Below are 1,153,433 nucleotides of genomic sequence, written 5' to 3'. Positions count from 1 at the left end.
GTATAATGAATATAGCCCTTTGCACAGCGATTGACCAAAGCAGGATATTTTGACCCTGATGTTTTAACTCCAAGGGCTTTTTGACTATATTGGGTTCTTCTGAGTTGTTGCTCTGCCACCATTAAAGAAAATTAGATCTTTACATTTAATTGAAAGCACACTGAAGCATTAGTTTATAAACTCCAGAAACATAGTAGGCATTCAATAAAAAATATTGTTTTGTTTGCAATGTATTGAGTAACAATTTAAATGTACAGAAGAAATTATTCGGCTAATATTATAGCTTATTTTTATGAATATGATATTTTTAATGAATCCTTTAAATCAACAATGGAAAACCGATTATTCTGGCAAGTATATTGCCTCTTTAGAATTACAAGGCTACTCCTGAGGCAAAGTGGCAAAGTTATATATAAGCAACTATTGTTTCACCACCCTTGACTAGATCTGCTATGCTTCTTGGCAGCATAAACTTTTTATTAACCCACAACATATTTAACTTCTCTATTATGAATAAGAGAACTGTTACTAATTTCCTTTTAATTTTATTTTTTCAAGAAAATTATTCCACTATACGTTTATGAATAAAAAAAGAATTGTTTTCATGTTTGGTTCAAAATTGGGGTTTTATTGGAACATGGTTATTGTTGTCCATTATAGGAAATGGACAATTCTATACCCAATTGCTATTTGTAAATATTGACACTGTTTTTATCTTTTTCTTGACACCACAAATATAATTAATTAAATATCCACGTGGGAATAGTAAACCTCAAAATGGAAGGTGAGTAACTGTGTAAATGTTACATTACAGTTGTGATGAAGACTTTTTGTTTAAGCCCTGGGGTAAAACAGTTGTGAAGTTTCTTCTTCCCTAATGAGGAAGAACTACATTGTAGGAGAAGAAATACAGTTGTTGAAGCCACCATATCTCAATTTGAATTCTGGCTCCGCATTTTGCTAGCTCTTTAACTTTGGGCAAATTACCTCTACTATCCAAGTTCCTCCATTTTTAATTCTATAAAATGGAAATCTTAATCACCACCAAGTAGAATTATTGCGAAGGTAAGATGACACAATACTTATAGTATCTAGATACTCACTATTATGGAAAAAATGAGCAGATTTCAGTATTCCTCAAAAAATCATTTAGCTGCGGTACAGCAACAACCAGTCTTAGATCCTTTCTTCAAGTAGCTTTTGGTCCACTAAGTATAGCTAGGCCTAAGAATATATAAGTATAGAAAACTTCACAGTTTTACCCAAGGGTTTAGGGAAAAACAAAAGTCTTCATCTCAACTGTAATGCTAAAACTGAGCCTTAAAAGATAAGGTTTCTTTTTTAAACAGGCTGTAGATGTAGGGAGTATGTGGTACTGGCAACCCAAGCAGAAGAAGCATGATGATCAAAGGAAAGCTCAAGAAACTACACTTAATTTAATATTTCTGGATCATGGGTATGAAACAGTGGTTTGGTGAAAGATAAGGATGAAAACTTAAGCAGATGGCAAATCATGTAGGGTCACACATTTCATGTTGTAGAGTATGAAGTTCATCATATAGGCACAGGAAGTCATTGGAAGACTTCATTTGGGGAAGAGACACGATCATGTTTAACTGAAAACATATTATGCTGTGGCATTATGAGATACTTATTAGAGAGGGACAAGAATACAGCAAAGGAGACAAATTAGAAAACTAATGTACAGCTGAGATACAATAATAGCTTAAATGAATCCTTTGGAGTATAAGTGTGTAGTAGAAAAGGTCAGGTGGTAGAATCACAGGTCACAGTTTATAATAAGGGGTAGAGGAAAGAAAAGGTTCAAGGTAAGCTTTTAATATTGGTGTCATTGAATAAGAACAGTGAGCGCTTCAAGAAGAAGGAGACTCAACTGTGTTAAAAGTTAAGAGGAGGTCAGGTAAAATGAGAACTGAAAAGAATTAATCAGAATTTGTAACTGGGTCACACATATATATACACACATATAAGCTGTGTATAGATAAGAGTCTAGGAGAATTAGTGGCAATTTTAATTGTGGGAAGAAAAAATATGAATAACTTATTTCTATATTTCAAATGAATTAAAAACAGACAAAAAATTGAAAAATTTTTAAAAGCAAATACATGCAGTTGGGCTTTTGTGTGGTTGATTATCTCAAGGTAAAACTAGTATTGTACAAATTTGGATCAATTTAGACCAAAAATCTTAATCATATAGGGATTTACTTATTGCAGTCTCACAGCATGCCATTTTATTGGAGGTTTTATAAATGACCCCATCAAAACTTAATTTTAATTACAATCATTTAATAAGAATGAAAAATAAACATTTGAGTTAAATTTAGGAAGATTATGTTTACAATTTTATATTGATATAACAATAAAATTATTCCTTTAATATAAGAGAGGAAATGTTATTGAGGATATTTGCTGGGGATATTTCAGTGCTGTGGTGTTCTGTAGGGGTTCCTGATAAGTGAATGGGAGGTGAGAAGCAGAGAGTGTTGCTTGCTCTGAGGACTTAATATGAAAGCTAGGTGAGACACAAGGTGGTAATCTGGAGTTGGAGAGATTGGGTTTTGGGTATTTGTTTTTAATCATGGAAGGAAACAGATGTGTTTACAGATTGTGAAGAAGGAGCCAGTGAAGAGCAGGTGGGGGCTTATGAAAATAGAGGAGAGTGAGGGTATGTTCTACATGAGATGTGGAGAGGACGAAGGTCGCAGGTGAAGGGAATGGCCTGAAACAAGACAAAGGAATATTTAACCTCCCAGACTTGAAAGGAGGAGCAATTTGAGATCCTGATGTTTGTCACTGGAGGGCAGGAAGATGAAGGCTATTCTTTCTGAAATAAGGTCACCAGAGGAGAGGAAAGTTGGAGAGAGAGAAGTGATTGGGATAGGTGCTAGAGAAGGATGGAGAACTTTGTGTAGCTTTTGTGAGGACAGGGGAAGGATATGGCCATGGAGGGAAAAACGGTGGTGCCTGGTGCTTGTGAGATTTTCTTTGGCACCACTCAGCAGTCTGGGGACAGGAATTCTTTTTGAAGGGAGAAAAAACAATCTGGCTTGGCAGAAATTGAGGGTCCTTTGGTCTTCTGGTATTCATGGGAAATAGAGAATCCAGATTTGCCTTCTCCCTCCTTCTGTACATTAAACTATTTTAGGTACATTTTAACTATTGAGTGTGAAGCATTTGAATCAGCTCATTTTAAAAGAATCATTTAATTGCAATTCTACCTGAAGGAGATGTAGTTAGGTCATAGGTGACTGATTTCTTTCTGACCTACCTGTTCGAAATATGTCTGATGCATACTTAAGTGTCCTCTTGTCTCTTTCTTCATCTTTAAATGACAGCATTCTTGCTATTTGACTGGATAACAATTGTTCCTCCATTTCTTATTTCACTACCTTTTGTGTTGTTCATCTGTCACAACTGTGAAGTTTTAATGGCTTTACTTCCTTTATATGATTTGCCACAAAACAAAACAAAACAAAAAAGCAAAAACAGAAAAACAAAAACCAAAAGCAAACCATAGGACATTTGGGTGAATCTCATTCAGTGAATCTCACATCTCTTCTGTTTCAAAATCATGCTACGTATAAGGAGACTTTTGAGAGGGATTTAGAGCAGGGGATAGAAATTCCTGTTTTCAGTATATTGTCCTATGAACTAGGGGATTTTGCATCTTTACATGGTTGAAAAAAAATCTAAAGAAGAATAATATTTCATGGTGTATGAAAATTACATGCTATTCAAATTTTAGTATCCATAAGTAAAGTTATATTGAAATAAAACCATAACCACTTATTCTTTTAGCCTAAGGCTGATTTCTCCCTGTCAGAATTGAGTAGTTTTGTGATAAAGACCTGTATTTCCCACTGTATTAGTTAGCCAAAGGGGTGCTAATGCAAAATACCAGAAATTGGTTGGTTTTTATAAAGGGCTTTTTTTTTTTTTTCGAGTAGGAGCTTACAGATACCAGGCCATAAGCATATGTTACTTCCCTCTAACCAAAGTCTAATTTTACATGTTGGAGCAAGATGGCTGCTGACATCTGCGAGGGTTCAGGCTTCCTGGGTTCCTCTGAGCTCAGCTCCTCTGTTTTCTCCACAAGGTCAGCTGTAGACTATCAGGTGAATGGCTCTGTCTCTCTGCCTGGGGTTTCTGCCATGTCTAAGGAGCCATCTCTATCCCTCTGTGTTCTTCTCCTGGCTCAGGTCCTCTCCTCTTGGGGCTTGCTTCTCTTTGCTCTGCGTGTTTACTTCCTGGGGCTCCAGCTTAAGACTTCAGCATCAAACTCCAACATCAAAACTCCAACATCAAAAATCCTCAGCTCTGTCCTTTGCTATGCCTTTTATCTGTGAGTCCCCACCCGCCGAGGGGTGGGGATTCAGTGCCCTAATGAAGTGGCCCAATCAAGTCCTAATCATAACTTAATCATGCCCAGGTACAGACCAGATTACAAACATAATCCAATATCTATTTTTGGAATTCATAACCATATCAAACTGCTACACTGAGAAGCATAAAATATTTTCTATCTTGCCCTTTTGGGACCCCTGATTTAGGGGGTGGTACCTGGATATTTCATGTTATGGTATATTTGGCTTTTTTTCTTCTTGCTCCTTACTGGGCTTAAGTTGTGTTAAAGAAGTAAAATTTTGATACTTTATATTTTAAAAAATTTTGACAGACTAGCATATATGGATATCTTATGGTTCAGATACTCTTTCAATTATGTATTCAGCTGATCTTTATTGCATTTCTACTAGGCGATCTGCTTGGTACTGGATATATAATGTAGAATTAGATGAATAAGTTAAATATATAACAAATGCTGCTTGACCCTGGAGTTGGATAGCCTCAGTTCAAACTGTAGCTCTGTTGCTTTCTGTTGTAAACTTAGACAAGATCATTTGGTTTCCTTATCTGTAAAATGGGTTACTATCTATACTTATCTCAGCATGTTCTTGAGACTGTCCAATGGGATAATCCATGTAGTGAAATGTTTGGCACTATTATTATTATTAATATTAATATTAATAATAGACTATGGGAAAGAATCTATTTCTATGGAAAACATGAGGGAGAATCAGGTTAAACTTCTTGGAGCTCTTCAATTTATTTAATACAATCCAAATCTGATTGGAGACACCATAATTCTTTGAAGACTATACTATCAGAACACTGGATACCAAAAACTGCCCATCAGGGTGAGCCTTTTGATCAGCTCAGCTCATTTTACTTTAAATCTAGTGTCTTCCTTTTTTAGTCTGTTTTGTGAGGCCTTAGAACTTTTCATACAAATCCTGCTAGAACTCAAGCACAATTCATACATTAGTTGGTGTTTGGTAGAAATCCTTTAGAAGAAGCATTTCCTTTCAGATGCAAATTCTTACCCTCACAAACCTGCATTGTTAGTAAGGACTGTGCTTGTAATTTATGCTCTCATTTGCAGATGAGAGTTGTAGTGCCAAACAAAATGCTCACCTGCCTTATTGTATTATTCTTAACTGATACCACATGAGGTAGCAATGAGTCACACTTCATACGTACTTTAAAAACTCTAATTCTTTGTTGCTACTACAACTGACTTCATAAATGTTAAAATTAGAAAGGAACAGGAGAGGAAAGTTCAAAGAAAGATACCATTAGGAGGTAGAGTCAGTGGAAAACCAAGACAGAATTCTATTAAAGATCAAGATCTGAAGGCATCACAGGCAGGACACTGTCACTATAAACAAGAGCCTTTGCCTCTTGTAAAATATCGAAGTGTTGTGGAATTTAAGAGAAGTTCAATTATTCGAGTATAGAGAGGCCAGGACTCAGGAATGATTTTGAGAAGGAAAAATGGTTTATTGACGGCCGGCCGGACTCGGGAGCTTTCAGTTTGAATCCCGAGCCCCGAACAAGATTTTCAAACGTCTTTTATACAGAGAGGAAAGGCCAAATGGTCCCTTTGTTTCAGTTCTCAATAGGCTTCAATTAGCATATATCTCTTTCACATCTTAGGTAAGCTTTTAGCAAGGACTCCAGACATTTTAGATAAGCCTTGGTTTTTGCATTTCCCCTAAATACTTAAAGTTTATAGCCCTTGCTTTGTTAAACATTTCCTGGGACTGGAGCCTGCTGGTCCCTAAGAGCAGGACTGCAGCCTCTTACCGTTTCACACCCACAAGTCAAACAACTTAGTTATCTCTGAAGAGACAAAGAGCCTTCCACCCATAGCCCACATCAGAAGTAGATGGTTAGAAATGGTGTCCAAGTCAAAGACCGATTTTGCTTGAAGTGTGGCAGCCTCAATTATGCAGAGAACCAGACAATATTTTAATTAGTAGTTAGTCTGATGGTGTGAAGCTGTATGTATCACAGAAAATCGTGTTCTTAAAGCTAATTCATTCTTGTGTGTATAAATCTATTGTAAGACCTTTTGATTAGGTTACTTCAGTTAAGGTGTGGCTCAGGGTAGGTGCTAATCCTATTACTGGAGTCCTTTATGGAGAATGAAACTCAGATAAAAAGAGAAAGTCATAGAAGCAAGAAGCTGAAAGCAAGGAAACTTAGAAGAGGAGGGAGAGACCAGCAGACATGGCCATGTGACTTGCCATTTAACAGAGGAGTCCAGGATCACTGGCATCTGGTCTCAGGGAAGAAAGCATCATCTTTGTGATGCCTTGATTTGAACATTTTTCTCAGCCTCAAAATGATAAGCTTGTAAACTAATAAATTCCCCCTGTTAGAAGCCAACCCATTTCACAGTATCTGCATTTTGGGAGCCTAGAAGATCAGAAGAGTAAGGAGATAGTGTCCAAATCCTTCTAACAACAGTACACTAATACATTTTACTTTGTGTAAGCAAGTCTCCCCTTAGCTGTTTTTAATCATTTGTTGGATTTTTGACAATGGAATCAGCCTGGTGGAGTACCTAAGGGGAATTGGAGTCAAGAAAACTTGTGTTGGACTCTTTGTATCATATCAGCTGTGTGATCTTGGCAAACCTTGTTTTCAGAGATTATGAAGTGGGGAAAATAAGACCCATCTGGTATTGGATATTGTATAGGGTATATGAGTAAATATATATGAAGTTTCTGACATATATTAAATATTCTCTAATTGTTATCTATTACCATACCAAAAATGATTTTTCTTTGTCTCAGATGCAAGGCAGAGGCAAAATCATTCTTCCATACTACTTTATTTGTCTCATAATAATTTTCTCTAACCTACCAATGCAAAACATCACTTAGTTATGTGTTAAAATGGATATTCAGCCACAAGAGTCTATGAAAAAATTTGCTTTTCAGAAAGAGAAAAAGGGTTTAATTCCTCACTAAACATTTATTGGTAGAATTAGAAATTCTATTTAAATGAACAAGAAACAGATCCTCTTGGTACTTAGTTAATAACTGGGTATAAATTTATGTAGCTGTTTCTTAAAGTTTACCTCTTAAAAAAGTAACAGTGAATTTTTAGAAGATGGCTTAATAATAACTTGGAGTACTACCACACCATGTTGAAAATGATCTCACTGCCAAGTAAGGAATCCATAAGAATCCAATGGTGATCAGTGAAAAGCCTCTAGTGAGAGGTGAAGAAAGCCAGGAAAGGGTGCTGACCTGGAAGCCAGATGACAGAAGCCCACGTGGGAGCAACTTTTCAACTGGAAGGGCATGATCAACTGTATCATATACAGCTTAGAGATCAATGACCATGAAGAGTGTGAATTGACCATTGGATTTAGAAACATAGAAGATATTGTTGACCATGATGAAATAAATTTTGATGGTGGGTGGGGGTAAAAATCACATGGTTTTGTATTCAAGAGAGAATGGGAGAATATGAAATGCATAGACTAAATATAGGTAAATTTTTAGGAATATTGCTATAACAGGGAACACAGGAGAGAGGTTGTAAATGAAGGGAGGTCTGTTCATATGCTAACTGATCCCTGAATCTCAGCAGTGTTGTAACACCTACTCTCATATTCATTGAACTCACCCAGGACAGCTATCAATGGGATGATGATGGACAATGCCCATCCCAGGGAACAGAGAGTGTCTCAACTGCAAGCAAGACAGTGCCATCCCTCTGCCCCATGGGATCTGCCCCCTCTCAATAAGAAACAGTGGGCATCACCATCCCAAAATTCTCAAGATTGAGGAATAAGCAAACATAAGTGGGGAATGCATTTATGGACTAAAGTAGGCATTATTATTTGAGCAATGGAAGATCTTGTAATGCTGCTATAAAGGCAGTGGTCACCAGAGGTTCTGAGGTGAGAGAGAGGGAAGAATAGGTGTAATGTGAGGTATTTTTGGGGTATTGGAATTGTTCTGAATACATTGCAGTGATGGATACAGGCCATTATACATTCTGTCAAAACCTATAAAAATTTGCAGTGCAAAGTATAAACTATAGTCCATGGTTACTAGCAATGCTTCAATATGTGTTCATCAATTGTAGCAAATGTATCACACTAATGAAAGATGCTGTTAATGGAGAAGAGTGTGGGGAGGGGAAGGGATGGGGTATATGGAAATTCCCCTATATTTTTGATGTGTCATTTATGTAATCTAAAGCTTCTTTAAGAATAAAAATAAAAAAAATAAAAAGTGTGCACACAAAGAAACAATTATAATGCTGGACAGTAGAATTTAAACTGGCAAAGAAGGATGACAAAATGAATGAGTAATTGACAATTAAATGATGGTAGGATTGACAGATTGTGAGTCCCAAAGGAACTGAAGAATCGTTAAGAGTTGGGATAATGGAGCAGTGGGCTGGAAAGCTAGGGACCACCTGTTAAAGAGTCTTGAAAGAAAGATTAGGTAGGTGTACCTGATCATTGGTATGAGTTTCTAAAATGAAAAAAAAGTGGAGGACAGATTTATCAGATAAGTGAAGGTTAAGGAATGAAAAGACCAGGGTATTGGAAGAATATTGTAATTACTAACGTATAGGACATGGTTAGTATTGGACAGAGTTACAGTGCTCCAGGAGCTAAATTCCATAAAGAATGAGGGGCTATGTTCCTGAAAGGTCTGTGGAAGATTGCATCAAGCAGGAGTACTGGGTGCTAAGGTCTGATAACATGAGATTCAAAGATGAGAATAGTTTAGAAGTGGCCATGAGAAGCAGCAAATCAGACATTCCTCTTCCAGGCCCATCAATAGGAGGTTCATGGGAGAGAGAACCTTGGCAGGGAAACCAGCATCTTCAGTTGGAAGAGCCAAGTTTCCATTAGATCAAGAGGTGAAGGGAATTTTTAGAGAAGAGTTTGGGGATATAGAGGATTTTTTTTGTTTGTTTCCACATCCATTTGCAATGTTGGTATCTTTCCTCTCAATACTTGTTCTCTGTCATCCAGGATCACTGGCCAGATTGTATGTCCCGGACCCTGATATGTTTCTTTCTCCTGATGACCTACATTCTGCATACATACTGTTCCCTTTGTCTGTATCCTCCCTCCTTTCCTTCTTTCCTTCATTCTTCTAGTCATACCTTGTCATAGTTCATAGCTGAGAACTGAGCTCATATTATCTTGACCTACCAACCCCCCTCCCCCAACACACACCCCAGTGCTAGGTCATGTAATTTTATTATTTGCTTTTATAGAACCCTGTAGTTTTTCTTCATACCACTTAATAAAATAGTGACTCACTCTATTATGTGATTAGTTGGTTGGTATCTGCCTCCCAATAGTACATAAGCACCCAAAGACTTGTTTTCTGCTGTCTCACCAGTACCTAATAAAGTGTTTTGCATTTTAGAGGCACTAATTGGATATCTGTTGAGTGAGCAAATTTATTCAGAAAAATCTATATATAGAGGATACACTACAGTGGAAAAGTTGTTTTTAAAAAATGACAGAACATGCTTCACTACTTTGTGAAATAAGTGGCTAAACAAAGTGACAATTGTGTCAGAATTTGAGTTCATCCACTACTCTCCCCTTCTCCAAATCCTTGATTTAGGCTGTTTCATTAACTTTTTAAAAACACTCAGTGTATGAGACATCTTTGTGAATATGTTTCATACCTGATCATTTTTAGCTAACATGGGGGCTTTCATACATAGGTTGTTATGTTAGACATTAATTCTAGTTGGAAACAGAGGTAAGAAATGTTCTTAGTCTAGTAGCTAATACCACCTTTTTTATAAAAGGAAAACTAATGCTTCACACACACCCCAATCCATGTTTGCAATACTGTTTTTGTGTGGCATAGGATGTCATATTCTGAAATGTATTCAGGTGGGATAGAGGAGGACAGGTGTTGTGAAATAGTGTTCAATTCTATCTTCTATGTCCTATTTAACTCTGTTATATACATAACTGAATGTTTGTTGTATCCAAAAAAGTACTGAGAAATAATCTCATATTATGAAATAATTAATTTTATGACTACAATTGTATTAGGTGTGTAAGTCTTCACCAGTTACTGCTGCCAGTGATCCCTGACTCTTAGTATCCATGCCTTGTATAATCCCCTCCGTTTGAGTTGGACCTCTAGACAAGCTTCTCTTTTTTATTAGAGAAGTTGTGAGTTTATAAAACGATCATGCATAAAATATAGGATTCTTTTATACCACCTTGAATTGTTGTGGAACATTTGTTACAATTTATAATAGTGCTTTTTTTATACTTGTAGTATTTTTTTAACAGTAGTTACCTTTGTTACAATTGATGAAAGATTATTAAAAGTTCTATTGTCCATTATTTATTTTACATTTGGTATATTTTTTTCAAATACCATCCTAATATTACCACCTTGTACTAGCATCATACATTTGTTATAATTCATGAAAGAATATTTTTATACTTGTAAAGCTAATATAGTATATATACTATATATATGTTATATATAGTATATATAGTAACTTGCTTTTAATCAATAGAATTTAGCAAAATATCACTTCTGAAATATGGGTACAAAACAAGTCTGACTTCTACCTTGCTCCTTGATAGCTCTCTCTCACTTACTCTCTATGATAGAAGTCAGATGCTACATTGTGAGCTTCCTTACGGAGAGGCCCATGGGGCAAGAGACTGAGTGAGGCGTCTAGTCAGCAGCCTGTAAGGAACTGAGGCCCTCTTCCCAACAGTCCATGAGGAACTGAATGCTGACAACATTGGGAGGGTAATCTTGGAAGTAGATGCTTTTTCAGTTGCGTTTTCAGATGAGATTGTAGCCCCAGGTGACATTCTGATTGCAGTTTAGGAGAGAACTTGAGGTAACCAGATAAGGCACGCCCAAATGTCCAACCCACAGAAACTATGAAATAATAAATGATTGCTTTAATACACTAAGTATTTGGGTACTTTGTTACTGTAACAATAGATAACTAGAGCATTTGTTATAATTATGAATTATAATAGTTGACACTAATTTATTACTATGCAGTGCATGAATCTTGTTCAGTTAATATTTATTCAACATGTGTTCTGGTCTTTGTATGACAGGAAATAAGAACACAGAATTAAGCAAAGTAGACACCATCTCACTTCATGTAGCTTACATTCTGGTCATGGAGATAGCAATCATAAATATATATTCTTCTCATGACCAAAGACTCTAAAATAGATTGCGTTAGTATTTCTCATCCTGCACAAATATATGCCTAAGTTTTCTGATTGTACAACAACTGTTCTTTCCTCATGTTGTAGCCTTTGCCCCATGAAAAAAGATTGCACCTACTGAGCAAAATTTAATGATACAGTAAAACTAGAATTACATTTATTTGGTTTTGATGCTATTTTTTCATGTTTTAAATGCAATTTATGCTTTTTCAATGTTTCTTGAATTGTTTTAATTGTGGCTTCTTCTGGTTCTTCATTCCCTATCTTGAAGCATATTAGTAGTGATACATTAAATAAAAATAAGGACTAATATTTATTGAGGGATTAATATATAAAAGGCAATGTTTTGGGTCCTTTATCTGTATTAATTTATTTCATCCTCAAAGAACTTCTTTCACCCTCAAATAAAGTTCTAATATTATTCTGATTTTAAGATGGGAATATTGAGGCACAAAGCCCAAGCTCATATAACTGAGAGCTGTCAGAGGTTTCTTTTGAAACCAGGAATTCTGGGTCCAAAGACTTTACTCTTAACAATCATGTGTTTGTTTGTTTGTTTTTTTAATTATCATTCTTGAGGTGAATTTACATGGTACATATCTGAAGAATTTTTAGTTTTGTGGTATATAATTTTCCATTGTTGCATAACAAATTATCCCAAAATTTAGAGGTTTAAAACAACATTTACTATCACAGTTTATGTGAGTTAGGAAACTAGAAAGCCCTACGCAAAATCTTTGCTTCCATCAGCCCCACCCTACCCTGTCCTCTCTTCAAATCCTCTGCATTTTGAAAGCAGATCATTTTCACTCTGCTTTCTCTATAGAGATCTACCCATGGGCCAGCAAGGATGACTGAAGCCTTTTTCATGGCCTGCTTTAATTTTTTTCCAAAGTGTGGGTTTTCTAATGGATTTTCAGGACTTTTGTACTCTTCTCATAGCTGTCAAAGCTCCATCACTTCCTAAATTTTAAGAACTTTAATCCAAAGTTTCAATTAAAGACTTGGAGAAGTCCTCTGCTTCTTGTTCTCCCAAAGGGCCCAATCAAGGTGCTGCGTTTAGTCCTCTCACTCACTTCTGGATTAGGGTAGGATCTGCTTCCAAGGTCACTTACGTGATTATTGGCAGTATTCATTTCCTTGCTGGCTATTGGATAGAGGCTGCCCTTATTTCTTTGTCAGATGGGCCTCTCCAACATGGCAGTCTGTAAGCTGTTATAGGCAGTAGAGTTCAGAAGATGGAAGTCACGGTCTTTGTAAGTTAACCATGAAAGTGACTTCCGATCACTTTTGATATATTCTGTTTACTAGAGGGAGTCACTAGGTTCCACACTGCAGGGGAAAGGATTAAATAAGGACATAAATACCAGAAAGTAGAGATCATTGAGGGACATCTCTGAAAACGTCTACCACAGTAATTATACATTTATCTAAGGGCATATTTGAAAAAGAGTCATTTTCCATTTAAACTATAGTGATACAATTTCCTTTGTAAGAAAATGTATGGAATTAAATAAAGTGCATCGACAAAGTAAATAATAATAGAGGTATTTATGAACATTGCAAAAAATCATGAATTTCATATATTTGGAAAATAATGATCTATCTAAATAGACGATACTGTGTGTGTTAACATTATGTGCTTTCCTACTGTGAGTATTGATGCTACCCTAGGATGTTATAGAAAAGAGAGCTGAGGGCCACTGAGCTCTGCCTGCCTGACAGCAACTACTTAAAAGTATAACTGAAAAATGTTCACTAACTATCATCAAATGTGTCATTTGAAAATTAAGAGACAATGATCTCTATATTGAATCTTTACTTTATTGAAACCAAGAAGTGGTAAACTGCTATAGTAGCAATTATAGCAACTGCAGAGTTACATAGAGTGAAATCCTCTTTCTTTCCCAGGCAGCTACAAAATTTGCATATTAATTCTCATATTATGCCTGACCCAAAAAAAAAGATGTAATATCAGAATGGAATTGAAAAAAATGCTCATGGGAATTTTGTGGAAACATTTTGAAATAGATACTTAGGCTTTTACCAGCATTACTATTATTGTGATAGTCTCTCTGCTTTTGAAAGTCACAAAGAGCCATCTGTCTAATTTATCATGCATATTCCTCAACAACACATCTTCCCATGGAAACAGATTTAAGATTATAAACTATCTGAAACAAATATGCTGATCTGTATGGAAGAAAAGGGAAGTTCCTATAAATGAAATCTTAATCCCCTTTCTTTCACCACAGCCTAGGATGAAAGGCCCTCATAAATCACAGAGCAAAAACTCTGTACGTGAAGATGGTTGAATCCTGGAGCTAGACTGGACTGAGCACCAGGAATCAGGCAGGCAGGGTTCTAATCCTGGATCTGGACCACCTATCTAACCATGTTTTCACATGTTTAGATTCCTTCATGACAAGAGAGGAATCAGATACCTTTTCTTTCTTATTTCTTAGGCTCTCCTATTACTCTACTTCCTTCACAAAACTTTTCCTAACCCTAGAGAGTTTTACAAGGTGGGTTCATATGAGGTAGAATATTCTTTCACACTGAAAGACCAGAAGGAAATTTCATTTAGGATTAATTTTTTTAAAATAGAAAATTGCAAACTATCCTAGGTATCTAGGCTAGAGTGAGTTATGTAACTCAGAAGAAAATATTAATATCAATCTTAATTCATCCTTTGGGTGTGAACATACTGTAAGTAGGACCTTTTGAAGAGGTTATTTTTAGTTAAGGAGTGGCCACCTGAGTCAAGATGAGTCTTAATCCTATTTCTGGAGGTCTTATACAGAGAAAACCATGGGGAAGGGCCAGAAATAGGAAGTCAAAGAATCCAGGAAAGAAAGGAGATATTACAACCATGTGATGGGAAAGCCAAGGAACCCAAGGATTGCCAGCCAGCCAGAAGGCTACCAAACATGGGAGAAAGTAAGCCTTCTAGCCTCTAAAACATGAGTCAATAAATGTATGTTGTTTAAGCCAACCCATTGGGTGATATTTATCACAACAGCCTGGAAAACTAAGACATTACCCTTGTCTCTTTACTAAATACTCTTGGACAACTGTGAATTACATCATCATTACCCTATAAGGTAAGTCAGAAACTGAGGGTCCTCCTCCAATCTATAAAGCATGAAGATTTTGTTATGAAGATTTTGTTTCCTAAATATCTTTCAAATCTCATCACTCTTTTCCATCTTCACTATATATCTTGTTTATATCTTCACTATAAACAACCAATTTCTATTAATCATTATTTTATTTTGCTTGGGTTATTGCAATAAACCAGTGGATTTTGAAACTTTTTAAGTCATGTGATTTTTTGGGTATTAGAAAAGGACTTGAGAATACACACAATAGGCATTCAAATGATTGCTATAGAATAGGAAATGGTTAGACCTTGGAAGACATGTAGCTGAGCTTATCATTGAAAAACTTGAAAACAAGTGTCCCAATGGAAAAGATGTGTCCAAGGTTATATAGTTATTTAGTGACAAAACAACAGATTCCCAGCCCCACATGAGTGGAAGGCAGGATACCATATTGGTTAGGAGCATCAGCTTTGGAATCTGGGAGGCCAGGACTTGACCCTTGCATTGGCTTTTGTATGAACTTAGACACTCCTTAAGATCTCTGTGGTCTCTTTACCAGTCAGTACCCTTCCTTCAGGTTAGTCATGCCTCCTCAGCTTCTTCACAGGGTTTTTTGTCAGAAAATACAACATACCTGGCACAAATTATGGCACATACTTAGCATTCAATAAGTCCTGAAGTCATGCGTTGAAGTCTTGAATTTTGCTCAGGATTCAAAAGACTTAAGATATTGGTTGTTTATTAATGAAAGACCAGAGGGAAATCTCATTTGGTCTTTCATCCATTAGAATGAATTTTGTTAAAGGGTGGTTAAAATACTATATTGTTTTCCAGTTGTATAGCTGGAAAAAATCTGAAACACCAACTCTTAATTCTACCTATGAAAAAACTGAGGTCTAGAAAGTGAGATGAGTGTCTAAGTTATATAGTTAATTGATGACATGATATAGATAGAAGAAACCCTAACAGAGATGTCCAAGGGAGAAAAAACGCTTAAGAGTCTTTATTCTTTTTATTAGTTTTATCAATGACTTGCATGCATAATCAGAATTTAATTTGAACTATGCTACAGGAATCCTTTTGCATGATGCAGATAATATGTCTTTGTAGCAGTTACAAGTAAATGGTTTATAATAAACTGTCACTATGTAATAGCTCAACTAACATAGAAATGTTATCTAGCTTTTGCAGAGTTGAATGAGATTTTCTTCACCCAATTTTATCTTTATAACATGGTGACCATTTATATCATTTCATGTATGAATTAAGAAATAAATAAAAATAAATTTAGGGTGAAAACTTAAGAAGCAGAGTAGATGGTTTCCCATTCTCAGAACAGATTTCAATTTCATATTTGAAAGGATAAATGAAAATTCATACTGAACACGGAATAGACATTTATATAATAATGTAAGTATAATATGTAGAGAACAATTACCTGAGAATCTGGGCAATATGCCTAGACTATAGAAGCCACTTTTTGAAAAGAGAATAAGACAATTTCAATGAGCTGAAAACTTCTCCATAAAACAGTCATCCTAATTGGATTGATTCTTTCAAAGGTGGTAATCCAATAAGTTAGCTGCAGGGTAGCTGAAATGTTAGTTGCACAAAGTACTTTTGGCTACCCTTTAATGGCAATTCACTCAACTTAAAAAGACTCCTTTTCATAAGAGACATTTTATCTTAATGCATCATCTGTCAATATATACCTTTCACATCTAAATAGGGTGACCATATAAATTATAATCCAAACAAACTTTTCAATAATAATTTTGCCTGGATAACAAGCATAGACCAGGACTGTCCTGAGCAAACTATAATGTATGATAATTCCTCAATTATGGAAATAATTTGTTAGAATACTGCCTATGATTGAGAAATTGGGAAATGGCTGAAGTTTATTTTTGATGCCTTCCTCCTTTCCTTTCTGTGCACTTTTCACCTTTTTTGATTCTTTCCCTTTCATGGTGCTTGGTGCCCTCTTGACACATTGTCTGGTCCTACCATCTCTGGGGTGTGTTTCGCATGCCAATATTATTCCCCTTTTAGGTGAAAAACTGCCATTTTCTTTGATGCTAAGCTTTAAGCTATATGTCTGGAAAGTGATCCAGTAAACCAATTCATTTTAAGTATAAATCACAACGTGGTGCAGAGGAAAGCAATATGATAGCTCCTCATAAAGTTAAATTTAGAAACACCACATGACCCTGTGATTCAAGTTCTAGGTTTATACCTCCCAAAAAGTGAAAACAGGGTCTCAAAGAGATGTTTTTATACCAATGTTCTTAGCAGCAGTATTCACAATAGGCGATAGGTAGAAACAACCTAAATGTCTGTCAACATGTGGTGCATATATGCAATGGAATATTATTCGGCCATAAGAAAGAATAAAGTTTGGAGACATATTGCAACATGGGTTTGTCTTAAAAACATTATATTTAATGAAATAAATGAGGCATATAAGAACAAATATTGTATGACATCACTTGTATGAGATTATTGAAACAAAAAATAGCAAATTTGTAGAGATGGAAAGTTGATTAGATGTTACCATGTGATTGAGGGGAATGGGGAATAGTGTTTGAAAAAAAATGTTGCTGCATACCAAGGCTTACCAGAAGACAAAAAAGGGTCCCCTGAAAATATTTCCTATATCAAATTATGATAGAAGATGGAAGAAAGTATTTTTCTCTTTCTTAAATGGTCCTTCAGAATGCTTATCTGGAAGCTTTTTTCCATTTCTTTGTTTTGTTTTATTCCATTTCTAGTATTGTTCCAAAGGCATCACAGTGTTAATAAAAATCCACAGTGCTGTGTAAAACAGTAATTTGTTTTAAGTTACCATAGAATTTAAGGGGCCACTAAAATTTTGGTATTGGCATCCAAAATAATACCTAATTTGCAAAATTCTCTTGAGGATTAAATCAGATAATATATGTAGAAATCCTAGTGTAGTATCATGTATATAAAGAGTTACTTTATCATAGTTTCTTCTTTAATCAATTGTGGCAGAAAAAATCCTGTTTTCAGGGTTAATCCATTCCCGTGCATGTAAATCTATTGTAGGTGGGATGTTTTGATTAAATCAGTTCATTTAAGGACCTTTGATTAGGCTGCATGATACGGGGTGGTTCTTAATCCTCTTGCTGGAGTCCTTTTACAAACAGAGGAATAAAAAGCTTCAGACAGAAAATTTGTAGACAGAGAGAAAAACTTCTAGAAGCTAAGAGAAGCCACTGAAGCCAGAAACTATAAGCAAAAAGGCCTGGAGGAGAGGAGAGAGATGAGCAGATGCCACCATTGTGCCCTGCCATGTGTCAGCTGCCCCTAGCTGCAGCTCGGTGAGAAAGCATCTCTGATGATGCCTAAATTTGGACACTTTCATAGCCTCATAACTGTAAGCTTATAAGTTAATAAATCTCCATTGTAAAAGCGAACTCTTTTCAGGCATATTGCATTGGAAGCATTTAGCAAATGAAAACATCAATTCAACATTAAAAAAAAAATCCTGTTGGAATTAGCATTTCAAATGAAAGATACTTGGAAACAATCAACCAAGGCTTACTTACATAGTTAATGGGGGTGGGGGAGCATTTCAGAGGGCCTAGAAGGGCTGGGAGAGGTACATTAGGAACCAGAAAGGGAAAATTATTTTCCCCCTAACCTTGTATTATGAGAAATTTTCAAACATACAGAAGGGTTGAAAGAATTGTACAATGAATACCCATAGTCCCACCATCTAGATTTTAAAATTAGTTGTTATATTTGCTTGATCATTTATCTACCCATCTATCCCTAACTCCAACAATCTTGTACTTTGGCTACATTTCAAAGAATGTTGCAATATTTGGCCCATAGATATTTCATCATGAGTGTATCAGTATGCCAAAGGGTGCCCATGCAAATTATCAGAAATCTGTTTGCTTTTATAAAGCATATTTATTTGGGGTGAAAAGTCTACAGTCCCAACGCCATGGAAAGTCCAACCCTAGGTACTTTCTCACCAAAGTCAGCTGCCACATGTTGAAGCAAGATTGTGGTTGACCACTGTGAGGGTTCAACTTCCCCTTTGGGCTTCTTCTCTCTCAGCTGCAGGCTGGCATAGGCTCGTTTCTTCCAGGGCCTTGTGTTTTCAGTCTCAGCTGTTCTGTTCTCTTCCTAAGGTCAACTGCAAACTATTAGGCAAAAGGCTCATTTCTCCCCAGGGCCCCAGGATAAAAAATGACAGAGGTCTCTCTTCTTGTGTGTCTTCTAGAGTGTCTGTTTTATATCAGACCCAGCAGGGGTGGGGGGACCTGAACCTGAGTCTTGCCCTCAGATGTTGTCAAATCTAAATGCCTGATTTTAACAGGTAATCTGATTAGGCACCTCAGCTGAATTTAATGCAATCAAAGGGCATCACACCCAGAGGAATAGATTAGTTTACAATCTTTCCCTTTTTGGGATTCATAAAATAATCTCAAACTGTCACAGTGCATTTACTTAACTAGAGTTGTATACTTGTTTAGAGGTCTTATTTTTAAGATAAAGTTTCTATATTGTGCAATATATACATATTGAGTGTGTCATTTGATGTGTTTTGACAAATGCCTACACCTTATCAAGATATAGAGCATTACCATGGCTCCAGAAATTTCCCTTCTTAGTCAATACCTGCTTCTACATTTTACCCCCAAGAGGTATTCTTTGTGATTATGTTTTCACCCATAAATTCATTTTTTTTTTGTAGAGCATCATATAAATTGAATCATATTATATGTACATTTTTGTCTGACTTCTTTTACTTAGCAAGATGTTTCTGGATTTCATCCATCTTTTTGCAAATATCAGTAGTTCAGTCTCCTTTATTTCCAGTGGTAGAGAATTACCTTTTAGCAGATCCTTTAATTACATGTCAAAGATAATTTCTTTCCCTGCTTAAGTGTAAAGCTAACCTAGGGCATCTTTTGAACAAAATAGAAAAAATTATAGCCATATTTTTAGCTGAGCTTCTATGTATTAGGATCTGCTGTTTGAGGGTATTTTTCTTAGTTTTCCCTTATAAATCTAACTCCTGCTTGCCTTTAATGTAACAGGAATTTCCTTTTAAGGTTAAAAAAAGCGATTCCTTTGTGGGGATGAAAGCCTATTGAAAGCCTACTGGCTTCCTTACCTGTTTTTCTCTCCTCTCTGAATATATTTGGACATATTTAGACTACATAGGCAGCTATGGACTAATACCAGATGGAGAAGAGGCAGAGCCTGAACATGTCTGATTATTTACTTCTGTCATTAAGTTGATGTGATAGTGGTGGGTGGGAGATTGGTCTCTTGATTGTAGAATTTGTCCATTGGTTCTAATTCTAAATGGATGAATGTCTATAAAAAGAAAGCTTGACAAAAGTACAGCTTTGCAACTGACACTCAATGAGTTTGGGTGAATCTATGGCAGGAGTGAAAAAGAGAGATAAACAACCAATGGCCTACTCTAATACCAAAGATGTGAAATTGGCTCTAGTTAAGACCTAAAGCCACTATTAAAAATATGTGCATATGTGAAAATTTTAAAGGAAAAATTTGAGATTATTAACAAAATGAAATAAAGTGAAAAAATAAAGTATACCATGTGCTTCAACGATGCCTATGCAAACAATATATGTGACCCAATCATATCAATGGTAGGGCAAATTACCTACCATTGAAAGCCAAAGGAAAAAAAGGGGAAAAAATCCTCCAAGAGTTTGTTCTAATTTCTGTGCTAGAATTTTATTCAAAACCTTTCCTTTACAAATAAAAGAAAATAAAACATGGCCTCCATTTCCCCTCTTCTACTCTTTTTTATTGATACCAGTGTTTCTTTGGACTCTCTTTGATGAAGGATCTTAGGGGTTTTTAAAAAATTTCCATATGTTACATTCAGATACTTTTGTAAAATAAACTGAAAATTAGTTGTTAGAAAATGAAATATAAAACTGAAAATACAATTCTGCTTTCTTATTAGATAAAGTATATCTGCTTATAGCCAAATAGCTATAAAATTTTTGGAATATTACCTCTTAGTTCTTTGGCATATCTTATTGTAGACCAGTAGCAAAGAGTCAGTGGCTCACAATATGAGTAGCACTGCTTACATAAAGATAAGTGTTTATGGCAATTTGATGTTATTTATGAATTCAAAAAATAGATATTAGATTATGTTTGTAAACTGGTCTGTTCCTCTGGGCAGATTAGATTAGATTGGATTCAGAAGTTTTACTTTTACTTGATTAAATAATGATTAAGGCTTTGATTGGGCCACATAAGTAGGATGTTGAGTCCCTGGGGGGACTCACAGAGAAACCACACCACAAAGAAGGAGGGTGAGAGTTTTGATCCTGGAGCCTGGGAAGTACACATATAGAGAAGCAGATTCATGAGGAAGGAGAGAAAGCTCCATTAGACACAGCAGAGGCCCCAGGAGGAGACGAGCCCTTTGCCTGATAGGCCACAGTTGACCTTGTGGAGACAGCAGAGCAGCTGAGCCCAGAGAGAAACAAGCCCTGGGAAGAAAGGAACCCAGGCAGCCTGAACCCTTGTAGATTCAGCAGCCTTCTTGCTGGCAACAGACTTTGGTGAGGGAAGTAACTTATACTTTATGGCCTGGTAACTGTAAACTTCTACCCCTAGTAAATACCCTTTATAAAAACAAACAGATTTCTGGCATTTTGTATCAGCACCCCTTTGGCTGACTAATACAGTGTTAGGAAAAAAGAGACTAATATGGACAAATTTGTTCTGTATCATGATGGTTCCCCTTCTCCTTTTAACTTCTCAATCGTTTACTGGTCATTCCTAGATTCTCAACCATAAGTCAATAATTTAATTTAATTTCATGTTAAGGGTAAATTTAATTTTAACATTTTATAACAAGCCACAATTTTCAGTTAAGCAAAGTTCTTAATACAAAGTTTTAATATAGAAAAAGGTTGCACACAGTGCAACTATAAAAAGTAGCATAATAAATGCATTTGTTAATAGCATTCTCTTACAGATATGGTTAATTTTCCTAAATATGTAGTGTGTTAGGAAAAGACAGAATGAGTATATCATCCATCATTTTCCCTCTGCTCTCTCCCTACCCCAAATTCACTATTGTTCACTAACCTTTGTCCAGTTCCTCCTCCTTTAGGCTTTAACTCTGACATATACAGTGTGCTTTTGACAAAATAACAAAGCAGTTGAGGACTCATTATATTTCCACTAATTCTCACCAGAAATAAATCCCTTTATTGTTCTTAAAAGACACATCAGAAAGATAAGTGCAAATACTGTTAAAGCAATGTTAATTTATCTCTAATTCTGCAAAGACTTATCTTCACACTGGAAGTGTTAAACAGACAGAAACTCCATCACTACAAAAAAAGCCAAATTGGAAATAGAGCTTTTGAGCTCAGAGTTTAGAGTGTTGACACCCATGGAATTCACATGTTCAATAAAGTTTTGTAAATTTCATTTTATATTTTGAATGCACAATTTATTGTATTTAACCAGCTATGCAATGAAATTTTGCACCAGGATTGATTAGTGTATTGGTAGGCCAACTGGTATCATAAAAGGTGAAAGTGAAAATATTAAAACCTAAATTACCAGTTAAAACAGTTGAGTAGTGGAATGGGGGAGGTAACAGCTGCTGTGTTTATTATAGTTTTGTCAGCCTGAGTTCATGGTAATATTGGAAGACATCATAAACATACCATAAATACATTCCCAGCAATTTTTTTTCTTGAAATATAATAAAAGATTTTTTTTTCAATCACTGCATTTCTATGTGTTTAATGAGCCTTGCTGGGGGTAGTAATGTTTTTAGCAGAAACTCATTAAATTTCAGATGTTTCTGAAATAGCATGTAGTAGCAATATAAAACCCTGGAGAAGCGATACCCAGCTAGAAGGAAAAGAAACAGAGAAAATAACCAGAAACCAGACCCTGACCAACTAGAAGTCAAGGACACTATAATCTTTATGGCCTCAGGGACTGATGTGATCGAAATAGCATGATTTAGAGCCAGAGAGAGTCTTGTCTATTTATTTTGTTTGTAGTCTTTCCCCATAATGACAAGGATTTTTGCTTTCTTTTTGATCACTGCATCCTCAGTGTTTGTTGGTTGTTCAATAAATATGGTGTTAAATTAATGAGTGAATGAATGAATGTCTTGTCTTTCTGAACGGGTCTGTTGAAAAATGGAATATTCCTTCCATGCCAGGGACTATTAGGTCACTACAAAACCAAACACTGTGGAAGTGCAGGGGACTTGCTGTGGTAGCTTTTACATTATACACTTTATCAAAACAGTAGTAGCATAAACATTCTCAGTTAACATAAGAAGCATCGTTTCAGCTAAAACTGATTACCAACTAGGATTTAAGAGACCAATGGATCAACTTGACTCTATCTGTATCAGGAGGGGAAACTTTTAGGTAAATAACACCCTGGGTTTTATAATTTATTTCTTTGTTTTGCTTTTGTAAGTCAACCCACCCCTCTCTCTGCCAAGGTAAAATGTATAATGAAAGCATAATGATGTGTTCTTCTTGGGGGAGCACCGGGGTGCAGCAGAGAGTTGTTTAGCTACCATAAAAGGCTCTAGACCAAGCAGACAAAGCGTGAGGATTGGAGCTGTAGGAAAAGTGCTTGAGGACAGTAATAGGGATTGGGAGGGATCTTAGAGTTTCAGACGGTTAGCAGCGCTTTTGACGTTCTGAGACTCTTTAGTCACAGCTTTTGCTGAATTGCAATTAGCAGCAGGAGAGTAAAAAGTATGTCTTATTCTGGGCATCCACTGTATATCTCATATTTTCCAGCAGTTTAACAATAGTTCCTTAATAGTTTTCAACAATTTTTTTCCTTCAATTCTCCACTCTCATGAAACCTCCATCAGTAATTGCTCTTTAATCCAAATCCTCTGTCCTGGTTATATAAAAATATATATATAAGTATGTTTATATATATGGATGTATGTATTTTATAGTCTATTCTCTTTAAAATGTCATTTCCTTCGTTGGATTTCATATTTAAAACATGAACAGCTATGTTTTGGTGGAAATATGATGTTTTGACTCTGCCATGAGACCAGAGATTTTTCCTGTGTAATTATTTCATGTGCAGTATCACACAGAGATTATTGGCTTTACTGGATTCTTTATTCTGTGCAGGTGATAAAGAGATAGATTGGTTTCTCCTCTCTGACATTAAGTGATGCATCCAGAGGTGCCATCTACCGACCCCAGCCTGGAGCATTTTTCAGCTTCCCCAGGATACCTGTGGTGATGGGACGTCTTCCCCCTGGACTCTGTGCTGCGTAAGGGACAAAGAGATTATTTTTCCTTTCTGGATTGTTCAAGTAATAAAGGAATCATTTGCTGAAAATTTTTGTTGTGCCCTGGTCCTATATTTCCACGACCCACTGTTGTAGCAACTTGCTCCACAACCACTTATGCAGAGCATGCTAACAGATTGTAAACCCACTGCCTGCCAATGTTAGTGAGTGCCCACCTCCATCTTTCAAAGTGTGGAGGCTGAAGAGGTTAGAAGAAGTTTGCTTTGGACAGAGGTGTCTGTGTGGCATGTGTCTACCTGGGGCAGAGCCACTGTGGCTAGACATCTGCAGTCAGAGACCTCAGTGGAGAAAGTTGGAAAAAGCCCCAAAGGAGGAAATTCTCTAGGAACCAGGTGATGCTATGCTATTTATCTCTAATTATCTTTTCTTTTGATCTTGGCCCCCTAGGTGTCATTCAGAACAAGCAGGGAGTAGAGAAGGAAGTAGTGAGGAATAGAGAAACACAAAAGTTCCTTCTCCTGCTGCGGGTCCAAGCCTGAGGCAGGCACTGTTCCCTAGGAAAGGGAAGACTTTTAAATTGTATTGGACCAGATTGAGACTGTGATACAAAGGTTTAGGAAATTTGGGGAAGCTGCATGAGACTTCTGACAGACATAGGGAAACAATTAGTCAATGAAGCATGTTTAAAGGTAAAGTAGGAGGAAGAATACAGTTGTTTCTGTTTTCCATCTGTACCTTTTGCATCTAGTTGATTCAATAAAGTATTTACATATTGTGGTATGAAAGAGAAAGAGTTTTAGTATGAGGAGATATGGGAAGTAAGAAAATCAGATAAGATATAACAAAAGCTTAGCTAGAAAAGAGCTTTTAAAGCCCTAAAGCTAGTGACAGAAACAGAAAAGGACAGATGTGAAAGAGATTTAAAAGATACTTTTTTAATGATGATGGCTAATTGGAATGCGCAAGAAGATAGAAGAAGATTAAAAGATTATTTTGAGGTTTCTGGTCTGGAATAATGATGGCATGATTTACAGGAACAGTAATAAAAAGGGTATCATTATCAGGCAGAAGAAAAGGATTATGCTTTGGGAAGTGAATTTTTTTTTTTAAGATATATTTTATTTATTTCCCCCCCTCAGCTTCCCCCCAGTTGTCTGCTCTCTGTGTCCATTCACTGTGTGTTCTTCTGTATTCTCATTAGGTGGCTCTGGGAACCAATCCTAGGATCTCCCAGAATGGGAAAGAGGAGAATACTCTCTTGAGCCACCTCAGCTCCCCGTTGTGTTTTGCTACTTCTTCTTAGTTTCTCTCCTCCGTGTCTCTTGTTGCATCATCTTACTGTGCCATGCCAGCTCTTCGTGTTGGCCGGCACTCCTGTGTGGGGTGGCTTTCCCCTGCTGGGCAGCATTCCCATGCAGGGGGGTACTCCTGTGCAGGGCGGTGTTCCAGTGTGGGCCAGCTTGCCCTCACCAGGAGGCCCTGGCTATCTAACCAGGGACCTCCTGTATGGTAGATGGAACCCAATTGGTTGAACCACATCTGTTTCTGGGGAAGTGAAATTAATAGAAGAGTAAGTTTTCAGTGAAGTTAAGAACAATTAGGCCTTCATAGAAGGTGGTGAAGAGAGGAAATAGTTTACCACAGAACTTGTATTATCGCTAACATTATTTAAGAGTACTGGTAATAATAATAACAGCAACAATAATAAATTAATGATGGTAATAGTAATGATAGCACTCATAATACTTTATATTATTGAGTCTTGGTGGAATGATAATAGAATATTAAAGGCTTACTTTATGCCAGGCTCCTTGGAAGTGCTGTGACTGTGTGACTTTAACTCATTTAACAGCATTCTTAGGTTTGAAATACTTATTTTGTAGAAAAGGAATAGGAGACTTAGTGAGTTTAAGGAACTTGCTGGAGTCATGTATTTATCACTGGCTAGATATACTGATAGTGATGATACTCCAAAGGAATCATGAGATAGGAAATGGCAATTTCCCAAAAAAAATCAGCAGATAAGGATTTAACTAAATCATGTCTTGAATTTCAGTGACACAATGACGACAGGCATTTTCCTCATACTCTCTGTGGACAAGTAGTTGCTTACATCAAAGGTAATATATTTCCCTGTTCTCTATTTTGTTTATATATCCTTTTTTTTTTTGGTTTATTTCCATATTCTGATTACAAACATTCTTTTATCTTGAAGTTGTCTTCCTATTTTAAATACAAACTTTGTATTTTAGAACAGTTTTAGACGTATAGAATTATTGTGAAGCTAGCACAGAGAGTACTTATATACACCATGCCTAGTTTCCCCTTTTTTACCATCTTGCATTAGTATAGAACATTTGTCATAGTTAATTAACCAGTATTGATACATTATTATTAACTAAAGTCCATATTTGAGTCATATTTCCTCTCTTTTTTCCCTAATGTCCTTTTCCTTTTATATGATTCTGTCTAGGATACCACATTATACTTAGTCATCGTGTCTCCTTATGTTCCTTTAGACTGGGATACTACACAAACTCCTTGTTTTTGATGACTGACAGTTTTTAGGAGCGGTAGATACGTATTTTGTTGACTGTTTCTCAATAGGGATTTGTCTAATGTTTTCCTCATGATTAGACTGGGGTTATTGTTTCTTGGGAGGACGATCACAACGGTGAAGTGCAATTCTTATCACATTATACCATGGGTGCACGCTGTTATGACTTATTACCAATGATGTTAAGCTTGGTTACCTGGTTGAGGTAGTGTTGTCAGGTATATCTACTGTAGAGTTACTTTTATCTTCTGTGCTTTCTACAGTGCAGTCTTTGGAATGAAATCACTACATACAGCTCACACTTAAGGTATGGGGAGCTATGCTCTACCTCCTTAAAGGAACAAATATATACATAAATTATTTGAAAATTTTGGCTATCTATCATCTATCTATCTATCTATCAATCATCTCTCTAACATCCTTTATTTCAGGATGGAGCTCATGGAAATTAATTTTATACTTTCGGTTTTAATCAATTACTACTTAAATAATTTTGTTTTTCAGATTATTCCAGTTTGGTTTATTCCAGTTTGGCCAACAGTCATGTCTTTTTTCCTCCCTCCCTCCCTCCCTCCCTCCCTCCCTCCCTCCCTCCCTCCCTCCCTCCCTCCCTCCCTCCTTCCTTCCTTCCTTCCTTCCTTCCTTCCTTCCTTCCTTCCTTCCTTCCTTCCTTCCTTCCTTCCTTCCTTCCTTCCTTCCTTCCTTCCTTCCTTCCTTCCTCCTTTCTTTCACACTTTCTTTCTTTAGCACTTTCTTACATTTTGGCAATAGAAGATACTCCAGGCCCATTTTGTATATTTCATGCGTCTGTCAGAATTACCCTCTCCACAGAGCCCTGAATTCTTTTTATTGGAGAATGATATTAGAAATGGTATAGAAAGCAAGATCTCAGTGCTAGGTGTGCTTATTGTTATTGGCATGTATTTACTTTTAGCCCCTCTCAGCTGACGGCACAAGGAGATCTATATGTATTACTAACCCCTATATATACGCATATCTACAAAATTTTCTATTTGTGACCATCTGTATCTATTAAAGTAAACCTGAGTTATCTTGGTGTCTCCAGCTCTAATCCATGACCATATGGATCCTTACTGCCTCTCCCTTTGCTTATCTGTGACTTCCCCCCTCCAACAGTAAAACACCTGATTCCCACCATCTGCCATCCATTTACTTAATTTTGTTAAGTTCCAATGTACATATAGTGGTTTTAGAATCATTAACCATAGCCTCATGGGGAGCAACTTTATCAGTTAGAGTATAGAGCTTATGTACAGTTTCTTTTGTCTTTATTCTTATGGAGTCTACCAATTTCCTCAGTGACTTATGTTACCACTTTCCCCTCCATCTCCTTCTGTGAGGTTGTTCATGTATTTGTAATACATTTATATTCTTTTGTCCCATTCTGAATTCCATCCTGTGATCCCAAGATCTAAATGGATTTTTTAAAACGTGCATACATTAAGGCTTATTTTTTGTGCTGTAAAGTTCCATGGAGTTTAAGTAATGTCTTGTTTTCACCATTACAGTATCATAAAGAATAGTTCCACTGCCCAAAATAATCCTCTGGGCTTTACCTATTCAGTCATACCCCTCAGTTCTTTGGAAAAAAAAAAAAAAACCACAGTAGTTATAATTTGTTTTTATACATGTATATGTGTGTGTATTTCACTTATGTATATTGACAAGTTGGTTCCGCCTTTTGATGATGTAGTTATCACTGTGGTTTCCCTGCTAATTATGAACAGAAAGTGATATTCCCACTTTAGATAGTTACCGCAATGTGAACAATATTGGTACCATAATCATATAATAAATTACTTATGAGCTTAATCACAGTGGGAGTTTGTATTGCTTAAGTTGGTATTTAACAAATCTTGTGGAAAATTCTCTGATCAGAAAAGTTTAATAATATCATTTTGTTCATTCCAAGGGATTGATGCCAAGTCCTAGGAAGAGAACAAATATCACACACCCCCAAAAGCTTCATTGTTATTGTTATTGTTATTTATCAGCAATTATTTAATTACTCAGATATTACAAATAAGACTAATGATGAAGTTAGATATGACAAGGCCATGATCAATTTGCAAAATGTAGATTGCAGGCATAAAGTACAAATGGAGATAATCCAGGGTGTTGATAAATCTCATAATTAAAATGATACTCAATAATTATCCAGCCAATTTGCCAAAGTTTAACTCTGCTTTGGTCTAGATGTCAGAGGTGCAGAGGTAGAGAACCTTCTACCCTGCTCTTCAGAAGATAAATGCACTATTCCTCAATCCTTTTAAAAGGCGAGGACAACCTTAATCACACTGGTAGTATTACCTTTTGCACTGCCTTTAAAGAAGAGACTGTGATGAAGCTTGTGAAAGTGTTCTTGTGGGACACTGGCAAGAGATTTACAGAGGTGCTCTGTGCCATAATACTTCCTTGTTTATTGCACACCAACACCACATACTTAAATCCTGGCTCTGCCACTTTCTAGCTACTTTGGGAAAGGAATTCGATGTCAGTTTTCTCATCTCTAAAATGAGTTAATAATACTTACTTCATACGATTTCTTTATCAATTTATTCATTCAATCAATCGATATTTGGCATGACTGATATTTTGTTAGGCCCTAAGCATGAGGCAGGGATCAAGAAAGGCAGGTTGCTATCTTCAAAGGGCTTATATCCTAGCTAGACACAGTACAAGTAGCTAATTCCCTTTGTGAAAAATATTATAAAGACCAGATGTGTAGCACTTTATGTTTTATGTTGTGAGAAGCATGTGATGTAACATATACAAACACATGGTGTAATTTCTCAGACTTGGTAGAATATGAATGTCAGCAGTCGGTAGTACACAGGTATTTATTTACTGAGCTTGCATTTATTAAGTACTTTCTATGTGGAAGGGGAATGTGTATACACAGGTACCATGGGTTATGGTTTTCCATTTCTCCCAGTTCTGATTGTAGTAAATTTATTTCACACTGTATGTGTACAGTACCAAGATTGTTCTAGGCTTTGCAGGAATACTAACAAAGGAAAATTAGAGTCAAGAGTATATAGTGAATAAGGCAGAGAGTGGCAGGCATGCTGGATTAGGGACGAAGTGACCAGCTTATTTGTCTTGTATAGTTGTGAACTGCACATTCTATTAGGCACTAGTCGAGGAGAATGCAAAGATGATCAAGATTCAGTTCTTGTCCTTAAAATTGTGGAAGCATTCATGTACATAAATTATCACTCCTTGAAGCAAGTTGTGAAAGGGATGGAGGGATGTGTAATGGAGGAAGTGCTGAACGTGGGATATGTATGGAACTTGGCAGACTTAAGATCCCAAACTGAAACATTGGTGTTAAAGTGTGAGCTGCTTTTTTAAAGGCCATTCCCTGTGATGTGGTTGATTGTACAGAGTCCTGCCAAATCTGGGAGTATGAAAACATTATGCACACAGGGTAGTCTTAAATTCTTAGTGGAATTTATATTTTATAGCATTTTAAACTTTCTAATCATTTTCATGATATATTTGTAGAGTGCATTTTATAATTTAATAGTTTTCATATTTTTAATATAAAGTAATTATACCCACAGAAAGCTATCGATAATATAAAAAGTGTGCACTATCATTCAACTTTAATAAATTTTATTACTTGCTACACCTGCCCAAATTAAATAAATAAATAACATTGAACCCTGTCACGCTTATCCCCATCTTGACTTTGGTCCTTATTCCCTCTCATGCTTTTATATTTTCCTTCATAAATATGCATCACTACAGAATATATAGAATTGTATTGAAATCATTAGAGTTCCATAGTCTCATACTTTAGTATTTCTACCTTATTTCTATGTTGTTTTGAGATCTATCTATGCTGCTACTTTATTTATTTTAAAATTTAATAACAATTTATTCATTCCTCTATTGATAGATACTTAGGTGGTTTCTATTTATTTTTTATTCTATTATTTTTGGTGGAGAATATAGTCATAGGCCATCTTATACATGTTTCTCTGTGCTCATATGCAGGAATTTCTGCAGACTATGTACATAGAAGTGGAGTATCCTGGGTTATAAGTCACATGCATTTTCAACTTTCCTATGTATTATCAAATTGCTTTTCAAAATGGTTCTTCTGATTTATAATCGCAGCAACAGTTTATAAGCATTCCTATTGTTTGTTATCTATGCCAAGATTTTAAGATTGTGCAACACATTAGTGTGAAAAGATATTAGTTTGCATATCCTTTATTAGTGATATGAAATACTATTTCATGATTTTATTGGTCATTTGGATTCTATTATGTGGCCTGCCATTCACATTCTTTATTCATTTTTTTTATAGGGTTGTCTTTGCAAACTAAAGTCATAGATTTTCTTTATGTATTTATATATTCTGGATTTTAAATCTTTGTCAGTTATATTCATTGCAAATATCATCTAAAAGATTTTCTAAATAACGTTGTGGTATCATTTCTGTACAGAATATTCTTATATTAATATATTGTAAAATTTGTTAATATTTTAACCTGTCTTGTGCTTTATATATCTTATTAAATAGGTCATTTTATACCTCAGTATCAAAAAATATTCACGAATTTAACTATATTTTCTTCTTAATTATTTTTGGTTCACCTTTGTCTTTAAACCAGTGTTTTTTTCCCCTTTGGTAAAGTGTAAGGTAGAGATTTAATATTTTTTTCTAAATGGATAAACAATAGTTCCAGATCAATTTCTTGAATATTCCACTTTCCATAGATCTATAATGACAATATTATCAAGTATTTCCCCCTGTATATGTATGTCTACCGTCTCTATTCTTTTTTTTAATTGCTTTTTTCCCTATCGATGGTTCAACAACACATCATTTTATTTACTCTAGCATTATAGTCAGTCTTGATTCTTAATAGTGAGTCACCACACTTGTCTTTTTCTTTTAAATTGTCTTGATTATCTTGACACCTTTATTTTTCATTTAAATTTCAGGGTCAGTCTGTCAAATTCCATGTACATCCTTGTCAGGATTTCATTGTTATTGTGTTGACTTGGTGATTAATTTTTGGTTATTAACATGATATGATATTTGGTCTTCCACCCACAAATACACTACATTTATTTAAATATTTTGTATCCTTCAATTATGTTCATGGTTTCTTTATGAAAATCTTACACATATTTTGTTAAATTTATCCATAGATAGTATATTAAGTTCTTGCTACTATATATGGAATCACTTTCTCCATTACATTTTTCTATTTGTTTATCTCTGGTGTATAGGGAATGCTTTATATTTTTTATGATTTATTATGTACACATTCAGTAAACTTAGCAGAACTGTTTTATTACTTCTAATAATTTTCCCTTAGATACTCTTGGATTCTCTATGTAGACAATCATATTACCTATGCAAATTGCAATTTAGGTTCTTTATTTCCATGTTTTATAACTATTTTTTTCTAATTTTATTACATTAGATAGAACTCTTTAAAATCACATATTATCAAATTTTAAAATCATGGCTATACTAGAAGATTCAAAATGTTTAGTAATCTTGGTCTATAAAATTATCTGGATTTAATGTCTCTGGGAGAAATTTTGATTTTTCAATGATTTTTGATTTTGTGTTAGTTGTCTAGCACTAAAACAAAGTCTATACAGTGAATTGGCTTAGACAATGGGAGTTTATTGGCTGATGATTTTGAAGGTAGAAGAAGTCCAAAACCGAGGCTTCAGTGAGGTGGTGCTTTTCCCGGGAAACTGTGGCATTCTGGGCCTTGCAGCCAGTCATCCTTGGTCTTTGGCTTTTCCCTCATATGGGAATGCACATGAGGCATCTTGGCATCTCCTCAGAGTTCTGTCAGCTTCCAGCTTCTGACGGATCCCTGTGGCTTCTCTTCCTGCATGCAATTTCTCTTACATATAAGATAGCCAGATCCTGAGCCTCAACAGACTCCAGCACCTACAATCTGATTTATTGGACTTACCACACTCAGCTAAGATGGAGGTGAAGAAGGACAACCACCACACCATGGAGCCTAGAGTGATTACAACTGAAAATGGGAGGATTGCATCCAGCATCCAGGTGGAATCTGAGCCTCCTCTTGACATAAAGGTGCAATGGACACAACCAATCCAGTGTCCACATAGAAGAGGTGGCATTGGATTGGGAAAAGTGGACATAATGGACAAAGGGTATGGGGAAAGGCAGGAAGAGATGAGAGGTGGAGGCGTCTTCGGGACATGGAGCTGCCCTGGATGGTGCTTCAGAGGTAATCACCGGACATTGTAAATCCTCACAGGGCCTACATGATGGAATAGAGGAGAGTATGGGCCATGATGTGAACCAATGTATATGAGGTGCAGAGGTGCCCAAAGATGTACTTACCAAATCCAATGGATGTGTCATGATGATGGGAACGAGTGTTGTTGGGGGGGGGAGAAGGGGGGTGGGGGGGTGGGGTTGAATGGGACCTCACATATATATTTTTAATGTAATATTATTACAAAGTCAATAAAAAATAAAAAAATTAAAAAAAAAAAAAAAAAAAAAAAAAAGACTTCATTCATACTGGAATAAGGCATACCCTCATTCAGTTTGGGCACACCCTAACTAATAATATCTTCAAAGGTCGTATTTACAAGTGGGTCATTGCCAGCAGGGCCAGGGGTTGGGGCCTGGACATACCTTTTGTGGAAAACATAGTTCAATCCTCAACATATTTATTTAGGCTTTATTTAATTTTTGAATTTCATTCCTGTTGGATCAGTTTTAAAAAGTTTTTCAAAAAATGGTTCTTCTCAAATGTTTTCAATTTATTCAGAAGTAGTTGTTTATAATCTTTGAATTTCTATAATAAGTCCCCAGTTTTATTTCAAATATTGTTTATTTGTGGCTTTTTTCAACTTTTTATTTTGTGGTAATTTCAAACTTACAGAACGGTTGCAAAAATAATACAAATCCCATACTCAGAACTACAACATAACTCCACCTCCTCCATATGCTCACTTTTAATATATTTCAATCTTTGCCAAATAATTCTCCCTATCCTCCCTCCTCCACCTTTCTCCCATCCCGCCTTTGCTCCCTCCTTCTATCCTCCCTTCCACCCTTTCTCCCTTCCTTCTTTCCAACACTTGAGAGCAGGCTCTACACATTACAATTCCTAAAACAGCACTTCCATTTACATTATCTATGAACAGGGATATTCACTTATGTGATCAATTTAAGTGCACTAATCAAGGTCAAGAAATTTAATGCTAATGTAAAGATTATATTCTATATTCCAATTTTTCCTTATGTCCTAATAATGCCCTTTTGAGCATTTTCTCCTTTATGCTTAGATCTCATCTAGTATCCTGTATTGCATTTGTCATTATCTCTTTAGTTTCTTTCTCTTCTTTTGTAACCATGGAAACATATATACAACAGAAATATTTCCATCCCAACACTCCTAGGCCTACCATTCAGTGAGATTAATCACATTCACAATGTTGAAGTACCCACAATATCATCTATTACTAGAACTTTCCTTCATTCAAAACAGAAACTCTACACTCCTTTTGCTTTAATTCCTATTGCCTCCCCAACCATGATAATCTGTACTATACTTCTGCCACAATAAATTTGCATATTTTCTGATATTTTCTTTGTGATTACCATAGGGTTTCAATTTAGTATCCTAAATTTAAAACAATTTCCTTTACTTTGATCTCAACTTAACAACTTCAATAGTATTCATAAACTATGTTTCTATACCCCACCATTCAACCACATTTATGTAATTCTTGTCACAAAGTACGTATTTATACATTATGAGACCAAACCATTGATTTACATTTTATGCATTTGCCATTTAGATCCTTTAGGAAGTAAAAAGTGAAGTTACAAACAAAAAATAAAATAGTATTGGTATTTTTGTTTACGCATGCCATTATCTTCACTAAAGGTATTACTTAATTTATGTGGCTTCAGGTAATTGTCTAGTGTCCTTTCCTTTCAAACTATAGAACTCCTGTTAGCATTTCTTGTAGAATTAGTCCAGTGGTGATGAAATCCCTCAGTTTTTATTTGGGAATGTCTTAATTCTTCCCTAATTTTTTAAAGATAGTTTTACTGGATATAGAATTCTTGGTTGGCAGTTTTTTTATTATTAGTCAGCACTATAAGTAGTCTTCCCACAATCTTCTTGCCTCCATAGTTTCCAGTGAGAATTCTCATTGATGATCCTTTATATGTGGCAAGTTGCTTCTCTTTTGACTTCCAGAATTCTGTCTTTCACTTCTGTATTTGACAATTTGAGTATGATATGCCACAGTGTGGGTATATGGATTTATCCTATTTGGAGTTTTTGAGCATCTTGGATGTACATATTCGTGTCTTTCATTACATTGGGGAAGTTGTAGCCTTTATTTCTTTGAATATTCTCTCTATACTTATCTTTATTTATTCTACTCTGGGACTACTCCAATGTGCATATTGATACATTGGATGGTGTCCCACAGGGTCCTCAGGCCATATTCACATTTTTTCATTCTTTCTTCTCCTCAGACAGGATGGTTTCAATTGTCTTATCATCAAGTTCATGGATTTCTTTCTTCTGCCAGCTTAATCTGCTGTTGAACCCCTCTAGGGAATTTTAAATTTCTGTTACTGTCTTTGGCTCTGTTTGGTTCCTTTTCATATTCCACCTCTGTATATAGTGTTCATCTCCTGTTTTCCTGATTTTCTTTATCTGTGCTTTCCTTTAGCTCTTTAACTATACTCTTTAAGTATATTTAAGACCGTTTCTAAAAAGTCTTTTGCTGAAACATCCAGGTCTGATCTTGTTCATTGGTGGGTTCTAATGCTTTAATCTTCTCCTTTGTCTGGGCCATCATTCCTCTTTCTATGTAATTTTTGTAATATTTTGTTGAAACCTGAAATATTGATATCTTAGTGTGTTAACACTGGAATTTAGATTTGGAGTGTCTGTTCCTTCACCTTATATCCAGCTAGTGTTATGACAGGACTTTCCTTTAATGCCAAAAGTTAACAAAAACAAAAAAGAAGAAAAAGAAAACACCTTTCCCAGTCTTTGCAGATTGATCTGTGTGAGTGCTCTCTCCTATTGTGGTTTATTCATATAATAGGTTTGTAGAATAGCTCCAGGCCAATGAGTAGGTGCCTCCCTGACCCTTCTCTGCATGTCTCTTTTCTTGGGCATGTGTGTTTGGCCCTAGATATTTCCCCATTTATGTGGTCACAAATGTCCCCTCTTTCCTAGGAAACAGCTTCCTCATAGTTCTGGGCACTGCATTTTATGTACTATAACCAGCAATCCCTTGCTCCAGGCAGCAAAACTTGACTCTTCTAATACAACATTCTGTAGGAACACTCTCTCAGGAGCCTTGTACATTTAGGGCAAGCTCTGGAGTGATAGATTTTGCCAGACATATATGCTCCCAGAATATGCACAAGGGTCACTCTTCTCCCTCTGCAACTAGGACCAGAGATCTGTACTGGGCATGTGGGCCTGCCCTGTGCTGAGCTGGTGAGGGGATAGGAGGGGGCCAGGTAGGTTACCACAGGATTGTACTGCTTTTAAGTGGCCTTTTAATCTATTCAACACTTGTCTTTTTACTACAATCCTTTAACTGTTTTCTGGAGTTTTTAGAAAGATATTTCTGCCAATTCTTGCCAGTTGTTCAAAGCTTCTGTGGGGAGAGGGGATTGAGATCTGAAGAGTCTTACTTTGCCAGGTCCGTATCCCCTAAACCACCATAGCACATACCTTGAGTCTGCAATATCCCAGAATTCCCATTCCTGAATCCAGTGTGCCCTGAGGTCTGTCTGAGGTCCGTGACTACCCTACCCCTCTGCGTTTTTTGTTTTTCGAGCTTGGAGGAGCATACCAGCTGGCTTGGGCAGAGCCTGGGAAGAAAGGAGGGATGAATCTGCTGAGAAAGTCCAATTTACCTAAATGTCCTGGGATAGGAAACTTGGTCTGGGAGAAGGTGGAGTCAGAAAATCAATTAGCCTTCCCCTAGCACACCTAAGGGGGAGGGACTGTAGGACGTGCTTTCCAAGCTTCCAATAGCATATTTGGGGTTTCTAGTGAGGTGTAGGTGCTCTCTTGCTGGAAATAAAGAGTCATTGTCTTCTGTGTTGAGTTGGTTCATCAAGGACTCACTTGAATCTCCTAGTGGACCCCTCATGCAGCTTTTCTGCTGCCTTGGGAGAGGGAAGTGAAGAAGGGAGAAAGGGGGAACATATCAGATCCCTAAGCATTTTTTTAACTGCAAAGAGGATTCCTAGCTTGAAAATTTGTTGTTGTTGTTGTTGTTTTATTGTTGTTGTTATTGCTGCATTGACTCCTATTTTTTATTTTATTTTTTTATTGACTTTGTAATAATATTACATTAAAAATATATATATATATATATGAGGTCCCATTCAACCCCACCACCCCCAACCCACCTCTCCCCCCCCCCCCCCCCCACAACACTCATTCCCATCATCATGACACATCCATTGCATTTGGTAAGTACATCTTTGGGCACCTCTGCACCTCATGGTCAATGGTCCACATCATGGCCCATACTCTCCCCCATTCCATCCAGTGGGCCCTGTGAGGATTTACAGTGTCTGGTGATTGCCCCTGAAGCACCATCCAGGGCAGCTCCATGTCCCAAAGACGCCTCCACCTCTCATCTCTTCCTGCCTTTCCCCATACCCATCAGCCACCATGTCCACTTTTCCCAAACCAATGCCACCTTTTCTATGTGGACATTGGATTGGTTGTGTCCATTGCACCTCTATGTCAAGAGGAGGCTCAGATTCCACATGGATGCTGGATGCAATCCTCCCACTTTCAGTTGTAATCACTCTAGGCTCCATGGTGTGGTGGTTGTCCTTCTTCAACTCCATCTTAGCTGAGTGTGGTGAGTCCAATGAATCAGATTGTAGGTGTTGGAGTCTGTTGAGGCTCAGGACCTGCCTATCACATTGTCAGTCCAGAGATTCAAATCCCCTAAATATATCTTAAACCCCAACACTAACTGCACCTCCAGCACATTAGCATGAAAGTCTTATGAAGAGAGATCCCATCTGAGTCCAGATTCATCACACATAAACACCATTTCCAAAGAGGGGCCATCTGACCTGATAGTTAACCCCATCAGCCATGACCATAACTCCCATGGGTCTCTTTAGCCCTCAAAGGAACCAATACCTGGGGGTTGTATCTGCTTTATCTGTCTCTCAGACTCTGCTCACCTGTGCATAAGGGCAATCCTTCTGACAGCCTCCAGACTCTTTTTTAGAGACTCGTAGCCATATAAACTCATTTCTCCTTTCCATTTCCCCCTTACATTAGGTCAAACAGCATTTTAAAGTCATGTTATTTTATGTAGACAGGGATATTCTGCTGATCCGCATTGAACCTTCCGTATAAGGTCATTTTCCAGTTGCATCATCAGTTGGTAGTTGATAGTGGTCCCTCGTTGCCAGGGAGGCTCATCCCCGGGTGTCATGTCCCATGCTGGGGGGAAGGCATTGCATTTACATGCTGAGTTTGGCTTCGAGACTGGCCACATTTGAGTAACATGAAGGCTGACAGGAGGAAATTCCCAGGCACAATGCTGCTCTAGGCCTTGTTCTTATTTTAGGCTTATCAGCTCACAAGCATAGTCATTAGCATCAGGGGCTCACTATTGAACCCTCACTCCCTCCCGGTCCCCGCCGCTGCACCTGGGAGACTGTTGCTTCTCCCCTAGGGACCACGACAGAGCACCACTGGCCAGGAACCCAGTACCTCCCCTGCTGTGGTTTTTAATTTTTGCCACTATGAGTATATCCAAACATTACCATGCACCCTGGACATATGTTCTGTACAGCTCGCTGTCAGCCATATATCACCTGTCAATTGTATCCTATACCAGTATCTCTCCATTGCCATTGTTGAACCACTCTGTGATCCAGAACTCCCTGAAATTTGAAGCCCAATATAATGTCAGGGTCCCTTACTAGGAAATGGCATATAGCGATGGGTTTAAAGGTTAGATAAAGAATACATGTGGACTTGGAAAAAATTCTACATCCTATCTTTTTCTTTTTTTTTTTTTTTTCCCTAATTATTGAGCTTCTCTTCACAGGAGCCCTAGACCACAGCAATGCATATATGTAATATACAGCACTCCCATACATCCACCACAAAACCTTTTCCCTTCCACAGCGATACTCTTACACCTTATTCACATCATATTTACTTAAAGTGATGTACAGAGTCTGAGACAATAGCTTTCTAACAAGGTGACATCTGTGCTTACATTATGGTGCATACTTTAGGATACACAGTTTTTTACATTCTTAGTTATCCTATGTTTTACATTATAGTTTATATTATCAGTCTGTCATTCCTATATGTTATGGTGTAATATTACATGTTTTATATCCATCCTTGTGTACTCTCACGAAACTCCTCTCTTACCCCCCATTTACCTTGGTTCCACACATTTAACGTCCATTTTCCCTTCCACCTTGGTGCCCACAGTGACAGCCAACCTCCGTTTCCCGAGGAGCCACTTCCAGAGATAGATGGAATAGTGTCAGGGCCTAACTTGCTCAACTGCCCCAATGCCCTGGGAGCCACCCTTTCTCTCGAGGGATACAGTTCCCTCTATTTGATGGCATTAGTCCTCCCCAGGATGTGGGTCCACCCCCACTCTCACTACTTGGGTTTCTACCCCATGGTGTCACCCACTCTGGCAGAATGAGCATTTAGACATTCCCCAGGAGCCCGTCCTGCATCAGACCCTCCCCTCCGAGCATTCTAAACAGGTAACCCTCTTTATTATATTTTGATATGATTTTCTCAGCATTTTACTCTCCACCAACACCTGACACTCTCCTGTGTTCATATGCTACCCCTCCCTTCCCCCACTTTTGGGCAATGTTACCCATCCGCCCCTCCCTAGCCACCCTCAAACCCACAAAACCCCAACCAAAGGCAACCCCTTGCCCCCCTTTTATCTCTTCTTTGTGTTCATACTTACCACCATCTCATCTTAAATTCCACCCCTGCAGACATCGGCTCACATCCTTCCTCCACCCTCCGATTTCCTGTAAGCCTATCGTTCAGTCTCTTGCTATCTAGGGCAGCTTGTTTATTTCATATCATTGAGGTCATGTAGTATTTGTCCTTCAATGTCTGGGTTGCTTCACTCAACATAAGGTTCTCAAGATTCATCCATGTTATCACATGTGTTTGTAGTGTGTTTGTTCTTACAGCCGAGTAGTAGTCCATTGTGTGTATATACCACATTTTATTGATCCACTCATCTGTTGATGGGCATTTGGGTTGATTCCAACTTTTGGCGAAAGTGAACAATGCTGCTATGAACATTGGTGTACATATATCGGTTTGTGTCCTTGTTTTCATTTCTGCTGGGTATATACCCAGCACTGGTATTGCTGGGTCATATGGAAAATCTATGGCTAGTTTTTTGAGAAACCGCCATACTGTCCTCCAGAATGGTTGGATCCTTCTGCATTCCCACCAGCAGTGGATGAGTGTTCCCCTTTCTTCACATCCTCCCCAGCACTTGTAATCTTCTGTTTTTTTCATAGCTGCCAATCTTATGGGTGTAAGATGGTATCTCATTGTGGTTTTGATTTGCATTTCCCCGATAGCTAGAGATTTGGAACATTTTTTCATGTGCTTTTTTGCCATTTGTATTTCTTCTTCAGAGAAGTGTCTGTTTAAGTCTTTTTCCCATTTTTTAAATGGGTTGTTTATCTTTTTATTTTCAAGATATAGGAGTTCTTTATATATGCAAGTTATAAGTTTCTTATCAGATATATGGTTGCCAAATATTTTCTCCCACTGTGTGGGCTCCCTTTTTACTTTCTTGACAAACTCCTTTGAGGTGCAGAAGGCTTTAATTTTGAGGAAGTCCCATTTATCTATTAGTTCTTTTGCTGCTCGTGCTTTTGGTGAGATATTCATAAATCCATTTCCTATTACCAGGTCCTGTAGATGTTTCCCTACACTGCTTTCTAAGGTTTTTATGGTCTTGGCTCTTATATTTAGGTCTTTGATCCATCTTGAGTTGATCTTTGTATAAGGTGTGAGATGGTAATCCTCTTTCATTCTTCTACATATGGCTATCCAGTTCTCCAGACACCATTTGTTGAATAGGCCACTCTCTCCCAGTTGAGAGGGTTTGGTGGCTTTATCGAATATTATGTGGCTGTATATGTGAGGTTCTATATCAGAGCTTTCAATTCGATTCCATTGGTCTATGTGTCTCTCCTTATGCCAATACCATGCTGTTTTCACCACTGTAGCTTTGTAGTATGTTTTGAAGTCAGGTAGTGTGATTCCTCCAATTTAGTTTTTCTTTTTCAGTATGTCTTTGGCTACTCAGGGTCTCTTTCCTTTCCAAATAAATTTCATAGTTAGTTTTTCTAGTTCCTTAAAGAAGGCTGCGTTGATTTTTATTGGGATTGCATTGAATGTGTAGATCAGTTTTGGTAGGATAGACATCTTAATAATGTTCAGTCTTCCTATCCATGAACAAGGAATAGTCTTCCATTTATTTAGGTCTTCTTTGATTTCCTTGAGCAATCTTGTATAGTTCTCGGTGTATAAGTTCTTTACCTCTTTAGTTAAATTTATTCCTAAGTATTTGATTTTTTTATTTACTATTGTGAATGGTATTTGGTTCTTGATTTCCTCCTGATCATTATTGGTATACAGAAATGCTACTGATTTTTGTGCATTGATCTTATAACCTGTGACTTTACTAAACTCATTTATGAGTTCTAGAAACTTCGTTGTAGATCTCTCAGGGTTTTCTATGTATAGGATCATGTCATCTGCAAATAATGAAATTTTGACTTCTTCCTTTCCAATTTGAATGCCTTTTATTTCTGGTTCTTGCCTCAGTGCTCGAGCAAGTACTTCTAAGACAATGTTACATAGGAGCGGAGACAGTGGGCATCCTTGTCTTGTTCCTGAGTTTAGAGGGAAGGAGTCTAGGGTTTCTCCATTGTAAACAATACTGGCTTTAGGTTTTTCATATATACTCTTTATCATGTTCAAAAAATTTCCTTGTATTCCAATCTTTTGGAGTGTTTTTATCAAGAAAGGGTGCTGTATTTTGTCAAATGCTTTTTCTGCATCAATAGATATAATCATGTGATTTTTTTCCTTCAATCTGTTTATATGGTGTATTACATTGATTGATTTTCTTATGTTGAACCATCCTTGCATACCTGGGATGAATCCCACTTGGTCGTGGTGTATAATACGTTTAATGTGTTGTTGAATATGATTAGCAAGTATTTTGTTAAGTATTTTTGCATCTAGATTCATTAGAGAAATTGGTCTGTAATTTTCCTTTCTTGTGATGTCTTTGTTTGGCTTTGGTACTAGGGTAATGTTGGCATCATAGAAGGAGTTGGGCAATGTTCTTTCTGTTTTGATTTTTTGGAATAGTTTCAGCAGGATTGGTGTCAGTTCTTTCTGGAATGTTTTGTAGAATTCACCTGTGAAGCCATCTGGCCCTGGGCTCTTCTTAGTTGGGAGATTTTTAATAACCGATTCTATCTCTCTGCTTGTGATTGGTTTGTTAAGATCATCAATTTCTTCTTTTGTCAATATGGGCTGCTTATGTGTTTCTAGGAATTTGTCCATTTCCTCTAGATTGTCATTTTTGTTGGAATATAGTTTTTCAAAGTATCCTCTTATGATAGTCTTTATTTCTGTGGGGTCAGTGGTGATATTGCCTTTCTCATTTCTTATTTTGTGTATTTGCATCTTCTCTCTTTTTTTCTTTGTTAGTGTTGCTAAAGGTTTGTCAATTTTGTTGATCTTCTCAAAAAACCAGCTCTTGGTCTTGTTTATCTTTTCAAGTGCTTTCTTATTTTCTATTTCATTTAGTTCTGCTCTTATCTTTGTTATTTCCTTCCTTCTTCTTCCTGTTGGGTTACTTTGTTGTTGTTTTTCTAATTCCTTCAAATGTGCAGTTAGTTCTTTAATTTTTGCTCTTTCTTCTTTTTTGATATATGAATTTATGGCTATAAATTTTCCTCTCAATACTGCTTTTGCTGCATCCCATAAATTTTGGTATGTTGTGTTATCATTATCATTTCATTCAAGGTAGTCATTGATTTCTTTTGAGATTTCCTCTTTGACCCACTGTTTTTCTAACAGTGTGCTGTTTAATTTCCAAATCGTGGTGTGAAATCTGGGCTTCTGTCCCTTGCAAATTTCCAGCTTGACTCCACTGTGGTCAGAGATATTGTTTTGTATGATTTCGATCTTTCTGAATTCATTCAGCCTTTCTTTGTGGCCTAGCATATGATCTATCTTGGAGAATGATCCATGTGCACTTGAGAAAAATGTATATCCTGCTGTGTTTGGGTGTAGCAATCTATATATGTCTACTAGATCCAGCTCCTCTAATATACTGTTCAGATGTTTTGTTTCTTTGGTGATTCTCTTTTGAGATGTTCTGTCCAGAGTTGATAGTGGTGTATTAAAACACCCCACTATAATTGTAGATGTATCTATTGTTTCACTTAGTTTTTCCAGCGTTTGCCTCACGTATTTAGAGGCACCCTTGTTAGGGGCATAAATATTTATGATTGTTCGATTTTCTTGACAGATTTTCCCTTTCACTAAAATGTAGTATCCTTCTTTGTCTCTCACAATTGTTTCACATTTAAAGTCTATTTTGTCTGATATTAATATAGCTACTCCTGCCTTTTTTTGGTTATTGTTAGCTTGTATGATTGTTTTCCAGCCATTCACTTTCAATCTCCATGCGTCTCTGGGTCTAAGATGTTTCTCTTGTAGACAGCATACGGATGGGTCATATTTCCTTATCCAATGTCCCAGTCTGAATCTTTTGATAGGTGAGTTTAATCCGTTGACATTCAGTGTTATTACTTTCAAGGAATTATTTGTGTTAGCCATATTTTGATTGGATTTGTGCTTGTCATATTTTGTTTGTATTTTTTTTTGTCTTTTTTGTTGTTGTTTTTGCTCTTATACTCTCCTCCAACTCTGCCTTTCCTGTTTTTTCCTTTCTTCCCGCAGAACTCCCTTTAGAATTTCTTGAAGGGGAGGTTTCTTGTTGGTATACTCTTTCAGTTTCTGTTTGTCTGTGAATATTTTGAACTCTCCATCATGTTTGAATGCTAGTTTAGCTGGATAGAGTATTCTTGGTTGGAAATTTTTTTCCTTTAGTACCTTGACTATATCATACCACTGCCTTCTTGCCTCCATGGTTTCAGATGAGAAATCAGCACTTAATCTAATTGAGCTTCCCTTGTATGTGATGGTTTTCTTTTCTCTTGCTGCTTTTAGGATTTTCTCTTTGTCTTGAGCATTGGATAATTTGACAAGTATATGTCTTGGGGTGGGCCTGTTGGGGTTTATGACTAGTGGAGTGTGTTGTGCTTCTTGGATATGCACATCTGTCTCTTTCAGTAGATTTGGGAAGTTTTCAGCCATTATTTCCTGCAACACTCCTTCTGACCCCTTTCCCTTCTCTTCACCTTCTGGAATGCCTATAATACATATGTTTGAGCATTTTGCATTGTCATTCAGGTCCCTAAGTCCTAACTGGATTTTTTCTATCTTCTTATTGACCCCTTCTGCTGTCTGTTTGATTTCTGATGTACTGTCTTCCACATCACTAATTCTCTGCTCTGTCTCTTCTAGTCTGCTGATATTTGCTGCAAGTGTATTTTTGATTTCTTGAACTGTGGTGTTCATTCCCATCATATCTGTTATGTTTTTGCGTATGTCTGCAATTTCCCCTCCAAGTGATGTCTTCATGTTGTTAACCTCTTTCATTACTTCATAAATTTGTCGGTGATAAATGTTCTGAGATCTTTCATTGCTTGTGTAAAGTTTTGCTCCCCTTCATGATTTTTGGTTTGTTGAATGGATTCAGCCATGTTTTCCTGATTACTGGTTTGGTTTGTAGATTTTTGTTGCTTTCTGGTCATATCTTTATCTTGACAGATTTAATCAGTTCCTTAGCTTCTTTGTCTACTCTTGGAGGTTAATTAGCTGTTATTTTTGCATAGGTGTTATATCTTCTCTTTGTCACTTTTTTCTTCTTATTCTAATTTCTTGTTGTTGGTTAAGTTCACTTTCCACCCAATTGATGTCCAGGCACTTCTGCCCTTCAAAAATCCCAAAAAAGCCCCTCCTTGGAGAACCTGCAGCCGCGCCCAGCCGTCTCTTCCCGGGACAGACCACAAAGGCAAGTTCACTCAGCGACCATCTTGTCTCCTCTCTCCATTGACTCCTATTTTTTCCTACCTCTTTATCCCCCAAGGCCCTTTTTCTTTTCTTTAGTTTTATTCTCTTTTTCTTTTTCTTACTTTCTTCCCTTCCTTTTCTGTGCCCCCCTTTTTTTCTCTTTTTTTCTTTTCTCTTCTTTTTTGTTTTTATTTTTTATATAATAGGTGTTGCAGGGAGTGCTTCACATTTGCTGTGTTTCCTCATCCTCCATTTCCTTTTTTCTGTGTGTATTGATTTTGGCCACCAAAGCTATCCCCTTTCCTCTACATTTTTCTATCCTCCATCATCTATTGTTTCTCTTACATTCCACTTCCCTTTGTTTGGCCCCCAAATTGTCTGACTTTTTATTTCTAATACCTTTGTTCTGTTTTCTTTTATTCACTCTTTATATTATTGTCTTTTTTTTTCTCTTTTCCTCTCTCATGAAAACACTGGCCTTTTAATTCATACTATATTCCTCCCACATTCAGTTGACTTTCTCATTATAGGTACTCTACTTACTCTTATAACTTTACACAATTTACATGAGTCTAATATCCATTCTCCTGGATCTCATATGGTCCCTCTGTTAACATTTATTATCAATACTCTTTATACATTTTCTTTTCTTACTCATTTTGCTTTCCCTGGTCCTAATATTTTCCTTCAAAGTGAACTAGCCAGCAACAAGAAAGTAGAATAAGAAGAACAAAGTGACAAAGAGAAGACATAACACTTATGTAAAAACAACTAAATAATCCCCAAGGCTAGACAAAGAAGCAAAGGAACTGATTAAAGCTGTCAAGATAAAATGATGACCAGACAACAACAAAAAACTACAAACTAAACCAATAATCAGGAAAACATGGCCCAATCCAATGAACAAACTAAAAACCAGAAAGAGGAGCTGAACATCGAACAAGTAATTAAAGCTCTCAAAATATATATTAGTGACCAATTTAATGAAGTAAAGGAAGAGATTAAGAATATGAAGAAAACACTTGGAGAGAATACAGAAGAAATTGCAGTCATACACAAAAAGATAACAGATATGATGGTGATGAACACCACAGTTCAAGAAATCAAAAATACACTCTCAGCAAATAACAGCAGATTAGAAGAGACAGAGGAGAGAATTAGTAATGTGGAAGACAGTACATCTGAAAATAAACAGATAGTAGAACCGATGGATAAAAAGATAGAAAAATCCAGCTGGGACTTAGGGACCTGAATGACAATACGAAATGCAGAAACATATGCATTATTGGCATCCCAGAAAGAGAAGAGAAGGGAAAGGGGAGACAAGGGGTGTTGGAAGAAATAATGGCCGGAAACTTCCCAAACCTATTGAGAGAGATGAATGTATATGTTCAGGAAACACAATGCACCTCAAACAGCATAAATCCCAACAGGCCTACCCCAAGACATATACTTGTCAAATTATCCAATGCTCAAGACAAAGAAAAAATTCTAAAAGCAGCAAGAGAACAGAGAACCATCACATACAAGGGAGGCTCCATAAGATTAAGTGCTGATTTCTCATCTGAAATCATGGATGCAAGAAGGCCAGTGGTATGACATAGTCAAGGTACTGAAAGAAAAGAATTTCCAGCCAAGAATACTCTATCCAGCTAAGCTAACATTCAAAAATGATGGAGAGTTCAAAATATTCACAGATAAACAGAAACTAAGAGAGTATGCCAACAAGAACCCTGCCCTTCAAGAAATACTAAAGGGAGTTCTGCAGGAAGAAAAAAAAAAACAGGAGAGACAGAGTTGGAGGAGAGTGTAAGAGCAACTAAAAAGATAAAAGAGAAGGAAAAAACAAAATATGACAAACACAAGTCCAAAGAAAATATGGCTAACATAAATAATTCCTTGAAAGTAATAACACTGAATGTCAATGGATTAAACTCACTTGACAAAAGATTCAGATTGGATGATTGGATAAGGAAATATGACCCATCTATATGCTATCTACAAGAAACACATCTGAGACCCAGGGATTCAAGGAGGTTGAAAGTGAATGGCTGGAAAACAATCTTACAAGCAAATAATCATAAAAGGGCAGAAGTAGCTATATTATTATCAGACAAAATAGACTGTAAGTGCAAAACAATTGTGAGAGACAAAGATGGAAACTACATATTAGTGAAAGGGATAATCTTTCAAGAAGAACAAACAATCATAAACATTTATGCTTCTAACAAGGGTGCCTCCAAATATGTGAGGCAAACACTGGAGAAACTAAGTGAATGAATAGATGCTTATACAATTATAGTGGGGGACTTTAATACACCACTATCAACTTTGGACAGAGCATCTCAAAAGAGAATCAATAAAGAAACAAAAACTTTGAACAGTATGTTAGAGAAACTGGACCTAATAGACATATACAGAACATTACATGCCAATACAGCAGGATATACATTTTTCTCTAGTGCACATGCATCATTCTCCAAGATAGACCATATGCTAGGCCACAAAGAAAGGCTCAATGAATTCAGAAAGATCGAAATCATACAAAATAATTTCTCTGACCACAGTGGAGTGAAGCTGGAAATCTGCAAGGGCCAGAGGCCCAGGTTTCATACCAAGATATGGATATTAAACAGCACACTTATAGAAAAATAGTGGCTCAAGGAGGAAATCTCAAAATAAATTAATAACTACCTTGAAACTAATGAAAATGATAACACAACATACCAAAAGTTATGGAATACAGCAAAAGCAGTACTGAGAATTTATAGCCATAAATTCATACATCAAAAAAGAAGAGCAAAAATTGAAGAACTATCTGCACATTTGAAAGAATTAGTAAAAAAAACAACAAAGTAATCCAAAATGAAGAAGAAAGAAAGAAATAACAAAGATAAGAGCAGAACTAAATGAAATAGAAAATAAGAAAGCACTTGAAAAGATAAACAAAACCAAGGGCTGGTTCTTTGAGAAGATCAATAAAATTGACAAACCCTTAGCTAGACTAACAAGAAAAAAAGAGAAAAGATGCAAATACACAAAATAAGAAATGAGAAAGGAGATATCACCACTGACCCCACAGAAATAAAGACTATCATAAAAGGATACTTTGAAAAACTATATTCCAACAAGAAGGTCAATTTAGAGGAAACAAGCAAATTCCTAGAAACACATAAGCAGCCTATATTGACAAAAGAAGAAGTTGACTTTCTCAACAAACCAATCACAAGTAAAGAAATAGAATCAGTTGTTAAAAACTCCCAACTAAGATGAGCCCTGGGCCAGACACTTCACAGGTGAATTCTACAAAACATTCCAGAAAGAACTAATGCCAATCTTGCTGAAACTCTTCCAAAAAATCAAAACAGAAAGAACATTGCCTAACTCATTCTATGATGCCAACATTACCCTAGTACCAAAGCCAAACAAACACACCACAAGAAAGGAAAATTACAGACCAATTTCTCTAATGAACCTAGATGCAAAAATCCTCAAAAAATACTTGCTAATCATATTCAACAACACATTAAATGAATTATACACCATGAACAAGTGGGATTCATTCTGGGTATGCAAGGATGGTTCAACATAAGAAAATCAATCAATGTAATACACCACATAAACAGATTGAAGGAAAAAATCACATGTGCGGAAAAAACATTTGACAAAATACAGCACCCTTTCTTGATAAAAACACTGCAAAAGATCAGAATACAGGGAAATTTTCTGAACATGATAAAGGGTATATATGAAAAACCCACAGCCAACATCACTTACAATGGTGAAATCCTAAAATCTTTCCCTCTAAGATCAGGAACAAGAGAAGGATGCCCACTATGACCCCTTCTATTTAACTTTGTCTTAGAAGTACCTGCTCAAGCACTGAGGCAAGAACCAGATATAAAAGGCATCCAAATTGGAAAGGAAGAAGTCAAAATTTCATTATTTGCAGATGACATGATCCTATACATAGAAAACCCTGAGAAGTCTACAAGAAAGCTTCTAGAACTCATAAATGTGTTCAGTAAAGTCACAGGTTATAAGATCAATGCACAAAAATCAGTAGCATTTCTGTATACCAATAATGAGCAATCTCAGGAGGAAATCAAGAAACCAATACCATTTACAATAGTAAATTTAAAAAATCAAATACGTAAGAATAAGTTTAAAGATGTAAAAAACTTATACACAGAGAACTACACAATACTGTTCAAGAATCAAAGAAGACCTAAATAAATGGGAGAATATTCCCTGTTCATGGATAGGAACTAAATATTATTAAGATGTCTATACTACCAAAATTGATCTACACATTCAATGCAATCCCAATAAAAATCAACACAGCATTCTTTAAGGAACTAGAAAAACTAGCTATGAAATTTGTTTGGAAAGGAAAGAGGCCCCAAATAGCCGAAGACATATTGAAAAAAAAAAAAGAAATTGGAGGAATCACACTACCTGCCTTCAAAACATACTGCAAAGCCTCGGTAGTGAAAACACCATGGTATTGTCACAAGGATAGACACACTGACCAATGGAATCAAATTGAGAGTTCTGATATATATCCTCATATATACAGTTATATAATATTCAGTAAGGCCACCAAACCCTCTCAACTGGTAGAGAATGGCCTCTTCAACAAATGGTGCCTTGAGAACTGGATATCCATATGTAAAAGAATGAAAGAGGATTACCAACTCACACCTTATAGAAGAATCAACTCAAGTGGATCAAAGACCTAAATATAAGAGCCAAGACCGTAAAGACTTTGGAAAGCAATGTAGGGAACCATCTACAGGACCTTGTAATAGGAAATGGCTTCATGAACTTCGCACCAAAAACACGAGCAGCAAAAGAACAAATAGATAAATGGGACTTCCTTAAAATTAAAGCCTTTTGCACCTCAAAGGAGTTTGTCAAGAAAGTGAAAAGAGAGCCTAAACAATGGGAGAAAATATTTGGTAAGCATATGTCTGATAGGAGACTTATATTCTGCATATATAAAGAACTCCTATATCTTGAAAATAAAAAGACAAACAACCCATTTAAAAAATGGCAAAAAGATTTAAACAGATATTTCTCCAAAGAAGAAATACAAATGGCTAAAAAGCACATGAAAAAAAATGCTCCAAATCTCTAGCTATTAGGGAAATGCAAATCAAAACTACAATGAGATACCATCTTACTCCCATAAGATTTGCAGCTATGAAAAAAAACAGAAGACTACAAGTGCTGGAGAGGATGCGGATGAATGAGAACACTCATCCACTGCTGGTAAGAATGCAGAAGGATCCAGCCATTCTGGAGGACAGTTTGGCAGTTTCTCAGAAAACTAGCTATAGATTTGCCATATGACCCAGCAATTCCACTGCTGGGTGTATATCCAGTAGAACTGAAAACAAGGACACAAACCGATATATGCACACCAATGTTCATAGCAGCATTGTTCACTATTGCCAAAAGGTGGAATTAACCCAAATGCCCATCAACAGATGAATGGATAAATAAAATGTGGTATATACATACAATGGAATACTACTCAGCTTTAAGAATGAATATACTACAAACACATGTGATAACATGGATGAATCTTGAGAACCTTATGTTGAATGAAGCAACACAGGCATTGAAGGACAAATACTACATGACCTCAATGATATGAAATAAGTAAACCAAGTAGCCTCAGAGAGCTAGAGACTGGATGATAGGCTTAAAGGAATTTGGGGGGTAGAGGAAGGTTGTGAGCTGACACCTACCTGGGCGAAATCTATGATAAACTGGAGGTAAGTATTTGTACAGGGGAGGGATAAAATGGGGGCATAGGGATACCTTCCAGTGGCGCTTTGTGGGTTTGAAGGGGGCTAGGGATGGGAGGATGGGCAATATGGCCCAAGAAATTGTGGGGAGGGTGGGGAACATATGAACATAGGAAATTGTCAGGTATTTGGTTGAGAGTATAATGTTGGAAAACTTTTTCAAAAATATAATAAGGAAGGTTACCTGTTTAAGCTGCTTTAAGTGGAGAATCTGACACAGGATAGTCTTCTAGGGAGTATGTGAGTGCTCATTTTGTGATAGTGGGTTATATCATTGGATGGAGACCCATACAATGAAAGTGAAGGTATCCCCACATCCTGGGGAGGTCTGATGTTCTCAAATAGAGGGAATTGTATCTCTTGAGAGAAATGGTAGCTCCCAATGCATTAGGGCAGTTCATCATGTCAAACCCTCAACATTGTTGCAAGTATCTCTGAACATGGCCATTCAAGCAGTGAAGATTGATTGTCACTGTGGATGCTGAGGGCAGGGGGAAAGAGGTATTGAATAGATGGAATCAATATAACTGTGGGACAATGGGAGTGTTCCACAAGATTATGCAAGGATGGATATTGGACAAGTTAAATTACATAAAAAATGTATAGGGGCCTATAGGCTAAAATGTAAATCATAATGTAAAATGTTAGATAACTAAAAATTTAGAAAATTGTATAATCTAAAATATAAACCATAATGTAAACCCAAGTGTAACCTTGTTTGAAAGCTATCATCTCAATATCTGTATATCAGTTGCAGTAAATATAGTATGAACATGTAAAAAGATTATTGCTGGGGAAGGGACAAAGTGCCTTATGTTGGATATGTGGGAGTACCACATATTGTATATATGAATTACTGTGATCTAAAACTTTTGTAGAGGGGCAGCATACTTGGCCAGTGGTTAGGGCATCCATCTACCACATGGGAGGTCTGCGGTTCAAACCCCAGGCCTCCTTGATCCGTGTGGAGCTGGACCATGCACAGTGCTGATGCACGCAAGGAGTGCTGTGCCACGCAGGGTTGTCCTCCGAGTAGGGGAGCCCCACGTGCAAGGAATGTGCCCTGTAAGGAGAGCCGCCTAGCACGAAAGAAAGTGCAGCCTGCCTAAGAATGGCACCGCCCACACGGAGAGCTGACACAACAAGAGGACGCAACAAAAAGAAACACAGATTCCCGTGCCACTGACAACAACAGAAGCGGACAAAGAAGATGCAGCAAATAGACATGGAGAACAGATAACCGGGGTGGGGGGGGGGGAGGGCAGAAAAATAAATAAATAAAAATAAATCTTTAAAAAAAAATAAAATAAAACTTTTGTGAAGACAAGCTTAATAATTAGGAAAAAAGAAAAAAAAAAAAAAGAAAGGACATACACACTGAGGAAGAGATGGAAGAAGTTGCCCTGCCAATATGCATACAGGGCAACACTTATTGCAGTGATGGAATGCAAAACATCAAAAACAAAGCTTTTTAATTTTTTGATACCCCAATTTATTTTTACCTTAATTTTGCTAAATTAGTATGTATTCTATATCTTACCTTTAAACCCATCGCTATATGCCATTTTACTATTAATGGAACCCAGCAATATATTAGGCTTCATTTTTGAAGAAGTTTTGGATCACAGAGAGGTTCAACAATGGCAAGGGAGGAATACTGGTGTGGGATGTTATTGATAGGGGGCACATGGTTGGGAGGAAGTTCTCCAGGGCATATATACAGGGTACACAAAAATGTTTGGATATTTTCATAGTGGTTATAGTTAAAAATGACAACTCAGGGAGTACTGAGTTCCTATCCAAGGGAGCTCTATCACATTCCCTAATGGAACAGCAACAATCCCCTAGGTGCAATGGCAAAGACCAAAAAAGAAGGATGGTCCAACAATGAGCCCTTGATATTAATAACTATGCTTGTGAACCTGTGTGCTTGAAATAAGAACTAGGCCTAGAGCTGTAGGGTGCCTAAGATTACCTCCTGAGAGCCTCCAAGATGCTCAGATATGGCCAGTCTTGAAGCCAAATGCAGCACGTAAATGCATTACCTTCCCCCCAGTGTGGGACACGACTCCTGGGGATGAGCCTCCCTGGTGCCAAGGGATTACTACCAAGTACCAGCTGATGATGTAACTAGAAAACGACCTTGAATAAAAGGGTCAACTCAGACCAATAGAATATCTCAACCTACATGTAATATCAGGAGTTAAAAATGCTTTTTGACCTTGAATAAAAGGGGGCAATGGAAAGGACAAATGAGTTTATATGGCTATGAGTCTCCAAAAAAGAGCCGGGAGGTCATCAGAGAGGTCGCCCTTATGCACACCTCAGCAGGGTCCCAGAGACAGATAAAGTAGATACAATCCCAGGTACTGGTTCTTCTGAGTGCTACAGAGACCCACAGGTTCTATGGTCATAGCAGATGGAGTTCAGTGCCATGGTAGTTGGTCCTACTTTGGAGTTTGTGTTCCTGAGTGTGATGGAGCTGGACTCAGATGTGATCTTTGTCACAAGCCTCTCCTGTTACTTTTACCAGATCTGTGGTTGGTGCTGGGGTTTAGTGTATACTCAGGGGACCTGTATCTCTGGACTGTCCATGTGATAGCCAGGCCCTGAGCCTCAGCAGACTTACAACTCCTACCCTTTGGTTTATTGGACTTACCCCAGCCAGCTAACATGGAGGTGAAGAAGGTCAACCACCACACCAGGGAGCCAAGTTTGCCTACAACTGCAAGCAGGAGAATTGCATCCATCATCCATGTGGAATCAAAGCCCCTTCTTGATATAGATGTGGAATGGACATAACCATTCCAGGGTCCACAGGATGGAGGTTTAGAGTATGGATTCAAGTGGACTTACTGATATTCTATTCATGAACTATTGTGATTAGTAATCGAAGAAAATGTAACATTGATGTGGAGAAAGTGGCCATGGTAGCTGCTGAGGGTAGGGAGTGGGAAGAAGAGATGTGATGTGGGGGCATTTTCAAGAGTTGGAGTTGTACTGGGTGGTACTGCAGGGACAGTTATTGGACATTGTATGTCCTCTCATGGTCCCCTGGGTGAACTGGGGGAGAGAGTAATCTATAATGTGGACCATTGACCATGTGGTGCAGCAGTGCTCAGAGATGTATTCACCAGTTGTAATGAATGTCCCATGATGATGGAGGAAATTGTTATGGGAGGAGTAGGGTGAGGGGGTGGGTGGGTATATGGGGACCTCATATTTTTTTATTGTAACATTAAGAAAATAAATAAAGACAAAAAAAAAACTTTTTATATTCTTCACTAAGTTTTTTGTTCTATGGTTACTTTTGCTCCAGTCTTTCTCTTTTTTGTGGGTACAATTTTTGCTTTCTGTTTTATTTTGTTTCTCATTTTAAAAGACAATGCTAATTTTTATTCCTCTTTGAGCATCTTAATTATATTAAAGATTGGACTACAGATTAGTTTATCTAGAGTATATTTGTATTCTGATTGTTAGTTTTGCTGACTGCCTTTCTGTTAAGTTTTAAAATGTGTTTTCCTTTGCAGGCTCATGTGTAGGCTCTGTGTCTCTTCGCTCTCCTATCTCAATCTATTAGTTTTAATTTCTCTCTATTTAGATTTTTAGGCCTCCATTTCAGAAATGGGTCTTGTAATGATGTTTGGATATTTGGGAGGGTTTGTTATGAACCTAAGTTTCTGCTTAAGTCTGACTGGGACTGCACCTACTGATAATCAGAGACAAGCCATTATGACCTGCAGCATTTTTCTCAGCTTTCTTTTATAAGTCATACACCCCCCTCCCAGCACTGGCTTTACACAGTGGAAATGGATCTGTCCTTCTGTAATGCATGGAGTTCCATTCATACCTGATACCATGCAGGGTTGGTGCTCCTGGAACCACATCCTGTTGCTTTCAGCCAGGGCTTCTTAACTAGGGGGTCTGTGAGCTTGAATTGAAAAAAATCAACTTATTTTCTTTTTCTCTAACCTCTCATTGAAATCTAGTATTTTCTTATGAATGTATACTGTAAATAAATTACAGTAGTATTCATTTCACCTGACTGGCAAAGGGATTCAAGGAAAAAAATTATTAAGAACTTCTGCTTTAAGCAAAGGCTGGAGGCTTGTGGCTTCAGCACTGCTCATAATTTTGGGTTTTGTTTAGTTTCCGTTTTACAGAGATACTGTTGTGGCAGAGAGGAGTTGGGTGTATGTGGTCTTGAAGGCCAGGCCATGAGAATCTGAAAAGGAAGATTTATTAACAGCCAGCTGGGCTCGGCAGATTTCTGTCCTAATAAAAATGAGCCCTGAATAGGATTTTTGGGTCCCTTTTATATAGAGGATATAGGAGTGAGGAGTCAAATGGTGCTTTTGTGCAAAAGGACTTTCTTTGTTAGTTTCTTAGAGTTTTAAGTGTTTTATCTGAGTACCAGATAGGTCTAGAATTAACTACATATCCCCCACATTCCAGGTAAGCTTGAATTAACACACTTATTCCACATCCTCCCTGAATATCCAAACCCTGTAGAGCCTATACCATTTAATTGGCTTTCTGGGAACTAGGCATACTTGGATATAGAATAAGTTTGAATTTATGTACAGGCCATATTAATACTTATTTTTGAGCCAGCTGTGTGTTTTGCTTTTCCTTTTTTATATTTTATCTATTATCTTGTTTCAAGTGGAGTGGTTTACAAAGCATGGATTTGCCACGCCCTTTTTTGAGAGGAAGTTTTTGCATGATTTTTTCCACCGGATATACAAAGCATGATTTCAACTTTTCTTAACAACTCAGATAATCCGCTTTTGAAAATCAAGTGTTATACCTTGTTAAAGCACAATGATATTCCCAGGGCTTTTTGTTTGTAAGGCAATTTCCTTTGTACTAAATGGCCTCAGGTCAAGTCATAAAGTACTGTCCATTTTAATTCCTATGTATTTCTCCTCTCCACACCTACTGTCTCTGTCCTAATTCAGGGTATTACCATAAATTCCTCATTTGGGCTTCCACAAAGATTTTCCTCCAAAATGTATATCTCATGCTATGGCAGATCTGATCATTTTATCTCCCATTCTCCCCGGATAGTGTTCCAGTTCCTTATAGAGGCACCCATCCTTCCACAGCCTGATCTTGCCCATCTCTTTACTCATCCTTTACCTTTCCAAATTATCTAAGTTATCTATATGCCTTCTGCCTGGAATTCTGATCCCTCTCTCCTTTCTGACAATGACTCCTACATTTCCTTCAGGATTGCTCTAAAGTGTTCTTCATTATGCTCCAAGACTGGATAACAGCCCTGTCTATCTGGTGCACCTTGTAAATGCTTTCATCCATCTGTTTAGCTCTAAGATTGAGATGCTCTCTACGCTATTGTGTCTTTTCAACTATGCTCTAAACACTCCAGTATAATGATCTTGTCTCAGTTTTTTAAAAAAAATAACCTTCTAATTTGGGACTAATTTTAGGTTTAAAGAAAGTTGATAAGATGGTATAGAAATGGTATGGAGATAGTATGTACATCCCCCACCCAAGTTTAATTTCCCTAATGTTATCATCTTGTATTACTGTGGCATATTTGCCAAAACTATTAATAAAAAACAAATGCTGATACATTACTATTACTTATACTCCAAACTATATTTGGATTTGACCAACTTTTCCATTAATTTCCTGTCCCAGAATTTCATTTGGGACATTGCATTTAAGTGTCATGTATTGTTAGTCTCCTCTCATCTGTGACAATTTCTCAATCATTCCTTGCTTTTCTTATTCAATTTTATAACCCAGTGACAAAGTGAACTAAACCAAAATATTAGAAATAGACAATGAATCATTCTGGTTTTGACAGTTCTTCTGCTCTCTCACTTTGCCTTTTTCTCAACTTTATGTTTTAGCTGCTGCTAAAAAATCTTTGGTTTGTGTTTTGCACAATTATGTGACCACTGGTTTGATCTTCCTTTACCTTTGAGTTTTATGCCAGCTACTCCTGGCTCTCAGGTCTTTTCAGTTTCTTCTTGGTCCACATTTATTTTCTGGATTGCTAGGATTAAAGGGTTCCAGACATTAGGTTAAGGTTTACAGAACTGAGAAATTAAAACATTTCATGTTCACTGACTGTTTAACGTAACAACACCAAGTGGTGAGGTGAAATCCCAAAATTTCGTGAAGCTCTAGCAATATAACTGCAATAGACTTGATGTCAATAAGACCAGAGGATAATGGACCCACCTCAGTACTTTTACCACTAGCTTCTTGCTGACGGTGGAAAGGGATGGCAGTGCTAAAGGACCTCCCATCAGAGAAGACAAACACCTTTAGGAGTGAACTGTGATCTTGGTCAGATCAAGCAACAGTGAGAATGTGCCCTGTGGTGCACACACATGGCATGCACGGAAACCAATAATTCACTACCAGATTTGAGGGAACTCTTGCATAAATTAGGTAAGAGGAAGAATGCTGGACATAGCTGTGTGCAGTTCTGTAGCTTTAGGCTAAGATTGTTCATACTTTTTAAGGCTATACCTGAGTCATGTAAATGATCTTTGCCCTAACTGGCATGATTTTAAACAAAGAATCTTTAGTTTGGGTGCTTATCTTTTATTCCATTGAAGTCTTCACTCTAAAAGCCATGAGTGAAAAAAATTACTTGGTCTAACTGGATACAGAAAGTAATTTTATAAATTTACTAACAGTATCCCAATAGACTTTTCACATTATCCCCTTTATAACCTTTTGACAAAAATACAATTTAGATAAATCACAGCTTTGGAAGTACCTGCAGCTGAAAATATAACAAAGATTATAGGGTTTTACTTGAATGTCATCCCCAAAGAGTTACAGCCAAATTATTTAGAACCTTTGGGGGAAAATAAAACTCAAGGTTGCATTTCTGTATAATTTTATTTGTCCTGAGGCCAACCTGACTACAGAGAAACAAAGGCTGATGTACAGCACAAATCTTTAAGTCAAGATAGATGGTGGACTTTTAGACTATACCTATCAATCACAGTAATTGGTATATGCATAATACCCTCACAATTATATGCTATGTTTACATAGGACACAAATTAAAGCCAACTCTGAAAACCCTGGGCATCAACACCGGAACCATAATTCACCACTAGCCCTGAAAAGCAATGGTTTGATTCTGCTGTTCAGCCTGTTAAATGCAAATGGCTGCACCTAACTTTCACCACCTGTGCATAAAACCTCTTTTTCTTAGTTACTGATATAGAGCCTTGCACATAGTATGTAAACAAAAGGTAGTTGTTGGTTAAATCCATGGTGGCAAATTTAATTAATAACGTCAAGTTTATGAATGGAGCATCCCTTGCCTTCCTGGATCCAGGAATTATCCTTTTTGACTGAATCAACCAATCTGAGGGAAAAATACTCTTTGCTGTCAAGTCTACTTTATATGTTATTATTATAGCTACTATAGTTTCTATTGATTAGTGTTAACATAGCATATCTCTTTCTAGCATTTTACTTTTAACCTAATTGTATCTTTATACATAAAATAAGTTTCCTATAGGCAGTGCATAATTAGGTCTTGCTATTTTATCCAGTCTGACAATTTCTGCCTTTTAATTGGAGTTTTTAGACCATTTGCATTTATTGTGATTAATGATGTAATTGAGTTGAACATGAACAGATAGCTAATTTTTTCTATTTTTCTATTCTTTTTTCCTTTATCCTCTTCTTCTTCCTTATTTTGGAATAATTAAGTATTTTTTTTACGATTCTATTACATCTGCTTTGCTGGATTATTACTTTAATTTATTGTTTTGTTATTTTAGTGGTTGCTTTACCTTTTATAATATACATCTTTAACTTATTGCAGTCTACCTTCACCTGATATTATACAACTTCACATATAGTATAATAAATTTAAAACTTTAAAATAAGAACTAATAGGGGATGCGGACTTGGCCCAGTGGATAGGGCATCTGCCTACCACATGGGAGGTCTGCGGTTCAAATCCCGGGCCTCCTTGACCTGTGTGGAGCTGGCCTATGCGCAGTGGTGATGTGCACAAGGAGTGCCGTGCCAGGCAGGGGTGTCCCCTGCATAGGGGCCCCATGTGCAAGGAGGGCACCCCATAAGGAGAGCCGCCCAGCGGGAAAGAAAATGCAGCTTGCCCAAGAATGGTGCCACACACATGGAGAGCTGACACAAGATGACACAACAAAAAGAAACACTGATTCCTGGTGCCACTGATAAGGATGGAAGCGGTCACAGAAGAACACACAGCGAATGGACAGAGAGAGCAGACAACTGGGGGTGGGGAGGGGAAGGAGAGAGAGAAAAAAAAGAACTAATAGCACCCTTTCATTTCTCCTTTCTAGGGCTTTGTTCTACTACTGCTATATATTTAGTTCTATATAGATTATAAACTTAAAAGATTATTTTCTTAAAAGATTTAAATAATAATAAGAAAACAACTTTTATATTTACCTATGTAGTAGCCTTTTTTAGAGTTCTTCATTATTTTGAGTAAATCCAGATTTCCATCTGGTAGTCTTTTATCATGTCTGAGAACTTCCTTTAATATTTCTTGTAGTGATGGTCTGCTGGTGATGAATTCTTTCAGCTTTTGTACTTTTGAAAAAAAATCTGTATTTTGCCTTTATTTTGAAAGATATTTTTTCTTGCTATATAGTTCTAGAATAGCAGTTTTTTCTCTTCAATAATTTAATGTTATTGTTCAATCGTCTTCTTGCTTGTGTTGCTTCTAGCAAGTAAGCTACTTCCCTCTAAATTTGTTCTTCTGTACTTAATGTCTTTATTTTCCTCTGTTTTAAGTTTTTTCTTTATTAATAATTTTAAGCAAATTAATTATATTGTGTCTTTGTATAGTTTTCTTCATTTTTTTTTCTGTTTCTCTCTTTTTTCCACCTTCATTACTTCAAACACATGCATATTTGATCTCCAGAAGTTGTCTGACAACTCACTAATACTGTTTATTACTGCATTTTTAGTGTTTTCCAGTCTTTTCCTCCCTCCCTCCCTTCTTTCTTTATCTCTCTCCCTTCTTTCTTTCTCTTTCTTTCTTTCTCTCTTTCTCTCTTTCTTTCTTTCTTCCTCTTAATGTTATGTATTCAACTTCATTAATTTTTTTCTTCCTCAAAGTCTAACCTTCCTGTAATCTAATCCACTGTTTTTTAGAGAAGACATTTATTTTTCTTCTCTAGATGTTTGGATTTTGGTCTTTTTGAAACTGTTCTGTTTCTGCTTTACATACTGAGTCTCTATCTTCTTGATTATATGCAATGAATAATGCTCTCTTCCTACTTATTCTATAACATCATACTTTCCTCTTCTTTATATACCTGGTAGTTTTGATTGGATGCCAAGTATTAGACATTTTACTTTACGTACTTGTTTTAGTTTTCTGGCTGGTAATACAAAGATCATACAAAGGATTGCCTTAATAACAGAAATTTATTGACTCAGGATTTCATAGGCTAGAAGACTTGCTTCCTCCTGGAGCCAGTATCTTCTGCCTGGCAAACAAACTTTGGGGTTACTTGGCTTTACTGTCATATTGATGTGGGCTATGGGTGGAAGGCTCTTTGTCTCTTCAGAGATAACTAAGTTGTTTGACTTGTGGGTGTGGAACGGTAAGAGGCTGCAGTCCTGCCCTTAGGGACAGTGGCAGTGGCTCCAGTCCCAGGAAATGTTTAACAATGCAAGGGCTATAAACTTTAAGTATTTAGGGGAAATGCAAAAACCAAATACGCTAAAGGCTTATCTAGAATGTCTGGAGTCCATGCTAAAAGCTTACCTAAGATGTGGAAGATATATGCTAATTGAAGCCTATTGAGAACTGAAACAAAGGGACAATTTGGCCTTTCCTCTCTGTATAAAAGACGTTTGAAAATCTTGTTCAGGGCTCGGGATTCAAACAGAAGTTCCCGAGTCCGGCCGGCCGTCAATAAACCATTTTTCCTTCTCAAAATCATTCCTGAGTCCTGGCCTCTCTATACTCAAATAATTGAACTTCTCTTAAATTCTACAACAATATGACATGGTGGCATCTTCTCCTTTCTCTTCTGGGTTCCCTTGACTGCCAGGTTTCTGGATGCTCCCTGTGGCTTCTCTTCCTGTGTCAAATTTCCTTTGCTTTTAAAGACTTCAGTCACATTGGTAAGGCCCAACCTCATTCAGTTGGGCACCTTTAAAGGTCATATTTACAAATAGGTTCATACTCACAGGACAAGGGGTTGGGACCTGAACATTCCTATTATGGATAATATGATTCGTCCTCAAAAGTGCTGGATATTATATACTCCTATAAACATTATTTAACTTTGTTCTGGAATTCAGTTAAGTTCCATGGAGTTTGATCCTTTTGGGTCTGGGTCTTAAGTTTCTTTTGCAGAGTCAGAATATTGTTTAGTCTACTGCTAATTTTGCCCTATCTCTGAGACAAAGTTCTTCATACTATTCTGTCTGATGGTCTGTGAGTTACGAGGATTTACAGTCAGGTTAGTATGCATAGGACCTCTTCCTGGTCACATGGGGGTTATAGGAATCATTTCATCTATGACTTTTGAGTGGTTATTTTCCAGGCCTTGCATAATTTCTTCACATGCTTGTGTTCATAAGTAGTTAGCTGAAGATAACTATTAGTAACTTCTGCAAATCTCTGAAACTTCATCTCTGTGAAGCTCTCTGCTTTCCAATATTTAATCCTGAGACTCTAGCCACCTGTGGCCTCCTTGGATTCCCAGCTCCATTTCTGCAATTCAGAGAGACTGCTAAACTCAGCTTGGTTTCTCCTCCTTGTGCTGTGTGTGGCCTGGAGAATCCCTCCAGGCAGTAAACTGGCAAAATCACTAAGCTAATCTAGTTTGTTTCCTATCCCTTGCAAATCATGATCCCATGTCTTTATTACCTGTTTGGATACTTTAAATGGCATTGAACACACTGCTCGGCATCTGAAGAAAAACCAAAGATTCAGTGTTTCAGTTTCACCCAGTTTCATGCTTAAAAAGCAGTCACTTTGCTGTCACTGTGTGTACAGATCCCCCTTGGTGAATACTTCAACACACAAGATTAAGACTTTCTTCCTGCCCAGAAACAATGTTTTCAGCTGTAGATAAGACAAAACTCAATAAAAATGAGTCTTCAGCATTTGGTGAGTCTAGACTGGCTCATCTGTATGCTTTGGGATATCACCAAGGTTCTGGAATTTTCCCACTCATTTCTCTACTGGCTACAGTGACTGCCTCATTATAAGCCATCTACCTTTTGGTTTATAATATTGGCCCAGGGCAATCAGAGCTAAAGATTTCCTTAGTCACACTCAGAATGAGTGAGAAAAAGGAGAAATATATATTTCTCCTTGGATATCTTAACTTTAATCAGTACCTTAATTTCTACTGTTATCTTAATTTTTTTTGTATATATCTTAATAGCTGGTAGAAAAAATCTCTCTGCATGTTACTTTTTAATTTTTTCAATGACTACCTTTACACATTTTTTTTTCCATATTAACATTCAAAAATAATTTTTCAACATTAAAAATTTGGAGTCTGGTTGGAACTGTATTACTGTTACAAATTTATATTTGAAGGAATTGATATTTAGTTCATCTTTTAAAATTCCCCTTCATTTACCCTTAAAGCAGGACTTGGTAAACTTTTCTAAAAGTAATTTTCAGGCAATAATTTTAGATAAATATTTAAATAAACATTTAGCATATATTTCAGTGCTTTGCCGGTATTAGGGTCTCAATTTCAACTACTCAAGTCAGATATTGTAGCACAGACTATATGGATGTTGTAGCCATAATCAGTACGGAAATTATTGAACCTGGTTTTGTTTCAATAAAATTTGCTACAAAAAAAGCTTTGTTTCATATATTTTTGTCCACTTCTTTAGTTGTTTCAGATGCAAAGGTAAATCCAGTTCCTGTTATTGCACCTTGGCCACAAGCAGAATTAGACACAAGAACTTTTAGTGATATTTTATAATCTCATGGTATCTTAGACCTTCTGTGTGATTGCCTGAACTATGGATAACCAGTCTTCATGCCTAGTCTTTATAATATTGATTATATTTATGACCAATGGCCAAATTTGTTATAGTTTAATGAATAAATTAAAATTGTAATATAATGTGCTGCTCTTTCTCTATGCACAATAATGGCTAGCATTTATAAAGTACTCACTGTGTGCCAGCCAGCTTTCTAAATACCTTATATTTACTTCTCAAAACAGCCCCAGTATATAGATAAGTGCACACATTTTAAAAAGAGAGGTTAAGTAGCTTGCCCAAATTCTCATATCTTTAAGTATAGAGTTGAGCTTTGCACCGAGACTCTAGTTCCAGAGACTGTTCTTTTTTTAAAGATTTGTTTATTTATTTATTTCTCTCCCCCCCTCCAGTTGTCTGCTCTCTGTGTCCATTCTCTGTGTTCTTCTGTGACTGCTTCCATCCTTATCAGTGGCACCGGGAATTGGTGTTTCTTTTTGTTGTGTCATCTTGCTGCGTCAGTTTTCTGTGTGTGCGGCGCCATTCCTGGGCAGGCTGCACTTTCTTTCATCTTTGCGGGCGCACTCCTTGCGCATGGGGCTCCCCTATGCGGGAACACCCCTGCATGGCAGGGCACTCTTTGCACGCATCAGCAGTGTGCATGGGCCAGCTCTACACGTGTCAAGGAGGCCCCGGGGTTTGAACCGTGGACCTCCCATGTGGTAGACTGATGTCCTATCCATTGGGCCAAGTCCGCTTCCCCAGAGACTGTTCTTAACTACTGTGCCAGATACCTCTTGGATCAAAAATTCAGTACTTCATTACCCCCAGGTTTGATCATTAGTTGTTTCATGTGTGCTTATCTTTTCTCCAAGTGGAGATAATAAGCTTCTTGTGGGCAGAACCACATCGCATACTTTTGGACACCTTCCAACCAATTCAGATTTGCAGCATGATTAATTGACTTAGGAGACATTCAATGAAAATTTTTGATTGATTTGCATTCTTCCTTCATTCATAGATTGATTACTTATTTCCTGACTATGTATAAAAACTGTGCAAAGTAACATAATAACATGGGCATATACAATTATTTACCCCAACAAAACTCTAAAATCTGTGTTAGGGAACTCTGCTTACTTAGGCTGCCTAGGGTCTGTTTCCTCCTTTTAATAGCATCCTGGTTTAGTTTTTTGGAAAGTTCTCTTTCCCAATTTATCCACTCTGGTGAGATTAAATCAGGTTTCCATTGTCTTCTTGCCAAGAGTTAGGCATGAGACCTAAGCTAGTTCCATTCTACTCTGACCAGACTATCCTTGTCCCTGAATTATTGTTATGATTACTGTTCTTGAGCCTCTGGAAAAGACCTGGTTCCTGCAGAAATCTCTGTTAACTTCCTTAGCTGCCATAACAAATTACTGAAAACTGGATGGCCTCAAACAGAAGAATGTATTCTCTCATGGTTCTGGAGGCTAGAAGCCTGAAATCAAGGTGTTGTTAGGGCCGTGCTCTGTCTGAATGCTCTAGGAAAGGACCCTTTCTTGCCTTTCCTACGGAGTTACCGACATTCCTTGGTTCCTTGATTCGTGGCAGCACAATTTCAATCTCTGGCTTGATCTTTTCTTTTTTCTCTCTTTATTTTTTTTAAATGTTACATTAAAAAAATAGAAGAGGTCCCCATATAACCCCCACCCCCCTCACCCCATCCTCATGGCCTCCTCACTATGTCTCTTCTCTGGGTTTAAATATCTTCCTATCAGGATACCAGTCGTTAGATTTATGACTGACCCTAATCTAGTATGACCTCATCTTAATTTAATTATATTTCCAAATGAGGTCAATAGACAGGTGCCAGGAATTAGGATTTTTGGAGAATACAATTCAACCCAATATATCAAGCTTTATTCTCTGATCCTCCATAAATATCTGATAAATTTTGTTTTTGCTTAGGTTGGCAAGAGTTGATTTCTAGCAAACAAAGAATCACAAGTGACCTATGGTAATACAAGGATAAAATCAGCGGAGATACTATTGATGTGCTTTCTAATCTCAGAAAACCTATAATAGTGTATTTGAATTAAAAAAAAATGCTTTGAACTTCCTGAATGCCACCACATAAAACAAAATGATGGTTCATAATCATTTTCAAATTATTAGAAAAGAAAGCAAATAAAATCATCAGGAGAGGAAAACTTTTTGTTTACTTGGAAATTTGAGAAAACATAAAATTTGAGAATTTGTGGAAGGAACATTGAACAATAAAATGGGCAGTTTTTTCAGTTGCAGTTTTATCAAACAACTGCAGAATTTCTTAATAGAGCCCACTCGTAAATTTGCCCTTAATAAAAACTGAGAACTTAATGTTATATCATAGTTGTGTGAAGACATTTCTATGAGTGACTGGTTTTCAATTATGCCATGAACCTAGGGAAAGCATGACAGTGAGACTTCCCTGTGTCAGAACTGAGGGGCTTATTTCTGCAGGACAGGAAAAACTAGAGAAAAAAAAATGCTCTGAATTAGTTTACAGTGTGAAATATAATTAGATATTAAAAATAACTGTCTCTCCCACTTTCAACACCACAAAACTAAATGTAATTACTTATGTTACAAATTAATCTAAAATATTAAGAAAAGGCAAAGTTCAAGTTACTTATAGGAAGTTTATGAAGAAGTCCATTGCAGTTAAAGAGGAAGGTGCTCTTACTCTTTAAAATCCTGGTATTTACCAGAAGGTAACAAAACCTTTAAATACTTACCATTTTGTAAACGCTTGTAACTGATATTGGGAAATTCTCTATTTCTACTTTATATCTTTTTAATGGCAGATCTAATTAGGAATCTTTATATAAAGCACTTTAGACAAAACTTCTCAAATGAGATGTAAATAGAAAAGTAAAGGGGAAGATAAACTATCACTGCAGTAAGGAAACAAAATGAAATGCATATAAAAAAGTGCTACTACAACTGCACTCAAGAGAGAGATGGGGCTTATAGACAGTCTTTTTCTTTTACAAACAAATGAGGAGAGAAATAGAATGCAGGATAATCAGAATGGCTGGGACACATCTCTTTAAAAAGAGATTTTCAATTTGTGCAACTGAAGGAACAACATTATTTTCTCGAAAGGCCCATGAGGAAATGCAAGTAATGAAGCAGAGGGCAAAATAAAATAGAAAATGTGAATGAAACAGAACGGCTTGTGTTTTGGGGACTGAAATCAACAAGCTTAATTTTGTGTATTAGTTTTGGGAGCCAAACAGAACATGAAAGCAAGAACATTTTTCAAAAAATGATCCAGTTTTTAACTAAGAAATCGAGGAGGATGTAGTGAATTCTGCTTACATACTCATTACTGACCAGATCTGAATAAGTAATAATATAATATGATCAAGAAGAAAGGGAGCTGCTGTTATCAGAGTCGGTGTCTAGGTTCTTGGCTTTGTCACAAGAAAGAATTCAAGGATGAGCCACAAATTAATTAAGCAAGTAGAGAATTTATTGGGGGGGTAAAGCAAGGAAACAAAAGTATACCCTCAGAGTTGGGGGTGGGCATTTTCAAGGGAGAGAAAAGCGAAGTTCTGCCCTGGGGTTCCCTGTTTTATGGCTGTACAGGACTTCAGGGTTTGTGCTGATAAGCAAGGGCTTAGGGGTGGGGGAACCCAGCGGTGTGTGGGGGGCTAGAGGTGTGACAGTTGCTGTCAGGAGATGATTGGCTTCCGGCTGCTCTCCATGACCTCTGCAGGGTGTGATGACAGGTAGTGATTAGCCTCTGGTCACTGTCTACAAGGCATGAGGTAACCTGAAAGCTAGTGGGAGGGTGGTGGTGGTGCCCCTCTCGTCCCTTCCCTCTTTTCCACCTTGTGATGATGTTGCTGGCTTCCTTCTGATAACACAGCCTTTGTGTGGGTGTGCTGTGAGCTGCAGGGTGTGCTTGTAAGCTGCTGCTTCCTAACTAGCTTGTGTGAGTCAGCAGACTGATGTAGGTCAGCAGGCCATTGCCTCAGCTCCTGTTATGTGACTTACTGGGTTTTCTGTCCCCTTCCTCCTTAGGTCTATTCTGTCCTGCTTCACTGCTACTAATAATGGGAACATTGAAAGCATTACTGGATTAGTGATGATTACTTGTCTAGTGATTAAACATATCTGATTTTAGTGATATGTGGACTACACAATGGGAATGCCCATTGGGAAGTGGGTAAAATGGAAGTGATACAAAGTCTGGTATAATCCCTGAAGATTTGGGTATTATGTGCTTGGTTAGATAACATAATCATATGACTGGATGACTTCCTAATAGAGAGTCTGGAAACTGATCTTAGAGAATATCCACAAATAATTCCTTATTAGGAGAAAATTGCAAAGAAAATAGACATTAGAGGCTTGTCAGGTAAATATGTGGAAAAGAACAATGTTAACCCTGGGGAATTTTGGTATTCTAATATCTACTATATTAAAATATAAAACTTTGCTATAGGTACAAGACATTTCCCAGTCTTATCATAGTCAATTTTCTTAAAAAAACGTAAAACAAAAACCAAAATACAATACTCTGACTTACCGTTGCCATTAATTCAGTACAGTAAAAGCCAACAAATCTATTACAAGGGAGAAATTTTTGGATTGATGCCTTTTAATAAGCCCTTTTAATTACCAAATCCAAATTGTCAAATTGTCAAGACAGAGTTAGTGTGGAAATATAAGTTCAGCAAACTATGGTCCACAGGCCAAATCTGGCCTGCAATCTATTTTTGAATAGCCAGCGAGCTAAGAATGCTTTTACATTTTTAAAGGTTTATAAAAAATAAACCAAAGAAAAAATGCTGTGGAAATCATATGTAGTGTGCAAAACTTAAAATATTTATATATGGCCCTTTACAGAAACAAAGTTCTCTGACCCTTAAACTGCAGATAGCATTTGACTTATCTACCCTTTAGTTATTTCATCTGCAAGAGAAATAAAATAAAAGCCATTAGAAGAAATGATTGTAAAGTATTTGACAATATCAGAGTCCAACATACATTTGTCACGACAATGAGCAGTTTAGTAGTAGGAAGATGCCTTTTCAACTGGTTTGTTGCTGACAAATTTTAGATTTCTTTTGTTTTATAGTTTGAGTTCTAAAGTTTAATGTAGAGCAATCATATTTTATTCCTTTCTTTTCCCAATGATCTCAAAGCATTTGCAAGCACTAACTAAGCCTCACGGCAAATATCGGCCCCATTTTATAAATACAAAAATTAGTGCAATGAGGATTCAAATTACTTCTGTAAGATCATGTGGTAAAATGATAGAGGAATTGGGAATAAAACTGTTCTAATGAAAAAGTGCATTACTCCCTTGGTTATTCTCTAACTTCACACATTTAAAGTGCTTTTGGAATTGATTCCATTTCTTTTTTCTACTCTTGGAACAAGGGTGGAAAGAATACTTACTTGGTAGTGTTGTGAATATTTCCAGCCATTACAATCAATAAAATTAATATACAAAAGAAAATGACCAAAATTCATTCCTATTTTTTTTTAAGATTTATTTTTTACTTATTTTTCTCCCCTTACCCCCTCCCCCAGTTGTCTCCTCTCTGTGTCCATTTGCTGTGTGTTCTTCTGTGACCGCTTTCCATTCTTATCAGCGGCACTGGGAATTTGCATTTCTTTTTGTTGCATCATCTTGTTGTGTCAGCTCTCCGTGTGTGCGGCACCATTCCTGGGCAGGCTGCACTTTCTTTTGCGCTGGGCGGCTCTCCTTAAGGGGCACACTCCTTGCACATGGGGCTCCCCTACGCAGGGAACACCCCTGCGTGGCGCGGCACTCCTTGCGCACATCAGCACTGCACATGGGCCAGCTCCACATGGGTCAAGAGGCCCGGGGTTTGAACCGTGGACCTCCCATGTGGTAGAAGGGCGCCCTATCCATTGGGCCAAGTGCGCTTCCCCATTCGTGTTTTTGACCATCACTAGACTGTGTGAATAGGGTTAGGACAAAATAAAACAAAACAGAGTTTCAGAGAAAATTGGTTTTGGAAAAGGAGGAGGAATTGAATAAAGCTTAAAATACATTAAAACAGCTCTTTCATCCCTGTCTAAAAGGTCAGAGCCCTGGCTGAAGCTAAGGAAACATCCAAAATATATTGGATTGTATGGCAAGAAGACATGGTTTCATAATTTTTATTTGCTTCTACGGAAGAGTGAAGCCACCAACTTACTGATATGAGAGAAGGAAAAGCCTGAAGATTTATGCCTCCTCTTGAGCTATAGCACTCCATTTCTCAATACCTTAAATTCTGTTCCTTTGCCAAAGCACCTGTATTTCTTCTATGTGCAGTCTTCAAGAAGGTTAGTCAATGATTCTATGTGTTGCTTATCCTCCTGGTGAAAGTGTAATGATTAAAAACACAACTCTGAAACCAGGCTGACAGGAATTATATCCCAGTTTGTCCCTTTTATTCTGGGATTGGTCAAGTTACTGAACATTTTTTTTTTTTTTTCAGTCTTTTTTTTTATTTTTTTTTTTAATTTTTTTTTATTTTTTATTGACTTTGTAATAATATTACATTAAAAATATATATGTGAGGTCCCATTCAACCCCACCCCCCCACCCCCCCTCTCCCCCCCCCAACAACACTCGTTCCCATCATCCTGACACATCCATTGGATTTGGTAAGTACATCTTTGGGCACCTCTGCACCTCATATACATTGGTTCACATCATGGCCCATACTCTCCTCTATTCCATCATGTAGGCCCTGTGAGGATTTACAATGTCCGGTGATTACCTCTGAAGCACCATCCAGGGCAGCTCCATGTCCCGAAGACGCCTCCACCTCTCATCTCTTCCTGCCTTTCCCCATACCCTTTGTCCATTATGTCCACTTTTCCCAATCCAATGCCACCTCTTCTATGTGGACACTGGATTGGTTGTGTCCATTGCACCTTTATGTCAAGAGGAGGGTCAGATTCCACCTGGATGCTGGATGCAATCCTCCCATTTTCAGTTGTAATCACTCTAGGCTCCATGGTGTGGTGGTTGTCCTTCTTCACCTCCATCTTAGCTGAGTGTGGTAAGTCCAATAAATCAGATTGTAGGTGCTGGAGTCTGTTGAGGCTCAGGATCTGGCTATCACATTGTCAGTCCAGAGATTCAAATCCCCTAAATATAAAGTTACTGAACATTTTTAAACCCGAGTTTCTATGTGAAAAAAAATGGAGTATCATGCCTCTTTTGTTAAGTTGCTCTGAGTTTAAAAATAAGTCTGTCACATGTCAAGCAATCAATAAATGTTTTCTGTTATTAAATTACTAGTTTTATTATTATTATTAACTTGAGAAAAGGACAAATAGACATTTCCTACTGTGAATAATCATAGCATGCTCAAATGATTTTTCTAAAAGTACCATATAATTGCTCTACTATGAAAGAACATAATGTTTCTATACTAGGAAAAACTATCTGGACAACTGTTTGTTCTTCAAATTGTCCAACTGATGAAATTACTTTTTTCTAAAGAACTGAGTTGCATTAAAGACCCTAAAAATCTGACGCATGATGTTAGAGAAGGAGTTGTAGATTCGAGGTCAGAAGACTGTTGGGTTAGGATTTGAATTTAGGTGACAAGTACATGGTGCAAATTACTTAGCAAATATGAACTTCAATTTTCTACCTCTGTGAGATAAAATTAATATTACCTTGTAAGTTAGTTAATCTCACAGGGTTGTTATAAGAAACAAAGAAATAATAAAAATGAAAGTACTCTGTAAAATGTATTCGTTTTGCTGTTGTTGTTCTTATTGAGCTACTCTGCTAGCCATGATTTGCTGGTCTGTCCTCTTGTGTTGGGCGACATGGTTTATCATTGGAGGTACCACGTGGAGCAAATTGAGTAGTGTTCTTGATGTAGTCACATCAACTGAGAACTAAGTTCAGAACTTTGAAACATCTCATATGGGCTAATAGAATGCTAGCAGGCACAAATGACTTCTGTTCTGCCAATTTATCCTGCTTGGATTTAAATTGGTGTCCATGAGGTCCATGGCATTGCACTGTATCATGCAGGGCCATTGGATGCTCTGCCTTTGAAGAGAAAATGCATTTTCTAGCTGACTGTCATTACAGGCCTAGTTAATCAGCTCCCTGGTGCTTCTTTTTATGACTCTAGGCTTTGCAGTAGTTTCTGTGGTAAAACTTCACTCTCACGGGGCCTTTGATTTTATTTGACATTTTCATGCTTTTGCTTAGTTTTCTGTTTCTCAATATCCATGAATGGTACCATGAACATTATGGAAATTTTAGAGGCAACAAAGAAATCCCCCAGGATCTCTGATCTCACTGTTTTTCTAGAAGACTTAGAACCATCACCAACCTCCATTTGCTTACTCTTGAGGTTACATTAACAGATCTATAAGATGCTTGCTTCAGGTTGGGAGATTTTCTTGCTGTTTTGATTTAAGTGTAGAGATATTTCCAGTGTAGCCATTGAGTACCTGGTGTGATATCTGATCAAGGGATGGCTCTCTGGAAGGCCTGTCAAAAGCTCAGGCTTGAAAGAAACTACAAAACAACTTTATAGGGATGGAATGTCCTCACCCAGATATTAAGGTATGAGGAGAACATAAACCATACCCACAGGAAAAATAAAATGCAGAAAAGCATCCAAAAGAAAATGAAAATAATACCAATAACATTGTAGAGTAATTAATTTTCTTCTGTATGTTTGTCTGTATTTTCCAAATTTTATATGATGAACAGGTATTGTTTTTGTCAAAATGAAAAATAATAAGTTCTTATGTGCTGTGAGTTATCCAAGGAAATAGTGTAAATGCTCCAGGATTCTGTCTTGTTCATCCTATCATCAGAGGCTAGAGTAGTGCCTAGGGCTTTGTAGGCACTCAATAAATACTTGTCGAATTGATGAATTAATTAATTTTGAAAGAGATTAAAGGAGGAGTGAATGTGGCTCAGGCTGTTGGACTCCTCACCTCCCACATGGGAGGTCTTGGACTTGGTTCTGGTACCTCCTAAAGAAGACAAACAATGATCAGAAGACGAACAAAAACAAAATGTGCAGGGAATGAATGTGGCTAAAGTAGTTGGATGTTTGCTTCCCAAATGGGAGGTCCTGGGTTTGGTTCCTGGTGCCTCCTAAAGAAGAAACAAACAGACAACAAGCAAACAACAAGCAGACAATGAGCAGACAATGAACAAAAACAACAAGCAAAAAGGACAAGGGAGTGATCTCAGGGAGGGGGGGGAATTAAAAAAATAAATTTCTTAAAAGAGATTAAAGAGCAGTATGCATGTGACCTTGAATATATTAAAAAGAAATAGATAACTAATTTGAGAACCTTACAATTACATATGAAGTTATTGGGTTGTTTTGATCATGTAAGAGTCATGATTTGAGCTATACTTCACAAAAAGATCATGTGGGACGAATTGTCCTTTGGGAACAAAAGTTGAACAGCCCAACCAGTTAGTAAGCTATTATAGATGAAAAATTAGGATGCATTGAACTTCACTGGAAAAAGTAGTAGAGGTAAGGAGTGGCTATATTCACGCTATTTTTTGAATAACTACACAAGTCTTGCTAAGAGATTGGACATAAGCTATAAGGGAAAGAGAGCAGTAGAGAATAACTGTTTTTTGGTGTGAGCCACAAGAATGATAACCATATGGTTTCTCGAGAAGGAGAATAGTGTATGGGAGCAGGTTTCCTGGTGTGGTGGGATACCTCTTTTGGTTATAATACACATGACCATTACCCTTAAAAAATGCCCAGTTAATACAACTTTTATTTATTTATATAAATCTATAATTTCAGGGAGAAGTCAGAGCTGGAGATATAAACTGTGGGTTGTCATTGAATAGACATTTTTAAACCATGGAACTGAGTGAGCTAGAATGAGAGCGAAGGGGAGAGAGAGATTGAGAGAGGGAGAGAGAGAGGGAGAGAGAGAAAGTGATTGAGAGAATATAATGTAGGTGGTTAAGGGGTTAAACGCAGGAACAAAGAGTACTTCAATAAGCCAGGAGGGATAGAATTAGATCCAGTGTACAAGGAGAGTGTTTGGATTTATACATGATTAGGGACAGAGCATTGTATGAGGACAGAAGGAATAGCATTTTTGTACATATGCAGGGTGCAGATTAGGTGATGGGAAGATTATCTTTGAGAAGGAGGAGTAGGGAGGGACCTTTGGCAGTTTGAATGGAAAGATCTGAAATAACATCCTGTTTTGTGGGAGAAACAAATGGCTAAATATATGTGAGGATCAACTTGAGATCTGTGCATATAAATTTAAAGTGTTATCAGTCATCAGAGTTGAGGGCTTTTCTGATATTCAGGTGCAGATGTGGAGTGGACAGACAGTGGGGTTTAACAAGGGCTAAGATTGTACCAAGTGAGCATGATAGAAAGAAAAGAGTGATTAGAAATTATAGTGAACATTATACTTTATGTATGCTGTGAAAATTCCCCATGTCAGTAAATAATCTTATGAAGAACCATTTGAAATATCTCCAAAGTGAAGCAGCCTAGTAAGATAGAGAATCATTAGATGGATCTGGAAGAAGTCCACGTGGACATCAATAACCCCAAGATAGCTCTGGAAGACCCTTCCCAAGATTCTGCCACTCAGACGAAGACTCTTTTGGAAGCCAGAAGTCCCAGATATTCCCCAAGGACTTTATCATTGGGCCCTCCTGGGAGATTGATGGGAGAAATAAGCAGTCAAAACAGTAAACAACTGGAACTCCTACCTTGCCATTAGCAAAAGGGTGGGATTATCAGCAGTTCAAAAAGTGGGCACAAGGCCTAAGCTCTCTCTCTCATGTGCTCTTTGGCCTCTGGACCCCAACTCTGGCTGCCTTCTCCCCTGCTTGGATCACTACACAAGTAAACCTGGGGATTTATAACCTATAAGGGGAATTGTAGCCTGTAAATCAGCTCTCTTTATCACTTTTCAGCCCATTCCTCTTTACCTGGGACCCCTGATCTGTTATTTTCTACCATTTCTCGTCCCTCCCTACCTGAATAAATTACTGGCCTAACTCACCCAATGTGCTCTTGAAATTCATTTCTGCAGCATGGTCAATAACCTAGTGAAAATTCAGTAACATATTTGGTGAGCCAGTCCAGGAGCTTAGTGATGAGTGAAACTATGGCCCACAGTCTGTTTAATGCCTTCCTTTGGTTCTTCATTTTAAATGGGTCACTTTCAAGGCCCCATAGGACACAATCCTGGGAGGGAAGGGGCTGGGGCACAGGAATTCTCCATGTCAACACTGCATGCCCTGGCTTGTGAGATCTGCCCTAGTTGGGAGGGCTGGGACACAGGACAAGAGCTCACTGTGCTGCTCTTTCAATCCCTTTTAGCAGCCATTGTCTCTGCCCTCAGGGCCAGCAAACATCACCTTCTCTTGCCCCGCTCCCTTAGGGAGTATAATAGAGAAAGAGCCAGGGGCTTACCCCTCCCACTGGGTCTATGCATTTGCAGGTTGGCCAGGCAATGGGCAGGGCCAAAATGGATGCCATGGTAGTTCCCTTCCCCAGGGTGGACACAGGCCAGGATGGTCTTGCATAATTAACCTTTACCCATGATTTACCTTCCTACCTCTTGCTATTGTATTTCTCTTTACAGACTTGTGTTAGAATGTTTTGGAATGTTTTAATAACTGTGAAACTGGAAAAATACCTTTGCTAGCAAGGAACCTATTGCCTCAGGGCTCCAAAGCCTGTTAGCTAGACCAGTTGATCATTAATTGCTTAATGGCCTTTGATGGCTGGTTTAACTGGGAAACTATCAGACAATAAAGTCATAAAACTAGGATGGTTTTAAGGACCTCTGTAAGAATAGGAAGAAGATTTTTGCCTCTTCTCTGAGGAAGGAGCAATATTCTTCGAGGAAGGAACAATATTCAGCTTGGCAGCTTCAGGTTGAAATTCTAATTGGCCTGTCTCCCAAGTCCAGAATAGCCCCAGGAACACCTGATGGCAGGGGCTCTGTGATTCCCAGCGTGGTGGGAATCAAAGAGCAGCCAAATATTTCCCGAGATTTAACTCAGGAACTTCTGTTTGGGTAACAAAACAGTCAGTCTCAGACCCTGGAATGTAGGGGTGCTGAGAAAGAGAGCAGTAAACTGAATGGCCCCCAGTCCTTGGACCTATCCATTCAGAGGACAGCTAAATATCCCCTGAGACAGACATTTTAGGTGTTTTGATTTGAGGCAACTGCTCATTCTCCCACCAATTCAGCTTGGGTGCACTGATCTGATCTCCAGAATCATTAGATATCCCCCAAGACCTAGGTTGCCCACAGGGATGCCTATAAGCCAGGGAGGCTCTGAAAATTGAAATTCTCAGGATGCTGGGACAGAGCATCAGCTCCAAATTATGTGGAATGGTGACTGTTTAGTCAGACTACACTGTGGGATGCCAGATTGATTAATAAAAATGTGCTTCTTCATTCTTCCTAGAATAATGGGCATGGTCTCTAGCCCAACAGTAAACCCCCCATAGGAATATCTTCTCAAGAATCAAAAAAAATTTGCCTACTACTGGTCCACATAGCCACAGTATAGCTGAGAACAGCCTCTGAATAGGTCCAATTAAACCAGGGTAAGAAAAGAGAACAGATAGATCTGAGGCCCAGAAACCTCATGTTGTGCCTCCTTAAAGAAATGAGGAAATAAACCTCAAACTTTGAATAGCTCCCTTTTGGAAACAGCCTTTTCAGTTTAAACTCAGTTGTGCCTATAAAAGGTGTGAATAAAGATCAAGATCCAAACCAGTTACTAAACTTCTCCTGGAAAATAAGAAACCTCATGTGCCATCAATTAAGATCAAAGAGTTCCTAGAAATGCTAAAGGTATAAAATTCTCTCTTCTGTTTTAATCTGTGCTCAACTTTATGTTCAACTTTGAAATCTGTGTTTAACTTTGTCAGTTTGCTTGTGCCTAGGAAATCAGATTTGGGGTTCACCTGTTACAAATTGGATAATGGTAAAAGGTAACTTAAAGATGAGTCTTTAAATGTCATTACTGTCTTACTAGTGGATATAATGCATAAATCACAAGTGAAATTAATTCAACTTCTAGAAAAGCAGAGAAACTTAACAAAGTTATTACTAATAAAATTCTTGTGACTTAGTTAATAAAGGTACGCAGTTCACCTTAAAGTAAAAACTTACTAGAAACTGTAAGTAAAAGTTAGGATCATTTATTAATGGCTTTATATTATAAAATAGCAGAAGGATAAAAACTGAAAATATAACTGGGTAGGTTTAGCCTAAACCTACTATTGTAAGTGTAAATTCTAAGCTGATCTTACCTTAATTTATAGTCACTTCAAGCCTAGCCTCACCCCTTGCCTTTGCTTATGGTTATTTCATAACAGCTTCTGCCCCTATGGCTCCAGAGAAAGCAAACTTGAGACATCCCTGTCTCCTGTCCTTACCGGTATTAGTGACCCTGTTTTCTCTCATGGCTCCAAGTGTGAACCAAATTGCTGCCGGGTGGAATTCTTAAACCTTGGGGTTGAACATCCAGTCTTCCTGCCCAGTGGCTGCTTGAGTCCTGTTATCTCTGAGGACTGGAAATTGAAGGAGGCCTCCTACCTTGACTGTTGGGGTTCCTAAAAGTGGCAATTCATGAGAGAAACCAGTTTCCCTGAGGTTTCAATAGCCTCAGTGAATATGCATAAAATTAGTCTTGCTCATCCAAGGTCTGCTAAAGTCAAAGTAAAAAAATAAAGTTCTGAAGAAAAGGAAAATTATATTAAAGCATTGGAGACATTTTGGTTATAAGTCAATAATTAAAGAATGAAATTCTTGTGCAACACTGCATGGTCACAGTGCAAATTAGAATAATTACAAGGAGCCTTCAAAAAAATCTTTTAAATGTTATCTTACAGTTAAACTTATTTTGTAAAAGTATGAAAATTGTAACAATGAGTCCTATGTTTCTGTGTCAAACTATTCATGTCTCCTAACTGCTGAGTAAATAACTTCATAAATCAGGATGATAATATCAAATTAACAAATAAAAATTCTATGTTCATATCCAATGAAATTAAGTATAAGAAATGTAGATGTGCCCTCTTTTAAATACATAAAGTAAATTCTAAGGTAAATTAACCAGTCTACATGGTTGTGATCAATTACAAAGAATTTGTAAAAGCATCTTCTAAACAGAAGCATTTAATGGCCAGTTCTAAGAAGTCATTATTAACTGGAAACCTAAATTGATATTAATAGCAAAAATTAACTTCATAGCAGTGAAACCTCTCTGGAAGCCACCTCAATGTGCATATTCAAGTGGTGATAATGAAAAGTTACCTTGATTCCATTGGGAATCTCAGGTTTCATTAAAAAAAAAATGGAAAAAGTAGTTAAAGTAAAATACCTGCTAATTAATATCTTCATGGTAAAAGTGTAAAAGTAAAAAGCAAAGTATTAAAAAGTTCATTTGATATGTTACACATTGCTTTGGAAGTATTTAAAAGGTATATAAAAATCAAGAGATAGACTTTAGCATTGTTAAGCTCTCTTGTGCATTCAAACCAGGCCTTCAATACACTGCAGGTTGCCTTTCTACTTGAATTATTGTCTAGGTTAGTCACTGAGCCTTATAACAAAATGGTATCTACTACATCTCTGTTTGTGCTCTTGAAGTCAATGGAGACTATGTCACAGTTTCAAACTCCTGCAGCAGCCAATGGTGGCTCAATATAGCCAAATGTACACTGGGTATCACCTCCAGACTGGCACTGTTTTATAGTGCCAAAGGGCGCTTTGCACCAGGCCGGTGGAATACCGGAGCCTACTTTCCTAGCTTTTCTCTAGGTGAATGGTGCTGCAGCTTGCTGGCTGTGTGAAGAACATAAGAAGTGGGGCAATGATCACCAGAGTACTGTGAGTAGAACTTAAACACAATTGGCATTAAGGCCTGCTCCCATGCGGAGATAACGTGTATGGTATTGCAAACCTGGAACTTGAATCTATTAATTGCAGTTCAAAGAGAAACATATATATTGGGTAATACATTAATTAGTATTAAATACTGTTCCTTTATCCCATTGTAGATATATGCTTGATGTTTATGGTGATGTCTTTTCTATTCTAGACCATATGCAGAGGAACAGTGAACATGTTAAAAGTCCTGGTAAACTTCATCTTCTAAGTAGTTAATAAATGTGCTTAGCCCAGGTCTCCCTTGTAGCCATTATTCCAAAACCTGTCCCACTTATAATATGGAGAGGACTGGCAGATCCATATACCATCCTACCAGGGTTAAGCATTTTCCCTCCAGAAGGGAAACAGAAAATGAGGTAGCTAAGAACCACTTCAACTTATTCCCTTTGAGATGGCCCATGGGCAACTTTTCCTTACCCAGGACCTGCAAATCAGGTTCTGATGAAAACTTGGCAAAAAACAAGCCTCATTTTCAATTAGAGCTAAAATGTAAGGAATTTTACTCTGTAGTTCTGATCACTCCCACAGCTAATAAAGTTAAAGGAATTTCCAGCTTGGTGCACTAATCCTGAGTGAAGCCAACTGCCCAAGAAAGTACCAGTTCACCAGAAGCACTTGATGGGACACACAGTGCCAGTCATTGGATGGCCTGAAATACCTCTTCAAGGAAAAAAGCTAAGTAGTGTCTATGTCAAAGTCAGCTATTCCCTCTAACTCTAGCTCGAATGCCTTTTGCTAGGGGGAGAGCAAGCCAAATATCCCTTAAGAAACCTTGTCTGTTTTCATTTCCTTTAACTTAACTAAAAGGGCAATGCTTCTTCCCATTCTACTGAAGGAAAAATACCCTTTCCAATCAACTTTAGGAAAATACAGCCTTTGCAGGCACCTGGCCTTTTCTACTTCTATGGTCCAGTGTCTTCTTAGTAGGACCATACATTCTCAAATTTCTAATCAAGTCTATTTCTTCCAGAATCAATATCTTGTTAGCATATGGGGACTTCTTCCAGCTTTGCCCAAGATGCCAGATCTGTCTTCCTCTGACTGAGATATAGCAGCCAGAGTGTTTTATACCTTGTTAGGTAGGGCCTATTACCCCTAACCAGCAGGAAGTAGCTACAGAAGAAGTATAATCTCCCTTCAGCACCCCTTTAAGAATAAAGATTTAAACACTCTGAGGGAGGAATGAAGCCAGCTAGTAAGATAGGGAATCAAAAGGTGGATCTGGAACTTGGGAAGAAGTCCATGTGGACATCAGTAACCCCAAGATGGCTGCTGGAAGACCCTCCCCAAGATTCTGTCAGTCAGAAGAAGACTTCTTCCAGAAGCCAGGAAAAGTCCCAGATATTCCCCAAGAAGTTTATCATTGGGCCCTCCTGGAAGACTGATGGGAGAAATAAGCTATCAAAATGGTAAACAGCTGGAACTCCTTCCCTGCCATCAACAAAGGGGTGGGATAATCAACAGTTCAAAAAGTGGGCAGATGCCTAAGCGCTCTCTCTCTCTCGTGCACTCTCTTGCCTCTGGACCTGACTCTGGCTCCCTTCTCCCCCGCTTGGATCACTACATAAGTAAACTTGGGGATTATAACCTATCATGGGGAATTGTAGTCTATAAATCAGCTCTCTTTATCACTTTTCAGCCCCTTCATCTCTACCTGGGACCCCTAATCTGATATTTCCTCCCATTTCTCATCCCTCCTTACCTGAATAAATTACTGGCCTAACTCACCTGATGCATTATTAAAACTCATTTCTGCAGCATAGTTAAGAACCTAGTCAAAATCCGGTAACGAAAGTATTCCATCAGTGCATACTTATTTTTTGATGTGTACTAAAATCTATAATGTCCCTTTTCCCCAAACATGTAAAACCTGCTCTGGAAAATTGAGGGTGCTTTTTCTGCCTCATTTTAATAAATGTTTATGGATTAGCCTATTTGGTACCAGGAACTTTTCCTGTACAATCAGTTTGACCTATGATTTTTAAAAAGTGCTTTGTTTTGGAGCAGAAAATAACTGCTCTCTCTTTTTACTCCAGAATAATTGGGCTTATGAAAAATCCAGAAGATATGCACTGAGAGATAACACTGGAATTTATGCTCGCCAGTGTAGCAAAGTTAGACTCATTTATAGTTTCCTTACACGTGGCTTTTCTGCCCCTTTTATTTCAACCTATAATAAACATTATACTTATTAAATATGTGTCCCAGAGACTTAAATCTTTGGTCTATTCATATGCTTGCTGAGCACTAAATCTCAACAGAGTTGCAACGCTTCTCTCGGTTCATTGGATTCACCTAGGACAGTTAACAAGGAGATGATGATGGACAACAACCATCCCAATGACCACAGAGTGTCTGCAAGTGCAAGCAGGAGAGCTCCATTCATCTGCCCCATGGGATCTAAGCCCCCTCTCAATTAGAAACAATGGGCATCACCATCCCCAAATCCTCAGGACTGGGGAATGAACAATGGACTAAAGTAGACTTATTATTCTACCATAGATCTATTATTCTAACAATGGAAGGACTCTTATCATTCATATAAAGGCAGTGACCACCAGAGGTTCTGAGGGGAGGGAGAGGGAAGAATAGGTGTAACATGGGGGCATTTTTGGGACATTGGAATTGTCCTGCATGATATTGCAATGATGGATAGAGGCCATTATACATTTTGTCATAACCTACAAAATTTTGCAGGGCAGAGTGTAAACTATAATGTAAACCATAGTCCATGGTTAATAGCAATGCTTCAATATGGATTCATTAATTTTAGCAAATGTACTACACTAATGAAAGATGTTGTTAATGGGGGAAGTGTGGGAGAGGGAGAGGGTGGGGCATATGGGAATCCCCTATATTTTTGATGTAACATTTATGTAATCTAAAACTTCTTTAAAAATAAACAGAACAAAACAAACATTTCAAAAAGAAAAAAAAAAAGCTTCACTTGGAGCCACATTGTTTTGAATGTGAAGACAAGACCCAAATGTTCTTAATTCTCTCCCAGGGAGCACTCAATCCAGCTGACTGTAACATAAGGAATTTAATAAAGTAAAAGCAAGTTATCTAGGCAAACCTCCTGCTGCTTTTTTATAATATCATAATGAAAATAGGCTTAATTTGATGTTATTGTAATTGAATTCATTACAATATCCAAATATGGTTTATGCTCTCCTACCCACCCTTCCACCCGTGGATATTACATTGCCACTGATTGCCAAGGTTCGAAGGGATGAAATTTGCTCACTTGTTGAATGCCAATTAACTCATTCTTGGCACTGTTGTTCACCAAACTTCACAGGCGGCAATTTATAAAATGGTTATTTCAAAATGAAAATATGATGGCTAAACTGAGTTAATTTATTTTATCTATTTAATAAACAAAGAATTTATTGGATATTTTTACATGCAATGTTGGAATAAGTCCAACATTAAAAATAGTTTATACATGTACCTATCATTAGTTCAAAAAGTAAGATTCATAGTAATCAAATAATTACTATGTGCACTACTAGGCTAGGTGCTACGTTGGCTTACTCAGATGACTACAGGGTGTCTTCTACCTTTGAGGTCCTCACAGACTTGTACGTGAGACAAGGTGGGCACATGCAAATAATTAAATTTAAAAAAATACGGTGGGCAGAAGAGTGGCAGAAAAAGAGTTATAAGAGTTCAGGTGGGTGGATTCAAGTTATTTTTTCTGCATTAGTGTTATATTGCCCCTTTTAGAGAATTTCGTTTCATTTTTCCTATTCCCCACACAGTGGAGATCTCTCATGTCTCTTATTTGCTTTTTTGAAGTGTTTGGTCGGGTAGAAGTCATTGAGAAATGTTGAAGAAGGAGAATTAATTTAGGACAACCAGGGTGGCTCGTTGTGGCTGTACTAAAATAGCAAGCTAATACTTGTACAAAACACGAGTGTAACATACAGAATAGCAGGTGATTTGTATATGCTGTCTTCTAAAATACCAAATAGCAATAGAGCAGGATGGTGGCTTAAAATGTTAAGCATGAAGCGGGTACTGATATGTTGCCAGAGAGAAAATTGCTCATAGTACACAGTAAAAACCATCTGTCAAGACAGGGAGGACTTAGATTACTATGAAAATGGGTAAGATAACTTCATAGACAGATGGGTAAAATATGCCATCTGTCCGTAGAATGACAGTGATGGTCTTGACTCCTGATTGTTATTTTATATATCAGTTGATGTTCAATTGAGGGGAGAACAAACGCCAATGGAGACTGAGGCACAGCGAGCTTGGAGAATGATTAACTTCTCTGATCACCTTCCTAGAGGTCCTGGGGAGATGACTGTTTGGCCTTGTCATATTATATGTGTGTTGGAGGAAGGGATTGGGTCGGTTCTCTCCTTTGAGTCAACAATTGGCATAAAAGGACATATGTCCTCTATTTTGTGTTATGGTGCTTTTATCCCCTAGGGAAATAGAAGTGTGGTGCAATCCTTTTCAAAGAGTCTACTGTTGCCTTTGCTCTTACATTCTAAAAAACACTTGGGATTAAATTATTCATAATTTGCTCTAAATGACTTTAGAATTTGGAGTCACTGGAAAAGAAATGATATCAGAACTGATCTGATAAGGAAACTGGAATTGTGTCTTTCAGCCAATATAAAGCATGGCAAAGTTATCACTAACTTGGAGTATCAGAGTAAGAAATAGGAATAATAGTGCCTTCTAACTCAAACTCATTCTAACAACTGCATTCATCAGTACTCTGATGAAAGAGATAACTAGCAGAGTGGCCTCACCAACGGTAGAGAACTTGACTCAGCAGCTCCTATCTAACAACAACAGCAACAATTCCTTATGTCACTGTGGACATGTAAAATTTATAGTAAACTTTCACATGTACTGTTTTATTTTGATCTTCAACATATCTCCTGAACTCTGCAGGAAATATATATGATAGAAAAAATATACCCACAATACTCTGCTTACCATAATATATATGAAGACAGTGTCAGTCCATACTATATTGGACATGAATAGCTCATTCATATTCTTTTTGAATTAATACCATCATAGATGACTCTGCATTTTATAGAATTAGGAGAAAGGTCATGTTCATATTCTCCTGGAAACCACATACTTAAGATAGTAATTGCATCAAGGGACCACAAAGGAAACAGAAGGAGAACTTAAATTAGAGCTCAAAATTCTTTCTTTAATTCTGATGCTGATTAGTAAAATGGCCCCTGCTAATTATGAAACATAGAGAAGTATTAGCTTCTATATACATATCTGTGTGTGTGGTGATCACTGACTATATTTTTTTCAATTCAATATTTAACTACACATTAGCATATGATACTTAATTTAAAATTATCATTAACTTTCCAGCCAGTATGTGGCATTCTTGCTCCTAACTTTAAACTCTCTCATCCTCAAAGTACTAAAAAAAGATCAGAAACAACAGCAAGATTGAACTAGAAACATTTTCAAGTAAAGGATGCATTCTATTTCAAAATTTTAATCTTATAATCAAAATTCTGTATCAGAATTTTAAATATAAGGTTATTAGATGCTTGGCATAGAATAGATAAGGTATCCTGAGTTGCCCTTTCTGGCATTACAAAGTAGTTATTTTAGGAAGAGCTTTTTATATCAAAGCTTTTACAAAGAATTAATTCAAGTTATTTTACAATAACTAGTATCTCTAAAACTACAGAGTCATGTTCTATTAACAACAGAAAGTCACTTCTCAGAAATTTAAAGACCACTTAGACACATGTAAAACCATTTTAAATAAATTAAGCCAATAAACCATGAGAAAAATTTGTAGCATGACTCAGTGAGTGAGTGCAAGTCCCGAGCCTTTTACTTTCTAGTTGTGTGGTCTTGAACTGGAAATATGTTTCTTGGCCTCAGTTTCTTTATCTGAAATCAAAAGGAGTTGGGCCACATTACCTGTAAAGACTGTTTCAGTATTAATAATATATGGTTATAAAACCTATATATTATAGCAGTGCTTGATAGACACATTTTTTCAAAGTAATTTGATTTCCTTTCCAGCATATGGGCTTTTTTTTTTTTTTTTTTGGCATTTCTACCCAGGCTGTCTTGAATATTTATGTTCTACCTGTTCGCAACAGACCTCAGCTCTCTGAAGAACTCCCTTATGTGTTTTTGGAAGTTTCTGGGGGTGTCTCACAAGTGCTCATGAACAAATCTCAGCCTGCTGAATGCTGGAGCTTGTGTCTAAGTGTCTGTCATGGACACTCAAAACTACCATATTTGCCAAGCTTTGCTATCACCCTAACCAGGTACTGTCTTCTGGAATTTTCAGAGCTACAGATCCCTTAGGTGCAAAAACCATGCTGTGTTTCCTTCAGGTCTGATTGCATTAAAGCCAATATTGAAATGCCTCTTTCTGCTGAGCCTTCAGACCCAGCCCATGGTGGCTAAGTTGCAGGCTAGAGGTTGCAGAGTTCTCTCCATTTCTCTATTCCTTTTTTCTCGCCCCAGAACCAATGTATAAATATTTCCCCTCATTAATGTATTTTGCTTCTAAGCAAATCATTAATGTGTCTAGATTTCTGAGAGGATGTTAACCCTATATAAGTAGTCTCAATTTGTGCCAGATCAAGGCTCTCTTTCACTATATTTTTATGAAAACTTGTTGATGGGAATTAATATTGTAAAATAGTGGATAACATTACCTGCACTTATTCCCTTTAGTCCTCTTAATGAAAGAGAGAAGCATCAAGTATGAGGAAATGTGCTGTCAAGTTAGAAATGTCTTGTTCCTGGATTATATGAAATTCCCTTTTAGATGTTCTTTATCTAAGATTTACTCTTAGGGTGCTCTAAATTTCATAATCATTATCTTTATGGTATGGGCTGCCACCATAAAATAGATACTCATAAATGTAGCTTCTTCTTTAAAAGGAGGTTGTAAGCTTCTTAGAGCAATATTCAAAGAATAGTAGAGAAAGTATAGGATTATCAGTCAGACATACATGGGTTTCAAATCTTGGCTCTCCCATTTACTGCACTGTAGAACAAGTATTTGCAATCTGAGTTGTAGTTTTCTCATCCATGAAATGGAGATAATAATGCATAGCTTAAAGCTTCTTTGAAGACTAAATGAGCTAACACATGTAAAGTACAGAAAGACCCAATAAATGTATGTCTTATGAAGGGACTCTTTTCCGTGATTGATTTCTTCTTGATTTTCACTCAAAAATATGACTTGTAAAATTAAATTCACTTCCCTCTCTGGCCTTTGATTTTTTGAACTGGAAAATAGGGGAGGGGGTTTCTAAAATCTCCTTGAGCTCTAAAATCTAGTGATTCTATGTTTTTAAAATATTTGATTGATTCAATGATACCACCTTTTCCCTTTTATGACTGTCAAATTCACTTAAAAACTATTATCACACTTCATTTATTTTCTAACAAATTTCTGACAGCATGAATTAAACATATAAGCACCCCACTGAGATTTGGTAAATTAAGCCTTTACATAATGAAAAGTGGGTGTGAAGAAATAAAATCTTTTATTATGGTTATCACACATATTTTATGAAATTTCATTTGAAGCTTCCAGGTGCTACTTAATTTTAGTGGACACTGATAATTAGCTCTACTATACCTATCACACAACACACTATACTTCATTTTCTCATTTATTTTCATTGCTGTATATGTTGAAATCAACTGAAGCTGAGATCAATCATTTTCTATGTGTGTCAGTTGGGTTTAGTTGTGTCAGAAGTTTAATTTTGGACAACAGAGTGACAAAAGAGCTTTGATATCATCAGTTTAATAGATGGAAAACTCAGCCTCCTTGGAAATGTGCATTTGCTGCAAAACTATCAGCTGTCTTCCACTTGAAAGTAGAAATAAGATTCTCCATTTGAAAAATTGTTGAGCAAAATTAATTCAATTATTTTATTCTATTATTATATGAGAAAACTCTTTTTAGTATCTTATGCTTTCTCTTTCCCAAACAAAAAATTAAGTATTTGTCCTGGGTAATTTTTTCAACTTGCTCTTCTCTTTCTCTTTTTTTAAAAACAAATCAATTTTATTGATACATATTAATAAAGCATACAATTCATCCAAAGTGTACAGTCAAAGGTATTTGGTATCACATTGTTGTGTGTTCATCACTTCAATCATTATTAGAGCATTTTCATTATTTCAATAATAATAATAAATGAAAAAACCCAGACAAACAAGAAAATTCCTCAACTCTCAATTTCTGTGTGCTTCCCTCACTGTACACAGCTGATATTTCTGACTATTCAAACAAAGTGTGTAATCAATGGCTTTTAGTATAATCACAATGTTGTACACTCATAATCTCAAAAACTTTAGAACAAATTCATTACTCCTAAAAGAAAGACTCCATACCCTTTAGCATTCCTTCTTCAGATTTACATAACCACTAATCTAATTTCACCTTTATAAATTGATTTATATTTACATTTCCTATAAGTGGAAACATACAATATGTAATACTATGTGCCTGGTCTTCTTCATTTAGTATAATGTTATTTTTCTGTTGGATATTAATATTTTGTAGTATTAACTTACATTTGTTCATCTTCAAAGAAAAATGGTCTATATATGCAATCCTACCCATATTCATCTTTCACATAATATATTTATATTTCACATAACATATTTAGCTCATAATTGGGTAATCATACAATATTTGTCCTTTTGTATCTGGCTTGCTTCACTCAACATAATGTCCTCCAGGTTCATCCATTTTGTCATATGTTTCATGACTTCATTTCTCCTTACATTTACATACTATTCTGTTGTGCATATACTCCATAATTTGTTTATCCATTCATCAGTTGATGGATACCAAGGTTGCTTCCAGCTTTTGGAAATCATCAATAATGGTGCTATGAACCTCAGTGTGCAAAAATGTTGAATTTTGAGGGGATCTCATTTATCTATTTTTTCTCTTGTTGTTCGTGCTTTGGGCTTAAGGTTAAGGAAACTACCACCAACCACAACATCTTAAAGATGTTTTTCTACATTTTTTTCCAGGAGTTTTATGGTTGTTGTTTTTATATGTAAGTCTTTATATATTTTGAGGTAATTTTTGTATTAGGTGTGAGAGAGGGTCTTTTGGTTATTGATATCCAGTTCTCCCAGCACATTTGTTGAATAAACTGTTCTGGTCCAGCTGGGTGGGCTTAACAGCCTTGTCAAAAATCACTTGACTGTAGATGTGAGGGTCAATTTCTGAGTTCTTGATTTGGTTCCATTGGTTAGTCCATCTGTCCTTATGCCAGTACCATGCTGTATTTTTTTTAACACTGTAGCTAAGTAATGTGCTTTAAAGTTAGGAAGTGAGCGTCCTTAAACTGTGTTCTTTTTAAAGACATTTTTAGCTATCTGGGGCATGTTACCCTTCCAAATAAATTGATAACTGGCTTTTCCATTTTTGAAAAAAAGGCTGATGGGATCTTTATTGGGTTTGTATTGAATCAATAAATCAGTTTGGGTAGAATGACATCTTAAAGATATTTAGTCATCCAATCCATGAACATGGAATGTCCTTCCATTTATTTCAGCCTTCTCTGATTTCTTTTAGCAATATTTTGTAGTTTTATGAATACAGGTCCTTTATGTCCTTGGTTAAATTTATTCCTGAATATTTGATTGTTTTGGTCACTATTGTAAATGGATTTTTTTCTGATTTCCTTGTCAGATTGCACATCAATAGTGTATAGAAATGCTACTGATTTGTGCATATTAACCTTGTATCCCACCGCTTTGCTGAACTTGTCTGTTAATTCTAGTAATTTTGTTGTGGATTTTTCAGGATTTTCTAGATATAGGATCATGTCATCAGTGAATAGTGAAAGTTGTGCTTCTTCCTTTCCTATATGAGTGCCTTTTATTTCTCAGTCTATCCTAATTGCTCTGGCTGGAACTTGTAGCACAATATTGAATAATAATTATGACAGTGAGCATCCTTGTCTTGTTCATTGTCTCAGCACAAAAACTTTCAGTCTTTCACCATTGAGTACAATGCTAACTGTTAGTTTTTCATATATGCACTCTACCATATTGAGAAAGCTTCCTTCTCTTTCTATCTTTTTAATGTTTTTATCAAGAAAGGGTGCTGTATTTTGTCAAATGTCTTTTCTGCATCAATTGAGAGGATCGTGTGATTTTCCTTCTTCAATTTATCAATGTGCTTTATCACACTAATTGATTTTCTTGTGTTGAACCACCCTTGCATACCTGTATATTTCTTTTAAAGTTCTTTTGGAATCTGTTACTGGGTCATCTCTTCCTGTTTTCTAGTGTGGCTTGTAATATTTTGCTGATGTATAGTCATCTGATATGTTGGTGAATTTACTCTGATGGCCAATTTCTCTCTCTTGCCTATTGTTATTATTTTTTCATAGTTCTTCTTTGATATTTGATTCAATTTATCCTAAGTCTTTAAAATTACCCAGCTTGTGTTATCATTGTTGTACTGTGCACTCACTAATGAGGTGTAGACTTTCTCAGGGTGGAGTAAAGAGAGAATATAAAGAAAATATGACTAAAGAGATAAAGGATATTAAGAAGACACTCGGTTAGCATAGAGAATAATTTGAAAGACTGCAAAGAAAAGTAACAGAACTTATGGGAATGAAAGACATGATGGATGAGATTAAAAACACATTAGAGGCACATAAGAGCAGATTTTTTTTTTTGTCTGGGGGTGTGTGGGGTATATAGAAACCTCATATTTTTTAATGTAACATTTTTTTGTGATCTATGTATCTTTAAAAGTACAGTTAAAATGATGATGGGGAGTGGGAGTGGGTTTATGGGAACATCTTATGTTTTTTAATGTAACATTTTGTGTGACCTATTAACTTAAAAAAAGATAATTAAGAAATAAAATTAAATTAAAAAAAATAAAATAAAATAAAAGCAGTATTTGTCTGTATAATTTCTAGACCAGCAGCAGCTGGTGCTACTTGGCACACCTTTCCACAGACGTGTATCTCTCTTGGTTTTCCTTTTGTTTTTGTCTGGCGGGAGCTGAGATTCAAAGCAGACTTTGTGGGCCAAATTCACCAAAAAACACCCCCCCCCCCCGCCGCCGCACACTCCTCTTCCCTTTTCCCTTGTAACAGCTGACAAGAAGGAAGACTTCTGCTTCCTTTTCAGCTAACTGAAATGAGTCAGGGGTTTTACCCTCCTGAATATCTCAGGGATGGGAGAAAGAAACCCTTCCTGGCAACCAAGAGGTTTAGTAACTCACAGTTTATTGTTTTGGCTTCTTCCTCTCTCTGTCCCTCACTCTCCTGGGAGTTGTGAAACACTGATTTTGTCTGCTGACCCCCCACGCTGGTCTCTCAGGCAGCTTTGGGCTCTTTTTCCACTGTTTATGTGAGAGATCTGAGCATTACCTGCCTCATCTGATGCCATCTTTCCACAATCCCTGCTCTTCTCTTTTGAAATTATACTTCCCTTATGGATTAGTTGTATTCCCCCATAAGCTGGTCATTTTCAATAATTCAGTAATTTCTTACTGTTTTGTTTAATGAATAAGAAATTCCTGTTTTCTTTCCATTTTTTTCCCTCAAAAACCAAAGACCCATGGACTGTCCTTAGGAATGATATTTTCGATTTTTACAAGTATCTTTTTAAAGCTTTAGCTATGCCTATTTACATAAAGCCACCAAAACCCAGAAGTGAGGAATTGGTAATTTGAACCATTAAAAAATTCTTCATGATTGTGGCATTAACTATTGATAGTAAATACTGATAAAAATGAAATAAGCAGCACTAATGAACCCAGTCAATCTATGAATTGCTTAGATCTGATAATTTGAGAACATAATCTTCACCTTTTCACACTTATAAAGAACACTCACTTCTTACTGGAATATTCTTCCTTTGTGTTATTTCTGTTTTTCTACCACCATATAAAATGGGGGCATAGCGATAACTTTGGGAGGGGCTAAATGGGATTGAATGGGATTAGTACAAGTATTTTTTACACAGTCTATGTTTCTCTGTATATAGTGACAACTGAAATTATGATAAAGTCTAGTGCAGACTCTAAATATCTCTATGATATAGCTAATAAAAGTAATATAATTTTTTTGTTTGTTTTCATGATCTGAATTTAAAACAGCATTGTTTAAAACCTGCATTTTCCAATGTTTATTAAAAACAATTAGAAAAATTCTCAAGGAAAAATAGAAGTCATCTATAGTTTTATGTTTCAAATGTAGCTGTCATTTAGTATTAACAAGTTAGCAATGTGATTTGTTGGCCTTTGTATAATTAGTAAGGTGATTTCTTCTTTTTTATTTTAAAAAGTAAACTGCTTAAAGCATTATAAATGCTCTTGGTGTATCTGAAAACCGAAAAAAAAAAAAAACTTAATCTAAATTTCATGTGAGAATCTGAGACCAAATAATACCCTTTGGAATTTAAAATGATTGACAGCAATAAAAGAATTTCATCTTGTACAAATTATGTAAAAGAAAAAATATTTTAGTATATAAAGCTTCAAACAGATGAAAATATTCTGGCATTTGGGATCCATTAAAATACCAAGAAGTTTATAGCTCTTTGAGAAATATTGCTGACCTATTCAGAGGAAAAGATATCCTGATCCATAACCCAAATATCATAAATTCCCTTTCTATATCCTCAAGCACTGAAGAAGAGCAATGCTTGTGTTAATATAAATTTTCTTTGCCATCTCCCAAAACTTGATGACCTTTCCATCCTTGACTTAATAGTACAGGAAAACAGAAATGATTTTGCCTGTAGATTCACTTATCCCCTGGTATTGAGCAGAAAGGGTGTATAACCATGAATATAACAATTGAGATTATAAGGTATCCAATGGAGACAAATTAGAGAGTAGTTATTTGCTTCACAAAAATATTAATTTAAAAAGTTTTTTTTTGAAAAAGTATTCCCTTATTTTCTTTTAAAAAGCAAGGTTGAGTTTAATCACAAAAATACTGTTTAAAAAATATAAAATGGGGTATATTGGCTCTGGAATTACAGTGGAATTCCTTTATAATCTATCTTGTGGGTTTTATTTGAGAAGTATTTATTGAATGCATTTTTTATAGTATGCTTTTTAAACAAATATTCTTTCTATATTTGGAGGATGTTATTTAATACTATGTCATCATTACCAACAAAGAACTGAGGAAAGCTTTGCACTAAGGCTTGTTTTAATGATTGCTCCGGAGTTGTTTTTTGGTGGCATGTAATTTAATTGCTGAGACAAGAACCATAAAGATGCAGAATTGATATTATTTTTCAGAAGATATTATGATGTCATCCTTTTGCAGACAAAATTATCTAGGAATGTAACAATGTCTAATATTACTCTATATCAGGGTTCTTAACCTTTTGTGTTCCCTGGACCCTTTTGCCAGTCAGGTGAAAAACATGGACCCCTTACGAAGTCCACACTATATTATGTATTATTTAATAAATATATGACATCTACACCAAAATGCCCTACAAAAATAACATTTTTTGAATTCAATTCAAGCTCATGGATGCCTGGTTAAGAACTCCTGCTTTATATTTTGTCTGTGACTAACTTTATGGGTTAGAAAGAAAAGGTTGACACTTGTCAGCCTGTATAAAGGGTCTCTTTCTATAGTTTTCTGTCTCCTTTGGGAAAGACAGAAGGAACTATCACATTAGTATTTAAGTAGGTAAGCATACTTTGACTCAAAATACATTAAATTATTTCTCAGCAGAAAGAATGTTCTGATTTATTACTCTGTCTCCTGAAGTCATTGATAAGGTTATTGAACCAGTAGATCTGAGGAGGAATACTTCAAAGAGCAGTATGCACATCATCTGCTACTTCTGAGATAATACTGGATTGGGAGACTGGTTGAGAATAGAACTGTGCTTTAATAGACAGGAGTTCTGAGGGGTAGTTAAAAGTCTGCTTCCCCACTGGCATTATGTCTACTCCATTATGGTGATATCCTACAACTGAACTATGTTCTCTCCTCAGGGCTGAAAAGATCAGACCTTGCACCAAGAGGAGTCAGTGATTTCATATCCACACTAAGACATAGCTTTCCTACAGTGAGCAGGCAGAAATTTGTTATTGTCTTTTAGTCTGGAACCAGGGATGAGAGAACCTAGAAGGGAGTTATTTGGGGATTGCAAAAGCTGAGAAATAAATGAGGTACCATTTCTCTCTTTCCTTTTTTTTTTTTTTAAGATTTAAAAAAAAAAATTTCTCTCCCCTTCCCCACCCCCTCCCCCCATTGACAGCTCTCTGTGTCCATGCACTGTGTGTTCTTCTGTATCCGCTTGCATTCTTGTCAGTAGAACCGGGAATCTGTGTCTCTTCTTGTTGCGTCATCTTGCTGCATCAGCTCTCCATGTGGTGGTGCCACCCCTGTGCAGGCTGTGCTTTTTTCATGTGGGGTGGCTTGGCTCTCCTCACAGGGCACACTCCTTATGCCTGGGGCTCCCCTACGTGGGGGCTACCCCTGCATGGCACGACACTCCTTGCGTGCACCAGCATTGTGTGTGGACCAGCTCACCACACGGGTCAGGAGGCCCTGGGCTTGAACCCTGGACCTCCCAGGTTGTAGGCGGGTGCTCTATCAGTTGAGTGAAATCCTCTTCCCATCTCTCTTTCCTTTTTCATGCACACACTCAGTAAATGGGCATCTAAGGATCCATCTTTAAAACATGCTTAAATAACTTGTGCCCTGTGGATTGGCTATGAAAAACTAAATCGGAGAGTGAATTATTGAAATTAGACAATGAGTCATTTGGCAACAGTCAGGTGCCCTTGAGAGGCAAAGTCAAATAAGGCATGCTCTTCCTCCTTGAATGGTTGTGTTCTACAAAGAAGACAAAAAAAATCCACTGCTGTTGTACCACACAGTACAAGTGCTATGGTATACAAGATGCTTTAGAATCAAAGTCAAAATCATACTGGGGTGATAAAAGAAAGGTTTCTGGAAGAAAGTGACAGTGGTAAGGGAATGAGCATGATTTGGCTATCCCAGGGAAGGATAGGCTTTTCCAGAAAGAGGTAAGAGCATATACTAGGGCCTGAATTCATGAATTTCTGGCACTTGGTCAAGAACTATTACATCAAGGCAGGAACTCTAAGTTCCTGGGATAATGTTGGGAGCTGAAACTGAGAGAGGTGGTCCAGAGACCAGATCCTGGAGCTAAAGATTCTAAATTTAATCCTGAAAGCTGTAGGGTGACACTGAAGTTCTTTTAGACCTCAGTAATCAAATATGTAATGTATTTTCTATCATAAAACTATGGAAACTTCTAAGAAATTACTGTACACTTTGCTATAAATATGAAAAAGTATCCTAAACTGAGTTCTGCAGAGACAAATTTTATCTTTATTAGGAATAAAACTTGAAAGAGAGAAAAAAAAAAAGAGCAGCTGGTTACTTTTGGAACTCTTGTTCAGAATTGATTATATAAATTTTAATATAACAGGGTTTTCATGAATGTTTTTCTCCAACTTGTATCTAATTGAGTGGTTCATTGAGTTGTTTTTTATTGATCTGCCTAGATAATTTCGTTGAAAATAACAAAATAGCACTTCAGAAGCAAAAACACAAAATGCTTTATGTTATAATGAATTAAAAATATTAAAATATGCAGATAACCCATAATACATATACAGATTGCTGTATTTATACACACACACACCCCACCTAGGTAAATATATGTATATATTATTGAATGTTTTTACTTAAGTGTTTGCTAGTTTTTTCTCTAACATATGCTGCCTATAGTTTGAATTCTTAGTAATTTATTTAGCTGCATTTGATAAATGACTCATGAAATTACTTATATTGTTTATCGTTTTGATACAGTGATACAATATTGCCTTAGGATAGTTTATTATACCCAATAACATTATGGAGGACAATGACTTCGTCAGTCTGTGCTCCATTCCTTTGTAATCTGCTCTGCTTTTGAATGGTCATTATGTAAGGAGATATATATATATATACACACATACACACACACTAATCTTGACCAAGAAAATGGGAAAACCCTAGGACAAAAATAAGATGAGTTTTTAAACACTGTTTGATGTGAAAGGGTTATTTTACCTTGTGTTTTTGAGAGCTTTTTAGTTTATTATTTTTAATTATTTTAAAGATAAAAGTCAACAATAGTTTCCATTAATTGACTGTGCTTGACTCCTTGCTGCACCACTTTCTAATTGTATGAACTTGTACAAATTTCTTAACATTTCTAATCTCAGTTACTACTTCTGTAAAAGAGATATAAACATACTAATATCTTTATAGGTTTTGTGAAGGTTGTATGAACTGATATATGTAAAAGCATTTAAAACAATCACTGGCAGGTAATAAGCACTTAGTATTTAATAGTTTATTAATAATATTATTGTTTTACATTGAGGTTGACTAGGTTTCTATCTTAGGTTCTTGTGTTAGGGCAAAGTTAGGTGAGTCTGACCCTAAATCCATGCAAATATGATATATATCATACCTTTAATTTTCCTTTAACCTGTGATGTTTTCAATATTTCATTTTGTTCCATTAGTTTTATATATCCTATCCAACCTTTAAGGATTAGCTCAGTCCTACATTTTCTACTAAATTTTGTCTAAACACCTCAAGTTCCAAGCTACTTCTCTGAGAATATCTTATTTTTTTAATTTATTTTCTTAACTAGACCGTATTGTCAGAGAGATTTGTAACCCATCCAGTCCCATGCAGATTAAGTCCTGGCTAATAATTTTCTCTTGTTCATCATTTTTGTTTCATGAATAATATACTGGATTATCTGGATCACAGAAAAATAGAGTGAATGATTATCCCAAGTATCTAATTCTTTCTATGTGCCAACTTTGTTACCCGTGTCACCCATAAGTCATCCATCCTACTTTGGGCTTATTCAATCACACATTTTTTATTCAGTTTTTTAAAGCTAAGAATCTTTTTATGCCTTTGCATCTAAAATTATATAGGAATAATGATGAAACTATCATGATTTTTTAAAGTGCTACAAATGATATGCATTGGTCTTTTACATAAATCACCTACTTGTTCTAGAAAAACTCAAATGTGATTGGCAATTTTTTTTCTCTCCAAAATAAGAACAGTCTTCACTAGGGAAAGTAAAAAGTTCATCTACTGGGTATCATTACAGACTATGCCCCACAACAGTAGCTTCCTAAAATTCCAAGAAAGCATAATTAGAAATTCTATCCTGTAATGATAATATGGTTCATTTCATGATCAGTAAAATGAGAGAGTTAGTGTTTTCTGATATTCAATCAATGTGGCTTAAGTTTTCTTTTATCTTTCTTTAATTTAGCATTTTGATAAAGCATAACTAGTACATTCAAAGATCAAAATGTATGAACAAAACCCAGTTTGTTTTAGTACATTTTTAGTGAAATTTTAGTTGATTATTAGTGCTTTAAAGAACACTCTTGGTGAAGAGAACAGAATTATTCTAACTTTCTGTTGGTGGGGTATAAAAATTTGGGTTGTTGAGGAGAAATGAAGGACAAGAACCTATCTGCTTTTGTGTATGGCTCCTGGCCCTCTAGATAGTCATTACAAGAGGGCAAAAAATTTATTTTCTACCATATTCTTAAACATTTTTCTCATTGCCTCTTTTTAAATTATTCTTATATATTTGTGTTTATTGAAGGTCCCCAAAATAGGGAGAGAACTATGTCTAGTTCACCAGACCTTTCCATTTTTTCATTATTTCCATGCGTGATATCATTGAAAATACTGCCCTGAGGATAAGGATACCTTGTGGCCTGCTTTCAACTTGGCAATTATAGATGGAGTGGCCATAGGTAAGTATTAATATTTTGACCTCTCTGGCATTCCATTTCTTAATATGTAAATAATGATGGCTGAATGAGATACTCTCAGGCCCATACAAACGCCAAGATTCTGCAATCCTATCATATTTGATCAATCATTTGACATTTCTCCCTCTCTCTTTCCCTCCCTCCTTCTTTCTTATTTTTCCTCCCTTTTGAGGCAGTGCCTGGTTTTTGGAACAAAACATACAACATCTCTGCTTTTATGCAGCTTTCACTATTCTGACTATAACTTGAGGCAAATAAGTATGGTTAAATAATGGAGGGTAAGATTAGTGCAGTAGTCACAGAATAGCGAATGATCTAACTAAAGAGATTGCTATGGTTATCAATTAATCATATATTCTATAGAAATACAATTGACTGCAATTAAGCTCCTACCTGATTTGCAGAAAAACTGTTAAAAATTCTAATTTGGCAAATTGGAGATACCTTAGAGACTCATATTTTATTACTCAATTTGCAGAACTGAACAACTTCTCTTATTGAAAAAAAGAAATGTTTGAGAAAAGGATGCTATTAAAACACTAAATGTATGGACGGTAAAATTGTTCCTATCCTTCATCAAAGGGAAAGTATAAATTTAGTATATGTATAGGGAAAGATAAATCCACAACCTTTAGGGTAGACTATTGGATCCTGGCTCTGTATCCATACTAATTCCTGAAGTCAAAGATCATAACTGAATTCTACCTGTAAGAAGGATAGATTTCACTCGTAAATGGGTGTGATATTTAACTCATGTCAACTTGGTCAGGTAATGGTGCCTGATTGTTTTGTCAAGTAAGCACTGGCCTAATTGTTACAGTAAGGGCATTTCATGGACTTAAATCATTAGTAAGTTGATTGCATCTATGGCTAATTACCTCCAAAATCACCTAAGGAGTTGCCTTCAGCAAAAGAGACTTCTCATCCAATCAGGTGAAGGCCTTAAAAGGAGAAGTGATAATTTCAGCAGTCAGCAGAGAAGAATTTCATCTATACTTCAGTCAGTCAACTCTTCTTGGGAAATGAATTGAGGACCTCCATCAGAGTTTCTGGCTTACAGTATACTTTATGGAATTTGGATTTGTGCACCCCCAGTCGAGTAGGACAACTTTTAAAAATCTCACAATATTTATAGATATCTCCTGTCAGTTCTGTTTTTCCTAAAGAACCCTCGCTAATGCAGCTTGGTGCCAGAAGTAGGGTGGTTCTTGAGAAACATAATCTTAAACATGAGGTTTCTCAATTGGTTCTGGGGTTTTTGCAATTGGCTCTCTGCTCTGACTAGGTTCAAAAGCTCTATTCTTTTACCTACAATGGAATGAAAATGTGAAAGTCCATTAGTTGTTCTTGAGGACCACAAAACAAAATGGCTATTTGGTCCCTTTGCAGGTTCACTTTGGTTATTTTTAGGAATAGTAAGTACTGTTTTGGAGTGATATCTGAGAATTTCTCAGAATGAAAAGGCATTTCATTCATGCCTTTTATATTAACCAATATAGTAAAAAATAAACAAACACACACACATAAATGAATTTGCCATTCCTTGAATGAATCCTGCATGAATAAAACAATGAACAAAAAATAAAAATAGAATTAATGGTATGTAACCTAATTTGTAAATATATGAATATTGAAATAATATACACTGTGGATATATTTTAAGGCTTTATGTAGTTTTAATTGTTCTGCTTCTTCTGTAGTTATGTCTAAGACTATAGTGTATGATTCTCTTCAATGTGTATCAAGTATCGTGACTGCTTTGGTTCAGATGTGTCAAATTAAAACAACAAATATACTTAAAAAATATGCTCATGTCTCCTAGTATGTCTCTATTTCCAGTAATAAAGATGCCAATGGTAGTTCACTGTGTGAGCTGGCATAGAGATGTACAAAATATCATCACTGGATACTGCTACTCACATGCTTATAAGAGGCAAAGCTCTGAGTAAAAGTGTTTTTGACACCTTAACAGAGTTTTGTGGAGTTAAAAGATATAATGATGTTGGCTCTTTTTCCTAAATACATTGGATACAGTTGTAGAAGAAAAAGATGAGCTGAAGGCTTCAAATTTACAATTTAAATGCTGCATGAAGGATGTGAAAGTTTCTATGTGTGCTCTGAAAAAAAATCTTGTTTCATATAGTTACAGACTTGAGATCTCTGAAAAACAGATCCAGTCTCATTGTGCAAGTAGCTGAGTTACAATGGAAACTAAAATCTCAACCTTGCAGGGTGTCTGCTGTAAAAGGGAGAGCATTCATTGGAAAGGAATGGGATCCTGAAAATTGGAATGGGGACATATGCATTGATAATGATGACAATAGGGACACTGAAACCCTAAATTCTTCTGAGTCTTTGCCACATAAAACTATAATGGTCTGTCCTGAGGAAATAACCACCCATCCTCTTGCTAGCCCTTAAGAAAAAGTCACTGGACCTCCAGCCTGCCATGACCATTCATCCGTTAGAATTTCTCTGTTAATCAGAGTCAGTAGCTTGATTGGTTAATTCATTGCTCTGTACCATGGCTAGTAGTTTCCTATCCTAGAAAATGAAAATTTCCCAATGCTTTTTGCTCCACATTACCCTAATAACAAATTCTGAAAATTCTCTTAGGATCAATGGTCTTCACCCACTTTTAGTATCTATTTCTGTAATTGTTTTGATAGTTGTAGTTGTAAGCAATAGATACAATTTGTGGTCGTGCCTGGCAATGCCTTTTGATATTACATTCCCACAGAGTGGCAATCATTGCTTGGTTATGTTGCGTATAATGTGGACATAATTATGTATGTAATCCTTTATAACCTGTAGACAATGTTGCAAAAATGGCATTGGAGACATAATACAAAATTATACGTGGAACTTGGGTATTACATCTAGGTGATGTGGCTTACTAAATGATTTTGCAAGTAATTATTCTAGAATTTCAGGCTCATGTAGTTAATAACTTATAATAAGAGGTTTATATGCTTCCACTTGTGGCATCCCACAATCTACCAGAATCTGAGGTCGAAGCAGAACACTGTCTCCACCAACCAAAGTGTATTATCCGTGATGAACAGGGGAATATTATAAAGTAGCATTCACCCCAAATCATTTACCCTCATGTCTCCTAGTATGTTCTCTTGAGAATGTATCTTCTGTATTTATCACAATAAAGTGGAACTTCTTTAAGAAGGATATTTCAGAATTCTTTCTTTCTCCAGGCTTCCATCCTGATCCTCTGGATGACTGAGTCACAAACTTTTATTAAAATGAGAAAAAAAGAATGGTTTAGGGAAGGAAAGTAATATTGTTTATAAAGTCAAATAGTTGGATGATCAGATCTCAGGGAGGACAGAAAATCTAATTCAAACTAGCTTAACATGAGGAAATTCATTGGCTAATGTAATTGCTTTAGTATTGGCTTGATCCAGCAGCTCAAACCCTCCACAAAGAACCTGGCTTTTTGGGAAACGGACTTTGGCCCAGTGGTTAGGGTGTCCGCCTACCATATAGGAGGTCCGCGGTTCAAACCCCAGGCCTCCTTGACCCGTGTGGAGCTGGCCATGCGCAGCGCTGATGCGCGCAAGGAGTGCCGTGCCACGCAAGGGTGTCCCCCGCGTGGGGGAGCCCCACGCGCAAGGAGTGTGCCCGTGAGGAAAGCCGCCCAGCGTGAAAAGAAAGAGCAGCCTGCCCAGGAATGGCGCTGCCCACACTTCCCGTGCCGACAACAGAAGCGGACAAAGAAACAAGACGCAGCAAATAGACACCAAGAACAGACAACCAGGGGAGGGGGGAAATTAAATAAATAAAATAAAATCTTTAAAAAAAAAAACAAAAAAACCTGGCTTTTTTCTACTTCCTGTTCTTGCCTTTTGCATCATTGTTCCAAAGTTGACTACTTCTGTTGTCATAGAACAATAGCCATATGTTCCTAAGACTATGTACTTCCTCGTTCACATCAAAAGTGAGGGAAAGAGAAGCAGAGAAAGAATCAAAGACATAGAGAGAGAAAGAGTGAAAGGGGCAAGATGAAGGGCGGAAATATTTTCTCTTCCAGTTGCTGAGTAAAAGTCCCGAGCTTCTATAATTGGACTAATTTAGCACTTGTTCACTTGTTCATTTATGGAATGTCGTTCACTACCTAGTTGGCTTAGGCAGAGGTGTGCTGGCAAATGCTTAAAATGAACTATGTGAAAAAAATTTATGCATGTATATAAGAATATAATATTATTAAAAATTTTTACTGATGTAAAGGATGTTTAACACATAATTTAGAAAGAATAAAATATATGGTACTCTTTACTGTAAATGCTATATGGCCAATTTAATCTCACAAAATGCTTTTGTTGATTTTTGTCAGGCTCTTGTAGCCAAACTGTGTGCCTTTGATCAATTTTCTAGTTACAGGAGAAAAGAATATTATTGGTTTAGCTTAGGTCACTAGGAGCCAACATTTCCTCTGAATGAAATTGCTAGATACAACTGAAATAGACAAAATAATTCTAATCTTTAGCGTGTGTATATATATAGTGTATCTTATATATCTTGTATATCTTACTCATTTCCAACAGTTGATAATATAGTCTCACATTTAATCAAATGATATCTCAAGTATTGTGTTTTAGAGGCCATATAATCACTCTGTCTTAAGTAAGAATTTAGGGGACTCTGCATTTCTCTTCCTCTTAGGATATTTACAAAGCTGTCCTAAAAACGGGGAAAAAAGGAAAAGGAATAAAGCAATCTGATTGCCTGTAAACATGTGTTAATTAGAATTAGGTTTGGCTGCAGATAATAGAAAACCCAATATAATAGTCATTTTAATAAGTTTTATTTTTCTTTCAAGAATAAGAGGTAACTTCACAGTGTCAGAAAACCATAATTCTTTTTCTCTCTTTGCTCCACAAAGGCATTGGTTCTTAGAGTGAGATGGATGCTTCAGTTCTAACATTGCATCTTCATTCCAACCAGGAGAAAGGGCATTTTCTACCAGAAGTTTCCACGCTCTTCTGTTTACATTCATTTGGTAATAATGTAGTCAATAGGCTACCCCCAATTTTGCTTAAAGAGATGCTGGGAAAAGTAGCTTCTGTTCTGGGACACCATATCCAGTAAATATTAGGGGATCAATGAATTGAAAGAAGGACAAATAGATATTGAGACACATTAATATAATGTGAAATATATTTTTCTTTTCTTTCCTTTTTTAACACACTGATTTTCCCCACACTGCCAAGAGTCTGCAAAAGCCTGGCTCCTGAAAAATATTTGTTGATACAATGGTTCCTGACTTAAACTTTTTCCATACTATTTTTTAAAAATTGCTGAAAGTATAATTAGGCCCAAAATGTTATCAGTTAAAAAATACACATATAAATGAATACATAGATTCACTTATCTTAAAACAAAATTTTATGTTAAATTCATAAATAGAAAGCCCATTAACACTTCCTGTAAGTAGAAAGTTATCATATACATAAATAAAATGTAAATAATGTTAGGTTTCTGGCTTGTCCAGATGCCAGTTTAACTCTGATGGAACAAATTGACTCTAGAAAATTTCTTTTTGTTTTGTGTAGGTCTAATTCAATCAATTCCAATTCTTCTCTTTCTTCTCATGCTTTTTCTTTTTTTTTTTCTTTTTGAGTTACACAATGATTTTAATTTGATCTTTTAAATAGTTCTAATATGTTTAATAATTATAAGTAATATCAGTGTATTATGAAGCAAAAAATCTGAAGACTTCTCTGAACCCACCACACAGTCTAAGAACTAGAACAACACCAATAACTTTCATATCTCTATGTACCTCCCGCTTCCCATTACTCTACCATTCTCTAGATGAACCACTATACTGAATTGTGCATTTATCATCAAGATTTTTTCACATCTTCATCACATATTTATGTCTTTCTAAATAATATATTGTTTAATTTTTTTGGTTTCAGCTTTATTAATGTAATATTTTTACACTCAAGTTATTGTTCATATTTCTGGCCCGCCCATTATGCTTCTCTGTAAAATTGAAAAAAAATCCATTGATTTGTGTATTTGTGTCACAGACAACACATCTAGGGACAATAGTCCAAACAAACGTGGCACTTTTGTGGTGAACTTTTGTAGCAATACAAATTTTCTTTGCAATGTTTAAAATTCCTTGGTGGTGGTGTACACAGAAATTAAAACATAAACTATCAATGTGGATTAATCTTAATGTTTTTAATCTAGTTTTTATAGCAATAAAAAAACAATGTAAACTATAATCTATGCAGTGCATCAGTGCTCCAAAATGTATTCAACAAATGCAATGAATGTGCCACAATGATGAAAGAGGTTGTTGATATGGGAGGAGAGGGGGTGGGATATATGGGAACTTCTTATATTTTTTTAATGTAAAAAAAATCAGGCAAATAGGCATTTTTCCTTGTTCCATTATCTATTTTTTTCATATAATAATTTAATACATTAGAGCTAATAGCATTATAATACTCTCAATATTTTATAAACAATAAGGATGTTATTAAAAGATATATCACTTAGAGCATATCAGGGAAAACTCATCAGTGAAAGGAACTGATTATAATATATATAAAAGATGAAAAGGAAATATCTATTTCAGTAGTGGATACATATTTATTCATACATTCATTGACACATCATGTAATTGTTATTGTATGTCAATGATATACAAGAGACTAATCTGCATGCGCATTGGTGAGCAAAATACACACATGGATTCTGGAACTTTAGTAATAGACTCTAAACAGATTAACTAATAAAGAAATATTGTGATTAGGGCTCTGAAGAGAAGGAAGATATCTTCAGAGGGTGGAAAATAATCAATAAAATGAAAAGTAGAAATGAAATTCCATAGTAGTCAAGGAATAGAGATCTGAGGAAGCTTCAAAGAAAGACTTTTGATGGGCTGATAGAATTTACAAAGATTTGGGGTGGAGAAAACTTAGAAAGGGAATTTAGATTTAGGAAAAGCAGTAAAAAAATCACAGACATATAAAATGTAGGATTTGTTCAGAGTATCCTGTAATTCTGATGAAATTAAGAATGTGCAAATAGCAGTAATAATCTAACACTTAAAGAGTATCTTCTCTATGCCGAGCACTATTCCACATACTTATTTTAACTCACTCTCCACAGCCACCATTTCAGGTAGGCTCTATTACTTGCCGCATTTTCATATGAGGAAACTGAGTCGTGTAGAGGATGACTTGTTTAAATTTACAGAACTCTGATCTTGGAAAGTCTAACTCTTAAAATAGGGAGTACAGCTCTGAAATGGAGGACCTTGCTTGTTAAACTCAGTAATCTGGAATTTTTTCTTTTGGCAGTGGGCAGCCACTGAAGGCTTTTGAGTAAAGTATGCGGACTTGTGGTTTAGTGAGATTAGTCTTGATCTGTGGTAAAGTGGATAAGAAAACAGACTGGGAATGCGGTGTCAGTTAGGAGAAGGTAGAAATTACCAAGGAGGAGTCAATACGGATCCTGACTGGCAATGAAATGAGCTTTGGAGAGACTCTGAGACTCAAGCATCCTTGGCTGTAGAAAATATTTAGGGCAGAAGGAACTAGAAGTAAATCCTGGCAAATCATTGGCTATGGGGTGTGATGTCAGGAGGGTAACGGTAATACTTATTAAGGATTTACTTTGTGCCTTGTGCTGACTTTAGTCATATTTTATTTAATTACTGTATGAAGCAGGATTTTCCCCTGAATTCAAGAAATCCTATGGGTGAGCGCAATGTCATTAACTTTTGAAGTTTCCACAATCAGCAAGTGACAGAACTAGAATTTGGAGTCAAGTATTTTCTTTCTCTTACACTCTGCAGCACTGGTGGCAGTGTCCTGCTCAGAAGGTAAGTTTTCCAGTTATAAAAGTCTCCTTGATAACTCAGGCTTATCATTCAATTGCTGACCATTCAGTCAGCTAGAGAAATGTTTTGAAATAATTATTCCCTGGAATCACAATCTTCTCTGAAATGATACTCTTAAGGATAACATATTGAAGCATGACTAGAGAAGTTTTCATTTATTTCTAGGATTATCATATGATTATCCTACCTGTATTAATCCTAAGAATTTTTTTTTGCAGAGAAGGAAGATGCTGAGTGTCCCAGGGATTCTCAGACTTTCTCATTTCCTCGTGTCTCAATAATTTTTACAATGCCCACAAGAGCGCAAGAAATAGTTAGCAGTTCCATTTATTAAGCAGTTAATTCCAGACAACGTACTAAATATTTATATCCTAAGTATACATATACTTAGTATATGTTTGAAGAAAATATTGCACATAAATTGCAAAAATAATACTTAACTTTTAGATAACCACAATTGCTTAATAATGAGATATATGTGACTGTTGAGTACTGCACAACTTCTCAGACCAACATGGTCTTAATTTTACCATTTCCACATTGGGTTTTGAATAGTACTTGTATATATATTTTCTAATTACAGAAATCACTGAAAACCCAGCTATACAAAGATATGCCTTTGAAAGTAATATATTGTAGTACAATCTAACATTGAAATTGTAAACTACTTCAAGTTAGCAGTTTGCACTGTTTCTCATAGATATCAGATATCACTCTGTTACCTTAAAATTTTAAAAATATTCCTTAGTGCGTGGTAAATTTGCTGTGTCACCCTAGGGCACCTCAGTACACATTTTGGGGAATATTTACTATTTCGCACATCGAGTGTTTGATATGAACATATTCCAACTTGCATCTGAACATACCGAATTCAAAACTGTTTCTCTAACACTGATGTGGCTATTCCAAATACAGACTATTCTATTGCTGCATCATGAGTGTGTTGGAGAAAAAAGTCAAAAACAACAACAACAACAACAACAACAACACAAGTGGATTTGGGGTCATGTTTCATGTTGCAAATCCTTATTTCACTATTATCTCACAATTTGTCTCCTAATGTCTGTGAACCTTAATTTCTTTATTTACAGAGATGATGATGATAATAATAATAACAACAATAAGCACTTTACTTGGTAGTTGTCAGAATTAGAGAAAATAGAAAATATTCTAAGTATTTGAAGTACCCAGGACAATGAGGGGTACCTTTAAGGCATCAGTGAATACTGTATTCCTTTTGCCTTCCTCTTCGAAGAGTGATTGTCTCATGAAATCAACATGCCTCCCAAATAACAAGCACTTAAAATGAGAAATCCTCTGTAAAGGCTGTGATGGGCAATGATTCTTAAATTAGCAAAAAGAAGGCTGACACAGATGAAAATAGGAGATGTATAATTCCGGAATATTTATGCCACCAGAACCATTAACAGTCTCCTTCCCAGGAACAATGATCTCAGCAGCAAAGTAAGCAATGAATGGCAGAGAAGTAAGAAGAAGCCAAGCAAAAGACAGATGGATTTGGGAAGGATGAAGTGGGAGGTGTCCTATAACAGAAAGAAAAATTTCCTATGTTCTTAAAACCAAGTGTTCTAGAGAAAAGTATTCTTTCTGAATTCTTCTGATTTCTGAAGAGTACCATTGCTCATAATTATCATACAGATCACTAATTCCTAATACATGTATAAATTTAGTGTGTGTGTCATTTGTGATGGTGTAAACTGTGAGAAATCGTTAAACCACTGAATTGCAACATGCGCTCCACTAAGATTTCCCCTGGATCTGCCATATGCAGTTGGGATAATTCTTTCTTCTGGAGAATAGTCTCTTATATCACTCAACATTCCTCAGAGCTACATCAGATCATTAACAAGGATTTTCTCAATTAACTGCTAAATCAGCAATTAAGGCATAAGAGAGATCTACTGCAAATAAGATTGATTTTAATTCAGTCACATTTTATAATGATGGATATTAATCACACATGGCCTTTAACTGCAAAATATGGCTCTCCCTAACAGTTAAATGTGACAAATGCAAAGAAGGAAAAATTAAATGGTTCTCAAGTGGACAAAATGCCAAGACTTAGTAATGAGACTGTTCAGTATGACACTACTCTTACAAAAGAGAATATATGCTTTACAGCACAATTTAAAAATGGCTCTTGAAATTTATATTTAGGCTTAGTTAAAACTCATCAGAAATGCAATGCATGAGCACATTAATTTGAAGATCCATGTAAAATTACAGTAATGGAAAGGCAACATAATACATGAATAGCTATAGCTACATGCCATGCCTGCATAGAGCAGTACACATGCCAGGTCACTTTTTCATTAACAAAATACAGGGGAATGTAATTGATTGAATATAAGACAAGAATATAATAATTTGATGAATTTTTTCATATTTAAATTTATCAAAATAAAAATGTAGGATCTGTTTCTTTCTGTACAGAATTTGTAATTGTAACAGAATTTGTAATTATATATAACAGAATTTGTAAATATATATACATATTTACATATTTATATGTATAAATTATATATATTATAAAATTTATATATATAAATATGGAAAAGTCTGCAGTGCACCACCTTTCTTTGTTTTACCAGATGGTAACATTTCCCCCATTTTTCTATGCTTGCCAAAAGCCACAGCTGTTAGGCATTTTGCAAGTGAGTTTTGGTAGCATGGAAAAGACAGCACTAGTTCTATACTGTAGGACCATGTTACAATTTTTCATAAACATTTTCCTTGCTCAAGACTAATGACATTTAGGCCTTGTTTAAAATAATGATTCCATTCTCCATTCTAATTTATATGACTGACAACAGCCATTTCCCAAAGGACAGCTTCTGATGATATTATATCTTTATCAAGTTCTATTCCTTCTAGACTGCCCTTACAATGATTACCACTCAGAAAACATACTTTTCTTTTTTAAACAGGGTCACTAGAACTATTGGGACTCAATTGTGAGAACTGCACAGTAATAGAAAATGGTTGTGATTGGTTTCAGAATTTAGTAGCCAATGCATCCCTGTATTTATTCTTTCCAGAGTCAACCATACTTAAGCTGATGAACTAATTAAATGCATAAATCACTGGGAAACCCATTAAGAAGGTGAAAGCACATTATGTACACATGTGCTTGAATAACATCTCCTCACTGATTCCCACCCCTCCCTCAGAAATGTGTGAGAAAGATCATTATTTTTCCTTAAAGCCATGATTTTTCTATGGATATGACTGATTTTTGGCATTACAAGAAGCAGATATACATACATGTATTCATGTAAATATCATTATACCCATGTAACATCCATATGGTAATTTTTACAGTTTAAACAGTGATTTCCCATTAATTCTTCATTTGATGTACAAAACCACACCTTGAAGCAAGGGTTGGGGCATGGCAGACATTCTGATCCCCATTTCATAAAAGAGAAAATTGAAATTTGGGAATGCTAAAATAAAAACAAAACTGGTCACGATCATATAGACTGCAAATAGGAGAGTTAACTTCTACTATTCTATCCTGTCTTTGATATGAATTCTTCCCAAATAGTACTACTTCATTCTTGACTTGCAACTCAATCAGAGTGAGGTTTTGTAGGCACTCAGATGTTTTGTTTTTGAGGGTCTTTGAGCAAATCTGTTTTATTACTAAAGAGACACAAAAAAAATGAGCCAGAGTTAAGTCAAGTGATGCTTTCATTTCTTTCTTTTAGATGCTCCTCCTAATTGCTTCATGTATTTCCCTTTCTAAATCCCTATCAAATATTAAAGTAATGAAAGGAACATTTGATCTCATATGTATTTATTTCCTGTAAATAAGTAAATAAGCTTATATTTCTATATATTCATGTATATCCATGTACATAAATCTATTCTAGCCTTAGTTTTCTATATTTTCCAGGTTCTTCCTATATTTCTGATGTTTAGGAAATATTATTTCATCAAAAATTGTCATAATTTAGTTAGGATTAATCTCTTATTTGAGAGCCTAAGATTATTATTCTTGAAGTATGATTCATTGTCCAATATCTGGGAGTAAAATGCAGAACCAGATTAATGAATGAATATACTGGAGATGGGCTCAAAGAATCTGCATTAAAAGGTCCTTAAGTGATTTTTACGTATATTATGGTTTCTAAGATACTGGCCCCAGCTTTTTATTCTCCCAAACTCACATTTAAGTCAATCCATTTTTTATGCTTATGAAAAAGGTCATGAATTAGCAAGTGCATCACTGCTACTAAGACTACAACTTACCAAAGACAATGAAGTCAGTGGTTTTATAGTACCTATTTCTCAAAATAATTTAATTTTATCAAATCTTTATGAAAACATTGTATAGGAGAAGGAAATAGTTTCCCCAGAAAATCTTGCAAATGAAAATCAACATCTCCTGGAATTAAAGACAGAGAAGAGTGTTTTTCCATTATAAGCAATAAACTCTACTTTGCTAAACAAAATGGACCTTATTTGCATCCCAGATCTTCATAGCCCATCATTTCATGGAGGACTTTTAGGTCATAAAGTAGACCTATATGATTTGATACTCCATTTCAGGCTGGTGGTTTTGGTTAAATTTGGATTACTACTGGCACCTCATAGACCCAAATCTGAATGTAAAGTGAGAAAAATAAGGATATTGTGGGTAGGTTTTTTATTCTGTGTGCTCCCCAAAATCCTTCCATCCTTTAGAATGATCCCATGCTAGAACTGTCTATTTTGAGAGATGGAGAGCTCCCTGTTATTTGAAGTATCGCAATTGAGACTGAACAGGAGATATGGAAGAAATCTATGTACTGGTTAAAAATATAGACTACTTGATCTCTATAAAAACTGCCCTTTTAATTCTCTTCTTAATCTCAGTGTTTAGATTTCCTATCTAAACTGCTTTTATATTACTGCTTCTTTATTACTGCTTTTATATTCATTTATTCTTCCTTGAGTGCTCTTCATAATTCATTTAGAGTTCTCATTTTTGTGGAAGTCAGTAAGAAAATATATTTTTTTAGATTTATTTATTTTATTTATTTCTCTCCCCTTCTCCCTCCCTCCCCCACCCCGCCCCGCCCTGGTTGTCTGCTCTCTGTGTCCATTTGCTGCGTCATCGTCTTTGTCCACTTTTGTTTTGTCAGTGGCATGGGAATCTGTGTTTCTTTTTGTTGCGTCATCTTGTTGTGTCAGCTCTCCGTCTGGACGGTGCCATTCTTAGGCAGGCTGCACTTTCTTTTGCTCTGGGCAGCTCTCCTTATGGGGTGCACTCCTTGTGTGTGGAGCTCCCCTACGCAGGGGACACCCCTGTGTGGCAAGGCACTCCTTGTGCGCAGCAGTACTGCGCATGGGCCAGCTCTACACGGGTCAAGGAGGCCCCGGGTTTGAACCGGGGACCTCCCATGTGGTAGACGGACGCCCTAACCACTGGGCCCACTGGGCCAAGTCCACTTCCCAGTGAGAAAATATTAAATGAAGTACTATACTTTGAATTTCTTTGTAATGAAATTTACAAAACAAAACAAAAATTCTTCTAACTTTCCATCTCTACAAATTAATATATATTTTAATAAAGTCTCCTAATTGGTAGGTAATGTAGAGTCATAATGACTTTGTAGGACCTTTGGTTCCTCAAAAAAACTTTCAAACTTGAAAATATCACTGATATATGTCTACACATGACCTTTTCCCCAATAATTATTCAGTGAGAAGTACTTTTTAATCCATCAGCAGTTTTGCATTGACTTTTATGTATGTTGTGTCATAATAATTTCATAAGCTTTTTTGGATAATTTGTCTGAATATAAAAAAGTATCTGAAAAATGTTAAAAATTTCATCAGCTCTATTTGGTACATTGCCTCTCTAATAAAAAGGATCCTGGATTTTCCAGATATTCATGTGACTACAAATTTCATTTTCCCAAACAACTGTACTGTGTGAAAAACTCTTATGCAAAAGATTGTAAAAGAATGGGTCTTTTTAAGAATAAAAATTGTACTTTTCCTTTACTAGCTATTTTTGACAGATAAAAATCATTTGGCATATTTTTTTTATAATGCTTTGTATCATTTAGTCTAGACATAGTCATTTCTCCTTGAGAAGTTCTCTAAAGAGAGCCATTGACAGCTACTTAAAAATGACTGAATGACATTCTCAACATTTATGTATTGTCCATTTTTATATTATTGCCTAACAAAAAATGCAGTGAAATAGGTTAACTTAAAGTTCAAAGGAATTTCAGCAAAACCACACAAAATTAACAAAATCTAATTTTCACTCTCTTAATTAATTGATTTGATAGCCAGCAAACTGGAACTACAATTCTAATTTCTAAGAAATAATACATATACATTGAAACTTGTGCTTAATGAACTAAATTTTTAAAAATCATGCAGCTTTGGAAAATGTTTCAAATGTGATATTGTATTCCAATTCTTTAAAACAAATGTTTTACCTGTTGGGCTTAGGAAAGTATGATTGATTTTGAAAGTGTTATTCTGATAGAATAAAGTTGCCTTGGAATAAAATATGGATTAGAGTGGACTTACTATTTTATTATAGAACTATTGTGACTAGTAATGAAAGAAATTGTAGAATTGATGTGGAAAAGTGGCCACGGTAGTTGCTGAGGGCAGGGAGAGAGAAGAAGAGATGTGATGTGGGGACATTTTCAGGACTTGGAGCTGTCCTAAATGATATTGCAGGGACAGATGCTGGACATTATATATCCTGGGAGAGAGTGTAAACTATTACTCACGCGGTGCAGGGTGCAGCAATGCTCCAAAATGTATTCACCAAATGCAATGAATGTGCCACTATGATGAAAGAAGTTGTTGATGTGGGAGGAGTGGGGTAGGGTGGGGTGTGGGGTGTACAGGAACCTCTAGTATTTTTTAATGTAACACTTTTTTGTGATCTATGTATCTTCAAAAAAACACAATTAAAAATTAATTGTTTAAAAATGTTATAAGCAATGAAGAAGGTCATTATATATTAATAAAAGTGGAAATTCAGTGAGAAGAAAAAGTAAAAATAACTACTTTTGTTCATTCAGGAAAAAAAAAGGAAACAGGTGATTGTCAAGGAAGGCAAATACTGAAGCACTAGATGGTTTGAAATGCATCAGACTATTTGTGCCAGAGAGGAAGTTCTGGAAAAATTCCTGAACTATACAAGCAAATATTTTCCATGATTCATAGTACTAAAAAATATTTGTTTTCACTACTTTTTCTGTCAGATATTGCAAATTTGTGGCCCATCGATATTATGTAATGTTTTGCTCAGGCTACATATTTTTCTCTTCTTTTTGTTTGCATTTTAAAATGACAGAAAATTTTAAAATACATTTCATTTAAAACTTTAGATGTCTCTCATTTCTTGCAAAAATCAAAGCTCAGACTTGATTGAACCCATCTCCCTGAATGACATTCAGACATTCAACCATTCCAAAGTCCCTCCAATTAAGGAACAAATGTTTATTGAATCCTAACTCTATGCAGGCACCAATTTACTAATTGGGGAGATAGGAGGTACTTACCCTCAAGAAACTTACATGTTAGTGGAAAGGGAAGGCATTTTACAGTTTAACACAAAAAACATCCCTCCTTTATTTATGTATTCTGCTTGGCTTGAATTCTTAACTGCTTGTCTCTATGCTTGAACTGAAAAGATGACATGAAGTGAATTCTAAAATGATTATTTTTAAAAATCAGTGCTTTGATATTATTTTGAGGACTTAAAATTAAAATTGAATGGCTGAAATTATAATTTTAAAAACTGGCAATGGTTGTAACTACTTGTCATATTTATAGTAATGTCATAATTAGTTAAAATGAGCTCCACATTTTCTTCTCATTTATATACTTTTAATCAAATATTTACAGATTATTTAATATGTACCCTAAAATAAGATAGTATTAAATTACATGCATGATAAAACAGGACACCTCCTCTTAAGGTAAAACAGCAAATATAACACAATATGATAATTACAATAATGAGGTTTACATATAAATTATAATTTAGATCACAGAGAAAGAAGGCCAAATCTTTCTTGAGAATGCAAGAAAGGCCTCAGAGAAGAAGGAACACTTGGTTGTCTCTGATTTTAAATAAAGGGGCATGGAAGATGAGTATATGTTTTCTAGAAATACAAATTGTTTTCTAGGAATTTAAGACCCAAGAAACAAGATGTATGTAACTTGAAGATATGAAATATAACATAGGTAACTGATGGCCCTGAAATTTCATTTTAGATAATGGTTCCAATCTATTTCCCAAAAAATCATTCTCTGAATCTGCCATTATTCTGTTTCTAAATGGTTGGGCTATGGACTTCTTTGGCCAACATCAGGGGGTGTATTGGTCTATTGGTCAAAAAGACAGATTCATTGGTTCCAACTGGTACCTAATGAATCAGATCATCAGTGTTTTTTTAAGTATTGTCTGTGGGTTTTAAACTACTGTGTTAGTGTGTAACCTTTCTCCTCAGCATGAACAAGGAAGTAAAAAGTGTTTACCCACAAAGAGGAGATACCTCAACTAGTAAGTGATTTTTTTTGTTAAACTAGACATGTCAGTCCTAATTTTTCAGCATATTTATTCCAAGTTTTAAAATTAGATGTTTGGAACTCAAAATAAAAATTTGTGCGTGGTGATTGGCTCTTTAGACCAATTCATAATGTGACTCAGAGATCCATATTTTTCAATCACTTAACAACATCAAAAAAATCTAGCTTCTGTCTACCATACTCCTTGAAGGGCAGTGATTCAGAGTTTTGGTTTGGTCCTGCAGAAACAAATCTATTTCCTACAGTGGGATCCTAGATTGTTCTTGTGTTCTACTTTTCTCTTAATCAATTTGAAGAATTGAAAGAAAAAAAATAATGAGGTGGGTGAAGATGAATTGGAAGAAATGTGTCAGATGGAATTATAGAAGATTAGAAATGGAAAGAAATGGAAATGTTTTTGGAGGAAAAGTTTCAGGTCATCCACTGTTTTTATCCCATTCACTATTTTTGGCATTTAAAGGTTCTGAACTATTGGGGCAGGAGAAATGGTGCTCCAGAGCTGTCCAGTATGATAGTCACCTGGCACATGTAGCTATTTAAATGTGAATTAAAATTAAATTCTGGAGGTTCTGGGAAGATGGTGTCAGAAGGAGGCAGGTAAGGCTTAGCTCTCTCACAAAATCAATGGAGAAAGAGCCAAAAGCTACCTGAGGGACCTGCTTTGTGGGGTCAGTAGTCCAGGACAGCACTACACAATTCCCAGGAGGGCAAGGAACACAGAGACAAAGAAACTGAAACAACGAACGTGAATTACCAAACCTCCGTGGTGGCTCGGTAGGGCTCCCAACTGCTACCCTCAATATATTAAGCTGGGATAAAAACCCTGGATCACCACCAAAGATTGAGAGTGGAGAGACATCTTCTTCCCTGTCAGCTGTTAAAAAGGGAGGAAGAGTCGGGGGGCTCTTGTCAGGGGTTTAACCAGCAGAACCTGATTTCAATCTCAGCTCAAACCAGACTGAAACACAGAAAAATAGAGATTGAAAGAAACATCTTGGTGGAAAGGTACACCAATGATCTCTATCTGCTGGCCTGTCTGGAAATTGAATTGAGAAAAATTGCTTCTAGGTATCTCTTAATCTGAACACCTGGGAGAGAAATCTGTGTCCCATTAGTGAGTCCCTGGTTTGATTTTGGTAACTTAAGCTGGGCAGTTTTAAAGACGTAGAATAAGTCAAAACAAATATCAAAGAAGAGCAGCAAAAAAAAAAAAAAAAAAAAAAAAAAGACAAGAGAGAGAAATTGGTCATCAGAGTAAATTTACCAACATTTTCAAATTCTTAAACAATGAGAAAAAATTTAAAAGCCATACTAGGAAACAGGAAGAGATGACCCACTCAAAGGAACAAACCAAATATCCTGATGAGATACAGGATTTAAGACAATTAATCAATGATAATCACACAACCTTCTTAATCAATTTCAAGAATTTAAAGAAAATATGACTAAAGAGATAAAGAATATTAAGAAGACAGTGGGTAAGCATAAAGAACAATTTGAAAACCTACAAAGAAATATAACAGAGCTTTTGGGAATGAAAGCCTCAATAGATGAAATTAAAAATACATTAGAGGTGGGAAGCAGATGTGGCTCCAGCAGTTGGGTGCAATCCTACCACATGGGAAGTCCTGGGTTCAGTTCCCAGTGCCTCCTAAAGAAAATGAGCAAGACAGTGAACTGACATGATGGGCTGGCACAGCAAGATGACTCAACAAGATGATGCAATGAGGACACACAATAAAAGACACAACAAGCAGGGAGTGGATGTGGATCAAGCAATTAGGTGCCTCCCTCCCACATGGTAGATCATGGGTTAGGTTTCCAGTGCTTCCTAAAAAAAAAAAGAAGACGACAAACAGAGAGCAGACATTGAGCATAAACAATGAAGTGGGGGAAATAAATAAAATTAATCTTAAAAAATATATTAGAGGCACATAATGCAGATTTGAATTGCTTGAAGACAGAATTAGTGATTTCAAAAACAGAACATTTGAACTGGAAAAGATAGGAGAACAGAAAGAGAAGAGAATAGGAAAAAATGGAACAGAGTCTCAGAGAATTTAATGATAGTACAAAACACATAAACATACACATTATTGGTGTCACAGTAGAAGAGAATGGAAAAGGGGCAGAAAGAATATTTGAGGAAATAATGACCAAAAAACCTCCCCACCCTTATAAAAGACATAAATATCAATACCAAGAAGGACAGCAAACCCAAATGGAACAAATCTGAATAGACCTACCCTGAGACAACTACTAGTCAGAATGACCAGTATCAGAGATAAAGAGAGGATTCTGAAAGCACCAAAAGAAAAACAAAACAACACATACAAGGGAACCCTCATAAGATTAAGTGCCAACACTCATCAGAAACCATGGAGGTGAGAAGAAAGTGGTATGATGTATTTAAGGTACTGAAAAAGAAAAACTGTCAGCCAAGAATTCAAAAAAGAGGTTGAGTGCAAAGTCTTCACAGACAAACAAAATCTGAAAGAATATGTTACCAAAAGACCAGAATTACAAGAGATAATAAAGGGAATGCTGCAATATGAAAGGCAAAAACAAGGGTGAGGGACTTGGAGAAGAGTGTAGAAATGAAGATCATTAGGAAGGGTAAATTAAAAGGTAAAAAGACAGACAATAGTACAATATGACAACAGAAAGCCAAAGGACAAAATGGATGAAGTAATTAATGTCTTTACAGTAATAATATTGAATGTTAATGCTTGAACTCCCCAGTCAAAAGACATAGACTGATAGAATGGATTTAAAAAAATATGAGCCATTTATATGCTGTCTACAAGAGAATCACCTAAGATGAAAGGACACAACTAGGTTAAAAGTGAAAGGATGGAAAAAGATGTTCGTTGCATATTGTATCTTAAAAAAGAGCTAGACTAGCAATATTATATCTGACAACATAGGTTTCCTTCCCACTCCCCTGAGATAGTTCCCTTATCTGTTTGCTCTTGTTTTTGCTCATTGTCTTCTTGCTACTTTTCTTTCTTTTTGCTCATTGTCTATTTGTTTTTTCTTTTGGAGGCACTGGAAACTGAACCCATGACTTCCTATGTGGGAGGGAGGTTCCCAATTGCTTGAGCCACATCTGCTCCCCGGACAACATAGATTTTCAATGCAAAACTGTTGTAAGTGATGAAGAAGGGCATTATATATTAATAAAGGGGGCAATTCACCAAGAAGAAATAAATATAGTAAATACTTATGCACCTAACCTCAGTGTCCCAAGATACATGAGGCACACTCTGGCAAAACTAGAAGGAGAAACAGATGTCCCAACAATAATAGTTGCAGAGTTCAATACACCACTGTCGGTATTGGATAGGACATCTGACAGATTATAAATAAAGAAACAGAGAACTTGAATAGTATGATAAATAAACTACACCTAACAGACATCTATAGAGCATTGCACCCCAAAACAGCAAGATATATACTTTTCAAACACTCATGGATCCTTCTCCAAGATAGATCATAAGCTGGATCACAGGACAAGACTCAACATATTTTAAAAGATTGAAATTATATAAAACAATATCTCTGATTATAATGAATAAAGCTGGAAATAAATAATGGCTGAAAAAAGGGAAATTCATAATTATATGGAGATTAAATAACACACTCTTAAAAAATCAGTGGATCAAAGAAGAAATTGCAAGAGAATTCACTTTTATCTTGAGACGAATGAAAATGAGAATGCAACACATCACACATCACAACTTATGGTTCAATGCAAAGGCCCTCCTGAGAGGTAAATTTATAAATCTCAAACCTTACATTAAAAAAGAAGAAAGAGCAATAATTGATGATCTAATTGCATTCCTGTAGGAACTAGAAAAAGAACAGCAAACTAATCCCTAACCAAGCACAGGTAAATATCAGAGCAGAAATAAATGAAATTGAGAACAACAACAAAAAATAGAATCAACAAAACCAAGTTGGTTCTTTGAGATGATCAACAAAATCAACAAACCCTTAGCTAAATTGAGAAAGAAAAAAAAGAGAGAAGAAACAAATAAACAAAATCAGAAATGAGAGGGGAGAGGTTCTCTCTGACCCCACAGAAATAAGAGAGATAAGATGATATTATGAACAACTGTTTGTCAAAAAACTAGACAATGTAGATGAGATAGAAATTCTTAAAAACATACAAAACACCTACATTGACCTTAAAAGAAACTGAAGACCTCAACAAACCAATCACAAGTGAAGAGATTGAAACAATCATCAAAAACCTCTCAAAGATGAAATACCCAGAACAGATGGCTTCACAGGTGAATTCTACCAATCCTTCAAAGACAATCTAATACCAATCTTGCTCTAGTTCTTCCAAAAAATTGAGCAGGGAAATATGCTACCAAACTCATTCTAGGAAGTCAATATCCCCTAATACCAAAACCAAACACATTATGGAAAAAGAAAATTACAAAATAATATCCCTAATGATTATAAATGCAAAAATCCTCAAGAAATTCTTGCAGACAGATTCCAAAAGCACTTTAAAAGAATTATACACCACAATCAACTGGGTTTTATGCCAGGTATGCAAGGATGGTTCAACACAAGAAGATCAATTAGTGTAATAAACCACATTGATAAATTGAAGAAGGAAAAACATGTGATCCTCTTCATTGATGCAGAAAAGGCATTTGACAAAATACATCATCCTTTTCTTGATAAAATCACTTCAAAAGATAGGACTAGAAGGAAGCTTTCTCAATATGGTAAATTACATATATGAAAAATCTACAGTTAGCATTGTACTCAATGGTGAAAAACTGAAAGCTTTCCCACTTAGTTCAGGAACAAGATATTATTAGGTATATACCCAGAGGAACTGAGACGAGTGACACGAACAAACATCTGCACACCAATATTCATAGCATTGTTATTCATGATTGGCAAAAGTTGGAAACAACCCAGGTGTCCATTGAGTGGGTAAACAAGTTGTGGTGTAAACACATGATAGAATATTATACAGCAGTAAGAAGAAATGAAGTTGTGAGGCATACGACAACTTGGATGAACCTGGATGACATTTGTTGAGTGAAGCAAGCCAGACACAAAAGGACAACTACTGTGTGATTGTGGTATTATGAACTAAATATATTGTGTAAAAACATGGAGTTAATAACTAGGATACAGGTCACCAGAAAAAAAAATACAATGAGGGTAGAGAATGGAAAGCTGGGGTAAATCTGTGCAAGATCGGTAAAAAGTTGTTTGTAAATATTTGAAGTATTTGAAAGCACATCATAGAGTTTGTAACTAGCAGAGTTAGTATACGGATATGACAGTTGTTGAAAAGGTAAGTCTAAGGTTGTCTTTATTACTAGAAAGACAGCTAAAAAATCTAACATGAGACTATATAACATAGCAGAATCTCATAGAAATACAAATATGGGTGATATTGCATATATAACACTGTTTTTACAAAATATAAGTGTAAATAAACTAGAGAGACAGAAACAGATTAGCAGTTAGGTAAGCAGGGGAAGCATAGAGAGATTGAGAGGTGTGAGTTGTTTTTTGTTTATCATTATTATTAGAATAATGAAAATGCTCTAAAAATGATTGAAGAGATGAATGCACAGTTATATGATTATACCCAATACCATTGACTGTACACTTTGGATGGATTTATGCTTTATTAATATGTATTGCTAAAATTAATTTGTTAAGAAATAGAGATCCAAAACAATATTAAATACTATTAAACACCTAGTTCCTCAGTTGTACCAGCCACATTTCAAGTATGAATAACTACCTGTCATTCATGGCTACCATACTGGACAGCAGAGATATAGAAGGCCCAAATAGTTAATAGGCTTTGCAGGCCACCTATGGTGTTTATTTCATATTTTATTTTTTTCCTAATCTTTTAAAAATGTGAAAGTCATTATTAGTCATTGTAGGTCCAAGGGTAAAATTTATTTGCTTGGTCCTTAGATAGTTACTTATTGTAGCAGTTTGATATAGTTATGAATTCCAAAATAGATATTGGATTATGTTTGTAAACTGGGTCTGTACCTGGGCATGATTAAGTTATGACTAGGGCTTTGATTGGGCCACGTCAGTAGGCCCCTTGGCGGGTGGGGACTCAATTATAAAAGGCATGGCAAAGAACAGTGTTGGAGCTTTTGATGTTGGAGTTTTGATGGTGGAACCTGGGAAATGAATACACAGGAGAAGAACACAGAGGAATAGAAGTGGTTTCTAAGACACGGCAGAACCCTGGGAAGAGAGACAGAGTTGTTTGCCTGATAGTCTACAGCTGGCCTTGTGGAGAGAGGAAAAGCCTAGAGAGCCTCATAGTCTACAGCTCACCTTGTAAAGAAAACAGGATCTGAGCCAAAAAAGAATTGAACCCCAGGAAGAGAGGAACCCAGGAAGCCTGAACCCTTGCAGATATTGGCAGCCATCTTGCTCCAACACATGGCAAAAGACTTAGGTGAGGGAGGTAAATTACACTTTATGGCTTGGTAGCTGAAGTTTCTACCCCAAATAAATACCCTTTATAAAGACCGACCCATTTCTGGTGTTTTGCATCAGCATCCCTTCAGCTAATACACTTATATTCATTTTCAAGTTCTCAGCAAGAACAAGGGTATTGCTGCCACTACCAAGGAATGTGATTAGGTCTGTGGAGTTCCTCCATGAAGCCCTAGTATGCAGGCAATATCCTCCATTTCAGTGATCATGGATGGTGCTACCTGAGAAAATAAATCACAATATATTTCCTCTAGGAGCATCAATCCTTCATCCAAGGAAGTTTGGCATTATAAATTACTAGAAAATATATGAAAGCTTTATATGCTCTGCTACAATCCCATTATCCCATTATAATTAATCTAAAAAGACATGCTCTAAATGTGTAATGTGATAAAGTGGAACCTCTTAAAGGGTATTTGTGTTCATTACAAAATGATCTCTTCATTGATATTTATCACAAAATTATTCATGCTCAAATTTTGCATCGTGAACATCTGAAGTTATCATTTTTTCCACCTGTTATTATATTTTAAATGTTTGACTTTACATTTCCCTGTTAGCCCTCACCAAGTGTAGTAATAATTTTGTGGTTTTAAATCTTAATTTTGCTTTGGAAACAGGGAGGTAAAATTTGAGGACATTATTTACATTGTTTAAAACTTTCAATTCAATGAGATTTGTTGAATATCAACAATGTGCTGAGCACTATGCTAAACATTGTGGGAAAAAAATTAGTTACAGAATTCCTGGCCTCCTGAGCTTACCCTGTAAGAAGAAGGCAGACACATCAATCTGCAAATGGACGTACAAAATTCTTTATCTGTTGTTCAAGTAAAAGACAGCCTGGAACAAAGTGGCAGCCTGGAACAAAGATCCTTGTTAGAGTAGCATCTATAAAATGTTAGGGGAGAAGGGAGGAAGGGATATCTCATCTCTTTTAGGATTTTATGGATGAATAGAATATTTTAGAAAGGAAAGAGAACCAAGGTATACTGGGAGAACACAGAATATGAATATACATAAGGGGGGAGCGGATTTGGCTCAAGTGGTTGAGCACCTGCTTCCCACATGGGAGGTTCTAAGTTCAGTTCCTGGTGCCTCCTAAAAAGTAACAACAAAACAACAGCAAAAAACAAACAATCAAACTAAATGAAAAACCCAACTTAGAGGAGCCAATGTGGCTCAGGGGTTGCATGCCAGCCTCCCACATACAAGGTCCTGTGTTACTCAATCCCTAGCCCTGGTACCTCAAAAAAAAAAAAAAAAAAAAGAATATATATATAAAAGGTATATATTTGGAGAAAATGAATAACTAGAGAAAGTTGGATAGTATAGTTTGGCTTGAGTAGAAAGTTACAAAGTGCGAAATAGGATGGTGTGGTGGTTTGAAACTGTATGTACCCCCAGAAAAACATATTCTTAAATTTAACCCATTTCTGTGGGTGTAAACCCATTTTAAGTAAGATCTTCTGATGAGATTACTTTAGTTAAGGTGTGTACCACCTCAGTCAGGGTGGGTGTTAATCCTATTACTGGAGTCCTTTATAAAAGAATAAAATTCAGACAGAGAGAAAGCCAAAGTGGGCAAGAAGCTGTACCTGGAAGAGAAGGGAGAGAGCAGGAGCGGCATCATATGCCTCACCATGTACAGATGAGCCAAGGATTGCAGGCAACCAGGCCCAAAATGCCACAGTTTTGGGGGGAGAAAGCATCATTTTGATGATGTCTTGATTTGGACTTTCTTTTAGTATCAAAATTGTGAGTTAATAAATTCCCATTGTTTAGGCCAACCCATTTCATGGCATTTGCTTAAGAAGCCTAGGAAACTAAAACAGATAGGTAATATACGTACCTAGAGATGTTAATCTGTGCAGTTTGCTATAGATATTGAATGCTATGGTAAAATAGCAAATGTGATTAATTTAAACAGAGATCTTAATTTATATCTTTGTCAGAAAGATGAATCTAGCAATAGGGTATAAGACAGATTAAAGAATGAAGGTAGGGAGATGCCCTAGGAAGGAATTTCCACGATTAAGGGATATGGTGATGACAGCATATATTAGAGCAAATAGCACCACAATAGAAGGTACAGTTAGGATTCTAGAGGATTTACGGGTGAAAATTGGGCAGGAGTTGATAATTTGCCTTGACATAAAGTTGAAATGAAAAGATCAAAAATGACTCCAAATTTACTAGCTTGGTGTCTAGGTTAGTTTTGAAACTGTTCCAGGAGATAAGAAGCAAGGAATAAATTTTAGGGGGAGCAAATAGATTTAATTTTGGACAGACTGGTTTTTGAGTAATCAATAGTTAATCTAAATAGAGATCTTAAAATTATTATAAATACTGGTTTGGAAACAAAAGAATTCATTTGTGATATAACTGTCACCTTAAGAACATGTGTTTGTGATGTGTTCAAACACATTGTTCATTGCCTAGTTCATTCCTCACAAAAAATCTCATGAGAGACACTATTACAATACCTGTTTTACAAATGAGACAACTTTGATTTATTCTGCCTGGTTTCCCTTTTCTTTTCCTATACAATCTCCCTAAATGAGACAGTATGTATGAAAAGTTTTATGGTGTTTGGTTCATAAGAGACACTCAAGTATTACTACTCAAAGCATTGAGAAAGCAGATTATAGTGGTTAAGAGCTCTGGAATCAGACTATGGATTCAAAGTGCACTTCAGCATTGACTAGGTGTATGACCTCAGACAACTTAACCTTCCTGTGTCTTTATTTTCTCTTCTTTAAATGTTAATAATAATAGAACTCCTTAAAAGGTTTGATTGTGAAAATTAAATGAGATATTACATGTAAAGAGGTTAGTATAATGCCTTGCACTTGGTAGGTACTCAAGTATGTTTTTAATTGTTTAAAAGAAAAGCGAGAGTTTCGTAAATGTCATATATTTGCTTTTTATTTTTGAAATGGAAGTTTTGATATACTCAGACAATAGGCTGGTGGGAACATAATAAACATTGTTGAATAATGGGCTTTGACTGGTACATAGGGCTGAAACCATTTTCCTAAATGAGAGAATCTACCAGTAACATGTGTTTTCACCAACAAGGGTTAACATGACCTTATGCAGCTTCTTGCCCTCATGCAGCAGATGCAAACATTGTGGGAAACTTAACAAGTGGAGTTAACTAAGACAGATAACTGTGTACACAAATGAAAAGCTTCATCCCCAGAGCTTTATTAAATCAATCTTGTTCAGACAAACAAGATTTTAAGACCATATTAGTATACATATGAGATCTTTAGAGACATTTAAGAAGGGCTTGTATCTTCTCGTTATATTGGAGATCTTGCCTTCACTAGCAGGTGAAGTTTAAAAATCAGTTTTATGTTGTCTAACTCAATTTTCAAAGCCCAGCTACATAAAGCCAATAGGCTTGTAGCTGTGTGTATAAATTAAAGATTACTTTAATCTTCAGTGACAGAGATTTATGAAATATTGCTTTAAATTTGTGCTTCATGTGGTAAAGCAAATTGAGTTTATTTTATAGACAAAAGCAATTTGAAGAAACCCATAGATTACTTTGGCTACTGAAGGGTATAAATTATCTCTAACTAAATTTTGTCAGTACTGTATGTTGAATTATTTAGATAAAACACGCTTTTGACATTTATTGCAGAATGATACCTTCTTCTAGACTCTTGCATTCTGTGGAGTTGAGTATAGAATAAATCATTAAGGGAATTAGTAGTCCTCCTGACATGAATTGCATTATCTATGAATGTGAAAATTTGAATGCATTTTTCTAAGTAAATTATTGTGAAAAGGTATCCAAAACTATTATGATGAATTTTAGGTATGCCAAAGCATTAAAAGACCCACATACATAATTTCTAGGCAAATTCACCACTGTTCTTTAGGATTTTCAATGTATATTCATTCCCACAGGTGGACTTCCACATAATGGCAGGGTAAGTAAATCACTCTGATGGCAATCTTTCTCATAGAAGTAAGGCAGCTCTTACAGAGCATGAGACTTTCCAGGGCACACACCGTCACCAATGATGGTGTAGCTGTTATTTTCCACCTAGAAAGAGCAAAGAGGCATCCATTATGAAGAAAACTCTATGCTAGAAAGAAAAATATGCATGTTTAAGACCCCAAGGAACAAAACATTTAAAGGGCAAAGGAGGCTAATATTTCTATGTGTCTGTACATGAAAACACAGACAAACAACCACAGTGCTCAATACCTAGGGAGGCATGAAAGATGAACAATGGGGAGATGGTTTAAAAAACACTGTAACTGGATCCAGAAAATTATTATGTGGTAAAACTCACAATCTATTAGTGCAATGATCAAATTTACCTATATAGCATTTGCTTTTAAAGAGCATTTTACTTTAATTTATTATGAGTTATACTGATTGTCACTGATTGGGAAGAAGATAACAAGTGTTGAGTAACAGTTTTGTTTTTTGTTTTTGGTCAGAAGTGTTTATCTAAATAAACCTAACCCAAAACAATGCAATCTCTATTTATACTATTTCCACTGTACTATTGAAATGCTGTGGCCTTCACAAGCTTAGCCCATGACCTTCTCTCTTAGCTAACATAATTCAAGCAGTGTTTCTCTTTGTTTAAAATACTCCTGATAGAGATGTAAGAAAATAATTTTATTAGTTCAGTAACCAAAGAAATTTCCATCTTGATGACCTTGGTCCTTTCATAATTAATATTAGTCCATTTATATTTATCTTTATATTTGTGGACCTATTTTCACTGTTTCTTCTTTGTTTCATGCTTTCTTAACTTGTTTGTATCTTCTTTCCTATCTTCTATTAAATTTGTTATCTTTCTCTCATTCACACTTTTTATTTCCTCTGCTGGTTAGGATGCTTTGGAGTGTATATTTTGGTAGTTACCTTTATGTTCTTTTAAGATTTGAGGTTAAAATAATATTTTCTCTAAAATTCAACACTTGTCTACAATATCACTAACAAGATAAGGGCCTTGGTATGCTTTAACTTTCTACGGAATTTTGCATTTTCCTTATTATTTGTTGCTAAGATGTTTGTCCTACCTTTCTTTAACATAATGTTTATAGTCAAACATTAATAAAATTTACCAGCAAATTATGTATTTTGTATTCCATTCCTGACTTCTAGTTTCTCTTACCTACTCACTAAAGTTTATCCTTTTATAACTCTCTGAGCAAAGCTCTCTGATTATTAAACCCTAATAACTTTTGAGGATCTAGAAATATCTCATTTCATCCTTACATTTATAAGTAGCCTAGTTGTGTATAGAACTCTAGGTTGTAGTCTTTTCCCCCAAGTGCTTTGAAAATATGATTCCATCCTGTTCTGGCATCTATTGTAGTTTATGGCAATCAAATTAGTTTTCCTTTGTAGGTAATGTCTTATTTTTCAGATCATTTTAAAGATGTTCCCTTTATCCCTGATATCCTGAAATTTTATTATGGCATATCTAGCTGTGTGTTTATTTTTGCTTATTCTTCTTAGCATTCCATTTTTGCTTTCTATTTGATGATAACTCTCATTAGTTCTGGAAAGTTTTGAACCACCACATCCACAAATTTTGTTGTTTCACAATTCACCCTATTCTTTTCTTCTTGAACTTTTATTAGATCATCTTTCTATCCTTTTTTTTTTTTTATTGACTTTGTAATAATATTACATTAAAAATATATATGTGAGGTCCCATTCAACCCCACCCCCCCATCCCCCCTCTCCCCCCCCAACAACACTCGTTCCCATCATCATGACACATCCATTGGATTTGGTAAGTACATCTTTGGGCACCTCTGCACCTCATAGACAATGGTCCACATCATGGCCCATACTCTCCTCCATTCCATCCAGTGGGCCCTGTGAGGATCCACGATGTCCGGTGATCATCCCCGAGGCGCCATCCAGGGCAGCTCCACGTCCCAAATATGCCCCCACCTCTCATCTCTTCCTGCCCTTCCCCATACACATTGTCCACCATGTCCACTTTTCCCAATCCAATGCCACCTCTTCTATGTGGACATTGGATTGGTTGTGTCCATTGCACCTCTATGTCAAGAGGAGGCTCAGATTCCACATGGATGCTGGCTGCCATCCTCCCATTTTCAGTTGTAATCACTCTAGGCTCCATGGTGTGGTGATTGTCCTTCTCCAACTCCATCTTAGCTGAGTGCGGTAAGTCCAATAAATCAGATTGTAGGTGCTGGAGTCTGTTGAGGCTCAGGACCTGGCTATCACATTATCAGTCCAGAGATTCAAATCCCCTAACTATATCTTAAACCCCAACGTTAACTGCACCTCCAGCAGATTAGTATGAAAGTCTTATGAAGGGAGATCCCATCTGAGTCCAGATTCATCACACATAAACACCATTTCCAGAGAGGGGCCATCTGCCCTGGTAGTAAACCCCATCGGCCATGACCATAACTCTCATGGGTCTCTTTAGCCTTCATAGGAACCAATATCTGGGGGTTGTATCTGCTTTATCTGTCTCTCTGACTCTGCTCAGTTGTGCATGAGGGCAATCCTTCTGCCAGCCTCCAGACTCTTTTTTAGAAACTCGTAGCCATATAAACTCATTTCTCCTTTCCATTTCCCCCTTACTTTAGGTCAAACAGCATTTTAAAGTCATGTTATTTTATGTAGACATGGATATTCTGCTGATCCGCATTGAACCTTCCATATAAGGTCCTTTTCCAGTTGCATCATCAGTTGGTATTTGATAGTGGTCCCTCGTTGCCAGGGAGGCTCATCCCTGGGTGTCATGTCCCACGCTGGAGGGAAGGCATTGCATTTACATGCTGAGTTTGGCTTCGAGACTGGCCACATTTGAGTAACATGAAGGCTGACAGGAGGAAATTCCCAGGCACAATGTTGCTCTAGGCCTTGTTCTTATTTTAGGTTTATCAGCTCACAAGCATAGTCATTAGCATCAGGGGCTCACTGTTGAACCCTCACTCCCTCCCGGTCCCCGCCGCTGTACCTGGGAGACTATCGCTGCTCCCCTAGGGACCACGACAGAGCACCACTGGCCAGGAACCCAGTACCCCCCCTGCTGGGTTTTTAATTGTTGCCACTATGAGTATATCCAATCATTACCATGCACCCTGGACATATGTTCTGTACAGCTCCCTGTCAGCCATATATCACCTGTCATTGGTATCCCATACCAGTATCCCTCCATTGCCATTGTTGAAACACTCTGTGATCCAGAACTCCCCGAAATTTGAAGCCCAATATAATGTCATGGTCCCTTACTAGGGAATGGCATATAGCGATGGGTTTAAAGGATAGATAAAGAACTTGGATAAAGTTAGATAAAGAACTTAGATAAAGAATGTTGACTTGAAAAAATTCCACATCCTATCCTTTCCCCCCCCCCCCCCCCAATTATTCAGCATTTCTTTGTAGGAGTCCTAGACCACAGCAATGCATATATATAATATACAGCACTCCCATACATCCACCACAACACCTTTTTCCTTCCACAGCGATACTCTTACACCCTATTCACATCATATTTACTTAAGGTGATGTACAGAGTCTGAGATATTAGCTTTCTAACATGGTAATATCTGTGCTTACATTATGGTGCATACTTTAGGATACACAGTTCTTTACATTTTTAGTTCTCCTATGTTTTACATTATGGTTTACATTATCAGTCTGTCGTCTCCTATATGTTATGGTGTAATATTACATGTTTTATATCCATCTCGTGTACTCTCAAGAAACTCCTCCCTTGCCCCCCATTTACTTTGGTTCCACACATTTAACGTCCATTTTCCCTTCCACCTTGGTGCCCACAGTGACAGCCAACCTCCGTTTCCTGAGGGGCCACTTCCAGAGATAGATGGAATAGTGTTTAGGGCCTAACTTGCTCATCTGCCCCAATGCCCTGGGAGCCACCCTTTCTCTCGAGGGATAGAGTTCCCTCTATTTGGTGGCATTAGTCCTCCCCAGGATGTGGGTCCACCCCCACTCTCACTACTTGGGATTCTACCCCATGGTGTCACCCACTCTGGCAGAATGAGCATTTAGACATTCCCCAGGAGCCCGTCCTGCATCAGACCCTCCCCTCCGAGCATTCTAAACAGGTAACCCTCTTTATTATATTTTGATATGATTTTCTTGGCATTTTACTCTCCACCACCTCCTAACCCTCTCCTGTGTTCGTATGCTACCCCTCCCTCCCCCCACTTTTGGGCAACATTACCCAACCGTCCCTCCCCAGCCACCCTCAAACCCGTAAAGCCCCAACCAAAGGCAACCCCTTGCCCCCATTTTATCTCTTCTTTGTGTTCATACTTACCACCATCTCGTCTTAAGTTCCACCCCTGCAGACATCGGCTCATATCCTTCCTCCACCCTCCGATTTCCTGTAAGCCTATCGTTCAGTCTCTTGCTATCTAGGGCAGCTTGTTTATTTCATATCATTGAGGTCATGTAGTATTTGTCCTTCAATGTCTGGGTTGCTTCACTCAACATAAGGTTCTCAAGATTCATCCATGTTATCACATGTGTTTGTAGTGTGTTTGTTCTTACAGCTGAGTAGTATTCCATTGTGTGTATATACCACATTTTATTGATCCACTCATCTGTTGATGGGCATTTGGGTTGATTCCAACTTTTGGCAATAGTGAACAATGCTGCTATGAACAATGCTGCTATGAACATCGGTTTGTGTCCTTGTTTTCAGTTCTGCTGGGTATATACCCAGCAGTGGTATTGCTGGGTCATATGGCAAATCTATGGCTAGTTTTTTGAGAAACCGCCATACTGTCCTCCAGAATGGTTGGATCCTTCTGCATTCCCACCAGCAGTGGATGAGTGTTCCCCTTCCTTCACATCCTCTCCAGCACTTGTATTCTTCTGTTTTTTTCATAGCTGCCAATCTTATGGGTGTAAGATGGTATCTCATTGTAGTTTTGATTTGCATTTCCCTGATAGCTAGAGATTTGGAACATTTTTTCATGTGCTTTCTTGCCATTTGTATTTCTTCTTCGGAGAAGTGTCTGTTTAAGTCTTTTTCCCATTTTTTAAATGGGTTGTTTATCTTTTTATTTTCAAGATATAGGAGTTCTTTATATATGCAAGTTATAAGTTTCTTATCAGATATATGATTGCCAAATATTTTCTCCCACTGTGTGGGCTCCCTTTTTACTTTCTTGACAAACTCCTTTGAGGTGTAGAAGGCTTTAATTTTGAGGAAGTCCCATTTATCTATTAGTTCTTTTGCTGCTCGTGCTTTTGGTGAGATATTCATAAATCCATTTCCTATTACAAGGTCCTGTAGATGTTTCCCTACACTGCTTTCTAAGGTTTTTATGGTCTTGGCTCTTATATTTAGGTCTTTGATCCATCTTGAGTTGATCTTTGTATAAGGTGTGAGATGGTAATCCTCTTTCATTTTTCTACCTATGGCTATCCAGTTCTCCAGACACCATTTGTTGAATAGGCCACTGTCTCCCAATTGAGAGGGTTTGGTGGCTTTATCAAATATTATGTGGCTATATAAGTGAGGTTCTATATCAGAGCTTTCAATTCGATTCCATTGGTCTATGTGTCTTTCCTTATGCCAATACCATGCTGTTTTCACCACCGTAGCTTTATAGTATGTTTTGAAGTCAGGTAGTGTGATTCCTCCAATTTCGTTTTTCTTTTTCAGTATGTCTTTGGCTATTCAGGGTCTCTTTCCTTTCCAAATAAATTTCATAGTTAGTTTTTCTAGTTCCTTAAAGAAGGCTGCGTTGATTTTTATTGGGATTGCATTGAATGTGTAGATCAGTTTTGGTAGGATAGACATCTTAATAATGTTCAGTCTTCCTATCCATGAACAAGGAATAGTCTTCCATTTATTTAGGTCTTCTTTGATTTCCTTGAACAATCTTGTATAATTCTCGTTGTATAAGTTCTTTACCTCTTTAGTTAAATTTATTCCTAAGTATTTGATTTTTTTATTTACTATTGTGAATGGTATTTGTTTCTTGATTTCCTCCTGATCTTGCTCATTATTGGTGTACAGAAATGCTACTGATTTTTGCGCATTGATCTTATAACCTGCGACTTTACTAAACTCATTTATGTGTTCTAGAATCTTCGTTGTAGATCTCTCAGGGTTTTCTATGTATAGGATCATGTCATCTGCAAATAATAAAATTTTGACTTCTTCCTTTCCAATTTGAATGCCTTTTATTTCTGGTTCTTGCCTCAGTGCTCGTGCAAGTACTTCTAAGACAATGTTAAATAGGAGCGGAGACAGTGGGCATCCTTGTCTTGTTCCTGAGTTTAGAGGGAAGGAGTCTAGGATTTCTCCATTGTAAACAATATTGGCTTTAGGTTTTTCATATATACTCTTTATCATGTTCAAAAAATTCCCTTATATTCCAATCTTTTGGAGTGTTTTTAATCAAGAAAGGGTGCTGTATTTTGTCAAATGCTTTTTCTGCATCAATAGATATAATCATGTGATTTTTTTCCTTCAATCTGTTTATATGGTGTATTACGTTGATTGATTTTCTTATGTTGAACCATCCTTGCATACCTGGGATGAATCCCACTTGGTCGTGGTGTATAATACGTTTAATGTATTGTTGAATACGATTAGCAAGTATTTTGTTAAGTATTTTTGCGTCTAGGTTCATCAGAGAAATTGGTCTGTAATTTTCCTTTCTTGTGATGTCTTTGTTTGGCTTTGGTACTAGGGTAATGTTGGCATCATAGAAGGAGTTGGGTAATGTTCTTTCCGTTTCGATGTTTTGGAATAGTTTCAGCAGGATTGGTGTCAGTTCTTTCCGGAATGTTTTGTAGAATTCACCTGTGAAGCCATCTGGCCCTGGGCTCTTCTTAGTTGGGAGATTTTTGATAACTGATTCTATCTCTCTGCTTGTGATTGGTTTGTTAAGATCATCAATTTCTTCTTTTGTCAATATGGGCTGCTTATGTGTTTCTAGGAATTTGTCCATTTCCTCTAGGTTGTCATTTTTGTTGGAATATAGTTTTTCAAAATATCCTCTTATGATAGTCTTTATTTCTGTTGGGTCAGTGGTGATATCGCCTTTCTCATTTCTTATTTTGTGTATTTGCATCTTCTCTCTTTTTTTCTTTGTTAGTGTTGCTAAAGGTTTGTCAATTTTGTTAATCTTCTCAAAAAACCAGCTCTTGGTCTTGTTTATCTGTTCAAGTGCTTTCTTATTTTCTATTTCATTTAGTTCTGCTCTTATCTTTGTTATTTCCTTCCTTCTTCTTCCTGTTGGGTTACTTTGTTGTTGTTTTTCTAATTCCTTCAAATGTGCAGTTAGTTCTTCGATTTTTGCTCTTTCTTCTTTTTTGATATATGAATTTATGGCTATAAACTTCCCTCTCAGTACTGCTTTTGCTGCATCCCATAAATTTTGGTATGTTGTGTTATCATTATCATTTGATTCAAGGTAGTCATTGATTTCTTTTGAGATTTCCTCTTTGAGCCACTGTTTTTCTAAGAGTGTGCTGTTTAATTTCCAAATCGTGGTGTGAAATCTGGGCTTCTGTCCCTTGCAAATCTCCAGCTTGACTCCACTGTGGTCAGAGATAATGTTTTGTATGATTTCAATCTTTCTGAATTCGTTCAGCCTTTCTTTGTGGCCTAGCATATGATCTATCTTGGAGAATGATCCATGTGCACTTGAGAAAAATGTATATCCTGCTGTGTTTGGGTGTAGCGATCTATATATGTCTATTAGATCGAGCTCCTCTAATATACTATTCAGATGTTTTGTTTCTTTGGTGATTCTCTTTTGAGATGTTCTGTCCAGAGTTGATAGTGGTGTATTAAAATCCCCCACTATAATTGTAGATGTATCTATTCTTTCACTTAGTTTTTCCAGCGTTTGCCTGACGTATTTAGAGGCACCCTTGTTAGGGGCATAGATATTTATGATTGTTCGATCTTCTTGACAGATTTTCCCTTTCACTAAAATGTAGTATCCTTCTTTGTCTCTCACAATTGTTTCACATTTAAAGTCTATTTTGTCTGATATTAATATAGCTACTCCTGCCTTTTTTTGGTTATTGTTAGCTTGTATGATTGTTTTCCAGCCATTCACTTTCAATCTCCATGCATCTCTGGGTCTAAGATGTGTCTCTTGTAGACAGCATATGGATGGGTTATATTTCCTTATCCAATGTCCCAGTCTGAATCTTTTGATAGGTGAGTTTAATCCATTGACATTCAGTGTTATTACTATCAAGGAATTATTTGTGTTAGCCATATTTTGATTGGATTTGTGTTTGTCATATTTTGTTTGTATATTTTTTTGGTCTTTTTTGTTGTTGTTGTTGGTCTTATACTCTCCTCCAACTTTGCCTTTCCTGTTTTTTCCTTTCTTCCTGCAGAACTCCCTTTAGAATTTCTTGAAGGGGAGGTTTCTTGTTGGTATACTCTTTCAGTTTCTGTTTGTCTGTGAATATTTTGAACTCTCCTTCATGTTTGAATGCTAGTTTAGCTGGATAGAGTGTTCTTGGTTGGAAGTTTTTTTCCTTTAGTACCTTGACTATATCATACCACTGTCTTCTTGCCTCCATTGTTTCAGAAGAGAAATCAGCACTTAATCTAATTGAGCTTCCCTTGTATGTGATGGTTTTCTTTTCTCTTGCTGCTTTTAGGATTTTCTCTTTGTCTTGAGCCTTGGATAATTTGATAAGTATATGTCTTGGGGTGGGCCTGTTGGGGTTTATGACTTGTGGAGTGCGCTGTGCTTCTTGGATATGTACATCTGTCTCTTTCAGTAGATTTGGGAAGTTTTCAGCCATTATTTCCTGCAACACTCCTTCTGACCCCTTTCCCTTCTCTTCACCTTCTGGAATGCCTATAATACGTATGTTTGAGCATTTTGCATTGTCATTCAGGTCCCTAAATCCTAATTGGATTTTTTCTATCTTCTTATTGACCCCTTCTACTATCTGTTTGATTTCTGAGGTACTGTCTTCCACATCACTAATTCTCTGCTCTGTCTCTTCTAGTCTGCTGATATTTGCTGCAAGTGTATTTTTGATTTCTTGAACTGTGGTGTTCATTCCCATCATATCTGTTATGTTTTTGCGTATGTCTGCAATTTCCCCTCCAAGTGATGTCTTCATGTTGTTAACCTCTTTCATTACTGCATCAAATTTGTCGGTGATAAATGTTCTGAGTTCTTTCATTGCTTGTGCCAAGTTTTGCTCCCCTTCGTGATTATTGGTTTGTTGATTGGATTCAGTCATGTTTTCCTGATTATTGGTTTGGTTTGTAGATTTTTGTTGCTTTCTGGTCATCTCTTTATTTTGACAAATTTAATCAGTTCCTTAGCTTCTTTGTCTGCTTTTGGAGGTTAATTAGTTGTTATTTTTGCATAGGTGTTATATCTTCTCTTTGTCACTTTTTTATTCTTACTCAAGTTACTTGTTGTTGGTTAAGTTCACTTTAGAAGAAAGTATTAGTGTTGGGGAAAGGCAATTGTGTCAGCAAGGGTAAAGTGTAAAGTGGTATTGGTAATGTATGTTAACAAAGCAAGAATATGAGATCTGGGAGGATGGAGGTTAGATTCATGTAGATTGTATAGAGTTATAGCTGTAGGTAGAGTATCTTTTATGAAGTAGATGACTGAATATAGGCGGAATATGGTATGAACTACAAAGCTATTGTTTTCATGAGAGAAGGAAAAAGAAAAGAAAGGTAATAGTTTCAAGAGTGGATAACAGACAGAAAACAGAACAAAGGTATTAGAAATTAAGAGTTAGACACTTTGTGGATCAAAGAATGGGAGGTGGGGGGTGGAATATAGGAGAGACAGTAGATGATAGTGGTTATCAAGATGCAGGGGAAGAGGGATAGTGTAGGTAGCCTAAATCAGTTCACACAGAAATGAGGCAGTGGAGGATGGGAAAACCCAGCAAATGTGAGGTGTTCCCTGTAGCACGTATTGTGTACTTGAATTAAAATAAAATAGGTGGAAAATGAGGGACAAGAGGGAAAGAGAGAACCGAAAAAAAGAAAAAAAAACACTAATTATAATAAAGAAAAAAGAAAGACAAGAAGAAAGGAAGAAAGAAAAAGAGGATAGGCAAACGGTGGGGAACAGATAGGGGGGAGAGAGATACAGGTATACACGTGTCACAATTGCAACACTATCTAAAACAACAACCAAAAAAAACCCCTAAATATCTGTATAAAAAAAAAAAAGGACTTTGGGGGAGACGCTAGGAGAAAAGACTAGGGGATAATGCAATATTAGCAATCAGGGCGTCAAAAAGAGTAAAAAATAAGATAAAGTGAAAATAAAAACAAAACAATATGAACCAATAAAGATAAAATGCAAACGTTAAGGTCCAGGGCACTCAAGGACCCCAGGTAGACCCCAGAGCGTGATGGATTCAGGGGTGGAAAGTCTGAGACACTGAAGACTCAAGAGGTGTGAGTCTGGGGTGTGGACCGCCAGAGTTCAGGGGACCTAGACCTGGCAAGCTCAAATCTGGTCCACAGAAAGCTTAGGAGCCCCGCAGTGCAACACAGCCCTCAGGGATCCCCGTAGCTGGGTGCCAGCCCTGTGGGGGAAGCCAGATCCGCGAATTTTATATTGAATTTCTGATCCCTGAAATTCACCTAACTCCTCAGGGTATCAGCCTTTGGACAGCTCCCTCCCTGTGCTCCCTCGCAACGGCCACTTGAGGGCGCCTCTACACCACGGCCAGTTCAATGACCCAGATCCCAAGCCCCGCCGGGTGGGGTGGGCTTCAGCTGGAAACGCCGAAAACAGACTCTAAGATCCGAAATCCCAAACTTCGCAAAATATCCCCCAATCAGCTTCCAGACGTGTCCTCCTCCCTCACTGCACCCTACAACAGTCTCCCAATTGTGTCCCCTTATTGTCCAAAATCCAATTCCGTTGCAGATCGGCAGCCGGACCTGTGGGGATGGGGCTCCAGGCGGAAGCACTACCCCCCCTGTCCGGCGACCAAAAACGTCCCCCGCTTCACAAGAAAACACCGTCTGTCTCCCCAAATCAATCTGCAAAGGAGTCTTGTCCCAACAATCCCTCACCAGCCAGCCCAGTATCTGCGAATTTCTCAGCACCGCAAAGCCTCTAGTAAAAGGAAAAAAAAAACAAAAACCCTGGCCGCCGCGGCTCCGGAGCTTCAGGAGCATCCGCTACCGCGGCTCCGCTCACCCAAGGAGGGAACTTCCCGAGCCCAGCTGGGACCTCCGTTTATATATTATAGATGTATCCTCTCTGTTACCTTCCCTCCGAATTGACGTCCAGACACCTTCCAACCAGCAAAAATCCCCGAAACAGCGCGGTCCCAAAGAGCCTTCAACGCTGCCCAGCCGCCCCCTGCAGAGACACTACCAGGCAAGCTCACGCAGCCACCATCTTGCCGAAAAGCCTTTCTATCCTTTTTTAACTTCTTCATCATATATATATATGATCATATATATATATATCTTCATCATATATATATATATCTTCCTCACCTGACTTCTGGGTGAAATCATTAGGATTATAGTGGATATGGATAGTGCCCAGTCCAGATCCTTTGAGATCCCTTTAGTCAACTCTAGGCTCTAACCCCCCATCTCCTGCATGCTTTACAGCTAAGTGCTCCCTGCTGTTACTTTCAGAGTATAATCCTTGCACTCTGAATCAGGCTGAGTCTAGGAATTTATATAAAATCTTTCTCTTGCTTGGCTTCTTTTCCTTGAGGATTTTGAGTCATTCAAAACTTGGTTCATGGTCTGCTTCTAGGAGAATGTAAATAAAGAAAATATCATTTTCTGACTAAATATATGAATATACCCATTCTAAATATTCCATTTAGTGAATTAGTTTAATGCATATACATGCACAAATGTACATACATACAGACATTTCAAAACTTCCAGTTGATTCTTCTTTTTTGAAAATTAGCAGGATTTATTATCTTATATAACAAGAGGTCCCAGGTTCCAAATGGAGTGGCTTCAGGATGGATTAATTCATTCACTTATAAACTCAGAAACTCAAATGATATAAAGCAAAAGTGTAGGTTTATTTCTAAGAAGGCGTCAGCAGAGGAGGAGTGTATTGCAGGCTTAACTAACTAGGTAACTACACTAAGCTGGAACATGAATTCTGATCAAAGTTCATTTCTAAATGTACTTTACTATTTTAAATATATTTTTTATAAATTTTAAAAAATGATCTTATTTTTAACATATATAGAGCTTTATAAGTATCACCAGTACAGGGCATAGAACCTTTAGTGATCTCTTGGGAGCTATCCTGTTAGACCAATTAGTTTGTAAGCCTAATCTCTTATGGCAGGGGTTCTTACCCAGGGCTCCTCAGACACTCAAGAGGTCCGTGGAAATATTTCAGGAGGTCTGTGCGGTTGAATTAAAAAAAAATGAACTTATTATCTTTATTTTCTCTGATCTCTAACTGAAACCTAGCATTTCCTTCACTTATGAATGTATGCAATAAATAAATTACACCTAACTGGAAAAGGGATACATGGAACAAAACATGTTAAGAACACCTACCTTAGGGAGAAGCTACTGTTTGGAAGTTCTTTCTACCTCCATTTCTGGGAAGTTGTGAATTCTCTGCTTATATCCCTCATATGCTATTTATTAAGCAACCAGTTCAATTATACCCATTCTTTTGTCAGTTGCAGGAAGCCCCCATTCCAGTATTTTATTTTATTATTTGCATAAACTAGGTTTGAGGACAACATCAATCTGCATATTTGGCTTCTTGATCTAAAAGTCATATCTCCCCAGTCTTAGTAGAGGGAGATTCCTTAGAAAAATCTTTTAGCAACTCCTTTAGATTACTTGCTACCCTTGCAGATTTCTCTTTACCTGGGGTGGAGATGTAGTCACACAGGCTATTTTCATTTCCATTTAAGCAGGACATATAGCAACTAGCATCAGTATTCTAACTTGGACTGACCTACACAGTGTCAGAAGAATGTCAAGGATGAAATCAGAATAGCATAAATGCCCACATCATTCCCATTAGGGTTTTCAGAGTGTGATTTTAATGTCCCCAGTGGAGCCTGCTCCCTTTTAAGAAAGCCCTTCATGATCATTAATAATAATTATAAATAATGTTATCTTTGGTTTCTGGTTCATGAAAAAGTCACCACAAAAGATGTGTGACATATTACTGATCTGTAATTGAAATCCTTGACATGGATTGACTATACTACCCTGAGAATGTTCTTACCTTGCCTGGATATGTTATGGATCTCTATTCCCTTAATTATCTTCCTGAAAGCAATGGTGGGCATCTTGGGTTAGATGTCCAGATTTATGTACCTAATGGTCAAACAAATGAAGACAAATGACCCAACAGCACACACACCAGGCCTGGAGCAATTTTCTAGTGGGAAACCTATTGATATAGGAAGACTAGATTTACCCTTGACAAGACACCCCTGGTGAAGCACACAAGAATTTAACTGGGTAGATATCAAACTCCAAGAAAGGATCTGGCACTTATAAGCTACATGACTAAAGAAGACCAACACTTCTCATCACATGACCTGCGCTGGAGGTCAAGTTTTGGGGTCACAGGTCTATAATGTGATAAAACTTTAGCCATATGCACTGATATGTCATATTAATTTTTTTTTATTGGAAGAGCACAGTCCTATGATCAGGGACTGGGGTCCAAGCCTTGCAATTGTACGTCTACAATTGAACACAGCACTGGATTCCAACTCTGACCTACCACTGCCTTAGCATTCTCACAGAATTGAATGACTTTAGTACTGGACTGTATCCCTTTTCCATGGGATGGTTGCAGTCTCCAGGGTGTCCTGCTCTTCTCTGGAAGGCCAGCCTGAGGGGGATGAGTCTGAGAAAAGTTATCTCTTACCTCATTTGGAATCACTGAAGAGAAATGCTGAGAAAACGTGTGATTGAAAAGAAACATCAATACATACTTCTGAAGATGATGTTTACACTTTGTAGATGATCCCTCTATTAAAAAAAATAAGATATTACAGAAGCACAGGCATAGTTTTGTATACTGATGGTGAGGCAGCAATAATAGGAAAGTGTAAAAGCTTTACAAATTATGTTCAATTTGAAACTCTGAAATTGAATTAATACATTTTTCTATTCACAGAAAATCTCTTACATGTAAAGATTTACCTGAAGATCTGGAATCCACATTAAATAATGTCAAAATGATGATTAAAATTCAAGCCTCTGTATTCCAGTCCTATTTACTGCTTGTGAAAAGAAATGGGAATCAGAACACAACATTCAGTGTTTCATACTGAAATTTGTCAAGAATGTGTGAATTAAAAGAAGTGATATATATTGCTATAGTTTCCTACCTACTAAAACAAATACAGTACAATGATTTGGCTTAGCAACAGAAATGTATTGGCTTACAGTTTTAGAGTAACATAGATTTTCTCCTATATTTTCATCTAGAAGCTTCATAGATTTGCATTTGACCCATTCTGAGTTAACTTTTGTGTAATATGTAAAGTTCCATCTTTTCTACATTGCCTTTGTGTCTTTGTCAAAAATTAGTATATATTTGTGTGGTTCTATTTCTGGAATTTATATTCTGTTCCATTGATTTTTATGTCTATTCTTGCTACAATACCATGCTTCCTTGATTACTGTAGCTTTATAATAATTCTTGAAATTGGGTATTGTGAGTTATCCAGTTTTCTTCTTTTGTTTTCAAGATAAAAGAGAAAAATTTAATGATGAAATTCAACATTTACATTACAGACCATTAATGATTAGTTTGACATTGTTTTAAAAAATTAATTTAATTTTTAAAGAAGCTTTAGATTATGTAAATGTTACATTGAAAATATAGGGGATTCCCATATAGCTCATCCCCACCCCCTCCCATACTTTTCCCCATTAACAAAAGCTTTCATTAGTGTGGCATATTTGTTACAATTCATGAAAATATATTGAAACATTACTACTAACCATGGTCTATAGTTTACATTACGGTTTACACTTTGCATGGGTTTTATCAAAATGTGTAATGGACTGTATCCATCATTGCAATGTCATGCAGAACAATTCCAGTGTCCCCAAAGGCTCCATGTTACATCTACTCTTTCTCTCCAAAGGCTCTGTTAGCTGTATTTTTGCCTTGATTCTCCATATTCTTACCGTCCTGCAATAGTGATGTACATCCATTCTAGTTCACAGAAGGACATTCTTGTATTTGCATTATTTACCACAATTCTCATCCACCTTTAGGTTCATTATGTTATTCAGTCCATAGATTATTCTCTAGCTTTCTTTTAATTGGCATTTACATGCCTGCACTACTCTTTTCAGTCACAATAGCATATATAAAACAGTTGCTACACACTGTAATGTATTACCATCAACTCTATCCATTTCCACACATTTACAGTCAAGTTAATTAAAACTTCTATGTACATTAAGCATCAGTAAACTTCGCAGACCTTCTCTTATCTCCTAATAATCTATACTCCAGGCTTTAACATCATGTGTTTATTCTTCATATTTAGTTCATATTAGTGAGACCATGCCATATTTGTCCTTTTCTGTCTGACTTATTTCACTTAGTATAATGTCTTGAAGGTTCTTCCATGTCATCATAAGTGTTTCAATTTCATTTCTTCTTACTGCAGCATAGTATTCCATCATATGTATATACCACATTTTGTTTATCCATTCATTGGTTGATGAACACTTGGGTTGTTTCCATCTATTGGCAATTTTGAACAATGTTGCTATAAACATCAGTGTAGAGATGTCTGTGTGTGTTACAGTTTTCAGTTCTTCTGGATATATTCCTAGTAGAAGAATTGCTGGATAATATGGCAATTCTATGTTTAGCTTCCTGAAAAACCACAAAACTGTCTTCCAGAGAGGCTGTACCATTTTACAATCCCCCAACAGTTAAGTAGTGTTCTCTAGCACTTATTGTTTTCTGTTTTGTTTTTTAAAATTAATTATTTTTTAATTGTATTTTTTTGAAGATACATAGATCACAAAAAATGTTCATTAAAAAATATAAGAGGTTGGGGAAGCAGCTATTGCTCAATCAGGTGGGTTCCTGTCTACCTGATGCAACAAAATGACACAACAAAAGGAGACAAGCAGACACAGAAAAACACACAGTGAATGGACACAGAGAACAGACAGCAAAGCCAGCTGCAAGAGGGGGGAGAATAAATAAATAAATAAATAAATAAATAAATAAATAAATAAATAAATAAATAAATAAATCTTTAAAAAAAAGAGGTTCCTGTATACCCCACACTCCCCTCCCCCCACATCAACAACCTCTTTCATCATTGTGGCACATTCATTGCATTTGGTGAATACAATTTGGAGCACTGCTGCACTGCACGGATAATAGTTTACATTGTAGTTAGCACTCTCCCTCAGTACATTCAGTGGGTTATGGCAGGATATATAATGCCCAGCATCTATCTCTGCCATATCATTTAGGACAACTCCAAGTCCCAAAAATGCCCCACATCACATCTCTTCTTTCCTCTCCCTGCCCTTAGTAACTACTGTGGCCACTTTCTCCATATCCATGTTGCATTTTCTTTAATTACTAGTCACAATAGTTCTATAGTAAAATACCAGTACGTCACAATTTTATGTGATGTGAAATGATATCTTATTGTTGTTTTGATTTGCGTTTCCCTGATAGCTAGTGATATTGAGCATGTTTTCATCTGCTTTTTGGCCATTTGTATTTCCTCTTCAGAGAAATGTCTATTTAAGTCTTTTGCCCATTTTTTTTTTTAATGGATTGCTTGCTCTTTTATTGTTGATTTGTATGATATTCTATTTGAATGGAAATCAAAGCCTTATTGGATATGTGGTTTCCAAATATTTCCCAAATCTTTGATTCTTTAGTCGCTATTGTAAATGGAGGTTTTTTTTTCCGGACTTTCTCCTCAGATTGCACATTACTAGTGTATAGAAACACCACTGATCTTTGTGTATTGATTTTGTATCCTGACACACTACTGATATCGTTTGTTTGCTCTAGCAGCTTGTTGTAGATTTTTCAGGACTTTCTAGATATAGGATCATATAATCTGCAAATAGTGAAAATTTTACTTCTTCCTTTCCAATTTGGACACCTTTTATTTCTTTTTCTTGCCTGTTTACTCTAACTAGAACTGCTAGCGCTATATTAAACATCAGTGGTAACAGGGGGAACCCTTCTCTTGTCTCTGATCTCAACAGGAAAGCTTTCAGTCTTTCACCATTGAATACAATGTTTGCTGTGTGTTTTTCATATATGGCCTTTGCCATGTTAAGAAAGTTTCCTTCAATTCCTATCTTTTGTAGAATTTTTATCAAGAAAGATTGCTATATTTTGTCAAATGCCTTTTCTGAAGTCAATCAATAAGATCATGTGATTTTTCTTTGATTTATTAATATACATTATGCTGTGGTATATTACACTGATTTTCTTGTGTTGAACCACCCTTGCATATCTGGAATAAAACCCACTTGATCGTGATGAATAATTCTTTTAATATCTTGTTGGATTTGATTAGCAAGTATTTTGTTGAGGATATTTGCATCCATATTCATTAGGTAAATGGTTCTGCAATCTTTTTTCATAATATCGTTACTTGCCTTTGGTATTAGGGTGATATTGGCTTCATAGAATGGGTTTGGTAGCATTCCTTCTAGTTCAAATTTTGGAAGAGCTTTAGTAAGACTGGAATTAAATCTTCTTTGAATGCTTGGTAGAAATAATCTCTGAAACAATCTGGTCCTGAGCTTTATTTACATTTTGGGGAGTTGTTTGATGACTGTTTCAATCTTTTAACTGGTGATTGGTTTGTTGAGGTCTTCTATTTCTTCTAGGGTCCCTGTAACATTCCTAGGAATGTTTCCATTTCATCTACATGTTCTAATTTTATGGCATACAGTTGTTCATAGTATCCTCTTATGATCACGTTTTTTCCTATGGTGTCAGTAGTAATGTTCCCATTTTCAATTTTATTTTATTTATTTGCATCTTATCTCATTTTTTCTTTGTCAATCTAGCTAAGGGTTTGCTACCTTTGTTAATCTTCTTGAGGAACCAATTTTGATTTTGTTAATTCTATGTTTTTTCCTCTCAATTTTCATTTATTTCTAGTCTGATTTTTGTTATTTCATTCCATCTACTTGGTTTAGGAATAGTTTGCTGTACTTTTTCTAGTTCCTCTGGCTGTGTAGTTAGAGCATTGATTATAGCTTTTTTTTCTTTTTTAATGTAAGCATTGTGAACTATAAATGTTCCTCTCAGCACTACCCTCACTGCATTCCATATATTCTGTTATGTGTTGTTCTCATTTTCATTTACCTCAAGATATTTATTGATTTCTCTTGAAATTTCTTCTTGGACCTTTTATTTGAGGGTGTTGTTTAATCTCCATGTATTTGTGAATTTTTCCTTTTTCTGCTTCTTCTTGATTTCCAACTTTATTTCAATATGATCAGAGAAAGGGCTTTGTATCATTTCGATCTTGTTGAATTTATTGAGATCTGTTCTGTGACCAAACATTGGGTCTGTCCTGGAGAAAGATCCTTGAGCACTTGAGAAGAATGTCTATCCTACTGTTTTGGGGTGCAATTTTCTGTATATGTCTATTAGGTTTAATCCATTTATCATATTTTTCAAGCTCTCAGTTTCTTTATTGATAACTCTCCCTAGATATTTTATCCAATACTGAGAGTGTTGTATTGAAGTCTCCAAGTACTATTGTAGAGATGTCTATGTCTTCCTTAAGTTTTGCGAGTGTTTGCCTCATCTATCTTGGGGTGCAATGGTTAGGTGCATACGCATTTATGATCTTTCTTCCTGGTAAATTGACCCTTTTATTAGTGTATAATGTCATTTCTTGTCTCTATAATACAGTTTTACTTTGAAAGTCTATTTCATCTACTGTAAGAATAGCTACTCCAGGCTCTTTTTTTGTTTGTTTACTGAATGCATGGAATATCTTTTTTAGCCTTTCACTTTCAATCTATTGGTTTCCTTGGGTCTAAGGTGAGTCTTTTGTACATAGCTTATAGATGACTCATATATTCTTATCCATTCTGCCAGTCTGTGTTTTTTGCTTTGGGAGTTTAGTCCATTAATATTCAATTTTATTACTAAAAGGGCAGTTCTTATTTCACCCATTTTGATCTTTGGGTTTTATCTGTCATTTTATTTTCACCACTCTTTTTTCATTTTAAGTTACTTTTACTATTATAATCTTCATTTCTGGACTCTCTTCCCAGCCTCTCTCTCCTGTCTTGTCTTTTCAGGATGTAGTGCTCTCTCTAGTCTTTCCTGCAAAGCTGATCTCTTGATTACAAACTCTCCGTTTCTGTTTATCTGTGACTATTCTAAACTTACCCTCATTTTTGAAAGACAATCTTGATGGATCTAAGAATCTTTGTTAGCCATTTTTCTCTTGCCATGTCTTAAATATATCATACCACTGCCTTCTTACTTCCATGGTTTCTGATGAGAAATTGACACTTAATCTTACTGGGTATCCCTTTAATTTATGCATCATTTTTCTCTTGCTGCTTTCAGAATTCTCTCTTGTGTTTGCCATTTGCCATTCTGATTAGTATGTCTTGGTGCTGGTCTATTCAGATTTATTCAGAAGGGCATATGCTTTACTTCTTGGACATGGATATGTGTGTCCTTCAGTTGGGTTGGGAAATTTCTACCATTATTTCTTCAAATATTCCTTCTGCCCCTTTCCCCTTCTCTTCTCCTTTTGGGACACTTATGATATATATGTTTGCACATCTCTTGCCACCATTTAATTCCCTGGGACCTTGTTCAATTTTTTTCATTCTTTTCTTCATTGGTTCCTTTGCATATTCACTTTTGGAAACCAGGTCTTCAAGCTCACTGATCCTTTATTCTGCTTCCTCAAATCTGCTGTTAAATACCTCCAGTGTATTTTTAATTTCATTTATTGATCCTTTCATTCCCATAAGATCTGCTATTTTCCTTTGTATGCTTTCTTTTCTTTTTTTTTATTCATTTAAAAAAATATATTACATTAAAAAAAATGAGGTCCCCATTCACCCCCACCGCCCCCACCCCACCACTCCCCCCACAGCAATATTCTCCCCCATCATCATGACACATCCATTGCATTTGGTGAGTACATCTCTGGGCATCGCTGCACCCCATGGCCAATGGTCAACACCATAGCCCACACTCTCCCATGTTCCATCCAATGGGCCATGGGAGGACATACAATGTCCGGTAATTGTCCCTGCAGCACTACCCAGGACAATCCCAAGTCCCGAAAATTCCTCCACATCTCATCTCCTCCTCCCATTCCCCATACCCATCAGCCATCATGGCCACTTTCTCCACATCAATGCCACGTTTTCTCGATTACTAACCACAATAGTTCATGAATAGAATATCAGTAAGTCCACTCTAATCCTTACTGTATTCCTCCTTCCTGTGGACTGTGGCTTGGTTGTGTCCATTCCACATCTATGCCAAGAGGGGGCTTACATTCCACATGGATACTGGATGCAATCCTCCTGCTTTCAGTTGTAGGCACTCTAGGCTCCATGGTGTGGTGGTTGACATTCTTCAACTCCATGTTGGCTGAGTGGAGTAAGTCCAATAAACCAGAGTGTAGGAGCTGAAATCTATTGAGGCTCAGGGCCTGGCTATCATATTGTCAGTCCAGAGATTCAGATCCCCTAGGTATATCTTAAACCCCAGCACCAACTACAATTCCAGTAGAGTAGCAGGAAAGGCTTGTGAAAAGAGATCACATCTGTGTCCATCTCCATCATGCAGAAACACCAACTCCAGAGAAGGGCCAACTGACATGGCAGGGAACTCCATCTGCCATGACCATAAAACCTGTGGGTCTCTTTAGCCCTCAAAAGAACCAATACCTGGGGTTGTATCTACTTTATCTGTCTCTGAGACTCTGCTCAGGTGTGCATAAGGGCAATCCTTCTGACAGCCTCCAGACTCTTTTTTAGAGACTCATAGCCATATAAACTCATTTGTCCTTTCCATTTCCCCCTTAATTGGTCAAAAGCTATTTAACTCCTGTTGTTATATGTAGACAGGGATATTCTGCTGGTCCGAGTTGAACCTTTTATTCAAGGTCATTTTCTAGTTACGTCATCAGCTGATACTTGGTAGTGATCCCTCGGCACCAGAGAGGCTCATCCCCAGGTGTCATGTCCCATGCTGGGGGGAAGGCAGTGCATTTACATGCTGAGTTTGGCTTCGAGACTGGCCACATTTGAGTAACACGGAGGCTGTCAGGAGGAAACTCTTAGGCACAGTGCTGCTCTAGGCCTTGTTCTTATTTCAGGTGTATAGGCTCACAAGCATAGTCATTAGTATCAGGGGCTCACTGTTGGACCCTCATTCCTTCCTTGTCCTTGCCGTTGCACCCGGGGGGATTACTGCTGCTCCCCTGGGGACCATGACAGAGCCCCCCCAGCCAGGAACCCAGTACCCCCCCCCAGCTGTTGTTTTTAATTGTTTCCACTATAAGTATATCCAAACATTCCCATGCACCCTGTACACATGCCCTGTATAACTCTCTGTCAACCATATGTCCCCTATCAATAACATCCCATACCAGTATTCCTCTGCTGCCATTGTTGAACCACTCTGTGATCCAAAACTTCCTGAAAAGTGAAGCCCAATATAATGCCATATTCCCTTAATAGTAAAATGGAATATAGCAATGTGTTTAAAGGTTAGATATAGAATACATATTGGTTTGGAAAAATTCTACGTCCTATCTTTTTCTTTTCTTTTTTCCTAATTATTGAGCTTCTCTTCACATGAGCTATAGATCACAGTAATTCATATATACAATATACAGTACTCCCACATATCCAATATAAAACCTTTTCCCTTCCACAGCGATAATCTTTTAACTTATTTATATCATATTTACTGAAACTGATGTACAGATATTGAGACAATAGCTCTCAAACAAGGTAATATTTGTGTTTACATTGTGGTTTATACTTCAGGCTATACAGTTTTCTAAATTTTTAGTTATCCTATGTTTTACATTACGGTTTACATTATTCTTTGTATGCTTTCAAATTCTTCTTTGTGCTCACACAGTGTCTTCTTAATATCCTTAATCTCTTTACCCATCTCATTGAATTCATTAAATTCATTAAGGAGATTTGTTTGAACATCTATGATTAGTTGTCTCAACTCCTTTATGTATCTGGAGTCTTATCTTGTTTCTTTGGCTGGCCACATCTTCCTGTTTTTGGTATAGATTCTAATTTTTTGTTGGCATGCATCTGGCTTACTAGATGTATTTATTCAGGGTACAGTTTCTCTCATTAGTTCAGGACTTTCTTGTCCTTTCTCCCTTGATGATTCTGTTGTATGATCTGAGGATGTAGTTGGTGCTATAAGCTGAGGAGCTGAAACTGCCTGCATTGCCCCAGGGACACATGAAGTTTCTCCCACTTTTCTCCCCTACCAATGGTGGGGACAGAGCCTCAGTCATGTGTAATAATACAAGTTGTGCAGGCCAAGACCATCTGTAGTTGCTTGGAGAGAATGATGAAATTTATACCCCTTCCTCCCCCACCCAAGGTCGGGATGGAGCTACATGTGTGGGCAACAGTATATGCCATGCAGGTCCAAAATAACTACAATTGCCCAGGTAGACTGATGGAACAACAGTCCCCTCCTCCCCTGCCAAGGGAGGGGATTGGCCCTTTGGAGTGCACATCTAATTCATGTGGGTCAAATATGCCTGCAGACACCCTGAGAGCCTGAGGTAGTACTGTCCCTTCTGACCTGGCACCACAGACATGGAACAATTCAGTCCTTGCAGGCCAAATATGCCTGCCATTGTCTGGAGAGGCTAAGGAAACATCAGTCTCCCCCTATCCTACTGGGGATGGGGGTAGATCCACCAGCAGCCAACAATTCAGCTTGTGCAGGCCAAATATGCCTGTCATTGCCTGAAAAGGCTGAGGAAACACAGCTCCCCTCTTATTCTACTTGGGAGTGGGGTGGAGCTATAGGTGTCTGACTATTCTGTCTGTGTGGGCCAAAAGCATCTGTATTTACGCAGAGGCTGGGGAAACACCACTCTCCTCTTGTCCTATTGGGGGTAGGAGTGGAGCCACAGCCACCCAACAGTGGAATTTGTGAAGGCCAAAAGTGCTTGCAGTTTCCTGGGGAGGCTGAGGAAACACAGATCCCCTCTTATCCTATTGGGGGGCTGCAATGGGGCTACAGGTGTCTGAATATCCAGTCTGTGTGGGCCAAAAGTGCCTGCAGTTTCCCAGAGAGACCAAGGAAACACAGCTCTTCTTCTAGCATATTGGGGTGTGAGGATGGAGCCATGATCATCTAATTTATGTGAAAAAGGCATTTGACAAAATCCAACATTTTTTCTTGATGAAAACTCTCTGAAAGGTAGGAATAGAAGGAAACTTTCTCAACATGATAAAGTACACATATGTAAAACACACAACTAACATTTTACTCAATGGAGAAATACTGAAAGCTTTCCTACTGGGATCAGGGACAAGACAAGTGAGCCCACTATCCCCACTTTTTAAAAATATTGTGCTAGAAGCTCTAGCTAGTGCAATTAGACCAGAAAGAGAAATAAAAGCATCCAAATAAGAAAGGGAGAAGTAAAATTTCCACTATTTGCTGATGACATGACCATATATCTAGAAAATCTCAATAAATCCACAACAGAGCTACTAGAACTAATAGACAAGTCAGCAAAGTGGCAGAATACAAGATTTCTATGCATTTCTATGCAGTACTAATGAGCAATCTGAGCAGGACATCAGGGGAAAATCCCATTTACAATAAAGATGAAAAGAATCAAATATTTAGGAATAAACTTAGCCAAGGACATAGAGTACATGTATTCAGAAAACTATAAAACATTGCTAAGAAAAACAAAGAAGACCTAAATAGATAGAAGGACACTCCATATTCATGGGTTGGAAAAACTAAACATAGTTAAGATGTTAACTATTTATCTATATTCAAGGCAATCCCAATAAAACTTCCAACAACCTTTTTTACAAAATTGGAAAGACCAATTATCAGATTTGTTTGGAAGGATAATAGGTCCCAAATAGTCAAAAATATCTTTAAAAAAGAACAAAGTTGGAGGACTCTCACTTCCTGACTTTAAAGCATTTTACTTAGATACAGTGGTAAAAACAGCATGGAACTGGCATAACGATAGACATGTTGAACAATGGACTAGAATTGAGTGTTCAGAAATAGATCCTCAAATTTATGGCAAAGTGATTTTTGACAAGGATGTCAAGCCCACCAAGCTGGGCCAGAAGAGTGTATTCAAAAAGTGGTTCTGGAAGAACCATATATCTATATCCAAAGACAGAAGGAGAACTCCTTTCTCATATCTCAACAAAAAACTCCTAGAAGAAAATGTAGGGAAATATCTTCAAGATCTTGTGGTAGGCGGTAAGTTTCTTAAACCTTACACCCAAAGCACAAGCAACAACAACAACAAAAAAAATAGATAAATGGGACCCCCTAAAACTTAAACACTTTCGTGCATCAAAGGACTTTGTCAAGAAGGTGAAAAGGCAGCTGAGTCAATGGGAGAAAATATTTGGAAACGACATGTCTGATAAGTGTTTTACATCCATGTTATATAAAGAGTACATACACTCCAACTATAAAAAGACAACCATCCTAATTTAAAAAATGGGCAAAAGACTTGAATAGATATCTTTCCCAAAAGAAAATAGAGATGACTAAAAAGCACATGAAAAAATATTCAACATCATTGACTATTAGAGAAATGCAGACCAAAACTACACTGAGATGCCATTTCACACCTTATACAATGGATATTATTACAAAAACAGAAAAGTTCATGTGCTGCAGAGGATGTGGAGAAAGAGGAACACTCCTTTATGGTGGGAATGTAGAATGTGGCAGCCTTTGAGCAGGACAGTTTGGCAGTTCCTCAAGAAACTAAATACAGAACTGCCATATGATCTAGCAATCTCATTACTATGCATATATTCAAAAGAACAGAAAGCAAGGATGTGAACTGATATTTGCACACCGAGGATCACAGCAACATTATTCACAATTGTTAAAAACAATAACAATTGTTTTTGTATAACAATTGTTATATTGTTGAATATGTTTTGTTATATTCCAACACTTTTGTCAGAAACCCAAGTGTCCATCAACTCATGAGCAGACAAACAAAACGTGGTTCACTAAATGCAATGAATGTGCCACAATGATGAAAGAGATTGCTGATATGGGAGGAGTGGGGGTGTGTGGGGTATGTGGGAACCTCATATATTTTAACATAACTTTTTTGGTCACCTATGTACCTTAAAAAAAAGACAATTTAATAAAAAAAACAACAAACACACACAAGTGTGGTTTATATATACAATGGAACACTATTCAGCAGTAAGAAGAGAGGATATCAGGACGCATATGACAACATTGATGAACCTTGAGGAAATTATGATGCATGAAATAAATCAGACACAAAAGAAAGAATATTGTATGGTTTCACTTATGTGAACTAAAATGCTGAGTAAACTCATGGCGGTAAACTCTAGAGTATAGGTTACTAGGAATTTGCATGTGAGTTGAGAATGGGAGCTGATGCTTAATGTATATAGAGTTTTAAGTTTTATTGTAAATGGGTGGAGATGAATAGAGTTGATGGTAATACCTTATAGTGGGTATAACTAACTGCTGATTTACAGAAGTGATTGTGACTAAAAGTGCTAGTCTGTGGATACAATATTTCAATTGAAAGGAAGCTAGAGAATAGTGTAGGTACTGTATAATGTAGTGATTGCAAGGGTGGATGAAGATGTTATTCTTAGGTATGATATGGGGCATTTTTGGGACATTGGAATTGTTCTGCATGATGTTGCAATGATGGATACAGGCCATTATACATTTTTTCAAAACCTATAAAATTGTGTGGTGCAAAAAGTAAACCAAAATGTAAACTGTAGACCATGATTAGTAGCGATGCTTCAATGTGTGTTCATGAAATGTAAAAAAATGTACCACAATAATGAAAAATGCTGTCAATGGTGGAAACTGTGCGAAGGGAAAAGGATGGGGTATGGGAATCCCCTATATTTTTAATGTAACATTTATGTAATCTTAATCTTCTTTAAAAATAAAGAAAAGAATTTTTAAAAAATAAGCAGAGGCCATAGTTAGAAAAAAATAGAATGTTCTTTTACAAAATGTTAAGAATGTGATGATACACAGGAAAATTATAACTATCATAACTTATGGATTATATATAGTTAACATTAATATTGTAATATTGTAATAATAGCAAAGAAGTTATATCAATTCTAAGGAACAACAATAGGGGGTTATAAAGGATATGGGATTTTTCCTTTTGGAGTAATGAAAACGTTCTAAAATTCAGGTGATGACAGCATAATTCTGATGACTCTGAGAGCCACTAGTTGTACACTTTGAATTGACTGTAAAAAGCATAGGACTATATAAATCAGTGAATTCTGTGGTGGAAGATAGACTGTGGTTAAATGAACAAGTAAGAAAACATTCTCTCACGAACTGTAACAAACATATAATGCTAATACAGGGTGTCAATAAATGGGTGGGTAGGGGGAAAATATACCAGACGGAAAATATGGGCTATAGTTAGTAATCGTGTTTTGTTGATGCTTTTTCATATTTCGTAATAATTATTTCACAACAATGCAAGGTGTTGGTGGTGGGATGATGTGTGGGAGTCCTGTATAATGAAATGCATGTTTGTTTTGTTAAGTTCACAACTTTTCATATACACTTATTGTTTATGGATGATTATATTTGAATGATAAACTTCAATAAAAAAGTTAAAAAATAGATGAAGCATCAGGAATAGAACACAGTGGTGGGTTAGCATAGACTTAAAAGTTCCTGACCCTGGGCATTCTCAGAAGTGTCCTTCTCCCAATGGGACCAACATCAGAAGTATTTTTTTCTCATAGATCAACAAAGTATCTCAATAGTATTGAAACCTAGAAGACTTAACATGGTATTATTTTAATCTGGGGTATGAAAATCATGGGTTTTATATTCGAGAGCAGAGATTTAGTTAGCTCTGGGGTTAGCTATGGGCTCTCCCTTCCCACCTTTTATTTTGGTGACTTGGCAACCACACTAGGAAAGAAAGCAAGGCTTCTAGCTGATATCTGTAGCATTGATATCATGAGCTCCTTCAGGTTATCTCTTGGGTTAGGAGATCCCTTAGTACACAGAAAACTACGTTCCCTTTCTATTCCTTAACTAGTTCTTAAACAGGTCAGGTGGCCTGGGGCTGTATTCTCTCTACCAGCTATTCCAGCTCTCTGCAGCTCAAGAACTTCTCTCTAGTGGAATAGTAATGGGGGGGATCAGGAGGTCCTTGTGTTCTGTTCTTGAAGTGGTGTTAGTGAACCTTATGACAGCTAACCCTGTGTATTGTTAGTGGTATGGGTTGCTGTGTACCCTGAACCTTTCCTGAACCACAGCAACACTGTTGTGGTTAGGTGAGAAAGTTACATTGGCAAGCAGGATTTCTAATTTTTCTCTTTTCACGTGGATTGCTCATACAGCAGAGTGAAGAAGGACTCCATGAATACTTCTTTCCTAGATACTTTATTTTTGTTATTCCCACGAGTAGAATCGTATTGAAATAAACACCTATATTCTGAATTGTAGAGCGCCTTGATAACACATTGGAGAATACCAGAGATGACAGATACTTCAATCAGTGTATTTAAATTTGCAATATTCATTGATGAGAGATAATCTAGTATCTACAGAAACAGCCTTAATGACCAATTCTTCACAGGTTGGACATAATTAAAAATTCAAGCACATTCCTCCAGGGGAAATAAAATTCTTGGTTGATTGTGGACAGTGAACTTGACTCTCTTGTAAGAGCCGTAACTATATTCTATAGCTATGCTATAAACATATTTGGAAAGAGCACTGGATTAGAAGCCTCCTCAACCTTAACCTTGAATAACTTTGATGTTTTTCTCCTATTCATTGATGGACACATCTGCAAATCCCTCAGTTTTCTGTTATATTATAGCTTGCCTTGAGCCCTTTTGGTATGATGTAACACCTGGGTATCACTCTACTGTGAAGAGACATTAACATCTGATGGCTGAATATGGTACAATGTCATAACAGTTTCTGCATTTTGTAAGGTGCTGTGAATGACATAAGGATCTCCAAGTAGACCCTTAGATGGTGTAGCAGTTTGATATAGTTATGACTTCCAAAAATAGATATTGGATTATGTTTGTAATCTGGTCTGAATGTGGGAATGATTAAGTTATGATTAGGGCTTTGATTGGGCCATGTCATTAGGGGGTTGAGTCCCTGCCCCTTGGTGAGTGGGTACTCAAAAGGTATGGCAAAGGACAGAGTTGGAGCTTTTTTAATGTTGGAGTTTTGATGTTAGAGTTTGATGCTAAAGTTTTAACCTGGAGCCCTGGGAAGTAAACTCACAGAGGAAAGAGAAGCAAGCCCCAGGAAAAAAGGAAATCTGAGCCTGGAGAGAATGAAGCCCTGGGAAGACAGGAACCCAGGAAGCCTAAGCTCTGGCAGACATCAGCACCCATTTTGCTCCAGCACATAAAAATAGACTTTGGTGAGGAAAGTAACCTATGCTTTAAGGCCTGGTATCTGGAAGCTCCTATCCCAAATAAATAACCTTTATAAAAGTCAGCACATTTCTGGTATTTTGCATCAGTACCCCTTTGGCTGACCAATACAGAATTTGGTACCGAGGAGTGGGGAAGTGCTTTTGCAATTACCATAATGCTGGAATGGTTTTAAAATGAGTAAGGGGTATTTTTTCTTGGTGGACTTGTGAGATACTTGATAGAAAAGGTCAAGATTTCTTTTCAGAGACTGTTGGTAGGAATATGAAAGCTAAAAAAACTTTTTATGATGCCTTAGAAGTAAATGATGAAACTATAACTGGAAATTGGAGGAAAAGTGATCCCTGTTTTGAAGTCACAGAGAATTTAGCAAGATTAACTCCTGGTGTTGTGTGGAAGGCAGAATTTGAAAATGGCAAGCCTGGGCATTTAGCTGAAGAAATTTCCAGAGTAAACCCAGAGAATGTGGCTTGGCTTCTGCTTGCAGCTTATAGCAAAATGCTGGATGAGAGGGATATGCTGAGGACTGAACTGTTGGGCACAAAGAAAGCAGAAACTGATTCTGGAAATACCAAGTTTCTGGAAATCAAGCTCCCAGATGAAGTGTCCCATTGGAGGACTTACCTAAACATGGAACTTGTAAATCAGGATCGAAGATGCAGTTATGTCAGAAAGACCTGTGGAAAGTCTTACTGTCTGGTGGCTTGGACTCTTGCTTCTTGCATGCTAAACCAACAGATTTTTGAGAGAGCTGTATGAACAAAACCACTGTCAACCTGCTATAAAAGGGACATGAAAAGGAGAGTTTGAAGGAGAAATACTTCAAGAGGAAAACCATGGCAGCTGAGATCTGGAATTAAGACATTACCTTTGGACAAGAGAGGAACCCCATCCATGTGTACAGAGAGGGTGAGTTTGCCCCAGCAGTTGAAGAGAGTGGATGTTCCTGCCCAATGTTCTGGGAGAGTTTTGCTGTCCTGGGGTACGGGGGTTGGAGCACATTCCCCAAGGATTAGGGCAGTTAAAGTCAGCACCCCACAGGTCTGAGAGAGGTGTACCTATCCCCCAAGGATTAGGGAAGGCCAGGTGGTCAACTCATTGCTCTGAGAGGGCTGAGCCTGTATGCCAAAGATTAGGGGGAATGTTGTCTTCACATCACTGAACTAGGGGGTTTAAGACTCTAATCCAAAGATTGGATAAGGTGTGGCAATCACCCCAACACTCTTTGAGGATGAGGTCTGGAGCTTGGTCAACACATAGATGCTTGATGAGGGTGGAACCAAGAAAATGGCCATTGGGCAAGCCTGTGGAAAGGGTGGGTTCCCATAAGGCCCCAAGGAGAAGAAACCATAATCTTAAGAATGACTCTCAGACTTTGAAATTGAATGGAGAATGCACTACAGGTTTACTGATCTGTAGAGGACCCATGACTCATGTTTCCCTCCTGATTTCTCCTTATTGAATGAAAATGTTTGTCCTTCATCTGTCCATTTGTGTATTGGAAGCAGATAAATTGTTTTGTACATTTCAGAGGTCTATAGTAGATGGGACAAACAGTATTTCTTTAAATTGATTGTGATATGATTTAGTACATGCATTATTACTGATTTAAGGGTTTTTTAAATATTTTAATGTCTTTTTGGAATTCAGAGGTGGAGTGTAGCAGTTTGATATAGTTATGAATTCCAAAAATAGATATTGGATTATGTTTGCAAACTGGTCTGAGCCTGGGCATGATTAAGTTATGATTAGGGCTTTGATTGGGCCATGTCAGTAGGGCACTGAGTGGGGACTATAAGATAAAAGCCATGGCAAAGGACAGAGTTGGAGTTTTTTTAATGTTGGAGTTTTGATGTTGGAGTTTGATGCTGAAGTCTTAAACTGGAGCCCTGGGAAGTAAGTACACAGAGGAAAGAGAAGCAAGCTCCGGGAAAAGAGGAACCCTGAGGCCAGAAAGAAGCAAGCCCTGGGAAGAAAGGAATCCAGGAAGCCTGAACCCTGGTAGACATTGGCAGCTATCTTGCTCCATCATGTAAAAATAGACTTTGGTGAGGGAAGTAAACTATGCTTTAAGGCCTGGTATCTGGAAACTTCTTCCCCAAATAAATACCTTTTATAAAAGCCAGCAAATTTCTGGTATTTTGCATCAGCACCACTTTGGCTGACAAATACAGATGGTATATTTGTGATGTGCAAGCAGGTCATTAGTGTCCACTTACCCAAGTGTTCTTAACCAGGGGTCCATTACGTTGAATTGAAATTTGAAAAAAACCAACATTATTCTTGTGAGGATGTGTTGTGCAGGTGTGATGCATTTATTAAATAATACACAGTATAGTGTGGACTCAGTAAGGCGTCTGTGGTTTTCACCTGATTGGCAAAGGGGTCTGTGGAACAAAAAATGTTAAGAACCCTCAGTTATGCAATTTATACTAATCTTTTAAATCAGGTTCTCTAGGTTTTACTCTAATTGGAGTCTATACTTGTTATCAGATACTGTGTTAATTTATAGTAAAGAGCATAGCTCAAGCAGATTTTTAGCAAAATATGTGCTTTTTGCCAGAAAATTTCTTTGGACAAACCTATCACAAATCTTTGCATAAAACATGTATGGGCGGTGTAGATGTATCTTAAGTGGTTGAGTGCTTGCTTCCCATTACAAGGTAATGGCCTCAATCCCCCGTAACTTCTAAAAACAAACAAACAAACAAAAAACAAAAAAAAAACATTTCTCATTGGGGAGTGGATGTAGTTCAGTGGTTGAGTGCCTGCTTCCCATGTACAAGGTCCTGGGTTCAATCCCTGGTACCTACTCAAAAAACAAACAAATAAACAAAAATGTCTGGACCCTTAAGTAAAACCAAAACCAACATACCTACTGATATGCCTAAATCTACTGAAATGCTGAGGACATTGCAACATGAAAATTAAAACCAGCATAGGATTGGCTTTTACATCTCTTAAAAATCATGTTGGAGGATGGCACATCTTACTGAAACAGTTTTGACTGGGACGGAGTGGCCAAAAGAGAATCAAAAATGACAATGCAATGTGGATCCAAGAGTGCTTATTTTTAAAATTTTTTTATTATCTTTTTTTTAAAGATACATAATCACACAAAATGTTACATTAAAAAATATAAGAGGTTCCCATATACCTCCCTCCCCCCCACCCCCACTCCTCCCACATTGACAACTTCTTTCATTAGTGTGCTACATTCATTGCATTTGATGAGTCATTTTGGAGCATTGCTATACAGCATGGATTATAGTTTATGTTGTAGTTTACACTCTCTCCCAGTCCATTCAGGGGTTATGGCAGGATATATGGTGTCCTATATCTGTCCCTGCAATATCATTCAGGACAACACCAAGTCCCGAAAACGCCCCAAATTCCACCTCTTTTTCTTGCTCCCTGCCTTCAGCAACTCCTGTGGCCACTGTCTCCACATCAATGATATAGTTTCTTCCATTGCTAGAGTCACAATACTTCTACAGTAGACTACTAGTAAGTCCACTCTAATCCATATTTTATTTCTCCACCGTGAGTACCCTGGGATGGCGGTGTCCATTCCACCTCTAAATCAAGATGGGGCTTAGCTGCCACATGGCTGACAGATCGAATTCTCTTGCTTGCAGCTGTAGACTCTCTCATTTCCCTGGTGTGGTGGTTAACCACCCTCACCTCCCTCTTAGTGATCTGGGTAAGTCCAACAAATTGGAGAGTAGGTGTTGCAATTCTGCTGAGGCTCCCGGCCCAGCTGGCACATAGTCCAGGGATTCAAGTGTCCTGAGCATACACCAAACCCAGTGCCAGCCACAGGTTCAGTAAAAGTGACAGAAGAGGCGTGTATAGAGAGGTCACATTTGAGTATTTATTTAGTTAGTTTGTTTTTGCTTTTCTCACTAAGGCCTCCATTGTGTTCCTACAGTATTGTAACCTCAGCATCCTTCCTCCTGGGGACTGTGCTCCTTGCCTGATGGAGGAATGTCTAAGAGTTTGCCTGCCAGCGGTGGACTTGGCCCAGTGGTTAGGGCGTCCGTCTACCACATGGGAAGTCTGCGGTTCAAACCCCAGGCCTCCTTGAACCGTGTGGAGCTGGCCCATGCACAGCGCTGATGCGCACAAGAAATGCTCTGCCACGCAGGGGTGTCCCCCACATGGGGGAGCCCCACGCGCAGAGACTGCGCCCCGTAAGGAGAGCTGCCCAACGCGAAAGAAAGTGCAGCCTGCCCGGGAAGGGTGCCACACACACAGAGAGCTGACACAGCAAGATGATGCAACAAAAAGAAACACAGATTCCCGTGCCACTGACAACAACAGTAGCGGACAAACAAGACACAGCAAGTAGACACAGAGAACAGACAACCGGGGTTGGGGGGCGGGGAGGGGAGATAAATAAATAAATAAATAAATCTTAAAAAAAAAAAATTTACCTGCGGTCTCCTATCCAACAGAGCAAAGCAGGGAATGGACTGCCTTTTATTTATTTATTTGTCTATCTAATTATTTCTAATAACTGAAGGATCTAGAATAAGAACTACATTCTGATTTTGAAATTCGTTCAGTGCACTGTAGTTAAACTACTTTGCTTTCAAAAACTTCTGGTAATTTTTAATGAGGGCAAGTGATCAGCAGCAGGCCTCTGTATAACTCTTTGAAAAACCTCTGTTCCTTCCTGCGTTAATGAGAGTATGGGGCTTTCAAAATAACAGTGGGAAAACAGGCCCAAATGATTAGTAACCAAGATTAAAATCTCACAAATGCTTTGGTTGGCACTGTGACATCTCTAATCGTTCTATTTTCCATATTAAGCATTAACTGGCTTATTGAATGGGCTTATTAGTAACTGGTTCACGCATGATCACATTGAGTGTATGAAGTTGTTAGCATTGCACAGCTCTTCCATAAGCTGCAGCCAAGGCAGGAGGTTCTCATGCATTGCTTTCTACCTCTAATTGGAATTTTGTATTAAAATTCCCTATGAAGAAAATATTTAGCTTCAGTTGAACAAACAAAAGAAAACCTCATCAATCAATGCATTTATTATCCTTATTGTCAACTAAACTGAAATTTATTTATTTCTTCCCACAAATATTGATTAAAAATTTAAAATAACTTTTTATGTTTTGTATTATATATGTACATACACAAATGCAAAGCATACAAAAAAACTTAAAGGAAATGTTTTAAAATAGTGGATATGGATGGATTGTTTAATAAATGATATTAAGAAAATTACCTTCAGGGAAATTCAAGGTAAATTCATATATCACAGCAAATGTCCAAATAATTTCTAGAAAAATTAGACTTAAATTAAAAATATTAAATCATGAATGCTAGAGGAAATGTAGAAGCATGAAGTAATGGAAGAAATTTTAATAACCTAACTTGATAGATTGGCTAATGTAAAATTTTTATTTTCTATACATTACAAAAATAATAAATAATACTAATGTATAAATGATGTAACAAATTAGAGAATGTTTTCAGTGAGTAGGGAAAGAGCTAATATCAATGTATAAATAGCCCTTACAAATGAATAAGAACTGAGCATAGGACTTAAGTAGACTAATTAGGAAAGAAGAAATGAAAATAGTCAAGACATTGAAAATTGTTCAGTCTCATTTATAATCAAAGAAATAAGTGAGATGTTATCAATTTTCTCCCCATTGATAATCATTTAAAATGTTCACATACAATAATGAATTTTAATTTTTCTACATTAACAGCTAACATTTATTTTATTTATTTTTTAAAGATTTATTTATTTATTTCTCTCCTGTTCCCCCCCAACCCCAGTTGTCTATTCTCTGTGTCTATTTGCTGTGTCTTGTTTGTCCGCTACTGTTGTCAGTGGCATGGGAATCTGTGTTTCTTTTGTTGCATCATCTTCTTGTGTCAGTTCTCCATGTGTGCAGCACCATTCCTGGGCAGGTTGCACTTTCTTTCGCGCTGGGTGGTTCTCCTTATGGGGCGCAATCCTTGCGCGTGGGGCTCCCCTACGTGGGGGACACCCCTGCGTGGGGGACACCCCTGCGTGGCAGGGCACTCCTTGCGTGCATCAGCACTGCGCATGGGCCAGCTCCACACAGGTCACAGAGGCCCGGGGTTTGAACTGCGGACCTCCCATGTGGTAGACAGACGCCCTAACCACTGGGCCAAGTCCGCCGCCAACAGCTAACATTTATATATGCTTACTATTTGCTAGACACTATTCTAAGCATTTTACATATACAGTCACCCAATTTAATGCTCATGATACCTATGAAATAGGTATCATCATTATTCCCTTTTGCAGTTAGGAAGACTGAGGCACTGAAAGATTATATGTCTCCCATGGTTATGAAACTAGTAAGTGGGGACATCAGTACTGGAACTTGGGTTGTCTGCTTTGACGTTTGAACTCTTAACTGGTCCACTATCTATGAATCTAAACTCTTAGCAAGGGTGAGGGTAGAGAAATAACTAACATGTGTGCTGGCCAACGTGTAACTTGATATACCATGTCTGGAAAACCATTATATACAAACACATACATACATCATAGTTTCAAAGAAATTTAATTATATAACACAAATACCTGAATATTAAGTACTGAACATTAGAGCACAACATTTTATATAGTTTGGCAACCACACAGGAAATTACTAGCCATAGATATCATAAGGATATACATTTCTAATTATTTTTTTAAAACATTTTCCTAAAATGACTTGCAAGGTGGTGATGCATGGAAGCTGGGAAAGGAAATGGGGAGAGAGTTGGTAGTCAGTGAGATCAGAGATGAGTGCAATTCATGAAGTATTTAATAGGACATTCTTAGAACTTTGGATTATACTCTAAATGACTATAGATTCTTGCCAGAGAAGTAACATGATCTGACTTAAGTTGAAAAGCCTGACTCTGGATATTGGATGGAGAAGAGATGTTTGGAAGGCAAGGGTGGAAGCAGGGATATCAGTGGGCAGATTATTGCAATAGTCCACATGTGAAATGACTGGAACTTGGACTAGGTTCCTAGCAGTGGTACATGTGAGAAGCAATCTATTTGGGATAGGTTGTGAATGTAGAGCTAACAGGATTTGATGGTGATTTGGATGTTGTGTAAGAGAAAAAGGAGAAGTCAATGATGACTGCAGGGTAAAAGTTAATTTCACTTAAATGAGGCAACATCTTTTGTTCTTTCACATTACAAAATCCCTTTCAGTCCTGCCACTGTCTGAGGTGACTTAGGCAAGCTCCACCCTTTTGTGATTCACCAGCATCCTGAGATATCCTTTTGATCAGTCTGTGAATCCCTTGGGGAGGGATAGCATCCTATTTTTATTACTATCTTCAGACCTTTATACAATGCTTGTCCTATAGTATATGGTCAACATAACAGTTGTTGAATGAATATATTATTTTATTAAATCGGTGATTGAATGAATGAATGAATCAATAATTACTGGATTTTCTGTATAATTCATTATGACAGTTTTTTCTTTCTTACCCAGAGTAGAATCAAATTAATAAATTAAATGTATTTCTGGGCTTAATGTGGTTTCTTTCATTCTAAGAAATTTTGAGTTTAGTTTTTCAGCCATTTTCCTAAATTATATATACTAATTAACATGTAATTATTAAACTGGTCTCTAGATAATCTGGCAAAGATCCCAGAAACTGAACCAAAAGCTGAGTCGAAATCAAAATACTAGTTCAATTCAAAGGGGCATGGAAGCTGTTTGATGGGAGTGACTAGGATGGTGCATATCTGAGTGTCGGGAGCTTCTGGTGACTAAATTGGAAACCTGTGAGTTATAGCTATTTCTTTTTATTTTTATTTTCACCAGTCATGAAACTTGTCAATTCCTCCTTTGTAGTTAGGTAGGTCCCTGGTCTCATTACTCCATTCATGTGAATCCAAGCCATCATAACCCCAAGCCCAGATATCTGTGATTTTCTTTTGTTGTCTTACCCAGGAGGTCCCTTTTTTCTCACTTCTTCCAATTATTTCTAAACTTCAGTATTCACTGCATCATTACTCTTTGAAAGAACTTAAAAAATCTTCTTGTTAGCCATCGGACACTGCCGAGTTTCGTCAGTATGCTGTTAGGTGTATTGAAATCAGTTCATTCTGAAAAATATTTATGGGATTCCTGTGCAAGACATTATACTACATCCCCTTGTCTCTCTTCCCTAACTCTACTTCTCTTATCCTCCTGCTCTAAGCAGAACCTTATTTGCTTTGTCCCTTCCCCTCTGTGCTGCAACATCCTATATAATTTTCACTTTTGTCTTTTTATCTCCTGGTGCCTCCACCTGATAGGCAAACATTCTCATTCTATTTTGCCAGTTTGAGAGTTGCATAACCTTTCAGACAATGTTTAAGAACTGCTGCTGTGCACAGCCGGCCTCCCAAACTTCTCCCTGCTGAGCTCTGTCCCCTGAAGTCTTGATATATTAGGTTGGTGCAAAAGGAATTGAGGTTTCAGATGGTGAGTTTTAAATTATTATAACTAGGCTCAAACATACCTTTATTAATCAAAATAGGAACCACTCCAGTCAATACATTTTTGCCAGTCAGAAATAAGTTTGTTTACTCCTGCAGTGTAAAAATCCAGGCTTCAGGATTCGATGAACTCTTGGGAAGTATTTTCTGCATCCTGCTGGTTGTGGAAGCATTTTCCCTGCAAAAAGTTGTTTAGAAGCTTGAAGAAGTGGTAGTTCGTTGGTGAGAGTTCAGATGAATATGGAGGATGAGGGAAAACTTTGTAGACCAATTTGTTTAACTTTTGAAACGTTGGTTGAGGAACATGTGGTCACGTGTTGTCTTGGAGAAGAATTGAACCCTTTCTGTTGCCCAATGCCAGCTGCTTGTGTTGCAGTTTTCAGTGCATGTCACTGATTTACTGAGCATACTTCTCAGATGTAATGGTTTTCCTGGGATTCAGAAAGCTGTCGTTGATAACACTGGCAGCAGACCACCAAACAGTGACCATAACTTTTTTTGATGCAAGTTTGGCTTTGGGAAGTGCTTTGGAGCTTCTTCTCAGTCCAACCACTGAACTAGTCTTTGCCAGTTGTCATATAAAATCCATTTTTCGTCACACATCATCATCATCATCTGATCAAGAAATGATTCATTGTTATTGCATAGAATAAGGGAAGATGACACTTCAAAATGATGATTTTTTTAATCATCATTTTCTGTCAGCTCATAAGTCACCTACTTATTGAGCTTTCTCACCTTTTCAATTTGCTTCAAATGCTGAATGACGATAGAATGGTTGATGTTGAGTTCTTCAGCAACTTCTCGTGTGGTTGTAAGAGGATCAGCTTCGATGGTTGCTCTCAATTGATTGTTGTCAACTTCTGATGGCTGGTCACTACACTCCTCATCTTCAAGGCTCTCATCTTGTTTGCAAAACTTCTTGAACCCACCACTGCGCTATATGTTCCTTAGCAGTTCCTGGCCGAATGAGTTGTTGATGTTGCGAGCTGTCTTCACTGCTTTACCACCCATTTTGAACTCAAATCAGAAATCGGTCAAATTTGCTTTTTGTCTAACATCATTTCTATACTCTAAAAGAAGTATAAAATAAATAGCAAGTAATATGTCATTAGCAAAAAAATGTAAACTGAGAAATGCATACTAAAATTATGTATAACATAGCCACATTTATTTGAGAATGTATGCTAATATCAAGCAGCAAATTTCAGCAATGCAAAACCACAATTATTTTTGCACCAACCTAATACGTGCTATCTCAACCTTTAAAAATATATTCTCAAATTCTTAGAATTTTCATATACATTTTGATCTCCAGTTAGATTATAAGTCCCTTAAGGACAGAGGATATATAATTTCTTTTCCTTGCCAATTTTCCATAGTTCTTCACACTGTCTAGTAAACTCTGAATCACTAATAAACACATATTGTCTTGCTTTGATTTTAGAAGTATCATAGCAGGTGTTAATATTAAATTCCACATAACACACAGGAGCAGGCTTGTAATTTATACGACTGGGAATTGGCAGCCATGACACATGCATTCACCCCAATGACCGCCATATCTATTTTCATTGGGCTTCTTGATGTTGATTTAATCTTAGTCTGAGACCTAAGGTACTAAGAACCAACCTCTGTATATTATAGGAAAGTGCATTTTTGATATGCACTATATATCTATGTCTATTAAAATACTTAGGGGAGTCAGTATAGCCTGGTAATGAAAAAATGACCTAGGAGTCAGACTCATACAAAATCTAAGATTCACATTTATTCACTCTAAAACCATAGGCAATATTATTTCTCTAGTCTTCTGTTTTCTTTTCTGTACAATAGTACAGGAATAATACTAATATAGAACCGTACTGAGCTATGCATGTAAGGCACCTAAAACTGGGCCTGACACTCAGTAAGTTAATAAATGTTAGACATTATTACTATCATCATCATCTTTATTAATGTTATTATTAAAGTACAGTAAGATTTATTTATTCCAAGACTATCTTGCAATAACATTGATCATATTAAGAATAATTGTCAACCCTTAAGTAAGAAAAAAAAATTTGAGGGTCAAGAATTTCAAAAAAAGTAACTTTCTAAAAGCTTTTATAATTTATTCCTTTGAAAATAGAACCACCTTAGCCTTCAAAAATTTGTATAAAATGAGATAAAATAGAAGCCACTAATTCATCCTGTCACAGTAAGATATAAAAGTTGATTAAAAAAAATAGAACAAAGAATTACAAAATAAAAGAATAAAACTAGAAAAATGAGAAATTTGGGATCATTTTGTATAAGGTAAGTCACCATACATATAAAATAAAATTCTGAGGGTATGATTTTATTGCACCAAACTGCTATCATTGATAAATCAAATGTCAATGTCTCATCAACAAAGGGGCAAGTTTGTGAAAAATAAACACTATTTAAAAGAATAAATAAAAGAAAATGTCAGATAGGGTAAGAACATTTTATTAACAGAAACCATAGAGCACATCCAATTAAAGCTGTGATATTGAACACAAAAATTTATATTACTTCCTCTTTAAAATACCACTAAAATGACAATAATCAGATTTTAAAAAAGAAATGAGGCACCTAGATAACTAGTTGTGAGAGTTGTTTCCTGGAAAGCATATGGGAAGAAGGAAACTCCCCTAGCTGACCTGGGAAACCTGAATCTTAAGTCATTTGGGGGGAAAGATGCCTGATTTACAAATAAAAACTCCCTAGGGGCTTGGTTTTGGTAGCTCTTACTATCTCTGGTGATAGAGAATAAGGAAGGGCTAAAGCCAGGATGAATGGTTGAAAGAATCTTTAAGAAGCAGTTTGAGGGAAGTTGATGTGGCTCAAATGTTAAGCCTCTGCCTACCACATGGAATGACTCATAGTGAGCTGAGTGCCCATGTGGAGAGCTGAGTGTCCATATGGAGAGCCGAGTGCCCATGCGAGTTCTTACATGGTGAACCAGTGCCCCCGTGGCGAGTCATTGCCTGTGTGGTGGGCTGAGTGCCTATGCATCGAGCCGAGTGCCCACACAATGAGCCAGTGCCTGTGCAAGTGAGAGACACAACAAGATGATGACACAACAAAAGAGAGACGAAGGGGAGGGTCAAGGTGAAGCACAGCAGAGACCAGGAACTGAGGTGGCACAACTGACAGGGAACTTCTCTCCATATCAGAGGTCTCCAGGATTGAATCCTGGTGAATCCTAGAGGAGAAAGATGAGAAGAGAAGATAAAAAGAGAAATAGATACAGAAGATCACACAGCAAATGGACCCGGGCAGCAAAAACAGCAGGGTGGGGGAGGGGGTGGGGAAGAAAAAAGAAAAAATTATAAAAATTTTAAAAAGAAGCAATTTGACTATTCTTTTGCTTCTCCCATTCCACCCAAAGGGAGTCACTCCTCCTCCTCTCTCTTTTCTACCAGAACAGTTTTATTTTCCTGAGATGGTGAAACACAGGATTTTTGCAGATTCTAAGAGAGACCTCCAGTTTCCTTCCTTTTTCTGAGTCCCAGAGCATTGGCAGTTAGATGTAACTTCCAGGCAAGAGATGATAGATGTTTTTCTGTGACAGTCAAAGGGAAAATGCCGACAACAGAATGACCAAACTGGTTTCCTTACAGGTATCTCCATGGACAACAAACACTGAAACCCAATCAGTTTTCTAGGACTTCAAAATTAAATATGAAGGGGTTAATCAGCAACAATAACTTGGAGGAAGCAATTTCAGAGAGAAATAAACACTTCTGCCCCCATTATAATTATATGCAGAGGAATAAAAGATGACACAAGTCTAAGAGGAAGGCCAGTATGCTTTAGAAAAGGATTATTCAGAGAACAAAATGAGTTCTCGGAAACTGAAAATATATAGAAAAAATGAAAACCCTTGAAAGAATTGCAATATAAAGTTATAGTCTCCCAGACAATAGAATAATGTTTAAAAGAGGTGAAAAATAGAAGAAAAATGATAAGGAAAAGAGAAAGTTATTCTAAGCAGCTCATGAACTAAGTAATAGGAATTTCAGAAAGGGGGAAAGAAAAGAAAATGGAAGAAAAGGCATCATTTCATTAAAAAATTAATTCAAATAAATTTTATAGAATGGGGACATGAGATTCCAGAATTTTCTGTCAATTTCCTAATAGTATGGGTGAAAATAACTTCTAACCAACCACATCATTGTCATTTTTCTGAAGATTGAGGGAAAAAATGAAGATCCTACAATTTTCAAGAAAGAAAAGTGATTATTACAAAATATCAACCATTAGAATGTCACTGGGTATCTTAGCAGCATCACTGGGAACCAGAAAATATTGGAGAATGTCTTTAAAATTCTGAAGAAAAGAATTTCTCAGGATACACTGGAGAATGTGTTCCACAAAAAGAGGGAGTAAACCAAAAAGAGAAAGAAAAAGGATCTGATACATAAAATAGGTATAGCAGCCCAAGGGAAAAAAGAAAATAATCTCTTGGATGATTGTGAAGTGAGATGGCTCTGGTGCTCAGTGCCTTGTCAGTGGGCCCTACTTTGTAATTTGTGCTCCTGAATGTGATGGAGTTGGACTCAGATGTGAACTTTCTACACATGCCTCTTCTGTCACTTTTACTGGACCTGTGGTTGGCACTGAGGTTGCTGTATATTCAGGAGACTTGAATCTCTGGACTGGCCATGTGCCAGCTGGGCCCTGAGCCTCAGCCGAGTTTCAACACCTATTCTCGGTTCATTGGACTTTCCCAGGTCAGATAATAGGGAGGTGAAGGTGGTCAACAACCACACCAGGGAACCAAGAGTGACTACAACTGCAAGCAGGAGAATCGCATCCATCAGCCACGTGGGATCTAAGATTTAGAGGTGAAGTGGACATCACCATCCCAGGGTCCATAGGATGGAGGAATAAATTATGGATTTGAGTGGACTTACTGGTATTCTACTATAGAAGTATTGTGACTCTAGCAATGGAAGAAATTGTTTCATTGATGTGAAGACAGTGGCCATGGTAGTTGCTGAGGGCAGGTAGAGAGAAGAAGAGATGTGATGTAGGAGTATTTTCTGGGCTTGGAGTTATACTAAATGATACTGCAGGGTCAGATGCTGGACATTAAATACCTTGCCATAACCTACTGAATGGAATAGGGCAGAATGTAAACTATAATGTAAACTATAATTCATGTGGTGTAGCAGTGGTCCAAAATGTATTCACCAAATGCAGTGAATGTGACACAATGATGAAAGAGGTTGTTGATGTGGGAAGAGTGGGGTGGGGTGGGATGTGGGGTATATTGGAACCTCTATATATATATTTTTAAAGCCAGTTAAAAATATATTAAAAAATACTTCCAAATAGAATCTAACATCATAGTAAAATAATTATACACACACACACAAAGAAAGGGTTCCCTGGAAAGCAGATCCTGCTACAAAGATTTGGGTTCTGTTTATCTGGGAGATGATCCTAGAAAGCAGGAGTAAGGGAAGAGATGAGTGAGATAAAGGAGGAAAATCAATTTAAGGATGATTTATTGAAGTCACATTGTAAGCAACTTTGGGTCAATTCTGAGGAAGCTCTCTGAAAGAAGCACACACAATGGGGGCTTCCAAGAATTTTCCCTTTGCAGGGTAGGGTGCCTGGAACACTAATTCAGTGGCTCCCTTCCCTATTGGTGAAGGTTACCCCTGGAATGTTAACCCCTCTCATTTCTGGGCTGCATTTAAGAGTAGTTTGAGACTTTGAAGCAGAGGGCAGAAAGACATGCAAAGAGAGCTTGAGGTGGGATGATCCTTGAACAAGTTAAATCTGAGATTGCAGGGCACAATCCACCCCCAGTAGCAGCTGAAATCAGAGAGGCTGAAAAAATTTGAGGGAGATGTCAAAGGTAGCTGCTACAGATTCCAGGTGTCAGGCTTACAGAGCAGCTATTGTGATTGGAGCAAATCATAATGTTTCCGGAAAGTGATTCAAAGAGGTGAAATGGATGGACTATTATGGACTATTATGGAGTTTTAACATTTATGAAGACTCACACCATTGGGGGAGAGTTTGAGCTTGAATTAGTGAAAGGCAAAGTAGAATACTAAGTAATACAGAAAGACCATTATTAACTCCATGGAAGACAAATATTGTGTAGCAAACTAATTGTAGTCTGTTGCATGCCTCAATAGTGTATATCATTTACAAGGTTTTAATAATATAAACACAAAATACAGTGCTAGCCAAAACTACAACTAGATTAAGAGGTATTGGTGCAGGACTATGCATTTGTGGGCTAAGGGAGGAATGAAAAACTGAAATAAGTAGATCATTTGGAGATGTGAACTATGTCAGGAAACAGCATGAATATTTCTATGTTTCTATATGGTAGGGCTTTCTGAACAATGGAAATTGACTTGCTGTATAGAGAAAATGTCTCTCCATCCCCCCAATCCAAATATCCTTCAGATTCTAAGGGTATTATACCAGTGATCCCTTGACTCTTTGAGGGTGGTCCCATCTACTACATTCAAGGGGGTATTTAAAGTCATAAATCTTTTGTCTCCCACAGAACCAAATACTTATATACCTAGAGAGAGGTCTTTTCTTTCAATCTCCAGAAGGAGGCTCTCTCTTTCTCTCTCTTTCCCTCTTTCTCTTTCTCTGTCTCAATGAGGGGGAGGAAGGAGGATTTGATGTGCCACATCCTATATAATATCCCAGTTTCCTGATTTGGGGAATCCTCTACTATTATACAGACCCCCTTGTATGTGCAAGTGACAGTGGTCTCATCACATTGACCTGTGGGTGGAAATGGGGTGTGAGGAACCAACAAGTAAAGAAGAGGTCTGTCTCTGAATTAGAAACCTATGTTTACTGTCAGGATAAAATAAATACATCTGGACATAAAACCTTACCGGAATAATATCCCCAAGAATCTCTTAAAGGTATTGAATATAATTGCTTCAAGATTGGGAAAAAGGTATAGTATATGGCATTTAATTGCTCTTTCTTTCAACAAGACTTGTATATCTATTTGACTCTTGAAAATATGTGCATGCATAGCCTTGATAAAAGCAAACATTAAATCAAAATTTTAAATTATTATCTATAAACCCTATTATCACCAAAGAAGGGCATTTAACATTATCGAACTAATTATACTGATGTTAAAAATTGCACTAGTAAAATGTTTTTATTTAAAGAATTTGATTTTACTTTTTCTGAAATTTTTGCTGTTCTCCTACTAAAGATGTATTAACCGACTTCATATACCTGTTGCTCAATAAATTAATTCAAGAACTGTGTGATTAAAGGAGGACTCATACTGTAATTATTTGAGTATGGCAACAAATGGCCTTCAAATAGTGCCTTGGGATTTTTTCCATTTTCACTGGGTCAATACCTCTCCTCTCCAGGACCTTTTGCTGCAAATGTAATTGCAGTTTATCAAGGCAGTTACTCATACACAAAGGATTTCTGAGATGCCAGTTTGAGAAGGTCTGCACAGTATTTTTCTAGCAGCTATCAGCTATAAACTTGGCGACACAAAGGTTTTATCCTTGTCCCACGTGTTTTCTTTTTAACCTTGAATAGTACTTCTTTGTATATTACATTTATCTCAATAGCTTTTGTTGAAAAATAGATAAAAAGGTCTGAGAGGCTGTTAAGATATTTTGGTATTAACATGAAATTTGCCATTTCAAAGTCAAAGAATGCTAAATAATGAGTAATGTAAATTTCCAAAATTTGTTGTAGTAGATCTGAAGTTATTAACTATATAGAAATGATTGCTTCTTGAATAAATGCTATTTTTTCTATTACTAAAATATTTGAGAGTTGATTAGTTTTTGGGATACTGAAGACTAAACTTTAGAAAGTGTGACAGTTTGAAATTCTTTTTTGAATCCCACAAGATTATGTTCTTAAACGAATCTATTCCTGTGGGTGTGGTAGACTTTGATTGCATGATTGCATTAGATTCAATTTATATCAATTGATTAGATTATTATTATTTTTTAAGAGGTACTGGATATCAAACATAGGACCTCATATATAGGAAGCAGACACTCAACCCATTGAGCTACATTCACTCCCTAGATTGCTTTTGACCAGACTGTCTCTGAGGTTTGACTCATGGTGAATCTCAGCCCTCTTGCTGGGTATTATGTAAACAGAGACACAGAGAAAGGAAGTTGCCATATTTGATCCTGCCATGTGAGAGAGGACTTGAGGATCACTAGTAGCCAAAGCTTAAACTTCTTAAATTTCTCCAGGAATGCTTTGTGGAATGGGAGATGAAAGAAAAGACAAAGCTTCTTGACCTTGTAGAGGTGTGAATTTGGTAATGATAAATAAATAATAATCATTGCAAACATATCGCAATGCTTCCCAAAATACAATTATAATACATTTTCCACAGGTGCCACCATTCCCAATTTTTTAAAACAAATTAACTTTATTGATACATATTAATAAAGTATAAATCCATCCAAAGTGTACAATCAGTGGTATTTGGTGTATTAGTCAGCCAAAGGGGTGCAGATGCAAAATACCAGAAATTGGTTGGTTTTTATAAAGGGTATTTATTTGAAGTAGGAGCTTAGATACCAGTCCATAAAGCATAAGTGACTTCCCTTAACAAAGTCTATTTTTACATGATGGAGAAAGATGTCTGCCAAGGTTCAGGTTTCCTGGGTTCTATTTTCTAGTGACCAGTATTCTAGTTATTAACTCCATGAGTCTACATCATATATTTAGTTCATAATAGTACAATCATACATTATTTGTCTTTTTGTGTCTGGCTTGCTTCTCTCAACATAATGGCCTACAAGTTCATTCATGTTGTCATATACTTCATGACTTCATTTCTTCTTATCACTGCATAATATTTCATTGTGAGTATGTACCACAATTTATCCACTCATCAGTTGATGGACACCTGGATTGTTTCCAACTTTTGGCAATTGTGAATAATACTGCTCTGTGCAACTAACATCAGTGGACAGAAATCTGTTTGTGTCACTGCTCTCAGTTCTTCTGGATATAAACCTAATAATGGTATTGCTGGATCACATGGCAAGTCTATATTCAACTTCCTTAAGAAATATCAGTCTGTATTAGTAGCCAAAGGGGTGCTGATGCAAAATACCAGAAATCTGCTGGCTTTTATAAAGGGTATTTATTTGGGATAGAAGCTTACACTTACCAGGCTATAAGCCGTAAGTTACTTCCTTCACCAAAGTCTACTGCTATGTGTTGGAGCAAGATGGCTGGCAACATCTGCAAGGGTTCAGGCTTCCTCTTTCTCTTAAGACTCCATGGTCCCAGCTTCTTCCAATATCAGCTGGAGGCTGGGGTAAGTCTCGTCTCTCTCCCAGGGCTTGTTTCTCTCTGGGCTCACCTGCTCTACTCTCTCCACAAGGCCAGCTATAAGGTATCAGGTGTTAGTTTCTTTTCCCGGGGCCTCTGCCATGTCTAATGGAACCTTCTCTCTTTCCTCACATATCTGCTTCTCTGTGTATTTACTTCATGGGGCTCCAGCATTAAAACTCCAGCATCAAGACTCCAATCAACTAACTCCTCTATGTTCTTCTCCTAAGTTTTCTGTGAGTCCCTACCCACCAAGGGGGCAGGGACTCAATGTCTTACTGATATGGTCCAATCAAAAGCCTTAATCATAATTTAATCAAGTGAAAGTGAAATTTCTAAATCTAATACATCTAATCTGCCCAGAGGAACAGACCAGTGTACAAACATAATCCAATATCTATTTTTGGAATTCATAAATAATACCAAATTACCACTGTCCTCCACAGTGGCTGTACCATTCTACAATCCTACCAACAGTGAATAAGCTTTCTTATCTCTCCCTATCCTCTCTAGCATTTACATTCCCAGGGGGGATTTTTCTATTTCTCTCTCTATCTCTATCTCTTATCTCTCATCTTTATTTGTGCGTATACCTCACCATCTTATAAGGAAAAGTGTGGTTTTGCTTCAACATAAGTTTTATTTTATTTTATTTTTATTTTTTTAGGTACTGGGGCCAGAGACTGAACCTGGAACCTTGTATGTGGTATGCCAGTGCTCAACCGCTTGAGCTACACCGTCTCCCTTCAACATAAGTTTTAATACTACTTTATCTAATTTCAGTTATGAAAAAATTCATAAAATTTTCCAGTATATTACTCCATCTCAGAAGCAAATGACAGTCATGCCTGCTTTTTTTCCCAATCTTTCTTGGTTAAAGGACAACGTTTTAAGGCCCTTTGTCCCAAGCAGAGACAATCAGCTCATTTGATCTCCTTAATTGCTAGAAGGAAGTTCCCCATTCCTTCAGGAGCTGCTACAACCCACTCTCTTTCTTGGATCTCAATATCAATTGGTGCTATTGAAGGGGACATTATTTCCCTCAGTTCTCTTCTTCCTTGCTGTCCCTCCAGAAAGATTTTTGCATGGAAAAATATTTTATTGTTGATCACTATGGTAAAGCAAAGAGGGACTAACAGAATAACATGAACAGCTACAAAAGTTACAGAATTTAAGAAAAAGACAAATTTGTTTCACATATAATTTCTGATTCATTTAAAAATTTTAATTGGAAAATCCAAAGGCTTCTAATCATTGTATTTACTCACTTGAAGGCAAGTTTTACCAACTTCTTGACAATGGTCTGCTGGAGCCAGATGGAATATCTCCAGAGTCCACTGATAGATTTCCAGAAATTTTGCCATCACATGGACATCACTTTCACAGTTTCATGTTGGTCATAGTGGGAATGTTTACAACATCGACATTGATAAACACATAAACAAGGACTTTTATTTCCTTGGAGAGATTGCTGTTGAATATTTATCAAAACACTACCAATCCTTCTCTTTACATCTTATTTTTTAGAGAAGACTGTATGATTCTTTTGCTCATTTTTGCCAACTCAAAGATCTATCAAGGCAGAGAAATGGGTACTTTAACGGAAGAACTGTGCTATTTGCATCTTTGATTTAATGTCCCACTTAGATGGGAGTGGATGGGCCTACTAGTAAATCAGCTTGTGCTTAGAATGCCAGAGTGGAGCTAACCTTGGGGGAGAAGGAGAAAAATCCCAAAGACCTGGGAAAATTGCCATGCTTCTATAGCAATCAAATGATCTGCATACAATGGTCACAGAAGTCCTCAAATTCTGGCAGATATTTGGTGTGAAGTGAAAAATTGAGACTCAAGGGTGAGCATGGGGATGTGGGTAGAGAAAGGTATGGCACTGTGTTTAACAGGCAGATAGAAGCAATCCTGTGGGCACTCGGTAAGAAATAATAGCCGAATTGCCAGTGGCTCTGTGAGGCTCCTTAAACTGCATCTCTTCCCAGGGGTCCCTGTGTGACAGGAGCATTTCCCTGAGAGTCAGGGCTTATAGGAGATCCTCAAGGGCATATGGATTTCCTGAGAGATGAAGGGATAGCCAACATTGGAGCATGACCAGCTTCATGGGTGTATGACCTGTGTATTCGCACAGGGCTCAACTTTATCTTTGAACTTGTGATTGGTAAGATGCAAAACAAGGGGACAAAGAGCATGTGTTTAAGTAGATGACAACATGCAAGATAACATGTTAGATAGTGTGTGTACTTTTCCTTGCTGTCCCATTTGCCAATATGTACAGAATGCCCATGAGCAAAGAATCCCAATAAACAAAAATGTGTGGGATTTCAGTGCTTTCTATAATTTCCTTCATTCCACTTTTGTAACCTACTCTGGTCTTTGTTTTCAAATCATGGTTTATACCCTGGTTTCAGGTGCCTAGTGATATGCTATATTCTTATTTAAATATAAATCATAAAATAAAATATTCATATGTTCACAAATTTTGAAAGAAGACATTTAAACTTTGGAATTCATAATTAATAGTGTTCCATCTCTTAAAATCTGTATTTTTTAAAAAATTATTTTTGGGTTTGGTTGTGGAAAGGGAAACTTTTGTTCTCAGTTAAAAGAATATATATCCTGCAGTTGTTTTGGAAAAGTGGATAAAAGGAGGAAACTAAATGGCAGGACATTCTCAGACCCTGAAATCATACTACTCCACTTGCAACTCTGGAATATGAGTTTAGAGAGGGAAAAGAGTATAGGTATCATTGTTCCAGCATGTCATAATCCATTTTATAAAGTGCATTCATATGTAATGATGAAAGAAATTATTTTCTAATGGTTATCATATATTTTGCTTGTTGTTCTTAATATCTGAATATTAATCTCTTTTGCACACATGTAGGTTTGTATATCTAAAACTTTTATCCATTATTAGAGTGGTTCAGATCTTTTGTGTTTTTGAACAAAGATATATTAATAAATATCCTAAAATCTAAAAGAATGCTTAATTTATCCTTGTGCTGTTAAAATACTAACATAGCTATGGGGATCTCAGTATTATTTCCAGATTAAACTAACTTATTTCATCCTCAGAGACCAGGCTTAATCACCAATGTATTAGTTAACCAATGGGTGCTCATGCAAAGTACCAGAAATCCATTGGCTTTTGTAAAGGGTATTTATTTGGGGTAAAAGCTTATAGTTACAGGCCCTAAAGAGACCAACTCAATGAACTGTAAGAATTACTTTTTCACCAAAGTTTGTTGCCATGTGTTGAAGCAAGATGGCAGATGATCTATGTCTGGTCTCTCTTTTGTTCTTCTTCCTCTTGAGGTTTCATGGTCCCAGGTTCTTCCTGATCTCAGCTAAAAGATGGCTTAGGGCTTCTGTCTTTCAGCTTCTGGTGTTGGGCACGTTTTTTTCCAGGACTTTAGCTGTTTGAGCCTTCTCCTTTCTGTCACATGGCAGAACTGAAATGACCAAGTTCTAGCCTCTTCTTCTTTGTGTCTTCTTGAGTGAGTGTCTATTTCAATCAGCCCACCAATGGGGTGGGGACTCAATCCAGAGTCATGCCCTACTGAGGTGGTCTAATCTAAGCCCTAATCTTAATTTAATCAAAGATATCTCAGTTGAATCTAATACAATCAAAGGGTAAAACACTCATAGAAAAAGACCAGTTTACAAACATAATCCTTCTTTTGTTTGGAATTCATAAATAATATCAAACTGTTACAACCTAAATTTTAAGCTATATCTAATTGCAAATAATAATTTGTTCCAAACTCTGAAGTTTTCCACAGTTCCTGATTCATAACTGCTAACACAACTGAAAAGTAAATATTAGGAGAAAATACTGAAGGAAGTCAGAAAATACACGTTATAAAAAGAAGATAAAAGAGGTGGCGGACTTGGCCCAGTGGTAAAGGCATCCGTCCACACAGGGGAGGTCTGTGGTTCAAACCCTGGGCCTCCTTGACCCCTGTGCAGCTGGCCCATGCGCAGTGCTGATGCACGCAAGGAGTGCCGTGCCACGCAGGGGTATCCCCGCATAGGGGAGCACCACCGCGCAAGGAGTGCGCCCCGTAAGGAGAGCCACCCAGCGTGAAAGAAAGTGCAGCCTGCCCAGGAATGGCACCGCACACACGGAGAGCTGACACAACAAGATGACGCAACAAAAAGGAACACAGATTCCCATGCAGCTGACAACAACAGAAACGGACAAAGAAGATGCAGCAAATAGACACAGAGAACAGACAACTGGAATGGGGGGGAAGGGGAGGGAAATAAATAAATAAATCTTAAAAAAAAAAAAGATAAAAATTATGGTAGACTTATTTTTGAAAACTATGCAATTCAGAAAGGCAATGAAGTGACATCTTTTAAGTACTGAGAGAAAAAAATAAAGTAGCCAAGCTAGAATTTTATACTATTTTTGAAAAATAAAGGTGAAATAAAGATATTTTTCAGAAAAACAGCAGTTGGGGTGATTCATTTTTTGCACACAAGTGCTAGAAGAAGTGGTAAAGGAAGGTCTTCAGGCAAAAGGATTTTGAAACCAGATAGAAATTTGGCTCTATCCATAAAAAATAAGGATCAACAGATACTATAAAATTGAACATACACATATTTCTTAATTTTTAGTATCTCTAAACAATAACTGAATATCTAAAATAAAAATAATATATTGTGATATTTATAATATATATAAAAATGTATAATAACAACAGTATAACAACTTAGAAGTAAGAATTGGAAGGATGAAGTTGTAATGTTATTACATTATACATATTTCAGGTTAAACTATGATAAAGCAAAGATATATTGTAAACCTTAGTGAAATTATTTTCTTTCTTTTTGTTTTACAAATGGGCATCAGTATATAGAGAGAAGAGAGCATCATTAAACCGGGAAACTCTAAAATATGCAAATTCCACAAAAAATTGGATAAGATACAATTAGCATATATATACTGAGCTATTGAAAGAAATCAGAAATCAAAATTCAACACATATCAATGGGAAAATTTTCACAAATAACCATAAAGCAGAAGAAATCTCTCTAAGACAACAAAAATGGAATTATTCTCCAACAAGTAAGTGAGGGTATGAAAAACAACCTGACTCAGAAATTCAAAATCTAATGGACAAAAAAAGAGAAAATTAAAATAAAAGTGATTGAATTCAGTAAAGAAATGAAAGAGAAAGAAAATTAATTCTGAAATTTTGAATAAATTTCCAGGTACCCAGGGGAGAGCAGACTAAAGAAATGAATAAGAGGTATCAAATAAAGACAGAAAAAATAATGAAGAGAATGAAATTAGCAGAGAAAGAAGCAAAAACGTTCAGAGTGAAAGTACTGAATATGCAAATAAGCAGAGAAAGAATAATATGACATATTCATATTATCAAAGTTACTGAAAAAGAAAAGAAAAGCACTAGAAAATAACTTATATTTAAAACTATTACCTCAGAAAATTTCTCAGAAATTCACAAAAAAATCTGCATCTAAACATGGAAAGGACCCACTGTGTACCTGGGAAAATTAATCCAGAGTAATCAACTGTAAGATATATCTTAATAACCTATAGACTCCACAGATAAAGGAAAAATTCTCAAGATCTCCATGAAAAAATGAAATGAAATGAAATATAACATAAAAAGAAAATTTATAAAGACAAATGTACAAAAGAGGCATCCATTTTTTCAAAACCAATAAAATGGCACCAATGGAAAATGCCTTATAAATGCTCAGTTAAAGAAAATGTGAACCAAGTACATGATTCAGCCAAATTGGTTCAAGATCCAAGACTATAGTAAAGCAGATAATAACAAGGAAGCAAAAAATTAGATAAATCTGTCCCCATTATCCCTTCTTGAGCGATCTACTAGGAGGTGAACTTAATCCAAAAAAGAGATGATTGGGAAAACTTCACAGGAGGACTGATGGTGGGAATATATATCCAAGGAGTTGTACATGTGTATGGGGTTGGAAGACTAATGTACATATGTACAAAGTAGAAATAATACAACTAACAAATGAAGGGACAGGAGGAAGGGAAAAGGAAAAAGAATAATCTCATTGATTTATTGTACTCAATAAGTGAATATTAAAAGATATGATAAAAATGGATAAACAAAAAAAGGCTGCATAAGAAAGGGAGGATGAGGGTATTTTAAAAAGGTGTAAGTGCAAAGATAACCAGTAGCATAAATATAAAATCTTATATCTCATTTTTAAAAATTATAGAGTAAAGGCTACACAACTCATAGAAAAAGAAATATAAATATTAACAAAATACACATAGTTCTAAAAAATTTTGTTAGAGTTGCAACAAAATACATCAGTCATATTAATATATGGGAATAGTATTAATAGACCCATTAATAGAAAAATAATCAGTTTAGGTCATGAAACAAAACTCTACTACATCCTATAAACAAAGAGGAAAAATACTGTTTCCAAAAGGCCAAAAAAATTAAGGAATAGACAAATGTGCACCAGGCAAATGGAAAACAAAAGAAAGCAGAGATAGTAATCCTGATATCAAAGTAGAATTCAAGAAAGAAATCATTAAACATATCAAAGAAAAGCATCTTTTAATGCCAAAGGCCACACTTCACAATAAGGGTATAACATTTAGAAATATTACGTACAAATAACAGAGGAACCACTTTTACAGAGGAAAAACTACAGGAGATGAAAAGAGACATATATAGAAACAAACTAATAATCTTTAATACAACATTCTCAGTATAATACAGATTAAGTGGACACAAAATAAGAAAGGAAATAGAATAACTAAATAGCAGAATCAGTAAAGTGGCTCTTATGGCTATATATCAAAGGTAGATACTCTCAATGCATTACTCTCAAATGCCTATGAAATATTCATGAAAACTGAACTTATATTAGGTCACAAAAAAAACAACAGTAAATTTCATAAGTGAAATAATTACAAGTAATACTCTTTGTTCACAATGAAGTAAAACTAGAACCTGCTGTTGGCAAGAACAAATAAACAATGCAGCAAACAAAAAAACAGTCTTTTACACCTGGAAATTATATATGTAGTCTCCACAAACTATAACAAACCTCTTAAGTGTGAAAGGGAAAATACAAACTAAATTTATAATTTCAGTGTTTTGAAAATATATTGACAGTGAAAATACTACATATCAGAATCTATAGGATACACTTGAATGATCAGAGGAATATTTATAGGATTAAACACTTGTTTGTAAAAATGAAAGATTTAAAATAAATAAAAAATATTCAAAACTCCAAAAACTAGAAAAAGTACAATAATGTAAACAACAAACAACAAAAACCCTGTATTATTTTCCCATTGCTGCTGTAGCATATTACTGAAAACTTAGCAGCTTAAACAACACAAATTTATTATTTTACAATTCTGTAAGTCATAAAACTAGTGTGGGACTCACTGCGCTAACATCAAGGTATTAATTAGGCTGCATTCTTTCTAGTGAATCTAGGGGAGAAAACATGGAGGCTCCCAGCACTGCTTTGCTTATGTCCTTCCCTATTCAAAGCAAGCAATGGCTGGTTGAATCTTGTCGCATTGCACCATTCGTGACATTTTTTCTATCTCCATCTTCCAATTTTAAGGAACCTTGGAAGTACATGGGGCCCACCTGAATAATCTAGGATAATTTCCCTATTTTAAGATCAGTTAATCAGTAACCTTAATTCAATTCCATTTTGCCATGTAACATATTACATTCACTGGTCCCAAGGATTAAGACACGGACATCTTAGAAGGGGACATTATTTTGCCTAGCACATAGCTCAAGGAAAGATATAATCAAGATAAAAGGAGAAGTTAGTGATTTGAGAAGAGAAAAGCAGTGGACCTAGCTAATAATTCAAAATCCTGTTTTCTGACAAAGAAAACCAAAGAAGATAAACCACTAACCTGATCAGAAAAGAAAGGGATGAAGCACAAAAATAGAAACTAAAAATAATAAGGGGTAAGTAACCATTAATCAGGAAAAAGTATAAAGTCTCAAGTGGCTTTATTGCACTTAAAAAAATTGAACATAAATGAAAACAACAATTTCCTAGGGAAATACAGGTCTCCAGATATTTACTCAAATAAAATAGTAAACACAACTAAGAACCCTGACTTGGTTCTATATAACAGTTCCCAATAATAACTACATAAGGGAAATTACAAAATGAGTTTGGAGTATTTTATGTTTTCAGAGAATAATCAAGAGTTCAAAAAAAATAATGGCAGCATATGTATAGGCACCAAGTTGTAATGGCCAAATCTGGGACAAGTTAAGCAATAAAATTAGAAATAATAGGAATAGGTTAAAACCCATGGAATGAAATAAATGTGTGTAAGTCCATACCATTATCAATTCATAAACAGATCAATAAATAATAAATGGAGAGGAGGTAGAACTCTTCCTTATAGTAGAATAACAATGAATAAATATAGAATAAATGATAGAAGTAGAAAATACCCAGTATGAAAACATGACAGGAATAATAGTTGATAAGTTTCATCATGGGATGCTAAAATTACTGTTCAAAAATAGTATGAGAAACTGGATATATGCACAAACTTAAAGTATTTCCCCACAAAACCCTTATAAAGTATGAAGCTAAAAAGAGTAACTTTACAATGAAATAACCCAACCTCCACCATCTTAATCAAGTGATCAATGTTAACATCACTGGTGTTAAGTCAGAGTAAAATCATATACCACCTGATATGGTGTACCCAAAATCATTGTTGTGGTTTTCTTGGCAAAAATAAATAACTTCAATCTAGTCACGAGAAAATATTAATCACACCAAAATTGAGGATCATTTTACAAAATAAGTTTCCAATATTGTCAAAGCTATAAAAATGGCTGATGAATGCCACACATTGAAGCATAATAAGGAATCACAAAAGTTAAATGAAATCAGATTCTGAATTAGCTCTTAGAGCAGAAGAAAGTCATTAGTGGGAAAAACGGCATAAATTATTAAGATCTGTAAATTAGTTAATAGTATTGTAAAATCTTAATTTCCTGGATTTTCATATATTTATAATTTTGTAAGACATTAACAACATTAGAAAGTGGTGGAAGGGGAATATCAGAACTTCTTTTACAACTTTTCTGTAACTTAGAGTATTTCAAATAAAAAGTTATGTGGAAAAAGATGAACCATGTAGACTCTAATCACAAGAAAGTTGGAGTACTTCTATTTTTATAAGACAAGGTAGATTTCAGAACAAGAAATATTACCAGGGTTAAAGAGGAATATTGATGAATAAGCTAAATCACCGATAAGACTTAGTAATACTAAATATGTTTGTGCCTAACATTAAAAATTCAAATAAAATGAAGGAAAAAAAAAGATAGTACTAAAAGAGAAAATACAGAAGTCCACAGTTATGATTAATATTCCTTTCTCAGTAACCCATGGAACAATTAGACAAAAAAATCATTTAGGATATAGAAAAACACTATCTACTTGACGTTATTAATATTTACAGAGACCTCTACCCATATCAAGAGAATACTCCTGCTTTTCAATTGCACAATGGACGATGCAACAAGATAGATACCTTGAGCCATGAAAAACATAAAAGAATTATAGTCCTACAAAATATGTACTATTATCACAAAGGAATTAAAATAGAATTTAAAGGGGACTTCTTCAACCTGAAAAAAGCATCTACAAAAAATCTATAGCTAACATCATAATCAATGGTTTATGCTTTCTTCCTGAGATAGGAATAAGACAAAGATATCTATGTTCAGTACTTCTCTTCAACACTACAACAAAGGTCCTAGCCAGTGCCATAAGGGATAAAAAAGAATATGGACTGGAAAAGAAGAAATAAAACTATCTTTATTTATAGACATTATGCTTATTGAGGTAGAAAAGTCTTAAAATGTATAGAAAAGCAATATGACAAATTAGTGATTTGAGCAAGGATGTTTAAGGACATAAATGACTACAGATATAAGCACAATAAACAAAAATAAATTCTACATACTAACAATAAACAAACATTGAAATAAAAAGGTACCATTTTTTCTTTATTTTTAAAGATGCTTTAGATTACATAAAAGTTACGTTGAAAATAAAGGGTGAGTTGCCCCTCCCACACTTTTCCCCATTAGCAACATCTTTCATTAGCTTGGTACATTAGTTACAATTGATAAAAACATATTGAAGCATTGCTACTAGCCATGGTCTATAGTTTACACTATGGTTTACTCTTTGCACTGCACAATTTTATAGGTTTTGACAAATGTATATGGCCTTTATCCATCATTGTAATGTCCGGCACAACAATTTCAGTGTCCCAAAAATGCCCCATGTTGCACCTATTCTTCCCTTTCCCTTCCCTCAGAACCATTTCAATAGCATGAAAACCATAAAATACTAAGGGATAAATTTATCAAAATATGTTCAATATTTGTAGTCAAAAAGTTCTAAACTTTGATGAGAGAGTTCAAAGAAGACTTAGATAAATGAACAAATACATTGCTTTCATGGGTTGGAGGATTCAATATTGTTAATACATCTATTTTTTTCCAATATTGATCTGTAGATTCAATGCAGTGCCCCAAACCAAAGAATAACAAATTTGGAGGACACAAGCTACTTTATTTCATTACTTATTAGGAAGAAACAGTAATGAAGAGACTGTGGTATTCCAAGAATTGAAGATATTTGTCCATACAAAACTTTTATATAAATGTTTATAGCAGCTGATAGCCTTCAACTAGTGAATGTCTAAACACTTTGTGGTGCATCCATATAACAGATATTAGAGCAATAAAAATGAATGAGCCAATGAAACATATAAGATGGATGAATTTCAAAAGCTTTATGTTAAATTAAAGAAACAATGAAAAAGAAAGCATATAGGAACAAAATCAGACCAGTAAATGGGCAGGGAATAGAGGAAGTGAGTTAGGAACTAGTTATAAAAGGGAAGCTTTTGTGATAATGGAACTATTCTGTAACTTGATTGTGGTGGTGGCAACATGAGTTTTTACAGTTGTCTAAATTCATAGAGTTAATTCACAGAACAACTTAATACATGTAAAATGGTACCTTTTGCTATGTATAAATTATGTCTCAATAAACCTACTTAAAATAATAAAAGAATGGGCAAAGATATACTAGATGAATGCATATTAAAAGGAGAGTTAACAATCAGAGCTCTCATGGCAGAATTCAGACTAAAAATTGTCAAGGAGATGAGAACTCTGAGAGTTATGAATATTTATGAACCTCTCAGAGTTATGAAGGTTTATGTGTATGCTAACAGCAATAATTCTCATAAAGCAGGAAATACGAGAAACATATGGAAAACCTACAGGAACACACTGATGAAACAATAGAATAATGGCAAAAATATCCAGAAAAAAATAAATAGGTTGTTTTACCCAGAAATGAAAGGGAAAAAATGCTATTTAGCAATTTTAGGTCAAAATGGAAAAGTAAAATCACAAAATTCTTGCAAACTAATGATAATGAAAGTATACTGGTGAGGGGCGGGGCAAGATGGTGGCTGAGTGAGCTTACCTGATAATCTCTCCTGCAAAGAAGCAGCTGGGCAGCGTTAGAGGTTCTTCGGGACCAGGCTGTTTTGGGATTTTTGCAGGGCAGGAGGTGTCTGGACATCGATTTGGTGGGAAGGTAACAGAAAGTTCATCTATAAGATATAATTGAGACTCTATTACACGGAGGTGGGAACTGCATGACGGACACTCCCTCCTGGGGTGGGCGGAGCAGCGGCACTGGTGGTGCAGCGCGATATCTGGAGGCTCTGCGGTACTGGGGAATTCATAAGCCCTGAGTGGGCTATTGGGGGATTAACAAGACAGGAGGCCTTTGCAGACCAATTTGGGGAGACAAACAGGAGTTTTATTGCGAAGCCGGGAATTTTTGATTGCGGACACATATAATAGCGCTTCCACCTAGAGCCACGCCCCCCCCCCAAGGCCGGCTGCGGATCTGCAGCAGACTTAAATTGCTAGCAATAAAGAGACATCATAAGGAGGCTGTTACAGGCTCTGGCAGGGTGGGAGACATCTGGAAGCCGATTAGGTGAATATTTTGTGAAGCACGGGAATTTTGGTTTTGGACTCTGTTGTCAGGGTTTTGGGCTGGAGCCCCACCCACGGGCCTGGCTACTGATCTACGTCATTAAATTGGCTGCAGTGTAGAGGCGCCCCCAGGTGGCCGTTCTGGGGACTTACAGGGTGGGAGGTGTCCTGAAGCCGAATTGGTGATACATCCACAGAATAGACTCCAGTGAGTGAGTGAATTGCAGGGTTCAGACACATAAGATAGAGTTTGCAGATGTGACCTCACCCACAGGGCTGGCACCCAGCTGCGGGGATCCCTGAAGGCTGTGTTGCACTGCGGTCCTCCCAGGCTCCCTGTTAACCAGATTTGAGGTTGCCAGGTCTGAGTCCCCTAAACGCTGGTGGCCCACTCCCCAGAGACTCACACCTCTTGAGTCTTCAATATCTCAGACTTTCCATCCCTTAATCCATCATGCTCTGAGGTCCATCTGAGGTCCTTGAATGTTCTAGCCCTCAACGTTTGTGTTTTTTCTTTTTTCTTTTGTTTTGTTTGTATTTTTATTTTATTTTATTTTTTATTTTTCTTAATGTCCTGATTACTAACATTGTATTATCTCCTAGTCTTTTCTCCCAGCATATCCCCCAAAGTATTTTTGTTTTGTTTTATTTTGTTTGTTTGTTTGTTTGTTTTTTGTTTGTTTTTTTCAGTTATTTAGGGGGATTTTTTGTTGTTGTTGTTGTGGTCATTGCAGTTGTGGTTGTTCTATATCTTTTTCTTCTTTTCCCTACTTGTTCCCCTCCCTTTACCAACCCCCTTTTTCTTTCTTCCTTTCTTCTCTCTCTCTTTTTTTCTTCTTCTCTCTCGTCCCTCATTTTCTTCTTATTTTATTTTATCTTAATTATACAATAGGTGCTGCAGGGAATACCTCACAACTGCTGGGTTTCCTCATCCTCCATTTCCTCATTTCTGTGTGAATTGATTTTGGCTACCTACACTATCCCCTTTCCCCTACATCTTGATATCCCCCATCATCTACTATCTCTCCTATATCCCACCTCCCTTTCTTTGATCCCCAAAGTGTCTAACTCTTAATTTCTAATACCTTTGTCTTGTTTTCTGTCTTTTATCCACTCTTGAAACTATTGCCTTTCTTTTCTCTTTTCCTCTCACACAAAAACAAGAGCTTTTTAATTCATACCATATTCCTCCCATATTCAGTCAACTACCTCACTATAGGTACTTTACGTACTGCTATAACTCTACACAACTTACATGAATCTAATATCCATCCCCCCAGAACTCATGTTGTTGCTCTGTTAACATTTATCACCAATACTACTTTACACTTTTTCCTTGCTTACACAATTGCCTTTCCCTGGCCCTAATATTTTCCTTTAAAGTGAACTCAACCAGCAATAAGAAATTAGAATAAGAAGAACAAAGTGACAAAGAGAAGATATAACACTTACGCAAAAACAACAGCTAATTAATCCCCAAGACTAGACAAAGAAGCTAAGGAACTGATTAAACCCGTCAAGATAAAATGATGATCAGACAGCAATAAAAATCTACAAACCAAACCAGTAATCAGGAAAACATGGCTGAATCCAATGAACAAACTAAAAACCAGGAAGGGGAGCAGAGCTTTGCACAAGTAATTAAAGATTTCAGACCATTTATCACTAACAAATTTAATGAAGTAAAGGAAGAGGTTAACAACATGAAGACAACACTTGGAAGGGAAATTGCAGACAAAAGCAAAAAGATAACAGATATGATGGGAATGAACACCACAGTTCAAGAAATCAAAAATACACTTGCACCAAATATCAGCAGACTAGAAGAGGCAGAGCAGAGAATTAGTGATGTGGAAGACAGTACATCAGAAATCAAACAGATAGTAGAATTGGTCGATAAAAAGATAGAAAAAATCCAGCTAGGACATAGGGACCTGAATGACAATGCAAAACACTCAAACATATGTATTATAGGCATCCCAGAAGGAGAAGAGAAGGGAAAGGGGTCAGAAGGAGTGTTGCAGGAAATAATGGCTGAAAACTTCCCAAATCTACTGAAAGAGACAGACGTACATATCCAAGAAGCACAGCGCATGCCAATCATCATGAACCCCAACAGGCCCACCCTAAGACATATACTTGTCAAATTATCCAATGCTCAGGACAAAGAGAAAATTCTAAAAGCAGCAAGAGAAAAGGAAACCATCACATACAAGGGAAGCTCCATAAGATTAAGTGCTGATTTCTCATCTGAAACCATGGAGGCAAGAAGGCAATGGTATGATATAGCCAAGGTACTAAAAGAAAAAAATTTCCAACCAAGAATACTCTATCCAGCTAAACTAGCATTCAAAAATGATGGAGAGTTCAAAATATTCACAGATAAACAGAAACTGAAAGAGTATGCCAACAAGAAACCTCCCCTTCAAGAAATTCTAAAGGGAGTTCTGCAGGAAGAAAGGAAAAAACAGGAAAGGCAAAGTTGGAGGAGCATGTAAGAGCAACAAAAAAGACAAAAAGAGAAGGGGAAAAAAAAACAACAAAATATGACAAACACAAATCTAATCAAAATATGGCTAACACAAATAATTCCTTGAAAGTAATAACACTGAATGTCAATGGATTAAACTCACCTATCAAAAGATTCAGACTGGGACACTGGATAAGGAAATATGACCTATCTATATGCTGTCTACAAGAGACACATCTTATACCCAGAGACTCATGGAGGCTGAAAGTGAATGGTTGGAAAACAATCATACAAGCAAACAATAACCACAAAAGGGCAGGAGTAGCTATATTAATATCAGACAAAATAGACTTTAAATGTGAAACAATTGTGAGAGACAAGGAAGGATACCACATATTAGTGAAAGGGACAGTCTGTCAAGAAGATCAAACAATCATAAATATTTATGCTCCTAACAAAGGTGCCTCTAAATATGTGAGGCAAACGTTGGAAAAACTAAGTGAAAGAATAGATGCATCTACAATTATAGTGGGGGATTTTAATACACCACTATCAACTCTGGACAGAACATCTCAAAAGAGAATCACTAAAGAAACAAAATATTTGAACAGTTTATTAGAGGAGCTGGATCTAATAGACATATATAGAGAGAGAGCATTATACCCAAACACAGCAGGATATACATTTTTCTCAAGTGCACATGGATCATTCTCCAAGATAGACCATATGCTAGGCCACAAAGAAAGGCTTAATGAATTCAGAAAGATTGAAATCATACAAAATAATATCTCTGACCACAGTGGAGTGAAGTTGGAAATTTGCAAGGGACAGAGGCCCAGTTTTCACACCATGATTTGGAAATTAAACAGCACACTCTTAGAAAAACAGTGAGTCAAAGAGGAAATCTCAAAAGAAATCAATGACTACCTTGAAACAAATGATAATGATAACACAACATACCAACATTTATGGGATGCAGCAAAAGCAGTACTGAGAGGGAAATTTATAGCCATAAATTCATATATCAAAAAAGAAGAAAGAGCAAAAATTGAAGAACTAACTGCATATTTATGAATGAAATAGAAATATGAAATAGAAAATAAGAAAGCACTTGAAAAGATAAACAAGACCAAGAGCTGGTTTTTTGAGAAGATCAACAAAATTGACAACCCTTTAGCGAGACTAACAAAGAAAAAAAAGAAGAGAGAAGGTGCAAATACACAAAATAAGAAATGAGAAAGGCGATATCACCACTGACCCCACAGAAATAAAGACTATCATAAGAGTATACTTTGAAAAACTATATTCCAAGAAAAATGACAATTCAGAGGAAATGGACAAATTCCTAGAAACACATAAGCAGCCCATATTGATGAAAGAAGAAAACGATGATCTCAACAAACCAATCACAAGTAAAGAGATAGAATCAGTCATTAAAAACCTCCCAACTAAGAAGAGCCCAGGGCCAGATGGCTTCACAGGTGAATTCTACAAAACATTCCGGAAAGAACTAACACCAATCCTGCTGAAACTCTTCCAAAAAATCGAAACAGAAGGAACATTGCCTAACTCCTTCTATGATGCCAACATTACCCTAGTACCAAAGCTAAACAAAGACACCACAAGAAAGGAAAATTACAGACCAATTTCTCTAATGAACCTAGATGCAAAAATACTTAACAAAATACTTGCTAATCATATTCAACAACACATTAAACAAATTATACATCACGACCAAGTGGGATTCATTCCAGGTATGCAAGGATGGTTCAACATAAGAAAATCAATCAATGTAATACACCATATAAACAGATTGAAGGAAAAAAATCACATGATTATATCTATAGATGCAGAAAAAGCATTTGACAAAATACAGCACCCTTTCTTGATAAAAACACTCCAAAAGATTGGAATACAAGGAAATTTTTGAACATGATAAAGAATATATATGAAAAACCTACAGCCAACATTGTTTACAATGCAGAAGTCCTAAAATCCTTCCCTCTGAAATCAGGAACAAGACAAGGATGCCCACTGTCTCCCCTTCTATTTAACATTGTCTTAGAAGTACTTGCTCGAGCACTGAGGCAAGAACCAGATATAAAAGGCATTCAAATTGGAAAGGAAGAAGTCAAAATTTCATTATTTGCAGATGACGTGATCCTATACATAGAAAATCCTGAGAGATCTACAACAAAGCTTCTAGAACTCATAAATGAGTTTCGTGAAGTCGCAGGTTATAAGATCAATGCGCAAAAATCAGTAGCATTTCTGTACACCAATCATGAGCAAGATCAGGAGGAAATCAAGAAACAAATACCATTTACAATAGTAAATAAAAAAATCAAATATTTAGGAATAAATTTAACTAAAGATGTAAAAAACTTATACACTGAGAACTATACAAGACTGTTTAAGGAAATCAAAGAAGACCTAAATAAATGGAAGAATATTCCCTGTTCATGGATAGGAAGACTAAATATTATTAAGATGTCTATCTTACCAAAACTGATCTACACATTCAATGCAATCCCAATAAAAATCAACACAGCCTTCTTTAAGGAACTAGAAAAACTAACTATGAAATTTATTTGGAAAGGAAAGAGGCCCCGAATAGCCAAAGACATACTGAAAAAGAAAAATGAAATTGGAGGAATCACACTACCTGACTTCAAAACATACTACAATGCTACAGTAGTGAAAACAGCATGGTATTGGCACAAGGAGAGACACACAGACCAAGGGAATTGAATTGAAAGTTCTGGTATAGAACCTCATATATATAGCCATATAATATTCAATAAAGCCACCAAACCCTCTCAACTGGGAGAGAATGGCCTATTCAACAAATGGTGCCTGGAGAACTGGATATCCATATGTAGAGGAATGAAAGAGGATTACCATCTCACACCTTATACAAAGATCAACTCAAGATGGATCAAAGACCTAAATATAAGAGCCAAGACCATAAAGACCTTGGAAAGCAGTGTAGGGAAACATCTACAGGACCTTGTAATAGAAAATGGCGTCATGAATATCACACCAAAAGCAAGAGCAGCAAAAGAACTAATAGATAAATGGGACTTCCTCAAAATTAAAGCCTTCTGCACCTCAAAGGAGTTTGTCAAGAAAGTAAAAAGGGAACCCACACAATGGGAGAAAATATTTGGCAACCATATATCTGATAAGAGACTTATAACTTGCATATATAAAGAACTCCTATATCTTGAAAATAAAAAGATAAACAACCCATTTAAAAAATGGGAAAAAGATTTAAACCAACACTTCTCCAAAGAAGAAATACAAATGGCTAAAAAGCACATGAAAAAATGCTCCAAATCTCTAGCTATCAGGGAAATGCAAATCAAAACTACAATGATACACATCTTACTCCCATAAGATTGGCAGCTATGAATAAAACAGAATACAAATGCTGGAGAGGATGTGAAGAAATGGGAACACTCATCCAGTGCTGGTGGGAATGCAGAAGGATCCAACCATTCTGGAGGACAGTTTGGAGGTTTCTCGAAAAACTAACCATAGATTTGCCATATGACCCAGCAATACCACTGCTGGGTATATACCCAGCAGAACTGAAAACAAGGACACAAACCAATATATGCACATCAATGTTCATAGCAGCATTGTTCACTATCGCCAAAAGTTGGAATCAACCCAAATGCCCATCAACAGATGAGTGGATCAATAAAATGTGGTATATACATACAATGAAATACTACTCGGCTTTAAGAACAAATACACTACAAACACACATGATAACATGGATGAATCTTGAGAACCTTATGTTGAGTGAAGCAACCCAGGCATTGAAGGACAAATACTACATGACCTCATTGATATGAAATAAGTAAACCAAGCTGCCTCAGAGAGCTAGAGACTGGAAGATAGGCTTACAGGAAATCTGGGGGTGGAGGAAGGATGTGAGCTGACGTCTACGGGGGGTGGAATCTATGATGAGCTGGCAGTAAGTATGAGCACAAAGAAGAGATAAAATGGGGGCAAGGGGTTGCCTTTGGGTGGGGCTTTGTGGGTTTGAGGGGGGCTGGGGATGGGCGGAGGGGTAATATTGCCCAAAAAAATTGGGGGGAGGGAGGGGCAACATACGAACATAGGAGAGTGTCAGGTGTTGGTTGAGAGTTAAATGCTGAGAAAACTGTATCAAACTATAATTAGGAGGGTTACCTGTTTAGGATGCTCGGAGGGGATGATCTGACGCGGGACGGACTCCTAGGGAATGTCTGAATGCTCATTTTGCCAGGGTGGATTGTACCATTGGGTAGAGACCCAAGTAGTGAGAGTTGGGGTGGACCCACATCCTGGGGAGGACTAATGCCATCAAATAGAGGGAACTGTATCTCTCGAGAGAAAGGGTGGCTCCCAGAGCATTAGGGCAGTTGAGCAAGGCAGGCCCTGAATACTGTTGCAAGTATCTCTGGACATGGCTCCTTGGGAAATGGAGATTGGCTGTCACTGTGGGCCCCAAGGGGAGGGGAAAATGGATGTTGAATGGATGGCACCAATGTAAATGTGGGGGCAAGAGAGGAGTTTTGCGAGAGTACACAAGGATGAATATAAAACATGTAATATTACACCAAAAACATAGGGAACGACAGACTAATAATGTAAAACATAATGTAAAACATAGGATAACTAAAAAATTTAGAAAACTGTATATCCTAAAGTATGGACCACAATGTAAGCACAGATGTCACCTTGTTTGAAAGCTATTGTCTCAGAGTTTGTACATCAGTTTCAGTAAATATGATATGAATAAGTTAAAAGATTATCACTGTGGAAGGGAAAAGGTTTTATGGTGGATGTGTGGGAGTACTGTATATTGTATATATGAATTACTGTGATCTAGGGCTCCTGTGAAGAGAAGCTCAATAATTAGGCAAAAAGAAAAGAAAATGATAGGATGTAGAATTTTTCCAAATCAATAAGTATTCTACATCTAACCTTTAAACTCATTGCTATATTCCATTTTACTAGTAAGGGAACCTGACATTATATTGGGCTTCACTTTTCAGGAAGTTTTGGATCATAGAGTGGTTCAACAATGGGAGCAGAGGAATACTGTTATGGGATGTTATTGACAGGGGACATATGGTTTACAGGGAGTTATACAGGCCATGTGTCTAGGGTGCATGGAAATGTATGGCTATACTCATAGTGGGAACAATTAAAAACAACAGCTGGGGGAGTACTGGGTTCCTGGCTGGGGAGGGGCTCTGTCATGGTCCCTAGGGGAGCAGCGGCAGTCCCCCAGGTGCAACGGCAAGGACCAGGAAGGAATGAGGGTCCAACAGTGACCCCCTGATACTAATGACTATGCTTGTGAGCCTATATACCTGAAATGAGAACAAGGCTTAGAGCAGCACTGTGCCTGGGAGTTCCCTCCTGACAGCCACTGTGTTACTCAAATGTGGCCAGTCTCAAAGCCAAACTCAGAATGTAAATGCAATGCCTTCCCCCCAGCATGGGACATGACACCCAGGGATGAGCCTCCCTGGCACCGAGGGATCACTACCAAGTACCAGCTGATGGCGTAACTAGAAAATGACCTTGAATTAAAGGTTCAACGCAGACCAGCAGAATATCCCTGACTACATATAATAACAGGAGTTAAAAATGCTTTTTGACCTGAATTAAGGGGGAAATGGAAAGGACAAATGAGTTTATATGGCTATGAGTCTTTAAAAAAGAGTCTGGAGGTTGTCAGAAGGATTGCCCTTATGCACACCTGAGCAGAGTCTCAGAGACAGATAAAGTAGATACAACCCCAGGTATTGGTTCTTTTGAGGGCTAAAGAGACCCACAGGTTCTATGGTCATGGCAGATGGAGTTCACTGCCATATCAGTTGGCCCTTCTCTGGAGCTGGTGTTTCTGCGTGATGGAGCTGGACTCAGATGGGATCTCTTTTCACAAGCCTTTCATGCTACTTTACTGGAATTGTAGTTGGTGCTGGGGTTTAAGATATATCTACGGGATTTGAATCTCTGGACTGACAATATGATAGCCACGTCCTGAGCCTCAACAGACTTCAGCTCCTACACTCTGATTTATTGGACTTACCCCACTCAGCTAACATGGAGTTGAAGAATGTCAACCACCACATCATGGAGCCTAGAGTGCCTACAACTGAAAGCAGGAGGATTGCATCCAGTATCCATGTGGAATCTAAGCCCCCTCTTGGCATAGATGTGGAATGGACACAACCAAGCCACAGTCCACAGGAAGGAGGAATACAGTAAGGATTAGAGTGGACTTAATGATATTCTATTCATGAACTATCGTGGTTAATAATCGAGAAAACGTGGCATTGGTGTGGAAAAAGTGGCCATGGTGGCTGCTGGGTGCGGGGAATGGGAGGAAGAGGCATTTTCGGGACTTGGAGTTGTCCTGGATGGTGCTGCAGGGACAATTGCCAGACATTGTATGTCCTCCCATGGCCCACTGGATGGAACTTGGGATAGTGTGGGCTATGGTGTGGACCACAGGCCATGTGGTGCAGCGATGCCCAGAGATGTACTCACCAGATGCAATGGATGTGTCATGATGATGGGGGAGAGTGTTACTGTGGGGGGAGTGGTGGGGTGAGGGTGGTGGGGGTGAATGGGAACCTCATATTTTTTGAATGTAATATTTTTTAAAAAATGAATAAAATAAAATGTAAAAAAAAGAAAAAAAAAGAAAGTATACTATATCAAGATCTATGAGAAAACAGTAGAACATTCATAGAGAAAAACGTTTGTAAAAATTACTATATAAATATAAATACATAAATAAAACAGAAAAGAAAATTAATTAATTAAATACCTAGCTTAATGAAGATAGATAAAAGGTAACCTGAAATAGAAGGAAGTAATATGATAAAACAGAAGAGTTGGAAAACATAAAAACAGTATAACTAATGAATAACTGTAAACACTGACTTTTTTTGAAAAAAAAATCTACAAAACAGACAAACCACTACCTTATCTAGTAAAATGTAAAAAACTGAAACAAGGGGAGGCAAGCATCAAAAGATTTGTGGGAAAATCTTCAGTACAAATAACTCCATTTCTAAAGACAAATCAACTTCAAGGATAACGCAAGGAGTGTATGTGTGGGGAACTAGAGATAAAATGGGACATATTAAACTTTTGCACCACACGGACACTGCTTTAAGCAGATCAAAATAAAAACATTATAACAACAATAACAACAACAAACCTGGGGAGAATGAGAAAACAGGGGACCTCTGATAATTAACTAGAATAATAACTAAATAAAGAAGGATTTGCTTATTTTCAGGTATGATAATAGTACTGAAATTATGTTTTAAAATGGGCCCTTGTTTTCTGAGTTACACACTGAAATATTTAGAGATGAAGTGATATGATGTTCTGTACTGCTTCAACATAATGCCATGTTGTGGAGTAAAGGGAATAGGTAAGTGGAGTTACAGATGAAGCAAGTTCCTGAGTTGATAAAATTATTGAAACTAGAAGATGGCTACATGTGAATTCATTATGTTCTTCCTTTCTACATGTGCATATGCTTAAAAATTTCCATAACAAGAAGATATTACAGAGTTTAAAGCAATTACTTCATGGTTTAATAATTTCACTTTGATATGGGAGATCTGGAAGGGCCATCAGTTTGGAAGACAGAAAACACAGATTCGTCCAAAACTAGCTACATGCTTAGAAAGTGGGGGACCATAAACAACAATATAGATGAGTCTCGTAAGACTAATTTTGAGCCAAATAAATTGTACACAAATAGGCAAAATGAACCTACAATTTGAGAGTCAGGGTAGTAGTTATCCTCTGGGGAGGGGTAATGGCCAGAATGTCCTGATAATTTTCTTTTCTTGAGCTAGGTCCTGTGGCACAGATGTTACATTTGCAGAAATTTATCAAACTTTGTGGCTGTTTATCAAAGTGTATTTCCCTGTGTATGCATACTTCAATTAAAAAGTTAAAAAAAAGCAGAAGTGGTAGGAGTTGTTCTAAATTTTCTCATAATTTCTCTTGGCATTGATATTATCTAATCATAATTTCATTTCCACATTTAAAGTTGGTTCAGTGGACAAGTCCCTCACTGCTCCTTAATAACAATATTTAAAAGCAACCTGACAATATTTTTGGCAAATTACTTCTAATTGGAACCCTGCAAATTTATTGAAATAAGGTGAAATTTACTTTTCTGAGAAAAGTGTGCACAAATATTCGTAGGATGTATTTGAGAAAAATAATTAACATGCCCAATTTGTCATTTCCATCTTCTCAAGGAACATTAGTGAGTGCATCTTGGGTATAAGAAGGAAAATTGACCAAGAGATTTCTAAAATAGGAAAATCAGTATGAAAAGGAAAATTATGAGGCATAGAACTCTTGTCCCCAACAAGTAAAATTGTAACCATGTGAGAAAGGAGAAGGTTAAAAATTCCCTATTCTGAAAGCATCAAATCAGTAAGACCAATACTTTTTTTGAAGAGACCTATATTAAAAACAAACTAAAAGTCTTAAAAAGCAATATTTCCTCTTGAAAACCAAAAATACAGACTTTAGACCAGGTTAGATTTTTATCCCCTTCAAGCATTAGGTTTGAAAGAAAGCCTGTGCCTGAAGTCACCTTAGGTTTACAACCAGGCAGAGCCATGCAAACACACTGTTCAATACAGTTAACATTTTTCTGTCAAATGATGGCAGTGATCCTGGACTCTGATAAGTAAAAGACACAAGGAGTATTATCAGAAGAGCTTATTAACCCAAGTGCAATCGTTCAAAAAATTAAATGTTAAGGCAATGGTGAGTCAGACTTCCTGAGTTTCCAGCATTTTCAGTTTCAAAGTTGTTCAATTCAATGCAATTTTTACTTTTTTGTATCTGATTAGTATCTATTCTTACTCTTTCCTCCTGGAAAACCTTGCCATTTATTGAAAATCAGAGTCAATTAAGTTATTGGATTTGTCAAAAATAGATTTAGAGCCCAGGGAATAATTTTTTTCTTTAACCTGGAAGCATTTGATAATGAAATACATTGCTTTTGTTTGTATTTTTTTAAAATTCAGTTTAATACCTGTCTTTCTCCACTTGTGTGTCTGTCATTGCTATTACATGTTCATTGTGCACAAACAATTCTGACACTTGCTTTTCATGTTTTTCGTTGTTTGATAGCTTGCAAAACCTTAGGAATTCTCTCAAATATTTTCTCCTCCATATTTATGAGTAAAGCTAAAAATCACAGGTAATTTTATGTCCTTACATGTGGCTAATTATAACACTTCTACCCCACACAGTAACATCCCTATTTTCCCATACCTCTGCTTCCACTTCAAAGATGTTTCCATAATCAGAAGTATATAGTAGAAGTGACTTGAAGAGGGTAGGGAACAATATTTATTGTCTATGAGTCAGACAATGTGATCATTATCTTATACCTGGCATCTAATTTCATTTTAATAAACTCATAATGTCACAAAGGAGAGCTCTGTTTCTTAGAGAGGTTAACTGTCCAGGATCAAAGTCAAGTTTATCTCATTCTCAAGTCAAAAGGTACAAGGATTTTGAATAGGAAAAAGCAAGAGAGTTCTGGTCATCTAATGATTTCTATACCTGGTCAACCCAGTCTTTACTGTCCTTTTGTTCTTTGACAATAGAGGCATTGGGAATAAAAGGTTACCTACTTGCACAGATATGTACTTAAAGTATAAGAGAACAGCAGAAACAAAGGCATCTGGGTCAGGGAAAAGAGTTTTGTATTGTTACTTGACCACATTAACAGGTAGAGTAAGATTGCTGCTTTGATTTCTACACCTTGTCTCCCAGGTTTCATCCCTTTTGAAATGTAAATTCCTAGAGTCCCTCTACCTGGCACCTTGGTTGTTTAACCCAGGTACCTAGTCCAGGTGGCAACTATTTATCCCTTTAGGGAGATAAGATCTTGTATTATATTTTTGGACCAGAGCAATTGACTAGACAAATGGCTTTAGATCTAATCTTCATGATATGTGGAGAGTAAATATTTCTAGGGGATATGGTATACATTTCCTTGTCTCTGGAGGCTCTGTCATTTTATAGGAGTACTGAGAAATCCCAGGAAGTCTTATTTCCCCACAGGCTCCACTGTCTTCGCAGTACTAACACTCAAGCCTACCCTACAAATATAGTATGTTTTTGCCACATGGAACTATTCTCTAGACCTGGCATGTGGCCCAAAAGTTCTCTGTTCCACAGTATTGCTTACATTCCTTCTACCTAGAATACATTTCTTAGTCTATGGATTGTAATCCTACCTGATACTTCAATGTGCAATTCAAACTTTTTCTCCCCATGGAATATGTCAGATTCTCTAGCTGTGCATCTTCTCTTCTTCCACTGAGCTACCATTACATACTCTTGGCTCTCTTTTACAATGTTCAATAATGTTCAATCTTGTATTTTGGCTAATTAGTTATCTGTGACTTTTGCTCATAGTCAAGTGACTTCCATCACTTAAAGCAAGTTTTCTGACTGTGCTTTAAGTACTGAATATCACCTTGTTTTTTAAACAGGAGATGTTTCCTTTATTTATTTTCTCCTGTGGCTGGTAGTGTTTAACAGCCCCCCTTAAAATCATAAGAATCTGATCTTTCCATTGGAAAGTTAAGTGTTTAGTTTAAAGAAATGTTCACATGATTTCTGATTAATTTGAAAAATTCAACACCTCTCAAGTGTTCATGAGAAACATACTACATTTACATAGATAAACTGTATGACTTTTACTTTCTTCCAATTCTTTTTATTCCTTTTCTGATTCATATGTCAGCAGCTGTGGCAATAGAGCAATAATAAGTTGCTCTGCTTACATGTGTGCCTCTTAGAAGAAACATATTTTTGTAATTTGCCACTTTGTTTTGAGTAGGTTAAATTACATTGTTCTCTTACGTTATATTGAAGATGAGGGAGTTTTTGGAAGTATTCCAGTTTGTGTAGAGACCAGGATACTGGAGCAACAATTTTAGATAAAACTAATTACATTGAGAATCTCAAACACTTGCATATTCATATGCTATCTTTTACTTTTTAGAAATTCTCTAAGAAACAAAGTGACTCTTCATTGTCTCAAGAACATTTACTCCAGGTTATGATTAAACTTTCTTTGTGCTTGAAGAAAAAGCAAGCAACAACTTTTGTTTTTTGGCATTATACTCTATACAGAATCCTTGAAACGGAAAAATGGAGTCTTGATTCACATGCAGTGTTTTTTTCCTGCTGATAATCTGTTCTGTATTGCTCCTCATCCCTTATCGCTGGATTACCGCAAGTCACCTATGCCTCTATCATTTACCATTCTTCCTAATTCACCATTTAAAAATATTTTATCCTTTCAAATACTTGCTCGTTCTTTTTAAAAAAATTCATTTGTTTTATCATTCGCTAATTTTTTCATACGTAAAATTTTTATTGAATATCTTCAAAATGCCATGAATTTTGTTAAAAAACTGAGATTACAATTCAGTTACTACTTCCATGAGGTTTAGCAATTCTTTTCCCTACTCAGATCTTATGCAGCTTAACATTTTACCTAATGGATCAAGTCAATCTAAAATGTCACATTTCTTTCAAAGTTCTCTATATTTTGTCTTACCAACTCATCCAGATAGTCATAAAATATGTGTTTATTAAAAACTTACCGACATTCAAGATATTTTGCTCTCTGATATTCTTTCTCAATATCACTCAACATGTTTTCTTTGAGGTTGACAGGTAATATACAAGTTGCCAAGTAAGGCTGACTTTCAGATAAACAATGAGTAAATTTATTGCATGAATATGTCTATGTAATATTTGGAACATATTATACTAGTATGGATATTAAAAATATTCATTGTGTATCTGAAAATCAAATTTAACTGTGCATCCTCTATTTTTATTTGCTAAACATGGCATGGAAAAATTTTTAACTTTCCTTCCCTCTAGTAAGATGGAGGGTTTCACTCTGGATTTCTTGGTAACCATAGTCTTATCATTTTATGCAGCTTAACTCTAGTAATACTCAGTACTACCAATGACATATGAACCAGTATTAACCCCATTTTAGATATGAGAATGCTGAGATTCAAAGAGGTCAAGGAACTTGCTCAAGTCACCCAGCTAGTAGAGACAGTTCTATGAGTCCAGGAGACTTAACCTTTACACCTTACAGCTTCTGTTGAGCAATGACCTGCTCCTGGTTTCTAAGGTCCCTTCAGAAAATGACATTTGATAGGTGACAGATTCTTTAATTGCCAAATTGTCCACAAAGTAGTGGCACCTATAGGTATAAATTAGAAAATTAGCCAGTACAACATGATTAAACTTCAGTTGCTTAGAAATTTAAGTTTATTTTTAAAGTTTGGCAGACTTATTTGCCTCGCATTTCTGGCCTCTGAGTGTAAGGACACCATAGCTATTATTGGGTACTCTCTTCTCTGTTGTCTGACCACTATGCAGAGGAATCAAGGTTCTACACAGCTGACCCATCAGAAGGAGTTCAGCTGGCTATAGTGACCATCTCCTCAGACATGCACTAGTTCTGTTTCTTGCAGTTTCATCTTCTGAGACCCACTGAAAGCAATGACCTTCTTCCTTCATCTGTGAAATAGGACTATTATCTTCTGCAGATCAGGAGTGTCAGCCCGTTCTTCTCTATCTTGATGCATGCCAAACTCCTCCACAATGGTCAGAGATTGCTCTTTTATCTTTCCACATTGTCTAGGGATTCTTTCTTTTCCATGGGATTACCCGGCCAGAGCAATAATAAAGCTTGTTGTACATAACTCATCTCTGTGGGTCTGTATCTACATGCATAGAAGAACCTTTGTCTGCTTCTACCTCTGATAATAGACTTCAAACTAACACAAAGTAATTCTCCCATGAACATGTTATTCAATATTTTGCTATCCTCCACTATTACAGCTTTTTATGTCACTAACCACACCATAACCACTATTTTTTTTTTCAAGCTCCTATTATGTGCTAAGTGATTTACATATGGTATCTCATCCAATCCTCACAACAACTCTGGAGGTTAGGAGTGACTAGGGATGATGAATTTGAATACAAGATCCCAAAGCAAAAGAAGCTTTGGATCATGGGTAGAGTCATGGCATTCAATTAAACTGCAGGTTACTTAAGATCAGTTTCAATATCTTAGATTACGACAGCCTGAATATTTGATTTGTACTTAGTACATGCTGCTGACTCATCACTTAATAGAGTTGAGAGGGGAGGCTCCTCGTTCCCCTACGTCATCCTCCTGTGGAACTCTCTGCTATTTATATGGAAAGCCTGAACTCTCTATGCACTAACATAAATGATACCACAATGACCACCTAGCTCATTTAATCTTGCCTCAGGTAAGATAAGTTTTAAGACTTTGATATCAAATCCTCTGACCATATATGAGAACTTTTGGTGGAAGAAATAACATTTAACAAGAAGCATGGAATCTGATTTCTAGTACTCCTTCATAAATGAAAGGAATACATGAGAGCAATTTAATGCTTCCAAGACTGAGTATTCAGAGTTCCAATGAGGATAGTCACAGAAGATTTACCTGCCTCATAAGACTGATGGAAGAACCAAATAAAGTAACATGGGAATACTTTGAAACATCTTTGCTTCCTGGAACCTAGAGCAATGCAGGTCCTCTTCCTTCATTGCTGTCCAAATTTTGCTATTCTTCCCATTCCTTTCACAACTTTGCAAAACTTTGGAGGTGATTGCCAGATAATATGGCAAACTAGCATGATTGATAATGATGGATTTTGCTGCTGATACTAGACAATGTTTCGTTTTTAACAGGTTTTGTAAAATATTCTAATCCAAAATAGTCAGTAAAAGGCCTTTGTTGATATTGTAAAGTCACTCTACTTTGGTGACTGTAGTTTTTATCTTGGAATTCATTGTCAGGAGTTCTGGTTGATTGTGTTTTGGTCACCAGGGAGGGGGTGGGGAACCTGTTCTTAATCTTAATCTACATTCCTGTGGGTGTGACCCCATTGTAAACATCCTGAAGAGGTTAGTTTTAGTTGAGGTGTGGCTGAATCGAATGAGGTTGGGTTTAATATTGATTATTGGGTTATTTTACATAGTTTACTTCAATAAGCAGGAAAAATTCAGACCTAGTGAGAGAAAGCCAGGGGAGGGAAGGAGCTAGAAGTCGGAAGTCAAGGGAACCCAGAAGAGACAGGAGAAGATATTTCCATGTGATGGAAAAGCCCAGGAATCACAAGAATTGCCAACATTCAGCAAGAATATTACTAACCCTGGAAAGGAGCAGATCTTCTGGGCTCTGAAACTGTGAACCAACATATTCCTGTTGTTTAAGCCAATCCATTATGTAGTTTGTTATAGCAGCCTGGAAACTAAGATAGGATTCAAATATATTTTTTTTTAGCTAGGCATAGTTAAACTGGCAAAAATAGATAAAATTTATTGAACAATTATGAAGCAGGTGCTAAACTGAAAGCTTTACATACATCAAACCACTTAATCCTCACAACAGTTGTCTGAAGTAGCTACTATTATCCTCTCTATGTTAAAGATGAAAAATCTGAAGACTCAAGTCGTTAAGGAACTTGTACAAAGTCATAGCGTTAGTAAGTGTGGAGCCAGGATTTGAATGCTGGTGGTCTGGTTCTACACCCTTCACCATAGCTTTATGTTGAAGGTATATATATTTATTAGAAAATTGAAATGATAAAGCATCCCAGGAAGATGAGAGATGGTGAACAATGAGATGCATTCTAAGCATCAGTCCTTCCACTACACGTGCATAATTGTATTCTCAGCACCTAGCATAATGCTTGGCACAGTATAGGTATTTAATAAATATTTATGTACTAAGGAATAAGAAACAGACTTGAAGTGTCCAAAAATTGCAATGAGATTGAAAAATACCAGGAGTTCAGAATATGATGGGGAAATTAGCAAGAGATCTTTATTTGCCATTAATTGATTCAAGATTTCTGAATGAAGTAGTATTTGAAGCAAGTCTATTAATTAATTAATTAATTCATTTATACATCCTATAAAAAATTCTTTGACCACCTGCCTTATACTAAGTATTCAGGTATGAGGGTCATATAAATAATGAAGATAGAATCTTTGCCTTGCGTGGATATACTTTAAATATTTCTAGCAAGAGCTCAGCAGAAGATAGACACAGAAATTATTGCTTTTATTGGCAGCATTTATAGAAATAAGAGCTAGAAAACTTATATTTAGTAAAATTAAGCAGTTATCTCTGTTGACATACTGTCAGCATTCAAAAAAAGGGCATTTTACTATTTTTTTGTATCTGTTAAAGTTGCCATTATTTATTATGACATTGGCATGCCAGGAATCATTGTTTTTTTATTTAGGTAGGTAAATAGAATTCAGTGTACTATCACTGAATAAGAAAATTATCTATCAATCAATAGATTTCATAACCGAAATATGTTTTTTTCTCCCTTTCAGTAATTTGTTGTCATGATAAGTATTGATGGCATTCAAGTATATATAAAGCAGAAGGGAAACACATTAATAAATAACTAGCAATATTTTTTGTAGATGCAAAAAGAATACGCAGGTTTGGTGTTAGATACTGAGTAGAAAATAATTCCAAACTTGGCAAAGATATAAAAATAAGAGAAGAACAAAATGGAATAAACTAAAGAAAAACCTGTGCTAATGAAGAGTGAAAGTGAGTTCTATTGCCACAAGGATTCTTTGTTTTACTGGTTATTCATTTGTTATATATTTTATTGAAAAAAACCATTGCAGATTATTTTCTAACAGTTAAAATTAAATATTTATCAAAGCAATACCTGGATGCAGTGGCTGCTGTAGGATCAATTACCTGTGAAGCAGGCTCTGAGAGAGAATTTAATGTGTAGATTGTTTATTACTGAGCACTATTGCCATTAATCTTTGTGAAAGGGAGCAGAAGGAATCAGAAATGGGCAGAGGGAGAAGTCTAGCTGTGACGTAGACCCGATGATGGTGCAAGCTGACCCCAAGCAGTACTCAGGAGCTACTCACCCTTGAAAGATATCTGTCCTCATTTGGGTCACAGTAGTCCACCCATCTTCAGCATCAATCAGTTTGTAGATGTGGGATGCCTGGAAAGGTGCATCACCTTGGGAGAAATGTCATTTTGCAGCTGAAGCAATTGCTGAAGGGGCTGGCCACTAAAGGCAAGCTATCAACAGCACTCATAGCAGCCAAGGCAACAAGTCTGTATATGAAGGGAGTCACACAGAAGTTTCTGCCGCAGTGGCCTATCAGATTGAATGAAAAGCATTCAAGAAAAGGAATAGTCTCATTCTCCATATGACCAGTAATATTTCTCAAAGATAAAATCATTCTGTGGTTTCTGTTTTTTTTGAATATTCTGGTGGTTATCCTCACAACATAGATGATATACCTTTACCTCTATTTCTTCAGTTATGGTCTGATTCCATACTATTAACCGTGGCTTTATGATGGCAGAATAGAAGTTTACCAGGAAAATAAATTATAAATATTCTGGCAGAAGCAGGAGAGTGAACAGCAAAAAGCATTGCAAATATCAGTTACCATCCCCCTCCCACAGCCTCAACATTTGGCACATTGCTTGGCATGGAGTAGGTATTTAATAAACTCCTTTCCTGAAATATAAGGATTTATCTCACTTTTCCTTGCCCTTTCAAATATTCATTGTTTTAAATTATTCGATTGATCTCTTCTGCAATTCTAACGCTATATTTAGAACTCCATTATTACTCAAAAAATAAAACTTTTCAAAACTACTGGTTTTGTTGCAGAAAAGCCAGGAGTTCTGAACTGCAGAAAGACCCAAAACTGGCTCTCAGGAGAAGTGGAGGAACTGAGTTATTACATGTGGGCCCAGAAAAGAGTTAATCTCCAAATTCTGAGCCCCGTTTTTCAGTTTTCATAGGTTTATATAGGATTTCAGGTGGGATCACCATAACTTTTGTTCATTGGCTCATGTTTTGCTAGGTGAAATTTTGCAAGCAGCAGGGTTACAGAGGCAGAATGCAGCTGCAAGTTTGCGGGCTGATTTACAGAAGTGGGGCGGGAGGGAAGTCACTTGTTTGATATCTTCCTTCTAGGCCATGTTTTCACAGGCTGATTCACAGAAACAGGGGGCAGGAGTTATTTATTTGATATTCTCCTGCAAGGCCATGCTCTCACAGGCCGATCCACAGAAGTAGGGGCAGGAGTGACTTGTTAGATATTTTTGTAAGGTTATGTTTTTTATTCCTCAACAGTTTAAGTCTACCATTTCAGAGGTTCTCTCAGCTAAGTGTTTCTACAGTGGTTGCAGACTGGGGCCTTTGACCTGGACCCTGTCTGTACATCTGTTTTATTTGACCTAGGTAATGTTTCATACATTTATGCCAACATTTAGAAACTGGACAGTTTCAGAATACTCTAAAGGTGAAGAATCAACAAATAGCATTTACATTATTATATTCTGTACCAGTTTGATATGATTATGAATTCTAAAAATAGATATTGTATTATGCTTGTAATCTGATCTGTACCTGGCATGATTGAATTATGATTAGGGCATTGAGTCCCCACCCCTTGGTGGAGGTGGGGACTCACAGATAAAAGGCATGGCAAAGAAAAGAGTTGGGGGTTTTCTGATTTGGAGTTTTGATGTTGGAGTTTGATGCTGAAGACTTAAGCTGGAGTCCCTGGAGGTAAGCATGCAGAGGAAAGAGAAGCCAGCCCTAGGAAGAAAGGAACCTTGAACCCAGAGAAAAGCAAGCCCAGGTACGTAGGAACCCAGGAAACCTGAACCCTCATAGATGCCAGCAGCCATCTTGCTCCAAATAGACTTTGGTGAGGGAAGTAACTAATACTTGAAGGCCTGGTATCTGTAAGCTCCTACCCCAAATAAATACCCTTTATAAAACCAACCAATTTCTGCTGTTTTGCATCAGCACCCCTTTGGCTGACTAATACATGTTCATTGTCAAACAGTGTGCTAGGGTTTGATTTCTTTTCTATAGGAAGAAAGTCACAATACCTGGACTACTAGGAGAAGTATTTCTAGTATCTTGAATTTTCTATCCTTCAAATCATTATAGCATATAGTACGTAGAGTTTCCATTTTCTAGAGTTTTCCGCTCAGAGGTTTTCCTGTCTGCACTGGATGTTCTCTTTATGCTGCATTTGAGGGTCTTTTTCTGAAACTCCTGCTAGTTGGAAGTTTCATCTCCTTGATTGGTCTTTTGTCAATCTATTCTCATTCATATTTTTGACCTATTTTTTCCTACACTCTAAAATATATTGCTTTTTCATTTTTGCAATATTTATAAATCTTTACAGATGCTTTCACAATCTCTGACTGACACTTTTCTCAAGAATCTTAGATTTATCTACTCTCTTTGATTGTGTTAGATGTTTCTTTTCTTGAATGATCTCTTTTTCTCTGGTGTTGCATTTCCTACTTTCTTCTTTTGGTCATTCATTCTTTTTCACAACTTTGGTTCTCCTCACCTGATTTCTGCTTGTCCTTAAAGTTTATTAGGTGAAGGGATGGCTAGATGCAGGGGGGATTTCTTTGCTATTGTATAGGTTGATTTTCCTTTCAAATCTTTCCCCTCAGTGGTATTTTGGCCTGGGGGCTCTCTGTGAAATGAGGCTTGTAGCACGCAAGTAGGGGGTTTTTCCTTGGTTTTGAGTTTGATGGCTAGGGTTTAGTAGCTCTCTGATCAGGCTCTCCTTTCTGCTAATAAGCCTTATTTTTAGCACCATCTGCAAAGTAGAAACTATATATTCCCTAGATGTCACAACAACCAAGATTCTGGAGTGAGGTAGGTTCTGCCTCGTTGTCAGGATGTAGGCAGAAGTATTTACTTGACCCTTGTTTTTCTGATCTTTATGTTTGTGAGCCCAGTGGTTCCCATAATAGTGCTTGTAGCAGAAGCAGTAACTGTACTTATAGATCAGTTTTGTACTATTTTAGAAGTCTTTTCTGAAAGCCTGTGGTAGATGCTGCTGCTCTACCACTTCCATTGAATTTATAATTGCTTAATTACTTTTATTAAACCCTTATTGCTTAAAAAACCCAAAGCGGTTTCTATTTCCTGTACAAATGCATGACAGTGAGTAAGGAGGCAAATGGACTTCAAGCTGCAAGCCCCTAAAATGTTAGAAGGTGGGGGATCTTATTTTGGGCACTAACATCTATACTAGCTTTCCTTGTAATTTCTATTAAGAGAAGTCTTTTAGGTTTGGGATAAGGCTAGGGTAAATGCCAGATATCTCTAAGTTGGGAGAGGGGTGAAGAATGGAAGGACAGCTGTCTCAACTGTTTTAAACACAGATCTTCAGTCAATCCCACTGTTTCTAGCCTTTTACCTCACTTCTACCCTCCATTCTACCAGTTGTTCTCTGGGGTTTCAGTGGACAGATTGGCAGCTCTGGCACTGTGGTTCCTGCATAGTGAATGTTCTCTGTCAGACAGACAGAGCATTTGTGAGAAATGCTCCAAAATGATTTCTATCTTCCAGAAATTTTTGAACTCATTGATCTAATGGTGATACCTCCATATCCATATTTCTGATGATTAGGTCTATATTTTTATTTCAATAGAATCTGTGGTGGCAAAGGCTTATTCTGCATCTGGATCTTTAGCCAGGGTCTTATCTGAATTACCTGGTCCATCATTTTCAGTAGCAGAAACTGAAACATAAGTGCTTTCTATCATTGAATATTGTTAATGCCTTTTCCTTATATTTATAAAAGTTATAAGGTTTATTTTAAATAAGCAATCTTGTTTAAATGTATAAATTTTTCAAGCCCAGAGGGAATATTTTAAATCCTTGAATATTATGATCTTGGCAGTCAAGCAGACATCATCTATTCTCTTCAAATCTGCTCATCAAAATTGAAAAAGCATAAGAATTTGAGTTAGAAGAAAACTTGTATGTAAATTTTGGTTTTTCCACTTACATCTTTGGAAGTTGGACAAGCTACTTAAATTCTGTGAGCTGCAGTTTATTTTTTTAATGAATCAAATGTAGACAATAATATTACTATGCAGTACTCAAGTGAGAATTAAACATAAGATGGATAATTGAAGATGACTAGAATAGTGCCTGGCATGCATACAGTATTCATTCAATTTTTAAAACAACTGTTCTCTTTTGGATAATTAGAATAATTCCCAAAAGTGAGTATCTTACAGTTCCCTGATGATATAATGATGTTAGTGAAACAGAAGAGAAATCAAGTATATAGAAAACTGTATGCAAAACCGGAGGTTTAGAGAGCAGCATTCACTATTTTGTATATAAACACCACAAAAAGTCATTTTGATGATATATAGAGAAGACAGTATTGTTTAACATGTTTAAATTATGCTAAATAATAGAGAAAACACTAAATTAAGTGCTTTGAGGAACATTTCGAACTTCTAAAAGTTTTTTAAAGAGCTCTGCCAGTCAAACAAATAAAAATATATTGAATCTAAAATAGCTGTGTAGTTTGCCTTCAATTAATTACCCTGAGCACTGATTGAATTTTTGTAGCTTTTATAACGAGTATAAAATACATAGATTTTGGAGACAGAGCTGACAAAACAATGGTACAAACAAATATCCATGGCCTTTACCTAGGTGACCTTAATAATTCCTCTCTGTGGCTTAACAACAAAAAAGTCTATTTTGAATATTTTCCTTTGGGAAAAGGAGAACTGAAAGTTATCTTCACTATGTTGTGGTTAGAATGATTCATAGATCATTTTTATTGGTCACCGTGATGAAGTCACTTAAAAAAGTTGGTTTCTATTATTACTAAGCTTTGTCTCTTTAAGCACAATAAAAAGGTCAGTCATAAACAAATAACGCTCTATTCCTCTGACTGAGTATTAGGAGCAATAAAGCAATGTGAATGAAGTTGCTACTTCCAATGCAACTACCTAAAGTCATGTCGACCAGGTTCTGGTTTTGAAGGTAAGCTGTACTACTTACAGCCTGAACCAGGAGGTATTTTTTTGAGATCACTCTGTGTGTGTGTGTGTGTGTGTTGTATTGATACATGAATTAACCTCTGTGGCTCCTCCCTTTAAGTACGCAAGCAGTGTGAAATGGCCCAAATAAGTCTGTCATGGTCCAGAAAAATCACTAATATCTGATATGCTGACAGCTTTATCTGTCCAAGTGAGAACACCTGAGCCATATGAAGAGTGTTCAACCTTCCAGAGGGGGAAGAAGATAAATTTCCTTTAAAGAATAAAGAATCAGAATAATATTGGACTTCTTAACAGTGCTGGTAGCTGGAAGACAGAGGAGTTCTGTCTTGAAAATATCTAGTGAAAATTATTTCCAATCTAGAATTCTATATTATCAAGCAAGGGTGAGGTAAAAATAGGACATTTCTGACATGCAAGATATGAAAAAAATATTTTGTATATGCCTCTTTTCAGGAAACTATTGAAGAATATGTGCATCCAAAGTGGGCATAAACCAAGAAAAATGGAAGATATGAGATCTAGGAAATAGGAGACAGAGTACAAGGCATAGGTAAGGAGAATACCTGGGATGATTGTAAAGGAGTTTGTGAGGAAGATAACTAGAGAACAACCTCTCCAGGTAGAGCAATTCAGAGATGTCTGGGAAAGAATCTTTTTGAAGATGGACTTGTTAGCATTCCTGATATGTTTAGATATATTGAGTGAAGAGTTACATAGTTGGGGCACTGTTTAGGGATGAAATAGCAATAAATACATAGAAAATTACTAGGTAGATATAATCATTAGTGCAAGAATGGAAAACCAGATACAGCATACTACATGACTCAGTCATGAATAACATTTAACTAATTATTATGAAATAAATATTCACCAAAGGATTCAGAAAACAACCACATGCATTAATCTGTCTTATTCTGATTTCTTAATTGCTCAAACTTTATTACCGATGGCTTGCAAAATGTTGGGCATATCTCTACCAACTCTATAACTATAAAGTAATATTAGCATCAGTAAGTACACATAACTTATTTCTCCAGATTTAAATATGACTTTTAGGGATATCTAATGACAAAGTTTTCAGGAATCTGGGTTACACATTCTAAGTGGAAATTATAATTACAAATATGTATTTATAATATATATATAATAGCTGATAACCAATAATATGTATTTTAAGTGAGCACAAAAAAGTAAAAAAATAATGAATGCTTCTATTATGTACCTTTATCAAACATTAAATTTTAAAAATAACCTATGAATTTTCAATTCATATACCTAAAATGTTGCCATTTACCAAATTAGGTAAAACAAAAAATTGCAAATAATTTTTGTCAAGATGCCAATTAAGGAAGAAGGACTATTGTAGGATGTTCTATTGAATATTGAGTTAAAGAGGACCTACCAATAATTGTTATTGGTGGGTGGAGGGTGAAGGGACTGAAGTCTCTTTTTTATGCCTAAAATGATTTAATTATTAAATAATACCATGCTGCTCTTATAATAAAGAAGTTGGTTTTCATTTTATTTTCCAACTAGATTCCTTTTTTAAAATGGGGTATTTAATTTTTTAATTTTTTAATTTTTAATTTTTATTTTTAAAGAAGTTTTAGATTACATAAATGTTACATAAAAAATACAGGGGATTCCCACATGCCTCATTCCCTCCCTCTCCTACACTTTCCCACATTAACGACATCCTTCATTAGTGTGATATATTTTTTACAATTGATAATATATATTGAAGCATTGCTACTAATGGTGGACTATAGTTTACATTAGAGTTTACACTCTATCCCATACAATTTTGTAGGTTTTGACAAAATATATAATGGCCTGTATTCATTATTACAATGTCATGCAGGATAATTCCAATGTCTGAAAATGCCTCCATATTACACCTGTTCTTCCCTCTCCCTCCCCTCAGAACTTCTAGAGGCCATTGTCTTTATATCAATGATAAAAGTTCTTCCATTGCTAGAATAATAATAAGTCTATAATCAAATAATAATTCTACTTTAGTCCATCATTCATTCCCCAATCTTGAGGATTTTGGGATAGTGATGCCCAGTCTTTTTCTAATTGAGAGGGAACTTAGTCCCATGAGGCAGATGGAAAGAACTAATTCCTTTCAGTTGCAGACACTCTCTGTTCTTTAGGATGGGCGTTGTGCATCACCATTTCCTTGTTAGTTGTCCTGAGTGAGTCCAATGAACTGGAGAGTAGGTGTTATAACTCTGCTGAGATTCAGGGCTCCACTGGCATGTGAATGAACCAAAGGTTTAAGTCTCTGGAACATATATTTAACAAGTATAGTGCTAATTATAGGTTCAAATAAAAGGGACAGAATAGTCATGTGTAGGGAAACTATAAATGAGTATAACTCTGTTACACTGGAGAGCATAAATTTCAGAGTAAGGCCCACTGACAGGGGGCCAAATTCCTGAACTTGTCTGCCCTGTTTGCTGTGTATGGATGTCTCTAGAGCCCTCAGAAGCCCTGCTATTCGAGGCACTGTTTACTGTGGCAGTCAATGAGATCTGCTGAGACATGCTTAAGCATAACCTCTGGAATGACCTCCCGACTCACTTTTGAAATCTCTTAGCCATAGAAACTAATTTGTATTTAATATTTCCTGAAAGCCTCCCTGTTGCACAAATGTGGCCTCTCTCTAAGTCAAACTCAGCATATAAATGCACCACTCCCACCCCACACCCAAACCCTGGCATGGGACATGACTCCCACAGCTGAGCCTCCTAAGCACCGAAAGGTTATTACCAAGTGCGAATCAGCAATGCATTCGGAAAATCACCTTGACCAACTGGACTCCTTTTGAATACTCTGTTTTCAAAATGGAGCATATTAAATCAGTACAAGGAGGCGGCAGACTTGGCCCAGTGGTTAGGGCGTCCGTCTACCACATGGGAGGTCCGAGGTTCAAACCCTGGGCCTCCTTGACCCATGTGGAGCTGGCCCATGCACAGTGCTGATGCACGCAAGGAGTGCCGTGCCACGCAGGGGTGTCCTCCACGTAGGGCAGCCCCACGCGCAAGGAGTGCGCCCCGGAAGGAGAGCCGCCCAGCGCTAAAAAAGAAAGTGCAGCCTGCCTAAAATGGCGCCACCCACACGGAGAGCTGACACAACAAGATGATGCAACAAAAAGACACAGATTCCTGTGCCACTGCCAACGACAGAAGCGGACAAAGAAGACGCAGCAAACAGACACAGAGAACAGACAACCGGGGTGGGGGTGGGGGGAGGAGAGAGAAATAAATAAATAAATAAATCTTAAAAAAAAAAATCAGTACAAGTAGTGAACTTATATAGTATCATGGTGTAATAATTCAGTTCTAAATTGAAGAGTGATTTTACCATTTTCTTTATCAGGAAAAACCTGTATTGCTTGACTTTCTAAAAAAAGACTTCCATTTTTTGAAATCTAAAGTGCTTTATAATTTTTTTAGGCAAATGTTAAGAGAGCATTTACAGGAGAATTCCAAAAACAGTATATTTTTTGAGTAATTATATACCAAATGCCACTTAAACTAAAGTATCAATGGAAAATGTTTGCATTTTCCTTCACTTAAGGGCTCATCTGTGGCAAAAAGTTCTGACTTTTTTAAAAAAAAGCAGTGTGAACATAGGGGAAAAGTGTCATATTCAATGAATACGCTCTTAAGAAAATCCAAAAGTTGGAATGCATTTGGTGTTCTTGTTGTTGTTGTTGTTTTCCTGCCTCAAAATAAGACAAAATAGCAGTTCAGCATGAAGCCGCTATTACACAGCATATCAGATGCATTTCAGATATTTGAAAGATGTAAATGATCATTCCTGTGGGTTACAGTTTCAACTTTATAACTGCCTTGCTGTGTGAAATTGGACAGGTCATTTAACCCTTCTTCAGCTCCTGCCTGCATATGTAAAATGGCAATTATAAAACAGAATAGCATTTCATCTACACATAAAATATACTATTCCTGCATGGAAATGCCCCTGTTGATGGTATCTCCTGCAATTATGTCTAAAGGTCTCAGCGAGTGACCGATAATCTAGCCCTTTTCTTAGTGAGTGTCACTTATACCTGTGGAGGCCCTTATTAATATATTACCTACTCTCTGCTCTTTAGGTTGCCTGATATTTATGCTCAAGCAGACCCACCCAATCTGTGGTTACTGTTCGCCATTTTGGTCTATTGTTGCCGCTCTTACAAAATTCCCAGCAGCCATGTTAATCAGACCAAACGATTCCTTTGTGGGCCTTAAAGCTCAAGCAGAAATATAAAGGTTCCTTCCATTGACCACGTTTAGGATGAGCACTCTTCAGTTCACTACTCAGCGGGTGATATGGCATCACATTTGGTCCTTGTGCCTTACATTATATCTTGTAAAGTACTTTTGTAAAAAGAACTATGTAGGAAATCATAGTGCTCTATGTGTATATTAATTGGAAATTTACTATTTCCAAATAAAATTTTAAGAGGTTGATATATGTGAGATATATAATATAAGCATGTTTGCTAGAACTTCATTCTTCTTTTACTTATTACTACCCACATATATTCTTTAATTACCAGGAAATAAATCATTAACAGTAATTACATTATTACTATATTTATAGATTTTAAAATTATTCATGAAAGAATTATAATTTTCCCATTGAATTAGTAACAGATTCATGAACAAGTTGTCATTGACTTGATTTCTTGCAAAACCATAGGTACTTCTTTAGTTATAACTGAAGATAATACTATTTTACACTTATATAGCAGGTCATTATATTCTCAGTTCTTTGCAAATCATTGGAAGTGAAGTTTGACCTATCAAGAAATCAAAGCATGACAGGTTGATGTATGTGTTTCTTTCTTGAGGTCTTTCAGAGGTTGCATGTATGTCAGGTAATTATCTTTTCCACAGCAAAGTAAAGATTGCCTTATAAAAACTTCTAAATTTCTAGAAACACTAGGAAAATTTGGTTTACTTGTAAACCTTAATGGTCTATCAATAATGCTGAATTTGCCAAATTCCACTCCAATAGGACATACAGGACTCTAAAATAGGAATATGTTATTTTGTATTAGCAAGATCCATTTTTGGAAATGCTCTTGCCTTGTGGAGTATCCCCAGAGAGAAAGAAACATTGTGAAGATACTGAATTCTGCCCTTGACCATTCTGCAGACATCTTCTATTATTTTCAGGTAGGGGTCACCCAACTCAGATTTCTGGGCTTATCAATAACAGGCTGGATTCTTTATCTTAGAAATTTATAAAAAGTGTGAAAATAGTAGTCGAGAATGAGCACATATTTTGAAATAAAATCATAAACTCTTTAATATTCCTTGATATGTATGTAAATATATACAATAAGCTATGAATATTATATAGTATTTTCTGACATCAATATCCCATTATCCTATTAGCTTTCAAATACAGCACTGCCAGGGCTGCAGACTTTATTTTTAGTTGGCACTTTTCCTTGTGTTATCCTGTCCTTACCCAACTTATACCTGTCCCATGGCATTCTTGTATCACATTCTGGCATTCTGATAGTCATGACCATTAGTCTTATTAATTGCTGAAAATTCTTGTTCTTTACATCAACAAGTGCTCTAAGTACTGTAACTTAGGTGACTTCAAATTCTACAGTTATTTTGCTTTAAATTAATATGCTCTAAAGAATGTTGGCTGCCTGGTTTGCTTATTATCTATAAGCTACTGTATGTTTGCCAGACATTGAAGCTTAACTTGAATGTGCGCTCTTTTGTTGGCTTCTGATAAGCAAATGTGAGCAAGAAAATCTCTTTCATAGGAAGAGACATTCCAGAGTTGGCATTTTAGATAAGGAAGAGGTACAAAAGACCATGCTGCCCACTGTAAATACTGTTAAAGTCCATTTTCCCTTCCACCTTAACAATAGTAGTTCAACAGTATTAGTTTAATATGCTACTGTTTACTGAGTATTCAATTCTCTCTGGGATTTAGGCACTGGTGAGAAGAGAAAACAAAATTCTGTCCCATGTTGGGGGTAAGGTATTGCATACATGCTGAGTTTGGCTTAGCGAGTGGTCACATTTGAGCAACATGGAGGATCTCAGGAGGTAACTCTTAGGCTCCCTGCAGTATTAGGCCTAATTGAAATTTCAAGCATGCAGGCTCATAAGCATAGTCGTCAGTATCAAGGGCCCATCATTGGACCATGAATCCCAGGGATAAGCCTCCTTGGTACAGAGGGATTATGACCAAGCACCAGCTGGTGATGCAACTAGAAAAAGACTTTGAAAAAAAGGGGTAAATGGTAAAGACAAATGAGTTTATATGGCTAAGAGACTTCAGAATGAGTAGGAGGTCATCAGAGGGGTCATGCTTACACACATCTAAGCAGGGTCTCAGAGACAGCCAAAGTAGATACAAATCCAGGTAGTGGTGCTCCTGAGGGCTGCAGAGACACCCAGGTCCTATGGTCATAACAGGTGGCTATGGAGTTCAGTGCCTTGCCAGTGGGCCCTACTTTGGAATTTGTGCTCCTGAGTGTGATGGAGTTGGACTCAGATGTGACCTCTCTACGCCTGCCCCTTCTGTCACTTTTACTAAACCTGTGGTTGGTGCTGGGGGGTTGGTGCATGCTCAGGAGACTTGCATCTCTGGACTGACTGTCCATGTGCCAGCTGGGCCATGAATCTCAGCAGAGTTGCAATACTTACTCTCCAGTTAATTGGACTTACCCAGGTCAGCTAACAGGGAGGTTCCCACCACACCAGGGAACCGAGAGAGTCTATAGCTGCAAGCAAGAGAACTCCATCCATCAGCCATGTGGAAGCAGCCCCCTCTCAATTTAGGGGTGGAGTGGACATCGTCATCCCAGGGTCCTCAGGATGGAGGAATAAAATATGGATTAGAGTGGATTTACTGGTATTCTACTATAGAATTATTGTTACTCTAACTATGGAAGAAATTACATCATTGATGTGGAGCCAGTAGCCATGGGTGTTGCTGAAGGCAGGGAGAGGGAAAAAGGGGTGTGATAATGGGGGTTTTCTGGATTTGGAGTTGTCCTCAATGATATTGCAGGAACAGATGCTGGACATTACACATCCTGCCGTAACCCACTGAATGGACTGGGAGAGAGTGTAAACCCCAATATAAACTATAATCTATGCTGTGTAGCAATTCTCCAAAGTGTACTCATCAAATGCAATGAATGTACCACACAAATGAAAGAAGTTGTCAATGTGGGAGGAGTGAGAGGTGTGGGGAGTGAGAGTATATGGGCATCTCTTATATTTTTTAATGTAACATTTTCTATGATTTATGTATCTTTAAAACAATAAATGAAAAACAAAAAAACTTCTGATTTTAAGAAATTGAACAAATCTTTCTTAAGTTCCTATTTGGTAGGAGGTACTTGCATTAACTTTAATCTTCAAACCAAACGTGAGTGTTAGTACTATTATGGCTAAGATTAACAAACTACTTCTCAGAGAGATAGTATGATTTGCCAAAGGCTAATCAGCTGGTCTTGACTACCAGTTCAAAGGTCCATTATTTTGCAAAATTAGGGAATTGGTTTATGTCATAGAATATGGTCCATCCAAATGAATATTTTATGTGCACTTGAAAAGAATGTAGATTCTGTAATGGTAGAGGTAAATGATCCATAAATAACTGTAGCTTAAGGTGACTGACAGTGTTTTCTCAGACTATCTGTGAATTTAGTCTTGATGAATTTTCACTTGTTAAGAGTGGGTGTTAAAATCTCCCACTATGACTGTGTAATTATTCTTTCCCTTGAGTACAGTCTTTTTGTTTTCTTTTTTGTTTCATGTATTTTGAAGATCTTTAGTTAGGCATATATACATATTTATGATTGCTTTGTCTTCCTTATGAATTGTAGTTTATTTTGTCTGATACTAATATAGCCATGTCAGCTTTCAGCTTTCTTAGGTTTGCAGTTCACATGGTATGTCTTTTTGCATCTATTTACTTTCAACCTATTTATGTTTTTATATTAAAGTGTGTCTCTTCTAAACAGCATATAATTGGGTTTTACTTTGTTTATTCTGATCATTTCAGCCTTTTAATTGGAATGCTTAGTCTTATAATATTTAATATAATTATTGCTAGGATTAAATTAGAGTTTACCATTTTGTTATTTGTTTTCTACTTGTTCCCTCTGTTTCTTTGTTACTATACTCTTTTTTCCTGCCTTCTCTTGCATTATTTGAATAATTTTACCATACTCTTTTAATTTACCTAAGGGCTTTGTAGTTATACCACTCTGCATTATATTTTGTGCATTCTCTAGGAATTAACCATATGCATCTACTTAGAGATAACATTGTATCATTTCATGTAGTAAACTTGCAACTATGTAGGATTCATTCTCCCTCACTTCACCCTTTATGCTATGGATACGATACATATTATTTTTATTACATTATAATCCCCACAAGAAAATATTATAGTATTTGGTTTAAACAGTCCTATGGATTTTAACAAAAATAAAATAAAATAGAATCTTTTATATTTACCCTATTATTATTATCTTACCATTTTCAAGGCTTTTTTTTCCTTCCTGAAAATCCAAGTTTTCAAATGGTACCATTTTTCTCCAGCTTGAATTACTCCCTTTAGCATTTCTTTTAGTGAATTTCTGCTGGCAATGAATCCTCTTAATTTTACTTTATCTTAGAGTATCGTTATTTTAGTCTCATTCTTGCAGGTTATTTTCACTGTATATAGAGTTCTGAATTGATAGTTATTTTGCTATTTCTGGTTTTAACAGTTTCTGGTTGAAACTGTTGGCTATCAAGCTGTTGTTCGCCTGTCAATTTTCTCTGGTTGCTTTCAAAATTTTCTCTTTCAGAAGTTTGGCTATGATGTGCTTGGGCATGACTTTCTTCATATTTACCTTGTTTGGAGTTCACTGAGATTTTTGAATCTGTAAATTAATACATCTTCATAAATTTGAGGAAATTTTAGCCATTATTTCTTCAAATATTTTTTCTGCTCAATTTTTATCACCTTTTCTTCTGGGACTTTGTGCTATATTAAACTTTTTACTTTTGTCCAAAAGTTTCCTGTTAATCTTTTTTTTTTTTTTTTTTTTTTGAGGCACTGGGGTTGGGGATTGGACCTGGGATCTCATACGTGGGAAGCCAGTGCTCAACCACTGAGCTACTCTGGCTCTCCAATGTGTTTTTTTGTTTGTTTGTTGTTTTTAGGAGGTACCAGGGATTAAACACGGGACCTCATAGATGGGAAACAGGCATTTAACCACTTGAACTGCATCTGCTCCCTTCTGTTACCCTTTATCCAATCATTTATCCTTCTTCACATCAGATAATTCATATTGACCTATCTTTAAGTTTACTGACTCTTTCCTCTGCCATCTCCATTCTGCTGCTAAATATATTCAACATCTCTCCTAACATTAGATATTGTGTTTTTCAGTTCTAGAATTTGCATTTGGTCCTCTCTTGTTTTTTATTTCTCTGTTTAGAGTTACCTTCTTTTTTCATTGTGATTATATTTTTCCTTTGTTCACTGGACATAGTTATAACAGCTGTTTCAAATTCCTTTTCTGCTAACTTCAATTTTTTGAGATGGGGCTCAGATGCATGTCTTTTCTCTTGGATTTCAGTTACACATTCCTGATTCCTTAAGAGTCAGATAATTTTGAATGGTGCTCTGGACATCATGAATGTTATATTGGATTCTATTATATTTCTCTGAAATGTGCTAAGTATTTGTTTTAGTAGGTAATTAATTTGATTGGACACATCGTGAACTCTGCCTCTTGGTTGGATTGGCAGCTCAATTCCATGTTTCATCTTTAGTTGTGTTGCTTTGCGTTTGCCCAGTTCGTGTGTACAGGAGTCAACCAAAGATACAGATAAGAGTTTATAAGTAGAGTTTGGGGTTCACTCTTTGTCACTCTAATTTCCCTGATCCCTCTCTTATTTTCAAATATTTATTATTTTAATGAACTCTCATCCTTTATTTTTCAGGTTAGAAAGACTACAGTCTTTCTATGAAATTTCAACCACTTTTTTATGATGCCAACTTTCTTTTGTTCTCAGGATTAAAGCCATAGAAATTTAAAACTTACTCCATTATGATCCCTCTCATTCTATGGAAACTTAGCCATACCAAAAGCCTTGTTTTGCAACAGCGTCTAACATTTTATAAACTTTAGAAGATATTTGAATCGCACAATTTAGAAATTTGCAATATAATACTTGCATTTTATATTAGAATGATGATTATTTCATGATAATTAAATATTTCCAAAGACTCAAGCACAGGTAATTTACTTTCCAAAACTGCATTTATACAAATCATACTCAGATATTGATAGAATGATTTCATAAACACCAAAATAGAATGTTTTTCACTTTGGGCATTTAAATTAACCAACAATATATTAACCTCTATTAGGATGCTAAACATCACAGTGCAATCTAAAAGTTTATGAGGCAGGAATTTCAGTATTAAAAAGGCTTCAAAGGGAGTTTTGTCTCTATAAAGACCACAGATGTGTGCACTATGTTGGTGGTGACCTTAGAAGAAAAATCAAGGGAATAAATTACTATGTTCAAATTACCTTTATAAGCAGTGTTTTTGATGTCATAGGGCAATCTTTGCTTACCTTTCTTCTTATAATTGTATCAGTTTCTCATTGTTAAAGGATTCCTCATCCCAAGCTACTCTATTATTTCTGGAATTTGTAGAAAGGTCAGTGAGTCTCAGGAGTTGTGATTACTTTTTCTAGCTGACATTTATTGATCTCATTACCTTCATGCTCATATTTCAAAAACTTTTTTTCATTCTGTTACCATTTCAAAGATGACAGAAATGCTGCAGTGTTCACTGTATTAGAACTGTATGTAATTAAAATTTGTACCCTATGTTTCATCACAATTTCACTGTCAGAGCCACAGCATGTGTTGTTTATAAATTGGATTGTTATAATTAGAACACACAATGTGTATAAAATCATGGCTGATTTTATATTCTACCACATATTTTATTTCTTTTGATAATAACAAATGTAGAATTGTTAAGCACAGAACATTTTGCCATTACTGAATGGTTGACTTGACTCTCACAGTTGCCAATGCTTAGTTTTAAGTGACTGCTTTTGTCAGTTTACATTTTTTGCAAAATCAATTATTTCTTATAAAAAGCTTAAAGATAAAATATATTAAAGAGATGTGAATAAAACTGACTAAATAAAATTAGATATAAATGTCTTTTAAATCTTCTTTCTAAGACTGAGTCATAATTTGCAGGTGTGTATCTCTTTCCAAACATTTGTCTCTACTGTACTACCCCAATTTCACTTGTCTTCATAAAAAAGCAACTTTAAAATGATGTGACAATTTCTTTTAAAAGGTATATTACTGTGAGGATATGTATGGGAGAAGTCTGGTCTTTTGTCTGTTTCAAAGTCACAATTATACTTACTGAATCCTCCTTCCTATATGTCAAGAGTCCATCCAACTAGAAAGACTTAAGACTTAAGGATACTCCTTGTGAAAGTCAAGAATAGAAACAGAATATTCAGCTCTCATGTTGAATCAGAACTCTATTATGTGAACCATTTTCTAGGGATTATACTTCAGATAGATTAGTATTTGGGGGTCCTCATTTACAGAGGCTAAAAGAATTTTAGTTGATAATTATGAGCAAAACCATTGTTGACAGGTCTTCCACTGTTTATGGATAGAATCATAGTAGTTTCATCCAGAGACCTGACGCCTATTCATTAATCCTGAGGATTATTAAATTGTTTATTTTCATATCTAACTTGAGGGATAATGTCCAGCATGGTTTGCCTCTCACTGCTAGTTTGTGAGTTTGAAGGATCTACTGAAACCCCTAACTTAAAATTTTGCCCATATTTCTCATATGTTTGCAATCACTTCCTTTACTGAAAGTTTACTGACACATGGTTTTCTTCAGTCAGCCAAACTTTAACACGACTGGTTGCCAAACACAAAGATGTATTGATCATTTTGACTTCCACATTAGGCCCAAAGAATATACTGGATGGAAATCTCTACTAGTCATAACAGAATATGGTAAATGTGAGCAAGTAAGTGGTTTTATGCACCAACCTGGTATTTCCTGAGGAAAACATCCACGTGTCCTTTTTTTAAAAATTGTTTATTATTTTTAATGAAAACTATGTTTTATATTATATGGATGATATAATATTAAGTTCTGAGATGATGTTTATAATAATTGAATTTATTTAGGTAGGAAATAAAATATTAACATAAGAAAAGCAATCTATTACAATGGCATCTGTGCCTTCAGATGTTGGTACTGAGTCCAGAGTCCAGAGCTCTCCTGTCAGCACAAGAAACACTTTTTAAGTATATTATTGTCCCTAAAGCTCATAATTTGAAATCTAATTAACACTTTATTTAATATTACCATAGGTTGAGCACCATGTTAGCAGTACTGGAAAATATGAAGAAGGTACTGGTGTAAGAGTACTGGGCTAGGCAGTTAAAGGTATTATTTTAGTTACCCCTAATAACCCTGAAAGAGGTATCAGTACACTTTATAGTGATCAAATAGGTTCTTAATAAGTGGCACAGAAATTATTTGATCCAAGAAATGGCAAAATCCAAAGCCCCTTGCTTTCTGGTAATGTTTTCAAACTTCTTACAGATATACTCTCTAAATGAATTGTGAAAACTATGTTCATGCATGTTTAAGTTGATAGCAAAAATTTTTCATCAAGATTTAAAAACCATAAATAATGCAAATTTGAAATGCTGTAAATATTGTCAATTAAAAATCAATCTCCAGAGAACCAGCAAGATGGCAGCAGAGTAAGGCGCTCCGAGAGTCAGCTCCTGCTACAGGGCAGTTAGTAAATACCCAGAGCTCTCTGGAGCTAGCTGAAGCACCTGTTTGGGGACTCCAGGAGGCCAGAAGAGCATGCTGCCACATCCGTGAAGGAATGAAAGGAGGAGAATGCCCACCTGCAGAGAAGACTCAGATGACAAAAGCCTTAGCAGACAAGCAATCTTGCAAGATGGACAACCTGGAAGGCCAAAACCCCCACATGAGAGGGCTACAACTGGAAGCTTACAGAAAACAGAGTCTGTTTAACCACTTGGGTCTAAACCTTGCTTTGCAACTCAGAAAAATGATCAGGTGTTCTATTGATTCAGACCACAAAGAGAAATTAGACTTTTACTAAGAAAAAATTGAAAGAAAAAAAACAAACAAACCAATAGCAGGTAGCCTTCAAAATGTCCCACAGTGAACCACACCTTCCAGTATCCTCTCCCCTTAAATCTGGGTTGGGACCGAGGTTTACTTGAAACCAACAAAATTTAGCAAAAGTGATGCTGTATGACTTCTAACTCTGGGTCAGAAGAACCTTTGCAATTACTCTAGGGGAAGGCAGATGCCATGAAAAAGTCTGACATGTGCATGAAGAATCCACTTTGGATATCCAGCCCAGTTAAGTCTTCAGATTACTTCATTCCCAGCTGACCTGGAATATGACAGCTGAGAGGAACAAAGCAAGAACTGCCTGGCTGAGCCCATTCAACCCTAAGAAGTATGAGAGAAAAAATAAGTTGTTGTTTCAAGCCACTAAAGACTGGGAGAATGGGTGGGAAGAAGACAATGTTAAACAATAGTGGATAAAGGGAAAATATTCTAAAAAGGTGGGAATGCTGACACCAAAAGTCAGATGGCATCAGTCCTGCATTATTTGAGAATTTTTAAGTTTAAAATGATAGAAACAAACACAAATTAATTTAAGCAACAAAAATAGAATTTATTGGCTCATGTAACTGAAAATCCCAGTTGTATAAAATTCTAGCCATAACTCGATCAAAGACCAAAAATGATGCAGTAGGAAATTGATCTCATTTCTTCCACTCCCAGAAAGCCCCTTGCCCTGTGATAGCAAAGATGCCACCAATAGTGCTATGTTTGAAGTTTATTGTCTAGTCACCTCAGTGGAAAGGGGATTTTTCCTTTCTCAACAATTCCAACATACATATTGTGACATTTTGAAGCTAGATAAATCCCCCCAAAAATCCTGTCCTTAAAATGAATCCATCCCTGTGCATGTAAACCTATTGTTGGTGGGATTTTTTGATTAAATTTCTTTAGTTAAGAGCCTTTGTTTGTGGGACCCAGGGTGGGTCTTAATCCTCTTACTAAATGGAGGAAAAGAAAGCCACAGACACTGGAAAAGGCTGCAGAGACAGAAAGAAGCCTCCAGAAGTTGAAATCAATGAAAGAGAGACAAAAGCCACAGACAGAGCAGATTGAGGTGGAAAGCCTAGAGAAGGCAGAGACTGAGACCAGCAGACACTACCAATTTTCCCTGTCACGGTAGAGGAATCCAGGACCACCAGCAGCCAGCTGTCAGGGAGAAAAGCATCGCCGGAGGAAGCTTTGATCCAGACATTTTTCTCAGTTTTTTTCACAGCACTTATCCTAATAAATCCCGTTGTAAAAGCCAAAAAAAAAAAAAAAAAAATACCATCTCCAGATCATTCTCTTAAATGTAGTGATTTGATACTCCCCATCACTTATTTTATAAAAATACATTGACACCATTTTTATGGTTAGAAATGTCTTTGATAACTTGCCTCAATATCTCTGAGTTCCATTGTATACCATTAACAACATTTTATCTTTATGTAATATTTATATGTTTGACATTTTCATGATCTCCCTATTATGCTTTGGTACAACAAGAATATATATGTAATCCAATATTACTTTTAAAATTTTCCTGTAAGTTTCCAAGTATTAGGACATATCTTTATAAGTAAGTTGTCAATACAATTTTTACTGGTTCTCAAGTGATCAAAACAATATAAACACATTAATGTAATGAAAAATAATTATTAAATACAAAAAGTAAAATTTATTGGAAAGAAATTGAAAGACAGGTCTGTTTCAATTCTTCTGTATATGGATGAATAATAAGTATGGTTAGAGTAAAACAGACTCCAATTAAGTTTTTTGCTTTTTTAAAAAAATGAATGTAAAAGCTGAGAATCTTTTTCACATAATTAAACACATGAAAATGGAAATATGACTTTTACTCAATTCCTTGAACACTTTATAGTCACATACCAAAATCACAAAAAGTATTACATCAGCTATTGAGTTGACTAGGCCTTTCTTCAATTTTGTTGGAAGAAAGAAATTTAAATCCACTTGACTTCCAAGTAAGTTTTTAAACATTTATTAGAGTCATTCTCTTTGTCAAAATTGACACCAATATTTTAAACTGACCCTTTGTTTGATGCCTGGGATATTTTTACATTTTTGGGGGGCACAAAGGGGAGATGGAAATGAAGAGTCAGCAAGTCACATTTTTCCTTAGAGAAGTACTGGAAAAAAGTCCACTTGGAAGCTAAGGATCTGAAAATCGTAGTGTCCTTGAACCCTTTGGAAAGTTTTTGCACCTTCTGGGATAGTCACAACTGAGCTGGTATGAAGCCCATTGCTTTATGTCATACTATGGAGTTTGCCATTTAGTAACAACTAGGGAACAAGTGAAGTATTTAATTATAAGAAAACAATAAAAAAATTAATAAAAGTAGTTCAAGTCCACAACAAACAAATGTCAAAAAATAGTCTCCGAATAATTGCCATATAGTGTATTGTGATTTTTTTGTTCAATATTTCATCAATATAATTCATATACTAATATACCTATATGTAAGACTGTTGGGGTAAAGAAAAAAGCATAAGACTGAGTCAAGGATATATAAGATTCTAATTCTCATTTTGATGTGGGCTATGGGTGGAAGGCTCTTTGTCTCTTCAGAGATAACTAAGTTGTTTGACTTGTGGGTGTGAAACGGTAAGAGGCTGCAGTCCTGCTCTTAGGGACCAGCAGGCTCCAGTCCCAGGAAATGTTTAACAAAGCAAGGGCTATAAACTTTAAGTATTTAGGGGAAATGCAAAAACCAAGGCTTATCTAAAATGTCTGGAGTCCTTGCTAAAAGCTTACCTAAGATGTGAAAGAGATATATGCTAATTGAAGCCTATTGAGAACTGAAACAAAGGGACCATTTGGCCTTTCCTCTCTGTATAAAAGACGTTTGAAAATCTTGTTCCGGGCTCGGGATTCAAACAGAAAGCTCCCGAGTCCGGCCGGCCGTCAATAAACCATTTTTCCTTCTCAAAATCATTCCTGAGTCCTGGCCTCTCTATACTCAAATAATTGAACTTCTCTTAAATTCCACAACATTAATGGCGACCACGAAGGGACAAAAATGAAGGCCAGAGACGGTAGCATTTTGCTGCCCCTTCCAAATCCCCGAGGAAGCCGGGAGGACTCGGGTGAACCCCAAATCTGGGCGCCCCTGGATTAAATTTAATCCAGAAAAGATGTGGGCTCCACCAGAATCTTCCCGACAAAATCAAGGGGCAATGGAAGGTCTGAAGAGAAGGATTCTGGGAACGAAAAAGAGCTCCGAACAGGGAAGAAGGTAAGACTCCCCGGGTGAGCAGAGTCTGGAAGGCCCTAGCTTTAATTGCTAGGAAGGGGAGGCTGATCACCTCCCGAGAGAACCCTAGTAGCCCCAGAAGGCTGGGGGGAAGCCGTTCTCTCTAGGCTTGGGAAAAGGAGGAAAACCGGGGAAAAGCCCTGGTGTTTTGGGTTTGTCTAACTGCATGTTAGAATCTGGTACTGGTCTTATATCCACTAAAGGAGTGGAGTCTCGATTTTAATAGGAAGGGTATTTATAGGTTCGAGTCCTAATATCCTGGAAATTGGTCTAGATTAAGGAAAACAAAACTTGGTTACAGGAAAATGGATCGGCTTTTCTGGTGGAGCTTGGTCTGGGTGTAAAGTTTAACCAGTGGAAAAGTCTAGCTGAAATCTTTTGTTATGGTGCTAATTTGTGAATGAATTTGCTTTATACCAAATGTTAAGTGTTCTGAGGTTTGTGATAGCTGTGGGGGCAGCCGTGGTGAAAATAAATATATAAACTTGTGAGTCAGATTAGTGACCTTTGTGCTTCTGTCTGTGTCAGCTCAAGGCTAGTGTTGGAGTTGTGTCCTTATGTAGAGTAGAATTACAGCTGAGCTGGAGCCCTCCCTTGCCATTGGCAAGGGGGTGAAATGATTCTGGGGCAAAAGCTGAGGAGTCTAGATGTTTGTGCATGTTCTGGTGTCTTGTCTCTGGTCTGGCCCTTTGCCGGGGCTTGGAGGCCATCTGTGTCCGCGCCAAGCACCCAAGTCTGTTGGGAATGTCCCAGTCAGGGCGGCTGGGTTCCTGGGAGAGTTGCCAAATTTGAGTAGGTTCTGTCTGCCCATTTTGGCTGAAAGCTGGAAAGGGGGGAGCGGCTTGCCCCTTTCCAGTGAGTCCACCCTTCTATTCATAAGCCGCATTCCTGTTTGTTGTGCACCCGACTGCCTGGAAGTGGGGGAAGTGAAGGAGGTGAAAAGCAGAATCAGAATAAATGCAGTAAAGTTCCCTCCTTAGGGTGTCAAAGCCAAAATACGTTTGCATTCTGCTCAGGTTCTTAGAAGGTATTGTAGTAACCTTAAGTAAGAGAATGTTCTGTGAAGGTAAAATTTGTGTTAAGGGTATAAATATAAAAGTTTTACAAAGCATTGTTTAAGGTATTTAAGTGGCTAATTGCAGAAGGTCATTATTTAACAAAACTGAATTGATAATAATAATAATAAAAGGCAATTTTATAACAAACTTATTCGGCAGCCAATCTCCCCTGCCAACTTGCTTCCAAAAAAACTGTTTCTGGTATTACATGCTACTAAGTATTTAAAGTGAAGAAAAGTTCATTATTTTAACAAACTTGGTTAGTATTAATGGCAATTATATGTTGCAAGACGTTTGCCTGGTAACTTAGTATGTGGGATATATGGAGTGTGTTTTTATTGTTAAGGCAACAGAAGATGATTTTGTCCTAAGATAAAATGATTGATTATTGGAAAGAGTAGAGTGTGGGACAGAACCTGAATGAATACTGAAAGTGTAGAAGGTTTGTGGAAGGGAAATTTTTATGATTAAATAGAGTAAGATCAATATACAAAGAAAATATTTTATCAATAGCTTCTTGTGCTTTAACCTCATCATATCCTCAATGTTTGAAGAAGAGTCTTACCTCTTTTAAAAGAACATTTTATGTTCTAGAAATCAAATCCTGAAAAGTAGCCTTTTATTTCAAACTAACTGCAAGAGATTTATTCTTTCACTTTAAAGGAAAAATTAAAGTAATGGTTAAGTTCATTTAATATGTTATAAGTTGAATGAAAGGTATTTAAAGGTGTTATAAAATTAATAGGTTTTAAAAAATTAATAAAAACTGTAACTAAGAGTTAAAATCATTTATAAATGCATTTATATTGTAAAACAGTGGAAAGACAATAACTGAGATTATAGCTGGGTGAATTTAGCCTGAAACTATTATTTAAGTGTAAATTCTACACTAACCTTTCCTTTGTTTATGGTTGCTTCAGGCCTAACCTCGCCCTTTGCCTTTGCCTGTGGTTATTTCATAATTGAGAAGAGCTGGGACATCACTGTCTCCTCTTCTGGTATTAGTAACCCTTTCTCTCATGAATTCAAGTGTAAACTAAATAAATTGCTGCCTGATAGAATAAGGTTAAATGGCTACTGGAGTTTTATTATCTCCAAAATCAAAAAGGGGGGTGGAGGGGGAGAAGTCTCCTGCCTTGACGGTCAGTGTTCCTAAGAGTGGCAATTCATGAGAGAAAGCAGTCTGTCTCCCTGAGGCTTCAAATAGCCTCAGTAAATATATATAAAGTTAATCTTGTGGCTTATCCAAAATTCTGCTAATTTCAAAGTAAAATATAAAGTTCTAAAACAAAATGGTGCTAAGGCATTGAGAACATTTTGGTTATTACAATCCATTAAGTAAGAAAGAAAATTCTTGTGGTAAACTGCATGGTCATAGTGCAAATTAAGAAGAGTTTCAAAAGTCTTTGAAAAGTTTAAAGTAACTAAAGTCATGTTGTTGTGTCAAACTATTCATGTCTGCCTATTTGCTCAAATTGTTGAGGTTAAATATGCAGTTATATAAGTAATATGTATTTCTGGACCCCTAATTAATTAAGTTAAACAGTATATAAAATAATGCAAATTACAAGTAATATCAATGAGTTGTGTTTGTGTCTAACTCTTTGTGTCTGCCCATTTTTAAAAAAAAGCTCAATGTATGTCTTCATACATCAGGATAATATCAAATTAACAAATAAAATTCTTAAAAGAGGTCTATTCAAATTGTTAAAAATTAAATATGCAGTTATATTTATAAATATTCTTAAAGCCCAAATTGAACTAAGCAGGATGAAAAAGTCATAGAAATCTGATTATGGAAACAATTGGGAAAGGGCCTCCTCTTTGCAAGAGCTTTTAAGGCAAGACTAGGTGTGGCAGATTAAACCTATCTACTAGGCTAGGGAATTAAGAATCAGTTTGCCTGGTAATTTCCCAGTTTAAACCTTTGTCAGCCATAAATTGGAAAAAAAAAAAACAAAAAACAAAACAAAGATTAGGTTAATTTTCACAGAAGAAAAATGTTGATGTAACCCGGCGGCCTGCTGCCTCAGTCTCCCACTCCCGGGTTGGACAGCAGTGGAGGAGACCAGTTTAGGCCAGTCCTATGGGCAGTGGAAGGATGCCCAAGAAGGAGCTAACTAAGTCGGTGCCATTTCAGCACTAAATTCTATTCCTTATTTGACAAAGGGGGGGAGCAGGTAAAAACTAAAATGGTTGGAATGTGATAGAAGAAGCAGTTAAATCAAACTTTTGCGTGGGAAAGTTAAATCTCAGATAAGCTGTAACTTCTGAAGTATCCAATCTATGGAAAAACAGGAAGAGCTTGCATGCTAGGCTTAGGGGTATAAATTGCGTCATTTTTCTTTGTTCGGGGCACCAGCCATATCTGGCTCTGCACCCCTTCTTGCAAGATTGAGAATAAAGTATTTTCTTCTCCACAATCTGGTGAGCCTTATTTTCTTCCAGAAGATTTCTTTCCAACAAAATAAGGTAATTAGTGGCTCTATTAACAAATTTCAGTAAGTAAAGGAAAGTCCATAAAAACTATGGAGAGATCTTTCCTGGGTTATGATTTTAAAAAATTAAGTAATTGTGTAATGTGTTTTGAAACCTGGAAGTCAGTATGCATGTGTTTTAAAACCTGGTAGTCAGTTATGCTTTTAAATTAATAATTTTCATAACTTAAAGAAAAGAAGTTTTTAGCTTCCTGTAAGGGAAAAAGAGAACATTCCTTGCATAAACTATTATGGTTTCAATTTTATTTAACTTGAGTGTAATCTCCCATAGTTAATTTATAAACTAAATTAACATATGTACAAAATCTTTACAGTAATGAAAATGGTAAGTGAAAATTGTAAGTTCACATTGGTGAAATTAGGCTAAAGGGAAAAGATTGTAGATATGCTCTCTTAAATAAAGAGTAAATTTCTTTCATTGGTAATTGTAATTTAGTAAGTTTATTTAAACATGAGGTGTCTAGTCAATGCGGTTATAGTCAATTATAAAGAGTTTGTAAAACATCTTCCAAACTGAAAATGTTTAAATAATTCTAGTTGTAGAAGTCATTGTTAACTAAAGAAACTTAGATTGGTATTGGTAGCAGAAATAACTTCATGATAATAAACCTGTCTGAAGGCCACTGCAAAATACACATTTAAGTAAATGGTAATAAAAAGTTGTCTTGATTCTATTGGAAATATTCTGTTTTCATTCTAACAATGAAAAGTATTTTTCCTCTATTACTAAAGTAAAGTACCTACTGTTATCTTCATAGTAAAATTGTGTAAGTAAATAGTCATTTGATATATGTATTGCGTTAAGTTGTTTAAAATATATATAAAACAAGGAATAAACTTTAACATTGTCAAACTCTTGTGCATTCGAACCAGGCCTTGTATACATTACAGGTGGCCTCTCCATGTGAGTTATTGGCTAGGCTGGTCACTGACCCCTCAATTAAAAATATGTGCTATATCAGTCTCTGGTTCTGCTCCTGAAGTTGATGGAAACTATATTGCAGTTTCAAGCTCCTGCAGCCAATAATGACTCGGTACAGCCAAGTGTACAATGGATATCGCCTCCAGACTGGCACTGTTCCATGGTGCCAGAGAGCACTATGCACCAGGCTAGTAGAATACTGGAAAATCTCTGGAATACTGGAAGGATGCTGCAACTTGCTCACTGCGTTGAAGAACATGCTGAGTGGAGCCATGATACCAGGAGACTGTAAGTAAAACTTGAGCACAATTGGCATTATGGCCTGCTCTCATGGAGAGATAACATGTAAAGTATTACAAACCTGAAACTCAAAACTAATAATGGCAACTCTGAATCCTTATGCATTAAGTAATACATTAGTTAATATTAAGTGCTGTACTTTTATCCTGTACTAAATATATGCCTAATAATTGTAATGTTATCTTTTCTATTTTGGATCAAGTGCAGAAGTATATTAGACATGTTAAATTCCTGGTAAAATCATTTTCTAAACAGTTAATAACATGTCTATAGAATAAGGTGGCAGTCTCAGCCAGTCTCAGTTAGCAAAAGTGAGGCTTGCTTGCTGATGGTGAGTCACCTATTGAACAAGTCAAAATTGCTAGAAATTGTACAATGAAAACCAAGGTGTAAAAATCTTTATTCTGTAGTTCTGATCACTCCCACAGGTGAAAACTAAGAGTATTTCCAAATTAATGTTCTAATCCTGAGTGAAGCCAGTTGCCCAAGGAGTGCCAGTTCACCAGGAGCATCTGACAGAGCGAATGAGTGTCAATCATTGAACAGCTTGGAATGTGTCTTCAGACAAAGCTAAGTGTCTGTTGCAATTTCTCTCTAAAGATGGATAACTTAAAAAAGAATATATATGCTGTTCCCACCAGCTTTTAAGGAATGCCATCTTTATAGGCATCTAATCTTGTCTATCTCTGTAATCCAATGTGTCCTCTTTTAAAAACGGGTATTCCAAATTTTTAATTAAGTTTGTTTCTTTCAGAGTGAACATCTTATTAACCATATGAAAACTTCATCCAACTTCGTACAGAATGCCAGATCCATCTTCCTCCAGTTAGAATAAATTAAAGAGTTTTTACACCTTATTAGGCAATGACTACAGCCCATGGCCAGCAGGAAGCAGTTACAGAAAAGAGATCATCTCCCTTCAGCACCCCTTTTAAATTAAAGGTTTAAACTCTTTAAGAGTAAAATAAAAGTAATAGATGGATCTGGAACCTGACTGGAAATCCACGTGAGTGCCAGTGGCAGCAGAATAACTGCGGGAGGCCCCTGCCCAAGATTCTGCTGTCCAGAATGAAAAGTTCTAAACTTCTAAAAACGGTCCTTGATGCTGTACTAAAGACTGATAAATAATCAGTCAAGACAACAAACAGTCATCCACCTCATAGCTACAACAATAATTATGCCAAAGCTTAGCAAGTAAACTTTGACAAAGGGGGGGAATGATGTGGGCTATGGGTGGAAGGCTCTTTGTCTCTTCAGAGATAACTAAGTTGTTTGACTTGTGGGTGTGAAACGGTAAGAGGCTGCAGTCCTGCTCTTAGGGACCAGCAGGCTCCAGTCCCAGGAAATGTTTAACAAAGCAAGGGCTATAAACTTTAAGTATTTAGGGGAAATGCAAAAACCAAGGCTTATCTAAAATGTCTGGAGTCCTTGCTAAAAGCTTACCTAAGATGTGAAAGAGATATATGCTAATTGAAGCCTATTGAGAACTGAAACAAAGGGACCATTTGGCCTTTCCTCTCTGTTTAAAAGACGTTTGAAAATCTTGTTCCGGGCTCGGGATTCAAACAGAAAGCTCCCGAGTCCGGCCGGCCGTCAATAAACCATTTTTCCTTCTCAAAATCATTCCTGAGTCCTGGCCTCTCTATACTCAAATAATTGAACTTCTCTTAAATTCCACAACAATTTAAACATTCTCAGTATATTCTAGTCAACTATGGAAAAACGAAGGAGAAATTGATTTTCCTTCAGGTTCCCACCCCAGGACTTGATCTAAGGGCAGAGTTGAAATTAAACAAAAATCATTAACAAAAAATCATTCATGTTGTTTCTCATCTGTTCATTTTGCTACCAATGCCCATCTTCTTTTAGAACACAATCTTTGTGAGCTCCCTCAGCTTTCATTTTGTATTAATGCTACAGAGACATAGAAGCACATGACTATTATAGCTATATGGTATACTACTTTGGTTAGTATAAACAACTCATTGTTTTTGTAATCTTCTCAAAATATTTTGTTAATGTTGACATTTCTGCTTTTTTATGTTCATGTTTACTTGACAAACCTTTGTTCATTCTTCTATTTTTTAATATTTTTCAGAATTCTTAATTAGATACATGTCTTCTAGATAGAATACATTTCTTTAATCTTTAAGCCAAACCAGAAAAATCACTTTATTTTCTTTGGGGGGATGGGGGGTGGTGAGTTCAAATGTATTATACTTATTGATATATAGCAATGCTCATTGTACTCGTTTTCTATTACTGAGTAACAAATTACTACAAACATAGTGGTTAAAACAATACAAGCTCACAATTCTGTAGGTCAAAATTGAGGTGTGGAGTGACTGGATTCTCTGCACAGGTGTTCAGCTGGCTGTGTTCTTTTCTGAAGCTTGGACCTCAAACTGATTCAGGTTTGTTGGCAAAATTCAGTTCCTTGCTGACTAGCTGCAGGAGTCTGCTTTCAGTAGGTAGAGGCCACTCTCAGTTCCTTACCACTGGCCCACTCATTCTCCAAAGACAGAAATGGAGAATTTCCTGTACGTCTTTCTCCAGAAAGAGGGCTCATTTGATTAATTTAGATGTCCAGTGTTATTAGTCAACCAAAGGAGTGCTGATACAAAATACCAAAAATCTGTTGGTTTTTATAAAGGGTCTTTATTTGGCATAGGAGCTTACAGTTACCAGACCATAAAGCATAAGTTACTTCCCTCATCAAAGTCTTTTGCCACGTGTTGGAGCAAGATAGCTGCCGGTGTCTGCCAAGGTTCCTGGATTCCTCTCTTCCCAGGGCTTGATTTTCTTTCCACACAGCCGAGCTCCTCTGTATGTTTACTTCCTGGGGCTCCAGCTCAAAACTCCAGCACCAAAACTCCAACAACAAAAACCCCAACTCTCTTCTTTTATCTCTGAGCCCCCACCCATCAAGGGGCACAATTAAAGCCCTAATCATAATTTAATTAAGTAAATGTGAAACTTCAGACAGACCAGTTTACAAACATCATCCAATATCTCTTTTTGGAATTCATAACTATATCAAAATGCTACACCCAGTGAGGATAATTTCCCTTTCTTAAGGTCAACTGTGCCATGTAACATACTCTAATCATGGGAGTGACTATCCCCTTATACTCAGAAATCTTATCCATCCTCAAGGGAAGTAGATTATATAGAGTGTACATACAAGGGTGTAGGAATCTTGGGGTCATCTTAGAATTCCGCCTACCACACTTGTCTTTAATTTTGTCATCTTGCTTTTCAATTTATGTGGGCCTGCCACTTTTTTCATTTACTCAAGGAATTTTACTTTGCAAGTCAAAAGTTAGAGATAGTTAGGGTAGTGGTTAAAAATGTGATGGTCAAGAGCATCTCTCCTAACCCACTACTTGAATTCAAATCACAACTTTTATTGTGTATAGGAATTGTGACTATTATTTAACCTGTCCTTGCATCAGTGTCTCATCGGTAATACCAGGATAATATCTTTTATTTCCTAGGACTATTTTAAGGATTAAGTGAGTTAATATGCACAAGAACAAAGAACAGAGGCCAGGAGAATAGTTCAGTATGTGGTAGCCATTAGTATTTATTTTTCATATTTTCTTGTAGGATTCATATTATGTTTTAAAATCTACTAGATTTCAACTATATGTTGAAGCTATATTTCTCTTGTTACCCATGCAAACTCTGATGAATTTAGCATGCACTTACTACATGTATGTTCAAGTCTTTATTAATATTCCTTTTTTTAGGATGCCTCTATAATCAGCTAACCAAAAATTGAGAAATGAAAGAGCCCACCATGTTGATCTTTGTCGAAAGATGATTTAAAGGAAGAAAGAAACAAGCTCCTGAATAAGAGAGGACTAAGTGTAGTTTAGGAAAACAGCAAATGTGTCATTGTGACTAGAGAGTGAACAAAGAGGGTGTGGTAAGAGACAAGATCAGAGGGATATCTTGTTGGACCACATCATTTAGGGTTTGTAAACCATGGCAAAGACTTTGGTTTTCACTCTGATTTTATGGGAGATGTATAAGCAGAGACATAAAATGATCTGACTTGTGCTTTAAAAAGTTGACTGTGCCACTTTGGGGAGAATATACTGCATTGATGCAAAAGTAGAATGAGAGAGACCATGATTTGAAATGGATGAGATGGTAGCTTGGGCAAGGATGGTAGTAGTGTTGGTAATTAGTAGCAGATTCTGGAAATATTTTGAAGAAAAGGTTGTAAGTATATGTTGTTGTTTGGATATAGACATGAGGGAAAGACAAAGGTCACTTGTGACTCTAAATATTTTGATATGAGCAACTAGAAAAAAAATGTAATTGTTATTTATTAAAATATTGAAGAATGTTGGAGGAAAAGATATGGGGATATTAAGAGTTCAGTTTTGGCAGCAGACTTGGCCCAGTGGTTAGGGCGTCGGTCTACCACATGGGAGGTCCGCGGTTCCAACCCCGGGCCTCCTTGACCCATGTGGAGCTGGCCCATGTGCAGTGCTAATGCACGCAAGGAGTGCCCTGCCACACAGGAGTGTCCCCCGCGTAGGGGAACTCCACGCGCAAGGAGTGCACCCCATAAGGAGAGCCGTCCAACGTGAAAGAAAGTCCAGTGAATTAGTAGGAGATTTGACTTTAGATAAGAGCATCAACAATTCATTCTTTTTAACAGAAGAAGTATGGTATTTAGGTATAGGAATTTTGCCTGGGTCAGTATAACATGGACAATTTTTTTTTTCCAGTGTAACTTCTTGCCTTTCTATGTGTAATAACTATGACAATAATAGTTAGACCCTTATTCCTTCAACTGGAACTGAGAGGAAATAAAGAGATAAAGCTCTCCACTTGTCAGTGGTTAGAGGCTAAGAGAGTGGGTGGCTGAAGAGGAAGGTGGGCGAAGGCTGTACCACCGTCATAGTGTATAATACCGAGGTGCATGTTTCTTGTTTTGGTAATACATTAAAACCTAAACAAAAACTTCAAGATTTCCTCCATTAAATGCAAACACTGAAAATGGTTTCAAAATTGCTCTTGTTTTATATAAGGTTATTATCTCATTCCAAATAAGTTCTTCTTATGGAAAATGTCTTATGTATTTCAAGAGTTTTGCATAGACATCAGTTATAATATACAATGCTCCATGATAAGTTTGAGCTCTATTTTGATGGACTGAATGATGCTATGAGGAAACTAGAGTGAGATACATAGGTTGAAAATATATATCTGAACTTAAATTATAAATTGCTATATTTATAATTAAATACTATGAGTGATTGTGGATAAGTTCATCCCACCCTCACCTCTGAGTAAAAGTAGAGAGGTATATTTTCCTGGTAAGATATGTAAGGAAAAAAAAACTCATTTAGAGTTTTAGAATGAAATGATTGCTATCATATATGAAACAAATATTTATAACTATTATTGACAAGCATGCAAAGAATTTATTGATGAGCATTTGAGTCTGAGGAATTAGAGGAACCGATAGAGCCTTAATTGGGACTGGAGAAAACCAGCAAAGTGCTAGTTGTATTTGGGTAAACACCCCATAACTCTTTCAGGTATGTTGGGCACATGTAAGAGTTTTCAATGTAACAGAAACATCTGAACACATGCAGCTAAAGGCGTTTAACAAGACTGATCCAACTCAACAAGCTATGCAATTTTAACAGACTACCTGAATATCATAACCTTTATGTGTTTCTAAAACTGCCTTTGTGGACATTCCCTCCATTTGAACCCAAATTATACACTGTCTATACTGAAGAGAATTTTCAAAAGAAAAAATAGAAATGTTGATGATTTATACCATTGAAATAAAATAAGATCTTTTTTGGGTTAACTTGACAAATGTTAAAAATATTGGTCTTATTCTCTGTTGGAAAGGATATGGAAAAAGACACTATCATTTAGTCTTGAATAGAGTTTAAATTTATACAACATTTTTGAAGAGCAGTATGGCAATACATGCTAAAATTGTAAATATGTCCTAAATTACATTTCTAGGAATTTATCAAACAAAACTCTTTCATAAGTGTGCAAAGGTAAGTGTTCACGGATAATTTAGTGAATGATTATTTATACCAGGGAACGCTGGTACATCTATCAATATATCCATCAATATAAGATTAACAGTTAAAGAATATGTATTAGTTCAGAAAAAAGTCAGACAAATGTAGTTATAGATTCCATTTAAGATAATGAATAGAAGTGGTAAACCAAGGAGGGTGGAGGGTGGGAGCCATCTGCCTTGGTTGCAGGCAATATAAGTAATGAAAATTGTAGAGAACTTCAAAGCAATAATATAAACAACTGAAAGTCAGTCTGCTTTTTATTATTACCATAAGCAGGTAATTTAAATGTTGTGAATTTAAACATCTGTACTGGGGATAGGTGGCTCTTATACCTTGACCACTGTCCTGCCTTGGTTATCTAACTGTTGAAAGATAGTGAGAGAAGAGAGAGAAAGAGAGAGAGAGAGGGAGAGAGGAGAGGGAAAGGGAGAGGAAGAGGGAGACAGAGTAGGGAGTGGTCCTATGTTTTTCAAATGTGGGCCTAATGTAGGTTTTGTGATAGTTTAAATAACTTTTTATGCCATACTATAGGACTGGGATTTCTAGCCTATAAATCAGGGGTTGGCAAACAATGACAAATATGGAATATGTGTTTTTGTAAATAAAGTTTTATTGAAACACAGCTACACATTCTTTTTATGCATCAACTATGGCTGCTTTCACCTTACAGAGGTAGAGTTGATACTCTGCATGCACAAAACCTAAAATATTAACTACCTGGCCCTTTGCAGAAAAAGTTTATGGACCCTTGCTATAAGTAATAGAAAATTTTAATTATATTCAAGTACAATTATTTCCTATTTTGTTTGCATTAATTGACTCAATTGTTGACTTACATATAAAGACCACTTTTGTCCCTAGCAGTTAATATTATATCATAAATGTTGGGTTTTAATTCCTAGTTTACATATTTTAGCACTTTTGTGTGATTTAGAAGCAATCAGAAGGAATAAGCTGCCCTCCTTCTAACTAAATAATTGAGTATTTTTGATTCTATAAATTGCCCTTGTTTATAGAGGAATATTGAATCCTTTGGGTTTCCACATCCTGCCTCTTTAGAAATAACATGAAATATAAAATGTAAAAAAGTACTTTATTTCTGCCTCTTTCCGTAAATCTGTGTAGATGAATAGTGACCCTATTGCTTACATAGTTTTGTGAAGCTATCTTACCCACCCCTTCAATATAGTGTTCATTATTTATGGCAATGATATAGATATAGAACTACTGCTTATTAATACATGACAATTCAAATTTCAGAATAGATGTCTTACACATATTTATTTCTTAACACAGAGTTTGCCAGTTATGAGTATTACATAAAATTTAATTAATTGGATTGTATGTTTTCTTCTGGTTTCACAATGGAGAGTTTGAATACGATGAAAGGAAACCAATGCTCCCAAAATATAAGGCAAAAGGAAATAGCTGTTATTTAATAGAATATTCTCAGAGAAGTCCAAGTCCCTAGAGTTTTATGAACATTGACTTGGAGTTAGGCCTAATTGTCTTGATCTGTTTCACCAAATAAGAGATTTATTTCCTTATTTGGTCTTAAAAATGGCATTTTATAAAACTCGTTATTTATTTCTTTTTATTAAAGTGTTGTCTTTTCTGAGTCATTTATTTGAAAATTAACTATTGAGCAGTTATGTATGAGGCTCTTTGCTAAGCACAAAGGGATAGTAAATGAGATAACATCTCTTCCCCCAAAGGAGTTTATATTCTACATTTGAAACTGCCCATGCCTTCAAATTTTATAACTGCTAAACTAAACTTTTTGCTAGGGGATTCTGAAGAAAATGGCAGCCTGAATGTTTATCAGTTCTCCAATTCCCAATCGTTTCTCTTTTGGAGGAGATAGCACTTATGCCCTCGCCTTCTCAGAGAGGCTCAGCCTTTGGAGACTTATGAATTTTTGGTGGGAGGGGAGTGGTATCCACCATCTTGTGCAAAATTCTGGTGGTATCTGCTATGACTTGCTAGAACTTGAAGACTTGTAGGAAAGTTGAAAGTAGGGAGAAATTTTTGCCTCTTAAGCTTAAGATGATCTGGACAAGTCCTAAGCAGGAGATATTTGGTCTTAGGTTTTTTTCCTGTCAACATGATGAATGTTGTTCAAAAATATATACTCTAGTAGAAGAGGTATAGAAAAAAGTGAAATATAAATTGCAAAATGGGAGGAAAATCAGATGGTCTTTAATGCAGTAAATCACCTGTGAAATAAAACCTCAAAGAGCACATGCAAAGAAATAAACCTACTGATTCAAGGTGTCACTGAGAGGAATTATGCTTGGAGTAATCAGGAATATATATGATTTGAGAAAGCTTATTGGAAGAGTACTTGAATTTGAATGAGATTTAGAGAGACCAGCTTAATGAGGGATTGTGTTTAGTTGAACAGAAGCTTAAAGAGATAATAATTTGAATGGAACTGAACTAAATTTCATGATAAAAGTTCATGTTTTATGTAAGTACTTCAAGCCTGGACAAAGTTGTGTAGTCAGCATTAAATGAAAACCTTTTGGACTGAAATTTAAAGTAATTTCCACACATTAGTTTCATTCTTAATATTTGTTTCAAATTATATTTTTCATATATTTTATAATCCTAAATAAACTAAACTGATTTTACTCTTATAAATCACATATACATCTGTATAGTGATTTATAGCATAGAATCTAAATAAAAACCACAGTTTTATGCACTCACAAAATAAGGAAGCTTGATCACTGTCTTGGAAATGTCCACAAATAATAAAGTTTTCTCTGGAGAATTCAGAAATAGGCCCATCTAATGAAAAAGGAAAGACATATTGAAATGCAGAGCATGTTCTTCTTCAAAAGATTGATGTATTAAATATTTATACAAACACATTAAATTGGCAAGTGTATGAAAACATTATTACATATTCATCACCTTCATATCTCATCTTTTTGAAAAGAACTTCTTTCCTATAAAAATAAAATGGATGACTGTAAGGTACCCAAAGTTACAGTTTTCAAATATCATAAGTTTGAATAGCTTTTTTTAAAGAGTTTATCTTAATCCACTTAACAAAATTAATATTGAAACCAGAAAAGGCTAATGGTTTATTCAGAATAGAAGCAGTAAAGTGCTGTTTCATCATCTGCCTTTCTCGGAACAAACCTGAACTGGACACTCCTAATTGAAAGATGCTCCTTTTAAGTGAAAATTTACTTACTTGGGAAATAAACAAGTTCTTTTGGTCATGGAGTCATTAAGCAAACAAGTGGTTTTGAGACAAAAGACATAAGTAATAAAAGAATTAATGCATTTCCAATGCACCTCACTTTCTCCTAGATTGTAATACATCCTGATTTAGTCCAACATTTTATGAAGTTTGAAAAGTGCTATTCAAATTAAAATCTAAATTGACTGCACTGATCATTAACAGCTGGAAGGTTGAAATGATTATATATATTCTAAATTCCTGTTTAAGACAAACTGCCTTATTATGGTGATATTGTGTTTTTCATTCAAACTTTTTTCTTCCTTCTCCACTTTTTCCTTTTCCTGCTGAATTCTTTCCCCCATTTCTTACAGCTTTTCTTTGCCTTATTGTTAATTTGATTTTTATCACACTTCTGTTAATATTCATCCCTATATCTTCCTGCCTTTTCTTTCTTCTGCCCATTTCCACAAGCTTCTCTTACTTGCCTGTTGCTTCTGCTCATATCTCTCTCCCTTTTCATCTTCTGCCTCTGAGTTCTTAAGGACTGTTGCCTTATTTTATTATTTTATTTTATTCTTTTTCACTTTTGGTACTCAGGATCTCTGTTTTGATAATCTGTACATTGTAACTACTCAGGGGTGGGATAGCAAGTCCTTGGTGTTGAATCTAATTTAACTTGACTGTTCCTACCAAACAGCATAGTAAGAAGAGGTACACAATAACACAGAAGAGCTGGAGGAGGAAGAGTAAGAAAAAAAAAAGTACTAAGATATGGCCCTAGGTGGCTGATTTTAAAATGAAACTTGGATTTCACTTTTCCTTTAATATCCAGATGAACTCACTGAAGAGCCATCCCATGAACTGCAGATGTCCTCCTGCATCATCCAAATCCCTGAAGATTTCTAGGTTTTCATTTTTCTTGCTCAAGGTTTATTACTATTTCCATGCTGCAGCTGCATTTTTAATTTCTTCTTTGTTTCTCATCTTCTCCCCACTCTTGCTGCTTTCCCCTCCCCATCTTATCTCTCCCCAGACATGAAATACAGACCCTGGGTATTCAATCCCTAAAGCACCATTCCTTTAAGAATTCTGCATTGAATAAACTCTTAATGAAGAATGGAGGATAAAGGATATGGAGATTAAGTTTAGAACATCCCAGCACAAATAATAATATAAAAGTAAAACTAAATTATTTGTCATTTTCTTGGTCATTTCACCTCGGTCCTGCTTGCCATCTTGTGTCCAGATTATTTTCTACTTACAGATTATTTTCCTTTTCCTCCTCTTCTCCCCATTCAGAGATCCCCAAGTATATTCTCCAGTGACCAGGACAATATCCTATATTCTTGCTACTTTATTATGCAGAATAATTTATTTAACATTGTATAACCACTCCATCTAAGCAAAGATTCCAGTTTTCTCAACTTTCCCAACCAGAAATGGTCAGTGCAAGTATTTTCCTAATTTACTTTTAAGAAAAATTGTAGTTCCATCCCCTAGAATAATTCTGCAGTTCTTTTAGGACATTTAGAGCAAATTACAGCTAGGTTTAAGATAACTTTTCTTCTTATTAAATATCCTCCCCTTTAAAAGTTGTTAAAATAACGTAAAATTTTAACATATGGCAATATCATTGATAATATCAAAACCCTAATACAACTATATATGTTTATACGAATGTCATTATAATCTTTGTGTTTGAGTCTGTACACATACATGAGTGTAAATACATATATGTAATCATGGTGTCCTTCCAATTGCATATTCTGATTAAGTCTTAACATTTTATAATAAGCTTTTAAAATGTTTTAACATATTTTTGAATTTACTATTTTAGCTTTTTAATTTACACTATTCTGAAAATTCTTAGTCATTTTCAAAAATGCAAATAAATAGAAAAAATAATCACCTGAAGTTCTACCACAAAATATAACCACTTTCGGGACACATGCATCTTATTTTTCCTCATGTGGTTTTTTTTTAAAGATTTATTTTATTTTTATTTACTCCTCCCCTGGCCTCACCATTTGCACTCACTGTCTGCTCTCAGTGTACGTTCCCTTGTGCATTCTTCTATGTCTGCTTGTCTTCTCTTCAAGAGGCACTGGGACCAATCCTGGGGTCTCCTACTTGGGAGAGTAGCAATTGCTTAAATTCACCTCAGCTCCCTGGTCTGCAGTGTTTCTCACGGTCTCTCCTCTCCATCTCCCTTCATTGTCATCTTGTTGCGTCACCTCTTCCTGGTGTTGGCTGTCAGTTCTCCAGGGTGCAGGCCAGCTTGCCTTCACTAGGAGGCCCCAGGAATCGAACCTGGGGTCTCCCTTATGGTAGATGGGAGTCCAATTGCTTGAGCTACATCTGCTTCCCCTCATGTGATTTTAAATCTATAAATTCATGTGTATCTATCCTTGTGACTATGTATTTATTTACAGTTTTGATAGTAAAAATTGAATTATCTTAAGTATTGTTCTAATCCTGATTTTTTTCACTTCTCCAGTCAATATTATGTTGCAATTTTTATTTTGAGTTGTTTCATAAGGATATTGTTTTGATAAACTATACAAAATCATTGGAGATTATTTTCACTATTAAAGAAGCACTATACTAAAAATACTTTGTCATATATCCTTATAAGTGCGCACCATTATTTGTCTATGATTAATTCCCAAAGATGAATCACTGAATCATCAAATTTTTATGTTGTTGCCGTCTTCCAAACTCTCTTTTCTCAGGTTCCCCTGCAGCTGGGTGTGGCCATGTGACTGAGTTCTAGCCAATGGAATAGAAGAGTGTGACTGCAGTGCCATTTCTGGCTAAAGCTCTTAACAGCAGGTGTGTTCCTCCAGGCCTCTTCTCCCTGCACAGACTGCAGACCAAAAAAGATTCAGTCTGGGAGGAGAACAGAGCCACAGACACAAGAAACCTGTATCTCTTCATAACCATGTGGAAGAAACTGCTCCTGGATTGGACTGGGAACATTCGTCGTGGGTTGTTAGTTTTCAGAAACATAGAATTCTATTGTTTTGGAATTAAAAAAACAAACTGCAGGTTGTTTTATGCTTATTCATACATTTGTTTTTAAAAGTTTTGATACATATTTTAAATTACATTTCACAAAAGCCTGGAGGTGAGCATATCTCCAAACCCTGCTGTATCTTAACCAAGATTAATTGACAAAGAATAAAATACTGTCAATTTTAATATGTGCTAGAAAATGTGAACACTTTCTAGCGCTCCTCATATATTTTTACTTTCCTTGTGAGCATGATACTCATGTTACCAATTTTCCCAAAAAGTCCAAAGGCATGATTTTTAAGGCCACAGCTGATGCAAATTATTAATTTAAGCATTTTTCCAGCAGTAAACTTTGTTTTTCTAATTATTTATTGTTATATTCTGTGATAAACGGTTTTATACACAGAGATTTCTCTGACACTAAATTATTTCCTTACATGAAATTCCCAGAAATGTTGGTATTCAGAGAAATAGTAGAAATAAATCTGAAGCTCTTCACACAGAGTGCAGATTGCCTTCTATACAACTTTTATCAAGACAGAGTTTCATTAGAGTACAAGAGTAAACCAGTTTGACACCAACAACATTGTCATTGGATTTTGATATAAACATCAATCAATTTTTTCAATATAAAGGCAAGAAAATGTTAGCTCAAGGTTAATTTAATTGCATTTCTTTGGTATCAAAATTGATGTTTATATGAATTTCTAAGTAGTTTTAAATTCCTTTTATGTAAATTACTTATAGTCTTTGTCCACTTAATTATGGGGTCTTGAAGTAAACAGATGTGCATATTTTTCAGATGAATCATCTATATTGAATTGAATTTTCTGTGCTTTGTTTCCACTTAATTCAACAATCCTACAGGAATTTATATTGATGTAGGATGTGTGAGCTCTGTAACTAAATTAATTTTCCTATAGTTTGCTAAATAGTTATCTTTACTTATTTATTCTTAACATTCCTTTCTCCATTACTTTCAGATGCTGCCTATGTCACATAAAAATGTGAGAAATAATAAATTTTCTTTCAGGAATTTCTGCTATATTCTGTTTATCCTCATACATATTTTTGTTCTAGTAGAATAAAGTTTTGATTCTCATTGTATTATAACATTGCTTGATATATGGTAGAATTGGCATTTTGGCCTCACTTACTCTATTAAAACATTTTTTATATTCCTACTTATTATTTTTGAATTTTAAAGCTTTGATAAATGTAAGAAAACAATTGGGAGGACTATTTTATTTAAATGAGCACTGTACCAACTCCACAAAGCAAATTAGGTAAAAGTTCCTTTTAAAAAATATTCAGTAGGTCACTCTTTCCATTATAGGAGTTTCATAAAATACTCAGACTACTTTGCATATTAAAATAGGTATTTTTATAATGAGAGCTAAGAAATATGTGATTTTTAAAAATTAAAATAAAAGTTAAATAAATAGTGTTATGTGAAGTGCTATCCTACATTTTCACGTGAAAAAAATACAGACATATTGCAGGAATTTTGCCTGACTTGAAATATCACTACATGTATGCCACCCCACCCCACCCCAGACAATTGCAATGGTTTTACATTCTACATTTCCTTTGGTATGGAAGTCTGGAAACATTTAAGGAGATTCAATATAATAGTTTACAAAGCTCATGGATTAAAATTAAATGTTCCATATTTCAGGAAGTCAGGAAATGTAGCTTTGTTGTGGAAGAAAGAAACTATATTTATACCGAAAGTTAATTCAATATTGTGCCTTATAACCAATAAGGTTTAATTCACACCAAAAGTATTTTATGAAAAAAATTAAGTTTTAATTTTTTAGGACCTTTTTGGCCTGGCTATTTGTCTTTTCAGTTGATTTTCATGAAGCCTGATTAATGATAATGAAAGCAAATAGTTTTACCAGTTAGAAGGAGATGAAAAGACATCCTCATAAAAGAACATTTTATAGACTAAACATTTCAACATTAAAAAACCTGGTTCACTGAAATTTTGTGATATAAAACAACTATGTGAAATAGTAATGGGATAAACTTACTAACCAGTGCTTATTAGCTTGATTTGTTTCCACTAGGCATACTTTTTCTAGGACAAAGATCTCTAGTCCCACTTCTTTCATGTAGCTGCACAAGGTTATGAGTCATAACAAGTTTAGCATCATTTGACAGCACAAATGCAAACATTGCAAATCAATTCGTTTATAAGAAAATGAAAATGTGAAAGTAAATATGGTACAACCACATGATTTTTGCTATGTTTTTCTTAAATTGCTAGCTTACATTTTGGATTTATTTCGAAGATGGACAACTTGGAGAAGACCATATCCATTTTATAATTCACACAGGATTTTTTACTTGGCTAAGGTCATAACTTTTTTATATGACTCCCTTATAATATGAAATATAAGAGCCCTGGGCCATGTGATATGAAAAACTTAAATATGACTTCATATTTGAATATAAAAGGTAGTATAAATGATATAAATTAAATAATATTACTAAAGTTATGGGACTTACATATGGAATGAATGCATTTTAGAATTCATTTATTTCAACTACAGTTCTTTCCTAGGGTACAGAGATTCAGCACAGTCCTTATTCTGGTTCAGTGAAAATGGATTTTCATAATTATAGGAAAAGGGCTGTGAAATATGCAGAATGTGTAGTTGTAATAAGGCCACTTCACAGGCTTGGGATCTGCATGTTTCCAGGGACCTACACTGGGTCGGTCCCCATACTTAGTTTAATGCTCTGCTGTTGCCTTCTTGAAGTACTTAAAAATAATTATGTGGCCTGTCCAACCAGTAACCAACCAAATTCTGTATCCATGATGTTTTAGTTTATTAAGGGCTGCCAATGCAATATGCCAGAAATGAGCCAGCTTTTACAATGGGAATTTATTAGGTTAGAAGTATACAGTTCTGAGACTGTGGAAATGTTCAAATCAAGGCATCATCAGAGATGCTGTCACTGAAGGTTGGCTGCTGGTGACTCTGACTCCTCCCACGTGGCAAGGCACAATGGCTGCTCTGCCCGTCTCTGGCTTCTCCTCCAGCGTCACTTACTCCCCAAGCTCAACTGTGAGTGATCACGTACATGGCTGGGTATAATGGTGGCACCACTCATCTTTCCCCTGTCCTCCAGGTCTCTTTGCTAGCTCTGCTACAGGCTGCTCTATCTATGACTTATCTCTCTCCCTGGTTCCTTGATTCCAACTGCTTCAACCTTCTCTCTGTACTGAGGCTTTTATCTGTGTCTGCAGTTTTTATTCCTCCAGTGATAAAGAATTCCAGTAAGAGGATTAAGACCCAACCTGGGTCAAGCCCTACTGGAGCAATCTAATCAAATGGCCCTTAACTGATCTAACCTAATCAAAGATTCACAATAGGTTCAAGTTAAGAACATAACTTTCTGGGGTCCATGTAAAAGGCTCAAACCAAAACACAGGATTCCATGTATTTAGATAATCAGTTCACTTTAACTTGAAGTCTTCAGTCTTCTGCAAAAATACATCTGAGATGTTTTTTCTTCTATACTTTTTTATCCTCAAAATCCGAAAAGAAAAATGATCAGGGATGAGACTGGCAGTATGTAGAACTGCTTTTTTTTTTTACTGATTACATGATTTTTAGCTCCAACTCTTTGTTTTCCTGCTTTTAGAAAATATATCAATATATTAATAATTTGATAATGCTGTGAGTTTTGTCACAACTACAAGTTATATTTCATGGCGTATTTCCCCCACCAACAGAAAAAAATAAGTAACACAACAAACACTCTTATGCCATTCATGTAGATCAACTAATTATTAACATTTGGCACGGTTTATTTTATTTCTGTCTAATCACTCACATATGCACATTTTTCTCTCTACAAACAAGAACATTTTCCATCTGAATCATTTGAAAATAAATTGAAGTAATTTTGATACTTCACCCCTAAATACTTCAGCAATTGTCTCTTAAAAACAAGGAAATTTTCCTGCATAAACTCAATATCATCTAAGATATTTAAACTTGATGCAAAAATATTACCTAAAATTATTCAAATTCAAATTTCTCCAATTATCTCTCATCTACCCTTAATAGATTTTTTAAAAAACAACTGCACCCATTTCAGAATTACACGTTACATTTGGTTATCATGTCTCTAATTTAGTCAAAATATTCATTGGTGCCATATTTTCCTCAAGAGGATTTTAAACTTGATAAAAGTTGGAGTCCCTGTAGCTTATATTTCTTTGATCATCCAAGGATGCAGAATCATACAGGATAAAAGGAAACGTGATATAAAAGGTACAGGGTTTAAGTTATACATGCATGAATTCAGCTCTACCATTTAGTTCTGTGACCTTAAATATACTCTTAATTCTCTGAGCTTCAGTCTTCCCCTTGTATAAGAACTCTAGTAATATTACCTACATTAAAGCAATGTAGTGAGACGAAATGACATAATAAATGTAAAGTACCTGGCATATGGATGGCATACCATAAATATTGCCCCTTTCCTTCCTTCCTTTGTACCTCAGTATATACTTATGATATGTTTTTATTTGTTTTGTCATGTTTGTTTTTTCTGTTTGTTGTTTTGCAATATGTAGTACAGGATATGAGAGGAAAAAAAGGGTGAAAATTTCTCTCTGCTCTTCTTAAGCACCTACAGGGCTCGTATCATCTCCAAAATGATGAGAGCAGATTTAATAATCTTTCAAGTATATTGATATTCATTTTAAATTTGAAAAGTATATACAGGAAGGTTATGTTGCAAAAGTGTGGCACCTGGAAATGAGAAACAGTAAAGCATGGAAAAGGTACTTTTGTTTAAGTGCATGGTTCCTGCCCTTGAATATGATGTGGTAAATTTCAAGGAAGAGCAGAAGAGAGCTGGAGCCACAGTGAATTACATGACTGTCCTTACTTAAATTTCCCAACATTCTGGGTGCTAACAGACGTTAGGTTGGCCATATTTATTGGCATTTGTTAGCCACAATGTTCTCTTCTTTTTCCACAGTATTGTTAAGCCAGCACCATAGTTTTAGAAACAGTGAACTGGAATACCATTGAGGACAGCTCCAAGTCCTAAAAATGGGGCACTTTCAGGACTTGGAGATGTCCTCAATGATATCGCAGGGACGGATGCAGAACACTCTATCCTGCCATAACCCACTGAATGGACTGGGAGAGACTGTAAACTACAACATAAACTATAATCCATGCTGTGTATCAGTGTTCCAAAATGTACTCATCAAATGCAATGAATGTACCACACTAATGAAGGAAGTTGTCGATGTGGGAGGAATGGGGCGTGTGGGGAGTGGGATATGTAGGAACCTCATATTTTTTAATGTAATCTTTTGTGTGATCTATGTACCCTTTTTAAAAAAAGAGAATAAAAGAAAAAAATTAAAAGAAAAAAAAAAGAAACAGTGAACTGGAATGCCAAAATATTGTATAATCATCAGAGACTCATTGTTTTCCTTTCTGTGTGATTCTATCTCCTGAACTTCTGGGACTCTTCCTTGAGAAGAGCAAGGAGTGCACAATGGGATTGGGGGCTCTATAGCTTGAGAGGTCTTGTTTGATTGACTAGAACCTTCTTTGGTTGGAACCTTCTGAATTATTGTGGGGAGGCTGTGCCTTCCACCTGATGACTCAGGGCAACATCAGGACCAATATTTTTGTTATGATGTATTTTTTAAAAAATGTAATCTTTTAAAATAAAATTCATTCATACATAAACAAAGTATAATAAAATTTGTGAATTTATAAAACATGCATATCATCATACAAGGCTCTAATACGTATCCCCATCACCAATATGTTGCATTGTTGTGAAACATTTGTTATAAACTATTAAAGAGCATTTAAAAATACTCATACTTCAGTAATATTTTGCCCATATCTTACGTTTGGTGTATTTTCTCCCCAACCCCCCCAATTATTAATAACCTCTATTAGTATTATATACTTGTTATAATTCAGGATAAAGTGTTCTCATGATTGTTCTGTTGGTGACAGTCCATCTTCCACCACAGGATTCTCTATGTTATACAGTCCCATGCTTTGTACAATCCATTCAATGAGTACACTCAGTGGCTCTCAATTTCATCACAAGATTTGTGCTGTCATCACTTCAGTCAATTGTAGAATGTTTCCATTACTCCAAAAGGAAAAATCCCATACCCTTTTATATCCTCCTATATTTGTCTCAAAATTTATATATTTTCTTTGTCATTGCTGAAAAATATTACAATATTACTGTTAATTATATCCATAAGTTATAATTTTCCCATGAATCACCATATTCTTAACACTTTGTAAAAGATTATTCATATATTTATACTATTAACCACAATCTCCATCCACCACTGAAATCACTATGTTTCTCTAATTTCCTTTCATTTGTCATTTATGCCCACAGACTACCCCTTTTAGTAACAATGTCATTTAAAAATCAGCAGTGTTAGTTATACTTACTTATACTTATAATGTGTTACCATCAACTCTATTCATTTCCATATTCACAATAAACCTTGTTAAAAATTTATATACATTGAGCATCAGCTCCCATTCTCAATTCGCATTCTATTTCCTAGTTACCTATACTCTAGAGTTTGCCTTCATGAGTTTACTCATTATATTTAGTTCATATTACTGAGGCCATACAATATTTGTCCCTTTATGTATGACTTATCTCACTCAACATAATATCCTCAAGGTTCATCCATGCTATCAGATGTACCCAGATTTCTTTTCATCTTACACCTGAATAGTATTTCATTGTATGTATATACCATATTTTGTTTAGCCTTTCATCAGTTAATGTACACTTGGGCTAGTTTCATATTTTAGCAATTTGTGAATAGGGTTGATATGAACATCGGTGTGCAAATGTCAATTTGTGTAGTTGCCTTCAGTTCTTCTGAATATATTCCTGGAAATGGTATTGCTAGGTCATATGGCAGTTCTATGATCAGCTTCTTGAGGTACTGCCAAACTGTCTTCCACAAGGGCTACACCATTCTACATTCCCACCAGCAGTGAAGGAGTGTTCTTATTTCTCCACATCCTCTGTAGCATTTGCAGTTTTTTTTTTTTAATAATGACTCTTCCATAAGGTGTGAAATGGTATGTTATTGTAGTTTTGATATGCACTTCCCTTAATAGTTAGTGATGTTGACTATTTTTTCATGTGCTTTTTGGCCATTTGTATTTCCTCTTGGGAAAAGTGTCTGTTCAAGTTTTTGCCATTTTTTAATTGGGTTGCTTGTCTTTTTATCATTGGGTTGTATTATCTCTTTATATACATGGATATCAAACCCTTACCAGATAGGTAGTTTCCAAATATTTGGTCCCATTGAATAAGCTGCCTTTTCAACTTTTTGACAAAGTCCTTCCATGCACAAAAGTGTTTAAGTTTGTGGGGGTCCCATTTATCTACTTTTTTTTCTTTCATTTCTTGTGCTTTGGATTAAATGTTTAAAAAACCACTCCCTGGACAGGAACCGGTAAGATGATGACAGAGTAAGGTGCTCCTAGAGTCAGCTCCTGCTACACGGCAGTTAGCAAATCCAGAGCTTTCTGGAGCTAAGCGAAGCACCTGTTTGGGGGCTTCAGGAGACCAGAAGAGCATCCTACAATATCCTTGAAGGAGTGGAAGGAGGAGATTGCCCATCTGTAGAGAAGACTCATAAGTAGAGTGCTCCATACCCTGGAGGCCAGTGCCCATCCTCCACAGGAGGCATAGCCACCTCAGGAGCTGCTGTGCGACTGGAATTGAAAGCTCCACTTTGCCAAAAGGGGGAAGGAGGAGACAGTTGGGCACCAACTTCAGCTATGGATGAGTAAATTCAGTGGGCTATAGTATAATCCTGAGAACAGCTAAAGTGGCCTGTCCAAGTGAGAAAGAGGCTGGGAGCTGCTATCTTAACTCCGTGCTTGGCACAAGGGTAAAGTGGGGCTGACTGAGAATCCCAGTGCTGGTGGGGACTGGCTTCTTTCCATCCAGATCATATTGCAGTTCTAGCCTAGGCCCCAGTGCCACCTCCTGCAGGGAGGAAGCTGCAGGGACCTGCGCTAGCCTCTCCGGGAAATTACCGGCCAAGCCCCGGAGGCCAGTGATTATCCTACTCTGGCAGCACAAGCTGTCCCAGGAGCTATTCTGTGACTGGAATTGGAAACTCCATTTCCCAGAAACGGGAGGAGGAGACAGTTGGTTGCCGATTTCTTCTACTGACTGGTGGACTGGGCTGGCTAAAAGATACCCCTGGGAAGAGCTGGGGTGTGAACCAGTCCAAGTCAGAAAGAGGCCAGTAGCTGACTCTGCCCCCAGCCTGAGGGGAATCTGGGTTGACTGAAACTCTCAGTGTCAGCAAGAACCAGTTTCTTTCATGCAGATTAACCTGCATCCCTAGCCTAGGCTTCAGCCCTGCCTCTGGCAGGGAGGAGGCTGAGGAGCCCTGCACCAGCCTATACAGGTAACTGCAGGTAACTTTGGCTGGCATAGACTGAAAATCAGAAGTCTATCAGGGAAACTGCGGTCATCTTGGACCTACACTGCATAGATTGTTGCCCACATCTGCAGCTCCATCCCTGCCCCAAGCAGGGGAGAAAGGGATGTGAAGCTTCATCAGTCTCTCTGGGCAACTACAGTCTAGGCCTACACTTCGATTATTCCACATAACTGTGAATCTGTTCCTACCCCTGGCAAGGGAGAAAGTTGGAGGAACCCTCATTAGTCCCTGGTGCAATGAGGGCAGCTTAAGCCTCCACAGCTTACAGCACCAACTACATGCTTAGCTCCTACTGCACAACCAGCAAGGGAGAAAGGATAGGAAGCCCTAAACTAAAGAGAAAAACTGCACCCAGAAAAAATACTTTAGTAAGCCAGATGCGAAGACACCAACAAAAAATTACAATCCACACCAAGAAACAGGAAGCTATGGCCCAGTTAAAGGAACAAGATAAGCCTTCAGAGGACATGAAGGAGTTGAGACAACTAATTATAGATGCTCAAACAAATCTCCTTAATAAATTCAATGAGGGAACCAGACTTGGCCCAATGGATAGGGTGTCTGCCTACCACATGGAGTCTGTGGTTCAAACCCCAAGCCTCCTTAACCTGCATGGAGCTGGCCCATATGCAGTGTTGATGCATGCAAGGAGTTCCATGCCATGCAGGGGTGTCCCCTGCATAGGAGAGCCCCAAGTGCAAGGAGTATGCTGCGTAACGAGAGCCACATAGTGTGAAAGAAAGTGCAGCCTGCCCAAGAATGGTGCCGCACACATGGAGAGCTGACACAACAAGATGATGCAACAAAAAGAAACACAGATTCCCAATGCCACTGATAAGGATAGAAGCGGTCACAGAAGAACACACAGCGAATGGACACAGAGTAAAGACAACGGGGGGGGGGGGGGAGAGTAGAGGGAAGGGAAGAGACATAAATAAATAAATAAATCTTTAAAAAATAAATTCAATGAGATGACTAAAGAGATTAAGGATATTAAGAAGACATTGGATGAGCACAAAGAAGAATTTGAAAGCATACATAGAAAAAGAGCAGATCTTATGGGAAAGAAAGGTGCAATAAATCAAATTTTAAAAACATTCGAATCATATAATAGTAGATTTGAGGAGGAATGAAGAAAGGATTGGTGAGCTTGAATAAAATGTCTCAGAAAGTGAACATACAAAAAAACAGATGACAAAAAGAATGGAAAAAATTGGACAAGGTCTCAGGGAACTAAATGACAGCAAAAGTCATGCAAACATATGTGTCATGGGTGTCCCAGAAGGAGAAGAAAAGGGAAAAGGGGCAGAAGGAATATTTGAAGAAATAATGGTAAAAAATTTCCCAACCCTATTAAAGGACACAGATATTCCTGTCCAAGAAGCACAACATACTCCCATCCGAAAAAATCCAAATAGACCAACTCCAAGACACATACTCATCAGAATGTCAAAGGCCAAAGAAAAAGAGAGAATTCTGAGAGCAGCAAGGGAAAAGCAATGCATAACATATAAGGGATATCCAATAAGATTAAGTGCTGATTTCTACTGGAAACCATGGAGGCAAAAAACAGTGGTCTGATATATTTAAGATACTACAAGAGAAAAACTTCCAGCCAAGAATCTTATATCCAGCAAGACTGTCTTTCAAAAATGAGGGCAAATTAGAATATAACCAGATAAATGGAAACTGAGAAAGAAAAATTTATAAAAAGGACACTTCCTACCACAAGATCTTCAATTAGATTCAGTTTGCAAGTAATTTGCTGAAGATTTTTACATCTATTGTCATTAGAGAAATTGGTCTGTAATTTTCTTTTCTCATAGTATCTTTATCTTATTTTACTTAGAGGGTGATGTTGGCTTCATAGAATAAATTTGGTAGTGTTAGTTCCTGTTCAATTTTTTTTTGGAAGAGCTTGAGCAAGATTGGTAGTAGATCTTCTTGAAATGATTGGTAGAATTCACCTGTGAAGCCATCTGTCCTGGCTTTTCATTTTTGGGAGGATTTTGAAGATTGTTTCAGTCTCTACTCATGATTAGTTTGTTGAGGTCTTCTTTTTCTTCTAGGTTGTTCATATGTTTCTAGAAATTTGTCCATTTTGTCTATGCTGTCTAGTTTGTTGGCATACAGTTGTTCATAGTACTCTCTTATATCTCTCTTATTTCTGTTGGGTCAGTGGTAATGTCCCCCTTCTCATTTCTGATTTTATTTGCTTTTTCTCTCTCTTTTCTTTGTCAGTCTAGCAAAGGGTTTGTCAATTTTGTTGAACTTCTTGAAGAACCAACTTTTGGTTTTGTTGATTCTATTTTTTTGTTGTTGTTGTTGTTCTCAATTTCATTGATTTCTGTTCTTATCTTTATTTCTTATCTTCAGTTTAGCTTGGGATTAGTTTGCTGTTCTTTTTTCTAGTTCCTCGGGGTATGCAGTTAGATCTTTCAATGTTTGCTTTCTTCTTTTTTAATGTAAGCATTGAGGGCTGTAAATTTCCTTTTTAGTGTCTTCTTAGTACCTGCCTTTGCCATATCCCACAAGTTTTGGTATGTTGTTCTCATTTCTCATTTTTATTCATCTCGAGTTATTCACTGATTTCCCTTGCAACTTCTTCTTTGATCCACTGATTATCCAAGAATATGTAGTTTAATCTCCATATGTTTATGAATTTTCATTTTTTTGCTACTGATTCCCAGTTTCATTCCATTATGATCAGAAAATATGCTTTGTACATTTTAATCTTTTTAAATGTATTGAGACCTGTCTTGTGACCCAACATATTGACTATTCTGGAGAAGGATCCATGAGCACTTAAAAAGAATGTTTATCCTGTAGTTTTGAGGTGCAATACTCTATTGAATATCTGTTAGGTCTAGTGCGTTTATCATATTATTCAAGCTCTCTGTTTCTTTATCCTCTGTCCAGATGTTCTATCCAATGCAGAGAGTTTGTATTGCAGTATCCAACTATTGTTGCAGAAATGTCTATTTCTCCCTTCAGTTTTGCCAGTGTATGCTTCCTGTATCTTGGGGTACCCAAGTTAGGTGCATAAATATTTATTTTAGTTATTTCTTCTTGTTTTATTGCTCCTTTTATTAATAATGACCTTTTTTCATCTCTTTTAACAGTCTGTCTTTTTATGCTTTAAGTTACCCTTACTAATAATCTTAATTTTCCACTCTTCTCCAAGTCTTTCACCCTTGTCTTTTCTTTTTAGGCTGTAACATTCCCTTTAGTATCTCTTGTAAATCCAGTTTTTTGATAACATACTCTCTGTTTTTGTCTGTGAAGACTTTAAACTTACACTCATTTTTGAAGGGCAGTTTTGCAAACTAAAGTATTTTTGGCTGGCAGTTTTTCTCTTTTAGAACCTTAAATACACCATATCAATTTATTCTTGCCTTCATGATTTCTGATGAGAAATTGATACTTAGACTTATTGAGGGTCCTTTGCATGTGATGTTTTTTGCTTTTCTCTTGCTGCTTTAAGAATCCTCTCTTTATGTCTGGTATTTGCCATTTTGAATAGTAGGTGTCTCAAAGTAGGTCTGTTTGGATTTTATTCTGTTTGGATTTATTCAGTTGTGATGTTCTTCTTGGATATTGATATTTATGTCTTTTATAATGATTGGGGTGTTTTCAGTCATCTCCTCAAACATTCTTTTTGCTCCTTTTCTATCCACTTCTCCTTCTGGGATATCAGTAACACAAATATTTGTATGGTTTGCATTGTGTTTCAAATCCCTGAGTACCTGTTCCATTTTTTTTTCATTCTTTACTCTTTATGTTCTCTTGCATTTTCAAGATCAGATGCTCAGTCCTCCAATTCACTAATTCTGTTTTCTACCAATTCAAATCTGCTGTTCTATACCTCTAGTGTATTTTTAATCCAATTCATTGTCTTTCATTCCCATAAGCTCTGTTAATTTTCTTTGCAGCCTTAAATTGTTCTTTATTCTCACCCATTGCCTTCTTAATATCCTTTATCTCTGTAGTCATATTTTCCTTAACTCCTTGAATTGATTTAGGAGATTTTTGTGATTATCATTATTAGTTGTCTTAAATCCTGTAGCTCATCAGGATTTTTGTTTTGTTCCCTTGGCTCAACCATCTTTGTCCAGTTTCTTAGTATGGTTTATAAATTTTTTTGCTGATGACTAGGATCTGAATATGTTGGTGAATTTTCAGAAACTTATGGTCTGTTTCTGTCTCTGGCCTAGTGGTTTTGTTTCATGGTTCTTCTTTGATTTTTGTTTCAACTTATTCTGTCTCTAAAATTACCTAGCTTAAGTAATCAAAATAGGGCCAGGGACTCACTAATGGAATGCAGACCTGATCCAAGTGGTCTAGGGTTTAGAGACTCCAAAATATTTTTTCTCCTTGTAGTTTCCTGCCCAGCCAGCAGATGTCACCCACATGAGATTCTTTCCACTGAGATTTCTCTGTCCACCTCCACTTGCCCTTCATCTAAGTCTGGCCATAACTGAGATTCAATGCTGGCTCTGTTAGCCAAACTCATTGAAGAGAATCCATTCTTCACCCTCTACTTCATCCTCACACCTCTCACAGAAGATGTCTGTTCCCCTCTAAGTTGGCTGACATGAGCCACGGGGTTTTTCCGGGATGTTCACCTTGAAGGCAGGGAATAGGTGCTTTTCCTTGCTTGGGGCTAGTAACTCACAGTTTTCATTTTGGCTTTTTCCTCTCTTTGTCTCTTGCCCTCCTGGAAGAAGTGCAGCGCTCTCCTGGTATGCAGATCCCCAAAGCAGCTTCCTGGGATGGTGTTTTGTCCTTCTTCCATTGTTTTTGTGAGTGTTGAGCCCTGCCCACCTACTTCAATGCCATCTTCTCAGAAGCCCATCACATGTTCTTAATCTGAGGCGTGAAATTGGATGTCCTGAAGGTTTATTTTTACTTAATTTGTGACCACCTGATTGAGGGTGGACCTTAGTGCAGATTACTGATGTCCTTTATAAGCAGAAGAAATTCAGAGATAGGAAAGAAAGCCTTGGGAGAATCTAGAAATTGGAAGTCAGGGACCTTGGAAGAGAAAGGAGAGGACATCGCTATGTAATGGAAAAGCCCAGGAGCACAGGGATTGCTGGCCAGCCTAAAGGCTACTGATTCTAGGAGGAAGTAAGCCTTCTAGCCCCAAAGCTGTGAGCCAATAAATTCCTGTTGTTTAAATCAATCCATTGTGTGGTATTTGCCACAGCAACTGGGAACTTAAGACTGTCTATTGAAAAAAAATGCATTTTCATACTCAAAACTCTAAACTTTGGTTTAGCTAGAATATTAGCGTAAAATTGATAAGAACTTAAAAGAAAGCCAATATGAGGGAAAAGATGCAATTAGTAAGCCAATAAGACATTTAAAAATAAACAAATGTTTGGGAAACAAAAAACTATATTAAAACCATAGTTTCTAAGATTTTCACAAAAAGGATTTTGCTTGGCAAAATTATTTGTAAAAAATTTATAGCTTTTCACAATCATACCACAATGATAATTTATTAAAATGGAAGACAAAAATCCTAGTATATCACAGTCTGTTGTACACGTGCATCTGCTGAAATTAAAATCATGTGAGAGGCAGCCAGTGGGAGTCAGCCTCATTCTCATTCTTGTATGACTTGAAGCAAATCTTTAATGCTCTTTAGGCTCTAGTTTCTTTCTCTGTAAAATGAGAGGGTTACTTTGTATAGAAACTTTTAAAATTAATTTGTAACTTTCATAAAGGAAATGAACAATCATAACTCTACAATATGATGAGTAGTATACCCTCCACCCCTAGAAACCATCTGTGTGCCCCTCATGTCATTACTCCCTAAAGGTAACCACTATCTTGACTTCTTTTTTTTTAATGATTTAATTAATTTCTCTCCCCTTCCCCACTGTTGTCTGTTCTCTGTGTCCATTCACTGTGTGTTCTTCTGCGTCCACTTGCATTATCAGGCGGCACCAGTAATCTGTGTCTCTTTATGTTGTGTCATCTTGCTGTGTCAGCTTTCCGTGTGTGCGGTGCCACTCCTGGGCAGGCTGTGTTTTTTTCATGTGGGGTGGCTCTCCTTGCAGGGCCAATCCTTGCATGTGGGGCTCCCCTACATGGGGGACACCCCTGTGTGGAATGGCACTCCTTGCATGCATCAGCACTGCACGTGGGCCAGCTCACCACACAGGTCAGGAGGCTCTGGATTTGAACCCTGGGCCCTCCATATGGTAGGCAGATGCCCCATGCATTGAGCCACGTCCACTTCCCTATCTTGACTTCTAATGTCATAGATACGTTTTGCCAATTTTTGATTTTAATATAAATAGAATAATCTATTACATGCTTTTTTGCTGTTTGGCTTCTTTTCTTCAATTGCATGCCATGAGATTCATCTATTTCCTTTAGTGTAACAGTAGTTTGTTTTTATTGTTATATAATATTCCCATTGTATGGGTATGAAACAGGTTTTATCCATTCTGCAGTTCATGGACATTTGGGCTGTTTCCAGTTTGGTGTTATGAGGAATAATGCTTCAATAAATGTTCTTGTGTCAGTATTTTCTGAACACATCTTTAATCTACTAACAACACAGTTAAACTGTATGTGACATAGAATTGCTGGACTCCCGGGTAGATGAATATTCATTTCTGGCAGACTTTGCCCACAGCTCTCTAGGACTGTAGTACTAATTTCTATACATAAATTTTGAAAGTTACAATTATTTTTCATCCTTGCCAACACTGGGAACTGTTGTTAATCTCTTAGCCATTCTCTTGGATGGGTACTGGTATCTCACTGAATATTCTTGTTTAGCTCAAATTAATTTTACACACACACACACACAAACATACCATAATATCAGATCAAGATATTGAGTGCTAACAACACTCAGAAGCCTCTGTCATACCCCTTCCCAGTCAAGACATCCTACCCAAGAGATAAGCAGTATTCAGATTTCTATAATCAAATATTAGCTCTGCCTGTTCTTGAAATTTATGTGAATGGAATTGTAAAATTTGTAGTCATATGTGTAGGACTTGTTTTGCTCATTTTTATGTCTGTGATATTCACCCATGTTATTACCCATAAAAGTCACATTTTCTTTTATGTTGCAACATAATATCCCATTGAAAGACATACTGAATTTTATTTGTTCATTCTCTTGGTGATAGGCATTGTCATTGTTCCAATTTTTTAGCTATTAGGAATAAAGAAACTGTTTACATTCCTGTATGTGTCTTTGGTGGATAAAAACACTCATTTCTCTTTGATGTTCAGCTAAGAATAAGATTGTGGGATCAAAGAATAAAAAAGGTTTGCTTTAGTGGATGTAACTAAACAGTTTTCAAAATGGGTTGTACCCGTTTACACTCCCACTAGGAAAAGAATTCCAGATTCTTGCCACCACTTGGTTCTTTGGACTTTTTAATTTTAGTTATTTTGGACATTGTGTAGTGATATCTAATTGCTATTTTAACTCACATTTCTCTGATGAGAATTTCTGTTGAGCAACTTTCCCCATGCTTATTGGCTGCTTTGATATTCACTTTGTTGAAGTGCCTTTGGAGTCTTTTACTTTTTTTTTTTTTTGTCTTTCATTATTGGTTTGTAGGAATTCTTTAAATATTTTGGATACAAATTCTTTATTGTGTCTCGATAATGTCTGTATCTTCTCCCAGTGCAGTTTGCTGTTTTATCTTTCATGTGGTGTTTTTGTTGAAAATTCCCACAGTCTTAAGAAAAAGATACTCCATTAGTTACCAATATTTAAATACTCAGAGATTTTACTTAAAATATGGACTTCTCATTACTCTTAAAATACTAAGAAGATTTTGCAACCTATAGCTTGAGATCTCATACAACTGGGGTTGTCCATGTGAGATACTCACCACAGTCTCTGTTGTTTCCTTCTCAACCCGCTTCACAGGTTAACATTACCAGACTGGTCCTATGGGTTCCCAGTTTGGGACTCTGCTCCACAGGTTGCACTATTTTTGAGGTTCTGAGTTCTGCAACTTGACCCTTTGGGCCTGATAGGCTCAATTCATTTCAGGGGCAATCAAGGTTACTTTCTGGTGTCATACACTTAAGGATGTCAAAACTCTGACCACCATAAAATAAACTCTTTATTGTAATTGAGTATAAAGTTAACTACACAAGAAGCAGGATATGAAGCTTGGAATTTGGGAGAAGAAGCTGAGAGTTTAAATAATGGGATCAGTATTTTTACTGGACTAAATTTGTCCAAATATTTCTTAGGATGCAGACCTACAATAATTAAAATATTATGGCGGTGGACTTGGCCCACTGGTTAGGGCGTCTGTCTACCACATGGGAGTTCTGCGGTTCAAACCCCAGGCCTCCTTGACCGATGTGGAGCTGGCCCATGTGCAGTGTTGATGTGTGCCCCATAAGGAGAGCGCCCAGTGTGAAAGAAAGTGCAGCCTGCCCAGGAATGGTGCCGCACACATGGAGAGCTGACACCACAAGATGATGCAATGAAAGGAAACACAGATTCCCGTGCCACTGACAACAGAAGCAGACAAAGAAGACACAGCAAATAGACACAGAGAACAGACAACCGAGGTGGGAAGGGGGAAGGGGAGAGAAATAAATAAATAAATAAAATCTTTAAAAAAATATTACAACCTAAATGTCATAATTTCTCATATAAAGATAGATAGATGTATATGTAAAATCACATAGAAGTAATTTAAGTGTATTATTAATAGGTTAAAATAAAACATTGATTAGTCACTCTCTAAATATCGATTAATAAGAATTAATGTTTTTGTAAGGTATTGTTTTAGGGCCACAGCAGTAGACAAAATAGAGAAGGGCTCAGCCTTCAGAGGCAGCATTCAAAAATGAGAAAGAGTCAATAAAAAATAGGCAAGGTTCAGATAAGATCATTTCTAGTAGAGGGAACAGCTGGAGCATAGGCTCTCTAGTGGAAACAAACTTAGTTGTGAGGAGCACAGAGAGAGAGGAATGCAGCTGAAGAAGATAGGCAGGGATCAGATCAAGCAGGGATTTCTATGAGCATAAAGAATTTGGATCTTACTTTGAATGTGGCATAAGACATAATTAGATGGCTTAATATAAAAGTACTAAGACATGCTTTTTAAAAATGTCATTCTGGCTGCTGGATATAAAGAATGAATTTTAAAGGGCAGCAAAATTGGGAGCAGGGAGACTAGTTAGGAAGATACTGCATTGATACAAGCTAGAGGTGCTGATTTTTTCTAAGGTAGGAGCAGTGGATATGGAGAGAGAGAATAGATTTGGGATGTGTTTAAGAGACTTGTTGGTCTCTTAATGGAAGATGAGGTAACAGAAAAGAGAAATCATTATTATGTCAATCATCTAGAACAAAGCCATGAATCTGGAAATATGTGGGAATGCCAAAATTGCCTATTGGCAAATGCACTTTACCATTATATCCCCTTTCTTGGAATGAAAGTTCATCAAGCTAAACATTGTTTTAAATAAATGGGCTTTGTAATATTACAAGTGATGTTTGTTTTACATAATGTTTGTTGTAATGGAATTTAACTGTATTTAAAACTTTTTAAGGATGGTCTTATTTTAAAGTATTTTGCTTTTCTTTCACTTTCTTTGAAAAATTTTAATTATTGGATTTGGAAAGGGAGTATCTCCTTTGGTAAAGAGGGAAGTTAATACAGCTAAACAACTTGGTATCTGTAGTGATGATGCAAATAAATTTATATATATCCTTCTGTTATTTAGATGGGATGAACTGCATATAAAATATAGATTGGCAATGATGGGATATTGCTGAACATGATGTCATCATATGTTAGATATCAGTCAAGATATGGCAAGAAAAAGAAGGGAGCTAGTCTTTGTTTTTTTAAACAATTCTTAAAATGGGCTAAGGGTATAACAAATAGAACAGACATGTGTAACAAACATATTTTAAAATGGATTGCAAAAATTAGCAAAAAATAAAAAATAAAGACCACAAGTGATTTAAAATATAGCAAATAGAACCCATGGCAAATTAACAGGATTGAAATCATTAATTTCTAATGAAGAAAGACCTCAAGCATTTAGTAAATTTTAAGAAAGATATAGTAAGTTGCTACCATATTTGAAATATTATTATATAAATGAATTATTTTGTCTTCTTTAGAAAAACTCAAATGCCTATAGCAATAATTGTAAGTGAACATTAATTTTAAGATAGCTAACACATTCTTAGAATTAAAAATAATACAATAGGATGACGTATTTCAATTTTATGTTTATTACTCAAGTCAGCCCTTTCATTTCAGAAAAGTATGGCTGACTCCTAAGAACAACTAAGCATTTTTAGGTATTATATTTGAATAATGAAGACGGCATGGTATCCTCAAAATGTTATTGAGAGAATGCGCCATCATTCATCTTTCTAATTATTCCACTTAAAGATGCTTACACTCAGGACCTCACAGTTGTGTGAGCTCCCTACACTTATTAAGAAGGAAACAGTAGTTATGGACTGAGTCACACTGTCTTCTTTTAAAATGCCACCTTATTCATGTTGTGGCAAAACTTTCACCTATTTTTGAAGTTTCACTATTTGCAAATACATTGTTTTCTTTCTATAAAATATTCCTAATGTCTGTAAGTGAGTAATAGTACTTACTCTCAGTTTCATGGAACATTTCACAGCTCCATGTTGCATAATTACAAAGTTGTTAAAGACATCATGCCTCTATAGAAAGAAGGTAGACATGCTGTACCTACTATCACTGCTCTTCAATTTTTTTTCTTATATTTTGGAGGTTCTTAACAAGATAGACATAGAATAACAATAATTTTTAAAACTCTCCAAGTTTTCCATTGCACTATTTAAGTTTCAGTTATCTTCAATTAATAAACTGCAAGGAATTTGGGATTTTTGCCTGACATAGTAGGAAGCTTTCTGAAAACTTTAAAGACCCTAAGTTTCTCTGACCAGAAAAAATACAGGCATTTCTTAAGAAAATAGTAAGGCTTTGAAGCTACTATAACAATATAAACAAAAAGACAAGCTTTTATTGTGTAGTGAAAAAGTTACACTAATTGGAAAAAAAAATTGCCTAAGAGTTTTATGAATTGCTGGAATAGAATTAATTAAATTACCTCTACTTGTCTATTGTGAAAGTTCCTCAATGACGACCAGGATGGGAATGGGGCACTGCAGGGGGCCAGGGAGGAGAGGAATAGGGAGAAGAATGGGAGCACCAGCAGTCACTTTTCAACTAATTCCAACCTTAAGACCAAGAGGGAAGAGAGGAGACCCTTCACCTTCTTCCCAGCAAGATGGAGGCGAGGTGGGGTGGAGAGGGATTAGAGAATCCCAGGAGGCCTGCCGCTGAGAGGGGGAGAGGCGTGCTGTCTCCGCACACTGGAAGGACTTCCCTTTCTTTTCAGAGCACATTTCTGCCAGGTCCTTTATTCTCAGTGCAGCTCGCTCTCTAGTGGCTTTATTTACAGTAAATGATATACTGTCCGTTAAAACCTACTTCTGAGGAGTGACTATTGCGGACTGTGAAGATGCAAACGTCCTGTACAGAGGGCACATAGGTGCCTCTTTAAGGATACAGAAGCTTTGTAAGTGAATATTTAAACTCTAGGTATGTAACTGCACATATATGTAGGCGTGTTTCATTTTAATACCTTATTTAAGTTTTCTATCTAAAACTTACTTCTTCCTCATCCATTACCTACCATAGCGCATTTAATGTGTCTGCCCAATTCGGGACTGCACAGCTCCTCCTCACAGTGGCCTGGGGAGCTATTGCTTCTGCCAATCCCGTCGTCATCCGGAGCGCGGAAGAAATACTGGAGGCGAGCAGACAGCGAAGAAAAAAGAAAACGCTCCCCGTCTCCGGGGCTCCTCCACCACTGCCCTTTTCCGTCCTCCCCGGCCCGGGTCCCCAAACAGCGAAAGTTGGCCCAGAGAGAGGGCAGAGAGGCAAGGGGGCGAGATCGGCTGATGCCAGAATGCTGGAGAAGCGCGTCCCGAAGCCCCGAGCGCCTCCCGCCGTCCCCGCGGCAGCTGCCACCTCCCCGCCCGCCCGCCCGCCCGTCTTAGCCCTGGCCTCCTGCACCGCCGCGACCTGCGGCCCCGAGCGCCGGTGCGAGCTGCCCCCGCGCGGAGTCGCCGCGTGCCAACTCGCGGTGCTCACCCCGGCCCGCCCCACGCCGCCTCCACGCCCTCTCCCGCCTCTGCAGCGCGGGCTGCGATTTTGGCGCTCCGAAGCCTCCCGCCACTCTTCCGCACGGGCGGCGGCGGCGGCGGCGGCGGCTGCGACTGCAGCTGCGGTTGCTGTTGAATCCCGCGCCGCAGCCCGCTGCCCAGTGCGGGACGCCCCGGGCCAGGCGATGGAAACCGGAGCCTGAGCAGCCCCAACGCGTGCGCTTGGTGCGAAGGTGGGGGCGAGAGGAAAAGGGCGGGGGAATTCCTGATTCCCTACAGATTCAGGAAGTTGTCCTTAAAAAAAAAAATGCCCGCTTGCGTTTAAGCAGCCACCTCGTCAGAGCAGCATGTGGACTGGCTCGCCGGGTCCCCTAAGTGCTTTGTGGTCGCCACCGCCTCGGTCGTCAGAGCAGCCGCTGCTTGCAGCCGGAGCCTTGCGCCGAGCGAGGTGCGGGGACGCGCGGACGCCGCGTCCCCCGCTCACTACTGGCCGCTTCTTTTCGGGAGGTGGCAGTCACTGCTGCTGCTGAGAAAGCAGCCCGCATTTCCACGGTTGGTCGCCTGGTGAGGAGCCAAGACTCTGCGCCTCCCGCACGGACACACATGGCTTGTTACCTGGTCATCAGTTCGAGACATCTCAGCAATGGGCATTACCGGGGCATTAAAGGAGTCTTCAGAGGTCCCCTCTGCAAGAATGGATCTCCCTCTCCGGTAACCTACACACACACATTCACATTCAAAATCAACATAAACAAAAAGATATATTGAGAGATGAGATATTTTCCTGGGCATATAAAGACTGGTATAATGAGTAGGAGTGGATATCTAAGGTATAAACCTTACGCATCGGTATCCTGTGTCTATTTATACAATTCATTGACAAACTGGTACACAGAGAGGAGTGTGTGTTTACATGTGCATTTTCAACAGTCATTAAGATCTATAGTATTATGGATGTAAATATTTACCTAATGCTGTTAACTGCAGGGAAGTCAAGATAGCTTACGGTACTATGTCAAGTTATGAATCAGCTTGCTGATTTGGGAAGCATATAGAAAGTTTGAGTGGCACTTTATGATGTGCTTTAGTGAAGTCATCATTTTGGGATTAGTTTTATTATATTGCCATAAGAAAATAAGGCCCTAAATATTATGCATCAGGTCACTAGAAAAAGGAAAGGAGTTAGTGTCAGAATTTGGTTAAATCTATTGCTTTACTATATAGTTTTGTCTAATAGAAGCTAAAGATTACCTTATGGAAATCTGAATTGGATGCTTTGTTATAGTATATACAAATATATGAAAAAATTCAATTCGTGTTTGCTGTTCAATTTAGTAAACTATTCAATGTAGTTTCTTTCCTATTCCATTTGTTCAAGTATGTTTTATAATATTGTGCTTTCAAATATTTTTAAACATAAAATGATTTTGTCCAGAATCTATAACAGATATGATATTAATTTATTCCTCAGTAGGTATTATAGGCTGATGTTTTAAGAATTCAAATATATTTCAGGAAAATGTAGGTGTATATATAGTATATATATATGATGATTTTTTTTTAAAGTTTTGTATGATTAGTGACTAAGTAAATGTCTAAACACAAAGAACAACTTTTCTAGGTCAAGGTAAAAACCAGTATTTTAGGTCTGTACTGATATAAAGAGGAAAAACTTAAAGTGCCTGATTTTTATTTTAGATACTTTTCATCACTATTTAATGCTTCATTAGCATGAATTATTCAAAACTGCAGTATATTATAAAAACCTTTGATTAAGTGCTATATGTAATTTGCATAAGATATAAAATATGAAAATATAAATACTCAGAGCTATTACTAGGTTTCCTAATTATGACAAACTATTGCCTCACGTGCTTTTATGCACTGTAAAAAGTATGTTGCTACAATCCCCCATTATGTCAGAATGTTAGCTAGAAAATACTGTTTACATCTGTATTGAGATTTAAACTTACAGGGTTAGATGTGATTTGGCGAGTTTTATTTTGGTAAAGCCCATATTCAAACCTTCTGAGGAGCAGATCTGAATCTTTCCTAATTTTTAGGATACCTAAAATTGGAGTTTCCATAGTCACAGCAAACCACTTTAATGTGTCAGGAGAATTTTCCTTACAGAAAACGTAGGTCCTTCAAATTCCTCTTTCAGCCTATTTCAGCTTGAAAACCTAGAATGTTTCACCTTCCCTGCAGGTGTTATTTTAAAATCCTTTGATATCTCTGTGGCAGTCTTCCAAACTCTCTCTTTGGTTATGAAAATCTGAATTAAATAGTGTTTTGTAGTGTCCGTGCCTTAATCATTCATAGGATAAAGGGAGAATAACTTCATAGTGCTTATATTGCTTTACTTCTGTCTAGGTTGATAGAAATAGAGTGTTAATCTTCCAAAGTCTAAAGAGTTTGCAGGGGAAATTCTGTCACATGACCACACAGTGCCTTCCTTCTCCACCAGGGTCTCTCTTCTCTCAGGAGCCTGACTGATCCCACAAGGACTGGGTGTGTAAATGTGGACATGGCCGCCCATCAGCCACATAGGTCTGCTTGCTCACCAGACGTGCCCCCCCCCCACACATACATACACGGCGCTATTATTGTTCTCTATTAGGCTGCTTTATTACTAAAGTGTTCATTCATTGACTTTGTTATTCAGGCTCTTCACTTTAGTTCACTGGTTTATTCTCTCCAATATTTCTGTATTCTTGTGTACTTAACTTACATATGCATCATTTAAACAAATATCTAAGTTAGTTTGCATATATACTTCCTAAACATGGTTTCATTTATTTTTGTTGGCTTTTACCCTTTACTGTGAAATTTGTTTGACTTATTCAAGGTTTGAACAGTTTCTCATGTGAACTGGGTAATATGTAAAGAATGGATGGACTTTCCACTAAATATTATTTAAAATTTTTCCCCTACTTTCTGGGCTCTAGACCCTTGTGCATTTGAATAACAGTTTCCTAGTCTCCTTGAGTATGTTTGCCTTCTTTATTAAAGAATGAGTTTTGAAGCATGACACTAAAACTTTATGATTATGTATCATTTATTTTCAATATTCAACAATGCATACCTTTTATAACCCCTACCCCTGTTACTTTCAGATTAACATAAATTTATTGATTTTTTCCCTTTAGTATAAATATAAACTCATAGATCCTAAAAATAGTCTTTTATTTTTTTTTTAAACATACGCTACTCTGACAACACTTTTTTCAAATTTAGCACTTTGAATGGTCCCCAATTGACCTCCGCATCAATGACTTTATTTGCACTCATTAAGACTCAGTTTATCTGATATAGATTAGGTTACCATTAGTTGATTTAACTTTTCTCTCACTAAGTTTTCCAATACTTCAACCAACTTCGGTTCTTCCTCTTTGAATAGATTTGTCCCTCTTTACTATTTTAATCTGTTTAAAAAATAGTACATAATCATAATGTTCTGTATTATAGAATTACTGAATGAGGCTATTTTGAAGATTTGCTATAGAGTGGAGAAAAGTCACAATTACTGTTGATATATTTTTTAGTTCTATTTTTAAATACACCTGGCTATTACATCAGTTTAACATTTCACTACCTTATACATATAATCCTTTATTTTATTGAAAGTAGTTGTATACATTTATTATATTCAAATCATATACCTATAAAATGTGAATATGCAATATTAAATTGAAAATACTAAAGAGATTGCTATATTTATTCAACATTTATTTCAAGGGATTTCATCAGAAAACATATTAGATCATTATATTGAATTTTTATAATAAGTACTTAATGGGATACTTGAGAAATAAATATAGCATTCTCCGCCCCAGATAATTCTCTCAGATCAGTAAATTGAAAATTGTACAGTGAAATTCAGCTCCTATTTTCAAAGTGAAAAAAAAATGTAAATGTTTTATCTGATGCATGTCTCTTTTTTGGAAACTGTGTATGAAAAATAACATCCTGCTTTCCATCCTATTTAGAATGTGAATAATTGATTTGAGATACTTCCTGTTACTTTAGATTCAAGGATAGTTTAAAGAAAAGAAAATGGCAGAGTATTGCATAGTGCTTTAATGGGAAGTCTCCATTCTTAGAAAAAAAATTTACATCCTCCCATATTTAGAATATTTATTCCCATTTTACCTCAATCTAAAATAATGACTTTATGATGGCTTAAAAATCAGTATGAGACACACACATACGTGTCTATATATGTAGGTAAAGATATAAACACATAGGCACAAAGCACATAAACACATAAGCACAAAGAATTACCTAAATATTGTATTTTAGAGTCTTTCACCACCAAACATATTAATGGTAAAACTTTGTTACATAACTGAAGTATCACTAAAAAAATAGTCTAATGGGAATTCGTTTTTTATGAACTTCCAGGTAAGTTGCTTTATCACTGTATTTGAATTCAATAAAACAATAATATCCTCTAAATAACATAGTAAAATGTATGTTTGAATGGCTTCTCAATGATATCTTCTCAAATTTATATTCATTTGAGTATGGTTTATTAGAGTATACTTAATCTGTATCTGGTTAAGGGTGAAAATATTCAAAATACCTATTGATTAAATGTTAATCATATTTATATATTTTATCTGTGGTACACTTTTAGCTTATATAACACTCGTTTGAAGCGGGATAGGGTGATATTTCTTCAGAAGTGCTTATTCCTCAAAGGACTGTAGTCAGACATTCAGGAGTATCTGTTGCTGGAAGTACCTATCAACTTCCTCTAAGTTATTCTGGTGTGAAAGAAATTCTTGGGATTTCCATCTGAGCAACATATCATGGTCCTTGGAATTTTTTTCAAATGTTTAATGATTGTCTCCTAAGTTATATATCTGACTAAATTGCCTAGGAGGAGGAGGTGGCATGTAAATAAACACTATTTTAAATTGGTCAAAAAATCCTGTTAAGCAATCCCCCTTTTGTTTTTACTACAAATGCATATGTAACAAATGAAAGAAGTTCTCAAAAAGATTAATTACCTTGAAGGCACATTCATCTAGGCAAGTACTTAAATGAGGAAATGAGTGCAGTTATAACCTTGTTCTTTTTTCTAATGCTTGTAATATTCAATTGTGTGTGTTTTCATTATGCTTAATAAGCCAATGTGAAGCACATTTAAAATGCTCACAAACGGATGCACTTTTCATATGCCAAATATAATTATGAAGCCATGCCCTACCGTAGAGAAGTTGCATGCCTCTTCTTCTTGAATTCATGAATATATAATATTACCTTAATATTGAAACTTTCAGATGTTTTCAATAAAAATACTTATAATTTATATCATTAATGTTTTCTTTATTATGTCAAAGAGAACATTAAGCAACTTCCTCTTTTCTCATAGACTTTTTGGCCCTTTCTTCTGCCCCAACAAACTTATTTCAGAAACTTGAATTTGGTATTAGAAAATAAGAATTGATTTTTAGGATGTAAATTTGTTTTTACCTGATGTTGAAAAGTTTCCATGATAAGAAGAATCAGATGAGTAGTTGAGTGCTATAATTTGTGATTTACAGTAGATTATACTACATTTATCTCAAATTTGAAAATTGATGGATCAGATCCCTTGATTTACTTCTTTTAAGTATACAATTGAGGTAAATTCTCTGTTTTAGTTTTCTGCCCCGCAATCTGGAAATAAAAATAAAACATGTTGGGATCATGAGTAGGCTAAATATGGGTGGTTCTTAGCAGAGCACCTAATAATTTGTAGTTTAAAAATACTTAGTAGTAACAGTGAGGTTTTTGTTGCACATTGTGTGTACACTAACATATTTTTATGTGGTAAGAACTTGAAATGCTCATAGGTTTAAGGCTGTGTTGGGAACAAGAAGCAAGAAGTATAATATATATTTCAAATAACTTTACAAGTTTATTGTAGTGTGAGGTTGGCTTGTTCAAAATACTCATTGTCATAGTAAGTCTTTAGTATATATTTTGTAGATAATTATTTGAAACACCATTGAAAGAAAAAATGCACTTTGTTTTAAAATGTCTGATTTTTAGAAATATAGTTTTTCATCAAAATCATGTAATGCTTTTATGATGACAGGAGATAAACTATTTTTAGATAGACTCCTATGCTTTTATAAATCAGGTTGACTTAGTGGTTAAAGTCTGGAGAGAGAAATTAAATGTTTGATATATTTTTATGAAAAGGTATAATTATGTTGTAATAGGAATATACCATTCTCCAATTTTCACCATGTCTCCTGGTTTGTGTGTACTTACTGAACTTGAAAAGAAATTCTTAATATAGACAAGTCTTTGTTGTAATTAAGACACTGCTTATTGAAGAAAAAACAATGCAAAATAATATTTCGTAGTATTTAAAATGGAAAGGCCTTTTTTGTTTGCTTTTTTTCGATATTCACTAATGATCTCAGTTTTCCTGAGAGGGATCCTTAGTAACATGTATTAAATCTGAAATTTTTTCATTTGGACTTAATTTCCAAAATCTAGATATATATTTCCAAAGAGCAGATAATACACTTTTTCTTCATGGATAAATAAAACTATGTAGTTAACTCTTTTCTTTTTCTTCTTTGACTGGTAGGAGTCCCAAAGACAAACCTGTGATTAACAAAGAGATGGGTAATGACTGTTGGCCTTCAAATCAACAAGATAAATCTACCCCTGATTATCTACTTTCCAGGCTAGCTTTTATTTTACTTTCCTTGGCTCTTATATGTTTAAGTTTATATTTTATTATTTTAATGTATAAAGTTTCTTTTAGTTAACTTAGGTCTTTTGAAGAAGCAAGTCAGGCTATAAATAAATAAAATATTAATGTTCAAAGATAGGGATGACATTCAGAATTTGTATACTGGACAGCTCTGTGAATGATTCACGGAGAGTATTCAGATTATTCATTTGTAGCAAGCATAATTAGCACTGTCAATTTTTTTTCTTCAACATTTGTCAAGTTCCTTTTGGCAAATTTTATTTCACTTCTGTGTAGGTGTAAGCGATAGAAAATATTTTATTTTGAAATGGATAATACCTGTTTTTTTTCCCCTTGAACAATTTTCTACCTCCCTCCTAGTTTTCTTGATATCCTTATTCTTTTCAGTCCTCCTGTACCAAATTTTCAGTATTTTTTTGGTTCACACATAAATTTTGGCATACACTTCTAAATCAAGTCTTTAGAGGATACAAACCATCCTATTCTGTCTACTCTCCTTATCACCATTCATGTTTCTTCTCCACCATGCCCACATACCTTCTTGCTTTTCATCTCTAGCTCAGAATTTAGAGATTCCTCCATCTCTCCAGTCAGAACCCACCTACCAGTGTTCTTCCCACAGCTATTACTCAGCACTTCCCTTGTGCCATGTGCTTCCCCAGCCCTAGGCACACACAGTCATACCCCCTGCCCCCATACTCACATATATCCATCCTTCCAAGATCTCTATTTTGTTATGAATAACCATATCCCCTAACACCTTTCTTGGCAAGCAAAGGCTATATGCATTTCCTCTTTACAAATGCAATAAAAGTAATATTCTGAACATAAAATGACCATGAAACCCCCTGGAGCCTCATGAATGATTGAGAAGATGAAGACTACACTTAATTCTAGCTCTCCCTGGTGTGTTGCTTCATCTGAATGTGAAATGATGAGACATGAAAGAAGCCATATTAATCAACCTCATATTATCTAAAAATGTCCAGAACCCCTATGTGGTATTTAAGTGTCTTCATCACCCTGCTCTCACCTGCATCTGCAGGTTTGACTCTATTTATTCTTCTTTCGGAACCTATTCTCCAGCAACAATGAACTATTCATAGCTCCTGACTTTGACATATGTTTATAGATCTTTATGCTATTACACATTGCTGTCCCCTCTGTCACACATCCTCTTTTTCTATTCTTATTTCTAGGCCATGGCCTATACATTCCTTCAGTCTCACTAAAGAGTTGGGCCCTCATACAAGTCTACTCAGTTTCCTATCATGGGACAATTGGTTTCTCTTGGGACTGCCATTGCATTAATTGTTTGCCTTGATTATCACTGAACTTTAATTGTTTACCTGCTGCTCATTTTGCCATAGGATGGGAGATTCTTGGCTTCAGGTCTGTTTTCACCTTTATATCCCAAAGTTGAGCACAGCATCTGGTTTACTATACTCGTTCAACCAATATTTGTTGAATGAATGAATGGCAGTGGGCAATACAATAATAGACTTTTCATCATTCAAAACTCTGCCATTGGACTGTTTGAGATAACAGGGTAGCTGATAGAAGAAATGTTGGAGATTGCCATGTAGTCATGTACCTAAATTTTTATCTTGTCCTTTAGAAGCCTCTTAGGTTTAATCAATAGTTCTGAATACCTCTTATCCAGTAGCACTGCAATGAGGCCCCAGAAAAGGAGGAATAGACTTTAGAATAGATATATTTTTTAAATTAGTGAAATGTAAGGAAATTGTCAGTATATCCTTTGGGCTTAAGAGCATTAACTTACACAAATATTGATCTTTATATTTTCATTTTCCATGGTTTACTACAAATAAGTATATTTCCCCTGACCTTTGGTATGTTGGAAACAAATGATAGAGTGGCAGAGGACAAGCAGAAAGTTGGAGTTAAACTGCACAGTTCAATTTCCAGTTTTTCCACTGAATAGCCATTTTATCACTTCTCTTAATTTCAGTTTCCTCTTCTTCACAATGGGAAAGTATGGTCCCAAGCATGTTGTGTTAAGCCTAGTTCCTGATGTTCATTGAGTGTTCAGTAAATATTAGCAATTATTATTACTCAGATTGTGTGTGTTTACATATGTGTGCACACATATCTGATGGTGTAATGGGGAAAAACTTTTAACACATTTTGCAAAATTCCCATTAGGATAATTTTTCTTTAATTCATTTAATGATTTCAATAGAAAACATGGGTTTTAATAGAAATTTAATTGATATAAATACGTTACCTGGTGGTAACTGCCTTAGGAAAACTTTTCTACAGAGAATTTTTACAGGTCAGGCAGACTCTTTAGAATGCACACTGTTCTATTGATGGATTAAGAGATCACAATTTTCATGGCGATGTTTCTCACTTTACTATCTACAAAGATCATTTGGTCAATTGCTTCAAGTATAATTTAATGCTTCCTAGTAAATTCAAATTGTAGAGTGCTTTATTCCATGTAACTATTTTAGAACATTTTTTTTTTTTACAAAAAGCTGCAAGAGACTGAAGTTTGGCTAAATATAAAGGGATGAAATTTTTACTTGAGTTATTAAGCAATATTTTTTATTGGCACATATTTAATAGCTTTTGAGAAATGAATTACGAGTTGGCAACTTGATCATTCCTGTCCTATTTTGGAGTATGCAAGTGGAAAAAAAATAGTGATACTTATATATCTTCTTTTTTGAAAGAGAGATTATAATTTCCTCATCAGTGGCCACCACAGCCCCTAAGAAAGTACCGTCAAGGAGTAACCACATGGTGATTATTGCATATTTGTCATCCTTCTCTAGTTGTGTGAACTTAGCAGTCACACACTTCTTAACAAGTTTTTGTTAGCACTTGTGGTAGCCAGTTGATATTAACTAAGCATATAGGATGAGGCCCCTCTCCACAAGAGGAGCTTAGATTTCTTCTAAATAATGAATTTTTTTCTAAAATATCCAGATATCTAGGGTGGATGTATGGAAAGATGGTATACTCTCTGGAATAGAGAGACTGATTTATTGTACAGTCAGGTTCTTAATACAAATCAACTTTTATTATAGCTGTTAATAGATTGTTGATTCATCTGCCTTATTTATAGAATCTGAAACTTGGAAGGGCTCTTAGCAATCTGGTTTAACCTCCCACTGGAAATTTTCTAATATACCACTGTGGTAGGCAGAATAATGGCCTCTCAAAGATGTCCATGTCTTAATTCCTGAAACCTGTGAATATGTTACCTACAAATGGAGGAATTTTGTTAAGAATCTTGGGATGAGAAGATTGGGTGAGGCCAGTATAATCACAAGTTCCTTATAAGAGCAAGGCAGGAGTGTCAGAGTCAGAGAGAGAAAGAGATTTGCAGATCCTGAGCTGCTGGATTTGAAGATGGAGGAAGGGGCCATAAGTCAAGGAGTGGATGTGGCCTCTTTGAAGCTGGAAAAGGCAAAAAAATCAATTTTTCCCTAGAGCCTCTGGAAAAACCTGCAGTCCTGCTAACACTTTCATTTTAACCCACTGGGACTTTTTGACTTCCAGAACTGGAAGAGAATGTATCTGTGTTGTTTTAAGCCAGCAATTTAGTGGTAATTTGTTCCTGAAGGAATAGGAAATTTATAAAATACCTTATTATGGCTGCCCAACATGTGCTTGAACATGTTGCCATGGTGGGGTTCTGTCTGATTACCAAGGTGATTTATGGTCTTGTGAGATTAACATAATTAATGCAGGATCTCCCTCTGCCTCCTTTCTTCTACTCTGCTCCTCACTATGTACTTTTGTAGCAAGTAAATAGATCTGAGCCCTCTTCAATATGACATTCCTTCAAATATTCAAAGAAGGTGGTAGTTTTTGTTTGTTAAATCATGTCAATGACTGAAAAGTTCATGAGAACAAAGTCCATCCTCTGACATGTTCATTACTTGTGTGATTTTCTTGTATATTCATTGAACTTTCTACAATTCAAAATGCTTTATTATACTTTTCATGTAATACAAGTTTTGCTGGTGGTGCTTATGTCATTCATAAAGTGGTAAACTCTGCAAAACATTATCATATTTTTAGAAAAATACAGTCTACATTTTCAAATATTGTTTACTTTTCACCAAATACAGGGTATATTCTCTCTCCAGAGGGCAAACACCCGAACACAAATATCTTTTTAAAGTACGTCTTAAGGCTATCCTTCTCAGTTTATTTAGTCTTTCATTTAGATGTTTGCAAATGCCCAGGGAGAAAAGTACTGGTTTTTGGAAGAATAATTATGATGTCATGAAATGTCAAATAATTTCTATGCTAGATGTTGTAGTATCTAAATTTAATGTTATTTTTTGCCTTTTGTATTGAGAAATATCATAATATATAATTTGACACAAATCCTAAGTGTACAGTTTTTAATGACCTCGATATTAATCGAGAACATTACATGTCTCCAGAAGTCTTAGGTGTACCCCTGTGAGGCAGTAAATTATAAACTGCCTTCCCTTTAAAAATAAAATGTTAAAATGTGTTTAGAAAGGAGGACATATTTGCACCTCGACTGACAGCAAACGTGAATTAAGGCCCTCCTTTGGGGGTTGGTTGGTTGGTAGCTGGACAGTGTTTCTGCTGCTTCACTTTTTTGCTTCACATTGGCCCAAGTGAGCTTGCTAACTGTTTGAAACAGATGAACAAGAGAATACAGACCAGGTAAGAATGAATTGATTTATGCTAATACAACACATGGAATATATCCAGGGTGACCTCTGTGAAGAATTTCATTATCTTTTCCTTAATATTACGTGTGGAAATTCAAAGATCTGCCCATTGTGTAGCTTTGCAGATCTCTTACAAGTGGTAAGGAATGACTCTGTTGAGTTTTCACTATTTGAAAGGAGATGTGAATTATGTATTTAGTGGCAAGATAAGAATAAACGATTAAAGGAAAGAAGCCTCAATCTTGGACTTCTCATAAAAATTAAATTTATGTGCAAATAATACATAAACTTTATTACAAAAGTTATAATTTCATAAGGATAGAATACAAGTTTCTGTTACTATGGAAACAGATTGCCAACAAAATTATAAACCCCAAACAATGCTTATATTAATTAATCTTAATTTAAATGAATTTAAATATATTTGTAGAATGAATCATGTATTTTAAATCAAATTAATGCTCCTTTTCCAATATCTATATGCTACATGGTATGAGTTCAGGAATTCTATATGATGCTGTTGGGCAAACAATCACAAAAATTTGCTCCCTTATCATTTAAGGGAGATTTGTGTAATTCCATTATAAAGAAAAGTAATAAAATAAGTATACTTTCTTTATTTATTTCTTTTAATAATAGATCACATAGGTGTCAGTTTGGTTTTTTTGTAATCACACTCTGTAACATTTCCTGTGATCATCAGGACACACTCTGCCCCTGAAAGCGATACAGGAAACCAGTTCTCCACAGTGAATAGAGTAGGTGAGAAAGTGGGCTGGAGAGCAATGTGATTTGGGTAATATATTCATAGGAAGTGGCATTGGTGGATTTATAGTAGCATCGCTTAACCTGAAGGTTTTAGAATTAGAGCAAATTCACAGTAACTGAATATAACGTGTGGTCTGGCTGTGTGACAAAAATTCAGGTAGGGAATGTTTTAAATTCTTCATTAAGTGATGAATTTAAGACTGGTCCTAGGATACAATTTCTGATCTTGAAAGCCTTTAATTTTTTTACCACCCTCACATAACTCATGAATGTTTGACCAGTGTTTCCCAGGCTGTTTTATATTTTAAGCTAGTGTCCTTTGTTCAAAGAAAATCCTGGGAGCCAGACAAAATAGACAAGGGCAACTCTGCTTTGGTTAAAAGGGAAGGGGTGGGAGGCCTTGGATGATGAAACGGCCTTCATTTTGCTTTCCATCTGGGCAGGGATCACAGGAGGCATAAGCCCTGAGGCTTTATGATTTGATAAACCCTGCAAGGTAAGAACCTACTGTTTTCAAATTTTGGTTAAAATGCAGATATCTTATCTGGAAGTAACTCAGGTACATATTTAATATAGTACCAAAAAATTCCTTCACTAGATGCTCTATGTTTGCAGGTTTTACGGAAAACATTAAGGTGACTTTGGGAGTTCGACCTGCAAGGACTCCTAACTGGATTAGCTGGAGGAAGCCCAAGAACTTTGCTCTGAGCTGAGAGCCCATGCAGAGGGAGATAGTCTTTAAACAGAACCATGTGGAAATTAGCCTGAGTTTAGGGAAGAAATCTGGACACAGAAGACTCACCTAGGAGAAACCTAAGATTCCTAGAATTGAAAATAGAAAAAGCTTCAATTGGGAAGTCAAAGTCATTCATTGATTCACATGTTTATTCAGCCAATTTTTGTTAAAGGTTTACTATGTACCGGACACTTGCTGGTCATGCAGCAGAACTGAAAAATAAATCACACTATGGGAAGAGAAGATACGTTTCCCATGAAACAAGGAGTCCTGGGAAGTGAAACAAGCTACAAGCTTTGGTTAATTACACACATCTCCTCTGAATTAAACAGAAGCAAAAAAAAAGTCTGAAATTGATGAACCGAGATTACTATTCAAGTTGAAGTAGTTCAGTTGGTCCAAAGGCACCGAGTTCTAGGATCAGAGTTTAAAATTAATTTAAACCTAGACAAATCTAAAATTGAATTTATAGACCTATCATAAGTTTTTGTTTTGAAACATCAGCCACCTACACAAGACCAAGGGGATGCCAGGGTTTGAAGGCGGAGTTCCTGTAAGCCTGCTGATGGGGTTGTGGCAAGCAGTCTGCGGCCAGCACTGAGGGCCCTGCCTGACCTGGCCATACTGCACTGCTTTTCTCCAGTGCTCAGAGCTTGTTCCTTCCAGCAGGATTACAGGATCCAAGGAAGGTACTTCTCTTCACCTAATGCCTCAGATGTTAGGCGCCTGGAGAAAAGGCTGGGAGTTCATTTAGGAGGATTAGGAAAGTAGAGGATGGGAGCGTTGAAGATGAGTTTTAATTTTTGTTTTGGAAGGGCTCTAGAGTGTGGAGGCCACGAAGAGGAAGCCCATAAGAGAAAGGGAGCTCAGATCTTCATAAATCATCATTGGACGAATCCTTTTGAGTCCCTTGCCACACAATGGGCCCTGTACCAGGTGCTGGTGCTGGTGTAAAAGATGTGTAACCTGAGACTTGAGACCTGAAGAATGAGTAGGAGGCTCCCATGTGGAGAGCCCTGCAGCAGGACTCGCTGGAGACTCCAGGCCAGGGGTGAACGGGCAGGACCCGGTCTGCCAGTAACAAGGAAATAAGGAACAATGTTCAGGTTGCAACAGGGCTTTTATTCTCACTGCAGCACTAATCACTCATTTGTTCTGTAGCTCTCTAATTACTTCCTGTGTGTTGTTCCGAATGAGATAGGTAACTATGAATGGTTTTTGTGAGTGTGTATATGCTGCTGTTACAAAATTCAAAAAGTGATTTACAAACAAGAAAATAAGTGTCAGAGTTGAATTGTCATTGATCTTAGTTATTTGTGCTGTAAATTAATTATAAATAGGCCCCTTCTTCTATATAGAAAGAACTGAGAATTAACTTTATGGATCTATACCCAGCAATGATGTTATTACTTAAAGTTCACCTTGAATACTTCTTTTTGCTATTCTAGGATGTGGTCTGGCCACAAGAGGATTTTTTTTTTTTTTTTTTGCTTTAAGGATATGTAACATTTCTATCAAGAAAACAAGGGGAAAATGGAGATTTTTAAATGTTTTGAATCAGTTCTGTAAACTGATGTAGTCTTTGCAAAAGAAATGTGACCAAAAGATATTAGAGACTACTAATAAAATAACATTGGAAACCCAACGCGATAATCATTTACTGCTCTGAAGATGACAACAAGATATGAGCCACTTCTCTGACTCTCTGAAATGCTTGTGGGGGCACTACCGGATGAGTCCCTTCCAATGCTGTTTGGTGACAAGTTTGTGTTTCTATTTTTATTTTAAAATTTAAATTAAAAGCAGTGGTGTGTGTAGGCCTTTTGGGGGACAGTATATGTACATGTTTTGCTTGTTTTATGCATTTCCCTGTCCCCCTCTCCAGCTTTAATTGGGAAGCATGCACATGTTCACTTCTTGTAATAAAAAGTGTAGGGACGTGGTTTTAGAGTTGTACTGAACTGGTTTGACCTCCCACTCTAGCTGTAACTAGCTCTGCTACCCAACTGCTACACCATTCTGAGCCTCCGGCTGTGCGCTTGTGATATTACTTACCTTATAGGGCTATGGGAAAAAGTAAATTAGCTAGTGAATGTCAAGTGCTTAGCACAGTGTCTGGCACATAAGAAAGGCACAATGGAAAGCAGCCAGTAGTTAACTCCTTTTGCAGTTGGCTTGTTCTGTCAAAAACAGGTTTCCTTGACATTTTAATATGTTCTCACCTCTGACTGGGACCTTAACACTTTTATGTCGAATTATTGAAATTGTTGCTCTTGTGTGTGATTCCATAACACTACTCTTTATTGTGGTTGTGTTTTAATAGAACCATTGTAAACAGCAGCCAGGGTTTTTCACAACTTTAACAATGCTAGCTACACCATGCTTTCCTGATATAGCTTTAATTCAGGACAGTGATATAGTTGAAGAGGCTTTTCTATTCCTTTTGTGGATTTTGTCAGCGTAAATTGAGTCAAGTAGATAGCTGAGTCGTTTTCATGATATTGATGCCATGTGGAAGGATTTTTTTCTCCTTCTTTTCTGTTGGGATATATATTTAATCTAAAATTACTATCTCTATGCTGATAATCATCCAGCCCCACTAGTGGGTTTAAGTATCTTTCACTGCCTTTAGAAATTCTGAAACAATCAGATTTTCCCCCCTCCATCCACTTTCTCTCCAACACAAATCTACTTTAGGTTATTTGAAAAGGAGGATATGTTATGTGCCTAAGGGTTATGTATGTTACCTGTATGTGCACACACTATCATGGTTTTTAAGGTCCATGCGGAGATACAGGCTTTCATACATGGACAGTCTGTGCCTAGCAAGAGAGAAAGTATCAATCAACGTTTATCATTTGCCAGGTCATGCTGCAAAATGCATCTTATCAGTCAGCGTCCCTTCCGGATATCAGAAACCATGCTCAGCCTTTTCAAAACAGAGGGAAGACAATATACGGAATGGTTCACAAATATGTTGGGAAACCTGCAAAGGAGGAAGGGGGAAGGTGATATTACCCAGAGATTAGTGTCAGCAGGAAATCAGTACTGCCCCTAGGGCTAAAGGAGCTGAAGGAAAAGCGTTATTACCCAGGCCCCATAAACTCAACTCTGCCACTGCCCCAGGGCTAGTGCTGCGGTTGCTTGTGAAACTGCCTCACCTCTGCTTGGCAGGCATCCCGGAGCTCACAGTCCTGTGATATTCCTGGACCTGCTACCTGAGCAGCTGGTGTCCACACCTGCTGGCTACTGCCACGATTGTGCTGCTAATACGAAGCAACTGGAACCAGAAGCAGAAGGAAGAAAATCATGGCCTTTCCTTCTCCTGACTTCTGCTCTGCCTTTGGCAGACCCAACCAGATACAATCTGGCAAGAGTCTCTGGGATACATGGTTTACAGATTTCTGGTCCCAGAGGGGAATATGAAAGATGAGAAGAGAACTGCTTACCAATGGAAAAATATCAAATATCCAGTACTGTATATACACCACTTACTTTAGTGTTTTCAGCAACTAAGAAGGAGGGATATTAAGAAATGAGGGAAACATTTTATAATTTATGCAAAAATTCAAGGTACATACATTTATGTTCAATGCATTTGTTTCCATAATGAATTACCATGCACTTAGTGGCTCAAAACAACACAAATTTCTTATCTTGCAATTCTGTAGTTCAGAAGTCTGAAATTACTGGGTTAAAATCAAGGTATCAGCAGATCTGTGTTCCTTTCTGGAAACTCTAGGGGAGAATATATTCCCTTGCTTTTCCAGCCCGCCTGCATTCCTTGGCTCATGGCCTCCTCCTCCTTCCATCTTCAGAGACAGCCACAATAGGTCAAGTTCATCTCATGCTGCCAACTCTCTGGTTCTCTGCAGCCAGAAAAGGTTCTCTGCTTTTAAGGACTCCTGTGATTACTCTGGACCCACCTGGATAATCCAGGATAATCTCAACATCTCCAAGTCCTTAACATTAATCGCATCAGCAAAGTCCCCTTTGCCATGTAAAATAACATTCTCGGATTCTTAGAATTAGGAATTGGACATCTTTGGGGCCTTTTTTCTGCTTACTGCACTTCAGAATTTCAGATTCATATGCACCTGTAGTTATTCACTAGTTATTATAGCCCATAGTCACCTCCGACACATGATCTCCAAAACTGAAGTCAGCACATCCACCAAATGTGCATCTTCTTTAGTTGGGGATGTCGTTGTCATCCAATAGCCTAAGCTTGAAGCTTGGGAGTGCTTGTCTGCTGTCCCCCATCAGATCAGCAAATGTGCTAACTTCAGTTCCTAACTATTTTTTTCACCCAACTCTGCCCTGTCCGCTCTGATTATTTTCAATGTACAGGCCCTTATCACAGGAGAGCCTGGATGAATTTGATCCCTTCTTTGCCACCTACAGGATGTGTGATCTTTCACCAGTTACTCAAACCTCTCTGTGACTCAGATAACCCACATGTGAAATGGTGAATAGAAATGCTGCCTACCTCACACAACTGTTGGAAGTATCAAATGAGATCATGTATATAAGGTATATACAAAGTGTTTAATAAATGCAAGTTAATGATGTTAGACACTAAAATTATCATCTAAATGGTTACTAATTTAGCAGTATATTAACTTAGCATAAAAAGAATGATAAGAACATTTTTTAAAAGCTACACATTTATGAGAAATTTAGTTTAATCAGTAGATAAAAAATCATTAATGGGCACCATTGGGCAATAGATGTCTAAGTGTGGAATTAGACAGGTCTAGGCTCAAATCTTGGGTGGTAACTCACAGGATGTTTGACCCAGGAGAAGTTATCTCAATGTCCTCATCTATAACCTGGGAATAATAATGCATGCAAAACACCTGACACAGAGTAAGCATTCCAAAATGGGAACTCCCATGATTATGAATTATTATTACATATAATAAGAAAGACCAAAACCAAAGTTTTCATTAGGATGTTTTCTTTTTAACTAGGCTTCTAGGTTCCTCAGAATAGATTTTTAAAGAAATCACTTTTTCAAAAAATTCTCCATTTTCCTGAAAACAAAATTCTTGATTAATGGTATTTGACATTGTGCTTGCTGGTGGGGATATTGCTATTTACATTATGTCCATATCACCTGCCCCAATGGAGTTTAGAGTCTCACAAGGAAAACACACATTCAAAAAATAAATATAAGTGTGATACACGTCCTAGAAGAGGACATTCCTGATCCTCCTGATCACATATCCATGGTTCAGTTTTCTAAAACGGGGGTTAAAAATTCATGAATGTTCTAGAGAGAGGCCTTCAAGCCAGCTGATTTAAATGTCCTTGAGGATTAGTACCTTTTCTTGTGTTATTTTTCCCTGGTTCTGAAATATAAAGATGGTGAATAAGACTGTCAAATTACGTGTCAAATATGGCAACTCTGAGGGCCAAACTCTATACTAAATGAATCGGAATGCCTGGGGTGGGGCCTAACCATACTCAGTTTAAACAAGCAACTCAGGAGTTTCTTGTGCACCTTACATAAGGAAATTATTGAACCATTTCAGGTCCCTCATACTCCCCCAAACTGAGGAGAACGCTCCCTGTTTATCCTTTCTTTTGTCCACTGGCAACTCCTATAGCTGTCTGTGAAGCTGCTCTGGTGTCTAAACCCACCCCGCAGGTATTGTTCTTACTTAATCCTTGAACCCATAGAGGTTTGCAGATGAGACAAGGCTCCACACTCCAGAACTACAAAGTGGTAGAAAACTGAGGCTTGGATCCAGGACCTTTGGATTCGAAAGCACAGGCATGAAATCATTGTGCTGAGAATTGATTCTTCTCTTTCTGTGCCACCTTGGCAATTTGCAAATTCTTCTGTTACAGCGCACTTGCATTTTAATTTTTGGTTCACAGATTTGTTTCCCTTTCTTTCAATCCTCTGGTGGTGGGCTCCCAGTCATCATTGTCCACTGTTTTTTTTGTTTTATTTTTATAAAGATTTATTTTTACCCTGTTTCCCCTGTTGTCTGCTCTCTGTGTCCATTCACTGTGTGTTCTTCTGTGTCTGCTTGTATTCTCATTAGGCAGCTCTGGGAACCAATCCTGGGACCTTCCGGAGTGGGAGAGAGGCGATTACTCTTTTGCACCACCTCAATTCCTTGTTCTGCTACGTCTTCTTATTTTCTCTCCTCTGTGTCCCTTGTTGCGTCATCTTGCTGTGCCAGCTCTCCACGTCAGATGGTACTCCCATGTAGGACGGCATTCCCGTGCTGGGCAGCATTCTGCAGGGCAGAACTCTTGCATGGGGTGGCATTCCCATATGGGCCAGCACTCAGTGTGGGCCAGCTTGCTGCATGGACCAGCTTACCCTCACCAGGAGGCCCTGGGCATCGAACCCTGGACCTCCTATGTGGTAGATGGGAGCCCAAATGGTTGAGCCATATCCATTTCCCTCATTGTCCAGTTAATTGTAGTACCTCAGTGCTGCAGAGTCTGTGATTTAGTAGATGCTCAACAAATCTCTTAAATTGTTCATGATTTTATTATTCATTTGGTCATTCATTCCATTTTAGTTTATTAGAATAGGTAAAAATGGAAATATCAAATTAAAGTACATATAAATTTAGAGTATCTACACATACAAAAAAATTAAATTAGGTGACAAAATTTTGAAAATATATTCATATGTACTGCCAATCAAGTGTAGATATAATTATCTAATGTTCAATCTTTCCCTTTAGTAAGAAAACTAAAAGTAGAATTCTTGCTTGTGGTAATTATGTAAAACTATAAAGAATGCACTAAGACACTAAGAAGGCATGAAGAATTCTAAAGTAAAGCAAACATTTTTAGAACAACTTTACCTCACATATAGTACACCTAAACATTAAAATTTTTCAATGTTAACACCCAGAATTCTCTCTCTTCCTAGGAGGAAATAAAAATTTTTATTTATGCTTCACTTATCATTATGTACATTTTCTTATCTTGTCATGTACTAATTCTGTTCATAAATGTGAGCACTAACAATCAATTTATATATGTCAAGTGACAAGGCACAATGCTGTTATTACGTCTTGCCCTTAGGTAGGTACATATGATTAAACAACCAGTTTCTTGTTAGAAACATTTAATGGAGAATGGAGGCAAAACCTTTGAAACCAACATAAGGCCATTTTCATTTTATTAGAATGTGGACTCTGAAATAATAATACAAATGCCACCAAAAGTTTATTAAGCCATTTAATTACAATGGTGAGGTAAATTTAATAAAATTCATATTATTGTTGGGAAATACGATATCCACAATACATACTAATAAAAAATAATTAACTGATCAGGGTCCCTTTGTCTGAACTGGTACTTACGCATTTATCAAAGCATAGCTCAGATTCTGCCAGAGGATATTAAGCACAGCAGCAAAAGCTGCTGACAAACTTACCCTGAGCCTTACTTTGCTTGGAGGTGTTCTAAGCTATCTCCCGACTCCCTAGCCCTTGTGGAAGCACTGTGTATCAGCAGCTTGACTAATTGGCCTGTCATCCCTGAGGTGGCCTTAGCCTGCTGGTCAGATTGCAAACCATCTTATGTCCTTGTCATGAAGAATTGTTTTCACAGCTGGGACCGGGAAACAGCAGCCCTGCTGACCATACTTCTATTTCTGCTTAATCCAACAAACATTTATTGAGTTGCTGGCTATTTTCACATATGATTACTCTCATTTAATATTTGGGTACTTATTTGGTTTACATGTAATAAAACTGAGGCCCAAAGAGGTTAAACAACTCTCTCAAGGTCACAGTTACACTACAGAATATCTGAGAGTCGAAAACAAATTTTCTAGCTTTAAACTTAGAACTATTTCTACTATGTGTGAGTAGATTGCTTTGAGAAATATTTTTCAAGCTGCTTAGGGAGTACTTGCTTCAAGAGAAAGAAATAAGCACTATACCTGCCTGAAGTTAAAAAAAAGAAATTGATTGATTGGGAGGATTCAAGAGTAAAAAGTGCCATGAGTCCTCAGAAAGGGATGGGAAATGGAAATCAGGAACTGAGGTGACTCCTTGCTTTTTGGCTATTCCCAATATCTCATCTTTGCTTCTTTCTTGGTTTAGCTTCATCATTTGCTGTCATTACAAAATGACTCTTTCAGGGGTGTGTGTGTGTGTGTGTGTGTGTGTGTGTGTGTGTACTAGAGCAGGGCAGGAGGGAGAGAGAGAGCTGGGTAGAGAGGGAGACAAAACCACACACTTTGTGGCCTGTCCAGGGTGCTGTGGGAACAGACATTCTGGGAAAAGTGTATGGCCAGCTTCTCTTCTGTGGGAGTCAGTAGGTGGGGAAGACATACGTGGCAGAGAAATGAACTGCATTATTTTTGCAAAGCCTTTCTTGTACTGCATGGTTTAACTTTGATAGTTAAATCCCCAGTTCTCCCACTTGATTGGGAGCAGTTTATATATCTTAATTGGTTTCTCTAGCTTATATATGCATACATACGTATGCGTATATAAACTTGCACACACACATTCATACTCTTATCTCTATATAATTATATTGCAAATATGCATATATTGTTCTATTTATGCAAGCATTTTATTCCTGTTATTCCACTAGATATCATCTTCATCAGAGATACTTCAATGTGTCTTCCATAATACAAAGAGGAAAGCATCTTATTGCATTTGTAAACTAATTACCTGTGCTTATACAACTATCATTTGGTTAATGTTGGAAGAAAGAACCAGTTAGTGCCAGGGTACTTCTGTTAGTACAACATGCCTACCTATAAGCCAGTTCCTCTGGCATGGCAGAGTACCCTATGTAAACATCTGTAAAGCAGATGTGAGTGAGTGGATCTTCTAGGAATCATCCCACAGAGGGTTTTTATAGGCAAGAGGACCGTTAAGGAAAACAGCACCCTCATTTCAATTTAGTATTCTGTGAAACCCCCAAACATTCTTTCAGTGTCAGAAACATTTGCCACCTGTAACAATAGGTCAAAAGTTTGAGTGGTAACCCGCTAATTACCTCTTCCCTTGAAGTAGTGAAAGGAATATAGAAACTGCTGAAATCATTCCCTCAAAAAGATAACAATGAGTACATTTCTGGATGATCTGGTTAAATAAAGTCCAAAGAAAGGACTTTTATTTTCTGTCACGGGGTATCACTTAGTTCCTTCACCCCTAAAATTTCAACCCAATAATCATATGGTTAATGTGGCAAACTTTAAAATACTTCAAGTTTTCACATGTTGTTTGTACTTTTAAAAAGACCATGGAAAGTAACCATTAGTGATATGTGGAATTTTGGAAAAATTCTGTATCAGGAATAAAGCAGTAGAGTTATTGTCCTGGTTTCACCAGATGAAATAAGAGATAGGCTGTATCTAGCCCCTGCTAATGTCTAAAGCTCCTTGTAATTCTAAAAGTGGCATGCTTTCGTAATCTACAATATCCTTAGGGAGATAAGACTCATGTTTCTTAACAAAAAGTAAATTTTAAAAGAAAGTTGCAAAGATCATAAAATGTTGATAATTATTGAAGGTGAGTGATGTTTCTTTATAATAATTTATTTTTGCAAATATTTGAAATTTTCACAAAGAGTAATTTGAGAAACTGAGTCAGAGAGACTGATGTAGACAGACATAATCATAGAAATGATTCCAGTAGTAAGGACAGGCTTCAAGGAGTGTATGGAATTTTATTGTCACCTCTATCCTTTAAAATATTAATATGTCAGTTTATTTTAATGTCACCTAACATAAAAAGGTGATATAACCAACAGGATGCAGTAGGAAGCAAAACTGAAATAGAGAAATTGGAAAACTTTCAAAGTCCCCTAAAGTCATTTCACTTGAAATGGCTTCATCATCGTCTTATGAGTGCCATATACGATGTACTTACAGTCAAGTTTAATGAATATACATTACAGAGATAAATGGTTCATGAATTTACCATCATTTTAGATCATGCATTATTGCTTTTTAAGGTCATTAGTATGGGAAATTGAGATTTGATTGTAATTTGCAATTTCCTACCATGCCCTGGCTGGGAACTAGAAGGAAGAAGTCTGGATAAGCGCCAGACTTTCCAAGCAAAATTTACAAATGCAATGTGATTGATCCATAAAGCAGGCAAAGCACATGAGATAATCTGCAGTCAACTCTACATATGTGACGATGGAAATACAAGTGAATAATCCAAGGTCTGGTTTGAGCTATAACATCAGAGCTCACTCATGTTAGATTCGCTTTCTGCACAGCTATGTTTCTTCTAGAGATTAGTGCAATTATTGATCTCATGCTCATTGAGTAACCATTCTTTCCAGAATTGTATATAGAGTTGCATAACAACCTTTACAAAACAAAGCCAGATCATTGCCATTTGAAATTGGATAGAGCTCTTTTCCCTTTAGGCTGCCATTGGACATTTAATCTCACATGAAAGGACAGATGATTCACTCAAAACTAGAACAAACAGGTGGTACCCCATTAGAAAAACTTTTAGAATTTTAAAAGGGACATTGTTTGCCCAAATAACCTCTGCAAATTTCCTGCAAATAGTCAAGCTTTTGGAAACATTGTCTATACTTGTTCTATTTCCTTGCCTGGCCCCTTGCTCCTCAAACTACTTCTTCCTGCTTCTACCACCACTTATTACCTAATAGCTGCTTTTCCCAAGTCGCCAATAACATTTGGTCTTTCAAACTACTTTTCAGTCCTTTCCTTACAAGATCTTTTAGGCAGCAGTTGCTGTTGAGTATTCTCTCCTTTAGGAAATATTCTTTTCCTTTCACTTCCATCATACCACCCTCCTCTGATTTTCTTTCTCTGTTTCTGGACAATTAAAATGGAATCCTTAGAGATGTTTGTAGGTTCCTCTTATTCTTTTCCCTTCAGTGTTGGCATTATTTAGGCTTTTGCCCCAGGCTCTCTGTTCTTCTCACTCCAAATACTCCTGCTGGGTGATATTGCCATTCAATAAAATGGAAATGAACTCCTAATACGTGGCTCAGTGAGTATTAAATAAATAAATATAAGTGCTCTACTCGATTATCCCCAGAATGTGTCTTGGTATCTTCCAAATTAAAGGGAAGAAGTCTTGTGGGTAAAACTTAATATTTTAGGTAAAAATGCAACCATAAATAAATATCACTGAAATTGTCAAGGGAGAGACCAACTTGAATCAATTGTTTTATAGGTACTGAATTGAGAATATATATATATATATATATATATATTTAATTTACATGGAACCATTTACGTTTGCAGGTGGATAGAAAACATGTCTTTTGTATATTTGTATAGCTAGTACCTGGCAAATTGTCCATTGCATACAAAGCACTCAATAAATGATGTTGCATGCAGGAATAAAATCTTCTGGTAATATATTTCCCAGTGGTTTAAAAAAACTAGCATGCTTTTAGCTTCATAATAACCTCAATATTCTTGATTATAAAATTCAGAATATATGATCTTTGGAACTATTTGCAAAGATTAGTTTTTTTTTTTTTGAATGCAGGAAATACACAGAATTAACTCCTTTTTGCTCTCAAAGTTCTTCCTATACTTCTATATATAATAATTATTATGCTAAATTATATCATATCCTATCATAACTACTTTTACACATACCTCTAATTGTAGGATGCAAGCAACTCAAGGGTGGGGCTTTACCCTAAGTTTTGGATCCCCAGAACCAGTACTTCTGTCTGGTGGTGGCTCACTTAGTAATAGTTGAGAGAATGAATGAAAATCTGAATCAAGTGTTTGGGTTTGTTTCTTTCACCCATATTTTTAAAAAAATTATTAACTAGTTTCATGAAAATTATCTAGGCATTAGAGAACTTATTAAACTCTCCCCCCTATTAATGTAATATCAGAACAAATAGATGTATTTCCAAATTTAGCTCAATATTGTTTTAAAGATTTGTATATTACCTTTGTTCATAGTGCAGTGTTCTGTTCCTTTTTTTTTTTTTAAAAAGAAAAGTATCTTTAGAAATATTTTCCTTTTATTAAGTAGCATCAATTCCTTTAGAAATGGGTCACATCTTCTCTGAATCCTAAAAACGGGAAGGAGCTGGCCATACCACCTCAGAATCCAAAGTGACATGTATGGGCTTATTATACATTTTTAGGAATGTTTCTGGGTCCAGAAATTCTTCAGATTTACACAAGTACATTATTATTTGTTCTGGAAGTAGTAATTCAGGTACAAGCTGGTGCAAGTTATCACCTGGTCCTTTAGTCCCCACCTTAACAGTCTTATAAAGGTGGAGTGCCAGTTTATGAGTTTGAGTGAGGAATTCTGAGATGAGTTCTTCTAGGGACTGTGACTGTGTGACGTCATTGAGATACATAACAGGCACTTTTATTACTGACACATGCCATTGCATGAAGAGCCTCGTTGGGATGTTATGGGACACGGCTATAATTTTCATTTCTTGGATCATAAATTCTGTTTCACTCTTTTCTTCATGGTCGACATAATCTACAAGAATTTGGAAAAGAGTCCCATTGGAGGACTCGAGGATATGCAGAATGGAAGTGGGGTATATGAGTAATAGCCCTGTCACTGCTTCTTCTAGGTGACGTTTCAAAATGGACTGAAACACTTGTTCATAATATTCAGTGATATCTTTTTTTTCTGTCTTTGCTGGTATCTTGGCCACGAGAAACATCCTGTGAAGGAGGAATTTCTTTAGCTGTAGTCTTTGTTTCTCCTCCTGAAAGTGCAAGTAATTGCCACGTGGAACTTGTGGTATCAGAAGTGATTCCAATGGAAAAGTCCTTTTGCTGTTCTTTCTGGGATGCCCTGTGAAGGACAGAATGAGTCCTATTTATTCTAGCTTGTTCTAGGTTTTAACCTTTAACCATAGTTATATTATCAGGATACCTCCTCAATGAGGAACTCTTATTTTTGTTTCTTTTGACAGAAAAATGAGTCATTACGGTTTGTCAAATGCTACTTAAAGCAAAATCCTTTCCCAGTGCATCCATAAGCAACTTCTTTGAAATGGAAGGGTATGGTTAAAACAAGTTCAAATTAGAGAAGGCTTTTGTTTGTTTGCTTACAATGAAGTAACTAATGATCACATCCAAGGGAAAAATCTATCCAAAGATTTAGAGTTTGGGGAAAAAAAGAGAACTTATTCTAGAGCAGGCTTACACTGTTTTTGTTTACGTTATCTTCTTGTTCAATCAATTATAAATTTATTTTCAATTGCTGGATTCTTCAATATATCTATTTCTATGTATATGTATATATACATGGAGAGAGAATGTGTGAGCTATAATGCAGCTTTATGAAAGGTGACTTAATAATTTTGAAAATTATCAGTAGGACTATATTTGCCTACTGACACTGACAATAGCTGTGGTATCACCTTAAAACATGCCTTCATTTATTTAGTAGTTATTACAGATCATTCTTGATGTGTCAAATTTTAAAAATGCTATTTTATGGCAATTTCCTCAGATTCTTTTATAAATGTAACTTGTCTATACAAATTAAAAAATGTGGCCATCACTAAATAGTAATTCAGTTATTTAATCTTTACTCAGAACATTAAAAGCCAATAGTGTTGCAAATTTAGAACAAACAACTTTTGATTCCTTGTTTTCTCTCCTATCAACAAATCTCAGAAATGACCCTTTTTATTCCTGCCAGCTTTTTTCCTTTGTAAGGTCAAATAAAAATGCTGTTATTTTTAACTTACTCTCTTACAAATATCCTTTACAGTTTGTTTGTTTCAAGTCAACTTAACACTTCTGTCTTTCTTCAAGTGTTTCTTTGATTTTACCTGCTACGTCCCGCTTGACCTCCATCACTCTTCCAACTGCCAGTCTCCCTGGCCCTCCTGCTAGCCAATGTGTTCTATTCTGATTTCCATAGTTCCGGAATGAATCAGAATGCCAGCTGAGTTAAAGGGCCAGAGTTCACTTCCAACTCCCATTTCTTAGTTTAACGAGTGCATCTCCAAAACACTTCAGCATCACAGTAAAAGAAGTGAGGGATTCTTTTCCTGAATGACTTATTTTTAGACAGGTATGTTTGTAAATCAGAAAGAGACAGATGGTAGTCCTGGAAATCATCCTAAATATTTTGTTTTTCCTTTTTGTTTATCAAGAAGTAAGGCTGTAGAGCTGTTCTGTTGTACATAGTAATGATTATAAGAACAAATACCTGAATCTGTGTATGGTGAATCTACTTTAACAAGGTTATATAAGAGGATTTTTAGTTTCTTAATTCAATGTGAATTTAAATTAAATTTTAGAATAAAAAAATAATTCCATCTCTTAAAATTGCTTATGTGTGATATCTAAACCCTAATTTTACAGGAGTAAGGCTAAAAAACACCTTTATTTTTAAAAAGTAAAAATCAAACTATAATTCTTACTTGGTGATTCATTTCGTCATATCCTGATAAAGTACTTTGCAATTCATAGAATGGCAATATTTGAACTATTATTTTCTTTATTAATCATGTTTCCCTTTACCAATCTCCATTTATCACTGAATTAACACTATTTCTCTCATCTCCTGGCTAGACTACTTGGTCTCACCTTTTCATGTTTCCTAAAAGTTATCCCCCACTTCTAATCTGTCACAAAATCTTTTAACTCACTTTGAAGTGTATCATCAATTAACATTTTCTTCTTGATTTCCACTGCCTCTTTCATAGTCCTAGCCCTTTACCTGGATTATCATAAAAGTCTTCTCATTTCTGGATTATATAATTTTTCTTTTTTGTTTTTATTTCAGATATGATAAAGTTTTTCAAATTCTTTTTCAGGATTTATTGAATTTGCCATAAGTAAATTTTCCTTGTATTGAAATACAGTAGTAAATTTCTTGTGATTTCCCCAGGCTACCTCTTCTCCCTAAGATCATGAAACTGCAAGAATTTATGATATGTGTGCTTCATAAAGTTTAAAAGCTACCTACTGAGTTTTCAAAGTCCTCTTACTTTTACTATCCCTCCAAAGAATGCCCAGAGAGGGAGAATTTGCCTTCATCAGTTTCAGAATGACTTCCGGCATTTCTTTCCGAGCGCCAATAAGGGATTACCAGGGAGACAATAGGGACAGGCAACTTCATGGTTTGTTACTTAGCCCTGATGTGGTCAAAGTCAGTGGGAGAAGACACAGGGCATTGTTAGCTGAAGTCCTATTTGGAGTGCACAACCCCAAGTTACCTTTCATACAGATAAGCCACTTCCTCTTCTTGGCATCATTCTCTATAACACAATTTCCTCCCAAACTTCACCAAAGACTATCCCTCAAGATAAGGGAAACTACATCATGTATAGACCTGCTTCTAATTTTGTTGACTTCATTTATGTATTTTCTCTCATTTTAATTCTATTCCCATAAGGAAGGGGGGGGGGCACAACTGCTAGAACAAATAAGGTAGAGGATTTACAGTAAAGATTTGAGCAATATTTCTAACTCATCTTTCCAGATTCCAGTATCCTTTTGGCTCCCCTCCCTCTTGGGTTAAATAATGCAAACTGTTCCATAGTTCTATTATTTTCCCTCCTGGCTTTGCTCTCTCTTCTTAAGGTCTGCCTAACTTGTACTAATTCTTCTGAATTACTTTTTTTTTTTTTTTAAGATTTATTTATTTATTTATCTCCCCCCCCCAACCTGATTGTCTGTTCTCTGTGTCTATTTTGCTGCGTCTTCTTTCTCCACTTCTGTTGTCATCAGTGGCACAGGAATCTGTGTTTCTTTTTCTGCGTCATCTTGTTTAGTCAGCTCTCTGTGTGTGTGGTGCCATTCCTGGGCAGGCTGCACTTTCCTTCGCGCTGGGCAGCTCTCCTTAAGGGGCGCACTCCTTGCGCGTGGGACACCCCTGTGTGGCCTGGCACTCCTTGCGCACATCAGCACTGCACATGGGCCAGCTCCACACAGGTCAAGGAGGCCCGGGGTTTGAACCGCAGACCTCCCATGTGGTAGATGGATGCCCTAACCACTGGGCCAAGTCCGCCGCCTGAATTACGTTTTTAAGCTTCCTGTTTCCACTGTTATTATACCTTGCTGTCTCACTCCTTCTCCTAAATTTCAGTTTACTTCTTTGATCAAAACTCCTCACATAGCATCTCCTTGGTTACTACATTTGTCTAATTCTTTGTCTCTATAAAAAGAAGCTCAATTATGATTTTTCTCCCTATGTGTACTTTTGTTCCCCTTTTCATTCATAATTCTTTGCTCCTCCAATAGAAACCTAATATAAAATTAAGGATATTTCATGTGCAGTGCTGATGCGCGCAAGGAGTGCCGTGCCACACAGGGGTGTCCCCCGCGTAGAGGAGCCCCACGCGCAAGGAGTGCACCCATAGGAGAGCCGCCCAGCGCGAAGGAGGGAGCAGCCTGCCGAGGAATGGCGCCACCCACACTTCCCGTGCCGCTGACGACAACAGAAGCGGACAGAGAAACAAGACGCAGCAAAAAGACACAGAAAACATACAACCAGGGGAGGGGAATTAAATAAATAAAAATAAATCTTAAAAAAAATATATATATATATATATTAAGGATATTTCATTATTATAATTCTCCAATTAAATTATATAAATAACTAATTCATCCTGTCTTCAAAAGGGTGATAATCTCTTAGCAAAGTCTAATAGGTATTAGCTTCAAACATATGAAATTGTAATTTCTATAAGTTAAAAACAATTTATAATTGGCAGTTTCATATGGTTTAATCTAATACCTTCAGAAACAATATTTGTGACCACTATATATAGCTTGATTTATATTTGCATCCCATTTTTTCCAATGTATTTTTCCATTTCTCAATGTGCTTTTCATTGTTGGGTTGCCTCCTCCAAAGTTTAGTTTCTTTGTCACTTGGCTATCTGAAAGTCATACCTTGTTGTGTTTTGTTTGTTTGTTTGCTTTGCTTTTCAGAATACTCTGATGTGTCAAGGGTAAACTTCTGAGTGGAAATATTCAAACAGATTGCTTATATCACAAGATAAGAAGTTGCATTTTGGACAGTTTGTGATTTACTGGCTATATAATTCAATTATATATTCTCCTTTCAATGATCTTTCAGCCTTTGAGTTCTCAGGTGCCACAGCCTTGTCTTTCCTCCATTAAGGGTAAGTTATTTATCCTCAGGTGGAGATTAAAATAGGAAAACTATTCTGTTTATTCATCTGGATAAAGATGCATCCATGCCATTCCTCCCAGAGAGAGGCCATTGAGTAGCTATCCAAGTTCAAACAACTCATAAGTGAAAGAACCCAAAATGAACCTCATTATACCAAGTCCTCTTTCAATTATTTTACTGAGGCATCCTCCTTATTCAACTTATTCAATACACAATGTATAACTGTTGCAAACAATGTACCATACTAATCCCTATATACCAATGCTTTAGTTTTACTTTATACCAAATGTTTCTGTATAAAGACACTCCCAGTGTACTTTTGTCCTTATGAATCAGATACAAGGGATTAGAAAAACTAAATACTATCAATTGTGCATTTTCTGTGTACCATGCACTAGGTGCTTTTACATGTATCAACTATTTTAATCTTCACAACAACCCTATAAAGTATATAGAAATATTGTCCACAGTTTATAGAGAAGGAAACTAAAGCATGGAATAGTTAAATAATGCCTATATTATTTAAACCACCTCTCAACAACCTCCATATTCTGTCTATCTAAGGTGAAGTCAAGATGAATTATTACCTTTCCTTATTTACTGCTAGAAAGTTACTCTTAACTCTTCTATGATGTGGTGGGTCCTCTGTAAATGGAGGGTAGTTTATTGTTTGGATACAATAAATTGAAAGGAAAACTCCCACATCATACCTGAATTGAACACAATTCATCTATTGTCATTATCTACACTTTCACTTCAGGTTTACTGATATCTTTAGTGTGCTGGATTATTTGCTGGGCACTGTGGGGAATGCAACCATTGAAATCATATGTCCCCTGATTCCAGGAGTTTGGAGATTAGTAGGAGTGATGAGATTCCTATGACTCATTACAGGATAGAGAAAAACAAAATAAATACCATCATGTAAGTGATGTTCAGTGCTTTAGGAATACAAAGGAAGAAAGGGTGACTGTGCTTTCTTGGACAGCTTAATGAAGTTTCTGAGGAATAGGATATGTAGCAATTTGGTATGATTTATGAATTCCAAAAATAGATAATGGATTATGTTTGTAAAGTGGCCTGTTCCTCTGGGTGTATTAGATTGTTTTATCTTCAAAGGTTTCACTTTTACTTGGTTAAATATTGATTAAGGCTTTGATTGCATCATCAGTAGGACATTGAGTTCCCACTCCCATGGTGGGAGGGAACTCACAGAGAAAATAACATGGCAGAGGAGTTAGTTGGAGTTTTGATGCTGGAGCCCTGGGAAGTAAACACACAGAAGAGCATATAGGAATAGAGACAGCTCCATAGATAAGGCAGAAGCCCCAGGAAGAGAGCCTGATAGTCTACAGCTGACCTTGTGGAGAGAACAGAGCAGCTGAGCCCAGACAGGAACAAGGCCTGGGAGAGTGACAAGAGTTATCCCAGCCTACATCTATATTGGAAAAAGGGGAACATGGAGCCTAAGAGGAAGAGTGAGGCTGAATCCTTGCAGATGTTGGCAGCCAACTTGCTCAAGCACATGGCAACAGACTTTGGTGAGGGAAGTAATTTATGCTTTATGACCTAGTAACTGTAAGCTTTTACCCAAAATAATACCCTTTATAAAAGCCAACAGATTTCTGGTACTTTGCATCAGCATGCCTTTGGCTGACTAATACAGGATATAGTAGAGTAGCTTTTTGAGTGCTTCTTGAATTCAGTCCTTTAGAATGTGAGGTTGTGCATTGAATGAACTTGATTTTAATCTGGAATACCAGATCCCTACTTTAATCTTTTTACTTATGCACATGCACTAGAGAAACAGAGAATGCTATAAATCAGCCCCTCTAATTTTTTCTGTGTTATAATTTATCTAAATGAATGTAAGTGCATTTGTGGTTAAATAAATGACTAAGAACTTGGTTGCAGCCTATTTTACTGAGAGCCTAGAGTTGAGCTATTCAGTGGACAAATATGCTTGACTTAGCAGATGAAACTAGAGTCAGCTTAGTTAGCAAATCAGTACATATTTGAAAAGTTATTCCCAACAATATGACTCTGCCCAAAACATTATGGAACAGTGTTTGTGCATTACTTCTCAAGGAGAGCACAGGCAAGGAATACTTATTCAACTCCAACACTTAACCATTGTCTGTATTTGAAGAGGAATGTACTAGGCACTGTGGAAATATTTTTGTGAATCATATATATCGTATCTGAACTTAAATTCAGTTCTACTAGTGGGTCTTAAAGACCCCACAACTATGTTGAATATAGAGTGGGACAGAAGTACTACAATAAAAGATACGAATAACAAACACTCAAAGCAAAGAATGCAGGAATATTGAAACAGGCTGGAAGAATGAACATTTAAGCAAGTCATGAAAAAATAGGTATGATTTTTTGTGAGTAAAGATGGGTATCAGGGAAGTCAGGGAACTGGGAGTGCAAGCTTGAAGCAAAAGGAGCAGAAGGTATATGCTGCAGAGTTGGGAAATGTGGCACTTCATTAAGAAAAATGGCAATAATCTGGTTTGGCTAGAGAAGTAGTTCTCAAAATGTAGAATCTGCAGTTGTGTTAAATTGCAGATTCCTGATCTCAGTCCCTATGGAATCTGAGTTAATATGTTTAAAGTGAAGTACAGGAATCTGCAATTTGACAATTACTCTCCCAGGCTCCCTACCTATCTCACTTTAAGGAAGGATGGACTAGCTTACAGTGATTTAAACCCAAAAGAATCATTTGGGAAGCTAAAATTTAACCACCAATTCCTGGTTCTTATTTAATTAGTCTGGAGTGGGACCCTGGCATATATATTTGCTATAATCTCTTTAGGTGATTCTAAGTATAGCCAGGAGTATAAATGCTAGTCTACAGAGAGGGTGAGAGGAGTCTGGTGTGAGAAAGGAGAAAAAAGTTGATTGGTGCCAATTTGCCGAGGACTCGGGTGCCATGCTCAGAGGTTTGAATTTTATTCTGTGGGTATAAGAGAATCTCTAGAATTTTCTAAGTCCTTTTAATCAAAACTGCATTTTAGAAAGTTGCCTCTGAAGCACAGAGGAATTGGAGATGGGGAATATACTGGAGACACCTGGGCACTCACCACTTTGTAGTTGGTGAGTGAGTGCTCTTATCTTCTGCCAGTTGAAGAGTAAATTGGCTTATAGTTTCTGGAAAATAATTTGACAAAATGAATCATGATCATAAAAATTCCATACTCTTTAACTTAATCATGCTTCTTCCAGGTAATTCTCTTAATTCTCTTAAAGAAATGAAATTACTGACAAATATTTTAATATAAATAAAAATGGCTATTATGGGAAGTAAAAGAAAAAATTAAAAACATATATTAATTATGGACCACTAAAGCTCCTGAAATTGTTTTCAAAGACTATTTTAAATATATGGAAGATGGTTGTTCTAAAGTATTAATATGAGATGCAAAATTATGTGTAACATGTGACTACAAATTTGTTTTTCAAAAGACACAGAAGGGAGTGGATGTGGCTCAATTGGTCGAGTGCCTGCTTCCCACACAGGAGGTCCTGGGTTTGGTCCCCTGTAACTACCAAAACAAAAAAAAGGCATAGAAACAAGGTAGAGAGAATCCTAATAAAATGATAAAATAATTGGTGGAATTTAGAGTGAAATTTATTTTGTATTTTCAGTTTTTCTAATCATGTCTATATTATTGCTATGCTCAGGAAAAAATAATATATTTTTAAAGTAGGGCTATTTCAGTGGTTTGGTGAAAGATGATGCATGTGTGGCTCTGCTTGTGAGTCTTGATAGTCTGGTTTGAAAGTCTGCTGATGGGTAGAACTTATAAAATGGTGACTTCTGAACAGTGAACAAGGTTGGATAACAGGGAACATTACTCAAGAATGTCTGGGACTCCTGATTAAGAGTAAAGATAGGAAGACATAAAGATGGAAGATGGAGCATCTTCCAGTAAACCTTTGCATGAGAAGAGATCTTTGTAAGTAGCAGTTTGATATAATTGATGAATTCCAAAAAGAAATATTGGATTATGCTTGTAATATGATCTGTACCTGGGCATGATTGAGTTATGATTAGGGTGTTGCGTTCCCACCCCTTGATGGGTAGGGACTCACAGATAAAAAGCATGGCGAAGAACAGATTTGGGGATTTCTGATATTAAAGTTTGAAGCTGAAGACTGGGGAAGTCAGCATCCAGAGGAAAGAGGAGCCAGCACCAGGAAGGAAGGAACCTTGAACCCAGAGAAAAGCAAGCGCCAGGAATGTAGGAACCTTCGCAGACGTCGGCAGCCGTCTTGCTCCAAATAGACTGGTGAGGGAAGTAACTTATGGTTTATGCCCTGGTATCTGTTAGCTCTTACCCCAATAAATGTGCTTTATAAAGACCAACCAGATTCTGGTATTTTGCATCAGCACCCCTTTTAGCTGACTCATACATTGTGAAAAACCTAGAGCACAGTACTAAGGGAAAGATGTTTAAAGATATTAACCCAGTTGGACAGAGTCTGAACTAAGGGAATTATAAAGCTAGGAAGATCTGTGAGCCATCGCTAAGACTTGATCAACTTATGAGTGAGGCAAAGTAGACAGGGGTTTAATGATGACTCTGAGAATTTGAGTGTCAGTCACCAGGAGAACTAAGATTTTGTTGACATATATGGATGGTATTTGTAAAGATGTGATGGAAAATAGTTTGTGTATATTACGTTGAGGTAAAATTGCCATTCAGGTATAAATGTAACTAGGATTCTAGAGATCTGGAGAAGTCTACACTTGTGATGAAAAATTGAGTCTTCTTCACTGAGGAACAGTTAAATCCATGCAGACCAATGTACTCATGAAATAGTGAAAGGAAAGAAGAAAGTGAAGAAGAGCACCTGAGATACACCTAATTTTAGAAAGTAGGCAAAAACAAAAACAAAAACAAAAAAACACCAGTTGAAAGAGACAAAGAAGGATCAGTAGAGTGATAGGTGAAGAATTAAGGAAATCCAGAGTCAGGAAAAGGTCAATAGGAGACAGGTTTAAAAGTGGGTAATGGTGGCAAAATTCTAAAGGTACATCAAAAAGTTTAAGGACTGAAGTGACCTTTTAATTTTGGCAATTACAAGTATCCTAGGGATTCGAAAAAAGCAAATTCAGTAAAATGTTTGAGGGAAGACAGTTTGCAAGCATTGAGTGAATCAGCATAGAGTAGTGGTCAGAGTATAGCCCTCTCCTCCAACACATTTGGAAGAGAATGGAAGCACTCTCATAGTAAATTTTAGAGGAGGAAGATGGTGGGATAATTATACTACAGTGATCCTAGGTTTTTCTCTATTAAGAACTATACTGGGATTTTGGAGACTATAAATAACAGTGAACTCTGAATTATGTTTATATTCCTTTCCTTATCAGGTTTATTTTCTGCTTCTTTGGAAGATGGAAGAACTCTAAGGACATATGCCTTGCTAACACACTTGGCACATTATATCACGTGGCAATAACACAGCAAACCATAATTTACCATGTATGACTATTTATATCTTTGAGTAATAGCAAACTGTTTTGCACATACAAAGGTAATTATGATTGGAGTAATATCGTCACAGTTCCATTGAAAGTCTGAACTCTGGTCTGTCAAACCGTTCATGCTAAAACACATCATCAATAAGCTAATGTATCTTTTAATGCTTGATTTTGGCTTTGCTTCAATCAGTGTGCTGCAGGGAATGGAGAAAATAGAACTACAATTCCAGAGTTGAAAGGGAACATATGTATCACCTGACATACCACATCCCACTTATAGTTAAGGAAACTGTAGTCCAAAGAGGCTGATATTACTGCCCTTAAGTTGCTCACCTTATAGCAATGTTGACAAAACCTTTTTCCATGAAATACTAAAACAGTGAGATATTTCTCACTAGAGTACTTTCAAAACGTAGGCTTGTGCTATTAAAAAAAAAGAATCACAGGAATCTGAGTTTTGCAATGGTCAACAGGTAACCATTATGTGTTTTTAAGCAGAGAAGCAGTATGATGGGTGCATTCCCAGGGTCTAGGTAGCATTCCAGTGGGGGAGGGTAGGCACCTGGTCTTCTGGCATCATGTTTCAGTGGTGGCATCTGTTAGAGATGCATGAATGTCCATCCAGTCCATGCTTAATCTTCACTGTAGTCCCTTGTCTCAATGACAGGCACCTGTTAGCTACACCTGTTTCACTTTTGGCCATATGGAAAAACCATTTCAAAATGGCTACCCATTCCAGAAAAAGTTCCCAGGGGATGTTATCTTGGGCTCTGTGTGCATCTGTGTGCTGAAACATGAAAAAATAATCATTTTGAAGCTCTTTTGCTCTCAAGACGGTTCTATGTACCACGTTTTGTGAGACATTGCTCATTAACTATAAGGTTTAGTTAGCAGGAATAATTATGAATATTGTGTGAATATTGTATTCTAGGTGAACTTGCCAGTTTTCAATTGGCTATACCACTTTCACTGCTCAGTTGTGGTATACTCAGAGAAATCCAATTATTAGTAATACATGGTGAAGAAAAGCATAACTACAAATGTAAATATAAAATTCTCAATCATGTAACAATGAATTTTGTTAAATTAAATATAAAGATGATTTGGAATATTATTTGAATCATTAATTCTTTTAGCCAAATATCTTGAGTGTTAATGGCATTTGTGGGTTATATTTGTCTATATTTATAATTTTTATTACTGGGAAGAATATTTTATAAACAACTAGAAGTGGGAGATACTTTCATATCTGAGAGTTTTATGGAACCCTTTTACAAAGGTAAAGAAATAGCCTAGCCTAGTCATTCCTTGAGGAGTTAAATTTCTCATCTACTTCCATGAGACTCTACTTCTCAAGATATTGCACCTAACCTACCATGGGCACATATTCAATTTCTAGCTCATTCTTGAATATGTGTGCATGTGTATGTGATAATTCCTGGAACTTTTCAGTAACAAGACAGTGTAAAAAAGTAAGCAGACTTTTAGTCTTTGACACTTGATTTAATGAAGGTCCATTTTGGATCCCAGGGTCGTAGCATTGTGGGAAGTGATTTTTAGTGAGCTTCCAGAGGTTGAGGCCAGTAGTGGGGCTTGTATTCAATGACTAATCCTTGGTTGTAAAAATTTGCTGCCAGTGATCTATTTGAGAACCATTCTCTCTTAACGTTTTTAGAAGATCTAAGAGTCAAGAAAGGAGTCAAGATAAGACCTATGCTTTATAAAGGAGGAAAATTCTTCCTTGGTCATGTTTTTATTAGACTGGAATCCAAGTGCAGGTCTGTAGCCTAGTACATAGCTTCTCTGCCTCAACCACTTGTTTTCTTTATGAATTGGAAATAATCAAGAGCTTTTTTTTTTAAGATTTATTTTTTATTTATTTCTCTCCCCAGTTGTCTGTTCTCTGTGTCATTCACTGTGTGTTCTTCTGTGTCTGTTTGCATTATCCAGCAGCACTGAGAAACTGTGTCTTTTTTCATTGCATCATGCTGCATCAGCTCTCCGTGTGTGCGGTGCCACTCCTGGGCGGGCTGAGCGTTTTTCTCGTGGGGCAGCTCTCCTTGCAGGGCACACTCCTTGTGCATGGGGCACACCAAGCATTCCTTATAGAAAAGCTAGATAAAATCTCAAATGCTTTGTGTTATGTGAGTAGAAAAGAATGGTTCCTCTGAATTCTTTATAACCTCTGCAGCAGTATCTGGGAAATATAATCAGTGTGTCTGAAGTCAGAATCTATTTATCTTGAATTAAGCTTTTTTTTTTTTTTCTTTTTCTAACTAGGCAGATGATAATCCTGGTGCTGGATGTCAATGTCTTTTTATTCATGGCACCAATAAAACTGGATCTTTACTACATTGGTGAGAGCTATATAATTAAAGCAATCTTAATCTGGGTCTCTTCTGTAAGTTTATACCTGATTTTTAGGTTTTTCTATATTTTGGGATTTGTGTTCAGTTACTAATTGTTTTAAAAACAAATCCCTGAGCATAATTAAGCCTATTTTACCTTTCTGCCCTCAGTAGGTGTAGCAGTTTGACATGGTTATGAATTCCAAAATTAGATATTGGATTATGTTTGCAAACTGGTCTGAGCCTGGACATGATTAAGTTATGATTAGGGCTTTGATTGGACCATGTCATTAGGACACTGAGTCTCCACTCCTTGGTGGGTGGAGACTCACAGATAAAAGGCATGGCAAATGACAGAGTTGAGGGATTTTGATGTTGGAATTTTAATATTGGAGTTTGATGCTGAAGCCTTAAGCTGGAGCCCCAGTAACTAAGCCCACAGAGAAAAGAAAAGCAAGCCCCTGGGAGGGAGGAACCCAGGAAACCTGAACCCTTGCAGACGTTGGCAGCCATTTTGCTGTACCGTGAAAATAGACTTTGGTGAGGGAAATAACTTATGCTTTATGGCCTGGTGTCTGTAAGTTCCTACCCCAAATAAATACCCTTTATAAAAACCAACCAGTTTCTAGTATTTTGCAATCAGCACCCCTTTGGCTGACTAATACAGTAGGTGATAAGCAAGGTATTCCAAGTAAAGGCACTGATATTTCTCATCAAATTATCTGTCAAAGGAGTTTCTACAAATGTAATGAAAAGGCTCCACTAAGCTACAAAATTCTGTGGGTGTCAACTCCATGCTGTCATCGATAGGAGCATGGCAGCTGTGAGGCAGTAACCTTAAATGACAGCACACTTCAGGTTGGGCAACCGACCTTGCACTAAAATCCATTCTGTATCCCTCTTTGAAAACATGGGCTTTCAAAAATAGTGTTTTTTTTTTTTAAAGGACAGCTTATTTCTTAGGTCAGCAAGTATTAAATTATCAGCTTGCCTGGGGTAGAAGATAGGGTAGCAAGAAAACTCTGCTCTCAAATTGAACAGTTTTTAACCATGTTTTTAACTATTCGATGATTTAATCTTATCCTTTATATCCTTAAAATGTGTGTGCATACATAAGCATTTGTCAGTAGAAAGACTTTAGATTGTGTGATACAAGAAGTGAGAAAGATTTCAGAATTAAATCAAATGTTATATAATTTGTGTAAAAATGTGACCGTAACAGATAGGAGGAACCTAAAAAGAATTCAGAACTGGAAGAAGAAGTAACTCAATATGCTTAATTTAATTAGTGGCAAAATTAGTAGTATGAAAGTTAATCTATATTAATTATCTAAGGCTATGAGTAAATTTGGAATATGGGCTATATCACTTAGGAGGCTTCTGAACTAAACCCTTGTTAAGTTATGAAGTCTCACTATAGAATATGAGGAGGGCTCAGGGTGACCCTCAGTGACACTGACAAAATCCAGTCAGCAACCTGGCTGAAATCTCTGGTCTATAGACTACTTCCGTTGATTGAAAGGTTGGCAACTTAAGACAGATTGTAGTTATGTGAGGGAGAATTTTGTATCAATTTGGCGAAGCTCTGGTGCCCAATTGTTAGGTCAAATACTAATCTAGACGTTGATATGAAGGTATTTTGTAGATGGGATTAACATCTACAATAAGTTGACTTAAAATAGAGGAGATCACCCTTGATAATGTAGGTGGGCCTCATCCAAACAGTTGAAGGCCTCAAGAGCAAAAAACTGAAGTTTTCCTGAGAATGCCAGCCCCTACAGAATTTCATGAACCAATTCCTTAAAATAAATCTCTTGACATGTATACACATATAGCCTATTGGTTCTGTTTTCTCTGCAGAACCTTGACTGATGTGATATTTTGGTTTCCTTTATGGATAAAGATCACATAACTCAGGAAGACTTAAAAATACAGTAGAAATATTGACAAGAATTGAACATTTTAGCAGCAATATTTTGTGTTGAGATCTGTACATATATGGTATTTTAAAAATTTCTAATATATAGGAGAATCTGACCTGAATCTGATGTAACAGTTTAGTCTTTTAGTTCCATCTTAAGATGTGTAATTGAGCAATTGATTTACATTTATTTTAAGTTGAAATCTTACCAAGTTGTTTAAACTATTGAACATTTAAGGCTATAAAGTATATGTGTATATATATATATGTATAAAATGTTCTATACTATATATATCATCTAATCATTTCTGTTCAATTTTGAAAAGAGTTGCTTTTAAAGGAAATAATTTTTTAAGTTGGGCCAGTGAGCAGTTGAAATCCTCCTAAAAGTTTTTATTAAAATAGGCTAGACTAATAATTTGTAAATTGATGCTAAAAATTAAAGGTGAATATTAATGTGAATTAATAGATTTAATATTAAGTTTAAAAACCAGAGTATACCTCTGTATAGTATTCTTTAAGCATAAAACCTTCTCTTAAGGACACAAAAAAAACTTTTGTTGAATGAAACTGACTTGTCTTCTCCCATGTCAGAATGTGGGGACAATCAACACTTCCAGGTAGTTAAGAGTGAATGCCTCCTGTACAAGGCCCATTTTCTTGCAAATTTTTTGTGTAAACATTTTTTTTCTTTTCCTCTCCTATGCTCTAGAAATTCCACATAGTAAAATATATCTTATGTAAACCCTAGGCTTAGTAAAAAAGCCTAATGTGTTAAATTCCAGAAATCCAGTCAACTTCTTTCCATTTTTAGGCAGTATGCTAGAAATATTCTTAAGATCCACATAAATTTATGAACATTTTTATATACAGGACATTTTATCTTTTCAGATGCTATATGAATTACGTAATTGTTATTTATATTTCTGCTCGGAGACCAAGAGCAAGAGGCCTCCACACTAAATTACTTAAGCTTTTCAGCATTAAAGAGAAATGGTAAATTTGCACTCGGATTTGTACTGGACTACTTGATATACATATCGAATGTGCTATCAGTCTTCGTTGTACTCAGGATGAAACAGAAAGAAGACATTTCTTGAAGTGTTAAAATTCTGATTTCAGAGAAAGGCATGCAGAATTGTTACTTACAATGCTTATTTCTTGGCTCTAGTATTTTACCTACCCTGCTATTGGATATTGGCTAATATCATGCAGCTAAGTGTTTTAGTTTGAAAAGTTTTGTCAAATGAGTTGGGCCTTTCATGTTTCTAATGAGAAAAATGATGTACTTATTCTCAAACATCTTTTATAATATTGAACAGTATAAATAAAGTGTACCATTAGCTATTATCTAACCAGATTGAATAATACTTGAAAAATGTAGAATTCACAAAATAATGTATTATTCCTTTTCTTATATGGCTCTTATGGAGGAAATTTATTTTTCTTCTCTCTCTTTCTCTTCTCTATTTCTCACTTTCTTGGTAGGCCCCCCCATCACACACACACATTAAGGTTAATGATAAGACTTGCATTTCCCCCTCTGTGGGGTTATAGTAAAGTTCAATTGGGGCAGCTTAGTTCATTGAAAACACCATGGGGGAAGTGGATTTGGCCCAATGGATAGAGCATCCACCTACCGCATGGGAGGTCCAGGATTCAAACCCAGGGCCTCCTGACCTGTGTGATGAGCTGGCTGGCATGCTGACGCGCGCAAGGAGTGCCGAGCCACGAGGGTTGTCCCCCACATAGGGGAACCCCATGCACAAGGAGTATGCCCTGTAAGGAGAGCTGCCCAGCAAGAAAAAAGTGCAGGCTGCCCAGGAGTGGCACCACACACAAGGAGCGCTGATGCAGCAAGGTGACACAACAAGAAGAGACACAGATTCCTGGTGTCACTGACAAGAATAAAAGTGGACACAGAAGAACACAGAGAATGGACACAGAGAGCAGACAACTGGGGGGGGGGGGGGGCAGGGAAGGGGAGAGAAATAAATAAAAAAATAAATCTTAAAAAAAAATAGGAAAAGAAAAGACCATGGATTTGTTGTGGAGACAAATTTGGGTTCAAATCTTGCCTCTTCTATTACACCTTAAGCTTTGAATTAGCTATGGTTCCTTAAGCTGTGAGTTAAATTTTCTAATTTTTAGAATGGGAATAGATGTCAATTCCTACCTAAAGTGAAAAATGATAATGAATATTAAGTGCCTATTTATGCCTGACACCTAGTAAAAGCTAGTTCCTTCTCCTTCATTCCCTGCTACAAGTGTGACATTTTTCACTAGCTTCCTCTTGTTTTATTTTCATGTTGCAAAAAAACTAAAAAATTAAAGAAAAATAGTGTCATGTTTTTAAATGAAAAAAGGTGAGGAGAGGCTTGAACAGTAACCTGTTTCTCTTGCTGGGCCTTCAGTAGAGTGGTTTCTGGTTATTCAGTTGGGAATTAAACTTATCCTTCATTATCGTCATTTTTTAGTGTGTACATGTGTGCAATTTTGAAACAGTCTCAAACTTACTGAAAAGCCCCTAGAGATCTCTCACCATCCTTACACATGGGCCCCTACATCTCAGAGCCAGTGACACCAATTCCTCTTGCTTGGAATCTCTGACTTTTCGTTTGACACATCTCTCCTCAGCTTCTGTCCTTATCAGAGAATAACCTCTGCTTTTAAGGTCTTACGTGATTACAATGATCCTACCCGGGCAATCCAGGGTAAACTCCCTATTTTAAAGTCCAATGAATAGTACGTAACCTTATTTGCATCTACAGACTTATTCATAAGACACCAAACAGTAGGAAGTGGGCATTTTTGGGGGGGAGGGGAATCTGTGTGCTATAGGGGGTATTTTAAAACTGTGCAAATGTCTCATTTTCATCAAATTTCAATTCTTTCATTTATATCAGTATGGACTCATGTATTCCTTTTTTATTCAATGGATTATAATTGATTTTTATAATTCTTTATTTTAAGTTCAGATTATCCCACATTTGGTCAAGGAAGTGCTTTCAAGCTAGTTCTATATCATTCTTTGAGCACTTTCTTGCTTTCTGACATAAGATAGTTCAGTTTCATCTGTACTTTCCCTTCTCAACTCTGTTATCTGTTTCTTCAGAGATTTCTTTTAGTTGAGAATGATATTTAGAAGCTAATGTCTGACCACTAGGTGTACTCGTTGCTATTGAGGTAAAATTTCTCCCAGCCCCTCAGTGGACATACGTAGGGATTGTATATATATGTACATAAACATGCACACATGCATTTGCATCTGTATTTCTATATCTGTGCATCTACATCTGCCCATCTGTCTACATCTATTGAAAATTGTCAGTTTGTGCTGATACCTGTAAATTCCAATCCATCACTACAGGATGCATTCTAGTTTCCCCCTTACCGTATTCGTAACTCTTTTCTTTTACAGTATGAAATTTGGCTCACGTTACCCTTAAAGTATTTACTTATTTCACTCAGCCCCTGTGCATGACCAGTTTCATAGCACTGCTGCCCGTTCACCCATGTGGGCCCTTCATCCACCTGCACACACATCAGCTCACCTTTCCTCGTGGGTGTCCCCCTTCACCTTCTCAGCCTCCAGGCTCCCTGCACTTGGCCAAGCCTACCTTCTCAATCCCTGCTTAGCCTCCGGCTCCCTGCACAGGCACAGTCGCCCTTCTCACCTTGCCCAGGTTCCCACACACTGCGCATGGCCCTCCCCTTTTGCACATCCCTCCCTCTACCTGCTCAGCCTCTAACTCCCCCTGCCAACCTACCCCATCTCTCGCTTCATGCCTTCTTCCTCAACCTGCACGTGCTCCGTCATCTCCCTCCAGGACACGCCCTCTTTATTCTTTTCCAGCTCTGAGACTCCATGCCAGGCACTCGTCCCCACAGTGTGGACACCTTTCTCTCCCCATTTGGTCCCTCTCATCCCACCCTGGTCACCTCGTCTCGTGAACCCCTCTTGTCATCTCAGGCTCTGATACCTTACTGCAGAATGTCCCCAAGTGCATACCCTCTTACCTCATGGGGTTCCCACTCCCCTTGCTGCCCCTTCTCCCTGCTTGGGCTCCAAGAACAGGCCTCCTCTGCATGGGCAGTTCCTTTTCTTTGTTTAACTTAATGAATTTATGACTGAATTGACCAGGAAAGGAAAGGAGGGGAAAGGAAAATGGAAGATTATTAAGGACAGTTTTGTTTTTTTTTTCTGTTTAAAGTACTTTCATTATAATTGTCTCTTTAAAAATAACTTTTTATTTTGGAATAACTTTAGGTTTACAGATAAGTTGCAAAGTTAATAGAGAGTTCCTGTATACTCTTTGCCCAGATAACCCTCTTAAGATCTTACATTAGTATGATGCATTTGTCACAATTAATGAACCAACATTTTATTAAACCAAGACTATGATTTTATGCATATGTCCAGTATATTTTCAGACGGGTAAAAGAATTTCATCTATGCATCTTTTCAATTTACCCTATGTCCTCAAAGTACTTTCTCCTCCGGGGCTCGATTGTTACTCAAATAGAGGGAAGATGAAGTTGCTGGGTGTGTTAGGAATTCCCAAGGAGATTTATCTGCCTTATTTATAGGTTTTCCGAGAGTTTTGTGACTGTAACCTATTATCTGTAGCCCAGCAAGCCTTTTTTGCTGGATAGATCATCTTAGGAGATAAGGTCTATAAAGTACTTGGCCCAGTGCCCGGGTCACTTAATTTATCAGACACCAGAGGCACAGCATTAGGGGGCCATAGACTTTTCAGTGACCTGCAAAAAAAGTTTGAGACCAGGAAAAAAAAAAGCCATTCCCCAGAAACTATGGGGAAAATTAAATGTTTATGCAGCATAACATTATGTCATGAGATGTTAAATTTGATATTCATAAGAATGTCATTATATTTTAAAACAGCCTGTAGGTTAGATTTTCTTGCAAAAAGTCCTGAGTGGTCACAAAATAGTTGCTGAGAAATCAGAACCTATCTTAATTAAATGAATAGCTTATAGCCAAATGATATCAAAAGCAAAATGATAATGATAATTATGTCTAATATTTTTCAAGCAAAGTTCATATTTGTATGGAATGGATTGAATTTTAATACACTTGTTAGGAAATCTATGATTGAGATGTTCAGCAAATATCTTTCTTTTCCTCTCTTTCACTACTTGAATAAATATTTTGAACTATTAAGAAGGATGAGTTGTTAAGATAGAAAATACACTTTGGCAAATACCAATGGGAGACTTAGTGCTTTTAGTTAGTTTTGAGTAACTTCTACAATGAGTATAGTGAGAAGAAACTCAGATATGTAGTTGCCTGACTTTCTGCTCTACCACTTAGATGTTGGACCAGTAAGTCTTTTGTGTAAGAAACATTGAGATTAAATAATTAAAACATTTTAGGCTAATTGAATAGTTTTACTGTCAATTTTTTAAGACATTTTATTTCAATAAACAGTAGCTGGAGAAATTAGGGCACTTGCCTGTATTTTCTCCACTGCTCTGTGAAAGTATACCCTCACTTCCTATTTCTCTTTGGCTTATTCTTTGTTTAAATGAAAAGTAGGCTCCTTTAAGGCATTTTAGGGCAGACTCCTACTGACCTGTAAACTTCTGACTGCTCCATTAGAAGATACATACTCATCTTGAATGTTTTCTCCTTAATGATTTGTCCCAGTGATGCAAAAATGTTTGTTTATAAACTTATCTCATAAATTTAAAAAATCTATTAAAAAGGGAGAAAATCTATTAAACACTTTCCCCCTCAAGAATTACATGAAGAACATGAGTTTCCATGTAGAGAGTCAATAGTTTTAAGAAAATTATTTTGAGGACTAGAACAAAATTATGATTCTGCTTAACTGACAGGCTGGCATTTATGGAGGATTCCTAAAACCATTTGATCCATATGTTTTGGCAGGATCAAGAAACTGATCAGGCGGCGGAATTGGCCCAGTGGTTAGGGCATCCGTCTACCACATGGGAGGTCCATGGTTCAAACCCTAGGCCTCCTTGATCCGTGTGGAGCTGGCCCATGCGCAGTGCTGATGCACGCAAGGGGTACCCTGCTACGCAGGGGTGTGCCCCCGCTGGGGAGCCCCATGCGCAAGGAGTGCGCCTGTAAGGAGAGCCGCCCAGCGCGAAAGAAAGTGCAGCCTGCCCAGGAATGGCGCCACACACATGGAGAGCTGACATAGCAAGATGACGCAACGAAAGAAACACAGATTCCCGTGCAGCTGACAACAACAGAAGCGAACAAAGGAGATGCAGCAAATAGACACAGAGAACAGACAACTGGGGTGGGGGTGGGAAGGGGAGAGAAATAAATAAATAAATCTAAAAAAAAAAAAAAAGAAACCAATCAAAGTTTTGCTTAGAAAGAATAGTTTATCCTGTTAAGCTTTTGAGAGATAACTTTTCAACACATTCTAGATATTTTAAATCAATTTGCTGAATTTAGTTTCATTTAATTTGTAATCAAACTCCACCTAAAAGTTGTAACATGGGAGACCAGGATAATAAATGAGGACTTTATTTATTTATTTGTTGCCACTCCTTTTATCTGTACAGACAAGACCTAAAAGGAAAGAAGGTTTTTTAAAATTATAAAATAACTTAAGAAATCTAAGGATGGCCTATAGATTCGTAATTGGTGACATCTTTTGCAGGATTGAAGTAGTCCCTAATTCCTTATATAATACATCTATGATAAATGTGTTTAAAAAAGGAAATTTTGAAAGATAAACAATAGACATATTTTTAAGGGAATGGGTGTGATGTTCCATTTTTGGAAAACTAAAAATTACTACTAAATTTTAAAATATCATCCTGCCAGCACTGCTGGGGCTCAGGCATTTCAGTGAGTGTGTGTGTGTGTGTGTGTGTGTGTGTGTGAATCCTCACAGGCACCAGGGGAGGCCACTGTTGAAAGGGTTCCCTACAGCTCTTTCCTGGAAAAATGGAGTAGTCAAACCATGAACCTTCCTTCTTCATAGACCACTGCCTCTGTATGATATGCATGTGGTGGCTTGCCATCTTTAAATGGCCTTGACAAGGTGCCCATAACGTTCCCCAGTACGACTGAGGAGGCCCCCTGTGTTTGTACATGAGGCCACCAAGGTGAGGAGACAGCCCAGGTGGCTTCCATAGAACTACTGCCGCTTGCCTTTTCTTATAGCTGCCTTCATATATTGGAGCTGAGTTTGGACAGAGGAGGAAGAAAGCTTTGGGAGAGAAAGAGAAGATAGAGTTGTATAAGGGGAATGAGCCATGGCTGATATTTCTGCATGAAGACTTAACCTGAGGCATCCTGTTGTCCTAGGACTCTGCACAGGATGTGGTAAGCATGGGCAGAAAGCATGGTATCCTTTGGGTTGTCTGATACTGCTATAAAATAATAGTCCACAAATACCAAGGCCTCATCATGAAGGTTGACTGTCCTTCCACCCCACTCCCTTGCCCCAACCTCCATGGTCTGTCTCTGAAGTGCTCTCAGTCAGTTGTGGTGTGAAATTTTGGATTTGACCTATGAAAGGTGGTTTAGGGCATGAGTTCACACTGCCCAAATACACATAATATGTAAATGTCAAGAACATCTGTGTAATGTAAATTTATAAAGCACCTACTGTAAACCGTAATTCCCTGCTCACAAGAGCCCCTAGATAAGGGGGCAAACTGCCATGAATTCCTTGTGTAGGGAGCAGTGTTAACTGCCCATAGTAATTCAAATACAGTAATTTATATTTATTGAAATATTAATTCAAATGGAAGATTTAAAGAAATGCCCTTATATAGGGACTATATATGTGATGCTACTTAATCTCAGTTGTTTTCCTACATCTTTTCAATAACCATAAATAGTGTTTATAAATAACAAAGCACAGATTTGCTTTAAATTTTAATATATATCCCTTTTATGTATGGCACTGTGGGAATGAGGAGAATATAACATTGCCATTGCTTGCAGTGCTAAGGGGTTGTACTTCCAAACACAACAGCTACTATCTGATGTCAACTCATCATTTGTCCACATGTGAAGTTATCATGCACTTGAAGAAATTATGGAATTCCAGCCTTCTGACCATTCCTTACAGATTTTTCTGAAGGAAAAACACATTATTAAAAAATACTTTCAGGAAAATGTTGGTTCTTTTATAGTCTAAATTAATTGCAAATTAATTTATAACGACTTTTTATAAAATCAAAGAAGAAAACAACATATAGTCTTTTTTATTTTTTTTTAAAGATTTATTTATTTATTTATTTCTCTCCCCACCAGCCAATTGTCTGTTCTCTTTGCCTATTTGTTAAGTCTTCTTTGTCCGCTTCTGTTGTTGTCATCTTGTTGGGTCATCTTGTTGTGTCAGCTCTCCGTGTGTGCAGCGCCATTCCTGGGCAGGCTGAATTTTTTCTCTCACACACTCCTTACGGGGCACACTCCTTGTGAGTGGGGCTCCCCTACGTGGGGGACACCCCTGCATGGCACGGCACTCCTTGCGTGCATCAGCACTGCACATGGGCCAGCTCTACACGGGTCAAGGAGGCCCGGGGTTTGAACTGCAGACCTCCCATATGGTAGACGGACGCCCTAACCACTGGGCCAAGTCTGCTGCCAACATATAGTCTTTTAAAAACTGTATCCATTTTTGTCAGTTTGGGAAAGTGAGTTACTATTACCTAACTCATGTAATGTAATTCAACCTATTACATATGCAGCATTTAGAGCACAGTTCTACTACTTTTAGTCTGCCACAATTTATATTACTTGTGTGGCATTTGAAGTTCTTTTTATTATGAGAGAGGATGCTGGAACATCATTGGTTAATGGAAACATTCCATTCTGTTATTGTAAGCAAAAATTTCTTTAAGGTGGAAACCTAAGATGTAGTCTGTGGTATGGTACTAGTATGCACCATCATTGAATCATGTCTACATCAACCTGCAAGACTATTTAGAGAGACTATTGAGTGGTTTTACATTTATCCTTTTTCTTTCTTCATTGTGATGTTCTAATTGGAGATGTTAAAGTAATTGAAAGTGTGCTTAAGAGGTCTTTGTTAATGCTAGTTGATAGTTCTGTTTTATGAAGAATTTTTAAAATAAGCAAATGAATGAAAGCAAGCTTTATTTTGATAGGGAGAATAAAGAAAGGGCAGTGTATTAGTCAGCCAAAAAGGGGGCTGATGCAAAATACCAGAAATTGATTGTTTTTTTTAAAGGGTATTTATTTGGGGTAGGAGCTTACAGATACCAGGCCATGAAGCATAAGTTACTTCCCTCACCAAAGTCTATTTGGAGCAAGATGGCTGCTGATGTCTGTGAGGGTTCAGGCTTCCTGGGTTCCTCTGGGCTCAGCTCCTGTTTTCTCTACAAGGTGAGCTGTAGACTATGAGGCTCTCTAGGCTTTGCCTCTCTCCACAAGGTCAGTTATAGACTACCATGTGAATGGCTCCGTCTCTTTCCCAGGGGCTCCAGCTTAAGACTTCAGCATCACACTCCAACATCAAAACTCCAGCATAAAGAACCCTCAACTCTGTTCTTTGTCATGCCTTTTATCTGTGAGTCCCCACTCAACAAGGGGTGGAGACTCAATGGCCTAATTATAATTCAATCATGCCCAGGTTAGTGATCAGATTTCAAACATAATAAAATATCTATTTTTGGAATTCATAACCACATCACAGTGCTACAGGCAGTAAATCTTGATTGTCCTCATGATCATTTAGTTACAACTAACCCTGATTTCTTCTTCAGTCATTTTCTTTGCTGAAAGTTTGTTAAAATTATTTCTACCTCTGTAAATAGTTATCTCTAAATACAGCCCAGAGGCCAGCTGGTGCTAAAAGGAAAGACCTTTTATTATTCTAAAATGTCTAATTACCTCTTTTAGCCTGGAAAGTATGGGCAAAAAGATAGTAAACTTAAACATAAGAACAACTGAACTAAATTCCATTTAGTCTGATGCTTTTCTTCAATTGCAAAATTGATTTTTTTGATCAACACTATAGAAAGACAAAGGGCGTAATCCAGCCAAGGAGCAGGGTAGAAAATGAGACAGTTTGATGGGGCTTGACAGCACCACAATTTTGAAGTGACATAAATTCTAAGAATAGCTCTGCCCATAGTCACTTAGTAAATACAGATAAAATAATCAAACACAATATAAGTGGTGCTACATTTAGATTTAGTTACATTATTTGTTCTGTCCATTAGCTTGAGTAATCAAGAGTCGTGTAAGCAAACATTTACTTGGTAGAAAGAATTGCGTAAGAGATGACAAAGTACATTGTTAGAATTACCCATGGGAGTCAATTTATTAAAGTCCAGTAAAGATATCATGCACATATATACTAGAAGGGGCACCAGCCTGCAAAGTGCTCAAAATCGAGGGTTAGAAGAGCGAAGAAGAGTCTCAGTGATGGCTGCTGCGCAGTTACAGCCCAGCCAGAGCAGTGGTCCTTACTGGGCATGCAAGTCTAGGCCACTTGGGATTCAGATGTGTACTGATATGTTTGGCAAAGTCCTTATTCCTTGACTAAAGCCACAATTTGTGAAGGGAGAAAGAAGTTTATAAGAGAAAAGAGTCATCACAAGAATGTTACACATCTGAGAGGGGGTCACTAAACTCAGCATCAGGGCTTGAATGGTGGTGGAGAAGGGCAGTGGTTTCAAGTGCAGTGAGCTGGATACACAGGGACACTTGGCCACCACCTTTCTCAGTCCCCAGGCACCATGAGCATGTGGCAAACTGGAAGGCACTAGATAGGCAAAGAGGCTGCTACTGGGACCTAGGAATATGTTCACTGATCGGTGGACAATGGATGGGAAGGGTGTCTCTCTACAGGTTTGAAAGGAAGGGGTGAAGAAGGTGTCTGTAAACAAAAAAACTGATGGAGGCATCAGCTCCCCAGCAGCACGGGTGGCGATGGGGTCCCATGTGGTGACCCCAGTAAGCATGAGGAGCAGCATCAAGGACTCAGAAGCGAAGGCAGTGTCAGGCAACCACAGCAGAGACCTTTGTGCTGACTCTGTGGTGTGGTTTGTGCATGGTGTAACATTTCCTACAAAACTCATTTTTTTAAGAACATTTGAAAAGATGAAAGAAGTGAGAGGGCTGAGTGTCTGGTATATGAAGGCTGCTGATTCTGTAGGTGTAGGAATTACCTTTACTTAGCACTTTCAAATTAAATTATTTAAACATTACTTCTTGACCTGCTCCTGACACTTTTTGAACTTTTCTTTCCTATCGCCCCATAAACCAGATGTTGAGTACGAGTTCCTTGGCACTGTCATTGGTTGCCTATCTCTGCCCCTGTTTTTTTTTAGATTGAATTTTATCCAGCCCAGGGCCTACTCCAGTACTCAAATCAAGTTTGTCTTAGCTTTTAGAAGAGTGGATTGGGTATACTAAATAATAAAAACTAGATATTTACAAACAATTGTGAACATAATTAATAGCACTGAAACATATATCTGAGTATGACTAAAAGGGGAAATTCTAGATTGTATATATGGTAACGGAATACATTTTTTAAAAATCCATGCAACTATACTATGTAAACAGTGATCCCTAAGTTAAATCAAGGACTGTAATTACTAGTACAATTATAAAAATGTGTTATCATCCATTGTAACAAATATTCTACACCAAAGTAAGGTATAATAATGGGATGTTGTCTGGAATTTCTGTACTTTATGCATGACTGTTCTCTACATGCATAACTTCTCTAATTAACAAACAAAGTAATCTTTAGAAACAGTACCAGGAGGGAAATGGATGTGGCTCAAGCAATTGGGTTCCTGCCTACCACATGGGAGGTCCATGGATCAGTTCCTGATGCCTTCTAAAGAAGACAGTGAGCTGGCACAAAGGGCAGGCATGGCAAGCTGACACAGCAAGATGATGCAAAGAGAGACACAAGAGGAGGATCATAAGATATGCAACGAAGCAGGGAGCAGAGGTTTCCAGTGCCTCCTAAAGACAACAAGCAGGACAGCAAGCTAGTGTGATGAGCGGATGTGACAAGATGCAACAAGAGACACAAGAGGAAAATCATAACTAGAGACACAACAAAGCAGGGAATGGAGATGGCTTAAGTGATTAGGTACCTTCCTCCCACATTGGAGGTCCTGGGTTCAGTTTCTGGTGCCTCCTAAAGCAACAAAGAAGACGAACTGACACAGCACATGCAAACAATGGAGGTGGTGTGGGAAGGAGAGATAAATAAACCTTAAAACAATAACAACAACAAAAACAAAAAAGCAGTACTAGAAAGGAAGCAAGCATAAATGGCTAGTGGATTTTATGATTCTTAATGGAGAAGGTAGGATTAATTACTTAAAATTGTATCCCTGAGAGAAAATTCAAATGGTAATAGTTTTGGCAAAGGCATTAGAAGCTTCCAAGCCTAAAAGGCAATGACAGGCTCGTGTTTTTCTATCTGTCCCAGACTGGTTCTGTGTTTAAAGGTGGCACCATTTCAAAAAGGCAGATAAAAGGCTGGGGTTGGGGAAGAAAAGATGAACTGAGTGTGATCCCATGGGAGATGGTCATGATGTTGATGGAGAGAGCTTGATCTCATTTTTGAGAATCATATTCTTCAGAGTATCAGCCACTTTCTGGGCAAAGGTAGAGGTTCTGGCATTGGTGACTGTATTAGTCAGCCAAAAGTGTGCTGATGCAAAATACCAGAAATGGGTTGGTTTTTATTTGGGTTAGGAGCTTGCAGATACCAGGCCATAAAGCATAAGTTACTTCCCTCACCAAAGTCTGTTTTCACGTGTTGGAGCAAGATGGCTGCTGATGTCTGCAAGGGTTCAGGCTTCCTGGGTTCCTCTGGGCTCAGCTCCTCTGTTTTCTCCATAAGGTCAGCTGTAGTCTATGAGGCTCTTCAGGCTTTCTTTGCCTGGCTTCATCAGGTCAGCTGTAGACTATCAGGCAAACAGCTCTGTCTCTTACCCCTGGGCTCCAGCTTAAGTCTTCAGCATCAAACTCCAACATCAAAACTCCAACATCGGAAACCCCCAACTCTGTTCTTTGTCATGCCCTAGCCCTAATCATAATTCAGTCATCCCCAGGTACAGATCAGATTGCAAACATAATCCAATATTTCCTTTTGGAATTCATCAATAACATTAAACTGCTGCAGTGACCCTTATAATTCCACATTATGCACCGTGCACTCTCTCTCAAACACCTCTAAAAATCAACTACCAAGAGAAGACTGCAAGAGAAGGAGACGACTTCAATTTCAAGAACATAAAGACCACAGGACACCAGTCTCTGAACACCTGCTGTTTGGAGAACCAGATGTACTGTTAAGACACATTGGGTCCCCAGTGGCATTGTCCAACTGGCAGCCAGATACTTCCTGGCCTGTTAGTCTATCCTTGATTTCTCCATTCAGTTGGCAGGTTGCAGATATCTGTGTCCTCTAATCTCACTGTATTGTAAGGTCAAGTAAAGTTACCTATTGGAAACCAGGTCCTGGTCTCTAATTTTGATTTATTGACTCACTAGGAAAAAGCCCGTGTATGTCACTTTTTTTTTGCTGGCTCTCTGTTGCCATCTTTATTAGAAGAGGTTGAGTCTAGATGGTTTTTCACATTTCTTCCAATACTGTGATTCTTGGGCTTTATGAATCCTTTGAGAAAATCTTCCTTAGTCCTATTCTGTACCTGTATGACCATGCTTCTCCCTTAAGCTCGTCCTGTCTCATCCAGTATCCACCAAGTTCTCTTTGATACAGTTTCCTCTTTGAAACAATACTGACCTCACCCATTCCTAAGAACATATAGGATGAAAAGTACTTATTGTTTTGTGTGTATCTCCTTTTAAGAGAATTGAGTTTTTTTGACCTATTGTGTCAGCAAATATTTTGTTTAGAGTAAGTCAATTTGCTTTTTAATAAAATAGGAAGATTTCTCATAACATAGATGGTTTGCGATTATTGTACATTTTAATCTATGCACTTACAGTCACCAAAAGGGAACTCTGGGGAGTGGATTTGGTTCAAGCAGTTGAGTTTGTGCTTGCCACATAGGATGTCCTGGGTTTGGTGCCTGGTGCCTCCTAAAACAAACGAACAAACCAGCAGAGGGGAGGCAATATGGCTCAGTGGTTGAGTGCTGGCTTTCCACTTTCAAAGTTGTGGGCTCATTCACCAGCCCCAGAACCATTAAGAAATAATAATAATAAATAATTTTAAAAAGTGAACTCTGCAAAAAAAAAAAAACTTGGAATTGAATGATACAGTACTGTCAGAAAAACATTGTAACCTCAGCCATTGTGCTTAAATCCAATTTGTTTAGTACTTCTATTTCTTACTTTTCTATAATTGATTTTATGTATTTGATTAGAGGAAATCTCTTGTAACATTTCAAAACCATTAAATTCATAAAATATACTTTAAATGCTGATAACAAATGTTGATTTTGGAAACTGCTTCTAAGCAACTCACTTAACCTCACTGGACCTCCTTTTTCTCATCTGTAAATTGAAGTGGTTGAAATACTAATCTCTGAGGTAACTTCCAGCTTAAAAACGTTGTGGTTGGATGTTGCTTCTCATTTATTGTACACAAAACAAGTATTTTAGTGGCCAGGCACAAGAGAAAAACTAATGATTATAGCTTCAACTGGGGTCTAATTAGGGCTTTTAGATATAGATTCAATTTGTGCTACCATTTTTCTCATGGGCCTTAGTTGGATTGTGGCTTTACAAAATATAGCTAAGCTTGAGTGAATTCCAAAGCATGTTTATTCCATGGCTCCAGTATTATCTCTTTACAATAGAGTCATACTAACTTATTGTTATGAGTTCATAGTCTTAGAAAGACTTTGGCATAAGGAATTTTTTAAGGGAAGAATGATGAAAATATTTTGCATACAGATATATAATTTTAGAGCCAGAAGGTATCCTGGAAAACTTATGCAGTCTTACTGGTACAGGAAGAGTGTTAAATATAAGGTAAAAGATGAACCTGATTTATTAATTTGAAGGTCTTCTCTGAAGAATTTTCTACCAGAAAGAAACATTTTGGGATTAAATACTAAAACTGAATCTATTTCTAAGATAAAGCAGTTGTCCCCATTATTCCTGCCAGATGGCATGCAGAGAAGTAAGAAGCCAAACAGAGCAATGTTGAAAACTGTATAGCTTAATATTTTCCAAATTATATGCTGCGAACCACTAGGACTATAAAAACCCATTGCTCATAAATGGGTATTATATTCAAATAAGTTTGGGAAACAAGGGCTTAAACAAAACTAAGCCATATTTTAACTATTGCATTTTTAGAGCTTTAATATTATCTAGTGTTCAATATTTGCTGTTAGTCTCCAAAAGAGGAATATAGTATATAGTTTTTTATAAACATATTGACCATGGAATCTTTAAGAATTTTGATTCAGATTACTCTGTAATAACTTACTGATCTTTTCCATTTGGAAAATTTTGCATATATAATGAAACAACTGTGATTATGAAACTTCACCCAAAGGAAAAAAAGTGCTAATCTCGAAATAATTACTAAGTCCTGTTGATTCTACCTCCTAAGCATCTCTTAAATCCATTCCCTTCTTTCTATCTCTGCTGCCAAGAAGTTTAGGATAAGTTACTGATCGTCATCTGCACAATTGTAATAGCCCCTAATTATCTCTTTACATTCACTTTTCTCAGCTTTTCCTCTTATTGTCATGTCAGTAAACATTTAAAACACAATTGCAATCATAACTCTCCTTCACCCAATATCTGTTAATAGCTCCTTCCTTAAAGGAAAATACCTTTGTAATCAAGGATATACAGCGTTTCCATCACCCCACAAGTCACCTTGGACCCATCCCTGGTAACCTCATCCCACCACCACAGGCCCTCTGGTTTCCCTGATATGACACTCGTTCAGTTCAAGTGGAAGATTCTCTGTTCTGGTCCAGAGAACGCTGTGTCTTCCCTAGTGCTGTTTCTTCTGTGTGAAATACTTCTCTCTGCCCCCAACCCTAAAGGAGTACCAAATCATCACCAGTTCCTACTCATCTGTCCACATCTTTAATCATTTGGAACGGTTCCTGGCTGCTTGTAGATTACTCAACACATATAAGTTGCAGTTATTTTAATGAACTGTAAATTGTTAGGTTGAAGAATAAGGTTTTTCTACAATAAAATAATGGAAAAATGACCAATTAAAAAAACTAACAAAATATTAAGATCGTGAAACAATTTTGAAGAGGATATGTTCTTATTCAATCAACTTCCTGAAACTTTGTTTTTCTTTCGTTTATTTTGATCAATACATTTCCCAACATGTCGTAAAAGGTGGGATTTAGAGGGAAAACTGGATCATCTTATAGATAAAACCTTGGATTGTGGATTGTAGGGGTGCCCTAACTCTGTTACTACTGCTCTGCCAAGAAATTGGGCTCTATTTTTAATCACTGAAATGGTATGCTGTAGATAGAAGATAAAGAGAAGGTAATTGTTTTGCTGAGGTGTATCCATTATCCTTTATCCACTATCTCACTTATCTATTATTGAGATTAGGTGACCTTTTTTTCCCCCCAGTAACATGTTAGGACTGTTTTGGCTATACAGGACATTCAAAGCTACACAGACTTGAGATTGTTCTCTAATTAAATAGCAATCATTATTTCGGGTCTGCTTCCTTGGTAAGATATCCCTTCTGGAAGTATGAATCATAAAACTCAAAGACAACAATAGAAGGATTAACTAGTGGTCCTTTTAAAGGGAAAGTGAGGCCAATCATGTTAGCCAGGATGTGAGAATAAGTTTTGCAATTGAAAACAAAAAACAGAAAATATTAATTCCTTTCCTAAGAAAATCTAAAGGACGTTTCACATAAATGAAGCTGAATAACATCCACGAATTTGTTGTAATGTAAAGTAAAAGAAGTCGATGATGTGTTATTTTTATGAATTATGTGACTTCTATTTATGAGCTCCCCAAAACCCTTGTATAGTCCTATACAAGGCTAACAAATGTATAGCCCATTTGTTTTTTAAAATATTGAAAAGTTAAGACTTTATTGTTTTATATAAATACTCTTTGAGATGATAAAAAGTATGTTATTAATTTTAATCAGGTTTCTTAAAACATTTTACTCCAAATATGTTATTACACTAATGATTGTAATGATATCTGCAATTACCTTTTCTGATTATAATCATCTCAATTGACTTTGCATCTTTAGGGTTTGTCACATATTAAATGCATTTCTAAACCATATACATCAGATGTTTGAAGAAAGCTAGTTAAGCTGCTATTGCCTGATTTATAATTTTATAGTCTTTTGTGTACCCACTGACATTTTGGCACAGTACTGCACTGGCATGATTTGCTTAAATAAGTGTGTCCAATTGAAGTTAAGAGGGAAAGAGAAATTACTGCTGGTACTTTTAGAGAATTGCTTACAAACCAAATCACCCTTGACTATTACTAAAAAGGAATTAGACAGAGGCTTGTGTTACCAAAGGTCATTAGGGAGCCCAAATTGTGTAATTAAAGTATTTATGCAGATCAAATTTACCAGAGCACAGATTGATACATAGCAGTAATGAGAAGTTACATATTTTTTTAAAAATCTTGTCAAATTGGTTGATGCACAACAATTTTCTCTGAAGTAGTGTTTGAACAAAGAACATCAAAGTCAGGTACATGCTATCTTACATGTAAAGATAATTTTCATTCTAGAAATTCAGTAGCAACAATTGAAAGCCCTGATTTGTCTAAATGTATCAGTTGGTTTATTAGGAGGTTGCAGAAACTTGAGTAGAAATGGAGGGAAAGAGCTTGTCCAGTTCAAATCCTGCTCTCAGACAGAAAAATTCTTAGCCAAACTGCTTATTGGCTTATTTTTCTATTATTTTAAAAACAGTTTTTTTCTTAACTACAAAGCATATTCAAGTTAGGAATTTTGAAAAATACAGAAATGCCTATGTTTTACACACACAAAAAAAGTGATTTAAAATTCAACTTCGTAAAGACTGCATTTTTTATTTGATTCATCTGATCTAGTTTGAGGTTTGGTTTTCAATATAGTAGGTCTTATATTCTTGCTTTTTAATAACTTTCTTTTTAAACACAGTATATTTTTGACATTTTCTTAAATCTTTTTTTAAACTTTTATTTTGAAATGAATTTGATGCATAAATGTGAAAATAATACATTTTCTGTGTATCTTTTACCCAGCTTCTCCCAATGAAAACCTCTTACATAATTAAAGTACAATGATCAAAACCAGGAAATTGACATTGTTGCAATACTATTAACTAATCTTTGTAATTTATTTGGATTTCACTAATTTTTTCATGCACATAATAGTTTTTTTGGTGTGTGCATCTAAGAAATATTATTTTCGGTGTAACTTTAATTTGCATTTTTCTTAAAGTGAGTAAAGTTGAACATATTTTCATCAGTTTAAGAATGATACTTTACATATTTCTTTGTGAATTGTCTGTCCATTTCTTTTGCCCATTTTCTCTCTGGTTTTCAGCTCTTTTTCTCTCAAATTTTAAGAGTTTTTTAATAAATAGGGATATTAACCCTTTATTTATATTCTCCAGTTTCTCAGTTGTCTCTTGACTTTGCTGTGGTGTATATAGGTTTGAGATATAAATCATATACCGTACATTTCACAAATTTAACATGTACAATTTAATGTCTTTTAGTACAGTCACAGTTTTTGAACATTTTTATCACACAGCAAAGAAACTCCATAGCCGTCACTTTCTGTACCCATCCCCCAAATTCTTCAATCTTGTACCCTTAAGCAATTCTAATCTGCTTTCTGTCTCTGTATATTTGCCTATTCTGTAGATTTCTCATTACACCTTTAATTTGTCTTATGAACATGTTTTTTTAAATGGCACATTGTATTTCATGGTAGTAATGCCCCAATATTTAATTAAGCAATTAGTGATTATCAGACATTTAGGTTTAATCCAGATTTTCACATTGTAAAAAGATACTTTTGATGAACATCCTAATGGAGTTATTGTGACCACTTTTCTGTTCATGTATTAAAGCTAAATTTTAAGATACCAAATTGTCTGGTCAAGGGGTATTTTCAACCAGTAGGGAAAGCAAAGCAAAGCAATATGGGCACCGAGATAAACCTTCTGGTACCAGAGTGTCCTTAAGGACAGACCTGATAGCTAGAATGAAGAAGTGTAGATGTTCTCCATTTGTCTACCAGCTCTATGTCTGGTCTAGACATTTCCTGAAATGTGAACTCTGAGGAATTTAGGCTGGAGCTTCACTTTGAAACTAGATCAGCATTATTAGTACAGAGAATCCTTGCCTATTCAAAAGATCCATTTTGAGCTAAGCTCTGATTACTTTTATTGAATGGTTAGATATAAATTTACACTTGGGCAAGACAAATTTGCAAATTTAAAATACACATCCTCTCTCAATGTTTCCTTTCTGCTTTCTTTTGCCATCCTATTTTTCTCTTTTTACAATACCATTTTATGGGTCATGCTAAATGAATCTATTTCAAAGATCACAAGGGAAAACACTTGCTTCTGTTCCTAGAGTTTTCTGCCTTTTCTAACTTTAGAACCTTAAGGATGCAGCCTTAGTTCTGTCATTTACTATCTATAGGATTTTGAGGAAATTACTTAACCTTTCTGATTTTATTTTCCTGATCTATAAAATGGATTGAAAACTATATCTTTTAAGGCAATTAAGGCAGCACTGAGGATTAACTGAGGGACTTCAGTTAAATTTTTTTGAAAAAGTAATGAACAGGTACCTGGAATGTTGCTAGGGAATTAAGATATTAAAGTGAAGAAAGTAGGAAGTCAGGAACTTGGCCCTTAAGAAGTTTTAGGATCATTTGAGAATATAGTGAGTAAGAGTCTGATGGTTTGAAAGACTGATTCCAGGAGAGCAGTATAGTTTCAATTTCATTAATTCTGCTAATAATCTAAGAGGCGAAGTAAGTTGTCGTTCTATCTGAATGTTTGTTTCATCATTAACGTAATATAGAAGCCTTAATTAATGTCATGTGAGACACCCAAGCTTTTCCAATAGACTCAATTATTTGCAAAACAACAACAACAACAAAAAGTTTAAGAATCATTGATTTTGTGTTTGAGTATGATTTTATTTCACTGGAATGAGGAAACTGAGGACCGGACATTTGAGGTGAATTTCTCAGGGTATGAATGGTTGATCATGGCAGACCAAGGTTCCTACTTGATTATGTACCATAATATGTGCCAAGATCAATGATTTGGGTTTTCTTTTTTATCAGAAACACTATTGAGAAAATGAGCCATTTATCAGGCAAAGAGTGCACTTTTTAAGAATTTGTAGGAAAAGAGCTAATGACTTCTTTTCTAGGAGTGGATATCTGTTTAGTTTTTAAATACACATAGGTTTAAATAGGAGGTGAGAATTACGACGAATATGGACTTTAGACAGTAAGGATATCTTGAAGACGTTCTGTGTGGAAGAAAATATTTCTTTTTAAGATGAATTATAAACAAAAAGAATTTATAAATATTATGTTAGCTGAAAGAAATTGTAATAATCTAAATATGATACAAAGGATATAGACTATTTTATGAATTGCTTTTTTAATTGTGGGAATAATAATTTTATAGCCTAGGAATTTAGCTAAGGACCTGGAATGATGTATTCAGACAATAAACTGACCACATGTATGAATAGGTGTTTCAGAATTCTGATGTAGACAGTATGAGGAAAATGAACTTGGTAGATTCTCTTGATTGAGTGGTATTATAGTGTTTTGGTTTTTTTTAGATTTGTTGAAACCTATTGAACTAACACTTAAAATGTATGCATTGCTATATACAAATTATATCCTATATGTTAGATTTAATAAAGCATTAACTTGAGTTGAAATCTTGATGTCATCTTGATGTCAGATGAGTGTTTCCCAAATAATTTGTTTTTCCTCATTCAGTCTCCTAGTTCCATTTACTTTGGTCACAAGAAATGTAGCCTTTGGGAAATATTGCTATAAAAGTAATAAAAGGGATGATGAAATATATACTTGCAAAATGTCTTAGAACAATATTTACAAAATTTTATGTCCTTTGAAAGGTATCATCTCTCCATGGAGTTCAGCAGCAGCATTTTTTAAAATAAGGAAATAATGAACATAGAGAAAAGACTTTCATTGTACTCTTACTCCTGAATGGTACTACATAGCTCAGATTATTTTTAATCAGTTGGTCTTTTATTTCATTTTCATGTAGTTTAAAAAATGCAGTTCACAATTTGTAATGTGTCAACATTTTTAATGGTAATAAAATTACATACCACAAGAAAAACAGAATACTGTGGCATACTATGTTAAATTTGAAAATTAGGATAAACCCTTACAATAAAATGAATGTTTTCCAATCCTGTCATTGAAAGGTAACAGAAGATGGCAACAGAAGAAGCTACATCTTCCCAGCATTAATACTTACATGTTCCCATTTGTACACACATTTTGATCTTTAATCCCATTTACAAGAAAGTGAACTGGGGATTTTTGGAGAAGAGCTAATACAATTCTTGGAACAGAGTTAATTCAGAGTGGGCATAGAATTTTCCATTATTTTAGACAAGAAGTCTTTTAAAAACTTTATGTTAATTACTAAATGCACAAAGCATCCAGGTGAAAGGGGTTGCCATTGGCCAAGGGATGAAATATACGTTTAAAATTATAATTGTAGATAATTTTAAAAAGTTAAGTCTGTAAAAGCCATGAGTTCAAAATGAAACTCAAAGAAAAGTAAAATATGCAATGGGATATTCATAATGCCAAAAAAAGTATAAATAGTAGATGGTTGGTTTTTATTGATTTTAATGAGTAGCATTGAATTAGGTGTACATACCCTCTCTCTATATACAAACACATACTTCTTTCAGCCTTTAAATACAATAACATATATTTAAACATTGAAAATGTTACTGATAAGCAGGATGGCAACAAATGCCTAAAAAAGAAGCAAATATAAGAATTTTGAGTTCATTTTCTTGTATATGTACATTGTGTGTATATAGTCAAAGTCTGTAAAAAAGAGTGAAGAGGACTAATTTTGAGTGAGTCAAACATTCTTTGAAAAGGTAGGTGTTCTGACAACAACAGGACATTGTAGTAACTGTCTGTTTAACAAACAATTCCAGTACGTGATAACCAGATAGAAGGTGTATCATATGATCAGCTCTGATGCTCAGACACACTGGTGAATTAACATCATGATTCAGGATGATCATTTATTCAAATGTTCCAAAGAGAAAAATTACTAGGTCAGGTTGAAGCCATTCTTTTCTGGTAGATAAAATGGCTGGATGAACATTCTAATAATTTCATTATAGGTAAAGCTGATATAAGTTTTAAATCATCATAAAAGATCAGTTAACAGTATCACTGAGCAAGGGCTCACTGCCTAATGTGCACAGAGTTCAATACTATGATATTGCCATTTTGAGGAAGGAAAGAGTTTTATTGTGAGGTCAACTGGCAAGGAGACAGGAGGCAAGGCTCAACTCTGTCTCCCTGATCTGAGAACAGAGGGCAGTTTTATGGGAATGGGAAGTGGGAGGTGGGTACAGAAGTGGGGAGATTTGATGTGGCCTTCTCTATTTGGTTAATTATAGAGTTGAACATTTGTGGTAGAGTGGATTTTATGCTAAATCTTCTTTATTAAAGGACCTCTAGCATTTGATTTGCTTTTCATGTCTCCTTGTCCTAATAATCTTGGTTCTGAGGGTGGTAACCTTGGTGGTTTCTCAAATGTCATCTAGATGACAAGAGTCTGTGTTTCTGTGCATGCTTAGGTTATATGGTCTGTCATTAAGCTTGGCTTCCTGCAAAATAAGTTCAGAAGAACAGGTTACAGGAACGGAGAAAATCTGCACAACTCGTTTTTAGCCTGCCCATGGTTTCAACTATACAAGGATGATGAGTTAGGTAGTATTGACAATTTTTAAAGTTAAGAACACATGGTTTCTATAAATGATGTGAAAAGATTTGATTTATAAGCCCCATGATGCAACAAATTGGATCACTTTGGACTATGTAAATAATAGCTTGGTTATCAAACTAGACTAGCAATCTCAGTTATACTGTGGTGGACTTCTATTTTTTGAGCCAGGTGAAATTATTGCTATAGTAGGAAGTTATTGAAATATCAACTTAAAATACTAACCCTCAGGAAGAAGTAAGACTAAGAATAATAATAGAATTTTATAATGCAATAGCAATATGATAAATAAATAAATAAATAAATAAAGTACTGATCCGTACCCTGCTACTTGAGAGGGACCCTCTGTAGATGCCGCAGGTTCTGTACAGTTTTCTCATCTCCAGACTCTGTCTTGTGAACATTCAGCCTCTCTATTTGTTAGGGTTCTCTAGTGAAACAGAATCGACAAGAGATATCTGTCGATAGTAAGAGATTTTATAAGAGTCTCTCATGTGACCGTGGGAATGCACAAGTCCAGGTTCTACAGGCAGGCTGTAACCTGGGGCTCCAACAAAAGTCCAGTAAAGGTCGTTGATGAGTTCTGGGAGACATCACCTGTCCAAAGATGAGCTGGGAAATTCTCCCTCAATGCTGGAATCACTTCCCCTTTTAAGGCATTCAACTGATTGGATAAAATATCACTCATTGCTGATGGCAATCTCCCTGATTGATGTAATTGTAATCAGTTATCTATGATTTACCACTGCAGTAAAGTCAATGATGACTAAAGTCCATAAATGCCCTTGTATTACAATTATCCCAGTGCTTGCCTGACCAAACAGCTGGGCACAATTACCTGGCTGAGTTGACACATTAGCCTAACCATCACAGCCTCCTTGACTCTCTTGTCTCCTCAACTCAGGGATTCCTCTTCGCATGTCTCAGTGTTTTCTTTCTTGTGTAATGTCCTAGAAACACTCTCAAAGAAGTGAACTGGAATAGTTCCAGTATTCACTTTATTTGTTCCTCTTCTCTCAGGGACCCATTTTCTTTGTTGGCTGAAAACCATTGTTTCATTTAATTTGTCTGTGTGTCTGTGTGTGTTTTGTTGCTTTAGATGGGAGGGTAAATCTAGTCCTTATTAGTCTATCTTGGCTGAGAGCAGGAGAATAGATGTCTGTTTAATAGCTTGTGTGATGAAATGAGAAATGAACATGAAGTATTTCTGTTGCATCCCAAAATACAATGGTTGTCTCAAGGAAAAGCACATGCACTTGTTTGACTTTAGAGCAAAACAACCCCTTTTATTCATGCAACACAATTTTTACTTGCAAAATAACATGCCAAGTATGAAACTATGGTTTCACACTTGGCAAATATTTTCTTTCAAATCAAAGTTTTAATAAGCAAATACATAGAGAAAAAAAAAGTATACTATAGGTCACCAGGGAATGGAATGCAGGCAGAATGGGGAGTGAAATTGGAGTTTTGGTTTGGGGTGATGAGAAAGTTATAGTAATGTGTGGTGGTGATAGCACAGTGTTGTGATTGTAGTTAATATCACTGAATTGTACAGATGTAAGTGATTAAAATGTGTAATTCTCTGTTTTATAGTGTTATAACAATAAAATTAAACAAAAAATGAGAAAGTGAGCCTGTCACTTCATGTGAAAACAACTGATAGTACTTTTTGCTGATGGTACAATTTGAGATTTCAAGAGAAAATTAGAAATCTGCAAAATTTGTAAAGGCACAAGTGAGCTTGATAACTTCCTAATAATTATGGGCCTTCCTGGTAAGGATGTTGATGATTTTAACAACAATATATATTTTTTAATTTCTTAATGTATTAATAATATTTGAAGATTCACATAGCTCAGTGGACAAATAGTTATCAAATGATCAATGTTCAAAATCATACACAAATAAACACTCATTTAAAGAGCAAAATAGACCATTTAATGTAACAGATTGTAACAATGTTCACTGATTTGGTTTCAGATTTTATTTTGTAACAAGCTTTAATAAACCATCACTTGCCAAATTTTGGTGTAGTATCAAAGAATAATTTCCGCAATTTTCTGAAAAGACTATTAAAATATCCCTCTTAGTTCTAACTACGTACATGTGGGAGACTGGATTTTCTTCAAATACTTCAACCAAAAGCCCAAATTGGAACAGATTGAATTCAGAAGTAAATATTAGTATCTGGCTGTCTTCTGTTAAGCCAGCATTAAAGTGACATGCAACAATGTAAAACACCACCACCCTTCTAATTAATTTTTGGAGAAAATATAATGCTTCCCTAAAATATGTTATTTATTTTAACATGTAATATTTTCATTATTATTTTAAATGAATTTATGAATTTTTAAATTTTTCATGCAGCATAATGATACATTTAATGAATTTAAACAAAAGCTGTTTAGAGTTCTCAACAAATTTTAAGACTACAGAGGGACTCTTAGACCAAAAAAATTTGAGAACTTCTTCTCTAACCATTGTTAAATATATTTATTTTTTTTTTCAAGCACTTAACTCCTGCCAGGTATTATTTAAAGTTTTTTGTATATACTCTCAGCTTATTTAATGCTCACAATAGTACTATATGTACCATCATAATCCCCATTTTAGACATATGGAAAATGAGGCACATTCATCGCAAAGTCACACAACTAGTAAGTGGAAGAATTCAGAATTTGAACACAGGCAGTCTGTGTCCCTAGTCTTCCTTCCTAAATACTCTTCTATATTGCCCTGCTATGTCTTCGCCTACTGTGCTAAAATGGCTTCAGTATTTACGTGACTGTTTACTAGAAATATTTTAAATCAAATATTTAATAGTGTTTTGTTAATTAAGTTTATAATCAATTTTAACTGCTAGTGATAATTGAATTTTTCAAATTCACAAGTATTAATTTTTATTTAAGAAGTGAGTAAGGCTTTGAGTGTTTATTGTCCAATGTTTATAGGAATGTTAATTGTTTCATAGAATTTTAAAGCTAATTTGTTGTATATTAAACAAAATAAAAGAAGCAGTCTGTGTTTCTCTCTATTCACAAAAGTTGTGCTGAGAGGAAGGATTGTCTGGATAGCAGACAAAATTTTAAAAGGTTGGCAATTCGCATAAGAGCCTTGAGCTTTACTTGAATTCAACTATAGGAACCCTGTTATTTGTACATCTTTTTGATTTGAGGATGATGATAGTACTTGACTTTGACAGTAGAACTTACTGAAGTATCAAGGATACTTTCTCTAGCAATTGCAGGGAAGGATTACTCTATTCATTTTTTTAATCTTTCTCAATCAGCTAAGATTTATGTGGTTTAGGGATCTCTTAGTTTAGACTTGCTTATAAAACTAGGATACAGACAAGCAGGTCAAAATATTTCTGATAAAACTCCAAATGAATGTCATATTTTTAGTAGATTCATGAGGAAGTATTTAGTTATGAAACACCATGACATCTATAACTTAATTTCGAAAGGTGGAGCAAGCAAAACAAAAAACACAGCCCATGAGTGTATTTATATAGAGAAAGAAAGAAACATTTATTGGCCATATGTTACTGTTGTTGATTCTAGGTGCAGGGTGTATGGTTGTTTGTGGTACTATCATTTCAACTTTTCTATATAAATAAAAATTCTCAAAATAAAACTCTATGACGCTATGTTAAAGTATGACTAAAGGCTAAAACAAATGTAAAATTTGAATTTCACTTCTTTGTTCAGCTAGCATTTTTGAGAATTCACTGTGTGTTCAAGACCAGACTGAGACATGTTCTCTCCTTGTCAGAATATTTTAAAATGCTTATATTTTAAATGCTTATATTTTAAGCATTTCAGGGGTTTGAAAGCGGTTTTATATAAATAGAAAAATATTCTTATTCAAAATAAGGGATTTTTTTAACCTATGCAATATGGTTATAGTACCTACTTAAGGTCTTTTTTTTAACAATTTTTCAGCCAATCCTAACTCAGAGACTGGCTATCCAGAACATTCTAGGTGATCCCCTAGAGAATTACAATACAAATTGATATCCACATAAAAGTTACAGTTTGGTGAGAACTAATCCTAGATTAGTTCTAGGTTCCCACATAGAAGCAGAGCCTGCAAATTTCCACAGACACGAGCCTGTTTTTGTCCATGGCAAAGCTGTGCTCTGGCCCCATCACCCTGTAATCAATTTTTCATCTGAAGTGTTTCCTTCCTAATGATCTTTGTCATTAAGGTAATTTGTTTGATTGGCAGTTTTCTCTTTCCTATTACTGGGTCCTTGGGTAATGGTTATTTCCCATCTGGATAAATATGTTCTAAATGGAACCTTTCTTGGAAGAGTGATAACATCCAGTTATGTTTACAATTATTTTTAAAATAATGCCTTGTATTTTACTTCTTTCCAGAATGGCACCAGATAATCACATTGGTTGCATCTATTAATCATTTTGAATAATTCTTTTTAAAAATGGGAACATTATCAATCATGTGTTAGAACTGGTCAGACTTAGTAACCAGACTTCCTAAAATATTTACTGATTCTATTTGATGACATTAACTCATTTTGTATCAGATTAAATTATCTTCCTGGGGATAGTTTAAAACTAAAATGAGATTGAACTGACTCAATTAACTGAAAAGTCATTGGATTGGACAGAAGGAGAACCATAACTTGGTATTGTTATATTTATGTTTAGGGAGAAGAGGGAAATTGGTACGGGAGTTATAAAAAGCATTCTTAATGAGTCAGAAAGCAACTCAGAGTAGACATGGACCTATAAATAAAATTGACTGACTATAAAATAAAATAGTTGGAGATTATAATGCTTTATAAATCCTAAATATGAAAGGGTTGTGTGTCAAAATGCATAAATAAAATACTCATTGCTAAGGAATAGAATACTTAATGGTGGGTGCTTAAGCAAGTCCTAGTTAAAAAAATATGTCACAGTAGGTAAAATTAGAGCTATAACAGTACACTCAGTGCTTTTGTATATCTTCTTCAACTTCACACATAGGTATAAAATGAACATTAATATTCATAATAAACATTAGAAGCATTGTAAGACCCTTAATATGATCCTAATTTTCTCAGCTAAATTATATTCTGTAGCCTTTTACTGTTATTTTCTGTGTTATTTTTCTTAGTAGGACATAATCAAATGCTAAAAATCGCTTTATTGGTTGATTCTGTACTACAGTTATCTGGCTGACATGTATGATTATTTTATTAGTCTGGATATTTCATTGATAGGGATATGTCACGATTTCAGCCAAACTCTGCATTTTGATTATCCTATACTATCTTATATACTTTTGCATTAAAATAGACAATACAGCAATTTGGGTAGAAGAGCATATCCTATTTCAAATCTATCTCGATTTTTATAACATTTTTAACCTGGGTAAAATCAGACACAAGTATGGGCATTTTTTTCTGTCTCATTTTCCCTAAGGCTGTTTTAATGATCTGTGAGTGTCAAAACCAATTACTTTGTTGTGTCCTCCTAAATTGTGCAAACGAATTGAACCAACCAGTAAGTTGGTTCCATTTGATTAGCTCCTACTTATTCTGTTTCAGCCATTGTCATTTGTTAGGAAGTGAGATTGCAGAAACCAGCTCTCCTATGAAGTAGAACACTGCCAACTCTGTTAGGGGAATATAAATTCTATCAGTTATATCCAAAATCTATTATTAATAAAACCTTGCACTTTTGGCTTCAGCCTACAGCAGGCATTTATGAACAGGTCAGAAAACGAAGGGTGGAAATTGAAATCTTGGGCATTTAATTACAGCTGTACAAATGGTAGCACTATAGTTACAGAATTGTTAAAAATCAATTAAGGAAGGTCACCACCTGATCTTCGTGCACGTAATCTTTTTAATTAGGTAGTCTGCTTCCGAAATAAAATGTTTCTGGGTCCTGAGACTTTAACAGCATACCATTTTCCTTAAAAGTTATAGCCCAGAGAGTTCTTGGGCCCTGTTGTTGCCAAAGTATATGTATCAGATATAATTGTACTGTTTTGCACCAATTTGTATAATCTCTAATCCAGGCTTGTTGGAAAAACTCACCTGGTATACTTTTTTTCAAAATTTAATATAAGTTTGGCAGATGTCATGAAAACTACTGAGCATTTTATAATTTTAAAAATTTTATATGCTCAATAACAGAAATTATATTAATAATTTTGCAATTGAGAAAAAAATCTTCCGTTGAAATGCCATATTGTTTCTAAAATATTTAATTTATAGGAACTATTTAGGATTTTGTTTTTACCTTTTAAAGAAATCTAGCATATGCAATGAAGTTCGTTGTGATTCTTCAACAAGAGCACCATGTGTTATACTATTTGTTGTTAGTAGAAGATGGGAAGTTCGCTGAAGCAGAAAGTATCTTTTGGAAAATATTCTAGTAAGAGACCTTTTAAATTGTGTTATTGGTGTCAGTAGCACCAATATTTATAATAATCCCACCATTCACTTAGTGATCACTTAATTCCAGCACTTTATCCTTATTAGTCCATTTAATCTTCACAGAAATATTATTAGAATGATATTAATATTCTCATTTTATAGATGAAAAATGGAAACTCAGAGAGTTTGGGTAACTTGAATAAGTAGTTACATGGGGCTAAAAAGTGAAAAATTCAGTGATTTCTTGAGAATAGCTAGTATAAATCCTTTGTTGAATAGGAGAATAATTTTGTGAATGAATGAACTCAATTTTGAACTCACTGAATCTTACATCATAATCACAAAGGAAATTATAAAATGTCTTTTTTAGATATTTTAGTAACACTTTACATAAAAAGAAGATATATTTTGATGCCATCCATCCCTTAAGGGGGAGAAAGCAAATGAGCTCTGTTTAACAATGTCTAGTCAACTTCATTCAAATTAATCCATACTTCCAATTACATTAATTTTTTTCAATTCTCTACATTTTTATTAAAACTCTAAAACATATGGAAAAAAATCATAAGACAACTTTCATAAATCCATTACCTAGATTCAACAAGTATTAACATTTTGCCATCATTGCTTCTTTCATTGTTTTGCTTAATTATTTTAAAGTAAGTGATAAATGACATCTCAAACCTAAATATTGAATGAACTCTAAAATGAGCATATCTCCTAACATTACATACCACCAACCAGTATCATTTTTGAACAGTATCAAAATGAACAATAATCCCTTAATATCATTTAATATCCATTCTATTTTTAAATGTCATAAAAAAGCCTTTTTAAAAGTGTTGTTTAAACCAAAGACCCTATTATGGTAAGGCATTGCTTTTATTTTTTATTTTTAATTTTTTAAGATTTTATTTCTCTTCCCTTCTCCCCTTCTCCCCCTTGTCTGCTCTTTTTGTCCATTTGCTGTGTTTTCTTCTGCATCCGCTTGCATTATTAGGCAACACTGGGAATCTGCATCTCTTTTTTGTTGTGTCATCTTACTGTGTGAGCTCTCTGTATGTGTAGTGCTTCTCCTGGAAGGGCTGTGCTTTTTTCAATACAGGGTGGCTCTCCTTGCAGGGTGCACACCTTGCATGTGGGGCACCCCTACATGGGGGTGTCCTTCTGTGGCGTGGCACTCCTTGCACGCAGCAGCACTGTACGTGGGCCAGCTCACCACATGGGTCAGGAGGCCCTGGGGATCGAACCCTGGACCCTCCATATGGTAGACAGATGTTCTATCAGTTGAGCCACATCTGCTTCGCAGGCATTGCTTTTAGTTATTATATTTCTTCGGTCTCTTTAAAAGATCTGTGCCCCCCCACCAGCCCATCATTTTTATATTTTATGGGAAAAAGACATGATACTGAAGAGAAGGTCCTCCCATTTTTTTTTTTTCACTAATTTTTTCTTGCATTTCAGAGTGCCATCTGAACAGTTTCTCTTGCTCCAGTATTACTGATAAACAAGAAGTTAGATTCAACATTGCGTTCCATCTGGATGCCCACAAAGTCAGATTGTCTCATTATTCATTTTTCTAAGATGCTCTGTGCTTTCAGGTAGCAGCTGTCTGATCCCTCTATGGTCAATTTGTGTTTTTCTCTTCCACACCTGGATCTTGCTGTGGAAAATGCAACTTGGGGCAATAAATTTCTAACTTTGAGTTTCATGTTAATCTGTCCACAATAATCTCTCCTATTTAGACTATATTTATCTATTTTATATTCACACTAGCTTGACACACAATTCTGAGATTTAAAATAGGAGAAATACTCCTGATCCTTTTGGCCATAATTTTATTTGAAAAAATGTGAAACTGCTAATAATGCTTAGGTTTTGTAAGCTAGAAGTTCTCTCAGAAAAGCAGAAGACTCAAATCCTTCTCTGTGGGTTTATTTTCTAAAAGAACTAATATCCTCCTTCTTCCTAATTTCATCAAGTAGGAAGAGTAGGATATACTTCCAGAAAACTTGCAAGGGCATATGTTGATGCTTTGGTGAGTTAAGTGATTTAGAAGAAAACATCTACCAATGGCTCTTGCCTTAGTCAGATGAGCTCTGCCTTTATCTCTTATGTGTTGGACTTTTGATTCTATATAAGATTTTGTTGGTATAAACAAAGATTTTGTTGTATGCCATATAAAGCATATCAACAAATAACCCACACTACACAAAACAGTGCCATGACTCATCCACCCTGACCTTGCCACGGCACACGGTGTAGGGTCGAAGAATGGCCCTGGCAGTGTTGTTCCTGGATAAGAAGCTGCAATCCTGGTCACTGCAGCAACTCTCAAGGAGGGAACAGACAGCAGGCATGACTTGCTAGTGTAATCTATGGGCATGCTCCATAAAATGTGATCAGCAAGAATTCTTCCTGTCTAAAAAAGGACTCTCCTTTACGCTGCCTTAAAACCATGGCAGTGGTGTTTGCATTGAGAAAATGGGGGATGCCGCAACTATAGAGAAATCTTGAAGGCATCTTTTGATGCAACAATTTTACCATTGAAATCATTTAATATCAGTCAAATTGTTGGTGTCGTTTATAGTTGTTTTTCCTCTGGTGCTGTGTGCAACAGATCTTAACTCTGTATAAAAGTCCCATCCAGATTATTAATCTTCATTTTCTTTTCATTAATTTATGTATTTTGTTTATTTCACATATATTTATTATTTTAATAATTAGAAAAATATTTTTGAAAACAGAACAGGGTTATGCTCTAATATGTTAAATTTTATCTTCTTATATGTTATTACTAAGATAATTTAAATGAAACTGTGTATTTTATTTGGCAGTGAATATATGCATTTACTTTCCATTACTACATTGATTTAACTGCTTAATACTTAATGCTTTCCAAACTTTTCATATGAAAAATTCATTTGAAATCTGAATTTCATATGAATTCAAATTCATATGAAATTTGAATTTGAAAATTCAAGGTGGAATTTTGTTTTTGTTTTTTGTATGCTCTTAGAGTATGGTAACTTTTTGATGAGGTATACTTTAGATATGATGTAGGGAGCAATGTGAGACACTGGACATCTTCAATTACACTTCTAACATGTACCATAAAATTTTAATTACTGATAATATTTATTTGAAGTATGTTACTTTTTTTTCAGTAATATTTTGGGGACAGAAGTTTTATGAGAAACATAGATGTATTATAAATAGCCAAGTATTAAATCAGTATGCTACTGATACAATGCTAGATGAATAAATCAGTGGAATAACAAAGGCAGCCCAGAAACAAGTCCACACATTTGTTATATGTTGGGGATTGAATCATGCACCCCAGAAAATCATGTTCAAATCTTGATCTGCATTCCGCTGGGTGTGAAACCATTGTAAACAGGATCTCTTGAATAAATTTTTTTAGTTAAGGTGTGGCCCAACTAAATGAGATTGGGCCTTAATCTGGGTTATGGGAATCCTTTATAAGCAGAAAGAAAGCCATTGGGAGGAGCCGGAGGTCAGAAAGTAGTAGAACCTAGAAGAGAAAGGAGAGGACATCCACATGTGATGGGAAGTAGGAGGTGCAAGCCAAGGAGCCCCAAGGGTTGCAACAGCCAGCGTGCTGCTTACTCTAGGAGGACGGCAAGCCTTCTAGCCTCTGAAATCACAAGCCAATACATTCATGCTGTTAACCAACCCATTGTACGGTATTTGGCCTAGCAGCCTGGAAACTAAAACAGTATATTATGATTGTATATCAAATCAGCAGGGAATTTTCTATTTGCTAAAAAAAAAAAGAAAGAAAAGAAAAAACCCAGGTAGATCCCTAGAACATAAAGAATATAAGTAATTTTCTCTATACTAAATACCTAAATATAAAATCAAAAGTAGGAAGAAATACTAGATAATATAGGAGAATGACTTTCTAATTTGGGGATGAACAAAGCTTTTCCCAAGACATAAAATAGAAATTACAAAGAAAAAGACAGAGCATTGACTACTATATAAAATGTAAAATATTTGTGTACATAAAATAGCATAAGTCAAGTTATAGGAGAAACAGCATATTAGGAAAAAATAATCTACCATATATATATAATACACAGAGGATAACCATCCAGAATATACAAAAAGATGCATGAGTCATTAAAAATTTAAAGTAGGGGAATGATGTGGCTCAGTGGTTGACACCCAGCTTTCCATATAGGAGGTCCTGGGCTCATCCCTGCCCTGGTACCTCAAAAAAAAAAAAAAAAATAAGTAAACAACTCAGTACTCAAAGAATGAAATAAAAAATCAGTAATAAAACCTTGGCAATATGCTCAATGTCACTATAGCTTTTGGTTAAAATAAGTTTGTAGAGTAAAGCAACTTAAAATAATGAACCCTACATATTAAATATGCAATGTCCATGAGCAGCAGGATTATGTCCACACAGTGGAACACTGTGTAAAGGACAGGATGGGGAACACCTCCAGGCACTGGCAAAACCAGTGCCATAGTATAATATTGAGAGGGACAAGAAGCTCGTTATAGGATATACCTTTGTTTTGTTAAAAAAAAAACCTCTGTCTATTTGTGCATATGTGTACATAGTCACATAGATAAAGAGACACCTTCGGATCAAGAAGCAAAGAGTGAAGTGGGACATTTCATTTTTTATTTATTTGGGACAGGGACAAAAGAATTTATAAACAATCCCAGTCTTCTTTCAAAGCTTCCTTCCTTAAAGGAAAAGTCTTTTATTTATTTTGTTCATTTGTTTTTTTTTTGTTGATTGTTTGAGATAAATGCCACAGGAGAATGAAAACTCTATAACATTAGACAGAAAAAGCGAACAGTGAGATTCCAGAGAGGAGAAAAATAGATCTGGAAGATGGTAGGAGGGAAAAGGGTGGGAATTTGACAAACACATATTTTTATATATTTGCCTTGAGGGTATACAGGAGGATAAATTGATTGGGAGGACTTTTTGGACATTTCTTTCTATACAGTAAAATGTAAGCTTACACTGTACATCTTAAGTGCAACACCATACTCAGATTGGCCATAGAGCCGTTCAATTTAGATATGTTGTATACTTTATATACTTTTTTTTTTTTAGATACTGGGGCAAGGGATTGAACCCAGGATCTGGTTTGTGGGAAGCCGGCACTTAACCACCAATCCACATCGGCTCCCCCTTTATATACTTTTGAATGTATCATTTTTCCAATGAGCTTATCTTCTAATTTTAAATGATTAAAAGAAAATCCTCCCAAATAAAAGTCTTATGGTTCTAGTATTAGCCCTGATACAACATCCTATATCAAAATGACCTCATAAAAATGAGGTACAACAAAATGTAAAAATTCTGTGTAACAATTAAGAGTATCTACTTTGTTAATCTTTTTGGTGCCACGTTGTCAAGACTACAATTCTCAATCAACAAGACAACAGAACCGCTTGAGGGAAGTAAGTTGTGCCTTTGGCTATGCAGAGAGGGATTCAGGTAAGTGGTGATCTGGAACATGGAGGTAGGTTGAGAGGGGTTTCTCTAGTCAAGAACTCAAGTGACAAGGAGGGCACGGTGGCACTAGGAAACGAAAGTTTAAGTTCAGCAGTCTCTACTAGCAGCAAGGAGGTGAGCTCAGAAGAGAGGATGTGGGGAGAAGCAGTGAGTGAATAAGGATTTGCCCTCAGAACATCAGTGACTTGGTAATATAACAACAGATACTGAACAACTACAGAAAAGTCTACATACTGGTAAAATCACAGGATCTGGAGCCACACTTCCCAGGTTGGAATTCCACTCCTAGCTGGAAAGCTTTGGGCAAGCTACTTAACTCCTTTGCTTCTCAGTTACCTCACCTATTGAACAGAAAAAATAATAGTTCTGACTTTAGAGGGTCTTTGTAAAGAGTAAATAAGTTAATTCATGTGAATTACTTAGGACACTGCCTGCAATTTAGCAAGCTCTGTGTTTTATGCTACTCTTGGTTGGTTTTATTATTGTTATTTTTGTTGTTAGTACTGACTAGGCTTGTCGATAGTCAGTTGGCCTAAGGCCACCAAGATTAATTCAATGGCCTCTTCAGCCTTAATTTTACCATTTTTATCATTCTTCCTCTAGGGATGGCTATTCCTGGCTATCTTTTGCTCAGGCTTTATTTTCTCTTGCTCTGAAATGCTCTTTCCCTTTTACTGCCAGGAAAAATCTTTGGCCCTCAAAAGCAGCACAGTAGTCCCCTCTTCTCTAAAGATGTTTCAAAGCTTCTCTGTCTTCCTGCTTACTATTGAATGCAATTGTTTCCTGCTCTAGACAGAGGCCTTCAGGTCAGGTACCAACCATTTCGTTCTCATCTCTATTAACTCAGTGTTTAGGACCACTGTCGCAGTTAATATTTGTTGAATGCATGAATAGAAACCCTTCTAAGGCTCTGCAAATTGGAATCGAGGAGAAAGAGAAAACAGAGTAGGGAAATGAAAGAGAGAAGTAATCAATACAGTGGTCTGAGAGCTGACTTAGTCTCTTTGGCTTTGGAACATCACCAACTCCCAGTGTACAGAGCACTAGTGGACAAAGATATGCTGACACTGACATAGCATTTTGTATTAAATTGATTTAACTTAACTATGGCGACATTAACTTAATAAGGTTCATAGTTCTTGATGTCCAGTAAATCCATTTTTGCTTTAAATTCTCAACTGAGAAGTCTTCGGAATATGGTATATTGCAGCTGAGTCTAATGTCGTTTTGTATCTGTAAAGCTTCCCACAGAGGCACTAAGAGATGTTAGATGTGCTTATTGAGCTAGGCAAAAATAACTATCTGCCTAAAAAGAATATGCATGAAAAACTCAAAAGGAGAGACCAGAATGTCTCATTCTTTCTGGAAGCTTTTGGAGCCCCTGTGTAGGAGAGGTATTGTATTGAGCAAGTGGGCTTATTGCCATGAGATGCAATACTATGACATCAGAATTTCAAGGGAAGAAAGAGTTTATTGTAAGCAGCCACACAAGGAGATGGGATGAAGCTCAAATCCTGCTCCCTGAACAGAAAGGGCATTAGATTTTTATATGATTTGGAAGGGTTTGGTTTAGGGAGGTAGAATGAGGCAATGCAGATGGGATGCAATAATGTAGGTCTAGAGGCAGGGTTAAGTGGCGCATGTGCAGTACAAAGTCATGCCTGCTCAAACATTGCATGAGAAAAAAAGACAGCCTTAAGAGGACGTGGGGTAGAGATTGTAGTATTATAATTAAGTATCGGTAACATTAAGTTAGAATTTTGTTGCTTCATGCATGTATGTGTAGGGATAGCCAGAATTCTCTGATTTTGTTCAATTTGAACCGGCAGGTAAGGTAGAAGTGAAAAACAGGAACTGGGAAGGGGAGAATAAGGCATTACTAAGGGCTGGGGGTGGCTGCTAGGATCTCTACCAGAGTGTGGCCAGAATAATCAGGTGACTGTCTAAGAGGCAGGACAAGGGGGCTTATGGTGGTTTCAGAACCCCTTCTGCTGTTACATTCCTCAGTCTTTAGGGATACTGGACGAAAGCCATGCTAGCTGCTTCCTGCTGTCACAGGGAGTGGGTCAGGGTGTGAGGAATGAAACTGTTTTGATTGTAGTTGTAGGCATGCTTGAGCTCCAGGCTGTTTTTCAGGGAGGGGAGGATGTGTCTGCATCTTGGAGTCCAACTTGCATAAAATGAGTCTAAATATCTTGGGGCTTTGCAAAACAAATTTAAGTAAATTTAAAATTATAGGTCCAAGTAGAAGGATTAATAGTAAAAGAACAAATGGTATAACTAACAAATACCACCATGTAGATTTAGGGAGGTAAGACTGACTACTTTCCCAGATAGTTTGTGCAGAGGGGTTTCCTTCCTTACCTCTTGGGACCATTGGGCCTGCTGGTAGACTTTTGTTACCTGGAGTTAACTTGTTGGGAATTATTTATCCAGGTGCAACAGGAGGTGTTGACTACTGTGCAGACTCTTCCCTGTTCTGGTAGAGATAGTCTAAGGTGATACGATTATCTAGGGCCATGCTAGCCAGAGAATGGAGGAAAGTTTGAAGAAATTCAAGGCTAGTAGCTGTAAAGGCAGCTAAGTCCTCTACAGTCTGAATGAGATTTCATAAGGTTGTTTTGTGATAAGCAAATCTTCCCCATGGAGCAGAGTCCCAGATCAGCACACATGACTGCAAAAATTAACCTATGTCATGTTTTTGTCAGGGCTCAGGGAAGCTAGCAGAGGAACACATGGCATTAAAAACCCAGATATTCATGGTGATTGTGTCTATGCTACATTGTTCACTCATCCAGATATTCTTAACAATGGGAATATTCTTACATTGTAGGGTGTAGGGACATCTGGGGCTTTACAGAAGAATATGTATCCAGGCAGAGCACAAATCGTTAGCCCATACTTGATTCCATTTTGAGGTTATTGCTGACAATCACTGCTGTGTAGTTGATCACTCTATATGGCCAGACCAGATTCATTTCAGAATTTACATATCTGGGGAAATAAATTATAGTTTAGGTACCCTGTTTTTCATTTTATCCAACTTTTAGGGGTATTCATTTGGGTCTTTTAATTTGAAGGTTAAAGCAAAGCAGTAAAATGAGAGGTTATTTTCTAGTAGTCTGAATAGGGGGACTTCAATTTTGAGTAACGAAATTCCTGCAGTAGTTTGGGTGATCTTAAATAAATTATAAATTTTGTCAATAGTTATGGGGATTATGTGAATAACATCACCAGTTGGTTGAAGGTTTTGGTGGCATATCTAGCAATTAGAGATGAGCAACCCTAGCTGCTGCTTAAGAGTAATATTAGTGAGTTATTTTTCCACAAAGCAGAGATGGGTAGCTCCAGGGCTAAAAGGAATAAGAATAACAAATTTGTTCTAGAAGGCACAGTGGCAGATGCCAGGGCTTTTTGCAAAGGAAATGGTTCCACCTACCAGGTAGAAAGCATAAAGTCATTAATGCATATATAATAAGGATAAAACTGGCAACAAGAAATAGAGTATTACTAGCCAAGTTTCACTTTAAACATTATTCATCTGAATTTTCCTAAAAAAGAAAACCAATCTTTGTTTTAAGATTATTTATAGACTACTACACTGAAAATTCCAGCCTTTAGGAAAGGTGTACAGGTCAGAGAGTATTTTAAAAATGATAAAGATTAGCCTGTTAGTAAGAAAAAGAATATAAGGCAAACCAGTGCAGCCAATCATTACTTATCTGAGACTTTCTTTTAAAGAGTAATATTAAATCTGTGATGAGTTCACAGGTATAGCCAAGGGATGAGAAGTGGATGAGAAGTCTTGGCTTGGGTGGCAGTTCTTTCCTGGTAATTATGGTTACCCTGAAACTTCAGCTTTTTTTTTTTGCCATGTAAATTTCTTTGCAACAGATGGTTTTCACTCTAGAATCATCTATCCACAGGCAGACTCCCTGTAACTTAACAGAAGAATGAGTAAGAAGCCAAACTTTTTAAGGCCCAAACCATTGGGCTTCTAATTGGTTACCCAGATGCTGTTTTCCAGTTTATAAGAAGCACCCTATTCCCTGAGCATATGCAGTGAAGGGGGACATCAGTTGGAAATAAAAGACTGCTAGAAACATATTGGTGCTTAGCTGACAAAGTGGCTCTTAAATCTTGTACATATTTTGTAGTTTCCATTCCTTTTACTACCTGATCATTTCTTAGTTTACAGTAATAGTTGGTTTAAAGGAAGGATCTCCTATGTGCCATTTCATAAGGGCTCAAACATATCTTGCTTCTGGGGCCATCCTTATCCTAAGTAGGGCAACTGGCAGAGCTTTGTCTCAGGTGAGATTAGTTACTTGACAAATTTTAGATAGGATTTTCTTCAAGGTTTGATTCAGTTTTTCAGTGTTCCTACTCTAAGACACATGTAGTTTCCAAAGAATTCCTAAGGCATTTGACACTTCTTGGGTTACCTTAGCAATAAAGGCACTTCCATTATCACTTTGAATTGAACACGATTCTTCAAACTGGGGAATAACTCCCTTTAGTAATGCTTTAGCTACTTCAGATGCCCTTTCAGTTCTGCAAGGGAATGCTTCAACCTATCCAGAGAAGGTGTCTACAAATACAAGAAAATATTTATAATTTCCCCAGGCTTTTAGCCTAACAGTAAATTGTATTTGCCCATCCTCTCCTGCTCTTAGTCCACATGCTTGAACTCCTTTTACAGCAGACGGAGGACTTGTTTTTGGATTGATTTTTACACAGATAAGGCACTTGATTACTTTCTATATGTTCTTTGCATATTTGGACCTACTATGTATTTTCACAGCCATTAATACATTGTGTCCCTCCCATAGTGACTTTCCTGATGTAAATGGGCAATAATTCTTTTCATTAAATGCTCTGCTATCATTATTACTTCCTCATCATTATAAATCCAACCTTCATGAGTTGCTCTGATTGGCTTCTTCTGCCATTTTTGGGAACTGAGGATTCAGCTGGAAATTCCCATTCTTCATCTCTGTAAATATCGGCTGAAGAAAATTTGCCTTAAAAGGTGTTAGATCTAAATTTGGGGTGAGCATGAGAGCTGTAATTACCTCTGGTTTGTGAGTTTTGGCTGTCTTTTTAGCTGCTTGGTCAGCTATGTTATTTTCCTTTGCTGTTGACTGTCAGTCTTTTGATATCCTGGGCAATGGATAACTGTGACCTCTTGTGGCAGCATAATGGCTTCTAATAAGCCTAAAATTACCTCAGTATTTTTTTTTCTCTGATGATAATAGGCCTCTTTCCTTCCAGGTGGTCCCATGTGCATAGACCACTGAATAGGCATATTTAGAGTTGGTATCTATAGTTACTCGTTTTATTTGTTTCCTAGGTGTAAGGCCCTGGTGAGGACTATGAGTGCTGCTCGTTGAACAGACATACCTGTGGGAAGAGCCTTAGCTTTGAGTGTTTCCTGCAGCATTGTTATGGTATACTCAGCTTTTCAGAGTTCTTGGTATTGGTAAATATTTCCGGGTCTGGATTCTCCAGGGATTGGCCCATGAGATCAGGACAGCTGCAATAAACTTCAATTATTTATATATAATCATGAATAGGTTCTTCCAGATTTCTGGGGAGCAATGTGGCAACACTGAGGGAAGAAACTGCCTTTAGTTTGACATTTGGGTTATTCAGTAATATAGCTTGGTAGTTACATAGCTCCCAAAAGTAAGCCATTATCTCCCTTTCTCTTCTAGAAGGGGTGGCACACATTGAGGGGTATGTGTGGTGGGAGGTTGTTCCAAGTTGAACTTTTCAGCTTTTTGCAATAAATTGCAAGTGGCAGCTACTACCTGGAGGCATACTGGCCATCCTTGCATTACTGTGTCTATCTGTGTGGGGAAGTACGCAGCTGGTCTTTGGTGCTACCAAGGTTCTGATCCCTTGATGTTCACACACAGACAGGTCAAAATGCTTTTTGATGTCTGAGGAGGTCTAGGACTGGAGCTGTTAAGAGTTTTTCTTTTGTCATATAGAATGCTTATTGGCACTCAGGGGTCCAATCTAAACATCCTTATCTCCACCTTTTAAAACCTCTTACAGAGATTTGCCTATGAGTCCAAAATTTGGGATCCATATGTAACAGAACACTGCCATCCCTAAAAATCCTCTAGAGCTGTCTTCTGGTAGCTGGCTTGGCTACCCTGACTAAAGTTTATCTTCTTTTTGGCAACAGCTTTATTTGTCCCTTTCCTAGTTTAAATCCCAAGTACTATACAGGAGGTTGTGAAATTAGTGCTTTTTTCTTAAACACTTTCTATCCCCAGTCTGCCAGAAAGTTCAGAGTTAAAATAGTATCATGATCAGATGCTTCTTTCGCTCTATTGGCAATTAAGATATCATCTACATACTGCAAAGTACTCCATTTCAGAGTTGCAGTTCTCTCAAGTCTTTTGCCAAAGTTTCCCCAAACAGTTGGTAGCATTTTAAAATCCCTGAAGGGGCACCATCCAACAATATTGCCGCTTCACTATAGTCCCAGGATCTTCCTATTCAAAAGCAAATAGCTCCTGAGACTCAGGTCTTAACAGCACACAATAGAAGCCATCCTTCAATTTTACCCCTGTAAAGGAAAAAGATCTCCTGACAAAGTAGTGAGCAATGTATACGGATTTGGTGCCACTTTTTTTTATGTCTTCCACTATTTGATTGACTACTCTCAGATTCTGCACAAATCGGTATTATCTTTTGTGCGGATTTGTACTGGGCTTTAGAACAGGTAGAATAGGGTTGTTGCATGGAGACCAGCAAGGCTGGGTCAGCTGGTGTTTGAGAAAAAAGTCTATTGATGTTCCTATGCCTTCCATGTTCTCCTTCTTTAAAGGGTACTATTTTAGTTTGGGAGGCTTTCCGTTGGGCTGGGTCTTAACCTGAACTAGCTCAGTGGTTCAAGCTCTTCCTGGCATCCCATCCATTCATACTTCAAATTACCTTCAGGAAGATGTTCTTGGGAATTTCAGACTTGATCTTTTCTTCCAAATATACAGCTGACTAGAGGGTACAGGTTTGGTCCAGAGGGACTTAAATGTTTAGTTTTTTCTGATGATAAAGTTATTTGGACATTTAATTTGGTTAATAACTCTTATCCAGGTAATGGCATTTGACCCTCAGGCATATAGAGAAAACTGTTTTAGTTTGGGTTCTCAGTTGCTATTCAAGGCGTTGGAGGAAATGCTTATGAGTAAGGACCCCAGTAAACTCAATGATGACTGCAGTCTTTGGGAGAGAATACCTTGTTTCTAATTTAAAAGAGACTAAGTAGCTCCAGTATCAATTAAAAGTCTTTATGCTTCTTTGTAACTAACACAGGCACCTGGTACTACTTGTGGGAAATGTTGATGTGGCTGTTAATGTTGGAAGGTGACCCACTAGTCCTGGTCACTTTCATCCCCTGTAAGCTAGGGAATTTGGTAGGTGGGAATCAAAGTACCTGAGACCCTCTTTTCTTGGGGGAGACTTGGGCATTCTTCTAGTGGCCCTCTTCCTTGCAATAGGCACACTGCTGTGGCCCAAGGGGATATATGAACATTTGGGTGGTCAGTGGAGACCCCAGAGGTCTTACCCTTTTGTGTTTGTCATTCATGAGGGGGCTGGTTCTTCCAGATCTGGTCAGACAACCCTCTGATAGCTGCCCCCAACAAGGCTGCCTGGGGTTTCATTTGCTTCTCCTGAAGTTAGTCCTGGTTGTTGAAAACATTGAAAGCAATCTCAACCAGCTGAGTTATAGGCATTCCTAATACTCCCTCTTATTTTTGCAGTTTCTTTCTTATGTCTGAAGCAGTTTGACTGATAAAAGTCATATTAACCAGTCTTGTTGGAATGCTCAGTATGTTCACTGTAAGCCTCAAATATTTTTTTCAAGAAAAGTGACAGATTTCTTCTTTCACCCCTATTGTACCTCTGTAATTTATTAAGTCATTTTGGTGCTCCTTTCTGCAGCCCTACTATATAGTGATCTAATTTAGCATAATCTCCTTGCTCCTTTGGGTCCCATTGTGGCTCTTCTACTAGAATGGCTAGAGCAGCTGCATTATGGACTACATTATTAGGCAGTAGCTCATGCAGTCTGTCAGCATTGTGCTGGGCATTTTCAAAAACCTTTCTATGCTCCTCAGGAATTAGAAGGGTATTTAGAAGTGTTTGACTATCAGCCCAAGTGGGGTTATGAGTGGCAAACCTAGAAGTAAAGAGATTATCATTTTAGGGTCATCCCAGGATGAAGGTATGTTATTTTTCTGGTTAATCAAATCAGAGGTGGAGAAGGGAAATTGCACATAAAGGACTCCTCTAACTCTTCCCTAGTCATTTGGTCTGGCTGGACTTGTCTGAGTAGAAATTGCCCTGCCTGGGATTGAACATTTCCCTGGCAAATTGGGTACCCTGATGGGTATGGGGTGGGGAGAGCATTCTTTCCTGACTCACTGGCAAAGGGGGATATATGGATGACTTGCTGACAATGGAAGGGGAACATTCTCTATTTGTCCTCCAGCATATGAAGGTGGTAGAGGAGTGGAGGAAGATAGAAGGTGTGACAGGGATAAATCTTACTCAGGGATGGAATCCTTGTTGGGCCTAGGGCTGAGGCCCTTTCTGTCCCTTAATCTTTTCTTTCTCTACATTCTTACTCCGGGGTTCCTCTCTCTGAACCATAGTCTTACATTTTTTTTTCCTGTAAATTCTTATTTTGATACAAGGACATAAAAGATAAAACATATGTTATTTTATTCCATTTTTTTCCTTCAATTTACAATACAAACCCAATTTTAATATAGTATTGTAATTAAGAGATCCATTTTCTGGCCATCATTATCCAGATTATGATTTATATTGGGGCCAACTTCTGTTACAAAAGAATTTCAATTTCTTCCATTTCATAGGTTCATAACTAAAAAAAACTAGTTATCCAAAACACACTTCAAAGGACTGCAGTCAAGGATACTGTTAATATTTCCCATGCTTATGACTTTCAGTGTGCTGGTAAAAGATCACCAAGAATTATATACTGGTAAACCAGAAAAACTAGAAAACTAGAGTTTGAGCACCTCAGCAACTAGCTCATTTTTTTTTTTTCTCTCTTTTTAAAAAAATTTTTTCTTCTCCAATTAATTTTTTTAATATAGTTTTTTACTTTTATTTTTAAATTTTAAATTTTTAAGAAAAGATATTTAGATTACATAACTGTTACATAAAAATATAGGGGCTTCCCATATCCCCTGCACATATTTACCCCCATTAACAGCATCCTTCATTAGTGTGGTACATTCATTGCAATTGATGATCACATTTTGAAGCATTGCCACTAAGCATGGATTATAGTTTACATTGTAGTATACACTTTCTCCCACACAAATCTGTAGGTTATCACAAGATATATAATGGCCTCTATCTGTCATTGCAATGTCATTCAGGACAATTCCCATTTCCCAAAAATGCCCCCATATTACACCTGTTTTTCCTCTCCCTGACCTTACAACCTCAGTGTCCACTGCCTCCGCATCAGTGATATAAGTTCTTCCATTGCTAGAAGCACAACAAGTCTATAGTAGAATACCACTAAATCCATTCTAGTCCATAGTTCATTTCCTAATCCTGAGGATTCTGGGATGGTGATGCCCACTCCACCTCTATTTGATAGGGGGCCTCATTTCCATATGGCTGATGAATGGGACTTTCTTGCTTGCAGTTGTAGGTTGTCTTGCTTCCTTGGTATAGAGGTCGATCCATCATCATCTCCTTGTTAGTTGTCCTGGATGAGTCCAATGAACTGTAGAGTAGGTGTTGCAACTCTTTTGAGGCTCAGGGCCCAGCTGGCACATGGACAGTCTAAAGATTCAAGTCTCTTAGACATGTACCTACCAACTCCAGCACCAACTATAGGTTCAAATAGAAGGGACCAAAGAGCCATTCATAGGGAAACCACAACTGAGTCCAATTCTGTCACACTGGGAAGCACAAACCCAGTTTACAATGTAAACTATTAGGGCCCACTGACAACACACCAAACTCGTGAGCTATCTGCCCTTACTACAGTACCTTGGTATCTCCAGAGCCCTCAAAGGCCCTACTATTTGGGATAGTGTCTAATTTGGCAGTCCATCTGATCCTGCAGAGATGTACATAAGCATAACCTCTGGAATGACCTCCTGACTCACTTTGAAGTCTTTTAGCCATGGAAACTCATTTGTCTTTGCCCTTTTCCCCTTTTGGTCAAGGTCTTTTTCCATTTTCATTGCTAGTTGGTGCTTGGTAGTAATCCCTCGGTGCCAGGGAGGCTCACCCTGGGAGTTATGACCCACACTGAGGAGAGGTTATTGTATTTATATGCTGAGTTCAGCTAAGAGAGAGGCCACATTTGAGAAAGAGGCTCTTAGGAGGTAACTCTTAGGCACTCTATAATACTATGCTACGTTTCAATTTCAAGAGGAAAGGTTCATGAGCACAATCATCAAAATCAAGGACCTGTCAGTGGACCATCCTTTCTTCACCAGTCATTGCCCCTGTACTCAGGTTCATAAGCACAATCATCAATATCAAAGAGCCATCAATGGATCATCCTCCTTCACTAGTCATTGCCCCTGCATTTGGGTGTTTCTTGCTGATCTATTAGAGAATGTGGCAGAGCTCCCCAGTATGGGAATTTGATATTCCTTTGGTTATTGTGTGAATCTCCTCCCACTCTAACAATGCCCCATGAACATTTGGACACATTTATATGCCTTAGATTTATGCCCTGGTGAACCTCCTCCCATGTATCCCCCTTCACTGACTCCCACAAATTGTCCTACTTTTCCATAGTTATAACCCTTCTGTAGTCCAAAACTTCCTCAAAAATGAAGCTAATAAAATAGCCAAATATGATTAATAAGAAAATTAAATATGATAGTTTTAAAAAATAGAAAATAAAATACAAAAACTTTAAAAAAATAAAAAATAAAAAATTTGGTATATAAAAAGTAGAATGAAAAAATTAAAAAAATTTTTTTTTAATATTTTGCCTTCTATCACTGTAAGATCTGTTGTCTGGTATGTACAGTGATGTTTTCTTCCATTTATTCCCCCAATGTTTTACTTTTTTCATTTTGTCTTCAAAGAAGTCTTACTTCACAGCAAAGTCATGTACAGAGTATAGGGGACTCCCATATATCCCACATCCTCCCCCTTTTCCCCCTTCCCCTATTAATAACATTTTATATGTGGATGGTACATTTGTTACAACTGATGTATAAATATTGAAACATATCTACCAACCATGGTCAGTGGTTTATATTGTGGTTTACATTTTAGGCCATACACTTTTATAAATTTTGATGAAACCTGTAGCAGTTTGTTATGATTATGAATTCCAAAATAGGCATTGGATTATGTTTGTAATTTGATCTGTACCTGGGCCTGATTGAGTCATATTAGGGCTTTAATTGGACCATGTCATTAGGGCATTGAGTCCTTGCCCCTTGGTGGGTAGGGATTTACAGATAAAAGGCATGGCAAAGGACAGAGTTGTGGGTTTCTGATGTTGGAGTTTTGATGCTGGAGTTTGATGCTGAAGACTTAAGCTGGAGCCCTGGGAGGTCAGGCAAAGGACAGAGTTGTGGATTTCTGATGTTGGAGTTTTGATGTTGGAGTCTGATACTGAAGACTTAAGCTGGAGCCCTGGGAGGTCAACATGCAGAGGAAAGAAAACCTAGTCCCAGGAAGGAAGGAATCTTGAACCCAGAGAAAAGCAAGCCCCAGGAACACAGAATCCCAGGAAGCCTGAACCTTGACAGACATCAGCAGCCATCTTGCTCCAAATAGACTTTGGTGAGGGAAGTAACTTATATTTTATGGCCTGGTATCTGTAAGCTCCTACCCCAAATAAATACTCTCTATGAAAACTAACCAATTTCTGGCATTTTGCATCAGTACCTTTTGGCGGACTAATATGAAACTTAACATGGCCTCTATGCTGCCTGTTCCATCTATTCTATTCCTCCCTCCCCCTCCCCTTGGGACCCATAACAACCACCAGGCTTCACTGTTTGCAGGACCAGATTCATAGGTACTTGTAACAACAGCAAAGGCTTAACACACTGGCCTGTCCTCCCCTATTGGGCACCACCCAGGCTCTCGAGAGACTCCCACCCCTCTATTTGAGAACATAGCAGGCCTCCCCAGGATGAGAGTCCAGCACCTTTCCCCTCATTATATGGGTCTTCATCCACGGATATAAAACACTAAGTCAAGATGAATACTCACACACTCCCTAGAAGCCTGACCCTGGTATGCCCTGTCCCAAATGCCCACCCCCCATATCCAACACCCTAAACCAGTAACCCTACCTTGTCCTATCGCCAAAGAAGCATTCCCAACATTATAATTTCAGCCACCAATCCCCAGTGTTCACCTGCTCCTTCCCCCAGCCCTCCCCCCAGTTCCATGAACATTTTTAAAAATTTTCCTTCTTCAATTTATTTTTTTAAATATAGTTTTTAATTTTTTAAAAAGATACTAAGATTACATAAATGTTACATAAAAATTATAGGGGATTCCCATATGCCCCACTCTTAACTCCTTGCACATTTGCCCACATTGTCAACATCCTTCTCTTATAAGCCTTGGGGCCTGTACCCGGTAACCAGAAAGGCTTGACTAAGATGGGACTCTAACTCACAACCAGAACAAAAATGGGACTCTAGCCACTGTTAACATACTTCAGCAAAAGAGTAGGCACAAATGCAAAGTTACTTACCCTAAAGATGTCTCTTCCTGAAACCATGTCTCCTCTTGAAATTAAAATGTGGTGAAAGGCCTGCAATGCTAGTGGGAGCAGAGAAAAGTTCTGATTGTCAAGGCTCTAGACTAACTGGTCTCTAAGCATCTGCTCAGGGTTGGTGACTGGAGAATTCCATCCCATGAGGCCACATTGTCCGGTCTGGATCAGAAAACGATTACAGACCAAGTGATACCTGATGGACATAGAGGTCAATACTATGACACCAGGATTTTGAGGGAGGATGGAGTTTATTGTGAGGCAGACACACAAGGAGACCATCTCAATAATACACACATCTGTCTCCCTAAGCTGAAAGGATATATGACTTTTGTACGATTTGGAAGGGGTTGGTTTAGAGAGGTGGAATGAGGTGATATGGGATGGGATGAGATGACACAGGTCTAGAGGCAGGGTTAAGTGGAGCATGCACAGTGGAAGATCATGCCTGTTTGTATGTCACATGATAAAAAATGGCAGCCTTATCATAGAGAATAGTGGAAATTTTAGTAGTGTAATCAGGTATAGGTAATTTTAGGTCAGAATTTTGTTGCTTTGCACATGTGTGAGGAGGGGTAGCCAAATTTTTTTTCTTCCCCAATTTGAACTGGCTCATAAGGTAGAAGTAAAAACATGAAAACAAACCATGAACTGGGTGGGATGAGGGGTTACTAGGGAGTGGGGCGACTGGCAGGACATTACCAGGGCATGGCCAGGCTAATCAATGGGACTAGTCTGGGAAGCAAGAAAAAGACTTGTGGGCAGCTTCAGAGTCAAAACGTGAGGGCTCCAAAAGACAAGTATTACCTGTTATTTCCTCAGTGTCTTCAGGGCTGTGCTAGGCAAGCCCTGTACATATTGTAACTACACGCTCATTTCAGATAATCTGGGGTTTGCTGTGGTCAGATATTAGCTGGTGTCATAACAACCTGGGATTGGAGTTCAGCTATTCCCAACATTTCTCTTCCCCAAGTCAAATTGTTTTCAGTGGTACGATGAAAAAGAGAAAAATATGTTACAAAATATGTTGGTGCTAATAATTATTTAAGGAAATGCAGATAAAAAAATCATTGCCCCAGAAACTTAGAAGAAATTGAAAAAGGAAGCAAAGAAACAGGAAACCATCCTTCAATTTTTTTGCAAAGAGCATAGTAAAAGTCAGTTTTTATTATGACAGTGGATCAGGAATAATTGAAGATGATTTTAATCTAAAGGAGAGTTTATTATATTTAGCAAAATGAACTATCTTATAAAAGATATATATATATGAAATTGAAGAGTGAAACAAAGAAAACTCCTCAGCAAAATTATATTCAATCTGATATTATTCAACTTCATTCTTGAGCGTATGACATTTCTCTCAGTTTTGTTAGTATCCAGTCAGAGTTGCTGAACAATTGTGTTTCCAATGCTGTGTTAAAAAAATAAAAAAAAATTCCTTCTTCCTATAAAATTTGTCTTTTCCTTCTAGTTGGGGAGAAGTCAGGGATTCTCTTAAACATCCTAAAATACAGTCAGGACCTTCTCCATAACAAGGAATTACATGGCCCAAAATTTCAATAATGCCAATATAGAGAAACCCTGTGCTACAGCATGACAACTGAGATGCTAGAGGTAAAAACTGAGGCTGGACAGGCAGATGTGTCTGCACTGTGGATAGAGGAGTTTTGAATGCCAGCCTCAGGAGTAATTTAATAGCACTGTACTGTTAACGATGAGGAAATAAAAGCAAAAATGCAGGGCCCAAGCTGCTCAGGTGTGCATGGCACAACTCCAAGGAATGCATTCACATTGGCAATATGCAAAATAGTTTCCCCTGGAGTTGGCAGTGCAATCCCTGCATAACCAGTTGCAGTGACCCAAGTGATCTAGAATGAACCTGGTGGATAGAGAACTAGAAGGTATGGCTTGGACATTGAGAGAGCTCAAAGGAATGCCTTAATAGTGAATCAAGTGAGAAGGGGAATGTTAAACTAAATTATGTTAAAATAAGAAGGCTCCAGAGAAAAAGAAGAGTTAAATTTAGCTAAGGCCATGAGAACAATGCTGACTCTAGTTCACATGATGAAAATATTAACAAATTACTTGTCTTCAGAGAAATCTTTTTACCAGTAGCATAAGGACAGAGTAAAAGCTGAAAGTTTCCAAATGGTCGAAGATGCAATATTCTTATTATGAGAAGGTTACAGAGGGTGAATGACTTTCCTTTGAGAGAGTGGTGTTTTTTTAAAAAATCAGAATTTTACGTATGAATTTCAAAGAAACAATTGCACTTGGGAGCTTCTCATTTCTAGTTTGAAAAATCAGAAGTTTTTAAGTTCATGCTCAGACAAAAGAGAACATGAAATTTAATTTTAGCTAAAATTTATTGAGCCTTTTCCATGTGTAAGGTGCTATGCTATTTGTTTTCATCAGTGTACCTAAGATATAACTGGTATTATTACCAGGATACTGAGGCACGGAGAGTTTGAGTAATTTGGTCATGGTCCCACATCTAGTACGTCCTGAAAAGATGGCAGGAATTAGGTCTCTCTGAATCTGTACCTTAACTCAGATACAGAGATGCAGCACAGGCATGGAAGAAGAAAGTATCTTAAGTTCAGTCAAGCAGTGATATGAATATGGGATACTTAAGGAGGGGAAGACCTTTATAAGGAAGAATATTTTCCAAAGATAATTTCCTTCAGACTCAAGTCAATTTACTCTTTGTGTTGAGTCAGATACACTGCCTGTTTATTTGTTTTTCTTATTATTAGCTCATTTTCAGAAAGAGTTTTAATTTGTTTTAGCAGTTTTATTGAGATATAGTATAAATAATAAAATTCACCAGCTTAAAGTGTACAATTCAGTGGTTTTAATATATTCACACCATTGTACAACCATCATCAATATATAATTTTAGAAGTTTTTTATTCCCAAAGGAAATCCTATACCCATTAGCTGTCATTCCCCAGCTGCTCCTCCACCCCCCAATTTCTGGAACTAACTAGTCTATTTTCTTCCTATATGGACTTGCCTATTCTGCACATTTCATATAAATGAGTTCATTCAGTGTGTGGTCTTTTGTGACTGGCTTCTTCCATATAGCATGAGGTTTGTAAGGTTCATGTCATAGTGTGTATCACTACTTCATTCCTTTTTTATTGCCAAATAATATTCTACTCTATGGATATATCATGTTTGTTTATTCATCAGCTGAGGGCATTTGGATTGTTTCCACTTTTTGTCTATTATGAATAATACTGGTATGAATTTCATGTAAAGCTTTTATGTGGAGATATGTTTTAATTTCTCTTGTGTTTGTACCCAGGAATAATTCCTGGGCCATATGGTAAGTCTATGTTTAATATCTTGAGAAACTGTCAAAACATTTTCCAATGTGGGTGCATCATTTTCCAATCCTACCAGCAATGTTTGAGTGTTAAAATATTTCTTCTTTCTCATCAACACTTGTAATTGTCTCTCTTTCTGACTTTAGCCATCCTAGTATGTATGAGGTGATAATTCATTGTGGTTCTGATTTGTATTTTCCTAATGGCTAAGGATGTTGAGCATCCTTTCATTCATTTCATAGCATTTTAATGTATTTTTGGAAAAATGGAACTGTAAATTCTTTGTCCATATTTTAAATGGATATGTCTTTTTATTGCTGAGTTGTAAAAGTTCTTTGAATATCCTGGCTGAAAATTGCTTATCAAATATATGATTTGCAAGTAGTTTCTGCTATTCTGTGAATTGTCTTTTCACTTACTTGATGGTGTCATTTGAAGCATTTCAGTTTTTAATTTTGATGAAATTTAACATTTATTTATTTGTCTTTCATCATTTGTGTCTTTGAAGCCATATCTAAGGAGCTATTGCTTAACCCAAGATCATGAAGATTTACTCCTATATTTTGTTAAAACAAATTTATACTTGTAGATCTTACATTTAGCTTACATTTATGTCTATGATTGATTTTGAGTTAATTTGTATATAACGTGTGATGTAGAGGTCCAAATTTTTTTTTCTTTTTTGCATATGGATGTCAAGTTGTCTCAGCACAATTTGTTGAAAAGACTATTCTTTCTCTATTTAATTGTGTGGTGATTTGAAGCTATATGTACCCCAGAAAGATATGTTTTTAAATTTAATCCTGTCCTTTGGGTATGGGCCCATTGTAGGTAGGATTTTTTGACAAGGCTACTTTAGTTAAGGTGTGGCCCACCTCATTCAGATAGGTCTTAATCCTACTACCAGAGACTTTTATAATGGAATGAATACAGAGAGAGAGAGAGAAATACATGGATGCAAGAAGCTGAAAGTAATGAAACCCAGAAGAGAAGGGAGAGACCAGCAGATGGTTCCATGTACCTTGCCATGTGGCAGTGTAACCAAAGACTGCTAGCAACCAGTCTCTGGGAAGAAAGCATTACTTTGATGATGCCTTGATTCAGACATTTTTAGCTTGCTCCAAAACCTATGGAATTATTTGAGTCTCTTTAAACTCAACTTTGCTATTTTAAGATGAGAAAGTTGTTTTAGTTATTGCTTTCTAAAGATAGTCCAGGAAGTTTTGTCAACCTCGAGGAATAGAAATAATGTGGGGAGTAGCAAAAGTACTGAGTCCTAGGGCCTGTTCTTGGAGCTTTTGGTGAGTAGAATTTAGATGAGAGCTAGCAGTCAGTATTTTAAAAATTCTCCCCAGAATCTTGTCGTGCAGTTGGTTTTGGTGAACCACTGATACAGCCACCAATGTTCTTTGAGCTCTGGAATTCTATTTTCATACTATGCATACACCAAATGTGAACTAGAAGTTAGGAAGATTGATGTAAAAAACTACAGACTTAAGTGTCTGAAATTAAATTCTATGTGGCTAGTTCAGGATAAATAAACATTTAACAACTGCAAAGAAACTTATCTAAAGCATAAAATAGCAAGTAAAGCTGAAATGATTGTAAAGTAGATTTAGATGTAAGTGATGTGTAGTATGAAAATATTTTTTTAAGACAGATTTGTTTAGAGATTATGGCATGATTAGCAGTAAGGATTAGACAAGGAATATAAATGGGTGTAAATGGGGAAAAAGTCTTGGAGATCAGAGACAAGGTAGTATGCCATATTAAATTCTGGCTCAAATCGAGGGACCCGTATGGGAAGTATGAGGTAATGGGGTGAAAAAGTAAAGCATTACTTGATGGAGAACTTTGGATGCTTGTTGTGAGAAGTTTAGATTTAATGCAGTGGAATAGAAAGAGTCATTATAAGTTTGTGAACAGGGGAAAGATAAATGAAAATGGCCTTTGAGGAATATTGTTTTGCCAGATCTCTGTTAGATGAATTAGAGCATAGAAAAATGAGGCATGTGACAGGACCATCAGCTAGGAGGCTATTGAAGTTGTGCCTTCAATTTACAAACAAAAGAGCTGCTCACTGCCACCTGTAATATATTCCCTCATATACATGAAATGTGCTATTAAGTTTCCTTTCAATTTTCTTGGGTATGTACACTTAGTCCTTTAGCCTTTCCTCATCAGGCACATTTCCCAACATTTCACTGATTTATTTTGCTCTTGCCTGTGTACCTCTCCAATTTTGTTTTTCCATATCTCATTTCATTTACTATGATTCAGATTGAACATGGTATTCTAATAAAATTCAGATCAAAACAGAGCAGAAGTAGAGGATATATTGTCTATTCAAAAGTAAATATTTGATTTTTTTAATTTGAAAGATATTAAAGATTAAGTTAAAAAAAGGCAGCTGAAGACTCAGTCCAACATTTTATATTTTTATCATAAAAATCAGAACATGTAACCACCTGTGAATAATAGATTAACAAATGAGAACAAGAAAAAGTACTGTTAAAAATTATTTCTTAAAATGTATGCCTGTCTTTAGTCTTTGTGCAAAGCCCCTACACATCTCACTTTATATAAATTATTGTAAAATAATAATTGGAATAAAGGCAAGGTTATTTCAGACATGTGGAGTGAAGTTTTTCCTATATTCATGCCTAGCAAAAATATTACTACCTTCCATTACAAATATAGTTAAAAGACGCCAGTAAAACATCTGAGTGTAAATCAGTGAGATATTTTTCCCAAGCCCAAGTCACACATTAAATGATTGAAACGAAAGGAAGAAATGCCCATTTCAGACTACAGACAAGATTTACCTTCCCACATGAAACAACTAAGAAAAGCAGTCGAAATATATGAAACAATGGCTCTCAAGACATATTACATCAGGCAACAAGGTCGGTGATAACTCTAAGGTAGGGAAAAAACAAGGTGAATCATACCAGTGCCCCAGCTCTGTGCCTAGAGAAAGTTTCCAGGCACAGCACAGGAAGAGGGACCCAAGGTAGAGTCTGAATTTCATTAGGCACCCCTGTGAGTATTCAGTTGGATTCTCATAGTTCAAGTGTATGTAGAAACTGACTGAGACTTGGGAAAGAACCACACAGAAATATAATAGGAAAAATCTGGGAATAGTTCCTGCTCCCAAGTAACAGAGTAGAAAACCTCATAATTCATAGAGGAGATTACTTAATACCTTCTTGCTGTAGTGAAGTAAAAATTACCTTAGCCAAGTGCCTAACAAGCTTAAAAAAATAAGACCCCAAAGAATCAAGCTATTTTTAAGAAACTTAATCATATTTTAGAAAAAAATTAAGAATATTTTATAGGAATAAAAAATATCCAGCCCTACCAATTTAAAATTTACAATTTCTAGCATACGAACATGTGTTACCTAGCATGAAAAAATCAAGAAAAATACAAGAAAAATCAAACCACCAAAATTAACCTAGAAAGGCATGGATGATATAAGTAGTAAAATAATAGTAAAACACTCATTATATCTATATTCCATATATTAAAGAAGCAGAGGAAATATTTAAGATGCTAAGTCACTAAGTAGAATCCTGAAAGATACAAAAATGACTGAAACCAAACTTCTAGAGAGAAAAACTTTAGTGTCTGAGATGAAAGCTGCACTGGATGGGTTTTACAGAAAATTAAATATTTCAGAAGGAAAAAGTAGTGAACTTGAAAACAGCAATAGAAAATTTCCAATGTAAATCACAGAATAAAAATAGATAAAAAAAATAGAACATTAAGGATTTTGGGAACAACCTCATGTGGCCTAATATACATGTAATTGAAGTACCCAAGGAGAGGCAGGGCCTAAAAATATTTTAATAAATAATGGCTGAAAATTTTCTAAATTCATTGAAAACTATAAAACTGCAGATCCAGAAATCTCAACAACTGCAAGAAGCATGAAATAAGCCACATCAAAGCATATCACACTCGAATTGCTTAAAATCAGTGAGAAAGAGAAAAATCTTAAAAGAAGTAAAAGAAAAAGACACTTTATGCTACTAAGGAATAAACATAAGGGTGACAGTAGTTTTCTTTGGAAGCATTTCAAACTAAAATACAGTGGAATATTGAAATTAGGGAACCATAACCTAGAATTCTTTACTCAGAAAAAATAACTTGTAAAAATGAAGGTTAAATAAAAAGATTTTCAAACATCTAAAAGTTGAAAGAATTCATCACCCACAGACTGATATTAACAAGAAATGTTAAAGGAATTATTAAGCAGAAGGAAAATAATGCCAGATGTTAATCTGCATCTACACAAAAGAAATAAGAGCACTGGAATTGGAAACTGGTCAGAAAATATAAAGATTTTGTTTTCTTAGCATTTAAATTACTTTTAGAAAATCAATAGTATATAATGGAGTTTATAACATATCAAGGTGAAATATGTAAAAACAATAGCACAAAGTTTGGGAGGGGAGAAATGGATGCATACTGTTATACCTTTTTAAAACTATATACGAAGTGATATAATATCACTTGGTGGTAGAATTGATAAGTTAAAGATATATACTAAAATCCCACAGAAAACACTAAAACAACAAATAAATAGTTTTAGCTAAGAAGGTATAATGACATCATAAAAAAGTTCAATTTGAAAGAAGGTAACAGAAAAGGAAAAAAAGGAGCAAAGAACAGAGGTGACAAAAAGAAAATAAAAACATAGCAAGATGGTAGATTTAAATCCAATCATATCAATAATAACATCAAATACAAATTTAAGAAATATATAAGTCAGGTATTGTCAAGTTGCATAAAAAAATCAAAACCCAATTATATGTTTTCTAAAGGAAATCCACTTTAAATATAGACACAAACATTAAAAAAAGTGAAAGAATAAAAAAAAGAAAAAGGTATTCTTTGCTAATATTAATCAATGTGAAGCTGGCATTGAGTATTTGCACTGGAGGAGGGCACAAAGTTAGCCTAAATCCACCATCATATTTTGTTCCTTAAGACTTTACTAAGTATTTTAGAGAGGCTTTTAAAGAAATTTACTAGATTATGGGTACAAAAGCCAATAAGAAATTTCTGTTAAACTTTTTATGTAATATGTGTATAAACTAGGTAGTACTGAGAAAAACAGGAACTAAAAGCCTGAAGGAAGATATTTTTCTAGACTTTTTAGAGCTTATAAGATTTTTTGTAACTGGAAAGAAGGAGGCAGAGGCAGAATAACAGTGAAAAAAACACAAAACCCACAGCATACTCAAGAGATGTTTTCTCTCTCAGCTTCAATTTTACAGAAAAAGCAAGCAAGTCTGCATCTCTGAAATTGTCATTATGCAGTTGCTAGGGATTTGTTGGCAAATGGGTTTTAGAAGAGCTTGGAAATTAGGAAAGCACACTCAGAGAGGCAATGTCCTCATGTGATCATTCCTATGCAATTCCTTGGAAAGAGCACCATGCAGGATGGAAGGTAGATGCTAAAGGCTGCCCTAATATAAAGAAACATCTCCTGGTTTCCATGATAGCTCTTTAAGTCTACTTAGTGTTAAGTTGGTAGCAAGGGAGGGGTCAGAGAGTTGTGTTATGGCAGACACCATAGAAAAAAACTGAGACAAAAGGTGAAAATAGAAAATTTACACCTTAAACAATGAAAACAAACTCTAAAGAAAAATTCAGCATCTGCTTGGACTTGCAGATGGGACACAGTTGATGGGTGATGGACTCCAAGGACATGCATCATGATGGAAAGTCATGATGGAAAGTCTGTGGACCAAGAAACACTCTGATCTCTACCTTTCCAACTAGCAGGTGTGAGCACAAGTGCTTAATTAATTGGTGCCAATTCACATAGCAAGCAAATGATAGAGCTTAACTTCAAACCAAGTGTCCCGCTCCAAGTTTATGCTCTGTAGCCCTAGGCTATTCTGCCTCTTACTTATACTGATAAAAATGTTCTCTTTTCTGGCTAGAATAGAAGGGATGCAGCTTTGTGAAGACCGGTGTGTACTGAACAGTGATTTTTTCCCATCAATTTCTGTACCAAAGGAGTTACCAAACACGACTTGCGAGTGATAGAAGATGAAGCCATGCACTTTGCTGTAACAGAATCTCAGGAGGAATGGAATGCAACATTTAAGGAGTGTGTGCACCTGTGTGTGTTTGACCATCTTCTGAGAATCTGTATCTCTGTCAAGAGGTTCAGTAATCTGGGGAGAAGATAACCTACTTTGCCCCCCGAGAATTAGAAAGTTAGGCTTTCATCAATCAAATATATGCTAGAATGAGCTAAAATAATAGCCCTCAGACTACTTTAAATTCTCTAAGACTTGGAGATGGGTGAATAATAAGAAACACAAGTGGAAGTAGAACTAAAGTAATTGGCAAATTAGGCATGTTCTCCAAGAGTTCTCGGTAAAAGTAGATTCATTCTGGGCAGTACACAAAAAATTGCCAAACCCAAAGAATTTCTGAGTGAAAGATATCTGGGTTATGCTGACATTAATTTTTACATTCTTTACGAATATCTACTGTGCTCAATTGCATGGATATCTAGCTCTAAAATGCTTGTTTTTTTTTGTATAAAAGTGTCTTTTAAAAATAATTTTTTAAATTTATTTTTTAAAAGATACTTAGATTATACAAATGTCACATAAAAACTATAGGGAATTCCCCTATGCTCTGCTCCACATACCTCACACATTTTCCATATTAACAACATTCTTCTTTAGTGAGGCATATTCATTGCAACTGATGAACACATTTTGGAGCATTGCACTAAGCATGGATTAAAGTTTACATTGTAGTTTACACTCTATCTCACCCAATTCTGTAGGTTATGGCAAGATTTATAATGGCTATTTTTAATATACAATGAGTGATAGATTAAAATTCAATAACCCGAAAGATAACGAAAATTAGTCCACCACCAAGCATTTCATAAACATGAATATATCTTTTCATTGAACTACCAAAATACCAACTTTCTCAAATTTTAAATTGAATTTTGGCCAAGAATTTGGTCAGTGTATAATAACCCACCCTAATAAGGATACATAGGAAAGAATCATGGATATTATGATGGTTTGAGCACTTTGAAAATAGGATGTGCTTATTTAGTTCTGACTTGTACAGCTTCAGATACAAATAGGGATTTAAATATGTGCATATAATAATGATGAAAAGATTAAAATGCTTTGAAGGCAGTTGTAATTAGACCTAGCATGTTTTTAATAACATGATATCCAATGAACAATATATTTAGGATACTTAGTTTATAAAAGTAATTTATTTTTGGTTTTATGCAACTGTTTTATTATTAACTAAATGTGGGATTTAACTTTTGAATATTTTAGTTAAGCCTTGCAAATTCTCAACACCAGAGCACTGTACTACCTGCCTTCTTTGTTACTCTACATAGATGACTAAACCTTTCAGGAGAAAAATCCTAAAATTATGTAGACTGGTGCTACAACCAATTTACAGCATACATTATCTGTGCGTCCTCCACCTTAATAATAATAATAGTAGTTACCATTTATTTCTTTTACTATAAGCCATGCAACGTACTAGATACTTAATAAGAGTTATATTATTTAAACCTCAAGTGACTATGATGAAATAACTATTTTATTTCCATTTTATAAATGTGAAACAGGCTTGAGTAAAGTTGTCATTTGTCTAATTCTGTACGCTTAGAAAATAACGGAACAAGAACTCAAACTCAGGAAATTTAATACCAAATCTATGATCTTAACCCCGGCATTTCTTCACCTATAATTATCTACTCTCCCTGACTCATAATTTCTCTTGTTTATAAAAAGGAATGGGATATAAATATTCCTTTTTCCTTCCCATGTTAGGTCAACCTCTGACCATTTCTATGTAAGTCTTTTACTTCATTTCCCTTATACAAGGTTCTTTCTTGAGTGGCAGTCAGAGTTAAATTTTTTGCAAAAGATAGAAAGTGAAATTATGCACTTATATAACTTTAAATCAAGAAAGTAGAGGTAGGGCTATAGCTCCTTCAATGAAATTAAATGTAATCACTTCTTACACAGTTGATAATAGTCAAAATGGGACAGTCAAAATAGAGTTTGAATGTTTTAAAGTAGGTGAAAAATGAGGAATATAGTTAATAAATGCTTCGAAATTATGAACTATAGTAAGGTGCTTGAAGTCCTAGAATATAAGGAGAAAATCTGAGGCAATTAAAGCACATGAAAAAAATCATTGAAACTAAAGCCATAAGGAATTATATCAGTATGAACTTGAGATTAATATTGTATACTTTGAAAGACCTTTGGAGATATAGCATGGAGAAACACAGTGTTGCTCCAAAGAATAATGACTTTGAAAATAACTATTGGAATTATGCATTTGGGAAAACACGAGAAAAAGAACAATGGGGTATTGAATGATACCAGTACATTGTGGCTTTTTTTTTTTCTTTCTTTTTCTTCTGATTCTTTAACTATAAATTGGATATATTCTCAACAGTCACAGTGATTTCAGGACACAAAACAGCTTGAGATGAATGATTATTAATGGAAAGACATATACATTCCCTTAACATCTAAGAATATATATATACACACACACACATGAACAGCCATATGAAAGCATCAAATATTGATATAGTAATTTAAGTATATATTTTATAAACATTGGAACTCTTCACACAGTGAACCAGGAGATTTTATTTGGTTTGTTTTCAGCAACACTCCATCATCAATACAATGAAGGGTGAGGGAGAAATGTTTACTTCTGGTGCTATAGAGATATTGAGTGGTTGGTCGTGTGTATGTGTGATGTTTCTGTGAAGGTCAGGATAGATCATATTTGGGGGCAGTGTTTTATCTGTAAATATTTATAAAACAACTGATAATCTACCGAAATCAACAATTTGAGCACAAAAATTGGGTCATGCCATTTTCTCAACTGTTTCACAAAAGTTAACACAGGACACTCGTTAATGAACGAACACACACTTTCCATTAAAGGTTAATATTACCACCATTTAAAAATGATTGACAACTCAAACCATCCTTAAATCAACAGACATGAAGCAGCAAAATTCTATTTGGAGAAAAAGAATAAATATAATGTTCTCTTCCATAATCTCATTAGTTTGAACAACATATTGGCACTATAATTTACAGGTATAGACATAAATATTTTGGTTTAGACCTGACAATTTATAAAACAATTTGTGATTCATCAGATCCAATAAGACAAAAATGGTTTCATAAGCAATATGCACAGCTCATATCACCAGAAAACTTTTTCATGTGTATCCATATGTAAATATAGTTTTATTTAGATGTAAACTAATATCTATAAAGTAAACCTTATATATTATACAGCAGATATTTGAATGGCTTGGATAAAAAAATGTGCTTAAAGTCAAAAAGATATTTCCTGAAATTGCCTTCATTTTGAAATAACAAACTAATATAAATTTTCTGGTCACTTCAAAAAGAATAAAGTTGTCATGGAACTGAGTGTGTAAATTTCTCTATTGAGAAAAATCATTAATTTATATTTATTTGAAAGTTATAGAAAAATGAGTAATATAAATACTTGATGTTTTATTTCAAAACCCTCTAAATTATTATGTCATTTTATGCCCATATTCCTCAAAGAAAACTGGGTAAGCTGACCTCTTCAGATAAAATTATTAACTGTACTTTATTAAGAAAATTGAGGTTTATAAGATTAGAGCTGACAGAAATGTCTCTTTCATGTCATCTGCTTTAAAGTATTACAACATAAAATATTCTGAAAGACTATGGTATATTTAACACTTTTTTATTTGAACAAATTAAAAAATGGGTATAGGTTTATGCTTAATATTTGAACATGTTGCATTTAAAGACTTAATTTTTAACTTATTAGTTTGCGTAACTTTTTAAAAAATATATTTTTTATTTTTTTAAAAGATACTTAGATTACACAAAATGCTACATAAAAAAATGTAAGGGATTCACATATGCCCCACTCCTTCCCACCCTTCCATACATTAACAACTTCTTTCATTAGTGTGGTACAGTCATGAAAACATTTGGAGCATTGCCACTAAGCATGGATTATAGTTTACTTTGTAGTTTATACTCTTCCCACGCAATTCTGTAGGTTATGGCAGGAAATATAATGGCCTGTATATGTCATTGCAATGTCATTCAAGACAATTCCAAGTCCTGAAAATGCCCCCGTTTTACGCCTCATTGTTCCCTCTCCCTGCTTTCAGCACCTCCAGTGGCCACTGTCACCATATCAGTGATATAATTCCTTCTATTGCTAGAATCACACTAAGTCTATAGTAGAATACTAGTCAAGTCCACTCTAGTCCATATTTTATTCCCCATCCTCAAGATTCTGGGATGGTGATGCCCACTCCATATCTAATTGAGAGGGTATCTCAATCCCATATAGTTTCCCTAGTTTTTGAAAATGCTTTCTTTTTTCTCTGAAAGTGCTACAGATGATATATTTTTTGTTGATATAAAAAGTGAATTAAAGTGAGCTTTATTTGAATATTTGTTTATTTTCTCTAGTGGGTAGCAAAACCATGTTTGGAAATCTCTGGCGTCAGTATTTTTTTCCACTTTTCATGGTTAGAAATAAATAATCTCCTTAATTAGATCAAGTCAAATTTCCCAAGGTTCTTGTGAACAATTGCTCAGTAGGATTATAGTGCTTTATGAGAATCTAAATTTCATACTTATAGGACTGTGTCTGAAATAATCAGATTGTTTTAGTAAAGAATTGTAGTTAACAAAAGAAATGTGAGATGTGAGTAAGAAAAGAGGAACTCTGATGCATATAAATAGGAAAACATAAATTAAAAAAAGAGTTAGGCACTCATTTGAAACAAGGGTCTCCAAATTTTTTTTTGTCTTTAGTTGAATCTTCATATGTCAAAAAAATATCACCAGATTATTCATTAAATAATGTTACTTTATATGACATAATTATTGCTTTTTATTTCATATTCAAAGTAAGTTCTTTTTTTTTTTTAAAGATTTATTTATTTAATTTCCCCCCCTCCCCTGGTTGTCTGTTCTTGGTGTCTATTTGCTGCGTCTTGTTTCTTTGTCCGCTTCTGTTGTCGTCAGCGGCACGGGAAGTGTGGGCGGCGCCATTCCTGGGCAGGCTGCTCTTTCTTTTCACGCTGGGCGGCTTTCCTCATGGGCGCACTCCTTGCGCATGGGGCTCCCCCACGTGGGGGACACCCCTGCGTGGCAGGGCACTCCTTGCGCGCATCAGCACTGCGCATGGCCAGCTCCACACGGGTCAAGGAGGCCCGGGGTTTGAACCGCGGACCTCCCATATGGTAGACGGACGCCCTAACCACTGGGCCAAAGTCTGTTTCCCTCAAAGTAAGTTCTTTATTCCTGGCCGCCATCAACGCTGGGCAAAGTCAACCACAGAAATGCATGCTGAGTACCTGTCCAGAAGGCTGACTGCCTTGGTTTCAGATATGAATCCTTATCTCATTCACTCTCTCTTTTTCTTCAACCAATATTTATTAACCAACCAGCATATTCCAGAAATCATGTTAAGTGCTAGGAAACACAAAAATGAATGGGATATGCTCCTCACCCACTTGGAGTATCCAGTTTACTTAGGGAGAAATACTGTATATTAAAAAGAACAGACTTACAATGCTAGTAACTACCATTTCTAAGCACTAGTTATGCAGCAGAAACTATGAAACTATCTCATTAACTCCTTTAACATTTCTGTGATGTGAGTGAATACAGGGCGCCATGGAATTAAAGAGAAAGGTGGGTCTGGGAGGCTTCAGAGAACAGTGTGCTGGAAGAAGAGGGCTCTGCTTGTAAAGCTGCTGTGGAAGGGCATTGGGGTCAGGTTGTGGGAATGGTTGGAGACTGAAAACTGAATAGTGCAGATATCAGTTAATATTATATCAAATTGATGCTAAGGAGGTTGGACTTTATCCTTAGAGAAAACAGAGAGCCTCTAGTCTTTTCTTACTATGGATTTTTAAGGATCTCTCAGGCATTTTTGTCAAGTTTTCTACTGTGGTTCCTAAAGTATTTGATACCCGCAGTCCCTAGTAAATTATTTGCGCTAATAACAATAATTCTTCTTATTCTTAAATCTGCACACATTTTTTTACATTTTCCATATGCTTTCAAATAAAACATCTCATTTTGTTCTCACCAGATTCTGAGATAGGTGGAATACGCTTAATATCCATTTTAGAGAAGGGAGAACAGAAGCACAGACTGTTACAGAGGCCAACATAATATCCCTTTGGTATTTACCAGTGGAATCAGACTAGAATTTGGGAAGGAGAAGGAGATGCAGCAAAACTGAGTGGGAACTAGGCAAGAGAAATCAATTTTGTGTTTGGAGAGAGAGCCAATGGTAAAGGCAATTTATAATCCTTTCAACATTTCCATCCCTACCAATCTCACTTAAATACTTAACAGCATCACTGCTCCAGCAAGCTACCATTAGCATGTTTGAGGATAGAATGTTTTACTAATTCAAATATTCTTTTTATTATCACATTTATCTTTTTATTTTTTATAGTTAAAATTTTTTTAAATTTTTAATTCATTTTTAAAAAATATTACATTAAAAAAATATGAGGTCCCCATTCACCCCCAACCCCCCACCTTACCACTCCCCCCACAGCAACACTCCCCCATCATCATGACACATCCATTGCATTTGGTGACTACATCTCTGGGCATCGCTACACCTCATGGTCAATGGTCCACATCATAGCCCATACTCTCCCACGTTCCATCCAGTGGGCCATGGGAGGATCTACAATGTCTGGTAATTGTCCCTGCAGCACCACCCAGGACAACTCCAAGTCCCGAAAATTCCTCCACATCACATCTCTTCCTCCCATTCCCTGCACCCAGCAGCTACCATGGCCACTTTTTTCCACACCAATGCCACATTTTCTTCCATTACTAACCACAATAGTTCATGAATAGAATATCAGTAAGTCTACTCTAATCCTTACTGTATTCCTCCATCCTGTGGACCTTGGATTGGTTGTATCCATTCCACATCTATGTCAAGAGGGGGCTTAGATTCCACATGGATGCTGGATGTAATCCTCCTGCTTTCGGCTGTAGGCACTCTTGGCTCCATGGTGTGGTGGTTGACATTCTTCAACTCCATGTTAACTGAGTGGGGTAAGTCCAATAAACCAGAGTGTAGGAGCTGAAGTCTGTTGAGACTCAGGGCCTGGCTATCATATGGTCAATCCAGAGATTCAGATCCCCTGGGTATATCTTATACCCCAGCACCAACTACAATTCTGGTAGAGTAACAGGAAAGGCTTGTAAAAAGAGACCACATCTGAGTCCAGCTCCATCATGCAAAAACACCAACTCCAAAGAAGGGCCAACTGACATGGCAGTGAACTCCATCTGCCATGACCATAAAACCTGTCGGTCTCTTTAGCCCTCAGAAGAACCAATACCTAGGGTTGTATCTACTTTATCTGTCTCTGAGACTCTGCTCAGGTGTGCATAAGGGCAACCTCTCTAATAACCTCCAGACTCTTTTTCAGAGACTCATAGCCATATAAACTCATTTGTCCTTTCCATTTCCCCCTTGATTTAGGTCAAAAAGCATTTTTAACTCCTGTTGTTATATGTAGACAGGGATATTCTGCTGGTCCGAGTTGAATCTTTTATTTAAGGTCATTTTCTAGTTACATCATCAGCTGGTACTTGGTAGTGATCCCTCGGCACCAGGGAGGCTCATCCCCGGGAGTCATGTCCCACGCTGGGGGGAAGGCAGTGCATTTACATGCTTAGTTTGGCTTCGAGACTGGCCACATTTGAGTAACACGGAGGCTCTCAGGAGGGAACTCTTAGGCACACTGCTGCTCCAGGCCTTGTTCTTATTTCAGGTCACAGGCTCACAAGCATAGTCATTAGTATTAGGGGCTCACAGTTGGACCCTCATTCCTTCCTGGTCCTTGCTGTTGCACCTGGGGGACTGCTGCTGCTCCCCTAGGGACTACGACAGAGTCCCCCTGTCCAGGAACCCAGCACCCACCCCAGCTGTTGTTTTTAATTGTTTCCACTATGAATATATCCAAACATTTCCATGCACTCCAGACACATGCCCTGTATAACTCCCTGTCAACCATATGTCCCCTGTCAATAACATCCCATACCAGTATTCCTCCACTGCCATTGTTGAACCACTCTGTGATCCAAAACTTCCTGAAAAGTGAAGCCCAATATAATGCCAGGTTCCCTTAATAGTAAAATGGAATATAGCAATGAGTTTAAAGGTTAGATATAGGATACGTATTAATTTGGAGAAATTCTACATCCTATCTTTTTCTTTTCTTTTTTCTAATTATTAAGCTTATCTTCACAAGAATTTTAGATCACAGTAATTCATATATACAATATACAGTACTCCCACATATCCAATATAAAACCTTTTCCCTTCCACAGCAATAATCTTTTAACATATTCATACCATATTTACTGAAACTGATGTACAGATATGAGACAATAGCTTTCAAACAAGGTAACATTTGTGTTTACATTGTGGTTTATGCTTTAGGCTATACAATTTTCTAAATTTGTAGTTATCCTATGTTTTACAATATGGTTTACATTATTAGTCTGTTGGCCCCTATATGTTTTTGGTGTAATATTACATGTTTTATATCTATCCTTGTGTACTCTTGTGAAACACTTCTATTGCCCTCACATTTACGTTGATTCCATCTATTCAATATCTATTTCCCCCTCCCCTTAGGGCCCACAGTGACAGTCAATCTTCAATTCTTGAAGAGCCATATTCAGAGATAGTTGCAACAGTGTTGAGGGCTTGACATGCTCAACTGCCCTAAAGCCCTGGGAGCCACCATTTCTCTTGAGAGTTACAGTTCCCTCTCTTTGATGGCATCAATCCTCCCCAGGATGTGGGTATACCTTCTCTCTCATTATATGGGTCTCTACCCAATGATATAACCCACTCTGGCAAAATGAGCATTCACATATTCCCTAGGAGTCTGTCCTATATCATGTTATCCCCTTTAATTATCTTAAACAGGTAACTTTCATTATATTTTGAAAAGGTTTTCTCAACGAACACTTGACAATCTCCTATGTTCGTATGTTGCCCCATCCCACCCCAATTTCTTGGGCAATATTACCCATCTGCCCATCCCTAGGCCCCCCCTCAAGCCCGCAAAGCCCCACCCAAAGGTAACCTTATGCCCCCATTTTATCCTTTCCTTGTACACATTCTTACCTCCATCTTATAATAGATTTCACCCATGTAGATGTCAGCTTACATCCTTCCTCTACCCCCTGATTCCCTGTAAGCCTATCATCAAGTCTCTAGCTCTCTGAGGCAGCTTGGTTTACTTATTTCATATCAATGAGGTCATGTAGTATTTGTCCTTCAATGCCTGGGTTGCTTCACTCAACATAAGGTTCTCAAGATTTATCCATGTTATCACATGTGTTTGTAGTATATTTGTTCTTAAAGCTGAGTAGTATCCCATTGTATGTATATACCACATTTTATTTATCCATTCATCTATTGATGGGCATTTGGGTTGATTTCAACTTTTGGCGATAGTGAACAATGCTGCTATGAACATTGGTGTGCATATATCGGTGTGTGTCCTTGTTTTCAGTTCTGCTGGGTATATACCCAGCAGTGGAATTGCTGGGTCGTATGGCAAATCTATGGTTAGTTTTTTGATAAACCGCCAAACTGCCCTCCAGAATGGTTGGATCCTTCTGCATTCCCACCAGCAGTGGATGAGTGTTCCCATTTCTCCACATCCTCTCCAGCATTTGTATTCTTCTGTTTTTTTCATAGCTGCCAATCTTATGGGAGTAAGATGGTATCTCATTGTAGTTTTGATTTGCATTTCCCTGATACCTAAAGATTTGGAGCATTTTTTCATGTGCTTTTTAGCCATTTGTATTTCTTCTTTGGAGAAGTGTCGGTTTAAAATGGTTGTTTATCTTTTTATTTTCAAGATATAGGAGTTCTTTATATATGCAAGTTATAAGTCTCTTATCCGATATATGGTTACCAAATATTTTCTCCCATTGTGTAGGCTCCCTTTTTACTTTCTTGACAAACTCCTTTGAGGTGCAGAAGGCTTTAATTTTGAGGAAGTCCCATTTATCAATTTGTTCTTTTGCTACTCGTGCTTTTGGTGTGAAGTTCATGAAGCCATTTCCTATTACAAGGTCTTGTAGATGTTTCCGTACACTGCTTTCCAAAGTCTTTATAGTCTTGGCTCTTATATTTAGGTATTTGATCCATCTTGAGTTGATCTTTGTATAAGGTGTGAGATGGTAATCCTCTTTCATTCTTTTACATATGGATATCCAGTTCTCCAGGCACCATTTGTTGAATAGGCCATTCACTCCCAGTTGAGAGGGTTTGGTGGCTTTATCGAATATTATATGGCTATATATATGAGGTTCTATATCAGAACTTTCAGTTCAAATCCCTTGGTCTATGTGTCTCTCCTTATGCCAATACCATGCTGTTTTCACTACTGTAGCTTTGTAGTATGTTTTGAAGTCAGGTAGTATGATTCCTCCAATTTCATTTTTCTTTTTCAATATGTCTTTGGCTATTCAGGGCCTCTTTCCTTTCCAAATAAATTTCATAGTTAGTTTTTCTAGTTCCTTAAAGAAGGCTGTGTTGATTTTTATTGGGATTGCATTGAATGTGTAGATCAGTTTTGGTAGGATAGACATCTTAATAATATTTAGTCTTCCTATCCATCAACAGGGAATATTCTTCCATTTATTTAGGTCTTCTTTGATTTCCTTGAACAGTGTTGTGTAGTTCTGTGTATAAGTTCTTTACCTCTTTAGTTAAATTTATTCCTAAATATTTGACTTTTTTATTTACTATTGTAAATGGTATTTGTTTCTTGATTTCCTCCATTTCTTGCTCATTATTGGTGTACAGAAATGCTACTGATTTTTGTGCATTGATCTTATAACCTGTGACTTTACTAAACTCATTTATGAGTTCTAGAAGGTTTGTTGTATACCTCTCAGGGTTTTCTTGGTATAGGATCATGTCATCTGCAAATAATGAAATTTTGACTTCTTCCTTTCCAATTTGAATGCCTTTTATATCTGGTTCTTGCCTCAGTACTCGAGCAAGTACTTCTAAGACAATGTTAAATAGAAGGGGAGAGAGTGGGCATCCTTGTCTTGTTCCTGATCTTAGAGGGAAGGATTTTAGGATTTCACCATTGTAAACGATGTTGGCTGTGGGTTTTTCATATATACTCTTCATCATGTTCAAAAAATTTCTTTGTATTCCAGTTTTTTTGAGTGTTTTTATTAAGAAAGGGTGCTGTATTTTGTCAAATGCTTTTTCTGCATCTATAGATATAATCATGTGATTTTTTTCCTTCAGTCTGTTTATATGGTGTATTACATTGATTGATTTTCTTATGTTGAACCATACTTGCGTACCTGGAATGAATCCCACTTGGTCATGGTGTATAATTCATTTAATGTGTTGTTGAATATGATTAGCAAGTATTTTGTTAAGTATGTTTGCATCTAGGTTCATTAGGGAAATTGGCTTGTAATTTTCCTTTCTTGTGCTGTCTTTGTTTGGCTTTGGTACTAGGGTAATGTTGGCATCATAGAAGGAGTTAGGCAATTTCCCTTCTGTTTTGATTTTTGGAAGAGTTTCAGCAGGATTGGTGTTAGTTCTTTCCAGAATGTTTTGTAGAATTCACCTGTGAAGCCATCTGGCCCTGGGCTCTTCTTAGTTGGGAGGTTTTTAATGGCTGATTCTATCTCTTTACCTGTGAATGTTTTGTTGAGATCATCAATTTCTTCTTTCATCAATGTAGGCTGCTTATGTGTTTCTAGGAATTTGTCCATTTCCTCTGAATAGTCATTTTTGTTGGAATATTGTTTTTCAAAGTATCCTCTTATGATAGTCTTTATTTCTGTGGGGTCAGTGGTGATATCTGCTTTCTCATTTCTTATTTTGTGTATTTGCATCTTCTCTCTTTTTTTCTTTGTTAGTCTCGCTAAGTGTTTTTCATTTTTATTGATCTTCTCAAAAAACCAGCTCTTGGTCTTGTTTATCTTTTCAAGTGCTTTCTTATTTTCTATTTCATTTAGTTTTGCTCTTATCTTTTGTTATTTCTTTCTTTCTTCTTCCTGTGGGTTTACTTTGTTGTTTTTTTACTAATTCCTCCAAATGTGCAGTTAGTTCTTCAATTTTTGCTCTTTCTTCTTTTTTGATGTATGAATTTATGACTATAAATTTCCCTCTCAGTACTGCTTTTGCTGCATCCCATAACTTTTGGTATGTTGTGTTATCATTATCATTCTTTCAAGGTAGTTATTGATTTCTTTTGATATTTCCTCTTTGACCCACTGTTTTTCTAAGAGTGTTCTCTTTAATTTCAATATCTTGGTGTGAAGTTTGGACCTCTGGCCCTTGCAGATTTCCTGCTTCACTCCACTGTGGTCAGAGATATTATTTTGTATGATTTCGATCTTTCTGAATTCATTGAGCCTTTCTTTGTGGCCTAGCATATGGTCTATCTTGGAGAATGATCCATGTGCACTTGAGAAAAATGTATATCCTGCTGTATTCGGGTGTAATGATCTGTATATGTCTATTAGATCCAGCTCCTCTAATATACTGTTCAAATATTTTGTTTCTTTAGTGATTCTGTTTTGAGATGTTCTGTCCAAAGTTGATAGTGGTGTATTAAAATATGCCACTATAATTGTAGAGGCATCTATTCTTTCACTTAATTTTTCCAGTGTTTGCCTCCCATATTTGGAGGCACCCTTGTTAGGAGCATACATATTTATGGTTGTTCATTCTTCTTGAGAGATTGTCCCTTTCACTAATATGTAGTATCCTTCTTTGTCTCTCACAATTGTTTCACATTTAGAGTCTATTTTGTCTGATATTAATATAGCTACTCCTGCCTTTTTTTGGTTATTGTTTGCTTGTAAGATTGTTTTCCAACCATTCACTTTCAGCCTCCATGAATCTCTGGATCTAAGATAGACAGCATATAGATGGGTCATATTTCCTTATCCAATGTCCCAGTCTGAATCTTTTGATAGGTGAGTTTAATCCATTGACATTCATTGTTATTTCTTTCATGGAATTGTTTATGTTAGCCATATTTTGATTGAACTTGTGTTTGTCATATTTTGTTTTTTTTTTTCCCTTCCCTTTTTGTCTTTTTTGTTGCTCTTACACTCTCCTCCAACTCTGCCTCTCCTGTTTTTTCCTTTTTTCCTGCAGAACTCTCTTTAATATTTCTTGAAGGGGAGGTTTCTTGTTGGTACACTCTTTCAATTCCTGTTTATCTGTGAATATTTTGAACTCTCCATCATTTTTGAATGCTAGTTTAGCTGGGTAGAGTATTCTTGGTTGGAAATTTTTTTCTCTTATTACCTTGACTATATCATATCACTGCCTTCTTGCCTCCACGGTTTGAGATGAGAAACCAGCACTTAATCTTATGGAGCCTCCCTTGCATGTGATGGTTTTCTTTTCTCTTGCTGCTTTTAGAATTTTCTCTTTGTCTTGAGGATTGGATAATTTGACAAGTATATGTCTTGGGGTGGGCCTGTTGGGGTTTATGATGTTTGGGGTGTGTTGTGCTTCCTGGATATGTACATCTGTCTCTCTCAGTAGATTTGGGAAGTTTTCAGCCATTATTTCCTGCAACACCCCTTCTAACCCCTTTCCCTTCTCTTCTCCTTCTGGGATGCCTATAATACATATGTCTGTGCATTTTGCATTGTCATTCACGTCCCTAAGTCCTAGCTGGATTTTTTCTATCTTTTTATCAATCAATTCTACTATCTGTTTGATTTCCGATGTACTGTCTTCCACGTTGCTAATTCTCTCCTCTGCCTCTTCTAATCTGCTGCTATTTGTTGCAAGTGTATTTTTGATTTCTTGAACTGTGGTGTTCATTCCCATCGTATCTGTTATCTTTTCGCGTTTGTCTGCAATTTCCTTTCCAAGTGTTTTCATCATATTGTTAAACTCTTCCTTTACTTCATTAAGTTTGTCTCTAATATATGTTCTGAGATCTTTAATTACTTGTCCGAAGTTCTGCTCCCCTTCCTGGTTTTAGTTTGTTCATTGGATTCAGCCATGTTTTCCTGATTATTGCTTTGGTTTGTAGTTTTTTGTTGCTGTTTGGTCATCATTTTATCTTGATGGGTTTAATCAGTTCCTTAGCTTCTTTGTCTAGTCTTGGGGATTAATTAGCTGTTGTTCTTGCATAAGTGTTATATCTTCTCTTTGTCACTTTGTTTTTCTTATTCTAATTTCTTGTTGCTGGCTGAGTTCACTTTGAAGGAAAATATTAGGGCCATTGTGTAAAAAAGGAAAATGTGTAAAGTAGTATTGGTAATAAATGTTAACAGAGCAACAATATGAGATCTGGGAGAATGGATATTAGATTCATGTAAGTTGTGTAGAGTTATAGCAGTAAGTAGAGTACCTATAATGAGATAGTCAACTGAATATGGGAGGAATATAGAATGAATTAAAAAGACAGTGTTTTCATGAGAGAGGGAAAGAGAAAAGAAAGACAATAGTATCAGAAGTGGATAAAAGACAGAAAACAAACAAAGGTATTAGAAATTAAAAGTTAGACAATTTGGGGACCAAAGAAAGGGAGGTGGAAAATAGGAGAGACAGTAGATGATGGAGGATATCAAGATGTGGGGGAAAGGGGATAGTGTATGTGGCCAGAATCAATTCACACAGAAATGAGGAAATGGAGGATGAAGAAACCCAGCAAATGTGAGGCGTTCCCTGCAGCACCTATTGTATAATTAAGATAAAACAAAATAAGAAGAAAAAGAGAGAAAAGAAAAAAAAAGAGAAAAAAAGGGGGGGTGGGCAAAGAAAAGGGAGGGAAAGAAGCAAGAAAATGAAAAGAAGGAAAAAAAAACCAACCCTAAATAAATGAAAAAAGACCTTGGGGGATACAATGGGAGAAAACACTAGGAGATAATGCAATATTAGCAACCAAGACAATAAAAAAAAAAAAAAAAAAAGAAAGAAAGAAAAAAGAGAAAAAGGAAAGAAAAGAAAAGAAAAAAAAAACCCACAAATGCCGAGGGCTAGGACAATCAAGGACCTCAGATGGCCCTCAGGGTGTGATGGATTCAGGGATGGGAAGTCTGTGATATTGCAGACTCAAGAGGTGTGAGTCTCTGGGGTGTGGGCCACCAGGGTTTAGGGGACGCAGACCTGGGAACCATGAATCCAGTTAACAGGGAGCCTGGGAGCACCACAATGCAACACAGCCTTCAGGGATCCCCACAGCTGGGTGCCAGCCCTATGGGGGGGTGGGTCACATCCGCAAATTCTGACCTCTGTGTCAGAAACCCAAAATTCCCCCTCTCACAAGAGTCTCTTCTGTCTCTGTGTTACCAAGTCAACTTCAGGACACCTCCCACCCTGCAAGCCCCCGAAACAGCCTGCTGGTGATGCCTCTGTATTGCAAACAATTTAAAGACTGCCACAGATCGGCAGCCAGCCCTAGGGGCTGGGGCTCTGGCCGGAAGCTATGATCTCCGTATCAGAAACCCAAAATTCCACGTCTCGCAAAAATCTCCTCCATCTCTGTCTCACCAAATCAATTTCCAAACACCTCCTGCTGTGCAAGTCCCCGAATAGCCCACTCAGGGCTTAGGAATTCCCCAGTGCAGCAGAGCCTCCAGGAATTGCCACTGCAGTGCTGCCCGCCCCAGGGGGAAGCATCCCACACGCAGCCCTGATCTCCATGAAAAAGACCCTAATTCTACATTTTACATGAATCTTCTCTGTCACCGTCCCACCAAATTGATGTCCAGACACCTCCTGCCCTGCAAAACCCTGAAACAGCCTGGTCCAGAAAAATTTCCAACACTGCCCAGCCGCTTCTTTGCAGGAGAGACTATAAGGTGCACTCACTCAGACACCATCTTGCCCCGCCTCCTATTATCACATTTAGATTAAATGACCTGTTTTCAAATAACTGGGTAAAAAGTCATATGATTTAAAATTATGCAGCCATATTTTAAACTTTCTTTAAATCTTCATAATGTACTCCAGGGTTACTCATTCCCTCTGGATCCTCTTAAATTTGAAGAAAAATTGTCTCAGATTTGAGGCACCATGTCTGGCACTGGGAATGTCAAGATGAAAGCCCATAGTCCATAATCTTAAGTAGCTCACCATTTAGTCAGTGACACAATCATTCTATAACTTCATTATTCATGATTAAGGCTATGACATAAGTAAGAATAATGAGAACATATAAGAGGACCGAAGGAAAAATTAAACCCAGGCACATGGAAAACTATGTTATGAATTGCAACTCTCACTGTAGGTTTGTAGAAATTGAAAATAATAGTATGTTTTGGTTGGTAATTTGCTTCATGGATCCTAAAATCGTCCACTCATAGATTGTTATATGGTATTAGTTTTATGGCATAAATATTAACATGTAATTTTTAGATTGTGTTGACTAGTCAGAGAATTTTATTTTTTCAAACTGCCCTAACCTACTCCTTCTACTCAGTAAATGCCAACTACAAAAATGGATTATATTGTCCTTGCTTATTCGATGTTTATACTGTCATTTTTTTGCTTTTCACCCTTTCCTCTGTGATGCTGTTGATTGTCTTGTTCACTATCCCACATGGCCTTTCACTTTACTCCCACTTGTCTCATTCTGATAATCCTCCTTTTCACACCTGGACAATTGCAGTGATTTCACTTGTCACCCCACATCCTCTCACTGCAACGTCATCTTTTTGAATGATAAATCTGATTATGTCACTCCTCTTCTGAACACCCAGCAAGGCCTTACAGGATAAAAACCTTCAATGTGGCTGCAAAACTCTGCCTAATCTGAGCCATGTCTCTCCAGCTTCATCTCTTACTACCTTCCCCTTGCTCGCTGTGGTCCAAACAAACCCATCTGCTTTCGGATCCTGGAATGCATCATGCTACCTGTTCCATGGCTTTTCTATCTACTCTTCCCTCTCCCTGAAATGCTCTGATTCCTCCACCTCCTCTGTTGGCTTCTTTAATGCCCATTTGTTCTGATGTCAGCTCAAAAAATTCTTTCTCAGAGAACCCTTTCCTTGTCTTCCAGAAAAGACTGGTTGTCTTTGTTGTATATGCACATAAAACCATAGTCCTTCCATTCACCTGCTGAATCTCAAATTTCAATTATATTGTCATTTTAAAATAATTTTATTCATTCACTCAGCAGGGTATCTGTTGAAAAGTTACTTTGTGCCAGACTCTAGGATTATACCGGAGAATATGACAAACAAGTGCTTGTTTTTCACAGGGCTACATTTTAATAGTTGAAGATGGAAGATAAGTCAAATAATACAAAATATAATCCCACATAGGCATGGTTGTACTAAAGAAAACAAAATGAAGTGCTTTCTTAGAAAATGACAGGTAGTCTAAGGGCAAATAGGTTATTTAGATTAAGAGTCATGGAGGACTTCATTGAGGCAATCAGTGAAGCTGTGGTTTTATAGCTAAGACAGAGTCAATCACTCTTAGCAATAAAAGGGAGGGTTGGGCTGCAGAACTTCTCAGCAGAGAGAAAAGCAAGAATAAATGTCTGGAGGCAGGAACAGTCTTGCTGGTTGGAAGAAGGGAAAGACCAGTGTGGCATATTTTAAAAAATCTGACCATGGGCTTGCCTCCTCCACTAGACTGGAAGTATTTGTAGAGCTAGGCTCCATCTTTCTCTCTGAGATTTATAGTACTGAATCAAACTTCAAAACTTGGCTCAGCTGTTGCCTCCTTTGGGAAAACTTTGTGTTCTTCTTTTATGTCCTGCCCATTTCCACCACATAGATGTGTACACATATATTCTTTTTTAAATTAACTTTTTATTTGAAATAATTTCAAATGACAGTTGCAAAAATTATACGGAGAACTTTAACATACTCCTGTGCCCTCAGGTACCCAGATCCACCAATTGTAATGTTTTGCCACACTTGTATAGGCTCAGTCTGAATAGAAATGGCCATTTTCCCATGAAGTATACTTTCTTGTATTCATTCACTTTTATACCTCTCTCCCTTTTAAGAGTATCTTGAGGGCAAGAATTGTGCCTGATTGCTTTATATGTCTCAAATGGCTAGTTTAAATGTCTGACTTAATAAGCATTCAATAAACCTTTGCTGGAATGAATGGTAAAGTGAATACATACATATATTATATCTGGTATGTCTCTTATTTTTGTCTTGGTTGAGGTTTCCTAGAAAACAGAACCTGAAGTAAGACATGGTAATGTGGTATTGGAGAGGCAATCAGAGCCACCAAAGCAGAAGTGAGGTCAAGCAGGATAACAAACAAACAGGAGATGTTTCACAGCTGGCTCCAGAGAGACAAACTATTAATAGATGCTTGGCCACCAAAGACATCTCCAGATAGGTTGTACAGAAAATCCACCCTTCATGGAATATTCATCAGAGGGGGGATGGAAGGACAAATTACCTGCTGGCTTCCTCCAGTCTCCTGTTTCCCTCCTGTCAGACAATGCGCTGATTTAATACATCTTTAACTTCAGGTTGGGTCACCTGGCTCTTTCAGTCACCTCTGGGGAAGCCTGATCCTATACCTGTGCTTTATCTGAGACCAAAAGTGATGGGAGAAACCAGAGCTTCAGTGTTTGCATTAGGCAGGGAGTCCCCTTTGGCCCATGGAGTCAGTCACTGCATGGCAGCTGTGATAGAACAAATGACTGAGGGCCTGAGGTACAGGTGAAGCTGAGAGACTCTAAGAAGGTGTGTGAACGAGAAGTGACTGATGTCATCTTCGAATTTTATTTCCTTCTAGCCCCTTCTTCTAAGCCTACAAAACAGCAAACAAACCTGAAGGCTCCTTCAATTTTTTACCCTATTTCAATCTCTCCTTTCTGCCCAAGCTAATTTCTTGCTCTGTCTTACACTTGACATACCATGAAGGGCCAGCCTCCTTTATTTCCCTACATCCATTATGCTCTTTCATGGTGCCAGTGTCTTTGTCCTTAACCTCTGGCATGACCTTTTCCTCTTCTTTCTCTGTCTCTGTGTGACTTGGCCCAGATGACATCTATGCTAGAAAACCTTTGCTGACCCTTTCTCAAAACTGGTTTAAGTTATGATTGTCCTAGTAAACATGGCACTCTGTACTTACCCAAACGATAATACTTATCCCATTGGTCTACTACTCCTTAAATATAATATATGATTGAATTATCTCACTTTATTTCATTTATCTTTATTTTTTATTGGCAGACTTGTGAGTTTGCAAAGCAATCATGCATATCATAGAGCATTTCCATATATCACTCCACCACCGATTCCTTGCATTATTGTAGAACATTTGTTACAAATGAGGAAAAAACATCATCAAAATATTACAGCTAACTATAGTCCATAGCTTACATTTGATTTATTTTTTCAATAAACTACCCTATCACTGACAACATGTTCCAATATTGTACATCTGTTACCCTTACAAATTAATATGATAATTGGTTTTTCTATTTCTGCAAAAAAGGCAATTAGAAATTTTATTGGGATTGCATTGGATCTGTAAATCAATTTAGTAAAATTAGTGATGCTGAGTATTCTAATCCATGAACAGGGAACATCCATCTATTTATTTAGTTCCTCTGTGGTTTCTTTTTTGAAATTTTTAAAATTTAATTGCCTTTTTAAAAAAAATACATAGATCACAAAAAATATTACATTAAAAAATATGAGGTTCCCGTATACCCCACACCCCACCCCACCCCACTCCTCCCACATAAACAACCTCTTTCATCATTGTGGCACATTCATTGCATTTGGTGAATACATTTTGGAGCACTGCCGCACAGCATGGATTATAGTTTACATTGTAGTTTACATTCTCTCCCCTAGTCCATTCAATGGGTTATGGCAGATATATAATGTCCAGCATCTGTCCCTGCAATATCATTTAGGACAACTCAAAGTCCCAAAAATACCCCCACATCATATCTCTTCTTCCCTCTTCCTGCCCTCAGCAATGACTGTGCCCACTGTCTCCACATCAATGATACAATTTCTTCAATTGCTAGTCACAATAGTTCTATATTAAAATACCAGTAAGTCCACTCTAATTCATATTTAATTCCTCCATCCCATGGACCCTGGGATGGTGTGTACCTCTAAATCGAGAGGGGCCTTAGATCCCACATGGTTGATGGATGCGATCCCACATGGTTGATGAATGTGATTCTCCTGCTTGCACTTATAGGCACTCTTGGTTCCCTGGTGAGGTTGACCATCTTCACCTCCTTGTTAGCAGACCTGGGTAAGTACAAAGAACCGGAGAGTAGGAGTTGCAACTCTGCTGAGGCTCAAGGCCCAGTTGCCACATGGGCAGTCCAGAGATTCAAGTCTCCTGAGTATACACCAACCCAACATCAACCACAGGTTCAGTAAAAGTGACAGAAGAGGCATGAGTAGAAAAGTCACATCTAAGTCCAACCCCATCACACTCAGGACACAAATTACAAAGTAGGGCCCACTGACATGACATTGAACTCCAGAGCCATCTGCCATGACTGTAGAACCTGTTAACTCTCAGGAGCACCAGTACCTGGCGTTGTATCTACTTTGGCTGTCTCTTGGAGCCTGCTGACATGTGCGTAAGCATATCTCCTCTGATGACCTCCCAACTCTTTTTTTGAAAACTCTTAGCCATATAAACTCATTTGTAATTGCCATTATCCCCCTTTTATTCAAGGTCTTTTTCTAGTTGCATCACCAGCTAGTGATTGGTAATAATCTCTCAGCACCAGGGAGGCTCATCCCTGGAAGTTATGTCCCATGCTGGGGAGAAGGTAATGCATTTACATGCTGAGTTTGGCTTAGAATGTGGTGACTTTACTGTGATCTAAAACTTTTGAAGACAAAATTAAAAATTGAAAAATAAAAAAAAGGATGTTGACACTGAGGAAGGAATGAAAGAAATTGCCTTGCTGCTGTACATTCAGGGCTACACCTATTACTGTGATGAAAAGCAAAAGTCAGAAACAAAGTTTTATGATATTTTTTTTCATTTTTAATACCCCAATTTATTTTTTCTTCATTTTAGTTTTTCTAAATTAGTATGTATTCCATTTCTAATCTTTAAATCTTTCATTACTATTTCCTTTTCCTATTAATTGAATTTGGCAATATATTAGGCTACATTTTTTAAGAAATTTTGGACTACAGAGGGGTTCAACTATGGTAGGGGAGGAACACCAGCATGGGGTATTATTGATGGGGGACTCATTTTTGGGAGGGAGTTCTCCAGGCTATGTATATAAGGTATATAAAAATGTTCAGATACTCATTGTGTATTTTCATAGTGGTTATACTTACAAATGACAACCGGGGGAGTGCTGATTTCCTGGCCAGGGGAGCTGACACAATCCCCAGTGGAACAGCAACAATCCCCCAAGTGCAAGGGCAAAGACCAGTGAAGAAGGATGGTCCAATGATGAGCCCTTGATACTGATGGCTATGCTTATGAGCCTGTGTGCCTGAAATTTTAACTAGGCCTAGAACTGCAGGGTGCCTAAGAGTTACCTCCTGAGAGCCTCCATGTTGCTCAACTGTGGCTACTCTCTAAGCCAAACTCAGCATATAAATGCATTACCTTCTTTGGTTTCTTTTAGCAATGTTTTTTAGCTTTCCAAACACAGTTCTTATATGTCCTTGGTTAAGTTTATTCCCAAATTTTCATTCTTTTATTTGTTATTGTAAATGGAAGTTTTTCTTGACTTCCTTCTCAGGATGCTCATTAGTAGTGTGTAGAAATGCTACTGATTTTTGTGTATTAATCTTGTATCATGCCACTTTTAGGACTTTTTTAGATATAGGGTCATATGATCAGTGAATAGTGAAAGTTTAACTTCTTTGTTTCCTATTTTGGTGCCTTTTATTTCTTTTTATTGCCTAAATGCTTTAGCTAAAACTTCCAGCACCATGTTGAATAAAAGTGGTGACAATGGACAACCTTGTCTTGTTCCCAATCTCAATGGGAAAGCTTTTAGTCTTTCACCATTGAGTACAATGTTAGCTGTGGGCTTTTCATATATGCCCTTTGTCATATTGGGAAAGTTTCCTCCTATCTTTTGGAGTGCTTTTCTATCAAGAAAGGATGTATTTAATTAAATGCCTTTTCTGTCTCAATGGAGATGATTATGAGATTTTTCTTCTTTGATTTATTAATGTGGAGTACTACAATGACTCATTTTCTTGCACAGAACCACTCTTGCATACCTGGGATAAAACCCACTTGATAATGGTGTATAATACTTTTTAAAAAAATTTCCCAGATACCCCATTCCCCACACTGCTCATATATACCCACATTAACAGCATCTTTCATTAGTGTTGTACATTCATTGCAATTGATGAACACATTTTGGAGCATTGCCACTAAGTATGGATTATAATTTGCATTATAGTTTACACTCTTCCACACAATTCTGTAGGTTATGGCAAGATATATAATGGCCTTTATCTGTTGTTGCAGTGTCATTCAGGATAATTCCCAAGTCCCAAAAATGCCCCTGTATTACACCTGTTTTCCCTTTCCTGACCTCACAAACTCCAGGAGCCATTGCCTCTGCGTCAATGATATAAGTTCTTCCATTGTTAGAATTACAATAAGGCTATCGCAGAATACCAGTAAGTCCACTCTAGCCCATAATTCACTTTCTAATCCTGAGGATTCTGGGATGGTGATGCCCACTCCACCTCTAAGTGAGAGGGGGCTTAGGCCCCATATGGACGATGGATGGGACTCTCTTGCTTGCAGTTGTAGACTCTCTCAGTTCCTTGGTATGGTGGTTGTCCATCATCATCTCCTTGCTAGTTGTCTGGGGAGAATCCAATGAACTGGAGAGTAGGTGCTGCCACTCTGTTGAAGCTCAGGGCCCAGCTGGCACATGGACAGCCCAAAGATTTTGGTCTCTTGGATATATACCTACCAACTCCAGAACCATCTATAGGTTCTAGTAGAAGGGTCCAAAAAGCCATGTTTAGGGAAACCACAACAAAGTCCAGTTCTGTCACATTGGGGAGCACAAACCCCAAAGTAGGACCCACTAGCAAGGCATCAAACTCATGAGCCCTGACCATAGTGCCTGGGTGTCTCCAGTGCCCTCAGGAGTCCCACTATTTGGGGTGAGAAATTAGGCAGTCAATGAGATTGTGCTTAGATGTGCATAGGCATAACCTCTGGAATGACCTCCTGACTCACTTTGAATTCTCTTAGCCACAGAAACTCATTTGCCTTTACCTTTTCCCCCTTTATGTCAAGGTCTTTTTCCATTTGCATTGCTAATTGTTGCCTGGTAGTAATCCCTCATTGCCAGGGAGGCTTATCCCTGGGAGTCATACTTTTAGATTTGATTAGATTCTTGGTTGAGGATTTTTGTATCTATAGTCATTAGAGAAATTGGTCTATAATTTTCTTTTTTCTCATAGTATCTTTGTATTAGGCTTTAGTATTAGGATGGGATGTTGCCTTCATAGAATGAGTTTGGTAGTGCTCCCTCCTGATCAATTTTTTGGAAGAGATTTAGCAAGATTGGTATTAAATCACCTTTGAATGGTTGGTAGAATTCACTGGTAACCAATGTGGTCCTGAGCTTTTCATTTGGGGAGGTTTTTGTGATGACTTTCTATCTCTTTACTTGTGATTGGTTTGTTTATGTCTTCAATTTCTCCTTGAGTCAGTATAGGTTTTTTGTGTGTTTCTAGAAATTTATCCATTTTGTCTACATTGTCTCATTTAGTGGCATACAGCTGTTCATAGTATTCTCTTATGATCTTTTCTATTTCTCTGGAATTTTAGTAGTGTACCCTCTCTCATTTCTGACTTTATTTGCATCTTCCCTCTCTTTTCTTTATCTGTCTAGCTAAGGATTTATCAATTTTGTTGATCTTCTCAAAGAACAAATTTTGGGTTTGTTTATTCTCTCTATTGTTTTCTTTTTGCCTCAATTTCATTTATTTCTGCTCTAGTATTTGATATTTCTTCTTCTTGCCTTGGGATTAGTTTGCTGTTCTTTTACGTATTCTTTCAATAGGTCCTTCATTTGCGCTCTTTCTTCTGTTTTGGTGTAAGCATTGTGGTCTATACATTTCCCTTCAATACTGACTTTACTATGTCCTATGGATTTTGATACATTGTCTCTTCACTTTTATTCATGTTGAGGTATTTACTGATTTCTCTCACAATTTTTTCTTTTCACCACTGATTTTTTTAGTATGTTGTTTAATTTCCATATATTTGTGAATTTTCTATTTTTCTCCCTGTGATTTATTTCTAGTTTCATTTAATTGTGAGCACATTGGGTGCATTTTAAGTTTTAAATCATTTAATTTTTTTCTGAGACCTATTTTGTGACCCAACATATAGTCTATCCTGGAGAAAGATCCATGAGCACTTGAGAAGAATGCATATCCAGCTGTTTTGGGGTACAGTGCTTTGTAGATGTCTGTTAAATCCAGTTCATTTATTATATTATTCCATCTCTCTGTTTTGTTTTTGATCCTCTGTCTGGAAGATCAATCCAATGATGAGAGTAATGTATTGAGGTTTCCAGTTATTATTGTAGAGATGCCTATTTCTCCCTACAGTTTTGCCTGTGTTTGCCTTTTGTATTTGGGGCACCCAGGTTAGATGCATAAATATTTACTATGGCTATTTCTCCTTAGTGAATTCCCCCTTTATTAGTATATAATGACCTTCTTAAGCTCTTTTAACAGTTTTGCATTTAACATCTATTTTGTCTGACATTGCAGCTATTCCAGCCCTTTTTGCTTACTATTTGTGTAGAATATCTTTCTCAGCCTTTCATTTTCGGCCTATTTGTGTCTTTGCATCTAAGGTGAATCTCTTGTAGACAGCATATAGCTGTCTCGTATTATTTTATCCCTTCTTCCAGTCTGTGCCTTTTGATTGGGGAATGCAATCCATTATCAGTCAGTGTTATTACTATAAAGGCATCACTTCCTTCATCCATTTTATCCTTTGGCATTCTATTATTGTATCTTACTAATGTCAATATTTTCACCCTTTTAGTTACTCTTACTAATAATCTTCATTTCTATACTCTTCTCCAAGCCTCTCTCCTTTCAGGCAGCAGCACTCCCTTTAGAATTTCTTGTAAGTTCCATCTTTTGGTGACAAAGTCTCTCAGTTCCTGCTTACCTGTGAATCCATTAAAGTCCCTTTCATTTTTGAAAGACAATTTTGCTGGATAAAGATTTTTTGGCAAACTATATCTTTCTTTCAGTATCTTCACTTTATCTTACTACTCCCTTCTTGCGTTTGTGGTTTCTGATGAGAAATTGGTATATAATCTTATTAAGTTTCCCTTGTATGTGATGAATTGCTTTTTTCTTTTTTTCTTTTAATGCTTTCAGAATTCTTTATCTCTGGCATTTGACATTCTGAATAGTAGGTGTCTCAGAGTACATCTATTTGGACTTAATCTGTTTGGAGACCATTGTCTGCCTTGACTATTGATATGAATATCTTTCATAACAGTGGGGCAATTTTTAGCAATTATTTCCCTCACATGTTTTTTCTGCTCCCTTTCCATTCTCTTTGAAAAAAGGCTCTAAACTTTCTTAGATGTCAGTTTCTTGTGTGGGAGGGGGAGAGGGGGAGAAAGAAATATTCTAGTGATTTAAATCTAGGTATACCACAAGTACAACACATTGAAGATTTTTTAGTGGAGTAAAAAGAATCACCTATTGAATATGCTTTTCTGTCTCCACAAATTTGTCTTTCTCTTTTACTTCAACCTTGACATATACTAGTAAAGTAAAATATTTGCACAAATAATGTGCTTTCATCTTAGCAGTTGTTTGGTTGTACAGTAATTCTTATTCAGGATTTTGAGATGAAAGCATACCAAGGTGCTATTTTTGGGGCTGGCTTAGTGATAATTTTAAAAACTGTTCACCAAAATTCTTTGAAGAAAAGGGCTGGCATCAAGCACAATTGTAGAATATGACATTTATTTCTGATGCACTTACAATTTTATTGCAGTCCCTTTCATTCCCCACCAGGTGTACCTATCCTGGACCTATCCTTCAATCTTTCAGCTCCCAGCAGTAACCCCACTGGGTAAAATGAAGGAATTATTTATTAACCCTCCTTTGATCTTTACTGCACTTTCCATTGTTCTTCACCCCTGACGATTCCTTCTCCGTTTAGATATTGGAAAACTTCCAAATGCCTCTCCACCCCACCCCTTCCACCTTCTCTCTTAAAACAAGGCAAGAAAATGCTGACAATCATCCATTCTTGTTGATTGCCTAATTGTAATCCAAAACAAATGGTCTTTAATGAAAATGTACTTTAACAAAATTTGTACTTAGGTTGTTTCTCTAATTGTGGGAATGTAAGCTTTTAGGTTCCCTTAAATAAATAATTTTTGTGGTAACAGAAAATGGGTTTGGAAGATAGCGTACCCCTTCGAATTGCATGTTTACTCCAAGGGAGATCTGAAAGTATCAGTGACTGAGATACTGAGGGGAGTTGTGGGGAAGACACAACCTCCCCATTTTCTCCTAAAGAGAGTAAGAAAGGTATACGTTCAGCCAAGACTACTCCTCTAACCTACGTTTCCTGGGCTTTGAGGAATCTATCAGCCAAAGTTCAGCTACAAATAATTGAAACCAGTCTCCAGAATTTAAGATGAAATGGTTTAAATATAGGGAAATACACAATTATGAGTTAGTTGGAAGGGCTCTAGGTTGGTCTCCATAATATCACCTTTCAACAGTCCCTCCACCAAGGATGCTACCTGTGTTCCCATCAGTAACCTGGGCAATTAGAAGCAAAACTCTAATGGTTTTTGCTGATATTCAGAGATCAAAAAACTGCCACACAACCCCTGTTGGAACTACATCAGCAAAATCTGGATGTCTCCAAGCCACTTTCCCCATTCCTCATCTTAATTCAAATTCAAATAAAAATCTTGCTTCTGATTCTCTGGACCTACATCACTTTTTAAAAAAGGTTTATTTATTTACTTCTCCCCACCCCCTTGTTGTTTGCACTCAGTCTCCATTCATTGTGTGCACATCTTCATTTTAGGAGGCACTGGGGAACCAAACCTGGGACCTCCTATGTGGTAGGCAAGAGCTCAATTGTTTGAGCCACATCCGCTTCCCCTACATCACTTTCAGCATTCTAGCTGCAAGAAAATTTTGGAAATGTTATTTTTAGCTTTTTGCATTTATAGCAGAGAAGGAATTGGAAAAAGATGTTGAAGGAAACAATCTACCACATGTGCCACTTGATGCCTCATTCAAAATGCAAGTAATCAAAAACTGTTTTTATATACTCTGATCTAAGCTGTTACACATTGCAAAATAAGGCATTTCATCTATAAAAAAAATGTTCCCCAATCATTTGTTATAAACTAGGACATTATTTCTGGGCTTTTACTCTGTTTATCTTTAACAGTTCTTCTGTTATATTTATTTCTAATGAGGCAATTAGACATTAATATCTAATATATTTGCCGTAAGGATGGATATTAACTGTTAATGAGACTTAATAATGCCATAATTTGTTTAATGCTATTTTCTTCTCATTACATTAAATTCCATATTAATTTTGAAAACTTTCATGTGATAGAATTGTTTATTCAGAATCAATTCTGCATAGTTGGGAGAACAATATGATCTTATTTTTTAATAAACCCAGGTACCTAATACCCTCATTAATATTTCAAGAAAATACAAAACTCGAGGTATGTAGTATGGGAATGGATTGTATTTAGTTCCATTAAAAATATGGTATACCTATGTCTATTGTTCTATTGAATTTCTCTTCCTTTTAGAATAAAGAAGCGTTCATTAGACATCTACTTTAAGCTATGTTTCAGGCAGACTTCTGAATAGTCTCCCTTGCATTTTCTTAATTTTTGAAACATGACTGAGCTAGAGGAACTTTTACCCCCATTTTACATATGATGGGTTGATCATAGTGTAGAGCAGTTAAATAGCATATCTAACCCCCACAGATAGTAGTGGCAAAGACAGAAATCGAAGCGCACATTTTTTTCATTATGTGGTGAGGCCTATTAGTTATTATAGAATAAGTTTTAAAACCCAATTTTAAACTTCATTAGCTATTTTGTTGTCCAATTACTAGTGCCTTGTTTCCTAAACACATTTGTCTCCCATTGCCTTGTGGCTTGGTTGCATTGAATTCTATCAGGATAGATAATATATACCCTGCTGGAGAAGCCTATAATGTGCTGCTGTCAGGGTACAACTAATTTATAAGTAGGACATATGTTCTGTACAGCTCCCTGTCAGTCATATATCACCTGTCATTGGTATCCCATACCAGTATCCCTCCATTGCCATTGTTGAAACACTCTGTGATCCAGAACTCCCCGAAATTTGAAGCCCAATATAATGTCATGGTCCCTTACTAGGGAATGGCATATAGCGATGAGTTTAAAGGATAGATAAAGAACTTGGATAAAGTTAGATAAAGAACTTAGATAAAGAATGTTGACTTGAAAAAATTCCACATCCTATTTTTTTCTTTTTTTTTTTTTTTTTCCCCCCCCCCCCCAATTATTCAGCTTTTCTTCACAGGAGTCCTAGACCACAGCAATGTATATATATAATATACAGCACTCCCACACACCCACCAGAAAACCTTTTCCTTTCCACAGTGATACTCTTACGCCCTATTCATATCATATTTACTTAAAGTGATGTACAGAGTCTGAGACATTAGCTTTCTAACAAGGTGACATCTGTGTTTACATTATGGTGCATACTTTAGGATACACAGTTCTTTACATTTTTAGTTATCCTATGTTTTACATTATGGTTTACATTATCAGTCTGTCATCTCCTATATGTTATGGTGTAATATTACATGTTTTATATCCATCCTTGTGTACTCTCAAGAAACTCCTCTCTTACCCCCCATTTACTTTGGTTCCACACATTTAACGTCCATTTTCCATGCATGGTAATGTTTGGATATACTCATAGTGGCAACAATTAAAAACCACAGTAGGGGGGGTACTGGGTTCCTGGCCAGTGGTGCTCTGTCGTGGTCCCTAGGGGAGCAGCGACAGTCTCCCAGGTACAGTGGTGGGGACCGGGAGGGAGTGAGGGTTCAACAGTGAGCCCCTGATACTAATGACTATGCTTGTGAGCTGATAAACCCAAAATAATAACAAGGCCTAGAGCAACTTTGTGCCTGGGAATTTCCTTCTGTCAGCCTTCATGTTACTCAAATGTGGCCAGTCTCGAAGCCAAACTCAGCATGTAAATGCAATGCCTTCCCCCCAGCGTGGGACATGACACCCGGGGATGAGCCTCCCTGGCAACGAGGGACCACTATCAACTACCAACTGATGATGCAACTGGAAAATGACCTTATACGGAAGGTTCAATGCAGATCAGCAGAATATCCATGTCTACATAAAATACCATGACTTTAAAATGCTGTTTGACCTAAAGTAAGGGGGAAATGGAAAGGAGAAATGAATTTATATGGCTACGAGTTTCTAAAAAAGAGTCTGGAGGCTGGCAGAAGGTTTGCCCTCATGCACAACTGAGCAGAGTCAGAGAGACAGATAAAGCAGATACAACCCCCAGATATTGGTTCCTTTGAGGGCTAAAGAGACCCATGGGAGTTATGGTCATGGCCGATGGGGTTAACTACCAGGTCAGATGGCCCCTCTTTGGAAATGGTGTTTATGTGTGATGAATCTGGACTCAGATGGGATCTCCCTTCATAAGACTTTCATGCTAATGTGCTGGAGGTGCAGTTAATGTTGGGGTTTAAGATATATTTAGGGGATTTGAATCTCTGGACTGACAATGTGATAGCCAGATCCTGAGCCTCAACAGACTCCAGCACCTACAATCTGATTTATTGGACTTACCACACTCAGCTAAGATGGAGGTGAAGAAGGACAACCACCACACCATGGAGCCTAGAGTGATTACAACTGAAAATGGGAGGATTGCATCCAGCATCCAGGTGGAATCTGAGCCTCCTCTTGACATAAAGGTGCAATGGACACAACCAATCCAGTGTCCACATAGAAGAGGTGGCATTGGATTGGGAAAAGTGGACATAATGGACAAAGGGTATGGGGAAAGGCAGGAAGAGATGAGAGGTGGAGGCGTCTTCGGGACATGGAGCTGCCCTGGATGGTGCTTCAGAGGTAATCACCGGACATTGTAAATCCTCACAGGGCCTACATGATGGAATAGAGGAGAGTATGGGCCATGATGTGAACCAATGTATATGAGGTGCAGAGGTGCCCAAAGATGTACTTACCAAATCCAATGGATGTGTCATGATGATGGGAACGAGTGTTGTTAGGGGGGCGGAGAGGGGGGGTGGGGGGGTGGGGTTGAATGGGACCTCACATATATATTTTTAATGTAATATTATTACAAAGTCAATAAAAAATAAAAAAATTAATAAAAAAATAAATAAATAAATAAATTCCAAAAAAAAAAAAAAAAATTTATAAGTAGGAACCTTTATAATCTATTTATGAATTGTTTCCCCATTTATGTTCTCTGGTAATGTTTAATGCTGGTCTAGTCATTGATTGTAGAGAAAATTTTTCTCAGCAAGTACAAAAACAATGTCAAATTGACACTTTGATTTACTCTGTGTGAATTATATATTTGGAAAAGTTGATACTCAATCTTTTTAATTTTTATTTATCTATTTTTGGGTTTTTAAAATCTTTATTCTGATTACATATAGGCAATCTTTTTAATAAACTAAACATAATGTTAGGATGAGAATTAATTTTATTTGAGTAACATGTCAAAACTACAAGTATGAAAAGATATCGCTAGAGTTTGGGATAGTTTATTTCAGAAATGAAGATAAAATATTTTTTGTTTACCTAAAGGTTAAAAATAGAAAACCAAGTGGAAAACCTTTTATTTTTGTGAAATTACAAACCAAATACTAACGCTTTATAAGCAAAGGGACTGTTTTGACATTTATCTTTTGACTCATAGTTAATTTAGTACTTACAAACTACTCTTTGGTAAGTGTTAACTTGAGGCTTAACTGTGAAGATTACTGCTGAAAACCAATAATACCAGTTCATAGTTGTGTGATTAAGCAAACTGCTCCCAAGTAGAACACAATAATTTAATCCATATTGAATTGCCAAAATTTGACCTTTTGGATATATATAAATGACAATTTCCTATAATCTGACCTTGGATAAAGTACCTGACTAGAAATTATTTTTAACATTTGTTAAGCTTTAAGATACTTTTCATGTTCATGTATATTACTCCTTTGAACTGAAGAGTATTTTTGTTTTAATATAAACATTTTACCAATGTGGCCAGTTTATTTCACATGCCATGTCCTTCTTAAAAAATCAAGAAATAGTTATAATACATTGATGGGAGTTGTAGAGAGATTGAAAAATTAGAGAATGTATTAGAAAGAATTTATTGTAGAAAATGCAAATGCAAATAATACAAATTATTAAGGGGAAAAAAAAGAGATGAAATAGGCCTCTCTTTTTGGGGGATATAGAATTATATGATATAATTTTTGGCTTATATGACCATGTTTTCTAAATCTAGCCATAACATATAAAGAAAAATACAGGTTATTTTGCCATTTAAGAATTAATAATTGATACATCGAAGTGACTGTTACTGTCAGGTAAAAGTGTCTGGAAAATGATGCATGCTGTCTTTCATTCTCACTGAGGTCATCGAATAAGATTAAGTACGGTAATTGGAACTGTCTCCGTGAACTCTAACAAGCTAATCCAATATAATGAAATTTTAACTGAGACCTATGGCAGGTATGTAAAAAGGCTCCTAAGTCCAGGAATCTTCTTGAAGTCACATGTAATGGGGGATGAGGGAGAAACATATTATTATTATACTAAGAAATTCAAAGTGCGGTTTACCTTTAGTAAAAGAAGGCGAGATCAAATCCTAAAAAGAGTAGAGGAAGTTTGCTTTATAAAATTTTCAATAATGAATAGCAATGAACAGGTAATAGAAAATTCATGAATGATATATAATAGAAAATTTATACTATGTTCTCTTGAACCTGAGGAAAATGCAAATATAATAAATACTTAAATAAAAATATATTTAAACTCAGTAAGAAATATGATCTTTCTATATTTTTCCAGTTATGTATTTCAAAATTACCATCTAAGAATGTTGAATAAGAACTCTGATAAAAGTGAAAACTGAAGTGAAATAAGTAGTATGTAGGAAATTTTATGCTTTTCAAAATGTGTGCAATAAATTTCCGTGGTGAACTATGTTCTGTAGTAAATATAATTTAGGTCTTTTTTATTATTAAGAAGATGAAAAAAAACATTTCTTGAGTGTCTCACATGGGTTCTCAACTAGGAATTTTGCATGACATCTTATTTATTGACACACTATGAAACACCTAAGCACATTTAATTAAGATTCAAGGAGTTTAAATAAGCAGAGTCCAATATTATCTAGAAAACAAGTAGTGAGTCTAGGCAAAATTGAACACACATGAAATCTAAAGTGTCCTTCACAACCCCTCTATAATCTGGTTGCATTTAGTTTATCTAAATTTATTTTCCACTACTCCTTCTCAGTTTACTCTGGTGTCCTCTAATGTGTCCAGGCTTCTCAAATTCCAGTGAACCAGTGATGTTTATTCCAGTTTCTATGCCTTTATTGACAATGATTTCCTTGACCAAAATGCCTGCCTCTTTGTAGTTTCCCAGGGGCCAGTCCTAGGCATTTCTAGAGAACCAGGCTAAGCCTCACCTTCTCTATTAATGAGTTCTCTGTTCTGACCCACTCACTTTCACGTTTTCCATTCTTTTGTTGCACTTAGCAGGATTCATACATTATTTATTAATAATTTATGGGTTTTAGTCATCTGTTCTGCAAAAGTCTATATCTTCTTGAAAATATGGGTCATCATTTTTTTTGCTTAATTACACAGAATGTCTGACACATAAGCCAAGTCTTATGAGATGCCAATATGGTGTTTTCATCCTGTGAAAGCTTTATAATAGACTATAAATAACCAGGAACTGGTAGTAAAAGGTGTATCAATTAACTTTTAAAAATTATTTAGAATGGGATGTGGAGTCAATTTTAACTACAGTGGAATGTTAGATACGTTAACTTAGAAAATAAATATAGACAGAAAATAATACCTTGAGTATACCTGAGATAGAGGTTATTTGGGAAAATTTAATAATTAAACAGGAGCAAAAGGACTAATGAAATTTTGTGTAGAGATTGACTAGATATCCTAATAAAAACTAGAAAGGAGCTCCTCTCCGTCTCTTACCCTTTCTCACCATCAGAGCACTGAGGTCATTAGCCAAGTCATGAACAAAATTGCAAGAATATGAAGGGGCAGTTTGGAAGCTCCAACTAGTTAAATAATTGAGTTATTCAGAGTAAAAGAAATGAAATCTTCAATTAATATCTATTTGACAGGATTATAATTGGAATTCCTATCCTTTTTTATTTTAGAGGTTACATGAACATTAAAGATGTGGAGAAATGGATAAAAGCTCAAGTCTGGGGAGTTAGAACTGAACTTAACTCTTGTCTCCTCTATAAATTATCTGTTTGACCTTGAACTAGTTAACTTCTTGTTGTCAGAATCCTCTTCTGTAAAATGGGGATAATAATAGTATTGATCTCATAGAGTGTTTAGAAGATTGAACGACAAAATGAATTTATAGCATGGGACAGAGTCCTTGAGATGCAGAAAACATTAAGTAAATTGTTTTATATCATTACTATTATTTTAAATAATATGCCAGTATTTTTGTAAATTTTATTGCTTTGGGTAAAACTGAAAAGTTGTAACATAACATGGCACAATAGTTTCAATGTTTGAGGGATATATATTAAATATTTATAAAAATAGAGCTTTTTTTGAATGTCCCTGATTATTTGAGAGGTGCTACAATACAGTCTGACAGAAAATACTGAAAAAAAATTATTGTGAAAGGTTAAACCAACAGTCCTTAGATATCGTAGATAAATTTTTAGGGTTAAGAATATTTTTAAATTAGTGAATGAGGTGTGTTTTAACTGAAATAAATTATTGGTTTAGGTAATACTTCTAATATAAGATGTCTTGTAATCTCATTTGTATTTAAAACTCTTAAAGTGTGGCACTTTGAAGTGTGTTGCACCTTTGCTCATACTTTCGGCACATCTGGGGAGTCCCAGTTTCTCAGATTTTAAATCAGGCTTTTGTCCCACTTCCTCCATTAAGTGACACCAAAGATTATCCCATTTCTCTTTAGAATTTGTCATTTATATCACAATTTTTAAAAATTTTATAATTGATGACTTGCCTTATATATCACTGCCTTGAGGATGTATGTTTCATCATCATGATTCAATTTTAAATTCACCAAAGATTGATTGCTCAGTTTCATTATGTATAAAATGGATATATTAATGGTACCTACATTGTGGGAATGTTTTAAGAATCAAAAGAATCAATATGTGAAAATTGCTTAGAATAGTGTCTGGCATATAGTTAAAACTCTGTATTGCTTAATAAAATTAAATTTCTTTTATATTTCCTAAATTACCTATGGTATACTGACTTTTTGCATGTTTTAATAAAAAAGTTAAACCATGACAATGAAGTAATAATAAATAGTAAAATGAATAAGTGAGGTATTTGGGATGGTCAGGTACTTTTATGATAAAGGCAGATTTATTTAAGGGAATAAAATATGTTTGCCTTTATAAAACTTGCATGTATCTAAATTGAGTTTCTTAATTCACTCTTTTTCCCAACAAATCCATTGTCTGTGTTTACTCTAAATACATACCACTTAATTTCCTGTTCTTTTTTTTTTTTTTTTTTTTTTGATGTACCATGGAATGAATGTAGGACCTCGTACATGGGAAGCAGGAACTTAACCATTGAGCTACTTCTGCTCCCCCAAATACCTTTACATGGCATCATGGCTGAAGGCCATTCTACTGTCTGTATGGGGGGGTGGGGGTGGAATGCTTTTAATAATACAGACATGGCAGGTTATGGTGATGAAAAGGGAAACAGAGAATTTGGGTGGAATCCTGAGATATTTAGGAAGTTAAATAGAAAGGCCTAAATGACTTGGCATGGGGATTAGCAAAGATACATTTTAAGAGTCTGACTTTTGTAGTTGTTGGATGTTAGGGGCATTTACTGGTGTAAGAATCTTGTTTAGGAGAGATGGTGTTTGCTCTGGACATTCACAGTTTAAGGCATCTGTGCTACATCTAATCAACGCATTCTAAGTGGGAGCAATATCACCCCCAGAGGGGTAAAAGTTGGTTCTTGGGTGGTGAAGTTGTTTTTTGTTTGTATTTTTTTTAACTTATTTTATGTATAGGACTAAGCCTTGTGGAATTAGCTCTCAAAAGAGACTGGTAAAGAGGGTAAATAGGAACACCAACACATATGGTTTTCTATAAGCAAAGGGAAGAAAGCATTGCAAGGAGGTTGAGCTTTGTAGTTTTTCATTAAACTGACAAGTTGAGGAATACTATAAAAATATCCATTGGATTTAACAAACTGGAGATCATGGTTATCTTAGAGTTGTTTTGGTGATATGTGGTGAGAACCTAAAAATAGATTAGAATGGGTTGAAGAGAGAATTCCAGATTTTGAAGTTGGAGACAATGAATGTAGGCAACTCTTATGAATTAAGATACTTTACAACATAGTTCTAGGAGATATACCAGTAAAAAATTAATTTTTGTCTAGCTTTAAGTTAATGTCTTTCCTCTCTTATATCCTCAGTTTTTCAGCCCCCTCTGAACATGGGAACTGAAGAGATCATGGAAAATTATTTACTAATTTGCTCTATAATTCCTTATAGACTGGACACAGAAAGAGGCAGGGTATTGGAGGGAGAAGAGTATTGGGAACAGAGTGTTTAACATGTCTTAGGAGTAAGATATAAGAAAAGTGTAAAAATAAAGATTGAGGTACTGGAGACCTCAGCAGATGGTGACTGCCTATGAAGTTTCATTAAATGTAATGACCAATTCTTAGTGGTGCCTTATTTGCTTGATTAAATGTAGTCTAACTTTTTTCTCTTAAGGACTTCCTTTCCCCAATATTTCTATATATCACAAAAATCCCTAGGTCCCATAAGGAAGTAAAATCATTTAAAAAGTTACTGGAATTTTGTAAGATCATTATGCTACATCTACCTAGGAGCACCTTTGATTGTATCTTAGTGATACAATTTTGTCATTAGGAGGACAAAATAAAGATGTTTTTAGACATGCCAGGGTCTAGAAAACTTATTCCCATATTCTCAATCTGAGAATGCTACTTGAATATGTTCTCTGTAAAATAAGGAAAGAGAGAAGAAAAGAAAATGAAAAACAAACAACCAAACCAAGAAAAAGGAAGGCATGATCCAATGGAGTTCTTCACCTAAATGCAAAGGTAGATCCTAGAGTAGGATTGCAAATTTTAAGGTAAATCTAAAATGTTGACAGATGTTTGCAATTGTCTTTCAAGGTTATTGCACATATTTTCCCTCTCATCAATAACTTTTGACAGTGCATCACATCCCTCAATCCTGAACAAATCAAAATATTTAGGCTATTTTAATTTTTCAAATTTGTTAGATTATTTTTAGCATGAAATTAGAGTGAGATTGCACACTCTATTCTAAATAGGTTGTTTAATTTGTATTAGATTTGGATAATATAATTTGGATGTCATTTTTTTTACTATGTAAAAATACTTTGTAAATAAAGAAAATACCACCTACTCTTTATGTATTTTAAACTCTTATGCAAACTCAATTTGCTTTGTTCTTCTGATTTTATTCTTTTTAAATTTAGTTTAAATTTAGTTTTTACCATTTTAAAGTTTAAAATATTATGCAACCAAATTTACGAGACATGGTAGAGTAAACTAAGGGAAGACACAAAAAAGGGACAGCTTGCATATGATGGGCCAAACTAAAGAGGATAGTTTTAATTAAATTTTTGTTAAATGTAGATTGGGAACCTTGATTAACAGTGGATGACTTACTATTTTAAATACGGTGATAGGAAATAATGCTTCTTTTGTGATCCTTATGTATATTAATATTTGTGATATTCTAATATGTTACATTAACTTATTGGCCAGTGAAAATATTATAATTGAAAATTCCTTGAACATTAAGTCTTATAGTGAGAAAGATTAATAGAAACCAATGAACACTATTTGGTCAAGGACTTGTTTCACCATTATCTGGTCATTGAATAAAAGACATTTTAAAACATTTTTATCCCATAGTAAAATAAGTATAATGATCTCTCCATTGTTCAAATAATGTTTTACTGATAAGTAAATTAAAGAATATATTTATCATTATTAAAATATAGAGATATTTTTACTTATGACAGAAGGCATACTAAGGATTCTTAATGAACTATAGTTTAGTCAAAGAGTAGTAATTGGGCTTGTGTTTGGAGAGAGACTATAAAAAGCTATTTCTCATACAACTATGTTTTGCCATCCAAATAATGTTTTTTGAACAATGAAAACCTGGAGTTGAATAAATACATACTTATGGTTGTACTGTGAGAATATAGTGCCTGATTAAATCCATGAGAACAATGATCCTGCACATTTTCTCAGCCAAGTGTCCCATAGATAGTAGGTTCTCAATTCATATTTGTTAGAATTTGAATTTAGCCTAACTTTCTAAAAAAGGAATGCAAAAATTCCACTGTGTAAGAATAAGATAATCAGCAGTGTTCACAGTTTCACTATCCTGCTGCTTTCACAAAGGAAGTTTTCATGTCCAAGTCATCTGAGCATGAATCAGAATATTAATTGATTTGTTAGGGAAACATGCTAAAATGTTTTGGATTATAATTTCTTTCCTTCTTAATCCATCCTATTGCTTGTAGATTGCAAACATAAGGTTTTACACATTAGGAGACAAATGACATATATGAAAAAGAAATTGGTAAACAGGAGCTTTTTCTTCCTAAACATATCATCACAGATTTATAATTTTCAATTATATAATTGTTTTGTTTGTTTTTGAAGGTGTTGGTCTTGATAAGAGATGGTTGATACTACTAGATGACTATGCACCTCTTATGTTATAAGAAGCACAAGTAACCAGTAGGTACTTACCAAGAGAACATTGAATTACCAAGTGAATGAACATCTTTGAAGTGTCTTATCTTAGAAAGATTCATATAGTCCTCCCTCAGTGAACAACATTAACATTTAGTTGTCTTAGAAGTGCTCAAAAGCAGGGAAAATAATTATAAGTAAATTTTGGTCACGAAGCAGAAACAAACTCCCTAACTGAATCTATTCCACCTTTCTCCTGGAGCTTGGAGTTGGTGGGAGGAAACAAACAAACAAAAAAAACTGCTCTGGTACTCAGCATTACCTCACGAGCACTTCTTCCTTCACTTAGTGTTGAAGATTGTCTATATGCAGAAAGTGCTTGATTCAGAATTAACGCAATGGTACTATTTATTATTAAAACATGTCCTCAAAATAATTTTGAAATGGTGACTCTTTCTAGAAAAGTAGAAGGAGGTGATAAATTAAAAACAAAACAAAACAAATCACCTTCATGGGAAAAATATGATAGAGAATGTGAGAACCAAAAGCATTAGCTAGCAGTCATTATCAAATTTCAGGATCTCTAAGAATCTCATGAGGAACTTTCGTTAAATGGTTATTTTCAGGCCCCACTGCCAGAGTCATTCTTTTCCAGTTTGGGTAAGATCTAGGAATCTGAGACTGGCAAGCACCCCTGGAGCTACACAGAACAATGTTAAAAAACATTGAAAGAGGATCTTCTTTCTTTATCTGTCATCTAGCTAAAAGAGTCTTATTGCTTCCTCTTCTTATGCACACAACTACATTACATTTCCTAGGCCCTCTTACGTAAGGTGAGAGATATGACTGAGTTGCAGCCAATGCAACGAGTGGAAGTGATATAGGCCATTAATAGCCCTGCTTCATAAAATCTTTCTCAACACACTGTCCAAGCCCTTTTACATTTTTGAGCAAGTTGTCCTGGAGAACACTACCAGGGTGACCCTAAAAGACAGCAAACATGTGCAGAAGCAACATATTCCTCTCTGTCATGGTTTTCCAACTTCATTGTACACACAAATCATCTTGAGCTTTTATTAAATATACAGATTCTCAAATCCCACTACTAAAGATTCTATAGGTATTTTTGAAGGGCAGGGAGTGGCTGCATGACTTGAGTTTTCTCCATGACTTCAGCGACCAGATCTGTGTTTGGAGACTGGCCTGTGTGGACAGGGACAATGGAGAAGTTCCAGCTGCAGTCAGACCTGCTGAAAGGAGACATTGTCTCCTGGGGCTGCACCATCACAGCTCTGGAGGTCAAAGACAAGCAGGGGAGAGCCTCAGATGTGGTGCTTGGCTTTGCCAAGTTGAAAGGGTACCTCCAAAAGCAGCCCTACTTGAGCAGTAGTTGGGAGGATAACCAACCCAAATGCCAAGGGAACGTTCACATTAGATGGGAAGGAATGTAAGCTGGCCATCAACCATGGGCCCAACAGTGTCCATGGAGGACTTAGAGGGTTTGAGAACTTCCTCTGAATCCCTAAGGTGCTGTCAAATGGATCCATTTCTCGCACATCAGTCCAGATGGTGGGGAGGGCTACCCTGGAGAGTTGAAGGTCTGGATGATTTATATACTGGATGGTGGGGAGCTAATGGTCAGTTACAGAGCACAGGCCAGTCAGGCCAAACCAGCCAGTCTGACCAATCATTCTTATTTCTCCAAAGATAAATGACCATAAAGTCACTATAGAAGTTAATGTTTTTTCCCTGTGGATGAAACCCTGATTCTTACTAGTGCGAGGAACTGCATTTGAACTGAGGAAGCCAGTGGAGTGTGGAAATCACCTATAGGAGTTCCATATCAATGGTTTTGACCACAATTTCTCTCTGAAGGAATTAAAGAAAAGCATTTTTGTGCAAGAGTCCATAATGCTGGAAAGTTGGAAGGTGTTAGAAGTGTACATCACCCAGCCTGGGGTCCGGTTTTACATGGGCAACTTCCTTCATAGCACACTGAAAAAAAAGAATGGAGTGCTCTACTCTAAGCTCTCTGGTTTCTGCCTTGAATCCCAGAATTGTGGTCAGATCAGACCCACTTCCCTTTGTGCTTCTGAGGCCTGGTGAGGAGAATAACCACACCACCTGGTTCAAGTTTTCTAATGGCTTAAGGAGGTATGAAAACATGTCCTATGCAAGGGCCATGCTGGCAGCTTCCAGCATGTTTCCTCATAGAGATTTAGAAGATTTAAAAGTGACCCTGTGAATCAAAATCATCTACATGGTACCTGTCTTGATTATCAGACTCAGTATTGATTCCCTAAGAGATTTTCTAATGAATTGCTCCACACCATAACTAATGACCAGCTCTCTTCTCTGTGTAGTTCAGAGGGCAAGAGAACCCAACCACAATGTCATAATCTACGCCCTGACTCTAGCCCAGGAGTGGTACTCAGAGCCTCATGTTCAGAAGTGGCAGTGCCCGGCCATCTCTCATTGGTTCCACCTCTCCACCCTGTCCCCTTTTTTACCCCAATTTTCCACCCTTCCTTTTTTTTATCCGACTCATTCCTTTCCTCTTTTTTTTTTTTTTTCCTCCTCTACCTCAAACCACCTTAGCCTTTCACAGCACTTTAAGTTTTCAAAGGTCATGTTCATTCAACACAATGGCAAATGGACTCCTTTGCCTCTGAATTAGGCAGTAGATTGAGAGATGAAGGAGCTGAGGTTTAGAGAAGTTAAATGACCCACCCAAAGGCATACAGTTGGTAAAAAGTTTAGCCAGGACTTGAGTTCAGACCATGTGAATCAAGTCCCCTTTTATACCTACTTCTCCGCTTGATCTGCTAGAACATTCCTAGGTGACTGAGGGTCAAAGAGGGTTCTGACCCCTGCTTTGATTGTTAGAACTAGCTTTCTCACTTTTCTGAGAAGCCATAGAGATAACTGTCTCTTAGCCCTAGAAGAATCTGTAATTTATATTCTCTGTCTTTGGAGTGAAGTGAGAAAGCCCAGCCAAGGCACAGGGAGAAAGCAAGACCTTGGTGTTGGAAGCTGTGTTAGTGTCAGGACAGTGTTCTGCCTTTTGAGGCATAGTGAGGATTACACACAGAAGAACACACTTGTGTGTTATGTAGACAAGGCTGGCGTGCCCTCCTTTCCTGGACAATAGACTCATCAGTGGGGGGGTTGGGTTGGAGATTTTTGAAGAAATACATTTTATATTATTATATACTAGCCATTAACTCAAATAAAACCAGAATCTGTAGCATTATAGAACACAGGAAAAGGAAATTGAATTGCTATAAATCTCAAGAAATCATCTAGTTCAATTCAAATCCTTAGGAGGATGCCTAATCTCACCTTTCTTGACCACTTTTATCTCAAAATAAATAATACCAGCTTACTTCCACCATTCCCTAAAAGTGATATTTTATACCCCTATAATGATTTGTTCTGATTTTTTTCTATGTCTTCAGATTTCTTTACCTCCTCTAAAAAAGAAAATATGCCACACCCTGATAAATATTAGTAATAAACAATATTACAGAAAAATAATTCCTGATTTTACATAAATATGCTTTTTATATGTATATTTTTAACACAGAGAATATCATTCTATTTCCTGAATATATCAGACTTTTAAATGAAACATATTTGTATCTTTGTTCATTTGAGTGCCTGACTTTAGTGTGTTATTTTTGCATTTGTGTTTTAACCTTCTAATTAAGTTTAACTGATATAAGTTTAACTATGATATTATTTGTACCAATTTGACCTCTAATCCCATATTTTTATATTTGCAGGTTGAGTAATCATTACATTTCAGGCACACAGCTTGCCATTTTATTTAAACTTAATATTTAAAGTAGCCATTTCTGTCACATGCCATCATGCCCACATGGCATATGGAGAAATAGGGTTTAGATGTAATAACTGGCCTGCTCAACATCATTCAGCTATAAATTAAATTGAAATTTAAGATTCTTTCATATCCTTTAGTCTACAAAATATTAAAGCCTGCGAGAAACTCTTTTTATAATTCACAACTTTCTCTCTCTATATATCTTATTTTATTATGAAACAAATTTTCATTAGAATCCTGCTGCCATTGAGTGGAACTCAGTGTAGTGGTAGACTAAAATTATGTTTATTAGACATATTCCTTCAGTCAGGCTGCACATATTTCCTTCCTAGAAGGATACTAATAAAAATTTGTCTTAATGCTTTTCCACTTCGAGCTCAGTGTTCCTGAATACATTATGACACTAAACTCTCTCATCAACAAATGCAAGAGCAAAAGCATTTCAGTGCATTTATAATTTTAGTCCTTACTTCAATTGCAGTGTTATATTTCTAGTCATCCATATTTGATGATTCTTATTTTTGACTGAAATCCATGGTATGTTTTTTTTTGTATGGAGGATCCTATTGTCAAAGCGAAGATAATTGGGGATTATATTATATTCAAATATATCTTTTTGCTATTCCTCATAAAGAATTTTGAAAATAACATTATTCATTCCCATTCCAGGCATATCAGTCAGCTGAGGTCATATTACATTATGTGCCATCTGTATGGGGGCAAGAATTTTCCATTTTGACTGAAAATGTCCTGTTTTTCTTCTACAGAGTATTGAAGTATTCATGGTTTTGAACCCAAATCTCTAAATGGGATCACTAACCTGTATTTATTATGCTAATTCACCTTTTCTCATAAAACAATACAGTTTTTTCTCTGTGGCTGAGCCTTTTTAGTTAGCTATTGATCTGATTTAGGTGGAACAATATAGTCTTGCTGAAATCTGCTTTAAAATGGAAACCATATCAAATCATTCAGTACAAGTGTATGCTATTTTCCTATTAGAGAATTGAAGTTTCCCTCTTGAATGCCCTCTCTTTTGCTGACTGTATTAAAAATGCAGATGTTCAAAGAGAAACTGTGTACATCTAGTATATCACATACCAGATAAAGGCAATTTACTGAGAAGAATACCTATTAGGAGTTCTATCTCTTGTCTGCCTCTTTAAGAAATTGGAATTTAATTTTCATAAGCTATTTTAAGATTACTTATCAGAATATCTAAATTATTTTTTCATGCTTATGTCTGTAACATATAAAAGGCACCTGATGTGCATCTGTTTACACCTAATGAGACATTATAATGAAATTGGAAATTAATCTGCACATATTACATGCAATAAAATGATGCAGTTTTAATCATATTAGCACTTGGGTCACTAAGACATAAAATGCTCTTTATTGAATATCCAAGTTAACCTTTTTCTTTGTAATTTATTATTGAAGAAAATCTTAAAATGGGGAGTCTCAGTTTTAATGATCTTGTTCTGTCTGTCCTGTTCAGGAATCTGAGTTGCATAGCTGGTATTCCATTTACTACAAATATAAACCTTAAATTTGACCTTGAAGTTTTAACTTAAAATAAATGTAGAGGATGGGATGATATGAAACAATGGAATATATTTATTTATGTTATCACAAACAGGGGAGCAGTTATCAGGTGTGTTTATTCGAATATTAGAGCTATTTTCGTATGACATTCTGTTTCCCTATCCTGTGATAAAGAGAATTTGTAAGAGCAGGCAGATGTGGATGTTATTCCAGGCCCAATCTGTTGACATTTACTTGGTGCTCTTGCCCGTTTGATATATTATTATTTAGGTTGATGCAAAAGGAATTGCAGTTTTGGACTATGAATATAAAATCATTACAACTAGGCTCAAATATATCCTTATTAATCAAAATAGTAACCATTAAAATCAACACATTTTTGCCAATAAGAAATAAGTTTGTTTATTTCTGTAGTGTAAAAATCTGTGCTTTGGAATTCAATGAACTTTTGGAAAGCATTTTCTGCTTCCTGCTGGTTGTGGAAGCATTCTCCCTGCAAAAAGTTGTCAAGATGCTTGAAGAAGTTGTAGTCAGTTGGCGAGAGGTCAGGTGAATGTGGCAGATGAGCAAAACTTTGTAGCCCAATTCATTCACCTTTTGAAATGTTGGTGGTGTGACATATGGTGGGGTGTTCTTGTGGAGAAGAATTGGGCTCTGTCTGTTGACCAATGCTGGCTGCAGGCATTGTACTTTTCAGTGTATGTTATCGATTTGCTGAGCATACTTCTCAAATGTAATGGTTTTTCTGGGGTTCAAGAAAGCTGTAGTCGATCAGACCAGCAGCAGACCACCAAACAGTGACTGTGTTATTTTTTTGGTACAAGTTTGGCTTTGGGAAGTGCTTTAGAACTTCTCAGTCCAACCACTGAGCTGGTCATTGCTGGTTGTTGTAGAAAATCTTCATTTTATCGCATGTCATAATCTGATCAAGAAATGGTACATCATTGTTGCATAGAATAAGAGAAGACGACACTTGAAAATGACAATTTTTTGGATTTTCTGTCAGCTCATGAGGCACCCACTTATCGAACTTTTTCACCTTTTCAATTTACTTCAAATGCCGAACGACCATAGAACGGTAGACACTGAGTTCTTCAGCAACTTCTCGTATAATTGTAAGGGGATCAGCTTCAGTGATTGCTCTCCATTGGCCATTGTCAACTTCTGATGGCCGGCCACTATCCTCCTCATCTTCAAGCCTTTTGTCTCCTTTGCAAAATTTCTTGAACCATCACTGCACTGTACATTCACTAGCAGTTCCTGGCCAAATGTGTTGATGTTGTGAGTTGTCTCTACTGCTTTACGACTCATTTTGAACTCAAATAAGAAAATTGCTTGAATTTGCTTTTGTCTAACATCATTTCCATAGTCTAAAATAAATATAAAATAAACAGAAAGTAATATCATTAGCAAAAAAAATAAAGGGAGAAATGCACATTAAAATGATGTGTAATATAACCACATTTATTTAAGATTGTATGCCATATCAAACAACAAATTTCAACTGATAAACCGCAATTACTTTTGCACCAACCTAATTACATGGGAGATTGCCATTATCTCTCTTGTGACACACAAATGCTAACAGAAATCGTCTTTTCTTTTGATTAGTTAAATAAATTTTGGTTTTAACTTTATTATATACCCCACTGTCCTTGCAATATTTTAGAGAGGTCTGGAGAATCTTAAATTCCTCCTGGTTTCTTCCAACTCAAGTTTCTCACGTTTCCCATTGTACTTACCTCATATACCTTGATAGTTTGTGATTATTATCTCTGCCCCATGTAAACTGAGAGAAGGAATTTGACTCCTTTATTTGAACTGTCCCTAAACTACTCACATAAAACATGTTTTTGTACAGCAATCTTACTAATATCCCTGTTTTAAGAGTTTGGGGCCACCAAAGTCTTCCCACTAACATTTCCTAGTGTCAATTGCCCATGCTTCCTTCCTTCCCTCCACATGCCCACTTGGTCACATTCTTCCTCTGCCCCTTGCTGCTTACCTTGCTGTACTTTCCTCACCCAAAAATTCCTCTTAGTCAAATCAGAGAAGTTTAGCAATTTATTTCCTAACAAACACTACGCTGGATATCATACTTTTGAACTTAATGAAAGAGAGTCTGCTAAATAAAAGCCAGTCTGCTGCTCTGGAAAGAAATAATGTGTTTCCCACAGAGGTAGAATAGGTCACTTAAGTTTAATTAGTTGCATTTCTTTCAAATAGAGAGATAGTCTAGGTTAAATCAAATGACCACAAATTAAATAACTTGTGTGTGATTCTCGATTTTACTTCTCTGAAATTTAAACTAATTTCTAATATGGGCACTCTTCCTGCTGTCATGGGTTTACAGGACAGGTTAAGTGAGCACATACTCAAAGATAGTGCAGACCTGGCATATAGGCATTTTTCAATAAATGTTAATTCTTTTCCCCTTTCTCTGATACAAGAAACTCCTTCCCCACCTTTATCTTCTCAGTCCTCCACTCCCCTGGCTCCCCACTTCACTGCTAAGTAAGCAGTTACCATGTGGTGCTCTGCCCCATGAAAGCACAGATGTTAAATGGCTGGGTTTAACCTCTTTGCTTATGAACCTCCGTTGCTTGTCTTTAAGTATGGAATCAATATTTCTTAGTATGGAGTCAGAATCTCTCATATCTGGACTTCTTTCCTGCCTGGACTCCATTTTATTTCTCATTTCTGCTTTCCTCTTCTCTTTCCCGTCACCCAACCCCTTGTGTAGGAGTGGTTCCCAGAATGTGTCCCTCAAGTTTATGTCTCTGCATTGTTGCCATTCCTGCCTTTTCTCACAGGTAGTCACCCACATATCACCTACTAATGAATTCTCCTCACTTAACGCTTTTTCTAATACCCTAGAGTATATTAGTTGCTACTTTGTCTGTTTCCAGAAGAACTCTTAAGTAATAGCACTTACCATATTGGGTTATTATTTACTTAATTATCTGTCTCTTTCTACACCATGGCCTTTCAAAACATGAAATATGTTTTATTCGCCCCTTTAGCTTAACCTATGAATTGGTAGAATCATATGCTACTAACTATACCTATTATTAACAATACTATCCCTTGGGGAAAAGCAGTAAGCAATGCTTTATTAATATTACTGAAGAGTATTCTCATGTGGGGCCTATGATTCCCTCAAGACCACAGCTCTTAGATGAATGACAATCCTATTTCTGGATACATCACTTCCTTCTGTCATTGTTTTCCCACCTCAGCAGCCCTGGAAGACTCTTATTTCTCTGGCCCGGTTTGGCCATAAAGTCTGAAGGAGTTCCAAGTATAATGTAAGTCACATAGCTATATCATCCAATCTGTAATTTTAATCACCCTTTAGACCCTTCTCTTTAATTTACCTCAAAGTTATTTGATTGATTTATGAAATTTTATGTTCACAATATCTGAATATTATACTAGGCAAAATATTTAATTTCTGCTTACTATTGCCATTCTTTCAGGAAATTTGACCACATTTCAATTTCCACTTAGACTTTTGTAACTAAAGGATATTAAATGCTCATCACATGCACTGGCTAATAATTTCATCTCACCTTAATGTCTCTTTGTCCACAGATGAGCATGACTGCCTCCCAAACCTGTCCCCACTAAGTTGCTCATTCTTGGAATCCCCTATTGCTATTTTTTCTTGCACATAATAGACACCACATCATTACACTACTCCTCAAGAAACACAAGCACTTCCCACGTACCCCAGCTGAGAATATAATTTCATAATTAGACTCAGTCCAGCTTAATGACTAAAGCATATTTATTTAAAAAAAACCCAGCTCTGTTCATGTTGATCATTTAAAATAGTGCAGATGTGTAAGGGAAAAAAAAGAACTTTGTACCCTTTTTTAATGCCCCTTCCACTTCACACATAACCTGTCACCCTTTCTCCTCACTATAATCTTGCTCATACGAGGTTGACATTAGTTTTACATATATATACATTGCAATAGACAAATTTAAAATCACAAGAAAATGCTATGTATCTATCTATTGTCAATCTCTATCACTCTAGCTCTCTGAGACTTGCTATTTTATTCAAAAAATACATAAATATATTATGGAAAATGTCAGGACTGGTACATATAAAATTCTCTCATTTTCTTTACCAGTTCTATAGTGCCAAGTATATAAATCTTTCAAACTTTATTAATCCCCTATTGATAGAGACTGTAGTCTTCAAATAACATTTTTAAAAAATTCAGGCCCTATGATATGCTGTCAATTGATAAAATGAATTGGAATTATCCATAATTTATGTATTAGTGATTTTACAAGTTGCTTTCTATATTTATTGAGACTATATCCAAAATTTAGCTCTGAAAGATGACAGTAACTGTGGTGCAATGAACATATGTAAACATTATTTCAAATAGAAAAAGATTGATAACAAATCACACATTTCAGAAGAGAAACTGAGTTTTATTTTTCCAGGGCTATTTGGCTATTTTGAAATGATAAAGCTTTTATTGTTTGGTTTTGCTACTCTGTCTTACTTGTGAATTATAATATTATGAAGAAAGTGGGTATTATTCCATGGCTCTGTCTTTAATTGGAGAGAGAGAGAAAAAAAAATGCTATTTAAAATGTAATAAAAACTGTTCATTATAACTTATTATTATAAACTTAAAAAAATCTAATTTAATGGTGACAGTAGGTTATTTATATGCTTTGAATTAGGAGTAATATTAGAATTTATGTGAAGAAAATGGAATCTATAAACTTTTGTAAAATTGATCATAATAGCACTTTCACACAGGTATAGAGATAATGACTATATTTTTGTTGCAACATTTTTTAGTATCATTTCCTTGATTTTAACTTAGAAATTTGAAATCATTGATAGTAAATAAATTGTGGTTTTAGTATTTTTGCAATGGATCATTTCAATTAATTTTTTCTCAAATAGTAAGTATTGCATGAAAATGTTAATCATAAAATTGCTTTTTATCTTTTACATTATCTTAAGTGCAGTTAATTAAGAGAATGAACTTTTATATTATTGCAACAATTCTTTGTCTAATAATGTTCTTTAATTTATAATATGAAAACATTTTTTCAGTTATATAGAATATAATTTTTAGTTGAATTATTTGTGAAAAATGCAAATATACAGAAGGTGTTGAAGAGTTAAAGGAATTTATAAAACCAAATCTGCAATTTATAGAGGCCTGTAATCTACATGTGAAAAGTTATCCAAAATGTGTTATTTGATATCTTTCTCTTAATATTTTTCCAACTAAAATAATGGCACAAATAACATTTGTAGGGAGTGGTTGATTTAACTCACTGAGGTGCACAATTGATAAACTCCTTTAATTTTCAATCTAAAATCAGTTGTTTTCCTGCACTTGTCAAAGGTAGATTTGGAAGGGGGGTGGAGCTGGGTGCAAGCATGCTTATTTCAGGGAAACGCTAAGTATAAATGTATCAAATTTTCTGTGTTATTTTCTCAGTTTAAGGCAAATCACCAGAATTTTCCATTCTTTGTTCACATTAATTTAACTGAATGCTTTCAATGATGGTTGATCTCTTATGTAACTGACACTGAGAATGAAAAGTAGAAATAGCCATATATTAATAATTACTATATCATCCATTTTATAAAGCTCTTATTTTCTTCAAATTGTTCATCACATATAGATACATGTAACACATAGCTTCAAAGTGTTGATCACATAAATATACATGTACAACATAGCTTTGCAAACCATGTGTAAGAAAGAGTATGTCTGAGTATTTTCCCTGGTTATGCTTCTTTATACCTACCACCTGTTGGCAGCCACACTTTTAAGCTGGGCTCTATTAACTTGAAAAGTATATTTTAACAAGTTAAATTTTTTTTTCCCCATTGGTTCCTAGAACAATAATCTCTTTATTATACAGCTTTTGATATTTTCTACATATTTTTATTATTCCATACTTTATATACTGCTTATTAAATGAAGTAGATGAGACATGTATTTAATAAATACATGAATTTTCAAGGGTTTATAGAAAATGAGTGTATTTCAAATTAAAAGTTAAGTTGCAAATAATAAGCCAAAATGGATGACAGATGTTCAGAACAGTTCACTTCAGAAGACCCTATCCCAAAATGATAGATGAAATATATTTTAAATATTCCCTTTTTAATTCTTGGTTTTGATGATATGAAAGCAACTATAGTCTTTAAAAGTTGTAAATTGCATTAAAACAATAATCAATGTGGTAAGCAAGTGCTGGAATTTACCCTTAAGTGTCTTCTGATAGCTGCTGACCTACAGTCTGTAATGTAATGACCAAAGTGCTTGAGGGATATGAAACAAAACTGGAACCTAAGCAAAATGAGGGGTCAAATCTGAGAGCACAATTAAAGTCCCAGAATAACCCCACAAAGAACAATACCCCCTGCAAGTAAACTAGTGAAAAATAAGTTATACTGACAAGGAAGACAATGAGAGAAGAGGGAAATAGAAATAAATTCTGACTGCAATTTCTACACAAATCTGGGGCTAGAAGTAATAATATTAATTAGTTTTTTAAATATCAGCCTGAAATTCTATTTTCAATGACCTCAAATTGGTAGTGTTCCAAGGAACAAAGCAACAATGAGATGGAAAACTTGAAAGTTTAGGGAACACAGAGAGAGATAACATTTCACAAAGGGACAAAAGGTACAAAAAAGAGAAGTTCATATTGAAAGAAATAATGGCTAAAAATGTTCCAGGATTGATGAATGATGTGAATTTACATTAATAGAAATCCTAGAAGAGTAAATTAAAAAAAAAATTACAAAGAAACAAATGGTAGTGAAACTATAGGACTCAAAAGGAGCAAGGGACAAAAGATAATTTACATACAAAGAAATACTTGGAAACATTTGGAAACAACCCAAATGTCCTCAATAATAAGATGGATAGATAAATTGTGATGTATGTCATACCATGGGATAATTCAGAGTAATGAAAATGAAAAACCTACAGTTACGCACATCAACTTAGATGATTCTACAAACATTTTTAAGCCATAAAAACAAGTCACAGAAGATTACACATGGCATGGTTCCATTTATATAGATTTTCAAAAGAAGCAACTAAACAATAAACTGCTAAAGATACATCCTGTGTTGTAAAACTGCACAGATAGCTACTACAGTTCTACTAGAATGACTAAAGTCCAAAAAACTGACCATACCAATTGCTAATGAGGATATGGAATAAAAAGAACTCTTTTTTTATAATTGGTGGGAATGCCAAATGGTACAGCCATTTTGGAAGACAGGCAGATTTTTTTATAAAGCTAAATACAATCTTACCATATAATATAGCAATCTCACTCCTAGGTATCTACCCACTTGATTTGACCATGTTTGTTAACCCCCAAACCTGCACATGAATGTTTACATCAACTCTTTTCATAATTGTCAAAAACTGGAAGTAATCAAGATGTCTTTTAATAAGTGAATGAATAAATAAAGTGTGGAACATCTACAAAATGAAATATTATGTAGTGATAAAAAGTAATAAGCTATCAAGCCATAAAAACACAAGGAGAAAATCTAAATCCAGATTACTAAATCTGAAAATGGAATGATTCCCTTTATATGCCATTCTGGAAAAAGCAGAATTATGGAGATGGAAAAGAAATCATTGGTTGTAGGAGTTTGGGGAAATGGGGGAGTTCCTATCAAGCCATAAAAACACAAGGAGAAAATCTAAATCCAGATTACTAAATCTGAAAATGGAATGATTCCCTTTATATGCCATTCTGGAAAAAGCAGAATTATGGAGATGGAAAAGAAATCATTGGTTGTAGGAGTTTGGGGAAATGGGGGAGTTCCTATATATATATTTTATATATATATATATATATATATATATATACACACACATACACACATATGTGTATATAGCTGTGAAACTATTTTGTCTGATATTATATTTGTGAATATATATGATATTACAATATATGGTATTACATATTGGTCAAAACCATAGAACTTTATAGCACAAAGAGTGAACCTTAATATATGCAAATTTTAAAAATCTTTTAGGTCCAGGAATCAAGCAAGATCTTACAAAATAAACCTAACTGCATTACAAATGTATAAAAACAGCTACATTGTAGGAGAGGAAGGTGAGATTGAAAGTGTGTATATTTTTTCTGTTGTTTTGTTTTCATGACCTAAGTAATTTTGGAACTGAGTAGAGAATGTAAAATGAAGACACAGAGAACTATAGATAAGTACTGTACTCTGGTCGATGAAGTTGTTTTCCACAGGTGTATGGGTTACCAATATGAAACCACTATAATTGTATATGGTGATTGAACAAATAAGTAAACAGATGGTATATGGTGGGAGCAAGGTTTCTCATTGCTGGAGTGTGAAATTACAGATAAGCAAGAGGGAAAACTCAAATGAATCTTATGATACTGGATTAGAGTTGGAAACATCAATATGAATTCATATTTAGCTTGATAGACACAGGTGGATGCATTTAGTAATATTTGTCCATAGTGTGTGTATGTGTGTGTGTGTGTGTTACACATATATTTCCCAGTTCTGGTCTCTGAGATACCTAGAAGCAATGACGCCTGGGTAGCAATGAGCACATCTAGCACCCAGAGCTTGGTTTCTAATACCACTCTTCAATAAGAGAAACAAGAACTCCTTAGAGAAATGACTTCTAGGCATTTTTAGGGCCAGGGCAGGTAATATACAAGATGAATCAGAACATCTTGTAGTGCCAGAAATTAAGGAAGTGTTCAGTAAGCCAAACAGTGGGATTAAGAGATTATGTCCAAGCAGCCAACAGAAAGAGCTCCCAATGACCAAAACTGGAACAATTTGAGCCACAAAATAAATAAAGCACTATTGATATAACCAAAAGAATAAAATGAATATCCCTGAGTCCACACAGATATATAAATGATTGAAAAAGAATCTCAAATAGTTTATGTAGACACTGCTCCTTGAGTAGGTAGACCTTAACTTCCTACTCTTTATGTATGGGCTGGTCATAGTGGTTTCATTCAATGACAGAGTATTTAAAGGGGAAAAGGAGGATAACTAACAGCGCAAAAACCTGATGAACACCAGCTCAGCCATGTCACAGTCAAGATTAACATCATCCTATCAATATGTCATACTTGATATTGATAATATGTACTTTAGTAGGATGTGACAAAAATGATACTTTATCTCTGAGATCTTTCTCTCTAAAACCTCAAAGCAACTATGAAGAAAACATCATATAAATCTAAATTGAGAAACATTATACAAAATACCTGTCTAGACTCCTTAAACTGCTAAAGTCATTGAAAACAAGGAAAGTCTGAGAAGACCTAGCAGTTGAGAGAGGCCTACAGACATATGATCACTAAACGTAATATGTGATCCTGGAACAGAGAAAAAGACATTAGGTAAAAACAGAAGTCATATGAAAAAAAGTATGGAGTTGAGTTAATAATAAGATATAGCTATTGATTCTTTAGTTGTGTCTAGTCTGTCTTATAATGTAAAATTGTTAGTAATTAAGTAAATACGGCACAGAGTGTACAGGAACCAGTTGTACTCTCTCTACAATTTTTCTGTAAATCTAAAACTAAAACTAAAACCTTATTGAAACTACACAGAATACCAAAGAATAATGAATCCACTCTCAGGATCATGATTACCTTTGTCAGAGAAGAGAAAATAATGGGGCACATGGAATATTTCAAAGGAACATTGATACTTTATTATATTACATGCATACTACTATGCATTCTTGTATGTGTGTATGTATATATTTACATCACAAATTTTTAAAAGTAAGCAATTACTTGAATAGGAAATATACAGAGATTGAAGAAAATCAGAGAAGATTTTTCTGGGAGGCAATACTTACTCACTTGCCCAGTGCATTAATTGGAATGCTATCGTTATAACTGATTTGGCTTTGAAGAGTGGAGCATGAAACTGCAATTATGAGTTATGCCCAATGCCCTTTTAAAAGGAAAGTTAGAAAGAACATCTTTTCAGAAGTGAAAAATTTACTTGGCAGGGCATTTGGAAGGGTATGCTTTGAGAATTATGCATATTAATTCTCCTCATAAAAGCAAATAATATTCACAGTGATAATAATAGCTATTAACACAATTTATTTATGCCTATCGTGAGCTGCTTTCCAACTTCTTTTAAAGAAGAATTCTGTGCATAAAGAATTGATATTCAAGAGAGATGCTCAATAAACCTTTATTGCTGTTTTGGGTATTAATATTATTTTTATTGCTATTTTCTGTCCACTACTGTACATATCTTGTCATAGGCAGAATAAAAACTCAGCAAAGATGTCAATTCCCCTGGGTATGTTACCTTACACAACATAAGGAACTTTGTGGATGTGATTAGCTAAGGACCCTGAGATGGGGAGATTATTCCGAATTCCTTGGATGGACCCTTATGAAAGAGACACAGGAGAAGCCAGAGTCAGTAAAGGAGGATGTGATATGATGGAGGGAACAGAGGCTGGAATGATATGCTGCCAAGATGTAGGAAGGGGCCAGAGGCCAAGGAATGCAGTCAACTTCTAGAAGCTGGAAGAATTAAAGAAATGGATTCTCCCTTGAAGTCTCCAAAAGAAATGGAGCCCAACCAACATCTTAATTTTGAACTTCTGATCTTCAGAACTGTAAGAAAATTAATTTATGTTCTTTTCTTCCACTTAGTTTGTGATAATTTGTTAAAGTAACAACCAGAAACTAATGTATACATTATGTCGTGAAACCCACCAGAACTTTCTAAATTTGGAGATGAAGACCTTTATAGATGAAGAATTAGATGGAATCTTAGAGAAATTAAAGGATATATTTGGCATCTCCCGACTAATGAATGACAAAGCTGAGATTTGAATCTACATCCATCTTCCTTCAAAGCCTCTGCTATTTCACTTCTGTCACCCCCCAGCTTTATTCAATTGCCCTGGAGTTAAGCTTTGTGTTTATTTATTTATTTTAATATATTTATTTTTTAAAAAAAGATACTTAGATTATACAAAATATTACACACAAAAATATAAGGGAGTCCCATATGCCCTACTCCCACACCTTCCACCCTTCCCCACATTAACAGTTTCTTTCATTAGTGTGGTATATTCCTTGCAACTGATGAACACATTTGGAGCAACACCAACTAGCAGGTAACTGGAAAAAAAAAACTTAAATAAAAGGGGGAAAAGGTAAGACAAATGAGTTTATATGGCTAGGAGACTTCAAAGTGAGTCGGGAGGTCATTGCAGAGGTAAAACATGCGTGCCTCAGTAGGATCCCATGGACCACAAAAACTTCGTATTTAAAAAGTAAAATTATATTGAATTCGTGGGTTTTCTTTGACAGTAAACAAATATGAAATTTTATAAATGAATTATCTTTTATTAAATATTTTTTATTTTTAAAAAGAAACCTATATTACATAAATGTTAAACCCAAAATACAGATTCCCATATGCCTACTCCCTATACCTCCCACACCCTCCCACATAAACAACATCTTTCATTAGTGTGGTACATTCTTGCAATTGATAAAAACATCTTGGGAAGTTGCTGCTGAATATGGACCATAGTTCACATTGTAGTTTACACTCTTTCTCACACAATTCTGCATGTTATGGGAAGATATAAAATAGCCTATATCTATCATTGCAATGTCATTTGGAACGATTCTGAAGTACCAAAAAAGCCACCATATTACACCTGTTTTTCCCTCTCCCTGCTCCAGAGACTACAGTGGTCACTGCCTCCATATCAATGTTGTAATTTCTTCCATTGCTAGAATCACAATAAGTCCACAGTAGAATACCATTAAGTCAGTTCTAGTCCATAGTTCATTCCCCAGTCCTGAGGATTTTGGGGATGGTGATGTCGACTTCACCTCTAATTGAGAGGGGACTTTTATCCCATTCAGCTGATGGGAGGGATTGTCTTGCTTGCAGTTGTAGGTTCTCTCATTTCCTTGGGATGGTGGTTGTCAGTCCTCACCTCCTTATTAGTTGTCCTGGGTGAGTCCAATGAATTGGAGAGTAGGTGTTGTAACTCCACTGAGGCTCTGGGCCCAGTTGGCACATGGATACATTGATAACCCAAAGATTCCAGTCTCTTGGATGTACACCAATTATACGTTTAAGGAGAAGGGACAGATGGGCCATGTGTAGGGAAGCCATAATTGAGTCCAACTCTGTCACTCAGGAGCACAAACTCCACAGTAGGGCCCATTGGCAAGGCACCAAACTCTGGAGCTATCTATCTGCCCTTACTGTAGGACCTGGGTATCTCCAGAGCCCTAAGGAGCCCCACTATTTGGGATACTATCCACTTTGGCAGTCTATCAGATCCAACTGAGATGTGCATGAGTGTTACCTCTGGAATGACCTCCCAGCTCACTCTGAAGTCTTTTATCCATGGGTGAGTCTCCACCCACTGTGATAATGCCCCATGAATTTGAACACATTTATAAACCTTATATATATGCCCTAGTGAACTTCCTCCCATGTATCCCACCAATGATCCTCCCCTGCCCCAGCTGTAAGCCTTCTGTGATCCAAAGCTTCTTCAAAAATGACACCAATAAAATAGCCAAATACAATTAATAAGGAAATGAAATAATTATAGTAGGTTTAAATATAAGAAATAAAATACATAGAATTTTTTAAAACTAAAACTAAAATAAAAAGATTGGGATATTAAAAATAATGAAAAATATTTTAAAAATTTTTTTGACTTTTTGCCTTTCATCACTGCAATTCTGTTGTCCTGTATGTAGAGTGACATTTTCTTCCATTTATTCCCCAGTGTCTTCCTTTTTTCATTTTGTTTTCAAAGCAGTTCTAGGTCACAGTATAGTCATATACAGAATTCAGGCGACCCCCATATACCGAACATCCTCTTCATTTTCCCCCTTCCCATATTAATGTGGATGGTACCTTTGTTACAACTGATATACAAATACCTAAACATAGCTACTAACCATGGTCAATGGTTTACATTATCATTTACCTTTTAGACCGTACACTTTTATAAATTTTGATGCTATTTAACATGACCTGTGTCCATCATTGCAAGATTATGTGGAACACTTCCATTACCCACTAAATGCCCCCTGTTCCATCTAATCTATTCCTCCTTCTCCCTCCCCTTGGGGCCCATGGCGACCACCTGGCTTCACTGTCGGATGACAAGATTCATAGTTATTTGCACCAATACTGCAGCCTTGACACACTAGTTTGTCCTCTCCTGTTAGGAACTAACACTATTAGAATTAGAGCTCAAGATTTTTCCTTTACAATACTCTTTCGAAGTTAGTAAGTATTTTAATGTAAAATAAAAGAAATAAATTTGTAGACCCTACTGCATTTGTCCCCCCTACTAGCCTAAAATATATACATGTAAATTCAGGACCTTAAATGAGGCATTACCCATTCATTATATTAACAAACATTTTTCATCACCATTAATTACTGACAAATTTCCAGAATTTGTATTGATAGGTTCTATAAATTCAGCAAATATTGGGATCTGACTCTGTACCTCATTCCATGAAATGTCCAATATTAGCAACATAAATCAAGACTGCAAATAAGCAGCAGCAAAAACATCTCCACAATTTACATTCTATTCTTCCCTTTTATCTGACTTTAAGCTTAACTAGGAGGAAGTCCTTGTGATTCTCTTGATAATTCATTTTATCCACTGTCACCCTTTAGGGATTTATTTGGTTTTAAAGTAGTTATATAAACGGGGGTGGGGTGGGGAGAGAGAGAGCTGTTCTGAGTTTATTTGGTACAAAGACAAATTTACAGAGGATGTTGAAGTAGTTAAGGACTTTGTATAAATTGGTCATTCAAATGTGCTTATGTTGGGTTGCAAAGTTTCATACTTTGAAATCACATAGCTTATCTGGTATTGATAGGATAATCATAATGAATACTTAGAGATGTATTTCATTCTGGAAACCTTTGCCCCACCATTCCAAATGATGATAGCTTAATAAATACTTTTTATATACTACTTAAAGACAAAAATATCTTATTTTTGAACTGATATCCTTATTGCAGTTCTAGCGAAGTCCTCTTATAAAACATGCTCAAAATGCAAAATCATTTATCTAATCAGTAAAAGTGGCCCAAAACAGGGCATCATAAAGAAAAAGAGATGTGTGCTTACCTTAAATATTTTAATGCTAAACATAACTGAATAGCTATTTCTAGATCCATTATTTTTAAAATTTAGTTCCAAAGCCTTTCTTTCTCTTAACATTCTTGCCTAAACCACACCCTATATATATGGTTGCATATATATAGTTTTTACTTTTGATTTCTTTAAAGGGAAGCTGGACTTAAGAGGTCTTCAGAAGAAATTTTAGTTTCAACAACAGACCTACAAATCCCCAGCTTCACCTGTTTCTTCTCCACCCCTCCCCCTATTTCCATGGATGGTTCAATCTAACCCCCACCCTGCTCACCCTCAACATTCCAGCACCGCCTACCCTACTTACGTCCTGAACACCATCACCCCCATCTGCTGCCAGCCACCCCATATTGTGCATCGGCTCACCATAGTCTACTCCCTTTCTGTCTCCTGATAATCCATCTTCCAGAATCTAGCTGTGAGTCTGCTCAGTATTCCTAGGTCATGTCAGTAAAGTCATGCAATATTTGTTCTTTGGTAACTGGCTTACTATACTCCACATGAGCTCTTCCAGATTTATTCATGTTGTTGGCATGTCAATACTTCATTCCTTCTTACAGCTGAGTAATCTTCCATTGTATAATATGTACATACCACAATTTCCATATCCGTTTATCTCTTGATAGTTGCTGGGATGCTTACGACCTTTGGCAATAGTGAATAATGCCACTATGAACGTTGGTGTGCATACATCTGTTTGTGTTCCTGCTTTCAGTTCTTCTGGGTATTTCCCTAGTAGTGGAATTGCTGGATCACATGGCAGTTCTACAGTTAGCTTCCTCAGGAACTGCCAGACCTTACTCCACAATGGCTGCGCCATCCTACATTCCCACCAGCCGTGGATGAGGGTTCCCTTTCCTCCATATCCTCACCAGCACTTGTAGTTCTTTTTTTTGTTTTTTTTTTAAAAACACCAGTCTGGTAGGTATAAGATGGTATCCCATTTTAGTTTTGATTTGCATTTCCCTAACAGCTAGCGATGTTGAGCATCTTTTCATGTGCTTTTTAGCCATTTATATTTCTTCTTGACATCTATTCACATCTCTTGCCCATTTTTTAAATGGTTTGTTTGTCTTTTTATTTTCAAGATGTAGGATTTCTTTATATATGCTGGATATTAAACCCTTATCAGATAAGTGCCAAAAGCAATTTTAAGGTGTAATTCTAAGTTTTTATCACTTTAAAAAACATCTTATAATTGTCTCACCCACATCTATTTTGACATTTTTTTTAAACAATTCATATTCATCGAGTCTTCCCAAAGCATTCAAATTAATATCATTGAACTATGTAGAACTGTAAGTCCCTTTTCTCACTTTCTGATTCTGGATGCTCATAACTCACCTGGTAGAAGCAGAAATAAGTGGGCATCAGTCACTATATAACACAATTTTTCTTTCATGAGTAAATTGCTTTAAATAAAAGCATTTTTCTTTTGGGTAAAAATTAATGGGGTAAGTACATTAAGGAGAGGGTAATTATTATTTTTTCAATTGCTTAAATGATAAACCTGTATTTTTTTCAGAAAAAGGTAATTTCCTATTCCTTTTCCACTTTAAATATCAGTTCTGACAGTGAATTATTTAAATTCTCTATGTTGTAAATGTGAATTTATTTAAATGCATGGACATGTGGCTATATTCTTTTAAAATATGGGTATGTAGGTTTATGCCTGAGTTTCAAGCAAAAGAAGAAATAAAAACAGCAAACTGCAAGACAGCATTTACTATTTTTCAACAAAAAATGTGAATTTTCTATTCCAAATGTGGAATGATGGTTTGTAATTTTAAAAGTCATTTATTTTTGTATAAAAAATAAATACTGCTACTACTACAAAGAATGCTAAGAACAAAAGCTAACATTACTCTAGTGCTTACTATGTGCCAGGAATTACTTAATCCTAAAAACGACTCTGTAAGAGTAGTCTTCCTATGACCATTTTATAGAAAATGGAACTGAGGCTCAGACAAGTTAAATTGCCCAAGGTTATAAAGTTTGCCTTGAAAGTGTTAGAGACAGTGTTTAAAACCAGGCATCTTGGCCCCAGTGTACCTGCTCTGAACAACTACCTGTATCACTTCTCTGCAAAACATGAAACCGGATATTTCACACTTGAATTTTAGCCTCCAATTCTCTCCTGCCAGACACATGTGTTGCCTAAGAAAGTAAATTTTAATAACCTATTAAATACATGTATGCTACCTAAAATCCAGTCGGAAAAATGTGTGTTCTGTCAAAGAGCTGATTTAACTTTAACCTTTTTTTTTTAACTGTATTAACTCTTTGACTAAGTTGGTTGGAACTACATGCAAAAACAGCCTTATTATGAATTAGAAAATTAGGAACAGGAAATCGTGTTTAGAATTCTTAGTCAGTTAGTTATTTGCTAACATTTACTAAATGCCCTCTGAGGTATTGGCATGACAAAAAAAGAAATAAAAATAGAAAAAATATATATATACACATTTGGTCCTACAATCTGGTAAAGTAATTACAATCTGGTGGAAAGTTTATAGTATTGATCTCCAGACTTTTGAAACTGATGCTAAATTGTGATATAATTTTGAGATCTTTAATATGCAGTGCATAGGCCATACCTTTAAAGACTTTTTCTGTAGTCTAGATACAATGGAGAGATATCTTATATTCCAGTTGTTTTTCTAGTTTGTTTTTATTTTTTTTTCTTTTTATGGATTATAGTTATTTCAAGAAAAATAATTGATGCCTGCATGATAGAAATTGAAAAAATAATATTATAGATTTTATTTCACAGATGGGTAAAAACAATATTAGGCTTTGACAAGCACATCTTTTATTACATGAATAAATGTTGAAATTGCATTTCAAAACTGACTTAAAATATTTCTACCTTTGTTCATGTAATCATCCCTTATTTTCAAGGAATAGTCATAAGAGTCCAAAAGAACCTGAATATTCTTTTCTTTTAGTGTTTAGCAGCTTTTCCTTTTAATGCTTTCTGTACTTATATTTTCACTACCCCCAAAATTGACTTTAGGTTTAGTAGGAGTATTGATATAATGTTTGAGAAGGAGAGTATCTTCAATGAATATGAATGTTACCTGAGTTAGTAATAACACTTATTCACCATTCATTCAAGGTACTGTAACCTGAGAATAATGCAGCCCTGGAAATAGGGAATCTCTGCCTCACCTTCCATCTGCCACTTTCTTGCAGTGTTCTAAGGTATAATTATGTGTCTCCTTGAACACTTTGATCTAGTTATTCAAAAAACAATGGGGTTGGGCAAGATAAAGTTTACAATTCTAGTATTCGAAATATTTATTGAGAGTATACTACTGTTGATGTGCAGAATTCAAAGATTTATATGGCAGGCATCTTGACCTCAGAAAGCTTACCATTCAGTGGAAGTAGATTAGGAAAAATAATCAATCTTTTTTCTTTCTAAGAGCTTACAAATTGGGACTACTTGATGACCAAGCCTATAGCAGATATTGGTTGTAAATCAGAGCATTCCCAGGTTAGGCAGGGGAACCCCACACCAAATTTTACTCTCCTCTCTGTTTTCTTCATTTGTAGTTTTTGCTCTTGTTAAGAAGATGGTCATGATTTAAAACATGATCATCTTTCCCCCTCTGGATGAGAAGATTAATGAGGGTAAAGAATACTGCTTTTGTGACTCTTGTGTGTCACAGTATTCAAAATGTTAATTAGTCCTCAAACCTAATGTGATGGAAAGGCTGAATTACCAGAGGATTCCATTTTATTTAAACAAATACTGAGTATGTGGAAAATGGCATGGCAGGCCAGAAAGTAGGTTGTTTTCTTAGTTTTTCTTTTTTCCTTCTATCTCCCAGAATTATAGAACAGAATTTATGTCTTAGTAAATATTCCAATACCAGAATTAGCCCATGTTTTGTTATTAACTCAAGTCATTTGCTGCCTTGTTCAACTTCAGTTTCTCTAATTCAGGAAATTTTACGTTGCACAGACTCAGAGTTTGCTTGATTGTCTTGTTAATGCTCTTATTCCCTAGCAATCAATTTAGTTTGATTGATATTTGTTATGCAGCCTAGTAAGTTCCTTCCACTTGAATTTCATTTGCAGGTTTTTTTTTTCTTTACTTCCTTAGTAATAATTTGGCTTGATTGCTGTTTACTTCCTGACCTGTTGATATTACAGAATTGCTTAAGTATGCTAATTATCTTCTTGTCTGCATGCAAATTTGCTTTTGCCTATATATCTTACATTAAAAAATTGCCTACCTCTTTAATGTTGTTTTAATATACTTGTTTTCAATGCAGATGATAGTTTGAATTTGTATTTGCTTATTTCTAACTTGAAATGTAAAAATATAATATATTATCATGAGATAAATTTTAACTATTATGGAAAAAAATTCCCCATTAGATTAAAATATATAACCAAAGGAAAGACTGGGTTAGTAGATAGAGACAGATTGTGGAGACAGCCTTAGGCAATCTTAGAACACAGCAGGCTTAACCTACACATCAGTTTTTATTTCTCACATTGTGAATTTTTTAAAATTAACTAGGTCACTAAAACTGTTCTCTGTTTCTGAAAGAAATATCAGTTAGCACTGATAAACTAAGGAATCTTCTCAGTTATCTCAGAAGTAAGTGTCCCTTAATTTAATTGCTTTCAAGTTGAAATGGAAACCTCATTGGAATACCATGCTTTTAATAGCTCTCTGGGAAATGTGATTGAGGTTCGTCTGTTGGATTAAATAAGTGTTTTGCTTAATCCTATGAACTGTCATACTCATTTCAATAAATATTTTAACACTCAATAACCCTACAGTATATGAAAAACATTGAAAATTACTTCTTCAAAGGGCCCATTCCCCTTCAGTGGCTGATAAATAGACATTCATTCAATGTTGATGCACTGTTCTTAGATCTACTTTACAATTCAAAAGACTCAAGCTGTAAATCTTTGCACTTTCTCATTTTTTAGGTGAGAGCAGATTAAACCTCATTTTTCAAGTGAGAGCAGTTGTAATCTGCTCTCACCTAAAGTGGATTGTTTTATAAACCCCCTGCCTGCTTAGTATTTGTAGAGACTAGACCCAGTGCAATTGTGACTGAAGAACCATAAGCGAAGTGTTCCGCAAAATTAGAGCCCAGTGTCTTTACATTGGGAATCCTACCAGCAGTTGTGAAAAGTCACAATATTCCTTCAGCAAGCCTTTCTACATGCCTCAGTGCTTGAGGGGCCATAACAGTTAAAAAATTTCAAATCTAGAAGTGTAGTAAATATCTATACCACTAAAATAACTTTAGGAGAGAAGCAATAGTTTAATTGGCATTTGCACTATTAAGAGAGTGGTCAGCCATGAAGCTCAGATAATCATGGAAAAGTTAGAGATGTAATCCAAGTCTTGAAGAAATAGATGGATGTTTTATATAAAAGGAGAAAACAGCAAAACGATTTTAGGGTAACAGTTTCTTTGAAGGCAGGGAGATTAAAATAGGCACAAAGGCCTAAAATAGAGGGATTTATATAAGCATGAAATGACGTTTACATGAAGCTTCAGAATCATAGCTGAAGTAGAGCTTTACCTTAAAAGGCAAAGTTGGTTTGTGTGCATGACATACGTTTCGTAGCATCTGAATATTTCTTACTTCATTTACCCCTTTGAAGAAGACCTTATGCCTATATTCTATCATACAAATTTTACTTCTACTTTAAGATGAAACATAAATAAATATCTCACTTAATATACATATTTATGTATGTGTCTACCCAAGAAGAGTGAAATATGTATATATTTAGGCCTTTTTTTCACTTAATATATATTTTTTCTTACAATTATTTTATTATTATTTTTAAAGAAGTTTTAGATTACATAAATGGTACCTTGAAAATGTAGGGGTTTCCTATATACCTTACTCCTTCCCCTCTCCCACTTTACACCACTAACATCTTTCATTAGTGTGGTACATTTTTTTACAATTGATGAACACATATTGAAGTGTTGTTACTAACCATGGTCTATAGTTTACATTATGGTTTACACTTTGCTCCACATAATTTTATAGGCTTTCACAAAATATAAAATGGTCTGTATCTGTCATTGCAGTGTCAGGCAGGACAATTCCAATGTCCCCAAAATGCCCAAGTTACACCCTCAGAACCTCTGGTGTCCATTGCCTTTATATCAATGTTACAAGTTCTTCCGTTACTAGACTACTACTAATAAGCCTACTTTAGTCCATAGTTGCATTCCCTCCTTACATTTGTTCATTCCTCATTCTTAAGGATTTGGGAATGGTGATGCCCATTTTAAGGCTACAATAGCCCACAGTGATCTGGTGATCTCTTTCTGATCTATTCACTTAGCAATGAATCCTTTACTGTTTTGAGACCATTTTTAAAAAATGAAGTGTAATTTATATACAAAAGTAAAACAAAGTTCTTAAATGTTTAGTTCCATGAGTTTTGAAGATTGAACTTGCCCAGGTCAAGAGTAGAACATTCCCATCACCCCAGAAAGTTCCTTTGCACCCTTTTCTTTTCAATTCTCTACACTTTCTGAATTCTCTTTCTATGGATTAGTTTATCTGGTTATGTTACTTATATAGGTGAAATTATGCTGTCTGCATTTCCTGTATATGTTTTGGGTTTCATTCAAATAGCACAATATTTTTGAGATTTGTCCTTATTGTTTTGTGTCTTGTAGTTTGTTCCTTTTTATTTCCAATAGTTGTGTATTAATATACAAATATTTACCCATTTTCCTCTTGTACATTTAGGTTGTTTCTAATTATGAGCTATTTTGACTAAGGCTATTAACTTCCTAAACAAGTCTTTCTGAGTTCGTATGTTTTCATTTTTCTTGGGTTAATCTCTAGAGAGGAAATTGCTGGATCACATTCCTTTTTGAGGAATCTTTGTTCACACTAAGGCCACAGATATATTCTCTTATGTATTTTTCTGAAAACTTTATTATTTTGATTTTCACATTTTGTCTGTGCCCCTCTCAGATTAATTTTTGTGTATGGATGGAATGAGATAAAGGTAAAAGTTCATTTATTTCCACACAGATATTAAGTCTTACAGTGTTTTTTTAAAAACAACTTTAGTAATCAGTTGTCTGTTCTTTGTGTTAGTCAACTTTTCACATAGAAATCTTCTCAAGGTGGTTGTAAGTCTGTTGAGAGTAAAGGTTAATTTTAAGGTTGTTTGGAATATCGACAAAATAGGTAGCTTTGTAGGCAGTGAAAATAGCATTTCTCTTTTACCCATATTAAATAAGTTGGTTCACAGACTGGCAAACAAGGGTATCTGGTGAAGTTATCTCAATACTTTGACTGCATATATTATCATTTATTTAACCCCCTTTCATTTTCATATGTAAGAGCTGGGGTTAGAACATAGAGTTAATGAGATCACTAAAATATTTGAATATAATATACCTCTATGAAAAAAATGAAAATATAATGCATTTAGAAAATGTATTGCTTCAATTCATTACTTGTGCCAGTTCTTCGGGATGTCACAAAGAGCAGTATCACTTCTATGCTTCAAGAGCTTGGAATACGGTGTATTTTTAATCTTCATCAGAGGATAGTGTATTTTCCTCTGGGCTACATGACATGAATGGATTTGCTGATGAGGTCATTTAGCTGTCAAAATGGTAATTATTTCTAGTAAAAATAGTAAAAGATAACCTGCTTTCCATGAAGTCCAACTTTACTTTTGTGAATGCCTGAGGATTGCTAAGAGACTATGACATTATATTATTGCTAAAGTGGCAGGCTGTAAATAGAGCTGACTGAGCAAATTTTCTATGGGAAACTTGCAGACTCTTCTAAAAAGAGAAACTAAACTGAAAGCACTAATTATAGTTGAGTTTTGAGTTCTGGAAAAAAAGTCTTACTGATTCCTTTTGAGTATGCCTATGTAGCTGCTAGACCCTGGGTAGGTTTGAGGACAGATACTTACCTCTCACAACTTTCCTTATGTTTGATCCTCTTTAAATTCAGGACTTTAGGTATCTGTGGATGACAAATGAGACTGAAGTTGTAAAATGGAAATGAAGTTCTTCTCTGCAAAGTTTGTCTTATATTTTATTCCAGCCAAGGACAATTTACAATGGCTTAGGAATGACTTCATATGACTTCCAGGTTACTAGAAGGGTCCATGTTTGGTGGACTCTCTGTCCTCCTTTATTTTTCCTCTGTGTCATCAATGTCCATGCTGGCACTCTCCCCCTCATTACAAATAAGAAATATGTAGCCCCAGGATGCTGTCTTTCCTGAAGACAGATGACCATCATGAGAACTGGAACACCAATCTTCTGATCCAAGTCAGTGCCTGATCATTCTCTCAGATGGTCTAGCAACACCTCTGCATATTGAACCATCAGCGTAGTAACCATTAGGATCTTAGACTTAAATAATGGGCAGCTGCTGATGAATCTTTGTTTCCTTGCTCAATTTACTAGCATAATACAGGTTTTAATTGTTATACTTCACATTTAAATTATATGGAAAATTCTTGACTTACTGAGAGATGATTCAAAAATGAAATCAGAATACTTTGTAAATTCAATAAATGGGTTTATTTTTTAAAGGTATTCTTGACAAATGGACTGTGTTAAATTTAAGTATTATTTTTAAAAATTTGATGTTTATTAAGCTAAGTAGAGGAAGAAAATATAAATCTAGGGATTTAGTAGAACACAGAATATTACATTTTTAATAATAAAATACCTTACTCAGAGTTAGGATTTAAAATGTTTCCAAATGTGGTAACCTTATTTCTGAGTCATATGTAAGGTAAGACTTAACACAATCCAATTAAAAAAAAACAACCACAATATAGCACTTTCTCTCTCCCCAGTGTTTTTTTTTTAAAGATTTATTTTTATTTATTTCTCTCCCTTTCTCCCCTGCCCCGCCCCAGTTGTCTGTTCTCTGTGTCTGTTTGCTGAGTGTTCTTTGTCCACTTTTGTTGTTGTCAGCGGCACGGGAATCTGTTTCTTTTTGTTGCATCATCTTGTGTGTCAGCTCTCCGTGTGTGTGGCACCATTCCTGGGCAGGCTGAACTTCTTTCGCTCTGGGCGGCTCTCCTTATGGGGCACACTCCTTGCGTGTTGGGCTCCCCTGCGCGGGGACACCCCTGCGTGGCAGGGCACTCCTTGTGCGTGTCAGCACTGCATGTGGGCCAGCTCCACATGGGTCAAGGAGGCCCAGGGTTTGAACCGCGGACCTCCCATGTGGTAGATGGACTCCCTAACCACTGGACCAAGTCCGCTGCCCCCCCGTGTTTTTCAATAAACAAATTTTATTTGTTAATCTACTAACAAAAGTTGGATCAGAAACTTAGATCATACTTTGAAGTAGTTGGGCACCATTTTAATAGAATCAACTAAATAGTAAGAAAATAACTTGTTTATCCTTACTGGGAGTTTCTGCTAATGCTGATTTTTATTTCAGCACAGTTTCCTGACTGTACAGGCATTTTCCAAATAAATGTCCTTAACTAGATACTGCCAAGGATTTCACCTATTCTGATTTGCAATTGTGGTTTGAGAAATCTAAATTCCCAAGGTGCATATTGTCATGAACTGAATTTGTGACATATTAAAACTTTCTCTGGTTGTATATGAAATACTTGTGGACAAATGTTCCCAATAGAGATTCTGTTAATCCTTACCCATAAAGTTAAGGATGAGTACATGTTATGAACAAATTACATAGCTGAACTTAATGGCTAAAAAGGTCTATGATTTTATAAGTGGAAGAAAGAATCATGGAAGAAATTATTTATAAATTAGTTTCTGGAACTAGATTTTTTTCAGTTTCCTACTTACCTTTTGTGTTTAAGGACTTACAGATGTTGACCACTGAAGTTTAAGCTATTGGAAGATGAATTATTTTCAATAGCTAGAACTTAGCAATATGATCCAGAAAAATTTCTGGAAAAAATTATTTATAGTGTTACTTTGGAAATGGAGAATTGGAAGAATATGAATATAATTTTTTAATAGTAGCAGTAATCATTCATTAGCAAAAACTGAATGATTTCTTGCTTAAATTGTAGGTTAATTTACTAAAATAAGATAAATGCAACAATACCTATGGAGTATTTACTTCAAATCCTATATTCAAACACAGAATAAATAGCTGTACCTTATACTACAAAAGGTTATTTAATTAGTGGCAATAAAATAATTCTAATGCCTCTAGAAGCACATATATTTGGTATGCATATATTTAATAAGTATTTTAAAATTATTTTGTAAAGAAAGCAAAAATCTGTGGGCTTAAAAAATAAAATATATTGGTCATTTAAAATGAGCTCTTATTTGGGCAATGTCTTATAATATTGGCATCAAAGTCTCTTTTTACTTTGAGAAAAGTCAAAAGGAAGGCTACTGAGGTATGTGTGTGTGGTAGATTGAATTATATGCCCCAGTTTGGACATGTTCTTGGTCTTTATCTATTTTTCAGTCAGTGTGAACCCATTGGAAGTAGGATCTCTTGAAGATGCTATTTTAGTGCAGGTTGGCCCAGCTGAAAAAGCTTGGTTCTTAAACCAGATTACTGAAATTCCTTTTAAGCCAAAGAAATTCAGACAGAGAAAGCCATGGGAAGGAGCTGGAAGCTGTAAATCAGTGGGAAACTGGAAGTCATGGGGATTGTAAGGGAAAGGAAAGGACATCATCATAGAATGGGAAAGCAAAGAAACCCCAAAGGTTGCAGCAAGGCAGCAATGGAAGGCTACGGCTTTTTGGAAGAAAGCAAGCCTTGCTAATGTATTGATTTTGTGCTTCTAGCTTCAAAACCATGAGCAAATAAACTCCCATTGCTTAAGTCAAACCATTATATGGTATTTGTCATCTAAGATATTGTGTCATTACTAATTATAAAATTGATATAAAAACTCATATCTCAAATTCTTAGTGTGTAAATTGCATCAAATATCAGGTCAAGGTATGAATAGCTCAGGTTTAAGCAGTCGAACTCACCTAGTAAGTATAAATGTATTAAAATAATTATCCTTCAGCAATACTCAACTATTTAAGTGAAATGATGACTATAAAGTATTTTCTGAAAGTGTTCTATGTTAAAATCTGTGATAATGATATTGGTAAGGAAAGCATTGCATGGGGTTTCATGTGGATCATAATTATCCCACTGTGCCATGTAAGAATTAATTTGGTGGGAACTGTGGTTTTGACTTCATATAGAATAGGATATAAACATCATGCGCTCCTGGTTATTTCTTTCTCTATATTTAGAAATCTAGAGAAATGTCTACTTAGTATATGCAAGTTATATAATACTTCTCTGTAGCTTTTGTATCTGTCAATGGCATTGAAATGTCATATAGTCTGTTATCTAGTAAGACATTATTGTGTTAGAAATCACCACATCCATCCCAAGTTTAAGAAAAGTATGCAGTATTGTTTTAGAATAAATATAATATGACTCATGTTATATCTATACTTTCGGGTTTCAATAATGTCCATTTAGTGCTTTTAGTGAAAGCTGTTTTGTTCAAATATGTAGCCCTAGACTCTTCATGGCAGAAGTAGCTGACAACACTGAATACAGTGTTTTGGATGTTGGTGGAACATGTTAAAACGTCTAGATTTTTGTACAAGAGCTTTAGTGGCACATTGTTGAAATGAATGAAGATGATAATGATTCTACAGAAAACACAGTGGGCCATTTCTGTTATGAGTATTGTACAGTTAAGCATAACATTTTTGCCTGGTATATTGTTTGACTCAAGTGGAGATAACAGAAAATGAGCACCTTGCCTTTTTAAGTATCCCTGGGGTCAGGGGACCAAGATCCTGTTCTAAGAATGGATAATCACCCATTCATTATAAAATCTCACACTCAAGTATTTCTTAGGTAAAATTTTGATTATAAGATATTTCTGAGAATTCTGCAAGTTACATGAAATATCAGGTTAAATGTAATGGCTAAGTACTGATGTTTGATGTTATAATGCAAAACAATGGGAATCGGTAATTCATTGCCACATGATTTTAGTGATATTGTTCCTAAAACTTGCTGCTGCTGTTTCCAGTTTATTTTAGTTTTTAATAAGAATAAAAAATGTCAGCACACTGGAGGAAATCCAGAGAAGATTTGTAGATAAGAGTTGGTCAGTATACATCCATAGGTTAGGTAATTACTGAGAGAATTTAAAATTAGTCAATATTTGAGAGGGAAGCACCATTTAGAGAAAGAAATGATTAGTTTGAGATTTATCCAGAAATAAAAATAAATTAAGATAAGGAGAATGTGGGCATTATTATCAGCAAAATTTCTTTGGTAATGAAATTTAGTAATGAAAAGAGAATCATCTTTCAAAGAAAGATAATAGAATTTCTCTTCACTTAGAGCATTTTAAAACTCAGCAAGAAATACCATCAGCAGCAGGGCTAATGTGGTGTGGAAAGGATGAGATAAGTGTTGCATCTTAGTTCTAGTTTTCATAGCTCAGTAAGTCACTTTAAAGATCAAGAAATATGTGACTCAATTGCATGCACTTTTAAAGAAATATAAAGTATTAGAATTATTGGCATTCTTTGAGTTATATAAACTATTTTATTTTCTAATTTTTTTGATTCAGTTAAATTACAGTTAGGGGACTTTGGGTCCCTCACTGTTAAGTCAAAATTTAAGAGCAATGCTGGCTGATTTATTCAAAAGGGTATCTACTACATTACAATTCATAGTGATTCTTTGCAAGAGTTATTATTTTATCTGCTGAGCAGAGTTGAGAAATAAATGTCTTATTTCACTTGAATCTCACTTTAAACATTTCAGGAAAAAGGTTTCATTACAATAATGTTCCACAAGATTTAAAATTTCCATAATAGAAAATGAATTGTAAGGTGTCACTCATGACTATACATATTCAAAAGCTAATGCAAATAATGCTTTCATTTTCAATTATTATGTAGTGTTTAGACTAGTTATATGTATCTTGGTGCAGCAGGATGAATTTTTATTTTGGCAAAATTCTCTAAGAATTAAAATTCTTTAATGTTGCAGTCCAGCAGAAAAAAAATAAGGCCATTCTGATCGTGTAGTAAAATGAATTAGAGGGTCCCACTGAGCTTGGATGCATATACATCTGTGTTTGTGGTAGATTCTCTGATTTACTCCTAACGTACAGCGTGAAAGACAATTGAAACACATCAAAGAAATATGTGGCCTCATCAGCAAAAGACAGAGAGAAAGGAAAACAAGACAAGTTTTAGTTGACTAGGCTAGGAAAAACAAGTTAGTTAATCAGATTTTTTTAATGGAGGGAGATGGCTTATATTGGTTAGCCGTAAAGTTTCAGTCATATTAGTTATCATTTCTGGATATGTTATGTTTCACATTACAACTTCATGTTTAAATATACCTGAGGAGTCATAATCATAAACCTTATTTCTTGAGCCTTCTTTTTGTTCTTGGGAAGTCTTGGGTAGAACTGAAGCTGATGCTTATAAGCTATGAATGCTTTTAGGACATACCTGTACACTGAGAAGTATAGTGAAAATTTTAAAGAAATCCAAATAAGGATTTTGTTACTGGATAATATGAAATGGAATAATTAATTGTACTAAAAAGGTAAAGGAAATTTACTGATGCACAGAAAAGATGGAAGTCAGAATCAATTGTTACTCAGAAAAGGATGTTTTACTTGGAATAGAAGAGTATTGATAGCCAGTGTATTGAAAGACCTCTTAAAAGAATCTATTTTGATCCCTTCCCAAAGAAGCACTCTTCTTTTAATCAAAATTCAGGATTATGCTAGGTTTGCACATGGTAGGAGAATGAATTATATTTCTTAACATTTATGATGTTGGTGCACAAGTAAGCATATTTTTGAGATTCAAAAATTTTGAATTGAAGGGATTTTAGTGTAATCTATTTCTCCGTAGTCACATAGATCTGATCCTAAACTGACTCATAATCTATGCTCCGGATATACTGCTCTGGTTAATGTTGCTTAAACTACAAAAGTAATAGATTTCCCTAGTTTTAGAATTCTGATTAACAGCTTAAGTTCTGAGACATTCCTGATTCTAAATGTCAGTCATGACCTCCTATATCCTAATCATTACACAGGTCAGTAGAGAAGAAAAATAGGTGAATTTGTACTCGGACGTGTGTTAAGCCCAGAACCATCAGAGGTGAAGGTCTGTCTTTCAAAACAGAAAACATCCAAGAGATCTAAGTATTCCTGTTATGAGGGAAGCTTGACAGATGTAGAAAGAACTTTAGATAAATACAACTTAAGCATGGTCAAGGATAGCATTACCATTCATCACTAAAATACGTCCTCCCAAAATACTGGAATTTAGTTACAGAAGGTTAAAAAAAAAGCTCTTTAAAATGTGGGAATTTTAAAAATTATCATAAATTAGAATCTTCTTAAATGTCTGTATTTTAATTTGAAAAGGTAGACTATAAGAACTGATTCATCACCAGAATGTCCTGGGCTGTTATAAAAATTACAGTGCCAGGCTTGTCCACAAATTTATTGAATCTGAATCTACTGGGGGAAGATGGGTGCTGCATGCAGAGGAGGAAGTTGTGAAGGAAAAACTGGAAAACTGAGTTTTAAAAGTTGACAATAGGAGATATTGATGTTCTAAATATATAAATATATAAACCATTATCTAATATAAATCTCTCATTAATATCAATAATATATTTATTGAGCTATTTCAATGTATGTTTCTAAAAAGAATTTTTAATAGGCCCTATTTGATAAGACTTTATAGCCTACAGACATGAAATATGTAAATATTTGCATGGTGACCCAAATCAACAGAAAATATATTATCACAAACTGTGGTATGGATAAAAAGAGCTATGATGCCATGAGAAAGACCCTGGACTAGGAATTAATGCTGTAGTTCATGTAGTTTTTCTGAGAATCAGAATTCTCACCAATTAATTGAGGGAATTGAATGACATATTTGCCAATATCCTTTTTTACTCTACAATCTTAAGATACTTTTATTTCATAAAAGGATGAGTGTTTGGAGGGAGTGCAAAAAGGTGAAACTTGAGGTCTGATAGATGGATAGGATATGGGCAAACTGAGAAGAGGAAAAGTGAACTAACTTGAGGAACTGGATTGCCAAGACAAGTATTAAGCTATACCAGTAATTTCAGGGATGCACGCAATCCAGAGACCCAGGCAAATCCAGCAGAGCTCTGAGACTCCAAACACAGCTCCCAAAGGTCCTTCCGTCTCCATCAGATGCACCTTCTGATCCAGAGTAATAGAAGTAACTACTCTAAGGGAGGTGTGTGGTTTCCCCATCCAGCAGGGAACATTTTAGATTATGAAATATCTCCATTTTATACCCAATTTAAAGCTTAGATAACATTTCTCAGGAAAACTTTCTCCAGAAATCTATAGATTCTGCTTCTGTGTCCTAGATGAGGTACAGAAATCCCAAATCATGGATGAAATACAGAAATTATTTCACATATTATGGCTCTTACTAGAAAATGCCATTTGTTTGCTGAGAGGTTGGCTACTAGCAGTTTACTATAAGAGGAGAGCATGTCAACCTGCCTTCTTTCATTCTCTGAAGTGCCCCCAAACTGAGGAGAGAAATGAATCATAGCCTCTCAACTTCTTCCCTCTCAGAAAGCAAGGCATAAATGTAGGAATTAAATACTACATGATGTAGCAACGTGACAGTGAGAAGATCATTTGGAGAGAAGGCTTAACTCTCTTTTAATAACTACAACATTTAAAGTTTGTTTGGGCTTTATTTTTGTGATAAGTAAATGCTCTCCACTGAGTAGAGAAGAGTTTATATTGAAGTTGATGAAATACAAAACATTCTAAAAGAAAATATTTTATTCAAAGTTAACACTACTGACTTTCAGAACACATACTTGGATGTTACTTTCTAATAAAAGTCAGTGATGAGAAAGAGATGAAAAAGATGGATTGTGATAGAACTTGAAGATTTTTCTCCCCATTCTGTTATTGTGTATCTGTCTGTTAAGATTGATGTTTAAAGTAAAGATTGTAATGTGCACTGAGAACTCATTTAATCGCTGTTATCCTTTACCCCTGGTATAAATTAACATCACATTACTGAAGATTGTCTTGTTACTGAGTTTGATATGATTCAAAAATGTTTATTTTTATGAGATTTTAGCATCCCTTTAACTTTATGTTATAGTCACTTGAATTCAAAATGATGAAGTAAATCTGGCATTTGAAATTGCATGTTTTATATATTGCAATGAGATTAATGTTTATTAGCCTGACACTGTTCTAGAATTATGATGATACTCCAAGAGAATTAAGGTGTTAATATAATTAATATTTCTGCACATGTATCTGTAAAAGGGCATTTATATGCCAAAGCAAAATCTTGTCAAATCTTATAAAACTGAGTATTTAGTTTTATTTAATGTAACCTAATTACAGACATATTAATATCACCCTAATATACTTCATGGAATAAATATGTTATATAAAATGTAAAGGATGCATAATTTGTTCTTGATAAACATCAATGCAATAGGAATCAATGTATTAAATAATTTTGATTTTTGTCATAGTAATGATTTATTAATAATGTCAGCATTGGAACCTGCATTTAGTCTCTTTGTTTCAGTTATTCTCTCTTGAGGAAAAATTAAGTTTAATGTATGGCCTTCAGACAAGTTAGGGAGATGCAAGTTATTCATCTTAGTTCTCTGAACCTGGAAGGATAAGTATTTGAATGTAAATAAAGAAAATATAAAAGTAAAGTTTTATAAAACCAAATCTTCTAATAAATTAAGGACATAATAAGACAAAGTAACTCACAGAAAAGTCCTCCATATCTCATATCTTCCCTCTCTGTCATCATTTCATATGCTTATTTAATGACAAGCTTCAGCATGTTAGGATTTCATTACTGGTACCTAAACCAAAGATAAGATGAGATGCATACTTTCTGCTATGGTATCATTAGTGACGAGTTAATGCAGAGTGTAAAGCGATGAACCCTAGAGAGAGTGAGCTTTAATATTTAGTTTGATTGTTCACGAGAGCCCGTCTGTAAAACTGCTTTTAGGATCCATGCCATATGACCACCTGATGATGAATTTCTATCAGCAGACCCTTATACCCTTTTCTGGGCTAAAATATGCATATTGGTGAGTTCCATTAAAAAAAATTAGGTTCACACTGGTCACTTCTAGATAATTTGTCTTCCATTTTTCTGCTCTCAGAATAAAGGAAAAAGTCTATAATGTACTCCCCTCCCCACCTCCACCCGCAGGTTTTCAAATTGATATAATTAAGGCTGTATATGTAAAGGCAAATAACTGGTTCAGTCAATTTGTTTAAAATGACCAATTCATTGAAACGTTCAAACTAGTTATATGGCGATGGGGAGACAAAATATGGTTGACAATGTTTCCTTTTTCAAGTGCCTGAAGGGATATGATTTAGTGAATTTGTCTCTTCAGCACGTTTTTCTTTTTATTGAAAAATAAATAGTAGTGATTAATTTTATCTTCCTCATCTTCCATCTGATAAAAAATGTCAGTGTGCTTTATATTATTCCTCATCTTACTCATGCTCATAAAAAAAGTATAAAAAGAAGTAGAGACATATAAAGAATTGGTGTGTCTTTATTTTCCAAAAATAGTAGGATAGCAGAAACATTTGCTTCCTGTTTAATATATCACAGATATATATTCAGGTAAACTGAAATAATTAAAACATTATTTTATGGAAAGCTGAGGTTTAATCTGTGCATAATTAGTAAAAAATTCTTTGTAAATGTTTAGAAATGAATAAAAATGATGAAAGCATATCATAGGATTTATAATTTGTAGCACTAACATATGGACATGATAGTGGTTTGCTTTTTGTTGTTTCTTTCCTTTTTTAGGAGGAAAAATGAAAATGTTCTAATATTGACAGAAGTGGTGAATGCACAACTCTGTGATTATACCAATTGCCATTGATTCTACATTTTTGATAAAGTATATGGTTTATGAACAACAACAAAAATAGTGCAGGTTGGGGGAAAATACATCAAATATAAGACATGGAACATGGTTAGTAGTAATACTTTGCATATGTTCTTTGATAATTTGTTACTAATATTTCATAACATTGCAAACTATTTGTGGTGCAGTGATATATGGGAGCCCTGTATGATGTTATGCATGTTCGTTAGGACCTTCACAACTTCAGGCTGCAGGAGCAGCGGAGCCATGGAGTGTGCTGAGAAGGAAGGATGGACTAGTTAACCAGGAGCAGTTAGGTCTCCATGCCAAAGAATTTGAACCAGAAGACAAGGCAAATTATGGTAATGGAGAATGCCCTGGTGACCTGCATTATAGTAACATGACCCCTAAGAGGTATAGAAAAATAGACATGGAGATGAAAATCTAGGCCGGATGCTAGAGAACCAGCCTTCTAGATTTGAACTAGGTCCCTAGTCCTGTTTCATAGACCAGATCTCCCAGCAGGCAGCAGGTGGGAATACGATAGGACTGCCATGGCAAAGTACCACAAATTTAGTGGCTCGAAACAACATAAATGCATTCTTTTACAGAATACGTTACTCACAGAAAGTGTGAAATCAAGGTGACAACAGAGCCATGAAACCTGTAGGGGAGAATCTTCCCTTGCCTCTTCTAGCTTCCTTTGTTGGCCAGCAGTCTTGCATGTCCCCGGCAGCTGCAGCACCTCCGTCTCCGCCTCAGGTGTCTCATAGTGTTCTCGCCTGTGTCTGTCTCTATGTCCAACATTACTCACCTTGTAATGATACCAGTCATTTTGGAGGAGACCCACCCTAATCCAGTTTGGCCTCATCTTAACTTATCACATCCTCAAAGACCCTATTTCCAAACAAAGTCACATTCATGGGATTTTGGGGTTAGGATTTGAACACGTCTTTTTTGGGGGACACAATTCAATCCTTAACAGTGATCATTTAGAATTAATCACTGCATTATAGTTGTCCAGCTAAAGCCTTTGGTAAACCATCTAATGCAGGAGGGGTTTGAGGAAAGAGATGGAGACACTCAGTGATTTTGGTTATGGAGATACAGGGAAACAGAGGCTGGTACATTTGAGTCTGTAGTATTTTTCATTAAATTTCAAAGGAATTTTCTGCATCATGTGATTTCTTCATGAAGCCCAAAATGGAGGTGGGAGGTAAGTGATATCATAACTCACTTTTCATTCTATTTTTTTTTCTTTATTAGAGAAGTTGTTGGCTTATAGAATATTCATGCATAAAATGCAGGATTCCCATATACCATTCACAATGTTGTGCTACTGTCACCACCATCCATTACCAAAACATTTCTATCATTTCAAACAGGAACCCTGTGCATTTTAAGCCTTAACTGCCCATTCTGTATCCCCATTCCATCCCTTTGTAACCTATATTCTTGATTCTGATTCTATGAGTTTGCTTATTCTAATTGTTTCAAATCAGTGAGATCATACAATATTTGTCCTTTTTGTGTCTGGAATTTTTCACTCAATATGATGTCTTCAGTGTTCATCTGTGTTGTCATATGTATTAGGACTTCATTATTTTTACAGTTGAATAATATTCCATTGTATGTATTTACCACATTTTATTAATCCATTCATCAGTTGATGGACACTTGAATTTTTTCCATCTTTTAGCAAATGTGAATAATAATGCTGCTATGAACATTAGTGTGCAAATATCTGCTTTCAATTATTTTGAATATTTACCTAATAGTGGGATTGTCAGGTCATACAGTAGTTATGTACTTAACTTTCCGAGGAACTGCCAAACTGACTTCCACAGTAGCTGCACCATTTTACATTGCCACTAGCAATGAATGAGTGTTCTTATTTTTCCACACCCTCTCCAAAACTTGCTATTTTCTGTTTTCTTAATTACAGCCATTTTAATAGGTGTGAAATGGTATCTCATTGTGGTTTTGGCTTGCATTTTCCTGATGGCTGATGATGTTGCATATCTTTTCATGTCCTGTCTGTCCATTTTATTTGGAGAGATGTCTTTTAAGGGCTTTTTTACATTTTTAAATTGGGTTATTTTTCTTTTTGTTGTTAAGGTGAAGCATTTCTTTATATATTTGGTATATTAATCTTTTACCAGATATGTGTTTTCCAAATATTTTCTCCCATTGTGTTAGTTGTACTTTCATGATAAATTCCTTTGAGGCACAAACATTTTTCATTTTGATGAGGTCCCAGATATTTTGTTCTTTTGTTGCTTGTGGTTTGGATGTAAAGTCTAAATAATTATTGCATAACACAAAATCCTGAAGGTGCTTCCTTAAATTTTAAATTTTCTTCTCAGAGTTTGATAGTTCTGGCTCTTATATTTAGGTCTTTGATTGATTTGAGTTAGTTTTTCTATATGGTGTGAGGTAGGGAATCCTTTTTTTTTTTTTTTCCTAAATATAAATCCAATTTTCACAGCACCATTTGTTGATAAAACTATTCTTTCCCAATTGAGTGGCCTTCGCTCCATGTCAAAAATCAGTTTGGCATAAATATGAGGGTTGATTTCTGAGCTCTCAATTCTATTCCACTTGTCTGTATGTTTGTCCTTGTGCCAGTACTATGCTATTTTGATTACTGTCACAAACACTTTTGTTAGCCAGCACTTCCTAATCTGTATTTTCTCACCTAACATTTTAACAAAACATCTCTGCTACTGGGTGATTTTCTTAATTCCTACTTCAGAATTACATAACACCAATCTAAGATAATATCAACCTTGCATTTGTATAGTGTGTTTATATTCAATAAATGTTTTGTATTTCTCTGATATCATTTTTTAAGCCATGATGGTTTATTTTTATTTCTTAGATTTTACTAGATTATAAATCACAGCTGAATTTCTATCAGGAAAAAAATATAGACACAGCTGCTTTGTAGTTTGTTACACAATTCCCTGGCTCCTGAAGTGAGTGAAAAAATGAGTGGCAGCTCATATATTTTAGGGACTAGGTCCTTCAAGATCTTGTTTAAAATTTTTTCTATATTCCCAAGTGTGCCTTGATCATAAAGCAATGCTAAAACTGGCAATTTTTTAAAGAATTTTTCTTATAATCTAGATAATGGTAAAAACAGACTTTCTAAGCTGCCCTGTTACAAACAGTCATTGTAACTGCCATTAGCGAATGTTTATTTTATAGAATCAAATGCCATTAACTTCTTTGATTACATTAGATATAGAAATAAAGATATTTTTCCAAAAGAAAACCAGATATATTTCTAGAAAAATAGACTCAGTTTTATAAGGAAACAATGGCTACCACTTTGAATAGGAAACAGTATTTGTGGTTTAAAAAGTTATTTTTATTTGATGCTTTTAAACACATAAAGAGAGCATCACTTTTTTTGTTGAAGACCTGAGACACCATACTTACCCTCAGTCATAATTTAAACTTGTGTAGAGAATGGTTTGGATCCTTGGTGCTATGTATTTCTTATCTTAAAAGAAGCCTATTAATTGAACTTATTCTAATCTAATACTGTTGTGATTCATTGTCTCTACAGAATCTTTCTCTCTCTCTCTCTCTCTGTCTCTCTCATCTCTTTCACTAATCTCTGTTCTCTCCTCACCCCCACACTCTTTCCTATAGTCTAAGGATCACAGTTTCAAGGAATTTGTAGCTGTTTCCCAATGTTTACTACTTCTTTTCAATCACTTATATTTCCTTGTAACTTTTGACTCCTTTTGACCTGTCTCAGAATTATCTCATTATCTCCTCACTTATAGCAATAGAAACTGTACTCCCCTAATTTGTCCTTAAGTTAGTGCGCATTTAATTTTTTGTCACACATTCCTCACTCCTCAGACAAATTATTTTGTGGACCTTCCAGGAGCCTGTATTGTCTATTCTTGAATATATCCATTACTCTACCCTCAGTGCCTCCTACCGAGTCTTGTCAATGTGGGTCACGAGCCTTCTGTTCCTACGCAAGCTAATCAGTACATCCCAGCAACAATGGATAGCTTAAATTACACCAGTATTATTTTGGAGATTTAGCTAATTACGTTCCCTCTGTCCCTTCCTTTTTGTAGACTGGCCTTAAATTTTGCTACCTTCCTTTAGATTTGCAGTTAGTTGCCTGTCCTGAAATAACTGATCCTTGACTTCATTTTATGTTCAGCGTGTTTCTTGGACCTCTTGCCCCATGCTTCTTTATTCTGAGCCATCCTGCTTCCACTTGAGCTTTAATTATGAAAATGTGTCCTGAATAAATGATAACTAGAAAAACAATCTCTCTTATAAAGTTGCATTATACATTGTAAGTATTTTTAGCTACCAGCTGTGAAAGCAGTAAGAAGAGACTTTGAAATGCTAAAAATATTTAGAATATGTCAAGTGGGAGTTGGCAAATACCCTGGGGTGAAAAAGCTCTAGATATGATACATCTGGAACACATTCATAGAATGTACTATTTTTAGTTTGTACTTTGATTTCTAAAGAGATCCAGGGGTATTTCCCTAAAAAAAGAAGCAGAAAAAGTCAGAAATGCTGTTAGAGAACAAGGTATTCTCCGAAGTTTTCTCTTACCCTTTGCTGTGATGTTCAAATTAAAATTGGCATGATGCCTGCTTTTATTCTTGAATGATAGATCAATTGGAAATCTTTTAAGGAAAATGCTAAATTATATCCAGTTAGGAAAGATAAAACACAGATTGTAACATTAAAGTATATTTTAAAATTTGGTTAAGGCTCTTTGAGTGTTATCACTGTCATTGTTTTCATAGTTACTTAAATTGGCAAATCCTTATGACCCTTTCTAGCTAATTCTTTTTGTCTCTCATCTAACTCATCTAGTTTGGACAGTAAATTCAACTGAATCACTGGCATTAGTAGTTCGGTAAATAAAGAATAAAATCCAAGGATAATTAAAATGTGGTGATCTTGGTTCAAACCCTGGGCCTCCTTGACCCATGTGGAGCTGGCCCATGTGCAGTGCTGATGTGCGCAAGGAGTGCCCTGCCATGCAGGGGTGTCCCCGGCGTAGTGGCGCCCCATGTGCAAGGAGTGTGCCCCATAAGGAGAGCCGCCCAGTGCCAAAGAAAGTGCGGCCTGCCTAAGAATGGCGCCGCCCACACGGAGAGATGACATGATGAGATGTGGAGGCATTTTCGGGACTTGGTGTTGTCTTGGGTAGTGCTGCAGGGACAATTACCGGACATTGCAGATCCTCCCATGGCCCACTGATGGAAAGTGGGAGAGTATGGGCTATGATGTGGACCATTGACCATGAGGTGCAGCGATGCCCAGAGATGTACTCACCAAATGCAATGGATGTGTCATGATGATGGGAGAAAGTGTTGCTGTGGGGGGAGTGGTGGGGTGGGGGTGGTGGGGGTGAATGGGGACCTCATATTTTTTGAATGTAATATTTTTAAAAAATGAATTTAAAAATGTGTATAAAAAATAAATAAATTTATATTTAAAAAAAAAAAAGAAACACAGATTCCCATGCTGCTGGACAAAGAAGACGCAGCAAATGGACACAGAGAACTGAAACCAGGGTGGGGGAGGGGAGGGGAGAGAAATAAATAAATAAATCTTAAAAAAAAAAAGAGAATCAACAATTCTCTTAAAAAATGTGGTGATCTAGAGCTAGTTCTTGTATCTTAGTTCTAGTCCTAATATTAGATGAATTTTAAGAACATTTCTTGACTTTTCTTTCCAATCTGAATATAACATTAAGCTTCCTTTATCTATGGAAAACTCAGGCTGAGAGTTTTCCTGTGGCCATCTGTGGAAATACAAGCCCTGAGAACTCCTGTCGTTGTGGGAGTGGGAGGAGGCTTGGTGAGTGGGGTGAGTATGATTATATGCTTATGTGTGTAGACAGAAGAGGAGGAAACAGAGAGGGAAATCAACAAATTTTAATGAATCTCACTTTTTGATTGTATCCCTAGGGGTTTGAACAAAGGAAATGATTAACTTGGGGGTTAAGAAATGTCTCAGACTATACACTTAGAAAAAAAAGTTAATTGAGTAATTGAACTAAAAGAGAGTATTGTTTATCAACGGATATTTTACAGTTATTACCTCTGGCTTCCAATAATGCTACAGATGATTAAATCATCACTTTCTTATCCACCCCATGTCACATCATTTTTAGTTTGGGTAATGACAATTGATGTCAAGGAATCTACCACTTTCTCCTCTTGTAAATAAAAATTTCACCGAGTTGTTAATATTTCATGATTCTATACTGACAAAAAAAATACATAAAATTTGGAATGAGTCTGGGGATTCTCTTTTGGTTCTAATATTACTACAATGGTGATTTTGAAAAATATTTTTAAGATATTAAAATTTTGTGATCTGTCTCTTCTTTCTGATTTAAGGGTCTAAAAAATCCTGCTTATTCACAAACATGAAACTTATGTCCTTAATAGTTTATGACTACAAAACCATTTGAGGTTTTAGATGATCCAAGATTTTTTCCTCTGATTTAAAATTTAAAAAATCTTCATTTTGATTCTCACTTTTAAAAAAGATGTTTCAGGGAAACACATAATATTTGAGTTATATCCCTTGTAGCTATGAAAATTTACAGAAAACTTATCTTTCTCATATTATTCTTTACAAAACTTATTGAAGAATTCATAAATTCAAAAGTTTAGGTCCCAGAATCAACTAGGAAATTATTTCGAAATAGAGTTGTAACAACATTTTATATTACTTATGCATCTTTTTCTTGCTTTGTATTTTGATATTGTAATCACAAAATCTCAAGTTTTAATTCACTTTTTAAAATGTAGTTGAAATTAATAAATGAACACAGATTGGTTAAATGACATGATCAAAGTCTCCTTGCTAATGAAGAAAATGAAGAGAAAAAATGATTGATAACACTAAATCCCATATTCTTTCATTTATTTATTTATCTTCTGAACACTGGAGAAACAATTGAGTTTGTTTTTAGGATTAAATAAGATAAATGTGTCTGGACAGAAATTTTTAAAGTAATGCTTCCATAATTTGCTAAGCTGTCCTTTGTCAGTAGTTGAGAAAGAAATTTACTTGACTCTGCTTGAATACAATAAGAACAGTTATGTTCTGAGCAATACTAACATTTCTTAAGTGATCTGTAACATCTTTGGAGAGAAATAGAAAGTGTTTCTGCATCAGATTTCATCACAAGTAGCCAAAAAAGCCTTTGACAATTCAAATGGTAACCTGCTTGTACATTTCCAAGACAGAGAGATACTTGGCAGGAAGTATGCATTTTAAAAGTTGGCAATATTTTCTAGTTGAACAAATATCAATATAAATCTAGGCTTATGTTCCAAAAAATACCCCAAACTGCATCTGAAAGTGCTTTAAATCATGCTTCCTAAATTATCTTTATGATTCATATATTGAATTTCCATTACCATTAAAGAGAATTATTGCACGTGTATGCATGATTGAATTAAGACATCATGTTTTGTGGTAGTTGATAAGGGAAAGAGTGAGAGTTAATGGCCTAGAATGTTGACCTTTTGTGGATTGTTCAAGAGAGCATTCATTAGGAAAAGGGGAAATTTTGATGCTTCTGACATTAATGATTCACCAAATAAATTAAGGATTATAGTATCTCACTCTTCCCACCATACAGCATCATAGAGGTATTCTTTTACTTTATAGCTACATCTATAAGATAATAATACAAGTGCTGAAAGAATATAAGGTTATCAAATAGCCTTTTCTTGACAGTAAGAAAATGTCTTTTCTGTCATCAGTAGGTAATACTGTCTAGCCATCACTAGCCATTACATTGCTCTCCTCTTTTTGATCAGTAGCTTAGGAATTGAACCATAACATTTATAATTCAGTGGTTTCTACATACCTGTCTGCTTTGTCACTTGCTCAGGGAAACTTGATGTGCTTGTTTTGCCTCAGTGAGTCAGTTTTATTGATGTTCTTGCTGTAGGAGTTGCATATTCAGTATAAAATCTCCTGGAAAGGATGTTTTTTTTGCCATAAGACTTAAATTACTAATAAATATTTCTAATTTTTGTTTAGAAGATTTGAAATTCAGAATGAAGACCATAAAGTAATATCCATGTTTTTTTGTGCATGATAATTCAGAGAAGTCAATAAGTTATCATTTATATTCAAGAAAATTTCAGTGTTACAATATAAAATTTTATGCTGTTACTGTTTTTTTTTTAATTCACTTGAGTCTGAAGTTTAACTGAATGCAAAAGCTGCATATTGTATTTTATAGAAGATGATAGTGTTGAGCTTAAAGAAGGCCATCCAACTATAATAGTGAGAAATTTTCTGAATCTTTAGTTGTCAATGTATGCTTATTTTTCTCAAGAAAAAAATGATAAGGAATAAATAACAGGTCCCTACTATCATATGGCATAAACTCCTTAATAATTCTGACTGTAATTATACTTTTATATTTAATTATGTCACTATATAATTATCTGTTTTATACATATGATTGTAAGCTCCGTATAAGGGACTGAGTTGGAGTTTGCTCATCATTGTATGCCCTAAACCTAGCTAGCAACTCACCCAGAGCTAGTAAATACTAATTAAATAGTTTTGAATGAATTAATAAATGAATAAAAGTAACAGTAACTCAGTATTTAAACAATTTCAAACATCTGACTATACTTGATCAATTGAAACTTGTTAAGGAAAAAATGTGCTGATCTTTAACTTGTTTAAAGAACTATTGATGCTGACCAGAAAGAAATGCATCATATGATTTATGAAAACTATTTTTAAAATATGTTCTTTTTAATCTACTTGGAAGTACAGTCAACTAAAAATAGTAATAAAATTTTAATCTTCCTGAGGATTTAGAGTATTTTCTTCTCTAAAGTAATTTACAGTAATACTACTCTATTTTCTTGATTTTTTCTTGTTTATTTCATAATACGTAGCTGCAATTCTAGAATGCTATTGCTGAAAAGGCCTTGGAAATCAACCACCTCTTTTTAAGGATAAAAAAAAAATCCAAGAGCAGTGATGTTCCCAGTAACACTCTATTATTTTACTGGCAGAATAAAGACTTGGAAAATAGCTAGTAACTACTAATTTAAAACTATGCTAATTATATTACTAAAGAGATAGAAATAGCAAGAGATCAATGTATATAGTAAAGGCATGGTTAGAAGTATCTATGGGGCATATTAGAAAAATTCCAGAAAAATAAGATATTAGGCTGATGCACATTGGGCCTGTTTTCTGCTGCAATCACATAAATATCCAGGAGATATTATAAGAACAACATGAATAAGAAAATAATAATTTTCCACATCACTGAGTTCTAAGAGAAAGAGAGACAGATTCCCCAGTGGTCAAAAATAGAGAAATTAAAGAGAGAATGACACTTCTCTGATGATCCACTGGAATTCTGGGACTAGATACAGGTCTTAAGGACTGCAGGCTGGAGGTCTGAAGCATTTCTAGATATCAAAAATGGCTCTTCTGAACTAGAACCAAGTGAACTAGAACCAAGTCCTCTACGTTAAGCAAAGACCCTGAAACTGTCTTTTCCTATTACTGAGAAGGAAAACTCTATCCATTGACCTTTTTTTCTTCCCATCAAGTTTTAATATTTATTACAGGTTTTCTCTAAATGCATATATAAACATTAATGCCTCTATAGACATTGTTCTAAACATCCCTTGTCTGCAAAAACATCTTTTTTAAAAATTTATTTTAATTTTTTAATTATCTTTTTTAAAGTTAATAGATCACACTAAACATTACATTAAAAAACATAAGAAGTTTAAAACAGCAATGACACTTGTTATTAATCCAGGACTTTGGGTGAATATAGCTGTTTGATTGCATTGTCAGGCAATCAAAATCCCTGCTTCTCTTGCATGGATGAAAAGTCTGAAGTCTCTTCATCTACATAATGCAAGATTCTACAGGATGAGAAATGATATAAAAATGTGGCTAGAATAATTGTTACTGTTGGTGCTCTGGGCAAAAGCAAGCCTCAATCTTGCCAGTAATACTATTTTCACATCCCAGGGCACATGAGAATTCCACAAGTAAACAATCTAATATATTTTGTAAGATGCCCCAAAGAAAAAAATAGAAGAAATGAATAAGAAACAATAGTCAATAAGATTGAGGCCAGTAATATTTCCAGAAATGAAAAAAAATCAATATTCATCTTCATATTGAGGAATGACAGCAAGTCCTAAGCAGGAGAAACAAAAGCCCCAACCAAATTTACCTGCAGAATATTAAAAAAAAAGACAAAAATCTTAAAATCTTTGAGAGAGAAAGAAAAGAATCTGGTTATCAAAAAAGGAATGAAAATTCGAAAGCAGAAGTCTCAACTGTAATATAGGTGGGAAAAAAACAATCTACTGAGGGCATAAATAACTCAAAATTTATACCCAACTAAGTTAACAAGTAAGAGTAAAAATTAAAAATATAATGAGACAAAAAATAAAATTAAAATTAAGAAAAAGGGTTAGAGTGTTAATCACTCAGAGATCCTCTCTGAATGAAAAATTAAAGGTTATATTTCAGAAAGAAAGAAATTCAGTTCCTCAGGATTTCTTATTTCAAGTGAAAAGATATGTTACATTGTGGTTAATATAAGGGATTATTGTTAGTAAATGTAATGCTAATGTTAATGATGATGATTATTTTTGAGTATGTAAAATAAGAAGAAGTTAAATACCAGACAACCTAGCATAGAAATATGGAGATGGACTGGGATTTTAAAAGTGTTCTGTTTCATCTATTGTTTAAGAACAGGATAGAGACATTGTGTTAGACTTAGTTAAATCAGGCACACATGATGAAATTTTTAATGTAAGCACTGAAGTAATTGAATTATGATATAAAACTTCAATATCTGCTAAGGAAAACAAGAATGAAGAATGTTCTTGCTCAATTAAGTAAAACATGAGAATAGACAAAGAAATTATAAAAAGGTAATGATAAAAGCCACCAGACATTATGGTAGAAATGGACCTAGCCATAATTGTTACTACAATAAATGTGAACAGATGAAGTCCTCCTATTAAGAAGCCAGTGAGCAATGAATTGGTAAAAAAAAAAAAAAGAGTATCCACATATATACTATTAAAACATGGCACAAGAAGATAAAACTGGAAAGCTGTGAAAAGTTGTAACGGACTAACTTAATGAAAATAAAGTTTTTGAAGCTATAGTCATTTCAGAAAAAAATAGACTTGAAGGCACAAGACATTGATAAAGTGATGATTAGAAAACAATAGAAAGCATATTTCAGGAAGTTATAACAATTCTGAATGTGTATATACAGTAGCATAATCTCAAAATACATGAAGAAAAACATTCATAAAATTACAAGTTTATATTGACAAATCTTCAAACAGTGGATGACATTATGATGCTTGTTTCAGAAACTGTTAAACAAAATTTAGTGAGGATATGGAACATTAAAATCACAATTAAAAAAAGGATACCTTAAACTAAGCAATGTATTTAGAGAGAATTCTGATATCCATTCTTTTAAAACATTTTCAAAAATTAGTTACATGCAAGACCATAAAGGAATTCAACAAACACCAAAGAATCTGGTCAATATAAATAACATATGCTGATCTAAATTTGGTAAATAAATATTTTTTAAAGGGGAGAAAACAACCAAATATATTTGGAAACCAAAAAAAAAAGAACATACTTCAAAGTAATCCAAGGATGAAAGAATACATCATTATGGGAGCTATTAAATGTTTAAAACTTAAAAAAAAAAAAAAAACCTGAACTATGGAAGAGAGCTAAAGCTATTCTTGTAGGCTAAAATAATTCTTTAAATGTGTATATGTATAAAGGAGAAAGACTGAAAATTAATTAGATAAGTGTACATTTAAATAAATTAGAACAAAATTAAATTTCCTTTTAAAAATAAGTAAAAGACTAATTAAGGGAAAATTAAGGAAAGAAAAATAAACACATGCAGGAATACCTCAGAGATACTGTTGGTCCTGTTCCAGACCACCACAATACAGTGGCTATTGCAGTAAAGCAACTCACACCAGTTATGTGGCTTCCCACAACATATAAAAATTATATTTACGCTATACTGTAGTCAATTAAATGTGAAATAGCATTAGGTCTAAAAACATTGTACATAACAGAAAAATACTTTATTGCTAAAAACTTGCTAATGATGCTCTGAGCCTTCAAAAAGTCATAATCTTTTTGCTGATGGAGTGTTTGCCACTGTTGACAGCTGCTGACTGATCAAGGTGATGGTTGCTGAAGGCTGGGATGGCTGTGGCAATTTCTTGAAAAAGACAACAATGAAATTTGCCTCATCGATTGATTCTTCCTTTCATGAAAGATTCCACTATAGCATGCAATGCTGTTTTTTTTTTTAAGGTATATTTTTTATTTATTTCTCTCCCCTTCCCCGCTCTCCCCCTCCCAGTTGTCTGATCTCTGTATCCATTTGTTGTGTGTTCTTCTGTGTCCACTTGTATTCTTGTCAGCAGCACCCAGAATCTGTGTCTCGTTTTGTCGCATCATCTTGCTGCCGTCAGCTCTCGGTGTGTGTAGCGCCACTCCTGGGCAGGCTGCACTTTTTCCTGCTGGGTGGCTCTCCTTATGGGGCACACTTCTTGTGCGTGGGACTACCCTATGCGGGGGACACCCCTGCGTGGCAGGGCACTCCTTGCGCACATCAGCACTGCACATGGGCCAGCTCCACATGGGTCAAGGAGGCCCTGGGTTTAAATCTTGAACCTCCCATGTAATAGGCGGATGCCCTATCCTTTGGGCCACATCCACTTCCTATGCAATGCTGTTTGATAGCATTATACCCACAATAGAGTTTCTTTAAAAAATGGAGTCAGTACTCTCAAAACTCTGCCTTCACTTTAACAACTAAGTTTATGTAGTATTCTAAATCTTTGCTGTTATTTCAACAATGTTTGCAGCATCTTCACCAGGAGTAGTTTCTACCTGAAGTTAACACTTCCATTGCTCATCCATAAAAACAACTTCTCATCCATTAAAGATTTACTATAAAATGACATTAATTCAGTCACATCTCCTGGCTCGACTTTCAGTTCTAGTTCTCTTCCTGTTTCCACTACATCTGTAGTTACTTCCTCCACTGAACTCTTGAATCCCTTAAAGTCCACCATGAAGGCTGGAATCAACTTCTTTTAAACTGTTATTAATGTTGATATTTTTATCTCTTCCCATTAGTCACGAATGTTCTTAATGGAATCTAAAATGGTGAACCTTTTCCTGAAGGTTTTCAATTTACTTTGTACAGATCATTCAGAGCAATCACTTTCAATGGCAGCTGTAGATGAGCGAAATGTATTTCCCATTGTACATCTCCATCAGAACTTGGGTTATCAGGTGGATTGTCAATGAGCAGTAATATTTTGAAGGGAATCTTTTTTCTTTTTTTTCTGAACAGTAGATCACAACAGTGGGTTTCAAATATTCAGTAAACCATGTTGTGAATAAATGTGTTGTCATCCATCCTTTGTTGTTCCATTTATAGAGCACAGGCAGAGTTGATTTAGTATAGTTCTTACAGGCCTTTGGATGCTTGGAATTGTAAATGAGCATTGGCTTTAGTTGTTCTAAAGTAACCAGCTGCTAGCCTCTAAAATGAGAGTCAGCCTGTCCTTTGAAGATTTGAAGCCATTCATTTCTTCTCTCTAGCTATGAAAGTCCTAGATGGCATCTTCTTCCAAAAGGAGGCTGTTTCATCTACATTGACAATCTGTTGTCTAGTGTAGCTACCTTCATCAATTATCTTAACTAGATTTTCTGGATAACTTGCTGCAACTTCTACATCAGTACTTGTTGTTTCTTACACTTTTTACATTATGGAGGTAGCTTCTTTCCTTATACCTAATGACCTAACCTCTCCTAGTTTCCACATTTTCTTCTTCAGCTTCCTCAACTATTTCAGCCTTTATAGCATGGAAGAGAGTTTGGGCCTTGCTCTGTATTAGGCTTTGGTTTACGGGAATGTTGTGGCTGGTTTGATTCTATCCAGACAATTAAAACTTTCTCCACGTCAGCAATAAGGCTGTTTTCCTTTCTTATCATTCATGTGTTCCTTGAGTAGCACTTTAATTTTAATTTCCTGTGATAACTTTTCCTTTGCATTCACAAACTTGATTGTATGATGCATGAGATCTAGCTTCTAGCCTATCTCGTTTTCCACTTGCCTTCCCTACTAAACTTATTTGTTTCTAGCTGTTGATTTGACATGAGAGACATGGGACTTTTACTCTCACTTGAACACTGAGAGGCCACTGTGAGATTATTAATTGACCTAATTTCAATATTGTGGGTCTCAGGGAATATGGAAGCCCAAGGAGAGGCAGAAAGACTGGGAACCACCAGATGGTGGAGCAGTCAGAACACAGGCAAAATTTAAGTTTGCCATCTTATATGGACGTGATTTGTGGCACCCCAAAACAATTAAAATAGTAACATCAGAGATCACAAATTGCCATAACAGATAGGATAATAAGGAAAAACTTTGAAATATTGCAAAACTTAACAAAACATGGAGGTGTGCTCATGCTGTTGCAAAAATTGCACCAATAGAATTACTTGATGCAAGATTGTCACAAGTCTTCAATTTCTAAAAAATGTAGTATCTTCGAAGTACAATACCATGAAGTACAATAAAATGAGGAATGCTTGTATCAAAATATAGATTATTAATAGATTAGGAAAATCTTTGGTAAGACTGGTTTTTTAAAAAATGAAGGAAAGATAAAAACTTAGGAGTAAAACAAACAACATAACTACAGACTCATTAGTGGTTTTAAAACTGGAAAATTCATTTTCATAAAGTAAAAAATTAGATGAAATTACACATATATATTGATTCATGAAAAAATAAAATTTACTAGGTCTATAAGCATTAAGCAAAATGAATCCACATACATAGATATATAATACTTTTATCATATGAAAGCTGTTACAACAAAGAAACAAACCCCAAATCAGGTTGGTATTTGTCAAAATGATACAAGAATCTGAATTAGTTTCCAATGGCCAATTTAAGCAACAACAGTAAAACAAAAACAAAAACAAAAGCAAAGCAGGATTTCCAGGGAAGATTCTGGAGTACAGAGTTCCAGGACTATGGAATAGGCAAGATTTGTCTGAAACAGCTGTTTTGAAACTCTGGAGTCCAGAAGGGCACTGTACAGCATGCAGGGAAAAGCAGGAGGAAGAGGCTGATAAAGTAAAGGACAGTAAATTGCTCTATCTATGTGGCAGCTCCCCACACCCATCTCCCACTCTTGCAGAAGGCCACCTTGGAGTCCAGTTCCTGGTTAGCTCACCAATGACAGATAGGGACATAAAAACCCTTCTTCTGAAGTATGTGGGTGGGCTCAGCCAATTACAGATCATGGCCTTTGATTAACTAAGTGATCTATCTGGAGGTCCAGCTCTGAGAACAACTATTGTTTCAACCCATCCCAGAGAAATGTCATGGAAGCCATTGCTTCTCCCCTCCTGCACAAAGGCTGCAGCAGCTATTATTTCAACCCACCCTTTAAAGGGGAAAGGCGATGGAGATTTATAGATGCAGCATTTCCTCAGGGCTGTGGTGGACAGTGAAAGACTGCACTTGCTGAGCATGCCAGGAAAGCTCAGCTTTGGGGAGCCATCAGAAAAAACTTCAGCACCTTTCTAATCTCTTCCCCAGGGCACTTTCAAGCAGTATGTGCCATGTTTGTGGGTCCCTGGCCCAGTTTGCCTGGAAAAGACTGACTTGGGAAAGTCTTTTCTGGGTGTGCAAATTTCCCAGAATTTGCACTCTAGGCTAACGCAGCTTGAGATAATGAAAAGAGTATAAAAGCTGTAGAGGCAGACAGTCTGGGACAAAGACCTGCTGGCTTCAAACATCTGGGAGAGGGATATCTGTCTCCTGGGAAACAGAGGGGACAACCAAACTCCCATACTAGGGAAATCCAAAATAACTAACAAGCAAAACCCCAAGAAAAGACAGAGGCCCAGAAAGACAGGGAAAATGTTGCACATTGCATTCACCTCGGGCAGACCTCCCTGATAGAAGGGCTGAAGCTCAAGAAAATCTGTCTTCTCAGCAGCTGGTTACAAATCCAAGAAACAAATATCTCAAAGAATAAATCCCAGAGTTAACATTTTTAAATATTAAAATGTACAGTGTACAACAAAGTAGAAGCTTCAGCAAGGGGATGCATTCTCCCTGAAGAGCGGCATTCTGGGGATTACTGCCTGGGATCCTTGGTCCTTGGCTTCTCTGTTACATGGCAACACACACGGCAAGGCCTTCTCATTTATCCTCCATATTCCACTGGCTTCAAGCCCCTCGCTGTTCCCCCAGGTTTTTCCCTGTGGCCTTCCCTGTAAGACTTCCAGTATTAGAAATCTGATTCAGTTGGGCTACACATTAATTCAATTAATCTCATCAGCGTACTCTGTGTGTAAGGGGTTCAGACCCATAGGAATGGTTTAAGATTAAGAACATGTTTTTCTGGGGTACAAAACTCCAAGCCACCACATAACATATCAATATTTGTTCATTAATTGTGGCAAATGAACCATACTAACATACAATGTTGATTCTAGGGAACAGTGGTATAAGACCTATGGTAACTTTCTGTGCTATCTTCTCAATTTTTATGAAAACTTAAAATTGTCCTAAAATGAAGCCTATTAAAAAAACAATTGATTTTTGGAAGTTTATCTTGTATCCTATAAGTATGGTGAACTGGCTTGTTGATTCCAGTATTTTTGTAGATTCCTAGATTTTCTATGTAGATAGTTGTATCTACAAATAAGGATGGTTTTAGTTTTTCCTTTCTAATCAGTAAGCATTTTATTTACTTTTCCTACTTTATTGCACTAGCTAGAACTCCTATTGAAATATAGAATAAAAAAGAATAGAGTGGAGAGAGTACACATCTTAGGCTTGTTCTTGATTTTAGGAGGAAAAACATTGTCTCACTGTTAAATATATTAGCTGTAGATTTTTGTAAATGATGTTTATTCGTGAATCTCCTCTCTATTCCTATTAATCTAAGCATGTTTATTATGATTTGGTATTGAATTTCATCAAATGCTTTCTCTGTATCATTTAATTCAGTCATGTAAATTTTATTTTTAAGTTAATATAGTATATTAATTGCTTTTCAAATATTGAACCAATGTTGTGTCAGTGGAACAAACCCCATTTGGTCACATATTGCTGAATGCTATTTCTTAATATGTTGTAAATTATTGTTTAAACATTTAGTAGAATTCTCAAGTGAAAATATTGGGCCAGGAGATTGTTGTTGTTGTTTTGAGTTTTATTTTTATTAAAAGTTCAATCACCTTAATAGTAATAGGTATATTCTAATTATCTATTTCATATTGGGTGAGTTGTAGTGGTAGTTTGTATTTTTTCAAAAATTGTTCCATTTCATCTAAGTTGTCAGATTTATGTGTGTACAGGTTTTTGTAGTATTCTCCCTTTTTTTTCTAGTTCATTGTTTACTTTATAGGAAAGAAAATTGTTTCAAAATTGACTGGAGACATGTAATTTATTATAAAATTATCTCTTGCTCTCTTTCTCTTTTTACTGCCAGTATCTTTTACTTTAACTTTTCATTTTTTAAATTTTTTAAAAGATACTTAGATTACATAAATGTTACAGAGAATATATAGGGGATTCCCATATGCTCTGCTCCCCACACCTCCTACATTTTCCCACATTAGCACCATCTTTCATTAGTGTGATACATTCATTGCAATTGACAAACATATTTTGGAGCATTGCCACTAAGCATGGATTATAGTTTACATTATATTTCACTCAATGTATCTCCCACTCCATTCCGTAGGTTATGGCAAGATATATAATGGCCTGTATCTGTTGTCGTAATGCCAGAGCCCTGAATCTAAAAGGAGTTGTAACATCTACTCTCCAGTTCATTGGACTCTCCCAGGACAACTAACAAGGGCAGTTGATACGATAGTTGGTATAATGGATAACCAAACATACCAAGAAATAGAGAGTGTCTACACTGCAAACAAGAGAGTCCCATCCATCAGCCATATGGGATTGAAGCCCCCCTCAACTAAAGGCGGAGTGGGCATCACCATCTCAGAATCCTCAGGAAGGAGAATGAAGTAAGGGCTAAAGTAAACTTACTGGTATTCTACTATAGACTATTATCCTTTTGATGTCTGTATGTTCTATTGTTACATCCTCTGCTTTTGCTGTGGCTCTTTTTAGTTGCGCTGAGTGGTATTTCAGGGTTGTTGACTTCTTCAACTGAAAGGCTTTGATAGATGAGTTCTCTAGTTGGTCTATTTCTTGTCCCCACCTTTCAGAGTCACCTTATATATGTTTTATATACCGTGTTCAAAGATTTTAATTGTTCTTAGCTGAAGAAAGCAAAGCACTTCCATCTTCTTGGATGTAGAAGTCTTGTTTCCTGCTTTTCTGGGAAAATTGATGTAATCTGAAAAGAACCTCTGAAAATTCCCACCAAATATCTTTCTACTTACAATCATCTGTGCTTGCACACTCTGTTATCCTACATCATAGATAAAACTATCCATGCTCTTGTCTAAAATAAAGCCCCCAACTCTGTATTAGATTCCATCCCAACTTCCCTATTCAAATTGATTGGTTCAGCAATCCCTTCTAATTCTTTCAACTTTTTACTTTCTACTAGAACTTTTCTCCTATTTCCTATTTTCTAATAGGTTATTCCCTTCAAACTTTTCTTGACTCCAGTTCCCATAGTAGCTGTCAAGTCTCTACAACAAGTGTGTAATTGATAATTACGTGTTGGCAATTTCAGGCAATGGAATGCTGTACAACAGTTACAATTAAATAGCTATATTTATATATTCTAATTAAAAGAATAAATTTAAGTGGAAAAATTGATTTTTAAAATACATGTATGGTGTACTATTTTTATGTACATTTGAAGTCCCCCAAAAGATGATGATGTATCTTGTATACAGAAAACATACATATGTAATAAAAACATAAAACATCAAAATAGTGGTTACCTTGGTGTGGACTGGTAGGAAAGTAGTGGGGATGCTATAGACTGCAGCTGTAGCTATACTGTTTAATTTCTTTTAAAAAAAACTTGAGGAAAATGTTAGCATTTGTTAAATCTGAGTAGTATAGCTTTCAGTTTACGTATGTTTGAAAATTTTCATAATTAAACAATTAAAATGTGTATACTCATGTACATATATATGTATTTAAATCCATTGTGTAACAGTAAAATTAAAGTAGTGCTACTATGGAAATTAGTTTCCAAAATTTTTTCTAAGTATTTTGTCATATCTGTAAACATAGATTTATTCCTCATATTTATGTAGAACTAATTTTTATAACTTTCTCCTGGACTTTATTGCACTATGTGTATATTTATTTTCTCACCAATAATTTTTAAAATTTATTTATTTTAAAGAAACTTTAGATTACATAAATGTTATATAAAAGATTTAGGGGATTCCCATATGCCCCCTCCCCCCCCCCCCACCACTTTCCCACATTAACAACATCCTTCATTATTGTGGTACATTTACTACAATTGATGAACACATATTGAAACATTGCCACTAACCATAGATTATAGTTTACATTATAGTTTATACTCTGACCTGTGCAATTTTGTAAGTTATGATAAAATATTTAATGGCCTGTATCTGTCATTGCAACATTGTGCAGGCCAATTCCAATGTCCTGAAAATACCCTATATTACACCTATTTTTCCTTCTCCCTCCCTTGAAATAATCTCTGGTTGCCAGTCTCTACATAAGATTCTTTGCTTATTCTTCATCATACCATCACCACCTAGCATTTTGCCTATCACACAGTGGTGCTTAGTAGATCATTGCAGAGATGGACCAATAGTGCTGTGATAATTTTCCTAATATATGTACGAACATTTAGGAATTTCCCTTAAAATTAATAACCTAAATGCATTGTGAAATATGTGTCAGTTCAATGTTGAATAGAGTGAATAGACATTTCTACATTTTGTTTTGCTTTGTTTTTGCACTGAATCATTACAGGGTCTTTGTCTTATTCACTCCTCTTATCTCTCTAGCCTAGAAAAAGCCTGGCATGTACTACATGCTCAAATAAAATTTTTAAATGAATGTATTAGTAAACAAAGAATTGGATAGACTTACAGTCAGTGTTACTTAGGCTAGACCAGGTGCTACCATCAAGTGAAAATATAAAGGTATTTTTTTTTTTTTAGTTTGGGTTCTTATATGTTATGTTTGTTGATTTGTTTTATCTTTTATTTCTTAAATATTTTCATTCCCTTCAAGCATGTTTGTCACTATCTTGTCTTATATTCAACACTGAGAATCTTATGGCACTGACTAGATCAGAATCTCATTTATAGGGACAATGTTAACCTATATTGATCTGCAGTTATGTAACATTTAAAATGTAATAAGGTTCATTAATGGCATCCTGTTCCAAAGACCAGAACGACAGTTGCATACGTAAATACAAGGGTGTGACTTGGTTTGCATGCTTAAGCATTTACCATTGTTCTGTTTGCTAGCTCTGAACAACAAACAACAATCCCAGAAAATCCCTGGTAGTTTTAGAAGAAATTCTACAGAAGAAAGAGCTCTCTCTTTCCTCTTCAATTTAGTTTTGTTAATAATGAACAACAAAAAGAATTTATCAGAATTTAATAAATTAATTTCTTCAAAAAACAGGATTTCTGGATTATGTAATAGAAGTAGAAAACAATCTCTACTGTGGCTCAGACCCCTCTGCCTCCTGGAGATTCCAAAAGTAGTAGTGTATCAACTACAGGAGTGTGATTACCAGAATAGCTTTTGGAGGAGCAAGAAATAACGATATTTCCTCCTTGAGTGAACACGTCCCTTCATACTGAGCTGAGCGGATCCATTTCCATGTTTTCAAAGTCAGACAGTAGGCTCTGAAAATGCACAGCTTATAAAACAGTAAACATTTTTGGAAAGAAAAGAAGGATTCTGCATTCTTTACCACATGATCTTATAGTACAATTTTGTTTCAGTGTTTAATTTGTTTCTGTATAGATAGAATTCTTTTCCTTATACTAATAAGTTATTATTTACTGAGTGTCACTATATCATAAGGAATCAGAAAGAAACAGTATATTGTCCCTGCCACTATGAATAAAAGTCTTTGCTCTTAAGCATTCACATTAATGATGATTCTCTGTAACCCACAGTCTTCCATCTTGAATACCTTAAACACACACGCTCACACTTAAAGGGTTTTGGCGTTAGAGGAAAACCTTAAAAGAAATTTAATCTAACTATTAGCTAAAATATCACCTTTACGCTTTATGGTTACATAACAGTCCGTTTTTGGAGATCCACATTTACACCTATTAAGATATGATAGAGTCCTCAAGAAAAATGTCTGTTTCATGTTGTTTAAACCAAGATTTTTTTGACCAAGGAATTTTTATTTTGTTTCAGTTATTATAATCTATGTCATTGCATGGATCAGTAGTTGTTCCTTTTTATGAATGTACAGTATTTCAATGTATGGATATATCAAAATTTATTTATCCATTCACCTTTGTCAGATATTTACATTATTTTCAGTTTAGGGTCATGATGAAGAAAGCTGATATAAGCATGCTAAATGAGTTTTTGAGTAGAAATATGTTTTCGTTTTTCTTGAGTAAAACCTGGAAGATCTGCTGAGTTCTTTGAGGAGTGGCTACTTAGCATTACAAAATTACCGAACTGTTTTTCAAAGTAACTATCATTTTGCATTCATCCCAACAATGGATGAAAGTTCCCAAATCCTCACCAGGCCTTGGAATTGTCATTTTTATTATGTAAGTTTAACCATTCTAGTAGATGTATAGTGACATCACATGCAATTTTCATTAGCATCTCCCTAATGACTAAGGATGTTGAAAAACTTTATTTACTATTTGTATCTTCACGAAATGTTCAGAACTTCTGCCCATTTTATTTTTGTCATAATTATTGAGTCATAAAATGATTAACATATTTGGGAAACAAGCCTTTATCATATATGTGTTTACATACATTTTCTCCCTGTCTTCATTCCCTGTCTTTACTATCTATGGGAACATTCATTTTATTTATTTGTTCTTGAGTGAGTTGTAGTACTTTGTCTTTCAAGGTATTCTTCCATTTCATCTCAGTTGTTGAAATTATTCAGATAACTTCACTCATACTATTTTTTTATTATTAATTTAATGTCTGTGAGATCCAAAAGTGATAATCATATTTTATTCCTGATTTTGGCAATTTTTTGTTATTGATTTTTTTTTCCAAAGAAGCAACTTCTTGTATCATTGTTTTTTTCTATTACAATTTTGTTGATTTCTATTCTTATTTTTATTATTTCCTTCTTTCTGCTCGTTTCAGATATAATTTCCTCTTCTTTTTCTAGTTTCTTGAGGTAAAATCTTTGATTATTACTTTGTCATCTATTCATTCTTCCATGAAAGCTATTTAATGCCATAAACTTACCCATAGGAACTGCTATATAATGTATCCCACAATTTTTGATAAGTTCTTTCATTTTCATTCAATTAAACATGTTCTAATTTCCCTTTTATTTCTGTTTTGATCCAAGTGTATTTAGAACTATGCTACTGATTACTAACTTATTTCCAATTTGAAAGAACATACTCTGTGATTTCAATTCCCTTATATTTGTTTTAGCAATTTCATTGTTCTCATGTGCTCAAGAAAGTTATGATTTTGTAAATTTTCCAGTGTTTACTTAGTGTAGGAGCAATAATCTCTTAGAATTTTCTACATCTTAAGCAGAAGCAGCACTTCTCATGCAGAGCTTTAAAAATAATCACTCATGATGTACATTTTTACAAATAAAACAGATATAGCTGCATGTTACTGGTGGGGATTTTTTTTTCCTCTAATGAGCAGATTTATACAGTATCTAAGATAAGAGAAATAGCTCCATTTTGTCCCTGGGACCCTTGTCTAAATGTTGCCTCTTTTATCAAGTCTTTTTCAGTAAGACATTTGTAAAAAATAGACTATTCACTAAGACAGTTAACAGGATCTCTTTTAGGTTAGAGGCTTAAAAATGTTTTCTACCCACCTAATCGCTATCTCATTTTGTTTTAGGGGCCCAAAAAGCAATCACATAACTTTGAAAGCATGGAAACACAGCCAGGTTTCTTATCTCTTCCCATAGACTGACTTGTAAACTGAAGCTCTTCAAAATATTTAAGACTCAATGTCCTTTCTCTTCTATTTGTAAATATCTGTAAACAGACATTCAGTGAAAGTAGTAAGAGATTCATGCTAAAGATGTGTGAAAAAACAAATTTTTCTCTTAATACATTTCCAGACCTTAAGAAATTACTGGCCCTATTTAAAACTGTATATTTGTTATAAGGATCAAATTAGATTATGAGTTTGAAAGCACATTTTGATCTGTAAAATGGAAGATAAATGTCAGTAATGTGGTTTATGTATGCTGTGAATGCTCCGTAAATACTTTTTGAATTGTCATTGCTTCTCAAGAATGCATAAAATTTCCATAGGATCTCCAAATCTTCAAGAAAAAGGAAGTTAGTTATGTTTTTGCTGCTATGTTTTTACTCCAGTTACTGGTACAGAAGTTACCTTTGAAAAAAATCACTACTCTCACTCTTATGAGAGACCATTTAGGTTAAAAAGTATGTTTTTCAAGGCCATTCTTCCAATGCACACAATATTAAAGACATTTTTTCATTTTGCAGAAATTTTTGAAAGGCTAACATTCTGTTGAGTAATAAATATTTGCTGGGCTCCAATATGGAAAAAAGATTTCAAGGGGTCTGATGTGTCTAGAACCACATATTGGAAGAGCGAGGCTTTTTTACTGTGCTAGTTCTCAGACTTTGCTTTTTTACCTTTAATTCTTCCCCTCTTTCCTCACAAATATTTTTGAATAGGTAATCAAAGACAAAACTGTCTAGTGAGTATTGTGCTCATAGATTTCAATATCTGGTATTAAGATACAACCTTGGGTCAACGATCATGCTAATTTTGGTTTGAGCTAGAAAATGAATTTGAATCCTATCCATTACATCAGTGTTTCGAAGGGCAATAGATTTTGTCCATAAGTTATTATACGCATGCAGATATAATACACATGAAATGCATACACATGTGTATATGTATACACATGTATGCATATGCATGTGTATAGTATACATTTATGAACCAGGTATATATGAATGTATATATGTTTAATGTCTATTATTTCTCTTTTGCCATTGATCAGTCATAGTCATGGTAACAGTATTTTATTTAATAATTTCTTTAGAAATATCTTAAAGTCTTGGTATGGTGCACTTATTTTCTGTGAACAAAATTATTTTTATATTCAAGGAGTTAACATACATTTTGATAAAAAAAGGTTTATGGGGAAAATGAAGCTAAATAAACTTGGGTACAGAAGATTGGCATATGGAGATAAGCAAAATGACCATCAGGCACTAGCCAACTACATTAAACTCATTTAAAGAAGAAAAAAAGCAATTACTGCAAATGTAGGCACATCCTGAACTCTTTAACATATTTGTGAATAATTTTTAAAAGGAGAAGGTTTTTAAGCAAATGATGAACCTTCAATTTTAAAATGTAGAAACATATGCAAAAAAATGATTTCTTATCCAAGGGTAAATTTCTCTTTATTTATAAGTGTACCCAGCTGGCAGTAGGAGGTATCTCATTCCTGGAAATTCATGTCTTGAAAAGCAAATGGTTAGGGGAATCTTCATTTAGCTACATTGTAGTGGCATTTCCAGCTTTGAAATGTCATTTGGAGGAGCCCCTGAGTGCTGGGGAGAGAAATGTGGCTGTACTTTGGCAGGCTGTGTATAGCAAAATTCTCAAACCGAGGGGTCTTATAAAATCTGATGGCTTTGTTGATCATTTTATGCATAGCAACATGGATTTGGTTTTTTGTCAAATCCACACTGGTCGAATTGAATTATTTTAATTAGTATCAGTAATCATTCTCCTAGCTGTTTCTGGATTACTTTAGAATCTTTGGAGGAACAGACTACTAGAGAGGCCTCAACTAACAATGTCATCCATTTTTACTTTTAAAATAGTGGCTTTTGGGGAGTGGATGTGGCTCATGCGATTGAGTGCCTGCTTTTCATGTACGAGATCCTGGGTTCAATCCCCAGTACCTCTTTAAAAAAAAGAAAAAAACCCAACATTTTACTGATAACCAGATTTGGGTCCAAGTTAGGGAAATAGGAAGTACATATTAAAATGATGTGGTTCAGAACAAAATTAATTTGGGTTTGGCATATGCGATTTTGGTTGGTGATATTCTTTATCCCATTTGTTACACTATCCCCATCTGTTTTAGCATTTTGATATAGCTGATAATAACAACATGTTCAGTATTTTATAAATATAGTACTGACCCAGGTTAAGGAAGCAGAAAGTCTTCATTTAATTCATTGATTTTTTGAACAGCTTTTATTTCTAGTTAGTAAAATATAACATTGTCATGCCAGAAAACTTGGAAAACCCTAGGATGAGAAAAACCAAATAAAAAGCACAGATAACATCTAATTTTCACAGATATCTTTGATATTTTGTGTCTCTCTTCCCAATTTTGGGAATACTGAAGCAAACAAAGGCTGGCCTTAAAGGTATAGGGATTGAACTCTTTCTGGAAGTTTTTTTGTTGGACTGGGTCCTCATGCAGTGAACAGATAGATGAAAGCATGGCAGATACAGTAAAAATCCTATTCATGATGCTGCATTAGGTTTATTTGAAGGCAAAATTGCTGAGCAGAGGCAATGGGAAGAATCCTGATAAATTATGATATCAACTGTCTCGGTAAATAATCCCTGGGTCTAGGTTCTTGGATGTGTCTCCTTGCTCAAACATGCTTCTAAGCAACGCTCATTTTCTGGCCCACTGGTCCCAGCATTCTCCACCACCATAGACCAACTACAGACTGGTATAGAGATTGAATTGCCTGTCCAGTTGCCCAAACTTAGACCTTTTCCCCTGTTTTTTCCTTCTCTACTTTTGCTCTAATTTTTAACTTTACAAGGCTCTATATTATTTAGCTATTTAGCTAGAGGCTTCCACTAAATTAATCTTCAGTCATTTTCCCTTATGCTCATTAGAACAATCAACACATTCCTTCTTTTTGTTTTGCTCTTTGAACATAGCAAAGTGATTTTTGGTTCAAGGCTCTTGGACTAAACATAACCAGAATGCTTATTTCTCTGATCTTTACCAGTCCACAGCTAAAATACCTACTCAGGAAGCTCTTCACTGACCATCTTCTCTAAATAACCCTCCTGATTAACATCTATCTCTTCCTATGTTTCTATTTATTCTTTTTCTTTAGTTTTTCATAGGCCACAACATTATTTAAAATTGATTTGTGTTTTTTATTTGCATATTTAGTATCAGTCTCATTTTTCTCCTACTGCCCCTCCATCCACTGTCAACCTGAAATTTAATCTTGTCTATTTTGTTCACCTCTGTGTCTTCGTTGTATAGATCAACCTAACACAGAGAAAGTGCTCAGTAAGTAAATACTGAGTGAATGTTGAATAATAAAGCTTGGTTATCTATTAGGAAGAATGTGATTGTTAGAAAAGTATCAGATCGTAGAATCTGATGAATCCTTCCAAACTCCCTGGGGACAAAGAGGGACTGACTTTCAAAAACAAAAAGGTAGTCCACCTTCCTCAAAGAAAAGGAGGGATAATTTTTTATCTCCCTGATATCAATATAGATTGTACTCCAATATGATTTATAATGATGTATCATATTCTACTATATGGATATAACATATCTTTTCATAACCAATCCCTTATTGTTGACCATTTTATTTCCTTCCAATTTTCCTTTATTATACATGTCACCTCTGTGGATATCTTTGTGTACATATCTTGTATACAACTCCGATTATTTCCTTTGGGGAAATTGCTATATAAGATGTATGCACCACTTTGAATAGTACTGAAATATGATGTTAAAGCCTAAATGGCAAAATATTTGTTGTTTAGACCCTGTAAGAAAAAAAATCATAAATCTTTTAAAAACAAACTCAGACATTTTGAATCAACTTTATCTTTGTAGTTTTAATTTTAATCTAACTGCATTATTAAAGAGAATAAAGATTGATTTTTGTCTTTCTCAATCTATAGCCATTTTATCCAAAATAGGAATGTGAATTTTTTTCAGGTTGTCATTCTTTCTTACTCTTGTTTACTATGCTACTCTAAAAATATTTCAGCACAAATGAGGCCTGAAACATATTAGTAAAAAATAGTCCATATTCTTCATGTTTTTAATGAATAGTTCTTTTAAACTCATTTAGAGAGATGTGCATCTCTTTTCTTAAAAGTTAAAATTTATGTTTTCTCTCAAAGGATGACAAGCACCCTGCTATATGATGAACACTTTCTAAAACATATTTTTTGCTTTTTTACCTTTTGGCATGAGCAGAGATACTGAAAGCAACTGCTATCCTGCAGAAATACCAATGATATTGTATTTTCAAAATATTGAAGTAGGGAAGCGCATGTGGCTCAAGCAATTGGGCTTCCACCTACCACATGGGAGGTCCTGGGTTCAGTTCCTGGTGCCTCCTGGAGAAGGTGAGCTGATGCAACAAGATGATGCAATGAAAGAGACACAAAGAGGAAAGACAATGAGAGACACAACAACAAGGGAGCTGAGGTGGCTCAAGTGATTGAGCGCCTCTCTTCCACATGGGAGGTCCCACATTCAGTTCCTGGTGCCTCCTAAAGAGAAGACAAGCAGACACAGAGAACACACAGCAAATGGACATGGAGAGCAGACAGTGACAGCAAAACAATGGGGAGGAGGGGAGAATAAATAAAAATAAATAAATCTTTAAAAATATATTGAAGTTAAAATTAAAATTTATAGCCCTTGTGGTCATCTGATGAAGTATCTCCAGCTTTTTCTTCCCCAGGAAAATTACTCCCTTCACTGATAAAATCCCCCTTTTTAGAAAGTTCTAATAGGCAAAGGATAGGGGTTTAAATCTACCTATTGTCATTCTTCAGTTTTGTAATTTGAAAAGTGGGTCTATTGTATAAAGAGATTATTTTAGTTATATTGAGAAGGTAATTTCCTAAGATAAGAGTTGTTTTATTTCAAAATAATTGCTACATATAGCGATAAGACTGGGCAACAAAGTCATTTTGAGTAACTATTAGAAAAATGAGCTTTCCTTCTTTAAATAACCATGTGGTAAGTGCTTTAAAAATCTATGTTGTTTCCAATAGTTTGAAGTCAATTATTGTTTTTGGAATCCATATTTTGGCTGTGCTGCTCAATACCTCCTCGATGTAGTATATTGTCCTTGAAACATTCCATAAGTTCTAAGTCCTCAGTAAAAAGGCACATGCTTCCAAATAATGTTATGCATATAGAATAGCAGTTATCTTTTACTACAAAGAGACTAGCTCAGGTTTTCCCTTAAGAAAATGTTATATTTTGTTTAACTTTATGAAAGCCTTTAGAGCCTTTCTGGAACCATCTTTTATCCAAAAGTCCTTAAGTGAATTAAAAATATATGAAGAATATCTATAAGTATATTTAACTGGAGCAGCAAGCCATTGACCTCGGAATATATAGGCAATTTCATTCCGATATCCATACCTTTTTTTATAATCCATACTCTAGTTGATTCTAATTTATTTACTAGCTTTTCAATTCTGTTTTTCCTTTTTATAATTTTATAATCTATGCAATTTTAACTAAAATATTTTTTTCAATTAAACTATTAACACTCATAATTAAATTGAATCTCATCTACTTAAAACACCGAGGAATTACTTTCAGCTTCAGCTCTAAAATGTAAATGGCTTGGAAGTCATCACACATGTCCTTAGAATAAGAAAAAAGCTGACTAATGTAAAAACTAATAATTTTTAGGCACATTAGCAAGTTGAGATCAACCGTTCTCAAAACTGGAGAGGTGGGTAAATAAAGAGCATCACAGAGTAGATCAGCTTACTAGGAGAAGAAGCTGCTGGAGTCAGTCATGATTCATATTACAACATATACATCATGTCCAGTTTTCAACAAAAAATTTAAAAATTAAAATTTCAATAAAAAATTAAAAGGTAAGAAAAAACATTGTCCTGCCTAAAGAGACAAAGTAAGCATCAAAATTAGACTCAGTTATGAAGCAGGTTTTGGAAATTTCAGATAAGGAATTTCAAATAATAATGATTAAAATTTAAGACTTCTAATGTAACAAGTAGATGACATTACAATAATAGGTGATTACTGTAAACAGGTAAACAGAAACTCTAAGAAAGAAACAGATGAAATGCTAGAAATCAAAGTCATTGTAAAAGAAATAAAGGATGACTTTGAGAGGATCATCAGTCGGCTAGACAGAGCATGAGCAAGAAAATAATCAGTGAGCTTGCAGATATATTAGTAGAAACTTCCCAAAATGAAATGCAAAGAGGAAAAAGAATGAGAAAAGAGGAACAAAATTTCCAAGAACTCTGAGACAATTATAAAATGTGTAAGATACATGTAATATGAATTCCAGAGGGAGAAGATAGAAAGGAACAGAAAAAAAATATGAAGTAATAATGGCTGAGAATTTTTCAAAGTTATTGTCAGACACCAAACTACAGATCCAGAAGCTCAGAGACACTAAGCAGGATAAACACCAAAATATTTACAACTAAGCATATCATATGTAAACTACAAAATCCAAAGACAAAAAGAAAATCTTGAAAGATACCACATGGGAACAAACACCTAATCTAAGGTTTCTATATAGTAGCTTTGTTACTATATAGTAACAAGGGTAAGAATTACATCAGACTTCTCATCAGAAACAACACCAGCAAAAAAAGAGAGGAATATAATACTTGAAATTTTGAACAAAAACAGAAAACATGGGAAAAATACCCATCAACCTACAATTATGTATCAAAAAATTATCCTTCAAAATGGAAGAAAAACAAAAACAAACACAAAAATGACTTTCACAGAGAAAAAAAAACATTCATCTATGGGAATCTGTTGTCAATAGATCTGCCTTGCAAATTTTTAGAAATTCTTCAGAGAGAAAGAGATTTAGGTCAACAACTAGAATCTACATGAAGAAAGGAAAAGCACTGGAGAAGGAATAAATGAAGGCAAAATAAAATAATCTTTTACTTATACAGACTGAACTAGTAGATATAACTCTTTATTCAAAGTCTTAATAATACATTTGGTGATTATAGCATATGGATAAATGAAATGAGTGACAAGTAGTATAAAGGATGGAAGTTCTAGCTAATGCAATAAGATGAGAGGAGAGAGTATAAAGATTGGGAAGGAAAAATAAAACTTTCTCTTTTTGCACAGATGATGTGATTGTCTATTTGGAACACCCCCAAAGAATCAAGAAAAATTCCCAAAGACCCTGAAACTATTAAGTTATTACAACAAATTTGCAGGATACAAGCTTAAAATACACAAGTCAATAGCTTTCCTATATACCAGCAAAACAGTTGGAATTTGAATTAAAAATACACACTATTTACATTAACACCAAAAATAAAATATTTATGTATAAATATAAAAAAATATGTGCAGGATCCAAATTACAAAACTGATTAAAGGAATAAAGAAAGATGTAAGTGTAAAGATATTGACTGTTCATAGATATTCAGGAGATGCAATATTGTTAAATATCTGTTTTTCCCAACTTACTGTATAGATTCAACACAGTATCAATCAAAATCCCAGTAAGTTATTTTGTGGATATTGCTACATTGATTCTAAAGATTTATATGAAAAGACAAAAGTCCTAGAATACCCAGCACAGTACTGAAGAAGAAAAAAGGCAGAGGACTGATACAACCTTGTTTCAAAACTTACAATAAAGCTATAGTAATCAAGACAGTGTGGTATTAGGAAAGGAATGGACAAAAAGATCAACAGAATAGAGTAGAGAGCAGAATGGACCCACATAAATATAGTCAATTGATCTTTAATAAAAGAGCAAAACCAATTCATTGGAGAATGTCTAGTTTTTTGAACAAATGGTTCTGGAACAACTGGACATCCACATATAAAAAATGAATCTAGACACAGGCTTTTCTCAAAAATTAACTCAAAATGGACCAATAACCTAAATATAAGACAAAACTATAAGAGTTATAGAAGATAACATAGGAGAAAATCTAGGTGACCTTGGGTTTACTGATGAGTGTGTAAATACATCACCAAGAGCATGAAAGAAAATATTGACAAGTTGGACTTTATTAAGATTAAAAACTTCTTTTACTCTTAAAAACATACTGTTAAGAGAATGAAAATACAACCCAGTGAATGAGAGAAAATATTTGTAAAACATATATTTGTTAAAGAAACTGTATCTAATATACACAAAGAACTCTTAAACTCAACAATAAGTAAACAAACAATACAATTAAAATGTGGGAAAAAGATCTGAACTGACACCACTAAAGATAAACACAGCAGTAAACACATGAGAAGATGTTAAACATCATATATTATGAGGGAATTACAAACCAAAACAACAATGAGATATGATTAAAATGAGTAAAATAATTATTTTATACATTGAAAATTACATTTCTGTCAAGAAAATGGACAAGACTCGTATTCATTGCTGGTGTAATGAAAAAGGGCAGCCACTTCTAAAGATAATTTGACACTTTCATAAACATACACATAGTTGTACCACAGGATCCAACAATTGCCCTCCTATTATTTACACAGTTAAGTTTAAAACTTATTTTCACACAAAAGCCTGTACAAGTATGCTTATAGAAGCTTTATTCATACGTCCCCCAAACTGAAAGTAACCAAGATGTCCTTTAACAGGTGACTGGATTAACAAACTCTGCTTAATCCATACAGTAGAATATTCAGATAAAGAGAAATAAGCTATCAAGCATCACTGACATGCAGGAATTTTAAATGCACTTTTTTTTTTTTTTTTGGTGAAAGAAGCCAGTCTGACAGGCTACATACTGTATAATTCCAATTATAGGACAATTTATGATTGGTGATGGCAAGCAGTTCGGGGAATAGGGAGAGGGATGAGAAGGTGAAGGACAGGGGACTTTTAAGGAGTGAAACTATTTTGTATTTTTCAGTAGCAATAAACATGTTCTAAAAAATAGTCTATTTAAAAAGAACATGCACATGAGGAATCAAATAGGGACTTTTTCCTCCTACAGCTTTCTCTTTAGGAAGTATCTTGTGATAGGCTATTCTTTATCTACTTTTTCCAGATAAATCCATTTCATCAATTTTATATTTCACACCCTCTGGCACTGACTCTTCTTGGTTAGATGACTGTATCAACCAATCATTTTCTTACTGTCAAGCTGTCTCTAGTTTTTTTGCAGTCCCTGAGTAATGCCTTGAAGTGATTGTCTGAATTACGCCTAGTCATTGACTAGGAACCAACCTCTTTTAATTCAAATATAGTTTTGCTTGTATTTATGTTTCTGTGCATAGTTCAATTTGGTGTAGTTCCATCTGAACAATGACAGAGATCATCTTGGGATTCCTTATATCCATTTATTCTAGGAGGTTGCATAGTCTGGATCTTATGATCTGACATAAAAGGGAAAAATGATAGGAATGTTTCTCTGTTCTAGGTATCTTTCATATCAACCATATTACCTCATTGACATTGTTAGCTCTTTGCCTATAAAGCTTAAATCATTAGGGTAGCATACTCTTTATTTCCATCATATAAACCATAGCTTTGTATTTAAAATTAAAGCAAGTGCTAATATCTTAAATTTTAGGAAATGTTCTGCATCTAAACTTGAGGTTTCCTAAGCTAAAGTAGTCAGAATGAAGATAAAATGGTTCTCCAACGAGCTACCTGAACTATAGATAAAGCTTTTTCATGTGACAGAGGAAGAGAAAGAGAAATATTATGCATGTGATTTCACTTCCTGCTGGAATTCATTATGAATATGTTGATATAAAATTCATACTACTCTATAAATCTTACCTCATATTATGAAAATCATGTTGATATGAACATGCTATTAGTGTTTCTCCAAAATTCTGTATAACAGCACTTGGTTCCCCTTTGTTTCAACTACTTTTCTTATGGCATGAATGTACAATTTCATAATAGGGGATTCTTCATTCTCTTATTCATACTGTGTTAATTAGACTAACTTCTTTTCTTCCAAGGAAATGAATAACAAGAGTTCTGATATTCTATTTATCTCTCATGTTGAGGAAAAATTTCCTTTGAAACACCTTGAATTGCAAGTAAATGAAAGCTCAGTAATTGTACTTTTAACACATCAATTTGCCTTTTCTCAGTCTGTGACTCAGTACTAATGAGTGTTCATAGAAGAAAGTCGATTTTAAGTAGGAAGCTTCTGTCTCCTCTGATTCTTTGTTTCTTTTCTCTTTAGTAAAGAGTTTAGTAAAGAGTTTTTCTAGCACGCCTATTTCATGAGAATTATCAGAGAAAAAAACTAACATCTTTTGTTTGTTGAGTTATACAAAACCTTGCTTCCCCCCCCCCCCAATTTAATGCTTAGAAATCTTTGTCTAGCTACCACTGCATTATGATTTTTATGAGGACAATATTTTTGGCCTCAGCCTGTGCTTATTTCAGAGCAAAGTAACAATTATATACTTATATAGCATTGTTATATAAATACCCCCTGAAGAGTAATATATGTGTGTGTATACATATTATTTTAATGCAAAAATTATCAAATATATGAATTAGGTAAAAGAATATTCAAGGTCTCTAATAAAATAAAAAGGCCTTTCAGGTATTCTCACATTATAGATGAAAGAAAATTGCAACAAAATTGCTCATATATTATAGAATATTCTTGCTATTTGAAGTAATCTGGATTTTAGGCAGATAGAGCTTTGAGGGAAAAAATCTCAAATAAATAAAAAAGATTATTATTTTAAAATAAAAATTTTCCCAACATCACATACATAATGAAATTGAACTCTAAATTGTGATATCTTTTCATTATTTAAATTTTATTCTCATGCTAGATTCCTAATTTTCTTCTCGGACTTCACTCTTAAAAATGAATTTCTATAAGCACAAAAATACTTCTAAAAGGAATAGATAATTTGCTTTTAAAATGTGCTGGTATTTGTATTCATATAAACATATATAGGAATCTGTAGAAAATATACATAGACACTAACACATGAAAGAAGAAAGTCATTAATATTTTGTAGTTACAGATTTACTCAAAATGGAAAAACAGCTGACTTAATATTTTCTGAATGGCAGAATATGTTCTACAGCAGGGACTCTGATAACACATCATTGCATTCTAGATTTCTGAGCAACAAAAGCCACTGACCAAAGGTAAGAACCTTGAGTATTTATCACAGGAAAGAAGAGCTAAACAATTGAAGTCTATTGGATCTGGAATTCTCCTTGGGAATTCAGTTGAGGATGACAGAAATTTGTCATCACATGTTTGCATTTTTCCCGGATGATTTTTTATTTTGTAAACTTAACAAATCCAAATGCATAAAAATAGAGAGTAATTGAAAGATTTATCACACTGAAAAATGTTTATAAAAATGGTTATTCCATCAAACATATGAGTATATACACATTTAGAGAATAATTCCAAATCTCATGTAATATATTTTAGTCAAAGATGAAACCCTTTTCATATATCTTATTTTATTTATGTAACTACTCTTTGCTCCTTGCTGGAAATAATAGGTAGGTGTGAGATACACAGAGCCATCCACAGATGTCACTATAAAACATTGCTGGTATCACAAAATTTGCTCTATACTGTTCTCTTCTGGTCACTCTAAGATATGTAATACTCATAAAGTGGCTGGTCATCTGCTGGTTTGCCATGTGCTTATCTGATTATAATGTTTTTTATTTTGATTTTAGATTAGAGAAACAGAGTATGGCCTTCCATCCATCTCTGGAGACTTTTAGATTTAATATCACACCTAGCAGTTACTCTTTGTATTTTAGAAACAAATTCTCATTAAGGAGGATGCTTATGTTATTATCTATCACTTGCCCAAGAGAAATATAAATTAATGATGGTGTTGGGAAGGACTCTACTGTACCCTTCACATTTTGCATTAATCTAAAAAAATGGAAAGGAAGACATTTTATTTCAATCTGCTCACAGAAGAATTATGATTCAAATGAAATCCCTGAGAGTGGAATCTTTGTTCCTAGATAGAGATGCGATATCCTCACAGGATTTACTTCATCTCTGACTACAAAAGAAGACTTCAATCTCTTTCCTAGGGAGAATTGTTCACCTGCCTGACATGTACAGCTTTGTTTATTATTTTGTGAGTGCCATCATTCTAGAGGATGTCTGGTTCTCATTTACATACCAAGATCATTCTCTTTGAATTGCTTTCTTTCAATGTGAGTAAGATTCATAGATTTCTTTCTTGTTACCTAATACTCACTGTTTCATGTGTTGTCGTGTTTATGTAAGTTTTCCCTTTCAAGGGTGCTTTAAGAAGAGAATTATTCAAGTTTGTTATATTACCTTAGCAATGCATTCTATAAATCAATTTAACTATCAGTTGAATAAAATGTGGGTTCAGATAGGAAGAATGCTTTGTTAATCACTGAGTAGCCTCCAAGATATTCAGACTTTCTCGAACTAGAAGTTTTCATTTATTTGTAATGCAATTATCTGCATCTTCATTGTCCTTGAATCTCCAGCCTCCTGAGAAATTTTGGTTTTAATATTCAAAGAAAATAACTAGATAGCTAGTAGCCCCATGCTACTTACTTTAGTATATCCTCAAGAATATCTCCAAGAGTTCTCTGAGGACTGTCACTGTCTCTCCATCAACTCTTGTTCTGATACCCTGATTCTGCCCATCTCTCAATCCACACACCAGGGCTCTTGTGCACCTGCTTCCCACATGTTGCATGATCATGCACACTTTGATATCCTCCCACCTCTAATGACAAAAATTCATGCAATTTTTTTGTATTCAAAGTTGCACTATGTATTTGAAGCAAAAGGAGGGAGGGCATAGCATCATACAGTATGAACAGCAAATTAAAATTGAATATTAGCTATTACTGTTGTAAAAATTCATCTGCTCCATGCCAGGGAGAACCTCTTTCAGGTCATGCTTTCCCTCTGATCCCAGATTATTGCCATCTTTGGTGCTTTCCAGCGTCTTCATCCCTTTCTTCTCCTAAGTTCCAACACCAATATTCTTGTTAGCCTCTTTTGTACAGCATTAGCTCCCTGCCCTCTCCTTTTCTGATTCCTGCAATGGAAATTTTATCCTTAAATTTATTCGTGCAAATAAAAAAATCATTTTATTAAATAATGGGCAATCATTTTCTTTTTCTACAAAATGCTTCCCTCATTCCTTTATTAGGACTGAATAATATACTCTTATATATACATGCCACATTTTGTTTATTCATTAATCCTTTGGTGGATATTTGGGTTGTTTCCAAGTTTTGCTACTGTGAATAATAATGCTATGAATATATATGTGCAAATGTCTGTTTAAGTACCTGCCAGTGGCTTGAGGATATACTTAGGAGTGGAATTAGTCCTAGGTCATATGATAATTCTATGTTTTACTTTTTGAGAAAACACCAAACTATTTTCCACAGAGGCTGCCCTAATTTTTATTCCCATCAACAAAGTATAAGAGTTCCAATTTCCCCACATTATTTGTTATTTTCTGCCTTTTTTATTACAGTGATCATAGTAGCAACAACATAGATGAACATTGAAAATATTATGCAAAGGGAAATAAGTCAGATACAAAGAGACAAATATGATATGATTCCACTTACATGAAATAACTAGACTAGGCAAATTCATAGAGGCAGAAAGCAGATTAACAGTTATCAGGGGTCTGGGGGAGAAGGAAATGGGGTGTTATTGCTTAATAGGTATAGAATTTCTGTTTGGGGTAATGAAAAAAAATTGGAAGTAGATAGTGGTGATAGTTGTACAACATTGTAAATATAATTAATACCACTGAATTGTACTCCTAAAAATGATTAGAATGACAAAGTTTATATTATATACGTTGTACCACAAAATAAAAGGGGAAAAAAATGTGTCCTCTGTAGAAATTATTTTGTAGGTCTATTCTGCCCTCATGTCTTCTTGTTTTTATGTTCATTCTTGTCTCTCTTTAATTCATTCAATTATTTTAAAAAATTTGGTGTCACAAGGTGAAGACTATGGGCCATGTGAGTAGCACCAGAAATAAAACCTAATCTATCCTCCAAATGCTCACATTCTACTAAGAAGGTGTAGGAAACACACAACCAAGATGCAGTGTGAACTGTGCTATGTCAGAAGACGATGTGGAACACCAGGTGTGTTATCTAACCTGGAAAGGAAATGAGAGGGTCATGGAAATCTTAGAGAAGGAGATATCTGAATGTTGGGGCATCAGAGGGAAGGAGAATCAGAAAGGATATAAGGGAGAAACCTGGAAATGGAGAATGATGAGAACTGAGACAAGGCACTCTTTTGGGGGACTCTTAGGTAAGGACTACCTTAAAAAAATACACATAAATCATCATTAGCTTTCTTTCTTGGAGGTATTTTTATTTAACATACTCTTTTTGTGATTTTTTAATGGTTAATAGTTTCTTATTTTCTCCCATGAGATCAAGATAGTCCTCTTTTCTAAGATGAATCCATGAGTATTATGAAAATATACCCATTTTGAAAAGTTACCTACAAAATATATTTTGTGAATGTGGTTCCCTGGTCCCAGTTCAAGAGGGAGCAGAGTAATCTCATGCACATACTGGGAACAGTTTCAGGTTTCATTTTCACTTCAAAACAAGCTGGGGACCTCAAGGAAGATGACAGACAGGAAAGACACAGGGCCTTCTTCTCCTCCAGAAAAATATTTAGAGGATAGACTGAAACAGACTGGAAGAAGATCTTCTAGGGTTTAGGACATGAGGCAAAGGCTGGACACCCCTCAGAGGAGAGAGGGACAAAGGAGGGGAATCTTTGAAACCAGCAGCTGCTGCTGCCAGCACCATCCCCCACACTAAAGACACTTTAGAATTCTCAGGGCTCTGTTCCTGTGGCTAGAGACAAAGGGGGCACCAGGGATCCACCACCCCAGGAAAGGGGAGAGAGAAGGACACAGCCCAACGCTGACACAGCTTCTGATCCACAAATTTGATCTACTGTGTCCCAGGAGCCCTTCCTGGGCCAGGTGGGGCTGGACCATTGTTTGCCTTGGGAGGTGGCAAGGAGCTAGAGATATACAACCCTCATTTACTAATTGGGACTGATTGTAGAGTACTTAGAGGCGAGTGGAAAGGGAGGTGGCTATGGGAGAAGGCTGGAGTACTGTCTCTGAGAAAGTTTGAAGTACAAGGTCTTAGCCTCCAAGGAGGAACCTCTTTTACATTGATCCAGTATGTGTTGCAACAAATACACTCCTACCAGGCAATGAACTGAGAGCTGACAAAGAATGCCATCTGCTGGCAGAAAGAAGTGCAAAAAGAACTGAGAAAATTAAAAATTAGTAAGAGAGGCTTTTTCCAGTCTTTATAGTTTCCCTCTCCTAGGCCCTAGGAAGCAGTCTGCAATCAATTACTGGGTCCAGAGCCCAGGTTTGAGCTACTAGCAGGGACAATCCTAGCAACCCAGGTTGAGCCAAGAATCAAAGAGCAGTGGTAACACACAGCCTCCCACCACTAAATCCCTGCAAAAGAGAAAGAAATTGAGTATCTGAGTAAACTGCATCTTTAATCAGATGACTAGACTCAAGCAAAATTTACAAGCCATACTAAGAAGATGGAAGAGATGGTCCAAGAAAAGGACTATAACAAAGCCCCAGAAGAGATGCAGAATTTGAGAGAAGTGAGACGCACACAAATTTCCAAAATCAAATTAATGAATTGAAAGACAGCATGGCTAAAGAGATAAATGACCTCAAGAAGACATTGAGTGAGCACAAGGAAGAATTTGAAATCCTGAACAAAAAATTAACAGAGTCCATGGGAATGATAGACACAATAGGTGAGATCAAAAACATTACAGGCATACAACAGCAGACTCAAAATGATAGAAGAAAGAATAAGTGATACCAATGACAGAACAGCTGAAAATGAAGTGAGAAAAGAATGGAAAAAATTGAGCAGGAGTTCAGAGAATTGAATGACAACATGAAATGCAACAACATTTTAGTATGGAAGTTCCAGAAGGAAAAGAGAAGGGAAAAGGGGCAGAAAGAGTGTTTGAGGAAATAATAGCTGAAAATTTCCCATCTCACAAAAAAATGAACTTACATATCCAAAAAGCACACTGTACCCCAATCAGAATAAACCTGAATATACCTACTCCAAGACACATAATACTCAGAATGTCAAATGCTTAAGATAAAGAGAAAAGTCTCAGAGCAGCAAGGGAGAAACAAATCATCACATATATAAGGGATGCCCAGTAAGACTTAGCAAAGATTTCTCTTCAGAAACCATGGAGGCAAGAAGACAGTGGTATGATACAATTAAGATACTAAAAGAGAAAAACTGCCAGCTGATAATTCTTTTTCCAGCAAAATTGTCCTTCAAATATGAAGGTGAGTATAAAATATTCACACAAATAGAAACTAAGGGAGTTTGCAAAAAAGAATCCACCTCTGCATAAAATATTAAGGAAACCTTAGAACCTGAAATAAAAATATGGGAGAGAAAGGCCTGGAAAAGAGTATAGAAAAAGGAATAGAGAAAGGATAACCGAGAGTAAAAAGACAAACAAAAATATGGTATGACATATGAAAACCAAAGAATAGAATGGTAGAAGTAAATAAGACATTTACAGTATCATTGAATGTGTGTGGATTAAACTCCACAATCAAAAGATAGAGACTGAAAGAATGGATTAAAAAACATGAGTCATCCATATGCTACTTACAAAAAACTCACCTTAGGCCCAGAGATACAAATTAGCTGAAAGTGAAAGGTTGAAAAAAGATACTCCATGCAAATAGTAACCAAAAAAGAGCAGGGGTAGCTATACTAATATCAGACAAAACAGACTTTAAATATAAAAAAATTTTAAGAGTTACAGAAGGCCATTATATATTAGTAAAAGGAATAATCCACCAGGAAGATAAAGCAATCATAAATATCTATGCATCTGACCAGGGTGCCCCAAAATATATGAGACAAACTCTGTAAAAACTAAAGGGAGAAGTAGACATGGCTACAATAATCATTGGAGACTTCAACACCCCTCTCACATCATTAGATAGAACAACTAGACAGAAGATCAACAAGCAAACAGAGAACTTGAAGAATATGATAAATGAATTAGACCACACAGACATACATAGAATGCTGAATCCAAACTCAGCAGGTTATACATTCTTCTCAAGTGCCCATGGATCTTTCTCCAGGATAGACCACATGTTAGGACACAATGCAGTTCTCAATAAATATAAAAAGACTGAAATTATATAAAGCAACTTCTCAGAGCATAATGGAATGAAACTGAAAATCAATAATAGACAGGAGAAAAGTAAACTTGCAGATGTGTTGAGGCTGAACAACACACTGCTAAATAAACAGTGGGTCAAAGAAGAAATTGCAAGTGAAATCAGTAAATATATTGAGACAAATGAAAACAAAACCACAAACTTATCAAAGCTTGTGGGAAACAGTGAAGGTAGTCTTGAGAAATAAATTTATAGCCCTAACCAACTATATTAAAAAAGAAGAAGGAGCTAAACTCAGACTTATCTGAACAAGTAAAGAAACTAGAAAAAGAACAGCAGAACAATCCCAAAGCAAGCAGAAGGAAAGAAATAATAATGATTAGAGCAGAAATAAATGAAATTGAGCACAACAAAAGTAGATAAAATCAGCAAAACCAAAAGCTGCTTCTTGGAGCAGATCAATAAAATTAACAAACCCTAGCAAGACTAAAAAAGAGAAAAGAGAGAAGATGCACATAAATACAATCAGAAATGAAAGTGGGCAAGTTACAACTGACCCCACAGAAATAAAAAGGATAATAAGAGGTAATTATGAGAAACTGTATTTCAACAAACTAGACAACCTAGGTGAAATGGACAAATTCCTAGAAATGCATAACCAACCTACACTCACACTACAAGAAATACAAGAACTTAAGAAATGAATCACATTTAAAGAGGTTGAATCCTTTGTCAAAAATTTCTCAGCAAAGAAAAGTCCAGGACCAGATGGCTTCACAGGTGAATTCTACCAAGCATTTCAAATAGAATTAACATCAATCCCTAAATTATACCAAAAAATTGAAGAGGAGAGAAAATTACACAACACATTTTATGAAGCCAACATCACCCTAATACCAAAACCAGAGAAAGATACAAGGAAAGAAAATAACAGACCAATCTCTCTAATGAACATAGATGCAAAAATTCTTAACTAAATACTTGAAAATTGAATCTAACAGCATATCAAAAGATTTATAAATCATGGCCAAGTGGAATTTATTCCTGGTATGCAAGGCTGGTTCAACATAAGAAAAGCAATCTATGTAATACACCACATTAACAAATTGAAGGACAAAACCACATGATCACTTCAATCAACACAGAAAAGATGTGACAAAATCTAACACACTTTTTAAAATAAAAACACTTCAAAAAACAGGAATAGAAGGAAAATTCCTCAATATGATAAAAGGCATATATGGCATATACAGCCAACATCATACTCAACAGGGAAAGGTTGAAAACTTTCCCTCTAAGATCCGGAACAATCTAGGATGCCCATTTTCACCATTGTTATTCAATATTGTACTAGAACTTCTAGCTAGGGCAATTAGATAAGAAAAAATAATTAAAGGTATCAAAATAGGAACTGAGGAATTAAAGCTCTTACCGTTTGAGGATGACATGACTCTGTATTTAGAAAATTCTGAAATACCCATGACAAAGCTACTTGAGCTAACAAATGAATTCAGCCAAGTGGCAGGATACAAGATCAACATGCAAAAATCAGTAATGTTTTTGTATACTAGCACTAAACAACCTGAGGAGGAAATCAGAGGAAAAATTCCATTTACAACAGCAACAAAAAGACTCAAATACCTAGGAATTACTTTAACCAAAGGAGTACAGTACCTGAATGCAGAAAACAAATGTTAAACAATGTTAAAAGAAGTAAAAAAAGACTTAAATGGAAAGAATTTTGTTCATGGATTGGAACTATAAATATGAAGATGTCCATCTTAGCCAAACTGATCTATAGATTCAATGAAATACCAATCAAAATTCCAAAAGCCACTTTACAGAATTATAAAAGGCAATTACTAAATTCATTTGAAAAGGAAAGTGCACCAGAATAGCCAAAAGCATTCTAAAAAAGAAGGGTAACATGGGAGGAATTTCACTGCCTGACCTTGAATCAGATTACAAAGTTACAGTGGTCAAAACAACATGGTATTGGCATAAAGATAGCCACATTGATCAGTGAAATAGAATTGAGAATCCAGAATTAAACCCTCAGATATGTAGTCAACTGTTTTTTGACAAACCTACCAACTCCATGTTAACAGGATAAAATAGTCTCTCCAACAAATGGTGCTGGGACACCTGAATATCTATAACCAAAAGAATGAAAGAGGACCCCTACCTCACTCCCTATACAAGAATTAACTCAAAGTGGATCAAATAATTAAATATAAAATGCAGGATCTTAAAACTACTAGAAGAAAATGTAGGGAAACATCTTCAAGACACTGTAGTACTTGGTGGTTTCTTGGACCTTACACCCAAAGTATGTGCAACAAAAGAAAAAGTAGATAAATGGGACTTCCTCAAAATTAAACACTTTTGCACCTCACAGGAGTTTGCCAAATGGGTGAAAAGGCAGCTGACTCAATGGGAGACAATATTTGGAAATCACATGTCTGATAAGAATTTAATATCCAGGATATATAAAGAGAGATGCTACAACTCAACAATAAAAACACAAACAATCCAATTTAAAAATGGGCAAAAGACTTGAATAGACATTTGTCCAAAGAATAAACATAAATGGCAAAAAAAAAAACAAACATGAAAAATGTTCAACTTCACTAATGATTAGGGTAATGCAAATCAAAACTACAATGAAATATCATTTCGATGCTTATCAGAATGGCTACTATTAAAAAGACAGAGAACTACAAGTGTTGGAGAGAATGTGGAGAGATAGGAACATTTATTCACAGTTGGTGGGAATGCACAATGGTACACTGTGGAGGACTATTTGGCAGTTCTTAAAGAAATTGAATATAGATTTGCCATATGATCCTGCAATATCACTACTGGATATATACTCAGCCATATTGAGCAGAGGACCACCACTCTGTTACTGTAGTCAAATTCATTGTTGTACCAGGAAATAATCTTGACTAAGTGGTCATTGAGAGCAGTCCCAGCATCAAAAGTGGAAGAATGGGTGTCAGTGTTAAAGTTGCAGGAGACCACCTGGTCCTCAGCATAGCCCAGGATGCCCTTCAGGGGGCCATTGATGCCTACTTCGCTACCTTCTTGGAATCATTGTATTTGGCTGCTTTCTCCAGACAACAGGTCACATCCATGATGGACACATTGGGGGTGGGGACATGGAAGGTCATGCCAGTGAGCTTCCCATTCGGTTCCGGGATGACCTTGCTCACCATCTTGGCAGTGCCGGTAGATTCAGGGATGATGTTCTGGGCAGCTCCACCACCATCTTACCATAGTTTCCCAGAAGGGCCATCCATAGTCTTCTGGGCAGTAATGATGGCATGGACAATGGTCATAAGTCCCTCCATAATGCTGAAGTTATCATGGATGAGTTTGGCCAGGGGGGCTAGGAAGTTGATGGTGCAGAAAGAATTGCTGATGATCTTCAGGGAGTTGTCTTACTTCTCATGGTTCAAACCTGTCACAAACATGGGGGCATTGGCCAAAGAGGCAGAGGTGATGACTCTCTTGGCATCACCCTTCAAATGAGCTCCAGCCGTCTCCAGGGTCGTGAAGACACCAATGGACTCGACAACATATTCAGCACCAGCATCACCCTGTTTGATGTTGGCAGAATCTCACTCCTGGAAGATAGTGATGGAATTTTCATTGATGACAAGCTTCCCATTCCCAGTCTTGACCATGCCCTTGAACTTGCCATGGGTGGAATCACACTGGAACATGCAGAGCATGTAGCTGAGGTCAATGAAGGAATCATTGATGGCAAAAATCTGCACTTTGCCAGAGTTTACATCAGCCCTGGTGACCAGGTGCCTGATACTACCAAATCTGTTTACTCCCACCTTCACCATCGTGTCTCAGGGATGTGGCTGACACTGCATGAAGAGCTACAGCTATCTGTCAAACAGGAAGGAACAGAGCTATAGTTGACATTTAACAATAAATTTTTATTAAAGCAACAACATCATTCAAATGACAATCAATTTTCTATTTAGACAAAACAAAAAACAAAAAACAACCCAAAATTTTGATATATTCTTCCTTTCTGAATCTACCAGTGGTTTCATCATTTATAACTGGACTTAGCTGATTAAGTTTTATGGAGGATAATACCTTTGAACAGATAGTAACTTCAGGTTTCCATGTGAAATATATTTTAGACATTAAAGAACTGTGAGTTAAACTCTCCAACTTTATCACATGGGCTTTAAGTCATGCTCAAATAATGAAAAAATGCCCAATCTACTCTAAAGTGCTTTGGCCATGAAATTGTACATGTCTATTGCAACTCAAGGAAATTAAAAAGAAAAAACAGATAATATTTGAATATTATATCCTGTATTAAAACTATGGTTAGAATGCAAAATGGCATATTTTTAAGAGGACACAGTATATATATTTTGCTTGTATAGAAACATTCTTCACTGATTTTTTTTACCTTTTATTCTGCAATTATTTAAAACTTATAGGACAACTGCAAAAATAGGTGGTCACTTGATTGTCTTCTCCAATTGTGTCTCATGGATTGTGTGATTTTTGATAGTGTAAATGCTAGGCAAAGATTTATTATTGTCCTGAACTTGACTTTGAGATACCTATAAGGGAAGCATCTTCAGGGGTGTCTTTTTTTTCTACATCCCAAAACTGGTTCTGAAGTTTTCAACATTGTGTAGCCCTGACTATAGCAGTGACCTCGTTGGCGTTTTTAAAATGAAAAAAAAAAAAACAACTCAAGCATAGGGTAAAGAGCTGAAATGATATTCTGCAAATAGGGCTCGTGTACCCAGTTTATCCTATTTCTCCTCACAGAATTTGCCCTTGTGTGCATGAGGTAAAAAAAGTAGATCTCAGTAGTTCATAATTAATGTCAGGGAACTGTGATCCTAGCATGACACAAACTCTATCACCAGAAGGAAAAGGTAAAGAAAAATGATGATTGCTCAGCAATTTATACCAGAAGATGAAAGGAAAAGGCATTTTAAATTAATGGTCCCACAGCCTTGATGCTGCCCTGCCACATTTCATCAATCTTTTCTGAGCTGTATCACCTTTGAAAAGGGGACTTCACTGTCATTTAGGGAATACCAAAGAGGAATTTTTCAAAAGAAGCCTGCTTTTACATTTTACTTTAGAATTTTCCCTATAGTACATAAACTTTTAGTGTGGAATTCGATTAAAACATACTCTGTTGCCTGGAAAAGCTGTTCCTTGTAAAAGCTGTCCACTTTTATTGTCAAAATAGTATCCACTGCAATATCTTTAATTGCACTGAAGAAATTTGTAGTTAAAATTCATTGTCCTGAGGTTTTTATAGACCTGAAATGCATTGTCTCTATACTCAGTTTCCTAAGGGCCAGCCAGTTGCCTATCATTAGATTTGTCTAGAACGTTGTTTGTGCTGGTAAAATGTGGTCTGTTTTCTTCACACGGCATCTGTAGTGCTCTTCTCTCCACTCAGTGAACATCTAATGCTTCAGTTTATGTGGCAAGCAGTGGCCAAGATGAGGATATGAAGCTATCAAAGTAACAGTCATGCATTCTTACTAGGTTCCTGGAAAGGAGTAGTAATGTAGGTTGCAGTATCCTCACTGATCTCTACCCTCCTCCAATGTAGGTCATTTTTCAAAATGTAGTTGGAAGAGTGGCCATGAATTAACACTGAGAGGCAAGGAGTCTCCATCCATGTCCTGTTTTAGGAAGTATGCCTGGGAGTTTGGAGCTGATTAAGAATATAGAAACCAGGTTTTAAAACTATTCTATCATTTAAAGATGTGCAAAGGTAGCAAAATTTGATTCAGTGGTGGTGTTTGTATTGTTTGATTTTCAGAGAAGAGAGCTGAAATTCACTGAAATGTATTTATATATACATATGTATTTATATATGTGGCTATGATCAAACCTGGAGAAAGCTCAGTTTGTGGGGTTTTATAGATTATACATCAAATTTTACGTGCAGACTTTGTTAACATGTTATTGTGTTAGTGCCTGTGTTAGTCAGCCAAAGGGGTGCTGATGCAAAATGCCAAAAATTGGTTGGTTTTTATAAAGGGTATTTGGGGTAGGAGCTTACAGGTACCAGGCCATAAATCATAAGTTACTTCCCTCAACAAAGTTTATTTCCACGTGTTGGAGCAAGATGGCTTGTCTGAGAGGGTTCACACTTCCTGGGTTCCTCCCTTCCACGGTCTTGCTTCTCTCTGGGTTCAGGGTTCCTCTCTTCCCAGGGTTCCTTTCTTCCTGGGGCTTGCTTCTCTTTCTTTTGTGTGCTTACTTCCTGGGGCTCCAGCTTAAGGCTTCAGCATCAAACTCCAACATCAAAACTCCAACATTGAAAACCCTCAACTCAGTCCTTTACCATGCCTTTTTATCTGTGAGTCCTTACCCCTTTGGTGGGCCCTAATGAAACAGCCCAATCAAAGCCTTAATCATAACTTAATCACATGCAGGTACAAACCAGATTACAAATATAATCCAATATCTATTTTTGGAAATCATAACCAAATCAAACTGCTAAAGTGCCCCAAGTTTTAAATAGAATATATTCAATCTGGATATTAAGCTTAGTAGTTTTGTTTGTAACAGAGAAAAATTTTTATATTCATATAAAAGAATATGTTCAATAGGTACAGTCACTTTTATGATTTTTATAATAATGTCACAGGGCAAAAACACTACGAAACTAGAAAATTCTTTATGTAGAACTTTTGGATCAAAATACTTTACTACATGGAGTAAATTTGTTTTTTTAATACTTCAAGATCCTAGCCCAGTGGCTGGTATATAGTAGGTGGTTAACAGTAAATCTTTCATGAACAAATAAGTGAATGAACCCTAAAGTTATTTTTAATCAATTTTATTGATACATATTAATTAAGCATAAATATATCCAAAATGTACAATCAGTGGTATTTGGTATAATCACATATTTGTGTATTCATCACTTCAGTCATTCTTAGAGCACTTTCATTATTCTAATAATAATATAAACAAAAAACAAAGAAAACTCAACACCTCTCAACCTCTTTATGCTTTCCCTACCATACATAGATGATATTATTTTTCCTTCTCTCTACTATAGGTATACTTATATTTGTAAAAACAGTTTTATATATGTAATACACTGATATTCATATTTTATATGAGGTTTTAGTATCTTATACAGTCCCATGTTACAGTTTTTAGCTTTCCTTCTAGTAATATACATGACCTTAGATTTTCTCTTTCAATCACTCTCATACCCATATAATAGCTCTGCTAGTTATAAACACCATGATATGCTTTCACTATTTCTATTCATTTCCCAAGATTTACAAACAACCTTTTTTTAACCAGTTCTGCACAGATTAACCCTTAGCTTTCCATTCTCTATCCTATTTTCCAGTGACCTACATTCTAATTATTAACGCTATGATTTTACACAATATATTTAGTTCACAACAGCACAATCATACATTGTGTGCCCTTTTGTGTCTGGCTTGCTTCATTAAACATAATGTTATCCATGTTCATTCTTGTTGGCAAGTGCTTCACAACTTCATTATTTTTACTGCTGGGTAATATTCCATGATGTGTATACACCACAATTTGTTTATCCACTCATCAGTTGACAGACACCTGGGTTGCTTCCAACTTTTGGCAATTGTAAATAATGCCACTATGAACATCCATGTGTAGATGTCTGTTCGTGTCACTGCTCTCAGTTCTTCTGGGTATATACCTAGTAATGGTATTGCTGGGAACATGGCAAGTCTATATTGAACTTCCTTAGGATCTGCCAAACAGTCCTCCACAGTGGCTACATATCATCAACAGTGAATAAACATTCTTATCTCACCACATCCTCTCCAACAACAAATTTTGCAACTTGGTAATAGTGACCAGTCTAATATTGTGCAATGATATCTCATTGTAGTTTTGATTTGCATTTCCCTAATAGCTAGTGATGTTGAACAATTTTTCACGTGTTTCTTTGCTGTTTGAACAATTGTCTTTTCAAGTCTTTTGCCCATTTATTAATTGGGTAGTTTTTTTTATTGTTGAGTTGTATGATCTCTTTGTATATCACGGATATTAAAACTTTATTGGACATGTGATATCAAATATTTTTTCCCATTGAGTGGGCTGCCTTTTCACCCTTTTGACAAAGTCCTTTGAGGTGCAAAAATATTGAATTTTGAAGATGTCTCATTTCTCTACTTTTGTCTTTTGTTTCTCATGGTTTGTGTGTAAGGCTTAAGAAACTACTGCCTACTACAAGATCTTGAAGATGTTTTCCTACATTTCCCTCTAGGAGTTTTATGGTTTTTGCTTTTATAATAAATCCTGATCCATTTTGAGTTAATTTTTGTATAAGGTGTGAGGTAAGGATCTTCTTTCTTTCTTTTGGATATGGATATTCAGTTCTCCCCAAACCATTTGCTGAATAGACTGTTCTGGCCCAGCTTGGAAGGCTTGATATCTTGTCAAAAATCACTTGACTGTAGCTGTGAGGGTCTATTATTGAGTTTTTGATTCAGTTCCTTTGGTCATTGTGTCTGTCTTTATGCCGGTACCATGCTGTTTTTACCACTGTAGCTAAGTAATATGATTTAAAGTCTGGAAGTGAGAATCCTCAAATTTCTTCTTCTTTTTTTAAAGATCTTTTTGGCTATTTGGGGCCCCTTATTTTTCTAAACAAATTTGAAAAAGAAATTTTTTTTCTCATTTTTGACAAAAAGACTGTTGGGATTTTTATTGTATGATATTGAATCTGTAAATCAGTTTGGGCAGAACTGACATCTTAATGATATTTAATCATCCAATCCATGAACATGGAATGTCCTTCCATTTACTTAAGTCTTCTTCTGTTTCTTTTAGCAATGGTTTCTAGTTTTATGAATACAGGTCATTTATGTCCTCAGTTAAGTTTATTCCTAAATGTTTGATTATTTTAGTTATTATTATAAATTGAATTTTATCTGATTTCCTGCTTAGATCACAATTCAGTAGTGTATAGAAATGATATTGATATTTGCTTATCAATCTTGTATTCTGCCACATTGCAGAATGAATTTGTCTATTCTAGTAGCTTTGTTGTGGATTTTTCATGAGAGTCTAGATATAGCATCATATCATCAGCAAATAGTGAAAGTTTAACTTCTTTCTTTCCTATCTGGGTGCCTTTATTTCTTTATCTAGCTTAATTGATCTGCTGGAACTTCTAGCTCAATACTGAATAACAATGTTGACAGTGGGCATCCATATCTTGTTCTTGATCTCAGCAGGAAAGCTTTCAGTCTTTCACCAGTGAATACAATGCTAGCTGTAGGTTTTTCATACATGTACTTCCTTCTATTCGTATATTTTGGAGTTTTGTTTTTTTTTTCTAATCAAGAAAGGGTCTGTATTTTGTCAAATGCCTTTTCTGCTTCAATTGAAATGATCATGAGATTTTTCTTCTTAAAGTTATCAATATGGTTTATTATACTAATTTATTTGCTTGTGCTGAACCCCCCATGAATACTTGGGATAAAACCCACTTGAAGTGGTGTATGATTCTTTTAATGTGCTTTTGGACTCTGTAAGTATTTTGTTGAAGATTTATGCATCTATATTCATTAGAGATATTGATCAGTAATTTTCTTTTTCTTTTTTGTATTATCTTTATCTGGTTTTGGTATTAGGGTGATGTGGCTCCACAGAATGACTTTGGTAGCATTCTTTCCTGTTCAATTTTTTGGAAGAGCTTTTGCAACTTTGGTATTAGATCATCTTTGAATGATTGGTAAAATTCACCTGTGAAGCTATCTGGTCATGGGCTCTTCATGTTTGGAGGTTTTTAATGACTGTTCAATCTCTTCATTTTTAATTGGTTTGTTGAGATCTTCTATTTCTTTTTGGGTCAGTGTCGGTGGTTTTTGTCTTTCTAGGTATTTGTCCATCTCCTTTACATTGCCTAGTTTTCTTGCATATAGTTTTTCATAGAATCCTTTTATGATCTCTCTTATTTCTGCAGGGTTAGGGCTATGACCCCTCACTTTTCTGATTTTATATTTGCATCTTTTCTCTTTTTCTTTGTCAGACTAGCTAAGGGATTGTCGATTCTGTTGATCTTCTCAAAGAACTAATTTTTGGTTTTGTTGTTTCTATTGATTTTTTGTTCTTGATTTCATTTATTTATGCTCTGATCTTTACTATTTCTTTCCTTCAGCTTGGCTTAGGATTGGTTTGCCATTCTTTTTCTAGTTCCTTCAGGTGTACAGTTAAATCTTCTATTTTAGCTCTTTCTTCTTTTTTAATGTAAGCACTGAGGTCTGTAAATTTCCCCACCAGCACTGCTTTTGCAGTGTCCCATAGGTTTTGATATGTTGTGTTTTCATTTTCATTTGTCTCAAGATATTTGTTGAATTCTCTTACAATTTCCTCTTTGACCCACTTATTAAGTAAGAGTGTGTTTTTTCATCTCCAGATATCTATGAATTTTCCCTTTTTCCATCCATTATTGATTTCTATCTTCATTCTGTTATGATAAGAGAAAAGTGTTTTCTATAATTTTAAACTTATTGAGACTTGCCTTGTGATTCAACCTATGTTCTAACTTGGAGAAGGACATATGAACGCTTGAAAAGATGTATATACTGCTGCATTGGGGTGCAGTTATCTATAGATGTCTTAGGTCTAGTTCATTTATCATATTATTCAAGTTCTCTGTTTCTTTCTTTATCCTCTTTCCAGAAGTTCTATTCAATACTGAGAGTGGTGTATTGAAGTCTCCAACTATTATTGTAGAAACATCTATTTCTCCTTTCAGTTTTGCCAGTGTGTACCTCATGTATCTTGGGGCACTCAGGTTAGGTGCATAAGTATTTAGTATGGTTATTTCTTCTTGGTGAATTGCCCCTTTTATTAATATATAATTACCTTCTTTATCCCTTATAACAGTTTTGCATTTGAAATCTAGTTTGTCTGATATTAGTATTGCTACTCCAGCTCTTTTTGATGACTATGTGCATGGAATATCTTTTTCCAGCCTTTCACTAAACCTAATTGTGTCCTTATATCTGAGGTGAGTCTCTTTTAAACAAAATATAGATGGCTATTTTTATTTTTAAACCATTCTATCAGTCTATGTATTTTCATTGGGTAGTTCAGGTCATAAACATACAATGTTATTACTATAAAGGCATTAATTACTTCATCCATTTTGTCCTTCAGTTCTCCATTGTCATATTGTTCCATTGTCTTTCTTCTTACTCTTTACTTTACCCTTCTTGTAATCTTCATTTCTATACTCTTTTCCAAGTCTCTCACCCTTGTTTATTTTTTTTTTTCAGTCTGCAGCACTTCCTTTACTATCTTGTGAATTCTGGTATTTTGGTAACATATTCTATCAGTTTTTCTATATCTGTGAAGACTTTGAAAGTCATCCTCATTTTTGAAGGATAGCTTTGCCAGATACAGAATTCTTGACTGGCAGTTTCCTCTTTCAGTACCTTCAATACACCTTACCACTTTCTTCTCTCCTCCTTAGTTTCTGATAAGTGGTCGGCACTTAATCTTATAAAGATTCGCTTGGATGTGATGCTTTGCTTTTCTCTTGCTTTCTTTCAGAACCCTCTCTTTATCTCTGATATTTGTCATTCTGAATAGTAGGTAACTCTACTCAGATTTATTCTGTTCAGGGTGTGTTGTCCTTGGATATTGATATTTATATCTTTCATAAGGGTTGGGAAGTTTTCAGTCATTATTTCCTCAGATATACCTTCTGCCCCTTTTCCATTCTCTTCTACTTCTGGGACACTGATAATATGAATGTTTGTGTGTTTCACATTGTCATTTAATTCTTTAAGATTCTGCTCCAATTTTTTCATTCTCTTCTCTTTCTGTTCTCCTGTCTTTTCCAGTTCAAATGCCTTCAAAATCACTAATTCTGTCTTTAAGCAATTCAAATCTGCTCTTATGTGCTTCTAATGTATTTGTAATCTCATCCATAATATCTTTCATTCCCATAAAGTCTGTTACTCTTCTTTGCAGCTTTCAAATTGTTCTGTGTGCTCACTCAGTGCCTTCTTAACATCCTTTATTTATTTTGTCATATTTTCTTTAAATTCTCTGAATTGATTTAGGAGAGTTGTGCAATTATCACTGATCAATTGTCTTAAATCCTGTATCTCTTCTGGATATTTGGTTTGTTCCTTGGCTGGGGCATCTCTTCTTGTTTCCTAGTATGGCTTGTAATTTTTTTTTTTTTTTCTGATGTCTAATCATCTGAATATGTTGGTGAATTTACTCTGATGGTCACTTTCTCACTCTTGCCTATTTCTTCCCTCCCCACCCCGCCAGCTCTTCTTTGATATTTGGTTCAACTTATCCTAAGTCTTTAAAATTTCCCCACTTATCAAAATCAGGCCAGGGGCACAGCTAATGGGGCACAGCTTTTCTCCTAGGGTTTAGAATACAGACAGAACCTAAAACAGTTTTTGTCCAAGCAATTTCCAGAAAGCCGGCAGATGGCACTCCTTGGTGTACCTTTCTGCAAAGGTGTTTTAGTCTAGGCTTTCCTGTGTTCCTGTGATGAATCTCCAGAGCTGAGATTCAAAATGGGTTCTGTTGGTTGAATTCACTGAAGAAAAACCCCCCAACTCTTTTTCCCTTTTCCCTTGAAACAGCTGATAGGGAGGAATATGTCAATTCCCCTCTTAGTCAGCTGCAGTGAACCAGGAGTTTTAACCCCAGCTTAATATCTTGGGGGTAGGGAAGGGGAACCCTACCCAGCAGCTTGGAGGTTTGGTAGCTCACAGTTTGTTGTTTTGGGTTCTTTGTCTTTCTGTCCCTCACCCTCCTGGGGGTTGTGTAGCACTGTTCTGGTTTTCTGACACCTTAAGCAGAGTCCTTGGACATATTTTCACTGTTTCCTCTTATTTTTGTGTCAGAGTTGAGCCAATGCCATCTTCCCACAATCCTCCCCCTAAGGTTATTTTATATTCTAGTAGAACATATGGCACTACTTCCTAGGCAAATAGAGAGGAAGTAACAATAAAACAGATAGAATAAGGTAATATGGTTTGGACTCATCTGTGTATTTTATTCAATGGAGTAAACATGTTGGAAGGCAACACAACTGAAAATAAGTCCCTATCTGAGAGTGGGTAGATTGCTAAGGTAGCCCTTTTACATGGGGCCCAATGGTACTCATCTAGATTGGAGTCAAAGAAAATGGTGACGTTTGGAGATAACATGAATGCAGTTCAACTGGCAAATGAATGCCTGGGAAGGTGATCAAAAACAAGGAAGGGCATGTAAGACAAAATGTCTTAAATTAATACAATCAGTGTTGTGTTTTCTGATCTTTGAACTAAGGCTGTTTGCTTTGTGAACTACTATGTGTGGGTAGAGGATAAAAGCTCTCAGAAGCTTATTTGAAATTTGAAGAGAACAAAGCTTTATAATACAGGGAAATCCTAAGGAAGAAGAAACAATTGTATAGAGTTCCTTAACTAATCTACCTCCATTTTTCACCTAAGTGTGCACACAGTTCAGAGAGAAATCTTGTGGGGATGATTTTTTTTGCTTGTTTAAGAAATTGGTTTTGGAGGATAAGAAGATCTGTAACACGCAGAGTATCAACACTTGAAGAGAATTATGTTTAAATAACCGAAGAAAGAATTTGAACAATTCAACACTCTTTGTTGACATTTGCTGCCAGTTGAAGGTGGGTGTTAAAGAATAGAAGCACAAGTAATAGAACTGTTTTTCCTGATAAGGCCAACCCTCATTCTGCCACAACCGTAACCCAGTGGCATCCCAAATTTACCTTGACTTAGTGTCTTGTTTCCTTAGGGGGATAATTTTTCCCCCTATATTTTAATGAACTTAAATCATGTTCTCAGAGGATGTGGTGTTATTGTAGATTGAGGAGATTCTCTCCTATTTCTTCTCAATCTGCTTTGGAAGCTGGAGTCAATGGAATTTCCCAGCCCTGTCAGGCAAAAATAGTTCTTCACGAATCTGAATAAGTCTAAACATAGAGTGGATATATGTGAACCAGCTATTTTCTGCTCTTAGAAGACTGGATCTTCTTCTACAAGGAAGTTTAACCTTGAAAGGAGACAATAAGTAGTGCAAACCATATATGGAGATTGCCATTTTCCCCCTTTACATTTGTATGTCACAAATATATCTGAGCTATGAAGAGACTAGAAACTTGAAAATAGATGGTCCATCTGTTTCTGTCTATATGAACTGTGGTGCATTTGAAAAAAATGTCAATCATGGAAATTAAAATCTACCATCCCATAAGTTTTGTCCTTACAAGTCACTTGTGAATCACTACCATATCTTTTCCTTATTGCAGTGAATTAAGAATATTTTCTACTTATTAGGATTAATATTGTCTTCTAGTCACGTATCATTTTTCTTCAAATAATACAAAGCAAACAGGGATTGAGATAGAAATCAATCTGAATCATTTCACTTTTCTCAAATGTCCTTAAAAAGTGCACAATCTTGAATGAAGCATAACTACGGAATAGGAGAGCTGGGTGGGTAAGATGACCTACTATGGAGGCAAAAAGTCCTAAGTTTAAGTGGACTTGATTTCATTAAATTACTTTAATATCTGTGTTATCTCCTGTTACTTGGGGATTGTGGAATTCTAATACATGTCTAATTATGTCTTTTTGTAAGAAAAGGTAAATAAAGTATTTTATATATACCTTTGTAAAAACTAAGCATCAATGACAGTTATGCAACAACTACATCTCTCTGCCATGTACTTTAGGGATTTGTTGTTGATATTATAACAGTCGCTAGCAATATGTGTGTGTGTATATTCATACATTTATGACATAAATAATATTATTTATAACTTTATTTGAGATGCATTATTTATCAATGCTAATGAATAGGCAATAAGTGTCTAAGTTTTTGGTCAGGGGGGAAATAGTCATAATAATTTTTATAATTATGTTGTCTTATATAACGTAAGTAAATAATTATATTACCCTTTATCAGATCAGGTATTACCATTCTTCTTGTCCATTGAAAATTGAGTTTTTGTTCAAGCAACTAATCTTTCTCCCTTTAGTTAGGTTAAAAATTGCCTACTTCTTAGTTTTATAGATCAAAGAAACTAAAATCCCATAAAATAAAGCCTATTTGTAACTAATTACCTTTGGTGTAGGGTGACATGAAATTATTTTTCCATGAGGACTCTATTACTGTAGTTTCATTTAGTTACTACTAAAGAAAAGTCTGGCAGTCTTAGTCACCCTCTTCTTATTATAATAATGTGTAACCTTTAAAAGTGAATGCAATTCAATTTCATATAACATCAAGGTGCATTTACTTTGCCCTGTATAAGAAACTGATGTGTATGCAAGATGAGGCTAATGCAATGGGTAAAATAAATCAATTCCATGTTTCAACTAATAACCTTAATAGTTTAGCAAACTACATAAAAGTTTGCTTTCAAATGGACACTTAGGCTAATTTGACAGCATACTTGTTATTAGGCAATAATTACTGTCATTAGTGTGACATTTTTTCTTCTATCCCTAGTCAAATCTAGTAAAAGCGAGCAAGAGGAAGAAAGGAGGACAAATTGTTTACATCTAACATTAAATTGTGGTGCCTGTGAGTCAAACTCATTATGCTTATACAGCCAAAGTAATCAATAAATTTTCACAGGCAGTACTTTGCACCTGAACACTTTGCATTTATTAGTTAAAATTGCATGCCATATAGATGATTGCATAGAAAGAAGAGTGTATTTTTTCCCTAGAGCTGTGTTTTATATCATAGCATTTGTTATTTTCTTCCAATTTTGAAATAAGATAGAAGCTTTCTGTATAAATTGCATAAATATCAGGATGGTAAAAATTGTTTAGCTTTAATATTGTAATAGAACACAAAATAGGGTTATTTCTGAAAATGTGACTCTTGTATCTACAATTGAGTGTAGGACAAAAAACCGAAGAGGTAAGACTCAACTGGTCTCTTTCTTTCCCTCTTCCCTCCCTGCCCCCTTCCTTCTTTCCTTCTTTCCTTTCTCCATTCTTTCTGTGAGGCAGTAATAGTGCAGAGCCTATGCTATATTCAAGGAAAACAGACATGTATGTCATATGATTTATATTGCATAACGGTTTTCTTATTTACTCCTCTAGATCAAATGACGTAGGGAAATAAAAACTTTATAATTCAAAAATCTTATAATAAACAGAAAACCTGTTGTTTTAAAATTAACCTTGATATTTCGTAGTGTCGGATGAAAAAAAAATCCAGGTTTAGGTAAGAAGAGACTGCATTCCAAAAATTATTGCAGGGGATGGGGGAAGCAACTAGAAGTATTGCAATAGCAGGAAGGAGAACATTGCCCTGGAGAGCTTCAATCATGATGGCTTCAGGCTTCTCAAAAATTAGGCAGGAAAGGGCTTTTCTTTACCCAGGGAAGGATTGAAAAGGCTAAAAATAATTGGGTGTGGGAACCTGGGATGAAGGGAGTGGCAAGAATGAACGGTAGTTCAGAGAACATCTCATCCTGAAGCTACCGTGTTCTCAGTACCGTGTTCTCAGTATGCCACTCAGACTGAGGGTGGACAAAAGTGTAGGGATTAGAGGGCAGGAGAGGTTAACAAGCATTTTATTCTGATTGATCAGTGAAGGCAAAACAGGTAGTTTATCATTTATCATTCAAAGGGTCTGTGTCTGACCTTGTCATAGGTAAACAAGAGAGGCCTCTGTAAGCCTTATCTGAATCACGTGGGGAACAGTGGATCTCAGCAAAAAGCCATTTCTTAGAACAAAAATAGTTGAGGGGATTTATTATCCTTCCCTGTTTTCCAGAATCATAGGGTTTGAATAAATTTCAGTATTACCAGTAGGTTTAATATTTAATTTTCTCCCACAAAACCAAAACAGAATTTAATGGAAAAAAAGGGAAATATTTAAAAATTGTATTTCCTACCACATCTTTAAAAAAATCGTGCTTAATAGAGAATCTTGCTTACTGCCTGTTTTGTAAATAAAGTGTGATTGGAATGTAGCACACATTTGTTTATATATTGTCCACGGCTGCTTTCCACGACAATGGCAGAGTCTGGGAGCTGCAAAAGTGGTAAAGTGGACAGCAAAGTCCAAAATATTTACTATCTATTTTAACTCCTTTTACTATCTTACTTGGTTTCTCTCTTACCTCCTTCCTAGTTCACCAGAGATGTTGTTTCAGGGATATAGGTTTTTCTAAAGTAGGTCCAATTTGGTGAACAGATACAGAAACAGGGCTGGGCATCCGTCAGCAGAGTCATTCAATCACCAAGTATTTATTGAGAAGCTATTCCATGTCCAGCGCTGTGCCAAGTGATAAGACACCAAGCCAAAAGCTTCAGTGAAAATGCAGTTTGAATTATTTCACCTTCATCTTCAACCTCTTGTACATCATGTGTGCTCCAGTTTTCCTGTGCGGTTTCCTTTGCCACCAGCTTAGATGTCTTCTTTTTTGAAACCGTTTCCAGTCTCTCCAGGCAGAGTTAATTGTTACAACCTCTGCTGTTAAACTAGCCCATTATTCATCTCTTGGTAGCAATGCCTAACTCACATGATTGTAAAAATTTCCCCTGGTTCTAACATAGTGCCTGTCAGACAGCATAGGGGTTTAATAAATATTAGTGGAAGAGTATGATTCAAAAAAAATTCCCTTGCTCATTATCACTTTTCATTAACATATATTGAACTAGAAAATATAGCATTCTCTTGAGAAATGGAAGAAAGTATTGAAGAGGGAAATTTTGATCAAAATTCTAATCACCTTTGGAAGTTATTGTCATTTAAAAAATATATTTTAAATATAAGTAAATATAATCCCAACAATATTGGAAGGTTGTTGAGACAGAGAAATTCAGAACTAGGAGTCTTTTCTAATTCTCCTCTACTAGTAGTACACCTGACTTTAAATCAAAAAGAGAACATGTGTTGGGGGAAGAAGGAAAGATGTATTTGAGTAAGTAGTGTTATGACTGATTATTTCTATTATTGTCCATGTTAACCTGGCATAGCGTGAGATTTCAGTCTGTGTTACTATTCTTATTTCCTAATTTCTAAGAGGTAAATATATTTACCTTCCTAAGACAGTGCCTGACACACAGAAGTTTCCCCCCCCGCCCCGGAAGTGGTTAATAATTCAAATCCGATTGAATATCCAAACAATGATTAGCATTTCAATGCTTCTCTCCTCAAGAAAATTTTGCCCCTCTTTGCTCCCACAATAGTTCCTTCTCAGATGATGTCATTTTCTCAAGTATTCATTAGTATAGTGTGAGGGCTTTCTGTAGATTGTAATCCATCCTTCACTAAGTCATATAAAGCTATCTACCTGGAGTGGGTCCTTGTATCCTTGAGAATAAGGTTTGGTGCATGATAGATAACTCCAGGCAGGTTCACTCCAGATCTTGGGAGACATGGATAAGAGGAATCAAAAGCCACAAGAAATACATTAAGGGAAGAGGTCAACCCTGGAATATTTACATATACACATACACACATACACATACATATATATGTACATATATTTTGATTTAAATGCTAAGTACATACATACATATGTGCAATGTATTTTGCTCAAAGACTAACATACATCAATATGATCTTTAAAACTATTTGAAATTGTACTTTTCAAATGTTCTAGCAGATGGTATTCTCTTCTAGAGCATTTTGAAATGCAATCTTTTTTTTTTGTAAGATAAATGCTATTGTCTCAAAGGTACAAAATGCAGATATGCTGTTAACAGGAGACTTCAGTGTAAATAATTTGCACAGATTTTCACAGTACAGTGACCTATCCTCATGGTCTTGGAAGAAAACATGTATTTTATGACTATGTGTGATTATATGCAGTCAGTATTATTTCTAGGATTCAACTTTTATATGTAATGGGCTCCACATTGACTTAAGGATCACTGATTGATTTTTCTAGCATTTACTTATTTGAGGAAAATACATGGGCAGGTAAAATGTGTACAGCGCTTTATGTATGCATTATCTTTATGCTGTACAAGTAGGATTCACAGGGTGCCAACATAGCACCTACCCAACTTTCCTTTGGTTCCCCTTGGCCCCTTCAGTTCCTGGGGAAAACAGGAGCAAGTCTGTGACTTTTCTGGATTTTCATAAAGCCTCTGATTCTATTTTGTCATAAACACAGTCACAATTTAAAAGTTGGAATGTCTAGTTTCTGACAATAATCCAATATCAAACTGGATGAATGGAACATAGCCTGCCCTCCCTCTACATGGCTTCCTGGAGTGCGAGAGGACATGTGGTCGTTCTCTCTCCCTCCCCCAGCCCCACCCCAGCCTTGTAAACACCATCATGGAAACGTCCAAGCTTGGAATGCAGAGAGCAAAGGAAAAGAGATCAGGGATATTTCTTAGTTGAACTGTCTGGGTATGTAAAAATGACTTCTTTAAACAAATATATTAATACACATTGTGTAGAGACATAAATATAACTCAGATATAAAAATATTCAAGGTGTTTCTTGCCCTCATGTGTGTTGTTAGGGACTCCCCTGCGGGGGCGCTCCTGCTACAACTCACAGACCCGGGCTGTGTCTGTCCATTGGCTGCGCGTACTCCATCCACCCACAGTTTTCAACGCTCCATGCCACCCAGGCTCCGGCTGGGTAGTCCTATTACACTTTTCATGCTTTCTTCTTGGTTGGGACTGCAAACTTTTCAAGGTAGGTTTTCTTTCCTTTCCAGTTTTTGTTTGGACTACAGGAAATACAGGACATTCAATAGCCCACCATCAAGAGGGCATTTATTCGCAGATGCTGCACAACCTGCCTGGGCTCCCCTGACAGAGAGACTCACCACCGTCACTCCTGCTTCCCAGATTTCCTGGACAGGAATCAGATCCCAGTTCACTGTGTTCTTCAAACTCTAGGGGAAATCTTTCAAACTATTCATAAAAATCCTATGAAGAAGGTATTATTATCTGCATTTTTCCAGATAAGAACGCTAAGGGGAGAGAGGTAACTTACTAGCAAGTGTGACGCAAACACAGGTTTGTCTGACTTCTAAACCAAGTCCATTTTTCCCACTTTATTGTGCAGCCTCCTTTCTAGTACGGCGATATGGAAACCTTTGATCTTGTGACTTATTGGGAACCTATATGCTCAAATTTATAGACAATGAAACCTGCAGGAGTTTCATGTAAAAGTAAATACATATGGCAGTAGCTTAAGTTTTAAACAAGGAGACTGTTTCTTTTTAATGGAGAACTCTAACTTTTCATCTTGTGAGTGTTATTAGTTACAAATGCAGTGTAACACTGTGATTGTTTTATTTGTATTTCATTTTTTCTGATATGCCAACTTCTTTCTCTTCTCAGACCTGGGGAACACTATGTATTATTATTTCTATAAGTATTATTTCTTAGAAGCACTTTCATTCAGTGCAACTGGATTCTGGCTTTGGCTCTTTTCCCTAGATTTATGCTAGAATTCGGAGTAGCTTTTTTCACTGACTTTATGAGGGGTCCTGTTGCATGTAATGGTACAAAGCAATAAGTAGCGTTGATGGAAAGATCCTTGACTATTTGATTCCAAGTCAGCTTCTGAGGCTAAATGAGTCAAACCAAATATACTTCCCCTGTGATGCTTTCTATACACAGTCAGTGTCTTCCTCTTCTAAATTCCTATAACATGTTTTATACTTCTAGTTATAGCACTTAAAAAAACTTTATTGTAATCATCCATTGCTTGTTGGTCTCCCTGTTTAGTGGATGATTTTCTTGAGGACAGGATAATTTTCATTTGTTTTTTAATCCTCAGGAGCAAGTGGGCATTCAATAAATGATCTGCCTTGAGCTTAATCTGATGTTGAAATTGTTTGAAAAATTTCAGAAACATCTTTTACCTTCATTCCCAGTTTTCACTTGAGTGTCAAGAGAAGTATCTAAAGTTTTATTATCTTAATTTTCTTGTACTTTTGTATGTGCAAATATTTATATTTTTGAGAAATCCTATTATCTATAGTAACAACTTATAGATATATGGTTTAATAAAACAATAACATTTTGAAATGATTTGGGAATGGGATTTTTAATATTGCCTGTAAGTACATTAAACAAACAAACAAAAACCAACAAAATCATCAATTATTTCTGTCATTTTATGAAGAACATTTTAAAAGCTAAAGTGTAGAAAGGATGTAATCTTAGGAATTTTGAAAATATAAATTTGCTTGTGTTTAAAAACTCAAGACACCACCCTTATTGTGCTAATTTTGCCTGCATTTCACTGGGCAATAGTCTCTGGGTTAGAAGTTTGAGATGCAAGGCCGAGGTATAAAAATGTGATGATTCTTTTTTTGCAGTCCCTATGTATGCAAGACACAGCATGAGCTCCATTCATGATCTGTTCACATGAGCTAGACAGCCTGATAGTTTTGGCCCAGTAAGAGTGCCATTATAGAAAAAGGAAGATGTACAAACATTCAAGCTCTGCAATGATAGACCTTTTTTAAATGGAAAGATATGAATTGACATGCCTTAAATGTTGGACAAGGATCAGAGATATTGGAAAGTTTTAATAGGCACAAGAACCATAGACCATTTTACAGGAGAAAGAAGTTCAAAGCCACCATGGGAGATCTGTTGATTCTTCCTTGTTACCAAACTAATTTCCTTCCTGCCAAGATTAATAAATTAGAAGCAGAAATAAATTCAGGTGTAAACAGTGCCATTATGGGAGGATATACTTTCTTCTAATAGGAACCAGTAAGTCTAGATATTCCTTCAGAAAGATGCTGCTGTGCCTCAAGTATTTCCACATAACTGGGAATATAATTTCTCATGCTTTATTTTTTTGAATGGGCCTTCCATTGATAAATATTCACAAAGGATATTCAAGTTCTGGCAAACATAAAGGTTCTGATGGTCATAAAATATATTACTATAATATTCAGAGCAACAGAGTCCATGACAAATGACTTATTTTCTAAATCCTTCCTGCTTTTCTCCATTTCTATTCCAACATTAATTATTTTCCAACATTCTTGCTTAACATTTCTTTTCATGCCTCAAACTTCTGGAGCTAGTGACTATTGATGATCTATGACTCACGGTTTTTTTTATATCTAATTTTAGAATTTCCTTCCTGCCCCATAACATAAATGCCAGTCTATTTACCTGCTTTTGCTGGGTTTAGCTTTTTATCCAGAGACATGAAACCAAATGGCTTTCCAAAGTGCTTAGTGTTTACTACCTACACAAACCCTGAGCATTTAACTCTACCTAATCCACTCATGAACCATCTGTCCAGTAAAAATAAACTCCACGGATCCCAGCACATAGACACAGTCCAGCACCCGTTCACCCTGCCCTGCCTTGTAGCTAGTTTTCTTCTCTGTTATTGATGTCTTACAATGCATTCCTGTCTTATTTATCCCTACAGCCCTAGTTTCCCTTTGGTACACCTTGGATATGAGCCTGCATTTACCTTCATTGTGATCTATTTTTGGATTTGGGGTGTCTTTCTATTCCCTCACCCTCAATCCTAGGCCCAGCCCTTGGCACTCTATCTCAGGCCAATTTAATCCTACTAAACAAGAGTGGGCCCAAGGCTGAGCAAAGCTGAAAAAGATGAGCTAACCCCAGAATACTTAAATTTTATTTATAATACCTCCTTTCCAAGTAAATCAAATTTGGAAATAATGTTGATAATTCCTTACCTTGAGGCAACTTGAGTCACTCCTTTCTTTGGAATCTATCACTCAAAATCCCCTGTCAAGTAGCCCTATGTAATCTAGAATGCTTTTTTCATGCTTTTCCCATAAACTTACTTACTTGCCCTCATATATGCATTTACTCAACTGCTTGACTATGACATAGTCATATGTCATATGACAAGACTACACATAACATAGTCTTCTCATCAAAGAGACTTTGTGATTCTTTCAAAATACCCTCAGTTTCTGGTACCTTCTTTAAGCAATCAAACATACCTTGGCCACAACAGCTACTATGGTCTTAGAGTATACACTCGAGAACTTGATTTGCATGGACTTTATATTATTACATTGTTCCAAGGAGAATATTAAAATATAAGATTTATTTCCCAAACTGGACCTCAAACACTAGAAAGAAATCAGCTGTGTCCATGTCTTTGCATTGCTTAAAAACCCTAACACATTTCTAGATGACCCCTGATAGGAACATAGTAATCACTGACAGTCTCACTGTATAAGGAATTATTAACCTTCTTTCTCATACTTTAAATTTTTTAAATTAGAAAACATTTCCTATTAGTGTATCAAACAAAATTTGCTGGTAGACTAAGTAGGAAGAACACATTTAAAACCTATTTAAATCCAATGAAAAAGAGAAAGAACAAAGCTCTTTGTATCATGAGAGTATAGATTCAAATGACCAATAGATGAGATGTGGAATGAAAATAAAATAGGCAGAGACAAAGCAAAACTTTATTTGTTCTTTTGAGAATGTGGAAAATATTGTACAGAGTTATAGTCTGAATTGTTTGTCAACAAGGGAGGGTTTTGCTGTTGTATTTTATATATAATAACCCTTGATATGGGACTATATGGTTTACATACAATTGCCAAATTTTACATTCACTGATGTATATAAAATATAAATACTTAATTGTAATAGTTATAGCAAAGCTTTATAGAATAACAAAAAGGGCAAAGATAGTCAAGGAGAAGAGAAAGTCCACAGTTAATTTTATAATAGGAATTATGTCCAATACAGGAATTCTTTTATTTCCATTTCCTTTATTCTCAAGAAACAACAACAAAATGATGTGGAGCTTTAGAGAGTGATTGATTGAGTAAAATATCCTTTAAAATGTGATTTTTGCAACTCTAAAATATAGTAATGATATAATATATAGAAGATTATAGGAAGGGGAAAAAACTGATATATGAGTAGGTCTAATGGAAACTTGGGAGAAAAAGAGAGGAAAAATCTTTTAAAACCAGTTCATACAATAAGAATTTACATTGCTACTCTCTATAAACCCATGGCTAGACCTCTAAATAAATCAGTGGTTTTCAGCCTTAAGTGCACCTTAAAATCACCTGCGGAGTTTTTGCAAAATATTGATACCCATGGCCTACCCCCAAGAGATTAAGATTCAATTTAAAGTTCCTAAATTTTAAAGTATCTCCAGGGTAGGTATTACTACAATAGTTAATTTCAAAGGAAACTTTGTCATCTCAGTAGTGAGTAAAACTCAGTCTCCATTGCCCATTGGCAGGATGACAAAACACTGGGCCCAACTTGACTCCTTTGCATTAATGTGTACTCATCAGGGACACATAAGAATTGTGAAAGCTTTCCTAATACTAAACTCTGACTCTTCTGTCATAGTCTGAATAACCCTTGGATCATACGCCTCGACCCAAGGGGCACAGTATGTTAGGCCTAGAGTTACCATACAAGAAAATCTAAAACTGGTTACTGTTTTTCCTTCTTCCTGTGTCCTTCCTTTCCCCTAATCTGCTATTTTAGGGATGATAGCATAAGGAAATTTAGCATTATCCCATCTATCTCCTACTTATCTCCTATCTATCTATCTATGTATCTATCTGTCTATCATCTATATCTATCTATCCATCTATTTATCTATCTATCATTTACCTATCATGTTCTATCTTCTACTTTACTCTATGGCTATAATTTTTTATTATGATGATAACATAAGTAATTAAAGCAAATTTGGATAATTCAGAAAAACAGAAAAAATAGAAATCATCTATAATGTTACCAGGCCAGTGATAACTAGTATTAACATTTATCTGTCCACCTTCTAGTATTTAAAAAGTATTTGGAATGACCTCCCAACTCATTTTGAAATCTCTTAGCCATAAAAACTCATTTCTATTTCATATTTCCCCCTTTTGGTCAAGGTCTTTTTTCAGATACCTATTTCAAAGAACAGAGAGTGTCTGCAACTGCAAGCAAATTAGTTCCATCCATCTGTCTCACAGAATCTAAGCCCCCTCTCAGTTAGAAACAGAGTGAGCATCACCATCCCCAGATCCTCAAGATTGGGGAATATACAATGGACTAAAGTAGACTTATTGTTATTCTATTAAAGACATTATTATTCTAGCAATGGAAGAACTTTTACCGTTGAAACAAAGGCAGTGGCCACCGGAGGTTCTGAGAGGAGGGAGAGGGAAGAATAGGTGTAATATGGGGGCATTTTTGGGACATTGGAATTTCCCTGCATGACATTGCAGTGATGGATATAGCTGTTATAATTTTGTTATAACCTACAAAATTGTGCGAGGTAGAGTGTAAACTATAATGTAAATTATAGTCCATGGTTAGTAGCAATGCTTCAATATGTGTTCATCAATTATAACAAATCTACAATACTAATGAAAGCTATTAATGTGGGAGAGTGTGGGAGGGGGAGGGGTAGGGCATATGGGAACCCCTTATTTTTTTATGTAACATTTATGTACTCTAAAGCTTCTTTAAAAAAAAAAAAAGGAAAAAAAGGAAAAATATTTGGGTTATATTATACATACAGTTTTGTTAACTATTCTTTTCATTTAAGTATATAAGAAATATTTTTTCAATGTTATAAAAACGATATTTATCAGAATATTCACTTCTACTTCTTCAGCAAATTATAGGAACCAGAAGATTTAATTAGATAATTATTGTAAAATACTTACAGTTCTTTGGGTATCAAGGAAGTGTATTGTATCGTTACCTAAATTTTAAAAACATATATATATATATACCTATGTTTTATATAGAAATATATATAGTCATCACTGTGTAAAGTTCTTTACACATATTATCTCATTTAGTCCTCACAGCAGACCTTTGCTAATTATCCTAATTTGACAGAGACAATTTGAGGCTCAGATTAACTGCATTTCCTAGCATCAGTTTCCTCTGACTCCAAAGCTCTTAATATTTTTATTACTATACTACATTGTCTCCCAGATATTGCTACTAAGTCTATTTGGTCTCAATTTTTTTCCCAACATTTTAATGTGACTATTTCAAAAATGGAGAAAAATGGAAAGAATTTTCCAGAGATTACCCCTTATTTGCCATGAATGTTTTACTATATTAGCATTATCACATGTGTATTGTTCTATTCCTCTTACTACCCATACATTCTTCCATATCATTTTGATGCATTTAAGTCCTTAATTTTTTATTCCTATTATACCAGTGCCTAAACTAAACCATATAAGTATGTTTTGATATTATCTTAGTTCTGTTTATTTTTGCCTATTATTCTTTGGTCTGAAGTAGAAATGGTCAAAACCAAATATTATTAGGAATATAGAAATATAGAAATATAGAAAATCAAAAAGGTATTTCAAATTAGTGTCACTAATTATATTTGCTTGGAGTTATGTATCCCAGAAAAGCATGCTCTTAATCTTGGTGCATTAATGTGGGTATGAAACCATTATAAATAGGACCCTATTTATATGAGGTTACGTCATTTAAAGTGTGGCCCAACTGAATTGGGATGGGCTTTAATCTTATTACTGGAGGTCTTATAGAAATGGTCCAAAAGGGAGAAAGACATAGGAGAGACAAGAAGCTCGAAGTCAATGGAACTCAGAAGAGGAAGGAGAATATGTTGCCATATGCATTGCTGTAAGATGGAAAAGCCAAGGAACTCCCAAAGATTTGTGGCCAGATGGAAGACACCAACCCTGGGATAAAGTAAGCCTTCTAGCCCCTGAAACGCTGAGACAATAAATTCCTGTTGTTAAATCAATCCATTATACGGTATTGGTTTTAGCAGTCTGGAAATTACAACACTGGTCAACGATTTCTAGGGTTAGAAAAATTAAGAAATACTGGATGCGATGATGCCAATAATCTGCTTAAGAATTTGGGGATTGAAAAATATATTCATGCTATAACCTTGATGTGCAGAGGAAATGAAGCTTTTTAAAAATGTTGTTTAACGCAGATTTAGTTTTTCTTATAATTTTCTTCATGGCCCAGAATCCAGAGTCAATATTTTCTTTTATGATGCCTTTGTATATATTAGGAAAAGTACCCCTTCATCAAGACACTTGACTTGATCTGTCAGAAAATTATTAGACTTGCAATGTGAATGAAGCCCTTCAGGACGCAGTCTTCTTAGTATACAGCCATTGCAACTGAAGTCAGAGATCTTCCAGCAGCTTCCTTGAACTGACTCAGTGGGTGATGTGGAACCTCCTATTGGCCTGACTCTGTGACCCCCTGCAGGGATGCCACCCCACAGCCTTCCTGCTAAGGCACCTGCCTCTACCCCAGCAGCCCCCTCTGGCAAGCTTCTCAGGCAACTTCTTCAGCCAGGCCAGACTCTCAGAAGTTCCTGGGTCCCAACTCATGCTAGTCTTGAGACGCTCAGAACACAGAGCTGAACACAGAGAATATCTTGGGAGGATGTTCCTAAAGTGAGAAAGAAACTGAAAATATGGTATTTAGCTTTCTCTACCTTTATTTCCCTCTTCTGCTGTTTTACTTTCCCAGAGTCCTCAGGGAACTAATGGCGTAGGCTTTTATTTTGCTTTTTGTATTGTCAGTTCCATTTTCTTCTTGACTCCAGTCCCAGGGTTAAGCCTGAGGAAAAGGCTGAACTATGGGAAAAAGTCCAACAGGAGTCCTAATCATTAGTGTGTTTAATGGGGCTAAAGAAATTTAAAATATCCCCAATATTCTCCCCTCCCCCACCTCCAGCAAAAGTTTGATTTTAAGCCTATCATATTGCTGAAAAATCCTATTTGAATACCAGTGGTTAAATAACTCTTTGTTTCTCTTTAAAGTGTTTAGTCCTAGTACTAGCTTTACGTATTTCTCCTAAAACTTTCCACTGGTTAAGAAGAGGGTCAGATATTTGTTTAATGGCTCATGGATGTCTAAACCATCTACATTTCTGTATTTTTTCCTTATTGCCCTTAACCTCTTGAAATAACAATCTTAACCTCTTGAAATAATGTCCATTCTTTATGTCACAGGTATGTAACTCAGTAGTCAGGACTGGCCAGGCTGGGCTCTTATCTAGAAGCTTTGGGAAATAATTTCCTTCCAGCCCCATTCAAGCTGTTGACAGAATCAGTTCCCTGTGGTTGTAGGACTGAAACCCTCATATCCTTGCTGTTGACCAGGGACCATTCTCAACTCCTACCAACCCTTCACTATCTTAGATCCTTGATTTCCATTATCTCAATCAGAAAAAAAGTTCCCTCAAGTCAAATTCCCCCACATGCTTGGAATCTCTCTGATTTCCTCTTCTGCAACCAAGTAAGAAAACTCTGCATTTAAAGGGCTCATGTGATTAGGACCACCCAAATAATTTGTTTTGATTAACTCAAAGTCGATTGATATAATATGCAAAATCCTTTTTGCCATGGGTGACAGCATAATCAGAAGTATGATATTTCATCATATTACAGTCCAGTGGATTAGCAAGAAATATTGGGGGGCTATTTTTCAAATCCTGCCTGCTATAACTTTTTAATTTCAATCAGAAATTGTAATCTTTGGGACTTTTTAAAAACTCTTTTGTTTATAATAATGATGATAGTGCTTCTCAGAGATCTCAGAATCTTGTGAGATTATTTTAGTGTTACAATAGCATACATTAGTTTATAAATATTTAGCTTGTTAGTATTTTTTACACATGTGTATTTTTCATTACAAAATTTGGCATATATTTTCAATGCTTTCAAATATGTTTAGTATATTTCTTTATTTTTATGTTTTTTATTATCTTAAGGAAAAAGATATGAAATAAGTAATATTTTCTTTAACTTTGTTGTTCATTATTCAACAGCATATTTAAATCATCTTTTCCTAAGAATGTTGAAGGTCAAAAAATTTGAGTCAGATTATATCAGTGTCTTAACAAATCCATGAGGAGCAGGTTAGTGTTTCGCAATGTGAGGATGAGAATAGGTTGAAATTTGATAACAAAAAAAGTTAAGTGAAGCAAAGGAACAAACAATTAAATTCAGAAAAAGTGAACTGAAATATTTTCTTGGTCTACATAATTCAATGCACAAGAGGAAGGTCAATGATACAGAAGGGGTTCTTACATTCACTGAGTTTATGGCAGAATTGCCTGTCTTCTCCCAATTTTTCCTAGAAAGGTTACAGTCCGACTTTCCCAAAATTGATAAGAAAACAACCGAAAATGAGCTTATGACTCATTTCAAACATGCTAGAATATCTATCTAATTTATAAAAGAAATAGAGTGTCTCATTGGATTTTGAGAAAAAAAATCAAAGCAATGTTCTGATTTTCATTTTTTAGATATATATTTGAATTTATTTCTATTATAAAACTAATTAGTATTTATTCTAAGCAGTGGAAAAAAGTAGAAAAGTTGAAAGTAATCAAATGATTATATCCCGGCTTTCCTCCAAAAGATATGACTGGCAATATTAGATGTGTTAATTTAGGTTTTCTTTCTGAGCAGATTTTTCATAGTTTTGATCATGTATGTATCGGTTGACTTATTCATTTACTAGAGTAACAAGTATTTTTCAATGTTACTACAATCTCTTTTCAAGATCAGTTTTGCCTCATTATTCTTCATTGTATATGCGTTTTTTCATAAATAATATCTTACATTTAATTTTCTCTGGGCTTGAATTAATGACTCTATATCTGCATGATTTAATTCTTTTACCCTATTCTAGCTCTTCTCCATTAATTTATTTTATTCACATGCCTAAATATTCAGTTGTAGAAATTTTGAAATATGATATGGCACAGGGTATTTATGTAAAATTAGTGTCAACATCATAACAGAAGTTTTATTGACTGTATATTTATGTGCCTTTGACAAATTAAAACATGCAAGGGGATTTTTTTAAAATTATTCCATGACTTTTACAATAAATTTTATTCTAAATACCTAATTTCAAAAATCACACAATACTTGGAGAAATTTTAGGGTAGTGATTTTGTTCAAGCCCTCAAAATAAAATAGAAAATTTAAATATGCCTGAAACTCACAGATCTTCTATTTCCACATCCAAAGCTACTGTTTTAAAATATTGAATGTATTGGTGATCCAAAACATTTTGAAGTGGAATTTCAATATGGAGCCATCATGCGCAGCAGGAGTGAAAAAAAAGTGACTTGCTATACACATGATGGCCTGCTCTGCAAGGCTTGTCTCCAAAGATAATATACCAACAGGCATTCCAAAATCTTTCACAGTAAACTAAGGTTTGACTGAAATCTCTTGAAGAGGTGGGTAAAGGGAAATCCTACCACACTACACAAAGATACACTTCCCAAAACCCTCTTGATTTCTGGCCCCAAATTTCCCTTCATATAAGCAGCTGTGCAGTCAATTTTCTCTGTTTCCTAAAACGTGTTTCCCTGCTTTCCCAGCCTTTCTGGTTTATATCTATTTTGAGGAATAGTTTCATTCCCTGCTCATTGAATCAGTCCTTGCCTTCTCAAGTGTGCAGATCTGAGTCCTACCTCTCACCTCCCTTTCCCTTCTGATTCTGGGGCAGTTGCTGAGCTGCCGTCATGGGAACTCCTACATTTTCATATACCGCAGTTGTCAATAGAGCTTTATGGTTTTTCAAAATAGGTGATATTTTGCTCTCCATTTAAATGCACTGGAGCAATGTAAGTCTAATATAAGCTTTGATAGCCAGGTGTGAACAAAGTTTAAACCTGACATGGTAGGGCCCAGCTGGTCTATAGCACTATCGGAAAATCTGACCTCAGCGCTCTTCATTGCTCAAGCCTCAGGGCAGTAGCTCATTGGATCTAGTAGGATTGTTGTGAAATATTCTAAATCTTCTCTTTCCTATGCTTTTCTCTTTATTTTAGTGCATTTTTTACAATGCCCTACAAAAAAATAAATCAGCATGTGAAAAAATTGTTAGGTATAAATTCATATCCCAAATGCTTAGAACTAAACCTCTCTTGGCTAACATAGAAAAAAATCAAATTCCTTACACCTTGTCTCATCTATGCTGACATGCAGAATTTATTAAATTTCTCAGGGTTCCCACTCATGCAGAACTCTGTTGGGCCTACAACCATTCATTTATACTCTCAATTCTGTCCAGAATCAACTGCCAATCTTCACCCCTACAGATTCCTTTTCATCCTAAAAAGTACTTTATAGAAAGTACTTTATATTCAAGAAAGTACTTGTAGTTTCCTCAGACAGTGAGACAGGGAATATGCTCCTAATCTTGTACCTTGTGCTGTACTGCACTTTATCTCTATTCTTGCCTGCATCTTCTGTTTGACTGCCCAAATGCTTTTGCTTGTCTAGTAAACGCCTCAGTTCCTGTAACAGATTAGGGCTTCACTAAAATTTTAATTAATGAATTAACGTATTTTTTCATAAATTCATGTGTTTGCAACCTACAATATTACTATTATGTTTCTTCAGATTGTATGTGACTTAGGTCTACACTTTGGACATCTTCCATATAAGTTTTCCTATCTTTAACATCATCATTCAGAGATAATGATTCTATTTGAGATCTTCCCACTTCAGTGTTTCATGCAGCAGTGTCTTAAAGATGCTCATCATCGATTGGTTTTTGCTTTATTATATTATTTTTATCACATTCACTATCTATAAGGCCATATATGAGAAGTTCATAAAAGCAACTTTACCTATCCAACAATTTCCTGTGGATCCATTTTGCATAGGGAAGAAACTAAACACAAAAATTCATTCCAGGCTATATACCAACTTCCAGGACTGGACTCAGTTAACACACACACGAAGAGACATGATCATCTGGGCTAGATTGTTTGATTTTGTTGTTGATAATGTTGTTGTTTTCTTGCTTATTACCATGTGTTTTGTTGTTTTTTTTTCCCTCACTGAATTGGCCAATGTGGTAAGCAGGAGAATGAATGAAAGACAAAGACAGAGAACAGAGATATGCATTTAGAAGGATGGCTCTTTGATTTACAAATTGAAGAATCGATGGATCAAGGATGAGAGAGTAAGTGGTTAGAAAGAATGAACCTAGTTTATATATATCCATATAATTTTTATACATAGCCATTAACCTTAAATCACAAATGGAATGCATTATAGTTATAGAACATATAGAACATATAATATATACTAAATTACTAAATGACAAGGAAGATTGTAATTTTTTGACATCATATCCCAGGTAAATCTCTAGTAGACCCCTATGAGTGGAAATCAAAACTAAAATGATCCATGTTCTTATTCCATTATCATAAAAACATGCATTTGACTTGTGATTGGTTTTGTACAAATAAAGAACCTATTGCAAATTTCTTTCCCCATGCAATTCTTTTCGTAAATCTCAATTAAGTTACTTCCAGTTGGACTGAAGTTGCCAACTTCTGGATGGAGTCTGGCTTTAGGGTCCCTGGGGTCTCTGTCCCATTTTCTTCCCTTCTTCTCAGTCCTTATATTTTCACCTCATTTATTCTCCTTGGCACTGCTTACAGCTGTGAAATCAAAGCTTTGATCATCTTTTCTTTCTAAATACACATGCATTCTTTGTAACCCTTCTTTAGCATCCCTATTTTCCAGTTTTTTGTCAGATATCTTAGGAAATTACTTTCACTACAAATTACTGTACAAAATACTTGAATTATGATTAAAAGACCACATCTGGTAGAAATAATGTTATTGAAGTACATATTACCATTCTATGCAAATTTTTCTTCCTACCATTTCTCTTTCTCCATTAAGGTACCATCAGATGGCCATTTTAACCTTCCCATTTTTCAAACCAGTAAAAGGGAAATCCGAGGGATTCACTCTTCCCTCATCCCCAGCAGCTAGTCACTGAGAACAATAGAATCTATTTCTTTTACTTTTCTTAAAGCTAACCATTTTTCTCCTTTGCCATGGCTATTGGACTATGGACTTTAAGTCCCTCATCTCTTATTTTCAATGCTTCATTATTCTTCTATTTGTAGTTTCTGCCTCATTCTTAATCTACTTCTATCTGTCCTTCAGACAGTCACATCAGAATAATGTTTTTAAAACATAAATCAGATTATGCTGTTCCTCGATATATAATTCTTCATTAACTTCCCATTACCCTAAACTTAAATCCAATATCCTCAGCACCCTGAGCTTGGCATGTGAGTCTCACCGTAAATACTGCCCAGGCTCATTAAAGCCACTCTCCATCACAAACCATGTGTTTCAGCAATCTCCAAAGCCACCATGTTTTTCCACCTCTCCTTAAACATTCCCTCTGCTTTTAATGGACTTCTAAATCTCAACTCCACCCTATTTTGCCTAAGCATCTACTATAAGATTAATAAAACACTCCTTTTTATTTAATTGTTTTAATGTTTTCACTTTTTAGTTACAGCCATTACAACTGTATTCTGGGTTAAATAGGGCTTTGTGAGCTAACCTAGGAACCTTGCCATTTTTTATAAAAGTTGTTTCAATTAAAAGAAAAGTCACACCTTATAATAGTAATGTACATTTGTTCTAGCTCATAGAAGGACATTCTAGTATTTTTACTATTATCCACAATTCTCATCAACCACTGAGCTCACTATGCTGTCATACAGCACAACTCTGATGAAACTGGGAGCCATGGAGTATACACTTTGGATAGATTGTACGACATGGGCCTGTATACCCCAGTGAACCCTGTGGTGGATGATTGGCTGTGGTTACCAGTACAAACATGAGAAAATTCTTTCTTGAACCATAATAAAGGTACAGCACTAATACGTGGTGTTAATAATACGGTGATTTATAGGAAAAAATACACCTAATGTAAGCTCTGAACAATAGTTATTAGTAATATTTGGATAATATTTTATCTTTTGTGACAAATGTTCCACAAAAATATAGACAATATAGACACACACATAGATTAGTATAAATACATAAATGTCTTTACTTTGCCCACTGAGAGTACCTAGAAACAATGACACTGCATTAGCAATGAACACACATTACCTTTTCTTGGTTTCTAATGCCATTCTCTAATAAAAAGATCTTGAGAAAAATGCCTGATTCTAGGGCTGGGGCAGGGGCTATAAAAGATGATCCTGCAGCATATTGTTGTGCCAGAAAGTAAGAAAGTGCTCATAAAATACTACAATGATGAGAGTCTGTCAATCAGATGCAGAAGTCAAATGAAATAGCTCCCCATAGTCAAAGCTGGAATAATTTGAGCCACAAAATAAAGTTGTATTGTATTATAACCCAAGTATTTACTGATAGAAATAAATGATTACATAAAGAAATAAATGAGGGAAGATAAATCTCTTGCACAGTTGAGTCCCAAATAACTGTACGTAGATATCCCTCAAGGAGAGTGAACATAAGTCTCTACTTCATAAATGTGGGTTGTGCATAATCACTTCCTTCCAAAGTGTATAGTATGGAAATGGGACCTGGGGGGTGGGTGGGCAACAGTAACTTTACAGGGGAGGAACCTGACAAACAGTACCTCAGCCAGATGAGGAAGTTTAACATTCGTAGTGGTGTCATGTTGATAATAAGTGTCCTTGATATGACGTGATGAGAATGACAATGTATTAATAGTTCTGTGGTCCTTCTCCCCAACCCCGAAACCCCAGGATAATCCTGAGAAAAATATCAGACAAATCCTAATGAGAGTCATTCTGCAAGTTACCTGACTAGTACTCTTCAAATCTATCAAGGTAACAAAAAAAATAAGGAAAGTTGGAGAAACTGTCACAACCTAGAGGAGTCTAAGGAGACATGATGATTAAAAATCATGTGATATCCTGGATGGTATTCTGGAATAGAAAAAGACATTAGGTAAAAATTGATGAAATCTGAATAAAGTATGGGTTTTAGTTGATAGTAATGGTTGATATTGACTCATTGATTTTAACAAAGTACCATACTAATACAATAATAATAATAGGAGAAATAGTGATAGTCTCTCTGACTGCAAATTGTATAAATTTTCTTTCTTTTTTTAAAAAATATTTATTTTATTTCTTTTTCTCCCCTTCCCCCCATTGTCCACTCTCTGTGTGTGCTTCTGTGTCTGCTTGCATTATATGACAGCACTGGGAAACTGCATCTCTTTTTTGTTGTGTCATCTTGCTGCATCAGCTCTCCATGTGTGTGGTGCCACTCCTGGGCAGGCTGTGCTTTTATCATGCCAGTGGCTCTCCTTGCAGGATGCACTTATTGTGGGGCGAACTTCTTGCATGTAGCAGAACTGCTCATGGGCCAGCTTACCACATGGGTCAGGAGGCCCTGGGGATAGAACCCTGGATCCTCCATATGGTAGATGGATGCTCTATCAGTTGAGCCACGTCTTCTTCTTGTATACATTTTCAAAGAAAATCTCTTGTCCCTCCTTACTCTACTTTCTGGTGTCATTATAGCATATGCTTTTCTTTAAAGGAACTTGTACTGTATAAAGTTAAAAAACCTTTCATCTTTTGACTTTGCATTAATTTCCATTGGGTCACTCATTGCTAGTTTTCACATATCAGCACATTCTGTTATGTTATGCCTGGGTACTAACTCTTGATTGCTCTTGTATACAATGCTGTTGGAACATCCCTCTGACAATTTTAATGACCAGGTTGATAGTTGTCTACCTTCCTTAAGTGGTTTTATCTGCTGTTAACCTTACCTTTAATATGCCCATCTGAATTGAATTGACATGTGCTCTTAAATGACAACTGTGATTTAGAGGTTCTGTAGTAACACAGTTTAAATATACATACATATAGATGTGCTAGACACACAGATCCTGGGTATCACATATTCTCTACTTTAAAGAGGTAATATGGACTTTTTCTTATTGAATTATATAAAACATTACAAAATAGAACGACAAATTAAAAAAAAAGAATTAGGAGTGCTCTATTAAGTAGCATACATGAATTAATGGGCACAAAGGGAATATGTGTAAAACCTGAAATTTTGAGATATAACATATGATAATGACTGATAATGAGCCAGAGCTCTTTACCATGACATTTAAATTGGAAGATGTCCCATATACCCTTGGAGTTTCCTTCCATCTGACTAAAGAGATGGATGTGTTAAAAGGTGTGTGCAAGTTTGTGTGTATGTATGTAAACTGGCATGCTATAGCATACTGATTTACTTGGTAGAATTCTTGCTAAAAATTTTCTGCAAAACATTTTAAAAGCAATATTTTTCATGGATACACACATGGAATGCTTAAAGTGTGAGCAAAACATTTCTTTTTTTTAAAACCCGGTACAGGGAAGCGGACTTGGCCCAATGGATAGGGCAGCCACCTATCACATGGGAGGTCCATGGTTCAAACTCCAGGCCTCCTTGACCTGTGTGCAGCTGGCCATGCGCAGTGCTGATGCGCGCAAGGAGGGCTATGCCATGCAGGGGTATCCCCCATGTAGGGGAGCCCCACGCGCAAGGAGTGTGCCCCGTAAGGAGAGCTGCCCAGCGCAAAAGAAAGTGCAGCCTGCCCAAGAATGGTGCTGCACACACGGAGAGTTGACACAAGACGATGCAACAAAAAGAAACACAGATTCCCAGTGCTGCTGATAAGGATAGAAGCAGTCACAGAGGAACATACAGCGAATGGATACAGAGAGCAGACAATGGGGAGGGGAGATAAATAAATAAACAAATAAACAAATAAATAAATCTTTAAAAAAACAACAACAACCCGATACAAGAATGACTTTGAGAGATATGTTAAAACAGCTGACTGTTTAATTAACATATTTTTTACAGTCTATAATCATTTGTTTTTTTTCAGTCTTCTTATTTAGTGGTTATTATTTCATCTAGTGAATAAGGGATGAGGTTAAATTTCAAAAGTATGCTAATTTCACAAGTTTCCTAGCCATTGGTCAGCCTTTTATGGCTACAAATAAAATCATAACAACATATCTTATCCAAGCATGGAGTTTTATTTAAACTGCTGCATGATCATATTTTATAGTAAAACAATGAAATTTGTATTTAAGAGTTTGTGGGTAGTTGCTCCTTATTTTTAGACATTGAGTTGTATTTCTAATAATAATGGTACTCCCATTTTTATATATAACATATATTCTTAAAATTCTTGAGTAAAATATTTGTATGGCATCAGTCTTTTGTTTGCCTTCAGTTGTCATTTTTGCTGGCAGGAAGAGCTACCTAGAAATCCTGACAAAATCACCTATCTAGAAGAACTGATAAGCTATGATGTGTTACTAATTTTTGTTTCAATTTACTTCAATTGTTCACAATTAATTCATTTAACTATTGCTTGATTAATTGTATGTCAAAATACCTCCCTCTTCTATTTCACCTCTCAGAATTTTACCCATCTCCCATAACTCAGTTTAAATTCCATTTGACAGTAAGTTGATCTAATCAAAATTCTCAAATACTTGTGATTGTTCCTTCTTGTGAATGAATGTAACTTAAAATTTTTTTTCATATTCTCTTCATTTCTGCCTTGAATAACAGTTGTTCCTGTACGAGTCTTAATGCCCTTTTAGCCTGTCACATCTTAAAGGGTATCTTTCGAGAGAATTAGTGACTCCCAATGGGGGATGACAGTCTAGTGTGTCAAGCCCTCAGCATTGTTGCAACTATCTGTGAATCTGGTCCTTAAAGCACTGAAGCTTGGTTGTCTCTGTGGGCCCCGATGGGAGGGAGAGAGAGGAATAAAATAGATGGGAGCAGGGGTAACTGGGGGCAATGGAAGTGTTCCACAAGATCATGCAATGATGAATATAAGACATGTTAAATTTCATCAAAAGTTTATAAAAGTGTATAGTCCAAAATGTAAACCATAATGTAACTAAAAATTTAGAAAAGTGTACCGTCTAAAATGTAAATAAAAAAAAAAAGGACTGCTATCTGCCCCTTTATCTTGCTTAGCAGGTGGTAGGTACTGTGCCCTCAACGTAAGGTTGCTGGCCACAACAGCCACTTTATGGTCCTACCCTCTTTTGTAAAGATGCATTCTTACTTTTCAGTTCCCTAGTTTGTCTCTTTCTTTAGAAATACATTCCCCTTTAGTTCTCCTGCTTTGAGCATCTATTATTCCTAGACTGTTCCCCATCCACATAATTATAGATATTCCTATTCACAAAACTTATTGCTTTGGGAGAGGGTACCCTAATCCCAGAAGGTTTGCAATGCAGTGAAGAAGTGGGATTTGTCCTACAGAAGGAAAATATGTATGTAGAAGTCTGGCTTCTGCATAAATGGGAAGAAGGACTTTGGATAGAAATGTACACAGGAAAGAGTATTCCATGGATTGATAGCACATTGAGGTGAGAGATCACCCTTGGAGATAAGCAGATCAGAAGGAGGACATTATTTCCAAGTTTACCTCATCATAAAAAGTCCCTTGATGAATCGTTAAAATGTAGATTCATGGCCCTCATCCTAAGCAAAGCAAATCACAATACACCATGGGGAAGGGGCCTCAAAATCTGATTTTAAGAAACTCCCCAGTGATTCTCATGATTGGTTACTTTTGAGAAATCCTGGACAAATCGATAATAAGTAATGTCCCAGAAACAGGAAATGTCAAGTGAACCCGTGTGGGGACAATATCCTTCCTCACCCCGCAGCTTGGGATAATTGGTTAAAAGCAGGGGCACAAAGCGAAGTCCTAGTGCAGAGAGAGCTCCAGCCCCCTTAATGAGCCTGCATTAACTCTGCTAGCTGCAAATAGCTCTCAGTAAAATAAAAGCTAAAAGCCTTTTATGATAAGATTACCAAGACTTTATTAACTACATCTGACCATTACACTAAAAATGTGGAAAACTGTGAGATATTTTCTTCTTCTGAAGCAATCATTTACCATTAGTACTTAGCCATAGGTTTACTTTACTAACGCTTCTCCTAGTTGCCTCAGTCTACCAAAGAGGACTAGAAAACTTGAGTCCTGTGATGTGGAAAAAATCACAAGATTTCAATCAGGCTTTTTTTTTTTTTTAATATTGTTGCTTTGTCATAAGTTTTGAAATCAGGAAGCTTGGCTCCTCTGACTTCATTATTATTTCTTCTTTTTTCATTTAATAAATTTTTATTGAAGTAAATCATGCATACATGAACATACATAAACAATAATTGTATGGTAAAAGTTGTGAACTTTACAAAACAAACATGCATAGCATACCGGTCTCCCACAGAGTTCAATCAGTTTTACAACAAAGCCAATAGGTGATACATTAGAGATCGCCAAATTATTTTCAGAGAAATATGCTGGACTGTTTCCTGATGTATAGAATTTACATAAAGCACAATTTAAGTAAAAGTACCTCTGAAAATATATACACATTTCATAATATTTGTATCAAAGTGGTCCATATGAAGGGTATGTAAATTTGCAGTCACTGCTGAAATTTAAAGACTAGTATGTTTAATGATGATGGTAGAACTTGAGAGAAGAAATATAAAACAGTAATACTTAATTTTTTATTATGTTTCTTTAGTTGAACTTACAAACTGGACTACTGAAAGAGAAATGTGTGAACAAAGTAAAATTCAAGTTTAAAAGGAACTTTTCATAAACTATTTTGTAGTCTTCCAATACCTCATTATTCTCCCATAAAGAAGTCTATACTTATTTAATTTTTAACATTCAATTCAAAATATTAAACAGGTATAAGCAGAAGGGAAGTTTGGCCATGTATATTCTGATAGTCACTTACAAAGTAAAACATTTCCAGATATTTTCTTTAGGTAAATTTTAATATTTTACTTAGACCAGTTCCTTTGAAAATTCATTAAGGACTAGATCCCATTGTTTTCATGTGATATGTAATGGTAAAATGTCATTTCTACTTAATGCATAAATGAAAGATCCCATGTTTATTCAATATTCTCATCATTTCCATAAGTAACAGGTAAAATGTTTGATTTTTGCTGAGAAAGAATCTGCTTCTTGCTATTTCACACAATCAGGTTGTCCCAAGAGAAGATCTGAAAGGGCATGAGGGTCTATACGAGCTATCGGTAAATATCCTTTCACTGATTTGCTCTCATTAAAGATATTTTCATGTGTGTACCACACTGCCACCATGCACATACACACACACATTCACACACCAAAACCAGAGATATAAATTTACTGGGTAGTGGTTTCTGTTATCTGATTTCACAGTATACTTTACCTGTCTTCAGAAATTGGGTTTTAAGTACAATGGTATACACAGGTGTATAACAAGGATTTAAACATTTATTTTTTTTATCTATAGGCAAGAAAATCATCTATAATTATAACTGATTACTATTTCAATTAATATCTAAAGTAATTATAGATTAATTGATTAAAGTAATTAATCAATGGATAGCAAAGAAGAATCTGAAAGTGAACTATTTCAGTAGGTCAGTGGTTCAAATATCTTTAAGGTGAGCTAAAGGGCAGGTCCCAGGTTCCTGATGAAACTCAGTAAATCTCTAACTTCTAAAGAGAAAAACAGCACCAAAAGGCATGAACTCAAATGACCATGCTGATCTCCTCTTCTGCTTGCATACAACAGTTTGCAAAAATGTATGCCACCTGCCTTCTACTGCTTAATTTTCATTCAAATTTCAACCCACTTCACTATTAAACTGGCTTTTGGTAGCATAAAAAATTAGTTCCTTATTTCAAATTCAGTGGATACTCGGTGATTTCATCCTAGTTGGCCTCTGTAGTATTAGCACTGTTGATTAAGGCTTCTGTCTTGAAGCATTCTCTTCCTTTTTGTATATAATTCTACTATTCCTTTGTTTCTGTTTGGTCTGCCCCAGTATTCTCCATGGTTCTAGTTCAGCTTCTCTTCTCTCCTCATTTTATATTCTCTTGTTGTCCAATCGCACACATGGCTACAGGCTGCCTATCAATGACTTCTAAAACTCCATCACCAGGCTCCAACATCTTTCCTATGTTCTAGACATATCATTCCACCCCTCTCCACTTGGATGCCCTCAGGTGCCTCAAGTATAAGATAATCCAAAAGAAATTTTATTTCATTCCACTCTACATACCACATAGACTTGCTCTTTCTACTCATGAATAATCCCTAATACTTTAATAGTAACAGCATCCACCCATGCCCCCAAGAATTCCCATGGTGTTCTTTCATGGATACTTCATTCCTACCACCACATAAAATCTGCCATTAAATCTTGTCAATTCTCACTCCAAAGTGTCTTAAGTTATAACCTCGAGTTAATAGTCCAAAGAAAAGAAAAAGCCTGAGCCATAATAGTAGTGCTATAAAGAGAAAAGAAATGGGCAATTCAGAGATAATTCTCTTTGCTCATCCTATCATCCTTCCTCATTTAAAATTAATCCATAGCTCCATATCTCTTACAGGAGAAAATTCAATATTTTTAACTCTTAACAAGGCCTAGTCTTATCATCCAACACTCTTCTTAAATACCCTTAATTTTTTCCCTGCTGGATAACCTTTTATTTCTGAACATATATATTTCAAAATCACTGTCTTTATTCATTCCATTTCTCATTCCTGCAATGGCTCCTTTTTTTATTTTTGTCTTTAAAACTCCCCCTTATCCCTCCTACTCCCTCCTCTGGAGCCTCCTGTGACTGGTCACAATACCATTTCCTTGTTTGAGTGTTCATGATGTTGTCTTTGTAGGTCTTCTGGCCCCTTCCTCACTAGGTGTGCTGGTTTGAGTTTTTTGTGGGCCCCAGAAAATCCTGTTCTTAAAACAAACCCATTCCTGTGTCTGTAAACCCATTGTAGATGGGACCTTTTGATAAAATTCAGTAAAGGGACTTTTGATTAGATCATTTTAGTTAAGGGCCTTTGATTAGATTGAAGAACCCGGTGGGGGTGGGGGTGGGGGGTCTTAATCCTCTTACTGGAGTCCTTTATAAGTGGCAGTCTAAAAAAGACAAAGCTGCAGAAACAGGAAGAATGCTGCAGTAACAAAGAAAATTCTCCAGACATTGACAGACCCAGGAGGGAAAAAAGTCATAGACAAAGCAGCCCAAAATTGAAGCAATGAGGCCTGAGGAGAGAGGAAAGATGAGTGAAGCTTGCCATCTATCTGATTGCCCACAGCTGAGCTCAGGGAGAAAGCGAGCTTGGAGGATAAGGAAGAGAGCAGCAGAGCCACCATTGCGCCTTGCAACATGGCAGGTGTCCAGGATTGCCAGCAGCTGACCTTCAGTGAGACAGTGTCTCTGATAATGCCTTGATTTGGACATATTCATAGCCTCAGAACTGTCAGCTTTTAACCTAATAAATTCCCATTATAAAAGCCAACCCATTTCTGGTATATTGTTCTCAGCAACTTTTAGCCAACTAAAACACTAGGCAATGTTTCCTACCACATCTATCTGTCTGCTAGTTTGTGAGTTCCTTGATGGCAGGGACTGTTATACACTTAGCTTACATTCTGTCATGAACTTGCTACTGAAAAATTCTTAAGTGAAATGAATTATTTAAGAACACCCATTTTGTGTGATTTTAGGCAAAGTTAACTGATTCTTCAAATTCATTTCATATCAATGATGATTACATCAAATTTTCTCCTGTTTAAAGTCAATTATCTATTCTACTTATTACATAAACTGAGCACAACATTTGAAAGTCAAGGTATTCTATGAGGTCCACACATCACAATAATGGTAGAGAATTGGTAAAGTAAACTTCAGTAGAAATGTGGTTGTTCCCATTAATTGGACTACAAGTGTCTGTTCAGTGCAGGCTATTACCTTTCTAATGCATTTAGCAGCATTTATTGAGAACCTAACATTGCTATGATCTGGACAATATAAATTGTAGAAGGATAAAAAATCATATATTTTTCGAAGGTCTTTCCTAATTTTAGTTAAGTTCTGTACAAATTATTCTATTGCTAGCTAACAGTCACTGGCAAGTAAGTGAAAAGCAAGACTCCATAGTTATTTGCTCTTGAAGTACTTCATAGGACTCTACTGTCAATTTCATCCCACTTTGATCTTCTGCAGACCATCTCTGTGATCTGAATTATCCATTTAAATTTACCTCTCTCTATTGCTCCTGGGAAGGGAGGGAGATTGAAAGAGAAATGCCCCTCTAGCACTTCCTCACACACCCTGGAGAAATCTATGGTAGAAAAGAAAGGAGAAGATTGCCTACTTCTCCGCTCTGCTCCACCAGGTCCCATTTAAATGAAATGAGGAGAAAGCATAATTTCTACATCACATCTGAAAGGATGAATTATTTCTCACTTTCATTTGTAAAGGTGAGGGAATCAGGGAGAGGTCATAAGAAGGATGACTCGTTGGGAATCATCTGAGTTCTGGTAAAGTCCAGTATGTCCCTGGACATGTCTCTTCTCTTCTCTGGGAACCTGTAGGTTCTTCTGAAATGTTCGCATAATTCAAATGGTGTCCTGAAGAAGCATATCACTACTCTAAGGAATTCCACTTGTCAGATAATTTCAGGAAATTCCACCAGGTATTTCATGAAATATTGTGGAACTATATCTACAATGATACAGAAAAGTGGTAGTTTGGAAAGAAGTCATTTCATTTGCAGACAAAGAGAAGATGACAAGGTTTTTTTTGTTTGTTTTTTTATCAAAAATTACAGTTATGAACTATTGTTCTATAGACAAAGAGAGAGCAATGGTCACCTGGCACTGTGGCCAGCTTCTACAGGCACATACTATGATTTAAAAATGTTGCAAATCTGATAACATATTTAAATTCAAAGCACTTATAAGCAACTACTATATGAAAGATTTTTAGTGTAATTTATAGATAAGACCATAATGATTGAGGTTAGTGCTTAATTTTGTTAAGCTAGAAAGTAAATATAGAAAAGTTTACTGAGCTCCAAACTGAAAAAGAGTTTACAAGTCTTATTTCAGAAATTCATATAAAAATCTGAATTTTATAATTTATGTATTTTGTTACATAAATGTATTTGCATCAATGTATTCTCTTGCTTTCCTTGTTATTGAAGCTCTTAACTATGCTCAGGTCCTGTGCTAAGCACTTTATATGTATCATCTCATGTGCATTATCTAATTTATTTATAACATAAACCAGTCAAATACATTTGCTTTTTATGGAAATACTTTATAGATGACAAGAGTGATAATAAGAAAGATGGAGTCACTTATTATAACTACAAGAGAAGAGACTGAATCCCAGGATTTGTTACTCTCAAGTATAAATTGTTGACCTTTAATTGACACTGACTTTTATAGACATGATAGCCTTTGTATGGTATTCAGAGACCCAAATCAGTTTTAGTCTTCTCGTCTCATATTCAATATAACCCAATGAATGATAGGCAATAAGCTAAGGAAAAAGAGGCCAGTTAAAAATGTCATTGGGAATAATATAATAACAAGGATAGAAGTGACTGAATCCAACAACTGTTAAAATCAACTGATCAAACTACTTACTTTACAGGCACAGCATGAGTTTATGCTGATATGCAAGTCAACCCAATTATTGAATGTGAATTTATTATAATTCTGACTGAGTCTGGTATGATGATTTGAGGCATAGTTATTGTACAAGGTCACCAACCACATTTGTTTTCAACTACTTTCAGGTACTATTCTCAAAACCCTTACCAATTTGCAGAGGCCAGGGTTATGTTAAGCCAGTTGTACTACTAGATGCATTTCAATTCCATTTACAGGGTAATAGCTATCTATTTCATATCTAGGAAAGTTTTCCTAGAATACAATAGCACAGAAAGGTATGTGTGATATATCCAGTGGTTCATCAGATTCTTCAGTATGCAGCAATGTAGCACAGTTCCCCAGAGGAGAAAGCAAATGTGGAATATAGGAATAAAACACTGCAGCTTTATCCCAGAGATTTGTGTAAAGCCAAAGCAGTACCTTTAGTTATTTTGCTGGTGCAAATAAGAAATTATTGATGTTCATTTTCATGTGGTAGTTTATTATTTTCAGGTAACATTAGCAAAATAGTCAACATAATACATAAAATCCTTCATTATTGATGCTTTCTATTGAGGAAAAATTAGTTATTGCAAATGTGTAATGCATATGTGAAATCCTAGATTCACTGGTTCAATCTGAAAGCCATGTCATCATCAAAGGAATAGAGTTCAGTAACCAGAAGTTATATAAAATGCAAATAAGACATACATACATGTTTTGAAAATTGTGAAGTGCTTCTAAATGAAACACTAATAAAAATTTCCTTCCTTCTACTTGCTCCCTCCATTACATTGCAGGCCTGCACCACTCCTCAGAAACTTACTCTTACCAGCTGAGTCATTTTTGTTTCCATTTCTACTACAGATTATTTATTATATAAACCTACATGACAGCACTCCACAAGGCATAATTATTCTTTGATAAAGAGAAGAAAGGAGAAAATTGTACCTGACATTATACTATTATAGGATTCTCTTCGGCAGAATAGGGGCTGGGGATGAGTATGAACAATCTCAAGTTAATTGTTTTCAGTCACAAAAATAAGTCTTTTCGTAACTTGAATTTTAAAAAGAGACCATTTTATAAAAACACATGCATGATGCTGTAGCACAACAGACTGTGCTGGAATTTGTAGCAAATCCTTTGGATTTGAAAGGGGCCTTGTGGGGAGAGCATTCTGTTCTAGATAAAATAATGACACTCAACATTACAATCTTTTCCTAATCTCTCAGATTACAGTCCAGAGAGGTCTCAATTCCTTTCTTTCCTTCTTTGTTTTTCTATTAGACCAATATTTCTCCTCTATTCATTCCCTATATTTGAAATATAACTGCAAAAGTATATATTTTATCAAGGAAGGAAGAATTCATTTAGTCTATTCCTAAAATACCTTCTGCAGTACATCTGTTATTAGTACATATTCATCTACTTGCTGAAATTTATTTGTAACCCTCAAATCAATAATCTCAGCACTTTCACAGACATATACAGAGCAGTAAAAAAATCTGAGTTGCCCAATGTATACATTGCCAAGTGAGCTTGAACAAGATGACCCTCAGTTTTCTTCAACTCTCATACTGAAAACAAATGTCCTAGTCACAGTATATTTAGTACCACATTTTTTGGGGGAAGGGGAGGCTTTTTATTGGTGCTTTTGCTGTTTAAAATGGCCCCCAAGCCATGGTTATTTCTGTTTTATTTTCAGTCTATTGGGGACTAATACCTTGAAAAAGTATAACAAAATAATTGCTATAGAAATGATAATATTGTTGAATGCCATGGCCCTGTCAAAGTTTCTAAGCATTTACTCTCACTGCTTCTCCTTATTTCATAAGAGGAGAGATAACAAACCATTCTAACAGTTTACTGACCAATACTTCAATTTGCAAGCACTGTTAGCATAGATTCCATAAGGAGGTGCACTGTCAGGAGAGTTTCCTCCAAGATGTTCAGCTAACCTGAGCTCTTCCAAAAATTTAAGTCTGTTAATGTTTTCTTGAGGCCTCTACAGGAGATATCATATTTGTTTTCTTTTGAGGGCTAACAATGCCACTAGAGTTCCTTGAGTACTTCTGTGTATATTGGCAAAACAGGCCCTTTCCTCATGACAGGGGGCCTCCTTGTCCTTGGGGCAGGTGGTTGACCAGCAGAGAAAGTCAGAGTGGCCACGTCTCTCACCTTCTGGCTGAGTATCTCTAGGCCAGGCACAAACTTCACCACCATATGCTGCAGCTCTCCCATCTGGTCCCTCCTGATTTCATTCTACTACCTAACATTACTTAAATCCTTCTCAGCCTCCAGAGGACTTTGAGGTTCCTTAGATCCTTCTCTGCCCCCAGAGGAGGGAGAGGGGAGTTGAGAGTCTTTGAGAAGAAAGAAGTGGCTTACAATAGATGGGGCATGATCAAAAGAATAGGATGTTACACAGGGTCTAGAAAAGACTTCTCCTACCTGCTACCTATGCTAAATGAGCCTTCTTTCTTTTACTCACTTGGAGGAATTTTAAAAATATCTCTTTACTTATCTAATATATGTTTATGTCTAGTCAAGGTACACATGGTTGAGGTGGGTATGGCATTAGGTTTTCCAAGTTCAGGAAAATCTTCAAAGGAAGTCAGTCTTTAAACATACTATCTAAACCTATCCACGATATGTTTATGGCAAAAAAAAAAAAAAGATTCTTTAAAAACTCTATATTAAACTAGTATAAAAATAATCTGTGGAAGTTCAAAAGGAGCAAACTACATATTCACAATATGCTGTAATGCATCCAGCCATTCATGAAGAATCTCAAAGCCAAGCCTGACTGTCTCCTTAGGTACTATATCTGTCCATGCTATTGAATCTTAGGCTAAATCTGAGAAATAAGAAGAACTGTGTTGACTTGGCCAATAGATTATTGTCATGTATTTCCCATCAGGCCTTCCCTAATGCTCACCAAAAATTTTCTTTCCTTAATCATTTGTAATCCCAGCACAGTTCCCACAGTCTTGAGTCTCACTCATTAACTTCCAAACTCTCCTTTCCTCCACACTGTCACCCTTACCAGGGTGACCTTAACCCCTACTTAAGAAAAAATCACTGAGACCATCTGGCTCCATTTCCACTCTGTACACCCATCTTTCACCCAGAGCCTCACCATCCCACAACACTTATAAAGTTATACCTGGTGGAAGAGGAAATGCTTTTCTTTATCTTTCAAATAAACCCTAACATTCTTTCCATTCCCATTTCCTTGAATATCTCTATCCCATGTTTAACCCCTCATTCTTAAGTATTTTCAATTTTCTCTTTCCAATGACTATTAACTTCCTTATTATCTTCAAGCATTTTCAGTGTTCTCTCAATGGCATATTTTTACTTAGCTCAGCTCTCCCATTTCACTATGACACTTTCCTTCATATTTGCGTCAAGCTCCTGAATCTAAGGAGCTTGCTGCTTACACAAGGTATTTGTTTATTTTATTATTAAACTTCTGGAATGTGGGATTCACTTTTTTTTTCTCTCCCCTTCCCCACTCTTCCCCCTAGTTGTCTGTTCTCTGTGTACGTTAGCTGTGTGCTCTTCTATGTCCGCTTGCGTTCTTGTCAGCAGCACTGGGAATCTGTATCTTTTAACTAGTGTCATCTTGCTGTGTCAGTTCTTCGTGTGTGTGTTGCCACTCCTGGGCAGGCTGTGCTTTTTTCAGGGCGGCTCTCCTTATGGGGCGCACTCCTTGCACGTGAGGTTCTCCTACGCAGGGGACATCCCTGCATGGCATGGCACTTTTTGCGTGCATCAACACTGTGCATGGGCCAGCTCACCACATGGGTCATGAGGCGCTGGATTTGAACCCTGGACCTCCCATGTGGTAGGCGGATGCTCTATCAGTTGAGACAAATCCACTTCCCCGGATTCACTTTTGCTTACCACGTAACTAAAATTCCTTTCTCAAAGGTTATCCTCTAATTTTAGAATTCTCCTTCAACCCCCATAGTATTGGCATTTTGATTTTCACTTATCTTTCTCAAATTTGGGACAGAGCACTTTTCTAGTTCTCTGCCTTTCCCTTTACTATTCTCTTTCTTCAGTTCCTAAAGCATTTGTCTTTAAGTCTCTGGCCCTTGATTCTTGGTCATTCTCTAAAAGTGAGCCATTATCAGATGTCATTGTTTCAATTTTTGGACCAAATATGTCTCCAGGCTGAACCTCTCAAATTTCAGTCATGTATTTCCAATTACTAGCAAAAGAAATATTTTCTCATGGCAAACAATCTCAAAATGAACACACACTATATACAAAGGAACACAGACAGGGTTCCCTTTGGACCTACCTAATTTCTATTATTGATAGCATTATTTTAAAACTCTCATAGGAAAAAAGTCTTTCCTTTAATTTCCTATATACAGTGTTACTGAATTTTGATTCCTACATATGTCCTTAGCTCAAAATCTATTGCTAGCTTTTTAGTTTAGAGTAACATTTACTCTTTGCATTTCATTTTTTGTGTGTGTATAATTTTTTTTTAACTTCCCAACTATATAAGGTAGCTGAAAAAAGGGACTGTAACTCTTACTTTTTCCTGAACACTCAGAGCAGCTAGTGAATAGTAAAATAGCAATATTAATAATACATTGCTGAGCTTCACAGTTTTCTAAGCACTTTAACATTTATTTACTAATTTGATCTTAGAGCCAAAGTTCAGAGAGGTCAAGAGACAGTAATCAAGGATTCACAGCTTGTAAAGAATAGTGAATGAAAAAGAAATTGTGTTGCTTTACTTTACATTTATGCTTATTCATTGCAATATTAATTAATTGGTTAATAATCCAGAATGATATAAACTGAAAAAGTAAGTAAAACCATATTTCTGATGATTACTAAGTTTTTATTAGTATGAAGATTTTCTCTCTTAATATTCAAGCAGCATGAAAAGTCTTGAAAAAAATAGGGTTCTTAGAGCAAAAAATATATATTTGAGAATCTTCTATATTAACTGATTATGTTTTAACTCTAATTCAGCTGAAGAAAGGCAAAATTCTCTGTAGTATTATTGCTCTTCCACCCAAAACATTAAAAGCAGTTGTGTTTGTTGTAAGGGGTTATAGCTTATGAAACTCTCTCTTTTAAGGGTTGCATTTCTTGTCCACCATTAGGGAGCTGAATTGTGTCTTTCAGCCTAAAAGTCTAAGGTGTTGAAAGGTCATATAAATTTTACAGCTTCTTTAATTCCACTTTGGAACGTATTGCTTCCAAAGATGTTAGATTTTGATTACTATGCTTTTTCACAAGAAAAGTTCTAGATGTTCTGTTACACAGAGATAGTTTATTATTGGGGAAAAAAGCTTTTGATAGAGTAAAGATAAAGTTATTTTAGTATTTTGTCTTGAGGGGAATGAGATTTTTATCAGAGAAATGTAATTTTAAATTAGCCATGCTCCAGAGGGCAATTAAGAGAGCAAGAGAAAAAAAAAAATCTGAGAGTTAGAAAGCTAGTGCTATTAAAACAATCTCCAGCTGATGATTAGTTTACATAAAAATAAAGTGTTGAACCTACCGGCATACTCTCTGACTTTCTCATCATGGTAGAGAAATCCAGAATCACTGTGCTAGGAGAGCCCTGTTATGTAGAACATACCTTCCCTTTTGCACTTGAATTGGGATACCTTCAGAGTCTTACTTTTCAGGTAATATCTTAGTTTTTATAGTTCTTGTTGTTTTGCTTTAACAGATTTTAGTTGTTCTTATAATTCTAAGTTTTCATGGGGAATCTAAATCAAATATGTCAGCCTGCTTTTATTATGCAGGATCCTATAGGGCAGGGTTTTTTTGTTTTTGTTTTTTTAAACTTCCAAGAAAAAAGATTCATTGACCCAGAGAGTCTCCTTTGGATGGAAACTTGTAGGTTGTTTTCCTAACTCTTAGATAAGGGCAAGTTACCACAAAAATACTGAACTGTTGTTAACATCTATTTTTCACTTATCAGTGAAAGATAACTGTAATACCAAGTACAGGAAAAGCAAGGCAGAAAGATAAGCTGAAGTAAACTTTGATTAGATAGTAAAAAGAACTTGGAGGGGAATCCAGTATTTTAAATAATATCCCAGTTTAATCCATATTAATCCATATTCCAAATGTCACATTCTCTAAGAGAAAATATAGCTAGAGAGATAAATAGAATTATGTGCCAATTGAATTGAGTTCCACAGAATTTTGCCATTGATATCATTTAGATAAGTCAACCTTGTTCAGATTGCTGACTTCCAGATCCATAAAAGCCAAAATTTCTAAAAGAAGTACTTCAGGAATTTTCCATCTTATTTGTTCCTTCACTTATACCCCTCTACAAATTCTAACACCCTATTTTTAATATTTGTATATGAGGGTGGTGGCCACATGAGATACTTTTCTTCCAAATTCTGTTTCCAGCAGTAAGCAGTATAGTATGAGTTTTTTTCTGTAGTCCTGGCTTTCTCATCAGTAAACTTGATGGACTCAGTTTGTTCAAATACCCAATTGAGGAAACTAAAGAAAAGTCTTTAAGTCACTAGTGAGAAAATGGTTTATGACGATAAATGTCTTCCCTCACTGAATATGATGGTTATTGTGAATTGAGGTACAGACTGATCATTCCCTCACTTTTGGGGAAAACACCTCAAAAATCCTGCTCTATTGATGGTACTAAAATAAAATAAAATTATACATGAAGGTCAGTTAAAATAATATCTCTAAAAGATGGCATTGTGGTCTTACCTTGATTTAATTCATCTGTACTAACCATTTCAGTGTATTTGAGCATTTTATTGGTTTAATGATTTCCTTCTAGATATGCAGCCTTCGGCAAAGCTCAAAGTCTCCCCAAATCATTAGGTAAAGAAAACCCATTTGTTCATAGCAAGGAGGCTCAGCATTCGCATAGGTTTTCGTGAAAGCATGAAGAGGCTAAGTCCTGTACAGTGCCTTTTTATTAAATCCCTTGCTATCTATTCTTGATTTCCATTTTAGTTGCTCCTTCCTTTGAGAACTGAACTCATGTTCTTGGCTGTAGCACAGGATTATTCTTGTTTCATTTTTCATGTCACATTTCCCCCATGGAATAGGAAGTTCTAAACTGATAACAAATTACAATGAAGCCACACTGACATAGGATTCCTAACTCTGCCAAATTGTGGGCAGCACCCTGCCAAGTGGAAGGTGTCTGGACGTGCACTTTGACCCTCACCATATGTCTTTTACCCCGTGACAATGTCTTTAGATACTTTACATTTTACATTGAAATAGTGAGGATTTCCTTGTCAGAGTTTTGATTTTCCAGAACTCTTATTTTAATATTATCTCCTTTGATGGGATGAGATGTAGCTTAGTCCCAATGAAATTAGATTATAAATAACCACCCGTTCATGACTGAAAGAAAACTTGCACAGTTTCTTCTCCTGACAGAGTCCACCCCATACTTTCCTTTATAATATTAGGTAGCCATCTATATCTTAGGTTAATATTTAGGGTAAGAAGAAGGATGTTTCATTGCTTAGCTATTACCAATATATTTTTATAGATGTTTAACCTCTCCCTATTGAGTTAGCAATTTTATTCACTAACTTAGTGTTTCCCTTCTTCTTCACATCATGACACACACAGTGCAGCAGTTTGGTATGGTTCATGAAGTCCAAAAATAGATATTGGATTATGTTTGTAAAGTGGTCTGTACCTGGGCATGATTAAATTATGACTAGGGCTTTGATTGGGCCACATCAGTAGGGTGTTGAGTCCCTGCCCCTTGGTGGGTAGGGACTCACAGATAAAGGACATGGCCAAGAAAAGAGTTGGAGTTTTGATGCTGGGGCCTTGAGCTGGATCCCCAGGAAGTAAGCACACAGAGGAGCTTGGTTGTGAAGAAAGAGAGAAAGTCCCGGGAAGAGAAACAAACCATTCACCTAATAGTCTATGGCTGGTGTTGTGGAAAGAGGCAAAGCCTAGAGAACCTCCTAGTCTACAGCTGACCTTGTGGAGAAAAGAGAGAAGCTGAGCCCTGAGAGAAATGAGCCCTGGGAAGAGAGGAGCCCAGGAAGCCTGAACCGTGGCAGATGTTGGCAGCCATCTTGCTCCAACACAAGGTGGCAAGAAACTTTGATGAGAGATGTAACTTATGCTTTATGGCCTGGTAACTGTAAGCTTCTACACCAAATAAATACCCAACAAATTTCTGGTATTTTGCATCAGTGCCCATTTGGCTGACTAATACAGACAGGAAATGATAATATTTGTTTGTCACTTTGAGGTAAAAATGTGAGAGTCTCTGAGGTTGTGTCTACTCTACAGTATGGACAGATCACTATGTTAACATACATTTAGTTGTCCCTTTATAATCAGCAGCATAATCATTAGGAGGTTCTGTAACAATCTCTTTTCTGGGGAATGCTGAGAGAGGTAGTACTTTCTTTACAGTTTACTGAATCCCATCAGAGAAGAGTCTCATACTTTTCCTTAAATGGAATCAGGAGAGGGTTCCAGCATTCAAATGATCCAGAAGTCTTGCCTGAAACTTTCCATGTACCTGCATGGCCTTCCTATTCATCAGCCCCCCAACCGTCCAGTTAGATATTGTGCTACTCATGCGTTAATATTGTGGGCAGCAATCTCTGTGCTACTGCTCTGCTTCAATATCATTTACCCCAGAATAGAAGACATGAAACAAAAACAGCAGAGGCATTGAAAAAAGAGCCAATGCTATTCCACAACCATACCTTATTCCCTTTCCTTAATAAGTCATTCCTCCTATTAAGTTCACAGCAGGAATTCAGATATACTTTTGAGATTATAAGAGGACAAGCAGGGAGTATGGTTCATTCCTTTTGACAGCAGCTTGGAGGATGACGATATGGTCAACTGAAAAAATTATTACCCACTGTTTATTTCCAGAAACTTTGACTTTGCAGCCTTAAATTTCTTTTTTTCACATGGATGCAATGTTGGTACTTTATTAAGTCATTTTAGCACCACCTTTTATTCATTCCAGTTATTATCAACCCATGGAACAGAGGCAGAAATTTATTGCATCATACTGAAAAGGTTACTGCTTCCTGTAACACAAGTAAAGTTTTTAAAAGTCCTCCCAAACTTATATGAGAGAATAGGGACATCCTGACAAGCACGAATAACAAGTAGTGTGGCCCTAGGCAGGATTATGAAGACACTATATATTCTCTAGTTTGAATCTTTAAATGACCACTAATTTCAGGTTTCTTTGGTCTCTTCACTACAGATCCATTTAGAATTCTCTTTCAAAAAAGACCCCAAGGCTTGGTGATAAGTGAGGTGTTGGGGATTAAATCATGTCCCTGGAAAAAGAAATGGCAAGGCTATAAACCTTAGTTCTGTGGCTGTCCACCCATCTGTAAATATGACCTTTGAAGATATTACTTAAGGTGTACCCAAACTGAATGAGGGTGGACACATTCAGGTTGGGCATTCTTTAAGTAATAATATTAATTTTAATACAATATGGTAAAAATTCTTATAAGCAAAGGAAATTGGACACAGACTAGAAAGCCACAGAGAGAGGTCAGAAGCCAAAAATCATTGGGAACCCAGAAGAGAAAGGAGAGGACATCACCATGTGATGGGAAAACCAAGGAATGTTCTCTTGCCAAAATGCTACCAACCCTGGGAGGAAGCAAATCTTCCAGTCTGGAAACCATAAGACAATAAATTCCCATATTTAAGTTCACTCAGCAACCTGGAAGCTAAGACAAGGGGTTAGGACATGTTTTGAACCTTGCTATTTTCTCTTGGGGAAAAAAACACCATATTTGATATCCCTGCACTATACACGGGCATTGCTATTCAGTACCAAAATGTATTAATGATTAATAATAAGAGGCCCTAAAGTATATAACTATATTCACTCTACCAATTAAGGAGTAAATCCTAAGGAATACATTGTATGATACCTATTTCAAGCAATAAAGAGAGGGGAGAGATGAAAGCTTATGAGCGGCTAGGTATACCTTTACCTTTTGATGTACTCACGCGATCAACTATAATATTATGTGATTTGCCTACTTGTAATTTTACTTATTTTCTCTACTGTTTTCATTTTTTTTCTTAATGTTTACTGTGAAATTTAGAATGGTGATCTCACAATTAGTCTTAAACATTTCCTTGACTATCTGCGGTCACCCCTCGGGCTGAAGTGTGGTTTGCTGGCCTGGCAGGGGAGCGGCTGCGGCAGGCCAAGCCGCTGCCCCCATAATAGGGTGGCTGTTCGGACTCACCGCCACCCCTGAAGGGAGCTCGGCATGGGCGCAGAGTGCCCTCGGGTCTCCCCTTCTCGGCAGCCATGCTTCCGCGGCCGCCCCTCCTCCCGGATGGCGCCACACGATGCCTGTGGGGCGGCACCCTTCTTCTTCCTTCTCCCTGTGCAGGCGCAGGGCGGAAAATTCCAGTCTGCCCTTTTCCCCTCCCCCGACAGCAGCAACAGCCAGGCGTGGGCAGAGAAATCCAGTCTGCCCTTTTCCCTCCCCCGACAGCAGCAACAGCCAGGCGTGGGCGGGAAACTCAAGTCTGCCCTCTACCCCAGCAACAGCAGCCACCAATCCCTAAACCCTGCCCCTTCCCCCAGCAACAGCGACAGCCAATCCCTAACCACCACCCCTCCCCCGTCCAGTACCGCCCACTGACCTTTCGCCGGCAACCAATCAGAACAGGGCGTGGCTTCGACCAATCAGCCTTCCCCAGCCCCTATAAAACTGTTGCCTCTCCCTCAATAAAGTGGACTTGTGTGTTTACCTTGTCTCCGCGGTAGTTCTTCTGCCGTGCGCCCTCCAGTCCTGAGAGCCCCCGACAAGGGCCTGGCCTCCCTTGTCCCCAGTTCGTTGCCTGCTTCTCCGGGCGACCCCTTTGTCGCCGGCTTTGCTGGGCGACCCCATCAGCCAAACCGCGCAACCCCTGTGAGACCGACCCCTCGTCTGCTGCCGGACCGACCCCTCGTCCCAAGTGGGACTGACCCCTCGTCCCAAGCGGGACCCACCCCTCGTCCAGAGCTGGACCGACCCCTCGTCCGCAGCCAGACCCCACCTCTACCGACCGAGCGAACCGTCGCAACTATCAAGTACTCATAAACTGAGTTTAAGCTAAAAGAACTCAGAGATGTTTTAAACCTGTATGGACAACTGAAAGATCACACTACAGATAGACTTTTTGTTTTTAAATGGAATTTAAGGGTATGATTGCTATGTATGCTAAGTGATATAGGCATTGTTATTTGTAATTATTTAAAATATAAATATAAATTTCAGTAATTCTACTCTGAGTCTTTAAATGGTCATTTACTATGAAACTATTGCCTAACCTGGTAAATGACAAGCTACAAAGTATTTAAGGCAACCTTTCCATTAATTAGAGAAAAATGTTATAAGTATATGTGTTATTCTTAGTATTTTCAAGATGGATGAATTTTATTATATTCTAGAGTGAGATATAATTGAAATATTTTGAGAAAAATTTCATTGATGCATAATGTTTAAACTCCAGCTGCACTGAGATTATCCAGCTCTTTTTAAAGTAATCATTTAAAAAAATAGAACATGTATTCTCTCTTAAAGCAGTTTCAGACTAGTGGTATAAAGGTGAGCATCATTTTAGACTTCTAATCTACAAAGTGATGTTTAGGAATTAGGTAGTTCAAAAGAATTAGGTACTCCTAAAGAATGGTGGTTTCTGTGCAGGAGATGGCAGCTTATGACTTTGTAATGATGTAAACATGAAAGCATGCCATCTGCAAGGAACTGGGAAATTCCAGTGTTTATGTGGCACAGGATTACATGGAGGCATGTGGACACAGTCAAATAACAAATGATTTGTTTTTGAAAGATCTTTTTTGCTGCAATGTAGAGAATCAATTAAAAATAAAAGGCCTTACTAGAGGCAGGAAGATCAGATAGTGACTGTTCTAATAATTTATTAGGAGATAATGATTGCCTGACCTAGGAAATGACACAGATGGGGAGAAGAAGACAAATTTAAGGAATACTTCAGAGGCACAAATAACAGGATTTGATGACTGGTGGAATCTTGGGATGAAGTAGAGTAAGATAGAACAGTTATTGCCCAGGTTTATAGCTTAGCAAGTAGATTGTTTGGTGGCGCCAAATATTAGGAAGGCAAACTCAGGAAGACTGGAAGTTTGTGATGAAAGATTGAAATTCAGATTTAGACATGAAAGGTTTTATTTTTGATGCAACATACACACGGAGCTGTTCACTGGGGAGGTAGGTATGAGGTTCTGGCTTTTAGGAAAGAGGTCTGACCCATGATTCAGATTCAGGAAACTTTAGAATAAAGATGTTCCATTAAGTGGATAAAAATATCCAAGGAAAATTTAGAGAGTGAAAGGAGAAAGGGGATTAGGGTAAAATTTTAGGGCTCAATAAGGAATAAACAGTTCACAAATGAGATAAAGAATGAGTAGAAATCAGGAAGAAAGCAACAAGAAATCCCAAAATATCCATAAGACAGAGAGTTGCAAAGAGTGATGCATCAAATAAAGTAAAGCACTCAGCGAAAATCATCCATTGGATTGTGCAAAAGACAAATCACTGTTTATTTGTAAGATAATAATAACATTAAACCTTTTGAACTACTGGAGGAAAAGAGCCAGAAAAGAGAATATTTGAACATTCAGGAAAAAGAAAGAAGAATCTTTAGAGCTAGCTCTCTGAGGATGTTGGATGGAATGTGATTCTGCACAAAAGTGGAAGAATTGACCTTAAAATAGGAAAAACATTCCTTCTATTGTAACAGAACAAAAAAGAGAAATATGTAACCAAAGACACAGTCAAGGTTGCAGGTTTAGAGCCTAAAATGAAAAACGATAACCATAGATTTCTCAGCTTCATGACCTGCTTCGAAGCTAATTAAATTTTGCATCTTTAACATTCACTCACTAAAACTATAGACTCCTTTATGAGGGTCCAATGTCCAAAACAGGGAATATTAAGTGTCCTTCTTTTTCTCCTCTCTCCTTAGATATAGGAAGAGAAGTCCTCTTCCATAAGAATCCAAAGTGGTACTTGAGTGCACCTTCAATGTGGAAACAGGCTATCTTAAGAAGTCCTTCCCAGACAGCATGATACATTTGTGTGTGTGTGTGTGTGTGTTCCAAGGCTCTAAAATCATTCTTCTACAGAAAGATTCAGAATGGACACAAATTTGGTTTCATATTTGAGAGAGACAGAAGACATGCCAGCACAATAGCCCTACTTTTCCTCCTGGGAATAAATGCTTCTATCATCACTGTTCTGCTCCTTACAGTAGGTAAGATTCAAAGATTGGTCAGCTCCTTGTTTGGCTTATCTGCAGAGTTGGAAGGCAGTCTAGACTCGTCAATTTGTTAATTTGTTGACCCTCCACCTCTGGAATTTGTTTTTTCTGTTTGTCCCTCTTTGCATATTTACTCAGTCCATGATATCTGACCTCATATTTATCTAGCATGGGACTTTTGCAATGCTGTGGTGTCACATGAGTATTCCATGGTTTGTTATAATTGTGATAAAAATAAAAATAAACAAATATAGGGCATAAATAATAGAGATAGTAAGGAATAACTGGAGAAGAGTTATTTTCTACAACGATCTTAACTCAAATATTGGCAGTAAAAGAGATGGTTACAAACTGAGTTGCTTAGTGCCTGTGAAATAGAAAGCAGTCATGTTCTGAGAATGAGCTGGAAGTGGGATCTTTGGAAGTTTCTAGATGGTGGGAAAGCATGAAATTGTCATTAGGGAAAGAACAGTAGTAAAGGAAACAGGATTTCTGGCAAGTCCCATAAATTGGTTGAGATTGGAAACCATGACAAAGCAATGATCTCATGGACAGTTGTGCAATTTTCAAATGTAAAATGCCATTGTCTGCTTTGGTACATTTGCAGTTTTGTCTCTGTGTCCCCTGAAGCCCTTCTCTACCTCATCTATTCATCAAAAGAAGCTTGTTCCTTTATGAATCAACTTGCATGTCTCTTTCTCTGGCAAGCAGGGCATACTACACATTAGGTTTGCAATAAATGTTTATTTGAATGATTTAAATGATGTCTTCTTTTGGCTGACTTTAGGGCCTATTGCTTACTTTCTCTGGGCTTCAATTTCCTCACCTATTAAACATGGACAATAATAATGCCCATTTCGTAGGGATGTTGTGGAGTTTAAATGAGCTCACATATATAAAGTACCTAAAGCAGTGCCTGTCTTAGTTTAAGTACTTAAAATTAGTATAATCATTATTATTATCAATGCTAGTGTTATCATTATTATATTTCATTGTATTTGGATCATTTTTTACATGAACTTCTCTCCTACTAGATTGCATATTACTTATAAAAACTGTCTTTATATTTTCAAAAGCAGAGTATGAGCTTGTCGTAGAACTGGCCCACTTAAGTGCTTGTTTACAAATGACAATGGATAAGGGAATAGATCCTTCATTTTTGTAAAATTGAATATTTGCAGAGGAAGAATATTCTGAGATGCAGCATGACACAAGTGGGGGAAAACAGACTTTGGAATCACAGACCTGAGTTTCCAGCTGGGTGGTATTACTTAATTCCTCTGAGCCTCAGGTTTTCCATTTGCAAAATTGGTATAATGGCACTTAACTGGTAGTTTTATGGCAATGATAGCACGTTTCATTCAAAGAGGTAGAAAGTAAACATGATCACCACCACTAGCTCCTTCAGAGGGGTCATTACTGTTTTCTTTGTGATTACCATTTTATCTTTGGATTACTATATTTAAAAAAGAAATAAAGACAAAGCACCAGAATAACAGTGAGTTTTCTACTTCCTAAAATATATTTTTATTTTAATTATATTCTCCAATCAGTAATATAGTTATTTAGAGTAGTAGAAGAACAAGTGGGTGGGGGTGCTGCTTAGGAGTTTCAGGTGGTAATATATTATTCATTTTCTAATGTTTGCATTGGAACAAAGAGACAAGGCTCCATTCTGTTATAAAAATCCAATATAGAAATAGGTTTATTTTGGGGAAAAAACAACTAAAAATATCATAGTTATGCTTAAGTTACCAGCTGCAAACATTAGTCATAGATTTGTTACAAAAGAGTTAATTAAGTTCTTTGGGTGAAGGAGGGGCAGAAAGAAGGCCAACACAATCTTCTGATGAGATGATTCACTGAGATCCTGTTAGGAAACAGCATTGCAAATGAAAAGAGGTCTTTCTCCATGCTAGATGTAATATTTCAAGATAAGGCTCTCTAAAAACCACTGCCCAGGGAAGTGGCTTTGGCTCAATCGACTGGGCTCCCGTCTACCATGTGGGGGGCACTGGGTTCGCGTCCCGGGGCCTCCTTGTGAAGACAGGCTCGCCCTCACCCACAGGGAGCTGACGGCCTGTGCTTGCAGGGAGCTGACAGCCTGTGCCCGAGGAGAGCTGGCGCAGCAAGATAACGCAACAAAGGGAGACAAGTAGATACAGAAGAATGCACAGTGAATGGACACAGAGAGCAGACAGCAAGCAAGCTGTGGCTGGAGGTGGGGGGTTAGGGGGGGCAGGGATAAATAAAAAATAAATCTTTAAAAATAAAAAAATAAATAAAAAACAGAAAACGAAAAAAAACCGCTGCCCAATAGCAAGCCCAGAGAAGATAGTTTAGTGTCATCTGAGGCCTCAGCAATGCTTTAAATAAGCAATTCAACTTGCATATTTGATTCATTTGCACATATCTTCAAGGACAGAGGAGAATGAATGTGGCCATGGTTTACTGACATTGGTTGAGTTGGGTATACAGGTGGTTTTCTGCATCCTGAGTCAAATTGTTAAATCAGAGAAAATATTGATTTATTAATTAAGTGATATTAATAGATATGGTTGCTTATGGCAAAGAAAAAAAGATGAAAAACAAAAAGATCCATAAATACCTCTGTTAGTCTCATACTTTCCTGATTTGCTCTGTTTTATCTCCTCCTTCTCCTTCATTCTTCAGTCCTGTGTTCTATGACTGTATCCCCTTAAATATGCTACCCTGTTTTGGCCCAGCATCATCTCTCAATTAAATTTTAGAAAAATCTGCAAGGTGTCCATTTACCTAGTCTTTTCCATAAATTATTTGGGAATTGAATTAGATCGCCCCACAAAAGGTGTGTTCAGGTCCCAACACCTGGTCCTGTGGGAATGGATCCATTGTAAATAAGATCTCTTCTAGATATTTCTTCAGTTAAGGAGTGGGCCAACTGAATCAAGTTGAACTTTAATCCCAATTACTAGAGTACTTTATAAGCAGAGTGAAAGGCTGAGAGAGAAGCCAGGGGGAGCAGTCATGTGCATTGCCACATGATGGAAAAGCCTAGGAACCTCAGAGATTGCTGGCCAGCCAGAAGATACCAACCCCAGAAGGAATGAAGCCTTCTAGCTTCTGCAACTGTGAGCCAATAAATTCCTGTGGTAAGCCAACCCATTGTAGGGTATTTGTTTTAGCAGCTAGGAAATTACAAGTTATTATTTACAATACATGAGAAATATCATTTTCAAACACAAAATCAGTCACAGCACTCCCTGCTGGATCTGAGGCTTACTTAGCATTTGTGATCTGACCTTGATCACCTCTCTAGCCTGACTGACTTAATGGTTTCTGCCTCTGACTTCATACTCTAGTCAGAGCTGTAGAAGCTGACTATATCATCGTCTTCCTGATGTTCCATTGTATATACTGTTGTCTTTTATTGAAGTGGCCTTCCTTTGGCCTTCATCTATTATCAAGTTCTACATCTTCCTTCAAAACCCTGCTTAGACATTTCCTCCACTCCCAAGCTCTCCCTGTGTCTCATCCAAGCTCAGTTATGCATTCTTGTCCCTGGTGCACCTCTGTGCTTTGAAGCATATTGTTATGATGGTCTTCTTACTCTCTTGCAATCATGTTTGTATAACTGTCTTTGCCATTAGATCCAAATCTACTTAAGGTTGCATTTCTCTCTCTGCCTTTAAGTCCCAAAAGACTTTACACTGTAGAAGATAAATAACACTTGTTGAAATTAATTTACAAAGTATATAATATGAATAATAAAGTCTATATCAACAGAGTAGTGTAAATGGAAGCAGAGACAATACACACTGTTTCTATTTCTTGCCATGACATTAAAATTTAAAGGACATGGAAAAGGCAAATATTTTCTATGGGCTTCTCTATTTCTCAAATTTGCAATGGAAGATTTTGATAATACCTAAATTTCTTTTCAACAAAAATATCTTATGGTTTTAAGATTATATTGAGACCACTGGCAATGAATATATTCTTTTTATGTCTGTTAAGGTAGTGGAATACCTTTATTTTATTTTTATGATATAAAAATAATTTATATGATATCATGCAAAGTTCAGATTCCAGAAGCTAGTTGGTTTTTCCTTAAGAAGAGTTATAGAAGATGAATTTACACTTTTAGTAATGTCAAGCTTTTAAAAAATCAATGTGTTTCCAATGCATAGATAAATGAAGAGAAAGGGATTGTCCCACATAGCTAGATTTTATTTCAACTTGTACCTGCTTATAATAGTTCTACACTATTTTTTTCTTAAGCAACCTGTTCAGTAGCCTGTAGGCAAATACCATATGATCTCATTTGTTTGCAATCTTTCCTCTTTGGAGTATGAATAAAATATTAGCTAAGTTTCAGGCCAAGATTATATAAGCCATTTTATTTGGGGTTGGAATAAACCCCAAGCCACTAAACATGATAGGGCTAGGTAATCTTTTCAAACAGTTTTCAAGAGGATGATTTTTTTTCCCCTTAATTAGAGAAAGTTTTGTCCAAACGATGCATCTATTTCAAAGAAGGCTAGTAATGATTTCAAATTTTTTTGGCTTCAGTTTTGGGAAATGTTTGCCCTGGAATTTTTTTGTAAAACAATCCAGGTGTGTGTGTGTCAGAAGAGAGGAAGAGTATGTTAAGAGGAAAACTGCAGACACACAAAGCCAATCAATCAATCAATCAATATTATGGGAAAAATGGGTTTTAAAGTAAATGTTGTATGTCAGGAAACATTTAAGTAAGAAAAGAGAGTAATGAGATTTTAATTTTATATGAGGTTGACTATATAGATTTATCTTTTCTCCTTTCTTGGATTCAAATACTTTCAAAATAACAAAATTCCTTTTACTTCAATAAGGGCCTTTACATTTGAAAGCGTGTTACATTCCAAGACATGACAGTATACCGAAATCAGGGTGTTAAAAGCAGCAGAAATATATAAGTGGTACAAGGGAAGGCTTATGGACTTTACAGGTTGAGCCACCTTGAGGGCAAAAATCATAAGTAAAATATACATGTATGTTCTTAGAAGTTCCAAACATAACCCACCTGTGAATGAAGAGCTCTTCTTTACCTTTGCAGAAAAAAATGTTTCCTTTCACATATGTAGTGAAACTTAAAATATGAATTTGTGAAAAATTAATATGTTTTTAAAGAAGAAAAAGATTGCCTCCTTGATGAATGAAATAGTTCAAGAGATCTAAAATAGAAACTGGGTTAGGTTTAGGAATACAATGAAGGAAATGATGATGCATGACCATTTTGAAGAAATATGATGATGAAAGCTATATTTTAGAAGGTGGAATTTTACCCAAAATTTTCATGTGCTCTAAACCAGCCATCACTTATTTTTTTAAATTACATAATCTATTTGGAAAAGACTTACTTGTTCAAAAAGAAAGAGCAAACATGATTACTATTGTAATTATCCATTTAGAGTAAATGTTATGTGTGTTGGAATAACACAGGCAATTCAATAAAAATATCTTTTGGTAGGTTCCATCACTAGCAATGAAAAGTTTAATTTCATCCCATTATATTTCAGAAACCTCTCCAGGGTGCAATTTCTGATTTCCTACAATGGGAGCCAATTGTGCTCATAGAATTTAAAAAAAAAAAAGTGTGTTTTAATCATCTACATTTGCTTTTTATTATGATTATAGTGAAGAAGTTGTGTGTGTAAGTTTCATATGTAATGGAAGAAATGAATTGACTGAGAAATAAATCTTTGGAATGAATGCCTGGGAGCAGTGTATGTTCTGTGCAAGGCTCTTAGCAACAAACTTTTGATTAGTGTTTTTTATTCTGAGGCACTTTCCTGATCAATTAGCAATCAATTAGGCCTTCAGACATTGCTTAGTTGGCAGGTCCTATTTTTAAAATGTAATGAACACAAAAGAAGGTTCTGGCAGATTCTAAAATCTGTAAATATACTGCTTCAGGAACACTGGACACATTCAGACACTGCATGTTTTTAGTATATTGGATCCACAGCATGTGGAAAAACCATACCCTGGGATCTTTTCAGTCATTCCAAATATATATGCCTCATTTGTTCTTTATGGTTAGAAATGATTCTCCTCCCTAAAAGTGTTTGGTGAGGATTGTAACACTAAAACTTAGATGCCACTTAGAAGCAACAGGCTGAAACATGTTATGAGGTACTTATAATGCTCACTGTAGTTGAGCACTCAAATTTAACCTTGTATTTCCTGGAAATCAAGGAAAAGAGGAACATGTATAAAGATATGTAGCTCTTAGACTATCTGGGCTGAAATAATGTCTCATCCACTTAACAGCTATGTGCAAATTATATTATCGATCCACCTCTAAACCTTTTCCATATTAAGGTATAAACCTCATGAGGCTGTTGTAAGAATTGCAGGTGTTAATACATATAAGACTCTTTTAACAATGCTTTATAGATATCAAATAACCAATGAATATTCAAGAATATTAGCAAAGAATGATATAATTGTCTGATAAATTAAGGTACAATAATATATATGGGGAGATTTCTCCTCTCTTCCTTGCCCCATCCAAGTAGTAAGTTTGAAAAGCTTTATTGACATCTGTAAAACTTAAGAGAAACTGGCTAAAATAATATACTTATTTAAATGTGATTTTCAGAGAAGACATAAAGTTCACAAAACTATGTTTCTTCAATGGATAAAAACACAAACTTTAGCACTAATGCATAACTCAGGAAACTATTTTCTTTGGCCAAGTGCTAAAAAAAATATGGAATGGGCACCTAAATTTTTGGTACTCTAACTTAATACAGGAATAAAGCTCTGAGAATTTGGGGATACAAAATGCTTTATGTTACTTGCTCCAATCACAAGGAGTATGAAGTAACCTATGCTTAGTTGGAATCATTTCCAAGTTAAATTTTGATTAAGTGAAGGGCCAATATTCTGTTTGTTGACAAACAAAAGTTATCTTTGTGCTTAGGCTACCAGACATTAAAGAGTTAGGGCTGGCATTTTGTTTGTAAAATGAGGAAACCAAAATTGTTTTCTTTCTATGAGATTTAATATACTTTCTCACATCAGTGAGTTTCAGAAATGCCTGTGGGTACAACCAATATTTTCCTGCAAAATGAGTCTTAAATCTGTTTAATTACTTGCCGCTTACATGAATAAGAAGACTTTAAGCTAAAGAAAATTTAAGGACAGATGTTATCAATAGATCATCCTAAACTTCTCTTCCGCAAAAACAAAAACAACAATAAAAAGACATACAAACAAAAACTCTCCATGAAGCAGGTAGACCAGGCCAAAATTTCCAATAGACCATATTCTGATTTGCCTGCCAGAAGGGGCTGAATCTGGGAAGAAAATGTACTGACTATTTAAGATCATTATTACAGACCACCTAAATTGTTGGAAATGTCCTCTGAATAGTGCAATTTGGGTATTGTCATTGTTTGATGATACTAAATTATTGCTTTTAGTTGTATTTTACCAGCAGTTTTTTCTGTCATCACACTAGAAAATGTTGTATATCATGATTTTTGCTGTAATTGAAGGACATGAACCAAATATTTATATATAAGTTTAGAAAATGAGGATGTGTGTATAGAACATAGTATGATTATTTAGGATTTAAAGTCAAGTTTCAAATGTATTTTTAAAATAAAGTGTTCCTGCCCAAAGGTCAAAGTATTATGAAAGATCAATGAAGGCTGAAAATATGTTTTACATTTTTTCCTTATTATTTCTAGTTCAGTTTAACTCTAGGTAGTAGCAAGGATGGGTAAAAAACACAGATCCTGGTCCTGGATTCACACATAAAAGGACTTGGACTTTAATATCAGCTTTAGCATTTATTTGCTGTGTACTTAGGACATGTTATTTGATATCTCTGAACCTCAGTTTCACCACCTAATAATATGGGGGATAATAATGTTACAATACTCAGAACATTTCGGAAGGTTCTGTTTGAAGTCCTCTAACTTTAGGAGATGAAAGGAAACTGTTGAGTTCCATGAGGATTTTTCACAGAGAAAACTGTTAAAGTTGTCTTATCTTGGGCAAGATGTATGTCCTACTCACTTAGTTTTGGTTCAGAAAGTGAGAATGGTTTGGCTTAAAATCAGATTATTTCACTATTGATACCAGGCAATATTTAAAAAGTTTTTATTTGCTATAAATTTTAAACTTAATTTTCCTACACAAGTTACAACCTCTCTGCATAGACCTTAGTGTAAAAAAATTTCCATGTAATTATAAACTTCAGTTTCAGCTATTGCAGATTCTACTCTGAAAGATTGGAGTAAGGTTGGGCTATAAGTGAATGTGTGTATGTAGGGATGGGGATGAGGGGAGGGTGTTAGAGAACTGCTGAGGAGGTTCTTGATTCGTTCTTTACAGATGGGACCTTACCACATCATCCTAGATTTGAACTTCAACCTACTGAAAAAGGAGGGTTTGAAAGGCTGAATTATCCAGGAGGAACTAGGCGTACCACATCCATCCCTAGTCAACAAACAGAAAGAGAATGCTTAGACTGGAAGAGAGTCCTATAATTGTTTTTGAAATAATCCATTCCTGTGTGTTTAAAAACCTTTGATTGTGTTAGATTTTGTTAAGGCAGGGTCTTAACCTTTTTCTGTTCCATGGACCCCTTTGCCAGTCAGGTGAAAACCATGGACCCTTACTAAGTCCACACTAAACTGTGCATTATTTAATAAATATATCACACCTGCACCAACATGACCCCACAAGAATAATGTTTTATTGAATTTGAATTCAAGCTCACAGACTCCTTGTTAAGACCCCTTGAGTTAAGGGACTTTGATTAGATCCATTTTGATTCAACAAGATCAGAGAGGCATGACTCAGGTTGGGTCTCTGCCCTCTTACTGGAGTCTTATATAAAAGGAGACACACAGAAAAGGGTGTTCTGACATTTTGACCGAAATGTGTGAGAGAGAGGACTCAAGCATTGCTAGGCACAAAGCCCCCAAGAAGCAGGGCCCATGGAGCAACTCAAGGCTAACCAGATGAGCCAAATGCCTGAGCCAGCTGGTCTCAGGGAGAAAGTGGAGCAGCTGAGGTTTGAGAAAGGAGGCCCAGAAAGAGACAAGTCATATACACAATCACCCACAGCTGAGCTCCTGAGATGGTGAGACTTGAGGGGAAGGCCTTTGCTTAGGCAGAGATTGGCTGCCATATTGTCTCACCATGTGGCAGGATGCCAGGATCAACAGTAGTTGACTTTGGTGAGAAACATTGCTGATATTACCTTGATTTGGACATTTTCACAGGCTTGGAACTGTAAGTTTTACCCCTAATATATTTACCGTTCAAACATCAACCCCTTTCTTGTATTTTGTATTGGCAGCCTTTGGTAAACTAATGTAAATTTATTAATTTACATTAAATTCCTGCTTATAATTGTGCTCAAGTCTATGTAATCATGAGTAAACTGTGGAGAGTTTCTGCTCAGGGGTTTTCTGTTACTTAATTCTTCAAATAAATTCTAAGAAACTGTTTTCAGCAATTAATAAGCCAAAGAGTTATTAAAAGAATAGAAGAAATGCACATAAAATGCTTAGCATGCTGCCTGGTATTAGAAATGTTCAGTAAATATTGGTGGCAATTGTTTTGTTCTTCCTATTATTTACGAATGGTTGATATTTTGCCAATACCTGCTCCTCTAGCAAGACCTCAAATAGAGTAATATGATCATGCAATTTATTGAATAATAAGCTGGCAAAAAGTCTGGTGAGAATAGCTGATAGACTAATGAATGTGTTGTTTGAATTGATATTCCTTTTTAAGGATGTAGTATATTATGCTTTAAATCTCTTAGCAGTAATTCCTTTGAAGATGTTAATTTGTGTAAAGAATTTAGAAAGAATTGGTCTGCAGCATTTCAGTAGTTAATAGATCACAAAAACAGAAGACAGTGTAGAAAAAAGTTTCTGAATATACTGTCATGAACCCAGGATTAATTATCTGAAAGTCAGGCTTTGAAAGTGCTGGTGTTAAAATCTTAAAAGAAAAAAAAAGATTTTGATGTTAGCATCTTTTGTTTTAGTTCTGCCTTATCTCAAGATGTTAACTTTTCTATCTCATGACAGAATTTTAATGAATTAAAAAATACTCCCAGAATATAAATAAACACATAGATGGATGGAAAAGCATATTCTATGTAAATAATAACCATAAGAAGACTAGATTGAGTATAGAATATCATATATAACACACTTCAAGACAGAGAAATTACCAGATATAAAAAGAATTCATAATGATAAAAGGACAAATACATCAGAAGTCATAACAATCATAAATGTATATTGTCTAATGACAGAATCAGATTAGGAAATTTAAATACCTCTCCTGAAATTGATGGAAAATTAGGAAAAAACAACAAAAAATATTCACAATCTCTAACACCTTATTTTTGGAACATCATACTCACCATCTATAGAATGCATATGCTTTTCAAATGCATATTCACTGTGACAGAAAATATTTTAGGCCATATAATATCTCTCAACAATATAAAATGATTGAAAAAATACACAGTATATTCTCTGATCATATGGATTTGAATTAGAAACTGATATCTTAAAAACTTTCACATGTTCAGAAATACATTTTAAAAAACCCAAGCACCAAAGGAGAAGTTACAAAAGAAATTAGGAAATATTTCTACCTGTATAATTATGCATTGGCTAAAAATAAATAAATAAAATTTATGGTATGTAGCTAGAAAATAACTAAGAAGGAGATTTATATCTTTGGATATTTATAGGAGACAAAAAGAAAGGACTAAAATCAATGATCTAGGTTTCAACCTTAAGAAACTAGTAAAAGATAAGAAAGGTAAACCTAAACTATGTAGAAGTAAGGAAATAATAAAGAGGTAAAGAAAAAGCAGAACAAAACAGAAAGCAAACAATAAAGAATACTTACATAGCTAAAATTTGTGGATTTTTAAAAAAAGATCTATAAAGTTGTTTAAGTAGGTAGGCTGATAAAGGAAAAAAATTAGAGAACACTAATTATCAATATCAAGAATGATAGAAGAGTTATTAGTATAGATCCTACATTCATTTAAAGAAGAATAAGGGAATATTATGAAAAACTTATGCCACCAAGTTGTATAATTTAGATGAAATTGATAAATTCCTTCAATAATATAAATTATGAAATCTGGCACAAGAATGAACAGAAAGTCTGAATAGTTCATAACATTTTTGTCTCAGAACACTGTGGAGCTATAGTAGAAATTGATAACTTCTCTCAGTAAAATTAGAGATAGATTCATGAGGAAAAATATAGGAAAATAAATAGAGTAGCAATAGAATGTCAGATACATATGGAGGGATGATAGTTTAAGGGAAATAATTGTTCAGGGAGACACTGAATTGGAAGAAAACTAGGAATATGTATATAGGTCATTTAAAATGATTAATTTGTTATTGTATGGAAACAAAACTGTTCCAAATGGAACATAAATTAGTATAACCATAGCAATAACCCCCTTAGCAATAAATGAAATCTCTTAGGATGATGACTCATTGGGGTCATCTCCAACTTTGCCTTACCCAAAGCATCTTTCACAGTGATTTATACTTTGCAGGTACTATTGAATATTTGCTGATTGCATATTTGTGCAACCTGGCAAGCAATTGTAACAATATATTTGTTTCTGCTAGACACAAAAGCTAGTCTCAAGTACATGTATTCTACATATAATGCATGTACATATATTTTCATTCATTCATTCGGTAAATATTTATTGAACATTTAAGTTACGTAAACAAAAATCAAGATGCTGAAAGTAGAATGATGCATGAAACCAGGCAAGCTTCTTGCTTTTATGAAGCTTTTATCCCAGTGAGGAAATAAAATAATAAACATACAAGTAAAAAAACAAACAAGATAATTTTAAATAGTGATACATGAAATGAAGAAAATAAAACTGGGTTAATGTGACTAAAAGTGAAGTGGCATGTGACTACTTGGGAATAAGAAAAGACATTTGACCTAAAATCTGAATGTGGAGAAGGAGCTGTCACTGAACTGAGGGGAAGAACGCTCCTAGCAGTGGGAGAGCACAAGGCCTGGAGGCAAGAATGAGCTGGCATGTTCAAGGAAGAGAAAGGTCAGTGTAACTGGGCACCAGAGGGAGAGAGGGAGAGAGAAGGCTGGAAAAGTCTGCAGAGCCAGATTAACTAGGTTTAGGGTTAAGACAAAACTTGACATATTAAGAAGTTTGAATTTTTATTTTAAGTGGAAAGGAATGGTTTTAAGTTTGGGAAGTGAAATATAGAATTTATATTTTTAAACTATCCCTCAGGTGGTTGTATGGAGAAAAGGTTGTATTGGGGCAAAAGTAGAAGCTGGGAGAATGGAAAACGATTAAAGATTTCTACAATTTTGGCCTCAACTGCTATGGTCCTCTTTCTCGATCACTCTCTCTCTCTCTCCACACACACACAACACACACACACACTTCTCCTAATAACCTGCTAATTTAACTTCAAATTAGAAAATTGAGACTCCAATGGGTTATGTTATATGGCCATTAGTTGAACAAATGCTTGGAGTAAGCCCAAATCCAAAGTTCTTTGCAATATATTATGTCTACATTTTGTTCTCACCACATATACATACACATGTTCGTGTATGCACACATACATCTGTGTATATATATATATATATATATATATACACATATATATACACACTCAAATTCATGCACATGAATTTAACAACAAATACATAATCCAGGTAACTGTAAGCTTCCCTTATGTCATGCCAGTGTTTTGGGCAAACAATGGAAAATGTAGTCTATTCCAAATACCCTGAAGTCTAAATAACTACCTTTCCTTAGGAGAAGAAATTATAAATCATTTACAAATATACCGAATTTTAAACATTTTCATTCAAATGTTTGCTTCAAGGAGATAAGGCCAAATTTCCTTTACTAAAGTTAAAGTTAGTTAAGAAATTACCACATAAAAACTCTAATGTTTTTATGAGTTTGTGCATTCTACCCATTGAGTTCTTCAGTGCCTCTAAGATTCCCACAGTGAATCAGTATGGCATTGAAATCTAGAGTTGCTGAATATAGGTTTCATCTTTTTCAGCTTCCTAGACAAAAATAACTCAGAATCTTTTTTTTTTTTTTTCATAGCACCAGAATTTACAATATTTGTGGGGAAGATGGAAGCATGTTTTTAAATTCTGGACTAGAAGTTAAATATAATACATACATCATCTACACAGATCAATTTTAATGAGCATTTCAGTCTTTTTCTAAAAAATGATAACATATTCATTTCTGTTAAATAAAATATGGCCTTTTTATTGACTCCTTTGCACCGGAATTGTATGTATAAGTGTAATATGGAAATCAAGGACAGCTATAAAATAAATCAAAGTCAGAATGCTAAAGAAGAAACTTGAGATGCTCCTGTAAAAAAATAAAATGACTTCTAAATCAACTCACGGTTGTCTGACATTTCTACTGATTAATGCCAAGGTTCTCTAGGGCATACTGATAGGATAAACAAGGAAAAATTGAATTTCTTGACATAAGATGAGGTCAGTTTAAAGATATACTTGCAGCAACCTTATCACTTAATCACAAATATTTGCAACCTGAAGTAGAAGTTATTACAGTGTGAATTTTATACGTTTAAGCAAAATAGCCTTCATATCATTGCACATCATCAACCTTCGTTGCTTTGAATATGGCAAAATAAACCTAATTCTTAATTTTAATTACAAACATCTAATTATTTTATATTTAGGGAATATTTTCTAGTGGCAGGATATAGGGTACATTTAGTTATGAAAGTGCCGAAATGATATTATTGAGAAACATAATATCAGCCATAAAATGTCACGGTTGATAAGAAATTCACTGGAAGCCATTCAAGGGACTTCTGTATTAACTTTTGCAAATGCACACTTTGAATCCATAAATGTTAATGAAAGCACATTTTAACAACTGTTCTGTGGTTTTATAAAGTATTGCATGGATTATAGTTAAAGACAATTATGATTCATTGTATCTGCTGATCTGGCTAAGAGGAAGATGTTGTTTGAACACAGAGACTACAACATTTTAGAAGAGTAAGGATTGTTTTCTTTTTAATTTCAGGGCATTGGCCACTCTCCAAATTGGGTCAGGGACCACCTTGTCATAAGATGAGTTTCACTAAATATATAGTAAGAGAGATCCAGAGCTAAAATATATTCATAGAAAAGAAAACATCAAGAGGATGGCTACAATGCCTACCCTTGTATTTACCAGGAGAGTCTCGCAGACACCTCAGACTTAAGTCTTGGCAATCCTATTTTCTGATTTTCACTTTTCCCAGCTATCTGTTGTTGTTCTTACTTCTATTAACAGATATTTGAACACAGTGAAAGATCTCCCCTCTTTTGTTGCATTGTGAAATATTCATTATTTAAATTACTTAATATTATTCTTTTTTGCATCTCTTTAAAAAGGTACGTAATATCTTGTTTGTGTGTTTTGTAGAACCTTTTAATGACACCTTTGTATTAATTATCCCATTGTGTTGTCACTTATTTATTTGCATTCCTCTATCTCCTGTACTCAGAGAAAAGAAGTATCTTATTCAAATTTGTATTTCAGTGCCTAGCTCAGCCTTTGTAATATATATTTATTGATTTGGAAATGAACTAGCAGTAAGGAGGTCTGGGTTGTAATTCTGACTTTATGTTAATATACTATTGAAATCTAGACAGGGAAATAAACTTTGCTGAGTGTTTATAGAATGAATGGTGGGAGAAGACTAAATTTTCAAACTTTACCAAGTTTGATTGCAAAGTTTTTAAAGACTATGCACAAAAATAACCCAGGGAATGCATTTTTCTCAGACTAAACCCTTGATATTCAATTAAGTTGGTCATAGGATATAGGAATCTGTCTTTTAAAGATATCTTGATGGGTCTGATTCAGGTCATCCACAAACCACTTTGAGAAACCTTGAACTATATCATACATACAGAAACTTTGGAATTAATATCTTATTAAATAATACATGAAAGTAAAGGTATATTTTGAAAGACAAATATATATTCATAAAATATTGTACAACTTCTAATTATGCAAGGAAAATGTCAGACAGTATAAATTTAATCCAGAAAAAAAGGTAATATCAATCTGTTAAATATTTAGTAAAATTAATGGTATACAGATAAATATATAATAAAACATGAAACTCTGGTCAAAATGTTGATGAAATCTGAGAAGAGATATGAACAATATCTGTTGCAAAACACAATGAGTCAGTTATTGGGAATAAAGATTTCTTTATTGAATACCAGAATAAACAGGGTAGAGACTAATTCTTAGAGCTTACAGTGAGTGGTTTGGAGACTATTATTTAGATAGATAGATAGATAGATAGATAGATAGATAGATAGATAGACCTGCTTTATGATTTAGTTTGTAAGCTTAAGGAAGTCATCACTAAAAGAGGCAGTAACAGGTTGAATTTTAAAGAAAGATGACTGCCGAGTAATGTTAGCTCATGAAAGATCTAGAAGGTATTGTTACATGAGCTTGATATTTGGGATGTGAATGCTGACTTTTGAGACCACCATCATGTCAGCAATAATTATATCCTATCAATCTGTCAGACATAGAAAAGAATCAATATCTGACCTAATACATAATACTACAATTTTTAATTGAAGGACTTCTGATCCCAGAAGAACATGGATCAGAAGTGAAAATTCTACTTGAGTCATATGGATTATTCATATAGTAGTAAATGATAGACGCTCTGAGGGATTTTGCTAGAAGAGGATCCTTTTTTATACCAAGTCAAATGTACTATAAAGACTCAAAAGTATTATTTTTAAAAGATTGTTAGTTAACTTTTTATTAAAAAAATAGAACCAAACATGTTTTACAGGTAGACCTATGAATAAAACAAAACTGAAAATCCACACAGAAAAAATGGGGTAGGAATTGAATGAAATTAAAAGCTTCATAAAGAGCTGGAGTTAAAAAAGAATTGGCATAGTCCAGAGTTTCCTAAACTTTCTAGGTTCACAGAGTCCTTATTGTCTCAATGCACTTTACATGGCTCCCCAAGGCAAAAAGAAAGACTTCCAAGTTGAAATTAAGTTGTTAGATATGTCCCGTTCAATAGTAAGTACAGTTCATCTGTACTGGCTGATGTATGCTGTTTCATTTACCTTAAAAATTTAAAATATAACACGGTGCCTGAGAGTTTACCATGGCACCCTGATGCACTTTGACATACAGTTTGGGAACTGCTGGCATACATGTAATGGTTTCCAACTATTTGCTTCTACAACATTCTCTTTACATCCGTATTAGAACATAGGCTGACTTGTAATAATATTAGCTGGTGGATCTGTCTCTGATTTTATACTATGAACTCCTCAAGGACAGGGGCCTTTCCTTAATCATCTCAGTGTGCTCACATTCTACTATAGTGTCTGATACAGAGTGGATGCTTGTAAAGGAGAAATGGAATGTTTCATTCAAACTTTGGAAGAGAAAAGCAGGTAAAAACAAAAGCATTCCAAAAGAAACAATTTGTCAAAGGAGCTTAGTGCATGAAAGTCAAATGTCACAAGTAGTCTGGAAAGAACAGAACAGAGTCATTGATATTCATAGCAATAGAAAGAAAGAAATTGAGGCAACTATTGGTATAACTATAAATGTGTCATGTATGTGATGAGATATAATATTCAAGAGAATTTGAGATCTGAGAAGTCGGTTGTAATAAAATTTATTGATGAAATACTACAAAGGTGTGTAGATAGAAATGAGTAAATTTGGTGTTAAAACATCATTATGAATTGACATATTAAGAGGACTGAACATTAATCAGATATATTGCAAAGTTTGCCTTGTCATATGATTTAAACCCATTTAATTTCATTTAATTTCATTTCAAGGGCCCGAGTATGATTAAGATCAGGGTCTTACTGAGATGCCAAATTACTGCAATTTATTCTATACTATATTTGATTAATGTAAATATGTTTTAATTTTTCCTGAGACTGAGTTCTAGTATTGGTTTGAAAACATGAATAATTTAACAAAATAATTTTCCCTTACCTCTTAACAAACCCCACAGTTATAATTTAATTGCTTCTCATCTTCTTTAAAACATCAGAATGAATGTATACATCCACTGCTATAAAATCTCAGACTGGTTTATTAAAGATTTGTTCTATAAAAGTTCTGCCTAAATGCCATCTTACCTTAATTAAATACATGTTTATGTTTGCTTTTAAAGAATGATTAATTTATCTGGGCAGACTGTAAGCTCAAATGGTATACTCATATTTAAAGCCTATTTACCAAAGTTTCAAAAGGAAAAAAGTGGCTCAAATCATTTATATTCATTCACTACTATGCATGTTACACAATTGTGTTTATAATTAAGAAATAATTCTACAAATATTTATTGAGTGGCTGCTTTATACTAGTACTTTGCAAGGTACTAGGAATATAATGGTGAGAAACCTGACCTGTTCTCTTAGATCTTGAGCTGAATCTATTGTGAGATCTAGGAACAAATCGAATGCAAGAATACTTTGGAAATATTTCAGGTTTGATTCCAGACCACAGCAATAGTGTGAATATCACAATAAAGCAATTCACATGAATTTTTTTATTTCCCAGTGCATATAAAAGTTATGTTCACACGCTAATTATAGTCTATTAAGTGTTCAATAGCATTAGGTCTAAAATCAGTGTTATGTAACTTAAAGAAAAATACTTTATCACTCAAAAATTGTAACCATCACCTGAGCCTTCAGTGAGTCCTAAAATTGTTTGCTGGTGGAGGATCTTGCCTCGATGCTGATGACTGCTGACTGATTAGGGTGGTGGTTGCTGAAGGCTTAGGGTGTCTGTGACAATTTCTTAAGATAGCAGTGAGGTTCTCCACATCAGTTGATTCTTCCTTTCAAGAAAGATTTCTCTATAGAATGTTATGCTCTTTGAAAGCATTTTACCCACAGTAGAACTGCTTTCAAAATTGGAGTCAATCCTCTCACACTCTGCAGCTGCTTTATTAACTATAAGCATGTAATATTCTAAATTCTTTGTTGTCATTTCAGTAAAGTCTACAGCACTTTCAGGAGTAGATTCCATTTCAAGAAAGCACTTTCTTTGCTCATCCATAAGTAACTCTTCATCTTTTAAAATTTTATTATGAGATTGCAGCAATTAAATCACATCTCCAGGCTCCACTTCTAACTCTAGTTCTGCTATTTCTACCACATCTGCAGTTACTTCCTCCACTGAAGTCTTGAAACCCTCAAAGGCCTCCATGAGGGTTGGAATTAACGTCTTCCAAACTTCTGTTAATATTGATATTTTGACCTCCTCCCCAAAATTATGAATGCTATTTTTAAGTATATTTTTTACTTTTAAAAGATATTTAGATTATACAAAATGTCACACACAAAAGATATAAGGGATTCCCATATGCCCCACTTCCCACACCTCCCACCCTTCCCCACATCAACAACCTCTTTCAGCAGTGTGGTACATTCATTGCAATTGATGAACACACTTGGGGCATTGTCATTAAGCATGGACTACAGTTCACATTGTAGTTTACACTTTCTCCCACTCAACTCTGTAGGTTATGATAGGATATGTAACAGCCTATATCTGTCATTGCAATGTCATTTAGGACAATTCTAAGTCCCCAAAACACCCCCATATTACACCTCTTTTCCCCATCCCTGCCTTCAACAACCCCGGTGGCCACTGTCTTCACATCAATTATATAATTTCTTCCATTGCTAGAATCATAATAAGCCTATAGTAGAATACCAGTAAGGCCATTCTAGTCCGTATTTTAGTCCCCAATCCTGAGGATTCTGGGATGGTGGTGGTATCTAGAAAGGTGAATCCTTTCCAGAAGGTTTTCAATTTACTTTGACCAGATCCATCAAAGGAATCACTATCTATGGCAGCTATAGCCTTATGAAATGTCTTCAATTAGAAGTCTTGAAAGTCAAAATTACTCCTTGATACATGGGCCATAGAATGGATTTGTGTTAGCAGGCAAGAAAACAGCAATCTAGTTGTACATCTCTATCAGAGATCTTGGGTTACTAGGTACATTGTCAAGGACTACTATTATTTTGAAAGGAATCTTTTTTTCTTTTTTCTGAGCAGTAGATCTCAAAAGTAGGTTTCAAATATTCAGTAAAACATGCTGTAAACAGATATGCTGCCTATAATCTTTGACATCTACTAGGGCTTGTTGTTCTATTTATAGAGGAAAGGCAGAGTAGATTTAGCATTATTCTTAAGGACCATAGGTTTTTGGGGATAATAAGTGAGCATTGGCTTCAACTTAAAATCACGTTGCCTTTGCCCCTAACAAGAAAGTTCGCCTGTCCTTTCAACCTCTGAAGCCAGGCATTGACTTCTCTTCTCTAGATTTGAAAGTCATAGATGGCCTCTTCTTCCAAAAGAAGTCATTTTTGTCCACATTGAAAATTTGTTACTTAGTGTGGCCACCATCCTCAATTATCTTAACTAGATCTTTTGTACAACTTTCTGCAGCTTACTGCTTCACCTCAGTCAATTAGATGTCTGGAGACTTTTTTTTTTTTTAAGATTTATTTATTTATTTCTCTCCCCTTCCCCCCTCCCCCACCCCGGTTGTCTGTTCTCTGTGTCTATTTGCTGCGCGTTCTTCTTTGTCCGCTTCTGTTGTTGTCAGCAGCACGGGAATCTGTGTTTCTTTTTGTTGCGTCATCTTGTTGTGTCAGTTCTCCATGTGTACGGCACCACTCCTGGGCAGGCTGCACTTTCTTTCTTGCTGGGCGGCTCTCCTTACAGGGTGCACTCCTTGCGTGTGGAGCTCCCCTACATGGGGGACACCCCTGCACGGCAGGGCACTCTTTGTGCGCATCAGCACTGCGCATGGGCCAGCTCCACACGGGTCAAGGAGGCCTGGGGTTTGAACTGCGGAACTCCCATGTGGTAAACAGATACCCTAACCAAGTCTGCCGCCTGTCTGGAGACTTATTGCTCAATCAAATGACTATGTCAAAATGACTAATAGCCAAATTGACTAAATGACTTGTAATTAAACCTCAGTAAAACAAGTCCTCAGTAAACCTCAGTAAAACAAGTCCTCTTATTTTTTAAAAAAGTGATGCCACCCTAATATGGGAGAAATAACATAGGTTATCAAAATAGACAGACTTGAATTCATATTCTGGTAGTAATAATTAACAGTTGTGTAATTTTTAATAAGTAACATAATTTCTCCAAACTCAAGTTTTCTCTACTAATAATTATCTGACGGGTTTACCATACATATTAAAGATAAATGTATATTAAGATACCTGGAATAGTGATTGGTACCTTTTACTATTATAATTATGATTGTTTTAATGCAGGATATGTTACAATTAAAATAATAAAAATAAGTCCTTAATTCAATTACCTTAAGTAGGTAATTCAATTACAATATACATCTCCTACTAGATTGAAAGATGGTCTTGAAATAAGGAACTGTGTAATAAAAAGATGAGAGTGCCTGTTATTACTAAATTTATTTTTTATTAGAAAATCTCCTCAATTAACAGGATATGGTACCTATCTTACCATTCCCTAAGTACAACTTTCAATAATTTCCTTTCTTTGGATTAGCTAATAATTTTGCTTGACCTCTTCTTGTGGATTTTATGAGATTATACCAAGGCCAAGATCATAATAGAATAAGGTGGCAAAGTAAAGTCTTAAATATGGAATCTGGATGACAAATGGTCTTGCCCTTTGCTTCAGTTTCAGGAGCATGCCTCTGTATAAAATACTTGCTGACAAGGTGGAGATACATTTTTAGTTTATCAGTAAATAGCCAAATGTATTTGTAGTCAGTGTTTCCAAGTACAAATCATTTTGTTCTCTACTTTGAATTGTGCAAAATAGCTGTTGTCTATCATTATCACATAATTAATATCCATTTCCTGTGAGCACTTAATAATTATCTAGCCACATGATGGGACTATTTGAAATACATTATATACAATGAGAATATGGAATCGCCTTGGTTAGTACAAGACCATTGAGCAGCTCATGGAAGACAGTGATAGGAATCAAGTTTTCTCACCCAGCTTACTAACATTACTCACATTTGGTAAATGGGAATGATCGTATGGTTCACATCAGCAATGTCCTGGAACTGACTAATTTTGACTTGCAAGAGATAGTTGTCAAATGATGTCTAAAACATTTGGCCATTGACATTGACCTTTGGGTCAGTATTTATACCACATAAATTAGAAAATGACTCCTCTCTTCCCTTTCCTCCAAAGATCTAGTTGTTCAAAACTGTACATCTGGTACATTTCCACAATTTGAATACTCAGTAACAGGTGAGTAGTACCTAACCCTCAATTTAATCACATGAAGTATATGTGTGAGTATCAGGGATTGATTGAGAAAACGTGACTGCTGCCTAATGTAGCTATTGCTAGACATAAACTATATATTTACCCTGGTAAATATATATTTGTCCTATATTACCAAGTTTTAAGTGACAAAAATAAGAAAAAGGATGCAGGAAACTACTCTGCTGTAAACATGACTACAGTGAAAAATTTCCCACTAAGGCCAGAAATAGCATATGGAGAATCAAGTAATATTTTCCAATATGAGCAGGCTACCAAAAGTTGGTTATTCTAGGCTCAAAATCATGATGTTTTCTATTTAAAAGCCTATTTTGGTGGATATTTTAAACTTTAGAAAATGTTTAATGCAGGTGACAAAAATAGATTTTAGTATTATTACAAATTTCTTATATGTAGAACTGTATCCATTAATGCAACATCATGAACTTCCTATAAGGCATAGTTTCCATTTCCAGATGAAAGGGGATAGTAGTTTATTGTTGCCGCCTTTCTCCGCCCCTCCTCCCCTTCCAGCCCCCGCCACCCTTCCCGCCAGTCCCGCCCATATTACCAACCTACAATCTGCCCTCTTCCCCAGTAACTGCTTACGGCGTATTACCAGAGGTCTGCCCCCCCAGTTTTAGCCAATCCGCAGCCACCCCTCCGCCCTGCTCTCCCCTTCATACTCCACCCCCTTCCCTGCCTATATAACCAAGTATACTTCCGCTATAAAGCAGACCTGTTCTTGCGCTCAAGCGGTCTCCGTGGTTTTTCCCAACCGCGCGTCCCCCACGCCTGGAGAACCGGTGCTCCCTCTTGGGGCACCCCCCGCCGGCTGATCGGCAGGAGCAAGCCCCCCCGACTCTTGGGCCTGAGCGAGGACGAAACCCCCACGCTCTGCTACAGTTTATTGCCACTAAGAAAGCATGGAATCAGTCTTAAAATGAATCGATATTCATATGGTATAAAATGATTGCTCTTATAAAACAAAGTCATACCATTTTCCATCCATAATAAAATTCAAATGGGAAATTGGCAATAAGCTAATGTTTACTTTGTGGTTAATAGTTTTATAATTACTTATTTGTATTGTAGATGCATGATCCTTGATTTTATATCTCTGATAACCACAGGGCCATTTTGTTGGTTCATGTGTGCATCATGACTTGTTCATGAACTCTTAGATTTCCTTTAGATTATTTAAAGTTTAACAGAAAATCCTGATTTTTAAAGGTGCATTAAATATATTCATACACTAGAGTATTATTTATCAAAAGATTTCAATAAAATATCTACTAAATTTTCTTCTTTTAGTTTTCAAAACAGTGTTTTTTTTAATTTAACAAAATTTTCTTAATATAACAAGTGAGATGATAGAGATGAACAGGATAAATGAAATAATACTTATTTACATCCCTTACCTGCCAGTAACAACTTTTAACAACTTGTATATCATTTCACATTATCCTTCACTGAGTTTTTGTTAAAGTGGAAGCATATTAAAATCTTTATTCTCCAAATTTAGTGTTTTATTTAAAATGCCTACTATTAATATGGCTTGATCAATATATACAGATCTTACTCATTCTTCTTAATTGCTGCATAATATTCCATAACAGAAACATATAAATTTTCCCAACTATTCACCTACTCATATATCTTCAGATTGTATTTTGTGTTTTTTCTCCTCTGTGAGCAAGGCTGCATTAAATATGTGTATGTATGTTTGTGTATTTTTATGTACTGATGCTTTTATTTCTGTAAAATATTTCTAGAAGAGTTATTCCTAGGTGAATTTTACTTTTAATAGATATTGCCAAATCCTTTCAAGTAGTTGTTAACCATTAATACTTCCACAAATAAATTTCAGAAATCTTTTATTGTTTTTGAGTTAAAAACCCACAAACTGGTATTATTAATTAATGACTTAAATGTAGAATTTTATCCATTAATCCAGCATTATTAAATGGACATGAGAATCAGTTTCTCTGAATATTCTCAAACACTGGATTTTAGCATGTCTGTTAACTTTTACCAGATTCAGAGCACTGGATATTATTGTGTTTTATAAGATATACCAAACTGAAAATAAAAAATGGTATTCTTGTCTGCTAGCAAGTTTCAATATCTTTTCAAATATTTATTGACCATTTTGAATTTCATTTCATAAGTCATGTTTCAATTCTTTGCTCATTTTTTCATTTTGTCTTTTTCCTTTTTCTTATAAACTGATGATTTCCCTTTGTTTATTAAAGATATTAGCCATTATAGTATAGTGTCAGCACAGACTCTGGTATCAGACTACCTGCATTCAAATCCTGGTCCCCACATCTGTTAGCTGTTTGACTTTGGGGAAGTGTCTTTTTAAATTTTTTTTTTTAATTTTTAAAAGATACTGAGATTACATAAAATGTTACATAAAAAGTATAAGGGATGCCCTACTACCCACACTTCCCACTTTTTGAGAAATATCTTAACATCTCTATGACTCAGTTTACTTATCTATAAAATGAAGAGAATATCAATACCTGACTAATTGGACTGCTTTGAGGATTAAATGTTAGCTATGTGTAATGGGTTGAATCATATGCCCACCAAAAAGATATATTTAAGTCCTAGCCCCTGGTACCTGTGACTGTTACCATATTTTGAAATAGGGGCTTTGCAGATGTCATTTAATTAGGAATCGTGAGAAAAGGTCATCCTGGGATTAGGGTGGACATTAAACCTAATAACTGGTGTCCTTATAAAAGAAAGGAGAAGGAGATTTGAGGACATAGACACACACACACACACACACACACACACACAGAAGGCCATGTGTCCACACAGGCAGATTGGAATGGCGTGTCTGTGAGACATGTCACTCCAAGGACTATTGACGGTCACTAGAAACTAGGAGAGAGGCATGGAATGGATTCTCCCCAGAGCCTCTGGAAGGTCTGGCCCTGCCAACACTTTGATTTCAGCCTTGTGGTCCTCTCAAAAGGGAATAAATTGTTGTTATTTTATGCCACCAAGTTTGTAGTAATTTGTTATGAGAGTCCTAGGAAACTAATACATTCTATGTCCTTCAACTTACTCTCCCTAAGATTTTGTTTCTTTTTAGACTTTGTCTGGATACCTTTTATCTTACCAACTTATAGTTTTTGTTTTGGCAAATATGTCTATTTTGTTTTATGGGCTATGAATTTTCTGTTACTTAATCTCCTCCACTCCTTAATTTTCTTTAGGTATTAAAAATATATATATACATACATGCATATATAGATAATTATATACGTATATATACACATACACAAAGACATATATATTCAGTTTTATCTTTTTTCTAAATCTTACCTATAATTTATAGGTTAATCAAATTCAAATATGAAATTATTTTGAAAATAACTAGATTTAGCATTACAATTTAAAGATCCAAGTTAAAGGACAATTTATTTTATTTTGGGGGGGAGTGAGGCTCATTTTCACTCCCACCCAATTGGCAATCTCTGAGGGCGCAGTGAGGCCCAGTGACTTACAGTGACTTAGTGTCTGATTCTGTGTCCTTGGCTTGACAGGAAGCAAAGCACTCTCACCTCTCTAGGGACCCATCTTGTCTGGCTTTCCTAAGGAGGCATTGCCTCCAGATATAATCCTCAAATTTAACTCAGTTCATATTTTTTTTCAGATTTTCCAAGAGAACCTAAATTTTCCAAAATCAGCTTTTTGCACTACATTTTAAAAGACTGTATGAAAACAGGCTAGCCTTTCGTTGTCCGTGTTTGAAAGGAATGCTTGGGGCTTTCATATTTCACTGTTACTTAACCTAAGACCTAACCATGTTATTTGGGTTTAGTTAAAATCAACTATGATTAACAAAATCATTGATTTTTTCTATAGCATTAAATAATAGTCAAAGAAATATTACCAAAAATCCTGATATAAGCTGTTAAAATTAAATACAAATATAACAGTTTTATGATACATTTTAAAAAATAAAATTGAATAGAATCTGCTTCTTGTGGTAGACTTTCGTAAAAGACATTCCGGTTGTGATTTCTATAATGCAAGCTGTTGGAAGGATATTCTGTTAAATGAATGAATAAGTGACATTACTTTACTTACAGCCATGTCCTTACTGCATTCACCTCCTCCTCATCTTTGTAGCATCTAGTAGCGATTTCTAATTTGACAGGCACTTGGAGTCTTCTTGCTGAACTCAGTGGTGATTCTTGTCATTTTTGCTCTACTTCAGGTACTCTCCTTTCTGCATTTAACTCCAGCATCTAGAAAATAATATTTAATGCAACGTGTGCTGAATAATAAAGTTGGTGTGAGTGACTATTCTTTCTAGATACTCATTTTGAACTTCTGAAATCACTTAAGAATAATATTAACATTAAAAGTAAACTAATTTGCATTTGAACTTTCCAACAGGGAGCAAAGAAGAGTTTTGCATAAATCTTAATATTTTTGACTGGGGCTTACAAATATATTTTGTCATAGTCGTTGTTTTTCCTTTTTAGCCTCCCTCCCTCCCTCCCTCCCTTCCTCCCTTCCTTCCTTCCTTCTTTCCAATGTAAAAGATTGAATATATTCCTACTGACAGGAAAATCCCAATACCTGTGACTTGAATCTCTTCTATTCAAGATAGTTTTATGAGAATTGAAGGTACAAATTGAAGTTCCAACATAACTGGATGTTGACTAGTTACTGGTCCTTTCTTGATGGCGCTGTCATGGGTAGCAGAGCATAGGAGATAGGTTCTGTCTATGTTGAAGCATTATTTTCCACTTACTGTTCAATTTCAGGACTCATGTGGCTTTAACCTCTTTTTATCCTATACTGTTACATTTTCACAGTTATAGCCGGGCTGCCACTAAAAATTTGGTACTTGTCCGAAACTGTTCTTTACTCACAAGATTTCACTTAGAATCCTGAGCCCTGTCCCTAGGGGATGTGACTCACATAGTAGGTAGAAACTTCCACAGGAAGTGGTATTTGTTATCCTGGTCCTCTCCCTCTGTGTTCTTTTCCCTGGTATTCATTCTGTCTTTTGAGAAATGAATTGCTACTTTCTGTATGCTTACTATGTAAGAATAAAACTGTACAGACCCTCTGGGAAGCACACACACACAAATCCAATCCCAGGATAGTGCTTCACATGTAGTACACATTTGATAAATATTTGCTGAATTAAAATGAATGTATGGATAATGGTAGATAGATTTTCTTTTAAATACTCGCTCTTTGGAGAAATTCACAGACAACAGCACTGCTAAGGAAATGGTCGTAACATAGAATGGAAGTAAAGGAAAGTGAAGAAACAAAACGTAGGAAAAGGTGAGCAAGTACTGAGTGAACCTTTTCCGTTTTATCTTTCAAGTAATGTAGGGAACTGGGACAGTGCAACTCCTATTTCCAGATGTTCCAATCTTCGAATAGACATTTGTCCTTACTATTTTTACAATTAGACCAGCATATTTCTTTTTGCAGTGGAGGAAGAACTTCAACAAACCTTCCCTACAGTCTTCATCCTCTATCCCTTCCTCTTTCCCTCTTCCCCAGCCTCCTTTTCTTCCTTGTCTCTTCCCTTCCTTCAACAACAAATTATTGGATGTCTATCACCTTTCAGACCCCATTCAAGGCATTGAATTAGATTAGCAGACACAATGGAAAAGACTCCTGCTAACATGTAGCTCACATTCTAGAGCAGGGAGACAATTAAGATCAAGCACTTATATGCAAAATTTTAGGAGTTATTTTTGAAAAATTAAGGGGATGTGTTAGAGACTGATGGGTTAGGGGTGATGCTGTGTGCTATATTAGGTGGAAAGGGAAGACCTACCTGAGAAGATGTTTTTGAGACATAATACGAATAGCAAGAAAAAGCCATCTGTGTGAAAGTAAAGGGTATAGGGGACAGCATTTCTGAGGCAGGACTGAGATTGAGGAAGGAGGGCCTTGTGGTTGGCGTACAGAAAGAGAGCACATTGTGAAAGATGAGGTCAGAGGACTGAGCAGGGTCTCAATCCATTAGAGTTCAATGCAAAGCAAATGGACTGTTTTAAGCAGCTACATGCTTAGATCTTATTTGCAATTTGACTGCTGTAAGGAGAAAGGGTTCTTGCGGAGCAGCAGTGAAGCAGGAAGACCAGTAAGAGGCTATTGCTGTGGCTAGGTTAAAAGAATGGGGACTGGGAGGCCGATGATCAGGCCCATCTTTAACATTTGTGGGAATGGGGCAAGGGGACAATAGAGGATCGGACCCATGCCCTTTCCTTACCACTTTAACGCTCTCCTACTGGGAGCAGAGCCTCACACATGCAAGTGAATACCCCAGCCATCTGAGCAGCAAACTCTAAGGTCCTTTGTATCTTGAAAGGCACATGGAAATTGGGTTGTGGTCTCCTGGAGGTTGTAAACACTTGGTCTTAAAGATTTCTTGCCCTGTAGGGTAGGATGAAGTTGGCAAAAGTGAGTCCCAGGATAGGTGGAAGCTGAGGCACAGGGGTCCTGGTTGTTCAACTATAGGGGAAGAACTGCTGCTGGTAGCCCAACATACATATACGTGTTTTGTAGGTAAAATCATCAGGGTGGTGGTGGTGGGTTGATGAAAATAGAAAGCCTATGTCTTCTTAGAACTTATGATGCAGCAGTGAAAGTAGGTATAAGGTCAGAGGGAAATCATCTGTAATAAAAATTAATAGTCCACTGTTACAGTAAAGAAAATCCTTCTGTCTCCAGACCCAAGTTTCTGCTGCCTGGAGCGTCTTTGTTGATAATGACACTCAGATACACAGGGGCTGAGCCTCTGTGGGGAAAACATAACACCATCCAACCTTACGAGTAATGATTGGTAAAATATATTTCCTTAGGTAAAATGGGATGGAAGGTCAATAAGCTGTCATAACCAGGTTGAATCAGACCAGGTATGGCTAATTTCCTGAAACCAACTAGATCTCCAAGTAGAGGGCAACAGAAGGAGGATTAAAGAGACATGGAAGACCAGAAATAGGTTGCAAAGATCCAGCCAAGGTCTAGGATTCAGAGTGATGGCCACTGTTCCTACAGGGATTAGGTAAGCAAGTCAGAACCCTATTCATTTATTTTAAAAAATCATTAATTAATTTATCAAAAATATTTAGTCAATGCCAGGGACACTGCTGGAATTATGGCAGTAAATACAATTTACATGGTCTCTACCATCATTAATTTAGTTTAAGAGGCTATTGGCGGTATGGAGGTGTGGATAAAGAAAGAGGCAGCTAAAGAAAGGTAGACAGGAATCAGACGATAAAAGGACACTGAAGGAAGCAGGGTGTCTGTGTGTGTGTATGTGTGTGTGTGTGTGTGTGTGTGTGTGTGTGTGTGTGTGGAATGAGGATGTGATGGCATTGAATTAAATCAAATGAATGAATGGAATACTAATTCAGTTGTTTGATCCTGTGCTGGTATTAGTCTAAAGCTCTTTGATTCCCTCCCTGGATTGAGGAAAAGTTTAATACCTCCATTTGTGAGGGAACTATGGTTAGAGGATTAGGTTAAAGGACCTGAAATTCAAGAATAAAGAAATACAGTGTCAAGGAAGGAAGATCATTAGAAAAATTAGTGAAGGTTATGTCATAGCTGGCGGGGGCGGGGTGTGTGTGTGTGTGGAAAATGAAGTGAACAAGAGAGGCATTTGCCAAGATTCTGTCCCAGGAAAGGAAGGAATGTTGCAGAGTTTCTGGGGAGAAATAATTTTCAGGGCAGTGGGTTTAGTAACATCAAAACAACATTAATACAGCATCCCATTTCGTTGAGTCTGATTGTGCTCTTCAGGATGTTTACTTGCCCTACTGGCAGGTATAATGGTTCCCTTACAATTATTTCAAAAAGCAAACTTATTTTAAGGAACTGAAAATAAAATAATTGGCTGAAATATGGGAACATTTAGAAACTGCTTAGGTATGTTAGAGGTTAATGATTTCAGTTATATCTTCATAATTATTGTCATCAGGAATCTACATTTATTAGCCTTTTAACTGTTTAAAGACCATAAAACACAAAATTTAGCACAAGCCTGAGAAAGATCCTTTATGGTACAACACAATTTCATATTGATATTATCACTGTAAAACTATATGCAAAACATCATCTTAATGGCTTTTCCTTTCCACATATCTGATTATTATTTTTACTATAATATACTGTGCACTTTGTAGCATGTTACACCACTCCTGCTAAATAAACACTCTGCTTTTATTTAAAGCTAGCAATTTAAAGTTCTAACTTCTACCAGGCATATATTGATGATGTAAAACAAAGAAAAGGGAGGTCTGGGGATAGTTCAAGGAACACAGGAAGTTTTTACTCCGCTGGGAGAAGTCAAATTCCACTCTTGGGATTCTCCCAGTGAATTATTTCTTTCAGGCCAAATAATTCTCTTTTGGCTAAATTCATTGACTGTGACTGTACTCATGAAACCCTCTGAGTGAGTGTGGTGTGTGTGCATACCTATGTATGTGTTCTGTGTGTTGTATGTGCATGCATGTGGTGTGCGTGTGGCATGTGCTGTTAATGGAAAAGACAAACCAGCATGTGAATTTAAGTTTTTCTCTGTTTAAAGATTAAACTGCCACCTCTTTATTTTACAAGTAAAATGCACATATCCAAAACAATCCATGCTCTTTCCTGAGACCCACACTTATTTTGGAGAGGCAGCACAATGGTAGATAAGAGCAGCGTCTTTAGAAGAAAGTTTCACTATTGCCATTTACCTGCTGTGTAACCTCTTTGTGCCTCTGTTCCTTCTCATAAGATTGCACAAAGATTCAGAGTATATATATATATATGAGAGAGAGAGAGAGAGAGAGAGAGAGAGAGAGAGAGAGAGAGAGAGAGAGAGAGAGAGAGAGAGAGAGAATAGTGCCTGATGCCTGTCATATATGTGATTTATCATTATTTCTAGTATGCAACTCCATTGATGTTTCACAAACACCTAAATTCAGTATGTTCTTGAATTCATCACCATCTCCCTCCAATGTCTTCCTCCTCTGCTATTCTCTACATCCACTCTTACCCAAGACAATAACCTTGGTTTTTTTCAACCATCTTTAATGGATCCAGCAATTATACCTTCAGTACCTCTCAAAAGCACTATCCTCATCATACCAGCTGCCAGTTCAGGTTGGCATCATGAGAAGCCTGAAGGCCATTCCATTTCACCCTTAACACTGTCACCAGAGCAATCTTTCTGAAATAATAATCATAAAAGTACAACCCTGTTGTTCACCTATTTAGAAATCTTCTGTGAGTCTTCTTTGATTACAGAAGAACATCTGAACTTGATGTGAAATATAAGGAACTCATGGTCTATGACTGTGATTACTTTTCTAGATGCTTCTTACCTTTTTGCTCCCCACCTCCCTCTGGACCATACCACCTCTCTTCACCCTTCCATTATACCCCTCCATACACCCTCGTCATAGGCAATATTGAAATGAACACTTGTATTATTAAAGGTGCTGTGCTATATCAGGTTTCTGGGCCTTTGTTTATGTTGATGCTCGGTTAGAATGCATTTCCCATCATTTCACTCATGCACCTGTCTGTTTCTAAATTATTTTCAGGCACAGTTCAAGTGGAACATTATTTGTAATGCCTTCCTTGACTTCTACTCACCTTCCACCTGAGAGAGAGCTAGGAATTACTTTACTGTGTTTCTTTAGCAGTCCATCTCTCCAATCTGGAATTTGTCATATTGTTTTGTGATTTCCTGTTTATATTTTGATTTCCCATACTTGACTATGAGCTCTTTCTGGGAAAGATTACACAGTATTTATTGTTTCCTGGTACGTAGAATAGAGCCTGGGATACAGTAGGCACTCAATATCTATCAATTAAGTGAGTAAAATAGCCTGAGATAAGTCAGGGAACTTCACTGGTAAAACATTTGTATACTTAAAATCATCCTTTGCCTAGTATTTCTTCCTAATTGGATACAATCAAGTCAAATCTGTATTGTCCAAATTAATAGAGGTGATTAAAATCAATATTAATTCAAAATGATATGTGATATAAAAATACACATATTGAAATTTTATGCTCTTTTTATACTTTATGATATTCTGAGGATCCACTTTTGAAATAATAAAGTCCCATTATCAGAAGAACTTTCTAAGATCAGAAATTGAAAGAGAGATTGAAGATATTATTTTGATTCTTTGCTTTGTTCTTATTATTTGACATTAACTTGCTACGGTATACCTTAAAAACTGACAGAATAGTAAGTCTCTATTTCACATATTTTTGGTGAGAAGTAAATGAGATAGTACATTTACAGTATTTGATATACAGTGTCTGACATGAAAGTAAGCATTATTAGCAATTAATATTTGCTCAATTGAAGTAGACACGTGCCTCCCTACTGGAAGCAAACTATTCAAAATGCCAGGCAAATAAAGGCTACTTTCTCTCTACTGTATCTCCATAAAAATAGTTAAATGTTGGCATTCTGGGTATCTAGTATAGGTCAAACACTCTTCTAGACTCTGAGAATACTAAGTTATGTGAGATTGACTCTTTAGTGAAGGATCTCATACTCTATGGTTTCCAAAAATTTCCTTGTGGAATGCAAATTGGATACAAAAGAAAAATGGAGATATACCTGAAATGTAAACCAAGCTGAAATGTCAGCAGAACAAAGATCAATCAACAGATATGTATTAGACACCAGGCCATGCCATAGGAACTCTCAGGATGCAGTGTCTCCTTCAGATAATTATTAGGGAAGAGGACTGGTAGTGAACACAGGGATGGCCAATCAGGGAAGTACTCATGATTTATAGGAAATGAGGAAAATGGAGAATAGTGTCATATGGAGAAAAAGGAGGACTATAAAAACTAAGCTTAAAATATTGTCCTTCAAATTATTTAAGTAAAATTCTTACCTTCAGTAGAGGAAGATTTCAGCATTTCATTTAATCATTCATTCATTTATCTATTCTTTCACTAAATATGTCCTAAGTACTCAGGGACATAAAAGGCTTGACTCATAATTTGTTGAGTAGATATATGAGTGGATTTCTGGTTCTAGAGCAATGAATAAAATAGTCTATTTCCTCAGGAAATTATATTTTAGGATTACAAGCATTGAGAATTTACTCTCAACAAAATGATCAATTAAACTTTACTGGACAATTTAGACTTGGCAGCTGTATCAGTGATGCAGGTTGGGTTCTCTGGAAAGCAGACACTGAGCCAGAGTTTAGTGTTCAGGATATTTACTATGGAAGAAGAAGAAGCAGGAATAGTCAGGGGACAGGTGGAGCTGCACTACGGGCCTGAACAGCAGCTGGTGCTGACTGACCCAAAGGAAACTTTGAACCTGACATGACCACTCAGAGTTGTCCTCCATGGGGGTAAAATGGTTGGGATCTTATACCTGCACTCAATCTGTCATTGGATATTGGCCCACTTTGGATGATCATTACTTTGGGTGAGGAGGTTCTCTGTACCTGAAACAGGGGCTACAGCTGACTATCTGCTAATAGCATTCCCTTCAGCTGGGGCAAAACGTCCTTCCTGTAAGACATGAAGGGCATGTCTACCACAGTTGGTTAGGGAACTCAGAAACAGCAACTTGAAAGTTATTCAAACCAGCTTAACCAATACTGTCTCTCATATCTGAGAAGTAGAGAGCTGGGTGAGCTTTAAAATGTGGTTTTGATTAGGGCTCACATCTTGATATTATTAAATTGTGATTCCCTTAGCACTGCTCTCTCCATCTGTTGACTTTGCTCTCAGGTTCACTTCCGTCCTGGATAAAAAATACTCAGTGAGAGAGAGGAGTCTTTATACAACCATGGAACATAAGTCTTGAACTTTGCCCTAATTCTCAAATATAGGGTTTCTTTGTAGTGTAGACTATCCTGTGCTTTGTAGGATTATTGACTGCCAGCATCCCTAGCCTCTACTTTATAGATGCCTATAGCAAGCCAGGGGCTTCCTCATACTTTTCTCTAATTCTGTTCCCCAATCTTGGTAAATATTATTATCCTCAGTGTAGGAGGTTATGCTGAGACTCAGGGTAGTTCAGTGGCCACATCTTCAGTGGCAGAGGCAGGATTAGATTGTCTGGTTGACTTCCAAGCTGATGCTCTGGTCTTTGAACCACACTAGCTTTACCTGAATCATCCAACTAGGCAAAAATCAGGGTGGGCACAGGTTTCCACGATTGTCTCCAGAACAGAATTAAGGAGCAGGCCCGACAGGTAATGCTTAAAGTTCTGGTACACAAAAGAACACTAAAATATTACTGGAAAATTAATGAATTAAGGAAAATTTCACCAGAATTTCTCTCAGAGAAGAGTACTGTATGTGGCTAGAGAAATACTTTAACAGACCACTTGTTAAGAGGAAAAACCCTCTGCAAGGAACTTGCCAGAATAGCTGCCTTCTAGGTGAGTGGGTGAGTTACCCACAGAGTATAATTTCAGATGAGTGGGACAGGAACGGCGAGGTAAAGAGGTATTGACACTGACTGCCTTTTTTCTTCTCTTCCCTGAAGGCGGCTCAGTGAGATTTCTTCTTAAGTGTATATTGAGAATAAGGAATTGCTTGAGGGAGCAGTATGTGGCTAGCTGGCCCAGATTACTTGCATGCCTACACTCTATGTCTCAAGGACTTAGTGCTTCTTCATGGAAATAGCCACATGTATGTGTATATTTTCTTGTCGTATCTGGATGATATAATGAAGCCTAAGCATCAGAATGCCTTGATAGCATGGGCTCTGGGCTCCCTTTAAGGTTCTGGAAGGGCCCGCAATGTATGCACTTAATGTGTTATGTTCCTCTTGCTGCTTGTCAGGTCCAAGATCCTCAGCTAGAGCAGGGGAGTCAGCGCCATTGGCGAAGAAAAAGGTATACAGAGCAGTGGGAAGTTTATGCATACTAAGTTTATTCCATGCTCTTTTCCCCTCCCTTTGTTCTCTCTCCCCTTCTGTTTACATGGGAGCTGCTTTTATGTCACTACTATCAGATGATTGGTTCTTAGCGGAATACCTGTCATGTCACATATACTGATTAGCTGGCGTGTGTGCCGCTCCGACCAGGCCCATCCCCCAGAAGCTGAGTGCAGTTATGCTGTATCGGCGCTTCCCTGACAAGGTCAAAAAATAGCTAGGATGCTTAGGCCATTTTACTATTAGGCTTGAGCTCCCCCTACACTGCTGTAACAAATTAACACAAATGGAATTGCTTAAAACAATGACAATTTAGTCTCTTACACTTCTGGAAGTACTATGGTTCTCAAGGTCAGAAGACTAAAGCCAGCATATTGGCAGGGATGCGTTCCTCCTGAAGCCTTCAGTAGGAAATCTCTTCTCTTGCCTTTTCCATCTAGTGGCCTTCTGCGTTCCTTCACTTCCTCATATCATTCAAACTTCTTACTTCCATGCTCACATTACCTTCAATTCCTCTGATCTCCTGTCTCCCTTATAAGGACACTTGTAGTTACATTGAGCTCACCCAGATAGAGGATACTCTCACCTCCTCAAAATCCTGAACTTCCTCATATTTGCAAAGTCCCTTTTGCCATATGAGATCTCTTTCACAGGTTCTAGAGATTAGAATGTGGAAATCTTAGGGGGCCATTTTTCAGCCTACCGCAACATGATGGCAGTTTATTTACAATTTGTACTGGACCTTTCATAAACAATCAGTTGAGATGGCCATCCCTTTTAATTCGTTCATCCCCCCTGTGATATTTCATGTTAGGTCTAGAGCGTTGAAGTAGCCTCAGGCATTGTGAGTTACAACTAAGGGGAATTGGAGTTGAGGACACATTTGGTTTGGGCTTAAGTGGGATGTATTTATATTGTTCACAGTCACAACCACATGTAGTTAAGATAGTGCTAGCTGCCCAGTGTAGGTCTGGCTTCCAGGAGTAGACCTACTACTTCTTGCACTAACTCTCAACATTTTGCCTTGAAGTAGTTGAACCAAAGGTCCTATTGCAATAAGACTTTTTCCTGTGGTACCTGGAACTCTAAGTATATATGTAGTAGAGGGCAATTAGGCCTTGACGTGCATAGAACAGTCTATGCAAAGTTATTACATTCATCAGGCATGTTAAAATTTTAAGTGAAGAATTTGGTTCTCATTAATACCTGGTCATAAGTATCATGAATGGAAACAAATTTCAGTCAACCTCTGACAGCCTGGATTATCTTTTTTGAAAATGGTAGTAGCAATGTTTTATCATTTATCAAAGTATTTTAAAGGATGTGCCAGGAAGTTTGCTAATAAAAATACTACAAATATCACTAGATGATCATTCTGGATTTTGTAATGATTATAATATTTGTCAGCTTTTTAATGTATGTGTCTTGCTATTCTTTGCTTATCCTAAATTTTTATTTTCATTTCTAAATATCTATTTGTATTTATTAAAAAGTATACACACACTCTCCCCAAACTTCAGACCTCACAGAATCAGGTTCAAATACTGATAACATTTCTATTAGTTAGGGTTCAACAAAAAGAGCAGAACAAACCAGTAGGAGATTTCATTTATGTATATATGTATGTATGTATGTATGTATGTATAGATGTATTCAAGGAAGTTGGCTTACATAGCTGTGGAGGCTCGCTAAGCAAGTCTGAGTACTCTAAACTGGACCATGAGGTAGCGATGGTTCAGTGACAGTAGAGCAGTTGTAGAGCAAGCTGCAGTTTTGTATATCTTTCATTAAGAAGAGCCAAGATCCTTTTAAGCCAGGCTCACTTAATTAAATCAGGCTAATCTCCTTTGCTTAAAGTTAACTAATCAAGGACTTTAATTACATCTACAAAATTTCTTCACAGCAGCACATAGATTAGTATTTGACTGAATAACAGGAAGGTGTGTTTGCTCAAAAGGGCTGCTACCCTCCCTTCCTTTCTAATAGCTTAGCCTAACCAAGTTGATATATGAAAAACCATCACAACCCCCCTAATGTTATTGGCTAAAGTCGTCTCCCTGGAACAATGTGAGTTGGGAGACTGTCATTCCCTCAGGGTTCATGCTCATTCCTTTATTAACATCCCCTTATTAACTTATTACATTTCTGAAGTTAATAAGGGAGTTACCCCACCTGGTAAATTCCTGCGAATTGAAGCAGGTTAGCACTGCTATTAACCACAAAGTCTCTGAAGTCATATAATTTGGTTTCAAATCCAGTCTTCATCATATTCCATTTGTGTGGCTTCTGACAAGTTAATAAACTGTGATACTTTTTTAGAGAGTTTATGGTAAAAATAAAAACCTTAAAGGAGATAACCCATGCAAAGTGCTTAATCCAGTGGTGACAAAATCCTCAAATATTAATAATTTAAAGTATTTTAAAGGTCAACTACTTAGTACAGATAATATGCCAGATGCTTTTATTTATACCACTTCATTTAATCTTTACAATCACTCTTGAAAAGTTATAATGACAGGAATGGGTAAATGGGAAAGATACTGTGCTTATCCTTTAAAAATTATAGCAATATATCCCTATTGACTTTCTATGTGTTACATAAAAATAGACATTTAGAATGATATTTTATATATTGGTGCTGCTTGGTACTATTTTTAGTATATCTTAATTAAATTCCATATTATATTGGATGAAGTTGAAACAATGTCACTGAAAACCAAACCAAATTTACAAATGTTGCTGTTCACTGAACTTTCAGTGAATTTGACCAAATTTTCTGTAAGAGTGATATGATCAGGTATCTAAGTGTATTACTGAACTGAAACACTTGAGTTTGGTTTTTTTTTCCTTTAAGCTACTGTTACATATTCCTAAATGCTGTCCTATGCAAGCTGTTCGTTGCACTGAATTGGGAATAGCAGTGTAATGAAAGAATAAGAAATGTCGTGGACTAGATGTATAAGATGTACTTATACTAGAGTATAAGAGGTCTATCCAGAACCTTTTAAAATTTGTGATTTAACATTTACAAATATGCATTGTGAATGAGAACTGCAATACTAAAGTCTATAAGGACAGATGAATTCAAAGACACTCAAGGGTATGTAATTGAGAAAATAGCCAATTTTGTGGCAGATGAGTGTAGAAAATTTGAACTGTGAAGAATAAGACTCTTAAGGACACCTGGAAGTCTGTAGACATACTTCAAGGACAGAAGCTGAGCTGAGGTCGTGTCCCAGGGGGAGAAGTCAGTGCCTCTGAAATAAGTCCTTTCCCAACATCTGGTGACAGGGATTCACTGAGCACGGCTTATGATTGGACAACAGAAAGGATGACAGGAACTTTCCCAGCATTGGCAGAATCTGCAGGGAACTTACTATATACCCAGCAGGCAGAAGACGCAGATGACTTATATATTAATAATGTGGCTGTGCTTATGAAAGAAGGAAACATAAGAAGTCCACTTGCCTTAATGACTGTGAGCAAGGTGACAGGAGAAACCCTTAAGCTTGCTTACTCACATTTCATTTAAGTGGCAGAGTTTGAAGTTGTACAAGGAGCTTCAAGAGTACGACCCTCGCCATCCCAGAAGGAAACCCAAGTACCATTAAAAACTAAGTGGCTCAAATAAGACTGTGTGTGTGGAATTGAAAAACACATCATTATAGATGTGTTACATGCTCATTAAAGTTAATTGGGGGCATTTTTAAATGTAGAAGAAAAGAAATCTGAGGCCCAGTCCAGTTATCCAAACACAATCACTATGTGATTCACTGTTTTCAATATTTAAAAAAAAAAATCAAATTTATGGATACATATTAATAAAGCATAAATCCATCCAAAGTATACAATCAATGGTATTTGGTGTAATCACAATTGTGCATTCATCACTCAATCATTTTTAGAGCATTTTCATTATCCCAATAATAATAATAACAAACAAACAAGACTCATCACCTCTCAATCTCTGTTTCCCCTTCTGTACAAACCTGCTATTCTCTTTCTGTGTCTCTAGGTTATTTATATTTATATTTTGTAGTCTTCTATATGCAATATTACCCATATTCATATTTTACATGAAGTTTCACTGTGTTATACAGTACAGTACATGAGGTTTCACTGTGTTGTACAGCTTTCCTTCTGGTAGTATACACGTCCTTAGACTCCCTTTCAACCATTGTCATACCCATATACGCTCTGATAGTTACAAACACTATAAGGTGTTTTCACCTTTCTATTCATTTCCAAACAACTTCTTTACCAATTCTGCATAGATTAACCCTCAACTTTCCATTCTCTACCCTCATTCTATTTTCTGGTGGCCTATATTCTAATTATTAACTCAATGCTTTTACATAATATATTTACTTCATAATAGTGCAATCATACAGTATTTCTCCTTTTGTGTCTGGCTTGCTTCACTCAACATAATGTTCTCCAGGTTCATTCATGTTGTCATATACTTCATGACTTCATTTCTTCTTATAGCTGCATTATATGCCATCGTGCATACATACCACAGTTTATCCCATTCATCAGTTAATGGATACCTGGATTATTTCCAACTTTTGGCAATCACATTTTCAATATTTTTAATACAGATTTTTTTCATTTTTGCAATCACATATAAGATTTTGTAATTTTTCATAAGTATTTTCAATATTATTTTATGATCTTTATATACATTCTTTCAATGGCTACACAATACTCCATTTTGGTTGTGTTCTATCTGGATATGTATGCTATGATCTATATTTACACTATTACATCCATCTTTTTCACAGCTTTTTTTTTTAAAGCATTTAGCATTATACTTAAAAGCACAGACAACTGAATTGGTTTAAATCGAATTTTTACGTTTTGTTCTTCATTTTATTATACAATATTCATTATTTTCAAAGCAAACCTGAAAAATTTTTAAAGTGACATGTGTAAATTCATAGCCTAAACTCTACCATTAACATTTTACTGTACTTTCTTTATAGATATCAGTCTAATCATCTCTCTATCCATCCATCTTTTTAATGCATTTCAAAGTAAATTATAAACATCAATATATTTCTCCCTAAATCCTTCAGCATTTATAACATTAACCAGAGTTAAATATTAGTTAACAGATTTTCTTTTGATGTAAAATTTACATACAACAAAATGCAAATTTTAAACCCACATTTGCATATGTGTGTGGAAAATGCATGTATGTACAAAATTACCTTTCAAAACACAAAATACTGCCAATACTCTAGAGCAGGCTTTCTTAACCTTTTTTGTTTCACAGACCCCTTTTCCAGTCAGGTGAAAACCACAGACCCCTCATTAAGTCCACACTATACTATATATTATTTAATAAATACATCATACTTGTATCAGCACATCCCCACAAGAATGATGATTTTTAAAATTTTTAATTTAAATTCAAGCCCATGGACCCCTTGTTAAGAAGCCCTGGTCTAGAGTTTTCTCATTCCCCACCTCAGAGGCAAACATTGTTCTAGAATTTTTCAGCAGTCGATTAATTTTATTTGTTCTGGAACTTCATATGAAAGTAAAAAGATAGTAAGCACTTTTATACTTGAGGTTTCTGGTTTTTCTCTCAGAATTGGGCTACTGGCTTCCACTCTTCTCTTTAATGACTTTCAGGTGGGTGAGCTGAGAGCAAATTACCTTCTCAATGTCATAATTTCTTCATCTATCACTTGATGACAATAATAGAATCTGCCTCCTTGCTTTGCTGTGGGGACTAAATGAGATACAGATACTGTTATTGGCATATAATAAGAATTTAGTAAAATTTAGCCTCTGTGACAAATTTAGTGAAACTAAAGAGCCTATTAGCATTTGTTTTTCTCAACTTAATGGACATGGCTGCTCCCAAAGTGGATTCAAGCCTATGCCTGCAGAGAAGGAGAAAAACTCCTTGCTGTCTAATAATAGCATTGCCCCCACTTTTAGTCATAGAGATTTCAAATAGCAGTGAAGTCTGGTCTTAGAAAACTTCAGTACATAACTAACGCTTCGATAAAAATATCAATTTTTAAATTTATATCTGTGATTTAACTGTGCTTTTAGGTGAGTTTGTGCAGTTTCATTTCTTGAGATTGAGGGGTCGGGTAAATCAGGCAAGTACATGATTATCCAAGAAAAAATATAAATGAAACTATGGTGTCAGAAAGCAGCCCATCACAAAGAACAATTAATCACTGCAATAATCAATAAATGGCCAATTCACTTTTAGCTTGTATTATGCTTTCTGTCTCATACAGGTTTACCATACTCAAATTCAGGTCTATTTTGTTAGACGTCTAATTTTAAATGTTTGACTTTTCCATATTTTAACAAAGGAAATGTGGTCCTCTATGAACAGAAATATTTGCAATAGTTTTTCTTTATTAGAGAAGTTGTAGGTTTATAGAAAATCGTGCAGAAAATAAGAGTTCCCATATACTTCCCCCCTTAACACACAGGTTTCCCTATTATTAACTCTGCATGAATGCAGTAACTTTGTTACAGTTGGCAAACAATATTATTATAATTATACTATTAACTATAATTCATAGTTTCCATTAGGATTCACTGTGCTGTACAGCCCTAGGTATTTTATTTAATTTTCATTGTAGTAATACATATACAAGTTAAACTTTCTACTTTTACTCACATTTAAATATATAATTCACTGATGTTCATTAAATTTACAATGTGATACAATCAGCACAATCCATTCTATTCCATGTAAATACATATTTTATCTATCCATTCATCTGTTGATGAGCACTTGGGTTGCTTCAGTCTTTCGGCAATTGTGAAAAATCCTGCTATGAATATCAGTATGCAAATATCTGTTCAAGACCCTGCTTTCAATTATTTGAATATATACAAAGATAGGGATTGCTGGGTCAATAACAGTTCTGTGTAACTCTCTGAGCATGTCCAAATTGCTTTCCACAGCAGCTGCACCATTTTACATTCCCAAAAATGAAGGAGCATTCCTATTTCTCCATATCCTTCCCAATATTTCTGTTTTTGTTTGTTTGTTTTGTTTTGTTTTTTAATAACAGCCATTCTAATGGATGTGAACTGGTATCTCATTGTGGTCTAGATTGTATTTCCCTAATGGCTAACGATGTTGAGCATCTTTTCATGAACTTTTGGCCATTTATGGGTCTTTTGGGAAAAATGTCTCTTCAAGTCATTTGCCCATTTTTAATTATTTTTCTTTTTATTTGTTGAGATGTAGATTTCTTTATATATTCTGGATATTAAACTCTTATAGATATGTGGTTTCCAAATACTTTTTCCCATTCTATAAATTGTCCTTTTACTTCCATGATCAAATCCTTTGATGCAAAAAAGTTTTCAATTTGAATGAATTAAATATGTTTTCTTTTGCTGCTCATGCTTTTGGTATAAAATCTAAGAAACCATTAACTGATACAAGGTCCTGAATATGCTTCCCTATATATTATTCTAAGAGTTTCGTAGTTTTGGCCCTTGTACTTAGGTCTTTGATCCATCTTCAGTTAATTTCTGTATATGATGTGAGGAAGTAGATGACCTTCATATTTTGCGTATGGATATCCAGTTTCCCAGCACCAGCTGTTGAATATACATTTTTTCTCCATTGAGGGGACTTGGCACCCTTGTGAAAAATCAATTAGCTAAAGATGTGAGGGTTTATTTCTGAACTTTCAATTTGATTCAATTGGTCTGTTATATGTCTGTCCTTGTGCTGGTACTATGCCCTTTTGATTACTGTAGTTATGTAATATGTTGTAAATTTGAGAAATGTGAGTCTCCCAGCTTCATTCTTCTTTTTCAAGATGTTTTTGGATATTCAGGGCTCCTTACCATTCCACATAAATTTGATGATTAACTTTTTTATTTCTGCAAAAATGGCTGTTGGGATTTTGTTGAATCTGTAAATCACTTGGGATAGAATTTAGTCCTTCAATCCATAAACAAGGAGTGTCCTTCCATTCATTTAGTTCTTCTTTGATATCTTTTAGTAATGTTTTGTAGTTTTCTGTATACAAGTCCTTTACATCCTTGGTTATATTTATTCTTAGATATTTGATTCTTTTAGTTGCTTTTATACAAGGAATTTTTTCTGGATGTTCTCTTCAGAATGTTATTAACTGGTGTGTAGAAACACTTCTGATTTTTGTGTGTCGATCTTGTACCCTGTCATTTTGCTAAACTCATTTATTAGTTCTCATAGTTTTGTTGTGATTTTTTCCAGATGTCCTATATATAAGATCATGTTATCTGCAAATAAGGAAAATTTTATTTCTTCCTTTCAAATTTAAATGCCTTTTATTTCTTTTTCTTGCCTAATTTCTTTGGATAGAACGTCAAGTAAAACATTAAATAACAGTGGTGACAGTGCACATTTATGTCTTGTTACTGATCTGAGAGAAGAAGCTTTCAGCCTCTCACCATTGAGTACAATGCTAGTGGTATGTTTTCATATATGTCCTTTATCATGTTGAGGAAGTCTCCTTCTGTTTCTATTTTCTAAGTATTTTTATAAGGAAGGAGTGATGGATTTTGTCAAATTCCTTTTCATTTCATTCATCATGATCATGTATTTTTTTTCCTTCATTCTATTGATGTGGAATATTACATTAATTGATTTTCTTACGATGAACCACTCTTGCATACCTGGGATAAATATCATTTGATCATAGTGTATAATTCTTTAAGTGTACTGTTGGATGCTCTTTGCTAGTATTTTGTTGAGGATTTCGCATGTATATTCATGAGGGATATTGTTATGTAATTATCTTTTCTTGTGGCATCTTTATCTGTTTTTGGTATTAGGGTGATATTGTCCTTGTAGAATGAGTTAGGGAGTGTTCACTCCTCTTCCATTTTTTGGAAGAGTAAGAGCAGGATTGATGTTAATTCTTCTTGAAGGGTTTGGTAAAATTCACCAGTGAAGCCATCTAGTCCCTGGCTTTTCTTTCTTTGTAGATTTTTAATTACTGATACTTTTTCTTTACTTGTTATTTGTCTGTTGAATTCTTCTATTTCTTCTTCATCAGGGTAGGCAATTTATGTATTATTTAGGAATTTGGCCATTTCATCTAGGCTATCTAATTTGTTAGTTTACATTTGTTCATAGTATCTGCTTATAATTCCATTTATTTTTATGGGTTTGGTAGTAATGCCCCCATTTCATTTCTGATATTAGTTATTTGCATCCTCCATCTTTTTAGCTTTGTCAGTTGCAGCAGTTTGATATGGTTATGAATTCCAAAAATAGATATTGGATTATATTTGTAATCTGGTCTGTACCTAAGTGTGATTAAATTATGATTAGGATTTTGATTGGGCCACATCATTAGGGCTAAAACACATGGCAAAGGACAGAGTATGAGGGTTTTTGATGTTGCAGTTTTGATGTTGGAGTTTGATTCTAAAGCCTTAATCTGGAACCCCAGGAAGTAAGCTCACAGAGGAAAGAGAAGCAAGCCCCAGGAAGAGAAGAACCCTGAGGCCAAGAAGAAGCAAGCCCTGGGAAAAGAGGAACCCTGAACCCAGAGAGAAGCAAGATCCTGGAAGGAAGGAACCCAGGAAGCCTGAACCCTCACAGATGTTGGCAGCCACCTTGCTCCAACACGTGAAAATAGACTTTGGTTTGAGAAGTAATTTATGCTTTATGGCCTGGTATCTGTAAGCTCCTACCCCCCAAAATACCCTTTATAAACCTACCAATTCCTGGTATTTTGCATCAGCATACCATTGGCTGACTAATACATCAGTCTAGCTAAACTATTGTTTATTTTGTTGATCCTTTCAAAGAAATAGTTTTGTTTTCATTGATTTTCTATTGATTTTTGTTTCATTCTTTATTTCAATTTTCTCTTCTTGAATCTTTTCTATTTCATTCCTTCTGCTTGTTCTGAGTTTAATTTACTCTTCTTTTTCTAGATCCTCTATTTGTGAGGTTAGGTCTCTGATTTGGCTCTTTCTTCTCTTTAATGTAAATATTTAGCTGTATATTTATCTCTCAGCATTGCCTTTGCTGCATCCCATAAGTTTTGGCAAGTTGAGTTGTCATTTTCTTATGTCTCAAGATATTTCCTTGTTCTACTTGTGATTTATTCTTTGACCCATTGCTTGTTTAAGAGAGTGTCATTTGAGGAGCAGGTGTAGTTTAGTGGTTGAATGCCTGTTTCACATGTACAAGGTCCTGGGTTCAATCCATGGAACCTCCTAAAAAAATAAGGAATTATATTTCAATTTCATCTGTCCCATTGGACGTAATCCCATTCTCAATTGGAAGCAGAGTGAGCATCACCATCCCAAAATCCTCAAGAATGAGGAGTGAACAAACATAAGGGGGAATGCAACTATGGACTAAAGTAGGCTTATGATTATTCTAGTAATGGAAGAACTTGTAATATTGATATAAAGACAGTAGTTACCAGAAGTTCTAAGGGGAGGGAGAGGGAAGAATAGGTATAACATGGGACATTTTTCAGTCATTGGAATAATTCTGCATGATATTGCAATGATGAATACAAGTCATTATACATTTTGTTGAAACCTGAAAATTGTGTGATACAAAGTATAAACCATAATGTGAACTATAGACCATGCTTAGGAGCAGTACTTCAATATCTGTTCATCAGTTGTAACAAATGTACCACACTAATGAAAGATGTTTATGGACGAAAGTATGGGAGGGGAGAGGGTGAGGTATATGGTAATTACCTATTTATTCAATATAACATTTATGTAATTTAAAGCATCTTTAAAAATAGTTGGTTAATAGTTGAAGAAAGTATGTTTATGCAGGCCTTATTAAAACATTTTTATTTTTGTCTGTATGTACTTACTCTCAAGGCCATAGCTTACATAAATATTGAAGTGAAACACAAAATACAGTGTTTTTAATTTTTTAAAAATCATATAATATAACCATATTTGTTTCTTTTTTAATTCTTCTGTTATTTAGTTCTCCTTTATTCCATTGTGGTTGGAAAATACACATTTTTAAAATTATTATTACTTGTTTTGTGACCTGATGTGGTCTATTCTGGAGAATGATTCATGTGCAGTAGAGTAAAATGTGTATTTCCATTCATGTGTTAGGTCTGCTTGGTTAATAATATTGTTCAAGTCTTCTATTTCCTCATTTATCTTCTGTCTAAATGTTTTATACATTATTGAGAGCGGCATGTGGAAGTCTTCTACTATTTAGAAATGTCTACTTCACTCTTTAAATCTGTCACTACCTCATACTTTCAGGGGTTCTCATGTTAGGTGCATGTAAATTTATATTGTTGTGTCTTCTTGTTGAATTGACAACTTAATCAGTAGATCTTGCCCAGTTTTTTCTCTTATAATATTTTTTTACTTAAAGCCAATTTTCTGATATGATTATAGTTATCCCTGCTGTCTTTTGGTTACTATTTTCATGGTATATATTTTTCCCATCCTTTTCACTTTCAACCTACTTGTGTAGGTTGTGTTGATTTAAAGGGAGTCTTGTAAAAAGCATATAGTTGAGTCATATTTTTTATGATTCTGCCAAACTGCATTTTTTAAATTAGAAAAGTTTTGGGTTTACAGAACTATCATTCACAGGACACAAGATTCCCATACACCACCCTATTATTAAACAACTTACATTGGTGTGGTATATTTGTTGCGTTGGTAAAAACACTTTTTTAAAATATATATATAACTGTAGTATTAACTACAGTCCATGATTTAACTTAGGGTACACTGTTCATTTGGATAAAAATATTTCTATCCAATTACCATATAGTCAACCTGACATTTCAATTTTTAACCACATTCAGATATATATTTCAGTGCTGTTAATTACATTCAGTTTTGTTCTACCGTCAGCACCATCCATTAACAAAATGATTACATTGTTCAAAATAGGAACTCTACATTTTAAACGTTAACTTCCTACTTCCTATCCCCACCCCATCCCCTGGTAATGTATATTCTATATTAATGGATATATTTTATATTAATATGACTCTATTAAGTTTGCTTCTTCTTATTCTTACATATCAGTAAAATCATATAATATTTGTCCTTTTGTGTTTGGCTTATTTGACACAACATGCAACAAGTTTCATCCACATTGTCACATGTATTAGAACTTCATTCCATATTAAGGTTTAATAATACTCCATTGTATGTATATTTCACGTTTTGTTTATCTGTTCATCAATTGATGGCTACTTGGGTTGCTTCCCTCTTTTGGCAATTGCAAATAATACCACAATGACAATCGGTGCACAAGTATCTGTTCTAATCTCTGCTTTTATTTTTTTTTTGTATATTCCTAGTAGTGGAATTGCCGGGTAATATGGAAATTCTATACTTAAATTTCAGAGGAACCTCCAAACTGTCTTCCACAGCAGATATACCATTTTACATTGCTACTCAAGCATGTTCCTATTTATCCACATCCTCTCTAACATGTTACTTTGTTTGTTTTTAATAGTAGCCATTCTAGTGAGTATAAAATAATGATCTGAATTTGCATTTCCCTGATGGCTAATGATGTTGAACATCTTTTTGTGTGCTTTTGACCATTTCTCTATGTTCTTTGGTGAGATGTCCATTCAAGTGTTTTGCCCATTTTTAAATTGAGTTATTTGTGTTTTGTTGTTAATTTGAAGGACTTCTTTATCTATTCTGGATGTTAATCCTTTTTCAGATAAGTGGTTTCCAAATATTTTCTCCCATTTTGATGGTTATTGTTTTGCTTTCTTAATAACATCCTTTGAGAAGCAAAAGTTTTTAATTTGGATGAGATATTATTTATCCTTTTTTTCTTTGGTTGCTTGCATTTTGGATGTAAATTCTAAGAATAGTTGCTTAACACAAATTCCTGAAGATGATTCCGTTTTCTTTCTAGAAGTTTGATAGTACTGACTCTTATATGTAGGCCTTTAAATAGGGTGAATTTTGTGAGTAGGTATGAGGACTACCTACTATCCAGGACTACCTACTATCCAGTTGACTGCATAGAATTAATATTTTTAACAATATTTAGTCTTCCAATCCATGAATACAGACGTCCTTCCATTTATTTACTTCTTTGCTTTGTTTTAGTAATGTTTTCTAGTTTTCTGTGTACAAATCCTTTACATCCTTGGTTATATTAGATATATGATTCTTATAGTTGCTATTGTATATGGAATTTCTCCATTTCTTCTGATTGTTAATTGCTTATCTATAGAAACACTACTAATTTGCAGTGTTGCTCTTGTAACCTAACACATTGTTGAATTATTTTATTATTTCTAGGAGCTTTGTTGTGGAATTTTCAGGATTTTCTGCAAAAATTAATATGCCATCTGCAAACAGGGAAAGTTTTATTTCTTCCTTTTCAATTTGGATGCCTCTTATGTGTGTTTCTTGCCTAATTACTCTGGCAATATCCTTACAGTACAAGGTTGAAAAATATTGGTGACAGCGGGAAAATGTGACTTGTTCTGAGCTAGAGGGAAAACGTTCACACTTTTACCACTAAATAGTATGTTAGCTGTGGGTTTTCATATACGTCCTTTATCATGTTGAAGAAGTTTCCTTCTATTTCTAGTTTTCTAAGTGTCTTTTATCAAGAAAGGTGTTGGAAATTGATAAGCACCTCTTCTGCATCAAATAAGATATCATATGCTCATTTTTTCCTTTCTTCTGTTAATGTAGTGTGTTACATTAATTGATATTCTTATGTTGAACCACACTTGCATACCTGGGATAAATCCCAACTAATCATAGTATATAATAATATATATAATTTTCTAGTATTTGTTGAGGATTTTTGCATCTATATTTATAACCTAAATTGTTCTGTAAGTTTCTCTTTTACTTTTTTTGTCTTATCTTTATCTGGCTTTCTTATGAGGGTTATTTTGACCTTGTAGAATGAATTAAGAAAGGTTCCCTCCTCTTCAATTTCTTTGGACATGTTTCTGCCGGATTGGTGTAAGTCTTCTTGGAATGTTTGACAAAGTTCCTCTGAGAAGCCATCTGTTCCTGGGCTTTTCTTTGTTGGGAAGTTTGTGATTACTGATTCAATCTCGTCATTAGTGATTGCTTTATTGAAATCTGGGGGATTTTTTTGGAATCACTGTAGGTTCTTTGTAAGAATTTTTCCATTTCATCTTGGTTATCTCATTTATCGATGTACATTTGTTCATAGTACCTCTTATAGTTCTTTTTATTTCAGCAGAGTCATAAATGAAAAAAGTCCTCTTTCTCATTTATGATTTTCATTATTTGTGTCCTATCTCTTTTCTTTTTCTTTGTCAGTCTAGCTAAAGGTTTGCCATTTAATCTCTTCAGAGAACCAAATTTTGATTTTGTTGATTCTCTCTGTTGATTTTTGTTGTTTTTGTTCTTCATTTATCTCTGCTCTAATCTTTGTTATTTCCTTCATTCTGCTTGCTTTGGGTTTAGTTGGCTATTCTTCTTCTCTTTCTTCCAGGTTTGAGGTTATGTCTCTGATTTCAAATCTTTCTTCTTTTTTAATGTAAGTATTTAGAACTACTAATTTTTCTCTCATCACTACCCTTGCTGTATCCCAAAAGTTTTGGTATGTTGTATTTTCATTTTCATTTTCATTTGCCTCAAGATATTTTCTAATTTCCCTTGTGACTTCCTCTTTAACACATTGGCTGTTTTAAGAGTACATTGTTTAATTTTCACATATTTGTGAATTTTTTATTTTTCCTGCTACTATTTATTTCTAGTTTTATTCTGTTGTGGTCAGAAGAAACATCATATGTTTTCAATATTTTTTAATTTATTAAGATTTGTTTTGCACCTAAAATATGTTCTATCCTGGATAATGATCCATCTGCCTTCAGGAAGACTGTATATTCTATTGCTGTTGGGTGATGTGTTCTATAATGTCTGTTAGGTCAGTTTGTTTAGAATATTTTTCAAGTCTTATATTTCCTTATTGATCTTCTCTCTACATATTCTATCCATTATTAAATGTGGTATATTACAGTCTCCTATATTAATATAGGCCTGTCAGTTTATTCCTACAAATTCCTCAGTATTTGATTCACATATTTTGTACCTTTGTTGTTAGCTGCAAATATATGCACAATTGTTCTATCTTCCTGTTGAATTGGCCCTTTATCAATATATAATGACCATCTTTGTTCCTCATAACTTAGTCTAGTTTACTTGATATTAATATAGTAATACTAGCTTTCTTTTGGTTACTATTGCATGGTATATTCTTTATATCCTATTACTTTCAACCTACTTGTGTCTTTGAATTAAAGGGAGTCTCATGAAGAGAGCCTATAGTTGAGTCAGGTTTTTTTTTCGCTTTCTGCCAAAGCCTGTCTTTCAACTTCAGAGTTTAATCCATTTATACTTATATTTCAAGTCATTATTGAAAATGCAGAACTTTCTTCTGCCATTTTGCTATTTAGTTTTTGAAAGTCTTATACCTTTTTGTCCTTAATTCTTTCATTAATGCCTAATTTTACATTTATTAATATTAGATTTTTTGATGTACCATATTGAGCTCCTTCTCATTTCTATCTCAGTATATTTTTCATATATTTTTATGGTTACCATGGGGTTAAAAATTAACTTCCTAAATATATAAAAATCAAATTTGAGTTGATACCAGTTTAACTTCAATCATGTACACATATGCTTTCCCTATACGCCTTCATCCCACTGCTCCTTTTTGTACTTGTTACTCCTTATATCTTTGTGTGTTGTATGTCTAAACCATAGATTTATAATTGCTTTTCATATATGCACCTTAGTGCCTTTAGGAAGTTAGGACTAGAGTTACATATCGAAAAATACAATATAATAGTACTGGTATTTATAATTACACAAATGGTTTTCTTTTCTGGAGGTCTCTATTTCTTTATCCTGCTTTGAGCCACTATCTAGTGCCCTTTCCTTTCAGTCTAATGAACGTCCTTCAGGATTTCTTGTAGAGCAGGTTTAGTGATGATTAACTCACTCAACTTTTGTTTATCTGGGAATGTCTTAATCTATCTCTCATTATTGAAAGAAAACCTTACCAGACATAAGATTCTTGGCAAGGATTTGTTTTCTTTCAGCCCTTCAAGCATTTCAACCCACTGTCTTCTTGTCTCCCTGGTTTCTGATGAGAAATGGGTACTCAATCTAATTGGGAATACCTTTTACATAACATGTTGCTTATCTCTTGCAGCTTTCAGAACTCTATCCTTGACCTTGATATTGAAAACTTGAGTGCTATGTGCCTGGGCATGGTTCTCTTCCATTTTGTCCTGTTGGGGTTCCTATGGTTTCTTGAATGTACGTATTCATGTCTTTCATTATATTGGGAAGTTTTCAGCTGTTATTTCTGTGAAATTCCTACTTCTCTTTCTCTTTTTCTTTTCCTTCTGAGACAATCATAATGCATATATTTACATGCTTGATGATGTCCCACATGTCTCTTAGGCTCTGTTCAATGTTTTCATTCCTTTTTCTTTCTGCTCCTCAACCTGAATCATTACAAATTGCCTTGTATTCAAGTTTGCTGATTCTTTTGTCTGCCAGCCCCAATCTGCTGTTGAAACCCTCTAAGGAAATTTTCATTTCAGTTATTGTGGTCTTTAATCCAGTATTTCTGTTTGGCTCCTATTTTTAAATTTCTAGTTCTTTATTGAGTTTCTCATATTGTTCATTCATTGTTTTCTTGATATCCTTTAGTTATTTTGTGTGTTTTCTTTTATCTTCTAAACATAGTGAAGATAATTTTTTAAAGTCTTTTTCTAGGGTGTCTAAAGTCTTGTGTTCTTTGCTGATGTTTTCTGGACTTTTTTCTTGGCTACCATTACAATTTCTTTTTTGTATTTTTTACATTTTACTGCACACTATATATTTTAATATTTTAAAGTGTTAACTCTGTGATTTAGTCTTAAACTGGTTGGGTTTTTGTTTTGTTTTGTTTTTAAGTTTGCATTCAGTTATTGGTATGATAGAGATTTCATTGGGCTCCAGGTGCTAACAAAAACAAACAAATAAATACAAAAACACCATCAACACTCTTTGTAAATTGGCTTTCCTTTAGCTGGTGACCTACATCAGTAATTAGCCCTCTGTATTAGTCAGCCAAAGGGTGCTGATGCAAAGTACCAGAAATCTGTTGGCTTTTATAAAGGGTATTTATTTGGGATGAAAGCTTACAGCTACAATTTCCTAAAGAACCCAACTCAAGGCTCCTTTCTCACCAAAATCAGGTGCCATCCTGAAGCAAGATGTTGGGTGGTCTCTGCCTGGCCTCTCCTTCCTTCTTCCTAAGATCCCAAGGGTCCAACTTCTTCCCATTTCAGTTGTAGGCTGGCATAGGACTCATCTCTCAGGGCTTCCCATTTCAGTCTGGCATAGGGCTCATTTCTTTCCAGGCCTTGTCAGCCTCTCAGCTGCTCTGTTCTCTTCAACTGCAAACTGTCATGTGAATGGCTCATCTCTCCCTGGGGCTCTGGGATCAAAACTGACAAAGCTCTCTCTCTGTCTTCTATGTGTCTTCTTGAGTGAGTGCCTATTTATATCAGCCAACCAAGGGGGCAGGGACTAAAATTATTTTTATAAAATTCTTATAATATTTACAGATATTTCCTGTTGGTTCTCTTTCCCTAGGAAACCTTGACTAATACAATGTCTCTGACAGTTTTTCCTACTTGTTCAAAGATTCTTTGGGGAACAACACCCTGGAGCATCTTATGCCACCATCTTGGTCGACTAGAAACCACTGCATTCATTTTAGAACTAGAGAAGAAGGCATCTATTCCAGTGGAAACAATAGGTTGGAGACTTGGGAAAAATCTCCCCTTGCAGGTAAACCAGTTCCTAGATGTTTGCAGGGAGTGAAAACCTCTTTGAAGGCACAGGGGCCTTGTGGAATTCAAACACATGGTCACCTGTTGCTTAAGGTGGTCTTCTACAGTTGTTTCTGTAAATAGAGGTTTTCAAATATGTAAAAGATATGTGTATCTGTATGCACAGAAACACTATTCAATTTATCTCTTAAGAACAGTATCTAGCATACTTCTAAGAAATGCTTATTCTCTCACTCTAATCATTAATCATGAAGTACTTATTATTGCTGTAAATTTCTTACAAACCCTGCTTGTTCTTGCTAGTTTATCAAGGGTGGGAGCCATCCCAAATGGTGTCAATCAAAGAGTATAATCCTCTGGATCAAGCGATTAGAATGAGGAAGAGAAACTGATCTAAGTAAGGCTGGTCAGCAGTCTTTTCCCAGAGTTTTGAATGTGAAAAGAGAAGGACCAAGTTTTAGCTATTTTCTGAAGGTATAGATATAAAGTTTTAGAGGGGTGGTTTCCATGACTCAGTCTTTGGGAGAATCCAATTGGAAATGCCTAGAAACGAGATCACTCAGCAAAAGAGAAAACAATAAATATATAATAGAAAAAGAACACTAGTACATTTCATGTTCTTGGTTCATTTTTCTCTGGTCCTGGTAACATTTCCTTTCCTATGGTTACACCACTTGGGTAGCTATGACTTGAAACATTGGAAGTGAAAACTAGTACAAAGTACTTCTGTGTCTTCTTTTCCTTTTTAATTCCTATACATTGGCAGATTGTATAACTATTCAACAAATTCCTTTACAGTAAAACAATGAGCTCTGGAGTATGCTTAAAATATCTTTGAATAACTCTTAAACATGTAGTCATCTGACATATTATGGGTTTTCATTAATTCATCAAATCTGGGTTCCTCATAAAAGTGTTACCTGAAATTTAGGCCCTTCCAGAGGGTACCAGTTTGTGTGCTCTCTCCCCAAATGTCTAGATAAGTGATATTTTTAATATTCAAACTTTATTTCAAATTTAAAAAATAAAACAGAAAAAAGGGAGCTCAACAAGTTATGGAAGTACTACTCCTAAATAGTTCTGTCCAGGCACTTTTATCTCATTTAAACCTGACAACAGAATCAATTATTCCTCCAGTAGTCAGAAAGATTCACAGTTGAACACAGATTAGTTAAATGACATAGTCAAGTTCTGCTTAGTAAGAAGAAAATGAAGAAGAGAAAAAATATGCTCGATTATATTCATATCTCACAAAACCAAATCCCAAATTCTTTTTTTTTTATCTTCAGCATTAAACATTTTTTGCTTTTGCTACAAAAACATTACAATATTATTGTAAATGATATAAGTAACTTTAGTTATATTTTCCCCATGTATCATCATATTTTTAATACCTTATAGTGGAAGAACATTCCTGTATTTATATTAGTAACCACAATCCTCATCTATTACCAAAATCACTGTTACACTTTCCTTTTTTTTTTTTTAGATTTTTAATTTTATTTATTTTTCTCCCCTTACCCTCCCCTCCCAGTTGTCTCTTCCTGTGTCCATTTGCTCTATATTCTTGTCCGCTTCTGTTGTCTGCAGCATGGGAATCTGTGTTTCTTTTTGTTGCGTCATCTTGCTGTGTCAGCTCTCCGCATGTGTGGCGCCATTCCTGGGCAGGCTGCACTTTCTTTCGCGCTGGGCGGCTCTCCTTATGGGACGCGCTCCTTGCACATGGGGCTCCCCTATGCAGGGGGCACCCCTGCATGGCACGGCACTCCTCGCGGGCATCAGCACTGCACATGGGCCAGCTCCACACGGGTCAAGGAGGCCTGGGATTTGAACTGCAGACCTCCTATGTGGTAGACGCCCTAACCACTGGGCCAAGTCCTCTTCCCTACACTTTCCTTTTATTATCCTCCAACTACCATTAATGCCCCTAGACTACTCATTTCAGCCACAATCATATCCATAAATAGTGTTTATTATACTCATTATAATGTGCTACTGTCAACTCAATCCATTACCACGTATTTGCAATTGACCTTGTTAAACATTCTACATACATGCAGCATCATCTACCCTTTCTAAACCCTTATTTCATTGCCAACAACCTATGCTCCATTTTCCAACTCCATAAAATGTAGTCATCATATTTAGTTCGTATCAGTGAGATCATGCAATATCCATCATTCTTTGCCTGGTTTATTTTGCTCAACATAATGTCCTCAACATTCCTCCACGTTGCCATGTGCTTCCCCAGTTGATTTCTTCCTTTGGTTGAATAATATTCCATCATATGTATATTATACATCTTGTATATCCATTCTTTGGTTGATGGATGCTTAGGTTGTTTATATCTTTTAGCAATTGTTGAGTAATGCCACTATAATCATCAGTGTGCAAATATCTGTTCATGTCCTTGCTTTCATTTCTTCTAAATATATTCCTAGTAACAGATTGCCAGATCATATGACAGTTCTATATTTAGTCTTCCACACAGGCTGCACTAACAGTGAAGGAGTATTCCTATTTCTCCATGTCCTCTCCAGCATGTGTAGTTTTCTGTTTTTGTTTGTTTGTTTGTTTGTTTGTTTTTTAATAATGGCCATTCTCTGTGGTGTGAGATGATATCTTATTGTAGTGATGATCTGCATTTCCCTAATGCTTAGTGATGTTGAGCATCTTTTCATATGTCTTTGCATTTCCTCTTCAGAAAAATGTCTATTTAAGTATTTTGCCCATGTTTTAATTGGGGTACTTATTGTTTTGTCCTTAAGTTGTGTGATCTCTTTACATAACATGGAAATCAAACCCTTGTCTTATATGGTTTCCAACTGATTTTTTCTCAGCTGGCTGCCTTTTCAAGAATAAGTGATATGAAATACTAGTATGATTAAAGCATTTATACAAAATGAATAAGGAACCTCTAAATAAATATGAAGAGTGGCATGAGACCATTTGAATACAGTTAGGAAGACAATACAGAATTATCTGTTTTTAAAGAGAAATCTAGAGGTCCTTTTTGTTTGTCTTGTTTAAACTATACTCATATAATACAAATACGTAAGGAGGGAATAATGTCTCTGCTTGGGAATCGCAGATAGGCACCCTTTTGTTTCCATTTTCTCTTATCTAATACCATAAAAATGAAACTGATACCTAGGAAATGCACCTTGGTAATAAGCTATTACCTTCTGAAAATAATTTCAGGTCAAGATATTCAAAGAGTTAGTTCAAGAGATTGGGAAATATCTATTAGTTTTCAATCAGAGATTATGGAGAGTCAAAGATTGAAATGATGCCTCTTGACCCATTAATAAATATTGATAAAATAATAAATTCCAGAATCTTTTCTAATAATTTCTATTAAAACTTGTGAAATGAATTTTTAAAAAAGACTAGTCACTATCAGAATTACATAGTGACCAGGGAAGTCAGCATGTGTAGCCTAAGGACCAGTTTGATTGAATTCCTTACTCATTTATAGAATTTATTTATATTTTTTGCCTATAAACCTTAAAAAGTACATCTGGGAAAGTTGGGTTTCAGCTCGTACATGAGAAAGGCATGAATTCTTAAGATGAATTATACCCCATACATGGGAAGTGTCTTCAAATCTCCTGAGTGAACAGAAAGATACCCAGAATAAGAGATTTCAGGTGACAAAAATAGTTTATTGTGCGTCTGTCCTACTTAAAAACATTATTAGTAAAGACTGCTTATTTTATCTAATGTTTTTTTTCAAATCTGATATTATCATATGATTATTCCCTTTAGTTTATTAGATTTTCTGCGTAAGATCATTCTTGGATTTCTACATTTGATTTGTAGTCAGATTCTTAATTTTATTTGGAATTTTTGCTATATCCATAAAAGATATTTTAGCTTATTCTTTTACAAAATCTTCTTCAGTTTTGCTCTATTAGCTTTGTTGGATTCATAAAAAAATTTCATTTCTGAATAAAATTGGAATGTCCTCCTCTTAGAGGTTATATAGAAGTCATCTGTAAAATAATTTTTGCCTATATATCTTTAAATGCTTTTGATCTATTAACTTTTTTAACTTGCTGGCTCATTTTATTGTTATTAAGAGATCATCATTCTCTTCTAAATTTCTAAATTTCATGATAGAGAATTTCACATAATGTTTGATATGATGCCAATCTTGGAATTCCTTTTCTCAGATCATACAGATGGGTTCTGTTGTGGTCCCTTAGTCCAATTCAGGCATTTAGCATCAGCCCAGGTCTTTTGCTGGAACTCACAGGATTATCCAGCTTGTAAGACTGCTGGAGGCCATCACAAGAAAAGTAAGGGATTGTCGATTGTTCCTAGGACTGTTGACAGTTATTGATTGCAATAATGAACCACAGGATCTTAGTGTATAAGGGAAAGGACGAAAGAAGTTTGGCATTTTTAAAAATATATAAGTTTCTAGATCTGTAAGATATGAACTCACAAAATTACACATTTTAAAATTAGAGCAATCTTGTTTTGATTGCACATTGTTCTTGAAGAGATGATTTAATGAAGTGGTTATTCTTAAGTAAGAGTTTGAAATAAGAAAAAGGAAGCGAGAAACTCCCAAGATATTTGCTGCTATAGCATTTTATTTTCTGCATGTGTTCAAAAGATAACTTTGTAAATATCATAAATTTGAAAATGATTGTGTGGTACTTAAAAATTTGTCTTGACAACATACTAGAAATCCTGCTTCTTAATTATATATATATATATATGATAAAAATATATATTTTAATGATAAATGTTATATTAGCTTCCCCAAGATTCTCCCTTTCTTAAGCAAATCAAGGGGATTTATGTGAAATTAGATGAATAAAAATGAATAAAAACATATCAGTATAAATAAAAGCACCTAGAATGCTATCCACCTTTAAAAATAGTCCAGAAAACTGACTGGGAAATTTCATGATATGGTATCTAGTTGCACATATCCCTGTATTTACTCAGGTTAATCAATTTCACATTCTTGTAGAACCATTGTTGTCTTAAAATGTTTCTGTAATAAATAAACCAATGCAAACATATATGCATGCATATATAAATACATAATTAATTAGATAAAAATAAGGCTAAAGTTAATGTCTTCTGCTAAGGTTTCCATTACAGATGCAAGAAAAAGAAGGTCCTGGTGCTTTTTATCTGTCTGGTTTTGATAGCCAAGATTGAATGAGGTAATACAAGAAATTCTGAAATACAGGGAAGGAGAAATAATCATTGCAACTCAGAAATAAACTTGTAAACAACAAAATTAAAAAATAAGGCTAACAAGAACGATGTTCCAAAGACATTAATTTTTAACTGAAGCTTTAACTGGCCACTGAGAGTCAAGAGGACATGATTTTATCAGTCAGCATTAAATGTTTACAAACCTAGTAATAGAAGAAATGAGTTAGAATGTCTCAGATGTCTAAACAATCTCTGATTAGTAAGACAGATCTTACTATGAAAGCAAACAAATTTTTCTAACTTCTAAAATGTTCCACAGTATATTATTGCTTCAATGACTTGAGCACTGAGGGGAATAAAGTTTAATCAGTACATTCTGTGCAAGGAAAAACAAATCCCGAGTTTTAACTCCCTTTAGTATAGAATGAACTCACTGGAAATACTCAATTAAGAATTTCAAAAATTGTTGATCTTATTTCTAACTTGCTGCATCCTCTAAAGACTAATATGTAATAGTCACTGGAATTAATACATTGTCGAAGAATAAAATATTTTAAAATTTTGGCTAGAGAATGTCTTATATTGGTTTTCTTTTTATCATTCCCTAACCCTACACAGAATTTTTGACATTTTACTTAGACAGGAGAGCCTAAGGAATTTCCTCCTCTTAGAATGTCATCTAAATATTTTGTTATCAGATGAATAAAATATGATGTTAGGGCATATATCAAAAATAAATATATTGCTATTTGGCTAAAACTGTGTTTTTCTTTTATTAGTTCTTTACCTGCATTACATATTTTCTTTTTAACTAAAACTGTTTTCAATTGCTTCAAAAAGTCTCTGTAGTTATATTTGTTTCTCTATAAGAGAGTAAAATGACTATTGAAGTAGAAGGAAATAGGGAGTGTGAGAAACAGAAGTGGTCTTTCTCAAATCCCTTTTCCTTCTACCAGTATAATCCTAAAAAAAATATTTTAAGTTACCAAATATTTCCATTTCATTTGAATCATGATTATAAAAGTTAGGGGGAGGGCCAACTTTGTTCATGCAAACGATGAAAAGAGATGGGGTATGGGGCCAAGTACCCATTGCGGCAAATCTGAAGTAGTAGTTGTGGCTCATGTTGCTCTTGTTCACTGTTTTCTTTTTTATATTTTCATTTATAATTTCTTTCCATTTTAAAAGGTTCAAAGTGTAACCACCACTTTCACTTCCAAGTGTATCCAATCCCAAATGATTTCCCAAATATGCATACACATTTGGAAAAAAAAACCCTACATATTTTCTTAAAGCCTATAGAGGTATCATTTGGGAATGGACGATAAGAATAGAGATGTGCAGTACTGGAGGTAGTTTTAGAATATGGCTATTGGGTATTCTAACCGGAACTGGAAGAGTAAATATTACCTGTCAACTCCTTGAATAAATGTTTTATATTTGGACATTCTCCTTGTAGTTCTATGTTTAGAAGGCAGCAAATGCAGTATAAGAAAGTTTAGTAGTTGTCACAAATTAATAAGTGGAATGCCATGAAATAAGAAAAACATAATTTGAATATAGGTTCCTTTTTTCCTAGCATATATGGCTTTCTATGGTATTTAACTATTTAAAAAACTAACATCTAAAAGCTTTACTTATTCTTTCAACCAATATTAAGTACTTCCTTTCTTCCAAATTATACTCTTATTGGTGCTGCAGATACCACAAAAAAAGAAAAAAAAAACAGATTAAAAACTCTGCCCTTATGAGGCTTACATTTTACTGGGAGCAGGTGGGCAATAACCAAGTGAAATAGTAAAATACGTAGAATTTAGATATTAAGTGGGAGGAAAATGCATAGAAAAGAAATAATAACTGATGTGGGAGGACTGAGACTTTAGGTAATATGTGCAGGGAAGGCCCCTCTCAGAAGTGAGTTTTGAGAAGGTGAATATGCTAAGGGAAAGGGATTCAAGAGAGGAAACAGCATGTCCAAAGGCTTTGAGATGTGATCAACACTAGAATGTTCAAAGAGCAGCAAAAGGCCCATGTGGCTGGTACACAGTGAACAAAGTTGAGGGTAGTGGAGAGGATGAGAAGAAGAAAACAAGTCACCTGGGAGTCAGATCAAGAAAGCACCTTCTAAGTCATGGTAAGAATTTGGTTTTTACTTTGAGATGAGAAACTAGTAACAGTTTTGAGTAGTGGTGTGACAGGATTTGACTTACATTTTCATCACTCTGGTTGCTGCATTGAGAATATATGGGAGACAGGCAAGTCTGAGAGTAGGGAAATTTACCAGAATGGATTGCACTAATCCAGTAGAAATGTGGTGGCTTGGACCAAGGTGGTATCAGTACGGGTGATGAGAAGTAGCCAAATTCTGAATATATTTTAAGGGTACCTCAAATCAAATCCTGTCAAAGTTAATTGGATTTGCAAAAAAGACCTGTTTATGGGTATAAGAGAATAAGAAGACTCACATAACTTGAGCCTATTTACCTGAAAAAAAAATCAGCCTATCATTTGCTCATTTGCCTTGTGGGGTTGCTTTAAAAACATGCTGTAAGAACTAAATAAATGGTAACTATTGTTTTTTGGGGTTATTTGGCCTAATTGTAATAATTAAGCCAAATAATATTTTGGCATTATTATTGTGGAAGATTACAAATTGTGGAAGATTACAAATCCCTTTAGGAAACAGTACCTCTACATGAATGTAGATGAACCTGTAATAAGCTCCTTATGTACAGCCACCCTCCATTAGGTTCTATGTCATGGGGAAGGTTCCCTTTGACTACTGGACCAATACAGTCCTGCTTAATCTAGAAAGCACAGGAATAGAAGATGAGATCTCTGATAAATGCTACGTGCATCAATAGCAAATCTAATCATGATGTATTTTCATTATAAGGAATCCATACCCCCACACATACACCTTAATTTATTGTCAAAATATACCTGCATCTTAAACACATGTTAAAATTCACCCACAGTTAAAAATATACCAAATACTTAATGAATTAATAGTTTTCTCTACATTGAAATGTGAAATGTTTCTTGTCTCTTGAATTTAATGAAATTTAATGAAAGTGTCTTCAATTTCTACAACAAACATATACTTTTAGAGATGGGGAACAGTTAACCAAGAGATGTTGAGGCAACAGAACGGTGCCGATTGCTGTATATTTTGTCTTCAGTAGAGCCCAATTTTCTCTTCGTGATTGGGAAGGACAGTATCATCAGGGACACTGAACAATGCAAGACCAGATATTTTAAACTTAGTCAGTGTCAAGAAAGTAGAAAATGATAAAGAGAATGAAATGAAATGTAGGATTCATTCCAATCAGCAACCAGGAACTGAGTAGGATCATGAGCTTTTCAAAGATACCTTCCTGATCTCTCCAACTATTAATAGATATATTACTGTCCATCGGATATTCTCAAAACTTTGTGTACCTTTCCTAATCAGGGTGACCAATTCATATTTATTTAGTTATTTGATTGATATAGCTGACTTCCAATCACCATAAGCCTGTAAGTTCCTGGAAGGCTGATTTTGTTCACTAGTATGGACCAGCGATGATCATGGCACCTGGTAAATAATACGAACTCCCTCACTGTTGAGGGAAGATGAACAAAACTGGCCATCAGAAGATCAGTACTTAAGCAATCTAGTCATAAGATGATCCAGCCTATTCAGAAGAATGGGAGAATAAATGAATAGTGCTGTTTTGAATTAAATGAAGACCATTCCGTCATATAGGGGGAAGGTCGGGTTTTGGGGTTGTTACATGATCTCTAACATAGACCATGATTGGAAAATATATTTTTTTCTATATTCTGTCACTATTTTTAAAATGTAACTGAAATCATTCTTCCTGCTTTCCCATCTCCACTCAACAAATTGTTCATTTTGGTGTACTTCAGTGTTATAGGTCATTTTTCAATGACCTATAAAAGCAAAATCACTCTTTCAGTTTCCTATAATTTAGTTCCTTCTCTGAAACATTTCTTAGATCTAAAACTGTTTATCCCTTTTGGCAAATCCAAAGTGTCATAATATACTTCCAAATGTATTTCTTGGTTAGGCTTTTTAGAAACCAAATTTTATAGTAAAAAAAAGTGGCCTTAAACATTCCTTACTCATATATATACATTTTACCAATAGCACCTATTGTCCTACTGTTCTCTCTATATTTTTCTATCCAAATCCAAATATAACACAAAGATATTTTAATACTATCACACTGATATAGAAGACTGTGTTACGTGACCTACATGAAGTTAGAAAACAAAACTCTCTTCATTGGAAATGCCGTTGCCACCAAGCTGCAGATGGGGTGCTGTTCTTCCTATTCCTGACATCTTACCCTAGTTTTCTTCTTACTAAGCTAATCTACAGGGATAACCTAAGTGGCACAAACAAAATAAACACCCAAATGATCTGTATCCTCATTTGGAAATACATAGTGCCCGAGGATCTAACACTATTCACTGAAAATATTCACAGTGATCTAAATAAATATAAAAATGGAAATTCTTTGGGGATGTAAGGGAACTCTCTAAAGATAATTTCAGTTCTTCAACTAAATTAGCTTTAGTTGACAATTTCCTTGATATTCAATTTGTAGGTAATCACTTTTATTGGCAATTTGAAGAGTGATATCTACTATTAACAGAAAAAGTATTTCAATAACAATCTATGTTTTGTTTGATGCAATACTCTTTGGAGTCAGGAGTTTCCAAGAGGATTTTATTTTTGTAAACTACTGTAACAAAGATTGCTTTATTTGCAACAAAACAGATTTTAAAGAAAAACTCCTTTAACTCACCATATAATTTAGAATTTTGCTTATTAGCCCCAGCAAGGGTAAAATATAGTAGTATAATATAGAACCTATTTGTATATACACATAATGATAATAATAATTTTATAAGATTTGCTTGAGTGAATATGTGCAATAAAAATGTATTGCTCATACTTTCTGAAAGCTGGTGAGCTCTATGAGAAATGACAGGTTTATAATCATATTTTTTAAATAATTTAAGTTCATTTTTCACTGCCTCCTTTTTTCAAATGCTTTCCTGGCCTTGGATTTCTAAACATTTAAGGAAACTCTATAATATTAAAGATTTAGTAGGGTTCTGAAGACATAATGCAGTAATGAATGACACTAATTATTATTGTACATTCTAGACACCCTTATTTTCTACTTATTCCCAAACTGGTTATTATAATACATATTCAGAAACCCATATATTTTAGGATAGGTGTGTATAACTTTATATAGCTAAACAAGACCTGCTCATACTCAGGAAACCGTTCCAAGCTTAACAAAACCAATGCACTATGAAAAGAACTGAAATCAATATAAATAGAAAGTTTCTTCTAACTTAATCTAAACATAATAAAAATGACATATATTGAGACATTTAAGCTCTGATGATATTTATGTTTTCAGACATTAAAAGTTATAGCCTATGTGTCACATCTGTATCTGAATGAAACATAATTCCTTGCTTTTTGCCTTTTGGTTACATTCCAGAAGATGGGAAGATATGGTGATTAAATGGTTCCAAATGCATATCAGTCATGGGCAGAGCCGTGTGATGATGCCTGATGCCCAGGGTCAGTCCAGGACCACAATTTCAGCCACATCATTATGTCTTCAGTGAACTCAATTATAAAGCCATGTGAGAACAGATGGGGAAATGGTGGAAGCTGGAGGTAGATGTAACAAAACAAGGATAACCAGACCAGGCCTGATTGGTCTTGGTTCAATGTCCAGCTGCCCAAAGCATTATACTTAACAGGTTTGTCCATACCTGTGACACCCAAAGAAACTTGATCTATAAAGTAGGGCACAGCGATTGGAGTAGCTCTACTGTTGTCATGCCCTGAGTTATGTGAAAAGCATTAAGCTAGGAGATTTGCGCAGAGAGTGAGTACCTCTTGCCAGTTGAGTGGAATTGAGTGGATGGAGAGTGGTTGGGGATAGGAAGACAGTATGATAGATCCCCAGCCATGTTGTGTGGATTTCAGGACAAAAAGCTCTAATCCCAGTAAAGCAACTGTAGTGCAATCAAGAGACTGAAAGAGAGTTGGGTGATGCAGCATTAACCATGCTGTAGGTTGAAGCCAAAGTCCACAGTTCATGGGCGTTCTCCTGGCACATTGGAAACCATGCTTATGCCAGATCCCCCAGGTGATGGCTGTGAACCCTTCCGACCATGACAAGGGTGTGACAGGGCTTGGCATGAAGAATTATCGCAATAGTACCAGCAAATAGACTTATTTTAGTAAATCTGGGTCTGACATGGATTTTGTATCAAAATAGTCAGGCAAGCAGGATGTATTACTGAGATGGATTCTGTAGTGTCTCTCTAAATACCTTCAAATATTTAGATAATAGCAAATAGCTATATTAGCAATGTATTTCCTCTAATAATATGGTTTATCTAAAACAATTATCTGATTTCCATTTTACGTATTTTTCTTATTCTTTTGCAGAATAGAATTTAAAACATTTTTAATGAAATATTATCTACTAGTGGTTGCTAATAATATAAAAAATCATGGTGAAAATCTGGAGTATGACAATTTCTGTAAATGCTCATTTATACTAACATTATTGTAATAATCAAAAAGAGAAATATGCATTTTGGAAAAAATATACTGTAGGTATTTTTCATCTCAAAGGTATGAATTCAATCTGTATATAATTTCATTTTCCTTGAACTTTCCTAAGGTTAATCATTATTTATCTTTATTAGAGAAGTTATGGGTTTACATAACAACCATGCAAAAAATAAAGGAATCCTATAAATCACCCTACTAATAACAGCTTATATAGATGTGAAACATTTGTTAGAATTGATGAAAACACATTTTTACAATTATACTATTAACTTCTATAATTGTGGTATTAGTTGTTCATGTTTTAACTTAAGAGTTCACCGTGTAGTGTAGTTCCATGTTTTTTTTTAAATTATTCTTTTACCATATATAAATTTCTCCTTTTAACCACATTGAGATATATATTTCAGTGCTATTAATTACATTCACAGTGTTGTCCTATCATTACTACCATCCATTACCAAAATATTTCCATCATTCCATATCAGAACCTGTATCTATTAAGCCTTAACTTCCCATTCCCTTTTACCCTGTCGTGTGGTTACCTGTATTCTACATTGTGACTCTCTATGTTTTTTCAATTATTATAATTATTTCAAATCAGTGAGATCATGTAATATTTGTCCTTTTGTGTCTGGAGTATTTCAATCAACATGTTTTCAAGGTTCATCCATGTTGCCACATGTATGAGAACTTCATGCCTTTTTTACAGCTGAATAATATTCTAGTTTTGTATATGCCATGATTTGTTCATCCATTCATTGGTTGATGGACATTTGGGTTACTTCCATCTTTTGGCAATTGTGAATAATGCTGCTATGAACTTTGGTAGGCAAGTATCTGTTCTTGTCCCTGCTTTCAATTCTTTTGGGCACATACCAGGTAGTGGGTTTGCCAGATTGTATGGTAATTCTATACTCTGTGGAACCACCAGTTTCTCTCAGTAAATAATCATTTATACTGTTTTTACTGTAATAATAAAAAGACAAACTGAGACTTTGGAAAAAAATGTACTGCAGCTTTTTGTTTTTTTCATTTTAAGGTGATGAATTGAATCTATACACAGTTTCATTTTCCTTGAACACAATTTCAATTTCCCCCAATCAAGTAAACCTGTTCGGTATTAATTCTGTAAGTTTAGCATTTGTTTGTCAAAATCAAAAGTCAAAAAATCAATTCTGCCTTCGTTGGCAAATATTTATAAATTGAGATATTTTCTATGTTTGAGAAGTTCCACTTTCTTCCCCTTTCTTTTGCATGCTTCAAGGTTTACCATAGCTTGCCAGAAGGAAATGATTGGATATTTAGTTTTATAGAGCCCCAGCTATAGAATCTCATTTGTTGTTTTTCTTAGAAACCTAGTTAAAGTTTCTTAATAGTTTTGGCAAGAACTTTTCTTCCCCCATATAAGGAGAATTTTTCTAGCTGTTGAGGAATGTTCTTGGAATTGATAAATCAAAGTACTTTTAATTATTTCCCACATCTGCTATGTTCACGCTGCAAGGGTATTAACCTATTGAAGCACAGTTAATTGTGAGCTTGGTAGATTCAAGAATGTTTGCATATTTCACTTGGAAGCATGAATACTCTGCATACCACTTAAATGACCTCATTCCTTATGCCTTACAAGTGTTTCTGTGACACTTGGCAGGATCTTTTGTCTATGTGCAGAGGAGGCACACAGCTGTTAATTGACAAGGTAAGTAATCGTTTTCAGATTACAGTAGTTAAAGCTGTTCTCTAATGGATTTTACTTGTCACTTTTAATTCTTCTTAATCTTTGTCTGCATTTCATTAGAATGGCTTTATCCTTTGGATTGCCCTCCTGTTGGTTATTCTGATCATTTGAGGCTAACCTATTAAATCTATGGCAATCCCTCAAAAATATAGTAAGTGATACATTGATTCTTCAGAGACTTTTTAAACATGATTGTTTTTCCAGCCTACTTTTCCTCTTTTACACTTTACATTTTTGCAAATCAAGCATTTTGCATTTTGCACATGCCCTGAGCAAGATTCTGCTTTAATCTTCCATGACTTAATTTACTGACAAAATATGAGATAGCTGGTGAGGCAGCTGGGAGTCCGTTATCATTTCCTGTTCTGCTTGCCTGCTGTGATGGTATTTTTTTTGTTTTTAGTTTACAGACAATAGACTTCACCATGCAGTTTCCTAAGAGATGATTCAGGTGCTAGGGGGAAAAAAAGCCTCTAATATGATAACATGAGAGTGAATTTATAAAAATGGTTTATAATGCATTTCATGATATAAAAATTATAATGTTCAGCTCTCATTTATTCTATGAGAAGGGATTTTTAGATCTTGCATATGTTCAGTTATATATGAAAATGACAACTCAGATACAAATGCGTATCTTAATATCATATTTTACTCCTCTATAGAGGATGCATTTACCAAACAGCTCTTTTATAAAGTATATTGTAATTACTGAATTATGCCAATCAAGTTGTCTAGTTGGTGGCAATAATTCATTGATCTAAGAGCAACTATCAAAGGTGAAAATGCAAAATTTGCTGGGATAGAGCATATAGCACTTTTTTATGGTTAACAAACTGGAATAAAGTTGTCCTATTTTGATTGCAAGTACAATTGACTCATTTAACAATCATATCTGGCAAAGGTTATATGATGCAGAACCATGCAGCAGATGGTGGAATTACAGGAAGCAAAATTTGATGGGGTGTGTTTGCAAAGATTGCGAAAGTGAGATCTAGTACATGGTTTTTATAATTAGTTAATTCTGCCTAGAACTTGTATATAAGTAAATTGGCAATATAGTTATGATGGAAATTTATCTTTGTATAAAATGGGATCTATACCAAATTGTTATTTTCAGTATTCACAGTTTAGAGTCTGAAAAATGAAAGGAAGCATAGTTTTCAAAGAACGTGGTATATTTATTGATTTTTAGAATGCACCAGTGAGTCAAGACAGAACTGAATCATGTTTAGAGGTATAAATGGGTTTCATATTTGGTTATGTAACTAAGAGGTTTAAAAGATAAAAATATGAAAATGAATAAGACAAAGAGTAATCACTTTCAATTCTTGATTGCCCTTTTTAAAATTGCAGCTAAACCAAAATGGTGATATGACAGGAGCTTAAATTATTGCAAACAGTTTTTTTTAATGAAAAATGGGTCCAATTTTAAGTGGTAAATCTGTTTATATAATTTTATAGATATAAGCTACGAAATCTCAAAAGTCACTTCAAATCCTTTGAATAATTAGGTAGAGAAGAGACAAGTATCAACATTAATAAAACATAATTATGACATCAATATAAAATAAACAGTAAAATTATTTCAATATGCAAGCACAGTTACTAATATAAATAGTTCCGATTTTTATGTAACCTTTTTAATACATAGATTTCACCACAAAGTGATGTATTTGATTGTTTTTAGTGTCTGTCTTTTAGTGTGTGCTAAATATTTAGTGTGTGCTAAATATTGAGTGTCTGCTAAAAAGTTTAATATTGAAATATTATGCTTGTTAACTAAAATGTTATTAATAGCATTCACTATCAAGTGTTTCATTTGTGTTTTTTATGTGGCACATGCAATTGTGATTAGTTCTACTTTCCGTTATCCCCTTTTTTCAAATCCTTTATCACTTTCCTCTTCTTATCCACCACAAGGAAAATATTTCAAGCTGGGCAGAGTCTTCTATCCATGGCCAACAAAAATTAAACGTTCAGTTAGAAAATCTTCAGCAACGAGGTCTCCCAACCAACTTAGAGCAGTAATTTATATAGCACATACTACAGGCCAGGCCTGTTTTAGGTGCAATACAGGTACTAACTTATGTAATTTCTACCACAACTCTTCAATACAGGCATGAATGATTTTATGGATGAGGAAAGCAATTTTCCCAATATCACACAGATTCTAAGTAGAGCCGCATACCAACCCATGCAGGTCGACTGGAGCATCTATGTTCTTATCAGTGTTCTGTGCTGATTCTTCACTATAACTTTTATAATTTGGTAATTATTTTGACTTATCCATAAGAACTAAGGCTCAACACACAGGGAGATGTATTGAGAAATAAGATCAATCAGATAATTACTGATAGGGAAATGACACAATAATAAAGCCTCATCCATGGAAGCCTGGAAAATAAAGACAAGATAGAAATAGAATACAATAATGGATCTCGAACTATTAAAACATCTAGTCACTTAAAATCTGTTACAAGCTATTTCTTATCTAAGGCATGTTTCCACTTGTTTTTTTTCAACAAATCAATTTTATTGTCACATATTAATAAAGCATAAATCCATCCAAAGTGTACAATCAATGGAATTCTGAGTAATCACATGTTTGCACATTCATCACTTCAGTCATTCTTAGAGCAGTTTCATTATTCCAATAATAATAAACAAAAAACAAATAAATAAAACTCATCACCTCTCAATCTATCTATGCTTTCCCTGCCATACATAGTTGCTATTCTTTTTCCTTCTCTCTAGTATATTTGTATCTATATTTTGTAAAAACTGTCTTACATATGCAGTATCACCCATATTCATGTTTTACATGAGGTTTTATTGTCATATGATATCATGCTACAGTTTTTAGCTTTCCTTCTGATAATACATATGACCTTAGACTTTCCCTTTCAACCAGTCATACCCATATAATAGCACCGCTAGTTACAAACATGATATGCTTTCACCATTTCTAGTCATTTCCAAAGATTTACAAATGACCTTTTTATCAGTTCTGCACACATTAACCCTCAGCTTTCCGTTCTCTAACCTCATTCTATTTTATGGTGACCTAATTATTAACTCTATGAGTTCACACAATATATTTAATTCATAATAGTTCAATCCTACAGTATTTGTCCTTTCGTGTCTTGCTTACTTCATTCAAAATAATGTCCTCCAGTTTTATCCATGTTGTTATATGCTTCATGAGTTCATTTCTTCTTAGCGATGCATAATGTTTCATCATGTGTATATATTGCAATTTGTTTATACATTTGTCAGTTGATGGATATCTGGGTTGTTTCCAACTTTTAGCAATCATGAATAATGCCACTACAGCCTGCGGGAGTGGGTGTAGCACAGTGATTGAGCACCTGCTTCCCATATTTGAGGTCCTGGGTTCAATCCCCAGTACCTCCTGAAATTAAATAAATAAAATTTAAAAATTAAAAAAATTATCTGTAGCTGATTGTATAAAAGAACAAAAAATTGTGCTATGAGTTAGATGTGCAGGTAAAGAGCCCAAGTAATGTGAGCTGGATTTAGTTCATGCATCACTACAGGTATTTGCACCTGCCTACCTCTGAACAGAATGGTACTGGTAACAGCTTGAATCACTCTTGCATCCTGATACAGGTAATGGCTCTGCCTCTAATGTCGTTCTTGTTCAGGTGCTCAACCATGTAGTGCTCAAGCCTTCTGCTTCTAGGCTTCCTTGTTGCCATGGACCAACTCCATGCAGCCTGGGCTTACTCTTCGAGTAAACTCTTGGAGGCACTTTGAACAATGGAAGATGGCAGCTAGCAGTTTTCCTTTTCTCCCATCTTCCCCTAGCTGGTCTTTTCAAAGATGTGGTAGCTATAAAATGCTACTCTGAAAATGTCTAGCAAGACTGAATAACCAACCTCTTACAGAGCTGCTACCAGCTCAGCAATACTCTATGTTTGCTGCCCATCCTTCCGTGCCTCAGTCCCTGTTATTCTCACCCTTCCTTCCGGGGCCCCTTTGCGAAGTGAAACTTTTGCCTCATGTTTTCTTTTCTAGGGACTCTAAGGCATGCTAAAATATGGCATAATAGCTTTAATGTACTTTGATTCCTATGAAGAGATTATGTATGATGACCTTCAAGAATTTTACTTGGTAATGGATTTTTATTGATATTTTATTTAGTAAACTATATTTCTCAACTTAGTGCTAATTCTTGAACATGGAATTCTACAATTCTATTAAGTTACTATCTTATTGTACAAAGATGTAACCATTTTACTATGTTTTATTTGTTGCCTAAAAATATGCCATGCTTAGACATAGGTAGATAAGGTAGATAGCTATATTTCAGGAATCATTTCCCCACTTTTTGAATAGATATATAGAGACTAATATGTCAACGTGTATAATATATTTTTATCTATCTTATTCTATGACTACAAATAATGTCTTAAAGCTTTCCTAGTAGCTCCCTCTGTAAAGTGGAAATGTTTGGCATTCTAAAGCAAGTACTTTTATTGTAGACTGTTTCACAAGAGGTAGGAAAAATAACCCTTTTTATTTTTATAATTTTGTACATATATGCACACACACACACAGCCCAATACACTCACACATCACAAGGTGAAAAACACCTTCAAATAAAAAAATCTAAATGTACTGGAATATAAAAATTCAAATATTCAATTCTTTCTCAGGTTAAGGCCAATGGTATTTTAGTTGGATATTTGCTAATGTGCAGGTGGCAAGTACATATTCAAAATGCAAATATTGTAGTTTCTGCAAACTTTAGTTTTTAAAGACATTAAAAAATTACTTACTTAATGGAAAATTATACTGAATAATCCTCAGTGAGGCAGCAATGGATTTTAGACAGACTATATGATAAGTAGGGGAGAACCTTCCAGATTTCTGAGTATTTGGATTGTTCAAAAAATATTTGAGAGTCTGGGTACTTTCTAAAATTCTAAAGGCTGTTGTTAAATTTAGTGGTAGTAAATCAGAAATTTATCTGGTCATTACAACTGTGAAACATAGTAGGAAACTAAGCACAGAGGGTATTTTTAGTTTTAAACATCTAATGGGCAACTGGACTTTCCTTCTACTATTAATAATTATTGGCTGATTACATTTATTTTACACATCCTAAATTTTCTCATCACAAACTCAATATTTAAATAGGAGGAGAACAAAAAATACACAGAAACAGAATTTTGGTACATCCCCGCTTATAGAAAGGTTCTTGCATTATAGTAGATACACAATAAATATTTGTGACATAAATGAATAGGACATTTTTTTAAGTGTTGGAAAAGAATGTAAGAAGAGATAAAATATGGCAGCAGAGAAAGAAAGAGACTTGGGCATGTTTTCAGGAAACACAATTATTTTGTTTTTCTTTTATCTCCTAAAGGAATTGCACAATGCTTAGCATATAGGAAACAATATGTATTTGATAAAGTAAATGTAATCCAAAACATTGTATATGAGCATAGTTTTAGTTTCTTGACTATTTACTAAAATTCAGTAGCCTTGTGATGTTTTTAAAGATACAATGGTGGATAAAATTATTTACTATATCCAGAAAAAAATTAACTGTTCATTTTAATGTTTTGGACTGTATAGCTGCCAATAATAAAATGCACAACTTTTTCAAGATTTCTCCTATCCCCTCAAAAAATCCAAAAGTAATTTATTCGAGTCTTTAGGGATTTTGTAATTTGTTTTGGTAGGCTGAATGCATGCACAGACACACAGAGCATAAATGAGCAAAAAATATTTTAAAAGCAATTAATAGACAAAAACAGAATGATGCAAACTAAGTCAAATGTGAAAATGTTGACAGATCACTTATGTCAATCAGAAAAAAGGGCTGATCGGAGTTAGGCAACAAGCAAGAAGCAGTAATTTTGAAGAAAGTTTGGACATGTATTGAGCAGAAGGAAGAATAGATTTTATAAATGACCTTATCTAATTTTCTTCTCTCCCATTTTCTTCTTCTTCTAAATTCTACTTCATTTTTATTAGAACAATTTGATGATAGCTGTTATCATTGGATAATATTAATGTAAAAAATTGGCTTTAGCAATCTGTAGCAGTTCTAAAAATTCATGGGTTTAGGAATGTCTATCATCTTAATATAATGCTGGTTAGAGAAAAGTAATCGAAACATTCAAATTAGGCAACTTAAATGTAAATTAGATGTAAATCGCATATCGTTTTAAGGAGAGATAAAGCCACACATCATTTTAAAGAGAGACAAACGATTCCCTTTCAAACATGGTGAGATTCTTAGATTATACCTTGCTAAAACAGCAACACAAAGACTGCACCAACTAATGTCATCTCTATAGGGACATGTTGCTTTTTAAAATATATATAACTTTCCTCTACCAGATTTACCTCAATTTATTGGTTTGGGTACTCTCAGAAGAAAGGAGATTTGAATGAATAATAGAGCTTAAAAGTGTTTTCTCAGGAGAAATAGAGTAGATAATTAGTTCACTCAAACTGAAAATATGTATGAAAGATAATGAAAACATAACATATTATTTATCATAATTAAAGGAGAGTAAGTAAACAGTTGATTTTGGGGACTTTTGAATTTACTCATCTATGTTCTACTATCTACAGCCATTTTTCTAAGGTGTTTCTCATTGCTCAAGTGAACATTCTTTCATGGGAGATGAAGAAGTAATTTAAGCCACAGCCTTGCATTCAGAGGATTAGGAGTGTCTTCAAGGAGTGCTTGAGTTGTTTTGTTGGTCTCCTGGGGAATATATGCCCAATAGTGGGCCTAGAAATGGACCAAGTTTTCCCAAGTGGATTTTTAGTATTTTGGGTAGTGAAATATCTTTTAGCTCAGTATTCATGCACTCAGCTAGAATAACCCCATTCTGGAACTGAGATAGAGCTTTGAGAATCCACAGGAATTGGTGAATAGCTCCTTTCGCTGCTGGTTGGCAGCCTCATCTAGTTCACAGGCTTAGCAGGGTGGCTAGCTGAACAGACATCCATAGACAATAGTTCCATAAATATGCAGGCAGATTATTTTATGAGCAAAATCTTGTCTCAAATGATTCTATTTTTTAAAAAATCAATTACATTGACTCATTAATAAAATATAAATCCATCCAAAGTGTATTGATTAATGGTATTTGGTATAACCACATAGTTGTGTATTCATTACTTCAGTCATTATTAGAGCATTTTCATTATTCCAATAATAATAAAAATAAACAAAAAAACAGACAAACTAACGAAACTCATCACCTCTCAATATCTCTATGCTTCTTCTACCATTCTGTTTGTCTTTATAAAAAGTTCTTATAAATGTAATATTATCCATATTCATATTTCACATGAAGCTTCACTATGTTACACAGTCCCTTGTTACTTGTTACCTTTTTTTTTTACCTTCCTTCTAGTAATATACATGACCTGAGACTTCTCTTTTCAATCCCTGTAATAACCATATAATAGCACTGCTAATTATAAACACTATGATATGCTTTCACCATTTCTAATATTCCCAAAGATTCACAACTTTTTACTAATTCTATGCAGATTAACCCTCAGGTTTCCATTCTCACCCTTCTTCTATTTTCTGGTGACCTACATTCTAATTATTAACTCCATGAATTTACACAATATGTTTAGTTCATAATAGTGCAATCATACAGTATTTGTCCTTTTGTGTCAGACTTGCTTCACTCAACATAATGTCCTCCAGCTTCATCCATGTTTTAATGTGCTTCACGACTTTATTTCTTCTGAGCACTGCATAATACTCCATCATGTGTGTATACCACAATTTGTTGATCCTTTCATCAGTTGATGGACACCTGGGTTGTTTCCGTCTTTGGACAATTGTGAGTACTGTCGCTGTGAACATTGTTGTGCAGATGTCTGTTTGTGTCACTGCTCTCAGTTCTTCTGGGTATATATACCTAGTAATGGTATTGCTGGGTCACATGGCAAGTCTATTTTCAACTTGCTTAGGAAATGCCAGACAGTCCTCTACAGTGGCTGTATCATTCTACATACCTATCAATAGTGAGTAAGTGTTCCTATCTCTCCACATCCTCTCCAACTTTACAGTTTTCCAACTTTTTAATACTGGAAAGTCTAATAGATGTGAAATCATATCTCATTGGTGTGTTGATTTGCATTTCTCTAATTGCTAGTAATGTTGAACATTTTTTCATGTGTTTTTTCCATACAGGCAGTTTTTATTCAAGGATCATACAAACACTCTGATTCACTGTCAAATACATTTAGGAGGACAAGAGAAGGAGAAGAAAACAAGGCTAATATTTATTGAGAACCATTGAATTGCAGATACAATTCTAGGTACTTCAGGCTATATGTTCTAAACCTTCAAAATCTTAGCAGATTTAACTTAGTTGAATCTACATCACGAGACCTTAGAGATTCTCATTTGCCATACTCCCTTCTTTTCTTCTGAAAAAATACTGTGACTCCTTTTATTTTCAAATGTTTATTTTATCCCTTTTCAAATATATATCTTACCTCTTTTAAAATATATCATATCAGTACCCCTTTCTAACTGCCTCTTTTCTAACTTATGGTAAGGGCCATCCTTCTCATCCTTGTAAGCAAGCATTGAGATGTCTCCTCTTTCCTACCTTAGTGTCACAAGTGATCATCTCCATTGTTGTCCACAAACAAATCTTCAAAGAGGCCTTGCATACACTTCATTATAAAAGAAACTCTGGAGTTTAATGTTTTAGGAACTAAGGTATAGTGGTTTCCAGACTCAGCTTGTGGGCACTTTCTTCCTTTCCTACAAGGTAGTTCTCATGAATAACCAAGTCTTCTTCATAAATCTTGAGTCTGTGGTCTTTTTTTCAAAACCTAAAGAAGAGGATGTGGCTCAAGCGATTTGGCTCCTGTCTACCATAAGGGAGGTCCAGGGTTCGATTCCCAGGACCTCCTGGTGAAGGCAAGCTGGCACAGCAAGATGACACAACAAAAAGAGACACAGAGGAAAGACAGTAAGGGATGCAGCAGACCAGGGAGCTGAGGTGACACAAGAGTGAGCACCTTTCCCACTCCAGAAAGTCCCAGAATTGGTTCCTGGTGCTGCCTAAAGAGAAGACAAACAGACACAGAAGAATACACAGCAAATGGACACAGAAAACAGACAGTGGGCAGGTGGAGGGGGGGAATGGCGTAGAGTAAATAAATAAATCTTAAAAAAAACACTAAAGCTAACTGATGATTGCAGGATTGCAGCTTTATATCAATTTCAGTATTCAGCTGGTTATTTTATTTTATTTTGCTTATACAGGTAATAAAATTCCTATTCACTTATTGTAAATGGTAACAGACCTAAAAAGAACAGTTTGCCTGCAGTCTCAAGATATTATTCAATTAAATGATTGAGAAGATTTAAAGGGGAGGAACAGTAAATAAAATTTCTTTCAAAGTTTAATGCCTAGCAGTGTCTATCATGGAATACATTTTTCCCAAACATAAAGTTAGAGAAGAAATATCTCAAACAAAATGAAAATAAAACTCATAATATGCTTTTGTTATGATACAATATATTCTATTGTATGATACAAGCATGCCAAATTGGGAGCATGTGTTGAAAAGGTATCAATGAGCCTCACCTTGCATTTAAGCCAAAGATTATACAAACACGCACAAGTCAAAATTAAAACAAACACCAAAGTAAATATTGGTCTTCTTAATCAATAAATTTGCAAAGTTTAAATATATACATTGGGAAAGTATATCACAAATACTGCACAAACTCAAACTCATCAGATAACTAAAAAGCTAGCAAATGATGGATTCCAGCATGTTAACATTTGGTATATAGAATATTTGCATTTATGTGCATTTCCTTTAAATTTTTTGAAACTCATATAAATATGAAAACTTTGCAGCTGCCCTTGAACTTCTCTGTGGGACTCATCAGCATCCCATCTCTTCTGGACCAAGTTTGAAAATCAATATCCTAGCAAATGAGATATGGATGGGGAAAAAAATGTGTTAAAACTGAACATTGGGAATAAGTATGGCTGGTTTCATCACATAAGTAGGAATAGAATATAAGTGGGGAAATTCACAGTCTTGCTCTGGAAGGACAAGAAAGGTTGAAAGAAAATTTGTAAGGCAGAAAACAACTACAAAGATGACAATGCTCCCCAAATGTAAGAGTTGACCCTTAGGCAGGTGTTGGCCAGCCCTCTTATCAAATGCTCCTTTCTGCTAGCCTTACTTGGAGCCTTCTTTGATTATCTTTGTGGTCTGCTTTGACCCAAAAGAGATCTGTGTATTGTGGAGTATGAGTTCATATATTTGCCATCATCACTATCTAAATTGTTCCTTGAAATGATGGTTTCTGATTTTAAGATAATCTAGTTTGAAATAAAAAGTGTGGCATTTCAGAAATAGATGTCTTTTTCCTTTCTGTATTTTAAAAACATCAAGATTATCCATTCCATTGATATTTTTGAACATAAGCTTACATTTCACTCCTCTTTAAAGTCATTTTCACCTGTCGTTTAATTTTTCTAAGTTGACTGATTTTAAAAAAAAATTAAATGTAAGGGACTAATAGACACTTTCTAGGCAACTGCTTCTATCTAAAAAAATGAATCAAGTAGAAATTATGCAATGATGCTGGAACTTTGGTCAGCTATAGACCCTTTCAGCAGTCATTGTCTTTAGATATCCTCACACCTGTCATGTTTAATTATTTTCTACTTAGATTCCATCCCTAGCATTGCTGATACTTAATCTCTGCTTATTATGAAAGGCATTTCAGTTTCAGGACTAACTTTCCAAAAGCCTCACAGATTGTTTCAAGCTAAATCCTGTATTCAGGTTCAAGCTGAGTCCCCAGCTGAAATTACTAGGAAACGTGCACCTGCATCTCCAGGTGGACCTCCCACCCCTTACTCCCTGCAACCCTTCCCATTGGCCTTTTAAGCAATCTGAAGACAGTTGTGACTGCTGCCGAGCAGAGCACTCACTGTGTGTCCATGCGTTTTTCTTGCTGATTCTCATCACTTGAAGGCTGAATTTTCTTGTACTTGGCCCACAGATCAATTTCAGCAGCCTGGATGTTTGTAATATACATCAATGAGTTGGATGATGGATGATGGCATTGAAACACAATTTCTGAGTCTACAAATTAAGCTGGAATTGGAAGCAGAGAAAATAATGAAGGGAAATAAAACAAGATTCAAGAAGAGGATTTGGGTACAAGTACCAATGGGCACCAAATCAACTTCAATGAAGACAAATATTAAATAATTTAGGAACAAAGACCCACACTGCAGACTGTTAAATAGAATAATGGATTAGCAGTTCAGTCAGTATATTGCTTGATAGTTATTGTGGAAAATCACAAAAGCTATCAATTCAAATAAAACCTAATAATAAATTAATACGAGCACAATGATGCTTTGTATTTTGAAAGAGATAGAATGTCTATCAAAACATTGTCAAAATTATAGCACAGAGCCCTGATTATGTTGCTGTAACTTAAATATGTAAGGGTAGTCTTTGAGTTTTAAATGCCACAAAGACACAAACTCTGATTCATTTTTTAATGAATCTTCTTTAAGGAAATTCACTTTGTTTTATTAGAAATGCATGATCCAATTTTTGCTATAACCTGTTCATAAAAATACCAGTTAATTTATCTACTTTGGTAAGGATACACTTTCTTCATAAAATCATTTTATTGCTATTTATTTAGCATCATATCATTTTGTTGTCATACACTGAATGTACAGAACATACTCACAAGCTAAACAACAATATAATAATGTCTTTATCGTTCACTAGTTTGGAAAATGACCCAAGTATTTTACACATACTTATCTATTTCAATCCATTACAAAAATCCTTTGAGGCAGGAACTAATAGCATCTCAAATTTACAGATGAAAAGACTGAACCATAAAGAACTTTAGGAACTTGTCTAACATCACACATAGTAAGAAATGGAGCCTGGGCTTAAAATCATCGCAGTTCAAAATCACTGTTTTTAATCACTGTTTTATGTTTTGAAATGTTGTGCAAAGCAAAAGTAGTATAGTAATTTTTATTGATGAAGAAAATGAAATGTTGAGTAGTTAAATAATATCCTGAAGGCTATTATTTGGCTTTGGATTCAAATTTCAGTCTAACCTTAAATTCTGTGCCCTGTCTCTATAACAATTCCTTGTACTATCTAAAAGCTCTGACCTTTCCACCTTTGTGTACAAATGTGATGAAGGAGACAAGTCAATGACTCCGGGCTGTAAACTGACAAGATAAATAATTAAATGCCCAGATACCTGCCTGAACTCCATGGAAATTTGTACTTTTACACTTGGTCACATTGAACATTAATAATTCAATCCCTCCCCTGAAAGCCTTTTATCATAAAGGAATTGATCAACTTTTTCTTACTGTAAAACAATGGATGTGGCTGATCCATCCTCTCAAGTGAGATGACTTAAGGCTTAATTATATAAGCATGCTTAGGAACATATGAGGAAAAATAATAGCTGCATTATTTATGAATAAATAAACTGCCTGTATTTTCATTAAAATATTTTCTAAACTGAGTACATTGTTCAGAAATATACTACGATGACAAAGCAATAGACTGTGGTTGTGATTCTATGATGAAAACTCAGTATTGAAAATGAACTTGTAGTATTTTAATAAAGAAGATGAACTAAAGACTGAAAATTATAACTCAACACAGTACAATTATATACAGTTGACTATTTATATATTGACCTCTTAAAGTTGGCATGGGGATGTTTATGTTTAAGAAAAATGAAGAGGCTAATGATAAATATTTGTGCTATGAAAATTCATTCTAGAAGACACCCCTAGGGGGAACTTAGAAATATAGCAAGGAATCATATATATCTAAGATTGTGATGTTGCAGGTACTAACAGAAATGTCTTTGCAACTACAGAAGCTGTTGTCTAAGAGATGATAAAGTTTCATAGTTTTGCTCAGATGTCTATGTTCTGGAGATGAGCTCATATAGCTAAGACCTGTGGAGCACCCAATCTATTATCATATCATACTTGAAACCTATAACTTTTCTCTGAAAGCATGATCTAAAGACTGCTGTGTTTTTTAAAATAAAGGAAGAGGAGAAAAAAGATGTAAGACAGAGTTTTTTTCCCCAAAATGAAATATCCTGTTTGTGTCCACATGCCACATGTATTGGGACATGCCTTGAAATCACCTACCTGCTTGGAAGCAGCAGCCAATGGGAAAGAGACTCAGTTTGAGACGCTGGCAAAAGTTCCAGTCCAGGGAAAGGAATATGGTATTCAAATGTGGAAACTGATAGGACTTGGCAGTTCATAGAAAAAGTAGGCATCAGTAGAATCAAACAAATATAATACAAATATTGCAATTGATGCCCCAAACCATGCCCTTAACTCTGGTGTGTAAAGATATCTGCATGGAGGAAACCACTCAGTAGGGGATGGAGCTAGGTTTTTTTTTCTTCTTTTTTTTCATTAAGTGAAGCAGGAAGCAAATTTTTGGAAGGATTTAAAGGAGTTCACAGAATGGACAAGAAGGTGGGAAAGAACCAGGCTTGGAAAAAATGCAAGAGCAGCTCCAGGGATGTAGGGAACAACAAGCACTGTCAAGATCACGTCTTAGGAAGAACTTGTTGAAGACACTGCTGTGGACACTGCCACCCTGCTATCACCACCATTACGGTTGTGATGATCTGACTTTGACGTCTGTTTCCCTCCAGCCTTGCATCATACTCCAAAGACCCCCAAGTCCTACACAGGAACATCTGATTGAATAAGCATAGGTTAGAGCCCATTCTTCCAGGACACAGGAGGAGGAAAAGTCCCTCTTTTGACTTCTGTAGGAGGAGGTAAGACCCAGGATTTAACCAACACAAATTATAGTCAGGCAAGGAAGTCCCCTCAAATCGGAAAGGGAGTAAGATGGTGAACAGCAAGGAAAAACGAAAAAAGGTAAGCGTTCACCACATATTTTAATCTTATCCCCAAAAGCCAGTTTTCCAGGGATTGATTCCTTTTCCCAATCCCTACTCTCATTTAAAGATTTGCTGTTTCACACAAAGAAAATCTCCAAGCTCAAAAGACCCTTTATTGAGCTTTTGAATATATCCCTTACATTTCATATTATTTGGTCTCTTTTGGCAAATCCTGGCACAGTAAATATACTGTTTGTGCTCATATCCATGTATTCCCTTGTATACTTCCAAGAAGGATTTGATATGACTCAAAACTTAATATGTTCTAAAACAATTCAATGAAAAACAAAAAGAGAACAGTTTGTGCCTATGTGAAATGCCCTGTACACTCTGTGATGTCTACTTCTCTCAGTGTTTTCAGGGTAGGGGAGATACTCTAAGAAGACAGGTTTGTCATGGGCTCTTGTATTCCCTTGGTGGGGCAAGAGCGTGCTGATATGGATGAGTTGGGTCCTTAGGTATTGAGGCTGGCTAATATGTGTACAGGACAAGAAGAACTAGGCCATTAAAAAAGGCTGGAGTCAAGGCAAAGACTGGCTAAGGCAGGAGTGTGGACAGGAAGGAACCTCTGCAGGCAAACTGGTGGTTGATAAGTCATGGCCAAAACCAGAGAAAGCAAAAGAGTAGGGAAGGAAGGTCCTGCTTGCGTTGAGGTTAAAAGAAAAGGCTGGGATCTCACCTAGAAACATGGCTCCTGTTAAGAAAGGCCTCTGACAAACACTGCCTTATCTTTTAAATATATTTTATTAGAGAGGTTATGAACTTACAAAACAATCATGTACATGTGTGGAATTCCCATACAACACCCTCCACTACCACACTACATTGTTGTGGAACATTTTTTACAGATTATGAGATAATATCATTAGACTATTACCACTAACTTTGGTCTATAGTATACATTTGGTATATTTTTCCATACCCCCCCATTATTAACACAGTATGTATTTGGCATTGATATAAGAATATTATAGTATTGCTGTTAACTATAGTCCATAGGTTATATTAGTTGTATTTTTCCATGTTTCTCCACATTCTTACCACCTTGAATAGTGATATACATTTGTTCTATTTCATAGAAGGATGTTCTCGTATTTGTACTATTAACCACAATTCCCATCCACCTCTGGGTTTACTATGTTATTCAGTCCCTAGATTACATATAACTTTCTTTCAATTGACATTTACACCCCAAGACTACTCTTTTCAGCCACAATCCCAGTTATAAAACAGCTGCATTAGTTCTACTCACTATAATGTGTTATCATCAACTCTATTTCCACATATTTACAATCAACCTTATTAAAAATCCTATATACATTAAACATCAGTACACCTTCTCAGCCCTCATCTTATCTCGTAATAATCTAAGTTTTAATTCCATGTGTATATTCTTCATATTTAGTTCATACTTGTGAGACCATGCAGTAGTTGTTCTTTTGTGTCTGGCTTATTCACTTAACATAAAGTCTTCAAGATTCAACCATGTAATCATATGTATCCCGATTTGATTTCTTCTTAACACAGCATAGTATTCCATCACATGTATATATGGCATTTCGTTTATCCATTCATTGACTGATGAACACTTGGGTTGTTTCTTTCTTTTGTCAATTGTGAATAACCCTGCTATGAACATTGGTGTGCAAATGTCTGTTCACAAGAGTTTCAGTTCTTCTGGATAAATTCCTAGTAGAGGAATTGCTAGATCATGTGGCAGTTCTATATTTAGCTTCCTGAGGAACTGCCAAACTGTCCTCCATAGAGGCTGCACCATGTTACATTTCCATCAACAGTGAAGGAGTGTTCCTCTTTCTCCACATCCTCTCCAGCATTTATTGTTTTCTGTTTTTTGTTTTTTTTAGTCATGGCCTTTCTATGCTGTGTGAGATGATATCACATTGTTATTTTGATTTGCATTCCTCTATTAGCTACTGATATTGAACATTTTTTTGGTGTGCTTTTTGTCCATTTGTATTTCTTTGGAGAAATGTCTGTTTAAGATTTTTGCCCATTTTAAAATTGGATTTCTTTCTCTTTTATTGTTGAGCTGTATGATCACTTTTTAAAGAATGGAAATCAAATCCTTATGTAGTTTGCAAATATTTTTTCCCATTGAGTGGCCTGCCTTTTCACCTTCTTTGTGAAGTGAGGCTAGGTTTTGAGGAAAGACATTATCTCTCCCAGGGGGGCTGTAAAGAATAAAGCAAACCTAAGTTAGAAGTATTAGGAAAATTATGAAGACAAGTGTTCAGAATCAGTGACATAAAGCAGAAGCAATTCAAGTACAATAACTGGGTGACGATGAAGTCAGTATTGGACTAACTGCAAGGATGACCTCATGCCGATCACAGACTGTTGCATGAAAGCCTCCTTATCCTCTTGGTCTTGAAGCTTCAGTTTTCAGGTACAGGGTCATATGACACATTTGAAAAGAAACAGGTATATTCCTATTCCAAAGGCTGGAATCCAGGTCGGGTATAGCAATGCACATTTTATTCTTTATTAGAGAAGTTGTGGGTATACAGAATAATCATGCATAAAATACAGGATTCTCTTATACCTCCTTATTATTAACACATTGCACACATTGCATTGGTGTGAGACATTTGTTACAATTGATGATAGCATCATTTTTACAATTGTATTATTAACCATAATCCATGATTTACCTTAGAGTTCACTGTTTGACTAGTGTAGTTCCATGGATTTTTAAAAAATTATTCTTGTGCCATTTATGCAATCCAACATTTCCCCTTTCAATCACATTTCAGATATATGTTTCAGTGCTGTTTATTGTGGTCACAATATTGTGCTACCATCATCACCACCCATTATCAAAACAGAATTTTTAGGACATTGGAATTATCCTACATGACATTGCAATGACAGATATAAGGCATTTTACATTTTGTCATAACCTATAAAATTGTGTGGGGCAGAATGCAAATTATAACAATGTAAATTATAGCCCATGGTTAGTAGCAGTACTCCAATATATGTTCATCAATTGTAACAAAATGTACAACACTACTGAAAGATGTTGTTAATGTGGGAAAGTGTGCGGGGGGAGAGGGGTCCACATGAAAACATTCCATATTTTTAATATAACACTTATGTAATCTAAAACTTCTTTAAAAATAAAAAAATTTAAAAAAAGGATATACATTCCTAAAAAAATTTCCATCATCTAAATGAAAATCTTGCACATTTTAAGCCTTAAATTCCCATTCCCTATCCCCAGCTCATCCCCTGGTAACCTATATTCTACATTCTGACCCTATAATCTAAAATTTGATTATTCCAATTATTTCAAATCAGTGATATCATACAATATTTGTCCTTTTGTGTCTGGCTTTTTTCACTCAATATGATGTCTTCAAGGTTCATTCATGTTGTACATGTCTCAGGACTTCATTCCTTTTTATGGCTGATAAATATTCCATTTTGTGTATGCCACATTTTATTTATCCATTCATTGGTTCATAGACACTTGGGTTGATTACTTCTTTTGGCAATTGTGAATAATGCTACTGTAAGCATCAAGGTACAAATATCTGTTCAGGACCTTTTTTTCTGTTCTTTTTGGTATATACCTAGTAGTGGGATTGCCATGTTATATGACAGTTCTATACTTAGCTTTCTGAGGAACCTCCAAATTGTCTTCACAGTGGCTGTACCATTTTACATTGCCACCAGCAATTAATGAATGGATGACTGTTCCCATTTCTCTGCATCCTCTCCTGAACTTATTATTTCCTGTTTTTTGTTTTTGTTTTTTAATATCAGTCATTTAAATGGGAGTGAATTGCTATCTTTCTGTGGTTTTGGTTTGCAGTTCCCTGATGACTAATGGTTTGAGCATCTTTCCGTGTGCTTTTTGGCCATCTTCTTTGGAAAGATGTCTATACAAATCTTTTGCCCATTTTTAAAAATTGGGTTATTTGTCCTTTTTGTTGTTAAGGACTTCTTTACATATTCTAGATATTAAACATTTCTCAGATATGTTGTTTCCAAATATTTTCTCCCATTGTGTAGATTGCTGTTTTACTTCCATAATAAAGTCCTTTGATTTTAGTGTCTAATTTTGATGAGGTCCCATTTACCAAGTTTGGTGTAAAGTCTAAGAAACCATTCCATAACAAAATATCCTGAAGATGCTTCCCTAGGAGTTTGATAATTAGGTCTTTGATCCATTGAGTTGATTTTAGTATAATGTGTGAGTTTGTGGTCATCCTCCTTAATTTTGGAAATGGAAATCCGGTTTTCCTAGCACCATTTGTTGAAAAGAGTACCCTTTCCCAATTGAGCAGTCTTTGCCACCTTGTCAAAAACCAATTAGCCATAAATGTGAGAGTTGATTTCTGAGCTCTCAGTCTATTCCATTGGTCTATATGTCTATCTTTGTCCCAATACCATGCTGTTTTTATTATTTGGTTTTGTAATAAGTTTTAAGATTGGTAACTGTGAGTACTCCAATTTCACAATGTGCATTTAAATAACTTAAGCTTAGACTAATTGTTTCAAATACATATATTTTATTAATGGGTTTTCCCCTGGGAAAAATGAAAATTATAAATCATGTTATCAAGGTGGTTTCACTGATTACACACACACATACACACATATATACACAGACATACATATTTATGTGCAAATGTTTTTTTTAAAATACATATATATTAAATACATATATATAATATAGATAGGTTGTCAGGTTTATCATAATATATCTCACTTCTGTTCCATCAAAAACTTCAAAAGTGATCCATGTCAAGCCACTTCCAGAAGGAAATTAATATATTCTTTCTATTTTAATCTTTTTGTCCTCAAGCTAATTCATTAATGGAATACAAAAAGCAAAGCAATTTCAGACAAAAATCCTATAATACTGCAATTATAGTGCACACAAACTGATTCACAGTCACTACAGAAAAACTCAATCTGTATTCATTACATACACCAGCTCATACATGGTGTGCATATCACCAATTTGGCCAGTTTGACATTCTATGCAGATATGGCAGAAGTTAATATTTTGAATTTTTAGCATTATGTCCGATTTATGACAATGTTGTCATTGTTATAAAACTCATCATTATATTTTCTATTTGAGAAACAATGTAGTTTTAATAACACACATAAAGAGACACACCCCTTTAAAATATGAAATCCAAGGTATTTACACAAATCAAATGTCTTGAGTTTTCCTCATTTAAAAATGTAAAGAATTCTAACAAACATTTATCAAAGTAGTGAAAAACTGTATTTCCCACAGGAAAATGATTTAAAATCATTTCTAAATGAACTGTAAGTTCTAGAGGGCAGAGACTTTGTCTTCCTTTTCCCAATTTTATACCCAGTTCTTAATATGGAGCCCAACATATATAGGCAATCAAGAGAAACTTGTTGAATGCATGGAAACTTGTTGAATGCATATTTATGATATGTAATTTAATAATATAAACATTTTTTCTCAATTAACAGATGCTAAAAGTATAACCATTATCCTGAGATGGTCTGTGAAATTCTAGATACTTGAAAGAATTCTTTATACTTGAAAAGATTGGGAACCAATATTTATATGATTTCTATATGATGTTTAGAAGTATGTGCTATGTCATCAGTGTTTTAAATTGGATGATATATGGTTAGTAGCAATGCCAATATGTTTTCATCCATTGTAACAAATGTATCACACTAATGAAAGCTGTTGCTAATGGGGAAAGTATGAGAGGGGAAGGGGATGGGGTATATGGGAGTTCCCTTTATTTTTGATGTAACATTTATGTAATCTAAAGCATCTTTAAAAATAACCTGAATCTCTGGACTGTCCATGTGATAGCCAGCCCCTGAGCCTCAACAGACCTGCAACTTCTACCCTCTGGTTTACTCCAGCCAGCTAACAGGGAGGTGAAGAAGGTCAACCACTGCACCAGGGAACCAAGAGCACCTACAATTGCAAGCAGGAGAATTCATCCATCATCCATGTGGAATTTGAGCCCCCTCTCGATATAGAGGTGGAGTAGACATGATCATCCCAGGGTTCACAGGATAGAGGAATAGAGTATGGATTAGAGTGGACTTACTGATATTCTATTCTGGAACTACTGCAATGAGTAATCGAAGAAAATGTAGCATCAATGTGGAGAAAGTGGCCATGGTAGCTACTGAGGGTAGGGAGAGGGAAGAAGAGATATGATGTGGGGGTATTTTTAGAACCTGGAGTTGTCCTGGGTGGTACTGCAGGGACAGATGCTGGACATTGTATGTCCTGCCATGGCCCACGGTGTGGACTGGGTGAGAGTGTAAACTACAATGTAAACCACTATCCACGTGGTGCAGCAGTGCTCCAAAAGGTATTCACCAAATGCAGTGAATGTGCCACAATGATGAAAGAGGTTGTTGATGTGGGAGGAGTGGGGTGAGAGGTCTATATGGGGACCTCATATTTTTTGAATGTAACATTAAAAATAAAAATAAATAAAAGAAAAAGAAAAAGGAAAACATTTCTTTGGATGATATAGTAAGATACTCATGGACTATAGTCTCTATGCCATTCAATTTGGCATTTATTAGTCAGAAAAGTGAACTCAGCCTTTAAGAATATGTAAAGTTAGCATGAGGAATCACAAAGTAAAACTCACCTAAGGCAAGATAAATAATGTAAACTATTAAGGGGGATGGGAAATGGCCATGGATGCTTTTGAAGCCTAGCCTGAGGCAGAGGGTTCTAGTAAAGAAGAAATTGGAGCTTTTGATGAGTAAAGTGAATCCTCATCATAGAAAGTTTTGATTACCAGACTTCTGAATGAAGAAATGATAATACAAATAAGTACATGGTATTTTATATCTCAGAGAAGAAAAAATAAATTTAGAAAAAGTCATATTTTCAGAAAATGTCTTACTCTTACCAAGAGGGGCTGGAAGATAGGAAGACAAGGGAGAAAGAAATTGTGGTAAAGCAGACATGAAGTTTAGAGAAGATTGGACTCATCGTAGGAGAAATCTGGAAGTGCAGAGAAAGTCATGTGAAATATTTAATAGGATGAAAACAGGACCAACTGAACATGGAAGGAGGATTAATGTGGGTAAACAAATAATATACCATGTGTGCAAGAAGGAGATAAGTGATATCATTGAATGTACTGAGGAAACCAGGACTTTGGAGGGAGTAAAATGATGAAGTTGGTTTAAGAGCTGTAGAGGTTTGAAGTTTGCATGCTTCCTAGTAGAAATATTCAAAAGGAGTTGTAAATACAATACTGGAACTTGGATCAAGAATATAGGTGGGGGTGTAACTATAGTTACTACAGTCATTGTTATTAAAATGAAAATAAAATGCAGAAAATGGGAGAGTTCAAGAATACAATCTGGGAAGTGGACTTGGCGCAATGGATAGGCATCTGCCTACCACATGGGAGGTCAATGGTTCAAACCCCAGGCCTCCTTGGCCCGTGTGGAGCTGGCCCATGCGCAGTGCTGATGCGCGCAAGGAGTGCCCTGCCATGCAGGGGTGTCCCCCGGGTAGGGGAGCCCCACGCACAAAGAGTGTATCCCATAAGGAGAGCCGCCCAGCGTGAAAGAAAGTGCAGCCTGCCCAGGAATGGCACCGCACACACGGAGAGCTGACACAACATGATGACACAACAAAAAGAAACACAGATTCCAGGTGCCACTGATAAGAATAGAAGCAGTCCCAGAAGAATACACAGTGAATGGACACAGAGAGCAGACAACTGAGGGGTGGGGGTTGGGGAGGGAGAGACATAAAAAAAACAAAACAAAAACAATAAAAACAACAAAAAGTATACAGTCCAATTGGAAATTGACCTGCAGTTTTAAGAAATAGTTAATAAATAAACCATATTTTACTTATAATTTATGCCATGAGGTTGTGGATTTTATGAGTGCAGTTGGTTTTGAATCCTTTTATATTGAGCAACACTTTTAACATAATACGTGATGGTAGTTCATATTTTAATGTATGAGGATTTTGAGAAAATGTACTGATGAACTACAACTTCAGTTATTCTTTTAAATGACTTTCTATTATATTGATTATGGCATCTAGATACATTTTCAATATTTTGCATATGTGTGAGACATCTCTGATGGAGCGGTACGGGAAATATTAATTGGTGAGATCTTTGCTGCCAGCCTGTTTTACTGGCTGGTACTCCCTTCTTAGCAGTTCTGTGGAAGGATGCCTGGTGCCTTAGCACTTATCCACAGCTGAGAACAAAGAATTCCCATCTTTAAAGTTCTAATTTTAAAAGGCCAGACTTATAAACTGATTAGAATATGCATGTGAACAGGCAATACTGTCATTTTTCTTGCCCTCAATCAGAGAATTGACCCTGAGAGCTGGAGAGGAGAAAAAGATAGTTTGGAGAAGAAAGATTCATTGTAGGTACATGCACTGTATTCCCTACCGAATGAATATGGGTGGTTGGAAAATAGTAGAATTAACCTTAAAACTGTGAGAGATCATGGCTGACAGCAGAGTTGTGACTCTGTCTCAGACTTGGGCTACACAGAAAGGACAAGCATAAGAGGGCCAGAGAAAGACAGCCCCAACACACACACACAAACTGCCCACCATTATGAAGTGGCACGGGAGATTAACTGTAAAATTCAGATGGATTATATATAGGGTAGGAAATTGAGATGAAAAAAAGAGTTGGTCTTTCCCAGGAGGTCTCCTGACTGGGGTGAAGAGATTCAAAAAGCTGTGGTGGGTGACATGCCTGAAGCTAGAGAAGGAAACAGCTCAATATCAAACGACTGTCATAGCCAGGAAGCCAAAGAAGTGCTGAGTCAGCAGGATGAAGGGATTGCAATCATAAAACATTTGAAGCAGTAGAAACTGTTCCTATTGAATGCAGTGCTGATGTGTGAAGAACAGGGAGTATAGGCATAAACAATTAGAAATTAAAAGACCTTGGCTATTTTCTCCTTTGCCTATTAGTGGGCATTAAATTATGATATTGCAAATTTAGTTGTTCAATTATTTTCTTCTCTTTCCACCTGTAGAGAATGAGGAGACATGTCTTGTATCTTAGATAGAAAGTATGTAGAGGGAAGTGGACATGGCTCAACTGATAGAATGTCTGCCATACCATATGGAGGGTCCAGTGTTCGATCCCCAGGGCCACCTCACCTGTGTGGTAAGCAGGCCCATGCACAGTGCTGCTGTGCGCAAAGAGTGCCATGCCATGCCGGGGTGCCCCCGCATAGGGGTGCCCCATGCACAAGGAGTGTTATCCTCAAGGAGAGCCACCGTGTGTGTAAAAAACGCAGCCTGCCCAGGAATGGCGTCGCACACACGGAGAGCTGGCACAGCAAGATGATGCAACAAAAAAGAGACACAGTTTCCCAGTTCTGCCGGACAATGCAAGCAGATGTATAAGAACACACAGTGAATGGACACAGAAAGTAGACAACGGGGGGGGGGGGGGGGGGGGGAGGGGAGGGGGAGAGAAATAAATAAAATAAATCTTAAAAAAAAAAAAGTATGTAGAGAGGAGAGCAGGGTGTGACTACTGATCTTTCAGGGGATTCCTGGTTAGAGGGAGGGGAGGAATTAAAGCAGTGACAGAGTTAGTGGCTTCTAATGAAAGCGATTTATGATATAAGAAAAGGATAACAGGTCTTCATACACAATAAGGAAGGAAAAAATTTCCATAAATATGTATCTTAAAACCTCTTAAAATTAGAGAATAGTTTCCTGAACTTGGCTCAGAAGGGTCTTACTTCTAGAAATTCTTCCCTTTTCTGAAATGACCTTACTGTGTATATAAAACACCACAGATCTTCTCTGGAAAGATCATACTTGCTTGGAAATACAGTAACCATGCAGCAGACGTTTAATAGTCCATTCAATACTAGAGAAGTTCAAGGAGAATGATTCTATTGGATAAGGTGAGATCTAGGAAAATGGTGACCTTTTAAATAACCATTTCTGTAGAGAGCCTGACAGAAGGCAGTGCAATGTTTCAAGTAAGAAATAAATGAGGGAGAAAGAAAAGAAATGGCTGAAATCAAGAACTGTACTCACACAAAAAATGGTTAGTAAAAGGGCAAGAGTTAGAAAGGATAACCTATGTAAAAGGCAAAAGAGAAAGGAAAAAGACAATGGAAAGATATAGCTTGAAAATACTGGAGGAAGAAAAGAAAAGCAGCTCATGAATTGTTAAATTTATACCACAGATATATGTAATAAATACAAGCTTTCACATTGAAATGTGCCATTAGTAAAGGAGAAAAAATAATAGTTATAATCTATTCATAAGCATGAAGTAAGGCATGTTTGGGTATAATTAGTAAAAGAGCATCAATAAAGGAGAAAAATATTTTTATTCTAATAGGCCTTGAATAAATAGGGAATTAGGTATAATTACTGGAAGAATACTTGTATCATTGGATAATTTTACAACATGATTCTATCATTTTGCCTATCTATTTTATTTTTTTTGTCTTTATTTATTTTTTAATGATTTTTAAATGAAAACATGATGCTTGTGCTGTATTTTATGGCCTATTTGTTATATCATCACACTAAGGTAAGAATGAGAATGCTGTGAGATACTAAAGAACTGCTTGTTCTGAAACTTTGTCAGAATAGTCAAAATGTCTTAAATTTACATTACATTTTGCATCATGAAATTAATTTATTTTAAATTAAATCTCTTTAATTGGAATGGCTTTCTCTGCAAGTGCTTCTGTAAGCTTTCCCAATGCTGGCTGCAGGTTACCTGGTTGAATCTGGACCATAATGTAGTCGGTTGGAAACATAACCAAGAAGTACTGAATTCTGTCAGTCTTTTACCTTCTGATTTCATTATTGTGGTCACTTCCCTTTCAAGGCTCTTATTGTTGCATTTTTTATTTATGCCAGCCTAGAAATTAGAGTCCTGTCACATGTCTCTTTTACTCCATTATGTAGTTAATATTCTTTAAGGCATCTTTAATCCTTTTATTCTCTTTTCCAAAAATCATTAGTGCTGCTGAGCTACTCTATTGTTAGCCTTCAAGGTTTTTTTTTTGCTTTTTCTAGTTGATGAAAATGATATTTCACCACACCATCTATAAAGAGAATTTAGCTGTCCTACCATTGTGTGTAAGTCATTTGTTTTGTCTGAAATGTCTTTAATTCATTTATATGTAGCAATTCAATGTATTATGTGCTTATGTGGACCAAACTCAGTCTTAAGTCCTAGTAACATAAATATGGATACACAATTAGAAAAAAAAGACATACATGACATTTGCCCTTGAGGAGTCAACAGTCTGATGTGGTAAGCAAATGATGAAACCTATTATTCCAACATAGAACTTGGAAGAAATGTACAGAGACTGTATGTTAATATTTTGGAAAAGCTTGCATGACAGATGGGGTCCTAGATAGAGGTGGACGGTTGGAGGATGTCAGAGAGGGAAGGATGCCCCAAGCAAGTAAAGTAGCAAACTGTCATACAATATAGTACGTTCAGAAAACTGTAATTAGTTCACTAATGCAAGATTATAAAAGACCTCATATACTATGTTAAATAGTGAGGCAATGAGGAGGCCCTGAAATATTTTAAGTAGGAAGGTACATGATAGAATTTGGAATTTAAAAACATCACATTGGAATCAGTGTGGAGGGTGAGTTTGAGTGGGATGAGCTAGGGCCTAGTAGACTAAGTAGAGGGCTATCACAGCAGAACGAGTGCGCTATCGTGGATCTGAACAGAGGGAATGCCAACAGGAATCGAGTTCAGGGGCCTGATTTAAGTGAAAGCTTTGCCCTTATTTCAAGTAGAGTCTAAAAATAGAGGAATTAAGGATGACTGCTAGATCTCTGGCTAGAGTATTCAGATGGGTCTTGGGCTTAAAGGAGGAAATATGGAGCTTGAAATAGTGATAATAAATTCAATTTGGGATATTTAGAATCTCAAGTATCCCTGGGCAACCAGATAGAGACAACCATAACGCAACTGAGTAAAGGGATTTGGAATACAGGGTCCTGGGCTTGATATAAAGATTTGGAAATCTTCAGTGTCATTATAATGGAATCTATGGGTATGCATTTCATTGCCTTGGGAGAGGATATGTTGTGAGGAGAGATATATCTTAGAAAACATCAAAACATCAACATTTAAGGCTGGATATAGGAATAATTGCTCAAGAAAGAGTCATAGTTAAAATGTCAGGCAAAATGAAACAAAATAATACAAAGCAGAAAAAGTTGTTTTGGAAGCTGCAAGAGAAAATAATTTGAGAAAAGAGATGTCAGTGGTGCCAAATGTAATAAAGACCATAAAATGTAAAGGCTCAAGGGAAACTGGATTTCATGGATGTGAGTTAATGGAGACTTATGTGGGCATCTCTTGTAAAAAAGAAACAAGCTTTACTAAAGAAATGGCGCAATATAACTAAAGGTATATGATTGAAAGGCTAGGGAGAATATTGTCACTATCATCATTACTGTCATCATTGTTATCATTATTTAACTGGATTAATTAGAGAATCTTTACATGTTGAGGACAAATAGCTAGATGATTAGATTTGAAGTCAGGATACAGGGAATGAGTTTTTCCAAAAAGTAAAATAGAAAATGATTCCAAGGACAGTGCAGAAATTAATCTTAAATTGGACAAAGGTGTCTTTTCTCTCAAGGAATTCATGAATAAACAGAGAATGGGTTGAAGAGTGAGAGCAAGCTTGATATTTGGGCAGAAGTAAAAAAAAATGAATATAAAATTTCAGAATCGAATAAGCATTTGGAAACAGTGAATAAAATATTTCTCCTCTTATCCTGAATAAATGCTAAAGAAAATATTAAACTAATTTACCTCAAATATGTTTTACTTTAAAATTTAACATTGATATATTGGAGGTAAGTGTGGAAATTTCCAGTTCCTTCTCCCTGAAATCATGCAAACTATCAGATACAATTGAAGCTTGGGTCAAGAGGTGACTCACCAGGTTTTTTCTCATTTCTGAGAATAATGGCAATGTGGAGATGTCAGACTGTGTAACAAAGTAGTATTTCCCAGCATACTTTTTACAAATCTTGAATAGTCTAGTTCTCAGATAAATGATTGGATTAGATATGGAAACTTGGCAGGAGTTTGTTTCCTGAATGATATCTGTGCCGCTGGTGTTTCTGATTGATGTTCTCTTTGCTTTGCTCTCTATCATGATCCTGACATAGAGAATTGAATGCAGGGAATTGATAGCCAGATATGAGACGGTCTGAAAAAGCAAAAAAGAGGACAAAAAATAGCTCATATTTTAGCTGCAGGAATGAGCTATCATTCCTAAGACTAAGGAAACAATAGGATATGGTGTTACAAGTGCTCAGAACCATGGAAAGCTTCTGGTGCCAGTGCTGGAACAACAGAAGAGGCAATCCATGAAGATAATGGGACTCTGAGAGGGTCTGCCTACTTGCGCTTAGGCTAACAAAGGATCTCTGTTCGGTAGGTACTAGAACTATCAAGAAACATTGAACATTTCCTTTCCTATGACATGGAAAGTGGAAGCAGCAAAAATATAATTTTTTTCCTGTGCTCTTCCCTTCCTTTCTCCTGAGAGTTCCTCTAATGGAAAGAACTTAATCAGGAGGCAGTAGGAAAGAGAATTTAGAAAATGTTGGTCACAGGGCCCTAGCTACTTAAATTTCATAGCAGAGCACAAAGAGGTGAGAAAGGGACCTGAAGGCAAACAAATTAATGATTGACAAAATGAATTCTCCAGAGAAATAATGCATTCTTTAATTCAGAGATGGAAGGTTTTAAACGAAGATTGACATCACTCCTGTTGTCCATTCAGACATATTTCTGAATTCAAGACATTCCAATCTTGAGCCAAACAACCTCATTTCTAATGCCAGGCTTTTTTCTATTAGAAAGATATTCAAGGCAAGGAAGACATCTACTACAAGGTATCTGTGCTGTCAGGGGGATTCACAGAGTCTGTTATTTTTACTGGCCTGTTGATTGATGTTCTTGAAGTTTTTCTACCCCAGAGAGATGGACCATATTATGACTACTCATGAATGAGATTATATCTGTATTTTGTACAGTGAAAGATAAGGTAATGTGGGAAAGGATAAGGGCAAGGCATCTTGACCCCAGACACATTTTCAAACAGATACATTTTGGCATAGAGTATACGTGGAAATTGAAGATCTGAAAATTTACACTTGTAAAAATTTCCCTGACCTGGTATCTCTTAGAAAGTCTTTGTATGCAAGTCTACATGTATACATACTTCACTCTGAAGATGCTTCTACTGATAACTTGATTTTACAAAGATGTGTAGGAGAGGCAAAAATGTAGACTCAAGTAAAGAATGCAAAAAAGAAATAAGGGATGTTATTTTCTATTTTGGTATCACTTTGCTCTGAATTCTCCATTCCTGTAAACAGGAGTACTTTGGAGATATTGCAATTAAGTAAACATTGCAATAAAGCAAATCACAATTTTTTGGTTTCCTGGTGCAAGTAAAAGTATGTTTATATCATACTTTATCAAGTTTGCATTACATTATGTCTAAAAAACAATGTTCATACCTTAAATATACTTCATTCCAAAAAAATGCTAACCATCATCAGAACCTTCAGTAAATCATAATATTTTTGCTGTTGGAAGGTCTCAATGTTGATGGCTGCTGACTGACCAGGTTGGTCACTGGGTAACTACAGCAATTCCTTAAGATAAGAAAACAATGAGGTTTGCCACATCAATTTGTTCTTCCTTCCTCTTTTTTTTTTTTTTTTTTTTTTAACAACAAACATTTGTTATCTCACAGTTTATATGAGTCAAGATTGTGGGCCTGGCTTTGCTGGGACTTATGCTCAGAGTCTCAAAAGTCATCAAGGTGCTGCAGGTCTATGGGTTCATCTGGAGTCTCAACTGGAGAAGACTTCATCCCGTGACTCTTCCTTTCATGAAAAATTTCTCTGTATCTAGTGATGCTATTTGATAGCATTTTACCCATAGTAGAGCATCTTTCAAATTTGGGGTCAATCGTCTCAGATTCTACCACTGTTTTATCAACTAAATTTATGGCATATTCTAAGTACTTTATTGGCATTTCAACAATACTCAGCATCTTCACCAGGAGTAGTTTTCACGTCAAGAAACCACTTTCTTTGCTTATGCATAAGAAGCAATTCCTCATCTATTAAAGTTTTATCATGAGATTGCAAAAATTCAGGCATCACTTCTAATTCTGATTCTCTTGCTATTTCCATCACATTTGACATTACTTCTTCCACCAAAATCTTGAACCCTTCAAAGTCTTCCATGAGGATTGGAATCAACTTCTCCCAAACTCCTGTTAATGTTGAAGTTTTGACCTCCTCCCATCAATTGTGAATATTCTTATTGACATCTAGAATGGTGAATCCTTTTGAGAAGGTTTTCAATATACTTTGCCAATTTACTATAAAAGGAATCATTATCTATGGCAGCTACAGTCATATTAAGACTCTTCTTTCACTTGAATACTTAGAGTTCAATGTAGGGTTATTAATTCACCTAATTTCAACATTTAATGGTGTTCTGGGAAGACCCAAAGAGAGGAAGAGAGATGGGGAATGGCTGGTCAGTGGAGCAGTCAGAGCACACACATTTATGGATTGTTTGTCATATTATATGGGCGCATTTTGTGGCACCCCACAATAACTACAATATTAACCTCAAAGATCACAGTTCATCATAACAGGTATAATAATAATGAAAAAGTCTGACGTGTTTTGAGAATTACCAAAATGTGACACAGACACAAAGTGAGCATATGCTGTTGGAAAAATGGTGTGGATAGACTTGCTCAAAGCAGAGTTGCCACAAACCTTCAATTTATAAAAGAAAAAGAAAAAAAAAGCAGTATCTGTAAAGTCCAATAAAGCAAAGCACAATAAAACAGAGTATGCTTGTAAATGTGGATTTGGTTGCATGGAGCTGAAATGCTCCAATTAAGTTTAACCAGTTAAAAAGTTTGACTTAATCACTTTGATTCAAATTTAATATTTAACTCCTCCATCAGGGCTGTTTTTCCTCTCTTGAAGAGTTTTCTTTCACTTTACTCCTTCCTCAGTTGGTTCTGGGGACTGAGAGTGGGACTATTCTATTCAATAGCTACTAATATGTGACTGGTTTCCACTTAGAGACCCATCTTTTTCTCTTATATTTTGGAGGTGTGGCTGGTCACCAGTTCCATCTTGTGGGTGGTGCCAACCAGCTGAATTTGGGACTATCTCTTTTTGGTAGATTGCGAATCTGAGGTCTCCACCTCTCTAACACCAGCCTTTTACCAGGTTTTGGGTCCTCAACTTTTCTGTCTCATATCAGAGGCTTCTGGGAAGTTTCGTTGTTATCTGGCACAGGCCCAGGGCAAGTGGAAAAACTGTTTCATATCTTTTCTCTGCCTCAACCTGTCATGCTGCCTTGACTAGTGAACATGGTCCCATCATGAAGGAGTATGGCAACACCCAACTAAATACCACAATGGGAAACAGGAAACAATCTCCCTCTGCTTAACTCATGTACCTCTACCCAGACTTAGGTTCAGAGATAAGAAGTGGGTTGGTCTCCGTCCTTATCCCAATCCTTAATAATCTCATTTAAATAATTTACTAATAACAACTAAAACAAAACTGACTTGAAGCTACAAACAAGTATTAATCTCTTTGCTCTAGGGTTTATCTGTTCTCTTCTGAAATTATAAATGCCATACATTTGATGGTTGAAAGATGCAATCAACTTGTAAACATATGATCTTGAATTTTTTTTTTATATGACTAGCAAACACATGATCTTTTTACACTGTTTTCTTTACATGTATTTGATGGGAAGGAAGAAATATTGATTTTTCATATAATTTGTCTTTCCATATAGACCCATTCTTCTTTAAATAAGATAAAAATCCCATAAGACAGATTACTATAAACTTTGTTTTTCCTAAGGATTTTTTTCAATAAGTTTATTTATTGATGTATAACGTGTATATATAAATGTTCACAAATTCTAAATGAATAGAAATCTAGTATTAACATGGATTCATTGTTCAAGTCTGTTTAACTCTAGGGAGAAAATTCTCAAGAAAAACAATAACAAAGTATTTTTATGCAACTTGAACCACTCTCCTTCCACTTGGCCTCTGCCTATCCTATTCAGAACTAAAACTATAGTTTGTCTTAGTTTGCCAGAGCAGCTATGATAAATGTGACACAATGGATTCATTTAAATAACAAGTTTTACTGTCTTTTGGTTTTAAGTCTAAAAGACCAAAATCTGTTGTCGGCAAAATGATACTTTCTCCAGAGGTAAAGAGTATTCTGGTGATGGCAGTCCTCCATCTTATATAGAGATGTCCTTGCCCCCTCCTGCGGCTTTCTGTGACTTCTGGCTTCTCTTTATAAGACCTCTAATAATATGGATTAAGACCCACTGTAGCAGTTTGCTATTATTGATGAATTCCAAAAAGAAATATTGGATTATGTTTGTAAACTGATCTTTTCCTCTGGGCATATTAGATTATATTGGATTCAGAGGTTTACCTGATTAAGTAATCAGATAATTAAGTAAGGGCATTGAGCCCTCACCCACCAAGGGTGGGGACTCACAGATAAAAGGCATGGCAAAGGACAGAGTTGGAGGGTATTTGATGTTAGAGTTTTTATGTTGGAATTTGATGCTGAAGCCCTAAGCCAGAGCCCCAGGAAATAAGATCACAGAGGAAACAGAAGCAAGCTCCAGGAAGAGAGGAATGCTGAGCTCAAAGAGAAGCAAGACCCTGGAAGGGTGGAACCCAAGAAACCTGAACCCTTGTAGACGTTGGCAGCCATCTTGCTCCAACACATTAAAATAGACTTTGGTGAGGGAAGTAACTTATGCTTTATGGCCTGGTATCTGTAAGCTTCTTCTGCAAATAAATTCTCTTTATAAAAACCAACCAATTTCTGGTATTTTGCATCAGCACCCCTTTGGCTGACTAATACACCCACCTTGATTCAGTTGGAGGCAACTAAACAGTATGTTGGAAAATCCTATTTACAAATGAGTTCACACTGTGACTCACTTTAATGTATTCAAAGATACTACTTATGAGTGGGTTCACATCCACAGGAACAGATCAAAACTTGAACATGTGTTTTGTTTGATACATGATTCAATTCTCAACATAAGTCAAAAGAATAAAGCTCTATTTTTGAGTGCATTATCGTTTTCCCCTTTCTTTAAGGCTGTACGCACTAACAACAATAGTGCTTTCTCATTATAGCAACATTTTTCTTTCCTTCATTGGGAAGAGAAAGAATAGACCATGATTTATGAACAAAGTATTTGTGCTGTCTATGACCCAAAATGTATATGGTTTATGACAGCCATGGTTAGAAAATTGATGTTACTCTTTTTATTAACAGACCTGGCAAAAGTCAAAGTAGTTTCAGTATATCTGAGTATTCTGAAGCTGCTGCTCCAAATTAGCAGACTTCAACAGAGTGAGTCTCCACATCTTTATTGGACCCCAGTTCCCAAAACAGGGTGTTTGACTTTCGTGATCTCTGTGAGTAAAGGAAAATTTACCTACAGCCATTTTTTGTGTGTGACTTTGATGAATAATTAAGTAAGTTGTACCTAAAAACTCCTTTTAAAGATTCAAAACTTAAGCTTCAGTTCTAGGTATAATAAAGCTTTTTAAATGATCCTGCTTTGTAGTATGGAGACTTCATTTTCATGAAAGTTAGTTACTTATGCCCATAGTATTCATTCCTAACATATTTACCTTCATATTTCCTTGGCTTTTCTTTTCCATCTTCTTCTTCTGAAAGTAAAATTTGGCAGTAATAATTGAGATATCCTTTTTACAAGAAGAGACTAGCCTTTTAAATGGATTAGATTCCATTAGGGTACTGGAGTAAGTTGAATAATGGCTCCCGAAATCTGAGATCCTAGACCCTGGGACCTGTAAATGTTACTGTATATGGCAAAGACTTTACAAATATGATTATATTTATGATCTTGAGATGGAGAGATTATTCTGGATTATCAAAGTTGGTCCTAAATGCAATCACATGGATGTATCCTTGGAAGAGGGAGACGGGGAGATCTGACCACATACAGATGAGAAGTCAGTGTGAACACAGAGAGAAAACTGAAGATGCTGTCTTGAAAATTAGGAATGCTGCCATCCATCAGAAGTTGGAAGAGGCAAAGAATGGAATTCTCCTAGAGCTTATGGAGAGAGACAAATCCTGCTGACACCTTGATTTTGGCCCAACAATCCTGACTGTGGACATCTGGCCCCTGGAATTTTGAAATAATAAATATGTTTTTTTAAGCCACCAAATTTATGGTAGTTTGTTACAGCAGCCATAGGAATCTAATAAAGCATCATGTGTCCTCTACAAAGGAAAAATGTGATTCACAGCAACTAGGTTACCTTAGCTCAAGGAAGTACTCATATGCTTCTTTAAAATTGACTAGCATCCAGATAAGAGAAGCTAGAAAGTTTATCTTTAAAAAAGAAAACCACATTCTGTGTTATTGCATCTTATTTACTATAATTAATTAACTCCCTGTTACCTTTTAAAATAAGATTTTATTTTGTGAGTTTCTGTAATCACAAATCAAATGCCAGCCTTTTCCAAGTTAGAAAAGTTCAAGTAATTTGCTCGAAGGGGTGGATTCTCAAAAGTTCAAATTTTGAGAGTGTTCACCCTTAAGATTGAGGCTGTATTGATTGAATTGTAGGTATTTTGAACTTGTGGTATTTTTGACTGTGAGCAAATTTCTTATTCAAATTCCCAGACTCATAACCCATGTGAGTGATGAAAAATAAGCTTTGAAATCTTGTAATCATGATTCTTTCTTTCATCTTTTGCACATAAATGTAAAATCAGACTTTGAAATTTTAAAAATATGCCAGGAAAGTTTCTACAGTTTGAGTTGTATGACATTTTCTCAAGGCTGATCATGAATACTTCTTTTCAACTACCTTTAAAAAGATGATGGAAATTCTACCATTTGTCAGCAGACCTTTGATTGTACTGTGTCTTGATGTATAATAAGAAACAATCTTTTGTGCTTGAAACAAGGTTTCCACATTTGAGAACAACAAAGTGCTTTAAGGGGAAATCTAATCTTAATCCAGACTGAAAAGAAACTGAATGCACCGTTTTTCAGATGTAAACTGAAAACTAATATTATTTTAAAGATCAATGAACATTTTTTTGACTTCTATACCTGTTAAATTCATAATCTTACAGTTATTTTATGAAGTATTTATATTTTCATTTTATAGCTAAAATAACTAAGATCAGAGTAACTAAATATCTTTTTTCATGGAGTATTAAATCAGGGCTGGGAGCCAGGTCCCTGTAGCTCTTTCCTATCTCCATTCTGAATTGCCATTAAGTAATATAGTTATTTCATTAATTAGCATAATAACCCTACAATTCCTTAGCCATTTAGCTTTATTTGCATATAGGATATAAAATTTTGACTACCAGCACATACTGTAAAATCTATCTTCCCTCAGAAATTGTAGTGAAAATGTTATTTCATTCAGAAAATAGTGGACTAGGGCCCAGTGTTGATTAAATAAAAACAACATGTTACCTCTTGAGTTTTGCAATGCTGCTTAATAAGTTTCTCACAGGAAAAATAATAGCAATAAAAAATGTGCCCCTTGTCCTCTCACTTTTAGTTTTACTAAATTAAGTTCCTTTAGACCTTACCCTAGAAATTCCATCCCAAGCTTGCTAACAAGCTATTTTTTTTTCAGTTAACTAGAATGTAAACAAGTTTAAATTTATCTTGGCAGAAAATTATAAGCCATCAAGTCCTCATTAAAACCTGCAAAATTGTTACTGACCACTCTTCTGTCCAACATCCCCACTGTTCACTCCAGATATCCCTACATGAAGGGGTTTAGGAGTGTAGCTGAGAACAGTGACAATGATGATGGCAAGGATAACAAAAAGACAATGGTGATAGCTACACATCTGACATGAGAGATATGCTCAACTGTGGAGACAAACTATAGTAGGTGGAATTCCATGATCCATTCTGAGTCGTATTCCAATGAAAGGTTTCTTTCAAATATATATTGATTTCATAAGCCATTTGCATCATTGTGTCATCTTTAGACTGACTTCAATGAAAGAATAAAACATAAACTATTTTGTATAATTATTATATTCCAGGCACTGGAATGGACCCACACTGGAATGGACTCACATGACCAGTTTAGTTTTAGTATCCCAAGAGTGGTTTTCCATCAAGGCTGTACATTAGGAGTCTTAAAAATTATTAATGTCTGACCTAGACCCCACCCAAGATAAATCAAATCAGAATCTGTTGGGGTTAGGGGTAAGCACGAGTATTTTTGTTATGTTTCTAAAGTTGACTCAAATATAAACCAGGGAGATGGAAGGATTATCAGCTTTAAGGAAAAAATGTTATTCCATATTATCTCCATTTGGTCAGTTTATAAATTTCAGGAGGTCTTTATTCATTAAACAACTTTTCTGACAATAACTTTCTGAAGTCTGAAGTATTAAAATATTAATTCAGTTTGATTTTTCCCCATTCTTCTTCATAGTCAAAATAAATCAATAAAATCACTCACCCAAAGTACACTCACCTCTGACTCTTCTCTGTATTCAATTTACTGTTTTACTGTTTCCTTCTATATTTCGAAAGCATCTATCTGGTCTGGGGAATTCCAGTGAAAAGAATTAGAAATTAGAACAGGGAACATGAAACACTGCACCTGGCTGTGCACAGTTACTTCAGTCAAGCAAGCTAATTACCGAGGCAGGACAAATAATTCTAACATGGAAAATTCCTCAGGCATAAAAATCAATTAAAATTGGGTAATTTATAAAATACCAGGATTTTAAAAATTCATCCCATTCTCTCTCTCTCCCCATATATATATATACTTTCTCAACATGTTCAGTATTACAAAGTATATTTCCAAATGGGTTAGGTTCCCTTGACCTGTTGGCCATCCTTTTCATCTAATAGATTGGAAAAGGAGATAGAAAAAGGTACAGGATTATCAGGGAAATTCAGCTGATGCCCATCATGAGGGACAGACTGATTTTCACAAACATAAAATTAGCCTTCTTTAATGATACTATTTCAGGTGCAGGATTTTCTACATTACAAAAAGGGTTAAAAAACAGAACATTCTCTTAACTGAGAGAAAAACAAAAGAAAAACATGATGAACCACAAACTACCTTTAATCAACAGTACCTAAAATCTAATGAGTTGATTTTAAGTTTAGTTTTCCAATTTCCATTTTACGTATGTGGCAGAAGGTACAATCTTTTTCTTATTTAACTCCTCAAACTTTTTGCAAAGGGCAATAATAGCAATTATTATTGAAAAGTGGACCTCTCAATAGAGGAAGAAGCTTGAGTATGCTGATGCTTGAGTATGCTGGTACAGATACTTTGAAGACGCACTTTTTTTTTTTAAAGATTTATTTTTATTTATTTCTCTCCCCTTCCCTGCTGCGCCCCCCCCCCCCCCCTCCCGCCCTAGTTGTCTGCTCTCTGTGTCCATTCACTGTGTGTTCTTCTGTGTCCACTTGTATCCTTGTCAGCAGCACCGGGAATCTGTGTCTCTCTTGTTGCTGTTGTTGCATCATCTTGCTGGGTCAGCTCTCCATGTGTGGGGCACCATTCCTGGGCAGGCTGCACTTTCTTTCGCATCGGGCAGCTCATCTTACAGGGTGCACTCCTTGTGCGTGGGGCTCCCCTACGTGGGGGACACCCCTGCGTAGTGCAGCACTCCTTGAGCGACATGCATTCCTTTTTACAATAAAAATATAGCCACTATTTATGGGGCACCTATTTTCCAAGACTTGCATCTATTTTCTGACCTAGCCATCACAAAGTATACTTTTTATTTCACATTTCATAAGGGTAGTAACAGAGAGATTAAAGAACTTTCCTGGGAGATAGCAGAGCCAAGTTTTGAAACTGCAGCTATACTCCATGCCATCATAACCACCACTCCTCAAGGCTTCATGGCACATCTATGGAGAGCAAATTGATGTTTAGTTAGGTCAACTCTCTGCTATTTGGTTTAGAAGTCATGAGAACCTCCTTGGTTACCTTTGTTGAAATGAAGGCTAAAACAAATATAAATCCTTCCTTCAGTTTTCTCTGGGAAGAATCATATTCTAGAAAGTTTATATATAACTAGTTAAGACATCTCTAGACAGTGGTGTACCTGGCATACTTGACCCACATTTTTAACATTTTCCTCTACATGAAAAAAATATTTTCAATTATAATCATAGAGTGATATAAGTGATAATAATGGCCAGAAAAGTACTGTAAACAGTTGAATTTTATTGAACTTTGTATAAATAATATGCCAGAAACTAAAAATAAATGTTATGGCATAAAACAATAATAACAATTTTAATTACATTAATATATTTTTTGAAAAAAATACATCCACATATTCGTCTATCACAGTAACAGATTATGACAGTATAGGTTTTATTTCTAGTTTTAACTTTTTCAAATTTCTAACTTTTTTCTACATGAAAACTTCAAGGAGTACAAAGAAGGGTAGGATTAAAGTAAGTCAAGATCTGTTTGATTTTACAATCACTATAAAATCAGTAGTATTGTCTACTTCTAATCTACTGTTTAAATGCAAAACTAGGTAGTGCCACAGATACACGAACTGCCCAAGAAGCAAACTTGAATGAGTCCAAACCTTTGAGAACTTATTCTGAAAACAAATGTGTGTAGATGGAACATTGAATGTTGGTGGCCAATTGTGTAACAGGGAATTCTCTGAATTAACTTCCTTGTACAATAATATATTTGTTAAAGGATAAGTGGTAAAGTGTACTAATTTGAAGAATATGCATATAAGTGTGTGTGTGCACATACAGTAGTAAACACAGCAATTGTTTTGAAGTATGCTGTCCAATATGGTAGCCACTGGGCCCACTCGCTGCTACTACATTTAAATTTATTAAAATTCAATAAATTCAAAATTCAATTCTTCAGTCTCCTTAGCCATATTTCAAGTGCTCAATAGTTACATGTGGCTAGTGACTAATGTCTTGTACAGGAAGGATAAAAAATGTTCATCATTGCAGAAAGATTTGTTGGGCAGCATTGACATAGAACTTAGACCAGTCAAAAATTTTCTTGATGAGGAATTCTTTGTTACTAACATGGTTTAGAATTGCCAGTGCAAGGGAATAATGAAAAGCAGAAAGACTTTTGTTAGATTTTTTTATTTTATTTAAGTTCTCTACAGACAATATCCCCTGTTGTCTTCACTGGGGGTAGTTCATTTCCACTGCCCTGCTCCCAGATTTCTTTTGCTTCACTGGTCCATGAATTCTTCTATGACTCTTATTTGAACTCTAGCAGATATATGATACTTCACCACTGTAAGCATGCCTTTTGCAGGGCATGATTAGCATGCTTTAGATAACAAATTATTCTACCTTCTCAGGAAACATGCCATATCAAAGATTTTCCCTCTTTTCTTTCTTTACTGTCAATTTGCTGCACATTAAAGCAACTTGTTTCTTACACTTATAAAACTTTACATTCTTTTACCCTTGACTTTGTCTTACTTCTGTAGTCAACTTTGAACCATTACATTTCTTTTCCTATCTTCGTTTCCTGAAATAATATTCCATGGTCCTCTTTATTTCCCAGTCATTTTTTGTCCCATTGCAACTGCCTTTGACCAAATCTGCTCTAGTTATGGCCACCACAGAATCCACAAGAAGTCATCCTTGACCCCATCTCTGTGCAAATGTAGCATCCCTGTACACTGCTTTCACACCGCACTGCAGAGAGTATTGAGACAGGGATTTGCTTGTCTCTGATTTCCTGGAGAATATGAATACCTAGACAACACTGCTGATATCTTATTCAATTCTGAACCCCTAGGACCCACTTCAGGGCTTGTGTTTAGTTGTCATTGAATAAACATTTTTGAAAGGAAAGGAAGAAGGAAAAGTAAAAAAGAAGCTGGGGTTTTTACAAAATTTTGTTTTAAAAAATTTAGTTGTGAGTTAGGAGTTGGAGACGAGTACAAGCAGTTAAATGAAGTGCATGCATGTCAGTCACATGCTCAAGAATATAGAGCCTTCTAGAAGATGTATTCTTATGACAAGCAATTTACTCTGCATGGGTCAAAATCTCCCCTAATGCTCAGATATATTACAGATGCAGTGATGGTGTATTATAAATCAATATTGTAAAATTGTTCATGGCTCTATTCTGTTCAACAAGCATAATAAAGGGCTTGCTTTGTACAAAGCATACTGTGCTAGAAACTGAGGATACTCATATATTTAAGATGTTTCACCTACTCTTAAAAGGTAATTAATATTAATTAGGGATAATATACAAATATTAAAATGCAGTTGTGATAATAATTTATGTTCATTTAGTACTCGTGATTTGCCAGATACTATTTTAAGTATATTCCCTCATAAATTTCAAAACCTATGAGATAGGTACCAATATTATTGCTATTTTACAACTAAGGAAACTGAAACAAGTCCATTACCACATAGTCAGTAATTGGTAGAGTTGGGACTTGTTCTTTTACTCTGATTCCAGAGCCTGCACATGTGACTGAATAAGTTACATGCTACAATAGAGGCCTGGGTACCATGTAATGCAGATAAGGACATCCTTATCTGTACTGAGAGCTGGAGTCTGGGTGTGGGAGGGTGTTTAGAGCAAACTTATGTAAGAAGCTGGTAGTTGCACTCTATTAAATATATTTGTCAGAATAAAGCAGTGTGAGAGATTTCCGGGTAGAGGAAACAGCCTGGACATGTATAGAGGTGCACCTGACTTGGACATTTTTAGGAAGGGCCTTGTGTACCATGCCCATACATTTGTAAAGTATCTTATAGACAATGAAAAGCCATTGATGTAGTTTTTGAGTGATGTTCTGATTCAATTTTTATTTTAAACAGAAAAGTAACAACAGCTCTGAGAATGGAGAGTGAGGATGCAAACAAGACACAGAAATCATTTGGGACACTATTTTATTAATCTGGGAAAGAGATTATGATAGTACAAAAATTTCACAATTGTAGATATTTTAAAGGACTTACAAGACTCCACAGAGCATACTCATGTATTTGTTTTAATACAAAGTATGTAGTGTGGTCAGAGAAAGACAGTCCTGGCAAGTAATGGAAGTCTGAGAGACATACAGTTGCAAACTGCCCTTGGCCCTTATTCTCACATGGATGTGCTTTGCCTTCAAATTCAACCTCAAGAGGGATATGATAAATTTTGGTTCAGGAGAGCTCAAGGTAAAAATTACCAGTGGAGTATGTTATGTCTGGTCACTAATCAAGCCAGGTTGCCTAACTTATTATGCTGGATGAAAACCATCAGTAAACCATCTGGCCCTTGGGGTAGTTAAGTGAGTTTTGGATTTTCAACAGCACGTTATAAATCTCACTGTTCTAATCATGCCAGGAGTAAGAGCCAGGAAACAGGAAACCCCAGAAATAAAGATAAGTTTTTTCAGTCCAGCTGACAATTACTTCTAGTCCAGCTGAAAATTACTTCTAGGAAGACTGACCATGGTGATGGGCAAGCAAGGGAAGAAGCAGATGGGAGAAACGTTTAGAGAGGAGCATACTGATTATCCGTGGGTGAAAGCACATAGCAAATAGCAGAGATGAAGGATGTTTCCATACTACTGTCGAGACAAAGTTATGTACTTGAATACCAGTAATAGAATAATATTAAATACTAGGAAGTGCTTACTATAAGGCAATAATTTTATTAGGCATTTCACATATATATCCTTTATCCATACAACAACCCTGTGAAATAAGTATAATTATCTCTCATTTAGAGATGAGATAACTGAAGCATAGAAAGATTAAGAAATTTATCAAAGCTTAGATGATGAGAAACTAGTGAAGTCTATCAGTCTGTCTCAAAAGACAGTGATTTTAATTTTACAATGTAGTCTGCAGGTGAAGGAGGGAATAATTGAAGGGTTGTGAATGAATTTCAATAGAGATTTCTGGTTCTATTTAAGACCAAATGCACGAAAGATCCTGGTGGGTGATTCTAATCGACTGCATTTTCCAGTCCTTTTTAACTTCTAAATTCTGGAGAAAACTCCTATCCAAGAATGCTCCTATCCAAGAAATAGTTGTTTTCAATTGAGTCCTTCCTCTTGCCTACCTGTTTAGCAACTTCTAGTACTGGCTCAGCAGCATAGATTGTTTTTTGTTGCTCCCATGATCCTATGTTTGTCATCATGACTGTCACTCTGTTAAGGAGCGAACTTTAGAGAAATGTTTCTTAGTTGTTTTCAGTTTTATTTAATTCTGGCCTATCAGTATGACAGAACTCAGGGAAACATCTTGACTTTCTTTTTAATCTCTTAAACTTATGGGTGTGTGTGACAGAAGGCCTAATGCTGGTGACAAGCTAACTGTCTTATCTGTGAGTAGCACCAAGGGGAAGAGCTGAAAAAGATTTTAGAACTTAAGGGTATACCCATGAAATTATTAGAAGCAAAAGTCCATTTCCTAAGTGGCTTTATGAACATACTATACTTTATTAGCTAGATATGGAAACAGGTGTATGTGAATGTGATATATTTATATATGTATATGTGTGTATGTATAATATATTATATGTCTGGTGAATTAGCTTCTCAGAAATAGAAATTATCGAAATAAGTTATGCCTGAACTGAGCATCTAAACTTCTTGCTTTTGTTGTTGTTCTTAATCCTGTGGCTCAAAGAAACTAATTTATCAAGGTAAATCTCTGGGGTACTTTTTCAGTTTCAATAGAATAAAATATTCTGAATAGTCTTATTAATCAGTTGTGGTTGTTATTGAATATTCGTATTTCAGTAAGGATAGAAGAAACCTGGCCATAGTTTTATGGATTTAGTTTAAATTTATTTTAATATTTTAAAATAAAAGTTTAAAATTGAGAAAAACAATTTTGAAAGTTACCGATTGCATTTTTATTATTTTCTGTATAACAGGCAATACTTCTTTTGGCTTATGCCTCTTGTTCTTGATATATTTGTTACAGCACCTGTGTGTAAAACTATAACAGTCAGTAATACACGTAACCCTCCATTTCTCCCAAGTGACTATGAATATTAATTTTAGAGAACCATGGTTAAACTAATAACCGAGGACAATTTAAAATGAATATCACATGTTTATGATACAGCAAAAAATGTCAGCAGCTTTTTTTCCCTCAGTATCTTCAAAAGTGGTTTGAGTTTCTGGGACAAAAATTGACTAGCTATCTAGCATTAATACTCTGGTTCCATGGAATGTTAATAGATATTACTTAAGAAAATGGATTTCATGGAGAGGAATTGAAATATTCCGTATAATCCCTTTGAAGAGTCTTTTTTATACGTTAATCTATGTTTTTCTCATACTGATATGTCTTATGAATGTCTAAGAGAGCAATGTTATATGCTAGACTTTCCAAATACGGCCAAACCCAAATGTCTTTTTAAGAGGAGACTTTGATGACTGAGTAAATCATGTTATAGAATATCCTTTGGGAAATATAAGATTAGACAGTCCTGGATCTTCTGGGGAATGGAACTGAAGCCAATATTGGACTAAAACCAATCTCCAGCCAATAAAGTCAATAATCTTCATATACATTTCTGAAATATTGTTTTGTGAATGATCTCTATGGTCTTTCAAATAATAATTTTTTAAACTTATGCAAAAAAACACAATATTGTCCAGGAGAATGTCATTCATTATTTAAAATGTAGCTTCAGAAATGTGTATCTCTTTATTGGTATTTTAAGGAATTTTTATTTGTTTTCTGAAGATTTTTAAATTAAGTTTAGTTTTCTTTTGGTGATTGTAGTTTCTGGAACAAAGAGAGTCCAGGTGTTTATATCCTTCTATAGGATCAGAACCCAGGGATTTTTTTATGGATTATGATTTTCTGAGACGAAGATATTCCTTTTTTGTAAAAATTATATACTAGATAATACCACATTAAGACCCTATAGGCAAGGAAAACAGTTATTAGAATGAAGTAGGATCATGTTAAATAGACTTCACACAAAAAGCTTTACCTTTTTGAACTCAGATTTCTCATAGAAAAAAATGATACCTACTCTACCTACCTCCCAGGGTTGACACAAATTAAAATGAAAGTGATTCACTGTGTGTGAAAGTGCTTTGTAAATTGCAAAGCCATCTACAGAAACAAGAAACTTCAATAATGATAATGATCATGATCTCCAACTGACCTAATCATTTCTGAAAAAATGGAGAAGCTTATAAGCTGAGCAAAGACAAAACAATGCAAATTGTTTCAAGGTTAGGGTTTACTTCAAAACATCATTCATGTTGGGAAAACACCAGAAGAGATATGTAAATTTTGATATGGATGTTCAAGAGCTGTCTATATACTTCAGAAATCAGCTCTTTAAGAAACTATGAAGGTAAAATTAATTGACAGTAGTGTTTTTTGAGTTGTGTTTTGTTTTTTGATGGTTTTTCTCTTTACAATATTGGAAGAGCAGAATTCCCCAAAGTATTTTTAAAGTTATTGTGCATTCGAAGGTAGAGTTATTTTAAGTGAAAGTCTCTGAGGCAGTGAAGAAAATATGCTAAAAGTGCCTCCATGATCAGAATGTTTCCTTTTTGGGAAAGTAATATAAAACTTTTAAAGTACAGATCAGAATATGTCTTTGCATTCAAGTTAGAAGTTTTAAAAATCTCAGGTGTTTTTATAACAGCTGGACATCTAAGAAAATAGTTAATAGAAGGAAGATATAAACCCAACTCACATGTAGGTTTTTTTGGTCCTATGGAAGTCCATAGCATTATGCTTGTGGATTATTTATTTTAAATTTTATGCAAACCACATACATATATATTTTGTTTGAAATATAATTAATAACTTTTTAATTATCTAAATTAAGTACATAATTGCACTTTCTGATCATAAATGTCTGCCAGTAAGAAAGGCATAAAGGTAAAAATAAAAGTCATCTAAAATCCATTTTTATTTTATCTAAAAATATTTATTATTAACATTATGAGGTTAAACTCTCAGGATTTTTCCTCCATCACATGTGATCAGGTTTACTTTAGAAAAGGGGATCATGTCATATATAATATTTTATAATATTTGACACAAATATTTGGTAGGCATTTTGTGAGCATATCTATATAGATTTGCATCATAATATTTAATAGTTGCATGGCCTTCCTTGCTAATGAATATTATCATTTTAACCAATCCCAATTGTTAAGCATTTAATTGATTTTTTTGTGTGTTCTAGTATGTAAACTAATTTGATGAAGCTCATTAAATTAAAATATTTGCACACTTGCCAATTATTTCTTTAGGTACAAGTCTAATGATGTAGAATCATTAAGTCAAATTTTAGTACATCTAGAATTTTACATACACTACTGGATTTCCCATAAGACAGTACAGCAATTTTCTCTCTGTCTATTCCATATACTCTTGTCATTATAACAGTGCAGCAAGATGTCTATTATACCCGTTTTTCCCTTTCCCTAACCCCAGAACATCCATGGGTCATTGCCTCCACAACAGTGGTATTTCTTCCATTGCTTGAATCGCAAGTAGTCTACAGTAGAATAATAGTAAGTTTATTTTGGTCTATAGTTTATTTCCCAATCCTGAAGACTCTGGGATAGTGATGCCCACTACACCATTATTTTTTTTTTTTTTTCAAAAATGAATTTGTTTATTTTTCTACAGGAGGAAGAATGACGGGGACGGAAGGGAAGAAAGGGACTCGCAATACAGCAACCCATCCTTTCTGATGTTATCAAAGCCTGGCAGAAGCACGGGCTCGGGCTGCGTGCCTGCCAAACTAGTTAGCCACGCGGGTTAACCCAGCACAGAAAAAAAAAAAACGTGTAACCAAGGTCAGTGTCACACTGCAGTTTTTCCAAATCATGTTAATCTCTTTTCCTTGCACTGCAAACACACACAACTCTCCTGCTGAATAGATACCTAGGAGAAATCCTTAGGGAGGAGGGACATCTGCTCACGGCACTGGGTGAGGTGGACAGTGAAGATGGACCCATGGTGGTGGGTCTCTGTCGGGAGGAGCTGGTAGGCGCTGCTTGAGGGCTACTAGTGATGACAGGCAGGCTTGGTGTGCTAGACAGAGTGGAGGTTCCTGAGGACCGTGGGCTAGGAGAGGCCGAAGACCCCCAGGGGTGGGTGACAGTGTAGGGGCAATAGCGCTGCAAGGAGGGCTGGCTTCCTGCAGTGCTTCCAGAGGCTGCATTATGAGCACTAAGGGAAATGGAAGGCACAACCAACTGGCTGGCTGCCCCGGAAGGCTAGGCAAAGGAGGGACTCATCACTGGCACAGGGACCCAGAAACTGGTGCTGAGAGCTGGACTAGTTCCATAGAGGCTAGACGAAAAGCTAGCCCCGAAGGAACCCACGTTGCAGAACATGGGGCTTGTTCCTAGATTGGAACCAGTATTTAACAAGAGATGTCTGTCTGGTGACCGAGCTGCTACTGCAATTGGTTGTGAGGTGGCTGTCAAATTGGCAAATGGGTTTTCATCTTTAGTCTGATTGGACATCATATACCTCTGATAGATGGGACTCTTGCTTGCAGTTGTAGGCAGTTTTGGTTCCTTGGTATGTTGTTTGTCCATCATCTCCTCCACCTTAGTTGTCCTGGGTGAGTCCATTGAAATGGAGAATAGATGTTGCAACTCCATTGAGGCTCAGAACCCAGCTCGCACATGGACAGCCCAAAGATTCAAGTCTCTTAATGTACACCTACCAACTCTAGTACTAATTATAGGTTTGAATAGAAGGACAGAAGAATCATGCATAGGGAAACCACTGCTGAATCTAACTCAGTCACACTGAGGAGGGAGCATAAATAACAGATTAGGACCCACTGGCAAGGAGCTAAATTCCTGAGCTGTCCACCTTGATGATAGTATCTTGATGTCTCCATATCCCTGAGGAGCTTCACTATTGGGGTCATATCTACCTTGGCTGTCAGTGAGATCCTCTTGAGATGTGCATAAGCACTACCTCTGGGATGACCTCCCGACTCACTTTGAATTCTTGTAGCCATACAAACTCATTTGTCGCTTTTCCCCTTTTGGTCAAGGTGTTTCATTTTGTTTTTTCCAGATGCATTGCTTGTTGGTAATTGGCAGAAATTCCTTGGTGCCTGTACTGGGGAGGCTTATCCCTGGGAGTCATGTCCTATGCAAGAGGGAAGTTATTGATTTTATATGCTGAGCTTGGCTTAGAGAGTCTTTGACTCTCTTTTAACATAACTTGTTCATATTTTTTTCTAATAGATATTAATACTTTATAATTAGTTTGAAAGCTTTTCTCATTATCTGTATTTTTCCACACCTATAAAGAAGTAGATCATTGTCTTTGCAATTGATGTGTCATTAAAAAGTAACAACCTGAAAACAACAGAGAGACTATGAAAGTGGAATGGGATCTGGCTCTTTAAAAGAGATACTGACACACTGAAATGAGATCTGCATAGTAGAGTCATGTTCATGACTGTTGAATAGTTTATACCAAGATCAAAATAGTTGTCACACATTTGGTTGAGTGTATCTGAAATTATGGTCTGAACCATACTTGTATCAGAGCTATTGTTGTGTTTGATCCAAGGCAGATTCCTGGTCCCTATGCAGCCCTATTACCACTGGGATTGGGCCCAGGAATCTGCATTCAATCCCTGGGTGATTCTAATACAACTTAACTAAAGTTTGAGAAGCCTAGATTTGATTAATATGTAAATATTAATCCCTAGTCATAGTCAAGACATTGGAATAAAGAAAGGCCATCTGAACCCTGTTTCCTTATCTTTATTGCCCCTTTCTCTCTACATGGAGCATTATAGACAAAAATTCCTACTTGCATATTCAGCACTTTAAAAAGTTTAAGTAACTCAAAAAAGTGGCATTTTCTTTTCCTTAGTTGTAAACTATATACCATCGTATTTCCTTTTGTCACTATGACTTACACTAGGTACAAAGTTAAAATTAATACTCTATTTTAGGAACTTCCATTGAACTGCATTTCTAATTATCTGCCTGTGTCATTTATATGATATTAGGGTTCTTTCCTTATTGGAAGAGCCCAATTACATATCCGTCTTTTATTGTAAACTGCTACAGAGCATCTGGGGAGCATGGAAGGCATAATAATAAATGTGCAGTACACAAATAACCCAAAGCAACAATATGTCAAAATGAGATCCTCTCTTTGAATCTAGTTGGACTGAGGCTTCCAAGGCTACTAACTATATAGTATCAGATTCCACTGTGAGGTGGTAGGTTACCTTAAAAGAGAACATACTATAGACTTATTGTGATACTAGTAATGGAAGAAATTATATCACTGACATGGAGACAGTGGCTATAGGAAGTGCTGAAAGCAGGGAGAGGGAAAAAGAGGTGTAAAATGGGGCATTTTTGGGACTTGGAATTGTCCTGAATGATATTGCAATGATGGATGCAGGCCTTTATATATCTTGCCATAACCTACAGAATTCAGTAGGAGAGAGTGTAAACTACAGTGTAAACTATAATCCATGCTTAGTGGCAATGCTCCAAAACGTGTTCATCAATTGCAATGAAAGTATCACACTAATGAAAGAAGTTGTTAATGTGGGGAAGGGTGGGAGGTGTGGGGAGTGGAGTATATGGGTATATGGGAATCCCTTATATTTTTTTGTGTAACATTTTGTATAATCTAAGTATCTTTTGAAAAAATTAAAAATATATTGAAAAAAGAGAATGTAAATGATAGCTAACAACTTTGAGTGCTATTACCTGCCAGGCATAGTGTTGTGACCTTTATATTTATTAATCTCCATATTATTGTATATTAGTCAATGAGGTAGAAAAATAGTACCTACTATTATCCGCATTTACAGATTATAGTATGAGACAGAGAGTTTAAGCAGCTTATTCTGCAAGTTGTTGGCAGAGCCAGGTTGTCAGGGTCTAGAGCCTGTACTTTTTATCACCAAATCATACTGGCCACCTTATTAGGTTCAGAGAAGTTATACAATCAGTTTGCTGCCATTAGATCATGACCACCACAGACTGTATACACAAGGCAAAATAATAATAATGCACTGGGGAGTTAGGGAGGTTCACAGGGATAGTATGGAGAATTTCTCTGGAGAAACAGCATTATTCCCTTAGTCCCTCATGAAGAAACAGAGGGTAGGCTTCCCCCTCACTTTAAGCAAGAATGAGATTTCAAGAAACCTCTTGGATCCCTTAATATATGTTCCCAATTGGGAGTTGCAGAAACTAGTGTCTGATTCTCACCAAGAGAAGTAAAAAAAGCAAGAGATTAGCTGCAGGGGTTTGCCGCAAGAGAAGGGAGGAAACCTCTACCCCACGGGTAGAAACTGAGGGGATCTTTACCATGGGGGTCATAAGAGTGCCTCATGTTAGGAATCTGACCCAATGACCCATCTGCCATCCTGCATTCCTAGAGGTAGGGAAGTGAGCCAGGAGAAAGAGCTGCCTGTTGGTGTCAGTATTGGTCACATCCAGGGAATTGTATTTCAAAGGAAGAGTCGCTAAGAAATCCACAAACACACCCTAGGAAAGAATCAGAGTCTGTACCTGCCACAGAGAAGTCTCCTGTACAACTTAGAATTGCACAGCTTTGCTCTTTCTTGTGAATCCTTTCTTACCTCTGGTTCTGACTCTCATGGGCCATAAGAGCACCAATAAAGAAAAAGGAGGTGAAATGAATAAAACCAAACAGCCCTCATACCTCCATCTGAAGAGATGAACCTTATACTGGAAGAAACTGTAGTGGAATGCCCTGAGGTAGCTGGTTTGTAAGACAAGGTGAACTCCTCACATGACCCACCTCCAATACTCCTCACTTCTTTTAGACCTGTAACTAGACAGATGTCCCAACAGACCCTGAAAGGTGAGGTACAAAGTGTGACCCATTGGAAGGTGTACTACACTCCAAAAGAACTGCATGGTTTTCCACAATTTTTGCATATAGAAATCATGGAAATATGTGGGGGAATGGACATTAAGGGTGTGGGAAAATGGTGGAAGGAACACAAAGTTGGACCAGTCTGGATTTTACTGATATAGGCCCACTAAGCAGAGATTCTGGGTTCACTGTTATAGCTCAAGGGGTAAAAAAGCTTGTAAATAAAAATTAACTTAAAAACAAAGCAAAACTTGTACTTTCTACTCTGAAAAAAAAAAAGGCTACTTTTTTTATATAGAAGTATGGGAGCACATTTCATAAGTTAGTCAATTTGTACCATTATAAACCAAATACAAAGTGGTATAGCTTTGAAATCAGATCTGCCCACCATATAAAAGATAAAGGTAAGTTCCTGTTTCTGTGAAGATCTTATTTTATTTGAAGGAACATAGTACTAAAATTGAGTTATAAACACTTTTTATAGAGTACTGAATTTGGAGAAAACTCAGATATCTAGTTCTGCTTTGTACGAAATTAAAATATAATCACAGTATCTTCAACACACTGAGAGTTCTTTCAGTAAACATTGATATATTTAGCACAATTTATTTGAAAACCAGAAAGGCTGACAAAATGACCTAAACTTTAAATCATTTCAATTTTAGAGGATTGATAATAGGGAGAAGTAATAAGATATTGCCAGCCTGCATAGGCAGTTCATCAATAAGAGTTAAACAAGATGAAAAGAACCAGTTATGCCTAACATGGGCAAGTGTTGATTAAAGGGTAGACTTCATAACTGCCTACCCATGTTTGAAGGCTATAATCACAAAGAAGGGTACAGCAAGTGCTTAGCACAACACCAAAAGCTGCGAGGAGGAGTCATCTGATAAAGGGGCAAAGATGGGAAATTTTAAAGAAAATGTCAGAGAAAATTGCTTGGCAGTAAGAGCCCTACTTATGCATGACTCTTAAGGAAATTGTCTCCACAGGAAATTGTAAGTTCTCAAAATGTCTTATATAAAAGTGGACATAACTAAGTTGTCTATAGATCAAGCTTAGTGTTCTTAAACGTCAGAGAAATTGTTTTCACTGGTCCCAGCATGTGATATTCCTGAGGAAGAGTCTGGATTTGTCTGAGTTTATAAGGGCGTTCCAGCAGGATATTCACCTGTTTTTCATTCAACCTTATAACATAAAAATTAAGCTGAGATGCCATCAAAACCTACTTAAGTAATTTTGAATAATTACATGCAAATTCAAATGATACAGAATATATAAAATGCTTCATAAAGTACCATATATGTAAGGTTTATATGTATGATATATATGATCATTTTATGTAATTATTATGTATTATATATTTTATAATTACATACAACTTTATATTCATGTTTATATTCATGTACATAATTATATATAATGATCTCCATGTATTCATTAGAACTTACTGAATGAACTCAATACTGTGCTTTCCATTGCAAAGGATAAAGAAGTCCAGGCTTTCAAGGTGTTGGCAAGCCACTAGAGAGGGAGAGAAAAAAAAAACTATATATGAGAAATCAATAAACAGCATGGTGCAATATATAATTAAATATTAAATCATGTAACATGGGTTCTAAGGATGATAGGATTTCAGAGAAATATAAATCAATAAGAAGTGTAATACCAAAGAAAAGTTTTCTGGAAAAAGGGAGTCTTGAAGTAGAGCAGGAAAAATGAGTAAGATTTACAGAGTCTGAGTTGTAAGGGAGGGGATTTCACAAATAGAGAAATAGCATCCCACAGATTCAAGGATGGGAATGGCAAGGAGATTAGATTAGACTCCAGACAGAGTCTGGAGCTGGTGTGACCTGGATTTGATTCCCAGCTCCACAACTTACTTGGGCAACTTTGTGCATTATGGAGTTATTTTGTGCCACTTTTCCACTGTGGGCAAAATGGACATGAATCTCTGATCTACTTTATGGGATTATTTGGAGAATTAGATGTGCTAATATATGTAAAGTACTTACACTTGGACCCAGTATATAGAAAACTTGCAGCAAATGTTTCCTAGTATTGATATTATTGTTACTATTTTTGTTGTGCATTTTCATGACTAAATTGATGCTAAATTTCCTAACAACAGCAACTACCACTTATTAAAGACTAACTGAATTATAGGCACTGGGTTCGATGCTTTGCCTACATTTCCTCTTTTATTCCTAACAACTACCCTGACAAGTTAGTTTAATTTCTCTCCTTTTCTAGATGAGGGAACTGAGAGAATCAATTTTCTCAACAACTCCATAGCTACTAAAGAACAGCAATAAGATTTGGCTTCTACCCCTCAATGTCTTTAGCTAATGCATTGTAAACTCTTAGCCCAAATCTTAGAGGCTCTTGAAATTTAGACAGTTGTATCTAATCCTGAAAATGTATCAAAGGAAGATCAATCAGAAACAAGTTTTCTGGATGAGTTAGAAGTAGAGGAAAGTCTAGATTTAGGAAACCATCCAGGTGACAGTTGGAATACTCTAGCTAAGATAAGGTAAATTACTTGTCTAAGATGACAGTGGTGAGAACTAACATGGGAGAGCCAGAGCCCTAGATTCATTCAATGGCTTTATTCATAGCCTGAAAGAGAGAGTAGGAAGCATGACTTGGTTGTTGAACCCATATGACTAGGAGAATGGTAGCTTCTGGAGGGCTGACACAGTGAGGGGTCGCAAGAGGGACCTCATAATCCAGGCTCCTTTCAAGTAAGGCCAGGGACTATGAGCTTGCCATTTAGCGTCTCTGTATTTTACAACACTACCAGGATCCATCTACCATTGCCTTTGTGAGATTAGTAATTATCTTTCCTGTGTTGTTTTTCACTTGCCTCTTATAGCTTCTTGCTGTACAGAAGCATTTAGGAAGGACAAAGTAGTACTGGAAGGCAACAGTTACTCCTAATGGAGTTGTGAGTTCTGTGCTCTTATAGCCTCAGACCCTTTATAAGCAAGGATTTGAAATAAACATCATAGATAATGCACTTCAGCAACATAAAAGAGTTCTACAAGAAAAATGTTGCTAAAGGTAAACTATTTACATAAACCAAAGTTAAATCATAATGGAATAGTAATTTTGAGATTATATTGTGCCTCTCCTTGGGGAACTCCAAGTGCTTTAAAGATACTCTCATTTCTATCTTGAGTACCTTGGAGAAATATGCAGAAAGCATAATTTTCTCCAATTTTTATGTAAGGACCTAACTTTCAAGGTATTTATAGGACTTGTCAAGTACATGAAAGTAGAATATTCATTTTCACTGAATGAGTTGGTTAGGTGAATTGACTGATGGTTTCATGAAATTAGTCAACAATTTAAGAAAACAAAAGTCCCATATAAAAAGCAAACAAGCAAAGAAAACTACCTCTTTAACCTATTTCAACACATATTTTAGCAATATTTAGTAGACATAGCTTGAATTTAACAAATGCAGTTAGGAACAGAATGCATTCCCCTGCCTTAATACATTAAAGTAATGCCACATAGTTACTTGAAAGTTATTGGGGAGAGAGAGAAAAATTTTATTAGAAAATGTGGGAACTCTGAAGTTTCTAGGTAAATGTATGACTCAGTGGCCTCTACTGATTCAGTTAGGTTGACCCTGCTCAATGTTATATTAACATCCTCATCAAGTCATGATCTCTGCATCCAGGAAATGGTGCATGAAGAACAATGGCTCGCTTAGAGTTTTTCAAGGGAAATGCAATGGAGCCCACTGTCTCTCTAGGCATGGTGCTCACTGGAGTACTTGCCACTTATGTGCACAGCTGGAGGAACTTGTGTAACTGCTTCTCTGCATACCTCTCCTACAACTCCCCCACCACCCAACTACCTGTTTTGTCTCAGTTGTATAGATAACAGAATTGTTTAGGTTGGAACATAGTTTTAGAAAATTCTAGTGCTTGTTGTTGTAGTTTGCCAGAGCTCCGATAACAAATACCCCACAATGGGTTGGTTGAAACAAGCATTTCGGTTGCACAGTTTTGAAGGCTTAATGTCCAACATCAAGGTCTCAACAGGCCATGATTCTCTCAGAGGCTATAGCATTCTAATGCTGGCTTGTCACAACTCTTGGGGTTCATCGGAATACATCTTTGTCTCTGTCATAAGGTCTCCTCTTGCGGCTTTCTCTGACTTTTGGCTTCTCTGATCACAGCCAAATTTCCTCTCTTAATGAGGCCCCCCATCACATAAATTAAGGTCCGTATTTTTAATTTAAAACCTTATAATTGACTAGCATTTTCTTTAACCCAGGTAACTATTTCCTATCATGAATCTTATGAAGTTCTTTATTAGGTTGTAAAGTCTTCAACTAAATAAGCCATCAGATATGTAGAGACTCTTTCATCTTTTCTTGTTCTTTCCATGAAATATGTGCCCTATCTGATGCACAAGAGATGGTGTTAAGATGAAGGTTTTTATTAGCACATAGTCATTTTACTTTTACTATTAAACTCTAGGTTTTTAATATATTTTAGTTATGGAAAAATGTATTAAATATCTCCTACTTACCGTAAGCATCATTGCACATATTCTTGTCTAATGGGAAACATGAATGGGCTACTTTCTTGCTTAGATGTGTCAGCTAAAAAAGAGAACAAGATCAGTGTTTTTATATGTTCTAAACACATTTGAAACTGGTATAAAGCAACAGAATACGAAATCCTCCTATGGCTCAATATTCAGATTAAATAAAGAGGAAAATTGGGAAATACTTTTATTTTGAACTATTTTTTAAACATTGAAAATAGTAAAAAATTTGAGCTTTGAGCTTATTTTTGGCAATATGACATCATGCACTGAAATAATATAAGCAGCAGATTTTATGTAGAGTCTCAGAGTTTACAAGATGCTTTTAACATACTTCCAGATAGTCTAGATAGTTTTCATTTTTTTCCATTGAAAAAGAAACAAGCTCAGACATTTTGGTATCTCTTTTGAAAGGATTTCCTTAGTTCATCAATCTCCAGCTGAAAGTTCCTTGTCCTTTTGGTGTTTATCTTCAAAAAAGGCAAGTTATCCTTTTTCTGTTTTTCTTTTAAAAAGGCATGTCATCCTTATTTTTTGATTTTGATTTAAAAATGTATGTAAGTACATATTTATATTTATATGACCATAAACTCACATGTACTTATCAGTATAATTTTAGATGACTAGATTATGTGTTAGTATAATTGGGTATTCTTCTCTTTTTCACATAACTTTATATTAAAAGCACTTCCTGTGCAATTTTATGTTCTTCAAAAACACATTTTTCTTTATAATTTATGGCTATGCACTATTTTATTTAACTTTTACCCATAGCATTTATATTATTTTCCTCTCCTGTAAAAAACACTGTTTTGAACAATCTTATATATAAATATGGATTGTTATTTTTTTAATTGTCTATCTTCTTTGATACACAGTTGCCAGATTGCCAAATTAATAGAGTGAAGAACTCCAGGCAAGGAAGAGAGAGGCAGTACCTTTAGTTCTCTAACTTATTTAAGCTCTCCTTCTTATCATCATAAAAGTAATGAAAAGTACCAAAAATAATGAAAGAAAAATGCTAGTTTCTCAATTCTGTTTATATTTTAGAAACATTAACAATACATTTATTTTGAAGATAGTGACTGCATTTGTTGACATTTTCCTGTAAAATGTGAAAGACAATTTAGTATGTAGCAAATGTGTAATAAATATGTTTTGACAATGCTCAGAAAGTCTTTTATTGTTAAAGCCTTAGTAAAATTGTCTACTTTAGATTGAAATAAGAAGAGGATTACTACTCTATGTAGTTTTATTTATATATTAAACTATCATTAGTCTTTTCCATTCTGACCTATCCCTAGTGCTCTGCATGATCTTTACAGGCTGCTTTTCCCCACCTCCCAGGTCAACTGATTTCTACTGGCTAAAGCCAATGGGGGGTGCTGTTGGGACACAGGATTGTGAGAGTAAGAGAAAAGCCTACCCTTTGACTTAGTGGTATCTGTAGTAGCTGCTGTATCTTTTGCATGTATTCAGCATTCTCCAGATATAGGCTGGTCCGTCCAGCCGATGAATAACAGTGGCTCTGCTTTTGCTAATCTTTGCATGGCTTCATGGTGCCAGTAGGGTTTTCAGATTTTCCAGTGTAAACAATTGCCTTCTTTAAATTCCATTGATTTTAAATACATAAAGCATTTCTGTTTTCCTAATTAGATCCTAATTAATACCCAATGGAAAAGAAGACTCAAAACATTCATTTTATTGAGAAGAAATATCTTTTCCTTAAGTTTTGAAATCAAAATTTTTATAAAACAAAAATAATTTGGGGAGGTTTGCAAGAACATTTATTTTTCTACAAATTTCAAAGTAGTAAATAAATGTCATTCTCAACCTATCTTAACATGATTTGGTGGTAACTGCCTTAAATTAATTCAGGTCAAAAAGTCACACCATGTAAATATATTCAGTGCAATAATGCTAGACACATTCTATTCCATTCATCTCTTCTGAGGAGTATCCATTCATAATTACCCTTGTCAAATAAAAATATATATTTATCACTCTAAACTCTTAGTAGTGCGTATTTATGAAACCACAATTCTCCAATAATAAGGATAATGTATTTGAAAAGGATATATTTGCAAAGGATTTTATTTGATTCAGAAATGTCACATGAACTTAATTTCCTCTTTATATTTTTCTTTACCTTACATAGGTCCTATGTGTGGTAGATTAAATTACATACCTCAGAAAACACATGTTCTTAATCTTATGCACATTCCTATGGGTGTGAACACATTGTAATTAAGGCCTTTTAAAGATACTATTTTTAGTTAAAGGTGTGGCCAAATGAATCAGGTGGGCTTTCTTCTGAATTAATGGAGTCCTCTATAAGCAGAATGAAAGTTGGACGGAAAGGGAGAAAGACACGGGAAGAAACTGAAAGTCAACAGAATCTAGAAGGAAGAAAAGTAGATGCCATCCTGTGTATTGCCACATGACAGAAGAGCCGAGGATTCAAGAATTGCCAGGAACCAGCCCTGGAATGCCATGATCTTCAAGAAGAAAGCATCACTTTCCTGACACCTGGATTTTGGACTTCTCCTACTCTGAAAGCCATGATCCAATAAATTCCCATTGTTTAAGCTGACCCATTGTATGATACTTGTTTGAGCAGCTTGGAAACTATGATACTGTATAAATGCATATCAGTTTTATTTTGAGAAAAAATTAAATGTAGTGCAAATGTATCATACAAACGGAATCTGAAACAATATTAATTCTTTCCTTTAAAGTAGTGAGTAGATCAAAGTCAGTATGTAGTAGAGAATTTTTTGTTATTCTACTCTTCAAAAGAAGAAATCAAATCTTTAAAAGATTCTGAAGTCTAAAGTGGCATCAAGTTTTTAAAGAATATAAGTTAATTACAGATGATTGTATATTTAATACTTCAACATTGTCATCAATAAACATTACAAATAACTGAAAAAAGTGAAGGGGCTATTAGTAAAATCATAGCTATTTCTTGATATAGTCCTTTGAACAGAAAGTGATTTGGTCACAAATACAGATGTGATAATTGTGACAAAATGGTGAATATATTAAACATTGAGGTATTGATTGCTTTAGTAAATCAATGAATATTTTCATATATTTAATATTTACTTTACATCTACAATGTGTCCGCTACTGTGTTAAGCAAGAACAGATTCAAGTAATTCTGCAACTTCTAACTAATATTATTCGGTTCTTTAAAACCATCAGATTTTGATTAAAAAAGTGACTTATATTTTACATACTAATTGTAATCCTATATAAGCCATAAATTATAATAATTTTAGTACATTAATTGATTCATTCCAGATATATACTTATTTTCCAATGTGGGTCAGGCCTTGTTTTCTATGTTAGTGAACAGAAATGCTAAATATGGTGAGTTTTCTTCCCTAAGTTGCTCAGAGACATTCATTATAATTGATTCTGGATTAGAGCACTAATCCAGAGGGTAAATCCCCTTGTTTCACTTTTAGTTGATTCCATAAAACTTAGGAAATTAAAAAAAAAAAAAAGTGTTCCTTAAAATTTAAATTTAAAGACACAAGACATAGGCAAGTTTTCAATTATTCCCTGAATTCTGTGCTGTATTAGCCAAAATCTTTTGACATGAAGTCAAAATAAACTGGGATCTTCAGCATGCTCTGAACCAAACTCCATTTAAAGAGATCATTGAGCTTCCAAACAATGTTTGAACTCATTATCCTCCAACAAGAAATGATTAAGCCATTATCCCATAGAAACTTTATTACCATAGACTATCCGTAAACATCAATACCTGGTCAGAGAGTCTGACAGCATCCCCTTTTTAAAATTTATTTAAACATATTCAAAAGGTAATGATGAAAAGAAAATCTTGAGCATTTCTTAGAAATGTGTCAGAAAAAAGACAATAAAACTTAAGCCCATTTTGTGTGATGCAAAAATATACTCATGAAATTGCATATTTACCTATAAGCATACTAAGATGTGTCATTAATCTAAACATAGGGATAATGGATACGGCAATAGAAATGGTCTATCAAGAATTCTTAAAAGTTGTCAGATTAAAATTATGAGCCATCTGAACTGCAATAAATTTAATATCCATGCTGAAGGTAGTTTTTCTGTAGAGGTACCATAGACTTATGAAAATAAAATTAAACCATTCAGATATTAACGAATAGCCAATTTTCTCTCTAAGGTCATTCATTTGAATAGTGATCCTCAAAATAGTTGACCTTGAAAAATTTCAGAAATTATTCCTGCACATTTCTGAAGCACAGAAAATCAGAATAATAAGGTAACCTAACCATAACTAGGACAGACATATATTTTGTGGCTGAGTTGAACCAAGTTAAAATGAACTTTGTGTAAATTAAAAGTGTCGTAGATAAATAGTAAAATTAAAGTGCTTATATATGAACCTTTAAACTCTCAAGAAAACTTGATGACAAAGTAGTTCTACAAGCATGCCATTTGTATGATTCTAATCAATCATCAAGTGACTATTTAACCCAAATATTGGGAAATTAAGTCCAGTTTCCTATTGGCTGTATTAGCAATGAAGGGATAAGAATTCCATTCCATATCTTGAAACTGTGGTTGCTTATTATAAAGTACTGGTAGATGAGATCAAGAGTAACCTAGTATTAAGAGGGGAAAATGTCAAAATCATTAGTTTGAAAATAAAAAAATATTCATATTTATTATGAATAATTTTGTATGGCCTTTCAGGGGGCATAATTGTATTTCTTGAGAAAATGTTTAAGAATGAAGTTGATTTGTATGTTTAACTTTATAAGAAACTGCAAAATAGTTTTCCAAAATGTATGTATCATTTTACACATTCACCAACAATGTATGTGATTTCCAGTTGTTCCAGATCTTGATCAACGCTCGCAAGACAAATTTATGGCAATAGAAATCAGAGCAATTGTTGTCTACAGGGGGTGAGACAGACTACAAAGGGACACTGGGCCATTTCTCAGATATTAGAAATGTTCTATGCCTTGTTTAAGAGGGTGGTTGCAAAGATGTTTTCATTAATGAGAACTTATCAATTATATAGTTCAGATTGGTAAATTTTACTTTATGTAATTTTCACCTCATTGAAATAAAAATGGATTTGTCACAAAAAATATTTAGTTTGAGTTCTAAATGAGGGTACAAAAATATTAGCCAAGAATGTCAATTCTTAAAATATTATGCAAAGAAATTCACAAATTGTCAAAAATAAGTTGACTATATTTACCCTATATTAACTATTATTATAATGTTTATAATATTGATAATATATTCATATTAATATTATTTTACACACAGGCAGTCATTTATTTCATCTCAATTATAACAAGAATGCCAAAACACTTGAAATATTAATGTCAAAATAGTTATTATGAAAAGTTTTACCCTTAATCGTAATCATATAATGGAAAAAAATCCTTAATTCTAAATTCATTGTAAGTACTTAATCTCACAGATTTAGCCCTTCCAAAAATTTATGCAGTCCTGGAACAAGGAAGCTCCTCCTTTTGGAATGTCAAATTGGCAGGTGCAACAACAATCTTTGCAGGAGTTCTAGAAATTATATAAAGTTAATATTGATATTTGGCCAGTAAGTACCACTACTCCTTATCCGTTGACGGGTTCTTAATAAGGAGTCCGTGTGCTCGAATTGAAATTTAAAAAACACATTATACTTTTGGGGACATATTGGTGCAGGTGAGATATATTTGTTAAATAATACACAGTATAGTGTAGACTTAGTAAGGGCTCCGTGGTTTTCATCTGACTGGCAAAGGGGTCTGTGGAACAAAAAAGGTTAAGAGTCCTGCTTTAGAGCTAGGCTGGACTCTCTTTTGATTTGTCTATATCTGTGCCATAATGATTGTTAAATATTGTGAATAATGCAGTTTGTTGCCACTACTGGAAAACCTGATTCTATAGTTGTATGGTGTGGCCCAAGAATATGCAAAAACATATCGGTAAAAGCATGTTCATGGATTCTCGTTTAGATGATTCAGTGAACACACCTGGAAACAATATCTTGGTAGAAAAAGCATAGGGCTAGGAATCTGCCTGCCTGGCCTCCAGTACTGTTTTTCATATTAGTTGAATTTGGGCCTTTAGGTAGGTCACTTAATCCTATCTGCATAGCACTTTCTGTGGAAAGTATGAGGGTTTTAAGAGTGTTTAAAAGATTTAAGAGGTACAAAAGTTTTAGGTCCTTCTACTATCCCTTGCATTTCATGTTTTTTTTCTTTTTCCTTTACTTTTAAAGAAGCTTTAGATTGCATAAATGTTACATTGAAAATATAGGAGGTTCCCACATACCCTACCCCCTCCCACCCTTTCCCCCTTTAGCAACATCTTTCATTAGTGTGGTGCCCTTCTTAAAATTGATGAATGCATATTGATGCACTGCTACTAACCATGGTCTATAATTTACATTATAGTTTACATTTTGCACTGCACAATTTTATAGGTTTTGACAAAATATATAATGGCTGGTATCCATCATTGCAATTTAATGTAGAAAAATTCCAGTGTCCCAAAAATGCCCCATATTACAACAATTCTTCCCCCTCCTTCACTGAAGATCTGGTGACCACTGTCTTTATATCAGTGTTACAAGTTCTTCCATTACTAGAATAATAATACGTCTACTTTAATCTGTAGTTGTATTCTCCTCTTATGTTTCTTCATTCCTCTATTTTGAGAATTTTGGCAAGATGATGCCCACTCTGCTTCTGATTGAGAGGGGGCTTAGATCCCACGGGACAGATGGCTAGAACTGTCTTGCTTGTAGTTGAAGATATTCTCTGCTTCTTGGATTGGGCACTGGCCATCATCATCTTTTTATTAGTTGCCTTGGGTGAGTCCAATTAACTGGACAGTTGGTGTTGGCTGCAACTCTACTGAGATTCAGTGCTCAGCCAGCATATGAACAGTCAGAAGATTTAAGTCTCTGGGACATATATTCAATGGGTATAGTGCTCATTATAGTTTCAAATAAAGGAGACAGAAGAATCATGTGTGGGAAAATTATAAATGAGTCTAACTCTGATACATTGGGGAGATAAATTATCATATATTCCAAGATAAGGCCCACAGACAAGGTGCTGATTCCTTGGGGTTGTCTGCCCTGCCTATATTGTCTAGATGTCTCTAGGACCCTCCCGCTTGAGGCACTGTTTACTGTGGCAGTCAGTCAGGTCCTTCTAAAACCAGCATAAATCTAATCTCTGGAATGACCTCCCAAATCACTTTGAAAAATCTCTTAGCTGTAAAAACTCATTTGTATTTAATATTTTCCTTTCATTTCTAAAATTACATTTCTGTATTGGGCTGGTGTTAAACAGTCAAGAGGTAGATTTGGAAAATGAAGAAGTTCCTGCAACTGACATTGTGGAAAAGCTTGAGGGCAGGGTGGGGGGAGGGTAGAGAATGAATGAGGGTTTTCTTGGAGCAGGAAAGAGAAAGGAGAGCCTTGCTGATGCTTTCTGAGGGACTAATCTTGCAGAGTACATGTATGTACATGCTGTTTGAATATTTTGAGGCCCTTATGTATTATTAAGCAAGCTACTGTGTCAGTAACCAGTGCAGCACTTAAACACTGGGAGAATTTGACCCTGTTCTTAAGATATGTTAGTCTAAAGAGGGAAGGACAGATTATTAAAAATACAGTTGAAATTAGTACATCAGAAGTAGTATATCTGCTATAGAGAATATTGTACTAGACACTTTTAGAGAGAAAAGAAAATATATATGTAAGAGATCTGGATATTAGATTATGAGAAATTAAAATATATTGATTTTGATTCACTTTTCAAAGACTAAATTGAATTGATTTCTTCCCAGCTACTACTAAATTCAAAATTTGGACTACTACAGTTTATGTTCTGGTGACTCTGGGGAAAATAAAATTTGGTATTTCCTGCCCCTTGAGCCTTCTTCATTACTATTAAACACTGGTCTGAAATTTTATTGCTTTTATATTATTGGAAGCACAGGGCCAATTTATTATTTTTATTAATTTACTTAATCTGATCATCATTAGCATCATCATCCAACCATTCTCCTACGTTTATGAGACATACTACAATAAGCAATTACAGTGGTAAACACTAAAAGCCCTGTGGTCTCCTGCTTAAAAAAATCATCAGTGTGGAATTAAGTTGGCATAAAATAACTTGTTCCATTGAGCAGAGAGACCACAGGTGTTTCATGATTACAACAGTTAAGTTTCATCATCTATAATATATTTCTGGCTACGAATATTAAATTAATTTACTATGAAATGTGAAACTGCTAAGTTTTCTGGAATATAAACCAGAATGTGGCAGCGAATGAGCAGCTAAGTAACACCCTTCAGGCCTCCTGCAAAAAGTAGATTTTCCTCCCAGGGACATGGCCCTTGGAGGCCTATCTAAGAGTCTTTGATTTCAGGGTACAGATTTAGCAAGGAAGATGAAGGTTCAGGAAGTCCACGCTTACAGGAGATCTCTGCTGTCTAAGAAAGACCTGTGTCCCAGCGAGGGACACCGTTAAAGGATCACACCACAGGGCGTCTACATAGTTTCCTCTTTTAGTCTTCTACGGGTATTGAATATCACTGAACGCTTTTTTCCCACATCTATATTGATAATTCCTTGTTGTTTTCTCCCAACAGTTAACATGAAGTGCACTAATAGAAGTGGTAATGTCAAACCACCCTTGGGTTCTTGGGTTTAACCCAGCATGGACAATATACTCTATAATTTATAGGCTTGAGCTTACTATATTTTTTAGAGGTTTCCCATCTAGTTTTAAGTGAGATAAGGGGACTAATTTCTTTTATAGGAAGAAGTCAACTAATGCTGATCCAAACTCTAGTACATTTTTCCTAAAACCACCAATTTGCTTTTCAAAAATTGTGTTCTTATGTTAGCGAGGTATTTTCAGAATTCATAGGTATTATTAAGAAAAGAAGGAAACCATTTGTCAGAAGTTCAGCAGTTTCAATGTCCTTTCTTTTATTTTGTTATATTCAAGTAAAATTAAAATTTTTATTTAAAAATAGTATATGATATGATCCTACTTTTCAATTCATCAAGTTTTCTATCTGCATACATTGCAGGAAGAGTGTCAAATAATGTTGACATATTTTTAGTGAGTAATAATTCTCAGTGGTACAGTTTTCAGATATGTAAAGTTTTATTATTTTTTTTAAATATTCACCATTGTGGTTTAAAAAAAATTTTTTAAAGATATTTAGAGTACATAAATGTTATGTAAAAAAATATAGGCGATTCCCATATGCCCTGCTCCCCACACCACCCACATTGACCCACATTGACAACATCCTTCATTAGTGTGGTACATTTGTTGCAACTGATGAACACATTTTGGAGCATTGCCACTAAGCATGGATTATAATTTACACTGTAGTTTCTCCCTCATACAGTTCTGTAGGTTATGGCAAAATATATAATGGTCTGTATCTATCATTGCAATGTTATTCAGGACAATCCCCAAGTCCCAAAAATGCCCCTGTATTACACCTGTTTTCCCTCTCCCTAGCTTCAGAATCTCCAGTGGCCATTGCGTCCACATCAATAATGTAAATTCTTCCATTGCTAGAATCACAATAACTTTATATACTAGAATACTAGTAAATCCACTCTAGTCCATCGTTCATTCCCCAGTCTTGAGCATTCTGGGATGGTGATGCCCACCCCACCTCTAACTGAGAAGGGGCTTCAATTCCATATGGCCCATGGATAGGACTCTCTTGCTTGCAGTTGTAGGCTTTCTTGGTTCCTTGGTACAGTGATTGTCTATCATCACCTCCTCATTAGTTGTCCTGGGTGAGTCCAATGAACTAGAGAGTAGGTGTTGCAACTCTGTCGAGATTCAGGGCCCAGCTGGCACATAGATAGCCCAAAGATTCAAGTCTCTTGGACATATACCTACCAACTCCAGCACCAACTAAGCCGTTACCATCTTGCCAGAACTCCATAAAGCTTTATTCTTTTCAGTCTTTTCTATAGCTTGAGTTTTTCATTAATCTATATCATTCTTTCAGGAGAAAGGTTATTTTTTATTAAAGTTTTAATTGTTTGTTTTCTTGCTATTGATATCAATACAGCTAAATTAATCTCAGTGTTTTCTTGTTTTAATATTTAATCTAAATTGTTGTTGCCACTGATTGTCATCTGTATGTATATCCTATGTGTATGCCTTGACTAGTAATCAAGTAAAAGCACCTGTAGCAGTTTGATATGGTTATGAATTCCAAAAATAGATATTGCATTATGCTTGTAATCTGATCTGTACCTGGCCTTGATTGAGTTATGATTAGGGCATTAAGTCCCCTCCCCTTGGTGGGTGGGGACTCACAGATAAAAGGCATGGCAAAGAACAGAGTTGAGGGCTTTCTGATTTTGGAGTTTTGATGATGGAGTTTGATGCTGAAGACTTAAACTAGAGCCCGGGGAAGGAAGCACGCAGAGGAAAGAGAAGCCAGCCCCAAGGAAGGAAAGAACCTTGAACCCAGAGAAAAGCAAGCCCCAAGAACATAGCAACCTAGGAAGCCTGAACCCTCACAGACATGGACAGCCATCTTGCTCCAAATAGACTTTGATGAGGGAAGTAACTTATGCTTTATGGCCTGGTATCTGTAAGCTCCTACCCCAGATAAATACCCTTTATAAAAACCGACCAATTTCTGTTATTTTGCATCAGCACCCCTTTGGCTGACTAATACAGGACCAATTGGGTATGAGGGCAGGAGTCTGTTTCAGACCATTGACCATCTTTGTTGAATGACCTTTCCCTCTGCCTTCTTGTAAATATTTTGAATGCATTCCATGAGTAATATGCATGGATTTTAACAACTGTTACCTAAAATATCATGTCTCTTTCTAAAGGAAGATTATAAACTATCTTAGTATTATTAGAAATGAAGACTCAAAAACACATTTAACAAATATCATATCTTTTTCTTTTTATTATCAGCATAAAAATAATGCATGCTCTGAAAGTTCATTTGTCATTTGGTTTTGTGAAATCTAGGGAATATTCTAATCATTAGACCTGTCTCAACAGTTCTAGTCGGATGGGGAATTTGGCAGGGAGTGAGGAAAGAACAATCAGGTAAGGGACCTAGAGCTCCAGAAGATTTGACACCAACAGGAGTGACAAAAAGGAAAAAGGGAGGAGCTACCCACTGGAGTCAAGCCCCAGGGCTGGATTTTGATTCTGAGTTGGCTCCTGCCAATCTCCTGTTGCTTTCTTCTGGGTATTAGAGAGTGACGAGTCTGCTTCTTTCTAATTCCAGAACTATAACAATGCCAACAACAGCAATATTTTATTGTTTATTTTTCTGAATAGGGTGTTTTGTTTATAACTTACCCAAGAGCAGAGAAGAGTCTCAGAAGCATGCTCACTCACCTCTAGAGATATAATAAGATTTTTGAAGACTGGAAATAATAACAAAGGAAAGTCTGCCATCTCAGGGACTCATAATGCAAGAGGTTCCAATGAACTATAATTAGAGCTAGGCCCACCCAGCTCCATAGAAGAATAGAATAACCTACGCAGCTCTGATTCACTCTTTAGTTTTTTGTCCTTTGACTTTCACATGCATCTCTCTAGACTGTTCTATTGACTGTCTCTAGTGATTCCAATGCAAGTCTTAAGTACACCTTTCTGCCTTTTACTGAAATTATTTGATATATCTGTGCCACTTGATTCCAGTGATTATACCATTATCTGTGGAAAGTTATTTTTCATAAATGTTGAGACACCCTCTCTCATCTACTCCCATTTTGACCATTTATATTGACTTGTCTTTGATTATCTTTTTAGCTTTTTCTATAGCTTTCTTTCTGTGATGATGATGATGATGTTGCTTTTCCAGAGCCACCTCCTATTAGCATATACCATCAAACATCACCTATTTGCTAATGAATTGTTTCCAATTTCCCTTTTGAAGTTTAGAAATTCAGATTCTGGTTTCTGTCTATGATACTGGTTCACGTTACTTCACACTAGATAAATCCAGCACATACACTGGATTATCTAACCAGAAATTGGGAAGTAAGTCCTTATATGTCTTTGCCAAATTTCCAACATTCAAACAGCCACTCACTCTGTAAATGCTACTACATCACATCCCTATTATCTGCTCGCTCACCTGAAAGCTCATTGCTATAGCTTTAGCTTAATCTGTCCCTATCTCTCACCTGGATAATCACAATGGACTCCTGTCTGGCTTCCTGGCTTTTGATCTCACATTCCCAGATCTGTCCTCCACACTGCTGCCAGTTAGGCTGCTAAAATGCAAGCTTGATTGTTTTGTTCTCCACTACTTTTTCCTTCAGTTTCTACTGAATCAAGTCTGTAGCATGGCATGTGAGGCCCTTTATTATGTGGCTCTGTTTAATCTAACTAGCATTTCTCTCACCGTGCTCCACCCTGCAGTTCATACTTCAACCTCCCTGAACGCCTTATAATTCTCTATACGTAACAGCCTCTCTCATGCCTTTATGCCATTGCTCATCCTATGATCTTTGCCTAGAATGCCTTCCTTCTCTCAGTCCTCTGATTATAAAAATCTGCTTCCCCCTCAACACTTTCTTTAAACATTGCCTCTTTCTCAGGAAGAATTTCTTTCCCCCTCTTGTATTCCATTGCTGTGTTTTAACCATATTTCCATTAAAGTATTTTCATTTTATTTTACTTGTTACATGCTTGACAAGAATCATGTTTTTCTTCTTTGTAACTCTCCTGTATGCCTATGTATAGAAGTCATTAAGACATTTTTACAATGAATGAGTAAATGTAAAGAGAATATATAATGATATTTCTTAGATGAGATGCAGTATGATATAGAAGAACCCAGACCTTGGCAACTTGGCAGGCTTTTAGAATTGGCTCTGACTATCCACTTCACAGCTGAAAAAAGATAGTGATAACATGGACTTCTGAAGAGTGCTGTGAGGCTATAATAAGATAAAGTATGTGAAAATGCCAGGCACATAGTAGGTGCTCACAAAAGCATTGACTCCTTTTCCCTGTCTGTATCTCCAGAGAGATTAATATTAATAATTTCCTTAGGTGGCTGATTTTGCATTACTTCTCTTAGATAAACAACTTGAGATAATTTGTTTTTGAAACTACCTCTTAGTTTGGAAAAAAATGACAGAATTGTAAATAGTGGTACATGGGTATGCAAGATTAAAATTCTACACCTGGCAAAGATAAAATAGACTCAGGTGTTTATTAATTTATTTTTTTACTTTCTTCTTCTTCAAAGATGGCAATTACTAAGCATTTAATTTCCAGAAGAACCATGATTCCTAGCCAACAACCAGGAAATAAGAAGTCAGAAGTGAAAAGCAGTTGTAGAATTTATTCTTCCTTTCTCCCCTTTCCTTTCACATTACTGGCACCTACATGTGACTAGCATACATACAAGGGGAGGAAAAAACCCTGATGGGACAGGCTGCTTCAGCCAGTGATGTTGTCAATATTCAGGCCAAGGACAAGACACAAATAACATATGACTTGCTGAAAATGAGTGCCTAGGTTAGCTCCCTATAAATATAGGATGCACTTAAATTGGATATGGTTAAGCTCAATTTCAATGAAGATTGTATTATCTGAAATGTAAATTAATTAACACATCTGATCTAATAAAAGGAAATGTCAAGATCTTCTAAACTAATTAGTGATTCATCTTTCTCAACTTACACTTTTCATCTACAATTAGTGAGAAAGCTTCTGATTGTTGTAGCTGTCCTTTTTCTCTTATAAAACATATATTATTAAACACTTCTTTGATGAACATATTGTCACCTACTAGAATGTAATGGGACATGAGTTTCTTTTCAACAAAATGATAAAGAATAAAATCTTTTGATAATAGTATTCTTTGATGTTATAAATATTATCAGACTTTCAGTCAAGTGTCTGCAATTTTGAAAAGGATTCATTAATCACTGTGGAGTAATTATCTTTGGCAGGCATCGTTCTCTGAGTCCTGGACAGCCAATTCAAAGGTGAATTTTATTTTAGAGTTCAGGGGACAAGAATTTCATTATGTTCAGTATAGAAATATTAAGTACAAAAAGCTGTACTTGGAAGGCAGTGTATAATGAATTAAGTACAACCCTTTAGTCATGTTATAAAGTCAGATTTTAATCCTGTTAACTACTACTGAATTGACATTGACCTTTCAGCGTGAATGAGTCACAGGGTGATACCCAATCGATTACATGTGGATGAACATCAAGATTTCCTCAACTTAACCACACTGTGCTTCACTCAGCTCCCCTGGTGTGCCTCACTTTTAGAATGAATTCATAAACTAAATCCATGGGAGGCAAATAAACCCAAGCCTTTCTCTAGTGTCTGGTTCAAATATTCTTCTATCTTCCCTTTTGTTTGTGTGCAATTCTATAGGGGAGATAAAAACATATGTCAGGTGTGAACTCAACACTTTGCCAGGAAAGCAAGTTTGATTTGAAAAATTCCTCTCAAAAGAGGATGAAAATAAGAAATTGAAACTGAAGTGGAAAATATACTAAAATCTCATTCTGTGAAGCAGATGAATATTTTCTTGCCAAATATATATTTAGCTAAATGGTTAATAGCATAAAATACAACGAAAGAAAATTAAGAGCTCATTCTTCATGTGTTTTGGAATGCATATTATAATATCAGAAGCCTCATAGAGATTATTCTTCTAATGCTAAAAAACCCAACCCAACCTTAACCCTATCTGGGGGCTTAACAAAAGGATATATCTCAACAAACCCACAGCATGATTCCAATTTGAATTACTTTGTTAGCTCTAGCTTCAAAGTCTTTCCTGAACTCCAGACTCTTCAATTCAGAATATTTGTCACTGAATTTCACCTTATTGTCATCCTGTATTGTCTTTAAATTAATGGCACTGTCCTCCATATATTGGTCTAAAGTAAAAATCTCAGTCACTTTTTATTTTTCTACTATCACCCCATTCTGTAGTTAAGTCCAGGCAGATTCATTTCTGAAACACCTCTGGGGTCATTTTCTCTTCTCCATTGTCAGGGTCATTGTGTAAGTTCCTGCGTTCACCTTCTCTGAACTTCGTGACTGCTATGGGTTTCTAACTGGTGTCTTTGCCCACTCTTGTCCACTCTAATCCCCCTTCTGACTTCCATTGCAAAGATGATATCAAATACAAACCTTATTCTTTTCCTTACTTAAAATGCCTAGTTAATTCCCCAATGAATGCAGGATTATATTTTATAGTCATTAAAGCATATAAATTATAATAAAGCCACAGTATTTCTCTACATTCAACTTGTATACTTCTCTTCTCCAGCCAACTTCACATCTTCCATGCTTTACACAAGCTTTTCCTCTACCAAAAAAAATAAAATAAAATAAAATAAAATTCTCTTTTACAACTTTATGTATTCCTTCCTCTACCTGGCAAATGAACAGTCATTGTTAAAGAGTCAATTCAAATGCCCCTTTTCTGTGACACATTTCCTAAAATCTTTAATGAAAAAATTATTTACTCTGTGCTATGAACTTCATGAGCATTTTGAGAAAATATTTATCATATCACAAAATACAAAGATTGTTTCCGAACTTGATGATTCCTAGAATATCTCAAGGAAGTTGAAACAACTACATATTCTTTGATCTACTATAAATTTGCATTATTATACTAGGTATGAGATTTCAGAAGGACTCAGTACCTCAAGAAGAATGGATTTGCTTTGTCTTCCTTCTATTTCCAATATCTAGGCAGGTAAGATTGCCAGGCAAATGAAAGATGGATTCCATTAATCATTTGTTCTCCAGTCATATCTCCAACCTCACACTGCCCTAATCCCCAATCTAAATTTGGAACGATGGCCTAGTACATAATGAAGCTCATACAGGAGGAACAGTTGGAAATCTCTTTGGTTCCCAGACTTTTTTATTTTTAAAGAGCCCACATTGCTGAGTGAAATGACCAAGGGTTTTGGAGTTGGATAGGGCTGGATTCAAACCTGACTTCCAATCAATCTGAACTCCAGTTACTTGATATTTAAAATGATTGTAAGAGCACATGCTACAGAGAGTTGGAGAGTGAAAGGAGATGGTGAAGGTAAAGCACACAACAAAGTGGATATTTAATTTATGGTCCTATTATTACAAGTCCTTGAAGACTTTCACTCACTTTATGAATCAATGTCAAGTAATACTTCTTAAATGCCTTAAATGAGCACTTTTTTTTTTTAGAAGGTAATGGTAATTGAACCTAGGACCTTGTATGTGAGAAGCAAATGCTCAAAGCACTGAGCAGCACCCGCTCCCAGCACTTTACTTTTAATACTTAACACATGAAATAATCTACTATAGGCATGAAATTTTGCTCACTTACTTGAAATAAAATACTTAGCTCCTGCTCAGCTTTAAGAGGAAAATATTCAAGGCAGAATATGAACTCCATCTAGGGTCTAAAATAATGCTGCAGTTTATGAAGGTCTAAAGAAAGAGAACCAACATAGGGAATATACAATATTTGGAAAAATTCTCAGACTTCCTTCTTCCCCAGAGGGATATTGAAACATATTCTGAACACTCAAAGGAAAAAAGGAGTCCAAATCATCCTAATTTGTGGTATAAATATATCTCTACTTAGGTGAGTGATGATGTAAGGGCACTTGTGTGTGACTGAATGATTTGGTGTATCCATATCTTCTCCCCATTTTTTCTTTATCTTGATACCTTTAAACAAAGGTAATTCCAAGAAAGAATCAGACCTTTAAGATTTATCATTGATAAACATATTCAGAAAGAGTTCTTTATTGATAATTAATTACTCTGATTTAATCTGGCTTAGAAAACCATAATTTTGACGACTAAACCTTGAAACAGTGCTTCATATGATATCTTTATTTACAACTCGTATGTGTATCTGTATGATAAATAAGGCTCAGAAGTGTCTCTCCTATCACATTCCATCATGCCACACTAATAAAATTTGACATGGTCTGGAATGTGGTGATGAATAACCGTATGAAGTGACATATCGGGGAATGCCTAATAATGATGCTCTGCACTAGTTACAAAACCTTATGTGTACTTCCAAGTTGTTTAAGCATACCTGGTGAAATAAACTTTACCATCTTCAAAAAGATCAATTTAGTGCTTCAGTACCAAAATCATCAAGAAAACTTAATACACTTATCAGTAACCATTAAATAATGCAGGGTTATAATATGGAATATAGCTAATATTCGAAAAAGATGTACAATATTTTATATGAATGAACAGACAAGAGCTATGAGATGCTCTTTAGGAAGAACAAAGACATTTATCAGATATTCAAATAACTTAATATGTATGGTTGTCTTCGTTGACGTTTGAATTATTCTTTCTTCTAAAACAGTCATCATCTATTAAACTGCTAAAATGTCTTCTGAAGTAAATTCCTTCATGCTAAATAATATTTGTTTGAGAGCTGAATACTGACTCCCACAGCTGTGCAGAGTGCCCTTTGTGCAATGTGATCGCATATTGTGCAATTCTGCTCTGATTGGCAATAAAATATGACTTCTAAAATCAAGCAATTCCTAAAAAACAACAAGGTTCATATAGATAAAGCCCTGTCAGCACTCTTCTTGAACCTACACATATGAAATTTGATGCCATTTTGAAAAGTAAGCCCACAGAACATGAGCTCAACGTTCTAAAATTTTATGTTATTAGTGATTCTCCTATTGTAATGAACTAATGTATAAGTAATGGCTGCTATAAAGTATCCATGATTTATTGGTATTTATCTTGGAAGAAGTGAAAATGAATTAAAAATTATTGAAGAAACAAAATTTTGATTTCCCTAGAGTTATATTTTCTGAATATGAAACCTTTTATTTAAAGAGTATCTCCCCTATTATGTAGAATTGATAAAATATTTCAATGTTTGGGCAAAACTGAATATTATAAACTCCATTGTGAGTAGATATGAAAACATTCCCTGATATGTTTACTATTTTTACTATCTATTTTAATGTGGGAAATGTCTGATTAGAACAATTTATGATTGGGTAATTTCTTTCACCAACATAGTGTTTTTCCCAAATTTATAATATATAATATAATTTCACATATATAATATATTAGTAATGGAATACATAGATAATGACTGGATAATATGATGGACAAGAGGAGCACATTTAAGATTCATCAAACAATGTATTATTTTTTAAATGTTAAGGATGTCTATCATTTTGGAGTCAGCTAGTGTCTATGTATTTCAGTCTATAGCATGTAGGCAATATCTCTGTTGGGGAAAAAAGAGAAGTGTTATTGAATGGGAATATACTTTGCTGCAACTGGTCACCATTTTGTAAAAAGAAATGTGTATCTGTATCCCTAGCCCATTCCTTTTCCATCTCCCTCTTTCAAACATTTAATCCCCCAACTAGATCCAAAGATTTATCATAAATTCATATTATGGACATCTGCAGGACGTTAAATTTGGAAAACTGGATATGACTTTGAAGATAGCACCTGATCCTATAGTTTTTCAAACACATTGTACCTCTCTACCAAAAGCAAACTCATAAATAAATTTAAACCAAAACTCAAACCCTGACAATAAAATACAGTTGTTGATTCAAAATACTAAAATTTACTTCTCAAGTAAAATTTGCCCCAACTTTGAAAAAAAAACCAAAACCCATCTTAGTTATTTTCATTTACCACCACCTTTTATTTTGTCCCTAGAGTGAAACACTACTGCTTGCAGAGGCTGCTAGTGGCTGTAGGACTTTTATAGATGAAAACAGATTGGAGCTCAGTATCCTGGCCTCATATATTGCTGAAGAGTTACATTGTAAGGGCTTCCTTATTGCTCAAATATGACCTCTCTCTAAGCCAAACTCACAATACACATTCACTGCCTTCCTGTGGCATGGGACATAACTCCCAGGAATGAGCTTCCCTGGTACTAAGGAATTAATACCAATCACCAGCTAATGATGCATTTGGAGAAAGACCTAGATCAAAGGAGGGAAATATTAAATGCAAAATAGTTCTTTATGGCTAAGAGATTTCAAAGTGAGTCAGGAGGTCATTCCAGAGATTATGCTTATACATGTCTCAGGAGGAACTCACTGACTGCTACAGTAAACAGTGCCTCAAGGAGGCGTATTCTTGAGGGCTCTAGAGACATCTAGACACTATATGCAGGGCAGACAACCCCAGGAAGTCGACACCCAGTCTGTGGGCCTTACCTTGGAATATATGATAACCTATCTCTCCAATGTATCAAAGTTAGACTCATTTATAATTTTCCCACACATGGTCTCCTGCTCCTTTTATTTCAAACTATATTTCAAACTGTTTATAAGTTGGGTGATCCCTGAATCTCAACAGAGTTGCACTTAACACCTACTCTCCAGTTAATTGGACTCACCCAGGAAAACTAACAAAAGGATAATGATGGACAACATCTAAACCAAGAAGCAGAGAGCACCTTCAACTGCAAGCAGCACAGTTCCATCCTTCTGCCCCATGGGATCTAAGATCCCTCTCAATTGGAAGTAGAGTGGGCATCACCATCCCCAAACCCTCAATATAGAGGAATGAACAAATATAAGGTGGGAATGCAAGTATGGACTAAAGTAGACTTATTATTATTCCAATAATGGAAGAACTTGTAATATTGTTATAAAGACAGTGGTTACCAGAGGTTCTGAAGGGAGGAAGAGGGAACAATAGGTGTAACATGGGCATTTTTGAGACATTGGAATCCTTCCACTTGATATTACAATGATGGATACCAGCCATTATGCATTTTGTTAAAACCTATAAAGTTGTGTGATGCAAAGTGTGAACTATAGACCTTGTTTAGTAGCAATGCTTTAATATGTGTTCATCAATTGTAACAAATGTACCTATACTAATGAAAGATGTTTGTTAATGAGGCTAAATGTGGGGGGAGAAGGGACAAGGTATGAGGGAATCCCCTACATTTTCAATGTAATATGCATGTAATCTAAAACAACTTTAAAAATAAAGAAAAAAATTATTTGCTGGGTTTCTGTCACTTCTTTAATTAGGAAGATAAGTCCTTTTTTTTGTTACTTTATTTTCCTCCCTCCCTCTCTGCCTTCCTTCCTTCCTTCCATGGTATGGTTAAGTCTCCAAAATAGAGAACACTAAAGAATCAGGCAAATGCAATGACTTACTATATGCTTTTGAGAAAGCTAGTAATATTGGATTAATTTTAAAGCTTCCATTATGTTCAAAGTGTTATCCTTCTTTCATTTCTTTATTTGTTTTATTTCCATTACTCCTGGACTATTAGTAATGAGCCAGTAAAAAAATAATGCAGTTATAACTGAAACAAGTTTGACCAGTTTTAGGAATAAAGATATTTTTGTGAATCATTTATGGATTTTAAATGTGTTATCGACAAGAGCAGTGGGTTGAACCTATCACCTCTTCATGAACTTGCTCCATATAGACCTTCAACTGAAAACAAAAGATAATCCTAAAAGTAAACATTATCTTTTTCATTACTTATATCTATTTACTTCTTTTATTTCTTCCTTTCTTCCTTTTTCCTTCCTTACGTGTGCTTTCCTTCCTCTTTTCCCTCCCCCCAGACATCTTGGCAATGTTAGTTGATATTTTTACACAAGAGAATAAGTATTTTGTACTTCCTTAGTTTGAAGGATACTTTGTCAACTAAACCAGTATCTTTCAAGCAATGCTTCATCAAATTTCATTCCAGAACATTAATATATGTCAATCAAATACTCATTTTGTGATCAAATTAGTTTTGGTAATTTGCACATTCTACTACTACCCTTTTTTTTCATTGATATTAACGTGCAAATGACTTGGAGAATTTCTGTGGTAACCTGAGCAAAATGCCTTTTTCTCACCGATTAACTCTTTGTGGCACTGTGTTCCCTGGGTCAGCGATTTCAGAAAATGTGCACTAAACCATATATAGTATTAGATCAAAGTTCATGTGATCTCACTAGTCTGTTCATTCTGTCATGGACTTTATGGTTCAGGAATTTTGTGAAGAGAGAAAAATGCTAAACAACCCCAATTCTGTTGCCAGTTTAAGAGGTAAACTCCCAAGGAACTTATGCAATGTTTTGTGGCATTGTGGTGCTTGGCCAAGGGTTGTAGGTACAGTATAAATAGTCTGTCATTCTTGATGATAATATTCTCAGTAATTCTCTTAACTATGTCTTTAAACAATACGGAGGTAGTGTTCTAAGCATGTGTTTATTCAATGCCAAACAGTTTTATCTTTACTATTTTGATTAAAACCTTTCTAAAAGGTCGAACAAAATTCTCTCATTTCTTAAACATTGTAATAATATACTTTATATTGTGGTAATATATATATATCATAACATTTACCATTATAACCAATTTAAGTGTACAATCTAGTAGCATTAATTATATATAATGTTGTGCTACTTTAACCATCATCATTTACCAAAAGTTTGTCATCATCCCAAGCAGAAACTCAGTACTCATTAAGCAACAACTCCAAATTCTTCCCTCCTCTGGTCCCTGGTAACCTATAATTTACTTTTTGTTACTATGAATTTTATGCTAGCTATTTCATCTAAGTAGACCCCTACAATATGTATCCTTTTGTATCTGGCTTATCTTCCTCAGCTTAATGTTATCAGGGTTCATGGATATTGCAACATGCATCCAAACTTCATTCTTTTTTATGGCTGAATGATGTTCCATTGTATATATATACCACATTTTGTTTATCCATTCATCCTCATGGACACTTGGGTTGTTTCCGCTTTTTGGCTGCAGTGAATAATGCTATGAACGTTGGTGTGCAAGGATCTGTTCAAGTCCCTGTTTTCAGTTCTTTGGGGTATATATAAATAGGATTGCCAGGCATAGAGTAATTCTATGTTTAATTTTTTAAGGAAATTTCAAACTGTTTTCCACAATGGCTCTAGCACTTTGCATTCCCTCCAGCAATGCATCATGGTTCCAATTCCCCAAAATCCTTACCAACACTTGTGATTTTCCATTCTTTCAATAGTAACCCTACTAGTGGGTCTGCAGTGATGTCTCATTGTGATTTTGATTTTCATTTTTTCTGATGGCTAATGATGTTGAGCATCTTTTCTTGTGATTTTTGGCCATTTGTATATCTTCTTTGAAGAAATGTCTATTCAAGTCCTATGCCCATTTATAAGTTGAGTTTTTTGTCCTTTTGTTGTTGATTCATAGAAGTGTTATTTTATTTATACTAGATATTAAACCCTATTAGACATATGATTTGCAACTATTTTCTCCTGTTCTGCAGGATATCTTTTCACTTTCTTGATAATGTACTTTGATGTACAAAAAGTTTACTTTTTGATGAAATGCAATTTATTTCTTTTTCTTTTGTTGCTTATACTTTTGGTGTCAAATCTACAATTCCAGTGCCAAATCCAAGATCAGAAAGATTTTTAACAATGTAATTTTGATGATTCAGATGCACAGCATAACTTTGATTAGCATCATCTGTCTGTAAGCTTTAGAATATAGTGGCCCCTTGTCTCTGCTAGATAATGAAAATAAGGATAAGAATGATTATAATTTATTAAATGTCTTTTATGTGTTTGGCAACATATCATCTAATTACACAAATTTGTCATTTAATCCTCACAGAACTCACATGGGGCACATATATCTACTCTACTTTTAAAAATGAGGAACTCATCATTGAGTAAGATTAAATAATCCACCCAATTTCACACAGCTAAAACATAGCTCAGTTCAGATTCGAATTCAGGTCTCTCCAAATCAAGGCTTGTGTTCTGAAATGATTATACTATCTCATACTGTACTACATTGCTCTAAAATGCAATGTTGAGAAAGTAGAAAAATAAGAAAGGAGTTAGTTTCCTTTTTATAGAGCTTTCCTGTCTTTATTCCAGTGTGAAATTTTGTGGATAACTGAGCCACTCCACTTGCCATTGATCTATCCTGAGTTTTATGTATTCTGCCAAAAAAGAAAGGACTACATAGATATGGAATGTCTGAGGCATGTACAGGTGATAGCTATACCCATAGAATAACTTCAGAAAACAATGTATGAGTGCAAATTAAGTTGGATTGATTAATAAAATGATAACATTGTATTTTAGAAAATGAAAAACACAGGAAAAGGTACAAAGCATAAGAAGGGAGTAATCAAAAGAAACAAGAAAGCCTTTTGGTACATTTGTCCAAATATTATTTGATGGAGATTTGAATAATCTTTTGAAGTCAGAAAATTCCCTATCTTTAAGCTCAGGAATTAGGCAAGAGAGGAGTTTTAGTTCAAAATATAAGGGAAGACTCTGTCTTTCACAATTATCAAAGAAGCCCAAATAAAAGATGCTCTAAACAGAATTGAATGAAGATACAAAACAAAAAAACAAACACACACACAAAAAACCTGTATCAGTAAACACTTGTAGAGAGATGTTTTAATGCCTGACTTAGGTGTTAGCCTGTGTCAAGCTAAAATAAATAACAAGACTATAAATGTAATTAATTTTCTTTCTACATGTAGTTTGGACCTTGAGACATGAATTGAATGTGATAAAGAAATTTTGCACTCCCAGGAGCAGTTTCTGTCTACAGAGTGTGATTATGAAGTACTGTGTCTAGTTTAGTGTCCAGAAACCCAGATAAAAAGAAAACATCAATTTTGCTCAACATCTCTGAGGAACTCTGAAGCAAAACAATCTAAAAAACCCTATATATATATGATTGTTGTTAGAGAGTTTTAGAAGAGCAATAAGAGAGTTTCTCTATAGAATCACTGCAAGCCAATGTTGACATACTGCGTATCGTCTCATGTTTGTCATCAGAATGTGTTTTACTCAGTGTTACAAAACATTTTATATGTGTCTTAAAAATTATATTTCATTGGTATATGATATGAGTTTTATATTACTGCTAACTATCGTCTGTTAAAAAATGATTTTAGAGTGCCATCCTGGCTTGAATCGTTCTGAAAAAGTGGTTCTGAACTGATATTCTATAACCTACCTTCCCCCAAAGCAGTATGTTTATGTTATACTCTTTAGTATGTCATTATTTTATTGAATATTCATTTCTGTACTTTGGAATTCCAGCACAAAGTGAATTCTTATGCATCAAAATGCATGATTAGTCCTGAAAAAGCAAGTTAGAATATATGCAGTGTGTACTTGCTTGAACAATGCTTTTAAAAGATTATGGATAGTTGGAGCAAGGGTTGCCAGAATTTTTAAAAATTAATTTTATGAAGAAAAGTCTTGTCATAAAAATGTTTTAGTGTTCATTGAACTCTGCATAGTCCAGCTCAGGTAGAATAGTAAATTATGGCATTCATTATTAAACTAGGCTAGAATCTCAAAGAGAAAAACTAGATGCCTAAGTGGCAATCATTAAACTACACATTTGTCATAAACTTACTTATTATTCTAACTAGCCTCATCTTTTATCACACATTAAATACAAACTAAAGAAACCACAAAATATACATTTTCTAGCATTAAAAGTAAAGTAAAATGGTAATTGAAGCACAGATACAAAGATTTAATATAAACATATAGTATATATTCAAACAAATTAGTATGTTGTGCTTAAATTTGAGTACCAATAATCTGTATTTAAATATGTATTCAATTACATGATTAGAGAAACTCATCATCTTATTAACAAAGACATCCTTATCCACAGAAAAATAACCGCGCCATTACTGTTTCCCAAGATGGGCATTTTTCCTTAATTTTCTCCTTTCTGTAGCTTTCAAAGTATATATATATACTGATTACCATAAGCTTTTTCAGTAGCAATTGCTCTGGAAAAAACAAAAACCAATGGCATTAAAACACGTATTTGTTCACAGACATTCTGAAGCAAAATGAAATCCTTAAAGTCATTATTTTTAGATATGTGTGCAAACTGTTCTACTACATTTTTTAAGCATTCTTCAGAGCTAAACAGAGAGGGAAAAAGTTGGCGAAGGATTGAGCTGGTGTTGAGCTAATATATCTTAATTTTTATTTACTTTATATTTGTAGGAGGGAATTTCATATTCTTTGCTCTGTTTAGAGTTCTAATGAACAGTTGAATCCTTCTTGTCTAATGCTATTGGTATTTGTGGTTGGTTGGTGTACAGCAGTTTGATATGGTTTATGAATTTCAAAAATAGATATTGGATTATGTTTGTAAACTGGTCTGGGCATGATTAAATTATGATTGTGGCTTTGATTGGGCCATGTCAGTAGGATGTTTAGTCCCTGCGCCCTTGGGCAGGACTCACAGATAAAACTATAGGGTAGAACAGAGTTGATGTTTTGATGTTGGAATTTTGATGCTGGAGCCACCAGAAATAAGCACACAGAGGAGCTTGGTTATGAGGAAAGAGAGAAGACTCCAGGGAAAAGAGATAGAGCCTGTTGCCTGATAGTCTACAGCTGGCCTTGTGGAGAAAACAGAGGCGCTGAACCCAGAGAGAAATGAGCCCGGGGAAAAGAGGAACCCAGAAAGCCTGAACCCTGGCAGGTACTGGCAGCTGTCTTGCTCCAACACGTGGGCAAAAAACTTTGGTGAGGGAGGTAACTTGTGCTTTATGGCCTGGTAACTGTAAGCATCTACCCCAAATAAATACCTTTTATAAAAACCAACTGATTGCTGGTATTTTGCATCAGCATCCCTTTGGCTGACTAATACAGTTGATTAGTAAAAATATTCTATTAAAGTTAGAAATTATGAGACATGATTCATACAGCACTTACAAACTTATACTTAGAATATCCTTGCACATTTTCTTAATAAGGATAAGTACTTCCTTTGAGCATGGGTTTGTTCTTTGTAGTGGAGTTGTACATTGGACTTTCTTGGATAAAATATACTAATTCATCATCTACAATTTTTAGTTTGGTTTCTTTAAAGTGGAGTGAGAACTTACTTGTGAAGCAATAAGAATGCTACATGTTTCTGGATTTGTGCTATTTCTTCCAATATTTTAATGTCATTATCCTATACTTGAGTTTTTCCAAAGAAAGCCACCTAGTTTTCATAGAGGCATTCTTTCATTTCAAATAGATATATGTATATGTTCTTTTTTATTAGAGAAGCTTGTAGGTTAACAGAAAAATAATGCAGAAAGCACAGAGTTTCCATATAACCACCTATTATTAATACCTTGCATTATCCAAACATATTTTATTAGTAAATAAAACATTAGCTTAAACAATATGACTATAGTAACCTGTATAATTGCCATTAAAAAGTTGACAAAGATATATGAATAACTCATATATATTGGGAGGTCAGATGTCCAGGGGTTCAAGGATGACATCCTAGGACAAGCAGTCACAGCATCTGAGGCTTCAGAAGTGTGGTTTACAGGTGGCAGAAAGCCGCTGGTAAGCCTGCAAATCAGTTCTCCAGAGATAAGTTAAGAGTTCTTTTACTGAAAAATTTCTAAGTCCTTTGTATAAAATGAGAAACCAACTTATAGTGCACTTCAAATATACTTCAACTTTATATTTGTCCACTTAGAACCCAGACTGAACAGATTGTGAAAGAGTTATTTAGAAAACATTGATTGACTGACTTTAAAATGAAGCCACTAAACATTTTATTTTCCTTGATACATTTTATATAAAAATACATAACAAGTTATAATTATGACCAAAAACACAGAATTCTACTCTTCATTTTAAAATGGAGAAAAATGGATATTTTAAGTTTGATGTCATGGCCCAAATTGATTTGTCAAGCAAATGAATGTGTCACTGTGTTCCCTTCAGTTATCAGCGTCTGGATGAAGAGATCTTAACTGATGCCTTTGTCTTTCTTCTTTGCAGTAGTAATAAAAATAACAGACCATTTCACCTCCAGGTTTCCTTGAGCAAGGGTTGATTATTATTGTTAAGTCAATGGAGTGAGAAAGAGTGGAGGTTTCATTCTTTCAGTTTGTACCAGGAGTGAACTGGGAATGGAGAGTTTGAGAGAATTGAGGGAAGGAAGTGTTGAACAACCTATCTCCTTTAGTAAAAGGACTCTTGAATCACAGAATCAAGCTTCCTAACTCGATCTCTTAAGGTGGCTGAGGTTTTCGTTTGTTTGTTTTTGTTTTTTTTATCTGAGCTTCTTGCTGTGATGCAAAGGAAAAACCACATGAGCCCCATTTGTTTGTTTAAAGCAAAACAGAACACTCTACTGTGTCCTTGAGCTCTGTTTCTCCTCCACACCTGTCACCTCCAGCAGCACCTGGCCAGCTGGGACTCCCCAAATCATCTCTACCCACATGCCTCTACACCTCTTTACAAGGCCTCAACAGCCCTACTTTGCCTCATTCAAGAGCTCAGGAAATTGTTATTTATCTTTAAAGGCTTGGCACACAGGCCAATACATCTGGAATATCTTCCGTTATTTAATGCATAAAAATCTGGCATGATCAAATCCTGGGCTTATTCATGATAGAATAAATCCTGTGGAAGTAAGTACACCAGGAAAAATATTTATGTGAATGACCAATAAGTTTGGTTTGATTGTAGCCATGGGTTCTGGTCAATTTAAAAGATTGGCTAATGCAGTTCATTTTTTTCTTCTAAAAAAGCTGTAAAAGAGCAGCAATAATAAATTATTGGGGGCTTAAAAAGTTGTCACTTAGGATGTTTATATTCATATCTTATTTGTTCCTTATAATAATTAGCTGGGGTAGAGACTATTAAAAGCTCCATACTATACATAGTATATATATATCCAGGGTTATAAAGATTAATTTGCTCAAGGCCTAACAACTAGGGATTGGAAAATTGGGATTTGAACCTGGGCCAACTGATTCCAATGTCTGGGATCTTAATCCTATAATACACTGCTTTTTTTAATCAATAATTTGGCCATTTTAGACTTAGAGGATTCTGGGATTTTTTTCTACATAAAGAACATGTTTATCTTCCAAGTTTGAGAAATACGTATTCTGTATGATCATCTCCCCTATCGATACTCACACCAAGAGAAAATGCTGGCTTTTTTCCAAAGCTATTTCTCTCTCTTCAAGTACAAGAGAAAATAAAAGACTCATTGAAATTATATATTTTATTTGCCCCTCTGAACATGATATTCTTCTGATGGCATCACCACTGATGATTTTGAAATCACAGGAAGATCAGTTTGAATGCTATTCCCTTTTCCTTTCAGAACTATACGTGTCCTATAGTGTACTTGCAGTATAGGATGGTTGGCAAAAGAAATCGTGGTCCATAAAATTCTGTAGGTGAAGGGTCACTTTGAGTTTTTGGTACCATCTTTTAAACAAAACTTGGCAAAGAAAGGGAGCATGATAGATAGGGCCTGGTAACTGTGATGCTCAGATGAAATGAAGAAACAGAGGATACTCTAGAATACCTGAACGAAGATTTAGAAGGTGCCACATGATTTAGAAAATATGGACTTTTGATGAACTTCACAAGAATAATTTTAGCAGAAGATGAGAGGATACCAGTTTGCAATAAGTTAAAAGATAAATACATGGAAAGTGAGAAAGTGGCAGCAGTTATTATAGTCTGTATTTCAGAATGTTTACTAGAGAAAGCCAGTTAAACTCTTGAATTATGCATAAAACGTGTCTGTAGTGCTTGTGCCTCTGTCAGTCCAATCTACAAATAGGTGACCTAGCAAACTCCTTGTTCATTTACTTCCCTCTATATATTTTTTTCTTTTGCCTTGTTAGCTGTTTTACTCCAGTGTCACTTTTATATTTTGCCTCCTAAATATAGCACACTTGAGATTTCCTACCAGATATGTTTTATAGCAATACAGCAAATTCAATGTGCTTAATTTACTCTTGTACAATTTGTTATTTAAAATAGTTATGTATAAATATCCAGAATTTATTATGGTTATGATACACAGGAGAGTGAATTTCAGTCATGATTTAAAATGTAAAACAGTCCTCTTCCTTCTTTTCATCTTCACTTTAATATAATAAAACTCCATCTTAGCTTTGGAATTGGCCTTTGATTAGAATAAAAGTTTAAAGAAATATTTTGATGCCCCAATAGCATAGATTTCATCCTCATCTGCTCTCAAAATGAGAACACTTTGAAAAGTAAAGCTAATTCTATCATGGATTCATGGTGAAAATGCATTAACCAGAGAGTAATGTGTGATTCTAGTGGTGACACAGAGACCCAGGGCTCCTGGAAATAGCAATTCGAGAAACTGATTATTATTTGAGGCTACTGCATGAGCCTTCCTAAGGGCTTTAATTAGTCCTTTAAACTCTTCCTGTTCTACACTATTTGACAAAAGACCTGACATTAATAGCAATACTTCTTTGACCCAAAAGTTAATCTTTAACTGTCTGAAACATGCACTGGCCCTCTTTTCAAATTTTGATTCAAGCAATTATGCAAAATATTACCTTATATCCCCACTGAACCCCAAAACTCAACAGTCATCTCTTCTCTCTGTTTTCCTTTTTTAAATCTCTGGTTACAGAGGTACCTGTATCTTCCATGTTTCCCTAAAATTTAGTATTTGAGTAATTTAAGATATTTCAAAAGTGTTAATGTATAACGAACTACTGAGCACCATTATATTAAAAATAATTACTTTAAATCATGCAACCCACCTACCCCATGTCCAGAAGACTTGCTCAAGAATCTTCTCAGCAGCTCTATTACATATAGTCCTGAACAATAAACAGCCCAAATGTTCTTCAAAAATTCAATGGATAAATCAATGGTGGTATATTTATAATGGAATACTATACAACCATGAGAATGAACAGAGGCAAAAATATGGAAAAAATGTGGATGGAGTCATAATTATCATGCAGAGCAAAAGAAGCAAGACACAAAAGCACATAACTGGTGAGTCTGAATATATAATGTGTAGAATATATACATATATGTGGCAAAAACAGGCAAACCTAGTTCAAAGTTAAAAGTCAGGTTGGTGGTTATCTTTGAAGAGAAGCTGTGAGAGGGTTTGAGGATGATTAAGTGGTGGTCATGAGCTCCAATTTTTAATCTGGGTGCTGGTTATAAGATTGTGTTCACTCTGCAAAACATTCACTTAGGATTTGTTTACTTTTAGTATGTATTTTATGCTTTAATAAAAAGTGTCCTTTAAAAAGTGTATATGCTAAGAACAACTTCCTAAAAGGCTTGCTATATACCAGTTTATTCTTTTTTAACAACCCAATCAGAGGGATAATTCCTTAATATTTCAATCTATAAATTTTCTGAATTGAGGATTAATTGAAATGGAAACTGTAACAAAATAACTTTAAGCCTGACATTTAATTCAAATAAGTTCAAATAGGAAATTGCCCTGTATTAAAGATGTTATTACAGTGGTGTGCTACCTAATACAGGTAGCAATCACATTTATTCATTCTGTTTTTAAGAAGCATAGCATTGTAGATAGCATTTTTTATATTAAAAATTGAGATACCATCTGAAAAGATGTTTAGATGTACTATTCAAGCACATTTTAACAAATGAGGCTAAGCTAATTTGAGTCTGGTCTCATCAGAAATCCAAATTCTGCAAATACAAAATACTGCCATGTCCATGAGAATTATGTGTGGCAGTAACAGAAGAATTTAGTGCAACAGATAGCAAGACCTGAGAAGAGGACTAGTGAAGTTGTGGCTATTGTCCGTGATAAGGATTCGCCAGGTAAAATACCTAAGTAATATATTTTTTTCTGATTCTTCAAAAACATTTCTGGGGGAATATGCTTTATAATTAATTATCAGAGACACAATTTTAAAATCACAACAAGAGAGGAGATAAAATTCTGTTTTCTTGATAACTTTGTACAAAATAAGCTTGACCTTCCCTCCAGGGAGCTAAAGGAGACATCTTTTCTCCTCTGCCCTAGTTTCCATAAGGGTGGGTGGTAGGGAGTTGTGCAAATATTGTGGAAAGGTCAACTTCAGTGCATTAGAGTTGAACTTAATATTTTCATTGCTGATTCATATTATTTGATTTGATCAACTAATTATAAGACTCTGATCAGGATCCTTCTTTGGTTACGTGTAGAAGATATTCCTATGCATTTGTTCAAAAAACATATACATTGAATGCCTACTTTGTACAAGGAAATAAGTTAAATCCTATCAAGAGAGAGAAATGAATGACCATGACCTGCATTTTCAAGAAATTTACCCTATAGACAAGGCATATATTAAAGGAAGAAATCAATACAGAGCCTAGGAATGGAATAAAGGGTAATGTGGGCTCAAACTTGGCAAAGATTACTTTTGGAAAGAGCAACCAAAGAAGCATTCATGGAATAGGCATAGCAATTGGGATGAGTCTTTAAAGTTGATTGAAATATAAACTTGTGTCAGTGAGAATGACATTTGAGAAAGAAATAGAGTTAGAGCAAAGGTTCAGGGCAGGAAAAATGATGGCTTTTAATAGCAATAATGAGTCATTTATCTTGACTAGAACATAAGAAATGTATAGAAGAGCACTGATGAACAAAACCATAAAATATACTGAAGCCAGACCATGGAGGACTTAAGCATTTGTATTTTGTTCATTAGACAAGTAACCTAATTGGCATTATTTTTTGGGCAATGGTATATCAGAGGATACTAAGGGTCCCTGAGAACCTGAAAGGAGTAGTCTAGCTGTATCTACTTATCCAAGGAGGAGAAAAACAAGGATACATACTGGTAGGAAAAAAAACTGCAATATTCATTTCCTTTTTAAAAATATTGCCCTTTTCTCTAAGGGAAGGATGATGAGGCAGATTCTCTTCCAATGTGTTCAATATTTTTTTTTCATAGCTTAAAATACCGCATTCCTCAATATACCCTACAGGCTCAGGTAGAGCAAATCTCAGATGTGAATGAAAAGTGGAATGCTTTTAATTTTCAAAGAATGCCTTCTTGGGTGGCAAATTGGTGGTGGCAAGATTAACCAGAATCATAGCACACATTTTATGATGAGAAGTAAGAAATCAGTGACAGTCATTTCAATTTTTATATAGCCATCTGCACATTCATGTCTAAATCCTTCTGGCATTTGAATATACAGCTTCCAAATTCAGGATCTTGTTAGGAGGCCTGAGTCATTCAGAAGCCAGCAGGGATGACAAGTACTGACAAATCTTTCTGTAGGCCCTTAATTTCAATCTTTTGCACAGCTAGCCTTTTATGAGCTGCTGTCACTGTGGAGCCAAATAGGGAAATATGCAAGGGGCTTCTTGGCTTTCCTTCATGCAAAGATTGGTCTGGTCTGCAAATCAGATGCATGGAGGAAGATCTGGAATAAGATCAGGAAAGGGTGATGGAACTAATGAATTTGATAGCTGAAGGGCCCTAAGAAACGGCCTGGCTGAGCAATCACAGTAGACAGAGATTACCTAGTATGCCTTGGATAAGCCCTAAGGGTCACAGGACTCCCTCCCCACACACATACCTGCACACATATGCACATGCACAAACACTTCAGTGTGAGCTGTGCCCCTTTGGTCTACTTTAAATATACTACTGGCTTTCCTCTGATAAATACTGTTGGACAATTAAACTGCTGGTCTAGCTCAGCAGTTTATGGATTCATTTTATGGATAAGGCAACGGTTTGGAAAAAGACAAATGACTTGTCTAAGAGCACATCTCATCTCCCCTCAGCCTTCTCTTGCAGTAGAATAAATATATAGTTAAGAGGAAGCTATTCAAGATGATATCAGAGTATCTCAGGCAAGGCACAGTTCTCTTGCAAAATAGTGGAGAAGGCATAGAAGTCATCCAAGGAAGCCACTTTGGAGATCCCTGCCGGACAGGAGAATGCCACATGCATTGTCCCAGAAGGCCTGGGGACAGCAAGGCATGAGTTGATACCCCCAATGCTGGGAATGCTGCCCATCCCCACAACTCAGAGGGAACAGCCTTGGTGAAATCTGCAGCTGTGCTGCCAACAGAGCGGGGAAAGGACAGATTTCTCCATGGAAGAAGGAGGGTATGTCAGAGGGCTGAGTGTGATTTCTCTTTGGAGTATATAACTACCATAACTCACTGCTTCAGAACAGCTAGTGGATATTGAAGGATTCATCTCTGTGAGAGGGTTTGCTGAGGAGTGCTATTTGCTGGCCAGCTGGGAAAGTGAAGGAAGACAGGCTGGTCTCTCCCATTTATTTCCCAGGCATGGTACACCTGGTCAGGCCCCATTAGCGGTTCCCTGCCCCTTTTTTGTCAACTTAAGTCAGGCAATATTAAAGTTTTAGAAAAAAATTAAACTAAAAATCAAAGAAAACCTATAAAAACCCCTAGACAAGAGAGAGGAATCGATGAACAGAGCAAAATCGCCAATACAAACAGACACCTAGATATCAACCAAAGATAACAACCCATAGTAAGAAACAGAAAGATATGACCCAGCCAAAGGAATAAACCAAGAATCCAGATGAGACACAGAATTTAACATAACTAATAAATGATGTTCACACAAATTGTCTTAATTTAATGAGATAAAGGAAAATATGACTAAAGAGATAAAGGATATTAAGATGACACTGAGTGAGCACAAAGAACAATTTGAAAGCCTGAAATTAAAAATACCAGAGCTTATGGGAATGAAAGTCTCAATGGATGAGATTAAAAATAAATTATAGGCATGTAACAGCAGATTTGAAGTGTTAGAAGAATGAATAAGTGATTTTGAAGACAGAACATTTGAAGCTGAAAAGATAGGAGGACAGGGAAAAGAATGCAAAAAACTGTACAGAGTCTCAAGGAATTGAAGGATGACATAAGGCCCACAAACATATGGTTATAAGTGTCCCACAAGGAAAAGGAGTAGAAAGAATATTTGAAGAAATACTAAAATTTTTCTAACCCTTATGAAAGACATGAATATCAATATTTAAGAAGACAGCATATCACTAAAAGAATAAACCTGAATAAATCTACTCTGAGACATTTATTATTCAGAATGACAAAGTCCAAAGATAAAGAGAGGATTTTGAAAGCAACAAGAGAAAAGCAATGTATTACTTACAACGGAGAATCAATAAGCCTAAGTGCCAATCTCTCATCAAAAACCATGGAGGGGAGAAGGCAGTGGTACAATATCTTTAAGGTTATGAAAGAGAAAAACTGTCAGCCAGAATACTTTATCCATCAAAACTATTCTTTACAAATGAAGGCAAGTTTAAGTCTTTACAGACAAAAACTGAGAAGTAGGTTACCAAGAGACTGACTCTACAAGAGATATTAAGGGGTGTGTTACAACTCAAAAGGAAAGACAAGGGTGAAAGCCCTTTAAGAGGAGTGTAGAAATGAAGAACATAAGTAAGAGAAAATGAAAGGGTGGAAAGAAAAACAATAGTAAGATGTGACAACAGGAAGCCAAGGAATAAAATGGATGACATAAGCAACACCTTGATAGTAGTATCTCTGACTGTTAATGGATTGAACTCTCCAATTAAAATACATGGACTGATAGAATGTATTTTTAAAAAAACACATGAGTCATCTATTTGTTGTCTACAAAAGACTCACCTTAGATGCAAGGACAAAATCATGCTGAAAGTGAAAGATTGGAAAAGATATTCCACACTAAAAGCAATCAAAAGAGAGCAGGTGTAGTGATACTAATAAAATATATTTCAAATGAGAAACTTATAAGAGATGAAGAAGGTTACTATATCTTCGCCAAAGGAAATAACAATAATAAATATTTATCCACTTAAGATGATGCCCCAAAATACATAAGACACACACTGGCAAAGCTGAAGGGAGAAATAGACATCTCTACAGTTATAGTTGGAGACTTTAATACTCCATTCAGCATTAGATAGAACATCTGGACAGAGGATATATAAGGAATAAGATGAGAAATGAACTAGATCTAATAGAACTTCGTAGAGCATTTCACCTCAAAATAGCAGAATATATATTGCTTGTGGGTCTTTTTCCAGAGTAGACATTATGCTAAGACATAAGTCAGATGTCCATAACTTTAAAAATATTGAAATTACACAAAACGTTCTCTCTGATCATAATTGAATAAAGGTGGAAACTAATAACTGGTGGAAAAAGAGAAAATTTACAAATATATGGAGATTAAATATATGGTTAATAATGATTATATATATAGTCTTTGTAAGGTATTCAGTGTAAGGTGTGTTCACTTCAACTACCAATTATTTCTCTTTAGATACCCTTTACATTCTGGATTCATGTTATTTCATGCTTTCAGTATTTTCAGTTAATATTTCTTTAGTGCTGTTTTAATGCTATCTAAACAATACTCCTAACTGCCTTTACTATAGAAGTGAGTTTGTTCATTAAGTTCTACAGTTCTTGTGAATCTGTGCATTTTCCTTTTCTATCCAAGGACCTGCACTCACTTGTTGCCATGCTCAGAGAATGAGGAAGACACAAGTTGCTCTAGAGAACCATGTGTGAGACAACCCAGAGGTTGTCTATTCAATATCAATATTAAAATTAACATATTTAACAAACCTTAAAATTTCCAAATACGTATTATGACAAAAATTCATGTACTCCTACAGACAACCAAACAGAATATTTGATATTAGAGCTATCCCAGGAAGTCTCAGATATTTTAATATTATTAAGTAGCTTCAATAGTGGCTTGACTTCAATAGGACCAGCTTAAAGGAATCAGACCGATAGGTATTGATCATTGATAAGTATCCTTTATTGTATTAGGTATTCCAGAGTTATAAAGTGATTAGCAGACACAATCTTCTGAAGCTTACAAAACAACAAAATAAAGTATATCCAAAGAAGAGGATCAGCAAATGGTGCCCAAGTGATAATCAGGGGTTAATTGTTGCTTAAGATATATGTGCACTGATGAAGCTCAGAAAGTGAAAGACGGTTGTGGACTGAGACTTCAGTGAACGCATGGCTGGGGATGTAAATTTGATCTGTACTTCGAAGAAAAGATACAGGTTGGCTATAAAGCCTATTTCAGAAATCTTATGCATAGAAGATGTTTACTAAATATTTGTTGAAATAATAAATCTGTGACATGCAGGAAAAGCACAGAGTGACCCTGCTGGGTTTCACTGAACCTCTGAATAACCATGTGCCAGGGGAACTCTGTGCCAGTTCTGTGTAACTGGAACTTCTGCCCATTGCAAAAGAGCTTGTGGATACTACAGGCAGGTATAAGTCAATCTTTGAGTCTCAAAAGATGTTATTAAAGGTTATTCCAAAAGGACAGGACTTTTAAAAAGGAAGCCAGTGCTTTTGCAAGTTTTACTATATTAAAATTAGGATTGGTATATGAAATAGTACTATCAATTGATTACAATTTATTGTGTTTATAAACACATTGATATGGAAAACTGGCCATTTGAAAATTATGTCCATATAGTGAAAATTTAACTCTTGATAAGAAATTATAAATAAAATCGCAATCAATGACACATACATTTATTACAAATAGATAAAACAGTTTTATAAATAAAAATGTAGAAAAACTCCATTTTCACATATATGCAGAAATTATCCCTCCCACAAATATATTAGAAATAATTTGGATTCAGTCCAAACAGTTATTTTAAAACAAAACAAAATGAAATAAAATAGATGCATTTATGTAAAAGCAAATTATTTTGTGCTGCCTAAATTTAGTTTTTTAGTAAATAAGATGTTTTCTCACTATGAATAATAGCATTTTCATTTTTGCATAGAAAAGTCTGTAACTTGTTTGATATAACAAGATGTTCTTTTATAAGAGCTACTACCAATATTAAGTGCAAAAGAAAATGAAAACAAAAAGAAATAAAGATATTGCTGTCACATAGCCAAATTCACAAAACCTAACACATACACACACATATATATAGGCTTAAATCTCATTTCCCCCTGTATTTGTGCTTTTTTAAAAGGTTATTTTCTTTTTTTCCTAACTTCTTTTGTGTATAAAAGGGCAAACAACTTTGTCCATATCTGAGGAATTGTTCCAGGAAAATCCTATGTCAGCCATCTGGTTCTGAAATAAAATACCACTCCCTCCTCACAGCAATCTTTTATTGATTAGAAAAGATGTTTAGAAAGAAAAAACAATATACTTGTTCACCTACATGAGCCTTGAGTGATATGACTTAGTATTTGTGTTGCATTTCTAAATACATACTATGAGAACTGTGAAAATAATTTTTCTTTTGCTCACTTTGAAAATAATAAAAACCCATTGCAATATAATTTCTGAAGAAACAATCATTCCAGGAAACTCAATGGACAAACCAACTTCTCTAACCTTTGAATTTCTAATCTAAATCTTTCCACCAAGATCTGATAGATTCTGTCAACCTTGATGACTGTCTTGGAATGTAATTCCAAAGTTACTCTCAGCATTTTATTTACAAAAGCATAAATATCAGATTCCTTTTCATTTTTTAGAGATTGGGTTAATCCTTAATATTAGTCTTGGAATTTTTTTTTTTCTGTGCAAGGCTCCACATTTGAACTGAAAAGGAATATTCCTCTACTTATGGCATTTACCACCACTGGCAGAGAATTAACAATAGCTCTTAGTGGTTGGGGTTGATGCTCTCAATTTCCACATCTTTTTCTTTTATCTCTGTGGCATAGTTCATTTAACTGAGCTCATTTAAATGTTCCAATGAATTATGCTCTTTCTCACCAGTCCATTATGAAATGAAAGTCTATCATAAAAAAATTATGTTAATGTCATTTAATCATTTATCCGCACCGAGTAGAAAGAAACACACAGTTAAAACAAACAAAACAGACAAATAAACACAGAACAATCATAACAAAGTAAAAACACAGGAAGTTTCAGGAAGATGGCATCTGAATAAGCAGGCAGGGCTTAACTCTCTCACAAAACCAATGGAGAAAGGGCCAAAAGCCGTCCAAGGGAACTGCTTTGGGAGCCAGCAGACCAGGATAGTGCTACACAACTCCCAGGAGTATGAAAGACAGAGAAGAAGAACCTGAAACAACAAACATGAGTCTATCAAACCTCCTCAGCAACTGAAAAGTGCTCCCATACCTCAACCCCAAGACAGTAAGCTGCAATAAAACCCCTTGTTCACTGCAACTGACTGAGAGAGGAATAGAAGTGTTCCTCGCTGTTAGCTGTTACAATGGAAAAGGAATGGGGAGTCAGGGGACTTCTCTTCAGTAAATTTGGCTGGGAGAGCCTGCTTTGAATTTTTCCCCCCACCCCCTCTTGCAGCTTGCTTGCTGTCTTCTCTCTGTGTCCATTCTCTGTGCATTCCTCTGAGTGTTTGTATTTTTTTTAATTTATCCCCCCCGCTTGCAGCTTGCTTGTTGTTTTGCTCTCTGTGTCCATTTGCTGTGTGCTCTTCTGTGTTTTTTTACTTGTCTCCCTTTTTTGTTGCATCACCTTGCTGAGTTGGCTCTCTATGGCAATTGTGGGCCAGTGGCACTCTGTGGTGCTTGAGAGTCAGGTGGCACTCTGTGGGTTTGTGGGCCAGGTGGCACTCAGTGGCACTTGTGGGCCAGGTGGCACTCCATAGGCTTGTGGGCCGGGTGGCACTCCACAGTACTAACAGGCAAGCCTGCCTTCAAAAGGAGGCCCCGGGATATAAACCCAGGGCCTCCCATATGATAGATGGGAGCCCAACTGATTGAGCTACAGCTGCTTCCCTTGCTTTGAATTTTGTCTCTGCCCAGACCAAAACACATGAAAGCAGAGATTGAAAGAAACAGCTCCATAGAAAGGTGCATCAGTGAACATGATCTGCTTGCCAGACTGGAAATTTCATGGAGAAAACTGCTTTTAGGTTTCTCTTAACCCAAACTTCTGGGAGAAAATTTGCACTCCATTAGTAAGTCCAACACCTAATTTTGATATCTTTTAAAGACTTGTGTGGGTTATGATGTGGACCATTGACCATGAGGTGCAATGATGCTCAGAGATGTATTCACCAAATACAATGAATGTCTCATAATGATGGAGGAGAATGTTGCTATGGGGGGAGGAGTGGGATGAGGATGGTGGGGGGTATCTGGGGACCTCATATTTTTTGAATGTAATATTAAAAAAATGAATAAAGACAAAAAAATAGAAACACTGAGAAAAAAAGAATAAATTGAATCAAATATCAAAGAAGAGCTGTGAAAAAAAAATAGGCAAGGGAGAAATTTGTCATCAGAGTAATTCACCAACATATTGAGATGCCTAGACATCAGCAAAAAAGTTACAAGTCATACTTGAAGACAGGAAGAGATGGACCAACCAAAGGAACAAACCAAATATCCTGAAGATATTTAGGATTTAGGACAACTAATGATAATCACACAGATCTCCTAAACAAATTCAAAGAATTGACAGAAAATATGACTAAAGAGATGGAGGGTATTAAAAAGACACTGGGTGAGTCGAAAGAACAATTTGAAAGCCTGAAAAGAAAAGTAACATAGCTATGCAAATGAAAGACATGATGGATGAGATTAAAAATACCTTAGAGGGGAGCAGATGTAGCTCAAGTCATTGAGTGCCTGTTCCCCATGTATGAGGTCTTTGGTTCAATCCCAGTACCTCCTAAAAATATATATATTGGGGGCACATAGGCACAGATTTGAATTTCTAAAAGACAGAATTAGTGATTATGAAAACAGAACATATGAACTGGAAAAGATAAGTTATGGAAAGAGAAGAGAATGGAAAAAAATGGAACAGGTTTCAGGGAATTGAATGACAACACAAAATGCACAAACATACACATTATTGGTATCCCAGAAGGAGAAGAGAATGGAAAAGAGGCATAAAGAATATTTGAGGAAATAATGACTGAAAACTTCCCAACCCTTATCAAAGACATTTATATCAATATCCAAGAAAAACAACACATGCCAAACAAACTAAATCTGAATAGACCTACTCCGAGACACCTGCTATCCATATAACAAATATCAGAGATAAGGAGAGAATTCTGAGAACAGCAAGAGAAAAGCAAAATATCATATACAATGGCAACTCAATAACATTAAGTGCTGACCTCTCATCAGAAACCATTGAGGCAAAAAGAAAGAGGTAAGATACAGCCAAGAATTCTGTATTTGGAAAGATTGTCCTTCAAAATTGAGGGTGAGTTCAAAGACTTCACAGACAAACAAAAACTGATAGAGTATGTTACCAAAAGACCAAGAAGACTAGAGATACTAAAGGGAGTGCTGCAGCCTGAAATGAAAAAACAAGAATGAGAGACTTGGAAAAGACTCTAGAAATGAAGATTATTAAGAAGGAGAAATTTAAAGGCTTAAAAGACAGACAACAGTAATATGTGACAACAGAAAACCAATGGGTAAAATGGATGAAGTAAGTTATTGTTTCACAGTAATAAAAGTGAATGTTATTGGCTTGAACTCCCCAATCAAAAGACACAAACTGATAGAAGGGATAAAAACATATGATACATCTATATGTTGTCTATAAGAGACTCTTATAAGTCTATAAGAGATTTAAGGAAACAATCAGGCTGAAAGTAAAAGGTTGGAAAAGATATTCCATGCAAATAGTAGCCAAAAAAAAAAAAAGAGCTGGAATAATAATACTAATATTGGACAAAAGAGATTTTAAATGTAAAACTGTTATAAGGAATGAAGAAAGTCATTATATATCAATAAAAGGGGAAATTCACCAAGAAGTAATGACTAGTATTTCCCAAGATACATGAGATGCACACTAGCAAAACTGAAGGGAAAAATAGATGTCTCTACAATAAATGTTGGAGACTTCAATACATCACTCACATAACATCTGTATAGAGGAAAAAGAAATAGAAAGCTTGAATAATATGATAAATGAACTAGGCCTAAAAGACATCTATAGAACACTGCACCCCAAAACAGCAGGATATTCATTTTCTCAAGTGCTCATGGATTTTTCTTCAGGATAGTCTATATGTTGGGTCACAAGACAAGTCTCAATAAATTTTTAAAAGATTGAAATTATACAAAACACTTTATCTGATCATAGAGAAATGAAGCTGGAAATCAATAATGGATGGTAAAAGGGAAAATTCATAAATACATGGAGATTAAACAACACATTCTTAAACAATCAGTTGGTCAAAGAAGAAATTGCCAGAGAATTCAGGAAATATCTTGAGATGAATAAAAGTGAGAACACAACATATCAAAACCTATGGGACATTGAAAAGGCCATGTTGAGAGGGAAATGTAAATAACTGAATACTTAAATTAAAAAAGCAGAAAGAGTTAAAATTGAAGCTCTAACTGTACACCTGGAGGAACTAGAAAAAGAACAGTAAACTAATCCCAAACCAAGCTGAAGGAAAGAAATATTAAAGATCAGAGCAGAAATAAATGAAGTTGAGAACAAAAAACAATAGAATCAACAAAACCAATAGTTTATTCTTTAAGAATATCAACAAAATTGACAAACCATTAGCTAGACTGACAAAGGAAAAAAGAGAGAAAATTAAATAAATAAAATCAAAATGGGAGAGGGGACATAACCACTGAATCTGCAGAAATAAGAGAGATCATGAGAAGATACTAAGAACAACTATATGCCAAAAACTCGAAAATTAAGATGAGCTGGACAAATTCCTGGCAACACCAGAACCACTTACACTGATCCCAGAAGAAATAGAAGCTTCAACAAACCAATCACAAGTGAAGAGATTGAAACTGTCCTCAAAAATCTCCTAAAGATGAAAAGCCCAGGGCCAGATGCCTCCACAAGTGAATTCTACTAATCATTCAAAGACAAACTAAACTAATACCAATTCTGCTAAAGCTCTTCCAAGAATTGACCAGGGAAGAATGCTTCATTCTGTGAAGCCAATATCTCCCTAATACCCAAACCAGATAAATATACTATGAAAATGTGGGATGGGTAGAGTGCCGGGCATATGGGAATCCCCTATATTTTTAATGTCGTATTTATGTAACCTAAGTATCTTTTAAAAAGTATATTAAAAATAGAAAATTTACAGACAAATATCCCATATACAAATAAATGCAAAAATCCTCAACAAAATACTTGCAAACTGAATCCAAAAGCACACTAAAAGAATTATATGCCATGATCAAGTGGATTTTATCCCAGGTATGCAAGGGTAGTTAAAGATAAGAAAATCAATTAGTGTAATGAACCAAATTGATAAATTGAAGAAGAAAAATCATATGATCCTTAAAGAAAAGGTATTTCATAAAATATAGCACACTTTTTGATAAAAACATTCCAAAATATAGGAAAAGAAGGAAGCTTCCTCAATATGCCAAAGTCCATATATGAAAAGCCTATAGCGAGCATCATACTTAACAGTGAAAGACTAAAAGCTTTCCCACTGAGATAAGGAACAAGAAAATGATACCCATTGTCACCACTGTTATTCAGTATTGTACTAGAAGTTCTAGTTAGAGCATTAGGCTAGATAAAGAAATAAAAGTCACCCAGAAAGGAAAGAAAGAAGTAAAACTTTCACTATTCGCTGATGATATATTCCTATATCTAGAAAATTCTGAAAAATTGAGAACAAAGCTACTAGAACTAATAGAAAAGTTCATCAAAGTGGCAGGGTGCAAGATTAATAAGCAAAAATGAATAATGTTTCTATACACTACTGATGTGCAATCTGAGGAGGAAATCAGAAGAAAAATTTCCTTTATTATAGCAACTAATAGAATCAAATATTTAGGAACAAACTTAACCAAGGACACAAAGGACCTGTATTCAGAAAACTACAAAACATTGCTGAAAGAAACTGAAGAAAACTTAAATAAATGGAAGAACATTCCTTGTTCATGGACTGAAAGATTAAATATCATTAAGATATCAATTCTATCTATTTTACAGATTCAACACAATCCCAATAAAAATCCCAACAGCTTCTTTTGCTGTCAAGAAAAGTCAATTATCAAGTTTATTTGGAAGGGTAAGTGCACATGAATAGCCAAAAAGATCTTTAAGAAGAAGAATGAAGTTGGAGGATGCTCACTTCTGGATTTAAATCCTATTACTAGGCTACAGTGGTGAAAAGTAACATGGTACTGGCATAAAGACAGACAGATTGACCAATGGAACCAAATGGAGAACTCAGAAATAGACCCTCACATCTACAGTCAAGTGATTTTTGAAAAGGCTGTCAAGCCCTTCAGTTGGGCCAAAACAGTCTATTCAACAAATGGTGCTGGATTAACTGGATAGCCATATTCAAAAGAAAGAAAGAAGACCCCTATCTCATACCTTATATGAAAATTAACTCAAAATAGATCAAGGACTTAAATATAAAGGGACAACCATAAAATTCCTAAAAGAAAATTTAGGAAAACGTCTTCAAGATCTTATGGTAGGTGGTAGTTTCTTAAGCCTTAACCAAAGCAAGAGCAACAAAAGAAAGAATAGATAAATGGGACTTCCTCAAAATTAAACACTTTTGTATCTCAAAGGATTTTGCCAAAAGGTGAAAATCCAGCCATCTCAATGGGAGAAAACATTAGGAAATCGCATATGCCATAAATGTTATATACCTATGATATATAAGGAGATCATACGACTCAACAATAAAAAGAGAAACAAGGTAACTTAAAAAATGGAAAAAAGACTTGAAAATACAATTGTACAAACAAAACATACAAGTGGTGAAAAATGCATGTAAAAACTGCTCAACATCAATAGTGATTAGGGAAATGAAAATCAAAACTATGATGACCTATCATTTCACATCTATTAGAAGGATCATTATGGAAAGTAGATGTGGCTCAAGTGATAAAACCTCCCTTACCACATGGGAGGACCCTGGTTTGATCCTTGGGGCCTCCTGGTAAAAAAGAAGAAAAGAAAGCATGCCCACACAGTGAGCCAGTGCCTGTGGGGTGAGCCAAGAGCCCAAATGGTGAGCTAAGTGCCCATGCAGTGAGCCAAGTGCCTACATGGTGAGCTGAGTGCCCATGTGGGTGCCCACGCGGCAAGCTGAGTGCCAATGTGGTGAGCTGAGTGTCCACGTGAGACTCCACATGGCAAGCTGAGTGCCCACACAATGTGCCAAGTGGTCATGTGAGTGCCCACATAGCGGGCCAACTGCCTATGTGGGTACCCATGTGATGAACCAGTGGCTGTGTGACGAGCCAGTGCCCATGCAGTGAGCCGAGTGCCCATGCAGCAACCTGAGTTCCCACATGGTGAACCGAGTGCCTGTGTGGTGAGCAGAATGCCTGCATGAGTGCCCATGTAGTGTGCCAGTGCCCATGTAGCAAGCTGAGGCCCGCACAGCAAGCCAAGTGCCCATGCTGTGAACCAGTGCCTGTGCAAGTGAGTCACACAGCAAGATGATGACACAACAATAGTGGGACGAAGGGGAGAGTCAAGGTGAAGTGCAGCAGAGACCAGGAACTGAGGTGGCGAATGACAGGGAAACTCTATCCACATCCGAGGTCTGCAAGATTGAATTTCGGTGAATCCTAGAGGAGAAGGAAGAAAAGAGAAGACAAAAAGAGAAATAGATACAAAAAAATCACACAGTGAATGGACACAGCAAAAAAAGCAGGGAAGGGGACGGGGAGGAGGAGGGGAAAGGGAAAAGAAAAAAAAAGGACCATTAAAAAGTTGGAAAACTAAGTGTTGGAGCAGATGTAGAGTTAGGAATGTTAGAGTTAGGACTGTTTGTGGGAATGTAAAATGGCACAGCCACTGAGGAAGACTGTCTGGCAGTTCCTAAAAAAGTTGAATATAGACTTGTCATGTGGCTTGGCAATACCATTACTAGGTATATACCTAGAAGAACTGAAAGCAGTGACACGAACAGACATCTGCACACCGATTTTCATAGCAGTGTTATTCTCGGTAGCCAAAGCATGGAAACAACTGAGGTGTCCATCAATTGATGAATAGCTAAACTAATTGTGGTGAATACACACAATGGATTATTATGCAACTGTAAGAAGAAATGAAGTTGTGAAGCATACGACAACATGGATGAACCTGAAGGACATTATGTTGAGTGAAGCAAGCCAGACACAAAAGGACAAATACTGTAAGATTGCACTATTATGAACTAAATATATTGTGTAAATTCCTGGAGTTAATAACTAGAATATAGGTCACCAGAAAATAGAGAATGGAAGGCTGAGGGTTAATCTGCAGAACTGGTAAAAAGGTTGCTTATAAATCTTTAGAAATGAATAGAAATGGTGACAGTACATCACAGTGTTTGTAACCAGCAGAGCTGTTATATGAGTATGATTGGTTGAAAGGGAAGTCTAAGATCATATATATTACTAGAAGGAAAGCTTAAAAATGTAACATCTAACTGTATAACAGTGAAACCTCATGTAAAATACAAAAATGGGTGATATTGCATATGTAAGGCTTTTCGTGAAATATATATACAAATAAACTAGAGAAAAGGAAACAGGACAGCACCTATGTACAGAAGGGGAAGCATAGAAAGATTGAAAGGTAATGAGTTTTTTTTTTGGTTCTTTATTATTAATATTGGAATAATTAAAATACTGTAAAAGTAATTAAAGTGATGAATGTACAGATATGTGATTAATCTGAAAAAATTTTTATACTTTGGATGAATTTATGCTTTATTAATATGTAACAATATAACGGAATTGTTAAAAAACAAAGTGAAAAAAGATTAAACAAGTAGTGTTCACACATTTAAAGTATAACTGTCTAATCAGATGTCTTTCATTTTGTCACAAGTTTTTTTAGATTGAAGATCTTGGTATGCTTTTAAATTGTAGGGATGTCTTACAAGTGACATTTTGTGTAATTTCTTCTTGTCCCTTGGGTTTTTCAATATTGGCAAAGAGTTGGGGAAGTGATGGAGTATTCATACGTTCCTTTGATGAATAAATCATTGTGGAAACTAGTAAGCCTGAATAATTCAGTTTCTTCTGCCCAAACCTCTTTATATTTTATTGCTGAAAATATTGTATTCATAGAACCTTTTATTCTTCAAGCATATATTTTGGCATTTAAGCCTGTTCTACAAAGACAAAATTGAATGGCTCATTCTTAGTGTTTAAAAGAAATGTGTGCATTAACAAAGTCCCTCTTTTGGAAATGAAGGAAGTCACCATGTCTAGCTGGTAGCAGAGTCAGGTATAGTCCTGAGACCTGAAATCTCCCTGGTCTCCTACCACAAAATGACTGACATACCATTTATTACACCTGCATACACTGTGTTTGAATGACTTTTTATAGTTATAGGGCCAAATGAGGCAAGAAAATACTGTGCTAAAGGTAAACAAAAACCAACCTAAATAAAGTCAAGGATTAATAACAACAGAAATTGAATTGTACATATAATATACAAAATGCTCATGTTAAATACAAAATTATCATGTGATTTTTACAAAAGTAAGTTTTAGGAAATCTAAAATAAATATTTGTCATTATTTTAATTTATAATATTCATGATGAGTCAACCAAATACGCAAGTGATTAATTTAAATATATTGTTGATCAAGCATCATATTAAGGAGCTACTGTCAACTTGCCATAAGCCTCTCGATAAATTGTGTTTTTAACACAAAATTGTCACCTGTATACTGCTAATGCCTCATCAACACTGATTGAGTACAAGAATAGCCCACCAAATTATTGAATTTACTGTCAACTAAATGCTGAATAACTCATCAGCTGTTAAGGTTATACCTACAGGGTATAAATTAACTATCTCATCAACTGAACCACTTGTTATCACTTCAGTAAAATTTTAATCTCTCTGTAATGAATGATGAAATCTTTATATTTTTAATTATTTGACTAACATTAAGTAAGATAAGTATCTGAACTATACATATTTAATGTGTACCATTTGATAAGGTATGGCCCTTGAAACCATCACCACAATCAAGATACTGATTAATTGACTCAGGCAATCAACCAGTCTCCTACTGCCTTTTTCAGTTCCTTCCATCCACCACCCCCCCACCCCCAGCAATCACCAAAAACAACCTAAATACTCACTGACCAGGGAATGGACAAGTGATTGTGGTCTAGCCATACAATATAATGAAACCCACCAATAAAAAAGTTTGAACAACTGATATGCACAGCATGAATTAAAGTAAACATAATTATGCTGAGAGAAAGGTCAGAAAAAAATACTTATGGTAAGATTCCATTTATGTAAAATTCTACAAAAAGCAAAATAATCTATAGTAACAAAAAAACATTAATATTTAATTAGCTTTTTTGGTAAGGTATATGAGTTGTTTATTAGGAATTCAGTTTCATATCCCTCAGGTTCCTACAAAAATATGATATGAAGAGAATAAAATGTGTTATGTGAATGTTTTAGTCACCTAATCAGCTTTCCATTTGTTGTTAGCTTCTTTCTGCAAATTTATCTTCTACTAAGGAATGTACGGTACATAACATCTCTTCCACGTTTTCCTTTTTTTTCTTCCATTGGCTATCTGATAGCAAACTATCATATTTTTCATGTTATAAGAGTTTTCACGTTATTTCTTTTTCATGTGACTACATTCAAATAAAATAAGAAAGGATGTTTTTTCAAATTTAATTATGAGAAAACAGGAATCTTAGATATTAATTAATATTAATATTAAACTAATATACTTGTCATTTGATTATTCATTGGAATTCATATTAAGTTCTTAAGAATGTACTTGGGATTTTTATTTTCCCCTTCTTATTGTAATCATTTATGCATAGGTTGGTGGATTTAAAATTTAATTTAAATAGAGACACAAGAAAACGGAAATTTCTTATGTTTAATTCTGAGTATTGGAGAAACATGACCTCATTTTTATGTGATTAAGTTTTTCTTCAATTTATTAACAGAATGAATGCTTAGACATTATTAAAGTCTTTTAAAATAATGACATCTTAATGGTGTATTTCCACATATGGATCTGGTCATTAAAGATTGATGAATGAATAGAATGCTGACCTGTGTCTGTGCAAAGTTCCATGAAATTATTAACTAAATAGCAACAGAAGTCTTGAAAAATATAAACAAATAATTAAACCTTTATAAATACATGTATGACTATAATTCTGACTTGGTGAAATAAATGTGAGGTATTTAAAAATGAGTTAAATGTGGATTAAGATAGGAAAATTTAATGGAAATGCTATATACACACACAAACACACATACATATGTCAATTTAAAAATTAGCTAAATGCAAAATAGCCAATGTAGGTCGAGATAGCCTTTGTAGTTAGAACTGGTAACTTTTATTTGTGCCATTTTGTTAATAATAAAACACAATCATTTTTTGGTGTTACTTGTGTTCACACTGACTAAGTGCTTATTCTGTACAATAATATTCATAGCATTCTTAAAAGCACACCCTTTTTTCCTTTTTAGTGAAAATATTATAGAAACAAGCAGGTCATATTGCAATTAGTGAGAAATACTAATTATGGCATATGCTGTATACTAAATAAAAAACAAGTAACCTTATGTGAATTTGTCATAATGATCTGAGAAATATTTTCTCGGTAAATGTAATAAAACTTAATACATATCATTGTAGAATGAATAAGCATTACTTACTTTTAATATGCAGGATAGATCACTATATGTTATAAATTGGTAAAATTTCAAATTTCTACTTGTTTAAAAAATAGAGAATCATTCTAAGAACGTAACAAAATACCTTAAGTATTCTTTTAATGACAAAAAAAAAATTACTTAAAATAATTAGTGTGCCTGTACACCAGCCAAGGCACTAACCCAAAAGAAACAGCAGCAAAAGGCCAGCTCAGGAAGCCAGCTCACCATCTGTAATAGAAAGCAGAGACTGTTTACTGTAAGGAAAACATATGTTTATTGCAAAGAACATTATTCCAGAATATGGTGCCATGGGGAGTTTGGAAATAAAAGAGTCAGCAATAAACGGCACTTGTGTCCTCACAGGGCCATGATTTACGTATCTGACTATGACTTCTGCTTGTGTTTGCATTGGAGTTTTCCTCCTTTAGTTTGCAACACAAAAACAAGTGCCATAGGAAGAAAAACGTGTCCTCCACATAGTACATCAATCAGTTGGATACAGAGAACTGCATCTCTTCCCCGTGGGAAGACATCCTTTTTATGGGACTTCGTGAGCCCATTCTTTATTCATTTGCATTGCATTGCTTGAGTATCAGTTATGGGAAACCTGCTTCCTCCAGTCCTACTGGGGCCAGCATTCTTCAGTACAGCCTACAAGAATTTTTGTCAATTCATGCTTCCTTTGGACTTCATTCCCAAACCAGACCCTTCTACTCTAACCTGCCCAATGTTCTTTGTTTGATTTTGTTTCAATTGTTATAGTATATCACACTCATATCTGATCCCATATTTTTGTATTTGCTGTTAAAAACTTTTAGAAGAAACAAAACAAATGAAAGAAACCTAGAAAATATAAGCAAACTAACAAAACACTATAATAATATTAAACTGGTACTGAGCAAAGTGTTTCATTTGATTTGTCACTAATCAGTGCAATGGCCCTAGGAGTTAGGTGTGGCTATCATACATCCCTGTTTTACAGATGAAGAAAACAATAAAGATCAAATTGCTGAGTGTCGCCCACCCATGAGGAACAGAACTGTGATTTAAACTCAGGTGTTCTGATTCCAGAACCACGCTCCCAAACACTAGGTCATAGAGTCCTCTGCTTTTTTAGCAACAAATTTTCTTCAACATTCATATTTTCCTAGATGTCTTTCCTGCTAGCACCATTCCATTTTGGTACTTCCTCAGTGTCTATGCTTATAGTTTATATTAAGAAAAGGATATATATAGTTTTATATGACTCCAATGTGCCTGGAACTGTGCTAAATGCTTATCATGTATGAACGTATTTAACAGTTACAACCATCTTGGAGAGTGTGTTAGTCAAGTAAAGAGGTCCTGATGCAAAATACCAGAAATCAGTTGATTTTTATAAAGGGTATTTATTTGGGGTAGAAGCCCACAGCTCAGGCCATAAAGCTTAAGTTACTTTCCTCACCAAAGTCTATTGCCACATATTGGAGCAAGAAGGCTGCTGCTGTCTGTGAGGATTCAGGCTTCCTGCGTTGTTCCTCTCTTCCCGGGTCTTGCTTCTCTACAGGCTCAGCTCCTCTGCTATCTCCACAAGGCTAGCTATAGACTATCAGTCAAATGGCTTGTTTCTCTTCCCAGGGTCTTTTCTTTTTCCTCATGCCCAAGCTCCTCTGTTTGCTTACTTCCTGGGGCTTCAAATCAAACTCTGGCATCAAAAAGGCCAACATCAAAACTCCAGCTCTGTCCTTTGCCATGTCTTTTACTGTGAGTCCCCACCCACCAAGGGTCAGGGACTCAAAACCCTACTGATGTGGCCTAATTAAAGCCCTAATCATAATTTAATCATGCCCAGGTACAGACCAGTTTACAAACATAATCCCCTATCTATTTTTGTAATTCATGAACCATATCACACTGCTACAGAAGGTGATGTTATCCTTATTTTACAAAAGTTGAGTGAATCACTGAAGGTCATGAAGCTTGCAAGTGGTTGAACCAGGATTCAAGGACTATTACCAATCTCTATATCTATACCTACCAAACATTTTTACTCTCTATGGTTTGTAAAACGGTCCCTCAAGTTTTCTCATGTTTTATTTCCATTTCTATCTGTACATTCCTTCCACATAATGATAGAACCTTCTGATCTGATTTTGTTCACTCCCAAAAAATGTCAAGATCAAGACCAATTCAATCAAAAATTGATTCTAGGAGATGTAAATATTGTTTGATATATTGTTTCTACAAATAAATAAGGCATGGACAAATCTGACAGACATATATCATCTACCCCTCCACAAATGTCTTTTTTCCTTCTTTTATTCTTTCTCTTTTTATTGGCATTTTTTTCCTCTTGTTCCACAAATGTCTTTCAACTACAAAATTATTTAGGATAGAAGAAAACATTTATGGTTTCTCCCATCTCTTCCCTCCAACATATGTTTTTTTCCAGGAGGTACTGGGATTGAACCCCAGACTTCATATATACTAGGCACATGCTCAACCACTGAGGTACACGCACTCTAAACATATTTTTAAATTCTGTTTCCCAGCACCGCAACCTGAGTCTGTCCTCCTCATTGGCCTTCTCTTCCTCCCTTCCACAAGAGATATCCAGTCTCCTCTACTCACCCAAATGTCTTTTTCTCTTTCTTCTCCATGTATTTTGTTCACAGACACTTCTAGGTTTTACTTTGTCTACGTGTCTGTCTCTTGGCATTCTATTATACAAAAGGCATCTATTGGGAAGCCATCGTGACATTTTGGCATGCAGTGAGTAAGAGGAATGCACTTTTTTAAACTGCTGCTGCTCCTAGTGAATACCCAGTGGTATTTATTTGGAAGTTGAATGGCATCCTTGTTTCTTATTAAGTTTCTCTTTTCTTTTTATCCACTAGAAGAAATTTTGCCTACTAAAAGGGGTACAAGTGCCCCTGCAATCAATGCACTTAGTTCAGAATAGAGATTGACTGATATATGTAGCCAGTGAGGAGGATACAGATTTTAGTGGAGTTGTAACAGAACACTTAGGCAGACAGGCCACTGTGAGGATTTTACATGGCATAATGGATGGAAAAAACATTCTATAGGAATCAATTAAAAAAGACTTATTTGTGCTTTGACAAATTCAGTTAACTCAAACTTTATGAAAAGGCTCAGAAACAAATGTAGAAAGGCCAAGACAGATGAACTAGATAAAGAAACACAAGATATATAATAAGGAATAACATGGGCCATGATTACTATCTTAGCTACTACTCTGAGAAAATGCCCAGCTATAACAGAAGAGGAGTGAGAAATAGGAATTGCATAGTCTCTAAGATTTATATACCTTATTGATTATTAGTACATAGATTAAAATCCTTATTACTCTCATTACAAAATGTAGGGTTATTCATTCTCAATAATACTTTATGTTACTTAAACCTTACAATTAAAGAGCCCATCACATGTTTGATTGTATTTATAATAGTATAGTCATTCAAAAATATTAATTTAGACTTGTTATGAAATTTCATCTTAATGAGATTTATTCTATTTAGTGTATAGGCACATTTCAGAACAGCAATATTATTTCTCTTCTCTGAAAATGCACAGTCCTTTATTGCCCATCGTATGATTATATATATCCTTGTGTTGTCATTTGTAGTTAGTGAATTAATATATTCCTTCAATTAATATATTCCTTCAATTCCTCTTTAACACTACAATGCACAGCAACTAATCACAACCTTCGTAACACAACTAAATCCCCATCCCCTATCAAACTTTTTTGAGGGCAGCACAGAAAAATTAGAACAACAACACAAAAAAAGATCTTCAGGAATGAATTCTTTGATCTTTTGCCTTTTCTTCCCTACAATCTCAGATATACCTTCTGTTGTGGAGAAAGTAGTAATCTTTTCCTTTCTAAAGCCAGTCCTTAGCCCTACCTAAGCTCAGTGCTCACACAATTGTAACTATCTATACCTAGCAATCTATGGACTAGTAAATCTCTAAAAGTGGGAGAGGACTGTGGGAACATAATGGGGTAGGAAGCTAAAAAATTCATTCGTTCCACCAGAACAACGATTAAATTAGCAGGAATAGTTTGAAACAACTAATTCATTCTATTAGGCCAACTTCACACTCAAACCAAAAACAAATAAAAATAACCACAAGAAAAAATTACAGACCAGTATATCTTATGAATATCAATGCAAATATACTCAGCAAAGAACTAGCAAACCTAAACCAATAGCACATGAAAAGAATAACATACTATGATCAAGTGAGATTTATCCCTGCTATGCAAGGGTTGCTCAACATAAGAAAATCAATTAATGTAATGCACCACATTAACACAATGAAGGGGAAAAAAACTGCATGATTATCTCAATTGATGCAAAATAGATACGTAAAAAAATCCAGCACTCCTTGATAAAACATCTAGAAAAAGAGGAAGAGAAGGAAACTTCTTCAATATGATGAAGGGCATCATTTTAGACTCCTAGGCCACTCAAAGCAAAGACTATGTGTTACACTGGCTTTAGCATTAGGAATTTATTAGCTTACAAGCTTACAGTTCTGAGCTTGGAAAAATGCTCAAATAAAGGCATCATCAAAAATTGCTTTCCTTCCTAACGGCCAACCCCTTTTCCACCCCACATGGCTAGGCACATGACAGTGTCTAATGGTCTCTCCCTTCTTTTCCAGGTTTCATTAATTTTAGCATCTTATTTCATTGGCTTTCTTTCTTACTTTGTCTGAATTTCATTCGCTTATAATCCAATAAGAGGATTAAGACCCAACCTGGACAATGCTAAACCAAAATAACCTCATCAAAAATCCTATAGATTCACACCCACAAGAATAAATTGACTTTAACAACGTGATTTCCTGGGATGTAAACACTTCAAAACCACCATAGGCATTTATGAAAAACCCACCACTAACATCCTACTTAATGATGAAAGACTGAAAGCTTTCTCACTAAGATCAGGAAAAAGACAAGGATGGCCACTGTGACCACTGTTATTCAACATTGTACTGGATATTCCTGCCAAAGCATTTAGGCAAGAAAAAGAAATAAAAGGCTTCCGAGTTGGAAAGGAAGAAGTAAAACTTTCCCTATTTGCAGGTAACATGATCCTAAATACAGATAATCCAGAAAAATCCATAACAAAGTGCCTACAGCTAATAAATGAACTAAGCAAAGTGGCAACAAAATCAACATCCAAAAATCTGTAGTTCTTTTATACACAAGTGAAAAACATTCAAAAGGAGAAATTAAGAAAAAAAAATCCTATTCGTAATAGCAACTAAAAGAATCAAATATGTAGGAATGTATCTAAGGATGTAAAAAACTTGTATACAGAAGGCTACAAAACATTGCTAAAAGACATCAAAGAAAACCTACAAAACTTAAAGGACACTCCTATTCATGAATTCTTAGACTTCAAATTGTTAAGATATCAATCCTACCTGAAGCAATTTATAAATTCAATGCAATCCCAATCAAAATTCCAACACAAACAAAATGCTACTTTCAGAAGAAGGAAAGCCAGACATCAAACTTATACGGAAAAGTTAAGAAGCAACAAAGAGCCAAGGTCATCTTTAAAAAGAAGAGCGAAGATGGAGGACTCACTCTTCCTGATCTGAAAACTTGTTACAAAGAAACAGTAATCAAAACAGCATTGTACTGGCATAAGGACAGACAAATAGATCAGTGGAATCAAACTGAAAGCCTAGAAATTAATCCTCACGTTTAAGGCCAATGGACTTTTGACAAGGATGCAAAGACCATTCAATTGAGAAAGAATAATCACTTCAGTGCGTGGTCCTGGGAAAACTGGATCTCCATTTTCAGAAGAAAGGACAAGACCCACTTCCACACAACTTATACAAAAATGGATCAAAGACCTAAATACAAGCGGTAGAAGTGACAAATGCCTATACAGAAATTTGGGGAAGCATCTTCAAAATCTTATGTTAAGCAATGATTTTTAAAAGCTTGTACCCAAAACACAAGCAACAGAAGAAAACAATAGGTAAATAGGAACCCATCAAAGATTTTAAATGTTTGTGCCTCAAAGGACTTTATCATGAAAGTAAAATGACAGCCTACACATTGGGAGAAGATATTTGGAAATCACATATCCAATAAAGGTTAATATCCAGAATATATAAAGAAATCCTTTAACTTAAGGGAAAAAGACAAACAAAATACTTGAATAGAGATGTCCCCAAAGAACATAGAAAAATGTCCAAAAATTCATGAAAAGATGCTCATTAGCCATTAGGAAAAGGCCAGTCAGAACCACAGTGAGATAACATTTCACACCCACTAGAATAGCTACTATTGAAAAATATATATTACAAGTATTATAAAGGATGAGGAGAAATAGGAACAATCATTCATTGCTGGCAACAATGTAAAATGGTGCAGCTGCCACGGAAGACAGTTGGTGATTCCTCAGCAAGTAAGTGCAGAGTTACCATATGACCTGGCAATGCCACTATTAGGTATGTACCCAAAAGAACTGAAAGTAGGAACTCAGATTATTTGCACACAATAACAGTTTGATATTATTTATGAATTCCAAACAAAGGATATTGGGTTATGTTTGTAAACTGATCTTTTCCTCTGGGTGTATTAGATTGTATTAAATTCAGAAGTTTCACTTTTACTTGATTAAATAATGATTAAGGCTTTAATTGGGTCACATCAGTAGGATGTTGAATCCCCACCCCCTTGGTGGGTGGGCACTCACAGTAAAATAACATGGCAGAGGAGTTAGGAATATTTTGATCCTGGAACCCCAGGAAATAAACACACAGGAGAAGAAGACAGAGGAATAGAGATGACTCCATAGACATGGCAGAGGCCCTGGGAAGAAAGAGAGCCTGATAGTCTACAGCTGAACTTGTGGAGAGAGCAGAGAAGCTAGCCCAGAGAGGAATGAGAGAGATGAGACTTATCCCAGGCTATAGCTGATATTGGAAGAAACTGGGACCATGGAGTCTTAAGAGGAAAAGGAAGGCTAAATCATTGTAGATGTTGGCAGCCATCTTGCTCCAACACTTGGCAACAAACTTTGGTGAGGGAAGTAACTTACGCTTCATGGCCTAGTAACTGTAAACTTCTACTCCAAATTAATACCTTTTATAAAAGCAAACAGATTTCTGGTATTCGGCATCAGTATCCCTTTGGCTGACTAATATACACACCAATGTGCATAGAGGCATATTCACAATTGCCAAAAGATGGAAACAACCCAAGTGTTCATCACCAGACAAATGGATAAACTACATGTGGAATATACATACACAGAATATTATATACCATAAAAAAGAAAGAAGTCCTTATTTATGTGATAACATGCATGAGCCCTGAAGACACCATGTTGCATGAAATGATCCAGGCACAAAGGAAAAGAATATGATATCACTGATATGAAATAATTAGAATTCGTAATCTCATTGATTCCAAATCTAGAATGTAGGTTACCAGGGTACAGAGTGGTAAAGGTACTAGGAAGTTAAGGCTTAAAATGTACAGAGTTCCTACTTGTAATAATGGAATTATTTTGGCAATGGATGGTGGGGTTGTAGCCCAACATTGTGCCTGTAAATAACAGCATATATCTAAATGTGGTTAAAAGGGGAAATGTTAGGATTTTTTAATATGAAAAAAGTGTGTGTGCATATATATATAAATATATTTAAAGTCCATGCAACTATATACACAAACAGTGAATCTTAATTTAAACCATGGACTATAGGTCATATTAGAGTTATAAAAATGTGCTTTCATGAATTATAACAAATGTATCATACCAAAAGAAATGGTTAATAATAGGGTGATACATGGAATCCTGTTTTATGCATGACTTTTCTGTAAACCCACAACTTCTCTAATAAAAGAAAGAGTGACAAAAAAATCTATAAAGACTTTTTTTTAAAGCTCAAATGGATAAACAGTGATTCTCTATTGATGGTGGTTCTGCCTCCTACTCCTGGAAGTAGGTTTAAAATGAAAAATTTCTATTCCCAGCATCCCAGGAGTAAAGTACAATTTCTAAATATATTGTGAAATAGATTTTGATTGTGTGGTTTTCCTGGGACTTGACATGTGAAAAATCTTTTGAAAAAGAAATAGAGAAGATGCATGCACATGATACATCTCAACTTTCAGAAACAAAAATATGTTTCCTTGGACCATCCTCATTTTCCAAATACAGATGTAGACCCTGTAGAATTAATTTCTCTGTCATTGGTCCCAAAAGATGGGACTTGTGTTCTCATCCCAAATCTGCTACTTATTTATTTGCATGAACCTGGCTTTGAATTTCACTAGGCTTAAATTTCCTTATCTTGTAAGGGTTTCTGAGTTTCCTTCCAATTTTAGGCCTGTGATGTTTTCTATTACACTTCTTTTGTGATGGACCCAGAATTGCCTTTCTTGTAGCTGCCTTTTTTATAGACTGACTCTATGCACAATACACAAAACACACACACGAACACAATAGACTGGAGAAGAATAAGTCTGGATCCTCCAACTGCTCAAGCAGCTGTGACATGTTTGAAATGTAGACCATTGCCACAGTCTGGATGGGCTGTAGCGGTTATATGCCATTTTTACCTTTGTCTCTGTCTTTACCTGGCCATCCTTTCCGACTTTATCTGGGAAGCATCATTTCAAAAGAGCAAGTATACATCCATAAAACTGATATATAGTTTTTGTTTGAGGATATTGTAAGTCACTAAACCAAGTTTAGCAAAATTCTATGAGAAGAGTATTTCTTAGACAATGCATAAGTGACATTTTCTGCCAAATTATATGAGAATGGAGCCAAACTTTTGTGTATTATTTCATGATCCTGAAATGAAAATAATCTAGTTTATAGCATTTCTGTTGTCCCATAAGAATGACTTTGTCTCAAAGTAAACTAGCCTTTTTAATAGGTTATCTTTATTAGGCATGTTTTCCCAGCTTGAAGTTAACATTTCAGTATTTGAGACACAGAACTTCTCTAAAGTATACTTCTTTCACAATTGCTACTTTTCCCTAAATTTGAAAGAAAATTACCTATTAGAATTCCAATAGATAGAAGCTTGTAGTAGCCAGTTTGAAATAATGGAATGTCTTTGTAAGCACAATCCCTTTTTAAACATCTCTGATTCTAGAACAAGTAAGCCAAATATAGCAGATGCATTATCAGATATAATAGTAGACAGGAGAACAGAGAGAATGCCCTTGGAGTTTTGGGCACTTGTCTGGCTTTCTTGTCCTTAAAATCAAAGCCATTGGCTTTCTACTATTTTAATAATCACCTCAGGAATTTCCAGACCTGTACTCGGCACATGTAGAACATAAGAAAGTTCTCTAGAATTGTAAAGGTTAATATTAGAACAGCCTATGAAAGCCAAATTGTTGGAACCTATGTGATAATATCTGAAGCTATTTGAAGGAAACATATTTGCAACCAATTTCCAAGCAAGGGTGAAGCAATATATAAGCCAGCATCTCTTAGTGGTCATTTCTCCCCTAGATAGATGTTACAAATGTTAAATAAAAAATGGTTCGTAATAGAGCAGTGTCACTAGCATCTTCCCTAAAAACTTAGTTACCTGACATTTTTTCATTGATTTCTCTTATATTAGAAAATGAAATGTCAGATACTATTAATTGCATTTTTACAATAAGTAGTTACAGCAGTAGTAATGACTAAATGGAAGTACTTCCTGTCTAATGCACAATGGATGTATTCATTTAAATACATTCAATTTAAATGAATGCAATATGTCTATATTCATTAGTTATACATATGTGTGGGCCGAGTTGATGGGGCGATAATTACCACTTTTGTAAATGGGACAGTATTGTCGGTTTGAAGGAATGAAACCCATTTTCTTTTTGTATTTTACACACACACACACACACACACACACACACACACAGGATAGGCACATTCCAAAACCTTCTTTCCTTCAAATACAAAAATTTAACCCTTGAATTTCCAGTGCATCTTTAACATGGTCTGCCAGTGAGTCCTGCTTTTCTCAAGTCTACTTTCTATATCTTATTGGGGGTGACAGAGGGGAAACGAGAGTCTCAGGTTTTTCCACGTCAGGAAGCCCTCATATATGTCATTTGACACCCCTCAAGCTTGCTTAGCTGTTGGCATTTCATGGCAGGGACTAGATTATGCTCACACTATACATTTTTCAGACTTTCCAATACACTTCCCTTTAGCACAATAAATTACCATGCAAGAATGAGAAATAAATCAAATGTATCCATTCCTTCACTGACTTCATTCATTCATTCATTCATTCATTCTTTCACTAATGGTCATTTGATGGGCATGAACTGTAGGCCAAAAGCTACTATTTAATAGGTTCAAACACTCCCCAGTCTGGGGTAAATCTATGAACCTTTTCACAACCCTCTCTTTTTTCGCCATGTGAGGGTTCTGCCTTGTTCCACTGGTGAGGACAGGTATGTTTTCTAGTAGAGATCTGTAGTCCTTTTGTCTTGGGGGCCTACTACTATATTGTGCCTAAGAAGATCATATGCTTACATGTATTTTGCTGTATCATTGACTATTAAAAAATTCTGCAAACTAATCCATGACCTTTGCAAACTTGTGCAATGCAGCACCTATATATGATTGATCAACAATCCAGAAATTATACCCACCCTTTTATTCCTTCATGGCAAACAAACATACTTAAGCAATAAAGCAATAGCTGCTGTTGTGATATCTTAGGGTGCACCTGGAACTGCTTTATTCCCTTTCTAAAGTGTTTTACTGGTGAAAGTGCTTTATATAAAATTATGCTGAGGAAGATAAAGTTGGTGGTATAGAATGCTGATGAAATTTGTTTCTGATGGAAATGCATATGCTCTTCAAAAATAATCTCTGTTCAAATGCGGCCCGTTAGGAAGCTTCTTCAAAATAAGCAGTTATATAAGCAAATTTATGTATTTAATTGTTGCTTCGTGAACAGAAATGCAATCAACACTTGGGCCTCTTGCCATTGAGTCAGAAATTTGTCATTCTTTCCAAATTAGAAATGATGCTGAGCTGTCCAAAGCATGCGACACAGAGACAACTTCATATATTTAATGTGGTTCTTCTAATTTGGGTATCTTGAATGAATCATTAATAAGAGTGGAGAAAACTGCCTTTCAAATCCAGGAAGTAACTGACACCATACCTACCTGGGTATTGATGGAAAAGTCTAATTTTGGTTGTGTCCTATTCCAAGCCTGGGAAACTGATACATGCTTCACAATGAAGTCTAAGGAAAACAAATAATTATGGTATGATGAAAAGAGCATTAGAAGTCAAGAATCGTTAGCTCTGGTTGTGATTCCAGGTGCAGCTTCCACCCTCAATTACTTTAGGATTGCTCCTCTGTAAGCTTAGGACCTCAAATATTACATTAAAAACTCTAATTTACTCCATTTTCATTCCAATAATTTAATTTTCCATGATATGATTTACAGGCTAGCCATAGGCCATAATAGCTATGTATGTAGGGGGAAATGCATTTTCTGCCTTTTTATAGTCATTAATTTCACTTATTCAAAAAATGTATATTGAGTTTCTTCTAATTAACAAGCACCATGCTAGATGCTATAGAATGAAAAGGTCATTTTTTTTTTCCACAAGAAAAGTCATTCACAGCTCTTGGGAATCCAAATTAGTAATATTAATTTTTAACATATACCATGCTCTTAACTTCATGTGGAATTTCTAAATCATCCAATTATGTACTATTTAATCTAAATAGTGTATAATTTAAGACTAAAAATCCTAATATGTAAACCAAATTTGAGTTTGCTATCAGGGATTAGACTTTCACACAAAATAGTGGGATGAAAATAATAAGGCCTCGTCTTACTCGCTCAAATCTTCATCAGAAAATGCACATTTCTTTATAGACTCATGGGATTTTGCTATTATTTTGTAATAATTTCCTATTGTCAGATATACACAGTTATGCACACACACATTGGATACCTCCTTTTTGCCATGCACGGTTTATATTTTTGTTCTTACACAAAATTTATTTCATTTTGTCTTCACAACAATCTCACAAGCTGCTTATTATTCCTATTAATTTATACTGAGATAACTGAAATCCTGAGCATTTAAATTGCTGTAAGATAGAGGCTGACATTAGAGCTAGTGTAATGACTAAATTGCTTTCTAACTATCACAAAAAATAGAAAGAAAGAAAGGCAGGAAGCCCCTCTAAAGAGTTTTGCATTACCCAATCTGTCACAGAGAAGTATAAATGTAATGGGAGCCAAAAGATTTTTCTGAATAAACGACTGCCACCTGGTCAGAGAAGGAGAAAAATTCACTCTTTGAAGCAAATTTTATTTGGGGCCAATAGAACAGAATAGGTTAGGGAATATTAGAATTCTTAAAGCAGTCTCTTACACATAACAGTGAAAGGTCAAATGTGAACATTCATGCAAAGAATATGAATTCAATCCTCAGAGTTCCAAGCTGGTATTACCCACAAGGAGCTATGAAGGACAGCAATTGATTTCTTCTCTTTCTTTTTACACTCAGGGTACACATTCACAACCACTGGAAACAGAACTACTGCCTTTTATTTTGCCTTATTCTCGTCTTCAAATGCCTTATTGAGTTTAAAAATTATGATTAGTCCTCTTTCTCTCTCTGGAAAATTAAGAGCTCCTTGTCATTCCAAATCCACAAATAAGCTAACAGAGACAGTTCAGACATATGTAGCATCTGGATGAAGGCTAAGTCATTGTGGGCAGCCATGAGCATGGTGATTGATAGTCCTGGATTCAGGCAAATCTAAACCTGAATGCAGGTTCTGCTCTTCATTGTTGAGCAAGTTTCTCAACATGTTTGTACCTTGTTTTCTGTATTTTTAAACAGGATTATATAATAGTAGAACATACTTCATAGGGTTGTTGTGAAGACTGAATGAGTTAACGAGTGTAAAGTGCTTGGCATATTTCTGGTACACAATGCAAGTTCCATGAGAGTCAGTTTGTAATCATCATTATAATATTAAAACTAATTGTGTAGCAACCATTCATATTTCTAATCAAAAACTTTACTGTAGTAAAAAAACTTTGCTCTTTACAGACACAGCTATTATATGCATGAATATAATAATATTGGCATGAAAATGTATATTTTTCCCTTGTACTCATGATATTAATTATGAAAAATAATTACTAAAGAATTCTTACTGAACTTTAATGTAAAATGCCCACTGGCATTATCTAATGCTTCAAAAATATCCCTGTTAAAATAAATGTAATATCCAATTTGTAACATTCATTTTCAACCTTTTAATGAGTCATTGAAAATGGTTAACAAGAAGCTTCCTTTTATTTCATAAATGATCTATTTTTCTGTTAAATAAACTTCCAAAGCCTCCTTGCCAGGCAAATTGTGAGAAGGAAAATTTTAATACCTGGCACTTCAATGATGGAGTTTACACTTCAGGTTTTCTTATATGCCTACTTTATTATTATGACTTTTATTTTTTTTTAGTTTTATAATCTACTGAGACTGACAATAAGTGGTTGCTTTCACTCCATTCATCCTTAGAGCTCCAAATATATTTAAAGACTGTGAAATTATTCCAGAGAGTGTCGCCTTAATTTTCCCTACAAGACTCATCAGTAAAAGTACTGTCATTCAATAAAAAGGCAAAAAATATTTACTGCGTGTTTACAGTGTATCTAAGTCTATGAAAAAGAGAAAACTAAAACATTAACTTTTTCTTCCAACTATTCTTTAGTGTGAACTTGTTAATTCATTGCAACACCTTCTGATTATCACTCTACCACAATACATGATGTTTACCTTTACAAGGGAACGGCCCAGTAAGAAAATGACACTTGAAAGTTACTGAGTAAGAAATTCTTGAACATATGAATATTTAATGGTTATTTAGATGACTAAATGGCTGGCTGACTAGCTGGTTGACTAGATGAAGCAGCACGTTACAGTGAAAAGTTGTCCCTACTTTGCCATTACTTAGACCTCTGAGTTTATGCAGCTCAAGCAAGTACTAAATGTCATTTGCCTCTTTTGCTAATTGGTAGGTTCCGGCTAGATGATACGGTTTGCACAGGTCTGAAATCCTGTCCCCAATGTGGTAAGGAACTGGGTAAAACCACAGCTTCTCGCAGAGCTGCAGTGGACATGTCAGAACAAAGGAAGATGCAGACAAATCCATCATGGCGAGTAATGAGCAGTTTGGGGAAAACAGATGCCATGGCATCCTTCCAGAAAAACAGGCTATGCTAGTATGAGATCTGTTGATTAGTTACCAGTTTACAACCAGTTCCTGAGGCTTGCCTTTTTAACTACTCAGGAATGCTGCTATAATTTGAGGAGGGGCAAAGAACTGGAAGGTCCAGGGAGGGGGGCAGGAGGAAGAAAGTACAAACGCATCTATGCTACAGATCTTCACCTTCCAGGCTTCTGATGTATATATATGGTCAGACCAAGTCAATTCCTTCTCTATAGCTAGTCCAGTGTCATAATTGTGTGACATATTAAGAGGGGTAAACTTAGAGGGAGCTGTTTATTAACAAGAGCTCTAGGCATAGATTGCTTGAATTCAAATGCCCTCTCCACTACCTACTAATTTGGTGATCATGAGCAAGTGACCTCTCCAAGCTTGCTTGATGTGTCTGTAAAATGCAGCTAAAAATAGGACCTAGCTGTGGGTTGCTGTGAGGAATAAATGAGAGAATACATGTATTTGTCCTAAAAACTGGCACATAGTTTATGTTCAGTAAGAATTCTCACTATTCTTATGTTCAATAAATTTTCGTCACTCTTCAATGTGAGATCTTAAGAGGATTTTACATAGGGGAATGATGTAGTCAAAACCATGTTTGAGATAGTTTATATTAAACATTGTAAGGGTAAGAATTTTGAAGTACACAGTATAAACTCAATAGGGATACCTGCCAGAACTAATGCCAATGGTAGAGGCTTAGGCTACAGTTGGAGTTTGTGGGTACATCAGACTATAGCTATAGTGTGAATGGGGTCATCCAGGGTAAGTGTGCAGTGGATAGAACAGTAGGTTGAAGATGGAATTTAATGGAACACAAAAATTTAAGGGGTGATATCAGAAGAAGGGAGACCTGTGAAGGAGACAAAGGAGTTATGGTCAGAGATGTGCTTGGTGGTAAGGAAGAGAATGGGGGCTTTTTCCTGCTTGACATGACAGAGGAAGGGTTACGGAGGAGATGAAGGGCTGGGTGTTGGGAAAGGAATAGGGAGTAGGAGTACATCAAGTCAACCAGGTGGGAAAAGGCTTTACATGCAGAGAGAATGACTCCTAAGACTGAAGGTCTCAGTGATGCTAATGTACATGAAGCAACAGGTGAATGGTGTTAATATAATCAAGGCACCAATAAAATAGTATGGGAGAGAGGCATTGTGGGCCGATAGATGTTTTAACAAGACAGTGGGGCTTATGTTTGAGATGGGTCTTTGGATAAGCAGAGGAGATACTGGTGGATATTACAGTTAGGTGAGTCAGCAGAACCAATGCTTAGGAATGGGTGGCAAGAAGGATGAATGACAACCAGGCTGGAGGAGAGGGTTTCTCTGAGAAAACTCATGAGACTGGCTGATAAGGTACCAATAAGGCCAAGTCAAAAGTTACTTCCACAGTGCCATAGATTTCTAGAAAAAGTAATGAGCCTTGTCACATGCATTTAGTTATAATAAAATTAAATATGGAATTAATTAATATGAGACCATGTTTATACTGTTAGAAAGAAATATAACCAATATCTTTGATTTTTTTAAAGGAATTTGCAGAGAAGGAGAAGGCCACTGCAAAGGCCCTGGAAGATGTAAAGGCAAACTTTTACTGTGAATTATGTGACAAGCAGTATCACAAACACCAGGAGTTTGACAATCACATTAATTCTTATGATCATGCTCATAAGCAGGTAAGCCAAAGTGGGAAAAATCCTTTTTATACCTGAATTTATACACTTAGTACAGAACTGCATGACATTGACCTTATTTATATTCATCTAAGACTCTGAGGCGAGTCCATTTTGTATATTTCTTTTTCTTTGAAAGTGGTGTTTTCTGTTTAAATGTTAAGTGAAGATATTTTTTCCTCGAAGTAGCATAACACTGTAGGCAAACCTAGAGATGATCTAAGAGTAGACTGATCATTTATTTTACAATTACATATGTGGGGAAACCAAGACCCAGAAAAAAATGTGTCATATTCAGTCACCAGCTAGTTAGTGGCAGAACTAGAACCAAGGATTAGAACTAGGACAGGCCTATTATATTGCTCTTTCAAGGGTTCCAAGGTAGAGGAAATGCTAGGTCTTTGGGTAAACAATATTCAGTAAAAGATTACATTTTCCTAAGAATACCTCTTTGAGAGTCAATGTTGTAACTTAATAAAGGAACCACAGCAAACAAACAAACAAAACTAAAACCCAAAGTTGGCATCAGCCCAAAAGAACATTTCAGTTCTTTTCTTTAAAAAGGTTATATACATATGTATTTTATCAGTGTAAGTATTGTACATTGCTGCTAATATGCTGTATTTCCATCTGTCTGTGAAAGGCAAGGCTTTTGTTCTCCTTCTGTTAGTTTTGATCCTTGTTGTTCGAAGAATTGTTATATTGGCACCTTACAAATTAAGAGTATTGAAGACTCAAAAAAAATTCCATATTGTTAGAGGATTATTGCTAACAGCTATGAGAAGGCACACATTTCTGATGCCAAATGGACCTGATATCTTGGAAACTGTAAGTCTTGTATAATCTAGCCCTAAAGCATTTATTAAGAGTGAAAAAAGGTAAATATTTTGAATAATTTCACTATATTTATTGAGGATAGACTTAATACATAGCCTTGGAGGAGGCAATACTGATGAAGGCACAAGTTCTTTCATGAAAGATAAGTCATGTATGTAAATGACTGCATTTTTCTGACAAGGGCAAGATCAATGGGAAATAATGGTTGGACTGCAGTTTTCAAATATTGACCTTGGGACTTGCTAATGTAAATTCCTAGCTTCTCCCTCAGACATTCTAATTTTATAATTCTGAAATGGTATACAGGAGTCTAAATTAATAAATGGTATAAAATGGGTAATTTCAAACATATATAAAAATGAACCACTGTGTGACATCACTCATTATTGATTTTACTTCATTTATACCACCACCACTAATCCTACCACCACCACCTATCCTACCACCGCCACCACTAAATTATTTTGAAGCTAAACCTAAACATACAATTTCATCTAAAATATTTCAAGATGTATAAGAATCCTTAAATAACACAATCACAATAGCATTATCATACCTAAAATTTAGCAGTAATTTCTTCATATCAGATAGTGGTCTTATTTCCTATTTGTTTCATAAATGATTTACAAAGTTAGGTTTGCTTAAATCAGGTTTTAAGTATGTGACTGGTTGACATGTCTTTAAATTTCTTACATCCTTAATCTATAGGATTTTCCCTTCCTTTTTAAATTTCTCTCCCTGCAATTTATTTGTAGAAGAATCTAAGTTGTTTGTTTCCACATTCAGGATTTGCTGATGGCAAACCACTGTTGTATTTTGACAATTTTTTTCTGTCTTCTGTAATTCTTTTAACTGGTTGTTACATCTAAAGACTTGATCGAGTTCATGTCCATTTATTTCTCTTGGTAAGAATATATTACAGGGTATTGTGTCCTTCCATCAGGAGGCATATAGAGTCGATGTCTCTCTTTTATCATGTTAATATTGATCATTGGGTTCAGGTATCACCAGCCTTACTTATACATTACAAAGTACACCACCAACTTTTCCCCACTAATGGTTTTTGTAGACATTGATGATTATTCCCTTTCCGTGGAGTTACAAAATAATGGTTATTCTAATTCTATCATTCCTTCATTTATTAGACAGAAAATGGCTATAAAGAGAAACTTCCCATAAATGCCAACCCTACATGCAACATGTAGTCTTCAGGCTGCATATTGAGAAAAATCACCCTGAAAATACAGAAAAATAGGACATCAGGGAATTGTAACATTTAATCTGTCATAAGCATGAGCAGATGTTGAAGTAGAGGCTCAAGATGGAATGGCATTCTCCACAGTGGAAGCATAAGAAGTTAGGCTAAGGAAACAGAAGAGCATGATGCAGCTTTTGAAAACTGCGGGAAGTATGGGACTGTCAGGGTTTGTATCCTCCACACCTGACCAGCATGCCAGAGCCTGCCTCCTTAGTACTCTGGATTCTGCCTAATTATTTCCTCTTTATTACTTTCTTTATTTTAACTTCCATTGGTTTCCCAGCATGTTGATAAACATCCTTTCCTCAATCCTATCTACATGCCCATTTATGTTTATCATTATGCTTATCAGCATTCTACCATTTCTGAGTATCCTCCTGGGAGATGTAAAGGCACCTATGGCTGAGTTTCTACTGTGTTCATGTGGACAAATGAACAAATGTGGGGAAGACAATAATCTGTGGAAAGACTGACAAGTCAGTAGGCCTTGATTTAAGGGTTTTATTTAAGACTCTAGGAGAGCACACAAGACCGATTTAAGAAAGAAGCTATGGCAGGTGAACAAGATTTCTTAAAGGAAAAATAGAAGTTAACCAGAGAGTGAAGAACGGTAGGTCTATATGGCAGAAAACCCATATCAAAAGCTTGAAGGCAGTTATAAAGCATGGTCCATAGAGGGAGCTGCAAATGATTCGCTGAGGGCCTAAAGTCACCAACACTCTCCCAGAGAGCTCTTCTGAAATCTTTGAAACTGTTCCTCTTTCTCCTCATTCTTTTTTTTTTTTTTAATATATCTTGTTCCCATACTTCATTTTGCATTATCACTTTTAACATCCATATTTAATTTCATTCCTGAATCATTGCTATAGTCTTCTAACAGGATTCCCTGTCCTCAGTGCTTTCCTTGCTTCAAATAAACCTATCCACTGATGGCCAGTTAAATCTTCCTGATGTTTATGCTATCACTACCTTCAGAAATTGTCAATAGTTGATGACTACATTTAAAAGTTTCTGAACTACTTAGCTTGTCACTCAAAACATCACAGTTTGGCTATTTTTGTCATTTCTGGAATTGTCTCCTACAACTCCAGAATTTCCTTATAGTTTCTCCAAAGATGCCTTGTGCTTTCCCACCTGTTCATCTTGGCTCATTATCTTCCCTCTGCCTGGGATACCCTCCCATATTGTGGCTGTATTTCAACATGTTCTCCATATTTAAGGCATAGATTCACATCTTACATATCAAAGGGACTGACATTTCATGGTAAGCTGATTTAATGGAGAATTTTCCAATTTCCTTTTTCCCAAAAGCTATTAATATTTTGCAGAATTATGCACATGCTGCCCACTTTGAGAAACACTGGAGTGATTAAATTTGCTTTAGACATTTTAAGACTGCTTTCTTGGATACTGAAATGCTTCAGGTTAAAGATTTATGTTGACCTAAATTATTTTGAATGTTACCTCATTCTTAAATGAAGCTGAATATAAAATTGCCCTTTTAAATGAAACAATTTTATGTACAGAAAATGGAAGTATTCATTAAAACATGTACGAATTCTCTCTCTCTCTCCCCCTCTCTCTCTTTTCAAATCTCAGAGCTAAAAATATCCATTTAGTTCTTGCTTCAGTAAGGGTCTTCTTGATTTTGATAATGATTATAATGATGGTGGTGATATTCAGCTGAGAGTATTTTTTTGGCCTAAATCATATGAACAGTGGCCATAATTTTATTTTCCATATGGATTCGGATGAAATACCTATCCTCTTCTGCTGATCTTCCAGCAATTTTGTCTTTTTGGGGCACTTAGAATTAAATCCAAATTCACATGAGAATAATTCCATAACTCACTAATAGAACAGCTTAGAACTAAAAACCAAAGTAATATTTAAATTCTCACCTCTGCTTTCCCTTCTCTCATTTTTAATAATGCAAGATTCTTCAGTTTAATAAGGGATTTCTAAAGCTTTCCTATAGTCCTGTACTTAAATAACAGTATCATTTGTTTATTTTGTTTCAAAGATTACATTATTCATAGTTATATTGCAGGTCTAGACAGGCAACTCAACAAATATCTTTAAAGAATAAAGTGAAACAGTCTGGGATTCATAGCTTTAAATTAATTGGACTTGATTAGTATTTTTCTATAATTTATTCAAAACATAAGTTATTTTTCTTAGGTATTACTAGTAGAGAAAGATAACACATTGACAACAATGTTGAATTAAAAAACTTTTTTTCAACAAGGAGAAAAACCCTGAATTTCCAGCTTTGCTACCCACCTTCTATATATACCTAATGTTTTAAAAATAACAAAATTTTTCTATTCCTTTAATGTTTTACAGTTTTGTGTAAGTGATAAAAATTATTACTAAAGCAATTTGAATCTGTGTGCAAATTGCAATCACTTGTATAAAGGCAACACTGTAACTATTAATATAGCTAACATGTCAATAACAATTCCTTGTGAGACTACCTACAAGTCATATCCCTTTTCTCAATACTATTCACTGCAAATGTATAATACTGGAGCAAATAATGCACATCCTCACAAGCAGCAGAAGTCTCCCCTGCCTGAGAGACTTTATGGCTCATCTCAATTTAGAAAGAAAAAAAAAAAAAAAAGAAACAAACAAATGAGCTAGATATCTATACAATTAACCCATATAAATATCTTCAATAATAAAAACAAATCCACTTTCAGATCCTGCCCTTGTGAAGCTTAATCCTGCTAATCTTCATTTTCTTCTCAATAGGATTTATTTTCACTCAAGAGGAGCTGTTCACTTCTTAAGCCTGGATTTGAAATCCAGCAGATTCTTAAATTATTGTTTTGGATTCTCCCTTTCTTTACCTGCTCAGAATGAAATATCAAAACAAAACTCTTTTTGTCATCTTGATTCTAAGTAGAAAAAACCCTAAAGACTGCTTAAAGAATTTAATCCAATTAAGTCTTACTTTTGTTCCTCACAATTTGATTTCTATTTTCCCAAATATTGCCCAAAATGGCTCAGTGATATATTTCAGGATAACATATTTCAGTTATTAACCCATTAATATGGCAATAAAATTTAAAGTCAAATTGGTTTGTGGGGTAGGCCAAGATTTAAAAAAAAATGAATTTGGTGGATCTAGAATAAACAGTCCCATAACTAATCATTTAGGCCAATTTTGAACCCAGCTTTCCTCCTCTGACTTCCTATGACACTGCACCTCTTCCTTCCATCATTATGGTTCTAACCATGTTTCTTATCAAATATTGGTAAAATAATTTTTGTGTGTGTGTGTGTGTAGCAAGCATACAAATTTCCCTAGGAGCAATTGTGGAACTGCTATTAGCAAAGAAGCACTAGACAAAAGAACCAAAACTGCTCTCAGTTTCCAGCTCATGGTTCATTTTCAACTCTCCTAATATGCTATGTTCACCTGGACTAAGAGTCTTTTTAACCTTAAGGTTGCTTCCCAAGTGAAAATAAAAGAAAAATCTGTGCCTGGCTCTTTGTGCTTTGGATGTACCCAGTGTTTTACTGCCTTGGGTCTCTTGCTTTAGCTGAAGCCTCTCCCTGGAACGTCCTACCCTCTGAATTTCAGCTTTTTGGTTCTAGTCCTCATTTGGGTCATAGCTCAGTGGTCACCTTTTCTGTGTCCTTTCATTGGAACCCTTGACTCAAATAGTCCCTAGTACTTCAAATCCTACTATTGTGTTGGCATTATCAGGGATGGCTGGAGCCAGCTTCGACTATCTCTCCAGAGCCAATTGTTCAATATTCAAGAACTTTGCAAACTATTTGTTAAATCATTGGCAACTTGAAATCTGACATTATGAGAGTACATACACCACGGAAATCTGCAACCACTACAAATCAACGCTGATGTGTTGTGTTTTTCCAGAGAATCCATATATTAATAGCAGCAGACTTTTGCTTATCACTCTAATTTTTTTACTTCACTTTTTATTTTTTCTACCCTCATCTTCCCATTAAGTCCACAAGGGAAGGGCACTGTCAGGTCTGTTAACCACTGTATCTATAAAACTTAGAGCAATGTCTGGCACACTGTAATAACTCAACAAATATTATAAAAATTGAATGAATAGCTGGAAAGCTGAATCAACAAGTTTCTAGAGTTGGCCATGCCTCTCTGTCCTACTTAAATATATTCACACATCATTGATTAATCACTTCTTAAATGTATAGAATGAATACAATAATGAACAAAATGGGGCCCCTACTCTTAAGTTATTTATTATCATGAAAACATATGTTAGAATTGAAGATTATTGCTGAAATCGTGTGCCATTTAAGGATTTTAGTATTTACTCTGTGGGAAATCGTTAGTCTCCAAGGACTTTTAAGCAAGTAAATGATACAATGAGATTTGTCCTACATAAAAATAATTCTAATAGTCCTTTAAGGATTTTTTTCACTAGGAGAAGAGCCTGTCTCTACGGTCAACTGGAAGGATTTTTTCAGTAGGAGAAGAGCCTGTCTCTATGGTCAACTGGAAGGGTTCCAGCTACTGCCTCAGGCCACAGCTGGTGGATTGGGTAGGGTCCTGGGCCCCAGATACCTGTGCTCACTGGCACACATCACACCAACCAATGCTAGGTCAAGGCTGCTGATGTCTGTCCATCCTCCCTGAGATATGCACTTCCCAAGGATCATTCAGTTGTCAGAGTGCCATCTTCCTAGATGATTGGGCTTGACCAATCTGTACACCTTCCTCTCCCTGCCAGTGTTATTTTGGGTAGGTGTCACATGTAAGGGTGATGTCAATAACGATGTACGGCCACTGCAGCTGCTGCCTCTCTGCTGCCTATACAGAAGAAACTGAATCTTTATTCCAAAAAATCAATGTCAGTTTAAAAAAAAAAGGGAGAGAGAGATGATAAAATTATACTAATAATGACAAGGAGGAGAGGAAACCAATTCAAAACATAATCAGGGATTACAGTGATGAAAGGCAAAACATCAAAAATTTTAAAATATTTTTCATTTTTTTAGTATCCCAATTTAAAAATTTTATTTTAGTTTTAGTTTTCTAAATTAATATGTATTTTATTTCTTATGTTTAAACCTATCATTATTTCATTTTCCTGTTAATAGTATTGGTGATATTCTTGGCTTCATTTTTTAATAGGTTTTGAATCACAGAAGGGTTATAACTGTGGCAAGGGAGGATCATTGGTGTGGGGTGTCAGTGATGGGGGATACATGGGAGGAAGTTCACCTGGGCATACATATAAGGTATATAAATGTGTTCAAATGTTCATGGGGCATTGTCACAGTGGGTGGAGATTCATATGATAACTCATCCTGGTGAGCGCTGCCACATTCTCTAAGGGAACAGCAACAATCCCCCAAGTGCAGGGGTAATGACAATTGAAGAATGATGGTCCATTGATGGGCCCTTAATATTGATTACTTTGCTTATGAACCTTTGCTCTTGAATTTGTAACTTAGCCTAGTGCTGTGTGATGCTTAAGAGTTACCTTCTGAGAGCCTCCATATTGCTCAAATGTGACCTCTCTCTAAGCCAAACTCAGCATATAAATGCATTACCTTCCCCCCATGTGGTACATGATTCCAAGGGATGAACCTCCTGGGCACCAAGGGATTACTACCAAGAACCAACTAGCAATGCTGCTGGAAAAAGACCTTGAATAAAGGGGGAAAAGATAAAGAAAAATGAGTTTATATGACTAAGAGACTTCAAAATGAGTCAGGAGGTCATCCCAGAAGTAACGCTTATGGATGTCATAGCTATTACCCCAAATAGTGGGGCTTCTGAGGGTTCTGGAGACACCCAGGTCCTACAGTCATGGCAGATAGCTCTGGAGTTTGGTGCCTTTCCAGTGGGTCCTTTGACGTTTGTGCTCCCGAGTATGACAGAGTTGGACTCAGTTGTGGCTTCTCTACACATGCCTCTTTTGTCTCTTCTATTTGAACCTATATTTGGTACTGGAGTTGGTAAATGTATATCCAAGAGACTTGAATCTTTGGGCTGTCCATATGTGAGCTGGGTTCGGAGCCTCAATGGAGTTGCAACATCTACTCTCTAGTTCACTGACGCACCCAGAACAACTTACAAGGAGGTGAAAATAGAAAACCACCATACCAAGGAACCAAGAGTCTACAGCTGCATGCAAGAGAGTCCCATCCATCAGGAGTATGGGATCAAGGCCCCCTCTCAATTAGAGGTGGTATGGGCATCACCATCCCAGAATCCTAAGGACTAGGTAATAAAATTTGGACTAGAGTAGACTTACTGGTATTCTACTATAGACTTATTGTGATTTTAGCAATGGAAGAAATTATATCATTGAAGTGGAGACAGTGCCCCCTGGAGGTGCTGAAGGCAGGGACAGGGAAAAAGAGGTGTAATATGGGGGCATTTTCAGGACTTGGAATTGTCCTGAATGACATTGCAATGATAGATACAGGCCATTATAAATCTTGTCATAACCTACAGAATTGAGTGGGAGAGAGTGTAAACTACAAGGTAAACTATAATCCATGCTTAGTGGCAATGCTCCAAACGTGCTCATTTGCAACAAATGTATTACATTAATGAAAGAAGTTGTTAATGTTGGAAAGGATGAGAGGTGTGGGGAGTGGGACATACTGGAATCCCTTATTTTTTTGTGTGTAACATTTTGTGTCATCTAAGTATCTTTAAAAATATAATAAAAATGTATAAATATAATCAGGGGCTTATAAGCATATGAACACATGGTTTGTATCATGATAAACAAAGGCAAACTGGTTTTTTCCCCAATATGTTGTCAAATATCAAAAAAAAAAAAAAAAAAAAAGGCAAAAAGGATGATACTAGCCAGAGGTGACAAGAGATGGGAAAACAGATATTGTTGAACTTTGCTTGTGAATTATAAATTGTTTCAATCTTTCAATAGTCTACTTTGGATTATTTATCAAATGTCATAAAATATGATTTTTTTCCCATCAAAAATTCCATTTTTCATGAGTTCTATAAAAATAACCAGACAAATTCTAAAGATGTATGTGTAAGGATGATTAATATATAAAAATACTCACAGTAATCTAAAAGCATAGTGAAAAGAAAATGACTAGATTGTAGGGCAAATAAACTAGAGTAATATAAAGGAATTAAAATTATGTTTTGGATCCATATTATATACTAAATTTAATTTTTAAAAGTGATAAGATTTTTTTATATTAAAAAACAAATAATATAGAAGTATGGAGCCATGACTTAAAGTCTTTAATAATAATTTCATCCATTTGTTTTCAAATAAATTTCTAAACATTTGTCATCAAATAAACTTTTTAAAAAATGCAATTGTATTATACATGTTGTTAAATAAAATGGCCACTGGCATTGGGAATTACTAGAAGTGGCCCCCTTTTGGTGACATAGCAGGGACATTTTAAAATATAAAATTTGGCTATGGACAGGACTTTCTAAGAGATCAGAGAAGTCCAAATAAAGTTGCAAGTTTTGCAATATTTGGTTATCAAATTATCTCAGTCCAGGAGGGATAGCCTATTAAAAATGGACAAGTATGCTATACTAACTACTTTATAAAATACCTCTGTGTAAATTGAATACTTAACACCACCCAATCAGAATGTTTTCTCGCTTGCTTCCCTGTTTGCTATATAAAAGCTCCTCTTTTCCACTCTCTCTGCAGAACTCCCTTCTACTTTCTGAATGGGAAGCTGCTCCATTCATGAATTACTCAACAATGCTAAACTGCATGAAAAGTTTATTTTTTAATAATAATATTCTGCTTTCATGCATTTTTCACTTATATGTGTGTGTGTATCTTGTCAATCCATGGGGATCTATGTTTATCAGGTTGTTAAATCAATATTCAGTATTTATAGTATGGTTCAGCAGAGACACATAAAGTAATAGGATTGTTTTATGATTATATTTTCTTTCTTGTACAAGTCTTTTTCAGTTGGAGTTAGAAACTGCCTTACTCTTTCATTTGCTCAATTCCATATCACTGCCTATCACCAATTTATCCTTGAACTATTTACCAGATATGAGAATAAAGTCTCAGTACATCAGATAAATGATATAATAGATGAGGTTCTTTCTCTCTCCCCCTCTCCCTCTCCTTGGAGACTTCTTTCATAGTGTCCTCTGACTTCCTGCTTCAGTCTAAGCCTGTTACACAGCTATTATTCTTGGCCTTCTTTATACCGTCATCTTGTGAGTTCTTTTGCTTCTCTATTATCTGTATTTCTTGTTTCCTTGATCCCATGACTCCCTATATTTTATTTCATTCCCTGCTTTTGGTGGAGCCTATGCTCCAGTAGCTTCCTAAGAAATGATACAAACAAGATAAAATTTTTGAGAACTTCTTTGAAAATGTCTTTATGCTGCTCTCACTTTTTTAAAAGCAATTTTATTGAGATATGATCACATACCATATAATCCATCTAAAGTGAGCATTCAGTGGCTTTTGGTATAATCATAGAATTGTGTATTTATCACTGTAATCAATATTAGAGCATTTTCATCACTCCAAAAAGAAAAACCCCTACTCCCCAGTTTATATAAATGGCATCAAACAATATGTAGTATTTTGTATCTGGTTCCTGTAACAGCATAAATTTCTCTCTCTTTTTTTTTTTTACAGTTGATGAAAAATACTAATATATTACTACTCACTACAGTACATAGTCTGCTTCAGGTGCATCTTTGTACATATATCTCCCCATTATTAACATCCTACAATATCAAAGCGCATTTGTTATGACTCCTGTAAGAAAATTATTATATTTGTACTAATAAGCACACTCATCATCCGCAACAGAGTTCATTATGCTACACAGTCCAATGTTTCATCCTTTAGCTTTCCTTCTAGTGATATAAACTTTCCCTTTCACCCACAATCATCCCTCCATATCAGTGCTGCTAATTATATTTACTCTAATATACTATTATCACCTCTATCCAGTTCCAAGCATTGCAATCAACCTTATTACAAATTCTGCACAAATTAAGCCTCAATTCCCTTTTCCCTATCCTCATTCTAACTTCTGGTGATCAATCTTCTAGTTATTAACACTATGATTCCTCATATATTTAGTTCATATTAGTGAGATCATACAATGTTTGTCTCTTTCTGTCTGGCATGTTTCACTCAACATAATGTCCTCAAGGTTCATCTATGTTGTCATATGCATCACTACTTCATTTCTTCTTACAATTGAACAATATTCCATCCTACGTATTTATCACATTTTGCTTATCCATTCATCCGTTGATGGCTACCCTTACTCTTGATTTATTTTTCAACTGTGTTGCAGATTTTACTGTGGCTATTCAGGAGTCATATGCAAATTTGAATACTGATCCTTTATTTCTGGAAACTTTTAGACTTTTCCCCATCATTTCCTTTTACCACAGACATTTATGTAGTGCTTTCTATGCATAAAGCACTGTGCCAAATGCTGTGGCTACAGAAAGGAAAAAAATCCAAAAAGATAACCTGCACTCTCCTGGTTATGTAGGCATCCTAATGCATTTGGAAAAACAGAAAATGAATGTATAAAATAGTTAAATAGTACACAGATGGTCCTACATACTACAGGGTCGGGGGAGAAGCAGTGAGGTGACTAGGAAGTTCTGTAGGGCAAAAAAGAATATTAATTGGGAATTTCAGTGAAGACCTTACTGAAGAGGCAACTATGACCAAAGTCTTAAAAGACATAATGGGGCAAATCCATTTGAGGGAGAGTGTTTCAGGCAGCTGGAATGCCAAGCAGAAAAGCCAGGAAGTAGGGCGATGCATGATGTTCCTCCAAATACCCTTAATGTGCTAACATTCCACAATAACTTGCTTTGGGATGGCTTGCTTTCAAATGACAGTGCAGGATACAATTAATTTAGAAAATCATGTCATTTGTTCTGGGAAAGGCTTTTTTATATTATTTCTTTTACAATTTTCTCTATTACTATTTCTTTGATCTCTTTCAAAATCCTATTTTTTGGAGATTGGAATTCCAGAATTACCCTTCTAAATTTCTTTTTTCTTTTTTTCAATTTGTTGGTCTCTGTTTCCTAACTACTAAAATGAATACCATACAATGGATTGACCTAAACAATGGGAATCTATTTAGCTCATGGTTTTGAGGCCTAAAGTCCAAAGTCAAGGTGTCAGCAAGGGAATGTTTTCTCCCAGAAGATTGTTGTGTTCTGGCCCTGGCTGCCTGCAATCCCTGGTCCTTGTCTTTTCTGTCAGATGGCTATGCACATGGTGGAGTCTTTTCCTTTCTCTTCAGGGTTCATTGCCTTTCAGCTCCTGATTGCTCCCTGTGGCTTATCTCTTCATATGATTTTCAATCTGCTTTTAAAGCACTTCGGTAATGCAGATTAAAGTTCATTCTGATTCAGGTGGGCTGCATTTTAACTTACTTCAGTAATACCATGAAAAAATTTTATTTGTAATTTGTCCACACCCAGTAGAAGGCAGACCAAAACCAAGTACATGACCAAACTGGGGTACACAATTCAATCCTCTGCAGCCTCTAAAGTCTAATTTCTGGGAGTTTTCCTCAATTTTTATCTTCCAGTGTTTCTACTGAACTTTTATTCAAATTGTGTGTGCTGAGAGAGAAACAGAGAAAGATATGGAAATGGCGAAAGACAATGCTTGGCTTTAATCTTTGTTTTACATGTTAGAGGTTCTTCTCAAATATCTTATAACACTTGACTCTTCACCTGTTCATTCTTATTTATAAGTAAGGGGTCACAAGTTTGATTGGATGTTTTGTTGTGCATGGGATGCGTTTGGCAGAGGGCTTGCTTTGATTTGGTATGATAAGGTAGTAATCCATACTTTACTCTGTGTGACTCCTTAGTGACAATATCTATAGATCTTTTGGAAGCCATTGAAAGTAAGAAGACTTGGAGTCTAGTATGCAAATTTTGACTTAATCTTTTTTTTTTAAGATTTTATTTATTTATTTTTCTCCCCTTCCCTCCCAGCACCTGGAATCTGTGTCTCTTTTTGTTGCATCATCTTGCTGACTCAGCTCTCCATGTGTGCGGTGCCACTCCTGGGCAGGCTGCACTTTTTTCATGCTGGGTGGCTCTCCTTATGGGGCACACTCCTTGCGTGGGGATCCCCTTCATGGGGGACACCCCTGTGTGGCATAGCACTCCTTGCACGCTTTAGCACTGTGCGTGGGCCAGCTCACTTCTTGGGCCAGGAGGCCCTGGGTTTGAACCCTGTACCTCCCATGTGGTAGGCAGATTTTCTATCAATTGAGTCAAATCCACTTCCTTTAAGCTTTTTATTTTAAATGTTTTATAGCTCAGCCTTTGTTGGATTAAGTTTATCCCCCTCTACTGCCCCAGCTGTCTGGTCTGACTTGTGTACTGCATTTGCATCTTTATTCTTCCTCCCTCCCTCCCTCCCTCCCTTCCTCCCTCCCTCCCTCCCTCCCTCCCTCCCTTCCTTCCTTCCTTCCTTCCTTCCTTCCTTCCTTCCTTCCTTCCTTCCTTCCTTCCTCCCTTCCTCCCTTCCTCCCTTCCTCCCTCCCTTCTCCTTTCTTTCTTTTTTCCCTCCCTTCTTTTATAATCAATACCTCTTTTGATCTTTAGTGAAATAATGACAAGGCTACTTTTATCAGAGATATATTGTGAGAATTAAATGAGAAAATGCATGAAAACCCCTTAGCGAGTATCTAGTATATAGGTAGGTAATTTCCATTGGAAGCGAGAAAGCCATTTCTCAGGAATACTATGAGAGATATTTTCAAAAGTGGCAGTCTAAACTCAAGGACTCTTATGAATTTTCTATCTCTGAATCTATGAATTTACAAATTTGTAGGCAGGTAGAAATTTCTCTCATTTAAGTAGATATAAAACCTAAAGTAAGCAGTGAGAGGGGGAAAAATAATTTCCTGCTGATATCAGTTTTCTGGACCCAAAACCTCTAGTTGGTCTGCTCTTTTATCTTCTGAATACAACTCTAGCAACCTCTCTTTGATGTATGTCAATACAAGACACCGTGAGAAATGTTAGTAAAGAACCAAAGCATTGGTTCTTTAACATGAATGATGTAATTTTAAAATTTTCAGATGCCTTGAAATTTAGCTAATTTTACTTGGGCTGCAATTTCAATTTCTGAGTTTTTACTAAAAGATTATTCTTGAACAAGATACAGAGCTTTGTCAATTTTTAGAATTAATTTTTTTTTGTTTTTACATTTCTTCCTTTAGTCATTCAATTCCTTAGCAATAATATTACTTACATAATAAAGGAAATATTTTCCCATATCCTTTTTTAAGGAAAGGCAGCACATTATTTCTGCTGAAAAATGTATCTCACACAGTATTCTTGGGAAATGTCTCTCTAGCCTCCATTGGAAAGAAGGCTTGGGATCTCAATAGTATGCAAATTTTCATTTTCTCTTTTTATTTTAAATGGTTTTATAGTTCAGTCCTGAGTTGTACCAGAGGTTCCAAAGACTAGATCCTACTTGGTTCAGTTCTTCTGGAGAATAAATCCCCAGTCTTCTGTAATGTATGACCAGCATAATTTTATGAAAATATAGAGGGAAATAATGAATTAAAAACTGATTTACATGTGAAGTATTGGTCTCTTTCTCTCCTCTGGCATTATCATTTACATGTGTTGGTTGATGATCTCAGGCCTGACCCAAATCTCTTCAGTATTTTGGCTGTGTGAGTACGATGGGTATAATCTTATTACTTGAATTGCTGCAGTTAATTTAGATTGTTATAGGGAAGCATTCATTAGTGCCATTCTCAATGGATACTCAATAGAATTTAATAGGTTAGGGCGATATTATGACCCTCTGTAAATCTTGAACAATGGGATAATAGTAGCTATTGTTAAACATTGCAGGATTAATTTTATTCACAATTCATTCAACATGAAGCTGTTACAATATGCTAAAATATTTTATCAAGAAGCTAGAATGTAAGTTGGAAAACTATAAGATAGGGAAACTATACCTATGGATAAAGAAAATTTAAATAATGGTCTCTGGAGGATAGAGGAAACAAAAGCATATTCCCCAACAAAAGCAGTGTGAAAATATTATCACAATCACTAAATATGTTTACCAGAAATCTTGCCAGTTATGCATTGCATCATTAGTAATTTAATTATTCAATCATTTATTCAAAAAGAATTTGTCTTAGGCACTGTGTGTTCTATTGATATAAAAGCAGTTAAGACCCCCTCAGCCAGATATAAGCATAGAAAGGGATGTAGATAAGCACTTGGATATTCAAAATTAAATATGGCAAGATAGGATTGAGGCATGTGTAGGTTATGAGGGAGCATAAAGTGCAATAGAGTTAGACTTTCTGAAGGTGGGAGATCTGAGAGGAGGACCTCACTGGGAATTTCGCAAGGTATGAAGACATATGTTTAAACAACTGGCTGAAATATAAGATGACTTAAGGTATAGGAGGTATGTGAAGGAGGAGAAGGAAGAGGAAATGGAGGAGTTTAGAAATGAATTTTGAAATGTAAGACACTAGATTTTCAGGGTCCTTCTATATTACTATTTTTTAATCAACTCTAAGATGCCATTCATTGTATGGAACATAATTATTTACCTCTTAGAAAGAAAAGATGCTGCCAATTAAAAGATGTCATCCCATCAATTCCATAACTCATTTTAATTTCAGAGTTTTGAAAAATTTATGCATTTAGAAACAATGAGATATTCTATGCTAAGAAAACTTAGTTTATTGTAAAATCTCAGAAGAATTGCCAAACGGTTTTATACCTGAGAGATGTGAAAAGTATTGCTTTCAGACAATCACTCTGGATAAACTGGAGGATGAACGAGAGCATCAGGCAATACCGAGAAGAGGATGATAACAGAAAGGACTTTGGCAGGTGGACAGGAAAGATGATGAAATAGTGATTTCAGGTTGGGACCATGGGAACAAAACAGATGTGGATTTGTTTTAAGAAATACTAAAAAACATAGGATTCATAATTTTATAATGATCCATCTACTAACTCCACTACTTCTCCCCTCTGCATTATGAGAGGAGCACCTATTGGGTGCTGAAGTAACTTAAGTAATTTACAAATGGCAGGAAAGATTTAACCAATAATTAGTAATAGATTTTATTGGCGAAAGGCATCTGCTATGCTATGGGTGTCAGGCAAAGTCCTGTGTACTTTGTGAACAGTCTCAGATTTCTGCTGAAGTCAATAGAAACAGATGTCCACATCTGAAATGCAAAGTAAATAAATTTAAATATTTACTGAATCTTAGGAGAAAGCACAGAAAGTATTCTTTACGTGACACCTCAAAACTTTCTAAAATTTTCTGTATCCATCTTGCTCCTAAAAGTCTCACTTACCATTGCATCTGTTGTCCCAGATTTTCCCTTCTTCCTTTTCTTCAAAGATATATGCAACCAAAATTGTGTGGCCTATATGGTTTCCATTTCTTTTCTATTCAAGTCTTCCTTTTGGATATAATCTAATTGTCCCAAAGTATCTCCACATCTTAAAAAATGTACAATGGCATGTTATTGTGATTTTAATTTTATTCCCCCAAGAACTAATGATGTTGAACATCTTTTCATTTGCTTAATTACCATTCTTATGTCTTTCTAAGTGAAGTTTCTCTTCACATATTTTGCTCATTTTTAATTTGGCTGTCTTATTATGATTAAGTTTTAAAAGTTCTTCATATATTTTGGACATAGGTCCTTTATGAGATACATGTCTACAGTTATTTTCTCCCATTCCTTTTTAAATGGTGTCTTTTAGAGATCAAAGTTTTAAGTTTAATGAAGCTAAATATTTCTCTTTGCCATTATATCTAGGAAATCCTTGCACAACGCAAGATTGCAAAAATGTTCCGTATTTTTTTTCATTGAAGTTTTATAATTTAAAATTTTTGTATGGTGTGAGGTAAGGGTCTAAGTTCAATTTTTGTTTCTTAATTGTTGCATCAAAATTTGTGGACAGTACTCTATTTGCCCCAATGAATTGCCTTGGCAGCTTTGCTGAAAATCAATTAACTATAAATGTGAGTTTATTTCTGAGTTACCTATTCTGTTCCACTGAACTGTATATTTATTACAAAACCACATTTTCTTGATTGCTGTAACTTTGTAGTACCTTTTGAAATTAGGCATTATAAGTCTTCCAATTTTGTTCTTGTTTTTCAAAATTGTTTTTGCCACTCTAAGATTTGAAATTTGTTTACAATTTTCAGATCTGCTTGCAATTTATCAAAAAATTAATTTGGATTTTGTCAGGAATTACATTGAATCCATAGATTAATTTGGGTACAAATTCTATCCTAACAACATTAATTTTTTCAAGCTATAAATACAATGTATCTCTCTATTTACTTAGGTTTTCTTTAATTTTTTGCAGTAATCTTTTGTAATTTTTCAGTATACATGCCTTTTATTAATTCTTTTGTTAAATTTACTCTTTTTTTATTCATTATGATGCTATTGTGAATGATATTGTTTTAATTTCATTTTCTGATTTTTGCTACTACATGAGAATGCAATTATTTTTTATATTTCTCTTACATTCCATGACCTTTCTAAACTTGTTCATTAGCGCTAGTATCTGTTGTTAAATTTTTTGCAATTTTCTATACACACATTTGTATCACCTGTAAATAAAGCCAGTTTTACTTCTTCGCTTCTGACGTCTTTTTACTGCAATGATTCAGTGCTTTATTGCACAGAACTCCAGTGCGGAGTGAAATAGTAGTGGTGTAAAGAGCTCTTCTTGCTGTGTTTTGAATTTTAGGTAGAGAGCATTCTGTCACCACTGAGTAAAATGCTTGTTGCCAAATTTAATAGACGGCCTTTAAGAGACCGTGAAATTTTTTCTATTCTTATTTTGAGAGGTTGTTTTGTTTTTCTTTGTTTTGTTTATAAATCATAAAAGGGTTCTATATTATCTAAAGGTTTTTGCATCTATTGAGATGAAAATATGGTTCCTGTCTTTCATTTTAGAATGTGACAATTATATTCACTGAATTTTGGATATTAAACCAAGTTCGCATTCCAGGAATAAATCCAAACTGGCTATGATGTATAATTCTCTTTTATATTTTGCAGGATTTAGTTTGCTAAGATTTTGTCAAGGATTTTTGTGTTTATGTTCATGGTTATACTCATATCTGTTTAACTTTCTTGGGATTTCTTTGTGTGACTTTGGGATCAGGAAAACACTAGCCTTATAGAATGAGAGGAAATGTTCCCTCCTCCATTATTTGAGTTTCTGTAGGACTGATATTATTTACTCAATAAATATTCAGTAGGATTTGCCAATGAATCTACTTTTAATTACTAATTCAATTTATTTACTTGATAACAGTTTATTCAGACTTTCTATTTCTCCTTGACTCAGTTTTGGTAATTTCTGCCATTTGAGGAATTTACCTACTACATGTAAGTTATCAAATGTATTGGCCTAATGTTAATCAGAATATTTTTTGAAATATTTTGATTAAGCTAAGATCAGTTTTGATATCCCATACTTAATTCTGTTTTTGGTGTATTGTTATTTGCCTATTTTTTTTCTGTTAAGTATAGCTAAAGGTTTATTTATTGATTGATCTTTCAAAGAAGAAAGATTTTTTATTATTTTTCATTTTTTTGTTTTATATTTCGTTAATTTATAATTACTGTTCTGATACTTAGTATATACTTTTTTCTACTTACTTTCTGTTTGGTTTGCTCTTTTCTTTCTAAAATGTCTTTAACTTATCCTACACACTTAGAGTAACTATAGCAGTGGGGTTTTTAAAAAAGATTATTCTATGAAAGACTAATAAAATCATGCCAGATACAAAAATATGTGCTTGCATGGCTTAGCTAGAATGTAATTCTGACCAGAAAAAGAAAATGCATGGTGCATTCTTAATGTAATTTTCTTTTGATAACTATTTCACAATCATGAATTGGAGATTTAACCATTGGTAATTATTGAATATAGCCCTTTACTTTGCAGTTTAAGTTCAGACTTATGTGCTTCATTTCATTATGTAAGTTATAAAGCCTAAATAAAATTCAACTCAATGTGGAGATTCACTATTGTTTGAGGGGAAGAAGTGAGGAACACTGAAAAACAGAGATAAGATTTTTCTAGAGATAAGTAGTTTTTTAAATCTACTCCAGTGCTTGCAGTAAAAGCCTCAACATCTTTCATAATAAAGCATGAATCTTTTCATTTTAATCATGAAGTTGTTAGGAATAAGGCCATATTCTGCTTGCAAAATATGAGCTGAGTCATCAATTTAGCCATAGAGCCATTTCAGCAAAGTACTATTAGAAATTTTGACTCAAGCAATGTAACTTTCTGATTTATACTTGAAGTTAAACTGAAATATATAAACCTAAATAATATAATGAGCTTGCTTTTAAAATGGAATTATTAAATATAAGTCAATAAATTGTTGAAGAATATAAATTTAAAATGATGTCTTTTGTTTTGGAATTATATTCTGTGGTATCCCCTCTTTCTTTTCTTTCCTTTTTTTTTTTTTTCCCAGGGTGGGAAGTGAGTTGCCTCAATTTCACATACGAAGAATAACCAAGTATATGTTTCATATTCCTTCTATCCCCACCCCTCCTCATATGCTACCTGACCCATTGAATTAAAACCCTTTCAGGTCTTTTATAAGCTCATGATTCCTATAATGACTTTATATCAAGAAAATTAGTTATCTGAAGGTATTTATAGTATATATTTAAATTTTTATTACACTCAGTTACTATCATGGAGTTGGAAGAAAGACTATTCTTGGGGGCTAAATCATTTCCCCAAGAAAAGATATGTCCAATTCCAAATTCTATCCTGTGGGTATGAACCATTTTGTAAATAGGATTTTTTAATAAATTAGTAAGATGGGTCAGAGTGTGGATATGAACCCATTTGTAAACATTACCTTTGAAGATTTTAATAGTTAAGGTGAGGCCAAAGTAAGTCAAAGCAGGCCTTAGTAATGTGACTGGGGTCCTTATAAGCAGAGGAAATTCTGACACAGTTAGGAGAACCCAGATGGGAAGATAAAAATAAAAAAACAGACTGCCATGAGATGCAGGATTTCCCAAAAGCCAGCACCAGAACACTATAGGTTGGGACACTTTTTCTCATTTAGTAATAAGCTAAATGGTTGGAAGTATATTAAACTTAGAAATATATTAAACCTAGAATAGTTACCAGAGTAGTTATGGACTTGAAATCAGCCTAGCTATTAGCTCTAGATCTAGCAATCTATTTAACTTCTTTGAGGAGTTAATTATATATTTTTCAAAGGATTTCCAGGAAATTTAATACCAGAGTAAAATTGTTGAACACAGTGCTTAACCTAATAAATTATACTTCTATAATAAACTGTTTTTCATCTGCATGCTCTGGCATCCTCTTCTTTTATTCTCTGCAATGTGTGTGCCACTTTTTCGGTTCATCACATATCATGGGATGACAAATGAAAAAATTTAAAAGTTAGACCATACTCTTCTTCATTCTGCTACAAATTTTTATCTGATGTGTCAAGAGAAATATCTGAAGGATCTGAATCACAAATAATCTTAGGTTGTATCATTTCTGTAAGCATTGACAGACATAGGAATATCTTCGGCTTAATTCTCATTATACCATAACCCAGCCCTTTTTAGAGTCAAAAGCCAAGATAAACAAAAAGACTTTTCAGAAAGTAATGATAGTCAAAAGTGGGCTAAACCATCGTCCATATGGGCAAAATCTGTGATAATGTGGAAGGAGGTGTAGTTGTGCAGTGGATGGGCATGCCTGTGGTGCAGTGATAATATTGGGTTCAACAGTGCTGGTCTGTGAGGAGGGTATGGTGGGAGATTGGGTTTGACTATCCATGGAACTGGGGGAGGGTCAGGGGAATGAGCAGGTGAGCTCTGGAGATTCACAGGTCTGGAGTTAAAACTGCAATGTTGGGGATTTTCTTTTAGCGCATATGGCAGGGGAGGGTTACTGGTATAGGGTATTGGATGCGGGGGAGCATACAGGACAGGGCATACCTGCGGCAGGCTTCTATGGAATATGCAAGTGTTCATCTTTTCATAATGTGTAATATCAGTGGGTGGAAACCCACACAACAAAAAGGAAAATATCAAACTCCCATACTGGGGAGAGAGTATCTTGAGAACACAGACAATGCCTAATGAAATAAAACAGCCATTATGTCAAGCCCTCAATATTATTGCAAGTAACTATGAATCTTATTCTTCAAAAATTGAAAGTTAGTGGTTACCATAGGTCCTGAGGGAAGGAGGATGGAGAACAGAATAAATGCAACATAGGGCATTTTTAGGGCATTAGAATTGCTCTGCATGATCTTGCAATAATGGACACAAGCCATTTTAAATTTCATTAGAAGTTTTTAAAGTGTATGGTCCAAAATGTAAACCATAATGTAAACCATTGCCCATGATTAGTAGCAATGCTTTAATATTTGTACATCAATTATAACAAATGTACTATCCATATGTAAAACATTATTAATAAGGGAGATGGAAAAAAGGGAGAAGTTGAGTATACAGAAATCCCCTATATTCTGTATGTGACGTTTCTGTAACCTAAAGCTTCTGCGAAGAAAAAATGAAAAAAAAAAAAGACACTGGGGGAAAATACAGAAGACAATATTACAATATATACAAGACAATAGACCTTACAGAGATGAAAGATACAATGTCAACTTTTATTTATTATTTCAAATTTTTAAAAATTTTTGTATTTTATTTGTTATTTTTAAAACTATTACTATTATTTAATTTTCTTATTAATTTTAATTGGTTATTTTGTTGGCTTCATTTTTGAAGAGGTTTTGGATCACAAAAGGGTCACAACTGTGGCAGGGGAGGATCATTGGTGCATGGTGCCAGTAATGGGGTTTGCATGGTAGGAGGTTCATCTGGACCATACCTCTAAGGCATATGAATGTGTTCAAGTGTTCATGGGCATTGTCACAGTGGGTGGAGATCTACACAATAACCAAAAGAATATCAAATTCCCATCCTGGGGAGCTCTGCCACATTCTCTATTGGGACAGCAAGAATCCCCTGAGTACAGGGGCAGTGTCTAGTGAAAAAGGATAGGTCATTTATATTGCTGACTGTACTTACAAACCTTTTCTTTTGAAATTGAAACTTAGCCTAGTATTATAAGATGCCTAAGAGTTACTATCTGAAAGCCTCCTTGTTGCTCAAATGTGACCTCTCTCTAAGCCAAACTCAGTATATAACTGCACTCCCTGGCATGGGACATGACTCCCAGGGATGAGGTCCCTGGCACCGAGGGATTATTACCAAGTGCCAACTAGCAAGGGAACTTAAAATGACCTTGACTAAAAGAGGGAAATGGTAAACACAAATGAGTTTTTATGGCTAAGAGATTTCAATGTAAATCAGGATGTCATTCCAGAGGCTACGCTTATGCACATCTTAGCAGGATCTCATTGACTGCCACAGTAAATATTGCCTCAAATAGTGGGGCTCCTGAGGGCTCTGGAAACATCCAGGCACTATAGGCAGGGCAGAGAGCTCAGGAGTTTGGTGCCCTGCCAGTAGGTCCTAGGTTGGAATTTATGCTCCCCAGTGTGAGAGTTGAATTCATTTGTGGTTTCCCTACACATGGCTCTTCTGCACCTTCTATTTGAACCTACAATTAGTACTAGATTTGATTGGTGTATGTCCAAGAGACACAAATCTTTGGGTCATCCAGGTGCCAGTTGGGTCCTAAATCTCAGCAGAGTTGCAATACCTACTTTCCAGGCATTGGATTCACCCAAGACAACTAACAAGGAGATGATGATGGACAACACCCATCACAAGAAACAGAGAGACTGCTACTACAAGCAATATAGTTCCATCCATCTGCCCATGGGATCTAAGCTCCCTCTCAATTAGAAGAAATTGAGCATCACCATGCCAAAATCTACAAGATTGGGGAATGAAAAATGGACTAAAGTAGACTTATTATTATTCTTTTATAGACTTATTTTTATTCTAGCAATGTAAGAACTCTTGTCATTGATATAAAAACATTGGCCACCAGAGGTTCTGAGGGATGGAAGAGTGAAGAATAGGTGAATATGGGGACATTTTCTGTACATTAGAATTGTCTGCAGGACATTGCAGTGACAGATACAGGTCATTGTATATCTTGTCATAACCTACAAAATTGTGCAGGACAGAGTGTAAACTATAATGTAAACTCTAATCCATAGTTAGTAGCAATGCTTCAATATGTGTTCATCAATTGGAAGAAAGGAAACACATTAATGAGGGATGGTGTTGATGTGGGAAAGTGTGGGAGGAGGGAGTAGAGCATATGGGAATCCCTTCTATTTTTTATGTAACATTTATGCAATCTAAAGCTTCTTTAAAAATAAAAGAAAATAATTAAGAAAAAAGAATAGTAGCAGTGATAGTCATCTATTCTTTAGGACAGTTTTGAACAGTTCTAAGGATTGAATGTATTCCTCATGAACAGACAAAATCTGATGACTGTCTCAATTTGGGCCAAAGGAATTTTTGTTTGTTTGTTTTGAAGAATGAGATAATTGACTAAACTGAAATGAAATATTTCTATTTTAATCCTCTCACAGTGACTTAGCACTTGGAAAAATCATTAGAAATGGGTACTGAATAAATCTCTGTTTTAAAAAATAAAGCTTTAATTATATTTTTAATCAAAACATCTTTCAAAGCATCTTTTTTCTGAATATTTCATTTGGATCCATAAATCAGTTTTTGAAACTATTACCAAGTTTTTGTACTTCTCAAATACACTTTGAGTTAACATATGTAGAAAGTCTAATTGTATTTGCCAATTACTATCGCAGGTAAATTTTTATTGTTTTTCAGCCTTCAGAGTTAATTCCATTCAACCAATATTTATTTAGCTCCTACCCTTTGCAAAGATCTGCCCAAAGTAATTTGAGAGGAAAATTTCTGTAAGACATTTCTCTAGCCTTCAGGAAGCTTTTATATTCTTAATGACCAGCTGTCCAGGTTTCATTTTTAAAAATGGTAAAGTCTCAGGCAAAATACAATAATTGTGTGTGTTTTAGATGAAGGTGACTAGAGAGGAGAGGTGAGAAGAGCAGCATAGGTAAGACAAGTATACACATAAATATAACATAGTAAGTGAACATTCAGGAGACTTACAAAATTTTCCAAAGGGATTGACAGAAGGAAGAACAAGATTAATATGCAATTCACTAAAGTACATCAATGTCCCATTCATACATATAGAGAGAAGAATTGTTCTCTCTCCAGTTAATTAAAAATAGAACTTTCCAATATATCTGAAGCTTATGTGACATTCAACTGGTCACTTGAGATAATTAGAGATTTACATTTTTTTATATTTATTTCTTGGCAATCTGCAAGACTGTCAGGATCATACACTGCAGTGAGATTTAAAATTATACTCATGTATCTGAGAATAAAGTATGTATAACTATACACAATTTTAATCTGTTATAAAATCAGCTTCTTGGAATTCAGAGTTGGTGCTATTATCTGAGAAAATGAACATGGCATACATTAGTGAGTTATAACTCACTGAGTTATGTTCTTGGAATTCCAATGAAATGTTTTGATCGGTAATTTTAGGATCTAGAAGTCTTGTTATAGAATTAGAATAGTATTTTCTAATTAACATACTTGTGAAAATTCTAATCTGTTTTTCACATTTTGTATGTCAAACATTGAGATTTTAACATTGCCATGTCATGAAGATAGTATGAAAGAGAGGACAGAATGCCGTACCTGAAATGTGAAGCTGGGTTTCCATGTCTAATGATTTGGAAAATCTGAATAGCTTTCTTAGCATTAGTTCCTACTTGCAAATTGTAATCCCTTTTAATAATACCTGTCTCACTTATCCCATATGGAAAGATTATTTGTGAACATGCTTATAAGAGCTCTAAAAATACAAGATTGTATTATGTAAATGTGAATAAAAATATTTATGTGTAGCTCAATATTTATGAGGAACTTGCTATTTCCAAAATGTATAGACATGTTTCTTTGGTTCAGAGAAGATATGCTTATAGTTGATTCATAGCTATAGAAATAGCCAGAGTGGTGAAAAGAGTGCGCTTTCAGAATGAGAGGACTTAGATTTAAACCGTGGGTCAATCATGTTTTAGGTTTGTGTTTCACAAGTTTCATGAAACCCTTTAGTCTCCTTAAATATGAAGGAGATTTTCCCCATCCACCTGAAAAGGTTGATGTTATGATGACAGAGGTTTGTAAATTGTAAACTTCCGAACAAAGCTGTAATTCATTCATCTTGATTTTCTGTGCAGATCCATTTGTATAGTGTCAGGCTCTAGGCAGGAGTGCAGCAATGAGAACACGTCAGAGGAGCTGGGGTGAGGTGGTCAGTGGCTTCCAATCCTGAATCTGACCTGCAGCATATATGTTCAGAGTTGGGTGTGCTCCTGGGTAGCTGGATCAGAGGAACTGCCTGTACAGGCCTTTATCCACTATATTATTTATTCAGTATATATGACACTGCTACCAGCACTTCACTTTATGCTATGGGGAAACTACACACCAAATAACTATAATAAATATTTGCTGCTCTCAAGGTACATACAATCTAGATAGATAGCAAATGTATAAACATATGAAGGTTGTAATAAGAAGAAAGTTTCAAGCCACTTAGCTGGTTTCACAAAGAATAAACTATATATTGCCAAATAATAAGCTGAACAAATATTATTCCAAGCATCATGTGTTTATTAGCTTTCTACTTAGATTCAAAAAAAGCTTTGCAAAAATGTTTTCTTGTGTAAAACAGGAGAGACTTGACTGTGTCCACCTAGTGAGGAACAATGAAGTGAAGAAGAGATTCAAGATGCAAGGGTGAATGGGGATGAGGAGAGTAGTGGTAATGGGACAAAAACTTTAGTAGTCAGTAGGGGATTAGATCAGAGGAGAAAAGCAGATCTGGAAAGAATGAAAGGGTAAGAACTCTGATAAAGTAGACATTAATGAAAAAAACTATTGATAGAAATAAATATTTTGAAAGGGAAAAGAAGGAAGAAAAATAGACAAAGACACTATCTTATCTTGATTTTAGACTTGGGATGTTGTGACAGTTTGAAGCTTTTTTGTGGGTCCCAGAAAAGACCATGTTCTTGAAGTTAATCCATTCCTGTGAGCTTTGGGCCCTTTGGTTGGAGTGGATTAAGTTGGTGAGGAAGGAGTCTTTGATTGGATTCCTTCAGTGAGGTGTGATTCAGGGTAGGGTTTGGTCCTCTTGCTAGACTCCTTTATAAACAGAGGACTGAAAATAGAGACACTTAGAGAAAAATCTGCAGAGATGGAGAGAAGGAACCCAGGATATCAGAGAGGAACCTGGGAAAGAGGAAGCCACAGATGGAGCAGCCAGAAGCTGAAACAATGGTATGTGGAAGAGATACAGATGCCTCTATGTGCCTTAACACTTGGCAGAAGTCCAAGATTGCCAACAACCAACCTGGGTTAGAGAGCATCTCTGACGATGCCTTGATTTGGACATTTTCATAGCCTGAGAATTGTAAGCTTTTAAACTAATAAATTCCCCCTAGAAAAGCCAACTCTTTTCTGGTGTTGCTCCCAGCAGCCTTTAGCAAACTAAAATAGATGGTCTGAAGCCTTATAAACCCCAGAAATGGATGTTCTTAACGTTAATCCGTTCCTGGGGTGTGGACATATTTTAAGCAGGATATTTTGGTGAATAGGATCTTAAGTTAGGATGTGACTTACATCATTCAGGGTGAGCCTTAATCCTTTTACTGGAGTCTTTTATGAGGAATGAAGTTCAGACATAGAGAAAACCATGGAAGCAAGAAGCTGAAAGCAATGAAACCTGGAAAAGAAGGGACAGGCCAGCAGGTGTCATCATGTGCCTTGCTATGTGACAGAAGAGTCCAGGATCATGGACAACTACTCTTCAGGAAGAAAGCATCATATTGATTGACTTGGCCATTTTCATGGCTTCAAAACTGTAAGCTTATAAGCTAATAAATTCCCATAGTTAATGCCAAAACACTTTATGGTATCCACTTTGGGTATCCCAGTAAACTAGAACAGGAGTCATTTTATAAATACATGTTTCTAAGCCATGAAACCAGTAGTTTATGCAAACTAAGAGCTGTGATCATTACTGGGTCATAAAAATTTTAGTGAGTTTCACTTAGGATGTTTTAAACATAAAATAGAACAAAACAAAAACTATTAGAGTGCATTGCACTTTGTAAGGGTAAGCTTTGATTGTGAAATTTTGTTGCAGTTAAATATATATGTATAAGAATCCTGGGCCATGACAACATATAGATTTCTTTCTGTGGCTTATAGTTTAAAAAATTTCCCAAAGTCTTGGGAATTGGAGAATCTCTCAATAAATTTTTTTTTAAGATTTATTTTATTTGTCTTCACACCCCTCCCCCCCACCTCCCCAGCTGTTGTCTGCTCTGTGTGTCAACTTGCCATGTGTTCTTCTGTGTCTGCTTGCACCCTTGGTGGCACTGAGAAACTGCCTCTCTTTTTTATTATGTCATCTTGTTGCGTCAGCTCTCTACGTGTGCAGCACCACTCTAGGGCGGGCTGTGCTTTTTTCACGCAGGTCAACTCTCCTTGCAGGGCGCACTCCTTGCTCATGGGGCACCCCCATGTGGGGACGCCCCTGTGTGGCATGGCATTCCTTGTGCGTGACAGCTCTGCACCTGGGCCAGTTCGACACCTGGGTCAGGAGGCCCTGGGTTTGAACGCTGGACCCTCCCATATGGTAGGTAGGCACTCTATCAGCAGAGTCACGTCAGCTTTCCTCAATAAAATTTTGAAGAGGCAAATAGAGCTTGAAAACCATTTATTGGTTTAGATTTGTTATGAATTAGTCACTGCAATCCCCTTCCTTTCTCCTGTGGTCCTCAGGAGTCTGAAAGCACCAATAAAGGGACTAGTAATGTAGATCAAAGGTTTGAAATGGACCAGCGGGGTTAAGGTTATCAGGGAAGTGAAGGTGCCCTAGTGGTTAGTTAAGATAGGCCTAAGATGGCAGAACTGAATTCCCAAACTAGTGCAGGCTGATTATCTGTTTTTAAATAGCTTTAGTTGCTGAAAAACATTTCCTCCATTGAACCTCAAATCTCCCTTCTGTAGTATCTATGGTTTTTCTGGAGCTATACCACAGTCTATCGACCTTGCTGCTAATGAAGAATCTCTGTATTTGAAAATAGCTGTTGTCATGTGGGTCCATTTGGATCTTTAAGGCTACAGCAGAAAGCCTCATGAGGCCCAACACTGGTATGGGCAAGCGTGAGAGATTAGCTAGAGCATTAAGTGCAGTAAGGGTTTGATTTGTGCAGGACAGAGTTGAAAGAATGTGAGGAAGCCCAAAGAATATAGGGTAGGTATGTGGATCAGCAGGGGCCAGAATGTAAGCATAAATGCAAATCATGAAATGAGGTGGAAACCACAGTATTATTGCCTGAACTCTTCCGCCTCTTTTTGAAGTGGAGCTTTGCCTTGAGAAAGGGTCTGGTAACCGAGAGGTCAAGAGCAAAGCCCTCACGTCCTGTCTTCAGCTGTTCCTCACACCATGGTTTTCAGTCCTTCTCATGTCTTCTGAACAGCATAGCAATTCAAGTTTTCTTTCCTAAATCACTTCTGCAACTTGGAGTGCCTCGAGTGAATGTCATTGGCTGGTTTGTTGGTTGCTTCTCAACATGCATGTGTTAAAATACAAACTTGAGCAAAATTTATTTAGATCTCAGAGAATTTCCTTGAATAAATTCATGAACTGGGGAGATTCCAATTGCCACCAGGTGGAAAAGACTTCTGCAGTGGGCTTTTATAGACAGAATGAGGAAGTAAATTGGGAGAAAATTTTCATGGATTAATGTAGACTATATTTCCTAATATGGCTAGTGGAAGAGGTTGCTTAGCAATGAGGAAGTTAGCTGGCTTAAGAATAGGGAGTTGGACCTAGCTGATTGGCTGATTTAAATATTATTTCTGGGTGGGCCAGGCATTTGGGAATAGAAACTTACTTAGATTTTGGTTCTGCTGACATGGAGTTTAGTATGGGCACCTCTGGTTGGGGCTAATGGATTCTGTCTATCGTATGGTTTCATACAGATTTCTAATTAAACTCCTTGAAAATATTTTGAGATGTAAGCCATCTGTGGCTGATAACAGTGATAGACACATTTATTCATAGGAGCTCCTATACACAGACCATCTTATTTATACTTATATATATCCTGATATGTGGAATAGATGTTTTACTTATGCATTTACTTGATTTTTAACGATGTAGAGTTTATATTTGTTTTATATCCCCTTTCTTTAATCTATGTAAAATTTAATAGATAGACCTTTTGTTCCAGCAGTTTTCAAAAGTTTATTAAAACATTCAAAGTTTCATTGAAATCATTTTCATTACATGTGGTTTCTTCTTATTCAATGAGTGTTCAATTTTGGACAAGCGTATTCTCAAATCAGTAAGTAGTATCCAAATTCTCTATTATAATAAATACTTCACTCTGTGACTGTAAACCACTGATTAAATGGGGGAAATAATAATTCCTTAATTGTAAACATTGGAATAAAATATTCTGGCTTCTAACTACTAATTCTGCCTAAAAGAGAAGCATGAAATTTTATTTTCAGACAATGCCTTATAAATCATCATATGCAAACTGTCAATTGGTAGGATGCCTATAGATGTTTAATAATTTTCTAAAGTAATTTTGCTAGCTAGTAATGACAGAACATAGCCTTTATTTCTAGTTTGACTAACACTCTAGCTCCCTCCAATTTTTGTGAGTTAATTTTGAGGTATATTTAAATGGGATATGTCTGTCAAATTCCCATATGGTTATATGATCTTTGCCTGTGATTGTTCTTATAAACCCCAAGGTGAAGTGAAAGGCCTTTCTCTTCTCTCTCTCTCTTTCTCTCTCTCTCTCTTTTTTTTTTTTTAAAGTGTATGCTATGTGTCTCTGGCATAAATCTTCCAGCTCTTTTTTAAAGAAAGGAAAAAAAAATCATTATATGTTTGGCATTATAGCTTACCTCTTCCTGAATAATCTTTGCTATTTATGACATTGAACTGAATTCTCTCCTCACTGACTTCTTGCTTGATTTATAATAGACATACTAATTATATTTTCTGCTTACACTCTTCATTTTATGTTTAGTACATCTCAATTGTTCTTTTTTTTATTCCTTTGTTATAGTTTTTTTCTACTTTCATATTCCTCTTATTCAGCTCTCTGCTCAGTATTAATATTGGTCTACAGTCATAATCCTTGAAGGCAGAACATAATGTCTTGCTGAGCATTTAAAACTTTTCTATTTCAGGCTAATCTATAAATTGCTTTAGCTATTAAGTTTAAGATGGGCCTTCAGTATACCAAAATATGCTTAGTTTATTGTTTTAAAGATGTGATAGGCTTACCTAATTTTAGCCCATTTCTAGTCAAGCTTTTTTCTATTTAGCTTTTAATTCTTATTCCAAACTTTACAGTGTCTATAGCAGATACTGACAGTGCCCCTTCCACACTGATCCCTTACACTTTAGAAATAAGTTAGCCATTGCTAATAGAAATAAGTTAGCCATTGCTAAATCTTGAAGCAGTTTTAACTAAATTTATATAGTTACAGCATATTTCTATTCCCACTGCCTCAAATGGACACAGCTGATTGCCTGTCTTCTAGTTTATCATTCTCACCTTTACATTGTTATGAAATTCAATATGGAGCCAACATTAATTTGCTGTGATTATAAGATTGTCAATCAGTGAATATATTTTACTCTAAATTAAAAGAAACTTTCAGAATGTATCATGCATCATAAACAAAATATGCCAAAATACAATTTAAATAATGCAATATTTGATTTTGATTCAATTCTTTTTTATGTAAAATCAAAGAAAAATAGATATGAAAATGCATACTATTTCCAAAACTTATGACGTAAAATTGTATTTAGTTGTTTCATTTTGTTATAAAGTTTTTTCTTATTTTATAAGGTATTAATCTTTTAGATATTTGAACATAGAGATTAGTAATTTGATAAAGGGTTAAATAATTTTTTTTTACTTACCCATTACCTAACTCAATGTATTATAGCAGCGCTTCAGGGCAAAAATAAACTATCAAATACTACTGAACATAGTCCACTGATAACTTTTGTCTCAAGGCAACAAATTCCAGTTTTAAATGTTAACTGATGTAATACCTTATTTTAAATGCACAAATTTATTAAGACTCTTGGGTTTTATTAAGATATGCTGTAACTGCCACACTGAGAACATATTTTTTTATGGCAAGGAAAGCAAATAAATCAGCATTTCCAATATATGGAGGCAGTATATTTGGAAAAATTCATTTTTTTTAACTCATTATTATCATATATGTGTGCTATCTATATCAACTAGAATAGAGTTCCTTTAAATTTAATGGCCAGATAAAGATAAGCTAATCATCATTAAACATTAGGTACAGAAGAATAACATTTGCCACTTTTTAAAGAGAACGCTAATCATCATATAAATGAGCAATTTAATCCTCTTTAAATTGGAAAAATCCAGTGGGACAGTTAATTTCACAGTTGTTAGTGAGGACCAAATAATTGTAAGATGATTCTTAGTATTTATTAAGTAAGAAAGTACAGAAATACATTATCAGACTTTCATATTTAGGACAGAATGACAATCCTGTTTGGCAGAGAACATTTTCTAATTGTGTTCATGCGACCACTTCTTCCAGAAAAGTAGAGAAAAAAGCATCCAGACCTGTGAATTGTGGATGTTTGGGATGGGGTGGGAAGTAGTCTTAAAGAAGTATGGAATAGGGTTGTAGTATTTTCTGGAATCCACTGATGAACCACTAAGTTTGAGGTAAATTCAGTTGTCATGTTTAGCCTAAGAACTGAGATTTTAACCCAAATCCTGTTCTATTTCAACTGCAAAAGCTAGGCCTGCCCTTGTCTCCTTAGCCTAGGGTCCTTACAGTAGCAACTTTCATTGACCACATCTCTTGATATTCTGGTGTTGGCCAAAATCATCTTCTTAGTGCTAAAACGAATAGAAAATCTGAGAAGCTAGAGAGGTCTAAAATTCAGTCTGCCTCTCAGGTTTTGATTTCCCCTTATATGTTCATTTGGTCAGATATTACTTTGACAAATATTACATTCAACAAATAATTATAATGCACTTAGGTAATTTTTCACAAACTTTCGGTCCACCCTCTAATTCCAGCTGAGCAAAGGTAGCTTAAAGCAAAGGTAGCAATGAAAGCCTAAGTTCTGAGTGTGCAGAGCATAGTGAGACCAGAAGAATTCTTCCCAAAATACTAAATATAACTAAAGGACAGTTTTTTTTTAGATTGCCAAAGGGCTGCCAATGCAAAGTACCAGAAATGGGTTGGCTTTTATAATGGGGGTTTTATTTAGGGTAAAAGATTACAGTTCTGAGGCCATGAAATATCCAAATCAAGGCATCATCAGAGGTGCTTTTTCACTAAAGTGAGCTACAATTGATCCTAGCATCCTTCCACATGGTGAAGATGGCTGCCAATCTCTGCCTTCCCCTTCTAAACAACAGTCTCCTGAGGTAACTGTCGGCAACCAGGCACAGGGCTTGTCTCCTCAGCTGTGGGGTGCTCTATTGGCCCAGCCCCTTAGGGGCCTCTTTCCATGCCTCTGTGTTCTGCTGGTCCTAGACTCTGGGACCTCTCTCAGCCTCTGAGGACTTCTCTGCTTTCCTGTAATCCTTTCTCTCACATGGCAGGATCAAATTTGGTGGCTTCCTTTTCCTGTGTCCCTCTTCATCTGTCTCCATTTATATCAGACCCAGCAGGAGGGCGGAGATTCAACCTGTTAGGCCTTACTGATATAGTTCAACAAAAGGATCTCACATCTACAGGAATGGATTAATTCAAAAACATCTTTCTCTTTTGGGATTCATAAAAGAATATCAAACTACAACAGATGGTTATAATTCACCAATATAATAGGAAGAGGATGGGGGAGAGTGTGTGAGTAGGAGCTGTATTTCATAAATTCTAACCAAGTCATAACTCTCACCCTAGGATAAACCCCAAAACCCAAGACCTACACAGGGCACTTGATATAGCCCAAGGAGATTCACAGCTTAAGAATTATTTTGCTATTTGTTAGTAACAGTCTCTTATGTGATAAAAATTATACAAGGAACTGGTAATGCAAAGAAAATTAAGACACATTCTATGTCGTTAGATTTCAATGTTAAAAAGTTAATTCCATAGCAAGAAATGAACAGCTAGACCAATATTATTTATCTTTTTTGGGTCATGGACCATTTTTAGAAAAGTTGAAAGCAACACACATACTCACTAACCTGCTGTATGTGCACAAAATTTTTTGTTTATTTATAGATGGTGCATATATACCCCAGAATCTTAGATTACAAAAAACCTACTATGTGCCAATTTTTCAGATGTTGAATGTTTTATATAGGTTCTCTTATTTAATCCCAGGAACTGAACTGTAAAGTAAATTCTATTTTTGACATTTTACAAGTGCGAAAATTGAAACTGAAAGAAATTAAAGTTTCCCCAAATTTATTAAGTAAATATCTAATGTGGTCAGATATTTACCTAAGTTGGCACAGACAATACTGTCAAATAATAAAATCATGGTCAACCCTTCATGAATCTTACAGTCTAATAGAAAACATAGACACTAATTAAAAAATTAGATGTATGATTAAAAAAACCTATTAGGGCAGTCTATTGTATTTATATTTGCATGAGTGACTGAAGTGGAACTATTTAGGAAGCTATTGTGGTATTCCGGATGAAAATTTCTGACATCTTATTTACAGTAGGATAGTGGCAAAGGACAAGGAAAGAAGTTTTCATATTAAGAATTTCATTTGAATTAAAACTGATAGGAAAAGGTAGGAGAAAAAAAAAACAACAACAAAGGTAGTTGTTTTAGTTCCCTAGGCTGTGTAAAGAAATACAATGAAATGGCTCCATTTAAACAATGGGAATTGTTTCACTCATGGTTTGAGGCCAGGAAAGGTCCAAATCAGGGCATCATCAAGGCGATGCTTTCTTCCCAAATAGAAGCTGTCAGCATCCTCGGCTTCTCTGTCACACAGCAAGGAACATGGAAGTATCTGCTGGTCTTCCTCTTCTCTTCCCAGGTTTCCTTGATTTCAGGTTCTTGCCTTCTCTCTGTCTGTCTGCATTTCATTATCTTATGAAGGACTCCAGTAATAGGATTAAGACCCATCCAGGGCCACTCCTTAACTGAAGTAACTTCATCAAAAGGTCTTACTTACAATCAGTTCACACCCGCAGGAATGGTTCAAATTTAAGAACATGTTTCTCTGGGGGTTAATACAGCTTCAAACTACCACAGCAGTATTGGGAAGTTAGAGGTCTTTGGAGGAAGGAAAAGCTTGCTGTGAGTGAGGGTAGTTGAAGACCATGAGGCCAGGTTTCAATATAATGACCTTGAGGTGGATGTGCTGAGTTAGCAGTTAAAGAGACAAATCTAGATCTCAAGAGAAGTTGTCCATGTCCAGTTGTGCAGTCATGCATCACAGAATTGAAAGTAGCACTGTGGGAGGAGGGGCACCCGGCTTGCCTCAGTGGCAAACAGTGCGGCAAGAGGTGACACCGCCTCTGCCCACTGGGCCTAGACAAGGTGACCACGCCTGACTAGGCCTTTGCTGCTAACGGCTAGCCGGCACCGCCCTCCCCCTTCCTATCTCCCACCTAGCCCAGCTCTCACTTCCCCTCCCCCCTCCCTTAAACCTAATCTCTTACTACGCTGTTTGCCCAGCAACAGCTTACAACCACCTATCAGCTTAGTAACAGTGTCAGCCTATCAAGAGTTAGCACATACTCTACTGGCCAATCACTAGCCCAATGCCAGAACATTGCCTTATATGGAAACAGCATTTGCCCTAGCCAATCAGAACCCGCCACACCACTCCCCAATCCTATAAATCTGCATCCCCTTCCGCAATAGACCAGACTTGTGCCATCAGCCTGTCTCTGCGACTCCTTCCTGGGTCGTGCGCCCTCCACGCCTTCGGAGCCCCCGAGGGAAGCCTCAGTGGCCGTATGAGGCTTTCTTCCCCACGCCAGGGACCCCTCTCGTCCCACAACGGACCCCACTCGTCCCTTAACAGGGACCCCGCTCGTCCCATAACAGGGACCCCGTTTCGTCCCTCATAGCACTATTCACTCTAGAGCATTATTCACTTCCAGATCCAGGAAAAGTTCAAAACCTGTGTGGCTGCATAGATCACCTGGGAGAGACAATTAATTGAGAAGAGGGCATACAACCAAGCTCTGAGGAACCCAATATTTTAAGTTTGGGTAAAGGAGGAAGGGTCAGAAAAATGTACCTAGTTGGATCATCAGAATGGAAGAATTATCCAGGGTGGATGAACAAGCACCACCATTATGTTAAGGTACCATTATGCAAAAGTAAATACTCAAGACTCTCAAATGCTGAAGAGAGGGAGAGCTGGGATTCAAACCACCTTTCTGACCATGCAAAGAGCCCTATATGCTCTTGAGAAAACCATACTTCCCCTTAATAAATACATATAAAAAAATATAGTTAATAACTATAAATCTGGCAATCAGGCATGTCATGTGATTGGCTAACATTTTAAAGCTTCCTAAGCAGACTCTGAAATATCATGCGACCTTTTAACAGGCTGATAAAACTTACTTTGTTCTCAAGGAAAAGCAGTGAACAAAATTGGAAGCCAAAGGCAGTTTTTTTTTTTCATATGAACGAGATCATTTGAAAGTAATATTTTCAACTTTTCTCACAAACCTGTCTACATGTAAATAAGCTATCAGGAGAATGTTGAGAATGAATCTTTATGAGAAGAAAATCCCTAGACCACTCTCTGTTGTGGAATACTGGATATCCTCAGAAATATCAATATTAGTATCACTGGACTTCAGTTCCTCCTCAGGAGTTGGGATGGATTTCTAAACTCCCTTTTATTTCCAACCTTATTTTTCATAAAAAGAGCTTAAATTTGTGTCCCTTAAATATATATTCATAATTGACAACTAGGCAAATTAGACTGTATGTTCCTTATGCCTATACAACTGACTAATCTGATCAATCTTGTCTAAAAAGAAACTCAAAGGTTGTCATTATGTTCACACACACACAGAGTTACACACATACATTCATAAAATATATGCCTGTGACTGACAGGCATGATCTGAATGTTGGAAAGAGACACAGATTATGAAGCTCAAGCTCCCCATTTTTGCAAATGATATTCCTATCATAATATGGTATAATTCTTGGATGATCTGGAAAGTTTCTATTGTCCTTTATCTTTACTGAAAATACTTGTGTAGGCTATGATAAAAATCATAGGTAAAATGTGCCAACTGTATATATATATATATATATATATATATATATATATATAGTTATTATTAAAGATCTAGGCTTACAGTAAAATCATGAATAAAATACAGAGGTCCTATATACTACCTTATTATTAACACCTTGCATTAGTTTGGTAGCTATGTTAAAATTCATGAAAGAACATTTTTACAATTGCATTATTAACTATAGCCCATTGATTACAATAGGGTTCACTGTGTTATATAATCCTATATAGGACTATATAGTCCTTTTTTAAAAATTTTATTGTAGTAACATTTATACAAGCTAAAATTTCTCCTTTGAAACATATTCATATATATAATTCAGCGCCATTGGTTTGTCACTTTACATGTTGGTATTAAGACTATAACAATTATTTTCCAGGAAAAAAATCAAAATTTTCAATCATATTGAGAGCCCCAGCTATAAGAACATTATATTAGAGAAAATTGTTTTTTTCCTTTTTAATAGATACTGAGGAGAATGCTTGAGATCCTATCTGCTGGCATTGTAAGATTACAAAATACAATCTGGTAATTTTTCTCCATTTGACATCAATCTTCTAATATAAACACCTGGTCTTTTGTAAAATTATTTGTTAATTAATTAAAAGAAGTACTCTCATTACTCTTGATATTGTAGAAATGGCCCTTGTGAATAAACAAGAATATGTAGCTACGGCATAAATGAGATTAAGCTGTGACAAATGAGAAAATTAATCATTTAAGGAGAACTAAACATTTAAAAAACAAATGGGGACATAACTTATTGTCACTTTAGAAAAAATAGGGCTGTTCTCCAGGTGTACACATCATAAAGGTATAGAACATTGGCATGCTTGTGCATTGCCAGTTTTAGCAGATTAAATACTGGAATGTTTAACTATATTTGAATTTCAGATAACTAATAAGTACATTTTAGCATAGAATGTTCCAAATACTGTGTGGTGCATGCATATATTAAAAATTATTTATTGTTCATATGAAATTTAAATGTAACTGTATACCCTGTATTTTTTCTTGTAAACTTACATACTAAGTAAGGATGTCATAGGAATTAACAAAAGACTGATTATTCTAGCAATCTCATCATTTTGCAGTTAGGGAAATACAAAGAAAGGAAGGAATATTTCTGAGATATTTTCCAGGAAAGCTTCAAATGTAATCTTAACCATTGTATTACAATAAAGGGGAGGGGGATATATCATAGTTTTTTTTTTTTAAGCTTCAATTTTCTATTGCTGCTAAACATATAATATACAAGTAAACATTCACATGGTAAATAAACACTGCGGATATAAGCTAAGGATTAATGCTACAAAAGCAAATTTATCCAATATAAAATGCAGCGTAGCTTTTCATACCTCCTAATGAATAAGAGGTAAATTGGAAAGTGTTTACATTTTAGCTAATCTTGACACATCTATGGTAAAAACATATTCTTTGGCCCAGTGGTTAGGGCGTCCGTCTACCATATGGGAGGTCCGCGGTTCAAACCCCAGGCCTCCTTGACCCGTGTGGAGCTGGCCATGCGCAGTGCTGATGCGCGCAAGGAGTGCCCTGCCACGCAAGGGTGTTCCCCGCGTGGGGGAGCCCCACGTGCAAGGAGTGCGCCCGTGAGGAAAGCCGCCCAGCGTGAAAAGAAAGAGCAGCCTGCCCAGGAATGGCGCCACCCACACTTCCCGTGCCGCTGATGACAACAGAAGCGGACAAAGAAACAAGACGCAGCAAATAGATACCAAGAACAGACAACCAGGGGAGGGGGGGGGGAATTAAATAAATAAATAAAATCTTTAAAAAAAAAAAACCATTCTAAAAAAAAAAAAACATATTCAGAGGGAAAGAGATAACGGCTTCTATGTTACCACCGTTAGCTTAAATCCTCCGATGTTTTCTTTTTCTTTTTTTTTATAATGTTCTTGAAAGTAGATCATGCTAGAAAGAAAGGTGTACCTAAAAGAGAATGAACGCTCACTTGATTGTGGAGAAGAGAATTTATTCAACAGTCTTGCAAGAACTGGCCTCCAATCTTTATAAAATGGCTGCTGTACACAGCAACAATACACAACGATATTTATATCCTAAGCTTAACACACAGGTCCCCCCCCCTGTTCCCCAATGATTGGGTACTTTAGCGATTACAACCTACCGCAGAGGTCTAATTAACTTACATAGGTTCCCACTCTTAGTTATCGCTCCCCTTCCCTACATTCTGGAGACTTGGCAAATGGTGCCAGTTTTAAACTCAGCGCCAGAGTCATTAGAACCTTTGTCCCTCCTTCCATTAACTGCAGAGCCAGTTTTAGCAAATTCCCTTATTAGGATATGGGTAGCTGATATAATAAACCATGAGGCTGATTTTAGTTTCTGTTTTCCCCAATTCCATGTCTCTCACATGTGAAAGCTAAACTTAACCCTTCTTTTTCAATCAGAACTGACAATATTATCTATTCAAACCATTTTAATTGTGTAGATAATGTAAATGTAACACGTCTTCACACTTGTAATGCTCTTTTCAACATTGTAGAGCTTATTGTATTCAACAGTTGTGAAATCTGGAGTGATGTGCGTGATCTCACAAAATTTGCTGTATATGTTGTGAATAGAAGATTCAAAATGTACCACACCACAATTATGATCATCATAAATGAAATCTTTAAAATTTAATAGGCTCAAGGAACTCCAATAAGTGTTTTGCAAACATTTCCCACCTTAACATTACACTGTGAATGAATTTTAATATATTAATAGATTTGAAAAATGGTATAAATACTTCCTTTTCTGACAAAATGTTTTGCTGGATACACTGAGCAAACTTCCTGATTATAATGCTGAATAAAATAAATGCCCATTGCTGAAAGGGCACAAAAATAAGAAATACACAAAGGACACAATGTGAAGAAAGCAAGAACCCTAAGTTGAAATTGAGGATCAAAGACAATCTTCAACTAAAGTATTCTGTGGAATCCCGGAGACCTCACTTTTCTTTTTTAAAAGTTAGACCTTATGGAATCTAAGAAGGTAAAGTTGGGACATAGGTTTACATCATCAATGTCATGGTTCACAAAATTAAACTACCACAAATTATGTACCAAAAAATATTGCAAAGAAACTTGTCCATCATGCCTGGCTGCTAGGTGGAGGGGAAGGGAAAAAACCATCACTGGGAATTAATGTGTAAATATTACTCAGCAGGATATGTAAATCACAATTTTTATGATTGGAAAAACCTCAAATGTGTTTATTTTCAAAATTATCTCAGTCAATTTACAAAGGAAATATAAATTTTCTCTACTCTGGTCATACATAATATCAGAGTTAAAGTTCTAAGGAAAATGATCAACCCAAGGTCAACAGCCACAAAGTACAAGAAAAAGGAGCATGAATGAGAGAGAAAAATACAAAATATCAGAATCAAGCCCAGAAAAACAGGAGATAATAAATGACACCAAAAATAAACTTAATAGTAATTAGGATGTTTTGCTGTTTTAAAATGAAAGAGAAGCTTGAAAATACAAGTTTGACAAAAGAGACTCAAGATTAGAAAATAACCAAAATAAACTTATGGAAATGAGAAATTATAATTGAAATTTGTTAGATTGAAAAAAATAAACTTCAGTGAATGATTAGCAATGGCTGAAGAGAGAATTAGAAAAGATAGACCTGACTAAATTATCCACAGAGATTTTTGTCTAGGAAATATGAAAAAGAGATGAGAAATGGAGGATAGAATAAGATTATCTAAAGTGTATCTAATTGGAATTGGAAAGGGAATTAGTATAGATAAATGGGAAAAAGTCTATGTACAAGTTAACAATAGCTGAGAATTTTCCAACATAACTGGAAAAAAAAAAAATCTCAGAACTAGGAACCAAGCAAATGAAATCCACATATAAAATCATCAGAGAGAGAGTGAGAGAATAAAAGGAAGCAGGAAAAAATGGCAGATTATCAATTTGACAAATGGTTGACTTCTCAAAAGCAAGAATATAGGAGAAAAGGCAATCAAATATTATCATCAATGTGTTGAAAAGAAATTTCAAACCATAATTGTATACTTAATGAAATTTATCTTTGAAAAGCACAGGCCAAACGAAGGCATTTTTCAGGGGGGAAAAACAAACACTGAGGAGCCCCATCCCTAATAAGATAGCTGAGAGAGGCACTTTAGAACTTCATCCTCCCACATAAGCTTTGCAAGAACTGGGAGAATCATCTTTCTCAAGGGTCCAGAAAACAGTTAAAGAACTGCAAGGTGAGTATTGAACCAAAAAAAGAGAAGTGGGCTGGTCCCTCCCCCCCACCCCTTCCCCTTACTGGTTGGCAGGGGCTGGCCTGCATCCCCAGTGTGGATCCCTGGTTCCAGTTCCAAAGGGAGCGGAGTGGCACTCTTGCGCATGCTGGGAGATGTACATATTGCCCAATCTGTCTGGTGGTTGCCTGAGGGAGTGCCTGTCCCAGAACTTACCCTGCTTGTAGAAGGCAGTTCAGAGAGCTCTCCTGTAGAGCAGAGTAGGAGAGCCCTTACATCTTGCTGCCTGAGTCTAGGTTTTGCTGGCTGTAGGACTTACAGTTCAGTGCCATACTGGAGGGCAATCTGCAAAAACTGGGAATAAGGTTTTCTTTTTCCCTTCTTTTTTTTTTTTTGTTAGCTCCTGACATTCAAGGAAAACTGTCCTAGTACCAGATGGATAAAAGCTTAAGGATCAAACCCCAAATCTAAATTTCAGCAGTAACACATTAAAGTGTCAAAAGATTACAAAATAGGGCAGCGGACTTGGCCCAGTGGTTAGGGCGTCCGTCTACCACATGGGAGGTCCCCGGTTCAAACCCCGGGCCTCCTTGACCCGTGTGGAGCTGGTCCATGTGCAGTACTGATGCGCAAGGAGTGCCGTGCCACGCAGGGGTGTCCCCCGCATAGCGGAGCCCCACACGCAGGGAGTGCACCCTGTAAGGAGAGCCGCCCAGCGCGAAAGAAAGTGCAGCCTGCCCAGGAATGGTGTCGCACATACGAGAGCTGACACAACAAGATGATGCAACAAAAAGAAACACAGATTCCCATGCCGCTGACAACAACAGAAGCAGACAGAGATAAATACACAACAAATAGACACAGAACAGACAACTGGGGCTGGGGTGGGGAGAGGGGAGAGAAATAAATAAATAAATCTTAAAAAAAAAAGATTACAAAATATAAAAAGAAACAGGAAGTGATGGCCCAGGCAAAAGAGAAAAAATTGAAATATTAGAAAACATCAGTGAGTAGAACAGACCTGGGACATACCAATGACTTTTAAAAAATGATCCTAAAATTTGCTCAAAGAGCTAAAGGAAACATGGTCAAAGTACCAAAGGAAATCAGGAAAATGACAGGCTGAACTCAAACAGAATATCAATAGAGAGATGGAAATTATGAAAAGGAGTGAAACAGAGCTGAAGACCATAGTAACAGAAATAAAAAAAATTCCCTAGAGGGTTTAACAGCAGATTGGAGCTAGTAGAAGAAAGAATCAGAGAATCATCTAGTCTGAGGAGAAAAGCATAAAGAAAAGTGAACAGAATCTGAGAAATCTGCAGGAAACCATCAAGCTTACCAATATATGCATTGAGGGAGTCCCCGAAGGAGAAGAAAGAGAGAAAGGAGCAGAAAAAATATTCAAGGAAATAGTGGCTAAGTTTCCCCAATTTAAGGAAAGATATGAATTTATACTTCCAAGATACTCAATGAACTCCAAACAGGATAAACCCAAATAGACCTATAACAGCCTGTTATAATCAAACTATCAAATACAAAGCTAAAGAGCAAATTCTGAAAGATGCAATAACGAAGCAACGTGTCACATACAGATTAGCCTCTATAAAATTAAATGCTGATTTCTCATCAGACTCTTTGGAGGTGAGAAGGCAGTGGGATGACATACTTAAAGTGTCAAAAGCAAAAAACTGCCAATAAAGAATTCCATATCCAGGAACACTGTCTTTCAGAAATGAGGAAGAGATTAAGATATTCTCAGATAAACAGAAGCCAAGGGAATTCATCACCACTACAAGAGAAGCTGCAGAGAGTTGCAAGTTCCAGAAGTTGAAAGGAAAAGACAATAGAGAAAAGATCAAAACCCCATAAAGATACAAAGGTCTCTTGGGAGGGTAATAATGGGTAAATATAAGTGTCACTACTATTGTATTTTTTGTTTGTAACTCTATTTTTTATTTTCTACAGGATCTAAAAGGCAAACGCATAAAATGTGATGATATATCATTGGTTTTGGACTCCTGTGATAATGTATAAGAATTGTGACAAGAACTATATAAAGTTGGGGGAAATAGGAGAAATAGGAGCATAGTTTGTACATACAATTGAAATTAAGTTGTACAAAGGCAAATGAGATTGGTACAGATTTAGGTTATTAAATTAAGCCTCATGGTAACTATAAAGGAAATATGCAAGCTCAAAAAGACAGAAATTAGAGTACAAGTTGCCAGGGGCAAAGGGCAGGGGATATGGGGTTTTAATGCGTAATGGGTATCGGGTTTCTGTTTGGAGAAACAGGAAAGTTTTAGTAATGGTAGCAATATTGTGAATGTAATTAATTCCATTGAATGGTATGCTTAGGAGTGGTTTAGATGGAAAATGTTTATATCGTATATATTTTCCCACAATTAAAAAAGAAAAAAAGAAAGAGCAAATAAAGAGAGAATGACAATTAAATGCAGTGCATGGTCCTGATGGGATCTAGCAAGACACGAGAAAAGACTCAGAGATACTACTGGGACATGTGAAAAAAATTGGGATATAGACTTTAAGCTTTATATTAGCACTAAATTTCTTAAACTTGATAACTTCACTTAAGATTATATGAGTGAATATCCTTGTCTTAGGAAATTATATAGAAGTATTAAGTGTTCAGGAAGCAGGACACACACAACCTACACGTGTTCATAAAATGGTTAGTGTTAGTGATGATAGAAATATGCTAGATAGATCAAACGATATAGCAAAAATGCAAATATACACAAATGTAAAACTACACACCTGGTATGTGCAGGTGCATGTTGGAGTTCTTTGAATGGGATATTTTTGTAACCCTCATGAAAGTGTGAACATGTTTCAAATTTAAAAGACAAAAAATATTGAGAGAATTTATTGCCTTACAGATGCTCACTAAATTGAATTCAGAAGAATGAGTTTCAGAGATTCAGAAAAATGATAACAGAAGCAAAGTTGGAAATACAATAACAAATTGGAAATAAATGTTGTAATAAGTGTGCATAAATTCTAAAAACTTTACTATATGAAACACCAGTTGTTCATTATAAATGTGGGACTCTATGAAGAACAACAGAACCAAAGCACAAGACAAACATAACATGTAATGTGGGGCGGTGTTTTAGTTTGCTAAAATTTGCCAGAAGCATTATACCAGAAATGGATTGGCTCTAATAATGAGAATTTATTATGTTGAAAGCTTAAAGTTCTGACTGTGAAATTGTCCAAATCAGTCATCAGAGATGCTGTCTGATAGAAGGTCAGTTGCTGGTGATTCTGGACTTCTGCCACGTGGCAAACACACTGGTGGCTCTGCCTTCCCTCCAGGCTCACACTTTCCCCAAGCTCAGCTGTGGACAGGGTTCTCTTGTCTCTCTCCTCTTCCCCAGGCCTCCTTGCTTCAGCTTCTTGCTCTCCATGGGCATTCTCTCTCAGTCTCTCAGGCACCACTGTCTCCACTGCTTTTTGTGTGTGTGTGGCTTTTTCTCCCTCCCCTTTATAAAGGGCTCCAACAAGAGAACCATGATGCACCCTGAGGCATGCTTCACTGAAGCAGTCCAATCAAACGCCCTCCAAACTGTTCTCATCCAATCAAAGGGTCCCCCATCCACAGGAATGGATTAACTTCAAGAACAGGATCTTTTCTGGGATCCACAAAAAGCTTCAAACTGTCACAGGAAGTAAGACGAACGTTGAAATATATAAAGCCTTTTTTTGTTGTTGTTCAGTAGAAGGATAAATTCTACTCATGTGGATGATTATTTTGTAAGTTCACAACTTCCGTAATAAAAATATATTAAAAAATAATAAGGTGGATTTGGGGGAAAATACACCAAATACTAACTATAGTTAGTTATAATATTTTGATGAAGTTCTTGCATAGATTGTAACAAATGTTTCACAACAATGCAAGGTGTTGGTGAAGGGGTGATGTATGGGACCCCTGTATGATATGCATGTTTATTTTGTAACTTCAAAATTTTACTATACACTTATTTTTTTGTATGTTCATGTATTCATGATATACTTCAATAAATAATATATTTAAAAATTTTAAAAAATATATACTACTAGTTTGGAGTGCATGTTAAAATAAGTAAGATAACCATTAAAATATTAAGATATAAAGATTTTACCTCTTAAATATTAGAAGGGATTAAAATGGCTGTCCTCTGATCACAAAGGAATTAAATTAGAAATAAATATGTTTACGTTTCCATCAGAAATTTTCACACATGAGGGGATTTTTAAAAAATCACCTCTAAATTCTCACAAATCAAAAGAAAATATCAAAATCAATAATGGAAATTGGTGAATACTTATTGATAACTGAATAAATATGAAAATGTTGTATTTCAAAACTAGTGGGATATAGCTAAGGTGGAATCTGAAGCATATTTATAATCATAAGAAACTTATTTCAGAACAGAAGTAAAATTAAAAGGAAATACACTCAGTATTCAACTTAAAAAATTAAATAGAAAGGGAATAATTCAAATAAAGTAGAAAAAGGAAATAGTAAAAATAATGCAAATATAAAAAGTACAAAAGAAACAATCAATGGAACCTAAAAAAGGCTATTTGAATAAAATAATAAAATACATAAACCTTGGGAGGTTATTAAAATGCATCAAATAATACACTATTTGAAAGACAAAATAGGTATGACTAGGAATGCTATTACATTTATACAACTAATAAAAATGTTACTCATGTGAAAACTTGGGTGAAATGCATAAATTAATATAAGAACTCACCTTACTAAATGGAATAAAAAAGATATAGTAAACTGGAATGGTCTGATCACCATGAAAACAATATAAAAAAACATTTAAAAATCTTCTCATTGTAGCAGGTTCAGATTGTTTCAAAGGAAAGTATTTTTTCAGATAGTTCCAATATTATACACAGATCTCCATACCACATAATATAGAAAGGCTGACGACAGAAACAAAAAAGTGCAGAAAGTATAAAAAGGGAAAATAGAAGCCATAATCATTTGTGAACAGATAAAAAACTACTAAATAAATTAGTAGCAACTACATGCAGCAATCTATAAAATAAAAATATATACCATAATCTAAGATAGAGTTATCCCAAGAATGAAAAGCTCATTTGTTCCTAGAAAATAGATGTATGTGATGCACCTCATCAGTCCTACATTAAATGAAGGGGAAACAATTTTAAAGAATTCAATATCCACTCAAGATTAAAATACATTAGGAAACTAAAAATAGAAGGGATCTGACTTAACATAGTTAATTATTTTTACCAAAATACCATGAACAGATTAGTGGAATGCACTAAACCATCCCCCTCCTTCAAATTAGGAAAAAGAAGTAAGTCATTGGCTCCTACTATCACAATTTCTATCAAACATTGTAAGAAGAAGGTCCTTGGTAGTGCAGAGATGCAAGGAAAAGAAGTATAAAAATTGAAAAGCAAGAAACACTGCTATTTTTATAAGTAGATAAAATAAGTGTTAATGTAGAGCACACAAAAGAAATTTCTGATTATTAGCATTAGTAAAAACATACAGTCATGTTACTGCATAAATATCAATATTCAAAAGTAAACTTCATTTCAATACATTTCAAATCAGTTGGAGAATATAACTGTATTAATGGTAATAATTACAACAACATTGAAAATATAAAATACCTAGTATTAAACTAGCAAAAAATGTGAATGTTCTATGGAAGGAAAAGTATATACAATTCTATTGGCAAATATGAAAGAAACTGAAATAAGTGGAAAGAAATAACTTCTTTTTCAATAGAGTATTTTAGAAATATAAATGTGTCAATACTCTTTCAATTTAAAATACAGTGTCTTCCAAATAAAATTTTAAAATCCTAACAGGATTTTCTATGGAATGTGGGAAATTGATTCTATATAAAAGAGTAGAGTACCAAAGACAGGCAAAACACTATTAAGGAAGAAAAAAACTTTAAAGCATCAAGTTTTATTAAACACTGCAGTAATTAAGACAGAGTGTTATTGATGAAGAGACAGACAAGTAAGCAAATGGAATAAAAGAGCAAGCCTAGAAACTATCCCACTCATAGACGCAAATTTGATTTATAGCAGAGTGGACACTGCAAGGCAGTGAGTAAAAGAGAGACTATTCAATCATTAATATGGGGAACATTTTTATTGGAACAGTAACAGGGCATTGGAATCCTACCTCACGTTCTACAAAAATAAATATCAGGTAAGGACTTATGCATAGCTATACGAATATACCTTTATAACTGTGGAATAGGAAATAATTTTTAAAATCAATTCATAAAAAACCTATAAGCTAAAGGAAAAGATGAATAGCTTCAAGGATGTTATTTAAAAAACTAAGGGGCGGCAAATTTGGTCCAGTGGTTAGGGCGTCCGTCTACCACATGGGAGGTCCGCAGTACAAACCCCCGGCCTCCTTGACCCGTGTGGAGCTGGCCCATGCGCAGCGCTGATGTGCGCAAGGAGTGCCATGCCATGCAGGGATGTCCCCCCCCGTGTAGGGGAGCCCCACGCACAAGGAGTACTCCCCATAAGGAGAGCCGCCCAGTGCGAAAGAAAGTGCAGCCTGCCCAGGAATGGTGCTGCACACATGGAGAGCTGACACAACAAGATGGCGCAATGAAAAGAAACACAGATTCCCGTGCTGCTGACAACAACGGAAGCAGACAAAGAAGATGCAGCAAATAGACACAGAGAACAGACAACCAGGGTGGGGGGGGAAGGGGAGAGAAATCAATCAATCAATCAATCTTAAAAAAAAACTGAGAACATGTGTTCATCAAGGCATTATACAGACACTAAAAATACATGAAATAAACTGGCAAAAAAAGTTTCTAATATTTACAGCTGACAGAGAATTATTATTCAGAATACAAATCAACAAGAAAGGGCAATCAATAAAAATGGGTAAAAGACATGGATACGCATTTTGCAGAGAAGGAAATATAAATGGCCCATAAATGTCACAAAATAAAATGCTTAAAACTTAATAGTAATCAGACAACTTCAAATTAAAACTCAAACACAGAAACCAGATCGTAAAAATTAAAAATATGTACAATACTAATGTTGAGAGGAGTATAAATGATTAAAACAAATTTTTGATTTTTACTAAAGCTAACTTGGATATGCTTTGTGACAAAGCAAATCCTCTATGTATATAGTCTAGATTAACTCTGTGCCTAGATTAACATGTGCCTCAGGGACACAAGCGTATATTCTTAGCATAGTTTGTAATATCAAGAGATTTGAAACAACCCAAAAAGTCTTCAAAATTGACAGGCAAAATGAACTGAGGCATATTTATACAGTGAGGTACTACGGATATATACATACATGGTGAAATTATAATGGAAATTAATTGAATGACCTACACATGTTTCATGTTGGTAGTTACCTTCAGAAGAGGAGATGTAGCTAGAGAAAACAAAGCCTCTGTGGGTGCCAATAGCTAGTGACGTTCACTTCCTTAAATCTAGTGGTAATTTTGTAGGTTTGGGGGGTCATGTGCCTAATCAAAGGCATGTTCAGGTCTCAACTGCTGATTTGTGTCTGTGAAGACATTTGTAAACAGAACCTTTGAGGGCTTATGAATGACACTCATCCAATATGGCTGAATACCTTGGAAGGGAAGAAAATTAGCCAACAAGGAGAAGCCACAGGGGCAGCCAAAAGCTGGAAGTCAAAGGAACCCAGAGAGATATGAGAAGACTCTGCCATGCGCATGGCCATGTGACAGAAAAGCCAAGAACTAAGGGTCATGGGTAGGCAGCCCCGTAATACCACTCTGTTAGGGAGAAAGCGTGGCTTTTCCGATGCCTTGATTTTGGACTTCTCCTGCCCTCCAAACCATTAGCCAATAAACTTCTGTGGTTTAAGCCAACCCATTGCATGGTATTAGTTTTAGCAGCTACGGAACTAAGACAATAAATATTTTAAAAATTATTATTCTAAACTACATGTGCTTAATACATTTTTAATTTATGATAGGTATCAGAATTAAAACTTTTAGAAAGAGCATAAGTATATGAAACTTAAAATGCCATGGTGCCAGGTGATTGAGGACAAGTTACTGATGCTTGTGTGTTAATAGCCTATAAAATGGTTCAGTAAAGAGCAAGTTTGAGGATGCTTTCTTCTCATTAGCTCTTACTAAATTTAATTAAACACACACACAATAATTGTGTGAAGCAAGTCAGACACAAAAACAAATTCTGTGTGATTGAGCTATTATGAACTAAACATATTTTGTAAACTCATGGAGTTAGATAATTAGAATGTAGGTCACCAGAAAATAGAATGAGGATAGAAAATGGAATGCTGAAGGTTAATCTGTGCAGAATTGGTAAAAAGGTTGTTTGTAAATTTTTGGAAATGATAGAAATGGCTAAATCATATCATCATCTTTGTAACTAACAGTGCTATTATATGAGTATGACAGTGGTTGAAAGGAAAAGTCTAAGGTAATGTATATTACTAAAGGGCAGCGAAAAACTATAACATGGGAATGGATAAGATAGTAAAACCTCATATCAAAAGCATGAATATGGGTAATATTGCATATATAGTACTGTTTTTACAAAATATAGATATAAATATACTAGAGAAAAGGAAAAAGAATGGCAGCTATGTATGGCAGGGGAAGCAAAAGACATTCAGAGGTGAAGAGTTTTGTTTGTTTTTTGTTTATTATTATTATTATTGGAATAATGAAAGTGTTCTAAGAATGACTGAAGTGATGAATGCATAGATAGGTAATTACACTGAATACCACTGATTGTGTACTTTGGAGGGATTTATGTTTTATTAATATGTATCAATAAAATTGATTTGTTAAGAAATAAACATATATAATATATTTAACTAAGAGGATGGGTTCTCCCCTGTAGTAGGAGACATCTCCCTTAATTACAGAGTGATGTAAAGTACTAGAATGACTTTCTGAAGGAAGTTATAGAATATTCTCCTATGAATTCACTTAAAATTTGCCTCAAATTTAGGACATTGTCCATAAACTTCTACATGGCTATTCCTAGTACTCACTATGGAGAGAAGCATATTGAAAAAAGAATCTCAGCATTTCAGTTAATGTTTTGGTTTTGCTTGATGAACCTAACCTCCAAATCCTAATTTCATCATCCCTCAGATATTGCACTATTTTGCAAATATTCACATGAAATTATGCTAAAAGTAATGCTCTTTACATATGAAATGAGATACCATACTTCATCTTTAATCACTCTTTTTTCCCCCAGTGTGATGCCCTGCAGGTGCATCATGCAGCCTCCATTTCACGCCATCCAAATTTTCCAACCTTCAACAGTACAACAGCAAAATTTACATATATTTTATTGACTGCTTAGGACTCTGCTATACTAGATTAATGAATAACGAAAATGTAGCTATGCCCTGAGGCTATGTATAATATTAGCACCATAGCTTAGTTAATTTTGACTACCTGTTTGCATTGTAAAAACATTATCTTGGAAACACCAGGTAGCTGAATATATAGTTGCTATAAAACCATAGCAAAATGGTTTTTGGAACTGGAGAATCAAATAGATGCAAATATTTAGAAAGTATACAGATGTATAATATTTACAATGAGGTATGGTGTTCAGTAGCTTGGTTATTCAAATCCTTTTCCCATCTGTGTTAATTGTAATGCTCTCTTTCTTGTTCATTATAATGCTCATATTTATATCTCCATGTTAATCAATTATAAATATTTTTTTGAAAATATAGGTCTAGGACTTAAATATCTCTTCCTAATTAACCTGAATTTTAATAAAGAAGGGTACTTTAGAAAATATTGTAAAGGAAATAAAAACATTGTGAGTTATCAAAACACATGGCACCATTTCCTCCTTATCAAATTTGTTGATTAGTATGTAACCCTCAATAATGAAAATCAAAAATTGGGTAGAGTTTGGTTATTTGTCTTCAATTCCCAGACTGACAGATACTATTTGGATCAATATTCCTAAAATATATATTTACAATGTTTAAGCTATTCAGGGACTAAATAATATATACTATTTAAAGAATAGGCAGCTAATTTCCTTATGTACTTCCCCTCAAACAAATATTAGACATCTACTGTATGCATCTATTATATTTTACATATAATATTAAAATGTTTAGAGTTTAGTAGAGAGTAATAAACAAGAAATAAAAGTACTTCTCTGTGTGTTAGAATGTAAGAAAGATAGGTTTGGTGTTTGTATAAATGGTCAAATCTTAGAGAAAATAAAGAATTCTTGCAAAAATGTCATTTGTGATGAGTCTAAAAGAATGACTAAATCCTCTATAGGTACACATAGTCACTTAACTTTCTATAACTCAATTTCTCATCTATAAAATATGGAATATCCTGTCTTTTGAGCCCAACATGCCCTTAAACCTAACAGTACCAGTTTATTCCACGTTGTCAAACACTAGACTTTTGTATCCTTATTTCACGTCACTTCACCTTGGCATTTGACTTTGACCTCTGCTCCCAGCTTGTGGCTTTAATCTCTACTTAGCCTCTTGCCATATTTCATCTGATTATCTAACTGTCCCATCTTGATCTTACATATAGACTTTCCCACTTCAATATTAAGAATAATATCCAAAGTTCTGCCTTTGGCCCTCTGTTCCTCCCACATTCTATGAACTCTGGGTGACTTCATCCATACCCATGATTTCATTTGTCCTTTATATACGGGAACTGCCTGATATATCCTTCCAGTTCAGGGCTCTGTTGGGCTTCAGACTAGAACACCTAGTTTCTACCTGCACATCCTCTTTAGGATGATCCAAGGACATTTCATACTTTAACCTCTTTAAACTTTATCTTTGTTACCCTCTCCCAACTTCAAAATTATTACTCTACCACCTATTTTTTTAATCCTCCACTTTATATTTTCTCTTCTTGTTTTCTGTCTTTATTTATTTTTTTAATGTTACATTCAAAAAATATGAGGTCCCCATTTACCCCACCTCTCTCACCCCACTCTTTCCCCCATAACAACCTCCTCAATCATCATAAGACATTCATTGCATTTGGTGAATACCTATGCAATGAGTATCGCATCACCTATTTTTAAAAAGCATATTCTCCATTCAAACTCTCAAATAACAGAATTCTGATAGCATCCAGAAACCCTTTAGGTAGCCTCCCATATCACAGCATTGTACATGATTTAAGCATATAATTTTATTTTAATGTATACAGTGGTTGTGAAATGAGATCTAAAATGATAAATAGATTTCATTTCAAGCACCAGGTCCTATTGATTTGTAAGGACTGCCTAGAGGAAAAGGTTGAGAGAGATGGTGAAGTCACCCCAAAGCCAGAGAAAAGACTGCCACAATTATGATATATGAACAAAATGTTGAGGGCTGGGGTGAGCAGTAGCAGCTGGCCTTGAACTTGTTTTCCATGATCTTAGACTATAAAAGTCATATGATAAATGGGTATGTGTGTATGCTTCTGATTGGCAATAAATATTATAGTAAATAAATGGATAAGCCCAAACAGGGTGCTTGAGGCAGTGGAAACAAACAATATCAGAGAGGAGTGGTGCTGAGAAGATGTTAAGGATTAACACATAACGTAATTTGCAAAGAGCTTAAACTGTGCCTTGGGTTTAAATGTATGGGATAGGAGATAAGTTTGAATTTAGGTTAGGCCCTGATTGGTGAAGGTCATTCAAGGAAAGTTAAAGAATCGTACTAAAATGAATAGGAAAAGATAGAGGAGTTATTTCCTGTTTAGTATTGCTAAAATTTGTTTCATTCTATTTAAACATAGTTAAAAAAAACTTCTCTTGTGGAGTAATTTGAAATAATTAAATGATACAATATTAAGTAAAAATAATTATGCTAGTAAATAAAAAAGATTATGTAAAAGTACAGATTATCCCTTCACCTTAATTAAGAAAGAAGAGTAACTGCAGCAATGTACCTTCTGTGTGCAGTGTAACACGCCATCTGTTTGTTCCTTGACCCCTGGCAATGGTTTCAGGCAGAGATTAAATCAGCCCTGGAGTGGGTGCAGACACATTAATTTTCACGGGGGCCTCATAGTAAGTTCCCATATTGCAATCCTTTTAGGAGAGACCTCTGGTCACTCCACTTCACAGCAGACATCTCAGCTAATGGAAGAAGTGATAGTATTATGGATCCTCTGCCACCAAGAGGACATGTAATTGATGCAAGTACTCTCCTGTTGTCTGAGCTTATATTTTTTCCTTCCACTATTTGTCAGAAGATTTGAGGTTTGCAAATAGATCCTTGAAGATGTCATTCAGGGTTTTCACTGACCTTTGGAGCAGGGCCATTTCTATTCTTCTTCTGAGTGACTTGCCTATTTGTCGTTAGCAAGTCACCAGAATATTTGCCCTAACACCCCTCTTGTTACTATTTCTGATATTATCAGTCTAGCACCAAGGCTGACTTTTTTTTTTTCTTTTACTATCCTCAGACTGTTAGGGAAAAGAACTGTTCTTTGTGATAAAGGACATATTTACATCAGAATTCCGAGGGACTGCACGGCCAGATGTTACATGTATTATAAATAATATGGACTCCCAAATTTCCAAGTAGCATTGATTGTAAATAAATGTACCTCAGAAAGAACGATGGAAGGGCTACATTTTAATGGTCCTTTTCACTTGAAAGATATTGATTTAATAACCTTTCCTGTCTCTGAAACCAAAGTGGCAAATACAGTTCAACAAATTCCAAATTCCTTCTTGCCCTGAATTACCTTCCCATAGAAGTTATTCTACCATTGATCTCTCATTAATTTAAGTGAGCTTTATTTTCCCTTTGAGAAGTCAGACCTTGTACTTGATTTGTCATCTTCTCCACACATCCTTTCTCACTGTATTTCCTTATTTTTTTCCAAAATTGCCAGTACTGCAAGAAGTAGAGTTATCATTAAATGTAGAACTAAAAAATACTTATTACTCTTTTTCAGGGAATAAAAAAGTCAAGAAAACAGCTCCAAAAGTTTGGTACTACTATCCAGTGTGAGCCTGTATATGTGTGTGTGGGTGTATTTAGGGGCATGGGGGCAGTGCAAAGACCTTTGCAATACTACAATTGCCTAGACTAAGTGTTATCAATATCCTGTGAATCAGTTAGTCCTTTATAGGCAATTAGAATAGATCTATGCTATTAAATCAAACAAATTACTTGAAAAAGGACTTTCCCACAGAATTGAGGCATTGAATCCAACTTGATACAGTATTTTAGCACTCTGCAGACTTGATTTAAACCCTATCACATACTCTTTTAGTCCTTCCTTTTTTTTGTTTCATATAAATGCTTTATTTTACCTTTTCCCCCTCAGAGTAAGACGTGTCCCCACTTTTTCCCACACTTTACTCCCCACTTGCTGGTGATTGCATTCTGTACTCCTTGTTTATGAACTTCCTGCAATTAATTGTTAATTCACTGTTCTGTGCTTCTACCTTTTTTCAGTAGGTTATTTCACATCAGCCTGTAGTGTAAGAATTCTGGTGATTCCAAATGGCAAATCAAATACTGTAAATAAATGTGGGAATTTATTAGTTCATAAATTTGAAAAGACCCAAGAAAGAGCTAGATTTAGACATGATTTGATACAGGGGCACAAAGGCACAAATGATAAAATTTTTCACTCATCTCTTCATTCGGCTTCTCTTTGTATGTTGGTGAAACTTCTAACTCCAAAATTGTGTCACATGGGCCTGGAGTGGCACAGAGAGCATCAAACCTTATTCCTTCAAGCCAGCCACTGCAGAAAAGAGAGGACTTTTGATTTTCCAGAGACAGGCAATGTATCCTGGGTTAGAACTACTGCCAGAATCACACAAAATGGGTAGTAAAGAAGGAGTAATCCCCGAATAAAAGGATGTTTCTTGATTAGAAAAAGAGGCGAAGGAATGCTGAATATACAGGCAACAGGAGTCCAATAAATATGTTTATTTCTTGACCTTCTTATGTTAATACCTATTTAATGATTCCATTTCTGCAAATGAATGGCTGTTTCTCTCACTCTGGTCATGTAAACCTTGCTCGCATTTCACCTTGCTCTTGCTACTCACCTTACTACAATGGATCTTTTAACCTCAAATCTATTGAAAGTCCTCATCTTAAATTTATCAAGGACACCATTCTTCCTGAAATTGATGACAACTTTTCTTCCTTCATAGTTGTGGTAGTGTGAAGCTGTATGTATCCCAGAAAAATAAATGTTGTTAAATATAATCCATTTCTGTGGGTATGAGCCCATTGTAATAGGACCCTTTAATGAGGTTACTTCAGTTAAGGTATGGCCCAACTCAGTCAGGTTGGGTCTTAATCCAATTACCCAAGTCCTTTATAAGCAGAATAAAACTAAGAAAAAGAGAGAGAGTTACAGAGGAAGCAGCTGGAAGCTGAAATTAATGGAACCTAGAAGAGAATAAAAGGACCAGGAGATGCCACCATGTGCCTTGCCATGTGACAAACCATGACTGAGGATCACTGGCAGCCTTTCTCAGAATGCCACAGGGAGAAAGCATTGCCTTGATGATGCCTTGGTTTGGAATTTCTTTTAATCTCAAAATTGTAAACTGATAAATTCCCATTGTTTAAGCCAACCCTTTGCATGGTATTTGCTTGAGCAGCCTAGGAAACTAAAACAGTCTCCAACCTCATTGATTTGGCATTGTTCCAAATTGCTTCCTTCTCCAAATTATCTCCTTGCTTAGGTTTTATAATACATCCTTATTGTGAATAATTTGTTATCTTGGCCTTCCTACTGCATTCTATTCCTTTGCACCTCTTCTGCTATCTACTCATTAACTAAATGCTCTCTAGGACTCCATTCTTTTATTCCTATATGAAGGCTCTCTTTGCATCTGACTTATATTGTGTAGCTTTGATTGTATCTAAATATCAATATGAACAAATTCTATATCTTTTGTCTCAAATTTTAGCCTGAAGTATGAACCTGTATTTCCACTAACTTATTAATAATTACAGAATAACACAAAATAAATATTTTTAAAATCAAGAGTTTTATAATCACTTCCAAATCCCCCCCTTTCTGTTTCTATGCTAACCAATGACTTTACAAATTCTTAATTTAGGGTCTTAAGTAGGTCAAAGTCAATACTTGTTTTTCTCTTCTTCATCCCTATATTCAACATGTCAGCAAATCCCATCATGCCTATCTCTTAGACTTTACTTGAGTGCATTCTCTACTTTCCTTTAACATTGCCACATTGTTTTCCTTAAAATAATCCACAGCCTCCTTATGGGTCTCCAGTCTCCAGTTCCCTCCCCTCTTCCATGCAGCAGGCAAAATGCTGCCGGCTTTATTTTCTACAAGACAATTTAGGTAATCAAAAGCCCTTGAAAATCTTCAATGGTTGCCTTTTGTTTATAGGATAAGGTTCAAATTCCTCAGCATCAAAATTTTCAGTTCTTGTCTTTTCCTTAGTAGTCATACAACTGCACATTTCATATTTCAGCTGCCTTGGTGAATATACTCTCTCTCCAACATGTTATGCTCCTTGACGTCCATTTTAGTTTCCTCGTTGCTAAAGCAAATACCATGCAATGAGTTAGCTTAAACAATGGGAATGTATTGGCTCACAGTTTTGATGCTAGGAAAAATACAAATCAAGGCACCATGTAGGGGATGTTTTCTTCTGACATCTGGCATTCCGTGGCTGGATGCTGGTGCTCCTCAGTCCTGGGCTGCTCTGACACAATGCACATGACAGCCTCACCTCACCTCTCCCTTCTTTTCCAGGTTCCATTTTTTTCTGACTGAGTTGGGCCACACCTTATCTGAAGTAACATCATCAAAGATTCTCCTTATAATGGGTTCATACCCACAAGAATGGGTTAAATTTAGAAACATGTTTTTTCTCTGGGGAACTTGTCTCCAAACCACCATAATGACTCTTTATCTTTTCACATACTGCTCCTTCTGCCAAGAACATCCTTCCCAATTGAACTAATATTTAATCTGCTAGACTGTGGGAGCTAGGAACATAGTAGACACTCAATGTATAAAACGTATGAATGAATGAATGACATATTCAATTTCATATTTTAAAAATTGGACTAATAATTCATCCATGAATTTTACAGGCAAAATCTAGATTTTTAAAAATCAAAACTGATTGATATATAATGTATGTTTCAATAAGTCTAATGTAAATTTGCCCTGTAAAAACACATAAAACAAGAAACAGAGCACCTAATATGCCCATCTATGGTATAAGTATTGGATAGTTCTTCTTAATAGCTTTAATTCTCAGTAAAGATAATTGGAGGTGAAAGCAGGGTTGCAAACAAAAGATACTTTCTCAGAGTGTGATTTTTGAGTGCATTCCACAAAATAACTGTTCTATCCTTCTATGTTCCTGTCACTTCTTAAAATGATCCTTTGAACTTTATTTGTAGCAAGGCAACTCTCTGTGAGCTGTAGAAGGAAAAATACTTTCATCTTCATCTCTCTCCATCTCTTAGATTTATAGTTGGAAAGTTTGTTGTTTGTTTGTTTTTCTTAAAACAGTGCACCATCAGATCAAGAAAAACCAAACAAGTATTTAATTAACTCTCTCCAAAAGAACATCGAAAAGGCAGACTCTACTTCTGTTTATCTACTCCCTAACTTTTGGACAAATGTTGGATTTATACTGCCTTCCTTCTATCTGACAGTGTTTGTGAAAGAGAGAAAAACAACCCTATTAAACTGAGTCTCAAATGCTTGCGTAGCTGCAAGATTAAAAATAAACAGTTCTTTCTCATGATTCTAAAAATTGTTTCAGTTGATCTAAAGACTGCTTATCACCCTTAGAAAAAAGGTCAATCAATTTTATAATAACCCTAAACACTGTGTACCCATATGAATATACAATTCTATGAGTAGTTTTCAGGATATTTTACTGAAACCAGAGTTTAAAAGTTAAGTTCAACTTCAAAGGACAGACTTAAGCAGTGACCTCATGCTACTCACTACAAAGAGCCAATATTAGACAACAGGGTCATCAATATGGAAACCTTGCCAAATCAAATGAAAGGAAAGCACTAAGTCTCTTTTCTTTTTGTCAAAGAATACTTTCCTGTGGATTCCTAATGATACCTTCTAGGTGAAGATGAAAGGCAAGTGCAAAAATGTAGGTAGAGTTGTTGGTTAAAACTTCATTTTATTGCAATTAATTTTCAACTTAAAATTATTGAAGATTTACAAGTTCTAATTCTATATTAGAATCTATCCACTTTTAGCCAACTTATAAATATTTACTACAAGAAGTTCTCATAACAATTTTCTCTGATATTTTCCATTTGCGAAGTATAATGTAATTAATTAAGGAAACTGATGATTGAACAAAATTAAACAACCTATAATTTCTGGAATATTTTTCCTATTTATGAAACTCCCTTTTAAATATCACCTTGATATCTAGGACATATTAGGGGCCCAAATACTTATTGTTTTATTGAGGCGCAGTCACATGGTAGGTGTTTATGGTAGTGGATTTAAATTTCCCTCAGAAATTCATTTTAATTTTCATTTCCTAAATCACTGATATTTTTAATAACTAAAATATCAAAAAAGAAATGAAAAAAATATTGATATATCACTGAAGAATGATAAAAATGATTTTATATTTTTGGGGCAGTTATTTTACTGTATTAATAAGGCTACTTTTATTCTCAATAAAAGAATTTCATTTTCTCAAATCAGTGGCCACTTTCCACATCTTATCTTCTGGATAGTGGTCTTCCAAATCTATGTCTTGCTTTTAAAGAGCAGTATTTGAAAGACTAAAAGTCAACCTTTTATGTACTCTCCCACTCTGATAAATGACTATTTTACATCCTCTTCTCTATTAAATCTCCAACACTGCCTTTTCCATTCTCACTCCTGGCTGGTTTTTCCTATTTTTGAGAAAATAGACTCTCTGAGAAGAGAAATTCTACAAACTCCTAACACCACACAACCCACATGCCTGCTGCTTCTGTGCTCATCTTTTCTGCCTTTACTCGATTATTACGAAGCATTCTCGTGTCCATCTGACGTTTTCTCTCAAGTTCTCCATTTGCATTCTGTCCCCTCTCTCCTACTCTCCAGACCCGCCCTCTACCTGGAGGTTCCTCCAACTCACTGACCATTCTTTTTCAGTTTTGATTGCCGAGCCCTTCTCAACTTCCAACATCTAAGGGCTGCAGTGCCCTGGGGTTCAAGCCACACACGCCAATCTTTACTTACTCCCTGGGTGATTTACTCTGGTCTCATGGAAACAGAGAGGCTAGACAATTCTCAATTTAATAGCTTTAGAGTAAACCTCTCTTCTTATTCCATACTTGTAGAATTAAAGATTGAGATCTTCATTTGGTTGTCCAATGACCACCTCTAACTAAAGTGTCTAAGCTTTAGCCTTGCACTTCCTCCTCAGGAACCTGCTTTTCCCGTTTCAGAAATGGAGTCTATCAGTTTCTCATGCCGAAAATTTTACTTTTTTCTTTCTCTCTCATTTTACATCAAATCAGGATGTTGTCACGAACTTTCAAAAAAACAATTTTCTTTCCACCTTGTTTACTTATTCCTGGTCTTGGCTGGATAAAAATCATATAATAAGTTGTCCAGCTTCTGCCGTTACCCAACCCTCAGTAAGTGTATTCCCCTAACAACAGTCAAATCATTCTTATCGTTGAATCAAAACCTTCCAACACTTCCATTTCACTCAAAGTAGAAATAAAAGTAATTAAGTGTTTACAATGATCTGCTCCTCCCCCACATTACTTTCTTTTAATTCAATGATATATAGGCAGGAATGTCTTTCAGCTGCTCTGTCCTCAGGGCTCTTGCACTTGTAGTTCTAGTAACCTGGAATGTTCTCCCAGATCTCTATACAGCTAATTCCCCTATTTATTTCAGATTTTCATTTCAATTCTGCCTCCTCAACAGGGGCTTTCATGACTACCTATGATATCTGCAACCTCTCCCTCAGTCATGTCACATCTCCTATATCCTACTTTATTATTTTTGCCACAGTTCTTGTCATCTGTTATGCTATACATTTATTTATTAATTTACTTTTTTATTTTCTGCCTTCAAGGAAGTAAGCTCCATGAGGATAGAGATTATTCTTTGTTCTTTGTACTGATGTATACCCAGCATCTAAAACATTTTCCTGCACCTTCCAGGCATTCTAAAAGTGACACAATGTGGAGTCATACAGTTAATCAGTTTACATAAAAAACTGAATACACACCCATGTAGTGTATATAGGTTGAGTGTTATATGATGATAGATGCAAGATAGCAGAAATCAGAAGTTATATGTGTTTTATGAGAATGCTTACTAAATTGTAAATACCAATTTAATTTTAAATTCAACGCAATATGTTTGTTTTGAGAATGTAATACAATTGAAATTTAAGCACATTTGTGACAATCAGAATAAACCATAAAAATTTAATGCAGTATTTATAATAATTGAGTTTGAGTTCCTTTGAAAGGATGACAATCACAGTACCTCTTTAACTGAACATTTGACTAGATTTAAATTTATTTAAATTTGGAGACTCTTTAATTTTAACACTTTATCATGTATTTATACTTAATATGTATCCTGGGGTATTTCAGTCCCTTAGAGCCTTTTTATCACTTCAGTCTGCTGAGCAATGTAAGTAGCAGTGCACAACACATGAAAGCTGTGTTCCTAAGTTGTTGGTTTATTACCTTCTAAAAAAGTTTAGATCTGTATTTTATTTTATTTTTTAAGGATTTATTTATTTATTTTTCTCCCCTTCCCCCCCACCCTGGTTGTCTGTTTTCTGTGTCTATTTGCTGCGTCTTCTTTGTCTGCTTCCGTTGTTGTCAGCGGCACGGGAATCTGTGTTTCTTTTTGTTGCACCATCTTGTTGTGTCAGCTCTCCATGTGTGCAGCACCATTCCTGGGCAGGCTGCACTTTCTTTCACGCTGGGCTGCTCTCCTTATGGGGAGTACTCCTTGCGCGTGGGGCTCCCCTACACGGGGGGGACATCCCTGCATGGCATGGCACTCCTTGCGCACATCAGCGCTGCGCATGGGCCAACTCCACATGGGTCAAGGGGTTCCGGGGTTTGAACTGCGGGCCTCCCATGTGGTAGACGGACGCCCTAATAGTATGTATGTGTATCCTGAATTTGCTTGCATAAAACATGCATAAATGTGCCCTGAAATAATTTAACAAACTTTAGTCAGTATTCAAATGTATGTGACTTTTCTAGTTTAGTGACTTCTATACTACTAGTATAGTAGTGGCACATGTAAGAATGCACCAATAATTTAATCAAAACTCATGAATATGTTTTACTTATCAATAATATGTGAAGCTAAGGTCCACAATCAAAGAACTCTAGTAGAGATTTTTTTCAAGATGTATCTTAAGCTGTGATATAAAGCTTAATCTTTTTCCAAACTCTACTATTTCGTGGCAAACTTCAAAAATATCATGACCATCTGCCTCTTTCACTTCATGATTGATGCTGAGAATTCAGCAGCATAATTATGTCCTGTGGATATAATCATTTATCCTGGTGCTCATGGATTTGGACTGTAGAATACATTTCATTTCTTTAAGGGATACTTCTTTAAAATCTGCATATTATTATGATACTTATAAATGATAGGTTGGCATAGTTTTGAATTTATTATCTTAGTTGGGTTTCAAATGTTAATTAATAATCTTTTATTTGGATCCAAGGGGAGAAAAACAACTCTAAATTGATTATTGTATGTGAAAACCTTAGCAACGTCTGAAGATGTGGATGCTCATCGGTATTTTCTCAAGTGCTAGTGTAACATTTTAAATGTCCCCAATAGTGGAACATGTAAGGACATATTCATCTGCCACTAACATGAATTTATTTCAACCAACTCAGATAATTTGTGCAATATTATATTCGTTTTTAAATTTTAACACAGTTTAAAATAAATAAATAAATACACAATTCACCTGCTTCAAACACATAGTAAAGCCAAATACAACGTGAATATAGATAACAACAACAACAACAAACACATAGATGGGTTCACAATGAAATCTAATCTGTAGACTAGAAATATATGGAATTTGAATTGTGGTATAGTCTTGCTGAATTCTGGATTCTAAGGCAAGTGAAAGTATTTCCATAATTGTAGGATAAAGAGGAATAAATGTAAGCCACTCTAAGGAAGTCCAAAATTCACTGCTTGAGACATGAGCCTATTGTGGGTGTCTCCACTCTAGAAGGATACTAAAAATACATGACATAACCACTGGCTACTGATTTTAGCAAGCTGCCAACCCAGGTAAACTACCTGTTTTGTGTCTAGGAAATGTGTATGTGCTTGCCATATTACAAACATCATGACGGAGCATAAAAGCCAAATACATCATTAGATCTCATTGGGGTGAGACCACCTGACCAGGTAAATGACAAACTGATGAAAGGGGGGAGTGAAAATATAAAAGGAAAAAACAAACAAAAATAATATACAGGCTTTCCACTCAAAGTAAGGCTCAAAATGAAATGCCAAAAGTAATGTGGAAATCAAATGATGGGCATAGTAGGCTGAATAAAGCCGCCCTAAAGATATCAATTTCTAATCCCTAGAGCCTATAAATGTTACCTTATTTGGGAAAAACATCTTTGCATGTGTGATAAGATTAAGGATCTTAAGATGAGGAGTTTGTTGTCCTGGATTAGCCACATGGGCTCTAAACGCCATTACATGTATTCTTGTCTGGAAAGCAGTGGGAGATTTGATACACACAGTAGAGCAGGATACAAAGTGGCCATAAAAGCTGAGCTTGAAGGGATGGAGTCACAAGTGAAGGAATGCCAGCAGCCCCCAGAAGCCCTGGAAGAGACAAGGAACAGGTTCTTCTCTCCTAGAGCCTGCAGAGGGAGTGTTGCCTGCTGACACCTTAATTTTGACCCAGTGAAACTGTTTCAGATTACTGGAATCTCTCCAGAGCTGTGAGATAATAAATTTCTGTTGTTTTAAGCCATCATGTATATGGTAATTTATTACAGCAGCTGTAGGAAACTAATACAATAAGAAATATAGCTAACAAAATATTCAGGACATGGAATTAAAGGAAATTAATTTTCTCTGTAACAAATTCATGTTTTGATAAGACAAATATCTTGAATAAATATGTTTAGTATACTTTAAAAAATAGAAGAATGAATCACCAACTGGAATATCTGAAAGTATTCAGAAATGTTATAATAAAAATACAATCATTTGATTGAATGATAACCACCCACATTATTGAGAGTAGTCCCTTTTATTTAAAATCAGTTCAGATTGTAGGTGTTGCTCACATCTACAAAATATCTTCACAGCAACATTTAGACTAGTATTTAACCAAACACCTGGACACCATAGTCTAAGATGTAAAATAACCATCACAAGACTTTCAGCTTACTTTCAAACAGACACCATGCAAGCACAAATCAAAGAACGACATTTTTAAAACTCTGAAAGAAAAAATAACTGCCAACCATAATTTGAGGCACCCAGAGAAAATCATTCCAAACTGCTGTGAAAGCAAAACTAACAAAATAATGATGATGGACAAGCCACATCCCAAAAGGCAAAGAGATCTACAACTGCAAGCAAAACAATTCTTTCCACCTGCCCCATAAAATCTAAGTCCCCTCTCAATGTGAAGACAAGAGGCCATCACCACCTCCAAATCCTCAAGATTGAGGAATGAACAAAACTAAGGGGGGAATGCAATCATGGACCAAAGTAGACTTACTATTATTGTAGTAACAGAAGAATTTGTAACACTGATATAAAGATAGTGGTTACCAGATTCTGAGGGGAGGAAAAGGGAAGAATAGGTGGAACATGGGGCATTTTTAGGGCATTGGAATTTTCCTGCATGATATTGCAGTGATGGATACAGGACATTATACATTTTGTCAAAACCTGTAAAACTGTACAGTGCAAAGTGTAAACCATTATGTAAACTATAGACTGTGGTTAGAGGCAATGCTTCAATATTTGCTCATCAATTATAACGAGTGTATTTACACTACTGTAAGATGCTATTAATAGGGGAATTGTGAGGGGAGAAGGGTGGAGGTGTAGGGGAATCCCAATATTTTCTATGTAAATTTTCTGTAATTTAAAACTTCATTAAAAAACAAAAGTTAATAAAAACTGCTGGAAAAAATAACATTTTCAAACAAGTATAACTGAATAAAACCAAAGAAATCTATCACCAGTACAATTGCAATATAAGAAATACTAAAGGGAATTCAGGCTAAAGGTAAGTGATGTCAGGGAGAAACAAAGAAATATAAAAAGAAATGAAGAACTCCAAGAAGGGGAAGTATGTTGGTAAAAATGAAATAATACTGGTTGTTGAAAAAGGGACAATAACAATATTCTAGGGGATTTATAAAATATAACAATAAAGGGAAGAAATGGAATTCCTTTATAAAATCATATCATTATAAGTTTCTTACATTGTTTAAGAAATGACAAAAATATGAACATAAATTGGAATATAATTTAAGACTCTCTGGTGTAATATTTAATCTAGTAGAAATTTTAATCTCTAGCATAATTACAAAAAATTCTTAAGAAAGACACATAAAAGTTAACAGAGTAGCTAAAGTGTGATAATAAAGAGTACTTGATTAATCTGAAAGATTCTAAGAAGAGTAAAAAAATAGAACAGGTTTTAGAAATAAAAGGCAATTAGCAAAGTGGTAGCTTTAAATTCAGTTGAATTAGCAATTGCATTAAATATAAATGGTCTAAACACTATAATAAAAAGAAAATATTGTCAGACTAGATTTTATAAGGCATAAGCATATGATGTTTACAAGAACCCATTTTAAATATAAAGATCATGAAAATTGTACAAAATGAATATATAATGTATAAATACTAACCAAAAGAAAGCTAGTGGGTCTCTTTTAAGGTGATAAGAATGGCCAGAGACAAAGAGAGATATCTCATAATGATAAAAAGGTCAATTGAAACAAGATAAACAAAAAATTAATATGAATTTAAGTGACTTTAAAATTATAAAATGCTTCAAAAATAAAAGAAAGTTCAAATACATCTATATGAATATTTTAGACTAGGTAATTGTCAAAAACTAACAGAACTAAATTATCACAACAAAAATTGTCAGAAAAATATTTATCTCAACAATACAAATAAATAATGTCCTAATTAACATATTTAGAATTCTACATCTAATAACCACAGAATACACATTTTTTATTTTCACATGAAAATGTACAAAATAGATCAAATTCTGAGTTTTATGCAGTTTTCAACAGATTTCAGCAGATTGACATCATAAAGTGTATTTTCTCTGCCAACAGTGAAATTAAATTAGAACTCAATAACAGAAAGATAACTATAAAATCTCTACTATTTGAAAATTAAACAACATTTTTCTATTAACCTATGGGTCAAAGAAAAATTATAGTAAAAATTTGTAAATATTTTTAAGTTGCATGAAAATGAAAATATAGTTAAATCAGTGCTGTGATGGAAAATTATAATTTTAATGCATACAAAAAAAGAATAGTTGGAAATACTGATTTAAGTCTATAAATTCAAGAAGTTACAAGAAAAACAGTAAATAAAACAAACAAAACAAAACCAAAAACCAACTATAGTTCTATTACTGCTTTTGTTCAATATTGTATCAGAGGTCCTACTTAGTGTAATAGTACATGAAAGAAATACAGGCTATAAAGAATGAAAAGAAAAAATAAGCAAAACTATCTTTCTTCTCAGTTGACATGATTGGGGACTTAGAGCCCTGCCTTCACACACACACACACACACACGTATTCAAATCTATAAACTGTTAGAAGTTTTCACTGAGTTTAATAAAATAATTAAACAGAAGATCAATATGTAAATATTAACTGTTATTTCCATATATTAGCAACAAACAATCAGAAAATTAGAATGATAATTTTTCATCTTTGTATTTCACACCTAGGACTTTTTTCTCATGTTCTTGCTGCCAGGGTGAATTCATGGCGGGTGGATCATAGCCAGTCTCTCTCCTCAACTGCTCCTAAGAGCTTGCAGAATGTGCCCAGCAGAGTGGCAAAGTGGCTGATTTAGCTCCTAAATACTCAATTTGCCAAGAACAGGGAATGATAGGGAGCCCTCGGCTATCCTTGGTCAATACCAGTCAGTCATCTGGTGGCCAGTGGATGAAAACATTTTTTCCACTTTCGAGGAGGTTGTCATCCATTCATATTTGAATCAATACATTTTCAGAACATGTTTTTCTTCCCTCCTCTCAATGCCTGTGCCAGGACCACCACCCTGAGAGCATTACATAATTACTGATACATAGACTACTATACAACAGTGCCTCAGACCAAAGGATTCATTTTATAGAAAACTGTGAATGGGTAAATGACCATAGGATTCACTGGTCTGAGTGTGTAGCCCATGATAGATAATACATATGAAATTATTAGTACAATTCCATATAAGTAGTAAGGTGTTAGTAAGGTTTTCTTGTATCAATATAAATATTGATCTTAAATTCTTTATGTAATGAAGCTTAATATTGTAGTAAAAGGTAAGGGATGTTAGTATCACCAGAGTGGTGGCAATGTCATTGGTAAATGGTCACAGAGTGGACATGATTTGAAGAAAGAGCTGCAGGATTTCCTGACCTATTGGATGTGGGGTAGGATAAAAAAGATAATGATGATCTTGGTCCGAGCAACTTGAGAGATGAAGTTTGATTTTGGCCATATTGAAGTTGATACCTCTATTAGACATTCAAATGCTGAGTAAGTGTCTTTTAATATAACTCTGTCACACCAACTTAAGTGGTATGTCCTTCTCTGTCATTCTGTGGAGCAAGTTTCTATGCCATGCATTGTGGAACAGAAGCACAGGCACAACAAAGACTTTCAGCAAATGACCACATTATTATATACAAAGCACTAAGGGTCCAAAAGAGCAGGGAAAAGATGCCACTGTGGCTGGTGTTTCTGGGAGGCAACTGCTTGTGCCAGGATCAGTGGATAGCGACTCTGCATGCCCCATTTCATATCAGAGAAGAGACCAGTTTGTGCTGCCTGAGCACAAGGTATTTATACAACCCAGAGGGAGGGGCCCTGCTGCTCACCAAAAGCAACTTTTGTGCAGTTTCTACCCTGATAAGCATCAAGAGGTACTTGTTTCCAGTTTTGGGTTCAAGGTATGGTCAGGCCATTCCTTTAGACCTAAACTCTCCCCTGGGCTGGGAAATGAAAACATACTGAAATATTTGCACACAAACAAAAGGAGGGGTAGGCGAAATTTAGGGTTTGGCCGCTGAGTGTTTCCATGACTTCTCCAGGAGTCATGATGTACTCTTTGTTTGCATCATGTAAAAAAAACTTAATTTTAGAACTTTAATAATCCGTTGTTTGATTTTTCTCAATTTTAATTAGAAAATGTATTTGTATTAGTTAGGCAAAGGGGCACTGAGGCAAAGTACCAGAAATCTATTGCTTTATAAAGAGTATTATTTGGGGTAAAAGCTTACAGTTACAAGGCCCTAAAAAGTCCAAGTCAAGGTACCGTAAGAGGTACTTCCTCACGCAAAGTCTGTTGCCACATGTTGAAGCAAGATGGAGGGCGATGTCTCTAAGGGTTCAGCCTTCCTCTTTCCTCTTAAGGCTCCGTGGTCCCATATTCTTCTGATCTTAGCTGCAGGCTGGCACAGGACTTATCTCTTTTCCTCTAGGGCCACAGGATCCTCTTTTGTGTCTAAGGAGCTTTCTCCTCTTGCATATCTGCTTCTGTGTGTCTCCTTGATTGAGTATCCACTCACCCACAAAGGGGGTGGGTACTCAAACTGAGTTGCCCTAATGAAGTTGTCGAATCAGAGCTCTAAATCTTATCATAATTTAATCAAAATCATCTCAGGTGAATCTAATACAATTAAAGGGTACCACACCCAGAGAAACAGACCAGTTTGCAAACATAATTTCTTTTTAAAATTCATAAATAGCATCAAACTGCCACAGTATCTAACTTGAAGTGCTGTGATTATTAGCATCTATTTATAGCTATTTCTTCAATCTTGTTTTATACTTTAAATTTGTCACATTTTCTGAGGATGATTCTTCATTTTCTGACTTTTACTGAATTATCTTTGATCTCTTTTTTCCTTAAGTAATTTGGGAGAGACACATAATTTTTCTACTCATACTATTGTAACCAGCATAATTTATACAATATATTTAAATTGACCATTTTCTTTAAATCTCTGGAATTAATAAACATTTATATCTTTTCTGAATTAAACAGGCAAAACTCTTAATCGCCTTTTCCAATTTCAACTCTCTCCTTGGCTCACATGGAATATCAGTTCCAGAAAAATTTTTTACATTATGCATTGATAATAAATTTTACAATAGGGGTTTTCCAGGTTTTTTTTTTTTAGCAATTTGTTACAAATTTAGCTGATTTTTTCATACCATCTTGTATGGCAGCTGCAGCTTCCACTGGTGATCTGTCACAAGTGAGTTAAGGTTCATATTCCATCTCTCCTTGGAGGTTCCAGTATTTCCTTAGGTTTCAAATAATTGGTTAACCTGAACCTTCCCCTCTGCAATGGATTCAAGAAAGGTTATGGTTTAGTGGATTTTTTTGGCCTTTTCTGATTATTGATGGGTACAATGATCTTGCCAGATTTCTGTATTGAGAAGCTAGGAGTCAATTTTAAACTTTTTAATTCCAAATGGCTTTGAAACAGTATTAATTGATCCTCACATGTGAATGCTAATTTGAACAAGCATACAATTTAGGAGTCAAAATTATTTTCATGAAAAACATTGTTGGTACTGTTGCACTGTGGTCTAGTAACCTATTTTGATAATGAGAAGGGTGATGACATTGATTCTTCTCTTGATTCTTCTTTTAGAGATAAATGGAGTTTTTTGTTTGCTCATTGTTTTCCTCAATGGTTTTAAGATATGTCTCTCCATCTTTTATGTTCTAAAGTCTCACAAAAATTTGTTTTGTTTTATTTTGAATTCACTATACTTGATGGGTCTCTTCAAGGCTCTTTTTCCAGTTCCGAGATATTTTTTCTATTAATTATTTGATTATTTCTTTCCTACATAACTCTGCTCTTCCCTTCTATCATTCTTAATAGGCTGAAGTTGAAACGTGGGAGCTTAGGATCTATGTCTGAACTCTTCTCATATTTGTTTAACACATCTTGTTAAATGCTAGGAGAATTCTTGTTCCTTTTAGCTCTGCCAATTCTGACATTCCCTCCCATCTATCACATTTTTTGCTTTTACCCATTTTTCCTTATCAATTTTGTTTCTTTTCTTGGAAAAGAAACACTTTTCAAGTCCCTGAGAATATTAACTATAATAGTTATTTTTAGTTTGTTTATTTTATTAGTTTTGTTTCCCTGGGTTCTCTGTGTACTGAGTTTCATGGCAATAGTTTTCCTCAACTACTTGGTGATTCTTGGCAGTGTATTATCTTTTTATTTGAGAATCCCTGTTGGCTGTCTGTGGATGGTAGTTCTGTGTATCCTGTCTCTGGTAATTATGTGGGAGATAGGATGTGTTACTATCTGGGAATTCTGATTGCTTTTATTTTCAATGTGCGGGCTTCCTGCATCTCCTGACAGCCCTCCTGCCTGCATCAATTTTTACATCTCTCTTAGCTCAGTGCTGGTACCATTTGCTTGATGTAGGAGCAAATATCATTGCTGCTTGTTGTTCATTGTAAGGAGCTGAGGAGTACAGTTGCTCAAAAAGCAGTTCTGCAGTGACTTACCCACAGGATTGCCTGAAATCTCTTTTGTTGAATCTAACTTTGTATAGTCCCTTGAAAATTTTCTACCCTGAAAGCCATCTTTTTCTGCAAATGTTCTGTGTTCCTATTCCCAACTGAATGAGTTTTCTCCATTTCTGTTTCCCTGTTTCTCATCTTCCTCAAATCTTCAAAATATTCTTTTTTTTGTTTGCTGTTTGCTTGTTTTCGATGTTATCAATAATTTATTATTTTTAAAATTGCATTTCTTTGATTTCATGTATTGTTTAGGAAGTGGGAAATACAGATTTTTGTCACGGCCTGCAAAATTTGAATCAATTTTAAGTTTTAAAAAATATATTTTATTTATTTAGATTAAGTTTTATCTTAGAAAATTCTAAACTTCTTGTTAAATCAATTAATCAACATTGTAAATTTGGAATATTCAGGATAAAAATACTCCTTACCTATTAATATCACCTTATATTCATTTTATCTAGTTTAACATTTTTTTCCCTGACCATTTCTTTTCATCACATTTTTAGCATTATGAGGTCCTATGTTTGACCATTAGGGCTAAAAGAGAAGGTAGAGTTTAGAATATACTTACTTAAGGTATGTCTTTTTCAAGAGAGTATTTAGGTATCCAGAAATCTTTTGTTTCTACTAGATTTATAAGTAGTCAATGCCTATCTTTTTTTCTTAAATGTAGGATCTGTATTGGACTCGTTAATTTCCTTCAGAAATTTCCATTTTATCAGTCTCCTAAAACAGAATAAACCTTACTTATTCTAAACAGTGGACCCTAAGCCTTGCCAAATGATGTACTTCAATTACTGATTTATGTAATGTCCCTGCTAAACGAACTGAATGCAGTCTACTCCTTTTTCAGAACCCTGGTCAAATGCCATAAATGAGGAGAACGTGGGTTTGTCTTTCAACTGTATTAATATTGACTTGCTATATACTCAACTCACTTTGTTTGGAAATCCAATATGCCTACTTGTAGCTTTTATTGCTCATCACTAACCAATAACTAAGTGCACAGAATTGATCTAAAAGCCAAGCAATATGTTTAACGTAGCTCTTCAGCTGGTTAATGTTTTCTTGAAATCTAAATCTTATACCAATTTAATCAGTGCAGTGAAAAGTGTTCTGATCAACCAGGACACAATTTCAAGTAAATAACATATACCAGGATTCTGTTTTAATTCCACTTCTCTCAAACTCATTTTTAATGTCCTCCTACTAAGTTCAATTAACTGGTTATATGCTTTCATACAGTAGCAAAATGAGAAATACTTGTATGTCTTTGTGTTGATGAAATGTTTTCTTTTTAGGGGTTAGGAGTTGTTCCCAGAGGCAACTGCTCTTGTGGCATACTGTTAACTCATGCCCTGTTTTTCACAGTCACTATGAAAAAAGATAAAATTTCCATATAGTAAAATGCACATACTTAATGAAATTTGATACATGTCTATATATCTGTAACAAAAACTCCCATTAGCATAAAAAATATTTCTATCAACTCAGCATTTCTTTTAAGTGGTATCAGACAATGTATGTTTGGCTTCTATAGCTCAGTATAATTATTGTGAAACATATCCATGTTTTCTCATTTAACAAGTTTTTTCATATACTTGATTGATGGCTTGGTAGTATTTTGTTATCTGTATATAGCACAATTTTTTTATTCCATCTTTCTAGTGATGAATGTTGGGGTTATTTCTAGTTTTGAATAATTATGATAAAGTAGCTTTGAAACATTTTGTGCAAGATTTTCATATTTTTTGAGTAAACACTTAGCAACGTAATTGCTAAGAATGTCAAAGAATAAATATATATGATTTTAGGAAAATCTGGTAAAACTTTTTCAAAACGGTTGGTCTATTTTACATTAACACCAGCTATGTGTGAGAATTGCCAGTTCTAGAATAGAAAAGGTAATGCTTGGTGAAAAAAATCAGAAAAGTGATTTGTCTAAGGTTTGGAGTAATCCAGGGCTACTACTCCGGAAAAATGCTGGATTTGCCTTGGTACTCCAATGGCCAATTTGCTCACTTTTGAATATCTAGTTTTGATTGTATAATACATACCTTTGACTTGACTCACTGCCCTAAAATCTTTAGTTCTTAAATAACGCTTTGTTATTTTCTCAGAGGTACTGGAGTTTGACTGCATCCTCTCCTTTGGCTTTAAAAAATATAATGTATCAATGTATTTGTAATATCTAACATAATATGTTAAGACCTCATTGTGATAAGAAAATAGAGCTACTTGTTTAATTAAATCACTAATGGTTTCAACCAAGGGAAAGCATCTTACTGAAATAAATGATTTGTCTTTGTAACAGAAGTGTCAAGAGTGCAAACAGATTCCTTCCTAATTGAGGAGTAATTTCCTAACAATTAATTCTACTGCCTAAGTGTTCCCCTCTGCTAGCCTCTATCCACACTGCCTCTCATTTTAGGTCAGGACACCATCATTTCTTGCTTGGCTAGTTTCCTTGCCTCCAGTCTTTCCTCCTTTATTTACATTACCACTATTCATCTTTCTAAAATGCCATCATGGCCATTTCATTCCACTGGTTAAAACATCTCTTTATCTTACTTCTCATACACCACTGTATAACTCAGAATAAAGCCAAGCCCCCTTAGCTTGGCTTTAAAAGCCCTGCAGAACCCAGTTTACTTCTTGCTCATCTCTTATCTCTCCCTACTTCCCACCCCTACCCCACTTACAACCATATTCCAGCCTTTTAGGTGTCTTTCTCTTTCTTGTCTCTGACTATTTGCATGGTCTTTCCTTGATCTAGAAGACTTTAACCTAGTTTTACCCTTTACCAGTTAATGGCTACTCTTCCTCCAGGTCTTAGTTTAGATAATATTTCTTTTACACGCCTGCCCTCACCCTCAGAATTGATTAGGAGGTCTTTATTATGTAGATCTAATCACCCTGCCACAGCATGTATCCTGGTACTGTAATCACCCAATTAGTTGTTGGTTACCACTGTTAGCCAAAAGTCACTTCAGTAAAGAAGTCAGTCTTATTTGAAAATTCTATTTTTTGTCCCGATGATAGGGCCTGGGATGTGATAGCTCCACAGCAGAAATTGTTCTGTGAATAATTAATTATTTCTTCCTCTGACTTTGTTCTACATTAGAGCTTTAGTTATGCCATGTATATGTATGAAATAAAGATGGACTCCCCTTCATTTACATTAATATGGCAGCAAGAGGAAAAAGAGATGTTTAGCCCTTTAGAATTTTAGAACTTAATGCTTAAGGATTATACAAATCATCATGACCAAATCAAAGATTTGTTGGTTACTTTTCTTTTTCATTTTTTAATAAACTTAACAATTTTTTTAAAGATACATAGATTGCATAAATGTTACATAAAAATGTAGGGTATTCTTATATGCGCCTCTCCCTATCCCTCCCACACTTTCCCATATTAACGACATCCTTCATTAGTGTGGTACATTTGTTACAATTGATGAACACATATTGGAGCATTGCCACTAAAGGTAGATTATGGTTTACGTTATAGTTTTAACTCTCTCCTGCACAATTTTGTAAGTTATGATGAGATATATAACGGCCTATATTGGTCATTGCAACGTCATTCAAGTCAGTTCCAATTTCCTGAAAATGCCCCCATAGTACACCTGTTTTTCACTCTCCCTCAACTCAGAACCTCTGGTGGCCACTGCCTCCATGTCAATGACAAAAGTTCTTCCATTGTTAGAATAGAAATAAGTCTATAGTAGAATAACAGAATGAATTCCAGATATGAGAGCAAAACATAGAATCCCATTAGTTACCAGATACTTTTTTTTCTGAACTATCAAGAAAAGAAAAGTTTACTCTGTATGGACTAGAACTCATTTCTGGAACTCATTCATCAGTGAAAATGTATAGATTTCTAATATATGATAGTCAAGTGTTATGTAATGACAACACCACATTTATCAAGACAGAAAAGGTCCGAATTTTCATACTTGGAAGAGACAGACAAGAAAATTCATTTTCTTAATAAGAAAATTAAGAATGAATGACAATTTCTGACGGTTAGAATTGTTTTGAAAAAAGATAGAACTTTGATGTGCTATTGACCAGAAAAGGGAAATGGGGATATTTTAAATTAGTGTTTATGGTAAACCCCCCTGAGAGCATAATCCTGGATCCTGAAGATGAAAAATGTCATCCACCTAAAGACAGATTAGGGATGGTCCATCAGTGGCAAGGGCCCTGAGCTGTGAAAAATCATGGAGCACTTAAGTAACAGGAAAAGAAGTAAGCATCGCTGGGCAGCATTGGAATGGGAATCCAAGTAAGGAAAATTCTAGAAAGATGAGGCTGGAGATGTAAGAAGTTTCTAAATCACGTATAATATCAAGACCATGGCAAAGATTTTCAGTTTTAGTTTAAGGTCAATTCTAAGTCACTGATGAGTTGTTTTTTTAAATTAATTTATTGAAATATATCACTCATACATGAACATATATAAACAATAAGTGTATAATAATAGTTGTCAACTTACAAAACAAACATATATAACATCATACAGGACTCTCATAACTCACCCTACCACCAATAAATTGCATTGTTGTTAAACCTTTTTAACTAATGATTAAAGAGCATTGTCAAAATATTACTAGTAACCAAAGTATTTTCTGCAACCAACCCTATTATTATTATCTTTATATAATTTATATATGAACATACATAAACAATTAAGTGTATAGTAAAAGTTGTGAAATTACAAAGCAAATCTGCATAACATCATACAGGGGTCCCATACATCAACCTTCCACCAACACCTTGCATTGTCGTGAGATGTTTGTTTCAAAGTATGAAAGAATATTGTCAAAATCTTACTACTAATTATAATCCTTATCATACATTTGGTGTGTTTTTCCCCAAACCCACCCTATTATTATTTTTTAATGTATTTTTTATGACAGAAGTTGTAAACTTATAAAGCAACCATGCACATGTGCAGAATTCCCAAACAACATCCCTCCATCAACACACCATACTATGGTGGAAATTTTGCTACAGATAAAATAATATCATCTGATTGTTACCATGTCCATAGTGTACATTTGGCTCACATTTTCCACATTGCCTCATTATCAACACAGTACATCTTTTGCATAGATGCAAGAATATTATATTACTGCTAACCACAATCTCTAAGTCACTCCAGCTGTATTATTCCCATGCTTCTCCACATTCCCAACACCCTGCAGTAGTGATGTACATTTGCTCTAGTTCACAAAGGACACTCCTGCATCTGTACCATTAACTACAATTCTCATCCACCTCTTGGTTTACTATGCACTGATGAGTTTTAATCAGGCAAGAGGATTGTTCTGAAAGATGTTTGAAATTATCACTCTATTTGCTTTGTGAACTATGAATAGAAGTGGAAAAGTGGGAAATTGTTATGAGGGAGACCAGTTAGGAAGTTATTGGGTTTCCAAGAAGGAGAAGATGAATGTTTGGGTTAGGGTGGAAACTGTTAGATTCAGGATATAATTTAGAGCTAGAACCAAATAGGACTTGCTGATGGATTGGATGTTGTATGTGACAAAAAATAGAAGAACCAAGGTTGAAAAGGGTGTTGGAAAAATCATTTCTTGTGTGCATGCAGAGACTTTCAGGGACTGGTGTTTATCTAGAAATTTTTTTCTGATATGCTTACTGCTGATAGACAGGAAACAGAAGTAGTCAGATGCCCAGATGAATTTCAAACCCTGTCATTGGATATGAGGCTGAGAAAATAAGCTTATAACTCACTTATTTTGACAACTTTATCACCTTATTGGCTAGAGTTCAGCTATCCCTTATCTGAGTTCATTCATTGATGGTGCAAGATTCTTGTTATTTACATCAGCTGGATACAGTGGACTACAGTAAATGATACTGATGGGACAATGCAATAGACTCTTCAATGTGATTTTCCTATGCCAAGCCACCTCATACACTCTATACATCACTTCATTTACTTAAGAACTGTTTCAATTAATTTTTTTTTCTTAATATAGTTTTCACAGCCTGCCATGCAGGACTTGAATTATCTTTAAGGCTTGGTTTCTCCATTCTCCTTATACATCCCATGTTTCAATAAAAATAGCTCCCCAGTGTTCCTTGAATATTCCAGAATTTTACTACTTTTGCATTTCCTTATATAGTCTTCCATCAGACATATTAGAATACTACCTTTGTAAAGAAATTCTACACACCCATACAGTTTGGAAAGACAATGTTGCATAGTGGTTAAAATAAAGAATTTTGTAGTTAAATCACATAGTTTAGAATCCTGGTTCTATCACTTATTAGATATGTGACCTTTGGCAAATTCTTAATTCAAAGACCAGTTTCCCCTTTCATAGGATGAAGCACACAATTGTATCTTATTAATTAATCAATCAATATTAATTCTATTGCTCTGAAGCTTTAATGAGATAATGCATGTAATATATTCCTTACAGAGCTTGACATAGATTGAGCACTGAATAGATGATATGTATCAGTATCTTTATTAAGGGTCCCCTTAACTGCTATGAACTATATATGAAACCATGATGAGTTTCAATTATCAACTTGAATGTGATGTTATAGATCGTCACTATTGTTATATGTATTTTGTTATGCATACATATATGTGTGTGTTATGCATATGTATGTCATAAAAGCAATTGCTCTTACATTTTTGCTCTCATGGCAATTTCTCAAAATCACTTGTCTAATTCTTATTACATCTTCCTTGCATATGTGCCAAATATTTCAGTAATTTCCTATGCTGAACATTTTCCACTCTTTCCTCCAGATACTTCTTAAGAATTTGCTTATGTTATCTTTTCATATCGCTTATACCTGTAACTCCTGATAAATGAGAATTAAGCCACTGCTCTCACTTAGTACGTCATACCTGCTGGGACTTGGATGAATCTCAATCCTAGTTATGCCCATTACATTCTTCTTTCTATGGCCTAGAATTAAAACCGTGCTTGAAGTGGTCTTACTCAGGTCTAACACTTGCCAAAGCAGAGAAAGTCACACTGGAGAGAGACAGCAGAATGACACTGTTGTGCTCAGAGGAGAGAGAGGAGAATGCAAAACCTCTGTAGACTGAGAGAATAAATCCAGTTCACAGCTCTATTGTTCCTGGTGTGAGCTAGCCACACTTCTGGGAAGGTGTCTCAGTGATTCATCCTGTGTCCTTCAATGAGATCACCTCTAGTTTTATTAGATTTCTATCACTAGCAAGTAAAGCATACCTGCTGGAGAACATTCACATATCTCCTTTCCTCCAGCAACATCTTTTTCATCTCTCACCTGCAGCACCTGGCTCTGTGCCTCACAAAGAACAGCCTTGACAACCTGACTAACTCAATTCATTTTGCCACTTCTGGATCATCTTGAATTTAACACATTACTGCTCAGATATTAGAGCAGACAGTTTAAAATGTGAATTTAAATTAATTTGTTTTGCAAACTTTGGTAGCATTTTATAAAGATTATTCAGTTTTCATTAAAACCCTCGACTGTGGCAAACCTGAATTGGGAATGACTCAATTTGACTGATGTATAAAAAGTTGTTTAGTTGGCTCTTCTTGTGCTAAGTCAAATGCCTTTGGAAAAAGCAAAGATATTTCTGGATTGGGATCTTATTTAGATAAATAATAATTTCTCTGAAGCTAAATTGTGTCCCAGAGGTTTCACTTGTTAACCATTGAAGAGATGTGTTTGTGCTGCTGATGTTAACTTGTCAAAGACTTTCATAGATGAATGTTTAAAAAACTGCAATTCACATAGAATGAAAAATATAACTATTTGAAATAGAATTTAAAAGTCTTGGTCCTGTGAGAATGGTAATGTCATGATTCCCAGGGATAGTGATGATGGGTTGCAAAGTATACAAAGAATCTATCAGATGATATAGTGTAGAGGTTACAAGCAAGGACTTGGGAGTCACACAGCTTGGACTTCAAATAAATTCTATAAAATTGCTCACTCGTTGTATAATCTGAGGAAGTCACTCAACAATTCTAAGCCTCAAGTTACTCATCTAAAAAAAACTGGGCTGTTTGGGTGACAGAGTCTCCACAAAAATTAAATTGGACAGTTATATAAAGGGATTAGCATAATGCCTGACTTAGAAATTTTGCAATTCATGTGAGCTGTTGTTGTTTTGTTGTAGTCTCTATTTGTATAGTCATTATTTGTTGTAGTCATTGTTATTAAAAACATATTTCATCAGTTGAATTTAATAGTAAAGACTTTAAAACTGAATGTATGATAAAATTAATATTTATTAATAAATGATGCATAACCATATAGGAAGGACAAACACCAAAAGAGTAGGGGACTTTTCTGGTTAATAGGTTATGGAAGGTTCTTCCTTTTTTTTTTCTTTCTGTTGTGTATGCTTTTTTAAAATTCACTGCACGCATTTTATTTATAGTAAAAATGAAAGCACAAGATGTGTGTGTGTATGTGTGTATGAAAAGAAAAGAGAATATTTGTTAGCTAAAAAACCTAAAGAGAAACTGAAGTTCAGTCTCTTTATAGTGTTTGCCTTTGCATTTGTTTCTTCGTAGACTAGAATGATTGTATTTTAGCAGGACCAGCCAACCTCAGACATCTGGCTGTGAAGAAGTAGTTGGAAAGTCAGCCCCAGCAGCTGATAGATTTCTTTCTAATCATTCTAACTTGCAGACCTCCAGTCTAAGTCCAAGTCCCCACTGGCTGGTGACTTACAGTGTGGCATTTGGCAAATGGCATGGTCATCATCTTCCCTGGATTTCATTTCCCTGTTTGGAAAAGAGAACAGAAAAAAAAGAAATTATGGAAAGAAGTACAGAATTAGAAATTCAAGGGTTTCACCCAGAAAGGTTCTCTTCACATTGGTATGCAAGACAGGGATTTGCCTAGAGACAGCACAGTGTGGCAAGTTAGAGCAACACTCTCAACTGGCTGCCGGGTTCTGCTTCTGATGGTCTGTGTAGCTGCAGTCCAATTACTTAAACTTTCTATTCCTTATCAGTTACATTGAATAATTTTAGCAGCATCTATATCATAATTTTGTTGTGAGGATTAAAGGAATTAATATATGTAAAGCCCTTGCACTTTCAATTGTACCTTGTACACATTTCTTTAATCTCACCCTTACTTTATTCTCACCCTTGTTATAATATCATTGCTATCATGAAATACTTTAATATATTGCAAAGAAGAACACAGTGGCCATGAGGCAGTTTGATTTGAGCAAGTAAATGAATTCCTGTATTATTTTCTTTTTTCCAGTTTGAGGCATCTATTTTCTTGCACCCAAAAATCAAATAAAATGCATCATCAATATAAAACTCCAAGTACAGTGCACAAGAAGACCAAATGTGAAGGTTATAGAGATGAAGATCCAGCAAATGAAAAAATCTGTTAGGAAAATGTGCATGTTTGTATGTTTCCTTCACTGATCCAATGTCAAAGGCTTAGCACAGAGATATTTTTACTTCATAATGAGTAGATTTGCATTCATTTGTCTAACTGTAGCATCGTTTTCTATTTTGAAATTGACATTGATATAAAGATCTCACTTTTTCAATAATAAATTTTGTGGTTATAAACAGAAACTGTTGAACTCTAAACCAGTATAACTGCAGAATGCTTTAAGATAAAAACCATTGCTTATAATCCAGGGATTATTTCAAAACAGATCTCTGAAAAAGATTCCAGATTGTACTCAACGTTTCCCATGTATGATTATTGATTATTTGTTTAATACATTTCTAATCTGAAGCGGCATTCATGTCATATCTAAATATTTTGAAAAATTCAAAAAATATGCAAAAGAAAATTACCTAAATTCTTATTACTCAGAAAAAATATGATAAACATTTTGGTGAATATTCTTCCAGTCTTTTACAGAGATAATCAATTTTTAAAAATGTATGTAAACACATATGCACACAAATATTAATAACATAAGGATCACACTAAACATATCACCTATAACCTACTGTTGAATAAATTAAGTCATAAATAACTTATGAATATATCAACTAGATATATTTTGGGTCATAACTAATATAATGCATAACTAAGAGTTTCTTGTAGGGGTTTATTTATGAGCATGCAAGATCAGATTCACAAGAAAATCTGAAATCAGAGAATTGTTATGTGATTTTTTTTTTAAGTAGGTCTTAACAAGGAAGGAGGGGGCAAAAGTTAATTTTTAGTGAACTGTGTTTGTCACAATGCTAATTTCCCAAGTATTTAAATATCTTCCCTCAACATAGATTTTATTGGTAGCTCATGTTTTATGAAATATCAGTGATAAACAATTTCCTGTGTTGGACTTCTGGATTGTTTCTAATTTTTTGTCATTATACCGAATATGGCAACTATTTTATATCCCCAAGGGAAATAAAGTCTTTGCTGATAAGACTTCAGTCTTCAGCAGATTATTTTACACATTTGTTTATTTTTCTTATTCTTTTGTTATTAATTTTTGTGGGAGGATATTTTTCAGTCCACTTATATTTATTCAGGAATTCATATGATATTCCCTCTTCCATTGTTTTATGCCTATATTTATAACTGAATAATGATACATGCTTTTTTTATAGCTATTATCTTTATATTTTGTAAAGCAACTAAAAGATTACCATTTAGAATAATTGAAATTTGTAACCATCTGAAGTTACTACTTATGATAGTTTTAAATTTTTGTCTCAATTTTTAATTATCATAGTAAAGTTTAAAAATAAGCTAAATAAAATAAGAGGTAAATAAAGAGTACCATTATTTATATTTATAGCTGAGTTATCCAAATAGATTTCATGTCCAGGGATAAACTGTCTTCGATCAACGAACAATCCAAATATCAAAGAAGATGGTTTTTACTTGAACTACAAACATCAGTTAATTGCATAATCCTATTACCTAAATATCTTATCCCATCACAGTTGAGTCTTCATGATATTTCGCTGAGATTTGAATGGGAAAGCAGGTCAAATACATCTTCAGAAAGGAAATAGAAAGGACCCCATGATATTTCCATCCAGACAGAAAACCTGCCCTGAACTCCTATAATCCTTATTTCTCCATTTACTTTGGCTCATGAGTGACTTTTAATTTTCAGTTGCTTTAAACTTTCTTAGTTCAACTTGCTTTCTTTCACCTTTTAAAAATTTTTCTAGAAATATTGACAGCTGTGATTTATATGATTCTGGTCTTGGGCAAGTGAAAGTTTGATGCCACTGGTGTGAGTGTGATATATTCATTAAATAATACACAGTGTAGTGTGGACTTAGTAAGGGATCCGTGGTTTTCATCTACTGGCAAAGGGGTCCATGGAGCAAAAAGGTTAAGAACCCCAGCTTTAGGCACTGAGTTTGATGACTTCTTCTCTACATCAAAATATTCCACAAGGCAACCAAAACACCAAAAAGTGATGTGGCAGCCTTTCTCCTTTTCTGAATTTAATTTGACTAATTTCAGGGCTGAGGATAAGAAACAGACTTGTGTACCAAGAAATAAAAAGTAATGCAGGATACTGAAGTGGTTATAACTGCATATTATTCCCAAAAAGAAACTATCACAGGTAATTTGGAAAGTGGTTAAGAAAACAAGGGCTCAGGAATCAAACAGAACTTCTTTTCCCCTTTTTTTCTGTCAATATTACAAAGAACAGTCTTTAGTCAGATGTAAAATTGTATCTGTTCTTGAAATAAACTGCTGACTCAAGGAGATTAAACATATAGAAATGTAATTGCTGTTGCCAAATTATCCTCTAAAAGAATTGCATCATTTTAATTCCTATCAAGAGTGAATGAATGTGCCTGTTTCCTTATATACTCAAAACTACTAGGTATTCTCAAACATTATGATTTGGTTAGTTTGATAAATGGAAAACTGGTACCTCCTCGATGTTTGCATTACATTTCTTTGTGAGATTTTTTAATTTTTAAAAGTCAAAATAAATTCAAGTAACCTTAATTAGCACTTACACATTTCAGCCCAAATGTTTCATGTAATAAATATATTTGAAGATAAAAAATACACAGTGAAACAGTTACATGGTATTAGAACAAGTATAGACTTAGAATTAAATATCCTGTAGAGAAATGATGTTTTTAAAATAATGACTAGCATTCAAGAAAATTTTAGATCAATTAAACACAGTCTAAATTTTATATAAATATTATGATTTTGCATAAGGGCATACTTATATTTACATTCTTTTTAAATGTCATGCTTTCCTGAATTCAGTAAGTGTGAAATTTGAGAATGACCAATATTCAAACAATGTGACACTTTCAATGTTTCAGAAGTTCAAGATTAAAAAATTATCTGGCCATCTCAAATTAAAATATAAATTTGATCTTAGTGGCAATACATTTACTTAAACTATCTTTCCAAGAAGTTGTTGAAACAACTAAAAAAAAAACAAACAGATGCTATTTTGAGCAATTATGACTGGTGGCTACTGATAAAGTTTTATCAAATAAATTCAATTTTAACAACAATACATTTCCAATGAAATTATTTGCTTGTCAAAGAGGCACCAGTTATTGAAAAAGATAATTATAATGAACTTGTAGAAGAATGCATATTCATAGGAAATTTAAAAATTTGAAAATTAATTTTCCTATAAAAAATGCAACAGTTTATTTAAGGACTTAGAGAAATAAAGAGTCAAAATGAAAAGATGCTTGTATAGCCTTATCTAAAATTCAATTTCTGAAGAATATACTCACCTAAAATTTTGATTTTCCAGGTTCTTGTAATTAGCAATGAGGCATGTGAGATGAGTTTCCCACAATATGCTTAATTAATGGAATTATGACACTTAAAAACAAAAGCAGAATAAAATTAATTTAAAAGACTATTGATAAATTTTACTTTAAAAGAAAAGGGTTTATATTTTTGGTATTATTCAAATATTATTGTCTTTAGTCATTTTTTTAAGTCAATTTAAAAAATAAACTAACAGACAAAAGGCAATTTAACAAATTATGGAAGCATTACTTCTAAAAATTCTGTCCAGGCACATTTATCCCATTTAATCCTAAAAACAAACTGAATTATTTCTTCAGTGTTCAGAATGATACATAAATGACTACAGATTGGTTAAATGACAAGGCTAAGGTCTCCTCTTTAATGAAGTAAATAAAGAAAAAAATGCTTGATTATATTCATATCTCATAAAATTAAGTCTATATTTTTTTTTTACCTTTAGCTTTGATACAGTACCTTCTTTGTCTTTGCTACAAAAATCTTACTGTTAACTAGTCCTATTTTCCCCATGTGTCACCATATTCTGAACACCTGTAGTGGAAGAACATTTTTGTATTTTTATTATTAACCACAATCTTCATCTACCACCAAAATCACTATATTCTACAGTCTCTAGATTATCCTCTAGCTGTCTTTCACTTAATATTAATCTCCCTAGACTACTCCCTTTTAGTCACAATCACATTTGTAACTCAGCAGTGTTAGTTATACTCATTATAATGTGCACCCATCAACTCTTTTCCATTTCCACATATTTACAATTGACTTTAACAAACATTCTAATATATTCAGTATGAGATCCCCTTCTCAATCTAACGTTCTGTCTCCTACTAACCTATACTCTATAGTTTAACTCCAGAAGTTTACTCATCGTATTTAGTCCATGTCAGTGAGACCATACAGTATTTGTCCTCTTATGTCTGACATTTCATTCAACATAACATCCCCAAGGTTCATCCATATTGTCATATGCATATCCAGTTCAATATTTCTTGCAGCTGAATAATATTCCATAATATTTATATAATATACCACATTTTTTCATTATTATTTTTCCATATAATTTATTTTAGACTGCATAAAAGGATACATCAAAACTATAGAGGATTCCCATGTATATCACCCCCTCCCCTCCCATATTTTCCCTTATCAATAGCATCTTACATCATTGTGGTATATTTGTTACACTCGATGAACAAATACTGAAGCCTTACTACTAACCATAGTCTATAGTTTACATTACGGTTTACGCCTTACAACATATAGTTTAATAGGTTTTTTATTTTTATTTTTAAAGAAACTTTATATAAATATTAATCACGTATATAGGGGATTCCCATATATCTCACCCCCTTCACCCTGCCCCTATTATCCCCCACTAACAATACCCTTCATTAGTGTGGTACATTTGTTACACTTGATGAACACACATTGAAGCATTGCTACTAAGCATGATCTATAATTTTCATTAGAGTTTACACTTTGCACCACACAATTTTATAGTTTTTGACAAAATGTTATATACCACATTTTGTTTATCCAGTCATTGGTTGTCAGGCACTTAGGCTGTTTCTAACTTTTTGCGATTGTGGATAATGCTGCTATGAACCCTGGTGTGCAAATATCTGTTTGCGTCCCTGTTTTCAGTTCTCCTGAATATATTCCGACTAGGAGATTTCCACATAACATGACAGTTCTATATTTAGCTCTTTATTCTTGAATTATCTATTGTGTTGTCATTGCTTAGCAGTACCTCCATGCAAAGGAAGGCAAGTGTTGGAAAAGACTCATCTCTTCTCACATCTACCTAATGTGCTTTCTGTGAGCAATGCCTGTGATACGCTTGAAATAATTCTCAGTCATTGAGATAATTCTATCTGTTGAATTCTGATAATTAGGTGTTCATTTATTAGCTCTGTAAGATCTTATTCACAGTTAGGCTTTAACAGTTGGACTTCATGCAGGAATTTGGGGATTTTCAAGCTAAGTCAACATCCTAATAGGAATACAAAGTTTGTTCCCTTATGCACAGGTAACTCTGTAATCTGACAGTTAAAAACTGTTATTATCAAATAAATAAAACTGGCATATTCTTCCAAATTCCATGATCTCTTTCTTTCTCCACTATTGGCTTTCTCCTCCTTTTCATTCCCCTAGCTATTTCCCTCTGGGAAAACAGTCTATGAGGTAGATGTGTAAATACAGATCCTAAACTAACAATAACAGGGTCTTCCTCCAATTGAAGGTGGCAAACTTGCTGTAAAGGGCAAGATGGTACATATTTTTGGCATTGTGGGTCATGTGGTCTCTGTCACAAGGACTCAGTTCTACCTTTGTAGCTTGAAATTAGCCCTAGATGAGAGAAAAACGAAGAGGTGTGACTGCATCCCAATAAGGCTTTATTTATAGAAACAGACTGTGGGGCCAGATTTCACCCTTGAGAGTGAGTTTACACACAATATATTTAAATAGAAAACTAAATCCAACTCTTTTTGACAGAAATGATCATTTTTAAGTAAAACCTTTATAGGATAGAGAGTAAAATAATGGAACCTCCCCCATTCCTGTTTAACTGCTCAATGATTTAGAGTTTGTGGAAGGAAATTTTAGATCTGAAAGAAGCAGTGCCCTTAAAGACTCTCTGTAGCCATCTTTTTTGGTACTACTTAGTAACTTCAGTAGGGCAGACAATGCTGGCTTCCTATGAAATGTCCATTCTCCACACTGAGCTGGTTTTAGTTTTTTGTGGACCCTAGAAAATATGTTCTTAAGTTAACCCATTCCCCTACAAGTAAACCTATTTATGTGAGACCTTTTGGTTAGGTTCGCTTAAGGGAACTTTAGATTAGATTGCTTCAGTTCAGGGCCTTTGAAGTACATTGCAGGACCCCGGGTATGTTCTAATCCTGTACTGGAGTACTATATAAACAGAATAGCAAGGTGAGGAAAAGCTACCATTTTATCCTGCCGTGTGAGAGGACTTCAGGGTCATCTTCATCCACGGAAAGACAAAGAAACCCCAAGAGGCTGAGAGAAAAGCCAAAGGCTGGAAATAGCAGAGCAGTCCTAACCTGAAGCAGCAAGTCCTAGAAGATAGAGGAGAGACAAGTCATGTGCCTTATTATCCAAAAAGGAACTCAGGGAGAAAGTGAATCTGGAGGGGAAGGCAGAGACCTCCACAGCGACTGGCTGCCATTTTGCTTTGCTGAATGGCAGGAATCCAGGACTGCCAGAAGGCAACCCTTGGTGAGACAGCATCTCAGATGATGCCTTGATTAAATGGACATTTTTACAGCCTTGGAACTGTAAGCATCTACCCTAATAAATTCCCATTATAAAAGTCAACACATTCCTAATATTTTGCATTGGCAATCTCTAGCAAACTTAGACATCCCCTCTCTTCTTACTGACAAGAGCTTCATTGTTTTTTGGGGCTGGCCAAACACCTAGCTAAAAACTTGGATATCCCACAATTCTTACTTAAATGCCAATAACATGTGACATCCCTCTAGCAAATGATATGTGGGTGGAAGTGTACTCAGAGCAGCTTCCAAAAGGTGGTTGTTTTCATGATACAAAAAGGCAGTCATGTTTTCCCCTTGGCTCTTTCTTTTTCTTCCTCTTGGAGAGCAATTTTGATGCCTAACATTTCTCAGCTATATTGTGACCTTAAGGATAAAGCTACATGTTAAAGTTGGAGGAAATTAAACCTTTGAAAAGGTTTAAGTGCTGTCATATGCTTGCCTATAGATTCTTGGTTAGGATTAAAGAAATCTTATTTAGTTAATCCGTTGTAGCTAAGTTTCTGATATAGGCAGCTATAAAAATATCAATGCTAACTGATATTTTTTACTTTACAATATCATTTTTATTTATTGTGAGAGTAAAATGACCCAAAATTCAATTTTGTAAGTGTGTCTAATTTTATTTATTTTCCTTCTTTTTTATATCTCTATTTTAAGCATTTCCTTTCAAAAGCAGTTCTATTTCAGACAACATTTAGGTAGAAAACTGAAGAAACCTCAAGAACACTTTCCTGCAGTATGGCAGTCTTAGTTTGCAGGTATGTTCAGATTAAATACTTCTGCCTGCAATATTCTCAGCAAGTATCAATGACCCTAAACTAGAGTATGAACGAGTGGGAGGATGAAATAGAAATTGAAAGAGCTTTTACAAATCAATATAATGTTAGGTTGTACAAGATGCTGAAATACAAGAAATTGCTCTTAAAGACACAGCTGGGTAACTGGGTCAGAGTGCAGTAGGTCAAGTTATCTTTATGAACTGAACTGGGAAGATACGGCCATGAAGTTGTTTCACAGTGGGGCAAAAACTGCCACAGAGTAGATAATAACCTTCCAAATAAAGAAGGAATCATGACAGAAACCACACAAGCGTCTGGGAGGACAGAGGTCTGCCATGGGATTCTCTCAAGATTCTTTTTTTAGACTCTTAGGGCCCAGTGCCAAAGTATTTCTTTCCTCAGGCTTTTCCACAAGGAATTTGATTAATCTCTTGATCTTTAAAAAGGAACAAAGATTCCCTTAAGACTTTCACTGGTAGCAATAGAAATAGAAATAGACCTTGCGCAGAAAAATATCCTTAAGCATAGTGATCTTTTGGCATCACTATTTTATCTCCACATTTTGATGCTTAGAAGTTTGCTTTAAAAATCAGGGGTTTGTCAAATTTATTTGAATATTTTTGAGAAAGACTAATACTTTTTTAAGATAAACCAAACACAATTCATAATACAGGTTATGTATGCTAGACTACAAAGGATGTGTGAAACACTGTGTCTCTTTCCACTTCTCTAAGGAAGTGATAATTTTGAAACCCTGTTGCATGAGAAAAAAATGTCTGGACTTGTCAGGACTAGAATCTTCGCACATTCAATTTATTTCCCTTTATTCAACTTTAAACTTATTCTTATCTGTGATGGGATGCCAAATTCCTATTTTTGAGGCCTTATTACTACTAAGTATCAGTTTGATTAAATACTTACTCAAAAAAATCATCTTTAATTACTGAATTTCCATTTGTTAATTCTGGAAGTGCTGGATTTTTTTCCAAACCAGAACTTACTTCCTGCAGATACTCCATGGGATTAAAATTACTCAGATGTGGCATGTGCATTCTCACCCTCCTATGAATATGAGGAGGGGTGAAGATTGAAAGTCATTTGGCTACTGCTACTAGCCCAGTTCAAAAAGCAAGTCCTCATTTACTCAGCACTGAGATAACTCCTTTGTAATGGTGTATAATGCTGTTAATCATTTTATGACAGTAGTCACTAGAGACATTGGTGCTAATCTATCTGTTATATTCTTGCCTTATATGATATGGGTTGAAAAAGAATTACAAATTTAGTTTTGGATATGCCACAGTTCAGAAAATAAATAAACTTTGCAATTAAAACCAGATAAAGGTTCATGCCTTGTCCCATAGCTAACTTGGATACTGAGCATAACAGCTGGAGGACCTGGGTGTCTACTCAGAAGTAATAGGAGAAATAGAACTCTCAGTGGACTTTGGACCTTGGAAGGAGATGGATGGCTTGCTGGGTCACAAACCTTATGCCCCTCCCTAAGCCAGGAGGTTACTCCAACCCACTTTGGGTTAAAAGACTTTTTTTAAAACATGAACCACAATTTCAGATTGTCTAGAATCCTAAAACATCTTGAAACTTGCACTTAAACATAACAGAGGCATCCTCAGTCCTCATTTTATCTCTTCCTGAACATTGAGCTCAGCCATTTAAATAGTCCAGAAACATCCCAGACAAGAAATATCTAGGTCTTGTTTTCCAAAGCACTGCTGGCTGGCCATCAGCGTATTAGTTTATCTCACAGCAATTCATATTCCAGCACATGTAGGAAGAATTCCCCAGGTTCTATGGATATTTAACTTACCACTTGTGAGCAGTCCCAGGACAATTTCTTCTCATCCATTCTTAGCTTGCTTGTGGCATGATTGATCCTGGGAGCAGGAACTCACATCCAAGGGCATGTGCATTCATCCCAGGTCATGACAAGGAGTTTACCCCAGGTAGTAGTCTAGACTTTAGGATATTTTTAAAATGCTTTAGTGTATTTCACCATCTGTGTTTGCGTAGTTTCCAGACCACATAAAGAACAATGACATGCAGAAAAGCAGATAATAAGGAATGTTCTATTTCAGGGTGAATAATTATTTTAAGAAATAATGAAACCACCCCATGCGATCTAAGCTCCATCTCATTTAGAGATAGAGTGGGCATTACCATCCCAGAATCCTCACGACTGGGGAATGAATGATGGAGTAGAGTAGACTTTCTGGTATTCTAGTATAGACTTATTGTTATTCTAGCAATGGAAAAACTTTTATCATTGATGTGGAGGCAGTGGCTACTGGAGGTTTTGAGGGGAAGGAAAGAGAAAAACAGGTGTAATGTGGGGATATTTTCAGGACTTGGGAATTGTCCTGGTTGGAATTGCAATGACAGATACAAGCCATTATATATCTTTTTCTAAATTACAAAATTGTGCTGGAGAGAATGTAAACTACAATGTAAACTAAAATCCATGCTTAGTGACAATCTCCCAAAATGTCCCAAACCAATCGGAACAAATGTACCACACTAATGAAGGATATAGTTAATGTGGGAAAATGTGGGAGGGGTTGGGAGGGGGTAGATGGGAGTCTCCTATATTTTTTATGTAATGTTTATGTAATCTATGTACCTTTTTTAAAAGTCTATATTAAAAAAGAAATAAAGACTTTTTATATCTCATTAATTCCTATATCTTGGCCTTTATTTTTTCAAATTATAACCTCTCCTATTCTTGATGATAGTTAATGATCTATAAATGTCTTCCAAATGATTTGATAAAAGCATTTTCAAACAATAAGTAATGTTTCAGAACTTCTATATTCGTATTGCAGACAGACTTTTTAATTTTATAATATAAGACTATTAGAAAGGTCAAGGATTTTACATAAACCTTTTGGATTTTTTTTCTTTCTGTTATGAAGATTAGAGACTGTTTCCAAGTCACAGTTTTTTCTTGGTTTTCCACTTAGTGTGGATCAGGTCATTTAACCTTCTGTATGTTTGTTTCTTCATCTTTCAAATGGGGTTAATAGTTTTGGCCTTTTGCATTAGGGTTTTGCTCTGCTTTGAAGAACATTAATGCCTTCAAAGTGCCTTGGGATCTATAGATGAAAAGTGCAGAGATGGAAGGGGTTATTTTATTTATGCAGAAAAAAGTAGATACACCTGAGTAAATTCATATCACATGTGGGCTCTGCTTCAGTGAAGTTGAATGAAGAGTAGTTGCTGGAGTGGGCAGGTGGTCACTCATGTCAGACTGGTAAGCAACAATATTCAGGGTATTGCTATTCGAGACACATGTAGACTTACTGACCTGATCAATTTGTCTCTTCATTTATTTATTCACAGTTGATTTCCCCTTGCAAAGCATGTGCCAAGCATTCTTACTGGCAAGTAGGGAAATACAGTTTGCTTTGTTTGTGCTTTTAAAATGAGCTTAAGAAGGAAGTGGCTGTGGCTCAACTGGGCTTCCGTCTGCCATATGGGAGGCCCTGGGGCCTCCTTGTGAAGGCAAGCTGGCCCGTGCAAGGGGAGGAATAAATAAAAATAAATAAAAATTAAAAGAGCCTAAGAAGAAAATTAGATTCCAAATATTGTGTTAATGTATTTTAGCCAATACATCTAGATAAGCCTTTACATCACTTATTTCTGAGAAAGAATAAACTGCCTTGTGAAAGGCTAGAAAAGATAGGTGAGTGCGGCGGCTTGCTCGGTCGGTAGAGGTGGGGTCTGGCTGCGGACGAGGGGTCGGACCAGCTTAGGATGAGGGGTCGGTCCCACTTGGGACGAGCGGTCGGTCCGGAAGCAGATGAGGGGTCGGTCTCACAGGGGTTGCGCGGTTCGGCTGACAGGGTCACCCGGCGAAGCCGGCGACGAAGGGGTCACCCGGAGAAGCACGCGACGAACTGGGGACAAGGGAGGCCAGGCCCTTGTCGGGGGCTCTCAGGACTGGAGGGCGCATGGCAGAAGAACTACCGCGGAGACAAGGTAAACACGCAAGTCCACTTTATTGAGGGAGAGGCAACAGTTTTATAGGGGCTGGGGAAGGCTGATTGGTTGAAGCCATGCCCTGTTCTGATTGGTTGCCGGCGAAAGGTCAGTGGGCGGTACGGGATGGGGGAGGGGTGGTGGTTAGGAATTGGCTGTTGCTGTTGCTGGGGGAAGGGGCAGGGTTTAGGGATTGGTGGCTGCTGTTGCTGGGGTGGAGGGCAGGCTTGAGTTTCCTGCCCACACCTGGCTGTTGCTGCTGTCGGGGGGAGGGAAAAGGGCAGACTGGATTTTTCCGCCCACGCCTGGCTGTTGCTGCTGTCGGGGGAGGGGAAAAGGGCAGACTGGAATTTTCTGCCCTGCGCCTGCGCAGGGAGAAAGAAGAAGAAGGGTGCCGCCCCACAGGCATCGTGTGGCGCCATCCGGGAGGAGGGGCGGCCGCGGAAGCATGGCTGCCGAGAAGGGGAGACCCGAGGGCACTCTGCGCCCATGCTGAGCTCCCTTCAGGGGTGGCGGTGAGTCCGACCAGCCACCCTATTATGGGGGCAGCGGCTTGGCCTGCCGCGGCTGCTCCCCCACCAGGCCAGCAAACCACACTTCAGCCCGAAGGGTGACCGCAGATGAGGGCTGCCTTTCCTTTCTGGAATCTGAGCCCCAGCTCAGTCCTTTATTGTGTTGCTTTTGATCTAGGCAAAGGCCATGATAGGTGTCCTAGGACAAGGAAGAACATCTGTTCTATTGATGTGGGCTATGGGTGGAAGGCTCTTTGTCTCTTCAGAGATAACCTAAGCTGAAGGCTGTGGGTGTGGAACTGTAAGAGGCTGCAGTTCTGCCCTTAGGGACAATGGCAACAGGCTCCAGTCCCAGGAAACAGTTTAACAATGCAAAGGCTATAAACTTTAAGTATTTAGGGGAAATGCAAAAACAAAATATGCTAAAAGCTTATCTAGACTATCTGGAGTCCATGCTAAAAGCTTACCTAAGATGTGGAAGATATATATGCTAATTGAAGCCTATTGAGAACTGAAACAAAGGGACCATTTGGCCTTTCCTCTCTGTATAAAAGACGTTTGAAAATCTTGTTCAGGGCTTGGGATTCAAACAGAAAGCTCCGGAGTCTGGCCGGCCGTCAATAAACCATTTTTCCTTCTCAAAATCATTCCTGAGTCCTGGCCTCTCTATACTCAAATAATTAAACTTCTCTCAAATTCTACAACACTATCATCTCTCTTTCAACCTCCTTAAAAAGATACAAAGACGTGAGATGCATATCTAGAAAAGTCTCCTACTTCACATTTCTATATTTCCCTATTTCTGTCTGGGAAATACTGGATATCTAGTAATTTGTCCTCTTTCCTGATCAAGATCCAATTTGGATAGTATTAATACCCAAGGAAAGGGGAGCCCCTCCTGGGCGGCAGCACGGCGATGCCGAGCGAATCCCTGGAGCGGCCCTGGGCCTGCTCCTGGCCTCTGCGTGCTGCACCTCGGCGTCACCCTCGTCTACTACCCGTCTTGCCACAACCTGAATCGCCTGCCGCAGCTGATCGGAGTTCCCTCGCCCCCCCTTGCTGGGTGGTTTGATGGGCGCCTCCCCCAGGCAGCCTTCCAGAGAGCTCCGGCTCCAAAGAGCCCACCGTCATCCCCTTTAGGAGTCTACTGGGAACCGCGCCTGGATCACGACTCCAGTTCCAAAGCAGACTTGAACTCCAGTCGGGGAACAACCTGACTTCACCCCAGTTACCCGACTCCACAGCGCTGTCGCTGCCCGCTTGCCCTGAAGAATCCCAGCTGCTCGGATATGGTGGTATTGGAAACCTGTCTAGCTCCAAATTCTTATGCAGGCCAGGGACTGACAAACCTCGAGTGAGTTGAGAACTCCAGCTTCCTGCAAGCCTTGGTGCAGACCCCTTCCTGCTCTGTCGGTCAGAGCCAAAGTGCACAATGAGCAGTGCAAAGCACACTAGCAACAACGTACTAGACAAGCCAGAAACCTCCACACCCAAGGGCCTGGGAAGCAGAACCTATAGAGCTTGTGCAAAGTGCTGGGGATGAAATCATGGACTTCACCCACGAATCTTTAGAGCAGGAGTTCTTAACCTGGGGTTAGTGAGCTCGAATTGAAATTTAATAAAGTGTTCTTCATATGGGGACGTGTTGGTGCAGGTGTGATATATTTATTAAATAATACACAGTATAGGGTGGACTTAGTAAGGGATCCATGGTTTTCACTTGACTGGCAAAAAGGTCGGTGGAACAAAAAATTTTGGGAGCCTCTGCCTTAGAGCCTGTGGTTGTTGACCTAACTCACAATGACTCTGCCTTGATTGTTGACAAAGGAGGCAGCTCCGCCAGGACCATGCAGACAGCTGTGTGGTGAGCAGTGAGGAGGAGGAGCTGTCCAGGGCCTGTACTTGACCACCCACCTTCTAGGAACACCAGGGTGGAAGGAGCTGCCGACTCAGACCTTCAGGTACTGGCAGCTGTCTGCTTTGCATGGATGGGTTCTCCGAGATTGTGCAGAAGGGGGGATCTCATTGTTTCTACAGAATGTGGCCATGTCTTCTGTAGCCAGTGCCTCCATGATTCCCTTAAAAACGGCAACACTTGCCCAACTTATAGAAAAAAGATCAACCACGAACGGTACTACCCCACTTATATGTGAAGTGTACAGTGCTGTTCAGGAGAGGTGCATAGACAGACAGCATGTCTGGATTCTCCTCACAGTCTCATCCAGGATCTGTGGGTATTTGCCTCCAATTTCCTGAGCTCAGTAAGATTCACATCTGATATGTAAACTGCTCTCATTGTCCAACCCTTCTCCTATCTTTTTGTTATCCAGTGTGATTCCTAGGCCAGTGCTATATCTTTGCTCCTCTGGGAGGCCTGGTTCCAAGGCAGGAGAAAGGCTAGCCCCTCTGGCTGCCCTTCCAACCTGTGAACTCAGGTTTGCTTCCTGGGACTTCGTGGCTCATGCGCTGGCCTGAGAGCTCCCAGGCGCATGGGAATTGGTAACCATGGTTTCAGTGTCTTTCCGGAACCTGTATGCTCGCCAAGTAGTTTTCCTCATAAAACAGCTTCCTCCCAGCCCTGGCCGGAGGATTCCTGGGCCACCACCTTTGACCACAGGAGTCTGTCCATCGACCGTCTGCTGGCCACACCGTGACCAAACCATCCACTCAGCCCAGAGATCCGAGCTTCAAAAGCAACCCCCAGGTCCAGTCCCTGGAGAGCCAAGGTCACCGTGATTCCCCCTGCACTGTAGTGTTGATGAGCATTGATCTCTGCAAATTAAGAGAACGTCTGCAGGGAATCCTGTTTCCTTATGAAAGAAAATGCGCAATAAAGCCTGTTCTTTCTTCCTTTTTAGCAGCTCAGAGATGTAGTAAATGTCAGCGCCCCCTCAAAGGCCTAATGTTTCCTGTGGAGCAGTGCCACCCCTGTCCTACCCCTGCTCACCAACTGTTCTCAGGAAACTTACCATGCCCCAGAGGCCTTCCTAGGGTCTCGGATCTCAAGGTTTATGGGGTGGGCAGCCATTCCATGTTCACCATGTGTCCTCTGCTCCTCAATTCCCTCCTGATGTCTGTTCACCCAGGCATGGGTCCTGGGAGGTGGTGACAGTAATGGTGGCTTTATCGGCTGCTCACCTCCACACTGCTGCCCCTTTTGTAAAGAGCTTTGCCCCACCTGACTAGCTGGGCTGCTGCCTGGCTTTCTCCTCTGCCTTTGTCATTGATGATTTGTTGCAGAAGTTGCTCTTCTGGCTGTTTGGCTCTGATTCTTTGGTCTTTGACTGCTCCATAGACTTTGGTTAGCAAAGCACAGTGGCATCTCCTCCCCCAAGGAGTCCAGATAAGACCCTCTGCTCTATTCTACACACATATGTGAGCTCAGCCTGTGGGAGGCAGCCATGCAGACTGAGAAGCCCTGACAGCCTGGGGCAGGGTGGGTCACTAGGGAGAGACATTGAGGGTCCAGCCTGCCTCCACCTCTGCACCCTCCTTCCTCAGAGGGCTTCAAGCCACCCACTGGCCTTTTCACATGAACCATTCTCAAGGTGGGAAAGGGACCTCTCTGGCTTTGCTAGCAATAACTGACCTTCAGTTGACACTTCTGAAGGAACAGGGACTCAGCACAGAACTCACTTTATTTTTTATTTATTTTTCTTCTGTATATGAGGTCCCCATATACCCCCCACCCATCTCACCCCACTCCTCCCACATCAACAACCTCTTTCTTCATTGTAGGACATTCATTGCATTTGGTGACTACATTTTGGAGCACTGCTGAACCACATGGATAACAGTTTACACTATCCCCCAGTCTACCCAGTGGGTTATGGCAGGACATACAATGCCCAGCATCTGTCCCTGCAGTACCACCCAGGACAACTCCAAGTCCCACATCATATCTCTTCTTCCCTCTCCCTACCCTCAGCAGCTACTGTGGCCACTTTCTCCACATCAATGCTATAATTTCTTTCATTACTCATCACAATAGTTCCATAGTAGAACACCAGTAAGTCCCCTCTAATCCATACTCTATTCCTCCATCTTGTGGATCCCAGGATGGTTATGTCCACTCCCCCTCTATATTAAGAAGGGGTTTAGATTCCACATGGATGATAGATGCAATTCTCCTGCTTGCAGTTGTAGGTACTCTTGGCTCCCTGGTGTGGTGGTTGACCTTCTTCACCTCCCTGTTGGCTGATTGGGGTAAGTCCAATAAACCAGAGGGTAGGAGTTGCAAGTCTACTGAGGTTCAGAGCCTGGCTGTCACATGGACAGTCCAGAGATTCAGGTCTCCTGATTATACACCAACCCCAGCGCCAACCACAGGTCTAGTAAAAGTAACATAAGAGGCATGTGTGGAAAGGTCATATCTGAGTCCAACTTTATCACACTCAGGAACACAAACTCCAAAGTAGGGCCAACTGACATGGCACTGAACTCCGGAGTCATCTGCCATGACCATAGAAACTGTGGGTCTCTGTAGCCCTCAGGAGAACCAGTACCTGGGTTTTTATCCACTTTGGCTGTCTCTGGTACCCTGCTGAGGCATGCGTAAGTGGTACCCATCTGATGACCTCCCAACTCTTTTTTTTGAGACTCATAGCCATATAAACTCATTTGTCCTTTCCATCTCCTCCTTTTATTTAAGATCAAAAAGCAATTTTTAACACCTGCTATTACATGAAGGCTTAGATATTCTGCTGCTGGTCTGAGTTGACTTTTTTTTTTTTTTTTAATATTTATTTCTCTCCCCTCCCCCCCCCCCCCCGGGATTGTCTGTTCTTTGTGTCTATTCACTGCATCTTCTTCTTCATCCGCTTCTGTTGTTATCAGCGGCACGGGAATCTGTGTCTTTTTTGTTGTGTCATCTTGCTGTGTCAGCTCTCCATGTGTGCGGCACCATTCCTGGGCAGGCTGCATTTTCTTTCGCGCTGGGCGGCTCTCCTTACGGGGCGCACTCCTTGCGTGTGGGGCTCCCCTATGCGGGGGACACCCTTGCGTGGCAGGGCACTCCTTGTGCGCATCAGCACTGCGCGTGGGCCAGCTCCACATGGGTCAAGGAGGCCCGGGGTATGAACCGCGGACCCCCATGTGGTAGACGGACGCCCTAACCACTGGGCCAAGTCCGCCGCCTGAGTTGACTCTTTTATTCACCCTTTTATTCAAGGTCTTTTTCTGGTTACATCATCAACTGGTGCTTGCTAGTAATTCCTCAGCACCTGGGAAGCTAATCCTGGGGAGTCATGTCCCACACTGGGGGGAAGGTAATGCATTTACATGCTGAGTTTGGCTTTAAATGGGGCTGAAAGGAATGTCCCTCCTCAATGTGAAAAGAATAATTTTATTCCTGAGTCTGACTTTTTACCAGTTTGGCTTACTTCCCTTTAGTTTAAGTAAAAGTAATAATTTTCTACTTAGAATCAAAAGGGGTAAAGCATCTCAGCTTTCATCCATGTTACATATTTAGATGGAACTTTGTTATGATTAAATTCCCTCTGGACTTCATTTAAATGCTTTTTCTTACATTTCAACAATACCCAGACTTCAGGAGCCAACCAGTTGACTAATTATGGTGATACCCATTTCAAAATGTCTTTAGTTTTATGCTTAAAGAAAACACAAGTGCTTGACCATAAAAATTGTATGTATAAAAGTTCACCATAGGATTAAGTGGGGAAATCATGTATATTTAGTTTCTACTCATTCTGAAATTGCAAAATAGGAAAAGTTTGTTATGGAAGAATTCCTATCTCTTCTCAGTGTACATAGTTCAAATCTTTCTTTGTTACATTTAAACAAGATCCAAGTATGTCAGTCTGTTTTGGACCCCTCTGCTAGTGTTAAAGATGGAGATTAAACCATTAATTTGTACCAGAAACAAAATAACCAAGGATAAAATTAAAATAATATTTATCAGAGAAAAGTCAGATATAAAGTCATGTCTTAATCTGCAATTTATAATTTTCTTCATTAGTAACATAAGATCTTGAACTTGGAGAAATTACAAATGCTTTAAACATTATATATTATTCAAAGCAAGAAAGACCCTTTCTTTTTGTAGAAAAATTTTAATTTTTATATCAATGTAACAAATTTCTCTGTCAACACACGATAATAACTACAATAAGTGATATTAGACCTCCCTTATTTTTGTTCACTCCTCAATCTTGTGGGAATGGGGATGATGTCTGATCTGACTTCTTCAGGCTTAGAAGGGACTTTGATATTATGGGATAGAGGAAAGGAACTGTTTTGCTTGCAGTTTAAGATATTCCTTGTTTTGGGTATGGGACTTGTCCATATCATTGTTAAGTCAGTTTTCCAAGGCAAACCTGAAAAACTGGAGAGTAGGAGTTGGCTGTGACTCTGCTGGGCTTCATGATGCAACTGGCATATGAACAATCTGAAGATTTAGTCTCTGAAAAATATATTTAACAAGTACATTGAAAATTATATGTTCAAGTAAAAGAAATAGAAGAATCATGATTAGGGAAATTATAAATGAGTAAAACTATGTTATACTGGGGAAATAGATTTTTATATATTCCCAAACAAGGCCCACCAAGGTGGTATTTATTTCATGAGGCCATGTGGCTTGCCTCTGGTGTCTGGATGCCACCTAGAGCCCTCAGGTGCACTTTTGTTTGAGGCTTTGTTTACTGTGGCAGTTTGTGAAGTCTGCCTGAGACCTGCATAAGTGTAACCTTTGGAATGACCTCCCTATGCACTTTGAAATCTCTTAGTCATAGATGCTCTGTTTTATTTGGTGAAGGTCTTTTTCCAAATGTATTGCTGATTAGCACTTGGTAATAATCCCTCAGTGCCATGGAGGCTTATCCCCAGCAGTCATGTCCTACATTCAACATCATTAGCCTTTAGGGAAATGCAAAGTAAACCACAATGAGATACCATTTCACACCCACTAAAATGTCTACTATTTAAAAAACAGGTAAGTGTTGAAGAGGATGTGGAGAAATAATAACGCTCACTCATTGTTGGTGGAAATGTAAATTGTGCAACCTACATGGAAAAGAGTTTGGCAATGTGGTGGTTTGAAACTGCATTTACCCCAGAAAGACATGTTCTTAAATCCAATCCATTCCTATGGGTGTGAGCTCATTGTAAGTAAGACCTTTTGATGAGTTTACTTCAGTTAAGGTGTATATGGCCAAGCCCAATCAGGACAGATCTCAATCCTTCTACTGAAGTCCTTTATAAATGGAATGAATTCAGTCATGAGTGAGAGAAAGCCAAAAAACATCAGTGGAACCTGGAAAAGAAGGGAAAGGTCAGGAGACACCACTATGTTCCTTGTCATATGACAAACTAAGGCTGCCAGCCAGCGCCAGAACACCCAAATCTTCAAGGAGAAAGCACCACTTTAATGATACCTTAATTTGGAATTTCTTTTAGCCCCCAAACCATAAGCTAATAAATTCCCATTGTCCAGGTCCAACCATTTCATGGTGCTTATTTGAGTAGCCTAGAACACCCAAATAGGCAGTTTCTCAGAAAGTTAAGTATAGGGTTACCATATGACCTGGCAATCCCAATTCTAGGTATGTACCCCAAAGAATTGAAAACAGAGTCTTGATCAAATATTTGCACAGTGATACTCATAGTAGTATTATTCACAATTGCCAAATATGGAAGCAAACCATGTATTCACCAATAGATGTTTGGATTAACAAAATGTGGTATTTACATACAATAGAATATTATTCAGCTGTAAAAAGGAATGAAGTTCTGATACATACGACAACATGAATGAACCTTGTAGCTACCATGTTGCGTAGCAAGTGAGACACAAAAGAAAAAATATTGTATGATCTCTCTGATATAAAATAATTCATAGAGTCAGAAATGTGAATGTATGTTACTAGGGGCTGGGGTGGGAACAGCAAATAGGGAGTTAGGGCTCAATTGGTATAGTTTCTCTTTGAGGTAATGGAAATGTTTCAGTAATGGGTGGTGGTGACGGTAGCACAACATTGGGAATATAGCTAACACAACTGAACTACATACTTGAATGTGGTTCCAAAGAAAAAATTTTAGGGTATATACATATTACTAGAATAAATTTTTTTCAGAAGTCTTAGGACTGTACAGCACCAGTAGTGAACCCTAAAGTAAACCAAGGACTACAGTTAATAGCACATTTACAATATTATTTCATGAATTGTATCAAAGGTTTCACACTAATGCAGTTTTAATAATAAAACTGTGTGTGTAAAGGAGGTATTGAGAACTTTATTTTCTGCATGGTTTTTCAGTAAATAAACAATTTCTAAAATAAAACAAGTACTTAAAACAAGTATTGTTGAGGATAGATAGAACTCTCACACATTGCTGTTACTCATATATCAGATAATGACATAATTAATATCTATGCCTGCTTCTGAGGATGGGGACTGACAGGGTTAGGGCACAAGAGAACTTTCTCTAGTAAATAAATTGTTCTGTTTCTTGATATGCATTCACCAAAATTGCTTGAATGGTAAACTGAAAAGCTAAGCAATTTTGTGGTTTAAAAAAGTAACCAAAAGTTATAAAAGTCATATATATATTCTCATATTGTAATATCCCAGTGTAAGCAGTAATATGATCCATAAAGTATTCCCTGTTAACTGTGGGTTTATACTTAATATCCATTTCAGGACAGATGTTAAGCTATTACTTCTTTTTTTCCTCTCTTAACCAAGAACTTTATTATCATTACAAAAGATGTACATATAGATTGTAGGAATTTGGAAAATATAGATAGACTCACAGAAGAATAAATAACCAATCCATAATTCTGCTTTCCAGAGATTTCAACACCAATAGATTGGTGATTTTTTAATATTTGGTTTATATATTTCCAGTTTTTGTATCTCTCTCTTTCTGTATATATGTATACACACACATAAATAAACTGGGATCATGCTGTGATACTATTTTGTAATCTCCTCCCCCATTTTCCTATGTACTTAAATATTCTTCCATAATATAAGTTTTAATGGCTGTAAAATGGTTTATTATTTGGACAATTTTTAAAAATCAATCCCCAATGGTTGGACAACTTTATTATTTCCTGTACATTCATGATTAGGTTTTTAGATAAAACTCTAAATGGAATATTTAGGTTCAAGAGTATGAATATTTTTAAGGTTGCTCCATGTTGCATGTCACCTTGTTTTTTTAACTGGTTTCCATTTTTTAAAAAAAGATACTTAGATTAGATTACATAAGTTTTACATAAAAAATATAGGGGATTCCCATATCTTCTCCCCTTCTATTTGAACTTATAGCTAGTACTGAAGTTGATAGTTATGTGTCCAAGAAACTTAAATATTTGGGCTCTCCAAGTGCCAGCTGGGCCCTGAATCTCAGCAAGTTGCAGCACCTACTCTCCACTTCATTGGACTCACCCAGGACAACTGACAAGGAGATGACATCCCAAGGACAGAGAGAGTCTGAAACTGCAAATACACATGCCTGTTCTGTTACTTTTACCAGACCTGTGGTTGGCGCTGGGGTTGGTGTATAATCAGGAGACCTGAATCTCTGGACTGTCCATGTGACAGCCAGGCTCTGAGCCTCAGCAGACTTGCAACTCCTACCCTCTGGCTTATTGGATTTACCCTGGCCAGCTAACAGGTTGGTAAACAAGGTCAACCACCACACCAGGGAGCCAAGAGTACCTACAACTGCAAGTAGGAGAATTGAATTCATCATCCATGTGGAATCTAAGCCCTGTCTTGATATAGAGGTGGAGTGGACCTAAACATCCCATGGCCCACAGGATGGAGGAATAGAGTATGGATTAGAGTGGACTTACTGGTGTTCTACTATGGAACTATTGTGATGAGTAATGGAAGAAATTGTAGCATTGATGTGGAGAAAGTGGCCACAGTAGCTGCTGAGGGTAGGGAGAGGGAAGAAGAGATATGATGTGGAACTTGGAGTTGTCCTGGGTGGTACTGCAGGAACAGATGCTGGGCATTGTATATCCTGCCAGGGTCCACTGGGTGGACTGGGGGATAGTGTAAACTACAATGTAAACCGCTATCCATGTGGTTCAGCAGTGCTCCAAAATGTAGTCACGAAATGCAATGAATGCCCCACAATGAAGAAAGAGGTTGTTGATGTGGGCGGAGCGGGGTGAGGGGGTTGGGGGTATATGGAGGCCTCTTATTTTTTTAATGTAGCATTTTGAAAAAATAAAGAGAAAGAAAGAGAGAGAGAGAGAGAAAGATAGTCCTATCCATCTGTACCATGCTAGGCTATTACTTCTTAAATCCAGGATTGTCAAAAGCAGGACCTGCAGAACAAGGTGACAAAGAAAAATTGCACCTCATCCAAAGGAAGTTTCAAATTGTGGAGGTTTAGACCTGGCAAATCAATATTGTTGTTGTTTTTTCATAAGAAATTTAAATTTCATATCTTTATCATGTGTAGATTGGAATCCAAATTTAACCTACTCATGTGATAAGTTACCTTCAATAATAAAATCTGTACTGGGGTAGTGATAAACACTTGAAGCCATTTTGGAAGGAAACTTTAATATACCAAACAATCTAAAATTCCCACAGAAATAATTTCCAGTAGAATTAAGAACTAATAATATAAAATTACAAAATATAATAGATGATCCCCATAGATAAGAATCAATACTGCACTATCTTGATACAAAACTAAGTATGAACACTAAAACATTTTATTGAAAGAAATTATAAAATAAGTATATTTTAAATAAGCTAACAAAGAATAAATAAAACCCATAAAAGATGACATTCTAAAAAAATAGCAAGCCATATTTGAAAAAAAATAAAACATCCAGAAATCAGAAATAAAAAACAGGATTTTAAAAGTCAGTGATCTGAATAAAAATCATATTAAACATAGTTGAGGAGGGAATTTGTGAAGTGGAAGATAAATTTGAGGAAATTATACATATAGCAGAAAAAAGAGCTGGAATTTATTCTTATAGCAACAGAAAAATAAATGATAGAAAACATGGCAGAAGGATTCAGACATTGAAAATAGGATGAAATTATTAAATGAGATAATACATGTAAGGAACTCAGGACACTACCTATTACACATTTATGGGTTGTAATGATTTGTTGTTGTTATTATAGTTAGAGTTGTTCTGACATAATGTAAGAGACAGAAGGAGAATAAAATGATAGGAAAGAGGCAATAGTCAAAGATATATAGCTAAGAATATTCCAGAGTTGATGAAAGATGTAATCTTTAGGTTAAAAAAGGAAATTGAGTCCTGAGCAGAATAAACAGAAAGGAAGAAAGGAGATATAGTAGTGGTTAAACCAATTATGTTATTTCACTGGTTTGCTATCTTTTTAATTGTTCTCACAATTGTGATTACCTACCCACAGAATTACTTACACGTCTTCTCTCTTCACTCTCTGCCTAGCTAGAGGTCTACTGAGGGTCTTCTACCTCTTCAAATGCATAGTTGTGTAGTGTTAACATTGTTGTTTTTACATAGTAAGAGTTCTAATGAGATACGGGAATTTATACATTCTTAATTTTACATTTTAATTCTTTTTTATTGAATGGATTGGAGGAAAATTCCTTCCTCTTATATTTTGCTCCACTTAGTGGGAGCTAATGCAGTATGGGTTCATGTTTTCTGTGCATTTAATTTCACTGAAAACAATTTTTTTTTCAATTTTCAGATCATTACCTTTGTATACATATAAACACATGGGAGCAGGAATGGAGCAAAAATCTGAACAATGTTGTAATATTCTGAATCATCATCCCTTCCAATAACAAAGCCATTTAAGAATGCATACAATGTGTATGTCATTATTTTTCTGTTAGCATGGCTTTTCTACCAGGAATCTCCATTTACTTCCATGCAAAAAGCCTCTATGTATCATAGTGGTAACGTATCTTTGGCCCAAACCAAAACCTCTCTTTCACTGAAAATAAATGAACAAAACAAAATGGAGGATATATAAAGGTAGGCATTCTCCAGAATCTGAATCCACCTGTATCATCTAAAGAAAAAGACAGAATCAATCACTGGTAAACATTGTGATTAAATGATTCAATCAGCATTGCTATTTTCAAAAGTAAAAAACCCTAATTTGAAAACATGAACACCACTAATGAATGGAATGAGAAAGTTAAAGACTTAGCTGGGAAGGAAGGAATGTAGGTATAGTAGTTGTTAGGTGAGTGTTTTAGTTTGGTAAGGCTTCTGAAGCAAAATATCAGAAATGGATTGGCTTTTATAAAGGGAGTTTATTAGGATAAAGGCTTACACTTCTGAGGCTGTGAAAATGTCCAGATCAAGGCATCATCAGAGGCTTTTTCACAAAAGGTCAGCTGCTGGATCCTGGACTCCTGCTATGTGGTGAGGCAAAATGGTGACTATTTTGGTCTTTGCCTTCTGCCCCAGTTTTCTCCTTGAGCTCAGCTGTGGGCAATCAAGCACATGGTAGGGCTCGGCTCTTTAGTTCTGAACTGCTCTGTGGGCCTAGTCTACAGAACAGCTTCTGTGCCCCACTGATTCCAGCCTTCCACCTCAAGGATTTCTCTCAGCCTCTCAGGGTTATTTTTGTCTTTCTGTGACTGCAGATAACCCTTTCTCTCTTTCATGGTATGGTCAAATGGCAGCTTTCTTTCTCTATGTGTTTCTGCTTTCATGTCTCAGTTTATATAAGACCCCAGAAAGAGGGCAGAGACCTAATCTGGATCGTTATTCACTGACTCAATCCAAAGGCCCTAAAGCAATCTAATCAAGTGATCTAATCAAAAGGTTCCTTAACTGAATATAATGCAATCAAACAGCTCCACACCAACATGAATGGATTAGTTCAAAGAATATGATATTTTCAGGTATTCACAAAACTTCAGACTGTCACAGGAATGACAAAAAACTTGTTTTTTTGCATCTCTTCTCTGAAGCATCTGATTGGCTGGAGTAAGTATTTGAAGAGGAGACTGGAGCCACAGAAACAACATATTTGGGATAACAGAATATGATAATTACCCGCAGAATTTTCCCTTAGTCTGAAAATGGCCTCTGAATTTAGGGAGCACTTTATATTTTCTCACATATTCCTTCTTTTTAAATAATTAATTTCAAATTAATTAAAAAACATTTTTCAGAATTTTTAGGTGTAGAAATTTTGCTTGGTTTTCTTTACTTTTTTTCCATTTACCTTATATCATTAAAATATAGCAATGCAAAGTATTTTGTTGATTATTATATACACTATAAAATAATAAAAGACTCTCTTTTCACCACATGCTTTGCACAATACCAAACCTGCATTTTCTTTGTTCTTTCTTATTGTGGTAAGTAGTAATTTATTTTCTGAAATATGTTTGCTAGTAGATGGTCTCAGTGACAGCGGATCTACTATATGCTCCCAAAGACTATTTTTCCATATAGTTTACTTTTTCTTTAAACTGAGGATGTTTACTATATGACATTGCTAACTAAATGGAGTATTATAAGAACAGGGGAAGAAAAGTAGAAACTTGGGCAAATCCAACATAAAATATAGAGCTGTAAAATTTCAATTCTGTGTTCTTGGAAGTCCTTCTTTTTGTCACATGGCAAACAGTATTGTTTTCATTAGAAAAATACACTCTTGGAAGGTTTTTTTAAAATTATAAACATGGTGTTAATATTTTATTATAGTCATGATCACCTTGGTGTAAATTTTCTCATGAATAAAATATTTGCAAATTATGTTTGTTGTTGGTTGGAGTGACATTGAAATCTCTTATTAAAATTGTGCATTTATCTTTCTGTTCTTGCGATTTTGTAAGTTTTTTTCTTTGTATATTTTGAAGCTCTGTTATTAGTTATATAAATAATTAGAATTATTATGTTGTCTAATTAATTGATCCCATTATTATTCTGAAATAGTCCTACTTATTCCTGGTAATATATATTTGCTCTAAAATGTAATTTGTCTCAGAGTGATATAATCCTAAATTTTCTATGGACTGATGTTGACATAGAATAAATTTTTACATCCCTCTCTTTTAACCTGCTGTGTCTTTATTTTAGTTTGTCTTTTACAGTCAATACGTATCTGGATCTTCATTTTTTGAAATCCAAACTTATACTCCCTGTTAATTGGTATGTTTAAACCACTTACATTTAATGTGATTATTGGTATCATTAGGTTTGAGTTATTATCTTGCTATTTGTTTTGTAATTGTCCCATCTGTTCTTTGTTCATTTTACTTTTTTCTGATTTATTTTTGGATAAGTTTTAACATTTCAATTTATCTTCTTTTGCTGTCCTATTAATTAAAACTCTTCATTTTATTGTTTTAATGGTTCTTTTATGGTTTGTAGTATACTGATTTAACTTATCACAGTGTACTTTCAAGTGATATTATACCACTTGATGTATAGGATAAAAGCTTTATAATGGTATCCTGTCATTTCTCCCCTCCTGGATTTTATGCCATTGTTGCCATATGTTTTGTTTATATATTTGTTTTAAACCAACAAAACATAGTTATTGCTTTTGTTTAAATAGTCAATTATCTTGCAAACATTTTAAATAATTTTTAAAAATCACCTTCTCTATTTATTCATGGAGTTACAATTCCCAGTGTTTTCCATTCTTTTGTGTAGATCCACATTTCTATCTGATGTTATTTTCTTCTTACCTGAACAATTTCTTTTATCATTTTTTGTCATGTGGGTCTGCTGGTGATGAATTATTTCAGCTTTTGTATGTCTGCAAAACATCTTTATAACATATTTTTTTACAAGAAACTTTCACTGGTTTAGAATTTTAGTTTGACAGTTAATTTTTTTTGCTTTCAGAAATTTAAAGGTATTGCTCACAGTATTCTTACTTGCATTGTTTCCAATGAGAAATTTTCTTTCATCTTATATACATTGTATTCTTCTGTATATAAATGTATCTTTCTCCCTGAATGCTTTCCAAATTCTCAATTTTTATTTTTACTGGTTTTGAACATGTTCTTTGTGCTTGGGATTTGTTAGAGATCTATAGGTTTACAGCTTTCAGCAAATTTGGAAAATTTTAGGATATTATTTATTCAAAACCACCCCCTTCTTCTGAGACTCCAATTACAAGACTCTTCAATACCTTACTGACCCTTCTCTACCTTTTGAACAATGGGAATACAGTTAAAATAAAGATTTTAATGTCATATTCTGCTAATTATAGTACCTGTGTCAGTTCTGGATTGGTTTTGATTGATGACTGTGTTTTACTGTTTCTATGCATGCTTGGTAAACTTTGATTGCATGCTAGACATAACGATCTATTTTTTTTTTTGTGCTGGGTTTTATCTACATTTCTATAAAATTCTTGAGCTTTGTTACTTATTTGCCATCAGTTTCATCCTTTATGTCCCACTTTTATAACTTGTTAGGCAAGTCAAGCGTACTATTTATTTTATGGCTAACTATTCTCTAATGAAGAAAGACCTCCTTTTGAATGCTTTACTCGATGTTTCATAAATTATGTTTTCCTAGTTTTGTTTATGAGAACAGACATTATTGCTGGCCCTGTAAGAATTTTATATACTGTTTCCTTTCATAATGTCTTCATTTTTCACCCTGGCCTCAGATAGTTTCCTCACACGCATGTACTGAACACTTGAGGCGACCTCTCTGCAGAACTGTGGAGTTTTCTCTGAGTGCAGACTTGAGAACTGAGCATTGGCCAAGTTATATCTGTGGCAAGACAGGTGAATCAGTTTGATATAGTTATGAATTCCAAAAATAGGTATTGGATTATGTTTGTAATATGGTCTATTAGTGGACATGATTGAGTTATGATTAGGGCTTTGAATGGGCCATGTCATTAGGGTATTGAGTTCCCACCCTTTGGTGGCTGGGGACTCACAGATAGGAGGCATGGCAAAGGACAGAGTTGGAGCTTTTGATGTGAGGGTTTTTGATCTTAGAGTTTTGTTGCTGGAGTTTAATGCTGAAGCCTTAAGCTGGAGCCCCAAGAAGTGAGCTAACAGAGGAAAGAGAAGCAAGTCCCAGGAAGAAAGGAATGCTGAGCCCAGGAAGAAGGAAACCTGGGAAGGAAAGAACCTTGGCCCCAGAGAAAAGCAAGATCCCAGAAGGGAGGAACCCAAGAAGCCTGAACCCTCACAGCCATCAGCAGCCATCTTGCTCCAACACATGAAAATAGACTTTGGTGAGGGAAGCAACTTATGCCATATAGTCTGGCATCTGTAAGCTCCTACCCCAAATAAATATCCTTTATAAAAACCAACCAATTTCTGGTATTTTGCATCAGACCCCTTTGGCTGACTAATACAGAATTTGGTACTGAGGAGGGGGGAAGTGCTTTTGCAATTACCAAAATGCTGGAATGGTTTTATAAATAGGTAAGGGGTATTGTTTGGAGGAATTGTGAGATGCTTGATGGAAAAGGCCTAGATCACTTTGAAGAGATTGCTGATAGCAATATGGATGCTAAAGAGACTTTTTATGACACTTAGAAGTAAATGGTGAAGCTATTATTGGAAACTAGAGAAAAGGTGATTCATGTTTTAAAGTTGCAGAGAACTTAGAGAGATTAACTCCTGGTTTATGGAAGACAGAATTTGTAAACGGCAAGCCTGGGCATTTAGGAGAAGAAATTTCCAAAGTAAACCTGGAGAATGTGGCTTGACTTCTGCTTGCAGCTTATAGCAAAATGCTAGATGAGAGAGATATACTGAGGGCTGAACTATCAGGCACAAAGAAAACAGAAACTAATTCTGGAAATTCCAAACCTCTATAAATCAAGTTCCCAGATGAAAGTGCCCCATTGGAGGACTTAACCAAATTTGGAGCTTGTAAATCAGGGTTGAAGATGCACTTATCTAGGAAAGACTTGTGAAAAGTCTTACTGTCTGATGGCTTGGACCCCTGATTCTTGCATGCTAAACCAACAAGGTTTTTGAGAGAGCTGTATGAACAAAACCACTGTCAGCTTGGACTAAAAGTGTCATGGAAAGGAGAGATTGAAGGATAAACAGCTTTACAAGGAAAACCATGGAAGCTGAGATCTGGAATGAAGACATCATCTTAGACCAAGAGAGGAACCCCATGCATATGTACAGAGAGGGTGAGTTTGCATGAGCAGTTGAAGAGGGTGGATGTTCCTACCCAATGTTCTGGGAGAGTTTTGCTGCCCCAGGGTGCCAAGAGGGTGGAGCACATTCCTCAAGGATTAACACAGTTAAAGTCAACACCCCACAGGCCTGAGAGGGGTGGACCTGTCCCCCATGGATGAGGGAAGGCCAGGTGGTCCACTCGTTGCTCTGAGAGAATTGAATCTGTATGCCAAAGGTTAGGGGGAATGTTGTCTCCATATCACTGTTCAAGGGGGTTAAAACTCTAACCCAAAAATTAGGTAAGGTGTGGCAATCACTCCAACACTCTTGGAAGGTGAGATCTGGAGCTTGGCTGACACCCAGATGTTTGATGAGGGTGGCACCAAGAAAATGGCCATTGGGCAAGCATGTGGAAAGGGTGGGTTCCCATAAGGCACCAAGAAGAAACCATCATCTTAAGAGTAACTCTCAGACTGAAATCAAATGGAGGATGCCCTGCAGGTTTACTGAACTGTAGAGGACCTATGATTCATGTTTCCTTCCCAATTTCTCCTTATTGTAATGAAAATGTTTAACCTTTGTCTGCCCATTTGTGTATTGGAAACTCATAAATTGTTTTGTAAGTTTCAGAAGTCTATAGCAGATGAGATTTTGCCCCAAGACAAACTGTATTTCTTTAAATTGATTGTGATATGATTTAGTACTTGCATTGTTACTGATTTAAGATTATTTCAATATTGTAATGTCCTTTTGGAATTTAGAGTGTATAATATAGCAATTTGATATAGTTATGAATTAAAAAAATAGATATTAGATTATGTTTGTAATATGTTCTATTACTGGGCATGATTGAGCTATGATTAAGGCTTTGATTGGACCATCTCATTAGGGTGTTGAGTCCCCACCCCTTGGTGCCTGGGGACTCACAGATAAAAGGCATGGCAAAGGACAGAGTTAAAGCTTTTGGTGCAAGTGTTTTTGATGTTGGAGTTTGATGCTGAACCCTGAAGCTGGAGCCCTGGGAACTAAGCTCACAGAAGAAAAAGAAGCTAGCTCTGGGAAGAGAGGAACCCTGAGCCCAGGAAGAAGCAAGCCCTAGGAAGGAAGGCACCTTGAACCCAGAGAGAAGCAAGAACCTGGAAGGGAGGAACCCAGGAAGCCCGAACCCTCACAGCCATCAGCAGCCATCTTGCTCCAACACATGAAAATAGACTTTGGCGAGGGATGTAACTTATGCCTTATGGCCTGGTATCTCTAAGTTCCTACCCCAAATAAATACTCTTTATAAAAACCAACCAATTTCTGGTATTTTGCATCAGCATCCCTTTGGCTGACTAATACAACATGTTCAAAAATCTCTTCCTTCAGCTCTCTGTGTTCCTAAGAACTCTGTGTTCCTTCAGCTCTCTGTTTTCCTCCATCCTGTGGACCCTGGGATAGTGATGTCCACTCCACCTCTAAACTGAGAGGGGGCTTGGATCCCACATGGCTGATGTATGCAATTCCCCTGCTTGCAGTTGTAGGCACTCTTGTTTCCCTGGCATGGTAGTTGACCATCTTCACTTCCCTGTTAGCTGACCTGGATAAGTCCAATGAACTAGAGAGTAGGTGTTGCAACTCTGCTGAGGCTCAGGTCCCAGCTAGTACATGACTAGTCCAGAGATTCATGTCTCCTGAGCATATACCAACCCCAACACCAACCACAGGTTCAGTAAAAGTGGTGGAAGAGACATGTGTAGAAAGTTCACATCTGCGTTCAACTCCATCACACTCAGGAACACAAATTCCAATGTAGGGCCTACTGGCAAGGCTCTGAATTCCAAGCCATCTGCCATGACCATAGAAGCTGTGTGTCTCTGTAGCCCTCAGGAGCACCAGTATCTGGGTTTGCATGTACTTTGGCAGTCACTGGGATCTTGCTGAGATGTGCATAAGCATGACACCTCCGATGACTTCCTGACTCATTTTGAAGACCCTTAGCCATATAAACTCATTTGCTTTTACAATTTCCCCTTTTATTTAAGGTCTTTTTCTAGTTGCATCACCAGCTGGTGATTGGTAGTAATCCCTTGGCGCCAGGGAAGCTCATCCGTGGTAGTCATGTCCCATGCTGGGGGGACTGGGGGGACGGTAATGCTGAGTTTGGCTTTGAGAGTGCCACATTTGAACAAAAATGGAAGCTCTCAGAAGGTAACTCTTAGGCACCCTGCAGTTCTAGGCCTAGTTGATATTTCAAGCACACAGGCTCATAAGCATAGTCATCAGTATCAAGGGCTCATTTTTGGAACATTCTTCTTCACTGGTCTTTGCCCTTGCACTTGGGGGATTGTTGCTGTTCCATTGGGTAATGTCACAGAGCTCCCCTGGCAAGGAAATCAGCACTCCCTCAGTTGTTATGGGTAACTTTACCTGGTATGACAATACCCAACAAATATATGAACATTTTTATATACCCTATATACATGCCTTGGAGAAGTCCCTCCCAACCATGTGTCCCCCATTAATGACACTCCACACCAGTGCTCCTCCCCTGCCATAATTGAACCCTTCTGTGATCCAAAACATCTTAAAAAATGAAGCCTAATATATTGCCAAAATCAATTAGTAGGAAAATGAATTAGTAATGATAGGTTTAATGATTAGAAATAGAATACATACTAATTTAGAAAAGCTAAAATAAAACAAAAAATAAATTGGGGTATTAAAAAATGAAAAATATCTTAAAACTTTGTTTTTGACATTTTGCCTTTCATCATTGTAATAGGTGTTGCCCTGTATGCACAGTGGCAAGGCAATCTGTTCCATTCCTTCCTCAACGTCTACATCCCTTTTTTTTTGTAATTTTTAATTATGTCTTCCAAAAAGTTTTAGATCCAAGTAAAGTCACATATACAATATAGGAGACTCCCATATACCCAACATCAAACTCTTTTCCCCCTTCCCCAGCAATGATTTTTTTTACATGTGAATGTTATATTTGCTACAGCTGATGTATAGATATTGAAACATAGCTACTAACCATGGTTCCATTTTGGTTTACATTATGGTTTATATTTTAGACTGTATACTTTTATCTATGAATTTGGTTCTTCAAGCAGTGCAGCTTGGTTATCACTGTGGGTGCCGAGGGGAGGGGAAGAGAGGAATAGAATAGATGGAAGAGGGGGTAACCGGGGCACAATTGAAGTGTTCCACAAGATCGTGCAGTAATGGATATAGGCTGTGTTAAATTTCACACAAAAGTTATAAAAGTATATAGTCTAAAATGTAAAAATAATGTAAACCATAATGTAACTAAAAATTTAGAAAAGTGTACAGTCTAAAATACAATCATTTGTATAACTCAGAAAGATTAGTATAGTCCTGGAATTATATGAGCTAATACCCAAAGTCTCAAAACAAGATTCCAATAATTAGGAGTCAAGTATCAATAGTTATGAGTAAAAAATCAATTTTTTCCCCTTTAGGTTATTCAGTCATTATATGCTTCTACTATCAAATAATAAATAAAAGAAATATAAAGTATTTTTTGTTCAGTAATAGTTGGTAGTAAATATAATCCTTTCTTCTTCTCCAAAGCAGCTGTGTTCTGTCTTTGATGGAGTTGAATTGCATTTTATGTGGGCTCTTAAATTGTGTAGACCCACTTTAAAAAGGTCTTTGCTGGTAAGACATACCTCCACTCCAAAGACTAGATTATTATGTGTGTGGAGACATGAGTAAGTGTGTAAGTAGGTATAGAGATTTCAAAACCTTTTCTTCCTGACCAAGGCTACTCTTTTCAGGCTTATACACCCTGCTGTTTATCACCTCGAGGGGCCTGTTGATTCATTTTTCTAATAAAATATGGGCTATAACTTTATTTTTTTATATATTCTATTTTTTAGAAGAATCTAAAGTATTTGTCAAAAATTAAATTCAGATTGACATCACTGTTCTCCCTGTGGTTTCTTATTTTTTATGCTCAGGCCATTCTCCCTCTGAACATCTGGCCTGTTTCCTTCTTCATTTACTTAGCCTAGATGCAGTTATCTGGCCACCTTCTCCCATGAGCATGTTCTCTCTCAAGAAAGAAGCTAAATATCATTAAATAGTTGAGCCCTTGATCTAAGGGAGGAAAATAGTCTGCTATAGACATTATTGCATCACTTGACAGCGATGGGATTTTTTGCAATACCTGGGAAACAACTTTTATACTTGACTTTGGAAATGAAAGCAAAGGAAATGAAAACAGATTTCAGTTGACTCTAAATCACTTTCTATGGGTTAAGTGAGAATAATCTTCAAATGTACTCTCATTCACGATTAAGCCCCAAACTTTAAGATGCCATTTGATTATAGTTGTTACTCATTTTGTTCATTCTTTTTAGGTGTGCTTAATGGCAGATTTGAAGTAGAAATCGAAATAGAGAATGAGCAGGATCCAATTTACATGTACGACAATTGTTTTTAGAGAAAAGGTTAAATTAAAACATAGTTGGTTAATTTAAATTAAGCAAGGCCAAGCCCAATTCCATATTTAAATTCCTGACTAATGTTGGTCTTTCTGGATACAATATAAACATTTGAATTTATAAATATCTCCTCTAGAAAGGTGAATTAAGAATCACACTTAGAGTTTTAAATTAAATCTTTAATAATAATAGATGCTCTTTAGCACGTTCATTCTACCAACATAAGTTTTAGCATCAATTTTAAGGCATATGTGTAAATATATTTTACAGGTAAGAGGGCTGGGGCTGGTGAGTAGAGGGACATGCATCCTACAGCCCCTTGTCCCTTATACTTGTTCATGTACTGCATATTTTTTCTGCTTATATTTCTACAAGCACACAGATGTTTGAAGTCATTTAGCTGGGGTGGTCAGTGACTGTTTAAATTTTGTTAAGTAACCCAGTTGACAAGAATACTTGTCTACTAAATTTGTCTGGGAACAAAGAATGATATCATTGAAGAAAATGCTTTTACTCATCTCATCCAGAACTTTGCACCCAGGTCAAAGTTCAATAAGGAGCCTTCTGGATGGAAAATAATTTATTATTTATTTATAGTATCTTTCTTTGTACCTTTATTTCCCACAGAGACTGAAAGAACTAAAGCAACGGGAATTTGCTCGAAATGTTGCTTCTAAGTCATGGAAAGATGAGAAGAAACAAGAAAAGGCACTTAAACGACTCCATCAGCTGGCTGAGTTAAGGCAACAATCTGAATGGTAAGAATTAGATGTGTATATGATGATGGTTCAAAACTGTTTTCAACCCCTGAGGAAAACCTCAATGATAAATGGCCTTGGTTCATGGTAACAATGTAAACAAAGTATATTTAATCAACAGATATGTCTGCAGGCAAATGTGCCTAATAGTTAAAGGTTTGCAAATTAATTATGTTCAGCATCTGAGGTTTTTGTTAATTTAATGTGATCTTTAATGAAATGATCCAAAAATTATTCTAAAATGCTGGCATTTATCCTATTCAGTTGATTTAAATAAACTAAGTTCTTTAGTAATTCATTTTAAGTTTAGAATAATAGATTTGAAAACCAAAAATAATAATGTCTCTTTTTTAGAGGAAATAAATCTTCTGTACATTCCCTTGTGCACACCTGAATCTAGAATAAATGACACTATCATTGCATGGATGAAAAATAAGATGTAATTTAATGCAGTTAAATTTACCACACAGTGCTGTTTAAATTGATAATTATAACAAGTATTACATTATTATATTCTTGTAGCTGGAAAACTTGGAACTGCAGAAACACTTCAAAGTGAGGAGATTGTAACCTGGGACTCAATTAAATTTGTAGTTTGTGATTTGTATTCATATGAAACAAAATGTTAAATTCTAATGTAGTTAATTAATGTAGTTGACAGCAACAATAGTGAATTAAAAAATTTTAAGTCTATGTCAGCATTTGAAACCCTGCTGTTTAAATGAAAAACTGTATGCTATAAACTTAAGAATGAATGACACAATTATACCAGCACAAAATATTAGCCCTCAACTTTAATTCAAAGGAAAATTTCATTTTGGGGGGATCAGTTGTGAGTTCAATTACAGCTTATATTCAGCTCACATATATCCATGTATTTATACTTCCATTTTAGACTTATTTAACTTATTAAATTCATGAAGATAATAATATTAAAAATAAATGAGTAACTTATTTTATAAGGAAAATAATGGAAGGAAAAACAACCTGTATCCAGAGGTGATTTTAAAACATAAGTGTATGCTCTAAGATCCCATAGAATCATAGAAGCAGGACATATATTTGATGCTGGGCTTTCTCCCAGTCAACACAATGAGGAACTTAAGCTATGTTATTCAAACACACTGTCAATAATACATCAGACAGTCCTTGTCAACACAGGACTTAGAAGGAAAAGTCCTATGATAGTTAGGAAAGAATGCAAGAAAAAACTGGAGGAAATATCAATTCCTGGGTGACTAATTATGAAGTATAATCAGGCAGATTGTAACAATTGGAGGAGGACCCAGTATGGAAAAGCAACCTTTAGACAGGTCCTTTAAGGTCACATGACAGAAAATCAGAACATTCTCAACAAACATGATTTTGGTTATTTTGTTATTTCACATACATTTCACATACATTTCTACTCATTGATTTCGTATTTCCCTTTGGGAGAAATAGCAAAAGGGTAGGAGAGCATTGATGATGATGATGATGACAATGGAAAATGATGATTTTGTTTAAAATTTCTAAGTTTGCTGGAACTACTCAATGAGGTTTCTCTAACTTAAGAGATCCACTCTATTAAGAATGAATTATGCCTCTAAAACCCCAAATAATAAAAAAAACACACACCTGACTACATTTGGGTTAGTGTCCTTTATAAAAGACTCAAGACTCTTTTGGTCCCAATCCATCCATAATGAGAGAAAAAGGGAAGTTATCTAATTTTCCAGATACAGACCTTGGGATTAGGAAACATTTCATTTTCTTTTACTACCTGCCCCCCAGCCAATGGCTTTCTTCACTTTAATGGCCCTGTGGTCCAAGTGTGGTTCACTTATAGAATTATTCAATATTATCATTTTAGTAGATATTTACAATTGCCGAATGAAAGTAAGAAATAAAATGAAAAAGAAAACACTATCTAGAAAGAATAAAGAAAGCCCGCTCAAACAATCAGAAAACTGATGTGATTGCATTGCCTCCCCCACCCTTCTCAAAAGACTTTGTAGTAGAGGCTTTATAGGTAAAAAGTAAAAGAAACAATTTTATTCTAAAGAATTTTATCTTTTATATGCATTTACATTTCCAGTTATCTGTTTTAATTAATAATGAAACTTAGCAGAATAAGTAATCCTTGCAAAGTGCTAAAATATTAAAATATTTACATTTACAAAAGATGAAAAGAAAATGTTTCAGTGATTAAGAAGCAGAAGAAAATAATTAAAAATCACTGAAGATGTTGAGATGGCTCCTAAATATTACTTTATTATGCCTTTATCAAAATTACTTTATCAAAATTACTCAAGCCAGAGAAAAGTCACAGAGAAATAACTTACCACCCAGTTTAAGAGGAAACAAACTTGAGAGAATTTTAAAACAGAGAAACAGAGCATAAAATGCTAGGACTTGTACAAAAAAAGTAAACTAAAGAAATGTTCTTGTACTTTTGATTTGAGAACTCTGTGAAATAATGTCAAATCTATGTTCTAAATAATTGGTAGTTCCGAAGACATATATTGTGATGTAAATGCAATATTTACTTACTTACTTAATTAATTAATTAATTTATTATTTAATTTATTTATGTATCAGCAGCGGCATAAGAAATTCACTTGCTATTGTTTTTTGCTAATTTCAAAAGAATGCACATAATCAATGTTTTTTAGAAGTAGCCGTTACAAACATAGAAGTACTGAGTTGTATAAGCACAATAAAATAGTTATGTTGCAGTAGATGTAATTCATAAACAGTAGCATAACCCATAATAGAAAAACTAAGAAATGTTCACTATATAAGATTTCAAAATTCAATGTCTTAATCATTTAAACATTTGTTGTATTTGCAGTATTTCTGGAAATGGACCAGCGTATAAAGCTCCCAGGGTAGCCATAGAAAAGCAACTTCAGCAAGAAATTTACCCAGTTAAGAGCAGCAGAAAGATATCATGCATGAAGAGTGCTCTTCTCATTAAAGGAAAAAATCTCCCTAGCAGCATTTCTGATAAACAGCGGCCCATCATGCCAAATCGGCACCAGTTGCAAACAGACAGATGTTATTTGTTTGGAAATCAGGTTTCACAAACATCTTCAGATCGCAGCAGTGTTAATCACAGGACAGGAGTATCTTTTTCTTTTTCCAAAAAAGTGCATCTAAAATTAGAATCTTCAGCATCTGTTTTCAGTGAGAACACGGAAGAAAACCATGATTGCAACAAGTCACCCATCTATAAAACAAAACAAACTTTGGAGAAATACAAGTGCTGCACACTTGCAAAGGATATACATTTTACTAAGGAAAAGGATGTAAACATCTTGCCATGCCACCTGGAAAGTGTTTTACACAATACCTTCTCCATAAGCCCTAAAATTTTGCAAGACAAAAATGAGTCTATTGATGAGACACTAGAAGATTCTATTGGCGTTCACGCATCATTCTCTAAATCTAACATTCATCTTTCAGGTGTGGATTTTACTCCTTCCAGCAGAGAGAAAGAGACTAGAAATACATTGAAAAACACTCCCGAAAACCACATTAATCACTCAGGCCAAGCAAATGCTTCCTCCAGCCTACCAAAAAATTACAAGCATAGTAGTTCCAGAATATTTGAGTGTCTAGATGAGTTTCCATCAGCAAAGTCACATGAGAAAAACAATACTGTGCATCTGAATCCCAAACCCAGAATGGAGAATGGAGAAAAATCTATAGATGAAACACGAAGAGTTAGTAAAAATGTGGAAAGGTTTGTAAGAGAAGCATGTCTCCATGATGTAAAGTCCAAACCATTACCTTTTCTCCATGTACAAAGCAAGGATGGACACACCAGTCTCGAATGGCCTACAGAACTTCTTCTCTTTACAAAAACAGAACCCTGTATCTCTTATGGCTGCAACCCATTATATTTTGATTTTAAGCTTTCCCGGAACACAAAGGAAGGCCATGATTCAGAGGACTTAAAAACAGAATTGGGTAAGGAGCCCTCTGGAAGGAAGACTAAAATGGAGAGCCAAGCCTCAGGTTTAATCAAAGACCAACAAAAAGTAATACAAGAAGATAATCAATCTCTGAAACCAAAGATGATGGAAGTTAGTCCAAATTGGGAAAATTTCCAGAGAAATGATAATTTGGGCTACAATGATTCTGAGCCAAATATGGGTGAACATAATTTTAGTGCAAGTAATTTGGATATGAAAAATCCTAAAGTGCCTAAATACCTTGATATCTCTCTAAAGGATAACTGTGATGATGAGCCTAAAGACTCTTTAGGGTCCCATTGGCAAAGCCACCAAAGGGTAGTTCTAAATAATGCAAATGAGGGCCTATCTTTTACTCCCTACTCAACTAAGACTAAAAAACATAAACAGATTCCCTATGATGCTCATTCTGAGTTGGAAGATGGAAACCAACTCACTTGCAATTCTAGTCCTTATACAATGGAGGGCCACAGTGACCATGGAAAGGACTTGAGTGCAATTTTGAAGAGTAACCACATCAGCATGACCAGCAGGGCTTCTGGATGTGGAACTCGAAGTTACAAGAGATGTTCTCCAAAATTGTCACTGGGTGGGCATTCTAGCCTTTCTAACACATCCTCTAGCAGCACATCTGGCTTAAGAAGGACTTGTTTGAGTCACAGGGCTAGTCATAAGGGCAGAGGTAATTTGATCTGCTTGTGTAAAGGGGAACACAATCCAGGTGAAACACACAAACGGAAACGCAGAAAGCACAATGGTCTCTCCTTACCTGATGAGGTCACAATGAGTGACTGCCTGCATTTTGAAAAACAGAGGGGGAGAAACTGCATATTGTGGGAATCATTTAGAAATGGAAAATACTCAAAACATAGAAATAGCCACTGCAGTGAAAGATATAAACTGGGCAAAAATCAGCAACAATTTTCAGGACCAAAATCTAGGGCAGTCACCTGTTGTGATTCTAGCTCACAGATTGTCTGTACTGGAAAGAGTGAAAAACCACCTAACTGCCAGGGGCCTCAGCACAGCAGGTTGGGCACTTACACAAGAGAAAGAATTCATTACTTAAATAAAAGCGACAAGAGTCATGAGTCTTTGGATGGCCCCCACGTTTGTGGTGTAGGAAAAGTAAAAACCATGCAGTGTAACTCTGAGAATATCAACTGCCTTCTAAGAACCTGCTCCAGTGGCCCCTCAGAAATCACAGAGCTGAGCTTCACAGGAGAGAGGAGCCCACTGACAGCCAGAAGCCTTTTAGAAAGAGTACAAGCCAAGAAGTGTCAGGAACAAGCAATTAATTTTGAGGTATCTTCAAACAGCTGTGAAGATGAATCAGAGGCTCATTCTCAAATTCAATGCACAATTACATTTGCACCACCGGGCTGTAGCAAACCAGCACTGCCTTTGTCTGAAAAAATTCAGAACACAAGTAAAAGAAGAAATGATAAAAGCTGTGTGGTTCAAAGGACTACCGAGAGAGACAAAATTCAAAGTTCACGGACGAATGATTTTACTGTCTTACCAGACATTGACTGTGATAATCATCTTTCTAAAGGTTTAATTCAAGTAGTAGCAGAGGCTGTGTCACCAAACATAAAGAAGTCAACAGCAAAAGAAAAATCAAAGCTTTTAATTAGTGAATACCAACCTTTTATTCAAAGCCGTGACTCAGTACCAAATGGATTTGGTGGTGCTTTTCCATCTAACAGATATACTGATGTTACTAATTCAACAGAGACCAAAGAGGACCAAATAAATTCAGAACTACAGGATGTAAGCATGCCTATGAATCAGGTAGAGGGGAATATAAACTCTTACTATGACAGAACTATGGAGAAGCAGGACAAAGTAGAAGATGAATTAGAAGTATGTCATAAATCTCTCTCTCCCCCTTTAATTCAACAGCCCTTAACATTTTCTTCTGATGAAATAGATAAATATAAGCTCCTACAGCTACAAGCCCAGCAGCACATGCAGAAGCAGCTCCTATCAAAGCATCTTCGAGTTCTGCCTGCTGCTGGACCCGCTGCCTTCTCTCCGGCTTCCACTGTACAGACAGTTCCAGTCCACCAGCACGCTTCTATCACCACTATTCACCACACGTTCCTGCAGCACATTGCTGTTTCTGCCTCTATAAACTCCCACAGCAGTCACCTGCCTATAGCTCATCTACATCCTCTTTCACAGCCACATTTTACTCCTATCACATTTTCACCTCTGGCTTCAACCATCCTGCCTGCACACCCCACTTTCTTAGCGGGTCATCCCCTGCATTTAGTTACTGCGGCCCCCTTCCACCCGTCACATATAACACTTCAGCCCCTGCCCCCTACAACATTTATCCCTGCATTGTTTGGCCCTCCCTTGAATCCAGCCACAACTTCCGTCATCCACTTAAATCCTTTGCTCCAACCAGTGTTCCAAGGTCAAGATCTTTGCTATCATTCTTGCTCCAGCCAGATGCAACAGTTAAATGGAATGAAAGAGGCCTTAAATGTGCCAGCTCACTTAAACTAACAGGTGTTAAAACCCCTACAATGGATAAGAAAAACAAATTGTCACTACCTACAAAATGATGTACTTGAAATGATCTGCTAGTTATAAGATTTAATATATTGGTATGAGTTCAAAATGTGGCCAACAATTAACATGAACTGAATTGAAAATATTGAATCAAAAAATTTTTTAGATTTTTAACTTGCACAAATAATAGGGCAACTTAAAAAGTAACTTTATGGAAGAGTAGAGGAAAGATGTTAAAGATCTGTTTTGAATGACTTCTCCCATAATGCTATAAAATGATAACAGAAAATATTCAGGCAGAGCATTAATATAAAAAATGAATGAAATATAATACCTACCTTATGTCCTAGGTGTTTGTTGAGAGAATAAATGAATGAATGAATGAATGAATGGATGAATACATACACATTTGATTTTATTCATCAGATAATAATAAAAGTTCAGTGAAATGAATCCGTTATTAAAAATAATTCCAATGGTTAGCTACTGACTAAACCTTTATTCAATGTAGCTTATTGTTACATTTTTCTAGGAATTAAGAAATTTTCTGAATAATTCAAATTGAAACCTACTCTTCAATGAAAAAAAAATCTTTACACATATTGAATTGTTAAGTTTCTTTGAAAAAATAGGGTGTTCTTCATTTCAAACACATCTAGGTCAAGATAAGCTTGTAATTGTAAGAATCTCTAACACCTAAAATTAAGAATTTTAAATTTTTGCATAAAGAAATACTTACAAACTATCATTAGTATTTAACAATGCAAAATGAAAGTAAAATATGCTTAGAATAGCATTTCAAATACATCAGTCAATCTTTCAAATATTTCAGAGATTAAAGTGTTAAGTTTTCTATTCTATCCAGAAATCTTAATGTGTTCAGCCAATATATGTATAATTTTAGGGGTAAAATGAGGTTGGGAAACATAAGTGTTCTTACCAGGTATTTATTGAGAAAAATTTTACAAAGTATTTGGTGTGTTTTATTAATATTAAACATTTAGATATCACATTGAAAGTGATGAATAAAATCACCATCCATGCAATTTTACAAATGATTTCAAACATTCATTAAAAAATGTATCTGGTCCACAGGATTTTTATTTTACACCTATATTTACAAATGACTCTCAAGCTAGTTTTAAAGCTTTATATTAAATAAAAACTAATATGATAGTACATCCCTCAGAAACATGGCTTTCACAGACTATCTAAGTAAACAAGAATAGAGATAATCAGTCACCCACAGCTGAATGTCTAACAAAGCAAACCTCTACTAATGGAAAGTGAGATACATGTCCATAGCCTTGACTACTCAAGGAAGAGAGCTGTATTTATTGAAGACTTATAATCTGTCTGGGAGAGTCAGGTTAAGGGCTTTACACATATTATCCCATTTAACCTCCAGAATCGTTCTCTGTGATCAATATTATCATTTCACTTTATGGATGAGGAAAATGAAGGTGAAGGGTTAAATAATAACTGTAAAAGTAGGAAAAAGTAGGACATCTTTGCTGGTGGAGGGAGAGAGAGAGAGAAAATGTGTGTGTGTTTATGTGTGTGTGTTTATGTAAAAGAGAAAGAGAGAGGGGGAAAGAACTCATGAATGGTGAAAAAGTGAATTTGAAATTTTTACATAAAGAAAAATGTAGTTTCCTAGATATCACCAGAAGCTAGTTGGATGGGAATTGTTACTGGGATATGGCAGTAAGAAATTATAGTATATCTGAAAGAAATAGAAAAAGAGGAAAAGCACCAAATAGCAAGAAACTATATTCTTGAGGGGAATCCTATAAAAGTGATTATAAAGGACAATAAGTGAGCACTGGGTGAATTTCAAAAGAACTATGCTTATAGTTCTTATAAAAATATTGACAAGTGGCCCAGCAGATTAAGAAAATAATGTGGATGATTATTTCATAAAGCAGATTACAAAGTTGACACAGAGCCAAGAGAGAGTAATCATGGAAGCTCACTAGAAATCCTATTGTGAAAAAGACAGAACATCTGATTAGTTTTGTAACTGCCTTGGTGACAATTTAACATCTCAGAAGGTTAAACCAGATAACTTCTACTGGGCACTTAATTTTGACCAACGAGGATAAACTGATGTGGACTGATGACATGGGTATGACTAGTCTACCCTGTTCTTAACAGTGGTGAAATTATCTACTGGATATACTGTTTTGGACTGTGGGAAAGCATATTTCTTCATTTAAATGAAAGACAACTCATACTCCAGAATGATAATTTGTATAAAGGTGTAGTATCTCATGACAAAATATGTAATTATAAAAAAACTCAATGAGGTAGAAAAGTGTAGTCCTCTAAATAGTTCAGTATCAACTACAGAGGGAAAATATTCAGAGAAACAGAAATTGTTAAGGTGTCATACATCCAGAAAAGGGTAGCACAACAGGTATGGATCAAAGTGAAGAGTGGTTAGTTTATTTTATTTTATTTTATTTTTTATTTTTTTTTTATTTTTTATTATTATTTTTTTTAAATTTTTTTAATTGACTTTGTAATAATATTACATTAAAAATATATATGTGAGGTCCCATTCAACCCCACCCCCCACCCCCCCTCTCCCCCCCCCAACAACACTCGTTCCCATCATCATGACACATCCATTGGATTTGGTAAGTACATCTTTGGGCACCTCTGCACCTCATAGACAATGGTCCACATCATGGCCCATACTCTCCTCCATTCCATCCAGTGGGCCCTGTGAGGATTTACAATGTCCAGTGATTACCTCTGAAGCACCATCCAGGGCAGCTCCATGTCCCAAAGACGCCTCCACCTCTCATCTCTTCCTGCCTTTCCCCATACCCATCGTCCACCATGTCCACTTTTCCCAATCCAATGCCATCTCTTCTATGTGGACATTGGATTGGTTGTGTCCATTGCACCTCTATGTCAAGAGGAGGCTCAGATTCCACATGGATGCTGGATGCAATCCTCCCATTTTCAGTTGTAATCACTCTAGGCTCCATGGTGTGGTGGTTGTCCTTCTTCAACTCCATCTTAGCTGAGTGTGGTAAGTCCAATAGATCAGATTGTAGGTGCTGGAGTCTGTTGAGGCTCAGGACCTGGCTATCACATTGTCAGTCCAGAGATTCAAATCCCCTAAATATATCTTAAACCCCAACATTAACTGCACCTCCAGCACATTAGCATGAAAGTCTTATGAAGGGAGATCCCATCTGAGTCCAGATTCATCACACATAAACACCATTTCCAAAGAGGGGCCATCTGCCCTGGTAGTTAACCCCATCGGCCATGACCATAACTCCCATGGGTCTCTTTAGCCCTCAAAGGAACCAATATCTGGGGGTTGTATCTGCTTTATCTGTCTCTCTGACTCTGCTCAGTTGTGCATGAGGGCAATCCTTCTGCCAGCCTCCAGACTCTTTTTTAGAAACTCGTAGCCATATAAACTCATTTATCCTTTCCATTTCCCCCTTACTTTAGGTCAAACAGCATTTTAAAGTCATGTTATTTTATGTAGACATGGATATTCTGCTGATCCGCATTGAACCTTCCATATAAGGTCATTTTCCAGTTGCATCATCAGTTGGTAGTTGATAGTGGTCCCTCGTTGCCAGGGAGGCTCATCCCCGGGTGTCATGTCCCACGCTGGGGGGAAGGCATTGCATTTACATGCTGAGTTTGGCTTCGAGACTGGCCACATTTGAGTAACATGAAGGCTGACAGGAGGAAATTCCCAGGCACAATGTTGCTCTAGGCCTTGTTCTTATTTTAGGTTTATCAGCTCACAAGCATAGTCATTAGCATCAGGGGCTCACTGTTGAACCCTCACTCCCTCCTGGTCCCCACCACTGTACCTGGGAGACTGTCGCTGCTCCCCTAGGGACCACGACAGAGCACCACTGGCCAGGAACCCAGAACCCCCCCTGCTGTGGTTTTTAATTGTTGAAGAGTGGTTAGTTTAAATCGTTTTTAATGTCTTGTTTATTGGGAAAATAAAATGATGGAATATGATTACTGCTATGGGCAGATGAGTTAACAGAAAAAAACAGACAAGTTTTGTTACAGAAATCTGATTTCATTCTGTTTTCTCTCTTTAAAGAAAATTCCCTTCAAAGTTGCAATTTTAGAAACAACATGAATAAGAAATTTGGAACACAAGGAGAAAATTTCCCTGACCACTTTAAAAAAGTTTAAATCTCCACATTTAGAATAATTATATCACATAATATTAAAATTATCTGAAGAAGCATGATATCATTTGTTCTTAATTAAGCTGCATAAAAGAAGAGGTGCTTAAACAAACACCTCTAATTTTATAAGGGAAGAGAAATTAAATATAGGCATTATTGATTTAATACTTAGCATAATTGTAGATCAGATTTAAAATAGAGTGTCTAATTAAAAGGAAGAGACAACCACTATTAACTATTACAGGTGAACTAAGAGCAAATAGTCCAAACATAAAAGCACTTTATTTCTCACTGATCTACTCTATTTTTTTTTTTTTTTTTTTTCTCATTCAACAAATACTTATTGAGGGCCATGTGCTAGGCAGGGATCTAATGCAGGGGGGTTGTATAAAAATGATTGGCACTAACAAAAGTTTTTGCTATCATGTTGTTAAACTCTGCATGGGTCATGCAGACAATAAACAAAGCAGACAAGGAAAATGCACACCATGTCAGATAATGATACGTGCTATGGAGAAAAATAAATAGGAAAGACAGGTAAAGAGGTTAAGGTAGCAGCAGTGAGTGAAATACAGTTTTAAATGGAGTAGTCAGGGAAGGCTCACTGTAAAAGTAATATTTCATCAAAGACCCAAAGTAGGTGAAAAGTCCAAAACTGCCTAATTTGGTGAATGTGTTCACTTTGTTCAAGGAGCAGCAAAAGATCAATGTGGCTGAGTGTGGAATGAATGAGAATTATCAGAGATGAGGCCAGACAAGTGATTGTGGAGACTAATCAAGCAGGATCTAGTCAACCATTTTAATGACTACCTTTTATTGTGAGATGAGGGCCTATTCGATAATTTTAGGCAGAAGAGTGATATAATCTGTCTTAAATTTTATCAGGGTCACTTAGCTGTTGTATTGTCTTGAAGTGTAAAGAGACTGGAGTCCAATTAATAGGTTTTGATATATTCCAGACAAAAGAATGCAGGGAATTTCTTAGTGATAGTCTAGTGGAAATGGTAAGACTGAATTTATTTTTAAGGTTAGAGCTAAGAGAATTTGTTTCAAATAATGAGTGTGAGTTATACAAAAAAGAATCACAGATGGTATAGTGTTTGCAAAAGTAACTGAAAGGATTGGGAACAATGCGGAAAGAGCAGGATAGGAGGGAAAGATAGATCAGCTTAAATACACTGAGGTGCCGATTAAACAAAGCAGTAGAAATACTGAACTGGTAGTTAAGAGTAGGAATCTGGAGTTTGTGTAGAAGTGTGGAAATGACATATATTTTCGGGAAATCATCAATGGATGGAAAATACTGAAGCCATTAGCCTGGATGAAATCACCAAATCCATCAGCCTGGAAAAGAAATGTCAATGTAGGGTAAACAAAAGTTCAGAGAATGCATCCTAGATCACTCCAACTTTCAAAAAGTTGAAGAGAAGGAACAACTGAAAAAATTAGGCTGAGATAGAGTAGCAAAAAAAGCTGAAGTAAGAGAAGGAACAACAACAAAAAATTAGACTGAGATGGAGTAGCAAAACCAAGAGAATGAATGATTCTCCTAGAAGCCCAGTAAAAAAAATGTTTCAAGGAAGTGAGACTGATCAAAACTGCCACATTCTTTCTGAGTCAAGTCAGAAGAGGATGGAAAATTAAGTATTCCTTTAGTTATATAGTAGTTATTTGTTACCTTTACCACAGAAAGTAGGTTGGATAATTGGGGAAAAAGAGAGTAAAATTTCTGTGAAATGTTGCAGAAAGACATTTTGTGATTTTCTTAAATATCCTTAGAATATAGCACTATGTGATGAATATATTTCCATAGCTAGGTGAACAACTATACTAGAAGAGTATTGAAATTTGGGCTAATTCCAAATTAGATGGATGGCTGTTGAGACTGGCCATTAGGATTTCTGTTGCACTATGTTATAGTAGATCTTTTATAAAACAGATGAAATCGCAGAAAACACACCTTCAAAAAGGGAAAATAATGCACAAACCCAAGAGGACTAGCAAAGCATTAAATGGCTACAATGTGGAAATAAATTCAAAATGCATCAAATAAAATGTTTAACAAGATAATAAGCTCCATATAAATCAATGATTTGAATAAGCTCGCACAGAGTTATGGCATGTTAGATTGTACTAAAGAAATTATAAAGAATTGGTGTAGGATTTTGTTTTGAAGTTGGAAAAGATTAAACTATTTGTGGACAACTATGTGTAGTTCTAGAACACAATTTAAGATAGTTATTGATAAATTAAAGTGACTGTAATTGGCAGATCAGACCTATTAAAAGATGAGACCAGTTTTCTTTTTTATACGTATGAAAATTATTATTTCTAAGAGGTAAAATTTAAGTGGGAAAAAAGTTCCATTTTCAAATACTTTAGGGAAATGTTGGATTAAATGGTTCTATTTCTTTACTGCAAGCATAACTCAGAACATTTTATGTGCAATGTCCACCAAACATTTTCAGAAAGGGTATGGAATATATGGCATTTTCAAAAATAATGAAAAGAGAAATACTTTTTCCCTATGGACAATCTCATAGAACTAATGTTCTGTCAAACTCTAGAAAATGCCATGTGAACAATAAAGAAACCAATATGTATTTCAAAGAAAAAAATACTTGTAGGGAAAGAAGTAGATAGAGGGAATGGCTTTTTCTAACTTTAAATATCTGAAAAGCAGCATGGTGCTGTGTGTGATGGAATATCATGTTTATTGGCTTTTTTTTAGTGCAAAAAGGGTAGATGCTATAAAGAAGTCAGTTTTGGCTAAATATGTAGAAGACCTTGACAATTTGAGTTCTTTATATAAAGTGGTTAAATCACCATGACTGAAATATTTAAGCATTTGCACATTTGCATGAACAAAAACTTTAGAGATTTGCAAAAATATTTTTCTAGAATTTTGCTTTTGATCAATAGCATATATAATATCCTATAGGATAATTTCCAAATTTCAGCTGTTTGATTATAATGCTTAGGTTGGGATTAATTTTTTTCCTGATAATACTCAAAATACCTTTTCTCCCATGGAACATTCTGAGCCATCCTCTTCTTCTAACAGCAGGGCTCAAGTGCTGCATTTTATTTGTGATTAGAACTTAACGCAAAACATACTCTAGAATAAAATAAAATGAAGAATTCTAAATATATATTTAGAAATCTAAAATAGAGACATTTATATGCTACTGTGTTGGATTATTTTTTCAGCGTTGTTCCTTTCCATTTACACAATCATTTGATAGTTGACTTTTAGCATTTGAACTTCTCCAAATATACTTATTTCATGATATTCAGAGTATTTCTGACCACACTTTCACACTTGGATCAGAGAGGCACGCTTTCATAGCTGTCTTAAACTATAGATATTTAATTAGAAACTGAAAATATTTTTAAAAGGCTATGGAATCTTCACACACACAAACACACACCTATCTATATATCTTTCTTAGAGATTAAGAACCTATCCACTGACAGATATACTCTTACTTAGCTTCAGGGTATACTTAAATAAAATAAATGCTTTCTATAAAGAACCTGGGAATTTGAGAAAGTTCATCTTCTTAACCATTTCCTCCAATTTTAGTAAGATAAAATACAATGGTAATCTAAGAGCTATATTTCAATATACTTTTTGAGTACCCCTTTATAAATGTTACAAATGTATAATGTTATAACAATAGAGAAAATGATTAAAATATAGAGAATTATTTCCTGAAATTTTTTCAGTTCCACTTAAGGAAAATTGATTTGGTAGTGATTCCCTCTCTTCAGATTGTTCTAGGACCTAATTGAATCTCCTTATTATCTCTGAACAGAAATAACTTCAAAAAACTTAATCTATAAATATTTCCCTTTAAATGGAATATTTAATCAGTAAAATTACTCAGAATCATATTACCAGATCTGGCTGTCCCTTTAGTGTGTGAAGTTCTTGCTTACTTACAAAGGTCCCAATGATGGTATGAATACAGATTTTGGAATTTTACCATAATACTTTAGGTTGATCCAAAAACATCATGCATTTCAGATGTTTGGAATAATTGTAGATATAGAGATTGTTCTGTGCTTTAGGGCACTTCTTGTTATCCCAGAGTTCTAGATGTATATTAATGAAATGTTCAGATGGTCTTGCCAGCTATGTGGATAGTTTATGTGCCTCCTTATTGCATATTATCTCAAACCAGTGGCACATTTCTTAGTCTCTCCAACCCCTACCCCCACCCCCAAATATTCTCCATGAGTTTTCAAAAAGACAGTTAAACATTCTGAAGAAAAATATGAAAATATCAGATCCACTTTCTAAAAACACAATTACAAAAACAAAACAAAATAAAACAAATCTCACATATCAGTGCATGTAGCTAAAGTCCTTCAGGGTAAATTTGACCTAGTGCTTTTGAAACCTTATCTCCGGCTAAGCAGGGCTCTTGAAGTTTAATTTTGATTCTTTAAATTAGATGAATTCCCCAAGAGAAACGTGCTGTCATTGGAAAACAGAAACATTATTAAAAGCAACTGGGTGACCACTTCCATATAGTAGTCAGGAAAACAGACTCCTGTCCTTTGTGCCTCAGACTGAAACTACTTTAATAAGATGGGAGTTTCCAACAAAAATATGAGTTTTCCTGCCAACAAACCTGGGCCTAGAGGATTTTCAAAGGTTATCATTTCATTCCAGCAAAATATTATCCACTTCTTCTATTAGACAGGCATTTGAAGGTGATTGTTGTATTGCTTTGGATTAAGCTATATTAAAATGGAAGCAGGGCTGAATCAGTTAGGCTTAAAATAAGCCAATGTTAGAGAGATAATCCAAAAGGTCTTTTTCATTTTATGCAGTTTTTTTTTATAGAAAGGAGAGTGTTCTTAATTCCTTCTCCAATGTCACTTCCTCTTTTTGCACTTACCAACTTCCACCTTTCTTGCAAGAGCAAAAGCATTTTGGCAAAAACATAAAAGCCAATTAGCCAATTGGAAAAAATATAAAATCTGAGTGTGTGTGTGTGAGCTTGCGAGTGTGTGAGTCTATGTGTTCCTAATACGTATGCTCTTTACTCTCTAGTTACAGACCCCAATCTTTGTTCAAACCAGTGTTTTCAAAACATATCCATATTGATTGTACTTTTTGGATGGATTTATGCTTTATTAATATGTATCAATAAAATTGATTTGTTAAAAATAATCATCCACATATTGAAAGAATCACCTTCAAGAGAGATTCCCATCCACACTGCTAAAATGTCAGTAAGTGAGACATTATTAGTAAAAAATAGTTCATAATGTAAATTGGTTATGTAGCTGTTGAAAACAAATTTCCATCATACTCTACACTACTTAAAGTATTTTGTTTGTAATTAAACTGATAATAGTCTGGCAGTATAAAACAAAAACCGATCATTTTATTTTGTATTCTCTGTACAAAGTGTTTTATATTATACAGTGGCTAAGTTAATTGCACTATTGTACAATGCAATGCAGCTTTTTTAGGTTATTTAATAAATTTCTTGGACTGTAGTTCAATGCAATAATATTTTTTTCAATAAAAGGCTTACTGGTATAAGTGTTAGTCATGTATTTCTAACAGAAAGCATACCAAAATAAAGAGCGAAGCAAATGCAAAGTGGTATGGAAATGTTCTGTATTTTACATTACCAAATTGACAATACATTTAACATTTTATTTATTACTGTATATATTTATATTATATATTTAAAAGCTGGGATTTCTTAGACAATTTCTTAAAAATTTAATGTTATAAAATCAAGCTGTTTCATCAAATTGACAATAAATATGACTTAAAAGTTCCTCTGATGCATTATTTGTTGAAACCTGCTATATACTTACTATGTGGAATCCTGTTTTTTGCTTGTTTATTTAAGAAAATCTGTTCTAATACTTTGTAATGTTCTAACAAAGCTCTATAAATAGTTTGGGAATACATTTTCCAACTGATACTAGACATGGTGGCATTATTCTGCACATTTATAATAATTTCAAAGTAAACTAAAAATACTTGATTAATAACCCCTATAAGCTGCTATTCTCAGAAGTTCTTAACTTCCAAGGAAATCTCTTTAATCAAGCATGACCAAATGGTGTTGAAAATGACTTGAGAATCTACTTAACCTCAACTGCCACTCTTCACTTTGTTCTTGATCTTTTTCCTCCTCAACACAGCAGTTCCAGAGCTCTCATTGCCTAGATCTTAGTATGAAGTCATCTGTGCAAACTCGCAGACCAGATGTTCCTTGAAATGACCACTGAATGCTTTCTTTTTCTTGAATCACATCTATTCTTATGCTTCCGTTTACCTTTTGACCAACAAGCTTTAACCAAGTCCAAAAGCTCATTGCTCTTATGTTTCATTTGCATATCCTATCACAGCCTATACATTAATGGAGCTGTACTCCATTCTATATCTAACCCAGTGGTCAAGCCCCAGCTGTAAGTGGAGACATGTTTTGGATACCAACCATCTCTCTCCATGGAATTCCGTCCTGGATTCTCTGAATCAAGGATGGAGCCATTTTTAGAATATTGCTAAATAATAAAAAAAAATCTCTTTTGTACAACACACCTACCTCCCCCACACACAAATATGCACACATATATGCTACATGTACACATACACACACATACACAGACTGTTGGCAGTCATGTCAGAAACTATAATTAATTAATTAATGGCATTGTCACCATTTATTAATTGCCTATTATGGGCCAGACACTGTTCAGGTTATATCCTTTCCACTAACTATATTCCTAAAGTCCCTCTGAACAGGTTAAAAAAAAGTTTCTTTTGAAAAAGAAAGGAGATGATATCAATAATTATTAATACACCAAGACAACAAAGCAAACTGTGATGTATGATCTTTACATGCCATGCTTGCTCCTCCATAATGTGTGAATTTTCGTCCATGACTGAGCCCTTTTCATCCTATGCATCATTTTGGCTCACCATGACAATTTGTGGTACTGAAATAAATTGGATATCACATACTCTTGAGGTTGTGTTCCATTATTACACCTGGTAGAAATCAGTTCCCAAATGTCATTTGTTTGTGATTTTAATCATAGAAGGGAAACCTAGGATAACTTTGTGAAGTTGTTCAGAAAAAAGTAAATGAGAGCCACTAAGCAGACTGGCAAATCATAATAATACTATGATAGTTAAGGAATCTCCAGATGAGTGACTCACAAATTAAGGTTTTCTTTATATCATACTTTAACACAGAGATAGTTCAAAGAGGGTATTTCAATTTGAGGCCTGATTATGGCATGATATCTTTAGAGGATAGAACATACTTTGTTTGCTCCCACAAATACATTTTTATAGATATTTTCATGCTTTGTCATGTATTACTCAGTTTTTAGGCAAATAGATTTCTCCCATATTTCCAAGGCTTCAAAAGAGTAATATGCATATATATATAAATAGCTCATTAGGAAGTAACTGGGAAGTGACTTTTGCTCTTCAAATCATTCATTGTTTTTTAATTTATTAAAGTACAACACTCATACACAAACATACATAAACATACATAAACAATAAATGTATAGTAAATAGTTGTGAACTTACAAAACAAATATATAGAACATCATACAGGACTTTCATAACTCACCTTACCAACAATACCTTGCATTGTTACTAAACATTTTAAAATAATGATTAAAGAACTTTGTCAAAATATTTTTACTAACCAATATATTTTCCCCCAACCCACTCTAAAATTATTATTATTTTATATCATTTATATATGAACATACATAAACAATTAAGTGTATAGTAAAAGTTGTGAACTTACAAAGCAAACATGCATAACATCATACAGGGGTCCCTTACGTCAACCCTCCACCAACACCTTGCATTGTCGTGAGACATTTGCAACAAGTTATGAAAGAATATTGTTTCAAAATCTTACTACTAATCATATTCCTTACCTTACATTTGGAGTGTTTTTTCCCCCAACTTACTCTATTATTATTTTTCAAATATATTTTTTATAACAGAAGTTGTAAACTTATAAAACAATCATGCACATATGCATAATTCCCAAACAACACCCCTTTATCAACACTCCACACAGTGGTGGAACATTTGTAACAGATAAGATAATACCATGTGATTTTTACCACATCCATAGTGTACATTTGGCACCCATTTTCCATACTGCCCCCATTATCAACACAGTACATCTTTGGCATAGATGGAAAAATATTATATTATTATTGCTAACTGTGGTTCATAGGTCGCTCCAGCTGTATTTTTCCCATGCCTCTCCACAATCAAATAGTGATGTACATTTACTCTAGCTAACAAAGGACACTCTTGCATTTGTTCCATCAACCACAATTCTCATCCACCTCTGGGTTTACTATTCAGTTCCTAGATTATTCTCTAGCATTCTGTCAATTGGCATTTACATAACTAGACTAGTATTTTCAGCCACATTACCATTTATAAACTAGCTGCTACTCACTGTTTGTTACCATCCACTCTATACATTTCCACACTTTTACAGTAAAGCTAATAAAAACTTCTACACATATTAAACATCAGTAGTCCATCTCAGTCCTTCTCTTATCTCCTTTAAGAATTCACAACCTACTACCAGGTCTTGAAGATATTGCCCTGCGATTTCTTCTAGGAGTTTTACGGTTCTTCCTTTTATTTTTAGGTTTTTGATACATTTTGAGTTAATTTTAGATAAGGTGTGAGAAAGGGGTCCTCTTTCCTTCTTTTGGTTGTGAATATCCAGTTCTATCAGCACCATTTGTTGAATGGACTATTCTGCCCAAACTGTGTGGGTTTGACAGGCCAGTCAAAAATCACTTGGGCCTACATGTGAGGGTCTGTTTCTGAACCATCAATTTGGTTCCATTAGTCTATGTGTTTGTCTTTATGCCAGAACCATGCTGTTTTTACCACTATAGTTAGGTAATATGATTTAAAGTTTGGAGATGAGGGTTCACTCTTTCTTTTTAAGATGTTTCTGGCTATTTACAACTTCTTAACCTTCCAAATATATTTATTTGATAACATGCTTTCAATTTTAAAAAATGCTGGTGAAATTTTTGTCAGGATGGCATTGAATCTGTATATCAATTTGAGTAGAATCCATGTCTTAATGATATTTAGTCTTCCAATCCATGAGCATGAAATATTCTTCTACTTATTTAGGCCTTTTTAAATTTCTTTTAACATTGAGTTGCAGTTTTCTGAATATAAGTGCTTTACAACACTGGTTATGTTTATTCCTATTTGAGTTTTATCTGTCATATTTTATTTTTAATACTCTTTTGGCACTTTTAGCTACTTTTATTGATATAATCATTTCTAGACTCTCTTCCCGACCTCTCTCTCCTGTCTTTTTTTAAGCTAAAACACACCCTTTAGTATTTCCTGAAAATCTGGTATCTTGGTTAAATATTCACTCAGTTTCTGTTTATCTGTGATTATTCTAATCTCATCCTCATTTTTGAAAGACAATCTTGCCAGATATAAGATTCTTGACTAGAAGTTTTCCTCTTGTAGTATCTTAAATATGTAATACCACTGTCTATTTGCCTCCATGGCTTCTGGTGAGAAATCATCACTTAATCTTATTGGGTATCCATGATATGTTATGCTTTGCTTTTCTCAGAATTCTCTCTTGACATTTGACATTCTGACTAATATATGTCTCAGAGTTGGTCTATTCAGATTTTTTTCAGATGGGAGTATGTCGTGCTTCTTGGACATGGATATCTCTGTCCTTCAATAGGGCTGGGAAGTTTTCTACCATTATTTCTACAAATATTCCTTCTGCCCCTTTTCCCTTCTCTTCTCTTTCTGGGACACCCATGACACATATGTTTGCATGTCTTTTGCTGTCATTTAGTTCCCTTAGACCTTGTTCAATTTTTCCCATTCTTTTCTTCATCTCTTCTTTTGTATATTCACTTTTGGAGGTCATTTTTTCAAGCTCACCAATCCTTTCTTCTGCCTTCTCAATTCTGCTATTATATGATTCCAATGTATTTTTAATGTCATTTGTTGTGCCTTTCATTCCCAAAAGATGTACTATTTTTCTATATATGCTTTCAAATTCTTCTTTATGCTCATCTAACGTCTTCTGAATATTCTTAATCTCTTTAGCCATCTTATTGAAATTATTAAGGAGATTTGTTGAATATCTATATTAGTTTTCTCAACTCCTTTATGTCTTCTGGGGGCTTATTTTGTTCCTTTAACTTGGCCATATCTTCCTGTTTCTTGGTATAGATTGTAATTTATTTTGGTGCTTGGCATCTGGTTTACTAGAGTATTTATTTTTCTCTTTAGTTTAGGGCTTCCTGCCCTTTTTCCCTTGCTGATTCTGCATTAGGAGCCAAGGATGTAGTTGGTGCTATAAGCTGTGGAGGCTTAAGCTGCCCTCATTGCCCCAGGTACCGATGAAGCTTCTCCCAACTTTCTCCTTTGCCAGGGGTAGGGACAGAGTCACAGCTGTGTGGAATAATCCAAGTTGTGCAGGCTTAGACTATAGTTGCCCAAAGAGACTGATGAAGCTTCAGGCCCCTTTTTCCTTTTCCTGGAACAGGGATGGAGCTGCAGGCATGGGCAGCAATCTATGCAGTGCAGGTCCAAGATGACAGCAGTTGTCCCGGTGGACTTCTGTATATTTAGTCTGTGCCAGCCAAATGTACCTGCAATTACCTGGATAGGCTGACACAGGGACTGCCAGCTTCTTCCCTGCCAGAGTGGGGCTGAAGCCTAGCCTAGGGCTACAGGCCAATCTGGGTTAAAGCAGCTGGTTCCTATCATCACTGTGATTTTCAATCAGCCTGGCTTCCCCTCATGTCGGCCATGATCAAAATAGCAACTACCAGCCTCGTTTCAACTTGGACAGCTTCACATCCTAGTTGTTCCCACAGTTATAACTTAGTAGCCAAAATCAGTGGCCAACTGCCTTTTCCTCCCCTTTTTTTGATAAATGGAGCTTCCAATTCCAGTCACAGAATAGCTCCTGGGCAGCTTGTACTGCCAAAATAGGATAATCACTGTCCTCCGTGGCTTGGCTGGTAATTTCCCAGAGAGGCTGGGGCAGGTCCCCCCTGCTTCCTCCCTGGCAGAGGTGGGGCTGGGGCCTAGGCTAGAGCTGCCATCTGACCTGTATGGAAAGAAGCTTGTCCCCACCAGCACTGATTTTTAGTCCATCCCTCTTCCCCTCATGCCAGGCGCAGAATTAAGATGGTGGCTACCATCCTCTTTCTGACATGGACAGGCTCAAACTTCAGCAGTTCTTAGGATTATACTTTAGCCCACTGAATTCACTCATCAGTAGCCGAAGTTGGTGCCCAACTGTCTCTTCCTCCCCTGTTTTTGGGAAGTGGAGCTTTCAATTCCAGCTGCAGAACACTCCTGAGGCGGTTTGTGCCTCCAGTGTAGAATGGGCACCAGCCTGCAGGGTGGGAGCCCTATACTTATGAGTCTTCTCTGCAGATGGGCAGTCTCCTCCTTCCATTCCTTCAAGGATGTTGCAGGATGCTCTTCTGGCCTACCGGAGCCCTCAACCAGGTGCTTCAGCTACCTCCAGATAGCTCTGGGTGTTTACTAACTGCCCTGAAGCAGTTGCTCACTCTAGGAGCTTCTTTCTCTGCTGCCATCTTGCTAGTTGTCCTAAATAATTCATTTTTAAAAATAGTTGAATAACATAAAGGCAAAATTAATTGTTGAATGGAGAAATTAAGTGGTGAGTCAGGTCAATTCAAATCATTTTTTAATGTTTATCTCTAAGTAACAATTTGACTCCCAAACCCTCAATTTTGAATCCTAAACTTATATTCTCTAAGCAAATCTCACATTAATTTTACTTACTTATATTATTAATATAAGCATACGAATATTTTTTAGGGTTGCACAAATTCCATAAAATTTAAAGTTCCATTATTCCAGTCTAAGTCAATGATATTTACAGAATTGGAGCCATGTGCTACAATACATCAAATAAAGTAATATTAGAAAGTTTGAAATAATCATTTTATTATTTAATAAATTCATGTGCATTGTATTTAAAGTATTCAGGACATGAGATGAATGCATAGATCACATTTCAGTTAGTTAAGATATTTCTGAGAAAAGTCCATTTCAGACCAGACCACTTCATACTCATTCTATCCTCAACAGCATTCATTTATCACTCTTCCTATTTGAAACACTTTCTTCATTTGACTCAGAGACATTACATAGCTAGCTTTGATTTTCCTCAAGTCTGACTGGTTTCTTCTTTGCAACCTTCTTTTCCAGAGTTTCCTTATGCTTCCAATCTCTAATTGTTGTAATAACTAGAGCTCGGTCCTCTGACATCTTCTCTTCCTTTCTTAAGATGTGATTTTATTTATTATCAGGCATCTAAGTACCATTTATATATTGATGATTCCCAGTGTTATATCTTTAGCTCTGACTTTCATTTTACCTCAACACTTGTTTATTCAATGGCTTACTCAAAACATCCATTGAACGTCCATTTGTCATAAAAACTTAGTGTCCAAAAGACAACTCTTGGTTTGCTTCCACGTGTCCATTGCTTCCCTAAGAATTCACATCACAGTACAGAGCTCAAATTAAAATCTTGCGCAATTTCTTAAATGCCTTTCTCTGACACATCTTGAATTCTTGTCTCCAACTTTTCAATATGCCCTGACAATTCTACTTTCACAATGTATTCCCAAACTGACCTCTTCTCACCAACTCCATTGCTACCATCTTCTCTCACCTGAAATATAGCAATATATTCCTAAATAGTCTCCTGGCATTTCATCTTCCTAGAGTGTAATCTACAGAGAGAAGACAAAATGCTATCCCAAAAATAGAAATCTCTTAAATCGTTTTCCATTTTCTCTTACTCAGCCTGATCCTGCAGTTCCTCAAACAAACCAATCATTTCCCATGCAGAGCCTTTGCATTTGCAATTTTCTGACTAGAATGCTCTTTCCTCAGGAACTCTCATGATTACTTGTCTCTTTTCTCTCAGATATTTGTTCAAATGCCTCCTCAGAGAGAGCTTTCTTAACCACCTCATCTAAAAGAGTATCTCCTTTACTATTCATATCATTTACCTTGAATTGTTTCCTACAGGAAGTAATAATCTACTTTTCTTATATGCACTTACATTTATATTTATATTTTAATTATATTTTTAAAATTCCATCTTCTTAAAAAGTATACTTTTTGAGAGGAGAAATTCTGTGGAAGTAGGGCTTTTTCCTCTTTTGTTTAAAGTTGTACTTTCATTTCCTACAATTGTGCCAGGAGCAAAATAAGTGTTCTATAAATATTTGTTGAGAAAAATAATGAATGCATGAATTGAAGAAGGTTGCAATTTATTGGTTGATGTGAGGTGATTTATCTGGTTAAACATCAGTGCACAAAGTTTGATTCTATTTATTAAGTAGATTATAATTTGGAAATCAAAGTTATATTTTGAATCAAAGAGTAGATGTTCAAAACTACTGATAGAGTATTTAAAGAACTTGAGATATTAAAATTGTTTCCATTTAAAAACAATAGGAAGTCCTAGGTCATTATGTATTTCCCTGAAGATGTAAATTTATAAACATGCATAAAATGTTAATGTGTTTTTTCAATTTTGCTTTTATTTGTAAAATTGTGTCTTTTATAGCCACTATAAATTCAGGGATTATGTTTGATTCTGATTATCACAGACAGCGTAGCCAGTATTGTTTGGGCATGTATCTCTAGTTCTCCAGGCATTATGGTCCCACTGTTCTTTATGAATTATAAAACTTTGTGCTCAGATCTGTTTTATTCCAAAATTTGTGCTCTTTCTATTATATGCAATGGTAGAATATAGAAATTGCTGTCTCATTAGTTAACTATGTCTGTTTGGTTATTTCTTTCAAGGGAAGATGGTGAGTTGAGGAAAATCCATGCCTCTTGAATGGCTTACAGAGAATCCATATAAAATTTATTCTAGGGTCACCCATGTTAGGCATATCTTGTCAAAAATCTGTTGATATTGAATAATTTAATATACAAGGTTATCTATAAATGAGATGATAATGGCATATGGACTGGTGGCATATTTCATAGATAAGAATACTCAAAGGTGAGATTCCCTCTCTTATCAACAATGAATGCATGTCCAGAAAAGCAAAAATTTGATTTCAGAGAACAACAGATGAAATGGTTTCCTGAAATCTCTGTTTTAGGAAAGCAGTTATATCAGAGGCAAACTTTTAGTCTTTGTCAAAATCTCCAGAGGAATTTCATCTCATCAAGAGAATAGACCCTCCAGGGTTTGTTGCCATCCAGTTTAACTAGTTGTTATATTTATTAATTGTGACTGTGTCATAAGCCTTTGATGTAGAGCCATTTGCTTATATATCTTAGAACCAACAGCTCTTTCCTAGGCTTTTTGTTGCCTGTTATCTTACCTGTTTCATTTTCTTCTCATTTACTTGAACAATAACAGAATTTCTTTTTCTCCCCCTAAATCTGGGGGAGCAGTATGAAAATAAAAGCACTCCTATGAAAACCTGACATACCCAAGAAAAGTCAATCACTGATTTCTAATTGTTTGTCTTCGCAAATGATAAAGTCATGCTAGATAAAGATTTGACTGATAAATGAGACTTTTAGTAATGCTGTCACATGTGTAGAGGTGTGTTTTTGTTAACTATCTGGTACTTCTCCTTGGAGGACCACATGCAAAATTGCAGTACCAGCCTTGGTTTCTTTGTTTCAAATTGAACTGTCCCATTCTGTGCAGCATGGAAATGGGTTCTGTCACCATTTACAGAGATGTTTCAGTGCTTCAGGCTGATTTCTGGCATGTCCTTGAAGCATTGCACTACTTGTCCTTCCTGGGCATGCCTTTCCTTCTTCTGATCCTTAGATGTTCTGCCCTCATCAATTTTCCTCACATGCCAATCCTGTCAGAGTTGAGTCTCCATGATCATTGTGTTAAATGCGAAGAAGCAAATGATCTGTAGGGATTTTATTCTACTCACTGAGTTTGTGTGGGTGGTAGCTGCAGGAGCATTTAGTAACTGTCCATATCATGGCAAAAAATTATCAGGAGTTGAAAATGTATGGGACCTCATGTTTACTTTGTTTACTTGATGTCTAATATTTTGTCAGGGATTGTTTATTGAAAGACAATGATTTTGTGTACCTGTCTTTAATGAGGATTTCAGAGACAGAGAGCACATAGATTTTCACAGAGGAGTGAGCCTATCTAAAAGTTGCCAGTGTTATTCCTTCTTCAGTTGAGATGTGTAGATATATAGCAGGAGAGAGCATATCAACCAGAGTTGACTAACATTAAAGATAATGGTCACAATGTAGTTCTCTTATCCAGTTCCAGCAGAATGGAAAAAAAAAATTACTTGTCTATGCCAGGATTTTCAAACTCTGATGATTTCCCTAAGAATCCTCTGGAACAATGGTGTACTTATGATTCTGTACTCCACTTTTCCTGACTTAATGTAACTTTTCCTTCTTGCTGCATTGTTTCATAATTAACATTTTAAATAAAAAAGAACTTTGCATGGTGTGAATATGCCACAAATTATATAACTATTCCCTATGTTATCATAATTTAGATCCTCCCTCGTGTTTTGCTAAGATATATATATAGCATTGAAAAGAATATTTTCATGGATTTAGTTATTTATTTCTTATCATTATTGATTTAAGTTAGAGTCTTGGAAATTGGATTACTGGTTCAAACACATACATTTTCATGTTTCTTTATATACTACCAAATTGTTTTCCAATGAGTTTTATCAAGGGCATAGATACATCAAAAACTTTACCAGTAAAGCACTGTAATCAATTCAACTCTTTCTCCTTCCACCTCTTCCTCTTCTTCTTCTTCTTATCATCATTATTATATTATAAATATTAGTATACCATCTTTACTACCATTATACCATCATTATTATGGTAACAAGATAAAAAGATTTTGGGTTTGTTCTTTTTTCCTTATAAAGTATAAAAATTCCTATTTTTTTCTAATCATAAACATTACCTTTTGAATTACCTTTGGGAATTTATTTTATACACAGTAATAATATGTAGAAGAGTATGTAGCCATTGTTTTTAATGATCAACAAGTAATTCTATGCCTTATCTGCTTGCCTCTTATTTTTATTTCTTGATTTTTGTGGCTACACTTTTTACCCCATCAAAATGTCTAATTGCCTGGCCAGAAATCAATTATACTCTTTCAGGAGCTTGTCTCTTATCATTGCATTCCTCATGCTTTCATTTACAAGGGAAAATTGTACAAAAAGTCGGTGTATACTAGCATTTTGGAAGTATTTGCAATAGTAAAAATGTTATTCCCATGTAGTGGAGAATCATAAGATTTTGCAATTAGAAGCTTAGAGATGTTCTAGGGCCCAGAAGAGTGACTAGAGCATGTGGTGCTAATTTTTTTTTGAATGAATAAATGAATTTAATACCATATTTTCATTTTATAAACAAGGAGTTTTTAAAAGTATTTCCCAGAAATGCAAAATAACTTTGCCAAGGTAATCTGGTATTGAATAAGGGAATTTAGCTCTTCACTGCAATACCATCCCATCCAAATCTGGACTGATGGTCAAGGCTAAGAGAATTATTAATAATGATTTAAAAGCTGGAATTTATAACAAAGCTATCTAGGTTCAAACCTGCTTCTTCCTCATGCTAGCTGTGGGGCCTGGGGCAGATCGTGTAAAACCTCCAAGGCTCAGTTTCTTCATAGATGGAATGTTGGTAAACATAGTACATCTCTCATAGAGGAGTTATGATATATGACTGGCTCAATACATATAAAGTGCTTAGCATAGTCCTCCTATATAATAAATAATGTGTTAATTATTGTAATTAATATTAAATGTTCAGATTCTTTAGGACTGATAAATATAATAGCAATAATAAGTATTAGACATTGCTTACTTATTAAGTTCTATTTAGCATCCCAACCATACTATAAGAGGCTCCTAAATGACCATTTTAAAATTGTTTAAGGAAACATCTAGGAAGAGGTGGAGTTGACATAAAAACAAGGTTGGCGCTCCTTACAATATAATATAGCTTTTTCCACTGTTCTAGTCCAAGGTTACAGTCTCATTTTCTAGAAAGATCTATTTCATGTATAATCTTGTGAAACTGTTTGGACTGATTTTTCTTTGGTAAAAGAGGAGGAATAGAAATTTTGTCTCTAGGTTTCCATATAATTTGAGCTAACTGATGCAGTCTTAGATTGTAGAGAATGTTTGGCTACCTGTCCTTTGGACCCGCAAAATTATAATGATGCAAACCTATTGAAACATTTATTTCCCGCTTATCAATGTACTATATTGGGTAAATAAACACATCAGTGAGACTCCCTCCTGTGGTCATTCAAGAAATCGGGCTGATAGAGGCTCTTCCTTCAAGTAGTGGCTCCCAAAGCTTCCCAGACTGTCATTTCCAATTCAACAGGCCAGAAGAAAACAAGGAACAAACAAACAAATAAAACTTATAGGAAGAGGAAACATGGAAAGTTAATATAGTTTAAGCTTGGAATAATTTCAGCTCACATCCTATTGACTAGAACTCAGTCTTATGGAGACATCTAACTGCAAGGGAGGCTGGGGAATGTAAAAGAAGACAACATGTAATATTAGCAGTTTAGTATTTCACAGTTAATTTTTCATGTGCTTTCTTTGCAGCCCCACCAGGTTCTTGCAGAAAGTAGTCAAGCAACAATTAAATGCCCTTACTTATTCCATTGAAGCCTCTTCATTCAACAAAATACATTTTTTCTCTACCACAAGTGAAAAAAAAAAGTCTTTTCCATTGTCTGGCCCTGTATATCTAAAACTTCCCCTTAAAAATTCCAAAGTTTGAGATTCACTGTAGGAATTCACAATAGGCATTTCTGGTGTAATTCTTTATTAATAGGTGAATTATCTCATAATAGATAAATGTTATTGGTCATTTATACCTTATAAATAATGGGCTTATCAGACACTTTCCTATTGGCTGCTATAATCCAGTGAATGATTATTTTCACTCATGAGAGTGGGGAAAAAACCTGAATATACCTCTCACAAGGGAAATTAAGTAAATGCAAATGATCTATCCCTTCCTAAGTGTGTATTCAATTATAAATGCTTTGTCATATGTCAGTGCCTTCCTTGCACTGGACCTTATTATACTTCATACAGGGGGGTGAAATTGCAGTTGTGACCCTGACAAATAAAAATATTCTTTTCTTCCTCTGAGTGAATGAACAACAGAATGTATAAGATTTCACCTGTCTTTTCTCCTGAGTTTTTTGCTTCTCACTCTAAACCCAAATATTTGTTTCCCTTCATCCATTTTTCCTTCTTTACAAAATCCTGTAACAAGAAGGAAAGGGGAGTATGGGATTTGCTAGTCCCAAGGAAATGGAAATATACAATTGAAAAACCTGGATGTAGGAGATGGAATGATGCTCTAATAGCTTGTGATCCAGGCTTCTATTTTATAGCAGGTGAATTATTCAGCTTCTAACTCCCACTGTTCTTTCTCCTGACACTGTCTTTTAGTCCTGAAATGTTATTTTAAAAAAGACAGCTTTGCACTGTTCCAAGGTAGTTTCTTAAGCATCCCTTGCTCAATTTCCTGGACGTTCCTGATCTTTAAAGGCTAGACTATTCTACCAACTAATTCTTACTCTTGATGATATAGTTGGAAATCCTGCACAATAAGGAATCACAGGTTTTATTAAATTTCTTAACTTTGCTTGGTGGTCAAACAGCGACACATGCAGTTTCATATTTATAATGGACAAAAATGTCTATGGTTATAGCACTTCTTTTTCTTTACCTCCCTGGCAAATGAGCAGATATGGTCAAACTGAATTCCCTTTCAACAGAAACTCTAACTCCTCTATAATAAAGACAAGACTGGCCAAATTAAGCACTTATGGTGTCATAGCTACACTAGACACTCTGCAACATGTGGCACAACCCAGGGGAAAATATTTAGGCAGAAAGTTGCTCTGAATCATAATTCCAGATGACTAAGCCTGGGAACCAATACATACTGCAGATTGGAATGAAGGTGAAGACAGAAGTGTTGGAAGTGGGAAAATAGGCTGGATTATTTCCCATCAGTGTTTTCAAGAAAGTGATGCTGGGAAGTGGACTTGGCCCAGTGGTTAGGGCATCCATCTACCACATGGGAGGTCTGCGGTTCAAACCCCGGGGCCTCCTTGACCCGTGTGGAGCTGACCCATGCGTAGTGCTGATGTGTACAAGGAGTGCCCTGCCATGCAGGGGTGTTCCCCACGTAGGGGAGCCCCACGTGCAAGGAGTGCACCCCATAAGGAGAGCTGTCCAGCGGGAAAGAATGTGCAGCCTGCCTAAGAATGGTGCTGCCCACACGGAGAGCTGACACAAGATGACGCAACAAAAAAGAAACACAGATTCCCATGCTGCTGAAAACAGAAGTGGACAAAGAAGACAATGCAACAAATAGACATAGAGAACAGATAACCAGGGCGGGGGGGGGAGAGAAATAAATAAATAAATAATTTTTTTTTCCCAAAAAAAGGTGATGTCATTCTCAGATAATGAATTGCAGACATCCGATAGCTCCTCTGAAATAAACTTTTTAAGAAGTGACTGAGAATTATCAATAGAACAAAAATGAATAGAAGGGTTGATTCAGGTGGTAGCAGTTTAAGGCAATGAACTTTATTACTGTTTCCCTTTAACTGAAAATGAATATTTTAAATGGCCTGTTCCATCATAGTTAATCACAAAATATCTTTTCCAATTCTTTAAGTATTTATTTTGTTTTATAATTTAGGATTCACAAATTATATAGTGTATGCTTTAGTTTGCCAGGCTGCCAAAATACATTATACCAGTAATGGGTTAGCTCTTACAATGGGGTTTATTAACTTGCAAGCTTACAGTTCTGATGCTGTAACAGTGTCCAAATCAAGGCATCATCAGGCGATGCTTTCTCCCCGAAGAGCAGCTACCAGCGATCCTGTACTTTTCTGTCATATTGGTAGGCACATGGCATCAAACGTTTCTCTCTCCCTTCTCTCCAGGTTTCATTGCTTCAGCTTCTTTCTTCTGGCTTTCACTCTCTGTCTGTGGTTTCCTCTCTTTTCTCCAGAAAACCACCTTTTTATAAAAGGTCTCCAGTAAGGGGTTAAGACTCACCTTGGGTCATATTTACTGAAGTAACCTAATCAAAAGGCCCTTAACTGAAGTAACCTAATCAAAATGTCCCCTCCACAATGGTTCACACCTACAGGAATGGATTGACTCCAAGGGCATGATTTTTCTGGGGTTCGTATAAGCCTCAAACTGCCACAGTGCAAAGTTCTTTTCTTCCATAAAACAAGCTGTTATCAACAAGGAATAAAGTTGGAAAGAAAGTTGAGGACCAATTGGGGAAAATATGATAGTCTTTTTGCTAAGAATTTGAACTGTAAAAAGTTTCAGATTAATTAAAAGAATATTTTGATGTTGTATCTTTTAAATTCAGCATTAAAAAATATATGTAATTATTATATAGGTTTCTTTCCTCTTCATCCTGCTTTATTTGGGTACCACTGAAAAATAAAAAATAAATGACTTTGGGCTGCATGTCAGAAAAAAAATCTGTTCAGTCATGCAAGTTAACTTTGGTTTATGGATACATTCATGTCAAGTCCATGCTGATTTCAGGGACATTTGCAGGTAGGCATTTGTCCCTCAGAAAAATGTCTATGCAATTTTTCAAAGGACGAAAGGGAGAACTCTGCAGGTGCTACAGAATTATCTTGGATGTTTTGTAAAAAATTTGACTAAAATAAACTAAGATGTGGTAATTGAAAATGTTAATGTGCTTTGTCTCACAAAATTGTATCTTAGAAAGTGTACCTTACGAGAGGTGGAGGCTACCTTACAGTGTTAAGTACAAAAGCTCTGGGCTCACATTGCCTGAGTTTGGATTCCCGCCCTGTCTCCTAGCTATGGAGCTTTGAAAATTATGTGGACTCTCTCTGCCTCAGTTCTCATCTATAAATGATAATAATGATAGTTTCTAAATCATAGAGCTGCAGTTTAAAGCATTTAGGAAAAGTGTCTGGCACAAATTAAGAGGTCAATAAGTATTGGCTCTCAGTATGATTTCTTGCCTTCCATTTAAAAGAGAGATATTTACCAAGGTAATAAGAATAAAGAAAAACCCTCACCTTGGGACTGATATGAAGGAAAAATACCATAACATTTACTGTCCCCTTAGATGAACTTAGTCACTTATTCACTCCTTGACTCTTAGATTAGGCTATTATCTTTAGGGGAAGGTGGGGAATGTGCTCCTGCCTCCTTCACCTGGCTTGATTGACCAAACCTTAAGTACACCTGTTTCTTCAAGACGCATGCTGCTCCAATGTTAATAGAAAAGAGCATCCTGACATATCCTGGATATTCAACCTTGGTTACCTTGGAGAAAATTCCTAAGTGGGGCAAAACTTGCTTCCCAAATACCAGTAAGGATCATAGAATCTCTCTAAAGTTATTTTACTCATCTCCAACTTCCAGCCTATATTAGTTCAGGTCCATGGAGAAGCAGATGTCAAATTGGGATAAGATGATATTTATTGGAGAAAGTGCCTGTGAGGGAAATGGGGAAGGAGCTGAAAGAGATTGGGAGAATTATCAGACTGTGGTGGTCTAACTCCTATAAAAGAGAGAAAGAAGCAAGTCTTTCCTTCTAAGGAAAAGTCTTAAACTATAATGCAGGTCTAAGGCATGCCTGAGCCAAAATTGCCAGTTGGAGACAGAGGAACTGGTCTGCCTAGGTAGCCTTGCTGCATTCGGTCATTGGCTGGAGGCAGCTGGTAGGAAGTGTGTTCCATAGGCAAATATAGCAAGTGGATTTCAAGGTACCTCAGCTGGGTCAAGTATGCTCCTTGCAGTGGGAGACATAAGAGGGCATTTCCTGGCCATGAAATCACCTGACGACTGAATCTCTTCCTCTATACTATCTCTTCTACCTTCTACACAATGCTGGAATTCCGCAACCCCCCCCCCCAACACATACACATACACACACACATCCTTAGGCACTAGTTAGACTTTTCCCCCCTGCCCCTTCCATTTTCTTTCATATCAAATGATTTGCAGAATGTCCTTTATGCCTTTGATTGTGAGTATTACAATAAACTCCAAAGACAACTGTAATCTCTATTCTTAAGATTACTTTTTGTTTAGGATTAGCTATTAGTCAAACATTAAAGGTATAGAATGTAAATAACAATGCCCAGAGCAAGGAAATACTAATAACTCAATGGTTATTAATCTTTGCCAAGACTGATAAATTATAGTAGGGGACTAATTACATGAAAATTTTTAGACTGGGAAAGGCCCATTGGGGTGGAAAAAGAGGATGCAAACATCAGTCTGCATTAATAGTTTGCTTTGCTCACTGTGATCTTACTGTAAAATCAAATGAACATTCAGATACCCCAAAGCCTTTCCAAACCTATAAAAATACCCTTTTCTTTTAGTTTTTTTCATTTGTTGTTATTAATTTAAACAATGATGAAAAATGATGACCAATGATAAAGTCAATCACAAAACTGACTTCACAGAAAAAGGAATGAAATAGTAAATCACAAAGAAAAGAACACAGAACATTAAATCATTGACACTAATCAATTTGGCAAGCTATGAAATGTTCATAGACCAAACTTTTCTTATTAACATTTCAAAACATTCGGACTTGGTGGGAATTTGTAGCAAGTTGTAAATGATTTATGAAAAGAACATTTCACAACCAGTCTTAGGCTAGAGAAAGAGAAACAGAAACTCAGAGTTAATTTTAGAGTGTTTTACAGTTAATTTTTATTAATTCCATTTGCTCAAATAAGGGAAAGAGTTGCACTTTCTTTTAGACTAACTGCTATCACCTCAGATCTCAATACTGTCACAATGGCATAAATTCACAACCTGATTAAATGACAATTCCTATCAGATTAGCTGGAGGCACAGTCTTTTCCTCCAAGATCTCCTTACAAATCATCCCTTGGATCATTAGGGTTCCTTACAAAGATCAATGGCTCAGTCCTCTTTTGTAGGGAAAGCCATCTGCTGAGCGATCAGACTTGTGAGAATGCTCCTCAAATCCAGATGCCACAATCATGACCCCCTTGCATGCTAGTCTTAGTTACCTCTAGTACTTCCATGGCCAAAGTGGAATCCTGGAATTACTGGATACACCAGTACAGTAATCATGGTCCCAGTGCCAACTTGCTGACTCTTCAGGCTGATCTTAGTCTCTTCTGATTCTCCCAGGACTTGTGATGTGACTTGAATGTCAAGCTCAGTCTGTGGTACACTATAGAAAATCCACATAAACTCCAAGAGTTATAGGCATTGCTCTTTAACGCTTTGCCATTCAGGTGCACATACACACGCAGAATTGTTCTCCCCAAAGGACGCTTGAAGCGATGTCAGTGGGCACTACAACGCAAGCCCAAACTAGCTCCTCCCCACTACTTGCCCATTGTGAGTATTAAATAGAAGCTCTGACTTCCTCACAAATGGTGAATTTTATTTCATAGGCCTTCTTGATCTTTTCTCTCTGAATGGCTTATTCAGGCTTCTCCTGTTTAATCCTAAAAGTTTCAATACACTCGAAGTCTTAAAGAGAAAGGTTATAGGCAGAGCTGGTCTGAGGCCATGTTCACAAAGAAGTTCCTGTTGTACCCTTCTCCATAATTAAATGGGGACATGCCTTATGTCTATCTAATTTCAGATAGATATAGATAGCTATGTAGATGATAGATGATAGGTATAGCATTTTACCCTAAAATATTAAATATATATGGAAAACTATAGTGAACCCTAAAATAGCAACAAGAGGACCCCATTGTATATTCCAATGCCAAGAAAGTATTGATAACCTGCCCCTCATTTTTGACTTCTATGTTCATGTGTCGCTGTTACATTATGTAGTTGAAATCATAACACTTCGATTGTTTTAGTAAACTTATTTTTACAGCAGTTTTAAGTTTAAATAAAAATTGCACAGGAAGTACAGAGTTCCCATATATCATTCCCCATACACACACTCATATTTTCCTTATTATTAATATCTTATTAATGTTCATGTGGTATATTTATTGTAATTGATGAACCATTATTGACACATTATTAGTAACTAAAGTCCATATTTTGTATTAGCGTTCACTGAGTATACAACTAAACGGGTTTTGACCAATGCATATTTTCATGAATCCATCATTACTGTGTCATGCAGAAGAGTTTTTCTGCCCTAAAAATGTCCTGTGCACCACCTCTTCATCCCTTCCCTCTACCCCATCATCTTTACCCTGTGTCAACCACTGATCTTTTCTACTCTCCCTAAGTTATTCCTTTCCCACAATGTTTTATAGTTTGAATCATGCAGTGTGTAGCCTTTTTTCAGACTGGCTTCTTTCACTTAGCAATCTGCCTTTAAGATTCTTCCCTGTTTTCTCATAGCTTGATTGCTCATTTCTTCTTATTGCTGAATAATATTTCATTGTATGGAAATACCACAGTTTGCTCATCTATTCACCTATAGAAAGGTAGTATGTTGCTTCCAATTTTTGGCAATTATGAATAAAGCTGCAATAAACAACGTGTGCAGGTTTTTATGTGGATGTAAGTTTTAGCTCAGTTGGATAAATACATAGAGCAATGGCTGGATCATATGGTATGTGTTTTAGTTTTGTAAGAAACTGCCATTCTATCTTCCAAAGTGTGTACACCATTTTACATTCCCATGAGCAGTAAATGAGAGTTCCTATTGCTCTACATCCTCATTAGTGTTTGGTGTTGTCAGGTTTTGGATGTTAAGCATTCTATTAGGCACGTAGTGGTTGTTGTTAGGACACTTCTATTTTAATGTATGCTTTCTGTCACATAGTGCACATAATCGTATGATCACATCACATAAGATCAACTGCATTTGACAGATCAACTGTGGCAGGTATGTGAGCTCCAGAGGAAGGTGGTCTTCTGGCTCAAACCTTGGCTTGCAATGCCTCTCCCTACTGTTTGGGGGAGTGCTGCATCTACTGCTCTATGCCAAGGCACACAGTTCAAAGAGCTAGGAGAAGTATGGGAGTCCAGGGAAAATGGAGGTCTGTGATTTTGGGTGATGGTAGAAGCATATGTTAGGTAGCCACTGCACCTTTGCTCTCTGCTTCATGGAGCATGGTGGTTGGAAAGAGAGATCTAGCTGGAGGACTGCCCCTCAGTACTCATTACTTAAAATAAAATGTAGCAAGTCCCACCAGGCTCTTGCTGTAAAGCATGAAGTTGCATTTCTCCTTTCGGCTCTATTTCTCCCTCCTAACCATTGGCATTTCTTAACATCAATCGGGAGATTGCTGTGAACTTTCCGTTTGTACACGGATGATGCTGAATTTATTTTCTAGATAGTCTAATTTTATCATAAAATAACTCATTTCCAAAATTAAATCAGGGCTTTATCAAATTTTTTGGGAATCTGAAGTTTGTGTCATATTGGCTTTCTTGGGTTTCATTTCATAACATGAAAAAAATATATCTCCTATGCAAGCCTTTAGGAAGAGAGAGTACACAGGCTTTAGGAATCCAACAGCATCTAGCCACAGCAGCTAATCTTTGTAGCAGCAAATCTGTGAAGTATCATGGAATGAAAAGTTTGCATGTTATTCTCAGTAATCTCTATTCTGCATCTCATTGTCTCTCTGTGTTTGACTACTTTTCTCTCCTTCCTGGAGTCCTGCCAAGCTACGAACTACTCTGAGAGTGAACGTGGCACTCTCATTTCCTATACTGTGGGCTTCTCCAGAGCAGAGGCCACTTCCTCTTATCTAGAACTGTGCAGCATCCAGCACAGTTCCTGGGACATGGTGGGAGTTCCTTAAGTATTTGGTGAAATAAAATGAACTAAAAAGAGCCTGCCAAAGTGGCATTCAGCTTGCTTTTCAGAGATCATATACACTTTGGCATTTTGCTATACAGTTGCTTGTCCAGAGTTTAGGTGTTTATTTCAGGTTTTTCTGGTGACAGCTCTCACTGTCTTTGTGCCTCCTGCCATGGGGGCGGAAGAGTGGGTCCAATGCCCTCCCACACCCCTCATGACTGTGTCCCAACTGAGGCTATTTGAGAAGTATAGGTACAGATGGCCCCTTTTTGCTTCCAAATGGAGAAGTATACTCCTGGATATGGTGTAATTAAGGATCTGATGGGATCCTGTTTATACTAGGTTAGAGTTGCAGCCTACATATAGCATGACTTCAGAGTCAGTCACCCTGGATATAGTCCTTTTCAATTTTCAACTGAATTACTGTTAACACCTAACATTTCTGAACTTCAGCTTCTTGTCTGAACAATAAAAAACAGCTTTTTGTTTTCATGAGTGTGAAATAATACAAGTGGGAAAGCTTTGTAGATCATAAAATAAGTACTGAAATACAAAATACGGTTATTATTATCTTTAGCTATAACAAATTTCTGAGAGGTGGGGTACCTGGAATGCTCCTTCATATACGTCAACAAAGCAGGTTATTATGGAACGGTTTTGAATAATTTAGTAATAGGTTGTGAAATAAATGCAAACCACTCCAGTGACTGAGTGGGAACCTATTTGTGCACTCTTACCAATGAAGAGTATTTTTGTAACCAAAGAAAGAGGCTTTTGGGTAATTTGTTTAATATGTACAATGAGGCTTTCCAATAAAGTCACTGAGCCTTGTGCTTTACTTCTAGGTTTCTAGTCTTTGTGAGTTAAGGCAATTTCATTGTCATTAAAAAAAGAGAGAAACAGAAAAATACACTAACTTTGACATGTTCCTTAAAGTACGATGCTAACAGTCATTATGACAAAGTGTATAATACGGCTAGAATATTCCTCTTGACATGTATTAATAAGGCACCTAAGAATCTAGGCTTTTGGTATATGATTAACTTTCTCTCCTCCTGTGGCCTTACAGACAGTTGAGTTCAGTAGATCTATACTTGTCCTTGCCCTACCTCAAAAACTCATTTGCATTTGTCGACAAATGACCCAGCATTTCCTGTAAGAGATTCTAAGGCTATAGCTTTCCCTAGGACTTCTATAGACATTTGGGTGAGGCATACATTCATTCTTTTTTTATGGTTCTTCCTTTTTATTATCCAGACACATTCAAAGTTTTTATTGAATTCTTGCCAGAGGAAGGTGTGAACAGAAAATACAGGGAATTATAATGAAGCACGAAATTATATTCTTAATGCCAAGGTTGTTGTCATTTACAAGTAAAGGCAGAAACCCATTATCTCTAAAATTTATTACAGATTTTAGCACATAATAAGCCCTCAAGAAATTTTTGTCAATGAATGAATGAGTGATCACATTAGAAAATGGAATGTGAACTGCCTTATGAGAAAAAGAAAGCACTTGTGATCCTTGACTACCCCTTATCATAGAACCATAGATGACTTTGGGGAGAACCCTCTTCAGTTAATACCCCCTAAGCCTATCTGGGAAAATTTTCAAACCAACACTCCTTTGTTTTATGCAAAGGATACAAAGGATACAGATAAAGTTACAGAAACAGTTTATTTGAACTGAAATTCATAAGAAGAAACACCTCATAGACAGAACATAAATATTAAGAATCTTTTTTTTAATTGATTTTGTAAAAATATTACATTAAAAAAAATATGAGGTCCCATTCAACCCCACCACTCCCCCCCAGCAACCCTCACTCCCATCATCATGACACATCCATTGCATTTGGTAAGCTCATCTCTGGGCACCTCTGCACCTCATGGTCAATGGTCCACATCATAGCCCATACTCTCCCCCATTCCATCCAGTGGGCCCTGGGAGGATTTACATATATTAAGAATCTTGACATGCTACAATCTCTTAAATGGAAACTTTATTCCTCATAAGCCCTGGATAATCATGGAAATGAGATGTTTCTTTCTGGCATGACCTCCAGCGATCTCTTCTGCATGCCCTGAAAGCATGCCTAGCTTGTTCTCCTCTGTCTGCTCTGCTTACTGGACCCTAGAAGAGTGTTGGGCACACTCTCAGTATTGGAGGAACCATGGAAGAATCCATCTCTCTGTTACTTCGCAACAGCTACACCATTTCTTTTTTTGTCTTTCATCCAAACTCACTAAGCAACCAGACACAGGATGAAATCTAAATGACCCCGAGGGAGACTTCAAATAATTCTAACAGATGCTAGGATTCACTGAATTCTGAAAACAGGAAGGGCATTCCAAAGCAAAGACAGGATCCATTGTACTGTGTGACTTCCCAACTAAAGCATCTCCCATGCCATTAGGCTCTTTAATAGACTTCATACCACCAATCAGTATTTTATGTGCTTTCATGTTTGACATCAACATCTGCAATAGCAGATATGCTCTTTAGAATCATATGTCTTTACTGCTGAATCAGGGACACCTAGAAGTGTGCCTATACCAGTGATGGTCTGACTGGTTGAGAGTAGAGGGCTTTGAACACCAGGCTTGTTCTGGTTAGCAAAAGGAATCTCTTGGAATTTCTTAAGTCATTGGAGGGCACATGTCTGGAATTTAGCCTTAGCATGATTATATTGGTGTCAATATGCAACCTTGATTGGAGAGGAAAGATCCTGGTGGCAGAGAAGCCAATAAGGATGTTAGATTTCTTTTTTTCTTTTTCCTTTTTTTGGTATAATGGGGCTAACATTGCTCTAATTAATATTTCTTTTTTTCTTTTTTACAATACAGAAGCTGTTTAAACAGAAATTGGGTTTTAAGCTAAAAGGAAATCTATTCTTTAAGACCTGTTAAACAGTATACATTATACATATTTCCAAAAGCAGCTTTTGTTCTGTTTTTTTGGCAAAGACTTTTTTGGGTTGCTTAAGGCTATCAGGAAATACCTATAAAATTAAAGACAACCATTAACCAAAGCACCTAAGCATTTTAACCTGGGCAGTATAAAAAGCCTTGGAATTCAGAATTTGCTTTAATTATTGCAGTTAAAAAAAGAAAGAGAACAGTGAAGGCTATTAAAAAGCTTCCTGTCTTGAGATGGTATGTCCTTGTATTCTAGGAATTTAATGAGGGATAATGATAATGATTATGATAATGATAATCACATCAAAATCATGAAAGTATGTTTAAAAAGCCTAAAATGAGTTTCCCACTGAGATTATTAAAAAAAGGTTTTCTGAGGCCAAGTTGAGAATTGAATTTCTACATAGTCCAATTAACTTCACACAGAGTGAAAAAAAACAACTATTATATGGCTCCACACTTCACTCTTAACCCCATATAGCAACTACAACAAATCAACAATTAAATTATAGAGCACCTAATGTGTTAGGTGGTGATGGTTGAAAACTATTTGCAAATACAAGGCAGTAGCCAAATAAGAAACTGGATGAAGTTCTGTGGATGAGGCAGGGCAAACATTTCAATTGCTGGCAAATGTCACTCAAAGCAAAAGCTTCTTTTTGTATATTAAACACTGGCATGTTGTTTTTAATCTCTTTTTCTCCTATGATTTCTCCTTAATAGTTTGTAATACATCTTGAGGGCAAAAAATAATCTATCCCACATTCTATTTTTATCAACACTCATTTTCAGTTCTACAATATTTACTTACAAAATGCCTATGGGCATGTCTCTCCATTGCTTTTAACCTAATACCTTTCCAGAACAAACAGAAAAAAAGCAAACCATTTACATCTGGCATATAAAGTCCCCCCATTGCTGACCCCTTGCCTAATTCTCCAGTCATGATTCCCATCACTCTCTGTGTGACACTTAATGATCTATGAATACCAAGCTGATCCTGGTTCTATGCAGTTTCACAGTGCCTTTTCTACCCAACCAACTTATTTCCTTTCCTGGCTCTGCAACTTCAGAGCTAAGCTCAAAATTCATCTACTCAAGGCATTCATCTACAAGTATGAGCCTTGGTTGAGTTTTTTAAATCTAGATTCCTTTACATGCCATGTGTATCTCTATAATACCCCCATCGTTAACCTTAACAGTTTTGCTTACACCACTCTGCTTCTCAATCACCTGTATTCTCAGACCTTTTCAAAAGGTATCCATTTTTATTGCTTCTCTCAAATGGTTCATGACAGTGTCACCAAGGTCATCCTTGATGCCAAACATAAATCACTATTTAATTGTTACTCTATTGCTTGACTAATTGTAATATCAGACAGTTTGAACATTCCTTAAATTTTGTTATTTAATGAAATATAATAAACAGTGAAAAGTTTATGCTTCATAAGTGTGTAAGTCTATAAGAACTTTTACAAATTGAACACATCCATGTAATTACCTTAGATCAAGATATCAAGGTATTAAATATTCCCAGGACCACAGACAATTCATTCTGCAGCCCCCTAGGCATAATCCCCACTTCTGTCCAAATGTTACTTTCAAAAGATCAATTTTGCCCCATCTTGAGCTTCATATAAAGGGAATCATATGTACTCTTTTGTGTCTGGATTTTTCCTCAAGTTTGGATTTATGAGTTGCACCCACAGTATTACTAGTAGAAGTAATACATTACTTTGCAGAACCAGGCAGTATTCCCTTGTGTAAATACCTTTCTATTCTAAGTATATATTATTCTAGCACTGGTATTTAATTAGTTTTTTCTCTTTTTAATTATTTCTGTTGCCTTTCTCTCCCTCATTGATTTCTCTTGTAAATTTTTCTATTTTAGTGTTCTTTGCAAATAGTATGCATGTGATTTTCTCCATAATTTTATGCTTTTGTTTTTATTTTATCTTTTCTAACTCAAATGTCTCAATTGATTCTGGAAGGACTTTTTAGTTTGATCTTTTGTTTCAGTAATTTATTTTTCAATCATGTATAATCTGTTTTTCTCCCATTTTCTTTGTTTTTATCTCAACAACTCAGTATCAAATTTGTTCTTTATTATTGTCAGCTGGTTTCATTTGTAATATCCTGGTTTGATTTCAGTGATATGATTCCTTTCCTTGTCTCATAGAGTCACACTAAGCTTTTTTTCTGAATTTTCTAATAACTCTAATTTCTTTCACTAGAAGATCTCCTAACATTGTGCCTCTATAATAATATTGGCCTTCCTCAGATGATTTTTTTCTCATCTATGAATCCTTAGTAGCCTGTCTTTTAGGATGTAGGGCTGTTTTCTCTGTGGGCACAGTGGTGACCTGGAATGCTTGACCTCTAAGTCTTTCCATGGAGGGCGGTGCAAACTCCAGGGCCTTATTTATGGCAAGCACTGGGCTTTCCACTGCAACATTACCATCAGGCGTGTCCCACAGCCTCAGCCAACTCACTGTTCAGAAGCTTGCCTGTCTATAACTTAGACTAATTTGCACATGATTTTTAGTTCCTATTCAGCCTACTTGCAATTGAGGGACATCTGACTGTGAGTTTACTCTCTGGAAATAATAATTTAAAAATACTACATTACTTTTATAATTAAAAAAAAAAGTTTACAGTGTCTGCTCTGTACCTGAAATGTATTAAGTTCCTAGTAAATGTCTTTTGAGGAAATTAAATTTTATAGTTACAAACAATTAAGAAATTTGAAAATATTGACCTTGATATCTCAAGAGCAAACAGTCTTTTATCACTATCCATTTCCAGACCATACACACTTATAATAAAACAAAGCTGTTTATTTAGTTTTCTGAATGACAGTACATTCAACAGTGTAACTACCTAGGCACAGGTTCTGAATCCACAGCATACCCTTTACATGGAAATTCTAACCAGCATTCATTCACCTTTGGAATTCACCTTTTCTACTATATAGGAAAATGTATAGATTTTCAGTCCATGCTATTTCATTGACTTCCTCAAAAACCCTAATTAGAGATCATAATTTAAAAACTGGAATTATGTTTACTTGACATTACTTGACAATGGGGGTATTTTCTCTGATACTCTCTCTTATCAAATGTCTTCTGAACCTAACTATAACTGAGAATTTTTTCTGATGAAATCACTCTACATGCCTCTTGTTCCATAAATTCTGTAATAGCCTTTCTCCAAAAGTAATAACATTTGACCTGAATATATAAACTTAGAAAGTTTGCTTTAAAGATGAGCTCTAAAGTTACCCTTTTTAAAAGTAATCATTTTGTAATATCTTAGCAAATTTAGTATTATTATATATTTTGCTTTCTCAAAGAAAGGCAGATTTTAATATACTTCTCTTACACAGCATGCTCTTTCGTCTATGTAAATCACAGGAAGATCATTTGCTCAGGAAAAATTTAACTTAGAGAACTTGTAGTATTACTTTATAGACATGATCAAGTACTTTCAGCTTTCAAGTTAGTTGCATTCTTTATATTTCAGAGCTCAGACTTCTCAATACTATGCATTTCTTAAAATGCTGGCACTAATCCAATGGCCAACAGACCCATAGAATGGTTTTAGATGACAAGATGCTCTCTCAAAAGTACATCTTACTTAAATACAACATAAAGCAGCTTGGTGCAAATGTGTAATAATGCAGTTCAATGTTAAAATAATCTGTCACTTAGACTCCATTTTATAACATATAAAACACATCAGAGTGTTGCAGCTGTAATTTTAGATTTACATCCCTTCTCCTTTCTTCCATTTCCATGGTTTATATGGAGGATAGATTGATTACAGATGACTTTCCCTACTACTGAGAAACTTAAATATTTTTTGGAAGTTGGCTTTATTTTTAAATAACTGAGAATCTGTTTATTGGAATGCAAATCGATGAGGTTCATATTATAGCACATGATAAAGGCACTGCTGCTTATAATTAGGGGAGTTGTTCCTTTAAACTCCCAAGGTCACTAACTGAGGTGATTGGGGAGCCTATACAGAATCTTTCACTGAGAGGAAGGTTATCTTACTGAAAGCTTGTTTGTTTCTAGTTTACTTTTAGTTGGACCAGTACAATAAATACTCAGAGAGGATTGTCTTATACCAGATTGTACTCTAATTATATGAGCATTACACAGTCTTGAAATATCTTTAAGAAATAGAGTCACTTTTTGCTGACTGAATTTCATATTCAAGCTCACTTTTGCCTTTAAGTGATGACTAACCAGCATGTTAAACCATCAATTAAAGGCAGGAACTGAAATACAGGGGTTCTCAGGGAGAGGTAGTTGAACTCATACTTTACACCTGTTACTAGGATACAATTTAAGTTGATCAAATATTTAAATGTAGAAAATTAAATCATAAAATTATTGAATAAAGCATAGATTTTTAAAAAAAACCTTGGAATGTGAAGGATCATAAGAATGTTACACATTGATGAAAGTCATATGAGAAAGGTTATGAATTTGGATACTATAAAGAAAATTAAAAGAAAAATGGCAAAACACAAAAGAGCATTTAGTTGTAACATATATAAGAGATGATGTCTAATCAAATACATATTGTGTCATATATATGTGTGTACATATAAATGTGTGTGCTATATTAGTCAGCCCAAGGGGTACTGATGCAAAATACTAGAAATTGGTTGGTTTTTATAAATGGTTTTTATTTGGGTTAGGAGCTTACAGATACCAGGCCATAAAGCATAAGTTACTTCCTTCACCAAAGTCTATTTTCACGTGTTGGAGCAAGATGGCTGCCAACAGCTGTGAGGGTTCAGGCTTCTTGGGTTCCTCCCTTCCAAGGTCCTGCTTCTCCCTGGGTTTAAGCTTCCTTTCTTCCCAGGGCTTGCTTCTTCCTGGGCTCAGGGTTCTTCTCTTCCTGGGGCTGGCTTCTCTTTCCTCTGTGAGCTTACTTCCCAGGGCTCCAGCTTAAGGCTTCAGCATCAAACTCCAGCATCAAAACCTTCAACATCAAAAAACCCTAACTCTGTCCTTTGCCATGCATTTTATCTGTGAGTCCTCACCTACCAAGGGGTGGGGACTCAATGCCCTAATGACATGTACCAATTGAGGCCCTAATCATAACTTAGTCACATTCAGGTACAGATCAGATTACAAACATAATCCAATATCTATTTTTGGAATTCATAACCATATCACACTGCGACATATGCATATATATCTGCAAAAAGACCAATAGAAGAGGAAGCAAAATGTATACAAGGAAAGCTCATAAAAATAAAATGCAAATGGTATTTTAACAACAGAAGAGTATCAATATCATGCATAAAATTAATGCTTGCTAAAACTTGAGAAGTAAATGTAAAAGACTGGCAATACATCCAATGGAATGCCACACACAGTGTTACAAATTGATGAAAGTCCTATAAGGAAGATAGAATATTTGACCACACAGGAAATTATAATAAAAGATAAATGAACACTAAAATAAAAATTAATTACAATATTCACCCAATAGAAGTGTATACACAATTACAAATATTTGCAGCAATGTTATGTGGCATAAATGTCAGAAGTAAAAATTTTTATATTAGATGATTTCTTTTATACTCAATATTTTATATTTACATTAATGAACAAGCTAAGCTAATCTACTGTGAAAAAGTAAGAGTGGTGTGTACTTTTTGGAAAGTGGTATATTTAATTGGAAAGGAGCAAGAGGGAGAGTTTTCAGGTGCATAATTTGATTCAGGTAGTGACTGCACAGGTGTATACATATGTAAAAACTCATTGAGATGAATACTAACCATAGGCCAATTAAGCCTCAATATAAAGCAAAAACTTTTGATGAGATAGAACATTTTAACTCTCAGATTAGCTAAAATAAAATATATATAATTAATAAAATATAACGTAATGTAATATAATGCTATATATAATTTAATAGTAATATAATCTATCTAGAATAATATATATGAAATATCTGAAGTATTATATTATGTGTATCTAATGTGCTATTTTATTAGGAGCATGTTGAAAAAACTGTTGCCTATTCGCAGTTAGCCCATAAATTAATACAGGCTTTATAGAGGGTAATTTAGCATTATCTATCAAAATTATAACTAGAAATAACATGTTATAACCCATAGTATAAAGTATTGTTTATAATTCCCAAAGAATGCAAAGTATCTAAATATCCATCCTGGATATCTAACTAATTAATACATGGGAACACCATGAAGTCATGAAAAATAATAGGGTTTTGTGTGATCTGTGTATCTTTAAACAAAAAGATAATAAACTCTATTTCATCTCAAAAAAAAAAAAGGAAAATAATAGAGAAGCTCTTTATGTACTGTCATGATAAATGCATGATCTGCATCTACCAAGATATATATTGTTAGGTAGAGGAGGCAGGGGACAGAACAATGTGCATATTAAAGTGCCACTTTACATAAACAATGGGGTGAACCATAAAATAACTTGCTTGTATGGACAAGCAATACAATACAATTTCGTGTACAGGTACACAAAAAATGGTATGATTGGCTTCCTCCTGAAGGAGACACTTAGTGACTGAGGGGAGGGAATGACGCAAGACTTTTTCTTGTATATTTGTTGCACCTTTAAATTTTTGAACCAGATAAATGTAATTTAATATTTTTAAAACAATTAACAATACAAAGTTATAAAAACCAAAAACATATTTTTACAATTTTTTGCATAGATAAGAGTCTGATAGCAGTGGTTGCCTCTGGGGCATGTTATGAAGACAAGGGTCCTTGTGACTATCCCACAGGGATAAGTATCTGTGGGCTATCCCACAGGTGAAAAGTAAATTTTTACAAATAATGTTTTGATTAAAATTTATTTTACAATTTATAATTTCTTTTCTATGGATGCCCTTTGCTCCTCTTTTATATGGATATGGATAGGGATATATATATATATAAACATATAAACATTACCTTCTACATAATTTACAACTACTTTTTTCCTGGTTTGCAAATGATCTTTTAATTTTCTGCAGGTAGTCAAACACCCAACCTTTGTTATATGACTTTCATCAACTTGTAAAATTGTTTGTAGAATTTTATTGACTATATATATAAAACGTCAGTCTTTTACAATTTTATATACTTTTTACAATGTACACTGATATCTTTTGAAAATTTTCTTAATACATAACACGTATCAATATTTCCTATGGATAGTCAATTTGTCTTTTTTTTTTTATCATACTGGAAGGAGTACATCTCTTTGGAAACAATAATTAAGATTGTACTTTCTTAGTGAATTTAAAGCTAGTTCAATATGTAGAAATAAAGGCCCTGGTAGAAGAATGTGACATTTAATGAGAGACAACAACTGTGTATAGGTCACCCAGAAGAAAATCAAGACAAATTGGATAAGAAGAAAGATGTGATATGCAGTGCACATATTGTTTCAAGGACAGGAACTAAATATTTTCACAAATATCATGCCGCTTAAAAATGCACTGTAATGAAACTCAGGAGAATGAAGTCTAGGAAATCTCCTTGTAATTCATATCAGCTTGTATTAGTTAATCTTCAGGAATCATCTGAGAGTGAAATTTAAGAGCTATATTATGTTCAGAAGGCTTAATGGAAGATGTCTCAGGAAGGTGGAACTTTTGCAACTATCTTTATACATGGATATATGTATCAAGTGAAAGTTAAAACAGCAGTGGTGTCAATAAAGATTTTACTTTGTCTAGGTTTTTTGTGTTACAGAGGGCCATGCTTTCTTCAGTATTATGGTGGCCGTGCATTCATGGTGAACATACAATTTTCTTTATATCACACACAAAAGTAGGAAATATGGATAAACAGGAAGTCCCCAAATTATTCTTTTTTTTTAAAATTATATTTATTCCTCACCTTTGCCGCGTGCACTTGCTATCTGCTCTCTGGGGCCATACACTGCATGTTCTTCCATGTCTGCTTGTCTTCTCTTCTTGTCTTCTCGTTAGGAGGCACTGGAAACTGATCCCAGAACCTTCCAACATGGGAGAGAGGCACTCAATCACTTGAGCCACCTCAGCTCCCTGGTTTGTTGTGTCTCTCATTGTCTTTTTCTCTGTATCTCTTTTTATTTACATCATCTTTGTGTCTGCTCTCTGCACTGGCCAGTTCACCACGCAGGCCAGCTCGCCTACACCAGGAGGTCCCAGGAATTTACCCTGGGACCTCCCATATGGTAGACAGGAGCCCAACTGCTTGAGCCATATCTATTTCCCCCCTTAACTATTTTTGCTTAAAGAATTTTCAATGATGCTACACCAGAGGTGTTTGGTGCTGGCAAAAGGAGCATCTGTATTTGCCAGTCAGAATGCAGACCCAGAATGGCTTTTCCTGCCAAAGTGAGCACACTATATTGCCTCAACATCAGAGAGAGAAAATGCAGCCAGCAATGAAAGTGCTGATAGCAGCAGACAGCAAAGGTGGAAATGGTAAAAAGTAGGAAGCAATTCCAGGATAACAAGTAAAACACATAAGAAATATTTTACAGAAAACATTGAAGGGAAAGATAGTTTTCAATAAATCGATGAAAAGCTGTAAAATCCCAGAAATTTTCATAAAGGTTTCTGGATCAGGCCCACATAGGTCAAAATAGTGTCTTAAGAAGCACAAGGTAGCATCATCTGGACTTAATAAAGAAAATGTGGTGATTTTTCCTCAAAAATTCTTAATTTTATTCTAGCATTGTTGCAAGACTGATGTAACAGTCAGGACTAAGCACCAAATTTAGCTTTCTCACTGATAGTTGGGTATAATTATTTGTTGGGCAAGAATCACAAGTGAGATATCAAATTGTGAGATGGAAAGGACTATGTGGATTATCCAAAAAAGTTTCTCCTTCCTAAAATATTACCTGTCCTCTCTAAACTATTCCTAATAAATACAATAATGATAACTGAAGTATTTCACATTTATTAACCAATTGCTATGCACCAGTCTCTGTGCTAAATATTATTATCATTTCATTAACCTCAAGAAATCCCATAAAGTAAATATTAGAGCTGTGCCCATTTTATAGATGAGAAAAAATTGTGGTCTACGGAAGTAATCAGTTAGACTCCTGGCAGGAAATATATGGCACATTCAAAGTGATAGCTGAAGCGAGTTTAATGAAAGGACTGTTTACCCAAGTGTAGGCAGGGTTAATGGAAACAATATGGTATGAGACTAGCAATAGTGCAAAGCCATTACATCCTTAGGCTTGAGTGGGCATGGGGAATGAGGGTGGGAACAACGTTGTTGGAAACCAGCAAGAGCTGAAGTGATGTAAGTAAGGCCACATACAGGAAATTCAGTTACAGTAAACCAGAACTCTATGTTCCTGATTCTCAGACTAGTCATCTTTAGCTATAGGGTGTATTTAAATAAGTGCAATCTTAAGAGGAACCCACTGGCATGTGCCAACAAACAAACATTTGAAAGATAATGCCCAGTTTAATTATGGTTCCTTGTCTCTGTGTTCAGACCCTTGCAGCTCTCACAGACAATTGGGATATGGAACACCAAATGGGAGGCTGGGGGACAATAACTAAGCATTACTTTGGAGTGAATGCCACCCAGTCATGGAAATCATCCAAGGGATCCTTCATCCAGTGGTGTTCATGAAGAGTCCGAGGAATATAATGAAGCAAAAATGGAAGCTAGTTTGAATAGGGAATAAACAGAGCCTGGCACACGGTCTAAGATAAACCTTTAAGAACCATTTAATAAATGTCCTTTAGCTTGAATTTACTTATAAAACTCCATCTAACTGCAAAAATGCCTGATCAGTTTTGAAGTATTTTCAGAACCTATAGTTTTAAAGGGTTGTTGGCCATTGTGTGTGTGTGTGTGTGTGTGTGTGTGTGTGTGTGTGTCCAGCAAGGTTCTGGAAAACTAGTGCATCAGTAAAAGAAATGGGAATATTTATTCAGAAGACGAAGAAAATTTCAGTGGAGCCTGGTTATAGAAATTATGTTGTCAAACTGCAATGGAGAGAACTGGAACATATAAAAAAACATGATCAAAAAGACATCTTTGTTTTGATGTAAAAACATTGTTCTAATTATACTTCCAATTTTATATTCTGCCTAAAAATAAAATGGATTGACTTGCAAGGGCATGATTTCCTTGTCACAAGAGCTATACCAGCAGAACTTCATAAAAAGGTTCCCTAACCTGGAAGGCCAGACAAGATGATCTCAGAGTTTCTGTTGAAATCTTTATACATGGATAGATGTATCAAGTGAAAGAACAGTGGTGTTTCAAAGATCAATAAAGATTTTACTTTCTCTAAGTTCTTTGTGTTTTGGAGGGTTATGTGTCCAGTGAGGTTCTGGAAAACCAGTGCATCACTGAAAGAAATGGGAACATTTATTTGGAAGGGGAATGTCAATAAACTGAAAAAACAACTTTAGCAACATTTCTGGGCCTGTGTATGGTCTCTTATTTTATACAGAAATATTAGCCCAGGCAATTCAGCTGGTTAAAAATGAGTTCCCAAAAGTTTCCAGGAAAAGCAATTTTAAAAATATGCTTTCTTCTAAATTACATTTTAATGAATTTTAAGTAAATAAAAAAGAAAACTCAATACGATATTGCCAAACTTTATATTGCTTTTATTGTTCTATTTTCATTTGATTAGTTCACAGTGCATATCAACTCTTTAGAAATCAAAGAGAATAAGATGCTTAACGTTTTCCTCCTATTAGCATGCTACATTAGTAGGGCTAAGCAAGTTAAATTTCTTTGGTACAATATGCTCTGCATAAGCTAGTGGATATCTTCTGCATTGAAGAAGCTCTTCAGGGTACAGGATGTCATATAACTAATATATCACCTAGTGACTAGAGACGTCATTTTATAGTATAATGAGAGAATCAGTAATTATGTGGGCTTGGAGGAGATGATACATATGTGCTTTTGCTTAAACAAAAGGAATTACACAATCACCCAATGGACAACAGGAGTTCTAACAGTCCAACAGTCCTGATACTTTTTATTTTTAAGATAAAATTGCTACTTAGAGATTGTCTAGTTTAGAACAGTAAATTTCAGTGAGCTGCAAGGCTGTCATTTTTTTGGAACTAGCCTAGTTAATAGACCGCACCTGAAGGACTCTGACTGAGAACTTGCTGAACATACCTCACTAGACAATTCCACGATGTGGATGGTCCCCTTGGAGGTCAAGGGCAGCAAACCTACAAACAGAGACACTAGTCAAGTTTGGCTAAGGAGCTGTTCTTCCTGCTTTCCCCATGAAGATCCCCCCCATATCTGGTTGAGAGAAAGTTGTTTCCTACCTTCATGGTTAGTATCATATCTACTTCTTTCTCATATATATTCTTTCAGTTTCCAGAAAATCTAGAATTCTGCTACCCTCCAACCAAAACCTTTTATAAGAAGAAATCTAATAGATTAGCATGGACTGATGATGTACTCAGGGATATGTACATTTTTAAAATTGTCCAAGAACTAATCTCAATGAAAGCAAATTTATGGACTCTCACGGGGGCATTTCAGGCAGTGGTCAGGAGGCCCAACAAGACAGTGGCTGCACACCCTTAGTATTCCTAAGATCTAACTAGCCTGTACCTCTGTACCAACTGCAGCATGTCTCAGATCATCAAAATACATAATATTAGTGTTTATGAGACTCATAGCAAATTTCTCCAAGTCCCTCAGATATCAAACAAAACAGAACAGTATAGAACAAAACAAAGCTGAGGCTGAGAGACAAAGGCACTTGATTGATAAGAAACACTGGGTCGATGCAAACACGGTTAAGAGTAGTGGTGTTTCACTGGCAGCCGGCAAGGCCTGAAGACCCTGTCCCACCCCCATTTATTCTCTTCACTGTGCCAGACTAGACTCAAGCTCAACAGAGTCTTCTCTCCCCACTGATTCTGCCAAGCCCTTTCTCATTGGCTGTGGTTTTGCTGGAGAGTAGGTAGGGATGGGGGGAATCCCATTCATCTATTCATGCATGTCGCTAATTAAGATGACCAGCACTTGGCCGCCTGAAGAGAGCCCTGCCATTTCACCTGTGCTTCATGGTATTTCTTCACTTTGACATTCAGAACACTGGGCAGAAATCACATTGCAGCTCCACATGCTGTAGGTCAATATCAAATGAAGGCTCAGGTCTTCCCTACTTGTATTCTGGGGAACATTTCCCCCTTTCTTCAATCATTCTTTGAAAGTTTGCATTTTTGTTGTTATATCTGAATGTTATCCAGATGTTCTTTTTATGTGGGGAATTTCAGAACAGAAAATGTGACATAAATTAACACTATCATCATGTAGTGTTGAAAAAGATTATTATTCTTAGCAAATATTTTGGGAAGTGTATGTGTGCCTGTGTGTGCCTGTGTGCATATGGGTGTATGTTTGTGATTAAGTGTTGATAGGAGCAGCAAATTAATGACTGGGAGTAAGGAAAAGTATATCATTTATGCTATTAAGTAAAACCCTATTTTAAAGTTCATGTTTATTATATTGTAATATATACATTATTGAAATAATACGTTGTTGCCTTAGTCTTATAATGCTATTCCTGTGCTTATAAAATAGCTAAAATAAGATCATTAAAAGTTTTAATAGAATTTGCTATAATCTAGCACTCCTATATGCTTGTACATGCACACACATACACACATTCAGCCAAAGCAAGAATCTAGTGGTAAATGACCTGTAACCATAAAATAAATCAGAATAAAAAAGCAAGGTGAAAAATAACAGAAGTCTTTCCAATACTCTGATCACATTAACATATTTTATAAAATATTGGAAACATTATCCATTTTGGTTTAGTAGATGAAACTTTCTTCCATCAATTCAAATACTCAACAAAATACAAACTTGTCATTCACCACAATTTCATAGGTACTTCTGTAAAACATATCAGTAATCATTTGCCTATAAAATCATTTTAAAATGAACTTCAAGAGCTTAAAATGGAGCTATTAACTGAAGTGAAATAGGTTTTCTTCTCCTAAAGATTCCAGTGCAAATCATTCTTGATTACTCAACCTTAAGCAAAGAGGATGTTATAATCTTTGTGTCTCCAAATTGGGAGATGCAGCTGATGTTTTCACATTGACATCACTCAGGATTTATATTAAGATAATAAGACAAAATCTCAGATAATTGTTCATGATTTCTCTTCCTGGGTGAAAATTAGCTAGGTCTGAAAGTTAAGATGAGAAAATAATAATTAAAGCATTAAAGCAGCTGCCAGTGATAATTTCTTTCCCAATACCAGGCATATGCTCTCTGGAGAGGTAAAACAGAAGGTGACACAGACCAATCTCCTTGGATATTTGATGGGAGCTGGAGCCTGACCTCAGATTAATAATATTTGCTAAGAGAAGCCCCCTTACCTATGGAATTATTTTTGTAGGATGCCCCTGGTTTCACAATTGCTTATGGTAAACCAACCTAGAAATTCTGGATTCAGGAGACATGGCTCAGTGGAAAATGTAAAATAAGTTACGTAGCTATCTGGATATAAAATGGAAATATCTTATAACCTAAGTACTCCCTGCTCTATGAGGCAGCTCACACATCTCAATAGAGACTATATGTATTACTCTGTACCAGAGAGTATGGGTTTGATAAGGGGAAGAAGAACCTGAGGAGATGTCCATAATGGCCCATACCTTTTCTTGCTTCACCTGTGTTTTGATTGTGTGGATCCTTGCATTGACTAGAAAATCACAACACTAGGTAATATCTTCAATTTATTTGAGTCTGACTTGATAATCTGACCTTCATGATAGCTCATTACTTAATCATATTTTTCCTCTTGGGACATTGTCAGTGCCAGACTTTCTCCCAACCTCAGAATCTCACCACCACAACCTCCTCTGACAAATCTCATCATGGCACTATGAAAAAACATATGCCATTCTGCTTTAATCAGACTCATATTCCCTTAGAACTGCAAACATTCTAATACCTAATTTCTGAACCCTTTCTGAATCTCCTAATACTTCTCCTGTTCTTAGAGACTATAATCAGAATAATGCTGTGTTTCTTCAGTATCTTTTCATAGTACTCCCCTCTGCATTTGACTCTAACTGAAACCTGAATTTCTTCTGAGGATAATACCACTTCAATCACCCTTTCAAAGGGAGGCTTTCTCTTTCACACCTCTTGTCTCCCTAAGACTAGAAGTAGGTGCCTACCATGCCCTTCTTTGCCCTTCTCCATTATTTCTCTATCCTTAACTCTCACACTGGCCACCTGCTTTACTGATGTCTTTTACAAATCTTCTACAATTTATTGCTTGGTGATTTTAGTTCTTGGTTCATTATCATGTGATTCATTGAGTTTTGCTACTGCCCACAGATATGAGCTTCTAGGAAAATTCCTATTTATTAATCTAGAAAAATTTTAAATGTCATGAGCTTCAAAAAATTGTCTCTTCTTTAGAATCTGAACCTCCTTTCATCAGAACTGTGTCCTCTTGTTCAATTTTTTCCATATTCATTTATAAAATATTTCATTTCCTTGACCTCTTCTTCTCTAATGGTCTTGCCCTCCAGCCCATCTCAGCCACCCACTCCTATGTTTATACCCTAGATGTTTCATTATAAATACTATTGGGGAAAAAAGCAACTCTGAAATATCTTTTCTTATGTATCATATATATACATACAGACACAGAGACAGATATAAATATAGATATCAATACATAAAGAGGTAGAAATTTAGAGATTTAGAAGAAAGCTCTGAGGACTTTTACTCTGTGACCCTACAATCAGGGAAATAGGCATTTCTAAAGGAGAGTGTGCATGTTTCTTTAGCTTTTCGTCGATACCAGAATGATTCTTCAAACTTTCTATACTATAGTTCTAATGGCAAATTTTCTCTTTGATTTTTACTTCCATATATAATGGTACTCAAATGATATTATGAAATGTTTTCTGAGTTTTAATAGTAAAATTTTGTCTTTGCAGGAGTTTGGGCCCTGACATCATTATTATTATTTTTAGGAGGTACTGGGGATTGAACCTGGGACCTCATACATGGGAAACAGGTGCTCAACCACTTGAGCTACATCCACTCCTGACTTTTGAATATATATTTTATTTAATATTTCCTGTATTTGTCAGATATTAAGTATATATCTGGAGGGTGCAGAGAACTGCAATGTGTTTAAAATAATAGAGAGGCATCTAAAGAACTGATTTGGTGAGCTAAATAGACAGGAAATGATAGGCAGATGGATGAAGAGTAAATGGATTTAAATTTTCTTTGGTGTAATTTATATACATTAAAGTAAAAAAGCTTTAAGTGTTCAGTTGAACGAGTTTTACAATCATATACATACATGCAACCACCATCCCAAAAAAGACACAGAACATTTCCATCATTAGACAAAAGATGTTCATGCTCCTTCCTAATTCATACCCCCCAGAGTATTAACTTGCTGGCTTGTGTCATTTTGCCTGTTCTTAGACTACGTAAAAATGGAATTTATATTATTTTACTCCTGAGAGTTTGAGAGAAAATTTAATAAGAAGAAAAGGGGTTACTTATTGTTTAAAAAAGTAAAAGAGACTTTAAACCACCAACTATTATTTTCAAAATAAAAACTTTACCATTAGTGGTTACAAATGAATGAAGTATATATAATAGGAAAGGAACATTTCTGTTATCTCTCATTCCCTCTCCCTCTCTCTCTCTCTCTCTTTCTCTCTTCCATACACACAAATACACACAGGTAATATTATAATGGTAATGGAAATTAATAGGGCTTTAATTAGTAGTAGGAACTAGATGGGGCAAAGCTGAGGGGAGGAAAGAAGCTCAGATAGCAATCAAGGACATTTAGGGAGGGCTGCTGCGTTCTTGGCCCAGTGGTTAGGGGTCTGTCTACCACATGGGAGGTCCGCGGTTCAAACCCTGGGCCTCCTTGACCCATGTGGAGCTGACCCATGCGCAGTGCTGATGCGCGCAAGGAGTGCCGCGAAACGCAGGGGTGTCCCCCGCCTAGGGGAGCCCCACGCGCAAGGAGCGCGCCTGTAAGGAGAGCTGCCCAGCGCGAAAGAAAGTGCAGCCTGCCCGGGAATGGTGTCGCACACACGGAGAGCTGACACAAGATAATGCAACCAAAAGAAACACAGATCCCTGAGTCACTGACAACAGAAGCAGACAAAGAAGATGTAGCAAAAAGACACAGAGAACAGACAACTGGGGTGGGGTGGGGGGGGGGGGGGGAGAAATAAATAAATAAATAAATCTTTAAAAAAGGACATTTAGGGAAATATAGTCACCAGTGATTTGTAAAAATGAGGCTTCACCAAGTACAGAAGACCTGAGTTGAGAAGCTGAGATTTTTAAAAAATGAGTCTCATAACAGCACTAATTAGCAATGATGATTCCTGGGCAAAATAACACTGGCAGAATACCAACCGGCTGCACTCAATAGAGTTACTCACCTAAATATTGATTATACATTTATTCCAAAGATTTTGTTTTGCTGAAAGAAAATATTATAGCACCCCACTCTGAAGAAGGTTGCTAATGCATGGATCAGGAAGCAAGAACACATAGTAAAAACAGCAAATAACTTAACCTCTAACTATTCAACCACATTAGCTGATGCTCATTCTTCTCTAGTTCTCCCCTAAAGCACACTCATTAGAGACAAAACAGACTGTCTTAAATCCAAATTGTCCTTTTCTCTGTGGGTTCATGCCCTATGTTAGTCTTAATGTTTTGGCATAAACATGACAGCACAACACCCAATGGAATGTGGAATTTTTAGAGAATACCATGCAGTTTCTCCCCTTATCAGTTGCCATGCTGGCAACTACTCACCAGTAGTCTTTTAACCTCTTTAAAACAAGTCAAGGAAATCACTGTTGCCTATAGCTGCTGACGCCAACAACTCCCAAGGAGTGGAAAAAGCCTGTTTCAAGGAGAGATCTGGAAGCAACCCTAAGGAGTCATTTGTCTTCATCTTCCCTAACTTCTTCATACTTAGAAATGTATTTTTCAGCAAATTAAGAAATGGGTATCCACAATTCCAAATATACTCAAATATTTAGACAATTCTAAAACCAATAACATTAAAATGATCTCTTTCTTACTGAATAAACAAAGGCAGATGGACTCTCATCAGCCAGGAGACAGTATCAATGAAAAGGATCAAGGAAAATGTGTGATATTATGTAGCTAATTGCTGGCTTTATTAGCTTTGAGTTGTTCAGGACAAAAACCTTGGAGTTACCTTTGACTCTTCTTACCCTTACAAATGGCACCTACAAGTACCAGTGTATCCAATCCACCCTCCACCCAACTCCCACATCTTACACTACTAACTGAGCTTTCTTCCCTACTTTATTTCTCCAGTTCATGGTTTCCTAATAGTTAAAATAGAGGCAAAAACTGATTGCTTTCAGTAGTTGCCAGTTTATTAAATAGGTAATATATGACCACATCTGGCTCATGGTACAGTCCTAATAAAGGATAGTTTTAAAAATATATTTTTATTGTGAAAATATCATCTAAGAGAAGAAATGTATCATATAGTTTTTGAAACTGAGTGTACCACTATTCACTTTCACCCTCAGTATATTGAGTTCCTTTGCTCCATAGCCTCACTACAACTTTGTATAGACAATTATTTATATTTTACACTTTATAAAGTACAGAAGGGTATTTCATTTTGAGTTTCTCTTTCCCTGATTACTAGTGAGTTTGAGCATCTTTTCATATTTTGATTAGCTATTCATACTCTTAGTCCTGTGAGACACCTCTTCATGATTTTCCTTAACTTTCCTTTTTTTCCCCATTTCTTCATTGAGTTGCTTGACTTTCCCCAAATACTTTCATTCTTGTTAATATTGGTTTCTTATTAATTTGTAGAACATTTATTTATCTTTTGGATAATAATTCTTTTTCAGTTAATAATGTTTAAAGCATCTCCAAATTTGTGGTTTGTTTTCTTGGACAATTACTTTTTAATGTATTGATATTTTATAACTCAATCCCTTTACCTGATCCTCTTCATTAGGAGTATTGTGGACATTCTTCAGATAAATTTGAAAACTAACTTTCAGCAATATGAAAAAAACACAACAAATCCTCTTGTGAGGTAGGGGAAGGCAGTGTTGAAACAATATACCAATTTAGAAAGGACTGATATTTTTATTATATTGAGCCTTATTCTCCATAAATATAATTTCCCTCTTTATTTAGGTTTTATTCAATTACTATCAATAATATTTTATGATTATCTACATACAGTACTTGTATAGATCTTCCTGTATTTGTTTCTAACTTCATTATATGTTCGTTGCTAGTGTAAATGATATTTTTTCTTTTTTAGGAGGTACTGGGAATTGAACCCAGGACCTTGTACATGGGAAGGGCGCTCAACCACTTGAGCTAAATTCACTCCCCAATTTTTATGATTTTATTTTCAATTTGTATAAAAGCTAAACTAACTTTCATTTTTTATGCAGGCTGTTTGATTTTCCTTTCCAAATGTAGATGGCCTTTTGCTGCTTCTTTTTATGTTTGTCTTATTGTGATTGCAAATGCCTCTAAAATATTGATGAATAGAATCAACAATGAGCTATTTTTATGTTTCTCCTGATTTTAACTATAAAACATTTATTATTTCACCTCTAAGGAAAGGAAATTTCTGAAAAATTTACATGCTTTGCATTGAAAAGCCTGGATTTTATCAAACTCTATTAATATGTTATTTAAATAGTTTTGTGGTGAATTACTATTTTATATTCTATAGACATCATCACAGTTCTGAAATAAAACCTAATATTTGTCATAACATTTTCTTATATATTTGTTTTGTTAACATTTTGGGTAGGATTATTGCATATATTTTCACAAGAGAGAGCATCATATACTTATTGTTTTCTCAGTCTACCCTAGTTTTGGTGTCAAGGATATGAAAGTACCATGAAATGAATTAGGGAGAGGTTTCTTTGGAATAGGAATAGCTGAGTTTGGAATTTTCCCCTATTGCAAGACTTTCAATTATTGTTTCACTTTTATTAATAATTACAACATTACTCAGGTTTTCTATTTCTTCTTGATTCAATTTTGGTCAGTTTTTGGTTTCTAGGAATTTTTCATCATTCCTAATTTAATTTTTTGTATATAGTTGTATTTAATAATCAGTTGATACATTTTGCCTATTGTATTTTACTTTGTTTTTTATTATGGAAAAATTTAAACATTCATAAAAGTGGAGAAAAAATGCTATAATAAACTCCCTTGTGTCCATCCATCAATTTGTATGCATTGTATGTATGAATTAATAACTACACAGAAGTTAAAATGAAGTAATTAGACTGCTAAAAGGAATATGTATAATTCTCAAAAAATTTGTATGAAGATGCAAATTCTAGGACATGTATGATAAGAATATATTTAGGCAGAATAATTTCTTACTATTTTAAGAAGACTTCTCAAACAAAACTTGCTCTAGACTACTTTTATTGTTATTGCTCAATTGTGTAATAAGAAATTTCTTCACAATATTTTCTTCATTTGTTACCCTTTTGAGAATTTTGTTATTCTCTGACACTTGTTTTGAAATACCTTAACTGAAAGTCATGTGATTTTCTACATCATTGATCCAACAAACTCAATTTCTTAGTGATGTCAAGGCACAGCATCTCATCCCAGGATTGTTTTACACCTTTACTCCTAAAGTAAAAAACCATCTCAGAGGATTATGGGAACCTGGCACCATCCACTCATCCCTTCCAAAATGTCTCTTTTAATTAACAATAATTTTAGAAGCTAATCTGTCCTCAAGGAGCACATAAGAGCCCACTGTGGTAAGGTTATTCCTTGGTCATGTCTCCAATCTCAGTTAACTTATATAGCATTCACCCTCCATGGTCCTGCTTTCTAAATTTCTGGCAGAAAGGCAGCTAGTTTCTGATGTTAGTCATCACATAGGGCTGATCTCCACAAACACAGACATCTGTCCAGTACTAAAGGGGATAGAGAGAAGGAATTTAAACCTTGAGATTTTGACATGTGGTGGAACAGTAAGGTATGGCATTTCAAAGAGTTTTTGGAAAGCAATAATTACACTGTACTGTTTATGAGAGGACAATATGGTTTTTAGGTGATTGTCCACTTTTTTTAAACTGTACATATAACACTTAATCTTCAGCAATATCATTTTAAAATAGAGAATTAATACTGTCTTTATCCCATTATAAGAGTTTATCTTTGTTAGAAGTGATAACAATGTCACGTGTCAATGTTTTTCTGAGATACCATATGTCACATATTCCACTGCTTAGAATTCATCCACATTTACCCCCTTTAATATTTCCTTGCATAAAATTTCAATTTTCCACTCTCATGCTGATATTCTATATAAGGTTTAGAATATAAGTGCACAGACTGAAGAACAGAATAAAAATGGGGTGAGGAAACAAAAGGACTGCTAGTACCCTGGGAACTAGTTTCAAGTTATGAAGGTAGAAGTTGCTGTGATGGCAAATAAGAATGGGAACGTTATCCTCACCTTACTCTGCTACATATTTGAAACACCAATTTATAAAAAACAACACAAAACAACAAAAACACCTGGGACCCATCCCATAATGATTATTTCAGAATTTGGGAGTGGGGCTCAGGTATTGCTATTTCCTTAAAATTCACCCAAGTGATTCTAATATGCCACCAGTATTGAAAGATACTGTTTTAGGACATCATTCCAGTAAAACAACCTGAGAGTTATTTAAAAGAACAAATTACTACACGACACTATGAGGTGCTAATTCACATATTAAAGGTCCAGACTTTAATTTTATATAGCCTAGGATTTATACCCTACACATTCCATGGTTAATTAAAAGGTCAAACATTATATTTCAATATTAAGTCCCCATACCAGGTATTTAAATGTTTCTGAGGAAACAAAATATCATTATTGCTTTCACTTGTTTAAATCTGGGAAAGGTATCCAGGAATCAAAGGGCGTGTATTTAAAGTAACTAGCTATGGTAAAATTTCCAAGGAAAAACATAACTATGTTTCTGAGCATCACAATATTATCAGGAACAAAGAAAACATATTACTTGGCATAATAATTCACAAAAAATGGATACATTCTTAGAAGGTTTCTTTGAATAATCCACATAAGATGAAATTTATATTATTCAAAATATAGCATTAAGGGAAGATTCTCTTGAAAGAAGGTTTGTATCATTTCATCTAAACAAAAAGAAAATCATGAAGTGTCATGAGAGTGGAAAGGGATAAAATATGTAGAATAATTAGGACCATAATTTTGAACATGTTTACGTAAGAATTCCTTTTAGGGACACAACTATATTTATTTAGGAAAACTTATGGAGGGTTAAATGGGGACATGTCTCCCTTCCCACAGTCAGAGGGGAATCAAGAGAGAACTGAATTGCTATGATTAAAGTTGGGGAATTTTGAGTTTCTTGGGATAAATGGGGTGGGGGAAGGACTCTGCAATTTAGTAAAATGCCTGAAGCAGTCTAGGGAAGGAGGCTGACAAGATTTGATTTGCTTGGAAGAAAAATTCTCTTGGAAGAAATTCCTCCTGAACTGACACATGAGATAAAATGAGTGTGACAGATGAGATATGAGACCAAAAAGGAACCAGGGGTATATAAGTCCACAAATTGGAAATTTGATCCATTTTATTTAATTTTAAATCGTAAAGACTATGTGACCCCATATGTCCAGGATACTTGAGGCTCCCCAGGCAAACGACATTTGAGTTATAAACATAAGTCAATCCCTACTCTGTAGTCTGCTAGCAAGCTTCACTAAGGCAAAAACCTAAATCCAGAATTCTCAAATGAGGGCACTTGAGAGCTGACTTCTGTGTGGGAAGAGATACGATAAGACAGAAGAGCTTGGCCTTCACACTAGCACACACATACCTTGGCAAAAATGGGCATACAGATGTTTAAGGGAATTAGTATTCAGATATCTATTTTCCATAATTACTCCTTCCTAAAAACCAGACCTACCATCTATGTTTCTTGTTAGCTCTGTATTCCTTGTTCTCCTTTGATGACTTCTCTCACGGTACAAAAGAAGAATAATTTTGTTCAGCCAGTCAGCATCTTTCCATGCTGCACTGCCCTGGCATGCAAAATCCTCTGGGGAACAAAGTGATGATTCCAATCATTTGTGTTGAGAGGACTCCTTCAATCAAGACGTCAAAAATCACTGATGTGCTTTCCATGCTATTTACATATTTAAGTCCCAGGCAATGGAAGTATTGGAAATAGGGTATACTGGCCAGTGTTTGGATACTCTGAATTTAGGTATACTAAAGGGTGTGCCATGGTAGGATCAACAACATTTTTTTCCCTAATAACGGCCCTCTTCTTTTCAATGACTATTATCAAAAAAGGTATTATTCCTAAGGGAGAGTTCTTCAAATTTTTTGTCAAAAAATAGAAAAGGTATGAATTCATTTTCTTCTAAAAATATTATTCACAAAATTTCCAAAGCCTGAAAAAACTATCAATTTATCATTAGAAAATATGAGGGTATGAGTAAAAATTGTGAATCAAACAAAAATTTCCATGCAGTCATCAACATCATGTTGGAATGCCTATCTAAATTAGCATTGCATAGTATCAAAAGCTGGAAATTATAGCTATTAGTAGGGAAGAATATAATATCTGTTGCTCTATTGTTTAAAATACTGAACAATATTAATTTGAAAATGATAAATGTCAAATCTGTCATTGCAATTTAATTGATTTCCCATTCAAGTAGCACTGTATTTTGTAAAGACAGAAAATTGCATGGAAAATTGTTCAATACATTTTGAATTTTTAAAAGAGTTGTAAATAAAATTACACTTTGGGAAATGAGGATCCAGGAATGGTTCCAATTGTTGCCAGTTAATAATTTAAATCCACAAGTACAGGGAAGAGAAACTGCATTAATAATTAAGGTGTGGTAGCTATTCTTGCACAGGAAAGGGGTTTTCAGAACATTAGATAATTTTATTTGAGTTGGTTCTGGCTGGATGGGCAATGATCAAGTACAAGAATAGTTTATTGCTCATCTCTGTACATTAATCATCACTTACTTTGGAAATAGTGACAGTTTGAGATTATTTTATGAAACCCCAAAAAAGAAGGATTATGTTTGTAAACTAACCTATTCCTCTGGGTGTGATACCCTTTGATTGCATTAAATTCAACTGAGGGGCTTTTGATTAGATTACCTGTTAAGATTGCTGTAGGACTTTTATTGGACTGCACCAGTGAGGTGTGACTCAGGTTGAGTCCCTGTCCTCTTGCTGAGTCTGATGAAAATGGACTCACAATGACAGGCAGAGGAGGAGAAAGAGAACTGCCATGCTTGATCCTACTGTGTAAAAGAAAGGATTACTTAAGCATGAAGCCCCAAGAGGCGGTGCTCACACAGCTGCTCAAGAGGAGACTAGCCTTCTATATGCCTGATAGCTTACAGTTGAACTTGGTAAGAGAGTGGGACAGCAGAGACTTATATAGGAAGCCCCAAGGGAAGTGGATTTGGCTCAAGTGATAGAGCATCTGCCTACCACATGGGAGGTCCAGGGTTCAAACCCAGGGACTCCTGACCTGTGTGAAGAGCTGGCCCACACACAGTGCTGATGCACGCAAGGAGTGCCATGTCATGCAGGAGTGTCCCCTGTATAGGGGAGCCCCACGTGCAAGGAGTGCACCCCATAAGGAGAGCCACGCTGCACGAAAACAGTGCAACCTGCCCAGGAGTGGTGCCGCACACAAGGAGAGCTGATGCAGCAAGATGATGCAACAAAAAGAGAGACAGATTCCTCGTGCTGCTGACAAGAATACAAGTGGACCCAGAACACACAGTGAGTGGACGCAGAGATCAGACAACTGGGGAGGTGGTGGACAGGGAAGGTGAGAGAAATAAATAAAAATTTAAAAAAAGATTAAGACATAATTAAATCTTTAAAAAAAGGAAGCCCCAAGACACAAGACCTATGTCAGCTTGCTGCTGAAATCTGGAAGAGAGCAGAGCAGCTGAGCCTGAGACAGGACGGCCAAAGGGTAGGAGAGAATAATCAGAGATCTCCTGCCCTCTTGCTTCAACACAGGACAGCTGACTTTGGTGAGAAAGCACCTCTTATGGTTGAACTTTTCACAGCCTGGGAACTATAAGCTTTCATCCCAAATAAACACCCTTTATAAAATCCAACACACTTCTGGCACTTGGCATTGCCAAGCTATCAGCAAACTAAAACAGAAATGCTATTTTTTAACAATATCTTTAAATTATGTATCATCTGGAAACTTTAGTCAGTAATTTAAAATAATACGTTCAAATAAAAATTTAGAATAATAGATAAGGAAAGTAATAGGAGAACCTTAGTAGATCTGCACCTAGCAAGTGTTAATGAAATTGTCAAAGGACACTCACTAGGAGCTAGTGAAATAAAGCAGAAACAGTCCGTCTGAAAATTGCAGAATATAGCTTAAGTAAGACATGAGTTTTATATTCAGGGAGAAGGAAGTGTTAGAAAAAATATAAATTTTTTCATCAATTATTTTTCTGTCTGAACCTCTCAATCAAAAGGTAAAGAAAAGTGAATGTGTGTAATGTCTACGTCAAGCTCAGTGAACTAGAAATAAATTGAAGAGTTGAATGAAGTTGATTACAGTAACAAGAAAAATGTGATATACTTAATGCAGTGATATGTGATGAATTTATAGTTCTATAATCTCTTATCCACAATTTAAAAATCCACAAAGCATTATAACTCATTTGGGAGCAAAATCTGATATGAACAGATGTAAAGCTATTTATAACATAAATATAATATTAATTTTACTTAATATGTATATATTATTTTTACTTAATAATATATATATTAATTTTACTTACTATGTATATATTAATATGTATATATGTATATAAAGTAAATATAAATTTACTTTATATTCATATGTTTCACTGCCTAAGTAGTAAAGTATTTGATTGTGGGGTACTGCCTTAGACCTAGCTGAGAGTGTTACATAATAAATATATGGCTTATGTAATCTATTAAAATTCTAATATCTGAAAATTTGAATATCTGGCCCCAAAGGGCATAGAAAAGACATTTTTACACAGATTATTAGTGTAAAATAAATTACATTATTATAGTTATTAAAGTTATTTTTCTGTGTTGAAAAGACCTTTGACCTGGGTTTCCCTAAGATGATAAAAGAGCTGAGGGACCACTTCAACCATCATAGGATTCAGTTCATTGGAACTCAGTCAAAAGATAATGCCTAAAAATGTGCTAACCATGAAAATGTCACTTTTTCCCTGTCTTTGTCAATACTCGGGATCTCTCCTCAGTGATTACTGCCATGAATTTTAAAACACTGAAAAAAAAGTTGTTGAATGTATCTACATATTTTGTAAATCCAGTCCTCAAAAAAACATTGTGACACCAATACAAGGAAAACATATTCTCTGGAACATGATCATGGTCTATTCATTCATTCACCAAGTAACTATTTACAAAATGCTTAAAGTGTGATCAACACTTTTGGTGCTGGGAATGCAATAGTGATATGGACCTTTACCTTGTTTTGCGGCCACGCAGCAGGGTTTGAAAATATTTTTTATCTTTAGTGGAGTTCCTGTATTAAGACTCTCTTGATGTCTCTGGATGTGTCATGATGATGGGAACGAGTGTTGTTGGGGGGGGGAGAGGTGGGGTGGGGGGGTGGGGTTGAATGGGACCTCACATATATATTTTTAATGTAATATTATTACAAAGTCAATAAAAAAAATTTAGGACAAAACCTGAATGAATACAGAAAGTGTAAAAGTTGTGTAGAAAAGAAATTTTTATGGTTAAAGTTAAATAAAATGTGATGTGTCTAAAAAAAAAAAAAAAAAAAAAGACTCTCTTTTCAAGTTAGAGGCCTGAAACTTGCTTTTCCAGCCACCCTTGATGGAGGGCTCAGGTATTTGACCTAGAATTTGCTAACTAGATGCACTCAAGACTTTGATTCTAAAGGGAAACACTATAGGAAGCAAGTGCCAAAAGGGATAATTCTCTAAATGTTTTCCCGGTGAGTCGTAGCCCATCTGTGAGGAGTTGGGTTGCCAGGGCAGCAGAGGATAAGATCATGTTGTGCAGAGCCTAATATATGAGGGTTAATTGTTGTATCTGACCCTGGTGGCAGCAGTGCTGGGGTCTTTGTTGGAATAGTCCCAGGGTGAGGATTTGGCAGGGTTCCTGCGAGCTGAGCCTCCAAGTCTGATAATCTTGACCTCTTTAAAAGATGAGCAACCTTAAGACTTTTAATAAATTGATTGTTTCTGTGAGACACCTACAGGTTCAGCTCTTTTTCAATTAACAACCTTGATTCATATAAACAGTAAAAAATGTCTCTTACCTTGTGAAGTTGGAATTCTAGAAGGAACATGGATAAATTAATATACTGAATGGCATATATTAAAATGTATGGTTTTTGTTTTTGTTTTTGTTTTTTTAAGATAATGGAAAGAGAGAAAGTGGATCCTATTTTAGAAAATATAGTAAGAGAGGGAAGGTCTCTCAGAGAAAATGGCATTTATATCTAGGTGAGCCCTATTTAAGGAGGAAATAAACTATGTGAATAGCTTTCAGAAGGAACAGTGAATTTGCGGGGGAAGCTTGTTCAGTCCATTTTACAAAACCCTCAGAATCAATCTAATAATATCATGCCTGTTAACCAATGCAATGAATAGAAAGTGTAATTTCTTTCCATGAGTTATTAGCATTTTAAAATGGTATATTTATTAAAATAAAGAGATATACTATATAGTAGAAAGCAAATTTTGCATGAATTTTAAAGATGTTACAGCCAGAGGCCCTAAGGATACTTTAAGTCATTGGGCAATGTTGACTAAGTTTCCAGAGCTCAAACTGGTACAGTTTTAATATTATTTATAATATCTTCAGTGACTGAGTATACTTAGTAGTAAAATTTGAGAAGAATTAAATACATAAACAATGTCCAATCAAAGGATAAGTCAAAATCTGAATCACTGGACATTTGAAAAGATTCACTCATCTATTTAAATCAATGTGGTTTAGTGGAAATGTGTGGACTCAGTAGCTCAATCCTGGACTCAAATTTTGCTCTATCATTTACTACCCATACAAGCCACGAGAAAATTATTTAAAGGCTCAGTACTTATTTTTATTATATGTAAAATTAGAGATAATAAAACTTGCCATTACAGAGTTGTTATAAATAACAAGTTAAATTATATATTAATAATATTTCAAAGACACCAACTATGTAGTTTCTCATAAGTTACATTATGTTTTTTATTATACCTTAGAGTCCACTCTTTGTGTTGTAGAGCCCCATGGATTTTTAAAAAAAATTATTCTAGTAACATACATGAAACCTAAAACGCCCCCTTTATCCACATTCACATATATAATTAAGTGCTTGAAATTACATTCCAACTGTTGTGCTACTGTCCAAATTTCAATATTTTCTATCATCTCAAATAGAAGGTCTGTACAATTTAAGCATTAATTCCCTATTCCCTTCTTCTACCCCATATCCTGATAATGTCTGTTCTAGATTCTGACTCTGTGAGCTTGCTTATTCTAATTATTTTATATCATTGAGATCATACAATATTTGTTCTTTTGTGTCTGTTTTATTTCAGTCAACATGATGTTTTCAAGGTTCATTCATGTTGCAGCTTGTATCATAACTTCATTCCTTTAATAGTTGAATAATATTCCATTGTGTGAACATTGCACACTTTATTAATCCACTCATCAGTTGATAGACACTTTGGTTGTGCCCATCTTTTGGCAATTGTGAATAATGCTGTTATGAACATTACCTGTTCGAGTTCTGGCTTTCAATAATTTTGAGTATATACCTAGAAGTAGGATTGTCAGCTCATATGGTTTCTAAAGAAATGTCAAACTGTCTTCCTAGTGGGTGCACCATTTTATATTCCCACTAAAGATAAATGTGTTAATATTTCTCTGTATCTCCTCTAACACTTCTAATTTTCCATATTTAAAATAGAAGCCATGCCAGAGGGCATGAAGTGGTATCTCATTGTGCTTTTGATTTAATTTCCCTAATAGCTAAATAGGTTGAGCATCTTTTCATGTGATCATTTGTATATCTTTCTTAGAGAAATGCCTATTCATGTCTATTATCCAATTTTTAATCAGGTTATTGTATTTTTATGGTTGAGTCGTAAGAATTCTTTATATATTCTGTCTATAAAACATTTGTTGGATGTGTGGTTTCCAAATATTTTTCCCATTGTGTAGTTTGTCACTTTACTTTCATGATAAAATCCTCAAAGCACAAAAGTTTTAAATTGTGATGAGGTCCCATCAAAATTTTTTTTCTTTACTTCCTTGTGCTTTGGGTGTAAAGTCTAAGAAATCTTTGCCTAACACAAGATCCTGAAGATGCTTCCCTAAGTTTTCTTCTAGATGTTTGATAGTTCTGATTGCATTAGTTAGTTTTTGTTAATCGTTTTCAGTTGCTGTTTGTATACGAGTTGCTGTCTGTGTGTGTGAGGAGGGGTCCACCTTCATTCTTGTGCATATGGAGATCCAGTTTTCCCAGCACCATTTGTTAAAGAGACTATTTTTTCCAGTAAAGTGGTCTTTGCCTTCTTGTCAGAAATCAGTTTGCCATAAATGTGAGGATTGATTTCTGCACTCTCAATTCCATTCCACTGGCCTATATGTCTCTACTGGTACCAGAACTGTATGTTTTATTAACACAGTTTTGTAATAAACTTTTAAATTGGAAAGTATGAGTCCTCACTTTGCTTTTTGAAGATAGCTTTGGCTTTTTTGGGCCCCATTCTCTTCCATATAAATTTGATATTTGGCTTTTCCATTTCTTAAGAGAAGGCTGTTGAAACTTTTATTGGGATTGTGTTGAATCTGTAAATTGCAATGGGTAGAACTGACATCTTAAAAATATTTAGACTTCATACCCATGTACATGGAATATCCTTTCATTTAGTTAGGTTTTCTTTGTTTCCTTTAGCAATGATTTTGTAGTTTTGTGTGCATACATCTTTTATATCCTTGGTTAGATTTATTAATAGATATTTTGTTCTTTTTATTTCTATTAAAAATGGACTTTTGATTTCATCTTCTTATTGTTCATTTGTAGTGAATAGGAACACTATGGATTTTTGAGTTTTGAAATTTTTCACTTTATTCTGTCAATGTGTTTATTATACTACTTGATTTTCTTATTTTGAGCCACCTGTAATAAATCCTACTTGATTATGGTGTATAATTTTTTTAATGTACTATTGGATTCAGTATGCTAGTATTTTGTTGAGGGATTTTACATCCATGTTCTTAGGAGATATTGTTCTGTAATTTTTGTTTTTTCTAGTATCTTTATGTGGCTTTGTTATGAAGGTGATGTTGGTCTCATAGAATGAATTATGGAGTGTTCCCTCCTCTTCAATTTTTTGGAAGAGTTAGAGTAAGATTGGTATTAATTCTTAGAAAATTTGGTAAAATTCTCCTGTGAAGTCATCTGGTCTTGGGATTGTTGTTGTTGTTGTTGTTATTGGGGGGGGGGGGATGTTTTTGTTTACTAATTCATTACATTTACCGGTTACTGATTTGTTGAGATCTTCTATTTCTTCTTTGAATCAGTGCAGGTAATTCATGTGTTTATAGCAATTTGCCCATTTCATCTAGGTTCACTAATTTGTTGGCATGCATTTTCTCACAGTATCCTCATATTCCTTTAGATTTTTGTGGGATTAATAATAATGTCCTACTTTACATTTCTGAATTTAGATATTTGTAGCCTCTCTTTTTCTTTGTCAGTCTAGCTAATGGTTTGTCAATATTATTGATCTTTTCAAGGAACCAACTTTGGTTTTGTTGATTCTCTTGTTTTGTTTTTTTTTAAACTTTCACTTGTCTCATCACTTATCTTTGTTATTTCCTTCCTTCTGATCACTATGGGTTTAGTTTACTCTTTTTTTTTTCCTAGTTCCTCCAGTTTTGAGGTTAGATCTCTGATTTAACATCTTTCTTCTTTTATAATATAAGCATTGAAAGCTAAAACTTTCCCTCTCAGCACTTTCTTTGCTACATTCATAGTTTTGGTATATTGTTTCCTCATGAACATTTCCCTCAAGATATTTCTTAATTTCTCTTGTGATTTTCTCTTTTACCTGTTGGTTGTTTAGGAGTACGATGTTTAATTTCCACATATTTGTAAATTTTCCATTTCTCCTTCTGTTTTTGATGACTAAATTCTTTCCTTGTGATCAGAGAAGATATATTGTATAATTTCAATATTTCTGAGTTTATTAAGGCTTCTTTTGTGACCTAAAGTATGGTCTATTCTGGAGAATGATCTAGAACTAGAGAATATGTGAACTAGAGAAGAATGTTTATTCTGTTGCTCTTGGGTGAAGTGTTCTATTATGTCTGTTAGATGTAGTTTGTTTAGAGTATCGTTCAAATCTTCTATATACTTATTTATCTTTTGTCTAGAAGTTCTATCTATTATTGAAAGTGGTGTATTAAAGTTGCTTACTATTAATCTAAAATCTTATATTTTCCCTTCAAATTTTTCAATATTTGCTTCATGTATTTTGTGACTGCTGTTAGATGCATATATAATTATAACTTCTTATTGAATTAACCCCTTTTCAGTATATAATGTCTTTTTTGTCCTTCATAACAGTGTTTAGCTTAAAGTATATTTTGTCTGACATCAGTGTAGCTCCCCCAGCTCTCTCTTTTTTTTCCTTCCACCCTTTAACCTTCGAGCTACTTATGTCTTTAAATTTAAGGTATCTCTTGTAGACAGCATATAGTTGGGTCATCCTTTTTTGTCCAAACTTCCTTCTCTGCCTTTTTCCAGGAAAGTTTAATCCATTTAAGTATAAAGTAACTACTGATAATGCAGGACTTTCTTTTGTGATTTTGTTATTTAGACTTTGTACATCATACTTTCCTGGTCTCTCAATTCTTCTATTAACATTTATTTTCATATTTATTTGATTTTTTGTATTGTACCATATTGAGTCCCTTCTCATTTCTTTCTGCACACATTTTTTTCCTATATTTTCCTTTTTGTTATCATGGGTTTAAAATTTAACATCCTAGATATATAATAATCATATTTGATTTAATATCCACTTGACTTCAATAGCATACACATAGAATATGCCTATACACCTCTGTCCCTCCACCTTTTCCATAATTGTTAAAATTATGTCATATGACATTTGATATCCAAAGCCATAGATTTATCATGTTTGTTTGTTTGTTTGTTTGTTTTTTAGTGTAGCAGGGCTGGGATTGAACCCTGGGACCTAAGTGGGAAGCCAGCACTCAACCACTGAGCCACATTAGCTCCCCTGAGTTGTTTTTATCATTTGTTTGCTTGTTGTTTGTTTTTGTTTTTAGGAGGCACTGGGAACCAAACCTTGGACCTCCCATGTGGGAAGCAGATGCTCAACGTCTTGAGCCACATCCACCCCATCACTGCTTTTAATACATTTGAATTATATCACTTGTAGGAAGAGATGGAGTTGCATGCCAAAAAAAAATGCGATACAGTATCACTGGCATTTATATTTACCCATATGGTTACTTTAACTGGAATTCTTCATTTCATTATACCTCTTTGAACTACTGTCTTGTGTCACCTCCTTTCAGCCTGAAGAACACTCTTTACCATTGCTCATAGTACAGGCTAGTGGTAATGAATTCTCTTAGCTTTTTGTTTGGGGAATATCTTAATTTCTTTCTCATTTTTGAAAGAAAGTCTTGCCAGATATAAAATGCTTGCTTGGCAGTTGTTTTCTCTTAGGATTTTAAGTGTTTCAACCCACTACCTTCTTGTGTCCATGGTTTCTGAGAGAAATCAGCACTCAATCTGATTGTAAAACTCACTTGTCCATAATGTTGCTTTTCTCTTGCAGTTTTGAGAATGTTCTCCTTGTCTTTTGCATTTGACACTATGATCAATATATGACAGTGTGTATTTTTCTTTGTATTTATCCTGTTTTAGGTTCTCTGGGATTCTTGGATTTGCTTATTCATCTCTTTTGCTCTTTGGTAAATTTTCTCTTTATTTTATTTCTTTGAATATTCCTTCTACCCTTTTCTCAAATTCTTCTCCTTCTGGAACTCCCATAAGGTGTGCATATTGTATGCCTAGTTGTTTCCCACAGGTCTCTTAACCTATTTTCACTTTTTATCTTTTTTTATTTTCTTTCTGTTCCTCAGCCTAATTCCTTTCAATTATCTGTTTCTTAAGGTTCACTAATTCTTCCTTCTGCCAGCCTCAATCTACTATTGAAACCCTCCTGGGAAGTTTTCATTTAAGTTATTGTGGTGCTCACCTCTATTAGGTCTGTTTGGTTCCTTTTTAAAATTCATATATCTTTTCTGAGATTCTCTTATTCTTCATTCATTTTTTTCCTGATATCTTTAATACTTTCTCTGTATTTTCCTTCATCTCTTTGAGCATACTGAAAGCATTTTTTAAAAAATCTTACCTAATATGTTTACAGTCTAGTCTTCTTCATTGACATCTTCTGGATTTTTATACTCTTCCTTTGGATGGGCCATCACTTCCTATTTCTTTGTTTGTCTTGTAGTCTTTTGTTGAACACTGTACATTTTAATATTTTAAAATGTTAACTCTGTGATTTATTCCCCTGAGATGACTATTTCTTGAGTTTGTATCCAGCTAGAGATATGACATATTTTCTTGAGTGTCAGAACCTAATAAAATCAAACAAAACTAAGCATAAAACACATTTCATAGTCATTGTAAATTGGATTTGCATTGACTGGTGTTTTCCTTCAGGTTCATCCCACTTATCAAGAAGGTCAGCCCAAGGCCAATGCAAAGTGTGGGGCCCTCCCTGTCTTTTCCGGGATTGTTTCTTGTTCTGAGCTTGTGTTTGCTAGTGGTCTTAGGAGTTCCCTTGTTACAGGAATTTGAATACTCTTGTACTCCCTAGGAAACAGATCTTCTCCCTCTCCCAGGTGTTCTACTATGGGACTTAACACAGACAAGCCCCAGTCCATCCAATTCAACTCTCTTTTCACGGTCTCAAGCCTTATGCCTGGAGAGCAAATTCTGGAAGCAGGCAGCATTTCATAGAGAATTTCTGAAGTTAATCTTTTCTATCCAGAACAAGGTCAGGGACCCACAAAGGGAGTGCCAACTCCATATTGTCCAGGGGAGGGAATGAGAAAGAGGCCAGAAAGGGTAGGTACCAGGAGCTCCTCACATGGCTCCCCAAAGCTGCTATTTCTTAACTGGACATTTGCCCAGGAAATTCAGCCCTTCAACTCTACTTTGCTGCTGTAAACAAGCCTACCATCTTTATATCCTCTGTTGCCTTTGTTCATGATTAGAACAATGGTGGCCCTCAGAGCAAAGCCCCCAGTGATTTGAAGTAGCTAATCAAAAACAGTGATCAGTGATTGGACCATGCACCTGAGATCTTGGGAAACTAGGTGCCCGACATGAGGCTAGGGGATGGTTGACAGTTGCCTCCATGTAGAGAGTACAATTCACTACAATTTATCAGCCTCTTCCTCCCACTATTCCCTGGATGTTGCATAGTATTCTACTGGATTCTGGAGTTTCAAAATCATTTATTCAGACAGTTCCTTTCTGTTTCATAGTTGCTCTGGTGGAGGGATTGATTCCTAAAGTTCCTATTCCACCATCTTCCTACAAACCCCCATAATTATTATATGCTAATTTTCTATTTTTTCTTTCTTTTTCTCTTTCTCTTTTTCTCCCTTCCTCTCTCCCTCCCTCCCTCCCTCCCTCCCTTCCTTGCTTCCTTTCCTATTATCCAATTTATTTCACAATGTAGTATAAAGATGGAAGAGATAAACAAAGAGAAAAAATGCTTAGAATATTATTTGCCCTAGCAATAACAACAAAAACAAAAGATTTGTTTACTATGAAGCTTTTCTGAGATTCTCTATATCATAATTTATCTTGAGAACTTCATGACTCTTGGGAAATTCATATATTTTGAGTGTGTATTGTTAGCATCCACTTCTTTAGTGCTCCCTATCTCTCCTAAGCACTTGGAGATACAAGAGCTGATAAGAATATATCAGCATTCCCTTTTCACCATACCATAGTCTTGCAATAAACACAAGATACTGGTTTTTAATATAGTCCATAGGTACAGTTTATGTAGACACTGTAAATTTTTGGGAAATATCAGTAAGTAAAAACCAAGATTTTAACATCAAGGACATATGGCACTGTAGAATAAACTAAAAATTAAATACCTATTTGAATATCTGTTGATCATCCAGAGATGGGGACCATTAGAATCTAATATAAAGATACAACCATTATTAATAGGAAAGGATCCACAAAGATATGTGTGGAGAAGAGGTCACAATCAGAAACATAAAAAATTAAAATTTAATGATACACTAAAACTATTAATGGATATGCTAAATATTTTAGCATCATAGGGAAAATGTGAAGGACTGTAAATAAAGGGGATATTGAATAAAATAATGTAGTCGGTAGATTTTACAAAAATAATACCAAAAAATGAAGAATGTTACAGGCATAAATAAGACATGTGAAAGCCTGGTATTGTTTTCATGGACTTAAATTACTCAAATTGCAAACAATTCCTTAGTAAAGCACAACACTAGAATTGGGGAGCCTGCATAATCGAAGATTCACCAGGTTATAGATTCGTGTTGCATAAAACTAATATATTGCAAAACATGAGCTTATTTTGCAATGCAGGATTTGTAATATAGTGGCTTCATTACAGATATGGGTACAAACCTTTACTAAACTTTTTGTATAACCTTGGGCCAAAGGCAGATTCCTCATTTTTAATTGGTTATAATTCCTATCTCATAAAATATATGAAACAAACTGATACAATTTTTGATACTTAAGAGACAATATCACTAATTTTCTTTTGTAATTGATATTATTAAAAGTAAGTATGAATTTCTCTTCTCAGAAGTCATCTACAATCACACTATCTCTAAATCTCTTCTTAAAACTTAAAATACTATGCATTGTCAGATGATACTGGATGCTCCTACTCATTTTTCAGGAAAAAAGGGAGACAATCAAGATCAAGATATTATATTACCATCGTGTAGTATTTTAGAGTTTTTATGGACCCCAGAATAGATCATGTCCTTAGACCTAATCCATTCCTGTGGGTGTGAACCTACTGTAGGTGGAAACTTTTGATTGGATTACTTCAGTAAGATGTGACTGAGGGTGTGTCTTAATGGTTTTACTGAAATCCTTCATAAGTGGGATGAATATGGAGAGAGGTACATAGACACACAGGAGTTTAGAGAAGAATCCACAAAAGATGAGAGAGAAAGCCACAGATGGAAGAGCCAGAAACTGAAAGCCCACAGGAGAATGAAGAGACCAGCATATGCTGCCACGTGCCTTTTTGTCAGCAGCCAGCCTTCAGGGAGAGAGCATTGCTTGATGATGCCTTGATGTGACATTTTTTCTCAGCCTCAGAGCTGTAAGGTTATAGTTAGTAAACCCACATTGTAAAAGCCAACTCATTTGTATACATTGCTTTTGGCAGCTTTTAGCAAACTAAAATACATACTATTAGCTTTTTTTATTTGTAAGTAAAACAAGAAGCAGCAAGCACATGAAACTATGAGGTATAAGGAAAGGATGTAGTCTTTAGTAAAAAAAAATATTGCTAATATTTCTGCATGAAACAAATAGAAGCATCATACATACATTTTTCAAGTAATAGTCTTTTTAGGTTATATTTAAGTTTTACTTATTCACTTTTCAATAAACAGATAAAAGCTATCTAGTGCCCCAATTCCCTACTAATGCTCAGACATTTCAATATCTATTATGGACATTAAAGGTCTTACCAGAGGTTTAACTGGTCTCTTTTAAAGGAACTATTTCAAAGTCATGGAGATCTGGAGTAAGAGTCCTTCTGCAGATTTCAAAGGACGGTGGTGCTAAAATATGTAGTTTATATAGTTGCAGGTCTGTGAATTTTTCATCACAGTAAGATATTTTCTTTTCATATTTCTAGTGCAAGCTCTCAGTGTAAACAGTATTGTTGGCCCCGTTTGATTAGTTGACCTCCTTATCAGTTTGTGTCCAAATACTGAGAACAGTTACTACACTGACAAATGTTTTTAGGATTTAAATTTGGTGAATATTTACTCTCTAATAGAGAACACTAGTACTAGATTCAGCTTCCATTTTCTGCTATACATCAAATGCTAGGAAATCATTTTTAGCCTCTGAGTTTACATAGCAGATTAAATATTTTCCACCCAAGTTGACCGACATCCTGGGAAAAAGAACATTTTATGTTTGATTTTTTAGTTATACTGCGAGTCTGGATTTAAAAAGTGGAGCTAGCCTCCACACTAGTTCATTGAATATGCAGCAGGAATGGCCATCCACATAAAAACTGAACAACGAAGCTGTGCAGTTAGCCAGCTTAATGTCAGGACTTGTGGCCATTTAAGTAAAAGAGAGAAGCAAAATTAGTCTTGCTAAGACTTGGGCAACAATGGGTACTGCCTCCAAAACCTGGGCTATACTGTGCAAAAGAAGAGTAAATCAGCATTCTGACATTTGAAAAATTACTTGGTATTTAAGACATTTATCAAAGAAAATTTCACTTCATCATCAACAGAAATTTCTTCGTCTAGCTACAAATGGACCAAGGCTAGGCATAGTTATTGCCTACAAATGGGGAGTAACTGTCATTTTAATGATTGATGGCCCAGTAGAGTTTGGGGCATGAAATTGAGGGCAGTCTCAGGTAAAGAGAAAGGGACAGCAGGGCAGTCTTACTGGGTATCGATGGCTCAACTACAGTAAAGAAATAGTTTTAAATGTGTTTTCTAAACATATCCAGGTAAATGACTCAATTTGTCCACTTTACAGAATGGACAGATTTTGTATCAAATTGCCATTTAGATAGTACAGCTCACTGAAAGAGCATGATTTGCATCCTGAGGAGTGTGTGGGGTGCCAAATATAAAAGTTATTCCTTTGCTTACATTTCTCAGGATGTGTTTCACCATATGCTCTGCATTTTGAAGGCTGTCAAGTTGGGCAATAGTCATAGTGTAAACTGCTCGAGGTTTAAATTGGGAAAAAACGTGAGGCTATCTTAGAGCTTCATGGCAGGGAAAAATGCATTCTCCATGCCACATGGGGGTGGGCATAGTTTGGCTACACTTGCTTTGCATATACGAGGTCCTGGGTTCATTCCCTGGTACTTCCTAAAAAAGTAAAATAAATACATAAAAATTAAGAAATAAAAAATAAGACCAACCATTTTGAAATTACAGTAACTTGGATTAATAAACCACTTATATTCTAATGACAGAAAAAAATCATGACTAAAAACATTAAAAAGAAACAAAGTTTCTAATGTCTACATATATACATATATGTTTATATATCTACAAAAATAAAGATATGGCATATATATCTATATCTATGTATATTTATATAGATAGCTACATCAGAATTTACAATTGAACAGAAAAAAGAATGGAAATGTGTTACTATTGTAAAACTGAAAATGTGCTAATTATTTAAAATCAAGAACTTCTGACTGTTGAGAAATAAAGTGGTATCGTGAGGGAATGTGTATTCTTCTAAATGTATCACCTACTACCAATGGAAGCTTGACATTGATTTAATATTGACCAGGGCAAGTCTGGAAGAATGCCTTGGCCTGTTTTCTCTTGAAGGCAGAACTTGAGGCAAAAACTTGTACCCTGATATATTTTTTTTAAACCATTTCTTTTTTTAAGAATTATTTATTTCCCTTCCCCCATTCCCCCCATTGTCTGCTCTCTGTGTCCATTTTCTGTATGTTCTTCTGTGTCAGCTTATATTCTCATTAGGGGGCTCCAGGAACTGATCCTGGGACCTTCCAGAATGGGAGAGGCGATTACTATCTTGCACCACCTCAACTCCCTATTCTGCTACCTCTTCTTATTTTTTCTCCTCTGTGTCTCTTGTTGCATCATCTTGCTGTGCCAGTTCTCTGTGTTGGCTGGCACTCCTGCGCAGGCAGCTTTCCTGTTCTGGGTGGCATCCCCACACAGGGCAGCACTCCTGCATGGGGTGACATTCCTTCATGGGCCAGCAGTCCGTGTGGGCCAGCTTGCCCTCATCAGGAGGACTTTGGCATCGACCCCTGTACCTCCTATATGATAAATGAGAACCTAGTTGGTTGAGCCACATTTGTTTCCCTACCTTGATATGGTATGGGGTGAAGGGATAATCATTGGGTGCCAAAGTGACAGTAAAGGAAAAGAGGCAGTGATGGAAGGAGAAAAAATACAAGTTGATTTGTTACTCATAGGCCAGTACAGTTGATAGTTTTCTTTCTTTCTTTTTTTTTTTTTAATAAAGTGGTCATTTATTGGCAAAGCAGCTGTGTTTCATGGATAGGGCACTGACCTTAGAGTTTCCACTCCCAGGTGTGAATCCAGCTCTAAGTCACATTAAGTTGTGAGATCTCAGGCAAGACATTGTACCTTTAATTAACCTTCCTGAGCATCTACACTACATACTTTATATACATTAAGTCATTCATAGACAAATGTCAAGGTTGATATATTCTCCTCCTCCTCAGGTGGAAAAACCGAGGTACAGAATTATATGTGCAACAATGACAAAAAAACAGAAGTGAACTTCATCAGAAGTCAAAAGTTTTGTCAGTCAAAGGACATTATCAAGAAAGTGTGAAGAACCTACAGAAATAGTTGCAAATCTATTTCTAGTATGGGTTTAAATAGCCAGTATGTATAAAATAACACCTACAACTCAACAACAAAAAGAAAAACAACCGAACTAAAAATGGGCAAAGGACTTGAATAGACAATTCTCCAGAGGATATATCAAGTACCAATAAGCACATGAAAAGATATTCAAAGTCATTATTCATTAGGGAAATTCCTATAGAACATACAGTATCTGCAGGGTAAGCATTTGTGGATCCATGGAGATTGAAATTATCTGGAAGATGTCAAGAAGACACTGCCAATTTTGGAAATTTAGGTGAGATACAGAATAAATGGGAGGCACCATGGGAACCTGTCATTGAATTTTAGAACCATTTGTAGGCTGATTATTACAAGTTACTTTAGGTTGCCATTAACTACAATTCTTTTCTTCTACTGTCTTTGCTATTCTTATAGTAAGAAGGATGGCCCAGCAGCAGCTCATACTGTACTTGTTAATCCACAAACTCCACTCTACCCTCCTGCCTAAGGCTAGAATACTACCTGAGTAATTCATGGTTAAATATCAATGTGCTCACTGATACTCTGTGTCATACAAGCTCCCAAGGAATAAAGGATAGTGGAGCTTCCCAAAGACCAAGAAGATGGGGTGGCCCATCTAATGCTGAGGTGAGGTCACTATTCTTTGTCTAAGATATAAATATTAACCTTTTTGTTTCTTTCTCTTTCCATTGACTTCAGATAAGGATATCTAATTATGTATAATATATTTGATACATACAATTTCCTAGGAGAGGAAAGTGTTGAGTGGGGTCCTATTCAAACTGACCCCTTCTTTAAAAGGGCATCCACAAACGGCAGCAGATTATAAACTATGTGACAGGGGTCTTTACCTCAGCAAAATTTTTTCCTCCACTGATTAAGAATTTTGTAATCACAAAGCAAAATGGACTTGAGAGATTTATGTTCAAGCAAAGCATGTGCCCGCCACAGATGTCCCTCCACTTGTTTATGGGATCTTTGACTTGACCAGTTTCCCATCTGTTCTTCTAAAGCACCAAGGGAACAAAGTACCTGAGCAAACACTACACAGCATGATCCAATATGGAGTTTTCGTTTCTGTAATTGGGAATGACGCTAAGTGGAAGCAAAAATAGCACATATTCTGGAAGCACTCACTCTTGAGGAAATATCTGCATAAGAAAATCAGAGCATTCTTGCTGGCTTTGTCTGGAGAGTCATTCTGTTTCCATATCCAATATTTCTCATGAACTGGGATTGTCCGGCTGACTAGGGGTCTCATCATTGTTGCTAGTTCCACTCCAAGATATCTATCCAAGACAAATTGCTATACATGATTCCCACAGCAAGTTCATGGCTGCCAAAATGGGCTCCAAGCCTGGCACAGGCGGGCGTCTGAGGAGGGGCTGCGGCTCCACCTGAGGGTTCCGGGCTGGTGTTCGCTGCTAGCCTGCCCACAGGCCAGACATGCCCCGCCCCGCACAAGGGGAGCCCCGCACATGGGGAGCCCCACACGGGGCCTCAGCCCTGCTAGAGCACCAGGTCAGCGTGGCCGACCCCAAACATCCTGAGCTCCCGATAGTTTTCTTCTATGAGTTGTCTCCAGAGATCCTATAGGGAACTCTATGCTCGAAAGGTCTATTAGGGGCGGAAGTAAGTAAGGAACAAAGGTTGGTGAATTACTGACTCCTACTGACTTCAACTACTGACTTCTCTTTGTCACTTGTTTCTTTTTAGTCAAAGATTAACCCATAAGTTGATAACTCTCATACAATTAAAGGTAGTGTCATCTGAGCCCTCGGGGCAGCTTTGAAGTAAGCCAGGGTCTCCAGAGGTCCAGGTCAACCAATGCTTGGTGCAGTGGACTCTTGCACCAAATTTATATGGACACCTGTGTGTGTGTGTGTGCATGTGGACTGCTGTGTATGTGTGTGTGTGCACACATAAACGTGTGGGGGGTGCAAGTACTTGGTCTGTGATCTTGGTGGTGGCAGCGATGATGTGGCATTGATCAAGGCTTATATGACTGAGGTAATGGCATGAGCCATCCCTAGGCCACTCTGTCCAGGAAACAAGGTAAATGGCTAAAGCCCAGGAGTCAGGTGAGCTCAAGCTGACCCAAAGAGCAGATACTCGGATTCACTCCTACCCTTTGATGGTCTTTACTTCTCACACGAGACTACTTTGTAATTAATCTTTCCTGGGATGCAGAGGTGCAAATCTAGTCCTTTGTAAAGATGTTCAGTTGCAATTTCCTTAAATGATTTAAAAAAGGGCTAGAAAACTATGCTATTCTCACTGCTGCAGGCCATACAGAATTTATGTTTCTCATCATCCTTCATCACTCAAACTTTCTGTATTTCCCTCATCCTCTCTCAATACTTAAACAGGTCTGGGTTGCTTGTTTTAGGGAATGGTATGGCATTCATTCATAATGTGTCTGAGTCCTTACTTGCCTTGCCTTATTGGTCATGGCTGCTGATAGTTTCTATTCAAAAACATTGTGTATAGAAGCACCAAAAGATCCACCAGTGCCTCTCCTCGAATACAGATGCAGCCTGAGCTGCCTCCATTGTGGAATAACAAATCCATCCAGCCTTACGATCCTGGTCTAACATCCAGAGGATATACTCACACATCTAGTTCCCTGGAGTACATTAAACAGGTTTTTAAATTTCTTTGACATTTAGGCATTTTCTTCTCATATTGGAGTCTATTCTCCTCTTGAACTATAAAGAAACTATTACCCGGGAGCAAATGAGGGACACTGGGGCAGATTTTGAGGAGAGCAAACATCATCTTTTGAGGTTTCTTTCTGCTTTACATCAAGTCAAAAGACAGTCCCTAGGCAAGGGCAAGTTGTTCTTTTCTGACAAGTACTTTTATTATTGGCCTTGATGATCAAGAGGATTAAGGGAAATTCGGCAAGTTGAGATTCCCAAGCTCATTTACTCAAGTATAACTATCCCAGATATTAGGGCCCCTCTTTTTCCCTCTTAAAGTCCTAAGTTACTATATGACTATTTTGTCTCCTTTCCAGCTGTTATTTTATATTCAGAAAAGCCCTTTGGTTTTCACAGAAAACAGTTCTTGAGAGCCCTCATTTTCATTTTTCTTACCACTTCTGATGTTATCAAATATCAATTACCATTGTCTCCAAAATAATCAATGCAGCAATACCTGATTTTTCTATACCTTACAGCCCATTTGTACTTTTCCCCAATTAACTACAGGTTAAAATATGAGGAATTATTATATATCTGGATATCAAAGGTGAGTATCCTCCCCACTTACCATAAGCTAAGTGGCCACCAACACCTTTGCACAGGTAGGGAATCAAACTCTAAATATCTAACCAGAAGGATGTGTGATGTCTGAGACCACAGTGTAGAATTCCCTCAAAAACAAAGTTTGAGATAAAGTGAGGTAAATGGGAATGAAACAGAGAAGTAAGAAGAACTAACACAAGATAAATGTTACTGAGCTGCCAGCTTCACAAGAAAAGAGAGTTGGTTGCTGGTCACAGGGGCATTTCCATAAGGATAGAATGAAATCCCTACTTTTGGAATAATCTGTTTTTGTAGGGAATTGGGGGAAGGGTGCATCAAGTAGAAGATCAAGCAATTCAGGTCATATATTGGATCCTTCCTGTTTCCTGTATTTCATTGATCAAAGTCTGCTCCACAGACTATTATTAATGCCCTGCACTTCCAGGTTGGATGTGAGCTGGGCCAGTGAGGGCAGCCATTGAGGAAGACTGAAACTTTGTCATTCTGTCCAGTCAGTGCTCATTTGTGGCAATCTCTTTTATTCCCATTTGATGCTATGTATGGAAATCCAGAGTCTGGAGCAGTCATGGACAGGGTTTCTGATGACATGAATGGTGTGAGCTCTTGTTAGAACTATTATTACTAGGGATAAAAAATAAGAACTGGATCTGAGGTGGTGAATAAATTACAAAAAGATCTAATGATACATTTTCTGGATTGTCAAGTTTGTTCATTACAAAAGATATCTTAGGGAAGTGGCTGTGACTTAATCAGTTGGGCTCCCATCTACTATATGGGAGGCCCTGGGTTTGCATCCAAGGGGCCACCTTGTGAAGGTAGGCTTGCCCACACGCTGTGGAGAGCTGCCGGCCCAGGCGTTGTGGAGTGCCAACTGGCCCACAAGCACTGTGGAGTGCCGCCCAGCCCACAAGTGCGGTGGAGAGCTCACTCAGCAAGATGATGCAACAAAAAGGGAGACAAACAAAAGAAACAAAAACAAGAAGAGTGCAAAGAGACCAGCAACAAGCGAGCCCCAAGGGGGATGGAGAAAAAAAAAAGATACCTCCTGTATCTGATAACTTTTATTGATTTCAAATATTTTATATTTGATTATAAATTAGGCCAAACTAGTCATTTTGAATGGAGAATTCTCAAGACAGAGTTCATGGTGATGATGTAAATCTCTGAAATAATGTTTCCATGGACCATAAGAAAAGGGAGAGAGAAGAAGAGATATGATATCGGGGCATTTTCAGGACTTGGAGTTGTCCTGCGTGGTACTATAGGGACAGATGCTGGACAATGTATGTCCTGCCATGTCCCACTGGGTGGACTCGGGGAGAGTGTAAACTACAATGTAAACCATTATCCGTGTGGTGTAGCAGTGCTCCAAAATATATTCACCAAATGCAATGAATGTCCCACGATAATGAAAGAGGTTGTTGATTTGGGAGGAGTGGGGTGAGGGAAGTTTGGGAGGCTATGTAGGGACCTCTTATATTTTTTTAATGTAAAATTTTAAAAATAGAGAGAGAAAAAATTAAAAATTAAAAAAAAAGAAAAGTGGCTGTTAGATTGTTGAAGTAGATTGAATTCTATACCTCAATTTAGACATGTCCTTAGTCTTAATCTGTATTCCTGTGGTTGTGAACTTATTGTAAATAGAACTTCTTGAAGATGTTATTTTAGTTAAGGTGTTGCCCAACTGAATTAGGGTATGTCTTAATCCAGATTAGTGTGGACCCAAGAACCACAGAAAACAGAGGGGAAAGGACATCTCTATGTGACATGAGGCAGGGATCCAAACAAGCAATGCCAAGTATTGCAGCAAGCCAGCACCAGAATGCAATTGATTCCAGGGAGAATCAAGCCTGCTTTCATAAGGAAATGAATTCCTACTGTTTAAGTCAACCCATTCTGTGGCAGTTGTCTTAGCAGCCTGGTAAACTAAGACAAATACCAACTTGTACAAATTGGGAAAATCTGGTTATGGATTAGCAGGACTATTGTCCTTAAAAATCATTGATCCCTAGTATTGTCTTTAAACCTGGGGATGAGGAGCTTGGGGAAAATTCACACTCTTCTGCTTATTCTGTACTTTTCCTGCCCTCCTCCAAAAATCATCTAATCAGCCAAGGTTACAGAGAGAGCAAGTAATTGCTTGAGTAAAAACTGAATCAATCTTTGGAAGCGTGAATAAAGAAATTTAATAGAGGGAGAAGTCTTTTTTATTTATTTTGTGCTCTGACTCCTAGACTTTATAATTTCAAGGACAGTCATGAGGCTTTCAGTCCTTTTCAACTAAGAACAATTGCATAATTTGTGGGCCCATTGAGAAAATGAAAAAAAAAAGAGTCCTTTGTTAAAAAATTATTAAGAATTTCAAAATGGCAACAGCAGTGTGGCGTGGAGCTATGTTCTTAAACATGTTCTTAAACTTAATCCATTCCCGTGGGTATGAACTCATTGTAAATAAGACCTTTAGATGAGGTTGCTTCATTTATGTCATGGCCAAACTGACACCGGATGGGTCTGAATCCTATTACTGAAGGCCTTATAGGGAAAGAAGAGAAGAGAGAAAACCAGAGGAAGCAGCCAGAGCTGAAAGTCAACAGAACCTGGAAGAGAAAGGAAAAGCCAGAAAAGGCTGCCATGTGCATTGCCATGTGGCAGAAAAAAACAAGGACCAAAGAATGCCAGCAGCCAGCCCCAGAATGCCATAGTCAGGTACAACCTGGTTTCTTTTTTCACCTTATAGAAAAATGTGAGAGGAAGAGATAAACTTAATATTGAATTCTTAAGCACAATGGAACCAGTAATTGATGTTTTAGAAAAGTCTCAGTTTATCTAGATAAGGTGTTCTGAGACTAGTAACAGAAGCAATTCTATAAGGGCCTTCTCTGAGCTTCTGGTAAGTGGGTCCCCAGAGAGCAGTTCTCTGCCCTGGAGTTTAAATGAGCAACACTTTGCTAAAAAGGCTGTGGCTGAACATGCATCCTCTCAGACATCTCAAAGGAAGTTAGGATTGGAAAGGCAGTTATTCAGCAAAAATCAGCATAAAGTCTTCTTGTCCAGTGGTTTAGAAACCAATGAACTGCATGCAAAGTTGACAAAGGTTTTGCAAAACTTTTCTAAACATAAGTGCTGTCATCCTGGATGGAAAAGGTCAGAGAAAGGATGAATTGGAAGAGAATTATTTCAAGAGGAGAACCATGGAAGCAGAAGTCTGTACCAAAACAATTTCCTCAAGTCAAGAGAGTGTGCCTACTGCTGCTTGTGGAAAAGATGGATATGCCACAGAGGTTAGAGGGAGAAAATCTTAGCAGGGTCCTGGAAGAGGCAAGGCTCCCATCTGAATTGGGGAGAGTTTGACCTGCCATCTCAAAACTGAGAGAGAATGGGATCTATAGCCAGGTGTTTAAGGAGAGTTCAACCACCATTCCAGTGCTCAGAAAGGGTAGGTCTAGGCCCCAGAATGGGAGAGTGTGGCCACTATGCAAACCTTTGGGAAGCATGGGGCTGCCTCTCCAGCAGAACCCAAGGACAAAGCATCAATCCCCAGATGACTCTCAGACCTTGAAATTTAGTGGTGTTTGCCTGCTAGTTTTTTACTTTTTTGGGACCTGTTTTTCTTTTGATTTCTCCTTTCTGTAATGGGGATGCATCTCATATGCTAATATCACTGCTGTACTTTGGAAGCAGATAACTTGTTTTCTAGGTTTCCCAGTTCCACAGATTGGAGAGGAATTTTTCTCCAGGATAGACCATGCCTATAACTGCTTTTGATGAGACTATGGATTTAAAGTTGTTCTAAAATGTCTTAAGACTTTGGAGATAATGTGATGGAATAATGTATGTTGCATGTGGGAAGAACATGTCCTTTTGATGTTGAGAGGGAAGACTATGGTAGATTGGGTTATATACCCCAGAATAAAAACATGTTTTTAATCTTAATCCAGTCCTATATATGAGAAGTTATTATAAATATGACCTTTTGACGTTATTTTTAGTTAAGATGTGGCCAACAGAAAATGGATGAGTCTTCATCCTATTGTTAGAAGCCTAACAGAGAGAAAGCCATAGGGAGGAGCCAGAAGCCAGAAGTCATTAGAAACCAGAAAAGAGAGGGGATCTCCTTGAAAGCCAGGGAACTCCAAGGATTTCTAGCCCTTCAGAAAGCTATTGACACTGGGATCAAGCTGTATTAGTCAGGGTTCTCTAGGGAAACAGAAACAACATGAAATATCTGTCAATATTATGCCATTCTATAAGAGTCTCTCATGCAGCCATGGGGATGCACAAGTGCAACCAGGGGCTGCAATGAAAGTCCAATAAAGGTTCTTGACGAGTTCTGGGAGATGTGGCTGTCCAAAGACGAGCTGGAAAATTCTCTCCCAATGCTAGAATCACATCCCCTTTGAAGGCATTCAACTGATTGAGTTAAGCATCACTCATTGCTGATGGCAATCTCCGTGATTGATGTAATTATAACCAGCTGTCTATGATTTATCGCTGCAGAAAAAGTCAATGGTGACTAAAGTCCATAAATGCCCTTGTATGATGGTTACCCCAGTGCTTGACCAAACAACTGGGCACAATTACCTGGCCAAGTTGACACAATAGCTTAACTGTCACACAAGCCTTCTAGCCATGGAAACCATGAGATAATACATTCCTATTCTTTAAACCAACTAATTGAGTGGCATTTTTCATAGAAGCCTACCTAATGAATACAGCATGATATGTCTTTCTCCATTAATTTATATTTAATTTATTGGAGTCTTTATATTGAAATTGACTTTCTTATAGATGATATAAATTTAGATTTTTTTTCATCCTGAAAAACTGTCTTTTTATTGGTATATTTAGGTAATTCACATTTGAAGTGATTACTAGTATAACTGGATTAATACCTACCATATGTGTAGCTGTTTCATATTTACTGAATTTGTTCTTTGCTTTTCCCCATGCTTCCTGCTTTCTCTATTTTAATTTAGCATTACTTATGATTCCATTTAATCTCCTCTCTTATTATTTCAGCTACACTTCTTTTTAAATTTTATTTTGGTTATCCTAGAGTTTCCAATATACATTTTTAACTAATCTAAGTGTACTTTCATATAACACTATGCCACTCATGTGTAGTGCAGTTACAGTATAACAGAGTTCCCAATTTTTCACTTTCATTCCTATGACATTGTTGTTCTCTTATCTATATGCTATAATCACCCAACACATTATTTCTAAAATTACTTTATACAAAGTTATCTTTAAATTAAGAATCAGAAAATTCTGAGATATCATTTTATGTTAATTTATTACTTCTCTAATGCCCTTCTTTTCTTAAAGGAAATCTGACTTTCTAAACTATATCATTTTCCTTCTTCCTGAAGAACTTCCTTTAATATCTCTTGTAGGACAGATCTAATGGTGATGAAATGTCTGTTTTAATTCACTACTCTCCCTGATAAATACTTTATTTTTCCTTAAATTTTGAGGGATAATTTCAATAGGTATCAAATTCTTGGTTGCTATTTTTTTTCTTTGAACATTTTAAATATTTTACTCCTCTCTCTTATTCTCTCAATTTTTTAAACTGAAATTCACTGTATTTCTTACCCTAGTTCCTTCCACCATCTAATTTCTTCAGATTCTCCTTTTTTCTTTAGTCTTCTGAAGTTTATCCTGCTTGTTGTTCTCTGAGCTTCCTGGATCTGTGGTTTGATATCTAAATAATTTTGGAAAGTTATTACATCAAATATTTCTTCGGCTCTATTCTTTCTTTCTTCTACTCTGGTATTCCAGTTATATATACATCCACATTTTGAAATTATCCCACAGTTCCTGGATGTTGTGCTTTTTTTTTTTTTATTTTTTTCATTCTTCTCTTTGTATTACAGTTTGGAACATTTGTATTGATATACAAGCATGCTCACAAATATTTCTTTGACTGTATCCAGTCTATTGATGAGGCTATTAAAGTCAATTCTCATTTCTTTTACAGTGGATATTTTTAAAATATATTTTTAGCATTTCTTTTTTACTTTTTGTAACAAGAAGTCTGACTCCATTTTTTGATGTCTGACTGCTAACATCTTGTAACACTTACTTCTCCCTCTGTTCCCTCCTGCTCCATCATTTATCTAGAAAAACTGATAAGAAAGCTTAGGTGCTCACTTTTTTAGAGCCAGTGAGAGATTCAGACCATGCAAACTTCTGCCCACCCAGAGGAACCCTCACCCCAATCCCACATCCTAACCACAATTTACAAAAATTTGAACAAATCTCGTTTCCATCTTCTGTCAAGCCATTTTGGACTGTTTGACAGCCCTGCCCTGCTGTCACTGTAGACTCAATATTGTGATACAATTTTTTTAACACTCTCTTGTTTATGTATGCCATCATGACTATCAACATCTGAACCAAATTTGGGGTGAGGGAGGCCATACATTTTCAACAGGGTTTCTACAGCACTCTTTCCTACAGTTTCCATCTCTCTACTTACTTTAACCATCTGTTTTTGCCTTTCTGCATTAGGATCCTTAACATATTCATCTTAGTTATTTTAAATTCCCTAATTATATCTGTATCATACCTCAGTCTTGCTACATGCTGGGTTTGTCTCTTCAGACTATTTTTTCATGACTTTTTGCATGTCTTATAATTTTTTGTTCAAAACTGGACATGTTTTATCAAATAATAGGGACAAGGGTGAATAGGCCTGTAGTGGGAGGATTTATGTTAATCTACCTAATAGTTTGCTTGGCCTTAATCTTTGCTAAATCATTATATGTCTTAGGAATCAAGTTTCTCTAGTGTCCTTCTCCTTGTCTCCCCAATAGACTTTGGCCCATTGTAAGTACTTCTAGAGAAAGTCAGCTTCTTGCAGTAATTTCAGCTATAGCTCACTGTTATTAACCAGAACCCTATTGGTTGGCTGTGTGGTAGGGAAAGTATTCTATAATTTCATGATGAAATCTAGTCTTTTAATGGCCCTGTGTCTCTGGGCTGTGACCTTCACAAAGTGTTCTTCTGATGGTGTAGCTTTCTCTCCCTTGTGTGAGATAGGAAGCCTAGAACAGGACAGACTGGGAGGAATGTCATTTCCCAGCTTGAATAAGACTCTGATAAAGTCTCTTCCCATAAATAATAGACCTTTGTTTTGGAGAATGATTTGGGCACACATAATTAGTACTCTTCCACTCCCCTTGCCAGAGCCAGGAGGGAATCTTTTTCAGATTTTCAACAGAACCAGATGGGATTCCTGAAGGGTAACACCCCTTAAGACCAGGACATTCAAGAGCATTTTACTTTCCTATAAGTCCACATTCAGTCCACAGGGGTACCTCAAAATTACCATTTAAATATTCCTACCAGCTCATGTCCCCTGTGGCTTCTGCTCCAGGAAACCAATCTTGGATGTGACTCTGGAATCACATGTGTTTCCAGATTTAAGGGGTGGCAACTGACACTGCAACCTCAATTTTCCGATAAATTAGAGAAAAGTCATTGTTTTTAAGTTTCTTCAACAATTTTTTTTGTTGTAAAGATGTGAATAACAAATTCCAAGCTCTTTGCATGTTGAAGCTGAAACTGAAAATAAATCTCATATTCTGTTTTTATCCAATTCATTGCTGAAAATATAGTCTCAATATATAACACAAAATAGAAACAACAATCAATAGTATGTCACACATTTTCTGATTGAATTGAGAAAAAGGTGTCCCAAGGATTCCATTTCCTTTTCCTATTTTCTCTTTGTAGGGTAGAGTATAGAGATTGGCAGTGGCAGGCAGGTCAGGAAGGGTCTAGAAATAGGATTTCAGGGAACTCACAACTTCACTGCCATTCTTTCCCTGACTGCTCAAGCAGAGATTTCTGCTGTCTATAGGAAATAGTATCAATTCTTACAAATAAGCCAAACCCAAATATAATCTGAGCTGGCACTTTAAAAATAATCCATAGATTTGAAAAATGAAAAAAAAAAGCAGTTATATTGAATAAGATATTTATAGCTGTTACCTTTCCTTTTTTTTTTTTTTTTTAAGATTTTATTATTTACTTATCTCTCCCCCATCCCTCCATTGTCTGCTCTCTGTGTCCATTCACTGTGTGTTCTGTGTCTGCTTGTATTAGCCAGTTCTGGGAACCCATCCTGATACCTTCTGGAGTGGGAGAGAGGTGATCATTCTCTTGCCTCACCTCAGCTCCCTGGTCTGCTACATCTCCTATTGTCTCTCCTCTGTGTATCTTTTTGTTGCATCATCTTGCTGCACCAGCTCTCTGCATCAGCCAGCACTCCTTCATGGGGCAGCACTACTGCATAGGACAGCAACAGCCAGCTCGCCTTCACCAGGAGGCCCTGGGTATTGAACCCGGGACCTCCTATATGGTAGATGGGGGCCCAAATACTTGAGCCACATCTGCTTCCCCACCTTTCCTTTTTCATCATCCTTATTCCTCTCTTCCTTCCCTTCTTTTTCCTTTACCCCTTCCACTTCTTCATGTAAGCCCTTCTAAATAAACATGAAAATTAGAGAAAAACATATTAGTAATATATAATGATTTTACTTTAAATTATAAATCAAAATTTATAATATTAACCTCATTAGTCATTTTAACATATGTCAATGGAAATAGGACTCATTTTTCATCAACTTAGTAAGTTTCACACACCACTTGTCCTAACCAAAATAATAGTCTCTGAAGTGAAACATTTTATCATTATTTCAAAACCTAGAGTTCATCATCTTTAATGCTTTGTTCTCCTCATTTACATCTATCTGGATTACCTAGCTCCTTGTCACTCAAGCATAATAAAAGAAAATGTTAAAATTTGATTATGAATATAAAAGTACAAGAACTCCATTGACTGGGGGAAGATTTCCTGGAGAGTATCCTTGTCAACACTAATCACAACATGTTGACAAAGTGAAAACACCAGTACCTCATGCTCTGGTAAAAGAATATTGTTTCAGTAGAGAAAAAATAATACTGTTTTCTACTTACAGAGAAAAAGTAGTTAAAAATTAAAGTGGAAAAGGTATGGTTTTAGAGGCAATTGTAACCAACGTTGAATCCTGGACTAGCTATTGACTTCAATGTGTTACATAGCCTCATAAAATGGATAGCCTAATAATTACTTGGCAGGGTTTTTGAGATATTTAATTTGATTCATCATTATAAATAATATAGAAAGGTAGATGACCAATAAATTGGAATCCATGATTATTAAGGTTATACAGTCCTTTTGCAGGCAAATATATTTATGTAAAAACCATTACAACTTGCATTTAAAATGGATAGAAATGTTCTACTCCATTTATAACCTTCTACTTTAAGATATAGTCCTTATTCCTTAATTAAAATAACAACAACCATAAAAATAATCTGAAGAAGAAGATGATGATGACAGCTATGACAGCTCCTCCAGAATACATTCTATGTAATCTGACACTTAAGCACTTCATCTAACTCCCCCAAGTCTCAGGGAGCAGGCCCTATGACTCTAATTCATACCTTGGCCAGTCTATACCTTAAGCAAATCAGGTAATATGTAACATTTGTTTTCCGGTTCATCAAGACTGTTTCATCATTCTTTCTCATTCCAGATTAGATCCTCTCAACTACTTTCAAAATTTTTAGGTCTTTCCCAAGTAAATTCTGCTCTCTGGAAAAGATGGCTGGCAGTCTTTTATACCTTTATATTTTGTCATTCCAAGCACTACTGGTATTTGTGGTCTTAATTCCAATTAAGGTATGAAAGTCTATACTCAAGGTAAGGGATATCGAGAAGTTGTCAGAAGGGGAAGATTGTATTTGTGTGTGCTTTAGTGTGTGTGTGTGTGCATTGTGTGTATGTGTGCGCGTCATCCAGTCTGGGGCCTTATGGACCTCAAGTAGGACACAGAAAAGGTACTGAGCAGGCTGGGATACAGGCATTGCTATATGTGGTGCCACAGGAGGATGTCCCCTTTGTTGAATACTTGGTTTTAGAAATCTTTACAAAAACAGTATAAAGAAATTTCAGCAGGAAAAAATATACATCACTTTCCCAGTTTGTTTATTTCATAAATTGACAACAACTGGTGAATGTTTGGAAAGAAGTTTAAAATGTGTTGTTTATTCATGAAGTATTGAGAAAGGGAAAAAAAACCTGTGCTAAAATATCTTCATAAGCACAAATATTAAAAAAAAAACAATTCCACTTGATTTTTGTTTGTTGTTTGTAGTAGTAGTAGTGCTGGCAGTGCTGATATATATGTAAATTCACGTGTATGCATATGTATATTTTAAATTATAAAGGACTTTGAAATTCTTGCACCTTAATTACTGAAATTGCAATCTTTTCTTGCAGTTCACCAGTCTATGTGTGAAAGACTAATGAGGGTAAAAAGACTTCACAGGTTCCCAGGAAAGGAAATTGTGAAATAAATCATTTCTAAGTGGTTCTATGGCCTTATTGAAATAATAAGGAAAATTATAACTCTCCCAGAGGCTGAAAAGTTTAAAGCAGCTTAAAAATAGCCCTGTGTGAACACACAACAACTGAAAACAAAAGTGAAAGGATGGAAACTCAGCAAGTACCTCACTGCTGAGGAATTTTCAATCAGCCGCTGGCCCCCATATATCTTGTTTCTCCAGTAACTTCATGGAGGTTAATAATACCCTTCAAAGTACCTGTAGTTTCATATATCATCAAGGCTTTATGTATAGAAATAATCCTCTTGTTTCCTTAGCAAAGGGTCCTGACAAGTACAAGCAATCATTTGATGGGGACAGGAACGGCTTTCAACTTCACGCAGATGAGCTGAGCTTTTAATAGAACCTGCTGGGCTCCAATTCCCTTAAACTGATGTCTAGGGATTAAATATCAAGTCAAAAAACCAAAACAAAGGAAAAAAAATCCCTAAACAAACAAATAAAAATGCAACAGCAGCATTAGATTAAATTGTAAAGTATAAGTTAAGAGAAACATTCAGGGAAAACAGTGTCTACTAGGTTCTTTGGTAGAAGCAGAAAAAGCAAGCATGCATTTGAAAAGAATATTCTATATCAGAGAATGGGGGAAAATAAAAAGCATCTGGCTAATGGTAAAATTTGTAAGAAAATAATGACCACCTTATGTCTTCAGCTTCCTTTCCATCCCAACAAACACAAATGTACACATGTATATTTCTCCGGTCGCTCTTTCTCATAATGCTATTGCTTTGGAATTCACTGTGTGGTGTTTAAATAGCAAAATCACCTTCCCAGTTGTATTTGTTACTAATCTAAGGAACAGACTATGCTCCCTGACTGCATGCTGATTCTCAGAGCATGCTATTAAAGAGCCCATATTTTGCATCATTTTTTAAATGGTCACTCTTTCTTAATTTCATTGCCAATTTGATGCAACTTTAGATTTATTTTTGTTATGCAGAGATTTTTACACAACAATATATTCTAAAAGACTTCATGTAAATTGTGTTATAAAGCCAAATCTAATTATTGGCTTAACCATATTACAATTTCAGAGGTAGTATAACATCTTCAAAAATCCTTAAATCAACATTATTTAGGTACACTTTATATATAATAAAATGCATCTGTTTTAAGAATATCATTCAATAAGTTTTGGCAAATTTATACACCTATGTAATCACGACCCCATCAAGATAAAGAACATTACTATGACCTCAAAAAGTTTATTTCCAGTCACTCTTTCTTGGTCTCAGCCCCAGGGAACATTTGACTTGGTTTCTGACATAAATTAGATTTGTCTTTTCTAGAGTTTTACCTAAATGGAGTCATACAGTATGTACTCTTGTGTATCCGGCTTCTTTGAGATTCACCCTTGTTGCTCTATCAGTACTTAATTGCTTTTTATTTTTGAGTAGTGTTTCCATTGTATTGGTTATCCATTTTCCAGCTAATGAACATAGTTTCTTTCTGGTTTGCAGCTAAATGAATGAAGCTTCTATGAATCTTCGAATGCACATTTTTGTGTTAACTTTGTTATCGTTTACCCTATACAAATAGCTTTCCTTATGACATTTTTTGACCTGTGGATTATTTTGCAGTGGATTGTTTATTTGGCAAACTTGAGGATTTTTTCAGGCATCTTTCTGTTGTTGAGTTGCAGTTGAATGCCATTATGTTCAGAGAAAAGACTGTATGATTTCAATTTTTAAAAATATTTGTTTTATGACAAGAATATGTTCTATATTTTGGAATTATCCATGGGCACTTGGAAAGAATGTGCATTCCCTTCTTGTTGGAAAGCACTCTATAAATGCAATGCCAATTTGAACAATTTGGATGAAAGTATAGTTCAAATCTTCTATATATTTAGTGATTTTCTGTTTACATTTTCTATCAATTACTGCAGGAAAAAACACTTAATTATCCAAATATAACTGTGGATTTGTCATTCTGTCCTTTTATTTCTTTTAAAGTAGTTTGAAGCTCTGTTATTAGTTCCATATATATTTGATATTTTGTCTTCCTGAAGAATAGTCTCTATCATTATGAAAATTTTCTTTATCCCTTGTGATAGTCTTTTTTTGAAGTAAATTTTGTCTGATATTAATAAAATCCCTCCAGTTCTCTTTTGATTACTATTTGCATGCCATAGAATTTTCTATTCTTTTAGTTTTAACCATTTTATATTTTAAAATTTAAAGCAAATTTTCTTATAGAGAACATGTTGATGTTTATTTTTATCAAACATGACAATTTTTGACATTTGAATTGGAGTATTTAGACCATTTATATTTAACATAAAGTGGTAATGTACAAAAGGAACAATAATGTCCCCCAAAAGATATCCACATCCTTTCCTACAGGATCTGTGAATATGTTAGTTTAAATTGCAAAGAGGATTGAAGTTGTGGATGGTATTGTGGTTGCTAATCAGCTGATTGTAAAAAAAGGGAAATTATCCTAGATTACCTGAGTAGCTCAATGTAATCAAAAGGGTCTTTAAAAGTAGGCGAGGGAGAGATAGCAAGACGGTGGCAGAGTAAGGAACTCCTAGAGTCATCTACTGCTACAGGGCAGTTAGCAAACACCCAGAGTACTCTGGAGCTAGCTGAAGCACCTGTTTGGGGGCTTCAGGAGGCCAGAAGGGCATCCTGTAACATCCTTGAAGGAATGGAAGAAGGAGGCTGCCCATCTGCTGAGAAGACTCTTAAGTAAAGCTCTCCAAACCCCAGAGGCTGGTGCCATCCTCCACTGGAGGCACAAATGGCCTCGGGAGCTGTTCTGCAGCTGGAATTGAAAGCTCAACTTCCCAAAAATGGTGGAGGAAGAGACAGTTGGGCATCAACTTCAGCTAATGATGAGTAAAATTCAGCAGGCTAAAGTATAATCCTGAGAACAGCTAAAGTTTGAGCCTGTGCAAGTCAGAAAGAGGCCAGGAGCTGCCATCTAAACTCTGCATGAGGGGAAGTGGGGTGGACTGAAAATCCCAGTGCTGGTGGAGACTGGCTTCTTTCCATCCAGGTCAGATTGCAGGTCTAGCCTAAGACCCAGGGCCGTGTCCAACAAGGAGGAAGCTGCAGGGGCCTGCACTACACTCTCCGGGAAATTGCCTGCCAAGCCAGGAGGTGGGTGATTGTCCTGCTCTGGTGGTGCAAGCCACCCCAGGAGCTGTTCTGTGACCTGAATTGGAAGCTCCATTTCCCAAAATCAGGGGAGAAGGAGACGGTTGGCTGCTGATTTCAGCTACTGATTGGTAGACACCGATGTCTAAGGAACAACCCTAGGAACAGCTGGGATGTGAACTTGTCCAAGTAGGAAAAAGGCTGGTGGTTGCCATTTTGACTCCACCCCCAGACTGAGGGGAAGCCAGGTTGACCAAATATCACAGTGATGGAAGGAACCAGTTTCTTTCACCTGGATCAGCCTGCAGCCCTAGCCTAGGCTTCAGTCCCTCCTCTGGCAGGGAGGAGGCTGGCTAGCTCAGCACTAGTCTATCCAGGTAACTGAGGGTACCTTTGGATGGCACAAATTGAATAATTAAAAACTACTGGGGCAACAGCAGTCATTTTGGACCTACACTGCCTAGATTGCTGCCCACACCTGCAGCTCCATCCATGCCTCAGGCAGGGGAGAAAGGGGCAGGAAGCTTCATCAGTCTCTCTGGGCAACTACAGTCTAGGCCTGCACAACTGGGATTATTCCACACAACTGTGACTCTTTCCCTACCTCTGGGAAAGGAGAAAGTTGGGAGAAACTTCATTGGTCCCTGGGACAATGAGGGCAGCTTGAGCTTCCACAGTTTATAACAACAGTTTCATCCTTGGCTCCTACTGCACAACCAGCGAGGGAGAAAGGGCAGGAAGCCCTAAACTGCACCCAGAATAAATACTCTAGTAATCCAGATACCAAGACACCAACAAAAAATTACACTCTATACCAAGAAACAGGAAGATATGGCCTAGTTAAAGGAACAAGATAAGCCTCCAGATGACATAAAGGAATCGAGACAACTAATCATAGGTGTTCAAAAAAATCTCCTTAATAAATTCAATGAAACGGCTAAAGAGATTAAGGATTTTAAGAAGACAGTGGATGAGCACAAAGAAGAATTTGAAAGCATGCATAGAAAAATAGCAGATCTTATGGGAATGCAAGGTGCAATAAATTAAATTAAAAAACATTGGAATCCTATAATAGCAGATTTGAGGAGGCAGAAGAAAGGATTGGTGATCTTGAAGAAATGGCCTCTGAAAGTGAACATACAAAAGAAGGGATGAAGAAAGGAGTGGAAAAAATTAAACAAGTTCTCAGGGAACTGAATAACAGCCAGAGATGTGCAAACATACATGTCATGGATGTCCCAGAAGGAGAAGAGAAGGCAAAAGGGGCAGAAGGAATACTTAAAGAAATAATGGTAGAAAATTTCCCAACCCTATGGAAGGACATAGATATTCATGTCCAAGAAGCACAATGTATTCCCACCCAAAAAAATCCAAATAGACTAACTCTGAGACACATAATCAGAATGTCAAATACCAAAGACAAAGAGAGAATTTTGAGAACAGCAAGAGAAAAGCAATGCATAACATATAAGGGATACCCCATAAGATTAAGTGTTGATTTCTCACCAGAAACCAAGGAGGCAAGAAGACAGTGGTCTGATATATTTAAGATACTGCAAGAGAAAAACTTCCAGCCAAGAATCCTATATCCAGCAAGACTATCTTTCAAAAATGAGGGTGAAATTAGAATATTCACAGATAAACAGAAACTGAGAGAACTTCTAAGCAAGAGACCAGATTTTCAGGAAATACTAAAGAGTGTGCTGGAGCCTGAAAAGAAAAGACAAGAGAGAGAGACCTGGAAGAGAGTCTAGAAATGAAGATTATATCAATAAAAGTAATTAAAAGTGTCAAAAGAGTTGTGAAAATAAAATATGACAGATAAAACTCAAATAGTCAGGAATAAATTTAATCAACGATGTAAAGCACTTGGATTCAGAAAATGCAACCCAATGTTAAAATAAATTTTAAAAAGTCCTAAATAACTGGAAGAACATTCCAGGTTCATGGATTGGAAGACTAAATATCATTAACATGTCAATTTTGCTCAAATTGATATACAGATTCAATGCAATCCCAATACAAATTCCACCAGCATTTTTTTTTAAAGTTGAAAACACAATTGGCAAATTTGTTTGGAAGAGTAAGGGATCCTAAATAGCCAGAAACATTATAAATGAAGAAGCAAACCCTCATCTCCATATCATATTACCTAGCTATAGTGTTAAAAACAGCATGGTTCTGGCATAAAGACAGACACATAGACCAATGGAACCAAATGATGGTTCAGAAACAGACCCTCTTATGTATGCTTAAGTGATTTTTGACTAGTCTGTCAAACCCACACAGCTCAGGCAGAACAGTACATTCAACAAACGGTGCTGAAAGAATTGGATATTCGTAGCTGAAAGAAGCAAAGAGGACCCCTATCTCATACCTTATCCAAAAATTAACTCAAAATGGATCAAAAAACTAAAATTAAAAGCAAGAACCATAAAAGTTCTAGAAGAAAATGTAGGAAAATATGTTAAGGACCTGGTGGTAGGTGGTGGATTCTTAAAGGAGATAAGAGGAGAACTGATATGCACTACTGTTTAATGTATGTAGAAGTTTTAATTAACTTTACTATAAAAATGTGGAAATGTATAGAATGGATGGTAAAAATAGTAATAGCTAGTTTATAAGTAGGAATATGGCTGAAAATGGTAGTGTAGGGATGTAAATGCCAATTGACAGAATGCTAGAGAATAATCTAGGAACTGAATAGCACAGTAAACCCAGAGGAGGATAAGAATTGTGGTTGATAGTACAGATGCAAGCGTGTCCTTTGTGAGCTAGAGCAAATATATATCACTACTGCAGGGTGTTGGGAATGCATGGAAAAAATACAACTGGAATGACCTATGGACTGTGTTAGTAGTAATAATATAATATTCTTGCATGTATGCCAAAGATGTACTGTGCTGATAATGGTGCAGTATGGAAAATGTGAGCCAAATATATACTACGGACATGGTAACAATCAGATGATATTATCTTATCTGTACCATGTTCCACCACAATGTCATGTGTTGATAGAGGGGTGTTGTTTGAGAATTCTGCATATGTGTATGATTGTTTTATAAGTTTAGAACCTCTGTCATAAAAAATATATTTAAAAAATAATAATAAGGTGTGTTGGGGGAAAAACACACCAAATGTAAGATAAGGACTATAATTAGTAGTAAGATTTTGACAATATTCTTTCGTAATTTGTAGCAAATGTCTTATGACAATGCAAGTTGTTGGTGGAGGGTTGGTACATGGAACCCCTGTATGATGTTATGCATGTTTGCTTTGTAAGTTCACAACTTTTACTATACACTTAATTGTTTATGTATGTTCATATATAAATGACACAAAGATAATAATAATAGGGAGGGTTGGAAGAAAATACTTTGGTTAGTAGTAATATTTTCACAATGCTCTTTAATCATTAGTTAAAAAGATTTAACAACAATGTAAGGTGTTGATGGTAGGATGAGTTATGAGAGTCCTGTAATAATGTTATATAGGTTTGTTTTGTAAGTTCACAACTATTAATATACACTTATTGTTTATGTATGTTTGTGTGTGGGTGATATATTTCAAAAAACTAATTTTTTAAAAAGTAGATGAGGGAGATAGAAAAGAGAGAACAAAAATATACCAGCATGAGAAGTACTTGCCCTGATGTTGCTGTAGTAAGGGGGCCACAAGCCAGGGGCTGAGTACAGCCTCTATGAACTGGAAAAGTCAAGGAAATGGATTCTCCCTTAAAATATAAAGGAGCAGAGACCTACTGTATCTTTGATTATAGTCCAGTGAGAATATTTTCAGAATTCTAAACTCTAGAACTGTAAGATAATAAATTTGTAGTATATAAACTACTAATTTTGTGGTGATTTATTATAGCAGCAATAGGAGCTAATGTATGTGTCACAGAGAATTAGTGCACACCAAATTAAACTTGTTGGGGCCATATCACTTTGTCATAACCTAAGAAATGTGGTAGGAAATAATGTAAGACACTTCCAAGTTTGGCACTTTAAACCATTCCCTGTCATCTTCCAGTTCTCTCTTTTCCTGTTGCAGTGGCTCTTGTGAGACTGTGTTCCAGGGGACAAAATAATGGATGGGAAAAGCTTAAGTTCATGAAATACTGCTGATAGAAAGACCATTCAGGAAGGCTGCTCAATCTGCATTAACTGTAACGTGAGCAAGAAATAAACCTTGTTTATTTTGCTAAGACACAATAAATTTGGGCTTAGCTGTTGCTGAATCATAACCTATCCTATTTATTTATAATGAAATAGCTTTTGCATAGTACCCTAATTAGAGCATGGAAATGCTGATATTTTGTTTTGTACTAATAAATCACCCTTAGATTGGCAACCATGTGAATCTGATTCTTCACTGTTGACATATGGTGGCCTGTTATTACAAAAATAACACTACTTCTTCTACTGAACATCTAACAAATTTTTTTATCATGTGTATTATAGAAGGAACTTCACCTCTGACAAGAGTGATCCTTATGAGCAGGTGGAAATAGTTATTTACAGTCTTAAAAGAAAAAATTTGACTCAGGATGTTATGGTTTTCATTATCTTTAGTCTTCTGTCAAATAATTTTTTGAATCCTACATTCAATCATTAAACCATTATGTTATTAAGCCTAAAAGTATATATGCTTATTTTTTAAAAATCTAAATTCTCAACCAAAACTTAATACATTTTAATTTATCTACATTTGTATAATTCTGTGTACAATAAAGTAGGAATTTTTTACTGGTAAGTTTAAAATATTTGTGCAACATCTACTTTGTTTTCACCTAGAACAGCTGGACTCTGAAAGAATATTCAATCTATTTTGGAAAACCAAGATAAGATTTTTGCTGGTTTGAGTCTTTTGTGAGCCCCAGAAAATTATATTCTTAAGCTAACCCATTCCTGGCTTGTAAACCCACAGAAGATGGAACCTCATATCATTTATCATTTTAGTTAAGGGCTTTTGATTAGAATGCAGGACCAAGGGTGGGTCTTAATTCTCTTCTAAAGTCCTTTATAAATGGAAGACTAAAAGCAGCAGACACACAGAGAAAAGTGGCAGAGACAGAAACACCAAGAGGCTGGAATCAGGGAAGCACAGAGGTCCCCAAGAGACTGAAAGAGACAAAGTCTGGAGGCAAAGGGAAACATTAGCCTATGCCTGATCACCCACCACCAAGCTCACTGAGAAAGGGAATTTGGAAGAAAAAGCATAGACTGGCAGAGCTGTCATTTTGCCTTGCCATGTGGTAGGAGTATCACCAGCAGCCCACCTTTGGTGAGACAGCATCTCTGATGATGTCTTAATTTGGACATTTTTATAGTCTCAGATCTGTAAGCTTTTAACCTAATAAATTTCCATTATAAAAGATGACCCATTTCTGGTATATTGCTCTCAGCAGGTTTTAGCAAATTAAGATAAGATTCTACAAAATATAATTAGATAATAATCAAAATTTAAAGATGCAATAAATGAATAGCAAATGGCAAATAGGTTTTCTTAGTCAGACAAACAAAGGATAGATTTCCAATTGGAAACACATATCCACCAAGTATAGGTCTAGAAATAATATTATAAAAGAGAGCTAAAAAGTCACACAATGCATTCCAGGACCAAGACGGCAGAATGAGGCATTCTGGGGTTCTGTCCCCACACAGAAGCTTTAAACTACTATAGAATTATTGTGACTAGTAATGGAAGAAACTGTAGCATTGATGTGGAGAAAGTGGCCACAGTAGTTGCTGAGGGCAGGGAGAGGGAAGAAGAGATGTGATGTGGGGGCATTTTTGGGACTTGGAGTTGTCCTAAATGATAATGCAGGGACAGATGCTGGACATTATATATCCTGCCATAACCCACTGAATGTACTGGGGGAGAGGGTAAACTACAATGTAAACTATTATCCATGCAGTGCAGCAGTGCTCTAAAATGTATTCACCAAATACAATGAATGTGCCACGATGATGAAAGAGGTTGTTGACGTTGGATGTTGGAGGAGTGGAGGGTGCAGGATGTGGGGTATAGGGGAACCTCTTATATTTTTTCATGTAACATTTTTTTGAGATCTATGTATCTTCAAAAAGTACAATAAAAAAGAATTAAAAATAAAATAAAATAAAAATTTTAAAAAACACACAAAAAAACTCAGAGCTGCAGAAAACAAAGGGTCCTAGTAACAGGACAAGTGCTAAATCAAGAAAATGTACCTTAAAACTGGTAAGGAAACCTCATGGCAACTTTGTTGGCCCTTCCCAAACCCCTTTCCCTGGCTCAGTATAGAGCTTGTCTTCACCCCCAGTGTGTGGTTCCAGAAGAAGCAGAGTAAATTTTTGCACATACTAGGGTACAGGTATGTCTGTGCTGAATCAGCCTGAAGATCTGAACAAGGACACTCACCAAAAGCTTGCAGTCTCAGAACTTGCCATGCCTGTAGACAGCTCACAGGCAGCAAAAATGCTGTAGGAGAATGGTGAAATCACAGCTGCCAGGGGCAAAAGATTGCTGACTATAGGGCATGCAGTGTAGCATCTAAGATGGGGAAGGAAACAATATTGTCTATGGGAAAAGAGACATTCAGATCCCTGTAAGCAGGGAAATCCTAGGACTTTTGTGAATTCCCAGGATGAGATTCATTCTCAGGAAATACTGGGGAGGATCCTACACTTTTACCTCTATTTTTAAAACTCTCTGTTATGCAGGCTGAGCTTTGAAGGGAGCACTCATACAAGTCAATCTGCAAAGACTGGCAAGGGTGTTTTATTTTATTTTATTATTTTTATTTTTTGGTTAGTTCTTGGCATTCAAGGAAACCAAAATTATAATAGTGGCTAACTACATGCTTAAGGAACTGACACCTTACTGAATAAATTTCAGAGAAAACACTTTAAAATATAAACACCTCCAGGGTGAAAAAAAAATTAAGCATAAAACAAACAAACAAACAAACAAAAAGGAAATGAAGGCCCATGCAAAGGAGCAAGATAAAATATTAGAAATCATCTATGAGGAAAACCAAACTTTGGATATATGAGACAATTTTTTTTTAATTGTCCTAAATATGCTGAATGAGCTATAAGAAAACATGGACAGTGAACTAAAGGAAATCAGGAAAATTACAGGAGCACAAAAATGATAATTCCAATAATGAGTTAGAAAATATAAAAAGGAGCCAAACGGAAATACTGGAGATGAACACCACAATCACTGAAATAAAAATTCTCTAGGGGGATACAAAAGTCAATTGGAAGTGGCAGAAGAAAGAATCACTGAACATGAAGATAAGGAATTTAAAATATTCAGTATGAGACACAAAGAGAAAAAAGAATGAAGAAAAGTGAACAGTTTTAAATGACCTGAAAGATAGCATCAAGCACACCAATGTACACATTTTGGCAGTTCAAGAAGAAGAAAGTAAGGGGCTGAAAAAATATTTGAAGAAATGAAGAAACTTCCCAAATTTAATATACATATCTAAGAATCTCAATGGCTTCCAAAACAGAAAAAGCCAAAAGAGACCGACACTGAGACACTTTATATTCAAAATATTGATGTCAAAAAGAGAAAATTTTGAAAGCACAAGAAAGAAGCTACATATCATGGGCAAGAGAATTTCAGTAAGATTGATTGCCTATTTTTCATTATAAACCATGGAGGCAAGAAGTTGGATGACATATGCAAAATGTTGAAAGGAAAAAAAAAAGCCAACTAAGAATTTTATATCCAGAAAAATTGTCTTTCAAAAATGAGAAAGAGATTAAGACATTCCCAGATAAGCAAAAACTGAGAAATTTTGTCACTACTACACAAGTCCTAAAAGAAATGCTAAAGGATGTTTTGCAGCTTGAAAAGAATGGACACTAGAAAATAGTTTGAAGCCATATGAAGAAAGAAAGATACTCGGTAAAGTTAACTACATAAGCAAATACAAATACCAGTACTATTCTACTTTTTGTTTGTAATTCCACCTTTTACTTCTTAAAGGATATAAAATACAAATGCATAAAAAGTAATGATTACTCTAAGGTTTTGGATGCAAAATGTGTAATGATGTAATTTATGATAAGAACAAATGAGCATGGTGGACAGACATTGGGTGGTTGTGTGTGATATGCAGATACCACCTGAAATTAGATAGCTATAATACTACACCTCATTCTTAAGGCATCCCTGATAGTCATTATTGAAGGGAAATCCTTCCAGTACACAGAACTTCCAGAATTGCACTTATTTGTTCCTTTTGCTTGGAAGGAGAAATGGTTGTAGGTGCATTTGTATACCAATTCATGAAATATGGGCAATGGTTTGAGTGGATGACCAAGGACTTGGAAGGAACATGACTAAAAAACTAGAGACAAAGAAGCCTAGGGGAGAAATATGATGTAGGAAGACTTTTCTAAATGGGAAAAAAAAAACATGTGATTCCCATGTAAATACTAACTATAGAGTAACCAAAATAGAGGAGGACTTTAATAATCAAGTGGGTAGGATTATCCATTTTATAGATACCAGACAACCTCTTCTCTCAGCCACTCCTCTCACTGTCCATAAATACTGGATCCATAAAAAAGAAGCCATGGTGGTAGGGATAAACATTATACATGAGCTCAGCCACAGGGACTTCCATTCAGCAAGAACATACTGGCTTTAGCCACCATTTAATGCCCAAGCAGCCAGCAATAGAGACCAAAACTCAGTTCCTGATGTGGAAGTATTCTGTGAGATGATCAGACAGCTACCCAGATTGCATAGGATCACTTCCATTATGAACAAAACATTGTTTCTTCTTACTGGAATAGACACTTATTCTTGATATGAACTTGCTTTCCCTTTATACAATTCTGCTAAAACTAACATCTGTGGACTTAGAGAAAGTGTTATCCACTTTCATGGTATCCCACCCAGCATTATGATGAAGAAACTTACTTCACAGCAAATGAAGTGCAACAATGGACCCATTCTCACAGAATTCACTGGACTTCCTATGTTTCCATCACTCTGAAGCAGCTGAATTGAGTGGAAGGTGGCATTCCCTTTAGAAGACTCAATTATGGTGCAAACTGAGTGGCAATACCTTGCCAGACTGGGGCAATGTTTTCCAGTTGACTGTATATGTTCTAAATCTGCATCCAATCCATGCCAGGATTCATGCTTCCAGGAATCAAGGGGCAAAAATGGGAATGACACCACATACTATTTTTTTTTCATTTTCTTTTTTTTTAATTGACTTTGTAATAATATTACATTAAAAATATATATGTGAGGTCCCATTCAACCCCACCCCCCCACCCCACCTCTCCCCCCCCCCAGCAACACTCGTTCCCATCATCATGACACATCCATTGGATTTGGTAAGTACATCTTTGGGCACCTCTGCACCTCATAGTCAATGGTCCACATCATGGCCCATACTCTCCCCCATTCCATCCAGTGGGCCCTGTGAGGATATACAATGTCCGGTGATTGCCTCTGAAGCACCATCCAGGGCAGCTCCATGTCCCAAAGACGCCTCCACCTCTCATCTCTTCCTGCCTTTCCCCATACCCATCAGCCACCATGTCCACTTTTCCCAATCCAATGCCACCTCTTCTATGTGGACATTGGATTGGTTGTGTCCATTGCACCTCTATGTCAAGAGGAGGCACAGATTCCACATGGATGCTGGATGCAATCCTCCCACTTTCAGTTGTAATCACTCTAGGCTCCATGGTGTGGTGGTTGTCCTTCTTCAACTCCATCTTAGCTGAGTGTGGTAAGTCCAATAAATCAGATTGTAGGTGCTATTAACTCTAATGACCAAATAGAAAAATGTTTGCTCCCTGCCCTTATGACCTTATGCTCTGCTAGTGTAGAGATCTTAGTTCCAAAGGGAGGAGCACTTCCATCATGAGCCACAATGATGATTCCATTGACCTGCAAGTTAACACTGCTGCTTGGACACAATGGGTTCTTCATGTTTCTGAATCAACAAGCAAAGAAGGGAGTTACTGTACTGGCTATGGTAGTTGATTATGATTACTAAAGGGAAATTGGACTAGTACTACACAATGGAGGTAAGACAGAGGATGTTTGGAATATAGATCTCTTAATATTACTATGCCTAGTGATTAATTCATTGAAAAACTACAACAACACAATCCAGGAAGAGCTACTAATAGCCAAGACCCTACAAGAATGACGATTTGGGTCACCCCACCAGACAAAGAACTGCAACCAAATCGTATGCTTGCTGAGGGTTAAGGGAACATGGATGGAACAGGTGGTGGAAGAAGGTAATTATAAATACCAGCTATGACTGTATAATTAGTTGAAGAAATGATGATTCTAATTTTAATGGCATTTCTGCCTTAATTTTAATGTCTATACCTGTGTGTGTGTGTGTATATATCTAATATCTGTTTTCTTTCCTTCCATCTCCCTCTTATATAACATAATGTTATATAGCATATAACATTAGGATGAAAACAAGGTTTCAAAAGTCAGAAAGAAGAGTTTCTGCTTCCTTTTCAGTCAACAGCTTCACCTTCAATTGGAGTTTGCATATTGCTACCCTACAGGGTTTGGACATGCCAGATTTCAGAATCACCGTTTTCAAAGTTTCCAGCTTGCAGCCCGCCCTGTGGAATTTGATATTGCTATATCCCCATGGCTGCAAGAGCCAATTCCTATAATATATGTACATATATATATATACACACACACAAATATATATATATACACACATATACATAAATATACATATATATACATCCATATTTATATATACACACATATACATAAATATACATATATATACATCCATATATATATACACACACATACACGTGTGTGCGTAAATGTGTATATCCTATATATCTTCTCAGTTCTGTTTCTCTGGGAATTGCTGATACATTGGTAAAGCTGAGTGTGTGGGTAGTGAGTATATTGGAGTTCTCTGTATTGGTTTTTATTATTTCTTCAATTGTGCCATAAGTTTGAGATCATTTCAAAATAAAAGGTACAATATGGAGACAGAATAAGAGGAAGTTAAGCAATTAATTGCCACCAAACTCTTAGGGATCACTTAACCAAACATGTAGATTTCTGAGTCTACCAGGATGAATAGCAAAGAGTTCTTCATAAAGGATGATTCCATTAGCTTTCTGGCTTATGATGATATTAATGGGGCAGGGGATAATACTGTGTTCATAGGCTATCCCTTCATGGATTTTTATTACTGCCTCACACACCACCACCCATTGAATTAAAGGTCTTTATCACTTCAGGAAGCACTTATTTGCTCCAGAGAAAAGGAGGTATAAAATAATCCAGCAAAAACAGGGAAGTCAGCTCAGAATTTGAAGAAATTTTTATAACTCATAGCAAGAAATCATTCTTAAAACCTTTCTGATTTTTCAAGCATATATATTCTGAGGGGGGAAAAGGGAGCTTTTGAGTTCAAAAGCTTGGTTTAGTGTATCAAGAGACTTGGGCCAGTAGGTAATGTTTACATGACAAAATAAGGATCTGCATTGAAGTAAAAGCTGGATTTCCTACACCAAAGGCAATAACATAGACTGGCTGGTAAAATAAGAGACAGCTGAAGAGTAAGAGAGAACAATCATATTTGAATGTTTGAGAAATGACCTTATCACTACTTGCTCCAGTCACAAAACACACTGTAACATTGTTTTCCTGGAATGTGCAGGAAACAGAGCTACCTGTATGGCACACTGACATCATAAATTCTGTAAAATCCTTTGGTAATAATACATAGGAACAAGACTACAAAATATGTTCAGGTTTCTATAAGCTAATGTCTCTAAAATTTATTAATCAGATTATTGGTGAATTTGAAAAACAAAAAAATAACTTATAGCTAATGACTTCAAGGGCTAAATAACTGACGGTTTGAAAGAAAACTGAAAATCACTTCTCAATTATGGCTGTAATTTCTGTCAACAATAAAACCCAGAGTTGTAGACCATAATTTCCAAAGGGAAGACTAGAAGAGCTATCCACTCATTAACAAAAGGACTGATGAGGAAGTTACAATACAAAGATAAAATTACTTCCTTTTGAAACTTATTTCTGGGTTTTGTTTTATATATGGATGTTTAGCTGCATTCAGATTATAAACATTTTTAGAACAAAAACAGCTGGTAAAATCACCACCAACAATGTTCTAGGACTTCAAGTAGGATAGAAAATAGAGTAATAATTATTGCCCACTTAATCTGTTAATATCACCTGCAGTTTTGTGCTTGGGAAATAAGGGGAAGGGAGCAGAAGGAAATCTATGAAAGAGAAGGACAGCCAAAGCAGAAAAAAGATGAGAAAAATGGGTAAAAACAATAGAAAAGGAGTGAGAGGACTGTTTTATGGCGGCCGCTGCTCCCCTGGTGGAATGCACCCACCTCTTTTCTGGTCTCAGGAGTTCTATAGATGGTATAATACAAGCAGCCATGCAATAGTACTAGAGGATAATAATTTGGGTAATTTATAAGGTCTATAACAATTTTCATTTTGATTAGCATCCCATTACTTTTTACATTCACTATTTCCAACTTGATGTGCAAAATGCGGATGGAAAGTTTTGTTGCTTAATGTTTCAAAATGAAGACATATAATGAATTGTGCATAATACATAATTACAGCTTATTTACTGCATTTAGCATTGAACAGTTCACATCCCCAGATGTAAATTTTGAAGAAAACCAGGAGAGTCTCTTACTAGACACATGCCACAACATGCATAGGACCTAAATATATAAACCATGGATAAAAACACTTTTGAATGAAAATGCTAATAGATATTTGCCATAATAACCAGAAAAAGTATCACTAATGAAAAATTTCATAAGTTTCAGGAGGCTAAATGTATTAAGAGCCAAGAATAAGGCCTACTGAATTTTGCAACCCTATTTTATTTCTCATTAGAAACAAGGGAAAAACAGTGGTATCTAGCTTCAGAGAACACATTCTGGAAGCTGTTTACAATGAACACATCAGCAAAGAACTAACAATTTTGCATTTAAAATCTATTTTGTGTGATATTAATATCACTACTCCAGATCAAAATTACAATGAGATATCATTTCACTATTAAAAAACCAGAAAACTGTAAATGTTGGAGAGGCTATGGAGAGAAAGAAACGCTTATTCACAGTTGGGGGGAATGTAGAATGGTACAGCTACTGTGGATGACTGTTTGGCAGTTCCTAAGGAAGTTGAATATAAACTTGCTATGTGACCTGGCAATACCATTGCTAGGTAAATACCCAGAAGAATTGAGAGCAGTGACACAAATAAACATCTGCGCACCAGTGTTCATAGTGGGATTATTCACAAAAGTCAAAAGTTGGAAACAACTCAGGTGTCCATCAATTGATGAATGGATTAACAAATTGTCATGTATACACACAATGGAATATTATGCAGCAGTGAGAAGAAATGAAGTCATGAAGCAAATGACAACATGGATGAACCTGGAGGACATTATATTGAGTGAAGCAAGCCAGACACAAAGCTCAAATACTGTGTGTTTGTGCTATTATGAACTAGATATATTATGTAACTCAAAGGGAGAAAATATTTGGCAATCACATATCTGATAAAGGTTTAATATCCATGATGTATAACACAACTCAACACTTAAAAGACAGAATATCTGATTAAAAAATGGGCAAAAGACTTGAAAAGACAATTGGCCAAAGAAGAAATACAAATGGTGAAGAAATACATGAAAAAATGTTCAGCATCACTAGTGATTAGGTAAATGCAAATTAAAACTACAGTGAGATATCCTTTCACATATTACAGAATGGCCATTACTAAAAAAGGCAAAAAACTACAAAGGCTAGAGAGGTTGTAGAGAAATGGGAACACTCCCTTACTGTTTGTAGGAAAGTGGTACAGTATTTGTGGAGGACAGTTGGTGGTTCTTCTGGAAGCTAAATATAGAACTGCCTTAAGATCTGGCAATCCCACTACTAAGAATATATTAAGAAGAACTGAAACTAAGGGTGTAAACTCATGGAATTAATAACTAGATTATGGAAGCAATGTGGCTCAAGTAATAGGGCTTCCACCTACCAGATGGGAGAACCCAGTTTCGATCCCTGGGGTCTCCAGGTATAAAAGAAAAAGAGAAATCGCGCCTGTGCAGTGAGCCATTGCCTGCGTGGTGAGCTGAGTGTCCACATGAGTGCCCACGTGGCAAGGTGAGTGCCCACGGGAGTGCTCACATGACAAGCCAAGTGCCCGCACATGAGACAGTGCCCGCACAAGTGAATTATGCAGCAAAGATGATGATGCAACAAAAAAAAGAGATGAAGGGGAGAGTGAAGGTGAAGGGAACAGAAACCAGGAACTGAGGTGGCTCATGTGTCAGGGAACCTCTCTCACATGAGAGATTCCCCAGGATCAATTCCTGTGAATCCTAGAGGAGAAAAAATGAGAAGAGGAGAAAAAAAAGAAATAGATACAGAATATCACACAGCAAATGGACACAGACAGCAAAAACAGCAGGGGAGGGGAGAGGAGGAGGGAGAGAGGTGGAAAAATAAATAAATATTTTTTTTTAAAATTGGATTATAGGTCACCAGGAAATAGAATGAGGGTAGAGAATGGAAAGCTGATGGTTAATCTGTGCAGAATTGGTTAAAGGTTGTTTGTAAATCTTTGAAAATGAATGGAAATGGTGAGGGCACATCATGGTGTTTGTGAAAGGCAAAGCCTAAGTTCATGTATATAACTAGAAGGAAAACTAAAAAATGTAACATGGGACTATATAACATAGTGAAACCTCATGTAGAGTACAAATACTTACATCACATATATGAGACTGTTTTTACAGTCAATATAAATACAAATAACTTAAAGGGACAGAAACTGAATAGCAACTATGTATGGCAAAGGAAACAGATTGGGAAGTGATGAGTTTTGTGTGTTTTTTGAGTATTTACTTTATTATTATTACTGGAATAATGAAAATGCTCTAAAAATGATTGGAGTGGTGAAAGTACAACTATGAGATTATACCAAATACTATTTTTATTGTATACTTTGGATGGATTTATGTTTATTAATATGTATCAATAAAATTGATTTGTTAAAAAAACATATCTTCACACAATGGCATACTATTTAGCAATAGAAAGAAATGAACTATTGATACATACAACAACATGGGTGAATCTCAAACACATTATACAGAGTGAAAGTACTCAGACACAAAAGAGTCCATATTGAATTAATCTATTTATATGAATTTCTGGAATAAATGGAATTTATCTATAATGATGGAAATCAAGTCAGTGGTTCTTCTATGGAGGTGGAGACTGAGAAGAAGTACAAGGGAAATTCTGGAGCTATGGGGGAAATTCTACATCCAGATAGGGATATGGGTTACATAGATTTTGTATTTACACATTTGTCAAAACTTCTTGTAGTGTACACTTAAAATATCTTCATTGGACTTTGTCAATTGCACTTCGGTAAATATTCACACATTTCTTAAAACAATAAAATTTTAAAAATCATTAAAAGTGATTCATTACTCTATTTCTCTAAACTGGAGCCTATGTCATAGTGTCTTTTTTTAAATTTTTTAATTCATTTTTAAAAAATATTACATTCAAAAAATATGAGGTCCCATTCAACCCCACCGCCCCCACCCCACCACTCCCCCCACAGCAAAACTCTCTCCCATCATCATGACACATCCATTGCATTTGGTAAGTATATCTCTGGGTATCGCTGCACCTCATGGTCAATGGTCCACCTCATAGCCCATACTCTCCCACGTTCCATCCTGTCATAGTGTCTTGATTAGTGTGAACTTCATAGCAAAACTTAAATTCCAAGAGAATAAGTCCTCTTTCTTCTCTCCTTTCAAGAATATTTTGGCTTTTCTAAGTCCTTTGCATTTCCATATAATTTATAGAATCATTTTGCTGATTTCTTCAAAAAACTAGAATTTGATTTGGATTGCATAAAATCTATATACCAATTTGGGGAAAGTTGATATTTTGATAATATCGAGTCTTCCAGTACCAGAATATTGTGTATATATTCATTAATTTGATCTTTTGTAATTATCTGAGCAAAATTTTCTAGTTTTCAGTATAGAAGAAAGACATACATCTTTGGTAAATTTATATCTAAGTGTATTATGATTTTAAACACTATTTTAAATAATATAGTTTAATTTCATTTTCTAATTATTCACTGATAGTATATAGAAAATTAATTGATTTTGTATATTGATTTTATATTCTACAACATTATAAAATTCATTCAATAATTCAAAGGGTTTATTTTGGTAAATTCCTTAGGATTTTCTACAGGCACAATCATATCATCTGAAAATAAATACTGCTTTAGTCATTTTTTCCAAAACTTTATGCCTTTTAATTCAGCAAAAAACACTTCATTCAAAAACAGTTCATCCATTTCCTTTTTACCCACATTCATGGCAACTTTCTTCTCCTGCTTCTCTGCCAAGGATGAAAGCAGCCCTGGGTCCCATCTTTCATGGTGCTTGTCAGGTTTCGGATTTTAGTTCATTAGTTTTCTTTGCAAACTCATTTCTCTGATGAGCTTTAAAAGGAAAGAAAAAACAACAATGATTTTGTAGGTCATCTAGAATGTTCTCATCATTCAGATAGGAGAAACCTGCTGAAATTTCTTCCTTAGTGGAGGCAGAACTCCTCTTTTTATTATAGTATTTTGTAATTATAAAGTCAATTATATGCTAATTGTAGGAAAAGTATGAACAAATACAAAGAATAATTATATAATACCAATAACCCCACCACTCAAAAAAATAACATTTTCTTGTAATTTTACCAGTTTTTTTTTAAAGGATTTTAAGTAGAGTTGAAAGCCATAAACCTGCCCTTGTTCTACCCTCTTGTCCTTTTATTTTCTGAGATCTCAATGCCAAGAATTTAGTGTATATTCAACTCATATTTTCATTCTTTAACTATACGTACAAAATGATAAAAATAGTATTCTTAAATTTTGCTAAACAGTATCACAGTGTGCAAATCAGTCTATAGAATTTCACAATGACATTTTTGAGATTTAAACATGTAGACATGTAGATCCAATTCATTCATTTTAGCATTTATAAAATACTACATTATATAAATAGGCCTTATTTTATTTATCTGTTGATATATGGAAGAACATTCAAGAGGTTTCTTGTTTTCTTTTCTGTTTTTTGTTTTGTTTTGTTTTGTTTAGCAATTATTACTAACACCTCAATGAAAAACATTGTTTAAACCTCCTGATACACATTTTTAGAGTTTCCTCTCTAAAGGGTCTGTACAATGGCTATCCAATAAGAATTTTCTTTGATGATGGAAACAATCTATAATCTGTGCTTTCCAATATGGAAGCCACTAGCTATACATGGCTTTTGAGCACATGAAATACCATTATTGAGACTGAAGAACTGAATTTTTCATTTCATTTAACTTTAAATAAATTTAAATTTAAATAGCCATGGGCAGATCTATTCCAAGGAAGGACTTGCCTGCTAATTTGTATACACATTTGGACATTACTTGCTAAAGTCAAATTGTTCTCCAGATTATACTTCAGTGCTTGTTTTCATCAGCAATATGTATGTGATTATCTATTTCCCCACCTCTGTGACTATACCTAGTATTATAAGGACTTTACATTTCCAAATAGTTTGACGGCTCTAAAATAGTATCTCACTAATGGTTAAATTAGTATTTCCCTGTGTGGTTCTGTACTACCTGTATGTTTATTGGTACAACTGGTTTCCTCTTCTTTAAGTTACACTCTTATGTTTCTACTGGAATACTTAAACCATTTTCTTGTTGGTATGTGAGAGTTCTCTCCATTTCCTGATATAAACCTTCTCACTTTCAGTGATCTAAAGATCACACTTAAAGCCTTTGTCTTTTCATTCACTTCAACACTAGAGTCTTTCTTATACAGTTGTTTAAAAATTTTAAACTTATCTAGTTGTTCCTTCACTATTTCTAATATTAGTGTCTTGTTTAAGAAACCATTTATTAATACCTTATAAATGTCTTTTCTTATGTTTCCTGGGAAGATACATGTATTGAGGATAAATCTATGTAAACATTGTATTTCTTATTTTTCTTTAAGAGAAAGTACGATATGGAAAAAATTCAATATTTGCAAGGCCCGTAAGAATTTCTTTAGGTAAGATTTTTAAAAGAATAAAATTAAGACTATAAGAAAACCTCTGATTTATAAGCCTCTCAGAATATATACTATACGAAGTCATTATAATTCCCATTAGGTTAGGGCACTGGTAGAGTATGCACTGATATATGCTGTGATACATAATGCAGATTAAGGGTTGAAATACTACCAACTCCAGGTATTTATAAGACATTTGATTCTTAGTCTCAGTTTAGCTAAATGTAAGGAATCATGTCATTCTCCCTGTTTACTATTTGGCTTCAACACTATGGTACTTATATCTCTTTCTAGTATCATCTCATTAAACAGTAGTGGCCCCAACCACCATATATAAAGATACCAATATCTATTTCTCATGGCTGTTATGATACTAAAATGAGAGAATGTATCTGAAAACATATTCTGTACATAAACATACTATTCTAATCTAATGCAGGGGTTATTATTTGTATAATACTTAGATACGATGCAACCCTGACAAATCCTGTCAGCAGGGAGTATTCATTAGTAATACATAGTTCTAGAAATAAAGAGGGAAACACTAATCTTACCTTAGAGATCTTCTCTGTCAGTCACTGCTAACCTAGATTTACTTCCCATAACTTAAAATCCCAAACTTCATAGAGATAAAAAATATTATTTATTATTTCTTAAATGAGCATTCACTGGATAGCTTAAGGGATCTAATTACAATAAAAATAAGTGAGAAAATACACCAATACCCTGCTTGCTTTCTAAGAAAATAAGCCACCTTCATTCTCCTTTTTTCACCTCTATGTTCATTACCTGTCCTCTCATTTGTTTTATACAACCTGGCATTTCTCTTACTTTATATTTTATACCCATTTGTGGATTTTTCCAAGTGGTATGAGGATTCAGCAGACTCCTTTAAGATGATCAGAATAGATTAAAACTGGAGTATGAAAAGGTGGCATTGGATTGGGAAAAGTGGACATGATGGCTGATGGGTATGGGGAAAGGCAGGAAGAGATGAGAGGTGGAGGCATCTTTGGGACATGGAGCTGCCCTGGATGGTGCTTCAGGGGCAATCACTGGACATTGTAAATCCTCACAGGGCCCACTGGATGGAATGGGGGAGAGTATGGGCCATGATGTGGACCATTGACCATGAGGTGCAGAGGTGCCCAAAGATGTACTTGCCAAATGCAATGGATGTGTCATGATGATGGGAATGAGTGTTGCTGGGGGGGGGGGGGGGGAGAGGTGGGGGGGGGGTGGGGTTGAATGGGACCTCATATATATATTTTTTTAATGTAATATTATTACAAAGTCAATAAAAAAAAATTTACTAAAAAAAAAAAAAAAACAAAAAACTGGAGTATGAAATCCCTGCTAATGCGGGTTGTCTTTCCATGTTCCACAGTGAAATCTAATATTAAAATTAATAGCCAAGCTTGAGTACCCTCCAGCTCATGTCAAACACTTGCAGCCCACCATTCTATCTGTAAGCTTCAGCATACTTTTTCATTCTGTGCTTTCTGGATATTAACTAAATCCTCTGGTCCTATCTTTCTCCAATAATAGTTTGTTTCTAATAGTAGGTGTTATTTTGTTGTTTTATTTTTATTTTTCTATGTTCATTCTTCGTGGCCCTCACTCATGACTCCAATTTTCCAATTATTACAGCTTAACCATCCAGTTTTAAATATTACAAAGCATAAGAATCCTAGAAGTCAATTAACTGACATTCTCTTTATTCCAAAAATATGAGCCTATACCTAACAACCTAAAAACATGGCCTTGCTCCCAGTTTAAACCATCTGACTTCACAGACATAATTATAGGCAGAAACCATGACCTAGGACCAATTATATGCTGAGCCCAAGATGGGTACCTGCTATTTCTTCAAAGATGAGTAATCAGAATTAGAATTTAAATTGCCAGTTCAAAGAAACCCAGGCATATTTAGTTCTGGCTAGTTAACAAGTCATCTGAGAACACAAAGGGGCATGAACCCACATGTCATTCACTCATTTTCCTAGCTCAACTCTAGCATTTAGCTTAGAAAGGGGGCCTCGGTTCCTGAAAAACAGATAATTTAACACCCTTCTTCTGAATTACTTATTTTTCCATTTTTCCACTTTGTGAAAATACCTTTTTGCCAGGATGTAGTTCTATTCAATATAAAGTAATGCAACTCCATTCTCCAACTTTGCATATATGGAGTTGGGGGTAAAGTTATGGAGAGGGGAATGGCAACAGAGGAGAACATGAAAACCTCTTAAAATGACATTGTGATTAGTTTCTCCATTTGAAAGATAAGAAGTTTAATTAAACAGCAAGGATAACCAACACTAAATTGCTGCTCTGGAAAAGGGGAAAATGACCAACTTAATTCTGAGAAGATTTTTCCAAAAACACAGTTAATTCTATTTTATTCTGAAGATTTACTTCAAACTAGTGAAGCTCCTCAATATTAATTCAAAACTGTCTCCCCAGGTACAATAAGTGTGAAGAACTACAACTTACTGCCATCTGATTTTGCAATATCTTGCCATCTCTAAATACTGAATATAGATAGAAACAGAATATTACCCAAAATATGTGTTAAGGAAGCTTCAGCTCAAGAAAACATATGCTCATTTAATTTTGTGTATTTGTGTGTGTGGTTTTTCCTCTTGGAGTATGTATTTGTTTATATACACCTCTCCAGATTTCCAGCACATAAATGCAATAAAATGAAACAAACAAGCAAACAAAACTCCTCCTAGCCTTCCTAAAAGATGGGTCTTACTGCCAGATGCTATGTAAAACCACTAGAGGAGAAGTGACATGTTCTAAAATAAATACAGCAGTCCTTTGAAATTATGCTAAGGAGTTCCAGAATCAATTCAATGGATAATTGAGTGGTTATGAAGCCAAATTACAACATGCATGTTGCAATTAAATAGCAAATAATCATTTTATTCACTGTCTGGCTCTCCTTGTGAAGTAAATAAAATCCATTGTAGAATATGGAATCAGAGAACCTGCAACATATGTATTTATTGATATTTATAATACCTCTAATTCCATTCAAGGCATACTTGAATAAAAATACATTAAGCAAAAGTCAATATTCTCACTTTGGCAAGATACGTACCTTTAACTTTGCAGCTCCTCCTATAGGGCAGTTAGTGAACACCCAGAGCTATCTGGAGATAGCTGAAGCATCTGTTTGGGGCTCCAAGAAGTCAGAAGAGCATCCTTCAACATACTTTAAGGAGTGGATGGAGGAGACTGCCCAACTGCAGAGAATATTCGTAAGAGCACTCCACACTGCAGAGGCTGGTGCCTGTCCTCCACTGGAGACACAAGTCACAGCAGGAGCCTCGGGAACTGTTCTGCAGCTGGAATTGAAAGCTCCACTTCCCAAAAATAGGGGAGGAAGAGATAGTAGGGCATCAACACGTATGTTTGCAAACATATGTATCATGGGTGTCCCAGAAGGAGAAGAGAAAGGAAAAGGGACAGAAGAATACTTGAAGAAATAATGGTAGAAAATTTCCCAATCCTATTGAAGGACCTAGATATCCATGTCCAAGAAGCACCGTGTACTCCCATCCGAAAAAATCTGAATAGACAACTCTGACACACCTATTCATCAGAATGTCAAACACCAAAGACAAAGAGAGAATTCTGAGAACAGCAAGAGAAAAATAATGCATAACACATAGAGACACCCAATAAGATTAATTGCTGATATCTCACCAGAAACCATGGAGGCAAGAAGACAGTGGTCAGATATATTTAAGATACTACAAGAGAAAAACTTCCAGCCAAGAATTTTATATCCAGCAAGACTGTCTTTCATAAATGAGAGTGAGATGGGAATATTCACAGATAAACAGAAACTGAGAGAATTTCTAACCAAGAGACCAGATTTTCAGGAACTACTAAAGGACATGGTAGAGCCTGAAAAGAAAGGATGGGAGAAAGAGGACTGAAAGAGAGTCTAGAAATGAAGATTATATGAATAAAAGTAACTAAAAGTGTTGAAAGAGTGATAAAAATAAAATATGACAGATAAAACTCAGATAGTCAGGAGTAAACTTAACCAACAATGTAAAGCACTTGGATTCAGAAAACTGCAACTCAGAGTTCAAAGAAATAAATATGAAAATGCCTAAATAACTGGAAGAACACTCCATGCTCATGGATTGGAAGACTAAATATCATTAAGATGTCAATTTTACTCAAATTGATATACAGATTCAATGCAATCCCAATAAAAATTCCATCACCATTTTTTAAAAAATTGAAAATACAATCATCAAATTTATTTGGGAGGGTAAGGAGTCCTGAATAGCCAGAAATACCATAAAAGGGAAAAGCAAACCCTCATCTCCAGATGTTAAATCATATTACCTAGCTATAGTGATAAAAACAGCATGGTACTGGCATAAAGACAGACACATAAGCCAATGGAACCAAATGGATGGTTCAGAAACAGACCCTTACATGGATGGCCAAGTGATTTTTGACTAGCATGTCAAACCCATACAGCTCAGGCAGAACAATCCATTCAAAAAATGGTGCTGAAAGAATTGGATATCCATAGCTGAAAGAAGGAAAGAGGACCCTATCTCACACCTTATATAAAAATTAACTCAAAATGCATCAAAAACCTAGAAATAAAAGGAAGAACCATAAAACTTCTAAAAGAAATGGAAGGAAAACATCTTCAAGACCTGGTGGTAGGTGGTGGATTCTTAAAGGAGATAAGAAGAAGACTAAGATGGACTACTGATGTTTAATATATGTAGAAATTTTAATTAGCTTTACTGTAAAAGTATGGAAATGTATAGAGTGGATGGTAACACAAAGTGAGTAACAGCTAGCTTATAAATGGGGATATGGCAGAAAATGGTAGTCTAGGGATGTAAATACCAATTGACAAAATGCTAGAGAATAATCTAGGAACTGAGTAGCACAGTCAGCCAAGAGGTGGATGAGAATTGTGGTTGATGGTACAGATACAAGAGTGTCCTTTGTGAGCTACAGCAAATGTACATCACTACTGCAGGGTGTTGGGAATGTGCAGCCGCATAGAAAAATACAGCTGGAGTGACCTATGGACTGTGGTTAGTATTAATGATATAATATTTTTGCATCTATGCGAAAGATGTCCTGAGTTGATATTCAGGCAGTATGGAAAATGTGAGCCAAATGTACACTCTGGACATGGTAGCAATCAGATATTATCTTATCTGTTGCAAATGTTCCACCACAGTGTGGTGTGTTGATGGAGGGATGTTGTTTGAGAATTCTGCATATGTGTATGATTGTTTTATAAGTTTACAACTTCTGTCATAAAAAATATATTTAAAACATAATAATAGGGTGAGCTGAGGGAAAAAACACTCCAAATGTAAGATAAGGAATATGATTAGTAGTAAGATTTTGAAACAATATTCTTTCATAATTTGTTGCGAATGTCTCATGACAATGCAAGGTGTTGGTGGAGGGTTGATGTAAGGGACCCCTGTATGATATTATGCATGTTTGCTTTGTAAGTTCACAAGTTTTACTATACACTTAATTGTTTATTTTGTTTCATACATAATTGATATAAAATAATAATAGGATTGGTTGGGGGAAAATACTTTGGTTAGTAGTAATAAAAATATATATATATAATATTGAAAAAATTCATTAGAAAAGTTAGTTTCTTCTTACCCATTTGAATGGCAGCTTCCTCTTTCCCCATGCTTGGCCAATGATAACATGTGTTGAGTGTTTCTTCACCCTTTGGAGGGGCTTCTCCACTTTGGAATTAGGTTTGTTTGATTGCCCTTCCTCTCAGCTCTTTAACTGACTCCCCAAAAGGTAATGACTCTGTAGATTATAAGGATTTTCCTTGAGGTAAGTCAAGGGGCAACAGTTTTACAGCTTTCTACATCCTATTCAGAAGAAGATGTGAACTCATAAGCATTTTTCCTTATTTATAACTGTGTAAACCTAGTGTTCAATAGGTATGTAACATTCCTTTGCACATATCTATCATAGTTTACTTCACTATTCCATTGCTGTTGAATTTTTTTTCTTCCAGTTTTGGTTTATAATTAATAAAGAATCGTTATGTACATAGCTAATTTTTCTTATTCAGAATAGTTTCCTTAGATGTCTTCATAAATGCAAAATGACTTGGTTAAAAGAATATAGGGACGGAATGAAGACTGACGGGTTTGAATAAAGTTCTGTCATTGGTTGCCTGTATTATTTAGGGTAATTCACTAAGCTCTTCAAGCATTTTTTTTGTAATATAGATTCATTTTCTGTAAAATAGAAATAATAATCATATTTAATAATATTGCTATGAAAATAAATGAGAAAACCGATATGCAGTTCCTGGGTGTGGATCTATAATATGGTAAGAATACAATTATTGTTGGTTATTTTAAAACAGCAGTGAATCTCTTTGTAGATTTTGTCGAATGATTCAAAAATGGTTATACCAGTTTGTGCGGTTGCTAGTAATTCACAACAATAAATACTGTCTTATTGAACACTTGGTTTTATAAAAATTAGAACATATGAGTTCTTCTGTATACTTATTTACAATCATATATGTACTATGATATTGTCAAAACACCAGGGCAATACATAAAAATGAAAATACTGGTCTCAAATCCTGGTTCAATAATGACTTGGAATATTTTCTTAACTTTTCTTGACTTCCCTGACTGCAGAGATTAGAAATAGCATATAAAAGTGCTTAACACATACTACACAATCAGAATGCACTTTTCATTCTTAAATGCACATAAGCATATACATTTTGTTATAACCTATAAAATTGTGCAGGACAGAGGAGAAGCTATAATGTAAACTATACTTCACCATTAGTAGCAATGCTTCAATATGGGTTCATCAATTGTAGCAAATGTACCACACCAGTGAAAGATGTTACTGTGGGAAAGTGTGGGAAAGGGAGAGAGTGGGGCATATGGGAATTGCCTATGTTCTTTATGTAACATTTGTATAATCTAAAGTTTCTTTAAAAATTAAAATTAAAAATTAAAAAAGAATGCACATAAGAATTACCTGGCTGGAAAGCATTAAAAAAATACTGAGTTCCAGGGTACATCCCAAACTTATCTCATCAGAATCTCCATGGGTGCATCTCAAGTATCAGTATTTTTTATAGCTACCTTGATGATGCAAATAGGCAGGCAAGGTTGCAAATCATTGGAGTATTACATGCTTACCTATGCTGTGTGGCATAATAACAACTAAAATGTATAAATGACTAAAATTTTCAAATCACTTTAATAATCATCATTTTATTTGATTTTTACAAAATCTTTGAAGTAGTATTGTTTATGAAAATTTAAAATAGCGAGTGGATTTTGAGCTATGATGATTAGCCATTCTGACACAAATTCCATTTCCTATCTCTGATTTAGTGTATCACATGTATTGGCTCACACAATTGTCACTGAACCTGTTTACAAATGTTTGTTCCATTTAGATTGTGTTTATATATTAGATCATTTCACAGACCAGGAAGCAAAAGAAACTCCTGAGCATTATCTCCAAAGACTGAATGAAAGAATTTGACTGGCAATGATATAAAGACCTTGCTTTATCATGAATATTATAAACACAATTGTACATATAAAAACAGCAAGTGGCAAATCACCCTGTGTGGTCTGTAAAACCTTACCTTTCTTTGTTTATGAATGTTATGAACCTGGATCTATAGATCAGACATTAAAAGCCCTTTAGAATATTGCAAGGATGAAAATTATTGGGTGCTATCTCAGAAAGAGAAGTCTTTAAACAGAATCCAAGAGAAGTGGCCCTGTTGATAAGTGAAGAGATGGCTTTCCGAATTCTGTGTTAATGAAGAGCCAGGACTTACAGATACTGTGCTATTATTCCAAAATCAAAGAAATATTTTTTTCTTTGTACAAGTGAATAACATAAATCTCTTGCTTCCCCCTCTAAGCTACTATGTGTTATTTTCTGCACCATTAAAGTAGTCAAGTGGAATGATTTTTGTCAGTGTCATGTGACAAAAATCTTGACTACCTCAAATCTTGACTACTTCTTTTGACTACCTCAAAAGCTATAATGTGCTTCTCCTGACCCTTCCTTGTATGACTACTTGATTTAGAACTGAGCATGGCATCCTGAATGTTGTTATAGCGTAATTCTGAAACGGACTTTACAACATAACCTCTGGTAACTTAGAGAAGGTATTTTTCTGGAGTGCTAAATAATATGTTCAGGGCTGTTTCAAAGATATATGTGGTTCCAATATAATTGTTAAAATTAAGGGTATTGGAGAATGGAAAATAACACAACAACACAAGTTATTTTAAGCATATCGAAAGTAAAACTTCTAGCTACATATTGCCAATAGGCATGAATATTTTGATTGGTCCATATAACTTCCATCTCTACCCTAAGTGTCCTTGTAGCCTCTTTTCAGATATGGCAGTTTTATGAAACATGTCACATGACAAATAAAAATGTCTGCAGCTAATTCAGTTTCCTTTACATTTTAAATCAAAAGTGATATGGAGAGTACTAAACTCAGTACTTTATAGTATATATTTTTTATAAACCTGAGTGAAACATAATTAAAGTGTACATATGAGAGAGATTCAATATGAAGGGCTATTTTATCAAAAGAGCACATTATAGAAAATATATTTTAACAAAATCATTAACAAAACTAGGAGCTCTTCTTCAAAACTAATACAATGAATTTCTATTCTGTGTAGATTTATTAGAGGTTATTCTTATCCCAAGATAAAAAGTTAGTAATAAATGTAATAAATGTTTTGTAAGATGGCATTATTAAATAAATACATTAATTTCACTTCCTTCCCAACAGAATTGTTTTTCATAGTTCACTTAAGGAAAGGTAGCATGATTGTTTTACTTATTTCAATATCTTTCCCTCACCAAATCTATATTTAAATGTGCCTTGTGAGCATTTTATGCTGGCAGATTGTTACAGGATTATTGCTTTAGACTTAAGAAAAAAATACCAATACAGAGTACAGATTGTGCTCCATGACAAGTCACATCCAATGACATAAATTTTCCTCTAGCAGGAACACAAAGTACTTCTTGTGATTGTGGTTAAATTCTCATAGCCTGCATTAGATGTCAAGTATAATTAGCTGTTTAAGCTGTATCGATATAGGTGATTAGTTTTTAACACTAGTACAAGCCAAAAGATCATTTAATTCCTCTTTCTCTTTCACTCTATCATTGTAAATCCAGAGAACAGCAAATATGTCTTCAGGAAAAGTATTCTTAAGTCAGATGTTCTTGTTTGAAACAAACATTTTCATGAAATATTTAGTATGTTTCAATAATAATAATAAAAGCTAAAGTGTTTCTAGAGTTGGTTTTTGCCCCAAAGGTGTAACATTCATTTGATGTAAAAAGTTGATGAACTAATTTTAATATTGGAAATAAACTCAGATGAAGGTAATTACATCCTCAAAGTAGGTTAAATCACAAATTTACATTGTTGAAGAGAGATACTGGATGATTTTTAGGATTAAAATTTATAAATCTATATCTACCTAAATATATATATTAATCAAATAGATAGGTTGTCTGTATGTTTTAAATATAGATACAATAGTTTACACCTGATGCTTTCCCATCAGTATCATGCAAAACATTGCTAGTCAGAAGTCTTGTCTCTAGGAATAACTGAGTACAGCTTTTCTTTTCTTTTCTAGTGCCTGACAATTTATGATATGGGCTTACCCTGGAAATCTCCTCATTACCTCTGGGAAGTCTGCCCTGAGGAACATCGGATGACTAACTCACAGTTTGCCTTCGGTAAATTTCAGTGATCTGGAAGCTTTCAGAAAAGTAATGTAATGAATCAGTCAGTGATGGTAACAGTGTGATAATTGGTCACTTTGTTGTCAGAAAACTATCACACATTCCAAAATAGAAACTGTAATCTCAATGAATATTGCCACATTAAGAGATTCTGACCATCTATGAAGAGCTAAAAGTCAGTTAGGGAATGACTAAGATCTCCTTGGTGAGTTTATAATCCTAGGGACTCCACAGGACATTTTCTCTATCCTCCAGAGACTTGTAAGCAAAGGCAGTGTATTATTTGTAAAAACTATCAGTTTGTCCTTAGTCAAGGTCATGAACATTTTAGGAATAAATGCACAAAATGGATGCACTGCATTCCCTACATTTTCACGTGCTAGCGACTCAGATATAATTTATTTGGCAATAATAGTAAGCTATCACAACAGGGCAGAAGTACTTTCGAGGAGATTGAATCCATGCTCTGCACAATTAAGCAATGCTACCCATCCAGTGAGGATGCTTTATAATGGAATCATATTTTCATAACAACCTGGCCATTTGGTAAATTTAAATGAAAGGTTTAGTGGTTACAACAGTGAGTGACCTGGCTAATGAGATGTTAAATCAAAGTAAGAAAGTACAAAAGAAAGGATAACTTACTTAAACACAAATTGCCATTCCAATAAGACACAGAGGCTACATGGTGTCTTACTTTGGATTAGACTAATTCAAAGTGATGTTTCAACTTATAAAAATGAGAAAAAGTCTGTAAGAGGCTCACAATAAATATATCCCATTTGGTATATAATGCATAACTTTGCTATAGCTTCAAAATAAAAATGCACAATATTAAGATTTTTAACTTATTGCTCCAATATAATTGCAGCAAAAACCAAGTTGAAAATATCCCATAGCAATGGCTGGAATGGTATCATTAGCCCAAATCTGAAAACCATGGTATAATATCAGCATAGCCTAGCACTATAAAATTATAATAAATGTTTTTTCCCCAAAAAAGTGCTATAGAAATATTTTTCAAATTAAAGGGTAGAAAGAAGAAAGGAAAGGCATTAATCAACTTTTTAGTGCCTACTATTTGTCAGGGTGCTATAGTTTATCTCCTTTAACTATCAAGGTGATTCTGCAAGGTAGAAATTAACATCTTTAGTCAATGAAAACTGAGATTCAGAGAAGTTGTCTGACTAAGCTACTAAGTGGCAGAAGTGGTATTTGCCTTGTAAACTGCCGCCCCCCCTACATGTACACATGATTGTTATGAATTGCACTGCCATTCACTTGATCACCAAACCCAAGATTAAACCTAATTATATTAAATCATGGAAAGTGCTTAACACAGTACCTAGCATAAAGTGAGCTTGCTATGATTTTTCTAGGCTAATGGATCATCATCATATTAGAATTCTCCTTCACATGCAAATGGTGCTAAGTTTCTCTTCATAGCATGCATGTAACCTCTTTCTCTGAAGTTCCTTTCTTCAGCACCTGTTGTTTCTTGTCTGGGTTATCATAATATTGCCCAAAGTGATTTCTTACCTCTAGTTTTACCCCTTCTCCGCAACACTATTTGCCACCCTCCGTATTATGGCCCCTGTGGCTTTCTAAAATGAAAAGTGTGTTTATAACCCAATGTATTAAGACCCTTCAGTGGTTCCCAATAGGAAAGTTCAAACTCTTCAATGGTATAAATGATCCTGTGCGACCTGTTCTATGTTTACTAGTTAAACATTATCTTTCACCACTTCCATTTCTGAATAGGAAAGTTCAAACTCTAATACGGCATAAATAGTTCTGTGCAATTTGTCTTCTGTCATCGTGTTAAACATTATTTATCACCACTCCCATTCAGCTCATTTTTAGGACACTAAGGCCCAACTTTCACTTCTCCCAATCTCCCATAACGTTTCATGTCTCATACTGATCCCTTTGCTGGGATCTCAGGAGACAGTCTATGTCCCTGGTAGCTACACTGCTTTCTTTCAATTTTCATTATATATTTTAACTTTGTCAGTAAAGGTTTTTTTCGGCTTTCATCACTTAGAACTAGCTACTCCATTATATGCATCCACTTTAAACTTTGCATACTTGTGTTTGAAACCTATGCTATTCTATCACACACACACACACAGGGATACCATATGGTTACAGAGCTTTTCAGTGGCAGGAATCTTTGTTTCAACAGAACCTAACACATACCACAGGACTTGGAACTAAAATTTAAAAAGAAAAGCAGAAAAATGTTTGTGGAAGCCCATTTTCTATTATACTTAAAATGCTGTCTGGATTATTCTCCAATCTCCAAGAAAATAATTGGTAACTCTCTGGGATATTGCATAATAAGATTGGGTCTCATAATTTTAAATAAGTGGAAGAAGACAAGGGATTTTCCCCACTTAAAAATTTCAGGAATGTCCAATATTGACCATGGGATTCATTTTGCATAGCAGATTCCATTCCTGATCATTACATTTATTTTTACATTATAAACTGGTGAATTACCCAATGATTTTATTTCTTTCTTTATGTTGGCTTCCAGAAAACACACCTGCCATAATGGAACATAAAAGGTGTATTTTCTTTCAATTTATGAAAAAAAAAATTTATTTTCTAGATTCTCAGTAACCCCTGTCATTCAATTTCAAATGTTCTCCCCATGGATATTAAATTCCCTACTTTTCTGGATTGTCTTCTCAGATCTTCCAAGCAATTTCCAAGATAGCTAGATGTCACATGCCAAGGCTAGTTACATCCTCTAAGTAGAGTTGGAAGGGAACAGAGCATCAGTGGGTCCAATTGGATGATATTTCAATGTTAGAGTTGCTCTTGCCCACTCTGTGATAGAGCAGCAGGGAATAGCTAAAAGCCAATCCTTCCCCCAAGGTAGGCTGTTTCAGTGGTAGTGATAGTGGATCATGACAGTGGAAGTATCAGAAGAGGAAATGAAAGCAGCAGCATCTATTGCTCTGCAATGAGTTTAAAGGAGCTAGGCTCAGAGATGCAGATGAACTGAGCCTGGTACACCCCTTATGTCACTCAGATCTCCTTACAACCTCTTATTTTTTTTTAAAGATTTTTTAAATTTATTTCTCTCCCTTTCTCCCCCCGCCCCTCCAAGTTGTCTGCTCTCTGTGTCCATTCGCTGCATCCTTGCAACCTCTTATGAAATTCAGATTTCTTGGGGGAACAAGATGGCATTATATCTTCTCTAACCAGAGATGTGCATATTCAGTCAGTTTTAGCAAACAAAGCTATAGTCTGATATGTTGCAGCAAGGTCCAGGGCTAAGACTGATGATTATTACCCCCTTCTCATCCACAACCCATTCAAGACTCCCTTATCTTTCACATCACTTTCTCTCATCTGGATGGCTTGCTTTCTGGAGTCCCAAGACCTTAAACTGTAACTCAAAGAAGTGTTATTTCTTAGTTGCACAAACACCTACATGCAGTTTTCACTGGTGATGGAAACACCAGAAGATATCCTTGTGAATCAGCTGCGTTTTAGATGTACTCTTCTCTTCTACTATTGTGTAGTTATAACTTTGGTTCTCTGTGGTAAACAAGGTCAATTTCAAATTCAGTAAAGTCATTCTATTATTGCCTGCTGTTCTCCTGGCATGCAGAGTCAAAAGTAATTAGGTAGTGGAAAATGGATGTGATTCAAGCGATTGTTCCTCTGTCTACCATATGGCAGGTCCAGGGGTCGATTCCTGGGTCCTCCTGATGAAAGCAAGCTTGCCCACACTGCGAACTGAGAGCTGGCCTAACAGAGAGCTGGCCCATGAGGAATGTGGGCCCATGCAGAAGTGCTGGCTCATGCAGGAGTGCTGGCCTGCACAGGAGTGCTGGTATGCACAGAGAGATGGTCCATGTGGAGAGCTGGCACAGTGAGATGACACAACAAAAAGAAGCAGAGGAGAGACAATAAGAGATGCAGCAAACCAGGGGCCTGAGCTGGCACAAGAGATTGAGCACCCCTCTCCCACTCCAGAAGGTCCCAGGATCAGTTCCCTGTGCCGCCTAAAAAGAAGATAAGCAGGCGTAGAACACACAGCGAATGGACATAGAAAGCAGACAGCAAGTGCAAACAATGAGGGGGGAGGAGAATAAATAAATCTTTTTAAAAAGTAATTAGATAGCACAATATTGTGAATGTAATTAAGAGCACTGAAATGTGTATCTGAATATATATCTGAATGTGGTTAAAAGGGGAAATGTTAGTTTGTATGTATGGTATGTTTTAAAGATCCATAGAACTGGGAAGAAAATGTGGTTCAAGCAGTTGAGCACATACTTCCTACATGAGAGGCCCTGGCTTCAGTCCATGTATTTTTCAGTCTGACTTGTTTTAGTGTCAACTAAAAACAAAAACAAAACAACAAGCAAACAAAAAAAAAAAAACAACTCAGGGGAGCCAATGTGGCTCATTGATTGAGCACTGGTTTCCCACATAAGTGGTCCTGAGTTGACTCCCTGCCCCAGTACCTAAAAAAAAAAATCCATGAAACTGCACAGCACAGTGAACCAGAAGTTAAACCACTGACTATAGTTAATAGTACAATTATAAAACTAAACTTTCAATTGTAGCAAATGTATCACAGAAATGCAGAGTGTTAAAAATAGAGCGATATATGGAAATCCTGTATTTTATGCAGAACTGTTCTTTAAACCCACAACTTCTCTAATTAAAAAAACACTACTGGGGAAATAATCAGGTGATAGTTACAGCTTTTTATACTACAGTGAAACCCTTAGTGTATCCTCAGTTGTAAATACTTCCCTTATCACTGCTAAAGAATAAAGGATTCTATCTGCACTGAAATGGGAGCTTTGGAGATAGAAGGACTAAAATTCATCAATAGGTAACTAAATATACAGTGAGATACGTCATTCCTACTTTTACCCACTGGTTATTATACTCATGTATTTTAGATGTTCCAGACACAGAACCAAATAGTGGTCATTGGTTTAGATCACACACTACATCATATAAGATAATATCCTAATGTGTTGAAAGTAAGCTGACACATTAGTTGAGTTTTTGACATATGGCTCCATGCATTTTTCAACCTGACTTCTCCAGTAAATCCTTCGGTCATGTGTGTATTATTTAACTACTTTGACATTAAACAATCCTTTGGACTGAAGCAATATTGTGGGATATTATGACCATAAAACCACCTGGTGTTTTGTGAGACATCAGTTTCAGGTGATGGTAGAGGCACTAAAAAAAAGAAAAGGCCAAGAATTATAGGGAAAATGTGTCAGTTCCAGTAAATTCAAATAGTTCCCTTCATCCTTGTAGAAGGGGCCCAATCAGCCACCCAGTTGTAGTCCTATCTCTTTGTGTAGTTGTGCTAAATCAATGTTTCAGTACCAGTCGCTGTTGCTGGAAGACTGGGTATTCGTCAGTAGCAATAGCTAGATCAGTGTGGGTATATTCTGGGTCCATGTAGAGCTTCTAACTTTGCCACAATGGTCACTCTGTTCACAGACCCATAAAATAAGCACTGAGGCTGCCAAGGAGTAGCTTTCCAAGATAGTTCATTATGTCTCCTTGATTGCAAGATTTAGCATGTAGCTATAGTAATTGAAAATTTGGGACTGTGTTGGATGGACAGACACATAGTTTAATGGAAGAGAATAGAAAATGCACACATGTACAGCCAATCAATTTTTGGCAGAGGTGCAAAAGTAATTCAGTGGAAGAAAGCCAGCTTTTTCAACAAATGATGGTAGAGAAATGGGACATCCATGGGCTAAAAAAATGAACCTTGAACCTAAGTCTCATACCTTCTAAAAATAACTCAAAATGGATCACAAACTTAAATATGAAATATGTAACTATAAAACTTTTAGAAAAAAGGGTAGAGATTTTCCAGTTAGGTGAAAAGTTCTAATATAACCTTTAAAAGAAATGAATTGATAAATTAAAATACAAAAAAATTTAAAAGTTTTTTTTCTGCCAAGAACCTGTTAAAGTGATGAAAATACAAGCTATAGAATGGGAGAAAATATTTGCAAACTACACACCCAACAATGAACTATTTTCTTGAACATATGAAGAAATTTCATAGTCAACAATACAAAAATACACAATCCAAGTAGAAAATTAGCAAAAGATATGTTGAGATATTTCATCACAGAGAACACACAAATGGCAAAGAACATGCATATGTACATGAAAAGATGTTCACCATCATTAGACATTAGGGAAATACAAATGAAAACCACAATTAGATATACACATCAGGATGGCAAAGGGAAAGTGGCATCACTAAATGCTGATGAGAATTTAGAGAAATGGGATCACTCATATATTGCTTATGAGAATTGAATGGTCCAGGTATTCTGAAAAACAAATTGGTATTTTCTTTAAAAAAAATTAAACATGCATTTCATTGGGTTACAAATGACCCAATATTTGTACTCTTGAGCACTTATTCCAGAGAATTAAAAACTTTTGTTCAGAGGAGCAGATGTGGCTCAAGTGGTTGAGTACCTGCTTCCACATTGGAGGTCCCAGGTTTGGTTCCCGGTGACTCATAAAAATAAAAAAAACAAACAACAACAAACAAATGGAAAAACCAACTTAGGGAAGCTGATGTGGCGCAGTGGTTGAGTGCTGGCTTCCCACATGTGAGGTCCTGGGTTCGATCCCTGCCCTTGCTACCTCAAAAAAGAAAAAGAAAAAAGAAAAGGAAAAATAATTTATGCTCACATAAATATTTATAGAAGTTTTATTCATAGTAGCAAAAAAACTGGAAACAATCCAGATGTCTTTCAACAAGTGAATGATTAAGAAATTGATATATCTAAAGCATGTAATACTACTCACCAGTAAAAACAAATGAACTATTGATGCACACAGCAACCTACCAGAATCCCCAGAGAATTATGATGAATGAAAAAATCCAAGCCCAAGAGGTTACATACTGTATTATTCTATTTATGTAACATTCTTGAAATGACATAATTATAGGACTAAAGAACAAATTAGGAAGTGCTGGCAATGAAAGGTAAATGAGTGTAGTTATAAAAGGGGAACATGAAGGATCCTTGTGGTAATAGAAATGTTCTGTATCTTGATTTTTTCCATGTCAGTATTCTGGATATCATAATACACTATAGTTTTGCTAATATGTACCATTGCGGGTAATGTATAAAGGGTATAACTGATATCTGTTATTTCTCATAATTGTATGAGTCTACAATTATCTCAACCTAACAAGTTTAGAAAATATACTATTACAGCGTTCAATCAGAGGGAATTTAATAAAGAGAATCAAGTATGTGCAGAATAATTGGAACGGCAAAATTGCAGAAGTTTGAGGGTTCTAACTTAACTATTGATTTCTAGGACATGCTCCATGAAGGTGCAATCCAGAGATCAGAAAACTGCCCTTCCTGCCAGTTCTGCCACCACCACAGCTGCATCTTACAGCCATAAAATGGCTCAAGAAGTCCAGTTACCATAGTTACTTCCAAATCTCCAGATCACTAGATGCATGTTATCCAGAAGTTATATCAACAATAGAATGAGCTCCACCACACCTGTGCCTTTTAAGTCTCATGTCTTTAGAACTAATTGCTGAAATTTAATTTACACCTACCATTCTATATTAAGGAAATCGTGAAAGTTTTCCAACCTCTCCATTTAGGAGGCAGATGAGTGGAAATTTTAAGAGACAATCTTAAACCACTAATACTTATATTTTTATGGCTGTGATTTGTAAAACTATTCCCTTAACTGCTATTCAAACTTTAGTTTCACTACCAATCTCCAAGCCATGTGACATTGAAGAATCACTTTTCCTCCCTTCTTTCTTAGGTTGCATTAATGGAAAAAGTGATGAAATTTAGATGAGAAATCCTTCTTTAAATCCATATCTTTAAATACAGTAAAATATAGTTTCAGCCCTTGGAGTCTTCCCTCATCTCTCGGTGCACTCGACCTCATGAGTGTCATTCAGTCCCACATCTGCAACTGCTGACTCTCAAATTTATCTTTTTCACTGTGACCTTAGGTTTCAAATTTTCATCTTACTTATTGGAAATCTTTAACTGGATGCTCTACCTCTATATCTTAAATGATTTGCTCCAATTATCAATTTGCTCTAGACTCAAGACTCCTTTTATGAGTGTTATATGTCCTGTTTCATTCAAAATATATTAGATGATTTACAAAAATATAGAAAGTACAAAGTTAGAACTAAAAGTAAGGAGCATGAAAAATGGATAATAAAATAGAATAAGTTTATGTGCCTCTTCAGATTGATTCAGAACCACCTGTCTCCCAGATCCTGGCCACCAGCTCAATGAAGAGCCCTTGTGACTATTGTATTCACCTCTTCTCCTGACAGCTCTGGCTGTTTCAGACTCTCCCAGTATGAGGAATGGTCTCCTTGTGCATACCTCAAGAAGGTAAATAAAGAATACCTTGACCAAACGCATAGAGGCTCTGACTCCTTATAAAACTTTCTGACTCAGGTGAAGAGCAGCTCATGGAATCTTCTCATGGGATGAATTCAGAACCCTGGGGAACATAGCCCAGAAATTTAGGTAAAGACAGAAAAGAGAATTGAATTATAATTTTGTTTTTTGTTTTTTGTTTTCCTCCTGTAAAATTGTTGAACATGGGGTAGGTTCACACATCAGGTCTGGAAGACCTTCATGATGTAGTAACAGTTATTTTTTCTTCTTCTTCTTTTTTAAGTTGTGACCAGTTGGATAATGCAGCAATTTGCATTTGCTTTTTTTCTCTCTAAATCAGTTTTTCCTTTAGTCATTTTTCCTCTTTTATCTTACAGACCCAGGGTTGCACTTCCAAATAAAGTTACAGCCCTCAATCTTGACCTCAGGTTCTATATTTTAAGGGCTGGGCTAAAACCATCCCAGTGAGATTAAGTATTAGATTGCTCACTTGTCTATTAGTAAGTGAGGTAATTATAACCCATGACACTAAAATTACTAAAACTTTCCCTGGTGCTTAATTGTAAAGATATGCAAATAAAAGCTAAAAGTTAGGAGGATCAAGTGGCTAAATCTCTTGATCACTTCGGTCTCCAGAGTGATAACCAGGATTGGGTTACAGCACAGCCCAAGAGGGCTGAAAAGCAATCATCTCAATGTCAAAGGAAAAGGAGACCAGTAAAATACAAACCAGCAGATACTGAGTGAATTCACAAGCATGGATCTTAAAGGTGTTGAAGCAGGTGGTGCAAACGATAAAGCTGAATGGAAGAGGATTCATTAAAATGGCGGTTATTCATCCATGAATCAAAATTCTAAATGTTGGCAAATTACCTGAACCTGGACCTAATAATTTTCTGGAATGGTTGCTTGAAACCTAGACTCAACAGTCTAGTATAATTGAGGTAGAGATGCTGTAAATTCCTGAATATAATATTGAAGCAGGATTCAGAAGGCTCAAGGATTTAAGACTCAGTTAGGCCCAAGGGTATGTTAGAATGGATTTATCCTGTAATCTAAAAGGGCAAAAAATCTCTGTATTTTCATAAAGTAGGCCCAGAACACACTATTTTTTTTTTTAAGGTGCTTTGTGAGGGAGGCATATTTATCTTTGAGAATTTCAGTAAATGCTGTCCTCTGTAGAACAGAGACAATGGGAGATGCTGCTTTGGAAGTAGGCACCTACTATCAATGCAGATGACAAGATTCCATAATGACACAGCCCAGGGAGCAAAACTTACCTATGAGAAGCCAAGAAGGCATAATTACTGTAAGTGACAACCATGTTATTTCCTATATGAGACTAAGATGATGGCTAACAATTCATGAAGTTTCCTTCGAGTTTGACAGATGGATGTTTGACAAGGATGTTCATCTGTTTGTAAAATAAACAATTGAGTCTTGGTAAACTGAAAGCTGCAAGTCCCTGCAGTGGAAAAAACAGGTTCCCAATGTTTTGCATCCTTAAGTCAGTTTAGAGACCACAGACAATGACTGAAAGAAGTCTTGCACCCAGAAGTATGTACCTAGCAGTGCCACATGTATTAACACAATAAAATATTCCTGCAGTCTTCTCAAAACTGAGGACAGCCATTTGCCAGTATAATTGTGAAATTGAGAGAATGGATTATTAAATTTTTAAAGGATTGCCCAATACTGATATGAGCTAACAGAGAAAGAATCAATGAAACAAACAAGCAAACACAAACCACACAAATGAGAAAAAAATGCATAGATCAGTGGAACAGAATAGAAAGCCCAGAAATAGACCCAAACAAATACATCAACCAATCTTTGACAAAGGAACAAATGATAAAATTTTCAACAAGTAGTTGAAACAAGCATTTTGAAAGTGCTTAAAATGTGTTAAGGACAATGGGAATAATCCAAACTATTATCATCTCATATTTAGAACCACCACACTTCTATATTTTGCTCTCAGTTATGAACAAATACTTCCTATTGATTTTGTGGACACTGAGCCACAGATGTAGCAGGGACAGGCTAATTGACTCTGGCACCCAGCATAGCTCAGATTCCACTGAATATTTGGATGCCATCCCCAACACAAGGACAATCCAACACAAGGGCAATCCAGCACATTTGAATGTTAGTGTCAATCAAACTAAACCAGTAAAGCAAATAGCCTTCAGAAAATATACTGTGCTTCAAGTCAAATCTAACGATTGCTCCACAGAATTATCTGTGCCATCTCTCTACTCCATTAGCAATGGGAAAGGAGAATTGACTGAAATCAAGTTTTAGGCATAGACATTATTTTAAGTCATATTACTTAAGGACCTTTACAAAGTTATCTTTAGAAATTGACAGGCATGTTAATTTATACTCAAATGTGAAACATTATTGAATAATTATCTAATGATCCACTGCCAGCAGAAACATTAGTTTGCTTGGATGCAAATGAGCAAGAAAATAGACCAGTAATAGGGAACTAGGCAGCTGTAGCTGCATTCACTAAATGTGCTCAAACCATTTGTATTTAGTTAACCTCTTGGGAATCACATCCTAACAGAAATGTTACTCTCCAACCAGTAATATTAAAGCAGTTGACTGTTAACATTCATTATTTCCATCATCTCTTCTCAGACAGGATTTATTAGAAGTTGATGTTTTCAAGGTGTTGAAGGTATCAGTTTCCAAATGGGAAATAGGAAACTGGTGCAGTAGACACTGGGATGCATAAAATCATCCTATGAAAACATCATCAGAGTACTATAAAATATTCTTGTCAGAAAGATTCTGACAAAAGAGATGTCAAAATAACAGCATCGTTTGCAATTAAGTATGAAACTGCATGAAAATGTATTAATAAAAATTAATGTGCCAGGTTCATAATACCAAAAAGGTTGATATTAATTATCTACTGCTCCTTCTAAATTAATTTTGTAAATTGAAGCAAGAGCAACCATTTGTGCAGGAAAATCCCTCTATTACCACCCACTATGCCACGAGTTAAGGAGCTTCTTGACACTCATTCATTACTTGTTCAGTTAGAGCCCGAAAAATAATATAAAACTGAATGTCATGAACTTCAAAATCTTCTCCAAGAATTGGGAGTATCCCAAGGAATAAAGGTAAAGAGTCTCATTTGGAGCAGGAAGAAAAATCTATCTGCCCAAACACAGGTTTCTGAGACATTTGACCTTTGGGGCAGCTGGAAGGAAAAAAAAAAACCTGAATTTTTGCTATGCAATTGGCCTAACCTTAATGAAAGGTATTTATTAACCAAGGAGAACACCAAGGCAGGATTTCTGAAAATGGCACGTCATTTCATAAAGAGCTCTTCTCAAGGTAATTTGCACTGAATAGGAAGGCTTATATAAGGCTACCATTTAGGATTGTATGAAATCAATTTATAGTTCCTTTAAATTTTATTGATATTTCTTCAGCTTTTATATTTCACAGAGTCAAAATAATGATCTCTGACATATATCAATTTTAACTCCATTTTAAACTCAATTTTTATCTTAATTCTTTTAAAGAAATGTGTTTTTTTAAATTTTAATTTTAGGAGCTCTGAATATAGCAATAGAAGACATTATACTAAAGAGTATTGCTACAACTTCTGGTATTTAGCTAGAATGTGAGTAGAAAGCCAAAACAACTTGTTCTTCCATTGTAAAAATGAAGACGATTATGTTATTTGGCCTTTGTGCTTAGGCTGGAGAGTGAAGAGAAAAGGTAACCTCCACCCTGATTGATGGTGAGATCTGCTGTGGTTGGAAGCCAGGCAGTGAATTGTGTAGTGGAACTGGTTCTGCTCTGTCTGGGACCAGACTGCAGCTGGAACACTCTCTTGTGACTGTTTACATGAGACCAGCATTGCCCTGCAACTAGTCTTCTGGTTGTTTTCCTACACTTTTAGTTGAAGGGCATTTCCTGGGAATAATTCTATTTCTTGTAGCTATAGAATAAGAACATTTTTCTCTGTCACAGTCTGCCTGACCAATTAAGAGATGACTCCTAAGTTATGATGGCTTTTTTACCTCATTCATTTATTTCCTGGTAGACTCCAAACTCAACAGAAGCAAAAGGTCAGCATCAATTCCAAATACCTGATTGTCGCTGCTCAGACTACTCATATTACTTTCTAATTTTAATATTTTTATCTGGTTTTGTATCACGTGCATATTCATTATAATTCTTCCACTCCCTTGAATTCAAATAATTTCTATGAGTTACTTTTTTCCTAATCTTAAAGACAGTTGTTTCTGTCTTTACCTACATGAGTTTTAAATAATTGCAATCAAAGAATATGAACTATTCTATGTTCCTTGTTAGAGCTATGATTACATCTTAAGTATTTCTAATCATTTACCTTGCTTTAATAAAAAATAATGCATAATGTTCCTTTGAATTTATAGATCATAATTGAGTTAACTTTTCCTCTGCTAGTGAACATATATGTGATTTATCATTTATGCTGCTATGTTTAGATTTTCAGAAAATATCAATATACATATATACAATTCTAATATAATCCATCTAATGATTTCCTTATTCTATTTTGGTGAATTTTTAGAATAAATATTCAAGAATAGGATTATTTGATTATTAGTTTTTTAATTTTTATATATTTCATAATTTTTAAAGCTAATATTTTAATTATGAAACATTTAATTTTCCAAATTGGTCACTGTTGCAAGAGTCTTGTGTCTAGTAATTTATACCTAGTAGTAGAATTGTGCTAGGTTCCTATTTACCCATATTCTCCCTTGGTAACAATGAGCTTACTGCACTTTGCTAATTAGGAAAATATTAAATGGTTTTTCATTTTCACTCTATTTACATTTTCTTGAATACTGATAAGATTGGGCATGATTTCCCATCTTGGGCCTTTTAGTTTACTCCTGTGTAAACTGAATACTCATAATTTTTTGCCCAGTTTTTTGTTATTTTTCTTACTGATTCCAAGGCATAAAAATCGTGGAAACTAATTTTTTGTTCGTATTGTACTTTGGGGCTTGCCTGTGGACTTTATTATTGTGTATATGGCCATGCATTTATTTTAAAGTAATCAGATTCCTAAATCTTTTATATTTGCTTTGTGCTTTTTGTTTCTCATTTAATAATTATTCTCTTCACCAAATATCATATAGATAATCCCACTACTCTTTTTCTAAAAGCTTTTTTTCTTTCCATACATATGACTTCTTCAAATCACTAATCATAGTTTTTTTTTTTCTTCCTCAATTTTGCTAGAAATTTCTGTTTATCACTTCTTTACAAACAAAATGTTTTGGGTTTTGTCATCTCTATTTTTGTTATTTTCCATTTAACTGATTATTGCTTTTCAGGGTTTTTGTTTTTATTTTTGTTGTTTGTTTTAGTTTATTTACCTTCTGTAGGTTTGCTTCATTCTTTTAAGTAATTTCTTGAGTTGGAATTCCTTTTACTATTCAGTATTTATTCTCTATATAAGCATTTTAAATCAAATATTTTTAACTACTGCTTTATTAACATATCTCAAGTATAGACACATTGTCATTCAACTCTAAATAACTCTCAATCTCCTCTAGAGCTTACTTGATCCATGAGTTATGTGGAAAGTTGTACATGATTTTTTTTATCACAAATATATGGTGGAGGGATGTTTATGGTTGATTTCTAACTTTGAAATTTAATTGGTTTTTGGTCAAATCTGTATGATCAAAATTCTTGAATATTTTTTGTGATTTGTTGTTTAACCGATTACTGGGTAATTTTTCTAAGTGTCTCATGTATGTGGTAGTCAGTAAAGATATTTAACAAGTATATCCAGTTCTTTCCAGTCACAATAAGCTTTCATTGTCTTGCAACATTATGTGTGTATAATGAACAATTAGTAACTGCTCATTCACATAGATATTGTAATAAGAGCAAGAAGTGTATTTAGTTGTGCCAAACCACTAAGATTTGTTACTGCAGGCTTAGAAAGCCAATTGTGGTGTAATTGATATGGGTAATGTCCTTAGAGGACTTCAGTGAAAAAGGTATCAGTAAATACTATCTGATAGCCAAATACTTAATAAAACTATCACCTGCTGAGGTGGGTGAGTTTTATTTGGTTAGGCTAATATGGTGCCCAGTTGTTTGGACAAAAACTAATCTAGATGTTACTGTGAAGGTAGTTTGTAGATGTGCTTAATATCTTCAATCTGTTGACATTAGAGTGGGCCTTATCCAATGAACTGAAGACCTTAAAAGCAAAAAGCTGAGGTTTCCCAAAGAAGGAGAAATTCTGCCTTCAGGCTGTAACATCAACTCTTGTCTGACTTTCCAGCCTACTGGCCTGCCCTAAAAATCCCAGACCTGTCAGACTTCACAGTCATGTAAGCCAATTTCTTAGCCTATATATGTGTGTATGTATGCATGTACAGATATAAAAACACATATATTGTTGGTTCTGTTTCTCTGGAGAACTCTGATTGATATACCTGTCATAACTTGGATGTCCAATCATTTTTAATTAATTTGTGGCCCCAGGAGAGTGGGTGAAAACCAAATATTAATAATAATGGCATGTGTTCATTCACATTGGCTGTGTTTAGATGGCTGTTATGAAACAGACCTGATGAATACATGCTTGGGAGGAAATGTTTTCTCATTGTTTGTTGCAGAGTTCTAGAATAATCCATCAGTCAGTCTGTTGTTGTTGAAATCTTCTATATCTTTACTAATTTTTGTCTGGTTGAGCTATTACTATCTGAGATCATTATTTTTAAATCCCTCAGTATATAAATAGGCAAATATTTATTAAATAGAACCTAAAAAGTGGTTAGCAAAAATGTATTTGACAAATTGGATGCTATTAAAATTACAAACTTCAGCCAATTAAATGACATCATTACTAGAGTGAAAAGGCAAGCCACGGAGTGGGAGAAGATATTGGCAAAATAGAGAACAAAGAGCTTGGGCTTATAATACACAAAAATTCCAGGAAATTAACTAGAAAAAATTAGTCTAACAAAAAGAAAAAATTGTAAAAAGATTTAAAGAGATGCTTTGTAATAAAGGATGTCCAAATAACCAGTAAACTTATGAAAAGGGAAATAAAAATAAAAATCACAATAAATACTACTACACCCCAAAATGGTTAAGGTGAAAAAGATGGAAGAATACTTTCACACATTGCTACTGGGAATGTAAATTGTACAGCCACTTTAGAAAACCATTTTACAGTATCACCTTAAGCTCAACATATGTATTTCATACTATTTGATAATAAAACCTTTGAGGACCCTGACTCTATACAAAAGGAACTTGCCCTATGAAGTCAGCTGGGGCAATTATAGAGCTCATTTCATGCGTCCAGGAATCAAGGGGCAAAAATGGGAATGACACCACATACTATTTTTTTTTTCATTTTCTTTTTTTTTTATTGACTTTGTAATAATATTACATTAAAAATATATATGTGAGGTCCCATTCAACCCCACCCCCCCACCCCACCTCTCCCCCCCCAGCAACACTCGTTCCCGTCATCATGACACATCCTTTGCATTTGGTAAGTACATCTTTGGGCACCTCTGCACCTCATGGTCAATGGTCCACATCATGGCCCATACTCTCCCCCATTCCATCCAGTGGGCCCTGTGAGGATTTACAATGTCCGGTGATTGCCCCTGAAGCACCATCCAGGGCAGCTCCATGTCCCAAAGACGCCTTTTAAGCATAGAAATTTTATTTGTTTTGTAATTTGTCTTTTCTTTTTCCAAGAGGCAATCATGAAATTGAATTTTTTACCTTTTGCACTTGAACAAGTATCTCTTCAGTCTAAACATGTGTTTCACTTCTCCCCAAAAAAGAGATATAGACTCCTAGCTAAAAAATACATTTCGGTTTTGGAGTATTCAATGAGACTACTCATCTGAACTTGCTTTCCTTGTGTTTTCATATGTTGATGACATCAGAGAATGCTATTCTTGTGCACTGTGAAATTTCATGATAAAACTTTCTGAACTGGTTTAGATTGCTTATTAAGATTTTATAAAACTAAAGCTGTTCTTTACCTTAAAATTTTTATGATTATGGTTAAGCTAATAAAATGTGTGATGGTCCAAATGTAAAATAACAGTAGTTTACATCTCTTTAAAATGAAGTTTTTGTAAGATTTTATTCAGCAGAGACCAAAACTGTGTAATACTTTTGGTGCTTTGTGGCTGTTGTTGATGTTCAAGCACTGTCTGTGATCAGGGTATCATTAAACAGCCATAGTAATTAAAAGGGACGCAGATAGAAACTTACTGAAGAAACTGGTTTTATTTTATTTTTAACTCTACCACTTTGTTTAGCCAAGCACTGACTGGCAAAATGTTTGCCCAATTAAAGTTGATGTTTTATTCACTCTCATTGATTTCAACTCTTTTTCCTGGCCTTTACTACTAAGATAACCTGGCTGTTGTGTGCCAATTTGATAATAAATTATAGCATCCAGTGCCACATGAAGCAGATGCTATTATTTTCTGTTTGGTTTATTTATTTTTTGATGTTGTTGTTTACTCAACTTTACTATTTTTACAGTAAAACAGCCATACACAGTTTATAAATGTATAGGTATGGCTGTGTTCTAATAAAACGTTATATTCAAAAACAGGCAGTGGACCAGATTTGTCCCATGAGTGATAAATTGCTGAGCCCTAGTTTAATTGGTTATTCTTCCCAAAGTAGTACATTGGAATTTTTACTTGAAATTCAAAGGTAATTTAAATTTTTTAAAGGTGACTTTAGTGGCCCACTGGTAGAACTCAAGGAATATATCTTCCAGCCAATGAGTATCTAAGAAATTGTGTTACGAAGCAGACACATATACATATGAAGAGCAAGTCATGAAAAAAAAATGTGTATGCTTCTTCTGAGCACTGTATTAGAGATAAAAGTACATTGCAAGGAAAGCAGTACAAAAAAGAGCAATTGATTGGTTAATATCAATTTCCCAAAGCATCATTTGCTTATGACTGTGGTAGTTGAGAAACCTTCAGAGATAACAGGAAATATGCAATGATAAGATATGTGATTCTGTAAAAATTTTTAGCATCCTAATTTTAAAGGAGCCTCATTGTTTTGCAATATGATGTTCTTAGATGGATATATATTGTTCAACTTGCTTAATTATCAAAATTACCTAACTTAAAATATCCACATAAGAATCCTTGTATATGTCCTAAATTTCAGTGGGAGAGAAGAGCACAAGAATGAATTACTATTAAATAACTTTGAGGAATAATTATAATCTTCTCCCTAATAAAGAAGCAGTTCTCTAATGGTTAATGTATTTGTGCCTATGGGTGTATGTAGATTTTAAAATTGTAGCTTGAATAGATGTCTTTATCTTGGGAACTTGTCAGAAATCCTTGGGTTTCTAAATAGGCTAAAACGTTTTTGCTAAGAAGTTGTGTGATAGATTTTAAGACTACTGTTCAAAGAGCAGATTTCTATGGTTTCATGACATCATTGAAAAGATTCAGTCAACCAATGTTTTCTGCCGTATTACTTGTAGCTCTTTAAATTTCCATGTTTATGTAGCTTTATAGTAAATTATTCCAACTGAGCTATATTTGGTCAATTTAAAAGCATTCTTTCTTCACTAAATCTGGTAACTAATATGTTTGTTTAAGTTAAATTCAAGATTTTGAAATATTGTTCAATCATTTAGAACACTAGAGAAAAAGGCATATTCAAAGATTACATTGGCCACTTGACAGGAACATATCCTTCCTTTCCTATGCCTTTATAATACTACAAAGATCAAGATCTCAAGTAATTTTTCAAGCCTTTTCACAATAATTTCAAGGCTATGCATTTATTTTTTTAATTAACAGCAAGGGGAAGTGGACTTGGCTCAATTGATAGAGCATCTGCCTACCATATGGAGGGTCCAGGATTCAATACCCAGGGCCTCCTAACCCGTGTGGTGAGCTGGCCCACACATACTGCTGCCATGTGCAAGGAGTGCCATGCCACATAGGGGTCCCCACATGCAAGGAATGTGGCCCCCAAGGAGAGCACCTTGTGTGAAAAAAGTGCAGCCCACCCAGTAGTGGTGCCCCAAACACAGAGAGCTGACGCAGCAAGATGATGGAACAAAAAAGAGACACAGTTTCCCAGTGCTGCCTGACAATGCAAACAGGTGCAGAAGAATATACAGTGAATGGACACAGAATGAAGACAACAGGGGGAAGGGGAGAGAAATAAATAAAAAATAAATCTTTAAAAAATTAATAACAAGTCATAAATCCTGGCTTTCATTTTTGGTTTAATAATTGATTCTATCATTTATGCAATAAGTGCATCTTGAAACTACTATGTGCTAAGGTTTGGGAAGTCAAGAAAGAACAGGTTAGAGGCGATCTCTGCCCTGATAAAATTAATATGACTGTTGGCAGAAGCAGATGTCAAACAAGTAGAAAATATGCATAATCATTTCAGAAAATGATGGATGTCATGAGGGAATTGAACATGTAACATTACAGAGTTTCAATATTAGACCCAGTGCCACCCAACAGATGAGGAAATCAGAAAGTCCTCTGCTTAGAATAAATGCAAGACATGAAGCAGTAAGCTGTGGTTATTCTGTTCAGTTTTTAATGAGTTATTTCTTTAGGAATAAGAATTTACTAAGGAATTAGGACTGTTTTACAACAGCAATCATCTGTTGGAGAATTTTAAATATTTCAAGATTTTAAACTCACTAAAAATGTTTCATACTATTAACCTCAATCTTTATCCATCACCAAAATCACTGTTCCCTAGATTATCCTCTAGCTTTCTTTCAATTGACATTTATGTCCTTAGACTGCCCCTTTTAGCCACAATGACATTTATAAATTGGCAGTGTTAGTTATACTTACTATAATGTGTTAACATCAACTCTATTCGTTTTCACACTTTTACAATAAACCTTATTTAAAATTCTACATACATTAAGCATCATCTCCCATTCTACCGACATTCTATCTCCTAGTAATCTATACTCTAGAATTTACCTCTTTGAGTTTGCTCATCATATTTAGTTCATATTAGTGAGACAATACAATTGTTGTCCTTTCGGGTCTGGCTTATTGCACTTAACATATATTCTCAAAGTTCATCCATGTTGTCATATGCATCCTGATTTCATTTCTTCTTTCAGCTTAAAGTATTCCACTGTATACATATACCACATTTTGTTTATCCATTCATTGGTTGATGGACACTTCAGTTGTTTCCATATTTTAGCATTGTGAATAATGCTGCTATGAACATCAGTGTGCAAGTGTCAGTTCGTGTCCTTGCTTTCAGTTCTTCTGAATATATTCCCAGTAATGGAATTGTGGTTAATAGTATTATAATAAGAATAATCTTCTTTTACAAACTGTTAAGAATATAGTGATACATGGGGCAACTATAACTAATGTAACTGATGGAGGATAGTAAACAGTACTATTGTAATAGGTTTGCAGCAATGATAAAGAAGATATTAAATCAGTTCTAAGTGTCAACAAAAGGGAGCAGTAAGAGGTTATGGGATTTTTCCTTTTGGAGTAATGAAATGTCCTTAAATTGACTAAGGTGATGATAGCACAACTCAGTGATAAAAGTGAGAGCCACTGAGTGTACACTTTGAATGGACTGTGCAAAGCATGGGACTGTATAACACAGCAAATCCTACGGTTAACAGACCAAATATAAGAACATTCTTTCATGAACTATAACGAATATATAATACTCATACAGGGTATTAATAATAGGGTGGGTTGGGGGAAAATACACCAGATGTAAGATATGGGCTATAGTTAGTAGTAACACTTTGGTGATGTTCTTTCACAATTTGTAACAAATGTTTCACAACAATGTGAGGTGTTTGAGAGAGGGGGAGTTGAATGGGAGCCCTGTAGGATGTTATGCATGTTTGTTTTTTAGTTTGCAACTCTTATTATACACTTATCGTTTATATACATTTATTTATGAATGATATACTCCAATAAAATTTATTAAATGAAAATAGTAATTTATAATTTCTCTTAAGTTTAATTTCCAAAGTTTCTTAGCTCTGTAATCTTATGGACACTTCCACAGTAGGTCTTTATTCATATTTCAACTTTCAGAAGCCCTGAAGTCTCTTATTACCATGCTTCTCTGAATGGGAGACTGGGAATCAGAGGGAGTTAGGCTATACAAAGCCTCCCTGAGCACGATGGATTTGTTCAGATTTATAGATGGTAAATCTCCTCTGTCAATCTGACACCAGATAATGGAGCTCAACTTACCACAGGATTGATTACTTTGGAATATGATGCTGCCTTATGCCTATATCTAATCTTCTGAAATAGGTTAGGATTCAGGACTTTCATCTCACTACTGATTTAACTGTACTCCATATTAATCTGTAATATAATGGTGGTCACACTAGAAAGCTTATTCTTACTGTCTCCTTGACAACATGAACACTTGCACTGTTCTTTCAAATCTGTCTAATTTATTACCTTAAGAGATGAAAGAGGGAAATACTGTGTGCCTGGAATACAGAATGACAAATACATCAAGAAGAATATACTTTTCTACAAGTAATAGATAACCTGGCAAAGAGCGGCTTAAATTATTTATCAGTTTATTTTCTTGTAACAAGAAGATGGCAATCCAGCTTGGGGTCTCATGGAGTCATGAAAATCCAATTTCCCTTGAGCTTTCTGCTCAGCCTTCCTTAACATGTAGTTTTCATCCTCAATGATATTCCCCTCTATGATTTCAAAATGGCTGCTCTGCCTCTGACATCATAGTCATCTTTGAAGTTGGAAGAAAGGAAGGGCAAAGGACAAGTGTTGTGAGCTATGTCAGTTGATTTCTCATAAGCCTCATGCAATGATTACTATATACATCATATGTTCATAAACATGTCACAGGGAAATACCTACAAAAATTGCTGGGAAATCTGCTAGGTAACATGGGAAAATAATGTAAGGAAGAAAGGAAGAATTAGTGTTGGGTTATCAGACAGCAGTATATGTCATAAAAATTAAATTCCTTTTCTCTTTAAGTTTATATCAGAATTCTTTCATTGCAAGACATTTAAAAAGTTGGATAATTTAAACATTTGCAAAAGTATTTTAAAAATTAATTGGAATAGGTCAGTGAATTGAAGGAGAAGTTGAAAGTGCAGGTCAGAACTGGGATTGTTTCAGAATTAACAGACTCTGTTTAGGACACTGCCATTGGAGTAAGTCAGATTCATCTTTGCCCTTGGGTTATAATGGAGATTGAATTATGTCCTGCCAAAAGACATGAGCAGTTGCTAAACCCTGGTTCTGGGGGTGTGAACCCATTTGTAAATAGGATCTTTGAAGATTTTATTATTAGTAAAACTGTGGACTCATTTTTGAAAAGGATCCTCAAAGATTCTATTTAGATGAAGTCAAATTAAATCAGGTTAGCCTTCATTTATATGAAGAAGCAAAGCAAATTTGGATGCAGTAAATCATTAGAAACCAGAAGTCAAAGGAAATCAGAGACACAGGCACATAGAGAGAGGGATCGCCATGTGATGGAGGATTACCATAAGGCTACAGACTCCAGGAGAAAGCTTTGCCTGTTGAAACTTTGATTTTGGGCTTCTACATTCCAGAACCATGAGACAATAAATTCCTGTTGTCTTTTTCTGAGTTTATATGGCTAAGAGACCAATGTGAGTTGGGAGGTCACTCCAGAGGTTATGCTTATGCACATCTCAGCAGGATCTCATGACTGCCGCAGTAAATATTGCCTCACAGTGGGGCTCCTAATGGCTCTGGAGACATCCAGACACTACAAGCAGGGCTGACAACCCAGGAGTTTGGCACATTGCCAAAGTGAGCCTTACTTTGGTGTTTATGCTCCCCTATGTGACACAGTTGGACTCAGTTATGGTTTCCTTACACACGGCTCTCCTGACCCTTCTATATGAAGCTATAGCTAGTATTAGAATTGATAGGCTTATGTCCAAAGACTTAAATCTCTGGGCTTTCCATGTGTCAGCTGGGCCCCGAATCTTAATGGAGTTGCAGCACCTACTCTTCAGTTCATTGGACTCACCCAGGACAGCTAACAAGGAGATGATGATGGACAACAACCATCCCAAGTAACCAAAAGAGTCTACACTGCAAGCAAGATAATCCCATCCATCTGCCTCATGGGATTGAATTCCCCTCTCAATTAAAGGTAGAGTGGGCATCACCATCCCAGAATCATCAGGATTGTGGAATGAACTATGGACTAAAGTAAATTTACTGGTATTCTACTATGCACTTATGTTAGCCTAGCAATGGGAGAGCTTTTATCATTGATGTGGAGGCAAGTGGTCACCAGAGGTTCTGAGGGGAGGGAGAGGGGAAAAATAGGTGAGCACATTGATTTTACCAAGATACTGTGTTCCACCATAATTTGTATCTATGTTATCAATGCAAAAACAAACAATTTAACATCAATGTTGAACATTTTAACTGAAGTTACAATAGCATTCCTGACAATATCACACAACTATATTAGAAATAAAATTTCATTTATGTCAGGACTTTGTTTTCCATTCCATTGTTAAGTATGCAGCAAATTTAGTTGAGAAAAATAATTAAAACACATTTACATATAGAGGTTTTATAGAGAACTTTATCTTTTTCAGATATTTTCTATTTTACATGTTAATTTATCCACATAAAATTCAGAAAAGACAAAAATACATTTTTTGGTTATTTTGTTAGATTTATGTATTAACTTGGGAAATATTGACAAATGCATGATGTTGAATTGTCCTGAATCTGAATGAGAACAAGGAATCTCTTTATGTCTTATATCATTCAAGGTTCTATGGTTTTCTTCATATAGCTGTTATTAATCACATATTTAATTTTGAATATTGTATTGGTTTTGTTTCTATTGAGCAAACTGTTTTATTTTCCATTATGTCATCTAACTTTTCTCTTGCTACAACAGCTTTGTATAAGTTTGTATAAGTTGTATAAGTTTTGCCTGCCTTCCCTTATTAATTTTAAAGGTCTTAAATTTTTTTCTGGACCAGTAAAAAGGCTGTTTCCATAGAAGGGTTTAAGGAATTTAGGTGACTTGCTATATTTCTACATTCAAGTGTGCCCTCTGCTATTTGTAGTGATGTAGTGATGTAGAGCTTATTTTAATAAATGTTGCCTTTTGGGGGAGCATTAAGTATGTCTTCTGAATCTCAGATACCCCTTTTTTCCCTACAGGATTCTTAATTTCCCCCATTTGCCCTTCCTTCTTTTCCCTCACAAGATTCTAAGGGATGCCTCTCCTCCCAAGTTGCCTTTCTCTCCTCCATCTCTAGTCCTGCCAGCTTTCACGACTCTGTTTTTTGGTTCCTCAGTAGCCACTGCTCTTGTTCTCCAACTTTTAGATTTCTATTCCATTTTTTTTATTTTTTTCAAAAATATGGGTGTGACATTTTCTTTCTGAATTAGGGTATCTATGCTTACCACCACTGGTGCCCCACTGCACTCTCCATTTTCCAGTGCATCTCCACATAAATCAGGGTGGGCTCTGAAACTGCTGCAGGGGGTTTTAAATGGATATTTCAACACTTAAATATCTTAAACACTTAAATATTTAACTTTGTAATAGATTCTGCCCCTCTTTTATGCTGAGGGCATAATTTATAGATGTTCAATGTCCTCTCTTCCCTGCTCTTAAGGTTTTTGAAGGTTTTGTAGAGATATTTGTATTTAGACAATCACTGCTCTACTGTTTCTGAATCAACATCTGCAAAATCTATCAGTACATTTTCTACAGAGGCAGTAAGACATAAAATTTATTTCCATGCTATCCCTACCTCCTTTCTCTAAACAAACATTAGCTTGGAGGAGATAGAAACAACCAGTAGGATTAAGACAAATTACAGCGTTTTGGCAATCCTAGCAACTCTATGCATTCATTTCTTTATTTTTTCATTCAACACCATTCATTGCTAACAAATTTGTTAAAGTTTGCTTCATGGCCCATGATATAGTCTCTCTTGTCATATGTTCCATGGGCACTTAAAGTAATAGATACTTATTGGATGATGTATTCATTTAATATAAATATAAATTAAATACTGCTATTTGGTGGTGTTGAGGGCTTCTATATCTTTGATGATTTTCTGTCTAGTTATTTTATCAATTGTTTTGTTTTCTTGGTGTGTTGACACTTTTATTGTCAATATAAAATATGCCTCTCTGTCTTTGGTTCTTTGTTCTAATGTCTACTTTGTCTGTTATTAATATGCACTCCTTCATGCTTTGTATTAATATTTGAATAATATATCTTATTCCAGTCTTATAGTTCAACCTGCTTATATTATTCTATTTGGAGTTTCTTGTAGACAGCATATGGCTGAGTCATGTTTTTACCTATTATTCTAATCTCTGTTTTACAATTGGTATATTTATACCATTTGTATTTAATGTAATTATTAATATATTGGGACTTAATTATGCCATGCCATTTTTTATTTGTTCTTTTTCTTTTTTGATTATCTTTTCTCTTTTCCTACCTTCCTAGGGATTACTTGAACATGTTTTAGATTTCCATTTTGATTTATCTGTATTTTGTATTTCTTTTTTATAGTTTTTACTTAAAGGTAGCTTTCAGTATTGCATACATATATACATATAAAGAGATGTATATATGCAAATGTATAAAAATCAAATGATGTCATCATTGTATAATTTGAATAAAGAATAAAAAACTTACCTCCATTCAATCCTTTACCCTCCTGCATTTAAATTATAATGGTATTATTCCCTCTATATACATAACAGGAAACACATAACATAGTCATAATTTTTGATTCAAATATCAAACATATTTTTTAAATTTTAAGATAAGTAAATCTTCTTGTATTTACATGTTTTTGCTTATCATATTCTGATGAGAAAGTCTAAGTTATTTGAATTCTTCCTCCTACCCACCTCCTAGAAATTAGGTGCCATTTCTATCATGCCGCTTTAAAAATATTTTTCTTTGTTATTCTTTTTCAGAAATTGACTGTGGTGTGTCCTGGTATGTACTTTTGGGGGTTAATTTTGCTTGAAGTTGCTTCAGCTTCTTGGATCTCTACGTTTATGTCTGTTGCCAAATTTTGGAACTTTTTAGTCCTTATTTCTTCTAGTTCTTTTTTAACTCCACCTTCTTTGTTCTCTTCTTCAGGGATTCTGATGATATCAAATTAGAGTTTTTGTTATAGTCCCACTGGTCCTTGGAGCTGTGTTCTTTTTTTATTTTTTTCAGTCTATTTTCCTTCTGTTGCTCATATTGGGCAATTTCTACTGTCCTATATTCCAGTTCACTGATTCTTTACCCAGTCCCCTACATTCTGTTCCTCAGCCTATTCACTAAGACTTTTATTTCTGTTATTGTATTTTCCAGTTTTTAAAGTTCCATTTGATTCTTCTTTATATCTTATATTCTTTGCTAAAAGTTTCTATTTATTTGATGTCTTTCTAGTTTTTAAAAAAAATTTGTTCCAAGTGTATTTGTAAGTTCTCATGAAGCTTTATATTTCCAAGATTGAAAATCTTTAAAAACAATGTTGGGGAACAGATGTAGCTCAAATGTTTGAGCACCTGCTTCCCACATACAAGATCCTGGATTTGATCACTGGTACCTCCCAAAAACAAAACAAACAACAGACAAATGAAAGGAAAAAAAAAACTCAGGGAAGCCAGTGTAGCTCAGGTGTTGAACACTGGCTTCCAACATATGAGGTCTTGGGTGCCCCACTACCTCAAAAAATAATAATAATAATGTTAGCATCTCTGTCATCTCAATGTTAGCACTTACTGATTTGTCTTTTTCTCATGCGATTAGAAATATTCCTGGTTTGTGGTGTGATGAATTATTTTTTTAGTGAAACATGATCATTTTGATTGTTAAGTTATGAGACTACATCTTCCTTAAACTTTCCATTTTATTTGACTTTCTCTGACATTGCTCTAGCTAGGAAAGTTAGGTGCTACCTCATTATTGTCAGATTAAGGTAGCGGTCCATATTCCCTACATGGCCTCTGTTGACACCCAAGGTGGTAGGGACTTTATATTACTTCTGAGTGGGAACTATGTGCCCTCACATAAGTTCCACTGATACTGTGGTGAGGGTGGCTTTGTTATCAATAAATAAAGTTTTAAGTCCTAACTCTCAACTAGGTTTCCTCACTCAATATCACTCCTGAAAGAGAGAGCACACCTCTGTACTTCCAGATGGGAATAGAAGCACATGCTCCCCATATGATCTCTACTGACATCACAGGTGGTGGGGTTGGGAGTGTGGGGGTGTATGGGAGTGGTGGTGGGAGTGGGTGTGGAAGGAGACATGCAAAGAAACCTTGCCAATGGCTGGCAGGAATAAAAGTCCCAACTTTCCACTTGGCCTTCTCTGACACCACCCTCGTTGGGGTTTACAGACAGCTCATTTCAGCATCACAAGGGTGGAAATCTAGTCACCCAGTCAGCCTTTGCTGGAATGGGTGGGCATGCAGGTCATCACTTTTTTCTATGGAATTTGGCTGGAATAGTGCAGTTACTTTCCAAAAGATATTTGTCTTGTTAGACTGTCCTTTCTTGCTCCTTGGTCCTCTGGCTAGAAAGAGAACAGTCTTTTCTTGGGGCTTTTATTTTCCCATACCTATTGGTATTTACAGGTTGCCATATTTTATGGCTCCAAGTCTGGGATATAGGAGGCAAAAAGAAAACCCAGGAAACACACGACCATTATGTTCCTTAGGTTCCACATTTCCTAGCTGGACTGCCTTCTTCTTTCTACCTTTTAATGTCTTCTTAAGTTTGTTTTGTATATAATGTTCAGAGTTTTTAGTTGTATGTGATGGGAAGAATAGGGAAAAGTACATCTACTCCATCTTCCAAAAGATAGAAGTTGACCAGAATCAAGAACATTTTTATTTCTGGGAAAACGACTGAATAATTGTTTAAACATTTTTTTTTTTTTTTTTACTTTTCCTCAGAGAAGCCCCTTTTAAGTAAATCCAATACATTCAGAAAGGCTTCAGAAATACAAAATGTTGTTAATTCAAGCACATTTTTGCCAATATAATTTTAAAATAAAATTTAATGAATTTTTAAAAAGGTTTTTATTTTTTCACTTGTTCTAAGTATTATTGTTAAGAATTTTGGAACTGCATATTCAGTTAATTCAATTTATGTAAAATGTCAGCCAAATTAACTAATAAGCAAAACCTGTCCTTGTCATCAAACCAATCATGCAAATAAGATTACTCTGTGACAGAAACTGCTTTTCAATTTAAATAAACATTTAAAAATATACTTTAAAAATAACATAAAATCTTATGAGAAATAAATTATGGACCATGCCTTGTAAAAGTAACATGAAAATTTCCAAGAAAATTAATTTCTTTTAATAATAGGTTATAAACAGGAATATATGAATGCTGTCTGCCTCAATTATTGATACATGGTTGCTGCGAATGATGTGAAAGTTATAAAACATAAAGCAAGGTATATGAAAACAACATAGAATTTCTTTGGTAAATATGTTTATGTACATGTAATAAATACTGGTGATTGGATTTTGGAAATAATTTTCAAAGACATAGAAAATTTTAAAATATTTCATAAATTTCATTAGATGCCATGTTCAAACTTCTCATATGTATTTTGTTTAAAAAGTAAATGCTCCTTGACTCCCAGGGATGAGCTCTGGCTCCAAGGGATTACTACCAAGCACCAACTAGCAATGCAACTGGTAAAGACCTTGACCAAAAGGGAGAAAAGGTAAAGACAATTGAGTTTATATGGCTAAGAGACTTCAATGTGTGTCAGGAGGTCACTCCAGAGGTTACTCGTATGCATATCTCAGCAGATCTCATGGACTGCCAAAGTCACTACTGCCTCAAATAATGGGGCTCTTGAAGACCCTGGAAACATCCAGACACTGTGGCCAGTGTGGACAGCTCTGGGGTTTGATGACTTTCCAATGGGCCCTACATTGGAATTTATGTTCCCTCCATGAAATACAGTTAGACTCAGTTGTGTTTTCCCTAAACATGGCTCTTCTCACTCTTCTATTTGAACCTGTAATTTCTACCAGGGTTGATTGGTGTATGTCCAAGAGACTAAAATCTTTGGGCTGTCCGTTGGCCAGCTGGGCTCTGAATCTCAATGGAATCGCAACACCTACTCTCCAGTTTATTGGACTCACCCAGGACAACTAACAAAGAGATGATGATGGACAACAACCATCCCAAGGAACCAAGAATGCCTCCAACTGCAAGCAAGATAATCCCATCCATTTACCCCGCAGGATTGAAGCCTCATCTCAATTAGAGGGTGCATCACCATCCCAGAATCCTCAAGATTACAGAATGAACTATGTACTAATGCAGACTTATTGGTGTTCTACTAAAACTTATTGAGATTCTTGCGATGGAATTATATCATTGATGTGGAGGCAGTGGCCACTGGAGGTCCTGAGGGCAGGGAGAGAGAAAAACAGGTGAAATATGGGGCATTTTCAGGACTTGGGAATTGTCCTGAATGACATTACAATGACAGATATAGGCCATTACATATCTTGCCATTGTGCAGGAGAGAGTGTAGACTACAATGTAAATTATAATCCATACTTAATGGCAATGCTCCAAAATGTTTTCATCAATTGTAATGAATGTAACACACTAATGAAGGATGTTGTTAATGTAGGAAAATGCGGGAGGTAAGGAATGGGGCATACGGGATTCCCAATATTTTTATGTAACATTTATGTAATCTAAATGTCATTTTAAAAAATAAAATATATATATTAAAAATAATAATTGCTCATAGAAAATTAATCAGCTCAGGAATCAGGCACATAATTTTGCTTTTTGTTCACAGGAGTTAGAAGTTACTAATTTTATAGTATGGAATAAGATGAGGAGTGAGTGTAGCAGGAATAAATTTTTCATATGTCTTAATAAAATAGGTTTTAACTACCTTATTTTAAATTGCTCACTACACCTAACTATCACAAATAAAGTTTTTACCTTTAGGTTTTATTCTATATAACTTGAAAAACTGGTAATTATTAACCTGCAACATTTCAACATTTCAGCTGTCCAAAAGAGCATTTTAAAAAAATTAATGACAAGTCCTAGATACCAGAATTGAGAATATTGGAAATGAATTACTTACATTCAGGTACATGAAATAAATTATTTTTAGCATTCAATATTTCTCACAGATTATCTCCTTGCTTTATTTTCAAGTTGGTTGCTCCCCAACCCCCCACCCCCAGGAGTCAATCTTTGCAATTAGTTGAAGGATAGAATTGTTGAGGTTGAGTTTACTAAATGAAATTTGCCATCATTCCTTTGCCCACATGCAGATTCCACAATGCTTCCTCAAGGCCCAGAACACTCCAATCATAATGCAGAGCTTACAAAAAGAATGTTGCACTTCATTGCAAAGAGTTCCCCCTACCTATTACTCTATTTACTCCAAATTCATCTTACAGTTGTGACAGGGAAATGATGGTCTATGTCTGCACATGTCCTATATCAGATCAGAATTTGCTGATTTGGTGCCAATAGCTTAGAACAGAATCTCAGAGGAAATTCTGTAGTCCTCTATTACTTCTCAGGAACCAAATGGCAAAGCAGAGGGTTTGAACTGTATTCCCAAAGCAAGAAAGCAAGCAGGATGGCTCTATTCAATTGTAAAGACACCCTTGATAACCGCTTTAATGAATCCTAGTGATTCTATAGATTATTTTGTGAAATTCTGCATCACCAATAGTCTTGATGGAACAGAGGTTGATATTTTGCAGAAAAATATGGATGTTCATGACTCTAGATAGAAAAGTGATTCCAAATTTCAATCTCCAAATATTTATGAAGAAATTTGAGAAAAATTTTAACCAATTACTTCACTTACATTTTTATTTTATGAATACAGAAGAAATGTATGATGCAGTTCCATGAAAATAGCTTTCAGTAAGTATTAAATAGAAATTTTGTTATAATAAAGTATTGTGTTGTAGTTCAACTGGCAGTGTGTGAGCTTTATTTTTTTCACATTCTAAAATAATATGCATTTTCCTTGATGGTATCATTTAGCATATACACACATGAGATGTGGGTGGTGGTGGTATAAAGGGTGGGGCCCTCAGGTAAATAAAAAGAAAAAATTTGTGAATGAATGGGTAGGTGAGAAAGGAAAAAGAACACTAAGAAACTGTTCAAGGAGAGGTAGAGGATTTAGAAAAGTTGGCTTCCTTAAAATTATAATAAAAATATTTATGTACCTATTAGAAAGTCTTTATATACCCTTAAGTATAAGTATAACCCATTTAGATTAAAAATATTAATAAATTCTCAAAGACTTTATTACATGAATGCATATATTGAATCTCTAAGAAGATGGTAGAATGTTTAGCATTTTCTTAAATATTTGATCAGGGAATAATTTTCTTATTGATTCTCTTGCTGAGACACTTTGGAACATGATTTGGCAACTATTGCTCCAACTCCTTTCATGTCATAGTACACTGATGTACTTCCTAATTATCTATACATTGTAGTGTCTAACGTGTAACAGAGATCATATTCTTTGCTAATGATTTTACGTTTGTATAAATTGTTCTTCGACAGCTGTTAAAAATTATCATGTGTTAAAAAGAGTTTTTGAAATATGTTTTTAATAATCTATAATGTCAATAAATATCCAATAAGTAATCAGACAGTAAGTTCATTTCCAAACTACTGAAGAGACACAACCTAGCAGTGAGTCGGGGGACATGGTTATTGTTGGGCCTCTTTCCCACACATCATGCTGTGTATTGCCTTTATATTTATTACTTTACAAAGTCTGTGTAAAGAAAGAAAATCTTTGTCTCTAAAATAACCAGTAGAACAAGTATTCAATTGAGGCTCTCTAAGTGCATATCTGATTCAAGTGCCTCTTTTATTTGACTGCACACACAAGATAAAATCTATTTTCTTTACTAACTTGTCATTATTTTAATCTACTATTTTTTGTCATATAGCTAAAGTATTCTTAATAAGTAGGGGTTTTATTTTCTTCTGACAGTTCCAATAACTTACTGCTTTTTATATAACAAGCATAGCTAAGGAAACATGTTTAAGTATCATTACCGCCAGCTGAACTTCTCTTTTACTTCCTTTGGAACCAAATTCCCAGACAATGGAATCTGTGGTTTATTTTTTCAATAGGTACTGAATACTCTTTGAAATGCTGGCTTCATTCATGTCACCCAAGGACATGAAAATCTGATATAATTGCCAGTCAGAGAATCAGGAGGATCACTTAAAAAGGGCAGTTTAGTTTGTGTAAGCTAGATGTTTATCAGGTGGTCTTCTGTATCGTATTAAAGTCATCCTTTTTACCTGTTTAGGAAGACTGGAAGGAACTGGACAGAAAATATTTTATACGATGAAGCAGTTACCTTCTTTCAAGTACTTTTTAAGTGCATTTTCCCCCACAGGAGCCTAAAAATTAATTGTGTGCAAAACATGAAATTATAAATAATTATCCTTTTTGCTATTCTAAAATTTCTTTTAGGCCAGTAGTAAAATGTTAGACAACCCCCCCCCCCCCCAATCTGGTGGTTAATTCATCATATAAAGTATTTGGTTTATTTATAGTGACTCATTATGGTATTCATGTTTTCCACTATTATTCCAGAAAAGATAAGCAATCACACATTTAAAACAAGTGAGTGGGAATACATTAAGCAAGAGGAAAAACTATAGTCAGTTAAGCCCTCAAATTTTTCAGCACAGCTTTTGGTGTTTTTGTAAATTTTTTTGTATTATTTTGTTGCTTTCTTCCCCCACAAGTATTCCTATGCCCTAGCTTTCATTCAGGACTGCTCATTACTCTTTTATAAATTACAAGGGCAATTCCAGGCCTATTAAGTGAAAACATGACTAATAGCAATGGAAAGTTCACCAGTAATTCAAGTAAAAAGCAATAAAAATTTAGGGGTTAAAATCAACAGAGACTGGGAGGAAAATTGAAACAAAAATAGAGATAAAATTTATAGACCTGAGGTCATTCAAAGACGACCATGCACTGCCAGTTGCTGAGAAATCAAACTGATGACCAGAAAATAAGATCGGATTAAGAAATATGAGCTTGGTAGGGTTTTCTGAGGCACAGGAAGGGGAAACTGAAATATAGTTTTAGTGGATTATAAAGCATATGGGAATTGATAACTCTGAAATCCTTTTACACTACATCACAACGTGTCACATATTCCTTGAGAAAGTCAATTACTAAACATCCCAGACAACATGAGTGGCTGTTGTTGAAGTGAGAGAAACTTTGAAAGTGACATGAAATCCTAAATTGGCTTTCAGGGTTCCAGAAAGCATCTTATGTAAGCATAAACCCCAGTTTTCTTCACACAGCAAGCTCACATCTGTAGACAAGTCCTGTTACCTCTGCAAGCAAATTAAGTTGATAAAAAAGCTTAAGAATTGCTCTGAGCCTTTAAAATAAGCACAGACATGCCTTTTTATTTATAACCAATAGAGGAGCTTGATAGGAACTAATCATAAATAAACAAGCAGAATAGATATAAGGATTGCTTATGAAGGGTAACAGGGAAGAGGGCTGTAAGGGTTAGAACAACATAGAATTATTAGTCTAAGTATTTGAAGATAGACATTAATTTTTTCTAAGGACAAAATATTGGAATAAACTAGCACTAAAAGAGATGTTTCCCCTGTAAACAGAATTGCTTGAAGGGGTAATAAAAGTAGGTAATATTTAAATTGAGTATTTGGTATGTGATAGGAACTATTCTAACAATCACTTCATAATTTAGGGACTTTTGTTATTTTTCTCACTTTATCATGAGGAAACAGAGGAATAAAGATGAATAGTAATTTTCCCCAAACCAGCCTTTAGCAACTACATTCTATGACTTCCTAATCAGATACTTCATTTTATTACTTAATAAGAATAGATTAAACACTAATAATTACAATGAAAATAGCTGCTAAAATTTATTGCACCATTACTATTTTCCAGCTCTCCTGCTAACTCCTCAAGAACAACCCTAACAGGTAGTGAGAGTTATTGTATCCATTTGACAGATAGTAGAACTGAGGTTCTATTAGGCTAAGTAACTTGATCTAGGTCAGAGGTTCTCAACATTTTCAATGCATAAGAACCAACTGGAAAATGTATTAAAACACAGTTTCCTAGGCCCCAGCTCCAGTCTGATTCAAAAAGTCTGGGGTATGGCCCAAGAATTTGTTGATGCTGCTAGTCAGAGGACTACACTTTAAGAACCATTGCTTGGGGGGACGATGCTAGCAAAGTGAACTAAGAAACTCTTAATTTAACCAACGCTTGAGCTTATATAAGTTTTGTGTTGTGTTTGTTAAGCAAGTATTGATGATACTGCATCTGCATCTAAGCTGCATCAAACTAAATTATTCATATGCCATGATCTGCAGGAAGTCATTTAATAAATGAGATTTGCCTCTAATTTTAAAAAAAGACATACTTTAACACAGTTCAGTTACTCAGATATAAATTACACTTCAATACAAGTTTTTAATGACTTGTCTCAAAACATATTAAATCAGGAGACAATTTTTATCAAACATCACTGTCAGGTAGATTAAAGCTATTTTGTTTTAAAGAAGAATTAGCTAAAAAAGAGAGAGATTTAATAGGTTTCCAAATTGATAAAGCTAATCAAATTGAGAAACCAAATTCTACCGGTCTTCCATGACCTATAATCGGTTTCCTTGGATGAGCAGTATGTCAGAAACTCCCATTTGTCCTCCAATAGTCTTTCTCCCAGATTTTCCTTACATACATTACTGTCCAGATTTAACAACTAAATTAAAATTTCCCATGCCTTCTTGCATCTAGACATGGGAACAAGGTTAAGTTCTGGTCAAAGGTGTTTAAGTAGAAATGATGTGCGTAACTTTAAGAACCTGTTGTTAAGGGAACTGGCTTGCTTTCTGTCTTTGAAAATATCTGCATCCCTTCCAGACTAAAGTGCTTGTCAATTGATCTCTACACCATGACTCCAACAGCCACTGGGGCTACAGTATTCTCAGGACTCCATAATATATTTTCCTCCTTTTGTCCATTTGGCTGTATTGTGTTAAATCTTAGAAATATTGCTGATTTTGGTACTTCATCAGCATTTCCTTATAACAGTATCTGCATTAAAATATCTTAGTTTGAGCCATCTTTTACCTGCAGAGACTTTATTCACAAAAGTGATGCCTACCTTCTAAGTTTTTTGTGAGGTTTAAATAAGTTAATATACATATGAAATACATAGAACTGTGTCTGGCTTTTAGTTAACTTTCAGTAAATTTAGTAATTTCCCCCTACAAAACATGATCAGTAGTGCATCACTTATGAGACTCTTGTGTGGAATAAAAATGCCATAATATTTGTAAAATGTAGCACAGAGTCTCTGACATGTAACTGGCACTCCATCTATGCTATTGCTCTTATGAAAGATTTAAATTCATTATATGTAGTCAGGTTTAGTTTGTGAAAGCTTTAGTGATGATAAAATCTGATGGTGATTGTTTGTTTGTTTTCCCAAGCAAATATATGTTGGTTTCTGTAACCAGGTTGTGCAAGGCAGTTAAGTTCAGTAGACCTGATTCCACCCCTAGGCTGGTGTTGAAAATTTGCTTGTGTATCAAGTAGTGAAATTGCTAATTCTGCCCACAAATGGGGAGATATTTGCATGGGGGTGGGCAGGAAGGAGGGATGCTGTGCAAGAGAAGCAAAGTCAACTGTTGTTCAAAGTGAAGAGAAAGGAAAGATGGTCAAATTTGCCATAATCACTAGAAGGCAAATGCACACAGGGCTGAGGGAAGTGAGGGGTGGGAGGTGGGAAGAAATGTGGGACATTAGAATTTAAGTAGTACTATGTGGCAAAGAGGGCAGATTTCTTAGAAAGTCCATATACACGTAATACAAAGGCTGCTACCAGACCCCAAAGCAGAGTAACTGTCTCTGGAAGGCATAATGCTGAGGCTGACCAAGCAAGTAACATGCAAGTAGCATGCCTACCAGGAACTGATGATGAAAAGGGAACCAAATCTCAGGGTCAGGGAAGATGCCTGAGAGGAGCAACATGGTGAGAAACAGAGAAGGGAAAAGAAAAGCCAAGGAAGGAACACTTAAGATAACAGTTAGTCACTCTCGAATACATGCCCGAATAGAGAATTATCTCTTACTTCTACATCTAGAAATGCCAAGGCTAAGCGCTGGATTCTACCTTTTTGAAAGGTCAAAGACTCAACTCCTCAGTTCAGTCTCAGTTTGGAAGCTAGCAGTATGATTTCTCTATTTGTTGAGAATTTTAAATAAAATTTCTCATACTACCATAACTCTAGATAGGAAATTTATAAGGTAATGTAACTGAAAAGGAAAGTGTACGGTTTCCAAGTACATCTTGTTTCAAGTAGTTAAACTGCAACAAAACTATTATTTTTCCACCTAGTCTCATCCATCTATATATTTGGCTAATTACTTTTCTAGATGCCTACTACATGCAAAATAAGGGACAATAATTAAGTAATGATGGATAATATGAGAGATAAAAGTTTTGATGATTAAAATCCTGGAAAAGAAGTTCCTTAATGTTCTCTGATCTATAGATGATTCTCTTATATCAGGACTGGTAAGGCCCCATTTTCTCTATTCTTGGAAGATAGTTGTCAGGGAACAAAGCCAACACAGAAGTAGCAGCACAAAAAACTAGAATTTTATTCAGATTCTTACTGCTATCATTTAACCACTTGAATCAAGATGTGCATGGAAATTGCACACTTTTCTTTTCAGTTACTTTATTTATAAATGTCCTACAAAGGGTTATGGTTGTGTGGGAGCCATCACCTGAAACGTTGAAAATATTATTTAACATTTTGGGGTTTTACTATACTCATCTGCTAAAAAATGGGGGGTGGGGATAATATCATCTTTATTTGCTATGATTTATGTTATTTTTCACCCTGCTGGAGTGCTGGAGCAGTAGGAGACCTCCAAGGATTTTACCCAGATATAATGTTTAGGTAAGCTTTACTCTTAAAAATAATGGTTTTCATCCTGACTATAAAAGTCTTGCATATACTTATCATTGAGTATTTTTTAAATCACAGAGAAGAAAATTGAAACTGTTGACATTATTATGATCCAGAAATAACTATTGATAATTTTTCCATGTATAACTTCCAAACTGTTTTTCTTGAACATGCTTCTGCATATACAGAAAGGACATAGGATTTTTTAAACCCTTTTTTAACATCTGTATCTGTGTGTCTTTTATTGTAAGTTGCAATGGATCATGTTTGGAAGCAAACAGAGATAAATAATGAATAAAAAGATAAATCCTCTGGGAAATGTATTTTGCAACTATTTTGTCATGTTCAGTTAAATGTACAAGTTTCCTTCCTTTAAATTAGACAGTCACTTATCTAATAAATTCCCATAAGAAATTAATATGAATTAAATAATTTGTTTCTAAAGGCTTTGGGGATAAACAAGTAACATACCTTTTCAGTCACATGAAGAAAATGGAAACACACAAGGAGACTACAATTACACAGAAAAATTGTAATCTTCAAACAAAAGTGGCCACCTGAGAGCACAACTGTAAATATGCACTCTGCACAAAGATAAGCAGATGGAATTGACAAACATTTCAAAGACATCTGGCAAAAAAAAATGGCTGGTAACATTTACTAAGTATATTTCTCCCCCTGGCCACTGTTTCCTCCCTTAAATGTACAATAGAGCCCTTTGTATGTGACACATCTATTCATTATGAAAATACCCTAGCGCTAACATAAATTAAATTTTTTTGGAAATAATATTATGTTCCTGCATCTGTATTCGAAGGCAGAAGTTATGTGATACCTTTTGCAATGGGCACCTACACACATGTGAACACATCCACATAGGCCCCTCAGTAATGCTGAAACCAAGGCACAATTGACATTCAATATTTATAAGCTAATGGGACAATTACACAGAACAACCATATACTTCCATTGAAAATCATTTCTATGAAAAATATTTACAAATGTGGATAATCTACAACATTGAAATTCTATTCTGATTACTTTTTTATTTTGAAGAGATTTTTATGCTATTCAGCCTCCTACTGGATTTGCATTACATACGAATGATAGACATCCAAAGAAAAATGCTCGGTTGCCACTCATTACTTCTATAATGAAATTAAGTACTGATGACAAAATAAATATTTCATTGCCACTTGTCTAACAAAAAAGAAACTATCTGAAACTTTTCCCATTCTTAAACAAAAAGCAGCTGGCATGGCTATAGGGATGTATATTGAAAACACTCTTGTCCCCTCAAGGGAATAAGAATAGAAAATTTAGGGCAAATAGTTTCTGGGATAGTACTTAGAGGAAATGTATTAAAAACTTCAATGAAATGGAACTGTATAACACAGTGAACCATATGGTTAACAGTACAGATGGGAGAGTGGTCTCTCATGTACCATAACAAATGTACAATACTAATGCATAGCATTAATAGAGGCTGCATGGAAAAATATGTCAAGTGTACCCTATGGATTATAGTTAGTTGTCATAGTCTGATCATGTCCTTACATAATCTGTAATAAATGTAAGGTGCCGGTGGTGGGGTGATGTATAGGAATTCTGTACATTATGCATATTGTTTTATAAGCTCACACTCTCTATAATCAAACAAGCAAAAAAGTAATGTGGTAACGTGGATGGAATTCTGAGACAGGAAAAGTTTAAGATGAAGGGAATGCAAATAAAGTATGGAATTTGGTTCATGAAAAAAAACAAAACTTCAATGAAAGCATTACAAACATCTTTATGTCCCTAGAGAAGAGAAACCATAGAGAGAGAAACTGACCATCAAGCTTGAGTAAAGCAGGCTCCTATTTATACAGAGGAACTTAGATATTTCAAGCTTTTATGATAAGAAAAAGTATTTCACTATTAACTAAACAACTTAACCCACATCACTTTCAGAATCCAGTATGTGTTCCTAAATTGTCCCTGAAATAAATCAAGAATATATTTCATTGAGGAAGAGAGCATTCGAATTCTCTTCAGCCACAGAATTATCCCAGAACTCAAAAAAATTGTGTGGCCTGATTTATCCAATTTACAATCTATAGCAAAGAGGCTGGGGGAATATGAATGAAAAAGTTAGCAGGTAACAGTGGTATTATCAAGTTTTACTTTAATATTTACATAGAAACCAAACATTGTACTAAAAGAGTAGGTGAATAATTAAGAGACTTCGCAGCACCTCCCCTTCCCTCCTAATGCCCATAGCTCCTGTCAGAGAACCTACGGTCAAAAGATCAAAATTTCAAAATAAATATTACACTCAAAAAGTCTTAGAAAATAAAATAGTGATATTGAAACTTACCTCTATATAGTGTTCAACAATTATTTTAAAAATTTTCAAACTAATAATTTCTTACAGCATTCTTATAACCATGCTGCAAGCTGGTGCAACTGCCATTATCACCATTTCAAAGGCAAGAGATTTAAGACTTTGAAGTTAAGAAATGTCCATGGCTAAAATTTTTTTTAAAAATTGGAAATAAGAAGCAAAATTTTATAATTTTATAATAATCAGAATAACCTACCCAGGAAAACTTTTTGGTTAATTTAAAATTTAATTTTAAATTAGTTGAACTAATTTAATAGTTTCTGTTGAAACTAACTTGTCACCTTAAAAAAGAAGTTTGCATTAAAAATGGCATGTTGAGGGCCAGCGAGGGGACTTGACTGTGAGCCAGCAGTAGAAGCAGGGGGACCCCCCCAACCTGCAGTCCTCCCGCAGTCCCAGGAGTGTGAGGGCAAGCTGGGAGCAGGGCTCACCAAGGTCCTGCAAGCTGACTAAAAAGTAACCGCTCAGCTCTCCACAAAAGACCCACCTGAACCCCAGGACCAGCTGAGAGGTGACACAATCCTGCTGGATTGGGTTGTTTTGGGAACCTACAAAGTAGAAGGTGTCTGGACATGGATCTGGAGAGATTGCTACAATGTAAGTGCTTTCTCAAGGTAAAACTGCTGATTTCTAACACTCAACTCAGTGTTTGCACCTAGGGCAAAGGCCTGCAGCTTTCCCTGAGGACTACCAGCCTCCTGGCAGAGTTCCCAAGCACCACCGTGTTCCCTAAATGCATGAACCCCAAGCCTGTGTTCTCTGAACCCCCAGAACCCACATCTCACAGACCCGCGTACCCCGGGTCCATATTCTCCTGGGCCTCTGTTTCCCAAACCTAGCACTCCCGAAAATCCAGCCTTTTCTAGCCTACTGATCTTGGACTAACTAAGGGAGTAGGAAGGTTTAGGGGGGAGGTGCAGAGGGGCCCAAGGAGTGCAGGTTCAATTTTCTGGTCCCCACTTTTTATTGAGTTTGGAGGAGCATACCAGCTGACTTTGGGAGAGCCTAGGAAGGGAGGAGAGGCAAATCTGCTGATTTACCTAAACTCGCTGGGATAGGAAACTTGGTCTGGGAAAAGGAGGAGTCAGAAAATTAACCAGTCCCACTGCAGCACACCCAAGGGAGAGGGACAGTAGGACATGCTTTGCAGGCTTACAATAGCATATTTAGTGTTCCTGGCAAAGGGTGGGTGTTCTCTCTCAAGAAATTAAGAGACATTATTTTCTGAGGTGAGTTGGTTCACCAGGGACCCATTTGAATCTCCTACGGGAGCCCTCACATAGCCTTCCTACTGCCCTGGGAGAGAGGGAAGTGAGGAAGGGAAAAAGGGGGAAGGTCAGCCTCCTAAGCAGTTTATTCAATTGCAAAGAGAATTCCTTCCTTGAGGCCTTGTTTGGTCTTTTTTGTTGGTTTGGTGGTTATTTTTTCTTCCTCTTTATACCCCCATGGCCCTTTTTTTTTTCCTTTCTCTTTTTCTTCCTTACTTTTATTTTCCTTGTTCCCTTTTTTCCCCTGTTCTTTTTCTTTTTTTTTTTTTTTTGGTATTAGGTGCTGCAGGCAACATCTCTTATGTGCTATGCTTCCTCATCCTTAATTTCCTCCTTCCTGTAAGTTAAGATTTTGGCTACCAACTCTGTCCCCTTTCCTTTACACCTTTCTACCCTCCATTATTTATTGTTTCTCTTACATTCCACCTCTCTTTGTTTACCCCCAACTTTTTGGAATTTTTATCTCTAATACCTCTATTCTGTTTTCTATCTTTTATTCACTCTTTACATTATTGTCTTTCTTTTCTCTTTCCCTCTCTCTGGACCACACTGATCTTTTAATTCATACTATATTCCCCCCATATTCAATTTACTATCTCATTATAGGTACTCCACTTTTTTACTGTTATAACTCTACACAGCTTACATGAGTTCAATATCTGTTCTCCTAGATCTCACATGGTTCTTCTGCTAACATTCACTATCAATACTACTATTATCTTTTTCTTTTCTTACCCCTTTTGCTTACTCTGGCTCTAATATTTTCCTTCAAGGGAACTTAGCCAACAACAAGGAAATAGAATAAGAAGAACAAAGTGACAAAGGAAAGACTTAACATGCACACAACAAACATTAAACCCTGACACGAAGAAATTAATCAACTGAATAAACCCATCAAAATAAAATGATGACCAGACAGCAAAAAAATAAACTAGAAACCATACTGATAATCAAGAAACATGACCCAATCCAATGAACAAACTAAAAACCAGGAAAAGGAGTGGAACACCGAATAACTAATTAAAGCTCTTAAAACATGTAACATGGACCAATTAAATGAAGGGAAGGAAGAGATTAAGGATATTAAGAAACACCTGGAGAGCATACAGAAGAAATTGTAATCATGCACAAAAAGATAATGGATATGATGGGGATCAATAGCACAATCCAAAAAATAAAAAATGCACTCTCAGCAAATAACAGCAGATTTGAAGAGGCAGAGGAAAGAATTAGTGATGTGGAAAACAGTACATCTGAAATCAAAGAGTAGAACTGACAGATAAAAAAAGATAGAAAAAATCCAGCAGGGACTTAGGGACCTGAACGACAATGCAAAACATGCAAATATACACATTATACACATCCCAGAAGGAGAAGAGAATGGAAAGGGGACAGAAGTGGTGGCGGAGGAAATAATGGCAGAAAACTTCCCAAACCTGCTGAGGGAGATACATGTGCATACAAGAAGCACAACACACCACCAACAGCATAAATCCCAACAGGCCTACCCCAAGACATATATTTGTCAAATTATCCAGTGCACAAGACAAAGAGAAAATACTAAAAGCAGCAAGAGAAAAGAAAACCATCATATACAAAGGAGGCTCCATAAGATTAAATGCTGATTTCTCATCTGAAACCATGGAGACAAGAAGGCAGTGGTATGACATAGTCAAGGTACTAAAAGAAAAGAATTTCCAACCAAGAATACTCTATCCAGCAAACCTAACATTCAAAAGTGATGGAGAGTTCAAAATTTTCACAGATTAAAAGAAACTAAGAAAGTATGCCAACAAGAAATCTGCCCTTCAAGAAATACTAAAGGGAGTTTTGCAGGAGGAAAGAAAAAAACAGGAAATACAGAGTTGGAGGGAGTGTGAGAACAACTAAAATGACAAAAGGAGATGAAAAAAAAATCTAACAACATAAGACAAACACAAATCCAAAGAAAATATGGCTAATAGAAGTAATTCCTTGAAAATAATAACACTGAACGTCAATGGATTAAACTCACCTGTTAAGAGACACAGACTGTTAGATAGGATAAGGAAATATGACCCATCTACATGCTGTCTACAATAAATACATCTCAGACCCAGGGATTCAAGGAGATTGAAAGTGAATGGCTGGAAAACAATCTTACAGACAAACAATAACCCAAAAAGGGCAAGAGTAGCTATATTAATGTCAGACAAAATAGACTCCAAATGCAAAACTATTGTGAGAGATAAAGATGGACACTACATATTAGTGAAAGGGATAATCTTTCAAGAAGAAATAACAATCATAAATATTTATACCCTTAACAAGGGTGCCTCCAAATATGTGAAGCAAACACTGCAAAAATTAAAGGAAGGAATAAATGCCTTGACAGTTATACTGGGAGATTTTAACACACCATTGTCACCATTGGACAGAACATCTAAAAAGAGAACCAATAGAGAAACAAAGACATTGAACAATATGATAGAGGTTATGGACGTCATAGACATATGCATAACATTACACCCAAATACAGCAGAATATACATTCTTCTCAAGTGCACATGGATCATTCTCCAAAAGAGACCACATGCTAGGCCACAAAGAAAGTCTCAATGAATTCAGAAAGACTGAAATCATGCAAAGCAATTTCTGAGACCACAGTGGAATAAAGCTAGAAATCTGCAAGGGCCAGAGACCCAGATTTGGCACCAAGATATGGATGTTAAACAACACACTCTTAGAAAAACAGTGGATTAAGGAAGAAATCTCAACATAAATCAATAAGTACCTTAAAACTAATGAAAATGATAACACAACATATCAAAATTTATGGGATGGAGAGCCAGCAAGATGGCAGCAGAGTAAGGCGCTCCTAGAATCAGCTCCTGCTACAGGGCAGTTAGCAAACAAACAGAGCTCTCTGGAGCTAGCTGAAGCACCTGTTTGGGAGCTCCGGGAGACCAGAAGAGCATCCTGCAACATCCTTGAAGGGGTGGAAGGAGGAGACTGCCCATTTACAGAAAAGACTCGTAAGTAGAACAATCCATGCTCCGGAGGCCTGTGCTCATCCTCCACTGGAGGCACAAGCTGCTTTGGGATCTGTTCTGCAGCTGGAATTGAAAGCTCCACTTCCCCCAAACAGGGGAGGAAGAGATGGTTGGGCACCAAAATTTCAGCTACAATATAATCCTAAGAACAGCTAAAGTTTGAGCCTGTCCAAGTCAGAAAGAGGCTGGGAGCTGCCATCTTAACTCCATGCCTGACACGAAGGGAAGTGGGGTGGACTGAAAATCAGTGGTGGGGACTAGCTTCTTTCCATCCAGGTCAGATTGCAGCTCTAGCCTAGGCCCCAGTGCCACCTTCAGCAGGGAGGAACTGTGCAGACCTGTGCCAGCCTCTCTGGGAAATTACTGGCCAAACCATAGAGGCTGGTAACTGTCCTACTCTGGTGGCATGAACCACCCCAGGAGCTATTCTGTGGCTGGAATTGGAAGCTCCATTTTCCAGAAACAGGGGAGGAGGAGATGGTTGGCTGCTTACTTCAGAAACTGATTGGTAGATTTAGTTGGCTAAGATATAACTCTGAGAACAACTGGGGTGTAAACCAGCCCACATCAGAAAGATGTCTGTAGATACCATTTGATTCTGCCACTAGCCTGAGGGGAAGCTGGGCTGACTGAAAGTCTCAGTGTCCACAGGAAACGGTTTCTTTCACAGAGATCAGTCCGCAACCCTAACCTAGGCTTCAGCCCCACCTCTGGCAGGGAAAGGCTGAGGAGCCCTGCACCAGCCTATACAGGTAACTGCAGGTAACTTTGGCTGGCATAGACTGAAAATTAGAAGTCTGCCAGGGCAACTGTGGTCATCTTGGACCCACACTGCATAGACTGCTGCTCACGCCTGCAGCTCCATCCCTGTCCCAGGCAGGGTAGAAAGGGATATGAACCTTCATCAGTCTCTCTGGGCAACTATATTCCAGGCCTGCACTTGGATTATTCCACACAGCTGTGACTCTGTCCCTACCCCTGGCAAAGGAGAAAGTTGGAAGAAGCTTCATTGGTCCCTGGTGCAATGAGGGCAGCTTGAGTCTCCACAGCTTACAGCACCAACTACACACTTGGCTCCTACTGCACAACCAGCAAGGGAGAAAGGATAGGAAGCCCTAAACTAAAGAAAAAACTGCCCCCAATAAAAATACTCTAGTAAGCCAGATGCAAGTACACCAACAAAAAATTACAACCCATACCAAGAAACAGGAAGCTATGACTCAGTTAAAGAAACAAGATAAGCCTCCAGATGACATAAAAGAGTTGAGACAACTAATTGTAGATGCTCAAACAAATCTCCTTAATAAATTCAATGAGATGGCTAAAGAGATTAAAGATATTAAGAAGACACTGCATGAGCACAAAGAATTCGAAAACATACATAGAAAAATAGCAGATCTTATGGGACTGCAAGGTCCCATTTCAAGGTCCCATGAAATTTAAAAAGGATTGGAATCATATAATAGCAGAATTGAGAAGATAGAAGAAAGGATTTGTGACAAACTCCAAGATGCATACTCATCAGAATGTCAAAGGCCAAAGACAAAGAGAGAATTCTGAGAACAGCAAGTGAAAAGCAATGCATAACATATAAGGGATATCCAATGAGATTAAGTGCTGATTTCTTACCAGAAACCATGGAGGCAAGAAGACAATGGTCTGATATATTTAAGATACTACAAGAGAAAAATTTTCAGCCAAGAATCTTATATTCAGCAAGAATGTCTTTCAAAAATGAGGGCAACATGAGAATATCCACAGATAAACAAAAACTGAGAGAATTTCTAAGCAAGAAACCAGATTTTCAGGAAATACTACAGGGTGTACTAGAGTCTGAAAAGAAAGACAGGAGAGAGAGGCCTGGAAGAGAGTCCAGAAATGAAGATTATATCAATAAAAGTAAGCAAAAGTGTCAAAAGAGTAGTGAAAATAAAATATGACAAATAAAAGTCAAATAGGAATAAACTTAACCAATTATGTAAAGCACTTGTATTCCGAATACTGCAACTCAATGTTAAAACAAATTTTAAAAAACCCTAAATAACCAGAGGAACATTCCATACTCATAGATTGGAAGACTAAATATCATTAAGATGTCAATTCTACTCAAATTAATATACAGATTTAATGCAATCCTGGTAAAAAATTCTACCAGCACTAAAGAAAAAATTGAAAACATGACAAATTCCTAGAAATACATAAGCAGCCTACATTGACAAAAGAAGAAATTGATGATCTAACATACCAATCACAAGTAAAGAGATAGGATCAGTCATTAAAAACCTCCCAACTAAGAAGAGCCCTGGGCCAGATGGTTTCACAGGTGAATTCTACCAAACTTTCCAGAAAGAACTAACACCAATCTTGCTGAAACTCTTCCAAAAAATTGAAATAGAAGAAACATCACCTAACTTATTTTACGATGCCAAAATTATCCTAATACTAAAAGCAAACAAAGACACCACAAGAAAGGAAAATTACAGACCAATCTCTCTAATGAACCTAGAAGTGAAAATCCTCAACAAAATATTTGCTAATTGTATTCAACAACACATTAAATGAATTATACACCATGACCAAATGAGTTTCATTCCTGGTATGCAAGGATGGTTCAACATAAGAAAATCAATTATTGTGATATACCACATAAACAGAATGAAGGAAAAAAAATACATGATCATATCTCTAGATGCAGAAAATGCATTTGATAAAATACAACACGCTTTCTTGATAAAAACACTGCAAAAGATAGGAATAGAAGGAAACTTTCTGAACATAACAAAGGGTATATAGGAAAAACCCACAGTTAATATCATTTACAATGGTGAAATCCTAAAACCTTTCCCTCTAAGATCAGGAAGAAGGGAAGGATGCTCACCATCACCCCTTCTATTTAATGTTGTGTTAGAAGTACTTGCTTGAGCACTGAGGCAAGTACCAGCTATAAAAGGGATCCAAATAGGAAAGAAAGAAGTCAAAATTTTACTATTTGCAGATGACATAATTCTATACATAGAAAGCCCTGAGAAATCTACAACAAAGCTTCTAGAACTTATAAATGAGTTCAGTAAAGTCTCAGGTTATAAGATTAATGCACAAATATCAGTAGCATTCTGTACACTGATGATGAGCAATCTGAGGAGGAAATCAAGAAACAAATACCATTTACAATAGTAAATTAAAAAATCAAATACCTAGGAATAAATTTAACTAAAGATGTAAAAGACTTATACACAGAAAACTACACAACACTGTTCAAGTAATCAAAGAAGATCTAAATAAATGGAAGAATATTCCCTGTTATGGATAGGAATACTAAATATTATTGAGATGTCTCTATGCTTAAAACTGATCTACGGATTCAATGTAATCCCAATAAAAATCAACACAGCATTTTTAATGAACTAGAAAAAATAACTATGAAATTTATAAGGAAAGAGGCCCAAATAGCCAAAGACATATTGAAAAAGAAAAATGAAATCAGAGGAATCACACTACCTGACTTAAAAACATACTGTAAAGCTACAATAGTGAAAATGGCATGGTATTGGCACAAGAATAGACACACTAACCAATGGAACTGAATTGAGAGTTTCAATATAAATCCTTACATGTATAGTCATCTGATATTTGACAAGGCACCAAGCCCACTGAACTGGGAGAGAATGACTTTTTCAACAAATGGTGCCTAGAGAATTAGATATACGTATTCAAAAGAAGGAAAGAAGATTACCATCTCACACCTTATACAAAAATCAACTCAAGATGGATGAAAGACCTAAATGTAAGAGCCAAGACCATAAAGACCTTGAAAAATAATATAGGGAATCATCTACAGGGCCTCCTTGTAATAGGAAATGGCTTCATGAACTTCACACCCAAAATCACGAGCAGCAAAAGAACAAATAGATAAATGGGACTTCCTCAAAATTAAGGCCTTTTGCACCTCAAAGGAGTTTGCCAAGAAAGTATATACATAGAAAGCCCTGAGAAATCTATACATAGAAAGCCCTGAGAAATCTACAACAAAGCTTCTAGAACTTATAAATGAGTTCAGTAAAGTCTCAGGTTATAAGATTGAAAATAAAAAGATAAATGACCCATTTAAAAAATGGGCAAAAGAACTGAATTAGACACTTCTCCAAAGAAAAAGTACAAATGGCTAAAAAGCATATGAAAAAATGCTCAAAATCACTAGCTATTAGGGAAAAGTCAATCAAAACTACAATGAGATACCATCTTACTCCCATAAGACTGGCAGCTATCAAAAAAAACAGAAGACTACAAGTGCTACAAGTGCTGGAGAGGATGTGGAGGAATGGGAACACTCATCCACTGCTGGTGGGAATTCAAAAGGATCCAGACATTCTGGAGGACAGTTTGGTGGTTTCTCAAAAAGTTAGCTATAAATTTGCCTCCCAGCAATTCCACTGCTGGGTATATACCCAGAAGATCTGAAAGTAAGGACACAAACTGATAGATACACACCAATGTTCTTAGCAGCATTATTCACTATTGCCAAAAGTTGGAATCAACCCAAATGCCCATCAACAGGTGAATGGATAAATAAAATGTAGTATATACATACAATGGAATACTACTCAGCTATAAGAAGGAATACAGTACAAACACATGCAATAACATGGATGAATCTTGAAGACCTTATGTTGAGTGAAGCAAACCAGGCATTGAAAGACAAATACTACCTGACCTCTCTGATATGAAATAAGCAAACCACGCTGTCTCAGAGAGCTGGAGACTGGAAGATAGGCTTAAAGGAATTTAGGCGGGGGAGAGGAAGGTTGCAAGCTGATGCCTACATAGGTGAAGTCTATGATAAGCTGGAGGAGAACGATGAAGAGGTAAAGGAGGCCAATTGAACTAAGCTGACATATTAATGATATTTTGCTGGAGCAACAAAGAGCCCTGCCTCTGTGAGGAAAACCAACAGGTCAAAATTGATGACAGAGTCTTCTAACACTCATCAGATGTCCCAGATCATGGACAAATATCGTGCTCCTGAAGTTTGTTGATTAACTGAATGTTGTCCAAGGACATTCCACCTTGATTAACCCAGGTACCCCCCTCACTCTTTCACCTCTTGAACAACCATATAAGCTTCATTCCACAGCTTATCATTTCAAGCAGAAACATCTGCTTTGTGCTGCTTGCATGCATGGTACTCTTGCCCAATTGAAGGTCATCAATTTTTTATCAACATAAATTACCTTTAGTATTCAGGAGGAGGAATGTTTTTGGCATTATGTATCTAATAAGTCATCCCACTTATTAGAACTATTAAGAAACACAAAAAATAAAAAGGAATGTCCACTACTTTGGCAAATTATCAAAATTTTGCATATCTTATTTTCCCTTTTGTAATATGGGATAATTAATAATCTTAATCTGTGGACTAATGAAAAGATTAACTTTATATGAGTGTACTTAGGGCAGGGCCTTCTAAAATACTGAGAACTGTGAGTTCCACAATAAAAATTATTTTTTTTTTTTAAATTATTACTAGCATTATTGAGATGCTTTCTTTCTAGGTATGTTCCAGAATTGTCATTCTAGAATCCTTTTCTTAGCATTCCTAAGATAGTTGCCCTTTTATATGTCTTTCTCTTAGCTTCTACTAACATGTTGCTGAAGTACAAACTCATAAATTTCTCAGAAAGGATGAGTGAGACAAACTTTGTTTCCTTGTCTGAAAACTACTTTAATATTCCTTTGACCTTTATTAATAGATGGCTGGAAATTGAGTTCTTTCATTAAGTCATTTTCTATTAAAACTCAAAAAACAGAACTACCTCTAAGCTGTTGGCTGTCTGCATTTACTTACTGTCTTTCGCCATTTGGTTATGAGGAGTTAAATAGCAGGTAAGTATTTCCTCCTTTATTGTATATGTAAGTCTGCTTTCCTTAAAGGCCCCACTCCAAAATGGAAAGAAAATTCAGAAGCTGTCTGAAAATGGGTGGAGTCTTTCAACTGACAGACTTTATTTCAGATCTAAGTGCTTGGGCAGCAGGTCATTAGTTAATAAGCCACAAAGGCCAGAAGATGGACGGTTTTAATTGAGGGTGGGAACAGCCACACCTACAAACCTATTTGTCCTATAAATATGAATTAAAAATTCAGTACCATTCAATTTTTAAAGGATAAACAAATGCCTACAGCTATAACATTTAGACTTTCCATGGTTATATTAGTAATTCCAACATCTTCAGTTATCAGTTGGGAAAATATCCTAGAAATCAGTACTACTTTCAAATTTGTTCACTACAACTCTATAATGTTGTCCTAATAATGATGCTCTCAAACACCAAATCAGTGGACTTCAGAAATGTGCCTGCTTTGGATAGAGTTTTCTCAATTTCATATGCTGGTTTTATTTATTTATTTTTTTTTTTTTTTAAAGATTTATTTTTATTTATTTAATTCCCCTCCCCTCCCCCGGTTGTCTGTTTTCTGTGTCTTTTTGCTGCGTCTTGTTTCTTTGTCCGCTTCTGTTGTCGTCAGCGGCACAGAGAAGTGTGGGCGGCGCCATTCCTCGGCAGGCTGCTCCCTCCTTCGCGCTGGGCGGCTCTCCTTACGGGGCGCACTCCTTGCGCGTGGGGCTCCCCTACGCGGGGGACACCCCTGTGTGGCACAGCACTCCTTGCGCACATCAGCACTGCACATGGGCCAGCTCCACACGGGTCAAGGAGGCCCGGGGCTTGAACCACGGACCTCCCATGTGGTACACGGATGCCCTAACCACTGGGCCAAAGTCCGTTCCCATATGCTGGTTTTATATTGGATTTTGTGTACATGCATGATTATCGCAAGAGTCTCAAGCTAGTGAGACTAACCACGAATTTACTAATAATATCAGGGCTTGATTGCTTCACTAAGTGAATTAAAACCATCAACTGATATTTGGAAGGGGAGGATGATCTATAGCCAAAGACAGAACTGAGACCTGAGAGGAAGAAGACAATATAGAGATTGAGGAACTCATGATACATGCATTTTTAGGATTGTAGCACCAATATCAAGGGATTCCAAGGATATTCAATGGTCTACCTGACTATGAGCAATTAGGGAAGATGTTGTATAATAGAATTCATTATGGAGCAGGTGAGAGAAGGTGAAGGTGGTAGTGAGCCATGAAGGAGGAGTGAATTCAGCTGCCTGCAAGGTACCTCCATAGCTTGCTGAATGAGGGTTGTCTGGAGAAGTGCAGTATGTAATTTCTTTGGTTAAGCTTAAAAACAGAACAAAAGCTTTTCTAAAATATCAGGATTAGGATTTCATACTGGCATAAGGCTTTTCATCAGAGACCGCATCAACAATGGGATGTGGATGGGAATGTTGGAATGGGAGGTGGAAGATGCAGCAGGCTTTTTCATGACTTAAAACACGCACAATAGCTACATGATACTAGTTGCTTTTTAAAGGTAAATTAATTTCCGAACAAAACAAATGTGAGGATCTCTCATTCACCAAAGAACTTTTTTCAGAGCATTACTTTTTAAAGGAGGAGTTAAGTTGCTATTTATGAGATTAACTTACTGTAAGTATGCAAAAATCCAGGTTTTTAGATTTACACCCGATTTTGTGAAAAAGAGAGGTCTTAGTAAATTCCTGGCACACAACAAACAAATGCCAAAATCAATGCAGAAAGGTTAAAAAAAAAATGGCTTGAAAGAATCTTATTGTGAAGGGAAATCACAAGATAAGTTTTCCTCATGAATCAAGAAGACAGTCTTCACAGTCCAAATAGCCTGGTAATGGCCTGAGCACATGATTACCAGAGATAAAGCACAAAGTCCTGACAGTCCATTCTGAATGACAATCACAGAACCCAGATGCCAGCCTTTGAAAGACCTTTCACTAGCAGCAGGAACCAACTTACTGGCAGGCTTTTCAAAGTTTCCCTGGCAGCTTTGAAGTTGCCGGAAAATCAGTTATGTGATTAGGCCCTTCAGGGAACCTGGGATTACGTATCTTTCTCTATGCCATATCTTTGGGCAATGCAACTTCTTACAAAGGCAGGTAACTATGCACTTCCCATCACTTTGGTCTGCCAGTTTTCCAACAGTGTAGAAACTATTGTGATAAACTGAAATACAATAAGTTTTCCAGAATACACTTGCCCTAGCAAATATCCTGAGGGGCCGGAGAAAAGAGGTTGATTACATTTTAATACTGTATGCCTGGTTTTTCCTCCCTCTTGGTACCCATTCCCCTATGAGAGATTCCAAAGATTCTCTTCATCTTATTCTACACTAAGTAAAGACATATTCCTTTAGGATCCTTTTAAAATCACGTGGTATGGTAGAATCAGGAAAGACAAACGTTCATAAGAAGTTCATAAGAGAGAATGGTAAAGGAAAATTGAGAGTGGTCCTTGAAAATGCCTTCCTTCTTTAGATCGTCATAGGCATTTTACTGATTCATGGGCCCTGAAGACAGATGCGTGTGGGGACACAGAATGCCCGCTTCCCCCCTCCCACTAGGTATTTGTGTAGATTGCTGGAAAGGGTGGGGTTGAACTAGCCAGCAACCTGACCCTCTCAGGTGGAAGGACCGTAAGAGAAGCGACAAGATGTCTAATCTGTATTTGTGCACGTAGGCTATAGTCAAGTTTATTATTAACTAGACCTGTTCTCATTGAAGCCATTACCTAGGTCACAAAAATGTGCTGTTCCCTATTTGCCATGTACACCTTTCTGCTATATTCTCTATATAAACCTGCAACCCCCAAAGGGCTGTGCAAAGCCTCCCCCAACTGCCAGTCAGGTTACATGAGAAATCATGAGTAATAAAGGCATGACCGAAGTTGGACTCCCATGGGATTTCTCTGGAATATCGAATTACTTGGTCAGCCTTCCTGGGCTTGACCTCCTGCGTTACAATGTGATTAAAAAATAAAGCTTGACTCACATAAGACTGGGGAGAATAACAGCAAATAACTCTGCTCAGAAAACATGCCATCCAGTGAGATAATGTCTCTTGGGCCTATATTTCCCTTTGCACTAGCACTGCACACACAGGAAATAAGGTGGGGAATGTTGGAAAAACAATGAAGCATCTCATGCATAAGCTGATAATTTGATTTCAATTGTATTTTGTTAGAATCATAAATGACAACAAAGTTTGAATTGTGCTCTAGGAGATTGCAGGGAGATGTGAGAGCAATCTGAACAATAAGGTCCAAGAGTTTGCCAGATAAATGAGATGATATGGGTCCCTAATTCTGAATATTTGACACCACATGTGGTTTTCTGTTCTGTTCTCACAGTCTGTTTCCTGGTCTGCTTTAAACAATTCATTGATATATGTTCTTCCTTGCTACTATTTTATGTAAAAATTTTAGAATAGTTTCAACTGAATCTATTTTGTCATTTACTGAGGGTCCTGATAGAACCAAATATATACATAAGTTATTTATGTTCAGGGAAATAGTGTTAAATCCTTTTTAAAAGATACTAAGAAGGATGTAAAGGAATAAATATATTTTGGGATAAAGCTTGCTTAGCTTGTTTTAGTCTGTTACTACAAATTCAAACTAGTATACCTAAATTGCATGTGATAAAACCTGTTTAAATCAAAATTTCACATTGATAATGTAATTAATTTATCATTTTTTTATTAGTAAAAATCATTCTCCCCTGCCTCCACAGCTTTCTACATTTTTATACAGTGACTATTTGATTCATTAATGTACATGTCTCCTCTTGGTTACAAATTAATAATACCCTATCAGCTCTTGTCAGATCTCTATACGATGGGGCTGCATGGCTTTTTTTTTTTCCCTGCATATTTTGTTCTTTTTTCTCAACTGGAAAAGTGGTTCTGCCTAGTTGGAACAGAGGTTGTGTTCTCTGGCTTCAGGAGGCAGAGCAGGTGTGCTCAACCTCGGGACCCTCCTTCCTTAACCAAGGGTGCTGAGAAAATTACAAATGAGACAAGCTTGATCTTCAGCCAGAGGAAAGGAGGTAATCAATCTTGACCATGAGATAATCTCCTGCTAGATTTCTCAGCTAGGCCAGTTTGAGAGAAGCTTAAATGGACTTTTTCTGTTTTTCTTTTCATTTTAAAAATTTTTGCTGTATTGTATGAAGAGTTAGAAAGGAAATCTCAATGTCAGGTCTTTAGTTCAGCAAATCAACTTTATGACCCCCAAAATAAAGCTATCAGCAATACAACAGACTGGGAAAATTTCCAAACAGAGTCATATTTAACAAGTACTCTGAAAATTTAACTCCTTTGACTTAGAAAATCTTATTTTAACATGTGACATATTTGAACATAACTTATTTTAACATATGACTGAAAGGGAGATTTGACAGTGGTCCTTTTGGAAGAACACAGTGTTCTGTACTAACCCATCTTTTATTCTTTATTTTTTAAAATTTATTTTTAAAGAACTTTTAGATTACAGAAAAGTTACATTGAAAATATAGGGGATTCCCATATACCTCCTCTCACATTTCCCCTATTAATAACATCTTACACGAGTGTGGAACATTTGTTGTAATTGATGAACAAATATTGAAGCATTTCTACAGACATAGTCTATGGTTTGAGTTATGGTTTACAATTTGCATCATACAATTTCATAGGTTTTGACAAAATGTATAATGGTCTATATCCATTATTGTGAGATCATGCAGAACAATTCCAATGCCTAAAAATGGCTTATGTTCCACCTATTCTCATCTCCCCCTCCCCTCAGAACCTCTGGTAACCACTATCTTTATATCAATGTTACAAGTTCTTCTGTTACTACAATATCAATAATTCTACTTTGGTCCATGGTTATATTCCCCGTTTATGTTTATTCATCCATCAATCTTGAGGATTTCGGGACAGTGATACTCATTCTGTTTCAGATAATTAGGGGGCTTAGATCATGTGGGGCAGATGGAAGGAACTGTGTTACTTACTGTTGTAGATATTCTTTGCTTTTTGGGATGGGGGTTGTCCATCATCAGCATTTTGTTAGTTGTCCTGGGGCTAGTCCAATGATCTGGAGAGTAGGTGTTGGCTGCAACTCTGCTGACAATTAAGGGATCAGCTGGCATATGAACAGAATAAAGATTTAAGTCTCTGGGACATATATTTAACAATTATAGTGCTAATGATAAGTTCATATAAACAGGGATGGAAGAATTGTGTGTGGGGAAATTTTAAATGAGCCTAACTATGTTACAGTGGGAAAATGGGTTATCATATATTCCAAGGTAAGGCTTACAGACAGGGTGCTGATTTCATGGGATTATATGCCTTGCCTATAGTGTCTAGATGTCTCTGGAGTCCTTGGGAGCCACCCCAGTTTGAGACATTGTTTACTGTGGCAGTTAGGGAGATCCAAATGAGACATGTATAAGCATAACCTCTGGAATTACCTCCCAACTCTCTTTGAAATCTCTTAGCTATAAAAACTCTTTTGTATTTATTTTTCCCTCTTTCGGTCAAGGTATTTTTCCAAATGCATCATTAGTTGGTGCTTGGTAATAATCCATCAGTGCAAGGGAGGCTCATCCCTGGGAGTCATGTCCCATGCTGGAGGGAAGGTAGTGAGTTTTTTGTGAGTTTGGTTTAGAAAGGCCACATTTGAGTAACAAGGGAGTTTTCAGGAGGTAACTCTTAGGCAATAAACTTTATTAGGGTAAGTTTCAATTTTACAAGAACAAGGTTCATAAGTACAAGCCTTAATATTGAGGGTTTGTTGTATTGGTCTGTTTTCTTTTATTAGGCACTGTACATATACTCTAGAGATTCTTCCTATTCTATTAGAGAATATAGGATGATAATTTAATACTTTCTTGGTTATTGTGTGGGCTTCTACCCACTGAGGTAATATCCTATGACCACAGGAACACATTCATATTCCATACAGACATGTTCCAGGTGCACCCATTTCCACACATCCCCACCACCAACACCCTGCACAAGTGACCCTCCACTACCATAGTTCCCAAAAGAGCACTTCCACAATTGTATTCTCAACCACAGTTCTCTACCTCCCCAGAGTTCATTTGTTCTTTCCTTAAGCCCTTTCCCCAGCTCTATCATTAGTTCAACCCACCCTCCATCCCTGCTTACACTCTTACTCCAGTATCATCGATCCCATTCACATCTCTTCTACCATCACCCCCATCCACTGCCATACAACTTATCATAGATTTACCAACTCACCACTCTCTATTCACTTCCTATCTCCTGGTAACCTAATTTCCAGACTCTACCTCTGTGAGTCTGCTCAATATCCTTAGTTCGTTTCAATGAGATCATGCAATGTTTGTCCTTTAGTGACTGGCTTACTTCAGTCAACATGAAGTCTTTGTGATTCATCCATGTTGTTGCAGGTGTCAATACCTCATTCTTTCTGACAGCTGAATAATATTCCATCAATGTATAATGCATATACCACATTTTGTTTTTCCATTATCCATCAGTGGAAATTTAGGTTACTTCCAATTTTTGGCAAATGTGAATAATGCCATGATGAGCGTTGGTGTGCATATATTTGTTCACATCCCTGCTTTCAATTCTTCTGGATATATTCCTAGCTGTAGGATTGTCAGATCATTTAGCAATTCTATACTTTGATCCTGAGGCATTACCAAACCGTCCTTCACAGTGGTTGCAACATTCTACATTCCTACCAGCAGTGGGTGGGTATTATTATTCCTCCACATCCTCTCCAGTACTTGTAGTTTTCTGTGTTGTCTTTTTTTAGGGAATCGCAGCCAGTGTAATAGGTGTAAGGTGTTATGTCATTGTAGTTTTAATTTGCATTTCCCTAATAACTAGTGATGTTGGGCATTTTTTCATGGGCTTTTTAGCCATTTGTATTTCTTCTTGGAAAAATATCTACTCAAATCTCTTGCCAATTTTTAAAATAGGTTGTTTGTCTTTTCACTTTTGAGATGTAAGATTTTTTATATATGCTGGATATTGGATCATTACCAGCTAGGTGGTTCCCAAATATTTCTTCCCATTGAGTAAGCTGCCTTTTCACTTTCTTGAAAACTCTTTTGAATCACAGTTTTTAATTTTGAGGGGTCCCATTTATCCATTTTTTTTCTTTCATTGTTTGTGCTTTGGGTGTAAAGTTTATGAAACCCTATCCTAGTACCAGACCTTGTAGATATGTCTCTACATTATCTTCTAGGAACTTTATGGACTTGGCCTTTATATTTAGGTCTTTGCTCCATCTTGAGTTAACTTTTGTATAAGGCATAAGATGGTGATCCTCTTTCATTGCTTTGGATATGGATATTCAGTTTTCCAAGCTCTATTTGTTTAAAAGATTTTTCTGTCCCAGTTGAGTGGACTTGGTGGCCTTGTCGAATATTAGTTGGCCAAGTATGTGTGGGTCTATATCTGAACTCTCAGTTAGATTCCATTGGTCTGTAGGTCTAGCCTTGTACCAATTCCATGCAATTTTGACCACTGTAGCTTTGCAGTATGCTTTGAAGTCAGGTAGCATGATTCCTCCAATTTTGTTTTTCCTTTTCAAGGTGTTTTTGGCTATTTGTGGCCCCTTATGCTTTCAAATAAATTTAATAATTGGCTTTTCGTGTTCAATAAAAGAATGCTGCTGGAACTTTCATTGGGATGGTGTTGAACCTGTAAATCAATTTGGGTAGGATAGACATCTTAATGATATTTAGTCTTCTAATCTATGGACATGGAATATTCTTCCATTTTTTTAGGTCTTCTTTGATTTCCTTTAGCAATGTTGTGTAGTTTTCTGTGTATAAGTCTTTACATCCTTAGTTAAGTTTATTCCTAGAATTTGATTCTGTCAGTTTCTATATAAATGGAATTTTTCTTGATTTCCTCCTCAGATTACTTGCAATTAGTGTACAGAAATGCTACTGAATTTTGTGTGTTGATCTTAAATCCCACCACTTTACCAAACTCATTTGTCAGCTCTAGAAGCTTTATTAAAGATTTTTTGGGACATTCTATGTACAGGATCATGTCACCTGCAGGTAGAGCAAGTTTTATTTCTTCTTTTCTAACTTGAATGGTCTCTTTTTTCATTTTCTGTCCTAAGTGTCTGAGCAAGTACTTCCAATGCAATGTTAAATGAGAGTGTTAGCAGTTGGCATCCTTATCTTGTTCCAGATCTTAGAGGAAAGTCCTTTAGCCTTTCACAATTGAGTATGATGTTAGCTGTGGGTTTTTCATATATGCCTTTATCATGTTAAGGAAGTTTTCTTCTAATTCTATCTTTTAAAGAGTTTTTATCACAAAAGGATGCTGTATTTTGACAAATGACTTTTCTGTGTCAATAGAGATAATCATGATTTTTTCCCCTTCTCTTAATGTGGTATATTACATTGATTCAACCCATCATTTAAACATAGCATTCTCTGGGTTGGCTTTAAAAACCTATATATTTAACAATTGGATTATAGTTCATTGTCTTTTCTACTTGGTCTAGTATAAAATTAGAGCACAAATTTTGTATTTTGAAAAACAGAAAAATAATTTTATTTTTAAAAACAAAAGTTTATTTCATTTCGGTGATGGTAACTTTAATAACAAATGTATGAATAAACTCATGTCTATTTTCTTCTATTTCTGTCCTGTTCAATATGGTTTTGCTATATCCCCATTATATAACTTCTTGAATTTTAAATATTTACAGATCCAAATCACTCAATTGCATCCACACTTTAACAAATAAATAAAAACTCAAATTATTTTTAGTAATAATTTCAAACACTTATATCTTGTTTTACTTTTTAATCTTTTACCTACATAATGTCATTTGAATGTCATGGTGACTGGTAGGCTATATAAGGAAAAGCATTATTATCTTAATCTTATTGATGTGGAAATCAAGGCTAGTTGACTTTTCCAAGCTAGCAAATGACACTGTCAAGATGCAATCCTTTCTTTCTCTAAAGTTAGAAATATCTAAGCAATGTGTTCCAAGATTTTGATCTCTTCAGCTTCTAAGCTTCTAGGAATATTTTGTGTGCCATTAATCCCCTTGCCAATTGCCTCCAGCAGTGGAAGCTTCATCTTTTATCCCAACAAGTAGAACATTTATTGTCATTTTTTATATGATCCATAATAGGAATATAATAGGAAAATATTAGCACAGGCTTTGAATATCTCTTAGGAACATTTATCTATATAGATTAAAATTATCATAAATACATTAAAAGATCGAATTATTTAAACATCATGTGGATACAATCAAACATCTTTTTATCAGCTCATATATAAGCAGCTGATCAGTTGTCTCTTATTATATTTCAAAAATATATCAGACAAAAGAATATAAGCATATGTGTGTATGTTTGCTTGTGTGTATGATTAAATATTTAGAAAGATACAAACAGATACACTATTTTTTATTATCTAAATCAGAATATGTATCCAATTCACCAACCATTTCCTCCATTAGTTGAAGTTCAACATATCTCTGGAAGTTATCACAATAACTGAAGTATGTCCTCATTAAATAAATAAATAAATAAATAAATAAATAAATAAATAAATGAAAGTTACCTTTTGAATGTTGGTGTACCATTCACAATTTACCAGGTACTTTCATATGAGATTTCTCTTTTGATTTCTCAGAACAAGGCTTTGGATTAACTATTAGTATCCCAAATTTTCAAGTGAAAGAGCATTGATGAGGTATAATTTCTCCTCCAAATGCTTTATGTTCATGTCTCACTCCAGCCTTCTGGAACTCAAAAGAGGTGATCCTGACTTACCACATAATTTCTGTCAAAATATGTCATCCCACTAAAGTTTATCATTTGCTTCTTTTCATAATAACCTATGAAACTTTTAAAATATCTTTTATTTTCTCTTTCTTTGACTGATAGATATATCGTGAGACTCTATGACTTCTCCCTAGGTAGGCTCATTAGTTCTACCCACCTCCTCCAACACTCAGGATACCCATGTCCAAAGAAGTTAAATATTCTAAAAATAAACCACAGTTTACAATGTGAAAATAGTTTAATATCACAGAATCATTAAGAGCTATATACTTTACCAAGGGAAAAAAATGTCATTTCACCACAAAGTCTCCACAATTGTCTCTCCATTTGCAGTGCATTTGTGAATGGGTCTGCTCAAGATTAGAAGGGTGACAAGCTCACAGCAGTGGAAAAGTGAGAACTTTAAGGCCAGAAATTCACGACTTTCTGACAGATTCAGAATGTGGGACTGCTTTATCTACTATCAGAAAATTCTACCTTTCAGCAGAAATAATACCACAATTTGCTGCACAGTCCCAAAGTCACACTCAATCCCCTTTCTCACTTAAATATTGCATATTAAAGAAACCCTCTTGGAGCCCTAGTGTCTCCCAAGCGTCTTTCAAAATGACAGATAACCCTGTGCCCCCTAGAGACAGATTTCACTGACTTTCTCAGTATGTTTCTGACTGAATATTCAGTGATGAACTTCAGTGACAAAAGTTATTCTACTACTCACAAGCCTAAGAGCCAGACAGAAGTGACACAGTTTGACACCAGAATTCTTAGCATACCACACAGGGCCCACTGGATGGAATGGAGGAGAGTATGGGCTATGATGTGAACCAATGTATATGAGGTGCAGAGGTGCCCAAAGATACACTTACAAAATCCAATGGATGTGTCATGATGATGGGAACGAGTGTTGTTGGGGGGGGAGAGGGGGGGTGGGGGGATGGGGTTGAATGGGACCTCACATATATATTTTTAATGTAATATTATTACAAAGTCAATAAAAAATAAAAAAATTAAAAAAAAAAAAAAAAAAAAAAGAATTCTTAGCATAAGTTTCAGCACTCTGAACAGCAATGTACTTACATGTCTAGCCCATATTTTCCCTGGCATAGTGCTTTGCCTGTGGCAGGACACTAATTTCAGAATTGCTAGACTAACAAAAGAAAAAAAAAGTGAGTGTGTGTGTGGGGGGCATGGGAATCCATAGTCTAAAGACTGCCTGAGATTTGGTATACCTAGGTTCTAATATTAACTGTGGCCTTCTAAGAGCTTATATTCTAACTGACCATTGTATTAAAGATGTTAACAATGTTGACCTGAAACACCAACAGTCCCAATCAGTTTTTTAACCAAAATATTTGTATGCCTGGACAAAATCCAAAAGCCTTGTATCTTAAGAAGTCTGTAGGCTAGTTCAGTACTCCCAGTCCCAGCTACAGACACCCTTCTTCTCTTTATTCCCCTAGATCCAAGGTCTCAAAAGGGTAGTGAAAGGAGATGATGAGCCAGTGTTTAGAAAACATTTTCCTGTTTTATCCATCCATTTATGTGTTCATTCATTCATTCATTCATTCATTCAATAAGCAGCATTTATTGATCATCTGTTATATGTCAGTCAGTGTTTCAAGTACTTAACATATAGTGGTAAATAAGATAAAACCAAGTTTCAATAGCATTCATGGGTAATGAATCCTACATTCTAGCATTGTCCTAGGGAACATGTGTGTGTGAGAGTGAGTGAAAATGAGAGTGAAAGAAAGAGTGCATCTATGTGTGCATGAAAAAGTGCTAGCAAGTGATACTAATAGGTAACCATAGGACAGATAATGTAGGACTTTATAGTCCATAGAACAGAATTTTTTTAAAAAATTGTATTTGAACAGAAACTAATGGAGGGATGTGCATAAGGGAATATCATGTCATATTTACTTAAAATCCCTTTGACTACTCTGGAGAATATAAGAAAGCACAGAAGAGATAGCAATTAGGAGTCCAAGGCAGAAGTACTCATAAAGCTGAGAGTTTATAGGACTAGGGTGGGTATGCAAAGGTGATGAAAGATCTACGAATTCTGAAACAACTTTGAAGTTAAACCTGTTAAGTATGAATATGGGTTTCACAAAACAATTTTTTAAAAAAAGATTGTTTGGTCAAAATTAGTGGATGTCTGTTGCCATTTAGAGATTAATTGAGATTTATCGGAAGACCAGTGTGGCATTGTTGATGAATTCCAAAAATAGATATTGGATTGTGTTTGTAAACTGGTCTGTTCCTCTTGGCATATTACATTATCATAAATTCAGAGGTTTAACTTTAACTTGATTAAATTATGATTAAGGCTTTGATTCAGCCACGTCAGTAGGACATTGAGTCCCTGCCCCACCCCCACTTGGTGGGCAAGGTTCACAGAGAACAACATGGCAGAGTAGAGAGTTGGAGTTTTTGATGCTGAAGCCCCAGGAAGTAAACACACAGGAGAAGAAAAACAGAAGAACAGAGATGCTCCATAGATATGACAGAGGACCTGGGAAGAGAGGAGCCATTCGCCTGATAGGCTATAGCTGACCTCGTGGAAAGAACAGAGCAGCTGAGCCCAGAAAGAATTGAGCCCCGGGGAGAGAGACAAAGCCTTATGCCAGCCTAAAGCTTAGATTGGAAGGAGCTGAGACCATGGAGCCTTCGGAGGAAGAGGAACACTGAACCCTCACAGAGAATGGCAGTCATCTTCCTCTACCACATGGCAACAGACTGGTGAAAGAAATAACTTACAATTTATCACCTTGTGACTATAAGCTTCTACCCCAAATAAATACCTTTTATAAACACCAACAGAGTTCTGGTACTTTGTATCAGCATCCCTTTGGCTAACTAATACAACCAGCAACCTGGAATTCTGTATTGAACTTAGAATTATGAGATGACTATCAGGCATCTAGTGGAATTTTCACATTTAGAGTTTGATATCAGTCAGAGAGGTTGGAGATGAAGTTACAAATGAAGATTCACCTATTATTGTGGCATTTTGAGATTATTTATGAACCCCCCCAAAAGAAAAGGTTTATGTTTGTAAATTGCTCTGTTTCTGAGGGCATGATCCCCTTTGACTGTATTAAATTCAGCTGAGATGCCTTTGATTAAATTATGTTAAGATTAGGGCTTTGATTTGACCACAACAGTAGGGTGTAACTCAGGGTTGATTCCACGCCCCCTTGGTGGCCTATATAAATGGATATTCACTCAAGAAGACACACAGAAGAAGATATGGAAGAGGAGAGAGCTTGGTCATTTTGGTCCTGCCATGTGACAGAAAGGAGAAGGCTCAAACAGCTAAAGCCCTGGGAATAGAGACAAGCCCAATGCCAGCCTGTAGTTGAGAGAGAGGAAGGCTGAACCCTTGCAGAGATCAGCAACCATCTTGCTTCAACACGTGACTCCTGACTTTGGTGAGAATGGAATCTTGAGTTGAACTCTTTAGGATATTGTAACTATAAGCTTTTACCCCAAATAAATATACTTAATAAAAGCCAACAGAGTTCTGGTACTTTGCATCAGCACCCCTTTGGCTGACTAATAGAATCAAAGGTTTTAAACTGGTAGTATTGTATAAAATAACTTATGGATTGAGAGTGGACAAAGAAGTTTTGCTGACTGATCCTTAGGGCACTCTACCAGTCAGAAATAATTAGGTATATGATTCACCAAAGGAGACTATGGCATGGCTAAAGAAAGAGGAAAACCAAGGGAGTAGGTATCTAATTCATATTTTTATTGGCCACTGGAATAATTTTAGGAAGAGATGGCTGTGTTGACTATATTATAAGAACTTACTATATTCACATAGTCTTAGATGCACTCTCTCACATTTTACATCTGTAATTAGGATACATCTTTCAAATGAAATCATTTTAGGACTGTGTCACAGTTTTGTTGGTAGTGCTTTTCTTTAATGTTGGTACAAAAAGCAAGGACGCATCTTGCTGTTGATGTATACAACACAACACATTCACAAGCAGGCTAGTGCATATTCATCTTCTCTTCCTATCCCCATTTCTCTTTCTCACTCCTTCTCCCTTTTCCCCTGCCCCTGTCTTACATCATTTAGTATATGAACACAATTCTAAGAATTTTTGGTGATCCCTAAGAGAAAATTTATTTTCTTAATAGAAAATAATAAACTGACAACAAATTAATTAATTTCTACACATAATATTTGAGAAGGGGGTATTTTAAATTCCCATGGTATATTATGTATGTTTCTTATTCATTGAAATCTTACAATCTGAGCATGTATTATGCACAGATTATAAATCTATCTAATGAAAATTTAGTCCTCTATCTTATCTAATAAGATTCAAATTATTCTTGTAAATTTTACACCTAAGACATTTTTGATAGATTATTGAATACTTTCAATTTGCAAGAAATAAAGGGAAAACACAGTCCATAAGAAACACAATTTTTGTTCATGCTAATTTTGTAACAAATTTTACCTTCAAATATTTAGGAACTGATCTTTATAGTAAAAATTGATGTCAGAAATGAAATAAAATTATACAGCAATTATATAAAGTTCTTATGTAATTTGAATTATCAAACAACTCACTCTTCTACAAAAGTGTAGTGATATGTACACTGGTCACATGTAAGGATTATTTTGCACTAAACTGACTCTCCTGCCTAAATCGTAATCTGGAAAACATTATTGACAAATATATTAGGTATATGGTATATGCATACCGATTTATGCAGCTCATTCTTGCTATTGACTACTTTAAGTGATTGTAATTGCGTACGATAGCTGCTTGATAGGAGTTATTTTATTATTTTCATATAGCTTGTTTTATCAGTTTATTATGTTGTTACTCTGTTTCAAAGCTGAAGATGACATATTATTCTGGCTTACCATTTTGTAAACAAGTATCATGTCAGTATTACTAAACTTAGTTCAGCTGGAGTAGAGAGTCAATGATCAATTAAGCACAAGCCCATAATGGATCAAGATAAAAAGATTTTTTTTTCCAATCCATTTGAATTTAGAAAAAGGCAACCTGGTTTAATCTGTCTTCTGAAATGCAAGGTCAGCAGACTGGAGGATATTGGCTGCCACTCTTTTTGACATCTCCAATCAATCAACCTTGATTGTCCATGCAATTGGACTTGGAGTTAAGAAAATGATGTTTCTTTACTCCTTTACTAAAGCTTGAGTTGAAAGAAAAATGCATCTTCATTTCAAATTTTAAGCAAATGGTGAAGTCCATTTTTCACATATTATTCAAGCCTTATCTTTAAGGCTCGTAAATTAAGTCAAAATGTATTTTAATTGAGTTTTATTTTCTTTTGAAAATGGAATTACATTTAAAAATAACTCTAATGCAAATATAACTTAAAATATATATATATATTTCACAGAATTCATTACTTATATCCATACATCATATTTATACCTAAAGGGAAAATCAAGTCTTTCTAATTAGATGAAATAGAAAAATAATCTTTTGTGGACATTTCCTCAAGGATCATGAAAATGATTTGCACTTGAATGACTGAAATGTACATTTTTATCAGAAGAGCTGCAGGTTTAAAAGTCACCTAGGTGCTCTGTCTACAAAGACAAAGCTAAGCAGAGCAATGGAAGCAGAATCGTCCAGAACATTTTGGGTTCCACTCATACATATCCAAAAAACTTTGTGGGTGTTTGCTGAAGTTGGTGTGGGGTGTATATGTGTGTGTGCATGCACATGTATAAAGGAATTTTTGGTTGGTTGGATGATATTTTCCTGCCATGCCCAGATTTGCTCTACAGAAAGGTTATGTAACTTAGTAATGAGCATGACTACATCATCTCTTTCTTCCACCTGCTTCCTCTTCCTATTTCTGACATTTTCCCATGGTCTTGAAATTGGCTAATCTCTTGTTAATATAACCTAGCAATATATTTTCTCAGCAGATTGAGTTTCTTTTATTTCAAATATCTTCTTATATGTCTCTCTCAACTCTCCACTTAGAACAGTGAAATTTGTTTTAAGAATATTCTCCAACAATGCAAATTATAGACTTTTGAAGACATGATATATACTAAGAAATCTGATAGACTTACTTATTACCACCCCCAAAAAAGAAACACCTGTTTGCGTTCATTTCATTTGTTCCAAGAGGTGAGTTCTATTCCCTATCCCTCTTTCATACAAGTCACACATTTACTTCTAAGTGTTATTAGAGGTGTTGATTCCAATTTTCGGGACCAAGCTGGCTGAAGATAGCATTGTCTATATCCTCTTTATGGGGGATTCCCAAAACACATTGTCATTACATGTCTTAAAATTTTTATCCAGGTGTTTTTTTTTCCTGACTTTTACATGCCAGATAAAAATTCAGATGTTACCTGTGAATTGGTTTCTAAGGTTATTAACTGTGAAGACCTGAGGCAGTCTCAAAAGCCCTTGCCCCTTGACATGCTTAAGGGAATGGATACTCCTTCCCCTTCTTTGCAGACACAATAAATAACCTGAAGTGGCAAAATGATGTCAAGGCACCTAAATAAGCATGACTTCTGTTATGAGTGGGAAAAGAACAAGGAGTGCTTCTATTTTCATATTTTTACAGGGTTATTGTCATAAGGAAAAATCATTTCTGCTATAATACAAAGAAGGATTGAGCAGTCAGGTTATGGGCAGAACTAAAATAGAGGAACAGAAATCAATCTGGCATCAGATATCAATATGGGGTAAAAAAACAGTGATTCTGCTTTGTAGTAGGGCATTAAAGCAATCAAAAGTTCTAAATGAGGATGACAAATCACAGTGAGAACAACAGAGAAGTAGAGTCAGACCTGCTAAGCAGGCATCAGCTACAAAGGTGGAGAACTTCAGGAATTGTCAAGGAAGGTTACTAACTAAGAAAGGGGTTTGGGACCCCTGATCACCAGTGGGAGATGCCTGTACTTAGATGACTGTGGTTTGTAAGTTACTTCTTGGGGATTCCATATCCTTAGTACCTAATAGTCACTGGCCCCATGAATTATGACTCTTTCATAGGAAAGATAGACAGCAATTAGAATATTCTTTCATTGTCTGGAAGCTTGCTATCAAATGTTCCACCTTCAGGGACATTTGATTTATTAAATCATTAAACACATTAAACTTCCATTGAGTGGTAGGATAAACCACTGGCAAATTTTGCATATAAAAGTAGCATTTATTAATATAGACTGTACTCTATTGACTCAGTCAAACCAATAACTTAAATAAAAACTTAAATAAAATCTATAAGACTCCATATAGCCTGAATTTATATTCTGGATAGGATATAAAAACTCTTGTGCTTAAAACAAAACAAAACCCACAATACAAAAACAGTTCCAAGTCCATTTTGTAGGAGAGCACAGACCTGTGGCAAGCCAAGGCTATACAAAGCAGGCACTGTGGTTGAGCTTATGAATTTGTTGCCAATGTCAGGGGTCAGCATGCTGCATAGGAATTCAGCACCAGAGCTGGCTGCTTTGCTATTAAGGTAACATAGTCTTAGGACCCTTCTTATAACAGTTCAAAAAAAATTTCCAAACCCTCAAGTCTTCCTGGAGGTGGCAGATGTATTGGTGACTTGCAGCATATGCCAACCTGGAAACTGAAATCTCTCTTCTTTGGCCTTCTGTGCTTTAGCAGCATTTTCCAAAATTTTCATTCTCTGCTATTCATGATCTTGTGTTAGAACTTCATCTTTCTGCAGTTTATGTGGGATTTCTACTACTTGCTCTATTTCCTTTGTGGTGGGTTCAAACACTATCTTCGTGTGTGTGTGTGTTTGTGTGTATGTGTGTGCGTGGTGGAGTAGTTAAATATCTAAGGTCTCTGCCAATCTGCTGTCTAATCTTCTGTAATTGTTTGCAGAGTCTATCAAAGATGGCTTATTTTCACACTGAATGTTGCTAACATTTTATTTTTATCCACTTTTAGTTTCAGAATCTTACGTGCTGAAAATAATGCAGCTGTGGTAAAAGGGCCGTGGATAAGTCTGTGATAGTGATTGTGGAAGCCTGAACTCATACATTCATACTTGGCAAAATATGCTAAATGTCATGAATGATGTACACTTGGATATTCATAAGAGAAACAAATCACTTCACTAAGGAATCAGGGAAGTTGACTGGATAAATGCTGGGCAAAATAGAAAGAAAACCAAATAAGGTAAGTGATATGAAAGGAGGCCTAAGGGCTGGATAATACATTTATAGAGGGCAATAGTTAATTTGATCATAGCACAAAATATGTGTTGAGGAAAAGGAGGAGATATAGGTAGAATGAAAAGTAGAAGAAATTCTTGTGAACCTGTGTTACATGGCTTTCAGAAATGTACATACATTACTTCATTATCTTCACAACCGTACAGTAAGATGGGCATTATCATGACCAATTTAGAGAAAAAATTGAGAATCAACCGAAATTGTTGCTTGATTTAGCTAAAACAAATAATTTCTACTACAACATGTGACAAGGAAAAGTCAGATGAGATAAAAATGCAAAGCTCCCTTTCTTAACTATGTAGAGCCTTGAGGCCAACTGGGTTGGTGACAATTCATGTGATTAGTTGTTTGTATAGTAATTTAAAAAACAACTACTAGGGCTTTTAACACTATTTCACCTCATTTATTACTATTCTAGCCTCTGAGAAGAGAGATGAAGTCAAAATATTTGTCCTTTTTCCTGACAGAATTAGAACTAATGTGATAAGCTCTGTTTCAAAGGTCAGAACAGGCAGAGGGGGAGGAAATCTCTTATTCTGCAGCATTTTTCCAAAAATCAGTGGCAAACAACTTTAATCATTCTTCACACATACATTAATTCCTTTAAATGGCTTAACTATATTATATCATTGAGAGGAAAGTAAGTCTACTAGATAGATATGAGCTCTTTACCAAGTTTATTTACCTTATATTTAAAAAGGTATACCGAATTTCTTTTGCTTTTCTGAAAACTAGTTTGGAGTACTTAGTCATGAGAATTAAATAAATGCTGTATGAGATAGTGGCTAGCCCCGTATCTGATGCATTTAGACTCTCAACTCTACATTCATTATTTATTCATTCATGCATATAATTCAATTATATTTCATTAATTAAAACAAATCTGCTGTTGGGAGCCAGTTTAGATATAAAAATATTGCCGTGATACTGACTGCATGAGTCTACCCCCTCTCAAAACATAACTTTCTTTTCAGACAATACCTTAAAAAGAATTATTTCTTTTTAACTTGCTTTGTAAATACAATGCCAGTGGCAAAATAGACAGTGAATGTTCTTGATAAGGATAACTAATTTAAACATATCTGTTTGCCTACTACCAACCAAATAAATTATCTTAAGTTTTTTCATTATTTGTACTTCTCATAATTCTAAGCATTTTGATTACTACTTAGCATTTCTGTGTTTGAGAATCAACAGGACTTTTGAGGCAAAGAATTCTTTAAAGTGATAAAATAGGGAAGCATACATGGCACAACTGATAGAGCATCTGTCTACCATACAGGTCTCCTGACCTGTGTGGTGAGCTGGCCCATGCGCAGTGCTGAGGCAAGCAAGAAGTGCCATGCCATGCAGGGGTGCCCCATGTGCAAGGAGTGTGCCCCGCAAGGAGAGTTGCCCTGCGTGAAAAAAACACAGCCCACCCAGGAGTGGTACCCCACACCCGGAGAGCTGACGCAGCAAGATGACACAACAAAAAGGAGATGCAGTTTCCCAGGGCCTCCGCATAATATAAGCAGTCACAGAAGAACATACGGTGAATAGACACAGAGAGCAGACAATGATGGGGGAGGCAAGAAGAATAAAAAAATAATAATCAAATGATAAAATAATTATGAGAAATGGTTCTGGTAATAAAAAAGATGATTTTGGTAAAAAAAATATGCTTTCTTAGGTTGAGTTTCCTAAAAACAAAAACTAAAACTGAGAGGTATATATTGTGCAAGTGGCTTACTGAGACAGTAGTCTAAGGTGGAGCCTGTAAAGGAGAAAGGGACCCAACACTGGGTGGCAGTGTTAGCCCCATTTGACAAAATAGCCCACCTGCGACCTGGTCGGCACTGGCAAGTCTCCCCTGCTTGGATAAGAGATAGCCCAAAACTCCTACCCCTGCCCCTAATTCAACAGGATGCACTAATCTCAAAACTAACCATGAGAATATCACGAGATCATCAAATATCCTGTTTGACATTCCTACATGTCCATCTCCCCCTCCTCAAGACCTCCTCCTAATAGGGCAAGTCAGTCTTTCACCCGGTATCTGGACATCACATCTATGCCCCTTCTGTAAACCCGCCCAGTTACCCCAGCTCAAAGGAAGCAATCCCAACATGGGTGGGCGGGCTGCAGTGATCCCTCCCACACCAGTGATCTAATAAACTTCTCTGCTTGAATTTTGGTCTGTCTCCAAATTTCACTGAACTGGGATCTAACAAACATGGGGACCTCTTAAGGCTGAATGGCATCAAAGAGTTGTCCTACCCTCAGGACATATAATTTAGCAATTGTCTCAGGAATCCCTGGGGGAGTTTCTCCTATCAGTCTAGAATAATGGTTCTCAATGTGTTGTCTCCCTGGACAGGCAGCAGCAGCTGGAGACTTGTTAGAAATAAAAATTTCTTGGGCTCCAACCCAGACCTACTGAATGAAAAACTGGATGGAACCAAGAAATTTGTGCCTTAACAAGCTTCCCAGGTGATTTTCATACTTGCTAAAGTTTGAAAGTCACTGACTCAGGGCAAGTTGTCAGAGAAGGGTACACCTGCAAGCCCTTAGCAGCCAAGCCTCCTGGCATTGATCCTTTTGAAGGAGATACGGGTGGGTCAGCAGCAGCATTCACTATATATGTTAAATGCTTTTGTTGTTTTGTAGTGAGTCCTCACTCCTGATGGCAATCCACTACATAAGGGATATGCAAAGGATTCAGAAATGAGATTAAGTCACACCACAAAGTGTTTTGGGCCTTTGGGCAACCCACTTGTTCCAATTTGTAGTTAAAAGTTGCAGTTCCAATCTGGTGTGGTAAAAGGGAGAAAAGATTCCAAAGAGATGCTATGTAAAATTCTACCCTCAGGTAATTTCTCAAAATTTGAATCCCCTTTCTTTTTAAATAAATAAAATAAAAATTCACCACAAAGATAGGATAAATATTTGAGTTTTCCACATATGACTTGGTCTGGAGAAGAAATTCACCTTGTTTTCTGTTTCAGAATTTAAATGTTTTTCCTTGAAACACCGGGCTTTGGTTACAAATATCCTTCTCATGCTCATATGCAAAACAGTTATTTTGTCATAAAGACATCATAGTATGTATATGTTTTGTCAGATATAAAATAACAACAATAAACAACTCATCTTTACTTTCATGGTGAAAATGTGTATGCCAAGTTTGAGACTTAAAGTGACAAATAATAATGAAATTTATATAACAATACTGAATGTAAAAAGAATATAATTATACAACAAAGCAATTTTCCTGCAGTAAGTAATGTGACATGCATTCTCTGGTATAGGTTTGCATTGAGTATTTCTATGAATTGTTCACAGTCAGCAGCATTACTTTATTATGTGTTGATTCTTGCCCATAAATATGTTTCAATTTTGAGGAAAGGTATTTTATTTATCAAGGGCTTCAATTCAAATGTGTAAACACAATCCCAGCTCTGGTGACCTTGTCTTTCGGATATTCTCTGGTGTGCCAAACTGAAAATTGAGAGCGATACATTCATCTTCATCATGTCTGTTTGATAGCAGTTATTGAATTTTTTAAATGAAACAGTTTGCAGCCTATTTTAGAGCCCCAAATTTTCTGCCAAATTTTCTATCTTATTTGTGATTTATTTGAAGGTGTAAAGCAGTGGAGACTAGAAAGCTGTGGCTCAAAAGAGCATGCTCTATATATCAATTAAAGGATTTTATCTCACCAAGGTACAGCTAACTTTTGTACAATAGGGATGTGCAACATGGGTAACAACAGGTTGTACAATCTCCAGTGGTCAAAACTGAGCTGAGTATTGCTGTCCCTCTTCTTTATGAAATATTCCATGGGAAACAGTTTTTAGTTACTTGAGGATTATGAGTCACTACCAGCATAATTCAAAATTTAATTCCATTTCTGATTTTAGAAGGACAATGGGAAGATAAACTGTGATGTTCACAGGACCTTTATCTTAGCTTTTAACATGGGGGAACATTTGATGAGTTTGTCATTACCCAGGAAGCCCTATTCCACTCTGTGATAACATGAAGGAAGTCTGCATTCCAAGCCACAGAGATTTCTATGTAAGACTTAGTATTTATTTGGGGAAACAAAGATTAAGAAATACAATTCAAAACCCACAGCATTTTAAATGCCATATTCTCAATAGCTTGTAAACTTTGTATGCAGAGAAAATTGCTTTCTGTATTAGTAGCTCCTGATTTGTTCCATTACTCTCCTAACAAATTTAACCAGACAGAACAATGATCATGGTAAAAAAAAAATAGGCTAATGGTAATTACAATATTAATAGTACCAGCTGTTATTTAACAAATGTTTTTAGGTGTCAGGCATTGTCCTAGATGCTGTGGATATATATCATCTTACTTAATCATCTAAGCAAAAGTACAAGCTTCATTTTCCAGGAATAGAATGCAACCTGTGTTGAGTTTCTAATCCTATGCATGGGACTCTGGAGTCAGGTAGACTGGGTTCAAATCCAGACTTTGCTGGATTTGATCAGGTAGGTGACCAAGGGTACAGCATTGAACTCTGACATGGACTATTAGCTTTACTTTTGAAATGTCTCTTATTCGATTCCTTCCTATTTATACTCACAGTTGCACCTATGAGCCTGATCCTCACCTCTTTCACCTAGCTGAACCTCATTCTCTTCTCCTACCACCAGTGGTGTTCTGGAGTCAAATATACAGGTTCATGAGAACGCAATTGTTAAATATTTAGGAAATTTCCAAGCCATTTATTAAACCATTGGCAACTTGACATTGGTCATGGTGGGAGTATTTATATCAGGGAACTCTGTAAACTAAGAAATCAGGGCTTTTTTTTCCCTCCTTGGAGATCCAGTTGAACAACACTTTTTATATTATATGGCCAGGAAGGAAATACTCAAAAACACATCTGATCACTTTACTAGACTTCAGTGTTCTTGTATTCACTTCCCAAACCCTGGAGTCCAAACTACTTGGGATTATTTCTAATCATTTCTGTAACTTGAATGCCATCAATTTCTCCAGCCATCCAACTCTAACTTCTTTCATAACACATATATTTACACAATTGTAGCTCTCAACTTATCACTTCCCAAATATACCATGAACTCCATGACTCCATTTTGTTATTCACCCTGATTCACTTTCTAGAATTCCCTTCATGTGTTGCATACCAAACAAATATTTGTTCTTCCCTAAATGGTTCAACTTCATTTTCTAATCTTTGTGCATCCTCAAACTCACTCCAACTAGAGAGAAAAAAATCCCTCCCTCAGCTTTTTTTTTTTTTTTTTAGTAGCACACTTATAGTATGCTATTGCACTTATCACCTTCATTTATATTTGCTTAGGTGTCTAGCTAAGTATATCCAAGGTCTGAGATTATGGCTTTTACATGTGGAATGTAGTAGATGGTTAATAAATATCAAAAGATTTGTATTTGTTGTTTTCTATTCATTCCATCTGTTCTTTGTTCCTTTTGTTTTACTCCTTTTTTACAAAACAATGAGTATAGGACAACCAGCAAGATGGCAGCAGAGTAAGGAGCTACTAGAGTCAGTTCCTGCTACAGGGCACTCAGTAAACACCCAGAGCTATCTGGAACTAGCTGAAGAACCTGTTTGGAGGCTCCAGAAGACCAGAAGAGTATCCTGCAACATTCTTGAAAGAATGGAAGGAGGAGACTGCCCATATGGAGAGAAGATTTGTTAGTAGAGCACTCCACACCAAGTAGACCAGTGCCCATCCTCCACTGTAGGCAGACTGAAAATCATAGCTATAGCCTAAGCCCCAGCCCCACCTCCAGCAGAGAGGAAGATGGGGGACCTGCACCAGCCTTTCTGGGAAATTACTGGCCAAACTGGGGAGGCTAGTGATTATCCTACTTTGGCATTGCATGCCACTCCAGGAGCTATTTTGTGGCTGGAATTTGTAGCTCCATTTCCCAAACCAGGAGGAAAAGACAGTCGGCTACTAATTTCAACTATTGATTAGTAAAGTTGGCTAGCTAAAGTGTAACCCTAAGAACAGATAGAGTATGAAACTGTTCAGGTTGGAAAGAGGCTGATAACTGCCATTTTGACTCTACCCCCAGCATGAGGGAAAGCTGGGCAGACTGAAAATCATGGTGAAGGTAGGAACTGCTTTCTTTCATCCAGCTCAGCCTGCAGTCCTGGCCTAAGCTTCAGCCCCACTTCTGGCAGGGAGGAGGCTGGTGGGCCCTGCACCAGCCTATCCAGGTAACTGCAGGTACATTTGGCTGGCACAGACTGAATAATCAGAAGTCTACTAGGACAACTGCGGTCATCTTGGACCTGCACTGCATAGATTGCTGCCCACCTCTGCACCTCTATCCCCACCTGGACAGGGGAGAAAGGAACATGAAGAATCATAAGTCTCTTTGGACAGTGACAGTCTAGCCCTGCATGACTTGGATTATTCACAGCTCTGACTCTGTCCAAACCCCTGGCAAAGGAAAAAGTTGGAAGAAGTTTCATTAGTCCCTGGGGCAATAAGGGCAGCATGAGCCTCCACAGCTTATAGCACAAACTACATCCTTGGCTCCTACTGCACAACCAGCAAGGGACAAAGGGCAGGAAGCCCTAAACTAAAGAGAAAAACTGCACCTAGAATAAATATTCTAGTAAGCCAGATGCCAAGACATCAACAAAAAATTACAATCCACACCAAGAAACAGGAAGGTATGGCCTAGTTAAATGAACAAGGTAAGACTCCAGATGACATAAAAGAGTTGAGTCAACTAATCACAGAACTTCAAACAAATCTCCTTAATGAGTTCAATGAAATATCTAAAGAGATTAAAGATATTAAGGAGACATTGGCTGAGCATAAATAAATATTTGAAAGCATACACAGAAAAATACAGATCTTATGGGAATAAAAGTTGCAATAAATGAAATCTAAAAAAACATTGGAATCACATAATAGCAGAATTGAGAGGGTAGAAGAAAGGATTGGTAAGCTTGAAGAAATGGCCTCTGAAAATGAATATACAAAAGAAGAGATGAAGAAAAAAATGGAAAAAAAAATTGAGCTAGGTCTCAGGGACTAAATGACAGCAAAAGATGGGCAAACATACTTGTCATGGATGTCCCTGAAAGAGAGAGAAGAGAAAAGTGCAGAAAGAATATTTGAAGAAATAATGGTAGAAAATTTCCAACCCTATCAAAAGACATAGACATCCATGTCCAAGAAGCACAACATATTCCCATCCAAAAAAAATCTGAATAGACCTAATCTGAGACACATACTAATCAGAATATCAAAGGCCAAAGACAAAGAGAGAATTCTGAGAACAGCAAGAGAAGAGTAATGCATAACATATAAGGGATACCCAATAAGATTAAGTGCTGATTTCTCACCAGAAACCATGGAGGCAAGAAGACAGTGGTCTGATATATTTAAGAAACTACATGAGAAAAACTTCCAGCCAAGAATCTTATATCCAGCAAGATTGTTTTTGAAAAATGAGGGTGAGATAAGAATATTCACAGATAAACAAAAACAGAGAATTTATAACCAAGAGACCAGATTTTCAGGAAATACTAAAGGGTGTGCTAGAGCCTGAAAAGAAAAGACAGGAGAGAGGGGCTTGGAAGAGAGTTTCAAAATGAAGATTATATCAATAAAATAAACTAAAAATGTCAGAAGAGTGGTGAAAACAAAATATGACAGATAAAGCTCAAATAGTCAGGAATAAACTTAACCAACAATGTAAAGTACTTGTATTCAGAAAACTTCAACTTAGTGTTAAATAACTGGAAGAACCTTCCATGCTCACAGCTTGGAAGACTAAATAACATTAAGATGTCCATTCTACTCAAATTGATTTACAGATTCAATGCAATCCTGATAAAAAGTTCACCAGCATTTTTTTTTTTAAATGAAAACACAATGACCAAATTTATTTGGAAGTGTAAGGGGTCCTGGATAGCTATTAAACATCTTAAAAAGGAAAACTGAACTCTCATCTCCAGACTTTAAATCACATTACCTAGCTATAGTAGTAAAAAAAGCATGGTGTTGGCATAAAGACAGACACATAGGCCAATGGAACCAAATGGATGGTTCAGAAACAGACCCTCACATGTATGGCCAAGTGATTTTTGACTAGCCACTCAAACCTACACAGCTCAGACAGAACAGTCCATTCAACAAATCTTGCTGAAAGAAATGGATATCCATTGCCAAAAGAAGGAAAGAGGACCCCAATCCAAAAATTAACTCAAAATGGATCACAAACAAAAAAATAAAACAAGAACTAAAAAGCTCCTAGATGAAATTGTAGGAAAATATCTTCAAGACCTGCTGGTAGGTGATGGATTCTTAAAGGAGATAAGAAGAGGACTGAGATGGACTACTGATGTTTAATGTAAGTAGAAGTTTTAATTAGCTTTACTGTAAAAGTGTGGAAATGATAGAGTGGATTGTAGCAAATAGTAACAGCTTATTTATAAATGGGGATGTGGTTGAAAATGGTAGTCTAGGTATGTAAAGGCCAATTGACAGAATGCATGAGAATAATCTAGGAACTGAAAAGCACAGTAAACCCAGAGGTGGATGAGAATTGCGGTCAATGGTACAGATGCAAGGGTGTCCTTTATTAGCCAGAGTAAATGTACATTACTATTCAATCATATACAAATATGGGAAAATATGGTGGGAATGTGGAGCATAGGAAAAATACAACTGGAATGACCTATAGACTGTAGTTAGCAGTAATAATATAGTATTCTTGCATCTATACCAAAAACATACTGTGTTAAAAATGGGGCAGTATGGAAAATGTGTGCCAAATGTACACAATGCACGTGATAACAGTCCGATGATATTATCTTATCTGTAACAAATGCTCCACCACAGTGTGGTGTGTTGGTCGAGGGGTGTTTGGGAATTCTACACATGTGCATGATTGTTTTGTAAGTGTACAACTTCTGTCATAAAAAAAAATTAAAAAATAATAGGGTGGGTTGTGGGAAAATACATGAAATGTAAGATTAAGACTAGAGCAGTAAGATTTTGTCAATATTCTTTCATAACTTGTAACAAACATCTCACAGAAGTGCAAGGTGTTGGTGGAGGGTTGATTTGTGGGACGCCCGTATGATGTTATACATGTTTGGTTTGTAAGTTCACAACTTTTACTATACACTTATTGTTTATGTATGTTTATGTATGAGTGATATACTTCAATAAATTTTAAAAAAACACTGAGTATATTTCATGATTTCATTTTATTTCCATCATTAGAGCATTAGATATTAAAATCTTTAAACTTTTACTGGTTTCATCAACACTTAAAATCTATACCATATGTATTAAGGGTACTCTGGACAAACAGAATCAACAAGAGATATCTGTCAATAGTATGCAATTCTATAAGAGTCTTTCATGCAGCCATAGAGATGCACAAGTCCAGGTCAGCAGGCAGGCTGCAACCAGGGGCTGCAATGAAAGTCCAGTGAAGGTTCTTGACGAATTATGGGAGATGTTGGCTGTCCAAAGAAGAGCTGGGAAATTCTCTCTCAATGCTGAAATCACTTCCCCTTTTAAGGGATTCAACTGATTGGGTTAAGTGTCACTCATTGCTGATAGCAATCTCCCTGACTGATGTAATTATAACCATATAACTATCTATGATTTACTACTGCAGTAAAGTCAATGGTGACTAAAGTCCATAAATGCCCTTATATTACAGTTAGCCCAGTGTTTGCTGACCAAACAACTGGGCACAATTACCTGGCTGAGTTGACACAATAGCCTAACCATCACACCTTATAATTATAATCTACTCTTGAACAATATTATACCATGTCTGAATTTGCTGGAACTGCCATAACAAAGTACTACAGATTAGATGAACTTAAATAACAGAAATTTATTGTCTTACTGACCTGGTGGCTGGAAGTCTGATTTCAAGAACTTAGCAAGGCCATTCTGCCTCTAAAGTCTATAGAGTTCTGGTGGTGGCTTGCCAGCCATTTGTGGCTGAATTCAGTCGCTGCCTTCATCACATGGCCATCTCTCCCTCAATCTCTCTATGCCCAAATTTCCTTTCCTTATAAGCACACCCCCAGTCATATTGAATTAGGGCTTAACTCTAATCCATTTTGACCTCATCTTAAGTAACAACATCTTCAATAATTCAGTCACATCAGGGTTATGACTTGAACTGATATTATTGGAAGGCCTTGAATTCACAACATACCATTTCACATATAGGGTTAAAATCTTGTAAATTCTTGAAGTTGAATAGGAATGGTGATAGAGTATGTCTTTGCCTTGTTCCCTTATGGAGAGAGCATCAAGATTCTCAGAATTATGTATGACGTCGGCTGTAAATTTTTGTGGATGTTCTTTATCATGTTGAAGAATTTCCCCTCTATTCCTAGTTAACTGAGAGATGCTATTATTTGTTTCTTTGTTTTGAATGATGAATGGGTGTATTTGTCAAGTGCCTTCTCTGCATCTATCGATATGACTATATGATTTTTCTTCTCTAGCCTATTGTTTGATGTGTTACATTAAATTAGCTGATTATCAAATACTAAAGTTAACCTGCATGTTTAAAATAAGTTCCACAGGATTGTGGAATAATATTATTGTTAGATTTGATTTACTGATATTTTGTTGAAAAAATTTTTTTAAATTTATTTTGAAATACTTTCAAACTTACAAGACAGTTTCAAAAATAATACAAACCTCATACAGAGTACTCCAACATACTCCTATCCCCCAACTCCAGATACCCAGCTCCACTAATTTTAACATTTTGCCACATTTGCCATTTCTTTCCTTCCTTCCTATCTCTCTCCCTCCCTTCCTTCTTCTCTCCTCCCCCCCTTCTTCCTATTTATCAATTCATTTTCTGAAAACTCAAACGTAGGTTGTACACATCATGCCCCTAAATGCTTAATACTGCCATGTACATTTCCCATTCCCTGTTGCAAACACCTTATGCGCAGTTATGAAGTTCAAGAAATGTTACATTGATCTAAAACTTCCAATATATATTCATCTTTTTCATTTGTCCCAATAATGTCTATTTGTGTCTTTTTCCTCCCTTGCTAAATCCCATGATCATATACTGAATTTAATTATTATTGTTTCTTTAGTTTCAATTTCTTTTCTTTTTTTTCATTGTGGAGACATATATACAACATAAACTTTCCCATTTCATTTATTCCTATGCATACAATTCAGTATAAATAATCACATTCACAATGTGGAAGTTTTCTAACCAACGTACTTTACTAAAACTTTCCCATCTTCCCAGATAGAAACCCCACAACAATTATGCATCAAAACCTCATTTCCCCTGCCCCTACCACTGTCAAGTTATACCCTACTTTCTGTCTTTATGAGCTTGCATATTTTCTGATATTTTCTTGGTAGTTTACTTAAGGCTTAAATGTAACATCCTAAATCTGTAACAATCTCATTTACTTTTATATCAACTTAACTTCAATAGTATGCACAAATTATTTTCCAATATCCCTCTGTCCTTCCAGCCTTTATGTAGTTCTCATCGCAAATTATGTGTTTATACATTATGAGTCCAAAACCATTGATTTATCATTACATTTTATACATTTGTCTTTTGGATCTTGTAAGAAGTGAAAAGTGAGGTATAAACCAAAAATACAATAATACTGGCATTTATATTTACCTTTTAGTTACCCCTACCAGAGATCTTTATTTCTTCATGAAGCTTCAGACTATTGTCTATTGTCCTTTCCTTTCAACCTCTAGAACTCTTTTTAGTATTTTTAGTGGGGCTGACCGACCCAGGGGTGATACCCTCCCTCACCTTTGTTTACCTTGAAATGTCTTCATCTTTCTTTCATGTTTGAAAGACAGTTTTGCCCTATACAGAATTCTTAGCAATGATGGCAAAGATTTGCTTTCAGCACTTTAAATATGTCATCCCACTTTAAATATGCCTCTATGGTTTCTGATGAGAAATTGGCACTTAATCCTATTGAGCTCCTGTTTTACATGACATGTTGTTTCTTTCTTGTAGATTTCCAAATTCTCTCTTTATCTTTAGCATGCATCATATTGATTATAATATGCTGTGATATGAATCTGCTTGGTTTTTTCTTGTTTGGAGTTCATTGAGCATCTTGGATGGGTATGTTCATGTTTTGTTTTTTTTTTGTATTTGGGGAGTTTTCAGCCATTATTTCTTTGAATATTTTCTCTGCCCCTTTCTTTCTTTCTTCTCCTTATGGAACTTCCACTATGTGTTTAGGTACACTTGATGGTATCCCATAGGTTCCTTAGGTTATGCTCACTTTTGTTCATTCTTCCTCCTCAGTCTGGATGATTTCACTTGTCTTTCAGTGTTTCAAAATACATCCTCAAATTAGCTGCTTTTCCACCCTTAGAGAGTTCTAAAATAGGCCAAAAAGACAAAACCTTGCATCAGTGCTTCGTGAAGCTCCCAGACAGATTCAAATAAACAAACACAGTTCCTTTGGAACAAGTTCTGCCCTCTTCCTGCAGAACCAGGAATCTACACCAGGAATGCAAGCTCTGGACTTCAAGACTGGTGCCATACTGAAAAGTGACGTGGGATAAGGCTATGTTAAAATGCTATAAAACTCTCCTACTGTGTTTAAGTATGTTTTTCTTGATTCAGCATTTGTTTGGTTCCTGTAAACCTGACAAAGTTAATTATTACAGGTTTTGTTAATTTTTTGAGACTTTCTGTGGAAGCATGGATTTTAGAGTTCTCTACTGTGCTATTTCCACGGATATCACTGTCAAGTATCTCTCAAAGTGGATAAAATAATAAAAAGCTACTTTATATTTATTTTACCATTTCTAGCACTCTTTATCTATTTGTGCAGATAACAGTTTTCATCTGGGATTGTATTATTTCTGCCTGAAAAAATTTCTTTAATATTTCTTGCAGCAGTTTTGCTGGCTATAAAATTTCTCAGCTTTTGTTTGTGTGACAATGTCTTTATGTTGCCTTAATTTTTTTCACAAGATAACTTTCCTGGATATAGAACTCAAGGTTGATTTTCTTTTAAAGTTTTATGTATAGCTTGCATACATTCTGATGAGAAGCCTCATGTGATTCTTACCTTTGTTTCTCTCTCTTCCCCTTCTGTGTCTCTAGTTAGACATATTTTAGATATGTTTTGATACTACCTCATGACTCTTGAATACTCATTTCATCTTTTTGTTCTTTTTTATGTTTTATTTAGGAAAATTTCTACTGACATAAATTTGTGTTTCCTGATTTGTTCTTCAGCTTTGTCCATTCTTGTAATAATTCTGCTGAAGGAATTCTTTACTTATCATACTGTGACATTTATTTCTAGCATTTTATGTGTCTTTCTTCCTATGATGTTGATTTCTCTGCTGAAATTTCCCTTCTGTTTATGAATGTTGTCCACATTTTCTACTAAATCTTTAAACATATGAATTTCAGTTCTTCAAAGTCCTTTCCTGATAGTTCCACCATTTGAGTTATTTTTTATTTTATTCTTATGTTTATATCTTGATAATGGGTCATATTATCTTGATGGATTTATGGTCTCATAATTTTTTATAGAATACTAGCTATCATGTAGACTAAAATAGTACAGGTGATGAAAATAGAGAAATTTTATGTCCATAAGTGAGCACAAGTTTTCTTCTATTAAGCATTTAATCTGAGATTTGAATCAACCTAGTCAGAAGTGGATTTGGGTTTCAGTTTCATAGCTGCTATCCTGATTTTAATTACTCTTGGGGGCTACTATTACTTGGTTCTTTGTGTATGTGCCTTGGTGTGCTAGAGAGATGTTCTCAATGTTCATACTCACTTTCAGCTTTTATCAGTTCCTTAAAATCTGTGCTACAGATGAGACTTTTATTACATACTCCTGCCCCTCCCTCAGTGTGTCCTACTTCTCTTCTAGATTGGTTTGGCTCATTTGTTTCTCAGACATAATGATTTTTTTCCTGTGTCCTAGTTTTCTGCTCCATCTCCAGCAGGGTAAAAAAAAAATTTTTTGTATGAAAGAAAGGCACAAGGAAGCAGATGCACTTTAGATCTGTCCCCATTCCACCTACCAACTACTTTCTGTATTCCTGTGACTCAATTTGATCTCCTGCCCTGACCCATTCTTCATGTGAGTTTCTGGTAGAGGCCACAGTAGAATAACTTGCAAGTAAGTGTGAACTCCCTCCTTGTCTGGGTTCTTCAGTGGCTCCACAGTTAATTTTTAATAAGTCCAATTCTTGACCTTTAAAAATTTGGTAATATTTAGCTTATTTCTTCTTATCTGACAGTAGGGTATTAATATCTTTTCTCCCCCATCTACCATAGGTGAAACAGGGGTTGAGTCCTGAATCTCACTGAAGGTCTTGTCCTTCTTTAATACTTGGTTTACTTATTTGCTTAAGACTTCAGATCCAAAATGAACTCAAAATATATTACGACAAATGTTAGCCTCCCAAAATGTAGTTATGGGCTCTGTTTATATATATATATATGATTTTGGAATATAGAGTGATGTTAATAGATTTTTTCTGAATAACAATGACCAACACATCGATATATATTTGTGTAGTTGTTGCATTTCAAGGTAAACACGTTAAAGTCATCTAGGCATAACAAATACATCACTTAATGGGAAAAACACCAGCCTGGCCTCAGACTTCTTTACATCATTGTACAATGCTGAGAGATAATAGGACAAGGTCGAATAAAATATATCCAATCAGGAGCACTTAAGCTCCCACACTAAAATTATGTATTCACATTCCTGAAGGAATTCAAAGAATGCAACCCTTATGAATTAAACATTTGAGAAAAATTTGTTTTATTATTTATTATTATTTGAACATTAAATCCATTAAACTATGAAATAATATGTTTTTATAAGAAAAGTTACAAATGCCATTTAAAAATAAGATGGTTAAAAAGTCTGAAAGAATGAACTAGAAAGGGCATGATGAGGAATATAAATTCACTATTTCCTCATCATTCATATCAGAGGATCAATAGGTTCTTTCTAAAATTTAACTTGAAGTTTTATTTTAATAAACATCAATATTTTAATATTTTCTATTTAATATTAGATACTTAAATATAAATATTATTATAATTAGTTATCTAGAGTTCAAAAATTCCCTCTATCAGTCAAGCTACCAATTTATCTACAGTCAATATAAACATCTGTATTTTTTTTCCTATAGCAATGCATAGAGCAATGTCTCTAATCACCAAATGCAAAGCTCAATGGTTGTGGATATTGTAATTGGGGTGACTTTTAACAATATATTTATATTTTGTAGTGTTTCTATAAATTTTTTAACATTAATATATGAATTTTATAAAATAATGTAATTTTTCCTTCAAAAATAATTATTTCAAGTCAAATATTTGCAATTCTAACTTAAGAATACCATTCCTATTGACATTTTTGATTGATGCTTTCTTTGAATTTTTAAAAATAATTGTTCTTATTAGGAAAGGCTTCTAGATTTGCAACTGGTAAGAGCACTTGCTTGTCCATATAGTCTTTTTTTTTTAAGATTTATTTATTTATTTACCCCCCCCACTTGTCTGTTCTCTGTGTCTATTGGCTGCGTGTTCTTTGTCTGCTTCTGTTGTTGTCAGTGGCACCAGAATCTGTGTTTCTTTCTGTTGCGTCATCTTGTTGTGTCAGCTCTCCGTGTGTGCAGCACCATTCTTGGGCAGGCTGCACTTTCTTTCATGCTGGGCAGCTCTCCTTATGGGGCACACTCCTTGTGCGTGGGGCTCCCCTACGCGGGGGACACCCCAGCATGGCACGGCATCCCTTGCGCGCATCAGCACTGCGCATGAGCCAGCTCCACACAGCTCAAGGATGCCCCAAGGTTTGAACCGCAGACCTCCCATGTGGTAGATGGATGCCCTAACCACTGGGCCAAGTCTGCTTCCCCATATAGTCTTTTATAAACTGAAAAATTCATACTTTTTCTAGAAAAAGGATATTGCACATATTTTTCTCTTCTCGAATTATCTTAAACGGATTTATTTCTGTTATTCTGACCTTTTAAGGATCTTTTATCTTGAGAGAGAGAAAATTTACCCCAAAATTTGACTGATTTTCTTTTTTTTTTCTTTCTTGCCCTACCAACCCTCTCTCAGTTCCATCCACCTAGCTTTATAATCCATCCCCCATGCACTTAACAGTGAGAATTAGATTTTAGTCAATCAACTGGCAGTCTCATCTCTTTAAAGACAATGCAGTAGCTTAAAAATTACCCTGGATAGTTTGCTGTTGTTGTGCTTCATAGCTTTGTTCTTCATGGTCTTTGTGCTTTTTTTCCAAAGTACCCTCATTATTATCCTTGTCCACAAAAGATAAGAGGGGCAAAACAGTGATTTCTCAGAAAACACAAGAATATACATGTATATTATTAGTTTTTAAGGTAATCGCTATTTTGTAAATATATTTTTATATTCCATTCTTACCAAAGCAATTTACAAGGTAAGATTTGACTCCATAGTAATATAAGAATAATAGCTAATCATAGGAAGCAAATGTGGCTCAACTGATATAGCATCCGCCTACCATATAGGAAGTCCAGGGTTTGGTACCCAGGGCCTCCTGGCCCTTGTGGTGAGCTGGCCTACATGCAGTACTGCCATGCACAAGGAGGACTGTGCCATGCAGGGGTGTCCCCTGCATTAGGGTGCCCCATGTGCAAGGAGTGCACCCCACAAGGAGAGCTGCCTGGTGCAAAAAAAGCACAGCCTGCCCAGGAGTGGCACCACACACACAAGCTGATGCAGCAAGATAATGCAACAAAAAAGACACATATTCCCTGACAAGAATGCAAGTGGACACAGAAGAACACATGTGAATGGACACAGAGAGCAGGCAATGGTATGTGGGGGGGGAGGGGAGAAAAATAAATTTAAAAAATTTAAAAATAAATCTTTAAAAAACAAAAAGCTAATCATTCCAAAGTATTCACAGTATGCTAGGCACTATTCTAAACTTTTCACATATTAACTCATTTAATTTTTAAAATAACCCCATGGACCAAGTACTAGTATCTTGATTTTGAATATAAAGAAATGAAGCACAGAAAAATTAAGTAACTTTTCTAAGGTCCAAAATGCATGAAGTGGTACAACCAATAATACTGGTTTTGATAAAATACACTTTGTGCTTTCATGCCATATTTTCTATCTGCATCTTGTATTGTACTTTACTGTTTATTAAATTCTGCTTTGGTACGAAATATTATAATATATAAGAATTTATATAAGAATTTGAACTTTAGAGCAATATGAGTGTGTGGAGAGGAGCAATGTTTCCTACTTTTGAAAAATCATTGAAAGCTATTGATAAATACTGCTAGTTTAAAACTAACAATATGCACAAATTGCTACATTAAATAAAAATAGTAACCATGTTATTTGATTGCTGTGGGCCAGGAATACCTTTCTCATTTTCACATATTCACTGTATCTGAATGATTATAGATGGGCAAAAAATAATGAGTAAATTTTTCTGATGATCTTTAACTATTAGTACTGATGGAAGAAACACTTGCATTGAAGTTTGCTGTTTATGAAAACTGACAGAAGAACAAGTTTTTTCAAAGTGTCTAAGTAAAGGAACATTTGAAGAATAATGTTATAATATTATCATGTAACAAAATGCATAATTATGACTAATTTATTTGCTTTATTATCTTGTCAGAGTTTAATACCAGTTAATAGAACCTATGATATAAGTTCTTTTCCTTTAAAAATAATGTGAATCTAAAAGGGGTCAAACAGGCAAAGCTTCTTGCCAATGACATATTTATTAATTTTAAGTTCTTATACCCAAATAGCACCTACCATATATTAATAGTGGCAACACAAAATGACATGCCACTTGCTGTTAATATATTTTTTAGTTCTGTTCTACATAAATCTGGAATACAAAGCAAATCTTAGATGTTATTTTCAGGGTGTAATCAGGCTTAGGGAAATGAACCCTGAAGAAAAGTTATCAACCTAATTTTGAAGATATTGGAGATGGAAATTTTAATAATTCTTGAAACCAAGTATAATCAAGCATTAACCTTGCATTCTCTTTTTGGTAATTTTTAGAACATATATTTTTATAGAGATGTTGTAAACTTAAAAAATATCATATTCTTCTGTGGAATTCCCATATAACACCCGTCCATCAATGTACTACATTGTTGTCAAACATTTGTTACAGATTATGAGATAATATCATCAGACTGTTAGTGCTAACTGTGGTTTATAGCATACATTTGGTATATTTTTCCATACGCCCCTATTATTAACACAGTGCATTTTTGGCATTGATGCAAGAATATTATAGTATTACTGTTAACTATAGTCCATAGGTTACATTAATTGTATTTTTCCCATGCTTCTCCATATGCTTACCACCATACAATAGTGATATACATTTGTTCTAGTTCATAGAAGGGCATTCTTGTATTTGTGCTATTAACCACAATTCCCATCCACCTCTGGGCTCACTATGTTATTCAGTTCCTACATTATATTTAGCTTTCTTTCAATTGACACATTCCTCCTCTACCCTTTTCAGTCACAATCACATTTATAAATCAGCAGCATTAGTTCTGCTCACTATAATGTGTTACCATCAACTCTATCCATTTCCACACTTTTACAGTCATAATTAAAACTTCTACATATATATTAAGCATCAGCAGTCCTTCACAGCCCTCATCTTATCTTCTAATAACTTATACTCTAGGTTTTAACTCCATCCATTTGTTTTTCATATTTATTTTTTATTTTTTGGAAGATTTTATTTTATTTTTTATTTCTCTCCTCTTCTCCGTTCTCCCCCCCTGCCAGTTGTCTGCTTTCTGTGTCCATTTGTTGTGTGTTCTTCTGTGTCTGTTTGTATTCTTGTCAGTGGCAGTGGGAATCTGTGTCCCTTTTTGTTGTATCATCTTGTTTCATCAGCTCTCTGTGTGTGTGGTGCCATTCATGGGCAGGCTGTACTTTTTTTGCACTGGGCGGCTCTCCTTACGGGGGTAATCTTTGTGTGTGGGGCTCCCTTAGGCGGGGGACACCCCTGCATGGCACAGCACTCCTTGCGCTCATCAGCACTGTGTGGGCCAGTTCATCACATGGGTCAGGAGGCCCTGGGTTTGAACCCTGGACCTCCCATATGGTAGGCGGATACTCTATCCATTGAACCAAATCCACTTCCCTATTTTTCATATTTAGTTCATGTTAGTGAGACCATGCAATATTTGTCTTCAAGTTTCATCCATATTATCATATGTGTCCCAATTTCATTTCTTCTTACAGCAGCATAGTATTCCATATGTATATACCACATTTTGCTTATCCATTCATCAGTTGATGGATATTTGGGCTGTTTCCCTCTTTTGGCAATTGTGAATAATGCTGTTATGAAAATCGGTGTGCAAATGTCTATTCGTGTCAGTTTTCAATTTTATATATTACTAGTAGAGGATTAGCTGGTTCATATGGCAGTTCTATATTTAGCTTCCTGAAGAACTGCCAAATTGTCTTCCACAGAGGCTGCACTGTTTTACATGCCCACCAACAGTGAAGGAATGTTCCTATTACTCCACATCCTCTCCAGCACTTATTGTTCACAATTTTTAAAAAATAATGGCCATTCTGTGCAGTGTGAGATGATATCTCTTTGCTGTTTTGATTTGCATTTCCCTAATAGCTAGTAGTAGTGAATATTTTTTTCATGTGCTTTTTGGCCAATTGTAGTTCCTCTTTTGAGAAATGGTTATTTAAGTCTTTTGTCCATTTTTTAAAAATCGGATTGCCTGCTCTTTTGATGTTGAGTTGTATGATCTCTGTATAGAGAATGGAAATAAAACCCTTATCGGATATGTGTTTTCCAAATATTTTCTCTCATTGTGCATGCTGCTTTTTCACCTTCTTGGCAAAGTCCTTTGTATCACAAAAGTGTTTAAGTTTGAGGAAGTCCCATTTATCCATGTTATCTTTTGTTGCTTGTTCTTTCATTGTAAGGTTTAAGAATCCATCACCTACCACCAGATCTTGAAGAATTTTCCCTACATTTTCTTCTAGGAGCTTTATGGCTGTAAATTTTATATTTAAGTGTTTACTCTATTTTGAGTTGTTTTGTATAAAGTGTGAGATAGGGGTCGTCTTTCTTTTTTTTGAATGTGGATAGTCAGTTTTCCCAGCACCTTTTATTGAATAGATTGTTCTGCCCCAGCTGGGTGGGTTTGACAGTTTTGTCAAAAATCACTTGACCAAAAACATGAGGGTCTGTTTCTGAACAATCAGTTCAGTTCCATTGGTCTATGTGTCTGTCTTTATGCCAGAACCAAGCCCTTTTTACCCCTATAGCTCAATAATATGATTTAAAGTCCAGCAGTGAGATTATTCCATTGTCACTCTTCCTTTTTAAGATGTTTCTGGCTATTTTGGGCCCCTTACCCTACCAAATAAATATGATAATTGTGTTTTCCATTTGTTTAAAAAATGTTGCTGGAATTTCTATTGGGATCACATTGAATCTGTGTATGAATTTGGATAGAATTAATTGTTTAACAATATTTAGTCTTCCAATCCATAAGTATGGGTTGTTCTTCCATTTGTTTAGGTTTTTTAAAATTTCTTCTCACAGTGGTTTACAGTTTCCCAAATACAAGTGCTTTACATCATTGGTTATGTTTATTGCTAAATATTCAATTCTTTTAGTTGCTATTATAAATGGAATTTTTTCCTGACTTCCTCTCATTACTAGTGAATAGAAATACTACTGATTCTTGCATATTAATCGTGTACCCTGCCACTCTGCTGAAATAGTTTATTAGCTCTAGTAGCTTTGTTTTAGGTTTTGGGGGATTTTCAAGGTATAGGCTCATATCATCTGCAAATAGTGCAAGTTTTACTTCTTCCTCTCCAATTTGTATGTCTTTTCTTTCTTTTTCTAGCTTGATCGCCCTAGCTAGAACCTCTACCACTATATTGAACAATAGTGGTGACAGTGGACATACTTGTCTTATTCCTGACCTCTATGGGAAAGCTTTCAGTCTTTCACCATTGACTGCAATGTTAGCTGTGGGTTTTTCATATATGAACTTTATCATGTTGAGAAAGTTTCATTCAATTCTTATCTTTTGTAGTACTTTTTTCTAGAAATGATGCTGTATTTTTTCAAATGCCATTTCTGTGTCAATCAATAGAATCATTTGATTTTTCTTCGATTTATTAATGTGGTATATTACACTGATTGATTTTCTTATGTTAAACCCACTCTTGAATGTCTGGTATAAAACCTAGCCAATTATGAATAATTCCTTTAATGTGTTGTTGTATTCTATTATAAGTATTTTGTTAAGGTTTTTTGCACCCATATTCATTAGGGAAATGGGTCTGTCTGTAATTATCTTTTTTTGTAATATCTTTACCTGGCTTTGGTATTATGGTGATATGGATTCATAGAATGAATTTGATAGTGTTCCTTCTTGTTTAATTTTTTGGAAGAGTTTGAAAAAGATTGGCATTAGCTCTTCTTTGAATGCATAGTGGAACTCACCTATGAAAACATCTGCTCCTGGGCTTTTCATTTTGGAGAGTTGTTTGATGACTGTTTCAATCGCTTTTTTTATGATTGATTTTGTCATTTCTTCTGTTTCTTCTAGGATTAGCATAGGCTGTTCATATGGTCCTAAGAATTTCCCATTTCATTGACATTGTCTAGTTTGTTGGCATACAGTTTTTTATAGTATCATTTTATGATTTCTTATTTCCATGGGGTCAGTTGTAATGTCCCTATTTTCATTTCTGATTTTATTTGCATCTTCTCTCTTTTTTTCTTTGTCAGTCTTAGCTAAGGTTTTGTCAATTTTGTTGATCTTCTCAAAGAACCAACTTTTGGTTTTTAATTCTACTGATCTTTTTGTTCTAAATTTCAATTATTTCTGCTCTGATCTTTGTTATTTTATTCCTTCTTCTTGCTTTGGACATAGAATGCTGTTCTTTTTCTAGTTTCTCCAGCTGTGTAGTTAGGTCATTGAATTTAGCTGTTTCTCCTTTTGTAGTGTAAGCATTGAGGGCTATAAATTTCCCTCTCAGTACTGCTTTTGCTCCACTCCATAGGTTCTGATATATTGTGGTCTCATTTTCATTTGCCTCAAGATATTTGTTGATTTCTCTTGAAATTTCCTCTTGATCCACTACTATTTAAGAGTGTGTTGTTTAAGTACATACATTTGTGAATTTTCCCTTTTCCTGCCTCTTATTGATTTTCAGCTTTACTCCATTATTATCAGAGAAAATGCTTTGTATAATTTTGATATAGGTGAATTGACTGAGATTTGTTTTGTGACCCAACATATAGTCTATCCCAGAGAAATATCTATGGGCACTTGAGAAGAATGTATATCATGCTGTTTTGGCGCACAATGGTCTGTATATGTCTGTAAGATTTAGTCCATTTACCATATTACTCAAGGTAGCTGTTGCTTATTGATCTTCTGTCCACATATTCTAGTCAATGCTATGAGTGGTATATAAAAATCTTCAACTATAATTGTAGAGACATCTATTTCTCCCTTCAGTTTTGCCAGTGTTTGCTAATGTAATTTTGGGTGTCTTGGTTAGGTGAATACACATTTATGATTGTTATTTCTTCCTCATGATTGCCCATTTTATTAATATATAATGTCCTTCCTCATCTCTAATAACAGTTTTGCTTTTAAAGTCTGTTTCATCTAGTATAAGTATAGCTACTCCTATACACACACACACATATATACACACGTATACATATATACATATATTTATAGTTACTGCATGCGTGGAATATCTTTTTCTAGCTTTTCACTTTCAATCTTTTGGTATCCTTGGGTCTAAGATGAGTCTTTTGTAGACAGAATTTAGATGACTAATATTTTCTTTTTTTTTTTTAATTATTTATTTATTTATTTATTTTTAAATTACATTAAAAAAAAATGAGGTCCCATTCAACCCCACCGCCCCCACCCCCCACTCCCCCCACTCCCCCCACAGCAACACTCTCTCCCATCATCATGACACATCCATTGCACCTGGTAAGTTCATCTCTGAGCATCACTGCACCCCATAGTCAATGGTCCACATCATAGCCCAGACTCTCTCACGTTCCATCCAGTGGGCCCTGGGGGGATCTACAGTGTCCCGTAATTGTCCGTGAAGCACTATCCAGGACAACTCCATGTCCCGAAAACACCTCCACATCTCATCTCTTCCTCCCATTCCCCAAACCCAGCAGCCCCCATGGCTACCGTTCCCACACCCATTCCACATTTTCTCTGTGGACATTGGATTGGTTGTGTCCATTGCACACCTATGTCAAGTGAGGGCTTAGATTCCACATGGGTACTGGATGCACTCCTCCCACTTCTAGTTGTAGACACTCTAGGCTCCATGTTGTGGTGGTTGACCTTCTTCAACTCCATGTTAGCTGAGTGGAGTAAGTCCAATAAATCAAAGTGTAGGAGCTGAAGTCTGTTGAGGCTCTGGGCCTGGGTGTCATATTATCAGTCCAGAGATTCAAATCCCCTACATATATCTTAAACCCAGCACCAACTACAATTCCAATAAAGTAGCATGCAAGTCTTGTGAAAAGAGATCCCCTCTGAGTCCAATTCCATCACGCAGAAACACCAGCTCCAAAGAAGGGCCATCTGTCATGGCAGTGAACCCCTTCTGCCATGACCATAGAACCCGTGGGTCTCTTTATCCCTCAAAAGAACCAATACCTGGGGTTGTATCTACCTTATCTGTCTCTTAGACTCTGTTCAGTTGTACATAGGGCTATTCCTTCTGACAACCTCCAGACTCTTTTTTAGAGACTCACAGCCTTATAATCTCATTTCTCCTTTCCATTTCCCCCTTACATTAGGTCAAACCGCTTCCCGAAGTCATGTTATTATATGTAGACAGGTATATTCTGCTGTTCCGCATTGAATCTTTAATTCAAGGTCATTTTCTAGTTGCTTCTTCAGCTGGTATGTGGTAGTGATCCCTCGGTGCCAGGGAGGCTCATCCCCGGGTGTCGTGTCCCATGCTGGGGGGAATGCATCGCATCTACATGCTGAGTTTGGCTGTGAGAGTGGCCACATTTGAGTAACATGAAGGCTGTCAGGAGGAAACCCCCAGGCACAATGCTACTCTAGGCCTTGTTCTTATTGCAGGTGTATAGGCTCAAAAGTGTAGCCATTAGTATCAAGAGCCCACTGTTGGGCCCTCCTTCCTTCCTGGTTCTTGCCGTTGCACCTGGAGGATTGCCGCTGCTCTCCCAGGGCCCACAACAGTGACCCCCCATCCAGGAGCCCAGTACTCCCCCCACTGTTGTTTTTAATTGTTTCCACTATGAGTATATATAGACATTACCATATACCCTGGGCATATGCCCTGTATAACTCCCTGTCAACCATATATATCCTGTCAATAACATCCCATATCAGTATTCCTCCGCTGCCATTGTTGAACCACTCTGTGATCCAAAACTTCCCATAAAGTGAATCCCAACATAATGTCAGCTTCAGAAGAGTCTTAGATCACCGAAATTCATATATACAATATACAGTATTTCCCCAGATCCACCATAAAACCTTTTCCCTTCCACAGCAATAATCTTTTAACTTATTCATATCATATTTCCTGAAACTGATGTACAGATTCCGAAACTATAGTTTTCAAACAAGGTGACATTTGTGCTTATTATGTGGTCCATACTTTCGGTTGTACAGTTTTCTAAATTTTTTAGTTATCCTATGTTTTGTCTTATGGTTTTCATTATTAGTTTGTTGTCCCCTATATGTTTTTGGTGTAATATTAGCTGTTTTATATTCATCCTCGTGTACTCTCACATAACTCCTCTTTTGCCCCCTTATTTACCTTTGTTCCATCCATTGCACATCCATTTTCCCCTCCCCTTAGGGCCCACAACGCCTGCCAATCTAATGCCCTGGGAGCCGTCCTTTCTCACGAGAGATACAGTTCTCTCTATTCGACAGCATTAGTCTTCCCCAGGATATGGGTCCACCCCACCCAATGGTAGAACCCACCTTGGCAAAATGAGCCTTCAGCTATTCCCTCCGGAGTCCGTCCCGCATCAGACCATACCCCTTGAGCGTCCTAGCCAGGTAACCCTCCTACTTATACTTTGATATGTTTTACTCAACATTTAGTTCTCAACGAACTTCTGACACTCTCCCATGTTCATATGTTGCCCCTCCCTCCCACCTATTTCTTGAACCATATTACCCCTCTTCCCATCCCCAGCCCCCCTCAAACCCAGAAAACCCCACCCGAAGGTAACCCCTTGCCCCCATTTTGTCCCTTCTTTGTGCTCATACTTACCGCTAGCTCATCACAGATTCCACCCCTGCAGACATTAACTCACATCCTTCCTCCACCCCCCGATTTCCTGTAAGCCACTTTTCCAGACTCTAGCTCTCTGAGGCAGTTAACTTATTTCAAATCATTGAGGTCATATAGTATTTGTCCCTCAATGCCTGGGTTGCTTCACTCAACATAAGATTCTCAAGGTTCATCCATGTTATCACGTGCGATTGTAGTGTATTGGTTCTTACAGCAGAGTAGTATTCCATTGTGTGTATATACCACATTGTATTGATCCACTCATCTGATGATGGACATTTGGATTGATTCCAACTTTTGGCGATAGTGAACAATGCTGCTATGAACATTGGTGTACATATATCGGTTTGTGTCCTTGTTTTCAGATCTGATGGGTATATACCCAGCAGTGGTATTGCTGGGTCATATGGCAAATCTATGGATAATTTTTTGAGAAACCGCCAAACTGTCCTCCAGAATGGTTGGATCCTTCTGCATTCCCACCAGCAATGGATGAGTGTTCCCCTTTCTTCACATCTTCTCCAGCATTTGTATTCTACTGTTTTTTTCATGGCTGCCAATCTTATGGGAGTAAGATGGTATCTCATTGTAGTTTTGATTTGCATTTCCCTGATAGCTAGAGATTTGGAGCATTATTTCATGTGCTTTTTAGCCATTTGTATTTCTTCTTTGGAGAAGTGTCTGTTTAAATCTTTTTCCCATTTTTTAAATGGGTTGTATATCTTTTTGTTTTCGAGATATATGAGTTCTTTATATATGCAAGTTATAAGTCTCTTATCAGATATATGGTTGCCAAATATTTTCTCCCATTGTGTGGGTTCCCTTTTTACTTTCTTGACAAACTCCTTTGAGGTGCAGAAGGCTTTAATTTTGAGGTAGTCCCATTTATCTATTTGTTCTTTTGCTGCTCGTGCTTTTGGTGTGATATTCATGAAGCCATTTCCTATTACAAGGTCCTATAAATGTTTCCCTACACTGCTTTCTAAGGTCTTTATGGTCTTGGCTCTTATATTTAGGTCTTTGATCCATCTTGAGTTGATCTTTGTATAAGGTGTGAGATGGTAATCCTCTTTCATTCTTCTACATATGGCTATCCAGTTCTCCAGGCACCATTTGTTGAATAGGCCATTCTCTCCCAGTTGAGAGGGTTTGGTGGCTTTATCGAATATTATATGGCTATATACATGAGGTTCTATATCTGAACTTTCAATTCAATTCCATTGGTCTGTGTGTCTCTCCTTATGCCAGTACCATGCTGTTTTCACTACTGTAGCTTTGTAGTATGTTTTGAAGTCAGGAAGTGTGATTCCTCCTATTTCGTTTTTCTTTTTCAATATGTCTTTGGCTATTCGGGGCCTCTTTCTATTCGAAATAAATTTCATAGTTAGTTTTTCTAGTTCCTTAAAGAAGGCTGTGTTGATTTTTATTGGGATTGCATTGAATGTGTAGATCAGTTTTGGTAGGATAGACATCTTAATAATAGTCAGTCTTCCTATCCATGAACAGGGAATATTCTTCCATTTATTTAGGTCTTCTTTGATTTCCTTGAACAATCTTGTATAGTTCTCGATGTATAAGTTTTTTACCTCTTTAGTTAAATTTATTCCTAAGTATTTGATTTTTTTATTTACTATTGTGAATGGTATTTGTTTCTTGATTTCCTCCTGATCTTGCTCATTATTGGTGTACAGAAATGCTACTGATTTTTGCGCATTGATCTTATAACCTGCGACTTTGCTAAACTCATTTATGAGTTCTAGGAGCTTTGTTGTAGATCTCTCAGAGTTTTCTATATATAGGATCATGTCATCTGCAAATAATGAAATTTTGACTTCTTCCCTTCCAGTTTGAATGCCTTTTATATCTGGTTCTTGTCTCAGTGCTCGAGCAAGTACTTCCAAGACAATGTTAAATAGGAGCAGAGACAATGGGCATCCTTGTCTTGTTCCTGAGTTTAGAGGGAAGGATTTCAGGATTTTGCCATTGTAAACAATGTTGGCTTTAGGTTTTTCATATATACTCTTTATCATGTTCAAAAAGTTTCCTTGTATTCCGATCTTTTGGAGTGTTTTTATCAGGAAGGGGTGCTGTATTTTGTCAAATGCCTTTTCTGCATCTATAGATATAATCATGTGGTTTTTTTCTCTCAATCTGTTTATATGGTGTATTACATTGATTGATTTTCTTATGTTGAACCATCCTTGCATACCTGGAATAAATCCCACTTGGTCATGGTGTATAATTCGTTTAATGTGTTGTTGAATACGATTAGCAAGTATTTTGTTAAATATTTTTGCGTCTAGGTTCATTAGAGAAATTGGTCTGTAATTTTCCTTTCTTGTGGTGTCTTTGTTTGGCTTTGGTACTAGGGTAATGTTGGCATCATAGAAGGAATTAGGCAGTGTTCCTTCTGTTTCGATTTTTTGGAATAGTTTCAACAGGATTGGTGTTAGTTCTTTCCAGAATGTTTTGTAGAATTCACCTGTGAAGCCGTCTGGCCCTGGGCTCTTCTTAGTTGGGAGATTTTTAATGACTGATTCTATCTCTTTGCTTGTGATTGGTTTGTTAAGATCATCAATTTCTTCTTTCGTTAGTATGGGCTGCTTATGTGTTTCTAGGAATTTGTCCATTTCCTCTAAATTGTCATTTTTGTTGGAATATAGTTTTTCAAAGTATCCTCTTATGATAGTCTTTATTTCTGTGGGGTCAGTGGTGGTATCACCTTTCTCATTTCTTATTTTGTGTATTTGCATCTTTTCTCTTTTTTTCTTTGTTAGTCTTACTAAAGGTTTGTCAATTTTGTTGATCTTCTCAAAAAACCAGCTCTTGGTCTTGTTTATTTTTTCAAGTGCTTTCTTATTTTCTATTTCATTTAGTTCTGCTCTTATCTTTGTTATTTCCTTCCTTCTTCTTCCTGTTGGGTTACTTTGTTGTTGTTTTTCTAATTCCATCAAAAGTGCAGTTAGTTCTCCAATTTTTGCTCTTTCTTCTTTTTTGATATATGAATTTATGGCTATAAATTTCCCTCTCAGTACCGCTTTTGCTGCATCCCATAAATTTTGGTATGTTGTGTTATCATTATCATTTGTTTCAAGGTAGTCATTGATTTCTTTTGAGATTTCCTCTTTGACCCACTGTTTTTCTAAGAGTGTGCTCTTGAATTTCCAAATTGTCGTGTGGAGTCTGGGTCTCTATCCCTTGCAAATTTCCAGCTTCACTCCACTGTGGTCAGAGATATTGTTTTGTATGATTTCGATCTTTCTGAATTCATTAAGCCTTTCTTTGTGGCCTAGCATATGGTCAATCTTGGAGAATGTTCCATATGCTCTTGAGAAAAATGTATATCCTGCTGTGTTTGGGTGTAATGATCTATATATGTCTATTAGATCCAGCTCTTCTAATATACTGTTCAAATGTTTTGTTTCTTTAGTGATTCTCTTTTGAGATGTTCTGTCCAGAGTTGATAGTGGTGTATTAAAATCCCCCACTATAATTGTAGATGCATCTATTCTTTCACTTAGTTTTTCCAGCATTTGCCTCACATATTTAGAGGCGCCCTTGTTAGGAGCATAAATATTTATGATTGTTCAATCTTCTTGACAGATTGTCCCTTTCACTAAAATATAGTATCCTTCTTTGTCTCTCACAATTGTTTTGCATTTAAAGTCTATTTTGTCTGATATTAATATAGCTACTCCTGCCTTTTTTTGGTTGTTGTTTGCTTGTATGATTGTTTTCCAGCCATTCACTTTCAACCTCCATGAGTCTCTGGGTCTAAGATGTGTCTCTTGTAGGCAGCATATAGATGGGTCATATTTCCTTATCCAGTGTCCCAGTCTGAATCTTTTGATAGTTGAGTTTAATCCGTTGACATTCAGTGTTATTACATTTAGAGAGTTATTTATGGTAGCCATATTTTGGTTGGATTTGTGTTTGTTATATTTTGTTTGTATTATTTTATTTTCCCCTTCTATTTTTGTCTTTCTTGTTGCTTTTACACTCTCCTCCATCTCTGACTGTCCTGTTTTTCCCTTTCTTCCTGCAGAACTCCCTTAAGAATTTCTTGAAGGGGAGGTTTCTTGTTGATATACTCTTTCAGTTTCTGTTTATCTGTGAATATTTTGAACTCTCCATCATTTTTGAATGCTAGTTTAGCTGGATAGAGTATTCTTGGTTGGAAACTTTTTTCCTTTAGTACCTTGACTATATCATACCACTGCCTTCTTGCCTCCATCGTTTCAGATGAGAAATCAGCACTTAATCTTATGGAGTTTCCCTTGTATGTGATTGTTTTCTTTTCTCTTGCTGCTTTTAGAATTTTTTCTTTGTCTTGAGCATTGGATAATTTGACAAATATATGTCTTGGGGTGGGCCTGTTGGGGTTTATGACCAGTGGAGTGCGCTGTGCTTCTTGGATATGTACATCTGTCTCTTTCAGTAGATTTGGGAAGTTTTCATTCATTATTTCCTGCAACACTCCTTCTGACCCCTTTCCCTTCTCTTCTCCTTCTGGAATGCCTATAATACGTATGTTTGAGCGTTTTGCGTTATCATTCAGGTCCCTAAGTCCTATCTGGATTTTTTCTACCTTTTTATTGACCACTTCTACTATCTGTTTGATTTCCAATGCACTGTCTTCCACATCACTAATTCTCTGCTCTGCCTCTTCTAGTCTGCTGATATTTGCTGCAAGTGTATTTTTGATTTCTTGAATTGTGGTGTTCATTTCCATCATATCTGTTATTTTTTTGCGCATGTCTGTAATTTCCCCTCCAAGTGTTGTCTTCATGCTGTTAACCTCTTTCATTACTTCATCAAATTTGTCGGTGATAAATGTTCTGAGATCTTTCATTGCTTGTGCGAAGTCCTGCCCCCCTTCCTGATTTTCAGTTTGTTGATTGGATTCAGCCATGTTTTCCTGATTACTGGTTTGGTTTGTAGGTTTTTGTTGCTGTCTTGTCAACATTTTTTCTTGACGGGTTTAATCAGTTCCTTAGCTTCTTTGTCTAGTCTTGGAGATTAATTAGCTGTTGTTTTTGCATAAGTGTTATATCTTCTCTTTGTCACTTTGTTCTTCTTATTCCAATTTCTTATTGCTAGTTAAGCTCACTTTAAAGGAAAGTATTAGTGCTGGGGAAAGGCAATTGTGTAAGGAAGGAAAAAGTGTGAAGTAGTATTGGTGATATATGTTAACAAAGCAACAATATGAGTTCTGGGAGGATGGAGGTTAGATCATGTAAATTGTGTAGAGTTATAGTAGTAGGAAAGTACCTATAATGAGGTAGACGACTGAATATGGGAGGAATGTGGTACGTACTAAGAGGCTATTGTTTTCGTGAGAGAGGGAAAGAGAAAAGAAAGGTAATAGTTTCAGGGATGAATACCAGATGGAAAACTAAACAAAGGTATTAGAAATTAAGAGTTAGACACTTTGTGGATCAAAGAAAGGGAGATGGAATATAGGAGAGATAGCAGATGGTGTAGGATATCAAGTTGTAGGGGAAAGAGGATAGTGTAGATAGGCTAAATCTATTCACAGAGAAATGAGGCAGTGGAGGGTGAGGAAACCCAGCAAATGTGAGGTATTTCCTGTAGGACCTATTGTATTGTTAAGGTAAAATAGTATAAGAAGAATATTGGGGACAAGAAAGAGAGGATTAAAAAAACAACAACAAAACAACAACAACAACAAGAAATAAAAAATAAAAAGAAAACAAAAAACAAAGAACAGAAACCCCGCCGCCAGGCTCGGCTGGGCTCGGCTGGGCTCGGCTGGGCTCCGGTCCCCCGCCCGCCGCCCGCCGCAGCTCGGCTGGGCTTGGCTGGGCTTGGCTGGGCTTGGTTGGGCTCGGGTCCCCCGCCCACTGCCCGCCGCGGCTCGGCTAGGCTCGGCCGGGCTCGGCTCCCCCGCCCGCCGCAGCTCGGCTGGGCTTGGCTGGGCTCGGCTCTCCTGCTCGCCGCCCGCCGCGGCGTGGCCGGGCTCGACCGAGCTCGGCTGGGCTCGGCCCCCACGCCCGCCGCGGCGCAGCTGGGCTTGGCCGGGCTCGGCTTCCCCGCCCACCGCCCGCCGCGGTGCAGCGCGGCTCGGCTCTCCCGCCCGCCGCCCGCCGCGGCGTGGCTAGGCTCGGCTGGGCTCGGCTCCCTCGCCCGCTGCCCACCGCGGCACAGCGCGGCTCGGCTCTCCCGCCCGCCGCCCGCCGCGGCGCGGCTGGGCTCGGCTGGGCTCGGCTGGGCTCGGTTCCCCCGCCCGCTGCCCGCCGCGGCGCAGCGCAGCTCGGCTCTCCCGCCCGCCGGCCTCCGCGGCGTGGCTCGGATCCCCCGCCCGCTGCCCACCGCGGCCCAGCTAGGCTTCCCTGGCCGCCGCCTGCCGGGACTCAGAGCAGTGCTAGCTGCCTCGGCTCCGCCTACCCAAGGAGGGAATCCTCCACACGTAGCTGGGATCTCCGTGTATATTTCACAGACGGATCCTCTCTGTTACCTTCCCTCCAAATCGATGTCCAGACACCTCCGGACCAGGAAAAATCCCGAAACAGCCCGGTCCCAAAGAGTCTCCGACGCCTCCCAGCCGATTCCCCCCAGGAGCTAGTAACCAGGAAGTTCACTCAGCCGCCATCTTGCCTCCTCCTCCAATATTTTCTTATCCATCCCAGCAGTCCCTATCTTTTGATTGGGTAGTTTGATCCATTAATATTCAATGTTATTACATTAAAGGAGGTTTGTACGTCACCCATTTTGACCTTTCAGTTTCATCTGTCATATCTTGCTTTCACCACTCTTTAAATTGTAGTTACTTTTACTGAAATAATCTACATTTCTAGACTGTCTTCCAAGCCTCTCTCTTCTGACCTTTGTTTTCAGGCTGCAGCATGCCCTATAGTATTTTCAGGAAAGTCAGTCTCTTGGTTACAAACTCTTTGTTTCTGTTTATTTGTGAATATTGTAAACTCACCTTTATTTTTGAAGGACAATCTTGCTGGATATAAGATCCTTGGTTGGCAGGTTTTTCTTGCAGTATCTTAAATGTATCATATCACTGCCTTTTGCCTCCATGGTTTCTGATGAAAGCACTTAATCTTACGAGGTATCCCTTTTATGTTATACATCACTTATCTCTTGCTGCTCTCAGAACTCTCTCTGTCTTTGGCATTTAATATTCTGATTGTAGATGTCTCAACATAGGTCTACTTGGATTTATTTGGGTGAGAATATGTTGTGCTTCTTGGACTTGGACATCTAGCTCTTCAATATGGTAGGGAAATTTTCTACCATTATTTTCTCAAATATTCTTTCCTTTCTCTTTTCTTCTGGGATATCCAGGACATGTATGTTTGTACATATCTTGCTATTGTTTAGTTCCATGAAACCTGGTCATTTTTTTCTATTCTTTTCTTCATCTGTTCTTTTGTTTGCTCACTTTCAGAGGACATGCCTTCAAGCTCACTGATCCTTTCTTCTTCCTCCTCAAATCTGCTGTTATATGCCTCCAGGGTATTTTTAATTTCATTTTCTGTGTCTTTCACTCCCATAAGATCTGTTGTTTTTAGTTTAGAGATATTGCCCTTTCTCCCTTGCTGATTATGTAGTAGAAATTGAGCATGAAGTTGGTACTGTAAGCTGTAGAACCTCAAGTTCTCTGTATTGTCCCAGGGACCAGTGAGGCTTCTCCCACATTTCTTCTTTGCTAAGGATAGGGACAGAGTCACAGCTGTGTAGAGTAATCCAAGCTGTGCAGGCCAAGGCTATCTGTAGTTGCCCAGAGAGACTGTTGAAGTTACACACAGCTTCCTTCCCTGCCTGGGATAGGGATGGATTTGCAGGTATGAATAGCAAACTAAGCCATGTGGGCCAAAGTTGCTCAGTTAGACTGATGTAGCACTGGCCCCCATCCTCCCCTGCCTGGTGGGGTTATGGACCCTCTGGAGTGCCCATAAATCTAATCTGTGTCAGCCAAAAGTACTTGCAGTTGCCTTGAGAAGCTGAGGGAATATTGTCCCTTCTGCCATTTAAGCAATGGAAATAGAACCACAGGTGCCCAACAAACCAGTCTATGTGGACTGAATGCACCTGTAGTGACCCAGAAAGACTAAGGAAACACAGGTCCACTCCTATCTTCTTGGTGGATGGGGGTGGAGCTACAGATATCCAACAGTCCAGTCTGTGCAGGTTGAGAGAGAGTGCCTGCAGTTGCCTGTAGAAGCTGAAGAGACAACAGCCTCCTTCTATACTATTGGGGGGATGGGGGTAATACACAGGCACTGAACAGTCCAATCCATGCAGGCTGAAAGCACCTGCAGTTGCCTGGAGAGGCTAAGGAAACACAGCTCCCCTCCTATCCTATTGGAGGAGGGAATAGAGTTATAGGTGTCCAATTCTCCAGTCTGTGTGGACTGAAAGCACCTGCAGTTTCCCAGAGAGGCTAGGAAGATACTGTTCCCCTCTTGTCTTATCAGACCAAAAGCACCTGCAGTCACTCAGAGAGGCTGAGAAAACATCAACCACCTCCAATCCTATGGGAATGTAGGGAGGAGTCTCAGCCACTTAATAAACTACTCCATGTAGGCCAAAAGCTCTGGCAGTTGCCCAGAGAAGCTGAGGGAACTATCCTATTGGGGGGTGGGGATGGAGCAATAGGTGTCAAGTATCCAGTCTGTGCAGGCTGAAAGTGACTGCAGTTCCCCAAACAGGCCAAAGAAACACCAGACTCTTCCTATCCTATGGTGGTGGTGGCATGGATGGAATCAAAAGCACTGAACATATCCATCTATGCAGACTGAAAGCACCTGCAATTGCCCAGAGAGGCCAAGGAAACACAGCTCCCTTCCTATCCTATTGGGGTGCAGGCATTGAACCTCAGGTGTCTGATATTCAGTCTGTGTTGGCCAAAGTGACTGCAGTTGTCTGGATAGGTTAATACTTGTTCCCCCAGCTTCTTCCCTGCTGAAGGTGGAGCTGGAGCTTAGGCTTGAACTGCAATCTGATCTGGGTGGAAAGAAGCCAGTCCTTACCTTCACTGTGATTTTCAATCATACTTGCTACCCTTTATGCCAGGGTCAGAGTAAAATGGCAGCTTAGACAGGTTGAAAATTTAGTTGTTCAAATATTTCCAAGTCCAGCCACAGAATAGCTCCTGAGGTGGCTTGTGCCACTGCGGTCACCCCTCGGGCTAAAGTGTGGTTTGCTGGCCTGGCGGGGGAGCAGCCGCGGCAGGCCAAGCCGCTGCCCCCATAATATGGTGGCTGGTCGGACTCACCACCACCACCCCTGAAGGGAGCTCGGCATGGGCGCAGAGTGCCCTCGGGTCTCCCCTTCTCGGCAGCCATGCTTCTGCGGCCGCCCCTCCTCCCGGATGGTGCCACACGATGCCTGTGGGGCGGCACCCTTCTTCTTCTTTCTCCCTGCACAGGCGCAGGATGGAAAATTCCAGTCTGCCCTTTTCCCCTCCCCCGACAGCAGCAACAGCCAGGCGTGGGCGGAAAAATCCAGTCTGCCCTTTTCCCTCCCCCCGACAGCAGCAACAGCCAGGCATGGGCGGGAAACTCAAGTCTGTCCTCTACCCCAGCAACAGCAGCCACCAATCACTAAACCCTGCCCCTTCCCCCAGCAACAGCGACAGCCAATCCCTAACCACCACCCCTCCCCCGTCCAGTACCGCCCACTGACCTTTCGCCGGCAACCAATCAGAACAGGGCGTGGCTTCGACCAATCAGCCTTCCCCAGCCCCTATAAAACTGTTGCCTCTCCCTCAATAAAGTGGACTTGCATGTTTACCTTGTCTCCGCGGTAGTTCTTCTGCCGTGCGCCCTCCAGTCCTGAGAGCCCCCGACAAGGGCCTGGCCTCCCTTGTCCCCAGTTCGTCGCCTGCTTCTCCGGGCGACCCCTTCGTCGCCAGCTTCTCCAGGCGACCCCTTCGTCGCCGGCTTTGCCGGGCGACCCCGTCAGCCGAACCGCGCAACCCCTTGTGAGACCGATCCCTCGTCTGCTGCTGGACCGACCCCTCGTCCCAAGTGGGACCGACCCCTCGTCCCAAGCGGGACCAACCCCTCGTCCAGAGCTGGACCGACCCCTCGTCCGCAGCCAGACCCCACCTCTACCGACCGAGCAAACCGTCGCATGCCACCAGTGCAGGATTGGGACTGGCCTCTGCAGTGTGAAATGCTGTACCCACAAACATACATTGCAAATGGGCAGTCTCCTCCATCCATTCTTTCAAAGATGTTGCAGGATGCTCTTCTGAACTCTTGAGCACCCCAAATAGGTGCTTTAGATAGCTCTGGGTGATTACTAAATGCCCTGTAGGATGAACTAATTCTTGGAGCTCCTTACTCTGTTGTCATCTTTCTCTTCCCTTATCCTTTCATTCTTACTACAAATTTTGTCAGTCACTTGATTTTTGATTCTTCTACCATCAAGATTGTCAGATCAAGTTACAGCCATATAACTGAGCAGTCACTGTGTCCTGCTTATTCTATCTCTTAACTTGTTTCTCCTCTCTATGCCCTTTGTCACTGCTGAAGTTCAAAATCTTGTCTGTATGATTTCAATATTCTTCCACCCAGTATCTCTGCCTCTAGTCTTTCTTCCATATCAAAACTACTTTTCTCTAAAACCAGTCCATTTTCAGGGCTGCCATAAAGAATTCTAGAATTCTTTTCTGATGGAAGTTAAACAAATCAAAAAGTTCTATTTTGGCCATGATTCATTTGAGTTGCCTATTAGTCATTCAAGTGGCAGTTGGCTTAATGAATTTGTAAAACAGGGGGAAAGTTAGGCATGGTAATGTATGTTTGGGATTCATAACTCAATTAACACTATTTAGGATCAATAAACTGGATAAGTGCTTTTGGAAAATAATTTCATAGGGCTTAAAACCAAACCCTAGGGCTCTTCAATTTTCAAAGATTAGGTAGAAGAGGAAAGAGATCCAGAAAAGTAAAGAAAGAAAATGGCACATCAAGAAAATAAGTCAGGAATGAAGTAGTTGTTATGTGTTGAATTCTGCTGAGAAGTGAGGGAGATAATAATAGACATAACAGACTGGGTAGCATGGAACTTACTGAAAATTTTAATAAGAGAAGTATCAATGAAGTACAGAGGATGAGAACCTGATCAAGAAAATGGGAGTTGAAGACATGGAGGTAGCAACTATAGGTAACTTTTAAGTAATTCTATGGATGTGTGAGAAAAAGAAGCAAATACTGGAATGTAATATAGCATGAAAGGTGGTGTTTTAAATTTAAAATGTGCTGTTTTATTCTTGTAGGATTATAGATACCAGAGGATACCTGGGTGTTTGCAGTAATTATCCAGTAGAGAGGAATAAATTGATGGTGCAATAAGTACTTTAGGAAGGCAAGAAGAGGTCATTATTGCAGGGATGACCTTCAAAGGACCACAGACACTTCTCCATAGTGTCAGGAGGAGAAGCAGAAAATTTGCACTCCAAATCAGGTACATTTATAGTTTTGATTTGGGGAAGATTAAATCATTCTTGTCTATTTTTCTCTTGGTAAATATATATATGAAATGAGGTCCTCATAAATTTGCTAGAGAATAGTAGAGATGTGAGGAGAGAAGAAACATGAAATAATTGTACTATAGAATGAGAATCCACAATAATTAGAGAAATGTAGCAGAACTGTTTGTATTTTTGCTCATATTTTGAATGGTAATACATTTAAGATAATTGTATAATTTTCTACACTAATGTTAAACTTCTCCAAAGCAGAAGTAATATAGGAAAAGTGTTGGAAATTAAAGAAGTTTTGGACCACAGAGGTGTTTAACTATGGCAGGGGAGGAACACTGGTGTGGGGTGTTATTGTTGGGGGACACATATTTGGGAGGGAATTCTCCAGGGCATGTATATAGGGTATATAAAAATGTTCAGATATTTGTTGGGTATTGTCATAGTAGTTAGAGTTACAACCGACAACTGAGGGAGTGCTGACTTCCCAGCCAGGAGAGCTCTGTCACATTCCCCAATGGAATAGCAACAATCCCCCAAGTGCAAGGGCAAAGACCAGTGAAGTAGGATGATCCAAAGATGAGCCCTTGATATTGATGACTAGGCTTATGAGCCTGTGTGCTTGAAATTTCAAGTAGGCCTAGAGCTGCACCATACCTACGAGTTACCTCCTGAGAGCCTCCATGTTGCTCAAATGTGGCCACTCTCAAAGCCAAACTCAGCATATAAATGCATCACCTTCCCCTCCGAGTGGGACGTGACTCTCAGGGATGAGCCTTCCAGGTGTCAAGGGATTACTACCAATCACCAGCTGATGACACAACTAGAAAAAGACATTGACTAAAAGGGGGAAATGGTAAAGACAAATGAGTTTTTATGGATAAGAGACTTCAAAATGAGTCAGGAGGTTATCAGGGGGGTTGCGCTTATGCATGTCTCAGCAGGATCCCAGAGACAGACAAAGTAGATACAACCCCAGGTACTGGTGATCCTGAGGGCTATGGAGACACACAGGTTTTATATCATGACAGATGGCTCTGGAGTTCAGTGCCTTGTCAGTGGGCTCTATTTTGGAATTCGTGCTCCTGAGTGTGATGGAGTTGGACTCAGATGTGACCTTTCTACACATACCTCTTCTGTTACTTTTACTGAACCTGTGGTTGGTGCTGGGGTTAGTGTATGCTCAAGAGACTTGAATCTCTGGACTGACCATATGCCAGTTGGGTCCTGAGCCTCAGCAGAGTTGCAGCTCATTTTCTCTGGTTCATTGGACTTACCCAGGTCAGCTAACAGGGAGGTGAAGATGGTCAACCACCACAGCAGGGAAAGGAGAGTGCCTACACTGCAAACAGGAGAATCATATCTATCAACCATTTGGGATCTAAGCCCCCTCTTAATTTAGAGGTGGAGTGGACATCACCATCCCAGGGTCCACAGGATGGAGGAATAAAATATGGTTTAGAATAGGCTTACTGGTATTCTACTATAGATCTATTGTGACTCTAGCAATGGAAGAAATTGTATCATTGATGTGGAGACAGTGGCCATGGTTGTTGCAGAGGGCAGGGAGAGGGAAGAAGAGATGTGATGTGGGGGCATTTTTGGGACTTGGAGTTGTCCTAAATGATATTGCAGGGACAGAGGCTGGACATTATATATCCTGCCATAACCCACTGAATATATTGGTGGAGAGTGTAAACTACAATGTAAACTATAATTCATGTGGTGCAGCAGTGCTCCAAAATAAATTCACCAAATGCAAGGAATATGCCGCAATGGAAAAAAAAAAAAGAGGGGGAATAACAAGAAAGATAAGGATTTTTAGGAGTGAACTTTTTTGAATGATGATACAGGATCTATAACAGGAAGATAACTTAGGAGATGGAACCAGTAACGATCATTTTAAAAAATGGAGAATTAATCCAGCTGGACTGATCAGAAGAGTAAGTGAGACAAATGGCGTGGGGGAGATGCTTTAAATTGGAAATTTGGAGGTATTCTTTTATTGATGATGTCAATATAAAGGGTACAAACATGGCAGTGGAAAATTGAAATAGAATGGAGAAAATCACCTTTGGAACAGAAGAGTTCAAGTAGCTCAAAGTGAAAATTTTGAATTAGAATTAATTTAAGGATATCTGTAATTAATTTTACAGCTCCTTTTCTACTTTTATAACTCTAAAGGGAATCACCAAAGAATCTTTGCATTCTAGTTGCTATAATTTTGCAGTATTTTTGATAAGTAGAATTGTACAGAAGAAACTCAACATTAATCCTCAGAATAAGCAGTTTTCAAGGTGAATTAAGTGATCCATTTTAAGCATTAATAGTGAAAAAATCTTTCAAGCTATTATTCTCTACATGATAGAATTTTAGAAGAAAACTTACTGTGTGTAATACAATGAGAGAGACATACCTCTTAACTCTATTGCACAGAAAAAATTTTAAGTATTTGATTTATCAAAAGTAGGGTTGTAGAATATTTTTCAAGAAGGCCTTATCCAAAACTATGCTACCTTTCTTTCTTGTTTTGTCAACGATCACCAATTACACTGAAAACATATCATTCAGAACTTTAGATAATTTTGGGGGGATGAGAGCTTAACTATGAAATAAAATATCTTTATTTCTAGCCTCTTTTCCCTCTGAGGTAGAATTTTCTGCCCTTTCCCCAGGCTCACTTTCACTAATGTCTTTCTTCACTCAAACTACCACTGAGAAAATATCATTAAACACTCCATGTCAGAATAGAAAGGCTCTTCATGTGCTGCTGCAATGGGTAAGTACTACACCCATTAATTGCAGCCATTTTTACCTTATTTAAACCTTTACATAAACCTAGGTACTGTAGAATATATTTGACATAATAATTACATTGTTTTTATATCTCCTAATATTTTCTTTCTTCTTAAAATTATGAAATTAAACTACTAACATAGGAAAACATGGCTAGTTATCACTATGACTACATAGACTAAAGAAATGTTAAAAGATGTAAATCAATATTTTAAATTGCAATTTTACCAAACAAATAGACACTTAGAAAGATTTGGAGTGATTACATTTTCCACTATTGATCAACAAATATATCTGTTATTCACTGGACAGTGTAAGGTTCTCATATCACATCCAGTGATCAAGACAGACACAGACCTTGCCTTCACAGAGCTGGCTCCTTATTGGAGATGATAAGGAAGCACATGTTAACACAAAAGTATAATAACTCCTATAAATTAGGGAAATACAAGAAACTATAGGACAACAAAATGAGGGGAACTTGCCAAATTAATGCAATCAAGGAAAGCCTGCTAGAAGAAATGTTTAACCTGAGATCTGAATGACGATAAGGTTTTCAAAGAAATCCAACTGGTCCAGTCAGGTAAACCAGTATATTAAATGATTTTCAGGCAAGAAAACACAGGATTCATTTAGGAAACTGAAAGAAGTTCAATAAGTTTGGATTTTATAAATGGGAAGATCAAGATGGCATGATATGAAAGATTAGCAGGGATAGACTCAGAGGGCCCAAAATCCAGTTAGGGATTTTGGATTTCATCTTAAGTGAATTAGAACCAATTTCATTTATTTTTTCATAAAATCACTTTGGAAAAAGTACAGAATATGGATAAGAAGGAAGCAGGAGGGAAAAAGTTATGAGGCTTTTTTTTTCATATAGTAAACTTCATTTTTAAAGAAGTTTTAGATTATAGAAAAATTTTATCAAAAGTATAGGGGATTCCCATATACCCCATCCCTCCCCCTCTCATATTTTTCCTTATTAATATCTAACATTAGTGTGGTACATTTATTAAATTGATGAATAAATATTGAAGCATTGCTATTAACCAAGTCTGTAATTTACATTATGGTTTACAATTGCACTGTGCAATTTTATAGGTTTTGACAAAATATATAATGACCTGCATCCATCATTGCAATATCATTCCAAACTATTCCAATGCCTTAAAAATGCTCTTTTTTTACCTATTATTCCTTCCCCCTTCCCTCAGAACCTCTGGTAACCACTACCTTTATATCTGTTCCAAAGTCTACTTTGGTCCATGGTTGCATTTCCCCCCTTATGTTTGTTCATTCATCCATTTTGAGGATTTGGGGATGGTGATTCCCACTCTGCTTCAGATTGAGATGGAGCTAAGATCATATATAGTCCAGGGAAGATGTAATGGTGGCCTGGAACATTCCTTAATTCATTAAAAAGATATTTTTTGAACAAGTATTATATTTTTGACAGTAACCTGGGTGTGGTGGTTGAGTAATATCCCCCACAAACAGCATGTTCAGGTTCTAACTCCTGAAGTCAATTTAAATAGGACCTTTGAGGATATTATCATTTAAGGTGTACCTAAATTGAACGAGAGTGGGTCTTAATCCAGAATGGCTAGTCTTGATAAATAAGCAGATTAGACATGGAAAGAGAAGCCAAGGGGAGTATACAGCCGCTAGAAGTGAATGAAATCTGCCAAAAGAAGGTAGACACCACCATGTGTAATGCTATGTGACAGAAAATCCAGGGAACCCCCAGATTGCTGTCCAGACAAAAGATATTGACCCTGGGAAGAAGCAAGCCTTTTGCCTCTGAAACCATGAGCCCACAAATTCCCATTGTTAAACCAACCCATTGCACGGCATTTGCATTAGCAGTAAAGAAATGAAAACACTGGGTGCACAAAAGAGAATCATCATAAATTATAGCAATATGGATTAAAAGAGTTTACAATGCTTGATGATTATTTGGCTATGGGATGTGGAAATAGAGACTTAAGTAACTTGATGGATTCAGGAAGAACTAATGTAGCAGTATGCTTAGAGATCTATAGTGGGCATAGGTAAGTTCAGTTTTGGTCATGTTACCTTTATACAGAGATGTCTAACAGTTGGCTTAATGAGTCTGGAGGTATTAAAGAAATCTAAGGTGGATATAGAGTTGGCAAAGTCACCAACTTCTAAATGGTTATCAAAGCCTTTAGAGTTATGAGATGTCACACAGGGAAGATGTATACAAAGAGAAGAAAAAAGGACCTAAAATAGCTCTATGAAACAAATAGCATTCATAAGATTAATGAAGGAAGATGATTACATAAGCGACTAGGAAGAAAAGGTAATGGATTTGGGATAAGAGACCTAGTCTTGTTTCATATAAGCTTAGGGAAGTTAGTGTTTCAAGAAAGTAAGTAGTGGTTGGGTAACAGATAACAATACTCTCTCTACCTTCATCACCATCAACAAAAATAAAAAAGGGAAAATAAGAAATTAATTATGTAAATAGTCTTACTTTTATTCTAAAAGAATTGTTTCAATCTTTTTGATCCAACTATTAGTCACTTAGAGGCTGAAATTTCTCCTGTCTCTCAAAATGTATCAATTTTATTACTTTATAACAATAGTAACTCTTTATGTTTTATTTAGCAAAATATTAGTCAGGAGAATTGGCTGCACAGCAATCACATAGATTGGGAATGAATAAAGTTAAGAAAAAGCCCGACTTTTCTTCCTTTTAACAACTTTTATTTTTCTATAAGTAACTAAAACTTACTTTGACTAAATTAAGCTTAAAATAATTTATTGTAAAGGTATCCCTAGCTCACAGAATCAAAGAATAGGCTATACAGCTAAGCTTTAGGAAAGATAGGAAGAGGGAAACTTGAGAGTTCCAGTTATTGGTATATCTACATATTTTTTTCAGTTGCTACTGCAGAGTTAATAAATCCCAATTGCTTTTCTTTTCTTAAAACACTATGCAAGACATAATAACTGGGAAAGAGTCCATAATACCATTTGGCTTATGTACCTCCCCCTTAAGAAAGAAAGGCAGTGAAATTTATTGAGGAAAAATATCAAAAGTATAGGGGATATTGTGATGGAATGGATGTATTTTGCATATACAAAGAACATGTGTTCTTGGGGTCTAGAGGGTGGAGGTTGATGATTTGAAGCTGGATGTACCCCAGAAAAACGTGGTCTTAAGTAAAATCCATTCCTGTGGGTGTAAACCCATTGTAAGTAGGAACTTTTTTTTTTTTTTGACAATGCTCTTTATTTTTATTTTTTGGTCTTTATTTATTTTTTAATGTTACATTCAAAAAATATGAGGTCCCCATATACTCCCCACCTCCCTCGCCCCACTCCTTCACCCATAACAACAATCTCCTCCATCTTCATGAGACATTCATTGCATTTGGTGAATACATCTCTGAACACGGCTGCACCTCATGGTCAATAGTCCACACCATAGGCCACACTCTCCCACAGTGCACCCAGTGGGCCATGGGAGGACATACAATGTCTGGTAACTGTCTCTGCAGCACCACCCAGGACAACACCAAACCCCGAAAATGCCCCCACATCACATCTCTTCCTCCCAGTAAGTAGGAACTTTTGATGAGACTAATTCAGTTAAGGCATGACCCACCTCACTCAGGTTGGATTTTAATCCTATTACTGGAGTCCTTTATAAATAGAATGCAGAGAGAGAGAGAGAAAAAAAGAGAGAGAGAGAGAGAGACAAAAGCAAGAACCAGAAAGTAATGAAACCAGGAAGTAAAGGGAAAGACACTACCTTGTACCTTACTGTTTGACAGAGAAGCCAAGTAACACCTGCAGCCCATCTTTAGGAAGAAAGCATCATGTTGACAATAACTTGAATTGGACATTTTCTCAGCCTCAAACTGTAAGTTAATAAATTCCCATTGTTTAAGCCAACCTGTTTCATGGTATTTGCTTTCAGCAGCCTGAAAAACTAAAACAAGTGATATTTTAAAACAAACTTTCTTACATTCTTAAAGTAAATAAAATACACATAACATTTCAAGCTCATATTGCATAAACTCCAGGTTTCTAGCTATACATTATTTGTATCCTTAGTTTGAATTTTAACAGGTTTATTGAAGGATTATGGCTATAAAACAATTTAAACATGTTAAAAGTGTACAGTTGGTCAGCTTTGCATATGTATTATGCTCTTTAAATGATCACCAAAATTAAGATAAGGAACATATACACTCCCTTCAAAAGTTTCCTAATGCCTATTTGCTGTCCCCTGCCTTTTGCAACTCTACACTGCATTCTCTGCCATTCGAAGACCATTACTAATCTGCTTTATGCTAATATAGTTATTTGTATGTCTTAGAATTTGTATAAATGGGATATTGCAATATTGTGTGGCTATATCTTAATTTGTTTCTTTCACATTTTGATGAACATTTAGGTCTTTTCCAGTTTGGGGATATTACAAATGGAGCTTCTGTGAACATTCATGTACAAGTCTTTGTATGCTCACATACTTCCATTATTCTTGGGTAAATCCCTAGAACTGTAATGGCTGGGTCATAAGGTAGGTGTATGTTTAGATTTTTAAAATGGCAAAAGGGTGAGTTTTCCAAAGTATTGCATCATTTTACATTGCTACCAGCAGTGCATGAGAATACCAGTTGTACCACATCCTTGTAAATTAAAAAAAAAAAAAAAAAAAGATACTGTTTTTGGCTTGTAGTAAGGTCTCAATTTGGTTTTAATTTCTTTTCCAAAAAAGTAATGATTTGAATACTGTTATTAATTTTCTTATTTGTCCTCCATATAGCTTTTGGTGAGTGTTTGTTCAAATACTGGGCCTTTTTATCTCTTAGATTGTTTCTTAGCTTTTTATTATGTCTCCATCTTTACACCATTACCAAATGTCCAGTTTACTGTAACATTTTGGTAAGTCAGAATTAAGTAATGTAAATCTTCAAACTTTGTTCTTCTTTATCAGTTGACTATTGCAGTTTTAATGCATTTCCATAAAAGCCTCCAGGGATTCTTATTTGAATTTCATTGAATCTATCACTTTGTCGAGAATTGAAACTCACTAACATTGAAAATCCTGATCCATCAATATGACATATGACTTCATTTATTTAAGTCTTCCTAGTATTTATGGAAATGTCTTGTAGATTTCTTGAACAAATATTGCATATTTTTGGAAGATTTATCAGAAAGCATTTCATATATCTGACGCTAGTATAAATAATAGTTATTTGAATTTTGATTTCCAGTTATTTATTCCTAGTGTATATAAATAAAATAGATTTGTTCATATTGATGTTGTATCTTTTAACCTTACTAAACTCAATTTTTTATTCTGGTTGTTTGTTTGTAGATTCTATAGCAATTTCTATGTAGCTCATCATATTGACTAATGAATAGAGATTTATATTTTTCCCTTCCAATCTGGATGATTTTATTCCTTTTATCTTGCCTTATTGCACTGGCAATAATACTCTTACAAAGCTGAATAGAAGTGGTGAGAGCAGACATTCTTGCTTTATTCTTGATCTTAGTAGAAACCATACCATCTTTTATTACTAAGTATTAAGTGAGTTATATAAATTATAAGATTTTTTCGCTTGTATTTTGTTAATAATGTATAGCGAATTATACTGATTGGTATAAGAATGTTAAACCAATCTTAAGTTCTCAAAATAAAACCCATTTTTCTATAATATATCTATGTTCATGTGGGATATTTGTCCATAATTTTTTGGAATTTTTTTTTAAGTATTAGTGTCAGTTTTATGCTGGCTTCATAAATTTGATTAGAAGTGTTTCCGCTTCCTCTGTATTCTAAATGGCATTTTTTAATATTTATTCCTTGAATATTTGATAGAAATAATCTGAAAATAAATTCAATATATTTAAAATATATAGGACTATTCAGAATTTTCCTTTCATTTTGTGTTTGTGTCAATTTTGAATTATTTTTTCCCAGAAATTTTTTTAAGTTGTCAAATTTAAAGTTTAAATAGTATCTTATTAACATTTTAATGTCTGTATGATCTACGGTGATAATCTTTCTTTCATTTCTGATATCTGATTTTATTTTTTCTCTTTTTTTCTTGATCAGTCTAGCAAAGGGTTTATAAATATTGTTGCTTTTCTCTATTATTAATTTCTCTATTATTTGATTGCATTCTATTTATTTTATTATGTTCTATTATATTTGTACTCACCTTTATTAATTCTTTCTTTAATACATTTTATTTTACTTTTCTCTTCATTTTCTAGCTTTTTAGTATGGAAACTTTTATCAAAAGATCTCAAAATATTGTAGGGATAATCACTGGTGGTATGCAAGAGCCTTTCAGGGAGTCTGGAACTCAAAATAATTTTCATAAAATACTATGATACTATTTGCCATTTTCATTTTCATCCTTTTGTGACTATAGAGTATAATCTTCCAAAGCCAACAGGGCATGGGATAGTTTAGCAAGTTACCTGCCAAAAAAATACTGGTATTGTTCTCTCCTATTTAAAAACATTAAAAATTTGCAAAAATGTAAAACAATTCCATCATTCAGAATATATTTTGGGTAATTTTGAAAAATAGAGATTTTATTGTAAAAACATTATTTATGTTAATATGTGATAGCATATATTATTGCTACTTGAAATTTTTAAATAAGGGAATTTTTTTAAATTTCTGTCTTGTTTTTTAATCTTAATATTGATAGATATGACCCACATAAACATAAATTCTTGGGTTCCCAATCATCTTTAAGAGATTGTCCACTCTGTTTTTTGTCCGTTTTTGCAATTACATTTTTTTAACAAATTAATTTTATTGATGCATATTAATAAAGCATAAATCCACCCAAAGTATACAATCAATGGTATTCAGTATAATCACATAGTTGTGCATTCATCACTTCAATCATTTTAGAGCATTTTCATTATTCCTGAAATAATATTACTAAAAAACAAAAATCAGCTGAACAAACAAAACTCATCACCTCTGAATCTCTCTATGCTTCCTCTACTGTACATACATGCTGTTTTGATTCCTTCTCTCTCTAGTTTGTATTTATATTTGGTAAAAACAATTTTAAATATGCAATTCACCCATATTCATGTATTACATGAAGTTTCACTGTGTTATACAGTTCCTTGCTACATTTTTTAGCTTCCCTTCTAATAATATAAATGTCCTTAGGCTTTCCCTTTCAACCACTGTCATACCCATATAATAACCCTACTTGTCAAAAACACCATGATGTGCATTCACCATTTCCATTCATTTCCAAAGATTTATAAAAAACATTTAATCAGTTCTGCATAATTTAGCCACCAGCTTTCCAATTCTCTACCGGCTTTCTATTTTCTGGTGACCTATATTCTAAATATTAAATTTATGAATTTACATAATATATTTAAATCATAATAGTGCAATCATATGGTATTTGTCCTTTGTGTCTGCTGGCTTCATTCAACATAGTGCCTTCCAGGTTCATTTGTGTTGACATATGCTTCATATCTTCATTTCTTCTTATAGCTGCATAATATTCCTTCATGTTTATGTACAACAATTTGTTGATCCGATCATCAGTTGATGGACACCTGATATTGCCAGGTCCCATTGCAGGTCGATATTCAGTTTTCTTAGGAACTGCCAAACAATTCCTCCACAGTGGCTGTACGATTCTACATTCCTACCAAAAGTAAATAATCATTGCTATCTCTCCACACCCTTTCCAAAAGTTACAGTTTTCTGACTTTTTAATAGTGGCTAGACTAATAGGTATGAAATGATTCCTCACTGTAGTTTTGATTTGCATTTCCCTAATCACTAGTGATGTTGAACATTTTTTTCATGTGTTTTTTTGCCATTTGTATTTCCTCTTTGGACAAATGTATATTCAAGTCTTACCATTTTTTTAAATCAAGTAGTTTGTTTTTTTTTATTGATGAGTTGTAGTATCTCTATATATCATAGATATTAAACCCAAAATGTGTGATTTCCAAGTATTTTCTCTCATTGAATCAGCTGCCTTTTCACCCTTATGACAAAGTCCTTTGAGGTGCAAAAGGGTTAATTTTGTGGCGGTCCCATTTCTCTATTTTTTTTCTTATGTTACTCGTGCTTTGGGTGTAAAGTAAGAAAATCTTGAAGATGTTTTCTGCCACAAAATCTTGAAGATGTTTTCCTACACTTTCTTCTACGAATTTTATAGTTATCATTTTTGTATTTAGGTCCTTGGTCCATTTTTTAGTTCATTTTTGTATGAGGTGTGATTTTACTTCCTTTGGATATGGCTATCCAGTTCTCCCAGTACTATTTATTGAATAGACTGTTCTGGCCCAGGTAGGTGGGCTTGACAACCTTGTCAAAACTCACTTGACTTTAGATGTAAAGGTCTATCTCTGAGTTATTGATGCAATTCCATTGGTCAATCTGTCTTTATTCCAGTACCATGCTGTTTTTACCATTGTAACTAAGTAATATGCTTTAAAGTCAGGAAGTGAGAATCCTCCAACATCAGTCTTGTTCTTTAAGACATTTTTGGCTATTTGGCACCCCATATCCTTGTAAATAAGTTTGATTATTAGCTTTTCCATTTTTGCAAAAATGGCTGTTGGGATGTTTATTTGGATTGCATTGAATCCGTAAATCAGTTGTGTAGAACAGACATCTTAATGATATTTAGTCTTCCAATCCATGAACATGAAATGTCCTTTCATTTATTTAAGTCTGTTGTGGTTTCTTTTAGAAATGTTGTGTAGTTTTCTGAATACAGGTCCTTTATGTCCTTGGTCAAGTTTTTTCCTAAATATTTTATTGTTATAGTTACTATTAAAAGTGGAAATTTTTTCTGATTTCCTTCTCAGATTGCACATCATAGTGTATAGATATCTATTGATTTTTGCATTATTAATCTTATATCCCACTACTTTGCTGAACTCTATTAATTCTAGGATTGTTAGTGTGGATTTTTCAGGATTTTCTAAATATAGGATAACAGCAATGAATAGTGAAAGTTTTACTTCTTCATTCCTATTTGGGTGCCTGTTAAATCTTAATCACTCTAGCTAGAACTTTAGCACAAATTGAATAATAACTGTGACAGTAGCCATCCTTTGTCTTGTTCCTGATCTCAGTGGGAAAGCTGACATTGCAGAAATAAGAGAGATCATGAAAGGATACTATGAAAGCTTTTAGTCTTCCAACATTGTGTACAATGCTAGCTGTAGGTTTTTCATATATGCACTTTACCATATTTAGAAAGTGTCCTTCTATTCATATGTTTTGGAGTGTTTTTATCAACAACAAAAATGTATTTTGTCAAATGCTTTTTCTGCATCAATCAAGAGGTTCACGTGATTTTCCTTCTTCAATTTATCAATGTGGCTTATTATACTTACTGATTTCCTTCTGTTAAACTACCTTGCATACTAGTGATAAAAATCCAATTGATCATGGTGTATAATTCTATTAATGTGCCTTTGGAAGATTTAGTTTGCAAGTATTTTGTTGAGGATTTTTGTATCTATATTCAATAGATATATTGTTCAATAATTTTCTTCATCATAATATCTTTATTTCGTTTTGGTATTAGGATGCTGGTGGCTTCATACAGTGAGTTTGGTAATGTTTTTTCCTGTTCAGTTTTTTGGAAGGACTTGAGCAAGATTGGTATTAAATCATCTTTGAATGATTGGTAGAACTCACCTGTGAAGCCATCTTTTCACTTGTGATTGTTTTGTGACTGGTTTGTTTCTTCTGGAGTCAGCATAGGTGATTCCCATGTTTCTAGGAATTTGTCCATCTCATCTAATGTCTAGTTTTTTGGCATACACTTGTTCATAGTATCCTTTCATGATATCTCTTATTTCTGCTGTGTCAGTGGCAGTGCCTCACCTCTCACTTTTTATTTTATTTATTTGCATCTTTTTCTTCTTTGTCATTCTAGCTAAAGGTTTGTCGATTTTGTTCATCTCAAAGAACCAACTTTTGGTTTTATTGATTCTATTTTTGTTGTAGTTGTTTTCAAGTTCATTTATTTCTGTTTTGATCTTTATTATTTCTTTCCTTCAGCTTGGGTTAGGATTAGTATGTTGTTCTTTTTCTAGTTCCTCCAGGTGTGCAGTTAGATCTTCAGTTTTAGCACTTGTTTTAATGTAAGCATTGAGGGCTATAAATTTTCGTCTCAGTGCTGCCTTTGAGGTATCGCATAGGTTTTAATATATTGTGTTCTCATTTTCATTTGTCTCAAGATATTTGCTGAATGCTCCTGCAATTTATTCTGTGACCCACTGATTATTTATGCATGTGTTGTTTACTTTCCATATATTTATTAATTTTCCCTTTTTCCATCCATTAATGATTTCTAGCTTCAGTCCATTCTGATCAGAGAAAGTGTTTTGTATAATTTCAGTCTTTTTAAATTTATTAAGACTTATCTTGTGAATCAACATATGTTCTATTTGTGAGAAAGATCTTCGCACACTTGAAAAGAATGTATATCCTGTTGTTTGGGGCTACAGTAATTTGGGAAATTTTGAGCAAATATGCCATCAGCTATCTTTTCTTCCATTCTCTGTCTTCTCTATTGTTAATATTTCCTTTGTCTTTGTATACAATGATTTAAAATTGTCTTATGTGTCCATGACTCTTTGCTTATATTTATTCAAACTTTTTGTGTGTGTCCTTTTTTATTTTTTTTGGTCTTTCTTTCTTTTTTTTAATGTTACATTAAAAAAATATGAGGCCCCCATATATGGCCCACCCCCTCACCCCACTCCTCCCATAACAACAACCTCTCCATCATCATGGGACATTCATTGCACTTGGTGAATACATCTCTGAGCACTGTTGCACTACATGGCCAATGGTCCACATTACAGTTTACATTATCCCCCAGTCCACCCAGTGAGCCATGGGAGGACATACAATGTCAAGTAACTGTCCCTGCAGTACCACCCAGGACAATTCCAAGTCCTGAAAATGCCCACACATCACATCTCTTCTTCCCACTCCCTACCCTCAGCAGCTACTGTGGCCACTTTGTCCACATCAATGCTACATTTACTTCCATTACTAATCACAATAGTTCCAGAAAGAATATCAGTAAGTCCACTCTAATCCATACTCTATTCCTCCATTCTGTGGACCCTGGGATGGTTATGCCCACTCCACCTCTATATTGAAAGGGTGCTTGGATTCCATTTGGATGATGGATACAATTCTCCTACTTTCAGTTGTAGGCACTCTTGGCTCCCTGGTGTGGTGTTTGACCTTCTTCACCTCCCTGTTAGCTGGTTAGGGTAAGTCCAATAAACCAGAGGGTAGGAGTTGCAAGTCTGTTGAGGCTCAGGACCTGGCTATCACATGGATAGTCCAGAGATTCAGGTCCCCTAAGTATACCCTAAATCCCAGTGCCAATCACAGGTCCTGTAAAAATAACAGGAGAGGCTTGCGAACAAAGATCACATCTGAGCCTAACTCCATCACACTCAGGAAAATAAACTCCAAAATAGGGCCAACTGACATGACACTGAACTCCATTTGCCATAATCATAGAAACTTTGGGTCTCCGTAGCCCTCAGAAGAACCAATACCTGGGGTTGTATCTACTTTAACTGTCTCTGGGACTCTGCAGAGTTGTGCTTAAGGGTGACCCCTCTGATGACATCCTGGTTCTTTTTTGGAGACTCATAGCCATATAAACTCATTTGTCCTTTCCATTTCTCCCTTTTATTCAAGGTCAAAAAGCATTTTTAACTCCTGATATTACATGTAGACTGAGGTATTCTGCTGGTCTGATTTGACCCTTTTATTCAAGGTCATTTTCTAGTTACATCATCAGTTGATACTTGGTAGTAATCCCTTGGCACCAGGGAGGCTCATCCTCAGGAGTCATGTCCTATGCTGGGGGGAAGGCAATGCATCCAAATGCTGAGTTTGGTTTTGAGACTGGCCACATTTGAGCAACATGGAGGCTCTCAGGAGGTAACTTTTAGGCATTCTGCAGCTCTAGGTCTAGTTCTTATTTCAGGTGCACAAGCTCACAAACATAGTCATTAGTATCAAGGGCTCATTGTTGGGCCATCCTTCTTTATTGGTCTTAGACATTGCACTTGGGGGATTGTTGCTGTTCCATTAGGGAATGTGATAGAGCTTCCCTGGCTAGGAACTCAACACTAACTCAGTTGTCATTTTTAACTGTAACCACTATAAAAATATTCAAACATTTTTTTGTACCCTGTATAAATGCCCTGGAGAACTCCCTCCCAACCATGTGCCCCCTATCAATAACACCCCACATCAGTATTCCTCCCCTGCCATCGTTGAACCTCTCTGTGATCCAAAACTTCTTCAAAAGTGAAGCCCAATATATTGCCAGGTTCCATTAATAGTAAAATGGAATATAGTGATGAGTTTAAAGGTTAGATATAGCATACCAATTTAGAAAAATTAAAGTAAAAATAAACTGAGGTATCAAAAAATTAAAAAATGAAAAAGCTTTGTTTTTGATGTTTTGCCTTCCATCACTGGAATAAGTGTTGCCCTATAAGCACATTGACAGGGCAACTTCTTCCATCTCTTCCTCGGTGTCTATGTCCTTTCTTTTCCTTTTTTTTTTTCTAGTTATTAAGCTTGTCTTCACAAAAGTTTTAGATCTCAGTAATTCATATATACAATATATGGTACTCCCACATATCCAACATCAGACACTTTGTCCCTTCCCCAGCAATAATCTTTTTACATGTTCATACTATATTTACTGCAACTGATGTACAGATATTGAGACAATAGCTTTCCAACAAGGTTACACTTGGGTTTACATTATGGTTTATATTTTAAACTATACAATTTTCTAAATTTTTAGTTATCTTATGTTTTACATTATGATTTACATTTTAGCTTATAGGTCCCTATACATTTTTGGTGTAATTTAACATGTCCTATATCCATCCTTGCATAATCTCGTGGAACACTTCCATTGCCCCACAGTTACACTGATTCCATCTCTTCAATACCTCTTTCCCCCTCCCCACAGTGACAATCAATCTTCATTGCTTGAAGAGCCATGTTCAGAGATACTTGCAACAATGTTGAGGGCTTGACATGCTCAACTGCCTAAGGCATTGGGAACCACCATTTCTCTTGAGAGCTACAATTCCCTCTATTTGAGAACTTCAGTCCTCCCCAGGATGTGAGTATACCTTCACTTTCATTGTATGGGTCTTCATCCAATGATGTAACCCACTATGAGAAAATGAGCACTCACACACTCCCTAGAAACCTGTACTGTGTCAGATTCTCCCCTTTAAGCATCTTAAACAGGTAACCTTCCTTATTATATTTTTGAAAAAGTTTTCTCAACATTATACTCTCAAACACATACCTGATAATCTCTTATGTTCATATGTCTCCCCACACTCCCCCCAACTTCTTGGGCCATATTACCCATCCTCCCATCCCTAGCCCCTCTCCAGCCCACAAAGCCCCACCCAAAGGTATCCCTATGCCCCCATTTTATCCTCCCCTGTACGAATACCTCCAACTTATTATAGAGTTCACCTATGTAGGTGTCAGCTCACAACCTTCTGCTACCCCCCAAATCCTTTTAAGTGTATCATCCAATCTCTAGCTCTCTGAAGCAGCTTGGTTTACTTAATTCATATCATTGAGGTCATGTAGTATTTGTCCTTCAATGTCTGGGTTGTTTCACTCAACATAAGGTTCTCAAGATTCATCCATGTTATCACATGTGTTTGTAGTATATATTCATTCTTAAAGCTGAGTAGTATTCCATTGTATATATATATACCACATTTTGTTTATCCATTCATCTGTTGATGGGCATTTGGGTTGATTCCAACTTTTAACAATAGTGAACAATGCTGCTATGAACATTAGTGGGTATATATCAGTTTTTGTCCTTCTTTTCAGCTCTATTAAGTATATACCCAGCAGTGGAATTGCTGGGTCATATGGCAAATCTACAGCTAGTTTTTTGAGAAACTGCCAAGCTGTCCTCCAGAATGGTTGGATCCTTCTGCATTCCCACCAGCAATTTTAATATATTAAAATCAAGCTTTTCAATATATCTTCTTCTGGCTATTAATGTCTATTAATTATCTTGCTATTTTTTAAACTTTATTTTGTACATTTAATAATTGATAATATAAACAATTAAAAACTAAAAAGGAAAAACAGTTGAATAAAAGCATACATTTCTCAATTAAATGTACTGAATACCTATAAATTTTTTTGAATCATACAGTATGTTCCACAATACATTTGGTTCATAGTAATGCAATCATACAGTATTTTTCCTTTTGAGTCTGGCTTGCTTCACTCAGCATAATGTCCTCCAGGTTCATCCATGTTGCCAAATGCTTTAAGACTTTGTTTCTTCTTACAGAAGCATAATATGCCATCATATGAATAGATCACAGTTTGTTTGTGCATTCATCTATTGATGGAAACCTGGGTTGTTTATAACTTTTGGCAATCATGAATAATGTCACTATGAACATCAGGGAGCAGATGTCTGTACATGTGACTGCTCTCAGTTCTTCTGGGTAGTGGTATTGCAGCATCATGTGGCAACTCTATATTCAACTTCTTTAGGAACTTCAAAATAGTCCTCCACAGTAGCTGCACCATTCTGCATTCCCAACAGTGAATAAGGGTTTCTGTCTCTCCACATTCTCTCCAACACTTGTAGTTCTGTCTTTTTAATTGTGGCCATTCTGCTAGGTATGAAATGATATCTTATTGTAGTTTTGATTTGCATTTCTCTAATCATTAGTGATCTTGAGCATTCCTTCGTGTGTTATATCTTCCTAGTGGATTGTCCCTTTTATTAAAATATAATGATTTTCTGTATCTCATAACTCTTTTGCATTTAAAATCTGTTTTGTCTGATATTGATAGAGCTACTCCTGCTCTTTTCTAGTTACTATTGGCATAGAGTATCTTTTTCCAACCTTTCACTTTCAGCCAGTTTGCATTCATGGGTCTAAGGTGAGTTTCTTTTAACCAGTATATGGATGGCTCATGCTTTTTTAACCGTTCTATCAGCCTGTATCTTTTGATTGGGGAATTTTATCCATTCACATTTGATGATATTACTGTAAATGCACTATTTATTTCCTCCATTCTATTCTTTGGTTTTCATATGTCATATCTTATTTTTGTCTTTCTTTTCACTCTTTTGGCTATTCTTTCTGCTATTCTTTCTTCTATTCTCTCCTCAAAGCTTGCCTCTCATGTCTTTTTCTTTCAGGTTCTATGGTTTCCTTTAATATTTCCTTCAAAGGCGGATTCTTTTTTGCAAACTCTCTTAGTTTCTGTTTGTCTGTGAATATTTTATATTCATCTTCATATTTGCAGGGCAATTTTGCTGCATAAAGAATTCTCAGCTGGCAGTTTTTCTTTTTCAGTATCCTAATTTTATCATACCACTGTTTTCTCACTTCCATGGTTTCTGAAGAGAAACATGCACTAAGTCTTACTGGGTGTCCCCTTGTATGTGATGGTTTGCTTCTCCCTTGCTGCTCTGAGAATTTTTTCTTTATCTCTGACATTTGACATTCTGAATAGTATGTGTCTTGGAGTAGGTCTATTTGAATTTATTCTGACTGGGGTACAGTGTGCTTCTTGGACTTGTAAGTTCATTTCTTTCATGAGAGTTGGGAAATTTTCAGCTATTATTTCCTCAAATACTCTTTCTGCTCCTTTTCCCTTTTCTTCTCCTTCTGGAACTCCCATGGCACATATGTTGTTGGTTTTGTGTTGTCATTTAACTCTCTGAGTCCCCGCTTAAGTTTTTTTTTAAAGATTTTTTGGGTAGCAGACTTGGTCCAGTGGTTAGGGCATCCATCTACCACATGTGAGATCTACAGTTCAAACCCTGGGCCTCCTTGACCCATGTGGAGCTGGCCCATGCACAGTGCTGATGCATGCAAGGAGTGCCCTGCCATGCAGGGGTGTCCTTGACAGCTCCAAGGCAAACATGGCACAGACCCATCCAGCCTGGAAGGGCTCCTGAGACACAGCAGACCAAATTTTTTGAGTCAAAAGTTGTTAGCCTTAGGCTGTGTCCCTCTCTCTCCCCTTTCCTGGGTAGTAGATCCCTGGAGTCCCTTTGTAGTCACAAGCCCAGGGGCCTGAGAATTCGAAAGTGTCTTTAGTGTGGGGGAGGGTGCCAGTATCAGAAGCTGCTGATTTCAGCTCACAGTTCTGTTGTCAGGATTTCCTTCCTTTGTTCCTCTTACCTCTGGGCAGTGTCAAGTCTTCACCTAGTGTCCTAACCCCTAGAAGATCTTTTTCCCCTGTCCTGTAGGTATTTTTCTGGAGAAGAGAGTCCTGTGTCTTTCTAGTCTGCCAACTTCCTGGAAGTCCTAATTATCTTTAAATGCTCTCTTTTGTTCTGTCATCTCCATTTTATTACAAAGTTTACTATGTGAATTTTTAATTTCCCATAATATGTGTTTATTTTCTGAAATTTCCATTTGTTTCATTTTATGTTTTTCAAATATTTCTTTACTTTCATTTCTTACATTTCCTTAGCCTAGCTTTGCATAATGTAAATAGCTTCTTTTTTTAAATTACTATTATTGAAATGTATTCATAAGTCATACAATCCATTCAAATTATACAATTAAAGTCATTTAATGTAATCACAGAGTTGTGCATTCGTTTCTTCAGTATTGTGAAAGCAAGAAACATCTCAGTGCTTCCTATACATTTTGACTCCCCTTCAAAATCTTATCCTTTTTCTTTTTTTTTGCTCATCCTTTACATATTTTTACAGGGTTTATGATTATTATTTGTAGGACAATCCATTTTTTATTACATGTCCAGACCAGAAGATGGATGTTTTAATTAAATATATATTTATTTTTATTACATCTATATATTAAAAATATATACATCTGCATTTTTTACTAAAAAATAAGTTACAAATTCAAATTTCATTAGAATTTGACAAATCAGTTCTTCTCCTACTCAAAGAAATGGTGGGGTTACTGACTTCATGCATATGTAATCTGATGTCCCCTTGCTCTTGGCCTATGGTTTTAACATCTCACATCCATCCCTAAGGGTTCGGTAATGTTGTAGGATGCCTGTGAAGTTGGCTCAATGACTAATTGACTAATACATTTTCACTCATGACTAACACATTTTCAAAATGTGATCTCCCTAGTAACATTTCAAAAGGATCCTCAGAAGCACCTGTAGGACTGGGTAGCCAAGCACTGTTTGCCAGTAGCAGAAACCAACTCAATCACGCCCCTTTTGTATTGGATTTACCCTTTTCTCTGTTTAGGACCTGTGTTTGTCACTCCAGCTTCTTGGAGTCATATTTCTAAATTAAGTATCTGCATGAAAATCTTTGTCTTAGGCACTTATTTCGGGGAACCTAAGAGAAGAGTGATATACCTTGCACCAGAAGTGCCCTAAAATCAGACCTTCAGGATGGGAATTTAGAGCTGGATCATTCACAGGTCAGACAGTAACATGGACACCATTCTTGATGGTGAGCAGGATAATATCTTTAGGCATGAAATAACATAATCATATCAAGTTTCTCAACCATGGTGGATTGCAAAGTGGTACAGAAGGGAGATGTGATATTTGTAGCCCTTACATGGTAGAGGAGAGATTGCCATCATGTATGTATTGTGACTTGGCTGGAAATGAAAATATCAGAATGAAGTTAGTCATCCATCAACTCAATGGACCCTGTGAAACCCAAGTAGTATATATGGCCTGTTTTAAGGAGACCCTCATCTTTGGCAGCTGCAGATAAGATTGTACTTAAAATTAGGCATGGGATCTAAATAAAAGATGGGATATAAACCCTAATATGGCACCATCTATATTGGTAAAGTATTTAAGGATCTGAGGCATGCCAGAGCTTCCCCTCTAAGAAAATTTTGTACCTTGCATCACCTATCTTTCAAAAAGTTCACTTCACTTAGTGGGACTTTTTCAGAATCAGTGAAAGGATATCCCACACTTCAGACTATTTCTTCTGGTCTTCCTTTTATTATTCTAGGAGTTGGCAAAATTTTTATATAAAGAGTCAGATAGTAAATATTTTAGGCTGTGTTCCAAATAGTTCCTGTTGCACTAAAACTCTACTGTTGTAACACTAAAACGGTCATGGACAATCCTTTAAAAAAATGGGCTTGGCTGTGGTCCAATAAATACTTATTTTAAAGCATCAGGGAGCAGGCTGGATTTGGTCTATGGGCTATAGTTTGCAGACCCCTGTATTACTGGGTGATTTATTATTCTACTATTCTAAAGTGAGATCCTTATCAAGAGACTGGTCCACAGTATCACTACCAGGTCCAAATCACAGATCCAGATTGATCAGCTTCTCTGTCACTCAGGTCATTTAACCCTGATAGTAATAGAATTATCCACACTGTCTAAGATCCTGTGCAGAGCTTCCAGCAAACCTGAATAGAAGATGGATTGATTGGACAGACCAATAAGCATCTCCTCACCTCCAAATACAGTGCTTACTTCGTGATTTCTGTTATATGTCTCGACAACACTTGTGTATGACACCTTTCAGCACACTCCTTAGCACTCAACTGTATGCAACCAGGAAGTCCAGAATAGTTAACACCTCCAAGGCCAAACTTGATCCATGAAGGACAGGGAGTGACAATTCTGAGACATTTTAATAGACATCACTGTAATTCCTGCAGCAAAGAGTGCTAATTGCCCATAGTGGTGGCAACTTGGTTATGCAGGCTTGGGTTTGCTTTGTCTTCAGTACTTTACTCTCATGACTATCAGTTCAGCTCCAAAAATACCACCTGTATTCATATCTTTGTCTCAGAGACTTATTTCAGGGAAACCCAATGTAAAATTCCCTGTTAAAACTCTATTTAAGTGTACAAGGAAAAATCACATTATTTCAATGTTCCCAGATACAAACAAGGAGGTATGTATGCATGAAGAAATATCATACAAAAAAAACACAAATTTAAAATGCAAGAAAGAATAAGGAACAATAAACCCTCCCAATCATTCTCATATAAATGGAAGGGATAATGTATTTGAATATAGATTTAGAAGTCAAATATGTTCAATTTAGTCTATAAACTAGACTGGTCAGCAGTATTTTATATAATATTATATACTTAAATGGTGCCTCTGAAGACCTGTGGAAAGAAATTAAATTCAAAAGTCTATTTGGTTTCTCACATGAAAACGCAAATTAGATTTTCCTTTGATATGAATTTTTCTACTTCCTCTAACTTTTGTGTGGTGCCTTCTTTCTCTTTATTTTCATTATGGTCAGTTTTGTAGAGTAGAGGTAGGGTAGTTAGGAGGAGGACAAAAGGAATGGAGATATGGACTCCAACACTGTTAATTTCTTCCTTTTGAGACATATTTTAAAACTTAGCCTGTAGACTTACCTTTATTGTAACTTGGTTTTAAGGGGAAAATTAAGATAAATGGTAGTCTTCCCTTCTCTGTTTGCATATTTTTGTTCTTACTTTCACTAAACTAGAGATGTGCTGAGTTTAACACAATATGTCACTCTTAAATGCATTGCTACTACTAGCTGTCACTTTTGATCAGAAGGCACACAGGTTTGGGGCATGAAACTTGCAAATAAAAATCAGGGAAATAAAAACAATTTCCATTTTCACTTAAAAATTCACCAACTGTGGTGCCCTGAGCAGCATGTGGTACTTAAGAAAACATGTCTTTCATTTGTCTTGCTTGTATAGAAAATACAATTTAGAGAAAGAGCAAGTGCTGAAAATGTGTCTCTCAGCTTCCTGAACATTTGGGAGTACTGTGAAGATATCACTTACTTAAAACAGAGGCTATGAAGCCTCATTCCTCTCCCGTATGTGTTCTCATGTTCCCAAAAAGTCTACATGTGATGTATTAACTCATTGGTTGATAGAAACATTTTTATATGATCTCTCCATATTACCAAAGTTTCCAAACCAAGCATGACTCTTATGTTCCCCATTGGTTCCTGACTCTCAAATATAAGTGCATTCTTAGTACCACTGCAACAATGTTTGATAAAACGGAAGCCAAAACAATGCATATAACAAATAATCATCAACATCATGATTTCATGATAGTCAAACCTCAGCTTGCTTTCTCTCCCTAAGCACCTTGTTTATCACAATGACTCCTGTTTGAAAGCATCATATTATTAGTTTTCAGTTTCTTTATTCTGGATCATGGCTTTTTACACCTTTTCTGCTAGTAAAAGCTCCATACAATAAAATATTTCATTTTTTATGAATTTAAAGTCACATGAGATATTTAATATTTTATTGTGTATTAAACAATCTTGGACCTACTGATTTCTACCTGTTTGGGACAAAATACCAGAACCTTTAATTATTGAAAAAATGTTAATCTAATCCTCTTAAGTCTATACAATTACTTTGCTTCAATTTCAGATTATTCATATGTTAAATCTGGTAAAATGAATCGAGAAGAGCTATCATAAAAGGTAAATGATTTCTTAGAAAAATGATTGTAAACTGGGCAAAGTTAAAGGTGGGAGAGGGGATGTGGAGAGGTATGTATTAGAGGAATATGATTTGGATTTAGAAGATACTGCTTTCTCAATTAATAGCTTGGGGATCATGGATGGATCTTTTCACACTCTTTGAAATTCCCCTTCCACATCTGTGATATAAGAATAATAATACTTGCCTCACTAGGTTGTTCAAGGACAATATGAGGTAACATATGTGAATATATATTTTAACTACACAACCCTATATATGTTATTTATTATTGCTTATTAAGACTGAAGGATTTTCAATTTAGATAAATACATCTGTTGGATAGCTTATAAAATAAGTTATAAAGTTAGCTTATAAATTAAGTGGATTAATCACATGTTATTATCAGTTGAGTTAACACACAAGAGCCTTTTTTGGTATTTGATAAGCCATATTTTCAGAGAGCTATTCAGTGGCTATTTCTCTATAATGCAGACCAAAAATTTTTATTCAATGTCATTTATTGATTTTGCAGCAAGTCATAAGAAAGGAAAATAAATAATACTTTTCAACTTGGGCAATTCCTGTCCTGAGATCATATTGTAAAACTCCAATAGAAAACCAGCTTCTCTTTTGGATCAAAGAATAGGATAGTGACTAAAACATGTCCAAGCTCCATTGTTTCTCCTTTGGGGATCCTTATAGTAGTTGTGGATTAATCTAAGGTTTTTCAGCCCCTACTTTCTCTTGATGAACTGAGAGCAGGAGAACAGCAACCATGGCACAAAGGACCTCAGAAAACCAAAAATCCTGGTGACTATAAAGGAGAAGGGAAAGAAAAGAATTTTTCCAAAAGGGACTTCTGAATTGCACTTTAGAATCAACCCAAACTATTCTCTAGTCAGTTTTGTTTAGACTTCCATATACAAATTGACCCGAGAGATATTACACAAAACATCCACGTCTCTTGCCTCAATGGGAATGAAATCACCTAATGTCACTTTTCCATTAAAAGGACCAGGGTTGGGAGAGGGAACAAGAAAATAAGCCCAGAGTTTCTTGCAACATAAAGTAAGGAAGTGAACAAGATGATGGGAGCATGCCAAAGGGACATAGGAGATAGTCTGAGTGGTTTCCACAGGCCAAATATAGGGCAATTTGAAAATCAAAATAAATAACTAAAATTATGGGTTAAAACTCATTTAATAAAATAAGAATTCATGAGTCTTTACTGTTACAATTAAATGAAAAAATTGTTTAATAATAAGCAATATAATAACTCCCCACAAAATACTTATTAATTACAAAGAGAAAAAGAATATCTTGATGGTGGAGAAGCCTGGCAGACACCACCTTGATCCAGGATTTCGTACTGCACAGCTACAGTATGCACCATTCTCATGGTGGTCTATGTTAATGACAACTCCTGGCGCTGTATAGCTTGAACAGCCTGCATAGCCAGAAGTAGCAATTTTGCTGCTTATCCTTTCCTTTAAAGATTTTTCCACAGTCATCTGCACTGGATTTGGCCCCTTCTGTAGTTATGTTTATATTTGCAATATCCACTTTTGCAATTGTTTAAAGGTGACTTTAAGAATAGACGTTTTCAATTGATTTCCATAATAACTTTAATTCCCTCAAAGCCTCTTCAAAATGCTTCTTGCATGCTAGACCTTAAGCACTAATTATCTTCTGTAGTTGACCTTTGCCATGCCAGCATTAAGTTTCCTCTGTGTGGTTTTGCTCCTTTTAGATTGTATTAGTTCCTTAAGGCTGCTATAACAAATGACCAAAAACTTAGATGGCTAAAAGCAACAGAAATGTATTTTGTCACAGTTGTGGAGGCTAGACGTTAGACTTCAAGGTATCATACTTCCTCCTTGCCTCTTTCACAGCTTCCGGTGTCTGTTGGCTTGTAGCTAGGTCACTCCAGTCTCTGCCTCCAACACCACATGGTCTTCTTCCCTGTGTCCCTGTGTGTCCACTCCTCTTCTTATAAGGACACCAGTCATTGGATTTAGGGCCCACCCTAATCCAGTATGACTTTAGCTTTACTGATTATAGCTGAAAAGACTATACCCAAATAAGGTCATACTCTGAGATTCTGGGTGGACATGAATTTTGGGAGGGTACTATTCAACCCATTACAACTATAAGGGAGAACTTTAATTCATTAGGCAGGAAAAAATACTTTCTGAGTAATCATAACTAAAACTATGTCTTCATATGAAAATTCTTGACACTACTGTATGTATTTTGTTTTACTCTTAATTAACATAACATCCCATATTTATAGGTTACACACCTTTTTGCAAGATATAGGGCATACTACAAATGTACAGTAATAATATGATGAATAAGACCCAGTCTTTCTTTTCGAGCTGCCTACAGTTTAGCAAGGGAGGACAAGAACACAGAAAATTAAAATTCATTGCAAGTTACTTGAGAGGAGTGTAATTTCCTTGGCTCTTGGAGAGCAAGTACTCCTATTCTTTGTTCTCACAGCCTCTAGTATGTACTTTAAAAACTATTTGGTAATCATACAAGTGATACTATAGCATATGAATAAAAGGCTATATTAATTCAAAATGAGACAAAAATACCTATTGATTGGTAAGAATTGAGAAAAGTTCCAAAGACGAAACAATATGTAATCTTAGCTTTGAAAGATACGTAAGATATTAGTAGGTAGGAGAGATACAAAAACATTCCTGGTATAAACAATAATGAGAAAAAAGCCATGCACACAGGTTCTCTCTGCCTGGAGCTCTCTTACCCCAAACATCACATCATTCAGGTCTCTCATCAATGTTACCCCACAGTGACTCTTGCCCTAATGACCTTCTCTAAGATATCAACCCCTGTTTCACTCTCTTTTTCCCTGTTCCTTGTTAAAATTTTGCTTATCTCTTTTATCTATCTCTATTTTTAGTGTCTGTCTCACCTGACTTAAATATAGTCTCCAGGAGACAGGGACAATACTATCTATTTCGCCTACTATTGAAGTCTCATGTCAAAGAACAATACTAATACAGAAAAGGTGTTTAATAGGTATGCTTATAGGTGAAGCAGATAGGAAAGAAGGAAGTATATTTGATTGGGAAGCATGATTTTTAAGGATAGCTTTAACTTGGAGGCTCCTTCTCCACTGGTTCTGTTCAATGACAAAGCCAACACCTAGTCACCATACCCTTCATTCAGGAGAATCCCAGGCTTACCACCATCATTTCCCCCATAAAAGCCTTCTCTGTCTCTGAAGGAGCAGGCACTGCACTTTAGATAAATTGCCAATCCCTGTACTTTATGTTAACAAATTGGGTCATTTCCAAGCTTACTTTTGTACTAGCAAAGCAATAGTCTTTGCAATAGAAATAAAAATGTACCCGATTCTAGCTATAGCTTAACAGAATTCACATAAATGCTGCCATGTGAAGTTGCCTTCAGTGCTATTTGTAAATGCTCTTTTGCACTTTCATGAACTGTGTCTATAATCAGCTACTCTGATAAGTTTTACCTTCCTTATTGCTCTCCATTTCAGTGTTCACATCTTTATTATTTCTCTTAGGTATGACTTTCAGCAAAACACATTTTACACCTTATTTCACACATATTTGTTCAAGTGAAGGTAACTATTTCATTGCCTTGAACAACAGTACTTGGAACCTAATAACATGCTGTTTGGTTTAATATTAAGAAACGTTCATATTAAAGTTACTTCACTTGGGTACAAGACCTTTAAATCTATCCACTATATTTAGGTTCTTGGGCAATAAAAAGAAAATATTTTACCTACTTATTTACAAAAATGTCATATTTAAAGATTTTAGCAAAATAAAATCCATTTCATTATTCTGCAATATTATCTAAGTGGAATTATTCCAACTATTCTTGAAAATCCTAGGCATGGAAACAAATCCAGGATAAGGACTGCCAAAATACAAGTCATTATCTCTCCAACTGCTGTATCTTTACAATTGATTTTCACACTTCTTTTGGAGTGTAGATGAAATACAATATAAAGAACAAAATCTTGACTACTCAGCCATGTGTCAAGAGAAGCATCATTATATTACTGTCCTTAACCTTTATTCGCATCAGTAAGAAGAGCAGCCCTCTTTGTGGCAACCCTGCATCTCAGGAGCTGTTGAGCATATCATTTGTGATTACATGATTTCAAATGAATATTTAGAGAAGTCAGGAGTGAATGGGAGAGGAGGCAAGGAAATCTAAAACTATAGATATCATGGAAATAACACCATGTTTGTAGTTAGAAAGTTTTCATTCAAATTGTCTCTCTCATTTATTTGCTGAAAGATCTTGGACAAGTTCCTTAATCTCTCTGAGATGGAATTTATCCTTAATCTCTGAGCTGGAATTTATCCAATGTAATGGAGGCATATTTCTATGTGGATTAAATTAGTGCTTGCTGCATATTTTAAGAATATTATATGAGGTTCAATATAGTAGGTACTAGCCAAATACTGCTATTGAATATGAAGTATTTATAAATACTGAATGAAAATGTGATATAAATGTCAAATACATGCTGGATATTCAAAGACTTAGTGCCAAAAGTAATATATAAAATAGCATTACTAAGTTTATATTAAGAACATGGTGAGATTATATTTTGGAAATATAGAGTTAAATAAAATGATATAAATTTATTTTTTTACTTTTTTCTTGTGGCCATTAGAAAATTTAAGATTATTTGTAATATTTCTATTGTTCACAATTGCTCTATAAGAATATTTTGCTATTTTTACCTCTACTGGACCAGAATCACATTGAGAGGACAGATTCTATTTATTTCTTTGATCCCAGTACCAAGTGAAAATCCTGGCACAAAGAAGATCTCCAACAAATATATAGAGTGAATTGACAATGCATAAAAAGTGTAATTTAAACCAATTATTAACATAATTTCCTAAAGAAGCATCATTTCCCCTGTTAATAAGCAAATTCAAACCAAGCGTTTTTAAAATTTTTATCCCATTTATTACTCAGATTTCTGAATTACATTCATTTTTGTTTCACTGCTTCATCATTATCATAGCTAAAAATAGAGAAATGTGGGTAGATTGAATTATGTACTGGGAGGTGGGGGCGTGTTCTTATTCTTAATCCACATTCTTGTGGCTGTGAACCCATTGTAAATAGGACTTTGGAAGGTGTTACTTTTAGTTAAGACATTGCCCAACTAAATGAGGTTGGATCTTAATCCAGATTACTGAAGACCTTATAAATTACAGAAGACACAAAGGAGAGGACATAAAACGAAGCAGAAATACAAGCCATGGAACCCACAGGTTTGCCAGCAGCCAGCATCAGAAAGGAAAGGATTTTTCTGGAGAAATAAATCTTTGTCAATATATTGATTTTGGACTGTTAGCCTATAAACCATGAGTCAATAAATTTTCATTGTATAAGACAACCCATTGTGTGGTATTTGTCATAGTAGACTGGAAAACTAAGATAAGTAATGACAACTCTTTGCTCTCTTTTTTTTCTCTTTCTTGTCTGCCATCTATTCCCCATCAATTCCCAGTACTACTTTGCAGCCCTGAAAGTGTAACATTCATGAAGTATTTATACTTCATACCAATAATTATATGCATCAAAACAGTGGTGTTATATCATCTTTATGTAAAAGGTGTTTCATTTCTATACAGATTTTACAATTTTTTCACAGAACATTTACCTAATCAAAGGCATAGCATTAGATAAAAAGAGAACAGAAAAGTAGATCAAATGGACCCTTAGACTCAAACTATTTTGAAACATTAGAAGTAAAAGATAAACTTTTTAAAAAGATAAATTCTGTAAGTAAGGTAGAGATTAAGAGCTAAGGAAAGTCCTTCCAGTTGAAGAAACTGTGTGATGGTGTGGAGTCATGTATAAGTAGAATGAGTATTAAAGCTAAAAATTCACTGAGGCTTTCACTTCTATCCATGAAGTATACAGGACTTTACCCCATGATTAAAAACTACTGAACTGCACAAAATATATTAAACAATTGTTTTCAAATTTAGAGGAGGTCAGGATTGTGATATTTTAGAGAAGGAAAACTAAAAAGAAAGCCCCAAGATAACCCAGGCTTTGTGCCTGGAGACATTTTCTGGACCATGACACAGGAAGAGGGATCTTAAATACAACATAGTAGGATTAGTGAGTTGAGGAGACAGATACCAGAAATCAGAAAAATGGAAGTGGTTAGAATTTGTGGAGCAGAACACTAGAGAGAATGAAACTTCTAAGGAATAGGGTCTCTGGGTGAATACCAGTCTGTGCATTCAGTGTGAAATACCATAAGACCAGGCAAGAAACAACTGTGGTAAAAACAAATACTGGGAGATTTTAAGTTTAAAAATTATTAGTGCTCTCACAGCATAGTGAATCACTCAAGTTCCCACCATTCAAAGTGGGGAGAATTTCTTGAATATACAGTTTCAGTAGTTGGGCAATATTAGCCTTGGAGTTTTAAAACCTACTCTATAACCATGTTAAAAAAGCTGGAAAACTGGCCTTTAAATGTTCAAACTGATCTCATGTATCTTAACTACCTGTAAGGGAAAGTACAAAAATAATACATAAAATCCAGCATTCAATAAAGTAAAAATTACAATTATAGGCATCCAATAAAAAAGATACTATATATGAAAAATTGCAGGAATATATGACCCATATTGAGGAGAAAAGCCAGCCAAACACACAATCAAGTCAAGAGCAATTAAGAAAATTAAATTAGGAGATAAATGCCTTGAAATAGATATTATGGATATTACATGATCAAAAACTGAAAGAAAAATATAAACATAATAAAGAAGAAAAATGGGAGAGTACAAAAAGGAGTAAATGGAACTAAAACACTATATAAATTTAAAAACCACCAGATGGTTCCAATAGAAAATTAGATAGTGCACAAGGAAATGTTAGCAACTTGAAGAAATAGCAATAGAAATGATTTGAAATGATGCACAGAGAGAAGAATTTAAAAAAAAAAAAAAACAGTCTCATTGCTTTATGGGAAAATGCCAAGTGATCTATGTATATGTAAAGGAACTATCAAATGGAAGGAGATTACAGAAAAGAATTTGAAATAGTATGGCTGAAAGTCTTTCCAAATTTGGCAAAAAAATTAAACCACTGATCAAAGAAGCTCAGTTACTCTCCACCAGAATAAAAATGAAGGAAATCACATCAAGGCACCCCATAACCAAATTTATGAAAGTCTGTGGATGAGGAAAATTTTTAAAAGGAGCCCTAAAGACATATTATGTGAAGTATAATGAAAGACGTCTTTTCGAAACTATGTTAATCAAAAGACAATGGAAAAACTTTAAATTACTGAGAGCAGAAACACACAGACACACACAATAAACCTAAATTTTATATCCAGAGAAAATATGTACAAAAAAAATGAAAGTAAAATAAACAATTTTTAATACCAAGAAAGCTGAGAGAATATATTGTTAGCATATCTCTACTACCAGGAATAATAAGAGTTATTCAAGCAGAGTGAAAATGTTACCAGAAGGACAAACTGGATCTACAAAAGGAATGAAAAGCACTGTAAAGGTAATCTAGTTCATAGATAAAAGAGGTTTATTTTCTCATTTTAAATATTCCTTTATAAGACTACTGTTTAAATCAAAATAATAGTAATGTGTTGGGGGTTTGTGAGATATTTAGCAGTAAAATATATGACAAAACACCTTTGTTTTAGTTTGCTAAAAACTGCTGGAAGCAATATACCAGAAATGGGTTAACTTTATAATGGTAAATTATTAGGCTAAAAGTTTAAAGTTCTGAGGCCTTGGAAGTGTCCACATCAAGGCATCATCAAGAAATGCTTTCTCACCAAGTTGCAGCTGTGGGTCATCAGGCACCTGGCAGGGCAAATGGCAGCTCTGCTGGTCTCTGCATTCTCTTCCAGGCTTACTTGCTCCCCCAGCTCCACTGTAGGTGATCAGGCAGTTGGCATATCTCTCCCCTTTCCTCCAGACCTCATCTCTTTCAGCCTCTGGGGACTTCTTTCCACACTCTGTTCTCCACTGATTCCAGCATCTGGGGCTTCCAGGATCTATCTCTCAACCTCTCAGGTTTTTCCTGTCTCTGTAACTATTTTCTGTGTGTCTGTGGCTTTTTACTCCTCTGATTATAAAGGACTGCAGTAAGAGGATTGATTAAGCCCCACCTTGGGTCCTCCAATCTGATCAAAGGTCCTTAACTGAAATGATCTAATCAAAGAGAATTTAATCAAAAGCCCCCTTTGACTGTATCTAATCAAATTTCCCATCAACAATGTGTTAACAGGCATAGGAATAGTTTACTTTAAGAACAACGTTTTTGGGGGTCCACAAAAGACTCAAACAAGCATAGCAAGGAAGGAAGAAAAGGGTAAATAAATATTTAGGTTTCTGATACTATATGGGAAGTGGTGTAATATTACCTGAAATTAGACTGTGGTTACTTAAAGAAGCATATTGCTAGTCTTATAGAAACCATTTAAAAATAAAATAAAGAAGTACAGTTTATAATCCAATAGTGTAAATTGACCCATAAAAATCTATCCAAAAAGAAGCCAAGAAAAAGTAAAAAAAAAAAAAGGCACAAATCTAAAATGGGAAAATAACAAGGTGACAGATTTTAAGCCAACAAATTGGAAGTGATTTAAATAGAAAAGGTATAAGTGCTATAAGCAAAAAATAAATATTTTCAGACTGGATAAAATGGCAAGCCAGACTATATGCTAATTAATAAGCCCACTTTAGGTTAAATGTTCAACAATGAAAAATTCATATAATGCAAAAACTTATTAGTGGAAAAATCTGAGATGGTTGTGTTAATATCATACAAAATGAGTTTTAGAACAAATAATTTTCCCATGACAATTCATTTGATAAATGGTCCCATTTTACAAACAAAAGCTTAAAACTACAAGAAGCAAAAAGAGAAATATATAATTTGGACATTTCACTCTTTTCTCAGTAATAAATACTTGTTAGTAGACAAAAAATCCCTAAGAATATTGAAGATTTGAAATACCCTATCAACCAACTTGACATGTGATATTTATAGGACACCCCACTGAAAAATAACAGAATGCATATTTTTTCAAGTGAATACAGAACATTTACCAGGATAACTCATATTCAAGGCCATGAAAATTTCAGTAAATTTAAAAGGATTGAAACCACAATAAGTATATTTTCTGACAATGGAATTAAATTAGAAATCAGTAAATGAGAGCAGTCTGGATAATCCCCAGATATTTGGAAATTAAAGAACATAATTCCCAAAACCCATGGATTAAAGAAATCACAAGGAAATTAGAAAACATATTGAACTGAATGCAAATGAAACCATTATATATTCAAATGTGTAGGATTCATTTTAATCAGTGCAAGAAGAATACTAACAACATTCTAAGGAAAAGAAATTCTGAAATCAATATTCTAAACTTCCACTTCAAAAACAATAAAAAGAAGAGCAAGCAACTCAAAGTATGAAAAAGAGAGGAATAACAATTTTAAAAGGGAACAGAGATTAATGAAAGAAGAAGAAATTAATAAAGGAAAATCAATGTAGTCAAAAGCTGATTTGCAAAAGATTGGGAAAATTGATAAAACCTTTGCCAGAGAGCTCAGGGGAAAAAAAAGAAGACACAAATTAAGATAAGAATTCATTTATAAATCCTATGAAAATTAAAAGCACAATAAGGGAATATTATGGAGAATTTACAACATTTAAATTCAACAACATATTGAAATGGACAAATTCAAAACTATCAAAGCACCTTTAAATATACAAATACTGCCCAGCACAAAAGAAAGCGCAGCCTGCCCAGGAATGGCACCGCCCACACTTCCCATGCCGCTGACAAGAACAGAAGCGGACAAAGAAACAAGACGCAGCAAATAGACACAGAGAACAGACCAGACAACTGGGGGAGGGAATTATATAAATAAATAAATAAAATCTTTAAATAAATAAATAAATATACAAATACCGAATCATTTATACCTATTAAGTTAACTGAACTGTAGTTTGAAAAAGTTGAAAAAGAAAAATCCTGGCCCATATGACAACAAATGATTAATTCTATTAACAATTAAGAAGAAATAGCATTGATTTTATGCATAGCCTTCCATAAAGTAGAAGACAAGGAAATATGCCCCAAATAATTTTATGGATCTATCATTATCATAAGACCAGAAAAAAAATTATTTAAAAAAATGTATGAATACCCATCGTGAACCTAGAAATAAAAGTTAACAAGATTTTAGCTAACTGAATCTAACAATATGTTATTTCAAAACATACTGTAAAAAACATAAGTGTACAAAACATATTGTACAAAACATAAGTGTACAATTCTATGAGTTTGGATAAATGTGCAATCCCAGAAATTCAAGGTTAGTTTAATATTAAAACAATTAGTGTAATTGAAGAAAATATTAGTTTATAAAGCAAAATCACAAATTATCTCAAGAGATGCAAAAGTTTTTTATAAAAATTTAACACTCTTTGATTATTAACAACAAAAACAACAACACAATAACTAGTGGCAAACTAGTTTAAATAGCTAACTAGTCTATTTAATGTTGAGGAATAAATTCTTTCACCCAACATAAGGGAAAGACAAGAGTACCCACTCTTAATACTTCCATTCAACATTGTATTGAAAAACTTAGCCATTGCAGTAGCAGAAAATAAGAAATAGCTTACAAGTATAAAGGAAGTAGTAAATAGTCTTTATTCAAAGATGAAATGATTCTAAGTATCCATAAAAAGTTACTGGAATTCAATAATAAGCAGATGAACAACCCAATAAAAAGGCATAGATGATTTAAACAGAGACAGCCTAAGATCATATATAAATTACCAAGCCACATTCTCTGCGTTTACTTTGGAAATTTCTTCCGCTAAATGCCCAGGCTTGCCATTTTCAAATTCTGCCTTCCATAAAACACCAAGAGTTAATCTTGATAAGTTCTCTGCAACTTTAAAACATAGATCGCCTTTCCTCCAGTTTGCAATAATAGTTTCATTATTTATTTCTAAGGCATCATAAAAAGTCTCTTTATCATCCATATTACCATCAACAGTCTCTTCAAAGTAATCTAGGCCTTTTCTATCAAGCATTTCACAATTCCTCCAAAAAATACCCCTTACTCATTTATAAAACCGTTCTATCATTTCAGTAATTACAAAAGCACTTCCCCACTCTTCAGTACCAAATTCTGTATTAGTCAGCCAAAGGGGTGCTGATGCAAAATACCAGAAATTGGTTGGTTTTTACAAAGGTTATTTATTTGGGATAGGAGTTTATAGATACCAGGCCATAAAGCATAAGTTACTTCCCTCACCAAAGTCTATTTTCATGTGTTGGAGCAAGATGGCTGCTGACATCTGCCAGGATTCAGGCTTCCTGGGTTCCTCTGGGCTCAGCTCCTCTGTCTCCTCCACAAGGTCAGCTGTAGACTATGAAGCTCTCTAGGCTTTGCCTCTCTCCATAAGGTCACCTGTGGACTATCAGGCAAATGGTTTTGTCTCTCTCCCTGGGGTTCTAGCTCAAGACCAGCATCAAACTCCAATATCAAAACTTTAACATCAAGAACCCCTAACTCTGTCCTTTGCCATACCTTTTATCTGTGAGTTCCCACACACCAAAAAGACTCAATGCCCTATTGGCACAAGTGGTTTACATAATTACCTAATCAAGTAAACCGATGAATCCAATATAATCTAATATACCCAGAGGAAAAGATCAATTTACAAACATAATCCAATATTTCTTTCTGGAATTCATCAATAATATCAAACTGCTACATACACATAGAGCACATTTTATCGTTAGTAATTCATACCCCAATAAAGTTAATTTTTTAAATGCCTTGGAATTGTTAGCTAAGGAGATGGGGATGGGTATGCAAAAGGTAAATTCATGAGCAAAGGTATCTAAGGAGGAAAGCATCAGGCATGTGTGGGGAGAAATGCTGAGTTATATTTGACTTGAGCAAAAGGTAAATGAACAGGAATTGTTCCTGCACTGATTGGAAAGTTAAGATGGAGTTAGAACATGCACAGCCATAAATATCAAAATGAACATTTCAAACATTATTTATTAACAAGTTGTGAGATATCAACTTTTGTTGGTTGTTGTAGCAGTTTGATATTATCCATGAATTCCAGAAAGAAATACTGGATTATGTTTGTAAACTGGTCTGTACCTAGATATAATTAAATTATGATTAAGGTTTTGATTGAGTCACATCTCTAGGATAAAACTGCACAGCAGATCAATGGAGTTAGTTGGAGTTTTGATGCCAGAGCCCAGTAAGTAAGCACACAGAGAAGCAGAGCAACTGAGCCAGGGGAGAATCAAGTCCTGGGCAGAGAGACAGAGCCAGTTACCTGATAGTCTACGATGGCCTTGTGGAGAAGACAGAGGAGCTGAGCCTGGAGAGAAATGAGCCCCGGAAAGAGAGGAACCCAGGAAGCCTGAACCCTGGCAGATGTCAGCAGCCATCTTGCCCCAACATGTGACAAAAGACTTTGGTGAGGGAAGTAATTTATGCTTAATGGCCTGGTCACTATAAGCTTATACCCCAAATAAATACCCTTTATACAACCAAGCAATTTCTGGTAGCACCCCTTTGGCTGACTACAGTTATCTTCTTTCCTTTTTTTAAAAAAAGTTTAACTTTTAGAGTAGCATCTTCAAAAAGGGAACTGCTACCATGGCTTTGCATAAGCTCTTTGTCATTGAATCAGTGTAATTTATTTATATCATGTAATCCGTTCTCACATCTCTCATCAGCAGAGATCTTAACAATTTGTGCTCACAGAATCAAAATGGAGACACAATAGTGGGTTCTAGGGATTATTTGAAAAGAAATTGATTGGGTGTGCATCATATAAATATTTTTTTTCAAATATATTTTTGGGCACTGCCTCTTATTTTGACCATGATTTCCAAAATAACTGTCTTGTTATTTAGCTGGAACTCTGAAGGTTTTAGCCAAATTTTTTTCCTCAATTATCAAGGGAATTTCGAGGGACCATAAGGATTGGTCAGATAAACTGGAATTTTGCAAAGGCTGAAAAGATAAAGATTCTCTATGAGACTATACATATGTTGAGCTAAATATTAGGCAAGACAGTGTTGTTCTATCTTCATGGCTAATTTGCATAGCATCATTTAGCACTTGACTCTTTTCCATATACATTTGCTCATTGTGAGAAATATGTTACCTTATATATATTGAGGGGGAAAAACCATCAGAAAACTGGCTGCAAGATTTGAGTCATTATCTTCATGTTTCTAAAAAGGAGAAAAGAGGTTTAAAGAATTTGGGGCTTTTTAAAAGCAGGAGCTATTCTGACAGCCTCCAGTGATTTGGTTGTCTATTGGGTTAAAAAGCTCTGAAAGTTTCAAATAGGGACATTTTTATACGAAAACTTATTAGAAAAGTGCAAAGTTAAAATTAAGGTAGAGTTCTCAGTATTACTATTATTTTATAGTTCAATTACTATTTGAAATACTTTTCAAAGTGGTTTTGCATCAGCACCCCTTTGTCTGAATAATACAAAGGGATTAAAGGAAAGATTAAAATATTAAAATATTAAAATGACATGAGTATAGGAGGAAAGATGGCATCAATTTAAGGGACAGTCACCACTTCTCTTGCAAAAAGGAGCTGAGAAGGGGCAAGATCCTGCCTGAGTGAGCTGTTTTGGGAACCCACAGAGCAGGAGGCTTCAGGGCATTGATCCGGAGGGAACTGGAGAAAGATAAAAAGTCCAAGGGAAAACCATGAATTTCTTGCCCTATGGCTGGAAATGGTGGGCGACTAAACCCCACCCTCAAGGCAAAAATCCCTGAACTCCCTGATTCTCACCAGCCATGAAGCTGGAGGGAGTGTTCACCAGGATTAAGAGGTTCTGGCGAAGGGTGGAGAGATGTTTCCTTTCTGTGGGTTGGGTAACCTGGACCCCCTTTGAACTTTAGGGAGCATACCAGCTGGCAAGAGGTGGCACTGGTCAATCTGCTTAGGCAGCCTAATTTACCTAGCCAATTTAGGAGAGAGGAACTTGGACTTGGAGAGGGCTTAGTCAGTCAATCTGACAGATCCTTTGCTGAAAACTATCAAAATCCCAACTCCCCTAAGGTAGGTGGGCAGTAGCAAGCACTCAATAGACTTCCAAGAGTCTATTTAGGGTCTCCTGGGAGGAGTGGGATGTCTAGAAGAAGGATAAGAGTCATTTCTCTATGGTAAGCTTGGATACCTGGGTTCCATTTGAATTTCAGAGGGAACTCAACCTGACCTGGAGAGGTGACCCGGAATCTGATCACACAGTCTATGGCATCCTGCTGCCCTGGGATAGAAAGCAGTAAGAATAGAAAGGGTCAGGGAGAGACAGTCTCCTAATCAGCAGGAATCTACTCAACTGCAAAGACGCAAACCTGTCCTAGGGAAAGTAACTGGATAGCTCTCTAGGTAACAGACCCAATGAGAAAGTTTAGCTCAGTGGGGGAGTGTCTGCTTTGAATATATGTGGTCCCTGGTTCTCCTCAGAGTAGTGATCTGCCAGGTTATCAAACACGCAGCTGACACTTTAGGACAGGGGACACATAGTATTTTTTTATTAGCTTCTCTTGGGTTTCTTTTAAAAAAAAAAAAGGTTTCTTTCTTAAAATTTAACTTAGTTTACATGCTAAACTGATTCAAAACATGCTGAGGGCAGGCTGCAGGGTAATTGAACACTAGCAGCCTTAGAAGCTCCTCAGGGGCCTAAGAGGGAAGGCTGTTTTTCTTAAGTTTTGTTTTGAATGTGTGCTTGAGTATTTGCTTTTTGTTCTTTTCTTTTTTTAACTTTTTCCCTCTTTCTTCACCCCCAACCCATTTTTTTAGAAGCTGCTGTCTTGTTTCTTGTTTGCTGTGTTTCCTCCTTCCTTTGTTCCCAACCCCCTTTTTTTGTATACCAATTTGTCTACCTACTCTATTTCTTTTTCCTCCTTCATCTTCCTATCTCCTCCTTTCTGTTTTTGTTCTTACGTTCCAACTCTCTTTGTTTAGTCTTCAACTTTTATTTTTATTTTTATTTCTTTCTCCTCTATTCTCTATTTTTTCTTTTTAAACTTTTTTCTTACTATCTTTTCTTTTATCCTTCCCTCTTATAGCAGTTTGATATGGTTATGAATTCCAAAAATAGATATTGGATTATGTTTCTAATCTATCTGTACCTGGGCATGATCGAGTTATGATTAAGGCATTGAGTTACCACCCGTTGGTGTGTGGGGACTCACAGATAAAAAGCATGGCAAAGAACAAGAGTTGAGGGTTTCTGATATTGGAGTTTTGTTGTTGGAGTTTGATGCTGAAGACTTAAGCTGGAGCCCCAGGAAGTAAGCTCACAGAGGAAAGAGATGCCAGCCCCAGGAAGAGAGGAAACTTGATCCCAGAGAGAAGAAACACCCTGAAGGGAGGAATCCAGGAAGCCTGAACACTCCCAGTCATCAGCAGCCATCTTGCTCCAACAAGTGAAAATAGACTTTGGTGAGGGAAGTAACTTATGTTTTATGGCCTGGCATCTGTAGGCTTCTACCCCCAAAAAATAACCTTTATAAAAACCAAGCAATTTCTGGTATTTTGCATCAGCACCCCTTTGGCTGACTAATACACCTCTCTTCTAATCATTTTGGCCTTTTAATTCATTCTAGATATATTTCTCTACTTGGTTTTTCATTTCATTGTTTGCACCTCACTTCTTTATTCTTATGCCTCTGCACTTCTTGCAAGAGTTAATTATTCATTTTCCTAGAGCTTATATGGTATCTTTCCTACCATTTATGATTATTATAACTATTATCCTTTTCCTCTTATTACCTCTTTCCCTTTCTCTAGTCCTAATTTTTTCTTTTAAGAAAACATAGACAACAGCAAGGAAATAGAATAGGAGGAACAAAGTGTCAAAGAGAAAACTTACCACACACATGAAAACAGCAACTAAATAAAAACATAGAGAGAGAACCTAATCAACTGAATAAACCCATCAAAATAAAGACATGCCTAAACACCAATAAAAATTTTTAAACCATACTAAGAAACAGGAAGACATGGCCCAGTCCAATGAACAAAGTAAATACCAGGAGGAGATGCAGAAGATGGAAAAACTAATCAGAGCTGTCCAAACAAATATCAAGAACCAACTTAATGAAGTGAGGGAAGAGATTAAGGATATTAAGAAAACACTGGGAGAACATACTGAAAAAATTATAAATATACATAAAATGATAACAGATATAATGGTGATGAAAGGCACAATCCAAGACATCAAAAATACACTACAAACACATAATTGCATATATGAACAGGCAGAGGAAAGAATTAGTGATGTGGAAGACAGTACATCTGAAATCAAAGAGATAGTAGAACAGATAGATAAAAAGATAGAAAAGGTAGAGCAGGGACTTAGGGTTCTGAACGACAACACAAAATGCCCAAACATACACATTATAGGTGTCCCAGAGGAAGAAGAGAAGAGAAAGGGGATGGAAGGAGTGTTGGAGGAAATAACAGTGAAAACTTCCCAACCCTATTGAGGGAGATGGAGGTACACATCCAGGAAATGCAGTGCACCACAAACCATATAAATCCCAAAGGCCAACCCAAGAATATACTTGTCAAAGTGTCTAATGCTCAAGACAAAGAGAGAATACTGAAAGCAGCAAGTGAAAAGAGATCCATCATATACAAGGGATAGTCAATGAGATTAAGAGTTAATCTCTCATCTGAAACTTTGGAGTCAAGAAGGCAATGTTATGACATAGATAAGCTGCTAAGAGAAAAAAAAAGCTTCCAGCCAAGAATTCTCTATACAGCAAAGCTGGCATTCAAAAATAATGGAGAATTCAAAATATTCAGATAAACAGAAATTAAGAGAGTATGCCAAAAAGAAACCTGCCCTTCAAGGAATACTAAGGCAGTTATGCAGTTTGAAAGGAAAGAACAGGAGAGAGTTGGAGGAAAGTGTGAGCAAAAATTTTAAAAAAAGAAATAAAATCAGCATATGATATACATAAACCCAAAGAAAATACGGATGACGTAAGTAATTCCTTCACAATAATGACACTGAATATTAATTGATTAAAATCACCAGTCAAGAGACACAGATTGGCAGAATGGATAAGGAAATATGACCCATCTATATGTTGTCAACAAGAAACCCATGTTAGACTCAGGGATTCAAGGAGGCTGGATGTGAATGGTTGAATAAACAATTTTACAAGCAAACAGCAACCAAAAAAAAAAAAAAAGGTAGGAGTAGCCATACTAATATCAGACAAAATATACTTTAAATGCAAAATGAATGTAAGAGACAAAGATGGACACTAAATTAGTAAAATCTTTCAAGGATAATTAGTAATCTTTCAAGGAGAAAGAACAATCATAAATATTTAAGCACCTAACCAGGGCACTTCAAAATACATGAGGCAGACACTAGATAAACTAAGTGGAGAAATAGAAGCCTCTACAATTATATTGGGGGAATTTAATACACCATTATAACCATTAGATAGAACATTTTGACAGAATCAATAAAGAAACACAGACTTTGAAAAATACATTAGAGGATCTGGACCTAGTAGATGTACATAGAACACTATACACAAATACAGCAGGATATACTTTCTTTTCAAATGCACATGGATCATTCTCCAAGATAGACCACATGCTAAGCCACAGAAGAACACTCAATGTTTTCAGAAAGATTGATATCATACAGAGTAATTTCTCTGACCACAATGGAATGGAGCTGGCAATCAGTAAGGGCCAGAGAACCAGATTAGGCAAAAAGATGTGGAAGTTGAACAACACACTCTTAGACAATCAGTGGGTCAAGGAAGAAATCTCAAAAGAAATCAGTAAGTACCTTGAAACAAATGGAAATGACAATGCAATACATCAAAACCTATGGGAAGCAGCAAAAGCTGTATTGAGAGGGAAATTCATAGCCACAAATGCATATATCAAAAAAGAAGAAAGACTTAAAATTGAAGACCTAACTGCACACTTAGAGGAATTAGAAAAAGAACAACAAACTAACCCAAAGGAAAGATTAGAGCAGAACCAAATAAAATAGAAAATAAGAAAGCACTAGAAAAAATAAAAACAACATCTTGTTCTTTAAGAAGATCAATAAAATTGGCAAACCCTTAGCTAGAGTAACAAAGAAAAAAGAGAGAAGATGCAAATACACAAAATAAGATGTGAGGAAGGGTTATCACCACTGACCCCACAGAAATAAAGAGTGTAATAAGAGAATACTCTGAAAAAAATATGCCAACAATTATGATAACTTAGAGGAAATGAACAAATTCCTAGAAACACACAAACAGCCTACATTGACAAAAGAAGAAATTGATGAACTCAACAATAACAAGTAATGAGATAGAGTCAGTCATCAAAAACCTCCCAAATAAGAAGAGCCCATGACCAGACAGCTTCACAGGAGAATTCTACCAGACATTCTGGAAATAACTAATACCAGTCCTGCCAAAACTCTTCCAAAAATTAGACATAGAAGGTATATTATCTAACTCATTCTATGATGCCAACATTACCCTAATACCAAAGCCAAACCAAGATGCCACAAGAAAGGAAAATTATAGACCAATCTCTCTAATAAATATAGATGCTAAATTTCTCAACAAAATACTTGCTAATCATAATCAACAAGACATCAAATGAATTATACACCATCACTAAGTGGCTTTCATCCCTGGTATGCAAGGATGGTTCAACATAAGAAAAGCAATCAATATAATACCACATAAACATATTGAAAGAAAAAAATTACATGATCATCTCTATAGATGCAGAAAAGGCAAAATACAACACACTTTCCTGATAAAAAACACTGCAAAGTATAGGAATAGAAGGAAATTTCCTTGACATAATAAAGGGTATATATGAAAAATCCATAATTAACATGATGTACAATGTTGAAGTCCTAAAAGCTTTCCCTCTAAGATCAGGAACAAGACAAGGATGCCACCATCATGGCTCCTATTTAGCATTGTGTTAGAAATACTTGCTCTAGCACTTAACTAGAAAAAGATATAAAGGGCATCCAATTGGAAAGGAAGAAGTCAAAATTTCACTATTTGCAAATAATATGGTCCTGTACATAGAAAGCTGGGAGAAATCTACAACAAAGCTTCTAGAACTTATAAATGAGTTCAGTGAAGTTGCAGGTTATAAGATCAATTCATAAAAATCAATAGAATTTCTGTACACTGACAATGAGCAATCTGAGGAGGAAATCAAGAAAAAAAAATACCATTTACAATAGCAACTAAAAGAATCAAATACCTAAGAATAACATTAACTAAAGATGTAAATGACTTATACACAGAAAATTACACAACACTGTAAAAGGAACTCAAAGAAAACTTTAGCACATGGAAGAATACTCCCTGTTCATGGACGGAAAGATTGAACATAATTAAGATGTCTATCCTACCCAAACTTATCTATAGACTTAATGCAATCCCAATAAAAATCAACACAGCATTTTTCACTGAACTGGAAAAATTAACTATGAAATTTATTTGGAAAGGCAAGAGGTCCAGAATAACCAAAGACATATTGAAAAAGAAAAATGAAATCAGAGGAATCACACTACCTGATTTTAAAACATACTACAGAACTACAGTAGTCAAAACTGTATGGTATTGGCACAAGCACAGACATACTGACCATGGATCCAAATTGAGAGTTCTGAAGTAGGTTCTCACATATACAGTCATCTGATATTTGACAAGGCCACCAAACCCACTCAAATGGGAAAGAATGGCCTCTTCAACAAATGAGTGTTTGGACAACTGGATGTCCATATCCAAAAGTACGAGAGAGGAACACCATCTCACACCTTATACAAAAATCAACTCAAGATGGATCAAAGGTCTAAATATAAGAGCCAAGATCATAAAGACATTGGAAGATAACTTGTAATAGGAAATAGTTTCATAAACTTTACACCCAAAGTGTGAGCAGCAAAAGAAAAATATAGATAAATGGGATCTCCTCAAAATTGAAATCTTTTGCACCTCAAAGGAGTCTGTCAAGAAATTGAAAAGAGAGCCTACCCAATGGGAGAAAAATTTTGGTAACCATATATCTGATAGGAGTCTAATATCCAGCATATATTAAGAAATCATATATCTCAAAAATAAAAAGACAACCTATTTAAAAAATGGGCAAGTGATTTGAACAGACACTTCTCCAAAGAAGATATTTGAATGGCTAAAAAGCACATGAAAAGATGGTCAACATCACTATCTATTAGGGAAATGCAAATCAAAACTCATTGAGATATCATCTTACACCCATTAGACTGGTACCTCATTCACTGCTGACGGGAATGTAAAATGGTCCAGCCATTGTGGATGACAGTTTGGAAGTCTCTCAAAAACTAACTGTAGATCTGCCATATGATCCAGCAATTACACTACTGGGTGGAAGAAGAATTGAAAGCAAGGACATGAACAGATAGATGCTCACTAATGTTCACTGCAGCATTATTCACTATTTCCAAAAGTTGGAATCAACCCAAATGCCTATCAACAGATGAATGGATAAACAAAATATGGTATAACAATACAATGGAATATTGCACAGCTGTAAGCAGGAATACAGTGCTAACACATAGGATACCAAGGATAAATCTTGAGGACCTTATGTTGATTGAAGCAAGCCAGGCATTAAGGGACAAATATTACATGATCTTACTGATATGAACTAAGCAAATCAGAGAGCTAGACTCTGGGAGATAGGTTTATAGGAAATAGAAAGGGAGAAGAAGATTGTAAACCAATGCCCATAAGGACAACATCTATAAGGTGGAAGTGAGTAGTTGTGCAGTGAAGAGATATGACAGGGGTGTAGTGAGTGGTACTGTTGGATTGAGTAGTGCAAGTTTGATGGGGGGGGGGGGGTAGGGTGGGGAAGGTGGGTTGGACTGTCCATAGAACTGGGGTAGGATTGGGGGAGGGAGAAAGTGAACACTAGGGATTGGCAAGTATGTGGCTGAGGGGTGGGTTTCTCTCTAAAGCATGGGTGGTTTCTAATAGGGGAGAACAGACAGTGTGTCAAGTCCTCAGTGTTGTTGCAAGTAACTATGAATCTTGTCCTTCATTGAGTGAAGCCTTGTGGTCACTGTGGGCCCTGAGCAGGGAGGGAGGAAGGATAGAGGAGATGGAAGAGGGGGTATTTAGGGGGCAATGGAAGGGTTCTGCATGATCTTGCAATGATGGATACAGGCCATATTGAATTTCATCAAAAATTTATAAAAGTGTATGGTCTAGAGTGTACACCATAATGTAAACCATTGACCATGGTCAGTGGCTATGTTTCAATATTTGTACATCTATTGTATAAAATGTACTATCCACATATAAAAAGGTTATTAATATGAGAAGGGGGAAAAGAGGGAGGATTTTGGGTAAATGGGGGTCTTCTGTGTTCTATATGTGACTACTATGACCTAAAATTTTTTTCAAGGCAAAATGAAAATAAAGTAAGACATAGGGGAAGAAAGGAAATAAAATGTACACTGTACACGCAGGACAACAGATATTACAGTGATGAAAAGCAAAATGCCAAAAATTTTAAAAAATATTTTTCATTATTTTTTAATATCCCAATTTTCAGATTTTATTTTTTTCTAAATTATTACATATTTTATTTCTTATGTTTTAAACTATAATTATTATTTCATTTTCCTATTAATTGTATTTGGTGATATTCTTGGCTTCATTTTTGAAGATGTTTTGGACCACAGTAGGGTTACAACTATGGCAGGTGAGGATCATTGGTGTGGGGTGTCAGTGATGGGGAATACATTGGAGGAAGTTCACCTGGACATACATGTAAGGTACATAAATGCATTTAAAAGTTCATGGGGCATTGTCACAGTGGGTGAAGATCACACAATAACCAAAAGAATATTGAATTACCATCCTGTTGAACTCTGCCACATTCTCTAATGGAACAACAACAATCCAAGTGCGGGAAATGACTAGTGAAGAAGAATGGTCCATTAATGGGCACTTGATATTGACAATTATGCTTATGAGCCTTTGCTCTTGAAATTTCAACTTAGCCAAGTCCCATAGGGTGCTCAAGAGTTACCTTTTGAAAGCCTCCATGTTGTTCAAATGTGGTCTCTCTCTAAGCCAAACTCAGTGTATAAATGCATTACCTTCCCCATAGTGTGGGAAAGGACTCCCAGGGATGAGCCTCCCTGGCACCAATACATTAATAGATTACTACCAAACACCTATGAGCAATGCAGCTAGAAAAAGACCTTGAGTAAAAGGGGGAAAAGATAAAGACAAATGAGTTTATATGGCTAAGAGATTTCAAAGTGAGTCAGGAGGTTATCCCAGAGGTAACACTTATGCACATCTCAGCAGGATCTCATAGACTGCCAAAGTAGAAATTACCCCAAATAGTGGAGCTCCTGAGGGTGCTGGAGACACCCAGGTTCTATGGTCATGGCAGATAGCTCTGGAGTTTGGTGCCTCACTAATGGGCCCTTCTTTTGAGTTTGTGCTCCTGAGTGTGACAGAGTTGGACTCAGATGTTACTTCTCTCCATATGCCTCTTCTGTCCCTTCTATTTGAACCTTTAGTTGGTGGAGGAGTTGGTAGGTGTAGGTCCAAGAGACTTGAATCTTTGGGTTGGTTATGTGCCAGCTAGGTCCTGAGTCTCAGTGGAGTTGCAAAACCTACTTTGCCGTTCACTGCACTCACCCAGGACAACTAACAAGGAAGTAAGGATGGACAACCACCACACTGGGAACTGAGACAGTCTACAACTGCATGCAAGAGAGTCCCATCCATCAGCTGTATGGGATTAAGGCCCTCTCTCAATTAGAGGTGGAGTGGGCATCACCTTCCCAAAATCTTCAGGTTTGGGGAATAAAATATGGACAAAAGTGGACTTACTGGCATTCTACTACACAGTTACTGATATTCTAGCAATGGAAGAAATTATATCATTGATGTGGAGACAGTGGGCACTGGAGGTGCTGAAGGTAGAAAGGGGGAAAAAGAGGTGTAATATGGGGCATTTTCAGGACTTGGAATTGTCCTGAATGACATTGCAATGACAGATACAGACCATTATATATTCTGCCATAACCTACTGAATGGAGTAGGAGAGGGAGTAAACTACAATATAAACTATAATCCATGCTTAGTAGCAGTGCTCAAAATGTGTTCATCAATTACAATGAATTTACCATGCTAATAAAAGAAGTTGTTAATGTGTGGAAGAATTGGAGGTGTGGGGAGTGAGGCATATAAGAATCCCTTATATTTTTTTGTGTGTAACACTGTGTGTAATCTAAGAATCTTTTTAAAAAATAAAAAATATATTTTTAAAAATGACATGAAATTCTATTGATATATCAATATGACATAGAAATATGATATCAAAGTTTAAGTTTGACTTTGTTGTTTCTTTTCATACTTTCCCTAGTGGAGACTCGCAGTCCTTGCCTTCTACACATTACCAGTATTATTTTCCTATATGTGTACAGCACTTGGGTTAATTATTCTACTTAATGACTGCTTTGGTACTATCACATAATACCATTTCATCCCACTCCTTGGTATAAAATTGGAGTTTAGAAATTAGCTCATAAATATTGTCTGGAGGAGAGACGAAGAGATACCAGGACTTAGTGGTGCCATACCCTCTCTCTAAAGTCCTCATTGGACACTTCTGTGAACTTGCATGATCAGTCTCAAGCTATTCCATTTGCTTTCTCCTAGGCAACTACTGGAGGAAAAAAAGGTAGGATCCAAATAAAAGACAAATTTTGAAATTATAGAGATTCTTAAACTCAAAATGGGCCTTTTGGGAAGAGGGAGATCTTTAACTTGTATTCTGTTGTTTTTCAGGCTAAAGCCAGAATGATTGAGACTGAGATTGAATTCAACTTCTACAGTTGATTTGCTCAGGGGAGTCACAAACCCTCTTAAACTCAATTTTGTCACCTATAAAATAATAAAAGTCTGTTTATAAATAATAGGGGTTTCAGAGGATAAATAAAGATGATTTTGTGAGAGCACTTCATAAAGTTTAAAACAACTATTGCATACAGTTATGTGATAATGACAACATCAACATAATACATAAGATGTGGAAATTTGAATTTGAGCCCTTACTACAGGGTTTATTAATTATATGATCTTGACCTGTTTTCCAAATTTCACCAAGCCATAGCTTCCTTATCACACAATTGATGATAATAACCTCTATTTAATAGAGTAGTCGACACCTTGATTTTGGACTTTAGCCTTCAAATCTGCGAAATAAATTCCTGTTGTGTAAGTAAGCCAACTACTCTGTGGTACTTTGTTACAGCAGCCCTTGCATACTAAGACACTACATCCTAAAAGGAGGAAGAATCTTTGAGCACAAGTAAACTCGGAAGCTAGTTTTTGCCTATTAATCCTCAGACCAAAGATGAAAAACTATTTAAACAAATATTGAATGATAGTGTCTTCTCTCTCTCTCTCTCTCTCTCTCACTCACTCTCTCACTCCCTCCCCTCCCCTCCACCCCCCCGCCCCCACTCCATCTCTAGATGGGATACTAGGTATCTATCAGAATGATATCTAATAAAAGTAGAAGGTATGATATGGTTGAAAATCACAATTTGGCAATTATCCTGCTAATTCATTGAGGCAGGAATCATAAATAAATACTAAAACGGAGAGATAAAAGGTTTAAGAAGTATATGATATTTCAGTCTCAAAATACCACCCCCATTGAAATTTTTGTAAATTATAAAAGCAGAAATAGAAAATCTTGGCAAGTACCACCTTAATCATATGATCAAAGCTGTCATTGACACAAGTAGTAATAAAATATAGCATTTTTCTTCTCCAATAAATGCTATTTGGATAGGTTTTAATTTTAATAAGGTCTGCAATTTTGATTATAATATTATAGCAATACCAATTTCTGTGCTTTGAGTGTATTGTGATTATGGAAGAGTGGCAATTTTCTTATGAAATATACAATGTTATTAGGGTTAAAGAGACATCATGTCTTATTCATCAGTGGTTCAGGGATTATATTATATATATAATATTATATTATTTATATATATTATATATATGTATATATAATATATATAAAATGGAAAATATAGAGAAGAACCTTAATGGGAGAGAGGGTAATCTGGTTAAAGGGTACACAGAAGTTCATAATGCTTTTCTTAAGTTTGAATTTATTTTAGGCTGTTATAGATTACTAATGCCTGGTAGTGTTAGATTTTACTAAAACAATAATACTAATTATTTTCCTTTGCTTTCCTTTCTTATATTGATTAAAACATTGTGATATTTACCCTGAAGCAAAATATAAAGTATGGCTTGAAAGTTTAAAGCATTCATAGCCATTTCATGTGAGCCTAGCATATTTTGCATTTATAACTGGCAAAATAATTTTTCTATGGAATTCTTCCACATGAAATTTCTTCTAATATTGTATTTCCAGTGACATAAATTCTCAAAGATAAAAAGTAGAAACACATTATATATGACCTCATACAAGTGTTAGTCCTAAGTTTCTAGTATTGTGTAAAAATTTCCTTATAAAATTAATGCATGATGTATGTATCATTTAGTCACAAAGAATGAAACACCTGGGTTTCCATACATTCTCATTTATTTCATTGTGTTGGGACATCATAGACGGATTTCTGTATAATTCTATGAGCACAATAACTTTTCAGAAAGATGGGCTTTCCTGGGATACACTATTATTCCGGCGCTTATGAGTTTGGAGAGGAGCAAGGAGGCAAGTCTAAAAGACCATATATTTCAGAGATACCAAAGACATAATCCAAGTAACAAAAAGTACCTGCTGTCGGCAGGGAGTCGCGCTGCCGGGCACGGATGTTGGTTTTGCTTTCTCTGCCGCTGCCGCAGTGGCTACTGGAAGCCTTCCTCGCACTGCCTTCGTCAGCCGCAGGCTGTCGACACACCTCACCAGCCTTGCGCCGGGGACTGCTGGCTGGGGCTGCTAGTCAGCGAAGGGGGACCGCGCTACAAACTCATGCAAGCCACTGGCCAGGAGAAGTAGACAGCTTAATTGGCAGAAGCGGGGGAGCCAGGGCACACGGGCTTATGCGCGATCTGCAAGGGAGTCTGGGGAAGGGGTAGTGGATGGGAGTTATATAGGGTGAACGCAGAAACATTATCTGATTGGTTGGGACAGCAATATGTCTATATATGGTAACTATAGATTTACTAGACAAAATGGCAGAAGGAGATGAACTGGCAGCGCGGTGCATGCGCACTGTCCTCGCCCAGTGACTCAGCGCTTTGAAGACCATCCCTGAGTTTATTCAAGGGCATGTGGGGGCTAGAGTTTACTCATAGTCCCATGTCTTCTAGCTCAAGTCTCATGGCTTGGACGGCTGCACTGTCAAGCCTTCCCTCAACCTGCCAGTATTTTTTGCTAAAACACTTCTTAGAAAGCATTAGATAGGACTAAACAGCAAAGGACAAAGGGTTTGTATAGCATAGTTGAGTAAATTTTGTGCGTGTTTCAATCTGTGCCTTTCTGGATAGGGTCACTATTTATGTTTAGAGAAACACAGGCAACTTGCCAGGTGCAATACCTTTTTGAAGATCTTCTTTTGTATTTTAAAAATTTTCAAAGACATGAGCATGCATATAGTTTTTCTATCAATTACAGAAAATCATAAATATTCATGAAAAACTCAGTGAAAGGTCAAAACAGTCTTGATATTAAAAATAGTTGTACTTTTTATTGAAAATCTGAAGCAGATACTTTCTAGTAGGTGCCAATTTTCTTTTAATCTAATTGAAATTTTAATTTAGTCAATTAAATTTAAGAATTAGATCTATACAGTGTTGTAAATTTTTTTAAAATGAAATCTAAGTTTTGAACCATGAGCTCTGAAAAGTTTATAAATAATTGAAAAGTGAAAAGAGCATATTCTTTCCTAAAAAGAATAAAAATGAAAAAGCCTCAAGAGAAATAATTTAATAGAAGAAATAAATGAAACAGAAAAATATAAACCAAATGTGTATTATACACCTAACATTTTCAATTCTTTTTATACAATCTGAATATCAATGCACTAGTCTTGTGAGAAATCAAATTGAAATTTCAATAGCAAGTAGAAGGAAGTTCCTGTGCTGTAAAGTCAGTAGAGAAACCAAAGTTTTTTATTAAGTCCAAATTTTGACAAATTAAAAATCCTTCTGTTAAGGTATCAACATCTTATAAAATAGATTATTTCAGGAAATATATAATTTGGGTAAAATGATCGCAACCATTAGAAAAAGAAACCTTGTTTTTACATTAATATGTTTAGGAATGTAATAAAATAAATGGGCATTAAAAGATAATTCTGGGAATATTATTTTCTCTATGAGTAACTATAATCAGTACAAACACCCACAAATTAACAGAGTATGGATACCAATTGCATAAGTGTAGAGCTTGATCAGAGTTTCAGAAGGATCGTATAAAGAGTAGTGGAGTTGAAGACAAAAAAGGAGAGGAATTGAGGATATGCAGTGGAGACACAAAATGAATCAATGTATTATGGTGTGGTTTTTATCTACAAGAGGGATTAAGAAATTCAGGGTTTATAGACAGGATAGAATTTAGAAATGTTAATTATAGAGACCATGGTTAGAGTTAAATTTTTTTAGTTTTTTAAAAAATAAACAGTCCTGGAATGTCAATGTAATGAAGCATGGTGGACCAGGAAAAGCAAAATAAGCCATTTGATGTTATCACAACCTCCATATCTAGATAACTGATAAAAGATAATCTTGAGTATATGATAATTCAAAATTATTGAATATTTATATGTGAAAACTTTTCAACATTTATCACAAAATTTAAGCACAATATAAATTAGTGTCCTTCTATCATGTATGTAGTGACTCTTTCCTAAAACAACAAAATGTACCCAAACTATGATTTATCTTTCAGAAGCCATGTTGCCTTTCACCAAGAGTTTGTATTAAAAATCTCATATTGTGACAGTTTGAAGTTGGATGAACCCAGATGATTATGTCCTTTGAACTAATCCATTCCTATCCATGACAACTTATTATGGGTGGGACTGCTTGATTAAATTACTTCCTTTAAGGGTTTCTGTTTAGATGCATGGCCCAGGGTATATCTTAATCCTCTTACTGGGTTCCTTTATAAATGGGAAAAATATGCAAAGCTACAAAGAAAAACTCTGAGAGGCAATGAAAGGAAGCCCTGGAAGCCAGAAGCTGAAGTCAATGGAACCTAGGAGAGAGAAAGTAACAGGAGCAGAGAGAAAGCCAGAGGTGCCAAAAGCTAAAAGCAACAGAGTCTGGAGGAGAAGGCAGAGACCCACAAATGTTGCCATGTTGCTCTGCCATGTTTTCGATTGCCCATAGCTATAGCTTGGGATGAAAGTCTCTCCTGATTTTGCCTTGATTTGGATTTTTTCTCATTGTTGGAACTCTAAGCTTGTAAGGTAATAAATTCCCATTGTAAAAGCCAACCCATCTTGGTCATATAGCCTTGGCCACCTTTAGCAAACTGAAATCGAATTTGGTACTGGGAGTAGGGTGCTGTGATTACAAATACCAAAAACGTGGGAACAGTTCTTTAATCGGGTAAGGGATAGATTTTGGAATAATTCTTAGATGCTTGAGAGAAAGGTCAAGATTGCTTTTAAGAGACTGTTGGTAGGAACATGGACTCTAAGGGTGCTTCTGATCAGACCTTAGACAGAAAAGATAAATGTGTCATTGCAATCTGGAAGATAGGCAATCCTTGCTTTAAAGTAGCAGAGAACTTGGGCAAAATTATGTTGTGGTGTTAGATAGAAGGTGTATTAACCAGCAAAGGGGTGCTGATGCAAAGTAACAGAATGCTGTTGGCTTTTATAAAGGGTATTTATTTGGAGTAGAAGCTTACAATTACCAGGCCCTAAAGAGTTCAAATCAGGGTACCATAAGAGCTACTTTCTCACCCAAAGCCTGTTGCCACATGTTGACACCAGATAGTGGATGATGTCTGTGAGAGTTCAGCCTTCCTCTCCTTTTTAAGATTCCATGGGCCCAGCTTCTTCTGACCTTAGCTGTAAGCAGGAAGGCTCATCTCTTTCCTGGGCGCAGCTGCTTAGGGCTCTAGTCTCTTCCACTGCAAACTATCAGGGAAATGGCTTGGCTTTTTCCCCAGGGCTGCAGCATCCAAAAACTCAGTTCTCTTCTCTGCCATGTCCTTTTTCTGTCTGAGTGTCTACCCACCACGGTGGTGGGTACTCAACATCCTACTGACATGGCCAAATTGAAACCCCAATCTTGATTTAATCAAGTAAAGGTGAAACCTCTGAATCTAATACAATCTAACATACCTAGAGGAACAGACCAGTTTATAAACATAATCCAACATCTATTTTTGGAATTGATAAACAATGTCAAATGACCACAGAAGGAAAGATTGAAAGTGATGAGCTTGGATATTTAGCTGAGGCAATTTCCAAACTTAATGTGGAAAGTTTGGCCTGGCTTCTCCTTGCAGGTTATAGGAAAATGAGAGAAGAAAGGGATAAGCTGAGAACTTAACCAGAGATTGATGGTTTGGAAAATTCCGAGCTTCTGGAAAGTGAGTCGCCAGAGAATAGTGACCCATGTGAGGCATCTATTCTCACTAAATGGAAGCAGCCAGTCATTTCAGTATGCCAGCATTGGAAATGAAAATGCATTTATCCAGGAAGGATCTGTGGAGAGTCTTAATGTCTGATGGCTTGAACCCCTGTGTCCAACATGCAAAGCCAGCAAGTTTTTTGCAAGATCTGTAAGAACGGAATCACCACCAGCCTGAACTCAAAGGGACAGAAAAGAGACAGATTGAAGGAAAAATGACTTCAAAGGCAGAACTGTGGGAGCTGAGGTCTGGACTAAAACATCTTCTTGGGCCAAGAGAGGGACCCCATTCATGTGTGCAGAAAGGGTAAGTATGCCCTGGCACTTGAAGTGAGTTTCAGAGCATAATCCATGGAATTGGGTAGAGTATTGCCCCCATCCCTCTGGTCTAAGGGAATTGATACTGGACCTCAGAGGCAGAGAAGAGTCTGACTATCACCCCCATGTTCTTGGAGGGTAGAGCCTAGGGTTTGGCCACCACCCAGATGCTTGATGAGAGTGGAGCTGAGAAAAGGGCAACTGGGCAAGCCTTTGGAAAGGGTGGGACTGCTGATTTGTTGGGCCCCAAGGATAAGAAACCATGGTTTCACAGATAGCTCTCAGACCTTGAAATCTAATGGAATATTCCCGGGAGGTTTTTAGAACTCTCTGGGGTTCCTGACTCCTGATTTCCTTTCAATTTCTCCCTATGGCAATTGGATTGTTTAACCTGTGACTGCTCCATCTTTGTATACTGGAAGTGGATAACTTGTTTTCTAAGTGTCACAGGTCCACAGACTGAAGGGAATTTTGTCCCAAGACTATGTATGCCCATAACCTATTTTGATGAAACTTGTGCCTAATATCATTACAGAAATAATTTAAGGCTTTTAAAAATACTGTGATGGAATGAAAGTATTTGCATAAGGAAAGAATATGTCTTTCTGGAGACCAGTGAGTGGAATGTGACAGTTTGAAACTGGGTGAACTCAGAAGATCATGTCCTTATAGCTAATCCATTCCTGTGCATTGTGGGTAGCTTTAACCTAATTGTGTGCAGGAGGCATGAAGAGTAAGGAAGTATCTTCACGCCGAATAAGATTGGAACCTCTTCAGAGAACAAAAGACAAGTTGTAGGATCAAGCGTGAAAGCTAGTACATGTTTCTATGTGTACTACATAGAGTAACAAAAGGTAGCATTATTGTATAGTGTCATGATACACAAATTGAAATGTTTGGGATACTGTCCTAAGAGGAACCAAAGGGTCTAAGGTCAATTTTAGGTCGGATGGTGGTTGCTGCAAATAGCTATCATAATGCTATGTAATATCTAAGACCAAAATTGGATCAGAAACTTATACAAGAATCCCTTCAACTAGTGGAGTATAAGACAGAAAACATAACAGTAGAACCTAGGGAAACAGATCTGTCTATAGAATTAGCCCTTTACGAAAGGTGCTTGGAATGGAGAATAAGGCCATCCAAAGCTCAGTGATTGAAGGGACAATGTCTTCTCTGGACTTGGCCAAGTCAAAATTGAGAGCCAAAATCTGGGCCATAGGAAAAGGAGATCAGGAAGCAAATGACAGGTAAAGTCAGGCCTGAGGTGCCACTCTTATTGCTGTTAGACCCTAGTCCATATCTGGGAGTATAGGAAAGGATTCAGCACTCTGGGGGACAGAGCAGCAGACAGTTTTAGAGTATCAGAACCTCAAATAATAAAGCTAAAGTTCTAGGCAATTCTTCAGCTATAGTAGGCAAATGCAGTACCAGCAGAATCTCACAGTTAGAACGTCAGTCCTATGGACCAAGGAAATGGACAAGAAAGTGGTGCAAAGTTGTGAATCATAGGGCCAAAGGTATCTTCACAGCTTATATCAAATATATTGTACAGAAAATCTTTAGCAGTAAAATATATCCTCTCAATGGTTAGTAGAGTTGGAACTCTTTATATATACTTATTGACTAAAGCAGTGGCTAATCCAGGCTGAATCAGAAGGTTAGGTCTGATAGAGTCTGGTGAAAGGCAAAACTGGCATTCTCCACTGGATAAAAAGTTGCACTGACCCCTAATTCTGGGATATAAAAAATCCTTGAACCTGCAAATTACTTGCCCCTCTTTGATAAACTGCCATACCTGTCTTTCTTGCCTTTCTTGCTTTTAAAAGCAAATTTGTAGTTATCCATACATATTCAAGTATGTTCTTCTTCCTTCTTCATAACCATAGGAAATATATTCTTGGTATATAGATGACTTATATTCTGAAGTACATCTACAGAATTTTAAACACTCATTTTGACTTTTAATAAAGCCCGTATGGCTTATGTCTCCCTTTACTTGAAATAAATAAGCAATTTTCAATTATATCAATTGAATTTTTAATGCATGTGGAGAGCATGTATTCTATATAATTTAAATAATAATGCTATCACAAAAGTTTTATTTTAAGTAATTACATTTAGCACATATTAAATTTCTTGTCCCTTCTCACTCCTGAATTTTTTTATATGCTAACTAAATGTTCACTAAATGCTTTAGAACAATTTCCAGGCTCTCTTCTCTGAGAATTACAGAGACACATTCAAATTTTAGTTTATAAAGCAATGATAAATAGGTATCTGGATTATCAAAACTCAGTTCCACCAATGTTTAATTGTGCCTAGTATGTACACACACCCTGGCAACATAGATGGATAAGATGTTATAACTACTATCAAGAATCTCACAGTCTATTTGGGGTGAAGGGGAAGAGACACATGCACAAGTAACTACAAATCAAATACACAGTGATAAATGCTACAAGACAAGTAAAAACATCTGCGGGAGAATAAGGGGAAAAGGTTTGATTAATTGAGACTATGGAGATTAAGAGAATGTGACTTTCGAAGGCTGTGACATTTGAGTTATGGCTTAAAGCATAGTTACATCAAGGAGGCAGAGAAGGGAAATGAGAGAAGGGGAAGGGAGAAAGGCTATTTTGGGAAGGGGAAGAAAAGATGTCGGGATCTAAAATTGCATGTTTTATTCAAAGGGAAGGGAATAGTATCCCATATCTGGTATATAGAGATTTAAGAAAAAGAGAAGTTGCTGGAGACAGCAGACTCTTATTATTAGGGGTATTGAATACCATATTGGATTTAATTTCAATCTCTGTGAAATGGGGAACTACATAAATAGGTCTTAATTAATGGGGACTCAAATAGAGAATGTTAATAACAGATATTTAGATCTTGAAAATGTATTGGTAAGGTTGTAGAAAATATGTTGAATAAAGAAGGAGTTTATGTCAGTAAAGCTAGTTACTTGACATTCAAAAGAGAATATGTAGGAGATATTGACAGTCTAGATGAAGAATGTGGTTTAAAAAAAAACAGGTTATCAGAAAGAGGGGATATTTGTGGATTGTCAAGATAGTACTGGCAAAGAGCTGCCTGGCCTTCAATTGTCTCCACAAAGGAAGACTTCAGAGGAAGATGCTGTCTTTTACAGCTTTAGAGAATAAATGAGGGGTGACATATTAACAGAAGCTAGGGCTAGGAGAAAGGAAAGATATGTCAGAAAAAATGATGAATTTGGTTTGGTCTGGGAAACTCACTGAGCCATGGGGCTAGTCTACATTTCCCTTTGAAGTAGGCAGGCCAAGTGACTGAGTACTGCCAAGAAAATATGACCAGGCCTGGCCAATAAAATCCTACCATGCCTTCTACTCCTTGCTCTTTCTCCAACTGCCAGCTGGATATAGTGATTATGCAGCCCTGGAGATAGTAGACTATGCCTCAGTTCATGAATAATGCATCTGAGAACTGAACATACCCATCTTGAAGAGCTACTCAAGTAATCAATAAATACCTACTGTTTTTGAGACATTGTTCATTTAGGGTCTATATTTTTTCTGCAGATTAACCCAAATAAATCCAAAGGTATTGAGTTTTTAGTGCCTGTTTAACAGATATTATAGTGTGGTGTGCCATGAAAGATAAATAAATGTGTTTCCAAGAATTGCACACAGGAAAAACACTCAACTCAGAATAAAAAGGCTGAAAAAGTATCACAGAAATAGATTTTAGGTTGAGATTGGAAGTTTAATGAGACAGAAATGGGCTAGGCACTTCAAAGAATAGGACAAAATCACTTAATATGTATATATGATTGAAGGCTAGTCTTTTTGTGTTTTTTTTTTTTTTTCATTGCCACTTGGATTCTTGGAAGCAGAGGATCAATTAGTTGGCCTTATTGAGGTGTATTAGTTTGATTAAAGATTAATGATCTGGTTCTAGTTAGAATTATGAACTTCTTATTTTACCTTTAGGATCAAGTAGGTCTTTTCTTAATGAATAAAGGCTGAACCAGTATGGGCAAATTTCAAGCAAGCTTCAAAACAACCACAACCTTAGACCAGTAGTGAAACATAAAGGGCTCCTAAACAAAATAAAAGAAATAGAGTGAGTATTTCTCATCAAACCAGTCAGGGAACTGGATAGGTTCTTAATACAGAAAGGAAGGTAAAAGTTCTCCTTCCAAATTGCATCAGTGCCCCCACATTGACCAGTGCAACTGGAAATCAGAGGCCAAGCGAAACTAATAGATGCATCCCTTGGAAATCAGTTTAGCTAGATACAAAGAAAGATGTAGAAAGATGGTGAGTAGATATAGAAGGATATGAGCAAACAAAGAACACTCAGAATATATGCCATAATTAATTTACTATGGGTTTTGACAAAGGAAATTGGATCTTCCTTCATTTTGTCAGGGAACAGCATCTTCTAGTTAGGGCAAGAGTAACAGGACAGGCCAAATGCATGCTCTGCTAATTGAGTTACCATCAGACTCTCTATTCATGGAGTGAGTTCAGTATCAACTCATATCAAAGAAGCCAGACATTTAGGAGCTGAGATGTCTTGATGCAAGGAACCCAGAAATTATCACAGCCTTATGTTTCCAACTTACATAGTGCTTTTTCATAACAGTTCCTACCATATAACTTCATATTCATGGCCTGTAATCACTGAGTGTTTCATGGAAAATCTAAGATTTATAGAAAGAAAGTAAAATTGTAAAATCATGTTTAATCAGAAAAGTGCACACTCCAGATTGTAAGAGTCTTAGAGACCTCTCCCAAGACTGTACGGTATTTTTCTATGGAGTTCAGACTAAATATGGAGAAAATAGGATCCAAGAGCAGGGTAAAAGATGAAGGAAATAAGGTACAAGGGAGATATTGGAGAGAAAAGAATTCAAGGCAAAGAGAGCTTGTTGCAAAACTGAAATAAGAGGAAATTTCTAAAACTTAAGAATGTAACATACTTTTCTGAGTAAAAGTGAACAACTGGTGCTATTCATGCTTCCCAAGAAAGCACTGGCAATGACGTTGATACTTGTCTGATTTAATCAAAATTCTAGATAACAGAATTGAAGTTTTATTAACATTATGAATGAATAAGTGATTGAAAAAGTAAGAAGGACTAAATTCTGAGCCTGTGAGTAAACCAAGATAGGTCAAACAGTCTATTTAGCAGAAATTTAAAGGCACCAAATGGGATTATTCACAATGTATGAAGGTCACACAAAGTGCTTAATTAACATTGATTCTGGGTTAATGACTCAGAAGACATGAAACTATTCATTTGAAGTTTGTTTTAGAAATACTTTTATTTTTTTTTCTTCTTTTTATAATAAGAAAAAATGTGTTTATCAGAGAAAGTCTGAAAAATAATGGCTAGGCAAATAAGAAAAAATCCAATCCTTTATAATTCCACTAAAAGTTTTTTATATTTAATATACTTTTGATTATATTTTCTTTAATGATATTTCTAGTGTGTAGAGTTATACCAGATATTTGACTTTACATACAAATTTTTCAATATACTGCATAGCATAAACATTTTAACGTTATTAAAATCCTCTGCAAACACAATTTTAATGGCTGCTAATATTTCATTCTCTAACTATATAACTTTAGTCAAGTTTCATGCAGAAAATAGATGATATAACCTAAATGGGTAATTGAAGAGAGCATATTAAAGGCACTACTTACAGTAGTGTAGGCAAAGTTAAAGGAAACCAGAAGGAGATAGATGGTTAAGATTCTGAAACTAGCAACAGTGTAAAGCTATTATATGTCCCCCAAGACCTGAAAGAGCAATTCAGTGACACCTTTTGGTACATACTGGCAGTATCTGTGGCTTTCAGTAAAGGAACACAGTCATTGCCAGGCTTTAGCATGGCAGGAAGGGAACCAAAAAATAAATTCTCCTTCCAAATTGTATCAGTGACCCCCCACTGGCCAATACAACTGGAAACCAGAGGCCAGGGGAAACCAATAGATGCATCCCTTGGAAATCAGTTTGACTGGGCACAAAGAAAGATGAAGAAAGATGATGAGTGGATAAAGAAGGATGTGAACAAACAAAGAACACTCAGAATGTATGCCATAATTAATTTACCATGGGATTCTTGTTGGGTCTTTCGCATTTGTTATATATGTACCTGTTGATAAATAACTATGAGGGGAACTGTTTTTATGATTTAAGATTACTTTCTTAATATAACTTCCCCAAAGCAAAGGACCTAAATATTATAAGTCTAAGAATATATCAAATTTCTTCCCAAAAGGGCTCTGTTGAATATTTGGAAAATAGCATTTTAATACTGAGGGAGGAGAAAACTATCAACATATATTGCAAATGATTTTTTAAAAATACCAGTTTGAAATGACAAAATCAATGACATTTTGGCTTGATCTTATGAAGTAAGCTCTTTTTAAATAGCTTATACTTTATGAGAATAGTAAAACTAAATTGAAGAAGATAATAAAGTTTGTCCTGGAAGACAAAGGATGATTTTTATCTTCATACCTCCTAATAACCACTCAGGATTGTATAGATAATGTCTGGAAATGGAGTCTGTAATAGAGAGGGTTCCAAATTTAATTACAAATAAAATAGTCAATATTGAGTTGAAAGTAGAGATATCTCCATTTATAAAATGTAAGAACACTTAATATTATTTCTTACCAAGGATGAAAAAATTTATATATATGTACATTTAAAAATTTAATGTATACAAAAAACATTCTATACCCCATTCAAACATTAGAAAATCATTTTTATTGATACATTAAACCATAACACTAAAATCTCTATCATATTAGTGAAATTTAGGGTTTATGGGTGACATTTAAATAAAAAATATGTAAGTATTATAATTCCAAGTAAAATAAGGAAATTACGATTGTGGGAACATGCCAACGGAGTAAGCAGATAAAGCTAAGCTCTCACTAAAACTGAGAGGGAAACACAGGCTTCCTTATTGATCTGCTTTGGGATACAGCAGACCAAGACCCTGCTTCACAACTCCCAGGAGAGTCAGGGACCACCACGAGGAAGAAGTCAAACAGCAAGCTGTGAGTTATTGATTCCTCCTGCCGCAGGGAAGGGCTTCCTTCCCCCAAGCCCAAGATAATGAGCGAGGGTAAGCCTCCTGGTGAATTGTTTATGACTGAGAGGAAAGCAGACTTTTTCCTCCCTGCCAGCTCCTTTAGAAATACTGTGGTCAAGAAGGTGCTCTGGGTTATCTAGGAGGGTACTGGAAAGATAAGGAAACTGAGGAAAAAACTTGAGGGTCTCGCCCCTGTGGCTGGAAGAGGCACAAATACCCCGCCCTCAGGACAAAGAACCTAGGTGGAGCCACAGGTTCCCTCCTCCAAACAGAGTGTGACAACAGTCTCCCTGGGAGAAGGAGGATCTGGGAAGGTGGAGAGGGTTTCCTTTGCAGTTCAATTCCGACAGGACCGACCCTGATGGGACAGGGATAGGGGAGGGGGATTCTATTAGCCAAATGGGTGCTGATGCAAAACCCCAGAAATCTGCTGGGCATTATAAAGAGTATTTATTTGGGGAAGGAGCTTACAGTTACCAGGCCATAAAGCATAAGTTACTTCCCTCACCAAAGTCTATTTCCACATGTTGGAGAAAATGGCTGCTGATGTCTGTGAGGGCTCAGGCTTTCTGGGCTCCTCTGGGCTCGGCTACTCTGTTTCCTCCATAAGGTTAGCTTTATACTATAAGGCTCTCTAGGCTTTGCCTCTCTCCACAAGGTAAGCTGTACACTATCAGGTAAATGGCTCTGTATCTTTCCCCAGGGCTTCAGCTTAGGACTTCAGCATCAAATTTATGTGGACCACTTATATTTTTTGAATGTAACATTTTTTAAAAAATAGAGAAAAAAAATTGCATCTATACTGTAACCAAACTGAATATTTAGCATATTTAAATCAATTAAGTGATCAGTAAAATCACTTGTTGATGGTTGGTTAAATAAAAGGTGTAAAAATGTTGGCAAAAAAAAAAAAAACACAAAAAACCCTGCAACATCAAAACTGCAACATCAGAAACCCTCAACTCTGTTCTTTGCCATGCCTTATAGGGTGGGGACTCACAACACACTAATCATAACTCAATCATGCCCACGTATAGATCAGATTACAAACATAATCCAGTATCTATTCTTGGAATTCATAACCATGTCAAACTACTGTAGGGATCTTCTCAGGCAAGTTATCATGCCCAGCAGCCTAGTAAGGAAGAATTCCTGCCTAGCATACACAAGGTCCCTGGTTTGATCCCTGGTTCCACTCTGAGATGTGATACAAGGGTATCAGGCATCCAGATGAAACTTTATGACCAGGAACATATTGACGTTCTCTTTGTATTAACTATTCTTGCAATCTCCAATTTTAAAAGTAAGTTTCCTTTTTAATTTTCCTTATTTTACTTGCTAAACCTGGCTTAAAACCTGAAAGAACAGGCATCAGAGTGATTGATTGGAGAATAGGAACAACCTGAGAAGATCCCTAGGGCTCTAAGAGAGAAGACAGTTTTCCATGTTCATCTTTGCTTTGTGATTGGTTTTTCCCTTGTTTCTCTCTTTTTTAAAGCAACTAGCTGCTATCTTGTTTTCTTGTTGTGGTGTTTCCCCTCCCTTTGTTTCTCTGTTTATTTTTTTTTCTTTTTTTCTTCTATTTACCAATTTTCTCTACCTATACTATATTGTTAACCTCCTTCATCTTTATATTTTCTGTTTTCTGTTGTTCTTTCATTCCATCTCTTTTTGCTTGGTCTTCAATTTTTTTGTTCTCACTTCTCTCTCCCTCCTACTTTCTCTGTTCCCTTTCTGTTTTTACTTTTTCCCTTTCTTTTACTTTTTCTTTTACCCCCTTCTCATCATTCTCGCCTTTTAAGTCATTCTATACTTTCCTCGTTCTGTTTCTTGTTTCTCTGCTTCTGCTCCACTTTTCTAATCTTACTCCTCTATACTTCTTACTTGGGTTAATTATTCAATTTCCTAGGTCTTGTATGGTCCCTCTTCTACCTTTTATTATTATTAATACTACTATTATTCTTTTTCTCTTCCTATCTCTTCCTATTTCTCTGGTGCTAACTTTATTTCAAGGGAACATAAACAAGTGTAAGGAAATAGAATAAGAGGAATCAAGTGTCAAAGGGAAACCTTACCACACTCAAATACAACAAAATAAAGCCATAGAGTAGAGAGAAGCTAATCAACTAAGTGAGTTGATCAAGATAAACAAATGCCTAGACACTAACAAAAAATTAAAGCCATATTAAGAAAGAGAAACACATAACCCACACATAGCCCACTCTGATGAACAAACTAAAAACCAGGGGGAGATTTAAAACATGGACAACTAATCAGAGTTGCCCAAACAAATATCATGAATGAACTTAATGAAGTAAAGGGAGAGATTAAGGATATTAAGAAGAAACTGGGAGAACATACTGAAGAAGTTGTAAAAATACATAAAAAGATAATGGATGCCCTTACGCACACCTGAGTAGAGTCCCAGAGACAGATAAAGTAGATACAATCCCACTGGTTTTTCTGAGGGCTACAGAGACCCACAGGTTCTATGGTCATGGCAGATAGAGTTCAGTGCCATGTCAGTTGGCCCTACTTTGGAGTTTGTGTTTCTGTGTGATGGAGCTGGACTCAGATGTTATCTTTGTCTGCAAGTCTCTCCTGTTATTTTTATCGGAACAGTAGTTGGTGCCGGGGTTTAATGTATACCCAGGGGACCTGAATCTCTAGACTGACCATGTGATAGCCAGGCCCTGAGCCTCAACAGTCTTGCAACTCCTACACTCTGGTTTATTGGACTTACCCCACTCAGCTAACATGGAGGTGAAGAAGGTCAACCACCACACCAGGGAGCCAAGACTGCCTACAACTGAAAGCAGGAGAATTGCATCCAACATCCATGTGGAATCTAAACCCCCTCTTGATATAGATGTTGAGTGGACACAACCATTCTAAGGTCCACAGGATGGAGGAATAGAGTATGGATTAGAGTGGACTTACTTATATTCTATTCATGAACTATTGTGATTAGTAATCGAAGAAAATGTGGCATTGGTGTGGAGAAAGTGGCTGCTGGGGGTAGGGAGTGGGAGGAAGAGATGAGATGTGGGGGCATTTTCAGGACATGGAGTTGTCCTGGGTGGTGCTGCAGGGACAGTTACTGGACATTGTATGTCTTCCCATGGCTCACTGGGTGGACTGTGGGAGAGTGTGGGCTATGAGGTGGACCACTGATCATGAGGTGCTGTGGTGCTCAGAGATGTATTCACCAAATGCAATGAATGTCTCATAATGATGAAGGAGGTTGTTGTTATGGGGGGAGGAGTGGGGTGAAGGGGATGGGTTGTATATGGGGACCTCATATTTTTTTTAATGTAACAAAAAAAGAATAAAATAGAAAAACAGAACAAACAAAAAGGTAGTTAGGTTACATAAATGTTTCATAAAATGTAGGGTTTCCCATATGCCCTACTCCCTACCCCTCCCATATGCCCTACTCCCTACCACATGTTAACAACAGTCTTCAATAGTGTGGTTAAATGTGAACTGAAAAGTATGAACACTTGTCTAGTTTCTGTCTCTCAGAATAACTATTTGGGATTGTACATTTTTTAAAGGGTGTCAGGCATACATTCATTTTGATGCATAGTGGTTTTCCAATATTTACTTACGGCATAATGTGTTTATATAGAAACCTATATAGAACCTATAGAAACTTGGGATTCTCCAGTGTTCAGCTTGTCCAGAAAAAAGGTACTGTTCATATTGATTCCACAGAAATCTGAGAAGTTTTCCCTTATTCTTATAACTATAAGAGAACAAGATAAACTGAAAATTTTTAAAAAAATTCTTTGATGAGCCAGACAATTATTCTAACTATATGTTTTTTTCAAGAAAGCCACTTTAAATTTAATGCATTTAAGGGTAAAAAGTTAGATTTGTATAAATATAAACCATTAATACATGGGCCAAAGAAAGTTCCTTCTCTTATATTTGCTATGCGCTTCCTTCCTCTTGCTTTTGCTTTATTTTTCCCTTTTTCTAATTTCTTGAGTTGAGAGTTTAGATGATTGTTTTTACTCCCCCCTCTTTTAGTGCTATAACTTTCCTTCTCAGCACAGCTTTAGTTTGTCCCACAAATTATGATATATTATATTTTCATTTTCATTCAGTCTAATGTGTTTTCATTATTTCCCTTGTGCCTTGCTCTTGGACCCATGGATTATTTAAATATACGTTGTTCAATTTCCACCTATTTGGAGATTTTCTTGTTATCTGTGTCTTGTTTTCTAGTTTGATTATGTTTGGCCAGAGAACGTACTCTGAGTGATTTTGATTCTTTTAAACTTGTTGAGGTTTGTTTTATGATCCAACATGTGGTTTGTCTTGAGTTCTGTGGGTGCTTGAAAAAAATGTTTGTATTGCTGTTGTCATGTATAATGTTCTATAAATGTCAAGCAGATCATGTTGCTCGATGGTGTTGGGTTCTTCTGTCTCCTTCTTGGTTTTCTGAGTATTTGTTCTGTGAATTTTTAAGAAGAGTTGTTGAAGTCTCCAACTATAATCATGGGCTGTGTAGTTCCCCTTTCTGTTTGATTAGTTTTGCTTGGCATACTGTGAAGCTCTGTTTGCTACACACAAATTAGGACAGCTATTTCTTCTTTCTGGAATGATCCTTTTATCATTCTATAAGGTCCTGCTCTGTCTCTGATAATTAATGTTTGTTCTGTAGGCTATTTCATCTATTAGTAAGATAACCACTCCTACTTTCTTTTGATTCTTGTTTGCATGATATGTTTTTCCACCTGCTACTTTCCACTTACCTCTTTCATTGTATGTGAGTTGAAAGTATTGTAGACAGCAGAATTGGGCCATGGTTTGTAATCCACTCTGCCAATCTCTGTCCTTTAATTTTATATTGGGACCATACTCATTTTAAGAGAGGTTTTATTGAGATATATTCACATGCCACACAAACCATCCAAAGTGTATAATCAATGACCTTTTGAATAATCATATAGTTTTGTGTTCATCACTATATTCAATTTTAGAATATTTTTATTACTTCAAACAAGCACCCCCTCCCTCTTAGTAGTTACCCCTCAATTCTCTCTCTACCCTACATGTCCATTCATCCTTTTCTCTTTCTATATGTTTATTTATATTTACATTTTATATAAATTAAATAATACAATATGTTAAAATAAAAGATAATGGATATGATGATGGTGAAAGGCACAATCCAAGAAATCAGAAATACACTGGAAACACATAACAGCAGATTTGAACAGGTAGAGGAAAGAATTAGTGATTAACAGCAGATTTGAACAGGTAGAGGAAAGAATTAGTGATGTGGAAGACAGTACAACTGAAAGCAAATAGACAGTAGAACAGATCGATAAAAAGATAGAAAAAAATCCAGCAGGGACTTAGGGTTCTGAATGACAATACAAAACATGCAAACATATGCTTTATAAGTACCCGAGAGAGAGGAGAAAGGACAGGAAACAAAAGGAGTTTTGGAGGAAATAATGACTGAAAACTTCCCAACACTACTGAGGGAGATGGATGTACATGTACAGGAAGTGCAGGGCACCCCAAACAGTATAAATCCCAAAAGGCCAACCCAAGACATATACTTGTCAAATTGTCCAAAGATTAAGACAAAGAGAGAATACTGAGAGTAGCAAGAGAAAAAAGAACCATCACATACAAGGGAAGCTCAGAAAGATTAAGTGCTGATTTCTCATCTGAAACCATGGAGGCAAGAAGGCAGTGGTATGACATAGGGTGCTAAAAGAAAAAAAAATTCAGCCAAGAATTCTCTATCCACCAAAGCTGGCATTCAAAAATGAGGGAGAGTTCAAAATATTCAGATAAACACAAATTTAGAGAGTATGTCAATAAGAAACCTGCACTTCAAAAATATACCAAAGGAAGTTCTACAGGTTGAAAGGAAAATATACACTCTTCCTGGACAAAGGGGCAGAAGGCCTGCCCTCCCCAAGTGCTGGTGATATTCATCCTTTCCACACACATGGAGGAGCTTGCTATCTTTGCACAAGAAGATGACTTCAGACAGACCTCAACTTCCACAGCTCTGCCTTTGAAACCATTTTTCCTTCAACCTTTCCCTTTTCTGTCCCTTTTAATTCAGACTGGCAGTGGTTCTGTTCATATAGACCTCACAAAATACTTGTTGGTTTCACAGATAGTACAAATGGGTCCAAACCATCAGACAAAAGAATGTTCTAAAAATCCTTTCTGGATAACTGCATCTCCAATCCTGACTTGAACTGAAATGGCTGACTGGATATATGTTAAGTTAACCTCTTACATGGAACACTATTCTTGGAGAAATCACTTTCCAGAAGCTCAGAATTTTCTAACCTATCAAATTCTGTTTTCTTAGTGCCCAGTTAGGTTCTCAACTTATCCCTTTCCTCTCACATTTTACTGTAAGGTACAAGGAGAAACCAGGTTGCACTTTTCACATTTAACTTGGAAATCTCCTCAGCTAAATAACCAAACTTGGCACTTTCAAATTCTGCCTTCTATACAACATCAGAATTCAATTTTGTCAAATTCTCTGCCACTTTAAAATACAGGTTGTCTTTATTCAAGGTGGCAATGTCACATTCATCATTTCTATCTAAGGTCTCATCGGAAATATTTCATTGTCCATATTTCTACCAACAGTCTCTTCAAAGCAATCTAGGCCTTTTCTATCAAGCAACTCACAATCCTTCCAGACTCTACCCAATACCAATCCCAAAACTGTTCCCACACTTTTGGTATTTGCAATACCAGCACCCTACTCTCATAGTATCAAAATCTGCTTTAGTTTGCTAGGCTGCTTAAAGCAAATACCATGGTCAGCTTTAAACAATGGCAGTTTATTTACTTATGGTTTGAGGACCAAGAAAATGTCCACAATAAGGCATTATCAGGCAATGATTTCTTCTCAAACACCTGCTGTCAGCAATCTTCAGCTCCTTTGCCACATGGGAAGGAACATGGTGGTGTCCGCTGGTCTCGCCTTTCTCTCCCAGTTTTCATTGATTTCATCCTCTTACTTCCGTGACTCTCTCTTCCTCTCTCTCTGCATTTATCTTGTTTATAAAGGATTATAGTAAGAGATTAAAACCCACCTGAGCCATGCCTTAAGTCAAGTAACCTCATCAAAAGATCCTACATACACTACAGCCACAGGAATGGATTCTGGAGTACATACAGTACAACAACCATAAATTAAATTATTCCTGGGTCTCTTCTGAATGCCTGAGGTGCTTATATTCTGGGGTGAAACTTCATCTCCCATCACTGCATAGCTTCTGATATCTCTGTTCATAATGTGCATAATATGATGTTTGTGAGAAGTTCATTCTTCTATTTTTATCACTGTGTAATATTCCTCTGTATGAACATGCCACAATGTATTTATCCATTCTAATATTGATTGATTGTTAGGCTTTTCCAGATTTTGGCTCTTACAAATGAAGCTCTGTATGATAATGTCTTTTCTTGCAAATACATAGCATTTCTTTTTGGACTATATCTACGAGTAGAATTGTTGAGTTATAGAGAAAGCTCAGTGTTAGTATATAGTGCCAATCAATGTTCTACAATAAGTGTTAAATTCACCTATTAATTGTAATGGTTTCTTTGTACTTTTTTTTTTGGATGTTCTCTTTTCACAGTCATGTTGTCTGTTATAAATAATTTATAACTTTTCTTTAATTCTTATATATTATATATTTTTTTCATGCCTTACAGATCTGATTAAGATCTTCAATACAGTGTTGACTAGAAGTATCACTAGCTGACATTCCCAGGTTTTTCCCAATCTCAAGTGGGAAGCTTTCAATGTTTCACCATTAAATATAATGTTTCCTGAATTTTTTTCCAGATAAGTACTGTATTAGTCAGCCAAAGGGGAGGTGATTCAAAATACCAGAAATCTGTTGGCTTTTAAAGGGTATTTATCTTGGGGAGAAGCTTACAAGTAAATTATTTCCCTCACCAAAGTCTGTTGCCACATGTTGGAGCAAGATGGCTACTAGTTTCTGTGAGTCTTCCTCTTCCTCTTAAGATTCTGTGGTCCCAGCTTCTTCTGTTCTCAGCTATAGGCTGGAATAAGCCGTGTCTCTCCCTGGGGCTCTTTTCTCTCAAGGACTGATTTCTCTCTGGGTTCAGCTGCAGCTATAGGCTATCAAGCTCATCTCTCTTCCCAGGGCCTCTGTCGTGTCTATGCAGCTGTCTCTATTCCTCTGTGTTCTTCTGTGTATTTACTTCCCAGGGCTCCAGCATCAAAACTAAACTCTCTCCTCTGCCATGTTGTTTTCTCTGTGAGTCCCTGCCCAGCAAGGTATGGCCAAATCAAAGCCCTAATCATAATTTAATCAAGTAAAAGTGAAACCTCTGAACTTAATACAATCTAATATGCTCAGCAGGACAGACTAGTCCATGAACACAATCCAAAATCTATTTTCAGAATTCATAAACAATACCAGAGTGCCAATAGGTAATATTTATAAGATTAAGGAAATATTTTATACTCCTAATTTATTGAGTTTTCCCCATTAATGAGTGATGATTGTTGTCAAATGCTATTTTATGCATCTAGCAATATAAGTATATATATGATTTCTCCACTTAATTATCTTAATTTGTTTAATAAATTTCTACCTTTCCTGAAGTAAATTAATAGGTTTTCTAGGCAATCAGAAAATGTTGGAATTTTGCAATCTTTATTTATTTATTTATTTTGATTTTTTGATTTTTCCTTTTTTTGGGTATATATAGGTATACATTTTTGTATTTTTCTCTTTTTTTTAAACTTTTTGTCTTTTTTTAGAAAAAAGATAAATAGATCACATAAAATGTTACATTAAAAAACATAAGAGGTTAAGGAATTTGGTACCGAGGTGGGGGGAAAGTGCTTTTGCAATTAACAAAATGCTGGAATGGTTTTATAAATGAGTAAGGGGTATTTTTTGGAGGAATTGTGAGATGCTTGGAAGAAAAGACCTAAAATGCTTTGAAGAGACTGCTGATATCAATATGGATGCTAATGAGACTTTTTATGATGCCATAGAAGTAAATGATGAAACTATTATTGGAAACTGGATGAAAGGCGATCTACATTTTGAAGTTGCAGAGAACTTAGCAAGATTAACTATTGGTGTTTTATGGAAGGCAGAATTTGAAAATGGTGAGCCTGGGCATATAGCTGAAGAAATTTCCAAAGTCAGCCAATAGAATGCAGCTTGGTTTCTGCTTTCAGCTTACAACAAAATGCAAGATAAGAAAGATATACTGAGGACTGAACTGTCAGGCACAAAGGAAAGAGAAACTGACTCTGGAAATTCCAAGCCTCTGGAAGTCAAGCTCCCAGATGAAAGTGCTCCATTGGAGGACTTAATTAAACTTGGAACTTGTATATCAGGATTGAAGATGAAGTATCTAGGAAAGACTTGTGGAAAGTCTTAGTGTCTGATGGCTCGGACCCCAGCTTCTTGCATGCTAAATGAACAAGGTTTTTGAGAGAGTCATATGAACAAAACCAATGTCAGTTTGGACTGAAAGGGACATGTAAAGGAGAGATTGAAGGAGAAACAGCTTTAAGAGGAAAACCATGGAAACTGAGATCTGGAATTAAGACATTGCCTTGGGCCAAGAGAGGAATGCCACCCATGTGTACAGAGAGGGTGAGTTTGCACCAGCAGTTGAAGAGGGTGGATGTTCTTGTCCAATGATCTGAGACAGTTTTGCTGCCACAGGTACGGAGAGGGTGAAGCACTTTTCCCAAGGATTATGGTGGTTAAGGTCAGCACCCCACAGGTCTGAGAGTGTTGGACTTGTCCCCCATGGATTAGGGAAGGCAAGTGGTCAATTCATTGCTCTGAAAGTGTTGAGCTTGCATGCCAAAGGTTAGGGAAAGTCAGGTGGTCAACTCATTGTTCTGAGTGGATTGAGCCTGTTTGCCAAAAGTTAGGGGGAATGTTTTCTTGACATCACTGTGCTAGGGGGGTTAAGACTCTAACCCAAAAATTGGGTAAGGTGTGGCAATCACCCCAACACACTTGGAGGGTGAGGTCTGGAGCTTGGTCAACGCCCAAATGCTTGCTGAGTGTGGGACCAAGAAAATGGCCATTGGGCAAGCCTGTGGAAAGGGTGGGTTCCCATAAGGCACCAAGGAGAAGAAACCATCATCTTAGGAATGACTCTCAGACTGAAATCGAATATAGGATGCCCTGCAGGTTTACTGAACCATAGAGGACCCATGACTCATGTTCCCTCCCAATTTCTCATTATTGTAATGAAAATGTTTATCCTTTGTCATCCATTTGTGTATTAGAATCAGATAAATTGCTCTGTAAGTTTCAGAGGTGTGTAGTAGATGGGACTTTGTCCCCAGACAAGCTCTGTTTCTTTAATTGATTGTGATATGATTTAATACTTGCATTGTTACTGATTTAAGGATATTTTGAATATTGTAATGTCTTTTTGAAACTCAGAGGGTGGAGTGTAGCAGTTTGACATAGTTATGAGTTTCAAAAATAGATACTGGATTATGTTTGTAAACTGATCTGAACCTGGGCATGATTAAATTATGATTAGGGCTTTGATTGGGCCACGTCATTAGGGTGTTGAGTCCCCACCCCTTGATGGGTGAGGACTCACAGATAAAAGGCGTGGCAAAGGGCAAAGTTGAGGCATTTTGATGTTGGAGTTTTGACTTGGAGTTTGATGCTGGAGTCTTGACCTGGAGCTCTGGGGAATAACCACTTCCCAAGAAGAAAGTCCTAGAAAGAGAGGACCAGAGTCAGGAAAAGAATATAGAGGATTAGAGATAATTCCTTAGACACAGCAGAAACCCTGGGTAGAGAGACAGATCCCTTCACCTGACAGTCTACAGCTGACCTTGTGGAGAAAACGGGGAACCTGAGCCCAGAGAGAAGCAAGACCTGGGGAGAGAGGAACCCTGGCAGACATTGCCAGCCATCTTGCTCCAAAACCTGGAAATAGACTTTTCATTGTGGGAAGTAACTTATGCTTTATGACCTGATATCTGTAAGCTCCTACCCCAAATAAATACCCTCTATAGAAACCAACCCATTTCTGGTATTTTGCATCAGCACCCCTTTGGCTGGGGGATATATGTAGAACTTTGGAATCTTTAAAAGGTAGATTCAAAACCCACTAAAACTCTTCACATGAAATATTTTAAGCTATGTAGAAAACTTTGTTTCTAAATATCTATATTTCATAATTCTATAAAATATTGGAGTTTTTTTATTACCTGCATCATATTTTCTTCAAAATCACATTAATTGTGGAAACATTTTCAAACATCAACTTAATGAAATTCTTTTTCTACAGGATGAGTTTCTTTCACAAATATTTATGTTTTGCTCATTTTCAAAATGTCAATTTTAACACTAAGAAAAAATGTTCACTTTCCAGATTAATAATCCAAATTTTTTTATTTGAGAAATTCTGAGTTAACAAAACAATTATGTATATCATACAGGATTCCCAAAGTTTACTCTGCAATCAACACCTTAACATTGTTGTGACATGTTTGTTAGAGATGATTGAAAGAAAATTGTCATAATTTACTGTTATCTATAGTCCATAGTTTATAATTGGTGCATTTTTCTTACAAACCAGCCTACTAATAACACCATGGTATTAGTATTATATATTTGACATAATTCATGAAAAAACATTCTGATATTTTAGTGCTAACCACTGTCCACCATTCACCACAGGTTTTGCCATTTTATCTGGTCCCCTGCCTTGTACAATACATACAAAGTGTATATTCAGTAGCTCTCACTTTCATCACAGAGTTGTGCTGTTATCAGGTCAGTCCATTTTGAAGGTTTTCATTACTCTGAAAGGAAAAATCCCATACCCCTTTTTACCCTCCCATTTATTGACCCTTAGCATTGATATAGTACCTTCTTTGCCACTGCTGTAAAAATATTTGCATATTACTGTTAATTATAGTCTATATATTTCCTTAGTTATAGTTTCTCTAATTATTTCCATATTCTTAACACCTTGTAATAGAACATTCTTGTATTTGTACTATTAACGACAATCATCATCCACAACCAAAATCACTGTTATAGTCCCTAGATTATCCTGTAGCTTTCTTTTGATTGACATTAACCTCCCTAGATGACCCCTTTCAGCTGCAATCACAATTATAAACAAGCAGTGTTGGTTATACTCAATATAATGTGTTACCAATCAACTCTAGCCATTTGCCCACATTTATAATCACCATTATTAAACATTCTACATACATTCAACATCATCTCCCCCTTCTCAACACACATTCTATCTCCTAGTGACCTATACTCTATAGTTTAACTCCATGAGTTTACTCAGAATATTTAATTCATATTAGTGAGACCATACAATATTTGTCTTTTTGTGTCTGGCATATTTCACTCAACATAATGTTCTCAAAGTTCATCCATGTTGTCTTATGCATCCCAAATACATTTCTTCTTACAGGTGAATAGTATTCCATTGTGTGTATATACCATATTTTGTTTATCAGTTCATTGGCTAATGGACACTTGGGTTGTTTCCATTTTTTAGCAGCTGTGAATAATGCTGCTATGAATATCAGTGTGTAAAAGCCTGTTTGCATCCTTGCTTTCAGTTCTTCTTAATATATTCCTAATAGAGGGATTGCAAGATCATATGACAGCTCTATATTTAGCTTCCCAAAGAACTGCCAAACTGCCCTCCACAGAGGCTGCACCACTTTACATTCCCACAAACAGTGAAGGAGTGTTCCCATTTCTTCATATCTTCTCCAGCACTTGTAGTTTTCTGCCTTTTTAATAATGGCCATTCTGTATTGTGTGAAATGATATCTCACTGAAGGTTTGATCTGCATTTGCCTAACAGCTAGTGATGTTGAGGATCTTTCCGTGTGCTTTTTAGCCATTTTCATTTCTTCTTTGGAAAATGTCCAAATTTTTTGCTCATTTTTCATTTGGGTTGCTTATCTTTTTTTGCTGAGCAGTACAACTTCTTTCTATAACATGGAGCTCAAACTTGTATTTGGATATATGGTTTTAGAAAATTTTCTCCCAATAAGTAGCCTGCCTTTCATCTTCTTAACAAAATCTTTCAAAGCACAAAAGTATTTAATTTTGAGGAGGTCCCATTTATTTATTTATTTTCATTCATTGCTCATGCTTTGGGTGTAAGCTTAAAGAAAATACCACCTACCACAGGATATTAAAGATGTTTCACTACATTTTCTCCCAGGATTTTTATGGTTCTGGCTTTTATTTTAAGTCCTTGAGCCATTTTGTATAAAGTGTGAATTAGGGGTTTTCCTTCTTTCTTTTAGATATAGATATCCAGTTCTCCCAGCGTTACTTTTGGAACAGACTGTTCTGACCCAGCTAGGTGGATTTGATAATGTTGTAAAAAATCATGTGACTGTAGATGTGAAGGTCTATTTCTGAGTTCTCATTTCAATTCCATTGCTCAATATGTCTATCTTTTTGCCAGTACCATACTGATTTTACTACTGTAGCGAATATTTTTTAAAGACAGGAAGTGAGAGTTCTCCAATTTCATTCTTCCTTTATAAGACTTTTCTGGCTGTTCAGGGCCCCATATACTTCCACATATATTTGATAATTGGCTTTTCCACTTCTGTAAAAAAGGCTGCTGGAATTTATAATTGGAATTACTTTGAATCTGTAAATCAGTTTAGGTAGAATTGGCATATTTTTAAATAACTTTATTTCAAATTCAAAAAAATAAAATAACAGAAAAAGTCATTGTGTGCCTTCCAATAACAGATTTTTGGTGTATTGGTGCCACACTGAAGGAGGAGGTATATTGGACTAAGTTTATGAGTCTTACAAGGTTGTTTCAATCATGGGTTTCTGCTCATTGATATTGATAACTCTCTGGGAAGACTGCCTATAAGCACACGCACTCTTGGATCCAAAATAGAGGAGGATTCAAATTTCACTAGAGAGAAACCCAAAGAAGTCTGACTTAGTCTTCACAGAAGAGTAATGATGTTGGCCCAATCTACCAACTCAGCCTCTATCTCTTAGGCCTCATGTCTCTCAAACCATAACAAGGCAATGCCTTGCCTCACTGTCCTTTTCTTACTTTCCATACTGGACCTTTCCTATTGCCTCTGATGAATGAGATTCCAGGGACTCTTTGGATTCCCTTGCACAAGAATTGACCCACCTCACTGGACCTGCATAGGTATCAGCTGCAGGCAGTCAAATAGCTTCCAGCTCAAGCCTGCTTGACAGCTGGTTTTGATTGCTGTATTGTTATAATCTGGCTTCTCTATTAACTGCTTGGCAGGGCCAGGGAATATCACATGAAAATGGTAATGTCCTTTGAGAACAATTTAACAATTAACAACACATGGGAGACAGAAAGAAAACTGAAAATAAATTATTCTCCCTTCTTCTCCCCTAGCAGATGTACCATGAGAAACCAGCTGTGTTTCCTGGTAAAGCTGTGTCACCTTTGCAATGCACCACTTTCTCTCCCTCTCCACCTTGCTCTCTTTTTTATCTTCACTTTTGTTTCCTTACAATTCTATCCCAACCCCCATACACATTCAACAAAAATTAGTATGTATATCTTACCTCAGGTTCTCTTTCTAGAAACTTAACTATTGAGAAGGCAATTGTCAAGAAAATAGAATATAGCCTCCTTTTTTGCAGCTACTTCTCTCAACTATGTATATATTAAACAATTATTAAAACAGGAAAAGAAATTTTAAAAAAAACATATTACTCTGTCTTAAAACTCAAAATTTGAGGCAGGAATAAAAATATTAGATAAATTTACTTTGGATGAAATCTTAATAGCACAAGTTGGAAAACAATTAAGAGAACTCACTCAGTTACGTGACGAGGTGTTTCCAGAACTGTCATGTATTATATATATTTTGAAAGTAACATCAAGGAAACAGGATCTGGTAATAACTTTCCATTTGTTTTGCATTGAACACAAGGAAAAGGATGGGAAATCAACTGAATTCTTTGAAACAGCATTGCACACAATATAGCAATATTGGTGTAGGTAAACATGTCTGTGACTGGAAACGTTTTTTTAACATCTTTAAAACTGATGTGAACCAAGTGCCCATGTGAGTGCCCGTATGGTTAGCCAAGTGCCTGTGCAGCAAATCAAGTGCCCACTGTCCACAGGGTGAGATGAGTGCCCATGTGAGTGCCTGGGCCCATGCGGTGACCCAGGGCCTGTGAGGTGAGCCAGTGCCCGCGCAAGTGAGTGACACAGCAAGATGACGATACAACAGAAGAGAGCTGAAAGGGAGAGTCAAGGTGAAGCACAGCAGAGACCAGGAACTGAAGTGCTACAATTCACAGGGAACCTCTCTCCACAACAGAGGTCTCCAGAATTGAATCCTGGTGAAGCCTAGAGGAGAAAGATGAGAAGAGAAAGCAAAAAGAGAAATAGATACAGAAGATCACACAGTGAATGGACACAGACAGCAAAAAAACAGCAGGGCAGGGAAGGGGGAGGGGAAGAAAATAAATAAATACTTAAAAAAAAGAATATACTGCATTATGTATGCAAGGCCAAACTTCCTTGATTTCTTTACTTGATTTCTTAATTCTGAGACTATTCCAACTTTGTTATAGGCCAGTGATTAAGATATCCACTAAAAAGAAGGAAAAAAACTATTCAATCATGGTTCATTTGGAAGACACCTGATATTTTGCTGTAACTGAGCACACTCAATTCAGGTGAAAAAATAGAAATAAAATGAACTAAATTATTTGCTACTCCTATTATGGAGCTATGACAGAAGTATGAAAAAAAAAAGAAAAAAAGGCGTATGTACAACATGGAACCACTAATATCATAAGTACTGAGTGATAGTAAGATTTAATCATTCACTTCACCAAAATGGATTCTGTAGGAGACTTGGAATACATGAAACAAATAGTCTTCATGAAGAGAATATCATGGCTTGCTTTTTAACCTAGGTTTAGTATAATTTATACATTAAATGTATTAAGAGGGATAATCCATTAACTTTTGAGGTACTATTGTTATAAAAAAGTGAAAATTAACATTGAGAACATTGCATATGCCCAAATCAGGAGAATAAATGTTTTATCTCCCATTCCTAGATGAATAGGTGATCTGTGAGATTATTTATGATCATTAGAAAAGGTAATCTCACCCAAATATCATGCCAAATTAGTTTTGTTATTTTTGGTTAAGCAATTTATCTAAAATGCAAGTGCTACAATAGAATTAAATGCATGATAGTCATTAAAAGTTCTGAATTAGCTGAATCAAATGTTTTCTCTAAATGCCAACAGAGTTTCCATGAAAGAGAAAGGGAGATTTGATCTAGCTAGGGCAGAGGAAAGATTAAACGAGGGTGGGAATCATGTGGGAAAATGCTAGAAACATTGGAATGGTATGGAAATAACATTAGGTCCTTTAAAATGTTGTATAGGTCTTACCTTGCCTACTCCTTTATTCTACAAGTAGTGGATTTCAACAGCTTCTGACAAATTATCACTTATAATACTGTAAATGAAGTAGATAGTATATGCCATCTAAGATCTTACCCAATTACAGAAGAATAGGTATTGAGCAATGACCACAAATGAACTATATTTATTCTTTTCCTCATGCAATAATTCTCTTTTTTTCTGTTTTCTATTTATCTCACCAATTCGAAGTTTGGTTCAAAGTATCAAATTGTCTCAGAACTTGTTAGAAATGCAGAGTCTTGGGTCCTTCTCCAGACTACTGAATAATAATCTGCATTTTAACAAAATCTTCAGGTGATTCATATGCAGAAAATTCATTAAAGCTTGAGAAAAAAACCTTAATATCTATTTCTCCATCTATATCTATCTATCTATCTTTAAATCTTAACCTTTCCTCCATCCTCATTTCTTTTTCTCTTTCTATGCTAATTACCATTGGGTGTCTTCATCACATTATTTGTGGCATTTTTTTCTCTCTCTTTTAACAATACCCTGCGATGGTATTTCCTTTATAATTCTCTAGGTAATATTTCCCACCCTTCCTCATGGCCTTCCTTCTGACAAGGATGGATTATTGCCTAATGTGTTGATATTCATTTATGTCCAGCTCTAATACCTCAATGAACCTTCCTCAATGAAGCCATTGATAACTCCTGACTTTTATAACTGTCATAACAATTTCCATAGCATGCCTTGCATTAAATATATGTTTCTGTTACTGTATTTTAAGTTATATGAGGAATTTAAATGAAACCCCTAGAACTCCACATGGTTCTGTTAAGTCCTACCCAAACTTAGATTGAGACAGAGTCCATAATAAGTTTCAAAGGTGGCCTGAAAGGCTCCCCTTTTTCTGAATAAACTGCCCCTCCCCAGCTGGGCCTCCACCTTCTGAAGTCTTCAAAAGAACTCTACAGACTTCTATGGTTCTTATAAAGTAGCCCTCCCCCAGCCCTGATATGACATACATCACTAACTGCCTAAGAGAAATTCCAAAAAGATCCTCTAAGGTTTGCCTTCTGAGAGACCATTAACCCTAAAACTCATCATGCCTTACAATGCTGCATATCTCAGTTCTGCCAAAATCCAAGCCGCCCAGGGCAGCCACTGCAACCCAATACATTAAAGTACCTTTTCACATCCACTCATCAATACCATAACTCACCAAGTTATGATTTCCCAACCATCATTCCCTTTGGAATTCATAGCCTAATATCACTACAACATTATTCATTTTCTACATTTTCTCTAAAAGCCCCTTTCATATTTTTTTTTGCTCTAAATGAAATTTTGCTAGGACCCAAGGATACCACTTCTCTTAAATTCTCTCAAAAGAAGATATTCTTCTCCATTCCTGACGAACCTCAGAGACTGTGAGTGGGGTATGAGTTTGTTTCATTGTTGCTTATGGTTTATATTCTTCAAAATTTCCTTAGAAATTCTCTTCATTGAATATTTTGCTTTCAGACTATATCATCTTTCTTGAACTCCTTATATGATGAAGGTTTTAGCCTTCCTCTACACTTTTGTACCACAAATTCTTGGAAATTTGAACATCCAAATGTATAATTTATCTAGAATCTTGGTTTCTGACTACCTTGCCCTTCTCACTTCCTACAGGTTAATCCACCTCATCTTACCCAACTTGTCTTACAAACATGTATTAGACCTTATTGTCAAATTCTTCTTCCACTTCCAAAATCTCTGATCACCACTTCCTCCAGTTCACAGTTACTAGGAACAATACTTTGTTCTACCAGGAACAATAGGGAGCCAAGCCTTTCAACAGTGACAGCAAATAATGAGGCTTCCCCACCACTGTTAGGTCAATGAAGGACACAAGCAGAGCTGAAACTCCCACTTCCACTGAGTAGTATTGAGAACTCTTCCACCCTGGGTTTCAACAAAGGCTAGTTAGGCAACAAAGAATCCTCTTCTACCTGGCAATAATGAGGCAATGGTCCTTTCCTCTAACTGGACTGGTGTCAGAGAAGCCAACCAAAAAGGAAGGATTAAGTAAGATCCAAAATCTCATAGTAAAGCATCCCAAATGTCCAGAATTCCATAAAAAATTCATTGGTCATATCAAGCACCAGGAAGATCTCAAACTGACTGAAAGCAGATAATCAATACATGCCAATACTGAGTTGAGAGGGATATTGGAATTATCTGACAAAGATTTTAAAGCAACCATTATATGAAAGTTTTAGTGAGAAATTACAAACACACTTGAATCAAATGATAAAATAGAAGGTTTCAGCAAAAAAAAAAATAGTCTAAACAAAGAAAAGATAGAAGGATTGAATGAAGATTTTAGAACTGAAATGAATACAGCATTTTAGCTGAGGAGATTTCTAAGTTAAGTGTTGAAGTTGTGGCCTGGTTTCTTCTTATGGCTTACAGTTAAATTCAAGAGGAAAAAGATAGAATGGAGAACTGTTAAACATAAAGGAGCCAATGCATGATAATTTTGGAAATTCTTACCCTAATCTGATGCCAAAAGATGTTAAACTTAAGAGATTTGCTGTCAGGAAAGCATACTCTAGAGAAAAATCTAAGGGAGTGGCTATTTAACCTTTTACTAATATATCAATAAGTTTAAAAGTTGGGGAAAGGGGATGATGGCATTGGAGAAGTCCAGGCAGGGCACAGCGCTCTTACAAAAGACAGGAAAAAACATAGAAGCCTCTGAGGGAGCTGCTTTGGGGACCTGCAGACTAGGAGAATGCTGCATGCGTCATCCAGGAGGGACTGGGGACAAAGAGATGAAGAGGCCAAAAGGAAAACTGAGTTGCTGGCCCTGTGGCTGGAAATGCTGCCCATCCCCCACACCAAGTCTAACAGCCTCAGTAAAACCTGCAGCCAACAGAGTGGAAAAGGACATATTCTTCTGTGGGAAGAGAGAGGGTTAGGCAGAGGGCTGAGTGTGGTTTCTTTTCAGTGAGTTAAATCAGCATAAGCTGCTTTTCATTTGGTGGCTCAGAATATCTAGTGGGTGAAAATTAAAGGATTCATCTCTTTGGTGAGGGTGCTGAAGAGCTCCACCTACCAACCAGCTGGGAAAGTGAAGAAAGACATGGTTTGTCCTGTTTTTTTTTCCCCAGCCACCTTAGATCTGATCTATGTCCAATTAGTAGCTCTCAGCCCCTGTTTGGATAACTTAAACAGGGAAAACCTAAAGCTTTTGAGAAAATAGAATAAAAAATCAAATAAGAGCTGTGAAATAAAACCACTAGGCAAAAGAGAGAAATTTATCAACAGAGTAAAATCATCAACACAATCAAATGCTTAGATACAAACAAAAAGTAACAAGCTAGAGAACCAACAAGATGGCAGTGGAACAAAGAGCTCCTAGAGTCAGTTCCTGCTACAGGGAAGTTACTAAACACCCAGAGCTCTCTGGAGCACCTGCTTGGGGGCTCCAGGAGACCAGAAGAGCATCCTGCAACATACTTGAAGGAATGGAAGGTGACTGCTCATCTGTAGAGAAAATTCATAAGTAGAGCACTCCACACCACGGAGGCTGGCACCCATCCTCCACTGGAGGCACAAGCTGCCTCAGGAGCTGTTCTGTGGCTGGAATTGAAAGCTCCTCTTCCTGAAAATGAGGGAGGAAGGAAGAGATGTTTGGGCACCAACTTCAGCTACTGATGAGTAAATTCAGTGGGCTGAAGTATAATACTAAGAACAACTAAAGTTTGAACCTGTTCAAATCAGAAAGAGGTCGTTAGCTGCCGTCTTAACTCTGCATCTGGCACGAGGGGAAGCGGGATGGTCTGAAAATCCCAGTGTTGGTAGGGACCAGCTTCTTTCCATCCAGATCAGATTGCAGCTCTATCCTAAGCCCCAACCCCACTTGGCAGGGAGGAAGTTGGGGAAACCTGTGCCAGCCTTTCTGTGAAATTACTAGCCAAGCCGCAGAGGCTGGTGATTATCTTTCTTTGGCAGCACAAGCTGCCCCAGGAGCTAGTATGTGACTGGAATTGGAAGCTCCATTTCCCAAAAACAGGAGAGGAGGAGATAGTTGGTCACCGATTTTCACTACTGATTAGCGGACTCGGCTGGCTAAGGTATAACCCTGGAACAATTAGGGTGTGAACCTGTCCAAGCTGGAAAGAGGCTGGTGGCTGCTATTGTGATTCCACCCCCAGCATGAGGGGAAGCCAGACTGACTGAAAATCACAGGGCCAGTAGGACTCAGTTTCTTTCACCCAGATTGGCCTACAGCCCTAGGCTAGGCTTCAGACCCAGCTCTGGCAGGGAGGAGGTTGGCAGACCCTGCAGCAGCCTATCCAGGTAACTACCACTACCTTAGGCTGACACAGACTGAATAATTGGAAGTCCACCAGGGCAACTGTGGTCATCCCACACTGCATAGTTTGTTGCCCACACCTGCGCTCCATCCCCATCCCAGGCAGGGGGAAAAGGGGCATGAAGTTTCATCAGTCTCTCTGGGAAACTGCACTCCAGGCCTATATGAGTTGGATTATTCCACACAGCTGTAACTCTATCCCTACCCCTGGCAAAGGAGAAAGGTGGGAGACACTTCAGCAGTCCCTGGGGCAATGTGGGTAGCTTGAGCCTCCACAGCTTATAACACCAACTATATCCTTGGATCCTACTGCACAACCAGCAAGGAAGAAAGGGCAGGAAGACCTAAACTAAAGAGAAAAACTGCACCCAGAATAAATACTCTAGTCAGCCAGTTGCCAAGACACCAACAAAAATTACAATCCACACCAAGAAACAGGAAGATTTGGCTCAGTTAAAGCAAGAAGATAAGCCTGCAGATGATATAAAGGAGTTGAGACAACTAATCATAGATGTTCAAACAAATCTTAAAAAATTCAAAGAGATAGATAAAGAGATTAAGGATATGAAGAAGACACTGGGTGAACACAAAGAAGAATTTGAAAGATACACAGAAAAATAACAGATCTTATGGGAATGAGAGGTGCAATAAATGAAAATTTAAAAACATTGGAATCATATAATATCAGATTTGAAAAGACAGAAGAAAGGATTGGTGAGCTTGAAGAAATGGCCTCTAAAAGTGAACACACAAAAGAATAGATAAAGAAAAAAATTAAATAAATTGAACAGGCCTCAGGAAACTAAATGACAGCATAAAATGCACAAACATACATGTCATGGGTGTCCCAGAAGGAGAAGAGAATGGAAAGAGGACAGAAGAAATATTTAAAGAAATAATGGTAGAAAATTTCTCAACCCTATTGAAGGAAATATATATCCATGTCCAAAAACCACAACGTACTCCCATCTGAACAAATCTGAATAGACCAACTCTGAGACGCATACTAATCAGAATGTCAAATGGCAGACAAAGAGAGAATTCTGAATGCAGCAAGAGAAAAGCAATGCATAACATATAAGGGATACCCAGTAAGATTAAGTGTTGATTTCTCACCAGAAACCATGGAAGCAAGAAGACAGTGGTATGATATATACAAGATACTACAAGAGAAAAATTTCCAGCCAAGAATCTTATATCCAGAAAGATTCTTTCAAAAATGAGAGTGAGATTAGAATATTCACAGATAAATAGAAACTGAGAGAATTTCTAACCAAAAGACCAGATTTTCAGGAAATACTAAAGGGCATGCTAGAGCCTGAAAAGAAAAGACAGGAGAGAGAGGCCTGGAAGAGAGTCCAGAAATGAAGATTATATCAATAAAAGTAACTAAAAGTGTCAAAAAAAAAAAGTGGTGAAAATAAAATATGACAGATAAAACTCAAATAGGAATAAACTTAACCAATGATGTAAAACTCCAAACTCCTCCTCTGTCATGTCATTTTCTCTCTCTGTGAGTGCCTGCCCACCAAGGGGAAAGTAACTCACCCTTCTACTGATGTTGCCCAATCAAAGCCGTAATCATAATTTAATTAAGTAAAAGTGAAACCTCTGAATTCAATACAATAAAATATGCCCAGAGGAAAAGTTCAGTTCACAAACATAATCCAACATCTATTTTTGGAATTCATAAACAGTATCAAACTGCTACACTGGCCCATAGTAAGTGCTCAATATGTATTTTAAAAACTATTTTAACATGATTTTTTTTTTTAAGTGCACCTTGGTTCATTATCTTTGATCTTCCTGGGATAACACTATATGACAGAGATCCCCTAGTCACTGTAGGGATGTTGCCAAGAATGTTCATTAATTAATTTATTCAGCAAGTATTTGTATGTGTCCTGTGTTGTGCCAAGCATAATTCCTCTTGCTGACAATAGAGCAATGATGAAACAGGAAATAATTCATTTATATTTGAACATACATAAACAATAAGTGTATAGTAAAAGTTGTGAATTTACAAAGCAAACATGCATAACATCCTACAGAGGTCCCATGCATCAATCCTCCACCAACACCTTGCATTGTCATGAGACATTTGCAACAAATTATGAAAGACTATTGTCAAAATCTTACTACTAATTATAGTCCTTATCTTATATTTGGTGTATTTTCCCCCCAAGCCATCCTATTATTACTTTTTCAACATATTTTTTATGACAGAAGTTATAAACTTACAAAATAATCAAACATTTGTGGAGAATTCCCAAAGAACACCCCTCTATCAACACACCACATTGTGGTGGAGCATTTGTTACAGATAAGATAATATAATCTGATTGTTACCATAGCCATAGTGTACATTTGGCACACATTTTCCATACTGCCCCATTATCAACACAGTACATCTTTGGCATACATGCAAGAATATTATATTATTACTGCTAACCCAGTCCATAGGTAACTCCAGTTGTATTTTTCCCATGTTTCTCCAAATTCCCACATGGCAACAGACTTTGGTGAGGGAAGGAAGTTATACTTTATGACCTGGTAACTTTAAGCTTCTACTCCAAATACCTACTCTTTATAAAAGTAAAAAAAAAAAAAAAAGCCATACTAAGAAATGTCCCAGGCAAAGGAAAAAAACAAGAATCCAAATGAGACACAGGGTTTAAGACAACAAGACAACTAAAGAATGATGTTTAAACATATCTCCTCTACCAATTTAGGGAGTTGAAGGAAAATGTGATTAAATAGATAAAGGATATTAAGATAAAAATGTGTAAACATAAAGAACAATTTGAAACCCTGAAATGGAAAGTAACAGAAAATTTGGGAATGAAAGACACAATGGATGAGATTAAACATACATTGGTGGCCTATAATAGCAGATTTGAATTGGTTGAGGACAGAATTGGTGAATTGGAGGACAAAGCATTTGAACTTGAAAAGATAGAAAGAATGGAAAACATGCAACAGTGTCATAGAGAAATGAATGATAGCATGAAATACACAATCATATGCAATATAAGTGTCCCAGAAGGAGAAAGAGAATGGAAAGAGTAGTTGAGGAAATAATGACGGAAAATTTTCCAAAATCCTTTGGGAGACAAGAATATCAGTGTTCAAGAAGCACAATGTACCCCCAAAATGATAAATTCAGGTAGACCTACTCCAGGACATCTACTATTCAGAATGTCAAATGCTAGAGATAAAGTGGGGATTCTGAGAACAGCAAGAGAAAAGCAATGCATCACTTACAAGGGAGCCTCAATAAGATGAAATGTCAATCTCTCATCAGAAACCATGGAGGTGAGAAGGCAGTGGTATGATATATTTAAGGCACTGAAAGATAAAAACCACCAGCAAAAAAATTATTTATCTGACAAAACTACCCTTCAGAAATAAAGGCAAGTTTAAAGTATTCACAGACAAACAAAGCTTGAGAGAGTTTGTCACCAAGAGACCAGACCTACAAGAGATATTAAAGAGTGTGTTACAGCCTGAAAGGAAAAGACAAGGACTGGAGGCTTGTAAAAGAATGTAGAAATTAAGATTATAAATTAGAGTAACTGAAAAGGAAAAAGACAGACTAGAGTAATAAATGACAACAGAAAATCAAGGGATTAATGGACAAAGTAAGCAGTACCTTTACAGTAGCTAAATTGAATGTTAATGGAATGAACTTCCCAATCAAAAGTCACAGACTAGCAAAATGGATTTTAAAAAAAAGAGCCATCTTTTGTTTTCTACAAGAGACTCATCTTAGATGCAAGAAAAAAATCAGACTGAAAGTAAAAGGTTTGGCAAAAGATACTCCATGCAAACAATAATCAAAAATATGGAATAGTGATACTAATATTGGACAAAATAGATTTTAAATGAAAAACTGTCATAAGTCATGAAGAAGGTAACTACACATTAATAAAAGGGACAATTCACCAAGAAGAAATAAAGTTAATAAATGGTTATATACCTAACTCAGATGCCCCAAAATACATGAGGCACACATTGGCAAAGCTGAAGGAAGAAATAGATGTCTCAACAATAGTTTGGAGATTTCAACACCCCATTATCAGCATTGGATAGAAAATCTGGACAGAGTTAAAATAAGAAAATAGAGAGCTTGAATAATTTGATAAATGAACTAGACCTAAGAGATATTTATAGAATATTACACCCCAAAACAGTGGGATACACATTCTTCTCAGGAGCACATGATTCTTTCTCCAGGATAGATGATGTGTTGGATTATAATCAGATCTCAATACACTTAAAAAGGTTGAAATTATACAAAGCACTTTCTTTGATCATAATGAAATAAATTTGAAAATTAAGAACATGTAGAAAAAGGAAAATTCACAAATATATGAAAATTTAAAATATACTATTAAATAATCAGTGAGTCAAAGGAGAAATTGCAGAGAAATCAGTAAATATCTCAAGACAAATGAAAATGAGAACATAACATCAAAAACTATGGGATATAGTGAAAGCAGTCCTGAGCGGGAAATTTATAGCACACAATGGTTACATTAAAACAGAAGAAGGAGCTAAAATTAAAGACCTAACTGTACTCCTGGAGGAAATAGAAAAAGAACAGCAAACCAATACCAAGGCAAGCAAAAGGAGAAAATAATAGATATTATAGGAGGAATAAATGAAATGGAGAATAAAAAATCAATAGAAAGAACCAACAGAACTAAAAATTTGTGCTTTGAGAAGATAGACAAAATAAACAAACATTAGCCAGAATAACAAAGAAAAAAAGGGGAAGATGCAACTGAATAAAACCAGAAATGATAAGGGAGAGATTACTGCTGACCCAGCAGAAATAAAGAAGATCATAAGAGGATACAATGGACAACTGAATGCCAACAAACTAGATAATGTTGATGAAATGAACAAATTCCAAGAAACACATGAACAACCTTGTATTAGGGTTCTCTAGGGAAAGAGAATTAATAAGAGATATCTGTCAATAGTAAGAGATTTTATCAGAGCTTGTCATATGACCATGGGGATGCACAAGTCCAGGTTCTGCAGGCAGATTGCAACCAGGGGCCAATGAAAGTCCAGTGAAAGTTTTTGATGTGTTCTGGGAAACATTGGTTGCCTAAAGTTGAGCAGGAAAATTCTCACTTAATGTTGAAATTACTTTCCCTTTTAAGGCATTCAGCAGAATAGATAAAGAGTCATTCATTGCTGATGGCAATCTCCTTCATTGATATAATTGTAATCGACTATCTATGATTTACCACTGCAGTAATGTCATTGGTGACTAAAGTCCATAAACGCCTTTGTATTACAATTAGCCCAGTGCTTCCTTGACTAAACAACTGGGCATAATTACCTGACTGAGTTGACACATTAGTCTAACTATCAGAAATCTATACTGACTCTAGAAGAAATAGAAGATGTCAACAAGACAATCATCAAAAACCTCCATCAAAAACCTCCCCCAAAATAAAAAGTCCAGTACCAGAAAGATTAACAGGTGAACTGTACCAATCATTTAAAGAAGATCTACTAAAAATCTTGCTCAAACTCTTCCAAGAAGTTTAACAGGAAGAAATACTACTGAAATCATTCAATGAAGCCAGCATCACCCTAATATCAAAACCAAATAAAGATATTATGAAAAAAGAAAGTTACAGACCAATTTCTCTAATGAATATAGATGCAGAAATCCTCAACAAAATACTTGCTAATTAAATCCAAAAGCACATGAAAAACAATATGCACCACACTCAGTGGGCTTTATAGCAGGGATATAAGGGTAGTTCAACATAAGGTCAATCAGTGTAATACACCACATTAATACATTGAAAAAGAAAAATCACATGATCATCTCAATGCAGAAAAGGCAGTGACAAACATCCTGCCTTGGTAAAAACACTTTGAAAGATAGAAATAGAAGGAAACAATCTCAATATAATAAAGTATATATATGAAAAACCCATTCTAACATTGTTCTCAATTGTGAATGACTGAAAGCTTTCCTGCTGAAATCAGGAATGAGACAAGGTGCCCACTGTCTCCATTGCTATTCAATATTGTGCTAGAAGTTCTAACTAGAGCAATTAGGCAAGAAAAATAAATAAAATTCACCCAAATAGGAAAGGAAGATGTAAAACTTTCACTATTCACTGATGTTATGATCCTATACTTAGAAAATCCTGAAAAATCCACATCAAACCACTAGAACTAATAAACTATTTCAACAAAGTGGAGGGATACATAAGTAATAGCAAAATATCAACATGATTTCTAAACACTACTGATGAGCAAACAAAGGAGAAAGCTTTTTTAAAAATTCCATTTATAATAGCAACTAAAATAATCAAATATTTAGAAATAAACTTAATAAAGGACATGAAGGACCTGTATTCAGAAAACTATAAAACATTACTAAAAGAAATGAAAGAAGATCTAAAGAAATGAAAAGACATTCTGAATTCAGGAGATGGAACACTAAATATCATTAAGAAGTCAATTTTACCCAAACCAATCTACAGATTTAACTTAATGCAATCCCAATAAAAATTCCAACATCTTTTTTTGTGGAGTTGAAAAGCTAGTTTCAAAATAACCTAGAACAGCCAAAAATATCTTAAAAAGATGAATGAATTTGGACTCTCACTTCTCAGATTTAAAGCATAGTACTTTGCTACACTAGTAAAAACAAACAAACAAAAAATCAGCATAGTACTGGCATAAAGATAGTTAGATTGACCAAGGGAATCAAATCAAGAATTTGGAAATAGACCCTTGTTCCAAGTGATTTTTGAGGGGTTGTCAAACCCACCCAGCTGGGTCAGGACAGCCTATTCAACAAATGTTCCTGGGAAAACTGAATATCCATATCTATGGAAAGAATGAGGACCCCTATCTCACACCTTACATAAATATTAACTCATAATGGATCATGGACCTCACTATAAAATCTAGAACCATAAACCTAGAAGAAAATGTAGGGGAAAATTGTCAAGATCTTGTGATAGATGGTGGTTTCTTGGACTTTATAACCAAAGCTTGAGCAATGAAAGAAAACATGAATAAATGGGAATTCCTCAAAATTAAAAACTTTTGTGTTTCAAAAGGTTTTATTAAGAAGGTGGAAAGACAGCTTACCAACTGTAGAAAATATTCCAAAATCACATATCCAACAAGAGTTTGATCTCCATATTATACAAAGAGATCACACAACTCAATGACAAAGACACGTGACCCAATTAAAAAATGGGCAAAAAATTTGAATAGAAATTTTTCCAAAAAGGAAATATTAATGGCTAAAAATCACATGAAAGATGCTCAACTTTAGTAGTGACTACAGAAATGCAGATTAAAACTACAATGAGATATCATTTCATGCCATACAAAATGGCCATTATTTAGGAAGAAAAACAAAACAGAAAACTAAAAGTCTTGGAGAGATGTGGAGAATAGGAACACTACTTCATTGTTGGTGGGAGTGTAAAATTTTGCAGCCTCTGTAGAAGACAGGTTGACAATTCTTCAGAAAGCTAATATTGAAATGCCATATGATCCAATAATCCTGCTACTAGGAATATTTGGAAGACCAGAAAGGAAGGACACGAACAAACATTTGCACACTGATGTTCAAGCAGCATTTTTCACAATTGCTAAAAGTGGGAAACAACCTAAGAGCCCATCAACCCATGAATGAATGAACAAAATGTGGTTTATACACACAATGGAATACTGTTTACCTGTAAGAAGAGATGAACTAGGGGAGCACATGATAACATGGAGGAACCTTGAGGACATTATGTTGAGTGAAATAAGCCAGACATAACAGGAATAATATTGTATGGTCTCACTGATATTAAGTAAATATGATGAGTAAATGTATGGAGTTGGACTACAGTGTATAGGTTAGTAGGAGACAGAACATGGGTTGAAAAGGAAGATGCTGAATACATGTAGAATGTTTAATAAGGTCTATTGTAAACATGTGGTATTCATTGGATTTGTTGGTAGCATATTATATTAAGTATAACAAACATTGCTGAATTATAAATGTGATGTGGCTAAAAAGGGTAGTCTATGGAGGTTAATGTTAGTTGAAAGACATCTAGCGGATAATCCAGGGATTGCACAACAGTGATTATTTGGTAATGAGGATTGTAGATAATAATATAAATACAAGAATGTTTTTCTGGGCGGCAGACTTGGCCCAGTGGTTATGGTGTCCATCTACCACATGGGAGGTCCACAGTTCAAATCCCAGGCCTCCTTGACCCGTGTGGAGCTGGCCCATGTGCAGTGCTGATGTGCGCAAGGAGTGCCCTGCCACACAGGGGTATCCCCTGTGTAGGGGAGCCCCACGTGCAAGGAGGTGCACGCCATAAGGAGAGCTGCCCAGCGCAAAAGAAAGTGCAGCCTGCCCAGGAATGGTGCTGCACACACGGAGAGCTGACACAACAAGATGACGCAACAAAAAGAGACACAGATTCCCGTTCCGCTGACAACAACAGAAGTGGACAAAGAAGATGATGCAGCAAATAGACTCAGAGAACAGACAACCAGGGTGGGGGGGAAGGGGAGAGAAATAAATAAAAATAAATAAATCTTTAAAAAAAAAAGAATGTTTTTCTACTACATGGTTTTAAGAATATGGTGATCCCTGGGAAAAATACAACTAATGCAATTTATAGACTACAGTTAATAGTAATACTGTAACATTTTTGTAGCTGTTAGGTCTAATGTTAGATCTTGTTTCAATGAGACTCAGAGACAGATCAAAATTTAAGCAGAGAAGTTTATTACCACCAGCTTGGTGGGGGTCTGAAATGAAATTTCAACCCATTTAACTGACTTGAGTGTGCCTTTGAATAGCATACGGGCCAGGTACCAGCGAGGACAAAGGAAAAGCACTGATTTTTACTCTGTTGGGAGGGGGTCTTGTGTACATGTCAGAATGCACTTTCTGTCTTTCAGAGACAGAGGGTGGGTATTGGCCATTTGTCATTGGGGCTTGTGAGATCTGCTGAAGTCAGTTAGAGGTTATGGGTGGGTCATTTTGACTGATGGAGCTAATATTTGGCCATCTGTCATCCGGGCAGGGGAGACTGGCTGAAGCCGACTGAGTGTTGCTGGCACGGGTAGCAGGCAGGTTATTTTGCCAGATGGGGCTAACAGTAACAGAGGGAAAAAAAAGGCACTATATCGTTGCTAAAGATTAAAAAAAAAAAAAAAGAAAAAGAATACGGAGATTAGTTTTGTGAGATAAGAATAAAATATTAAGCATTTTTCTTAATGTTTTTCATTAACAAAGAGAGCTTGGCCATGTCATTTAATCAATCTGTGCTCGTTTATGTTTCTTTCTGAACACCAGAAAAAGAACTGAGTTTGTTTTTAGGCTTAAATGAGATAAATGTACCTGGACAGATTTTTTTTCTAGAGTAATGCTTCCTTAATTTGTTATGCTACATTTTGACGATTTTAGTTTTTGAATTTGAAATAAAATTTACTTAAAAAAAAGAAAAAATATTCAAAAGTTCTCAGTACTCAGTTACACAAAAGGCTCTTTAAAATTTAAGGGTACCTCATTGATCCCCTCTGCTGCATCAGCAGAACCCCAGAATAGAGGACAAACCTCTTGTCTAATAGAGTAAATCCATGTGACATATATGGGAGATGTACTGGAGAATGTAGGCTTGGACTGAAAGGGGCAAAGAGAAGATGAAGTGAAAGAAGGTGATTGAAAACCCAAAATTCAATAGGCAAGAAAAACTGTTAAAACTACTTAGCTGCAAACACATGCTATCTTTCATTTTAAAAGGAGGAATGACTCAGAAGGTGGAGTCAAGATTCCAGAGGGCAGACCTGAGCACCCAGGGGTGGAGCCATTGCCTCAGAGTATTATCCCCTGACCCTGAAAACAAATTGAGTTTGCCTAGCTGGATTTCAGATTGCTTAATAGGATTGTTTAACAGCCATGGGAAATTAATACAGATTTCAACACCTAGATGTAAGAGATGTTAGAATTATCTGAACAAAAGAAATCTATCTGATAGATTTTTAAAAGTCATCATAAAACACCTCAATAAACAATTATGAACATGTTTGGAAAAAATGAAAAAAAAAGTAAAGCCTCAGCAAAGAAGTAGAAAGCTTCAGGAAAGAAATAGAAGACATAAGGAAGCACCAAATAGAAATTTTAGAACTGAAAAGTCAATACCCAATAAGAAGTTTGGTGGATAGATTCAATAGTCAATAGGGAAAGAAGATCATATGAAGTCAAAGTCAGCAGAAGAAAAGAAATAATAAACTATTAAAGCAAAAATCAGTGAGATTGAAAACAGGAAGCAATAGAGAATATTGCTGAAACAAAAATAATTCTTTGAAAACATCAATAGCTTAATAAAAGGATAAAAGGTTAAAACCAGGATTAAAGGAGTGGTCATCACTATTGACTCCGTGGAAATTATAAGGATAATAAAGGAATGCTACTAACAAGTCTGTGCCCACAAATTTGATAATATAGTTAAATGTACCAGTTCCTTAAAAGACAAACTACTAAAACTTTTCATAAGGAAAAATTAGTAAATTGACTAGCTTTATAGTTGTTGAAGAAATTGAACAATAACAAAGTCCCAAAAAAGAAAGCAATAGGTGATTTCATTGGTAAATTCAATCAATCAGTTAAGGAAGAAACAATACCAATTCTCCATGATCTCTTCAAGAAGTTGGAATAAGAGGGAAAACTTCAAAATTCATTCTACAAGGCCAGCAAATCAGATGAATACATTATAAGAAAGGAAAATTGCATTGCAAACTAATATTTTCCATAAACATTGATACAGAAGTTCTCAACAAAATATTAGCAAAGCAAATCCAATGTACTAAAAGAATTATGCACCACGATGAAATGAGATTTATTCCAAGTATGCAACACTGGTTCAACACCGGAGAATCAATCAATGTAATCCATCACATCAACAGACTAAAGAAAAATATCATATGATCATATTAATAGACACAGAAAAATCATTTCACAAAATTCAACTTGTATTCATGATAAAAACTCAGCAAACTAAGAATAAAAGGCAACCTCCTCAAACTGGTAAGAACATCACAAAAAAAATCCATAGCTAACATAATATTTAATGTTGAGAAACAGGAGGCTTTCCCCAGAACAAGAACAAGACAATGAAATCCACTCTTAGCACTTCTATTCAGTATTGCATACTGGAAGTCCTAGCTGGTGCAATAATACAAGAAAAATAAAAGTAATGCCACTTGAAAGGGAAGAAATAAAGTTGTCTTTATTTGCAGATGATATGATTGTGTATGTTGAAAACTCTAAAGATTGCATTTAAAAATTAATGGAATAAATGATCATAGCTAAGTCATAATGAAGCAGGCTAGTAAGATAGGGAATTAATAGACAGATCTGGAACCTGGCAGAGAGTCCACGTGGACATCAGTAACACCGAGATGGCTTCTGGAAGACCCTCCCCAAGTTCTGCTATCCAGAACAAAGACTTCTAGAAGCAAGGAAAAGCCTGGGATATTACCCAAGGACTTTATCACTGGGTCCTCACTGGAGGATTGATGGGTGGGGTAATTAATCAAAACAGCAAACAGCTGGGGCCCCCTCCCCTGCCATTAGCAAAGGGGTAGAATAATTAATAGTTTATAAATCAGACCATAAGGACTGAGAATGCTCTCGCCCTGCTCTCTTACCTCTGGACCCATTCTTGCCCTCTGTGCACTGCTCTCACCATTTTTCCTCTGCCACATGGCCACGCAAGTAAACCTGGAGATTTATAATCTATAATGGGGAATTGTAGCTTGTAAATCTGCCCTCTTTTATCCCTTTTCACCCTCTTCCTCTCTACCTGGGACCCCTGCTCTGTTATTTCCTCCCATTTCTCTTCCCTCCCTACCTGAATAAATTACTGGCCTAACTCACCCGGTGTGCTCTTGAAATTCATTTCTGCAGCATAGCCAAGAACCTAGACAAAATCCGGTAACAATAAGATACATAGGCAATTACAAAAGTCAATTGTTTTCCTGTAAACCAGTAACAGACAGTTGGAATTTGAAATTTAAAATAGAAATCTATTTACAAAAGCACAAAAAAATGAAAAAAGTATGTACAAGACTATAAAAGAGTGGTGAAAGAAATCACAGATCTAATTAACTGACAGATATGCCTTATCTGGGTTATTATTTTAAGATGTCAATTCTTCTCAATTTGAACTACAGATTCTGAAATGTAATACCAATAAAACCCAGGCAAACCATTTTGTAGATATAAAAAAACTGAGTCTAAAGTTATTACGGAGGCAAAAGACCTAGAGTAGAAAACACAATACTGAAGAAAAAGTTGGAGAATTTTCAAGGCCTACTCTAAAGCTCTAGTAATCAAGCATGCATGGTATTAGCTAAAGAAAGACACGAAGATCAGTGGAACAGGAAAAAAAGCCCAGAAATAGGCCCATACAAGTAAAGTAACCTGATTTTTTACAAAGGAGCAAAGGTAATTAAATGGAAAAAGGATAGTCTTTTCAGCAAATTGAATATCTATATGCAAAATACAAACTTAAATATAGACCTTATACCTAACACAAAATTAATTCAAAATTAACTCAAAATAGAACTTAAAACATAAATAGTAAGCATTAAATTATAAAAATTATAGAAGTAAACATGGGATAAAATCTAGATAACGTTGAGTTTGGTGGTGAGATTTTAGATCCAACACAAAAACCATTGTCTTTAAAAGAAAATATTTATAACTTGGACTTTATTAAAATAAAAAAAAACTCTGTTCTGTGAAAATCACTATTAAGGTAATGTAAAGAGAAGCCATAAACTGGGAGAAAATATCTGATAATGGAGTTCTATCCAAAATTCACAAAAAGCATTTAAAATTCAATAATAAAACAGTCCAATTTTAAAAGGGAAAAGATATGAACAGATACGTCAGCAAAGAACATATACAGATAGCAAATAAGTATATACAAGGAAGCTCAGCATTGTTTATCATTAGAAAAATGCAAAATTTAAAAAAATCTGTGAGATACCACTTCTCCGTACCTGTTAGATATAATAGCCAAGATCCAAAAACTTGGCAATGCCAATTGCTGGTAAGCATGTAGAGCAATGGGAACTTTCCTTCATTGATAACGATAATGCAAAATGGTACAACCATTTTGGAAGATGATTTGCCAGTTTTTTAAAAACCTAAGCATAGTCTTACTATATAATCCAGCAATCACACTCCTGAATATTTATTGAACTAATTTATAAGTAAATTATGTTCACACAAAGACCTGTGATTGAATATTTTCAACAGCTTTAATCATAATCACCAAAACCTAGAAACAATCAAGATGTCTTTTAATAGTTAATGTATAAACAAACTGTAGGCTAGTAATACAATGGAATGCTTTCAGTGATAAAAAAGAATGAAGTCTCAAGTCATGCAAAGACATGGTTGAATCTTAAATGTGAATTGAAAATGAAATGTCTGTGTAAAAAGGGTACATAATATATGATTCCATTTATATGGCATACTAAAATGGACAAACTATGGAGACAATATACAGAGCAGTGGTTGTCAATTTTTTGTTGTTAGGAGGTACTGGGAATGAACACAGGACCTTGTATAATGGAAGCAAGTGCTCAACCAAATGAGCTACACCAATTCCCCATCAATGATTTTTGGGGGTAATGGTTGGAGGGTTGAAGCCAGGGTTTTTTTTAGGACCTTTGAACTATTCTGTAATTGTTGGTACATGGCACTATGCATTTTTCAAAACCCATGAAATATTACAGCCCAAAAAACTAAACTTAATATAAGCAAATTTAAAAAAAATTATTTAGAATGAAAGGTGGACTATAACTATATATATATACGTATATATGTATATAGATAGGTATATATAGTACAAATGTATGAAACAACCTCATTGAAGAGGGTAGGGGAAAAGGTGTTGACCTAAGTACCTTTGGAAATAAGTGGATTCTGTAAGACTAATGGAAAAAAAAAATCTGTGTGTAAGTGCTATACTCTAGTTGATAACATTTTTTTTCTATGGGAGTATAGGTTAACAATTTTGAAACAACTGTTCATTTATACTAGAAACAAACAAGTAACTGGATGGCAGATGATGGGAGTCAGGTTTCTCTCTGTTGGTGGGAGGTTACAGAAAATCAATGGGAGAAAACAAGAATGATCTATGTGGTAATGGATAAGTTAAAGACACCAGTATGGAATCATGTTTCACATAATATATAGAAAGAAATGTTTATAGATACATGTATATATATAAGTTATTATACACAAATATATTTCTTTGGTGTCAGCTAAAAAGGCCTGGAAATATTGGTACTCTAGTAGCAACAAATATTCCTGGCACCCAGATATTTGTTTATAATACTATTCTCTAACTAAAAGTATTAGGGGTCTTTGGAGAAATGGTTGATTTTAGGATGTGGCAGGAAATACAAAAGATGAGCATGGAATATCTTGAAATGCTAGAAAGTAAGGAAGTGATTTTAAAAACACCACAATGATGAAGGGATGTAAAAAGATACACTAAGGAGATCCAATTGAAATGAAACACTTTGAGCAACAAAACAAACAGGAACTGGATTATAACTCAAAGCATGGAAAAGATATTTAGGAGTTCATACCTATATAAATAAATGATCAAATAAATAAAAATTCTACATAATTTATGTAAATAGCCCACTCTCATGGAGGTGCAGCAAAGCTCCCCACTCTTTAAGTTTATACTACACATGGTAAATACTTTCTAAAGATGGCAGGAAAAAGAAGAGTAACTTTCCAGTAGACAAAGCTGACAAACACCTCAGCCAGGTAACCAAGGTTAACATCTATGGTCACAAATCATTTTAATAGTTTGCATCCTTGATATGGGGAAAATAGTACTTTACTTCTATGATCTTCATCCCCAAAATCCATAACCTGAGCTTAATCATAAGGTAAAAAATCAAACAAATTCTAATTAAAGGACATTCTACCCCAAAACATGATCAGTAATCCTCAAAATTGCGAAGATCATTAAATTCAAAGATGTTCTGAGAAGTTGTCAAAGTTAAGTGGAACCTAAGGAGATGTGACCACTAAACGTAATATGGTATTCTGGATAAGATTCTGGAGCATAACAAGAGAAGAAATCTGAAGGAAATGTGTGCTTTGGTTTATAATACTCTATCAATATTGGTTCAATTGCAACAAATGTACATTACATGCGGTCACCCCTCGGGCTGAAGTGTGGTTTGCTGGCCTGGCAGGGGAGCAGCTGCGGCAGGCCAAGCCGCTGCCCCCATAATAGGGTGGCTGGTCGGACTCACCGCCACCCCTGAAGGGAGCACGGCATGGGCGCAGAGTGCCCTCGGGTCTCCCCTTCTCGGCAGCCATGCTTCCACGGCCGCCCCTCCTCCCGGATGGCGCCACACGATGCCTGTGGGGCAGCACCCTTCTTCTTCTTTCTCCCTGCGCAGGCGCAGGGTGGAAAATTCCAGTCTGCCCTTTTCCCTTCCCCCGACAGCAGCAACAGCCAGGCGTGGGCCGGAAACTCAAGTCTGCCCTCCACCCCAGCAACAGCAGCCACCAATCCCTAAACCCTGCCCCTTCCCCCAGCAACAGCAACAGCCAATCCCTAACCACCACCCCTCCCCCGTCCAGTACCGCCCACTGACATTTCACCAGCAACCAATCAGAACAGGGCGTGGCTTCGACCAATCAGCCTTCCCCAGCCCCTATAAAACTGTTGCCTCTCCCTCAGTAAAGTGGACTTGTGTGTTTACCTTGTCTCCGCGGTAGTTCTTCTGCCGTGCGCCCTCCAGTCCTGAGAGCCCCCGACAAGGGCCTGGCCTCCCTTGTCCCCAGTTCGTCGCCTGCTTCTCCGGGCGACCCCTTCGTCGCCTGCTTCTCCGGGTGACCCCTTCGTCGCCGGCTTCGCCGGGCGACCCCGTCAGCCGAACCGCACAACCCCTTGTGAGACCGATCCCTCGTCTGCTGCCGGACCGACCCCTCGTCCCAAGTGGGACCGACCCCTCGTCCCAAGCGGGACCGACCCCTCGTCCAGAGCTGGACTGACCCCTCGTCTGCAGCCAGACCCCACCTTTACCGACCGAGCAAGCCGCCGCAATTACAAATATAAGGTGTTAATAATAGGGGCAACTGGATAAAGAGTATATGGAAATGCTCTGTATTATCTCCATGAATTTTCTATAAATCTAAAACTAATTTGAAATTTAAAAAGTTTAGTTTTAAAAATCCATTCACCTAACAGGCATATATCTCTCAAACCTTTGCAATAGTTCCACATCTAACTAAAAATATATATTTACCTACACCTAAGACAGACAATCCAATGTCTCATCCACAATTGCATCCAACTCCAAGACTGGGGTGTTGGCATTTGGCAAACTGTGAATGAATCAGAATTTCCCTGCCTAGGCAACCAGGCACAATCTGCAGAATTGCTAAAAAGCACAATCTCTGGAATCAAATCACCCATTGTGAATCCTAGCTCTAACTCTTACTAGTACCTTGACCTTGGCATGGGTTAAAGAAGGCGGTTGCCTTGCAGGGATTGGTACAGGGCATGAACATTCACAGTTCTTCGTCCCTTCATGCTCTAGTAACCCTTGGAGCAGTTTGCATTTGGATCATTCCAGAGACCAATACATAACTGTGGAGATATTCCACCACAACAAAGTGAATATAGCAATAAAGCAAGTTGCACAACTTTCTGTTTCCCAGTGCATATAAAAGTTGTTTAAACTACACTCTAGTCTGTTGTGTGCAATAGAACAATGACTAAAAATAACATTTATATACCTTATCAAAAAGAGACACAGAGACAAGAAGTAAGCACATGCTGTTTGTAAAATGGCACTAATAGACTTGTTCAACACAGCATTGCCACAAATCTTCAACTTGTAAAAAACACAATTTGCAAGGAGAAATAAAGTGAAGCCGAATAAAACAAGTTATGTCTATAATTAAATTACAGGTCTTGATGAGTTACAATTCTTAAATCAGTAGCTCAGTCTGGAGCCTGTTAACAACAGGCTTTGGTGTTCTGGCCGAGCTAATACCATCCAACTCCAGGATCAGGAACTCAGCTTGATGTCTCTAGTATTAGCATCTAAGAAGAACAGTGGAGGGTAGACTGGGGTGGGTAGTTAAATTTCTTCCTTTGTCCCAAAGCTATATCCCTTTAGAGAACACCTTCCAACCTCAGCAAATTTCAAGCCTGCTAAGCATCGGATATGCCACAGAAGAAAATTGAGAGAGTTAGGGGAAACTGTGAAGTAAATACATTAGTTACTTGTAAATCATTAAGTAAATTCTGAACCCAAGAGGAAGTAATGTTCTAAAGATCTAGGCCTTGGTCAAGGAATAATCCCTGAAGCTGGGGACACAGATAACCATATCTGATAAACACTAGCTAAAAGTTAATACAAATATGATTGTTCTTAACAGAAGACGTTAGAGTTAATGCTCAGGAAATATCTACCATCATTCCTTCATTAAAATATTATGAAATGCAAGCCTTGGTTCCTTCATGACCATTCTTTAGGAAGTAGGAACTGAGAAGCCAACTGCTTCTAGTCACACTTCACTCTGCTCAAGTTTATACTACTACCATATATCTGAAAATAACAATTTATTTACATCACTCTACCAACTCCCTAGAACAATATGAGAACTCATTAGGTTACAGCTGTGAATCACATGGAGTATTTATAAGGGTAGTGTCATTTAAATGTAATTTACAATGTTACTCCTATTGAATAAGTTTTGGCATGACCTGCTTTCTGAAATTTTTCACTTCTTCCTCTTTACAGTTAATGATAAAATGTCATTCAAGCTGCAATTGAAAAAAGATTTAAAGCAGATGTTACACTAAATAAGCTCTAAGACTGATTTTCTGAAGTGACTGCTAGAAAAAAAGGAGCAATGAAAATAATTCTAGTATGCAACAAAAAAGCATTGATATAAATTTGTAAAAGAAATAATTTTTCAACAAAAATTGTAAAGTAGAACTATGTATATTTTCACACATAGCTCAGGGATCACATAAATGCCAAGAGAAGTGACAGTTACTGAAATAAATGTGTTTTTTATGAAAAGCAAAGTAGTAAAACAAGCAAAATAGATGCATAAAATGGGTAAATTTTCACTGTATTAGTTATTGCTGCCTCAGAGCAGCTGTAAATTACAAACTTGTTTTTAACTTTTTTTGGTATTCATGAATATATTTTGGATCTGTTTTTCTTTCTACAGCCCTTGTGATGTGACCCTTTGCTGATATATATAAACTTCTTTAAAGTTTTAAGTATATCAAAGAATACAAGATTTTTGGATGGAAAAGATGCATGTAAAACTCAAATGGATTTGTGGATATGATAGTAA

At 36.0% G+C, this 1,153,433-nt stretch overlaps 2 protein-coding genes and 3 pseudogenes across 5 annotated transcripts; 3 read left to right on the top strand and 2 right to left on the bottom strand.

Moving 5' to 3' along the window:
• Positions 1-258,290: 258,290 nt before the first annotated feature.
• On the top strand, positions 258,291-834,636 carry ZNF804B (zinc finger protein 804B). Of its 3 annotated transcripts, XM_071215178.1 has the most exons (5): positions 258,826-259,418; positions 639,856-640,025; positions 712,963-713,106; positions 826,280-826,410; positions 829,244-834,636. In XM_071215178.1, exon 5 carries the CDS (start codon positions 829,347-829,349, stop codon positions 832,884-832,886), a length of 3,540 nt encoding a protein of 1,179 aa, XP_071071279.1. In that variant the 5' UTR covers positions 258,826-259,418; positions 639,856-640,025; positions 712,963-713,106; positions 826,280-826,410; positions 829,244-829,346; the 3' UTR covers positions 832,887-834,636. The 3 variants fall into 3 exon arrangements, with proteins under 3 accessions (XP_058153002.1, XP_071071279.1, XP_071071280.1); XM_058297019.2 differs by lacking the exon at positions 639,856-640,025 and having other exon boundaries at positions 258,291-259,418; XM_071215179.1 differs by lacking the exons at positions 258,826-259,418; positions 639,856-640,025 and adding an exon at positions 449,080-449,368.
• Positions 283,588-285,465, bottom strand: TEX47 (testis expressed 47). Of its 2 annotated transcripts, none has more exons than XM_058297020.2 (2): positions 285,397-285,465; positions 283,588-284,408 (listed from the first exon to the last, which is right to left on the bottom strand). In XM_058297020.2, exons 1-2 carry the CDS (start codon positions 285,419-285,421, stop codon positions 283,657-283,659), a joined length of 777 nt encoding a protein of 258 aa, XP_058153003.1. In that variant the 5' UTR covers positions 285,422-285,465; the 3' UTR covers positions 283,588-283,656. The 2 variants fall into 2 exon arrangements, 1 of the variants encoding a protein (XP_058153003.1); XR_011648756.1 differs by lacking the exon at positions 285,397-285,465 and adding an exon at positions 285,313-285,390 and having other exon boundaries at positions 284,320-284,408.
• LOC139438966 (galactose mutarotase pseudogene) lies at positions 394,787-395,865 on the top strand (annotated as a pseudogene).
• On the bottom strand, positions 474,505-475,562 carry LOC139438965 (glyceraldehyde-3-phosphate dehydrogenase-like; annotated as a pseudogene).
• On the top strand, positions 805,033-806,269 carry LOC139438964 (E3 ubiquitin-protein ligase RNF4-like; annotated as a pseudogene).
• Positions 834,637-1,153,433: the final 318,797 nt, after the last annotated feature.

Source organism: Dasypus novemcinctus, chromosome 5 (assembly GCF_030445035.2).
Source record: "Dasypus novemcinctus isolate mDasNov1 chromosome 5, mDasNov1.1.hap2, whole genome shotgun sequence".
Classification (NCBI taxonomy): domain Eukaryota; kingdom Metazoa; phylum Chordata; class Mammalia; order Cingulata; family Dasypodidae; genus Dasypus; species Dasypus novemcinctus.
Note: the sequence above shows the minus strand (reverse complement) of the source record. Positions and strands in the feature narration are given on the sequence as shown.

Excerpts from the sequence above, each read along its gene's own strand:
- ZNF804B (XM_058297019.2), top strand. The coding sequence starts at position 259,311 with ATGGCTTGTTACCTGGTCATCAGTTCGAGACATCTCAGCAATGGGCAT. Across the intron at positions 259,419-712,962 it reads AGAATGGATCTCCCTCTCCG|GAATTTGCAGAGAAGGAGAA; the intron begins GTAACCTACACA and ends ATTTTTTTAAAG. Across the intron at positions 713,107-826,279 it reads ATGATCATGCTCATAAGCAG|AGACTGAAAGAACTAAAGCA; the intron begins GTAAGCCAAAGT and ends TATTTCCCACAG.
- TEX47 (XM_058297020.2), bottom strand. The coding sequence starts at position 285,421 with ATGGAGGTCAAGCGGGACGTAGCAG. Across the intron at positions 284,409-285,396 it reads GGTCAAGCGGGACGTAGCAG|GGCATCCCAGAAAGAACAGC; the intron begins GTAAAATCAAAG and ends TGTCCTTCACAG.